Source organism: Mesoplodon densirostris, chromosome 13 (genome assembly GCF_025265405.1).
Source record: "Mesoplodon densirostris isolate mMesDen1 chromosome 13, mMesDen1 primary haplotype, whole genome shotgun sequence".
In the NCBI taxonomy this organism is placed as follows: Eukaryota; Metazoa; Chordata; class Mammalia; order Artiodactyla; family Ziphiidae; genus Mesoplodon; species Mesoplodon densirostris.
The window spans coordinates 89,081,752-89,943,668 of record NC_082673.1 but is presented as its reverse complement, the minus strand read 5'-3'; the positions used below and the strand labels follow the sequence as shown (position 1 = coordinate 89,943,668).

The 861,917-nt window shown below is 48.8% G+C and overlaps 3 protein-coding genes and 1 pseudogene across 5 annotated transcripts; 2 read left to right on the top strand and 2 right to left on the bottom strand.

The window, feature by feature from the left end:
• The first annotated feature begins 34,954 nt into the window (after window positions 1-34,954).
• On the top strand, window positions 34,955-550,426 carry TRAPPC9 (trafficking protein particle complex subunit 9). Of its 3 annotated transcripts, none has more exons than XM_060116028.1 (23): window positions 34,955-35,077; window positions 43,404-43,997; window positions 52,403-52,548; window positions 62,780-62,908; window positions 72,125-72,151; window positions 81,326-81,447; window positions 85,379-85,504; window positions 93,547-93,763; window positions 102,683-102,826; window positions 144,237-144,363; window positions 152,512-152,657; window positions 159,893-159,978; window positions 163,414-163,540; window positions 166,987-167,119; window positions 169,604-169,767; window positions 183,286-183,438; window positions 210,453-210,577; window positions 359,026-359,168; window positions 385,471-385,581; window positions 441,095-441,248; window positions 454,566-454,656; window positions 548,768-548,988; window positions 549,657-550,426. In XM_060116028.1, exons 2-23 carry the CDS (start codon window positions 43,414-43,416, stop codon window positions 549,822-549,824), a joined length of 3,444 nt encoding a protein of 1,147 aa, XP_059972011.1. In that variant the 5' UTR covers window positions 34,955-35,077; window positions 43,404-43,413; the 3' UTR covers window positions 549,825-550,426. The 3 variants fall into 3 exon arrangements, with proteins under 3 accessions (XP_059972011.1, XP_059972010.1, XP_059972012.1); XM_060116027.1 differs by lacking the exon at window positions 34,955-35,077 and adding an exon at window positions 35,392-35,506; XM_060116029.1 differs by lacking the exons at window positions 34,955-35,077; window positions 72,125-72,151 and adding an exon at window positions 35,392-35,506.
• LOC132500939 (large ribosomal subunit protein eL31-like) lies at window positions 74,868-75,242 on the bottom strand (annotated as a pseudogene).
• On the bottom strand, window positions 105,479-105,721 carry LOC132501050 (protein CEBPZOS-like). The gene has a single exon (XM_060116499.1). The coding sequence runs from the start codon at window positions 105,719-105,721 to the stop codon at window positions 105,479-105,481; it is 243 nt and encodes an 80-aa protein (XP_059972482.1).
• A 28,158-nt stretch (window positions 550,427-578,584) lies between the features above and the next one.
• Window positions 578,585-665,381, top strand: KCNK9 (potassium two pore domain channel subfamily K member 9). Its single transcript, XM_060116360.1, has 2 exons — window positions 578,585-579,254; window positions 664,537-665,381. Exons 1-2 carry the CDS (start codon window positions 578,585-578,587, stop codon window positions 665,379-665,381), a joined length of 1,515 nt encoding a protein of 504 aa, XP_059972343.1.
• Window positions 665,382-861,917: the final 196,536 nt, after the last annotated feature.

The following is an 861,917-nucleotide window of genomic DNA, read 5'->3' as shown; positions in this document are numbered from 1 at the left end:
GGCTTCCCTGGTGGCACAGTGGTAGGGAGTCCACCTGCCGATGCAGGGGACACAGGTTCGTGCCCCGGTCCGGGAAGCTCCCACATGCCGCGGAGCGGCTGGGCCCGTGAGCCATGGCCACTGACCCTGCGCATCCGGAGCCTGTGCTCCGCAATGGGAGAGGCCACAACAGTGAGAGACCCACGTACTGCAAAAAAAAAAAAAAAAAAAAAAAAAGACATACTGATGTTTTACTTAAAGTTCACCAAGGATACATAGTCCAGGTGAGCAGGTAAAAAGCGGGCAGCAAGTCACCATGACCCCCTACAGAGCTGGGAAAGAACAGTGTTCTTTTAAGAAGTTACATTGCTAGCGTCAGAAGAAAGAAAAAAAAATTGATCTTTACAGTTGAGCAGGCACGCCCATCTTTGCGGAGCGCTAACGCGTAGTGCAGGTGCACACTGCACATTAAGGAGAGAGGGACGAGGCCCAAACAAACAGAATTTTATGATTAATTTTTTTCCTTGTCCTGCCCTGAAATAGAAATTTTATTTCATCAGTCTTGCTAATGTGATGTGGAGTATGAGTGAAAGGATGGTAGTGCTGTTTACTGAGATGGGGAACCCTGCGGGAGGAGCACATTTAGCAGAGGCGTAGTTTGGAGCAAGTTAAGTCTCAATTGCCTGTGAACACTCGTGGCAATGTTGAGGGGCGAACTGGCTATTCCAGCCTGGAGTTCAGGCCGGAGCAGTGAATTACAAGCCAGCCTTGTCTAGGTGGGAGTTAAAACCAAGGACCTGAATGAAAGTACCGGGAAGGAGAGTGTGGATAAAGTAGAAAGATCTAAGGACCACGAACTGGGATACTCCGGCGTTCTGAGATGGAGAGGAGAAGGAAAATCCAGCAAAAGAAACTGGGAAGAAGTGGCCATTGAATAGGAGGAAAACCAAGAGATCATGTGTCCATAAAGTCATTCGAAGAAAGTTTTTCTGAAAGGAGAAACTGATCAACTGGATTGGATACTGCTGGGAGGCGGAATAAGATTGTCCCACCATTCACAACAGCATGACCCCAGGCAAAGCAAGTACTCTCTCTGAACCGCTGTTTCCTCATTTGCAAAGATGAGACAGGAGAGTCGCACCTGTCTTGGGGTTGTTAAAAGGTGTGAACATGCCTGGCACATGAAGATTAAAGTTGTCCCCCCATCCATCCAGCACTGCCTCCCTCACAGGTCAGCAGGGAGCATCAAAGGAGCTGAGAACCAGAAAGCTCTTTGTCAACTGTACAGCACCCTGCGAAAGCCTAAACTACTATGTAAAGTCTCAGGGTTCCAGCTGCAAGGTCCTGTCACTCCAATCAACTTTGATTTCAAAGTTCATATGAAAGGAGTCTGGAAAATTAAAAGTAGGTCTTGTTTAACCTTTCTGATTTCCATTCTGTCCATCACTTAGGTAATGATTACAAAATATAAAATGCGTACTTGCAGAGCGTGTTTCTGCAAGTTTAGTGGGTTCTGAAAATCACTGCTCTTCAGTCCTCCTGAAGAGCGAAGGCCGGAGAGCCCAGATGACCCAGATTGCTGACGTTTGTAGTGCCAGAGAAGTTTTCCCATCTACCTTCAGCCGTGATGACCCAGTCATCTTAGCATCTGCTGTGTGCTTTGTCATCACAAGGACACAAGGACAGTGTCATCTTCACCACTGTGACCTCAGGTCTGGGTCCAGTAGCACCCAGTACATGTCAGGCACTTCTAGGCACAAAGGAAAGGTACAGGCAGCGAGCAGGACAGCTATGGTCCTTGCTCTCATGGAGCGTAGTTTCAAGTACAAGCGAGACAAGAAAAATAACACCTCCTGTGGTAAGTGCTATGAGGAAACAGACCAGTGTGAGAGTAGTAAGACAGCCTCTCTGAGAAGTGAGATTTAAGGTCAGATCTGGAGGACATGCAGAAGGGCTGGGACAAGATGAGCACTCTGAACAGAATAGCCTGTGGGAAAACACCTGAGAAGGAAGACGCCTTGGCAAATCTGAGGAATAAAAAGGCCAGTGTGGCTGGAGCTTAGTGAGTGGGACAGCACTGGAGAGGTGATGAGCAAGCTAGGTGCCACCTGCTCGGGCAGGCAGGTGAGAAGCTTGGCTTTCGTTCTGAGAGCGATGGAAAGCCACAAGAGTCTTGAAGCAAGGGAGTGGATCTAACTTAAAAGCTCTTCCCGCTTGCCGAGGGATGACTGAATGGCACCATGCCCTGTGCAGAGCAGAGATAGAAGGTGCTGTTTCAGCCTGCAGGATTCAGCTCCAAAGCAAAGGAGTGCCTTTCCTCCATAAGCTAGCTGTGCAAGAGGGTCCTTGGGTCCACACGAGAAGCAAGCTGACATTTTTCAGTCTTTAGATGTTTTGCTTCTCTAGCAGGTTACTGCTTTTTGATCAGGTTTGTCATTCTCTTCTGGCATGTTTGAGAGCAGGATGGGTTAAGTTTAGGGAAGAGGACAGAAGAGGAAGGCTCAGAAAAGAGCCAGAAGAATTCAAGGAGACGAGGGTGAGAAGCTCAGGTTGCAGAACTGCCAGGGCATCTTGTTGTCACTAATCATTTTGAGAAGTAAGGAGTACGGCAAAGACAAATCTGCAGAAAAGGGGGAAAATGCTCAGCATTCAAAAAAAAGAAGCTTCAAACCTAAGACAGTGGGAGAATGAAGCAATCTATGATCGTCAGAGCTTCCCTGCACTAGAAAAAGCACAATGAGTTAACAGATCATCCTGTGGTTGGTGCTCCTATCCATCAGCCCAATTACCCTCACGACATCTCAGGTGTGCCCATTGCTTCTGCTGCCTTCCTTGTTCCCTGCTGTATCTGTACCCGGGGTGCTGGGAGGTGGGTATCTACACTTCCCAGAATCTTCCGCCAGCTGGCTTCTGGTTAGATTCTGCCAGTGGGAGACCCAGGTGAGAGAGTGCAGTTGCGGATGGAGGAGGAGACATCGTTTTACGGTTGTGTGAAGGCATTGGCAGCAGGTAGGGACACGGTGGGGGGGGCAGGGGGAGGTGGGGATGGGGGGAGGTGGGGACTGCGGTGGTGGGGGAGGGTGGGGGGGAGGGGGGATTGGGGTGGCTACAGTGAGTCGTCTGCACTGGGTGGGGGTCGTCTGCGGGGAGTGTGGGCCCGGCCCCCAGCCAGGAATAGTAGCAACATCCTGATCTCTGAGCAACACCTCAGCACCGCATCCCTCGTGCTCCTGCAGCTCTTCCACATCCTTGAAGTCAATTCTCGGCCTTAAATCCCTCTCTGTCTGAACTATCTAAAGAAATTTCTGCTTTCCTGGTTGAATGTTGAAACACATGTACTTGGTCCCAGGAAACAGACCCAGGAAAATGGGAATCTGGGGCTGGTTATCTGATCTGATTGTGCTGGTGCAGGGATGACCTCCCTGATAGCATGCCCTGGCCAAACAGTCACTTAAGTTGTCACCTGCTATTGCCTGGATGGACGGCTCGCTGAAGACAAGGCTGCCCCAAGTCGGTGGAGCCTTGTGGGATGGGCTTCTCATGAGACTGGGAGAGGTTTCAGAAAGAAAATTGAAAGCTCGGACTATAAATTCTCAGATCAAGCCCTAAGCCATTCCTTATCTTTTGTAGCCTCAGGGCTAATGGGGCTAAAGGTCACACCTGCCTTTAATCCTACCGGAGGCATAATTATGACAGAAGTTGAATTCACAGCTTCACCTGGGCTTTTCTGTGAAGTTAGGCTGTTTATTGGGAAGAGAGGGGTCCTGAGAATTAGAAAAGGGACAGTTGGGAGGATACAAGCAGTCATTTAACCCCCCATCCCTCTGAGCCTCTTTGTCAGTGGAAATAGCCCCCCTGCCTGCCTGAGATCAGTCTTCTCCTGCTTGAAGTCCTATTAATGAGCTCATCTGTGCTTACCTGGCAACAGGGATGCTGAGTCTTCTCAAGACTCACCCCCTCATTAACTCCAGTCCATAACCGGAGTCAGATCCCAGCATGCCCCAGGGAAGCAACAGCAAAGCCTGATTTAGGAGATGTTCACACAGTGAAAGAATTGCAGCATATTCATGCATTTATCATCAGAAACTTGGGGAGTGTGAGGTGAGTGGATTCTAACGGCACCAGTCCAGGTGGACAGAGTTTAATGTAGGTTTGGGCTGAATTTATCAATATAGCCAATTTACCAGAGATTCTAGATTCGGTGTGTGTTCGCTCCAACAGCTAGGAGGGGCTTGATCAGTTTGCTTAGCTAAGCCGGTGGAGTGAGGTTTGGAGTGACCTGCACTGGTGGCTCTGTGACTTTTAAAGACCACTTGAACATCATCTCAGTGTGCTGCTCTGACCCACTCACAAGATAACTCTGCAGATCTAGGCCAGGGTGTCTGTGGTAAGAAGTTCTGGCAGATCCCAATAACAGAGTCATAGCACAGACTCTCAGGGGCTTGGAGCAAAGATATATCTTCTGCAAATAACTATTCTCCATTTGAACCACAGCTCCAGATTTTCTGCTGGACACTGGTAGGGACCAAATGCCAGACCCCATGTGAGTGTGTGAGCTGAGCTGGGTGTGACGTGCTCCACTGAGCCACATGCCACACTCCACCATCGAGGGGAGGTCGACGTGGACGATGCTATCAGCCTTGAGCAGGTCCCAGAAGCACAGGTAAGTCACATGAACAGGTGGCTGAGACTCCCAGGGCACCTGCTCCATCCCCCCACACCCCACAACAATGGCCTTAGTGGACTCTCTGTGGGCAGAAGAGTGAAGAAGGAAAACGCAGACCCAGTTAATAGATTGCTTTGTAATATGCTGACACCACGCAGACCTGGAATGCTGTGCAAAACAGCTTCCCCCAGTGTGCCCGAAAGGTAGAGGTGAAGGGGTTCCCGCAGAAGGCCACCTGCCTGGGCGGAGAGAAAGCCAGAGTTCCAGGATCTACAGCAATGCAGGGGCAGCAGCTATCAGATGGTCTGGGAACTTGGAAAGCACAAGATTGGAGGCTTAAAGACAAAAAGGTCTGGGGAAGGGGTTTGTGGATGAACTTCTCAGAATGAGGAGAGATGTGAGGGGAGGTGTAGCCCGTGTCCATACTCACCAAAGGGCTCCTCCTACACGGGAGGCCTCTAATAAACAAGGGGCAGGATGCTTGTACACGTCATTTGTTCTCTTTCTCCAGCCACCCTCTGGCACTACCCAGTGCTTGCTCTATTGAGCTTATGTATAGTGGCCATGGCCGCATCTGGTGCTGATGCAGCAAGGATGTCATCAAAGACCTTGGGTCTTTCCATCTTTCTGCTCTGTCATTCTTGGCATGCTGGTTTTAGGCCCCATGCTTATTGCCTCATGGTTCCAAAAAGGCCACTGCTGTCCCAGACTTCATCACTGCATTAGACAGGAACAAGGGGAAAGGACCATAGGCAAAAGGCTCTTTCCTCATTAGGTGTCAAGCCTTTGTCTTTTTACTAAGGAAGGGGAGATCTCCTTAGCAGTCTTCCCCTTACATCTCATGTGTCAGAATTGGGACCTGAGACCAATTACTGGCCAAAGGGAATGAGACTGCTAGGATTGCTTTATACCAATTAAGATTTATCCCCTGGGGCTATCTTCCTGAGATCAAAGGGTATCTGATCCCTCCTGACAAAAATTGAGGGGGTGGGAGGTGAAGTTTGAGGCAGGGAGTGGTTGTAGGTTAGGCAATGACCAGTACCTGCCAAAGTTGCCAACATTTAAAATTCTGGAGATTTCACTTACAAGTCTAACTGGAAGAGTGGGAGGGGCAGACAACATGACCCCACATTGCCTCATGGCAAAGCTGGCTGTCGTTGTTAGATGAGTCACGTGCTCTCGGGTTGGCCACCGTCCCCACCACTCTCTATCACTCACCTGTCTGCCTCACCATTTCCACTGCCTGCTTGACTCCTGTGAACATTTGAGTTTGTGACCCCCGACTTAGGACATTGTTTTAGAAAGATCTGTTTACTTGTGTGTTTATCCCACTGGGCTGGCACGGTGTTTGGCATGTAAGATGTAAATAAGGCCAAAAAAAGAAGCTCTTCCTAATAAGCCAAGCTATCACATTACATGAGAGGAGTGGTAAAGGCTTTGCCATCACAAAGACCTAAATTACTAAATTACTAGCTCCCGCAGTCTGACTCTCTTGTTTCTCATCTGTAAGATGAGGCTAATCACATCTGCTCCCCAGCATCCCTGAGAAGCTTATATGGTATAAAGTTTATATGCATATAAAGCCCCAGGCAAAAAACATAGAAGTTCCCTGTTCCTTCTCCAAGAAGGAGGAATAACCAAAGTTGAAATGAATTTGGGATGGAATTTGGAAGGGAGATTTTTAAGAGCTGAGGCTACCTCTTATTAGGTTTGCATGGCTAGAAGTGCTTAATAAATATTTTATAATGATAATAATGATCATTTAGCTCAATAGAATATAGTTATACAAATTGTAAAAATATAATTATGCCAGGTTGTCATTATAGATAATGGCCGGAATACAGGGATAATGTGGGCAAACCAGAGCCCACCGTGGTGATGGCTGCCAGCAGGCAGGCAGCTTGCAGAGATTTTCATGTGGGGAGTGGAGGGGGAGGGGCTGGCATCTGGTGGGGGGAGCAATCTGGGCCAAGGGGAAAGGTTGCTGGGAGCCACACTGTACAGAGCCTTAAGGTCCAGGTTGGAGTAGTGGGAAGTCACTGGAGAGTTTTCAGTGGAAAAGTGACAGATGAGAGCTGATATATGATTTTTTTGGATAAATTTTTTATTATGGCAAAATATAACAAAATTTATCTTTTGAACCATTTTTAAGTGTACAGTTCAGTAGCATTAAGTACATTCACACTGCTGTGCGGCCATCACCACCATCCACCTCCAGAACTTTTTCATCTTCCCAAAGTGAAACTCTGTCCCCATGAAACACTAACCCCCCAGCCCCTCCCCCAGCCCCGGGCCCCACCCTCCTACCTTCTGTCTCTATGAACTTTACTCCAGGTCGCTCATATAAGTGGAATCACACAGCATTTGTCCTCTTGTGACTGGCTTAGCTCACTGAGCATAATGACGTCAAGGTTCATCATGTTGTAGCACATGTCAGAACTTCCTTTTTTTTAGAAGGATTTCTTTTTAATTTAATTAATTTATTTATTTTTGGCCACACTGGGTCTTCGTTGCTGTGCACGGGCTTTCTCTAGTTGCGGTGAGTGTGGGCTACTCTTTGTTGCAGTGCAGTGGCTTCTCGTTGCGGAACATGGGCTCTAGGTGTGTGGGCTTCAGGAGCTGTGGCACGTGGCCTCAGTAGTTGTGGCGCACGGGCTTTGTTGCTCCACGGCATGTGGGATCTTCCTGGACCAGGGCTCAAACCCGTGTCCCCTGCATTGGTAGGCAGAGTCTTAACCACTCCGCCACCAGGGAAGTCCTGCCTTCCTTTTTAAGGCTGAATAATATTCCGTTGTATGGATGGACCACATTTGGTTTATCCATCCATCCATGGGTGCTTGGGTTGCTTGCGCCTTTTGACTATTGTGATTAATGCTGCTATGAACATGGGTGTACAAAGATCTGTTCCAGTCTCTGCTTTTAACTGTTGCATATATATATATATATATATATATATATATATATATATATACACACACAGACCCAGAAGTGAAGTTGCTGGATCGTATGGTAATTCTGTGTTTAATTTTTTGAGGAACATCCGTAGTTTTTTCCGCAGTGGCTGCGCAATATTCGTGTTCCCACCAACCATGGATAAGGGTTCCAGTTTCTCCACACCCTAGCCAACATTTTTGTTTGTTTGGCTTTGATAATAGCTCTCCTAGTTGGTGTGAAGTAGTATCTCATTGTGGTTTGGATTTGCATTTCCATAATTAGTGCGGTTGAGCATCTTTTCACAGGCTTATTGGCCATTTGTCTATTTTCTTTTTCTTTATTAAATTTTATTGGAATATAGTTGCTTTACAATGTTATGTTAGTTTCCACTGTACAGCAAAGTGAATCAGCTATATGTATACATATATCCCCTCATTTGTACATTTTCTTTGGAGAAAAGTCTATTTAAGTCCTTTGCCCATATTTTAATCAGTTGTTTGTTTTTTGTATTTGAGTTGTAGTTCTTTATTCTAGATATTAACCCCTTATCAGATACATGATTTGCAAGTATTCTCTCCCATTCCATGCCTGCCTTTTCACTCTTGATTGTGTTCCTTGATGCACACAAATTTTTAAGTTTGATGTAGTCCAACATATTTATTTTTCACTTTTGTCACTTCTGCTTTTGGTATCATAGCCAAGAAATCATTGCCAAATACAATGCTATGAAGCTTTTTCCTGTTTCTTCTAAGAGTTTTATAGTTTTAACTCTTAAGTTGTGGTCTTAGATCCATTTTGAGTTAATTTTTGTATATAAGGTGAATTCAATGTCATTCTTTTTGCAGGTGGATGTTCAGTTTTCCCAACGTCATTTGCTGAAAAGACTGTCCTTTCACAATTGAGTGGTCTTGGTACTCCTGCTGAAAATCATTTGACCTTGTATGCAAGGGTTTATTCCTGAGCTCTCTATTCTATTCTGTTTGTTAGTGTGTCTGTCTTTATGCCAGTACCAACACTGTTTTGATTATGACAGCTTTTTTTGTTGTTTTTTTTTGTGTTTTTTTTGCGGTACGCAGGCCTCTAACCGTTGTGTCCTCTCCCATTGTGGAGCACAGGCTCCAGACGCGCAGGCTCAGTGAACATGGCTCACGGGCCCAGCCGCTCTGCGGCATGTGGGATCTTCCCAGACCGGGGCACGAACCCGTGTCCCCTGCATCGGCAGACGGACTCTCAACCACTGCGCCACCAGGGAAGCCCTGTTCTTCTTTTTAAAGATTATTTTGGCTATTCAGGTCCCTTGAGATTCCATATGAATTGTGGGATGAATTTTTCTGTTTCTACAAAAGTAAGTCATTGGCTGATGCATGATTTTAACTTGGGGGTGTAGTAATCATGGAAGCAGTTAACAGGCAGTTCAGACAAGAATTGCTGGTGTTTCTGAATGGCGTGGTAGCATTGGACATACAGAAACCTGGAGGGATTTGGGAAGTGTTTGGATGGTGAAATCAATAGGATTTAGTGATAGATTGGATGTGGGTGAGGAGGGAAAAAGGAATCAAGAATGCTTCCTTGGCTGTGGATGAAAGCAAATGGTGGTGGCCATTTCTGGGATGGAAAGAATGGAGAAAGAACAGGTTTGGGAACCAGGGGTGTCAAGAGTTCCTCTGAGGGCACAGGTGACTGGGAGACAGCCAGATGGAAAGACAGGCAGCTATACCACGGACACCCAAGCTTGGGGCACAGGGGAGACTGCAGGGCTGGGGAGAGAAATATGAGTGTCAGTACTGGATGGGTGATGTGTAGAGCCCAGAGGCTGGTCAGGCGACCAAGGAAAGAGAGTGGCTGGAGAAGGGAGGTCCAAGGAGCCAGCCAACCTGGTTCTTCAGCGCTTGGGACCCGGAGGAGGAGGAGTCAGCAAAGGTGGCTGTGAGCTCCTGGGGAGATTGTGCCCAAGCATGGACACACCCAGGGGCCCACCCAGGGGCCGGGCTCCTCCATGACTGCGTCCTGGGCTGGTGCCCTGTGGCTGCACGGAGGCGCCCAGCATTTGAGGAGGCAGCGGGGCAGCAGGACCAACTGGGCAGCATCCTCCTTAGCCTTGGGGTTGGGAAGCCCCAGCCACCGATGAGCCCACTTCTGGCCACCAGTGTCCACCAGGCCCCCCGCATGTCCCTTCTTCATGCCTCCCCACCCCCTTGAAGGCTTTCCTCACTGCCTCCCCTGTGTGCCCCCCTCCTCTGGCTGACCCCATGTGTGGCCCCTGTCCAGGCAGCTGGAGCCTGTGGAGCCCCTGCAGACAGTCAGTGTGCTTTATTCATCTTTGTTTTCCCAGTGCCCAGTACTGAGCCTGGAACATGGGTCTCTGGATGGAGAGATTAAGGGGTAATTTTGAAATGATTTTTTCACTACTGTTCTAACTTCTATACCCTGAGCATGTATTATTTGTGTAATTATTAAAAATAACAAAAGATTAAAAAACACCCAGAGGGACTTCCCTGGTGGCACAGTGGTTAAGAACCTACCTGCCAATGCAGGGGACACAGGTTCAAGCCCTGGTCCGGGAAGATCCCACATGCCGCGGGGCAACTAAGCCCGTGAGCCGCAACTACTGAAGCCCGCGTGCCTAGAGCCCGTGCTCTGCAACAAGAGAAGCCTGCACAGTGCAAAGAAGAGTAGCCCCCGCTCGCAGCAACTAGAGAAAGCCCGCGTGCAGCAACAAAGACCCAACGCAGCCAAAAATAAATAAATAAATTTAAAAACCACCCAGAGCAGTGGAATAAACATTGGTTTGAAAATGATAACAAAATAACAAAAGCAAAGTGCGTTCACTCATGCATTCCATAGTGATCGATTGAGTTCCCTTGGTGGGCAGCACTGGGCCAGGGGCTGAGGATGTGCACTCTGCAAGAAGAGGCACGGTCGAGTGGTTCCCAGTGTTGGAGAGAGTGTTTAGCAACCGCCGCTCTCCCACGATGCTGCTGACGAAGTAATATGGTACAGACACTTTGGAAAACAGGTTGGCAGCTCTTAAAAAGTTAGCCATATTATTACACGTGACCCAACAGTTCCAGTCCCAATATTTATCCAAAGAAACAAATGCATATGTCCACACAGATGATTGTTCCTGAATGTCCATATCAGCTTTATTCATAATGACTAAAGATGGAACCGACCCAAATGCCCACAGACAGATGGAGTGTAACAAATGGTGGCTCATCCGTACAAGGGACTTAGCAATAAACAAAGAACCACTGAGCCACACAGCAACCTGGCTGAAGCTCAAAAGCATTATGCTACAGAAAAGAAGCCAGACACAGAAGAGGACATACTGCATGACTCCACCTATGTGAAATTCCAGATCAGGCAAAACGAATTTATAGTGACAGAAAACAGATCCTTGGTTGCCTGCCAGGGCGGGGACAGGGCTGGCCGCAGGGAGCATGGTGGAAACGTTGTGTGTCTTGCTTGTGATGGTTGGTTACAGGTGTGTGTACGTTTGCCAAAACTCATTAAACTACACTTAAAATAGATGTCTTTTATCATATGAAGTTATATCACGATGAAGTTGTTTTTTAAAAAAAGGAAAGACACTGTCCCTGCTCTGATGGAGCCAGTGGGGGTGAGAGATGTCATTCAAGTAACAGCAGAAATGCACACAGTCACGAACCATGATCAGCCTCCTGAAGAAAAGGACAGGGGGCCCCGAGAAGTAAGAGGCCAAGACGCTTGGTGGGGCAAGGTGAGTTTCACAGTAGAGATGAATCTGACCTGGGACTTGGCATCCTTTTTTTTTTTGGCTGCCCCGTGCCATGCAGGATCTTGGTTCCCCGACTGGGATGGAACCCGTGGCCCCTGCAGTGAAAGCGCAGCATCCTAACCACTGGACCACCAGGGAAGTCCCACTTGACATCCTTATCGTCATCATTACAAGTAATCCTTTTCTTTCCCAAAGCGACACTTCTTGAGTATAGAGGAAAAGGAGAGGAAGCAGTTCTGTAAAAGGAAAATGAGGTGAGCCCTCGTACGTACAGCCACCACCCTGCCTCACCCCGATTTCGGCCACTGCCCCTCCAGACCTTCCTCCTGGAGCTGGGCCTTGAAGGACAAGCTGGAAGGAGTTCCCCAGCCACACAGAGAGGGAAAGTCCCTCTGGGCAGAAGGAACAGCCCGTATGAAGGCAGGGGTGCCAAGTAAACTCCAGGCAGAAGATCCAACTAGGAATCGTGCTCCCGAGGCCGGCTGCGCTAGCGCCCACGTTGGAGAGGACAGGCGGGACTTGCAGCTGTGGTTAGGGAGGGAGGGCCCTGGGCCCAGATTCCTGATGGTCGGGGTGGGGAGGCGGTGCAAAAGGGTTCAGGGTCCAGCTCTGGTGTAGAAATCTTACCCTTATCCCCATGGCCCATGCCCTCCCTCGGGCTTACACAATTTACCTCTTGATTCACAAACCATATAACTCTTCATTCCACCCGCCAGCAATTAGGCTTAGAAATAACTGGGGGGAATCAGGGCCCCCAGGGCACACATGTGTTGCCCACATGGCCAGATTCCTCTCCAGGCGGCCCTGCTCATTCTCTCCTGGGTCACTAACACCCCTATTGTCTGTCTCCTTTTGTGTTCCTCATCAGAACCCAGCACTTTCCTGGGTCTGGGTTAAAGGCAGGCTGGAAACCTGGAATGGCTTGGTTTGTAGGCGGGCCCTGGGGGGGCAGGAGGCAGGAGCTTGGGCTATGTCCCGCTGAGAGCTGGCGCGGGGAGGGGGAGTGGGGGTTTCTCCCTCAGTGAAGGTTGCGTGGAGCTTTCATGTCACAGGTCTGCCTCCACTGTGAGCCTAACGCCCCAGCTCCCGGGAACTGAACTCTGCCCAGGTGGAGGTGTTTACAAAGCTCTCAGCCTCAGGCCCAGCAACCCGTGCCGGGGTCTGCATGCCTCACAGCACAGGGTCCTCAGGGGCCCCGGCCCTGGCTGGGAGCACTTTTTGTCCTGCTTCTCATTTGGGTGCCCAGTTTCATTACTTCCTGGCGGAGGGGCAGGGGTTGCTTGTGTGTGTGGCACTGGGCCAGTTGCTTTGGCTCTCTGCCCACCCCCCTCCCCAGCCGTGAAAGAACAGCCCCCATTTGGCGGCTGGTGTGCGTCTCCAGCGAGCCAGCGTGAAAAGGCACCTCCTGGGCTTCCCTGGTGGCGCAGTGGTTGAGAGTCCGCCTGCCGATGCAGGGGACACGGGTTCGTGCCCCGGTCCGGGAGGATCCCGCATGCCGCGGAGCGGCTGGACCTGTAGGCCATGGCCGCTGAGCCTGTGCATCCAGAGCCTGTGCTCCGCAACGGGAGAGGCCACAGCAGTGAGAGGCCCATGTACCGCAAAAAGAAAACAGAAAAAAAAAAAAAAAAAAGGCACCTCCCCCGTGCCTGGCATCGAGCCTGCAGTAGATCAATGTCTAGCCAGCCATCCATTCATGCATTTCGCCCTGTGATTAACCAGATGAGTGTTTGCGTGTGTCCTGGTTTGCAGCGAAGGTCCTGGTTTACGTCTTTTGAGCCAGAGTAGTAATGAACAAACTTTCCTTTCACTCTCAAAAGTGTCCTAACGAGGGTGACAAATGATATTGTTGCCGAAGCACGAACCAACCACCTTGACCCTTTCTCATCTAGGGAGGAAGAAGGAACCATCGGAAAGCTTGTTTCATGTCATTTTACAGACTGGGAGTGAACCAGCATCCCACAACAAGAGACGGATTCCAGATATGTTTCAGGGCTAGGTTGGTTTGCCTAGAATGCACGCCAATTAGTTTATGTTTCTTATATGACAAGATGTTTAGCCGTTAGGGGAATCCTTAATTTTTTTTTTAAGAGGTCTTCTGTCTTTTGAGCAATAAGTTTGTGTGTGTGTGTGTGTGTGTGTGTGTGTAAGAAAATCTCTCGAGAGATTTTGCCTTAATTTCAAGACACAAGCAAACATTCAGGGAACTCCAGCTGACATAGCAGGCGCATTCAGGGAAAGCCAGTCTGGGGCAAAGGAGGCACTGTTGCCCCCACGTAGAGTCAGGGAAGGGCCACATCAGCATCTCGAGCACTTGTGTCATCAGGTTTGCCCATCTTCCCGCGGGGTCTGAAGGAGGCTTGAGCCACAGCACAGGGGCTGTGAACCCCGTGAAATTCCACAGACCTCCCTTCAGCCTGGAATTGTGTCGGCTCAGTGTGGTGACCCTGTGGGAGCTCCTGCTGATCGGAAGCTCTTGGGGCGATTTTCAAAGAGTCTGATTAATAAGGATGATGAGATGAAGCAGTGACTTCTTAACGAATGTGGCTTGTGTGGAAGGGCTCTCAGACATACACCACGGGGGGTGCAACTGTGCCGACTTACTGAACTGTTCTCTGGCATATGTGTCTGAGGCCTTTGAGGGCCTTTGCCTTTGACCCAAGAATTCTGCCCCTGGGAATGTCTCTAAGGAAATCACCCAAAATTTGGAAAGATTATGCACAAAGATGTTCATTGCAGTGTTTTTTATAACAGTAAAAATGGGACAATTCAGCTGTCCAATGATAGGCATTTGGTTAAGCACACAGTGGCATAACCCTGATGGGATCAAGTATAGTCATTAAAAATGAGATGCAGGGCTTCCCTGGTGGACACAGTGGTTGAGAGTCCACCTGCCAATGCAGGGGACACTTGTTCGAGCCCTGGTCTGGGAAGATCCCATGTGCCGTGGAACAACTAAGCCCACGTGGAATAAAAACTTTACATAAAGGAATAAAAACTTTACATAAAGATTTTGAAAATGATCTTTATACATAACTGGCAACAGCATGAGAAATGCTTTTGTTAAACAAGAGCAGGCTGTGACGTCATACACGCACTGTGATTATAACCATATTAGCTGCAAACTTCAGGTAGAAAAAGCTTCGGGGAAATAATTTTCCATGGCTATCCCAAGTTTCTTTGTGAGTTCAATATTAAGGAATCAACAAGACATATTAAAGAAAATGTCTTTACTACTGTATATCACAGATAACTATATTCAACATCCTATGATAAACCAAAATAGAAAGGAATGTTAAAAAAAGAATGTATATATATGTATAACTGAATCACTTTGCTGTACAGTTCACAACCTTGTAAACCAACTATACTTCAATTTAAAAAAATAATAATTAAAAAAAAGAAAAATTTGGGGCTTCCCTGGTGGGGCAGTGGTTAAGAATCCACGTGCCAATGCAGGGGGCACAGGTTCAAGCCCTGATCTGTGAAGATCCCACATGCCGTGGAGCAACTAAGCCCATGCGCCACAACTACTGAGCCTGCGCTCTAGAGACCACGAGCCACAATTACTGAGCCCAAGTGCCACAACTACTGAAGCACCTAGAGCCCATGCTCTGCAACAAGAGAAGCCACCGCAACGAGAAGCCCGCGCACCGCACCGAAGAGTAGACCCTGCTCGCCGCAACTAGAGAAAGCCCGCACGCAGCAACGAAGACCCAATGCAACCAAAAATAAATTAATTAACTAATTTAAAAAATGATAGTTAAAAAAAAATTTTTTTTTTATAATTTGGGCTTCCCTGGTGGCGCAGTGGTTGAGAGTCTGTCTGCCAATGCAGGGGACACGGGTTCGTGCCCCGGTCTGGGAAGATCCCACATGCTGTGGAGCGGCTGGGTCTGTGAGCCATGGCCACTGAGCCTGCGCGTCTGGAGCGTGTGCTCCGTGACGGGTGAGGCCACAACAGTGAGAGGCCCGCGTACCGCAAAAAAAAAAAAAAAAAAAAAAAAAAAAAATTTGCACATTTACAGACATGTAATAGTAACTTCTAGTAATTTTGCATCATGGCTTAAAAAATACGTTTTTAGGGACTTCCCTGGTGATCTAGTGGTTAAGACTCTGTGCTCCCAATGCAGGGGGCCCGGGCTTGATCCCTGGTCAGGGAACTAGATCCTGTGTGCCGCAACTAAAGATCCCGCACAACACAACGAAGATCCTGCGTGCCGCAGCTAAGACCCAGCACAACCAAATAAATAAATAAATAGTTTAAAAAATATACGTGTTTTTGAAAGACAAATGAAATATGTTCAGTGAATTTAAAAAGTCTTTAAACTGAAACACACATAAGGCAAAGTTATGTACGGTGGTTATGAAAATGTGACCAGGGGTTCGCAGGAGCCTAGCCCTGTACGTTCCAGAGGAGCAATGGCCCAGGATTTGCTAATTCAGTGTTAACAGTGACTTAAAAAACTACCACCAATAATGAGTGTCAACTGTATTATAAAGCAAAAGGAAGCAGTGGTGGTCTGGTGGTGAAGTTGCCAAGCCCTACTCCAGGGCCCTTCTGTGAAATGGTGACGTCCCCCACTGCCAAACGGGAGCCACTTGCCTACCCTGCAGCTGGCCATGTCCCGCCACTTCCTTGGGCACATTCCTTAACTCTGTTGCCTCTGTGTCCTCACCTGTAAAATTAGGATCACACATACTTAGTGGAGAGAGTTGTGTAACCACCCCCTTCCCCCAGGTGCCCAGCACTTACTTGTGCTCAGTTGATGTGCCACCTACCACGGTGTCACCTCCAGAACAATGATCCTCTCTTTCTCTCACCAGCTGTCTTAGCCCTACTTTCTGGATGGTGACACAAAGGCTCAGAGCAGCCCTACAGCTTGCCTGGAGTCACGTAACACAGAAGAGGCGGAGTTAAGTTTCAAATTCAGGGTTCTCTGACTCCGAAGACTGGATTCTTTCTACTAGGTGAGTCTTCTTGTTCTTTCTGCATCTTTTTTTGACTCACTCACAAGCTTTACTCTGTGAAACTTGACCCCCAGAACACTCCCTTGTTTCATCTGAACTGCAGCTGTAAGGCCCACACCTCTACTGCGAAAGTTTGGGAATTAAAAAAAAATTTCCATATTCCTCCACTATCCTAGCCCCATGATTTTCACATGTGTAAATTCCCTCCCAAGCATTTACCACTTGCAGGTATATTTCATGTGTTGCCTTCTTGCTCTTTGCCCAATTCAGCATCCTGCCTTTTTGCTTAATATTAGAGTATTTCTCTTGCTCCTTTTAATGGTTGCTCTCTTCCTTAGACTAGTAGAAGGAAATACATTTAATTGCTAGCAGTGGTTGTGTTATAGAAGTGCAATTATGGAATATTTTTCTTCTTTCTCTAATTTTTAGATTTCCTGCAGTACATTTTAAGATTTAAAAATATGGCTTAAATGTCAGCCCTTGCTGTTCAGTTTATTTAATTCTTATCCACCCTGCTCAGCAGTCTCCCCTGGCTGTCCTGGCCCAAGTCACATTTGAAAGAAAACACTTGTAATCCCTTCCAGGAGGGCACCCTGGATATTTTCAATCTGAAGGGGGATAAGCATGGGCTAAGTCATACCCATGTTTAAGGGAAGGAAAAATGTACTGAAAAAAATCTCATCCCCATTTCCTTCCTGATGCATTTACAAATGCAAGGCCACCCTTGAGTTCTGGAAGACAGGGACCATTTCTTGCTCATTTGTTTCTCCAGTGCCAGGCCTGGCACATGGTAGGTACTTAGTAAATACTTAGAGAATGGGAGTGATTCACTTAAGATTCACAGTATCCCAAGGGGAAGGAATTTAAGGCTCATCCAGAGTGTGTTTATTTCAAGGGCCCCAAGTAGAAATCAGAAAAATAAGGCTTTCTTCTTCTTTCTTTCAATCAACAATCAAATAAAAAATGCCAGGGCCACAGTGCCTGAGAACATCCTTCTTTGAATTACTAAATTGATCCAAGCAGGGCTGCTTTCAGAAACCATCTTCTCCCATTTTATGAAATGAACTCTGTGCCTTTTAATGAGAAAACCCATTTAAAAATTCAGGGCTTGGGCTTCCCTGGTGGTGCCGTGGTTGGGAGTCCGCCTGCCAATGCAGGAGACGCAGGTTCGTGCCCCGGTCCGGGAGGATCCCACATGCCGCAGAGCGGCTGGGCCCGTGAGCCATGGCCACTGAGCCTGCGGGTCCGGAGCCTGTGCTCCGCAATGGGAGAGGCCACAGCAGTGAGAGGCCCGCGTAATGCAAAAAAAAAAAAAAAAAAAAAAAAAAGAGGTCTGAGACAGAACAATCCCTTTTTCCTGTCTCTGGGTTTGATACCTAAGGGTGTGAGGCCTGGAGCTGCTGCGACCAATCTTGCAGCCATGAGGGACACTGGTCACACAAAGAGAAGCCAAGCACAAAGACGGGAGGCCCCTGAAGTAACTGGCCTGCTCCCGACTTCTGTGATGTGACCTAGTGGAGGTCCCGACCGGGCTCTTCTTTGTAGCAGAGAGCATCCCTCCAGAAAGTCCTGAGCACCCCGTACACCATCAGGGGTCTCTCCTACCGGAGGAGCAAGTCTCGCTCCCCGTGGCTGGGAGGAAGTAACACGCTCTCCTTGTTTCCATGCTGCTGTGTCTTCTCCTCTGTTGCTCCTCCCCCACCCACACTCTTCACCCACCAGCGGCCAGCACTACCTCCTTGGTTGTCCTTTCTGCACCCTCTATGAGCCTCTGTCAAGCCCCCGATACAGCGCTGGCCCCAGGGATTGGAGGTGACTAAATGTCCCTGTGCCCCCTTCCTGGGCGGCGAGGCCTGGGCCTGATTAATTAGCCTCCTTGCAGAGCCCAACACAGGCCCCAGCACTTAGTGCATCCCCAGAAATTGCGTATTGTGTTGATCACAGAGGTGAGAGTGACTTAGTCAAAGTGCACGTGATGAGATGAAACCAGCCTTGTTAGCAGGTGGGGAGAAGAAGCTTGGGCAGTAGCAGGAGCCCCTCCTGTTCAGGCCCTAAGGCATGAGATCTCCATGCGGCCCCTGAGGTCAGCGTTACAGTCTCTATTTCACACATGAAGCAGGGAGGCTCAGACAGCTGGGGTCACGCGCCCGAGTCACACATGCTAGCGAGCAAGCTGGGACTCAGGCACAGTTCTTGCTGACTCTGAGCTCTGAACAAATAACAGTAACAGCTAACCCGTACGTAGTCGCCACTACTTGCCAAGCTCTGCTTTCCCTCGTTTGCCCTCCTGACAGCTCTATGAGGCGGTGGTGTCCTCAGCTCTGTTGAACGGAGAGTAGAAGTCACCCAGCAGGTAGGTGGCAGGGCCAGCACTGGAGGCTGGTGGAGGCTCCAGAACCCCTGCTGTCCCCACCAGAAGTGTCCTGGTTCTAGGTCAGGACCAGGAACATTCAGAGCCTGAGCGGGAGCTGGCCATCAGGCAGCAGTGACAGGGACAGGGACAGGTTGTTGGCCAATCGTACACCCCAGCCCACTGCAGGCTCTGGGGTGGGTTGTGTTGGCCTCACTGTCTAACTGTAGGCTGACATAACCCCTCTGGTCCTTGAAACCCGACGACCCTGGGCTCTGCCTCTAACCAGCTCTGGGACCCTGGGCACACTGCTTCCGACCTCCGAGCACAGCCTCCTGGAGATAATGTGTGCGCGCAGGGCGGGGCAGGGGTCAGGAGAAAACAGGGACAGTCCAAACAAGCTCCCTGATGGTGGCTGTCATCCTGTCACTGAATCTGCTTCTTCCTGCGGTGGGCCGAACAATGGTCCCCATTCACATTTGCTACTTTACACGACAAAAGGGACTTTGCAGCCATGATAAAGTTACAGGCCTTGAGTTGCAGAGATTATCCAGGATTATCCGGGTGGGCCAATTATAATCACACTGAGCCCTTAGAAGAGGAAGAAGAAGACAGAGAGTCTGTCGGAGAACCTGGAGGACAGAGGAAGAGGCAGGAGAGACTCACGAGAGAGGGCCTCAAGCAGGCATTGCTGGCTTTGCCGATGGAGGAAGGAGCCTCTGGAAGCCCTTTTTCTTCGGTCCCGGCCAACAGCCCGCAAGGAAATGTGGGCCTCAGTCCTACGACGGCAAGGAACTGAATTCTGCCAGCAACTCAAATGAGCTGCGAAAACGGACTGGACTTCCAACTACTGTGAACTGTGAGCTAATAACTTTGTATTAAGCCTGTAAACTTGTAGTAATTCGTTATGGCAGCAATGGAAAATACTCTCCTCAAACTCCCTATCCACTGGAGTGAGTGTTGGTTCTCATCTTGGCCTTGAGTTGATCCACAAGCGTGGGGCCCCCAGCCCTGTTCTCCTGAATCAACGTGCAGGATCACTTTCTGTGGTCTCCAGCTGGAAGGCAGGCAGGACGGTAGAGCCCTGCAAAGGCCAAGTTCACTTGGCTTTGTGCCCAAAATAAAGCTCTGGATATGTGTACTTGTTTAAAAAGAAAAAAAACAACAACAAATGCTGACCCACTTCTTCCTGACTGCTCTGGCTCAGACATGTCACTCTAAAAGGCAATTTATTTCCAGTACGCGCTGTTCCCAGGGCTGACGTCACCAACCTCGGCTGGAAGGAGGAGCAGTACTTACAAGAGCTCTCAGGGGCCGGCATCCAAATCTGATACTGTAGCGAAGTTCTGCAAAAAGCTGGTGTTTTCTTAAAAAACTGCATCAGCCTGGAGATGGAGGGGCTGGGAGTTTGGCCCTAGTTAGAATCTCCAGCCAGGAGAAATGCTCGAGGCATCTGGTCCCTGGAGCTCCAGCCCTCCTGCACAAACCCTGGCAGACCACAAAGCAGCAGCGTGGCCTGGCTTATGGCAGGGGTGACCACCCTTGCAGCCTGACATGGGGGCTCCTTTGAGGGTAGACAGCCTCCCTTGGGAGACCGGGCCTTCCCAGTGGCCGCACATCTCTGAGCCACACAATTGACTAAAACGTCATAAATATATTATCTATTTTGATAATTATTAAATTAATATAAAGGTAAATTTGATTGGAAATATATCTCTCATTGAAATAAATATTTTTAAGTTATTTTATGGACCTACAAAGATTGATATTTATTGTTTGCTTGAATGGGAGAGATTATGCACCAAACGTATCCCGAGTTTTAGCTTTTGTGTGTAAGTGCTGAGACTCTTGTTCACATTAATGTAGATGGGAATAGAGAAAATTATGTTATAGCAGTGTCTCTCAATTCTCCAAACTTTTATAACAAAAATCAGATGGCGATATAAGATCAAAAATCATTTTGAGTGATTTTCAACTAACAACTCATCAGGTCTTCCTTTGATTTTGCTGAAAGAAAGTAACTGAAACAGTTAATTTGCAAAATGATTTGTTACCAAGTTGTTAGAATCATTCATGTTCTTAATTTCTGGGCAGTACGCTAAAAGTTCAAAATTCAGGGCAGTAATACCAAGAATTAGCACATGACGCTTAAATATACTTGTTACTCTTTTGCTTACAGGCACCTCATTTTAACCCAACATGCTCAGAAGAGGCTGGGAAAATGGAAGTATTGTTAATTCCAGTTCACCTTTGCCAAGGTAAAAAAATTAGTATACCTTTACAATAGCCAATGATATTTTGGGAAATGTTAATGAAAATAATCATCTTATGAGTCTGAATAATGGTCTTGAAAATTTTTGTAAGGTAAAAGTATGTATGTCCAAATGTAACATTGATTTGTCAAAAGCAAAAGGAAATCATTTTTTTTTTCAAAAGGAAACTTTTGATCTCTTCCTCCCTCGTTGAAATCATATAAAATATGCAATTGAGTTACAAGCTGAGCTGCAGGAAAGTGAAAATACTCACGAATCCTTTCTCATTGCTGAGAAGAGTAAAAACGGAGGAAGAGCTTCATAGAAGATTGTTTTTTCCCAGCATGCTTTTTTTTTTTTTTTTTTTTTTTTTGCGGTACGCGGGCCTCTCACTGTTGTGGCTTCTCCCGTTGCGGAGCACAGGCTCCGGACGCGCAGGCCCAGCGGCCATGGCTCACGGGCCCAGCCGCTCCGCGGCATATGGGATCCTCCCAGACCGGGGCACGAACCCGTATCCCCTGCATCGGCAGGCGGACTCTCAACCACTGCGCCACCAGGGAGGCCCCCAGCATGCTTTTTATATATGTGGAGGATTCTAATTGTAAGGAAAAAATGTCCAAATTTTAGGTATGAGGCAGAGAGATTACTGTGTCCTGCTGAGTGTTTTGCAGGGTTAGTCTGGTGGTGTAATCTGGGGCTTTTATAACGTTGTAAGGGTAGACGTTATATTCTAGAAAACTGATTATGATGCAAGATTCTTGAGCTGTAGCAAAGCAAATGAATATTATCCTAGAGAGATGCAAATGAGAAGGTAACATTCCAAGATAGCTTTATTTTGTATTCATTTTACAGTCTTATTCTTATATTATTTCTTTCAGGGAATAATACATTTGCTTCTCTCTCTCATAGCTCTTTTTTTTTTTTTTTGGAAACAGCTTTATTAGCCTGCTGTTTCCTTCATTAAGGAGTTAAGTTTAATACGGGTTCATTTTATATATTTGTTACCAATTTTCTTGAATACATTATTGCATACACTAACTGCCCATTTTAGAAGTAGGATTCAGTAAGGTTTGCTAAATGTATATACCTGTGAAACCACTGCCACAGTCAGAGTATCAACCCAACCACCGTCGACCACCATCAACCCAAAGAGTCTCGGTGCCCATTCCGAGTCAGCTCCCGTCTGGGCCCCAGGCAACACTTGATTAGATCTGCCTTTTCTAGAGCCTCATAGAGATGAAGCCACTTACTCTTCTGTGCCAGACTTTCCTTTACCAGCACGTCTAGGAGAGTGTCAGAGCGGGTCCCTGTTCAGTGCTCTCTAGAATTCCCATCTCTCTGCTGATGGAAAAAGGGTTATTTCCTCTTTGTGACAACTGTGAATGAACCGCTGTGAACATTCTTGGACATACAGTTCGGTTCCTCTTCCTCAGAGGGGAATTGCTGGGTCATATAGTGCATGGATGTGTGTGGAGTGGAAACTGCCAAACCTTATTCCAAAGTGTTTATCCCATGTGACATTCCCACTAGCAGTGTTTCTCTCCTTACTCTGTCTTTTGTTATGTAGAGGGCCCCAGCCGGAGCACCTAACGCGGGTAGAGGAAGATTTTTTTCCCCTCCTTTCCACGTGCACACGTGGGTGGGGAGCCCAGGAGCTCACACACAGCTTTGCGGGTTGGCTGCCCCTGGCTCTCTCCTTTGCATTCCCCGTCCGCTCAGCTCAGTGACACTGCTGGTTTTTGAGTGACTTCTCTCTGCCATGGATCAGACCTGGACTCCCGACACACAGCTCAAGTGGTCACAGAGCTGACCTCATTTGTTTCTCTTCTGTCAGGACACAGTCCTGAGCTGGCTGTTGTCCAGTGTCTGAAAACCGTTTTCTTTTTCCTCCCAGTTTTCTAGTTGTTCACAGTGGGAGGGTCAACCTGGATGCTGTTCTTCTCCCTACATTTGTTTTTCACCTTTTCAAAATTATACTTTTACATAATTTTAAGTAGATACATAGTTAAGGCATGGGGCTTTGCCGTGAAATTTGTTGTGTGGTGAAATTAATATCTCCACTTTTGATATTATCTGCAGTTTCTCTCTTGGCTCTCACAGACTCTCCCTTAGGTGGGAAAGGAGATTCTGTGCTTCACTGCATACGGAGTCTAAGGTGGATCAGTTTTAGGAAAGACTATGTGTGGACATTGGGACTTTCGGTGGGGAAAGAGTTCCTTAAAGCAATGAGACAGTATGTATAGTTCTTAGAATAGTGTCTGTCATATTTTAAGTGCTCAATAAATGGTAGCTATTATTAGGACAATGCAATAAAGGAGGTGAGCTTTACATTAAAGACTGCCTCCTTTGTAGCATGCTATTTATTCCCTTGAGGCCCCTGGGATCGTTCTGTTATCCTTTTTTTTTTTTAAATTAATTTATTTATTTTTGGCTGAGTTGGGTCTTCGTTGCTGCGCGCGGGCTTTCTCTAGTTGCGGCAAGTGGGCTTCTCATTGCGGTGGCTTCTCTTGTTGCGGGGCATGAGCTCTAGGCGTGTGGGCTTCAGTAGTTGTGGCTCGCAGGCTCCAGAGTGCAGGCCCAGTAGTTATGGCACACGGGCTTAGTTGCTCTGCGGCATGTGGGATCTTCCCGGACCAGGGCTCGAACCTGTGTCCCCCGCATTGGCAGGCGGATTCTTAACCACTGCGCCACCAGGGAAGCCCCGTTATGGTATCCTTGCCAGCCCAGGGTTCTGATCCAAGCTTGCTTTCCTGGGCTGCGGCCCATATTCCATTATCATTTCTCTTTTTACTCATATAACAGCCTTCCACTGAAGTCCTTACCCCATCCTCGTCCCTGTGTTGGAGTTGAAACGCATAGAACCGTGAGTGGGTCAGATACGAGAATGGGGTAGCTCGTCTCAGGACAGAGCGATGCAGAGGGGGTTGAGGAAGCCCCGAGGACAAACGAAATTCCTCTGCTTGGGGAGTCAGGGTGGCTTCGCAGAAGAGGAAGGACTGAAATTAAGATTTGAAGAGCGAGTAGAAATTTGCCAGATGGGCGTGGTAGGGGAGAGAAAGAGCAGAGTATCTGCAAAACTCAGAGCTATGGGAAGAAGGGCGTTCAGAAAACGGTGGCAGTGCAGCCAGGCTGAACCACGGCGTGAGGGTGGGATTGCAGAGGGTGAGGCTGGACTGGCAGGCAGGGAGCAATTTTTGTTAAACAACTTTATTGAGCTGTAAGTCACATGGCACACATTTCACCCATTTGAAGAGCGCAGTGCATTGGCTTTTAGTATGTTCAGAGTTGCATGCAACCATAGGAAGCAATTTTTTTTTTTTTTTTTCGGTACGCGGGCCTCTCACTGCTGTGGCCTCTCCCGTTGCGGAGCACAGGCTCCGGACACGCAGGCTCAGCGGCCATGGCTCACGGGCCCAGCCGCTCCGTGGCATGTGGGATCTTCCTGGACCGGGGCATGAACCCCCGTCCCCTGCATCGGCAGGCAGATTCCTAACCACTTCGCCACCAGGGAAGCCCCAGGAAGCAAATTTTGAAGCCTCTGTATGCTCCTATTGAAGGTGGCCTTCCCATGACTTACCGAAGTGTCTTTTGGGGGTTGTGTGGGTGCATAAAGTCTAGGGGAAGCTGGAGTAGTGTTGGATCCAGGCAGAAAAGAAAACAGGCAGCAGTCCTTGTGCTGAGCAGAGCAGAGCTCCATCAGGTTACCTGTGGGTCATGAGGGGGGAGAGGAGGCACCCTGCAGGGCCCCCACCATGGACCAGAGCTTCTGTAACCTGGGGCTGTGTCTTTTTCTTGGGGGGGGAGGGTGCTGTGTCTTAATAGTCAGAGCAAAGGGGACCATAAAATACTGAGAACGTGGCCCTGGACCAGGCTGAGGCTCCCAGAAGCCCTGCTTTCCTGACAGATACCAAATGGAGGCCAGGTGCCCCAGAGCTGATTTGGGAAGTACACTGAAATGAACACTTTTCAAGAAGTTCTTAGTTTTCTTGTTAAAGGTAGTCCCTTTTTTAATGGGAGAGAGGGACTTCGCTCATGGCGCAGTGGTTAAGAATCCGCCTGCCAATGCAGGGGACACGGGTTTAAGCCCTGGTCTGGGAAGATCCCACATGCCACGGAGCAACTAAGTCCATGTGCCACAACTACTGAGCCCGCGTGCCACAACTACTGAAGCCTGCACCTATAGCCCGTGCTCCGCAACAAGAAAAGCCACCACAATGAGAAGACCGTGCACCGCAACGAAGAGTAGCCCCTGATCGCCACAACTAGAGAAAGCCCGTACGCAGCAACAAAGACCCAACCCAGCTAAAAATAAATAAATAATTAATAAAAAAACAAAACAGGGTTTCCCTGGTGGCACAGTGGTTGAGAATCCGCCTGCCAATGCGGGGGACATGGGTTTGGGCCCTGGTCTGGGAAGATCCCACATGCTGTGGAGGGCCTGGGCCCGTGCGCCACAACTGCTGAGCTTGCGCTCTAGAGCCTGTGAGCCACAGCTGCTGAGCCTGTGTGCTGCAACTGCTGAAGCCTGTGTGCCTGGGGCCTGTGCTCTGCAATGGGAGAGGCCACTGCAGTGGGAGGCCTGCTCACTGCAACGAAGAGTATCTCCCTCCCATCCCCGCCATCGCTGCTTGCCGCAACTAGAGAGAGCCTGCATGGAGCAACAAAGACCCGATGCAGTCAAAAATAAATTTAAAAAAGAATAACAAAAAGACAAAAAAAAAAAAAAAAAACCGGGAGAGAGTCTCCAGCTTAATGTCAGGAATGGAAAACAAGCAGGTCAGAGATGGGTGGAGGCTGATTTTAACCAGTCAACTTGTATGGAACAGTTTTTTTATGAGCTGCCCCAGTGACTGTCTGGATGAACGGATGAAAGGAAATTGGTCTGCACATACAGGCTGTTCTTCTTCCTGGGCCACGGGAGTAGCTGCTTTCCAAACCTGGCTGTGTTTTCACAAACACATTTCAAGGCCACACCTCCAGTATTCTCATTCAGTACCTTTGAGTCAGGCCAGGAAATCGTGGTGTGTTTTTAACTGCTTTGACTTCTTTTGGAATTCTCTTTTTGATGATTTTTAAACAACTGCAAACTTAATTTTCAAGTACAGTACAAATACTTTAGCTTCCTTAACTGCTTTAGCGTAAGTGGCTGCCCCAACACTCCTAGCTGAGTGTGGATTTTCCACAAATGAGGACCTTCCCTTGTAGCCCCACCAGGCAGCCATCCAAAGTGGGAAATTAACATCGTTACATTATTACCACCTGATCATCAAGCTCCATTCAGCTTTCACAGCTGTTCCAATTTTTTTTTTTGCGGTTTGCGGGCCTCTCACTGCTGTGGCCTCTCCCGTTGCGGAGCACAGGCTCCGGACGCACAGGCTCAGCAGCCGTGGCTCACGGGCCCAGCCGCTCCGCGGCATGTGGGATCTTCCCGGACCGGGGCACGAACCCGTGTCCCCTGCATCGGCAGGTGGACTCTTAACCACTGCGCCACCAGGGAAGCCCGGACATGCGCTTTTGAAGATTTCAGGCCAGTTATGTTATAGCATATCCCTAATTTTGGTTTCTCTCTTGTTTCTTCACAATTAAATCCAGGTTATGCATCTTTGGCAGGGATATCACAGAAGTGGTACTTGGTTCTATTGACTGCATCCTATCAGGTGGTGTATGATTTAGATTTGTCCCATCACCATTGATTCAGTTTGACCCAAATCCTCTTTTTTTTTTGAGATATAATTGACATATAACATTGTATAAGTTTAAGGTGTACAACCAGTTGATTAGATACATTTCTATGTCAAAATATGATAACCTCTTCAGTGTTAGATAACACCTTCATCATTTCACACAATTTCATTTCTTTTTGGTGGTGAGTACATTTAAGATCTAGTCTTTTAGGAACTTTGAACTATATAATACAGTACTGTTAACTATAATCACAATGCTGTGCACTAGAGCCCCAGTTATTCATCTTCTAACTGCAAGTTTACGCCCGTGGCCAAATCTCCCCTTTTCTCCTACCTGCCAGCCCCTAGTAACCACCGTTCTCTTGATACTTTGTGTCTTCAGGTGATCTGAATCCTCTTTCTCTGCTTTAGAGAAAGAAGGACAGAAATGGCAAAAGTATGGATAATTGAGGTTAAAAAAAACCCCCCTTCCACTTAACCAATGTCATTTGAATAATTTGATCTGTGTTATTTGAATAATTCAGATAAATCCTGTATCGAGTTGGCAGATAGCAGAGATTTAGTCTCAGTCTTTCCTTTTTTCTTTTTTTTTTTTTTGCGGTACGTGGGCCTCTCACTGCTGTGGCCTCTCCCATTGCGGAGCACAGGTTCCGGACGCGCAGGCTCAGCGGCCATGGCTCACGGGCCTAGCCGCTCCACGGCATGTGGGTTCTTCCCGGACCGGGGCGTGAACCCGTGTCTCCTGCATCGGCAGGCGGACTCTCAACCACTGAGCCACCAGGGAAGTCCTCAATCTTTCCTTTTAAAAATTAGCTTTAATGCTGTAATATTTGACACACAAAAGTCATAAAGAATAACATAACTTGAATTGTAATAACTTGATATGTAATATATAACATATTTCCAATTGGATTATTATTTATTACTTTATATGTAACATATAAGGCATATAATGTAGTGTCATATACATAAATTGAATTCTCAAGAATTAAGTCACTGCCAATTTAGCTAGATCTCTTTTGTGAATTCCTTTCTAACATCAGTCTACTCTGAATTTGCCCAGAACTGACTGACCCAGGCTCACCTGACAAAGTGACAAAATCCCAGGTCTTGGTGAGAATTGTTGAGGCCATTCTAATTCAGACCAGACACGGATGTTTGTTTTCCCATAGTAGCTACTTAGCTTGTTCTGGCATCTGGTGGTCACACATGGGATTGCAGCTACCCATATGTTACCCTTCTCAGGATTTTTCTTTCCCTTTTTGAATATTTTTTCCCATTTAAACTTAAATTTGAAATGTAAGATCCAATTTTAATAAATTGGATATACTATAACTTATATTTACAAGTTTCTGGCTCTACAAGTGGCCACAGTGCATTGGTGAGAACTCATAATTTTTCAGTCTTTGTTTCTTGGGGTGTTTGTGTGTGTGTGTGTGTGTGTGTGTGTTCGTGTCTGTGTTTGGGGATGTTTTTCCTTTGTTCATTCTAAAAATTTATTGCTAATATATGGCAGGCACTGAGGTAGATGCTGGCAGGGAAAAGAATAATCTGGATGGCAAATTAACCTAGTGCTTCTGATTATACTCTATGAAACAGGAAACCTCTTGCATGTGCATTGTTTGAAATGTAGTAAATAGTAAGTTACAATCGTGACTAGGCTGTTAGGTAATCATTCTTGAGATATCTGTGGATGTTAAATTCACTGGTGAAAGTCTGATGAAGAATAGGTTATTTATGCAGTTTCAAAGTATCTTCAAAAGATCCACAAGTTATTTATTAATTACAATGGGAAAAAATAGTAACTTTATAGTGGAAAAACTTGGCAGACTGCACATTAACCAAGGGATCAAAGTTAACATCACAAACCAGACAAACCAACCTCATGTGTCTCCTGAGATGATACACTAAGGACTCACATCACTTCTGTGGTCTGTTCTGCAAAAAACACATAACCTGAATCTAATCATGAGAAAGCATTAGACAAACTCAGAATGAGGAATGTTCTACAAAATAACTGAACTGTATTCTTCCTACATATTAAAGTCATGAAAGACAAAGACTGAGAAACTGTTCCAGTTAAAAGGAAACTAAAAAACATGACAACTGTAACCTGTAGTCCTGGACACGGGGAAAATAGCTATGAAGTGCACAATTGGGAACTATTTACCTAGAGAATGATAAAACCAATGAGGCAAAAGTGTAAGTAATTGGTGAACATGGATAAAGTGTGTAAGAGTTCTTGTTCGTGCCGTTTTTCTGTGTTTGAAATTACATATATAAAAAAGTTAACCCGGGCCTCCCTGGTGGCGCAGTGGTTAAGAGTCCGCCTGCCGATGCAGGGGATACGGGTTCGTGCCCCGGTCTGGGAGGATCCCATATGCCGCGGAGCGGCTGGGCCCGTGAGCCATGGCCGCTGGGCCTGCGCATCCGGAGCCTGTGCTCCGCAACGGGAGAGGCCACAACAGTGAGAGGCCCACATACCGCAAAAAGAAAAAAAGAAAAAAAAAAAAAAAAAAAAAAAAGTTAACCCAAAAAAGTGTTTCCAAATGTAACGAGCTCTTTAATGACAAAGAACTGGTCTCTTTAAAAATGATTTATTATTTTTCATTATGAAATCAATGTATGTATGCTTTTTATTTTATTATTATTATTTTAAAATTAATTAATTTATTTTTGGCTGCGTTGGGTCTTCGTTGCTGCACGCGGGCTTTCTCTAGTTGCGGTGAGCGGGGGCTTCTCTTTGTTGTGGTGCACGGGCTTTTCATTTCGGTGGTTTTTGTTGCGGAGCACGGGCTCCAGGCACGCAGGCTTCAGTAGTTGTGGTACGCAGGCTCTAGAGCGCAGGCTCAGTAGTTGTGGCGCAGGGGCTTAGCTGCTCCACGGCATGTGAGATCTTCCTGGACCAGGGCTCGAACCCGTGTCCCCTGCATTGGCAGGTGGATTCTTAACCACTGCGCCACCAGGGAAGCCCCTGTATGTTTTTTAAAGGAGAAAAGATATATAGAAAAATTAAAAGAAGAAAAAGCATTAATCACCCACAGGTCTATCGCAGACCAACGCTGCCTAGGAAGATTGCTTGAAAGGAGTGCAGTTTCATGGTGCAGGGATGTGCTACATGGAGGGCATTCTGGACCGAAGGAACAATATAGAAAAGACAGGGAAGCGTGGAAAGGCGTGGCTCAGGGGAAAATGAGAAGACGGCATTTGGTTTGCTTTGAGGTGGGGAAGCTGGGGCTAGAAAACGGAGATGAGTAGGTGCGGTAGGACTTCCCAGGAGGACCGGTGCTGGAGGGGGAGATCGTGCAGGTCCGATTCTCCCCCGGGCCGGGGTCCACTATGCCTGGCACATGGTTGGGGCTAATGAAGGAGTGCGCACGAGGCAGGCCCTAGGTCCCTTCCTGCCCCGTAGCGTCCCCTCGCAGCGACTCCCCCGCCTGCTTGCTGCCCGCCATCTTCACTCCGCCGCCTGCGGGCTGCTGACGCAATCGGGAAGCAGGTGCACGGCTCGGTTTCCAGGGCAACAACAGCCGGGCCTCCATCCTTCCGCTCGCTCTCGTGCGTCACTTCCGGCCGCTCGCCGCCAGTCGCCGCCGGCCTGTGGAGTGGCTGAGGTTGGGGCTATTTCTCTTCGTGTAGTTGGGGCGTTGTGCTAGGGATGGTGTTGGCCAAAATGATTTTTCGGTTCTGCGGGAGGAGCTGGTAGGGAGGCAGGTGGAGCTTAGTTTCCGTCCCCCAACCAATCGCTTTCAAATCCGCTCCGTGAGCGCAGCGGAGAGGACGTCTCGTCGCTGCCAGACCTAGAGCATGCGCACTCGCACCGAGGCAGTCTCGGGGATCCTGTGTTCCGGGATTTCAGGGCAGCCGGAGGGAATCGAGGGGGCGGGGCAGCGGGGGCGGGGTGGGCGAGCGAAGGCGTTGATTGGTCACTAGGAAGCTCGGCTGTGGAGCCACCGTGGACCCCTGCGGCGGGCTCTGGAGTTTAATTCATTCACTCACTCGTTGAATGGATAGACTCACTCAGCCTTCGCGGAGAGTACGCGGAGTCTGAGCTTGTGCTAAGCGCTGGGGATTCGGATCCCACGATTTGGTTGACACTATGCGGTGTCCCCTCCTTTCTTCCTGTGCAATCTTATCGCCTCTCCTCTCCATTCAAGCCTAGTGTGGTGTACTTCTTGCACAGGGAGGTGACACCCGGCCTCTCTTACTGCAGGCACCTTTCCTGAAGGGTCCCCATCCCCGAAAGCAGCCGCTGAACACTGCAAGGTCTGAGGTGGAGTTCTGGTTAGCCGCTCAATTACTGAGGCACTTCCACCACTTGACATTCACCTCTGAAAGAAGAGTATAGTTATTTTCGGAGGGGTTGTGAGGTTTAAAATGAGCTTTGCTGCTCATCTTGGTGTTGAATCCTTGCTTTGCCCCTGATTAGCCTGTATGACTCTGGGCCATTGCAGGGAGGCCTGTGTCCAGCACTGGCTGATACTCAGGTCTGGCTAATTTTTTTTTTAAATTGAAGTATACATAGTTGATTTACAATGTTGCGTTAATTACTGCTGTACAGCAAAGTGATTCAGTTATATACTTAAAAATATTCTTTTCTATTATGGTTATTATAAGATATTGAATATAGCTCTCTGTGCTATACTGTAGGACCTTGTTGTTTATCCATTCTGTATATAAAAGCTTACATCTGCTAACCCCAACCTCCCACTCCATCCCTCCCCTAAACCCCCTCCCCCTTGGTAACCACCAGTCTGTTCTCTATGTCTGTGATTCTGTTTCTGTTTCATAGATAGGTTCATTTGTGTCATATTTTAGATTCCACTTTTAAGTGATACGGTATTTGTCTTTCTGACTTCACTTAATATGATTATCTCTAGTTGCATCCATGTTGCTGCAAGTCATGTTATTTCATTCTTTTTTATGGCTGAGTAATATTCCATTGTATATATGTACCACACCTTCTTTATCCATTCACCTGTTGATGGACATTTAGGTTGTTTCCATGTCTTGGCTACTGTGAATAGTGCTGTTATGAGCATAGGGGTGCATGTATCTTTTTTTAAAAAATTAATTTATTTTTGGTTGCATTGGGTCTCCATTGCTGTGCACTGGCTTTCTCTAGTTGCGGTGAGCAGGGGCTACTCTTCGTTGCAGTGTGCGGGCTTCTCATTGCAGTGGCTTCTCTTGTTGCGGAGCGTGGGCTCTAGGCGCACGGGCTTCAGTAGTTGTGGCATGTAGGCTCTGTAGTTGTGGCTCATGGGCTCTAGAGCACAGGCTTAGTAGTTGTGGCACAAGGGCTTAGTTGCTCCATGACATGTGGGATCTTCCTGGACCAGGGCTTGAACCCGTGTCCCCTGCATCGGCAGGTGGATTCTTAACCACTGCACTACCAGGGAAGCCATCTTTTTGAATTATAGTTTTGTCTGGATATATGCTCAGGAGTGGGATTGCTAGAGCATATGGTAATTCTATTTTTAGTTTTCTGAGGAACCCTCATAGTGTTTTCCACAGTGGCTACACCATCTTACATTCTCACCAATGTAGGAGGGTTCTCAAGGCTGGCTAATTCTAAGGTGAAGGATTTAGTAAACCTAAACCAAACTTTTGGCTCCAGATCTAAAGCACTCTCTTCAACTGACATATTGTTAATAAAATTGACTTGTAAATATCCACTGTCTGATTCTTTTGTCTTATTTCTCAATTGCTCCACACTCAGGAAGAGAAAAAAGGAGTGTTACTGCTTAGTCTCCTCCATTAGAACAACCTACCTTATAGGGCCATTGTGAGATTGTATGAGAAATTTGTACCAAGCACATTGTACTTTACCTGCTGGGTAAATGGTAGCTACCATGATTTTGTTATTTTGAGGGAGTAGATCTGAAAGCCCTGCTCAAGCGGCTGGCTCTTCATGGTGATAAAGAAGCAGATCTGTTCCCTATTGGCTTGGGCACTAGAAAGCCCGGGTGAGACATGGCCCTATGGAGAAGTATCCAAGTGGACTGCATGGTAGAAGAGAGCCCTACAACATGGAAAGGAGTAAGGAAACCTTTATAATGCTGTTGGTGGATCAGAAATCCTAAGAGGTGATGGGCTTTGCCCAAAGTGGGGTGATCATATCACCCAACCAGAACACTTTTAGCCAGGACAACAGGCATAAACTGGGATTGTCCTAGGCAAATCAGGATATATGATCACCCTATCCCAAGGCCGTACAAGTAGCACTTGAAACAACTGAGACGGAACTTAGATCTATCCCACTCTGACTCAAAGTGCTTTCTTATACTTGCTTTTATTCTGAGAGTGACCTTATGAAGTGATTATTCCCATTTTATATGTGAAGATATTTAAGTTATATAGTTAGTGAGTAATGGAGTTTATGCTCTGACCTGCACTTTTGACTGGTTTCAGTGGTAATTCTCAACCCCACCAAGCCTCTTTGGGCATTGGTCTTCATCTTTGAGATTGCATGCATGATTGGATGTTTCAGGGAAGTAGATTTGCCTTATGAGAGAACTTTCTAACAGGGCTCTGTATCATTGTATGAAACTTTCCACCTCTGTTAGAACTTTTTATAGAGGGTTTCTGGTGTGGGTGTGAGGTTGGACTTGATGATTTTAGATGTTCCTTCCAATCCAACTGTAAGTGTCTAAAACTCCTTGAGAGCAGGTTTGGTATATTCGTTGAATTCTCAGCATTCAGAGGAGATGCTCAGGAAACGTTAAAACTATGTAAGCAACATAACTCCAGAAGCAAGATATACCTGAGACAAGTCTAGACACCTCCCTCTGATGGCTGGGGGAATGTGGCTAGCCTTTACATTCTCTGAGCCTCAGTTTTCTCATTGGTCAGAATGCAGAGTAGTCTCCTCCCTCCCTCCCCCACAGATTTGCTGGGACAATAAAATAAATTAATGTGAGTACATTGTAAACAGAAACATTGTACAAAAATAATGTTTCCTTTTGCCAGCTTTCAATCTTGCTTTCCAAATTGCTTCTCTTATCCATTTATAGAGAGAATGAGAACAAAGAAGGACTATGGAAAGAGCGCAGGCGACAGAGTCAGACAGCCTGGGATTTGAATCCTAAATAGCACCAGCCACTTGTGTGCCAAGTGGAGTGTTCTTTCTGGACCTCAGCACTAAGAATAGCTACCTTGTATCGATCTTATGAAGACATCGTGTGCTAAACAGGGAGCTCTATTCCTGGCACTTAGACCTCCATAAAGGGTGGCCTCTTTTAATGTCTGTTTTCTGTGTTCTGTAATTGTCAACCTGCGCTCTCAGCGCCATGGAGAAGCCTCCTTGGGCGGCTTTTTGTAGGGTCCTGGAAGCGTTCTCTCTTAGCCTCTGGACACCTGTGTTGAAAATCCTTCCTGGCTGTGGGGTGTGCTGGAAATCCGTTCCACCTGTTTTGCCCTGAAGATGTGTTCTGTTTGTAATTCATTCCTACTCTTTGGAAAACAATTCAATAAAAACTCATTTGGGGCTTCCCTGGTGGCGCAGTGGATGAGAGTCCGCCTGCCGATGCAGGGGACATGGGTTCGTGACCCGGTCCGGGAAGATCCCACATGCCGCAACGGGAGAGGCCACAACAGTGAGAGGCCTGCGTACAGCAAAAAAACCAAAAAAAAAACAAAAACTCATTTGGTTTTCCACTGGCCCAGGGCAGGTATGAGGGATAGCGTATTATTATTTTATAAAAAAATATAAATAATAAAGTCATAAAACACCACTGGTCACAGAGCAGAGAGTCAATAAATGCTCACTGGAGTAAAGTAAAAGTGATGGCTCAGTTTCTTCCATGGCTGCTGTATTGGCTGAACTATTCCTGTCCACCATTACACTTTTTTTTTTTCTTATTTAAAAAGAAATACATGCATATGGTAAAAAAATTCAAACAGAACACAAAAATACACAAGGGAAAGAAGGTCTCCCTCATCCTCTGTTCTCTCAACCCTCTCTGGAGATGCCACTGTTGACAATTACTTGCGTATTTTTCAAATATGCTATGCACATGCCAACCTATGTATGTGAATTCCTTTTTAAGTTTTCTTTCTTTATTTTTAACCTGGATAACCCCTTCTGCCCCTACCTAGCAAGCTGGGCTCTGGAACTAAGGACAGCTGTCCCACACCAGGGGGCCTATTCGGAGCCCTAGACGGGACCCCCAGAGTCAGGAGTGGTTTTCCAAGGGGGAATGGGGACCAAGAACCAGCCCTCGGGCAGTCTGCTTGGGGCTCGGGCTCTGACCTTCTACTTCCCGGCCCCGCCCAGCCCCTGTGACCTTGCACATAAGGCATGCCCTGGAGGCACGCGGCCTCAATTTCTCAGCCTGTAAAAGGGGAACGTATACTCTCGCCAAGGTAGTTCAGAGCACTGGCGACAACGCCTGCGGGTGCGCGACACGGAGCCCGGCTCGGCGCGTGGGCAAGGAGTGTGATCCCGTAAGGGTTTTGCAGAGGCCCTGGGCTGGAGGGCTGCACCACGTAGGTGAAATTTGAGCTGCGCGCCTTGACGGCTTGGAAAGGCGCGCGGAGGCAGGAGTGGCATCTCCTTCGGGGTGCGCGGCCCCAGGAGCTAAAGCTTTTCTTTCCTTCTCAGCTGCTCTCCTTCCCCTTTTCTTCCTCTGGGTCCCTCCGTCTCCCTCCTCCTCCCTGCCCCTCCCTGCGACCATCTAGCTCCCTCCACTTTTCATCACTCCTCTCCTCCTCCTCCCCATTCCCTCGCTTCCCCGGCGTCTCTTCCAAAACCCGGAGCGGATCACCGGCCCGGGACGGGCCCTGCGCATGCGCAGGGGCGGGGCCGGCTCAGCCGCTAGTCGGAAGCTCCAGCTCTGAGCCGGGGGAGCGTCCGAAGAGGCTACTCGGCCCCGCCGCCCGCCAGGCCGTTGGCTCCGGGCCCGGGGGTCCGGCTGTGTAAGTGCAAGGTGGGGGGGCTCCCGGGAAGGGAGGGTGTCGGGTCGGCTGCGGGAGGGCTGTCCGTGTGTCACGGCGCTCGAGGGCGCCAGCCAGCTTGTGTCCCGCCGAGGGGCTCGCCTCAGCCCACACCTGCTCGGGCCACCTGCCCTAGCCCCGTTACCCTACCCGGAGCCCGGCCACACCTGTCCACGGCCGCGTCCGCACCTGCCGAGGGCCCGGCCCGCACCTGCCGCCTCTCGGGCCCGGCCCTGGCTCTCCTTAGCTCTCGGCAGTCGTCCCCTTCCCCTCTTCCGCCCGCGGGCCCCCTCCGCCCGGCCTCCCTCTCCTCGGCCCCTGCCCCCCTGCCCCCGGGCCGGCGGGTCTCGGGACCCGGCTGGGACCCGCGGCTGGGGCCGGCCTCCGGGCGGCGCTGCAGCCCGCGCCCCCGGCCGCCTTCCCCGCCCGGCCGTCCCGCGAGGCCCTCTTCTCCCTTTTCCTCCTCCTCCTCCTCCTCTTTTGGATTCAAAGTGTCTCAGATCCCGCTCGGCGGCGGCAGGCGCTGATTCCCGGGGATGAGCTCCTCGAATTGCAAAGTCCGGCTTCTCCCGGCCAAGTCTCGGGAAGAGAGAACACTGTGCCTGCCTTGGTCTCCTCCCCCGGCTCATTTGCCCCACGTGAATGCCCTTTAACACGGAGTTTTCTGGTGTTCGGATGGGGTGCTTGTGGATTTCACGTGTTTTTCTAGAGAGAGGGATTACAGTGTTGAAAGCAGGGCTCGGTTTAGTTAAAGATGAGTTGAGGGTATGAGGCTGTGACATCCTCCATCCTCTCCCCGCCCCAGTTTAAACGCGACTGGCGATTTTTAAAACGTAGTTATAGTCGTTTCCTAGTCCAGCCCAGCTAGTATTCCTTACCACGAAACAGCAGCACTAGAGGCATGATATTGGAGAACCGGGAATATTGCAGTCCTAAAGATGTCCTGGCAAGGTTTTTTGTTTTGTTTTTCTTAAATTGTGGGGCAGTCCAATAGTATAGAGGGAAAAATAGTTGTCAAGAAATATTTTATCAAATAACAGCGTTATTGAGATAATGTTCACATACGATAAAGTCCACCCATTTAAATTGTACATTTCAGTGGTTTTTAGTATATTCACAGTTGTGCAACCATTATTATTCCAGAACATTTTCCTCACTTCACAAAGAAATTCCATACCCGTTGGCAGTCTCCCCTCCTGCAGCCCGGGGCAGCCACAGATTTACTTTCTGTCTCTAAGGAGTTGCATATTTGGGGCATTTCATGTAAATGGAATCATACAGTATGTGGCCTTTTGTGCCTGGCTTCTTTCACTTTGCATAACGTTTTCAGGGTCCACCCATGTTGTAGTAGGGTCAGTACTTTGTTCCTTTTTATGGCTGAGTAATATTCTATTGTTATGGATAGATCACATTTTGTTTATGCATTTCTCAGGTGATGGACACTTGCGTTGTTTCCACTTTTTGGCTCTTAGGAATAACACTGCTATGAATGTTCGCATACTAGTTTTTGTGTGGACACGTATTTTCAAATCTCTTCGGTATATACCTAGGAGTAGAACTGCTGTTTATATGGTAACTCTATGTTTAACTTTTTGAGGAACTACCAAGTTGAAGAAATATATTCTTGATGTTTTAATCTTTGTATTAGATTAGTCTCAGACACCAGAGCTGGCTCAGTGCCAGGGCTTATTTCATCAGATTCTTTCTCCCTTGAAGAGAGTAGTGGAAAAGCATGGACTCTGGAGCCTGGCTCCAGTTTACCTCTTACAGATTAGGAGACCTTGAGCAGCTGACTGAGCCTGGTTCCTCATCTGTAAGGTTGAGAATGGGAATGCTTGTTTCTTAGGATTGTTGTGAAGTCTAACTATGATAAGTTGTAAAGTGCCCAGTGCAGCCCTTTTCCTACCTTATATATGAGACAGATTTCCTCCCATGGTACTTGCATAGTTTGAATCTGGGGCAAAAGTGAACAAGAAGTTTGCTAATACTGAGCTGCTCAGGGAAAACCCTTGCCTGAGGCTGTAAGGTTTATTGAGCTGTGGCATGGATTTGATTGCTGGTCTGCTTTTCAGGGCCTAGTTGGAACTGGAAGGGACCCAGAGGGGTCTTTTAGTCCAGGGTGACTTCATTGTTTAGATTTCATAAATTGGTAAGTGCTAAAAAGCTGGAGGGCCAATCATAGGCTTGTCAATTTTTATTTTTGCCCAGATAGAATAATGGAAAAACAAGCGCCATCTCCCCCCCTATTGTTTTATAAAAGCAAGAATGTTTGGGAATTCCCTGGCAGTCCAGTGGTTAGGACTCGGTGCTTTCACTGCGGTGGCCCGGGTTCAGTCCCTGGTCAGGGAACTAAGAGCCTACAAGCCGTGGGGTGCAGCCAATTAAAAAAAAAAAAAAAAAAAAAAAGAATATTTTAACAGCAAAAAACAAGACAGTTCATAACCTAAAAATAAATGATAACAATAGTAGTTAATATTTGTAAAGCACTTACTAAATTTACTTTAGTTTTATGGGAAGCTTAATATACATTGTTCATATTTTTCTCATTTTACTTCAGAGTAGAGAAATTGAACACCTCCTGTCCTCAACCTGTGTCAGACCCACAGGCCACCTGTGCACCTGTAACACGCTTGCCTTTTTTGTGCATCAACTTTTTTGCTTATAGAAGAGGGGTGTTGGCAGGGGCAGTAGCGTAATCTCCTGGTAGATGAGAAGGGCCGGGGCCAGGCCCTGAAACTAGCCAACCTGCTGAAACATGCACTGTAAGCTTTGTGAAGTTCCACCTTCTTCCTTTTTTTTTTTTTTTTTTTTGATGTGGACCATTTTTAAAGTGTTTATTGAATTTGTTACAATATTGCTTCTGTGTTATGTTTTGGTTCCTTGGCTGCCAGGCATGTGGGACCATAGCTCCCTGACCAGGGTGGAACCCGCACCCCCTGCACTGGAAGGCGAAGTCTTAACCGCCAGGGAAGTCCCCCTTCTTCCTTTTTTAACGCTTATGTTAAATGTTTAACATGTACGTACAGTTTAAAGAATGGCAAAACAAGCACCCCTGGATCTACCATCTAGCTTAAGAGACAGAACATAACTACTACTTCTGAAGCCCACTGCTTCCCTTTCAAACTGCGTTCCTCTTTGCCACCCAGGTAACCACTATCCAAATTTACTTTTTCTTTATAATTTTGCCATATGTGTAAACAAGATATTGTTTAAGTGTTGCCTGTTTTTGAACTTTACATAAATGGAATGGTGCTGCTTGTATTAATCCACAACTTGCTTTATCTGCCCATCATGTTTTTGAGATTCATCTTTGTTCCTGCAATGTAGCGCTAGGTCATTCATTTTCACTGTTCTAAAGTATTTCATTGTGTTAAACGACCACAGTTTAGTTACGCATTCTCCTGACCGTGGACATTTGCGTTCTCTTCAGTTCTTGCTTCTGTGAACCTGCCAGCCACATGCCAGAATACATGCCACTTGTCAAATAGGAGAGTTACCTTTGGTCTGCATCTTTGCAAACATGTGGTGTTTTTTTGTTTTGTTTTTTTTACATCTTTATTGGAGTATAATTGCTTAACAATGGTGTGTTAGTTTCTGCTTTATAACAAAATGAATCAGTTATACATATACATATGTTCCCATATCCCCTCCCTCTTGCGTCTCCCTCCCACCCTCCCTATCCCACCATGTGGTGTTTTTATACTTAAAACATTTTGTCTTTATACCCATGTTCATAATAGTGTTATTCATAGTAGCCAAAGCTAGGAACAACCCAACTGACCTTCAATGAATGAATAAATAAAATGTGGTATATATATATATACAATGAAATATTATTCAGTATTAAACAAGAAGGAGATTCTGATACATGCTACAACATGGACGAACCTTGAAGACATTCTGCTAAGTGAAATAAGCCAGTCACAAAAGGACAAATAGCATATGATTCCACTTATGTGACGTGCCTAGCGTGGTCAGATTCATAGAGACAGAAAGTAGATGGGGGCGTGCCAGGGGCGGGGGGATGGGGAGTTAGTGTTTCATGGGGACAGAGCTTCGGTGGTGAAGGTGAAAAAGTTCTGGAGATGGTTGCACAACAGTGTAAGTGTACGTAATACCATAGGACTCTACATTTAAAAAGGTAAGTTTTGTGTTATGTATATGTTACCACAATAATTTTTTTGGTCAATCTGGTGGGTATGAAATGGTCTATTCCTGTGGTTTTAATTTGCTATCTCCTGATCGCCATTGAGGTGGAGCATCTTACTGGACACGTCTTGGCTGCTTGAGTTTCCTCTTCAAAGATGTCTGTTGGAGCAATTTGTCCATTTTCTGACTGGGTTATGCTTCTTTTTCTTACTCATGGATTACCCGTTGTGCCAGTACTACTATTGGAGGGTCTGTCCTTTCCTAGTGTCCTAGAATGGCACCTCAGCTGTATTTCAAATTACCATGCATGTGTGGGTCTGGTTCTGGGCTTGATGACATTTCCATTTTTCTCTCTATCCCTGTGCCAATACTGTGCTGACTATAGGTTTTTTTTTTTCCCCTACAGATTTACTGAAATATAATTCACATGCTATACAGTTCAGCCATTTAAATGTACAGTTCATTGGTTTTTAATGTATTCACAGAGCTGGACAACCATCACCACAATCAATTTTAGAACATTTCATCACCCCACAAAGAAACCCTATGTTCCATTAGCAGTTATATCTGGTGGGACAAATGCCCTTCCCCATTGGTCATTCCTCAGGAGTTTCTTGGCTATCGACCATAAACTAACTTGTTACATTCCATGAAAAATCTGATAGGAATTCTAATCAGAATTGTGTTGAATCTATATATCAAAATGGGGAGAATGAACATCTTTATGATATAAACTTTTTCTAGCCATGAATATATCTGGGACCCTACCTTTTCCTCTCTACAGAGCCTGGCACGTGGGACGTCCTCACTAGATGTTGGGGATGTGAATGGTGAGATTTTATATATTATTAGTTTCAACCATAGCCTTGCACAAAAGAGAAAACTAACCTCAGTGGAGCTACATGACTCCCTTACGGTCACAAAGAGTGGCAGCCAGTGCTGGAGCCAACCCGATGCACGTGGTACTTGCAACGAGTTCTCCGCCGCCTACCGCTGATGGGAGCAGCATCCTTTCTGCGAATAATACATGCTGGTTGGCCGCTTTCAGTTTCATTGGTTCCATCTTATCTGTAGGTGTTTTTCTTCTGGTGGGCCTGTGTGTGATGTGTGACATGTTAATAAAGATCTGTGTCTGGGAGAACTCTGGGCCAGGTGCAGGGAGTGCCCACTGAGCACATGCTTGAATTGGGAAAAGCCACAGTAAAGGTTGGAATTTCCATTACGGTTCAAACTTCCTGATTTGTATGACCTTGATTTATACCTTGATTTAGCCCACCTTAATTTTGGATGCACAAATATGGAATAACTTGATGAAACGTGATTGTAGGGTATTGTAGTGAGAGGACCTTGTATGATTTTTCTCTTTCTTTTTTCTGACGCTTGTTCTCCTGGGCCTTACAGATCCTGCACCCATTCAGCAGTGCCCAGGGCTTGCTCGGTGCTGCACTGAAGCAAAATTTGTTTATAAGGGCCTTTCCTCATCTACTCTGGGCCTCCGTTTTCTTCTCTGCACAGTGAAGGCTTAGACTAGATAAGGGTTTTTCAATATCTTTGCCACCTTTTAGAAACAGAAAACTCTCAAATCTCCCTCCCCACCCATCCCAATGCTTAAGATTTTGATACGTCCCCCAAGGGGTGACATCCCTCTTTGTTGAAAGTTGATGTGCTTTTGGTTCTTTCCAGGAGGTGCAGAAAGGACTCTGCAGAGAATTGTTGCAAGGAGGGGCCGGGGGCAGGGTGTCGCACTTTACAGTGTGAGTGCCGGGGCAGGGGCTGGGGTGGGGGGGTGCGGGAGCGCCTGCGTTTAAATGCTGCTGCTCACGTGGCCTCTCTGTGATCTTACACAATGAGACAGGCTTCTCTTTCCCTCAGTTTCTTCATGTGTAAAGTTGGGGTGATATTATTTAGAGGTTTTCATGAGATAATATACACATAAGCTATTTGTGTCCTGGGTAGAAACAAGACCTGTTAGCGGGTCAGAGGTTTCTTAAGAAAAAAAACAAAACAAAAATCTTGTTCCTGCTGCTCTGTCCAGGTGTGTCGTGAAGTTCCTGGAGGGTGAGGGTTGACTCTGAAGTCCAGCATGGGGTAGGTGGCCCCAGGATCTGTGTGCCCCAAATTGCTCCCACCTCCCTCCCCAGTCCTCTTCCCCTCAGCCCAGGATGAAATCCCTGCCATTGGACTTACTCAGAGGTCTGGTGGAAATGGCCTTTTATTTTATTTTTTCATTTCATTTATTTATTTATTTTTGGCCTTTTGTTTTTATTGTTTCATCTGGGAGGGCTGCTGTCATGATCTCTGTAGTCAGGTTCTGGTGACCCGAAGGCTATGTAATTTGGAGTTCCTAGTCAGGAAAAAGAAAACACAATTACAAATACAAAATTAGTTATAGGGCCATGGAAGGGGCTCTTGCAAGTGGGGGCCATTAGCTCTGTTAGCTTCACAGTACAGCGGCCTCTGGCTGTGAGTACCCACCCCTGTACTCTGAAGTAGGAGAGACCAGTGGGGTCAGTGGAAAGAATTACTGAGTGTATCTCACGGGCTAGGTGTTTCCCTATTTGTACGGTGTATTCCTTATTTGATACAACGAGCTAATTTAATCTCAAAAGCCTTTTAAAAAATTAGACTTTTATTTTGAGATGTAATGTAGATTCCCATGCAGTTGTAAGAGATAATATTGAGAGAGCTTATGGACCCTTTGCCCAGTTTCCCTTAATGGTACTGTCTTGCAAAGTTATGGTACAATATTAAAACCAGAATATTGACTCACTAACCCTTTGAGGTTTGTGTTATTATCCACATTTTAACTCATGATAAAACTGGGGTTTAAAGAAGCACACAGGCCTGCCCCAGGTCACTGACGTTGTTAGTGTAGAGTCAGGGGTGGAACGTGGGCTTCACATTTCTGGGCAGTGCCATTATGATGGTCTGTGGAAGGGGGCAGCATTCATTTGCTTGTTTATTCATTCATTCAGCAAACATTTATTAACTCCTATGGGCCAGATGCTTTCCAATGGGTTATCTAATTGAATTCTTCAACAGTACCGAGAATCAGGTAATGTTGTTTTCTTTCTTTCTTTTTAAATTTTTATCTGAGTATTGTTGATGTTGCTTTCTTTTTATATCTAACAAAATTCACTCAGAGAGGTTATTAAAACTCTCCCAAGGAAACACAGTTCATAAAGGCAGGATAGTAGCCGTGTATAGCCTCTCCTTCTACGTCAGGCAGTGTGCCTGGCACTTTGCATTTGCAGCCTTCCTCAATCCAGATATCTTCTTAGAAAGCAAGTTTTATTATCGCCATTATTTTTCAGTTCAGGAGCTCAAGTGGACTGGAGTTCAAGTCCAGACCATCTGATTCCATTGTGGTTCTTTTCATTCTATTCTGCTGAGGGGCTGGGGAAGCAGTTCCTTCCGTTGTTCATTCATTTATTCAGCTTTTTGAGCACTGACTCCACATCAGTGCCTGGTGCCTGGCTAGGTGTTGGAAACAGAAAACAAGAGATGGCCCCTTTTCTGCAGGAGCTCCAAGCCTGGTCCAAGAGCAGGGGATTGTGATAAGAGCTGTGATAGCCATATGCAGAACTCCGAGGACAGACTGTTCCCCACAGCTTTGCTTGGGGCTTACCCTGCCTTCCAGCTGGTGGACGCCAGCATCACCGCATCCCCGAGTGCGCCGGCAGCCTGCAAAACCTGGTGCACCTCAAAGCCTCTTTTTCTCTCTGGGCAGGGTCTTCACCATGAGTGTCCCTGACTACATGCAGTGTGCTGAGGACCACCAGACTCTCCTCGTGGTGGTCCAGCCCGTGGGGATCGTCTCGGAGGAGAACTTCTTCAAGATCTACAAGAGGATCTCGTCCGTGAGCCAGATCAGCGTGCGCGACTCGCAGCGCGTGCTCTATATCCGCTATCGGCACCACTACCCACCCGAGAATAACGAGTGGGGCGACTTCCAGACCCACCGCAAGGCCGTGGGCCTCGTCACCATCACGGACTGCTTCTCGGCCAAGGACTGGCCGCAGACCTTCGAGAAGTTCCACATGCAGAAGGAGATCTACGGCTCCACGCTGTACGACTCGCGGCTCTTCGTCTTCGGGCTGCAGGGCGAGATCGCCGAGCAGCCGCGCACCGACGTGGCCTTCTACCCCGGCTACGAGGACTGCGGGACGGTGGAGAAGAGGGTCGAGGACTTCATCGAGTCGCTGTTCATTGTGCTTGAGTCCAAGCGTCTGGACAGGGCCACGGACAAGTCCGGGGACAAGATCCCGCTCCTCTGCGTCCCCTTCGAGAAGAAGGACTTCGTGGGACTGGACACGGATAGTAGGTAAGTGTGCCTGGAGCCCAGGCTCCTCAGCGTGGGCTGCTTCCCGACATCCAGAAAGGGAGAAGCAAGTGGGAGCGTAGGCTTGCAGCGGGGGGGAAAAGGGTGCAGTCCACTGGTTTTCAGGCTTTTAAAAATGGAAGCGCCTTTGGTTCAGGGAAATCCTGTTAGGGTTCGTGTGGACACTTACTGCCCCTTTTCAGCTGGGAGCCCTGGTGGGACCCCCTGGAGCGCTGTCCAGTAGGGTAGCCACTGTCACTGAGACTGTGGAGGAGGCTGGTCTGAGCTGGGACGTGCTGTAGGTAAAATGCACGTCAGATGCTGAGAGCTAGTCTAGGAAAAAGAAGGTAAACGATCTCAGTATTTCTTTTTTTATTGATTACATGTTGAAATAACACTTCACATGTATTAGATTAAGTAAAACACGTTATTAAAATCAGTTGCGAGTGTTTGGTTTTCACTTGTTTAAATGTGCAAACTAGAAGACTTTATTTACGTGGCTCACGTTGTCTTCCTGTTGGACAGCGCTGCCCCGCCCCGGCACAGTGTGAAGACTGTTATTCAGCCTCCTCCCTTCAACGTGCAGATGAGGTGCTGAGCGCGGAGAGGCGGCCGAATGAGGTGCTAGCTGAGCTGGGGGTCGGGCGTGCCTCCTGCCTCCCGGTCCCCGGGCGCCTGCAGGGCTCAGGTCCTCCTGCCAGGCGGCCACGCCACGGCAGCGCCGGAGCCCCCGCTTGTGCTTAGGGTGTCAGAAATGCCACAGGGGCTTCCCACAGAGCTCCCCACGCAGTGTGTTCATGGTTTCTGTGTCTCAGGGAGTGTCAGACAGAGCAGGGAAAGTTCAGTCCTCACTTTGTCCCCGTGATTAAGTCACCAGAATTGCAGACGAGCTCTGCCGGGCCGCCTGCTTCCCCCCTCTGCCCTCTGCTCTGCTTCCCTGTGCGGCCAGTGCGGTGTCCCTCCTGCAGGAGGAGGTGAGACGCACGCCTTTGCCGAGAGGCGGTCCCCTTTGCTGGGGAGGGCGCGGGTAGCTGTGTCGCTCCTGGCCTTGGGCCCTGGGCCCTGAGTCTGCCCTCCCCGCTCTGTACAGGTCGCACGATGGTCTCCCAGGTGAGGATGGGGGACATGGCGTGGGTGCCGCAGTGCCCGCTGCAGAGCAAGTGCTCAGGGTTTCCTGAACTTACGTAAGGTCAGACCCGACTTTCTGGTTGTTGGTAAGTTAGAGGAGAAGATGTCACAGAATTGAGGAAAAAAGTCCAGGCAGCCCTACGCGTGAGAGGCCCAGAGTCCCCAAGCCACTGCTGCAGGTGGCGCCTGGCAGGGTCTGGAGGAGTTTTCATTTCCTCACCCGGACACGTCTGTGTGGTCTAAGGAAAGGGCAAGGCGTGTCGTACCCGTGACCCGTACTTAGTTTACGCAGGACCCTGTGATCTACATGCCAGCGCTCCCCTTCTGCTCCTTGGAGCCGAGGTGGCAAGGGTTAGGAGCCCAGGCACCGCCGAGGGCAGAGCTGCCAGCACCAGGCCCGCTCCCGGCCAGCTCGTCCCCGCACCTGTTGCCTTCCGCTGAGCCCCGGGCGTCAGGTGCGGGGGATGCCGTGGTGATCGTCCCTCACAAGGTGGGGCCTCATGGGCACACAGCATCACAGTGCCTGCGGCCTCGGCAGGGACTGCCTTCCCCTCCCTGGACAGACCGGTGGGTGAGTGGCTGAAGCCAGGAACCCTGCCCTGACCCCGTGACCAGTGCCGTATCCTTGCCAAACGAGGCACTGCCGACATTTCTGCCCATCAGCTTCTTGGCTTTGAGGTTACAGACCCACCAGAGAAGGCCAGTTTGTTTTTGCCTTTTGAAATCTGTGCTCACAATTGGGCAGGAATAACTACTTTCAGAATACTGTGCTTGGTGCACGGTGGCTGATCCTATTCCCAAGTGTTTACGCAGAGCAAATGAAACCTCCCTCCTGGTGGGTCCATTCTATTCTCTCCGGTACCATAAACACTCAGCCATCATCTGCACTTCAGTGAGATAATGATGCCAGTGACCTCAACTCAGACACATTCTCCTCCAGTCACTGTTCATCCCTTGTCGCTTTCACTGGTCTCAGTTATCCAAGTTTTAAAACAGCAGTTAGGTGCAGGGACAGAGCCTGACTCTCCTGCGGCTCTTGGTAGGGGCGATAAAAAGAGGCCAACCTGAAATGAGATTGCATTTTGTGGCTCAAAAGGAAACGTCTAGATGTAGGTGGAGTTTTGGTTTGCGGCGCTGACAGGCTCCACGGCAGGTGCCGCCAGCCTGAGGCCCCAGCCTTCCCAGGGGCCGTAGGTGTGGGTGGGCTTTACTGAACGTCCGCGTGTGCCCCTGGCCTCATCAGAGCCCACGTCAATTCTTGACCATGCCGTCAAAGTTATTTTTGTTCTGGTGTGTTTCTAATTTTTGCTTGTTCCTCTTTCTTTTCTTTTCCTTTGTTCTTTTTCTCTCATACCGCCCTGTGAGTATGTTGTTGGGTCTGAAAAGGTAGGCTGTGAACGTGTTACATTGAAAATAGCTAGATTTCCCTCGGTGCTGCCTTCTTACCGCCTTCATCGCTTTAAAAAACAAAAACTTAACTGCTGCCTTGATCCATGTATTATCCTGATCATCTTTTTATTTTCTAATTTTTTCGAATTTTCGCTTTTTTAGCACATAACCCACTGGTGTTTGATAGCTATTCAAACACTTGCTTTGGGGAACCTGTTTGGTCTTCCTTATATTTGGTGACAAATGAGCCCTTATTAATTTTTGCTTGTTTGTTTTGAGGAAGTGAGTTGCTAATTGATTTAAGCGGCTGCCGCGGGGTTTCCACGGGATATTTTAACTTGGAAGTCAAAGTCTGCCACGCCTTGCTTGATTCTGGCTTTTAAATGAACGCATTAGGCCTGCGGTTCTTGGCTGTCACTGGTGATGTGCATGGTGGTGCTTACTGGCCAGTGGTCACCGGTGAAGAGGTGACTGGCTTGGGGGTCTGCTGGCCGTGGAGGGACGCTGTTGGAGGAGCGGACACCAGGTTTACTTTTGCTTTCACCTTGACCGTGCCATTTACTTTACTTTGTTTGAGCAACTTTCCGTCATAAAGGGGCAGAGGCTAGTCTAAAATCTATGCCACTCTTTTGCCCCCTTTATGAGGGCAGGTTTTCAGAAAAATATGTCCTTCTCCTAAATAGCTAGTTCGTTTGGATCTGGTGGACACAAGGACCTCTCTAAGTGACCATGGCTTCCTCTCTGCTTTAGCCAATAAGTGTTCAGAGCCAGGTCTGTGGTTTACCTTAGCCGATGTATAGGCCCTACCTGCACCAGCCTTTACTTTTAACCCATGTTGGCAAGAAATAGCTGATTCTTTATTTGTTGAGGCTAATGTCTGCCACTCATGGGCATGTCATTAGTTTGCAACTCCATCACCCGAGGTCAGCTGTGAAGGGAGACGCTTTGGCTGACCTAGGACCTTGCGTTCTTCCCCCGGGTCCATATCACCCCTGGGGAAGGGTTTTGCCACACCACCATGCTGGCCAGGAGGCCTTGTTTCTCCTCTAATGCTCTGGTCCAAATGTGGACCCTTCATCTTTCATCGAGATAGGCCAGACTTTCTGCAAGGCTCCATCACATTCTGGGGTGGGGGGGACAAAACAGCAGTAAGTGTAGCAAGTGCAAGAAGTTGAGGTCATCTGGGTTGGAAAACATAGGGTGGGATCCTGTGATGGCTGGGCTGTGCCCTGGATGCAGGGCCTTTCCCATGGCTCCCTAGACTCAGAAGCTGGAGTTGAAGTGGCGTGGCAGTCGGGAGAAGGTGGGGTCTTCTGGGAGGGAGGGAGGAAGGCCTGGGGTGGTGTGGAGCCCTGCCGGTCCAGTGGACTATCTTCCCCACGGACACAAGGCAGATCAGACGGGATCTGAGGACGGAGGGGATGGGTGTTGGGAGGAGGGGCCGATGTGTGGAAGGGTTGTTGGATAGTTCTGGAATAGTCTTTCCCCTCAAAATAGACTTAAAAAAATCCAGATCTCTTAAGAACATTGATAGTTACTATGCAGGAAGCAGTTCTTTTTTGATCCTTCTAAGGGTAAGGCACTACACGGGTGGATACAAAGAATAGGACAGTCTATCCCAGGGGCTTGATACTTATTAGGGGGAATATGCAAGTTTATAAGGGGAGAAGGGTGGGGCAGGGAAACTAGCAAGGCTCTGTATCAGGCACCAGTCAGCCTCCCCACCTACATATTTAACTCATGCCACATCGATGCCATCTGAGGTGGGGGGTAGCAGCCCCCTTTTCCAGAGTGGGAAGCCTTCTCAGAGAGGTTAGTTCCTTAGCCCAGCGTCACAGGGCTCGTAAACGCTGTAGCAGCATTCAAGCACGGCCTTGTCAGGCTTTCAAGGATGTGTTCTCACTACTAATTCTGTTACCTCCCTGTTACATCTGGAATGGTAAAGTGGATCAGTTTTGTAGCCTTTCAGAAAAAGTCTCTGACTTAAGTGCTGCAGGTCTATTTCATGAAGCTCAGACTTGTCTGATGGTTAGGAAGCATCAGTGTGCTTTACATTCCAGGGTTGAAGGTCTTCATTTCACTCCAATGATGACATGCTTGCAAATGGCACACAGGTGCAAAATCAGACTTAGAAACTTCCGAACTTGAAATGGAAACTGTCCAGCCCTCCCTTGATCTGCTTTCCTCAGCAGAATGTAACTGTGCTGCAGGGTAGGCCTGGGCTTCCTCTATGGAGTGAAGGTTAAATATCCAACGTTACCATAAAACAGTTCAGATGGAGGAAATGGACATTGATGATTTATTGGAAGATTTCATAAGACCAGATGCAGAATCAGTTAATGGCCCATATACTATCTGAAATTGAGTACAGAACATTGCATTTCTTATTTTCTATTCAGAGCTGTCTTACAACATAAAGTTGTCTACTTTGGAACTTCAGCTCCACCAAAGGGGCGCCTGTCAGTGTGTTTATGCGCAATGCACATAATCTAGGTTTCCTCAGTCCATAATATGCTAGTGCAAAATCATGGGCTGTAGCTATCACTTAATTATGCAAATATCTTTAAAGCTATATAACACCAAAAAGAAAAAATAAGATTACCTTTATCAAAGTTCCTTTGGATTTTAATTGCAAACTATTGTTGAGCAGCTCTGGTTTTCCTTTGGATTTGAATATATACATTCTTTGCATGTAAATTAGTTTTTGGATTAGAATATACCAAGCCCTTTTTTTCCACAAGCCACATAAATAGTACCCAAATTGCACACATATGAAACATTTTCTTCTTTTATCTGATCAGAAGTCATGAGAATAATACAGCGTATATCTGTAGTTGAATTGTCCTCAGTGTAAAGTGCAGTGTGAACGCCTTCTGTGACAGTGCTTGAGGCTGTGTGTTAGGTGTTTTTGCACAACTTCTAGAAAGGATGCCTTTCCCTTTATCTGGGGAGGCTGGCAGGTCTTTGCCTGTGATTTAGTTATGATTGATTTGAGGCCATTATGACTTAGGGGTTATCGGGTTTTTCATTTTTCTATCAATCCTTATTTCCAGTTCCTTTAACCCAGTGTTTATAACTTGTAAGAGTAATGAAATAACTCTTTGAAGTATTTAGAGCATATTCACATTTTTGGCTAAGTTCTATTGCTCATGGCTTTGAAATTCACCATTAGTTTTGAAATTTACAACAAATTATGGCATATTTTGAATATTTGCATTTTGTGTTAATGTTACATTTATTTGCCACTGTGGCTTCATGTTTTATTTTTCTTCGTCATACTGTTTGCTTGTATTTTTTTTCCTTATCCATAAGCATATTCAATGGTCACACAATGTGACTATTCTAATAATGTATATATAAGAACTCTGAACTTTTAGAGAGACTTAAATAACGTGACATTACCATTTTCAAATGATTCGTGAAAGAAGGATCCATGTCTTTTTGGAAAAAGAATTTTGATGAGAAAGCTTATATTCTAAATTCCAAAATTGGCTTAAAATATTTTAGTTTAAAGTATTTTGTAGTTTAGCTGACTACAAATCGAATTGTCTTAATTCCTTTATCTGTTTCTTACTGTGTTTTCAAAGGATTGGAACAGAATTGCTCATAATCTGGAGATGACCCAGTCTTGGGGCATATAGTACTTTGAGAGTTAAATACTTCAATTTATATAAATCTGTGATAGAATTTTGTTTGTATGGTATTTTGGAGATTTTCTCCAAAGTATTAGGGTTCCTTCTATTTTTATATAATTTAGAATATTTTATATTGTTTTGTTGTTTTGTTGTTTACTTTTATTGTTATATTTTTTATATTGTTTTCGTATGACCTTAATATGAAAAACTATGAGCATATTTAGCTGACTCCTTTTTGTAAAAATCCTGTATTTTCAAAACCAACTGTTTCTGATCACAACGATTGCACTTTTTTTTTTTTTTTTTTGCGATACTCGGGCCTCTCACTGTTGTGGCCTCTCCCATTGTGGAGCACAGGCTCCGGACGCGCAGGCTCAGCGGCCATGGCTCACGGTCCCAGCTGCTCTGCGGCATGTGGGATCTTCCCGGACCGGGGCACGAACCCGCGTCCCCTGCATCGGCAGGCGGACTCCCAACCACTGCGCCACCAGGGAAGCCCCGATTGCACTTTTTATTTTTGAAAATGTTCTGGGCTATATTTTGCTACAGTAGATGCGCACCTTTGTCAGCTCATACAAAGACGTAATAATTTACTTTTTTTGGAGAGTTAAGACAGGATGCTTTAAAGCAAATTTTAATCTCACAGGACAGGAGTAGAGTCTACTGAAAAAAAGTCGATTCAAAATCTATTGAGTCAACATCATGGTGGTATTTGTAAACCGAGCCACGTATTAAAAGTCCACAGTCGTGGTAATGGAGGAGGAAAATGTGCATTTGGATGCTGAGTTCTTTTCTGGTTAGAACAGGAGGACACAGCAAGGAAGCAGGCCAAGCATTGCCCACCTCTGGGAGGGAAAGGCCCACAGGTGCAGAGGTTGGAGGCAGGGAAGGCTTCCTTGAGAAACTGAGTTGAAATGAGCCCTAAGGTGAGTGGGAAGTAGCTAGACCGAAGGGTCAGGTGGCCCCTGCGGTCACTGGGGACCTCGGTACTGTGGTAAGGCTGGGGAATGCAGGAGGCAGTGGCGGGGCAGGGTGGGGCTAGAACTGTACTGGGGAAACTTTGAAGGCTTTGAAGTGAGGGAGTGACCTAATCAGATTTGTGCTTTGGGAAGGCCACTCTGGCTGTGTGTGAGTGAGTGTGTGTGTGTGTGTGTGTGTGTGTGTGTGTGTGTGTGTGTGTGTGTAGCAGGGATGAAGGGGAGGGTGGTACAGGGTGGGAGGGTCATTAGAAGACCATTAGAGGGCTGTTGAGGTGACCAGTGGGGGAGGGATGATGGCAGGGTGTGCTTGGGGATGGCGGGGCAGTTTAGATGCAGTATTTTCTTACGGGGAGGGCTTGTTGGCGGGGGCCATCCTAGCAGCGCCTTGTGGCTGGGAAGAAAACAGATGGAGGACAAGCCGACTTTCCTCTTCTCTCCTTCTCTGTGTTATGTGATGATCTTAGTTCAGCGAACATTTGGAACAGAAAAGCTACATTCCAGAGTTAGATCTGATGGGATTTAAGTTTGTATTGAGATCTGTACTTTCATTTAGCTAGAAACTTCACATCTTTTGGATTAACATAGGTTTTTTTTTTTCTTGATAAGATTGCTTTCTTGGTGAGAGGAAATTTAATACAGCTGCTGTTTTTCTTGAAAAATCTTTTAAGAAATTTAATATTCAAAAGAATAGGAATATTTAAAAATGATAAAGCAAGATTTTGGTATAGTTTCTTTGGTTTCTGAGTTGATACAGAGTTAGAAGCTTTTGCATTATTTAATAGCACATCCTTGCCAATATTTAAAGAGCTGTTAGCGAGGATCCCAGGCCCCACCTCTCAAAGTATCATTAAAGCTTGCTCTGAAATAGTGACGATAAAGGTCTTGTTTGCAAAAGCCAAACAGTTGGCTTATAATATGCAGCATAGCTCTCTTTATAAAATAATAATAGGTTTGAGGTTAAGAAGGTGGAAGATAATTGATTTTTTAAAAGAGCTGAAACATAAACTTTCTTGTGCTAATGTTGTGATCGGAAAATTTGAAAAGAGAAAGCCTGCTCTAATATTATCCACGTGAAATACATGTATCCTATTAGGTTTAAAAAATAACTTTGCTCATAAACTGGCAATGATGGTGGCTGGCTTTCAATTGTGGAGCCTAAGGTTGCCTTCTTAGCATTTTTTTGTAGTGAGGGAATTGAAAAGTGCTTAGCCAGTGTGCTTTTGGGGCAGAAGTCGGGCCTTAGCAATGATACATTTCTGTGCATTTTACTTTATAGACATTATAAGAAGCGGTGCCAAGGGCGCATGCGGAAGCATGTGGGGGATTTGTGCCTGCAGGCTGGGATGCTGCAGGACTCCCTGGTCCATTACCATATGTCCGTGGAGCTGCTTCGCTCAGTGAATGACTTTCTGTGGCTTGGAGGTAAGGTTATCTGATGAAGATGATCACATATGTAATTACAGCAACTGCTACTTGAAATAAGAGAAGACCTAGAAACAATGGCTCTAAAAACATATGGAGAGGGAGGGGAAGCCGTCAGCTGAGCTGGTTGCAGTGGGGAGTCTTCCGGGGTAACTGTCTCACCTTATCTCCTGCTACTTTCCCACCCAGCCCTGCACTGCAGCCCTGCTGAAGCAAGCATGCACTTTCCTCAAAAACACACTGAATTTCCTTGTTTTTTTTGCAGTACGCGGGCCTCTCACTGTCGTGGCCTCTCCCGTTGCGGAGCACAGGCTCCGGACGCGCAGGCTCAGTGGCCATGGCCCACAGGCCCAGCTGCTCTGCAGCATGTGGGATCTTCCCAGACTGGGGCACGAACCCGTGTCCCCGGCATCGGCAGGCAGACTCTCAACCACTGCGCCACCAGGGAAGCCCTTTTTTTTAAAAGCACATCTTGCCCTCTGCTTAGAATGCCGTTCCCCATGTCAGTCACCTCTTACACTCATTCTTCAAAACCTCTTCCATAGGTCAGGTGATGAATGGATGAACAAAATGTTTCTCCATATAGTGGAACATTATTCAGACATAAAGACAGATGAGATACTGATACCACTACAACATGGACGAACCCTGATTACATCATGTCAAGTAAAAGGAGTCAGACACAAAAAGCCACATATTATATGATTCTGATTATCTGAACTGTCCAGAATAGGCAAATCTAGAGGCAAAGAGCAGATTACTGGTTGCCTGGGGCAGGGCAGAGGGGGGAATGGGGAGGGACTGCTGGTGGGCATGGGGTTTCTTTGGGGTGATGAAAAGGTTCTGGAATTAGATAGTGGTAAGGGTTGCACAGCTGTCAATATACAAAAGCTCCCGAATCGTACACTTTTAAGTGGGTGAGTTTTGCGGTATGTGAATTATATCTCAATTAAAAAAATGTAAAAAAAAGAAAACCTGCTTCCAAGGACAGCCTCTTCTGACCCCTCGACGCAGTGGGTGCCCGCGGGTCTTGTACAGAATCCTGTCTGCATGGAGTTTACCCTCTGTGCTGGGACTGCCTGTTTGCGTGTTTTTCTCCTTCAGGGGCTATGTCCTGGAGGTGAGAGTGGGAGGCGTGGTCTGTGTGTGTCCATCATCTAGTATATTGTAGATGTTCTGTGAGTGCTTGTTAAATAAATGTGGCACGAATGAGGGCTGAAACAGGGTCCTTTCCTGGAAGAGGCTGACAGCTCAGTCAGAGGGCCCGTCAGCCACTGTGGTAAATACAAGTCAGAAAGAAGTAACCAGGTTCTTCAGTGGAAGATCAACAGCATCCTATAGGACACACAAAATATAAATTCTTAAAATGGACTTAAATTTCATAATTTGGCTTCTTAAAGAGGATAGGGAGATAAAAGTGAGAAAGAGAAGGAATAGATGGAAAAGAAACAAGAAACAGATAAAGGATTCAGTAGGAGGGGAAAGGTGAGTAGGAGTTTTACTTTGTTTTCTTGAAGGAGAGGTCTGTACTGACTTGCTGTGGACTGGCGGAGTCGAGCCGAAGGTTGGCTGCTTATCCGGGAAGAATGCCACCGGGCACCTGACCCACCCAGTGATAATGGGCAGGTCAGGTTCCTGTGAAGGCTGGGTGGAGTGGGTGGTGCTGGGTGCTGCCAGCTTATTTCACTCTTGGTCCCTCAGAAACGCACAGTGGTGTTTCCGGGGGGCTCCAGGACGTGTGACATCACAGCAGATTAAGGGCAGAAGCAGGTGTGAGAATCTTGTCTCACAAGATTCTCGAGTACCTGGCACACTTGTCTCGGGCCAGACATGAAAGAAATTTCATGTAAAATTGTAAAAATGCAAACAGCGCCCCTCCTCCAGCATATTGTTTTTGTTTTGAAACGTAGTTGTTGTTCATAAAAATTTAACATGGTCTGGACTGCCCTGGTGACGCAGTGACTGAGAATACACCTGCCAATGCAGGGGACACGGGTTCGAGCCTTGGTCTGGGAAGATCCCACATGCCACGGAGCAACTAAGCCCGTGCACCACAACTACTGAACCTGCGCTCTAGGGCCCGCAAGCCACACTACTGAGCCCACGTGCCACAACTACTGAAGCCCTTGCGCCTAGAGCCTGTGCTCTGCAACAAGAGAAGCCACAGCAATGAGAAGCTTGTGCACCACAATGAAGAGTAGCCCCCACTTGCCACAACTAGAGAAAAGCCTGCACACAGCAATGAAAACCCAACACAGCCAAAAAAAACAAAAACAAAAAACCACCCCTTTAAAAATTTAACATGGTCAAGATGGCGTACTAGGAGGATGCGTCTCGTCACAGCTTGGGCACCTACCAGGCACCGGTGGGGGACCACGGACACCTAAGGGGATGGGCGGAACCTCCAGCAACCGGCTAGGATGTGGGGCGTGGGGGGAGTGAAGGAGGAGGAGAAGTGGAGGTGGGACGGGACTGGAGCCCCTGAGGGGTAGCTCAGGGAGGGGAAGGGACCCCGCGCCCGAAGGGGGAAATTGGGGAACCATTGGGAGGGCAGAGGATCAAAAGGGAGCCAGGTTTCCCCTGCCCACTTGGGCCCCTGGGAACCTGCTGAGATCCCGGGCCTGATCCTCTGAGCACCAAGGCCCCCTCCAGCCACATGGGTCCTGAGGGAGTGGGAGGGAGGGAAGGGGGAGCAAAAGTAAAGGCCGGACCTCCGGGACGGCACTGCTGAGGGGCGGCTGGGGAAGGGGAGGAGTTCCTACACCCAGCGGGACCCACCCACGGTTAGGGGTCCAGTGGGGATGGGGGAGACCCTGGGGGAGACAGTGGGGAAGGGGCACGAAGGAACGGAAAGGAACACAACCAGTGCTTTCCCTGTCCACCTGTTGGGCTCCCAGGCCTAATCCTCTGCCCTCGGAGCCTCCCTCCTGCGGCGTAGAGCCCAAGCCCCACCCCTACACCCCCACCCAGGGCCCCACCTCTATACTCGGAGACCCCCTCTGAGACCCCCTCCAACATGCTGGGCCTAATCCCCACCCACACACCCTCACTCAGGGCCCCACCTCCAAACTCCTGGAACCCCACGCTCCAGAGACCCTCCTTTCCACGTGCTGCTGCTCCCCTTCTGGCAGGTCCTAAGCAGAGGCCCTGCCCCATGCTTGAATGTCAACCCCCAACCCGCCTAGGTCCCGCCCCACCCTAAACCCCACCCTGGCTAAGTTCCACCCCCACCTAAACACCACCCCGAGAGCTAAGAGTTATTTTTTTCCCCTCTTTTAGATTGGGGTTCTGTTTTACCTTGTTGATTCACTGTTGTTGATTCTTTTATATTTTTATTTTTCCAAATCTTTTGTTTTTCTAATTTTATTTTTATTCTTTATACTTTGTTATTTTTCTCTCCTTTTGGCTTGTTCCCCCCCCCCCCTTTTTTTTTCTTCTTTTTTCTGTTGTGGTTTCATTTTACCTTGTTGCAGTTATTTCAATTATAGTTTTATTTTTCCTAATATGTTTTTTATCTTTCTGATTTTATTTTGTTTTTTATTCTTTGATATTGTACTGCTCCTTTTTTTCTTTCTTTCTGTTTTTTTTTTTTTAACTGCTCCACGAAAATTGCAGGATCTTGGTTCCCAGGCCGGAGGTTGGGCCCGAGCTCATGTGGTGGGAGCTCCGAGTCCAAACCACTGGACTAACAGAGAACCTCAGACCCCAGGAAATATCAATTGGAGTGAGGCCTCCTGGAGGTCCTCATCTTAGCACCAGGACCCGGCCCTGTCCAACTGCCTGCAAACTCCAGTGCTGGATGTCTCAGGCCAAACAAGCAGTAAGACAGGAATACAGCACCACCCATCCAAAAAAAAAAAAAAAAAAAAGAAAAGAAACGACAGAAAAATATGATACAGACCAAGGAGCAAGGTAAAAACCTACAAGACCAAATAAATGAAGATGAAATAGGCAAGCTACCTGAAAAAGAATTCAGAGTAACGATAGTAAAGATGATCCAAAATTTTGGAGCAGAATGGAGAAAATACAAGAAACAAATAACAAGGATCTAGAAGAACTAAAGAGCAAACAAACAGTGATGAACAACACAGTTACTGAAATTAAAAATGCTCTACAAGGAATCAATAGCAGAATAACTGAGGCAGAAGAATGGATAAGTGAGCTGGAAGATAAGATGGTGGAAATAACTGCCAGGGAGCAGAAAAAAGAAAAAAGAATGAAAAAAATTGAGGACAGTCTCAGAGACCTCTGGGACAATATTAAATGCACCAACATTCAAATTATAGGGGTCCCAGAAGAAGAAAAGAAAAAGAAAGGGTCTGAGAAAATATTTGAAGAGACTATAGTTGAAAACTTCCCTAACGTGGGAAAGCAAATAGTGATTCAAGTCCAGGAAGCACAGAGAGTACCATACAGGATAAACCCAAAGAGAAACATGCCAAGACACATATTAATCAAACTATCAAAAATTAAATACAAAGAAAAAATATTAAAAGCAGCAAGGGAAAGGCAACAAATAACATACAAGGGAATCCCCATAACATTAACAGCTGATCTTTCAGCAGAAACTCTGCAAGCCAAACGGGAGTGGCAGGACATATTTAAAGTGATGAAAGGGAAAAACCTACAACCAAGATTACTCTACCCAGCAAGGATCTCATTCATATACGACAGAGAAATTAAAACCTTTACAGATAAGCAAAGGCTAAGAAAATTCAGCACCACCAAACCATCTTTACAACAAATGCTAAAGGTACTTCTCTAGGCAGGAAACACAAGAGAAGGAAAAGACCTACAAAAACAAACCCCGAACAATTAAGAAAATGGTAATAGGAACATACATATAGATAATTACCTTAAATGTAACTGGATTAAATGCTCCAACCAAAAGACATAGACTGGCTGAATGGAGGCAAAAACAAGACCCATATATATGCTGTCTACAAGAGACCCACTTCAGACCTAGGGACACATACAGACTGAAAGTGAGGGGATGGAAAAAGATATTCTGTGCAAATGGAAATCAAAAGAAAGCTGGAGTAGCAATTCTCATATCAGACAAAATAGACTTTAAAGGAAAGACTATTACAGGAGACAAAGAAGGATGCTACATAATGATCAATCCAAGATGAAGATATAACATTTGTAAATATTTATTCACCCAACATAGGAACACCTCAGTACATAAGGCAAATGCTAACAGCCATAAAAGGGGAAATCAACAGTAACACAATCATAGTAGGGGACTTGAACACCCCACTTTCACCAATGGACAGATCATCCAAAATGAAAATAAATAAGGAAACACAAGCTTTAAATGATACATTAAACAAGATGGACTTAATTGATATTTATAGGACATTCCATCCAAAAACAACAGAATACACTTTCTTCTCAAGTGCTCATGGAACATTCTCCAGGATAGACCATATCTTGGGTCATAAATCAAGCCTTGGTAAACTTAAGAAAATTGAAATCCTATCAAGTATCTATTCCAACCACAATGCTATGAGACTAGATATCAATTACAGGAAAAAAACTGTAAAAAATACAAACACATGGAGGCTAAATAATATGCTACTAAATAACCAAGAGATCACTGAAGAAATCAAAGAGGAAATCAGAAAGTACCTAAAAACAAATGACAATGAAAACACAGTGACCCAAAACCTGTGGGATGCAGCAAAAGCAGTTCTAAGAGGGAAGTTTATAGCAATACAGTCCTACCTCAGGAAACAAGAAAAATCTCAAACAAACTAACCTTACACCTATAGAATTAGAGAAAGAAGAACAAAAAACCTTCAAAGTTAGCAGAAGGAAAGAAATCATAATGATCAGATTAGAAATAAATGAAAAAGAAATGAAGGAAACAATAGCACAGATCAATAAAACTAAAAGCTGGTTCTTAGAGAAGATAAACAAAATTGATAAACCATTAGCCAGACTCATCAAGGAGAAAAGGGAGAAGACTCAAATCAACAGAAATAGAAATGAAAAAGGAGAAGTAACAACTGACACTGCAGAAATACAAAGGATCATGAGAGATTACTACAAACAACTATATGCCAATACAAAGGACAACCTGGAAGAAATGGACAAATTCTTAGGAAAGCACAACCTTCCGACACTGAACCAAGAAGAAATAGAAAATATAAACAGACCAATCACAAATTAAAAATATTCCAACAAACAAAAGCCTGGGACCAGATGTCTTCACAGGCTAATTCTATCAAACATTTAGGGAAGAGCTAACACCTATCCTTCTCAAACTCTTACAAAATGTAGCCGAGGGAGGAACATGTCCAAACTCATTCTGTGAGGCCACCATCACCCTGGTAACAAAACCAGACAAAGATGTCACAAAAAAAGAGAAAACTACAGGCCAATATCTCTGATGAACATAGATTCAAAACTCCTCAACAAAATACCAGCAAACATAATCCAACAGCACATTAAAAGGATCATTTACCATGATCAAGTGGGGTTTATCCCAGGAATGCAAGGATTCTTCAGTACATGCAAATCAATCAGTGTGATACACCATATTAACATATTGAAGGATAAAAACCATATGATCATCTCAGTAGATGCAGAAAAAGCTTTTGACAAAATTCAACACTGATTTATTATAAAAACTCTCCAGAAAGTAGGCATAGAGGGAACCTACCTCAACATAATAGAGGCCATATATGACAAACCCACAGCCAACATTGTTGTCAATGGTGAAAAACTGAAACCATTTCCTCTAAAATCAGGAACAAGGCAAGGTTACTCACTCTCACCACTGTTATTCAACATAGTTTTGGAAGTTTTAGCCATAGCAATTAGAGAAGAAAAAGAAATAAAAGGAATCCAAATCGGAAAAGAAGAAGTAAAACTGTCACTGTTTGCAGATGACATGATACTATACATAGAGAATCCTAAAGATGCTACCAGAAAACTACTAGAGCTAATGAATGAATTTGGTAGAGTACCAGGATACAAAATTAATGCACAGAAATCGCTTGCATTCCTATACACTAATGATGAATAATCTGAAAGAGAAGTTAAGGAAACACTTCCATTTACCATTGCAACAAGAAGAATAAAAGACCTAGGAATAAACCTACCTAAAGAGACAAAAGACCTGCATTCAGAAAACTATAGGACACTGATGAAAGAAATTAAAGATGATACAAACAGATGGAGAGATATACCATGTTCTTGGATTGGAAGAATCAACATTGTGAAAATGACTGTACATTCCAAAGCAATCTGCAGATTCACTGCAATCCCTATCAAACTACCAATGGCATTTTTCACAGAGCTAGAACAAAAAATTGCACAATTTGTATGGAAACACAAAAGACCCTGAATAGTCAAAGCAATCTTGAGAAAGGAAAACGGAGCTGGAGGAATCAGGCTCCCAGACCTCAGACTATACTACAAAACTACATTAATCAAGATAGTATGGTACTCGCACAGAAACAGAAATATAGATCAATGGAACAGGATAGAAAGCCCAGAGATAAACCAACGCACATATGGTCACCTTATCTTAGATAAAGGAGACAAGAATATACAGTGGAGAAAAGACAGCCTCTTCAATAAGTGGTGCTGGGAAAACTGGACAGCTACATGTAAAAGAATGAAATTAGAACACTCCCTAACACCATACACAAAAATAAACTCAAAATGGGTTAAAGACCTAAATGTAAGGCCAGATACTATGAAATTCTTAGAGGAAAACATAGGCAGAACACTTTATGACAAAAATCACAGCAAGATCCTTTTTGACCCACCTCCTAGAGACATGGAAATGAAAACAAAAGTAAACAGTTGGGACCTAATGAAACTTAAAAGCTTTGTACAGCAAAGGAAACCATAAAGAAGATGAAAAGACAGTCCTCAGAATGGGAGAAAATATTAGCAAACGAAGCAACTGATAAAGGATTAATCTCCAAAATATACAAGCAACTCATGCAGCTCAATATCAAAAAAACAAACTACCCCATCCAAAAATGGGCAGAAGACCTAAATAGACATTTCTCCAAAGAAGATATACAGATTGCCAGGAAACATGTGAAAAGATGCTCGGCATCACTAATCATTAGAGAAATGGGAATCAAAACTACAATGAGGTGTCACCTCACACCGGTCATAATTGCCATCATTAAAAATCTACAAACAGGGCCTCCCTGGTGGTGCAGTGGTTAAGAGTCCGCCTGCCGATGCAGGGGATACGGGTTCGTGCCCCGGTCTGGGAGGATCCCATATGCTGTGGAGCGGCTGGGCCCGTGAGCCATGGCCGCTGGGCCTGCTCATCCGGAGCCTGTGCTCCGCAACGGGAGAGGCCACAACAGTGAGAGGCCCGCATACCGCAAAAAAAAAAAAAAAAAAAAAAAAAAAAATCTACAAACAATAAATGCTGGAGAGGGTGTGGAGAAAACCATCTTGCACTGTTGGTGGGAATGTAAATTGTTACAGCCACTATGGAGAACAGTATGGAGTTTCCTTAAAAAAACTAAAAATAGAACTACCATGTGACCCAGCAATCCCACTACTGGGCATATACCCTGAGAAAACCATAATTCAAAAAAGAGTCACGTACCACAGTGTTCATTACAGCACTGTTTACAATAACCAGGACATGGAAGCAACCTAACTGTCCATTGACAGATGAATGGATAAAGAAGGTGTGGCACATATATACAATGGAATATTACTCAACCATAAAAAGAAATGAAACTGAGTTATTTGTAGTTAGGTGGAGGAACCTAGAGTCTGTCACAGACAGTGAAGTAAGTCAGAAATAGAAAAAGAAATACTGTATGTTAACACATATATATGGAACCTTAAAAAAAAAATGGTTCTTACGAACCTAGGGACAGGACAGCATAAAGACGCAGACGTAGAGAGTAGACTTGAGGACATGTAGAGGGGGAAGGGTAAGCTGAGGCGAAGTGAGAGAGTGGCATGGACATATATACACTACCAAATGTAAAATAGATAGCTAGTGGGAAGCAGCTGCATAGCACAGGGAGATCAGCTTGGTGCTTTGCGACCACATAGAAGGGTGGGATAGGGAGGGTGGGAGGGAGACGCAAGAGGGAGGGGAGATGGGGATATACGTATGCATATAGCTGATTCACTTTGTTAGCAGAAACTAACGCAACATTGTGAAGTAATTATACTCCAATAAAGATATTTAAAAAAAAGATAGGGCTTCCCTGGTGGCGCAATGGTTGAGAGTCCGCCTGCCGATGCAGGGGACATGGGTTTATGCCCCGGTCCAGGAAGATCCCACATGCCTCGGAGCGGCTAGGCCCATGAGCCATGGCCACTGAGCCTGCGCGTCCGGAGCCTGTGCTCCGCAACGGGAGAGGCCACAACAGTGAGAGGCCCCCGTACCACAAAAAAAAACCCCAAAAAACAAAAAAATAAATGTTAACATGTTATGGGCTCATTATTGTTTTAAAAGGAAGGAGCACATAAATATTTAAATCCTCTTCTAGTTCTGTTTTCGAATATGGTAAATATCTGTAGATGTAACCTGCACAAAAAGAACGCTCTTTATTGTGGTCCTCTGTGATTTTTCAGCATGAAGGAGTTCTAAGACCAAAAAGTTTGAGAACCACTGAGCTACTGGGTAAAGATGAACACTGCAGCACAACTTGTGAGGGGAGTAGCATAGCCCAAGGTTCTTAGGGTTTAACTGCCAGTGATAGAAGCACGAAAAGTTGCCGCAATTCAGTGTGGCTGCCTTTGAGAAGGAGACAGGCCTGCTAGGTGTTTGTTCGAAATGGGATAGATGCATTCAGGGTGAATGATGGGGATAGGTATTCTGGTCCTTCTTCCGGTGGTATGATTTTAAAAATATTTTTGATCCAGGGCACTTCTACACCTGTCTGCAATGTCAGCATCTGGCACAGAGCCTGCCACACGGTGTGAACTAAACTGTTGGTTAAGTGAATGAATGAACAGCCTGTCTCACATGTGCTCAGCCCCTTAGAGAAGCGTTGAGCATCGCCAGAGTTTTCTGCGCTGCCACCTTTGACACGGGCCTGCAAAACACAGTAGGGGCCATGTTCCTGTTTATAACAAAACCAGTGATCTGTAGGTTTGATCTCTGTTTTGTGGAAAAATTGGCATTTCCACATCATCAAGCCGTTCAAATCATTCTTAGTCACTGCAATTTTTGCTAAGGATGGGCCACTAACTTTATTAATTGAACTTTTATTTTAATGCCCAGCTGCCCTTGAAGGGTTATGTTCAGCTTCTGTCATCTATCACTATCCTGGTGGAACTGGTGGTAAAACTGGAGCTCGAAGGTTCCAGGGTAGCTCACTTCCTGCTGAAGCAGCCAACAGACATCGACCAGGTAAGCTCTGCTCTTGCCTCCATCCTAGACTCAGTTACAGGCCTTAAGCAAGCAGGAGTTACCTGTTACTGTTCCCTCTGAGGGAAGGTTGAGTGATGTTTAAATAAAATCTAAAATCTGTTGAGTCAGAAATCCTGCACGTGAGACATTGTCTTCGGATTCTATTGAATATGTATTGATCTTATTGAGTCTTATCAAATGATATTAATGGATTACAACAATGGGTTGATTTCTGGACCAGTTGCATAAAATTTCATGGTAGGCTGTCTTTGAAGTTCTCTGTCTGGGTCCTTGTCATAATTTCTGTGTGTTTGGTGAAGTTAGTCCCAGATGTCAATTTTAACAGCTAATTCAGGGCCCTGGGAGCTGTTTCTTATTTTTCTGGTTGATGAAGTTGTCTTAATGCGTGAAGTTTGATTTGCTCATGTTTGTTAGCACCTATGAAGAGTAAAAATGCATCTTTGGAGGAGCAGAACCACAAATGCTTGTTGAATGAACTTGACCCTTTTGACCCTTAATAAATGAATTTGCCTTAAATGTTCAGGATGTAGTTGTCATACCGCATAGGTCACGAAGATAATAGCAAAGAATGCAGAGATCAAGGCTATAGACAAAACTACTAGGTGTTTTTTGAACTATGAGATTTTTACAGATCTTTTTCCCCCCAAAGAGAAGGCCCACGGCCGTTGATGTGTATTGGATGGGGAAATGCCTTCAATGTCTTTTTCCCCTGAATTATACCATCCCCGTCACCAGCAAAGACCGCAGAGACGACCTCTATGAGCCGGTCAGTGTAGCCACTCAGTCTGAATCTGGGTGCACTCTTTGTAGAACTGCTTAGATGAATCATTGGTGGTCCTTGAAGATGTTTTATCTTCCTTCAGCAGACTGTTCCTAACGGTTTTAGTGGGGTCTCAGTTATTGGAGAGGAAAGTAAAGCGGGCTGAGAAGTGATAGAGAAAGTCCTCAGACGGGAATGTCTCTGCTCCCTGCTTTCCTGGGCTTCAGTTCTGACTTGAGATGCCTCCCGTCGGTGCTCGCCACCTGTGTTTATCCCGTGTTGTTGTAACTGCTGTCTGTGCTATGAGATTCCAGCATTTCAGGTCCTCTTGTCCCCTCCCGCCAGCGGCCAAGTGCGAAAATATCCAACACACAGGTGACAGCTGTTTTATCTTCTCCTTAGAAGAAAGTCTGCTCTCTCCCTGGGGGTGCCTTTTGTTGAAGGTTGTTTTATTTTATTCTTTCCCTGCTACTTGAAGAGTTATAATGCGTTGAGACTGTTCTACTCGTGTGATTAGTGAGACTCTGGAGCCTTTTTAGGGTGATGTTTCACTTTCTCCCTTGCTGAAGATGGGCAAAGAAAGTTTTAAGCCTGAAGAAGTGCTCCGTCTGCAGTAGAGAAATGTCTTTATTTAGCTGTGCGTGGTGTGAAATACTTGAGAACTTTTTACTGTTGAAGACAGTCTGTGGAGAAGAACATCCAGTGAAGCTTGGATGAGAGCTGGAAGAGCAGCGCTGATGGCATTTAGGTTGGAAATGATTTTACCACCTTTCAGGCATTAAAGGGTCCAGAGCCATGAACGGATTTGCTATCATGAGTATATATGTTGCTTCATCTTGGATATTCATTTCAAGATTAGTCAGTTTGTAGTGGCAGCCTCATCTCACATCAGGAATTTATGGTATCTACTCTTTGAGGTGAAGACCAGACCAAACTGATTATTTAATATTCTCCCTTGAATTTATATCTCAGGTTCCTTTTTCACCAGCAAAATAGCAGGCTACAGATGTCATTTAATGCCCATGTGACCTGGAGCAAGTTTAATCTCTCTGTGCCTCAATTTCCTTATTTGTGAAGTGGGGGAGGTAATAATTGTACTTACCTCGGAGGGTTCTTGTGAAGGCTGCATGAGATACACATATAAAGGACCTACAACAGTCCCAGCCGGTGCTGGATAAATGTTAGCAGCCATTATTGTTATCAGTATTATTATTGTTGATTGTCAGGTAGTTTTAAGACTTGGTCATATGAATTCATGAATAGTGTTAAGAGACTCTAGACATCTCAGATCCCCTTTACATAGTTTTCAAGATTTCCTCTGAGAAAAGGGAATTTTCCCCCCTCTTAAAACTGAATTTAGTTTCAAAAAAGAATTCTGTACTCCCTAAGTCTTTTTGCTTTAATTCTCCTTTTGTTTAAATTTTTTAAAAAAAACTTCACTTTCTTAGTATTCAGAGTATTCAAGGTTATTCAAAACTTGGTTTATTAAAAAATCAATAGGACATTCTGCAATCAATCCAAAAGGAAATGCTTATTGACTTACAAATGTTTCTCCTTTATGGTTATTTGTACTTTTTGGACTAGCTTCATTTATTAATAGTAAGCATTATCATCCCGAATTATTGAAATAGCTATGAATGATTTGGCATCTACCCTTGGCCAGGTTGTGCTAAATGCTTTCCTTACAGGTGTTTGAGGGTAGTTATCAGTAACTCCTTTTTGCAGGTGAGGGATTGAGGTCTAAAGCGATGGGGTAACTTGCCCCAGATCACGCAACTGGCAGCGGCAGACTCGGGGCTGGAACCAGGCTGGGGTGACTGCACAGTATGCATCCTTAATTGCTCCTCTAATCAGCCTCCCGTTGACTGGTTTCCCAAACTCCTGTGAGTTCATAAATGACTGATTTTAGTGATCTCAACCTGACGAGGCCTTGAAAGAAGAGGTATCAGTGGGAATATGAGACAGAGTGGCATAGACTAACATTGTACATTTTCACAAGTGTTTTATTCTCAGCTAATGACCTACAAAGTTAGTATTTTTTATTTTAACTCTGGAAGCACTAAAAAAACATAAAAAATGATTACAGTGCAAAAGAGAAGTGAGCTTTGAAAATCCAACCATTGCTAATAACTTACCGCTTGTTTTTCTCTAGTGAGGCTTGTCGAGAGAAAAAGTTATAAAGACTGAACTGCTTTTATGTAGTCTTTAGTACGGAGGAAAAGATTAAGCCACTGAAAATTGAGAGAAAGTAAAAATCTTTACTCTTTTCTTTCCTTATGATGAATATGTTAAGTTGATTTTATGGTTTAAGTATATATTTCCTCATTTGTGCAATTTGAATAATGTTATTTACCTAGTCAGACTGTGAGTTAGATACCTTGCACAAAGCACCCAAGAGATTCTCAGTAAAAATTTGCTGTCACAATGACAGATAGTTTAGAAGGATCAGCTCTGAATACTGAAGAGGGTGGTTTATTTCTGATGCATATTCAGTGTGTATATACATATGATATATATAATGTGACTTAAAGTGATATGGATTCGGTTAATTTTTTTAGTCCAGTATGAAGTTTTGATGAGAGTGTCATCCTAGTAAGATAGGGACTAGCTAAATTGTCTTCAGCTGAAGAACTTGAAGATTATTTGTACAGAATGTATATTTTTACAACTCAGAGTTCATATTGCCATGTAATCATCCACTAGAACCTTTAAATTGCTAGGAATTTGACCACAGCCTTTATGTTTAGAAAAATCAGTATTGATTATTTTCAGAGAATAAGCTTATCTCTTTTGTGATTGAAGAAGGTTTTGATTTTTTCTTCCTGTACCCTTAATAAGTTTTATTTATTTATTTATTTTTTAAGAAAGAAAATGGAAAATTTTATTCAAGCCAAATTTGAGGATTTTATAAAACCTGGGAAGAGCATCTCAGAAAGCTCTGAGACCAATTCTGCCTGTTAGAAGTCAAGGCACAGTTATATGAGTTTTTTGAGACAAGAGAGCTGTACATTTAATGACGTGTTGACAGTTTACACAATCCAGATCTGAGCATCATCATGGCAGTGGGTCGTGTGTCCTCTTACAAGATAAAGACGGAATGTTATCTTTTAAGGAATTGCCTTGTTGATGCTAGGAGAATGCTGCTTTTTTTGATTGAGCAGGTATTTTTGCTGCTGGGGGAGGTAAATAATCAAAACGTTGATTTGACATCTGTCACTTTTCCTTTATAGAGGGAATAAAAGTGGAGCTCATGCTATTTTATTTATTTATTATTTTAAAATTATTTTAAAATTTAAAAAATTTTTTTATTTAACATCTTTATTGGAGTATAATTGCTTTACAATGTTGTGTTAGTTTCTGCGGCATAACAAAGTGAATCAGCTATATGTATACATATATCCCCATATCCCCTCCCTCTTTATTTTAATATATAAATAAGTGTTCTGTATTTCAACAAAATTATATGATTTGTAGTTAAATGCTCTTTGGGAAGTATTTTGCAAGACAGATTATCTACTGTTGGAAACATGCAGACATGACTTTTATGAATATAGAACTAGTACAGCTAGCTAGTGTAAAACAAAGGGACCGGGAGGGCTTTGCTGCTGATTGCTAGGAGGATGGATCCTGGGTCTCAGTCTCTCTGTCTGTAAAATGAAGAGGCTGGACTGGATTCCTACTTCTAAGATTAATTTCCATGAGCCTATGTCTTTTGTTTATATTCAGGAGTGTTAACAATTTCAGATTACATACTGAATACCACTCCCTTCCCTGAAGCAGAATTCAGTTATGAGCTAGATAAGCTTTTAGTTATAGGCTCTGAGCATCCTATTTATAAAAACCTTACTGATCGTTTCTTATTATACAGGCAATTTTTGTGTTGTATCTTTTACAGCAACCTGGACAGCCTTTTTGGCCATAGGTGGCGCTGTTGCACCTTTTAAAAGTCTTAATTTTCCTGTTTGTGGAAGAAGACTTAACCCACGTTCCTTTAATTTGACTTCTTTGTTTAATGCTTCAGGATAGCACAGTGTTCATTATGTCTGGATACCTGGACAAATTATTCTAGTTATATCTTCTTTTTATTCTATCATCTCAGTGTGAAAATTTCAGACTTGCTGTGCAAACAATGGCGAAATTGTACTTTTCTTCCAGTATTAGAAACCAGTGAGCCATGATTTTATAAAACAGATAGAAGTGGTCCCTGGAGCACCTTAAAGCTGAAAAATGTACTGAACTCCCTGAGTATTGAACCCACTGCTGTGTGTTAATTAGTGGGAGGTGATTTCGTTGCTGTATGAAGGAGCGTAGTTTTTTGACTTGGGTTTGAATGCACATGCTACCACTTAGCCATGCGAACTTGAGTCAGTTCTTTCTGAGTTTTTCCCTTGTCTGTAACATAGGGACACTTATACCTGCTTTGTAGAATTGTGAGAATAAGAAATTCTGTAAAGTGTTCAGCACAGTGGTTATCTCAAAAGAGCTCAAACCCTTAGCTATTGTTTTGTATGAAGCCATCATTTTATATAGTCTTTAGCAATTACTAAGGAATTAAAATAGAAAAAGCTGGTTTTATGACGAAAGATCCAATTAAGAAATGAGTAAAATATTTGAAGAGGGTCAGTACTTCCTGTACTCATAATTTAGCAGCAGCATCAGAATTAGGGCTGTTATACAGTCACCCTGAATGTTAAGCCACAGAATTTTTGGCTAATTAGTATATGTTGGGGCCTAAGTGGGCCCAGTAACTACACTCCTCTTTTCTCCACCAGCCAACTGAGAGATGAGACGAGAGAGGAGGCAGCGGGAGGTAAACGTCTCCTTTGTTACTGGTAAAGCCACATTCTCCATGGACTTTAGGGCTTCGGGGAAATGGGTGTCTTAATACCCTATCCCGGAACTAGAGAGACTCACGCAGTCGCAGGCAGCTCTGGGCCACAGTGGGCCTTCCTATGAGGGGACCTGTCCCCGTCATGCTCAGGGCTCTCATGTCACAAAGCTGAGCATCCTGGGTGCTTCCTGAGGGTGGCCAGCACCCGGGGGGAAAGAACGGTTTCCCGTGCCCCACTTGTCTCCCAGACTCCCTGAGCCCACTCCTCACTCCACTTGTGTGAGGAGGGCTAGCCGTGGGCCAGGGGTCAGGAGTGTTGAGGGAGAAGCCCTCCTCATGGCCCAGAGGAGTGGGGAGGAAGCGTCCCCTCCCTCGGTTTGAACAGGTCATGGAGTGGAACAGAAGGGTGCTCCCCGGGAGTTTATAAATAGAGAAATAAGGATGTCCTCTGTGACTTAAACTAGCAAGGAAACATTAAAGATGATTAGAAGGGAGACAGGCGGGGTATGTTTCATAGTTAACATTTGTTGGGCACCTAAAATGTGGTGCATACTTTTCTAAGCACTTTGCAGAAACTAATTTAATCCTTTGATCCTCACAACAGCCAAGTGAGGTAGGTTTGATTATTTTCCCAACCTTACAGATGTGGAAATTGAGGCACAGAGAGGGTAAGTAATTTGACCAAGGTCACAGAGCTAGTAAGTGGCAGAGCTGGTATTTAAACCCTGGCAGTCTGGCTTCCAGGCTCTCAGAGATGGGCTTTGGGTTTTTAGAGGTATCGCCCTGTCTGTGGATCTCTATGTACATCTGTCCATCGGTCAGCCTGGAAAGGGTGGGAAAGAGAGAGTTACACAAGTGCTCACAGCTGTGCCTCGGCCACTGTCCATGCACCGTGACCAGCATTCATTGTGGTCTAGGCAGCAGGTCTGTCCCCGTAACAGAAGTTTAGTCCATCAAGTTAATCTAGGAAATCCCTCTTGCTCTGCATCTGTCCTTGCTTGCCATGTGGCCTCCTGCCTAGGATTGGGCCGTTGGGGAGCAAATGTGCTGATTGTTGAACTCCGATATTTTAGTCTGATTGATAATTTTATGTCTCCTGTTACATTAATAAGTTAAACCTCTGTTTCTTTTCTTTTCTTTTTTTTTTTTTTGGTCACACCCTGTGGCATGCATGATCTTAGTTCCCTGACCAGGGATCGAACCCATGCCCTCTGTATGGGGAGCGTGGAGTCTTAACCACGGGCTGCCAGGGAAGTCCCGGCCTCTGGTTTTCTTACACCAGTCGCTTATGAATTTGGTTGATGTGAAATCAGTCCATTGGAGGCTGATGATGCTGATAATATAATTTCTGAGCACATTGAGGTACTCCTGTCTGTGGGGACCTGGCTGGAGGGTGCTCCTTTTTCTCACTGTGGTTTCTTCAGACAGCACCAATTATTATCTCCCCACCCCCTCACACACACAATGAGGTGAGAAGCCTTCGGAGTAGGCCAGATAATCAGATAGCAAAGTCGACCAGTCAGTAGACTGTCGCGTACCTAGAAGTGGGTTTAATAAAAGGAAAGGGCTTCCAGGGAGTCCAGTTAGATGTTAAAGTTCATCTGGTAAAAGCTGTCCATTTTTTGTGGTTGAGCTTGTTCTTTGCTGTTCGAAAAGATTGGATTAGATGGATTAGCTTAAAAGGCAGAAGAGGATCGTTTCAGGTGGTATTAATACATCCACACCAGTGAGAAGTGATAGTTGACCGCCTGTGTGAGGCATGAGACAGAAAGATTTTTACAAACTTCATTGAACAACCTTAAAAGCTCTGCAATCTCAGTGTACTTAGCATGGGGCCCGGTTCATCCCTGGCTGCCCTAAGAGGTCGAGTAATTGATGATTGTGATTATCACTCTGAGGCATCGAAAAAGTCTCAATCGTATTACCTATTCAAAGGACATGGCACAGTATAATATATTTGACCAGGTTTTTCACTGAACAGGACGTTTTTAGCACTATCTGGAAATCTCACATTCCCCAAGTTTCCACACAGCTCAGTGTCCCCTCAGTGCAGATCTGTCAGCACTCGTCGTGGGCATGTTGTGGAGTGTGTGATGGTGCAGCATCCCTGGCTCCGCATCTGCACTGCAGGCTTTCTCATCCCCATCTACCTTGTAGGGTTGCCCTGACAATCACACGTGATGGTTGTCAAGAATTGTGTTTGGCATATAGTCAGTATCCAATAGAAAGCACCTGTTTTTTATTATAATCGTGGCTTCTAGATTGCAGTGGTTTTTAGTCTGCATGTAAAAATGGAGATTGCAATACACAAAGTAGCTCTTAAGTAGCATCATGGGACCTATTCTCTATGGACGATTGAAAACATGCTATTTCAGTAAGAATATATGTTATTGGGACATACCTTTCTGAATCTTGTTAACATGTTTAAAAATGATCATAGCTGGGCTTCCCTGGTGGCGCAGTGGTTGGGGGTCCGCCCGCCGAGGCAGGGGACACGGGTTCGTGCCCCGGTCCGGGAAGATCCCACATGCCGCGGGGCGGCTGGGCCCGTGAGCCATGGCCGCTGAGGCTGCGCGTCCGGAGCCTGTGCTCCGCGACGGGAGAGGCCACAACAGTGAGAGGTCCACGTACCGCAAAAAAAGAAAAAAAAAATGATCATAGCTAATGATAAGCAGGACTCTTTTTTTTTTTTTTGTGGTACGCGGGCCTCTCACTGTTGTGGCCTCTCCCGTCGCAGAGCACAGGCTCCGGACGCGCAGCCTCAGCGGCCATGGCTCACGGGCCCAGCCGCCCCGCGGCATGTGGGATCTTCCCGGACCGGGGCACGAACCCGTGTCCCCTGCCTCGGCGGGCGGACCCCCAACCACTGCGCCACCAGGGAAGCCCAAGCAGGACTCATGAACCCAGTTCCTCTTAGGGTATGTTTTGCCATCATGGGAAATTACACTCTATAGAGAAGGCTAATTGGGTCTCGTTGATATTTGGATGGTTTAATAGATGATCAAGGCTTTGCTTCTTGATAATAAAGAAGTTAACTGTTTTGTGTTGTAAACTAACTACAGAGCTTTCTTCTAGAAGTTGGAAATCCTTAGCTTGTGAAATGTCCAGTAAATCATTGTGTATGTGTGTCTGTGTCTGTGTGAACGTGTGTGTGTGCGTGCGCACGCGTGTGATTTTAGGAAGGAGAAATAAGTTCCATATAGCCTTCTGATACCTTTCTTCTCCAGGCCAAGGTGTGGGCGTATATTTATACAAATAAATTGATATTCTTCTGTCACTTGGCTTATTTGTGGGAATAAGAAATTCTCATACTTGTTTCAAAAGAGTTAGGGAGTATAAGCTTGGAAAGTGGGAAGGGAGAGAGATAGGGAAGCACTTTACAGTTTGTGCAGGATATGAGGAATAGTTTTTCTTTTCTTTTTTTCCTTCTAAAGCATAAAGGCACTGAATTGTAACATACTGTTGCTCAGAATTGCTTTTCTGATCAGATACAAGTGTCTCAGCATTTTTGAGGCTATGTGAATTATGAAATGTGATTTAGCAGTTATCTTTAAAAGTAGTTTTGTTTTTCAAATAAAAGACCATAATCTGTTCTTTCTTCCAGGGGCACAAGAAGTTCTCATTGATCCAGGTACATGATCTATGTGCTTAGTTTCTTTTGGTTATTTTTTTAAGTGCTTGTTTCATGGTGGTGTGAATGAATGGTTAAAATTTCTGGATTATGATCTTTGGAACATACTGATTTAAGTAACTTTAAATCAGAACTGTTACAAACCTGATTGTTGTTTGTTCCTTGTTTCATGGGACACCCTATTGATTTATGTTGTTTGTTGAAGAGGGAAATTCTTCCTCTAGCATGGTTAAGTGAATGATTTGCAGTGTGCCTTTAAAATTCTCTGAATGCATTGAGCATGCCTGTCCAGTGAATTTTGAACTTACTCATAGTAATGACTTTGCTCTGATTCTGTGGCTTATGCTCCTCTCAATGTGAATTTGAATTCTCTGTTGCATTTTGTATGTGTGTTCTTAACAGGGAAAGACATTTTGCATTTTTTACAGAGGTGCGTTTTCCTTTCCCCTCTTAATGCCTTCTGTAATTAATACAGCAAAAATCTCTTTTATTGCAGTGCTTAATTATTTCATAACGAGCTCTATTGTTTTCTGCCTTAATCAGACAATGACAAAGAACAATAATAAAAAATGAAAACCCTCCCTTCCTTTGAAGGATGGAAATCAGATGGTCATGCTTATGCATGCTTTGTGACCAACACATTTACTTTCATCTCATTGTGTATCTTGATTTTGAAATGAAATTGATTCAGGTTTGTAGATTTTTGTTTTAACATTTGTGTTGCATTCTTTCTCTAGGCTGATGTTTCCTGATGGAGCTTGTGGAAAGTGTTTTGCTTCCTAGAGGAAGGAAAACAAATATTTTGCTTTGTTTTTAGGAGACCTGAGTTGCTGATGAGAAAGCAGTTGAGGGCAGGCTGAGGAACTGAATGATACTCCCTCACCTCCCGTCCAAAACTGATGAACGATGAAATCAGTGTTAGATGTATTGGTATTTGAGCAATAGAAGTTAATGAGCCCAGACTGGCTAGTTATGCCTGATGGAAAGTACAGGATTCACTCGTAGGAGAATTAGGTGCTTTACCAAGTAGAGGTAGCTTAGAGCTGTCAGAAAAATCAGTCATATGTTGAGATTAAAAAAGGAATATAATATTTTTTATTTCTGAAACTTTTCAAAATAAGCTTGTATAGAGCTGAAATTGAGTTTCGAGTGCTGGGAGTAAAGTCAGCGTGGTCCTGTGGGGCTGTTGTCCAGGGAGAGGGTGAGGCTGGCAGGAAAGGACTCAGAGCCAGGGTTTGGCATCCCAGGACGCCCTCTATCACGGTTCCAAGTGAGAAGCATGAAGCATGCAGACTCTGTCTTCTTCCCCGAGGGAGAGCAAGGAGAGAGTTGAGATTCTGCCCCCCGCCAGTTCACCTGGAGCCCTTCTAGCCTCTGCTCACAGGGCTTGTCCCAGGACTGGCCGCAGCCTTCTCTTCACTTGCCAATGTCTCATCTGCCTTTCAGACGTTAGTCTCTTCTTCTCTGCCCTTTGAACCCTGGCACATGTGTTGGTGGGTAATCACTTCACGACTCCTGGGAGCAGTGTGCTGTGACTCTGCTTAGTCTCTGCTAATGTTCTCTCGGGGTGGCAAAATTGTTCGGCTCTATAGAAAACCCAGCACGAAATTGTATCGCTTTCATTTTATTTTTGAACTTTAAATGGATAAATTATTTGAAGGAAGCTGTTTCAGAGTTTTTGCTGCCTGCTTTCCCCACAATCATTTCAAAGGTCAGAAGGAGGAGATTGACCGTCTCGGGAAGAAGTTCTCCAATCACTTCTAGCAGCTCAGCTTCTGAGCCCTTGATGGGCATTTGAAACAGAATGCTTCTTGGTGTCACACTGTTGTTTCTTGTAATTTCTGAATATTGCATGTACATTCAACAGCTCTTTCAAGTGAAGTGATCTTTTGTCCAATTTCAGTTAACTCAAATTTGCTTTTCCCATTTTAATGTTGACAGGAGTTTCTTCTTCCTATAATGAAAATTAGCAATTTGCACTTACTACTTGAAGGCACTGGTCCGAGGTGCTTTTTTTTCTTAACAGTTTTAATACAATTTACCCATTAAAATATACAGAGGTTTTTACTCTATGACCAGAGTTGTGTATCACCATCAATCCTGGACATTTTCATCACCCCAGCAAGAAGCCGCATACAGATTATCAGTCACCGCCCATTTCCCCCATCCTCTCCCAGCCCCAGGCAACCACTCTTCTGTCTCTGGATTTGCCTGTTCTGGACATTTCGTAGCAATGGAATCATACAACTTGTAGTCTTTTATGACCGACTTCTTTCACTTAGCATAATGTTTTCAAGGTTTGTCCGTGTCGTACCACGGATCAGTACTTCATGTTTTGTTTTTGCTGAATAATATTTCACCATGTGGATAGACCACTTTTTGTTTACCCCTTTATCAGCTGATGGACATTTGGGTGGTTTCTACTTTTTGGCCGTTATGAGTAATGGTGCTGTTAACATTCATATATGTTTTTATGTGGACATACGTTTTCAGTTCTCTTATGTATATGCCTAGGAATTAGAATTACAGGGTCATACGGTAACTAAATGTTTAACCGTTTGAGGAACTGCCAGATTGTTTTCCAAAGTGGTTGTGCTGTTTTACTTTCTCAGCAGCAAGTGTATGAGAGTTCCAATTTCTCTATGTCCCCATCAATGCTTGTTATTAACTTTTCTTTTTTTTTGGCAGTTCTATAACTTTACTTAACAACCAACAGTTAGTTCTCATCCACATGAACTGTCTTTAGGTTTTTGATAATGGTGACAGGTACACAGGTAGCCAAAGAACAGAACTTGTTTGGTGCATCTTCGTCTTTATGGTGTTTTCTGGACAGCTGCACATGGATACACTACGGGACATTCCTTATTCCTTTGGCCCAGACAGCTTTGTTGAGCCTGGTGTCAATGCGCACATCTGGAATTCCCATCTCCTTCATGGCAAATTTCCGGATTTCTTTGAGTGCCCGAGGGGCATGCTTCTTGAAACCCACTCCAGGGATGCTCTTGTGGACGTTGAGGGTGTATTTTCTGGTCATCACCTTGTTGACGGCAGACTGGCCCTTCTTCTTGCCACCCTTCCTTGAGGGAGCCATCTAAACCCAGTCGACGAGAAGGCTCAGAGTGGAGTGGGACAAAGCCAAGCCAAGTCCTCCCTCTCAGCCGGCCTCATGCAACCGCCCTCGGGGCTCCTGGAGCCCCAGGTCAGGGTGTTATCATCTTTTTGATTATAGCTGTTCTAGTGAGGGTGAAATGGTTTCTCCTTGTAGGTTTTTTTTGTTGTCATTTAAAATGGAAATCGAATTTTTATTTGTATTTGTATTTGTGTATATTTACTAATGTTAAAATATCATAAAAGTTTGCCATAATATATATATATTTTTTTCTTTTAAAAAAATTTTTATTGGAGTATAGTTGATTTACAATGTTGTGTTAGTTTCGGGTGTACAGCAAAGTGAATCAGTTACACATATACATATATCCACTCTTTTTTAAGATTCTTTTCCCATATAGGCCATTATGGAGAATTGAGTATAGTTCCCTGTGCTACACAGTAGGTTCTTTTTAGTTATCTATTTTATATATATAGTAATGTGGATATGTCAGTCCCAATCTCCCAATTTATCCCTCCCCCCACATCCCCTGGTAACCATAAGTTTGTTTTCTACATCTGTGACTCCTGTTTTGTAAATAAGTTCATTTGTACCCTTTTTTTAGATTCCACATATAAGCATTATCATATGATATTTGTCTTTCTGTGTCTGACTTTACTCAGTATCACAGTCTCTAGGTCCATCCACGTGGCTGCAAATGGCATTATTACATTATTTTTTTACGGCTGAGTAATATTCCATTGTCTGTGCGTACCATCTCTTCTTTATCCATTCTCTGTTGAGGGACATTTAGGTTGCTTCCATGTCTGGGCTATTGTAAATAGTGCAGCAATGAACATAGGGGTGTGTGTATCTTTTCAGATTATGGTTTTCTCCACCTCCTTGTAGTTTTGATTTGATTTCCCTTATAGCTATTGATATTGAGCATCTTTTTCTTTTTTTTTTTTTTTTCCGGTACGCGGGCCTCTCACTGTTGTGGCCTCTCCCGTTGTGGAGCGCAGGCTCCAGACATGCAGGCTCAGCGGCCATGGCTCATGGGCCCAGCCTCTCCGCAGCATGTGGGATCTTCCCGGACCGGGGCACGAACCTTCATCGGCAGGCAGACTCTCAACCCCTGTGCCACCAGGGAAGCCCTCCAGCTTTCTTTTGATTTCCATCTGCATGGAATATCTTTTTCCATCCCCTCGCTTTCAGTGTGTATGTGTCCCTAGGTCTGACGTGGGTCTCTTGTAGACAGCATATGTACAGGTCTTGTTTTTGTATCCATTCAGCCAGTCTATGTCTTTTGGTTGGAGCATTTAATCCATTTACATTTAAGGTAATTATATGTATGTTCCTATTACCATTTTCTTAATTGTTTTGGGTTTGTTACTGTAGGTCTTTTCCTTCTTTTGTGTTTCCTGCCTTGAGAAGTTCCTTTAGCATTTATTGTAAAGCTGGTTTGGTGGTGCTGAATTCTCTTAACTTTTGCTTGTCTGTAAAGGGTTTAATTTCTCCGTTGAATCTGAATGAGATCCTTTCTGGATCACTGAAAGGTCTTTTCAGATCGTTTATCCATTTTTAATTGAGTTATTTGTCTTTTTATTGTTGAGTTGCAAGATTTCTTTTTATATTGTAGATACAAGTTCCTTATCAGATATATGGTTTACAAAAATTTTCTCCTATTCTGTGTGTTGTTTTTTCACTTTGTTGATGGTGTCCTTTGAAGCTTAGAAGTTTTAAGTTTTGATGAAGTCCACTTTATCTAACTTTTCTTTGTTGCTTGTGCTTTTGGTGTCATATCTAAGATCTGAGGTATTTTAAAAGCAATTTAATTCTTACAACAGTTCTAGGAGGTAGGTACTGTTGTTATCCCCAATCTATAGATAAGGAAACTGAAATGCAGAAAAGTTCATTGACTTGTTATGGGTACAGCTAGTTAGTGGTGATGTGGGAATTCACACCCACACATTTGTCTCCAGCGTCTGTTCTCTTAACCACCATACTCTATTCCTTTCTATAGGAATGGTTAATTAAAAAGCCTTTATTACTTCTTTGATTTCTTACTAATTTTTTCTCATTAGGGACCTCATCTCTTCCTTTATAATACTTTGCAGAACTCAGTGTAGTTTTATTTTAGGTCTAATGTAGGCAGCATTGCTATCAGTTAATACCGCATTACTTACCCTCCAGTGATGATTGTTGCTAATTGACCTAAGAAAGTCATACTTAACTCTTTTTTGGTCATTACACTAAAAGAAGAGTCATGGCTACCGAATGCTCTAAGAAAGTAGATGATTTATTTTATTTTGCTAACCAATGAAAGAAAAACCTAGGGTTGACAAAGGTTGTAAATTTTCCAGAATAGGGTCATTGTCTTCCTTATATTTCATTTTGTTTGGTCACAGTGTCTAGATAGTGCCTTATTGTCTGGCAGATTAGTTAGAGCATGGTGCTCATGAATCATTGTAATGACAGAATTTTGACAACAGTATCTGTTGTTTCACAAGAGAAAAGATAATATTGAAATACTGCTCAGATTTATTTTAAAAGCTTGGAATTTTGAGAAGAGTTCCACAAACCATACAAAGGTATTTTCATTAATTTTAGCTCTATCGTAGACACGTTATGGTTACATAGCAGAGTAAATTTATGAACTGGATTTGACAGGAGAAGTGTAATATTGATTATTTGTTTTAATTAAAATATTATGCTTTGGGGCTTCCCTGGTGGCGCAGTGGTTGAGAATCTGCCTGCCAATGCAGGGGACATGGGTTCCAGCCCTGGTCTGGGAAGATCCCACATGCCGTGGAGCAACTAGGCCCGTGAGCCACAACTACTGAGCCTGCGCGTCTGGAGCTTGTGCTCCACAACAAGAGAGGCCGCGACAGTGGGAGGCCCGCACACCGCGATGAAGAGTGGCCCCCACTCGCGGCAACTAGAGAAAGTCCTCGCACAGAAACAAAGACCCAACATAGCCAAAAATAAATAAACAAACAAACAAATAAATAAATAAAATTTAAAAAAATATATTATGCTTTGGATAAAGTAATTTAGTGCCCATGAATGAACAAAAATAAGTTTGCATTTATGTATGACAGGGTGGCAGCCTTCCTACATATAGATGTTTTGATCTGTTTTTTGGAGTATTTTTATAGCTTTTCAGCAATGTTCTAACTTTACAATTCTATTTTTTATTATTTTTTAATATTAATTAAAATTTTTTTGTTTATTTATTTAATTTTGGCCTCATTGGCTCTTCATTGCTGCTTGGGGGCTTTGTCTAGTTGCGGTGAGTGGGGGCTACCCTTGTTATTCTCCTCTTTTTATGGTTTTGCCTTTCTTTCTCCTGTGTCATTTGTCTCTGTTTTATTCCCTCTTTCTTTCTTTTGTTTTTTTAAATTAATTTAATTTATTTTTGGCTGCATTGGGTTCTTGTTGCTGCACACGGGCTTTCTCTAAGTTGCGGCGAGCTGAGGCTTCTCATTGCAGTGGCTTCTCTTGTTGCAGAGCACGGGCTCTTAGGCGCGTGGGCTTCAGTAGTTGTGGCTCATGGGCTTAGTTGCTCTGTGGCATGTGGGATCTTCCTAGACCAGGGCTCGAACCTGTACCCCCTGCATTGGCAGACGGATTCCTAACCTCTGTGCCACCAGGGAAGTCCCATTCCCTCTTATTTCTGCTTCATTTTACTTTTGTTGACTTTCCAGCTTGTGCCTCCTATACAATCTTGCACGTAATAGGAACTCAGTAACTTTCTCTTGAATGAATTATTAAACTGTTGTTGGACTGATACTGGGGAGCCCTTGTGATGATTTTTTTTTTTCAGCTTTTCCCCACTTCTTAACTATGCTCCTTCTTTTCCTTTCCTCTAGCCTGGGTTTCAGCCTGCCTGTGGCATTGATTTTTCCTGTCTATAGACTCCTTGTTTCACTGGTTCACAATAATGTTACATGTGGGCTGTCAAAACTTTATAGGTGTCAAGAAAGATCAAATCCATTGCATACTAGTATTTTTAGAGTGTGTTATTCTTTTATTGAGTGAAATTAAATCATTATGACCCACTAAGCTCTCCTGTGAGCTATGCTCTTTTTACCTTCTTACAGGTTATATTCTTCCGGGTTTCTGCTATGCTTTTTCCCCCCGGCCTCTGTGCTGGAGTTAAGTAAATTATTAAGGGAACGCCCGTTATCAGTGGTGTCTTTTTTTTTTTTTAAATATGGAGGGAATATTTGTTCCTTCTCCCTGGTTGGGGGCTCCTTGGATGAGGTGAGGTACCGTAGGAAGAATGAAGAGCCCACCTTGTTCTGACTCCCACTCTCTCCCTTCCATTCTCCAAGGGAAAAGAGTAAAAGTCAACAATATGAAGACAGATTATTAGAGCTAATGAGATAAATCAGGATAACCTCTTATCTATTAAATATTATTTCATGCCAGAAACAAAGGTATTGTAAACATGAAAAACACAAAAAGCAGGAAAGTACTGTGGTTAAAAATAGAGGCCTGGGTTCGAATTCTGCTCTGGAGTAAACAGCTCTATAATCTGGAGAGCTAGTAGGAATGCTCAGCCTCTTTAGGACCTGTTTCCTCCCCTGCAGAAACGGGGCCCACTAGGAGTCCCCGCCGCGTAACGCTGCCATGGGTTGTAAATGAGGACACGCAAGGGTGTCCCCACATAGGTTCTGATTCCTCGTTAGTGCAGAATAACATAGTTTTTGCTGTGATGGCCTTATGACCACCCAGTGTAGATTCTCAGTGCTCCAAAGGGCTGCCTTGTGGCTTGGAGGTGGACTTCTCAATTCTGTAAGGACCCAAGATTGTGTCATTGGGCCCTGCTGATTTGAATCTATTCTTTAGAAAGTAAATATTTTAGATTTTTTTCAGGCATGCATGCCCTTTTCTTTTATTATTTATAGTTCTACCCTCTTATCTCTTGCTGTGATTTTCACAAAATCTGTAGAAACACAAAATCCTAAGCCGCCTGTCTCTTCCCAGTTCTCTGTTACGGTTCTTTCTTCCCTGACTAGAAGAGGATTTTGCATAGGAAATGTTCTATGTTCCTCTTTGCTTAGAGTCTCTCTGTCCATCTGCCCATCTTTCACCTGTCCATCTGTCCATTTATCTATCCACTCATTCTTCTGTCTTGTTCCAGAAAGCATTTGAGGCAACATACAGAATAACAAAATACCAGGTGAGCAGGTGAGAGAATGGGAGCAAGTTTAGACAGCAAGGCGAGGAGACGAGCTTGTGTGAAGGTTGCGGGCCGTGTGAGACACACCCTTTGCCCCGTGAGTTCTAAGATCAACAGCAAATGTGTGCCTGAGTCTCCCAGTAGACATGAGGGAAACAGAATTTGTTGGAGATGCTCAGTGTCCCTGAAATAAACAAGTGGCTTAGGAGAAGCCTAGCTTTTCCTGCTATGAGGCTTACGAGAGTATTTTTTGAGTGTTCTCTGAAATCAGAGTATTTCGTCTTTTTTTTGTCAGAGTTCTCTGTATAGTTGGTTACATTCTATAAACGGAAATGTCTCCAGAACTCTTGCCCCTGTAAGTTTGATGGCTAGGGAATTAGGTGGTTCTGCTTATTGACAGGGGTTGGCCAGAAATAGAAAATGACAGCCTCAGAAAGGATGCCAGTATTTGTAAGTTATGTTTTTCTAGTGCTGTATAGTTCAGAAAATACTTTCACATAGTTTATCTCCATTTGAGGGTGCAGTGTGGTTTCTTGCTAGCATTAAGAGAAGAGCTTAGTGCTGGGAGATAATGCACACTGACTATATTGCTGTCAAGACAACTAAGCTAGTTATTATAGACATGTTACTTTTATATAATGAATTTCATGTTCTTTAATAAAAAGTTTCAACAGGGAGGAAAACTTATTCTGAGTTAATTAACATTTAATACAATGCTTTGATGGTAAGACTATTATAGGGAGTGTCTAAGCTGTGAAGACTTTAAAAATGGTTTCATTATTTAAATTTCAGTTGGGAATATTCAAGCTTTATCTTATCTGTGCCCTTCTTTTAAAATAACAAAGAAACAAGACGGAAAAAGCAAAATATTATTTCTTTTCTTTCTCTCGGTTTGCAGGTGCCCTCACCACTAATGGCATCAATCCAGATACCAGCACTGAGATTGGACGGGCTAAGAACTGCCTTAGCCCTGAAGACATAATTGACAAATATAAGGAGGCCATTTCCTATTACAGCAAGGTGATTTTACTCTGTAGATCCTTTATGTAACTGTGTTGTTTTAATCAGAAGTTCCTGTTTTACATTGTGTAATGCTGCTGCAGTATCTCCTAAGTATTTGTTTCTGTAAGTATTCATGTATCCCCAATGCATAATACTATATGCCTAAAAATGGTTTTTGTAGATTAAAAATAATGTGTATTTAATTTAATAAGTCTGAAAATAGGAGAAAAAGAGGCTATCATAGCCCTGCTACTCAGGGATAACGTTTAAAAAAATTTTTTTTTAATTTTTTATTTAAAAACTTTTTATTTTTTGGCCACGCCGCATGGCATGTGGGATCCTAATTCCCCGACCAGGGATCGAACCTGCGTCCCCTCACTGCAGTGGAAGCATGGCGTCTCAACCACTGGACTGCCAGGGAAGTCCTCAGAGATAACATTAAAAAAAAAAATTAATTAATTTTTGGCTGTGTTGGGTCTTCGTTGCTGTGTGCAGGCTTTCTCTAGTTGCGGCAAGCGGGGGCTACTCTTCGTTGCAGTGCGTGGGCTTCTCATTGCGGTGGCTTCTCTTGTTGTGGAGCATGGGCTCCAGGCACGTGGGCTTCAGTAGTTATGGCACACGGGTTCAGTAGTTGTGGCTTGCAGGCTCTAGAGCGTAGGCTCAGTAGTTGTGGCGCACGGGTTTAGTTGCTCAGTGGCATGTGGGATCTTCCCGGACCAGGGCTCGAACCCATGTCCCCTGCATTGGTGGGCAGATTCTCAAGCACTGCACCACCAGGGAAGCCTGGAGATAACATTTTTAATATCTATTTTCTGTTCTTTTTGTCAGTGTATATCATCTATATCATAAAATGGTGAGCATTCTGTACTTATTTACTGTGTGGAGACCTACATTTTTCATTTGGCAGATTATGTGTTTTTCTGCATTATTGAATCTTCACTTTTTCACTCTTAGAAAAAAATGTTTGAACATTCTTGTACATATAATCTTTTGTTCTTGTATGAGTATTCCTTTAGTTAAGATTTCTGGAAATTTAGTCACTGGATATGACATTTACATTTATCATAGGTTACTTTCAAGTTACTCTCCAAATTCCTTCTCCAACAGGGAATGAAAAGATGTAGAATTACTCATTTAACCAATTCTCTATTACTGAATATTATTTTCCTTCGATTTTTCTTTCCACCGTTGTAAACAGTGCTGTGATAAATGCCCTGATGGATAAATCTTTCTGGGCTGATTTTTTTTTTTTTTTTTTTGGCGGTACGTGGGTCTCTCACTGTTGTGGCCTCTCTCATTGCAGAGCACAGGCTCCGGACGCACAGGCTCAGTGGCCATGGCTCACGGGCCTAGCCGCTCCGCAGCATGTGGGATCTTCCCGGACCGGGGCACGAACCCGTGTCCCCTGCATCAGCAGGCAGACTCTCAACCACTGCGCCACCAGGGAAGCCCTGATTTTTTTTTTTAAAAGGAAACAATTACCAGAAGTGGACTTGAGTCAAAAAGTGTGCATATATTTTTTAGAGTTTACATATACATTGCTGTATCGTCCTCCAAAAAGCTTTATAACAGTTTGTTCTCCTACAAACAGACACTATCCTTTTAAAATATTTGCCAATATGATGAGCAAAAGTCATTTTTCATTGTTTTAGTTTGCATTTGATGACCAGTGAGGTATTGAACATTGTTCACATATTAGCCAATTGCATTTTTAAAATGAATTATCCGTTTTTGTCCTTTGCATACATTTAAATTAGGGAGCATTTCTTATTGCTTTGTGATAGCTCTTTGTAAATCATGGTTATTAGCTTCTTTTCGGTCATTGACATATATTGCAGATCTTTTTCTTGATGTTGCTTGCCTTTTGTTTATGAGGTTTTTCATTTTGGTTGTGGTCAAAAATGTTTTTAATATAGTAAATCTTTTCCTTATGGGTTTTCTCTTTGGTTTTATTCTTAGAAATACCTTCTTAGAGAGCTTTTCTGCTTATCTGCTGACACTTTGTAAATAAGACCTAAGAAATTACTGGCTATAAAATCCCTACGTATGGGATGCTAAGGCTATATAAGGCTAGATCTGAACAAAGATAGGAGGGTTGTCTGTGGTGCTGAACCCTTCCTAATGGAATGGGATTTCCACCTTAGTTTTGGAGCCAGACAGACCTGAGTTCAAATCCTGCCTTTACCAATTACTAGCTTTGTGACCTTGGGCAAGAAAGTTTACTTTTTGGGACCCTATTTTCTTTATCTGTAAATAAGTTTGGTATTTATTTTAAGGGTTTGTTTTAGACTTGAATGAGATAATTCCCTCATTTATTTCTAAAATATTGATTGCATAGTTCTATGCTGGTGCCTTGGTAGATGATTACTAGGGACTCAGCAGTGAGAATGGGGGCCCCTGCATCAGAGAGCTTATGTTCCAGGAGAATGCTTGTAAACGACTAGGTATGTAGTAGACATTTAGTAAATGTCTGTTCTTTTCCTAATTCCCATTGATTCTGTATATCTTTCTACTAATATATGAAGTTTTTTATGATTGCAATTTAAATTTCATTGTAATATTTAAAATATTTAACTATAACCAAAATATGTGAAAAAAAACCGAGTTGACTTCTATTTTTGCTTCAGTAGAAGTTATTTTAAGAGTTTTGAAGGAAAGGAAATAATTATATTTCAATGAAATCAAGTCCCTGTTAGATTCTTTCTGTTGTGTCATTAAATGGTATATAAAATTGATAGACTTTGACTTCAGTATTCGTAGTTAGGTAAGTATAGTTTCTTTTTGTGCTGTCTTTGATAAATTACATGTAATATATCACAAATTCTGTGCCTGTTACATATTGGAAATGAGGAAATAGTGGAGACCTGCTCTTTCTGGCACAGTAATTTCTTTTTCCACCTTACAAATAATTTTAGTAAGAAACATGGGCAATAATTGATAAGAGGGCAGACTGTATTTTCATGAGTGGTTTTCATGAGGCTCAGCAAACACTTGCTGGGGGGTGGCTGACTCCACAGCGCATTTAATGCCTCAATGAGTGTTGGTGGGGGGTCTCTCAGCCTCGGGCGCTCTTCAGGCACCAGAAAACATGGATTTACCTCAGAAGCCTCTTCCCCAGCTGCAGGAAGTCTTTTCAGATACATCAGATGAAAACCACTCTAGCTCAGGATAATTAGGAAAAAAAAAATAAAAAGGGCAGAAGAACAGGGAGCATGGAGGGCTTCGAGTTGGGGCCTTGGGAAAGAGGAAGGCAACAGAGCAGGGGGGCCTGGGCTCCAGAACCAGCTTCTGGGCCTGTCCTCCCGTCTGAGCCACACAGCTTTCAAGTGGGCAAGGGCAGCTCTCCTGGCTGGATGTCACCTTGTGCAGAACCTTGAGAGGTGAAGATGAGATTGGAGACGTTCTCGCCGGGGTCATTACTGAGTGGCTGTGTGGAGTCCACGGTACCTGTTCATGTATCTTCATTTGTCCTTCCTCTCAGGATCTGAGAAGCAGGAACAGGTAACTCAGAGAGATAACCAGAAAGACATCAACCGTGCTAAGAGAGGCTGGATACAGTGATACAAGGAGCTAGAACTTTTGTAACAAAGTAACATGAATTGACAACCACTGCATCAAAGCTGCAGGTGTGAGAGAGTCTCAGAATGTTTTCGAGCAGGAGATTAAGTGGAAGTGAATAGCAAAGTTCCCATTGATAACATTTTGAAATTTTGTAAAATATCCAGCTACTGTTGGTTGTATTACTTGAGTGAATGCAAACATATCTATATGGGCATTTATAAGTTCACTCAATCCCACCAACCCCTTTTGCCCCCTTAAGGGATAGACTTTCTCAAACACAAATTCCCCACCTTGGGTGGGGACGTGCTGCTCCGTGTCACTGAGTCCCTGTGGTACTGCCTGCGCGACCTGACACAAACACCTCTCGTCTTCTCTTTTGACCCTACAGTATAAGAATGCCGGGGTGATTGAGCTCGAAGCGTGTGTCAAGGCCGTCCGTGTCCTTGCCATTCAAAAGCGGAGCATGGAAGCTTCGGAATTTCTCCAGAATGCAGTCTACATCAACCTTCGACAGGTGGGTGTGTGTCCTCCTATGAGTGGAAGAATTAACGTGGTTTTCCTGGAGCTTATTCACCAAAAGACCATCTGATTTTGCTGTGCTAGCATTCAGTATGGCACGCTTAAAACTCTGGAGTCAGAACTTGAAACTTTGATTAAGGGAGTTGTTTTACCTCTTTGTATTATGGTCTTTTACCCTCAAAATTCAGAATTCTGTTCTTTCAAATTTTTTTTTTTGATTGGAGAAACAACTTTGCGCTCACCAGCTTTGCAACCTTGGACAAGCTTTATGCCTTGTCACCTTACTTTTGTCACTTGTGAAGCTATTCCATTTGTGACCGTATCTGGGTTGTTCATGTTATAAAACATGAAGTGTGTGAAAGTACTTTGTACAGCTCCTTTTGCACCTAAGGCATTCCACAAATATTACTTGAATCTGGATGTGGTTTTTTTTTTTTTTTTTTTTTTTGTGGTACGCGGGCCTCTCACTGCTGTGGCCTCTCCCATTGGGGAGCACAGGCTCCGGACGCGCAGGCTCAGTGGCCATGGCTCACGGGCCCAGCCGCTTTGCGGCATGTGGGATCTTCCGGACCGGGGCACAAACCCGTGTCCCCTGCATCGGCAGGCGGACTCTCAACCACTGCGCCACGAGGGAAGCCCTGGATGTGTTTTTAATAAGACAAAGTCATTAGAACATTTAGTTGCAGATTGCTACTGCAAAATCCCCAAATCAATCTAGCCAAACGTCTACAATCTTTCTAATCTACCTTGGATTTTTATGGCCAGGGCAACCAAGACTCAAAAGTGAAGCACTTTGGTTAAGGACCCAGGACTAGGGTTATAATGCCGGTTACTGTAATCGAGCAGATCTTTACTGAGCATGGCATTGTGCTGGGAGGGGGCATAGAGGTGGAGAAGGCAGAGTCTTCTCTCACTGAGCTGACAGTTTTGTGGCAAAGATAGACATTCACCAGGTGAAGAACTTGGAGTTTATTCTAAGAACAGTGGTTTTTAAAAGAAAGGTCTTAAAAGCACGGGAATGATGGGATCCCCTTTGTCTGGAGTAGGGTAAGCATGGCGAGGGAGGCCAGGTGGGAGGCTCTTGAGGAGTCCAGGTGGGCAGTGTAGGCGGCTTCACCCGAGTGGTGGTGGGACGGTCAATGGAAAAAAGCCAACAGATCAAAGACATGTTTAGGGGGTGAAAAGGAAGGGATTAATGATGTTTGTGAGGGCAGACAGGATAACGCCCAGGTTTCTGACTTGATTAATTAGGTAAATGATGGTCATGCTGTGCTCGGAGAAGGGAGAGCTGCAGAGGGAGTTTGGGGGGAACGCTGATGGATTCCGTTGTGGATATAATGAAAAGACTGTTAAATATGTGGGTCTGGGAGGCTCAGGTGAGAGAGAGGGTAGTGGGTGGAGGGGAGGGGAGAGAGACTTTACAATCATTTTGCATTTTGAACATATAAGAGAGAATGAGTAATAAGACACACATGCCTCTATCATCTAGGTTTAACATATTAACATTTTGCCATATTGACTGCAGAGGTTCTTAATTTTTTAAAATTAATTAATTAATTTATTTTTGGCTGCGTTGGGTCTTCATTGCTGCACGCGGGCTTTCTCTAGTTGTGGCGAGCAGGGGTTACTCTTCATTGTGTTGCGCGGGCTCCTCATTGCGGTGGCTTCTCTTGTTGTGAGGCATGAGCTCTAGGTGTGCGGGCTCAGTAGTTGTGGCGCACGGGCTTAATTGCTCTGCGGCATGTGGGATCTTCCCGGACCAGGGCTCGAACCCGTGTCCCCTGCATTGGCAGATGGATTCTTAACCACTGTGCCACCAGGGAAGCCCAGAGGCTCTTAATTTTTAAAATAGAAGTAAAGCAATGGAGTTAATGAAGGTCTTAGAGTTGATGTGTATGCTGCTCATACATATTTTGATACCTCCTATGTTTATAACCACAGTCTATAGAAAGTTAAATATTTTAGCATAAGAGTTTAGCACAGGGACTCGGAATACACACTGCTGGCGCCTGGATCTGGCTTAGCCCCTTGGGTATATTAGCCTCTCTGTGCCTTGGTTCCCTCTTCTGTGAAGGTTGTTACTGCACCCCCTGGACCCTCCCCACAGCTAACTTCCTAGATGGGACACTGGGAGGGAGGCAGCTGAAGGGAGTGAGAAGTGGCAGCTGCCAGCCTAACACTGAAGGGAGAGACAAAAACAGAATCAAGCGAATAAACCGAGTACAAACAAATAAACCAAAAAGAGAAAAAAAATCCCACAATGTTTGGAGCCATTTAGTGTAAGGGAAACGACACTACGTGGACTCAAAGCTGCTGAGCATGGCGGTATCACGGATGGGAATGCGTCATCAGGAAAGGGTTGAGAAAAGGTGTTTTGGTTTCCCTGGACATTTCTGGTAAAGATGGGCAGGAAAAGTGAAAACCCACCACTTGACGGGGAAGCTTCAGTTTTATGGGAAACGGAGCGAAGGGTGGAAGGAAACCAGCCGTCAGCAGTGCTGGCAAATGAACGGACATCTGGGTTGGATCTATCACTCACCACGATTTCCGGGTGACCTACTGGGTGTGAGCTCTGAGCTGGGCAGTACGTTTGCAGGGATGACCAGGGCGTAATCCCTGGCTCTTAGGCTGCTGGTCCAAAGAGCAGCCCTGGGCACATGCAGACCTAGTGGGACAGCTCGGGATGCGGCCCGGGGACCTACTGTGCTAAGGGTGAGAGGAGGGTTCCCCAGAGGGGTTTCCCTGCAGAGAGCAGAAATAATCCACCTACAGGGGCTGAAGAGCCTCTGAGCAGGGACCAGGTGCGAAGGCGTGACCTGGCTCGAGCACGGAGGGCTTGGGGAGCCGGAAGTCGTTTGGTGGCCTGAGCGGTTTTGTTGCTGAGGGACAGTGGATGGAAAAGGTGCTTAAAAGGCAGACCTGTTATAGGTCGTGAGTGAAAGTAAAGAAACGTGGACCTGTCGGGCAGGCACGAGAGAACCCCGTGGGTGTGGGGATCCCAGCTGGGGCGTCGTGCTGGAGTGAGGAACAGAGTCACGGGCTTGTGTGCAGACCCCGCTTTGCCACTTGTTAGCTGCGTGGCCTTGAGCATAATCCTCCATGTCTCTCGATATTTTCATCTGTCAAATGATGGAATAACAAACTCATGGCGATCGGGAGTAGTTTAGTTCAGATACTCTGTGTCTAGTCCTGTCTAGTGTTGCCCTGCAGTTACCCAGTGGCCGCTCTTATACTCAAGCCAGAGGGCGTGGAGGGACATCTGGGGGGCGGGGGGATGCTTTTAAATTTAAAAGCATTTAAAAGCATGCTGAAGAACTGCAGGCAGTTTGGTGGAGGGTTGGGTGTGGGAGGGATTTGGAAGACTTAGTGTCCTAAGACTTGCTCGCCCTTACGGACCGGAGTTGGCTTTGCAAATTAATGTTGAACATTTGGGCGTTTGGCGAAGCTGTTTTCACAGGTGGGTATATACACAACCTATTTTATAAGATCAGTTGCTTTTATTTAATGTGTGGGAATTTGCAGCTGTTGGGAACAGCCCCTTCTCTGTTGACCTGGTCTTCGTAGAACACTAGGGGTCAGCAGAGCCGTGCGGAGGGTAAGTGGCCGGCCTTGCTGCAGCAGGTGTGGGCCTTTAGTGTTCTCCCCAGCTCGATGCTCTGCTGGAGTTGACTCATCTCCGTGTCTGGTTGCCAGCTGAGCAGAGAGCAAAATAATGAGTTCTGGTGGGATTTTTCTTTTTTTTAATTTTAATTTTTAAATTAAAAAATTTTTAAATTTTATTATTTTTAATAGATCTTTATTGGAGTGTAATTGCTCCACAATACTGTGTCAGTTTCTGTTGTACAACAAAGTGAATCAGCCATATGCATACATATATCCCCATATCCCCTCCCTCTTGAGCCTCCCTCCCAGCCTCCCTATCCCACCCCTCTAGGTCATCGCAAAGCACCAAGCTGATCTCCCTGTGCTATGCGGCTGCTTCTCTCTTCAGTAAGTGGTGCCGGGAAAACTGGACAGCTACATGTGAAAGAATGAAATTAGAACACTCCCTAACACCATACACAAAAATAAACTCAAAATGGATTAAAGACCTAAATGGAAGGCCAGACACTAGGAAACTCTTAGAGGAAAACATAGACAGAACACTCTGACATAAATCACAGCAAGATCCTTTTTGACCCACCTCCTAGAGAAAGGGAAATAAAAACAAAAATAAACAAATGGGTCCTAATGAAACTTAAAAGCTTTTGCACAGCAAAGGAAACCATAAACAAGACGAAAAGACAACCCTCAGAATGGGAGAAAATATTTGCAAATAAAACAACGGACAAAGGATTAATCTCCAAAATATACAAACAGCTTATGGAGCTTAATATCGAAAAAACAATCCAATCAAAAAATCGGCAGAAGACCTAAATAGACATTTCACCAAAGAAGACATACAGATAGCCAAGAGGCACATGAAAAGATGCTCGACATCACTAATCATTAGAGAAATGCAAATCAAAACTACAGTAAGGTATCCCCTCACACTGGTTAGAATGGGCATAATCAGAAAATCTACAAACAACAAATGCTGGAGAGTGTGTGGAGAAAAGGGAACCCTCTTGCACTGTTGGTGGGAATGTAAATTGATACAGCCACTATGGAGAACAGTATGGAGGTTCCTTAAATAACTAAGAATTCCTTAAAAAACTAAGTTCCTTAAAAAACTAACAGTATGGAGGTTCCTTAAAAAACTAAAAATAGAATTACATTATGACCCAACAGTCCTACTACTGGGCATATACTCCGAGAAAACCATAATTCAAATAGACACTGGTGGATTTTATAATGACAGTAACAAAGAGGGATCTATAGTTTTTCTGAACCGGGACAAGGTTTTGGTTCTTGGTCAGGTGTGTTCCATCGTAGAACTGATGAGTTGTGTCTATTCTGGGACTGATTTTGGCTAATCTGGAAACTTTGAAAGGAATCAAGATGGAATTATTGCAGGTGCCTTCTGCCTTGTACAAATGTAAAAAATGAAAAGGAATACATTTGGATCTAGTGGTATTGGGAAGGGTTTGTGCACGTTGCAGGAGCATTCAAGGCAGAACTTCTCTTTGTGAGAAGGAACATGGATCCACCTGTCTTGCCTTTAGTTGTTTACCAGAATAGTTTATGGTAATTAGCACTGACAAACGGCTGCGCACATTGCCTTTAACAGCTGGCTGTCTGCAGATTTGTCTGTCGAACACGTAGATTTCACAGGCATGTGGTCAGGTAGGAGAGAGAAGGAACGCGAACCTTGGCAGCCCAGATTCAGGTTTCAACCGCCGTTTCCTCTCCGTGTGACCTTGGACTGGAATGTAACCTCCCTTAGCCTGTTTGTGAATCTGTAAAATGGGAATGATAATCTTCACTTCTTCCTGGATTTGTTGTACGTTGTATCAGTAAATAGCATTATAACACATGTGGAGCACTTCCCACACTGCTTGGCACTTAGGAAGCCCCACCGGTGATGTGTCAGAGCCATAAAGGCAGCTCGTGTTTGTGGGACCACTAGCAGACACTTGACTAGGTTGTGAATTTGGTTATTTCCTTCAACCTTTGTAACTCTGTGTGCTAAGTGCATTTATTCCTGTGGATAGAAGAGGAGCCTCAGGGTAAAGAAGATTTTGTAATTTGTCCCAAGTCAGACCATAATTTCAGGTGCAGGGGCCTAGTTAAAGCATGCTTGTTTGGGTTTTCCCTTCTCTACCTTCTGTACTGGAGGCCGGGTGCTAGGCCCTGGGCCCACTGTCTTGTAGCCCGAGAATATTCAGCATGCAGCCAAACAGACAGGGTGCTGCGCTGCTTGAGCAAAATGCCCGGAGGGGGACACAGGTGCTAAATAGATAAATGTAAAAACAAATGACTACAAAATGTGATCAGCTCTGTAGAGGAAAAGAACATGCCTTGCCCTGCAGAGCTGGGGAATTTTCTAGTCGGTGCTGCTCTGGTGGTATTAATCTCAGTAAAATACGTTCTGTTACCAAAGACAAACGGCAAAGCATCTGTTCTCAGGTAAAGTAAAACCCGCTGATAATACTTGCTGCTAATTAAGCAGCCAGCTTGTTGTCGGCACTTACCTAGGGGTAAACAGGTTGCGGCCATAATCATCACGGCAACTGTGCTCACTGGTTTTATTGAACCCAGTTTTAGAGGTAAGGAAATCGAGGCTGGGGTGTTTGCTTTGTGCCCATGATTACCTTGTAAATGCTACCACTGGTCTTCAGATCTAGTTTACCGTGGCTCCAAAGTCTGAGCTCTGTGAACTGCGTCGTGTAGCTTCGCCGCAAACAACCCAGATGACTGAAATTAATTTTCTTCATTAGTAGGAAATGTAAGTGACCATAAGAGAAAGAGGTCGTAAGGAATTGTTTGGAAAACTAGAGAAAAGCCCAGCACTTTACCAGCTGTGGGAGCATGCTCTAGGGCCAATGTATATTCAACCGAGCACCCGGCACCTCCTGCAGACCTGATGTTCAGGAGTGACTGAGCCATTGGATAACATTTTGGCTCATGACACTGTTGGTTAGAACCTGCGGCCCTCTTTGTCCCTGGTTAATTTTCTCTTCAAAGCCATTTACATTTCCTGCGGGCTACTCCACTCAGATGTAAGAATAGCCTCTTTAAACTTCCTGATGCAGTTCCTTAATGAAGCTTGTTGCTAAGGAAACCTAGCAAAAGCCCGGTAGATATGCACATAATAATGGTAGCCTCAGAACTTTGTCGATTTAAACTCAGAGGGATGGGAGATTCAGGAAAGGCTTTCTGAGATAGAAGGGGGAACGTATAAGGATGCAGCCCAGGTTAGACGGAAACATCTCGGTCCTAGCCGGCAGGGTGCCTGGCTTTCAGGATGGTGTGTGGAGAATGCAGAGCTCTCACAAAGAAAGAAACGGTTGGATGGGGAGGGAGGAAAGTCAAATTCTTTATTGGAGAAGGAAAAAGAGAGAGGGAACTGAAAACTTGCTGGTTGAACAGGAGTCTGGAATGTGGCTTGACGTCCTTGCATTTAGGAGAGAGGAGTTTTGTGGGGACCAGCATAGGAAGGAATCTCTTGGTGGGAAGCCAATGCAGCAGAGAAACGGGCAGATCCAGGGGGCCCCAGCTGGGTGAGCTGCCCGCCAAGCCAAGGTGTGGGGCTGCCTCCACCCTTAATCTGGAGCTTCAGGCCTGGGTTTGCAGCCCAGTACAGTGATGAGAGAGGGAGAGGGCTGGCGGGAAGGGCAAGGCAGAGGCTGGGGCACGGGCTGCGGGCATGTGCTTGTTGCACTTAACATGGGGAGTCTGAGAATGACGCTCGATGGTGAGAAGGATGTTTTGGATTTTCCGCATGGGACGTGCCAGCAGCTGACACAGATGTTTATCCCACAGGCGTTATGGCTCCTGTAGCTCATCATCTTTTACTTTTTGCTTCAGCTGCCAGGGATCTTAGAGCTGAATCTATAGTCGGCCTCTGTTAATTACCCCTACCTCATGGCATGCATTTTTGTGACTTCACCTGCCCCTTGTTTCATTTAAGTATTAAATCCCCCTTTTTTTTTTTTTTTTTTTTTTGCGGTACGGGGGCCTCTCACTGTTGTGGCCTCTCCCATTGAGGAGCACAGGCTCCGGACGCGCAGGCTCAGTGGCCATGGCTCACGGGCCCAGCTGCTCCGTGGCATGCGGGATCTTCCCGGACCGGGACACGAACCCGTGTCCCCTGCATTGGCAGGCAGATTCTTAACCACTGCGCCACCAGGGAAGCCCCAGCAAATACCTTTGTTCCAGAGAATATGGGCCTTCTTAGCAAAAGGACAGGGTGAGCTTGGAGAGGTGGGGCTCGGAGAAGGCCTTGGAGCTTCCATGTCAGTGCTTCTCTGGATCCTGCCCTACCGGTGCACTAACTCAGCTTCCCTTTCCTTCACGTTTCATTGGGCCTCTGTCTTATGCAAAAGCTTTTTTATGTTCCCTTTTTCACTTGTAAGATTCCTTCCCATGTGTTTTCCTTTCCTCTATGTGCTTCAGCTCTCCGAGGAGGAGAAGATCCAGCGCTACAGCATCCTCTCTGAGCTCTACGAGTTGATCGGCTTCCACCGCAAGTCCGCCTTCTTCAAGCGCGTGGCCGCCATGCAGTGCGTGGCCCCGAGCATCTCAGAGCCCGGCTGGAGGGCCTGCTACAAACTCCTCCTCGAGACGCTGCCCGGCTACAGTCTGTCGCTGGATCCGCAAGACTTCAACAGAGGTACTAGAGCTGAAAGTTGCTTCAGTCCAATTAATTGTGCGTCCAATTAACGGGCCCTGGTCTGCCTGTCGGACACGATGACTGGTGCTGGCGTGCAAAGGTGACCAAGCTCTCCTGCACTTGGGTACTTTTGATAGATTACGACAGAACGTAGCGGTGCTCCGCATGGGGGCTGGCATTCTTAAATCTGTGTGCCGTTGGAAATCTCCCCTGAGCTCACTGACGTGTGTCATCCTTGAAACATCTTAATACCTAATGAATCCTACTTATCTCATGTGATTTAGCCAATTAGCAAAAATCAACCAATCTAGAATAAATCCTGGGGTATATGTGTACAAGTACACGTATGCATTTGGTGATAAATCCTTATCCTGCAATGTTAATGCAGGGTAGTACGTGTTAAACATAAGCTCCGAGTCTAATAACAAGTGCACACCAGTGTGATGCCCAGTGTCAGGCAAAGGGTGATTCGCAGGCGAAAGAAAATGGTTGATGGCCGTTCTAGGCAGGACATGCAGAGCACGTTCCTCCAGCTCACGTCCAGGGAGAGAACTGAGGGGCCGTCTACGTTCCTGTCCCACCAGGGCAAAGCCAGTCCTCTGGCACGTGTTTTATGTGGTCACGTGTGCCGGCCTGAGGGGCCCATGGTCTGAATGATAAGTCTCTTCTGCTCTGGGATAGTTCTCCCTGAAAGAACTACGAATCCCCTTCCTGCTTGCTTTACCTCCCGGGGACGGTGTGTCCGCTTTCCCTTTGTGTCCACCTCCTCAGTAATGATTTGTCGCGCTCTTGCCTGGTGCCATGGGAGGTGTGAGGTGAGCGAGTGAAGCAGTGGGAAGAGGACGGCTCCTGCCCTCCAACATACAAACAAGCAGTTCTCGCGTGTGTCGACCTTCCAGGTATTTGCAGAGAGCTCTCGGGTCCTTCCAGAGCCTTCCTCTCCTCTGTCTCTGTTGCCTAGGTGGTTCTTGATGAATTACTCTGTCTGGACTTGCCCCCATTCTGACCTTCTCCCCAAAGCATCACTTAACATTTGATAGAATCGTATGCTCAGGGTGAATTCTGATTAGCATAGAGCAAGGAGTTGGCAAACTTTTTCTGTCCAGGGGCCAGGGAGTAAACTTTTCAGGCTCTGGGAGCCCTCCGGCCTCTGCTGCAGCTCCTTGGCTCTGCTGCTGAGGTGTGAGACCAACCAGGGATGAAATGTCCGCCGACAGATCTTTTTTTTTTTTTTTTTTTGCCATAAGCGGGCCTCTCACTGTTGTGGCCTCTCCCGTTGCGGAGCACAGGCTCCGGATGCGCAGGCTCAGCGGCCATGGCTCACGGGCCCAGCCGCTCCGCGGCATATGGGATCCTCCCAGACCGGGGCACGAACCCGTATCCCCTGCATCGGCAGGCGGACTCTCAACCACTGCGCCACCAGGGAGGCCCCGACAGATCTTTACTTATGGCACGGGTGGGGCCGGATTCGGTGTGTGGACTGTAGTTTGCCAGAGCCCTGGCTCAGAGCACAGCGATATCTGAAATCACTTCTGGAGGCCCAAATTACTTAAAAAATGTTTTCCAAAATCATTTAAAAGGCGGGACCTGGGGTTTGGCAGAGCAGAGGGAGACTGAGTGAGCAGCATGGCAGGTGGCCTTTGAGGAGTGGAGGGAAGCTGAGACGGGACACAGTCCTTCATTAGCCCCGGCCTCCTGTGGAGGCCAGAGACCTGCTGCTGGGGGCTTGGCATGTGAGCACACGTGCTCAGGAGGTGTTGATAGGAACGAGGCAGCCTGGATTTTGCGCTTTAGATGTCCTGCCTCTCTGAAGCCACGGGGGGAAGATTGGCGGGCCCAGTGCTGATCGGGGCAGTCTGCATACTTTTCCTGTTTATGCAGTGTTCCCTTTCTAAAGCCATCTCACATAATAGAGCCTGCTCACATGACCTTGCCTGGTCTCCCTTGCTGTTGATCTCTTTAAAAAGTTAGACAAGGGGCTTGACGTTTGTCTCTGCTGGATGGCCTCGGTGATGGGGCTCGTACTGTTGATGGAGTGATTTTGAACCTGAACTCTGTCCCTGCCTCTGTCCCAGCCGTTGGTGATGGTTTTAAGTGCAAGGGGTCAAGGGTAGTACTGGGGACCCTCTCTAGGAGGTCTTGCTATCAGCAAACGTTTCTTGGTTCTTGCTTTGTGCTGGACACCGTGCCACATGTTGAGGGTAAATGCATGGACACTCAGCCACGTCCGAATTCATTCAGTGGCACTTTCTTCCAGATCTTTCACCATCTCACCCAAACAGAAATCACGACAAATTTTTTTCATCTGCCATGTCATCTGCTCTTCCTTTCTCTACTTCCTTTTTCCTCTGTGTTCCCCCAAGAGATGGGATGGAATGTAAGGTTTGCTGAGCACTTGTTTCACGACTGGCGCTTTTGGGTGGACTGTGAGTTCTGGATAAATTAATACTGGTGGTCCTGTGATTTCAGCCCCAGTGTCTCTCTTCTGCAGACAAGAACCTCAGGGCAGTGTCAGTCAGGTGCTTCCCAGAGACCATTTAAATTTCTTCCTGGCATCTCTTGTGGGCCTCTAACTGGCCTCTAAGGGCTGCTTCTACTCTCTCTGGACAGCCTTGCCCCAGCTGTGGTCACAGGACTGTCCTTAGTGTCCTGAAACAACGAGACCCTGTGGTGTTTAACTGAAAGTCATCTTGGAGCCTGAGGACTAAAGGGACTCACAGCCAGCAATGAGAACCTTCTGGTGGGACCCGTCCCTGCAGATGGGATCCCTTGGCTGGCCTTCTGCGTGAGCTCTTTGCCCTGGGCTGCCAGCCTGTACCTCTTGCGGGGGGTGGGGGGAGGGTGTGTGCAGTGAGGCCCAAGCATATGTGTTTGGAAAAGTCTCACATGATTCTGAGAAGACTGATCTAGCTCCTTCCCTCTCTTTACAGACAGGAAATTGGGATCCAGAGGGGAGGGTGGGCTCCACTTGGTGGCGTTTCTGCTGGGAGCTCTCATTGCTAATGGAGTCAGGAAGGCGATCCTGAGAGGGAGGCTGTAGGGCCAGGTGACCCTGGAGGGCAGAGGACAGTTAGGGAAAGAGAGGACAGGTGTGATGCGTGATCCGGGAGGTGCTGGATCTGGGGCGCCAAGGTCAGGCCGAGCCAGGCTGAGGGGTTCGGGATGCAGGTCACGTTTGCTGTCGCCCTTGCATCTGGTGTTGCACAGGAGCTCTCCCAGGACACAGCCAAGTGAGGAAAGCAGTGAAGAGACCACGGGGCTTGCAGGGGAGCTCGGCTCCCAGATCCTCACTGGTTTGCTTCGCTCGTCTCCACGGTTTAAGCGGCCGCGTTCCGGGGAGGCCCTTTCTGAATTCCCGGGCTCTGTAGCTGCTCCGCGGTCTAGTTGTGAGCAGCCTTCCGCTTCTCAGAGGAGAGGGCGGAGAGTGCAAACCGGACAGCACTCTCCGAGGTGTGCTGCATGCCTGGGGTTTGCTCTAAGCGGGGAGGTGCTGGCAGCTGAAAGGCTCTTCTGACGCAGCTGGCGGCTTCCCTTCTCGTCTCCACTCAGCGCTTAATGGCGGAAGATGAACAACAGGTGTCGTGCGGTGGCACTGACGCGGCAGGGTGTCTACGTGTGTCCACGCGCGAGTCACGGGAAGTGGCTTCACCAGTACACCCATTTACCTAGGAGCTCGGACCGGGCTTCTTCTTCTAAATGTAAATCTTGTGATAATGGATTTTATCACGTCCCTCCTACCACCACACTTTCCCCTGTGTGATCTTATTATTATTATTTATTTATTTTTTTTTTGCGGTACGCGGGCCTCTCACTGTTGTGGCCTCTCCCGTTGCGGAGCACAGGCTCCGGACGTGCAGCCTCAGCGGCCATGGCTCACGGGCCCAGCCGCTCCGCGGCATGTGGGATCTTCCCAGACCGGGGCACGAACCCGTGTCCCCTGCATCGGCAGGCGGACTCTCAACCACTGCGCCACCAGGGAAGCCCTATTATTATTTTTTAAGTAGACTTCATGAGAGCAGTTTTAGGTTCACAGCAAAATTGAGCTTAGATATTTCCCACATACCCCGTCCCCCGTCCACCCCCAGCCTCCTCCTCATCAACATCCCTGCCAGGGTGGCACATTTGTTACAATGCATGAATCTGCACTGACACATCATCACCCAGAATCCATAGTTTATGTTAGGATTTATTCTTGGTGGTGTCCATTCTGTGTTGTTTGTTTGTTTTTCCATTACCACACTGTCTTGATTTTTGTAGCTTTACAGTACATTTTGAAGTCAGAGATGTCTTTATTTCTTTAAAAAGTTGTCCTTATATTTCCCAGTATTTTAAGTGACAAATATAGAGCAACTTCCTTGCCCGGTAGGGTCAGTGCCTGAGAGTGTAGCCTGCACAAGGGCGCTGCCCTGGGCGTGGGCGAGGCCCGGAACCCAGAGCCTGCTGCTCAGGCCCAGCTGTGTCCCTGGCCCAGGGCTGGAGGGTCAGGTGATGGAGCGCCCCGTCTGCTTCACATGGTCTTTCTTCCAGCACGCCTTGCGCTTGCACTTGCCTTATGCTGCTTGTGGCCCAGGGAGAACGGTTTCACGTGTGTGCCATCATTCCTCACGGCTTGGTGAGTGGGTGCAGTGGGCCCTGTACCGCATGTGAGGGAGTAGAGGCTGGAGGAGGTTAGTGCTGTTCCTCAGGTCGAACAGCTCGTGACAGGGTGACACCATTCCCGCCGGGCTGCACGGCCCCCGTCCAGTCCTCTGTGCCTCACCTGTACAGGGAGGTACTTTTACAGTGTCGCGGGAAGGTTGTTATAAGCACTGAGTGAGTCAGTCCCTAGCATGTGCTAGGACAGCGCTCAGCAGGTACTGTCAGGTGAGGTCTAATTCCATCCGTCCCTCTGAGGCCACGTGGAGGCTGGAATAAAGTGCCCTGAGGGCTAGTGCTTCAGGCCCGGCCCCATTGGGAAGGAGTGCGTGCTGGTGGGGCGGCCCCCTGCCTTGGCCCTGGTACCAGTGGTTGAAGTTAAGGGCAAAATAGCTGGACAAGCCCTAGAAGCTTTCGGGGTTTACATCTGAAAGGCTGAGAGTTGCTGGTGTGAGAGACGAGATGAGACCTCCAGGCCTGTGGAGGGGACAGTTGAGTGTACAGGCTCCGTTAGGCCGTCTTCGGGACAAATTTTGTGGGGCGAGTTAGTGTCTGGGAAGGGGTTTTTCAAGCGGTCACACTGTTGCTCTGTGGAGAGCTGGGAAGGGGGATTGAGTTTCCATGTGCGTGGGACCGGGTTCCTTGTGAGCCTGCTTCTGAGAGACTTCTGTAGAGATCGCAGGTGCTTTCCAGTGACCCCTTTTGTATCCCTCAAACATGACTGCAGGCTGGCTCCAGAGTAAATGCAAGCCTCCTGGGCTTTATGCAGTTACACTGGGCTGGCCTTAGCCTTTTCTCTCCGTGCTGGGCCAGTTGTGCACGCCATCCAGGTGTCCACTGCCGCCTCTCCTCCCGGCTCTTGCTTCCTCAGGAATGCTCTTCCCTGCCATTCGCCGCTGCACCCCAGGCATCCTTCAGGTCTCTGCTGAGTGTCAGCTCTTCAAGAGGTCCCCCGTCGTCTCTCCACCTAAATGCAGTCCTTTTATTTCTCTCTTTCACGTACTCCTGCTCTTTCTAAACAGCATTTCCCATAATGTGTAAGTACATTAAAAAAACTGGGCAATGATTTAGCATCCCCCCCCACCTGGCTGTGTGCCCCATGAGAGCAGAGACCCTGCCTCTCCCTGTGTCCCCTTGCTGGCACCAGCAGGCATGCCTGTAAATACGTGTAACATGTGCCCAAACCTGATGAGCAGCTGCATGACATGTGCTCATTGCCATTTATTGAATAGAGTTTGTTTCTTGATCTTAATTTTTAAAATCACATGGATGAAACATGTTTCTTTTGAAAAATGAAACAAATAAGCACACCTCCATGTGATTTGATACTTTTTACTTAGCCTTCTGTTTCGGGAGGGGACATTCACCATTATTTTGTGAAAGAGGTGGGGAGGTAAGGTAAGAGATCAAATAAGGTAAAAGTGATAAGTGCCAGCTGGCTGTAATTTTAATAAGAAATAAAAGTTACTTTAAACCTCATCTCCACTGTTGCTCTGGACTACTTTATAAACATTTCTCAGAGACTTAAATGGAATTCTACTAAATCCCTGTACCTGTGAATAAAAGGGAAATTGTCTGTATTCTCAGGACCTGAAATGTATTTCTGTCTGTTTCTGGAAATGAACATTTTCCCTAGCTGGTTATGGAAAGTCGAGGTAGGAACACAGAAGTATATACTGTGTGTGTATTTGCCAGCTTAACGGGCTGCTGATTATCACTTTAATCTTACTTGTGTTCCTATATATGAAGTTTTTTTTTTTTTTTTTTTCTTTTTGCGGTATGTGGGCCTCTCACTGTTGTGGCCTCTCCCGTTGCGGAGCACAGGCTCCGGATGCGCAGGCCCAGCGGCCATGGCTCACGGGCCCAGCCGCTCCGCGGCATATGGGATCCTCCCAGACCGGGGCATGAACCCGTATCCCCTGCATCGGCAGGCGGACTCTTAACCACTGCGCCACCAGGGAGGCCCTATGAAGATTTTTTGATCATACCTTTTGCTTAGCCTTTTCCTGAATGAGAGATTAAATTTTCCCCAGGAACTCTTATGAAAGAGAGTGGTAAGGCACATAAGTTTGCTAAAAGGCAGTAGTTGAGGTAATAAACTCTCACATTGCTGAATTTTTTGAATACAAGAGTGTTGAAAATTTTATCACTGGCTCATATACTGCAAATCTGTCTTAAGAATAAAAAGATTCAGATTTTATAGGAGGAGCAGTTTGAATCGCATAGAAATTATGATTTGTACACTATTTGGTGTTAAGAAAATTTATACGCAGCCTTACTGTAATTGCCTGTGGTAGGAACTGGATCCTTATCTATTAAAAAAAAATCTGCAGAGTGATATGTGCCCCATTCTTGGCATGGTGGGGTGGAGATTAGTTAGGTCAGGTCATTTAGAATTCTGGGCTAGGTTAGTCATGACGTTGATTTCAGCCTTATCATCCTTTTCAGAATCTCTTATTTGTTTTGGCCTTTGGTCTTTTGACAACGTGGAAATACTGCAGGGACATGTCCTTCCCTCCTCTCCTGTCATTGTATGAAAAGATTTCTGTAAGATAAAACTGGTAGGCTATCAAGGTTTTTGTGTGTGGGTAGGTTTGGTCGGCTCTAAGAATTTCAGTTCATAATTATTAGTAATTGTTATTCAGTTAACAGTTTAAAAATTACTATGAGAGGGCTTCCCTGGTGGCGCAGTGGTTGAGAGTCCGCCTGCTGATGCAGGGGACACGGGTTCGTGCCCCGGTCCGGGAAGATCCCACATGGCGCAGAGTGGCTGGGCCTGTGAGCCATGGCCACTGAGTCTGCGCGTCCAGAGCCTGTGCTCCGCAACAGGAGAGGCCACAACAGTGAGAGGCCTGAGTACCGCAAAAAAAAAAAAAAAAAAAAAAAAAATTACTATGAGATAATTTAAATATACACAAATCAGAGAGAATAGTACAATAGCCCATCACCCAGAATAAGTAATTAATAAGATTTTGCCATATCTGGCTTTATTCAGACCTTTCTTTTTCTTTTATTTGTTCTTTGTTGAAATATTTTACAGCAAATCCCAGAAATCATGTCATTTTACCCTGTATGCTTAAGTAGGCATGTCTGAAAAATAGGGACTTTTTCTTTCATCAGGCTTGCAACTTGACCCACGAGCCTGTAAAGGACCAGCTGTGTATTAGGCATCTTACTAGGCAGTAAAGATATTTGGGTGAATAAGACACCATCCTGGCTCCCAAGGAAATTAAGGGCTGATGGAAGAAACAAAGACACTGGCTTACAGGTGCCTCACTGTATGTGCCAGATGACGCCTATGGGACAAGATTTGTGCAGGATTCAGTGGAAATTCACAGAAGGGACTTGCCAGCCTTGTAGGGTAGGCAGTGGGAGAGACGGTCCGTAGGCCTATGAGAGGAGGAATCCTTCGGTCAGAGTCTTAAATCCTTTCCCCCAACCTTTCTACCACCCCCCCAGAGCCCCTGGGCACACAGCACTGGATGGTAACTGTTTTTGAGCCCTGTTTCCACATCTTCATGAAGAATTTTAAGGTGGAAAATATTTAAAAGCAGTAACTGTTGCCAAAAGGGACTTGGAATAAACAACTCTAAAATCCTGTGATCTTAAAAAAATACTTTTCGATGGCTGTGCAACCGATTTCTTCCACCTCTAATTTCAAACACGCTAAGTTATTTTGGAGGAAGCAGCCCCAGTTTTGTTGGTAACCTTTTTTCTAATTTCGCTTTCTGCTTTTCTGTTCTTATACTTTAGAGAAATGCTGTGCTTTTTAATTTTATGGCCTTTGTTGTTGATAATGAAGGCTCATCAAATATCAGTATTTTCTTGAAAATAAAAGTATGCTGTAATTCAAATACATGCCATTGAAAACATGATCTTTTGTCCTAACCTTATTATAAGTATTTCAAGTGGGTTATTTTAAAAATTGTGTCTTTGCAGAAGAGAGAAAGTATTGGGTTGGCCAAAAAGTTCGTCTGGGTTTTCTCTAACATCTTGTGGAAAAACCCGAATGAACTTTTTGACCAACCCATATAATATAAAGCATTTTTTAAAAACATAACCCCCACCCCCCAAAATATGTGAATAAGCGTATCATGTGATTGTTCTTCTCCAGGATAAACACAGGGGAAGTGCTTTGGTTGCCCTTTGAGCGTGGTGGTTGAGGCATTATCTTGAAATCACGAGCTTCACACGTTAGACATGGCTCCAGAGGGCTCATGTGTTGGCCCTGCTGCCAGTGCGCCCCTGAAGCCCTGCTCTGATGCTCTGTGTCTTCTGTCGCAGGCACGCACCGAGGCTGGGCTGCCGTCCAGATGCGTCTGCTTCACGAGTTGGTCTACGCATCCCGGAGGATGGGGAACCCTGCTCTCTCTGTCAGGCACTTGTCCTTCCTGCTACAGACCATGCTGGATTTCTTGTCAGATCAAGGTGAGTGGATTCAAACTCTAGTTTTCTCCCAGTAAAGATGAATGAGTGCACTCTTGGTGCTGGCCCCCGTCAACACCGGCCCAGGATCGGGGGGGTGATGTCCTCCATGCCTTCACCTCCCTGGGCCCCTCTCAACACACACTACTGGGCCTTCTCGCTGCTCTCAGCCTCCGGCATGGGCTCCCCTTACCTTTCCCTACGTTTTATAAAATGTAAGTGTCAAAGTGTAACATTTATATGCAGAAGTGCACGATTCACAAGAACACTGCTCAGTGAGTTTTCACGAAGTGATCACATGGTACCCGGCACTCAGATCGGACACAAGACCAGAACCCCAAACACCTTTGTGCCCCTTTTGGTCCCTGCTCCCCTCACGGGCAGTGTCTGTCTTGCCTTTCTGAAGCATCGTGCATATCTTTGCCCACACGTCAAGGCAGCTTTCTTCTAGGTCCTCGCCTCCGTCACCTTCTCTTCTCACATAGTTCCTGGGTGTCACGTGTTTTTTGGGTTTCAGTCACAATCCGTTTATCTCCAGCCCAGGCCCCACCCCAAGCCCCAGGTGTTCTCCTGCTGCCTGGGTGCCACACAGGCCCTTGGAAATCAGCCCTCCTCTGCCTCTGTCCCAGCGCCCTGTCTGCCTGTCCCTCCCGCCGGGTTAGCATGTGCTGTGGGTCCCCTGGGAAGCACTCTTGGATGTGATGCATGTGCGGCGCGTTTATTAGAAGTGCTCTTGGGATTGACACCCACTGAGGGGAAGAGAAGGAGGCAGGTCTGGTTGGGCAGAGGGAAGTTGGGCCTCGGTGCAGAATCTGCAGGGGCCTGGGCGGCCCCTGGGAGCTCCGGGCTGGGTGACCCTGGAGCCGTCCTGCCTCATCCCACAGGCCGGCCTTCTTCCCCGTCACCGAGAGGTCGTACAGGTTCTCGGGGCGAGGTCCCTATCTCCTGTGGAGGGCACTGTCTGGAGAGGATGCCGACCAGAGCCTCGGGGGTGAGGCCTCAGCGCGGCCTCTGGCACTGGGATGGCCGCGCTGTGTGGTGGGGAGCTGGGTCTCTAATCACCCACCCAGGGGCTGATGCAGCTGCTCCCAGGGAGGGGAGCACATCCCTTCCCTGAGCTGCTTCCACCTCCCCCTGCCTCACCTGCCTCGTCCTGGACTTCTTTCTCGCAAATACACATCTTCCCGCAGCGGGCCTTTGCTCTCACCCCTTGCCTGCACCTTGTCAGCCATCTCCCTTGGGTCTGCACTTGTCTAGGCTGCCTTTCACAAGTCCCAGGGGACCCGTCGTCCTCCTGCTGTTCGGTCTCTCCCCTCCCCTCATGCACTTCTCACGTTGCACCGACAGAGCCGGTGCCTGTTTAGTCGGCCTGTCTTCCCTGCAGAAGCCCCAGGAGAGAAGGAACTTGGTGGTTATTTAAGGTCATATTAATTAGTGATCCAAAGACACTGGGTCTAGAAGGAGAGAAACTTGGGATATTTGACCCTGTTGAACAAACCGCTGCCTCCTAAGGGCCTGTGTGTAATGGTATTTGGTTAATTGGAGTCTTCTGAGAAGAGGACTGAAGTCAGGAGGACCAAGGGTTCCCTCCACTCACCCCAACCTCTAATTACCATAACCTCAGATTAGTAATTAAATTCTTCCTGGGCCTTCATTTTCTCATTTGTACAACTAGGATATTAACAGATTGTGTGGTAGTTTGTTATTATTTTAATGATAGTATTTTAATTGATTGGGTGACCTTTCTCCTGGAGAGCTCATGGTACCATTCACAGGGTTGATAATTAACATTTCTAAATATCACTGCACTGAAATGAAATACGGAAGAGAGGAGTAGCCTTCTCCTTGTACGGGAACCTGTCTGGGTGTTTGCAGGTGGAGGCGGCACAGTCTGGGGGTTCTTGCCTGCCCCTCCTCCTCGGTCCCCCCCCACCCCCCGCCCCGGTGTGTGCCACTGCGCGGGGAACTCACAAGATGGGTTCTGGGGCCAAATGTTTTTTGTTTTTTTTTTATGACGACTTTTATTCCAAAGTGGCTCTGGTAGTACCAGAGACATTGATGTAGAGTTTGAATATTGTTTCAGGTAAAGTGACAATGGATAAAAGCAGTATTTCTAGTTAATATATTTTTAGATAATGGGATTTTAAATGTGTGAGTTAAAAATGTAATAAATATTAATGAACTTATTTACAAAACAGAAACAGACTCATAGACAATAGAAAACTAACCTGCAGTTACCAAAAGGGGGAAAGGAGAGGGGAATAAATTAGATAGACAACAATGTCCCACTGTATAGCGCAGGGCACTATATACTCAATACCTTGTAATAAACTATAATGGAAAAGAAATGTATATTAAAAATAGGTGTTTTATTATTTTATCTATTTTGAAAGATTTATCTATTCAGAATTATAGGGGAGATTTTTTTTTAAAGGAGAACCACTTTATTTTGAGTAGTAAACAAAACTGCGTTTATAACATAATAAATAAACCTTCCTTCAATTTCTTCACAGTTAGTCCAAAGAATAAAACCTCTGACTTAATTAGAATTTACATTTAACCTTAAATATTCTAAAATCCATCCATGCCAACTTTGGAATTTTAATCTTGCCTGATACTATGAAAGAGGGCAAACCTTGATTGATGGTCAGATTCCTAATTTTTGCTGTTCAGCCACTTTTCTTGATCTTGCTCTCTGATTCCGTACATTCCAGAGTGTTCAGTGGATTTGTAATAAACTTTCAAGATGAAGGGGAATTTCTTGCTCATTGTTTGCCTGAAATCTTGGCTTGCGTTCATCTTTTTAAACAAAAAATATGTTCCAAAAATGCCCACAAGTTCAGCTAGTAAAACTCCTTTAAAGATCTTCTTTGCCAGTGGATCCAGAGTACAGGCCATCCTGAGGCATGTACTCGTGGGGCTGCTGGGACCAACTGTTTACATGAAAAGAATAGGGTGTGGGGAGGATGCCACGGTTAAGCCTACAGAGGAGTCCATAGTAAATGATGGATATGGGAGCATCATGGGGGAATTGACAGTTCTTTTCAGAGGTGGAAGAATGGTTTGGGTAATGTTCCATGAAGGAGGTGACCTTGACCTTGAAGAACAAATTGGTGTTTGCCAGACCAGACTGAGCAGAAGGAATAGTTTCAGGAAGGAGGACTTTCTCCAGTTCTGGTGGAATTAAGAGGGTTTGGTTTATTTGGGGAATGTTAGATACAGTGATTTGTGTGATTCTGTTGTCTGGGATTTTGGGAAGGAAAGTGGATGATCAACAGTAGTGCAATACAATCCTGCAGTTCCACTCCTAGGTATATACTCAAGAGGTTTGAAGACATACACCCACATAAAAACTTGTACATGAGTGTTCCTACTGGCATCACGCACAATAGCCAAAAAGTAAAAGCGGCATCCATCAATGTCCATTCACTGATGGATGGATAAAGAAAGTGTGGTGTGTCCACCTGGATTTCTCATTCTCTTCCTCTCCCTCATCCCTTCTTCCTTTCCACTTTCCTTCCTTCTTTTGGCTAACATTTGTTCATCCTTCACATCTCAGTGTAGATAACCACTTCTGTTGTTTTCTACAAAGCCTTTCTTGGTCCCTCAAGACTACCTTGTGTTCCTTTGGAACATTCCCACTGTCGTATGTGCTTACCCATCGAGTGCTCAATTAATTGACAGGCTCCCCACTCAGGCTGCAAGCTCTCTGAAGGTATCTGTCTGACTTGCCTTTTTTCCTGTCCCTGTCACCTAGTGGCTTGTACTGGCATCCACATATGGCTGAATGCATTAATAATAAATGCTTTTCCTTTTTTAAAAGTAACTTTATTGAGATTTAGTTGGCAGACCACACTTAAAAACGTGCCCTTCAGTTTTTTAGTGTATTCACAGATATGTGCACCTGTTAACCACAGTCAATTTAAAACATTCATCACTTTGAAAAGAAACCCTATTAGTGGCTAGTTAAAGCCACTGTGGCTGGTTAGTGGCACACTTCAGTACTCACATCCTGTTGAATGCATTAATACTAAATACTCTCGTTTGCGTTCTTTCTTTTTTTGGTTTATTTTCACTTGTTACTGGGAATGCTATGGTAAGCCTCTTCAGCGCTTTGGCCTTTTGAGCAGGAGAGAGATTTTGTCAGGAGAGGGATTACTGGGTCAGCCATTTTGAACACTTTTATTGCTGTTGAAACATATTGGAAATTGCCTTCTGAAAGGATTGTTCTAATTATACCTCTGGCAGCACTGCTGCTAATTCAGTATGTAGAAAATGTTGCCTTATTGTTTTAATTTGTATTTTCTGGGTAAGTTGCAAGTTTGGATATTTGTTCTGTGTGCCTGTTTACTAATTGTATCTCTTTTATGTGAAACTCTTTTACAGTCTTCTGATTGTTTCCCTGTAGCTTGCCTCATTTGTTTCTCATTTCTTGGGAGGCAGATAGCATCAGGCCACTGTGCTGAGGTCTGTCATGCTTTGAGATGCTAATGAAGTCCTTTGCCCAAAGACTGTCAGTTACTATGAGAGATACTCATGGTATGAAATGTATCTTGTGCCTTAACGTACCTGGATGGTGCACAGCGGGTTTGAAAGAGTTAAAACACCTCCTGAAAGCACTTCACTTGTTTTTGAACTAAAGCTGAAAGTTGCAGGAAAATCTGTTTTAAACATTTTATGACAGATCTCTTTAGCATAATACGAAACTTGAAACTGTTGCTGGAACTCTGAGAAATACATTTAACATTACAGAGGATTAGCTCAGACCAACATGTGTGAGTTTAACAGAGAGTATGAAGCTCTCTACATTTGACCCACATTGGTTATCCTTTGGTTTCTTGAATATGTCAGCATTTTTGCTTTTTGGTGTTTTCTTGTCTCAGGACATCGGCTACACTCTTGCCAGCCTTCCCGCCTTCAGCTCTGGGGTGGGTCTGTGCAGGTGGCCTCCCCATCCCCGCCCTCACAGCGTCTTCTGGTCATGTCCCGACTTTTATTAAGGGCGGGCAGTTTTTATGGCTGACCCTCCACTTCCTCTCTTGATAAATCCCCCTCTAGGAGAGTCGGGTCCCTCAGAGACAGCAAGGCTAAGTTATGGGACGAGGGGCCAAGCTGCCTGGGAAGAGAGGGGTTTCCTCTTTTCTGCTGGGAGAAGCGTGAAGCCCCAGGAACTTCTGGTGACCACCCTGGGTCGTGTGGAGAAGAGTCTAGGAGTGGAGCGGACCCTTCCCTGTGTGGTCTTCTCCATCCCAGCAGGTGCACCATAATCCAATTCCTAGCGCCCTAGGGCCTCCCTAACTAGAACGTGCTTTCTAAGAAAGCAGTGACTCTGCGTGGCTCACTGTACCTTTTTTTTTTTTTTTTTTTTTTTTTTGCGGTACACGGGCCTCTCACTGTTGCGGCCTCTCCCGTTGCGGAGCACAGGCTCCGGACGCGCAGGCTCAGCGGCCATGGCTCACGGGCCCAGCCGCTCCGCAGCATGTGGGATCCTCCTGCACCTCCCCTGCATCGGCAGGCGGACTCTCAACCACTGCGCCACCAGGGAAGCCCTTCACTGCACCTTTGTAGCATCTAAAATAGTCGTAGGCGTGCCGGGAATATTTGTGGGATGAGTGAGTGACGGTGGCAGTGATCAGTGACCACTCAGGAAGTGCTCCGGGAGGGGGGTTGTGGAGGGGACGTTGGAGTGCAATGCTAGGACACTTGTTCTGAAGGTGCGTTTAAGTAACATTTTACCACGGCGTTTGTTCATAGTTTAAAAGTGATGTGGAATGGCTGATAGGAATTGTGAGGTGATTGATCCCTCCTGCTCACCCACCCTTCACTCCTTGTCGGAGCCTCTGGCCAGGTGATTTACTTGCATGGATTTAGGGTTAAGGAAAACCCAGAAGAGGGAAGAGATGGAGTCTCCCAGGGAGGGCTGAAGAAGCGCTCATCAGGAGGTAGCAGGTGCTTGAGATGGGCCCTGGAGAGTGAGCAGGTACTCAGCGGGTGTGTGGGACACAGGTGAGGGGGAGGTGGAGGGAAGGAGTTTTTAGGGAAGGGCTTGCATGAATGAAAGAGAAGGTGCCGCTGTGCTTGGGCTGAGGGCTGAGGCTCAGTCCAGACCCAGACCTGGGTCTTCTGCTGCTTCGGGCGTGGCAGTGCCTGCCAGGTAACGCATCTCATCCGTAAAGCGGGAATGGACGCCCGGAGGACGGCGTCCTGGCGTTCCTCCCCGGCACCCCTGCGTTCCCGGGCTGCCCGGCTGCTGAAGACCACAGCTGAGTGAGGCCCGTTGCAGGAGTGAACACGGAGGTCCTGCCCGGTGAAGCGGCCTGTCCCGGCCCCACAGCCAGTGGCAGAACAAGCCTGGACTCCTAGCCTCTCAGCTCCTAATACGGGGGAAGGGGAGCCACTGGCCCTGACCCCTCTTGACAGAGACGTTTTCCTTTAACTGCCAAATGACTGCCTGCTTCCGCGTGGCCGTTCCAGTTGCCGAGGGCAAGTCCGTTTCAGCACAGTGGTACTGCCCCCTGGCAGTGGGATGGTGATATGTGTGTGTTTCATCAGAGGGAAAAGCACTCACTGAGCTTGGAAACAGTTCCAAGGCAGCCTTGGTGCACAGAGGACCTTGTTTATGGAAAAGGAAGAAGTACCGCTTTGACAACAACGGCAGAGCTGTGAAAACTGCAGTTCAGTTAGGGTTCTAAATGCCCGCATGCATACGTAGTACACACATACCATTAAAGAGAAATTGTCCCGACACTTGTTAAAATGGCGAGGAAGACTGTTCCGGACAGTTGCAGTAGGGTCAGCTGTGTTGCAGTAGGAGAGAGACTGAGCTCCCTCCGGACACAAGGACCAGTGGGGATGCAGAGCCCACAGCAAAGGGAGTGGGGAGTGGACAGCAAAGTACTCAGGGGGGACACCGGGCTGCGGGGTTCTGGTACAGTTGGCCTAACAGGATTCTCGCTGAAGGCGAAAGCCAAGGACTTAGACGTCCGGGCGGGCGGTGGTGTGAGGGACCTGAGCAGATACTGAGGGTGATCGGATATCAGGGGTCGGGGGACTCTCGCTAACCTAAGTAAGGGATCCTTGCTACAGCTGGACTAGGCGGGGCGAGGACAGGGCCTAGTCAGAAGTAGGGCACCGAGCAGCCTGCATCAAGGAGCGGTCCTCTGTCATTACGCACACAGGTACATACACGCACGCGCGCTGTATGACCGGGCTGGGACTGTACGCAGTGTGGGAGCTGGCTGCACAGGATGTGGAGCAGCTGTCCCTGTGTGTGCTGCCGGGTCCTGAAGCCCTCAGGCAGGCACTCGGAGAGGCGGTTGGGAAGGGGAGGTGGGTGGGAAGGAAGCACAGACGAGCGGGAACTTGCGAGGCTGAGCTGGACCCCACCCCGCGGGGATGGACAGGAACCGTGCTGGTTTCTCAGCACCTCCCAGCCCCCAGCGTTGATGATGGGAGCGTCTGGAGGAGCGGCCACCTGGCCCAGGAGCTGGAGAAGCTGAAGCAGAGGGCCTGGTGGGGCTAGAGGAGCTGGGGGAGGGATGCTGCCTCCACCCCCGGCCCCAGCAGTGTCGGTGGGTGTGCCTGTGCCTTCCAGGTCCCCATGCACGCTGGCTCAGAGTATGCAGGGAAGGGGCTTCTGGGAAGGGTGGCTTCAGCTTAGCTAAATGCACACACTGGTGAAGATTTGACTTTGTGGTTTGAAGTGCACGTCCCCTTTCAGGAAGCAGGAGATGAGTCCCCACTGAGAAAAAGCATTCCTATTTTATTTTTGCTTTTCTTGCTATCATAGTTGACATTTTACTTCTTGTTTTAGTACCGGGAACAACTTTTTGTTTTGATTTCTCTTTGATGAGCCCGTAGTTATACATTTAGATGGGCTAGACAGGAATCATTCCTCCCTGTTTCCTCCCCCGCTTCTTCCTTCTCTCTTTGAAAACTGTTGATCTGAGATTACGTGATGCTTTTTGAACGAGAGTGACTTGTACTGTGAAGAGAATAAGAAAAAATAGGATTGCCAATTCCTTTAAAAATTTTGGTTTTTACATGTAAAGTAGATAGGTTTTTGAGTTGTGACTGCAATTGCAGTAGACCCTTAAGGCTCCTGAAGGTGTATTTTAAGGGTTCTAGGAATACTGTGCAGACGATGCGGGACAAGGGAGAGGTAAACGACGACATTGGGGGCCCTCTTTATCTCCTTGCTGGAAGTGTTTATTGATCATCTCCGAGAGCTGGACACGATGCTGGGTCCATGCAGTACCACAGGTGACTTTTGGCCTGAGCTGGAGGCTGAGGGACAGCGGTGGCAAGGCTGTGGGGCGGGGCATTGCGGCAGCCGTACGGGCAGGAGCGAGGCGCGAGGAGTTAGGAGTGCTCCCCGTGTCTTCTGGCCGAGCAGTGTTTAGTGTAACAGGATGCCGCAAAGCGTGGGGCTCAGGGATGGTGGGAGATGCAGCCAACAAGAGAGACTGGGTGGGGTGAGGAGGCCCTTGGTGCCAGTCCTGTGGGCGGGGTAAAGGGAGGCTTATCTGCACGGCTGTCACACGTCACCTCCTTCTTCATCTAGGGGAAGGAAAGAAGAAGGGACAGAGGACGGAGGGGTTTCGGGAGGAACTGGAGAAACTGGGTCGGGTAGTTTGGACTCAGAAACCAGCTAAAATGGAAGAAGCCAACCAAAGCTTGTTACCTCCCACCCCAATCCCTAACCCTCCCCTAAAACAACCTGCAGGGAGTTTTAGGTTTTGGGGGTTCCTTAAGTAGAATGGTAAATTTATGTTCGTTACCATCTACCTTTTATCTCTGAGCATCATTTTTGGAGGGGGCGAGACCTTGGGTTCAAATGCCAGGATTATCACTTCCTGCTTTTGTTTCCTTTGCACTCCCAGCCCCTTCGAGTCCCTTTGGGTCGTCCCTTTGAGTCTGCCCCTCCGCCAGGTGTGCCCAGTGCCCCTGGGCTTCAGCTGCTGCCTACTTCGTCTCCCAGAGCACCCTTCATCACTCAGCCTCTGCATCCCGACCTTATCCGAGGTCCAGGCCCGCAGGTCGTCCGTCGCCTTCAGACTCTCCTCTCTGGTAGCCTCTGTACTTCCAGTCAGGGCTCGTTTCCCATCCCTTCCTGCTCTCATGACCTTCCGCTGTGACCTCAGGAACTCATGGTCTGTCATAGCAAAGTCCCCTGTTTCATCTCAGCCTCTTTTTTCCCCTGAATGTTCTATTAACCTTGTACTAAGGTAGCGACTCTATACCACAGAGTTTGCAAATGTGTGGGAATGTTTCTGGTAGAACCTTGGCCAAGAGATGTCATTTGTGTTTCGCAGGAAGGAACAAGGCCGCTCAATGCAGGCCTAATGCAAGTAAATAAAGCACAGAAAGCACTGTCCTGCTCAGAATGTGGGTGGTGATTCCATGGAGCCCCAGTGGGGAGGGGAACCAGCTCATTCCTGTAGGCACTGCTTCCCCGGCCACCCCTCAAGATGCTGCTGTTTTTTCCTCCTGTACCCCAAGTGCCTCGGGGCCTAGAGATGGCAGAGAAGTCCTTCCCTGTTGCTACTTCTAGGCAGTCCTCCTGGGAAACCCCAGCTCCTCACAGCAGGCGTGCTTCTCCTTTGGCTGCGGTCACTTGACGTGCTCTGGTCACTTCTCCCTGCTCCTGGCTCACCCTGTCCTTCAGCGCCGCCACTGTCTGTGTCCTGGTGGCTTCGTCATCCACATTGAGGGTCCAGTCAACACCGTCCTTATCTTCTCTGTCTATGTTTCCTCCTGGTGGACTCACAGGCCCAAGGCTCCAAGAACTCTCTGCACACATGGCTGTTGTACCTATTTCTTATATGGAGCTCCAGACCGGAACGCCTGACTGCCTCCCCATCCTTCCCTGCCCCATCTCAGCACGTGGCACCACTCTCCGTCCAGTTGCTCAGACCACAAACGGTGAAGTCAGTCTTGATCCCCTTTCCCCCCCTCAGACCCCATATCTAAGTCCTCCTCAGGCAGTCCTCCGGGTTTTACCTCCCAAACATCCCCATCCGGCCCCTTCTCCCCACCTCTGCCCTTAGAGGGGCAGTCTGAAACCACCCCCTGCCCCCATCACTCATCTGGGTGTGGATTGGTTCTTTGGTTCAAATAAGGCTTAGCCCTGGGGGAAATATATTTTGAAAGAAAGTAACGCTCAGCCAACAGTTAACTCAGAATTTACAGGCCCAGTTCCAGAGCCCCACCCTGGACCCAGGAGCTTGCATTTCACAAGGACCCGGGGAGGCCAGTGCAGGAGGTGTGCTCCGTGGGCTGAGAAACGGGCTTTTTTTTTTTTTTTTTTTTTTTTTTGCGGTACGCGGGCCTCTCACTGTTGTGGCCTCTCCTGCTGCGGAGCACAGGCTCCGGACACACAGGCTCAGCGGCCATGGCTCACGGGCCCAGCCGCTCCGCGGCATGTGGGATCTTCCCGGACGGGGGCACGAACCCGTGTCCCCTGCATCGGCAGGCGGACTCTCAACCACTGCGCCACCAGGGAAGCCTGAGAAACGGGCTTTGATAAGAACAAGTTGTTGGTGGGGAGTTTTTCTCTGGGGCCACTTCAGGGTCTTTGCCTCTTTCTGGAAGGCAGCCTCCCTTCTTTCCCCCCCGGTAGCCACCATTCATTGGGTCCGGAGTAAACTGCAGAGTCACCGTTGCTGCCCTGGCTGCCCTCAGAGGAGTTTCTGCCTTCTTTAGTGCCCCTGCTCGCGGGTAGCAGATTCGTGACTTGTGGGCCAATGAGATTTCTTATGGATTGTACAGTTATTCATATGAAAACTCACGTAAAGTGATATAAGTTATGTCACATTTAGTTAGAGATGTGGTGTCACGTTTTTATTGGAAAGAAGGACCCTGAGGCTGACATGGAATCTGAGGATGCTGATGCCCTGTGTATCAGCCCGACAGCCACCTGTGAGGGCGTTGAGGTGGTGACACAGGGCGGCGCAGCGTCGGGCTCAGGACAGACTGGACAGATGGACACACCTCCTCCGCGTCCCCCACCGCCCTGCACTTTCACTTACCGTAGCTCTAGACTATTGTGAATTAAAATGACTTTTCTGGCCATCTTTTATAATCCTGGGTTTTAAACTATCTGTTCTTCACATTTTTTTGAATTTCAGTAAATTGTAAGATGGCAGTGAAAATAAGAATGCATTATTTTACTCAATTTTGGTATCAGACATTATGGGTAAAATAACATGGCTATAATAATTGAAAGTCTCCTATAATATGGACCAACTTGAAAATATGGAGGGTTTGGGTTTAAAGCCCTGTGTGTTGTGTCTTGTTCCCGCTATGGAGAACATACAGGCCTAGATTTGAATTTTTGTCCTTTGGCTTCATAGCAAAGCATAAAGAGCTACAGCATGAACGCTGCCCATAGATGAAGGCCGTACTTTTTACATTGTGGAGGCAAATGTGTATTATCCTGTTTCTTTCCTTCCATTCCTGACATGCTCTTTCCCCCTTGCATTTTTTCCCCAGGTGGTATATATGTGGTTTCTTCTGGAGTTTTGAGTTAATATGTTCCATTTTTCACCTGCGTGGAGGAGAAGGAGGGCTGAGCACATGAATTGTTACCTTGCAGAGTCCTGGTGGGAGCTCTTCAGTAAAGAGCTGTAATTTGTTTCTGTCGCAATTTATTCAGTCCCTTTTGTTTGTTCAGAAATAGACAGAAGAGGTTGAACAAAAACCCAGCAGAAATGAAGGGAAGCTTTTGACTTCAAGTTGTGTGTTGAAGAGATAAATGCTGTGTAGGGCAACATAATAAGTACCTGCTAATGAAATGCAATCTCAGTAGAGCAACCACACATGTAAAATAATGAGATGAAGAAAAACTGTCAGTATATCAAAATCCCAAATATATTAACTGCATTTACTACTTATGGGAAAATACTAATTTGCCAAGTTGTAGGTGAACCAAAGTAGAGCATCCTGGGGTGGCATCAAGAAGGGCACTCTGCACCGTCTTGAAGAATTTAGTCTGTGGGACACCGTGGTCTAGATGGTGTATGCTGTTCAGCAGTGGAGTGGGGCCTGCTTTGCTGCTCACTTGCCCACCATCTGCTGCACGAAGTGCCAGCCTGCCACCCTCTCGGGCAGGCTGCCATTTCTGGTCCAGGATATGGCAACACATTCTAAGGACGCACCTTGTCTCTCAGGTCGTCCTTTCTCATCTCTTCCACACAGACTATAAAGTGATCTTCCCAAAGCAGATATTTATCCATAGCAATCTATGTGTGAAGGCTGGACAGCTGGAATTGAGACTTTTTTTTTTTTTTTACCCCCCAAACCCCAGCCTAGCATAAAGTCTGGCTCATAGGGGCCCAATATGTGCTTGTTAGATCGAATTGCTTGTTTTCTCTGCGTTATTTCCTCATCAGGAAAGTGAGGATTATGTCTACCTTGCTGTGCTGGTGTGGGGAGTTGAGACGCTGTATGTAAAGAGCCGGAAGCATAATATATGCTCAACACGCCGTAATTCTTATTGTTTATATTGATTTGTTTCTGACTTCTGAAGCGTTTCAACATATGCAGGTCTTAAACTGGAGAACCGTACAGTCTTCTATTTTGATGGTTCGTGTGTATCATTCATGGGGTAGTTGAATGGCCTTGGACAAGATGCCGGTGTCCCTGGCCTGGGCTGCTCTGTGTGTAGAATGGAGACAGTACAACGTTGTTTCAGCAAGGAGAACAGTGCAGAGAAATGTATGGGTTATGATCCTTGGGTTGAGGCAGACCTGGGTTTGCCTCCTGTGTCTTCTACTGATTAAATGTAGCCTTTGACAATTTACTTACTTTACTAAGCCGGCTTTCAACTGTAAGATTAAGAAGATAGTGTCTGATAGTGTCTGGAGGATTATCAGAAATAATGTGTAGCAGCCACTTGGCATCCTGCCTGCAGTAGTAGAAGCTTGATAAACATTAGCCTCTTCCCTTACTTCACCTACCTGAAAAGTCGTTGTTTTTCCCCGTAATTCTATACAGTTCTTTCCAGCTTAAAGAGCTTTTGGTGGATGTTATCAGAAGTTTTAGCAGCAGAGTAACCTGTTAAAGTTATAAAAAGAGAGTTTCTCTGCAGGATTTTCATAGTTAGATGGGAACAGATAGGGGGAACCTTTTGGCTGTGTCTGACTCTAATCTTTGACCAATTTTCTCTAAAAAATGGTTATCTTGGCAGGTACTTATTTATTGCCGAGGATGACTAGAATGATTAAAATGTAGGTTTCTCTGTATCTGGAATATGTCAGAGTAAGAGAAGAGGATTTTCTGAGTATTAACTTCAAGCCAAAATGGAGCAGTATCGTTTTCACATGGAAGTATTGAGTCTGAAATTTGAAGCAACTGGGAAAGGGCGTGCAGACTACCTGGACCAGGACTGTGGGTTTGGCGTAGATTTCCGGACCGGAATCAGCACGAGGAGTAGGGAGGGTGGTCGGATTTCCCAGGTGTGACCTTGGGCCAATCACTTCTCTGATCCCTGGCTTTCACTTTCCTTTTTGGTAAAAAATGAAGCAGTGTGACTGAATGACCACTCATACGTGTATATTCATTTATCATATTAGCTCTGTATTAGATATTGCATCTCAGAATTGATTGAGAATTTTGAATCTATTAATAGTTTCTGTCATTTCAAGCGAGGAGTTGAAGATGTACTCCAGTAACTTGCTGAGCACCGGAGAGGACACCTGACCTGGAGCCCTTACAACAGTGGCCCTCAAACTTCTTGATCATGGCCCATAGTAGGAAGTACACTGCGTGTGAAAAACCACACGTTTCATGAAGCAACACCCATTCTCACTGTGTGTGGTGTCCCCTATTGGGGACAGAAATACCACAGGCTGGGGGCCTCAACAACAGACATTTATTTTCTCCCAGTCTTGGAGGCTGGAAGTCCAAGATCAAGGTGTCAGCAGGGCTGGTTCTTGCTGAGGCCTCTCCTTGGCTGGCAGACGACCACCTTCTCCCTGTGTCTTCACGCGGTCGTCCCTCTGTGTGTGTGTTGCTGTGTCTTAATCTCCTTTTCTTATAAGGACACCGGTCATATTGGATTAGGGTCCACGCGTATGAGCTCATTTTACCTTAGCTACTGCTTTAGAGGCTGTCTCTCCAGATGTAGTCGTATTCTGAGGTACTGGGTATTAGGACTTCAACAATATGAATTGGGGGGTGGGGAGACACAGTATAGCCCATAACATGGACTATGATCCATCCCATCCTGTGGGATGCTGCTCATTACCCACTAAACTGATTTTTATGACCCACAAAGAGGTCAAATAGCTTACAGTCCGTTCCACCCTTACTTCTCTTTTAGAATCGGCGATGGGATTTAAATGGAATGGGCTCGTTTGAAATGAGTCAATTGCAGACTTCCCCAGTGTCCCTTGTGATCTGTGCTCCGCATTTGTTAGCTTCATTTACATGTGTTGCATGTGGACGGAATCAAGCTGTTCGGCCCCGTGCAGCCATCACATCCTGCTGGTATCCTGCTTCATTGATCTGAGACAGAAAAAGAAGGCACCAGTTCAGGCTTTTCTGGATCTCATTTTTGAAAAGAGATTGAGATAAATTCACATTAATATTTATTAAGCAGCCTCTCAGTGGCAGAGAACTATTTTAGTGGAAGAAATGGCATATTCCTTAGCAAAATGAATGCAGAGACCCTTGGTAGGACGTTCAGGGTTTAGCTCTTCTCTGGGTGATGACCTCCTCAAATAGCCCCCAGCTTTCAGGGAGGAGACCCTGGATGCAGCCCACAGAATACCGACGCCAGGGAACAGAGTGCCAGCCCCCTTCTTGGCTTTTTCTATTTGTGAGCATCCCCAGGGGTCTGTGTTACATAGGCGATTTGAAGCTGTGCCGAGGCTGGGCTGTTGGGTGGTGCCCACCTGGACTCACGTGGCTGATGGCCGACCCTGGCCGACTGTGGCCCCTGCACATCGGCGAGTCTGTGTTCCTCTCTAACTGTCCCTGTGTCCATTCCACGGCTCTCTTGACGTATCAGTCATGTTTTATGCACGTAGTGGGGTAATTTTAGTGGCACTAGGGAGGTACAGAGGTCCAGGGGCCTGTTTCTCCTGATTTCAAGGCTCTGCTGTCTGCATGAATAACCCCAACAGTGGGAGAAGGGACAGGTCTGTGGGTGTGGGGAGAAGGCTGGTGTCTGATGTGGCTGTAGAGGGATTTAGAGGAAATAAAACAACTACATAGAGGGAATTCCCCGGCGGTCCAGTGGTCAGGACTTGGCGCTTTCACTGCCGTGGCCCGGGTTCAGTCCCGGGTCGGGAAACTTAAGATGCCGAAAGCTGCGCGGGGGAGGGATGCTCATTTGTGGCTGGGCTTTTCCACTCGTGGAGAGAAGACGGGATGGGGCCGGCGTGGCAGCAGAGGGGGCGGCATGAGCAGAAACAGCTCCCCACCTGCTCTGAGATTGAGTTTGTTCATCTCTAAAGTGGGGGTGATTCAGTGGTGGAATGAGCCGCACTCCATACCCAGCAGAGCAGCTGGCATTACGGGAGGCAGTTAGTGTTGACTCCTTCCTCATGGCTTATCTCAGGCCCCCTTTGTTCTGATGTTTTAGACTCTAGCGAGACAAGTTAACAGCATCACCAGCAGCGCCCTGCATGTTGGCTGACGACCATGTGCCTCGTGCTCACAGCCCCTCCTGGGACCCAAGCAGCCCCCGTGCTGCTGAGGAAGCAGGCCCAGGGGCGGGGCGGGTGGGGGGGAAGGCGGGTGTCACGGGCACAAACCTGTCCAGCGGGAGGTGGGGCCGAGGGAGGTTCAGATGCAGGCATGTGAGGCTCCAATCCACGCGCCCTCCTCTCTTATGTGTTCCCACATCTCTGGTGGCCTGATCCTCAGTCTGAGCTCTCAGTTCTGCTTTCCAGATGGAAGAGTCCTCATCTTCGCATTTGAGCTGGCGCTCATATGTCACAATCCCGGACTTCCAAAGCTAGATTAATTCATTTTCTCACTTGCCCAGCCAGTATTTGTTTTTTTAGAATGTCTGCCTCTTATATCTTTCCTCAGTTTCAGCACCTTCAAGGTGCAGACACGTGACGGGGCTTTGCCTTAACAAGGGTTTCTGGGTCCTGAGAGTGTGTGATAGTTGTTGGTGTGCACTTTCTGTACTCTGTGCCCTTACAGGGGTGAATTGCCCTAATCTTCACAGTTGTCCCAAACGGGTAGCTACTGTTCTTAGGCTTATTTTACAGTGAGACAATTGATGCATAAGGAAATTTGCTAGAATGCCTAAGGTCTGCTGTGTGGTATTTGGGGGAACGGGGACTTGGACCCTGGCCATCTGGCTCTGGAGTCCATGCTCTTGTCCGCCGCCGGCCTCGATTACCTTCTGTTGCCTGAGTGCACGCGCTGACGGTTGATCTTGTTGCCCTGCACTGTGACAAGGAGCCAGACCCGCCAAAGGTGGCATCGGGACATCAGACATCACACTTCTGGTTTGTCTCTGTACCAGCGTTATCTACCAACTTAGATACAGTTGTCATTTATTTGAAAGACAAAGATTGGATGAGACAGAAAATGTTAGATTTAATTTATTCAGTTTCTCCTTCATTTTATCGCCAGCTCATTACTTTGCTGCTCAGCCCAAAGAAAATGCATTAGAAATTTGCCATTGTCAGTGTCAGAGTCGATTGAACCTTGGCCTGGGAAATGTTCTCTCCTGGGCGTTTCATCCTGATGGGATGGACCCTCAGACTCTCGCTTCACTGTGTCCTGGAGCCTAGGGAGGGCAGGAAATCCGAGAAGTGACGCATTTTCCAAACACAGCCAGTGCTCCTTGTTCTCGCGTTCCCATTCTCTGCCTGCAGTTCCACAGCAGCTCTTATGTGCTGCAGAGCAGAAGGTGGGTAGCCAGGGGAGCCTGGGGCCAGGAGCCTCACTGCACTGCAGCTGCAGCTGCCAACCTTAGGAGTGTCTGTAAAAGGAAGTCTTTTGTTACATTGTAACTTGTGATCGGTATGTCATAAAATCAAAAAGGTTTTTTTTTTTTTTTTTTACTTTAAATGCTGTGATACGGAAGTGCATTTATTTCATGCACATACTTCTCCTTGGGGAAGAAACCGGAGCAGCTGGAAAAGAAACTTTGACTTAAAAAATTATGAAATTAATGTTACCCCAAAGGTAATTATTTGAGTTATGAAAAACAAGGTTATTAAAAACTAGAAATTACAAAGTGGATCAATGAGGGTGTACATTTAAAAAATTCTGTGAAGATTTGTGGTGGGGATTTAAGAGTTAAGCTCTTGTGGTATTCAATATGTACTTGTATTCAAAATAAAAATTTGCTCTTGATTTCACACAGTTATACATCCAGTCCTGAGTTCTGAGCTTCACTTTCCAAATGAAGGCTGGATGTGTCCTTTGAATGGCCTAGGACCCTCAGTTGAATTAATTCTTTCCCTTGAGGGTGTTACTGTTTTCTTACTCTTGGAGGCTTGAAGCTTTTGGAATCATCCTCCAGTTGTCCTCCTTCTCCTATATCCTGTGAATTGCTTGGGTGTATTCTAATGCATGAGCTTTTCTCCCATGGGATTCCTCCTCCCCCTTCCGCCATCACTGTCCTGGTTCAGACTTCCCTCCTCCCTCCCTCCCTCCCCCTCCCTCCCCTCCCTCCTCCCTCCCTCCTCCCTCCCTCCTCCCCCTCCTCCCTCCCTCCTCCCTCCCTCCTCTTCCCTCCCCTCCCTCCTCCCTCCCTCCCTCCCCTCCCTTCCTTCTTTTTAATTTCTAATGTTCATTTGTTTATTTCTTTTACATCTCTTATTGTTTGGCCTGTACTGTTTTTTGTTTCTGTGTTTTTTTTAGAAAGATAGTTTTAATTGCAGAAAAGTTTTTACATAAAAATAAAATAAGCCTCAGACAGAATAATGGCCATAGACGCAAAAATGCTGCCTAGTGAGTAGGTTTGATTTTTTTTTTAAACATCTTTATTAAAGTATAATTGCTTTACAATGGTGTGTTAGTTTCTGCTGTATCACAAAGTGAATCAGCTATACGTATACATATATCCCCATATCCCCTCCCTCTTGGGTCTCCCTCTCACCCTCCCTATCCCACCCCTCTAGGTGGTTGAGTAGGTTAGATTTTAAGGAGAAAATCATTCGATTCATGCCAAAGGCTACAGAAGTATCTTAAATAAAAATTTAATTAATAGAAATTTTACAACCTTTATCTCTTTGAAAACAGCTCACTTTTCCAAGCTGATTTCAGTAATTCCCTCAATGGTCTAAGATTTGCAAGATATACTGGGATAAACTGAGTTGATTCAGACTCATTCTGAATGGGTCCTTTTCTAAAATAGTATCTATTTACCCAAGTCTGCTTTTTTTTTTTCTTTAACACCTTTATTGGTGTATAATTGCTTTACAGTGTTGTGTTAGTTTCTGCCATATAACAAAGTGAATCAGCTATATGCATACATATATCCCCATATCCCCTCCCTCTTGCGTCTCCCTCCCACCCTCCTTATCCCACCCCTCTAGGTGGTCATAAAGCACCGAGCTGATCTCCCTGTGCTATGCGGCTACTTCCCACTAGCTCTCTGTTTTACATTTGGTCGTGTATATATGTCAATGACACTGTCTCATTTTGTCCCAGCTTACCCTTCCCCCTCCCCGTGTCTTCAAGTCCATTCTCTACGACTGCGTCTTTATTCCTGTTCTGCCCTTAGGTTAATCAGAACCTTTTTTTTTTTTTTAGATTCCATATATATGCGTTAGCATACGGTATTTGTTTTTCTCTTTCTGACTTACCTCACTCTGTATGACACACTCTAGGTCCATCCACCTCATTACAAATAACTCAATTTGATTTCTTTTTATGGCTGAGTAATATTCCATTGTATATATGTGCCACATCTTCTTTATCCATTCATCTGTCAATGGGCATTTAGGTTGCTTCCACGTCCTGGCAATGGTAAATAGAGCTGCAGTGAACATACTGGTATATGACTCTTTTTGAATTATGGTTTTCTCTGGGTATATGCCCAGTAGTGGGATTGCTGGGTCATATGGTAGTTCTATCTTTAGTTTTTTAAGGAACCTCCATACTGTTCTCCATAGTGGCTGTATCAATTTACATTCCCACCAGCAGTGCAAGAGGGTTCCCTTTTCTCCACACCCTCTCCAGCATTTATTGTTTGTAGATTTTTTGATGATGGCCATTCTGACTGGTGTGAGGTGATACCTCATTGTAGTTTTGATTTGCATTTCTCTAATGATTAGTGACGTTGAGCATCCTTTCATGTGTTTGTTGGCAATCTGTATATCTTCTCTGGAGAAATGTCTATTTAGGTCTTCTGCCCATTTTTGGATTAGGTTGTTTGTTTTTTTCATATTGATCTGCATGAGCTGCTTGTATATTTTGGAGATTAATCCTTTGTCAGTTGGTTCTTTTGCAAATATTTTCTCCCGTTCTGAGGATTGTCTTTTCATCTTCTTTATGGTTTCCTTTGCTGTGCAAAAGCTATTAAGTTTCATTGGGTCCCATTTGTTTACTTTTGTTTTTATCTCCATTTCTCTAGGAGGTGGGTCAAAAAGGATCTTGCTGTGATTTATGTCATAGAGTGTTCTGTCTATGTTTTCCTCTAAGAGTTTCCTAGTGTCTGGCCTTCCATTTAGGTCTTTAATCCATTTTGAGTTTATTTTTGTGTATGGTGTTAGGAAGTGTTCTAATTTCATTCTTTTACATGTAGCTTTCTAGTTTTCCGAGCACCACTTACTGAAGAAGCTATCTTTTCTCCATTGTATATTTTTGCCTCCTTTATTGAATATAAGGTGACCATACGTGCGTGGGCTTAACCTCTGGGCTTTCTATCCTGTTCCATTGATCTATATTTTTGTTTTTGTGCCAGATAGGGATTGCAGTGAATCTGTAGATTGCTTTGGGATGTATAGTCATTTTCACAATGTTGATTCTTCCAATCCAAGAACATGGTATATCTCTCCATCTGTTTGTGTCATCTTTAATTTCTTTCATCAGTGTCTTATAGTTTTCTGCATACAGGTATTTTGTCTCCTTAGGTAGGTTTATTCCTCGGTATTTTATTCTTTTTGTTGCAGTAGTAAATGGGAGTGTTTCCTTAATTTCTCTTTCAGATTATTCATCATTAGTGTATAGGAATGCAAGCGATTTCTGTGCATTAATTTTGTATCCTGGTACTCTACCAAATTCATTGATTAGCTGTAGCAGTTTTCTGGTAGCATCTTTAGGATTCCCTAGGTATAGTATCATGTCATCTGCAAACAGTGACAGCTTTACTTCTTCTTTTCTGATTTGGATTCCTTTTATTTCTTTTTCTTCTCTGATTGCTGTGGCTAAAACTTCCAAAACTATGTTGAATAATAGTGGTGAGAGTGGGCAGCCTTGTCTTGTTCCTGCTCTCAGAGAAAATGGTTTCAGTTTTTCACCATTGAGAACAGTGTTGGCTGTGGGTTTGTCATATATGGCCTCTATTAAGTTGAGGTATGTTCTCTCTATGCCTACTTTCTGGAGAGTTTTTATCATAAATCGGTGTTGAATTTTGTCAGAAGCTTTATCTGCATCTGTTAAGATGATCATATGGTTTTTATCCTTCAGTTGTTAACATGGTGTATCACATTGATTGATTTGTGTATATTGAAGAATCCTTGCATTCTTGGGATAAACCCCACTTGATCATGGTGTATGATCCTTTTAATGTGCTATTGGATTCTGTTTGCTAGTATTTTGTGGAGGAGTTTTGCATCTATGTTCATCAGAGTTGTTGGCCTGTAGTTTTCTTTTTTTGTGACATCTTTGTCTGGTTTTGGCATCAGGGTGATGGTGGCTTCATAGAATGAGTTTGGGCATGTTCCTCTCTCTGCTATATTTTGGAATGGTTTTAGAAGGCTGGGTATTAGCTCTTCTCTAAATGTTTGATAGAATTCGCCTGTGAAGCCGTCTGGTCCTGGGCTTTTGTTTTTTGGAAGATTTTTAATCACAGTTTCAATTTCCGTGTTCGTGATTGGTCTGTTTATATTTTCTGTTTCTTCCTGGTTCAGTCTCAGAAGGTTGTGCTTTTCTAAGAATGTGTCCATTTCTTCCAGGTTGTCCATTTTATTGGCATATAGTTGCTTGTATGATCCTTTGTATTTCTGCAGTGTCAGTTGTTACTTCTCCTTTTTCATTTCTAATTCTGTTGATTTGAATCTTCTCCCTTTTTTCCTTGATGAGTCTGGCTAATGGTTTATCAATTTTGTTTATCTACTCTAAGAACGAGCTTTCAGTTTTATTGATCTTTGCTATTGTTTCCTTCATTTCTTTTTCATTTATTTCTTTTTTTTTTTTTTTTTTTTTTTTGCGGTATGTGGGCCTCTCACTGTTGTGGCCTCTCCCGTTGCGGAGCACAGGCTCCGGACGCGCAGGCCCAGCGGCCATGGCTCACGGGCCCAGCCGCTCCGCGGCATATGGGATCCTCCCAGACCGGGGCACGAACCCGTATCCCCTGCATCGGCAGGCGGACTCTCAACCACTGCGCCACCAGGGAGGCCCTCTTTTTCATTTATTTCTGATCTGATCTTTATGATTTCTTTTCTTCTGCTAACTTTGGGTTCTTTTTGTTCTTCTTTCTCTAATTGCTTTAGGTATAAGGTTAGGTTGTTTATTTGAGATGTTTCTTGTTTCTTGAGGTAGGATTATATGGCTATAAACTTCCCTCTTAGAACTGTTTTTGCTGCATCCCATAGGTTTTGGGTCATCATGTTTTCATTGTCATTTGTTTCTAGGTATTTTTTGATTTCCTCTTTGATTTCTTCAGTGATCTCTTGGTTATTTAGTAATGTATTGTTTAGCCTCCATGTGTTTGTATTTGTTTTACAGTTTTTTTCCTGTAATTGATATCTAACCTCATAGCCTTGTGGTCGGAAAAGATACTTGATACGATTTCAGTTTTCTTAAATTTACCAAGGCTTGATTTATGACCCAAGATATGGTCTATCCTGGAGAATGTTCCATGAGCGCTTGAGGAGAAAGTGTAATCTGCTGTTTTGGGATGGAATGTCCTATAAATATCAATTAAGTCCATCTTGTTTAATGTGTCATTTAAAGCTTGTGTTTCCTTATATATTTTCAGTTTGGATGATCTGTCCTTTGGTGAAAGTGGGGTGTTAAAGTCCCCTACTATGATTGTGTTATTGTTGCTTTCCCCTTTTATGGCTGTTAGCATTTGCCTTATGTATTGAGGTGCTTCTATGTTGGGTTCATAAATATTTACAAGTGTTATATCTTCTTGGATTGATCCCTTGATCATTATGTAGTGTCCTTCTTTGTCTCTTGTAATAGTCTTTATTTTAAAGTCTATTTTGTCTGATGAGAATTGCTGCTCCAGCTTCCTTTTGATTTCCATTTGCATGGAATATCTTTTTCCATTCCCTCACTTTCAGTGTGTATGTGTCCCTAGGTCTGAAATGGGTCTTTTGTAGACAGCATGTATATGGGTCTTGTTTTTGTATCCACTCAGCCAGTGTATGTCTTTTGGTTGGAGCATTTAATCCATTTACCTTTAAGGTAGTTATTGATATGTATGTTCCCATTACCATTTTCTTAATTGTTTTGGGTTTGTTATTGTAGGCCTTTTCGTTCCCTTGTGTTTCCTGCCTACAGAAGTTCCTTTAGCATTTGTTGTAAAGCTGGTTTGGTGGTGCTGAGCCCTCTTAGCTTTTGCTTGTCTGTAAAAGTTTTAATTTCTCTGTTGAATCTGAATGAGATCCTTGCTGGGTAGAGTAACCTTGGTTGTAGATTTTTCCCTTTCATCACTTTAAATATGTCCTTCCACTCCTTTCTGGCTTGCAGAGTTTCTGCTGAAAAATCAGCTGTTAACCTTATGTGGATTCCGTTGTATTTTATTTGTTGCTTTTCCCTTGCTGCTTTTAATTAATTTTTTTGTTTAATTTTTGATAATTTGATTAATATGTGTTTTGGTGTGTTTCTCATTGTGTTTATCCTGTATGGTACTCTCTGTGCTTCCTGGACTTGACTGACTATTTCTTTTCCCATGCTAGGGAAGTTTTCGACTATAATCTCTTCAAATATTTTCTCAGACCCTTTCTTTTTCTCTTCTTCTTCTGGGACTCCTATAATTCGAATGTTGGTGCGTTTAATGTCGTCCCAGAGGTCTCCGAGACTGTCCTCAATTCTTTCCATCCTTTTTTCTTTATTCTGCTCTCTGGCAGTTATTTCCACCATTTTATCTTCCAGCTCACTTATCCGTTCTTCTGCCTCATTTATTCTGTTATTGATTCCTTTTAGAGTATTTTTGATTTCAGTAATTGTGTTGTTCATCATTGTTTGTTTGCTCTTTAGTTCTTCTAGATCCTTGTTAAGTGTTTCTTGTATTTTCTCCGTTCTTTTTCTGAGATTCTGGATCATCTTCACTATCATTACTGTGAATTCTTTTTCAGGTAGGTTGCCTATTTCATTTTCATTTATTTGGTCTTTTAGGTTTTTACCTTGCTCCTTTGTCTGTAATATATTTTTTTGTCATTTCATTTTTTTGGATGGGTGGTGCTGTATTCCTGTTGTACTGTTTTTTTTGGCCTGAGACGTCCAGTACTGGAGTTTGCAGGCATTTGGATAGAGCTGGGTCTTGGAGCTGAGATGAGGTCCTCTGGGAGGCCTCACTCCAGTTGACATTCCCTGGGGTCTGAGTTTCCCTGTTAGTCCTGTGGTTTGGACTTGGAGCTCCCACCACAGGAGCTTGGGCCTGACCTCTGGCCTGGGAACCAAGATCCCACAAGCTTGAAGACAATCTGGGCAGTTGAAGTAAGGACAGGAAATTCCTGTACTGTGTTTTTTAATCAATATTTTTTAAAGTTGAAGTATAGTTGATATACAGTGTTGTGTTAATTTCTGCTGTGCAGCAAAGTGATTCAGTTATACATATATATGCATTGTTTTTTTAATATTCTTTTCTATTATAGTTGATCATAGGATATTGAATGTAGTTCTCTGTGCTCTACAGTAAGACCTTTTTATTTATCCATTCTATATATAAAAACTAGATTTTCAACACCTATTTCTTGGATTGGTGCAGTAGACTCCTAACATCATGGCCCGTTCCTTCCTTTGCTCCTTTGCTCCATTCTTCACACTGGAACCAGAATGATCTCCCTGAAGCACAAACTAACTCACATCCTTCTGCTCCTTAAGGAACTTGCGGTGACTACCTGTCCTCCGTCTAGTAAATTCTCAACTCCATCTCAAGGATGCTCAGGATTTGATTCAAACCATCTTTTTAGCCTAATTTCATACTTTCTCTACATAATCTGTATTTCATATATATTGGGACTTTTAAGATCATACGTTTTTCATGCTGTTCTATGGTAGCTTGCTCTCTCCTTGTACTTTTCCTGTTTCTTATGTTATTAAGAGGGTATTAATTCCTTCCTCTTCACCTCCTCATTACCTTGCTTAGTTCTCAGTTAAGCACCATTTCATTATGTCCTGAGATCAGTTTCGCCATCTGGTTCCCTCACTAGATTACAGGCTCCTTGGGGATCAGACTATGTCTTACTTATACACCTTTCATCTTTGGTCATTTTGGCCAATGCTTTTACCAAGAAGATAGTCAATAAATGCGGAACTAAATTAACTTAACACTACCTTTCCTAAATTATTTCTTATTATGTATTTGTTGAGACCCCACCAGTTGTAGAAGGAGGCTGAGGAGTTAGGAGATCTTGTTGGAAAACTTTTATAGGGCAGATACTCGATATTTGTTAAAGGAATGTTGAGTGAAATACGAAATAGTTTTAGAAGAAAGGGAGCTGGCTGAGCCTGGCAACTGATTACAAATGAGAGCCTGGTGGGGAAGTGGAAGGCACACTGAGCTAGAATAAAACCTTTCTAAGCTTCAGTTTGCTAACCTGTAAAACAGGGAGAGCAGGGGCACCTCTTCCTTTAGGTTTCCAGATGATTTAGTGAGATAAGACGTGGAGAGTGCTTTGCACAGTGCCTGACGTGTAGTAAGTCCTCATTAAACGTCGGTCGCTGCTGCTGCTGTGGTTTCTAAGCATTGCCAAAGACAGCTGTGGGGCTGGGAAGGGCTGTACATGTCCTTACAGTAAACACCTCTGTCAGAGTGGGGAACCTCAAAAGCTCCTTACTCCATTGATGTTGTAGGGTGCTACTTTCTTCACTCCTATGTAATGTTGATGAATAAGCCCTGATTTTTCTTTAGGAAACTTTCTGAAAACTCAATTTTGAGTAGTTTTGGAATAATTGTTATTTTTATTGTATTTTTTTTTTTTTTTTTTTTTTTGCGGTATGCGGGCCTCTCACTGTTGTGGCCTCCCCCGTTGTGGAGCACAGGCTCCGGACGCGCAGGCTCCGGACGTGCAGGCTCAGCGGCCATGGCTCACGGGCCCAGCCGCTCCGCGGCATATGGGATCCTCCCAGACCGGGGCACGAACCCGTATCCCCTGCATCGGCAGGCGGACTCTCAACCACTTGCGCCACCAGGGAGGCCCTGGAATAATTGTTATTATACAAATAATGTATGTTCCTTTTAGAAGTCTTGAAATGTATAAACAGAAAGGAAAAAATTGTGTATAATCCTACATGGGCAAACACACACACTGTTAACGTTTTAGTGTATTTCTTTTGTTTCATTTTCTATTTAAAACAAATTGGATTGATTTTTGAAATTTCATTTATTTCAAAAATATTATCTTGAATTCTATTTTCCATGTATTGTAAGACATTTTTCATACTACTGCAGACTCTTTATAAACGCCGTTTTTAATGATTGCATAAATTTGCATTATGTTTCTGCACCATGGCTTATCCAACCATTACTTCATAATTGGATGTGCAGATTCTTTCTACTTATTTATTAAGTGTCTATTCTTAAGATCATTTTCCCTTCTGGGAGTTATATTGAGATCTCTAGAGATATTTAAAATTTTTCTAGGTAGCATTTTAAATAGATGGTTAAGTAAAAGCTGATGGCTTAACATCATTGCCTTTTGTTTTGGTAGAGCATGTTTATTTATACACTTGAAAAGAACAAGGGAAAATATTTAGTCTCCTTGTCTACTTGAATGATTGCTTCTCCGGGCCTCCGACCTGTCACTATGTAAATTAAGTGGAAAACAAGTATAAAGCACCGTTGATGGGAAGCAGTTGATGTGGCTCAGTGCAGGTTTATCTGATTCAATCAGAGTCTCCTGTTAGGAGAGGCCTGTTTTCTTGGTACATGACAGGGCTTATTCTGTACCTGCTGGTTTGGCAAGATCATTCATCTTTGTGGTGGTAGCACGTGACTCTTTCAACCTTTGTAGTTGGACCATTATGCTGCCTGGATGTATTTGCAGAGTGAAGAAAAGCCACGTTGATTTTTCTTGCTTGTCAGGTGCTTAACTTGCTGGATATCACATTTCAATATATCTGTGTTTTCTTCTGTATTTTCACATATTGAGGCAATCTGGGTGGGCAGTGCAATGAAATGGAAAAAGCAAAAAGTTTGAGCTCATAGCTCTGAGTATGAATATAATTTAGCCACTTATTACTGGCATGACCCCAGGAGAGTTCACGTGACCATTCCAAGCCTCAACTTCCCTATCTGTAAAATGGGCACAGTGATGCCCAAGGAAGTTACTCTGAATGGTGGGAAGAGCACTAGGTGTGAGGACGCCGGACTTGAAATCTCAGCCTGCTCACTGGCAATGTGACCTCAGAAAAGAGATCTGGGGGACTTGCCTGGTGGTCCAGTAGTTAAGTCTCTGTGCTCCCAATGCAGGGGGCCTGGGTTCGATCCCTGGTCAGGGAACTAGATCCCACACACAGCAACTAAGACCCAACACAGCTAAATAAATAAATGAATAGCAAAGCCCCAAAAAACCAACACCACTATCTCAGAAAGAAATGATAATTCTTTAATAACTCATTAAAACATTAAAAAAAAAAAGCGAGGTCTGGGATCTTGGCCCCCATGTGTTCTCATCCCTACAGTAGGGCTAAGGGTGGCGTGTTGCTTACTGGGTAAGTGGTACTGCTGAGTGGGACAATGCAGGGGAAGCCCCTCTTGGACGCCTGGCTTTTATGCTGCTGCCTGTAGGTGCTTTAACTCGCTGCCCAGGGGACCAGCCATCGCCTACTCACTTCCCACCTGATTCTTAATTTGTTGCTGTTGGGTTCCTGCACCCACTAGTTTCTTTTGAAGATAGCAGATGAGCATGTAACTCCCACATGTGGCGATGGGTTTTTAGTCTCATCCTAATTGACCTTTCTATCCCTTTCACCTCCATTTCTCTTTCCAGAAAAACTCATCTTTTGGCTTCTTGAGTCTCATCCTGAGCTTCTAGGATTGTTTCTTTTCAAACCCATTTACTAGTTCTTCTTTTCTCACTGCCCTTAACCTCTGTGTTCCCCAGAACGTTGTCCTTAGACCCTCTGTTTTTCTTCCATCACCTCTACACTTCACCTAGGAAATGTTATCTTTGCTGATTTTTGTGGTGCTTGGGATTCCATCTTGTTCTGAGGCTACTTTCCTAATCATCGTCCAACAGCTTTTTGGGTCTTTTCATCCTTCTGGGTAGTACCTGCATGCTTCACATTCGACATGTCTAAACCACTGTCTTCAGATCAGATGACCCCTGACTTTTCTCGTATCCTGGGTTTGCATCTTGGTCAATGACCCTGTCCCCCACCTGTCACTCCAGAGCCCTTCCTCTTGGTGACAGGCTTATCTCCCACATCCTCTGCAGCTCCTGTGTCCATTCGGACATCATATCCTTTTTACTCTAAGTCATAAATAATACGTAGAGTTAATTAGATTGTGGCATCCTTGATCGTGTCTAAATATCTCTGTACAGGACCTTTTACCATGCCTGGCACATACTATTATTATTTTTTCATTAATATTTTAAAAAATTGTGGTAGGGCTTCCCTGGTGGCGCAGTGGTTGAGAGTCCGCCTGTCGATGCAGGAGACACGGGTTCGTGCCCCGGCCCGGGAAGATCCCACATGCCGCGGAGCGGCTGGGCCCATGAGCCATGGCTGCTGAGCCTGCACGTCCGGAGCCTGTGCTCCACAACGGGAGGGGCCACAGCAGTGAGAGGCCTGTGTACCGCAAAAAAAAAAAAAAAAAATTGTGGTAAGAAAGACATAAAATTTACCATTCTATTTTTAAGTGTATGGTTCATTGGCATCAGGTGTATTCATAATGTTGTGCAGTCATCACCACTATCCATGTCTGGAACTTTTTAATCATCTCAGACAGTAGCTCTGTACCCACTAAACAGTAACTCTCATCCCTGCTACCAGCCCCTAGTAACGTCTACTTTCTGTCTGTATGGATCTGACTGTTCTAGGTACCTTGTATAAGTAGAATCTATATAGTATTTTTTCTTTTTGTGACTAGCTTATTTCCCTTAGCATAATGTCCTTAAGGTTCATCTATGTTGGCACGCAGATCAGAATGTTCCTCCTTTGTAAGGCTGAGTAATATTCCATTTTATGGATATACCAAATTTTGTTTATTCATCCATTGATGGACACTTGGGCTGCTTTTACCTCTTGGCAATTTTGAATAATGCTGCTATGGACATGGCGTACAAGTATCTGTTTGAATCCCTGCTTTCAATTCTTTTGGGTAGATCCCCAGAAGTGGAATTGCTGGATCCCATGGTAACTCAGTGCTTAACTTTTTGAGCAGCTGCCATACTGTTTTCTGCAATGACTGCTCCATTTTACAGTAGTGCACGAGGGTCCTACAGTTGTCTTCTGCATCGCTCCATCACATTTCTTTTTATGACCAAAAGGGAAAGTAAGTAATGCACAAAGTCATCATTAAGGATGTTTTCTGACTGAACGGAGAGAAGTTGTTGAGTCGTTAGCATGTTGGGAACCGTTTGCCATGGACGTCAGCGCATGGGGTTGGGGGACGGGCAAAGCGATCACCTGATCATAGTGGCTGAGGTGCTTCGTGATCATTGCTGCTTAGGAGGCATACAGGCCCCCTGTATGTTATGTGCCCTGCCTCTGAACCAGCAAACCAAATCTGACAGAGCTGAGCACCAGGTGGAGGCACTGGGAAGTCATGACTGCGGTGATCATTAGGGCCTTCCTACATTAATCCCCACCTATTAGAAACTACCCTGATTTCTGTTTTCTGTTTGTGAATCAGTGCCTCCCTGTTAGTGGCCCTCGTACTGTAGAGGAATCTGAATCCAGGCCTCACCTAATCAGGGGAGTATCATTCGGGCATGCTACAGTTTGGCTGGTGAAACAGGAGGACAGGCTTGCTTGGTGCTTTTGAGAAAGACGCTTTCTTGCCTTTTTGAAAAAGCTTCCCAAAGCTCCCCTGGCTTCTCTCTTACACACGCCTTGGACAGGCATGAGCACGCATGTCCTTCCTGGGAGCTGTCGGCAGCCATCTGCGTCCATCAGGAAGAGCTGACACCACTGCAAGTAGGACGGTGAAGGGGGAGGAAACTGGGTCCTTGATGGTGTCCCTGAGCTTCTGAATCAGGCTGACCCTGAAGCCTGACCTTGGGCCGGACTTAGAGTTCATTGAACAAAGAGATCCCCTTATTGTTTAAGCCAATTTCAGTTACATTTCGATCACTTGCAGCGTAAAAATGTGAAAATTACAGACCTTAATCTTGGTAATGTCAATTGATATGTAAAAATGACTTGGATCTTTAAAATAGCACATAACTTCTATCTATGAGACCCAAGTTTTAAACGTTTTTTATTTTAGTTATTAATTTTTGTCTGCGTTGAGTCTTTGTTGCTGCGCGTGGGCTTTCTCTAAATGTGGTGAGCGGGGGCTACTCTTCGTTGTGGTGTGTGTGCTTCTCATTGCAGTGGCTTCTCTTGTTGCAGAGCATGGGCTCTAGGCATGCGGGCTTCAGTAGTTGTGGCTTATGGGCTCTAGAGCGCAGGCTCAGTAGTTGTGCCGCACGGACTTAGCTGCTCCACGGCATGTGGGATCTTCCTGGACCAGGGCTCGAACCTGTGTCCCCTGCGTTGACAGGCAGATTCTTAACCACTGAATGGTGGGAAGCCCCAGTGAGACCCTATTTTTGAAGTAGGAAGGTCTGGGAAGAATTAATGGACCTCATATCACAAGAGCAAAGGGTTTAAAAAATGTTTCCTGGGTTACGATTTTCTATACACTGATTTAAATTTACCATAACAATTGTTCTTTCAGACTAACCCAGTGAATTTAATTTCAGGTTAAAGGTGTTGACATTATTTTAGACTTTTAAAAGCAATTGTATTAACTTACAAAATAATTGTGTTCTGTATTATGAATTAAAAATGTAACAAGGAGATAAGTACTCAAGATGGAGACTCACAGCCATGTTACTCTCCTATCCGGTTAAAGAGTTTTGAGTTTCCACAGAACACAAAGGATTATAGTGATTTTCTGATCAATTTATTTCTTTGCTCCAGGCTTAATTTGGGTTCATTTTGTTTCCTGGGTAACTTTTAAAGCCCATCTACCACGTTACAGAACATTTGAAACTATACTGTGGATTGGACCTGAAAACAGCAGTTCTTTGAAGAAAAAAATGTACACCATTTAGGTGTTCCTACCTAACTTATTAAAAAGATGAGAAGATGTAAATATGGTCGTGTTTTACTGACCTTTCTGCTGTGTCTTAGCTGCTTAGATCCAACGGGAGAGGCCACAACAGTGAGAGGCCCGCGTACCGCAAAAAACAAAAACAAAAACAAAAAAAAAAACCCCAACTTTTTGGATGATTTTTGAAAATTGTTTTCTGTTTTCTATTTCACTGATTATCTCCTTTCTACTGACTTGGGGTTTAATTTTGTGGTTCGTTTTTTTTTCTTTTTTCGTAGCTTTTACATTGGAGACTTAACTTATTTTGGGCCTTTCTTCTTTTCTAATATCAGCATTTAAAGCTATTAATTTCCCTCTAAGCACTGCTTCAGGCATATCTTACACATTTTGATAAGTTGTATTTTTATTACCATTTAGTTAGAAACATTTTAAAGCATTTCCCTTGTGTTCTTTTGGTCCTACGTGTATGTTGCTTAATTTTCAAGTATTTGGAACTTTGGTAGATGTTCTGTTGTCACTGATTTCTGTTTTAATGATGTGTGGTTAAAGTACATACTGTGTATGATTTCAGTGTATTTAGATTTATTGAGAATTGCTTTATGGCCCAGCATATGGACTATCCTGATGAACTGTCTGTGAGCCCTTGAAAAGAATTTGTATTCTGCAGTTGATGGGTATAGTGTTCTATAACTGCCAATTAGGAGAAGTTGTTTGATGATTTGCTCAAATCATCTACATCTTTATTGATTGTCTGCTACTTTTAATTATTTTATTGGAGGGGTGTTAAAGCCTCTAACTGCAGAAAAATTGTGAATCTTTCTATTCCTTTAGTTCCATCAGGTCTTGCTTCATGTATTTTGAAGTTCTATTATGGAGTACATATATATTTAGTATTTTTTTAAATTGAAGTATAGTTGATTTACAATGTTGTGTTAGTTTCTGGTGTACAGCAAAGTGATTCAGTTATACAAATATATATTATTTTTCATAGTTTTTTCCATTATGGTTTATTACAAGATATTGAATATAGTTCCCTGTGCTAAACAACCTTGTTGTTTATTTTATATATAGTAGTTTGTATCTGCTAATCCGAAACTCCTAATTTATCCCCCCCCTTCCCCTTTGGTAACCATGTTTGTTTTCTATGTCTGTGAGTCTGTTTGTTTCATAAATATGTTCATTTGTATCATATTTTAGATTCCACATTTAAGTGATGTCGTATGATATTTGCCTTTCTCTGACTTCACTTAGTATGATAATCTTTAGGTCCATCCATGTTGCTGCAAGTGGCATTATCTCATTCTTTTTTATGGCTGAGCATTTAGTATTATTATACCTTCTTGATGAATTGACTCTCTTTTCCATTGTGAAACGTACCTATTTATCCCTTTGCTTACATTGAAATCTCCTTTGTCTGATATTAATATTGCTGCAGTAGATTCATTATGTTTATTTCTTGTGTTTGTGTGTGGTATGTCTTTTTCCCCCATTCTTTTATTTTCCCTGTATCTTCACATTTAAAGAATGTTTCATAAGAGTGTAAAGTCCATGTGGTTAGGTCTTGTTTTTTTTAATCTAAGTCATATGGATGAGTTTAAGTCTACCATCTTGATATTTGTTTTCTGTTTGTCTTTGTTTTCTCCTTTTCTGCCTTTATTTAGGAGAATAAAATATTTTCTGTGTTCTATTTTGTCTTCTCTATTGGCTTTAAAGCCACATCTCTATTTTTTTCTTACTTGCTCTAGAGATTACGGTGTGCATCTCTGACCACAGTCTACCTTCAAATAATATTATACTACTTCCCTTTTTGTACTTGGTGTATTAACGAACAGTGGAGAGTGAGGTGAATAATACTGACCCGTAGAAAAAGGCGCTGCCTCTTCTGTCGGCTTCACTGTCGGATCCTTGCCAGTCTAATGTGTAGCTGAGCTGGGGGTAGGCTTTGCTGTGGCTCACTGATAGCTCATGGCGTTTGGAGGGTGGGGTCAGGATTAGACCTTTTACAGGGCGTGGCTTTGCTTTGCTGTGGCTCACTGATAGCTCATGGCGTTTGGAGGGTGGGGTCAGGATTAGACCTTTTACAGGGCGTGGGCTGTGGGTGCAGGGGAGACTGTGGGTGCAGGGGAGACTGTGGGTGCAGGGGAGACTGTGGGGGTCCCCCTGTGCTTACAGCCAGCCTCCAGCTTTCCCACCACAGGCCACTGTTCTCTGCTCTAAGCCAGGTGGCGCGGTTGGTGGGTTTAGGGGGGCTCTCTTTGGTCTCCTGGCTTTCTGCATTCTGTGTGCTTCCTCTCCACCCTGCCCCAGCTTTCTGTAGGCCACTTTCTTTTTTTTTTTTTTTTTTTGCGGTACGCGGGCCTCTCACTGTTGTGGCCTCTCCCGTTGCGGAGCACAGGCTCCGGATGCGCAGGCTCAGCGGCCATGGCTCACGGGCCCAGCCGCTCCGCGGCATGTGGGATCTTCCCGGGCCGGGGCACGAACCCGTGTCCCCTGCGTCGGCAGGCGGACTCTCAACCACTGCACCGCCAGGGAAGCCCTGTAGGCCACTTTCTTGCACGCAGTGAATGTCCCTGGTGCCTTGGAGGGATTTCTTTCAGCTCCTCTGTCCTGCTCCAGCCTTTGATGGCCTTGGCCTTGGAGGAAGGGGTCCCTCTCATTCTCCTGCCCCGGGCTCAGCAGGCCTCTCTGCTTTTACTTGGAGAAAATACATCGCACCTCAGTGCACCTCTCAGCTCTCCTGGCTTGCCCAGATTTCTGCGGGCAGCTGCCTTACATCTGGGGAAGGTTCTGAGCACCTCAGGAGGGGGTCTTCCTCTCAGCCCCCAGCCTGCAGGTGCTACACCCTCTGCGAAGGCCCAGGGGAAGGATGAGTGTGTAGACTTGCTTGGTGGCTGGGCTCCTGTGAGTTGGAATCTATTGTCCCCACCATGGGCAGTTGGGAGTAGTTTGTGAAAAGTTCAGCTCTTTTCTCCTTCCCTTCCTCTTTGTCTGACCCCCCATTTCCTCCTACTGCTCTGCCAGGGACCAAAGCAGCTGTGGGTCTTCTCTCCTGGGAAAGGCTAGCCACTTTCCAGAATTTAGTTCGTTTACATTCCCCTTCCGATGGGTTTTTAAAAGGTCCCTTTTATAACTCACGCAGCTGTTCCCATCGTGTGGCAAGGCCATCTGGTGTCAGTCTTTCCATTTGACCTGCTCTCCCTTCTGAGTCACTTTCAGATGGATTTGGCAGCCTTCCGACCTGCAGAGCTGATTGGAAGAAGCCCCAGGGGAACCCGTGCAGCGAGTCCGGGGACCCGGCTCCTCTCGGGCACCTGGCTCCGGCCCGCTGGCTCGGTGACATGCAGTTCTCTCTGCCCCACGAGGATGCCGCGGGCTCTCCTGGCTGCTCAGCCTCTTGGAGGTGGTTCTCTCCATGCCTAGAATCCACACACACTCCCGGGGGGTGAAGTGGATGCCGGAAGGCGGTTCATCTTCATGAGTGTCCCTTCCCTCTGGACTCTCAAATCTTTGTTGCCTTGACAACTCTCCAGTGCCCCCTCCTCTTCTGTAATACTTTTGTTAGCTCTTTTAGTTCTTGGCGGCAGTGTTGTTTGCTCTGAGCTACTCCTGAAGTGGAAGTTGTCCCAGTGGTATTTGTAATGGAGATTAACCTTTTCACGGGCAGTGAGGTGCTGCTGGATGAACAGGTGTAGTGTTACAGAGATCCCGGATTGAGGGTGATCCCCACCTCCCCAGACTACTAGTTTTGTGGCTTTGAGCTAATCACTTCCTCTTCCTGAAGCTCACTTGTGTCTTAGTAAAATGGCATAACGTACACTGATTTGTGAGTGGAGGATCATAGTCTTCACAATCCCTAGTGCACCTTTCCCCTGAAGGGACCTCAGAGTGAGTGCAGGCCTCCCCACTCCATCCCTGGAGAGGTAGAATGCTTTACCTGAGGGCAGGATTGGCCCCGATAACCAGTGGGATCCGTTGGCTTACCTCGCTCTGCACTGCTTCGTCTCGGGAAGTGCTTCTCTGTGCTCAGTGCTGGAGCTCAGGCCTGGCCTCCCCTGGGTGGGCGGTGGGGGCGTGCCCAGTTCAGCACAGCCTGTGTCTAGGCAGGAAGGTCTAGCTGCCCAATTCTTGGTGTCAGCAAGGAGTTGCACTTTCTAAGAAACCGTGTTGTGGCCTTTAGCATGGTCTGTATGTGGTAGTAATGGTGATATTTTAGCCTCTCTCTTTTCTCTTTGTTTTGTTGTCAACTTAGTTTTAGAAACGAGCTGGACAAGAGGGGTCCTGCTTACTGGGACCCTCTGAGAGATCTCAGCATTATGATATGGAAAGATCAATAATATTCTTATGAAAGCAACTCAAAGACTAACTGTGTTTTTTTATTTCTATAAGTGAAGGTGTCAGAATCGATCCTCAGAGTATCATTTCAGACTGTATCAGGCCATACCTCTACTTTTTCCTCTGTATTCTTTTTTTTCCTACTCTTCCCTGTATTCTTTTTTTTTTTTTCCCCTCCTCTTCCTATAGTTTTCTTATTTCAGATTTGGAAGAAAAAATGTACTTTTTCTCTTATTTCTATTCTCTACCTGTTTTTAATATCATAACTGACTTAATGTGCACATGGTTGTCTCAGATTATTACTTAGAAGAGACAAGAATAGACAAACTGTAAAATCATGATGTGCTGGTTTTCACGTCAGGGTCGAGTCTTGAAATGGCAAATGGCCTGTGATCAAAAGTTTTGGTGATCATATTTTCTGCTTCTATAAGGTATAATCTAGTTTGGTGTCAACTAGGCGTTTATTAAAAATGTTCTGTTTTCATGATTTCTTCAATTTCTGGGTTGGAAAAAACTCTCAAGTGCATTAGGTGCTCTAGTTGGGCTGAAATAATTTTTGGATGTTTGGATGTTGTGATTGGAATTGAATAAGACCTATTGATAAATGTTTGTGTCCCCTCCAAATTCATATATTGAAGTCCTGACTCCCAGTGTGATTGTATTTGGAGGTGGGGTCTTTGGGAGGTGACTGGGTTTAGATTAGGTCAGGAGGGTGGGACTCTCACGTTGGGATTAGTGCCCTACAAGAAGAGGAGGAGACACAGAGCTCTTTCTCCCTCTGAGCCCATGCACCCGAGGAAAGGCCAGGTGAGGACGCAGTGAGAAGTGGGTGTCTGAAAACCAGGAATTGAATCCACTGGCACCTTGATGTTGGACTTCCCAGCCTCCAGAACTGTGAGAAGTAAATGTCTATTGTTCAAGCTACCATCCATGGTCTTTCGTTATGGCAGCGAGAGTCGACTAAGACAGTTGATTTTTAGTGAAATTAATTAAGGAGTCATCACTTCCCACTGACCAAATCACGTGCTTAGGAGAACGTTCAGGTTGATTCCAGGCTTCATTCCAGTTTGGCACATGGAACAAAGGTTAGCAGCCACCATGGCCTTGAGCTCTTTTATCTGTTTTGGTAGCTCCGGCTCTCTGTGGTCAGGCCTAACCTGTGGGGATGGGAAGACTCGGGCAGCTGGGATCTGAGTCTCAAATCTGTTCCTCAAGCAAATCATTTCACTTCCTCAAGCTCGTTAAATATTTTTACTATGAAATAATTTCAGACAGAGGTGTAAGGAACAGTAAAATGAATCCACATGTAACAGTCACCCAGATTCGATGGTTATCAAGATCTTTATATATTTACTTCCTCTCTTACTTTTTCTATTTGTTGAATTATTTTAAAGAAAATCCCAGAGGCATCATTTCATTTTACACCTTCACTCTTTAGTATGCATTGCTAAAAAAAAAAAATGGACATTTCCTAATATAACCACAATGTTAATGTTATACCCAAACGTTAATAATTATTTTTGGTAGCATTTAGCACTATTCCACAATCGAATTTCCCAGGTTGTCCCTGAGTTCATTTTTATCACCTTTAAAAGGGAGATAATAAGGCCCAAGCTCTCCCTCCAGGACAGGAATTTTGTTGGAGGTTATACCTATTTTGCATGAAAAAATATTGAAGTTCTGCTGTGTCGCAGGATCCCTTGCCTTGAAGATTTTTTTTTTTTTTTTCGGTACGTGGGCCTCCCACTGTTGTGGCCTCTCTGTTGCGGAGCACAGGCTCCAGACACGCAGGCTCAGCGGCCATGGCTCACGGGCCCAGCCGCTCCGTGGCATGTGGGATCTTCCCGGACCGGGGCACGAACCTGTGTCCCCTGCATCGGCAGGCGGGCTCTCAACCACTGAGCCAGCAGGGAAGCCCTGCCTTGAAGATTTTATACTCTGGAGAGCCTAGTACAAGATTCGGTGCAGAGCACGTGCTCAGGATGTGTAATTGTGGGTAAGGACTGCAAGTATTTCTGCAGCGCTTTGTGCTAAGAACAGTACTGGTCCCTGTGGACGTATTGTAGAAGTGAAAACTGCCTGCAGCAGATCTGAGCTTAGTCTGTCATTTTTTGTCTCTGAGTGTTTCTACATTTCTTCCCTTGGACACGAAGCCTCCTTTTCTGCCCAGCAGCCGTGTATTCATCATCTGTTGTCAGGAGTGAAATTTCTACAGCAACTGTCACAAGTCTCTGAGAAGTCCTATGTTCCAGAGAAGGTCTCGCACTGAAGACCTGTGTAAAGTATCAAGATCTGACAGTCAGTGTACCGCAAAGCCAGTACCGTCCTCACCCTCAGCAGTCCCGTCGCCGTTCCCATGCAGGTCCCTGTGCTGCCGCACCATTCAGCCCTTGATGTCCACAGACGTTACCAGCCTTAGCCGATTCCCTCTCGCACGTGCCTCAGACAGCTGCTCTGTCAAGTTCTGTTGTGTATGTACAGCTTATAATGATATGTCATTATTCATCCTCTGTCCGTATTTTTGTCATATTTTCCTTATAACATAGCAAAACATCCAAATAACGCACTCATTGTTTTTGCTCTGAGTCCCAGGACCCTTGGCAAAGACCAAATGTTGCCTCTTCTATAAAACCTTCTTTGGCAAAATTACATGTCCCATGTGCTTTTCTCCCAGACTTTGATCCTGCCTCTGTAAAGTCACTGATAAGGAGTCATAATGTCCTCTTCTGACATTGTGTGCTCTTTCAACTTGGGACACCCCAAAAGTAGAGCCTGTCGTGCTTCTGTGTGCCTGGTGCTCAGTGCTGTGGGCGCATAGTAGGTGTCTGATGAAAGCTGAGTGGATGAGGGCTTCAATGAGGAAAGTCAGGTAAGGTTAAACAAAGAGGAAGAAAAACAGTAACTTGATGAGTGAAGAAAAAGTGATATGAGTAGTCGTGAGTGGTGGAATGCATCCCATGATTATTTCAGCTGCTTGTTGAAGTAGAAAATACCTGGAGAAGAATCACCTCGTGGGGGCCACGGTCCTTAGTATCGACACGTAGCACCCAGAGCTCCTTTGTGGTTCCCACCGCAGTAAGGTGCACAAAGAAAAGGTGAGGAGGTGGTCAGCCTGCACAGCCTGGCTTCTGTTGGTCAATCAGTGGCTGTTTCTCTGCACTGTGTGGACGGAGCATCTGTGTTCATTTTATTATTTTATTTTACTCTTGCCCACAGATTGATTCTGTCCTACCTCCTTGGATAAATGAGGCCAGCCAACTAGCACATAGCTCTTGAACACCTTTTGTCATCTAAATACTCTTGACAAATTAGGGGAAAACCGAAAAAGGTGACAAGATGCTCTCCCTTTAAGGAACTTGTAGTCCAATGACCTTGATTTTTAGCTGTCAGAACTTAAACAAAATTTAAAGAAAAAATCACAGTCTCACCACTTAAAAAATTTGGTAAGTGGACCTGTGTTTTGTCAAGACCTAGAGAGACAAGGAGAATCTGGTGGCGTTAGAGTACCCAGCCTCCAGATTCCTATCTCTAAACACTGAAAGGATCCTGCGCTCCTTGGAAAATGGATTCTAGGCCTGAGGCTGGAAATGAGCCAGAAAGATAGCAAGCTGTTGACAATCTTGGGTCTTCTCTAAAGACATAGGAACCAACCTGCAAGGGCTCCCACTGGCCGAAGATGGGACAGTTTGAACATCAAAAAAGAATGTGATGGAAGCCAACTGAAATACCAAATATATAAAAATCCACCAGTGCATAGTGATACTGAGTCATATACGACTTACTGGTCATCATCGGAGGTGGTAGGGACACCAGTTCTCTCTCCAGTAAATGAAGGGAAAGACTCATTTGTCAGCCCTCCCTTCTGTGTCGTCTGTTTCAGGATCACCAAACGGTTGATGAGGGAAAATCCTTTTTAATTAGAGAATTAAAAAATGACCACTTTGTAATCCTTGATAAAAATAGATCTGGGCAACAACGTACAGCAGGTGCTCAAATCCGTCAGGAGAAAGGTTGATGAGAACTTTCTAACGGATGGACCACACTGACAATTGAACATAAGCATTTAACCCTGGAAACCCCACTAAAGTGACAGTGAAGTTGTCAGATAGTGGGAAAGCAGGGAAGAGGCCCCAGAAGGCAGCGGTGCTCTGGGGGTGATGTGATGAGGGCCATGATGGTGGGAGAATTAGCTGTAAAGCATCTCATGAGTTGATTGTATCCCCACATCTTCTCTGCTACGGAAGCAGGTAGCTGTCCCTCTGCCGTCTCCACAGAAGATTAGTATTTCGCCTGATGGAGTAAAAAGAAAGCATATGTGCTGGAGTCAGGCACAGCTGGAGAGCAGGGCCCTGTTGAAACCGAGGGGAATAAATGCATATGGGACGTTGACCGCTTCACCTGGCTTCCACAGCCAGTCTTATACGCCACACGGGAAAGTCTTCCAGGGAACAGTGCCCAAAAGGAGGCTAAAGCACAGACACGGGAGATTCCCAGAAGAAGATCCTGCAGTGAGGCCCATGGCTGTCTGTGTCCCCGCGTGTCCGTCCTGTTCTCTGCAGCCAGCTGAGCAGGACACCCCGGGTACTGTTCCTTCTTGGGTAACTTTGCAGGTGGCATCGGGCATCATTAATAGGTTCATTGCTTTCTTCATTTCAGCAGGGTTTACTGGGAGAGCGTAATTCAACTTTATAATAAGGTACCTAAACCACGAGCGCTCTACCCAACATTAGGCAAATTAGGTCACTTATATGTTATCAGCGGGAGCCCCTTGGGAGATTTGTCACCTGTAAATTGAAGATGATTTGATTATTTAAAGAATTTTGTTCACGCTGCAAATTAACATTACTGTGTCATATCCAGATTAATTCTGGTTGCTTTTCTGCCCTCCTGCTCTCTAAGGAATGATGCTTAGACACAGAAAAGCCCCGTGGCACAGTTACCCCGTGACTGTATGTGCCTGAGGCCTCGGCATTCTCGGCCTGGACCTTGTTCTGTGGGGTCACCGGTCAGTGGAGCCTGCGGCCTCACCGAGCAGCCCTGCTCCACTCTCTGTGACGTCCTCGCATTCCCTGCAGGCAGCGGTACGACGGTGGTGACAGTGTCATCGTTCCTCTGAGCTCAGTCTCGTGCCCACCAGCCACTGTTTTTTAATTCACCCTTAGAAATTCTTTAGATGGGGCCTTCCCTGGTGGCGCAGTGGTTAAGAGTCCGCCTGCCGATGCAGGAGACATGGGTTCGAGCCCTGGTCCAGGAGGATCCCACATGCTGCGGAGCAACTAAGCCTGTGGGCCACAACTACTGAAGCCCACATGCCTAGAGCCCATGCTCCACTACAAGAGAAGCCACCGCAATGAGAAGCCCGAGCATCACAACAAAGACAACAGCAACTAGAGAAAAGTCCATGCGCAGCAACGAAGACCCAACGCAGCCAAAAATAAATAAAATTAAAAAAAAAAAAAGAAATTCTTTAGGTGGGAGGTTAAGGTTGCCCCTCAGGTGGTCACACCACAGATGGGGAAGGACCACGCCATGTACTGGAACCTGTTCTAACTTCACGGCCTGAAGTCCCGCCCCCACGGCTGCGCCGCTCTGTCCCTCTTCTCTCCAGGTCCTCCAGCCTCCCTGCCAGCAGTGACAGGAAACAGGCCAGGAGCGAACCCCTGATTCCTGACTCCTTAATTCTTCCAAACAGTGTGGGAGTGTGGAGATCACAGGCTGAGGGCCAAACATGGGATTTTTGACACGACCTTTAACTTCAGCTGGGCTCGGTTTTCTCGTTTACAAAATCGGCACAGTGATGCCTGCCTTCCCGAGTTACTTCGAGTTTTCCAGCAGGAAGCGCCCTTGAGCTCCGGGAGTGTTACAGAGCCCGTGAGCACGCGTCTAGGGTGCGTCATGGGTGATAAGCAAACATTACTCACTATTACCTGCATCCTCTTCTCCTCCCTCCTAGTGAAGGGGACAGGGATGGGGTGGAGAAAACCAGCCTTATCTCACAAAGCTCTACTTTTACATAAAAATACTGGTTTGTAATTATTTGCTTAAATATCTGTTATACAGATGGACTGTACACTCCTTGGGGACAGGGCCTGGCATTTTGCTTGGTACCTAGTAATTGCTGGAAAAATATTTACCAAGTAATAAAATATGCTCCAGCCCTGCCTGCCCATTGACCTTCTTGGAATTTGATAAGGATTTATTATCTTGGAAAATGAAATCTCCTAGAAGATGGTAACTTAATTTCCTTTTTAGCCACAGGCCCTTAAATGGAGCAGCTGCTAGTGATTATTTAAATAAATTGAATGAAGCTTCTATTTTCTTTTTGTCTCTTTTGGTCACTGCCCCTTTATTTCTCTCAGAAGACTGGACTCACTGGACTGTTAAGGACTTGGGTTAAGAATTTTATTTTTGCTCAAAAAAGTAAAATAGAGCAAAACAACCCCCCACCCCCCCTTTTCTTTGGGTTAATTAACCTTTATTTTGTTTTTATTTTCTCATCAGAAAAAAAGGACGTGACGCAAAGCCTGGAGAACTATACCTCCAAGTGTCCCGGAACCATGGAGCTCATCACCCTCCCTGATGGCCTCACACTGCCCCCGGTGCCCTTCACCAAACTTCCCATCGTCAGGTAGGACAGGCTGGCTGGGGTGCGGAAGGTGAGCTTTGCTCCCAGCGTCTGTCTTTGGTCTGATCAGGGATGCAGATCTTTAGAAGAGTTCCTGGTTTGGGTTGGCTGTGTATCTGGTCCGTCATCTCGTTAAGTCGCAGCCATTGCCTGTGAAGTGTGTTTTATAGACCAGAGAATCAGGCCAGGGCCATCGGAGAACTGCCATGGTCACGTGCTTGTCTGCCGGCAGAGCCCCGCAAACCCGTATCTGCCCGGTTCCACGGCCGAGACATGGCCCTCTGTGCAGTGGAGACCAAGCAGGCCTTGTGGCGCTCACACTTACCCGCATCCAGTAGGGCCCACTTGCCTAGACTGTTCACCCCTACGCACAGGCCCGGGGGAGCGTCTCCACCTCGCTTGCTTTGTGTGGCTTACAGGACCATCTGTGGCCTGCTCTGTCTCCAGACTGACTGTGAGCCCCTTCCTTATTCCCCTGGACCCCAGCCCTGCCCACCCTTCTGGAATCACTGAGTAGGCAGAATGTGCAGCGGGCTTCATTCCTCTGCTCAGGCTCCACCTTCTGCTTGCAGTGCCTTTCCCGCCCTTGCTCTGCCTGGTGACATTCAGGCGTCTTTCAAGATTTAGTTCAAGGATTATCTCCTCCATAAAGCCTTTTTCTAGAGCCACCCAGATAGAAATAATTACATCTTCTGTATAAATTACCAACTATTTCAGTGCAAAGAGTAGAGAACCTAGCAGTGTATCACAAATAAGAGGTGATTTTTCTTATTTATTAAGAACTTGGAAACAGGTGGCCTCTCTGCAACTCTGTCTTTACCTCCTGATGACCAAATGGCTGCTGCAGCTCCAGATAACACATCTACATCCCAGACAGGATGAAGGAAGAAGGGGCAGGGCCAGGGAGCCTATCTTTTGTTTACTAGGAAAGCAAAAATGATCTGGATGGATTCATAGTAGGCTTCTGCCCGTCTCCTCGACCAGGAGTGCATCTCGTGGCCACCGCTGGTTGTAAGAGAGGCTGAGGAAGTACCTGTTTAGCTCTCCCAGTCTCTGTACTGTAGGTGGGATAGGGAGAAGGGGGTCAGAAATGGTGCTGGGTTAGCCAGCCAGCAGTATCTCTTCTGTCTTTCTTCTGTTTCATTTACAGAACTTGATTATACGATACATCTTTGTTCTTTTTGACTGAGGGCTACCTGAAGAGGGCTTTGTCTTTGTAGCCCTTGGGTGCTCATGTGTGTTGAGTGAGTGAACAGGTCTACCTATCAGAATTCTTGGCACAGCAGTTGGCAGGATACCTGACCCAGACTATCTTAGGCAAAAGGGAATGTATGGCACATACACACCTACAAAGTCCAGGAGAGGGCTTCAGGCCACCTCATCAGAACCTATCTTCTCTCCTCTCTCAGCTGTGCCCTCTGCAGGGAGGCTTTCGTCTCAGGCCCCGGGTGGCATCGGGGGTAGCGACAGCTCCTCACCCTGCAGCGTCCTGGAGGAGAGAGGCGCCCCCTGTGGGAGGGGGACGACGCTTCTTTCTTTCAGGAGCCTCCACAGGTACCCTTTGCTCTCCGCTGCCTCTGCTGGGATTATGGACTCAGATCTGAGTCCCTGCTCCCAGCCCTGCGTTAGCCATTTCTTCCAAGAGCCCTGGTTCTTTCAATGGAGGATGGGATTCAAGTTAAGATCTGGGCGCTGTGTGTGCTCCTCACTATTGGGGTGTTGCTGCTTGCAGTGGATAGAACTAGGCAATCTCTATGTATATACATACATTACTCAGTGCATGTTCATGTCCATGGTTATTTGTGCATCTGTTTCTGTGTATTGGAAACTGTGAGTTCATACTGATACCTCCAGTTCCACCCAACATCTTAGGGGGTCCTTCTAGTTTTCTTCTATCTGTAACTCCCTTCTCAGACTGGGGGAAACCTGTCTCCCATTAGCCTCAGTGTGGTTACTCATTTGGTCAGTTCCCCTGCTGGTTACCAGTGGTTATTAGGTTGACCTCCCTCCCCATGGGGAGCTCTGATGGCCACGCTGTGCTGCTGCTCCAGCCCCCCAGGCCCCTCTTGCCCCACTCCGGCCAGCGTGCCCTCTGCCCTGTTGCCTGCTCAGATGCGTACCTGGCTCTGCCCTCCGTAATGGACCCAGGGCTGAATTGCTGGGGCGGGAGGGAAAGGGGAAGGAAGCTTCTTTCCCATCTATTCTCATCAACAAATAAGCTTGCCCTTTAGATCTTAGTCTAGCATGAACTGGGCTCACCCCAGAATGGTTTTCAAGTAATTGTGATGCAGGTACACATTTTGCCGTGTTTTCATAAAACATTTGAGGCAGCTCATAGAAATGTTATGTTAAAAATAAAGTCACCAGAGTGAAAGGTAAGTAAGGGTCCTACATAATGGCTGGAGATGGGGAAAAACATGATTCTATTAATCATATGTCAATAATTAACTAACAATGGGTATAGGAGGAAATGTGATTGGTTAGAAGACTCTCTGACTTATAAGCAGGCACAAACCAGTCACACTGCAGAAATACACCTCTTCACAGTAAGGAGGCTTGTGGAAACCCCTCTTGTGGGTTCTCTTAAAGGAACATATTGATTAATGTCCTCAAAAATATCCCTACAAAAATCTGAAGCAGGTTCTCATGGTTGTTTTGTTCATGGCATTCCTCAGTGCAAACTACAGGCTTAATGCCAGAGGGGGTTGGGTACACCCAGCTCTCCCGGAGGACAGAGCAGTGTGGTCCAAACATGCAGCTCTGCTGTGGACTGTGTGTATATGTCCCCCCAGAATTCATCTGCCAATGACCTAACCCCAGTGGGATGATATTTGGAGGTGAGGCCTTTGGGGGCTGATTAGGTTTAGATGGGGTCATGAGGATGGGGCCCCCATGATGGGATTAGTGCCCTTATAAGGAGATGAAGGGACCAGAGCTCTTTGTCTTCTCCACACGAGGATACAGTGACCATGTCTGTGAGCCAGGGAGAGGGCCCTCAGCAGAATCCAATCATGCCGGCCCACTGATCTCAGACTTCAGCCTCCGGACTGTGAGAAATGAGTATTGTTGTTTAAGATGCCCGGACTATGGTATTCTGTTAGAACAGCCTGAGCTAAGACAAGCACTCTAATACAGCAGTCTGGACTGTCCCCGCCCTACGTAGCGTAATGGACGGACTGTTTATACATCAGGCACTCCTTCATGAAGGTGATTTCTCGTAAGTCAGCTTTTGGCAAGAGTCAGGCAGCAGAGAATTCAAAGTTATATTCTCAGGAGAAAAAAAAGGGCGATGATAGGTGCTCTGTGATGCTGACGGAGGGTGGCAGACCCATATTACTGGTGTTCAGTCAGGACCTGGAGCAGGGTAGGTGTGGTGTGACTTTGTGTGGAATGGTTGTGTTCACACTGCATGTGGGATTGTTGCTCTCTCACACAATCAGTGTTCCCCATCTCTCTCTGGAGAGGGCTGACACAGTACCCATGGACCCGGCCAGGGTTTTTTCTTAGAAAACTAGTCTGGGACTATTTTAATGTCCTAACCAAATGTTTCAAGGACCTGTGCTTGGAAAACATGGACTTAATGTTTAAGTCAGTTTAATTCCAAAAAAAAATTCAAGTCAGGCATTGCAAGACACCCCCTTGTAGCTATAAGAAGGGCTTTGAAGACCGAAGCTCCTGAAAAAAGTCCACATTCATGAGTAAATGATCCGACTTGCTGAACAGACTTGTGAGACATGAGCTAATTTAACGTTAGCGGTGCCTCATATTTATACTTCTGGTTTTGGAAGAGATGAGTGGAGCCTTTTTTTCTGGTGAAGACTTTCCTTGTTTTTGACAATAAAGGCATTTCATCAATTTATAGGAAACTATTTACTTGTTCTGTGTAGCCTGGGAGCATGAACTGGGTTCACCCAAAAATTGTGTCAAGTAATCACTATGCAATTTAATTTAAAAAAGGGCCAATATAGATCCCTGTTTTAATTCTGTTCTAAAATTCAATTAATCAGATATTTATAGAGTGCCTAAGATGTGCTTGGCTCAATGCTAAGGGCCAGGGACTCAGTGATGGTCAACATGCCAAGATCCCATGTGCCAGGAGGCTGCCAAACCCATGTCCATTACTACTGTCCAGAGTTAAAGCAGAGGGAAGTTCATGTTACTCCTTACAGAATTCACAAAAACAATAATGTACACAAAAGCCACTAATAATCATGTAGATTGTTCACACACTACAAGTTGTAAATTATTAAAGAAGAAATTGGGGTAGAGTTTAGATGTCATTTACAGGAAACCAGTGAGTCTTTAATTTGGGGTGAGGCGGGGGTGGGGTGGGGATGAACTGATTGTTTCTTTGCTGAACTGACCTTGAGCTTCAGCCTGGCAGAGAGCCAGGGTGGATGAGGCTGCTTTAATTGATAAGGATCGAAACCCTCCAGTCTGGATGAGCTTGGAGTCATTTTGAGTGGCCTCCGTACTTTTGAAACTTTAGCTTTTAAGTTAATTGTATTTGAGGAAGGATTTCAGGTGTTTATTCAAAAAGGGGCTCAGAGGCCACGCTATCAGGGCAGTTTTTCTTGGTTTGTGAAGCAGGGCAAGGCCAGCCTCCCGGATGCCGATCAGGATGCGGCTCCGTGATCTCACCAGGTTCACAGCCATGTCCTGAATCTTCTGTCACACTTGGTGTAATCGCCAGGCCCACAACCTCCTTACGAATTTCTCAAACCTGAGCTTCTCGAAGAAAATAAGAAATGTGTGTTGTCGTTGGGGAGTCTGAGCAGGAAGCCTTGCACTACTGCCCTGGCTGGCGTGGTGGGTCCTCTCCAGCTGTCTGCGTCATGCCTGGACTTGGGACGGTGGGTGACCTTCATGTCGTTCCAAATGTGGAAGGTGTGGCCAGCTTTGGCCATTGCCCATCTGTGCAGAGATATCCAGGAGGTTCTTTTTTTAAAAAATAAATTTATTTATTTTATTTTATTTTATTTATTTTTGGCTGCATTGGGTTTTCGTTGCTGCACGTGGGCTTTCTCTAGTTGTGGCGAGCGGGGGCTACTCTGTTGCGGTGCGCGGGCTTCTCATTGCGGTGGCTTCTCTTGTTGCAGAGCATGGGCTCTAGGCGCGCGGGCTTCAGTAGTTGCGGCGCGTGGGCTCAGTAGTTGTGGCTCGCAGGCTCTAGAGCGCAGGCTCAGTAGTTGTGGCGCACGGACTTAGTTGCTCCGTGGCATGTGGGATCTTCCCGGACCAGGACTCGAACCCGTGTCCCCTGCGTTGGCAGGTGGATTCTTAACCACTGTGCCACCAGGGAAGCCCTGGGAGGTTCTTAGATATGTCTCCCCTGTGAATAAGGTTGAGGAATTAGAAACCAAGAGAGAAAAAGTGGAGCTGTTTCTTCCTGTCTCATTCTTCCCACCAGTGTGTTTTATGTCACTTTCCTAATCAGTGTTCCACCACTGCTTTGCATGGTCCTAATTAGCCACGGTATACTGAGAAGTCAGATTTTAAAATGTCAACTGTTTCCAAGTGGAATCCCTACAAATAATCCTCGGTTTGGACACTTCATCCCTGGAATTCTTCTTTACTGTTGGCAGCCTCATAAACCAAACATAATATTATTAGTTCCACAGAACTTTATGCTAAATGAATTATATTTCCTTTAGGTCAGGTGCCTTGAATGATTGTTTTTCTGGGTACATTTTATAAACAGACATTTGATGCTAGATTTTGAGTTATAAATGAATGCCATGACTGCTTGTCGGGTTACTTTTCTGGCTGACCACGGCCTCAGAATTCCTCTGCATATTTTAATAACCTTTTATGTGATCTGGAACTTCTGTGCTTGTGTACCTGATTCCTAGAATCACAGATGACATCTCATTTTTAGGTGGCGACAGTGGCACAGAGTAGAATGCTATTTGTGTTGCAAGAAAATGGTATCATTTGACAGATGAGTAAACTTAAAGGCTTGAGTGGACGGTGCTGGTCTAAGGTTCCCAGGCTGGTCTCAGCATCACTGGGACCAACGCTTCACTCCTTTGTCCCGGTGCGGTGTTGTGATCTCTGCGCAGGGACGTGGATCTCTGTGCCTGTAAACGAGGGTTGTTTTAGGGAGGAAAGAGAAAGGTTTTTGTGCACCTGCTGGGTGACAGGCACTATTACAGGTGCTTGACGCATATTAACTCAGTCCTCAAAGTACCCTGCGAAGGTACGAAGGTCTCTGCTTCAGACCACTCCCCTTCTCTGCCTGAGTTTGGAATCGGCAGAAAGAAACGTCTGTCTCAGGTGGATGGCAGTGGCTCAGGGCTGTCCGCCTGTGCCCCAGCCTCTGGCAGAGCCAGGTGACGGTATGCTTTTTCGTGGGACAGGCCCTGTTCCGTCCGTGCAGAGAGCAGGACTGAGTACGTGCTCTGGGCAGGGCCTGAGCGGTGCGCACGCTGGTTCTCTTTCCGACTTTACCACCTCCCTAGGGAGGAGTGAGGGTGGGGAAGGGCGAGGTTAGGACCACCACCCTAAGGATGTCCCTCCTCATGGAAACATGGAACCGGGGAAGGGAGGGGTCCTCCTTCTGTAGAGCATTGTCAGGTGCTGATTATTTTTCCTATTTCGTAAGTGAGAGGGTTGAGGTCCAGGGAGATGAAGCCATCTGTGCCCGTTGCCCAGCTGGTAGGTCCTTCAGACTGGACTCAGGTCTGTGTCTGTTGAAGCTGCTTCTCAGGAGCAGGCAAATCCCCCTGGGTTGGATGTGGTGGGTGTTAGATGCACATCAGACGTGGCATCTCGGCCAGTGCGAGGGCCTTGCCCACCCTTGTCCCGGTGCAGCGCAGCTGGTATTTTTTGAATGTGCACAGAGGGCTGGGATTTGCGACTGTTAGAGATAAACCACTTAGCCTTAAATATACGGTTTTGGAAGATTTGGAAGCTGAGGTTGAAATCCAGCTTTTGGGAGTTTATTCATGCAACATTTATCGAGAGCTCTGCATTGAAGTATTGCACCAGTACTGGAGAGGCACATGAGGCCCTGGGTACCCCTGTCCTCGGGAAGCTCACCACTGAACTGCAACAAATAGAAAACAAAGTGATTCTGATCCCGTATGAAAAAAGCAGGCCAAAGGGGTTTGCAAGGACAAGTAAGAGTCAGAGAAAGTGTGCAAGATACAACCCTTGGTTTGAAGGGCTTTGGTGTGCAAGCACCGTCTGCTTCCTTGGATCGTTGTGGAAATAGGTGGGAGTCACGCGCGTGACCCTCACTCTCCCGGGGCCGGGCTTGGGGAGCCGTCAGTGACGGTTGAGTGTGGTGGGGTTGCCTGTGTGCCGGGCAGGGTTGCCCTAGATGGCTGAGAGTCCTTCAGCTGAGAAAGGCATGATTTTGTGGATTCCGTGAGGGGTCTCTATAGCGTATATATATATAGTCAGTATAGGTTAGCCTGTGCTGTGGCAGAGAAATTATCCCTAAAATCTCAGAAAAATTAGCCCTCACTACAACCCAGATTTAAGTCCCACTCACACGGAGTCTGATACCATTTGGGCAGTGAGTTCTCCAGGGTGACTGACCTCCCTGAGGTTACTCAGTGACCCAGGCCGCGTCCACCTGCGGCCTTACAGAGGCAGGGAGAGAGCTGGAGGCCGGCGCACCGCTTCAAGTGGTTTGTCTTCCTCGAGGGACGTGCGCTGCTTCCCTTTGCCACCCTCCGGCCTTACCTTCTGCAAAGGGGCTGCAGATGGGGAGGGAGGAGCAGAAAGGGTCCCGCCCACCTTCCAGCCCTTCCCCCACCCCGTCCCTTCAGCCTCAGGCCTTGGGGCTTTCCAGACCCTGACCCCTGTCTTGCCCAGCTGCTCCCAAGGGAGGTCACAGGTGCTGGGGTTGAAGGGTGTACTGTCTCCTGCTGTCACCACCTTCCAGTGGCCCCTCTGGCCCCAGCGCAGTGGCCCAGGGGCGCGGCTGCTGCCCGGCCGTGGACGTCTTCTCTCCCTGGGATGGTCTGGAGGGGTCGTGTGCAGCCTTCTTCTGCTTTGTCCTGCAGAATTGAGTACTTTTCCTCCCCTCAGTTTATCTGCTGCTTGATTTACTGTCGTTCTAACATCTGATATCTGGTCGTATTTACGCTGAACCCAAGCGAACAGGCAGCTGACGTATTTTTGTTCCCTTTGGAACCACAGGCGTGTGAAACTGTTGAACCTTCCCGCCAGCCTCCGGCCACAGAAAATGAAAAGCTTGCTGGGCCAGAGCATGTCGACCAAGAGCCCCTTCATCTACTCACCGATCATCGCACACAACCGTGGGGAAGAGCGGAGCAGGAAAATAGGTAGGCCGCCCATCCTGGCTTTCTGGCTGTGCTCTGCTGCCCAGTTCCTGGTGGCTCTTCTAGATTTTAAAGCATGAGACTTGATTGCAGTTCATTCGTGCATGTGTGTATATACCCTCATACAGGTCTATTCAGTTTGCTACCTTAGCCAGGCCATTGCCTATAGACCTGACTTTTTGATATCTATTTCGTAAAAGGCAATTTTTGTGGAAGTTCTAGAAACCAGAAGACCTCTGTTATCTGAGACTTATGTAGACTACAGAAGAGAGGTACTAGGAGATTAGGGTGATTTCCCAAGGCCTGGAGTAACTTCTGAATCATCAAAGGAGATTAAAGGTGACTTATGTTCAGGACTGACCGGGGCATAAGGACATCGTAGCATTTTCCCTTTTGAACGCTGGCAGCGCTTGTTTTGTAGTGCACTAACGATCACCACTTCCCAGATGCCTGGTGACTCAGCAGGGAGAGATGAGATGGTCTCGGGCTGGACCGGGAGCGGAACACGCATTCCTGAGAATCTCCAGTGTGCTCTTCTGTGTGCTCGGCTCCCCGGCCACGTCCCAGCCCACGGCCACTCCTTTCCTTCCTCACCACGGACCCCAGGCCTCCCTTCGTGTCCTTCCCAAAGCCTGGCCGTGCTGCAGGCCTCATTCCTGGCCAGCTTTCCCCTCCTCGGGCCCCTCGCATTTTGCGATCGTGGTGCCTGCAAGTCGCAGTGACAGAGCTAAAGGACTGAGAGGCCCGTCACTGGTTGGAGTTTCAGTAGACGTCGTGCGAAGCTTTTGCCAGTCAGTGCTCGCTTCTCCTCTGTCTTCTTTTTTCCTCCTTTAACTTCTTACCCCTGATGTAGGCGAAGGCGTCCTGACTTCATGAGGCCCTTCTTCCCGGGATGCACGTGTCCTGTCACACCCCGTAGCCGGACGGTGGGCTCTCCCGACAGCGCCAGCCACGCTCTTTCTGCCTTCCCCGCTCACCTCCCACCTTTCCACTCGTGCCCCTCGGCTCCAGCCACACGGCCGCTTTCTGTTCTTTGGACGTGCTGTCTTGTTCCAGTCTCAGGGCTCTGCTCGCTGCGCCTCTGCCTAGAGCTCACCCCCTGCCCACCTCGCTCACTCTGCGGGCCCCGCTCAGAGAGGCCGCCTCTGACCCGCACCTCACGGCCGCTTCTCCCCACTCTCCCATCACTGCCGGTTGCCCTTCACAGCACCTAGATGCGTCCCTCTGTTTATGGTCCCGTCCTCCCCATCTCCCTGCTGCTAGAACAGTGTGGAGTGAATCAAGGAGTGGGGTGGATGGTGTGACCCCATTTTACAGACAAGGAAGCTGAGATTCAGGATGGGTAACTGACTCCACGGCAGAGCCTTTGCCCCGTACCGTGGAACTCAAGGCCAAGCACGACGCGCATCCCATAACCTTGGTGGAGATTCGTTACATTCACACCAGCAGGAGAGTTTCTTGGAGTCTATAAAGATCTCATAAAAAACCTCATTCACAAGTATTAAACCACCTGCACACCTTGAAAAATGAGTGTTTCTAAGCTGTTCCCTAAGACAGAGGGCATAGTGAGGGTAGGAGTGCTAAAACGGCCCTGTGCTTTCTGGTGATGCGCACCATTTCTTTGATTCAAGTTGTGCTTTGTAAAATGCTGTCACATTTTAACTCAGTTAGTTTTGCTAGTATTTTTGGAGGAAGTAATTTTGACCTCCCTTTTCCAGATGAAGAAACAAACTCAGAGAAATGAGAAACTCCCCGTTTTTCAGATCGAGTGTGCTGTTCCAACCAGGGCCCTCCAGCTTTCCCTCATGTGTGCAGCATGCCTGGCATGGGCCTAAGTCAATGATAACACACAGCTGCCCACCTCCCCCATCCTCCAGGTCAGCTTCGACAGCAAGGCAGTAATACCCGGGAAGTTGAATATCCTAGCGCTCTGAAACTAGGTCCGCCGGCAGCAGCACCTGGGACTCACCTGTTGAGTTTGGGGAGATCATAGGCATGGGACGAGCTGAGACTTCGGAAGGCCTCCCGGAGGCTCAGGAAGCAGAGCTGGCTCTGAGGAGCAGGTGGGCTTCTAAGGTGTGGCTCGGAGGGCTCTAGTTAAAACAAGAAATAAAGGAGGAAATGTGGGGTGATGCCTTTAAAAAATAGCATCTGATTGTAAATTCTGGTACATTTCTGAAAGCAGGAGCCCTAAGTATATAGCATGCTACAGCCTTGATGTGCGTGCACGCGCGCGTGTGCACGTGCGTGTCTCTTGGTTCAGTCCTTCATTGGTTCATTGGTTCCTTCTTTCATCCATCAGTAAACTCCCCCTGAGTTCCCTGTGTGTCAGGCATGTGGCAGCCCAGCCCTGTGGGTTCTAACGGTGAGAAGTGCAGGCGTGGTCCCTGCTGTCGTGAGGTGAGGTGTACGTAGACGTTAGAGGGAAGTGACAGGTAGTAACTAAATATATTTAAAACGACAGGACTTTGAACTTTCTCTGACAGTGTTTGAACGTTTTCCATTTGCGTCCTGGGAAGTGATTTCGCTCTTTTGTTCTCGCATCCGTCACGTGGGCGTGGCTGCCCCTATCACTTATCAGGCGTTGTAAGGGGTGAAAGACCTCAGTGTACACAGGTGCATATCGGAGGTCAGGTACTGCTTCTCAGTCCTCTGACCCCTACCCGCCATTCCCCCTGTGCTGCTTGGGCCGAACATTTCCCTGACTTCCCTGCCAGCCGGCTGCCATTCGGGTCTCCCCGGTGGGGGTGAAGGTGCAGGAGGGCAGGGGCCATTCCGCTCCTGGGGGTCTCCTGGCTGGTGGCGGCAGCGGTGGTGCAGGGTGACCACAGCTGTGGCAGCCTGGGCTGCGGTGGTGGCAGCGGCAGGGGCTGCGGCTCCCTCTCCACGGTCCAGCAAAGGACGAGCAGTCAATGTCCGTGAAAACGAACGAGTGACCAGCTGCAGCTGTTTCCTGGTTGTCAGGGGGGCAGGCCCGCCCCCCGCAAGCACTCTGGTGTGAAGGCAAGTCTTTTTTTTTTTTTTTTTTTTTACATCTTTATTGGAGTATAATTGCTTTACAATGGTGTGTTCGTTTCTGCTGTATAACAAAGTGAATCAGTTATACATATACATATGTTCCCATATCTCTTGCCTCTTGCGTCTCCCTCCCTCCCACCCTCCCTGTCCCACCCCTCTAGGTGGTCACAAAGCACTGAGCTGCTTTGACATTCTCATTTCAGTCTGTTGATTTTGAAAGACAGCCCCAGCCTCCCTGCTGCTTCTCTGCTCTGGAGAGCGTGCTGGGGAGTCTGGGAGCAGGGGAGCTGGGGGGACATCGTGGTTGAGCAGGGCGGCCGGGTGAGCAGTGCGCGTCTGCCAGCGCGGGTGCCTCCTTTGATCTCTTTGGAGGTGTGGGGGGGGGGCTTGTTCCAGTCCGAGTCTCACTGTTTCTCGATGGTGAGCAGGTCACTTTCTGGGCCTCTTTTCCCCGGGGTGGACCTGGACCTGTCATTACAGAGTTAATGAGGCTCGTCTCTTGGACCTTCTAGGAGTCTCTGGCTGGTCTTTTTGGGTCTCGTTAGCGTTGATGGTAAGCTTTCTCCCCTAGAGGACATTTTAGGAAACTTTCACCCATTTTGTTTAGAGAAACTTCCAGAGACGATTTGGGGGACTGGAAGAGTGAGACTCCTTCTCAGGACCAGCTGCATGATTTGTGGGGCCCCCTTGTTCAAAAATTATGAGGAAATTGGAGACAGATACAACGTTAAGCAGAATGCGGCCCCCGAGCCTGGCACAGTGTGACTGCAGGGTCACTGCCCATGGAGCTGGCCTTTCCTCTTGATTTTCTTCCTCTCTGATCTTTAGAAACTGCTGAGGCTTCCTTTTGTGAAAAGAATACCCTGCATTTGCTGCGGAGGACTTCCACCTTATCCAGTGATTCTCCTGACCGTGTGATGCTGCAAGTGTTGTTTTCCCAACTTATAGACGAGAAAATTAAGACTGAGTGATTATAAATTCCTGCCCTAGGTCAGGTAGCCAGTAAGGACAGAGCTCAGGCTATGTCCATGGTTTGTGACTCAAAGCCCAGAGACCTTTTCCTTTAAATATGGCTCCTCATAACAGTGAGAAAGAAGCACCTGTTCATCTGGGCTGAGGATGCAAGATTTTGGGGGATATAACAGAAACTTCAGCCAAAATGCATGTTATTTGTTGAAGACCCATGGGTACGAACATGTAATTTATATTCTGTGGCTTCTAATATCTTTTTAGCGACAGACTCATCAGCGAGGACCTGCCTGGAGGTTTGAAGAATCGCATGTCTTTAACCTAGAATCCCAGTCTCTATAAATGAATCTTATAATTGGGGGAGTTATCACAGCAAGGGGCACAGAATATTAGAGAAGAAGAAACCCTTGAGGGCAGTTCCTGAGACCATTTTCCACGCTAACTTGGAATAATTTACCTGTCTTCCCATCTGTGTGTTGCCAGCATCTCTGTCGTCCGAGTTAAACTCCACGCCGAGGTGATGGCTGTACACGTCCTGAGCATAATTTGTGCTAGGACTTGGTGGTGGAGCCGGGCTTCTTGCCCGGGTTGACAGCTGCCCCGGAGGAGGCTTGGTGGCCTGGCCAGGCTGGAGCTGTCAGATGGCCTTGGGCTGCCGCCGGGCCTCCCTAGACTGCAGTTGTGCCATCTACAGAGACCAGGCGCCAGAAGCTCACTAGGAGGATTCTTCTGAGGGTCAAGTGAGATAGTGTTCCTAAAGTATCCAGCAGCCTTCCTCATAAGGCTCTGAGCAGTGCTGTGTGCACTGTCCAAGGTGCTAGGGATGCAGTGAGAAATCAGGAGTGTCACTTGCCCGATGGGTCCAGCCAGTGTGGTGGAAAGAGATGAGCTTGTCAGCGAAAGCCACCGAAAGATGCTGTTTGTCCACGGCTAAGAACACACATGGGGGCCGTGCAATACAGTGTGGGGAGGGCCTGATACAGAAGGGTTTTTAATAGCCTTCAATGCTGTTCCTTCCTGTGGCTTCTGGGACAAAATATCGAGGAAGGGGCCCCACTGTGTGCTTTGACACACTAAGGCTTAGGAAGGAGATGATCTCCTCTCAGACATAAATAACTATTCCTGTAATCAGGGATTTATCTTAGGTTTACCTTTAGTGACTAGGCCTGTGCAAGTATAAACGATTCCTTTCAGAACCCCAGGAAAATGAATTTTGAAATGATGGTTGTTTGACTGTGGTAGAGAAGACAAACAGTTCCTTCGTTATCAGGCATAGCAAGCTGTTAAAACAAATGACATTTTCATCGGCAGTGAGGAAGGCCTGGGGTGCTGGCCGCTGAGGCAGTGATGGGCTCAGTGATGCCGCTGAAGGTGGGGGTGGGAGCACCGTGTCTCTGCAGAAGAACTTCTGGGACCCCTCCCTCCCGCAGAGGTTCTCAGCCTGAGGCTGGGTGAGGAGAGGTGGGTTTCTGCAGCCAACGGGGGGAGAGCAACAGCCTGGGAGCAGCAGAGGCTTTGGGGCCAGGCACACGGGAGTTGGACTCGGCTGCCTCATTCATTAGGGCCATCGATGGTGGACGGTTCAGTGTTCCTTGTTGGTGAATGAGGGTGATATGTGCTCTGCTGACTGCTTCACTGTATCGTCAAGAGGCTCAAATGGGTACCTGCTTGTGCAAGCATTTTGAAAACTAACTCACCTGGTGGGCTCCTTCTTCATTGCATGCAGTTTCAGGAAGCCATAGGTTTGGTGCAACCTGTCTTAGTCTCTGTGCAGGGGACCTGGTGTGAAGTGTTTGGGAAAAATGGTGTCTTTATGAAAGCCTGTGAAAGCTGAAGAATTCTAATCAGTAAATCTTAGTATCTACTGTAGAAAAAACCCTTTAACCACCACTGTCCAGTCTAGATGCTTCTCTGAGTTCAAAGGCCTGGGCTTGAATCCCTGCTGCCCCACTTACTGGCTGTCTGATTCCCAGCACATTTATTAACCTCTTTGGACCTTGAGTACCTGCCTTGTAACAGTGGGATTGTAATATCTACCTCACCAGGTCATTATGAAGAGTAAGAAACAGGCTTCCAAGGGCTGGACAGTACCTCCTGCCCAACACGTGTTACTTGAAGCCCCTTCCAGTTTGCCTAATGGAGAATTAAGATTAAGGGGAGGAGAGGGCAGTGGAGTGGGGATGGGGACCATATTACTTTTCTTTTGTGTGTAACAGATGACCACCAATTTAGTGGCTTAAAGAACACCAGTTTATTTTCTCACTGTTACTGTCATGAGTCCAGCATGTGTTAGCTGGGTCCTCTGCTCAGCGTCTTGCAGGCTGAAATCCAGGTGTCAGGTGGGGCTGTGTTCTCATCTGGAGGCTCGACTGGGAAGGATCTGTTTCCAGGCTCCCTCAGGTTCTTCATCCATTCCTTGTGGTTGTAGGACTGCCGTCTCTGTTCTCTTGCTGGCTGTCAGCTGGACCACTTTCAGCTTATAGCAGCTGTTCTTGGGTCCTGGCCACATGGCCTCCTCCGTACATCCTCTCATGCTTTGAATCTTTTCACTCAGGATGGGTATGTTCCCTTCCAAGGGCTCACCTGAGTAGGCCAGGCTCTCCTAGGATAATCTCCCATTGATTAAGTTAAAGCCTACTGCTTGGGGGCCTTCATCACATATGGAAGCCCCCTTCCCCTTTGTTATATAACATAGCCTATCGTCATCTCCACACTCGGGGGGAGAGGATGGCACAACATGTACACCAGGGGCCGGGAGTCTTGGGGGTCATCTCAGAATTCTGCCTCCTGTAGGTGTTGGACTGCAGCTGACCTGGGAGTGGACAGGGAGGAGAAGCCACCTTCTTCTCTCACAAGCTTAGGGAGGGGAAGGAGAAACCATGCCATGTGCCCCTTAAAATGGACCACAGTGCCACCTTCCTAAGTACCAGCCTCTGGGCCCGCAAAGGTCTGTGTGACATATGGCACTACACCAAGAATAGTACTGTCTGGATTGATTCCAGTTTCCTGCAGCTGCGTTTGGCACTGAGGGAGGGAAGCATCAGTCACAGGGCATCCAAGTGGCAGGGATGATGTGCTTTGCATTGGAGAAAGGTAGCAGTAAAATAGCTTTAAACTGTGTATCTCAAGATGACCACAGTGCCCACTGCTTCACTGGAAAAATAAATTGCCAGAGGAGTAATCTGAAACCATGTGAAACGTGCAAAAACACCAGCTAAAACGTGGATTCTTCTGTGTGTATGTATTTCTAGATTTCCAGTGGGTTCAAGGAGATGTGTGTGAAGTTCAGCTGATGGTATATAACCCAATGCCATTTGAACTCCGAGTTGAAAACATGGTATGTATCATGAATCATTTGACCCTTTTGGGCTAAACATCAACTTACCATTAAAATAAGTTTTTTACTTAATATTTCAGGCATACTGCCTTCAATCTATGTCTGTTTTTAACATTTGTTTTGCCAAAGATTATAATCTTTTTGTGAGTGAAGACTACATCTTGACATTCCCGTGTCTTTAGTGCTTGGTACTCAGTGAGATGTGTGAGTCAATGAACAAAGACATCTGGGATTTGAACACACACAGAGCTTCGTTGATTGCATATAAGATTTGAAATAATTATATTGAAATTTACATGAGATTAGCAAGGTTACAAACCCTGTATTGTGCCCACCACTCAATAGCACTGTTACTGCACTGCTACAAGATGATAAGATGATCAAGGCCTAAGGGAAGAGCGAGCTCTTTATTCGTAAGAGAATAAACGGCTACACTGCTAACACGAAGTTTCCCTCGGGTTTGAAATCTGATGTTCTGTTTCTGTGTTTGTGTACGGCGTCAGAGGCTCACTGTTTGCAGTGCTGTCCATTGGAACTGCTCCCCTAATTCTGCAGTGAGCGGGAAGGAGATGCATATGGCTCTCCAAGCTAGACCTAGTGTTTCCAGAGCGGAGCCCTCCGCCATCGGGTGGATTCCAGACCTCAAGTCTTCTCTATGCTTATTATTGTATAGAACCGCTTTGTAAATTTTCAGCATTGTGTGAAGGATGGTGCTGAGCCGGGCGATGCCTTCCTTTGGGGTTTTATGACTCGTGTTCAGGGTAGGAGGCGGGCTGTCCGTACAGGTGTCCTGCTGAGGGCCCGCGCCACGCGTCAGGCCTGGCCCCTGCCGTGACCTTGGTCAGAGCCGTGGAGGGGTGCACGAGGGGCTGCAGGAGCCGCGTGGAGAGTTAGGGGAGGCCCCATTGAGGACACAGGGTGAGTGGGAGCTCAGAGGCAGACTGGGAGTTATCGAAGATGATGTTTAGGCCTCCGGCGTGAGACGTGGTTTTCCCAAATCTGTTGGAGCTCTTAGAAATTCAGCTGAATATTAAGCTTACCACCCTGAGGTCACTCCAAGAATGACCTGTAAGGATGAGTGTTCCCTCCTTCCCCTGTTGCACAAGAATGTGCCAGCCTTAGGGTTTAGCTCTTGGTCAGGCCCTTTAGTGACTTTCTGTCTCTTGGCCTAAACCAGGAATAATAGTTGTTTAGAGAATTTCCCCCAAAGTGGTTAAAGTATCATATGCCTGCTGTTCTTTCATAGACATATTTTTAGTCTTAAAAAGAAGCTTTCATTTATATCTGGTTGAAAAGTAATATGTGCTTTTTGTAAAAAATGAGGAAGAACAAAGTATAAAATAAGTTACCACTAGGAGATAGCCCACAAATCATCTTCAGAATTTAAAAATTAAATTATGGAATATTTTAAGCATATGCAATGTTACAGGGAATAATAAGCCCTTGTATATCCACCATTCACATTTAGCAAATGCTCACAGTTGGCCGTATTTGCTTTAGCTATTTTAAAAAGAAATCAAATGCCAATATATTTTGCCTGGAGACAATAGCCATCTAATTGGTTTCTCTGCTTCCATTCTTGGCCACTACATCTGTTTCACACATGGTTAGATCATTTCATGCTTTTGCTCAGACTCTGGGCGCAGGTGTGCTCATTGTTCTTGGAGAGACTTCACTTCTGGGTGCTTCTGTAGACAGAGTTAGGAAAGGTCTGCATGCATGCACACACAGACATGTGCTTACACACGTACCTACATGCATACATCTGCACGTGTGTGTACATACATATACATGTGCCCTTAGACATGCATATACGCAATACAAATACAGACTTCATACGTTCTGACTTCACAGCCATCCCTGCAATTCTAGTCTGTCTCCGTAGGGTTCTTCTCACTTTCCTCCATTCCGCATCAGCGTCCTTCCCTCCAGTGTGAGAACCCGGGCTCACAGCAACATTAGCACGCTTCTCATCTGCTTGCTCCTGGGATAGACCTAAAATAGTTTCAGGATTGCTTTGACCATAGCACTGCAGAAAACAACCCCCCTGGGAAGAATCCAGGATCCCTCCTACATTTAGGTCTTCTTTAATGTACCTCAGCCATCTTCTGTAGATTTCAGTGCGGGAATCTCACAGACCACTCATTAGACTTATTCCATGATAGGGGGTGTTTTTGGTCTCTTGTTAATGGTATTTGTAATATTTTATTTTCTAATGTGTTTTATTTATTGCTAGATTATAGAAATACTTTTTTTTTTTTTTTTTTTTTTTGCGGTACGCGGGCCTCTCACTGTTGTGGCCTCTCCCGTTGCAGAGCACAGGCTCTGGACGCAAAAGCTCAGCGGACATGGCTCACAGGCCCAGCCGCTCCGAGGCATGTGGGATCTTCCCGAACCGGGGCACGAACCCGTATCGCCTGCATTGGCAGGCGGACTCTCAACCACTGCGCCACCAGGGAAGCCCTATAGAAATACTTTTGCTTTTTTGGGCCTCCCTGGTGGCGCAAGTGGTTGAGAGTCCGCCTGCCGATGCAGGGGATACGGGTTCGTGCCCCGGTCTGGGAGGATCCCATATGCCGCGGAGCGGCTAGGCCCGTGAGCCATGGCCGCTGAGCCTGCGCGTCCGGAGCCTGCGCGTCCGGAGCCTGTGCTCCGCAACGGGGGAGGCCACAACAGTGAGAGGCCCGCATACCGCAAAAAAAAAAAAAAAACTTTTGCTTTTTTAATACTGACTTTGTTACTCGGCTAAGTGCTCTTGTTAGTTCAGTTTTCCTCGTAGGTTCCACAGGGTTTTCCACAGTTTTTTTGTGTGTGAATAATTGTTTTCATGCCGTTTCTTTCTTCTCTTGGCTGTTGTGCTGGATGGGGCCTCTGTTACAGTGTTGAGGAGAAGGTCCTGAGTGCGGAGAGGTCCTTCAATCATGGGGCAGCTCCTGGAGGCCAGGGAGCCTGTCTCGTTCGCTGTCAAGCATAGGGCCTTGTGCTTAGTGAAATGAACTGATAATTCACAGATGTACTGGTGGAAGGATATTAACTGATGATCTGTTTCCACACTTCACGCTTTTCATTTTGTTTGTAAATAAAATATTTTACTTTTTCTTTTTGTTTACATTCCAACTTGGTAAAACAAAAAAGCAGAACAAATATTAAAAATACATCAAGCGGGGCTAATATTAAAGATGGAATTGTTGTTCAAGCACCCACAGTGCTGTCCACTTCGAGACTGTTTTGTGTTCGTTGCACTTTGAGGACATCTCTACAATTCCCCATGGACTTTTATAAGAGCCGCTAATGAGCCTTTTCCTTCTGAGAGTCCTGGGGCTCTCCTGTGGACGAGGCACGATGCTTGGGGGCCGATCGGGGACTGACCACGAGCGGCGGCTTTGGGATTGGGTTAGGGCAGTGCTCACTGCCGTCCTCTGTCACCTGCTCCAGGGGCTGCTCACGAGTGGAGTGGAGTTTGAATCTCTCCCCGCGGCGCTCTCCCTCCCGGCTGAGTCTGGTCTTTACCCAGTGACGCTTGTTGGGGTCCCGCAGACGACGGGGACGATTGCTGTGAATGGTAAGCAGGTTCGGGGGCTGCTGGGTCCTGTGCCGCCCGGCATTCCGGTCTTCGCCCGTTAACAGATAACGGATGGATGGCAGTGCTTTGGGACACGCCACGAACCATGTAGAGCGTGCGGGATGTGGGGGCACCCCCCGCACTCCTGTCTGTCTTCCCCGGAGCCTGCAAACACGCTCCACGGTTCTCCCACTGCGGTTAAAAGCCCCTGCGCCCCCGCACCCCGAGCCCACGATCTCCTCTCGCTGGGGCCTACCTGCTGTCTCTCCTTCCGAGCAGACCTCTTCAGAGTGCCGTCTGGACCTGCTGAGTCCACTGTCCCACCTCCGTGCTGGTCCTCTAAGCCACCGCATCCTGCGCATCCAGCCGTCACGTCACCAAAACTGCTGCCGCTGAGGCCACTGGCAGTATTTTTCCGGCTAAATCCAGTGCCTACATTTCAAATTTTGTCCAACTCCACTGCTCAGCAGCCTTTGGCACCGCTGCCCGCCTCCTTCCTGGGTGCGCTCGCCCGGTCACCCTCGCGTCTCTGCCGCCTCTCCTGCCTGCCATTCTGGGGCAGTGTCTCCTGCAGGCACTTCTTCTTCAGCCCGACCCTTCAATCCGCGCCCAACTCTGTCCCTCCCTCCCTCCCTCCCTCCCTCCCGCTTCCCCTGGCCTCTCCTCCCTCCCCCACCCCCTCTCCTCCCCACCTTTCTCCACCTGCTCTCTCTCGGCAGTCCCATCAGAGCCATCTGCTTTCGTGGCTTCAGGTCCCACCTCCATGCTGCTGACTCCCAGGGCCACGTCTCCTGTCCAGACCCCTTTCCTGGACCTGCACATACAGCCGCTTCCCACCCATCTTCTTGGCTGTCTCGTGGGCACGTCACATACAGCATGTCCAGACCGGAGCCCATCACCTCATCCCCCAAGCTCCCCGTCCCGCTGTGGTCCCGTCCCAGTGAGGGCATTGCCGTCTGGCCAGTTGCCCTGCCTGGGCACTGGGAGTCATCCTTCCCTGCGCCTGTCTCCTCCTCACTACCCCCCACAGCACTGACCGTGTCATCCGCACCCTCTCCACCTCCACAGCCGCTCTGGTCTGGCAGAACAGGACCCTCTTCTAGAGTTTGTCACAGAAGCACCAGGACTGGTGTGTCTGCCCTCACTCTCTCCATATTGCAGCCACGTGACCTTTCCACAGGGCAAGTCTGGTCACGTCATCTCTGGACTGGAAGTCTTAGCGCCTTCACCGTGCGCTTTCCATCAGGGCTCCACGCCTCACCAGGGCTGTGGAGCCCCGTGTGATCGGGCCCTGCTCACCTCTGCCGGCTCGTGCGGCTCCTGTCTTGGAAACACGCCATGCTTTCCTTCTGTTGGCGTGCCTCCAGACTTGGTGGCCCTGGTGCTTCTCCAGTGCCTAGCCCAGTCTCCCTTTCCCCCTGGAGATCGTCCTCAGCTTCCCTCTGCTGGATCGGGCCCCTCCTTCACGTCACTGATCGCGGTGGCTTGTGGGCCTTTTCCTTGCCAGCCTCGTCTGTCTTGCCCGGCTGGATCCTCACACCTGGCACGTAGTAGCTCTTAGCTATTTGGTGGCTGAAAGAACAAGCATTCACTGGGAAAGGTGCTCTCTCTCGAGCATCCTAGGTGAGGGTGTGTTGCAGGCAGTGCTGAGCTGGGCTGAGCCCTGACTTGTGGGCAGTGGGGGAGGGGTGACCCAGAATGGGAGGTGGGCGGAGAAGGACTTCTCCTGACAAGTGACCCTGAGGTTTGAAGGCGAACTAGGGGTTGTCCAAATGAGTGGGATGGGGAGTAAGAGGGATGCAGGCAGGAAGAACATCTGGTCCAGGCTCTTACCTACCTGGTGGTAAGAGAGAACAGGGTGCAGAGGGAGCTGGAGGGGGCCTCAGAATTAACTGGTCTAAGGCAGAGGGGTGGAGTGATGAGGCTGGGAAGGCAGGCAGAGGGCCCACCCGGAAGGCCTCATAAGTCTTGCTGAGGGCAGTGTGGGCTGCTGCGTTGTTTGAAGAGAGGAGAGATACCGTCTGACGGGCGGTTCAGAGCTGCTCCAGGCTGCTGTGTTGGAGAACGGGCTGCAGGCGGGCAGGACTGGAGAAAGGAGACCAACTAGGAAGCTCCAGCCGTAGCCCAGGGAGAAGATGTCAGACATCGGACCCCAGCTGTGGCTGGGAATAGACCAGAGGAGACAGATGAGAGAGGAAGTAGCCAGGACCGAAAGGCTTGGTTCAGAGTGACACATGGCCGAGGACCAATACGTCCACGGATGAGTAGTGAAGCCTCGGTGACAGGAGGTCGCTGGGACAGACTGGTTGGTGTCCATTGTTTGGGGAGCCTTATGTGTGAAGTATCACTGGACATAACACACAGGATTGTCATCAGATTTTCAGTTTATTTGCAGTCACCTTCAGCAATGGGCGAGAAAAGGAAAATGATTGATTTTAATTAAGAAACTGCAAACAAAGGTTGCTTCGTAGACAAAGCCACATCCTATCAGGTTTCATAGAAAGAACAGTATGACAGGGCATTGTGCCAGCTGTGGGTTTCTGGGGAGGAAAATTGTTCGCAAGTTAATTTAAAGGAGTCTTAGAAAGAACATACTTTAAAAAAAAGGAAATGTGGGTGCCATGAATTGGAGTTATTTTAAGTTGAGCGGCCAGTTGGAACTGGCGGAAGGTAAAGGGGAGCATTGATGAGGCTGTATCAGGGCCCCTGGCTGTATCAGGTGCCAGCTTGCTTCTTGTTGAGTATGTAGCCACTTAATATGAATGCAGAAAAATTGTCACCCTAGGCATTTAGCCATCGAGTATTATTTGATTTTGTTACACAGTGAATGTTGTTTATAATAATTATCTCAAAATTTCAAAAGCCATTTTAAAGCTTTGCTTAAACAATTTCAAGTGCTTATCTAACCCATGGAGGGTTTTTTTATGGCAATTTTGCTAATCTTATATTATAGTACTTGTACACATTGAGCAGATTTGCCATATCACATAACAGCTGTAAAACCAATAATTGACTCTTGAACTTTCATGTCTCAACAGAAGATTTTGAATCATTTTTTTCAAATACTTATTAAGTTACATTATGTCCTGGAAAGGAATACAAACTATCCTTTTCATTTTAGAGATGGATACATTTGAAAAGCAAATTGGTAAAGGGATGAGACAGTAATTATTAAGTTCTGTGAGATTTATAGTTTATACACCGTCGCTTGGACGCAGCCAGCCTTGTGAAGTGGGCACGCAGGTGCTGCTCGCACCTCTGCTCAAGGAAACTGAGGGTCTTGGGGTTGAGTGTGGGAGCTGTGGGCGAGCCTGGCAGGCGACGGGGCCTAAATCTCAACTCAGGTTGGAAAGGGACCCTGCGTTCCTGTCACCCCGGCGCTGCCTTGAGGTGTGGGTGTCTCACGAAGGCTTTTCAGGTGGTGAAGCTTTGCGTTTTTTCCCCAGGTTACCACACCACGGTCTTTGGTGTCTTTAGCGACTGTTTGCTGGACAATCTCCCAGGAATAAAGACCAGCGGCTCCACGGTGGAAGTCATCCCTGCTCTGCCCAGACTGCAGATCAGCACGTCTCTGCCCAGGTAGAGCACACGCAGCACTGGGTCTGCTTGCTGACAAGAGGGGCACCTAGGAGTGCTGTTCAGTACACCTTCTCCAGTGGCCTCAAGAGTCTGAGTTAACCTGTGATCGTTATGACCAGAATAGAGGCGAAGGGTTTCTTTGAGATAACCAGTAGGCAGTGTGCTCTGCTTTCAGCAAACTGGAATATAGTTGAAGTGTTTCTTACCAAGATCAGAACAAAATGTGAAATTAGGCTTTGGAATCGTAATTTTGGTGAGAAACAGTTGAGGTTTTAGAGAACTTAAGAAAAAGTCTTATCTTCTAAAAAAGTCTTTTTTTTTTTTCCTTTAGCATTATAGGAAAGCATAAAGAAGAAAGGGAAATCTCAGAGTGAATTACTATTAATGCTTTCTGGTGTTTCCTTCCACTGTTTATCCATTAAAAAAATGTTTGAATAGTTGAGATCATACTACATTTTATATACTATCATAGATTACTTCTTTTTTTTTTTTTTTTTTTTTGCGGTATGTGGGCCTCTCACTGTTGTGGCCTCTCCCGTTGCGGAGCACAGGCTCCGGATGCGCAGGCCCAGCGGCCATGGCTCACGGGCCCAGCCGCTCCGCGGCATATGGGATCCTCCCAGACCGGGGCACGAACCCGTATCCCCTGCATCGGCAGGCGGACTCTTAACCACTTGCGCCACCAGGGAGGCCCATAGATTACTTCTTGCATAAACATATAACATAAGCTAAAATTTTCTATTTTAATTGCTTAAAAAATTCCATCATAAAGGTATCTCAGAATCTCATCACCATTCATTTCCTTGCTTTTGGAATTTGAGATTGTCTCAGTTTTTGCTCATGTGAATAATGCTTTAATGTTTATCCTTTGGGCTGTTTTTATACAATGTATCTTGGTATTTTCTGAAATGTTTCAAAAGCTCAGTCACTTATTTAATGGGCCCCTTCTCAGTGCCAGCCTCGTCTCATCCCAGCTCAGGGCTTTGATGGGTGGGACGCTGTGCTCTGGGACAGTCAGCGCCTGTGTCCGCGCCAGGCCTGCGGCCAGGCTGCATGGTTCTCTGCTTTCTCCCTCCTTCTTTTCCCGCCGTACCAGAGGGGCTGGCATCCTCTTGCTTGAGAGGCAGAGTAATTTGTGTCGGCTGTGTTTTAGGTTTCCTAAACACCTTCTCTGCAAATTCAAATGGACTACCAACAGCTTTCACTTGAGAAGGACTACCTGCTAAAATGTGGAAAGTAGTCATTTATAGTGAGGACGGGAGTCACTTTTCCTTCCTTGACAGAGAAAGTTTATTTCTTGACTCATGAACAACTTTAAAGGTATAAAATGCAAAGGAATTCATGTCGATTCTTTTTTTTTTTTTTTTTTTTTTTTGCGGTACGCGGGCCTCTCACTGCTGTGGCCTCTCCCGTTGCGGAGCACAGGCTCCGGATGCGCAGGCTCAGCGGCCATGGCTCACGGGCCCAGCCGCTCCGCGGCATGTGGGATCTTCCCAGACCGGGGCACGAACCCGTGTCCCCTGCATCGGCAGGCGGACTCTCAACCACTGCGCCACCAGGGAAGCCCCATGTCGATTCTTTATGCTGTTATTTTCAGAAAATGCGGTTTGGATGCGCTTTTTAACCCCACCTCCCACACACGCACCTGCCTCGTTGTTGGCTGGCTTTTGTCTCCACTGTGCCTCTAGAGCCTTTTCCCTGTGGTCACCGGTCCCTCCTTGTCCGGAAGTGGGTTTGCTGCCTGTGGGTTGGGAAGGAGACACCAGGGTAATGAACATGTGGGTTGAGTGACAGTCAGTAGGACTCAGGCTGGAGCTTCAGACCAGGGCTGGAGTGCGGAGCCTCAAGGGAGCGTCAGGTGAGGCTCAGGGCCTCTGGTCCAGGGCCCCAGCTGACCAGTGCCGAGGACCCGCCAGCTTCCCTGGGTCCCGTCAGGAGTTGCCAGCATTGCTCGTCGATTTTACCTGTGATGTGGAGGCTGTTGTATGTACTTTTCATTTTTCTTCATTTTCCTCCACTTCCCATGTTATCGTTTGAATGGTTCATTTAAGTTTTCTTCTTAAATCAGTGGATTTTCCCCAGGCCATTTCTGAGCATGAGATTTAAAAAAATTTTCAAAGAGAGCAGCATGCTCACGGATCATTTGAATTAATTCATTGTTTCACTTTTGTCCTCACCATAATCCAATCATTAAGAATTTTTTTTGCTTCACACACGCTTGAGAAAGTAAGGCCCAGTGAGAGTGATCACGTGGATGACAGGTCAGTGACCCAGGGCACGTCTGCATGTAGACAGAGCTCAGCTCACCACGTGGCAATTTGCCCCTGAGTTCCTGGATGCTGGATACTGACTCCATGTTAAAGCCAAGGCTCCCTAGTCCCTGTTTCTGAAATGTTTAAGTGTGGTGATGTGAATCATTCTAAAATGCCCTTGGTTTTCTTTGTTTTTTTCTGTTTCTAAAATTTATTATAATTATTATTTTAGGTCTGCACATTCACTGCAACCTTCCTCTGGTGACGAAATATCCACTAACGTGTCAGTCCAGCTTTACAACGGAGAAACTCAGCACCTTGTTGTGAAACTGGAAAATATTGGGATGGAACCACTGGAGAAACTGGAAGTCACCTCAAAAATTCTCACCACCAAAGGTAGGGAATTTAAGTAGGTTTGACCCCAGAAATGTTTATCTTTTCTAATTGCAGAAGAGACACGTTAGATAACCAGCATTCAGAAAGCCTAAAAATTTCTTCCACTTTTAATTTGACACCACTGTGAAATTTTTGTCCTAATCATGCGTGAAGAACACGCAAAGGAAGATAATGGAGCACAGGATGCACCTTCATATCCCCTGTGCTTTTAACAATGATCAGGTCTCGGGAAGCGTATCCTGGAATGAATGAACGAAGAGAAGCATTTGCAGGTTCAGGAGCATTACCATCTAGGATCCATCCATCCAGCCCAGTGTCTTCTGTGGGTTCAACACTTAGAGCCTGTGCACTCCCTCTTAAAGACAGATTCTGTTTCCTAGTTCTAAGGCACACGTAGCTTGGGTGTCATAAGACCTGCGTTAAACTTTGGCTTCACTGTTTACTTGCTGTTTGTCCTTCACATGCCTCAGCTTCCTCCTGGGTAATCAGGGGAGGTGGTCCTTACCATGAAAAGTTGTTCTAAGAATTAAGTGAGGCAGCGTGTGGCAGAGGACCTGGTCTGCTTGTGGTTAGTGAGTGGTACTGATCAAAGGGGGGATATATTGTGTGTGGTGGGGGGAGGGCATCGAGAGTAGTAAGTGACAATAAAGTCAGGTCATTTAATAAAGTTAGAGAAATTATACTGTCTGTGGAGACCAAAGACAAAGGCAAAACAGGGAGAGCAAGCTGGTGGGATTTCAGGGTGTTTACACGCTTTTGACGTAGGAGTGTGGTGAGCCAGGCATCCAGTGGGAGCTTGGGTGCACCTGGGCGCTGCTGAGGACGCTGCTGTCCCGGGGCTCCTGGCACTGGTGGGCCGAGGCCGCCATCTCCGTGAGGGTCTCCAGGATCAGATGCTGGGCCATGGGGCCACAGGCATTCGGCTTCAGAACTACTTTTCCAAAGTCCAGTTACACAGTCATCGTGTGAGAGTGACGGCTGCCCCAAGTCCCCTCTGCCCTGTGGCATCGTAGTCATTTTGTCCACAGTAGGGAGGTGGGGTGTAATGCTCTAACACCAGGGTTTAATTTTTATTTCCCTGATGACCAGCGAAGTTGAACACCTTTCATGTGGTTTTGGATACTCAGGTCCTTTGTCGTACCAGCACTTTGTCCTTTTTTTCCCAGTGGGTGTTCTGCCTTCTCTCTGTCTCTGTTTCTCTCTGTCTCTTTCACTGTCTCTGTCTGCCCCTCTCTCCTGACTTGCAGGGTGTCTTTGATCCTGAGTGTAAGTTCTTTGCTGGAACGGTGTGGTGTGAATATCCCCTCCTGCTCTACCCGGCTGCCTTTACGCTCTCTCAGCCATGTCCTTGGATAGACAGAAGTTCTTCATTTTAGTATGGTTCACCTAATCATTCTTTTCTTTTATGGTCATTGCGTTTTGTGTCTCTGAGTCTTTGGGGAATTTTGATGATCCTACCTTAATTGCATCCTTTCTTCTCTTTCTCTCCTATTTTCAGGAGCAAACACATATGGATTAGGTAGAAAATGCCTCCCTGACATGAAATCCTTCATCTGGTATTCTGAAGTTAATTAAATGGTTAAAGGGGTTGGTTGATGTTTGAACAAGCGAACTAACATTGAATGACAGAAAATTGCAGAGTACATAATGGTAAAAATTTTCACATCTCCTGTGAGTTACCTTGCCTTCACAGCTTAGCAACTGGAAAATATCTCTTCCTTTTCTCAAATAAACCCAAATGGTAACCACGTGTCCATTATTCATTACAGACTTGCTTCTTCTTTCCGAAGCACAGATCCTCAGGGTCCTCCTTTGGAGACCCCTGCTGCCTCTGCGCCCCAGGCCCCGCATCCCTGGCCTCTGCCCCAAGCTTCAGCCTCGGCCTCGGCCACCTCTCCCCTAAACTCTCGTCGCGTTGACCGCTAGGAACTAGTTTCAGTTTCCTGGACGTTCGTGCTGTCTCTCTAAACTTGAGGCTAAACCATCTCCTCTCACTAGGAGCCGACTTGCTAACTTCTGTTCCTGCCTTTGCCTCCTCTTCTGCAGTTAACATATTCTGGGGTTTCTGCTTCGTGGTCACTCTGGGAAGCCTTCCTAGACTGGGTGACTGGGGCCCCCCTTTGTTGTCTCAGAGGCCCGGGTGACTTCTGAGGAGCCCCTTTCACTCCGAGTTGTCATTGCTTGTGTTCTGGTCTCCCTCCAACCAGGTGCGAGTCTCTCAAAGGCAGCGAGTGCGTTCCCCTACCTTTGGTGTTCTTACGCTTTTGAACTCTTCTGGAACTTATTCTTTGTATCCGCCATTCCCTCCCTCTCCAACCTTTCATTATAAAAATATTCAAACATACGGAAGAGTGGAGAGAATTTTACAGCGAACACTGCAGACCCACCGTCTAGGTTCTATAATGTTTGGCTATCTAGCCTCCTATCCATCTTGATCCATCTTGTTTTTTTTGCGTCGTTCAAAATAAGTTGCAGATTTCTGTGCATTTTACCCATTAATACTTTAGCATGCATATCATTAATTAGACTTCAAAGTTTGTTTACTTTTCTTTGGTAAAAAGTATATGAGGTGAAATACACAAACCTTAAGTTACCATTTGATAAGTTTTGACAAGTACATGTGTCACCCAAACTCTTATCAAGATATATCACAGACCATTCTCATCACCTCAGAAAATCCTCTCATGGCCCTTTCCAGCCAATCCCTGCCCAACCTGAGAGGTGGCCAGTCTCCGTATTTACCTGGTCAGCCCTTGGTCATCGTTTACTGGCAGTGATGTGGGAAGTTGGAAACGCTCGTGGGAACCGGACAGAATCCCTGGAGAAGCCTCCGGGGCTGGGTCCTTCCAACACTATCAGCAGTCACCTTCTCGCCCAGCTCTCAATTTAGCCTCTTCGAGGGCAGGGGGTCAAGTATTATTACCCTCACTCTATGGATAGGGAAGGTGAAGGCCGAAGAGGTTAAATGACGTATCTGGGATCACACAGCTGGTTCCATCATGTATAGCACGGGCCGGCCATTCAAAACAGCACGTGTGCAAGTGAAAAATTAAAGCTGTCGTTCTTTTTTTAATTCTCATCCCGAGCTGCCATGCATTTACATGTGGAATTAAATTAATGAAAATAAACCATCTGCTTCCAAAATATACAAAGGGAGTAATTCCTGTCACTTATATTCTACAGTACCAAAAAGCTGTCAGTATCAATAAATGATGTAATATAAATGTGAAGATGGGAAAATGTCTTAAACCGGGAACATGAGTGAGCTCCTTGTGAAGCTCTTCCACAGGGAATTAAACGCTCCCTCCTCCGGGGTCCGTGTTATTTTCTTTGTAGCGCTGTTAGGGTTATTTTATGTCTCAGCAGTAATAATAACTTTTACTCTCTAGCACTCACCACATGCCAGCTGAGTGGTATTTCAGGTAGTTTTTTCTCATTAGAGGTCTTTCTGGGGTAGGGGTGGTCTGTTTACCTCACTGCTGCAGCGCCAGGGCCCGGGAACTAAGAACAGTGCTTGTCACAGAGGAGATGCTGAGTGAACCCAGCGCAAGTTTCCACCACACAGGTTGTTGCGCGGCTGGCGTGTTAATGCAGGACGCAGGAGCGCTGAGGATGACCCTGAGCATGAAGTGCCCACGTCTTGCCTGCTCCGAGGGTGCTGACTGCTCTCGGTGTGTTCTGCCTGCAGGTGGTCTGCGTGCGTGGGGCCTTGGCCACGTGGGAGGCCTGCCTGCGAGCCCCATGTCTTCCCCTCCTCTTCCTGCCGCCCATCAGGGGCCCTCGCAGGTCTCTGGTCACGCCCTCACTCCCCTCTGATTGACCCCCTTTTCTTCAGATAAAGAAAAGTTTCCTGTTTTTTTTTTTTTTTTTTTTTTAATGATGTTGGCTGTGGGTTTGTCATATATGGCCTTTATTATGTTGAGGTAGGTTCCCTCTATGCCCACTTTCGGGAGAGTTTTTATCATAAATTGGTGTTGAATTTTGTCAAACGCTTTTTCTGCATCTGTTGAGATGCTCATATGGTTTTTCTTCTTCAATTTGTTTATATGGTGTATCACATTGATTGATTTGAGTATATTGAAGAATCCTTGCATCCCTGGGATAAATCCCACTTGATCATGGTGTATGATCCTTTTAATGTGTTGTTGGATTCTGTTTCCTAGTATTTTGTTGATGATTTTTGAGTCTATATTCATCAGTGATATTGGTCTGTAATTTTCTTTTTTTGTAGCATCTTTGTCTGGTTTTTGTATCAGGGTGATGGTGGCCTCATACAATGAGTTTGGGACTGTTCCTTCCTCTGCAATTTTTTGGAAGGGTTTGAGAAAGATGGGGGTTAGCTCTTCTCTAAATGTTTGATAGAATTCACCTGTGAAGCCATCTGGTCCTGGATTTTTGTTTGTTGGAAGATTATTATTATTTTTTATTTATTTTTTTTTTTGTGGTACGCGGGCCTCTCACTGTTGTGGCCTCTCCCGTTGTGGAGCATAGGCTCCGGACGTGCAGGCTCAGCAGCCATGGCTCACGGGCCCAGCCGCTCCGTGGCATGTGGGATCTTCCTGGACCGGGACACGAACCCGTGTCCCCTGCATCGACTCTTAACCACTGCGCCACCAGGGAAGCCCCTGTTGGAAGATTTTTAATCACAGTTTCAATTTCATTACTTGTGATCCATCTGTTCATATTTTCTGTTTCTTCCTGGTTCAGTCTTGGAAGGTTATACCTTTCTAAGAATTTGTCCATTTCTTCCAGGTTGTCCATTTTATTGGCATAGAGTTGCTTGTAGTAGTCTCTTAGGATGCTTTGTCTGCAGTGTCTGTTTTAACTTCTCCTTTTTCACTTCCAATTTTATTGATTTGAGTCCTCTCCCTCTTTTTCTTGATGAGTCTGGCTAAGGGTTTATCAATTTTGTTTATCTTCTCAAAGAACCAGCTTTTAGTTTTATTGATCTTTGCTATTGTTTTCTTTGTTTCTATTTTATTTATTTCTGATCTGATCTTTATGATTTCTTTCCTTCTGCTAACTTTGGGTTTTCTTTGTTCTTCTTTCTCTAGTTCCTTTAGGTGTAAGGTTAGATTGTTTATTTGAGACTTTTCTTGTTTCTTGAGGTAGGCTTGTATTGCTATAAACTTCCCTCTTAGAACTGCTTTTGCTGCATCCCATAGGTTTTGGATTGTCGTGTTTTCATTGTCATTTGTCTCTAGGTATTTTCTGATTTCCTCTTTGATTTCTTCAGTGATCTCTTGGTTATTTAGTAATGTATTGTTTAGCCACCATGTGTTTGTGTTTTTTACGTTTTTTTCCCTGTAATTCATTTCTAATCTCATAGCGTTGTGGTCAAAAAAGATGCTTGATATGATTTCAATTTTCTTAAATTTACTGAGGCTTGATTTGTGACCCAAGATGTAATCTATCCTGGAGAATGTTCTGTGCACACTTGAGAAGAAAGTGTAATCTGCTGTTTTTGGATGGAATGTCCTGTAAATATCAATTAAATCTATCTGGTCTATTGTGTCATTTAAAGCTTATGTTTCCTTAGTAATTTTCTGTTTGGATGACCTGTCCATTGGTGTAAGTGAGATGTCAAAGTCCCCCACTATTATTGTGTCACTGTCGATTTCCTCTTTTATAGCTGTTAGCAGTTGCCTTATGTATTGAGGTGCTCCTTTGTTGGGTGCATATATATTTATAATTGTTATATCTTCTTCTTGGATTGATCCCTTTATCATTATGTACTGTCCTTCCTTGTCTCTTGTAACATTCTTTATTTTAAAGTCTATTTTATCTGATATGAGTATTGCTACTCCAGCTTTCTTTTGATTTCCATTTGCATGCAATATCTTTTTCCATCCCTTCACTTCCAGTCTGTATGTGTCCCTAGGTAATTACCGATATGTATGTTCCTATGACCATTTTCGTTTGGGTTTGTTTTTGTAGGTCCTTTTCTTCTCTTGTGTTTCCCACTTAGAGAAGTTCCTTTAGCATTTGTTGTAGAGCTGGCTTGGTGGTGCTGAATTCTCTTAGCTTTTGCTTGTCTGTAAAGCTTTTGATTTCTCCATCGAATCTGAATGAGATCCTCGCCGGGTAGAGTAATCTTGATTGTAGGTTCTTCAGTTTCATTACTTTAAATATGTCATGCCACTCCCTTCTGGCTTGTAGAGTTTCTGCTGAGAAATCAGCTGTTAACCTTATGGGAGTTCCCTTGTATGTTGTTTGTTGTTTTTCCCTTGCTGCTTTCAATAATTTTCCTTTGTCTTTAAATTTTGCCAATTTGATTACTGTGTGTCTTAGCGTGTTTCTCCTTGGGTTTATCCTGTATGGGACTCGCTGGGCTTCCTGGACTTGGGTGGCTATTTCCTTTCCCATGTTAGGGAAGTTTTCGATTATAATCTCTTCAAATATTTTCTCGGGTCCTTTCTCTCTCTCTTCTCCTTCTGGGACCCCTATAATGTGAATGTTGTTACATTTAATGTTGTCCCAGAGGTCTCTTAAGCTGTCTTCATTTCTTTTCATTCATAGCAGTGAATTCCACCATTCTGTCTTCCAGGTCACTTATCCGTTCTTTTGCCTCAGTTATTCTGCTATTGATTTCCTTCTAGTGTATTTTTCATTTCAGTTATTGTATTGTTCATCTCTGTTTGTTTGTTCTTTAATTCTTCTAGGTCTTTGTTAAACATTTCTTGCATCTTCTCGATCTTTGCCTCCATTCTTTTTCCGAGGTCCTGGATCATCTTCACTATCATTATTCTGAATTCTTTTTCTGGAAGGTTGCCTATCTCCACTTCGTTTGGTTGTTTTTCTGGGGTTTTATCTTGTTCCTTCATCTGGTACATAGCTCTCTGCCTTTTCATCTTGTCTGTCTTTCTGTGAATGTGGTTTTTGTTCCACAGGCTGCAGGATTGTAGTTCTTCTTGCTTCTGCTGTCTGCCCTCTGGTGGATGAGGCTGTCTCCCTGTTGTGTTTTTCTCCTCCATCTTCCTTGCTTTCCTGTCTTGTTCTAATCTCTGCTCTTACAGACTCATGGAGTGAAGTAAGTCAGAAAGAGAAAAACAAATACCGTATGCTAACACATATATATGGAATAATAATAAAAAAAAGGTTCTGAAGAACCTAGGGGCAGGACAGGAATAAAGATGCAGATGTAGAGAATGGACTTGAGGACCTGGGGAGGGGGAAGGGGAAGCTGGGACGAAGTGAGAGAGTGGCATGGATATATATACACTACCAAATGTAAAATAGATAGCTAGTGGGAAGCAGCCGCATAGCACAGGGAGATCAGCTCAGTGCTTTGTGTCCACCTAGAGGGATGGGGTAGGGAGGGTGGGAGGGAGACATAAGAGAGAGGAGATATGGGGATATATGTATATGTATAGCTGATTCACTCTGTTATACAGCAGAAATTAACACACCATTGTAAAGCAGTTATACTCCAATAAAGATGTTAAAAAAAAAAGAAAAAAATCCTTTTGCATTTGCAGTATATGGTAGGGATCAGGGACACTTAAGAGTCACACAGACCTTTGTGGGCCTCTCAGGGGTCTGAACTGCCCTCTGGGCACTTATGGGGCATGTGTGTTCCCCCATCACAAGCTCCTGAGCTGGAGCTGAGCATTTACAATCCACCCCATCAGGACAAGGATCATCCGCCCATGTCATGGAGGGATTCTAATTACAGTCTGTGTGTGAACACGTCTTTATTTGTAGGTTGTCCAAGAGCCAAACTTCTGCCTTTACTTAAGTCATCATGAATTTTATTATAATTAAGCCCAAATTGAGATGAATTTATTGTATTTGCTTTTCAGCAAATCTTCTGAGACACCCGTGAGTGTGTGTACAAACACAAGTATACACATACCTGTGTACATATACACACCCCTTGATTTCTTTATACTTCCAGCTTAATTTTTTGACAGAAAGCAACAGCTCCATGTGGGTATAATGAACAGCTCATACGTGTTTTGACTGAGGTGCCGTTCCCTGCTGCTTCCTGCTCTCATCAGCATTGTGGCAAAGTCTCTGCCATTAGAGACATAAATGAAAGGTCCTCAGATGTTGAAGGTCACCAGCAGTCACGACTCCTCTGGTAGTGTCAGTGTCACATAACCAGTTTGACTTGCCTGCATGAAACTCAACTCTAGCATTAAAATAATGACTATTATTTCTGAAACGAAATTCCACAGGGGGGAAAATTAGTGACATATGCTACCCTCTTGGTTTATGTTTATCTTGTTATTCCTGATAGCTTATCATTATATAGGATTTTGAAAAGCCCCTCTGGACTTGCCATTTTGTAGCACAGCAATGAAGGAAAGAACCAGAAAGGCCCACTTTTGAGGCGTAAAAACATATTAAATCCGACAATGAAGCTATTCAGCTTTCTGTCCTGCTGCAGCTGGAGGAGAGTCCGAGCACTGTGAACTCCTCTGTGTCGTTACTTAGTTATAAATACCTTAGTTGTTTGGCCACAGAAGGTGAATAAGCTGTTCCTCGCGGGTGGACTTGCCTGTTGTCTGAATGTGTCACTCTTAAGCCACAGAACTTAATACAGAAATAAGCAGTGCAGCTAGCACCCCTTCTGAGTATACCCTAAGCTTGGAGGCAGTGGGGTACTGAACACAGGACTTTGAACCTTATTTAGCTACTGGCCTTTTCTGGGGCTGGGGGCGGGGGTTGGGTGGCAGTTTTCAGGTCTCTTCTTGAGCTGTGCCTTTTGCCTGCGCACGTAGCGGGAGCAGCCAGCGCGGTGCCAGGTGGCTTGTTTGCTGCCCTTGACCCTTTCCTGTTGCTCTGCTATTCCCTCTGTCAGGGCAGGTGGTAGCATGGCCTCTCTTCAGCCGGTGACGTGAGAGATGGGTTTTGGAGTCAGACGGGTTTGGCTCCCAGCCCCTTGCTGTTAGTGACCCTGCGTGGCTGCCCTGAGCAGGCCACTGAGTGCTTGCAGGTTAGCGTTGCAGCCTGGGCACCCCTGACCCAGCCCTGCTCTCGTCTGGTGATTCCAGAAGGAGTGGTAGTGCTTCTGGGGTGCCCAGCACAGTGCCTGGCACGTGGTGGGTGATGGGTACCTGCTACGTTCCCTTCCCTTTAAGTGGGGGAAATGAGCTGCTGCTTTTGCTTTGCCATAGCTGCACCAGGGGAGTGTCTGTGGGGCTGGGAAGCCAGCACTCAGCTTGGGCAGGGCCGACTTGAAATACACAAACTCACGCCCCGCCTGAGGCAGGCAGGTGCCTGGGTCCACGTTTCCTGGGTTGATCTCTCCTTGAGCTGTTCAGAAGCCATCTTAGCTTTCTCTTTGCTCTCAAATTTTTCCTGGAATGGTGAAATTTAACGATCCCCCGGATGAGCAAGGGTGTTCTGGCGTGAAACCCTGCGCATCACACAGCGAACAAAAGCAGAAGAGGTGAGATGGTGAGAAGCGCCTGGGAGGCCGTGGGCAGCTCTGCAGTGGGGGGCTTGCTGGCTCCTCTGTCCCTGGCCGCCCAGGGGAACCTGTTAGCCGATCGATTCTCAGGACCCAGGGGGCTCGCTAAGGAGCCCGCTGAGGGCCTGAGAAGGAGTTAACGGTAAGAGTTACACCCTCCCTGTCGAGTTTTCTGACTTTCTCGGCCTGGTCTTTTTTCGACTCGCTTGTGTTATGGCATTTTTATGTAATTCTTAAAAACACACACACACACAGGGCTTCCCTGGTGGCGCAGTGGTTGAGAGTCCGCCTGCCGATGCAGGGAGCGCGGGTTCGTGCCCCGGTCCGGGAGGATCCCACGTGCCGCCGAGCGGCTGGGCCCGTGAGCCGCGGCCGCTGGGCCTGTGCGTCCGGAGCCCGTGCTCCGCAGCGGGAGGGGCCGCCGCGGTGAGAGGCCCGCGTACCGCAAAAAACAAACAAACAAAAACACACACACACAAGCTTTGTGGCAATACAGGGCAAAACTGAAAAAATAAATCTCGTAAAAAAGCGTTTTTTTACCTTCTTAGCACGGTCAAAGTGTACAAATGTCTTGGGGAAAAAAGACTCAGTTTCTTCAATGTCTCGTGCAGTGTCCGTGCCACATCCCGCCTGCACGTTTGGGTGAGGACAAGCAGAGGAGAGCTGGGAGGAGGTGGCAGTGCCGCACGGGGTCAGTGGGCCAGGCACTCCCGGCAGAGGGGGCAGCACGTGTGGGTGGGAGTAGGGGCACAGCGGGTGAACGTGGGGAAGGGGAGGAGAGGCCGGGGTGAGCCCGGACTGTTCTTCCCACGCGTTTCAGTCCTGTCAGGACCCACGTGCGCTGGTGCAGCAGGAGGTGCGCTGAGAGCCCTCACCTAGTTTCTGCCCGTCCACGGGAACAGAACTGAATGAGAGCCCGGGTCTTGGTGCCTGGGTTTCAGAAGTGGCCCAATAGAAGCTTTGGGAGGGGGGCCTTTGTGGGGCCCCCGTATCTTGGCCGGTATTGCCATTTCATAGAAAGGTTGGCCAGAGCTGCTCTGGCAGATGGAGAGGCTGTTTAAAGAAGTTAGCACGCACTGCTATAGTCCTGGGGCTTTGGGATCTGGGCTTCCAGCAAGCAGGGCCCGAACGGTTTTCTACCCTGGCTTCGTGTCACCTGGTATGTCATATACCTTTCTATCCTAAATTAATCTGTGGGATTGAAAAATAAAGACAAAGAATGTATTAACCTGGTTCACACATACTTATAGAATGTGAGTCACTGGGTCATCGAGAGGATTTTGGTACCATTAGTGCTTTGGGAGGGAAGGCAGTAACTTCCGTTGTGGAGTCGGATGATGGCAGAATACCCAGAGAGTAATATATCCGGCAGGGCTAGAGGTCAGGTCAGTTTGTAAAACTTAATCAGATGAGGCTCCTGCCTCATGCTCAAAAGTAAAACAATCGCCAGCAAACATCTAGAATCTGTGTGTTCCGTACAGTATTCATTCTATAGGAGGAGGGTGATAAGACTGGCGTGTATGTGAGGAGTTTTGAGTGTAATGTCCGTTAAATGTGTCGCATGCACAGGAGGGTGTGTAGACACATATGCGCCACGTCCAGAGTCAGCCCCACGGGTCCCACTACTCTTTACCCTGCCCGGCCTCTCCGCATCTTCAGGTCTGGTCTGATTAGCAGTCTCTCCCGGAGGTTTTCCCTGGATCTGTGGTTACTGTTCGGTGCCCAAGTGTCCCGGCCTACAGTGATTAATTGTTCACGTTGTCCTTAAATCTTACCTCCTGGGAACCAGCACTCTCAACAGTCCCATCATCCTTTTCCCAACTGCCCATCTGTTTTTAGATCATTCTGAAATAATGTAGTAATATCAGTCTATTAAAAAATCTGAACACCCTATAAACTAGTGGAATTGGTGATGCCACTGTGCACCGGACACTTAATTGAGCACCTATTGTATGCCAGGTCCTCTACTTCCCAGCTGGATGACCTCCAGCAAGGACGTGCACTTCCTTGGTTTCCAAGGGGAATAGTGACCACAACTCCGCTGGGTTATTATGAGGATTAAGTGAGATAACTCACATGTGGAAAGTGTCTGGCACGTTCGAGGTTCGGTGTTCAATGAATAACTAAGTAAATAAATGAATGTGATGTGGTTTCTAAACACCTTTCAAGGACGCCTCCCCTGATCTGTTCCTGTTTAAGGATATCCTGAGGATAAATGTGCTCTATTAGACGTGTTCTAATTGGAGCTCAGCCGGTTCTGGAGGGAGCACACCCCGGACAGGAAGACATGAACTTATTCTGCGTTTATAGCACAGTCTGGCCTCGTGTTCTTGCAGTTAGCAAACCTCACAGGTCTTTCTTCTTCAATATGAACCTCGATCAAGCTCTCTGTCTTCCACTGGACTCTTGCAGTGTTGATTTCTGGGTCCCAAGAGGGTGACTTTATTTTTTAACGCTACCTTGATGTGCCTTCATGCAGGAAGTGAACGTCATGGCTCTAGAATCATTTGGATCTAGAATTCTGGCACTTTTCCCTAGTTTTGGACCATGGGCAAGTTACTCTCTCTAGGTGTCCGTTGCCTTATTCTGACGGAAGGGATTTAGCACAGAGAGTCGGTTTGTTGAAAGGGAGGTGGTAAGTTAACCCAGAGGCGGGAACAGCAGCAGGTTGCTCCCCTGTCTGGGACTGAGGGACAGCAGGAGGGGGGACTAGCGAGGCGGATTAGGGGACTGAGAAGAACAGCGGGAAGGCCTCCCGTTCACCTCGCTGGTGAGGAGGGATTCCCGCCCCAGGGCCAGGAGGACGGATACACACGTAGTGCCCGATGCTGGATGGATGGGATCACAGCCGCCATGCAGGGGACAGAGGGAAACCAGAGGCCGCGGGGAGGCAGGCTTTGTAGTGTCAACGAGGTGGGGTGTCCCCTGGTTCCCACAGAGGGCTGTGCTTGGCTGGCAGGGAACTGAAACCCGCCCTCAGGGCTAAGCGGGAGCCTCGTCTGGTCCCCGGGATAAGGAGGCTGTTTGTCAGGGGACCGTATCCCCGGGAGCAGAGTCAGGAGGAGAACTTGCAGTGAGGTTGTTCCAGGCCCTCCTGGTTTCACCACATGTCAAGGCAGTGCTAATATTGGACTTGATTCTAGGCCTGAAACACCCATTCCTCCCGGTCTGTAACGAAGCAGGGATTGTCTAGCAGGAGGGGGAGCCACACAGGTGACACAGCTGCTTCCAGATGACACAACCGGTGTGTCCCCCCCAACCCCCCCACCCCGTCTCCTTCCTGGGCTCCTCCTCCTCTCAGCACATTTCAGCTTTAGTCTATACAGTGCTTTACAGACACCACTTAGTTTAATCTGTAAAACAGGCCTGTGATGTAGGAATTGTCACCCCCATTTCATACACGAAGAAATGTTGACATGGATGAATCATCACTCCCCATCCAGCTCTAGGTGGTCAGAGTCAAAAAGGCGTCAAACCCAAGGCCGTCTGACTCCGCAGAGCTAAGGACTCCCGCCCCGCAAAAGGCCCTTTCTGATTTTGTGTTCCTGTTTCCTGAAGAGTGTCTCTCTCCCACTAAACGTGGATCTGTTTCTCTTTAAGGCGATAGAACATAGAAAGTACTGGTTGAGCTCTGACTCTGTTCATGAGAACAAGAGTGCACAGCTCTTGTTGGAGAGAGAAAGCCGCTCCACGGGGGCAGTGCTCATAGACTCAGGCCTTGGAACAGCCGTCATTCTGGAATTCTCTGGTACTTTGATCCATCACTTTTTTTTTTGCGGTACGCGGGCCTCTCACTGTTGTGGCCTCTCCCTTTGCGGAGCACAGGCTCTGGACGCGCAGGCCCAGTGGCCATGGCTCACGGGCCCAGCCGCTCCGCGGCACGTGGGATCCTCCCTGACTGGGGCACGAACCTGTGTCCCCTGCATCGGCAGGCGGACTCTCAACCACTGCGCCACCAGGGAAGCCCAGATCCATCACATTTTAAATGGTTTGCATCTTTCTTTGCTTTTGAAGGTGCATCCGAACTTTCTAGGGGGAAAGCTGAGTCTCCTGCCGCCTCAGTTGCATCCTCATTATCACCTTTATTACTGTCATTGTAGAAAAATTATATGGTGACTTCCTGAGCTGGAAACTAGAAGAAACCCTTGCCCAGTTTCCCTTGCAACCTGGAAAGGTGGCCACTTTCACCGTCAGCATCAAAGTGAAGCTGGATTTTTCTTGCCAGGAGAATCTCCTCCAAGACCTCAGTGACGGTAAGTTACTCCCCAGTTTTAATCAGCACATCGCGGTCCCCAGTCGCACGGTAGTGATCACCGTGCCTCGAGCCCCGCTGCCCTCTCGGTAACGTGCTTGTCGTTCATTAGCTCGAGCGGCTTGAGACTTCTCCTGGGCACGTACCTAACGAGTGAGTTACTGTGCACAGGGAAAGGAATAAAAGTACTTTTCAGTTGAACGATTTCTTACTTCACACTCTTTACTATTTTGTGCTCATTTGCCAGGAGGTCATCCTAAATTAGCGGAATGTAGGAATTACTGCATTTTTCTTCCAGCATAACTGCTGTGATCCCATAGACATCTAATTAGCTGTGATTATGAAGTTCTCCTTCAAAGTGTAATGATTTCTATAAGGAAATGGAGTGTGGAGAAAAATGGGAATTTATTTTTGTTATAACATTAGGACTAGCTGATTGGGGTGAGATTTCATAGATTAATTATGTCCGATTATGCGGCGTGCATTCATACTTTCATTGGGAGTCATCGTGGGGTGTGTTAGCTCAGGCTGCCACAAGAGAATACCACAGACAGTGTGGCTACAGTTACAAACTTCTTTTCTCATAGTTGTGGAGGCTGGAAGTTTGAGATCAAGGTGCCAGCATGGCCAGGTTCTGGTGAGGGCCCTTTCCTGGCTTGCACACAGCTGCCTTCTCACTGTGTCCTCACGCAGCAGAGGGAGCCTGGTGTCTCTCCCCCTTCTTAGGAGGACGCCAGTTTTATCAGACTAAGGCCCCACCCTGTGGCCTCGTTTAACTTTTGTTACCTCCTCATGGGCCCTGTCTTCAATTATAGTCACAGTGGAGGTTAGGGCTTCACCATGTGAATTTGGGGGGCCACATTCAGTCAAAGGGTGTTATTGGAGACGGTCCACGGATTCTGTTACTAGAACTTAGCAACTATGTGACTTTGACTTCTTTGTGCCTTAATCCAATAAGATGACAGTAATACCCATTTCTACAGTTGTTGTGAGGATTTGCCCTTCACCTGGAACATGGTAAGGGGTCAACAAGTGTTAGTTATATTCCACCCCCACCCCACCATCACAGGTTTATGGCATTACAAGACATTTAACCAGCTCTTATTAGAGGCCAGCACTTGGCCGGGCTCTTGGAAAACAGAGATGAATGGGTCAAGGTCTGTCCCCTGGGCAGTAGTAATAACAGCAGCTAACATTTAAGAGGAGTGCATAGGTCAACTCACTGAACCCTCACAGCAGCCCTATGAAATAGGTGCTATTAATAGCTCCGATTTTCAAATAGGGACAGTAAGGCATAGAGAGGCTGTACAGTTTTTCCAAGGTCACACAGCTAGGACGTGGCAAAGCTGGGTTGTGAAGCCAGGCAGCCTGACTCCAGAGTCTGTCCTCGTAACTCTTCTGTGGCCTGTTGTTGCCCAGGGGGTCAGCCAGAAAAATAAATATGTGATTAGAACACCCTGAGACTCAGGGGTGTAACTGAGATGCAGCTCACTTTATCAGTAGGGTCCTGCAGGGAGGGCCGCCCAGAGCTGGTGTGTGTGACTTGGGCCTGAACTGGGGAGTGTCCTAGAAGAAGAGAAAAGCCTGTGCTCCACAGGCCTCTCGAGCAGCAGCAGGTACAGAGGCCCGGAGATCTCTGGCCAGTGACGCAGTGGGATTCACCTCCAGAGACTAGATGGACATCCGTATAGACGCAGAACTGATTATTCAGATCTCCTTTCCGTTGTCTCCCTGGTGGAGAGGCTGCCCGGGCGGCGTTGGCTGTCGGCACGCCCCGCCCACTGTCCTCCGTGTCGGGTCCCCCCGCACTGTGGACTCCTGTCCCCTGGAAGTGTCCTGTGTGGCCTTTCCTGTCCTGCCGCCTCCGTCCTTTACCGTAAAAGTTTCACGGGGAGAAGGACCTCATCTGTCCTACTCAGGAGGTCCTGTATTCACAGTACCTAGACGGTGCACCTGGAGGGCGGGGAGCGCATGAGCTGCTCTTCCCCTCCCCCCTGGGTGTGGCGGCCCCTCCCTCCTGGCCCCGTCTCACCCTAATGACCTCCCGAAGGCCCCGCCTGATAGTGCTGTCACACTGGGGCTAGGGCTTCAACACAGGGCTTCTGGGGGGACACCTACGCCAAGTCCATAGCACGCTCCAGGAGATTCCTTCTCCTGTGCTCTCTGGAGTGTTTAAATAGCCATTAAAGTTTTCTTTTCTGTTACTAATGCCGGTAGGAAACTAAGTTTACTGTTGGACACACTAGACATGGAAAACATCACGTGGATTTAACATTATACCAGAACTCAAAAAATGTCAGATGAAATGGATATTCTTTTCTGTCTCTAAATGGCTTTGTACCACTGGACTGCATCTTTCCATAAGTAGACAGAGGGTTACAGACAGAGTTTCTAACGTTTCTTTTTCCCAAGAAGGGAGTTTGGCAGAATCAGTGGTGCCTGACACCTGTCCAGGGAATGCGTGATGAGCTGTTACCCCGGGGGTGTGTCCGGGCAAGTGGATGCCTAGCTAAGGTCACTGGATGTGAGATGTGAAGGAGAGCTGATTGTTACCTGTGCTGCTGAGCGTTTGGGGCAGGCTACTCCTGAGAGAGAAAATGGAAGGCCTCCAGGTGGAAGCTGAAGCTGCTCTTATTTTGGTGGCTCCTTGAGTTCATGTGGACATATTTTGTTATGTTTCTGCCTTTAGTTACAGAGTTCTGGAGGATTGGCTCTGCCCTTCTGTGCTGAAAGTAAAATTGCAACTTGGGATTTATAGTCTGAAAATACCTTCTTCTGTCTTTGAAAATAAAACCAAAGAGAGCTAGAAGTAGGTTTACCAAGTGGTTTGTAAATGCAAGGCTGGCCTAGGTTCCTGTCAGTTCGATATAGCACAGGTGTGCAATAGAGCATGGTTATAATTAATTAGATGCCCTCTTGGGCGTCCCTGGTGGCGCAGTGGTTAAGAATCCGCCTGCCAATGCAGGGGACACGGGTACGAGCCCTGGTTCGGGAAGGTCCCACGTGCCGTGGAGCAACTAAGCTCGTGTGCCACAGCTACTGAGCCCGCACACCTAGAGCCCATGCTCCACAACAGGAGGAGCCACTGCAGTGAGAAGCCCGCGCACCGCAAGGAAGAGTAGCCCCTGCTCGCTGCAACTAGCGAAAGCCTGCACGCAGCAACGAAGACCCAACACAGCCAAAAATAAATAAATAAATAAAAATTAGATGCCCTCTATTTATTTATTTTTGTACTGATATATGTGTTTTTATTTTTGTAAAACAGTATCATAGTTTATGGCATTTATAGTAGAACAGAATTAGAATATACTTTTTTTTAGATTTTTTAAATTTTTTGATGTGGACCATTTTTTAAAGTCTTTACTCAATTTGTTACAATATTGCTTTTGTTTTATGTTTCGGCTCTTTGGCCACGAGGCATGTGAGATGCTAGCTCCCCGACCAGGGGTCCAGGGATCGAACCCGCCTGCATTGGAAGGTGAAGTCCTAACCACTGGACTGCCAGGGAAGTCCCAGAATATACTTTTTTATTGTGTGTTAAAGTAATATACTTTTACATAAATTTGCATTAATGTATCTAGTGGTCTGGCAAACACAGTATTCTAAGTGAGATGCCCTCTCTATTGATAGTGGTTAATAGACACTCCGGCTGGTCATTTACATAGCAAATCGTAGAGCCTGAGACACAGAATCTTAATGTCCACACCCGGGAAAGCTCTTTAGGGGAAAGAAAAAGTTGGACACCAAGGCCCACAAAGGACTTCTGCAGAGTCTGGTCGGTGGATAATGAATGCATTGCTCCGTGTAGTTCAGTCTGAGCAACGTGGAGCCTGTGGCTTGGCCCTTATTTAGAGACAGCTGTACACTCAGTGGCAGAGGCTCATTTGTGGCCTCTTGCAACTGGGAGATGCCCCACGGGTGGCACTTGGTCTGACAGTTTCAGAACCTCCAGCCAGGGACCCCTGTGGACCCGATTGGCTTTTTAGGCAGGCACTCACATTAACTATGGTTACTGAAACCAGATGCCATTTAAAAAACTTACAGAAATAAATGTAGCTGTCACGCAAAGCAGGACACTGGATCCAGTGTGGGCTGTAGACAGATGGAAGAGAATTAATATTTGTTGAGCATTGTCAGATGCTGCATATCAGGTCTGGACCAGTGACTTTATTTGCATTATTTCTATTTAACCTTCCCCACAACTCTATAAAGTAGATGATTCCATTTTGTAAAGACAGGTGGGAGGACTACTGGATTAGAGGACGTGGAAGAGAATGCTATGTGCAATCCTTTATTGTATCCCGGGTTAAAAAAAGACCCTGAAGACATTTTTGGGGCCTCAGGATCCTGGCTGGGGCAAGAGAGAATCGGGTGTCTCGGTACTCGTCCCGCACAGCTGAGGAAGTACGGTCCTCGCTCCCACGTGCACCGGCCCCCGGGAGGAGCCCTGGGCTGACTCAGTCTCTCTGGGCACTGAGCTGCCGCCTTCAGGGAGGGTGACGTGGGTAGAGTCAGGCGGTGTCCCCAACCCTCTTCAGTGCGTCCAGCCTCAGAGTTTTGTGTGCTGGGCCTTCTCTGTTGGACCCCTGGACCCCCACCGAGGCCCTCTCGTGTGTGGGTGATGGTCCAAATTGGCGTTCTTTGGGGAGAAGATGGCAGAAAACTCTTATTCTGCCACGATGATGATGCCACTCTCTGCAAAAGCGATTTTAAACTGTTTTCAGTGATTGTTGTGGCAGAGATAGTGTTGGTATGCTGAAACTGTGTGTGAATGTGGAATTAAGTAAATGATCAATTCTGTGATAATCTAATTCTAGCATCTGAATCTGGTCCTGAACGAGGGTTCTCATTTGGAAGAGATAACTGATGTAAGATGATAGAGATGAAGTAAAAACCTTGTAGTCTGGAATTTAAATAAAAGATATCAGTAAGAAATTATGGGATATTTAAAGATCTATCTGTCTATCTATCTACTCCAAGGCCTGGAAACCCAGCAGCCCAGCAGCAGCGAGCATTCCTAGTGCCCACATCATGGTGTTGAAAGAAGCCAGGGCTTCTTGGAGAAGTGGCCACTTGCAGGTCTGGAGCAGGAATTGTCTGTAGTGAGGTGATGTGGGAACATCCTGTGAAACCTACAGCAGGGAAGCTGTCAGAGTGGATTTACTAAAGCTGTGTTAGGAGGACCCAGCATGAAGAGGCTGCCACTGGCAGTCTGAGCACCAGCAGGGGTGATACCTGCGTTTCGGTCTTGGGTGCTTAGTGCTGTTAGAAAGAATTGCCAACCTTTGGCGAATGATGGGGAACCAATTCATTATTTTAAAAATGATAGTTAATGAGTATTCTGCCTTCCATACAGATGTACGGTTGGACAACCTAAGAGTTGACGAGGGCAGTTTCTCTTTATAGAAGTATGCCTGCTAACACTTGAGAAGGGACGATAGAATTAGAAACTCTCCACTTTGCAGCTCCTAATAGATTATGGGTTGAGACCATGAGCATCTACACAGCAAAATAAGAGGCAGGCAGGCATTATGTTCTTCCTGATGGGAGAACACACACCTCCCATGAGTTAGTGTTGACCCGAATCACACCTGAGGCTGATCAACACTCCAGCTCTCACTACCAGTTCATAGGACTTCTGCCGACAGAAAAACCTGTGAAGCTGCTCCATTTCAGACTACGGTTAACTCTGCAAACAACGTGGTTTCTTCAACAAGTAAATGACAAGAGAATAAAAGGGATGAAGCCCTGGAGATGGATGGTGGGGATGGTTTCTAGCTGTGGGACGCTGCCATCTCTCACAGCCATTCTGAAACATCGTTTTGGGCCTGCGATGCTGTTTCTCCCTGCTGGCAGTGGCTGTCCATCTTTCGTGGCCTGCTGATCCCCACCTTATCACTTCCTCTCTTTAGCCCTCACGGCCCCTCCCTCGTGCTTGCTCATGGCCCGTGTGTCCCCTCGACACCTCTGAATGCTGTCACAGTTTCACTTCACGTCTCTCTACTCCCAGCACAGGGCCTGGCTCAGAGAAGATCCCAGTAAATATTTATTGAGTTGAGGGGATGAAAGGAATGTTGTGAATCCCGATTGAGTGGTCCTGACCCTGAGTTCAGGGAGGGGAGAGCCGTCTGGGTGGGGACAGCCAGGTGCTGGCTTCTGGATGCGGGGTCCTCGAACAGCGCCTGGCTGCAGCGTGAGCTGGACGCAGTGGGCAGGGATGGAGGCGGTGGGGTTGGGTATTCAGGAGAAGGAGGGCATCCTGGTTGGAATGGTAGGTTCAGGCAACTGTGGAAGGCCTGAAACTCCAGGGGAGTAACTCAGCCTTCATTGGAAGATACTGGAGAGTCCCTGAAAGTTTTTTGAAAAAGGTTGATGTGATGGAGAATGTTGGGAGAAGGTGCGTGGGCAGATTGGAGGGGTAGCCCGAGATTCACCTGGTGCGATAGGTAACAGGTGTGAGGGTTCAAGGGTGAGGCACGCAGGTCTTAAGCAGGAGAGAGCCACGTGGGCAGGAGAGGAAGGGCTTCAGAAGACCGGCCGCCGCCGCTGCGTCTCTACCTGGAGGGAGTCCTTCCTGCCCTTCCCCGCGACCGTCGCTGGAGGCCTCCCGGTGTTTGTAGCACAGGATTTAGGAGCTGGTCCAGCATTTGGTGAGCTATTGGAATTTGTTCTGCTCCCCACGGAAATGCTTCTTGCCTGAAATGTCTCTTGTTTGTTAAGCTAAAGACCAACTCTGCCTGTGGGAAGTTCGAATCATTTCAGTTTCTTTGTCTAGAGTTGGAGATTTGGGTTAAAAAAAGCCATATTTACATTTGGCATTTCATTATGTTTTGCTTCTTCATAATTTGATGATAAGAGATGCTTCGGCTTATCATTTTGGCCGGGGATTGGTTTTTTAGAGAGTCGTCGCTGTGGAATCTTCTGTGTTCCCTTTCCTACCTTGTCTGTCTCCCCGATGAGATGACTGTGCCTGAAACCAGGGCATCACTGAGTGTCTTTGCCCTGGTCTGCCGCTCTCCTCAAAAGGAAATACTAATTTTTGGGAAACTCCATCTTACTTTTTAAGGAGCAGCGACTCATCCTGAATTACCCAGAAACCAAAGACAAAGGTGGTTGGAATCTTAATGTCAGAAAATTTCTCTTTTTCTTTATAATTCCTAGATGCCTGAGGCTTTCATAAACATATGTGATTTTAAAGAAGATTTTCTTGAAACTTGGGTTTTTTTCTGAGGCTACAGAGCATGGAGGCTGGAAGGAGACGAAGCTGTACTGAGTGACCCCCGCGTTTGGGCACGTGATGGAGGTGCTGACGGTTCTCTCTCTAACCCTGAGAGGTGGCTGGACGGTGACCCCCGCGTTTGGGCACGTGATGGAGGTGCTGACGGTTCTCTCTCTAACCCTGAGAGGTGGCTGGACGGTGACCTCCGAGTTTGGGCTCTGTACCCCCAGCTCTGTGGTTCCCCTCGGCTGTACCAGCTCCTAGCTGCTGAAATTGTCTGCATTTCTGGTCTTTCTCACTATAGCACCCCCATCCTGAGGGCAGGGCCAGGGACATCTTTGTCTTTTTTTTTTTTTTGGCCGTGCTGTGTGGCATGTGGGATTTTAGTTCCCCAGCCGGGGATTGAACCCACACCCCCTGCACTGGAAGTGCAGAGTCTTAACCCCTGGAACGCCAGGGAAGTCCCCATCTTTATCTTTTAATTCCAGCTCCCAGCCTGGAGGCTGGCTCCTCCCTCCTCATCTTGCTTTGCCTTCTTCCTCACGGCAGCTCTTGGTCAGTTCCATTTGCTGCTTCCTCCTTTTCCTCTTGACCATTACAGGGTGGAATTGCTCCGGGCTCCAGCCAAGAGCCTGTCTTCTTTCCTTCTAAGTTTGCTCTCTCACAGGACTTTCTCATCTTCCGGATGGAGTCAGTGACTGTCTCCCGCACCCCACCCCCTGGCCAGACCTCTTCTCTGTACTCCTGCTCCGCGGATCCGACTGTGTGCTCCGGAGGCTCTCGGTTCTGGGGAAAAAGCGGCAGGTGAAGCTGCGGGGAGGTTTGCTTGGTGGCCGCCGTTCCCCTCCCCCAGCCGTGGGGGGCTTCCATCCCTGTCCTCGTGCTGCAGTCTGTGCTCTTCCCCTGCAGATGAAGGCTTGGACCCCATAGGGAGAGGGGAGGGTGTGGGGCAGTGGCTCTGGTCCCCTCCCAACCGGCCCCAAGAGGAGCCCTCAGGATCCTTTTCCTGGGGGAGAAGCCTGCATGGCGTGGACAGCAGCCCCCAGGAGACTTCCTGCTCTCATAGCCCGTGCCAGACGTTTGGCAGTTCATTAACAACGTCTAGCTGAACCTTTTGACTGGCTTTCATGACCCGCATAGGCACGTGTGCTGGGGTCCTGCTTCTCCCTGTAGGTGCCTGTCCACAGATTTCAGGTTAGTTTTCCCTGTGACTTCACTTCTCTGATCAGTTCAGGAGAAGTTAAATTCCAGTTTATCCAGCTTTTTTTCTTAAGGATGGAAGCAGTGCTTTTCTCAAATCTCAACATTTCTAAGCGGTAATCAGAAGCCCGCATCCTTTATTTTAAATCAGACCTCCAATCATTTTTGGACTGCGTTGGCCACTTGTCAGACTACACACTGCTTTTGTGTTCAGTGGGTTATCTGCTTTTGTTCTGAAGGAAAAGGTTAATGATGCACCTGACAGCCTGCCCATCGTTATATTTAGCCTGCATCACCCACCAGCCTTCTGGCTCACAAACCGTAATTTCACAGCACGATGGCTCAGCTAAGGGAAAGGTCAGGCTGCTTCTGCTTCCTGGGGCTCTCGGGAGCGTATCTGAGTGAGGCAGAAAGCTGAGTTCCTGCCCCGCCATCTAACAACCTGTGGAGGGGCGCCAATCCCGTGGTCCCTGTGAGTCTGCAGGTGGGATGGTTGACTCAGCTCTGATTGAAATTCAGGTTGGAAAATAACTTGCTAAACCACCAGCAGAGAATGAAAATCCAGGTGTGTGTCATTCATCAGCAACAGGTGATCCTACTGCAGGCAACCAGGGCTCAGGTCTCCTGGATCATTGATCTCACTGTTCGCGTTACTGCCTTTCCAGTCAAGCTGGTGGTGACTCACTGGGAAACAAATTAGGTAGGTGTTCAGTTGAGGTGATTTAAGCAGGTTTTCCCCCTGCAAAGGGAAAGGGGTGATTTCTGTGGGTCACCGCAGGCTGGTATACTTCGAGCTCATGCTCGTGGTTGCACCAAGTCTTATCAATTTTGTGTTCTAAGTCTCTCCAGCCCTTCTCTACACATCCACCATCACTGCTCGGCTTAAAGGCCTGATAATTTCTCATCTGGACCATGCTGGGAGCCTTCTGACGGGTCTCCCAGCAGCTCATTTTGCGCCCTCTTCGCTGTCTTCCGTATTTTCCCTGCAGTCCTTTCTCCAGAGCAGAATCTGTTACGTCCTCCTTCTGCCGAGCACCTCCCAAGGGCTTTCCCTCGCCCTCAGATCAAGCCTCCAGTCTGGCTGGTGTGGTCTTGCCCTGGCCCGCCTGTTTGGCCTCCTTGCCCACCGTCTCTTCTCCCTCATTGGGTTCGTATTCCAGAAATACTGAGTGACTTGTATTTCTGACTTGCCATATGCCCTCTTAGGCTTCTTGCCTTTGAGTGTAGGCCAATAGATTTAAACTCTGCTGCACATTGGAATCAGCTGGGGATCTTTAAAAGCTCTGCCTGGCTTCCACCCTAGACCTCGTGATTTCATAGGCATGGGGTGTGACCTGGGTGTCAGGGTGTCCTCAAGTGTCCCAAATGATGCTTACAAGCATTGGAGTTTGGGAACCACTGACACAGACTGTCTTTCTCCCTAAAAAACTTATTCTCTGAGTCTCCTGGCCTTCTTCAGGTAGACACAATTGCTGCTTATTTTCTGTTTCCTCTGAAAAGCTTTGCAATCTGGTGGGATTGCATCACCCTTTAGATGATTGTTCAGGCGCTTTTTGGATATTTTCTGTCCTTTGGTCTTAAATTTTAGAGTCAGTTTGTCATGTTCCTCATGGTAGCCTGTTAGAATATCGATTGGGACTGCATTGAACCTGTGGATCAATTTGGGCAAAGACTGATACTTTTATGAGACTTAGTCTTCATAACTATGAATATTGCCTCTTCATATATGTCTTCTTTCATGTCTTTCAATAACATTTTCTAATTTTTCTGTGATGGTCTTATAGTATTCTAGAGTTATTCCTAGGTATCTTTATTATAAATGGTATTTTTGAGTCCTTTTCAATGGAAGTATAACTTACAGGCAGTCATGAGCACAATCGTGTACAGCTTGGTGAATTTATTTTTATTATTTAACACATCTTTATTGGAGTATAATTGCTTCACAATACTGTGTTAGTTTCTGTTGTACAACAAAGCGAATCAGCCATATGCATACACATGTCCCCATATCCCCTCCCTCTTGAGCCTCCCTCCCACCCTCCCTGTCCCACCCGTCTAGGTCATTGCAAAGCACCGAGCTGATCTCCCTGTGCTATGCGGCTGCTTCCCAGCAGCCAACTATTTTACTTTCTATAGTGTATATATGTTGCTGCTACTCTCACCTTGTCCCAGCCTCACCCTCCCAACCCATGTTCTCAAGTCCCTTTTCTATGCCTGCCTCTTTATTCCTGCCCTGCAACTAGGTTTATCAGTACCATTTTTTTTAGATTCCATATATATGTGTTAGCATATGGTATTTGTTTTTCTCTTTCTGACTTACTTCACTCTGTATGACAGACTCTAGGTCCATCCACCTCACTACAAATAATTCAATTTCGTTTCTTTTTATGGCTGAGTAATATTCTACTGTATAAATGTGCCACATCTTCTTTATCCATTCATCTGTCAGTGGACATTTAGGTTGGTTCCATGTCCTGGCTATTGCAAATAGTGCTGCAGTGAACATTGGGGTGCATGTGTCTTTTTGAATTATGGTTTTCTCAGGGTATATGCCCAGTAGTGGGATTGCTGGATCGTATGGTAGTTCTATTTTTAGTTTTTTAAGGAACCTCCATACTGTTCTCCATAGTGGTTGTATCAATTTACATTCCCACCAACAGTGCAGGTGGGTTCCCTTTTCACCACACCCTCTCCAGCATTTATTGTTTCTAGATATTTTGATAACAGCCATTCTGACTGGTGTGAGGTGATACCGCATTGTTGTTTTGATTTGCATTTCTCTAATAATTAGTGATGAGCATCTTTTCATGTGCCTCTTGGCCGTCTGTATGTCTTCCTTGGTGAAATGTCTATTTAGGTCTTCTGCCCATTTTTTAACTGGATTGTTTGTTTGTTTGTTTTTTTGATATTGAGCTCCATGAGCTGTTTGTATGTTTTGGAGATTAATCCTTTGTCTGTTGTTTCATTTGCAAATATTTTCTCCCATTCTGACGGTTGTCTTTTTGTCTTGTTTATGGTTTCCTTTGCTGTGCAAAAGCTTTTAAGTTTAATTAAGTCCCATTTGTTTATTTTTGTTTTTATTTCTGTTACTCTAGGAGGTGGGTCAAAAAAGATCTTGCTGTGGTTTATGTCAAAGAGTGTTTTTCCTGTGTTTTCGTCTAAATCTTTTATAGTGTCTGTACTTATATTTAAGTCTTTAATCCATTTGGAGCTTATTTTTGTGTATGGTGTTAGGAAAGTGTTCTAATTTCATTCTTTTACATGTAGCTGTCCAGTTTTCCCAGCACCACTTATTGAAGAGGCTGTCTTTTCTCCGTTGTATGTTCTTGCCTCCTTTGTCGTAAATTGGGTTCCCATATGTGTGTGGGTTTATCTCTGGACATTCTATCCTGTACCATTCAAGTCAGGGAGTCTGATTCCTCCAACTCCGTTTTTCTTTCTCAAGATTGCTTTGGCTATTTGGGGTCTTCTTTGTTTCCATACAAATTGTAAGATTTTTTGTTCTAATTCTGTGAAGAATGCCATTGGTAGTTTGATAGGGATTGCACTGAATCTGTAGATTGGTTTGGGTAGTATAGTCATTTTCACAATATTGATTCTTCCAATCCAAGAACATGGTATATTTCACCATCTGTTTATGTCATCTTTGATTTCTTTCATCAGTGTTTTAGTTTTCTAAGTACAGGTCTTTTGCCTCCTTAGGCAGGTTTATTCCTAGGTATTTTATTCTTTTTGTTGCAATGGTAAATGGGAGTGTTTCCTTAATTTCTCTTTCTGATTTTTCGTTGTTGGTGTATAGGAATGCCAGAGATTTTTGTGCATTAATTTTGTATCCTGCAGCCTTACAGAATTCATTGATTAGTTCTGGTAGTTTTCTGGTGGCATCTTTAGGATTTTCTGTGTATAGTATCATGTCATCAGCAAACAGTAGTTTTACTTATTCTTTTCCAATTTGTATTCCTTTTATTTCTTCTCTGATTGCTGTGGCTGGGACTTCCAAAACTATGTTGAATAAGAATGGCAAGAGTGGACATCCTTGTCCTGTTCCTGATCTTAGTGGAAATGCTTTCAGTTTTTCACCATTGAGTATGATACTTGCTGTGGGTTTGTCATATATGGCCTTTACTATGTTGAGGTAGGTTCCCTTTATGCCCATTTTCTGGATAGTTTTTTATCATAAATAGGTGTTGAATTTTGTCAAAAGATTTTTCTGCATCTATTGAGATGATCGTATGGTTTTTATTCCTTAATTTGTTAATGTGGTGTATCACATTGATTGATTTGCGTATATTGAAGAATCCTTGCATCCCTGGGATAAATCCCACTTGATCATGGTGTATGATCCTTTTAATGTGGTCTTGGGTTCTGTTTGCTACTATTTTGCTCAGGATTTTTGCATCTGTGTTCATCACTGATATTGGTCGATAACTTTCTTTTTTTGTGGTATCTTTTTCTGGTTTTGATATCAGGGTAATGGTGGCTTCATAGAATGAATTTGAGAGTGTTTCTCCCTCTGCAATCTTTTGGAAGAGTTTGAGGAGGATGGGTGTTAGCTCTTCTCTAAATGTTTGATAGAATGCGCCTGTGAAGCCATCTGGTCCTGGACTTCTGTTTGCTGGAAGATTTTTAAATTATGGTTTCAATTTCATTGCTTGTGATAGGTCTGTTTATGTTTTCTAATTCTTCCTGGTTCAGTCTTGGAAAATTGTACCTTTCCAAGAATTTGTCTGTTTCTTCATGGTTGTCCATTTTATTGGCATATAGTTGTTTTGTAGTAGTCTCTTAAAATCTTTTGTATTTCTGCAGTGTCAGTTTTGATTTCTCCATTTTCATTTCTAATTTTATTGATTTGTGTCCTCTCCCTTTTTTTCTTGATGAGTCTGGCTAAGGGTTTGTCAATTTTGTTTATCTTCTCAAAGAACCAGCTTTTCGTTTTATTGATCTTTGCTATTGTTTTCTTAATTTCTATTTCATTTATTTCTGCTCTGATCTTTATGATTTCTTTCTTTCTATTGACTTTGGGTTTTTTTTCTTCTTCTTTCTCTAGTTGTTTTAAGTGTGGGGCTAGACTGATTATTTGAGATTTTTCTTGTTTCTTGAGGTGAGATTGTACTGCTATAAACTTCCCTCTTAGAACTGCTTTTGCTGCATGCCGTAGGTTTTGGGTCGTCGTGTTTTCATCGTCATTTGTTTCTATGTATTTTTTAATTTCTTCTTTGATTTCTTCATTGATCTCTTGGTTATTTAGTAGCACACTGTTTAGTCTCCATGTATTTGTGTTTTTTACAGTTTTTTTTTCCTGTAATTGATTTCCAGTTTCATAGTGCTGTGGTCAGAAAAGATGCTTGATATGATTTCGGTTTTCTTAAATTTTCCGAGGCTTGATTTGTGACCTAAGACGTGATCTATCCTGGATAATGTTCTGTGTGCACTTGAGAAGAAAGTGTATTCTGCCACTTTTGGGTGGAATGTTCTATAAATATAAATTAGATCTATCTGATCTATTGTGTCATTTAAAGCTGGTGTTTCCTTATTTTCTGTTGGGATGATCTGTCCATTGGTGTAAGTGAGGTGTTAAAGTCGCCTACTATTATTGTGTTAACTGTTGATTTCTTCTTTCATGGTTGTTAGCATTTGCCTTATATATTGGTGCGCTTCTATGTTGGGTGCATAAATATTTATAATTGTTATATCTTCTTCTTGGATTGATCCTTTGATCATTATGTAGTGTCCCTCCTTTTCTCTTGTAACAGTGTTTATTTTAAAGTCTATTTTATTTGCTACTCCAGCTTTCTTTTGATTTCCACTTGCATGAAATATCTTTTTCCATCCCTTCACTTGCAGTCTGTAAATGTCCCTAGGTCTGAAGTGGGTCTCTTGTAGACATCATATATATGGGTCTTGTTTTTGTATCCATTCAGCCAGTCTGTCTGTGTCTTTTGGTTGGGGCATTTAATCCATTTTCATTCAAGGTTATTATCCATATGTATGTTCCTATTACCATTTTCTTAATTGTTTTGGGTTTGTTTTTGTGGGTCTTTTTCTTCTCTTGTGTTTGCCTCTTAGAGAAGTTTCTTTAGCATTTGCTGTAAAGCTGGTATGGTGGTGCTGAATTTTCTTAGCTTTTGCTTATCTGAAAAGCTTTTGACTTCTCCATCGAATCTGAGTGAGACCCTTGTTGGGTAGAGTAATCTTGGTTGTATGTTTTTCTCTTTCATTACTTTAAGTTTATTCTGCCACTCTCTTCTGGCCTGCAGAGTTTCCGCCGAGAAATCAGCTGATAACCTTATGGGGATTCCTTTGTATGTTGTTTCTTGTTTTTCCCTTGCTGCTTTTAATATTTTTTCTTTGAACTTAATTTTTGTTAGTTTGATTAATATGCATATTGGTGTGCTTTTCCTAGGGTTCATCCTGTATGGGACTCTCTGTGCTTCCTGGACTTGGGTGACTATTTCCTTTCCCAGGTTAGGGAAGTTTTCAACTGTAATCTCTTCAAATATTTTCTTAGACCCTTTCTTTTTCTCTTCTTCTTCTGGGACCCCTATAATTCGAATGTTGGTGCATTTAATGTTGTCCCCGAGGTCTCTGAGACTGTCCGCACTTTTTTTTTCATTCTTTTTTCTTTATTCTGCTCCTTGGCAGTTATTTCCACCATTTTGTCTTCCAGCTCACTTATTCGTTCTTCTGCCTCAGTTTCTGTTACTGATTCCTTCTAGTGTATTTTTCATTTCAGTTATTGTGTTGTTCATCTCTGTTTGTTTGTTCTTTAGTTCTTCTAGATCTTTGTTAAACATTTCTTGTATTTTTTCTATCCATGCCTCCATTCTGTTTCCGAGATTCTGGATCATCTTTACTATAATTACTCTGAATTCTTTTTCAGGTAAATGGCCTATTTCCTCTTCATTTATTTGGACTTCTAGGTTTTTACCTTGCTCCTTCATCTGTGAGAATTTTTTGCTGTCTCTCTTTTTTTTTTTTTTTTTAATGAGTGGGAGTCTGTTCCTGTCTTACTGGTTGTTTGGCCTGAGGCTTCCAACACTGGAGTTGTAGGCTATTGGGTAGAGCTGGGTTTTGGTGGGTAGAACTGGGTCTTAGTGCTGAGATGAGGAATTCTGTGAGACGTCACTCCAATGAATATTCCCTGCAGTCTGAGGTTCTCTGTTAGTTCAGTGGTTCGGACTCAGAGCTCCGACATGCAGGAGCTTCAGCCCGACCCTGGGTTCATGAACCAAGATCCCGCAAGCTGCCTGGGGTGGCAAAAAAAACAACAAAAAAAACAATAACAAAGTAAAAAATAAAATAAGACTAGGAAACTAACAGATATGTTAGGCAGTATATAAAAATAAAAATATAGATGAATCAACAACCGGAAGGTACATAAGTACCATAATAGTATAAAAGAGGAGGAGGGAAAAGAAAAAAAAAGGGGGGCGGAAGTCCTTAGTGGTGGAGGGCGGGGCCTAAGCAAGGGTGATGTTTGGGTGGTGGGCGGGGCTAATGGGCCCTGGGGGCTGTGGGGGGTGGGGCTTAGGCTCAGGGAACAGAAGGGGTCCAGGCGTGCCCCCCACCCCTGGTCTTAGAGGGCAGGGGACCTCACCTAGGAGCTTAGCAGGCTCCCCGTGCCTGAGTGGGAGGGGCAATCATCCTCTGCTCTTCTCCCGCTCTTCCTGGAGAGTCCCTCCTGCCTGCCTCTTCTGATCCCCCCAGCCTCCCTCCTGTGCCCCCAAGGACCTACGTGGCCTGGAGGGGGCTCTGGAGAGCAGGGGATCGGCCTGGGAGCTCAGCAGGCTCCCCGGCCCCAGTGGGCCAGGAGATCGCCCTCTGCTCCTCTCCCGCTCTTCCCGAGAGTCCCTCCTGCCTGCCTCTCCTGATCTCCCTGGCCTCAGGGGTGCCGATCCTGTCTGGCCTCCACTTCTCCTCCCCACTCAGTCCCCCGACGTCCTACCGGTTCACTTTGGGGTTCCTCCTGTCTCCTTGGGTGTCACAGTCCCCCACCAGCGCCCGACAGGTGCCCTAGTTGTGGGGAGACGCTAACTCCGCATCTTCCAGCACTGCCATCTTGACTCTGCCTCCGAATTTATTTGTATATTCATATTCACCCTTGCACCCACCACCCAGACCCAGATGGGGGTGATTTTTCCAGCACCCCACCAGTCCTCTCCTGTTCTCTCCCTGTTGATAACCCTGCATCAAGGTAACTAATTATGACATTGATCATCATAGATTAGTTTTGCCTGTTCTTGTCTTTCATATAGAAGAAATAAATACAGTATATGCTCTTTTGTGTCTTTTTTTTTTTTTTTTTTTTTTTTTTTTTGCTTTAAACAGCACAAATTTATTCTCTTACAGTTCTGGAGATCAGAAGTCCTCTGTGTCTTTTTTCCCACTCAGCATTATACCTGAGATTCATGCATGTTGTTCTGTGTTGCATTTGTTTGTTCCTTTTTATTGGTGGGTGATATTCCACTGTGTGAAAATACCACAGTTTATCCAATCTACTCGTGATGGACATTTGGGTTGTTTCTGCTTTTTGGCTATTATGAATAATAAACTTTCTTGTACAGGTATTTGGTGGACATCAGCCCACATTTTCGTTGGGTGTGTGCCCAGAAGTGGTTTTACTGGATCACAGGTTATGTGTATGTTGAGCTTTGATAGCTCTACAGTCATCCAGATTTTCAACCTGCTTATTTTGATTTACACACACCATCTGCATGCACACCAGTTCTCTGGTGCTCCAGATCCTCACCACTGATTGGTAGGGTCAGTCTTTTAAATTTTAGCTGTTCTTGTTCATGTGTAACCTCATTGTGTTCTAATCGGCTTTTCCCAGATAACTAATGATGTTGCCCAGTAAAAAACAAAGAAAATATTTTAATAGACCCCTCACAAAAGTGTATATCCAACAATAAGAAATGAAAGGTGTGCAGCATCATTAGTTATCTGTTTTGCAGCTTTATTGAGATAATTGACATAGAACATTGTATAAGTTTAAGGTGTACATTGTGTTTATTTGATACATTTGTATATTGCAAAATGATTATCACCTTAGCTAAGGCCACCATCACATCACTTAATTACTGTTGCTTTTTTAAGATCTACTTCTTAAGATCTACTCTCTTAGCAACTTTCAAACATATAATACAGTGCTGTTAACTATAATCACCATGCTGTGCACTAGGTCCCCAGAACATGCTGATCTTCTAACTGCAAGCTTGTACACTTTGACCAACATCTCCCCATTTTGCCTGCCTCTCAGCCCCTGGTAACCACCATTCTCTCTCTGTTTCTACAGGTATGTCTTTTTTAGATTTCACATATAAGTGATATCATACAGTATTTGTCTTTCTCTGACTTATTTCACTTAGCATAATGCCCTCAGGGTCCATCCATGTTGTTGCAAGTGGCAGGATTTTCTTCTTTCTCTTGGAATTATATTCCATTGTGTATACATATATCACATCTTCTGTGTCTGTTCATCTGTAGATGTATGCTTAGGTTGTTTCCTCATCTTGGCTATTATGAATAATGCTGTAAAAATATGGAGTGCAGATATCTCTTTGAGATCCTTTTTTCATTTCCTTTGGATATGTACTCAGAAGTGGGATTGCTGAATGATATGGTAGTTCTATTTTTTATTTTTTGAGGAATCTCCACGCTTCTTCCACAATGACTGCACCAATTTACATCCCCATCGACAGTGCACAAGGGTGCACTTTTTTCTTTGTCTACTCATCATTGCCTACACTAATCTCTTGTCTTTTTGAGAACAGCCATTCTAAAGTATGTGAGATGATATCTCGTTGTGGTTCTGGTTTGCATTTCCCTGATGATTAGTGATGGTTGAGCACCTTTTTTTTTTTTTTTTTGCGGTATGCGGGCCTCTCACTGTTGTGGCCTCCCCCGTTGCGGAGCACAGGCTCCGGACGCTCAGGCTCCGGACGCGCAGGCTCAGCGGCCATGGCTCACGGGCCCAGCCGCTCCGCGGCATATGGGATCCTCCCAGACCGGGGCACGAACCCGTATCCCCTGCATCGGCAGGCGGACTCTCAACCACTTGCGCCACCAGGGAGGCCCGGGAAATTAGTTTTTCATGCATGTGTAAAAACTGTAGCAGAAAGCAAGTTCCGGGAACTTAGTTGTTGAAGTGTGTGTGTGAGAGAGAGAGAGAGAGAGAGATTCTAACAGTTATTCCTTAAGAGAGTTTGCCCTGTAAGTATCAACAACGAATTTGTTGGAGAGGAAAGGTTTTGGGGGATGATGCTGGCTTGAACTTTTTCTTTAGATAATTCCTAAAATTAGTGTTCTGACTTGAAACTCTCAGCTCTGTGATTTCTGTGATTTGGCTGACTCTTTAATGAAGAAATAATGACTTTCCCAGTCTTTTAGAAATGTGCAGTGCTTGAGGACAGCTGTGAAGAGGGCTCAGACATTCAGACTGTACTTTGAATTTCTTGTTTCTAAAAGAACAAGCATGTGTCATTACTTGGCCTGGGACCATCGCTCTCCCTTTGTTATCTTGTGGAAAAAGCATCCTATTTCCAGTTTCAAATTGGCAGTACTCTGGTTTTGTTTTCCTGATTTTATCCTAAAATAACATATGCTAATTGAGCTATTTCTGTGGCTTTCTTTGGAGAATTGATGTTCATTTATTTGTGTTTCTCTTTAAGTAGAGATGGAATACTACATGTAAACAAGATATAAAAGATGTGTAAGATCCAGAGTGGAAACGTGAGAGCAGCATTTATCAGCGCTGCTGGCACCTTTCCTGTTGATTAGTGATCAGTCTTTCCCAAGGCTGGGGGCGGGCGGGGGGCAGGGCCAGGGCTTTTGTCTCCACGTCCAGTGCTCCTTTAAGCAAATCTGTTCTGGACAGACAAAGGGAGCACATCTGGGATTTGAACACATGTCCTCACGTCTCTTTTGTTAAATTTTTTATTGAAGTATAGTTGACTTACAATGTTGTTAATTTCTGCTGTACAGCAAGGTGATTCAGTTATACATACATATACATATATATATATATATATCTTCTTTTTCATGTTCCTTTCCATCATGGTTTATCATAGGATATTGATTATAGTTCCCTGTGCTCTACAGTATGTCCTCAAGTATCTTAATCCTTCACTTCCTTTGAAGATTTCCAAAGAAAAGAAGGTGCCACTTTTGGGCTCCCATTTCAGGGCTCTGTCTCTAGGGGTCCCTGAGATCCTTCGGCCAAGTGTCACCTGCTTCGGTTTCACTTGTTTCCTTTTTTCTTAACCATCTTTAGAGGGGGAGAAACTCGGTAATGTCCTGAAGCTAAGAGGACCGTCAGATGGTTTAAAAGTCCACTGTAGTTGTCTTCCTGTGTGGCCAGTGACTCAAATGGTGTCACTTTCCAGCAAAGGTGATCATCAGCAACAGGCTCCCAAACAAGATCTCGTTGGAAACTGGCTCCTGTAGCACGTTGAACACCTTGTCTGCTGTGAAAAAGTATGGATTTCACACTTAGCCTTGGAGGTGACAGCTGGACGTTACTGTGAGAACGTGTGCCTTGTACGCACGGCGTTGTGGAACGAGGCCTTTGTTTCCTCTCTTGCCTGGGACACCAGAAGGAGATCCTACTCTCAGATTTTAGGGCAGCAACTTCAAAACACTGTGTCTGTGTAATGCTACCTCATTCATAGCATAGGCTTCATGGCAGAATTTCATGCTTCTTTATGACTGAGTCATATTCCATTGTGTATATGCACCACATCTTCTTTCTCCATTTGTCTGGTGATGGGCACTTGGGTTGCTTCCATGTCTTGGCTGTGGTGAGTAGTGCTGCTTAAGAACATCAGGGTGCATGTATCTTTTTGAATTAGTGTTTTCGTGTCTTCTGGATATATACCCAGGAGAGTGGAATTGCTGGATCATATGGTAGCTATATTTTTAGGTTTTTGAGGAACTTTGTACTGTTTTCCATAGTGATTGCACCAATTTACCCTCCCACCAACAGTGTATGAGGGTTCCTTTTCTTGTTGAATTCCTTTAGTGAGGATGTGTTGGTGGTAAGTTTGCTCAGCTTTTGTTCTGAAATGTCTTTATGTCACCAGTTATTTCTAAGAATAGGAAGTTCTGCTGTGTACATAATTCTAGATTAGCAGGTAAATTTTCTTAAATACTTTGAAGATGAATTCATACTGTCTAATGGCTTCCATTGCTGTTGAAGTTAGCTGTTGGTGTAATTATTGTTCCTTTGGATACAATCTCCATTTTTCTTTTTTCCCCCCCTAAGTGTTTATATCCTTTAATTTTAAAAAAATTGATACAATTCACATACCATAAATTCATCCATTTAAAGTGTACAATTCAGTAACTTTTAGTATATTCAGAGTTGTGCAATCAACCAAAATCAAAACATTTTTATCATCCCCAAAAGAAACCCCAAACCCATTAGGGGCCCTTCACCATTCTCCCCTCCCCTGATAACTAGAAATCTACTTTCTGTCTCTATGGATTTACCTATTCTGAACATTTCATATAAATGGAACCATACAATCTGTGGCCTTTTGTGTCTGGCTTCTTCCGCTTGGCATGATGTTTCAGGGGTCATCGATGTTGCAGCCTGTGCCAGCCCCTCATTCCTTTTTGAGGATGAGTAATATTCTGTTGTATGGACAGACTGTTTCTGTTCATCAGTTCGTCAGTTGACGGATCTTTGAATTGTTTCCATTCTGGCTGCTATGATTAATGCTCTTATGAGCATCTGTGTACACGTTTTTGTGTGGACATGTCCCTGTATGGTTTTTTTTTAGAATTTTATTTATTTTTTTATACAGCAGGTTCTTATTAGTTATCTATTTTATACATATTAGTGTATATATATCAATCCCCTGTATGTTTTCAAAAAGATCTTATTCTTATTTTTCAGTAGTCTGCAGGTTTACTGTGTCATTTCTAGGTTTGTGTTTCCTTTTGTTGGTCCCGTTGAGCTTTTTTGTGCTTTTTGAATTTGAGGATTCACATTTTTCCATTATGAAAAATGTTCAGTTGTCTCTCTTCAGATACCAACTTTCCCCAGTTTACTCTCACCTGCTTCCCTAACTCCCGTTCACCTGTGTAGCCTCTCACTCTTCCATGGCCTCTAATGTTCTTTCACATTTGTCATCTTTCTCCATGTGCCACATTCTAGATCATTTCCACTCCTCTTTTTTCCAGTTCACTAACTTTTTCTTTTTGCCTAATTTTCTGTTTGGCTCTTTAAAGAGTGTTTAAATTACCCAATTTGTTTTTCACTTCAAGAGGTGATATTTTGGGAGTTCCCTGGCGGTCCAGTGGTTAGCACTCAGCTCTTTCACTGCCATGGCCCGGGTTCAGTCGCTGGTCGGGGAACTAAGATCCCCCAAGCCATGTGATGCTGCCAAAGAAAACAAAAAACAACCAAAAAACCCCCAAAGAGGTGATATTTGTTCTTAAATTGCCTGCTCAGTTTTTGACAGGCTCATCTTCCTTATTTATTCCTTTGAATTCCTTTTTATTGTTTGCAAGCATATTAACAACTCATTAATAACTTTCTTGGAAAATCAAATATACACTTAGCATATGACCCAGCCAACTTATTCCTGGATGTTGGACCAGGAGAACTGACAGCATATGTCCATACAATGACTTGTACACAGATGTTCAGAGCAGCTTTATTTGTAATAACCAGAAACAACCTAAGTGTTCATCAGTAGGTGAGTGGAAAAACAAATTGTGTTATATCCACTCACTGGAATACTACTGAGCCATAGAAAGGAGTGAACTATTGATGTGCACAAAACTCAGGATGATTCCGAGATAAGTGTGCTGAGTGAAAGAAGCCTGACAGAGAAGAGTAGATTAATGTACAATATGTATAATGTATAATGTGTTAACTTCTGGGAAACGCACCCTCATGTCTGGTGCCAGCAGTGGGCATCTGGCCAGGAGGGTGGCGGTGAGGATGTGCGAGGATGCACGGGGAACCTGGCAGTAGGTGGATATGTTCACCGTCTCAATTGTGTTGCTTGTTTTAGGAACGTCAGAACTCCTCCAGTTGTGCAGTTGAAACAAATGCAGGTTATGATATGCTAATTGTTGTCTCTGTAACGAGGTTAAAATGAGAAGCCCTGGTACTGGGTGGGGGTGCCTGGAATGAGAATGCGCGCAGGAGGAAGAGGCTGCAGACATCCCGGGAGGCCGTTCGTGGGGCGAGAGCAGTGAGGCACCGATTGGGCCCCACAGGAGGGGCGCTGCTCCCCGACTTGAGCAGGAGGGAAGGCCAGGGGGATGGAGGGAGGGCTGTTTCCGTTTGAATGGTATATGAAGGCCACTGTTTCTACATGAATTATTTTTTCTTGCTAAGCATATCCCAAAGTTTCTGAATGAATAAACACACCACTTCTCTATGGAAATTGAGGATGAGTATTGTCTAATTTCTGAGCCAAATGCTTCTACTTCTTTGGTTTTCTTGAGGATATGTTATGATAACCAGATGGGCTCTTTGGCACCCACGGACTTTATGAATAATTGAGAAAGCATCTTCAAAATATATTCTACCTGGAACCATACCCTGACAAACTCCCACTGGGAGATGGTTGTCTCCTTTGGCCTTTGTAAATGTATTTTATTCCAGTTTGGTTTATTTCATGTACCTGTCACCAGTGAGAAAAGTGTGTATTCAGCCTTCAGCATTTGTGTCTCTTTTGAAAGTGCACAAAAATGGACACATTTCTGGAGTGGCCGCCTCACCGGAGACGGATGCCAAGCCATTGCGAGGGGCCTTGTGTTAGTTTCGTGGGATGGTGCACTGCAGAGCAGCCTGGCTGGGGAGGTTTGATGAGCTCACGTCAGGGCTGAAGCATGTTGTTTGTGCCAGTTTTGCTGGGTCATCACAAATCCGACAGTCCTGACTTCTAGTTCTGGCTGTGCCTCTGATGAGCTACTAGGTTACTTACCTTCTCGGGAGCTCAGCTTCCTCACCTCTAGAACTGATAAAATCATGCCCGCCTGGCAGGGCGTGAGGAGCAGCTACATGACGTGTCCTAAGCGCCCAGTGCTGTGCTGAGCCCGCCGTGAACACGCAGCCTCCAGCCCTTCTTAGTTGCAGTATTTTTATTGCGACTGTGCTTTTTCTTCCCACCACACACATCCCACTTTCAGCTGTCATTTCTACCAGTTGTCACTGTGGCTGTGATAAAGCTGACTTCGAGAGACACGTACTATTTTAGCATATAAAATTGTATTTCTGAATTGCCCACAGAGATGCTCTTAATAGAAAAATTGAGCACTATAAACAGCAACTGTGAAATTCTCTCTAAAAGCTCACTTTGATTCATGACGATCTACCAGGCTCGTCCCATTCTTAAATACCCTCTGTCCTCCTAAATCCACTCAGCTCTGCGGTCTTCCTACGAGGCTGCCTTCGTCTGTTTGTAACTTTTTTGGTCTTGTCTTCCTATTACTTGTCATCCCAATCTGTTCTCTGTTCTATTTGTGGTAGCCTGTGTTGGCAGGAAAATTGGCCGAAATGGTTGAACAGAATTTGCTGCCCTCCACCCGCCCAGCTGGGAGCGGCGCCTTCCTTGCTCGCTCCATTGGCTCCGTCCAGCCTCTCGCCACCCTGTGCGGCGGCCTCCTCCTCTGCAGCTCTGTCCTTATGTGGCTGCAGTGCTCCTCTTCCGGCCTTCCCGAGGCTGGCTTCTCCCTCCCATCCCTCTGTCTCCCATGGGGACAGAGCTGCTGATCTTCGGTCCCCATTTATAATGTATGCATAGCTTGTCTTTTCCATTCTCAATTGGATTAGGGGCCGGAATCCTTTAATCTATAAAGAAGCCGGAGAGTAGCTGTTTTAGTATATTTTTTTTCCCTGAGCTTGAAGATTACAGGTTTCTGAGGTTTCTTTGAGGCTTTGAAGTCGTTGTCAGAAAAGGAGGCAAATTTCAGATGTAATTTTTAGCCTTTTTGGCTGAGTGCCCACATCCTACCTCCCTCCAGTTCTAAGACACTGCAGATTTGTACTTTTCACTGATTCCCGGGAGCTGGTCCCCATTTTAGAGTCAAGAAAACTGAGGTCACAGGGTTGTGTGACTCACTCACCCTTGCAGTGTGGTGGGAGGATGGCTGCAGGAAGGCCCAAACCTGTATCTTGAGAACATAACGATTCAAAGGAAGATCCACCCCACCTGCTCCGCCCTTTATAGATCAAATCTCAGAAAGACTCAACAAGACCCTTCTGGGGTCTCATGTTCGTCCTGTGGATCAACCACCGTTGATGGGACGTTTCCATCTCTCACCATGGCTGGATTAGAGCCACCCCTGGTCCCGCCAGAACAACCTGGGGTGGGGCCGGAGCTGTTCCACAAGGAAGGAGGAGAGACCAAGCCGCTGCTCAGGACATTTACAGCCTGGAGCCTCTGGACCGCTGCAGAGAGGAGGCCTTGAGCACTGTTACAGGTGTAAAACAGGATCGGTATTTCCAAGGCAGAAAAGGACCTCAGGCCTTTGGCAGCTAGCAGCACTTGCATACTATGCTAATGACGGAAACTTTCTCTAGGGAAGAGTGACGTTCGCTGTGCTCCAGGCTGTGCGTGGGGGAGCGAGAGGTGGCATGTAAAAATCTGTTGGGCACCTGCCTTAACTCAGCAGGGGTGACCTTGGGGCTCACAGGCTTCACGTGACCTAGTTTCTAGCTGAAGAGTGTGGAGTTTGTGTTTTGCAAATGTCTGTGTTCATAATACTAGTTCCCTCACAGCAGGTACTGGGGTGTAGTGGAGAGGTTTTACAGATTATGCCCATGAGGCTGGGAGAATGAGAAAAGGGAGAGAAAAACCCATTCAAATCTCACAGCTTTGGACTGACTTTTGCAAATGGGTCTTTGCACAGAGACACATGATGAAATTTCAGTTAACCATGAATTGAGTTGATTGTTAAATGTGACTTTGGGATGATGGAATTTTCGTTGACCATCGTGTGTAAACTACCAAATTTTTTTTTTTTTTTTTTTTTTTGCGGTACGTGGGCCTCTCACTGTTGTGGCCTCTCCCATTGTGGAGCACAGGCTCCGGATGCGCAGGCTCAACGGCCATGGCTCACGGGCCCAGCCACTCTGCAGCATGTGGGATCCTCCCGGACCGGGGCACGAACCTGCGTCCCCTGCATTGGCAGGCGGACGCTCAACCACTGCGCCACCAGGGAAGCCCTAAACTACCAAATTTGACCCTGTGATTTATTCGTTTACTGTGGATTTACGATGTGCTAGAGCCTGTGCCAGCTCCTGTGGGGGGTGTATGAGAGTGACATTGATAAGAATTCTGCCCTCAGTGAGTTTATAGTCATGTAAGGAATCTGGGACATGCATATAGGTTGCTATAATAACAGTAGCTGTTTTTGCCGCATGTTTGCCAGGCACCAGGTCTTGTGACAAACATTTTCTATGCCCTGACCCGTCTGAGTCCCCACCGTGGCCCTGCCTCGCAGCCTGTCTTCCTGGATACGGGGCCAGCTGTAGTGATCGTGGGTCTCAGTGTAGACGAATTGCCAGGACTCGGAGGAAGGAGTATTTCCAGGCAGGGCGGCTGCATGGTGAAGAATGGGGGATATTAGGATCCGCAAAGGTGGTTGTCAGAGGTGCACAAAGGTGAGAAGACACAGGACAGAGTAGGGGTGACAGGGAATGTGGCAGGAGAATTGCTTGAATCTGGTTACAGGTACTGACCTGATTCACAGTTGGGCACCGGTCCCTGGGCGGCTGCTTTATTTCCAGTCTATCCTTCACTTAGTGTGTCATCCTTTTGAGTCCCACCCAAAGCCTCTAGGGCTTACCATCCACTCTTTTTAGGGGACACAGAATGTCACTGTTTTCCCACCTGAGTGTGAAAGGCTCTGCTCAGATTCTCAGCCTCTTGGTCAGTTCTTCAGGGAGCTGCAGGCACCTCTGGGGAACTTTAATGCCAGGCCTGTGTCCCTGTATTTCCTTCTGCCGGATCGTGGTCCTGGAGTTCCTCCCTGCCTTGTTAGCCCTCCAGTGCCTTGTCTGCGTTCTCGAGTTGTTCTCAGCGGCTGGGTTGGTCTAATCCAGGAGGAGTCCTGGATTAGACTGACAGGTAAGATCACCAAGTAAGAAAAAGAACAGGTGGCAGTGAGCGCTCTACAGAGGTTTACATATGGTCCTGTGACACAGTAGTGGCCTCCTGAAATTGGAAGAGGGATGGGCTTTTAGACTAAGTTCGAGTGGCACGGTGAAGCCACCGCGTGAACGGAGGCTGAGGGGGCAGCTCGTACGAAGGCTGGAAGGTAAAGGCAGCTTGGTGCTGTCTGAGCACAGGAAGCTGGGGGCGGATGCAGGTGACGCGGTGCTGCGGCTGTGCCTCCTGACAGATGGTAGGCACCTGGCGTTTTTCAGAAGTGGTATGTCCTCAACTTTGACCTGTGGTAGGTGTGACTCTACGTTCATGGGAGATTCACCGGGCGGTTGTAGTTAACACGAGGTAGAGGAGTGAGTGCACACATGGGAGCATCACTCCAGATATTAGTGATTTTTGCATAAGATCTCCTGCATTAAAACAAAAAGTTAACTTCTCACTTACAATTTTATTCTCATCTTTCAGACAGCATCAGTGTGAGTGGCTTTCCGCTGTGCAGCCCCTTCCGCCAGGTCATGAGGCCCCGGGTGGAGAGCAAGCCCGTGAACCCCGCTGAGGGCAGCCGGCCTGGAGACCTGGGTCACGTGAAGGTGAGTCGGCCCCCACGGGGCAGCCCGCCAAGGGGCTTGACGCTCTGGGTTTCTGCCGAGCCTTTCGGAGGCAAAGTTCTGAGTATTTTTCAGAAAGGAAAGGAAGCGTGTATTTGATAACAGATCTGTGTTTGTGGAAAGCTGGGTTCTCGTTATTTCTCCTTCTGGGTGAGGTTCGGGGAGCAGTTACACTGAAGCCTGAGTGCCTCGTGTCGTGGTGGACTCTTGATTTCCTGAAGTTTTGGGAATTTGTGGGTTGAATCTAGGACCGTACTGATGAAAGTAGAACGTCGCCTGCTTTTTTCTTGTTCATTTAAAAAATTGATCTATCGTACCATTATTCTCAGTTCAGATGTTTATCCCGTAAACTTTTCTTAATCCTTAGGTGACTCCTTCTACTGGTTGGTTTATGGGCACCAGGGCAGCCGGAATGAATATACAAGTAACGAGTGAGCATTGGTGCACAGGTGCCTTGGGCCTGGAGCCTGAGCAGAGATGAGCTGTCTCCTCAGAGCACGAGGGGAGTCGGGGCAGAGCTCTCGGTGGTCAGCGACTTGTCAGCACCTGGAAAGCTTGGCTGGGATGCGCCTGCCCGGGGAGCGTGTGTAGAGCGAGGGGACGAGAGGTCTCAGCAGCTGTGACTGGGGAGCAGGCAGCAAAGTCGCCAAGAATGACTTCAGTAGGCATGTGTTCGGGCCCAGCCTTTGGGGGCACTGCTCATGTTCTTGGTGTTTAACAGGGTCACTGACTGATTAGACCCATTAGAAGAGCTTGGCCAAACTGGCTGTGAGTCAGTGGGACAACAGATTGTGAGCCATCGCGGCTGCGCTTGACGAAAACAAGATGATGGTGGAAGGACCTGGACACCGTCTGCCATGAGGCCGTGGTGGAGGGAACGCGCCCACCTGGGTGGAGAGAGGTCGCGTCGGTGGGCTGAAGTGCTGAGGAGCTGGGTTTTGGGGGGAGAGTCTTCTCCGTTTAGGGCCCTGCGGGAAAGAGGAAGGTGGCGTAAGCTGGGAGTCTCCGTCACTCAGACACAGAAGCTTGATGGCTGTGCGTCAGGGCTGTAGTGTTGGCCAAGGGCCCCGGGATGTGGAAGAAGAGTCCCACCAGCGGGACTGAAGGCATAGAGGTTCCGCAAGCATAGATGCTGTGGGGGTGACCGTTGGCAGGGAGCCACGGGGGAGAAGCTGGGGAAGGGGCTTCCTCCCAGGCCCCGGATGTCACTTCCCTGCCATCTCAGGTGTTCCTCCTCCCGGGTCAGGCCCCTCAGCAGCGTTACCTTTGCCTCGGCAGTTGGCCTTGTGGCCTCCCCGTCTCCGTCTGCCATTGATGGCAGCTGTAGCACGATCTTCTTTTTATTTATGTATTTAATTTATTTATTTTTGGCTGCGTTGGGTCTTCGTTGCTGCACACAGGTTTTCTCTAGTTGTGGCGAGCGGGGGCTACTCTTTGTTGCGGTGCGCGGGCTTCTCACTGCGGTGGCTTCTCTTGTTGCAGAGCACGGGCTCTAGGCATGTGGGCTTAGTAGTTGCAGCACGCGGGCTCAGTAGTTGTGGCTCACGGGCTCTGGAGCGCAGGCTCAGTAGTTGTGGCGCACGGGCTTAGTTGCTCCGCGGCATGTGGGATCTTCCTAGACCAGGGCTCGAACCCATGTCCCGTGCATTGAGAGGTGGATTCTTTACCACTGTGCCACCAGGGAAGCCCACGATTCTCTTTTATCCGCATCCACACACACCAGTCTCCTTTTAGAGCTGTCAGGAATGCTGTCGGGTGGATGTGCTGACCTCGTGGGAGCCTTTGTGCCGAGAGGGAGTCACCCAGTTTGTCTGAGGTCTGTTGGCGAGGGGTGCAGTGAGTCCAAACCTGTGAAATGTCGCAAGTCTCCCTGGTCGTCCAGACGCGTCCTCGTGGTTCAGTTGAACTTGTGAGGTTCGGCACAGGAGTGGCGTCTGTGAGTGGCTCCTGTGCTTCTGGTGCTGTCATGTGGGAGCCTCCTGGCGCTGCTGAGCCTGTTACATCAGCCGTCTCCCCAGAGCAGGAACGGCTTTAACTGGGAACGTGCTAAACCTGTAAACCTCACTGAGGAATGGTGTAGTCATGGAAACAAGTAATTCAGTGAAAGTGGCTTCTGGGGAGCCCCTCAAGAAGTGGGAAAAGATAACATGTGTTTCTTCGGATTTCCCAGAAAGATTCCTCCCCCCGTTTGGTTCACGGCATGTCTGTCCGCATTTATTCCCGGCGTTTCTGCACACCCTGAAGAATCTTCTAGGATTGAAAACAGATTGTGTGAAGTGGGTGCACATTAGACATAATATTCCTGTAAGTTAGACTCTGCAGTATGGCCTGTCTGACCCTCAGTTTCTCCATCTGTCAAATGGAGTAATCATGCTCCTTTCATGGGGTTGTTGGGAGGCTTAAATAATAGAAGAGCTGGGCAGGGAGGAGAAACAAAGCTGATCAAATCAAGAACTGGTAATGGACTGGGACTTGATTCCTGTATTTTGAGAGAGAAATGAGACTTGGTGAATGAGCCCCGCTGGCTGTTACGGGGGAGCAGCCCCGGTTAGGCTGGGCACTGGGTGGCCGACCTGGAGTCTCTCGACCATTTTCTTGGCGCTGCTGAGCCAGCTCCCCAGTGACAGCAAGGCTCGGCCCTGCCTTCTGAGTTAATACCGTGTGCACGAAATGTGGCCGCGTGCCTGGAATGTGGCAGGGCTGCACTGAGAGCCTGCCCGGTAGGGGCTTAGCTTGGGGACCGCTTGTCCTGGGCTGGGGCTGCAGAAATGGGGACGCATGGACAGACGGGAGGCCTCTCGCCTGTTGGCTGTGCCGTGTCCCGCTCGAGGCTCCCTGCAGCTTTGCCTGATGGAGGCATCCAATTTACAGCCTCCAGGGCCAGACTACCCAGAAAGATGGGAGCTGCATGGGGCCCTGTCCTACTCGGGCCTGGAGCGTAAAGCACTCAGAGAGGCTGGAGGGCCTGCCCCACAGCCAGAGCTAAATCCGGCCGAGGCCCCCTCCTGTCCGGCTGCTAAATACACCCCAGTTTCCCTCCATCGACAGCGGTGCTCTGCAAACGCGTCACAACCACTGGTAGCCTGCCGAGAAGCACCTGGAAATCCCAACAAAACCAAAGGTCACCGGGAGGCGGGGCAGCCGGGCCTGCCCTTGGGCTCTGTGCACTTGTGGTTCTGGGGAGCTTGCTGGTACGTGCCCACCCTTGTCAACAACACCCTGTCTTTAAAAACATCAGGGAACAGGCCAACAGCCTCGGCCATCAGGGTAACAGCTCTGTCCACGGGCACCTCCCGTGGGAACCAGTGTCATGCCGGCCGCTTTCCGGATGGTGAGGGTTTGAGCTGAGGCTGTAGGTGCTCCTGCCCCTGCATGTTCTGCTGTCTCCCTGCTGCTCTGACACCTACACAGTCCATCCAGGGGCCTCAGCCACTCACTTAAAACCCCCGAGCCCCAGTTTGATCACCTGCAAGTTGGGGAGAAAGTCCTTTCTCACAGGTTGTTAGTGAAGATCTATTGAAATAATACTTGGGCAGGTGTTTTATTAAAAACAATACACAAGTTGGGGAGGAGGAACAGAACTGGGGGTTGCCTGAACGGATGAGTTGAAGGGTGTGGTGAAGGCGTCCCCTGGTTACAGAGCAGGCAGAGGCCAGGCCTCATCTCGTCAGGTGGTGTTGCCCACCCAGCCTGGACCCTGCCTGCCTGTCCTAGATGCGCCACATGGCTGCCTGCATCCTGTCCTGTGGCCGTGCTGGGGTTGTCTTCCCTCTCCTGTGTGCCTGTTGTGTCAAAATAATAGATGATGACTGTGTCCACTAATACATGCACATATGACAAAACTCAGAGGAATCTTCAAAATCAAGTAGTCAATCTTAAATCCAACAAGGCTTTGCTAAGTAGATGCTCAGATTGTCTGTGAGTAGAAAGATTTACTTCTTCCTTTCCGAGCAGGCTAACTTATTCCTTTCCCTGCTTTATTGTACTAGTCTTGTTCATGATTGTAGAGATAAACCATTCAGTCTTTCATCATTAAGTGTGATGGTAGCTGTAGAGTTTTTATACCTGCCCTGTATCATATTAAGGAAGTTCCCTACAACCATTAAAAAAAAAAGTTATAGCAAATAAGCCAACGAAGGTGGTAGAAGTTGAAGCATAAATAATATTCAGTTAGTCCAAAAGAAGGAGTAAAGGGAGGACAAAGGAAACAAAGGAAAATGGGGCAGATAGAAGACATAGCAAGATGGTGGGTGATAAACTTAACCGTATCAGTAATCAGATCGAAAGTAAGTAGTGCAAATACTCTAATTGCGGGTAGAGAATGTCAGATTGGATAAAAAAAGCAAGACCCAACTCTAGCTACCTCCAAGTAATGAATTTTAAATATAAAGACAAAAATAGGTTGAACCTAGGGGCTTCCCTGATGGCGCAGTGGTTGAGAGTCCACCTGCCGATGCAGGGGACACGGGTTCGTGCCCCGATCTGGGAAGATCCCACATGCCATGGAGTGGCTGGGCCCGTGAGCCATGGCCACTGAGCCTGCGCGTCTGGAGCCTGTGCTCCGCAATGGGAGAGGCTGCAACAGTGAGAGGCCTGCGTACTGCAAAAAAAAAAAAAAAAAAAAAGGTTGAAACTAAATGGATGGAGGAAGGTATACCATGCTTACACTAATGAAAAATCTGGAGTGGCCTTATGGAGAACAGAGAAAAGTAAACTTCAGAGAAAAGAATATTACCAAAGATAAAAAGGTCTTTTCATATAGTAAAGGGCTCAATTCCTCAAGAAAATGTAAGCCATAAATATTTATGTACCTAATAAGAGCTTCAAGATGCATGAAGCAAAAACTGATAGAATGGCAAGAAGACATAAATAAATTGAGAGAGTTCCATATCCTTCAGTAATTGTTGGAAAAAGTAGACAGAAATGAGTAGAGATAGTATTGTTCAGATCTTCTCTGTCAATCAATTTGACGTAATCAACATTTATAGAACAGTTAGGTACAGAGTGCATGTTCTTTTCAGGGGCGCATAGAACAATTACCAAAGTAGACCATATTGGGGCTATGATGGTTAGATTTTGTGTGTCAATGGGGCTAGGCTGCGGTGCCCAGTTGTTTGGTCAAACACGAGTTTAGATGTTGCTGTAAAGTGATTTTGGAGATGCGATTAACACTTACCACCAGTTAAGTTAAAGAGGTTATTCTTCATAATATGGGTAGGCCTCATCCAACCAGCTGAAGGCCTTTGAGCAGAAATTGAGAATTTTGGGGGGAGAAATTTCCAAAATCCCTTTCTCCAAAAATGGAGAAGGAATTCTGCCTCAAGGCTGTGACATAGCTCCTGACTGAGTTTCCAGCCCATCAACCTGCCCTACGAATCTCAAACTTGCCAGCCACCACAATAAATCTCTTTGTACATGTGTACACACAAATATTGCCAACACACGTGCCCTATTGGCTTGTGGTTCTGTTTCTCTGGAGAGCCCTGATACAGAGGGCCACAAAACAAATTTCAAATTTAAAAGGATTCTCATTTTATAAAGTATATTCTGACAGTAATAAAATTAAATTAAAAACCAATAACAAAAATCTTTGAAAAACCCTCAGACATTTGGAAACAAAATGACACTTATAATTAACTCATGGGTCAAAGAAGAAATAAAAAATTAGAAAGTATTTTGAAATGAGTGAAAATGAAAGCACAATATATCATTTGTGGGATGCCACTAAAGCAGTAGTTTGGGGAAATTTATAATACTTAATTCCTATGTTGGAATAGAAGAATAGCCTTCAATCAATAAACCTCAGCTTCAACTTGAAGAAAGTAGAAAAAAATGTGGAAGTTAAGCCTAGAGTAGAAAAGGAAATAATAAAGACCAGAACAGAAATCATTGAAACTGGAAACAAAAAAAACCCTATATTGACAAACCAAAAGCTTATTCTTTGAGAAAAATCAGTGAAATCTACCAACTTCTAGTCAGATGGATCATAGAGAAAAGACATAAATTAAAAATATTAGGAATGAAAAAGGCGGCATCACTACAAGTTCTACACGTATTAAATGCATAATGGATATATTATGAAAACTTTATGCCAATAAATTTGAAAACTGAGGTGAAATGGACAAATTCCTTTTTAAAAAAATTTTTATTGAAGTATAGTTGATTTACAATGTTGTGTTAATTTCTGCTGTACAGCAAAGTGACTCAGTTTTACATACATATTCTTTTTTCATATTCTTTTCAATTGTGGTTTATCACAGAATACTGACTATAATTCCCTGTGCTATACAGTAGAACTTTGTTCATCCATCCTATATATAATGGTTTGCATCTGCTAATCCCATACTCCCAGTCCTTTTCTCCCCATCCTCATCCCCTTGGCAACCACAGGTCTGTTCTCTATATCTGTGAGTCTGTTTTTGTTTTGTAGGTATGTTTATTTGTGTCATATTTTAGATTCCACATATAAATGATATCATGGTATTTGTCTTTCTCTTTCTGACTTACTGAGCTTAATATGATAATCTCTAGGTCCATCCATGTTGCTGCAAATGGCATTATTTCATTCTTTTTAATGGAGACAAATTCATTGAAAGACTCAGAGTATTAAAGCTTACTCATAGAAGGAAGTAGATAATCTGAATAGCCTTATATCCATTAAGGAAACGGAATTTTTTGTTAAAACCATCCCCTAGAGAAAATCCAGGCCCAGGTGGCTCACCCATTGCAGCTTACCAAACATAAAGGGAGGAATAATACAAATTTTATGTAAGCTCTTCTTGAAGGAAACTTGAGAAAGAAGGAATACTGCTAATTCGTTCTATGAGGTCAGCATTACCCTGATACCAAAACCAGACAAATATTATGAAAACAAAAGCAAAGACTCCTGAACATAGATAGGAAAATTTTAAGGGAATTTTTTTACCATAATATTGACTGAGTGGCATTTATCTGAGGAATGCAAGGTTGGTTTAACATTAGAAAACCAGCAAATGTAATTCTTCATATCAACAAACTAAAAAAAGAAAATGATATAAGCATCTCAGTAGACGAAGAAAAAGCATCTGACAAAGTACAATATCTATTTCTAATAAAAACTTAGCAAACTTAGAAATAAAAGGGAACTTCCTCAACCTGATGAAGTGCACCCACAAAACTGCTACAGCCCCCTTTGAACTTAAAGGTGAAAAACAGGTTGTGCTTTCCCTGAGGGCAGCCACACCGGGCCACGCACCCTGGCTCCCCAGGTGTACCCTCTCACTGTACTCTTCATTGGCGCTGGCTGTTCACTTTGATTGGAGGTTCTCTCTCAGTTCCTTTGATTCCTGGCATGTTCTCCAGTCCTCCTCCAGGGCCATGCTCTGATGTTACCTTGTCTGCCAAGCTGTCAGTGGTGGCCCTGTGCTCATGTCCCCGAGTTCTCCATAGCTGTGAGCTCCTCATGGCCGTGGCCTGGTCCGTGCCTCCTGGCACAGTGCTCAGCCTTTGGGAAATCTTTCTGGACCCAGATATTCCAGATAGCTAGGTCAAATATTCCCTTTCCACAGGAATTTTTTTCTCTAAAGAGATTCTCTCCGTCAGTGAGGCAAAGCAGGGCAGTGGAGTAAGTTTCTTCTCACTCACAGTAAAGTCTAGTTTTGAGATTCTTCAGAAGCCTAACAACATTCAGATGATGTCTTATGTCCTGTTAAATATTTTATTTTACTTTAACCTTTACAGTAAAGAACCATAGGATGTTCATGAAGTTCTTACATGCTTTTACGTTCTAATAATTGTATTTATAAATGGACTGACTGGAAGAATCTGCTAAGAAAACTTAAGAGTAAATGTATTTGAGTTAAAAACAAAAAGACCTATGTCTTGGAATAGCATATTTTCTTAATCAAGCTGTGTTATTAGGGGAAAATGGTTTCATGAGACTTTTGGTGCCTCGGGGCAGCAGAGCGAAGGTTCTCATTAGCTTGGAGGAGAAAATGTATTAGACCATTTGTTCATTGATCATTCACACGCTCAAGGATGGCGAGCAGGTGGGCGGCCCAGGCTGGAGACTGTGCTGGCCAGAGAGGCTTGGAACGTGGCAGCAGAGAGATCGAACTTTTTAAACAGTATTTACAGGTTACGTCTCTCATGACTGCAACTTCCCAGTATTTGGGTGGGAGTTACTGAACAGCTCAGGAAGATTAAGCAACATGCCCAAGGTCAAGCAGTTTCAAAGTAGAAGCTAAAATTCAAACCCAGTTATGGCTAAATCCAAAGCTTGTATTGTTTCCACAGTGTCATGCTTCCCCTCTATATATACTTTGTAAGTTTCCAAACTTAATATGGAATACAAAACATCCTCTATTGATTCAAGCCATATTTATAGAGCAGTGAATATAAGCTTTTCGCCTATCTGACCCTCAGCTTTCAATCTGTGAAATGCAGATCATAAGCCTTCCTCCTGGGCTATTGTAAGGAGGAAAGCATCTGCTATTAGCCCTGGTAGATAAGAAAAGCTTACAAAACGGCAAATCCAATTCAGTTCCAAATTATTTCTAATCTGTCCCAGTAATAGTTACAGAGACAGTTTAAACTCTACAAAGTTTAAGCATAAAGGCATCAAAAGAATCCTTTAATCTGCTCAACAATTTCAAAACTTAGTAAGAAATTGTAGCAGTAAGAGAAGTGGAGAGTCCACTGCATGTGGAATTCTAAACAGATGTCAGGGAGAGGGGCCAGAAGAATCTCCTTGAGGTTCCATGACACAGTGAAGGCTTTTGTCCACCATGATGGTCACTGTTTACCTGAACCCCTGTAACATTTCATCCACTGCACCCATTCAATAAGCCCCTGGTGAGTAACTGTTCAGTGCCCAGTTCTGGGAGCTGGGGCTGTAACAGAGAGCAGGGCGACGTCCCGGAGCTCACCTTCTGGCAGAGGAGACGAACAGTAAGCACATGCATGTCAACTGGTGAGAAGTGCTGTGCGGGAAGGTCAAGGAAGGAAGAGGATGGGGCCTGCTTGCCCCATCGGCAGAGGCCTTTCTGCAGAGGCACCATGGCAGTCTGAGATGCATGTGCACACACAGTCTGTGTCAGATGGTTTCCTGTATTGAGGTAGGACATGACTTAGAACATCACCACAGCGGCCATAACTATTATATAAGCCAGCTTTTTCCCAGTGGAGTGTGAGTTGGTCCAAGCTAAGGATGATACCTTACTAATCTTTGCCTTTTCGGCACTTGGTACCAGGACAGGCTCCCAGTGAGTGTTGAATACTGAACAAGAAAGAAAAGGAAGTGGCTTCCAAAACGTTGCTATGCGCTCTCATTCCTTTCCTATTAATCATATGCTGCGTTTGATCACAGCAGGACCTTAACACGTTGGTTCGTACATGGTAGCATGCATCCGAATCACCTGGGAGCTTATTAAAACAGAGTGCTGGGCCCCATCCTTGATTTCTAATTCGGCAGGCCTGGGTCGGGGCTGAGAGTGCACTTCTAACAGGTTTCCAGCTGCTGCTGCTGGCTGTGGGCACCGTGCTTTGAGGACCACTGCCTTAAGGTAGGAGATGTTTTCCATTTGTTTAACGATTTTTACTGTCCGTAGGACTGGACTGTAAGCAGTACTGGACCTTTCTGCTGTGCCTCATGACCTGTGATGTAACTCTTAGGTTAGCACATGGGAAGCTCTCTAAGTAGCTCAGTTTGAGGTACCTCAGTGACTGATTTATAGCACCTGGATTCCTGGGAAGGCATTTTCATAAACATTGTGGTAAAATCTTAAACATACAGTTAAAATTAAATCTAGGCATTCAAATGCTTATTTTGGGGAAAGTCAAGAAACACTTGTCTAGGAACCCATAAACCCGCCAGCCCTGCTGCAGCCCAGGGCCTTTCCACGGGATGAGCCTCATGGTGGCACTGCGTGGGGTTCACAGAAGCCCTCAAACCTTTGAGCGCCTGGCCCGTCATGAGAGTGCCTGGTGGTTTACCAGCAGGACTCAGGATTCCCAGGCAGACAGCAGAGGAAAATGGGCACTTTCATTGCATTCTTGGCAAACAGGAAAATTGAGTTAGATCAGCTTTTCAGAATGACTGACAGAAAGCCAATATGTTTGCTTTGGGTAAGGAAATGGAAATTTCACACCACAGACATATGGGGTCCAAGGGTCATTTTACATAATGTCCTGCTATACAGATTTAGGTGATCTCATTAGTCCCTAAAAAACCCAAAACTGTTTAAATAGTGGCCACATTAAACAAAAGAGTCCTGCCCCCTCTCCCAACCCGGAAACATTTACATTACTGAAACAAGCAAAATGGGGGAAACAATTACTTGTCATCAAACAGCCATGGATAAGCCTCAGCGTTATCTCAGTGGGTGGGTTACTTCACTTCATCTGTGAACGAGAGATCATCCTTAGTCCTCAGGGGAGTTCTGAGGGTGAAGCAGGTCACAGAACCCAAGTGTGGAGAACCCCCGGCTCCCTCTGCCCTCTGGTTGGCACATCCCTCTGTCATCTCTACATCGCTTGGATGGCGTTGTCGGGAGTAGGCTTGTCTGTCACCCCATGTGACCCCAAGCTCCACGAAGGCAGAAGACACTCATGTTTCCTTATCCACGCTCTACAGGATATCTAGCGCATGCTGGGTGCCCAATCAATGACCGTTAGACTGGGAGAACCACAGAAAGCTGTGGAGGAGGCAGGCGGAAGGAGGAGCCTTCTTCTTCTTTATTTTTTAACATCTATATTGGAGTATAATTGCTTTACAATGGTGTGTTAGTTTCTGCTGTATCACAAAGTGAATCAGTTATACATATACATACATCCTCATATCCCCTCCCTCTTGCGTCTCCCTCCCTGCTCCCTACCCCACCCCTCTAGGTGGTCACAAAGCATCGAGCTGGTCTCCCTGTGCTATGTGGCTGCTTCCCACTAGCTATCTGTTTTACATTTGGTAGTGTATATATGTCCATGCCACTCTCTCACTTTGTCACAGCTTACCATTCCCCCTCCCTGTGTCCTCAAGTCCATTCTCTATGTCTGCATCTTTATTCCTGTCCTGCCCCTAGGTTCTTCAGAACTTTTTTTTTTTTTTGTATTCCATATATATGTGTTAGCATACGGTATTTGTTTTCCACTTTCTGACTTACTTCACTCTGTATGACAGTCTCTAGGTCCATCCACCTCACTACAAATAACTCAATTTCGTTTCTTTTTTTTTTTTTTTTTTTTTTTTTTTTTTGCGGTACACAGGCCTCTCACTGCTGTGTCCTCTCCCGTTGCGGAGCACAGGCTCTGGATGCGCAGGCCCAGCGGCCATAGCTCATGGGCCCAGCTGCTCTGCAGCACGTGGGATCTTCCCGGACTGGGGCACGAATCCGTGTCCCCTGCATCAGCAGGCAGACTCCCAACCACTGCGCCACCAGGGAAGCCCAATTTTGTTTCTTTTTATGGCTGAGTAATATCCCATTGTATATATGTGCCACATCTTTATCCATTCATCTGTTGATGGACATTAGGTTGGTTCCATATCCTGGCTATTGTAAACAGAGCTGCAGTGAACATTGTGGTACATGACTCTTTTTGAATTATGGTTTTCTCAGGGTATATGCCCAGGAGTAGGATTGCTAGGTCATATGGTAGTTCTGTTTTTAGTTTTCTAAGGACCCTCCATACTGTTCTCCATAGTAGCTGTATACATTTACATTCCCAGCAACAGTCCAAGAGGGTTCCCTTTTCTCCACACCCTCTCCAACATTTATTGTTTGTAGATTTTTTGATGATGGCTATTCTGACTGGTGTGAGGTGATATCTCATTGTAGTTTTGATTCCCATTTCTCTAATGATTAGTGATGTTGAGCATTCTTTCATGTGTTTGTTGGCAATCTGTATATCTTCTTTGGAGAAATGTCTTTTTAGGTCTTCTGCCCATTTTTGGATTGGGTTGTTTATTTTTTTTTGATATTAAGCTGCATGAGCTGCTTGTATATTTTGGAGATTAATCCTTTGTCAGTTGCTTTGTTTGAAAATATTTTTTCCCATTCTGAGGGCTGTCTTTTCGTCTTGTTTATGGTTTCCTTTGCTGTGCAAAAGCTTTGAAGTTTCATTAGGTCCCAGTTTTTGTTTTTATTTCCATTTCTCTAGGAGGTGGGACAAAAAGGATCTTGCTGTGATTAATGTCATAGAGTGTTCTGCCTATGTTTTCCTCCAAGAGTTTTATAGTGTCTGGCCTTCAATTTAGGTCTTTAATCCATATTTTTGTGTATGGTGTTAGGGAGTGTTCTAATTTCATTCTTTTACATGTAGCTGTCCAGTTTTCCCAGCACCACTTATTGAAGAGGCTGTCTTTTCTCCATTGTGTGTTCTTGCCTCCTTTATCAAATATAAGGTGACCATATGTGCATGGGTTTATCTCTGGGCTTTCTATCCTGTTCCATTGATCTATATTTCTGTTTTTGTGCCAGTACCATAGTGTCTTGATTAGTGTATCTTTGTAGTATAGTCTGAAGTCAGGGAGTGTGATTCCTCCAGCTCCCTTTTTCTTTCTCAAGATTGCTTTGGCTATTTGGGGTATTTGTGTTTCCATACAGATTGTGAAATTTTTTGTTCTAGTTCTGTGAAAAATGCTACTGGTAGTTTGATAGGGATTGCAGTGAGCCGGTAGATTGCTTTGGGTAGTATAGTCATTTTCACAGTGTTGGTTCTTACAATCCAAGAACATGGTATATCTCTCCATCTGTTTTGTATCATCTTTAATTTCTTTCATCAGTGTCTTATAATTTTCTGCATACAAGTCTTTTGTCTCTTTAGGTAGGTTTATTCCTAGATATTTTATTCTTTTTGTTGCAGTGGTAAATGAGAGTGTTTTCTTAATTTCACTTTCAGATTTTTCATCATTAGTGTATAGGAATGCAAGAGATTTCTGTGCGTTAACTTTGTATCCTGCTACTGTACCAGGTTCATTGATTAGCTCTAGTAGTTTTCTGGTAGCATCTTTAGAATTCTGTATGTATAGTATCATGTCATCTGCAAACAGTGACAGCTTTACTTCTTCTTTTTCGATTTGGATTCCTTTTATTTCTTTTTCTTTTCTGATTGCTGTGACTAAAACTTCCAAAACTAGGTTGAATGATAGTGGTGAGAGTGGGCAACCTTGTCTTGTTCCTGATCTTAGTGGAAATGGTTTCAGTTTTTCACCATTGAGAATGATGTTGGCTGTCGGTTTGTCATATATGGCCTTTATTATGTTGAGGAAAGTTCCCTCTATGCCTACTTTCTGGAGGGTTTTTATCATAAATGGGTGTTGAATATTGTTGAAAGATTTTTCTGCATCTATTGAGATGTTCATATGGTTTTTCTCCTTCAATTTGTTAATATGGTGTATCACATTGACTGATTTGCGTATATTGAAGAATCCTTGCATTCCTGGGTTAAACCCCATTTGATCATGGTGTATGATCCTTCTAATGTGCTGTTGGATTCTGTTTGCTAGTATTTTGTTGAGGATTTTGCATCTATGTTCATCAGAGATATTGGCCTATAGTTTTCTTTCTTTGTGACATCCTTGTCTGGTTTTGGTATCAAGGTGATGGTGGCCTCATAGAATGAGTTTGGGAGTGCTCCTCCCTCTGCTATATTTTGGAAGAGTTTCAGAAGGATAGGTGTTAGCTCTTCTCTACATGTTTGATAGAATTCGCCTGTGAAGCCATCTGGTCCTGGGCTTTTGTTTGTTGGAAGATTTTTTTATCACAGTTTCAATTTCAGTGCTTGTGATTGGTCTGTTCATATTTTCTATTTCTTCCTGATTCAGTCTTGGCAGGTTGTGCATTTCTAAGAATTTGTCCATTTCTTCCAGGTTGTCCATTTTATTGGCATGTAGTTGCTTATAGTAATCTCTCATAATCCTTTGTATTTCTGCAGGGTCAGTTGTTACTCCTCCTTTTTCATTTCTTATTCTATTGATTTGAGTCTTCTTCCTTTTTGTCTTGATGAGTCTCGCTAATGGTTTATCAATTTTGTTTATCTTCTCAAAGAACCAGCTTTTAGTTTTATTGATCTTTGCTATTGTTTCCTTCATTTCTTTTTCATTGATTTCCTATCTGATCTTTATGATTTCTTTCCTTCTGCTAACTTTGGGTTTTTTTGGTTCTTCTTTCTCTAATTGCTTTAGGTGTAAGGTTAGGTTGTTTATTTGAGGTGTTTCTTCTTTCTTGAGGTAGGATTGTATTGCTGTAAACTTCCCTCTTAGAACTGCTGTTGCTGCATCCCATAGGTTTTGGGTCGTCATGTTTTCATTGTCATTTGTTTCTAGGTATTTATTGATTTCCTCTTTGATTTCTTCACTGATGTCTTGGTTATTTGGTAGTGTATTGTTTAACCTCCATTTGTTTGTATTTTTTACAGATTTTTTCCTGTAATTGATAACTAGTTTCACAGCCTTGTTGTCAGAAAAGGTTCTTGATATGATTTCAGTTTTCTTGAATTTACCAAGGCTTGATTTGTGACCCAAAGTATGAGCTATCCTGGAGAATGTTCCATGAGCACTTGAGAAGAAAGTGTATTCTGTTGTTTTTGGATGGCATGTCCTATAAATAGCAGTTAAGTCCATCTTGTTTAATGTGTCATTTAAAGCTTGTGTTTCCTTATTTATTTTCATTTTTGATGATCTGTCCATTGGTGAAAGTGGGGTGTTCAAGTCCCCTACTATGATTGTGTTACTTTTGATTTCCCCTTTTATGGCTGTTAGCATTTGCCTTACGTATTGAGGTGCTCCTATGTTGGGTCCATAAATATCTACAACTGTTATCTCTTCTTCTTGGATTGATCCCTTGATCGTTATGTAGTGTCCTTCTTTGTCTGTTGTAATAGTCTTTATTTTAACGTCTGTTTTGTCTGATATGAGAATTGCTACTCCAGCTTTCTTCTGATCTCCATTTGCATGGATTATCTTTTTTCCATCCCCTCACTTTCAGTCTGTATGTGTCCCTAGGTCTGAAGTGGGTCCCTTGTAGACAGCATATATATGGGTCTTGATTTTGTATCCATTCAGCCAGTCTATGTCTTTTGGTTGGAACATTTAATCCATTTACATTTAAGGTAGTTATTGATATGTATGTTCCCATTACCATTTTCTTAATTGTTTTGGTTTTGTTATTGCAGGTCTTTTTCCTTCTCTTGTGTTTCCTGCCTAGAGAAGTTCCTTTAAGCATTTCTGTAAAGCTGGTTTGGTGGTGTTGAATTCTCTTAGCTTTTGCTTGTCTGTAAAGGTTTTAATTTCTCTGTCGAACCTGAATGAGATCCTTGCTGGGTAGAGTCATCTTGGTTGTACGTTTTTCCCTTTTATCACTTTAAATATGTCCTGCCACTCCCTTCTGGCTTGCAGAATTTCTGCTGAAAGAGCAGCTGTTAACCTTATGGGTATTCCCTTGTATGTTATTTGTTGCTTTTCCATTGCTGCTTTTAATATTTTTTCTTTGTATTTAATTTTTGATAGTTTGATTAATGTGCATCTTGGCGTTTTTCTCCTTGGATTTATCCTGTATGGTACTCTCTGTGCTTCCTGGACTTGACTCACTATTTCCTTTCTTATATTAAGGAAGTTTTCAACTGTAATCTCTTCAAATATTTTCTCAGTCCCTTTCTTTTTCTCTTCTTTTTCTGGGACCCCTATAGTTTGAATGTTGGTACATTTAGTGTTGTCCCAGAGGTCTCCAAGACTGTCCTCAATTCTTTACATTCTTTTCTCTTTATTGCACTCTGTGGTAGTTATTTCCATTATTTTGTCTTCCAGGTCACTTATCTGCTCTTCTGCCTCAGTTATTCTGCTATTGACTCCTTGTAGAGGATTTTTAATTTCATTTATTGTGTTGTTCATCATTGTTTGTGTGCTTTTTGGTTTTTCTAGGTCCTTGTTAAATGTATCTTGTATTTTCTCCATTCTATTTCCAAGATTTTTGATCTTTACTGTCATTACTCTGAATTCCTTTTCAGGTAGGCTGCCTATTTCCTCTTCATTTGTTTGGTCTGGTGGGTTTTTACCTTGCTCTTTCATCTGCTGTGTGTTTATCTGTCTTCTCATGTTGGTTAACTTACTGTGTTTGGGGTCTCCTTTTCACAGGCTGTACGTTCATAGTTCTCGTTGTTTTTGGTGTCTGCCCCCTGTGGGTAAGGTTGGTTCAGTGGGTTGTGTAGGCTTCCTGGTGGAGAGAACTGGTGTCTCTCTGTTTTGGTGGATGAGGCTGGATCTTGTCTTTCTGGTGGGCAGGACCATGTCCGGTGGTGTGTTTTGGGGTGTCTGTGACCTTATTTTAATTTTAGGCAACCTTTCTAGAAATGGGTAGGAGTGTGTTCTTGTCTTGCTAGTTGTTTGGCCTGGGGTGTCCAGCACTGTAGCTTGCTGGTCGTTGAGTGGAGCTGGGTCTTACCGTTGAGATGGAGATATCTGGGAGAGCTTTTACCATCTGAGATTTCGTGGAGGTGGGAGGTCTCTGGTGGACCAGTGTACTGAACTCGGCTCTCCCACCTCAGAGGCTCAGGCCTGACACACGGCCAGAGCACCAAGACCCTGTCAGCCACACGGCTCAGAAGAAAAGGGAGGAAAATAAATGAATGAATGAATGAATGAATGAGTGTATGTTATTAAAATAAAAAATAAAAACAATATTAAAAATAAAAAGATAGGGCTTCCCTGGTGGCGCAGTGGTTGAGAGTCCGCCTGCCGATGCAGGAGACACGGGTTCGTGCCCCGGTCCGGGAAGATCCCACATGCCGTGGAGTGGCTGGGCCCGTGAGCCATGGCCGCTGAGCCTGCGCATCTGGAGCCTGTGCTCCGCAAAGGGAGAGGCCACAACAGTGAGAGGCCCGTGTATCACAAAAAAAAAAAAAAAAAAAGATAAAGTAATAGAAAAGAAAAGAAAGAAAGAAGAGAGCAACCAAATCAAAAAACAAATCCCCCAATGATAACAAGTGCTAAAAACTATACTAAAAAACAAAAAAGGAAAACAAAACAAAAAGAACGGACAGAACCCTAGGAGAAATGGTAAAAGTAATGCTATGCAAACAAAATCACACAAAGGAGCATACACATACACACTCACAAAAAGAAAAAGATATATATATATATTAAAAAATATAGGGCTTCCCTGGTGGCGCAGTGGTTGAGAGTCCGCCTGCCGCTGCAGGGGACACGGGTTCGTGCCCCATTCCGGGAGGATCCTACATGCCTCGGAGCGGCTGGGCCCAGTGAGCCACGACCGCTGGGCCTGCGCGTCCGGAGCCTGTGCTCCGCAGCGGCAGAGGCCACAACAGTAAGAGGCCCGCGTACAGCAAAAAAAAAAAAAAAAAAAAAAAAAAAAAAAAAAAAAAAAAAAAAAAAAATATATATATATATATATATATATATATATATATATATATATAAAAGGAAGAGAGCAACCAAATCAATAAGGAAATCTACCAATGATAATAAGCTCTAAATACTAAACTAAGATAAACATAAAACCAGAAAAAAATAAGAGGCAGAAAGCAAACCATAAGTCTACAGTTGCTCCCAAAGTCCACCACCTCAGTTTTGGGATGATTCGTTGTCTGTTCAGGTATTCCACAGATGCAGAGTACATCAAGTTGATTGTGGAGATTTAATCCGCTGCTCCTGAGGCCGCTGGGAGAGATTTCCCTTTCTCTTCTTTGTTTGCACAGCTCCTGGGGTTCACCTTTGGGTTTGACCCTGTCTCTGCGTGTAGGTCACCTGAAGTTTTCTGTTCCTGCCCAGACAGGTAGCAGCTGATTAGGGGGATATGGCTCACTCACGCCGGGGGGAGGGAGGGGTACAGAATGCGGGGCGAGCCTGTGGTGGCAGAGGCCGGTGTGACATGGCACCAGCCTGAGGTGTGCCGTGTATTCTCCCCTGGAAGTTGTCCCTGGATCATGGGACCCTGGCAGTGGCGGGCTGCACAGGCTTCCAGGAGGAGAGGTGTGGATAGTGACCTGCGCTTGCACACAGGCTTCTTGGTGGCTGCAGTAGCAGCCTTAGCATTTCATGCCCATCTCCAGTGTTCACGCTGATAGGTGTGGCTCACGCCCGTCTCTGGAGATCGTTTAGGCAGTGCTCTGAATCCCCTCTCCTCGTGCACCCTGAAATAATGGTCTCTTGCCTCTTAGGCAGGTCCAGACTTTTTTCCGGACTACCTCTTGGCTAGCTGTAGCTCACTAGCCCCCTTCAGGCTGCGTTCATGCAGCCAACCCCAGTTCTTTCCCTCGAGCATTCTTCTTGAGTGGGAAAAAGACATTTGAAGCTGAGGGACCAGCCTGGACAACAGCAAGGAGGAATTAGCTTCTTTTACATGTGTGGAGCAATTCTGCTAAAGTATGGCAATAAAAGATGAGCTAGGAGAAAGTTAGATGAGACCGCACGGTGAAGAGTCCTGAATGCCTCTTGAAACATCCAGCCTGTCTAACGTCGGCAGTGGGAACCACTTTGAGACCATAAGGGAGCAGCAGTATCACTGTGACCGACCTCAACCTGAAATTGTTAGCTTTGTAGACCAAGACTTGCACGTTCTAGGTTTTGTTCCTTGCTATGCCAAGGAAGTCAGTGTGTGGAGAATTATCTGATGTCCATCTCAGAATAGGCATAAGGTATATATATGTATATATATATATATATATATATATATATATATATATATATATATATAAATATAAATAACAGCCCCTGAAGGAAATTGTGAGAAAAGGAAGCAATGAACAGAGTACAAGACTAGATACTTAAAAATAGTTATGAGATGCTGTAGAAAAGGCCTTGCCTGACTTTAAAAGAGGTTACATAACTTAGAGGACTATTATTTTACCGTTCTGACCCTTCTTATTCCCATTTTGTTGAGAGTTTTAAAAAAATCAGGACTTTCTCCATTGCTTTTTGTATGTGCTTTGAGTTGAACATATGGTTTTTCTTTTTTAGTTTGTTAATATAGTGACTTATACCGATAGGATTTAGAATGTTAAAGCAACCTTGTGTTCTTGGGATAAGCCCCACCTAGTCTTGCTGTAGCATCCTTTTTAGCCTGAAAACATTTGAAATACTTAAGAATAAATCTGACAAGATGATTGAAGGACCTGCGCCCTGAAATAGTCAATAAGGGAGATGATGAAGGTCTGACATCAGAGGAAGTGAGGGCGTGCAGGAAGGTAGCTGTGTTTCAGAGGCTCCTCCAGGGATATCAGTGCTACTTTGTGATAAGAATCAGTGTTGAGACCTTGAGGTGAAATCACAAGACTGGCTGCGAGGTTTGGGTAGAGGGTGACTCCCTACCTGAGATGGAGCATGTAGGAGGAAAGGGAGCATGTTGTCCAGACCTACCAGAACTGCTGGGCAGGATGGCCATCAGCCAGGATCGGTCAGGACTCTTGGGCTGGGACTCCGTTTACTCATCTGTATTCTCCCCAAGCTGCTGGAGTTGTTCTGATTTTTAAGATAGGACATAGAGTGCATTCATGGTTTAAAATCTGATTTCCAAGTAGGCTGTGAAGCGCAAGTCTTAGAATTTGTTTATTTACATTAAAGTTCTTAATCTTAGACTTCCTCTGATCATGGCATTTAAACAATATTAATTCTATATTAATGATATTTACATAACACTGTCTTTCTAAATGATGCTTTTAGTGACGAATGTTTCCCCTCTTTCTTGCTTGCACGGTTTGGGTTTGTTTTCTTGCAGGGCTAAAAATAAACGAGCATATTTGCTAGAGCCTTCAGGACATGACTTCGTGTGTTGTGTGATACAGCTTTTGCTTTTCAAGTGACTTACCCATGTTTTTGATAAGCTTTGTGTCTTCTGAGTACCAGTGATGTCTGATTTAACCCCTGGTGACACTAAGAATTTCCAGGCCGGATAGTTTTGACATTAGAGTCGTAGGTGACAGACTTCAGGATTGCTCGTCAGTGGGATCACTTCGGCATCTGGTTTGGGTTTCCTGCATACTGACGTCTCTCTTTTCCTTTCTTTTTTTTGGTTAAACTGACATCTCCATAGATGATTTTTGATTTCTTTAAGCAAGCTCTTCCTGTTCATTAGTTTTGTTCAGTTTCTTCTCCCTGAACTTAACCTTCTAGCATCTGGCTTACATTCTCAGCATGTTGATGAAATAGCTTTCTCTGGGATTCTCTGTGAATTTCTTTTTCTGTTAATGCAATCTGCTTTCTTTTCACTGCCTTCATTCCTCTTCTGTCTTTTCACCACACTTGACACTACTGGACACTATAATTTCCTTTGTGTACCTCCTGTCATTTCTACTTTGTGTGTGATAGAGGTCTTCTGATTTTCCTTTTTGTTCTTAGTCTTTGAAGCTTAATACCCTGGCCTTGTAAGTGATGCTTCCCTTACCCCCAGTACCCAGTGGCCAGGAAGTCCTACGGAGTCTTCTTGATCAATGTCTCGTAGGCCTGTGTGGTCTTTCCATGACCACAAGCACCCGCTACCTTAGCTGAGCCCTTCTTGCCTCCAGCCGAATCCTTTGGTCTTTTCCAGATGGGCTTGTCTGTTTCTTTGACTCTGCCTTGCTCTCACCTGGTGGCTCAGCCTTCCCGCAAGCACTGATCGAGAGCCTGACATTCATCAAACAAAGTCCAAAGTCATTGGCACGATTTGTAATGGGCCCCCACATAGGTGTGAACGTTTAGCACTGTTGCTGTTCTGCAGTACAGTGCTGACCAGCCCTGGGAGGTCATTGGAACACGGGGACATTTCAGACTGACAGATGTACATTCTCATTAGAGAAGCAGTACCAGCAAAAACTGATTCAATAATGAGTTTTTACACAAGCAAAAATGAAAGTGAAATTTCACTTTCCCACTGCCCAGAGGTTACCACCATGAAACCAGAGTGAATGTTCATTCTGGGTCCCCTAGATCGAAATAATACTGTAAATATTGTTTTACAACTTGCTTTGTTCAATTAGTGCTCTTCAATTTTATATTTCAGTAAATTTTTATTGCCTTGAATATGCAGATGATACTAAAATTTCTCCCATTTGACCCCTAAGTTCTATTATGACAACTAGTCCGCCTAGAGGGGTGGGATAGGGAGGGAGGGAGACACAAGAGGGAGGGGATATGGGATATATGTATATGTATAGCTGATTCACTTTGTTATACAGCAGAAACTAACACACCACTGTAAAGCAATTATACTCCAATAAAGATGTTAAAAAAAACAAAACAAAACAAAATCCCCCCCCCAAAAAAACCCAACAACAAAAAAAACATTTAGTCGGAATCAGTATATGATCTAGGATCACTCATTGCATCTGGGCAGTGTGCCACTTAAGTTTGTTTTAATCTAGCCCCATCCTTTGTTTTTTGTGTTTTTGTTTTTTGACTCTTACTTGAGAAGACCAGGCCAGTTGTCCTGTAGAATGTCTCATCTTCTGGATCTCCCTAGTTTCTGCCTCACAGTGTTATTTGTCTCTTCACCCACTGATTTCACTTAAACTGCAGATTGTATGTAAAGACTTGATGGATTCAGATGAAAGGTTTTGGCTGGAATACTTCAGAGGTGAAGTTGGTATTCTCATTTCATCACATTAAAGATGCCTGATGTCTAGCTGTCCCATCATCAGTGAGGTTAAGGTTGACTGCTGGATAGGGTGGTGAAGGTCTGAGCCCACTGTGCTTTTCCCCTGGCGACTAGAGACTATTCCACATGTCAGTACTTTAGCAGTATTACAGAGGCATCAATAATGCATCTAATGTTTTTTAAATCAGTTGATAATCCTTGCCTGATGCAAGTGTCATTAAAATTTTATGAAATGATTTTCTATGTCTATTATGTCTTCTGCATTTATAAAGTGGCCTTCTCCTGTAAAATAGCACTTATAGCTCAACTGCTGGGGCTATTTGATTACCCAGAATTACAACGCCTGCTAGAAAAACAGAAACAAAATGCCTTTTTTCCTTTTAATTTCTAACTTTGCATTAAGGAACTGTTTAAAAACTTCAAATGGTGAGAAATTAGGGTTGTTTTCCCTCTTCTTTTTTGAGTCCCATTATAGTCTCGGGTTTTTATTGATTTGGTGTGTTTTGATCCCTTAAAATCATTATTCTGGTTGCTGCACTTGTCACAGCTTTGGCCAGTGATAGCTTTCTTGTGTCCTTTTGACATGACTCATTAATCATTGAAAGATGGATTGCTTTTGTTACAAGGAGTTGTCCCAGAGCAGGGGGATTGGACCTGTTTTATTCTTCGGGAAAATGGGACTGAGGGAGTTGAATGACCCCCTGGAGCGGTTCTGTCAGGCGGTGACAGAGGGGATACTCATATCCCCGACTCTGTGCCCAGTGGGCTCTCCACTGGGCCCGTCTGTGTTTAGCCTTGATTGGACTAGTTAGTTGTCACTGCTCCCAGTCTGAATTCACTCTTTCATTTGGACCAGTTACCTGCTCCCACCTTATTCCACATCGTTCCCTAAACACGCAAGCAACTGGAGTATCATTTCTTCTCCTTGGCAAGCATGTCTGACACCAAAATCTACGTCTACCTTCCCAGGTGCTGCACTGGCTGCCACAGGGGAAGACAAAGATGACAAGGTGTGTTTCTGGCCTTTGAGAGCTGACAGTCTTGTAGGGAGGCAGACGGACACACAGGTCACCAGAATGCAGACCAGAGAAGGGAGGCGGAGGAGAGCTGTGTGTATTGGCTGACGGTGGCGTCCGCTTTGAGGTTCCAGACCAGAACCCTGAGGTCAAGGGGGGCATCCATTTCAGATATTAATTAAATTAAATTAATTAAATTTGATAGAGTGGAAAGAGTAGGGTTTTGGGGGTCTAAAGCTGGTATGGGTGCAGGTCTTGTTCCTTATGCTTTGTGATCTTAGACATACTACTTTACCTCTCTGTTTCTTTAAACTTCAGTAGGGGAATCATAATATCTTCCCTTCTTTTTTCCTCCTGGTGTAGTTTTGAGAATGAAGTGATATGAGGGAACTTTTAGTTTAAGGTCCCACCAAATGGAATTAGTTGTTATTCTATTTGTTGTTAATACACATCTCATTGGGCCACAGAGAAGCAGTGGTTAGGAGCATGGCCTATGGCTCCGTCACTTGTTAGCTGTGCCACCTAGGGCAAGTTGCTTAACCTCTCTGTGCCTCTGTCTTCTCATCTATCAAAGGAGACACAGCAGTAGCACCAGCCTGGTAGGATGACGGTGAGTTAAATGGAGAGCAGCACTGAGCCCGGCACTGAGGAGGAGGACGTGCTCAGCCTTATTACTCCGAGACTCAGTGGCAGCTCTGTCTTATATGCAGCCTTATTCCTTCGCTCACCTCACCTCTCTAGGTAAGTCCCTTTCATTTAAAAACTCTCCCAGAAGACAGCATCCGTGCTCACTCTGCTGGGCACCTCTCGGGGCCCAGAGCAGTAGACGTGTGTGTGTGTGTGTGTGTGTGTGTGAAGAAATGCTGCTCCCACACTAGCGGGGTCTCTCAGCTGTGTGGCTCAGGACACCAGTTTGCATCTCACTAGAAGTTAGCTTAAAAGTGAGAATACAAGTGAAATTTAGAATTTCTTATGGCAACAATAGAGAACGGAAGAACCGAGACACGCCAGTGTTTTGGCGTGCTCTGGCAGCCGGAACAAACCAGCTCTCTGACATTTCCAAACCCCTAGGAGTGCAGTGGAGAAAAGGTACCCTCTTTGAAACTTGTTCAAATTGTCATTTCCCCTGGGGATCTATTAGCTGCTAAGGCTGTGGGAGTTTGTTAGGCAGCAGTGGAAAATTAATCCAGCAAAGATGGTGCTACGTGCTTCACACAGAATGCGCTCTTGACATCTTGCCGACAACCTGTAATCTGTCAGTATCTCCATTTGAAATGGGGAAGCTGAGGCTTAGAGCACACGCTTCCTAACAGTTGATACAGCTGGTAAATCGTGTCACTGCAGGCTGGTCCAAACCAGGCTTGTCTGAGCCCACAGTCTTTACCCCCAGTGTTTTTTCCTCAGTGCCCTCCCCGTTCCACCAGCTCTGGTGGTGTTGTGTTGGGTTAGGTGTGTGGACTCCCACTAGACCCAGAGCACTGCTGTGGGCCTGCGGGCTGGTGTCCTTGGGGGATGCGTGCCCTCACCACGTGAGACCATCGTCCCCTGAGCCTCACCCCATCCATGGCTGCTGCCTTTTTTCTCTTCTTCCCCTTGGATAAGCTCTTGAGTGGGAGTCAAATGCAATGAGGAAAAATGTCACCAGCATCCAAATGACTCAGAGTATGACTGTATTTTCACAATAAATATCAAGACCTGTCATCTGACAGAATGTATAAATGATGAGATACAATGTTTCAAATTAGAACTGTTCTGGGGAATCAGAGATCCTCTGTAACAGTATCCACAGTGGGCATTGAACAAGTGAATGGAAACTAAGTCTGATATGTTTTCTGGAAGAGGTGTAAAATAAAATTTGTCAAATATCAAGTGAGTCTTCAGCAGAAAAAAAAAATCAATGGGAGGCATCCTTACAAGAATCCAGGAGCAGTTTTGTTTTACGTCAAGCCAGATTGGTAGGTCAGCAGTGTTTTCCTAGAGAATGGGAGACGGGAGCCTAATGAAACTTAGTCCTCAGTTCTCCTCTAGTTTGCGACCATTTCTCCGTCTTTCCTTGTTTGGCATGACCTTGACAGTTTTGAGGAGCGCTGGTCAGGTATTTTGTAGACTGTTCCTTAATTGGGGTTCCTTTGATCTTTTCCTTATAATGAGGCAGAGTTGACTTGCCCGTCTCATTGCATGTGTCACTGATGATGTTGACCTTGATCGCCTGGCGGGTGTAGCGTTTGCCAGGATAGTCTCCATACTCAGTTCTCTGGAAGCAAGTCACCGAGTGCAGCCGATGATCTAGGGGTGGAGTGGGGGGAAGGGAGGGTGGGAATTAAGCTCCACCTTCTGTTGGGGGAGTCGGTCTAGAAATGATCTGGAATCCTCTGTAAGGAGCATCTCCCCTGGCATGGCCTTGCTTCTAGGCCCCCTCAGCCAACAGAGCAAGGAAATGTGTGTGTGGAGCCACCCACGTATCTGCATATGTCTGTAATTACTTATGTATTTATCCAGCTGTTTCAGTTAACATCTCTTTAAGTTAAACAAGAGTTCTTACCCATGTCTGACTTAACCCAGCCCCACTGAGTTTGTTCTAGCTTTCCTCTTGTTTATCTGCAGCTTCCCTCCCCAGCAGTGAAACATCTGGCCACGCTACCATTTACTGATTTGTTTGGCCCCAGTATACGTGTAAAGCAGTTAAAGCAGTTTCGGAATTGTTAACTCATACTCGTGAGAAACAGTACTCCCAACTAGAGTTCCTATGGGGTTCCTTCTGTCTGTAGTCCTACAGTTTCCAGTCAGAACAGTGTCTTCCAAAGTTACTGTCTCATCTTTTGAATATTTTTTTCTTTGGACATTTAGGTTGTTTCCATGTCCTGGCCATTGTAAATGGTGGTGCAGTGAACATTGGGATACATGTGTCCTTTTGAAGTATGGTTTTCTCAGGGTATATGCCCAGTAGTGAGATTGCTGGGTCGTATGGTAGTTCTATTTTTAGTTTTTTAAGGACCCTCCATACTGTTCTCCATAGTGGCTGTATCAATTTGAAAGACTTTTAAATAGTCCTGTTTGAAATGAACAGGATGTTATTGGAAGAAATGAAACCACAAGTATGAAGCAAAAGCAGGCAGATTTGCAAAAGAACCAAATAGATATTACGAAAATTTTAAAATTAAAAAAACATAACTGGGCTTCCCTGGTGGCGCAGTGGTTGAGAGTCCGCCTGCCGATGCAGGGGACACGGGTTCGTGCCCCGGTCCGGGAAGATCCCACATGCCGCGGAGCGGCTGGGCCCGTGAGCCACGGCCGCTGAGCCTGTGCGTCCAGAGCCTGTGCTCTGCAAGGGGAGAGGCCACAACAGTGAGAGGCCCGCGAACCACAAAAAAAGAAAAAAAAAACATAACTATTGAAATAAAAAAAAAAAAAAAAACCAAAACACAGAGGGAACTAGATGCAACTTAAGGCTGAAGAGAGAATAAGTAAATTGGAAGATAGATCTTAAGGAACCTCCCAGAATGTGTCCCCATAAGACAAATGGAAAATGTGAAAGAGGAGTTAAGAGGCTCCACTATACGTCCAGTAGGAGTTCCAGGAATAGAGAACAGGGAAAATTCCTGGAGAGAAAAATATTCAGAGATTATGAGTGACAATTAGCTTAAGAAGCACTGAGCCCTTGATTGAACAAGTACGTCAAGTTTTTAGTTTTCAAGCTTAATGAAAATGATAAATCCTCAGATCCAAGAAGCTTAACAAACACAGGATAAACACAAAGAAAATCACATCATAATCAAATTGCTGTAAACTGGTTGTGCTGAGAGGAATCTTCAAGGCAGTTGGAGAAAAAACATACATTCCATGGAAACAACAGTAATGATTGTAGACATTTTGTAGTGTACTTAATGTAGACATTAAGTAATGATTGTCAGAAAAGAATGCAGCCAGAGACAGTGGAATTTTATCTTTCACTTAGCAAAAGAAAATAACTGTTAACTTAGGATTTTATATCCAGCAAAAATATCCTCAAAGAAAGAAGGTGAAATAAAGATGCAGAGACAAATGTTGAGAGAGCTTATCTCTATTTAAGACTTGCTCTGCAAGAGTGCTTAAAGGAAGTTCTTAAGGTGGAAGAAATCAATGATTCAGACCTTGAAATGTGTTGGAAAGAGTAGGAATATTGGTAAATGTAACAGTAAGTAAAAAATGCTTATTCCTAGGAATTAAAAAATTTCCTTAAAAGAAAATTAACCACATTTTAAACAAAAACATCTGTTTTATTGTTTCAAAACATATATAAAATATGACAGAAATAGAGTGGAAGGGAGAAATCGGAATATATGGTGGTAAATTCTTATACTGTGTATACAAATATATAATATTATTTGAAGATGGATTATGGTAAGTTCAGGATGCACATTGTAACCATAGAAAAACCACACAGCAAAACTAAACAGTACAAAGGGTTATAGCTAAGTCAATAATGAAGACAAAATAGAACCCTAAGAAAAATATTCAATCCTAAAATATAGCAGGAAAAGAGAAGAAAAGGAACAAAAAAGAGATGCGACAAATAGCAATATGGTAGAACTAAACCCAGTCACATCCATAATTACATTAAATATAAAGAGTTGAAAAATTTCAGTTTAATGGTAGAGACTGCCATATTGGACAAAAAAAAAAAAAAAAAGAGACCGAGCTATGTGCTTTTTACAGAAGATTCATTTTAAATATAAAAACAGAGTAAATATGAAAGGATTGCAGGAGATATACCATGAAAACACTTATAAGAAAGCAGGAACAACTATATTAATAAGACAATGTAGACCAAGAATGTTATCAGGAATAAAGAGGGACATTTCATAATGATGAATGGGTAAATTCTTTAGGAAGATGTAACATTTCTAAATGTGTAGGCACCTAATAACAGAGCTTCTAAATATAGGAAGCAAAGAACTGACAAAATTGAGATGATAAATGAACAAATCCATAATTAAACTTGGAGATTCTACCACTCCTATCTTGGTAACTGATAGATCAACTAGAAAGAATATCAATAAAGATATACAAGACTCCAATAATGCAACCAACTTGATCGAGCTGATGTTTATAGCTCATTCCACGCAGCAACAAAATAATTCACATTCTTTTCAAGTACATGTTGAATATTTAGCAAGGTAGACTTTATGCAGGGCCATAAATCAAGTTTCAATAAATTTAAAAATATTTAAATCATACAAAGCATGTTCTCTGACAACAAAATTAAATTAGAAATAAATAGCAATAAGATGTCTTGATTAACCCCAACATTTGGAAATTAAGTAACACATTTCTAAATAACCCCTGAGTTACATGAAGAAATTACAAGGGCAATTTGAAAACATTGTGAATTGAGTAAAAATAAAAACACAGTATATCATAATTTCTGGATGCACCCAAAGGATTGCCTTGAGGGAAACTTGTAGCCCCTATTAGGAAAGGAAAATTGTTTGATTAATGAACTATACTCTATCTGAAGAAACTAAAAGAGAAGAAAAGAAGAATGAATTAAAGCCAAAGTAACCAGAAGGGAGAAAATAAAGACTAGAAATCAGTGAAATTAAAGACAAACAATTGAGAAAAACCAATGAAACCAAGAGCTTGGTCTTTGAAAAGATCAATAAAATGCATAAACCTCTATCCAGACTGATCAAGAAGTAGAACATATAAATTATCAGTATCGGGAATGAGAGCGGGACATCAGTTTTCCCTACAGACATTACTAGGATAATAAAGGATTTTAATGTATATCTTCATGTGACTGAATTTGATAATTTAGATGAAATGGAAAAATTTCTTGAAAGACACACTACCAAAATTGGTTCAAGATAAAATAGAATACTTAAATAGGGTCTGCCTATTAAAGAAAGTCAATTCATTGTTTTAAAATATTCCCCCAAAGAAAATGTTGGCCAGACATCATCACTGGTCAATTTTATCACATTGTAATGAAGAAATAGCAGTTTTTCCAAAAACTCTCTCAGAAAATTAGAGGAGGGAACACTTCCCAGTTTATTTTATGAGAATAGCATTATCCTGATACCCAAATCAGACAAAGACATCACAAGAAAACTACAGACTAATACCCTTCATGAACACACATAGAGAACCCTTAAAATTATTAGCAAATAGAATCCAGCGATATACTTATTAAAAGATAAAAAATCCAGCAATATATAAAATAGGTAATCATGATCTGGTGGGATTTATTCTAAGAACGGAAGGTTAGTTACATATCCAAAGTCCAATTAGTTTAATTCACTATATTAACAGAATAAAGAATAAAAACCATGATCATATCAATAGAAATATTAAAAGAGCATTTATAAAAATCACACATTTATGATACAAAAAAACCCCAGTAAGCTGGATGTTAAAAATGATGGACTCTTGTTCAATTTGCTAATGGGCATCCACAGAAAAATCTGTCCTTAATGTGATACAAAATGGTGAATGCTTTCCTCCTCAGGTTAGTAAGGAGGCAGGAAGGCTTATTCTTACTGCTTTTATCTAACACTGTACTGAAAAGTCTAGCTTGTGCCATAAAGAGTGAAGAAGAACTAAAAGTCCATAGACTGGAAATGAGCAAATAAAACTCTCTATTTCCCTGAAACATTTTTACATACACAGAAAATCCTAAGGAATTTATAGAAAGTATACTAGAATAGTTAATTTAAAAGGGTAATAGGATACAAAGTCAATATACAAAAATCAATTTTATTTCTATATAAGGCATTCAGAAAATGAAATTTAAAATACCATACCATTTACAAAAACAACAAAAAAATCATATACCTAGGAATGTATTTAAGAAAAGATGCGTAAGAACTGCACATTGAAAATTGTAAGATTTATTTTCTTTCAGAAAAACACTCAAATAGAAAGATATTGAGCTGTGTGTATTCGTGGGTAGTAATACCTAGTATTAAGATGACAGTTCTTTCCAAATTGATCTTTAGAATAAGATCCAGCAGGCTTATTTTACGAAGAAATTGATAACTGGATTCTAAAATTTATGTGGAAGTGTGTTGGACCTGACACACCCCAGACAACAAAGCTGCAGTAATCAAGATAGTGTGGTGTTGGCATAAGGATAAATGCATAGATTAATGGGAACGAAATGAGTCTAGCAATAGACCTATATATATATGTAAATTCAGTTGATTTTGGATCAGTGTGCCAAGGTAATTGAAAGGGGGAAAGGATAAACTTTTTCAACAAATGATGCTGGAACAATTAATTATCAGTAAGCAAAAAAGTAACTTCCCACACACATGCATAAAAACTAAATCGAAATGGATCATGGACCTGGAATATAAATGGTCAAGTGGTAAAGTTCATCGAAGAAAACATTGGAGAAAATCTTGGTCTTGGGGGTGTGCAAACATTTCTTAGGACACAAAGCATGAAATGTGAAGGACAAAATTATAAATTAGACTTTGTGAAAATCAAAAACTCAGACTCTTCAAAAGTCACTTTTATGGAAATGGACACATAAGCTTTAGCCTTGGAGTAAGTATTTGCAAAACACACATCTGTTAAAGCACCTGTATCCAGAATATATTTAAAAAGTTTTACAACTCAACAATAAGGAGACAAAGAACCTGATTTTAAAATAAGCAAAAGGCTGACCCGCTAATTCACCAAAGAAGATACCTGGATGGCAGATAAGCACACGGAAAGCTCAGTGTCATTTGTCAGTAGGGAAATGCAAACTAGAACCATGATGAGATACCCTTATACACCTGTTAAATGGCGGAAATTAAGAAAATTGATTATTCCCAGTGTTGGTGAGGATGTAGGGGAGCCGGAACTCTCCTCCGTTGTTAATGAGAAGGTAAACTGGTACCAGTACTTTGGAGAACGATTTAGCCCTTTCTTACAAAGTTACCTTTAGGACTCGGCAATTCTACTTCTAGGTATTTACCCTCATAAAGTGAAAACATAGGTCTGCACAGACACTTGACTGTGTTCAGAGCAGCTTTATTCATAGTAGCCCCAAGCTGGAAAAAACACAACTGTCCATGATCAGGTAAATGAATGAACAAACTCTGACATATCTGTACAATGGGCTATCACTTGACTATCAAAGGTATAAACTACTGATAGGCCCAACAAGACAGATAAATCTCAGAAACCCTCTGCTGATGAAGCCAAACCCAAGAATGCATACTGTATGATTAAGAAATTCTGAGATGTGTGAAACTAAGCTGTAATGACAGGCAGCGGATCTTTGGCTGCTGAGGGCTGTGGGTGGGACAGACCCTGGCATCGACAGGGAGGAGGCGACGTGGAAACATCCTATGTGCTAGTTGTGCTGGTGGTCACACCAGTAAATCCATTTAGGAAAGCTGTTGTTGTGTCTACTTAATGTGGCAGCATTTTATTGCATGTTAGTTATTCTCAGTAAAACTGATTAGAACAACTTTGCTGGTCTTTGACTTTGTTTCCTCGCCATTCATCTCGCTGTTGTGTTCGGTAGCGCCCTGCATTTTTATTGACGGAATCACTCAGCTCACACTGAGTTGTAGTTGCCTCCTTTCCTGCCTCCCCCACCAGGCTTTCAGCTTCTTAAGAGCAAGGAATGACTTTTATGCGTGTGCCTCCAGAGCGTAGCTCAGCAGTGTTTGGCATAGGTACTCATTGCTTCATTGAAGTGTGTGTTTAGTATAATAGTGTTAGTTTATTGAATGCCTCCCATGTGCCAACGATAGCGCTAAATGCCTTTCACTTATTATGTCCCATCTGTAGTATATGTTTGTTGTGCAAATGAAGAATCATCAATACATTCCAGGAGTTATAGTAGCATGGTTGCACACTATCGCGAAGTATATTCTCACACAAAGGCCGAAGTCAAATGGTTTAAATATTTGTTTAAGTTCATTCAGTTGTCTAATGGCAGTGTCATGATTAAAACCCAGGGAAGTCATCTGATTCTGCTTTTTCACATATAGATCTTCAACTATTGTCCGCATGTATTGAAGACTGCAGTTACCTCTCTGTTGCTTAGAATTGGTCTTACCAGCAAGTGGAATTTACTTTGGAGATGCGAACCTTAAATTTTCTAATCTCTTTAACATCAGTTTCTTCTGTTTGGGTGATGGATTTAAAGTAGGAGATATGCTGGAACCAACTTACCTTCAGAGGCTAGCCAGGCATTTAAGTTGAGCAGCGTTATTGCTCACTTAATTGCATAAGAGATGAATTCATTATGCTTTATAAGCCTAAAAACCACTCGTGACAACTCTGGTGCCAATTTCTGTTTGCTCCCTTTCCCTCAAGGAAAAAAATCCCTTACTCTCAGCATAACAGAAATTCAGAATTCAAAACCCAGTTATTTTGGAAACCACTGGATCAGTTTTCTTTGGCACCCTTCGGCTGGCTGAGTCTCCTGTTAGCTGTGTGTGCTGCTTTTCCATAGACATGTGGAAAGTGGTTGTATCTGCTGGAACTTAACTGTGTTGGGTGGAGATTTGATGATTGAAACCAGGCAGCACCGGGACTACTACTGCCACGTTTTTCTTCTTCTATTAAATTCTAAAGAGATTTGAAAGTGTCGCCGACTTCCGATGACAGTCAAAAACAACACCTGGCTGCATTGGAAAACAGTTTGGCAGCTCCTCAAAAAACCAAACCTAAAGTTATCATATGACCCAGCAGTTCCACCCCAAGGTAGATGCCCAAGAGAATTGGAAACACGCACCTGCACAGAGACTTGTCCACAACTGTTCATAGCAGCATTGTTCATGATAGCCGAATAGTGGAGACAACCCACATGTCCATCAGCTGATGAGCAGAGAACCAAACTGTTGGGGACCCATGCGATGGAATATTACTCAGCTATAAGAGAAGTGAAGTTCCGATGCACGCTGTGACATGATGAATCTTGAAAATATTTGCTAAGTGAAAGAAGCTAGTCACAAAAGGTCACATGTTGTATGATTTCATTTATAGGAAATATCCAGACTAGGCAAATCCTTAGAGACAACAGATTGGTGGTTGTCAGGGGTTTGGCGAGGGGAGAGGCAATTTGGGGTGACTGCTTAATGGGTACAGGATTTCTTTTGGGAGTGGTGACAGTACCCTGAAATTAGATAGTGGTGATGGTTGCACAATTCTGTGAATACACTAAAAACCCCTGAATTGTACAGCACTTTTTTTTTTTTGTACAGCACTTTTGAAGGGTGAATTGAATGGCATGTGAATTAACACCTCAATTTAAAAAATCCCTGAGCTAAACATCTTCTCCCCTTCTCTTGTCTTGCCCGCTGTTGCACCCCACCCCCACTCACGTCTTTTGAATAATAATTATAACAGCGGGCTGCATTGACTGGGCTCCTACCACGTCATCTGCTGTGCTAGGCGCTTCGTATTTGTCATTTTATCTAATGATCCCCATAACTCCATTTCACAGATGCTGTTACCATCAGAGGCTCAGGGATGCTGAGCCCCTTACCAATTTCACATAAGTAAGCGACAGAGCCAGGGTTTGAAGCATGTTCTGTCTTCTGGCCCACCATGTATTCTTCTGCCTCATTCAAACATATCTTCCTGGTGTATATTCTCAGCAAGTAGATAGCTGAGTTTAAGCCCTGATCTACAGACACACCCTGGACCAGAGTTAGCAAATGCTTGCAGACAAGCAGGTCTCCTACTGCAGGTGAGTGGAAGACCAGAAGGTCTGTGCTCTAAGACATTTTAATCACTGATTTTTATAAGACAGGGAGAGGCCTAAACAGGAGATGGCTTTAACCCAAGGGTTCTAGTTCGTGGTTCTGTTTCCTTCCACTTCCCTCCTTTCTTGCAATTAATTGTAAAGTATTAATCAAAAGTCTCATCGATTAGTTGATGGTGTAAATATAATAAGACTGCAGACTCCATAGAATGTCGCATTATCCTCGCTTGTCCAGGGTGGGAAGTGACTTCTCAGCGTGTCCCTCTCTGCTCTCTCACACGTTAGGGCCCCATGATCTTTGGCTCTAACAATTGTGAGCCTTTTAACTGCCCCCACCCTGGCTTTAGGTTCTCCCCTCTGGTCCATTCTCTGACCCACTTCCAGCAGGCATAGTGGTTTGGAGGCAGTTTCTGCAGTCAGATTGTTGGACCCAACTACTTTGTAGCTGTTGACCTTGGCCTCTAATGTTAATCTCAGTTTAGTTGTCTGTAGAATCGGGAATGATAGTACTTTCCTTGGAGGTTTTCTAAGGGGATCGGCTGTACCAATAGTAGGAGCCCACTTCGTTGCATGCTCACCATAGGCTGGAGGCTTCCTAAACTCATAGAAAACAGGTAGCACAGTGCTAAGCATTTAGCTAAGTGCCCAGAAAATGTCAACTGCTGTTATTATTATTGTATCTCTTATAAAACTAAAATCTGATGAGCCTATTCCTTTCTTAAATCTCCTTCCATTGTCTGTCAAAGATTGTTCAAACGGGCATCAAAGGTCTTTTTCAATCTGATATGATTCTGGTCTCTCAGCATTATCTCTTGTGCCTGTCTTTTCCTCTCTTCTTCATGGAATCCTCTCATTTCAGAATGCTCTGCTGTGTTTTGCAATTTTTCGGATGGACTCATGCTTCCAGGTCCAGCCCAGTGTCACTTCCTCACCTTGCCCTTCCATTCCTGAACAAGGAAACGCTTCTTCCTTTGTTTCTCCCACAGCAGTTACTGCATTGAGTTCCCGTTATTTGTTCACTTGCCCTTCAGACAGTCACTCAGCCTTTCTCTAAGTCTGGATTCGAGCCTTTTCCATACGGCACCTGCAGCAGTTGTCCTCTTTGTTAATCTTCTGTCTTCCCGACTAAACCAGGCTCCTCTTGAAGACAGAGACTTTATGTTCTGCCTCTTTGATCCTTGGCACGGAGTGTCTTGGTTTGGTGTGGGCGTACTCCACACCCAAATCTCACTTTTACTATATTACAAGGTATAGATATTGCTTCCTGCACCAGGACACAGCACAGGTGACGCCGCAGCTTGGCCTGCAGCTCCCGGGATCCCTCTGACCCCCCAGACGCACTTCCAGGCATCGCCAGGGTCAGGGGTTTGTGTGAGGGGCATCAGGAGGGGGTGGGAGAGCCTTCCTGGTGAGGACTCTGGGGGTTACTTTTATGTCTGCCTATTTGTGGTTCTCGCAATTAATAACTCTTAAACGATTTAACAGGACACAGCTGTAAGCATAGATGATCACAATCACCTTCAATGACTTATAAGTAAAGGTTTTTAGATCTATTCCTCCAGAGGAATTAATCTTCAGTTGCCTACTTAATTTCATATATATATATATATGTATGTATATGGTAAAAATTCAGTGTTTTCAATGGATGGATGAATAAATGAGTAATGTTACAGTCTTTATTTAGTAATTTTTCTTTATTCTTTTAAAAGAGTATTTTCCCTCTCCTATATATACTACCAGCTACCTATTTATGTCTACTGTTAGTGATACAATTTTATTTGTGCCTGTAATATTTCTGTGTAAGAATGTTGAGATTGAGGAAAGCATTTTGATTGTATAGCCAGAGGCCCAGAATGCCCAGATGGCCTGCTAATCACCTCCCCCTCCCTGCCTGAGGTCCCGAGCAGGCTGTGTAAGCACAAAGGTCCAGACGGGGCTCAAGGAGCCCACCAGTGGCTGTGGGAAGACCCCATAAGCCACAGGATTGAACTCTGGTATAGACAGGCTTGGGGCCCAAAGCTTGGTTAGCTGGAGGCCTCAGTTGGGTTCCCATCCTTTCTGTGCTTTCCCCACTCCTGATTCTAAATCTTACAGCTCCGTCTGGCCCCAGCTCTGTGGAGGGGCTGGGAAACAAGTGCCTGGGTCTGTGGGGTGGATCCTGGTGCATTCCACTCTCCCAGCTGTGTTCCTGGTGGCAACAGCCACACACAAAGAGTAGAAGGATGCAGTGTGACTCACCTGCCAGCACGGCCATCCAGTCCATGCTGCAGATGCGCACCGGTCAGGACAGCTTGTCCTTTAGGAGGTGTAGGGAGGCAGTGTGCATGCTCCCTTGTGTGTGCGTGTGTGTGTACCTCGTGTGCCCAGTAGGGGTTTGCTCCCCCTGGTCCTGCTCTGTCTGCAGCTGTCTCTCCAGTGGCCGTGTACTCATTCCGAGTCTGGGTTTCTGGAGCAGGATTCTGGATGCTGTTGATGGCAGAAACCCAGCTCTAAGTGGTTTTCTCAAGAGGTAATTCGTCGGCTCATTGCATGGAAAAGCTTTGGTGTAGCTTTATTTTCAAGTTCAGCCTTCATCTCTTAACTCTCTCTTCTGTTTCCTGCAAATTGGCACCATTCTTTGCTTCTATGGGGCAGAAATGTGGTCGACCTCATGCTGGGCCTGTGTCAAGATGAGGGAAAGTACGTGCACTTTGCTTTGTTGGCTGAGAAATCTTGTACCTGCCTCCCCAGCACCCAGTCACGTGCCCCAGATTAGCGGAGGCTGGCGTGGGCCATGGCTGGGGATGGGTCCTTCCCAGCAGGGCACGTGCATTCGGCTCTGGGGCTGGATGATTCTCCAAGGAAAATGGGGACTTCATTTTCAGAAGAGGAATGAATGGATGTTGGGCTGTAAAATAGCCCATGTACCCCTGCTATCCTTCAAAGGTTCCTTCTGAGTCTACTTTTCCAAGGTCTCTGACTGTTACCAGATTGTTCCCAGGGCTCTTTCCCCACACTCTGTGGTATGTTTCTGGAGCCTCTGTAAACTCATTCTACGGTGCATCAAAGTTTGATGCCTGTAGGTTTCCGTAATTGGATTTTGAGTTCCTGAGGGTGAGGATTTTTCCTACCATTTTCCCACACCCCCTGGCACGTGTCAGATGGTCCGCAAAGATTTCAGTGGGTCAGAAAGCAGAGAGCGTGGACCTGGAGCCAGACATGCCTGGCTTCCTGCCGGGGCTATTCTGTTTATTAGCTGAGTGGCTTCAGGTAGGTTATTTTGCTTCTGTGGGCTCAGTTTCCTCATCTAGGGAACAGGCATAACGATGTCTCCTTTCGTAGAGTGACACGATGATACCTAGAGCGCCTGGCATGATATCCAACAAAAATGAAAGATGATGGCTCTTACACGTGTGAAGTAGAGGACAGTCACAGTGCAACTCCTGCTGTCCCTACCCCACTGCCAAAGGACAAATACCGTGTGATTTCAGTTCTATGTGGAATCTAAAAAAGAAAACAAGCGAGCAAACAGAACAGACTCCTAGATACAGAGAAGAAACAGGTGGTTACCAGAGGGGGTCGGGGAGTGGGCAAAATAGGTGAAGGGGTTTAAGAGGTAGAAACTTCTAGCTATAAAATAAATAAGTCATGAGGATGTAATGTATGACATGGGGTCTATAGTCAGTACTAGTGTAATAACTTTTTGTGTTGACATATGGTTACTAGTCTCATCCTGGTGATCAGTTCATAATGTTATCAATTTAGAATCACTATACGGTACACCTGAAACTAATGGAGTATTGTACTCAACTACACTACAGTAAAAAAGAAAAAATGACAGTATTCTGATAGGGCTTCTATTTGTTAAAACATCAAAGAGAATTCATATAGTAACTTTATTGCTTTCAAGAAAAAGCTTGATAAAAAGTTATATAAAATATTTGAGCCATTTCTGTTTTCATATCTGTTGGGTTCGTTTCCTTTGTTCCCTTGTTCCCATATACTTCCAGAATTATGTTCTTTGCTGCTCCTTTTGTTCCTCTGCTGGAAAGGTTTCCCAAGTGCTGATCTTAGCACTCCTTCGCCAGCATGGACGTGCACCCGTGGGCGGTGCTGTTCACCTCAGACCAGGGGCCCCTGGAAATGCTGCAGGAGCAGCTGCTGCTAAGAGTTACGAGGGCTCCTTGACGCTCCTCGCTGCCTTCAGAGCGGAGTGCGTGTTCCTCTGTGTGGCGTTTCTTGCTCTCATGTCTGGTCCTCCCTATAAAGCCGGGACAGATGGATTGAGGACCAGGACGGGAGGTGCTGCCCGAGGGGAAAGCGTGTGGAGGACCCGGCCTGGGGCCAGGCCAGCCGGCCCACGGGTGTGCCTCTCTCCTGCTGCACCCTCTGCCCCCGCATGCTTTTTCTGCAGAGCCCTGGACTCTGCCTGTTATGTCGGAACATTTCATCCTGGGTCTCCTTCACCAGAGTGTAAGTCTTACCAGGGTGAGGACGAGGTCTTGTTCACTGCTGTGCCCCAAGTGTCTCGAATGGTGCCTGGAACATTAAAAAGAGGCTTTCGGGCCTCCCTGGTGGCGCAGGGGTTGGGAGTCCGCCTGCCGATGCGGGGGACGCGGGTTCGTGCCCCGGTCCGGGAGGGTCCCGCATGCCGTGGAGCGGCTGGGCCCATGAGCCATGGCCGCTGAGCCTGCGCGTCCGGAGCCTGTGCTCCACAATGGAAGAGGCCACAACAGTGAGAGGCCCGCGTACCGCAAAAAAAAAAAAAGAGGCTTTCAATCAACACCTGTTGAATGAACTACCAGACACTGGAGATACTGGTGCTCACAGTCCCCGGAGGAGATGGGCAGGTGAGCCGGCAAAGAAGGAGGGCAGCACGGCGCGAGACATGGCTCAGAGCTGCACGTCCCTGCAGAACCTGGGAAAGCTCATTCATTTTTAAGTAAGTAAAAGTAACATTACTTGTTAGTGTTTTAAGGTGAATATTGATGAGACTTGTAATCAAAAATAGTTATTGAGTGCAAATCAAAACCACGGCGAGAGGGATTTCCCTGGTGGCGCAGTGGTTAAGAGTCCGCCTGCCAATGCAGAGGATATGGGTTCGAGCCCTGGTCTGGGAAGATCCCACATGCCAAGGAGCAACTAAGCCCATGCGCCACAACTACTGAGCCTGCGCTCTAGAGCCCACGAGCCACAACTACTGAGCACGAGTGCCACAACTACTGAAGCCCATGTGTCTAGAGCCCATGCTCAGCAACAAGAGAAGGCACCGCAATGAGAAGCCCGCGCACCACAACGAAGAGTAGCCCCCGCTCGCCGCAACTAGAGAAAGCCCACGCGCAGCAACGAAAACCCAACGTAGCCAAAAATAAAATATAAAATAAATAAATAAATTAGTAAAAAAAAAAAAAAAAAACCCTCAGCGAGATGCCACCTCACACCCACTAGGATGGCTATTATCAAAAACATGGAAAATGATTTTTGGGGCTAATTCTTTTTTCCTTCTTCATGATTTCATGGCTACAAGATTCAGTCTTACTGTAGATCTTAACAACCTCAGCATATGATTTATTTATAAACAGAGAACTTACACCTTTTTACTTAAAGGAAGCACTTTACGGCTTCTCTCTGGTGTGTCTGAATTGCCAACATCACCACTCCTGCACTTTGGGGGTCATTATTTTTTTTTTTTTTTTTTTTTTTTTTTTTGCGGTATGCGGGCCTCTCACTGTTGTGGCCTCTCCCGTTGCGGAGCACAGGCTCCGGATGCGCAGGCCCAGCGGCCATGGCTCACGGGCCCAGCCGCTCCGCGCGGCATATGGGATCCTCCCAGACCAGGGCACGAACCCGTATCCCCTGCATCGGCAGGCGGACTCTCAACCACTGCGCCACCAGGGAGGCCCTGGGGGTCATTATTAAGTAAAACAAAGGTCACTTGAACACGAGCACTGCCATAGGGGTGGTCCATCTGACACCCAGGACGGCTACTAAGTCACTAACGGGCAAGATGCGCTGGACAAAGGGATGATACCCGTGGTGGGGTGGAGTGGGATGTGCGAGATTTCATTATGCTCCTTAGAGCAGCATGTGATTTAAAACTCATGAATTGTTTATTTCTCGAATTTTCCATTTAATATTTTTGGACTGAGGCTGACCACGGGTAATTGAAACAACAGATAAATGGGGGTGGGGACTACTGTACGTGGGTGTGTCATTGCCATTGACGTAAATTTGGCATGTTCACCCCCTGAACCTGAGTGTAAGTTTCATTTTTAGGATGAGGAACTGTCACTTAGATGACTCTGTCTTGGGTGACCTGGTATCCTTGTGAAAATAAAGGCAGCTGACGGCCAGTACTTGTGTTTGGTTGGTTCAGCGGCCTGCATTTTTGTCTCAAGTGGAGACAGTTTGGAGATACAGTGAGTGTGGCTTTTGGATCCAGATAAGCTTGAACAGCAAGTGTTGGAGCTGGGAGATTAAGCACAAGTGGCTCTCGCCCCACCTGTTGAGTGGAGGGGAAGCCAGCTCCTGGCTGAGTGGGGAGGGGTTTGGGAAGTGTGTTAAGCCCAGGAGTTGCACCTGGCCACCCTGAGGCCTGGCCCCTGTGCCTGGAGCACAGAAGCGTGTTGTCCGAACGAGTCCAGGGCCCAGGGGAGAGGTCTGAGCCAGAGATGGAGACCTGGCAGTGAGCGCAGGCGGAGGAAAGGGTGCCGTGGCGTTGCGGCCACCACTCAGGGTGTGCCCCTGGGGGAGAAGAGCTGGGCCGTGCCAGGTCCTGGACCAGCAGTGTCCTAGGGATGATAAGATGGATGGGTGTTCACGGAAGACAGTGAAGAAGCAGCAGGAGGAAGCGTGGGCCACAGGAACCCGGGGTCATCAAAACAGGTGAAACAATGGGTAGCAAGGAGGTCTGGTGGGAAGAATGAGGAAAATATCCCCTGAATTTGGCAACGTGGGCGTTGTGGACAACTTCAGGAAGTGATGGAGAGGTTTCGATAGCGAATGTGGGAAGAAGCCAGCCTGTGAAGGGTCGCAGAGTCACTGGGATGAAGGAAGCAGCAAGTGGAGTTACTCTTATGAAATTTGGTTGTAAAACTTAATGAGAAATGAGTCAGGACTGAGAAGGGAGTCTTGTGCATCTTGTGTCCCCACTGCCTAGAACCCCGGGCTGGTGGGAGCTGCCTGGTGGTGTCTGCTTTTCCCCACGTGTCTCACATACTTGATGAAAGACAATGATTTTACTCTTTCTCAGTTCTGCATATCTGTTTTTGGCTGCACTGGGTCTTAGTTGCTACACCTGGGCTTTCTCTAGTTGCGGCGAGCGGGGGCTACTCTTTGTTGCGGTGCACGGGCTTCTCATTGCAGTGGCTTCTCTTGTTGCGGAGCACGGGCTCTAGGTGAGTGGGCTTCAGTAGTTGCAGCACACGGGAGCAGTAGTTGTGGCTCATGGGCTCTAGAGCGCAGGCTCAGTAGTTGTGGCGCACGGGCTTAGTTCCTCTGCGGCATGTGGGATCTTCCGGGACCAGGGATCAAGCCTGTGTCCCCTGCATTGGCAGGCGGATTCTTAACCACTGTGCCACCAGGGAAGTCCCAGTTCTACATATCTTATCTTCACTCAGGATTTAAGTTAGCAGCTCTTTTATTATTTGAGATAACTTTATTAGGTGAGATAGTTTTAGTTTCTCATAAAATTTCTTTTTATTTGTTAATTAATCTGGAATCTTCTTTTAAATATGATTTCTAAGTCCATTATCTTTTCACAAGTCTCCTCCTGGGCCCGGAGCTAATAGGCTCTTGCATTGACCTATCCATTCCTTGCTGTCTGAACTGGTAATTGTATTCTGAGCTCTGTCTGTCTCTCCTTTGCCCATCTCCTTCTCCCTCTACTGTTGATTTTCCCTTTAAGATGCAATTTATCAAAACAGAGGCAATGAATTATTGGAAAATACTGATGTATTATATAAGAATAGTCAGATTGATGTGATTTTAAGGCTCGGTTCCCAGGATGTGGGCTTCCATGTAAGACGTGCAGTGCAGCTTTGTAAACCCCTCTGGCCCTGCTGCCTGCCCTCTCCATTCCTTACTGAAGTCATTCATTCAGCGCTTCGTTCATTTGTCGGGTCATTCAGCACTGAGGTGGCATCAGCCTTGGATCTGATTCTCCTTATTGGGAAACAGCAGCAATAGTGTCCAGGGAACTTGACACCCTGTCTCTGCTCTGTGTCTGGCGGCTGCTGTCCTTCTTGATTGAACGCTTCCTGGGTGCAGGACTCTGCATGGGGTTCTGGGCATCGGAGGAGGTTAGTCCATCTCTTTAAGGAGCTCACAGCCTAAGTTAGATGCTGGAATGATTTGATTTTGCCCGTCGTTGTGAAATCGATCCACCTGGTGTGCAGGTGGGAGACGCTACCTGCTGAGGGTCCTGGGTGGGGGGCTGCAGCTCTGGCGGGGACGGCACAGCTTCCTCGTCCCTCAGCCAGGCCTCACTGCTGGGAGCAGGCAGCTCTGGTGAGCTGAGAGAGTGCAGAGCACGGACCCTGTTCTTTAAAAATAATTGTTTAGTTTTTAAAATTGTGGTAAAATATATGGAACATAAAATTGACCGTTTTAATCACTTTAAGTGTACAGTTCAGAGGCTTGAAGTACCTTCACATTGTTGTACCACCATCACCCTGTCCAGCCACAGAACTTCACGCTTTTGATTCTACCCTCCTCCCACAACTGGATTATTTTGAAGTGGCGGCCCCGCTACATAGAGTTTATTCTTTTATTCATTCGTTAAATATTTATTGAACACCCGCTATGCCTCATGCAGTGGGTTAGCACCGGGAAGACAGAGCACGAGATCAGTCCTGTCTCTGTGGAACTCGGACTAAGAAGGAGCCCAGTAATAAAAACCAATCACAGACTAGGTTGGAGTGCACGGAAAAGCCTTCCGCTCAGAGGAAACAGCGTCTGAAAAAGCACAAAGGACTGAAAGTGGCAGGCTGGTTGGGGAGCTCTGAGGGGTGTCACGCGGCTGGGGCTGAGGGCGGGCGATGGAGCTCTAGAGCATCGCGTGCTGGCAGGTGAGGAGGGCGGCGGGCTGGGCTGCTCTGCGTCTTTCATTGGGGTTTTTCCCGCACCAGCAAACAGAACATTTTGATCACTGTCAGTTTCACGTGGATCCTCGAGGTACAGTGGAGAACAATGAACAGTTTGTACTTAGCGGCAGGCCATGAGCTCGGGGCAGGTAGACGGTGTCACACGGAGGGGCTGGCGTCATAACAGAGGGCTGGTGAGGGCTGGTGGGCAGCCCTGTGCAGAGGAGGAGGGCCGCAGTGGTGCAGAGGGCGGCGTCTCCAGGGAAAGGCCCCTCTGAACTCCGTGCTGCCGGAGCTCTCGGACTTGGCCTCGGGAGGCTGTCGTGTCAGGAGTCAGGCTTCTGTGTCGGTGTCTCTGCTTTGTGGGGTTGCTCTGGACACCGTGGTGGCCTGTTCCGGCTGGACTCGCATCTGCATCCCCCTTCTCCCTGTCTCTGCCCATCGGCCTTGCTTCTCCCGGGTGTAGAGCTTGAGCCCGCTTTCGAGTCTCTGTTGCGGCTGCACGAAGTAGCTGAATGGACAGTTACGTCCGGAGCAGCGGGACAGGGGTGAGTCCTGACTATGCTCCTTGCCAGCTTTGCCTCTCAGAGCCGCGGCTTCTACATCTGTGAAACTAGGATGAGATTTACTCTGAGTGTCGTGCAGAGTAGAGATCGTGCTTGCAAGGTGCTTGGAGCACAGCCAGGGCTCCGTGAAGCCTGCGCACGGTACTTTATTCTGTGTCATGAAAGGAAAGGGTGGAGGAAGGGTTGGGCCTGCTGCTTCTGACGAGGCCCGTCTGGGTTCCAGGGAACTCTAGGCATCCTCAGTTATTAGCTATGAGACCTTTCAGCAAGTCATTAACTCCTCCGAGCCTCAACTTCCTCACCTGTAAAATGCGATGCTAACAGCCACGTATGACCAAATCAGACAGTGATTTAGGCCCTGGACACATAGAAGAGCACATCCTGAACACTCAGTAATTGATGGCTGCTCCTAACTTGTGTTGGTAGTCATAGTACTTGCTCTTGTTTCAAAACTCAGGATAGTCTGGTTCCCTGGTATCGGTTCCTCTTCCCTGACTATTAAATAGGGTAGCAGTTTCTAGAACAGAGGCCAGGAAACTCACTTGTTGGAAGTTAACGAGGCATCTGGGCAACGTACAGCACTGCAATCACTCTGTCTCACCACACAGGGCTGCCCTTGCTCAGCGAAGTGCTGAGCTGCACTGCCATCCGTGGGCACCCAGACCTGAAAAAGAGGATTATGTTAGAAATCGTATCGATAGTTTGATTTGGGTTTTTTTTTCTTTTTTCTTTTTTTAACATGTAATGCTTGATTTTCTTTGGAGTTGCAGAGTGAGAGACCCGATTTCCCTCTTTAGTTGAGCTGAATGGCTAGGATGAGATTCAGAAGAACTTCTGGCATTATCCATGGAATTCTGCTTTATCTAATGGGCAGAGTCTTTTTTCTTGCCTAGTATGCTTTCCTTGTGGACATGGTGTGGAGGCTGATAGGAGGCAAACCTTTGTGGGGAAGACACCTGCTGCCTTCTGTGTTAAATAGAGTGGGTGGGGGACTTGCTCCCCTGCCTCCTGGTGTCACCGTGGGGAGGGCAGCTCCACTGAGGGCAGGGACTCTATGATTCACTTCAGTGCCTGGTGGTAGTAGGTGCTCTCTCAGCATTTGTTGAATAGTTAAATAAATAATGAATCTGGGGAAGTCGCTTGACCTTCCTGAGGGGTTGTTGTTGAGCTGTACACTCACATTAAGTAGGTCCCTGCTTCCAAGTTCAGGAGCACAGTAGATGGCACACAGCTAGCAGGAGAGGAGACCCGGGCTCCCTCATTCCCAGCCCCGGTGCTTTTCACCTCTCCACACGTTCCTTGTAGGCCACGAGCAAAGGCATTGCCTGCTGTGGTTTCCAAGGTCTTCCCTTGAACTTGCAAAGTGCAGGCTCTCAGCTAAGCCATTTTCAAGGCTTGCAAGTATCTCCAAAAAAAAGCGAGATGTCTTTTTTTGTTGTCATGATTAGAACATAGCCCCTTTTCCTGTTAGGCATTGCCAATCAATTTGGCAGCTGTTGCAAGAACCAAGGTATACACTCAATGGGTTTAGCTAGCCTGCTTTTTTGGGCATTGACACTCAGGGGTCATGTGTCAATAGATCCACAGAAATTTATCCTTTTGGACGAAGGGTTACTTATTAAAGCAAATTGGATCGTCCTTTTAATTTATTATTATTTCTTGGGGTCTAAGGGTCAGAAGCAATCTGAACAGTCATCTGCAGGCTCCCCGGGGGTGCTTGGTGGGTCTTCTCTGTATCTATTTCCCTTGTTCCTAGCATTTATGTAATAGATGTCCCACAAATATTTAAAATTAAATTAATTTATTTTAAATTAAATAAATTGAATTAAAAGAAAGAATTTCAGTCCAGTCTCGACCAAGTACAGGGATTTTTTTCTGCAGCATGTGAGCAGTGGCTGTGAGCTCTCTCTGTGGTCACGCCCAGTGGCAGGCGCTCAGGTTCTTTCTTACATTGCCCCCCACAGGTCCCAGCGCCTGCCTTCTGGAGCCTCCACCTTAGAGACTCCTAACAGGAAAGGAAGGGGCTCTCCCTTTTCTGAAGCTTTGTATCCTTGAGCTAAACAGTCCCCATTTGGAAACCCATCTAGATCTCCTTGCCCTCATGTTTACCAATGAGAAGTTTTGTCCTTTTAAATCGTAGCACCCAGGTCTACCCATCCAAGGACTGAGCCCTTCCATCATGAGATATTTCTTGAGCATCAGTTAAGTGTCAGGGATTGTAATGAAAGCGCTTCCTACCACATGGAACGCACAATCCAGCAGGGGGAGATGCATCAATACAGAATCCTAACAGCATAGCGGTCTCATAGCGTAGCCCGGTGCCGTGCTAGCCTTCCGACCAGGAACAGTGGAGCCTAAAGGTGGGAGGAGGTCATTTCTACCTGAGGGTCGCGACGAGTAAGGATTTCATGTACATTTACTCATGTAGCAGATACTCCGCGAGTGCCTTCTCTGAGCCAGTGTGTGCCGGACCACAGGGCACAATGCCACGGTCCTTCTCTCACCGGGTGTATAGTCTGTACAGTAGCCCTCCGATTCAAATAACTGGGACAAAAGCTACGAAGAAAAGGAATGTGATTCTATGAGGTCATAGACTGACCTAGACAAGGGTGTCGGACAAGATTTTCCTGAGGAGGTGCCGAGATCCAAAGGATGAGTGGGAGCTTGGAAGAGGGATGGGGGCGGAGTGAATGTTGAAAGCAGGGGACACAGGGCGAGGGGGCGGAGTGGTGGTCAGGGGAAGCTGGCCGTGCAGCCCGTGGGCCGTGGTGAGGTTCAGTGTTTGTTATCAGGGTAGCGGAAGCCTTTGGAGGACTGCAGGAGGGGGAGGGGCAGAGGAGTGCGATGTAAGCTCCGCACCTCGGCTCAAGCTTGGGGCGCGGCGTTGGAGGGGAGGCCAGCGTGGAAACGGGTCAGTCAGGACACTGTTAACGCTAGTCCAAGAGAAACACAGTGATGGCTTGGATAAGGTGACGGCGTAGAGCCAGAGAGAATGGATGGATTTCAGAGATATTTGCAAACAACAAGGCTGGCACGTGGTGGTGGAGGATAGGAAGAGAGGAGACGGGGTTTCTGAGATGGGCGTTTGGATTGACAGTGGAGTTGTGGCCGAGCGGGAAAACGTGGGACAGGAAAGGAGTTCTCTTCCTTGGCAGAGGCAGGGCGGACCTGGTCATGGGTTCACGCTCCGATTCGGGGAGTGTGGGTGCCTTTGAAACAGCCAAGCAAAGTAGCCAGCTGTATAAACAGATCTAGAACTCAGAGGCGATGTTTGAGCTGACTCTTGAAAAAGGGGTTGGCTGGTTTCCAGGTGAGCAGTGGAGAAGGACATTCAGGGCAGTCCAGCGTGCAGGGTGTGACCCGGCAAATGTGGGGAGGCTTGAAAGAGCTCTGGTGTTAGGGGGTCGTAATGGTTTTGGGGGGTTTAGGGAGTGGGGTGTGTAGCGGAAGATAGGAATGGAGAGATGTGGGGCTGGGGCAGGTCGAGGAGACTCTTTTATGCCACAAAGGAAGTTTGGACGTCATCCTGCCGGGTATCAGCAGCTAGTGAAGGGATGTTAGCAAGTGAGTGTATGATCAAATTTGCACTTTAGAAAAGCCACTCTGCCAGGAAAGTTGAGGATGGGCTTAATGAATCATTCATTCATTCATCCCCCAAGGCTGCACGTTACCCGCCCTGTGCTGAGCTCTTGGTCAGATGCTGGTGGGACAGAGGTCAGTAAGGCGGAGATGGTGCTTTAAAGGGTTGATTGTCTGTTGGGGAAGACAGGCCCATGAACATACAGTTTGTAACGTGGTGGCTGTAAGGGTGCAAACGCACGTAGAGTATTGGCAGCGTGGAATAAAGGGAGCTCACCTAGACTCTGCTTACAGAAGGTTTCTAAGATGCAATAAAACAAAGTTTTAAAAGAATTGCACGGGAAATGGGTGGTCATAGAAATTGCATTCCAAACAGAAGGAAGGGAGATCAAAGTCACGGAGGGAAAAAGTAGCAGAGAGTGTTAGGTAATCTCCATCAGTTTGTTGCCAGAAGGCAAAGAGCAAAGCGAAAGTGGTAAGAAATGAGGGTGGAGGTGTGAGGGGCTCGGAGCTCCCTAAAGCCCTGGCGTCTGAGGAAGAGGCTGTGATTGGATGAGCTCTGCGTTGTAGGAAGATCACCCCGACATCTGTGGGTCACCGTACAAAACAACCCCCAAACAGAACAACCCCCGTCAGGGAGGGAGTGAGCACCCCCAGGTGGGTAAAGGGTGGCTGTGAAAGCTCACTGCCAGTGTCTTCTTAATGGTGAAAGTCAGGACGCTCCCCGAGACCAGGAAGGAGGCACTCTTGCCGTTCCTGTTCAGCGTTGTACAGAAAGCTTGAGCCAGATAATTGGGCTGGGGAATGAAATGCAAGGCCTCCAGTTTAGAAAAGAGGAAGTGAAACTACGTCTGCTGGCAGATGACGTGATCTCATGTAAGTCTTTCACTAAAACACTATGAGAACTAATAAATGAGTTCGGCAAAGTTGCAGGATATTGAGAAAATAATTCTTTTTTTTTTTTTTTTTTTTTTTGCGATATGCGGGCCTCTCACTGTTGTGGCCTCTCCCGTTGCAGAGCACAGGCTCCGGACGCGCAGGCCCAGCGGCCATGGCTCACGGGCCCAGCCGCTCCGCGGCATATGGGATCCTCCCAGATCGGGGCACGAACCCGTATCCCCTGCATCGGCAGGCGGACTCTCAACCACTGCGCCACCAGGGAGGCCCAAGAAAATAATTCTTTTAATAATGGTATTAAAAGCAATAAAATAATGAGGAATAAACTTCACATAAAGAAGTGTTAAGACTTGTGTACTGAACACTGTAAAACATCACTGGGAGAAGTTACAGAAGACCTAGGCGAGGGGAACGACGTCCCGTGTTCTTGGATCGGAAGACTTCACTACTGTCTGCACGTGAACCCACAGGCGGCCGCCTTTGGGCCAAGGGGAGGGCGTGGGAGGAGCCAGCCCTACCCACACCTTGTTCACAGACCTGCAGCCTCCAGAACTGGGAGACAATGTATTTCTGCTGCTTCAGTCACACCCGTTTTGTTACTTGGTTTTGGCAGCCCCAGCGGACTAGTCCGGAGAGGAGGGAAGGGTGCTCAGCAGGAGGGATCATCCACCAGCTGGTGGAATCCAGGCCTGTCCGCCAGCTCCGAGCGCCTGAGATCACCTAGCCGGCTGTGCAGGGGCTCCTGTGTCGGTTAACGTGACCTGAGGGCGTGTCCATCCCCTGCTGGGTGTCCTCCTGGTCCTCCTCTGTCCCGTCACCCCACGTCAATCTCCACTTCTGCTTCTCTGTCCCCGTGCAATTGATTCCTTGCAGCCTAGATGTGGGAGGTCGATGAACCTTTGCTGCACGTCCTCTCACTGGTTTTGATGCCGTATGTAAATAAGCCACTAGAAGCCGCTTAGAATGTCAGCTCTGCCGTCGCTCGTGTTTGCTCTCCCTAGAGACCGTGGTGTCCAAGGGATTGAGGTAAACTTGCTTATTCTGTTCTTACTTAAGTCACTGATGGGAAAAAACCTACAGGAGGCAGTGCCGAAGGTGAGGCACCACAGAGCCCCAGCCACGCCCCTGGGGCCTTGCTCTTGGCTCCAGGACCCCACGGCAGTCTCTGCACCCCTTCTGCCCGCTTCTTCCTGTGGGGACGGCCAGTCGGTCTCAGTCTCTGTCTTGATGGTCTCCTCTCCTGGTCCCAGTTACCACCTGTGGCTACTGGTGATTTGGGGGACCAGTTCCTTTGACCCAGCTGGCATCCACCCCAGTAACCCTTGGGCTTCATTTTCCTCATCTATAAAGTGAGGGCCACGATCATCATCGATTCCCATGAGGCTGTTATGATGATTAAAGTGAGGTAACAGAATGGAGAGCTTGGCAGTAGTGCCTGGTACACGCTAAGCTGCAGTGTGTGTGCATCACTCCCGCTCTGCCTGGGCACGTCTTCCTTGTCACACACGTCCTGCCACACGTGTCGCGTGTCATGGCGTGGAGGGCTCTACTGCTTCCTCCAGTCATCCGGCTGGAGCCCTCTGGGATGTATGTAGTGTTATGCATGCGTACCTACATAGATACATGCATACTTGTGTGTGTGTGTAGTATTATACGTGTGTGTGTGTGTGTGTATGTGTGTGTGTTATATAGAGTCCTCTCATGTAGTTTCCTCAGGCCTCTCGGGGTTCATATTTGTGCTTCACATACTGGGTCAAGTTGAGCAAAAACTTGGATGAGATGAGCAGGGAATTAATAAATGTTTGCCCGGCACCTTGGAAGAAGATGATTTAGATACATTTTAATCAACCCAGCAACCCTGTGTGTAGATGCTTTATCCCCGCTTCACAAATAAGCAGTGTGAAGCCCAGGCACTAATCTGAGAGAATAATATTCTTAATCCTATTTAAGAGCCCAAGGAACCTGCACTTGCTCTTGACCTTCCTGGTCTGTTTGGGATCGGCTGGCCGTCTGGGATGCACTGACCATGCCGGGGGCCCCCACTAGTCTTCGTTTGCAGGGAGACCAGAGCAGTGGGGACGAGATCAGAGGTTGACGGCGCCATTACTCTCAGGAGTGGAATAATAATGATAATAATAGTTCCTGCCTCCTGGGAAGTGTTTTCATATATATATCACCTTATTTAGCTTCACCAGACAACTGGTTTAGCCCAGCAGAGTACAGACTGAAAATGTAAAAGACTTACCTGTGCACTTTTTCTGTTTTGGAGACTGTGAACTTAACTAGAAAACCACTCCCAAATGGGTCAGCTCCTTCTGGAAACATAATCAAGAGAACGTGGCTGTAAATAGTGTCTGTAAATTAACAATTTGCAACCCTCATAAAGCACAATCCGATTGCCACGATAAATAGAAAAACTGAGCTCAAAATGAGAATAACTCTGTTCATCTTGCTCATTCCTTCATTCATCTCGTGCTCAGGACTATGAACGTACTGGTTCCCAGAACCTCTCCAGGCCTTCTGTTGCAAGGTGGGTATAAGTATTTTTGGATATGAATCACTAAATGAATTGCCTGAAGTGTTCTCTGAATCGCTGCAAGATTGTTGGAAGGTACAGGCCTGAAAGGAAAGCCTCCTGGAGGAACCCCACGGGGTCTGAGTCAGTGTGGACACAAGGTTTTCGGCGAGGTGGGTTGGGACAGTGGGGTGGCAAGCACCCTGTCGTCCTGCCATCCTGAGCCTCCTTGTGGACAGTTTGTGGCATCGTGGTACATTGAAAGGACCCTGGGCAGTACGAAGGAGATGCTAAATGGACCATCCTCAAGTTTCTTCCCAGGTAGTGAGTCCATGACAAAAACTGGGGATTCTTTTCTCTGACAGCAGAAAACTTGTTTTAGAAGAGAATTCAGGGTAATAAGGTGGAGTCCAGAATCCAGGTGTGAAAGTCAAGTGACAATGTGGTTGATGGCTGTGAACGGAGAAGGGACAGCATCATGACGGCATCACAAGGGCATCGTTTTTATTAAGATGGTCTGAGTGTGTCAGTGCTGAGTGTGCACGTGTCTCTGAGCCCCTCCAGCGGTCTGGTTGTTTTCTCCCCTCCCCGCACACGCTCCCCTGGCTCTGGGCCTCACGGCTCGTTTGTACGACCACTTGAGGATAGGCTCCCCTAAGCCAAAGCCAAAGGGCAGGGCTTTGGCTGTCTTGTTCATTGCGTGCCCCTGGGACCTGAGCCAGCACCTGGCGCAAAGTAGTATCTCAATAAATATTTCCTGGTGACGTGAACGAATGCACGGCCGCTTTTCTTCTGTATTGAACGTTGTATACGAGAGGCTGTGTGTGCTTCCCTCCTGCGGCCCCCGAGCCCATGGCGCTGTGCACAAGGCGTGTGTCTGGGCCTGGGCACTGACTCCGTGTGCTTTTTCTGGATGATGGTGTCACTGTGCCTGTTCCAGCCTCACTGTCCTCTTCTGGAAATGAACTCTCTGTGGCTTGAGAATCAAGTGAAATAATACGTATAAACTGCTTTTTAAAAGCAGGAAGCGTTGTTGGTGATTGAGCTGTGTCTTTCTGTCTATCTCATCGCTCATTGTAATTATGCTGATTTAGGCCAGAGCCTGAGAATGATGTTCACACACTTAAGATAAAAATAGCTCTGATAATGTTAGTAAGTTCTGCTTTATTCTTTGATTTCCCATCTTCCTGCCATGAAGTTATCCAGCTATAAATAAATATTATGACTCTTTTACGATGAAGGGAGCGCTGTTTTTCTGACACAGCCAGCTTATCTTGACAGTGTTAGCCCAACCAGCTGTGTGCCTCCTCTAATTCTTGGTTATGCCTTGCTGTCTCAGGCCTAGAGTAAGGCATCAACCAAGACGTTAAGACACTGATGAGACATACACATGACTTCTGTATGTCTGCTGAGACCATATGTGCCGCCCCCACTAAAGGAAAGAATTCATTTACGAATACAGTGAATAAGAGGGATGTGGCATTGTGGCTGGCGTGGGGGGAGGGGAGGGATTCTGACGCAGACAGCTGTTGCCTGTGGAGCACTTACGCTTTATTGGATTTTCTGCTTAGGTTCATCCTAAAGTGGGTAGTTAGCTGTCTACTGCTGAAGGTAGAGTAAAGCATGGACCCCAAAAAGGGAGACAGGGAGGCAGTCATAACGAAAGAAAAGAGGAAGTGGATATTTGAGTAGAAATGGAAGGAAACTTGTCTTTATTGAGCACCTGTGTTACGTAACGGGTAATTTCACATACTTTATTGCGTTTAGTTACCAAAATTATACTGCAACATGAGCGCTCTTAGCCCCATTTTTTTTCCTGTAAGAAAACTGAGCCCTGTAGTTATTAAGCAACTTGCCCACGGTTATGGAGTGTATTAATGACAGGGCAAGTGGTTTCAGAGCCTGCTGTTTGAGAAACTACGAGAAGCTGGTTAGTGACTATTGATTATAAAGTAGAAGAGGCATGTAATATAGGAGAGAGGCTGGCAAGAGCCATGTTATTAAGGTGGAGGTAACACTTAAAAGCTCAAATTAATGACACAATGCCACAGGGCTGGTCTTTAAAAAAAATAGTTTTAAATAGAGTTGGTTTCTAAGAGCATGCTTTTTTAAATATTTATTTTTTATTTATTTATTTTCCTTTTTTGGCTGCGTTGGGTCTTAGTTGCGGCACGCGGGATCTTTCGTTGTGGTGCGCAGTCTCTTCGTTGCGGCGCTCGTGCTTCTCTCTAGTTGTGTCACGCAGGTTTTCTCTCTGTAGCTGAGGCGCTCGGGATCAGTACTTGTGGTGCGCAGGCTTAGCTACCCCGCGGCATGTGGGATCTTAGTCCCCCGACCAGGGATTGAACCTGCGTCCCCTGCATTGGAAGGCAGATTCTTTACCACCGGACCACCAGGGAAGTCCCTAGGAACATGCTTTTTTAATGGGGATCCTTACATTGGCTTGACTATAAGTTGAGGGGGGAAACGTGCATATGTATATACGCACATGAGCACACCTCCCCTCCCCCCGCCCCTGGATGCACAGTGCCCGTAGACATACATTCTTGGAGGTTGAATGTAGAATTTAGCCCTTCACCAAACCCTTGGAACCTGCTCTGGTAGGGGCGGGCAGACAGGTGCCTGCTGTAGCAAAGGGCGCGTGCGTCTCGTGGCCACACAGCTGCCCCTGCGTGTTCAGCGTTGTGTGAAGCAGAGAAGAGATTTAGGAAGTCTAGCACGTAGAAGAATTGAGTAGCTGGTGAAGAATTTACTAAGTATATCCTCATAAATTCCTTAAATATGTAACATTTCCAAATTCTCTGTTCTTGAAGGAAGTTGGTTTTGAAAGTTCAACTAGTGTATTGAACATTTAGCAATTTGTTAATTGGATTGAATCAACTCTGTTATTTGCCAGATACCCTACCAGGACCTTTAATATACTTGTGCCATTTAAGGGAATAAGTACTGAATTTAGGTAAAGGTTTAGCAAAGGAGAGACAGTGAAGATGGACTTGCAGACGGGGAATTGGTGTGGAATTCCAGGTCTGGTCAGGTCCTGCTTTGATTCATTCTTGCCAGAAAAAGAGCATAGACGATAACAGAAAAAAACTGAAAGGAGAAATCAAAAATACCTCTGTGAGTTAAAATATAAGATAAACATTTTAAAAAATACAAATCAAAAAATATGAAGCAGTTAGGTGTGTTCTGGGTTCCAAAGTTTCAAGGGTGGCTAGGATTTTAGTACAATGCAAAAAACCAAAATAAAACATGAGCAAATCAAATTCTGCCGGGTATAAAAGGAATAAAAAGTCATGACCAAGTGGACTTTATCTTAGAAATGCGAGGATGGTTCTATGTCAGAAAAATCTCTCAATGTTACCTGTCATACTAGCAAGTTAATTGAGGGAAAAACAATTTAAATAGATACAGAAAATTCAATAAAATCCAACATATATTCATAATAACAGCTCTTAGTAAACTAAGACTTCAAGGGAGCATTATTAGCTTAATTAAAGGTGTCTGTGAGAAATCCATAGGAAACGTTACGCTTACCTGTGAAACTTTCGACACATTACTGTTTAAGTCAGGAGTGAGACAAGGATGTCTGCTCACTGTTTCCACTCGAAATTACCCCAGTTCTAGCTGTTGCAATAAGAAAAGATAAAAACATGAAAGACATATGAATTGGAATGGAAGAAACAAACCTATCTTTATTTGTGGATGATCGGATCATTTATGGGGAAAATTCAAGAGACCCTGCAGAGAGCTGTTAGAATTGATGAAAGAGTTCAATAAGCTTTCTTTTTTTTTTTTTTTTTTTTTTTTCTTTTTCCATTTTTTTTATTAGTTTCTGCTTTATAACAAAGTGAATCAGTCATACATATACATCTGTTCCCACATCCCCTCCCTCATGCATCTCCCTCCCTCCCACCCTCCCTATCCCTCCCCTCCAGGCAGTCACAAAGCACCGAGCTGATCTCCCTGTGCTCTGCGGCTACTTCCCACTATCTATCTAGCCTACGTTTGGTAGTGTATATATGTCCATGCCTCTCTTTCGCTTTGTCACATCTTACCCTTCCCCCTCCCCATATCCTCAAGTCCATTCTCAAGTAGGTCTGTGTCTTTATTCCCGTTTTACCCCTAGGTTCTTCATGACATTTTTTTTTTCTTATATTCCATATATATGTGTTAGCATACGGTATTTGTCTTTCTCTTTCTCACTTACTTCACTCTGTATGACAGACTCTAGGTCTATCCACCTCATTACAAAAAGCTCAGTTTCGTTTCTTTTTATGGCTGAGTAATATTCCATTGTATATATGTGCCACATCTTCTTTATCCATTCATCCGATGATGGACACTTAGGTTGTTTCCAGCTCCGGGCTATTGTGAATAGAGCTGCAATGAACATTTTGGTACATGTCTCTTTTTGAATTATGGTTTTCTCTGGGTATATGCCTAGTAGTGGGATTGCTGGATCATATGGTAGTTCTATTTTTAGTTTTTTAAGGAACCTCCATACTGTTCTCCATAGTGGCTGTACCAATTCACATTCCCACCAGCAGTGCAAGAGTGTTCCCTTTTCTCCACACCCTCTCCAGCATTTATTGTTTCTAGATTTCTTGATGATGGCCATTCTGACTGGTGTGAGATGATATCTCATTGTAGTTTTGATTTGCATTTCTCTAATGATTAATGATGTTGAGCATTCTTTCATGTGTTTGTTGGCAGTCTGTATATCTTCTTTGGAGAAATGCCTATTTAAGTCTTCTGCCCATTTTTGGATTGGGTTGTTTGTTTTTTTGTTATTGAGCTGCATGAGCTGTTTATAAATTTTGGAGATTAATCCTTTGTCAGTTGCTTCATTTGCAAATATTTTCTCCCATTCTGAGGGTTGTCTTTTGGTCTTGTTTATGGTTTCCTTTGCTGTGCAAAAGCTTTGAAGTTTCATTAGGTCCCATGTGTTTATCTTTGTTTTTATTTCCATTTCTCTAGGAGGTGGGTCCAAAAGGATCTTGCTGTGATTTATGTCATAGAGTGTTCTACCTATGTTTTCCTCTAAGAGTTTGATAGTTTCTGGCCTTACATTTAAGTCTTTAATCCATTTTGAGCTTATTTTTGTGTATGGTGTTAGGGAATGATCTAATCTCATACTTTTACATGTCCCTGTCCAGTTTTCCCAGCACCACTTATTGAAGAGGCTGTCCTTTCTCCACTGTACAGTCCTGCCTCCTTTATCAAAGATAAGTTGGCCATATGTGCGTGGGTTTATCTCTGGGCTTTCTATCCTGATCCACTGATCTATCTTTCTGTTTTTATGCCAGTACCACACTGTCTTAATTACTGTAGCTTTGTAGTATAGTCTGAAGTCAGGGAGCCTGATTCCTCCAGCTCCTTTTTTCGTTCTCAAGATTGCTTTGGCTATTCGGGGTCTTTTGTTTTTCCAAACAAATTTTGAAATTTTTTGTTCTAGTTCTGTGAAAAATGCCAGTGGTAGTTTGATAGGGATTGCATTGAATCTGTAGATTGCTTTGGGTAGTAGAGTCATTTTCACAATATTGATTCTTCCAATCCAGGAGCATGGTATATCTCTCCATCTGTTTGTATCATCTTTAATTTCTTTCATCAGTGTCTTATAATTTTCTGCATACAGGTCTTTTGTCTCCTTAGGTAGGTTTATTCCTAGATATTTTATTCTTTTTGTTGCAATGGTAAATGGGAGTGTTTTCTTGATTTCATTTTCAGATTTTTCATCATTAGTGTACAGGAATGCCAGAGATTTCTGTACATTAATTTTGTAACCTGCTACTTTACCAAATTCATTGATTAGCTCTAGTAGTTTTTCGGTAGCATCTTTAGGATTCTCTATGTATAGTATCATGTCATCTGCAAACAATGACAGCTTTACTTCTTCTTTTCCGATTTGGATTCCTTTTATTTCCTTTTCTTCTCTGATTGCTGTGGCTAAAACTTCCAAAACTAGGTTGAATAAGAGTGGTGAGAGTGGGCAACCTTGTCTTGTTCCTGATCTTAGTGGAAATGGTTTCAGTTTTTCACCATTGAGGACAATGTTGGCTGTGGGTTTGTCATATATGGCCTTTATTATGTTGAGGAAAGTTCCCTCTATGCCTACTTTCTGCAGGGTTTTTATCATAAATGGGTGTTGAATTTTGTCGAAAGCTTTCTCTGCATCTATTGAGATGATCATATGGTTTTTCTCCTTCAACTTGTTAATATGGTGTATCACATTGATTGATTTGCGTATATTGAAGAATCCTTGCATTCCTGGGATAAACCCCACTTGATCATGGTGTATGATCCTTTTAATGTGCTGTTGGATTCTGTTTGCTAGTATTTTGTTGAGGATTTTTGCATCTATGTTCATCAGTGATATTGGCCTGTAGTTTTCTTTCTTTGTGACATCCTTGCCTGGTTTTGGTATCAAGGTGATGGTGGCCTCGTAGAATGAGTTTGGGAGCGTTCCTTCCTCTGAAATTGTTTGGAAGAGTTTGAGAAGGATGGGTGTTAGCTCTTCTCTAAATGTTTGATAGAATTCGCCTGTGAAGCCATCTGGTCCTGGGCTTTTGTTTGATGGAAGATTTTTAATCACAGTTTCAATTTCAGTGCTTGTGATTGGTCTATTCATATTTTCTATTTCTTCCTGAGTCAGTCTTGGCAGGTTGTGCATTTCTAAGAATTTGTCCATTTCTTCCAGGTTGTCCATTTTATTGGCATAGAGTTGCTTGTAGTAATCTCTCATGATCTTTTGTATTTCTGCAGTGTCAGTTGTTACTTCTCCTTTTTCATTTCTAATTCTATTGATTTGAGTCTTCTCCCTTCTTTTCTTGATGAGTCTGGCTAATGGTTTGTCAATTTTGTTTATCTTCTCAAAGAACCAGCTTTTAGTTTGGTTGATCTTTGCTATCGTTTCCTTCATTTCTTTTTCATTTATTTCTGATCTGATCTTTATGATTTCTTTCCTTCTGCTAGCTTTGGGGGTTTTTTGTTCTTCTTTCTCTAATTGCTTTAGGTGCAGGGTCAGGTTGTTTACTCGAAATGTTTCCTGTTTCTTAAGGTGGGATTGTATTGCTATAAACTTCCCCCTTAGAACTGCTTTTGCTGCATCCCATAGGTTTTGGGTTGTCGTGTCTCCATTGTCATTTGTTTCTAGGTATTTTTTAATTTCCTCTCTGATTTCTTCAGTGATCACTTCGTTATTGAGTAGTGTATTGTTTAGCCTCCATGTGTTTGTATTTTTTACAGATCTTTTCCTGTAATTGATGTCTAGTCTCATAGCATTGTGGTCGGAAAAGATACTTGATACAATTTCAATTTTCTTAAATTTACCAAGGCTTGATTTGTGACCCAAGATATGATCTATCCTGGAGAATGTTCCATGAGCACTTGAGAAAAATGTGTATTCTGTTGTTTTTGGATGAAATGTCCTATAAATATCAACTAAGTCCATCTTGTTTAATGTATCATTTAAAGCTTGTGTTTCCTTATTTATTTTCATTTTGGACGATCTGTCCATTGGTGAAAGTGGGGTGTTAAAGTCCCCTACTATGATTGTGTTACTGTCGATTTCCCCTTTTATGGCTGTTAGTATTTGCCTTATGTATTGAGGTGCTCCTATGTTGGGTGCATAAATATTTACAATTGTTATATCTTCTTCTTGGATCGATCCCTTGATCATTATGTAGTGTCCTTCTTTGTCTCTTCTAATAGTCTTTATTTTAAAGTCTATTTTGTCTGATATAAGAATTGCTACTCCAGCTTTCTTTTGGTTTCCATTTGCATGGAATATCTTTTTCCATCCCCTTACTTTCAGTCTGTATGTGTCTCTAGGTCTGAAGTGGGTCTCTTGTAGACAGCATATATATGGGTCTTGTTTTTGTATCCATTCAGCCACTCTGTGTCTTTTGGTGGGAGCATTTAGTCCATTTACATTTAAGGTAATTATTGATATGTATGTTCCTATTCCCATTTCCTTAATTGCTTTGGGTTCGTTATTGTAGGTATATTCCTTCTGTTGTGTTTCTTGCCTAGAGAAGTTCCTTTAGCATTTGTTGTAAAGCTGGTTTGGTGGTGCTGAACTCTCTCAGCTTTTGCTTGTCTGTAAAGGTTTTAATTTCTCCATCAAATCTGAATGAGATCCTTGCTGGGTAGAGTAATCTTGGCTGCAGGTTTCTCTCCTTCATCACTTTAATTATGTCCTGCCACGCCCTTCTGGCTTGTAGAGTTTCTGCTGAGAGATCAGCTGTTAACCTGATGGGGATTCCCTTGTGTGTTATTTGTTGTTTTTGCCTTGCTGCTTTTAATATGATTTCTTTGTGTTTAATTTTTGACAGTTTGATTAATATGTGTCTTGGTGTATTTCTCCTTGGATTTATTCTGTATGGGACTCTCTGTGCCTCCTGGACTTGATTAACTATTTCCTTTCCCATATTGGGGAAGTTTTCAACTATAATCTCTTCAAATATTTTCTCAGTCCCTTTCTTTTTCTCTTCTTCTTCTGGAACCCCTATAATTCGAATGTTGGTGCGTTTAATGTTGTCCCAGAGGTCTCTGAGACTGTCCTCTGTTCTTTTCATTCTTTTTTCTTTATTTTGCTCTGCATCAGTTATTTCCACTATTTTATCTTCCACCTCACTTATCCGTTCTTCTGCCTCAGTTATTCTGCTATTGATCCCATCTAGAGTATTTTTTATTTCATGTATTGTGTTTTTAATCGATGCCTGATTCATCTTTAGTTCTTCTAGGTCCTTGTTAACTGTTTCTTGCATTTTGTCTATTCTATTTCCAAGATTTTGGATCATCTTTACCATCATTATTCTGAATTCTTTTTCAGGTAGACTGCCTATTACCTCTTCATTTGTTAGGTCTGGTAGGTTTTTATCTTGCTCCTTCACCTGCTGTGTGTTTTTCTGTCTTCTCATTTTGCTTATGTTACTGTGTTTGGGGTCTCCTTTTTGCAGGCTGCAGATTCGTAGTTCCCGTTGTTTTTCGTGTCTGACCCCAGTGGCTAAGGTTGTTTCAGTAGGTTGTATAGGCTTCCTGGTGGGGGGGAGTAATGCCTGTGTTCTGGTGGTTGAGGCTCGATCTTGTCTTTCTGGTGGACAGGTCCACGTCTGGTGGTGTGTTTTGGGGTGCCTATGGCCTTATTATGTTTTTAGGTAGCTTCTCTGCTAATGGGTGGGGTTGTGTTCCTGCCTTGCTAGTTGCTTGGCATAGGGTGACCAGCACTGTAGCTTGCTGGTCGTTGACTGAAGCTGGGTGCTGGTGTTGGGATGGAGATCTCTGGGAGATTTTCGCTGCTTGATATTATGTGGAGCTGGGAGGTCTCTTGTGGACCCGTGTCCTGAAGTTGGCTCTCCCACTTCAGAGGCACAGCACTGGCTCCTGGCTGCAGCACCAAGAGCCTTTCATCCACCCAGCTCAGAATAACAGGGAGAAAAAGCAGAAAGAAAGAATTAGTAGAAGAAAGAAAGAGAGAGGGAAAGAAAGGAAGAAGGGAAGAAAGGAAGGAAGGAAGGAAGAAAGAAAGAAAGGAGGGAGGGAGTGAGGAAGGATGGAAAGAAAGAAGGAAAGAAAGGAGGGAGGGAGGGGGCAATGAAAGCAAAAGGAAGAGTGAATGGAAGAAGGGAGGGAGGGAGGGAGGAAGGAAAGAAAGAAAGAAAGACAGGAGGGAGGGAGGGAGGAAGGAAAGAAAAAGAAAGTGGAAAGAAGAAGGGTGGGAGGGAGGGAGGAAAGAAAAAGAAAGAAGGAAAGGAAGAGCGGAGGGAGGGAGGGAGGAAGGGAAGGTAGGAAAAAAAGAAAGAGCAGGTAAAGTAAAATAGAGTAAAGTATGAAATATAGTAGCGTTATTAAAATTAGAAAGTAATTATTGGAAAAAAAAAAAAAAAAAAAAAAAACCGACCGATAAAACCCTGGGACATATGGTGGAAGCAAAGCTATACAGAGAGAATCTTACACAGAAGATTACACATACACATTCACAAAAAGAGAGCAGGGGGAAAAAATCAAAAATCTTGCTCTCCAAGCCCACCTCCTCAATTTGGGATAATTCGTTGTAAAAAGAGGAAAAGGGCAAGAAGTCTGAAATCTTGCTCTCTAAGTCCACCTCCTTACTTTGGAATAATTCGTTGTAAAACGAGGAAAAAGGGGGGAAAGTCTTAAATCTTGTCCTCAAAGTCCACTTCCTCAATTTGGGATGATTCGCTGTCCATTCATGCACTCCACAGACGCAGGGCACATCAAATGGACCGTGGAGCTTTAATCCGCTGCCTCCGAGGCTGCACAGAGAGATTTCCCTGACTCTGCTCTCACAGCTCCCGGGTCTCAGCCTTGGACCTGGCCCCGCCTCTGTGCGTAGGTCGCCGGAGGGCGTCCGTTCTTCGCTCAGACAGGACGGGTTTAAAGGAGCCGCTGATTCGGGGGCTCTGGCTCACTCATGCAGAGGGGAGGGAGGGGCGCGCAGTGTGGGGCGGGCCTGCGGCGGCAGAGGCCGGCGTGACGTTGCAGCAGCCCGTGGCGCTCCGTGCGCTTTCCCGGGAAAGCCGTCCCCGGGTATCGGGACCCCGGCAGTGGCGGGGTGCACAGGTCCCCCGGAAGGCGGGGCGGACAGTGACCCGCGCTCGCACACAGGCCCCGCGGCTGCGGCGGCGGCGGGCGGCGGCAGGCAGCGGCGGTGGCGGGCCGCGGGGGCGGCGGCGGCAGCGGGCCTCGGCGGCGGCGGCGGCGGGCGGCGGCAGGCGGGGGCGGTGGCGGGCTGCGGGGGCGGTGGCGGCGGCGGGCCGCGGCGGCGGCGGCGGCGGCGGCGGCGGGCCGCGGCGGCGGCGGCGGCGGCGGCGGCGGGCCGCGGCGGGTGGCGGCGGGCGGTGGCGGGCCGCTGCGGCGGCGGGCGGCGTCGGGCGGTGGGCGGCGGCGGGCCGCGGCGGCGGCGGGCGGCGGCGGCGGCCCACGCCCGTCTCCAAGGTCCACGCCTTACCCGCGGCTCGCGCCTGTCTCCGGCGCTTCCCTAAGCAGCCCTTTTAATGCCCTCTCCTCGCACACCAGGAAACGAAAGTGAAAGTGAAAAAAGACTCTTGCCTCTTCAGCAACTCCAGACCCTTTCCCCGGACTCCCTCCGGGCTAGCCGTGGTGCTCTAACCCCTTCAGGCTCTCTTCCTGCTGCCAGCCCCAGTCCTCTCCCTGCGCTCCGACTGAAAGCCGATACCCAAGCCTCAGCTCCCAGCCCCGCCCGCCACTGCGGCCGAGCAGAGAAGCCTCTCGGGCTGGTGTGTGCCTGAGGGCACCGATCCTCTGTGCCGGAATCTCTCCGCTTTGCCCTCCACACCCCTGTTGCTGTGCTCTCCTCCGCTACTCCGAAGCTTTCCCCCTCCGCCACCTGCAGTCTCCGCCCGCGAAGGGGCTTGCAGTGTGTAGAAACCTTCCCTCCTTCACGGCTCCCTCCCACTGGTGCAGGTCCCGTCCCTATCCTATTGTCTCTGTTTATTCTTTTTTTCTTTTGCCCTACCCAGGTATGTGGGGAGTTTCTTGCCTTTTAGGGGGTCTGAGGTCTTCTGTCGGCGTTCAGTAGGTGTTCTGTAGGAGTTGTTCCACGTGTAGATGAATTTCTGATGTATCTGTGGGGAGGAAGGTGATCTCCGCGTCTTACTCTTCCGCCATCTTCCTCCGGCTCTCCCAATAAGCTTTCTTGATTCAGGATAAAAAAATTAATAGCATGTCTCCATACCAATAAAAAATACTTAGAAAATACAATTTAAAACATTCTTATTCACAATAGCCGTAGATACTCCAAGGTACTTTGGGGGGAAAAAAATCTGCAGTGTATGCAAGACCTTTATGTAGAGTATTACAAAGCTTAAAAGCAGACCTGATGAAATCATGCGCTGTGTTCCATGTTTGTGGATGGAAAGACTCAATATTGTGAAGAGGTCAACTTACTCCCAGGTTTAACTGTGTTACATATCATCCCTAGCAAAATTCCTAGTTTGAAAATCAACCCGACACGCTAATGTTAGAATTCCGACGGAGGAAGAACGAGCCAGGAAGAGCCAAGACAGTTGAAGCAGGTGAGCAGGTCGTGGAATCTTGCCCTGTGAGGTACTAAGGCTTATCAAACCGGCGTAAGTAAAACAGTCTGATAAATTGTGCAGGGACAGGTAGACATGTTTTGTAAAAGGGAATAGCAAGGTCCAAGTCAGGTCCATAGGTATAGGGAAAATCCACACGCCCCGTTTCATTAATTCTAAGAAGCACCTTTGTTTCATCTCTGAAATACAAATTCATCTTACAATCTACGATGTTTTATAATTGTTGTCAGCCAGATGGCAGACCTAACACAGTTTTATAAAAACGTTCTGATGAGAATTTTAGAATTGATGGGATATGGAATGACCGGGGTCATCGTAAATCAATGGGAGAAAGTCAGAACCTTTTCATACATGATGCTGGAACATTTGGTTATCCGTGTGGAGAAAACAAGAGAATTGGAATATGATAAACAAAATTGGTATCAGGTAGGATAAAGACACAAGTATGAAAGAGCAGCGTGTTTACGACTTGACCATTTTAGGGAGGGTTTCTTAGGCTTGGAATATAAAGCACAGACCATCGAGGAAAAGACTGACCAGTTCGGTTATGTTAAACTTATACAAAATTCTGTAAAGGAGACTGTATGAACAAAATTTAAAGCTAAGTCACATGTCATTACATGTTTTGCATCTTCTAGTATGTATGATATACCCCAAGTAAAGAAAGAGTGAAAAACACAGAGAGGGAAAGGATCCACAGAAAGGGAGGTGTGACCAGCACACATCACCAATAGAGGACTGGTCCCCAGAGTGGAGGAGGGATTTTCACAGATGTGGGAATCAATAAGAAGCCAGAGAAATGGGCAGTGGGGGTGAGCCGGCCCTTCCCAGGAGAGGAAGCCTGCGCTGGCGAGGGTCATGCTGCCGGTGCCCAGCCCTGTGATTAGATTCTTAATGATGCTTTTGTAAATACTAGCCAGGGAAATGCATCAGTAGCAGCTCCCTCATCCTCTACCCTGTGGTCCTGCTTTAGTGTTCTCCGTAGCACTCAGGACCCTCCTGACGTTCCATTCATCATCTCTTTTATTTTTTATTTTTATTTTTAAATTTATTTTTATTTTATTTATTTTATTTTTGGCTGCATTGGGTCTTTGTTGCTGCACACGGGCTTTCTCTAGTTGCGGCGAGCGGGGGCTACTGTTCGTTGCGGTGCGTGGGCTTCTCATTGCGGTGGCTTCTCTTGTTGTGGAGCATGGGCTCTAGGTGCAGGGGCTTCAGTAGTTGTGGCTCGCGGGCTCTAGAGCGCAGGCTCAGTAGTTGTGGCACACGGGCTTAGTTGCTCCGTGGCATGTGGGATCTTCCCGGACCAGGGCTCAAACCTGTGTCCCCTGCATTGGCAGGTGGATTCTTAACCACTGCGCCACCAGGGAAGCCCCATCATCTGTTTTATTTCTGTGTATTGCCTGCTCCTCCAAAAGGGCAGTGATTTTGTCTTTCTTTTAACTGTGTCTTCAGTGTTTTTAGCAAAATGCTTGGCGTATGACAGTTTAAATATCTGTTGAGTAAGTGACTGGAGGGACAGATGTATGGGTGGGTGGGACAGCTATAGTTTCACAGTTGTAAAATGTACCCATCAGATTGGGAAAATAAAAACAAATTCTTTAATACCAGAAACTGTAAGGACGTAAGAGGAACTCTCATACAGCGTTGGCCCAAGTATAAATCTGTACAACCATTTGGCATTTTTAATAAGGTTGAGGCTGTGTATATTTTTGACCCTTTATCCCCACTCCTTGGACGGCACACCAGAGAAGCTCTTGAGCAAGGAGGCAAGCACAGGGTTCCCTGCAGCACTGTCTGAATAGTGAAAATTAGAAACCACCTGAATGTCCATTGATAGGGGGCTCTTAAATAAAATGTGTTAAATTCATATACTGAAATACCACACAGTGGTTAAAATGAACTAAATCTACATTTATCAGCATGTTAAGTCTGGACATGATCATATATTGAGTGAAAACAGTAAGTTTCAGAATAAAGTGAGTATGATTACATTTCCATCATGTTTAAAAACATGCAGAACAATACTATATCTACATACATGTAGTAAGCATATAAAAATATATGTGAAGAACACACACCAACTTCAAGGTAGTGGTTACCTCTGAGGAGGAAGGCAGGGGCACTGGGTGGCTTCACCTGTAAGTGAATATGGCAAAATGTTCAGATTTCTTATAGCCCCGTGGGTCTGAATGCATGGATGATGACTGTATATTCTTTACTATTCCCCTCAGCTCATGGATTCTTCACATTTTTACCATATTGCCAGTCGGTTTATCTGCCCGCCCTCCGTCTGACGAAAGCAGACGTCATAGGTACCGTTGAGTTAATACAGGATACAAGAAGACCCCTGATCGCACCCCTATCCCGCCCCCTCACGGGTGTTTGTCCTTCCGGTGCCTGTTGGGATGGCCGTTTGGTTAGCTCGTTCCAGAGGTACAGATTGGAGGGGCGTGTCTGGGAGTGCGCGTGTATGCGTCCGTGTATGTATACATAAAGCACACCTGCAGACACAGTACGCACGATCGGGGCCTGCTCACCAGGAGCTACTGCTCAGCGTCGCACGCGTGTTCCTGCCAAACTCGACCGCAGCCCCAGGGTGAGCTCTGCAAATCCTACACTCACCTCTGAATTCCCTTAGTGAGTTAGTTTGGTTTTGAGGTTTTAGAAGACTTTCTCCTTTATCGTTTATGTCTCCCCTTAGGATCCCATCATAAAAAGGAAAGTGACCAGAACTCGCTGTATTTTCTTCCCAGTCGGGGGACTGGGGGTGGTTGAAGGGATTTTAAGATACTTCTTTTTTATAGAGGAGTAGAGATGGGCAAACTTACACAGAGTTTGTAATTTTCAGAGAGCCCCCAAATCCGAGACATCTCTCTTCCTCTAAGGGGCAGGTGGTCGGGAAGCGAAGGCCAGCGCCTCTGGGGGTCAGGGTCCTAGTGGGTCGGAGTGACAGGCAGCATTGGTGTGTGGGCAAGGCCCTCAGCAGCCGACAACAGTGGGAGCTGCCAGCCCCTCTAGGCCTGCGGGGACCGAATGGTGTAACCAGAGCCTTCTGAGAGCTACAGCCATGGAAGCATGGCTGGACAAGGCTCTGGGCACGGGGGTCCCAGCCCCACTGGGCTAGGGAGACACCCAGGCCCCCCTCTCCCTGCCCTTGGGTCTCCGGCCTGTCCTCCTTGGGCTGAGCCCAGCCAGAGAGAAGGGTTCTAGGGGTACAGCCCAAGGAGCGGGGGAGGAAGACCCAGCGCTTTCTGCGCTGCTGTATCTCAGGTAGCTTCACCACACCCCTGTGAGGCAGGTCCCGTGTCTCCTTCCGAGAGAGGAGAGAGGGAGGCTTACGCACAAGGTAAGCGAAACCCGCTAGACTGAGGGTCCTCGCATGGGTCCCCGTTGGCTGAGGGGCCTGGGGCGTGGGGCCCTCAGGTCCAGAGCTCCCTGCTGGGGCCCGAGTCGCTCTTTGAGGGCAGCGGCGTATGTTGGCCTTCCCCTCTTTGTGTAAGCAGATCTTTTCCTTGCCATATACATGCTACTGCGCACATCCTTAGGCCTGTAGCTAGAACATGGTCTCGTCTCTTCCCTTTGACTGATGGGTGATTGAGGAGTTGGGACAGGTGGCAGCCGAGGGGAGTGAGCCGGGTGGCGGTGCGATTCTGTGCTTGTGTCCTTGGGGCCGGGACGGAGCTACGGTCACTCGTTCGTTCGCTCCCCAAGCAGCTGCCCCTACACCGGGCTACGTGGATGCAGAGCTGGGGTGACGCGGTCCCTGCCTTCCGGAGGGTTGTAGTCTGTGGGAGTAGGTCAGAGAGGGAGGAACACAGGAGGAGAACTCGCAAGTTGAGCGCCCGCAGGTGCTGGGCGTCTTTCTTTCACTCTCTGATTTATTCCTTAAATCTCTGGTTGAGACATTTCATAATCCCTCTTTATAAATGCAGGTTTGGAGAGGTTGATTTATTTATGCAAGTAAACTAACAATGTGGCTGAGCTGAAATTCAAGCCTGCAACACTCTGGCTCTGAGCTCCCTGCTCCTATGTGGAAAATGACCCGTATTTTAGGAGCAATGTGGGTAAGATGTCCCTCCAGATAGAAGTAGCAGAAATTAGAGAAGACTGCACGGACGTGGCCTCTGAACCTGGGGTGGACCAGGGGCAAGGACGGGATACCCCTTCTTGGGAGCTGCTGTTCACGCTGCCCGTCCGCATGCGGGGTCATTGTAGGAACAGCCTTCCCGATGCGTGTGACCTGTGCGGCCCGCTGGGGAGCCGCCCTGCTGTGCAGGGTGCTTGGGCAGTGCCTCCAGTCAGCTGGTGAAGCTGGAGCCCCCTTTCCGCTTTCGGGGCTGCGCTTTGGAATGTTACAGTGAAAGACAAAGGTCATAAAGTGTCACATAGTCTATTGTGCTCCTCCAGCGTTCACTTCTTGGCACTTGGGAAAAAGAAAATTGAAACTCATTCTGTGCGTGTGTGAATATGTGCACGAGATGCAGTGTTTCTGAGGACACGTCTTCAAATGCGATCGTGTGGAGCTATTTTTAGGTATCCCTTCTCCCAACAGCGCTGCTTAAAGATTCAGCTCAGGCTGCTAATAGGTATATTTATAACCGTTCTGTGGACGGCCCAGCATGAATGCTGCTGCAGATGATGCTGTTCCTGGAGGTGGTCGCCATGGCTACCGTTAACCCTTTTGCTGGGAAGAGTCTGTCAGTGGGTGTGCTTTGTTCCCCAGGGCGCTCAGTAGCCTTTGAATGCATACATGGACTCTGAAACGGAAACAAAAATTGAGTGCATTTTATGCTTAAGCAGTGAATAAACTCGGTAAATGAATGGGCAGCATGAGTGATCAGTATTAGTAGAGGCTCCTCCCTTGCCCTTAGAAAAACTAGATAAACTTAGCTTTGTAGCTATTGCTGAGCACTAGGGTGCTAAAATCATCTTTTTTTTAGAATTTTTTATTTCTTTTATTTTTGGCTGCATCGGGTCTTCGTTGCAATGCGCGGGCTTCTCGTCGCGGTGGCTTCTCTCGTCATGGAGCATGGGCTGTAGGCGCGCAGGCTTCAGTAGTTGTGGCACACGGGCTCAGTAGTTATGGCTCACGGTCTTTAGAGCGCAGGCTCAGTAGTTGTGGCGCACGGGCTTAGTGGCTCCGCGGCATGTAGGATCTTCCCGGACCAGGGCTTGAACCCGTGTCCCCTGCATCGCCAGGCAGATTCTTAACCACTGTGCCACCAGGGAAGTCCCTAAAATCATCTTTTAAATTTGAATATAGACTCACATGTGTAGAGAAAGAAGACGCAGTCCCTTAAGATACATTGTTCCTGCTTCACTGCCTGTCATTTCTCTAACTTTGCAACTTATTGGTTTAAAGGATGCAAGTATCTCTTTATTAATATTCATTCATTAACTGGAACACCACTACAACAAGCTCTAAGACTGGCATCCATTGGGATATAAGTCCAGTCCTGATTTACCTAGAAGGATTCATAGGTCACTGGGTTCAAAGTACATAGAGATATAATATCCGATAAGTAGACTTATTCCCCCCATTTTTAACCAACCCTCAGTGTTCTGTGTTAGAAATGGGGCTGCCTCTCCTACCCACAAGTAGCTTATAGTTGGAAGAGGAAGCAAGCAGTTAATTACTCCGGAGTGAAGAACAAACTCAGTGTCACAAAAAGGACAGAAATGCTCCATAGAGACAGAACTGTTGACATGTGGGCTGATCCTCAAGGATTAATTATGATTAGCACAGGTGGAGAAAAATTCTTGGCTGGGGGGAAATGTGCGACAATTCTTGGCCTGTAGGGGCAGTGGTTGTCGCATAAGTGAATCTTTGGAAGCAATCTGGTGGGAGTTGAGGCGGGAAAGATACCCTTGGCGGGACCGAGGGAGACAGAGAGTGCCAAGCTGAGGGACTGCTACTGACTGAGGACAGAAGTTGCTTGGTCCCCTCCTGCTCTATGAAGACAGCTACGTGAATAATGTGGCACAGTTCTGGAGGCAGAAAGATAGTGGGATGTGAGGCATTGCTGCGGAATTCTGAAATGCGTTGAATTTTTCTTAATTGGCATATGAGAGCATCGTTTGTGGAAGTGAATTGTCTTTCATTCACATTTCTGCGCTCTGGTTAAACGCTGGGCACAGTGGGAAGCAAGGTGTTAAGTGGACACAAAGCTACACATACCAATAGGAAGAGAGAGATGATCCGCGCTAGTTAGAGCTCACGACTTAATTGGAAGACACACATCTCTGGAGGGAACAGTTTAGCTGAACAAGTCAAAGGTGAAATGAAATTTGGAAGCCTGGAATAAAACTCAGAAATGACGGACGGTTTTTTGGTGGAGTGGGTTTTAAAAAAATTATTAGGAACTATTTGAGATATACCAAAAGGTATAAAGAGTAACGTAATGAGCAATCGTATATCTACTGTCCAGCCAAGGGATGGATTGTTTTGATGCCTTTGAAGTCCATGTGTACGAGGACCCAGCCAGAGCCTTCCCCCTTCCGTGGAGGGAAACCACAGTCCCATGCATCTCTCTGTACTTCCACTAAAAAGGTATCGCTCACTTAACAGTATCTAACAGTGATTCGTGTGTTTTACCTTTTCATAAATTGAATTGTATGTGTTGGAGTGAGACCAGCTTCCAGGGAACATTGCACACATGTTTGGAGGTGACACAGGAGAGGCAGGGAGCTGAGTCTTGGAACCGACAGCTCGCTGGCAGGAATGGGCCAGGGAAGGGAGCACAACCCAGTGTGGGTGGCCAGAGCCAGGAGGGAGGTGGCACATGTCCATGTGGTTTAAATAGAGAGGAGCCCCTGACTTGGTGCAGACTCGGGGAGGTACAGGGCACTTTCACGTTCGTTTTCTCTTTTCATCTGTATTTGAGAAATAAGCATGACAGATACTATCCTTGTTCTCTTGAATGAGGAAACTGAAACTTAGGAATATTAGTAGTGCAGGAATTTTTCATCAACCACACCTGAAAACATCCCAGAAAACTGAATTCCCAAGAAACTGAAGAGATGCTGGGCTTTTCTTGGCCACTGACTTTGAAACATAATGCTGTAGACTCTACTTACTCGTTTTTATTTGTAAATCAGTCACACGAGTCAGACTTTGCAGTATATTTTTTGTTAAGCACAAGAAAAAATAAGCGTGCTGTCCAGTATGTCTTATCATTGAACGTGCTGGTGGACTGCAGCTATGGATTACAGACCTCTGGAGAAGCTTCTAGAAAATACAACATTGTCTTCTCAAAAATCTTTCATTTAAAGAAAGAAAAAAAAATGTGTGCCATGAGACGGGTTTCTGTTCTCTCTTTTAAAGGATTGCCTAAATTGTTTGGTATCAGTTGCCCAGGAAGTAACCAACATGTCAAAAAAATTTCAGAAACAATCTAGCACTTTCTGACATTACATACTTTAGAAGTGGATTTTTGAATAAAGATTCCATTTTAAAAATGCCACATAGTTGGTAAAGAGACTGCACAATCAGTCCTCTTTTGGTGTCAACTTGATTACCATTTCAAGGCGGATTTAGAATAAGCTCACGTGTGCCTTCCTTGTAGGGTGGTTTGGGGGCTCACCGGTTTACCAGTTTACCTAGTTTGAAGGGAGGTAGCTGGCACCGTTGGTTGGGGCATAAAGAAGCCTTTGCTTATAGCATGTCCTACACTGAACGCCCTCATGGCTGGCGGGGCTTCTCTGGAATTTAAAACTTCAAAAGAGGAGAAGGTGGAACCAATTTCTACATTAGTTGAAAATACGCTCTAACAGGGAACTATCCACTGGAGCAAGCAGCAACCCGAGGGTTGAAGCGGCTACAAACTTTGGAAGATGCCCCGGACCACTGTGTTCTCAGGGCCGTGGCTTATTGCCTGGGGTCCTGGGGAATGCAGGAGGCCTTACATTTCATTCATTCTTTCATTCACACATCCAAGGATATGTGTCTTCACCCCCTGCATTTCATCATCAGTAAAGTTGAGATGATATTAGTATTGACGTCAGAGTCCTGATGAGGATTAAATGAGATACTCTGGGGAAAGCTCTCGGCGCAGTGCCTTCCCCTGACTTAGTGCTCCATCAGTCTTGGCCGTTACGTGGTCCCCACTTATTCACTGCACCGTCTAGCCTGTTCTGGGTACTGGGGACACGGAGCAGAACAGTAGGCAGGTTACGGTCTGTCCGAGAACTCATGGTCTCGTTAGTGAGGTCATCGGATAGACAGAGGCTTACTGGTGTCCACAGTCCAGTGAAACTATCAAACAGGCTTTACTGTGAAAAATCCCTTGGTTTAAATTTTGGTTGCTGAGTGCTGGAGGCCACCCATCACAGTGGCTCTGAGCCGCAGGTGCCCATCTGGAAGACGAGCATGGCACCGACCCCACAGGGCTGGTGGTGACGCTCGGTGAGATCGTGCACGTGGGCACTCTGCCTGACCCCCCACTGTTCCATGATATTTGCTCAGTAAACGGTAGCTGGTTTTTTATTTTTTTTTAAATGAAGCTTTTATTGAATTAAAACTTAAGGTGAGAAAAATGCACAAATCATAAAGCAGCTTAATGAGATAGTGAATACCCTTGTATAACTGTGAGTTCAATGTGGATAACATTGAATCCTTTCATGTAGCCACTTCTCGGATCAGAAGTGGAAGACCAACAGCCCCCAGGGAGGCCCTCGTCGTGGGACCCCTGCTCAGTCCCCACCCCCTTCTCCCCCAAAGTCACCACTATCCCAGAGTCTCATACCGGAGATTGTTTGGCCTGTTTGTGAACTTGGCATAAATGACTTCGTACAATACGCGTTTTTTTTTTGGTATCTGGCTTTTCCTCTGCATCATGCTGGTGAGATTCATCCACGTTGTTGTGACAGTCGTTTATCCGTTTTTCGCTGGGGTGTAGCGTCCTAGTGTGTGAATATACCGTGACTTATTCATTCTACCGTTAATGGGCCTTTGGGTTTTTTCCTGTTCGGGGCTATTATGTAAGAATGCTGGATGGATTTTCTTGTGTCTTTTTGGCGCACATATTTACATGTTTTTTGCTGGATATAAACCTCAGAGTAGAAATGCTGGATTCTAAGCTCTGTAGCTGCTTCTGTGAGAAAATTGTTAGGAGCACAGTGTAGTGTAAAGGTAAAACTGGTACAAGGAGAGGAGAGTACCTACCGTCCCTGGGAGGATGTTAAGGAAAGCATCACAGAATCTGAATGGGCCTTACGTCTGGGTCGGGGTGCGCCAGGCAAGGCGGGGCCGGACCTCCCCAACGAGGGAACAGGAACCACTGGCACCCACCGAGCCTTGACTTGCCAGCCCCCCTCAGACCCCTGTGCCTGTTGAATTCAAGAGTTCAGGGGTGCTCTAGCTGTGCTGTGCTTTGCTTCTGGAACCCTTTCTTTGGCTGCCCTCTCTAGAGTGTGTGAGCCATGGACTTCTGTGCCTGACTCCTGTCCCTGACTCCTGTCCCCAGGTGTCCTGCGTGGCTGCTCCTGGTCTGTGATGCCATCGAGGCTCTGTCTGGGAGTCAGCACGCTGGGCTCCTGTGTGGTCCAGAGAGGCCTGTATGCCCACCCGTGCTCTGCATCTTTAGACATTGCACCTGTGCCCTGGGCTACAGCCATCACCACCCACCTGGGTCAGGGTTGACTCTGCTGCTGTGTCTGAAGCCAATACCCGCTCCCACTATTTTTTCTTTGAATTGTTTTGTTTTTTGCTTTATAACCACTTGTCTCTTTCTCATTAAGGCAGCGCATACTAGCTAAATTCCTGTCGTTCTATATTTCTGCTTGTTTAGACTCTTAGTGGACAAGGCAGCATGTACTTATTGTTCTGAGCTGCTGTTCTCATTCAGGGCAGCGTCAGCTGTGGGGGAGAAGCTGGTCTCTCACCCTCTGGAATCAATCTGGACCTGAACTGAAAATTACTATTAATTCCAACAAGCGCGTAGAGGAGCCTGGAGATGCACTGAGAGAATGTCAGGCAGATAACAGAGCTGGCAAAGGCATGGTTCTAGAAAGGGCCTTTAGGGTATGTGGTGTCCTTTTGGCCGCTCCCAAGCTTCCTTAAAATAGCAGAGAGAGGTTGTGTGTCCAACTGGAGAAACGGTGCCTCCTGAATTGGTCTGTGCTACCCAAGCATTAGCCGCTATTTCAATTATTGCCTTTAGAATGTGACAATAATAGTGCCATGTATATGCCAATATTTCAGGGAGATTTGGTGACACCACATGATATGCTTAAAGCACAGATTTCAGAATCAGACATATGTGGATTTGAAATTCAACTTATTTGCTATCTTGGACAAAATACATAATATCACTAAGCCTCCATTTTTCATATTCAAAGTGGAGTTGCCAATACCTACTTCACAGGAGCTAAAAGAGATACTGCAGTGAAGCAGGTTCTTCCCAGATGTTACTGAGCATGAATCCTCTGAGGGTCCTGTTCAAAGCAGAAGATTCAGCAAGTCAGGGGTGTGGCGAAGGGTGGAGGCTGCATTTCTAACAGGCTCCCAGGGGATCCCGGTGCTTCTGGTGCGTGGACAGCACTCTGGGTAGCCTGGGGTGAAGCACAGGGCAGGTCTGTTTGCAGTAGGTGCCCAGGAAATGTTCCGCTGTGTCTGGATCCGTGTGTGGTCCCCGCATCCATACAGCCACAACCGAGATCCTAGCGTGGACCCTGCGCTCTGCACTGCCGTACCCCGAATCCGAGTACAGCCGGGATCCTAGCGTGGACCCCGCGCCCTGCACTGCCGTACCCCGAATCCGAGTACGCCCGGGATCCTAGCGTGGACCCCGCGCCCTGCACTGCCGTACCCCGAATCCGAGTACGCCCGGGATCCTAGCGTGGACCCCGCGCCCTGCACTGCCGTACCCCGAATCCGAGTACAACCGGGATCCTAGCGTGGACCCCGCGCCCTGCACTGCCGTACCCCGAATCCGAGTACAACCGGGATCCTAGCGTGGACCCCGCGCCCTGCACTGCCGTACCCCGAATCCGAGTACACCCGGGATCCTAGCGTGGACCCCGCGCCCTGCACTGCCGTACCCCGAATCCGAGTACAGCCGGGATCCTAGCGTGGACCCCGCGCCCTGCACTGCCGTACCCCGAATCCGAGTACAACCGGGATCCTAGCGTGGACCCCGCGCCCTGCACTGCCGTACCCCGAATCCGAGTACAACCGGGATCCTAGCGTGGACCCCGCGCCCTGCACTGCCGTATCCCGAATCCGAGTACAACCGGGATCCTAGCGTGGACCCCGCGCCCTGCACTGCCGTACCCCGAATCCGAGTACACCCGGGATCCTAGCGTGGACCCCGCGCTCTGCCATCTCCCTGGCCGTGTGTGTGCTTCCTGCCGCTTATAATGCTCCCTTTCATCTGCACCTCGGGGTCCTACCCACCCTTCTAGACTCAACTCAGATAGTACTTCTTCCTGAAGCCTTGGCCGCCCAGACCCTTGGCTTTAAGTTCCTGGAGCCCAGGATTAGAGTTGTGATTCATCTTGGTCCTTCCCAAAGTGCCTCACAGATCCTTGCCCGCAGGCACTGAGCAATCAGTGTACAGTAGGAAGCTGCGATGGAACTGTGCGCAGGCACCGAGCCCAGGGTCCATCCTGCCCACCCCGCCAGGCAGCCCTGCTTTGCCCTGTCCTCCTGTGTGGGCTCCCACTGGTCACCTGGTTTTGTGCAGCTTTGCTTTCTCTGGTGGGAACCTGATTTATCCAGACCAGGTCCCTCCCCCTGTTCTCCCTTCCAACCCTGCCCCGCTGGCCTCCTAGCCACCAACCCCCCCGCCCCGTCTCTTTAGGGCATGATGAGCGTAATTGCCTTCCTCTCCACATTATAGAAACATCACAGATAGGAAGGCAGAGAAAGTGATCTATCTCCTTTTCTTCACCTCCATCTCCCCCCTGCAGTAATTTATAGTTTTCCTGATTGAAATTTAGTAGTTTGTCACTTTTGTTTTATTATCATGATGTATCTTTCCAAAACAGCCGATTCTGTCACTCTTCTCCTTAAGACCCTTGCTTGCAGAATGAAAGACTCCTCCCCTGCCTCCCCAGGCCCCCCACCCTACCCACCGCACTGCTTGCCCTGCCTGCCGCTCCCACCCCAAGTGCAGCAGCTGTTTAGAATTCTGTTTGAAAAATTGTATTGTGCTGTATGTGTGTGTTTATATAGATACATTTTTTGAAGTAGTACCAGATTGTTTCCCACATTGGTTGCACCATTTTAATTCCCACCAGCAACATACAAGGGTTCCAGTTTCTCCACATCCTCAGCAATGTTTGTTATTATCATTATTAATTTTTTTTGTTATAGCCATCCTAGTAGGTGTAAAGTGGTATCTCTGTGGTTTTGGTTTGTATTTCCCTAATGGCTGACAATGTTGATTATCATTTCATGTGCTTATATCTTTTTTAGAGAAATAGTTAAGTCCTTTGGCCATCTTTTAATTGGGTTGGCTTTTTGTTCTTGAGTTGTACGAGTTCTTTATATATTCTGAACATTAAGCCCTTATCAGATATGATATTCAAATATTTTCTCCCATTCTGTAGGTCGTCTTTTCACTTTCTTGATAAGTCCTTTGATGCACAAGAGCTTTTATTTATTTATTTATTTATTTTGCTTATGCTTTTGATTGTCAAATCTCAGACTCCATTGCCAAATTCCGGGTCGTGAGGTGCTACTGAACATGTGTGCAGGTGAGTGGTTATCTGTGACCCCTGGAATGTCTGGATGGAGAGGACCATGTGGGCAACTGAGTCTGGGCAACCCAACCTCAAGACTTTGTTCCCTAAAGATTTCTGTGAAGGAGCAGCTCTTGGGTGTGATTGCTGGGAGAAGAAAAAGTCAGTTGGCTAGGAGACAAAGCTGGCCAGGACAAAAGGGCAGGAGATTTCCACTGTAGAGAGTGCAAGTCCTGCGCAGCTCCAACCCCTGCAAGCTTCGGGGCCTAGAGAAAATCACTTGACTCACCGAGCTTGACTTTCTCAATATGTAGTTAGAGGTTCACACTAATTTCTTTCCTTCCTCGGAGCATTGTTGCAGAGGCCAGATGAGCTATGTGTGTCTAGGAGAAAGCCTTCTAAGTAGCTAAGCGCTGGGCAGATGGTGATTGTGTGAAAATCCAAAGCCGTTTTTAGTAGATGCTCTCAATATACTTTGTGTAGTATAGCTCAGTATAATGTTTCTGTGGGGCAGTTTGGTGGTCCTCCGTGTATCAAGAGCCTTTAAAAAGTCTATATCCTATTACCCAATGATTCCACTTCTAATATACCCTAAGGAGAAAAAAATCTGATACGCAAAAGGCTTTGCGTGCAAAGAGGGTTATTGCAGTGTTATTTATAACAAAGGAAAAATTGGAAACAATCTGAGTGTGGTATGATAGAGGATTGATTAAGTGAATTATTGAACAACTTTATAATGGAAGAATATGCAGCCACTGAGAAAGTTGAAAAAGTATTGGTACATTATAAAATATTTTTACAGTATAATTTGTTTATTAAAAAATCTATGCATAGAAAAAAGACTGAAAAGCTGCATATGGAATTCATAGCTGTTACCTTAGTGATGGAATAATAGGCTATTTTAATTTTCTTTCCGTTTTATAAAATTTTAATGATGAGCATTTACGATGCTTGACAAATTTTTTGTGTAGTTTTTATTTTGAAACAATCACAATCTAATAGAGGTTTCTAGTACAAAGAACTTTTTTTTCAGAGTAAGTTGTCAACCTGATGCCATCACCCCTAAATTCTTGACTATGTATTTCCCGCAAACAAAGACATTCTTTATATAACCACAGTATAATCATCAGAATAAGGAAACCCCCAGCCCGTCCTTAGACCCCATTCCCATTTTGCCAGCTGTCCAGTAGTGGTCTTTATGACAGAGGGTCCCGCTTTGGAGCACTTGTGTCTTCAGGGTCTCCTTCCCTCCTGCAATCTGGGTTGGTTTTCCTTAGACTGTCTTTGAGTTTCATGACCTGGATATTTTAAAAGATTATAATGCAGTGATTTTGTGGGATTCCCTCCGTTTGGGTTTGCTGTTTCCTCCTGATTAGATTCAGATTGTGTATCTTTGGCAGCAACATCACAAAAATGGTGCTGTGTCCTCACCATATCCGTCGGTGGCTCACGATTTCTCTTTGTCCCAATTCTCATGTTGTTCATCACGAATAGTTGGTTCAGGTGATGCCTGCCAGAATTCTCCACTGGGTAGCTACCCTGAAGTTCATGGGTGCTTTGCAGGGAGGTCCGGTGCATCTGTGTAAGGACCCTGTTCCTCATCTCACCCCATCTACTCTCCCTCATTTATTCGCACCAGTGTGAGCTCACGGCCTCATTCTGCTCCATGCGGCATAACCTATTACTATCACTGTTCAGTTCGATGCCCACATTTTCTCAGATTTGACCAGTGGGAGCCCCTTCAAGATGTCTTTGAGTTTTTGACACATGTCCATCATTTTTTTGAGTGCTTCCTTGCTTTCTGGCATAAGATATCCCAAGCTAATGTTGTACTATATCTTTGTTCCAGCTCTGTAATCGACTGTTTCTCCAGGAGCCCTGGTTCCTTAGAAGCCAAGATTTGAGAGCAAAGTGTGCCCAAAGCTATTGGCGTGTCACTGCTTTGAGGCCCTCTCAGCGGGCAGGTTATATATGTACACATGTGTGCTTATATACACACTTACCTCTATTATTATTTCTCTCTCTCTCTCTATTGAGAAACATGCGTTCTTGGCAGTATTGCTGGCTTTATTCCCGTTTTCTCTCTCCGTGTTTGTAACTTCTTTTTCTCTCCGGGAGGAGTCTGGCTCTCGTTGTCCTTTGCATATTTACTCATTGTTCAGTCCCTATGTGTGACCTCCTCATCCCATTTGGGTCCTTGTGCCCTGTGCCAGGCTGTCCCCGCCCCTCCTGTGGACCTCCTTCTCACCCTGCTCAGGCTCCATCCCCCAGACTGCTTCACACCCAGGTGTGGGGACACCCTTTGTAAACGCCCTCTTCAGCCCCTGTTCAGATGCCCCAGCCCACTTTGCCCTCCACTGGGATCCCCTCCTGTCCCAACATGGCCCTTCACACGGGGCTGCTGGGCTCCACCAACCAGGACAGACCACTCCTCCACCTAGAGCCCCTTGTACCCGCAGGCCTGCCCCACCCACGGATGTCCTCCTCATCTCCTTTGGACTCTTACTCCTTACACTGGGCACACCTTAGTTGGTGCCACCAAGCTTGCTGCCTTTTTGGGCTCGGTCACCCCACACCCAACCTCCCTTCCTCGTGGGTGCCTGCTGTGCCCACCTCACCCAGTAACGTCAGGACCGTACGGCTCAGAGGGAGATGGGATGCCACTTGCTGCTGCTGCTGCTGCTGCTAATGAAACTGCTTCAAGTAGAGAATTTGGATAAGATTTAGCAGTGACTTAGGAAGGAGGGCTTTGCCTTCTGTTAACTGAAAATCCCGTGAAAATCCACCTTGCTGGCAGAGAGGCAGAGATCTACGCAGAGGAGGCTTTTAAATGGGGAGCTAGATGGCTGTGAAGTTGCCTGCTTCCAGAGCCAGCCAGTCCCCTGTGTGCAGATCTCACAGGACAGCGCTGACTCATCGTCAGGACTTGGTGGAGGCAGCGTGGACAGGGGGAAAGGGCGACGGATTTCAGACCTGTTCCGAAATCTAAGCTCTGCCATTTGTTGGCTAAATCATGTTAGCCCCTTTGGCAAGTCCCACCATCCCCTTGAGCCTCAACGTCCTCTTGTGTAAAGTGGAACGCTGACGGTCCCTGCCTCGCAGGGTGGTTCTGAGGAGTCACAGTGTGTGACCGCAGTCAGTTCCAATTAGTGCTAGTTCCCTTCTGTCACCGCTTTCAAAGAAAATGATTTTGCCTCCCCCAGCTTTCAAGTTTATCATCCTTCTGGATGCAGAGGCTCCAGACTTGTGATGAGAGGATGATGGGTCGAGGCACACGTTCCCTGAGATGCTTCCTTAGCATCCCTCAGCTCTGAGGTTACTAGCCCGTGTCCCCATCATTGCTGTTTAGCTGTGCAGCCTCAGACCCTTACTCACTGTTTCCTGCATCCCAACCACCCATTCTGGGTGGGCTCAGGGTGACAGAAAGCCCACCACGATCGCTCTGAGCGCCAGCCATCTCCTTGTGGACAGCGTGCTAATGCTGGGGCTGTGAGTGGTTCCCGGGAACACCCCCCCCCCTTTTTTTTTCCTGTTTCAAAGTAAATGAAGCCGTACCTAGGCCGTCTCAATATCAAGCATAATCTCAACTGAACTATACTATGGTGATCGGAAATAAGCAGTGACAAAAGAGCCATGGGAGAGTAAGATGAGCATTTCTTGCCTTTGATGTTGATAAAAACAAATTAAACAAATGGTGAACTCTAACTTTTTCTATATGTCATGGTCTGTCCCATCTTTATTTTTGGCTAAAAAGTCAATTTAAATCTTCACTGAATCATTTTAGTATGTCGGGTAGATGCTATCTTTTTTGGTTTATTACTCACCCTGCAAAAAATGCAGTATTGCCTATTCTTTCATAATAAAGGTGAACTTGGGCTTTAGCACTTATGACTTCAGGCTAATCTAGTGAAACTGCCTTATCTCTTATTCAGGACCTTCATTTTTAGCAAGAATCTGGCGAAGCAACAGACAGATATTTGTAAACATAGACTTCTACTATCATAGTTTTAGACTTTTGCTAGTTTATGTGTAGGAGCAATGGATATGGTGGGTCTTTCCCATGATGGGATTGCCTTTGCCACCAAGAACTATCTCCTTTAAATATTCACTGATCAAAGGAAATAATTTCTGGAACATATTTTTTTTCATCAGTGAAATCTGTGGCTTAAAACCTCACATTGTTAAAATGGCTCTTTAAATTGAGGCCAAAAGGTTGTTCAGTTTATTTAGCTCATCGGATGTTTATTGAGTGCCTGCTGTATACCAGGTACTAGTCTGTCTGCTGGGGATATGGTCACGCATAAAATGTGGTCACTGTCCTCGAGAGGTTTACTGTCTGATTGGAGAGAGCTGTGTGATGATGTAATGATGCGTTGTATAGGGTATGGCACGCCATTACGGAATTGAGTTTTTCCTCCCGGTAGCTAACTCATTGAAAACCATTTTAATTCTGCTTCTTCACTTTGTATTATGTTTCGTTGTGTATGTGTATGCTCATGATCCTTTTCATTCGTTTGCTTGTTCGTTGTTAATGCACAAATACATACCTACTGAGCCCCTGTCCATCACTCCGGGAAGCCAGCCACGCTGACTCAGTACATGCCCTCAAGGAGCTTCTGTCTCGACCCTTGTTTGTTTGAAGGAAACAACTCTGACATCTGCTTTGAGAAAAGCAGCATACTAAACAGTTGTGTTTTTTTTTTTTTTTGCACGGTACCATCTTTCATTCTCACAGCCCGTTGGAAAGGGGTGCACCTCTCCCATGGTTTACAAATAAAGGACTGGTGGTTCCAGATGTACTTGTTAGGGAGGCACCAACGTGGCTGTTGGGGAAAGGGGGCTCAGCTGCAGACCCGGCTCGGCCCGCCTGCCTTCTGGTCTGTGCGCCGCGTGGCACGGAGTCGGGCCCCCAACTCTGCAGGGCGTCCCTCTCATCCTGGCAGTTGTTGGCTGGGCGATGGGGTTTGGCAAAGTTAGCCCGGCTGAGCCACTTCTCCTCACCGCTTCTGCTCTGGCTAAATACATTGTCCTAATTAAATGGTGCTTTTTCATTTAAAATTCCACACTGCTGTAATTCAAATGAGAAAGCTGCTATTTTGACAGATGATGTCATTTAATTTGGGGATCATTGTGCTTCTTGTATTCAACCCCAGACTAAATTGGACCCTATCTTGGAGCTTTTATATATTTATAAAACATCACGTTTTTATGAGTGTCTGCTTAGCTTGGCTTGCCGGGGTGCTGATATTCTCTGAGAGACCCCCCTGCATGCAGGTCGGGGCTTGATTACTTAATTTACTTGTTTGGAACCTGGTGCCTCGCAAGTCCAGTTCTGAAATAGACCGGTAAGTTTTCACTTGTCTGGTGGCCGCAGACTGTGTCTCATGCTTAAAATGCTCCAGGTGGGACCCACTGTTTTCCCTCTTCTGTGAGCCTTCTTCCTTCACCCACCTTCTCCTGGCTCACACCCGACCGGGAGCCCAGGGAGGCTCTCATTTCTCTCCTCTTCCCCCGGCTGATAGCCTCCACGTCCTCCTGGCCCGCTGTTTTAACTCTCCTTCACTGCGGTGTAATTTACATACAATACAGTAAAATGCTGGTTGAGGAGTCCAGATGATGACTTTTGACAGGTGCATACACCCCTGAAACCACCACTGCCACCCAGATTTAGAATATTTCTCCTGCCCCCAGCCCCGGGTCCCACGGCCCTGCCCGCCTCTCCTCACTGCCATCCACAGACCACTGTCATCCATTGTGTAAACGCAGGTTACACCTGCCTTCTCTGGAGCTCTGTATGCATGAGGCGTGATCTCTCTGCAGTCTGTTTGGGTCATCAGGTCTCTGCTGCAGTCCTGGAGGTGGGCTCACTTTGTTTCTTCCTGGGTCAGCGCCCTGGTCTCCTGAGCGGCTCCCTCACCTCCAGTCCATCCCCTCTCCTGTGCGTCCCTCACAGCCTCTAGAGGGAGCTTTCAAAGCAGCAGCCCAGCCTTGTGATCCCCGCTTGGGACCCTCTGGGCGGCTGCCTGTTCAGCCTCAGGGAGCGTGGTGTCCTGCCCTGGGCTCTGCGTGGCCTGACCCCCATGTCAGCACCTGCCCCAGCCTCCCACTCCTGTTCCTGCTTCACAGCCCTCCCAGCCCCTGTCAGGAAGCGGCAAAGGGACACTGTCATCCAGTGGTGAGAGTAGCGGTGTCAGGATTTATCTCAGGCCCCCGCTGCGGAGCAGCGAGGCCTTCCACCTCTTATCCAGAGCTGCCTTCAGGGAACTTTTGCTCGAAAAATGACAAGACTCAAACCTGAGGATTCTGAACACCTTCCCTTCCAGCTCTGCAAAATATAAAACTGTGTATTCCCTAGAGCCAAATAACGGAGACAGTTTTCTCCAAGAGATCGCCCACCCTGTGGATGTCAGGCTTGGTCCTGGGATTTGTTTTGGCCTGTGTGAGTGGAAGGGGCTTTGTGGTAAATGGAATAGTGTCTCCACAGAGACACTGTTTCCCACGTCCTAATCCCCAGGCCCTGCGATATGCTCCCTCACACGGCAGGGGGCTTTGCCGATGTGGTTAGTTAGGGAGTCCGAGATGGGAGGTTACCCGGGATTGTCCCGCTGGGCCCTTGTCAGAGGGAGGCTGGAGGCTCAGGAAGACGAGATGTGGCGACAGCAACGAGAGGTCGGGGTAGCGCCAAGGTGGGGCCCTGAGTCAAGGAGCACAGGTGGCTCTGGAAGCTGAAACTGGCACGGGGCCAGAGTCCCCCTGGAGCTGCAGAAGGAGTGCAGCCCTGCCAACACCTTGACCTTGGGACTTCCGACCTCTGACAGGTTCATTAGTGTGTGCAGTTTCAAGCCGCTGAGTTTGAGGTCATCTGTCACAGCGGTCACAGGAGTCTAATACAGGGTGTGTGCCGCTTCTGAGCAGCAGTTGAAAGAGCCATTGTGGGGTGTGGCCTCTTGCTTGCGCCTCCGCGTGAGGGTAAGCAGTGTTCTGGGCAGGACAGCGCTTCAGCCAAGGTCCAGCGTGCAGACTGACCAGAGCCTGCCCCATAGGATGGGGACCCTGTTGGAAGCCCCTGAGGTTTGGGTAGGGGGTTGGTCACGGGGTAACCTAGCCTCTCCTCATTGACCCACTTTCCCAGGGTACGTCACATCCCTCGCGAGAGCGAATGCCTTCCATTCAGTTAGCAAATGCCTTTCCATGTCGTTTGATGGCCAGGCCCTGCATTAGCCCCTGGCATACAGCAGGCAACACACAGACATCATTCTTATTCTTGTGAAGCTCGTGGTCTTGTTGGGAGGACAAAAAAAATACATCAGTAGCAAAGGTATGTGGAATTATACTCTTTGATGAGTGATACGACAGAAGTACGTGAGGAGTGACGACCGAAACAGTGGCGTGGTGGGGTGCGGCGAGGCCCCGTGGGAGGCCACCGTGAGGCGGCCCGGCAGGAGGAGGGCGGCCCAGCTGTGCACAGGGGGGTGGGGGAAGGCACCAAACCTGGGGCAACACGGTGAGGAGGGGGTCTGGCTGAGCATTGGGAAGGATGGGGAGAAGCGGATGCCAAGGATCCAAAGCCAGTGGGACCAGGTCACACAGGGCCCTGTTGGACATGAGGTCAGGGGCCTGGGTTTGACTAGAAGACTGTGGACGGCAGGGACGGGTTTTTAAGCAGGGAAGTCAAATTTGCAACTTTACTTAAAAAAAAAAAAAAAGCCGCTTTGGCTGTAGCATGGAGAAGTTGAAGAGGGCAAATGGAGCTGCAGGAAGGCCCGCCTTGAGTTCGGGCAGGGGTTGGGGTGCTTTGGATGACGCTGTGACGGCAGCAGCAGGGGGACGCGGGGGCCTGCAGTCCATTTCGGGGCAGGCAGCCAGATGCACAGTGGCACCAGGGGTGGGGGGAGGGTCTGGGGCCGGCAAGCGGTGAGCGGGTGGAGGGGGGCTTGGGGGGGCGGTCAGATTTTTCGGGAAAATGAAAAAATTCATTTGCAGAGGCCCTAACTTTTAGATACCGGGCTGATGTACAAGGGGAGGTCAGGCCGGTGGTTGCGTAGGTGAGTCTTGCCCGGTATGTAAGATGGAAGAAAAACCCTACAGGGCTCAGGACACCTTTTCCAGGTGTGCGTGCAGCAAGCACACCATGTGTGCAGACTGTTGAGTGACACCGGGCTTGCTTGGCTGCAGAAGGCGGCCTCCGAAACCGGTCCTGTCCTTCCAGGCCAGCTCAGCTGCCCCTCCACACGGCCCCAGCAGCGTCTGCGCTTGTGCTGGGTTGTGTGCTGTCCCCGGGGGCCGGCCCCCTCCTCTGGCACTTGCGGGGAGGGGCGGTGTTCCGTCCGTCTCTTCCTACTCAGTGCCTGGTCTTGCAGGTACAGGAGAGGCCTGGAGTGATAGTTGATTGAGTTCCTGTTTGTGTCTGATCTAGTCATACACTTCCTAAAAACTTTAATTCTCACGGAAACCCTAGCACGTAGGCATTATTTCTCCTAGAAAGGAAAGCGAGGCTCGGGGAGCTTAAGTGTCTTGTCCCAAGTCACAGAGCTGATACGTAGCAGATCTGGGAACTGACTTAGGTCTCCCTAATTCTCAGATTTTTGTTTATCCATACTGTTTATATTAGTTACCTCTTGTGACAACATACCACAGGCTTAGTGGCTTACAGCGGCATATATTTATTATTACACAGTTTCTTTGGGCCAGGAGTCGGGGCCTGGCTTAGCTGGGTCCTCCCAAGGCTGAAGTCCAGGCGTTGGCCAGAGTTGTGGTCTCATCTGGGGCTCTGCTGGGGTTGGGTCATTTCCACGCTCCCTCAGGTGGTTGGCACAGTCCAGTTCCTTGAGGTTGTAGGACTGGGAGCTTCCATTTTTAGCTGGCTGTCAGGTGGAGACTGCCTTCAGCTTCTAGAGGCTGCCTTGCAGGTCCTTGCCACATGGGGGTTCCCCAAAGGGCTGCTTGCTTCCCCAGAGACAGCATGGGGGAGGGGGAGAGGGGGAGAGAGCCTCCAGCAAGACAAGAGCCACAGTCTCCTGTGACATGATCACACACAGCCCGTCACCCCTGCCATGTTCCCTTGGCCAGCAGCAGCTCACGGGTCCCACCCCCGCTCAAGGGGAGGGGACCACACAGAGTACGAGCATCAGAAGGTGGGGTCATGGGAGCCACCTGAAGCGTCTCATCTGGGGCTGTCATACCGACAGAGGACCTCGTCTTATTTATTATTTTAGCCCCTGCTGGAAGGAGCACAGAGCTCTACAGAGGAGGCCTAAGTAAGTATTGGCCGAAGTGAAGCCCTTGGTTTTCCATCAGAGGACTTACAGTCGAGTCTACAGGAGGATAGGCATATAGTTTTGCCTTTGGTGATAACTTCACAGTGTGCCTATAAATGGAACATTGGTGAGAAAACTGGGGCATCTCCCTTGAATCCGTTCTGTGCTGCCGTTGCTGCTCCTCCCAGGGCCCTGCCACTTCTTCCTGGGCCACTGCGACACCTCCCACGGTGGCCTTCCCTGCCTTTGGTCAGGCCCGGCCAGTTACCAGGGCATCCTCCTTCAGTGAAGATCTGACTGTGGCTTCCCCAGGGCCTCTGGAACAAACCCCGAGCTCCTTGGATGGCCAGGTCGTCTCGATCTTTCCCATTCTTTCTTCTGCAGCCTGTCTCTCGACACCATTCCTCTTGTGTCCCAAGGTCCCACAACACCTTGGGTGCCCTCTGGTGCCCTCCAAGACGCGAAGCAAAGCTTCCTCCTCAGTGGCGGCCTCCCTCATGTCCTCGGGGACAGCTCACCCTCTTCGCTTTACCATGCGGTGCCATGTAGACCCCTCTTCCAGGATTCCATGTGTTGTGTAGTAATTTGACTTTTAAAAAATGTGCACCTTTGTACGCTCAGAACCTTGCACACTATTTGTTAGCGTGTGCTCCATCCATTCTGATCGGATTAATGGGAAGGATGAATGAGTGAGTGATGGAGGAAAAGCAGCAGCGAAGCCGGGTGGAGCTGAAAATCTTAAAAGCAAACTCTATTTGGCATTCCTTTCTGGGAGAGGCACGCTGCATTGTATTAATTAACTCAGAAGCTTGCAAATCAGGGCAGTGCTAACGATCTCTTTTTCCAGTTACTGAAGAGAGGAGCTGGCAGAGTCCCTGCTTCATTCATCACTTTGAGCTTAGGTCTGGCTGTGCTTACTTTTCTGGTAAATAAGGAAAAGACATTACACCATATTTTGAGTTGGAGGGAGGGTCTTTGGAGCCCAAATTTGCCTTAGTTTCTGTTTTGTGGGTGTGTATGGATGGTACCCAGTTCAAGGTTGGGCCATGTTGCCCCCTTGTGTGGAACCCGTCCTAGCCCCTAGACCAGGGCCGAACATCCACGTACTGAAAACCTGGGGGTTTCCTTGAGAAACAAATTCACGTTGATCTTCACCCACTTCCTGAACGTTTATTGAGTGTTCATTACATGAAACGAGGCATCAAGGAGTCCGAATAAGGCTCGAGCCAAGGAATCGTGTCTCCATCCATTCTGATTGGATTGATGAAAAGCATGAAAGAGTGAGTGAAGGAGGAAAAGCAGCGCAGTGAAGCCGGGTGGAGCTGAACATCTCACACGGGTTGCTGAGATGGGTGTGGGGGAAGAGGTGCAGGTAGAGCCGCCGGCAGGGCAGGTACCTCAGTTCTGCGGGAGCCCAGCTGAGAGGAAGGGGAGTTCCCGTCCCGCTTGAACGAACATGGAAGGACATGACATTTGGAGGCCTCATGGCATGAGGTGAATGGATTTGGAGTCGGAAGACCTGGTTAAACACTCCGATGTGTTTCTCAGCTGAGCTACCCTGGAGAAGTTACCGACCTCTTCTTACTGCCGCTCTTCACATCTAAGACGGGAGTGTTCGTACCTCCCGAGATGTGTCTGTGTGGTGATCAAAGGATGCGACAGAACCTGAAGGGATTACACTCACTTCAATTACTGCGTTGGAGCTGGACCCTAGGGGTTGGGTGGGGCCGTACATGCAGAAGCCAGGATACGGCAGCCAGTGGGGCGGGCTGGGGGCCGCTGTGGGGGTGCGGCCACTCTGGGCGGGGGGCTGAGAATGCCCAGCCTGGCGGTGGCTGTTTGGTGGGGACCCAGGGTGGAGAGGGACTGAGGAGAGACGTTCTAGGGGTAATCCTGAAAGGACTCCTGTTTTGCTTTATCATGTATTGCATTTTTGTTCAGCCAATTCATCATCCTGATCAGTTTTCTTAGGCTGTGGATAAAATTAGCCTTGGTTTCCTAAACTCATTCCAAACGACAGCCCTCCTGCCACGTGCTCGCTGGCTGCAGGCTGACAGTGCCAGCATCGCTGGGCTGGCCTCCTTTTGGCCCTCGCCCCCCCCCTCCCCCCCCGCTTTGTGCTCTGGCTCCCCGTTCCTCCCCTGTATCTTCCAACACAGCTGTGCCCCCCTGGGTCTCCTGGAGCCCCTTAAACTTCAGACGGCTGTGGTGTGACTGCACCTGGAAGGGGCTTGTCTGAATTAAGACTCTTGATTGTAGTTAGCAAAATCGCTCTCAAGCCATCCTAAGCAAAAGAGGGAATGCGCTGGGGGACAGACTTGGTGTCTCCTGGCATCCAGGGTAGGCACACTGCGGAGCTGGGCTGCAGGTGGGACCCCAGGCTGGAAAGCTCTGAGACCAGCCAGCCGGGCTTTCGGCTCCAGCGGGCCCCATCCCTCGCTCTTGCTTTCTCGGTGGTCCTTGTCCCTCCTTGGTCTTTCTCTCTTCACCGGCTTCTCTGCTTCTCTAAACCCATGGTTCCCCGCAATAGACGTCTAACACGGCCACCGGTGAAACCAGCAGCCCTGACTGATGGTTCTCTCCGCCCCGACTCCGTCATTCTAGGAGGAGGCATCTTCCTGGCCCAGCTTCTCTCACACGTCTTCCCCTGGTCCTGTCACCTGGGGCCAGTGGGGTGCAAGCCTGTTAGTGACAAGCATGACTACTGGTGGCCTTGCCCATGGACAGGAATACAGATTCCCAAGAAAGGGGTGACTGTGGGCCGGGCAGAGACCGCAGACAGTATTGATGAAGGTATTGGAGGTGATCGAATCCTTGGCCTGCTGAGCTGGGGTCCCAGGACCCCTTCGGAGGCTGTAACAGTTGTAAGGAAGGAAATTCATTCACCCAACACTTACTAATCTCCTTCAGTGTCAGGTGCTGCCTGGATTCTGAGGGTAGGTTGTGTGTGTTGCTTTGATCACTCTCCAGAATCTGGCTTTACCTGTACTGAAGCTTTGTTTTGGCTCAACTTTGAACTTCATGTCCGGTGCCCACTCCTGGCTACCCTGCTATTCTGTGGACACTCTAGCCATCAGGGTCCTGCTCCTTGGGAGAGGGGGAGCACCTCAGTGCACCACACAGGGCTTCACCCCCAGCAAATCTTGGTTCCTAACTTGTAAAATGGGATTAATAGTAACCATCTCGTGGAATTTTTGTGAGAAAATAGGTTTTTATGAATTTTGCAAGCACTGAAATTATTATGCAGATGTGATTTCAAATTACCAGTGATTTCAGGTAAATAATGTAGCTGAGTCACAAGAGATGAATTGCCTACCAGTGCACGGTTGGTCTTTGTAGATCTAAAGCTTGGGAGGAATCTATTTTTTACTTTGTAGACAATGTGCATTTGATGTTGTATCTCTTAGGACAAATATAGTGCTGAATCAGAATCTATTTTCCAAATTCCTTTTAAGAGGAAAGGTATCAAGCCTACCTTTGCTACTCGCTGAGTCCTGTTAAGCAGCATGTTGGAGGCTGTTTCACTTCCTGTAGGGTTATGCTTTTCACTGCTCGGCCCTAAATAAAGCCGCCACGGTGTTCCGGCTGTATGTGCCGAGCACTTCACGTGCCTCATCTCATCTGACCCTCACGCCAGCTTACAAGAACACGTTCTCTCTCGCCCCTACAGATGAGGAGACTGAGTCTAAGTGAGTAAAATGACCTGTGTAAGGTAAGTTAGTGAGACTCTCAGGCTTCGAAGACCCCCTTGTCCCCACACGGTGCCACACTGCCTCCCAACGTGGAACGAGGGCACATGACAGCTTCTGGCAGGAAGACACCCCCCCCCCCACTTCTCCTTATGTGGACTCTGGCAGCGTCTGAGTGACGTGGGAGAGCCCAAGCCCCGCCTGCTCAGCCCCCGCTCCGCCTGTCCCACCTCCAGGGCACCCCAGGAGCCTTTGAGCACACTTGGAAGCCGTGGCTCTCTTCCCCTCCCAGCCCACCAACTCACACATTTTCTATCCTGGAAGACTGAGTCCGTGTCAGCCAGCAGCCCTTCCCCTGAGAGCCAGCACGCTCGTCAGCTGCTGCCAGAAGGATGCACCCCAGCTCTGAGCACAGCCTGGGGTAACGTATCCTCACAGTCACAGCAGGCACTTATTGTCTTTAAAGAACAGTAGCGTCATGAATCAGTTTTTAGTGCCTGAGAGAGAGCTGCGACTCTGCAACGGCTCCCCAAATTTGTAAATTACAGGCATCGGCGTCAGTAAGATAATGACGACGCCAAACCAATGACTCATCGGCTCCCTCGGGTTCAGTACAATTCTCCTCCCAAAGGAAGAAAAACGAGCGTTTAGTTGGCTGCTTCACTGGATTGTCCTGAAATTTTCACAAGGAGAGAGAGAACACGTCATATGTATTTAGGTTAACCTGCCCCCACGGGGATGACGATCACTTTTAGCTGTGAATTTCCTGCCTCTGAAAGTTGGCCAGAGTTTCTTCCGACAGGTGCAGAGTGAACCCTCTCCGCTTTGCGTCGTGGCCGGCGTGGTCTTTCTAAGAGGCAGACAGGGCTGTACCTCCCCCCTCTAAACCCGTTCATTATTCCTCACGGCCCTTGGAATAAAAGCCCACTTCCTTCACCCGGCGGGCGGGCGGGCGTTCTGCCCCTGCCTGTTCACCCGCCGCCCTTGACCACGTCCACTGCACGGCCGGCCGGTCCCTAACTCATGGTGGCCTGGCGCTTCCTGCCGCTCTGCCTGGAACCACCTTCCCCCACCTCGTGCACCCCGGGGGCTCCTTCGGATTCCAGCTCCCGTCTCCCTGCTCTGTGGTCTTTCCTTCCCCCCAGTAATATTCATAATCTCACGTTTCATGAACACCCCATCGGTGCCCGGGGCGGGGTGGCTTGTAAACGTGTCCAGGCACTGCCTCACCCAGCCCCACTGCCCCCGTCCCTCCAAGGGTGTCCTCCGAAGGAGGCGGGGCTGAGGGGGCAGCGTGCCCCATGTCCCCGCCGCCCAGAAGCGTGGGACTGGTTTTTAAACCCACCTTTGAAAACTTGATGCTCTCCTCTCCAGGCTGCTTTTCTTTCTCTTTTTTTTTTAAATTAAAAAATTTTTTTAAAATATTTTATTTATTTATTTTATTGGGGGTATAGTCGCTTTACAGTGTTGTGTTAGTTTCCGCTGTACAATGAAGTGAATCAGCTATATGCATACATGTATCCCCTCCCTCCTGGACCTCCCTCCCTCCCCCCCTCCCCGCCCCCCCAATCCCACCCCTCTAGGTCACCACAGAGCACCGAGCTGAGCTCCCTGTGCTCTACGGCAGGTGCCCTCTAGCTGTCTGTTTTACACATGGTAGTGTATACATGTCAATCCCAATCTCCCAATTCATCCCCACCGCCACCCCCCGCCCCTGCCATGTCCACACGTCCGTTTTCCAGACTCCTTTTCTAAGATGATTAACTAGTCCCTTCTCTGTGCAGTCCCTGTACTTTTTTTTTTAATGGATCTTCATTGGAGTATAACTGCTTTCTAAGGCTACAATTAGTGCACCCCCGTGTTGTGATTTGTTACCTTCACGTCTGTGCTCTTGGTTAGAGTGTGAGCTTCCGGCCGTCAGGAGCTAGCCTCTCGTTCTTCTCTTTCCCTCCACCCCTCGTGCGAGTCTGGCTCCCAGGAGGCGGTCAGCAGACTCGTGGCTGAGTGTAACCGAGTGCATTACATTCAGTGGATGGATATTGCATCTTTTTCTTCGAGTCCTATGTGTATATGGCTGCCTCGCCTGGAAAACAGCCTTATTTCTGGATCATCAGCAATTCCCTCCCTTCTTCTTGCCTCTTGACTACTTTTACTGCCCTCCTGTTCCAGAAGCTTTTCCTGTATCCGCGAAGTCTTTGTGGGGGACACAGTTCTCCAGTCCCCTCCCGTATACTTTCCTGTTCCTGCGCCTCTTGTTTGCTCTCCTAGTCACGACACTGCACCGCTTCTTCCTCCTTGGTCTTTTAAGTCTTGAATGTAATGACCCGGTGTGTAAAAGCAATTATGAAACGATGGCACGGTGACGGATGGTCCCATTAGGATTGCAGCCTGTGCCGGGATTGAAGATCTTACCGTGAAGTGCAAGAATGACTACATTCATGTCATCTTTTTGATCAAGCTTAACTCAGATTTTTATCAATGAGAACAGTCAAATTAATGACACTATGATAACAGATTTCTACTTTAGGCTCTGTGGCCCTAAAGGACATGTGTCTTTTGCAGGGTCAGCTGCTGGTGTTCAGAATGTCTTCTTTTTTGGAAAGAGTTTTTTAGTCTTTTCATCATTTTCATCCTTATAAACCCAGCGCTGGGCACGTGTCAGACACCCACGCTTGCTGGATGCATGACCTGAGGTGGCATTCAGTTTACTCCACACATGGTCGAGGAGAATGTCCTTCTGAAGCCAATGCTGGGCCAGGTGACGGGATGTGAACAGGAACGAAATGCAGCCCTTGCTCCAAAGGAGGATGCATCCTATGGAGGATTCACACGACTTAGCAGCAGTACCAGCAGGGGACCACGAGGGTGCCACGGTGCTCGGGGCAGGGCCTGGGGAGGGATGTCGGAAGTGATGGTTACTGCCCGGAGACTTGAGGGCAACTCCTGTGGTCCATATGCCCAAATCAGCCAGTTTGCAAATGAACCAGAAATTCTGCAGATGAGTGGGCCTTGACTTGAGGATGTGGTGGAAAGCATGGGCTCTGGGTTTAAGCGCATTCAAAGGTAGAAATGAGTCAGGAGATGAAAATAGCCCCTACATTACCAATAAAGTCGGAAATAGAGGTTTGGCTTGGTCCTACCAGCCACATGGCCCTGCGAAGCCACCCCGCCCTGAGTTGAACTTATCCCCGAGGCCTCCTCCAAGGACCCTGCCTCTTTGCGACGACTTACGGCACAGAAAACAAAAGTGTGCTTCCTACCGTCCGAGCTCCCAGGGGAGCAGCGAGTGGGGTCTGTACCGAACAGGCCAACCTTCCTCCTCCACTCGATGCCCGCAGGACTCTCCCGGCAACGAGGGCCCTTCCGGTGTTCCTCTGTGGAGCCACCGCCGCCATTTCTAGGGTGGGATGACTTGTCTGAGAGCCATACACATGTTGGGAAGTTACTTCAAGGTTGAGGATGGAGAAGCGACAGCTCTTCTTGGCTGCAGGCTCTCAGAGGAGGCGGCGAACATGCGTGTGGGGCCGGCTCAGCTGCGGACCCCGGCCGCCTGGAGAATCCCCCGACATCCAGGCTCTGCTCAGCGGTCCTCTCTATGGGCACACCCCAAACCAGGACTGCTCCGACCCCATGCGTCCTCAAAGGCCCACCTTCCGTGCCGCTCGCCCCTGGCGTTATCCTGATGTCCAGCTGGAAGTGCCCTCCGTCCCGTGCAGGCTGGGAGTGGTGTCAGCCTCCACCTGCCACGGCACATGCCGCCCGGGATGCTGCTACTTGCCTCTGTTCCTAAGACCAAGCTCCTTCCGGGCAGGGGCCACGTGCCGTGTGTCGTCGTGTCTCTGTGGTTCATAACTCAGTGTCAGGCCGTGGTGTTGCCTTTCCCATCCTCCTCTCTGCTCCCCAGGTGACACTGGGCTTACTCCCCATCCTGCAGTGGCCTTGTATATACGTATGTAACATTTACTGGCTGCTCAGTAAATACTGCACGAATAAATGACTAGTAAATAATGAACAGGTGAGTGAAAAATTACGTGGAAGAGTATGTTTTATTACATGTCAACACAAGAGGAACGTAAACACTGAGGATGTGTCTAAGCTACAGCAGAACGTGGTAGAAAAGAGGAGGCCTTAGGGTCAGACACCCCTGGGGGTGAGCTGTGGCTCGGCACCTGCCACGGCGGGGCCTCGAGGAAGGATGTCTGTGCCTGTGAACGGGAGGACTGGGGTGGGGGGAACAGCTGCACCCCTGCAGCTCTGAGTGCGGTTCCACATGTGAAGACAGGGGCAGCTCAGGGCCTGCTGAGAGGATTAAAGGTGATGCGTGGAGGGTGTCTAGCTCAGCGCCGGGCGTGAGGCTGAGTGTGGCAGCTGTACCACTATCCAGAAGTCTCCCTCCCCTCGTGCCTGCGAGGCAAAGCCGGCCAAAGCTTCCTGTGGCCACGTCAGTTTTACTATTACTTCTCTGTTTATAAAAATGGCCAACTTGAGGAAGGGGAGGACCACCCACAAATGTTCCTTCTAGAGAAAAAAGCTGTGAATGTTTCATGAAACACCACCGAGTCCTCCGTGCCCTCCGCCCCTGCAGAAGGCACCTTATTAAAGTGTCCCCATGACGAAGTGTCCTGCGTGTGCGTGGGGAAGCGTGCTGCTTTTCAGCCACTTAAAGTCATAAATATTTTAAGGAATCTTGTCTGCTCACTGTTTCTGTATATCCGTCTATCAAGTGGGTCCCTTTCAGGACAGAGCACCTTGCCTTTGTTCTTATCAGGGCTTCACGGATACGATCGTCAGTTTCCTTCTTTCTCCTGTTTCACCGCAGTTTTGAAGTAAGTTTCCATGTTGTCCTCATGCATATGTTTGTGACCTTTAGGGAGTTCCTGTCCCGAGGGAACATGAACGTGGCTGGTCCGGTGTGTCTCGGGGCCTGTGGCTGTGTTCCTCTCCCGTGCATCGGGTCGGTTCCGCTGCTCCTGAGGGCCTGTGTATCCTAGGTGCCGCCCTGGGGTGGGGTGGTGGGGAGGCTGTCCTCTAGGCTCCCCCACGCCCCTCCTCCCCGAAATCCCTGAGGCAGGCCGGGGGAACGAAGAGCTGGGGAGGCCCTTTTGAAGGCGGTGGCCTCGAGCTTGCTGACCCCTCTGGCACTCAGTTCCCCACCTGTGCAAGGGACCGGGAGGAGGCCCTGCAGGTCACCTTGCTCACAGGTGTGTGGTGCAGGGTAAGCCCAGACCGGGCCTGATTGTAAATGAAAAGGAAAGGGGCTTCCGACGGATGGATGTGTCCTCAGGGTCCCCACGCGAGGCAGGCAGTACCCTTGGGTAACTGGGGGTGGGGTGGGGGGTGGAATAAAGGGAGCCTCTGTGCTGGTGTGAGTGAGCGGCAGGGCAGGGGCTGGCGGCAGCGGGAGCCTTGAACGCTCCAGGCGGAGGGGCCGGGGAGGGAGCCACAGCGAAGAGCTGCCCCCTGCGTGAGGGCTCTGGGCTCTTCCTGCAGGACGGGACGGCAGGAGCCCGGCAGGCAGGGGTCTCTGGCCTCACCCCCTCCGCCCGCTCATCTCCTGCTGGCACCTCCCATCCCTGAGCCCAGCTGGAAGCTTGGGGCGCGGGGCGGCCGCAGCTGTCGTGTGGACCCACCGCGTGGAGCACTGCAGGGTGGGCAGCGGACCTGGAGGCTCCCCGGAGCGTTTCGGGCTGAAGGGCTTCTGTGTAAGGACTTTCTCAGGGCTCTGATGTCAAGTCCAGCCAACCCAGAGAGACCTTCCTCCGCACCTGTGAGACCCGGGGCAGGCCGGCAGGATGGACGTCTGGCTGTGTCTGTCTTCTGCTTCTGTGCCGTCGGGGGAGAGGTTTGGGCTGGCTCCCAAGGAAGCGCGCTCTGGGGAACTTGGATCAGTTGCCCCGCCTCCCTCAGGATGTATGATGTGGAGTCGGGGGCCCAGTGGGCCTCTCAGTGGCTTCTCACCGTGCCTGCCGCCCTCTGTGCACACAGGCTAGAGTCCAGACAGAGTCCCACCACCTTTTCTTCTATAATCTGTAACCCTGTGAGGGAAGTCGCACCGCCTGGACTCAAGGTCACACCACGACTAGGTGGCAGGTCTGGAGTTCACACCCGGATGTGTTGGCTCCATTGTACCACGGGGCCTGTTTTCTCAGTAGCAGTTTTCTAGTGGCAGCGCATCTCGCTAGACCCTGACCCGGCCCCTGGCCAGGTAATCGCCATCCCCTATGTGGACGCGTGGTAGCTTGTACTGAATGAGCTCCAGCTGGTTATTACTAGAGTGACCACACGCCCCAGATTGTCCGAGACAGGCCCTGTCCACTCCCATTGTCCCCTCGCAGAGCTGGCCTGGAGCCCCTCAGGCCATCCTCTGGGCTCCCCAGGGAGGGCCCTCAGCCTTGTGCCTATGCGGCCCTCGGACTGTCAGGGACTTGGCTGACCTCGCCTCCCCTCTGCTGGTGACATGTCCCTTTCAACAGATAATTTTTGTAAAATTTGAACACGTATCTTGAGGCATTTTTGGAATCACATTCGCTTCAGAACTGGAAAGGAAAAGTAAAGTATTTTGGGTAGTTGTAAATTACCTCTGTTTTGGTTTTTGGAAACTCCTTTTGCATTGTGCTGTCTTTCAGTAAGTATAAAGGCTTCTTGAAATAAGGAAAAGGAAAGAACCCTGCCCTCTCGATAGTTGCTTTAAACGTGTTCTTAGCGGTAGGACGTTGTGTCAAGTGAGAATCCCCGAACACAGAGCAGCTGAAGGTGGAGCTGCTGTGGAAGCAGAAGTCCGCGGAAATCTGGGGCTTCGTTAACTCCACACGTGTTTGTGGAGGGTCTGCCGCGAGCCGGGCGTCGTTCTAGGCCCTGGGGACACAGCAGAACAAAACAGACAAAAGCCACAGCCAGGAACATGACGTCCTAAGGTGGGGAGAGGCTGAGAACCGCTGTTCCCCCAGACTTGCTCCCTGAGCCCGCCTTCCTGCGCATGCACTTGGGAAGCTGAGGGACGGGGCGGGGGGGCCGTGTGTTCTAGGTTGGGGGGGGTGTAAGCGGAAAACGCTGTCGTGTCAAACCCATACATGTGCTGAAGCCCCTTCTCTGGGCCGGGCGCTGTCTCTCTCTAGAGGCTCAAGACCAAAATAGCGCGTGAAAACTGAGGAAGCACTGACCACTGACCATGAAAAGCCGTCGGGGGTGCAGGCAGAATCCCAGAGGGCTGTGCCCCCGAGAAATCCAGGGCTGGGAATGTGCAGTCTGGGTTTGAGTTCTGGTTTTGCCAATAACCAAGCATCTAATTTGATAATTGTGTAGTTGGTTGTTTCTCCTCTCCAGGGTATGGTTTCCCTGTTTGGAAATAGAGGGTTGGGCTGGATAAACTCCTAACCCTCCCTTTTCCCGATTCATCCTTGTAGGTTTTTAAATCAGTGATTCCTCGTTAAGTTCAGCATTTACCCAGAGGATGTCTTACTTATACATACATACACATGTACGGGCCACATATATGTTGCTTTTTCTTCCTGTTTTGAAAACCGAGCGCCTCACACTTGCCCTTCCTGGCCTAGACTGTGGGCAGGATGAAGAGCTCGGGCATGTCTTAGTCTTAACTTGTCTGCACAGATTCTGTACCCGCGCTGCCGCGAGGAGCCCAGTCGAAGTTATGCGTCGCCCCCCCGCCCCCCTCCTCCCCCCCCACCCCCGCGCACTCTCACATCTCCTCTGGCCACGTGCTGTACAGTCCACACAGTTACCAGTCCGCCAGCACGTCTCACCTGGCGGCCTCATCTCTCCTCCGGGCGACTGCGTGGCCTGGCCAGGATGAAATGATCCTATTTCTCTCGCCTGTGAACTCCTGCGAGCGCTGGCCTCCTGCATGCAGGGCCCTTCCTCTCCCCGCCCGCCCTTTGCCCTTGGTTCTCTCCTTAATTCTCGAGTGTCAGCCGAGTTGTCAGTTCCCTGAACTGAGCGCCCCTCCCACCATACCGTTGGCCTCCGACGATTCCGACCCCCTGGGTGCTCCCGTAGAACCCGAGGTTCCCTTGTCACGTGTAATCGTCACCGGGTTACGGCAATCACCGAGACCGGGGATGGCGCTGTTCTACCTGCTGTTGTGGTCTCAGCGGACAGCACTGTGTCTGTCCATCGTAGGAGCCGCGGAGCCGAGTGGAATATTTGAGTGAAGACGGGAACGGCCGTCGGAGGGGCCCTCCAGTCCCGCCTCTCTGTGTCTGGGAGTCCATAGTCACTGAAGACTTGTACAGACGGGAATTGCTGGAGCACTTCAGAGGAGGTGGCTGAACTGAACCAGGGCTTGAGGACTTGAGCAGAGGGGAGGAATGCCTCTGCCTGATGGTGGTTTCAGGGCCTGTGTACGGCGGTTCTTACTCTAGTCTAGGTCAGGGGTGCCTTTGCATCTCTAAGAAAAGCCATGGATCATTTCCTCAAAAATAAAACAAAACTACACACGAGGAATATCTCCCTTATGATGTCAGGAGGATCTTGGATCCCATGGAGTTCAGGATAACAACTGTTTTGGACAGAGGCACCTATGAAACCGATCAGAACTCTTGCAAGTGTTTATTAAGACTGGACTACACGCCAGGCAGACGAGTTGCTGGGGGTAGAAAGATGAGTAGCCCTCAGGAGGGAAAGGGGAAAGCGATCTATTTCTTGAGAGTCTCCTTGGAGGCTGGCAGGGTCCAAGCCCTTTATATAGATTATCTCATTTAATTCTTATAACAACCCTTAGGAAGTAGGCATTGTCCTCTTTTTTTTGGTAGGAGGAAATGGAGTCTCAGAGAGGTGAGATGACTTTTCCGGGGTCATCCAGCTAGTAAGGGGAAAACCGGAGGTCACAGTTTCCTCTTGCTCCAAAGCCTGGGTTCTTCGTTCCATCCCACAACTACCCAAGGACGTAGCTCACAGTGATTCTCTGGCTCTTTCCACTTACGGTTGCTTTGAGTAGCGATCCCAGCCCAGCTCGCCCTGCGACTTGAGTCCTGGCATCACTCACCTGCAGGCATAGTGGCGAGGCCTACCTTGGCTGCCTTTCTGCAGGACAGACGTGGCACGAACAGACATGGCGACGCCCCAGGAGCCCCTGTTCAGGCGTCCTGTCTGCTCTTCTATGTCTGACGGTTGGGAAATTCTTCTGATCTCGTGTCAGATCGATTTCCCAGGCACCTGTCTCTATCAGCAGCTTTTCCAGCCTTCTCTGTGAATACTGCCTGGCCCCCAAATGCAAACCTGGCGCTCACTTTGTGGGAGCTGGAGCCTTGGCTCCACGGGCAGCTCGACCTCTGTCTGGGGGCCGAGAGGCTCTTGTGGAAGCGCCACTGACCTTGCCTTTGTTCTGAAGGTGGAGCGGGGCCCTGTGTGATTCATCACCCAGAACTTTGTCACGTGTGTTTCTTTTTGATCTGAGCAGCAGACATTAAAAAAACTTCATCGTTACAAAATCTGCATTCCACTGGGTGACCGAACTCGGCTTGGACTTCTCATTGCTCTTTCCCTTCGTTCCCGCTTCCAAAGGGAGGTGAGGGACGTGCCCTTGTGCCGCACGTGTCTGATGTCACGGGCAGCCCAGCCCTCAGGAGATGCCGCCTGCTGGCTCTCTGTCCATGGGGAGAGCCCCTCGAGGGGGCCTCTGCCTCAGATCACGTGTTGCCTGGCTCCTTCCCGGCGGGTTATGTGGCTGAGACGTACTGGAGGACAGAGGTGGCATGGGGGAGGCCCGGAGGGAGAGATGAGAGATGAGGAGGCACTGTCTTGGGGAAGTCTTGAAGGAGGATGGCGCGTTGACCAGGTGGATGGGGAGAGGTGGAGGGAGCAGGTTCCAGGAGGCGGACAGGCATGGAGAGAGCGTGTATGTACCCAGCTCCGTGTCTCTTCTGAGCCTGTGTCTCTGTGAAGTGTAGCTGTGTTCTCTCTGTAAGCTAGGGAAGCCGAATACTTCCAAAGAAGGAAGAGTTTGTACCAAGAACAGGAACGACTGGGCTGATCAGCGTGGGAATCACACCCAGGAACAGGACAAGGAGGTGGATTCAGTACAGTTAGCCGATGTCGCAGGGAAAGAGCTGACTGTTGAGGGTAAGTGACCGGTCTGCGCGACAGTTTACCACGTTTGTAGCGTGTTGATCACACGCCAGGCACTGTTTCAGCACAGCCTTGAGATGGAGTCTCTGGGTGACCCTGCTAATTATAACGCGGTGCTAGCAAAGCAGAGTAAGGAAACAGGAACCGAAGTCTTCAACTTCATGGTCTTGAGTTGGCAAAGGGGAGGCACCGGGTAAGGGGTGCAGGGCAGGCAAGACGGGACTGCGTCGGGGTCCGCGTCAACCTGCGTGGAGCCTCGGGGCGTGGAGCCCTGACCAGGCTGCGTCGCCCTTCGTGTCGCACGGGTGCTGGCCGTGCGTGGCGCGCATCAGAGGAACCGTGCACATGCCCATCCAGGCTGAGTCGGAGGCCAGGGAGTTGGAGCCCTGGGGCGTGGGTGTGCACAGGGTACTGGCTTACTGGCTCGGGGCAGGTTGGGGCGGAGTCGGCCAGCGTGCCCAGGACAGCTCATCCCTCTGCCCAAGGGGGTTAGAGAGAGGCGGGGAGGCTTCGCTTCTCCGGGGTGACTCTGGGAAGCACGCTCATCATGAGAGAGATGTTTAAGAAGTACCTGTGTCAGGTGGGCTGGGCGGAGGGGACAGCCCCTCTCATGGCACCCGGAGCCAATGCTGTCAGCCTCCGGCCTCGGGAACACTGTGTGTGTTTCAGTCACCAGGGCCGAACGCCCTTGGCCTTGTCCCTCTTTTTCCATAGCTGGCTCTTGCCTCCTCCCGTCCTGCTGTCATCCTTCTCGCCTGGTCTTGGTGTGACCTGTCCTGAGTGTTCATCTATGTATCTGACTGTCCACTAGGTGGTGAGTGTCTCAGGGATCCCAGGGTCTAGGTCACCCTTGTTCCTGATGGTCCCCCGTGCCGCTTCATGCTCACCCCCTTCCTGGAGTCCGCTCCCTCCTTTATCTGCCTAGGAAACTCCTCAGTCTTCGAGGCCGGTTCAGAGAGGAAGCTTGGGTCCTTTCTCTGGCCCCCGAGCCCTACGCCTGTGTGATTCTAGCTCTGGCCTTGCATTTGTATTAGACTGTCATTCTTTGTTTACAGAGCGGCCTTCCCTAGATGATTTCATCCCCGTGTCTCCAGCTCAGTACAGTGCTCGGTACACAGGAGAAGTGCTCAGTAAATGTTGAGAGAAGGAGGGAACGTATGGAGCGAAGGGATGGTCCGGTGCCGGAATTTAGAGATGCAGAAAGCTAACACGTGATTCACTCAGAAAGCGTCATTCACGAGCTGAAAAGCACACACTTCTGTAGCCGAGGAGGCAGATGCTGGTGTGCACCGCCTTCCCCTCCTGGACGGGAGGGCGGGATAGCGGGGAGTGGGCTGGCTCTGTCACTTGCTTGGCAAGTCATGGTGCCTTTGCGAGCCTCAGGACCGTCATCTGTAGAAAACGAGGAGCCGGAGCCCATCTCAAACTGAGCTCGCAGCTCTGGGTGTCGTCGGTGACATCGCGCCGGCCGTGTCCTGCTGCTCCTTGGTGGGGGCGAGGCACGGGCGCTGCACACGCGGCCTTCTCGACAGCAGCCCCGCTGAGGTTTGCTGCCAGGTGGCTGCAGGGGCCACTTAGCAGCGTCTGTCTTCCGCCCTCCACTTGCCGGGAGCCAACCCCGCCAGTCAGCTGTGACAGCCCGCTTGTCTCCAGGTACGGCCAGATGTCCCCTGGGGAGGGCCCCAGCCTTTCTGGGTCCTCACAAGTCTCTGAGGTGAGTCCTGGTACTAGTCCTGGTCTACAGAGAGGGAAACTGAGGCACGGGAAGGTGAATAATTGCCCCCATCGTGCCGTCAGCAAAGCCTCTGCAGAAGGAGCGTTCCTAATGGTTCTTCTCGCGGCTCACCCTCCTCGGCCGCTGCTGTGCCGGCTCCTTGCCTCTCGTCACCTCGGTCCCTCTCCTCGAGGTGGGCTGGGGCAGCAGGGGCTCGGCCAGGCCCCTTCGGCCGTGGAGCCTGACTTGTAGCTTTGCTTCATTTCTTTCCTGGCTGTGTATGTGGGGATTGCGCTCCACCCTGGCAAGTCAGATACAGTCCTGGCTCCTGGGACACGTCCAGCATGGTTGCTTCATGAAAACGGGAGCCATGGGGACGTGGAAGCCGCTGTCCAGCCCAGGCCATGTCTGCAGGCGGACAGAGAGGCGCACGGGAGCGAGGGGATTGGAGATGGCCTCAGGGGTGAACCCGGCCTGGCACCCTGAGTCCTCACCTGAGCTCTCTCCCCCCCCCCCCCCCGCTTTGCAACTGCCCCCTAAAAGATGGCTCCACCCCCCGTCTCCAGTTCCCCTCCTTCCAGCCTCCCTCGGTGAAGTGGGCAGGAAAAAACCCACACCGAACCAAGAGTGTGTGTTTGAAAGGCAGTGAAGGAGGAGAGAGGGACAGGAGCCGCTGGGTCCCCGCCCGACCTTGACCTCTGAGCGAAGGAAGGTTCCAGCCCAGGCCTGGTCCTCCGCTCCATCCACACCCGCTCCTTTGCTGACCTCGCCCACACTGCAGACACTCACGTTCCCTTGCCTTCTCAGCCCCTCTGCTGGACATCTCCTAGGCATCCTAAACTCCACGTACTCGGAAGTGACCTTCCCTTCAAACCAGCTCTGCACACGTCTTAGCGGACGGCAGCTCCATCCGTCCTGTTGCTCAGACCAAACACTTTGGAGTCTTTCTTGACTTTTTCTCTTGAACTTCATACTTAATCCTTGAGTAAATTCTCTCTCTCTCTCTCCCCCCCGCCGCCCCTGCCTCTCCCTCTCTCCCCTCCCCCCCGCCCCCCCAGTATCTGGGTACTTCCCTCCTGTTCCACTGATGAAGGCACCATTAGCTCTCACTTGCATCATCACAGTGATTTCCTAACCCATCTCCATGTTTCTAGCTTTTCTCCCTGTGGTCTGTTTTGAGGGGTCCTGTCACCTGGTGCCTGAGTGAGGTGCATCACTCCTCTTTAGTGGCTCCCTAGCTTCTCAGAGTCAAATCCAGAGCTCACCATTGCCTGAAAGGTTATCCATGACCTCCTCCCCCCAGCCCAGGCCCAGCCTGCTTTTGCTGTCAAAGAAACAAGGCAGGCACACTTCTGCCTTCACACAGGCTGTTCCCTTTTTCTGAAATGCTCTTCCCCTGGGCATCCACATGGCTAATGCCCTCACCTCCTCAGGTCTTTGCTGAAATGTCAGCTTCTCTGTGAACAAGGCGTATCCTGAGCCTTCACACCCCTCTCCCCTGCCCCCTGCCCCCGCGGCCCACCCCCTGCTTTGCCCCACGTTCTCTTCCTTCCATGCTCTTTCAGTCGCCCATGTGCTGTGTGATATCCTTATCTGTTATGTCTGTTGTTCACTGTTTTGCTCTCCTTGCTTGAAGTTATGTTTCTTGGGAATGGGAGGCAGCGAGTCGTCGTTTGGCATATCATACCCTTCCGTAAGTAAATCTCACAGGTATTCCTCCTGATGAGTGGAACTTTTTGTGTTTGTTTGATCTTCTTCCAAGCCGGGTAAGAAGTGCCGCAAGGTTTCTTGGGGGCCTGTCTGGAGGCCTTAAGGGGACGCCGAGCTTATAAGGAGTGGCCCCCCTTCCTCCTGCCTCTCTCCTTCCTTTCATCTCTGTTCCCTCTTTCTCTATTTGGAAACTGTTGCTTGATAAAGATACAACTTTTCATTAATGTAGCTATTTCAGGATGACAGCCAGTCGTCAGATTTCTGACAGGTGCCCTGCCGAGCAGTTGGAAGAGCCTTGCCCTCCTGTCGGCTGACTTGCTGTTCTCTGCCCCGGCCTCGCCCGTTGTGCCGCACGGCCAACGCCCCTGCCAGGCATGGTGCTCAGAGCTAGAAGAGATACAGATGTTTTAAAGACCAGGTCTTGTTCTTAAGGAGTTCCCTTCCCTTCCTACACGCCTGTCAGGTCACCAGCACGCACCAGGCGTGGGGACTGAGGGTGCACAGCCGAGTAAGAGGAAAGGCGAGCTGGGTGGCTCTGGGCAGGCGTCCGCCGGAGCAGCCCTTCCTTTGGGCCCCTCGGATGTGGTCGTGGTGGGAGCTGGGAGGGGAGCGCTGGCTCCAGGCCTGGAGTGAGGGCGCGTGGCCTCGGAGCCGGCCTGACCTGCCCAAACCGTGTCCTCGCCCGAGCCCTGTCCGCTGCTGGTGGAGGCCAAGTCCCGCGTGTCCTCTGCATAGCGGAGATGACACCCTGCGGCCCGGGCCAGGCCTAGCAGTGCTGGGTGGCCGCCCCCTGCATGTAGCAAACACGCCCTGTCACGGCTCTCAGGTCACCGTGGTCCTTCCAGCTGGACAGTGCAGTGGGGAGTGACAGGCCGGTCCCCAGGGTGATCTGGCCCGGAGGTGACGGGCCAGAACGTGCCCAGTGGTGGGAGCGGGGACGAGCAGCTGGGCTACGCACGAGGGGCCATGCTGAGGCCAGGGTCAGTGTGGAGCCTGTGCTGGCCGGCTTCGTGGTCTGTACAGACGTGGACTCCGGGCTGGGGGGTGTGGAGGAAAGCAGGTGAGGATGACTGAGGGTCTGGACAGGGGGTGACGGTCCCGGTTGGACTCCGATTGCAGGCTTCGGGTCACTGCCAGGCGGCCTTGGGCCGGCGCCTTTGTCTCTGGAGGGCGCGGTGTCCATCTCTGCCCAACGAGCAGGTGGGGTCGGCCTCCCAGGTCTGTGCAGCTTTAGTTCTTCCGTCTGAAGCCTGGTTACTGGCTGCTGGGCTTGTTCTTCAGGTAACAGTGGCATCCCCGTGAGGAAAATGGGCGAAGCTTACGGCTGACAGGGACCCGGAGCGACTTCCTGCCCAGACTCTACCTCGGGGAGTGGGAAGGACACGGATCTATGCCGGGCGTGTGAGAGGTGCCGCCACAGGGACAGCGGGGCGCACTCCTCGCCCAGACCCGGCAGGTTCAGACGGCCGGGGTTTGCAGGGTCTGGGCACGGCGTGCATGTGGGCTGATGAGAGAAAAGGGTGAGCAGGAGGACATTATTGTCTCCATGATAAAAGCAGCGGTAATTACCCAACAGATGCCGTACCAGGCAATGTAATGAGCACCGTATGCACACCACCTAAATTGACTTCCTGATAATCTCGAGGTAAATGTCTTAATCCCATTCAGCAGATTAGGGAAATAAGGCTTAGGAGTGTAAGTAATCTCCCCAAGTTCTCATGACTGCTAAGTGGCAGAACCAAGGATTTTTGACTCTAAATCCCTTGCACTCTATGTTCATATACAAACCCCAAAACATGAAAAATACAGACTACGTTGCAAAGTCACCATTGTTTCCAGCAGCCAGAGATGATCCCATTTTGGGGTATTTGCTCTTCATCACCCCTCCTTTGCTGAAAGGAAGGCGGTGGTCGCTTCGGGGTGGGGTGGGGTGGGAAAGGGATGTGCTCGTGATACCGCAGGGGGTGCCCAGCCTCTCGGAGGGTGTGCGTCTCGCTTGTGGAAGGAGATCGGGATGCTCTAGCGGATCAGGTACTGAAGAGCAGGTGGAGGAGGGACTGCTGGTAGCAGGGCCTCTGGCGCCGGTCAGGTGCTCGATGAATAGTGCTCCCATTATTACTGTGGTAAAGAAGCATTTGATGAGTCTTGGGGGCTTGCTGAGGAGCAGGAGGCCGGAGCGGGGAGGCCCCACTAGACGGAGGAGAGGGCCGAGGCCTGGCAGGCGGGCCACGTGGAGGCCGGCTCAGGGCTCAGGGTCGTGGGGCTGGGTCGTAGGGTAGCTGGTGGGGCTGGCAGGAGGCAGGTCTGCGGGGCAGGATGGGCCAGACCTCCGAGGGCCTTGAAAGCCACGCTGGGGGGTCGGTCTCTGTCCCGAGGCTGTGGAGGGCCACTGACAGCCGAGGAGAGACTGCCGGGTCAAGCAGTCCCGGGCTGAGAGCAGTGTGTAATTCTCTGTTATTTTTGTAACTGAACCGCAGCGGGCGGGACAGCAGATCAGAACCCTTTGAAGCCGACTCCAGAGGCCCCTCGTGCCCTGCTTCACTGCAGCCTGCCTCGCGTCTTTCATCTCTGCGCTTATCTACATCACGGCAGTTCATTATCTCCCCCAATAGGAACTCTACCCATAACTTTATAATGCGATGTTCCGTCGTCCCCCAAAGAAAACCTGCTGGTTTCTGCAGGTAACACCGTTGGTAGTAACGTTTTGGCGCCCAAAAAGCAGAGGCAGCAGGGTAGCTGCCCAGAGGCAAGTGACGCTAAAAGGGGCCTCCTTTGAGCAAAGTGGTGAGAAGCCCCGGCAGACCGTCTGCCTCCGTCTGCTCAGTGCCGCGGGCGCCCCCCACCCAACTCGGCCTTGCTGGTCCGTCCTGCCATCGCCTCTTCCACGGCGTTTGTTCAGCATTGGCCCCAGGGTTGCGGAGCCGGCAGGGCTGTCACGTGTGACGGGGCGCTGACAAGTGGACAGACTCACGGGGAGGTGCAGGGCGAGTGACAGGAGAGGGAGCGCCGGGGCCGAGGGCGGGGGCCGGGCACCTGGGCCGCCAGCAGGTGCTTCACCACGGTGCCTGGTCTTCAGTCCGAAGGGATGTCGGCTCTTACCTGGCATTTCAGCGTTAATGACTTATCCCTGTATATGCGTGCTTTGTTCCTTCTCCCTCCGTGCTGTCTTCTATCCATCCTTGAAGGTGGGCTCAGCTTCTCAGGCTCCGAGACTGCATCCCTTCAGCACCGGGTGAGCTGGCGGCTCTGGGCAGAGCCTCGCTGGCCCAGCTCTCAGAGGCCAGCGGGCTACTGCGCTGCACAAGGAGACTTTGTGTGCATGCGCCCTTCCCCTCCCCACCCACACAGCCTGCAGGGCCCGCCCCCCATGAGCAGCTGGTGGGGAGCAGTCTGGGAGCAGACCTGGGCCGCTGCGAGGCCTGGCCGTTGGCTGCCCGTGGGGGGCTGTCTGCTGCGCCTCGCTGCGAGTGGGCCAGACACCTGGGGGGCTGAGACGGGGCTTGGAGGGGTGCTGTGGGCGTGGTCCTGGTGGTCGTCCCCTCCCTGTGTTTCAGAGGATCATCAGTCCCACTTGGGGTTAGTTGTATTTACCTAAAGAAAACCACTGCGACCCAAGTAGAGTGAAATTGTGTCAGCTTGAGCACACTCCCTGTACAGCAGCCTCGTGTGGCTCAGTTCGGGTCCACCCTGTGTTACCCGAGAGGGGGTCTCGGGAGGTCGCCTCATTCCCCCCTTCTTTGAGATCGCCGCAGTTTTATCCCCATTGCATCCCTGCAGAGGCATCAGGAAGGAGCTGAACTCGGGCAGGCTCACGGCCCTTGACCCGCTGCTCCGACACCCAGAAAGGGCCCAAAGAGAGGTGTTTTCGTGAAGAGGACTCCAACCTATTGGCTGGTGAAACCTGCCCTGAATTCGTGTGAGACCGTTTAACGCCGGTCTTTCCTTCGCTCAGTAGCCGACTATTTGCGGACTTTATTGCAGACTCACCGTGTCTGGTTACAGGATGCTGCCTAGTAAGTGGTGTGTGTACCCCATGGCCTGTCTAAACCTGAGAAGTCTCTGCTCTGGAAAGCCCCTGGCCCCGGGGCCCTGGACCAGGGCCTTTCTAGCTTCTGACATAGAGAAGCTGGCGCGGAAGCAAGGGAGAGCAGAGAAGAGAGACAGGTGATGCGGGCGAAACGCTTCAGGAGGCCACGGGGGCTGACACGCTCACGCGGGGAGTGTGGTCTCCACGAGCCACCGGGATGCCTCTGCCCTCCTAAGAGAGGGATGCGGTGCAGTGCAGGGGCCAGAGGGGTTATTGGTGGGAAGACACGTCACTCGGCCTCTCTGCTCTTCGCTCCGTCTCCCTTTGTCTCTCCCCCGGCTCTAAGCACTCTCTCTTGCCTTCTCTTCCTCTCTTCTCTCCCACCTTCTCTCCCCCCTCCCCCTTGCCCCCCACACTCTGAGCCCCTGTTGCGCTTTCCTGACGCGAGCGCACCTGAGAGTCTGCGTGCCCCCCTCAGCCCCCTTACCAGCTACCTCTCTAACACGTCGTCTAAGCCATGGTTAGGTTACGGCTGAGTTTGGCTGCATCCTTTTAGTCTAAAAGCGGCGGGGAGCTCTGACAGCCTGTCAGGTCATCTTATGCTTCTGGCAGGGGCGTCATGGGTGGAACTGGAGTCTGAGGGTTGCCCCTGCGAGCCTGGACAGCCTGTCTTCCAGACACTGCAGCACTTCCCAAGGCGGTGCGGGGAGGGAGCTGTAATGCGGCAGCTTTGGGAGAGAGTTCTGGTAGCACTTTGAAAAAGAAATGTTTATTTTTAACAGTGAATCAGAGGAATTGAAAGGCGGTTCATTGACAGAGACAGGCCGGGCTCCCACGTGGGGAGCGCCCGTCGGGTCATCGTTACCCAGAGCAGCACTCTCCTCTCCACTGTGCGGCTCGGGGTGGGTCTCAGTGGGGCCTCGTGGTGAAGGACCTACCCCTTTCCTCTCTAAGTGGACCGGGAACAGGAGAGAGATGTTTGCTTTGAAACAGAGCAGAGTTGTCACCCGGTGAAATCAGAAGCCCTGTGCTTCCCTGGGCACGTCTGCATCCACGGAGTGCTTGGCCGGGTGAGCCAGTGGAGCTGCCCTGGTGCTTTCATTCAGGGGGCTTGGCGATTCTCACTTTACAACATAAAGACCTTCTGCGTGGAAGAGAAAGGATGGTTTATTTAAAGAGAGATTTTCTTAGAACGTTGAAGGTAGAAGTTGAAATTTATATTTTGTACTAATGGTACAGTCTAGTGGGTTTCATACTTAAAGAAAATCTAAACAGCAGCACCGTTTCTGCAAACAAAATATGCAGAGGGAACCTGAGGTGTAAATAGTCACAGCTGGCGTCGCCCACTAGAGGTAGGTGTGTGGGCTGTGGAGGGGCTTCATCACGGGCCAATTGTTCTGAGCCAGCGCCGCCACTGGGCGGGGGAGCCCTGTCTTCTAGAAGTCGCAGGCCTTTAAAGAGAAACATGGCTCGGCCTCTCCGTGTCTCTCTCTGTCTGGTGTCCATATTTTGTGGATGACTCAGCTGCAGGTCCTGCCGATGCACAGCCAGCGCAGTGAGGAGGTCGAGAGCACGGGCTTTAGAGCCCAGCCCGGGCCTGACCCCAGCCCTGTCATCCGGGCAAGTGACAGAACCTCTCCAGGTGTCTGTTTCCTGTCTATCAAATAGGAGTAACGACCCTAATAGAGGGCTTAGCACCGCGCTTGGCGCTGAAGCGTGCTTGGTGAGCGCTCCAAGATGGGGAGGGTGTCACTCAGACCCAGTGCGCTCAGGGGGGCAGGTCTTCTGCCTGAGAACAGGCAAGAGTTCCCTGGACCCTGGGCACCAGCTGGAGCCTTATGGGGACCCAGTCCCGCTGAACAGGCAGGGAGCAGCCCCAGTAGAGCTCAGAAGGCAGGGTCAGCCCTGGTGACATGATACATTTGGATTTCCATGTTGGCCTTTGGGAAAGGTAGGTCGGGCCAGGCATTCATGGCTTGGATGCAGTGCTGCAGGCCACTTCGGAGGCTTCTAGACAGGAAAGGAACATGATCTCAGCAAGCTCCCCACCAGAGTAGCCATCACACGGGGATTAAAGGCTGCTAAATCAGAGGAGGTCTGAAAGCTAGGGTACCAATAATACTTCTTTTACCTTATCCATTTAAAGTTTTTAGTGGACAGTTTTATGTTTATGGAGATTTGTTTTCATTATAATAGCATAACAAGTTTACTCTAGAAAATGTTAAAAACATTAAAATGTTGGAGGAAAAAATCAATCATGGTTCTACCGCCCAGACTCAATCACTGTTTGTTTGTTTTTTTTTGCGGTACGCGGGCCTCTCACTGCCGTGGCCTCTCCCGTTGCGGAGCACAGGCTCCGGACGCGCAGGCCCAGCGGCCATGGCTCACGGGCCCAGCCGCTCCACGGCACGTGGGATCCTCCCGGACCAGGGCACGAACCCGTGTCCCCTGCATCGGCAGGCGGACTCCCAACCACTGCGCCACCAGGGAAGCCCTGTTTTTTTTTTTTTTAATTAAACTTTTTATTTTGAGACAGTTGTAGATTCACGTGCAGTTGTAGGAAATACTACAAAGCGATCCTTGCATCCTTCACCCAGTCTCCCCCAGGAGTGACATACTGCAAAACTGTCGTGCAGTATCACAACCTGGATACTGGCATCATGGGACAGTCAGGAGACAACAGACCCATCACTCCAAGAGTCCCTCATGTTGTCCTTTCAGAGCCACACCCGCCAGCTTTTCCTTAACCCTAGAGTCCACTATTCTGTTCTCCATTTCTATATTTTTTCACTTCAAGAGTGTCATATAAATACACCATACAGGCCTTTTGGATTGGCTTTTTTCACTCACATAATTCTCTGCAGAGTCATCCAGGTTGCTGGGTTCGTTCAGTAGTTCATTCCTTTTCATGGCTGACTATTACTCCATAGAATGGATGTACACTGTTAGTTTAACCATTTACCCACTGAAGGCCGTGTAGATTGTTTCCAGTTTGGGACTATTATGAACAAAGCTGGTAGAAAATTTCATGTATGGGTTTCTGTGTGAGCATAGGTCTTCATTTCTCTGGGGAAAATAAGCAGGAGTGCAATTGCTGGGGAATATGGTCATGGCATGTTTAGTTTACCGGCAAAAAAAAAAAACTGTCAAAATGTTTTCCAGGGTGGCTGTACCATTCTGTTTTCTCCCAGCAATCTCTGAGTGATGCAGTTTCTCCTCATCCTCATGAAAATTTGATTCCATCACCGTTTTTATTCTCTTTCCTACACACTATTGTAACAATCACAGCCACCATTGATCAAGTGCCTACTATATATATATATGACAGATACTATTCTAAGCTTTTCATTAGAACAACTCCCAGGGAGGGTTTACTTTTCCCCATTTTATACATGTGGAATCTGAAGATCAGATAAGTTTGAGAGGTTGGACTAAGCTGGCACGGCTAGTAAATGGGAGAGGTCAGATGTGAGCCCCTGCCCGTCTGATGCCGTGGTTCTTGCTCTTCCATTTACCAAGTTATATGGATGTTTTTGTATCCTGGCTTCTCCACTCAGTGTTAGTACCTTTCAGTCAACATCATTGTCATTGTAATTTTAATGGCTATATGATACTCTATTGCACAGTGTTACCAGAATATTCTAAATATTTTTTCCAAGCGTTGGATGTTTAGGTAATGACCTATTTATTGTTAATTTTTTAAATTGAAGTACAATTGGTTTACAATGTTGTGTTAGTTTCTGGTGTACAGCAAAGTGATTCAGTTATACATGTATATATGTTCTATTTCAGATTCTTTTCCATTATAGGTTATTACAAGATATTGAGTATAGTTCCCCGTGCTGTCCAGTAGGACCTTGTTGTTTATCTGTTTTATATGTAGGGGTGTGTATCTGTTAATCCCAAACTTCTAATTTACCCCTCCCTCCCTTTCCCCTTTTGGTAACCATAAGTTTTCCAAACTTGTGGTTACCTTTTATTGTTAATTTAATAGACACTGTTGTGATAAATATTTATCTCCTTGGAAAGATTTTTTCCGAATTCCAGATCATATTCTTAGGAGAGATTCCCAGAAGTAGAATTGCTTTGTCAAAAGATGTGAACGTTTGAAAGTCCCTTGTTATCTGCTGACAGATTGCTTTCCAGCAGGGCTGTCCCACTTTATCAGCACCAGCTGTATGGGAGGCTGTCTACCATACCCCATGCTCCATAGCAGTGGACGTTCTCGTTGTTTTGACCTCAAACAAATGTGAGCTTAACTGAAACATATTTTGACATGCGCTCATGTGATCTCAAAGCAAATCAGAGCATTTTGATTTGTTTAACACATGCATTCTTTTTTTTTCCTTTTAACAGTCTTTTGCAAAAGCTTTATTTCTATCAGAAAAGTTAATTTGAATGTCCGACTGGAAAAATATGAAGTGAATAACAGTTAGTCAAGCACTGGCCTATTCAAAGCAGTATGTTCAAGTAGAACAGTTGATAATCCTTAACTTCTTAACCCCCTTTCTTTTGTGTATCTGTCACCACCCTAATGTTAATTAGGTTGTTAAAATGCGTGAAAGCATCAAGCCCTGTAACGCTCTCCTCTTGGTCTCACCTATCTTCATTATTTGGCAAATCAGAATGCTCTCTCTGCCAGAGCTTTCAGGGCATCTTGTCACCACGCAGCCTGGGAGCCGCCTCCATTGAGGCATCCCTGTGTGGAGGAAAACAGTGATGCACTGGTTCATTCAGGACATCTTTGATCCCGAGAAGACACACTGCTGTCTAATGTGACGTGTTAGATTCTTTCTTCCTTTGAATCCTGAGAAAAAGATTGCTCCTGGGACCGGGTCATAGGAACACGTGGTGTTCGTGTAGCTGTTGGGTCTGATAACAGAAACAGGAGGCTTTCATGTGAGCTGGATAAAAACTCAAATTTCAGATAAGGAAGAAATGGGTCACCAGATTTTAAAGCTTTTCCTTCCACTGACAGCACCCTTCTCTTGTTAAGCATTCTTCCGTTTCGTTTAGTTTCTGGGCTTGTGGTGAGGACGTGCTGTGCGTTAGAGAAAGCTGGGTCCTGAGCAGTACAGGGTGAACAGTGGCGCCTGTGGTCCCTGGGGAGAGGCAGGGCTGTTGCCGGATACCTGGTAAACTCAGTAAGTGCCGTAAGAAACGTTGATGGGGTTCCTCCTCGGGGCCAGGCCTTGGCGTGGGTGTCAAGGATGGAGAGAAGCGGGGAGATGCGCGTGGACTGGGGGTGGGCAGCTGGTCTGGCCGGTCTAATGATACGTTTATGACCCCGACCACTTAGGATGTTTGTAGTGGACAACTTTGCATTTATTTTCATTATAATAGAACATTGACTGAACACGTGCGTATGGCCATCTCTCCCAAACCAAAAAAAAGGCGGGGGCAGGACGCCCAGGAAGGAGTTTTCCCTGATTTGTGTCTTTATGTAGAATATCTTACAGCAGCATCAAGTGTGCATTTTTGAATGCGTTGATTTTCTTCTTCACCTTGACCATGTCGGAGTGAACCCAGAATAGGGGAGAGGAGGTCCGGGCAGTCTTCTCAGAGGAGGGCACTTGAGCAGGCTTTGAGGGAGGAGGAGTGAATAGCTGACCATGTGGGTGTTGAGGGAGCGGCAGGTGGGGGCAGCAGCGTGGGGGGCTGTGCCCCAGGGGAGGCAGGCGGTCCGTCCGCTGGAGAGGCATTTGGGAACAGACGGCAAGGGGCAGTTCCGTCTCGATGTTAATCTTGCTGCGTGGTTACCTTCTCAGAGAAACCCCCAGTCACACCCGCAGAGCCAACAGGTGCCTTCCTGGAGGAAGCGGCTTTCCCGGCTGGAAGAGCACAGGAGTCTGGAATGTGACCGTGGACACAGTGGGCCCATCGCAACACCTTCCTCATGGCCCAGCGTGAGGACCTCAGGAGGTGATGGTCGTGGAGCACCTTGAACTTTCTTGTTTGGTGCCTGTTTTGTGGGGGGACTTGGGACTCTTTGCAGGGTCGACAGTCCCACGCACATAACTCATCTATCTCTGGCCACCGCACCGGAAATCACAGTCAGCCTTTCTGGTTGTTTGTATTCTTTTGTATTTTTCAGCCTGTCTGTTCTGAATTGCACGTGGAAGGCAAGTTACTAGCGTGGTTTCAAATCTCGCCAATGCTGAGTGTGGAGTGACAAGGAGAACTATTAAGGACCCGTGCTTGGCTCCACTGAGGGCTGGCTCATTGTCAAAACCCTTATTTTGGACCATTTATGTACTTTATTCTCATGGATTGTCCGGCAGCACTTCCGTTTCTGGGAATTTGGCCTTTTGGTGAAATAGAATTGATCATTACAAGGAGAGGCTTCTTAAAGCAAAAGTGTGACATGCAACAACATCTGACCAGATGAAAGTGGTACCTTTGTGCTGCGATGTGTGTGTAGGCGTCGTGGTTACCTGTCACGATAAAGGGGCGAGGTGGTGTATCCTCGGTCCCCTGGCCTCGGGGACAGCCTGTGATCTGAGGTCCCCGCACACAGGCTGCCGCCCCCTGGGCTCTCCTTTACGCTGGGTCTCCCTCACTTCTCTGGGGCTCCTGAGGTTAAAAAAGAGGTTAAAGAATTTGTCAAATTCACACGCCTTGTAAGGAGCAGAACCAGGATTTGAACCAGGTTTGGCCACACACAGCCTGAACTCTTCTCAGGTTCTTTTTTGTCACTTTTGGCGTCCAAGGCTGAATTGCTGGACGGTTGCTCCGGGGACCGTGGCGCTGACTTGAGTGTTTGGAGTGTCCTGAGCGATCGTGGGGCAGGCTTCCTGCTGACTGCCGGGGGCCGGGGTGTGGTAGCTCACCTGGGTTAGGGCCCGGCCTCGGAACCTGGGGCTCTGTCGCGCGTGTGCCTGGAGGGCCGTCCTCTCCACTCCTAGACGGGCTCCGCGGGGGCTGCACGCTCTCCACCCTGAGCTGCCTCCTCGTAACGGGGGCTCAGTTCCTGGATCACACCACTGTGTCCTGTGATTCAGGGCTTTGCCCAGGTGGCGACCGTTCCTGGGGGAATTGCCTCTCCCCACCCAGGAAGCTCTTTCCTCTCATTGAAACCTCGCGCCAGCCGTCGTCCCACCTCCAAGCCCTCCGTGACCCCGCCCTTCCCCCACTGAGACCTCGCCCCCATCCACTGCTGCCGTCACCCCTCCTTTCCCGCCATGGCCGAGATTTGGGGTGAGGGGGTGACAGAGTGCTGGAGGGCCTGGGTGGGGGTCGAACTGGCCGGTTTTGTGCCACGCAGCCTGAGTACGAGCGGTGTCTTCCCCATGGCGTCCAGGGAGCCACTGCCACGAAGGGTCTAGCACTTCTGCAGTTTTCTTCTTGCCTTTTGCTAAATATAATTGTGAAAAACTGTTTTAAAATTCCCTAAAACTTTGTACTCTTGCAAGTGACTGTGTAGAGAGATTTGAAAGCAGAGAAAGCAATGAGGGAACGCTTTGGGATAGGTTCTTGACTGTAGGCTGATTGCGGGACAGTGTTTTGCTTTCTCTGAGAGCAGTTTCCAATTACATGGAGAGAAACCGCATGCTCTGAAGACATTTTGTGTCAGGGTTTCGACCAGCGTTACTGGGTTCTCACATGCCTTCATATCTAGTTGTTTTAACTCCATGACAGATGAGGATAAACCATGCACTTTCCTGATGAAAACTGTGTTTCTGTAAGAACCACGGTGATTGCACAGGTCGGGACGAGCCTCCCCATCCGAGGCTGTCATTGGACTGTCTCCTGTCTCTCCAGGTTTCCCTTCCCCTGTGGCCTTCGGTCCTACTGCAGCTCTGCTGCCTGTCAGTTTTCTGCACGGCAATTCCTCTGCCTGCCTTAGGAGTTTTGACAAAATGATATATGTAACCACCACCACCAAAATTAAGATACAGAACAGTCCCTTTTCCCTAAAAAGTCCCCTTGTGCTCCCTTGTAGGCAGGCCTGCTCCCTGCGCCACACCCTTGGCAACCACTGATTGGTTTTGTTTTTCCTGAATGTTTCCTGAGCATATGGAATCATAAAGTATGTAGCCTTTGCCGTCACGCTTCTTTCACGTGGCATGATGCATTTGAGATTCATTCATGTTGTTGTGTGTATTGGTAATCTGGTCCTTTGGATTGATGAATAACGTTCCATTGTCTGGATGTACTACAGTTTGCTTAGCCACCACCAGTTGAAGAACATTTGGTTTGTTTCCGGTTTCTGGTAGTTATGAATAAAGCCGCTTATAAACTTTCTCTTACAGTTTTCGTGTGAACATGTTTTCATTTCTCTTGGGGAAGTACCTAGGAGTGGGGTTGCTGGGTCACATGGCAAGTGCACATTTATCCTATAAGAGAGATTGCCCACCTGGTTTCCAGTGGCTGCACCATCTGGCATTCCCACCAGCAGCGAACGAGAGCTCTCAGGGCTCTGCACCCTTGCCAGCCCTCAGTCTTCCAAGTTCTGTTCGTTTTCCAGCGATTCTAATGGGTGCGTGGTTTTAATTTGTATTTCCCAGTTACTAATAACGTTAAACACCTTTTCGTTTGCTTATTTACCAGCAGTATGTCTTTGGTAAGAGGTGGGTTGCTTATTTTCATATTATTGAGTTTTGAGAGTTTTTGATGTACTTTGGACACAAAACCTTTACCAGATGTGTGTTTTACAAATACCATCTTCCCTTCTGTTATTTGGTGTTTTAAATTTTCTTAAGTGTCTTTTAAAGATTAGAAGTCTAATATTTTGATGGAGTAAAATTTACCGATTTTTTTTTCTTTTATGGATCATGATTTTGGGGCTGTATTCAACAAACCTTTGCCTAATCCAAGGTAACAAACATTTTCTCTCGTGTTTTCTTCTGAAACTTTTGGAGTCCTGTGTTTTATGTGAGCACCGCGATTTTGGTTTTATTTTCTCTTCTTATGGAAGGGATGAGTTGAGACTGACTGACCGGTCAGTGTGTGAACGTCCAGTTGCTCCAGCAACGTTTGTTTAAAAGGCTTTTCTTTCCCTGTTGAATTGCCTCTACACCTGTGTTGAAAAGCAGCTGGCTGACGGGTGTGGATCTGTTTCTGGACTCTCTTCTGTTCTGTTGATTTATGTGTCTCTTTCGCCATGTGTCTTGATTATAGCAGCTTTAGAGTAAGTCTGGAAACCAGGTAGTGTGAGTCTTCCAACTCCTTTCTCAAAATGTTTTCCTGTTCTCATTCCTTTGCCTTTCCATATCACTTTTAGAATCAACTCATTGATTCCTACCAAGTATCCTGCTGGAACTGTGACTGGGATTGCAGGCATCTATAGATAAATTTGGGGAAAACTGATGTCTTAACTATACCGAGTGCGTCAGTGAAAAAGGATTCTGCTTTTCTCATCGAATCACTTTGTTGTTTTTTTCAAAAATCATGAGTTAGAATCTGGCTCAATCCCTTAGTAACTGTATCAGCTTAGAAAGGCTATACCATTCATCTGAGCCTCAGTTGCTTCATCTGTCAACTGGAGAAAAAAAATCCTTACTTACGTTTTAGGATGGTTGTGAGGACTAAGTGGGATAATATGGGCAAGGCAGCTGGTGTGGAAGCCGCCCCGAGGAGCCCGGGCGCTGGGACCTGCTCTGGGACAGAAGCTCTGTTCACGTTTCTCCAGCGTGTTTGCCACCGAGGCCCGCCCATCATTTTTAAGTCTCATTGCAATTACTAATTGTTCTGATTATTCAAAGAAAAACTCACATATCTTTGAGCCATCATTACATACGTATGTCTGTGTGTATTATGTATGTGCCTACGTATGTATGATGCATGGATTATTCATATATGTGTATATGTATATATCAGGTATGTGCATATGCACACACATTAGGCATGTGCATACGTATATATGTATTATGTATGCATGTGTGTGTATGTGTATGATGTATGCATTCGGTGTGTATATGTATTTTGTATGTATGCATGTGTGTATGTATAGTCTTTAAAATGTTAGGTCCGGTGCTGGCAACAGTATGTGGAGACTGGTATATTAACATGTTTCTGTTGTCAGTGTAAGTTGGTACAATCTCTTAAGAAGGCCGCATGTCAGTACATATAATCTGTGCTATGATGATGATCCTGTCTTTTGCCTCTATCTTCATATAATTCAGAACTATGGGAAAAGGCATGCACGAAGACGTCGTCCCAAGCTTTATCTGTATTAGCAAATATGAGAACAACTTGCACGCCCACTGACAGGGGACGTTTTTGGTGGTTTATGGTCTGTTTAGCTAATGGGATATGATGTGGGCATTAGAAGGTAGATGCATGTGAGTTACCTAAGTTCACTGAGATTATGTCCATTTATAAGTTGTGTGTGTGTGGACACGGCCCAGAGGGGACTAACCACAGGAGAGTAATGGTGAGGCCATTTCAGACCGCTTTGCCGAGGCTGGTGCCCTACCCACGTCCACCCGATATCCTCACCCCAGCCCTTCAAGGTGGGTAGCACGATCCTTTCTTTTCAGAGGAATGGACTGAGGCCTTGAGTTGTTAATGTGCCCTGGCTGTGTGGGCAGTGAACCTTGACGCTGAGGTCTGACTGGATTCTGGGCCCTCTGCATCAGTGCTGTACTGGGTGGTGCTGGTCGAATAGCAAGATTGGGCTGAATTTTTATTTCTTCTGTACCATTAAGTACTTCTGCTATGATGCTCACATTCTTTAAAAGTTAAGTGAGCTCAGTGGCTTCAGGAGGGGAATCGGGGCGCTCTGTCTTCATGGGCATAACTGTGTTCAGAGCTCGGGGCTGGTAGGCATTCTGTGTGTGCTGGGCCTGGACTCTGCAATGGCCAGTTGGCTTGTGCACTTCAGAAAGTAATATTTTCCGACATCATTTTAAAGTCTTGTTTTCCTTCTAGTGTTTTTTTTATCCTCAATATATTGTGAATGCAAGGGAAATTCAAGGATGAATCACTTAATATAGTAACACAGATAAAATAATCATATTTACATTGACAGTGGAAAGGTTCATGCATAATTCAGGTAGTTAATACTCGCTGATTTAATTTACTAGGCAACGCGGTATTGCTGTGCCAGACGAAGCGTCGCTATTTGTTATGAAGGATCGAACAAGTGTCCACAGCGGCGCTGTTTGCGGTAAACTGATTAGGCTTTGGTGGCTGCCTGCAAAATACAAATGGACTAATTAAGGTGTTTTGATTCAAGAGTTTCATAATACAGCTGATCACCCATTCTCGTTTTATCCATTAGCCTGGTTCCATTAGGTCAGCTGAGGTTGACATGTTCTTTTGAGGGAGGAATATTGTCGATGGAAATGTCCTTGAAAGTGAAAATTATTTTATTTATATTTATGTAAAATTTCCCAGTGACAGTCTCTTCCAAATATAAAATTTTCTGTCCCTTGTGCACCTGCTCAGCAGGATTTGCCGTGATGTGCGGTGACCGCAGCATCTCTTGCAGTCCCCGCGGGGGTTGGAGTAGGCTCCTTCTGGTTGCATTTGGTGTCTGTGACTGCAGGGCTGCCCTCAGCCAGCAGAGAACAGGGCACAGGCTGTGTGCCTTCACTTGTGCTGTTTCTCTTGCCTGGAAAGCCACCTGTCCTCTCTCCATCCCCTGAGATGCCACCATTTCTTTCTTAAATGGCTCAAATGTCATTTCCCCGTGAAGCCTTGCCTACTTTTCCAGGCAGCTCTGTGCTATGAATGAGTGCCAGGTACAGCACTGGAGGTGTAAAGATGAATCTGTCACAATCCTTGCTTGCAAGGAGCTCAGACATAGAAGGAGGCTGACAATTCCCATACAAGGTGGTACACACACACACACACACACATAATATTGGTAAGTGCCAAGTACAGGCAACCCAAAAAATAAATGAAGGAGTGCAGAAACACACATTTTACTTGCCTGATGAGAAAGCTCTTCCATATGTGCACACAAATATGCCTTCTCAGACATTCTATATGTGGATCCTGGTTCTGCTACTTGGTCAGGGTGATCCATGCCTCCCTCCTCTTTCCACATCCTTTAGAGCTTTGAAGATGGCGACCAAGCTTCCCTGGAATTCCCTCCTTCCTTCGTGTCAGCTTTTCCTGGTATCACATGACTTCAGGCTTCTCACTGATTTTGTCCTTTCTCTGCATGGGCTCGGACTGGCCTGTGTCAATAGCATCTGCTTATGGAAAGAACAGAAGTTTTGCATTTTATACTCACCTCCTTGAATGTACTTATACCGTCCATTTACTTACTCTGTGACCTTGGTGAAGACACTATTTTTCCGGATTTTCATCTGCAAAATGAAGACATCGGGAAGGATGCCCTCCACGCGGCCTTCTAGCTCTTCTAGCTCTTCTAGCTCTTCTAGCTCTTCCCGTTGCTCACATTAACCCAAAGGCCATGCCCTGTCCTCACCCCAGTGGACTGCGGACAGTAGTTTTCTCACGGAATTTGAGGGGAATCAGACGGGTGGTCTATTGCCAAGAGCCAAATTTGACTGTGAAAGAACTTAGACGGTTGAGTTAGAAGAAAAAGGTCTTTCCTAAGCCACTGCTTAGGAAAGCAGTGGCTTTTCTCTGAATGACTCCTACATTCTATTGAAAGGATATGAGACTAAAATGCTTCAAGGAGAAGAAATATTTTTACACTATTCAAGGTTCCTCTCACCTGTCCTTCTAGATGCATATTCCCCAGACTTCCACCTGGAGCCGTGAAGAGGGTGCCTGTCACCAGCTGGCTTGGATTGCCCGCGCAGGTGCCTTTCTTCCTCTGACAGCTTTCTTGCAAGCGCTCCATGGAGACAGCAGAGCAGCCTGTCACCAGGCAAGCCCGTGTGGGAAGTCATCGGCGATCACCTGCCCCTGTCATGGCTCCCTTAGGTTCTCTATTCCCTTGTGTTGGTACCAGGGAGTTTTGATCTCTGTCTGCTTTTCACACTTTAAAAAAACAACAACAACAAAAAAGAACAAAGTGGCTGTTCCCTAGGTGTTGGTTTTATATGGGCTCTGCACATAGTAGGTGTTAAGTAAATCCTTGGTAATTTAGTTGAGAATTGCACCGTGCACATAATTACTCATGGATTCATTCCCTTTTCATTGACCACCCATTCTGGTGGTAATTTTCTCAAGGAGACCACCTGTTTTCGGAAACTCCTGGGTCCCGCCCCAGCCCCTACGCGCTCAGCTCAGCTCCCTGCAGGTCAGCCCGTGTTCTCTGTGCGACCACGGGGCGTCACACCGGACACAGCGCGGTCGCCTCATCGAGGAGCTCACAGCCGTCTGAGAACGCTGCTGCCTCTTCAGTCGGCCCTCGCCTAGGCCCAGGTCTCTCGCGGCCTAAAGAATGCTCCTGCCTTCCCAGTACCCCCAGCGGACTCTGTCTCTGAGCTGCCCCCTGTATCAGACCGTCGCTCCACGAGTGCTTTCCTTTTACACTGGCTTTTTCTCTATTTGAAAAGGAGCCACAAGTTAAGTAGTCAGAAAGCAAGGCAAGTGAACAGGAGGCAAGGAATATTAATTCAAGATGTGTTAACCATTCGTATGTCACTTCTTTCTTTTGATCACAGGGGGACGATATCTAACTGCTGAAATCACCGCCCACTGCCTTGGCACAAGGTCGTGCACATTAGAAGGGAGAGATGACAGTTACGTAAACTAATGGGATCATTCCCTCCTGTGGGGGGAAGATGCGCTATCCCTTTAGGTTCCACGGCAGACATTTCAGTGGGCTCCTAGGGGTGCAGGCCTTTACAGCCCTGCAGAAAGTGGGGAGTCTTCCATGTACCAGCAGGCGCATCCAGACCATAATACTGTCCCTTTTCCATAATCGGATGTCCAAACCAGTCCCATTGAAACACTTTATATAGATCCTGTTGCCCGGGGTTCAGGTTGTTGCCAAAGTACATGGAGCAGTGTTTGCAAAACTGCAGGACAGTTTCTCTTCTCACATAGCTTGCTGCCATCCTTTTAACCGTCCAGCGGTCAGGCCCCTAGAACGTGCACGTCAGTTTTCCTGTGACCTTTCAACTCTCTCATTTTTCTGAGACCCTATGCTGAGCACAGAGGAAACTGACAAGTCAGATGTGGCTCTTGGCCTCCAGGAGCTCGGGAAGCCTGCGTGGTCCTCTGCCACAGGTGGCCTCTCATCCTGTGTCTTGTTTTCTATGAGCCTTCACTTTTCATCAACGCAAAAATGTCTTCTTGTCCCTCCATATTTTTCTGCCCTTACTTCTTATTTTGCCATTATAATTGAAATCTCCGACTCATATTACACAGAATTCTAGGTATAGATCAATAAATATTACTTTGTAGAATGGGATAAACTGAAAGAAATGCTGACCATTTCACACAACCCATTATTGTGCAGACATAATGAGATGCTATGTTTTAGGAAAGGGTCGTGTGGTTTAGTGTGTAATCGGCACAGGGATTTGTTACTCCTGCCAAATATATCAGTTGAGTTGGGAAAATGGGCTGCTGGATTACGTCGTAGAGAGTTCTGCTGTTAGGATGTGCAGAGTCACACAACCACCCTAGAGAAATGGTGACTGAAATACACAGAGAAACAGGAATTCATTTTCCCCAGGAAAGGCCTCACTGAAGGGCTGCCATTTCTCCTCAAAAAAGAGTAGAATTTTGGCTGGTAGAAAAGAGGGACATGGCATTCACAGAGGTGCAGAAGCGTGAACGTGGCCCAGGACGCCGGGGTGAGTCTTGAGGGCAGGGCGTATGAGGGTAACCCAAACGGTGAAGCTTCGAGGGAGCCGGTTCACACCCCAGCCTCAGGTTGCTTCCTCTTATGAAGATGTGAGATAATTCTTTGAAAGCAGAAATGTTTTTAGTTATTGTTAGTTCAGCATCCTGATGAGATAAGTCTTTTATGAAGAAAGTATGCACTGAATGGTCTGAATACTACACAGGCATCATTTTTATCCAGTATCAAAATCTAAGTGTCCTTCATGGCCACTCTGCTCGTTCTGTGTTCATCCACCCACTCAACAGACATTTTTCCTGTACTTCCTCTGGCCGGGTAGGGTCGTTTCCAGAGTTAAGTCACTGTAACTGACTCATGAAGGGTCTGTCGGAATTTACTAGATGGATATGTGAGGTGAGTGCATGGTAAGCAGAGGGCCACATGTACAAGAGTGTGAGTCAAAAATACCATGTTTGGTGACTTGGAGAAGTCCCTTGTTACGTTACGGCTGGGCCGCGGGGCGTACACAAGGCCAAATTAGGAAGAGCCTCGAAGACCCTCTATTCATTCCTCAAATGTTCACTGAGCACCGCTGTGTACCGGGCACCCACGCACATATGTTGGGGCTGGGGCAGTGCACAGGTGAGGTCCGTGTCCCCACGGCATGGCCCCTGGCCACCGCCCTCTTCCCGGCCCTCCCGCCCAGGCTACTGGTCTAGTCAGCCTGTATTCCTCTTGCTTTAGGCTGAGAGCACGTGCCAAACGCCTCCACGTCCTTCACCGTGCTGACGCCACCTGAGCCTTGAGAACCCAGCTCGGACGCCCGTCTTCCAGGGCGGCTTCTCAGACTGGCGCCCCAGCGTGTGCCGCCAGCCCCTCGCGGAGTGCCCCAAGCACTGTGCTCATCTGCCGCGTCCGTTTCCTTCTCCGTTTCCCCCCTGACCCCGGGCTCCTTGAGGGCAGAGACCAGCCCTGTCTGTGTCCACAGCCCCAGCTCCTTGGAGGGCGACTGTGTGGACTAGGGGTCAGGATTGAAGCCGCGGCCCAGTGCCGAGGGGGCGGCCGGGAGCCCGCAGGAGCAGACGAAACGGCCTGTCGGACCGTGTTCCTGTGGGCCACTTGCCCCGTCGCTGAGCTTGGGGATGTTTGTGAATCGGGGGATTACACCAACTGCCAAATGCGACCAGATGGTAGCCGCGCGGTTTTTGAAATCTTTCAATGGCTCCCCAGTGCCTATAGATCTGGTTCTCAATTCTGGCTTCAAATCAGATCTGAATCATCCGGTAATATTAAAAAAAAAAGTGTCCGCGTCTCATGCCAGGCTGACCAAATCAGGATCTGAGGTGGGGTCTGTGCAGTCTCCGCAGGCAGTTCTAATGGGACTGACAAACATTGGCCTGCACCACGTGACCTCTCCCTGGCAAGGCCCTGTGTCTCAGACAGGCTGGACACTGGCATCACCTGGCGACCTTAAAAACTGCTGACACTGGGACCTTCTGTAAATTCTGATTCAGTTGATCTGGAATGTGGCCTGCGCATTGACTTTTTTTTTCCAAAAGCTCGCCGGGTGAACGCCAGCTTCTGCCATGATGGAGTTAATTGGTGGCAGGCTTGCCCTCCTGCTGTAAACCGCTAGGAAATTGGGGAAGAAATGATTTAAAAAATAGTTGTCGGACCATGGAAAGATGACAAAAAACCAGCACAGCGCTGTGTGACCCCTGAAAGAAGAGAAACAAATGAGGTGAGCCCTCTGGTTGCCTTGGCGTCCTGCCAAGGCGTGTGGGTATCAGGAGCTCAAGCCAGGAATATGGCAGCTTTGCTGAGCTGCGGGGATGCAGGTCAGAGTTTAGGAAGGCTGAGGTGGCTGAAACCGCGGGGCAGAGGGCCAGGAAAGGATCTAGCAAAGAGAGAGCTCCGGATCTGCATAGGGGTCGCCTCGAGCTCACTGCTGAACCCCAAGCCTTCCCCATGGAGGCAGAGACCCCCGGGAGCCAGGACAAGAACACCAGGGCTGCGAGCTGCACGGCGCCACGGGCTCACTCTCGCGTGGCTGGGGGCAGTCACGACACACACCTGTGGCTTCTCAGGTGGAGCCACCGCCAGGTGAGGGCCACCCCTCACGCCTCGGGCCAGCCCGGCTCGAGACTTGCCCGAGAGAGCTGAAAAACAAGCCCGGGAACGAGCAGGCTGAGCTCCTTCACCACCAGCCGAAACCGGCTCCGACCTTCTTGAAAGGAAGACAAGGGAGACGCAGACATCCGGGTCTCCACACGTAACCTGCCAACACCTGAAAAGAAGGAGAAACACAGGAAGCATCACACGGAGAAGAGTCCGTGCCTTGCAACAGACTCGGAAATGATTAGGCTGTGAGCGTGTTGGCATACCCGGACGTGGCCACAGTTGTTAGAGCTGTGCTCAAGGACTTAATGAAACATAGAAACAGAATGAGGAAAGAAACGAAAGAAAAAGAACAAATGGGAACTTTTATTGCTGAAAATACTATTGGAGTTGTTTGTAGAATACATAAATACATTATATAACTTAATAAAACCACCCAATTAAAAAGGGCGCAAAAATTTGGCCCACCAAAAGAAGGTATATGAATGGCCGGCACACCTGTGAAAAGATGAGGACGATCATAAATTTTCGGGGGAATTAAAGGCGAAACCACAATGAGACACACCTGCACGACCGCTGCCCTGGACGGTCGGCGAAGAGTGGAGGAAATGACACACGTGTGCTGCTGGGGACGGCGTAAAATGGTCCAGCCACTTTGCAGGACTGTTGGTGGTTTCTCTGCAAGTTAAACCTGTGGTTCCCGTGCAAGGAAGCAGTCTTCTTACTCGGTACTTACCCAGGAGAAATGAAAACTTGTATCTCCGCAAGACGTATACATGAGTGTTCATCGCATTTGTTCAGGACAAGCCCAAACGGGAAATAACCCCTGTGTCCAACAGCACATAAATCGATAGTTGTAGGATTGTGGAGTACTCTTGGCGATAACAAGGAACAAGCTGCAGCGCACTTAGAAACAGGAATGGGTTTCATCACGCCGCCAGACACAGAAAGTACATACTGTGTGATTCCCCTTGTGTGAATTCTAGAATAAGCAAACCCATCTAGGGTGGTAGAAAGCAGATCTCTGTTTTCCTGAGGGCTGGGAGTGCTGTGAACTGCCCGACAGGGGCAGAAAGGAACTTTGGAGGGGCGATGATGGACGAGCTTTGTCTTTTTTGCTGGGTCAATTATCCGAGTGTATATTTGTCAAAACTCTTTGAACTTGACACTTGGATGGGTATAATCTGTCTTCTGGAGATGATGCTTCGCCGCCACAGATTTAAAAAACGGCACCACTGCCCTCACAAGCTTGTCTGGGAGTATTCGGCCTGCAGCAGAGTTTGAGAGCTACGGCCTCGAAGACCCTTGGTAATCTGGCCTCCGCCTGCCTCTCCATCTCAGTTCCTCCCTCTTTTTCCGTCTGTCACTCTTTCTGCTCTGGCCAGAAGCCCGCCCGGTATTTCAAGCAACTCCCCGAATGGGGCATCCCGTGTTTGCTTTGCCAAATGCGGTTCCGTTTGCCTGAAGAGTCTTTTCCTCCACACCGTCTGCTTCCTCCCCGGCCCTTCGTGGAGACCCGTTGCCGTCTTGCGTGTTTCCCCAGGGCCCTTCCTGCCTGGCTTGTCTCTGTCTCTGTGGCGTCTTCTCCTACCATTTTGTGAGAACTTGTGGTTCCAGGCCTTGCACTTCCATCCCTGTATCCTGGTGCACAGCTGGCCCAGAGCCAGAGGTGTCTAGTGAGCAGGAGATGGTGAATGAATGAATGAATGAATGAACGAACGAACAAATGGATGGATGGATGGATGGATGAATGGATACATGGATACATGGATGGATGAAGGGATGAGGAAGCCTTCACGGAGGAAGTCAGGAAGATGGGGCTCAGAGAGGCGAGGGCAGCGTTCTGATACAGGGAAAGAGGAACGTCGGGAGGGAGTTGCAAGGAGGTTTCATCAGTGGGTTTATATTCGCATTTATATGCTCTTGAGTTGACACTGAGCCCTGTGAATGTTTATAGGGCATTTGGAACTAGCCATAAAGTGACATCAGAGTGCACAAGCCCACCCCTCCCCGGCACCTTATATATTAAAGATTCTGAGAAGTGACTGGGGGAAAGGAAATTAATTTTCCATTGACACTGATTTTGATCTCAGCTCATTTAAGGGCTGACCCAGGAATCTTCTACAACCAAGCAGGGACAGCATCCTGGAGACTGGACTAGACGTGCCCTGTGAGCTGCCACATTTGCCAAGAATTTCCCGCATGCGCTGTGCTTGGGAAGACAAAAGCTGGCACACAGTGCGGTGTGAGGCCGCCCGTGGCATGTGGGCCACGGACGTGGCCGCTCCAGGAGACGTGACGCCGCCCTGGACGCAGAGGGTCGGCGGGGAGACTCACTTGCTGGCTCCCTCCACCGCAGCCCCCTGCCCCGCCTGTGGTTCGCTGCGCTCTGCCCAGGCGCCAGGCTAGGCTTGCTGCTCCCACACGTGGGCTCCTAGACGTGATACCGCTGGCCCAGCAGGCCGGGCCCCCCTCTCCACCAGGGGAAGCTGAGGCCGGACGGCTGAGAAGCTGACGCACTGCACTCGCGTGCTGTGTGGGTGTGGAGCCCGCCGCCTCTGACTGTACTTAAGTTGTCTTGAGTATTTGAGCGGCTGTGCTGCTTGCTTCTCTTTGCTCCTTCTGACCCAACCTCCTGCTTGACATGATGTTTTTACCTGACAGCATTTAGAGAAATTTTTTTTGGGAAGAGAATTTTCTCAGTCTAAATGAGGGGGGCTAGATGTGAGTGCCCAGCAGACAGTTGTGGTGGTTTGTGTGTCTCTAGGGGAAATCTGGTGAAAAGGAGACACCTGGCGCTGCTGGGGCAGAGGTCGTTTCCAGCTCCAGCTGCAAGGACTTCGTGCCTTGACCTTTGTAAATCTCTCTTCTCATCTATAAAAAGCAAATGGAATACAAATCTCGTAAGGCTTCATGATAACCAAGTGAAAGCATGTGCGTAACCTTCCAGCAGGTGGGTGGGCTTCACATCACAGAGATGCTCAGAGGGTCGTCTCCTTCCCAGCTCTGCTTTGCCCGGGTCCAGTCTTTGGGTTCTCTGCACTCCTGGGGACCTTAAGCTTTCAGCGTCACTGCGGACTGAATGGATGACTCTCTAGTCACTTTTGTGGCCACATTTGGGCCGATGCCAGTGCTCCCTGGCCGGGGTAAAGAGACCCCCAGGAGTCCCTTTGAAGGTGAGAACCGAGAGGCGAGGGGCTCGTGAATGGGCCCAGGCAGGACAGGTGCTCAGGCCTTTCCCTGCCCACGGCTCCCAGCGCTCTCCCGCCTCCCTCAGGGCACGGCCTCACCTTGGGAGGTGCTCCAGGAGCTTTCTTCCTGAGGGCTGTGCAGGCAGAGGCCCTGGGTCACCGTCATTCACCTGTGATGGCAAAGCCAGCCTGTGGTGTTACTGGTGTGGGCGCCTCTCACCTCCCTGTCCTCCTAACCCTGATCCACCGCTCGGCACCTGTGGGACCTTCCTCCCTCTGCCTCAGTCTCCTCATCTGTGAAGTGGGCACAGTAGGCTGCAGGTGGGAGTGCACAGGCTGGCGTGGGCCCCGCCGTCCATGTGTTGTCTGCACTAGGAAGGTGCTCAGTGTATCATAGCTGCTGCTGCAGCTGCTCCCTGCTCACCGTTAAACATTTTCAACTTCGTCTTTTGAACTAATTTCAGATTTACAAAAAAGTTGCCAAAATAGTACAAAGAATTTCTTTCTACCCTTCCCCTGGCTTCTCCAAGTGCTAATGTCTTACATAACCACAGTAGAATTAGTGAAGCCAGGAAAGTAACCTTAATACAATGCTCGCAACTCGTAACCCTGTTGTGGTTTTCCGGCCGCTTCTCTAGCTTCCATTTTCTGGGTCAGGATTTGGTGCAGGACGGGGCAGTGCGTCTGGTAGTCAGGCATTCTTCATCCCCTCTCATCCGGGATGGTCCTCAGTCCGTCGTTGTCTCCCATGGTCTTGACACGTAAGAAGAGTACCGGCCAGCTATTTTTTTTAGAACGTCCCTCAATCTGGGACTGTCTGATATTTCTTGGTGATTAAATGGATGTTACCCATTTTGGGCAGGACTAGCTCAGAGCAATGTGTGCCTTTCTCAAGGCATCACCCAGGAGGCACTGTGCCTTTATGTCTCGTTCCTGACGATGGCAACTCTGATCCCGTGGCTAAGGAGGTACCTGTCAGGTCTGCTCAAAAGTTGCTAGTTTTCCTCTTATTGAAAACTAAATATAAATATTGGTGGGAGGTGCTCTGAGACTCTAAATATGCTGCTTCTCATCTTTCACTCACTAATTTCAGTATCCACTGATGATGCTAACCTTCCTTGTTTATTACTGTAGTGTTTGATAAGTGACGGTTTTTTCTAATTCCGTTGTTCCTCCTACGTTCGTTAGTGGGAATTCTTCCGTAGGAAACAGAAGTCCCTTCTCCATCAACTTACTGTTGTCAGTAGAGGGTCACGGACGTTTGTTTTATTCTATGAATTATAATCCGTCCCTGCCATTATTTATTTTATTGCTCCAATTATCTCAGACTTGACCATTTTGTTTTCCTCCCCGTTGAAGAGGGTTTTCTGAATTTCTGTCCTCTTATGATAAAGGGCTATTTTCTCCTTTGCCCGAGAAATACTGTGTGCTAGGATAACTCTGCTATTCTGTCTTGCTACGGTGATTTTGAATCAGCAGTAGAAAACCTCTGAGCTGGAGCACAGACGTCTCCGCCCTTGCTTGCCCTGTCCTGGGAACTTTGTCTGCTCTGCCCTGGGGCCCAGGCGGTCACTCGCGACCTGCCACACCAGCCTTCCTCCATCACTTTGCTGGGGAAAAGCTGCAGCCCTGATTACAATGAAATGAAGACTGTGGATCCATTTACACACATGCTGTGGTCTTTTCTTTTTTTGGTAGTATTTATTTTATATCGGAGCATAGTTGATTAACAATGTTGTGCCGGTTTCAGGCATACAACAGTGATTCAGTTATACATCTACATGTATCTATTCTTTTTCAAATTCTTTTCCCATTTAGGTTATTAAAGAATATTGAGCAGAGTTCCCTGCGCTATACAGTAGGTTCTTGTTGCTTATCTATTTTAAATATAGCAGTGTGAACATGTCAACCCCAAACTCCCAATCCATCCCTCCCCCAGACCCTTCCCCCTGGTAACCATAAGTTCATTCTCTAAGTCTGTGAGCCTGTTTCTGTTTTGTAGATAAGTTCATTTGTATCATTTTTTTTAGATTCCACATATAAATGATATCATGATATTTTTCTTTCTCTGTCTGACTTGCTTCACTTCGTATGATCATCTCCAGGTCCATCCGTGTTGCTGTAAATGGCATTATTCCATTCTTTTTAATGGCTGAGTAATATTCCATCGTATATATGTACCACATCTTCTTTATCCATTCCTCTGTTGACAGATGCTTAGGTTGCTTCCATTTCCTGGCTATTGTGAACAGTGCTGCAATGAGCATTGGGGTGCACGTATCCTTTCGAACCGTGTTTTTCTCTCGATATGCCCAGGAGTGGGATTGCTGGATCATATATGGTGGCTCCGTTTTTAGTTCTTTGAGGAAGCTCCGTACTGTTCTCCGCAATGGCTGCACCAGTTTACGTTACGTTCTGTGAGAATTACAAACACGTAGTCGCTACTAATGAGTTTAAGTGTGGGCTCTTGTCATTGGTTTCTCCTCTGCACATCCTCCCTCAGAGGTGTCTCAGGGCCATGAAGGATCTCTCTCTCATGTTGGGGAGCAGCCATCCTAATTAAGCATCTTTACATAACTGCAAATGTCCTTCATAGGACACAGTGTAAAACCCTGGAGAATAAAACGGCCCCTTTCCCGAGAATACGCCGCGTTATGCTCCTAAAGAAGAAGCCGTACTTCGTGGTTCAGCGGGTGGAGCCGGGAAGCCTCTTCCTCCAGATCTCCGAAGAAGGCATTGGCGGGCGCCGTGTCCTGTGCCTGCGCATCTGTTGTGTCGGGAGACTAAGACCGGCCTGGAAGGGGAGAGGAACCGATCAGATGCCTGCTGGAGAAGCAGCCAAACGTGTAACCGTCAAGGCATTTGCATCTAGGGTGTGGGAGGGGGGTCGGCAGTCCCACGGGAAAACTGGCGGCAGAGCGCGCAGGGCCTGCAGGAGCCCCCGGGTACAGACCCCAGCCTGCGCAGGCCGCCCCGCCCGCCCGGAGGCTCCCACGGGGATCACAGGTCTCGCTCTGCTCTGCGGCTCCCACTTTGAAAGCCCTCACTGTCCCTTCGGCTCTCCTAGCGAGAGGGAGGGAGGGGCTCACCCAGATCTCCCCTGGGCCCCCCTGGTGGTCCCGGCTGCCTCCGGCAGCTGCAGGAAGTGTCTGGACTGGGAGCTCCTCCTTCTCACCACCGCCTCGTGCAGAGTCCCTGTGTGTGAGGCCGTGTCTTCGCAGCAGTTGAAGATCTGAGAACAGCAATCAAGGACTGGTTTAATGACTTCCAGTCCATCGAGGAGAAATGAGGGGCCCGCCAGGCACCCTGCCCCAGCGTGCAGGGCTCTGGAGCCACCTAGCAGGTGCCTACAAGGTAGCCGGGATGTCCTCCCTCTGGGGCTGTTGGTAGCCTGTTCCCCTGTGTCCTGGTGAGCCCCCGGGCTCCTGACAAATCGCTTCCTCCCCTCTCCCTTTCTCTCCCCTCCCCAAATGTTCGTGGGGTACTTGTTTTCCCAGGTGGAATGTTCAGGGGTGAAAGGGTGGCCTGAGTCCCTAGGAGGACCAGCGAGGGCCTGTGAGCCTGGGATAGTCCCGGGAGGGGGTGGTCTGTGCAGTGACAGGGGTAAGTCCCCATTACCCCGGCTGGAGGAAGGTCCTGGGATTGGGGGGAGGGGGGGCTTCCTCAGTCACGTGGCCCTCGGTGGAGTTGGGACTGGGGGGGGGACGAGGAGCCTGGGCTTTGCGCCCACAGACCCCTGGGTTCTAGGAGAGGCTGGTGGGCACAGTTGCCCCGTATGTGAGATGGGAATTCGTTGTGAGTGTTACAGGGGAGGACGCCTGCCGTTGCTGGACGTGGTGGGCTTCCCACACACAGAGCGGAGCCCTGTCTTATTTACCATTCCTAGCGGGAGGCCCGGCCTCCATGCTCTGTGCTTATGGAGTGCATGATGCTCATGTTTGCGCCAGACTCTCCAGGGCCGGTGCTAAAGAGAACTTCTTCAGATTCCTTCTCTGGAAAGGAGCTCTTGATTGAGTTTTAGGACTCTCAGACTGCAGGGGCCCAGCCCGCGCTGACCAGCCCATGTCTGTCTGCCTGCCTTCTGTGAAAACTGCAGGGGGCTGCTGCCTAGTCCCCTCGCCGGCTCCGTGCAGAGCGGGGCCAGTGGCCTGGCTGGAGACTCGGGTCCCCGCGTGTCCCCGTCTCTCAGCCACTCAGCCCGCCGGCCCTGGTGACCCACGCCGTCCTCAACGCCCTTGGCGCCAAGCTCAGTGCTGTGCCTGCAGTCGTCCGCCAGCACCACGCGCTTCACAGGATGGTTTAAGCGTAGACTCTCTGCATACCTCCCAGTGTTGGCTCAGGGGCTCGTGTTGGGGCTGAGCTGCAGGGGTGGAGGGAGGACCTTGGGCAGGTTTTCCCCTCTGCACGCTGAGGAGGGAGCTGCGTACGCCCCAGAATTGTTGGCAGATGCGGTGAGAGGCCCAGCGCAGGCGCCGAGGGGTCGCAGGTGCTCAGGCACGCGGCGTCCTTCTCTCGCCCAGCCTCTAGGAAACCCCAGGGCCTGGAGGTGGGGGGGGGTACGAGGGAAGGGGCCCCTTCCAGTTGGAGGTCAGTACGTTTTCAGAGGCTGGTGAGCCCGTGGCAAGGAAGCATAGTGAGGAAGCCGCTGCTGATTCTTGCTGATGGGGGCACCGTCCCAGTCATGCCTGGGGACAGGCCTGGCTGAGAGTGTCAAGCTTCATCACAGGCTGTCTCTTCCCACCTGCGCACTGACAGTTTCCTGTGCTTTCCCAGGGCTCCTGTTAAAACAGCAGGAGCCCAGTTGCAGTATAAGCAACCTTTGAAAGGTCCGCTTCCGCAGGCAATGGGCTGGACTGATTTGGAGCTCATTGATTTTGCATTTAGCTCAGGAAAGGTGCATTTACTTTGTCAGTCTACTGACAGGACTCTTCTCGGCAAGAGTTTTTGGCGTAGCCTCACGCTGTAGGACAGCGTCTCAGCCAGCGGCCCTGAGTTGTGGGTTTCAGCTGTGGCTCTGCCCTCCTTAATGGGGTGTGTGACCTGGGGGAGTTTACTTCATCCCCCTGGGCCTCAGTTTCCACGTCTGTAAAATGAGAGGGTTGGGCAGGATGGTCTGTGAGATTCCATTTATCCCGAAGTAAAGGTGATGAGACGAATTCTACGATGGAGGAAAATACAGACATGGATATATGACTCTGTGTGTGCTACACATTTGGGGGTTTGTTTGTAACCACATCTGTGGGTCTGCCTTCCTTCTAGCTCACATTTTTTTTCCCTTTTGTTAAACATTTCTGTTTTTTCTGCATCTATTGGGATGATCATATGGTTTTTCTTCTTCAGTTTGTTAATATGGTGTATCACATTGATTGATTTGCGTATATTGAAGAATCCTTGCATCCCTGGGTTAAATCCCACTTGATCATGGTGTACGATCCTTTTAATGTGTTGGATGCTGTTTGCTGGTATTCTGTTGAGGATTTTTTGCATCTATGTTCACCAGTGATGTTGGTCTGTAATTTTCCTTTTTTGTAGTATCTTTGTCTGGTTTTGGTATCAGGGTGATGGTGGCTTTGTAGAATGAGTTTGGGAGTGTTCCTTCCTCTGCAATTTTTTGGAAGAGTTTTAGAAGGATGGGTGTTAGTTCTTCTCTAAATGTTTGATAGAATTCACCTGTGAAGCCATCTGGTCTTGGACTTTTGTTTGTTGGAAGATTTTTAATCACAGTTTCAATTTCATTACTTGTGATAGGTCTGTCTGTTCATATTTTCTGTTTCTTCCTGGTTCAGTCTTGGAAGGTTATACCTTTCTAAGAATTTGTCCATTTCTTCCAGGTTGTCCATTTTATTGGCATATCGTTGCTTGTAATAGTCTCTTTTGATGCTTTGTATTTATACAGTGTCTGTTGTAACGTCTCCTTTTTCATTTCTAACTTTATTGGTTTGAGTCCTCTCCCTCTTTTTCTAGATGAGTCTGGCTAAAGGTTTATCAGTTTCGTTTATCTTCTCAAAGAACCAGCTTTTAGTTTTATTGATCTTTGGTATTGTTTTCTTTCTTTCTATTTCATTTATTTCTGCTCTGATCTTTATGATTTCTTTCCTTCTACTAACTTTGGGTTTTGTTTGTTCTTCTTTCTCTAGTTCCTTTAGGTGTAAGTTTAGATTGTTTATTTAAGATTTTTCTTGTTTCTTGAGGTAGGATTGTTTTGCTATAAATTTCCCTCTTAGAACTGCTTTTGCTGCATCCCATAGATTTTGGATCATCGTGTTTCATTGTCATTTGTTTCTACGTACTTTTTGATTTCCTCTTTGATTTCTTCAGTGATCTCTTGGTTATTTAGTAGAGCATTGTTTATCCTCCATATGTTTGTGTGTTTTTTTTTTTTTTTTTTCTTTTTGCGGTATGCGGGCCTCTCACTGCTGCGGCCTCTCCCGCTGCGGAGCACAGGCTCCGGACGCGCAGGCCCAGCGGCCACGGCTCATGGGCCCAGCCGCTCCGCGGCATATGGGATCCTCCCAGACCGGGGCACGAACCCGCGTCCCCTGCATCGGCAGGCGGACTCCCAACCACTGCGCCACCAGGGAGGCCCTGTTTGTGTTTTTTATGGGTTTTTTCCCTGTAATTTATTTCTAATCTCATTGCTTTGTGGTCAGAAAAGATGCTTGATATGATATGATTTCAGTTTTCTTAAATTTACTGAGGCTTGATTTGTGACCCAAGATGTGATCTGTCCTGGATAATGTTCCGTCTGCACTTGAGAAGAAAGTGTAATCTGCTGTTTTCGGATGGAATGTCCTATAAATATCAATTAAATCTATCTGGTCTATTATGTTATTTAAAGCTTTTGTTTTCTTATTAATTTTCTGTCTGGAATACCTGTCCATTGGTGTAAGTGAGGTGTTACAGTCCCCCACTATTATTGTGTTACTGTCAATTTCCTCTTTTATAGCTGTTAGCATTTGCCTTACGTATTGAGGTGCTCCTATGTTGGGTGCATATATATTTATAATTGTTATATCTTCTTCTTGGATTGATCCCTTGATCATTATGTACTGTCCTTCCTTGTCTCTTATAACATTCTTATTTTAAAGTCTGTTTTATCTGATATGAGTATTGCTACTCCAGCTTTCTTTCAATCTCCATTTGCATGGAATAACTTTTTCCATCCCTTCACTTTCTGTCTGTACGTGTCCCTAGGTCTGAAGTGGGTCTCTTGTAGACAGCATATATTCAGGTCTTGTTTTTGTATCCATTCAGCCAGTCTGTGTCTTTTGGTTGGAACATTTAGTCCATTCACATTTAAGGTAATTATTGGCATGTATGTTCCTATTACCATTTTCTTAATTGTTTTGGGTTTGTTTTTGTAGGTCCTTTTCTTCTCTTGTGTTTCCCATTTAGAGAAGTTCCTTTAGCATTTGTTGTAGAGCTGGTGTGGTGGTGCTGAATTCTCTGAGCTTTTGCTTGTCTGTAAAGCTTTTGATTTCTCTGTCGAATATGAATGAGATCCTTCCTGGGTAGAGTATTCTGAGTTGTAGGTTATTCCCTTTCATCACTTTAAATATATCGTGCCACTCTCTTCTGGCTTGTAGAGTTTCTGCTGAGAAATCAGCTGTTAACCTTGTGGGAGTTCGCTTGTATGTTATTTGTCATTTTTCCCTTGTTGCTTTTAATAAGTTTTCTCTGTCTTTAATTTTTGTCAGTTTGATTACTGTGTGTCTCAGTGTGTTTCTCCTTGGGTTTATCCTGCCTGGGACTCTGGTGCTTCCTGGACTTGGGTGGTTATTTCCTTTCCCATGTTAGGAAAGTTTTCGACTATGATCTCTTCAGATATTTTCTTGGGTCTTTTCTCTCTCTCATCTCCTTCCGGGACCCCTATAATGCGAATGTTGGTGTGTTTAATGTTGTCCCAGAGGTCTCTTAGGCTGTTTTCATTTCTTTTCATTCTTTTTTCTTTATTCTGTTCTGCTTCGGTGATTTCCACCTTTCTGTCTTCCAGGTCACTTATCCATTCTCTGCCTCAGTTATTCTGCTATTGATTCCTTCTAGTGTATTTTTCATTTCAGTTATTGTATTGTTCATCTCTGTTTGTTTGTTCTTTAATTCTTCTAGGTCTTTGATAAATATTTCTTGCATCTTTTCGATCCTTGCCTCCATTCTTTTTCTGAGGTCCTGGATCATCTTTTTTTTTTTTTTCCTTTTAAATTATTTATTTATTTATTTAGGGCTGCATTGGGTCTTTGTTGCTACGTGCTGGCTTTCTCTAGTTGCAGCGAGCGGGGGCTTCTCTTTGTTGCGGTGCATGGACTTCTCATTGCGGTGGCTTCTATTGTTGTGGATTACGAGCTCTAGGCACACGGGCTTCAGTAGTTGTGGCTCATGGGCTCTAGAGCACAGGCTCAGTAATCGTGGCGCATGGGCTTAGTTGCTCCGCGGCATGTGGGATCTTCCCAGACCAGGGCTCGAACCCATGTCCCCTGCATTGACAGGTGGATTCTTAACCACTGTGCCACCAGGGAAGTCCCTCCTGGATTATCTTCACTATCATTATTCTGAATTCTTTTTCTGGAAGGTTGCCTATTCCCATTTAGTTGTTTTTCTGGGGTTTTATCTTGTTCCTTCATCTGGGACATAGTCCTCTGCCTTTTCATTTTGTCTATCTTTCTGTGATTGTGGTTTCCTGCCCAGCTTATGCTGGATCCTTTAGGAAGGTGCAGTCAGCTCCTGGGGCTGGTGCTGTGTGGGGCCTCATTTGGGTTCTGGTTGGAGGCCTGAGGCTTTGGCTGGATCTCTCCTAGCAGGTCAGCACATCCCTCTGGCCCTTGATGGGCCCTTTGCTTCCTGGTGTGACCGCTGCCCTCCCTGGGAGCTCAGCTGGGGACTCCTTCCCCAGTCTTTTCCTCTGCTGCCATCTGGGCAGTTACCTCCCCAGGGCACTGAGTTCCTGACTCTCCCACCTCTGTCCCTGCCTGGAGCGGAGTGATGAGGAGCGGTACGTGCCACCGTTACTGCTGGAGTCTGACTGGAGTCCAGTTCCACCTACTGCTAGAGGTGGTGGTGGAGCCCAGTAGACAGGGCATAACTCACCTGTCTACACTGAAGAGTTTTCAACACATCTGAACTGTGTCAGTGCCTGCTCTCGTGAGGAACTCGGAAAGCACAACTATGACTCATTACTCTTGTTCTCTGTGTATTTCTCGAACAGAGACTGAGGATTTGACGACCCCAAGGCAGGCACACAGAGAATCAGGAGGAATTAAGTAACACATTGGAGCCCCTCCAGCCCCTCTTGTCTCTTTCTTCATGAGTGGCACATTTTCTCTTTCCTTCGTCCGAAGGCAGGCACTTGTTTTGTTCTTTATTCTCTAACCTCTCGTCTGGATTTGAGGTGACCCACGCCCCAGCTCTCCAGAGGCTACTTGGGCCTTGCGCAACAACTTGCATGCCTGCTGCCTTTCGGCTCTTACTCCGACCCGGGCTATTCTTTTTTTTTTTTTTTTTTTTTTGCAGTACACGGGCCTTTCACTGTCGTGGCCTCTCCCTATGCAGAGCACAGGCTCCGGACGCGCAGGTTCCGCGGCCATGGCTCATGGGCCCAGCCGCTCCGCGGCATGTGGGATCTTCCTGGACCGGGGCACGAACCCATGTCCCCTGCATCGGCAGGCGGACTCTCAACCACTGCGCCACCAGGGAAGCCCCGGGCTATTCTTAACACAATCTAATCTCAGACCTACCCGTGTGCTGGAGCGCAGGGTTCACGGGGCTCCTCTGTGTGTGTGTGTGTGTGTGTGCACGCGTGCATGCTGGAGGAGGAGATACAGCACAGGTGTGTGACTCTCTGCCCTAGAGTGTGCGCAGCTATTTTTAGCTGCTTCTAGGAGCCTTGCCTCTGGAAGGTCACATGGGGGGCCCACAGGCCACCAGGCTGAGCCCTTCACGGAGGAGGTTTGGTCCATCTTTGCAGCCAGTTCTGTAGTAGAACAAGAGCATTTTATTGCAGATGTGACGGGACCCTTTGTAGACTTTGTCTATACACATTTCTGTCCCTCAGGACAAAAGCCTAAGAATAAGTGACATTTCCCTCATTTTAGTGCCAAAAAAAGTACAAAATGACCATCTGAAGGCTTTGTGCCCTGTGGCAGATGTGGGCCCTGCCACATCTGAAGAGCTTCTGTGAGTTGTTTTTGGGAGGAGAAATATCAGAGACGTCTTCCAAGGCTGTGGGCGGAGTGACGGGTCTCTCTGTGGTCTTGGAACAGAGGCTGGGGACGGCGAGCCAGCAAAGCAAGGACCGAAAGGGGTTCAGTGGCTGTGAGGCATCGGGGGAAGTTCCCTCTCACCCTCCCCGTGAGGAGGAGTGGGGGGCAGCACGGCTCTCAGCCTGCCCACACCCCTCTTTTTAGTGTCCCCTTCCAACCCTGGGGACTTCTTATCCGGGTGTTCCTTAGGTAGAAGGTGGGCTTACCCCTTAGTGCAGTCTGGATCCCGCCCCCCATTTTAGGTAAAAAAAAAAAATTCTTTTTGCTTCTCATTGCAATCCTACCATTCTTTTGAAAAGGACAACTCATCTCTGGAAAGCCAGTACTGCTAGAATATTAACTATCAATACATTCAAATCGTCGTCTTGGTGATAAGTGCTTTTCACTTTTCTTGGTTAAGTAGAATAACACTGAGTCAGAGCGACTATTTGGAGAAAGGAAGGAGTCAAGGAACACAGTGGATCTGGGGCTCCTGGCTGCGTGGCGGTTGAGTGGCGGCGTCCTTGCGCTTGGACCGTTGGTTTCATCTCCCCAAGAGGTCGCAGGCGTCCGCCTTCATCTTTGTCAGGACGGAGGTGTCCTCCCTGGGGAAGCAGAGGGAGCCGAGGCTTGTTAAACCCACCGCCCTCGTTCGTTTTCTCATTCATTGCTCATACCGCCCAGCAGGCAGGGGGCCCTCGTCGTGTCATCGCGCAGAGGAGTCCGAAGCTGGAGCGAGGCCGCCTGCCCCGGGCACCCGGCCAGCAAGTGCACGGCGGCATCTGACCACGCACGGGTCCTCGGGCTCCTCCTGGCTGCCACCTTTCTCCTCCTCACCCGTGCCCCTGGCGGGGTGGCCAGAGGCAAGGACTCAAGTGAGGCAGGAAACCAGATGCCTTGGCGGCGGCTTGGCTCTTATTTGGGGGTTAAGTTCTCTGCCCTCATTGTGCATCTGTTTTGTTTTTAATACTAATGATCCTTTGCGATGACTTATTGACTGTTCACTAATCCTGGCTTACCTCTGGCTTAATGTTTCAGCTGACACAGAATGTTACTCCTTTGTAATTTATATTATTTAGCTATTCTTAGCCTTTAGAGTGAATGCGTCTTAGGTGAGTGTAATTAGAAAGGCGTATTTAGCACACAAGAGATAATTTTCTCTCATGCAGCTGTGCATTAAGGAAAAAAAGCATCTGCGGGACTATAAGGTTTCCATTTATAATAGAGATTTATTCTCCCAGAGGCTAGGAAGCCATAATCCTCTGAAAGCTCTTTATATCAATGCTGAAGGTACTCCTTTCATTCAGTTATTTATTTAATTGGTAAGCGATGATTGAACTCCTCCACTGGGCAGCGTGCCAGGCTGTGAGCCAGCCCTGGGGGCACTGCCGTGCCTGGAGGGACTCTCGGGGCGGGGGGGCGGGGGGACGACCTGGCATTTAAATGGGTTATGATGACTGTTTCTACAGCGGTACCAAGGCTGTCTATGACAAGGAGTTCAGAGTTGGGCAGGTGTGGCATTAAATTCTGCCTTGGACAAGCTTTGCGACTGGCTGGACAAATCATAAATCCAAGCCACAGTTTCTTTCTTTTTTTTTTTTTTGAATTTTTAAATTGTATTTATTTCTCTATACAGCAGTTTCTTATTAGTCATTCATTTGATACACATCAGTGTCTACACATCAATCCCAATCTCCCAATTCATCCCACCCCGCCACTTACCCCCTTTGGTGCCCATACGTTTGTTCTCTACATCTCAAGCCACAGTTTCTTTATCAGCCCATGGGAGGCTCTGTAGGCCAGTGGTCTTGAGAGGTGAGGTCTTCAGAGTCAGTGGCTAAGTGTAAAGTCACGTCTGGATCTGTTGTGACTTGTTTCTGTCATTGTGGTTCAGCTGCTTGTGGCCCAGCACTCAGTCCCAGGCCCTGAGGGAGCTCTGGCCAGAGATCGGCGGCTGGCCTGCCAGGGTGCCCTGCTTCTCTCCACCGGTCCGCTTCCCATCTTTCCTGCCTTCACGCAGCTGGGGTCAAACGTCACACTGGAAAAGGGTCAGCCTGGTTTCCTCTTGTCTCCAGCCTCTTCCGGAACAGTCTGACCCCCTCCTCATGCTCTCGGCAGGGCGTGCGGCATGGTGGACAGCCCGGGACGGGGCTCAGTGGACGTTTGATGGACAGTCGGGGTGGTGGCTCTCCCTGGCCTGCCGAGGAACCGTGGAAGGAGGGAGGTGTTAGACTGTCAGCCCCAGGCTGTCTTCACCGGGTAACAGGGTTTGAGAGGAGCCCAGCTAGCACCCTGCTTGCACAGTCTAAGTTTGGAACATCAGAGAGGTGTGTGCAGGAGTGGCCTGGTCAGCTCACCAACCCGGAGAAGCTGGGTGGGAGGGCCGGCCTGGCTGTGGCCACGTGGGCTCCCCAGCGCCTCACCGTGGAATTAGCGTGTCCACACAATCAAGGGCAGAGCTGAAGTCCATGATTCTCACCCACGGGGCCAGCTCTAGGACTCGGGCCAGCCTGCAGGGCCAGTGGAGGACAGGGAGGGGTGGAGCCCACAAGACCCGTCCTTTCCCGTCTCACCAGTTAGGGAGGCTGCCCTCCTCTCCCCACCTGCACATGGTGACTCTCAGAGTGTGGTCTCTGGACCAGTAGCTTCAGCATCCTGGGATCTCCTTAGAAATGCAAATTCTCGGGCCCCGTCTGGACCTGCAAATCAGAAACGCTGCTGTGGGGCCCAGCACTGTGTTGAAACGAGCTCTCCTGGGGACTGACTGACGCGAGTTCTGGGGCAGAGCTCCGCAGTCAGGAGAGGTGCCGGGCAGAGGTGGGCTATAAAATCCAGCCAGAGAACCCCGGTATTGGTCTCTCAGGCCTCAGGGTGGCCAGTGGGAGTTGGGGTAGCCAGTGTTTTCCATGTGAACCAGGGCGTGGAAGAGTGAGGGAGAGAGTCCTCGGGGAAAGTCCTTCACGTGGAAACGGAAGACCGGAGAACAAGCGCTCTCCGCAGAGGGGTGGTCTGGGACATGCTGCCTAATCCTCCTTAAGCCTCCTTCCTTCACCTGCAAAATGGGGCTAATGAGCTCTTCTCTGAAGGATTTTGCGGCTTAAACTACACGATGCATAAAGAAAGTGGAATTCAATGTACAGTAATAGATGGCCATTAAAATGCAGTTTTATTTCCTTAACCTCTTTTCCTATTGGCCAAGATGTTCTGGAGGATCTCAAAATGGGAGAGCAGATTATAGACCAGAAGAAGAAATTCTAGGTGCCAGAGTCAGCCTTTGCTATTGGGGACAGAAGCCCAACAGAGGGCTTACAAGGGCACCCCTCAGTCTCAGCTGCTCAGCTTTCATCCTGGGCGTGGGACTCCTGAGGTCTGGTCAGGACAGGCGGCTCTAGTCTTGGCCTGTTGTACCAACTGAGCTGGAAAAGAATTCTGTAAAGCAGCTGTTAAATTGATTCCCACTGTGAAGGTAAAGGGTGGAGGTGGAATTTACCAGGGTCACCTGCTCCGAGGACCTAGAAGTGCCATGGCTGGCCAAGCAGTCAGGAAGTTTGTTTTCTATTTAAAGAAGGAAGTTTGCTGGAGTGAGAAAGGGGCAAAGGCCACAGACTAGAAGAGTTGTTGAATAAATGAAAACATCAGCAGAAATAAATTAAATCAGGAGCAGCCCAGCTCCAGAGAAAGCAGAGCCTCGTGAGATGCGGGCTTTGCAGTGGTCACTGCCTTGTATCCTGAGTAGCCTCGTCGGGCTTTGGCAGCCTCTGATTCTTGTACGTCTCTGGAGTGAAGCCATAGTTTCATCTCAGCCATCTGAATGAATGAATGTCCATGTTTCCAGCCCTGGTTAACGGACCATGTGGCCCCAGGCCTATCAAAGAGGCAGCATGCAGCGAAGGTGGCCCTGACTGTGGTTCCACACTCGAGGTTAGAATGCCATTAGGCGCTTAACGAAGGTGCCGCAGTGTGAGTCTAATGAGATCAAAGACAGACCTGTTGTCACGGATTTAACGTTGGATGGGATCTTATAGTGCACTTGGCATTGGGCCCAGAGTCTTAGAGGTGGACTTGAGCTCTTTGTCCCGCCCATACCTAGGTACCCCGCTTCCCATGAAGACCAGGTGCCAGGTCTAATGGTGGAACACCGGGAGGCCTCTCTCTGTGGGCCCTTGGCTGAGATGGGGACAGGCCCCACAGGCACTAACTTGTGTCCTATGGAGGAAGGTGCACGATGCACCCTACGTTTCTCACATTAGAGAAGGTTGTCACAGGTGTGGGAAAATGAGAATGAATCTTGTGGTGTAAATTTGGAACTTGAGGTATCACTCTGAACTCCCTGTTTGTGTTTATTTCTGTATCTTTGTCCATATGTATACTTATATCCATATCTATCTACAGCAAGGTGCCAATATATATGTATGTATGTATGTATAGACACATATTTCTCAGGTTTGTTCACTAGAAAAGCCTTGAAGCAAGAGCATCTTAGTAGCAAAAGAAAATTGTGTTGTTAGAAAATAGTCAATCGATGCTAAAGCTAGTGAGTGAGAATTTAATGAGGAATAAGGTATTTATCACCTCTCAAAGCATCTCCACACAAATTGCTTGTTAATTACTAATGGAAAAATAAGAACAGAACTTGCAGATACCATTATCATCATTATTTCATTATCTATCTATGCATCTATCTATCTATCTTCTATCTCTGTCTGAAGAGAGGGAATTTAAAGATGAGAGAAGATGTGAAAAGTTGTTGAATTGGGTAACGGGGTGGTGTTTGTACTTTCCTTTCAAATCTTCTGTCACTTTGAGATAATATTGAAGTTAAAAGTTTAAAAGATAAACCTTAAAGTCATAGAGGAAAACAGGGGAGAATAATATTTTATAACCTTGGAGTGTGGAGAGTGTTTCTAACCATGATTCAGGAGCCATGAAAAAGGTGCAAGGGACATAAAAGGAAAGACTGCTGCATTAACTGCAAAAAAATTAAACATTTCTGCAAAGAACATCATAAATAAACCCAAAGATACTATCCAAATGGGAAAAAATATTTGCAGCTTATATCATAGGCAAGGAGTAATTTCCTTAATATATAAAACCTCCTAGATATCTGGAAGAAAAAATCCTGACAGGTCAATTAAAAAAAAGAACGGTCAAATGATATGAACATGTACTTCACAACAAAAAAGAGGAAACGGCTGCTTTTTTTGTTACCAGAAATCAGATTTTTGACTTGGCCTTTTAGCAGTCCCCAGACACATCTTCCTCCATCTGGACCTCATGTCCTGACCCCTCTCAGTCACCAAGGGACTTCTGGGCCTCTTGAAGAGGAGCTGTTTTGATGGCTGGTGTCGCTCAGATCCATTCCTACATTATTGTGGAGGTACCATTTAATTTGTAGTCACTTGGCATCTTTAAGGCATAATTAACACTGAAGAAAGACTTTGGCCAAAAGTGCTAATTAACTGGAAAGTAGTGGTAAGGCTTTCATTCGTATGTTTCATTGACCTTAAGTAAACTGTAGGACTGGCCTCTTGGGGTATGAGCCCCAGCTGGGACCTGTGGTCCTGAACGTTTGACTTATTAAGTGAATAACATCACAGCTGTTAATCTTGTGTCGTATCACAGAAATAGAGCAGAAGGAAATCTGTGGTGACAGGTCCACTTGGGGTCTTTAAAAATTAGAGGTCTATTTCTTAGACATATAAATTAGTTATGACAGTGTCCAGGGTGATTGTTTTTCTCTGGCAATAGCCTTAGTTAGATTAGAAATCAGGGAACGTTAGATTAGTTATTACAAAATGAACAGAAACAATTCATATGAGAACTGGTAAGAACCTCAGGCAATATCTGGCACAAGCCTCAGATTTTACAGATGAGTGTATTGAGGACTAGAGAAAGGACATGACTTTTCCAAGGTCATGTGAAGTTTTAGTTACAGTAAATCATAACCTCACTTGCAAGACCCTGCTGCAGAACCTGGGGATCCTGAGGCTCCACATTCGTCCTCAGACACAGGCAGCCCTCCATCAGTGTGGCCCACACTATGACTTTGGAGTCTTCTGTTTTAATGATTGCAAGTGATTTTGTGCCTGTTAAGGATCAGGATCAATTTCTAAAATAACTTTATTAAATATAATTTGCATTCTGTAAAATGCAGCCACGTTAACTGTACAGCCATCAAGATATAGAATATTCTCATTATCGCCCGACAAGTTTCCCTGACCCCTTTGCAGTCAGCCTTCTCTGCCCCCAACCCGGGCAACAACTGATCTGCTTTTTGTCCTAAAAAGTAACCCTTTCTAGCATCTCTTGTACATGCAAGCATACGGTATATATTCTTTTGTATCTGGCCTCTTTCACTCAGAATAATGTTTTGGGGATTTCTGCATGTTGTGGCTATCAGTAGTTTGCTTCATTTTGTTGCTGAGTAGTATTCCATAAAATTTGTTTGTCTAGTCACCTACCTCCTGTTGGACATTGAGGTTATTTTCAGATTGAGATTAACCTGTACTATGAATAAAGTTTCCAGGGACATTGATATACATGTCTTGGTATGGATATATGTTTTTATTTTTCTTGGTAGAAATTTAATTGCTAAATAATATATTAATTCTGTGTTTAAATTTATGAGGAATCGCTTGGTTGTTTTCCAAAGTGATTGTACATTTTACATTACCACTAGCAATTTCTGAGAGTTCTAGTAGATTTGTTAGGATTTTGGGGGGGGCACATGACTATGTCATATATGAACAGACAGATTTACTTCTTCCTTTCTGACATGTAGGCCTTTAATTTCTTTTTCTTGCCTTATTGACTTGCCTAGGATCTCAAGTACAGTGTTTATAGCAGTAGTGACAGCGAGGTCCTCGCCTTATTCTGGATTTTAGGGGCAAAACATTGCTTATGATTAAGTATGGTTTTAACTGCAAGTTTTTCATGGGTGCACTTTGTGGATTGAGGATGTTCCTTTTTGTTCCTAGTTTGCTGAGATTTTAAAAGAAATCATAAATAGGTTTTGAATGTTGTCAATTGCATTTTCTGAAGCTATTGAGACGATCCTGTGGCTTTTCTTTCTTTTCTTTTTTTTTTTATCTGTTAATGGTCTGTTAATATGGTGAATGACATTGATTGATTTCTAAAGTTAAACCAAACCTTGCATTGTTAAGCTTACTTGGTCATGATGTATTACTCATTTTAAATATTACTGGATTTGACTCAGTAATAATTGTTAAGGATTTTTACATCTAAATTCAGGAGGGATATAGGCCTGTAGTTTTCTTTATGAACTCTCTGCTTTTAGCAGTTGGGTAACACTGGCCTCATAAAAAGAATGGGGATATTTTCTCCCTCTCTTTTCTGAAGGCGTTTCTGTAAACTGGTATTGTCTCTAACATTAAGTTTTGACAGAATTCAGCTGGGAGACCATCTGAGCTTGGGGTTTCTTTTAGAAGGGTGTTTTAGTTTATGAATCCAATGTCTTCGCTTAGCAGGAGGCTCTTCAGGTTTTCTATTTCTTGTTGGTTCTGTTTGGTAACGTGCCCATTTTACCTAAGTTGTTGAATCTATTGGCATTAAATTGTTTACACTCTTTCTTTACTGTCTTTTTCATGTGTGCACGATCTGTACAGATACTCGTTTTCATTCCTGATATTAGTAATTAGTTTCTCACTTCTTTTTTCCTTGATAAGCCTAACTTAGAGGATTGTCACTTTTATTGATATTTTCACAAAATAGGTTTTAGCTTAATTGATTTTTTTCTCCCATTATTTGTCCAATTTCTATTTAATAATTGCCCAATCCTCCCTTCCTTGCTGGGTTGTTTGCTCTTCCTATCCAACTCCACACCTCACACACACGGGCTTTTTTTCTCCTGTATCCTTGTATATACTAGGACGCTTCTCTGTGATGTAATATATCACAACTGTCTTAGATATCTAGGGGCTTGTGTCTTTGACTAGACCTGAGCAAGCCCTCGGGTGGCATTGTGTCATCTGCCATAGTCCCTTACACTTAGTAGACATTCATTCAGGGTCAGTGAGTGAATGAGTGGGTGGATGAATGAATGAATGAATGCTGTTCTGAGCAGTTTGCATACATGGAAGAGAGAGGGCTGTGCAGCCATGCAGCTCTGCATTTGAACCCTGGATGTGCTACTCCCTGGGTGTGTGGCATAGGCCAGTCACCTAACTGCTTGTTTGAGAAAACTGGACTTTCCTTGTAGGGCTCTTAACATTAGAGCCCATGTGTGAAGACAACTTAACATTGCATTTGGCACTTAGTAGGTGCCCAATAAAAGGTAGCTCTTGAAAGACCTTTCATTTTAGCTCAAATAATAAATTATATTGATAGTATACCTAGAAAGTAACTTTTCTCTAATTCTTTGCCCATTTCTGATTTTTATAATAGTCTTCCCTCAAAGTAAAGACCATCACATGTTCTAAGAAGGGAAAGTCCTGTGGCAGAATACTGCATTGTTTCTCCTTATATTTTGATTGAAATAAAGCTTAGACATCCTGTGTCTTTTATCACCCCACTTTATGGCTTTATTAAAATATTCTAATTTTTTGGGACTGAGGGGTTTTTTTTTTTAATCAAGGAAGAAAGGCAGTAATACTCAATTTTAGAAAATCTTTTCTGTGCTTGATTTTCATAAATTACATATTTTCCCCCATAATTATATCTTTTCCTTGCTTCTCTACAGAGTAAATAAACAGCCAATTCCAAGAAGATAGAAACACAGACTGTTTCTTCTTTGTTATATGGTACTTGACAGTTATCTATCTCTGTGTATTTTTTGCTCATTTCCCAGGTGATTTCTACTCTATCACTACCTGGAGACAACTTTTAAGTTTACCTTAAAAAACAAAAAAGACAGTGTGACATTTTTATTACTTCACAGATTTTGGCTTTTCAAGGCCATAATTGAGAGCCTGTTTATTTCCTTGACCACCATGCTTGCAATTTGTGGAAGCTGCCGTGTATGTGTTGGGTGATGGATTGGTTTTATTTGCTTATTTATCAGTTAATTTATTCAGACATTCATTGACTCAGCATTTAGTGAGCTTTCTGAGATCAGGGACCATACTGTATTCATTGTTCTAAGCACAGATCCTGGCACTCAGAAAGTACCCAGGAAGTGATGGAAAAGAGGAATGAAAGAATAGACCAAACAGATGAGAGTCCCCTGGACTGAGAAAGTCGTTACAGAAAGGTTTATTTGGATGTGTGTATGAGGGGGTCTTACCTTCTGCTCACAAACAAGGGTTTTCAAAAGTATAAGACATAAAATTGGCAATCCTTTTGAGATGACAGTACAGTGCTTTATGCTATGGGAAAAGAATTTGGGATTTTGGTGAAACCAAAATATGATCCTTGAGTATTTTTTTAAAATCTGTATTTCATGGAGTCCTTTTAAAGTAAGGCGGTATAGCCATCTTACTGGAGAAGGCATGGCTTTTGAGAGGCCATGAAGAAGGAGTAACATTTATACGGGTTGAGAGAATTAGTAGGACCAAAGTTCAAGGGAACCTGTAAACATATAGACCTTGAGGAGTGGTGGGAGGTGAGTTGGAACAATGAGCTTTTAAAATGGGACTGAGGAACTTGAATAGACATTTCTCCAAAGAAGATGTACAAATGGCCAGTAAGCATGTAAAAAGATACTCAACATCATTAGTCATTAGGCTAATGCACATCAAAACCAAAATGAGATACCACTTCACCCCCATTAGGATGGTGATTATTAAAAAAACAGACCAAGCAAACAGGAAAAAAAAAACCCAAGTATTGTTGAGGATGTAGAGAGATTGGAATCCTTGTGCATTGCTAGTAGGAATGTGAAATGGTGCAGCCATTGTGGAAAATGGTATAGTGATTCCTTAAAGAGATTAGATATAGAATTATCATGTGATCTAGCAGTTCCACTGCTGGGGATATGCCCAAAGGAATTGAAAGAGGGTCTCAAACAGATATTTGTACACCCATGTTCATAGCAGCATTATTCACAATAGCCAAAAAGTGGAAGCAACGTAAGTGCTTGTTGACAGGTGAATGGATAAACAACATGTGGTATATCCATTCAGTGGAATATTATTCAGTCTTAAAAAAGAATTAAGTTCTGATATAAGCTATAGCACAGATGAACCTTGGAAACACTATGCTGAGGAAATAAGCCAGTCACAACAGGACAAAAATGCAATGATTCCACTTACATGAGGTATCTGGAGTAGTCAAATCCATGGAGACAGAAAGTAGATGGTGGGTGCCAGGAGCTGGGGGAGAGGGGAGTAGATTTTTTGGTGTAATTTGTATAGCGTTTCAGTTTGGGAAGATGAAAAATTCTGGAGATGGACGGTGGTGATGGCTATACAACAGTGTGAAAGTACTTAATGCCACAAAACCATACACTTAACAGTGGTTAAAATGATAAATTTTATGTTATGAGTATTTTACCACGATACGAAAAATCTTAAATGAGATAAATGGCATTGAAATACATTTCACATTTCTTCCTTTTTAAGCCGTGTTGCCTTAGGGTGTCAGATGGTGAGGTTGCAGAAGGAGAAAGGAACCTACCCAGTGAGCGCATGTTTGTTCTGCTATTTCGTGTTCTCACCGAATCTTCATTCAAGTCCAGTGAGATAGGTGTTAATTATTGTCCCCACTTACCACTTGAGAAACCGAGGCTGAGAATGGTGAGATACTATGCCCAGGGTCTCACAGGGTGTCAGGCTGAGTTCATCTGGCCTCCATACCTGCTCCCCGTCCACTGTACCAGGCCGCCTTGCCTGTCTCTGGAATTTCTATCCTCTGGCCTTCCCAGAGGAAAACCATTCTCCACCTAGGATGGCCTCTGGCCGCGTGCATACACAGGTGGTTTTCTTTAGTTGTAAATAATCGTGTAGCCGTGGCTGCCTGTCTTTTGGAGAGGGGACACCGGTCAGTGAAAGCAATGACTGAGGGCTAAATGCCGTGTCTTGCCTGGAAGGCTTATTGAAATGTGACTCTTGAAGCATAGGGAAGAGAGCAGGAGGGCCGGTGGGCAGGCCCCTGCTCTGCCGTTGGGAAGTGTGGCTTCTCTTGGCTCTTGCAGGTGGGAATGTGCTTGAGTCCCCACCTTGAACACGTGGTTTTGAGGCTCCTGTCCGGCACCGTCTGCCCCAGACAATGCTCTGAGCTCACCCTCACTCTTCCCTTTCTGGAAAAGGCTTCCGCTGGGGTCATTAGTGACCAGTTCATCACCATTAGTGTGGTGGATGCTTTCTCAGACCCTTTTTACATGGATTGGCTGCAGCAGTGGACATTCTGGCCCCTCTTCCCAGAGCTCCGCCCTCCTTGGGTTCCCCTGACACCAGCCTTTTGCCTCTTGTTGCTTGTGCTTTTGGTGTCATATCTATGAAACCATTCCTGATCCAAGGTCGTGAAGATTTCCTCCTGTGTTTTCTTCTTAGAGTTTTATGGGTAAACTTTTTATGTAAAGGACCGTATAGTAAATATTTTAGCTTTGCTGGCTGCCTACGGTCTCTGTTGCATATTCTTCTTTGGCTTTGTCGTTTGTTTTGTTTTACAACCTTTTAAAAATGTGAAAACTGTTCTCAGCTCCAGGGCATACAGAACCAGGCTGAGGGCCAGATCTGGCCCTTGGGCCGTAGTGTGCCGATGCCTGTTTTAGGACCTTACCGGGAAGGCTGAGTCATTTTAGTGAGGAGTTGAGCTGGGTTTGAGATTTCCTGTTGCTATGGTTACTCTTGGTGCAGCACAGGCTCCAAATCGTGCTGGGGGAAGGGGAAGAAAGTCGGGGCTGCTGAGGTAGGTACCCGGGGTGTTTCCCGTACTGGTCCTCCATCCTCAGCCCTGAGCCCTCCCTGCCCACCAGCACGTGGCCACACCTTCATGCCACCCCCAGAGGCGTCTTACCGGGTGCCTGCTGGGTCTGCGCCGGGAGCGGATGGGGCCCTCTCGCTGTCCTCATGCTGCCTCAGCCCTAGGTCGGCGCCGTGCCCCTGGGTCCTGCGTGTGGGCTCTCGGCGCTCCTGCCCTTCCCTCAGTAGCAGCCATCCTCTGCCTGGTATAGTGGTGGGCAGTGTGTATGAATGGGTTTCCTGCCTCTGTCTCTAGTGGCATTGCTATAGGATCCTGGCTTGGGACCGGCTCCTGGCCCTCCCAGCAGCGTCTGCCCTCCCCTCACTAGAACGGATATTTACCCCTGTCTTTGTACCCTTGGCATTGGCTCCCCCTCCTCCGGAAGCTTAAGATTTTGCTTTAGTGGAGAGAAGGGTCTGGATGGGGTTGGGATGGGGGTAGGGGATTGGAGCTGGGGTTTCGGTTTCTTGTTCTTCCTGTGGTGACTCCTGACCCCCTCTGCCAGGCCTGTACCACCAGGGAGGCTCCCCTGCACTCCTGCCCCCGCCAGTCCTTTGTGTAAGCCCCCAGGGAGGTCCTTGGAGAAGACCTGGAGCGGGTGGGAACTGTCCTTGGGTCTGGAGAGTCCTCACTCTCAGTAGAGCCCCTGCTCAGCCTTTAGCAGTTCATTAACGTCTGAGCTGATTCCTTCCTGCCAGCTTGTATGGTGGCTGCCTCTGCCCCTGGTGAGATGTGTCCCCACCCTGTCCCTCCTGGAAGGACCTTGTTCCTCCTTGGCCTTCTGGCTATGTGGTTGCCCTGTGACCTTATCTCTGTGGGTTCAAGGAAGTGTCATGAGTTTGTAGCTTGCCGGCCTTGCTCACTGTGAGCCTGGGAGCCACGTTCCAGCTCCTTGACGGAAGCCCCTCCTCCCCCTCAACGTGATCTGTGTGTTTAAGTGATGCTGATTGAAATGTGTTTTTCTCTCTCAAATGCTGTATCCCATCACAGAGTAATTCTGGAGCTCCTTTCCATTCATGTTTTCAGGCTGAGAATTGTAGGTGTCAGATACAGGGCATCATCGGGGGAAAGATGGTACCAGATGTCAGGTGCCAGGTGACAACCCTGGGTGAGAGTTGCCCGTGGTAATAGCTTAACCAGTTGGGCTAATCTTCAGCCTTATCTGAGTGAAGTCTGCTGCCTGGGGGAATGGCGGTCAACTGAGGGAGCACTAACTTACCAGCTTTTACATCTTTTTAGACCCTGGAAGCTATCCTGAATTTCAAATACTCCGGAGGCCCGGGCCACATTGAAGGATATTACAGGAACCTCTCGCTGGGGCTGCACGTAGAGGTTGAGCCATCTGTGTTCTTCACACGAGTCAGTACGCTGCCGGCAACCAGGTAAATGCCCCTCTGCTCTTTGACCTCCTTGTTCTAGAGTCTGAGGGCGCTGCGTTTGGAATTCTGACCTTGGTGTTCGTTTTGGTCCCACTGTTCACTGTGCTGACTTATTTAGCCTCCCCGGGTCTTCATCAGAAAAACAGGCAGTGTAGAGCAATGCCGCTTCAGTTAGATGGGGGTGACTGGACTTCACACCTTTTACCATGCTGTAGTAATATTGTGGGCGGTGCAGTATGCTTGCTTGTGGTTGTCATCGTGCAGGACATGGTTCCCGCCCGTTGTCCCAAGCCTGGAACTCACTCCAGTCTGGTTCAGCTCTCCTGTTAGCAGGGGCTCAGCAGATGGCTCCCTGTCTTGGAGACTTCTGGAGGCGTCCAGCATTATCTGTCTGTGTCACTTTGGGCGCCCCAGGAAGACTGTGCAGGCAGGACTGGGCTGCCCAGCGTCTCAGCCCCATCTTTGCAGAGCTCCCAGCCATCTGGAGCGTGGGGTCATTTCTGCCCAGAGCACCCTACTTGCAAGAGGCTTTCTCTCTTGATTACTTCTCCAGGCCTAGTCTTCCTTTAGGGAGAAAGAAACCAGTTTGTCTACTTCAAACCCGGAAGTGGTCAGAGATACTAGAGGTTATTCCTCCCTTAGGTGGGAGAATGACAGTCCCTCACCCCCGAAGTTGACCTGTGATGAGCTGGGAGCAGTGGGGTCTGAAGCACTGGGTGGGGCTCCAGCCAAATGGAGACCCTCTGGGGTCAGATTCCTGCCCAGGTGGTGAGCAGCCTTTGGAAGGCAGGTCCTGATCACCCCTGGGCATGTCCACATTCTCATGTCCAGGGCACATTACATCTCGGGGTAGGATAGAGTGGGCTCGTATTACTTTTTTTATTTTTATTTTTGGCGGCATTGGGTCTTCGTTGCTGTGCACGGGCTTTCTCAAGTTTTGGAGAGCAGGCGCTACTCTTCGTTGCGGTGCGCGGGCTTCTCATCGCAGTGTCTTCTCTTGTTGCGGAGCACTGGCTCTAGGTGCGTGGGCTTCAGTAGTTGTGGCATGTGGGCTCAGTAGTTGTGGCTCGCAAGCTCTAGAGCGCAGCCTCAGTAGTTGTGGCACATGGGCTTAGTTGCTCTGCGGCATGTGGGATCTTCCCGGACCAGGGCTCCAACCCGTGACGCCTACACTGGCAGGCAGATTCTTAACCACTGTGCCACCAGGGAAGTCCCAGTATTACTTATTTTTAATGGAGTTAAGGCTATACTTACCTGTCTATCCTTGACTGTGGGGGAGAGAACATCACATGCAGCATCCCTCTTCCCTCCACCAGTGGGCTCTATAGTCCACAGAGTATAATAGAGGGACGTTAATGTCAATATAAAACTCTAGAGTGATACAGCCCCCAAAAGTAAGGGTAGTTTCAGTTCATAGGAAAGACTGCTGTTCTCCCCAGCCATTGGAGAATGGCTTCAGCAAGAATTAATGTCTTTGCTTGGGCTTTTCAACCCAAGCACATTTTGATCACATTTCATCATCTATCACTTTTTCAACCCCCAGAGTAATGGTCTTTCTTGCCAACGCTTGCCTCTGTTTTGAATTTGTATGAAGCGTCAAAGCACTTGCCAGCGGGGAGCTTTGGCAAGGATGCCTGCCAGGTGCTGTTAGAGTTTTTCAGGCCCTTCCTGTGCTTTGGTCCACTCCTGGTGTGTGTTCTTTCTCATCCCCTCACCTCCCGCTGCCACTGCTCATATAAATAGGTCTTGGATTATTTTCACCTTATTGATATCTGGCTTCCATGTCATGGCCCCTGCAGTTCCTAATGACAATTTAAGATGAGAAAAATGTTGCCTTGTGGTTTGGTGCAAATGTACACTCAGAAGAGTTGGTGGTTAGCTGACGTGCTGTTTGGTGCCTGGTTACCCGCCTGTTGACCTCACTCTCTTTCTTTTGGCCTACATGTTTCTTTTCCCTGCTCTTGGGATTGAGATTTGATTTCCTCTAATCCTCCCTTTCCTTTCCTGCTAAGTATAACTGAGCCCCAAATCCTGCAGGTTCAGCTGATGTCCCTGCATTCCGCTGCACGTCTTTGCCATCTTCCCTGGGGACTCTAGAAATACTTGCTACTCAGTCCCCCGCCTCTAACCCTGCTCCGGCATCGTCCTGTAAACACGCATGAACGTTCCCACATCACCATCTGGCTTAAAGACTTTCCCGGTGCCTATGGGATAAAGTTCAAAGTCCCCACTCTGATATTCAAGGTACTTAAAATTTTGATCTAGGCGTTTCTCTTCAGCTGTTTGTCCCCCGTCCCTCCACACTTCATGTGAAAGACTCTGCTTCTCACCATCACCAGGACGTGTCAGGACAGCTTACTCCAGTGTGCCTTTGCATACCTCCTTTTCTAAAACTGTTCTTTTTCTTAAACTGTCATTCCTTCACTTAACCTTTTGGGAAATGTCTATTTGCCATTGATATATGTTACGTTTTTATAAAATTTTCCTGACCATGACTAGGCATGGGGGGGGGTCCTTCTGTGGGTTCCCCTGTACATTCTTTGTATGTCTAATAAAGCACTTAGCAGACTGTAAACCTTTAAGCCAACACCTCCAATGTTTTGGGTGCTATGTGAAGCACCCACTGGGATCAGAGATGGACAGAGAACACAGTCCTTGTGTTTTATCAGCCTGGTAAAAGCTCATCAGGCAGAGATAATACCAGATGGAAACTCGGATCTACATTAGGGAATGATGAATCCCGGAAATAAAGTGAATAGTTTAGGTGTGAGATTTTTTATCCTCGCTTTTTGATTTCTTTAAAAGGCTACTGACTGTCTAAGAAAGAAATAATAGCATTTAATTTTTTAGTGCATGTCATATAAAGAAGTAGAATATGTAAAAAAAATCACACAAATGGAAAAAGAGGGAAAGGTGAACATTTTTATATGCAAAATGTTATATTATTTGAAGTTAGAATGTGATGTTAGAGATGTATGTTGTAAAGCCTTGAGCAATGACTTAAGGTATGGGTAGTATACCAGCAGAGATAAAACAGAACACTAAAAAATAACCCCCCAAAGGGGGAAAGAGGTGGCAAGAAAGGAGGAGAGAAGAACCAGGAACATATAGTTAAATAGAAACAATTAGCAGTGTGGTAGATTTAAACCCACTGTACCAAGAATTACATTAAATGTAACTGAACTAAATGTTACATTTAAAATCTTTGCCCCCCAAGTTACAGAGATACTTTGCCACTTTTTCTTTGAGGAGGTTTATAGTTAAAGTTTTCCCCAGAATCTGTCTCAAATGTTAAGTTTTGTGCATGATGTGATGTATGGATGAAAGACTTAAATAGTTGGGGAGAGATACCATGTTTATTGACTGGAAGAGTCAGTTACTGCTAGGATACCAGTTTCTCCAAATTTGATTATAAATTCAATACAATCCCAATTAAAATTCCAACAGGACTTTTTTTTGGGGGGGGGTGGGAGTTGACAAACTGTTTTTAAAATTATTTCACAAGGGAATAGATTATTGCCAATGGAACAGGCAAATGACTTGACAAAAAAACAAAGTTGGAGGACTTAGGCTATACGACTTTAAGAATTAACATAAAGTTACAGTAATCAAGAGGGAATGCTATTGTTGTAAAGATAGAGAAATCAACGAACCATAATAGATGGCCCAGAAATAGACTCACTCATGTATGATCAATTGATCATATGACCAGCAAGGTATGAAAACAATTTCATGTGGAATGAAAATCTTTCCAACAAATGATGCTGGAAGAACTGGATATATATGTGGTGGGAAAAAATGTGGAAATTGTCATACTGTATAAAAATACAAGAGCCAACTCTCTATGTTTTCTATAAGAAACTCACATTAAATATGCACAGTTTAAAAGCAAAAAGATGGGGGGGAAAGGCATGCCATGTTAACAATAATCATAAGAAAGATGGCATGGATATATTATCAAATAAGCAGACTTTCAGGAGAAAAAGAGAGAGAGTAAGCAGATAATTTGTAATGTTGGAAGGGTCACGTCATCAAGAGTACCTGATAAATCCTAAATGCAAATGCACTTAGAAACATAACTTCAAAATAAAACAGACATCTGAAGGGAGAGATGGAAAACAGATTATTATAGTAGGATATTTCAACACTCGTTTCTCAGTTTTTGACAGAACAAGGAAAATATAGAAAGAAACAGAAAAATATAGAAAGCTTGCACAGGTCTAGTAAACAACTCCAGCTAACTGATATTATAGAACACTAAATGCTTATGCTAGAGGTTGAATGGCTTAAAATCAGTGGTATAAGTGTCTATGAAAGAAGAGCAAAATGTACCCAGAATAAACTGAAGTAAAAGAAAATAAATAATAAAGAGTGAAAATAAATAATAAAGAGTGAAGTAAAAGAAAATAATAATAGGGGATAGGAATGAAATAGAAAATGAAAAAATAATATGTAAACTAAATGGAACCCAAAATCGATTCTTTGAAAAGATTAATGAAATTAGTAAACTATAGCCAGGATGGTCAGAATTTTAAAAAAGAGAGTGAACACACAAATTACTAATAATGAGAATGAAAGAGGGGGGCATGGCTAAATTCTGCAGACATTAAAAGAACAATAAGAGTGTTCTGGGCTTCCCTGGTGGCGCAGTGGTTGAGAGTCCGCCTGCCGATGCAGGGGACACGGGTTTGTGCCCCCGTCCGGGAGGGTCCCACATGCCGCGGGGCGGTTGGGTCTGTGAGCCATGGCCGCTGAGCCTGCGCGTCTAGAGCCTGTGCTCCGCAATGGGAGAGGCCACAACAGTGAGAGCCCTGCGTACCGCAAAAAAAAAAAAAAAAAAAAAAAAGAGTGTACTGTGAGAAATCATATTCCAATAAATTTGACAACTTAAATGAAATGGAAAAAAAATTTTGAAAGACATGAATTACTAAAGTTGGTACAAGAGAAAATAGAATCCCTGAGGTAGTCATATCAGTTAAAGAGTTTAATTTTTAGTTTTAATTAGTTAATTAGTTTTAATTCTTAATTAAAATTTTTCCATGAAGCAAAGATTTCTCAGATGGAGTGAGAAACTACTAACCGTAAAATAAAAAGTTGGTAAGATGGTTTTTATCAAAATTAAAAACTTCAGCTCATCAAAAAGCAAGCTCCATATTGGGAGAAAATGTTTACAATACACTTATGCAACAAAGGTCTGTATCCAACATGTACCATGAAGTCCTAAAAATAAATACCCAAGAGACCAAAACTGGGTGGAATTTAAACTCCAGAGAACCCTTTGAAGTCAGCATTGCTGTATGGAGATGTTAAATAACTCACCCTGGTTGCACATGAATGAGAAAAAGAGATTCGATTTGAATTCTGGCCTTCTAGGCACCAAAACCCATGCTTCCTGCCACACATACTCTGAACTGGGATTCCAGAGACCTGGGTTTCCCTTGGCCCCCTGTGTCTTTGCAAGCATCTCTGTATCCCTCGCAGCTTCAGCCCTCCTGTCCCTCACTGGAGTGATCACCGGCTCTGCTCACCTCACGGGGCATAAGAGAATCAAATTAAACAATAGAGGACCCAGTGTTTTCTCAAAGCCAAAGCACAATATAGATGGGAGGTGGAATTCTCATTGCTTTATTTTTACCATTCTCCTTCCTTCAGGGGTGTACCTAGGTTCAGCTGACTTTTATTTAGGAGATCAATTACCATTAAGATTCACTTTTTACACCAAGCTGCCTGGTAATGTTGTTAGGGAACAGATTGAAATGGATTGGGCCATGCCGCCCTGTCTGAGTGCCTGGCCTCCCTCACCTCAGGATCAGCTTCTTTCTAGGCTGCTAAGGTAAGTGGTCCAATCTTATACATTGCTACTCTGAGCTCTGTGGAAAATACACTCCCCTGAGCAGGATGTAAGGTGTGGGAGTTGTTACATTCCGAATAAAAATCATACAACCTGACACACCATGGCGCTTCTCCCCGGACATTTAGAAGAAAAATTCCGTTTCCCCCCGTGGAGTGGGACCGCTCCACGCCGCAGGGAGCCTCTGCTCACAGACATGTAATAAAGGCAGTTTCAATGTCGGATTTCATCATGGTTGATCCTTTTCAGGTTGCTGTGTTGATTTAAGTTGGTTTTAAATTTAACAACAGTTTAGAATTTTAACAAGCACAGGATTCAGAACCCATTGTACCTGTATCCAATTTCAAATTTTGATCCTCCCACTTATTTGCCCTGTGGTCTTGAGCAAGTCGTTCCTGTTTCTTTAAGCACCATTTTTCTTCATCTTGAAATGGAGAGAACACTGGTCTTGCAGGGCTGTGGTAAGGTTTAAAGGATGCATCAGTACACAGAGCGTCTAATACAGTGCCTGACACAGGTAGAAAACTGAGAAACGGCGGTTGCCAAGGGCAAGGTCAGGGTCTCCCCCTCTTCCGTGTGGAAGTGGCACAGGGACAGCCCAGCTGGGGACTCACGTCTGGGTGGCTGGTACGAAGACCAGGGCTGTGTTACTCAGAGGGAAGCCCTCGCCTGCCCGTGCCCGGCAGCTTCACCCTCTCCAGAGCCCTCACTGAGGCTGGGCTGTGAGGGGCACCCTGGGAAGGACAGAGGAGGGGATGCAGACACCTGCACCGAGACCTGCTTCTGTGATGGGAGCGGACTGGGTCTGCCCCAGGGCTCCCATCTCTCTCTAACTCATTCATCGAATCTCTGGTGGGAGGAGCTTAATGACAACGCATTTGCTTCAGCCCTTCCTGCTCCTGTTGGCTTGTGTTTCCTGAAATGATGAGCACGCTTTTCATCGTCTTTCCAAGTGTTAACATAGTGTAGATCTGCACAGGCAGGAGCTGGCACCCCACCTCCCATGGCAGGAGCAGCTGGACATGTCATTTAGGTTGACCCAGCAGTTAGCACCCTCTGGTCCCCAGTGTCACCAGTTAGGAGCTGCCCAGGCGGTGAATTACCTCCCATTTTTCTGTCTCCACTCACACAGCTGTACCTTGAAGGGACCTATGTTATGTCTCAACCATACATATTATTAAAGTATTACAATCAATAATTTTAAGTGATCTGTATTTTATTTTGAACTATTACATTATTGAATGTTATGTGTTAATGTTCATTTAAGAATGCTATCAATATTCATTATTTAAAGACAGATTTAAAGATTGTTCTACTTAACAAGTAATATACACTAATTATGTTAACAAGTATGATTTATAAACACCAATTAAAAAGGCCCACGTCATACTTGATTTAGGGATTGACAGCGTATGTTAAAAGGTAGATTGTCTATCATCAACAATTGGCCAGAATTTTATGTGACCTTCCATTTAGAATTTTTTCATTTGGCATTTTCAAAGTTTTAATCATTATAGAGTTAATTGCAAATGGTGCTACGTGAACCATGATTTCAAGTTTTTTTTTTTTTTTTTTTGCTGTACGCGGGCCTCTCACTGTTGTGGCCTCTCCCGTTGCGGAGCACAGGCTCCGGACGCGCATGCTCAGTGGCCATAGCTCACGGGCCCAGCCGCTCCGCGGCATATGGGATCCTCCCAGACCGGGGCACGAACCCGTGTCCCCTGCATCGGCAGGCGGACTCTCAACCACTGTGCCACCAGGGAGGCCCTCAAGTTATTTTTAAGTACGTTTCCGTCCTTTTTGAATTGGGCTTGTCCTCATTCCCAGAAAATGAAAAGCCAAATATGACATAGTTGTCATTTTATGTTATCTTTTTAACCTTGGATTTTGAGGCACAAGTGTCTTAGTGTTCATTTTTGTGACCCTTTTAACATGTGGTCTTCATGGTTCTTTTCTCATACCTGCGGTCCATTATGAGTGCAAAGTAGGCAGTATAACAGAGAGTAAATGATGTGTTCGTCAAGACCACGGTGGCGCTGAGCGCTGGGCCCTGGTGAGGTGACGCAGTGCTGTGGCTGAGCCAGGAGCGTGTTGACCTCACGTCCACCACCCCCGGGCACTCTCGCTGAATGTACACGCGAGCTGTATGGAAACATCGTTTGCATACCACACAATTCACCCACTTAAGCTGTATAATGTAGTGTTTTTAGTATAGTCACAGAGTTGTTCAACCATCGCCACCATCTAATTTTAGAACTTTTCGTTCTCCTGGTAGAAGCCCTGTACCCATTAGCAGTCCCCCCTTCCCCTCCCCTACACGGCCACAAATCTACTTTCTGTCTCTAGATTTGCCTGTTCTAGATATTTCATATAAGTGGAATCATACAAGATGTGACTGGCTTCTTTCACTTAGCATAATGTTGTCAGTGTTCACCCACAAGGAAGTATCAGTATGGCATTTCTTTTTATGCTGAATAATATTTCACTGTGTGGATAGGCTACATTTTGTTTATCCATTCATTAGTTGATGGGTTGATTCCACTTTTTGGCTGTTGGGAATAATGCTGTTATGAACATTCACATACCAGTTTTTGTGTGGACCAGTTTTCATTTCTCTTGGGTATAGCTAGGAGTGGAATTGTCAGATCATGTGGTAACCGTTTAACCATTTAAGGAGCTGCCGGACCATTTTCCAGCTCGGCTGCCCCATCTTACCTTCCCACCCAAACCTTCGGGCAGTGCTTGAAGGTTCCAGTTCTGCACATCTTTGCCAATGCTTGTTATCCTGTATGTCTTTTGGATTCTAGCCATTCCAACTTTTTTCCTCTAAAGGGAACATTTTAAAACATTATTTTAAAACTTATTCATTAAAAAATCAGAAACAGAGACCCTTCCTGCCTTCATTATGTGCAGCCCCCCAAGACCCGTCAGAGGCCAGGTTGTGTGTCAGCCGTCCACAGGCAACTGTTCCCACATTTCAGTCGGTCACCAGATCTGTCCTTTCCACCTCAGTAGCTCTGCATTGACTCAGGCGTGTCACCTTTGTCCCTTGGGCCAGCCTCTCCCTTTCTTGGACAGTTGCTATAGCCTTTCGAAGTCTCTTGCTTTCGTTTTCTCTTTCCAGTTCTTTCCCCAAATAGTTGCTGAAGTGTTTGTTCTAAAACACAAGCATGAGTTTGTCCCTCCTTTAGGGTCCTTCCACGAGTCCCTGTCGTCTGTAAGTCATGTTCCGGTTCCAGAGCTCGGCACACAAGGCTTAGCACAATCTGACCCAGCCTGTCTGCCTTGCCTTTTCCTGTCCCCGCCCCACGCGCCTCCTCACTCCGTGGAGACTCCTGCAAGCTCCCACACAGTCCATGCTGCTCCAGCCCTGTCTGCTCCATGCTCTGCTCTGTCCGCCTGCAGGCCTGCTCTCAAGCCTTTGGTCCCTCAGCGAATGCAAGAGCCACTTCCTTCCAGAAGCCTCCCCTGCTTGTTTCCTGTGTCTCTGTGCCACCACCGCCCACTTGTCTTTCTCACCAGTAAGACTCAGCTTCTTCCAACCCCAGGCCCGGAGGACACCAGAGCCCTGGACGTGACCTCCAAGGCGCTGATCCGTTGTCCCCTGCAGAGCCAGGGGATCTGTTTCAGGTGGTCCTCACATCACACTTTGGGAAACCCAGTTCTAATGGACAGTAAATCTACTGTCAGAGTTTTCAGCAAGATTTAGAAGCTCCGTAATCTGTGTGGCAGAGGTGAAGATGAGATGATATCACCTGAAGAACATTCTGATTGTTTGTTCTATTTTTTTGGTCACTTTAGATTGAATAAGCTTCCTGGCTTTCTTAAGACTTACAAGAAAGCTCTCCATCCTGAAACTGACTACTAATTTTTCAGGAAAGAAGGCTGATTGATAACAGGCAGGTTTATGGAACTTTAAAAGACCACATGGGTTTGGCCAAAGGTGTATGTGGCCATCACTACCGGTCGGGCTGTGTCTTCACTCACTTTACCACGCCCCTGGGATTGGTGGAACGGTGATGTTTGGACCCTGCAGGGGCTGGGAGGATTGGGCCAGACTCGGGGAGAAAGAGCCCCACTTAACTTTCTGGGCATGGTGCCATGGTTTTTAGACAGACTCAGACCTTGGCGTGGGAATTTCTCATAGTCACTTTTAGCAGAGTCAGTATTGAGTAATTAGCTGGGATTGCTTTGTTGGCAGGGCTGTGTGCTTTCCCTTTTGCTGCTCCACTGACTGCAACCAAGCTAATAATAATCACCACCCCTCATATTTATGTAATATTCTGCTTGTAGTTTTACAAAGCACTTTCAATTTTTTTCCCATTGGAGCCTCCTCATAATTCCATGACATAGGCATTCTTATCCTCTTTGGGGAAACTGAGACTCAGAGAAATTAAATGACTTACTTATTATAAGTAAGAGATATTATATACCCATTAAGATATTAAATACCCATTAAGCAACAAAACTGGTATTCTGATAAGAAATCTTCAGACTTCGAATCGTTTCCCTTGTACCAAATGCCTTATTAGCTCAGGCTGCTTTCAGATGGCTTCTTCCCTTTTGCTTTTTAAAGTTTAGTTTGACTAGGATGTTTCTGGGCATATATTTTAAAAATTTTATACTGCTTGGGGTTTGCTGAGCTTCCTGAATCTGTAAGTTTGTGTTATTTGCCAAATTGGGGGAATTTTCAGCCATTATTTCTTCAACAGCTGTGTGTGCGTTTTCTTTTGTTTTGTTCATCTCAAACTCCTATGACATGACTTTTAGAGCTTTTCTTGTCTCATAAGATTGTTTTTATCCCGTTTTTTTTTCTCTCAGCTGTTTCCATTGGATAAATTATTAATCTATCTTCAAATACATTCGTTTAATTCCTGGGTGGTTCAAAAAAAATACTTGTGTGATTTTTACTCTTTTAAAGTTGCTAGAGGTTTTTATCATGGCCTAGAAATGGCTTATTTTGGTAAATGTTGCATATAACTTGAGAAGTATGGATATCCTACTTTTTTGGGGGGTGGAATGTTCACTAAGCATCAGTTAGATCCAGTTGGTCAATAGTATTGTTTGTTTTATATCCTTTCTCATTTTATGTCTACTCGTTGCCTCAATTACTCAGATAATTCACTACCTGGTGAATTTTTCAGTTCAGTTTTTTCTTTTCTAAAGTGTCTCTTTGCTTCCTCTTTATATCTTCTATTTCTTTGCTGAGATTTTATCTTTTCGTTTGTTTCAAGTGTGTTTGCCCTTACTTTGCGGAATGTATTTAAAGTCTTTTTCTGTTGAGACTTTCATCTTGAGGTTGTTGTCTGTTGATTTTATTTTCCTTTGCAAGTTGGCTTTTTCCCAGGTTCTTCCTATGCTGAGTAGTTATAGACTATATTATGGACATTTCAACTATAATGCTGTGAGATGCTGGGGTCTTGTTTGAATCCTGCGGAGAATGCTGATATTTTTGTTCTGGTGGGTGGTCCACACCATGGTCCCGTAGTGCCTTCTGTGGGCTGTGCTGCAGTTCTGGTTTTAGAGTCTGTGGTTCTCCTTGGATCAGTCCTGTGTGTGCCGCCCAGTGTTCTTCCTTGGAGCTCAGTTACCAAAGCCCATGGTTTGCTGCTCAGGATCCATCCCCTCGTGCTTGCTCCACAGTGAGCCCAGGTCGGGTACCACTTTAGCAAATTGCTCTCTTCATCTCTCTCCTTTCCATAGTCTCCCCAGCACTGTCCAGGGGCCTCCCTTCACTGTCTGCCCACAACAAAGCCAAGGTTTGAGTTCTTCCTCTGTGTGTCACTGTGTGGGACTAATTGGTCAGAGGACAGAGAGGGAAATAAACGTGATGGGGACTGGCCCTGTGCTTATGGGACCTCAGTCCCTTGGGTCAGAGAGGTGGTTTCCTGGCCTCGGAGTTGTATGTGCCATGCAGCCGTGACTGCCCAGGGGCTGGGCTGGGAGAAACGGAGGAGAAAAAAGAAAAAGCCCACAGGGCCCCCCAACACACCTTCATGGTGCCCTCTCCCACGCCTTGGACCTGGGACAGAGGCAGCTCGCGGATCTCTGCCTGTCTGTACCTGATGGGTGCCTCCAAGCCGCCTTTTAGGACAGGTAGGACTGAGGGAAATGGAAACTCACTCTGAAGTTCAGAGAAACTTCGATTTCAGATCTCCTTCCCAAATCCACCTTCTATAGTTTACTTTTCGAATCTTCCAATAGCTGCTCCATGCATTATATGTATGATTTATAGTTGGGTTCAGTAGGAGAGACGCAGTGGATTGTTTGTACTTATGGCATCTTTTCCAGAATAGGAACTCGTCATTTTTTTTTAAAAAACATGAACCAATTCATGTCACTCATCTGCTAAGACTCTAACGATAGCTTCCCTTTATACTTAGAATAAAATCCAAACCTTCTGTCATTAATTTCATACCACTCTCCTCTTGGCTTGTTCTGTCCCCTGATGACACCATGCCTTAAGATTTGGCCTTAACTGCTTTCTCTGGAAAGCAGTCCTCCAAGACCTTCACATGATTGCCTTCTTGTTGTGTGGGTCTGAAATGAAATGCTATTTCATCAGAGAGGCCCTCCTTTGCCGTCACATCTGAAGTCAGTTTTTAATCTCTGTTTATGATTTCAGGAGATGCACTTAATTAAAAAAAAATTTGTTAGCCACGCGTCTTGTTCTCTGCCTCAAGTCCTAGCCCACGTTTTACACCAGCCATCTCTGTGGCAGCCAGATTTATGCAGGGGTAACTTGACAGCACCTCACCTCAGCTGTGCTGTGTAGCTCTCGAGTTCTGGAATGTCTGAAAGCCTTCTCCGGGGCCGCAGCACAGGTGCACACGCCGCACAGTGTGGAGAGTTGGGGAATTGCCCCCTTTCAGGGGGAGTTTGACCAGGGAGGGCGGGGGCTGGTGGAGAAGTAATCCCTTCTCCTCTGCCTGAGGTACACACTTCAAGGCACAGTCCGTGACTCTTCAGAGGGACCAGCAGGGTGAGCGCCAGCAGTCCACATGGCAGCCAGCTCAGTAAGGCACCGTGGTACTGTGGTCTCGCCGCACCCTGTGCCCCTGCACCGCTCTCCTCAGCATCCCCTTCCCAAACACCTGCTCCACTCCAGCCCTCTTCTCAGGCTCTGCTTTCCGGGGGGAACCCCGGCTAAGACAACATTCTAAGTGACTTTAAAAATACCTCTTACAAAACATGTCTTACATCTTATAAGCAACATATAAAGAAAAGTCAAGGGGATGATAATCTATCCAACCACACAGATTTGTCAAATGTTTACATTTTGCTGTTTTTGCATCTATTTTTCTAATTTAAAGAAAGAAAAATGAAACTGTTAAAACCCTGTGTGCTCCTCTGTGACCCTATTCTCTTCCTCTCTCACCAGGAGTGACTAATACCCCACAGTTGATTATTATAAGCAATATAGAATATTTTTAAACATTTTACACTTGATATAAATGTGTAACTATCTCCTGCAGCTTGCTATTCACTCAGCCTTATTAACATGAGACTTAACCTGTGGTGAGGTTTGCAGTTCTTAATTCATCTTCGCTTATATATAGGTTTCCAGTGTATGACTGTTACAGATTTATTTATCTGCTCTCCAGTTGGCTGTGCTTCGTTAAAAGCAGTTCTTTGATTTTATAAATGAGGCTGTAGTGCACATTTTAGGAAGCATCCTTGTGCTGAACTCTGAGAGTTGGTCCAAGATACATGCCTACAAGTTGAGTCGTTTGATCAAAGGGTTCTCATCCACTACTTGGCCAGGTTGTGCCGACCTGCCCTGTGGAGGAGTTGTACCAGTTTACACCCTTAGCAGCACTGAATGAGGATTCCCGTGATCCTTGCTGATCTACATCTTGGCCAACACTTGGTCTTAGAGCACATTTTAAACATTTCCAATAGGTTGGGTGGGAAATCATACCGGAGGGTTTTCTCTCCATTTCTCTGACTACTAGTTGTATTGAGCCTCTGTTCCTGTATATTGGCCATTGGATTTCCTCTGCTTTAAATTGTCCACTCTTGTTCTTTGCTCAATTTTCCATTGGATCATTTCTTTCTTATTGATTTACAGGAGTTCTTTATCAATTCAGAATTCTAATGCTTTGTCAGGTTTATGTGTTGCAAACACCTTTTCACAGCCAGCTGTTCTTTGCTTTGATTTTAATGTTTTTCCTTGTACAAAAGTGCTTCATTTCAGTGCAGCCAAACATTTCAGTCTTTTCCGTTATTTATTTTTCCAGCTTGATTGAGGTAAAATTGTGTATATTTAAGGTGTACAGTGTGATATATACATTGTGAAATGGTTAACACAATCATGTCACATTTCATTTCATTTCACATTTCAAGCTCATTAATGTATCTGTAACCTCTCATAGTTACCTTTTGAGTGTGTAGTAAGAACACTTAAGATCTAATCTCTTTGCAAGTTTCAAGTATACAATGCAGTATTCTTTTTTAAACAAATTTAATCAGTTATACATATACATATGTTCCCATATCCCCTCCCTTTTGCGTCTCCCTCCCACCTTCCCTATCCCACCCCTCCAGGCGGTCACAAAGCACCGAGCTGATCTCCCTGTGCTATGCGGCTGCTTCCCACTAGCTATCTACCTTCGTTTGGTAGTGTATATATGTCCATGCCGCTCTTTCACTTTGTCACAGCTTACCCTTCCCCCTCCCCATATCCTCAAGTCCATTCTCTAGTAGGTCTGTGTCTTTATTCCTGTCTTACCCCTATGTTCTTCATGACATTTTTTTTCTTAAATTCCATATATATGTGTTAGCATACAGTATTTGTCTTTCTCTTTCTGACTTACTTCACTCTGTATGACAGACTCTAGGTCTATCCACCTCATTACAAATAGCTCAATTTCATTTCTTTTTATGGCTGAGTAATATTCCATTGTGTATATGTACCACATCTTCTTCATCCATTCATCCGATGATGGACACTTAGGTTGTTTCCATCTCCGGGCTATTGTAAATAGGGCTGCTATGAACATTTTGGTACATATCTCTTTTTGAATTATGGTTTTCTCAGGGTATATGCCCAGTAGTGGGATTGCTGGGTCCTATGGTAGTTCTATTTGTAGTTTTTTAAGGAACCTCCATACAGTTCTCCATAGCGGCTGTACCAATTCACATTCCCACCAGCAGTGCAAGAGTGTTCCCTTTTTTCCACACCCTCTCCAGCATTTATTGTTTCTAGATTTTTTGATGATGGCCATTCTGACTGGTGTGAGATGATATCTCATTGTAGTTTTGATTTGCATTTCTCTAATGAGTAAAGATGTTGAGCATCCTTTCATGTGTTTGTTGGCAGTCTGTATATCTTCTGTGGAGAAATGTCTATTTAGGTCTTCTGCCCATTTTTGGATTGGGTTGTTTGTTTTTTTGCTATTGAGCTGCATGAGCTGCTTATAAATTTTGGAGATTAATCCTTTGTCAGTTGCTTCATTTGAAAATATTTTCTCCCATTCTGAGGGTTGTCTTTTGGTCTTGTTTATGGTTTCCTTTGCTGTGCAAAAGCTTTGAAGTTTCATTAGGTCCCATGTGTTTATTTTTGTCTTTATTTCCATTTCTCTAGGAGGTGGGTCAAAAAGGATCTTGCTGTGATTTATGTCATAGAGTGTTCTGCCTATGTTTTCCTCTAAGAGTTTGATAGTGTCTGGCCTTACATTTAGGTCTTTAATCCATTTTGAGCTTATTTTTGTGTATGGTGTTAGGGAGTGATCTAATCTCATACTTTTACATGTCCCTATCCAGTTTTCCCAGCACCACTTATTGAAGAGACTGTCCTTTCTCCACTGTACATTCCTGCCTCCTTTATCAAAGATAAGGTGACCATATGTCCGTGGGTTTAACTCTGGGCTTTCTATCCTGTTCCATTGATCTATCTTTCTGTTTTTGTGCCAGTACCATACTGTCTTGATTACTGTAGCTTTGTAGTATAGTCTGAAGTCAGGGAGCCTGATTCCTCCAGCTCCATTTTTCGTTCTCAAGATTGCTTTGGCTATTCGGGGTCTTTTGTGTTTCCATACAAATTGTGAAATTTTTTGTTCTAGTTCTGTGAAAAATGCCAGTGGTAGTTTGATAGGGATTGCATTGAATCTGTAGATTGCTTTGGGTAGTAGAGTCATTTTCACAATGTTGATTCTTCCAATCCAAGAACATGGTACATCTCTCCATCTATTTGTATCATCTTTAATTTCTTTCATCAGTGTCTTATAATTTTCTGCATACAGGTCTTTTGTCTCCTTAGGTAGGTTTATTCCTAGATATTTTATTCTTTTTGTTGCAATGGTAAATGGGAGTGTTTCCTTGATTTCACTTTCAGATTTTTCATCATTAGTATATAGGAATGCTAGAGATTTCTGTGCATTAATTTTGTATCCTGCAACTTTACCAAATTCATTGATTAACTCTAGTAGTTTTCTGGTAGCATCTTTAGGATTCTCTATGTATAGTAACATGTCATCTGCAAACAGTGACAGCTTTACTTCTTCTTTTCCAATTTGGATTCCTTTTATTTCCTTTTCTTCTCTGATTGCTGTGGCTAAAACTTCCAAAACTAGGTTGAATAAGAGTGGTGAGAGTGGGCAACCTTGTCTTGTTCCTGATCTTAGTGGAAATGGTTTCAGTTTTTCACCATTGAGGACGATGTTGGCTGTGGGTTTGTCATATATGGCCTTTATTATGTTGAGGAAAGTTCCCTCTATGCCTACTTTCTGCAGGGTTTTTATCATAAATGGGTGTTGAATTTTGTCGAAAGCTTTCTCTGCATCTATTGAGATGATCATATGGTTTTTCTCCTTCAATTTGTTAATATGGTGTATCACGTTGATTGATTTGCATATATTGAAGAATCCTTGCATTCCTGGAATAAACCCCACTTGATCATGGTGTATGATCCTTTTAATGTGCTGTTGGATTCTGCTTGCTAGTATTTTGTTGAGGATTTTTGCATCTATGTTCATCAGTGATATTGGCCTGTAGTTTTCTTTCTTTGTGACATCCTTGTCTGGTTTTGGTATCAAGGTGATGGTGGCCTCGTAGAATGAGTTTGGGCATGTTCCTCCCTCTGCTATATTTTGGAAGAGTTTCAGAAGGATAGGTGTTAGCTCTTCTCTAAATGTTTGATAGAATTCGCCTGTGAAGCCATCTGGTCCTGGGCTTTTGTTTGTTGGAAGATTTTTTATCACAGTTTCAATTTCAGTGCTTGTGATTGGTCTGTTCATATTTTCTATTTCTTCCTGATTCAGTCTTGGCAGGTTGTGCATTTCTAAGAATTTGTCCATTTCTTCCAGGTTGTCCATTTTATTGGCATAGAGTTGCTTATAGTAATCTCTCATGATCTTTTGTATTTCTGCAGTGTCAGTTGTTACTTCTCCTTTTTCATTTCTAAGTCTGTTGATTTGAGTCTTCTCCCTTTTTTTCTTTGAGTCTGGCTAATGGTTTATCAATTTTGTTTATCTTCTCAAAGAACCAGCTTTTAGTTTTATTGATCTTTGCTATCGTTTCCTTCATTTCTTTTTCATTTATTTCTGATCTGATTTTTATGATTTCTTTCCTTCTGCTAACTTTGGGATGTTTTTGTTCTTCTTTCTCTAATTGCTTTAGGTGCAAGGTTAGGTTGTTTTTGTTTTTTGTTTTTTTTTCTTTTTGCGGTATGCGGGCCTCTCACTGTTGTGGCCTCTCCCGTTGCGGAGCACAGGCTCCGGACGCGCAGGCCCAGAGGCCATGGCTCACAGGCCCAGCCGCTCCGCGGCATATGGGATCCTCCCAGATCGGGGCACGAACCCGTATCCCCTGCATCGGCAGGCGGACTCTCAACCACTGCGCCACCAGGGAGGCCCCAAGGTTAGGTTGTTTATTCGAGATGTTTCCTGTTTTTTAAGGTGGGATTGTATTGCTATAAACTTCCCTCTTAGAACTGCTTTTGCTGCATCCCATAGGTTTTGGGTCGTCGTGTCTCCATTGTCATTTGTTTCTAGGTATTTTTTAATTTCCTCTTTGATTTCTTCAGTGATCACTTCGTTATTAAGTAGTGTATTGTTTAGCCTCCATGTGTTTGTATTTTTTACAGCTCTTTTCCTGTAATTGATATCTAGTCTCATAGCATTGTGGTCGGAAAAGATACTTGATACAATTTCAATTTTCTTAAATTTACCAAGGCTTGATTTGTGACCCAAGATATGATCTATCCTGGAGAATGTTCCATGAGCACTTGAGAAAAATGTGTATTCTGTTGTTTTTGGATGGAATGTCCTATAAATATCAATTAAGTCCATCTTGTTTAATGTATCATTTAAAGCTTGTGTTTCCTTATTTATTTTCATTTTGGATGATGTGTCCATTGGTGAAAGTGGAGTGTTAAAGTCCCCTACTATGAGTGTGTTACTGTCGATTTCTCCTTTTATGGCTGTTAGTATTTGCCTTATGTATTGAGGTGCTCCTATGTTTGGTGCATAAATATTTACAATTGTTATATCTTCTTCTTGGATCGATCCCTTGATCATTATGTAGTGTCCCTCTTTGTCTCTTCTAGTAGTCTTTAGTTTAAAGTCTATTTTGTCTGATATGAGAATTGCTACTCCAGCTTTCTTTTGGTTTCCATTTGCATGGAATATCTTTTTCCATCCCCTTACTTTCAGTCTGTATGTGTCTCTAGGTCTGAAGTGGGTCTCTTGTAGACAGCATATATATGGGTCTTGTTTTTGTATCCATTCAGCCAATCTGTGTCTTTTGGTGGGAGCATTTAGTCCATTTACATTTAAGGTAATTATCAATATGTATGTTCCTGTTCCCATTTTCTTAATTGTTTTGGGTTCGTTATTGTAGGTCTTTTTCTTCTGTTGTGTTTCTTGCCTAGAGAAGTTCCTTTAGCATTTGTTGTAAAGCTGGTTTGGTGGTGCTGAACTCTCTCAGCTTTTGCTTGTCTGTAAACGTTTTAATTTCTCCATCAAATCTGAATGAGATCCTTGCTGGGTAGAGTAATCTTGGTTGCAGGTTTTTCTCTTTCATCACTTTAATTATGTCCTGCCACTCCCTTCTGGCTTGTAGAGTTTCTGCTGAGAGATCAGCTGTTATCCTGATGGGGATTCCCTTGTGTGTTATTTGTTGTTTTTGCCTTGCTGCTTTTAATATGATTTCTTTGTGTTTAATTTTTGACAGTTTGATTAATATGTGTCTTGGTGTATTTCTCCTTGGATTTATTCTGTATGGGACTCTCTGTGCCTCCTGGACTTGATTAACTATTTCCTTTCCCATATTAGGGAAGTTTTCAACTATAATCTCTTCAAATATTTTCTCAGTCCCTTTCTTTTTCTCTTCTTCTTCTGGAACCCCTATAATTCGAATGTTGGTGCGTTTAATGTTGTCCCAGAGGTCTCTGAGACTGTCCTCTGTTCTTTTCATTCTTTTTTCTTTATTTTGCTCTGCATGCAGCAGTTATTTCCACTATTTTATCTTCCACCTCACTTATCCGTTCTTCTGCCTCAGTTATTCTGCTATTGATCCCATCTAGAGTATTTTTTATTTCATGTATTAATCGATGCTTGATTCATCTTTAGTTCTTCTAGGTCCTTGTTAACTGTTTCTTGCATTTTGTCTATTCTATTTCCAAGATTTTGGATCTGGGAAATAGAATCTTGGATCATCTTTACCATCATTATTCTGAATTCTTTTTCAGGTAGACTGCCTATTACCTCTTCATTTGTTAGATCTGGTGGGTTTTTATCTTGCTCCTTCTCCTGCTGTGTGTTTTTCTGTCTTCTCATTTTGCTTATGTTACTGTGTTTGGGGTCTCCTTTTTGCAGGCTGGAGGTTCGTAGTTCCCGTTGTTTTTGGTGTCTGTCCCCAGTGGCTAAGGTTGGTTTAGTGGGTTGTGTAGGCTTCCTGGTGGAGGGGACTAGTGCCTGTGTTCTGGTGGATGAGGCTGGATCTTGTCTTTCTGGTGGGCAGGTCCACGTCTGGTGGTGTGTTTTGGGGTGTCTGCGGACTTCTTATGATTTTAGGCCACCTCTCTGCTAATGGGTGGCGTTGTGTTCCTGTCTTGCTAGTTGTTTGGCTTAGGGTGTCCAGCACTGTAGCTTGCTGGTCGTTGAGTGAAGCTGGGTGCTGGTGTTGAGATGGAGATCTCTGGAAGATTTTCGCCGTTTGATATTATGTGGAGCTGGGAGGTCTCTTGTGGACCAGTGTCCTGAAGTTCGCTCTCCCACCTCAGAGGCACAGCACTGACTCCTGGCTCCTCAATTTGGGATGATGTGTTGTCTATTCATGTATTCCACAGATGCAGGGTACATCAAGTTGATTGTGGAGCTTTAATCTGCTGCTTCTGAGGCTGCTGGGAGAGGTTTCCCTTTCTCTTCTTTGTTCTCACAGCTCCTGGGTCTCAGCTTTGGATTTGGCCCCGCCTCTGCGTGTAGGTCGCCGGAGGGCGTCTGTTCTTCGCTCAGACAGGACAGGGTTAAAGGAGCAGCCTCTTCGGGAACTCTGGCTCACTCAGGCCGGGCGGGAGGGAGGGGCACGGAGTGCGGGGCGAGCCTGCAGCGGCAAAGGTCGGCGTGACGTTGCACCAGCCCGAGGCGCGCCGTGCGTTCTCCCAGGGAAGCCGCCCCTGGATCCCGGGACCCCGGCAGTGGCGGGCTGCACAGGCTCCCGGAAGGGCGGTGTGGGCAGTGACCTGCGCTCGCACACAGGCTTCTTGGCGGCGGCGGCAGCAGCCCCAGCGTCCCATGCCCGTCACTGGGCTCCGCGCTTTCAGCCGCGGCTTGCGTCCGTCTGTGAGGCTCCTTTAAGCAGCGCTCTTAATCCCCTCTCCTCGCGCACCAGGAAACCAAGAGGGAAGAAAAAGTCTTTTGCCTCTTCGGCAGCTCCAGAGTTTTCCCGGACTCCCTCCCGGCTAGCTGTGGCACATTAGCCCCCTTCAGGCTGAGTTCTCGCCACCAGCCCCAGTCCTCTCCCTGCGCTCTGACCGAAGCCCGAGCCTCAGCTTCCAGCGCTGCGCGCCCCGGCGGGCGAAAAGACAAGCCTCTCGGGCTGGTGAGTGCCGCTCGGCACCGATCCTCTGTGTGGGGATCTCTCCGCTTTGCCCTACCCAGGTATGTGGGGGGGGGGGGTTCTTGCCTTTTGGGAGGTCTGGGGTCTTCTGCCAGCGTTCAGTAGGTGTTCTGTAGGAGTTGTTCCACGTGTAGCTGTAGTTCTGGTGTATCCATGGGGAGGAAGGTGATCTCTGCGTCTTACTCTTCAGCCATCTTCAATGCAGTATTCTTAACTGCAGTCACCATGCTGAATATTATCCTGCGTAACTGAAACTTTGTATCCTTTGCCCAACCTCTCCCCCTTTCCCCCACCCCTCTACCCCCGGTTAACCACCATTCTGCTCTCTGCTGTTATGAGTTCAACTAATTGAGATTGTACCTGTAAGTGAGATCATGCAGTATTTGTCTTTCCGTGTCTCGCTCATTTCACTTAGCATAATGTCCTCTGGGTTCATCCGTGTCACAAATGGTGGGATTTTTCTTTTTTCTCATGGCTGAATAATATTATGGTGTGTGTGTGTGTGTGTGTGTGTGTGTGTGTGTGTGTGTGTGAAAGGGGGGAGAGAGAGAGAAGGAGAGAGGAGAGAGAGAGACGGATTGTTTTATTCACTCATCTGTCAATGGACACTTAGGTTTTCCCATATTTTGGCTATTATGAATAATGCTGCAGTGAATATGGGAGTGCACTTATCTCTTTGAGATACTTATTTCATTTCCTTTGGATATATACCCAGAAGTGAGATTTCCAGATCATATGGTAGTTCTATTACTAATTTTTTGAGGAAGTTATACACTGTTTTGTAATAGCTGCACCAATTTACTTTCCCACAGGTGCGTGAGAGTTCCCTTTTCTCCACATCCTCACCAATACTTATTGGTCTCTTTAATAGCCATTCTAACAGGTGTGAGATGATATCTTACTGTGGTTTTGGTTTGTATTTCCACAATGATTAGTGATGTTATGCACCTTTTCATATAGCTATTAGCCATCTGCACGTCTTCTCTTGAGAAATGGCTATTCAGGTCTTTTGCCAACCTTTTTTTTTTTTGCGGTACACGGGCCTCTCACTGTTGTGGCCTCTCCCATTGCAGAGCAGAGGCTCCAGACACGCAGGCTCAGCGGCCATGGCTCACGGACCCAGCCGCTCTGCGGCATGCGGGATCCTCCCAGACTGGGGCATGAACCCGGGTCCCCTGAATCGGCAGGCGGACTCTCATCCACTGCGCCACCAGGGAAGCCCTTGCCAACTTTTTAATTGGATGATGATGATGATTGCTATTGCTATTGAGTTGTTTGTGTTTCTTATGTATTAACCCCTTTTGAGACCTACTGTATCCAAATATTTTTTCTCATTTTGTAAGTTGCCTTTTCACTCTGTTGATTGTTTCCTTTGCTGTGCAGAGGCTTTTAGTTTGCTACAACCCCACTTAATCTGTTTTTGCTTTTGTTGCCAGTGCTTTTGGGGTTATTTCCAAAAAGTCATTGCCCAGACCTATGCCAAGAAGGTTTTCCCCTGTTTTCTTCTAGTAGTTTTACAGTTTCAGATCCTACATTTAAGTCTTTAATCCATTTTGAGTTGATTTTTGTATATGGTGTGAGGTAAGGGTCCAGTTTCATTCCTCTCTGTGTGACTATCCATTTTATCCAACATCATTTATTGAGGAGACTGTCCTTTTCTCATTGTGCATTCTGGTGCCCTGGTTGAAGATCTCTTTATATTTTGTATATCTTGGAACTCATTTGAGAAATCTTTCTGTCTTTCAAGGTCAGAAGTTGTTCACCTGTATTTTCTTCTATAGGATTTTAAATATTGCTTTTTACATTTATCTATTCAGTCTGTTTGGAGCTTATTTTTGTTTATGGTGTGAGGTAGGGATATCATTTTCTTTCTATCTGCATAACCATTTGTCCAGCACTGTTTATTGAATCTCCTTCTTAATAATCAACACTGCTACTTTGGTCATATATCCATTACCTTATTATATTCATGGATCTGCTTCTGGGCTGTTTTTTCCTTCATCGATGTGTTTATCACTGCCCCACTGCCTTCATTTTTACAGCTTTACGACAACTCTTGATATCTGGTTGGCCAAATCTCTTCCAAAAATTTTCCTCGTTGTTGTTTTGCATGTTCTTGGCCCTTTGATCTTAGATATAAATTTTAGAATCAGTGTATCAAGTTTGACCAAAACCAGAACAATGTTGAGATTTTTTATTGAGTTGCATTAAATTTATATACATTTGGAAAGAAGTGAGTTATTTAAAAATACTGAGTTTTTCTATCCTTGAACATAATACATCTCTGCTTTTATTCATCACCTTTAATATCATTTCATAAAACTTTAGAATTTTTTTCATAAACATCCTGCATATATTTTGTTAGATTTTTTCTAGGTACATTACTATTGTAAATATATTTTCTTAAAAAGTATATTTTGTAGTTGTTTTCAGTTGATATATAGGAATGCTGTTGTTATTGATTTTGTGTGTGGATGTGTGTCTTAACCCTGTATTTAGCAACCTTTTTGAACCTATTTTTCCTAGTTTTACCAAATATGACTAAATTTTTTTCACTTTTAATTCCTCTTATCTTTCCTAGCCCTGTCCCCTCACAAGAGTGTGAGTTCCGTGAAAGCAGAGATCCTGTTTCTCTTGTTCACTTCCATATCCCAAGTGCTTAGAATAGTACCTGGCACACAACAGGTACTCAGTAGATATTTATATTTGTTACATGAATTAATAAATAAAATTAATTGTCCTAATTCTAGATAGGAAATAGTGCATACTAACTATATAGATGTGGCTTCACACGCACTGTTCGCTGTGCCTGGGCTGTGCCTCTCCTTTCCACCTGGCGGCCTCGTCTCCTCCCTCCAACTTTACTCCAGATTCTTTCCTGCTTCTGGGCACCCCACCCCGCCTCCCGACCAGGCAGATGGATCTGAAGCCTTACTCTGATCTCGGTTCTTCTAGGAAGCTTTCCTGGGCTTCCCTGTACTTCAGAAAGATGGATCCAGAAAAACAAAAAAAACCCCAAAAATAAAACCAAAAAGCAAATAAGAATTAAAAGTAAATTATATGCTCAAACACAGATTAAAACTTAAGAGATCATCCAAAGAGGTATGGAAAGATACACAGAGTAAATGACATGATGGTGGGCACACAGTGCTACTGCAGTTTCGGAAAGGGAATTAATTTATGAATAATAGGTAGAAAGCAAAGATCCACCAGCATCTCATGCTGCCAACAATTAGGAGGAACAGAAACACTGGATCAGGCGCCCCCATACTCAGACAGTGAGTCAGAAAAAACAGAGGACAAAAAAGTATTACATTCCGGTGTTGTTCATTCCTGTGCAGTTTTCTAACAATTATATTCAGTGGGTGAAAACAGCATGTATTTGAATCTTTTCTTTCCTGCTTTTAAATATCACTTCAATTTTCTGCCTCTGATAAATGTTTTATGAATTTCCTTTTCTGATGAGAGATTTTGCTGTGATTAAAGATTTCATCAAGTTATGACAAAGGCAGAATAGATCTTCATTCTCGAAAGCTCATTTTCCTGTGAGCTGAGTGAAGAGGCCTCTCGGAGGCAGCTGTCAGAGCTAATGAATGTTTTTCCAAGTGCTGAACCTCTGGGGAGGACACCCCGACCCACAGAACCCAGAACCAACTAAATACGTGTTGTGCGACATCTCGTAGTGCGTAGCGGGACGATCAGGCTCCTACTTTACCATCTCCCTTGAGAGTAAGTGCATGTATGTGTTTTGAGAATCTGGTATTTCACAGATGCCCAGTGGCCTTTGGATGCGGTCAGTCTTTGTGTATGTGAGCGCGCGTGTGTGCGTGTGTGAACCCCTGGGCACGTCACTGCGCCCTCTCCACCTCAGTTCCCTTCTCTGGAAAGAACAGGGGACGCAGTTTGGATCGGAATACGCGTCTTCATCCGCTGTGAGCACTACAGGATTTCTAGCTCTGTGTCTTGAGTCTCGGTCATCACCAGCACTTTTCATCATCTCCTGAGCCTCCCTCTCCTCCCCTCTCCATCAGGGGGTCTCGGGAGGACAACCTTGCAGGGCTTTTGTATGAAATCAGCAATGCAGGCAGCCGGCAGGTGTGGGTGTGAGTCCTGTCTCCCCTTTGCTTAACAACCAGCGAAATCTTCCCTTGTCACACTTTGGGAAACACACCTGAGAACTCAGATGCCCTATGGAAGGTCACGTTTTGAAGAAATGCTCAGCTGAAAGAGACCAGAACACAGATCCTTTTCTGAGGCTTTTTTTTTTTTTCTTCTCTGAAAATCTCCTTACCCTGTTCCTCCAGGAAGGAGGATGGCTGCTGCCTCTGTTGCTGTCTGCTCCTGTCTTAGGTCCGGGTGTCCCGTTTTGATGAGCGGACGCTTATCCATCAGCTGTCCTGTGCTAGCTGCGACACTTGGTGTTTGAGATGCTGTGTTAGTTTTAGGCAAGCATTGGACCGTGATGGGGACCTGACAAATGGCAGCTAGCACACACGCAGCGTACGTGGCTGGAGTTCTGTTTTTCACACGTAGCTAACGGGTCTGTGCCGTCACTTCCCAGGGCCCCACTCTGCCCTCCGCAGCCGTGGCGTTCGTCCCCATCGCCCCCTAGAGTCCCTGAGCTTCCTGGCATAGGTGGAAGCTACGTAGGTGCAAGTCAGGAGGTGGAAGGGTGGCGCCTTCCCCTCTCAAGGACTTGTCTTCTTATTTGGGATGAAAAGTCTCCAGAAGCCGGTTATTGGCTGGAACTTTGTTCCATGGCCCTCCCCTTGGGGAAGGGGGCGGCGGGAACTTGGTTACTGCAGTTTGGTTACTGTCTGCGGTAGAGAAGGCCAGGGAAAGGAGGTTTCAGGTGGGTGGTGAGTGACCCCAGGTGTCACCCACAGTTCTGGGGGAGTGAGGGGTGGCCCCCATGAGGACTCTCAGTGGGCATGTGCACAGACAGCATGGGCACGGCTCTCTGTGGACCCCTGCCCAGCACCTGGCCTGGCACCCGTAGAAATCCAGGGCCATGATGCGGTCACTTATTGAAAGACACTGTATGCCGAGTGCTTTCCCGGTGGGTCAGGCGTCCTAGTGGTCACCCGTGTGAGGCTTGGAGAACTCAAGTTACCTTCCCAAGGTCACTCAATGTGTAAAGGGCACAGCTGGGTTGTAAGCCTGTGTCCCAGGACCAAGGAGGGCCTCCTGTCCAAACCCACTGTGTGGAATTCACAGTTAGTTCAGAATGAGTCTCCTTCGTCAGCCTTTGTGTCCCGGGTACGTGACATTGTGATAAATCATACTTCTCGTGTCCTCCAGTGGTGTAAAATCTTCGGGGATGGGGGGAAGCGGAGTCACTCTCCTTTTTGGCTGCCAGAAGATGCTGAACTTGGCTTTGTCTTTGCACCGCAGCGCCCGGCAGTGCCACCTACTCCTGGACGTCTTCAACTCCACGGAGCACGAGCTGACGGTCAGCGCCCGGAGCAATGACGAGCTCGTCCTGCACGCCGGCGAGGGCCAGAGGTAAGTGTCGTCACGGCCCCACGTGCCCCCGGCCCCGCTCTCATCACCCTGCTTGGGAGGTGCTGAAACAGTCCAGCCTCGAGACCTTAGAGGGTGGGCAGTCTTGTCCCCCTTTCAGAGGCATCACAGCCCTTATTCAGGTTCAGTGACAGGATCGGTAGTGGTTGCAAATTGGAGCCAAATGTGAAGTCAAGGTAGAAATGAATGGTGTCCGTCCGAGGAAGCAGCACCTCAGCTACAGATGCTTTCAGGCACCATTTCTGAGGACGCCCGGACGTCTGGGCAAGACCTTTCACTTTTAAATTCTTAAGAAAGCTGTGTCTGGTGTCACTGGGTGTTGATCTGAGGGACGCATATCAATGTCAGTGGGAAGTTCCTTGGAGGAATTAATGTCACAGGAGACAGGCCAGGCAGAGGTGCCTGGAAGAGGTGCTGTGTCACCCGAGCTCAGCCCTTGGAGGGCAAAGAGAGGTGGCCCCGGTGGGCCCTGGCCAGGGTCAGCCGCAGGACGTGCCCTGGTCCAGCAGAGGCGAGCAGGGAGCCAAGGTGGAAGTAAGAGCCGACCGAGAGCAGAGCCAGGGCCACAGGGACAGGTCCGGAGGCAGGTCAAGCTCGGTGACTTTGGAAAGAAGCTCTTTGCTGTGGTGGCGATCGCTTCCCCAGGGCCTGGCCCGCTCCCACTCATCTGGGCCTTTCTCCAGACCAGGAGCTGTGCCCCCAAGCGCAGCTTGGATGTTAGGGCCATACCCTTATAGGTGGAAGTATAGCTGGAGTAAGATATAGGTGAAATATAATTTTTATTTGTAATTGCAAAATACTTGAAACATACAGAAAATAATTTAGTTACTAGCATATCTAGATACTAACCATATCTCAGATTTCAGCGTTTTGCTATATTTGCTCGAGATCTCTCCCTCTCTGTCTCCTTCTCTGTCTCCCTCTATCTTTCTGTCTCCTCTCTCTCTCTCTCTCTTTCTCTCTTTCTCAAGGAAGTAAAATGTTAAAAAAAACACAGTGGATGTTAGCACCATTGGTCAGTGGGGAGGAGGGAATGCAGATTTAAATCACAGTGAAGCAGCACGACGCACTCGTGAGAAATGCTGAAAATGACAGACTGGCAATGTCAAGTGTCCACAAGGAACATGCAGCAGCTGGAAGGTTCATGCCTGGGTGGGAATGTGAAACAGTGCAACCGCTTTCGAAGAGGCTGCTGCAGTTTCTTACAAAGCTAAACATACACGTACTCTGCCCAGCAGTTCCAACTCTCGTTATTTATTCAAGAAAAGTTTAAAAACGTATGTTCACAAAAAGACCTATAAAGAATGTTCCAAGCCAAAAAATAGAGCTCAGGTGTCTGTTGCAGGAGAGTGAATTAACAAATGGTGGCATTTTCCTCATGGGATATTACTCAACAACAAATACTGACAAACTCCTAATACGTCACCATGGGTGAATCTCAGGAACCTCGTGCTGAGTGCGGGGAGCCTGACCCAAAATAGCATGTACCGTGTGGTTCCGTTCATTTGAGATCCCAGAACCAGCAAAACTCTTCTGTGATGGTGGAAACAGAGCATCGGTTGCTTCTGCAGAGGTTGGGATGGGCTTTGACCAGGAAGGGGCACAAGGGGATTTCCTAGGCGATGCCCATGTTGTATAACTTGATATTTGGGTGTGGGCGCCATAGGTGCTTGCCATTGTTAAAATTTAGCGAACGTGTACTTAAGATTTGTGCATTTCTCTGAGAGTCGATTTTATATCAAAAGAAAAACTGTAAGCAGATGTTAAACTCTGCCTGCTGAAGGCCTTGGGGGTGGTGTATGATATCTGCACTAGTCTTTGAAATGCCTAAAAAACTAGATTCCTGGATGGGTGGAAGGATGGGCACATGGACAGACTGAGTTGATAAAGCAAATAGAATAAAATGTTAATTATAGGATATACCAGTGGGTCTATAGAGTATTCTCAGAGGAATTCTTTCAACTCGTAAGAAAATGTTTGAAAAAAATAAGCAACTGAAAAAGCAGCGAAGGGCTTCCCTGGTGGCGCAGTGGTCGAGAGTCTGCCTGCCAGTGCAGGGGACATGGGTTCGAGCCCCGGTCGGGGAAGATCCCACATGCCACGGAGCGGCTGGGCCTGTGAGCCACAACTGCTGAGCCTGTGCGTCCGGAGCCTGTGCTCCGCAACAAGAGAGGCCGCGACCGTGAGAGGCCCGTGCACCACGGTGAAGAGTGGCCCCCGCTTGCTGCAACTAGAGAAAGCCCTCGCACAGAAACGAAGACCCAACACAGCCATAAATAAATAAATAAATAAACAGATAGATAGATAGATAAATAAATAAATAAAGCAGCGAAGCCTGACAGCCCCGCCCCCAGCCCCCACTCCCACCTTCCTTTCTCTTCCTCCTCCCAGAGTCTCTGTGTCTTGGAGGCCACGGCATCATCCACTCCACGCTTTACTACTTTATTGTATTTATTTATAGCCACAACAAACACTGTATTCAGGTTTTTTTTTAAATGACATAAGTGGTTCCATATCATGTGTCTTCTTCTGCATGTCTTTTTATAACTTTCAGTCAGCCTTGTACTCTGGAGTTGAATATGAATCAGGTTTTTGCCTTCTGACTGCTCTTCGTGACTCACTCGTGAACGCACCGTTTATCCGTCTCCACGCTGATCCACGGCGAGACTGCTGCCAGGGTGTGGTGTTTGATGTCATCATTGATGATGACACATATAAATGCACAGTCGTATTTATTCGCTGTCTGGGGCTGATACTGGGAGGGCGTTTATGGCCTAACCCCTGAGAGGAAGGAAACACTCCCTCTCAAGAGCTCCTTGTTCTCGGGGATTCTTGCTGTGCGGGCGTGTGCAGGGCTCACGTGCTCGTGGTGCTCGGAGGCCGTGGCGGCCGTGCTGAGTGTTCTGGCTCCGGGGCGTGAGGACAGGCTCCTTCCTGGGCTGCTGCTGCTGCGTCCTTGGTGCTCTAGGCCACCGGCAGCGGCCTGGGCCCCGTGCTGGTCCCCAAGTTGTGAAGGAGACCGTCCGCCCCCTGCCTTGTCTGCCTTCTCTGCCTTGTCTAGATGTTTTGATGTCGCCTGGGATCCCAGAGGACATCCTTCTGGTCGTCTTATGACACCAACGTAAATGCAGCTTTAAAAAAATTGCAAATTGCTGAGCTTGTTCTAAGCTTGACTCACTGTCAGCCACGGAAGTCAGCGATGTTAACGACCCCGTTCGCAAATAAGCACAGTTCAGTCTTGTGCTTCCGGCTTCTTCCCTGTTAAGCTTTTTGCTTAAGTTCTCATCTCCTGATGCATCTAACTCACACATTCTTTATTCATTCATAAAATATTCATTCGATAAATATGGATGCTTCGAGAACTTGCTCTGGGGTGCCTGCGTCAGGCTCCAGGAGCTACAGGATGAGTAAGCAAGGACCCCTCGTGGCCGGGAGCTGACGACACTCCCATGGCCGGGGCGGCCCTGCCACTCCTGCCTGACGGGACATCCTGCTGTTTCGGGTGGGGGGTGAACCGGGGGTCGTGACTCTCCGTTCTTTCCGGGGAGTCAGCCCCCGCTAACCCAGGGGTGACCGCCGGGCGTCCCAGTGTTCGCGGGGATGCAGGGGGTCACTGCGCTTCCCTTTCCAGACCTCTCCAGCTTTGCCTGGTTAAGACACACGCTCTGCGTCCGTGGAGAGGGCCCAGGTCTTTGGTCTGACGGAGCAGGTCTGGTGGAGGAAGCTGCGGTGGGTGGACCTTGAGCTCGAGGTGGACTCAAGGTGGAAGCCCCTTGAGTCCTGGGCTGCTGTCCCCGTACCTCCAGGTTCTGTCTCCTTAGAGCCCTGTGCCCTCCCGGAGTCCTGAGCTCAGCCCCCCGAAGACTGTCCCCCCCGCCCCACCACACCTCAGGCTTCCCTAGGCGCTTATGAGGGCTGCCCTCGGCCAGGCTCGGCCACTCTGAGGAGGGCAGGGCGGGCCAGCTCTCCCCGGTGGTGAGGGCAGCGGTGTTCCTCAGACTCTGGCTTTATCTCCCAGTGCGTGGCAGGCCGCCTTCCCTCTGCTCCCTGGGGAGTGGGCGGATGAACCACGGGTTCTGCCGGGGTGACACAGCCTCACCCTCAGTGAAAAGCCGTATTCCTGGAATCCACGTAGCTGTGATGCTGCTCTTCTCGGAGCCCTGGCATCCTGGGTCACAAGGCATTTGACGTCCTTTTAAGGGTGACCTGCAGTCCAGGAGAGGGACCAACTCCAATTAGACTGTTGGGGACCTGCACCTGTCTCCCCCTCCCTCCGGGTAGAAAGACGTGCCAAGTACAAGAGAAACGTGTCCTTGGAGTCAGTTTCTGAGCCCCGTGTGTTCGCAGGAGGTCAGGCACTCAGTCCTCCTAGTACCCTCACATAGGAGCTTCTGTCCGCATGTTATAGACAAGCAGACTGAGTGCAGAGGTCAAAGGCACTTGGTGGGACCGAGGTCTGAATGACGCCACGGCTGAGCTTGGAATGGCGATTTAAGATGGGCTGGAGATGCTAACACATATACATGGAATCTAAAAAACAAACAAAAAAATGGTCATGAAGAACCTAGGGGCAAGATGGGAACAAAGACACAGACCTACTAGAGAATGGACTTGAGGATATGGGGAGGGGGAAGGGTAAGCTGTGACAAAGCGAGAGAGTGGCATGGACACATATACACTACCAAACGTAAGGTAGATAGCTAGTGGGAAGCAGCCGCATAGCACAGGGAGATCAGCTCAGTGCTTTGTGACCACCTAGAGGGGTGGGATAGGGAGGGTGGGAGGGAGGGAGACGCAAGAGGGAAGAGATATGGGAACATGTATATGTATAGCTGAGTCACTTTGTGATACAGCAGAAACCAACACACCATTGTAAAGCAATTATACTCCAATAAAGATGTTAAAAAAAAAAGATGGGCTGGAGGGGGCGGGGGGAAGCAGGTTCTGTTTTCTCCTCTTTCTGCTCTGTGCAGCCTTAGGTAAGCTGTGACCAGCGCCCAAGTCCATTGTCAAGCGTACAGGCCGGCAGGAGTTGGGGAGGCGGGGGAGCAGGCTGGGTGTTCCGCTCGCAGGGCGTGTTCATCCATTCCTTCAACAAGCACCTCCCGAGTGGCCAGCGAGTCCCACGCCCTGCCGGGAGATAGCCTAGTGGGTAAGGTCCTCACTGTCCTCACTGCACTTACGTTTGGTGTGGAAGAAAGGCAGGGATTGTCGCACAGGCTGAGGAGAATCCAAAGCTGAGAGGAGGAAACCCAGCTTGGGGCTGGGAAGGCTTTCTGGAGGAAGTGGTGCTAATACAGAACAGGACACTGAGTAGGAGTGAGGTGGGGCTGGAGTGCCAGGGGGAGCAGCCCAGGTGAAGCGGCAGCACCCCCTGGAAAGGGGCGCGTGTGTGGGGTGGCGTCAAGGGCTTCTTCACGGGCTGCATCTTCGAGTTTTTAAACTGGCAATACCACTCCTGTACCCGTATTTCCTAGGGGTATCTATGTCATCTTATAATTTAAGATGCAACCTTTCAGCAAATGGATGTAGCACGTACCTTTTCACCCTCCTCATCTTTTCTGTGAAAGGTCCTTTGGAAATCGGTGACTCATCTCTCTTTCTGGCCTGGTTGATGCATCCGTTCTGTAATTAAGCACCATTAGCTAACTTCACTTTTGCCTACACGATTTGTGACGCTTGGTCTGTGCTGATTGCATTTCCTGGGGCTCCACGCCCTCGGTCGTGACATTGAGAATGTCCTCCAGACTTGCAGCTAGATGCCTGTAGTAACATTCATTTTTACCCCAGGGGTGGTGTGAAGAAGAACCCACTTTCACAAGCATTTCTGCCTTTAATCCTCATCCTCAAGATGTGGGCACTGTGCCCACCTCTGCTTATGCGTAAGAGAGCTCGAACCTGCCAAGGGCCACGCAGTTAGTTGTAACTGGAACCCAGGGCTGCCCAGTTGCCGCCACACCCCTCCACGGGAGTTACCTACACTTCTTTAGGCTATGTCCCCGGAACTGGGCAGCCCCCCTCCTCTAGTTTCAAAAGATGACCAGAAACAGTAGAATGCTTTTCTGAGTGAAACGGCATGAACTTCCTTAAGAAAATACAGTGTCGCCAGCAGCAAATGTACTGGAAAAATTAAGGTATGATAATTATTGTGTTTTTGCTTAATTATCAAACCATTACAGTTAAGTTTCATGACAGCCCTCGTTTAGGCACAAACCTCTCTTAATTTACAGTAACAGATACTGTCTCATCCCGTGCTTCAGGCTACCCCGCCTTGTCCTGCCCTCACCCACAGGCAGCCACTGCCTGCTTGGCAGGCCTGGCACGTCTGGTCCCGGCGTCTCCTCGCTGGGGAGCCTCGTCGCTGGCTGGCTGAGAACAGGTCAGCCCTGTCAAGTGTGCGGACAGTGCATCGCACGCATTCTGGAATGGCTGTCGAGCCAGAGGGGCAGGGACGGGCTCCAGAGCACGTACAGCTTCGGCGCTCTGAGACTTTCCCCTTGACGCCGTCCGGGCCATGGGGAGGGCCAGACCCTCACATCTGGAGGATCCTGGCGGGGCTCTGGGGCGGGAACGAGAAGGCCTGGGCGCTCCACGGCATCGTGGTTGTGTTTCTAGGGCTCTCTTGATGGTCTGCGGGGGGCCCAGCCTGTGGCACAGCGCTGCATTCAGCGGCAACTTGTTTCTGGTTTAGCTTTTCTTCTTCAGCCTCTTGAGTGGCTTTAGATAAGCCTTGTCCCTCCTCTAGGTTTTAACTTCTTCCCTGGTCCTTTGAGAGGCTCAGGCAATGTTTCCTGTAGGAATGAACGAGCAAATGGAGTGATCACGTGATAAGCGATGACTTGTGATTGGTTACTTGCTGTGCTGCGTGTTCTGTCTTCAACGTGTCTTTTGAGGTCGCTATCGTGACCATCATCCCTATTTAGCAGATGAAGAAACTGAGGCTCAGAGAGGTGACCAGCCAGGTGACCACTAAGGTCCCGTCCTCCTCTCATTTTTTTTTTTTTTAAATTTTATTTATGTATTTATTTATCTTTGCTGTGTTGGGTCTTCGTTTCTGTGCGAGGACTTTCTGTAGTTGCGGTGAGCAGGGGCCACTCTTCATCGCAGTGCGTGGGCCTCTCACTATCACGGCCTCTCTTGTTGCGGAGCACAGGCTCCAGACGCGCAAGCTCAGTATTTGTGGCTCACGGGCCCAGTTGCTCCGCGGCATGTGGGATCCTCCCAGACCAGGGCTCGAACCTGTATCACCTGCATTGGCAGGCAGATTCTCACCCACTGCCCCACCAGGGAAGCCCCCTCTCATTTTGACTTTGGTCTTCTGTAACTCCCCGCAGAGGGGTTTGGGGAGCAGCCTGTGCGTCCTCTACCCCCGCGATTGTTCACCTGTGTGCAGGTGCCCTCCCCGGGAACCGTGAGCGTGTCAGCAGTGATTTCCACGCAGGCCCACCTCTGGGGGTGTTTACCCGAGCCCAGAACAGCCCCAGCCCTAAATGTCTAGCTCCTCCTACCAACTGTCTCCGTGTCTTTCTCTCGTTTAGTTCTGTCGAACACTTCACTGAATCATGCAAGGAAGCCCTTGTTAGGAGCCCGGTGTTGTTGCTCTTTGCTATGTAACCGCAGCTGGAATTTGCGCATGGCCTCCTTCCACGGGTGGCCTGCCCTGCCCCCCGCGGTCAACAAGCCTGTGCCCCCAGCCTGGTGGTCTCTTCTGCAGCTGTTCTGAGTCAGAAGACTTTGTGGATTTTCTTTGTTCCTTTTTCAGACTGGGAGGAAAGTGGGAGAGTCCTTCAGAAAGTAAGCTTATGCAAACCAGGAGAAAGCACCTTGGTGTGTTCTTGTCCTTTCAGCTGCCTGATGGGGAAACTGAGGCTCGGGTTTGCTTCTCAAGCCCCAGGCAGAATGACGCTGGTGCTGGACTCCTCACTCCCTGGCCACAGCGTCTCCGCCACCCGACTCTGCATCCCTTCCAGTTAGCGGTTTTGCAAGTACCCTAAGAGAAACCCGATGGCACCAGAATCAATAGGACCCCCTAATGATTCATAGGCAGCAAGGAGACGGGTCAGAGCTCAGCCTGGAGAAGCATCCAGGTGACAGAGATTCGATACCTGGAAGATGCTGCAGTTTGCGGACTCAGATGACAGGAGAGAGTCTCTCCTCTTCGTGAGAAAAGAAAAACCAGGTCACTCGCTTGGGCTCCATACGCCGGGCAGCTTTGTGTGGCCTCTTGTCCTGAGCGACTGGAGTCTCCCTGGTGCAGGAGGTGGTGCCCCCTGCACCCACTCCCTGGCTGAAGGCTGGTGTTCAGGTGCCCACCCCGTGGACACAGGCCTAGCGGGCGCAGACCTGGGGCCACACAGAGCCCAGGCCCGGACTCGCTCGGCCACTGGCTGGCTCGGCTGTCTGGGTGAGTCGCTTGGCCTTGTTGAGCTTTCAAGTAAAGTGGGGATACGGATGCCTGTCCTGCAGGTCGTTATAAGTACTAAAGTTAGTCCAGGCTGTGTGCCTAGCACTGCACGTGACCCCCGGCAGGTGCTCCATGACGGGCAGGTAATGTTATTTTCAGCTGTGAGAACGGCTCCCACCATCCGAGCCACCAGGCCTAGGGAAGGGCGTGCGCTTGGGGTCTTGTGCTTCCTTTCTGGGGAGATGACTGCGGAGTTTTGCTCAAGTGCTTAGTTATGACTTGGAGCCGCATTGCCCAGGCTTCTGGGCGGTGTCTGACGTGGGGACAGAGGGTCCTCCTCTGTCAGGAGCCAGAGGCCACACAGCCACTTCACAGGGAGGACTTACTGTGAGGACTTGTTAACGAGGCCTGACCAGGGAACTGGTAACCAGGTAACCGGAAGGGTAGAGGGCGACACTGAGGCGTCCGGTATAGCAGACCTGCCGCCCCTGGGTCTGAGGGCCGAGGTTATGGGCCGGCATCACTGCAGTTGGGAGCTGGGGGTTGGAGGGACGCCTGGGGTCTCGGGGGAGGTGCACCCACAGGAATCTCAGGCAGATGACCACCCTTGGGAAGTGACAGGAAGGCCCAGAGAGAGCAAGGGCCGTCCCCCTGTGGTCCCTCAACCTTCGGCACGGATGGGAGAGCAAAACGTGGCCTGCAGGGTCAGCACTGTGGGACTTCAAGCCGTGATCGAGCCGCCCACCGGGTCCTCCCCGACCTCCCCCTGGAGCCGTGTCTTGCTCCTCTGTGCGTCCGTGGACTCTTGGATGGTGTTTGTTATTTTCTACCTCGCGTCTCGCTCTTGCCAGACTAGAGGTTCCCAAACTTTGCCTCGAATTGTTATTACGGGGCTCCCCCCGCCCCACCACATCCTGATCTGATTGGTTGGGTGCTACCTGGGCATCGGGACCTGTAAATCTCCCCTGGTGACTCTAACGTGTGGCCCTGTGAGGGGACCACGGGGCTCGACTGTGGGTTCTTTGAGGGCAGCGTGTGTGTCTTGCTCGGCCCTGAACATCCCTACCACCTTGATCCACTGTCAGGCACACAGTAGGTGCTCAGGTAATGTGCATGAGTGAGTGAGTTAGCAGTGGGCGTGCTGAGTGTCGTTCACAGGTGTTCCCCTCCTACTCAGGGGTCCTACTCAGGGCGCCTCCACTCACAGCCTGACTCAGGCAGGCTTTAAGCTGACCCCATCGGGGGACATGGTGGTGATTATCCTCCTGGTTCAGTTCACCAGGAAGAGGCGGCGGGTAGTGACACGGGTCTTGTGTTCTCTTTGGTGCTTATCCCTCACACTCCCAAGCAGTCTCCCCCAGCCACAGTGCTCCGGTTGGTCTGGAGCTAGAAATTCTGGGAACTCATCTTTCCCTTCGTGGGGATTGGAGTCTGGCCGTGAAGCCCCACGTGCAGACCTCTCAGGGCCCCCAAAGGTGTCTGCCCACGTGTTAGGGAAAGGGTCTCATCTTATCTGGAGGGAAGAGGAAAGTGCCCTGGACCGAGCCGAGACGTGCGCTGCAACCCCAGCTCTGCTGGTCCTTGGTCGCGCCCTTGGCTGGTCCTTCACACTCTCTGACGCTGACGCCTCATCTGTCAGATGGGCAGGGGGGAAGAAGCCCAGCCATGCCCACCTCGGCGCTGGGCCACTTCAGCGAAGGTGCCGAAGGGAGGGGGTGTGTCGTTATTCATTCTTTTACTTAAAAACTTTATGTGGAGAATTCAAATATATACAAGAGGTGCCGTAATAGTACTTCTCACCCAGCTTCTATAACTAGTGACTCAGGGCCAGTCTTTTTCATCTCTCCCTCACCAACTGCCCCATTTCCTGTGTTATTTTGAAGCAAATCCAAGAAGACGTATCATTTCATCTGCAAATATTTTAATAGTTAACATTGGAGCTCTTTTTAAAAACATAACCGCAATGCCATATCATGTTTTAAAATGAGCAGTTCCTCAATATCAATGTTTAAATTTCCAGTGATCTCGGTGTCATTTTTTTTGTGTGTTTTTTGTGTGTTTTTTTTGCGGTACGCGGGCCTCTCACTGTTGTGGCCTCTCCCGTTGCGGGGCACAGGCTCCGGACGCACAGGCTCAGCGGCCATGGCTCACAGGCCCAGCCGCTCCGCAGCATGTGGGATCTTCCTGGACCGGGGCACGAACCTGTGTCCCCTGCATCAGCAGGCGGACTCTCAACCACTGCGCCACTGGGGAAGCCGCGGTGTCATGTTTTTTAAACATTTTTTGGACTCAGAATTCAAGAGGTTGATAAGTCTCACATCCGTTTTTAATCTATAGGCTCCCCGTGCATCTCTTTTTTCTCACAATTGTCCATTGACTAAATCAGGTCCCCTAGTTGGGGATTTGGCCAGTTGGGTGCCTGTGGTGGTGGTGGTGACCTTGCTCCTCTGACTGACTTCTTTTTCTTTATTCCTTATTAAATTGGTAGTAAGCTCTAGAGGCTTGATCATATTCAGTGATAGTTTTCTTTTCCTTTGCAAAGAATCTCCATCAGAAGGCACTGGTGTCTGCTTATCTACTTTCTGTGATGGAGCCATTATTATTAGATCTTTTCCTTTTATCTAACCTTACACCCCAAATGCATGCCTTTTCACCCCCAACGGATGAGTAGACATTAAGAAATTCTCTCTTTTTCATAAGCTCAAAATGAAACACACAAGCATTTTCTGTCTGAGGTTTGGAAAATGAACAGATGAAGAAGTGAAGCCCTTTCCTGTGTCTCTCCACTCTAAAGCATCCTGCCCATCAGATAATTAAGGCCCATTGTTCTCAGCAGCTGCCCAGTGGGAGACATCCGGGTAACGCTGGTGCTGCTTAGGGCTCTCAGAGGCCCAGCGGGATTGGGAAACCTCGCATCCACCTCTGGTAGCTGACACAGCCCTGGAGCTGAGTGGCTCCAGGTCTGGCAGGACCAGGCTGCGGCCCACACGGGAGTGGCAACATCCTGACTGTCCACGGGGACTGGTTTCAGGGGCTGGTGGGGAGAGGAGGGGGCGTAGAGTTCAGGATGTCTGGGACTTCGTGGCACATATTAGCCTGAGCAGCATCTGTGTGTATTTGTCATACATTATGCTGCTTCCTTTGAAACCTTAAGCTTGTAAATGTGTTTTTCCAGGGCAAGGGTTATTTTTCCCATTTGACGAACAGCTCACTGCAGCTCAGGGTGGGAGAGCTGGGTGTTTCCTGTGGCCGGAGTGTAGGGGGAGGTGATGGGTGGACTAGTCTGGGCCAGATCTTAGCGGACCTTGGATGCCGATGAGTCTTAATACATTTTTAATGAGGGATACATTTGAAGATGTCTTTGTCTTTGGGGTTTTCCCCGTTTTCACCTTCAGGATAAATGACAGCTTCACCCTGGCTTGAAATCCTCCTGTGAGAGCCATGGTCAAAGCCACGTCTTTGGAGGGGAAGGGGTGGTCACAAGAGAGCCCGAGGCAGGAGAGTGTCAGCTTGACCTTTTAGGAAGTGTCTGGAAGGGGTGACAGCTGGTGAAAGCCTGGGTGGTCTCAGGTGGGTCATGGTGGCTGCGCCTGGGGGTGCCCTTTGGAGCAGAGAGAAGAGTCGGGATCCGGAGACCCTCAGGAGGGAGGAAGGATGGAGGGTTGGTGGGTGTGGGTTGTGGAGAAGGAGAGGGAAGTTTCTAGTTTGGGCAGCCGGGTGGGTGGTGTTGCCATTTGCTTGCCCAGCAGATGCATGGCCAGGGCGGGGTGGGGAGGTTCTGAGGGCACAGAGGCTATCACAAGTCTGCTGTCCTCGCAGGGGCAGCCCACTTCCTGCTGCACCAGAAATGCCACGCTGTGACCTTGGGCAAAGAGCACAGCACTGGGAGCCGAAGGCCTGGCTTCTGGTTGCGTCTCTGCCAATGCCTGGCTTGTGCCCTTGGGCTTGTCATTCAGGCTGCTGGCAAACTGGGGTCTCAGTTGGGTCCTGTGAGGAAATAGCAGTGGAGCTGACTGCAAGCTGCAGGACACTTGGAAGACTTGACCGCTTTATTCTCCTCCCTCCCAGGAGCGAGACCTTGGGGAAAGGTGGGGCAGAGGCGTGCTCTTCCCCGTCTCCTGGGACAGGCGTTTTGTATAACCGGCGCCTTTCTCTGGGGCTCCACGAGGGATCTCAAGCTGCTGGCACCCGGTTCTCCCGGCCCTGATCGGGCTCGTAGCCAGTGAAGCTAGAGAGGCCTGCTGGGCCCCTGCGGGACCCCAGGGCTGCCCTTTGGTTTGGGCCCAGCTAGCACCTCTGTTCCCCAGCTTAGGGAAGCTCTTCCCGTTCAACCCCACGCACCGCCTTTGGGCCTGGGAATGGGCTGCAGATCCCGCCGTGGGAGGAGAAGTGACAGCGGAGGGTCGGGGTCCTCGTCCCGGCCAGCAGTGGGGGGCGGCCTGAAGCTGGGCGGGCTGGTCCCAGGGCCCGAGCCTGCAGGGGTCGGCAGGGCTGCGGCCAGTCCAGGGACCCTCCTCTGGGGTGGGAGTCTAGTCCACGGTGTGTTTATCAGCAGACTGACCGATGGCCCGGAAAAATCGCTGCGGCCTTTCTCTGACTGCCTTACCCGCATCTTTCACATAAGGAAGCGCTTCAGGGGTGAAATTGGGCTGAAACTTGGATAACAAGGCAGCCTCACAGCAGAGTATTAGAACCACTGGTGGCAAAACCGAAGGGAAGTGGGTGTTGACATGATGGAGTCGTTTAATCTGTGTCAGTTCAGAAGGTCTCCACGAAGGTGCATTGACTCAAAAGACCCGTTAGCCGCTGGAACCTGCCCACGATGGACACAGTAAAACCCGCTCTGGCGGAGGAGCTCCCCTCGGCTTCCAACGCCTGAGCCCTCGTGCCCCTGGCCTTGGAGGGAAGGGGGCGTCCGAGGCTTCCTCCCGGACCACTTGCTGACGCCTCTGCATTCTACACGGTCACGCTTTCCAGCCTCCCCCGTCAGCAGGAGGCTTCCGGGCCTCTCCTGTCACCCCCCCCCCAACCCTTCTGTCATCTCTGCGTGCCCGTTGAGGAGACAGGCTCAGCGGGATCAGGTGACCCGCTCCAGGTGACACTGCCCGTGGGTGTCCAAGCCAGGGTTTGAAGCGGGCTCGTGAGAGGCCTGCTGTGGTGAGCTCCCTCCTGTCGGCTCCCTGGCTCGTTTTACCTGTGGGTCGAGAGCTTCCCAGGAGCCTCTCCAGGCACCAGAGATGCAGGTGTTACAGGACAGTGGCTCGGAGGACCCCAGGGTGTGTCGGGAGGGAAGGACCAGCGACTGGATGGTCAGATAGATCAAGGGCAAGGCTACGTGACAGACCTGCGCAGGAGGGGTGCCGTCACCGCGTATCATTCCCGAGGCCGTGACGCAGAGCATTTTAGCACAATAGCGGGCGTCCGCCCATTCAGGGCCATCTTATTAGTTGCTTTCCCTATCTTTCAACTTGAGAATGACTATATTGCATAGGTATTATATGCACACAGTATGTGCACCGTGTATATACATGTGCTCAGGTGTCCTTACACACACCTGCACACACGCATAAAACTATGAATGTTAGCCTTACTATCTTCAAAATACTGTTACAGCTCCAGGGGTTTATGTGAGGTGCAGCCAGAGCTGAGAATCTCTCCACTTCAAAACTAGTGGAAAAGCCGTGCCTTCAGGGTTGCAGAGACCTGGGCCAGGTCCTCCCTCCTTGTCCTCTGCCTGTGGCACCATCTCGGGCAAGTTGCTTACCCTGCCATGGCGTCGGTGTTGACATCTGCACACCCGGGCTGATGGCGGTACCTGCCCAGGGAGGTGGGGGAGAAGGCTGAGTGAGTGGCTCTCGTGTACCTGCAGCTGCTCCAGACATGCCAGTCCCCTTGTGTCACCTCGGAGGTGCGTGGGGTACTCTGCTATGTCAGTCACGGGGCATCCTGAAGAGAGAGGCAAAGGCCCTGTAAGGTGAGGCTTACAGGGAGCAGACCATGCCTCCCTTCAGGAATGTCACTTTGTTAACATATGGTATCAGTTGTCCACCAGCTGCCTGATTCCAGAGGCCAAGTCCAATTGCCCCTCTTCTGCTGTGTCCTCCCCCCTGACATCAGGGTCGTCTTGGAAACCCCTGAGATTCACGGAAGCCTGGGCATCCATCCCATCCTGGGAAAGAACTTAAGACTGCTGATAGTAGGAGCCTGTTTCCAGGGCTTGTTAGTGACCAGGGGGCACATAGTCAGAAAACAGGCACCTGAGAGCTGTGGGAATTGTTAGGGCCATGGGGCAAAGGCTGCGAGTTTCTCCGTTTAATGTATATATATATATAAAAAAAAGAAAGCGCGTGCGTATGTCATTGTGTACCCTCCATCCGCCTCCACCAGCTTTTTATTAGGGAAAGTGTTTTTTGGGCTTTTTTCGTTCTTGCTGTTGTATATTCTGTGGGTTTGGACAATGACGTGTATAGTGACGTGCATCCATCATTGTAAAATCCCCTGTGCTCCGCCTGTTCATCCATCCCTCACCTCTAGCCCCTGGTCATCACTGATCCTTTTACTGTCTCCTTAGTTTTGTCTTCTCCAGAATGTCTTATAGTTGGAAGCATACGGGATGTGCCCTTTTCAGGCTGACTTCTGTCATTTAGTGATATGCACTGAAGGCTCCTCCATGTCTTTTCATGGCTTGATAGCTCATTTCTTTTTAGCACTGAATAAGATTCCATTGGAAGTACCACAGTTTGTTTATCTGTTTACTTACTGGCGGATGTCTTGGTTGCTTCCAAATTTTGGCCTTCATGAATAAAGCTGCTCTAAGTACCCATGTGCAGGATTTTGTGTGGATGTAAGTTTTCAGCTCCTTTGGGTAAACACCAAGGGGCATGAGAGCTGGATCGTATGGTAAGAGTTTGTTTATTTTTACCAGAATCATTGTACGTTTTAAAAAGCCAAAAAAAATGTATACTTTTTTACCTCTTTCATCATCCAGTTTCCAAGTACTGTTCCATAGCAATAGGAAAAAGAAAAAAAGGAAAGAAAGAGTGCTGAAGTAAAACAACACATAGCATGGTGCGGGCTTGGGGCGTCCCGTTCTCTGTCTGCAGCGCCCCGCCCGACCCAGTCGGCCGCATCATCTCCTCATCCTGGGGGACTTTGGGTTTCCCCACTCCTCCCGCCTTTTATCCACGCGTCCCCTACATCTCATGCTGGGGTGTCCTTATTTGCTTGCATGTCTCTCTCTGCCCTGGGAGCCCCCTCTGGGCAGGGGTCATGTTCTCATTAGCTCAGTGCTGGCTCCTGGCCTAGTGCCTGGCCCAGCAGGAACTGAATTGAATCACTTTCTGTTTCATTCCGTTTAGGCTGAGTTTCTCTGCAGTAACAAAAGACCCAGAATCTTGGTTACTTAGTACCACGAGAAGACTTGTGTCTTGCTCACGTTTTGTCTGTATCGCAGGTTGGTTTAGCTCTAGCTCCGTTTTGCTTTCGTTCGTGACCCATGTCCTCTGGAGACACCTGGTTTGGGGGCAGAGGAAAAGAGAAGGGTACAGGCCACATGACAGCTCAGGAGCCTTCTGCTTGGATGTGGCCTGGGTCACTTCCTGCACATTTTGTTGGTCAAAGAAGTCACAGGGCAGCCTGAGATCAAAGAGGCGAGGGCGGGCAATCCTGTAGGAAGGACACCAAGATTTGGCCAGTGCTGGAGTCCCAGTACTTTCTTTGCATTTAAAGGGGAACTACCATACTTCTTTGGGTCTTCGTCTTTCACTTTTTGCCATCTTGAGAGGATGGTTGCTCTTTTCCTATATGAACATATGACGTCACAGTTGACTCTGCATCCTTGCGTTCTTTCCTACGTTTGTTCAGAAGGCGTTACTGGAACACCCGTCGTGTCCTGAGCACCATGCTGGTGCTGTGTGGAGAAGGGCTCACAGACATACCCACTTAGCCTGGTGTGACACACATGTGTGCTAGGCGTGGAAGTGAATCCCTTGTTGTTGTAACTGGGGTTTATTGAGCACCCGTCAGACTCAGGCTACTCTGGCTGGAAGCCCAATCTCTGCTCCTCAGGTTTTGTTACACGAGACCAGAAAGGGGCTGATGTGTGTGACACCCGGCATGTGCCAGGCACCGTGCTGCCAGCTTTGCAGACTTGCTTATTGAGCCTCAGCAATCTGAGGAGTGGGCAGCCTGAACCTATCCAGTAAAGGGGGAGACTGAGACTGTGGCTGCCCCATCCCCCGTCAGAGAGATTCGGGTGGGAGGGACCAGAGTCCTCAAGTGTCCCACCCCGCACTCCCACGAGGCCGAGTGAGGACTGGAATTCGGGGCACCTGCTCTGGGGTCGCATGGCACGGCCTCTCCCTGTGTCCAGCTCCCCTCTAGGACGAGACAGTCCAGCCAGAGACCTCATCCCCCTGCCCAGGAACCCTCTCCTCTTATGCAGGGCCTAGCCTGGAGGGAAGTGCTCCTTGGTATTGGTCGAAATCAGCTGTCTTCATCACCTCATACGAGCATCCTGTTTAAAGTTGGGTTTTGGGGGGGTTTTTTTGTTTTTTTTTCAGAGTTGATATGTACCAAGGATCTTTTTCTCTTTAAAAACCTCCCTCCGAGAGAACGCGGGGTGTTTTTCTGGAAAGCCTCGAGATGGAGGCTGCACGGCCCCCAGGACACCTGTCTGCCTTGCTTCCTTCGTGGCTGTGTATTGCTGGTTAGGTTAGAGGGAATTCTTTTATTTCCAGTTAATCATCTCTTGCGAGCCTGATCTGCATTCAGCACACAGCAGACTCCCTTCTTAACATGTAGCTTCCTCGCTCCCTCCGGGACTCTTTTCTATTTTTTATAAGTAATTGCATTGTTTGTGTTGGCTTCTTGTGTTTTGGAGATGTTTCTGGAAGAGGGAAGCAGAGGTTATGGCTCCTGAATGCTAATGGACACTTTGAGAGGGGTGTCCAGAGACCAGGAGGTGAAGCTGCTTTGCTTTGGGAACCTTTGTTCTTGATAAGTAGTTCTGACGATAAAGAATTCATGAAGGCACTGTTTCTGCTAAACAGAACCTGAGGACCCCCTTGTCAGCCCGCATTCCCAGCTCTGTGCCCAAGAGGTGTGTGCAGACCCCAGTCTGTTCAGAGGAGACAGGACGGCGGGTGGTCCACAGGACCTGATGCTTCCCCCAGGTGTTTTGCCTGACAAAAGGCGATTTTCAAGGGTGTCATGTGAGGAGCATCTGTAACCTCAGGAAGTAGACAAGCCAGTATTGCAACTACAGAAGGCATATTTCAGACCACACAAGAATATTCTTTTTTTTTTTTTTTTACATCTTTACTGGAGTATAATTGCTTTGCAATGGTGTGTTAGTTTCTGCTTTATAACAAAGTGAATCAGTTATACATATACCTATGTTCCCATATCTCTTCCCTCTTGCATCTCCCTTCCTCCCACCCTCCCTATCCCACCCCTCTAGGTGGTCACAAAGCACGGAGCTGATCTCCCTGTGCTATGCGGCTGCTTCCCACTAGCTATTTTACAATTTGGTAGTGTATATATGTCCACGCCTCTCTCTCGCTTTGTCACAGCTTACCCTTCCCCCTCCCCATATCCTCAAGTCCATTCTCTAGTAGGTCTGTGTCTTTATTCCTGTCTTAGCCCTAGGTTCTTCATGACATTTTTTTTTCTTAAATTCCATATATATGTGTTAGCATACGGTATATTCTTAACAACCCTTTCCAAAGGCCCGAATGTCGGAGGCCCTGTGCTAGGTGCTGAGGGTCTGCAGACGAATAAGCCGTACACTCTGCACTGCAGTTACAGGTGGTGCGGGAGGGAGCCCAGGTCTAGGGAATGAAGGTGGACAGACTGACAGTTACCGCCAGCCTGGGCAGCTCAGAGCAGACATGGCCCTGGGGGGGCCAGGGGCGGTGAGCGCCCTCACCCTGCCCTGCTTTCCTTGGATCAGTATAACGTGATGCTTCCTTCTGTGCTCAGTCCCAGGAGGAAATCAGTTGCTGTTGGGATAATTTTAGGGACAGCTTTCCTCTGCTGCTTTCACTGAATAGTCTTCTCAAGTGTGCCTATTAATAGCACTGGGGTCAAAGTTCCTTGGTAGAGATGTTTAGTATTTTAGGGAAATTAAAAGTCTAGCCTCTGTCAAACATTATTTTTCCCAGAATTTGCTGAGTGCTTGAAGTTACACAGTTTTGCCATGTTTGTTTACCTTATTTAATCTCTTCGTGTTTTCCTTAATAACTATTCTTAATATTATTTTGGAGATGCGGTTCTTCTGAAGATTTGTAATAATTGTTCTGAAAAATACCTCTTAACTCCATCAAACTTTGGAACCTTGAAGTTGGAAGGGGGGTCTTTGAGATCGTCAGAGCCCTGACCGGTCATTACCGGTGGGGACTCTGAGGCCAGCAAGAAGGCAAAGTGGCCTTTTCAGGATCTCACAGCTGCCTGGAGGGAGAGCCAGGCTAGACTGGGCGTCCTGGCTTCTAGATCCCAGGGCTGTGGCTTCCAAGCAGGAGGTTGAGTCAGGGTGTCTGAGAGAGAGAGCACCCTCAGAATCAAGTGTAAGCTGGTGCTCTGACTGCACCCTTTCCCTGAGGGAACAGATTTCTCTCTTCGGTCCACCTGGAGAATGTGTCCGTTCTCCCAGACCCAGTCTAGCATCCTCTCTGCCGGAGGCCTACCTGACCTCCTGAGACACTTCCTTCTTCTCTGTGTCCCGCAGTTCCTGGCACCTGCCCTGCTCTTAGACTCCACTCTGCCATGACTGTGTCTACGGGTATCTCTCCCCAGTGAGTGGTGACTCTGCACTCACCAGCGGCCATGCGTTCCTCATTGTCTCTCTCCCTAGGGTCCAGGGCAGTACCAAGTGGTTAACAAGGGTTGTAGGCAGGACAGTGCCCCCCGCCTAAGAGGCATCCACGTTCCAATCCCCGGAACCTGCGGATGTGTTCCCTTACGTGGCAAAAGGAACTCTGCAGATGTGATTGAGTTAAGGACCTTGAGATGGGGAGATGACCCTGGTGTCTTCGGGCTGCCATGACAAAGTACGACAGACTGGGTAGCTTGGAAATGATAGACGTTTCTTTCTCATAGCCCTGGAGGCGGAAGTCTGAGATCAGCTGGTTGCTCTGGGGACGGGGTTTCACACCCAGGTCTTTGTGGCTCCAAGCACTCCTGGCACTTTCCCGGCATCTGAAGCTTCCAGATGCTTCTGCCGGTCCTCACATTGCTGGAGGCTGTGCCTCACAAAGTGGGCTTTGATGACGTTGATCAGGGTCAACTTTTTTTCCCATTTCCTCTTTGTCCCCTGGTGGGCATGGCTCCCTATGGTCCACAGGGATTTATGAACTTTTAGAGTAATGGGCCTCAGGTCTTGTGGGTCCCTCTCCCTTCCACGTCTGGATCTTCTGCCATGAAGTGTTAGGATTTCCATGAGCATAAACGCACCTTTGTGCTGCAGCCTTACTGCAGAGCCATTTGAGAATCTGTAACAAAGAGCCTTGAAAGCTTTTGAGCCAGTGAGCGAGTCCCTCCTGGGAAGCTGTCCTGATGGAAATAAATCTAAACTACAGAGTGAGGGTTGAACACAAGGGTGTTTATTTCTCTGTGATTTTTAGAAACCAATACGTCCGACCATAGGGCATGATTAGTGAATTACAGTACATTTGTATAATTGACTGTTATGCAGCCATCAGAGATTGTGTTTTTATAGAGTTTGTAATGCCGAGCTCCGTTGTCACAACGAGGATTGTGATGCCAGCAGACACAGGCAAGGGAGACACGCTGCTTAGATGAGAGTGAAGGAAACGCCACGTCTGGAGCAGGTGGCCCTGGCGCCGTGGTCCGCGAGGCTGGGATGTCCCTGAGCTGCTGCTGAGACCCGGGGCGGGGTGTTGGGGAGCCCTGCCCAGGTGCTTGCCGAAGCTCTTGGGCCGTCCCTTGGGATTGTGGATCCTCCTGGCCCCAGTCACTGTACCTGACCCCCTGGCTCTGTGTCTGCCTGTTCACCCGCTGGTGGGCAGCCACCGATGCTTCCACGAGGCTGGGAGAATCTGAAGTCCATTTCCCAGCATCAGGACCGATCACCCCCGCTCCAGGCCCAGACTGCAGAGGAGCTGACGTTCATGCCTGCAGCGTGGATACATGTCCACCGCGGAATGTGTGGAAGAGACAGGACGTAAACTGGTATTTGTAGTGTGATACACAATGTGTACAAGTCAACTAACATGCTTAAGTAAGACAAGCATGGCAAGTTCACGTGACTGGAAGGGAATGCAACAAAGTGTGCACGGGAAGAGAGTCGTGGGGGAATCTTTTCCTTCTGTTTTTCAGTGTTTATGATGTGCATGTAATAATATTTTTCGAAATATATACAAATTATGTTTTAAAAAATCCTCAGCACATTGCATGACCAGGTGCATTTCAGTTTTCCAAAGCCATGGTGTTCGCCTACCCATTTTATTGTTGGGTGTGTGCATTCAGACGTGCTCACGTTTTGTCCACCAGGAGTGCTGGGTGTCTCTGGGGACGTGGCGGCCTCATGCTCTCTGGGGCAGATTTGAACTTGACGCTTGCCCCTCATCTCAGCCCCCCTTGCCCACTCAGGCACCTTCCAGAGTTCGCCATCCTGCCAGGGCCTCCGCTGCGGGAGTCTTTGTCGGAGACCCAGGCCGCCCGTTCCCGGCCCCCAAAGAAAATCAAGTGTGTCTAGAGAAGCAGCTTTGGGGTCAGTGCTCCCTTGAGGGCAGGCTGCAGTGCTGCGATGAGCACACCCCGTGCAGCTGGCCGTCTCCCTTTTTTTACTCCCTCTCGGCAGCTGTGGAGTCTTTTTCACTTGCGTTTGCAGCCACCGAAGCCGTCTCCAGCATCCCAGGGCGTCGTAAGAATGTTGACTGGCTTCCTGTGTGTCATCTCCTGAAGCGTCGAGGGCTGCTTAGCCAGCGGCGGCTCCCGTCAGCCCCTTTGGTGTGTGTAGGCGGCTTTCGTCGGCGGTCTCCATACGGCCCTGCACCTGGTGGCCAGCACCCTGCCCCACCCCTCGCCGCCGCACTGGCCTCCGGGACGTGCCCTGTCTCCAGCCCTCCGGCCGGACCGCATGCTCACCTTCAGGCTCCTTCCTTCTGTTGGCTTCATGGGGTGCTCCTCCACCGGCTCTGCCCCCCCGTTTCAGGGTCATCGTGTAGGGCCTCTGTGCCCCTGCAGTGAAGTCTAAACGCCTTCGTGTGGCTCACGAGCTCCCCACCTTCCTTCCCTCCTCCTGTCTGTTCCTCAGACACGTGTTAAGAGGGTACGAGGTGCTGTTATGGACTCCGTAACAGAAGATCCCGTCTCTGCTCTTGAGAACTTGCCGGCTGCTAGGGGGCGGATCAATGCCAGATGTTGGGGTACAGGGTGGAAGGGTCCCCTGGCTTCATCTCTTACATCATCTTCCTCGTTCCTTGTTCATTCGTTCGTATACGTGTGTTTGCCCACTTGCGTTTTGCATCCTAGACACGCCACGGTGCATCCTGTTCACACACACACACGCATGCACACGCACACACACGCACACACACGCACACGCACACGTGTGTTCTTTCTGCCCATAGCACGCGCCCTCCCCTCAGCGGTGAGTTCATCTTCCTTCCTACATTCCGTGAAGTCTTTCTTCTGAGGGGCCCTGCCTGACAGTCCCAGACACAGTGCATTACTTCATTCTCCCATAACTTGTGAGCATTTTTATGTTTTGGATTTAACCTTTTACATTCTATCCATTTGTTTCCATGTTTGCCACCGGAACCAGGCCCTAAACTTCTTGACATAGGGAATTTGAAAAGTTTTTTGTAACCTTCGTGTACCTGGAGCCCGCTCAGCACATATTTGGTCCTCAGTATATGTTTGTTGAATGAATGAAGGAATGAGACATACAGCTTATGCTTTTATACCTCTGTGCCTTTGCTTCTGCTTCTCCAGCTCATGGAACATCTGTAACTTCTGTTCTGTTAGTGTTAAAATGACAGTTTCTTCTGCTCCTGATAGCGAACGAACCCCATCGGCCACACAGCCCTTAAGTTCAGAAACTGTTCCCGCACCTGCTCCCGGCCCCACACAGCAGGCACATAGTGGGAGTCTGTGGCTGCAAGTGTGTGCGCTCCCGTGTTGGTCTGTTCTGGGTTTTAATGTGTTCCTGCTGCTCTGTTACTATTTAAATGTCATCTTAAATATATGTAAGGAAGGAGACAGACATTCACTACTAGAATCTGATGTCCCGTAATCTGCCTTGCTTGTGTTTTTGTTTTTGCTTTTCTTGCTGGTCTCTGACTCAGAAGGGCTTATAAAAGGAGATGTTTTGCTGCTGTTGGCTTGTTTTATAGAACTTGGTTTTGGGAGCAGTTGGACCCAGAAGGCAGATCTTAAAAAGTTAGGGGTTAAGCCTCCAGGCAGTCTGTACACCTCCTCCCTCTTGCCCACCTCAGGGCATCACTGGGGACGGGTCTCCTTGCCACTGAGCCCCGGGACATGCAGTCATGCAGCAGGGACAAGCAGGGGTGACAGGCTGGGCCCCAGGCCCAGGCCGGTGCTGGGGGTCCCGCACGGTTGCCGTCTTCTCCACAGCCCTGCATGGAAGCTGGTGTCCTCGACTCCCGGTTGAGGAAGCTGAGGTTCAGGGCCTCTGGGCAGTAAGGGAACGCGTTAGGAAGAGGCAGTCAGGATTGACACCTGGCTTTTCTGGTGCCGGGGACAGTGGCCGTGACGTCTTCTGGCCTTCGGGGAGGCCACAGACCACAGGTCATGTGTGGAGCTGCCCCGGTCAGGTTTAGAGGCATACGTAACAGGATTGGCGGGAGAATCCCAAGGGCAGGAGGCAGGCGCAGAACAGGTGCAGAGGTAGAGGCCTCTGCCCGCAGGATGCAAGTGGGCTCAGGGGCCAAGTTCACCCCTCGGATGGCGTCAGCAGGCAGACTCGCCCCGACAGGAGCCTCACGGAGCGTCTTGCCACGTGGGTGTCCAGACCCTCGGAAGCTCGGTGGTGGTCAGAGGGGCCTCCTCAGGGGACGAGTGGGTCACAGTCCTCCAGTGCCAGCGGCTTGCTCATCACAGATGACGGGGCCAGCCAGAGTGATATTTGAATCCCAGCCCCGGCACTCATTTGCCACTGGTCTTGGGCAAGACACTCAGCCCCGGACGTCATGATTTCCACATCTGGAAACAATTTGTTGTGAGTAGTGCACGAGCTAACGTATATGCGTGTCTGCGGGAGCGCCTCACGTGTGCTTGGTCCGTGTCCCCTTCCACCACCATCTCCTCACCTCCATCACCCCACAGCCCCTGCCCTGCATCCACAGGCGAGGGTCTTGGGTTGTGGCTTAGCTTGGGGCTAGGCTGGGACCCCAGGCCTTGGGGGATCTGCAGCGATGGCCGCGTGGCCTCGCTGTCCTTTTGAGGCCCCGCGTCTCGCTGGGGCGAGATCCACGAGGGGTCCCGAGCCAGCTCCTGCATCCCTTCCCCTCTGCAGGGCAGCCCGTGCGGGTTGGCGTTGGGGGATGCCACCTGACAGCCAGCACTTGTTTATTGGCTGGGGGGCTGTCTCCACTGCGGTCGTGGCTGTGACTGTGCTCCTCCCGTGAGGTGGCGTTTCTCTCGGTGGCGCTGCTCTGTGGACGCTCTGGTTGGCCTTCCCGTTCTCCTTCGTTTGTGCCTGTAGTAAAGCTTGCAGTGCCCAGGGGGCCAGGCGGGCAGGGGTGCTGGCTGTGGAACAACGGCCATTGGTGGTGGCGTCCTGTGAGAGGGCAGGCCGGCTTTACTGCCAGACGGTTCTAGGTTCAAGGCTTGGTTTCACCTCTTGCCAGCTGTGGGGCTTAGAGGAAAATCATTAACTCTCAGAGCCTCAGTTTTATCTTCCATGAAATGGGGAAAACGACCTTTTCGCAAGCTCTGCCCGAAGGCCGTGGATGTGTGGAGCTCGTGGCAGCCGAGAATCCCTGACACACAGGAAGCGCTCAGCGAACGCCGGGGGACGTGGTGTTTAAAGCCCTCGGCGTGTGTCGGTGGCCTTGGGCCAGGCATTCCTGGCGGACAGGTCACCCGGCGCTCGTGACAGCCATGACCGGGATGCCCATCTGGCCTCCTCCTACAGGTGTGGTGACGGCGGTTCAGTGGTTTGCTCTTGGTCACCTACCCAGCAGGTGCCTCAGCTGGGAGCCACCCCCATCTGTCACTCAGAGCCGGCATCTGGCTTGTTGGGGCCCTTACGGGCTGGTCACCCGGGGTCGGCTCGTCTTTCCCGTCAGGCACGTGCTCCCAGGGTAGTGGTCGTGGTGTCCAGACTGTTCCGTGCGTCCTTGCAGAGGGGAGAGGGCCCTTCGTTAGGGATGAGGACGTCCCTGCAGCTCCCCCCTTCCCGGGAAGGTGAGTCTGTGTGCAGAGCGTTCCCTGCCGTCTAGAACCGCCGTCTGTGGCTGTGTGACCGCCCCTTCAGGCGCGGGGGCCTCAGAACCCGTGTGTCCCTAGTGGGGCAGCACTTTTAAAGAGGGGTCCACATCCCTTTCCTTCAGACGGGTTGAACTGGTAGCTGTGGGCTGCGGGGTGCTATCGGGGTGTCAGAGGTTGTTCAGAAGTTGGCCCTGCCCCCGTAAAGCCTGCTGTCCAGGAGAGGAGACAAAACGAGACACATATACAAGCAGCAGGGAGAGTGACAGCTGCCGAGAAACAAGTGTTGGCAGGGACTCTGGGTTTTGCGGGGAGCACCGTGAAGTGCTGGGAGCGAGGCCCTCGCGGGAGCCGCGGGGCGGCATCTGGGCTCCGACTCGTGGAGTGGCCGGGTTTCACCACGCGGAGGCGGTGCGGGGGAGGGGGTCACGGAGTTTAAATAAAGGGGGCTGCTCAGTCGCAGGGCTACGTGGGTATCACACAGGCACGCCCACGCCGGCTCAAGAGGTTTACGGGCAGGAAGCGGGCGTCGTGGGGAAGCTTCTGGGACGGTGGGGGCAGCCATGCGGGCCCGCGATGGCCACTCTTCCTCCCTCTGCCTCGGGCATCCCGTCTTGGTTGCCTTCTTCCCACCCGCTCTGTTCTCCCCGTGATAGGGTCCCTGCCAACCTGCGGCTGTTCGTGAACCCCGCTTTGGCCTGCGGGGGGCTTCGGCAGCCACGGGCCTGCTCTGTTTCCCACCACAACTGTCTCGAGTCCGTGGTCGGCCACCACCTGCCATTGAGGACCTGTGTGTTCATAGGGCTCCCCTGGCAGGGCTGTGGATGGAGCTGGAAAGTTGGGAAAAGCATCGGGTTCGGTGGGGAAAATAGGTCGCTTTGATTGGAACTCAGGACCTTTGGAGGGGACGATACTGGGACCGGTGGGTGGGACGGTTGGCTGGCCCTTGGGTGCCAGGCTGGCTCTGCCTGCAGCTGGTTCAGCCCACGAGGACCAGAGAGGTTTGCGGTGCCTGTCGGGCTTCTCCATCCCGCCTAGAGGTGAGCGAGGGGCCCGCGTGGCTGGGACTGAGCCGCTGCTCTGAGATGCAGCTGACACCAGGCACCTGACGGTCCCTCTTCGACTTCTCTCAGGGTGGGCACAGCTGGAGGGGCAGGGGGAGCAGCTCACTCACTGAGCCCTGCAGGGCACGGCCCATGGGCACACGATATCCGTTTGTTTCTGAGGAGCCGCCCGCCTAGGTGCGCGCGCTCACTGTGGAGGAGGTCCGCGACCCTGCCCGCTGGGCAGCCCTACACCCCGTGATCTCCTCAGGTATTTTAAAAGGGAAAGGCTGACTTCGATGTTAGAGCATTAGGTCATACGCTGTTCACCTGGGACAGCTGTCTGGAGGGAGCATCTGTCAAGACAGTCTTAGTGCCCCTCCCCCAGTCCGGCGCCCGGGGTGGCCTGAGTCCCTGGGGACCTTGCAGTAGAGGGGCCGAGCCCTTCTTGCCCACGCACCGTCCTAGCCGTGCTGTTTCTATGGCAACCAGAGTTGCAGGTTGCTGTTGGGACTAATTGGACTTGTGTGCGCTGTTTTTAGCCCCCGTGAGGGGAGTCTTTTGACTTAAAAGAGCGTCACAGGGCGCTGTGTGTACAGGGCGCACTGGCACCCTCGGTCGGAGCGAGTTTGCCCTCTCCGGGGAAGCGGGCTCCCGTCGCCGTCTTCTCTCACACTCAGAGGCTCGCGCCGGAAGTGCCCTTCTGTTTCCCTTGCGTCCCGTCCGCTGGCTCCTTTAGCTCGGAACCCCGCACGCCTTTTCTGGGCTGACTAGAAGAGGAGGCGATCCTGCGGTGACTTGGTACAGCCCGCCGTGCCCAGCCTGTGCGGACCTGAAGACAGGGTGCTTTCCTCCCAGGGTGAGGGGCCACCCCCCACGCCCCGACGCCGGCCTCTGAGCCCAGGCCACGTGCGGACACGGCCAGCCTGCAGGTTCCAGTGTGGGGATGTCGGGGCACCGCAGTACCGTGTGACCCCCCGGCCCCGGGCCCCCTGTCGCCAGTTAGCTGGGCACAGAGGGTGGGCCTCAGCTGAATCAGGTACCGGCCCCTGCGTTCTGTAGAGAGACGTGGAAGGATGTGAAGGCTGTGCCAGGGGGTGGGGCGATGAGGCTGGAGGGGAGGACCACGTCTTCGGGGTTTCTTTTCCCCAGCCTATTCAAGAGCAGAATTTATTCTTCCTTGAACGAATAACTTACATTTTCATGTTTCATGTGTTTAAGTAAACCGCAGTTCTCTGTGAGTCCTTTAGGCATGACCGGTAGACTGAAATGGTGTGGTTAGCTTCTTCACTGCCGCATGTAACCCAGTTTTTGTGTCCAGAGTGGCTCATAGGGAGCCATTGGCGCGGGAGCCCACCAGGGACAGGTTCTGGTGATGCTAGGGCACCTCCCAGATCATCTGGCTCCGCTCCGGTTTGATGGCCCATGATCCAGAGTCCTGTCTGTACTTACTGGTCCGACCCTCCTGTGGCCATTGGTGAGAAGGGTCCTCGAGGAAGTGCCCTCTTGGGCAGCACAGCACCCTCTGCCCGAGCTCCTGACTAAACTACACCTGTTTCTCGCCAGGCCTCTGTGCCAGTCCCCCCACCGCCGCCCCGGCCCTGCCCTCGGGCTTCCCTGTGCTGCCCCCAGGGCACTCTCCCATGGCACGACGCTTGCCGTCCTGGGTGGCTCCTCCACAGCAGGTGACGATGCCCAGAGACCTGTTTCTTCTCTCCTAACCCTGCAGTGCTCTGACGTGACCTTTACATCCCTCGAGATTCCTCTACAGAATGCCCCGATTTCAGACCCTTCCCCTTCCAGGGCTCCTGGAGCGTCGGGTAAATTAAGTGATGCTCCCGTCCTCTGCACTGTCCACAAGTGTGAGGCTCCAGCGAGCTGAACAGAGCTGCACCAGGCACACGGGTCTTGGTCCTTGTCCACAGAAATGGCCTGTCCTGACCTCAGACAGTACCTGTGAGGTGCTGGCCGCACGAGGCCCCACGGGGGCGGATGGAGACACAGGTCGGGCAGAGGCCCTCGGGCCAAGGAGGTTCTGTACAAATACTAGAGTAACAAGAGCCCACATGGAGTCAAATATATGAGAAGAAGGCAGGTGCTGGGGCGTGGGGGTGGGTCCGGGATGTACGTCAAGCAAGGAGAGCCCCTCCCTCGCCTGCCCTCTCCATGTTAACCAGTGCTTTCCCTGGTGCCGAGCAACAGGAGAAGCAGATGGGGGCGGGTAAGGAGGACTCAGATATGTCCTTTACTCCAGGTGCTCAATGCAGTGATGGAGGAGGACATGGGAGGCCAAGGGACCTGGGGGACCACACACAGAGGAGCAGTGGGACCTTAGCAAGTTAACTGACCTCTTAACCTTCAGTTCCCACATCTCCACAGCGTGGTTAGCAGCAGAGTGTACTCGTTAGGGTTGACAGACCTGATGCTCTCAGCACAGGGTCTGGCTCGCAGGAGGTGCCCAGTGAACAGCAAAGGTGATGTGCTTACTGCCACCATCGCCCTGGGCGGCGGATGTCCACTGCCTCAGCTGCCCTCGGCCCCTCTCCAGTGTCCTGGCCTGTCTCGTAACATCTTGTCCTCAATGTAGGCACGCCCGAACGTTCACGACTCTCTTTTTATTTCCTCGTGTTCCATTTTCTTGGCACATTGCTGCCCCCTGTTCGGTTATCTTGGCACACTCTTTGTTCACCATTCCTAGGGAGAGCCCTCACATAATCCCAGCTGCTGGACGCCTGTAAAGTCTCACCATTTTGGGTCCAGTTTTGTTTGTTCTACTTTAGCCTTCCATGATTACGTCACTTATGTAACTGTTTGGCTTGTCAAGTCACTTAAACCCCCTGAGCTGCTGCTGCTGCTTCTGCAGTAAGAAGAAAAAGAATGATTTCATGGGATTTTGGTGAAGGCAAGGTGAGTCCAGGCATGGCGCTCCTGGCTCGGGAACAGGAGGGAGAGGGTCAGTAATAATTATCAACTGCCTACTATATGCCAGACATTGAGGTAGGCTTTTCACATCCCTTGTCCCATTTAGCCCCCAAATAATCCCTCAAGTAGATGCAATTATTGGCCCCATTTTACAGATGATGAAACCGAGGCTTAGAATGATGAAGTAATTCCACAGTGAGGATTCAGTGGAATTGGAATAAAGATCAGGTCTACCTGACACAAATTTTGGTTGGCCCTATTCTGCTATACCAGTAGAATCTTTGGCCTCCTGTTCCCTTGAGATCGTCCTTAAAAGGGTATGGGGTGAGGGTGGTTCTTGAGATGGATAAGTTGGGGAAATACTACATAGCCATTTCCCCCTCTTAGAGATTTACAATGTACAGTAGTGTCTTAAGTATTCTGAGACTTCCATTTAAAAAATGATTGAATTTTTATTATTATGAAAAATTTCAAATATATAGAAAAGTTAAAAGAATTTTACAGTGAGTACTGGTATACCCACCACCTAGATTCTATCATTAATATTTTGCTATACTTTATTGCATATATATTTACATTTTTATCTTTTTACCCATCTGTGAATTCATATTTTGTTCATGCATTTTAAAGTAAATTGCACACATTAGTACATTTTCCCCTAAAAACCTTGGCACATATATCATTACCTAGGGTTTAGTACATACTCTGTGTGATTTCAGTCATTTAAAATATATTGACACTTGTTTTATGGCCCAACATATGGTTCATCTTGGTGATTGTAGTTGTGTACTTGAAAAAATGTATATGCTGAATGCATACGCTGAAGTTGTTTGCTGTAGTGTTCTCTAAATACCAGTTAAGTGGTTGATAGTACTGTACAACTCACTTATTTCTTCTCTGATTTTTTTTTTTTGTCTACTTGATCAGTTCTGAGAGATCTTAAAATGTCCAGTTATGATCGTGGAATTGTCTGTGGCCCCTTTTAATTGTAGACAGTTTTTGTTTCGTGTATTTGGAAGCTCTGTTATGATGCACATTTCTGATGATAATGCACTGCTCATGGATTCACTTCATGCCATTATGGACTTTCCTCTTTATCTCTGGTAATACTCTTTGTCTTGAAGTGTATTTTATGTGATAGTAATATAACCACTCCAGTATGGTAATATAACCACACTGTTTGCATGGGGAGGTTTTTCAATCCATTTACTTCAACCTACTATGTATTTATATTTAAATTGCATCCCTCCTAGACAACATACAGTTGAATTTTGCATTTTTGTCTCTTATAACAATCTCTGATTTTTATCTATCTCTCTTTCTATATATATATATGCACACACACATATAAATTAAATTGATCTGTTGACATTTTACCTATACCTCTTTATATTTTTTAGTGTAATCTAGGTATTAAAATATAGAATCTTAATTTTTCATGATCTACTTAAAGTTAAGATTGTATTATTTCATAAAAAGTGAACCCATATCGGGTTCATTTGCCCCACCTCTGTCCTTTATGCTATCCTTGTCATTGATATTAAATTTATATACACTGTTAACCACATGACATTGTTAACATTTTTTAACTTTAAGAAGTCCTATGTATTTAAAAGAAATAAGAGGAAAAAGTATTTAATAGTTGCCCAGGTATTCAGTATTTCTGATGATGTTCACTTTCCCCAGAATAACCAGTTCCATCTGGTACTGTCTCCCTTTAACCTCAAGAACTTGCTTTAGCATTTCTTGCAGCAGAGGTGACAGTTTCTTAGTTTTCCTTCATCTAAAATGTTTTTATTTGTTTCATTCCTGAAGGATATTTTCACTGTGTATAGCACTTTGGCTGACAGCTCTTTTCTTTCTGTACTTTAAAAGTATTGTTCAGCACTGTGTTCTGGCTTCCATAATTTACGACAAGAAACCAGTAGTGGTTTAAATTGGTGTTTCTCTGTATGTTTTTTGTGTTGTTTTTCTCTGGCTGATTCCAAGATTCTCTTTATCCTTGCTCTTTAGCTGTTTGGTTACGACACGCTTAGATGTGGGTTGCTTTGCATTTGTCCTGCTTGGGATTCACTGAGATTCTTGAATCTGTAGATTTATGTATTTTACCAAATTAGGAAATGTTATGGTCATTATTTCTCTCTCTTTCTCTCTCTCTCTCTCTCTCTCTCTCCCTACCCCCCCCCATACCTTATTCTCTCTTTCTTCTCTCTTTGAGGCTCTAAGGACAAGTATGTTAGAATTTTTTATACTGTTTCAAGGTCCATGAAGCTCTAGTCTTTTTTTTTTCATTCTTTATTTTTCTTCTTAAGATTGGATTGCTTCTTTTTATTAAAGCTACTTCTCAGTTTCAGCTTTTCTACTTGGTTCTTTTTTGAAATTTTTATTTCTTTGCTGAGTTTTCCTATCTGTGCATTTATTGCCATGGTATTTTCCTTAATATTCTCAAGTATGATTTTAAAAACCTTTAAAAATCCTTGTCTGTTGATTGCAATATTTGCATCTCAAGATGGATATCAGTTTATTGATTGTGTTTTCTCTTGAGAATGTGTCACACTTTTTGGTTCATCAAAAGCCAATTAATTTTAGATTGTATTCTGGACATTGTAATGTTATGTTTTGGTGTCTCTGGATTCTGTTATAGTCCTCTGAAGAGAATCTCTTGTTTTCATTATATAGCAAGTGTTTATCTTTGTTGGCCTCAAATTGAAAACTCCGTCTTCTGGGCCTCTCAAATCTTAGCATTTTCTTTTATAGCTGGCTGGACTGCATTGAGTCTGCTCCATGCACATCTGTTTCAGGAGTTAGCCAAAGATTTGGGCAGAGTCCATACACAACATTTTGGGCTCCTACTCTTTGGCTTTCTCCTTTCCTGCATCCCCCTGCTTCACTTTCCAGTTGCTGTGGTTTCCCTGTACTCTGTCTTCTGATTCGTTGGCCAAGAAAGATGTAAGTTCTCTACCAGAGTTTTAGCTTCTATGTGGCGCTGACCTGAGCTCATCCTCAGGCCAAAAGCCATAAAGAAAGGGTAAAATCCATGTTTTTTCCTTCTTCCAGGTGGCTATTCTTCTCAGTGTTTGCCTGTTTTCCTTCACCTTCCAGTGGTTTCAGATTGTTGTCTTTAAAAATATTTTGTCCGGAATTTATAGTTGTTATCTATAGGAGCAGTTGGGGCTTACTGAGACATGCTAGAACTTTTCTCTTCTTTAAAATTTCATGTTTCCCAATGAACAATTAGTTACCCAAATACAGTGATCAAATTCCTGATCCAAATAGGGTCCTTTTTGGTCACTTTCTAAGCAATCAATAAATGGTAACTATTGTTTGTTCATCCCTTAATGGACCCCAGGAAGATAGGATGGCATAATGGGGGAAAGCCCCAGAGTTGGGTAAACAGATAGGACCACCCTCTAAGGACTGGAGAAGGGATGGCCAGCACTGTTGCCACCATGCAGTGTCCTCAGCCCTCTTTACTGTTTACACATCAGGGAGGCTGGTCTTTAATTAATAACAGATGAGGAACCTGAGGCACAGTGTTCAAGTGACGTGGTGGGGAGTTGGGTTCAAACCCAGGTGTGTCTGCTTCTGAAGCCCCTGCTCTTGGTGCATCCCACCTGCCCCTGTGCTTCCTGCACGCTGGTCTTCAGATTGCTTCCTTAAAGCCAAGGAAATGCACCTTCAGGTCTGCTCTGGCATTTTCTCCGCTCTGCTTTGGGAGGAGGTTTGCTAAGCGTCTGGCAAACCCATGCCCTGAGCCCGGGTGGGTCACAGTCCAGCCTGGTGCTGCAGAACTGCGTTCTGCCACCATCTGCCTTCCGCTCGGCCAGTCTGCCCTGTGACCTTCACTGAAGTGGTCACAGTTGGTCACATTAGGGACCACCAGCCTGATGACCTACCCCTGCTCTCATCTTCACCCTGCCAGAGATAGGGCCTCTATCCCTGGGACCCCAATGCATGTCCTGTCTCAGCTGGCAGCCCCCTGAGCAGGGCTGAAGGACACGGGGGATGCCCCTTTCCACCCCCTGGGGACAAACTGATAGCACCCCCCGCTGCCCCCGGGCACTGTGCTGGCCTCCGCACCCTGTTGCAGTGCCCTCTGGGGCTGAGGTCCAGACAGATGTTCCCATTCGCTGCTCCCCTGCCAAGTAGGCTGGGCCTGCCAGAAAACCAGTGATGTGAGTCCCACCTCTGTCATCTCTTGGTGAGGACAGGGATGAGAAGTGCCACCCCAGGGCCCCTTCACTTGCTGCCGTGAATACCCTGCCTGCACACTTTCCTTTTGTGGGTGCTTGGGGGCAGCCACAGCCTTGGCCCCTCCGTGGTTCCTTTGGCTGCTCAGCTGGGACGCAGCCTCCGTGGACGTAGCATGGAGCAAGTGCCTCTGAGCACCCCGCAGCCTGGAGGCAAGAGGCTCTCTAGAGCTGTGAGGCTGGGGAAGGGACGGGGGCCTTGTCAAGGTGCTCACACACACCCCCCCCGGGCTGGTGTGGTCCTGGCTCCTTGGGTGACAGTGCAGCTGCCTCTCCTGCCCTTGGTGTGGAGGCCTGGATGGAGTGCGGTCCCGCTGCGTCTGTGCCAGCCATGCGCCCTGACGCAGCAGGGCAGACCACAGCCTGCTTAGCTCGTCTGAACGCAGGCCCGCAGTTCCTCTGAGTCTGGGCTCTCCTTCTGCATCGTCTGATTCATTCGCGTTTTTCTTTTTTATTTTTTCCCCCATTTCATTACAATGTTTCCTATCCTTCCATCTGGCACTATGAGATTTTCACAGTATGAAATGTAAAATGAAGATGATGAAGATGATAATATTGGTTGGAGTAGAAAATGGCAAAAAGCTCCCCAGTTAAAATGAACTTTAGCTTTGGTTTCTTCCCCGTTTCTCTGCCCAGTGATTTGTGTCAACAGAGAGGTGGCAGAGGAGACGTATTAAGAAAAACATGACTGACAGAGCTGTTCAGAACTGAGGGACCTCCGGTCAGTAACCGGGCTCCCCGTGCTTTGGTGGACCCTGCGGTGGATCCTCAAAGGGGGTCACGTGCTCACCAAGCACCCTGTCAGAGAGTGCGAGGTGGGGACCAGCAGGCCCAGTCCGGCTCACAGGTCCATTTGGCCTGCCTCGTGGTAAAAGATCCTGAGCCACCGTTTAAAAAATAGGGACATTTTAGATTCAGTCTAGTTTCTGATTCTCCTGACAAGTCCTGAAGGTCACCTGTCGCCTCTGCCCCGCTCCTGTGACGAGTTTCCTCCCAGCTCCTCGCAGCAGAGGCGGTCACCACCCTCAGTCCGCCCCTTGCTGTGACCCTGCCTCCCGGGCCCTGGGGCATCATTGTTGCTGCACTGAACTTAGAGATTTCTTTCCAGTTCCAGGATTTAAGACTTGAAAATACGTTGGCAATGCTGATTGAACCGTTACTAGATGTGATCAGACTGATCTGGAATCAGAGTGTGTGAGCGCTGGCCCCCTAGGGGCCACTGCGGGGACAGTGGCCCCGTAAGGTTGGGGTGACGTGAGACAGACGGCTGGGGGCTCCCACACCAGCCCGAGCCTGAGGAGAAGCCTCCGGGGGTGGGCAAGGCAGACCCACCCTGGGAAGGGGCCTGGGAAGCTGGGGGAGGGTCTTGGCTGGCACGCACCCCCCTGGCAGCCCCATCTGGCCTCCTGTTTGGCCCCCTCCTCCTGTGGCCGCTCCCGCCTGGCCCCCTGGCTGTCCTAGCACATCCCTCCCCACTTCCCCCGGAGCTGCACTCACTCAGCTGTGTGCGCTGTCCATCCGCGGTGCCCAGCCCCGGCGTCACCTCTTCCAGGCCTTCATCTGGGCTTTGCTCATTCTCCGGCGCCCAGGACTCGTCCCCTCCACAGTGTGGTGTAGTCAACTGCCCGCCTGTCCCTCCATCTCTCTCCCCAGTCCTTTGAGCCTAGAGACCATGTTTGATTGGCCTCTCTTGTCCCAGGGCCCAGAGGATGGGGAATGCTCCTTACCTGTACCTAGAAGCTGGAGGTTGCCAAGGGGTGGGGAGGGAGGCGTGGGAGTGTGGGGTGAGCAGACGCAAACTGTTATCTGTAGGATGGACAACAGGGCCCTACTGTAGAGCACAGGGAGCTGTAGTCAGTATCGTATGATAAACCATCGTGGAAAAGAATATAAAGAAAGAATACATATACGTGTCTAACTGAGTCACTTTGCTGTACAGCAGACATGAACACAGCACTGTAAATCAACTACACTTCAGTAAAACTAAAAAGAAAAAAGAGGCTGTGGGGAGAGAGGGAGGGAGGGAGGTCTGGGAGACAGGATACTTCACTCAACTGTAGTGTTTCTCCTTTGGCCTCCAAAAAGTAAGGTGGGATAACACTACATGTCTCAAGGGGTTGCATATTTAAGAGCTTTTCCCATAAAAATAGACTGTTTCAAATGACCAGCTCCTCTTTGGCATCCTCCTAGGATTTCCATGGAGGGACCACTGGATCGGGGCTTGGGGGGCAGCTTTGCTCAGCTCCCAGAGAAAGACTTGCAGGCGGCCTGAGGTGGGGGAAGGGCTCCTGCTTTATTGTTTTCATTCAGGAATCCCTTTGTTGCCCTAATTACCAGTTCCACATTGTTGAGGACCTTCTCCTTTTCGTTTTTAAACGGCTGTGGCATTTTCAACCTGCAGCCAGACTGCTGAAAGATATTTCTGGCTGACCCGATCTTCCGCAAGGTTGGTTTCTGTTTTCAAATCCCCAAAGATGCACAAAGGCTCAGGAAGCCTACCTTTCTTCATGCATCTTCCGAACGTGTCTTCGCCTTGTCTGCTTTCTGATCCGCACGGGCACTGAGGAGTCAGATGTCGGGCCGCGGTGCTGACTGCAGCGCTGGCTCTGTCCCCTGTGGTCAGAGGCTCCGTCGCCCCCCGCCGCGGTCACGTAGAAAGTGTAGCGGCAGTGGGAATAAAATGTGACGTTTATGTTAACGTTTCCACCTCACACTCTGCCTTCCGAGCGTTTTCGCCCACGGCCCTTCCCTTCTGCCCGGAGCTGTCCCAGCATCGCCTCCTTTTTCTCCTCTTCCAGCCCGACCGTGTGCAGTTTCCCGCGTGGACGATGCTTGTCCCTGCTCGTTTGCACACAGGGGTCCTGTTTGCTTCGACCGTGGCCCTCACGCCAGCCCCCGGCCTGCACCGTCGCCGTCACCCCGTCCCCACGCTCGGGGGCTCGTCCCCTCTGCTGTCATTCCACCCGCTGCCGCTCACACCCTGCCGTCCAGCTTCCCAGGAACAGGGTTTTCTTTTGCTCTTTGAGATGGCATCCCTTAGCCTTACCCCCTACAAAACGAACACATGTTCATTTGAGAAAAGTCTCAAGAAGATGACTTTTAAATTGCGCTCATCCCGCCTCCCAGAGGTGACACCCTCACCACCTGCATCTTCATCCACATTGATGGTTGTGTCTAGTTAACTGACACACAACCAGGACTGCGTTGTGGCCACTCTTGTGGCCTCCCCTTCCGCCACAGCATCGCAAGGGCTTGTTTTGTTACCCTGCAGGAGCACACGTTTTCACGGTCTCACAATACCCACACGCCCAGTGTATTAAAGCAGCTCCCTGCTGGGCACACAGCATGGTGTCGTCTGAGCCTCTCCCACCTTCCCACCCGAGCGGCCCCTGCGGCTCTGCGCCCACACTGTCCCTTGCCGAAGTGCCGTGAGTCCCGTGGGTGCTACAGGCTCGCCTCCCTGAGCTCGTCCTGGGGTGCCCTGCTCTTCCTGCCGGCCAGGGGGCCCCCCTCCACCTCTGGGAGGTGGGGTCTGGCGCTCAGCTCTGTTACCGCATCTGTCGCGCGTCTGCAAGTACCTGTCTGCCTCCCCACTAACTGTTCGCTCCTGCGTGTGGGGCTGCGTTTCATCTGTCTTCGTGTCTCTGCTGTGTGGTCCAGTGCTGTTTACAGGGCTGGACCTTAGGATACATTTTACCAATGAGTAAATATACTGCATCCTCAACAATGACCTAGGAAGCGCTTTGGATTGCACATCTCTGAATCTTCCTCTAGCAGGACTGGCGAGGCCTGGTGCCAGGTGCCAGGTGGTCTGTTAGCCTGTGGCTCTCCTGGCCTCTGCCGGGTCCAGTCTCAGCAGGGCAGCGTCTGGGGATTCCTGAGTCTTACATGTGAGGGACCTGAGCGTCTTGACAGGCTAGCAGCGTGCGGTGAGTGTCTGCGGTGATGGTTGTGGAGTCCCTGTTTCAGACAGAAGATGTGCGAGTCAGAGCAGTCTTAGCTGGGGCATGTCCTCAGGGAAATTCTCCTACAGCTGGAGAAGGAAACCTGGGTCATGAGAACCAGAATGCAGGGGGAAAAAGTGATAAAATTCACAGGGGGACAGACAAGGGGCTGGGGGTCTTGAGAGGAGAAAGATGGCTTCCGGCTGGGGAATCAGGAAAGGGTTCCCAAAGTGGTGGCCTTTGCACCGCGCCCTGAAGCTCAGCGTTCATCTGCTGTGGCAGAGTGCACAGGCGTTCCAGGGAGAAGAGCTGGTCAGCTTTCTCGGGATTGTGCTGTGGTAACAAACTACCCCGAAGCATCACCGAATCAGTCAGGCTTGCCATCGTGCTCGCATCACACGCGGAGGAGAGGTCGGCCGCGGCTCGGGGACGCTGCCTCCCACGCCTTTCCCACTGCAGGAATCAGAGCGCCCAGCCTCACCTGTGCTCGTGTCCGGGAAAGAGGACCGGCCGGCCACACCGTGGTCCTCGAAGCGCCTGACCCAGCATGGATGTGTCACTGTGCACGGGGCCAGCAGCCAGGCCTGGTGGTGTGCAAGGCCCCCTACGAAGGCCCGGGGCCGCCGCCCTTGGAGCTGCCCATCTGGCTCCTGTGCCTCTTGCGTGCCCAGGCAGTGCTTCCAAGCTCCAGGCCACGGGCTCTGGGGTTGCCCCAGACTCGAGCTGTGCATCCAACCTTCTTCAGCCTTTTCTTTCATTTTGAATCACATCGCTGCTCTTAGGTGCTCCTGTAACGCTTGACAAATTCTCTGTGAATAAAGGAAAAAATTGAAGCATAAATCATCCGGAGAGTAGCATTTTCTAATTTGGATATGTGGCAAAACAACTCCGGGTGGTTTTTTTTCTTTACTTTCAGCAGAGTTTCTCTGACGGGCCATCGTCAGCTGCTGTGGAGCGATAAATCGCAATCATACTTTCCGGGTGAAGCAGGTTTCAGTTCTCGTCGTCGCGTTCATGTTTCCCTTCCCCCTCTGCTTCTTGGGACGTGTAATCCTTAGCAACTCTGTGATGAGACAGGATGGTCAGAGGTTCGGTCTTACCACGGCGGGTCGATGAGCGATAGCGATCTGAGCTCCTTGCGTTGGCGGCCTGTGCTGAGCCCACAGCCCCATCCAGACGAGCAGGCTCGGGGCGAGGGCACCACCCGGGGCCCGGGGCTCTGCGCAGCCTTGTGGAAGCTGGGGCTTGGGTTCGTTTAATCTGTGCAGAGAGAGGGAGGTGCTTGTCCCCTTTCAGCTGTAAAATCCCACACGCTGAAGACTGGGCTCTGGGGGCAGCTGTGTCGGCTGTGTGTTCGATGGGAGAGCCAGACCCGCAGAGGAGCGTCCATCCTTCTTCCTGGGGTTCAAGCCACATGTGGCTCCACTCGTGAAGCCTCGTGTTTGGAAACTGCCGTTGTGTGCGTTTGCCCTGCCGGTACCCCCTGAGGTCCTCGACGTCCTCCTCTGTGGAGTGCAGGGCGTGGCTGCCCGGGGCTGTGAGGTTTGGGGGCAAAGCCGACCTAGTGCAGCCGACGTCCGGTATGTGGCAGTTAGCCTGCGACCGAAACCCTCACGGTCAGGTCAGAAGGCTGAGCCCACGAGGTCGAGGTGGCTTCCAGTCATCTCATGCTTGTAGTTGTAGACGTGGGGTTGGAACCGCCTCCAGGCTCTCGCCCTCACCCCGCTGGGGCGGCCCGGGAGGTGGGACAGGGAGGGTCGGGGCCTCGGGCTTGCCTCCCGTTCAGGACAGCGGAGCCCTGTGGGGAGCAGGCTCGGCGCCCCAGGGCTGATTCCAGCAGGGCTTTGTCCTGCCCGCGCCTCGGTCTCTGCGTCCGTGCAAGGGGGGCATGTGCCTGCCGCCCGGTGAGCACCGCTGCCGTCTCCGCAGTGGTTTCATCGCAGCAGAACCCCGTGTGGCCTCCTTCGCTCCTGCTTCCTCTCTGAGCGTCTCCCGGGGGTGTCGGGGTCTCTCAGGGGCCACCACTCACCATGGCTGACTGAAAATGAAATCTAAGTTCCCTCCTGCACGGGGCTGAAGGTGGGAAGGCCTCTGAGTGGATGTGACGGGTCTAGAAGAGTTGAAATTGTCTTTGACTGTTAATCTTGTCGCTGTTACCTTTTTGTCCTTTTAATGTCTTGGCTGGAAAAAGGCGGGTATAAATAGCTCTAGTCTTACCTTTTTGTCCTTTTAATGTCTTGGCTGGAAAAAGGAGGGTATAAATAGCTCTAGTCTGTTCCCTCAAAGGCCTGCACTGTGTTTGCTACTTGAATGCAAAGCAGGAGCTCTTTCCAAAGCTTCGATCTAGTCATCAGCTGCCTGTTTTCCAGTCTGATTCCAGCCAGCATCCACCTGACCTACCGTAGCTGCGGTTGCCGGAGAGAGCTTTGGGGGAGCTCTTAGCTGTTCTCGCCACTGCTCACCTTAGCTCCGTCCTGCTCCCGGTAATGTCACCTCCAGGTGGGCTGCGGCTCCTGCCCCCGCCCCTCATGCCCATCCCAGGAGTCGGAGCGGAGGGCGAACGCGTGTTAAGGCGGCAGGCTCTGTGGGGCCCGCCCTCCGTGAGTGCCGTCCCTTCCCCTACCACGTCTGTGACGTCCAGGTGATCCCAGCATATAAGGGAAGTGAAGTTGTGCTTGTCCGGCACCTGTTACATGCCACCCACCATGCTAAGTGTTTGTTCATGTCACCTGTGGGTACTGGAGGGGTGTAGAGACACAGGGGACCGCTCGCGGCATTGTTTACTTCCATGGCCATCGGAGTCCAGTACTGCTCCCAGGGCTGGGGAAACCCTCCCCTGTGAGGAGGCGGTCATTACCCCATTTTACAGGTGAGCGTGCCGTGGTTTGGACCCTCGAGGAGGTTGGAGTGGGTGAAGCAGAGAGCGCTAGGCTGGAAGTGAGGCTGGAAAGGCAGCGAGAGGGTCCCGGAGCCCCCTCCTTGGCTCGGCCCGCTCTTAAACACCCCCTGCTGACCCGCGCAGCCTTGCTGGGGCCACGGTTACAGGGAGGGCCACCTCCCAACCCCGCCTCCTACTCCCCGCGTGTCAGGCCGTGGCTTTGTGTTCCCGAAGCTGCAGGCCACGTGCAGGAGCACAGTTTGAGAAGATCAGCAGAGTCATGCAGGGCCGCAGAAACCTGCAAATCTGGGAAGAGAAGCAGGCAGGCTGAGGCTTTAGGAGGAGGCAAACAGAGCGAGATCCAGTGGCTGCCCGAGGTGTGGAGGGGCCGAGCAGGTTTTGATTGTTTTTTTCCCTCAAATGTGAGACCAGCACCGTGTTTGAGACTGGCTGTGTCATCGAGTTGTTTGAAGGCCCCTTAGCTCAGCTCATGTCTCTCAGATGTCATGCTGTGTTACGCTGACTCTAGGTTTTAAGCTTGTTCGCTTATTGACAGGTGGCTCTGGCGTGTGGGTCGTCTTGGGCTTGGCATCACTGGTTCTTGAGGATCGGTCACATCTTCCTGTTTTCTTGCATGGCGGGTATTTTACATTGTTCTTGGACACTGTGAACGTTATTTCTTGTAGACTCTGAGGGTTATTTTTTACGAGCCCCTGGAGGGCACTGATGGTTTGTTTTGGCAGGCAGCCGGTCCAGTGCGGTTCCAGTCATAAATCCTGCCTCGCCTTCCAGGGCTGGAAGTCGAGATCTCTGTTCCTTCAGCTCAGTTCCCCAAGCCTCTGCTCTGCTGGTTTGGGTCTGTCCCGCGTGACCTGCTAGGCTGTTAACAACTCACCCTGGATTGTAGCGTTGGCCAGCTTCTGTGGCGCAAATGCTTCCCCTGCGGCCAGATTCCAGCTCCCGACGTGACCTCACTGGATTGAGGGGTTGAGAAGAGAGGCCAGCAGTGGCGCCCTGGGCCGCTCGGGGTCAGGCTGAGGTGCCTGTGTCTGCTCGGAATCCCAGCCAGGCAGCCCTGCCAGCTGGTGCCTGTCCTGTGCGCCCACAGCTCAGGGGCGAACGGAATCTGAGGCCGGCGTGCGGGTGTGGGGGTCAAATCCCAGGTCTGTTCTCGAGGCCCGTGCCCTGAGATTCACACACACACACGCACACACACGCACACACACGCACACACACACGCTCTGCCACCTCCAGGGACCCGCTTTCCTGGCCAGAAAGATGGCGTTTCTGTCCGAGTTGCATCCACTGGGGCTGCTGCCTGATGCTGTCTACTGGGGGCGCCCTAGGCCACCCCGTGGAGAAGAGAGAGGGGGACGTGGAGGCCCAGCCCGCGGGGGTGGCTAGTCCGTGTTACTCCCCGTCACACCTCCCGCCATGTTCTCCTCCTGGAGAGCTCAGGGGCTGCCTTTGTGCCGGTCCAGACTTTTCCTCGCAGTCAGTGGGAGGGGTGGGCTGTCACGCAGGGGTACAGAGGGCTCCGCGTGACTTCAGTCCCTCTGTCCTACCCCTGGGACCACACAGAACAAAGCTGGCCCCTCCTCTCATCGCATCGTTCAGGTTATCAAAGGCAGTTTTCAGTAATTCATTCAGCAAAGTCCTGTTGAACAGCTAAGTTGTGGGTCTATGAAAGATGGATAAGAATCCACAGTGAATTCACTCTGTGAATTCATAGTCTCTGTGTGTGTGTGTGTGTGTGTGTGTGTGTGTGTGTGTGTGTGTGTGTGTGTGTGTGTGTGTGTGTGTGTGTGTGTGTGTGTGTGTGTGTGTGTGTGTGTGTGTGGCAACCAGGGTCGTGAGTGTGGTTATCCATCTATTAAATAGTGGCACAGCGTTCCGGGCTTGGAGCCTGCACTCCCCGTGGGGCGGAGGCGGGAACAGGCCAGCGTAGCCTTCACGGGGCTGATCCCCGAGGCAGAACCAAGGCCCAGCAGCCTGAGCGCATCGCAGGCCCCGGGACAGGAGGCACGTAGGTGAGTCGGGGCAGCTGAGGCCCGGAAGTGTGTGGGCCCAGGCCTTGGGGGCTTTGCGTGCCTTCCTAAGGAGTTGGCATGCTCCATGCCCTCCTGGTTCCCTTCTGCTCCCTGTGGCCGGATCAGTGCCAGGGTGGGTGGTGTCGACGGTGGGATATGATTCCAGGTAGCCCCGCCCTTGGAGTGCATCCTCACTGCTCAGCACGTGGCCCGAGGCCTTTTCAACATCACGACTATACTCTGAGGTTAGCCTCCTTTTCCTTATTTTTACAGCCAGAAAATGTTTCAAAAAGCCAAATGACTTCCCGAGGTGGCCCAGACATGGGGCAGGGCAAGGATGCGAGCCCAGACCTCTGCGTCTCCGCAGCCCCGACCCCATCCATCCCCTGCATTGACTTCTGTGCCCCCTCTCCCAAGCTGGGCACACTCGGGAGATCTGACCCCTTCCTGTCCCTGTTTGCTTTCCTCATTGACGTTAGGAAGTGGGGACATTGAACTTAGAGTTGATGAAATGTGCAATTAGATGTAAAAGCACCTTTTTACTAATGGCAGCTGACTTAGTATGATTGAAGCATTTTGTTAATAAAATGGAGGCGTTTAGCTGCCTTGACATCAGTCAGCTCATGGCTTCTTCCGGGCGGGTAATGCTCAGTCACACGAAAGGCTTGTGGGGTGACTTAGCTCAGCGTACATTTTCTTCAGCCCCGACTGCGTGCCAGGCCTTGTGCCAGGCACCAGGAAGGCGAGGACAGGCAGTCTGCGTCTCTGCCCTCCGAGCGCTCTGTCAGGTGGGGCGGGAGGTCTTCAGCGTGTGCTTTACCGGGGTGGCTGCTGGAAGCACAGGGGGCTGCGGGGAGGTGGGTCGAGGGTGAAGGGCCAGAGGTGCAGAGCGCTGAGTGCAGCGTGGACGCGGCATGGGGACAGTAAGGGCTTCGTGGTGCCGGCGGCAGGAGGGGGCTGGAGACTGGTGGGGCAGGTCACGGAGGCTGGCGCGGCCCCATCCACGCGGACTCCCTTTGCTGGTGTCGGGCGGCACGTGGAGGCTGCCGTCTTGGCGAGCGGCTCTGGGGCGGTCATGTGAAGAGCTTTATCAGAAGAGCCAGTTGTTGACGTGAGGACCCATGTAGGTACCGCTGGAATGAAGGCCAAGGCCCCCACTTCCTCCCGCCCCCAGCATCCCGCCGGTTTCCTTCCACTCAGGGACTGTGGCTCACGGGCCTCCACCCTTGCTCCCTGACTGTGTTCCTCTGGAGCCCGGGGGTGGCTTAGGAGCCTCAGTTTCCCCATCAGTACAGACGGGAGTGACAGTGCTACACTCAGGGGCTTCATGGGGGTCAGATGAGAGCTGGGTGTCAGAGTCCTCAGCACAGCAGGCGGCCGCGTCTGCCGTGGACCCTGAGCGATGATGGGACGGAAAGGCCCGAGCACAGCACCTGGTGCAGGGAAAGCCCTCGTACGTGGTAGGGATTCTCACTGTAAAAACTGAATTCCTCCTTCGCACTTAGGCTTCTTGGAAAGAATTTTGACCTTCTGGAAATGTATTCTAATTTTTATTTTCCAAGGGAATCTCCCTTAATTCTATTTCTGTGTTTATAAGTATATTCTGTATGTACACTATTTGTTGATGGTTACACAAATATTATTTGCACACAGATGATAATTGGGCAATTTCCAATTTGTAAATCCCTTTGAGAATTCCATACCTTAGAAATTTTGTTCTTCTGATGGCGGTTTTGGTTTGGATTTGGGCCACTGCGCTAGCCTTCACACGGGCTCGTCACCGGTCTCTTCCCCCCTCCAGCCTTCCCCCGCCGGCTGCTGCCTTCCTTCTGCTAAACCTCCTTGGCCCCTTTGTCTAAAGAAAGCTCTAGAAGCTCTAGGAAACCACTTAGCAGGACAGTGAGGTCCCTTGGATTTTGCATCCACTTTTCTTAGGCATCATCACCCTCATCCCCAGTTCTGTTCTCCGGGTGGCAGGAGCCCTTTAGAACCGGGGCAGTTTATATACACTGTGATCGAGTTCTGCACACAGGGTGCCGAGGACAGAGAGGGGAGAGGCTGGGAGTTAGACTGGCATCGCCGTCAGGTGGCCCGCACAGCAGGGGGCAGGAGGCCTGAACTAGGGCGTGGAGAGGGGGCGGAGTCAGTCCACACAGCCTGCCGCGGAGGCCTGGAGGGCAAAGGGAAGGGGGACCGCAGGCCTGGTGTGCGGGGTGACGCCGGAGTGAGACGGGCCTGGAGGGGAGCACCCGGGAGGTGGCGTGCCTCTGGTGTTGGATGTATGGAGCGCCAGGTGCTGGTGGGAAGGTGTCGTGTAATAACAATGGCAATGAAAGAACGAGGATTTCTAAAAGGCTTTCTTATTAAGAATACACTGTCCAAATTAATCCACAGATCACCTTTTTTTTTAGCTAGATCATCACATGCTCATTTTACAGATGACAAACTGAGGTCAGTGTTCAGGACACTTTCCGGGGGTTACCCTGTCTGCTGGTGAGAGAACAGAGTCCAGCAGAGGTGACTCACCTGCCTTTGGACTCCACCCTGGAGCCTGGTTGGCGTCTGCAGGGCGCCTCTGACCCTTTCTGGACACGCTGTGATGGGAGGAGGCTTTGCTCCAAGGACACGGGGCCACGTCCACCTTCCAGAGCGCCCCACTCTTCTGGCCCCCAGGGCCACACACGGCTCTGAGGTTTCCTCTTCTGGAGGATTCGGACACTGATCGTGATAACATTTATCGCCGGGGTGGTTGTGAGAATTAGGAGACGTGATTGTAGAGAACCCAGCAAGGAACCTGGCTGTGAGCAAGGTCTCGGCAAGGGGACCACCCCCCACCAGATGCAGATTCAGTGCCAGATGCCCCGTCCCCTACCTGAGACCCTCCCTTCCTCGATGTCCTAGTTAGGTAGAAGCAGGCATGCGTCCTGTGGAAGGAGGGAAATCTGCATCCCAAAGTAGAAAGGTTTCTGTCCAAAAAGACTGATACAACACAGTAATGTTTTGTAGGTTCAGCTCCACTTAACAGGGGTGTTTTTATACAAGGGAACTTTAATTTCTGCGGAGGATAATTGAAGTGTTATTGTCCTTCAGCAAATGCAGTATATTTTCACTTACCTTTGACACTGGCAATATACCAGGATCCTTGCACTCCATTCTGATCGTTTTAACTGTCTGATCCATCTGTAACTGTTCTACAAAAGCTATTTTAGGGTTATTTAACTCTGTTGGTTCTTTTGCTTCTGATTAGCTTGATGAGGGAAACTGCCATGGTCTGTCTTAAACCCAGATGTCAAAAATACTTCCACGTATTTCTCTCACGTCCTTTCTTTAGCAGCATCTGCCAGGAAAAAATCTGCCAGCGATGTTCCAATTTGTTTCCCTCTTTCTCATCTCCCTGGGCCTGGGGTTGAACCTGTGAGCAATCCTGGCTCCGCCCTGTGTTTGCCAAGTGGAGTGGGTTGGAACCCCACCCCCAAACAGCAGCAGCCCCCTGCCCGCCTCCTTGTGCGACCCCAGGGGATGCAACGAGGAAGGTTGCCTTCTCATTTTGGAACCCGGGACCCAAGCCCTGGGCTTTGGCTTCCCGGCAGCCTCCCTCCTAGGTGTCCCCTGGACAGGAGGGAGGAGCCAGTGCCTCACCCGTGGATGCTCCTGTGTGCACGGGAGGCCTCTGGCTGCCAGGGGCCAGTGCAGCACAGGGAGGAAGCTGCTCCGGGCTGCCATCCCCACCTGGGCTCTGTGGAAGGACGTCTGTGTCCAGGAAGGCCTGACCCTTGGTGACCACACCATCACCTGTGCCTCGGTTTCCTGATCTGCTTTGTGAAGACAGTAAGACCGTTTGAAGGAGGGCGTGTGTGCTCACTGCAAATACTCAGTAATTGCTCGCTCCCTCTGTAGTTTCCTTTTCCTCTGCCTCCTTCAGTCTCTCCTTTTTGTATTATTTTTAAAAAATTTTTCCTTTGTTCTTAAAACTAGCCTTTGACACTCCTTGCAGCGTGGGTCCACCTGCCTGGCGGTGCGGCCATCTACTCGGCCATAGCGAGCAGGGCGTGTGCACGCTGATGTGCGCCCTGACGAGGCCATGGGAGCCTCCGTGGTCTGCCCATGCTCACCCCTCTGGCCTCGTCCCCCCCAGGCCCCTCTGAGCAGCCAGACTGGCATCCGGGGAGCCGAGCCAGCGTTCACGCTCTGTCACAGCGTGCCCTGCCACTTGTGACGTTCCCCGCACACGGGATGTTCCCTCCTCACCTCACCCCCGGCTCCCAGCCCGAGCAGCTTCAGGGACAGTGGGCAGGACTGGTTATCCCTTTCTATGCTGAGGAGCACCCGAGCATCCCTGTGGCATAGCACTTGTCACAGCTCATCACAAACCTCACAGCCCGTCTGCCCGAGGTCCATCTCCCACGGGGAGATGGGGACTGCTTCGTATTCGCCCGTGTCCCTGAATGCCAAGCGCAGGGCCTACGTCGTGCCGACCGCTCTCTGAGTACCATCGCGCTGGTCCCAGGTGGCTGGTCCCAGGTTCCCTCCTCAGTCTAGCCCGGCCAGCATCCCGCTTGAACCCTAATGTTGCTCACAGCACATCCCACCCTGGCACGTTGGCTGGCAGAGCTGTGGAGTAAGGTGACTAGGGGACGACAGTGATGTGTCCCATCAGCTCGTGTCCCTCGGGCGCAGTCACTGACCTGCAGCAGCTGTGCAGGATCCCGACTTCGTCAGGGTGATGGGGTTGCCAGCCGGGACCCGGGCTGGTGCCCTGACCCTTAGGTAGCGGCCGCCCCACGATGCAGCCACGTCTTCTGCAGGGTGATGGGAGTGACGCAGGCTCCACGATGGGGACGCTGCTGCCTTAGATCTCCCTCCCTGGCCAGCACGTTACTCTGGGAGAACTCAAAGGAGCCAGAGGTGCCCGAGCGTGTGTTAACGCACCCGCTTTTCACTGAAGGATGCATGGCGGCCACGGCCCACCTGCCCCGGCAGAGGCTCCTGCTCTGATCTGAGCTCCTCGGTGGCTTTCCCAGCCCACCCGAGTGGAGCACGGCCCTCGGAGAGAAGCGGGGACTCACTCATACCAGGCAGAGTGGGTCCACCTGCCACTTGAAAGTAGCTCGTTTCCTACTACGGTTGGAAGCACGCGGGAACTAACCCTGATGAGGCGCCAGCTGTACCGTGGCTGGGCCCTTACTTGGGTTAACTTGCGTGTCCCCTCCCTAGGAAGGCCCCCCGCGCCGGCCCAGGACGGAGGCTCCCAGTGGGTAACTCGCCAAAGACACAGCTGATTAGAGGCAGGCTGAGGCAGAAGCCAGGTCTTTCAGACTCTAAAAGAATAGCAGAAAACCGGGAGAGCGTCTGATAGGTATTTTGATCTTCGTACAGACTTGCCCAGAGTAGTCAGTGAAGAGCGTTGGAGAAAACCCCAGGCTCCCCCTTAGAGACCCAGCAAGTCCAGGGAACCATTGGAATGATTTCTGGCGCTCACCGGGGAGGGAAGGCCCTGCTTCAGCCAAGCTCGTGCTGTGCTGGGGGACCTGTGAGTCCGGCTGTGGAAAGAGAGGGAGAAAGGAGATGAGGGTAGACGGGCAGGAGCTGTTGGGGTCTCTCCACCAGCCTGTGCTGTGTGGGGCCTCTGGGAGCAGGGGGGTGAGCTGTGGAGGATGCAGGGCTGAGGACACAGCGAGAGGCTCGGATGCTTTCGTGTTAGCCTTGGTGGAATATTCTTTGTGATTACAGGATAGTGAAAAGAATAAATAAAGTACCTAGCATTTACCTGGCGTTTTTTTACTTCATAAACGCCATTGTAAATGCTTTCCTGTTTTGATCTCAATCCACTCTAGAACTTTTTTTTCTTTTTTCCTTTTTTGCGGTACGCGGGCCTCTCAGTGTTGTGGCCTCTCCCGTTGCGGAGCACAGGTTCCGGATGCGCAGGCTCAGTGGCCATGGCTCATGGGCCCAGCCACTCCGCGGCATGTGGGATCCTCCCGGACCGGGGCACGAACCCGCATCCCCTGCATCGGCAGGTGGACTCTCAACCACTGCGCCACCAGGGAAGCCCTAGAACTTTTTTTTACCTCCCCCCAAAAGTAATAGCTGTAATTTTGATGACCAATTATATGCCAGGTGGTCCAAGTTCTCCACAATCCTGACTAGTCCCCATGTCAGATACCCATTTCCCATGTGAGTTCTTAATCATCACAGGTAACTGGGCTGCCAGAGGGACCTTACAGCCCACCTTTCTGGTCACAGCACATACCCCAGAGGACAAGAAACTGTACTGTGCTCCCTGTTCATATGGCCTAACTGCTTTGTACAGCCTCTGGCCACCAAGCTCCTAGGTGACCAAGCGTGGAGTTAGAATCCAAGTCTGTGTGGCTGCAAAAAGCCCATGCTCGTTCCTCCACACAGTTCTCCATCCCAGAGGGTGCTGTGAAGTCAGGTGACCCGCCCTGGATCCCATGTCCCGACAAGAGCAGAGTCGCGCTTGAACCCCTGCCCACTGGCCTGCCATCCCGCCCCTTCCCACCGCACTACAGAGGCCCCGGCTGTCCCTGCCTCTGCCGAACCCTGTGGCAGGGATCCAGCAGGCCGGCCAGCCCTGTTTAGTTGGCAAGGCCCCCCCACCCCCTGCAGGAGGCCTAGCAGAGAGAAATCAATGAAAAGTGGCCCCGGAGAGCCGGGATCCAGCCCTCACTCTGCTTCCCGCGGTTTCAGGGGGATCAGCTGGCAGCTCAATGACGTTAGGAGTAAATCTCATCTTATTAATTAAGCACTATTTTCTGCGCCGAGGAAGGTACTTAACGGGTCCCAAAACAATTGTTCATGTGCAGAAATGCAAGGTACGGGGTTGTGCTTCCGCAGAAACGTTGGCTGAGATGGAAGGGGACACTCCCAATGCTTCAGAGCCAGCGCCTCTGGACATTAGAAACATTGCTTTGTTTCTTTTTCTCTAATACAGAATAGACTCATATCAGTTTTATACAGGAGGTGTCGGCGTTCTGGGGGTGATTCGGAGGCTGCACATAGGAAGCAGCCCTGGCCCGGAGATGGGTCGGCAGAGCCCTGGCCGCCCTCAGGGAGGAGGAGGGCAGGACGCTGGGGACAGTGGGAGCACAGTGACACGGGGGTGCCCCAGCCGGCCTGAAAGGCAGCATGGGAGGCAGGGAGGTTTCTCAGGGAGGCTGGGTCTTGGAGTGGGGGAGTGGAGTTAGCTGCCTGGAGGAAGCGGTGAGGGCAGGCGAGGGGCCCCAGGAGGGCAGGTCCTTGGGGGAGGAGGACTGTTTGCCCTCAGCTCGCCCGTCTGTAAGATGGGGCAGTGCCCTGGGGTCCCCACGTGTGGACGACGGGGGAGCACGTGTATGGGGGGGTGTGAGGGGGGACGCCACGTGGGGTCCCTGGTCCTCTTCTCCTGCGGAACCAGCTGGTCCCTCGCCGACGATCACACGACGCAGTCATTCTTCCGAGAAACTGTCTCGGCAGCAAGAGGCCATGGTCCCCACTCCAGTCCCTGCCCTTGGCCTTCGCTGAACTCACAGAAACCCAGGCAGGAGGTCAGTGGGCCCTGGACAGCCTCCAACTCACAGATGAGGAACTGGAGATTCAGACAGGCTGGAACCTCAGAGGCAGACTCGGCGATCACGAGAGGCCGGGATCTGTCTGATGCTGGCACCTGCTCAGCTTTCTCCCCTCCAGGTGGATCCCAGCCTCTGCGTGGTACGAGCTAGAGGGTGGAGCCCTGGCTCCCAGGCCTGTGCTCGTGTCTGAGCTGCACTGACCCTGCCGAGCACTCTGTCCTTCGGCTGCATCAGCCCGGCGTGTGCCCGGAGCGCGGGGAGCAGGGACACGTCTCCGGACCCACGTCTTCGCCTGCCGCGGGCTTTGGGCCGTCCAGGCCGGGTTCGGAGTCCTCGGCCCCATTGGCCTTCCCTGTGGCCTTGGGCAGCACGTGTGTGTGATCCCTCCAGGGCTGCCGTGGGGATGGACGTAGGTGGTGGTGGTGGGACACATGCTGGGCCCCCCGTGGCCATGGGTGCTGCCCCTCTTGTGTTTGGTGCGATCCCTGATGGTGCTTTGAGTTTTAGAATACAGTTCTCTTCAATTAAAAATAATAATAAGGAAGGTGTTTGTTTTTTTAAAAAATATAACTGATCTGTGAGGCTTAAGGTGAAAATGATCTTCTTGGGTGTGATCCAGGTTGTCAGTGTTGATGCCATTTTCTTGTCTGCCAGAAGTTCTTCTCATTCAGGATGGATGACTCTGGAAGGTTGGCTGCTTCCCTTTCACTTGGATTGTACTTCATTATAAAACAGAGAAATAGGCTGGCGTTCTGCATAGTCAAATAGATTCCCGAAGGATGCGCCACATAAATTTAGAATACCATCGTATAACTATCAATTATCTCCCAATGAAAGTTCAATTTAATTATATGTGGATAGTCCTTCTAAATCCGACTCCTTGATTTGTATTTAAATGTCATCATTATGACTTCCCTGGCGAGGTTATCAGCTGTTCAAAGGCTGAATCATATGATATGGTATTTTAAAAACCACCGCTTTTTTATAGACTCTTCAAAAATCACAGCACCTTTTTTTAGTGCCAACTCTTGACTATTATTGTCACATTTGGCCATAAAATTAAACGTGAAAATTGGCATTCAATAGCAGTATTAATTCTATTTCACTCCGACGCAGCAGAGATGAAGAGAATTGAATAGTGGTGGAGACTGTACGGTTAGGAGGCTGGGGGAATTCGCTAGGGCGCTGGGTCAGCATCAGAACTGCATTCGGGTCCGAATCTCAGCTCTTCCGTGAGCAGCTCAGGTTATTTCCTTAATTTCCCAGCCCCTTAGTCTCCCCATATGTAAGGTGGGATTGATAATCGTGACAGTGGCCACTGTTTGTAGGATGCTATGGCGTGCTGGGCACTTGCGGACTGTCTTACTTAATCTGCACAAAATCTTACAAGACGGGGCTTATTAGCCCCAGTTTGGGTGCAGGGTTTTGCACTGTGAGGCAGTGCCGCCCTTCCAGGGGGGTTTGTGCTCTGGACGAGCCTTGTGGCGGAGCTGACCTCTGATGGCGTGATCACCAGCACTGAGTAAGAGCGCTGACCTCTCGCCTGCCCTCTAGGTCACTGCTGCCGACTGCATTCCACAGAGGTGCTCAGGGAAGTGGAGGGCCACGGCCAAGGTCATGTTCAAGTCGGGGCAGAGCTGGGGGTCCAGCCCAGGTGGTCTGCTCCCAAGCTGGGGATCCCTGCTCTGTGCCCTCTGCCGCCTCGGTGCCCATGGGGTGGACGTGGGCTGCCGTCCGGGGCCTCAGCTCCCTCCCCTCCGGGGGCCGCTGCAGCAGATGGTCTGTCTCCCTGCCTCCTCCCTCCCCCTTCCTCCCTCTCCCCTCCCTCCCCTCCCCCTCCCCTCCCTCCCCTCCCCCTCCTCCCTCCCTCCCCCCTTCCCTCCCCAACTCCCCTAGGCGGCTCTGGGTTTCCCGTCCTCCTCTCCACAAGGGGCTCCCAGCAGCTCCACTTCAGTTCCTCCATAAGCGGCCCTGACGGCTGTGGGGCCGCCTCCTCTCCGAGCAGCTGCTTTGTGATGGGCTCTGGACCTGCTGCGTCACCAGGGAGCACTGTTGCCCCCAGTCAGGGGGCCCCCTGGCATGTCTGCGGGTGGACCTGGAGCAAGGGTGCCTCCCAGGGCACCAGGCTGTGGCCCCCCCTCTGACAGTGCTGGCCCTTGGGACCAGTGTGCGTGTCACGGTGGGCGGAGAGCTCACGTGTGAGGACTCGGCTCTGGGAGTCGAGCCCCTTCCTGGAGGGGAGGAAGGAGGAAGGTGGCGGGGCTCAGGACCGTGCCCCAGGCCCACGTAGATAGAGACGCAGAGGTGGACAGTGCTCTTCTGTGGTTTGGGGGAGTAGTCCTCGGGTCCTGGAGTTGCCACCCTGGCTGCAGGATTTTAAGCAGGGTGCCCCTAGGTGAGTCACTCAACTTCTGGTACCTCGATTTCGTCATCCGTGGGAGAGGAGGGACACTGCCTTTGGGACACCTGCTGGCAGCACGCATCCTGGGGCTGCTGGGGCAGGAGGGCTATTGTATGTTTGGGGGTGCGCTGATTCTTGTGTATGGCAGGCCCACGGTCACCAGGTCTGTGTCCCACGCTGGCTCTGAAAACAGCACGAGCAAAAACCATTACCTTTTAGGTACTCTGCCTAAGCAGTGGAGAGCCAGATACAGCAAAAAACAGAGCAGTGCTGAGTCTGAGCGGCCAGCTCTTGATGGGACTGCCAGCTCTGTGACACTGGGCAGGTGGCTTATGCCCACAGAGCGTCATTGCATCTGTAAAAAGAAACAAATCACACTCATCCTCAGGCCACAGTAAGAAAAAAGGTGAATGTATATTGAAAATACCTAGCCCAGGACTGGGTATGTGATAAGTGTTCGTTGCATTTCATTTTTTTTCCCTCTTCTGTTCTGTGGGCACACCTGGCCGCACTTTCCTGAAGGGTGGAGATGGGTCATATAGTATGACGCTTACGCAGTCAGAAATTGTTTGAAAGAGCGCCCCCCACCCCCAAGACGGTCACACAAATATAATCCTGGTGTCCAGTGTCCAGTGTGCGTTCTGACCCTAAGGCTGCTGAGAGCCGGGCCTCTCTCCCTTTTTGCATTCGACCAGAAGAGAGCTGGGTATTGGGATGTGTCCACACCCATCTGACAGGTGACAGTTATTAGTTCTTTTTGAGTTATCAGACGATGAGCTGAATTTGGCCTTTTTAGTGAAACTTAGGAAATATTCTGACCTTTTGTTTGAAGAGAGCACTAGTTTGCTCCGGGCTAGCTTGGAAGTAGGAAGCGCGTCTGCCGGGTGGGAAATTAGAAGCACTCCGGCTGCTCTCACAGGGGAAGAAAGATAAATGGCTAATAAGCTCCTGAAAAAATGTGCAACCTCAGGAGTAATTCAGACAGACCTGCAAATTAAAGCATCAGCGAGGCAGCATTTTGCCTCTTACTAGCACAGATTAAAAATTGATCATCGTCAGTATTGGCAAGGGTGCAGAGAGAGGTGTGCCCACCCGCCCTGCTTGGGGCATGTACCTCAGGAAGAAGCTCTCTGAGAAGGAACTTGGTCCTCTGCCTCCAGACCTCAAAGGTTTTCACACCCTCAAATCAGTAATTCCGCCTCTAGAATGGAGTCTAACAGGCAGTCATAAATGCAGAGAACAAATTTAAGCACAAAGATGGTTGTTACGATTTTTTTTACCAGTAATTTTTTAAAGAATGGAAAATACCTGAAAGTATGAGAAATAGGGGAATTGTTAAGTAAATTATGATACAGCCATATGATAGAATATTCTGCAGACTAATTTTTTAAATTAAATATTTATTTATTTATTTATTTTATTTATGGCTGTGTTGGGTCTTTGTTTCTGTGAGAGGGCTTTCTCTAGTTGCGGCAAGTGGGGCCCACTCTTCATTGCGGTGCGCGGGCCTCTCACTGTTGTGGCCTCTCCCGTTGCGGAGCACAGGCTCCGGACGCGCAGGCTCAGCGGCCACGGCTCACGGGCCCAGCTGCTCCGCGGCATGTGGGAGCCTCCCGGACCGGGGCACGAACCCGTGTCCCCTGCATTGGCAGGTGGATTCTCAACCACTGCGTCACCAGGGAAGCCCCAGACTAATTTTTAGTGATGCGAAATTGCTCATCCTATATTAAGAGAAGAAAGCAAGTCTTAAAATTATGTGTATATGTATGTGTGGTTACATATATTTAATACTTATATAATGACTTGTATGTATGCTTATATAATGATTTAGACTACATTAAACTACAAGTGCTTAGAAAAAAGACTATAGAATTAATATATCAACCTTAGAGTATAAGATTGAGTGCTTTTTCTTTTGTATGCTTTTCTCTATTTTCCAGCTTTTTACAGTAAGCCCATCTACTTGTATAATCTGAAAAGAAAAGTAAATGTAATTTTCTGAAAGTGGTCCTTGCTCTGAAACGCACTGTTTCTGCACTTACACAGAAGTGCCTCTAACTCTTGAGTAGCTGACACTTAAACGTCACGCCTCCGGCCAAATGCTGTGCATTTACCAACGTTCCAGTAGTCCTTTCCAAGCTCTCAAGACCTCTTCCTTGGTTTAATCTTATGTTTATACACCCTGAATACCAGTTCCTGGTTGTTAAAGAAGAGGCTCCAAAGGCCAGTTAGAGCCTGCTGGGGCTCAGCAGGATATCTTGGCCACAGCACAGGCTGTGAAATAAAAGAAAATGCCTACTTTTACACGTTGAGTGACAGTCATCTTCAGGGCCTGACACGAAGAAGCCCCCCTTTCTCCCCCTCTTTCTTTATCCATCCATGTAACACATGTTTGTTGAGTACCTGCCGTATGCCTGATTTCGTGCCAAGAGGTAGGATTTCCAGCGTCAGTAAGACACAGCCCCTGGCTATGCGCCTGTCAGGGGCATGGGAGTGGGAGTTGGAGGCCGGCTGCGGGCGGTTAGTGAGAGCCCGCCTGCCTTCTAGAGACCAGGGGCTGTAGCACCTGGGGACGCAGCTGAACGTGGATACAGGTGTGCGGGCTGGGCAACAGTGGCGGTGGGCGGGAGGTAAACGCGGGCCTGGGGTGTTAGGGAAGGATCTTCATTCACTCATTCATTTCTTCTCTGAACCGGTTACGACAGTGGGCCAGGCAGGCATTCTTCCAGGCCTGGGAAACACTGGGAAACAAGACAAGAGGATCTCTGCCCTCAAGGAGCTGAATTTTGGTAGGATTGACAGACAGTTAACAAATCCAGAAGTAAATATTTACAGCTCATGGTAAATGCTATTGCAGAAATAGGCGGAATGCCGCAATGGAGAATGGGGCGAGGGGAGGGATGAGATGGAAAGCCGCTGCAGAGAGGTGGGCTGGGAAGGCCTTTCTTAAGCTCAAATCTAAAGGATGAAAGGCTCCAGCTGTGCCAAGGGTCAGGTGAAGAACATTCCCACGCGGGGAGCTGTGGGCACAAAGACTACGGGAGGAAGAGCCTGGTGTGTTCTGGAAGCTGCCAGAAGGTTGCGAGTGCGGGACACAGCAGCAGTGTGGGAGGCTCTGTAGAGGATGTTGTACTTGCGCCGAGACCTGAAGGGAGGGTGGGGTCCTGGGCTCAGGGGCTGGAAGTGGGCAGGTGGGGAGCTGTGCGACTGGCGGAGCACGCGGGGTGTGTGAGCAAGTCCGTCTGGCCAGGGGTGAAGTGCTGCACGGCAGGCAGGGCTCTGACGACGAGGCTGCAGCTCCCCCCGGGCTCTTGGGGCCCCAGGGGTAAGTGATTGCCAGGCCGCCTCTCTGCGAGTTTTCCCTTGCCTCCTCTCTGCCTTACCCTATTCCAGAATTCAGATTTCCTTCTGGAGTTGGACACTCTGACTGTGTCTTCCGTGCTAAACGGTGTTGAGCCAGCTCTGAAGCTGGTGCTACCCTGGGAGTCAATTATTTCATTTTCTTGGAATGAATCGGTTATGAATTACTAACGATAATGATTCATTATCCTGTCTCATGCTGGCATGGGCTGCTTCTCCAGCAGCCCACAGAAGAAATTGCCCTCCTGATTAATTCTCTGCTCTGTTTCCCCCTTCTCTTAGAATGGCTATTCAAGTGGACAAGTTCAACTTTGAGAGTTTCCCAGAATCCCCTGGGGAGAAGGGGCAGTTGGCAAATTCCAAGGAGCTGGAGGAGGAGAGGCAGGAAGCCCGAGGCCTGGAGATCAACAGCAAGCTGGACATCCACTGGACCATCATATCCTTTTCCCGGTGCCCACCCCGACCTGCAGACCCCCGAGGAGGACCCCAGAGGGGTCAGCTGTTGAGCGCTAGCCACAGATAACTCAGAAATGGCATGGCAGGGAGATACGGACCAAAGAGTGGGCATTTTCTTACCCTTCCACCACGTCCAGGGCCCCACGAGTGAAGTACAGGCTCAGGATGAGGAAAGGCCTCCCTGGGGCCGGTGCTGCTCTCACCTGGATCACGTGTTTCCTGTCAGCGTTGAGATCTGTGTTAGTGACCGGTTCTAACGGCCACCTATCACTGCTGGGCTTGGGGTCGGGAGCTTCCACATACTGACAGCTGAACACAGGTTACGATTTTTGGGGAAACTGAAATCGGGCTGTACAGCTCAGCAAGGCACACGGATGCCATCTTGAAAAGACTGGGTGGGGGCATTAGGAGGACTGCACTGAAAAAGACGGTTTCATAAAATAAGTGGCCCTGCCTTGAGCTTCCGATCAGTGCCTGGCTCGTGGTAGACACTCAGGTGGGTGAGTGGGACTCTGGAGAAACCTCAGGTTCACTTATCCATCTACGTGTTTTTTCCAGCAGTCTTTACTCGGTGCCTGCTTTGGGTTGGGTGTGTGTCAAGTTGCCTGAGGGACCGCAGTGTGCAGGCGGGGCCTCGGGGTTGGCCGGCCCCGAAGAGGGTGTGCGTCATCTGAGGGTTAAACGCACGGCTGGGGAGCAGGGACAGGGCATTATGCCAACTGCTGTGAGGTTCAGAGGATGAAGCTGCCAGGCGCAGGGCAATCAGGGGTGGCTTCACAGAGGGGGTGTTGCCACGGTGGGCTTTTTAAGGGTGAGTAGAAGTTTACTAAGGGGACAGGGGTGGGAGATGCCCCACAGTTCGCATGGTGCGAGGGGATGGCTCGCTCAGGGTGTCTCCCAGGAAGAGGCAACTCTGATGGGAACGTCTGTTGATTACCTTGTTCACACACTGGTTCTGTGGAAGTGGGATAGTCACAGGCTGTTGTGTGGTCTCGTCGCCCTGGATTCTGGAAGCAACCTTAGGCTGCAGGAGGCATGGCTTCCAGGACCGAGGCAAGTTCCTTCGCGCCAGCTAATGTGAATCTGGGCTTGGTAGACAAGACCCCTGTCTCCGAGGAGCTTGTGACAGAAAAAGCGCTGTAGATGGAAGCCTTTGAGAACCAGACGCCAAAAAATAGAGCGCTCAGGGGCTCACGGAGGGAGCCTGGCATGCATGGTGGAGTTAGGCGTTTGTCTTCTGTACAGAGAGAAGTGAAAAGGTGGGGGGCCACGGGAGGTGCCCTTCCCTCGGTGACCCCACTTCTCAGCAGAGTCAGGGTCCAGTCAGCTGGCGCTAGTTGAGTGAGCAGAGTGTCGTAGCACGGAGGAAGGCGGCACCCACGCCGCGTCCCAGGCTCGCTGCATCCGTCACCTCTGTCAGCTGTTCACATCTCTCTGGTCGGCACCTCTCACGGTCCGCTGGGGAAACGGGATCTCAGCAGGGTGAGCTGACTCACCCTGAGTCCAGCCAGGAAGTGGTGCAGCCAAGGACGCACCCAGGTGGGGTGGCCGGCAGCAAAGCGCTTACCGCCAGTCCAGGTCCCCACGGGGAGCGTGGTGAAGGTGCTCATATCCTGTTGCGGGGAGTGGGGCAGGGGGGCGGGCGGTCATAAAAGGAGTCCATTAACGCTCAGTCCTGATGTCTACGTCCTGGCACGAGCCAGGAGGGTCCTTTCTGGGCCTTGGGTTGCAGAGGCTCCGCACCTCCTGCGTGGAGCCGTGCTGGGTCCTGGAGCCTTGGCTTCATGCAGGGGCTCCTGCAGAGCCAGGCAGGCCTGGCTGGCACCCGTGGAGGAGAGGCACTGTGCTCGGGCGCCCGGTGGGAAGGGTTCATCCTTCTGAGGGGTCTCATTCTGGGACTGGGGGGCCCTGCCTCCCTAAGTTTCATGGAGACTGGGCCTCGCTGGGAGCCAGGGTGCACGGCAGCACCTGCGAGTGTCATTTCCTGGGTGCTGCCCCCAGGGGTCCCACATGGTCCTCGGCACCCGCTCAACAGCTCCCAGGGCGTTTCTCACCCCGTCTTACTGATGCAGCTGCCTCTGAGTCCTGCAGAGAAAGGGGAGGAGCCAGCACTGAACCCCTCGGCCTGCTTGAGCCCACGGTCCTTGCCTTCTAATGGGGTTACATTGACCATCAAAACGCTTAACGTGCTTTGAAAACTATTATTGAAAACGTACTGAAATGTCTTTGGGTTTCTCTCCTTCTAGCCTTGATTCTTTCAAGAAGCTGACTTCCCTATTTTGTGTTCGATTAATAATTCATGCTGCAAATCCTTACTGAATGCCTACCATGTGCCAGGCACACCTGTCTCCTAGTTTAGGGATTGGAAGACTGTCCCTAAAGGCGAATTTGAGTGAAGAGAATTAGCATTACGGACATTCCCTCCCTCCCCGCCTCCCCTCCTATCTGGTAATGACATCTGGCATGGGATGGATAGCAGACTTTTGCTGTTGTAAACCTAAATTCAAGCAGATGGAAAGACCAAAGATTGAATTGGCTAATTATTTCATTATGCATTTTAATATTTTCTCAATATTTAGACTTCATAAAAAATTTGAGCCTAGTTTGACACCCATTGTAGTCATAAAAACGGCCCGTATGAGGCACGTAAGGCTGGAGAGACGTGTTTTAAAGGAAACTGGCTCTTGCAGTAGGTGTGTGCACCCCTGTCTGGGTGATATCTGCAACATCCAGACAAGTGGCAGGGACACTGGGAGCTCCAGACCCACTCTGTACCTGGCTAACAGCCTGTACGTGTTGTTGTTTCCGTGTGCTGAGCCTTGGAGATGCCCCCAGTCTGCGAGAGGGGCAGACGCAGAGACGGGCGCTCAGGGTGCAGCCCGGGAGGGCTGAGACGGCTCTCCTGTGGTGAGGACGGGCAGGGCTGGAGTATTCGTTTTTTGGGGTTTTTTTTACATCTTTATTGGAGTACAATTGCTCTACAATGGTGTGTCAGCCTCTGCTCCACAACAAAGTGAACCAGCCACACACATACACATGCTCCCACACCTCCCCACTCCCGCGTCTCCCTCCCCCCCATCCCACCCCTCCAGGTGGTCACAAAGCACCGAGCTTCTCCCCCCGTGCTATGTGGCTGCCTCCCACCAGCCATCTGCTTCTCGCCCGGCAGTGTACATACATCCATGCCACTCCCCGGCCCCGTCACAGCCCACCCCTCCCCCTCCCCATATCCCCAGGTCCATTCTCTAGCAGGTCTGTGTCTTTATTCCTGTCTTACCCCTAGGTTCTTCATGACATTTTTGGCACATATATACAATGGAATATTACTCAGCCATAAAAAGAAATGAAATTGAGCTATTTGTAATGAGGTGGATGGACCTAGAGTCTGTCATACAGAGTGAAGTAAGTCAGAAAGAGAAAGACAAATACCGTAAGCTAACACATATATAAGGGCTGGAGTATTCTAAGCACATTCCAGAGCCTGACAGGCACTGGGGACCTGAGTCGTCCCCTGTGACTGGTTGTCCAGAATGCAGACTGGGCAGCAGGGGCCGGGCGTCTCTCAGGCTGTGCTGAGGAGTCCGGCTGACCTGCCTGCCTCCTCCCCCCCTCCCCCTCCCCCTCCCCCTCCCCCTCCCCCTCCCCTCCCCCTCCCCCTCCCCTCCCCTCCCCCTCCCCTCCTTCCCCCTCCCCTCCTTCCCCTTCCCGCCTCCCTTCCTGAAGACAAGGGTTAGGCTCTGTGGCCTCGTCCTTCAGGTCCTGCCCGCAGCAGCCCGTGAGCATCGAGCATCGACCTCCAGGGCTCTCCAGCAGAGCCCAGCCTCCCTGCAGGCCGTGCTTTCAGGTCCCTCCTCTCGTCTGACCTCCCCGCCTGCTCTGTGAAAGATGCAGGGCAGGCTTTATTTTTATTTTTACTTTTTAATTTATATTTTATTGAAGTGTAGTTGATTTACAATGTTGTGTTTATTTCTGCTGTACAGCAGTGACTCAGTTATACACATATATGCATTCTTTTTCATATTCTTTTCCACTATGGTTTACCCCAGGATACTGAATACAGCTCCCTGTGACGACCTTGTTGTCTATCCATTCTGTATGTAACAGTTTGCATCTAGTAACCCCACACTCCCAGTCCACCCCTCCCCCGCCTTGTAATCCCTCCCGCCTTATAATAAAGGGCAGGCTTATTACAAGGAGCCTGGTACCTGGCCGAGAGCCAACGCAGTCCAAGGGTCCCCGCAGGCTGCCTGGTGGGTCAGGAGACCCACCTCTGCGGGGACAGGGTGACCTCATGTGGAGGAGGTGGTGGAGGGCACCTGGCCATCCAGGAGCGGTGAGCAGCCGGGGCCTAGTGGTGTTTTCAGCCCTGGCGTTCACTGGTTCTGAGGTGGGGTTTACACGCTGGCCCAGCCAGATGAGCTCACGTATTGAATACTGCTTTTTTCCCTTAGATTTACGATACCTGTCTCTTTTCTGTTTATCACTTCCATCATCATCACTGCTATGAAAACCGCCGCTTGCACGGCTCCCGTGTGTCAGTTACTTAGTGTGTTGTCTGCGGGGCGGGGGAAGGGATGCTGCCCCCGCCTCACCCCTCCCCGCCAGCCGCTGGGTCTCAGCCTCACCCCTCTGTTTCCCGTTCCTCCTCGTGTAGTGGGGGGAGGTGAGGGTACCACGAGGAGCCCCGTCGTGGGGCGCCTGCAGGACCAGCGCCCTCCCCGCCGTCAGGCCTGCCCCCGTCACAGCTGGGGCTTCGATCCTTATTCTGCGCAGGACGAAGGACTCCTCACAGAGACCTGTCCTGAAGCCCTCCCTCTTCCCTTGCCTGTCCCTTGTGCCACCTCAGCCTGGTGACTTTGAAAGGGAACGTCCTCCCGAGCGCTCCCATCTGGCAGGAGGAGCTCGCCTGGGGGTGACGTCGGTGGGGCTCCTGGGGGCGGGGAGGGGCGGCCTGTCCGCGCGTTCCGGGTAAACACGCCCTTGCTGTCCATTCTTCTTCTAACCTTCTTCTTCCCTCCAGCTGCCGCTGTTGGACCATTTTTACTGAAATTGGGAAACCTTAATACAGCCGACCCTCCCGGCACTCTGTCAGTAGCAGGTTACTAGTAGCCCCCGCATGTGACCCAGTGACCGTCTGCATTTGCCTTTGGGCTGGGACCAAAGGTGCTGCACCGTTGGGGGCCGGAGCCCCGGCTCCAAAGGTCTGGCTCTGCTGTCTCCTGCATCCGGCAGGGACGTGGTGACCTGTCAGGCCCGTGTCTCCATCTGTTCAGCACGGTGAGGACACCTGCTCCGGGGTTGCCGATTGCCATTAGGGTCGGTTCTAATAACTGTATCTGCCCTTCTGATCCCGTACCGGGTGCCAGACAGGACATTAGCACTTTCCCTCAAACCTACAAAACAGGTAATACCTACCCCTTTTTAAGAAGTAAATAAGTAAATTTTGGAAATTAAGTAACTCACCTGAGATGGTGCCGGGAGCTGGAGAGCCAGGATCCCAGGACGCGTGTTATTTTCCTGTTGACTGAAGTCAACCTGAACTGAGGCCTTACCCTCGTGGTGCCGTCACGGCCCCTGACCCTGGGGTGTGTCAGTACAGGGGACACACTTCCTTCTGGAAGACCCGGCACTGCTCAGGTGACCCGGCCTGAGGTGAGGCTTCTCCTGGACAGGGGACGCTGAGCCAGACCTCCCCCACGACAGTCCCCCGGCATCCTCACCTCCACCTCTGCTGGGGCCTGCCTGAAAGGGGCTGGGTTGGCAGTTCTGACCGTCACCCAGAGCGTCTTGTCTGGGGACGGATGGAAGCTGACCGTATCTGTTTTCACTTTCCACGGTAATTCAGAGACGGAGAAACAAGCATCAGCATTGGAGCAGGTGTGGGTCGTCCTTTATGGTTGGCCTCACGTGTTCCATCTTCCACGGAGCCCTCTCTGCCCCCTCTGCCATCTGGCCCCGGCTGGAACTGCCCCTCCTCTGGGGTCCTGCAGTTCTCAGTGCTTAACTCCTGTTTGGAATACTGCTTACAGAGCACGGGAAAGTTTGTTTTCTTCCCAGGACTGTCTCCCTTGCCAGGCTGTGCTGTTCTTGAGGTCAGGTCGTGTCAGCAGCTATTTCCTGACGACCTACGATGTGCTGCGGTTTGTGCCTGGCACCGGGGACACTGCGGTGAGCAGGATCGGGTGTGGACTCTGCCCGATGGAGCACGAGCGTGTGCTCTCTTCCCTGCCCCGGTGCTGCCTGTAATCCTTCCCTGTAGCTACTGAAACCTTTTGGTGTATCAGTGGTTTCCATTTGATTGATGCAGCCGATGGTCACCAGCTTGGTTGCACTACGCTGAGTGCTGTGATGAACGTAGGAAGGGAGTTTGCAACCAGCAAGATTCGTCGTAGTGGAAGCCCGTCTCCATTTCCATGGGGCAGCCCCGCGCAGGCTGTCTGCGGTGGAAACAGATGCGGGAGACGCTCGGAGCAAGCTTGTTGTCAGCGCCCCTTCTCGCTTTCCTCGTTTTTGTTGCAAATCTCTCTTCAGAGAGCATTTCGGGGTTTGCTGAGATGCTTGCTGACCTGTTAGAATCCAACCCCACTTAGGTTTCCCGACAAGGACTGGGTGCCCAGTTCAGCTGATCCCCACGAAGCTGGCGGCCTGGACCATCTGGGCTGAGTCTCTGCCAGGTGGTCTGGTCTGGTAAGCACGCGTCTCCCGCCTTCTGTCTGGAGATCGTTTGTAACCATCTGGCTGCTTTGAGGGTGAGGCAGAGGCTCACGGACCCCGGGGGCACAGGGGGCCTTAGTTGCCGAAGAGTCAGCAGCCCAGAGTGGGGGCTGGAGTGTCTTCAGGGGACACGGCGGGCACAGAGTCCTTAATAACTGGGAAGCAGGGGGAGGTGGAGAAGTGTGGCTGTTCTCTTGAGAGCATGGCTGTGCCCCCGGAGGGGCTGCCTTCCCAGGGCTGACTCGGGCCGTGCCGCTGATGGTGGCGTGTTTGGCCTCACAGACACCGGTGGCCCTCTATAAATCCCAGAAGCGCAACAGCGGCTGTGACATTTGTCATCAGTCTGTACTTGGGGTCAACCCGGTAAGACTCTAGGCACAACGTCTTCAGGTTGGTTGGTCACCACCAGGACAGGCCACCTGGCATACGGCCACACCTGGCTCCTTGGTTTCCGAGACCGCATCCCCGCCAGTGAGGAGACTTTGCCGACAGCCAAGCCCTCCTCCCTTTATAGACTGAGGCGGAGCTTTCGCTGTTCGCACTGGATCGCCTGAGATGGGCTCTCAGCCTCTCTGATCAGCTTCTAGCTAACTCTCAAAGATGCTTCTGATGGAGCGCTGTCTTCTCGTTCCCTGAGAGAAGTTAAGTATTTTTAGATAAGACTCCTTTAAAACAGTGCACTAGGTTTTTCTGGTAGTCATGTTAGGAGAGAGAGTTTTATCGAAATGAATTTTAATACAAGTAGCTCCCTTTATCGGTACAGCGGATTCCTTGATCATCTTCAGTAACATGCAGGGTTGCATCTTGTATTTGTCTTTAGGGAGTGAGTGTTTACAGCTGTGGGTAATCACTTGGTTAGGCCTTTATTCCTCATAGTGGGGAAGCCGTGGCAGCCCAAGAGAAGCGTTGCTCCCGACCTTCGACCTTCGAGGATGTAGAGTCGCCCTGGCCCTTTAGCCTTCAGGGGACGGAGGGAGTGACGTGGGAGGGACACGTATCTGATTCTTGACTCCCCCGAATCCAAATATGTATGCCTTGAAGTTACTCTGAATGGAATCAGGATTTGGCGCACAGGGAGCATAGATTTCAGGTTTGGCCGCGGCTAACGAGGTGGGGAAGGACTTTTCCCTAGTGTGCAAAGCAAAGTTCCAAATCTGTGTGTGTGTGTGTGAGAGAGAGAGAGAGAGAGAGAGAGAGTGAACATGCACACGAATCAACGTGCAGTGTGTTCATGTGATTGGGCGCATGCTGAGCTTTTACACATTCTGTGTGCTTTTGGCATGACAATTATTGTGAGCATGTGTATCTTATATAATAGAATCATAAAATTACAGAGCTTAAGTAACAGCTAACACCTTATGGCACTTACTAGATGCCAGCACTGTTCTGAGCAACTTACCTAGATTTACTCACTTTTTACAAAAGCCCTGTGAAGTAGTTTTTATCCACATTCCACAGATGAGAAACCTGAGGTCCTGTGAGTTTACCTAACTTGTTCCAGGTCACCCAGCTAGTAAGTGGCAGAGCTTGGATTCTCATCCAGCTGTCCGGCTTCAGAGTCTGTGCTCTTATTAGCTCTGTGTTGGGCCAAAGAGCATCTGGTCTCTGCCAAGGCCTTCAGGTTATCCCCATGTTTCAGATGAAGCCAAGGAGACGTAGTGTTCCTCGGGCACGCTGCTGATTGGCACACCTACCCCACAGGGCTCTCTCCATTTTGCCTGCCCTCCATCCTCTGACTCGACTCATCCCCCCCGGCCAGACTTGCAGCCCCGAACCACGTGCAGACTCTCCCTGGCAGTTCGTGGCGCTGTCCAGGGAGCTGAGCCCAGACAGTGGCGGCCCTGCTGGGATGAGAGCAGCCCAGCATCAGCATTCTCCAAGTTCATGAAGCAAATCGGAGGGCAGAGTCATGGGAAAGAGGCTCATTAATCACCTAAAGCAGCCTTTCCATTAGCGTAATTTCTAGTTGTGACAATTTGCTAATTGATTTGAACTGAAGTGGGGCTGGGCTAAGTCCCTGCACGTGGGGTTATCCCTCCAGAGCTGGTACATGGGGCGCAGACAGCCCATCTTCCTGGCGGGGGCGGCGCCAAGGTGCAGGCCTGCTCCTCGACGAGCTCCCCACTCCGGAACACTCGCCTGGGGGCCCGTTTAGAAACATCTGCCTCAGCGGCTCTCGCGGTCTGGGTCTCAGTAGACCACTTGTAACAACCAGGTGTTCAGAGCACGGTGCCGCACTCTCCTGTGAGAGGACCCAGGCCTGCCACCCGCCAGGCTGCATGTTCCCCAAGGGAAGTGCTGACTGAACAGTCATTTTTTTCTAGAGCATCAGGCTGGGTCATGGTAAACCTCAGTCCCATACACACAGGCAGGATCTCAAAACCTGCTCCATGGTTTTAAACGGTCCTTTGATTGCAGCGCATGACCGAATATTTCACCGCTAATGGGCTAGCAGAAAGTGAAAGGGAAGGTATTTTATTAACTTTCTGCATTTTCCTAGCATCTGGCGTTGTTTTTAAGATTTGGAAGCAAATACCCATGGTTCCCAAGACTTGTAGAAGATTAACTGAGACAATGTGCATGAAAACGTTTGTAAACAAAAAAGCTCTGCACAAATATTGATTAATTAAATGTAATTAACAATGATGGGTGACTAATAATACTAAGGTATCATCCTTGCACAATAGGCTGGGTTTCTTCAAAGTAGGAAGGGGGCTTCCCTGGTGGCGCAGTGGTTGAGAGTCCGCTTGCCGATGCAGGGGACACGGGTTCGTGCCCCGGTCCGGGAAGATCCCACGTGCCGCGGAGCGGCTGGGCCTGTGAGCCATGGCCGCTGAGCCTGCACGTCCGGAGCCTGTGCTCCACGACGGGAGAGGCCACAACAGTGAGAGGCCCGCGTACTGCAAAAAAAAAAAAAAAAAAAAAAGTAGGAAGGATCGCACCTGGTGGGTCCCCTCATCCCCAGCAGCTACCACAGCCCATGCTGTAGGTATTGATGCCCTGATGTGAATCCAGGCCCACCCACTGGCGGGGAGGAGCTCTGCCCCTGGAGCTGAAGGGCTGATTGGATCCCCGCTTCCTGGCTGTGTGGCTTCACAGCCCCGAAGGGGTTTCCTCAACCCGAGGTGGTTGTGAGCACAGTGTGAGATGATCCGTAGGTAGGTAGGTGCTCAGTGAGGAGCACTGGGCATTGATGGAGCACCTACTGTGTGCCCGGTGCAGTGCCCCTGACCAGGGGCACCGTCCCTTACTCTCCTGGGTTTGGAGCCTCAGGCAGCCCTCTGAAGTCTTTCTTACTGGTTTGCAAAAATAAGCAGCCAAGCAGTCGTGACGGCAGAGCTGCCCGCTCATCAGCCCGGCAAGTCTGAGCCAGGGATGGCAGTGGAAGTTTACACTGAGCAAGGGCCAGCCCGCCCTGCGAGGCTCGCCGCCTCTGAGAGGCGTGGGTGAACTGTGGTGGCTCCAGGGAGCTCAGCCGTGGCTTTGAGGCAGGAGGTGGCGGGCGCAGAGGGCGCTGTGAGAGGAGTGCGTGGCTCCCTGGGGGGAGCCAGAAGCTGCCCGTGGGAGGCTCCAGAGGCAGCGCGAACGTGAGCTGGATGCACTGAGCTGGGCCCTTGAGTTTTCTTACGTTCCAGACGCACAGGGGCTGTCGATGATCATTACTTGTGGGTGTGGCTAGGAGACTCGCGAAGCCTGGTTGGCACCCACAGTGGTCTACATTCCCCCTGCTGCAGTGTCACCACCCCTGCCCTCCTAAGGGACAGGAGTATATCTTGGGGGCAAGAACCCATCGGCTGACCTGGAGACTTAATTGCTGCGTCCCAGGTGACTAGGAAGGGCTTGAAGGGGGAGACAGGTACTTCAGCACCAAGGAGAGCTCCCCGTGGGCCTCCCTCGGGGCTGGAGGAAGGAGGCTGGCCACCACACGCCACGCTGGGAGCAGGCGGTGACTCTGCCCCTGGCAGCGCTGGGGTCCTGGCCAGGCCCTGGCCCTGTGCACGGAGGATCCTCGTTTGTCCGGTGGGGATCACGGGTCCTGGCTTCCAGGTTTACATTGAGGAATCGATAGTGTGTTCATAGTAAAGTGTCTGAAAGCGTGGGCTGCAGCATGGGCTCCAGGGTCAGACGGCCTCAGTCCTGCCACTTCCTAGCCGTGTCTGCTTTCTTGTTATCCCCATGGGCCTGAGTTTCTAAAATCTCTGCAGTGGAAATAACAGTCCCTATCTTAAACCCACCACATTCTCAATTTGAAAATAGTATTAAATTGAGAAGATACATGTTAAGCACTTAGCACGCAGCCTCTCTCATGGGACTCACTTTGGAAATACCCTTTCTAGCAGAAATAATGACAGGAATTATTGTCCTCCTCCTCATTCTTTATTGACCTCTTGCCCCCAACGCCAGAGTCCATGTGTTTAGGAAAGAGAAGCCACTGCCATGTCCGCTGTCCTCACTATAACATTGTAACCTGGGCTGTAAAAGTGGCTGATGGAGTATCTGCATAGCTGACTGCTCAGCCAGGGTCGCGTTCCTGTGTCCAGGCTCAGACACAAGACTGTTTTGGTGGCTCGTGGGGCTGAAGGGGAGGGGATGTGCGTGCAGGTAATTAGCTTTACTAGCTCAGCTGTATAATTTTATGGCTCATGTCCGAAAGCAAATGAATACGGAAATATGCTATTGGAATAGTTTCCAAAGCCCCAGTGCCATTTGGCAACTTTGTAATTACTCACATGCTAACTTGCTCTTCTAACTAATCATTTCAAAGGCTCCTCATCCTGGCCGTGTTTGTCAGGCACTATTTCTGTTCTTCAGGCACCAGGGTGCGATCAGCCTCAAAAGCCTGGCATGATTTTTTTTTTTTTTAACAGGAGGGAGTAATATGCCATATTCTGAAGTCTTAATTTCATACAAGTGAAAATAACCCCCCGAGAGAGTCAGGAAAGAAAACAGGAAGAAACACACACACAGATGTGGCCCCTGCACCACTTACCTGGGATGTTGACTCATGCCAGCATTCATTTAGTCATCAGACAGTGTTCATTGAGCAGCCACGATGATCCAGGCCCTGTTCCAGGCCCCAGAATGAGGGCTCTGCCCTCGCCCAGTTGACAGGCTAGCGGTGAAGCCAGACGATGGAAAACACACACATGTAGTGAGGGTTGCCGAGGGGATGCTGAGAGCCTTCGGAGCAGAGACAGCTCGGAGAGGCCTTCCTAGAGGAGGTGAGGTCTGCGGTCAGAGTTAAAGTATGAGTACAGTGAAGAGGGGGAGGAGGGCAGGGAAAAGCATTTCCAGGCAAAGAGCACAGAAGGTGGAGGGTATGGAGTTCTGAGAGAGTATGCTGTGTTTTGGAAGAATTGAAACAGGGCCAAGGCAGCCAAAGCAGGACCTGGGGCTGGAGAGGCAGGTGGGCGCTCCTGAGCGTCTTGGACGCCAACAGCTTGGCCTGTGCCCTGGTCTGAGGCCCGTTGCCGTGTGCGGCCAGCCGGCTCTCCTGGGCAGCCCACTTGTCTGAACAGCTTTCCGTGGATGCTCGGCTGGGCCGTTTGAGGGCTGGGCTGTCCCTCTCTGGCTGGAGGGACCCAGGAGCTCTGGTCTTCATTCCCTTGGGGCCTTGGCACCCCTCGCTCCCTGCCCCAGCCCCTTCTACTCTGCCTGTGTGGCTTTATCCCAACCTGGCTGTCCTCAGGCTGGGCAAGTGCAGTGGTCTGTTGCTATATTGTCATCTTTGTTGGAATGTGAGCCTCTCAAGTTCAAGGTTCATGTCCAGTCATTTCAGTGTCCTCAGCGCTTCTCACCATGCCTGTCTTGTTTCAGACACACTCTGTGTTTGTTGAATGCAATTAACTTGCTAATGGAAGAAAGTAATGGGATTTTCCCCCACTTCCTCAGTCACTAGAGAACGTCAGGAATGACATTCTTCCCTTTTGATTGCAACCTAAGTACTGGGGCTTTAATTTGTGTAGGAAAAGGGAGAGAGGCTTATAGATCTCTCTCTGAGGACCACACTGGCTGTTAACATTAGCGCCTTGGAGACGTCTATTTTCTGCATTTCTCAACCTAATTTCTTCATCCACCGATACTTGCTGAGAGGCCGTATGACTTCCTCGATTATGAACTCGCATGAGTCCGTTTGTAATAATATGTGTAATTACATCAAGATGTATGGGGCAGACGTGAAACCAGCATGAAACCAACACGTGTAGAGAGACGCACTTGGTTGTATTGAACAGTTAAGCCACAGTTTGCATCTTTTTAGGGAAAACAACCTTCCCTCTTCTTTATTTCCCCCAACAAGAAGAGCTGTCGGATTGAAATTATCCCAGTGGATTTCCCTTCTTCACATAACGGCTCAATTTACCAGATCTGGGGTGGGTGGGGGGAGAGGCCCTTTTGCCACATTTACATACCTGTTTCCCACACACTCAGGTGATATCTTGTGGTTGGTTAGACCATCCCTGGAGAGCAGGGGGACGGTCACCTGCCGTGGGAGGTTTCCCATCTGGGAGTCTGTGGAGAAACTTCTAGAACTTCTCCCCCTGGCCGGGGAGTCGGAGGCAGAGTTTTCCTTAACGCGGCTCACCCCTCTCTGAAGCGCACAGGTGAGGCGAGTGTGGAAGGACTCCTGAGCCAGCTGGTCCTGGAGCATCTGCAGCTGGCCCCTCTCCTGTGGGGTGAGTACCGCTCGTCACCGCGGGGGCACATGCTCCTGTTCTCAGAACGCGCAGGCTTACGCTTGTCGGTGTGTGCTGACGTCACAGAGAGCCGTGGGGGGAGGGAAGCTCACCGCCGTGCCGGCCCGTGCGTGTCTACCGAGCTCTGCCCGGGCACAGCCTCGTGAACGGGCTCGCTGCCCTCTGAGCACAGGTGTGGCAGTGACGTGGAGGTGCCCTCGGGGTCCATTTGCTGCGGAGTCTGCCGTCCTCCGTGGGGGCACTTGGTGTCCGCATGGGCGTGTCTTCTGTGGATGTTTCTGCATCTCTGGTGATCAGGGTGTTGGGCGGGAGCGAGGCTGCGGTTAGCTCTGACATAGTTTGTTTGGTGAACACCCTAACTCAGCCTGGCGCTCAGTCCGCGAGCGGTCGCCCTGAGGCGGCTTCGAGAAAGGGATTTGAACGTTGGCTGCCCATTGCACCTGGAGCTCTCACCCCAGTCTCTGCCTTCCTAAATAGTGGTGAAAAAATTTTGTTGAGAAACAAACTAAATGTAGAATTTTTGTTGAAGTAGGAGTCTTTATTATTCTCTGGAAATGATTCCATCATGTAATCTATGTTGGGTCAGATGCAAACAATCTTGTGCATGTACCTTCTTTCTTCTCTTTACCCCAGAAACCATTGTAAATTAGTATCTGGTATTTCCTCCACTTAATTAATTAGCTTGACCTCCCCCGTTTGCATGCTAGAGACACAGGAAAATTATCCCAGGGGTCTGAAGAGAAGAGCAGGCCTTCCTCCTGGAGTCCCCTCACTTCCCCTTCAGTTTGTGAGAGCCCCTCGCACTGCTCGGGGGCCGCCCACTCTGCTGGGCTCCCTGCCCTACCCGTGAAGGTTGTCGGGAGTCCTGTGAGGGGCGCTGACACGGCAGCTGTGAGTGGACTGTGTGCTGCCCCGGGGGCTCCTTTCGTGGAAGCCGCCCGCCTCGCTGGTCCAGCCCGAGTGGAAGGAGGCGGGCGGTGTTTCTGCGGAATGTGTCACTGCTTGCACCTCTGGGGGTGTCCCTCGCTTTCCTAGTTTGGAATGTCTTGTCTCTTAACGACCTGGGCTCAGCCAGCTACTTCCACCCTGTGTGGCAGCTGAGGAGGATCAGACTCCCAGCCCCAACCAGCCCGAGGAAACACAGTGACACAAAACTTGTATTAAGGCATCATGTCAGTCAGAAGAAATTCCCCAAGGCCCCAGCAGTCTGGGAGTGAGCCCTGGAGGGTCTGACTCATTCCAGAGATTGGGGGTGGGGAGGGTACATTGGGAGAGGTCAGGCTCTTGCTGGATTTGCATTGGTCTCCTTGCAGGTGTTTTCCTTGTCACCTGTCACATGCATACCAGTGTGTTGGCAAATAATGTAGGTATTAAAAGATTTTATCCTGGAGAAGATACATGACGTTTTAAACAATAATACCAGGACCTGAAAGGCGTTTCTGCCAGGAGGTCTCACTGGCGGTGTCCGCGGTGCCAGGCAGCTCGGGGCTGCGCTTTCGGGCTCCCAGCAGCATCCCGGGCAGCCCAGTTCCTGTCTTCGAGGCATCCACAGTCTCCAGCTGTCCTAACAGCTAACTGTCCTAACAGCAGTGGCCCTTCCCTGTCCCAGCTCGTCCTGCCGGCCCGTGTCACCCGGGACAAAGCTGGAACACCAGCATCTGGGGTGCAGACGCCTCCCTCCACTCACCCTGTGGCTTCCTCACATCACACAGGGTGCCTCGCAGACCGCTTCCCATCCGTGGGGGGGCTGTGGGAGTCCCCGGGGGGGGTCACGTCCACTCCCGTGGTGGCCCATCCAAGCAGCCTTGCCTGCCTTTCCTCCGCTTTTCCTCCAAGGCTCAGGTTCCCTTGTGGAACTGTCCCCATACTGCCCGGCCACGTCACCTTTCCTCTGCACCGGCTATCCTTGGCACAGATGCCGCGAGTGGCAGCCCGTGTGCGTGCGCCGTGCTCCCGTGTATGTTGGCCATGCCAGCTCTGTGCCCTTGGGCTGGTGGTGCCTTATATTCTTCTTAAAGTGTCCTCTGTCTCGCCATCTGGGATAGAAGCTCCTTGAGTACAGATACAGGATCAGCTTTTCTTATTTCCCCTGATTCATTTGAGAAGATGCTGGAGGGTGTACATACCTGGGTTTTCAGTTTACAAAGTGCTTGCATGACCGTGTTGCATCAGAGCCTTGGAAAGGCCCTGCTGGGGTGATAGCGTCACCGTCCCTGCTCTACAGAGGAGAGCCCTGGGGCACACAGCCAGGCTAAGTGACTTGCCCAAGGTCTCCCGCCCAGGACATCGAATCCAGGCCTCTGACTCCCTCTGCTGTGCTCATCGACTTCCTGCAGCTGCTCCCCTGAGACCTGGTACCTGGCATCAGGCCTGGTGAAAGCAGTGCGCCTTCTGCAGGGAGGGAGTAAGGGCGCCTGCCAAGATCTGGACTTGGGGGTGGGGGACGCCCAGTTCCACCAGAGAAGAGCAGGTGAGTGGTCAGCATGCTCGGGCCGTCTTCACGCTGAGCCGGGAGGCGAGGGGAGCCAGGGAGGAGACCCGCGGTTCCAGCTCACTTGCCTCCACCTCCCTGTGGGCTTGGGAGGCAGCTGCCCTGGGCTGGAGTCCCGGCTTCCGTGACCCTAGTGACTCTCTTGACCTGAGGCCTGGGCGGTGGCTGTGAGGACCAGCAGCCAACCCATAACAAACATCAGCCTGCCTTTCTCCCTTGGCTCCACAAGGCATCTTTTAGGGAACTAAGGCCTGTCCTTGAGTAGTTAAAATCCCAGTCCTGTGCCCCGTGCAGACAGGGGGCTGTGTGTGGCCTGCTGCGGCTGTGCCTGGACGGATGGGTGACCTGGGTGGCATTTCGACTCCCCTTGGCAGGCAGTGCTGTCCCCAGGGCCTTTGATGCCTGAGTCCTGGCGGGGAACCACTGGGCTTCCTGGCAGTCCTGGGTAATGCCGCTGTTTCCCCACATCCTGGATTCTGTTTCCAGCCTGCCACGGGGAGAAAGCTGCTCACTGCCCGTGCTGGCGGGCGCCTCCTCGTCTCATCGGCGGCGCACGTATTTTTAGCTGCAGCATTCAAACCAAAGCTGCAGATGAGCCAGTGCATGCGGCGTGCATGTGGTGGTGGTGGAGTGGGGCGCCTCGGCCTTCCCCAGGTTGGCAGGTTTGCCATCGCAGCCTTTCTCAAAGGCAAAAACATCCTTCCTAGACATGCCAGTGGAGGGTCCACTCAGAACAGGCCTGCTGCGGGAGGCATGAATGAAGGGTCTGCTTGAATGGGGAGCAGCGCTCTGCCCTGCCCGCCTTTACTGGGTTGGCACTGCAGGCGTTGGGCCGGGCCCAGGTCTCAGCAAGAGCTGAAAGCGACCTTGGAAAGCATCTCATTTATTTATTCTCCCACTTTGCATTAAATTCAGCCAATTACTGTGGCTTTTTCTCTTGGAGAAAATGAGCCAAATGACCTTTTACCTGTGTTTTTGGAAGTGTCTGCCGAGGTAAAGGTCTAGGCTTCAGGTGAGGTTTCTGGCTTCCCGGCCAGAGGAGGGGCCCTAGACCTGTGCTTCCGGCTTCCGTGCCCCTGGCAGCCTGTCCCTGCTCAGAGGCGTCCCAGCCCAGATCAGACTGAGTTAGGTCTGCTCAGCACACCCGACCGTGGAAGGCAGGCCGGGCGGGAAGAAGGGGCCACTCCGCCCGCGGCTGCATCTCAGGAGGCTGGAGGGACGGTGGGGTCACGCAGAGCTTGGTCCTCCCCGATGGGTGGGGTGGTCAGGAGGCGGAGGATGGGAGGGAGCAGGCACTGGCCTTCCCCCTGCACTCGAGGCCCGGCATTAGGGGACTACCCAGGGGCACAGGCGTTTCCCTTTGGTGGGTGGACAAACAGCCCATGGTTCTGACAACTCGCCCAAGATCAAGCATCAGGAAGTAGGGCCGGATCTGGGCCCCAGGCTCACCATCCCAGCGGTCTTCGTACCCCGTCCATCGGCTGGCAGAGAGGAGGAGGTGCCTTTCCCTGGTGGTGGGACAGCTGGGTGCCCCGCACCGACTGCCTCCACGGCCTCGCCCGGAGCTGTCCACTGGTCCCTCCGTACAGCTGAGCAGACCGAAGGCCGGGCAGGTCAGGCGGCCTGATTGGGTTTCGTCCAGTCCACGTGGCTCACAGGCGCTGGTGTCTGAGCCAGTCCCACCGCAGCCCAGGAGCCATCAGCAGTGATGGGCACGTGTCTGGACACAGGAGCTCTGGTTTCAGTTGTGGGCCTGCGTGACCCTGGATAAGAGAGGTTGTGCCCCTGAGTGCTCACTCCCGTCTCCCTCCACAGTCCTTCCCGGGCCGGGCGAGGGTGGAGTGAGGTCCCGAGGGCATGGGCCGTGACTGAGGTGACGCCCTCAGGGGGAGAGCTCATGGGAGCGTGGATGTGGATGGGGCCTCCCAGGCCACCTGGCCTCCCGCATGGGCTCCTGTGTTTGCAGGACTAGAACCAGGTTTGCCTCCTCCTTGTCTGTCCCTCTCCCTCAGCCACCACCAGACAGGGCTATTGGCCTCACTGTACTTTACCCGCCATTTTTGTGTCTTACCCACATTATTCAGAATGTGCTAAGTAAGCACAGAGCAGATGCTTAAGGGAGAGTGTTTGAAATCAAGCTGCCTAATTTCTTAGGAAGGAAAAGAGGTCTGGAAGCAAATGTGGGTCAGCTTGGGCTGCCGTGCTAAGAGGCTTTGGGGGAAAATAACTCCTTCCCATTTGAGGAATGGACAAAGGAAGCTGTCCTTTAAAAGACGCTGGCCTTCAGGCCACTTTGAAGCCAGACCTTGAGGCTGACAAGGCAGCTTCCCAGACTCAGCTGCTGACCTTTTCCAGGCGGCCCCGGACAGCATCCTTCTCCCCGAGGCCTTGCCTGGGGATTCGTCACTGGGCGGTTGATCCTGTCCAACAGCTGCAAGAAACCAGCCGAGCGACCTTCACTCTTGGAGATGTCAGCTTTGTCAGGGATCGGCCCCTTCGCTTGAAACGAGTTCACCAGATCGCCCTTGGTGGTGGAAAATGTAAAGATCCTGGTGGAATAGAAGAATGCAGGGCACCGCCCCGTCTGCCAGAATCACAGCAGATCAGGAAGAACATGGACTTCGGGGCCGTGTGCCCTGGGTCCTCCTCTTCCTCGGGGCCCATGCGTTTCCTTGCAGAACCTTAGTCCCTGGATCTGTAAAGGGACCGCAGTCCCAGTTTATGTGACTGAAGGGAAGGTTAAATGACACAATGTATCCCCAGCATCTGTCGAGCAGGAGTGTGTGGCGCGTTACCTTCTCAACCATAGTGAGCTGTATTGCACAGACAGATCGGCCGAGCTTAGCCATCGTGTCGAGAGCCCCTGGGAACCTAATGGTAAATACACACTCGAACGAGGCTTTACGGCCCCTTTTGTTAAGAGCCGACCACTGCCTGCCGGTGGTTCACCCCCGTCCACCCAAAGCACGCTGATTCTTGCAGAAGAACCCTGATTTCTCAAGGGTGGGGCAAGATTCCATCCTAACAAGGCAGCCGAGGGCGGGGCAGCGAAGTAGACGCGATCCCTTCACTCTGTCACAGAGGACGCCAGGGCTCAGAGGCTCAAAGCGTCTGCTCCCAGTCCCCCAGCGTGTAGGTTCCATAGGACGCAAAGCACATCCCCTCCTCTAGTTTGGAGTGGGCAGAAACAGCCACTCCAGGCATGCGTGGAAACCAGCTCTTCCTGACAGCATATGTGGCTTGACAGGAAGTACAGGAGTGCAGCCGTGGGAAGGTGCCAGAGAGCCACTTCCTGCCAGCCTGCAAGATGCCCGCTCTGCCGTGGCCATGTGGTTCCCAGGATCTGCAGGCTGTGGTGTTTATTTTATTGCAGCCTTGTCAAGAAGCAGCTCTAAACAGGGGGGGCTAGATGGGGGACAGACCCTGCAGCAGGAACCTGCGGCTCTTCCAGAGGCCTGGAGAGAGGCCACCTGCCATGCCAGGGACGGGATCAGTCAGCACTCGCTTCCTGGGCGCATACTGTGAACCCAGCTCTGGGCCTGGAATGGGGTCCAGGGGCATGGGCTGGTAGGAGACACTGAAGGCCGTGGGTGTAGCCTGGCGTGATGGGAGGAGCTGGGCCTCAGGTGTCCTGAGCTCATGTCCCGGCCTAGCAGGGGACCTTGAGTGTGTCGTGAGGATTGTTGGTACCTCCGTGTGCTCGGGACACAGCAAGGCACAGGAGAGGCTCATAGCCTGGCTTCGGGGAGCTGACCCTCTTGTGGAGAGACAGACCCTCACTTACCTGCCTGTCACTCACGTAGCTCGGCAGTGCGATGGCACCAAGGCCTGTGGGCGATCGTGGGGCAGGGCGGGAAGGCAGTAGGGGTTGGGTTTCCTGGGGAGGGGCCCGGAGGAGGTAACGTCTGGGCAGAGATGAGAAGAAGAGGCGGGCAGCAGTGCGGGCCTCAGGTTACGGTGCGCCAAGGTCAGGTGCGCTTTCCACGGGGCCGTGTGCCTGGAGCCCGGACGCTGAGGGGCAGCTGGAGACGGGCGAGCTGCAGCCCCTGCGGCCTGGACCGGGGGGCTGGCTGGTACCGTTCTCCAACCGGCTGGGTAGGAGGAGGCCAAGCGCCCACCTCAGCAGGTGCTGAGGCCCCTGGAGAGTCCAGATATGGTGGGGCATATGTTTCGTAGCAGGAAGACACAGGGGTCCCACTTGTGGCCCGTTTTCCTTGTGAAACAGGAGGGGAGATCATGTCACAGGATAGGATTGGGGCGGTTGTGTCGTGGGTGCTGGAAGTTTGAAGAGTACGGAAGAGTTTACCTGTAGTACAGGGCACGGAAGGAGCTTGGCCGCGGTCAGAACTCATGACGCATACGCTGAATTAATGCAGGAGGAGGAGAGGGAGGGAGGGATGTGGTCAAGAAAGGGGAGGCTTCCATTTCGGGAGGGAGGCGGTCCCAGCAGGAGCCGAGGCTGTTGAGTGCCACGCCTGACAGACAGAAGCTTCTTCGCCGTCCATCCAAGCTGCCAGGAGTGCGTGGGCAGGGCCGGGAAGGACCAGGCAGCAGGCGGGGGGCCTGGAACAGAGGGGTTTGCCCCGGACTATGTTTCCAGGGGGCTGTGAACATCCGTGCCTCCAGTTCCCAATTCTCCTTCTTCCCCAAACCTGAAACCTTCGGGGGAATGCAGACGGGTCAGTGCAGACTTTTCAGCGGTGTTTACAGTCAGGGAGTCCTGGACACAGCTGGCCTTCAGCAGGCGGGCGGACGTGTGGTTCCGAGGACAGAGGTCAGCCCAGAGGTGGGGCTCCGAGATGGAGCACCGGGCAGGCGTGGGCAGAAGGGACTAGGGAAGCGGCGAGCTGATGACCAAAGCCCGGAGGAGGGGGAGGGGTCCCAGTGGACACATGTGCCCCAGAGCGCTCGGGTGACAAGGCGCTGCCGTGCTCTGTGACCCCCTCCCTTCCTGTCCCTGCGCCCGTCACGCCGGGGTTCTGTGCACCAGGCTCCTCCCGGGTGGTTCCGTGGTTCCTGCTCACAGCACCTCACCCCTCCCCCGAGAGACCGACCTCTTTCATTTTGGGGGGTAGTTATTCATGTGGGTGTTTCATCCTCCAACGTAATCTTCCTGAGGTCAGAATCCCCCCTGTCATTTGGCTCCCAGCCCCTCTCCGCGGCGCCTGTGGCTCTGGACACGGACTGTCACTGTCTGTGGTTTCTGAAGTGCAAGTCGGGGCTCGGGGCTGACGTGGGACCTGGTGCTTCCGGGTGTTACGGGCAGGCTGAGCACTGGAAGGTTCACTGCAGACTTGCAAGCACGGGGTCTTCTGGACGTGGAGACAGCTACAGAAAATTGGAGCTCAGAGGTCACCCTGATGTTTGTGAAATGAACGAACGGCCAGGGGTGGGGAAGGCAGGGTTGCCCTGACTTGACATTGTGTTCTGATGGCAGTATTTGGTGCGGGATAGATTGGTTTGAATTACCTTGGCTGAGTTTTGTTAAAAATCCATTGGAGCTTCTGAGAACCCACAGGGGGAATGTTGCAGCCTGCATTTCACCCTGGGCGTCCTCCCCCGGCGCCCCCAGCCCCGGCCCCATGCTGGCCTTTTGTGCGAGTAGAGCGGGGGCAGCCACTCTCCTGAAGCACAGAGGCCCATGGCGAGCATCGTCGGGCCACCCAAGCGCCTGGCACAGGAGCAAGCCGGCTGCCTGGGCCATGTTGCCTTCCCCCACTCCTGGGAGCCTGTGACAGTCTCATCAGGACCTGGGTCTGCAGGGAGGGTGCTTCATGAGCTTGTTCTGCACTCAAGGAAGACGTGGACCTTTGTCTCAAGCCCGTGTGCGCTTGGTTAATGCCCACGCACAGCCTAGTGGGGCGTCAGCAGCGTCACCGATTCGGTTGTTTGTTCACTCAGCAAGCATCTGTTCAGCGCTGCGGCGTGCACCTGGCGCGGCCTAGACGCTGGAGGCACAGGGATTGCAAAAGGCTTTGTCCTCAGCCACTGACATTCCGCTGAGCAAGTGTGTCAGCTGGGGGCTGGCGGTGAGTTGTCCTCAAACGGCGCAAAATTACACGCACTGTATGTGGGGATTCGTTTCTCTGGGAACGGGGTCTGTTGTTTTCGTCAGATTTTCAGAAGGTTTTGTGGCCCTACGGGGGTGGGGTGTCTCTACTGAAAGCACTGATGCGGGGTCCCCTCCCACCTCCCTTTGCTGCACCTGGAAAACTTAGTCCGTCCTTCAGGGCGCAGCTCAGCGGTCACCCCCTCCCGCCGCGGACCTCAGAGCTCCCTGCGTGAGCTCTGGGAACGCATCCCGCACGTGTCTCCGGTGTCCTCTGGGTCCTGGGCCCAGGCCCTGGCCGGGCTCCCCTCCGACCCACGCGTCTTGCTGGCTGCCTGGGGGCGATGCTGGCGTCAGGACCCTTCCTGTGGGTGCGAGGCTGACCACCACAGGCAGCGCTGCCACCAGCCAGGGAGCAGAATCGCCCTCGGTCATTCTCTTTTTCAGACGCGGAACCTGCCAAGCTGTCATTAGGAGGAAGCGTTAATTTCCCTGCTTTCTGAAGCTATGGCACGTTATCACCCGCATGCCTTTTCTATTTCTGGAAGCATGAACTTTATTCTGCAGAAATCCAGCTTTGCTTAGTAAGCAGCAGAAGGCCCTGCTTTCCACTCAATGTCTCTGTGGGTCATGGGGACGGTGAGAGCATTGATGGCCGCTTCTAAGACCGGAAGCGCAGGACGGGCTTGATGACGGGGAGCCGGCGGCTGAAGTTGCCCGTGAGCCCCGAGCCAGGGCTCGGACGTCAGGCCACACAGCCGCGTGGGCCACCTGGGCGTCGGTACAAGTTAGCATCACCTCTTGAGTCTGACTCAGGCCAGCGATCGGGGCACGGGGTTGGGGAGAAGCTCCCGACCCGGGCATTCTCACGCGGTGCTGAGAACGCGGAGCAGTGCCTTGTGTGGGGCTGAGCGGGGAGAACTCGTGGAAGCAGTGGCGTGTGAGAGAGGGCTGAGAGTAGCGGTAGGATTTCAGCCCGCGAAAGCGGAGGGAAAGGTTTTGGGCCGGAGGCAGCAGGATGAGCAGGGCCTGGGTGGGCCGGTGAGGCGGGTCCGCGGGGCGAGGGTGCGGGTCTGATGGAGGCGCGGGCTGGGTGCCCGGCGTTCCCGCCCCCGGCTCTCGGCTCCGCCGGCTGGCTCTGGCCTTGGCAAGACCACTGATCTTCCTGACTCTTCAGCGTCTAGGCCCTGCAGATACAGAGGTGTCCCAGGGGTCACACGAACGGGCTGACCTCAGTACAGTGGGTTCCCCCATACGCCCTCCCCCCGCCCCACCCGGGCACTTGTCTCCTCCTGCGGAGTCCCTGCACTTGCCCGGCTGCCTACTGTCCATAGCAGCTGACAGCAGAGCGCAGAGAAAATAAAGAGCAACTGCAGAGTCCGTCACACGTCCTGGAGAAGGTGCAGAATTTCCTGAAGTTGGTGAAATGATCCAGGAGAGCTTCCTTTGGACCCCGAGCCCTGGGCCGAGGAGGACCTGGGGGCAGAGCTGAGAGCTAAGGGTAGGGGGTGAGTGGGCCAGCGCGGGGCTCTCCGGGACGTGCACAGAAATGACCCTCCTGCGCTGCCGCTGCCGCGTGGAGTGAAACCAGCGGGCACGCTGTGCTCTCATGCACGCGCTCAGAAGAGGGCAGGAAAAGACGATCACAACTTGACTCTTTCTTTGCTCTTCCGAAGACTTAGTACCTCTGGCAAATATAACCTGGGTTGTATTAACTATAACGTAAAATGAACTTGTTTTCATACTTCTTTTCATTTTATTTCCAAAGTAAAGCCTCAGTTTTACCTATTTTCACTATTTGCCGTGACAATTTGGTCCCATTTGTAAGTGGATTCACTTAAAAGTAGCCTTTTTTCGAGCCGTTCTCCTCAGCGGGCAAGGCCTCCTGTCCTCAGGACAGCTGCCTGTTCAGTGGCCGGTTGATGGGGTTTGAAAGGCGGCGGGTGGGTCCACGGGCCAGGCCACTTGGGTCTGTGGTGCCTTTGTCTGCGGCTCCCTCCACCCGCCGCAGGCTTCATGGCAGCTGCTAGGCAGGAGCTCACGTCCCCACGGCCGTTTTTCCTGGTGGGAGAAGGGCTTCACCTCTGCCTGGGAGGTGGCAGCCAGCCGAAGGGACCCCACGCCGGCTCCTGACTCTTGTGGGGAGCGGCTGCCAGGCCCCGTGGCTTCCCTGGCTGGCCTGTTGCTGTGTGTGGCCATGAGAGGCCCAGGCCCTGGACCCGCATCGGCAGGCAGGTTGGAGTCTCCACTGCCCGGCTCGCCCACTGTGTGGCCTTCAGTCTCCTCAGCTGACAAATGGAGGAAAAGTGGGCACCATCCCTTAGGGTCATGGTCAGGATGCAGTCTGAGGTTGTGTGCAAGTTCTCTTTGGAGACATGGGCAGCAGTGGTGTTTCTCACCCTGCTTCCGTGGCTAAGGCCCCAGCAGCTTCAAATGCCCACTGGGCCCCCGTTGTGCTTAGAATACAGACTCCTCGGGCTTCCCTGGTGGTGCAGTGGTTGAGAGTCCGTCTGCCGATGCAGGGGACACGGGTTCGTGCCCCGGTCTGGGAAGATCCCACATGCCGCGGAGCGGCTGGGCCCGTGAGCCATGGCTGCTGAGCCTGCGCGTCCGGAGCCTGTGCTCCGCAACGGGAGAGGCCACAACAGTGAGAGGCCCGCGTACCGCAAAATAAAGAAAGAAAGAAAGAAAGAATACAGACTCCTCCCCAGCAGGGCCTGCCAGGCCTGGTCACCCCTGCTGGCCTCTGGCCTCGCCCCTCTACCATGCTGACCTACGTCCGAAACCTCGGACGATCATCCCTCCGTGCCTTTTCCTTCTGCCCGGAGTGCCCTGTGCGCCTTCCTGCTCTTCTTTGGAAACGCAGCAAAGGCCCCGCGTCCCCATCTGAGCTGGCGGCCCCTGCCCTGGGCTCCGGAGCATCTTGTCTGACCTTCCACTGCCCTTCCCGCTTCCTCTCACAGGCTGCGAGCCCTCCTGGAGAGCAGAGGTGTGGCTGAGTCATTTGTGACCCCACGCCGGGCACCGCGCCAGATCCGTGATGGTGCTTGGTGCCCGGAGAACATCTGAATGAAAGATGAGTGAAGGAACAGACGGATGAGTGCGTGAGTGGATGAGGCCGCGCTCCTCCACCTTGGCTGGCTCTGCCTGCACTTTCCCTCGACCGCCTCCCCTTTCCTCCGTCAGTCCTTTCAGGCGGCGCCAGGTTTCGACACGGGAAGAAATTAATTCTGAAAGCAAGCCTGTCACATTTACAAATGGAGACCGTGCTCAGACACGGTTAATGCAGTCGCTGTTGAGAAAACAAGCCCGCCCGCCCCCCACCCCCAAGTCCGGTGCTTTGCTATTGGCCTGCGTTACGGGGGGAGCCCCGGGGAGGCCGCGGTGAGCCTCGGGAGGAGCCCTGGCTGCACAGCCTCTCTTGCTAGAGCTCAGGCTGCCGTCAGGAGTTGTGGGCTCACTTCCCTGCCTCCTGGTCCCAGAGGAGGGAGGGGGGCGCCCAGGGCTCTCTGAGGGAGGTCTGTCTCCTGGGGGAGCAGAGATGGCTTTGGGACACAGGCCCCTGGGAGGCTTGGCATTGGTCCTGAGAACGTTCCAGGTAGAGGTGGCTATTGGAAAAGGCACGTTGAGGTGAGGTACTAGGCACATAGCTGGCCCCCAGGTAAGACTCCTCCCCAACCCCCGCCAAGCCGACCTGCGGCCCTGCCCCGTGTCTGCACGCCCCTCTTCCCACAGACCTCCCCAGAGTCCCAAATCTTTGTGGTGCCAAGGGTATGGTGGAAGGGATTCCCACGTTGGAGTGAGGATGGATGAGGTCACCGCTGAGAGAGGGAAGGGGGCCACTGCATGTTCTGAGTCTGAACTGAGTCACTACTTCTCATAGTCACTGTCTTGTTTCATCTTTGATGTAACCCAGGGAGATGGAGAAACCATTCCCATGTTATGGGGAAAAGACTGAAGGACGGGGACTTGGGGAGCTGCGGTCAAGTCAGACAGCGTGTTTGGGCCCAGTTCTGTTGCTCTTCCACCAAGCACACCGCCTCCCAGTTCCCTGGCTCTGTAGGAGGCTGTGCTGGCTGGGCCCGGTGATGTGCAGGGGATGCTTGGAGGTCACCCTAGGGAACTGCCCGTCTTACAGGCTGTATAAACCGTGCATCAGCTGGTGGCCCCAAGGCACAGGGTCAAGCTGGGCCTTCCAGGAGGAGAGTGCTGTTTTCAGGGCAGCTTCTGGGTACCCCACACCTGACGGGGCTTCTCATCAGCCATTCCCGCAGGGAGGGTGCAAGGTACTGGGTTGGCCAGTTCAGAATCACCAACCCCCTGTCTCCTAAGGCTCCTTATTTAGAAGGTCAGGAACAGAGCCCAAGTCTGCGTGTGTAACAGACGGCCAACCTGGTGATGCGGATAAGCCGAGCTGGGGACCCTGCCCCGCACCGTCCTGGATCCCCACGGGACTCGCAGCTTCGGGGACGCCACTGTCATTTGAAGTTGCCAGATCCGAGGCTCAGGGAAGTGACAAGACTTGGCGAGGCACCGGAGCTGGGATGCAGACCCCGCCAGGGCCCCAGAGCCAAGGCTGGCCACCCGGTGACCCAGGGGCCCTGCAGTCACAGCTTGGGATTCTCAGCAGTATTTTCAGGCCTGGAAAGTCCAGTGCCTGCTTCCCAGGTTCCGCGGAGAACCAGTATTGAACCGCTGTCTGCTCACCTCCACGCCCAGTGGCTTCATGGTCCCGATTCAGAATCTCTGGGCCTGATTGTTTGTTTGTCTTTTGATCAGCGGCCCAGCTCCTGGTTACGGGGCAACCGGGTAGGCCCAGTGGTCTTCCAGGCATGTTTGTGGAGGAGGCAAAGTCTCCCGCCTCCCAGAGACACGAACAAATAATGGTTTAATAATTGACGCTTCCACCTCAGAACACCGTGCCAGCTGCATCTGAAGATGATTATCGCCCAGCGGAAGGAGGCAGGAGCCTATCCAGAGCCCAGGGGCCCCGCTGGCAAGGGGGGAGCCAGGTCGGTGTGATTTGCAGGGGGAAGGGGGAGACCAGCGTGCTTCCCAGTGAGGGTCCCAGGGTGCCCAGCACCGGCCTCAGTGCCCACTGGTGCCCCCTTTGCTGGGCTCTTTCAAGACCCACCACTGCCAACGAGTCTTCTGAGAGATTTGAGCAGGAGAGAGAAAGGAGAGAGCAGTTCATGAGAGGAGCGTCTGTTACAACCTGACTGTGTGCCGGGTGTTACGCTGAGCCCTCCTTGTGAAGGAGCTGCTGTGATCCCTGTGACCCTCGTCCCACCAAGGCTCAGAGAGGTTACGTTCCTTTTCCAGAGCCACACAGCCGGGAGGTGGAGGAGCCATGTTTGAGTCTTGGTGCCTGGCTAGGCTACCCTTTACTCGGGGCATCCTGTACGCTGGCCGCTGTACCAGGTGCTCCCACACACCCTCCCTTCCACCAAGGAGGGAAGGTGCGCCGGCAGCACTCCCACCTGGGCACAGCCCAGGTTGCTGAGGGTCGCGTCGCTGCCCAGATGGAACGGGACCCCAGCCAGGCCTAGACTGCACTGAGCTCCTAGCTTCTTTCTGGAACTAGAAACGTCATTAACGGCGGCGTCCGAGATCTGAGGCTCCGGGGAGCGGAGCCAGCCCTGTCGAGTCTGACAGGCCTCGACAAAGAGAAAGAGGTGATCTCGGTGCTGGATGTCGCACACTGTTTGCAGCCTCCTGACCTTGGGGAGCTCTTCCTCGTGCCACCGCACAGTCTCCCCAGAATGTTCACAGTAAAATTATTTTCTGCAGCCACTACATATGCTCCAAAATCATTAAGTATGAATATTTCCAATAAGTCCATAGGAAGTCCCTTCCTTTCCTAATTGGTTTGCTCGTTGAACATTCATATCCGGTTTTCTGGCACTCTCCAAGCTTCCCATCTTGCGTTACCGTGTCGAGGACCCTCTTCTCGCTCTGCTTCCTCTGGAGACCCAGCAGTGGCGTCTGGCCAGACCGGAGCCTGGGGACCTTCTGCAGAGCCGTCCCAGGTGCCCTTCCTCCCAGGATACATTTTCAGGAAATCTGCCTTCTTTTTCTTTCTTAAGATTTTTTTTTTTGATGTGGACCATTTTTTAAAGTTTTTATTGAACTTGTGACGCTACTGCTTCTGTTTTCTGTTTTGGTTTTTTGGCCGCGAGGCATATGGGATCTTAGCTCCCCGACCAGGGATCGAACCCACACCCCCTGCATCGGAAGGCAAAGTCTTAACCAGTGGACCACCAGGGAAGTCTCGCGCTACCCTCACACAGCTCCTGGAATCAAGATGGGGGGCAGCTGGTAGCATTTGGGGGTCAGCATTTGTACTTTCTGAGTTGCTCTGGGCCTGAGCGTCTGTTCCTATTGAAAGCAGATGGTAACATGGGGTGGGTATGAGCTTTTGAATCACGTTGACTAAGGTTTGAATCAGGCCAATCTCAGATAAGGTACAATATTCTCTTACCCTGGTACAATGTGCTCCCAGCTCCCACAGTGCCTTGTTCCTGCCTCCCTTTAGGATCTAGTGCCTTGTTGTGTGGACGTTCCTCTACCTACCAACAGGTTAGACCCCTGAAAGTCTGTTCACTAGCCTGTCCCAAAGTAACACCATGTAAGTGACCCACTACATCATCTGTTGGTTGGGGGCTGAGCTGATGTGCATTCTCTCCGTTATTTAGCTTCCTTTATTCTCGTGAATGTTCGTAAAGTGAAAGGTGTGGATAGAGGAGCTTCCGCAGTTTGTTTTTACACGCTGCTGTCTCTCTGCGACTGAGAATCCTTTGAAGGAGGGAGGAGGGAGGATATCTTATTCACCTTGGGGCTCCCGTAGCTGCCATGATTCTTGGCGTGTGACAGGACTTTGATAGGTGATGGTTGGAGAGGTAGATGGGCCTTTGGGCGGGGGGAGACGAGTGCACAGCTGCATGGTAAATGCTTGGATGGGCCGAGGCACAGTTGGGTGAGCGGGTGGGTGAAGAGCGGAGTGGCTGGACAACTGGTGGGTGGAAAGGATAAAGAGCGCACGCCTGATGGACGGGCGGATAGCTGTGTGCCTCTGCGCGTGTGTGGGGGAGCCGGGTGCCCAACTCACTGTCAGACCAGAAAACCTTCCTCGTGTGACTTACGCCCCTTCCGATGGTAACTTTCATGGCCCAGCTTTTGCAGATGGGTTTGGGAGGTATGTTAGAGTCTGGCTCTTTCTTTTCTTTGACAGTTATGGTGACCTGTGATTAAAGCGTTGTCACAAGTAACCCCGTTTCTCAGCAGGACAGAGGCGGTGCTCCTCAGGGTACTGCTTCTGGGGGTTGCAGGGAGGAGCCCCTGGGAGTCAGGAGCCCCAGGGTTCAGACTTGGCTGTGCCTCGTGAGACCCGCCCAGCCTGCATGAGTCGTGAATGTGAGACGGTCACCACTGTAATTGGCACGTAGTGAGCACTCAAAAACTCTAGTTTTGGGCTTCCCTGGTGGCGCAGTGGTTGAGAGTCCGCCTGCCGATGCAGGGGACACGGGTTCGTGCCCCAGTCCGGGAGGATCCCACATGTCGCGGAGCGGCTGGGCCCGTGAGCCATGGCTGCTGAGCCTGCGCGTCCGGAGCCTGTGCTCTGCAACAGGAGAGGCCACAGCAGTGAGAGGCCCGCGTACCGCAAAAAAAAAAAACAAAAAAAAACCCCAAAAAAACAACTCTAGTTTTTCTTCCATCTTCCCCACGTGTAATGTCTACCAGATGGGGTGACGGAGGCTGGAGCACTGTGTCAATGGTTGAGCCTCCGGGGGTTCAGGCTCCGAATAACTGGGCTCGGGGGTCACTAGGGAGCTGGTACAGGAAGCGGGAAGTGGAGGGAAAACCGCTGGAGGCCTGGGCACTTGTGGGCGAGGAGGGGAAGGGCGTACGGTCCCTCAGGCCACGGGCTGCAGACCTTCCCAGGCCCCGTCCCCCAGAGGCCAGGGGTTGCTGGCGCTGAGCCGGGGTGGAGCCAGGCGCTCCGGCAGAGCTGGCCCTGGACGCAGATGGACTCAGAGGGGGTCCCGACAGGGGACCCCGAGGAAGCTCCTTCACCTCCTGGCCAGTTCCAGGAGCAGGTGGTGCCCACCTCACAGGGCAGCGTGGCAGAGGGTGAGGGGCCCATAGTGGCCTCCCCGTATGGAACACGCTCAAAAATATTCAGCCCCTGGGGATGTGACCACGATTGTATTCACTGTTGTGTTGGGTTGGCTAAAAAGTTCGTTTGGGTTTTTACATAAGGTGTTATCAGGTTACTGAATGCTATATACCGTAATATATAACTGAGACTATATTATCTATTTAATGTGGCAAATAATGCGTTTGTATTATAAAACTAGAACAATTACTGGGCAGTTCCCTCGTAGTTATTAAGAAATTCTTAACAAGGAGCACAGTGCAGCTGCAGAGCCGGATCAGAGCGGGTTAGAGCAGACAACTCGACACCCCCATCCCTTCCCGGCTCCCGACACGCTTCTCTGATACCAGAGCAGGCAAGGCTGGCCAGCGGCGAAGATCACCAGCACCCCTGGTCCACAGTGAAGCTCTTTCCGTGACGGGAGCAGCATCCCCGGCGTGGCCCTACGTCGTCTGCTTCCCATTTGCTCTGTGATCCGCGTGGGGCCCCTTGAGTGCGCCCTTGGGGGCCCCAGGAGATCTATCTTTTCCTCAGGGATCCTAGACAAGGGCAGAGGAAAAGAGGCCACCCAGGAACCTCCTGCTGGAGACGGGGGCCAGCGGGCACTGGGCAGGCGTGCCCTTGAGTCCCTCATCAGAGTGGAAGGGGCACTCGCTGAGCCAAGGGAAGGCTACTTAAGGAAAAGAAAATGTCCCAGCATGTGGCACGGGCACCTGGGTCTGGACTCTTCTGAAACCTCTGATTCACCTAAGCAGGTAGATTTCTATTTCAGGGGCTTGGAGCTATATAAACACACGTACGTATTTATATGGAGAGGGCTGAGTCTATACACTTCTGTGTCTACGTATAGAAAGAGATCCAACTTTAGGCGCGTGTGACATGTGGATTTTGCAGATACATATGTGTGTGTGTGTGTTCCATACAGTACATCCTACTTCTCTAACGTCAGTGGAGGATTTTCTTCTCCAGGTTATTTACTAGGTAATCTATCAACATGTCAGTGGCCCTCTGGTGTGTGTGGGTCTGTGTGCGCGCATACAGGTGTTTCACTTACCTTGTCAATCGTTAGAGGCAACGTGAGCTTCAGATCAGGGAGGCCAGATGATGATGTTTCCTGGGAGGGCTGATGGGCAGCTCGCGGAGTGGGTGCGGCACCCGTCCCTCGCACGATGCCGACGCGGGCCGGAGCTGCTCGCCGGTGGTGCAGTGGCGGTTTGGCGGGCGCCCCAGGGGCCCAGCTGTCGAGCGCGCCGTCAGCTGCTCTGTTCTCATCGCCTGCTTCTGTTCTCTGCCTCCTCCCTCAAAGCCTCTTGAGAAAGCCATTTCCATTGAGTGACCAGCCCGAGAGCTTCCCGGGCAGGCCCTGTGGAGTGGCTGAGACTCTCCACGGGGGACCTTGTTCGCTTCCTGGAGACCAAAGTCCAGGCCCCTTCTTGGTGACAGGGGCCCACGCTGGTGGGCTAGGACGGGCAGTGCTTTGTCGGTGGTGGTCTTTTGTCTTGGAGGGGTCTTTAAACGTGCTCCTCCCCCCGACGCCTTTGAAGGGAGCACAGGTGCTCACCCTCCTCCCCGAGGTCGTCAGAAGCCGCCATTTCACTGCTTTGCATTTGTATTGAAGGATAACACAGGGCTGAGTGAACACGACCGCTGGCTGTAGGATCCCGTGAGTGTCTATGTCATTCAGACGGAATTGGTCCATTGATTCCATTCCTCGTCCAGGATGAACATTGGTTCCGTTCTTTTCTCACCTCAGGGCTTCTAGGTGTTGATGGAAGAGTGTTTGTAGTGCGTGTGTTTCTCCTTCTCAGAAACTGCTTTTTTTTTTTTTTTCTTCTGTTCACCACGAGCCACGTTCAGCTTTCTTGGCAGAAGCCTTGGTTTTGGAAAAGAGGTGCATTTGTTCCTGAGGGGCCCTCTCTGGTCCACTCTGAAAGGTCTGCAGCGTCTTCCTTCCCGGTTGGGGAGGGCTTCATCCTCCCGTGTGCCCACAGTGACCGGCATTTGGGGACCCTGCCGGGCAGGGACAGTGGCAGGTCTGTATCCTGGCACAGAGCCGCCTGTTAATAAGTAATCTTTGAGTGAATGAAACCACGAATGTTTTGATTGACTTGACCAGACAGTTTCAATAGTTTCTTAATGAATTTGGATAATCTGATAAAAATGATATAGATTTGACGTTGTATTGGACTAACAGACTGCATCGTGTACTCAGATTTCTAACCCGCTGTGCTCGCCCGTGGCCTCCCCAACAGGAAGTGCGGGGGGCAGCCTTGGTCAGTAGCTTCAAAGACAGAGCGGAAGGGGAACTAGGAAAGTGCCCCGTCTGCGTGCCGCTCTGAGCCTGTCCACGAGGGCCCTTGGGGCTTGGTAGCCTGGAGTCTCTCAGGTGTCTGAACGCATCAGCCAGCTTCCAGTGTGTCTGGAATTGTGTCCTAACCCAGAGTAACTAGAACTCAGTGGAACAGTTACATTTTCTTTCCAAGACCATTGTAATTATGTGTGTGTAAGAGAGTTAATTTCTTTAAAGTGCTGTGTAAACATTTGTCTTCAGTATTCACTGTGTTCCCACGGTCATGTGTTCATTGCACCTACTCTGCTGATCTCGGATGTGGTTCACCCTATCCCACCAGAGTCGTGGGGCTTGGAGCCTGAGGTTTGCAGGCTGGTGAGACTTCGGTGGGACCTGGAGCTGGGCCACTGACTGGAAACACAGCAGCAGAGGCGAACGAGTGTCATCCCGTCACCACCCTCCTAAGTGCCGGCTGCTGTCACGGGGATGTAACTAAGAGCTCCGTTCAGTTTAGGATTGACCGTTGGCTTCTGTGGGGGGCCCGGGGTCTCATCCCTTCTTGCTGGGACTTTTACAAGACTCCTCCCGGTCTCCTCCAGCTTCAGGCCTTCAAAGGCTTTCCTGAACTTTCCTTATGACTCTCAGGGCCCATCACAGCCACCCCCTCGAGTGGTCAGGTCCTACCTCAGTAGGTGGTGCTAGTGGTTGCCATGCCCCCGCCCACCCCTTGCCCTGCTTGCCCTTTGAGTTGCTGTTGCCTCTTGCATGAAGCCTTCCCCATCCCCTGGTCCTTGGTGTGCCCTCGTCCCAGCGCTCCTTCCCCCGGCCGGCCACTCGGGGGCCGACTCAGCTGGCCCGCACACCAGCCAGCGAGCCCTAGAGAAGTGGAACCGCGTCTGTGACACACAGAAACTGCAGGTTGTGTCCCGTAGCCTGAGGTTTGGCTACCGTAGCAGAAGCCCCAAAATGAGAGCGGCTTAAGTAGAGTTCACCTGTCTCAGTCACGCAAAAACCTGGTGGCAGGCAGGCCAAAGCTGGTGTGATGCGCTCAGTGCCAGAGACCGGGACCCCCGCCACCCCATCCTGTGTGGCCGCAGTAGTGCTGTTGCTGCTGTGGATTTCCGGGGATTTCGGCCGGCGGGAAGGAGGAGGGGAGGGAGGAGGCACTGCCGGCCCCCTTCAAGGAGACTTCCACTCTGTACATCCCACTGGCCAAAATTTACCGGAAGCCCGGAGATATGGCTTTGTTGACGGTGGCCAAAGGCCCATCTAAATCTCAGGACCCCTCACTGTACAAGGGAACACGGGTGTTAGGAGGCGATGAGCAATCTCTGCCCCTCGGGTGTATTTCAGGTTTGCAGACTCCAGTGGATTGCCCGGTACAGCTGTAAGAGCCTGGGGCAGGAGGAGTGGGGCGGGCATTTGTAGACATGGGCCTCGCCCGGGCTTTCCCTCTAAATCTTCTCTACCCCTCCCCACAGCCCTGCAAAGCAGGGGCAGCGTCAGCCTCATTTCTGAGACCCAGAAAAAGAGAATTTGCCCAAGTCATACAACCAGAAAGTGATAAACACCACACACTTCCTAGTTACCTCTAACTGGAGAAAATTAACTCATGCAAGACAGGATAAGTGTCAGTTGAGTGGTGAGGCCCGAAGGAGCCCACGATGAGCCTGGGTGGGACGTGCCGGAGGACGTGATGCTCGTGGGACGTCGGAGGAGTCAGGGCGGGCTGGGAGCGTGCGAGAGGCTGAGGCCTCCGGACCAAGGCTGGCCAGCGGGTCACGTTAGCCACCTGGGGGTCGCGGCCAAGGCATCTGCACGTGGAACAACCCAGGCCCGGTTCTGAAACAGTGGATCAAGACCAACCTGACTGGTAAATGAGGGCTCCTTGCCTTTTACAAGATGAAAAACAGTTTTCTCCTCCAGACCATCTTCCAGAAAGCTTAAGCCAGTTTACACGCAAGCTCGTCACCTGTGGGAGAGAGCCCTCCCCGAGGTGTGGACGTGGAGCTTGCGTCTGTGTGCACACAGGCAGTGCCCTCACGGCTCGTGTGGGCGTGCATCCAGCTCCATGACTCGCCTGTCTGGAAAAGTAACGGCCCCTCTAGTTCTTATGGAGGCAACCACAAAGACGTGTTGGTGAGACGGAAATGCCTCGTCCTCTGTCTCGTCCTGTGGTGTGTTTGAAGCCCGGTTATTTCATGTGGGGGGAGAAGCGGGGAGCCGGCTTGGCTGACCCCCTCCTCTATGCCACAGGCACTGTGCTGGGAGACGTACGGGGTTGTCAGACGCAGTCTTCGCAACAGCTGGGCGTGATGTTAGTTACCCTGTGCGACAGATGGGCGAAGTGAGGCTGACGGAGGCGCTGTGAGCCCTGCTGGGGGTAGGGTTTGTGCCTCTGAGTTCACCCTCACGATGATGGGGTCTCCTTGCGTGCGGGCCACTTCAGGACTTTGGTGGCATGGGTGGGCCTCTGGGCAGGCGCCCATGTTGGGAGGTGGGGTCGGGGTCGGGACGCCATTGAAGCCTGCGGGACCCCAGAGGCCATGCCCTCTAGAGGTTGGGTGTGGGGATGGAGGGCAGGTGACCAGGGGACAGTGAGGAGAGCTGTGCGGAGAGCACATACCTAGTGCTGAGCTCTGGCTGAGGTGCTGCATGTGTGTTCTGGGGCTGCTGTAACGAGTGGCCACAAACATGGCTTAAAGAAGCACAGATCTGTTGTCTTATAGTCCCGGAGGTCAGAAGTTGAAAATGGGTCTCACTGGGCTAAAATCAAGGTGTCAGCAGGGCTGTGTTCCTCCTGGAGGCCCTAAGGACAGCTCCGTGGCTCACCTGTTCTAGTGTCCAGGGGCCGCCCACGTTCCTTGGCTCATGGCCTCTTCGCCTCCAAAGCCAGCATTGGCTGGTCCAGCCTTTCTCCTGATGCCACCTCTCCGGTTCTGACTTTTCTGCCCCTCTCGTCCACACTTGAGGACCCTGGTGGTTACGTTGGACTCACCTGAGCAATCCGGGCTTATCTCCCTCTCAGACAGTCAGCTGATTAGCAACCTTAATTACATCTGCAACCTAAATTCCCCTTTGCCATGTGATCCAGTGTATTTACAGGGTCTGGGCGTCTGGGGGCGGGGCATTATGCTGCCTGCCAAGCCTGTTAAGACTTACGGAAATTTGGAGGAGTTCAACTTTACCCCATGCACAAAATGGACGTTTTAGGACTTTTTTCACCTGCGTCTGCAGGAGCCTGGAAATCAGGAAGTAGTGAACTGGAGACTGGACCCCAGGTTCTCGTCCTGGCCCTGCCACCAGCCCACCCTGCTGCCCTACTTCTCTGAGCCTCAGTTTACTCACTTGCCCCATGAGGACAACCATCTCTGCCCCGCTCACTCCGCACGCTTGTGTAGATATTTGAACACTTTCAATGTGCTACTCATTCTTTCCCCGATTCAGGATTTGTTGAGTGTCCCCCGCCATGTGCCTGGCATGGGGTTGGCCCCAGGTCTGTACCAGCAAGCAAGATAGGCCACCCCGCCTCCAGCTGCCTGTAGTCCGACTGCAGGCCCAGGGCTGGGGGGTGGCTGGACCGGCCGGGATGGCCAGAAGCATCGTGGCCCAGGAGGCCCAGCCAGCACTGCCACACGTCTGTCTCTTCACCTCGAGGGCCTCAGCGTCCTCATCCCTAAAACAAAAACGCTCACACTCACCTGCTGGGTTATAGGACGTTAGATTAGAGGATGCCTATCCCAGGGCCTGGCCCCGGCAGGCACTCCACGGGGATGCTAAGTGTAGATTACAGAGCATCACCCAGTTGCCTAGGCTGCGTCCCCAGAGCAGAGGGACAAGCACTTTGAAAACTGTTGACGGGCGGGACTGTGAACTACAGGATGGACGTGGTGGTGGCGCCTCTCTGTGCTGCGTGTGGAGGACCCTGCTGCGGCGGGGCAGAGCCAGCGCCCACTGCCCCCTCGCAGGGATCAGCCCTGCGTCCTGAGCGCACCCCTGCCGGTCCCCTCCCACCTCTTGGTGCAGGGGGAGCTGTGGTCACGGCCCTGGGCAGGAAAGCAAGAGAAACGGTTGATTCAGTTTACCAGCATGATGGATCGCCCGCTGATTGAGTTTATTTGTCAAGGCTGCAGCGAGGCTGTGTCGGGGGGTGGGGGTGGGGGGCGGATATCTGCTCTGACAGAGCGGGAGGTGGGTTTTCTCTCCCCTCCAGTGCTCCCTGCTCACTTTGACTGAGGCCGGCAGGTGGAGGCCTGGCTGGAGGGCTTCTCTCAGGACAGAGCTGGCTATAGCAGCAGATTATAAAGCAGGTTGCCCCAGGCAAGACGCCCCAGGCCCAGGCAGGAGCACTTAAAAGGGAGAAGAAGGAGGTGCCCCAAGGCCAAGCAGGAGCACTTTTTCAGTAGCCAGGAAAGTAGCTCTCCCCGCAGCTGTCCAGAGAGGCTGCAGCCTGGCCAGCTTGGTATCAGGCCAGTCTTTTAAAAGCACAGTGTGGCACTTGGGGCTTAGAAGACACCCAGGAAGTGGTAGTTGAATTTGAATTCATCTGTGGGTTTCCTGGGCTCTGGGTAAAGTTCATTTGTGTTTCTCTGACCCCCCTCCCGCTGACCAAGGCCCCAGGATCCCACCCTGGATGAGGACCCTGGTATGCCAGCCATGCCTCTGGGTTAGAGGCTGAGGGAACGAGGGCTCTGGCCCCGTGGGCACCAGAGGAGGGCACCGTTGTCTCACAGCCTCGCCAGGGGCCTGTCCCCATGCTGCAGGCCTGTGGAAATCAGGTGACTTCCCCAGGGTCACCCGCCTCGTCAGGAGCACAACCAACAGCCAGTGGAAGACGGGTTCCCAAGCTCACATTCCTTCCGACCTCAGACAGAGCAGGAGGTGACCTGGGGTCCTTCAGCAGAAAGCAGGGTGTCAGGAGGGCCTTGAGGACCCCGCACACGGCCAGGCCGAGGTCAGCCAGGAACGGTAGTTGCTGCGAATTCCTGCCCCAAGGGCACTCTTGGCCAAGACCAAGGGCAGGAGGGTCGTTATCAGTTCCCAGCTGGCTCCGCTGCTTGCTCTAGGGCCCTGCAGCCTTGCACCAGAAGGGCCCTCGGGGATTCCTGGGTCGGCCAGCAACACCCAGGCCCCTCAGGCATCCTGGGGAGCCACGCCAGGTTGTCACATCCGTTTTAAGAATCTGCATTCAGGTTTGCCCTGGTACCATGGTTACCGCATTATATGGCATTAAAACACCTGGTAAATGATGACTAGCGATCTCTCGATTATTCGTTCAACAAATATTTATCTGGTGCTGTTTGCCAAGCCCTGAGTGTGTCGTAAGTAGTGCACGGCCCCCTGGCCTGAGGTCCTCCAGGCGAGGAGTGGGGGCTGGGAGCCATTCCCAAGCACTTCCGAGGTCCGTGGTGTGTGCATGTCTGTCTGTGGGCTCAGGTGGCCCAGACCTGCTGAGAATTCCATTTCCCTTGCTTTTGATGGCAAACAGCCACCCTGGGGACAGTCACTGCAGAAGCAAAGTAATTGTTAATGGCCGCACTTTCTTGGGTGCCAGAGTTTCTCAGAAAGTGGAGTCCACTGGAGACAACACAGGGCACTGCCATGGAAGCTTTGGGCCCTGGGAGGGAGAGGCCATTTGTTTTTACCCTGTGTCTCCAGGCCTGGCACGGGGCTGGCACTTCCCATCTCTGGAAGGCACCCCTCCCTCTCCCAGAGCACAGGCGGGCCGTGTGCTGTCCTGGGACGCTCCTTCTTTCCCTCTTGTTCACCAAACAGAGGAGACACCCAACAGAGCTGGCGGCTTCCTGAGGGAAGTGGCATTGCAGGGGGACCTGCAGGAACGAGGAGTGGGAAGAATCCCCATGGAGCGCAGCCCGCAGGGTGCAGCTGAGGGTGGGTGTGCCGAGTGAGTGACTAGTGTGAGGGGCTCAGCCTCCTCTCTGATGGGTCACTTTCAAGTGGACACAGACGCGGATCTCGTCAGCACAGGGCCTCGGTCCCTCCGCGGATCTTTGCCGTACCCCAGCGTCAGTGCCTTATCCCTGCGGTGGTTGTCTGTCTGGTTCATCTGTCCCTCAGTGTGGGCACCACTTGTCGAGAGCTGTCCCCGGCCCCCGGGGTGCTTGGGACATGCCCTGCCCACGCCCTGCTCTAGATGCACTCACTGCCTGGCCTGGTGTCTCAGGAGGCCAAGACCATGCTGCTCACATCCCCTGATAACGTCCCCGACATCAAGCGCAGTGTCGGGCAGGTAGCAGGTGCTCCGTGTTTGCTGGATGCGTGAGAGGGCCAGTCCCCGAGGCCTGCCCTGCGGGAGTGGCTGGCAGGTGAGGATGGCAGAGCGTCTTTAGGCCAAGGTAACAGCTTGAACAAAGTCCAGGGGTGGACTGCCCGTCTTGTGGTGCATTTGGTATTATTTGGTAGAGGAGGTACCAAATGGGCCTCCCAGTATGGAAGAAGCTGCCCCCAGAGACCCTGGCAGTGTGTATTCTTACCAGCCTGGTATGTCAGCTCCCCTGTCGCTCCAAGGCTGGCTGACCCGGGGCTGCAGCTGTCTGCCCACCCGCCCACCCTTCAGCTGGTAAAGGTTCTGATCTCCCCAGAGCAGGGCTGGAAGTGGGGGAGGAGTAAGAGGAAGAAAACTGATGATCAGGTTTCCAGGCAACTCCTGGACATCAAGCCTCGTCTAAAGGAACCATCGGTCAGAGGCAGCCATAAGAAGGCCTTTGATGGGGGCCGAGAATGTCCAGTGGTCTCCAGCCAGGCAGCAGCTACCAGGCAGAGATTGCTGTGGATGCCTAGGTAGTGGTGACCCGTCTGTCCTCAGAGCCAGCAGTCTGGTTCTGCAGAGTCCCGGCCCCCAAAAGAAAATAGGCTGACTTATGCCGGTCACGACACTGGCACCGGGAGGCCTCTGAGGCCACCAGGTCCAGTGGCAGAAGGCAAAGGACGCTCTTCCGGAGCATCTCCGAGCAGCTGTGGGAAGGAGCCTTCCGTAGCACAGGCCCTCAGGCTTGGCCCCCAGCACCGCCCCGTGCCCCGGAGGACTCCACCTTGCCCACGCGCTCGTCCCTGCAGATGTGGTCGCTGTGCTTAAAGAGCTCCCAGCCCAGCAGAGAAGAAAAGCGACCAAGTACGTAGGATGTCAACCAAGAATGATAAGGGCTAAACGGGAGAGCAGGTTGAGCAGATGCGAGCGCCCGGAGACCCATGGGGCCCTCGGGAGGGGTCTGGGCAGCTGCACGCCCGGGAGCGGCACCCCCGTCCAGCTCTCCTGGCACGCCTTTCCATCCTCGTCTGGAAATGGCGACGGGACCCCCTTCTTCCCCTGCCTGCCTCGGGGCTGTCTCGGGGCTCCATGAATGCAGAGTGTGATACAGCCCTTCTCACTGTCACTGCCAGCGGGACACTGTACACTTACACTGTGGTGATAATAAGGACCGTGGTCTGGCTGGCGACCTTGGATAGCCTTTCTGTTCTGTGCAGATATGTTGTCTTGGGCTTTAAAGTTTACAGAGTATTTTTTCTGTCCACTTTCTCACTGGTTCCCTGTCCAAACCCCACTGTTGGGCAGACACTCAGGGCCCCGCCGTGGACTCCACTGTCTTTGCTCCTTGGTCAAGGTCTCACGGCTGAGTCTGGACTTGAACCCAGGTCTCCCGTGAGTCTGAGTCCTCATCATTGTTTTTCTTTTTAAGGAGAAAAAAAAAAAAATAGGCAGAAGAAGCAGTTCCCATCAGCCTTTCAGACTCCCTGGGGACGGTGGGGCTGAACCACAACCTCCTGTTTTTAGTAACAGTAGCAAACGTTGGGGGTTTTAGATGATCGTGTTCTTTAGTTTTCAAAATAAAATACCTCCGGTTAGAAGCACCCTCTCCTCAAAGAGCATTTGTTCCTTCTCAGAACAAATTACAGGTGTGCTGAGATTTCTCAGAGCCGTGATCTCCACTCAGGGGAATTCAGCAGACTGTTCCAGGCTTTCAGGAAGCCCAGCTTCTCTCTCTTCTGTCATCCAGATGAATTGTGAGTTTTTAGTCCTTAGCTATAGGTCATACGTCCTGCAGGCTGCAGCATCTCGACTGTCGAAGTGAATGGAGCAGCTCTGGGATCAGACGGCCTGGGGCTGGGTCCTGGGCCTGATCCAAACTCTGAGCCCCTCCAAGTCTGTCTGTAGCGGGGGCCTGGCGGCCTCTGGCGTATCTGGACCTGGGGAAGATTACAGGAGCAAGTGCACATCCAGCCCAGGGGAATCAGAATGTCTTCCAGTGTCTGAGAAGGGCGAGCGTATCTTTGTCCAGGAGCGCTTCCCTTGGTGAAAAGTACCACTTACCCCAAAATAAATACAACTTGTCCAAGTGGCTGGCGAGATGAGGCCACCTCCCCTGCTGGAGGCTGGGCAGTGGGGTTGATTCTTGAGCGTCACCAGGCTTTTTCTGCTGCCCCATGAGCCCCATCCTTCCTGTCACTACTCCTGTAGGCTTTCTAGGGAAACTTTTATTGTATTTTTAATCTTCAGCTTCTTATGTCTCAGCAGACCAGTGAGGCTTAGAGTCTCTCCATTTCACTCTGACACTTCTTATCAATCTCCTCCTTAATGAAAGCAAGCAGATTTGGCCACAGCGCCTCTTATCTGCTGTCAGCTGGGACTCGATCCATTCACAGCAGCAGTGTTGCTGCTGTGTTGGGCCTCTCGTGCTGCCTTCCACTCGTGTCCCCAGGGTTATGAGTTAGGATGTTTCGTGGATGTAAAATAGATACATAGATGGATGGGTGGGTGGATACATACAGAGAGACAGACAGCGCAAACCGAACAGCATCAGCCACAGGAGAGAGAGGATGATAAGGACGCTTATCACAGAGCCGGGAAGGGCCTGCAGGATTCTGCTCGGTGCTTTCAAGATCTGTTAATCAAAGGCAGTGTGTTTGCAACCCAACATGTGAAGCAAATCAGCAGCCGCTCTGCTCTGGTTTTAGGGGGTGAGAGGCCAGGGGACTGGTCAGGTGGGTGAAGACTTGCCCCACCCACAACCAGCTACAGAAAAACAAAACGGTGCTCTAGTGAGCATAGGGCTCAAAGAGGGGAGAGAGGTGCTCACGGGTCACGTTCACATCAGCAAACCCCCGTCCGCAGAACAGCCTCAACGCCACAGACTAGAGAGTAGACCCCTCTTCACAGGGGGCACGTTTACCTTTGAAACCCTCCCCTCAGCGTCACCCGGTCCAGGTGAGCCAACCTGGAATAAAAGAGCCCACAGCACCTGGAATGGAAACGCCCTAATGAAACGACTGCTGGGCCGGTGGGCCATCACTGGGCCTGGACCCCGGTAGAGCCGGTCCATGCAGCAGCGCTGCTCCTCGGGCCTGAGACTTACATTGTCAGAGCTGTGGTTTCACGTCTTCAAGTAGGGATGCTGATGGCCAAGCCTGTGCCCGATGGGACCTGCCTCGATCTTCTGCTGCACAGACTGACCGGGAGACCTCCGTGTGTGGAACTGGCCACACCACGGATGGGTGGAAAACATGGCACTTTGTAGCCTGCGGACCTGAGTCCAAGTTCGGGCTGTTCTACCGACTCCTGGGTCAGCCAGACCAGCAGACCTCTCTGACTCCTACTCCCTCAGCTGGAGGCGGGGGTGACGAGAGTGCCTGCTGCTCCAGGCGGTCCCCGGGGCTGCCCAGGTGGCTGGTGGATCCCCACGTGCGCCAAGGCTTTTGCTCTCCATCTTCATAAAGGAGCCGCCTCGCGCTCTCAGTGTGCATGGCACTTAGCACCATCAGTCCTCCGTCATAGATTCTTAGCCCAATTATTCCCCACATAGCCTTCTGCTGTCCGTGGGGCTTTTCTCTAGGCATGAATTTGTAGCATGGATTGTCCAGGGTTTCTGCTACCTGTAGATGTATGTGTGCCAGGAGAAGAATAATGCCTGTTTGGGGGAGTTTCTGCTTCTTATAAGGAGGAGAATTCTTTGCTCTGCTGGGCATGTGCATGGCTGACCTCTGTTTCTAAGCCAGAGTAGTGGAGGCTGAGGATCGCCGAGGAGAGAGGGGCTGAGATGGGAAGGGGAGGAGTCAGCAGCCTGCCAGGAGCGCTCCGTGCTCACCAAGCAGTAGGAGAATTCTCTGAAGAAGATACCTGCTATTGGCAGAATCTTGAAAGCTAAGGAGAGGTCAGCCAAGGGAGCTTCAGGAAGGTTCTCTACTCGGGGCATCACCAGGCTAAAACCAAGGTGTTCGTTGGGTGGAATTCTCCCCTGGAGGCTCTGGGGAAAAGTCTGCTTCCACACTGTTTCTTGGTGTTGGCAGAATTCAGGTCCTCGTGGCTGTAGGACTGAGGTCCCTGTTTCCTTGCTGGCAGTCTGCAGGGGTCACTGTCAGCTCCTAAGGCTGCCCCCATTTCTTGACATGTGCCCCCTCCATCCCAAACCTGCAGTGGTGTATTGAATCCTTTTCACATTTTGAAGCTCTGACTTCCTCTTCTGAGCTCAGCTGGAGAAAATTCTCTGCTTTAAAGGGCTCCCTGATTAGGTCAGGCCCACCTAAAACACCTCCCTTTTACCAGATAACATATCCACAGGTCTAGCCAGACTCAAGAGGGGACTGTACAAGGGTGAGTAGAATTCTGCCTCCCAGAGGGAGGGAGGGACAGCTGATCCCACTTGCAGGCCAGACTGCTTCCTAGAGGAGGCCACCCTGGGCAGAGTCGTGAACACTGAATAGAGCCTGGTGGGCACTACAAGCAGGGGACGGACCCCTTTGCTCACTCTTGTTGGCCTCACTTAGGAACGTTTCCCCAGAGCATTAGGCCTGCCCTTAGCCTAGAGCTCAAGTTCAAGATGGCAAAGCTGAGGACCAAGGAAGTCCGGCGTAAATGGTGAGGTCGGAGCGCCAGGCCCATTCCGGCCTCCCCAGGGCACCCCGCCAACCCCGCATCCTAGAACTGAACAGCAGCGGCCCATGGGCAGGCACGGCAGGTCTCGCCAGCTACCTGCATCCTAGTATCTTGAGCACCTCGTCTCCGTGCGGTGTCAGACCTTGAGTATTAAAAACAGACTTCAAGCTGGATGGCAGTCAGATGTTATCATGTAAATGCTGCTCTTTTTACAGGAAGCCCAAGGAAGAAAGAGGCTGTTCTGCACTTTGATTAGGAAATGTGCTCACGAAACAGCAGATTCCACCTGAGGAGACCAGGGAGTCTGGTGGGGCAAAGAGAGCCTTGCCCGAGAAGCTCTGGAGCCCCAGTGACCCTGCCCTCACCCCTTTCATAACCTGTTACTGGGTCGGGGGACGCCCGTGCCAGCCTGAAGGAAGAATGCCAGCGTGGGCACCTCTGAAGTGTAGCCAGGATGATAAAGGGCCATTGGCAGAAACCAGATGGGCACATCGGAGCTGTCACAGAGGCTCCTGCAGGCGAGCTGAGCACGGGCCCTGGGGCCAGAGCGGGGCCGAGTCCCCTCTAGCAAGTGATTGAAGCTTTGGAGCCTCAGTTTCCTTCACTAAATTGACAACATCAGTGCCTTCTCCGCCACAAACTTGCTTTGCATAAAAATGAGACTGTTTAAAGCACAGTCCTGTGTCCTGCCTGGCCCCTAATCTGGCGGCCCACACTGCCCTTTCCCCCCAGCCTCTCTGAATTCCAGACCTGCAAGTCCAAAGCCTTGTCCTCCTCCATCCCACTGCCCACTGTCCCCGCCCCCGACTCTGGCAGGGCCTCTGCCCTGTGTCCTTCTAACCCAGCACCGCCCCAACCCATGAGGAGCCCCGCCCACCTTCTCTGGACCAGACTGTCTCTGACTCTCCCTTTCCACCTCTTGTCTCATCCTTTCAACCCAGTGTCCACGCGGCCACACCCCCAGCCACCCCTCCCTGAGGGCCACCCCTCCCTGAGGTGGGCAGGCGCTTGCACAGTCAGTACTCAGCCTGCGGAGTGTGGGGGGGGGAGGGAGCCTGACGGGAGCCCTTCAGCCTTGAGACCTGAGTCCATCTCATGGTCCTTGGCTCCCCAGGACCCTCCATGGGGCGGGTGTCAGCAACCCTGTCCTGCAGAAGGCCTGGCTGAAAACAGGCCAAGAAACGCAACCTCCTGGGGCTGGAAGTGACCTTTTCCTCAGAACTTACTATGGAAATTAAATTTCCCTTTTCATTGGGAACGTTAATTGATCCCATAGGGATCAAGGGCAGAGGTTCTGGGGACAGAGTTTCAGAGATGCCTGTGCAGCCCCTCCCAGCTCCTGCAGCTCTGCCTTCACGGCCCACGTCCGTCCTGCCAGCACGTCCAGGGACACCTCTGCAGCACTGCCCTGAGTGACGCCTGGCCGGGACAGCGGCCTCAAGGGACTCGGTGCCACCCACACCAGCCACGCCCCCCGCCGTCGCGCCTCCTTTCGGGAGGGAATGAGCTTCTGGACCCAGCTGGGCCGTGGTCCCCAGAGGGGAGGCTGCATGTAGGAGGGCCGAGCTGCCCGCCCTGCCTGGCCCTGCAGGTTTTGGTCTTGCCTCTGGTCCTTCCAAGACCCCAGCCCTCAGTAACATCTTTCTAGTCCCTTCTTGTGGGCTGACCCATCCCAGTGCCCCCCACTCCCCCCTCAGCCCAGGCGACCCAGGTGGGGACACTTGGCCTCACTTGCAGCTTAACAGCTGAGTTTTGCTTAGAAACAAAAGAGAAAAGAACCCCACAACCAGTGTTCATAGTGCCTGTCTGGGATGGGGGAGCTGTGCTGTGGGCCTGGAGCTGACCTCCCGGTTCCCCAGTGAGGGTCCCTGACATCTGCAAGCCAAGGGGCGAGCGAGCCCTCACTAGACCTCAACCCTGCCGGCCCCCCAACCTTGGACTTCATCCTCCAGAACCGTGAGAAACAAATGTCCGTCGCGTAAGCCCCCCGGCCCGTGTTGTTCCAGCAGCCCCAGCAGACCAAGCCAGAGGGAAAGAGGGCTTGAGCATGTTTCTGTCACCAGGGCTTCGTCCGCCTTCTCCCTGTGGGGTCACGGCAGAGCCCTGTCCCCGCCTTACAGTTCCCGGTTCCCACGCCTCCTCTGCGGGGCGGCCTTCTCTGACACCCACGTGGAGCCTGGCCCCTGGACACCCACCCTAACAGCGCCCTTCCAGCACTGCACGGTTCGGAAAGGTACACCAGCGGGGTCGCCAGGGCCCGTCTTCTCCCACCGGCTCTGAGCTGGGACAGGCCTGGGTCTGTTTTCCCTGTGGGTCCAGCACCTGGTGTTCCCTCTGGGCACATGAGTGATTGGGCTCAACTCTCTTGTTTCACATGTGGGAGGACTGCCCTGAGAAAGCTGTCGAGGTCAGCTCCCTGTGTGTCACTGACCCCCATGACTTGGGAGCCTCTGAGGGGCAGGGTCCCTGTGTCTCCCCATGTCTGTTTCCTCGGGGCCCAGCGCTTGGCCTGGATTACGAATAGATGGAAGAAGTCACCTCTACATCCCCAGGGCCCAGCACGGGTCTGGCCCAGATCAGCTCCAGGCATGGATTTTTAGTTGAACTGATGAACTGGCCTGTCCGGAGCCTCAAGTCTGCAGAGCTGCCGGCAGCTGAGTGTGTGTGTTACTGCGGTGTTGGGGGCTTGGTCTCCTGCGTCCCGCGTCCCACGTCCCGCGACCCGCGTCCTGCCTGGGGCTCTGGCAGCACACGTGGCCCCTCATAGAGCCACATCGACGAGGGGGCAGGAGTCAAAGCCCGGTGCCAGGGAAGAGCTCTCAAGTCTCTCGGCCTGATTGCTCAGCCCCGCTCGACTCATTCCTCGAGTGAGGGGCAATTTGGGCCCAGCCAGCAGCCGAGCATGGCGCCGTCGTCCGTGCTCTCCCTTGGGCTCCGCGGGGAGGGCTCCAGCTGCTGCCTTTTGATTCCTATTTACCAGGCCATTACAGCGCCGAGCATCCTTGATCTCTCTACTCGGAAGCCTTAACAAGCTCACGGGCCCTGAAAACAATGATCACGCTTGGACCAATGACAAGCCCGGGTGTTGGGATTGGTTTTCAATCTAGAAAGCACTTAAAAACCATTTATTAGATTCTTTAAATTATACAAGTAATCCCTGTTCATTTTTACTAGTGAAATAATACTGAATGGTATGAAATGTATTCACCTGCCTACCTTCTCCATTCCTGTCCTCTGAGGAGACACCCAGTACCAGCGCCCTGATGTAGATGTTTACGTCCTTTTACACGTTTCTCCAGGCTCATGTAGCCGCACACACACACATGTTTATAGATGAAATGTGTTTGTTCTCCCCAGGTGGGATCCTACTGTTGTTAGACCCCTCTAAGAACCACGTACTGGGCACGTTATATGCACCCCAGCCCCCTTGCCCAGAGGGCACTGCTGTAGGAGGTCACATGCCCACCTGCCCACGTCCTCCTGCTTCAGCCTGATGGCTTCCGTCTGTACTCTGATGGGCAAAGCACACCGTTGTTGCTCTGATTTGCCTTTCCCAGACAACTGGCGAGGTTGGGGATCTCCTGTATTTACTGATCCTGTAGATTCCTCCCCCTGAATTCCCTGTGTACTCCCTCACCCTTCTCCTGTGAGATCCTGTGTCTCTTTCTTACCCATGCATAGGAAGCTGTAACCTGGCCGTGAGAACCGACTGTCTGCTGGCTGTGCCGCGGGTACCTTTTCCTCGACTGTTGTTTCTTGTGACTTTGTCTTCGTGGCTTTTGCCATAAAGAGTCCCTTTATTTTCCTGAGGTTCAGTGTCCTCTTAGGAATGCCTCCCCCACTTCCTATTATATACACATGTGCTTTTCATTTCTTTTTTTCATTTAGAATGTTAATCTAACTGGAATTTATTTGTGGATATAGAACGAGGTGGATCCCGGCTTGTCTTAGAGATGTTTAGTTGGTTATGCCAGAGCCAATTTATTTTTGAAAACCATCCGTTTCCTCTGAATTAGTGTGCCATCTATGTAATATATTTAGTTCCTTTGTAAACATGGATCTACTTCTGGATTCTCTTATCTGTAGTATTGAAAAGATTTGTCTGTTTCTGCACTAATACCATGCCCTTCTATCATAGTAACTTTAGGATTAAGTTTTAATATGTGGCAAAGCATGCCCCCTTCTCACTATTCTTCTTGTACACTTTTCTTAGGTGTATGTCTGTATGAACTTTAAGAGCATTTTTGTCCAGTTAAAAGTTAACATTCTAATTAGAAATGTAACAAATTCATATATGTATAAATTTGAATATGTAAAATATTTTCTTTATTATAAAAACAGTTCTTATAATTTAAATAGTTTCCTTCTATGTTAAGAGGATTTTTGTGGGGCGAAGTTCTCTAAATTTTTTTCTATCAAGTGACTTTTGGCATTTATTAATGTAATCCTAATTTTTTCCCCTTTCACATGTTGTGGTGAGTTAGGCTGATAGATTTCTTGGTGTGACCCACCCTTAGGATAAACCATTCTTGGTCGTGGTGAGCTATTCTAGTGACACACTGCTCGAGTTGACTTGCTAATATTTTATCTATAGTTCTTGCATCTGTAGTCATAAGTGGAGTTTATTTACGGTTGTCTCCGAAGTGCTGTCTTCCAGATGTCACCTCTGTGCCCTAATGAGGTGGTCTCTGTCTTGGGGGGAGCTCCCCAGGAACAGCGATGGTGCTCGGGAATAAGTGCTGTGATGGAGACGGGTTCGAGGGGTTGAGGGGTGGGAAAATAGTGTGAGGGGCTGTGCCCGAGGAGGGCAGGGACGGCTTTCTCAGGATGTCGGTGTAGGGGCTGATCCTTATAGAGTGACTGGGATGTCGCCGAGTGGCAGAGAAGACTGTCTGGGGCTGTGCCAGCGTGCCCGTGCACCCACTCACATCTTCAGGAATTTTGTGAATTCAACTGACTTCACGTTCGTAGCTGGAAATCAGTCAGGTGGAAGTATTTACACCAGGGAAATTGGCCAGTGACAAGTCAGTTTTGTTTTTCCAAACAGCAGATGGTTGAACATTTCCCAGCGTACCACTTACCCTCAGCTCCTAGCCACCCTCCACCCCGAGGGCAGGGTCCTGCCATTCCTCAGTCTGCGGGCCTGGCGCCCAGAGACAGGAAGTGCTGTGAAGCTTCAGAACCGGAAAAGCCTGGGGTCAGTCTCTTTCTAGCCGAGGGCAAGTCACCTGAAGTCCCCAACCCCATAACCTTGTCCATGAAATGCGAGTAATCCCCGCACGCGTGTGTAAACAATGTATGTGGATCGCTCAGCCTATATTAGTACAACTGGCAGAAGAAAAATAAAACTGTGACACAGATGCTACATTGATTAATGCAGCACGTTGTTGGGATCCCCCTGTCTGCCTGTGGGGATCTCAGGCCCACCGCCGGGGCCGGATCTCAGAGCTCCTCCGTGCGTGCCGGCAGTGAGTCCAGTGCTGCTCTGGTCTGCGTGTGGCAGATGGAACGGACGGTCCCGTTCAGACCTGCAGCCTTGCGTCCTCCCTCCCCGAGGCCCCTGGCCTTCCCCTCCTCTGCTCGCCCGTCTCTGCCTCTGCCTCTGCCTGGCCAGCCCCACAGCTCTGGACGGTGCCCCTTGTTGCTGGAGCGAATCCTCCCATCTGTCAGACCTGCTTTCCAGGGCTCAGCGTCCCCTCCTTCGGGAAGCTTCCCTGGTCAGCAGGTCTGCCCCGAGTGCCCCTCAACTTGTGCAGCGGACAGACTCCAGCCGTGACCATTCTTGCCAGCTTGGCCAGTGGTCGGGAACCCAGGCTTGGGCTCAGGTGCCAGCTGGGCCGCCCACCGGCATCACCTGGCCCATGTTCTGGAGCCTCCCTGGCCTGTTTCTCCGTCTTGTCTCCAAGGGCGTCTGAGGCAGTTCAGTGAGGGACAGGAGTGGTGATTAGTGAGAACGGGGTCCACCGTTGCCCTCACTGTGTGGCTCCTGATGGCAGCTCCCTTGGGGATGCCCAGCGCGACCTCCTGGTGGGGGCGTGGGGGGCTTCCGGCAGGCAGCCAGCACCCGGCCCGGGGGCGTCTAGCGGGTGAATGGGTGTCGACCGTGAGCGGAGCACTGGGTAGTCTTGGTCTTCTAGAGATGGAGAGCATTTGAATCTCGGGTCGGCTGTGTGACCTTGAGCAAGTGCTTACCTCCCCTGCACTCCAGTGTTGTCCCTGACACGGGGTGATAATATTTGCCTCTGCGCTGGGAGAGCCAGGACCCTGGAACCTGAGGGGCCGTCCGAGGGCTGGAAGCACGGCTGTGGACGCTCTTCCTCCTCTCACAGCTGCCTCCCCCTTCTGTTGGCAGGAAGAGAAAGCCAGTTGGCAGCACAGCTTTTGCCAGCCTGACCCTGGTTTTGAAGCTGCCCCAGGCCGAGAGGTGTGGGAGCCGCCAGTGGCAGCCGGAGCACGTGGGGTTCTGTGGTGCGAGGGGCCCGGCCGCGCCCCCCGCAGCTGCTCGCCTGCAGAAGCAGTGGCGCTTTCTGGCTGTTTTCTGCACCTTTCCACGTGTCCCGCGTAGGAACGCGTGGAGTTCTCCGTGACCGTTCTCTGTTTTTCTAGGCCAGCAGCAGAGATTAGGGGGGAGTGGAGTTTAAATTCAGATGTGGATTCAGAGTCTACCACTTGTAGTAGTAGCTCTGCTACTTGTTAGCAGAAAACCCTGGAAAAGTGAGTGTCTGAGCCTCCGTTTGCTGTCTGCCTGGACCGAGACCTGGGGACTGAATGTGACGTCCAGCTCAGCTCCCGGTGAGGCTCCAAGGTCGATTCACCCCAGGTCAGACAGTGGGAGAGCTCGTCGGCGTGAGGCCCCACCCGCTGCTTTTCTGTGTCACGAAGCTGCACTCCTCTTGTTGAGCAACAGAGACAGAGAAGACGGCAGGAGTGAGACCAGAGCGGGGGAGACGGCCGCCTGCCAGGGACCCGCTCTCCCGCGGTGCCACCACCCAGCAAGGGTCTGTGCAGTCAGACACGGCAGGCCTGCGGCGCTTCCTTGCCCACCTCTCCCAGCTAGCGGGGAGAGGAGCTCATTTTGGTCCCATTTCATAGTTCAGACCAGTGACAACAGGCACCCCAGGGGACAAAGCTCCCCGGAGGATCCAGACTCTAGGCTCTCATTCGTATGTTGCACAGCTCCCAGAGCAGTGCCCCTGCCGCTGGGTCCGCGGTTGCATTGTCCCTGGGCGCTGTTCACTGGCCGGTTCCTGCTCATCCTCCCCACGCTGGTCCTCCTGACCCCTCGCCTCCCAGCAGCGGCTCCTTTGTCCTCGGCCTCTGCGGGGCTCTGTCCATTACTCGTCACTTCTCCCCAGGATGACCGCCCTCTTCCCCCAGCTGCCATGGCCTCTTTCCTCATGGCCTCAGGCCATATCCGCTCCATCACTGTCCTTTCCGTGGGTTTCAGGAGGCAACAGACAATCACTTGTACTCCTCAGCCCATCTACACAGACTCTCCCACCACGCCTGTCTTTCCAGTTCCCCAGTGACTCTGCATCCAGGGCAGGTGTGCTCAGGTGCCAGACGCACCTGTAGCAACCTCTGCTCTGGGAGTGCTCGGGGGAGTCGGAGGGGTTTTGGGGGCGGGGGTCAGGGAAGGCGGGAGGAATTGGGAGGATGCTCGGTTGTGTCTGCGGGGGAAAGCGCTCGGTCAGTCTCGGGGCTGGCACGTAGGGTGTCGAGCTGCGTGTCTGTGGCTGTGCCGTGCTTGTGGAGGAGGTAGTCAGGGCTGCTGTGTGCTGGGGGCCGTTGTGGTTTCGGGTATGAGCGTGCTAGTGGGGGTGATGCTGGTGTTCTCTGGTGACAGAGGAGGGAAGCCCCAGTGGGGAAATGAGGAAGCACAGGGCTGGAACGGCAGGCAGGCTGGTTTGTGGAGGATCCCGGGTGCCCGCAGGCGAACTCAGATTTGCCCAAGACAGTGGAAGGGCGTCACAGTGGGAAAGAGACAGAAGTGTAAGGCGACGGCCCAGGATTCATTCCCCAGAGCGACCTCCGCCTGCCTGTCTCATCAGCACCGACCGATTTCACAGCCAGCCTCCCTTCTGGAGCAGGACATCGCCCGGTGGCGCTTGGGGCGTTTAGCTCAGCTTCTCAGCTCCCACCCTGACCCTGCCGGCCCTTAGGCATGCTTAGGGGACGGCCTCACTCCCCTCCCTGTGCCCGTCTCGTCCAAATGTTGCTGATGCAACACGGGGCAAAGTGCTGAGTCCGCCTTTGGAGAAGACTGTACTGTAAAGTCAATTTTAGAAGCGGCTTCTGTGCAATCCGAGGTAACACTTTTTTGCTTTGGGGGTAAATGCTAAGTGGGACAAGTTAAGTAGATTATCTGGGCTTTGCATTTGTCTCCCTGTTCTCAGAGGGTTATCCAGTTAGATGTTTTTAGTGATGAGATATTATAGTCTATAGAGATTTATTCTTGTTTTCAACTAGGTTGGGTACAAGAACACAGGGGTCTAAAGCAGGCAGGCACATCCTCTCCTTGGCAAAGAGAAATGAAAACATATGAAGGACCAGCCAAACCCGTGCATGAGTTGTAACAGCTGAAAGTGGAAACAACCAAGCTAGGCGTCCACCGGCGGATGGCTCAGCGACTCGGGGTCTCCGTACGATGGAACATTGCTTGCCAGTAAAAGGAACAGGGTACTGATATATATGCTGAAGTGTGGATGAGTGTTTAACATATCGTGCAAAGTGAAAGAGGCCAGATGTAAAGTTATATATTGTCTGGTTCCATTTATGTGAAACGTCCAGAATAGGGAAATCCGTAGAGGCAGAAGGTAGATCAGTGGCTTTCGGGGGCTAGGGGGTGGGAGTGGCAGCTAGTGGGTGCGGGGCTCCCGTCTGGGTGATGAAGGGCTCTGCAATTAGGTGGTGCGGATGGTTGCACACTGTGAACGTACTACACACTCTGGAATTATTTACCTTAAAGGGGCGAATTGTGTTGTGTGTGACGTAGGTCTCAAAGCTGTTCAAAAATAATAATTTTTTTTAAGAGTCAGGCAGAACCCTGCCTTTGCCACCCTCGGGCTCTGCGACCTTAGCTAAGCTCCTTAACCTTTCTGTGTCTTGCCCTCCTCTTGTGTAAAATGAGACTCGTGACACCCGCCTGTACGTGGGGCAATCCCAGCCCATCAGGGCAAAGCCAGAAGAACTCAGTCCCCACCCGCAGGAGCCACCGACCCTGTGCCGGCACGTCCTCCACCCAGCAGTTCTGCTGTGCACCTGCTGTGGGCTGTTCCCAGCCTGCTTGCGATCAGAGGCTTTCCTGGGCATCAGACAGAGAGAGTTGGGAGACAGGAGCCCTGCTGGGGGCACTTCACCCAGTCGTGTGGGGCCCACCTCAGTCGCCTCTGCATGGCCTGGAGTTTACACACATTTGGACAGGAAAGCGGCACGAGCACCACTACTCCCACCAGCCCCACGTTCCCCAGACCCGCAGAAACTCCCGAGGGAACGCACACCGTTGGGGGGGCATCTGCTCTGCATCTGGGCTGAGAGCTGGGAACCCTGCCCACCTGGCGAGGCCTGGGGGCTTCTCTGGAGAGTTCAGTGGGGGTTCGACAGCTTGAAGGAGGCAGGGAGAGAGCCTTGGCCTGACTCACCACCTACCCAAGTGCATACCCACTTAGGAGGTGCCTCTGGGCCCCCAGCATGAGAGGAGCCCTCCCTGGACGGGGTGAGGGCCTACAGGGATGCCCGGTGCGTGACGCGTGGTGCGTGAGTTCCCGCATGAGACACGCCGGGAGCGCTACTGCTCCAGATGCGCACGAGCAGGCAGTCAGAGGAACTGGCTGCCGACCCAGCTCTTCTGCCGCCCGGCCGGTGGGGTTGGCCGAGACCTTTGCTGGTTGAACTTCAGGCTCCCGCCCTGCACGAGGGGTGGTCCGAGGACTAGGGGTGTCTGTGGAGCACACGTGTGCGAGCCCTGGGCAGCAGCCGCTGCTGTCCCCGTGGGCTGCTGGTGCTCTGTTTGCTGACTGGGGCTCCCTGGGGAAAGGCACACGGGCACGTGTTGGCTTCACAGAGGGTGAACTCACTGACCGTTGAAACCCCATGTTTGGATGGCATTTACTTCAGGTTGTTGCCCAAGCGACTGAGATAAAAATCCCCACTGAGGTGCGCACCCCCGGGCGGGGGGTGAAGGGGGAGCCGCGGTTCTGAGATGGGGACCTGGAGCCGAAGGGCGTTGCACACACCTGGAGAGACGGGCCCGGCCTCCCAGCTGCTCGGCGGGCCTTGAAACATCTCCTCGGAGGAGAAAGGGCTTGAAGTTCTTTGGAAAACCTTCCACCAGTGAACGCAGAGGGGAATTAGCCTTTGTCAACGGGTTGAGTGTGCAAGTCACGAGGATGGCCCCTGGGACGGGTGTGTGCTCAGCTGCGTCGGGGGGGCCTCGCGTGTGACTGTGGGCCACTAGAGGGCAGAGGCCACGTCCCCCGGTCCGAGGGCCCTCTCAGAGAGAATTCGGGGCCTAAGGGTCCCCTGCGTTGGCACCGCCTGGGGGTGGGCTCCTGGGCAAGGTGGCTACGCGCTGGCCCTGCGTGTGGTCCAGCACAGATGGGGTGCCCTGGCCCCCTCCCCTAGGGCAGCGGAGTCGGTCTCTGCACGTGGGGTAGGGGTCACGGGCAGAGTACGGGCTAGGTGGGCTCAAGTTTCCTTCTGATGCTGCCTTCTAAGAGGCCGCGACCTTGGTGAGAGCCTGGGAAGGGCCCTAGCAGCACACACACACGCAGAGACACGCACCCTCACACAACACAGGTGCACAAACACACAACACCATGCAGACTCTTACACTCACACAGAACAGACAGATACACACACACAGCAATGCTCTGACACTCATCCTCGCACAGATACACAGACACAACACTCAGACAGTCGCACAACACAGAGACAGATACACAGACATACTCCACGTTCTAAAGCCTTCTAACACTCAGAGTGCACCGCTTCGGTTCCCAAATCAGAGAACAGCTCCTCACTCTAGAGGCAAAGACAGTCATTTTTTTCCAAACAAGATGTTCTGCTTCGAATATATTCCCATCATCATCAGAAATAAATACTAGTTGACACGTTGCCTGTAAAAAAGACTGTTCCTCCGTCTTCCTCCATGGGGCTAATGTAAGCATCTTACAGGATTTGATAGCTTACGTATTACTATTATATTTCTTCTTCACAGCAATCCTGTGAATGATACGAGGCCATCCCATTTTAAAGGTGAAGAAACTGAGTCTGAGGGCCAGGGGCCGCCCGAGGCCTGGCTGGGGAGGTGTGGGAGCCGGGGCGGGGAGGGGCATCCCCCTGACCACGCTTCCTGCTGCTGCCCAGCGGCCCCTCACGTGACCAGGATCTCACATCACCCTCTTCTCCCGACAACAGCCCCTCTCCCTGTTCCCTGCACCCCCTCCTGAGGGCCAGTCCCCTAACCGCTGGTCCCGTCAAGCCTTAAAGCCTCACCCAGGGCCGGCCCACAGGAGGTGTGCCCAGAAGCCAGCAGGAGGGCATCCCTGCCCTCCTGGGGTGAGCTGGGCAGTCATGCGCCTGTTTGTGCATCAGCGCCCGGCAGGGTGGGTGCCCAGCAAACCCACGTGAGTCTCAGCCAGACTGTGGGGTACAGAGGGTCCCAGCGGAGGCCCAGGGCTTGGCGGAGAGGTGTCCATGAGGCACGTCCGCCGGGCTCTGGGGGCTGCCGCTGGGTTCTGCAGGCTGGTGCGGGGTTGGGAGGCCGCTGAGATGCTGGCGTTCAAAGGCAGAACTGCCGCTTCCCGCTTGCACGCTCCCAAATCCTGTTTCTTAGCCAGTTGGCACTTGAAAGGTTTCAGGACAGGACGGAGGAGAGGAGGTAACGCAGCACAGCTGACGGCGTAGCTAGCGTGGATTCCCGGCGGGTCCCTCGGCCACAGCTGGTGGCTGTGCATTTGCGAACCAGGACTCCTGACTCCATGGTGCTTTCTGGGGAGGACGCCGCCTCCTGGCTCGGACCCCTACGCCGTCCCCACAGAGCTTGTCACAGCTCACGGCGCCATCACACCCCTGCCTCGTTCACCTGACAGTGGGCACAGCCCAGGTTGGGCGGGGGACGCCCCACAGAAGCACCCCCCTGCCCCGTGCATGGCATCCACGTGCTCCTGGTGTCCCAGCCACCTGGCCACGTGGGGATGTGCCTGCCTCTTAGGGCCTCTTCGCTACGCCAGCCAGACACGACAGCCCAGCCTCCTGCGTCCCCTGTGAGAACACCCAGAACCTTGTCCATCCAATCTTATTCAGTTCTGTGGCATTAAGCGCATTCACTTTTTTGTGTAACCGTCACTGCCGTCCATCTGCAGAACTTTTCATATTGTAAAATTGAAACTGTTTCCATGAAACGACTCACCATTCCTCCTCCCCCAAGCCCCTGGTGAGCCCCATTCTACTATAGGGACCTTGCGTAAGTGGAGTCATACAGTATTTGTCCTTTTGTGACTGGCTTATCTCTCACTTAGCCTGTTGTCTTTAAGGTTCATCCACATCATAGCCAGTGGCAGAGTCTCCTTCCCTTCTAAGGCTGAACGATATTCCCTTGTACGGATACACCGCACTTTGTCCATCCATCCTTCCGTGGACACCTGGGTTGCTTCTGCCTTAGTCCACACACATTTTAGCAAACATGTATCAAGTGCCCACTCCTGAGCTGATGAGACTGCCTTCAGACCTTTTCAGAAGCTCAGTGGACAGTGTGTCGACAGTGTGTGTGTTGATACAGGCATAAGTAACAGACTCTGCCCCTGGGCCTCTGTTACATAAGTAACAAACCTTACCCCCTGGGATGGCAAAAGGTATGGCGTTTGTTAGTTATTTGGATTATTCCAGGTCAACTTGGTGCCAGCCCTGCCAGAGGGTGACTTCACAGAAGGGGAAGGACGAGGCTGCCTGCACATGCTGTGCCCACCGGGGGCCAGGTGCTGAGCGGAAGGAAGGTGGCCGTGCCCCCAGTGTTACCCGCGTGACCAAGGCCCAGGCGGGAGGGGCCGGCTGGGCACACAGCCAGGCGAGGAAGGGGCCTGCCTCCCCGACACCCACCCAGTGAGCGGAGTCCGTCCTCCTGGTCCTGGGCTTATCTGGCCTCTCAGAGATAAGACGGCATGATTTCTAAATGTGAGGCTTAATCATCTGACAGCGTTGCTTTTATGCTCTGTTCTTTCAGTGAAAATAATGACGCACTGAGCGTTCATTTCGGTAGTAAATCCCGCCATCATCCTCCAGCCCTGACTGCCGGCCACTCCCTGCACGTGTCCCCACGCACCGAGGACGGATACATTTTCCGTTCTTGCAGTCATTTAATTCATTCCTTTGCTGTGTATTAAACGCCTACTGCATGCCAGGGATAGAGCAGGGAGCACGGCAGGCACAGCTCCGCCCTCTGGAGCCCACTTTCCATCGGGGAAGATGGCCCAAGACAAACACTGGTTGGTGCCAAGAGTCAGGCGGGGGCCGGAGGCGGGTGGGCAGGGAGGGCCTCACTGAGGGGTGACACCCACAGAGACCCTGAGGGAGGGGGGCCAAGCCAGGGGATGTTACAGGAGGGACATTCAAGGCCGAGGAGGATGCAGTGCCAGGTGTCTGGGTGGAAACAGCCGACCACGTTCAGGGGCCAGCAGGGGACCCTTGGGCTGGACAGAGTCACGGGGGCTGGGGAGCGGGTCGACCGCTGGGGGCCTCTGGGGATGGGTTAGTGCTCAGGCCTTGAGTGTAATTCTCTGTCAACACATCTCTAAGAGAAGAAGGGGCCTTGGGGCCAGGTGTTGAGAAAGCTCAGCCAGCTGTTGCTGAGGGCCTGCTGTGTGCGCCGGGTTGGGGCTTCCGAGTGCGGGATAGTTGGATGCGGCTGGGAGGGAGAGAGAAATAAAGAGACAGCGAGACAGCGCTCAGGGGCCCCGGGAGCCCAGAGAGGGTCACCGGGCAGGCCTTGCAGAAGAGGTACTCTCGGCTGCAAGGACGGATATTGTGGGGATGAAATGAGAGGATTTTCCCGGAAGCCCCGTGTAAGCACAAGGGCTCCCTGAAGGCCTTCGGGCACATTCTTGCCATTTGGCACCGACCACCCAGTCCACAGACAGTGGAGCAGGTGGTCACGAGAGAACAGAGGTATAGAGGTGACGAGTGACATGCCTGAGGCTCCACGGTCCATAAGGGTGCAGGTGGCAGAGGGCGCTGAATAAGTGGGATTGTACCTTGAGGGTGTCCCTGGGCCCTGCACAGAGCCAGTCTCAGGAAACATTTGACAGGTGACTGCCGGAGCCCCAGCCCATGGAACTGCAGGGCCTTCAGAGGCTGCCTGGCCCCGCTCCGTCCACTGCCAGTCCCTACAGGAGGTTCTGGCTGCTGCTGTAAGGAAGAGCCCACAGGAGCCTCCCCAGGTCCCTTGTCCAGGGCCTCAGCATGGATGATGGGAGACAGGGTGGAGTTGCCATGGTGCCAACATGGAACAAAGAGCACAGGTTCTGATAGAGCCCCCTGAGATTGGACAGAAATTTCAACTGTGGGGAAATGGACCCTTTTGGAAGCCAGTGAGGGGGGTGGTTCCAGCAGGTTGAGGCTCAGCATTTGATGGATGTGGTTATGAGGATTCCACTCATCTGCACACACAGCAGGGAGTAGGCTAAGAAACGGCTCTCCAGGGAATTCTCCGGTGGTCCAGTGGTTAGGACTCGGTGCGTTCACTGCTGGGGCCTGGTTTCAGTCCCTGGTTGGGGAACTAAGAAGATGCCGCAAGCCAAGCAGCGCAGCCAGGAAAAAAAAAAAAAAAAAAAAAACCTCTCCAAAAGAGATCCAAGTTCTAATCCCCGGACACTTGTGAATGTGACCGTACATGGCCAAAAGGGGGTCTTTGTAGATGTGAGTAAGTGAAGGAACTTGAGATTATCCTGGATAATATGCGTAGGCCCTAAATGTCGTCATGTGTCTTGTTATAAGAGGGAGGCCAAAGAAGATGTGACATGCAGAAGAGAAGGCCACGTGACCCCATAGGCAGAGATTGGAGCAGTGCAGCTATAAGCCAAGGATTGCCAGCAGCCACCAAAAGCTGGAGAAAACACAGAACAGAATCTCCCCGAGGGCCTCTGGAGGGAGTGCGGCTCTGCCAGCACCTTGACTTCAGCCCAGTGATACTGATTTCAGACTTCTGGCTCCAGAACTGTAGGAGAATAAATTTCCATTGTTGTAAGCCACTCAGTTTGCGGTAATTTGTTAAAGCAGCTGCAGGAAACTCTTCCAAGCAGTATCGCTGGGATCCCATTATGTGTTTCCATATTGGCTTATTGAAGTGATGGCCAGGATCCAGAGTTTCGGAAGATAACCATTTGCAGCAGCTCACACAGTCTCCCATGGATCGGAGCTAATTATACCCTTTCTAGAGCACAGATCCTGATGTAGCCACACCTTGGGCAGCACCCCTCCAGGCCTCCCTACCACCCCTCTCTTTGAAGAAACTAAACAAACTATGAGAAGTATCTACCGCTATAGTTCAGGTCCTCATCTTCTCCTGGGTTAGCACAGCAGCCCTCTTCTGGTCTTCTGTATCTGCAGAAGCTTCTCTTTAGGATGATAAGGTAATATTTCTAAATCCTAGCTCTGATTGAAAGTCTCTGTTTCCATGCAAGATTGGTATATCAATTATATTTCTATACACTAGCAATGAACAACCCCAAAGTGAAATTAAGAGTACAACTCCATCTACAATAGCGGCACAAAGAATAAAATATTAGGAATAAACCTAACATGAGAAGTGTATGATTTATATGCTGAAAATTACAAAATATCCTTGAAAGAAATTAAAATGTTTAAAAATCTAAATCTTTAGAAAGAAATCCTTTATTCACAGATCAGAAGACTTAATTTTGTTGAATCAATACTCCCCAAATTGATCTACAGATTCAACACAATCTCTATCAAAATCCCAGATGGTGCGCTTCCCTGGTGGCACAGTGGTTGAGAGTCCGCCTGCCGATGCAAGGGACACGGGTTCGTGCCCCGGTCTGGGAAGATCCCACATGCCGCGGAGTGGCTGGGCCCGTGAGCCATGGCCGCTGGGCTTGCGCGTCCGGAACCTGTGCTCCGCAGCGGGAGAGGCCACAGCAGTGAGAGGCCCGCGTACCGCAAAAAAAAAAAAAAAAAAAAAATCCCAGATGGTCTCTTGGCAGAAATTGACAAGCTGATCCTAGAATTCAAATTCTAGGTCAAGGGACCCAGAATAAACAAAATAATCTTGAAGAAGGGGGGAAAAAAAAAAAAAGGAACAAAGTTGGACAACTCACACTTCCCAATTTCAAACTTATTATAACATTACAGCAATCAAGACAATGTGACACTGGCATAAGAATGGACATACAGATCAATGAAATAAAATTGAGTGTTCAGAAATAAACCTTCACATTAATGAATTGATTTTCAGCAAGGGTGCCAAGACAGTTCAATAAAGAAAGAATAGTCTAGTTGACCCTTGAACAACACAAAGGTTGGGGCAAGAACCCCCTGCACAGCCAAAAATCAGCATAAAACTGCACAGTTGGCCCTCCATATCCACGGTTCCGCCTCTGTGGATTCAACCAACCTCGGGTCATGTGGTACCGTAGCACCTATTTACTGAAGAAAATCCACATGTGAGTGGATTCAAACCCGTATTGTTCAAGGGTCAACTGTATTTTCAACAAATGTTGCTGGGACAACTGGATATCCATAAGCAAAAGAATGAAATTGGACCCCTTATTCACACCGTACATCAGGATTAATTCCAAATGAGTCGAATACCTAAAAATAAAAGCTAAAACTATAAAACACTTAGAAGAAAACATAAGGGTAAATCTTTATGACCTTAGATTTGGCGATCTTTTCCTAGATAGGACACCAAGAGTACAACAGTAACAACAACAAGAAAAGATAACTTGCACTTCATCAAAATTAAAAACTTCCATGCTCTTCAGGGTTCTATCAAGAAAGTGAAAAGAGAAGCCACAGAATGGAAGAAAATATGTGCAAATAAGGGACTGGTATCCAGAGTGTATAAAGAACTCTTACAATTCAGCAATAGAAAGGATAAATAAGCCAGTTTAAAAATAGACAAAGGACTCGGGTAGACATTTCTTCAAAGAGAAATCAAGTGGCCAACAGCACACGAAAAGATTTCCAACGTCATTCGATAGTCATTTGGGAAATGCAAGTCAAAAATCACGATAAGATGCCACTCCTCACGCAGTAGGATAGCCAGTGTTGAGAATGATGTGGGGGAATTGGAACCCAGATGCACTGCAGGTAGGAGTGTAAAATGGCGCGGCTGCTTCGGAAAGCAGTCTGGCAGTTCCCCAAAGAGTTAAACATAAGGTTACCGTATGACCCAGCAGTTCCACTCTGAGATGTATATACCCAAGGGAAGTGAAAACATGTTCGCACAAAAACTTGTACAGGAATGTTCACAGCAGCATTTTCATAACAGCCAAAAACTGAAGACAACACAAATGTCGGTCAACTTATGAATAGATACCAATAAATGTGGATTGTCCATGCAAGGGAATATTACTCAGCCCTGAAAAGGAATGGAGTCCTGATCCATGCTGCAACATGGGTGGACCTGGAGGACATCGTGCTGAATGAAAGCGGCCAGACACACGTGCTTACCTGTTGTCTAATTCCAGTCATATGAGATGTCCAGAATGGGCAAATCTATAGAGGCAGAAGTAGATTAGTGATTGCCTGGCCGGGGGAGGGGTGGGAGGGGGAGGATGGGAACAGTCTGGGAAGTGACTGCCGTCACCCAGCTCCTAAGCATGCATCTCAGAATCGGGGTCCCGGGGCTGGAACAGACCTACCAGGTGACTGAGGTTGACTCCTCTCCCTGAGCCCCAGCATCGCTGAGTGACCTGTGGCAACGCCCCAACAGTGCAGAGCTGGGCTCTGAGCACCCGGAGAAGCCCAGGGCTCTGCTCACAAGCTGACTCTGTGAATATCGCCGTGAGCAGTGCGGAAAGGAGAGGGAGCGTCCTGAGCAGGCCGCCTCCCCCATCCACCTCTGCTTGTACTGAGGATGTCAGGCTCTTACTGATGCAGTTTGAACCCCACCGCCTTCTCCTGTGTTGGGTTTGCTCAGTGACTGTTCACCACGGCTGGTGACCCTGAGCATCACATGCCGGGGCCCCTGTTCCCTCCCCGTGCTGTTTTGCGGAGGGGTCTCGAGCTGCTAATTGGCTTACGCTTGGCTCGTTTTCAATTCCAGAGGTCTTCTTCCCACCTCTTGCGTCTCCCCGGCTGGGCAAGCATCGTGATCTCTGATCGCTTCCCAACACTTCAGTTGTGTACTCTGGGTTTCAGGTTGGTCGTGGATTGTTTTCCACGTAATTGAAAAGGATGCTTTCAGATGCTTGTAAGTGCTCATCAGAGTGTCCACTTGCTGGTGGCTTCACCTCTCCCACCGCCTCCACCACACTCCTACCCAGCGTTGATCACGGACCCTATCAGCCGCATTGCCTGGCCATGAAGCCAGGTGAGCCCCAGGGGAAAGCTGTGTCTGAATCATGAAAACATGGCTACTCAAGCTAGAAGGGTCCCTGGGGAGGATCTGGCCAACTCCCCCGTCTTCTAGGTAGTGTTTTGAGATCTCTGTGTCCAGGAGAAGCCTGGCGTCTTGCCGAAGGGCCCACGGGGAGGTCACTGCCGACACAGGGGGGCAGCCTAGCTCTTCCAGCTTGTCAGCAGTGGCCTTTCTCCTGCCGCATGTGTTGGGTGGGTGGAGCCACGGGCAGCATGCAAACATGGCAAAGAAGAATAGGCTCCGCACTGGAGCCAGGACACCTGGGCCCCCCATCCCTGTTTCACCATGGCCTGTGGGGACCTGGGCCGGGCCCTGAGTCTCCGGTATAAAGAGCCCGACACGGTGCAAAGAATCAACTTTTGTGCCTGTCCACAGAGCATCTCACGTCTCCCACTAAGAACCCAGCCGGTTCTTTCTTCCCAGAGCTCTGAGAGGACTAAAGGAGTTAGGGTATGAGACGTGCTCAGCACATAGGAAGGGCTTCATAAATCCTGGTTCCTGTCTTTTTATTCCCTTGCTGTCTTCGCCCAGGCTTAGGAAAGGAACGATGTGCTTTCTCGGGCCGTGCGCCTGAGGTCAGATCCCCCTCGGGATGGACGCGGCCTCTGTCACACGAACAGCTTTAAAGTGCGATGAATTCCCAGCAACCGCTGCTGCTTGTTTGGAACGCGGGATTGCCGTCAGTTCGCGGGTCTCTATTTAGCACCTGTCCCTGCCAGACCCACCCGAGGCTCAGCCAGGGGAGCCCCTAGGCAGAAGCAGCGTCCGCCCAGCGACGTGCATGAGCGTGTCCTCTGCGGCCCCAGCCCCGCCAGAGAATAGGGGGGCGGGGGCGGTCTGTGGGCCGTGGGCCAGCACCGGGGCCAGAGAGGCCTGCTGGTTCATTGTCCTGCCCCTGGGGAGTGCACGGTCGTCAGGCAGGTTTCACACCGGGGGTCCCACAGCACATCCCCCGGGTGGGCCTGGCCTGGAGGGCTGTGTTTGGGATGCTGCACGTCGACCGAGCCCCTCGTGGGGACACGCTGCTCCTCTGCACAGTCGTGGCTCTGAGAGGTCCCCCGTGTTACGGGTGTCGCCCTTTGGCCTTGGAACCTTCTTTTCCTGTCCGCCTGTCCGACAGCAACCTTGGGCAACACTGCCTGGGTCATGCAGTACTTTGGGGACGCCCTGGGTGGTGAGAGCCCCGTGACAGCCACGCTGGTGGGAGCTGCGGGCAGCCGGGGAGGGCAGGCTAGGCTGTGGACAGGGCCTGCTGCCAGCGGAGGCGGGGCTCCCGAACCAGTCTCTGAGCCCCATCTCCGTGGCTCCCGAGCCTGAGGCCCCTCGCCTTGGCCGCCGCCTCCCTAGACGCAAGCTGACCCTTTGCCGTCTGCAGCCTTGAGGGGGAGTGCGGTCTCTTCCCTCCAGGAATCCACAGTGTGTGGACCCTGTCTGATGGGACCAGCCATACATAGAGTGACAAGCTGGGCAGCAGAGGGGGCTGGCTGGGCGGCAGTCAGGTGATGCCACCGCGTGGGGTCAGGGGCGCTCTGCAGAGATGGGCACCACGCGGATGGACGTGGTAGAGATGGGGCAGGGTCGAGTTGGCCTTTAGAAAGCTCCTCTGCCCTGGAACCAGCTCTGGGCCAGGAGAGTCACCATCCAGGAGACGCTCCCTCTGTGCTGGGCCCCCTGATTTTGTCCCATGTTAAAAGGGGAGGAAACCGAGGCTCAGAGCAGTTAAGTGTCTCGCCCAGGGCATACAGCCTAGTAATGGCACAGGCTGGTTTTGAACTTGGCTCCTTCGCCCCTGACAGCCTGGCTGCCTTGGACCCCCGGCTGGGTGTGCCGCACGCTGCAAGGCCAGGCCCAGTGAGTCATTTGGCCAGCAAGCCTGTCCTTTTGGCTCTGAGACTGCCCCGAGCTGCCCTGCCGACAGCCAGCTCCTGTCCCCCTGACACACGACGGCCCAAGGAAGCCCTTTGTCACACTCAATCATGTCCTGTGAATGATGGTTTTATTCAGCTGCTGTTGATTGTCGACTCTGGATGAATAGGATTTAAGGTCCCATCAAACAGTGTCACTTTGCCGCAGAGGTGGTACCGGCAGAGGCCCAGCCTCGTCGGCCTTTGGATGTCCTCCCTGCAGGGCATTGTGCAGCAGGAGGTGGGGCGCCCAGGCCTGCGTCCACTGAGCTCCTGAACCTCCCAAGTGGGTGCTGATGTGCCGAGCACTTGCTCCCTTGGGGGTCTGGAGTGGGGCATCTTCACAGGAGAAGCAGGGCCCCTGTGGCCAGGCCCCGCGTCCAGGTTCCTGCCGGCAGACTGCTGCTCTGCTCAGGGGCCGTGGCACCTTGCTGTCTGCCCAACACATACACATCACCACACGTGAGCATGTGTGCCTGTGGGTGTGCGTGCACGCAGGCTGCAGAGGGTGCCTGTGGCTGGCCGGCTGGAGACACTGACGGGCAGCCCCCGAAGATTTGAGACCCCTTTCTCGCAGGGTGTGTTGCTGCTCTCCTCCAAGCCCCATGTCCATCTCTGTGCTCCCTGCGCCCTGGCGCTGGGGCCTGTCCACTGGTGGCCCTCGGTGAGTGTAGGCTTCCGGGCCTCGGCACCCCCTCCCCGGCTCCTTCACTCGCCCCACGTGGCACCTCTTGCTGGAGAACAAAGCAGGCCTCCTGGGGTCATTTATTCTCAGGTCACAGTTTTGAAAATCTAGGCGGTCGATTCGGAGCGTCTGAATTTGATTAGCGGAGCTGAGCTTTCTCGCGTCAGCGTTAGCAGAGCTCTTGGGTTCCTGGTTCAAACAGGGCTAACCTTATCTTTGGGAAAATAGAGTGTGTTTGAGGCCTAATCATAGGCATTAAAGCCATTAATTAGTAATAAGATTCAATTTCCCAGTGTCCTTGCCCGTGTGTGTCCTGATGCAGAGATTGTGCTGCGAGCATTTTCCACAGATGCATCGACAAGCACCTGCTGTCCCAGTTCAGTGGCGACACGTCGTAATGTTCCCCAGCCCGGCCAGGCCCCGAATAACCCCATTACCGAGAAAGATGATCCATACCAAATGTGCTGCCTGCAGCCGGGAGGGGCGGCAGAGGGGAGGAAGCGGGAGGAGGCCCGGGCCAAGCCCTCCTTAATCAGATTACCCATTTCAGTGTTCCACTTGAGGCCCGTTAGCAAAGTGGATGAGCTCTCCCTCGACAAGGCTACCTTTCCGTCCTCCCCCATCAACACGGTTCTCTCCGTTTTGCTAACCTCTGCCACCCACCATCGCCTGCCTCCCTCTGGTTCAGGGTCAGAGGTGTGCTCGCCTTTTATCCCAGCCCCAGACACCAGGGAGCAAATAGCCAGGAGCATGTGCTGTGTCCAGCCAGGGCAGGAGGCCACGTGGATGGTCAAAAGGGGGAGGTCTGGGTGCCCTGGGCTCCGGGGCCATCACCCCCAGCACCGCCCACCCCCTAAGCTGGGTGAGCTTGGCGGGTGGCGTGGTATTGACTCACCTCTCGCCTCCGTCTCTGGCCACAAAAGATGGGCACGAGGGTCCTGATCACGCAGATGTGCTTCCAGGTCACGTGAGATGAGAGACACAAAGTGTGGGGCCTCTAGGAAGCCCTCAGTGAGACACACAGCCTCTCCCATTTTAAAGTGGGGCTCAGCTGGGCTAAAATTCAAGCAGCCTGGGGATGATGAGGCCAAGTGTGAACAAGTGTGTGAGGGCAGGTCAGGTGAGGGCCCCGTGGACTGGGCAGCGCGCACAGCCCGGCCACCTCCGCTGGTCCCCAGCCAGCCTGGGGGGTGGGCGGGGGAGACTGTGACCTCACCCAGAGCACCCCAGCTCCCTGAGGGCGGCACAGTGCACCTACGGTCCTGGGCTCTCACCTCCGTGGGTCTCCCCTCCAGCTGAGGCGCCCCCCTGAGGAGAGAGAGGAGGGGAGGTGTGGGGAGCCAGTGCTTAAGCGAGCCCTGCCCTTTCCCAGGTAAGAGCTGCAGACTCCGTGTTTCTGGCACATTTTGATCATTTCACGACGTTTGGATTAATGTCCCTGCTGGTGATCTTAGCTGCACTGCTCTCTTAACTCGGGGGATTTGCATCTTAGCGTATAGAAAGTTTCTTGTGTTAGAGACAGTCAAGTGTTTGCCTTTTGGCTCTTTTAAAACAAGGTGGCCTTCACTTGCACTTCTCTTCCAAACCCTTCTGCTCTGACCCAAGACTGCTGGCAGAGGGGCCCCCAGATCTAGTTGTGTCCCTTGCAGGGCCCAGGGTCAGCGCCCCCGGGAGGCAGGCAGCCTGGGTGCGATTGGTGGCTTTGTCTGCTCAGAAGCGTGGTGGGTTGACCTCGTGTCGGGCGCGTGTCGTGGGCCGTGAACTCTGCCTCTCGGCTCAGCGGTTTGAAGCTGCCCTGGCTTTCCTTCCCTCTCTTCCCACCCCCCTCTCTGCCGGGTCTGTTCTTTCCCCAGAAAGGAAGGTGGGTAGCCGACGGAGCCTAGGCCCAGGCTGGAGTGTCCACAACCACCCCAGGACCTTTGCGGGGGAGCCAGAACCCATTTCCACAAGTTCCAGGGACCCTGATACACGGGAGGCATCGCTACCAGTGACCACAGACCTCACAGACGGGCTGGGTTTGTGGTCTCTCCACCTCGGTCCAGCTGGGTTCCAGCCTGCCCCCAGTGTCTCTGAGCCTCTGTCTGCTCCGATGATGAAGGTGGGGTCCTTGTAGGCCCGTGACGGGGGGGGGCGAGGGAGAGCGCGTAAAGCATGCGCCCCTGGCCAGGCAGCACAGGGGGGAAGCGTTTGACACGGGTGGTCCTTGCTGTCACCTCCACGGTGGTGGTTGTCTGGAAGCGCCCGCGGCAGGACCCCCCGGCCTCCCCGAGGGGTGGTCTCGGCCCCAGGACAGCGCGCTGCCCACTGGCCGCCGAGCCCAGCAGGTGTCGGCAGCGGGAGGCCCAGAGCTGGGAGTCCTCGCCGCTCCTTCTCCAGCAGCCCGGCGTCTCTGCCCGGCCTGATGGTTAACAGTTCTGACAGGCCAGGCTATTTTTAGAAACCTGTTCCCACATCTTTTCCCGGTGGGAAAAGCAAAGCAAGTTAAATTTTAAATTAACCCACCACCCCGCCCTCCTGCAGCACGCCCGGTGGCCGCCCGGGGGGTGGGCCCTGCAGGAGGGGCTGGGGGGAGGGGGCGTTTGCAGAGGCTCCTCTGCCCACCAGGCTCGGTGAGGGGCACCTGCGTCCGAGATTGGGTGGCGCTGTCCTGTCTGGTGCCCACGCAGCCATCACCACGGTGCGGCTCAGGGACGGGGAGCGGCTTGTCGGGTCACACGGCCGGGAGGGCCGGGGTCCGGCTGGAACTGGGCTGCCTGACTCTGAGTTCAGTGCCCTGTGTTGCACCTGGGAGTGGGTTGGCAGCGAAGGGGAAGCCCATGGGGATGGGGGGCAGTGCCCATGGCAGGCGGGTCCCCCCCCTCACTTCTGAGCCGCCTTCTGTGCCTTCCAAAGCGCTTCGTCTCCCAGCTACTGTGGTGCTGACAGTAGCCCTGGGAGCGAGGCAGCGTCCAGGTGTCATCCCCACGTTACCAGCCAACCTTAAGGCCCAGCCATGGGGTCACAGGTCACTCCCAGTCACACCTCGGAGCAGCTTTCCTGTGGGGCCCGGCCAACACACAGGGGTCCCTGGGCAGGAAGTGGCGCAGGCGCAAACAGGCAGGGAAGTGTTAGGTTCACAGCTTGAAATACAACAGAATTGATTTGAAAAATAAATGTAAAGTGGACATTAAACAGTCACCAATTCTTAGGTATTAACCTGGTAAAGATTTAGAAGAAACCGTAGACATATATCAACGTCTATGACTTGATCCACCCACACTGAAGTTTTCAGCAAGGCCCTTTCCTGTTTTGGGGGTTGACAGTGAGACCCCAGGGAAGAAGTCAGCTCAGAACCAAGGTCCTCATCCTCAGAGCGGGCCCAGTAGCTCTGCTCTGGGGCTGTGATGAGATAGAAGATACTCCTGACAGCCACGTGCCCGGCGGGGCCCAGCCAGCGCTGGTACCCTTCTCCCCTCTCTGCGTGGGCTGTAACACACATGTGAAGCAGCTCAGTCACTCTGAACCAGAGTTTTCCTCCTCAAACTTACATTAAGCAGTGACTAGACGTTCCCCCAGGCTGTGACTGTACTCCTCATCCCGTCACTTCAGCGCTGTGCATGGAAGAACCATGGCCTTCCGGTGCGCCCTGGTTGAGTCAGTTTCCGGATTTTGAGCAGCTTTGTTGAGGTCTAGTTGACACACGGCAAACTAAACCTATCTAAAGTGTACAAATGTATGCGCTGGTGAAGCCATCGTCCCCCCGAGTTGCCTCTTGCTCTGTAGACTGCCTCGTCTCTGGCTCACCCCCACCCCTCACCAGCCCTCCCATCGCTGATCTGCTTTCTGTCACTGTAGGTTAGTTTTATATAAGTGGATTCTCGCACTACATAGTCTCTTGTGACTGGCTTCTTTCATCCAGGATAACCGTTTCGAGATTCCTCCATGTTGTGTATATCAGTAGTTTGCTCCTTCTCATGGCTGGGCAGCATCCCATCAGATGCACTTACGTTATACTCCTTATCTGCTCACTGCATAGACACTTGGTTTGCTTCCAGTTTGGAGCTGTTAAAAAGAAAGCGGCCACAACCATTCCTGTAAAAGTCTTTGTACGGACGTGTGCTTTCATTTATTTGGTGTCACTGCCTAGGAGTGGAGTTGTCGGGTCACGTGACAGGTGTTTGTGCATCTTTCACCCTTCTCATTCCTGATACTGATCATTTTCATTTTCTCTGTTTTTTTCCTGATCAGGTGGCTAGAGGTTTACTAATTCTATTGAGCTTCTCAAAGAACCAGCTTTTGGTTTCATCGATTTTCTCTATTGATTTCCTGTTTTCCATTTCATTGATTTCCACTTTGCTGTTTGTTTCCTTCCTTTTTTTTTTTTTTTTTTTACTTTGGATTTAATTTGTTCTTCTGTTTCTAATTTCTTAGTGTAGAAGCTGAAATCCTAAATTTGAGATTTTTCTTTTCCTTTAATAGGTGTTTAGTGCTATAAATTTCCAGTAAGCATTGCTTTATTGACGTCTCACAAATTTTGATACGTTTCCCTTTTCACTCAGTTCAAAATAATTTCTAATTTCCCATTTAATTTCTTTCTTGACCTGAGGGTTATTTGAAAGTGTGTTGTTTAGTTTCTAAATAGTTGGGGATTTTCCAGATCTCTTTCTGTTATTAAATGCTAATATAATACCATTGTTGTCAGAGAATATACTTTGTATGACAGTCTTCTTAAACTTACAGTTGAGAATATGGTCTGTATTGATAAATATTTCATGTGCACCTGAAAGTAATGTATGTTCTGTTTGGGCAGTATGCTCTAGAAATGTTCATTAGGTCAAGTTATTGACAGTGTTGTTCAAGTCTTTTATGCCCTGGCTGATTTTTTTTTCACTTGTTGTATCAATTATTGAGAAAGCGGTATTGAAATACACACCTGTAATTGTGGATTTTGCTGTTCCTATTGGCAGCTCTATCAGATTTTACTTTACAAACTTTGAAGCTCTGTTACTAGGTATCAATACATAAACATTTAGGATTCTTATATCCTTTTCATGAATTGACCCCTTTATAACTGTGAAATAACATTCATAACTTCATAATATCACTTGCACTGATATTAACATAGCCACCCCAGCCGCTTTTACATTAGTGAATTCATGATATACCTTTTCCCATACTTTCAATTTTAGTGTGTATTTGTGTCTTTATATTTAAAGCACATTTCTTTTAAGCAACATATGGTTAGGTCTTGTTTAGTTTGGTTTTACTTTGCTTTTATCCTGGCGATCTCTGCCTTTTATTGGGGTCCATTTACATTTAGTCTGTTAACATTTAATGTGATTATTATTAACTTTCGCTTTAAGTCTGTGGTATCCTGTTTGCTGTCTGTCTATTCCAACTGTTCTTTGTTCCATTTTCCTATTTTACTGACTTCCTTTGGATTTGTTAAGTATTTTTATGATTCCACTTTTAAAAGTAGACTTTATTTTTTACAACAGTTTTAGGTTCACAGCAACACTGAATAGAAAGTACAGAGAGTTCCTGTATACCCACCACCCCACAGTCTTCCCCATTGTCAGTATCCCCCACCAGAGTGGTACATTCATCACAATCAATGAACCTACACTGACACTTGAGTATTACCCAGAATCTACAGTTTACATTAGGATTCAGTTTTGGTGTGGTTCATTCTATGGATTTTGGCAAGTGTATAATGACGTATATCCACTGTTAGAGTCTCATACAGAAAGAATAGTTTCAGTGCCCTAAAAATCTTCTGTGCTCCACCTATTCATCTCCCCCAACACCCGTGACAACCACTGATCTTTTTACTGTCTCCATAGTTCTGCCTTTTCCAAAACGTCACGTAGTTGGAATCGTATGGTATGTAGCCTTTTCAGATTGGCTTCTTTCACTTAGTAATATTCATGTAAGTGTCCCCCGTATCTTTTCATGGCATGATAGCTCATTTCTTTTTAGTGCTGAGTAATATTCCATTGTCTGGATGTACCACAGTTTATTTATGCATTCACCCACTAAAGGGCATCTTGGTTACTTCCAAGTTTTGGCACTTGTGAATAAAGCTGCTATAAGTATCCACATGCAGGTTTTCTTTGGACATACGTTTTCAAATCATTTGTGTAAATAACAAAGGGCATGATTATTGGATCATATGGTAAGAGTTTACTTTTGTAAGAATTCACCAAACTGTCTTCCAAAATGATTGTACTTTTGCATTCCTATCAGCAGTGAGTGAGCATTCCAGTTGCTCCATATTCTTATCATCATTTGGTATTGTCAGTGCTCTAGAATTTGGGTGTTTTAACAGGTATGTAGCTGTATCTTGTTTTAAATTGCCATTCCCTAATGACATATGACATTGAGCATCTTTTTATATGCTTATTTGCCAAATGTTGTCTTCTTTGGTGAGATGTCCATTCAGGTCTTTTGCATGTTTTTTGAGTTGTTTGTTTTCTTATCATTGAGTTTTAAGAGTTCTTTGTATATTTTAGATAACAGTCTTCTACCAGATATGTGTTCTGCAAATATTTTATCCCAGGTTTTGTCTTCTCATTCCCTTGATGGTGTCTTCTGCAGAGAGGAGTTTTTCATTTTAATGCACTCCAGCTTACCAATTCTTTATCTTATGGATAAAATTTTGATGTATTTTAAAATTTATCACCATACCCAAGGTCATCTAGATTTTTCTCTTATGTTATCTTCTAGAAATTGTATAGTTTTACATTTTATATTTATATGATCCATTTTAATCTAATTTCTGTGAAAGGTATAAGATCTGTGCCTAGATCCTTTTTTTTTTTTTTTTTTTTTTGGCATGTGGATGTCCAGTTGTTCCAGCACCATTTGTTGAAAAGACTGTCTTTTCTCCATTGTATTGCTTTTGTTCCTTTGTCAAAGGTTGGTGGACTATATTTACCTGGATCCATTTCTGGGCTCTCTAGTCTTTTCATTGATCTGTTTGTCTGTTCTTTCACTGATACTACACTGTCTTAATTACTGTAGCTTTTAGTAAGTCTTGAAGTCAGGTAGTGTCAGTTCTTCAGCTTTGTTCTTTTCCTTCAATATTGTCTTGGCTGTTCTGTCTTTGGGTTTTTTGTTTGTTTGTTTGTTTTTGCCACTCCGTATAAACTTTAGAATCAGTTTGCCAATGTCCACAAAATTACCTTCTGGGATTTTGATTGCAGTGACTCTATAAATCAGGTTGGGAAAAACTGACATCTTGACAATATTGAGTCTATTCACAAACATGGAATATCTCTCTATATATTTATTATTACTTTGTTTACTTTCATCAGAGTTTTGTTCATTTCCTCACTTAGATCTTAAACATATTTTGTTAGATTTCTACCTAAGTATTTCATTTTTGGAGGGTGCTAATTGACTTTTTTTTTTTTTTTTTTTTTTTGCGGTACGCGGGCCTCTCACTGTTGTGGCCTCTCCCGTTGCGGAGCACAGGCTCCGGACGCACAGGCTCAGCGGCCATGGCTCACGGGCCTAGCCGCTCCGTGGCACGTGGGATCCTCCCAGACCGGGGCACGAACCCGCGTCCCCTGCATCGGCAGGCGGACTCTCAACCACTGCGCCACCAGGGAAGCCCGCTAATTGACTTTTGTATGTTTACCTTGTATCCTCCAACCTAGCTATAATCACTTGGTTCCAGGAGGTTTTTTGGTTAGTTTTTTTGGATTTTCTACATAGATGATCATGTCATCTGTGAACAAAGACAGTTTATCTCCTCTTTTGGCTAAAACTATGACTCTTTTACTGTATTATATTAGTGGCTGGTTTAGGGTTTATAGTATATATCTTTAACTTATCTTAAAGTGACATTATAAACTTTATATATACTTCAAGGACCTTATAATAGCATAGTTCCAATTCTCCTCTCTGAGTTTTGATATCACTATTATCATGCATCCTATTTGTATATAAATTATAAACCCCACAAAACGTTTTTATTATTTTATAGAGTTCTCAATAAAAACAAAATCTTATCTATTTACCCATGTAGTTACCTTTTCCTGTGCCTTTGTTTCTTCTTATCAATCCACATCTCCATCTGGTGTCATTTTCTTTGTACCTGGAAGACTTTGTTTTAGCATTCTGAAAATGCAGGTCTGTTTCTGCTAAATTCTTTGTGCTCTGTTTTTCTGAAAAAGTCTTTGTTTCACCTTAGTTTTTGAAAAAGTTGTTTTCTACCTGGTTTCGAATTGTAGTTTAGCAGTTCTGCGTGCCGCCCCATCCAGCATTTAAGATGTTGCTCCACCGACTCCTCCTTTACATTTTTTCTGATAAGAAACCACTGTCATCCTTACCTTTGTTCCTCTATATGTAGTATTTGTTCTCTGGCTGCTTTTAAGAATTCCTTTCTTTATCACTGGGTTTGAGCAATACGATTATAGTGTGCCTTGGTGTAGTTTACTTCATATTTCTTGTGCTTGGGGTTTGTTTGGCTTCTTGGATCTTGGAGTTTATCGTTTTTCTCAGTTTTGGGGAAAAACCGGCCATTGTTTCTCATTTGCTTTTTCTGTGTCCCACCATGCTCCTCTCCTTCAGGGGACTCCAACTGCAGATAGGTTTGGCCACTTGAAATTTTCCAAGAACTTACCAAGGCTCTTCTTTCTGTAAAATTTTTAATCTGCATATTTCATGTTGGATCTTTTCTATTGCTGTGCCTTCAAGTACACTTATTTTTTTCTTCTGCAGTGTAGTCTGCTGTTAAGTCCATCCTGTTTATTTGCATCTCAGATATTGTACATTTCATTGACAGAAGTTTGAATTGGATCTTTTTTGTACCTTCCATGTCATTGCTTAACTTTTTGAAAATCTGGGATTATTACAATTGTTTTTATGTCCTCATTTGCTAATTCTGGTGTTAGTTCTGGACGTGTTTTGATTGTTGGGGTTTTTTTCTTCTCATTGTGAGTCATATTTTTCTGCTTCTTTGAATGCCTATAATCTCCCATTGGATGGCAAACATGATCAATTTTGCCTTTTCGGGTGCAGGATATAAATACTCTTGAGATTCTGGGACACAGTTTTATTACTTAGAAAAGGTTATATCATTTAGGATTTTGCTCTCCAGATCTTTTAGGCAAGACCAGAACAGCGTTTAGCCTAGGGCTAATTTTCCCCCGCTATGAAGGCGAGAGCTTTCCAACTAGGCTAACACCTTATGAATTCCGATGTTTTGCTGTCTGACTGGTGAGAACAGGTCTTGTTCCTGGGTCTATGTGAGCAACAGACCCTTCTCCCTACGAGCCTTTCAGGCGCTCCTTTCCCCGGCCTTGGGTGCTTTCTGGGTGTCGCTGACTCCTCAGGGGACCCTCTGCACCTCTGCAGTCTCTCGCTTGCCCTTGCTCTCTCCTCGCCAGTGTTCTGTCCAATAGGCTCCAGCTGCCTTCACCTCCCTGGACTCTCAGCTCCGTCTTCTCAACTCACAGGATCTTCAGGGTCCCCCTAAGGTCCCCATTCCCTGTGTCCTGACCCAGAAACCTCTCCAGGCAGTAAGCGGAGGCATCGTAGGCTCACTGTATCTCTCAGGGGTCACTGTACTTTGTTGCTTAATGATCAGCGTGTTGAAAACCATGGTTTCTTGCCTTCTGTCCAGTTTTTTGTTGTGCCGCGTTGTGCTGGGGGGAGGGTAAACTTGTCCCTGCTGTTCCTTGGCTGGAAGCGCAAGTCTCTTTCACTCTCGTTGTTTTCATGTGATTCTGTTTCACCAAAGTGCACGTTAACATGTAAGAAGTCTCGTGGCCAGCGTGGATAACTTATTTGTTATTATCAAGGAGAAAATCATTCATTCATTCATTTGCTCATTCAGGAAACGTTTGCCTAGTCCCTGCAAGGCGGGGAGGAGAACCCAGGAGGAAAACAGGCACACCTGTGGAGCTTATTTGGATCCACTTTTAACAGCTCCCTTGGGAAAACTTAAGACGCATAAAGCCTTCCATCATTTATTCAGCTGACATTTACTAAGCGCCTGGCATCTGCCAGACCATCTCGGTGCGGCCCCAAGGAGCACGTAGGCTGAGTAGTAGATGTACAGTCGGAAAACAATCTGCTGAACGCTGAGACAGAAATCCAGAGAAAAGGTGAAGGTGCTGCTTTCGACCATGGGGTGGAAGGAGGACCTTTCCCAGAACAGGTGGCGGCGGAACTGGACTTTGAGAGATGATCAAGGCGGGGGCGTTGGAAGGGGCAGGATCAAGGCGGCCTGTTCAGGTGGCGGGAGCAGGGCTCAGCGGCGCGGCTGCTGGGGGTCACGTGCAGGCTGGGGGTTGGCGCTGCAGGAGCTGCAGGGGGCCTAAGGCATACCAGATCTGTGGTTGAAGAAGAAATTACTGCATTGTCATTTCATAAGGATTCCAAGGCATGATGGACTTTTGGTTTTATTGCCAAAACCAAAACCAAATCATTTTTGGTTTCCCTAAAGGAACTTTATGGTAATTTCTCAAGTAAAATTTATAATTGCTTTAGTTGAAGGCAGCACCGCACGTGCCTTTCCATGACACAGACATGTGCCTTTCCACGTATGCGTGCGTGCACACAGGCAGACGGATGGGGCAGACGGGCCTGCCGGACGGAAGCCACTTTGGAGGCCGGGTTCAGGGAGAAACCGCGGGCAAGGCAGCCTGGCCGCTGCGTGGTCAGCTGTGCTCTCCTGATCAGGTGATTGACCTGTTAATTAAGATCCTATTTCCTGAATAAGTGGTTATGCGTCCCCCCACCTTCTGTAAACAAGCCGCGTTGGCGTCCTTACCTCCGTGCCACTATCCTTTCCAGTAGCCCCGCCTCTCCTTGGGCCACAGGGGGCAGACTGGTCAGCACTGTGTTGCGGAAATGGGGTGACGTCAGCTGGCAGTTTAGTTCCCCTGCTTGGCCTGCTGGCCCCGAGCAGCAGGCTTTGCTTGTGCAGCTGAGTGATCGTGTACTCCGACATCTGGCCGGCCGGGCCTGGCATCGGTGTGCAGGCCAGTAGCCTCGTAGGGTAGAAGGCAGTTCACCTGGGAGCCGAGGACATACGTCTGGATCCCGAGTCCCCACTGAACTGACTGTGGTCCTGCCGAGTCTGCCCAGCCTGGTCCTCTTGTACTCAGTAAGGCAGTGGCCAGGCTGGTGGCCAAAAAACCCCCAAGTCCCCTGAGAGTTCCTGGTTGGGGGCGTGGGGGCGGGGGCATGTCAGGGGACCAGAGCAGCGTAACTCGGGGGGGCAGGGGCCAGGGTGGCTGCATGTCAGGTGCGTGTCGCCGAGACACTGTGGTAGGGAGGGGTCAGGGAGACACCTCCCTCTGGGTAGACCCCAAAGGTGGAGCTGAATGTCAGGGCCCTGAATGCAGAGGACGTTCCATGTGGGCCCCACCACGTCGAGGCCCAGGCGCCAGGGCCAGAAGGACAGACAGCCATGGAGAGCAAGACAGAGCGCTTGGTCCTGAATGGGGCTTCATCTGGTCCCACGAGGCGGGCAGGGGGACCCAGCCTGTCAGACTCACAGCCCAGGCTGTGCTCACATCCGGCTGGGGCCGGGCCGTACTGCCCTTGGGGCGACCCCCTGCCTGCGCCAGCTGCGCCCTCCCTCTAAGATGTGACCTCGGCCCTCGACCTGCCAGCACCCAGGAGGGCAGCTGGTAATTTGTAGCCTGCGTGGCATGCTCAGTGCCCAGCCTGGGCCAAAGGCCCTCTTCTCAGTTTCTGGGAAAAGCAAATTTATCAGCTCGTGAAAAGGGGAAACGTTTACAGGAAAGGAAGACACAAAATGAATGAATAATTGCAGCCCCATTCCTGGTCCCCAGAGACCCATATTCTAGTCTCTTGCTTTTATTAGAAAAGTGAACCAAAGAGGGAGCTCCTCTAAAGAACTGGGAACCGACCCCCCTACTCCTGGGCTGAGGGGTGGGAAGGGGCCCTGAGGGCCTCCTGCCGGGTCCCTCCCTGTAGGATGGGGGGGAATCCCAGCTCTCCCAGGAGTCCAGCCCCAGGTGCGGCAGCCACCAAGATGCCTCTGGGCCCACTCTGGCCTTGGGTGTGTTGGGGACAAAGCCCCTGTTGGCCCTTGGATCACAGCCTTCAACCTGCTTCTTCACCAAGCGTTACCCTAAGGTCGCACGATGCCATTGGGTCGTTCCCCTCCGTGCCCAGCGGACTCTGCTGTTAACTGCGTGTTCTCCGTCGCTCCCAGGATCCCCAGAGTGTGTGCCATGGACGGGAATGGGGGTTGGGCTCTAGCAGCTGAGGTCACTTCCCAGCTCTGTCCCTCACTTGTCAGTCAGGCATATCCCCTCCCCTTACCGAGCCATCCAGTGTCCTTATCGGGAATAATCTTCTCAATAATTAATGGTAATGAGCCGCTACTCTGGGGTTGACAGGAAGACCATGTTCCTTCGGTAAATGTTCTGAAGCATTCTGCCTGTTTCTGGCCTGGGGAGATGGGGGAGTGCAGTACTGTCCCAAGGTGGGCAAGGTCAGGGCCCGGGGAGGGGGGAGCACCCGCCTTGCTGACGGCCCCGGGGGGAGGCGGTGCCCAGCTGGATGGTGACATCTTTGAGTGAACATCAAAGGTCACGCCGGATGGGGCCCTGTGCAGGCAAGAGGGAGAGGCACCCAGTTTGCAAACACACGTGCTCACATGCGCACATGCCCACATGTGTGGCCCCAAGGCTGGCAGCTTTCCCAGTCGCCATCCCCCCGCACCCCCGTCAAGTCCAGGCCGCCGGCATCGTGCTTCTCTTGGGCCCCTTTTAAGGCCTTCCTCTGGCCTCTTCACATCACTGCCACCATCTCTTCTCATGGCAGCCGGGTGACCCTCTACACCCGTGCATCAGGCTGTCACTCTTCTGCTGAAACCACCAGTCACCTCCCATCTCCCTCCAGCCCCCCTCAGGCCTCTCCAGCCACCTCTTTCCCTCCTCTGTCCTGCCTGCCCAGGCGAGCCCTCGCCTGCCCGTCCACAGCCCGTCCTGCAGCCCGTCCTGCAGCTGCCCGCCCTCCCCTAGCACCCTTTCCAGCACAGCCCACATCCGTCTCCCCCTCACCCGTCCCATTTCCTTCCTAGAGCTGATCCCTCACCAACGCGGGATGTGCCAGCCCAGTGTTTCTGCCCTCCTTCCCTATGGGAACCTGTGCCTCAGGGAAGCAGGCCCTTGGTTTGCCTTTCTATTTTATTTCTTTCTAGAAATTTGTTTTCTTTCTAGACTACCTGACAGGTAGGGGAGCTGAGTGAAGGGTAATCGAAAGAATGAATGCATTAATCGGTTGGTTGCAGGCAACAGGGCTGCCGTGGTCACAGGTCCACAGAGAGGGCGGGCATCCAGCCGAGTGGGTGGTGACGGGCACCTGGGGGCACTGGCAGGGCTGAGCTGGGAGAGGGCAACCACAGGGCAAAGGGGTGTGTGAGTGGGAAGCTGTTGTCCCATCCCCGCCTCCACTTCCCACTGGTGGATGATGCCTTTCGGGTCTCTGATTCCCATCGACCTCCATCTGCTGCTTTGCCTGATGCCAGGGGGCGATTTACCCTCAGGACAAACTCCTCCAGTTGTAGTCAGGGCCTCTGGCTGCCATTGGGAGCTTTATCTTCATTTACTTTAATTTAATGATCCCAATTAGCACTAAGTACTGTCTAGCATTTACTTTGGATTTTAGTTAAAACCTATTCAAGCCACCAGCGTGTGGAAAGACAGAGGCAAGGACCTGGCTGTGCCAGGCCTGGGCTGGCATGGCCGACCTCACCATGCTGCCTGCCAGTTGGGCACAGAGAGAGCGTGGGCGCTGCTGAGGGAGCCAGTGCTCCATCCAGAGCCAGACCCCGGCCCGTAACCACAGGGCTCCTGGGACGTGCCATGCTGGGGACGCAGACTTCAGGCTGGAGGAGACGTGGTCACCTTAGCCCCAGCCCTACCTCTTGCATGACGCCACTTGGCAGAGACTCACTTGGGCTCGGCCGTGGCCCTGGGACCCTCGGAGCGTCATCGGGACGTGGGACAGATCCCAGCAGAGCTCACGGGACCCTGGGAGCATGGGGCTGAGATGCGGTGGCCATGGAGATGGCTGGAGTGGAGAGGTTTGGGGGCTGTTGGGTGGACCCCTCGTGAGGCCCCGGCCTAGGCTGCCTGGTTGTCTTTCCCGACATCCGCTTTCTTCTCCAGCACGACTGTAGCTCCTGGGGGCAAGGACTGCGCCGCGTGCTTTGAGTTCCTGAGCCCCCCGTGGGTGCCCGATCCCTCTCCTTCACCCACAAAGGACACCAAGGCCCCTCTGGGCCCCCGGCCCCCTTCTAGAGCCAGGAGTGGCTGGGCCGAGTCTCTCCTCCCAGAGACTGGCTGTCCACTCTTCTCGGCCACTTCCTGGCAGGGCAGGAGCCTGTGGGCAGGTCACTGAACCCTGAGCCTCCACTTCCTCATCTATAAAACTATCAAAGCCCCTTTGCCAGGCTGGGTCCCTGTGGGGGGAGGTGACATACACGCAGTGCCAGGCCCCACAAGGGCGCCCCATTGAGTCCTCTCCCCTGTCGCCCGAGTGCACAGACCTACCCACGGCCGTGCCCACCCGTGCTCGTGCACACGCACGAGGGCCATTTGACTTGATCAACAGTCACTTTCCGTTTGGATCCCAAGTGATTTTGTGAGCAGGCTATATATAGGCCTCGGAGACTGGCAGGACAAATCAATAGCCATTAGCAACGTTCGGGCAGCCAGGGCCCCTGCTGTCCCTCCAGACCAGGCTGCAGCATAATTACGTTTCCACCGACGGGGCTGTCACCGATAGCAGAGTCATCTGCCTGCCCAAGCCACCCTGGCAGCCGTCTGGACTCGTGCCCGGGGGAGACTTCCCAGACCCCAGCTCTCGGCAGGCAAGGGGGCTGCGGGAACTGTGTCCCAGGACCCGCCTGGCCCAGATGTTGAAGCTGCAGGGGCAGGTGGGGTCAGCCATGTGCACACACCCAGGCATGGGGTCCGCACACGTCACGAGTGTCCCGTGGTCCTCACGCTGGGCCCTGGGGTCTGAATCAGGAGACGTGTGTCCTCCTCGCCTGCCCCTCCTGCTGCCAGTCACCCCACCTCCCGGAGGAAGTGTGTGTAGGTGGTCAGCGAGGTCCCTCCCAGCTCCTCCAGTCCAGTCCTCAGTGGCCGGGGGCAGAGTTCCGTTTTCTCTCGCTGTGCATGTTTTATTGGAAAGCGTATACTTAAGCCCCTATTTCAGAAGAGCGGGCACATAAGGATTGCTGCCGTGCCTCTACTGAAGTCTCACTGTTACTTTCCCACCCTGGGCGGGACCTGTGCGGCTCTGAGGCTCAGATAAAGGATGCCCAGAAGCCCCCGGGTCCAGTTTGGCCCCTGACTTCAGCCGCCTGCTGTTTCTTCAACTGGCACATAGCTTACTTCCACTGGTCATGCTGGACTGGGGCCCACTCTCAGGACCCCCTTTTAATTTAATCACCTCTTAAGGGCCATCTCTCCAAATAAATCACATTCTGAGCTCTGCAGGTGGTAGAGTTTCAGTATATGAATTTGGGGAGACACAATTTAGCCCATAGCTTTAGATGTGGCTTACATTGGCGTACACTTAATACAGATTGTACAAAGATAAGAATTAAAGTGGGCTCTGAGCTCTCTGTTCAGATAACGCTTATTGACAAATTAAACAAAAAAAGTATGCTCATTGTAGAGAAATAACAATAATAGGTGAACACAAAGAAGTTACATGTTAGCAGTAATCCCATCATCCAGAGGTGTTAACTATTAACAAGGAGGTTTGTAGTTGTCTAGATTATTCCTTACGTACATCTTTTATAAAAATGAGATATAACTGAAGATATAGGTCTATAAGTACACTTTTCCTTAATGTACATAGTCCTGTCTTTCCGTACCGAATGTACATCTAAAACATGATTTTTCACGGCTGCATGATGTTCTTTTATTCCAGTGTCTCCTAACCTATGTAGCCCGTCCCCTCTGGTTTTGGACTGGAGGTAGTTTCTGGTTTCTCGGTGTTATTATCCAAATCCACCCTCACCGATAACCTCCTAGAACTGAAATCACCGAGCCAGAGTGTGTCTGTTTGCTACTTACTTCGAGATCGCCCTGCATCCATATTACAGCTTCTAGGTGATAACCAACCGTGTATGTAAATACCCATCCCCTTGATTCTTGCCAGCAGTGGCTTTCATTTTCCATAGAAACCTGTGCCAGTCCACTGGGTCAGCAAGGAAAGGCACTGCGGGCCTCCACTTTGCTTCTTTGATCACTGGCCAGGCTCGGCTTCTCGCTGTGTGTGCGTCAGCTGCTTGCGTTTCTTCTTGGATGAAGCCCCATCGTGTCTGCTATGTCCCTGTCTCTGTGCGGGATCTGGGCCCGGCCAGCTCACACCACCTGCCCACCTCTGCACTCGGCTCCCGCGTCTCCTCCATCTGGAAGCTTCTCCCCGTCCTCCCACCCGCACCTGCCCGAATTCCCACCTGGGTCCATCTGTCTAGCCCAGCCTTCGTCTCGTGACACCTTGCATTTCTCCCTGTGTGGAGCTGACTGACCGCACACCTCACAACACGTGGCTGGGGTGGGGAAAGCAGGGCTATGGAATCGGGCAGAGCAGGTGTCGCTGTGTGGTTTGGTCCTGGAGCCTCTCAGGGGCTGCCTTCCATCTGTGATCTGAGGACTCGTCCTTCCCACCTCATGCCGCTGTTGTGAGAAGTGAGGCAAGTGATGTGTAAAGCCCCCGGAGGCAGTTGAGGCCGTGGTCATCACCGTGGTCCTCAGCGGCCTCAGGAGGGGCGGCAGCCGTGGGGACAGTGCTGTGACTGTTGGCAGGCTTGTGCCGGGGTCTCGCAGTCGTGGAGGGGACACACACAAGGAGTAGGGACTCAGGACATGTGACAGTGCTGAAACAGTGGACGCGTGGGACGCCCAGGCAAGCCATCCCCTCTGGAGAAGAGGTCGCTCCCCGAGGATGTGACACAGGCTTGGCCTTTCCCCTTGAGGAAGGTGCTCTCGGGAGGAGCTAGGTGGGGACGCTGGGCCAGGCGGAGCCCCAGCCCTGAGACCCCTCTGTGGTCTCCTCTGGCGGGGAGCTTGGGAGCGGAGACCCCAAGAACAAACACTGTGGGTTGAGTGCCTTTGCAGGGACTAGTTTGCAAGTCCCCACATGATGCCAGGTAAGCATGTCACAGAGAAGGACATGGCAGTGCCCCAAAGTGGCCTGACCTCTCCGAAGTCCCGTTGTTGGTCAACGTGAGAGCCCTGTTCTGAGTGTCTGTCTGATACCGGAGGCCCCGGTCCAGGAGTCAGTACATATTTGTTGAAGGAAGGATTTAGGTGGGAGCACAGTTCGTATTTGGAGAAGAATTTGTCACTTTGGGGACTCACGAGCGTACAGCCGTCACGCTCACCGTGGGGACGGGAGCTCAGAGGTGGGCTGGGGAGGAGGCCCGGCCCAGCCAGGGGCCGCCGGGGTGCTGCAGGTGCCGGATCCCAGTGTGGCGGGGTGGGGCCCTTGGGACTCTGGCCCCCTCTGTTCACAGCTGGGGGCGGAGCCTGAGAGGCCACCTGCCCGGGGATAACTGCCCCCCGTCCCCCACCCCGCACCCCCCGTAAGGCAGGGAAGCTCCTCCTCTTTTCCATCGCTATTCCTTGATGTTTGGGACCAAAGGGATTTGGCAGGTTCCCTGGGGCCTTGTGAAAAAGAAGAAAAAAGCAAAACATTCCGCTATTGAATTGCTTTGTGCGTTAGATGTTGTGTCTATGAAAATTGCTCTGTGATTATTTTTGTACTTGTAACCCTTTTGGGGATAAAGAGTTCTGTGTCCTTAAAGGGGGCCACTGGCAGTTTCCAGGCTCCAGATCAGATGCTGGAGAGCCCAGCTAAGCGAGTCTCCCACTCCTGGCCCTGCCAGGGTCCCTGCTGGGAGCAGTGCAGGAGGAGTGTGATCCAGGCCGGTCGTCTTCATCCTGTGGGTACAAATCCACTTGTGGGAAAAGAGCTCTCTTGGGTGTAATTCACAGGCAGATCGGTGTGGGCTCTGCATTTCAAGGACATGTTTCTCTCGTACCCATGCCCACAGCTCTTGCATGCAGCCCCCAGAATCTCCCCCCGACTCAGCACACAGGGCGTGCCCTCCCCCCTGGGGATCCCGGCTCCTCATCCTTTCCGAGAGCCTTCAGTATCCGCCATGTCTCCTGCCAGCACTGGATGGGGACTCTGACCCGTGAACGAATCTTGAGCCCTCCTTCATTTTCTTTTCCTGTCTCTCCCTCTAAACTCAGAAACTCCTTCCCTCACCTCTCCTCCTCCTGCCTGGGTCCAGCCCATCCTTTAAGTTACTGGCTCTTAACCCCCTGGGGCCCCAGAGTGTCTCAAGGATCCAGTGGAAGCTTCGAACCATCTGTTCAGGAAAGTGCAAACTCACATAAGTTCACACAAGGTGCCTGTCCTTCCAGGGCGTCCAGGACCCTGCGGAGGTGGGCTGAGCTCTCGGAAGCCCCTCCCTCCCGTGGAGTCTTGCCAACTTTGCCCGACCTTCCCTCCCTCCTGCTCCCAGAACTTGGGCATCTACCCAGGGCCTCATTGCTCCTGGCTCACTGACCATGCTACGTCTGAGCATGGTCAGTGAGCCAGGAGCAATGGGATGGAGAACAGATGAACCAGCCGGAGGGAGGGAGGGCCGGCCGGGCCCTGGGACGTGTGCACTGGACGTGGGAGTGATGCTGCAGCTGGGATCTGCCCTCCTGCAGCCCCTGGGTGCGTCTGGGCTGCCCTGAGCAGGGGCTCAGTAAGTCCTCACAAGGGAACCGAGGCATTCACTGGCAGAGACTGACCACAGGGGGCACCTTTTATTACGAACAGGTGCCACTGGTCTTCCACTGCTGAAGACCCGCCATGTGCCGGGTGCTAGAGATGAGGGGGAGAGAAGACAGAACCCCTGGAGGGGCGCCGTCTCACGGGGGAGGCAGCGGAGTGCAGCTGTGGGACCAGAACCCAGCACGCTTTCTGCCAGGCGTTGGCATCTCCTCCGCTTCACTCCGAGGTTCTGAGCCCATCTGAAGGATCCGACGCCCGCAGCCCGCCTGAACGAGGGAACGCGTGCCTGACGGGCTCAGATCCTGCTCTCCGCACAGGACCCCAGGGGACGAGGGCTCCTCCACATCGCCAGCCGTGGGACTGCTGTGTCCTGGGCACTTAGTCTCGGGGAAGTACACACCCTGGAGGGCTGAGCAGCCCAGGCTGAGCAGGTGTCTAACCCAGTGCTGGGAAAGGGGGGCCAGCAGCCCCAAGACAAGGGCTGTGCTCGTGCCTGTGTTTGAAGTGCGGCCGGGGGCATGGGCGATGGGTGTCCTCTCTGAGACCCACCTCCTCACAGGGCCCTCCCCCTGTGACGCGGCTCTCTCCTGCTCTGACTGCCATCCCCCCCCCGCCTCGCCTCACCCGTCCGCCCCTCCCTCCCGAGTCGTGCCCATCTGCAGAGATGCTGTGACATCTGCAGTGTCGTGGCTTCCCGTGACCCTTGCCCTCCTCCTTCGCAGCCGTGACTCTAATGAGTTGTCTCAGCTCACTCCTCCCTCCCTCTTCCCAGGCCCACTGCTAGGGTCCCCACCGCTGTCCCCTCTCCTGTCACTACATTGTCACCGTTGATCACGCCCTCCTCCTGACACCTTGTCCGCGTGGCTCCTGGGACACCTTCCTGGGGTCACGCCGTCCACTCCTCTGCCGTCTCTCCTCGAACCCCACTTCCACGCATCGTTGGGCCCCTTGGGCTCTGTCCTCAGGTGCCGACGTCTGCCTGCTCTGACCTGCGCCCGGGTTCTCATCCAGTGCAGTTTCAATTCCATGCCCTCAACTTCTTTCTTAAAATGGAGATATGATCCACGTGTCATAAAATTTACCCTTTTCAAAGTTCGAGTCAGTGGTTTTGGTATTTTCACAAAGTCACGTAACCGTCACCACTGTGTAGTTCCGGAACGTTTTCCTCACTCCACAGAGAGGGTCCATACTCACTAGCTGTCACTCCCAGTCTCCTCCCCCAGCCCCCGATCTGCTTCCTCTCCCCACCGTCTGTCTGTTCTGGGCAATTCATATCAATGGATCACCCAGCAGTGCCCTTTGCAGCCAGCTCTCACTGAGCCTGGCGTTTTCGAGGCCCGTCCGCCCCGGGGCACGTGTCGTGCTCCACGCCTGTCCTCAGCCTCCTCGCACACCTCCCTTGGGTGTCTCATGGGCACTTCAGCTCAACAGGCCAGAGATCACATTCTTCTTACCCCAGACTCCCTGGCTCCCCAACCCGCAGTTCATGGTCAGCTCTCCCAGGGCGCAGGCTCAGCACCTGGTGCCTTCCCCACCACTCCCAGGCCCCACGAAGCCTCCAGAGCATGGCCGGGCCCGACTGCACCGCATCTGACATCCCCACTGCTCCTTCCTCTCCCCGAGCCGCCCGCGGGAGCCTCCCGACTCACCTCCCGATTCCTCACTGCCTGCTCCCCAGCAGCCCCAGTGAGCCCGCAAAGCCGAGGCCAGCTGCCCGGTCCCTCTGCCCAAGGTCCTCCGGGGCTTTTCCATCTCACCCGAGGGAAAGGCCAGGCACCTCACCTCCCGGATGCAGCCCGACCGATCCCCCAGCAGGTCTCTGCCTGGTCCCTCAGGCCTCCGCGCCTGCTTGCTCTGCCGGCACTTGCTCTCCAGGTGTATGCCTGGCTCCTTCAGGACTCGACTTAAACGCCACCTTGCAGAGACTGTCCGCGACGGCCGACGTAAAACAGCCTCCCGTCCCACCCTCATCCCTCACGCCTCAGGACCGCCTGTGACCGACTGAGACGCGTGTGTATGCACGTGTGTGTGTGCACATGTGTGCGTACGTGTGTGTGTGTTCACTTGTTTGCTGCCTTCCTGTGGGTGCTCAGTGAGAACATCTGAGCTGGATGGACGGACGCATGGAAGGATGGACCTAAAGGGCTCTCTGGTGGGGAAGACAGGCTGTAGCTTCCATCAGATTCTGTTTCCCCAGCACTCTGTGAGGGCATTTCACTGAAGAGTCGTCTTCCTAGATGAATCCACGATATTTCTCATTCTTCTGGGAGACCAGGCCTTAGTGTGGTTTTGGTGAAAGATCATGAGCTGTGTGCTCAGACAGAGCCACGTTTCAATCCCAGCACACTCCTCGATGGCTTTCATCAAGTTACTTAACCTCTCTGAGCCTTGATTGTTTTCCCTCTCTCAGACCTTGCTTACAGGGTTACTGAGAAGACAGAAGAGTTTGAAATATGCCTGTTGCCATGGGTCCACACCCCCTTACTGTCAGATCAAGGCCCTCAGGAAATATCATTCTCTTTCCTATTTGATCCAGGAATGAAGAAAAGTTTCCGCCAGTCCCGTTACTGGGACCCGTCCTGCTTTCAGGAAGCCAGGTGTTGGGATGGCCCCGGTGGGCTCAGGGTTCCGCCCCAGCTGTGCAGCCCCATGACCCCAGGAGCCTGGGGCTGGGGTTTTCATCCCCATTTTCCAGGTGGGGTGCAGCTCAGGCCTGCAGGGGAGGCCAAGTCCCACAGAGAAGAGGGGCCGCCCCGGGGCTTCTGGCCCCAGGGACCCTGTCCTGACTTGCCCGCCCACTTCCTAAGCAAATCCATGCTGCTTAGAAGGAGAAGGAGATGGTGGTGGAGATGATTAAATTATTCAAGAGAACAAACTGTTTTGAGCGCCCTGATTTGCATACCAGATCCTAATGTGCTCATTACAACCATTCTTCTGGGTTCTCTAAAGCAGCGGCCCTCCAGCCCGCCCGCGAGGGGGCTGCCCTGTGTGCAGTAGGGGTACCGCAGAGGTGTCCTCAGACGTAACCCAGCCTGTTCAGACCTGGGTCTCCCCTTCCGATTAGCGTGTGTCAGGGTGCGGCCAGGAGCCTCCTGTCTGTGGCTCCTCACGGCTTTGTGCCGCCGCAGAATCTGTTTCCCTCAGGCAGGAGCCTCCATCTGAACTTGGCACCAGAGCATAGGCAGAGGGGGCAGGTGGGAAGGGGAGACGAGCAAAGGTGCACGGAGGGCGCTCAGGCAGGGTGGGGAGGGAGGGCCTAGAGCTGGAAACCGCAGGGGTGGTGGCCCCCGGCCCTGGAGGGGGCCGTGCACCATGGGAGCGAGGGCGGAGCTCGGCGGCTCTGGGTTCAGGGCCAGGGTGACTGTCGGGGCCTCCCTGCGGCCCTGCCCAGAGAGCAGGGGGGGATTGAGGACTGGCCAGCAAGTCACCTGGCGGAGGTACAGAGGCCCGGGGTCCATGGGTCTGGACTCAGGATGGGGCTCACCAGCCCCAGGGGTGGTGGAAGGCATGGGAGGGAATGAAATGCCCTGTGAGGGTGAGCAGGGAGGAGAGCCGCCAGGGTACTGGTGTTCCCACGGCATCACATCCCAGCCCGGAACTCCAAGGGGCCACAGTTCTACATGTGGTCTCGGCCTCGCAGCCATGGTGGAGGTGTGTTTGTCACGCTAAGAGGATAAAAAGTGTCTCGTGTCCTTGTTTGTAGCTTGGTCTGCGGCTTCTGGATACCTGGCCCTGTGGTAGGCGGTCGCCACTTGTTCTCCCGTCCTGTGTCCCACAGCTCAGGACGTGGGTGGGCCCGGCTGGCTGGGTCTCTCCCCAGCCTTCATCAGCAGAGGCCGCCGCGGCCAGCGCCCTCGTGTCAGGAACCTTGGTCCCCTGCCCAGGGTGCTGCTCTGTGACTGAAATGGCTTTCCTGCTCATTAAGCAGACAACATGGCAGGCAATCAGCTTCCAAGTTGCTTTTAAAAATTCCATTTTTCTCCCGGAAGCGATGTTCTTGGCCCAGAGAGGTACGTGTTCCTTCTCATGTGACAGTAGGAGGCTGATCAGCCAAACCGGGAGGGTGCTGGGTGGGGCAGAAAGACTGATGTAACCCCCAGTCTCCCCGACTCAGCGCTTCAGGGATCCCACACTGACTCCTTTCACAAGCGTTCACTGGGCCGGACGTCACCTCCTCCGCGCTTCCCCGAAAACCACCCCCAAAGTCCTCCTGCCAGGGATCCACGCCCTGCACGGCCTCCTCTCCCACCACACTTAGCCCACGCGGCCCTGACCCCAGCCTGGAGGCTGCACTTACCCCCCATCCTCAGGGCCTCTCACGGTGGCGTGGAGTGGGGTTGGGTGGAGGTGGGAGTGCAGAGGAGAATCTGCTCGTGTCTGCAGGTCCGTCACACGCCCGTGTGGGGCTGCCAGGGAGGCGGCGGGCTGTGTGAGCTGGAGCGGAACGGGGGCTCCCAGAAGGAACTTGGTGTGGAGGCCAGGCTTCAGAGGGGACGGGCTGAGGGGCTTGCAGCCTAGAGGAGGGGCTTCTGCGAGCACATGGCAGCCGTGTCCCTGTCTGGGGTTCAGGTGAGCATCAAGAGCCCAGCCCGGAGGCCAGGTCCGACTTCCCAGAGGTGCGCTGCGTCTGATGGGCCACCAGGACTAAGCAAAGGTGTTCCGAGCACAGACGCAGGTGGGGACCGCCCAGGGCTGCGTACCTGGTGATGTCTGCCTTTCATTAACTTTCCTGAGCCTCAGCTTTCTCATCTGCAGAATGGCAACATTTATACCTTCTCTGCAGCACAGAGACCGGGATTAAAGGAATATGCACGATGTGCCCCCGAATTTCGAACAGGCGCCTAGCGCAGCGGCAGTGAACAGGGAACCATACCACACTAGGAATAGCGCCAGGATAGTTGGCACATCAGCCCCGGGGTCTCCAGAACCCACAGTGAGCTCTGCGGTGCCATCACCCTGCTGAGTGCCCTCCCCGCCACCCGTACCGATCACCAAGGCCCGGGCTCTAGGGCTCCCCAGCACCCAGTGCTGAGCGAATTCGTTTCCCAGCTGCTTCCTGATCTCTGGCCCTTTAGACAGTGAGCTGAGCCGGGAAGCACAGGGAGCTGCTTGTCTCTGGGCTTTGGGGCTGAGGGGCTGTGAGTCCGCAGACTTGCTGTTCAGGGTTGAGGGGCTCGGGCTCTGATGTCGGTGGGCCCGGCCCTGAGAGACGCCACCTACCGTCTACAGGCTCCCGGGGTACCTAGGACAGACGCGTGCGCAGAAGAGGGGAGCGCTGGGGGCGCGAGGGGGGTTGAAAGATGCAGAGAGGTTTGCTGCGTGGACAGGGTGGGAGCTGGCGGGGCAGAGGCACCATGGGGCTCCCCGTGGAGGGCGGCGCCCACTTCTGAGGACTGGGCCAGGGTTCTGGGGCTGAGCCGTGCGCGCCCATCCACTTTCTCGAGCACGGGGGCACGTGTCCAGGACACCCATCTGGCGAGGGCTGGCCTGGGGCTTTGACCCCAGGCCTGGGATCCCTGGACCCACACCCTGAGCTTCTGCGCTCTCACACCTTGGGGCGGTTGAAGTGAGATTTAGGCCGTAGACGCCGCAGGCCCTGGTGGTGAGGGGTGAGCGAGCGAGCAGGCGACCCGGGTTTCTCCTGTGCCGACCTCGGGATGCTGGTGCCTGTCGCTGAACCAGTGAACGTGGAGTTTCTCAGGCTCAGCCAGAGCTCACAAAGGGCCCCCCCCCGCCCCCATGCCGGCTCCCAGGCCAGAGATCCCCCAGGGAGACAGGGATCCGACAGCCCCTGCAGGTGAGGTGTGAGCCCCAGAGGTCACCAGCAGGAGCTCAGAGCTCTAATTAAATCTCCTGGTTGTCACCCCCCAGCTCCCCACAGAGTAGGCTGTTCCACAAACCCGGCCTGTCTCCCGAGCCCTATTAGGGAGGGTAAGTGGCCCTGGGCAAGATGGCAGCCTGGCGAGCCCCTCGCAGGCGGACAGATGTGCACCCGCTGCTGCAGGGCAGGGAGGGCCGGGTTGTTGCTCATCAGCAGGGATTTCCTGAGCCCCCGCTGGGCCAGGCCCTCCCTGGGTCCCGGGGACACAGGAGCAAGCAGACCCGCTCCCGGCCTCGCTGGGCCTTTGCTGGTGGGTAGTGAAGGTTGAGGAGAGACACGGCCTGGTGCGAGGGGGCAGGGGTGGAGTCTGGGGGCGTCACACAGGCCTGGCCTTGCTCCAGCCCTGCCCCACCCCGGCTGCAGACCCTGGCACGGGTATAAGGAGGTGACTGTGTTCCGTGGAGTGGTCAGGACCCAGCCCCCAGGGGGCATCCGCAAGTCCCTCATCCCCACCCCTCCCCCTCTTGCATCTCTGGGGACTTTTTGTCTTTAATTTTTTATTTTCAGTTAATGAGAAACCACTGGGCAAACAACCCGTGAGGCCCTCATCAGCGTTTACCGCAGGCTCAGCCCCGTTTATTGGAGCAGAGGGCGTGGATGTGGCGACTGTACCGAGAGGACTTCTCTTAGGCGCCCCCAGCCTGGGAACGAGCAGCTTGCCCACCACAAACTTAAATGCAGGGCCTGGGGCTAGGGAAAGGCCTGCTGCTTTCTGTAGCCGGGCCACACCTGCAAGAGTCGCCAGCAAAAAGTTGAGAAGCACTGTGACCCGGTAGAGATTTGTGTGCTCATCCATTCCATCAACAGGCACTGATCAAGGCCACCTGGAGGTCTGAGCAGGGACTGAGGGTCAGGAGCTTCCCCCACCCGAGGTCGCTGAGCCCAGTGTGTGTTCACGGTGCCCCGGCCGACCCTGGAGATGCTCACGCCCTGCCTGGTGCTGAGAAAGAAACAGTCACGGCTCAGAGCTTCATGCTCAGAGACAGGGCCAGAGATGGGGAGGAGGGGGCTTTGGGGGCTCCTGCTCTACCTGCGCAGGTCCAGGAGGGCTTCTCGGAGGAGGGAGCAGGGGCACAGGGGACTGCAGGGTGAGCAAGGAAACCCTCTTTGCTATGAGGAAAGGATCCACGCTGATCCCTAATCCCAAGCCCTGGCCCTGCCCTTCCCGCACAGGCACGGCCTCCCTTTAGCCTCAGAAGCCTCTGGAGCAGATTATGTGAACTCACCCCACACACCTGCCCACGCGCACACACGTGCAGGCTTCAAGTTGTGAGGAAGACCCGAGGTCAGCCCCATGCAGCGTGGTGGTCCAGGTGGCCTGCACGTGCAGAGGCTGGGCTGGGATTTGGACCCCCTCCCAGCATCCCAGAGTGGCTCCGTGTCCTCTCTAGGCCTGGGGACAGCATGCATTAATCCTTCAACCAGCATCTGCGGTGGGGACAGGAAGCTTTGTGCTGTCAAAAAATGATTCTGACACTTGTTCAAACAGTAAGGGGACTTTATTCAGGACTGTTGTGACAGGGGTCAAGCCTGTCCAGTAGCAGAGAGAGGTCAGACTCTGCTGTAAATGCAGCAAAGACGGCTGGGGGTTTGGAGCCAACGAGCAGAGTGAGGGGTCAGTGGGTGGAAAGTCACTAAGAGGGGACATCAAGGGTGGTGGATTCTTGCTGAAGGCAGGCCAGGCGATCGGACATCAGGGGTGGGGATTCTCGCTGAACCGACTGGGCAGGATTCTTGCCAGAAAGTTCCGAGTGTGCTGTCCCAGCGGGCCCTTTATGTATCCGTGTCCTTTAATCCTCAGTCACCATAGTCTATATTCCAAGTGAGGATTCTGGGGCTCACCAAGTAAGTGGGTTGCCAAAGGGCAAACAGCTCATAAATGGCAGAGGTACCATTTAAGCTGGCCTATTTAACTCCGGCAGCTGAGTAAACGTTTGGTCAAGGCCCCCAGGAAGTGTGGGGAAATCTGGAAGGAAGGAAGACGCTTGCGGTGAAGACTTTAGTGGGTTTAGGCCTCCAAGGCTGACCGAGAAGTCCTCAGGCACTGGGGCTGTCCCACCCTGAAGGAAGAACCGGGCAAATTAGCAAAGTGGGAAGAGGCAATGGAGCAACTGTATGGAAAGCGAAGGGTGGGGGGGGGGGGGAGGGAGGGGGGCGGGGTGGGCGGAAGGAGGGGCAGGTGGTGGGCGGGAGAGGAGTGGATGGATGGACAGGTGAGCGCATGGGTAGATAGACACACGGATGGATGATGGGTGGGTGATGTGCAGCTCAGTGTTGGTTGAGTTTGTGACGGCAGAAGATGAACTATCTAGATCCCTGTTCCAAGGCTGGGGCACAGGAGCCCAGATAGGTGGGCAGATTAGAACTGTGGGCACCACCCTTTGCCACGAAGCCAGCATCGCCAACTTGAGTAAGTGGAACGGGGGAGCCTGCCCCTGTTGCCAGCGGTTACAAGCTAGGGTTGGAAGCAGGTGGGCAGTGTGCAGAGACAGAGAAAGGAGTCAGGGCCAGGGCACGGCCCTGGTGCCTGAAGCATGGATGCTTACGGGAGACGTGGTTTCCGGAAGGGCCAGGTTTATCTGAGAGCCAAGGTAGAGGTCCGTGCCGGGTGCTGTGGGCTTGGCCCCTGAGCATCCCTGTCCTCTGGACCCTCGCAGGGATGTATTCTGTCCAGTTCTGGCCGCTGGTCACTTCAGGGCTGAGGACTCCACTGTGATTTCCATCGAACATCTGACAGAATCGGGCCAGAGATTCAGATGTGCAGCCAGGTAGGCCGACTGGGTGGGCTGCCCTTAACCTTTCCCTGGGCTGGGCTGGGCTGGGCTTGTTTCAAAGGGCATATTGATGGGCTCAGCGGGCAGCAGGGCAGGCTTCCTCAGGAGGCTCCTCCCCTCCCCCCCTCGTGCAGGCAGCGACCTGGCCCGACTGCCTGGTGGAGCCGCAGGGGCTCTTGTCCCTCGTGCTGGAGCTGCACTTGGTTTCTCCGTGTCCGCTGGGGTCATCCATCCCGCCGATGTCGCTTGCTGCTACTCCAGGGGACAAAGGAACTCGTGTGGAAGGAGGCAGTTAAGAGTGTGAGCTCTGCAGCCAAATCCCAGCTCAGGCAAGGACCTGAGCTCTGTGTACCTTGTCCATAAAATGGGGACAGTAACACCCTTTGTCATAGGGCCCTGGTGAGGAGGAACGGGACCATCCGTGCAAAGCACCGAGACCAGTGCAGGCACGTGGGAAGTGCTCAGGGGAGGGGAGTTAATAGTGCTGGCGCTGCTGGTGCCCGGGGTCGCTGGGAGCTGGAAGGCCCAGTGTCGCTACAGAAGGGGCCACCACCGCTCACCCCTGCACTGTTCATTCACAGACACCCAGTGGGCAAGACACAGATAGACCTCAGCCCCTGCCCTCTGGGCTCCCAGCGTGTAGGGGGAGCAGCAGGGACAGGTAGTGACAGCGCAGGAGGGTCCGGGCTGGGTACAGGCATAGCTGCACTTCTGAGGGCTTCCGGGAGGGTGTGCCATCCGAGCTCGCGGCACAGCGCACTCACAAGGGACATTGCAGTGCTCCTGCGCCCTCTATCTTTCAGCATCCCTGCCGGGCAGGCATCTTACAAGTGAGAGACTGAGGCTGAGTGAGGACCCCACAAGTTAGTGGCCAGGCAGCCCCCCGTCACCAGGGCCCTGTCAGCCAGCCTCCCCACCTCGTGCCAACTCCAGTCCTGGGCCCTCATGGTGCATCTTTCCTCCTGAGCATTCCCCCCAAACCTGCACCTGCCTCAGGTGTGTCATCTGTACAGTCACAGGACGAGGGACAGCTGGGGCAGTCTTGATGGCTCTGCAGGAGGCTCAGTTTGGGAAGCCAGGTCGACCTGGAAGGATTCTCCGTGCTTGCTCTGGGGTCAGTGCTCTCTTGCACTGGCACTGTGTCGGTTGGGAGGACAGGAGTGCATGACATGCAGCAGCCACCTCGTGTGTTAGGACAGGGCCCCCCCGGGGTACACTGCCCAGGGGTTGCAGGGGACAGGCACCTGGGTGACAGGTGCGGTTTGAGTGGCCCCTGGGGACTCATCCCAGGGCTTCTCAATCTGGCCCTCTCGGGCTGGAAAGTACATTTAGAGAAGCCACCAGTCCTTGCAGAGAGGCAGGAGGCCCGTCCCCGAGAGCAGAAGGCCACAAGCCAGCTGCGGGGCCCTGGGCAAGGGCCTTCTTTTCTGGCTCAGGGCTGCCCACACAGCCCCTCAGCCTGTGCCCGGCACCGCCCCGGAGCCTTTCACACTCACCGTGCGGTGCAGGGCTGCTGCCTGGCCCCAAGCTCTTCCTCTGCAAACAGAGGACCCAGCCAATGCAAAGGCAGCAGCACGAGGGCACCTGTCCCCCGTGCCAGGAGCAGCTCAGGTAGAGGGCAGCACGGAGGGCAGCACACGGGAGCTGGCGCGGGCCCTGGGGAGGCGGCCCTCCAGGAGCTGCTCCGTCCACACTCGTTTGCAGGGAGCCCGCCTGAGTCCGGGAGAGTCTGGACTCTCGTGTGGGTCGGGCCCCCTGGAGCCTCTGCGACGCTCAAGCCCCCGTCAGAGAAGCCCAGGCGGGGGCCTCATTCAGCAGGGTCACCTCTGGTGAGGGTCTGCGGGCCCAGTGCACAGCCTGCGCCGCACGGACAGCCGGGGCCCATTTCCCTGAGGCCGCTCTGCCCTGACGCCGCCCTCCCGCATCCGACGCCCTGCGCCCAGGGTGGGGGCAGCGGGGGCTGATCCTCACTCCGTCCTGGGTTTGTGCGGGCCTCCGCCCCACCCCTACCCCGTGCCGTGAGCGCCACCGTGGGGCCTGCTGCGCGGTGCTCGCCCAGGGCAGAGGGGCCGTGAGGGGCCCCCTTACTGCATCCTCACGAGCCTCTAGCCCACCTTCCAAAGGGCCAGCGGCAAAGTCTCGGCAGGGCAGTGCTCTCTGGGGGCTCAAAGGGTGCCCTTTCTCATGGCCGGGAGTGACCCCAGTTAAGTGCAGGGCAGCGGGCTCATCACCAGCCTGTTTGTCCAGCTGCCCGGCTCCCGTGGTTCGGGCACGTGGGCCGCTCGGAACCTTCTCTCGTGGCCCGTGTCCTTCCTGAGTGATCTGAGTGTGCTCTGGGGTTTCCACTTCTGCAGGAAGCTTCAGCTGCCACCACTTAAAGAGTCTGTTTGACGTGGTAAACGTTGACCGAGCACCAGGCAGGTGTCAGGCCCTGGGCTGTGTGTGGCGGGGTGAGGGGACGGTCCTGGCACAGTGTCCGGATGCCGAGGGAGCCAACGTGCCACCTTGGATCAGTAGAAAGAACGGTGTGAGGATGGACTTAGAGGGCTGAGCCCAAGCACGAGCACCATGAAGTAGTAGCCTGTTCTGAAGTCATCCAGCTCGTTCCTCTCAAGTTATAGATGAGAAAGCAGAGGCTCAGAGAAGTTAAGTGATTTCCCTAAGGTCACACAGCAAGCCATAGTCGGGCCCTGTTCATTCGTCGGTTAGTTCAGTGAGTGAACCCTGAGCCCTGCCCTCAGAAGAGCTCGCCTCAATCAGGGAGACATTTTGTCAACGGAAAATTCCGGCATGAGGCTGTACATGATATGACAGGGGCTTGTGCGGGGTTGGGTATGATTCAGGAAGTCTTCCTGGAGGAGGTGCTGCTCGAGCTGAGTTTTGGAAAGGCCTAGAGGAGCTGGCAAGGCAGAGAGTATGAGGGGCATTGTGTGTGGCTGTGAGGGGCTGATGAATGGCGGGAGGGGTGTCACAGGGTGCTGGGGGAGAGAGGCAGATGGCCTTCAATTTGGTCTAGAAAACTCTGGAGGAGCAGTCGAGGGCACCAATCCTATATCGACATCCTTTTACATTTTCTCTCTGGAAACCCTTTTTCTCCTCCTTGGCTGTCTCCCCGCCTGGACAGAGCCCAGAGTCCAGAGACCTGGCTCCGAGGCCTGGCCCCACTACCGGCCAGCAGAAGGTCTGCGAATCCTGGCGGCCGCCCCAGGTACTCGGGCCCTGCTGGGCGCCAGGGGATGGAGGGAGGAGTGCCCGTGTCCTGCCCTCCGGAGTCCGTGGTGGTGGCAGGACCCCAGGTAAATGCAGGATGCCGAGTGCAGCCCCCGAGGCACCGGGGAGGGGAGGCTGAGCTGGACAGGCGCACAGGGCAGGCTCCCAGGCCCAGGCAATGAGCCGCCTGCGCAAAGGTCCAGCGGCATGAAACCAACTGCACCGCCCCTTCCCATGTCGGCTGGGGCCCTCCCATGCTCCTTGCCCTCCGGCCCTCGGCTTCCTCATCTGGGGAGAGGAGGGGCCTCAGATTCCTGCATATCCTCCTGGTGCCAGCAGGGCCAGCTGTGTGACCTGACCCTGGGGGTGAGAATGTCTGGGGCTGGGACACCCTTGTGTGGTGAGGACCAGCCTGGACGCAGAGCCACAGGAGCAGCGGAGGGGCTGCCTGGGGGGCAGCAGTCTTTGTTTAGAAAGTCCTGAGTGGAGAGGAAAACAGAGATTGAAAACGTAGGGACACCGCTCGGAGACAGAGAAGTCATTTCAAATTCCCTGCTGTTCTCAGGATGATGTCTTTGCATAATGCTACCAGCCAGCAGGCATAGCCTTCATTCTTCCGTTTTTTTTCCTGGTTTATCTTCAGATGTCTGAAGTCCTTGTCCAAAAAGAGACGGTTGAAGCAGAGGGTCTAAGAGAGGCATTGTCTCCACTAAGCAAGGTGCTCCCTGTGCAAAAGCAGTTCCTGTCCCTTTGGGAAGGGAAGGGCGCCCGGGCTCCAGTGCCCACGCCACCGCTGGTTCACACCATGGTCCTGAGCACGTCAGCTCCGCACTGGGTTCCAGTGTCGCTTCTGAAAGGGAACAGTTTGGAGAGACGATCCCTGGAGGCCGGTAAACGTCGTAGCTAAATGCCGTAACAAACAGCCCCAAATTTCAGAGGCCCAACGCAGCAGCCTTCCTTTATGTTCTCATGGTGGTGGTGGTGGTGGGCCCTGTCTGGAGCCCACTGGGGGACCCTGGCCCCTCCCACCCTGGGGCCCTGCCCATCCCAGAGCTTCCCTTATCCCGCGGCTCCCCCTGGACCCTTCTCAGCTCCTTTAGTTCTGTGAGCAGACAGATGGGGGATGGTAGGAGGGGTGTGTTGGGGGGCCAGCTTTGGGGGGTGTCATTTCCCCCCCTGCTGTCCACTGGCCGGGACTCGGTCCCGTGTCCACGCCTCACCACTGCGGGCACTGCACTCTGGCTGTGTGCCCAGGAGGCAAGGGAATGGTCTGGTGAACACGCGGCCAGCCTCTGCCGCCAGAACCTCCCGACTTCAAGTGTTCCGTGAGGGTAGAGCGGGGCGGGCCCCCGGGCGGAGGGGCCGTGTGAGCAGGGCCTTGAGACCTGGGGCAGGGGGACACTGCTAGGGAGAGGACGGCAGAGGGCGGCCACCAGCACGGAACCCTCAGGCGAGACCCGGGTTCGACTGTGGCCGCCCCAAACCCAGTCTCTTCAAACTGGACCGACCTTGTAGCTCCGCCGGCACCGCTGCCTCTGGTCCCCGTCGTGAGCCCTCGCGTTTGTCGGGCACTTACTTCTCTGCCCCGGCTCTGCACACCGGCCCTCTGGCCGCATCCCCCGCTTGCAGGCCAGGAAGCAGAGGCTCTGGCTTCTCAAGGGCTCTCCCGGAGCCTGGACTTGGTCTGAGCCCCGCCACCCTGCTCGCCTGGCCCGAGAACCAGGGCGACCGTGGGCAGGCGGACCCCTGACCTGGTGGGTGGTGTTGGCCGTGGGCGTCTCTCCCCGTCGTTGAAGCAGGTTTGCACGGTCCACAGGCAGCCACAGGGCCGCAGGATGCAGCCGCCGGGGGCTCCCCTCCACCGGCCTGGTCCCTGCCCGCCCCGCGGGTGCTGGCCCCCGGGTGGACGTGCCCGGGAAGCCAGAGGACATTCCACGAGTGAGCTCCAAGCCACACGCATCTCCCCTCCAACTCCAGCTCGCCTTCATTTTAATCTAATTCCCTTTCATCTTTAATGAAAAGTTGTAAAAGTAAATTATTTACCCAAGAGAGCCAAACGGCTCCTCAGGAGCTGTTCTCGATTTGAGGGTAATTACACGTGTGGGTCTTGCGCGGTTTCCCTCCCCGGATGCTGGGGAAGAGGCATCCTGGCTTATGAACTAATTATCTACCTCGGTAACTGTTAAAAACGCGCGCCATTTGGCACATTGAGAGCAGGGCTCAGGCGTTGTGTGGTGCCCACCTTGACGAGCGCCCGGCCCGGGACCCGGAGGAGCCTGCGCAGCCGAGCCGAGCTCTGGGGAACAGCCCTTCTCCCGGCCCGTCCCCCTCCGCTCGTGTCCCCCAGCCTGAGCCAGCACGGCCGACAGAAGGACCCCCTTCCCCGCAGTGCGGGAGGCTCGGGAGGCGGGGGGAGGCGGGAGGCGGCTGTGGGGCTTGATACCACCTCCCCAGGTGCCCACTTGCCTCTGCGTGTAACACCCTTGCCCAGAACACCGTCACTCCCACCCCCGGGGCATCTCCGTGCTCCTGACCTCTTTTGCAAACTCTGTCAGTAAAGTAGCAAAATAAGATTTGAAACATTTGGACTAAGGGAAACCGTACTTGGCACAGTTGGTCAAGACTTGGAGGAGTGGGCATGACAAGGGCATGCAGGAGAGGCTGTGTGTGTGTGCGTGTGTGTGTGCCTGTGTGTGTGCGCCTGTGTGTGTAGACTGAGATACGGCTGCTGAGGGCCTGCGTGGTGCCCTAGGTCGGTACACTCTTGGCTCTGAGCTCCCTAACAGCCACAGAGAAAAGGTCAGTTACTTGGCTCTCGTCGGTAGCGTGGGAAAACTTGCCGCCTTAGTTGCGTACCTAGCGACTAGCTACGTTGGCATTAGAGAAAGTTCACCACTTTTTACTGGCTAGTTGGGAATTACAGGGTTTTCTACAGGACCTGCCTGTGCCTTCTCCCAAAGGACAGCCAGCGCTGGGGGGAGTGGGCAGCACCCGCAGGCCAGGGCCCGGCCTTGGTTCTCTTCCACATCCCCGAGGCTCAGCTATCGTATTTTGTTCCCACTTGAGCTTCTTTTTTGTTTCATTTAAAGGGTGACAAAGCTCCTTGATAAATTCCCGAACCTAGCCTTGCCCTGAATCAAATTTGGCTCTCAAATTTAGGACCACCCAAGATTTATGTCAACTAGAAAAATGTGTGTGTCGTGTGAAATTTGAAATTTAAATGTGCTCTAGCTGAAGCAGGCTTGGTAGAGCCTCGAAAACTTGACTCACTCCGGCAGTTTTGGAGTCTTCACCTCATTAATTCCTACTGCATTGTTCCCAAGTCTTTAAAATGTTTTATCCAAAATTAGACCTAAAGTCTGCTTAGTCGTCCAGTTTTATCAAAGAAATGAAAGGCAAGGAAGGTGGAGCTCTGGGGTGAGGCCAGGAGGGTGTCCTTGCTGGGGGTTTGGGCTCCGGGGAAGAACAAGCCTTCCACTGCCGGCCCTGGGAGCTGTGTCCTGAAGAAGCAGCGAGCAGGCCGTCCACGGCTCACCCCTCTGTGCCGCTGAAAAGTGACTTGCACGTGACCTTGGCTTGGGGGGGCTGCTGATATTTTCCGTGTTTCCTTCAGCCCCCAAGGGAACTGTGCTGTGCAGGCTCCACCCAAGGTCCCACCTCACCCGTCTTCCAATGCCTCTCAGAGCGAGACCGTGGCCCGGGACACGCACACATGCGCACACACGCACACGTCAGAATCGACCTAGGAGGCCAGACTCCCGGGAGCCACCAGGCAGGTCCCTTTTGGAAAGTCCACAGTGGTTTAGAACCGCTGGGCTGTCCACAGCCATTTGGCAAGTGTCTCCCAAGTGCCAGGACCGTCTGCCCACCCCTGACCTTCACGCCCTCCCACTCCGTGGACCAGACTAGAGAGACGGCTGTGGACGCCGCAGGGCCGGCCTGACCACCGGCCCATCCGTGACCTGCTCATCCTCAGGCTCCGATCTCTACCCGGCCCTCATCTTGGCTCCAGAGGCCCTGCTCCCACCTGCGCCTCTGAAGTCTGGGTCCTGATGCTCTCTGCTGGCCTCAGGCTCGCCCAGCCCCCTCTTCTCTGCCGTGCACGAGGGGAGAGGAACCCACGCTATGCCCCAGCCCTCTGCCCAGCCCCAGTCTCCAGGAGGACGAGTGGGGTTAAGGGCTTGGGATTCCAGAAGGTTCTCAGCGAGGGATAGATGAGTAAAGAAGACCGGACAAAAGGGCCTTTACAGACTCCTGTCCCAGCAGGCAGAGGCGCACGTCCACCCTGTGGGGCGCTGAGGGCCGCAGCTGCCTGGCCGGGCATGGGCACAGCAGGGAGACGCTACTGCACCCACACTAGGATGGCTGGGACAAAGAAAGGCAGGCACTACAAGCGCTGGGAGGGACGTGGAGAACCTGAACGCTGCGAGTAGGGCTGTGAGATAACACAGCCGCTTCAGAACACAGCCTGGCGGTTCCTCAGCAGGTTAAACGCAGACCCACACAACCCGGCAGTTCTGCCCTGAGGTGTGTGTCCTCGAGAAGTGAAAACCTGAGTCCGTACAGACACTTGTCCTGGAGTGTCCACAGCAGCATTGCTTACGACAGACAAGGGTGGAAGCACCCGAGGGCCCATCCACAAATGAAGACAAGCTGTGGTGCGGCCACACGACGGAACATCACTCCAGTGTGAAGAGGAGGGAAGTGCAGGCTCCCACAGGTCAGAACCTGGACAGCGTCGCGCTCAGGGAGGGAAGCCGGTCCTTAAAGCCCGAATGTATAGGATGGGACTCGTGTGAAAGTCCAGATCTGGGGCGTCTGGAGAGCTAGAAACTCGATTCGTGGCCATTCAGGGCTGGGGGACGGGGAGAGAGGCAGGGATGGTGGAGGCGTGTGGAGTTTCTTTTTGACGTGATGAAAATGCCCTCACATTGCCCGTAGTGATGGTTGCACAGATCTGGGAATCTATGAAAAGCCGTGGAATTGTACACTTTAGTAGGTGAGCTGTGTGGTTTGTGAACTAAATCCCAGTAAAGCTGTTTAAAAAATAACACAAGCCCCTGTGCCCGGGGTTCGGGTGGGAGCTGGGCGCTTAGCTGGGCGCCTCGGGCCGGCTGTGAGCCTCTCCGCACCGGGGTAGGTTCACCTGTAAAGTGGGGCAGTGACAGCGCCCGCCTGATGGGGTTGGTCTGAGGACTGCGTGAGGCGGTGCCTGTGAAGCCTTAGAACAGTGGCCAGGGTGCCCCTGGGAGCTCCTGTCACCACAAGACTAATAACAGTGAGAAGCGCCGCGGGCTGGCGCCCGCGGGGGAGGACAAGGGGGGCGCCTGGGTGCAGAGGGCCGTGCCGGGACAGGCCCCTTCCACCGCGCTCTCCACCTGCTCCCGGGCTCACGTGGGCCCGGAACCCTCTGGAGTGCAATGGGCATGAGAGGTTGGCATGTCCCCAGGGCGGTGTCTGCCTGTGTCCTGGGCACCAAGAAAGGCCGGCCCCCTCCAGGCACAGTGTACAGTAGGGGCGGCATTTGGCGAGGCCAGGCGGGGGTCTAAACCGGCCCCGCATGGGAAAGCGGAGCTGTTCCAGCCCCTCCTGGGGCAAGAGGGGAGACCGAGGCTGGAGGACAGAGCCGCCCCCTCCAGAAGCAGGACTCCAGCCGCCATGCTGATGCCAAGCCCTGGATGACGGGCACTCCGTCGGGGCAGCGTCTGGGGCGGGCCAGAGGCCCCGGGCCCCGGCAGTCCCATCACTTCCCGGACCTCAGCCTCTCTGCTCAAAACCTGCTAAAGCCTCCCCAGTTCTCTCTGCCCTCCAGGAGCACGTGAGGGTGGGGGGGAGGGGCTTGGCCTGTTCGGGGTACCGGCGAGGGTTGGGGGGAGGGAGTGGGCAACGGAAGACTCGCCTGACCTGGTGGCGCCTTGGGGTGCGGGCACCGCCCCGTTCTCAGCGCGCTCTCACTGCGTGAACCTCCGCCCGCTGTCCGCACGGTGGCTGCCCTTGGCCAGAGCGCAGGCTGGCACCGCCGGCTGCCTTCCTCCTAGCGCCTTCCTCGCCAGCCTGGGCCCTGCAGGCCCTTCCCTCATCGTGCCTTCTATTTATAGCATGGGTTCCTGCCAGAGCCTGTCAACGTGCTGTAGCATAAACGTGGCAGCCGTTTCAGGAGCCATTCTGGGCCAGATAAGATTAAGTCCGTGACTCTGGCTGGTATTAAAAGTGAAGGAGAAGCACGGCCGGGGGCGGCGGGAGGAGACGGGCTGGGGCCCAGTTTAACATGTTGCGGGAAGAGACTAATCCGCTCCCCGGAGATTTCTTACAATATGGATTCTCCCGCATAAATAATCTCCTCCATGAAAGTCGGGTCTGCGAGTCAGGACCAGAGCCAGGCAGTGGCAGCTTGGTCCTAATGTCCTCTCTGCAGGGGTGCTTCGGGGACATGGCCCAGTCCCCTCGAGTCCCAGGGGGCCCAAAGGGGACAGGGCACGGCTGGGATTTGAGCCCAGGTACCCCTGCCCCAAAGCCCACTCACTTACTCTTTCATTCATCCACTCACTCACTCAACAAATATGAACTAGAAGAGTGCCTGCCTGGCCTGGGTGTTGGGACGAGGAGGGAGGGACACACAATGGTTAACAAACAAATGGGTAAAGAAGAACTTCAGATAAGATGTTGAGGGTCGCGAGAAAATGAAGAGAGTGGAAGAGTGACAGTGCAGGAAGGCTCTTTACTGTGTGGTCAGAGACAGCCTCCCTGAGGAGAGGGCCAAGGTGGTGCGAACAGCAGGTGCAAAGGCCCTGGGGCAGGGATGCGCTGGGCCTGCTGGCAGAACAGGGAGGAGGGAGGCAAAGTGGTAGGAGCGCGGGGATGGGGGAACCTTGCTCAGGGCCGTGCAGGGCCCTGGAGACCAGGGTCAGTGGCCGTAATGTGATCAAAACTCCCTTTTATTCTGGGACCGGGCAAGGGGCGGGCAAGGACCTGACAAGGTGAAACCACGGTTCATGCCGCTGTGAACCGTTGGCTGCCATGCAGGAAGCTGGCCTGGGCTAAGATAGAGTGGGTCGGGGCAGAGATGGGGATGGCCGCCGGGCGGGCCGGTGGGCTGGGTGTGGGTGCCCGGGGAACACCTCGGTGTGACCTCCAGGCGCCAGGCGGGCCTGCCAGGTAGGGCCACTTCTGTACGGAAGACCCTGGGGAGGCGGGGTTTCCGGGAGAAAGTGGGAGGGTTTCGTTTGGGCCAAGTTAAGGGTGAGACCGTGCTGGACACCTGGGCGAGGAGGTCAGGGCTGCCCAGAGGAGCCGGTGCCCGGCTGCAGCCCTCACTGGGTCCTGAGCCCCTTCTGCTCGGTCCTGCAGGGTGGCCACCCTTCCTGTCCAGGAGTCCCTCCCACCTGGAGCTGCTTGAGGGCAGGGCCACATCCAGGGTGTTCCACAGACACTCGTTAAGATAACGAGTGCTGTGGCCTTGGCCTAGCCTCGGGTTTCAGAAACTGCGGGCTTGGGGGCGGGGCAGGCAGAAACGAACGGAACCTGTGAGCACTTCCCTTTGGCACTTTGCACAGAGAATGTGACACTCGCTGCGTTTCCAGATGAGGGACACAGGCAGGGTTCAGGCCGGGCTCTGCCCGCCCTCCCCTTGGGCCTGGAAGGCAGCGCCAGCTCTTTGGTCGCTGAACGCCAGCCACTCTGACAAGTGAGCGCCAACCTGGTGGCTGAGAACAACACGAGCTACTGCCCCACGGTCCTGTAGGCCAGTCTAAGAGGTGGCGGCAGGCTGGGGGCCGGGGAGACCCCGGTTCCCGCCTTCTGGGCTCCAGGGATGCCTGCACCCCTTGGCCCTGTCCTGTCTTCAAAGCCAGCTGTGCAGCAACTCCCGGCCTCCCTCCGCCCCCATGGACACGCAGCCTTCCAGGCTCTCCCCTGCCCCCTCTTGCCCTTATAAGGACCTTTGTGACGACATTGGGCCCACCCGCATACTCCAAGATACTTGAGTCTCAAGGTCCTTAACTGAATGTCACCTGCAGAGTCCCTTTGGCGTGTGCGGGAACACACTGCACGGGATCCAGGGATTAGGACGTGGACATCTTTGGGGGTGTCATTCTGTCTACTGCATCACCCCCTCTGGTGGCACAGACTTAGGGTTCCGGGAGCTTCTCGGGGACAAGGCTAGACCTCACAGAGCCAGAGTTCTGTCTCTCCCGCCCAGCGCTCCCGAGGAGCCCCCAGGTCGAGGTCGCCCGTGCGCAGCTCCCCGGCAGCCTGGGGGTCAGGAGATGGGCTTCCAGGCTGGGACCCCCCTCCCTGCCTCCCCGGGGGGGTAGGGGGGTGCCTCTCCCCTGAGGCTGGGGCATTCCAGGTCGCGATGTGGCCCACCTGCAGGTTGGCTGTGGGTCTGCATCCCTCCTGGACAGAGTGGCCAGGAGAGGCTGAAGGGACTCGTCCTCTGCCTCGGTCCTCTCTGTCCATCGCATCAGCGCTGTGCTGGTCATCTTTCCCCATCAGCATTCACGGCCAGCCTGCGGGTGAGGAACGGCCCTGGAGAAGCTATATAAATGCAAAGTGTCCTCCTCGGCTGGGGATTAGAGCTGGTCAGGGACCTGGCCCGCCCTGCGCATTCGCCTCCGCCCAGGGTGGATGTGGGCATATGGTGATAATGATCCAGCCCCCCCGTTGTGTGCCCCTCCCCCTCTGCACGCGCGTTTCCCATTCTCACAAAACCTCTTTGAGGTGGGCTTTCCTATCAGCCCTTCTACAGGTGAGGAAACTGAGGCTTGGAGAGGGCCAGCGGGGAGGAGTCAAGGAGAAACTACTCAAAACTGCGCAGCAGCAGGAATCTCTCTACCCCAGCCTGGAGAGGGGCAGGGGGGTCCCCACCGCAGGAAGTGGACAGTGGCAGCGGCCTGACGGGCCGACCCTGGAGGCCGAGGGCAGCACCTAGACCCCGCATACCCGGACATCAGACCTGGGGTTCCCACGGGGGTCTTAATGAGCCCACCCTGGATGCCATGGGAAGGCACCCGGGTGATTGTGAAGACTCCTCGGGGCGGGGAGGCGCCAGCTGCACGGGACACACTCGGACTGGTGTGCCCACCCCCTCCCTGCAACTGGCCAGTCTGCTGCGGACACAGAGGGAGTGCTAACCCGCCGTCCCTGGCAGGGGCCCCGGTCTGGCGATGGAGTGGACGCGGTGCCCACCTTCCCCACCTGAGGTCAGAGGGGGCTGGGCCACGTGGCCCCCGGGGACGGTGGGCAGGAAGCCGAGCTGAGCCCTGCACGTGCCACAGGGCGGCTGAACTCCTGGCAGTGCCGTGATGTGGTTCTCATTCCTCTGGGCAATTTAGAAAGGGCTCCAGCACAGCTTGCCTTTGAGAAATTTTTAATTATTTCTTCCCTGCGCCTTCCGAGTGAGCTCTGTGACTCCCTGGTGGACAGCTGGAGCTTCTCCTTGCTGGTCTCAGCTGTTCCTTCCAGCCTTGCTCAGCGGGGCGTCCACGCGAGAAGGGTCCCCTCTCCCCAGCGTGGGGCACAGCTGCCCTGGTCCAGAGTCAGAGAAGCGAATTCACTACAGCAAAGGGTGTGCTGGGACATTAGTGCCGGTGGAGTTACAACCGCCGACCTGAGCACAGCCATCACGGTCACTGTCAACACTGTTATCTCAGATGCATTTTCACTAGATTTCTCGCACAGTACCCCGTGGGTCCCAGGAGAGGCCAGCCCTGGCATCCTTTTCAATTCAGGAAGCATGTCATATTCTCAGAGAAAACGGACCTCTGCTGTTTCCACCAGTGAGTAACGTGGGAAGGTTTGGTGCTCTCGGACCCAGGTTGGAGGTGTTGGAGCTGCAGGGTGGAAGGAGACAGCTGCTTGCTAAGCCCAGAAAGTCGTGAGTTTGGCAGGCAGTTATTGTGGGTGCCAGGTATGGGTGTGGCGTGACCAACTCTCCCAGCGTGCCTGGCACTGAGGGGTTCCCAGGACGCAGAAGTTTCAGTACTAAAGCCAGGATGGATGAACCATGACAGTTGGTCACCTGTGACTGGGGACACATCAGAGAGCAAGACAGGTGGGTCCTGCCCCTCTTGAGGGTCGCCCTCCTCCCTGGGGAGGCAGACAAGGAAGCAAGCAACTCTCCCCAGACTAGGGCAGGGCAGGCCTGGCTGGGTCCTCTGTCTGCCTCTGGATCATTACGCCAGTTTTGCAGATGAGGTGAAGGAGGCTCAGTTCGGCAGAGGGCCTCCTCCAGGATGAAGGGTTGGGGCAAAGCCAAGATCCCAGCCCGGCCTGCTGCTCAGCCAGGGGCCAGCTCCGTCCCCCATCCGGCCACCCTGGCCTGACCTCGGGACCATGCCCCTCCCCCTCATTTAGAGAATGCCAAGGAAAGAGTCCCACTAGGAACTGTGTTCACAGCCTCATTTCCCCTCTTCATTGCCCCAGGGGCCAAGTAGAGCTGGGCATCAGGGAAGGGTTAAGTGGGCACCACCAGGTGAGCTGGGGGCTGCTCTGCAGATGAGCCATAGGCCAGTGCCTGTGGCCCACGCGGGTCCCTACCAGGGAGAACTCAGGGGGCAGAGATGCAGCGAGCCGGCCGCCCTTCGCTGATTTGCAGATAATCCTGTCTTCCCCTTAATGGAACCGTCAACCGAGGCTCTCCTACACCTGCTGTCTCCACATGGGGCTCAGACTTGCCTGGCCGGGTTCATTGTTCAGCATTACTGGGGCCCGGCCTGAGCAGGAGAGGGACCAAGGACTTTTTATTACGTCCACTTCTCAGGTTTGAAACAGGCCCAGGACAGAAGCCAGTGTCTCTTGTTCCTGATATATCCTCTCTACACACACACGCACACGCACACGCACACGCACTCACGCTCCGAGCCCTGGATGTGCTACGGAAGGGTCAGCTGAAGAGATTCCAGCACTCCTCGGGGACATCCACCTGCCTTGGAGGGAGGGTCTGCGTGGCCCGTCCAGGGCTGGCCCCTCTCCAGACCCGTGCCTTCCAGGAACCCCAGTGGGGCGCTGGCCTCCTCCCATGGGCACCGAGGCCCCATAGCTGTTGGGCAGGATGGTCTTCCGTGCAGTCACCTGGTGTCAAGAGCAGTGGCAGTGACTTGGGGGCTGTCCCCGACTAGCCTCCACTGTGGGATTCTGGTAATGGCGGGGTCAAGGTTGAGACACACGTGACGAGTCCTTCAGCAGCAAGGTGGGCAGGCGTGAGGAAGTACACAGGTGACCTGTCACGTCATGACTCCTGGGCCTGCAGACGTGACGAGGCCAGGGCTCAGGGTCGGCGCTTGGTAGCCCCACGGCCAGTACCGTGTGGTGTGAAGTCCCACTGCAGGTCTAGGACCCCGTTCCCTGGCCTCCATGGCCGGATCAGCAAGCCGGTGACCTTCTGGTGTCAGGAAGGACCCTTACTGACCGTATCAGCGTCCAGCGCTGCCATAGCAAATTACCACTGACCGGGGGCCTCGAGACAACAGAGCTGCACTGACTCACTGTTGTGGAGGCTGGAGGTCTGAATTCAAGGTGTGGGCAGCGCTCTGGGGGAGGATCCCCCCGCCTCTCCCAGCTCCCGGAGCCGCGGCCGCATCACTGCAGCCTCTGCCTCTGTCTTCACCTGGGCTCCCCTCTGAGTCAGTTTTCTCCTCTTCCGCCTCTTTTAAGGACACTTGTCACTCTCAAATCGCAGCCTGTGCCTTGCACCCATGCTTGAAGGTGGGTCCCCCGGCCTACCCACCCCGCCGTCCTGCTGGGATGTCTGGTGGTCTGAGGAGAGCGGGGGTCACAGCACAGCCTCTCCAGTCTACCTGCCCCGTCACCCCACCCCCTTGCTGCCGCTCATTCCCTGTTCCCTGCCTGACGGGTGCGCGCCCTGCTCCGTGACTCCCAGACCTTCCCCCAGCTAGCGTCCCGCCTCCGTGGTGCCCCAGGGCCACCCCGGCCCTCACTGCTGCAGTCTGGGCGGGTCGGTCTGCAGGTGACTCAATAAAGGCCCGGCTACGGCTCCTCGGCCCGGCCTGTGCACAGTCCCCACCAGTTCTTAGTCCCTCCCCTGGCTGTCCTCCACCTGCAGGAGCCCCTGGGGTCCGGGCCAGAGCTCAGCCCTTCCAGGTGGGGGCAGCTAGGAGGCCCTTCAGGAGCCCCCAGTGACCCTGGGGCCCTCTTGGCCTCTCCAGCGTGACACAGACCCCCCTGGGGTACAGCTCTGGCCCCGACGCCTGTCTCCGCTGGCCTGCACGTCGGGAGAGCAGGAACTGGGGCCCTTCCTCTGTTTTCCACGAGGCAGCTTGGTGGGTGAAGGAGCGGAGAATGAATGAATGAATGAATGAATGGAGGGAGGGAGGCTGGCTGGGCGGTGCCCTGACAGCCTCGTGCCCCGTGTCGCTCGCAGATGTGCTGGTGGACGGACAGCCCTGTGACCGCGAGGCGGCGGCCTGCCGGGTGGGCGACCCTGTGCGCCTGGAGGTGAGGCTGACCAACCGGAGTCCGCGCAGCGTGGGGCCCTTCGCCCTCGGCGTGGTGCCCTTCCAGGACCACCAGAACGGCGTGCACACCTACGACCTGCGCCATGCCGTCTCCTTCGTGGGCTCCGGCACCTTCTACCTGGACAAGGTGCGTGTGGCCCCCGGTCACTGTCCCCTGTCCCACCCCTCCCCCAGTGGCAGACGTAGGGGTTGGTAGACGTGGCGGCCTCTCTGCATTGACCCTCATCCCCCTGACTCGCCCTGAGACCTCAGACGAGTTCACGTCTCTGTACCTGAGTCCTGGGAGCACAGCTAGGATGGGGATACCGGCCCCGAGGGTTGTCAAGGAGCTGAGACGAGTGTGCTGGGGGGGCGGCAAGGCAGCGTCAGATCTCCGTGCCCCTGGCGCCGCTGCCCTGCCCCACGTGGCCGGCTCCTCCCTGCTCGTGGTCGCTGCACGCAGGCCCAGAGGGACTGATGGGGTCACAGGGCACAGTCCTCAAGCTCCACTTGCCTGGTGAGATGGCACCTTTGCCCCAAACGCTCCCCACGCTCCCTGACCCCCAAACGGCCCAGGGAGGGAAGTGTGATTAGCGCCATCCTAGGATAGGAGCTGAGGCCCAGAGAAGTGCAGTGACACGCCCGGGGCAGCACAGCAGGGAAGCCCTGGAGGGCCATGGGAGCAAGTCCTGGGGGCCCGGCGGGCCCGCCCGCCCCTGCCCGCCCCCGCCTCTGTATCTAGGTAGGTTCAGGGTTCTCCTGGAGGCTCTGGGGGTCCGCGCTGCTCCCGGCTGATGCCCCTCCTCCTCCCCTCAGGTGCGGCCGTCGGGCCAGTCAGCCTGCCTTGGGGCCCTTCTGTTCCTCTGCACGGGCGACTTCTTCCTCCGCATCCGCTTCCATGAGGACAGCTCCAGCAAGGGGCTGCCGCCCTCCTGGTTCCGCCTGCCCAGCGTGCACGTGCGCGCCCTGGGGGCCCAGGCCTGAGCCGCTGTTCCCGCGGGGAGAGATGACCAGAGGGCTCCCCGGGCAGGGGACAGGCCTTCGCTGCAACTCCTGTCCACTCCTCCCAACCCTCACCTCCCCTCCTACCTGCGGCGTCCTCTCTGGGCTTTGCAGGAGCCCCCAGACTTGGCAGCCGTGCCCCTTCCCACACTGGCCGTCAGGGCTCCCCTGCAAGAGGCCGCTGCTAGGGTGAATGCTAACCAAACCCCAAAGTGTGGCCCTGGGTCCCTGCACCTGTTCCTGTGACCTGGGGTTCACAGCCCAGCCAGCAGGAAGAAAAGGTGAGCGTGAGGGAGGGGCACAGCCGGGGGTGGGGGGTCTGGGGAGCCTCCCTCGGCCCCCTCAGCCCTTGGAATCCCCCGAGGGCTGGCTCTTCTCCCAGGGTCCCCGAGGCAGCCCAGCCAGGAGAGATGGCACCGTGGTTGACCCCAAGAGGAGCCACCTGCCCCCGGTGGGTAGACAGTCACCTGTGCCAGCTGTTCTGGCCCCTGGGCTGGTTCCAGCCTGGGCTGTGGGGGGTCACAGCCTGTGTGTGTCTGCGTGTCGGTGACAGATTCTCCAATAAACGGCCTGCCTCGCTTCTCTGCTGGTCCACCTGCGTCCCTGCCTCTGCTAGTCCAGTGTGGTCAGGGGGCCGCCCCCCAGCTCGTCAGCCCCCGGCGCAGGTAGGGACTCGCACGACCCCACACAGCACACACGGCTGGTGGCCGGCAGGGTTGGGCCTGTGTCTGTCTGTCCCTGTGGCCCCCCCAGGCCCCTCCCCTGCGTGTGCTCTCTGGGCCTCTATGCCACCCCTCTCAGAGCACCGTCTCGAGTACCACACCACGGTCCTCAGCCCCCGCGATGGCTCTGGACATCTTGGCCTCTCTTTCTCTCCTGAGGTCCACACACTCGGGAAGATGTTTGGGGGTGACACAGGCCTCCAGAAGTCGAGGTGCAGATTGGAGGTGGGCGTTCCGCAGCCACCCTGGGACCCACCTACCGCGAGGGCTGCCTCGCCCCGGCTCCCTCCTCGCTCCCCTCCGGGTCGCCCAGCCCGCCGGCCCCCTGCACCCTCACTGCCAGCCCTGGAGGTTTAGACCACCTCTGCCCAGGCACCCTCAGGCCCTGTCTAGTAAATTCCACCTTCGAGCAGAGTTCTGGGGCCAGAGAGAGGGCGAGGGTCCCAAGGCGCAGAGCAGGGTGCGGTGAAGCCGGACGTGTCCAAGGCTCCCGAGTCACCCCGTTTAAACGAGGCCCCCCGGGCAGCAGGCGCGTGGCCGGCCCACACCCAGGGACAGAGGAGGATGGGCAGTGAGCGAGCTGCCGTGGGCCTGGGGCGCATGGCCCGTGGGAGCCCCACGGCTTCAGAGATGGGTGCCCTTCCACGCGTACCGGCACGCCCCGATTAGAAAACATCTCAACGAAAGCTCTGGGCTCAGGGCAGCGAAGAACTTCCCAGGCCCGCCTCACATGGGCTGCACGTGTTCCTGGCGTGCCTCCCAGTGCCGGGACTTCGCCCTGCTGTGCGGTCCTCAAACCCTCTGGGCCCTGGGGCACTGCCCCATCGCGGGGCCTGGGGGACTGGGTCTCCAGGTGCCCAGAGCACAGAGCCAGAGGCAGCTGAGCAGAATCCCGCTGCCCTGGCAGGGTCACCCCAGGAGACACCTGGGAGGAGCCACCTTCTCCCACACTCCACCTCTCTGACGATGCTTATGGTCCCTCGCAGGCTCTCAGGGCCCAAGTCCAGGCCTCGTGGACCAGGCTGCCACCCGTGGCTTTGCAGGCTGCTTGTCGCCCACAGGGAGGTCGAGTGAGGGCCAGAGCCCTATCTTGCCCCTCGTGGGGCTGTGCCGCCTGGGTTGGGCAGGGGGTGCTTATTCAAACTGCACAAGCTGCCACGTGGCCTGGGGTGGCCCGTTCCCCCCACTCCATCGGCCTCCACCCTCGCGGACCTTGCTTCTCCCAGAGCCCTGCCCTTAGCCGGCCCTCCCTTCTGCCCAGGGCGCACACACCTGGGTCCTCGCAGAGGCTGGCCCAGGGACGGTCTTCGTTTCAGTGCCCCATAGCAAACCCTGAATCTGAGCACAAGTTCATCTGGGAGATGGGGTTCCCCCGTGGGGGAGTGAGGGGTCAGAGGCAGGGACGAGCGGGGGCAGAAGCATTCTTGGGCCCCTGGGCTGAAATCCTCCGGGAACTTGTGGGGCGTGAGAACACAGCCTCAGACTCCTCCTACCAGCGACGAGAGCTGGCCTGTGTCCCCCAACCCTCGGGGGTTCATTCCTGCCATGCCAGCTGTTCTCGGACCTGAACAGGTCAGCTGCCAGCCTTGGGAGCCCCAGGGATGCTGGACATGCCAAGGAATCTTGGGGGCTGGGAGTGAGGGCTCGTCCGCAGCCATTTTCTGGGACTGGCCAAGTGTAACACAGCAGGTGTTTGGTCTCTGCCCTCAGTTCCTGACAGAGCTGTTTCATCCCTTGGAATTTCCTGGGTGACAGGAGCATCTTTTGTTCGAAAAAAGGCGGCTCTGGGTGGGCTCCTAGATGGCTTCAGGATGGGGGCTGGTCACCAGAAAGGCCCAGCATGACTAGAAGCTTGGGCCTCTCTCTCCCACCCTCATCCTCCAGGGAGGGGAGAGGGACTGGAAATTGAGTTAATTGATCATGCCTGCAAGATGAAGCCCCCGTAAAACTCCCTCAGCTGTGGGGGTGTGGAGAGCTTCCTGTTTGGTGAACATGCCCACGAGCTGGAGGTCGTGCACCCCAACTCCACCGGGACAGAAGTTCCTGCAGCCAGGATCCTCCCAGACCTCTGGGCACCTCTTCGTCTGGCCGTTCATCTGTATCCTTTATAATGGCAGTTATAATCGATTGGTCAACATAAGCCGTGAGTAAAGTGTTTTCCTGAGTTCTGTGAGCTGTTCTAGCAAATTATCAAGCCTGAGGAGGGGGTCATGGGAACCCCATGTGTTTTTTAGTTTCCAAAACAAATACAACAGTTGCCAGAGAAGTTACTGAATGCGCCGAGAGAGAAGTCTCAAAGGGCTTCTTGGGGGAGGGGGTGTTGACACTAACCCAGGCGCCCTGAAAGGTGACCCACGTGAGGCCTGTGTCCCGAGTGCCCCCCACGGTGGAGGAGGTGAAGTGCATCTGGCCCAAGGACAGCCCTGAGCGGGCTGTGAGCATTTGGAGCTTTCTCGTAGGGTCAGTGGGAGCCCGGGAACCCTGTAGAGCAGGGATGTGACTGCTGGCGTTGGCATGGCTGGATCGTTCCAGCGTGGAGGGGTGTGGCCGAGGCGGAGAACCCAGGCGCAGGTGTCTGGGGGACAGCTCAGCGTCCTGGTCCTTCAGGCCCCGTGCTGTCGGCTCCTGAGCACAGCAGTCCTACAGCTGCTGTGTCTGGAACCCTCCTCCCTCCCAAGGCCAGAGGAGGCTAAGCCCGGAATAGACTGTGTCCTTTTCATTTCACTAGCTGAGCTGGCTTGGGTTTGCCTCCTGACGCTGTTCCCTTTGGCCAGGACAGGCCTGCAATGACCCTGTAATCTCCCAGCCATCACACTCTTGTCATCCTAAACTCACCAAGCAGAGCCCGGATCCATGGGAGGGGGCCTGAGGAACTGAACTCCGACTCAGCCACTTGTCAACTCTGCGACCTCGGACAGGTCGCTTAAGACTCGATTTCTTTTCTTCCGAATAAGTGGAGATAAAAATACTTATTTCATGGGCACTTTTACGATAAGAGTTTGGTTTGATCTCCTCAACATTCCTACACATGAGGGCAACTCCCCGTGAATACTGGTTCCGTCCTCGTACCCCTCCCGTTGCCTGTGTGCTCCCATCCACATCCCCGGCATGTGCCTGGAATTCCACCATTCCCCTGGGAAGCTTAACAAGGGATATTGCTGTTTCCCATTAGACCCCCGCACAGGTTAATTTATTAGGTAACATGAAATAATATAAGGCAGGTATTTCCAACACAAATGCTCAAATGGGAAAGGGATTGTCTGACAAAGGAGTGAGCTCTGTGCCTCTTTGCAGTCAAGCAAAAGCTGGAACTGTGGATGGTTTCAAAAGATGCAGGTGTCGGATGAGGCCTGTGAGCCCAGAGGCCACTGTCCTTAGATGTCTTAAGAGCCAGCCTGGTCCCAGTAAGCAGAGAAGAGAGTGAGGTGCGTGCGATCACCTGGCTCCTGGGGCCTCTGAGCAATGTCTTAAGGGATTACGACAAATAATAGGTAAAGATCAAAAGAGGGTGTCAACATGATGGAGTAGGGGCCCAGACTAAGCTCCTATTGAAAACAACCAAAAACGATGGTAATTCTATAAAAACACATGTGTGAGTGCATCCGTAAAGCTGGCAGGGAAGTAAGAAATACTCAGTCCAGTACCTGTGTGTAGGCAGAATCCAAAAAGGCAAGCAGTGAACTGATGCCAACTTTCATTTTGAGGGTTTTTGCCAAAGCAGGAGCATCAGTTTTTTGCAGTCTCACAAGACAGGAAGAAGGAAGACAAATCCTAGGGCCCATCAGGTGGGACGTCTAATAGAAGGCCACTCCCAGTAACTTGGGAGGCCTACCATACTTAGAGAGTGGAAATAAAACTACTCTGTCTCAGCCCTTTGATTCCAACCCACACTGGCCCTCCCTTGAATCTGCAGTCCCCAGGCACACTCCCTGAAAGCCGCCCCCAAACTTCAAGTCACTCATTAATTTGAAAATGACCCTGAATATACGCACCCCTACCACCACATACCAGACGTCTTCCAGAAGTAAATGCATCCTTTCTGGAGGAATCTACTCTTGTCCCAAGCTCCAAGGGTTTCTACAAGGAAAAGGAATAATTCAGAGTTTCAAAAGAAAGAAAGTCATTAAATACACAAGGAAACAATGCATCGTGTGTGAGAGCCAGAAGAAACAAAAGCAGCAAACTTGGGCTTGAAAAGGAATCAGACATTGGCTTTATCAGACATAGACTACAAAATAAGTGTGCTTTGGGCCTCCCTGGTGGCGCAGTGGTTGAGGGTCCGCCTGCCGATGCAGGGGACACGGGTTCGTGCCCCGATCCCGGAGGATCCCACATGCCGCGGAGCGGCTGGGCCCGCGAGCCATGGCCGCGGAGCCTGTGTGTCCGGAGCCTGTGCTCCGCAACGGGAGAGGCCACAGCAGTGAGAGGCCCGCGTACAGCAAAAAAAAAAAAAAAAAAAAAAAAAAGTGTGCTTTATATGTTTTGAGAAATGAAGAAGAAGATTAAAATGGGTAAAGACCTAGAACATCATAAAATAATCAAATGGAACTCCTGTAATTGGAAAATAGAGCTGAAATTAAATACTTAACAAATAGGTTGAAGAGCAGATTAAACCCAGCTTGGGGGAGAACTAGTGAATGAAAGATAGAGCTGAAGATGTTAAGGGAAAAAATGCAGCCCAGAAAGACCAAACAATATAAAAGAGACTTAAACACAGAGAACAGAGTGAGACACTCTCTCATACATCTAATCAAGTCCCTGGAGAAGTGGGTAAAGAGAATAGAGAAAAGGCAGTATTTGAAGGGGTAATGACTGAGAACTTCTCAGAACTGATAAAGACAAAAGTCCACATATTTTAACAAGCCTGATAAAGTCCAAGTAGCATAACATTTAAAAGACACAATAGACACGTCATAATACAATTTCAAGGAACAGATACAAAGGGATGATTTAAAAGGAGCTGGAAAGAAAAGACAGATTACCTTCAAAGAAGTGGCAATTTGATTGACAGCTGACTTTCCATCAGCAAAAACAAAGTCCAGAAGTCAGTGGTATAGTATCGGAGAATGTGCTGAGTGATGCAAATATTTTTCAATAGATGAAATGATTGTATTTTCATATAAACAAAAACGGGTTCCACCACCAAAACCTCATGGAAGGGAGTTCTGAAGAATGAATCTCAGGCAGAAAGAAATTGATGCCAGATAGAAAGTCAGGGATGCAAGGAAGAAGGAACAACAGATTGAGTGGTACACGTGGATAAATCTAAACAAACATTTACTGTACAGTAATAATTATTAACTTAAAACAGAATTGACATATAGCAAAATAACATAAGTGTTGGTAAGGGGATGATTGGAATTAAAATATTCTAAAATGCTTTAATTTCAATTTTAAAGGTTCAGGAGGAGGGTAAAGATATTGAGTAATTCGGTGCTTTGTTTATGGAAGTTTCCATTTCTGGAATAAGCACTAAGAAAATGAGAAATAACATGAACAACTTCTAAACTAGATGCTCCAAAAAAATGGAATAAGGAAAATTAATTATTCAATCAAAAAGTAGGAAAGAAAGAAAAGAAAATGACCAAAGAAATAAATGGTAATGACAGAACAATTAGAAGAAAATGACAACCATAGTGGTATTATCCCCATATTACAGGTGAAAAAAATGAGGCACGGAGCAATTAAGTAACACCTAGAAGTGGTTATAAAATAAGTTGTAGAAATAAAGCATATCCATACTTAGAGTAAATTAAACTAAATATCCCAGATAGAAAACTAGACAAAACCCACAAAATCATGTTTATGATATTTACAAGAGACACTACAACCTAAGGATACAGTAGGTTGAAATGAAATGTTGGAAAAAATGTACCAGAAAAGTCCTAATTAGATAAGTCTAAAGCAAAAAATAAATTACTTTAAGACATAAAAACAATAACATCATGATAAAAGTAATAACATCAGGAAGCCTATAATAACTCCAAATATGTATGCAACCAATAATGCTGCCTTCAATACATAAAGAAAAACTTGGTAGAACTAAAAGGAGAAATAAACCTCTCACAGTAACTAAAAGATCAAGAAGACAAAAATTGTTAAAGACATACAAGATTTATAAAATTCCATCATTAAATTTGATTTAATGGATTTATATAGAATACTCAGCAGCTTAGAAAGTCATTTTTATCAAGGGCATATGTTAAAGATTTGCTTTATGGCCCAGTAAGTAGTTGAAGGACTGTTATCCTACAGATACATTATCTGAACCCAATATACTTAACTTAGAAATCAGAAAAAGATGATTACAAAATTCTCATGTATTTGGAATCTAGTAAACACTTCTAGATAACTCAGAGTTGAGAGAGGAGTAACCATGGAAAGTAGGAAATACTGAAATTGAACAATTAATAAAAGTATTAATTAACTTGTGTGATGCACATAAATCAGTATTTAGAAGAAGGTTTTATAAACGTAAATGCTTATATTCAAAAGAAGAAAGTGGAAAAGTTAATGAACAAAGCACCATCTCCAGGAGCTAAAAAAGATGACATAAGAAATCAAAGAAAATAGAGGAATATAATAAAGATCATAAATTAACAAAATAAGAGACACACAATAACAAAAAGCTAAAGGTTGTTTCTTGAAAAGGCTAATAAAATTGAGAAACCTCTGAGTAGATTAATAAAGAAAAAAGAAAAGGCACAAATAGCCACACTACAAGTAAAGAGGGGACATTGGATACTGCAGACAATAATAGGAGACTATTATAAGAGGAAATTATGAAGAAATTCATAAAAATAAACTTGAAAATGTAAATGAAATATACATTTTCTAATAAATATAATAATTAAAATTTCTGGTAATAAATAGTATGAGTAATCCTAAACCCATTAAAGAAATCAAATCTGTAGTTAAAAATCTTTTCAAAAAGAAAACTCCAGGCCCAGATGGTTTTTCACCAGTGAATTCTAATTCAAGGAACAAAAAATTCTAATGCTACACAAAATATGTCTGAACATGGGAAAAGAGGTGAAACACTCAGGTATATTTTATGAGGCTGGCATAACCTTGACATCAAAATCTAACAAATACAGCATAAGAAAAGAAAATTTTAGGCTAAATCCTAAAATTTTGCATCACCGTAGATGCAAAAAATTTGAATCTAAATGTTAGCAAACTGATTCAGTGATACGTGTAAAAGAATACCATCATCAAGTGTTTGTTGGCAATCTGTGTATCTTCTTTGGAGAAAAGTCTATTTAGGTCTTCCGCCCATTTTTGGATTGGGTTGTTTGTTTTTTTGATATTGAGCTGCATGAGCTGCTTGTATATTTTGGAGATTAATCCTTTGTCAGTTGCTTCATTTTGAAAGGATGATCAGCATCACTAATTGTTAGAGAAATGCAAATCAAAACCACAGTGAGGCTGAGTAATATTCCATTGTATATATGTGCCACATCTTCTTTATCCATTCATCAGGGAGATCAGCTCGGTGCTTTGTGACCACCTGGAGGGGTGGGATAAGGAAGGTGAGAGGGAGACGCAAGAGGGAGGGGATATGGGGATATATGTATGCATATAGCCAATTCACTTTGTTACACAACAGAAACTAACACAAAACTGTAAAGCAATTATACTCCAATAAATATGTCAAAAAACAAAAACAAAAAAACCCAAAACCACGAGGTATCACCTCACACCTGTCAGAATGTCCATCATCAAAAAATCTACAAACAATAGATGCTGGAGAGGGTGTGGTGAAAAGGGAACCTTCTTGCCCTGTTGGTGGGAATGTAAATTGGTACAGCCACTATGGAGAACAAACAGTATGGAGGCTCCTTAAAAAACTAAAAATAGAACTACCATACGAGCCAGCAATCCCACTACTGGGCATATATCGTGAGAAAACCGTAATTCCAAAAGAGACATGTACCAAAATGTTCATTGCAGCACTATTTACAATAGCCAGGACATGGAAGCAACCTAAGTGTCCATCGACATGAATGGATAAAGAAGATGTGGCACATATATACAATGGGATATTACTCGGCCATAAAAAGAAATGAAATTGAGTTATTTGTAGTGAGGTGGATGGACCTAGAGTGTGTCATACAGAGTGAAGTAAGTCAGAAAGAGAAAAACAAATGCCATATGCTGACACATATATATGGGATCTTAAAAAAAAATGGTTGTGATGAAACTAGGGGCAGGACAGGAATAAAGACGTAGACGTAGAGAATGGACTTGAGGACACAGGGAGGGGGAAGGGGAAGCTGGGACAAAGTAAAAGAGTAGCATCGACCTATATACACTACCAAATGTAAAATAGATAGCTAGTGGGAGGCAGCCACGTAGCACAGGGAGATCAGCTCAGTGCTTTGTGACTACCTAGAGGGGTGGGATAGGGAGGGTGGGAGGGAGACGCAAGAGGGAGGGGATATGGGGATATATGTATACATATAACTGATTCATTTTATTATACAGCAGAAACTAACATGACATTGTAAAGCAATTATACTCCAATAAAGATGTTAAAAAAATAAAATAAAAATTATTTTTCACAGCAAAAAAAAAAAAGAATACTATGATCAAGCTGTATTTATTCAGAGAATGCAAGGTTGGTTTTACATTGGAAAAGATAGTAATGAATCCACCACTCTAACAAATTAAAGAAGAAAAATCATATCATTCTTATAGATGTGGGGAAAGTCTTTGATAAGAGTCAACATCCTCTTGTGACTTTCAAAAAAACTCCAAAAGCCTGCAAAAACCTCTCAGTAATCTAGGTCTAGAAGAGTTTCTTTAACCTAATAAAAGGATATCTAGGGCCTCCCTGGTGGCGCAGTGGTTGAGAGTCCGCCTGCCGATGCAGGGGATACGGGTTCGTGCCCCGATCTGGGAGGATCCCATATGCCGCGGAGCGGCTGGGCCCGTGAGCCATGGCCGCTGGGCCTGCGCATCCGGAGCCTGTACTCCGCAACGGGAGAGGCCACAGCAGTGAGAGGCCCGCATACCGCAAAAAGAAAAAAAAAAAAAAAAAAAAAAAGAAAAGGATATCTATTAAAAGTATACATACAGAAAACATTATTCTTTTTTGTTTTTTAGGGTACTTGTTTTATTTTTTTTAACATCTTTATTGGAGTATAATTGCTTTACAATGGTGTGTTAGTTTCTGCTTTATAACAAAGTGAATCAGCTATACACTGATGGGAATGTACATATATCCCCATATCTCTTCCCTCTTGCATCTCCCTGCCTCCCACCCTCCCTATCCCACCCCTCTATGTGGTCTCAAAGCACCGAGCTGATCTCCCTGTGCTATGCGGCTGCTTCCCACTAGCTAGCTATTTTACATTTGGTAGTGTATATATGTCCATGCCACTCTCTCACTTTGTCCCAGCTTACCCTTCCCCCTCCCCATGTCCTCAAGTCCATTCTCTAGTAGGTCTGCATCTTTATTCCCGTCTTGCCCCTAGGTTCTTCATGACCTTTTTTTTTTTTAATTCCATATATATGTGTTAGCATACAGTATTTGTTTTTCTCTTTCTGACTTACTTCACTCTGTATGACAGACTCTAGGTCCATCCACCTCACTACAAATAACTCAATTTCGTTCCTTTTTATGGCTGAGTAATATTCCATTGTATATATGTGCCACATCTTTATCCATTCATCTGTCAATGGACACTTAGGTTGCTTCCATGTCCTGGCTATTGTAAATAGAGCTGCAATGAACACTGTGGTACAGAAAACATTATTCTGAATGTTGAAATGTAAGCACTCTCTTTAAGATCAGGAACAAAACAAGGATGCTCATTATCTCCACTTTTATTCAACATTGTACAATTGGTCCATGCCAGCACAGAAACTTAGATACAAGAGCAAATAAAAGGCATAAGGGCTGGAAAGGAAGAAACAAAACTGTCATTATTTGCACATTATATCACCAATTACACTAAAAAATCCTAAAGAATCTTCAGGTTTATCAGAATTAGTAAGTGCTTAAGCAATGTTGTTGGATACAAAATCAATATAGAAAATCCACAGCATTATGGTACCACAACAAAACCAGCTGAAAAATAAAATCATAAACATTACCATTTATAGAACTACAAAAAATACAAAGAATCTGTGGTAGGCAGAATAATGACATTCCAAAGATGTCCACGTCCTCATTCCCAGAACTTGTGAAAATGATGGGTTCATGGCAAAGAGTAATTATGGGTACAGATAAAATTGAAGTTGCGAATCACCTGACTTTAAAATAGGGAGATTATCCTGGATTATCCATGTGGGTCCAGTATATTCACAAGATTTCTTAAAAGGGAAAGAGAGAAACAAAAGAGAACCAGAGAGATGGCAGCATGAGAAGAATTTAGCCTGATGTTGCTGGCTTTGAAGATGGAGGAAGGGGCCGTGAGCCAAGAAGTGCCTCAACCTCTAGGAGCTGGAAAAAGCAAGGAAACATTCTCCCCCTAGAGCCTCCACAAGAACAAAGCCCTGCCCACATCTTGACTTTTGCTCAGCAAGACTCATTTTGGACTCTGACTTCAAGAACTGTAAGATAATCAGTTTGTGTTGTTTAAGCCACCAAGTTTGTAGTAACTTGTTACAGAAACAATAGGAAACAAACACAGAATCCAGGAATAAATCTTTAATGTGTAAGACCATTATGGAGGAAGTTATAAAAATTTATTGGAAGCCATTAAAGGAGATCTAAGTAAATGGTTGGAAGACTCTTTCATAAAGATGTAACTTCTCACTAAATTGATCTGTAGGTTCAATGCAACACCAGTAAAAATCTTAATTTTTTTGTGGGGCGGTGAAGCTTGGCAAGGTGATTCTAAAATTCATATATAAATGCAAAGGCCCAATAATAGCGAACATACTCTTGAAGAATAAGTCAGATTGTATTATAATGCTAAACAATACACACTGTGGAATAGAAGAATGGGTCAATGGAAAGCCCAGAAACAGACCTATGCATATAGGGACATATGATGTATGAAATATTGTTGTCACATGCCAGTGGGAAGAGGATGGACTTTTCCTTAAATAGTGCTCAGAAAGTCAGTGAGTAGCCATAGGGAAAGAGAGATACTGGGCCCTGCTACACACCATACATAAAAATTATTCTAGGTTAAGACCTAAATGTGAAAAGCAAAGTATAAAACATTTAGAAGACATTAAAGATATCTTACAATCTTGGGGTAGGATAGATATCCTAAATAAGACACAAAAAGCCCAAGCCATAAAAATGATAAATTTCACTATATTAAAACTAAGAACTTCCATTCATCGAAAGACCATAAAGAAGATGGAAAGACAAGTCACAAACTGGGAGAAATATGAAGAGGATCTTACACCGTAATGAGATTATTCAACCTGGAAATGGCCTCGCCTGACTGCAAACGAGGCATGTCTCTTTTAGGGAGGAGAGGAGAATGAGCACCAGAAGTTTCTACCACACCTAGTGAGGTTGAACTGGTCATATCCTAAGACCCAACGATTCTACTACCATGTACATAATGTAATGAGTGTACAGTGGCTTGTGTAACATGAGCTGTGTGCCAGCTGTCTGCCATGTTTACAGCAGAATTGTTCATAGCAGGGAAGAAAAGGACATAAGTTCACGTTCCATAGTAAGAATGGAATGTACAGATCCGTTTTAGCATATTCATATAGCAGAATAGTATACAATGATGAATATGCAACAATGTGGATCCACGTCCAAAACATAACGTTGATGGAAGAAAGCAGGCAACAGAAAAGCACGTGCAATATGGTTCTAATTACACGAAGTCCAAAAAGCAAATCAGTGTATTTGTTAAGGATACATACCAAGTTGTTACAAAAAAAAAAAAAAAAAAAAAGACAAGTGAGTAACTGACACAAAATTTAGCATAGGTCCCCTCTGGATTCCCTCAGATCCCTCGTGGGACCTGAGAGGGGAAACAGGGCTCTGAGAATCAGGTAATGTTCCATTTATTCACCTGGGTAGTGAAAACTTAGTTCTATGCCTCTCTCCAAAAATTGAGATGTTCAATTCAGGCCCAGGTGATGAGAATTGTCAAAGACATGGCTTTCGGTAAAAAAAAAGAAAAAGCTCCTTTGGCACAGATTCAGCAAAAACCAATAAAGAAATTCTTTCCTTCCACCTTTAGTTTGCCATTTCAAACCTGCTGATTAATCACAGTGTGTTCCTGGCAGCCGCCCAGACCAGCTCCTCTGAAAATAGGTGATGTGCGAGCCCTCGGACAAGAGCACCTTCAGCACCACGGACAGCAACCCACGGCTGGCCCTTCTGAGACCAGCTACGTAGGGATTCCGAATGTTGCAGAAGGGCAGAGGATGAAATAGAACCCAGGTCTCCTGATACCTCATCTGGTCTTCATTCCATGGCTCCTGGCTTTGGCTAAATGGACTGAAACGCCTCCCTGAACCAAGAAGTCGCCAGGGGACTTCCACATGTGGCTTTCACATATGCCATTGAAAGCTTGGGCTTTGCAGCCAGCCTCAGCAGGGTTGAGATCTGACTCTGCCTGCATCATCTGAGTGCTTTCGGAAGTCTCTTCACCTCTCCAAGCCTCAGTGTCAGTCATATCAACTCCCCACAGAGTTGCTGCGAGAATTCAGTAATATTAGATCTTGTGCTCTGGTGTGCGTTGAAAACCAAGAAAATTCCCTTTCCCTCAGTGGATTTCATATAGAAAAAAAAATTAGTTCTTTGGAACATTTAAAAGATGCTGAAACAACTAGAGGCTGATCTGGAAATAAACCCCACAAAATTTCCGTATAAAATCTTGGCACTCGCTAACAGGTATTAAGGCTCCCTTAGATGTCAATGTCTTAGCTTTGTCCAGTCTGGTTCATTAGAGCCCCCTGATCGTTGCCTAATATGTCCTTACTTTGTCATGCCAAGAGTCGCTCAGAGAAGAGGGGTGAAAATATGCCTACAAAATGTCCCCAAGGCTAAGGGTCCTCAACCACACACTGCTTTCCCACAGTGAACCTGAAGGGTAATATATTGTTCTCTTGATGAGTCGCTAGATTCTATTTGCTAGTATTTTACTTAGAAATTTTCACCTATATGTGTGCCATCGGTCTATAGTTCCCCTTATTTTGTATTATTTGTATTAAAGATACTCTAGATGCATAGAATGAATAAGGGCATTTCTCTCCTGTCCTTTTCTATGGCCTCAAATAGTTTAAACAGTATTAAAATGATTCATTCTTTAGAAATTAGATAAAACTCAGCTGTGAGCCTGTCTGATTCTGCTTTTTTTTTATTAGTTTCTGCTTTATAACAAAGTGAATCAGTCATACATATAATCTGTTCCTACATCCCTTCCCTCTTGTGTCTCCCTCCCTCCCACCCTCCCTATCCCACCCCTCCAGGCGGTCACAAAGCACCGAGCTGATCTCCCTGTGCTATGCAGCTGCTTCCCACTATCTATCTACCTTATGTTTGGTAGTGTATATATGTCCATGCCTCTCTTTCGCTTTGTCACAGCTTACCCTTCCCCCTCCCCATATCCTCAAGTCCATTCTCAAGTAGGTCTGTGTTGATTCTGCTCTTTCCACTGATAGATCTCCAGTCACCTTCTAATCTCTTCTATGGTAATTGGTCTATTAAAATTTTCCATTTTTTCTTGGACTGATTTTGGTAATTTACTAGGAAATCATCCATTTCCCTGAGGTTTTCAATTTGTTATCACAGAGTTGCATGTAATATTCTCTCATAATTCTTTTTATCTCTCCTGGATCTGTAGTTATATTGGTATGTCTGCCTTCTTACTCCTAATCTTGTCTAATTTTACTCTCTCTCTTCATTCTCCATAATTGGACTCACGAGGGTTTTTTCTATTTTATTAGCCATTTCAAAGAATAAGCTTTTGCATTTACATATTCTTCCCACTATTTAAATTTTTTTCTATTTCATCAATTTCAGTTCTTTATGAATTCCCCTTTTCTTGTTTCTTTTGCTGTTTCTTTTCCTAATTGCTTGAGACGAGTACTAAAAATGATGTTATGTTTAGCCTTTGCCCCTTCGAATGAAGGCATTTAGGCTGTGGGTTTCTAAGCTGTTATCTTTACTCCATGTGTTTTAACATGAAGCATTTTCTTTTTCTTTGTTTACCAGATGATATATAACTTCTCCCTTGATTTTTCTCTTTGATCCAAGAGTTATGCATGAATGTTTTAAATTTGCAAGTAAAGTGTTTGGCTCCCATTTTATTATTAATTACTACTTGTATTGAATATGGCTGGAGCATGAGGCCTGTGAAAACTTCATTCTTGGGTTCTTGAATTTGGTAATGTTTTCTTGTCAGCCTATTATATACTGATTTTCCTCAGTGACATTTGGGCACATAAAAAGGGATTCACTATTTGAAATATATATATATATATATATATATATATATAACTATATTATATATACGTTCACAGTTATTGGTTGCATTATTCAGTTCTGGTGTTATTACTTCATTGTTTTTGAATTTCAAATATACATAAAAGCAGAGAGATAACGTATACTATACATCCATCATCAAGATTCAATAACTGTGTACATTTTGCTGTTTGTTTTTTACTGAGGTATTTAGAATTAAATTATAGGCTTCATGGCATTTCACCCCTAGATACTTCAGTTTATCTCTTTACTAAAGAAGGATGCTTCCCTGCTTAACCGTGATACCATTACTGCACCTGAGAAAATAACAGTGATGTTCTATAATCTTCTAAAACTCCATCCATATTCAAATTTCCCTAATTGTCCCTAAAACAGCTTTTAAAAATCTGATTTGTTCAAACTAGGATCCAGTCAATGGCCATGCAATAAATTTGATTGCCTCTTAACTTCTAACAGTTTCTTAATTTCTAATACTCTTATCCATTTCTTACAGAGATCGTGCAATGGTCTCTCACTATAATTATAGTTTTATCCGGTTCTCTTTCCTTTCCTAATAGGTTTTGCTTATATATTTAACTCTTTTTTTCTTTTTAAATACAGGCTTATGACTGTATAGCACTTCATTGTATAACATTCTAATTTATCACATATAAATATTTTAAACCTTTTTGAGATTACTATCTACCCATCCTACTTTATTTTCATTTGCTTTATCCTTGTAGATATTTTCCCAGCAACTTATTTTATTTTATTATTATTATTTAATGTCTTTTTTTTTTTAACATCTTTACTGGAGTATAATTGCTTTACAATGTTGTGTTGGACTTCCAGTCTCCAGAACTGTGAGAAACAAATATGAGTTGTGTAAGCCCCCCCAGACTGTGGTATTTTGTTATGATCGCCCAAGCAGATAGACCCTGAGACTCCTTCCATTGCACTGATAGCCATTCTCTCTTCCCTGTTTCCCAGATCTCTCTACTTTGAAAATGAGATACCACCTATTCCACACAATAAGATATTCTATTTTTCCCCTGATTATTCCTCCCCAGTCTAATAAGATGACACTTCTAGACATCTTTTATTTTCTTCCTTTCCCCTCCCCCTCCAAGATGAGATCCTTGCAAAGTTTATAAATTTCCTTCCTGGCCATAACTTGTAGCTATTGCTGAGCTATGACTTTTATAAATAGACCATCATTACAATTTTTCCTTTCAGTACAGACCTTCAATTTTAGGAACCCTTACTTAGCACTTAGATGATACCGTCTGGGACAGGTCTATCCTTATTCATTTTTATTCAATTTACCACATAGCAAGTTCCTCTGCTCACCATTATGTCTTCCCCTTTTCATCGTTCTTCATCTCGTGGGCTCTGTTTTGTCTTCTTTATTTTCAGGTTTGGGTCTTCTCTTGAGTCTTTTCTTCAAATGAAGGATGCAGGGGATAGAAGAGAATTGGGGAAGTGTACTCTCAGAATCTTCCTTTTGCCTTGACGGGTGAGTGGGAACTTGTCTAGGGACAGGACTCTTGGGTGACGGTCTTTGCCAGGTATGAGGGTGGACAGAAGATCCCAGGCTTGGCCATGTGGCCTGCTTTGGCCAACACAGTGCATTCAGAAGTGATGGGGGATGTTTCTGGGCGGAAGCTTTTGGGACCACGGTGAAATCTGTCAGGTTGCGTCTCCCTGTCGGGGATGGTGGAAGCCTAGGGCAGGGGAGCGTCTGTCAGCCTAGGTCTCAGGGGGCCAGTGAACAGAGTTACTGTCAACTCACATGAGCAGGAAATAAGCCTTTGTCATTTGAACCGCTGATTTTTTTATTTAAAAAGTTTTCTGGTACTGCTATGTCTCAGTCAGTGCAGGCTGCTGTGACAAAATACTGCAGACAGTGGTGGGGATGGGGGGTGACCAACAGCAGACATTTATTTCTCATGGTTCTGGAGGCTGGAGTGTCCAAGACTGGGCGCTGGCAGAGCCGGCACCTGGCAAGAGCCCTCTTCCTGGTTTGCAGATGCCCTTTCTCACTGTGTCCTCACGTGGCCGAGAGATAGTGAGAGACAGAGGGCTCTGACCTCTTCCTCTTACTATAAGGACCCTAATCCCATTACGGGGCCACACTCTCATGACCTCCTCTAAACCTGATGGCCCCCCAAAGGCCCCACCAGCAAATGCCATCACACTGAGGGTTAGGGTTTCAACATATGAACGTGGGGGACATAGACATTCAGTCCATAACATGCTGTATAATCTATCCCATCCTGACTGATTCAGAAACCGATAGGATGCAGGGTGTTCTCACTCTCCAGGTACCAGTCTCCCCGTCGTGTCTGGCTCTGGGCCCTCCCTAGATGCCATGATTTTTCTTTGTCAGCTCTTTGGAGGCTCAGATCTGATAGCTGAGTGCCCCTGTGTTAATCTGGGTCCTCCAAGAAGCAGATGTTGAGATGCAACTAAACACAAGAAATTTAAGAGAGGAAACGGAGGGAGCTGGGAGAGCCATCACACCTGATCTGACCCACGTGAAAGAGGGAGGGAAGGAAGGATGGTAGGATGGAAACCAAATACTCAGTTAAATTTCGCTGCCAAAAGGCTACTGCTCAGAAAAGGCAAATAGACAGGAGGTGAAGTGAGGCCTGGCCCCAGAGTCTGGCCTGACCCTTTTCCTGATGCTTTCCATGGCAGCTGAGGTGCAGGCCAGAACACAGGTCAGTATGGCCAAGCATGGGCTGCCCAGGAGAGAAAGGGGTGTGGGGTGCATTTGGGACTGAACTGTGGACAGTATTGCTGATGAAGGATCATGGAAGCCAACATGTACACAGTACATCGGTCTGCTGTATGTAAGCATCCTGACCTCACCTTTGCAGCCTCCAGGGCCTGGACCAGGAACTGGCCGAGTAGACGCTTAACAGACATTCATGTCAAGAAAGAATGAAGACCTGTATCTCTACTCTGGTCTCAGATTCTAAGACATAGTCTGGGAGAGACACACTTTGGGTGGAAGCACCAAGGAGGTGTCCACCAGCACCAGAGTCAGGGAAACTTACCCTGATCGTCTCACCCCGCCCGTCATCGCTCTCCGCTTCTACCTCGTCTGCACCCCACAGTCTCCCCCCTCCTTGGTTCCTGCATCTCTCCTTCTTCTCTCTCATCCCCAGTCTCTCCATCCTTCTCTCTGGTCCTCCACTTTCCCTTCCTCTTTCTGATGTCCCAGTTCTCCCGCTCCTGCCCCTGCTCTGCTGGGTTCAAAATCTCAGGACTGTTGTGCAGGAGTCTCTGGTGCCCCTGCATTTGGAGAAGCAAGAGTAGCTCATGAGAGAGTGAGGTTCAAAGCTACGGACAGAGACAAACACAACCAGCTCACCTTCCTTCAGTGCTTACCTGTGCCAGGCACTCTGCTAAGTACAAAACACACCACGTCCCCATTTCACAGATGAGGAAATTGAGACTTGGGTGAAGTGACAGGTCCAAGGTCAATCAGCCAGTATATGGTGGAGCCAGGATTCAAACCCAGGACCATCTGACTCCAAAGCCCACCTGTTTGCACTACCTCCACCCCAAGCTCGGAGACTGTGCCAGTGTGGTACCTGGCTTTTCACCCTCACCACCATCCAATCAGCCAGGAGCCCTCACTCCACCCATTCTGCAAGGGACGGGCCTGAGGCTTGAAGTTCAGGGGTTCACCCAGGAAGTCGGTGCCCAGATCTGAGCCAGATCGGCCCTAGTGCACATGCAGACTGAGTCCTTGACCATTATGGGCCACCTCTTCACACAAGGTGTCCCCTCCAGCCCTCCTCCACCTCCAGCATCGTGGGCCTGATGCACCCATGCTCCAGCCGGCCTTGATCCGGGGCTGTTCACTTGCGCTGTGTTAGGACCGCACGGTTGTCACATACTCAAGGGACGGAATCTCTGCCTGGCTCCATCCAAGCTGCACAGCAGCAATGGAGTGTGAGAAACACAGGAGTGCGACCTGTGATGTGGCCCTTCTCCCCTGGGCGTCCTCCTCTCTAACCGTATCCCCGAACCTTCTTGAGCATCCATCCCCTTTGTGTTCTCACCTGCTCCCTTGCACCTGACACTTAAGGAAGGTCTTACATCAGCATCCGTGGACTTTAGGGTGTAAAAGTCAGTGTTTCCCAGGGCCGGCCCCATTGCTGAAATGGTGCTAACTTCCCTGGGGAAAATCCTTAGGATTTTGTTTCTTTATATTTCTCTCTACTTTTTATATTTTACGCAAAAAGTATTGTTTGTGATCAAGAATAAATAAAAGGGTACAGTGATTATAAAGAGTAATTCAACCTGCCACCATTAAAGAGATTTTAGGCATCTGAGTGGAGGTGTGGGAGGGATTTGGGGAATTGGCGGCTCTTCCTGTTGCTGCAGAAATCACACCTTGGCCACCAGGCCTGTCCTGGGTCGTTGGAGACCAGACAGCATCAGAAGCTGCAGTGATTTCACCCAACTCACCCCTGGGGCGCCTGGTCCCCTGTGAGAGGACCCCGGCCCCGACAAGAGGCGCTCAGCAGTGGCCTCTGGGGGGCTGGGGCCGCGGGCTGTGTGCACTGCAGGCCCAGCCCCTTCACAGTGGTCAGAGTTGGAGTCGTCATTGTTTTCATTGACCACCCATTGCTTGGGGACCCTTCTTCTTCCAGGTTGGAGAGCTCCCCAGGCGCCCTGTGGTGCTGTTTCTGCAGGATGTGGGTGCCCCACACTGTCCAGTGAAGTGGATGTGCCTTCTCTCCCTCCCCACACCGTGCACGCGTGGACTTCCGTGAATGCACAAGTGAAATCCATCTTCCTCCCGTGGGCTGCGAGAACCTCCGTGATCGGGCCCTGCCTCCCGTCCTCCTGGGGGGGGGGGGCGCTTGGAGCCCTGACCTCTGACCTCATCTTGTGCCAACTTCCTCTGGGCCAGCATCCCAGCCACATTTGCCTTCTGGCTCTTCCCTGAATAAGCCAGCATCCCTCCCCTGACCCCAGGGCCCTTGCACAGGCTGTTCCCTCTGCTTAGACACCCTTTCCTGGGTCCAAACGTGTCATTCAAGTCTTAGTTCCAGTGTCCTCTCCACGGGCTGGCCATCCCTGACCACTGCACCTCACATCTCTCTCTGCCCAGTACACTTTTCACCGTCCCGTGTTTCTCATCTTCCTACAGTCACCTGCCTCTGGCTTTTCCCTGATGGTTAACCGGTTTACTGTTCACTTTCCCAGCAGGACGATTGCTCCGTGACAGCAGAGACCTGCTGCTGGCTCCCCAGTACTCCTCAAGGCAAGGGCTGGATTGCCAAGCTATGTGCACTCCCTGGAGACCCTCTGGGGGGCCTGGGAGGTGGATGGTGTCCCAGCTCTGCAGACGATGATGACTCTGTGATCTCCCATAAGTCCCTGGACTTCTCCGGGCTGCGGTCTCCTTATTCATCAAACGAGGAAGGAGACCTAATTGCTAGTGTACCTTCTGGCCCTGTGGGAAGAGACTTAAACCCTGGATGGGGCCCTACAATGTGCGCATCCTCAGAGTGTAGCTGTGCCTTCTCCACACCCATAGCAACCAGAGAGCTGGGATCAGCCCCTCCCACGGCCTGGGGACTGGCCAGGAAGCCCTTTGGGGTCCCGCAGTCTACGCTGGTCTGGGCTCCCGCAGCCCCCGTGACCCACGGGTCTCCAGCTCCAGACCTGCCATGGCCATCTCCCACCTATCTTGTGTCACAAACTCCCAGCCCCCGCCTGGCACGGTGGCCCCGAGCCTGGCAGGTGATGTTGGGGCAGAGAGCAGCTCAGGGGCAGAGAAAGCCTCTCTGAAGCCCCAGACCCTTGCAGAGCTCCCATCAGCTCAGTGGATGTTTCCTGATCCCTACTCTGTGCTGGGGACACAGACAGGTCGGACAGGCCCTGTCCTAGGAATCTCGAGGCCTGGACCGGAGCAGGGGATGGAGCAACAGTGCTGAGGACAGGGGCTGTTCGCACCGGGGCACATGGGCCATGCCCAGACCCCACCTGGGCCAGGAGGGCTTCCAGGGGAAGGCTCCCATGGAACAGGAGCCTCTGGAAGCACCCCACCCTCTCTTCCCTCCCGCTGGGAGTTGACAGGCCCGTGATGATACAAACGATACACCTGCGAGTCCCCAAAATAGCAGCAGTGTGTACAGGGATGCCGTGTCTCGCTGTGAAATCGCTGCCACCTCGGCTGCGTTTGCAAAAAATACCTTCTGCCACACAAAGGTGAAAATGGAAGAAGCGAGAATCAGCCTTCTGAAAAGGAAAAATATTTAAACACCTTCCGCGGGGATCTGTAAACTCTCGGCACAGGGACAACGGTGGCGCCATGTGACTGGACTAAAGTTAGCTCCCACCCGGAGGAAGCTGGCTCCCCGGCCAGGGAGGTGGAGGGAGGAGGGCAGCGTGTCCTCCGCGGGGCGGGCGGGACGGGCGGGACGAGCTCCCGCACCGCGTGGCCCCGCCTGCGGGCCAGGCCTCCGCCGGCGAGCCGCACACGCCTCCCCGCGCTTCATCCGGATGGCCGGAGAGCTCTCTTCTGCCCTTGCTAACCAACCGGTGGGGTGGGGGGCAGGGGCACGGAGCGGGTCGCCCACTCGCCCACGGTCACGCCGGGTGGAAACGACAAGCTTGGGATTTGGATCCCGGCCGCCTGACTCAGAAGCCGGTACTTATCCCACAGCCCGAGTGCCAGTCGGGGTCCGTCTGGGAGAACTGATCTGATGGTGATGCAGAGCCTGTTCACACACCGTGTGCGCTTTAGGGACACGCTGCTTCGGACGTGGCGGGGGGGGCGGGTTCCGCAGAGCAGCCTCCACGACCCCCGGCTCTGCCCCGTGCCCGTGCTGGGCAACTTACAGGTGCTCCTGTCCACAGCCACATCAACAACCGCGGGGCATCCCGTCTCACACCCGAGTGCAAGCTTCCCCACGTCCCACATTTAGAGCGTTCTCCGTAAGCGATTGTTTGTTTTGAAGAGCGGAAGATTTTTTATTTTTAATTATTCTTATTTACGTCAGCATTAGTATTACGAAGAAGAGCTGGGTTCAACAAATGTCCCCTCTCTATGGGCGTCTAATTATTTTACGCACCGAGTGGTGAGGAGGTGACTGAGAGAAAGGTCACCCGTGCCATTTCCTGGCCACCGGTATGTCGTTCTCGAATCCATTTCATTAATCTAGTCAGCTAACGCCCAGGAGCCTCTGCTCTGCCAAGCCCCGCGTACCCAGAAGCGGAGGCTGGGGACAGGATGCCGTCCCTACCGCCCAGGAGTCCCGCTGTGGGTGTGGACACGCTGCCCTCCCATCTCCTGGGCCTGGTTTTCGAACAGCCTCCCTCAGGGGTTGGCCCCTGACGCTCCGGCCTCGGTTAATGAGACCCTCCTGGTGGGCACAGGGTTCGTGCCCCTCCAGCAGCCCCCCTCAGGAGCTGTCAGCTGGTGAAGCCTCTGCCGATGGCCTGATTGATCCTGGCAGCACTGGGGCTCCGTGGGGAACACGATGGAGCTATTTATGGAGCAGGTGTGGAGCTGGGCAGTGGTTCAGGCTGCTGCGTTAAGAAGCCTGAAATCCACTAATCATATTTCCTGCAGTAAAGCAAGGGCTTTTGTGTGTGCTGGGGGGGTGGGGGCCGCCCTTGGCTTGAAGGAGGGGCCCCTGGCTTTGCCTCTGCCCTCATTCGCATGTCACCCTGAGTCCCAGAGAGGGCTGGCTGGCTGCTCACCTGCTAGATGGACTTCCTACTCTTAAGAGTCCTCTAACTCCGGGGGCAGATCAGATCCGCCCTGAGCCTCGAATCTGCACACCGGTCGTTCCTGCAACAGTTTAGAGTGTGAATCTCCCAGGCATCTTTGCCCACGTGGTCACAGTTGGAGACATCACCGCACAAGGAGAACTCTGGGGCTCAGAAATTCCAAGTAAGACCCCCCTTGGGCTTCACATCTCAGGGGGGAGCCCACCCATCTGGGGCTTTGTGTCCTCACATCACCTGTTGATGGACTTTTGGGGCAGCTGCATGCAGGTCCAGCAGCCCCAGGTCACAGGCTCTGACTGTCCACCCTATGAACTACTTCCCCTGCCCCTGACATGACATTCTGGAATCCTCTGGGCAGACTGAGCCTGGCCGGCCTCAGTTTCCCTTTTCTGGCATTGGCTCTGCCTCTTGTGTCTTGGAAGCCCTGGGCCATTTTCCTGCTTCCCTCCCCCCGACTCTCACCACATCAGCCCTGGGACCAGCCTTAGCATATTTTGGATTTAATCATGGAGCCAATGAAACAACTTTTAGCCCCTCCTGTGTACCAGGGACTGGGCTGACCCTCCCTCTTCCTTCTCAGCCTTTTCGCCATCACACTGGTCCAGCCTGGTTGCCTGTGCCTGGAGACAAGGACGCGGCCCCCCAGCTCCCACCCCACCCCACAAAGGATCTGCAGTCATGGTCACTGTCTGAAGCTTAGAGCCTTGGCTTCATCACTGGCCAAGGGGATGATGATGGCCTCACAGAGTCATCATGAGTGCTCAAATCCCAGCTCAGGCTGAACAGCCAGCAGGTGCTCAAGAAAGGCTCGCTCAGGACCAGCCCACCAGGGCGCCATACACCACCATCACGGTGCCACTTGCTCATGGCTCCCTACGTCCTCTCACGATGGGTGTAAACACTTCTTTGCCATCTCAGCTGGGGCCAGATTGGTGATGGCCTTGAAAGGAAACAGGTGAGCACCGAGACCAGGATGAGCCCTGTGTCGACCCCTGTGTTCAAGATTCTCAGGCTATAACAGATCTCGACCGAAGACAGGGCTGGGATTGATGAGCAATGTCTGCTGTGGGCCCAGGCCGAGGGAAGGCAGCCTGTGTGCCAATACTGGTGAGTTCACACTTGGACCCACTCCCCTCTCCAGGCTCACTCCTCACTCCTTCCACTGCCTGAGCTCTTGTTGCTTTCTGCCCTCTCTTCCACCTCTGCGTTTCGTGTTCTTTCTCCTCCTTCTTCATTGCACTGGACCCCCAGGGACATCAGAGTCAAGGCCTAAACCTCAGAGACTCTCGGAGTCCTGGCAGGCCACCACCTTTGCCCTTTGCACAGCTATTTTTTTTTTCTTTCACTCAACTACCTCTTCCTGCCTTCCTTTGAGAGATCTCACTTGGGGTGACTTCAGACGCACTGGCACGTGAACTGAACTCTGCTCTTTAGTTTTTAACAAACATTTATTGTGCACCTACTGTGTGGCAGGTCCTGCATGACCAAGTTGAGGCCGGCATGGCCCCTGCCCTCAAGGAGCTCACAGTCTGGCAGGGGAGGTGTGACTGGCACCAAAGGGGTCACAGGATAGAAGTCTGTGCAGGGACACAGGCGCCTCATCCAGGCTGGGCACAGGGGAAGCTTCTGGAGGAGATGCTGCCAGAGCTGAATCTTGAAAGATGAGGAGACGGGAGCCTGAAGAGGACAGGGAAAGGTATGTAGGCAGAGGGAACAGCATGAGCAAAGGCACGGAGGTGTGATGTGCTGCACTGGGTGGCTGGCCTAGAGCACGGTACCTCCCTGCTTCCCGCCCGCAGCTGAGTCTTTCACAGACACATAGCGCTGATGTAGAAGCAGCACTAGACTGGGAGTGAGATCCACTCTGACTCACTGAGGGGCCCGAATAAGCTGGTCAGCCTCTCTGGTTAACACAGGGTAGTGATTCTTAGCCCCAGGGGCTACGGACACGCCCACTGTGTGTAAAGAACCTAGCAAACAACTAGGTGGTAGATAGCGTTATAAAACCATGATGTTCTCTATTATCGAATCAGATACATCTGTTTTTACTAAAGAAGACACTGAAGTCCAGGTAGGCCCAGGGACAGATCGCTGGAGGAGCACAGACGGGCTGCCAGCTCACAGGCACCGGCAGCACTGGTCTGCTTGGGACCAACTCACAGTGGCCTAAACCAAAAAGTGAATGTATTTGCTCCCTGTAGGGGAGTGGCCTGCAGTCGCAGTACCTGCCTCCCTCCCACGCCTCCTCAAAGAAATCCTTTCCCAGGGTTCTCATTGGTTGAGAGGTGAGCCACGCCCAGCCAATCACCGTGGCTGGGGGAAACCTGGCTCTGATTGGCCACACCTGAGCTCTGAATCCACCTCTAGGCTGAGCTGGAGTTGGTGCTCCCAGACCACAGGGGCAGAGAGGGAGGTGGTCTCCCCAGACGCACTGCCACCAGCCTGACAGCTTTCTGGACTGTCATGCGGCAGCAACCCACAGTGCTAGCTGAGCACCTGCCTTGGGGCTGAGTGTTGGAGACACAGGGAAGATGTCAAGACCCAGGCTCTGCTTCAAGAAGTTCACTTCCACCTGCAGGTCAAGACCATGGAAGGAGAGTGTAGGGTGAGGAGAGGAGTGTGGGTTCTGGATGGACAGACCAGGAAACCCTCCTTTTACCCCCCTCCCCGACCAAGAACCCTCCAGAGGCCCGGCTCCCAGGCTTGTTTCTCTTGAGTCCAAAGGCCATATTTGGGGCGGGGTGGGGGGGAGTTAAGGAAGAAACGGCGTTTGGGAGTGGTCTGTGGCTATTCGTGGCACTGTGAACTTGGGGTTAGAAGGCAGCTGGGTCCTTGAAGGAACGCAGGACAGAAGCCAGGAGGAGGTTCAGTGCTGGTTCTGGATCCGAATTGCCTGTGTCCCTGGGCACGTGATCCTCTCCCGTTGGAAGTGTTCCCATCTGTAAAACAAGCGGTTTGGACTAGTTTATCTCTGAGGTCCCTTCCAATACGCGCACAAAGCTGCTCCGTTTTCCTGAAAGGTTGTATGTAAACTGAATAAAAGTGGCTCCCTACAAAGCTTGGAGTCTGTGGGTGGAGAGCATCCCATCCCCCGCTCCCGCACCTGCCAGCGGGGACAGCTTGGACTTTCCTACGAGGCGTTGACTCAAAGCGGGGCGACCTGTGGGTCGGAGTCCAGTGCCCCCTGGTGGCGTCCAGGCGGGCAGGCTGCTTCCGGACGGCGTAGGCCCGACGGCTGTGACTCAGGGGTGGCGCCGCTGCAGGGCGGCGGGAGGCCCGACTGGGGTTCCGTCGTGGGCCGAGCCACGGCGCAATTAATTACCAGCTGCTGGGAATCCTTGTCGCCCGCTCGCGGTGACTCACCGGGCGGCCAGGCTCATTCGCCGAGCGCGGGGGCCTTGGTTTCCAAAATGAATTCTGGGGAGAGCGCCTGCTAGGGGTGGGGCTCCCCGCCCCCGCGGGCGAGCTCAGACCCAGTGGAGACCGGGCGGCCCAGACGTCGCCCACAGCGGGGGCCCCCTTCCCTGGTGCTCCCGGGGCGCAAGCACCCGCGAGTCCCCAAAATGTGATGGAGAGCATCCCTGCCGGGGAGCCTCCGTGGGTCCCTAGACTCGCTCGACCCAGACAGAGTCCTGTGGGCGGGGAGCCCAAGCACGGCCCGAGGGGGCGACCCAGAGGGGTCAGGGCTCCCGGAGCGAGCTGCGCGAGGGTTGAATATAATTCCCTGGCCCACCCCCACCCCCCCCATAGTCCATGGCTAGCCTCTGCCCCGTTTTTCAGCCCGACGCCGCGGGGGGTGGGGCGCCCCTTTCCCCAAGTCTCCATCTCTTTCTTGGCTGGGGTCCAAGGGAGATCTTCTGACCCAGGGAAGTGGAGCCCGGGGGTCTCCGCCACTTGCGCTTGCCCCTTTCGTGCTCCATTGCTCAAGAGGCAATTAAAGGGGCCGATGGTTGAGGGAAACCCCCTCGACGACCTGAAGGGAGATGGGGGGAAGAGGGCAAAGGAGGCTGAAATAGAAAGGGGGTAAAACCGAGCGAGGGCCCCTCTCTGGACTCAGGGAATAGCTACGCCCAGGCCGAGCCTCGGGTTTCCTCCCCAGGCTGGTCCCGAGAGGCGCCGTCGCGCGGTGCGGGGAGCAGGGGGGAGGGTCAGGGTTGAGTTCTGGGTGCACCCCGCGCCCAACCTCGGGGAACCAAGGAGTGTTTCTCGGAAAAGCAACAGGAAGCAGACAGGGAAAGGGGAATGCGGCGTCCTCCCCAGCGGCCCCGATCCCAAGAGTGGCGGTTCCTGCCATCCTCAGCGCTCTCCCTGGGAATGGCTCAGGTCGGCCGGTGCTGGGCCAACCGGCCGGCGATGCTCTCCGGGTCTGACGCGGCCCTTGGGACCCCAGAACGCGACGAGGAGGTGCCCCAGGCCAGTGACACGCACCCGCGCCCGGGCCAGGTGGCTGACCCTGGGGGAGCCGCGTGCGCCGCCGCGCTCCCGGGAGCCCACCGACCCTCCCCTCGTGCTCCCACCCTCCGCCGGATTTCCCCTCTCCCTTAAGCTGCCTGTCTGCTTTCTCCGGCTGGGCTGCATCCCGTTTCTTCTCCTAACCCCGGGTCCCTCAAACTCTCCGCCTCTCGTGGTTGCATGTGCTCTCGGGGAGCTGGCCTAGAACGGCCCAAGCAGCCTCATTTATCCTCCCATCCCCCGCCAAAACCTGCTGGTGGCTCCGCCCCCCGCCCCCTCTCGGGCGACACCCAGTCCTCGGCCCGCCTCCGCCCCCTCCCCGGCTGCACCGGCCGCCCCTCCCGAGCTCCCTTCGCGTGCGCCCTGCGCCGCGTTCGGTCTGCAGCGGGAGCCGCCGCGGCAGCCTCGCCAGCTGGCTGGTGACCAGGCGGGAGGTGGCGCGCCCGGGAGGCTGCGGGAGGGAGGGAAGGAGGGAGGGAGGGAGGGAGGCCGGGCCTCGGTTTAGCCCGGCCCCCGCCCCCCGTGGCCCTCCCGCTGGAGCGGGGCTGCCGCGCGCGGGCGCGCGCCCGCGCGCGCACACACAAACACATACGCCCGCCCGCGCGCGCCCGCGCGCGCATATACACACACACACACATACACACACACACACACACACACAGGCACACATACGCACAGACACACGCACACACACACGGGCTCCCTCCGGCGCGCACGCACGCAGCGCTCCAGGCAGAGCGGCGCAGCGGCCGCCTCCCCGGACGCCCGGACGCCGGAGGGCCCCGACCCCCGCGCGGCTCATGCGCCCGCGCCCACCCCGCATCTCCGCGAGGCCCGCGGGACCCCTCCCGCCGCCGCCTCCGCCGCGCCCGCCGCCCCCGGAGGAGCGGGCTGGGCGACCGCCGCCGCGCCGTTCCCCGGCCGCCCCCGAGGCCGCTCCGCCGCGGGCCCTGCCACCCGGGGGCCGCGCCCCGCTCCCGCGCCTCGGGGGCTGAGCCGAGCAAACTTCGTGGACCGGCCGACGCCTGGCTGGGACCCTGCCGCGTCCCAGCTCGCCCGGGTGGACGCAGCGCGCTCGGACCTTCGGGCACCCGGCCGCCCCAACCGCTGCACCTGCTCGGCCCCCTCCCCGCTCGCTGGGGACTCCGGAGACGCCGCCACTTCGCAAACTTTTTCACCCCCCTCGAAGGGGAACGCGGAGGGGTAAAAGGGGCAGGAGGTCCCGCGGGGCGCGTGCGGACCTGTGGTCTCCTAGCTGGGCGCCGCCTCCTCGGAGCCGGACCCGGAGGGGCGCGGGCCCCGGCGGCCGCGCTCCGGCTCCCGCTCCCGCCCCTGCTTTTCCGGCGGGAGCTGGGGGCGGGGTGCGGAGGGCAGCGAGGCCCGCGCGGTGCCCGGCGGGGCCGCCGTGCATGGCCCTGCGCAGTGGGGCGGGCTGTTTCGGCCGGGTCTGGCGCAGGGTGTCGGGGCTCCCGGACGCCTGGCCCCGGCGCTCGAGCAGCCTCCTGTGCCTGTCCGCCTTCTCTCCCGAGCCCGGGCCCGCGCCGCCCCTGCCCCGCCAGCCGCCTCGCGGTGGCGGCGGCTGTGGCGGCCCCGGCGGAGGGGGGCCCCCCCAGCCTCCCCGCCCCCCGCCTCCCCGCTGCTGCTGCTGCTGCTGCTGCTGCCGCCGCCGCTTACAACTTGGAGGCGGCGGCGGCGGCGGCGGAGGAGGCGGCGGCGGCCGCCGGGCGCTGCAGTGGGACGCGCGCGGCTGCGAGCCTGCGGGACATGCCCCCCGCGCCGGCTCCTTGCTGGCGGCCATGAAGAGGCAGAACGTGCGGACTCTGTCCCTCATCGTCTGCACCTTCACCTACCTGCTGGTGGGCGCCGCCGTCTTCGACGCCCTCGAGTCGGACCACGAGATGCGCGAGGAGGAAAAACTCAAAGCGGAGGAGATCCGGATCAAGGGCAAGTACAACATCAGCAGCGAGGACTACCGGCAGCTGGAGCTGGTGATCCTGCAGTCGGAGCCACACCGCGCTGGCGTCCAGTGGAAATTCGCCGGCTCCTTCTACTTTGCCATCACGGTCATCACCACCATAGGTAAGGGCTGGGCGCGCCGCCGCCCGGCTCCCCGCGTCCCGGGAGGAGTCCGGGGAGGCGGCTGAGCGCGCGGCGCAGGGCTGGGTGCGGGGCGCCGAGGGTTAAACGCAGCCTGTCGCCGGGGCCCCTCCCGCAGCGCCCCCTCCTCTCCGGGAGCCCCCGCCTCTCTTGCGCCTCCGCGCCGTCTCACCCCTCGCGGACCCCACCCGGTGCCCTCCTCCGCGCCGGTGTCTGGGCCGGGCGTGCGAGCCCGGAGCGAGCGTGCCGGAGCCTGGAGGGCGGAGGCGCCACTTTTGCGAAGAGAGTGGAGCGCTAAGAATAATCCCACAGCAGACACCCACCCACCCACCGCCCCGGCGCGGGCTGGGCTGCGCGGGCCTCCAAGCCTTACACTTACTACCTCTCCGGGAGTTGGAGAGGGCTGGCCTGGCACCTGCGGCGCGGAGACCGACTCAGGTGGCCGCGGACGGCTCTCGGAGCGAGGCAGGCGCTGACCCTCGCCAGCCTCCAGCCTTCTCCGAGCCCAGGTTTCAGTTCTCCTGCCTCCTGGCTCTTCTTCCATGCTGGAACCTGGTCGTGCCAGGCCCCTGGGAGGAGAGGGTTTGCTCTTTGGTGATGGGGGGGGGGGGCGGGGCGGTGGCAGCCTGGTGAGAGGCTCTAGGAGCGCGGTGGAGAGCCCGTGGAGGGGGGCAGGACCAGCCCACCCCCAGACTGTGCCGGTGGGTAAGGCACGTGTGCGTATTGCCCAGAAGCCGGGGAAGTTCAGCTCCGGTCCAGGGAGAGAGTCCAGTCGGTACACCCTGGGGATTCCTGTGGGTCTGAGCCCAAATGTTCTGCCGGGAAGCAGCCTCTGGTGGGCACCTAGGGCAGGACCCCCACTGAGGCCAAGGGGTTCAGGCAACTTGCGTCCATCACCCTTGGAGACCTGTGGGAGATAGAGCAGGTCGCTTCATCCCAGTGGATTTGGGGCTGCCCTCCCCACGCCGCAGGAGGCAGGGTGGTGTCTCTGTGGTGTGCACCTTGTCCCAGCGCAGCACCCGGCCTCTCATAGCCACCTTCTTGGACCTGTCAGGGCCACTGTATTGGCTCGGGGCCACCTCTAGTTTGCTCCCCTCCAGTTCTTTGTGCCCCTGTGCCCCGAGAAGAGGCCTCGTCTTCCCCATCCTTCTCTCCGTCCCTCCTGCCTGACTTCTCTGGACCTCCTTCTCTGATTTTCCCCTTGATATTTTTCTTTCTCTGGAAAGCTCTGCGTGCTGAAAAAACAGGATTTCTCAGTGCCATATGCAACAGGAAGCGCCAGCACAGGACGGCTTGTCTTTCCTTCTTGGTTGAAAAGAGTTTTTAGAGAGTCATCTTGTCTGAAATGTTTAATTCATTGGTGTAGGTTTTTATGTTTTCAGGAGGAAATTGTCCTTCTGCTGTCTGCGGAACCGGCTTTACTCCTTTTGCCACACGCCCTTGGCCCAGGGGCCAAAACACAGTAAAGTCCTTCCTTTCCCACCCTGTGCTTCCAGCTCATGAAAGGGCCAGCCAGTCATAACCGTCGTTTCTGTTCTTTACACTTCCAGTGTGAGCTGTGGCCGTGACACACACGCACAGGGCGTCCATCCTGCGGGGCAGGGACCTGCTTGTGGGAGAGCCAGAGAGCCGGGGATATGCCCCCAAAGCTGACACCCCCCCCGGGGAGGGGAAGAGCTCATCATTCCCTAAAGGGCCTTGAGTGATGTAGACCCAAATCAGATGAAATCTGCGAGCATGCTGGCCACCAGTAGTGAAATGAGCACAGGAAACCTTTGGCTGGTCCCAAGAGTTGAACTGCAACATTGAAGAGACGGTTGGAGTTAAAATCAAACCTAGAGATGTTCCATTTATCTGATAAGGTTCTTGTCGATTGCGTTTATTGATTCTGATTGGCAGTTCTGGGCATACGCGTCTAACGGTTAGGGCTCCAAAGAGAAAGGGTCAAGGCAGGGTGGCCAGGTGGAGCGTGTGGAGGGGCAGCTGATGACTGTGCTGACTTATTCCTCACTTTTGTTGAGTTTCCAACTGATTTTCCAGAAAGAAAGGGTGCAATATAGGTGTAAGGCTAGGAAGAAAAGACTGTCCTAACTCAGCTGCCCTGCGGTGGAAGGATGCTGAACCTGGAGCCCGCTGACCGGGCTTGGAACCTGAGTCCTGTGAGACGGGAAGACTGTGAAGCGGAGAGTGGTGTGCTGACTCCCAGCCTGTTTCCCCACCTGTAGAAGGGGCGTGACACTGTAACCTCCCACCAGGGTGACTCTGAAGGGCCAGTGGGATCCCTCGTGCCTGCAGCCGCCTGGTCCAGTGCTGAGTGCACTTCGTAGGTGAGAATCCATGAATTTTGACATCAGCTGAGCCTGACTCTGCCCTAGGAAGCTGTTTAGCTCTGAGGAACTCAAATTTACGGGAAACCAAGCACCTGTCTAGTTAATTCTGTGTGTTTTCTTCTTTTTTAATATAAATGCAAATTAAGGTGCTCCTAGGCCTAGACCAAAACCCAGCCCCAAGCCAGGCCCTCCAAGGAACCGCCTCCTATTGGACAGTGATATTATTAATGAGTCAGGTGCACCTTCAGGGGCGTTCTTCTTTTTAATCTAACCTTGAGTGGTTTCTTGAGCATGCGTGCTTCAACTTTGAGCTCGAGTCTCCCAGGTGGGGCAGGAGCCGCCCTCACTCCCTCCGCTGCTTCCCGGATGCAGTTAGTAGCGCACTCAGTGAACGGGATTTTAAGAACATATATAATTAGCACTTTGCCTTGGATCTGTGGCCGCCGTTTTCATCAGAGGCTTCGCTGGGCTCTCACGCTGACCGCCGCCCAGCTCTCCCGGGAGCCCAGGCACAGGCACCTTTGTCCTAAGGAGGGACGAGCACAGGTCCCACGGGCTCCAAGAAGGCAGATGAACTCCCATCGCTGCTCCAGTTCTGGGTGCCATCCGTCCCCGCTCGCTGCTTCTGATGTCTGTGCCACTTGTAGCTGCTGCCCAGGAGATGGTATTGTTGCGTTCTAAATTTGGCGAGCCCGAGGCCTTCGGAACTCTCCATCATGTTCAAGATGAAAACTCCTTCTGCATCCCCTGCCGTGCCCATCTGATTAGCAGGCGGGTTGGAAACCCTCCCACCTGCCTTCCTGAGCTGCTGGTAGGAGTGGTGGCAGTCAGGAGTCCCGGCGGCCAGGGGCTCTAGAGCGCCTGCTCTGAATTGCTCTGCTCAGGGCTGAGGCCTGGGTGGGAAGGAACCCCCAGCACGCTGGGGCTCTTCCTACAGGAGGCGCTTGAGGCCAAAATTGTGTCCCGCCATCAGCGACTACTTCTGACAACAGCGGGAATCTCCAGACACTTCTCTTTCGACTCTAACATCTGTGTTCTAAGTAGTTACCACCTTCAGGATCATTAAAGAGGAAACTGTGCTTAGAATTCAGATCTCATTTGGAGGATCTAAGAAGACGATTTAAAAACTGGGCCTCGCAGGGGAAGGAGGGAAAAAAGGGCCCTGCGTTCTGTTTTTGCTGCTGTTTGGAGGAGGAACAGACTGACGTCAGGCCCTTTGGGCCCGGCTGAAGGCGGGGTGGCTGCTCGAGGGCACCGGCTCAGGAGGTGGGTCCCTGGCACGGGGTGGGGCACAGTCCCAGAAGGTTCTGCGCTCCTGCGGGCTCCCTGCTCAAGGTCCCTCGCCCCAGAATGCCGTGGGGCACCCCCTTTTCTCGCTCATCCGCAGGACCTTGAACAGACTTCTCACCAAGTGGAAAGCGTCTCCCATGTCCTCTTCTCGCGCTCTGGGGTGCAGGTTTCGATCCATGGTTTACACTCTCGCTGCGTGCCAGCCCCTGCCTGGCCTGTGCTGCCTTGGAGGCTCTGGGGACCGTCTAGATGACAAGATAAGGCCTGGCCTTGAGGCAGGAGGGGAGCTGGAAACCCAAACAGTTGGGTGCAGTCCAGCGTGAAGCGTGGGGACAGCTAAACTCAGTTAACCCTTCCCGAGCCGCCGGCAGACAGCCCAGGGGCTGGGCTGGGGGGTCCTGGTGGGCCCTCGCCCTCCAGGACGGCACGGCTTACCCTCTGCCCCTCACTGCCCCCAAGCTGTGCCCCTGCCCTCCGCACCTCCCCCAGCTCCTGCATTGTCGGTGCCATTTATTCTGCCCCTGGAGGAACTGTGTCTCCTCCTGGCACCAGCGGGGCCCGCACAGAGCCCCGCACAGAGGGGTCGCCTCCAGAAGGACCGAGGATGGAAGCACCACTTCTACGCGCACGTACTCACGTCACCCCCGAGGTGGGAGGAGGTGTTGCCCCAGTTTACAGATGGGGAAACTGAGGCCCAGAGGAGGCAGTGCCCACTGAGGCCGAGGGCCTGGAACTCTGCAGTCGGGATCTCCTTACCGCAGGCTCCAAGGATGGATTCCACCCAGGAGCCAGGGATGGGCCTGTGGAATGTTCCATCTGTGTCTTTCTGCTTCTCCCTTTACCTTCACGCTTCAGGAAACCTGCTCAGCCAGGCCCAGGTGAAGGACCCGGCCACCCAGCACACCGTGGGCTGGACGGGAGGGCTGGGGTGTCCTTGTGACTTTCAGTATGGCAGCTGGTCGGGTGCCCAAGCACAGGGTGCCGTGTTCAGCTCCTCCTAGGCCTGCCCGGGCCTGGCCTTGCTCGACGTGGCCCTGGCCCTCCAGCAAGCACAGCCTATTTATAGGTGTCCTGGGGGAGGCAAAGGGGTGGGTTCCTTGACTCGGGGTGACCTGAGAGGCGTATGAGACACCACGCTGAGGGCTCTGAGATGGCAGGGATCACATGAGACCCCGTGTGCAGACACCTATTGCCTTCACCTGCTCTTTCTGGACGGCCTGGACTTTCATCTGCTAAGTCCGGGGAGGTCAGAGCAGGAGGTGGGCCAGGCTTCCGTGGACATCTCTTCCCCTGTGGACCTGCGTTCGCACCTGCACCCGCCCATCCCCCACACTGCCCCTCGGCCAGCCCTCCCCGCACCTGTGTGTCAGGCTCCACACGTCCCCGCGTCCGTCCGTTCCTCCCTCCGTGCTGTCGTTCACTCACTCACGCGCTCACTCAGCTCCGTGCATCGTTCGTCTTCCCTCCGTCAATGGGATGTTACCCAGTTCCTCCCATGGGCAGGTTAGGGTGGGTGCACGGCACCCCGGCAGGGCTCAGTGAGTGTTAATGCCTCGATGGCAGGGAATCTTCAAGTTGTTCCAGCCTCATCTCCTTCCTGCCAAATGGCCAGCCGATCCCAGTCACTTCTAATTTTTAAGAAAGTAGAATGTTCGTATGGAGAAGCGCACGTGTCACAAGTGTATTGCTCAGTGATTCCGATAAGCAAACCCTGCCGTGCAACCAGCACTCAGATCAAGAAACAGAACATTACCAGCACCCGCGATCCCGCCTCGTCAGCCAGCCTTTTCTTGAATGCCTCTAGTGACAGGGAGCTCATTACTTCACACGTGATGAAGTGTGTGTGCTTAGATGAACGTTGAGGTTATTGTATGAAGTTCTGACCTGTGGGCTTCCATGTGGAAGGGGGTGTGTGTACTTGGGGGGGGTCTTCTCTTAAAGGGCTGGCCAGTCTCTATGGTGGTCACCTGAGGAGGGGCCAGAAGGTCTCCATTTAGAAAGTGGAACTCAGGAGCCCAGGCCCAGGAAAGGAGAGGGAACTCAGCACACAGAGTGCAGCTGAGTCTGGAGTGGGATGTGTGTGGAGTGGTCCAGGGTGGGAGGGGCTTGGGGAGCTAGGATGGACAGGTGGGCAGCCCCGGGCACCTGCCAATGTGAGTCAGAACACAGAGCAGCCCTGCACTGTCTTCACACCAGCCGCGCCAGAGGACCAGGGAACATGCCGGAGGAGATGAATGTAACGCCTGGTCTTGGCAGTGCTCTGGGAGGGAGTTAGGAGGCCAGGACCCTGGAATTCCCCGGTGGCACAGTGGTTAAGAATCCGCCTGCCAATGCAGGGGATTCAGGTTCGATGCCTGGTCCGGGAAGATCCCATATGCTGTGGAGCAACTAAACCCGTGTGCCGCAACTACTGAGCCTGCGCTCTAGAGCCTACGAGTCACAACTGCTGAGCCTGCAAGCCACAACTACTGAAGCCTGTGCGCCTAGAGCCCATGCTCCACAACAAGAGAAGCCACCACAATGAGAAGCCCGCGCACCGCAATGAAGACCCAATGCAGCCAAAAAAAAAAAAAAAAAAAAGAGTCCATGGGCAGTGGAATCTGGGACGTGAGAGTCTGGTTGAGGGTCTTCCCCTCCACCCCGGGGATATCCTCCTCCAGGCCACCCGTGGGTGGGCAGCGGGGGCGGGGTCTGGTGTTCATTTCCTTAAGGGATTTTGTTCAAAGTTCCCTTCTGCCTGTCCCAACTCTGGGACCTCCGTCTGTAGAAGGTTCTCCCTTTTAAGCTGAAGGCACCCACCCTGTGGCTTACAGTTCTCCAACAGAGGGGCTGAGTAGAGCTTGGTTCACTCTCTGTCCCGTAACAGTCTTGGGAATTTGGAGATGGCCCCAGGGCCCCTGAGTTTCTTTTGATAACGCCTTTGTAAGCCAGCCGCTGTCCTCTGAGCAGCTCTGGTGCACACGTGTGCCTTCCAGGTCGGGTCTGGTCACGCAGGGAGAGTGGAGGATTTTCTCACCTCCCCTACTCTGCACTGTACTTCTGTTCATGCTCCCAGTCAGTACCCTAGCATTTCTGGGCAGCCCTCTCCCTGCATTGACATGTTTCGAGCTTCTGGCTTATGTGAACTTCTCTTATTCTCTGTCTTGGACTGGGGTGAATCCAGGCCCTGACGTTGATCTCGGAGCGCAAAACAACTATGTGCTGTGGACCCGGAGAAGAAGGGATGGTTGATGGAAAAATTTGCAGCAGGGGAAGATGAGAAAGTTTAGGAGCGTCTGTGAGTGCGTTGGCCTGGCTTGCCAGGACACTGTGAGATGTCTGCCCCTGGGCCCGGGAGAAGCAGGGGGTCCCCAGCTGATGACCGGCTGCTGCCCTCAGCCACCTCCACCACCATGCTCCTTCCTGGGGTCCTGACGGGCCTGGCCGGGAAACAGCTGCTCAAAGGCAGGGCTGCCCAGTGCGGTGGGCTTGCCCTGAACTGCCCTCACCCTCTTCGTGTCCCCAGCCCTGGGAGGAGCCCTGGGTGGCAATGAGGTGAAGGATGGGGCCAGACCAGAGGCGGATGAGCTGTGGCTGGCATGAGGGTGCAGGTGCCCTTGGGTGGCAAGGGGTGTGCTGGGCTGGGCGTATGGAGGGTGGAGGGGGCCAGGGCCAGGCCCTACCTCTGGCCTTGGTCTTCCATCTGCAGGAGCGGGTCATGGCACCGCTTGCCTGCAGAGCCTGAGTCCAAGGGACTGGGGGCCGGGGGCGGCAGGCAGATCACCGGGAGTCCCGTAACCGTGGGCAGGACTGCTCACGTCTGCCTGTCCTGGAGGCCTGATCCTAGGCACATCCCTTTAGCCTGGGGCTTTCTCATCTGTGAAATGGGGACATAGAGCTTGGTAGTTCTCGAGCATCAGAGAACGTGCCAGAACAACCGTGAAAGGCCTCCTGTCACAGCCCCGGGGCTTTGCTGTGTTGACAGTGGTTACCAGGTACCTCGCACCTCCTTGCACTCCGCCGGCTCTTGGCAAATTGGAGAGTCGTCATTTGCAGCTTCCCAGCCCTGCTCTCCCGCCCACCCCTGGGGGGCATCCCATCCCCTGCCTGTCTCCAGCCCCCGCCCCTGCTGGGTGCTGTGGCCCTGACCCTCATTGTGGGGGCCGTCCCATGCCCACTCTGTACTCAGAGAGCAACCCCAGAGATGGAAAAGCTTCTGGCATCCAGCGGAAGGAGGCTCCCGTGGTGGGATGCCAGGCGGGGGGCCTCGGGGGCCTCTGGGGCCGTGGGGTCCAACCCCGGGCAGTAGGTTTTCTCAACCCAGGCCTGTTGGGAGAATATGGCTTTCCGAGAGGCCGCCTTCCACCCTGCAGCCACGGTGACCTTTCTGAAGCCCACCATCTTCCTCTGCCAATGACACCCCCGCACCCCCAATTTCTCGGGTCAGAGCCAGGCCCACCACGCCTCCTGCAGGGTGCCCCAGCCTCCACAGGGGGCAACTGAGTCCCCAGGGCCGCTCAGGGCACTTGCCGGAGGCTGAGGTGCGCGCCCGGCCCTGAGAGCTGGGGGGACTTTGAACTGAGTGGTTTGGGGCCATCTTCCCGCTCGGATGAGCCTCGGGGCCACTGGGCAGGTGCAGGGCAGAGGCCTGGCCTTTTGAACTCCAGCTGTTGGTTTTAAGGGAGGACAGCAGGTTAGGGACCCGTCTTGCCAAATGGGGAGCTTCTCACTCCCACGCCTTAGATGTGTGGTTTCGGTCCCCAAGGCCACCGCTAGTGATGGGCTCGTGTGAGTCAGGCACCTGGCGGGAAGAGACACCCACCTGTGAAACAGCCTTGGGCTGTCACCAGCCCTGCCAGACGTGAGGTACATCCCATGGCCTTTGCCCGGGGCTGAGGCGTTCGGTGTGTTGTCACCCTCCGCCCTGCTGCGCCCTGCCTGCCCCTCCCGCCCTGTGGGCCCCCAAACTTCCCTCCACCTCTCCCCACGCCCCCTGGGACACCACTGCCGGGCAGTTCCCACCTGGGACCTTGCCCGTGCTGTCCCCTCCACCCAGCCTGGCCCCGTGCACTGACAAGATGCTGAGACTGTACTCGTGTGTGTCCTCTGGACGTTGGTCAGTGGATGACAGCAGGGGCCTGCACTGTGCTAGATCTGCTCACATGAAAGGCGCTTGAGGGCTGCGGTCAGGCCTTTTATCCCAGTGTCCCGAGCACCTGGCACATACTGGGCCCCAGAAGGTGTTTGATGATTGACTGCCTGATGGCCCGTCAGGAACAAGATGTTACACTCAAGGACCAAAATGTCAGTAAATGAGAAGCACGCGGCAGTGGTGTCTTTGGTCCCTGTTGGCCATTTGTTGGAGGCGTGCAGGGTGGCACACATCTGGGGTGCTGTGAGTTTCAGGGGCGGGTGAGGCCTGCTGGGGGTGAGGGGCAGAACCTGGCGCCGGCAGCCACTTTGGGAGCTGCAGCCCTGAGGTGTCCAGGCTGGGCACAGCTGCTTCCTGGACCCTCCCCGTGTGCACGCCTGCCCCCCTTGCTGTCCCTCTCCCACACCTTCGAGCCGTGGTCTTTGTGGACAGGGGAGCTTGGTGAGGATCTCCCTGCTGACTCTTGGGGATTCCATTAGGTACTTCCGTGGTGCCCACTGGCAGTGTCCCCACTTCCTTGGGCAGGAGACCGTGATTGCTCATGACCCACAGTGAGGATGCTGGCATGAGGGCTGCAAAGAGCGCGGGCTGTACGCAGGGCCCCGGCTCTGGTCACTGGGTGACCTTGGGCTGGGGCAGGGTTCTACCTGTGCACCATTGACATTTGGGGCTGGATACCTCTTTGCAGTGGGGACCGTCCTGTGCATGGTAGGACACCGAGCAGCATCCCTGGTCTCCATCCTCTTGTTGCCAGTGGCAACTCCCCTCCCCCACCCAGTAGTGACAAATAAAAATGTCTCTAGACTTTGCCAGATATCCCCCAAAGTGCAAAATGTCCCCTGGCCTGGTGACTTCCCTTCCCGGAGCCTCTTCTGCAGACTGGGAGGAAAAGCCACCTTCCGAGTCATGGCCAGAGGGGGCCGAGCAGTGTGGTGTGTGCGTGTGCGCAGTCAGTGCCTGGGAGGTGGGTTCCTTCCCTCTCCCTGCCCCCTCCTCCTGCCCAGAGGAGGCCTCACAGCCACATGTCGGGAGGGAGGTGACTCTGGCGTTGAGCTTTCAGGCACTGTCCCATGTGGATGGGGGTGGGAGCCCAGGTGGGGCTGAGGCGAGCTCGCTCACTCTGGGCGGGTGGGGTGAGCTTGGAGGTGTTGGGGGGAACCGTAGGAGGGCGCTTGGCTTCCCCACCTCACGCAGAAGCTCTAGGCAGCGTTGCTGTGTGGCAGGGAGCAGGGAGGGTGTGGTTCCTGCTCCAGCCCAGCGGCGAGGCCCCAGGTACGTCTGGAGGCAGCTCGGTGTCCCACGGGCCGCACCTGCAGTGTCGGGGCCTTTTCCCTCTTGGACTCTGGTGGCAAATGACTGCTCGTGATGCAGGGCTGGCCTGGCTGGGCTCTAACCACGAGTCTCATCTGCGCCCCAGGAAAGGGCCTCGCCCAGGGCTGCTGCAGGCGGCGGGGGAAGGTTCCCTTTGAGTCTGGTCGTACTGAAGGGTTTCCCAGTGTGAGCGCCATTTCCGGGGAGATAAAGACCTCTTTGACTGCGTCCTGAGTGCTGAGGGGCCCTGGCAGTTGGCACAATTGGTCTGGCATCTATTTGGGACAAGTGTTTAGGCCAGAGGGATTCGAACGCCGACGAAGTGGATGCCCAGTGTGTGTTGGTTCACAAAGTAGCTCCTACATCACAGAAAAGGGGAAGTAGTGAGCTGTGGCAGAGGTCGGTTTATAAAGAGGGGAGAACAGTCCCCACTGCTCCCCTGTGGTCTCGCGGTCACGTGCAGGAGTGGCTTTAGCTTTTCATGTTCCCACTCTCCTCGTTGCCCAACTGTGCTCCCTGTTTTTATCCTTTCATCAGGATGTATCTGTAAGGGACTACGCTCAGCTGCCTGGAGCAGAGAAGCCGGGTAACAGTGACCGCGCCAAACAGCAGTGACGGAGTCTGGGGCAGGTAGATGGGCTGACAGGTGACTCCACGATGCTTTCAGAGACTCGGGCTCCTTCTATCTCTCTGCTCAGCCGTCTTAGCTTGGCTTTAGTTCTCAGGCTGGTGCCTCATGGTTCCAAGATGGCTACCCTAACTCCAGCATCACATCCGGCATCCTTTCCTGGCAGGAAAAAAGAACAAAAGACAAAGGCATGTATCAGCTGAGCCTGCTCCTTTCTAAACAGCTTGCCTGTATGGTCCACCTAAGGACTTCTGCTTACCCGTCATCGGCCAGAACTTTGTCTTATGGCCAACCCTATCTGCAAGGAAGTCTGGGAAAATGCAGCATGTTGCTTTTCAAGCCAAATGGGTCCTGAAGGTGAGGAAGGAGTGGAGATAGGTGTTGGTAGGGCCCCCATGGAGTCTAGGCGTTTCAGAGTCTTTTTCCCTTTAAGTTTATATCAAACACTACCTTGTGTTTCTGCAGTCTTAAGGGAAATATATTTTCACAGCTCCATATCCACTAAATGAATGTATGATCATCTATTTAACCACTTCTCTATTTATAGTGTTTTAATGTGTCTTTCCTTTTTTTTTTTTGCCAATTATAGGTAGTGCTTTATTGAATGTGTGTGTGTGTGTGTGTGTGTGTGTGTGTGTGTGCGCGCGCGCATGTAGATTCTGCTGGGTTATTACTTAAGGGTTTGCTGTGGTGGTGGGATTCCCAGGTCAGAGGGCACGAGCACCTGGGAGTGTTGTGTGTTGTCTTGTAAACAACAGCATATGGTGCAGGGCTTCTAGTCTCACTGCAGTTTCAGCAGTGCTCGGCAATGTTGAAGACATTTTTTGGATGTTCTTAGTATTTTAGAACATTCTCTTAGCAATCTTGATGTGGCCTGGACCAGGTCATGTGGGGTTAGAGGGCTGGTGTCCACAGCTGTGAAAACCCATCCTCATCCCAGGCTCAGCTAGTCCAAGGGATTCTCGTGGGGGCCGTTGACACCTGGAACCCACAATCTCCTGGAAACCCCGGAACCAGGTGGAGGCAGGGGAGCCAGTGGGCCTTGGTCTGGCTCCCAGGATCGGAGGTTTTGCCTGATCAGTCTGGTCCAGCCAGTTGGCTTGGTCACTGGAACTCTGAGCTGAGAGGCAGCTCCAGGGGGGAAGAGTGCTGTGATCGACTAGTCACGTGTGCCATGGGTATAGAAGGGACAGTGGCAGGATACCTGCCACGCACTTGCCCGCCCCAAGCTAGCGAAAGACATAACTTCAGAGCTGGAGGGCTTTTCCTTCAATGTGCCTGGAGTGACATCTCTATAGAGGACTCTATGGATATGGATATTGTTTGTCCCTGCTGTCATCTAGTTCACAAAGCAGGGTCCCATCCACTACCATCTCTCATCCACATAACAACCCTGTGAAATAGGCATGGTCAGGATTAACTCTGTTATGCCCGTGAGGCAGACACGTCCAGTGGCTTCCGAAGGTCACACAGTGGAGTCTGGGACTTGAACCCAGGTCTTCTGCCCTCAAGCCCGGCATTCCCTTCTTTACACCACTGTCCACCTTCCTGGGATCATGGGTTGGACACAGGGCAGAAGACCTGCCTCGGTGATTATTGTCTGACAGTCAAGAGGATTCAAAGGTCATCTGGTTCTACCCTTTCAGGATGGCATCGTTGCTTGACCCTCCAGTGACAGGGAGCTCACTGCCTCACCAAATGAGTAAGGAAGGGCAGATGTGGGACTGATGTTAAAACGAAAGAAGACAAAAGGTCTGTCATCTGCTTGTCTTGGTCAGGCTGACCAGAGCACCCCAGGACAAGCTTCATCTCTAGTCCCTGTCACAGCAACAGAGCTTTCACTCACGGGGTTTTGTTTTTCTACAGATATCATCTGAATTAACTTCATCCTCTCAACAACCCTATCAGATAGATATTTTCATGTATTCCCATTTTACAGATGTGGCTATGGGAGATCAGAGAGGTCAAGCAATTTTCCCAAGGTCACACAGCAAAATAATGTCAGAGTCAGGAGTTACACCCAGGCAGTCTGACTTCAGAGTCTGTGCTTGTTACTATTTCATTATATACTGCTTCTTTTGACCTTCTATATCAGTTAGCTAGTGACGTGTAACAAATCACCCACAAATATAGAGGCTTAAAACGATGACCATTTATTATTGTTCACAGACTGAGGCTCAGATGGGCTTGACCGCTCCAGAGCATTCAGCTGGGCAGCTTTTTTCTCATTGCTGGTCTGAAGCTGACAGGGCAGCTCTGTTCCAAGCCACTGTGTGTTTTCCTCTTGGTGATGGCAGAGGTGCAAGAGGGCAGTGAAAGCGAGTGAGGTGTCTTATGCCATGACCCTGCTACCGTGCTGTCATTTCTTCCACGTACCGTTGTCTGAAGCAAGTCACGTGACAGAGTCCAGAGCGTAAGGGCAGGAGATACACCTGCCCACGATGAGGCCGAGGCAGGGGTGCGGTCTGCTCACCCTCCTGGCTGACCAGCAGTTTGTCCACGCCCCTTGCTGAGCCTTTCCTGCTCTCCGTGCTTAGCTGCCTGGTGCAGTGGAGAGAGCATAGCTTTGGACTCTCATCTGGGTTCAAATGCTGCCCATTTCATAGCTCTAAGATGTGCCGTTCTCTTATCTGTGAAATAGTGTATCATCTACCTCTGTATCAAGCTCAGGCTGCCATAACAAAGCACCATGGACTGGGTAGCTTAAACAACAGAACTTTATTTTTTTGCAGTTCTGGAGACCAGTAGTCTGAGATCAAGGTGTTGGTGGGTTTGGTTCCTCCCGAGGCCTTGCTCCTTGGCTTAGAGATGGCCACCTTCTCTCTGGGTCTTCACATGGTTGTCTCTCTATGGGTGTCTGTGTCCTAATCTCCTCTTATAAGGACATCAGTCACACTGGATTAGGGCCACCCTACTGACGTCATGTTAACTTAATCACCACTTTAAATACCCCCATCTCCAAATTTGGTCCCATTCTGAGGTGGGGGGGGTTAGGACTTCAACATATGAATTTGGGGGACATAATTCAGCCCATAGTATCTTCCTAGGACTGCTATGAGCAGAACAATGGAAATGAAAGTACCTATCCAGGCCTGTCGTGCAGAATTCCCTCCATAAATGTTGGTCTCTGCCCTATCACATGTAAGAGTGTGAGCGTATGTCCTTACGGCCAAGGAGCTTTTGTTGCCCCGATGTACTAATTATCCTATCATTATTTTCAAAATCTGGTTATATGTTGGGTCAAAAGGCTGCCACGGTAGAGCGGACCCAGCCTGGGATGTGTCATCAAGAGGCCCGAGCTCAAATCCCTGCTCCACCTCTTACTGGCTGGGAGACGGTGGGCAAACCCCTTCACTGGTCTCAGCCTCAGTGTCCCCATTTGTACACTCTGGGTGATCCTTCAGCATGTTTTGGGGTATATGAGGTCTACTATGCTTCTTTTGAACTTCTTAATTGAATTTTCTAACAGGTAGCATGTAGTACTTCCGTAATTAAACACACATACATACTAATGTTAAGTTTTTGGTGTGATTATTTTAGTGTGGTTATAGATAATAAATGAGTCCTTATCTTTTAGAGATATATACTGAAACGTTTAGAGATGAGGTGAAATGTCTGGGATTTGCTTCAAAATTATCTGAATTGCAGGGGAAGGAGGTTTAGATGAAATCAGATTGGCCATAGGTTGTTAATTATTGAAGTTGGATTATTTGTGTTTGGGGGTTTATTATACTTCTGACCTCTACCTTAGTATATATTTGAACAAAACATAAAGTAAAAGTGGAAGTCTCTCGTCACAGTCTAGCCCCTTAGCCCCACTTCCAGGTCACAGCTGCCAGCAGGTTGCTGTGCAGAAGAGGATGAAGCAGTTGGCTCCTGTTCAGGCTCTGGGCTGCGCACAAGTTTTCTTTGGCCCTTACGTTGCTTGAAAATATTTTGAATTAGTTGCCAACATATATTGATCTTTCAAAAGAACCAGCTCTTGGTTTTATTATAGTATAGTAAGGTTATCTATCTTACTGATTTTTGCTTTTGTATTTATTAAATACTTATTTTACATTCTTTAGTTTTATTTTTCTTTTCCGCCCTTCACACGCCGACAGCTTCTGTTTCTTAAATAAATGTATCAAAGGCAATACATGTTCCTCTGCATGCCCCTTTGGCTATATCCCATAGGTCTCTCATTATCACTTATTTGTAAATAACTTGCACATTAGTATTTTCTTTAATCCAAGAATTACTTGAAGTGTGTGTATGTGTTTTAAAATTATGCACACACAGAGACACACACATAAAGTTAGCATAGTTGGTTATAAGCATAAGCTTTGGAGCCAGACTGCCTGGGTATTTTTCTTTCTTGGGCATTTACTAACTGTGACCTTGGGCTTTTCCCATCTATAAAATTGAAGATAGTGATAGGAATAATAGGAATAATAAATAATAATAATAATAGCCCTCAAGTTGTTGAGAAAATTGTTAGCTATTGCATTCTGAAAGTTTAAGAGAGCTAATGTTTATTGAGTGTTCACTATCTGTAGGCACATTTCTAAAGCATAATTTCTATATTCTAAGATTTACTATAATTTTTCTTTGTAGCTCAATGATTACTTTTTGTAGCGTTCCATGGATATTTGAAAAGAACTTACCTCTTTGTTGTGCGTGAAGTTTTATATAAATCTAAGTCAAACTTGTTTATTATGTTGTTCAAAGCCATTTCAAGGGTTGAAACTAGTGATTATTGGCTAAATCAGCCTGCACACCTGTGCTTCTATACTGTTTTAAATGATCATTATTTTGTTAATTCTCATGCCTTTAATGGAGCACGTGCTCTGTCCGGTTCGCCACAGTCCCCACCATCATCACATCAGGTCACCTCACTCATTTACTTCAGCTGCCTAGCTCTATAGACATTTCTGCTTGTGCCCTTGCCTTATAATCATCTGATTGTCATTATTGTTAGGTCTACTTTATTTTTGAAGGAGATTGTTAGTGTCTCTTTCAGTGCTTCGTCACTGTGGTTTGTCACTTTCTCCTTGTATTTCTGTCAATTTTAGTTTTAAGTATTTTGAAGCTGTCTGGCTAGATGCATAAAGGTTTGTGTTTCTCATTCCTTCTTGGTGTGGAGATAAGCTTGCCTTTATAGAACATGCTTTTTTTTTAATTGTGTTTGATATTTTTAGCCTTGGGTTCTTTTTTTCCTGATATTATTTCTGTGCCTGCTTTCTTTTATTAGCATCTGTTATATATGTGTGTGTGTGTAGGTCTGTGTGTGTGTATATATATATATATGTATATATATATGTGTATATATATATGTATATATATATATATATGTATATACACACACACACACACACACACACACATGTTTTGAGCTTATTTTTACCCTTTCTCTGCTAAGAAGATTTTGATATTGCTTATAACAAAATGCCTAAAAATAAGGTACAAAGGTCCAGGAATCTGGGCTGTGTGCGTATGTTTCACGTGTATTAACTCTCATCATGGCCATGATAGAAGTTCAAATTTACATGGAGTTTCTTAGGATAAAGGACAAAAAGAAAACACGTCAGATGTTATAACTCCTATCGTAGAGTTTGGCACTAAATTGCACGAGAAGGGCTCGCTGAGTAACGTGTTGGTGTCCTGAACATCGGTGTGGGCTGTGTTGAGATGTGGCTGACCTGGAGACAACCGGAGGACGTGGCGTGCCCAGGGGATGTCTGGGTGGAACATCCGGGGAGTGACAGTGCTAGTCGCTGCGGTACTCTGTCCAGGGCCATCTGGGCTCCCAGTTCCTTTGATTTTCCTGCTTTGTCTTCTTTACGTGTTGTCATCTATACCCGTGTTGATCATGTCTGTGTCCCAGGCAGGAAGAAGAAAGGTGGGCTAAAGGTCAGAAGGGGTATGACAGCTGAGATTGCCCTTTGAGCAAACTTTCCTGGAAGCCCCACCCAGCAACTTTTGCTTCTCCCTCATTGGCCAAGGGTAGATCCTGTGGCCACACTTAGACCAGTCATTGGAAGATGATGGAGAAGGGGGTGTGGCTGCGTGCCCAATTTCACACATGCCTGAAGGCCTAGGGAACACGAAGCCCAGACTTCTGGGGTGGAAGGGACCTCCTGGCAGCCTGTTCAGAGGCCTCGCAGATTCCGCCTGTACACCCCTTGTAACAGGGACAGCTCTCTGAGCCCTCGGCCATGGTCAGCTACCACATGTCCTGGTATGTGATCTGGTACCACGTGGTCGGCTCCGACCCCTCGGGCAGGTTTCCCTTCCCTGTCTGGGCTTTATCTCCTGAGTGGGAAGTGAGCCCTCAGATGCGGTTGGCTCTGAGGTCTCCGGTGGCTGGCGATGGAAACCCTTGGACCTGCTGCTGAAGACACAGGCCACGGGCTGCTTTGTTTGGCATCTCAGGGTGTCCCGAGAGACCCATCGTAAAGGGATCAGGAGAGAAGATGGAGCTGAGATGGGGAGTGCTGTCGGCAGGGGGTCACCTCAGGTGGGCTGGGAGAGGTGAGCAGAGGAAGCTGCGGCTGGGGTGGTGACGCTTTCCCTAGCTGCCTTCTCACGCCTGGTGTCCAGACACCTGCTCTCCACCCCTCTGTCAGGGGAGATGCTGGCAGGCCAGTGCCCTCATCTTACGCCTTGCTGGACCCATCAGTGACCTTTACAAGGTGGGGTGTTAAGTGCTGTTGGTACCTTGTACTCGCTTCTTCCTATCCAGGGGGCATTGGCCATCAACCAGGACCTTGTCCTGTCACTGTCCCCTCCCCCAGCCCCTGATGCCCCTGGCTGAAGTCCTGCCTCCCACCAGACCCAGGAGACCCAGCCATTGGAAATGTTCTGGGTTTTTTCCTTTGGGTTTTGTTTTCCAGCTCAGCCTCAGTCTTTTCTGGGCACACAGAGAAGCCCTCTCTAATTTTTGGCTTGCTCTGGGGATGACCTAAGCATTTGTTTTTAAAGGGCTGGCGGGGGGCCACGGGGCATTATGCAACAGTGCACTGAGACCACATTACCCACTCGGCCTTGTCCCAATGCATGCATTTCTGCGATGGCTCAAGACCTGTGCTGATATGCACCAAGCTGGCCACAGGCCATCAAATCAGATCGAGTCACTCCCCTGCTCCAGAGCTGTCGATGGCTCCCAGCTGCCTGCAGCGCACAGGCATTGCCCACCACGGCCCTTGGAGTCTGAGCTGTTGCCTACCACTCAGCGCCGTTCAGCACCGCACCCTGTGCCATGTAGATGGAGTCCCTAACCACTAAAGACCGCTCCTCTCTGGCTGGTTAGGCATCCCTCCGGTTGTCCCGGTAGCTCCAGGGCCCCCGCCAGCTCAGCCCCTGTCACCCCGCGCCATGCCCAGCTCCTCCCAAGTCTGGCTTCCTCCCCTGCCCCCTGCCTTCCCAGCAGGGACTCAGGCATTTGTCCGCCAGTGTCTGGCACTGAGCAAGCCTTCGGAGAATGTTTGTTGAATGAATATAGGCATGGAAATGGAACAGCTTCCACAGGAGCTATATTTAATTGTTCTAGAATATTCTCCAAGTCTTTCAGAAAAGCAACTCCTTGAAAAACCACAGCCCACGAACCTGAATGGCAGGTGTTTGCACGAAGTGGTGGGTAGTCCAGTTGGGAGGGCAGCCCCGCTTTCCGTGGGAGTGGGGTTCTCCCTGCACCCCTCACCCTCCCGGTTCGCTCAGGAGCCTGCTGATTTTGCTGTTTTTCTCCAAATCCCAGGGTACCTGCAGGGCCTGGTCTGGTTCCCTTGGGGTTGCCGGGAGCTTTTGTATGAGCAGGCCATGTAAAGGAAGGGGGCCTTCCTTCGTCCACCTGAGGCTGGGCCACTTTTCCAGGTGGCTTGAGCCCTGAGCGCGGCTCTGACCACGGGCCAGGCAAGCTGCCAGTCAGTTAAGTAAATTTCTCCACAGTGTCACTCTGTGCACTGGTCCACGTGCAGACCTCTCTAAGTAAGGGTGCTGGGTCCAGGCGTCCACTGCAGGTGGCCAGTGCCCCACCCCCTGACGTAGGATCAACCCACCACTGGCCTCACCACGGAAGCCTCTGGGACTCTAGTACCTTCCAGCAAAGGGAGCAGTCAGCCTGCTGTCCCCTGTGGTGTGGGGTGAGCTTCCTAAAGCCTGTGGCCCTCGTCCCACCCCCAAACCCTCAGGGGCTCTGGGAAGTCTGCAGGGTCAAGTCCAGACCTCGGAGATGTGCGGACCTCCCCCCACGACTCTCCCCCGCTCTGCCAGCATCCTCTCTCCTTCACACTGTGGTCTGTGCCTCCTGCTTCCCGCCTTTGCTCAGCCTGGTCCCTCTGGCCCACATCCTTCCGGGCTGCCCCGCTGTCTTCATCCAGCGCGCATGCGTGAAGCAGCTTGCTAGTGAGAGGAGCCCTGCTCCGTGGTTAGAACCGCTGTGGACTCAGGCTTTGTCGGGGCTTGTCCTGGCCTTTCTCTCGAGCAGCTCAGTGTTTTCATATGTAAAATGGGCAGGCCAGTGCCTGCTTCTGAGAGGTTTTCTGAGAATTAAGTAAGAGAAAGTGGTCAGAGTGCTTGGCCTGGTACCTGGAATGTGGTCCGTAATGGATGGACAGTGGACGCTGTGCTGATGACGTTGATGTGCTGGACTCTGCCAGACACGGTTGGCTCAGAGGTGAATGAAACAGACACGAAAGCCGCATGTCTGCTCCTGGAGATAGTTGTTAAACAAGTGAAGACACAAATCTGAAGCTCCAAGTCGTGGGATGTGCCGTGAAGGGCCAGACGTGGGTGCTATGAGAGTGAATGCTGGCGACTAAACTCCGATTAGGTGGTCAGGGACAGTGTCCCCCGGAAGTGCCATTTAAACTGAGACTTGACGTGGGGAGAAGTTACTTGCCCAGGACGAGGGAACCGCGTGGCATGTGCAAAGGCCCTGTGGCAGGAGAGGGACTGAAAGAAGGCTGGGGATGAGGCCAGAGCGAGTGCCCTGGGCTGGATGGGTGGGGCCTGAAAGAGTTGGGGGAGGTGGCAGAGCTCTGGGATTGGAGAATTGGGCCCGTGGGGCTCAAATCCTGGCTTAGCCGTTTACTAGTGTGTGGCTTTCTCGCCCACGTTACTTAACCTCTCTGTGCCCTCGTTTTCTCAACTCCAGAGTAGGGGTCGTGAGTGTCCACCTCAAAGGGCTGTGTGTAGATTCAGAGAGAAAGTGCAAGTGCCAAGCCCGGCACACAGTGAGAGCTCACCTAACGAACTTCCAGACACTCCCTCGGCTAAAGAAACCACTGCATGCACTTGAGTGCAAGGGGTTGCAAGGTGCCCTTGAGAAGGACCTCTGGCTGCAGGGGAAGGGTGGGCTGCAGGGTGTGGAGGGGAGAGGGGGGAGCGGTGGGCTGCAGCCTTCATGCCTTCCGGGTGCAGAGGGAGGCTTTGGGTAGGGTGGTAGCCTCAGGGAAGGGGAGAGGCAGACCTGAGATGCTGAAGTCGCAGGAGGGCGGCTTCCTCCATGGGAAGGATCCCTCCCTTCTGCACCTGCCCCAGCCCCAGGACTGTCCCCAAGGTGGCCCTCAGTGCTGTCCAACTCTAGCCCCTTGGAGGTATGCAGGGCCCAGCTGGCCTCAGGAGCTGCCACTGCAGGCCCTGGACGAGGCCCTTGCTCTGATTCCTGAGGCCAGTGAAGCAGGAGGTCAGGGTGGGCAGCTGAAGGGGAAGGCTCCTTCCTGAAGCTGGGACCTGCCCTGCCCGCTGTGACACCCCTGCAGGACTGGGCACTGGAACTTCCGGTCCCTCTACCTCTGCCGCTGCTGGCCCAGGCCAGGTCAGGAGCCTGCACTTGGCTGGCCCTGGGCAGAGGCCGTGCCAGCCGGAAGAGTCTCTGCCAGCTCCTGCTGGCCTCAGGCATGACTCCCCAAGTCCCCTCAGGCATGGGTGGGCCCAGGTGGCTTGGAGGACAGGACCCAGGAGCTGCAGGCCCCCAGGCCATGTGCCCCAGGCTCACCCCGCCAGGGTCACTGCATCACTTGGTGAATAGTAACAGCTGTGACGTGGCTCGAGGCTGAGAAAGAGCCTCCGGCTGCAGGCGAAGTGTGGGTTCCAGGGCCAGCGGGGAGGTGGGAAGGTTGTGGGGCTGCGGCCTCTGTGCTTGTTTTATCCTTGTCCCCATATCCTAACTCAGTGCTTGCTTATTAACGAGTGAGTCCGCTTGGAGTCCTGCCCTGCCCCCAGGTGTGGAGCTGCTTCCCGGCTCTGGCTTCAGCCTCCCCTTCTGTGAAGGAGGAAACTGGGCGTCTCTGAAAAGACCTGGGTTCACATCCTGACCTGTGCCCTCACAGGCTGTGTGACCTTGGGCGAGTTCAGTAACCTCTCTGAGCAGTTTTCACATCTGTAAAATGGGACCGCCAGTGTGAGGACTAATGGAGAAAAGGCTGGTGCGTGGTAAGCTCTTGGTGACTTTGGCTGGTTCCTGCTGACAATCCCTCAGTCTTATCCAGGCATGTGTGTACCTAGAGATCCTGGGTTGAATGGTCACTACCTGTGTCAGTGAGGAATGGGTTGACTTCGTGTAATTCTTGTAAAAATCTGACCACAGCAGCTTAACCAGTTTGGGATTTTCCCTAGAACAGGAAGTTTGGGTGTCAGCAGGCTAGCTCCTTGGGGAAGTCATCAAGGACCCAGGCCCTCCTGGCCCCCTGTGCCCTCATCTTAGTGAGCAGCTTTTATCCTGCCTCCTCGGTGGGAGTAAGGGGAGGAGTGAAGGCAGGTGTCTGTTGGGGCTGCCCTTGTGTATCTGGGACACAGGCTCCCCCAGAGCCCTGCCTGGCAGGCGCTTCCGCTGTCACTGGGCAGATCAGGGGCCCATGCCCACCCCTGGTGTTTCTAGCTGGGCCCATGGCTGTTCCAAGTAAAACTGGGGTTCTCTCAGTGAGGAAAAAAGGGGTACGGTATGGAGTGGCCAACCCACGTGCAGGCCCCAAATTGAATGCTTACTGCTCTGAAATGGGCTTAAAAAGAAAAAACCTGCAAATGCGTCAGGGGTAGTCTTTCAGGTCAGTGTAGACCCGGGCCTCTGCAGTAGCTGCTGCGTCTCTGCCTCTGTGTGAATGTAACGCGGGGTGTAGCCATGCCCCATGAGGGAGGGTGCAGCTTTCTTGCCCACTTAATGCCTGGGGAGAGGCCGTTCATTGCTGCATCTTAGAGCAAGGCCCTGGGTCCAGAACGGGAGCCCATATGTTCCTAAAGGCCCAGTGATGGCCCTCAGCCTGACCACGAAGCCCCCAAGCCAGCAGGCCCCAGACTCCCAAAGGGAATAGTGTCTGTGTGGCGTTGGAAGTGGCCGTGCAGCTGAACCAGTGACCTTCCCAACAGCGGGCTCGGACCCCTTGCGGACACCAGAGGACATCCCAGGTATGTGAGGACCCTGCTCCCCGGAGCCTCATCCCAGCAGAGCTGGAGACCCCTGTGGAAGGGCCAAGCTGGCTGCGGACTAAGATCCAGACGCACTTGGAAGTGACGTGGAGAGGGGTGTCCGGAGAGCCCGCGTGAACACGGGGCAGTGGTTCCAGAGGGACAGAGACCTCGGGGCTCTCAGCCCACAGAGGGGAGGTGGGTTCAAATTCTGAGTCCAAGAGGGGAGGCCCGAGAGGCATACCTGCCAGGAGAGGCCTCTCCATGACCCTGTGGAATCCTTCCACCTGAAAGAGGGGGGCCCACACTTGGGTGGAATCCCGCTTCCAGAACTTCCCAGGAGTTGTTGTGGCCCTGCAGAGCCTGGAGAGGAAGGTTGGGCTCTCGAGTCCAGGAGGCTCCAGGCCAAGCAGGGGGGCAGCTGGGCGGCCCTGGGCTGGCCAGGGCACTGGGCCTTCGGGCTGGGGTGCCAGGTAGTGCGCTGGACTTCGGAGCATCCCGCCTGTTTCTCTTCTTGTCAAGGGTTCCGACCCACTTTTCCCCCTTTGCTGAGTGCTCAGTGTTTAGAGGAATTATATTCTCTCTTGACCCCGAGCTGTCTCTTGGGGTTTGAACAAACCAGCAGGCCAGGCAGGCTGGGTGATGAACACTTCTTGGCATTTGGGGTCAGAGTAGCCTGCAGGACAAGTGCTGTGCACAGAGCCACAGGCCCTGGGGTTAGGCAGGCCTGCTCGTGAGCCCAGCGCTGTCCCTCCTCCCCGGCGTGACTCAGTGTCTCGGCCTCGGTTTCCCCATCTGCCACATGGGGTTTGCACACCCAGAGGTGACAGGGAAAGCATCTGACACCCGGCACAGCTGCTGCAGGGCCCGCTGCCCAGCATCAGCCTTCAGCTGGTAGATATGAGGGATAGGGCAGTGGGGTACAGGATGGCAAGTGAGGGAGTGGCTGGCTCCCAGCTGGTGGGGAGAATGGCGATGTTTCAGCAACGTGGGCTCCCTGTGTTGGTGAGAAGTGCTAGTGACATGTGTGCCCACCTCGCAAGGGATGGTGGCGTCTGTAAGGCACCTCGTGTGCGGAGTGCAGTGTCCCTTTTGGTTCCCTTTGGTCTCTGGGCCCCTGGGATAGGTTCCTCCTTCTCAAGCCCCAGTAGGCTCCTGGGCAGGGAGGCCCACTCTCGCGGGCCACCGTCCCTCTCTGATGCCTCACTTCCGCTCAGCTGGGGGACAGTGTCTGTCCCTCTTGATTCCTTTGCCCTGAGTGCCCGGAATTTGCACTCAGCTGATCTGGGGGTGAGCAGCTCACGAGGGCGGCCCTGGGGACGATTGACCCTCAGGCCAGACTGTCACGGCCTGGATCTGTGTCCTCAGCAGGAGGTGGGGCCGGAGGGGGGACAAACACGATGCTGGCCTGCGTCTGGGGGAAGCATGTACATTCCGGGGCCCCGCGGCCTGGCTTTTATCCAGTTCTTGCAACCTGCCTGCCATGGGCCGTGGACAAGTGACTTACCTCGGTTTTGGGAAGGGTAAAGTGAGCATGTACTTGGGAAGAGCTTAGGACGGTGCCTGACATGGGGCTGATCCATAGTCATTGCTTACGCTTGGAGAATGAGGCACAAGCTAAGACTGGAAGGCCCTCTGGGAACAAACTTCTTATTTTCCAGGTGATCCTATTCTGAGGAATCCTGGTGTCTTCATCAGGCAAAATGTATGATTGCCCACTCTGCACCAGCCCCAGCTAGGGACATGGAAATGAGGAAGTGACAGGTTGTACCTTGGTCATAGACCAGGGTGGGAGACAGACAAGAGCCTGGCTAGTGGTGGTGCAGAGGGCCGAGGGCCGGGAGGGGGCTTGAGGAGGGAGCCACCACTGGACACCTTTGTTGTTGGAGAGGAGTCGGGGCTGTGTGTTCGTCAGCACAGGCTGACCGCTGTAACAGACACCCCCAGGTCCCAGTGACTTCGCACAATACAAGTTCATTTTGCTCAAGTTAATGCAGGTTAGAGACCCTGCTCCACCAGGTCACTCAGGGCCCCAGGCTCCTTCCATCTTGTGACTGTGCCTTGTTCTAGGTCCTTGGAGTGCTCTCTGTTCAGCTAGCCAATGGGGAAAGAGAGCTTGGAGGCGTGTGCAGAGACAGACCTGGAATGGGTGTGTTTCATGCCTGCCCACATCCCATTGGCTAGCACATAGTCATGGGATCCTGCCTGGCTGCAAAGAGGTCTGGGAGATGTAGTCCAGCTGTGTGCCCGGGAGGAAGTGTGTGAGGTTTGCCAGCTTTGGCGAACACCAGCGGGTCTGTCCCAAGAGGCTTCTGGGAGAAGCTGAGGCTGGCCCGGGCCGTGGAAGATGCCTGGGAGTAGGGAGGGGAGACAGGCCCTCCAGGCAGGGGGGCAGCTTGGGTGAAGGCTGAGAGAGCCCAGCACATTTGGGGGAGACAGGAAGCCCAGGGGATGGGGTGCGTGGAAAGGCGTGCAGGGGATCATGGGATGTCTCCCCTCATCCCCCAGTCCCTGAGGGTTTTGTTGTTCGTTTCCAGTTGCGGCAGTGCCTGTGCCCCGAGCAGGCCCCGCCGTGAACATTATTACCTCATTCAGTCCTTCCACCTGTGCTCCCTTTGGGGCTGGTGGACACCCAGGGCTCCGGGAGATGAAGTAATTTTCCTATAGCTCACTCAGACAAACAGCGTGGAGCCAGGATTTGAATCCCAGCGTGTCTGACTCCGTGGCCAGTGCTATTTCTGGTGCTCCACACCGCGTCTGTGTCACCGGGCCAGGAGTGCATGCGGGCACCCAGAGTGGGGAAGCCTCTGGGGGGAGGAAGAGTGCATCTCTGGGCTGACATGCCATGGGACATGGCCCTTGGGTGTGGCTTTCAGGGAAGCACGTTCCATGCACAGGGGCCTCTGAAGGCCCCACCCTGTGCTGAATCCCCATCTGCTGCTTGGCCTCAGGGCCACTGGGTGTCTGAGCCCTTGTGACCCTGACCGCACAGGTCCCGTCACAGTGTCGTTATTCCCATAAACATGTCAGTGAAGGAGGAGGGCCTCAAGCAGAGCAGAAGTTGGGGAGGGAGGCCGTCTGGCCGGGTGGAGGGTGGCACAGGTTTCTGGGCAGAGCTGGGCGCTGGGGCATGAGGTCCTGGGTTTGAGTCCTGGCTCCTTGCTCCATAGCTGTGTGCTTTGTATGAGAAAGAGCATCAGGCTCCTCATCTGTGAAATGAGAGTGCCGGGTCCCCTGCCTCACAGACATAGTACTGGGGGCACTGCTGTCTGTCCACCTGGCCCTGGCACCCTGTCTTGGTCAGCTCAGTGACCAGAACAAAATGCCTCAAGTTGGGTGGCTTAAACAACAGAAATTTATTTCTCACAGCTCTGGAGGCTGGGAAGTCTGAGATCAAGGTGCCAGCCTGGTTGGGTGAGGGCCCCCTTCCTGGTTTGCAGATGGCCGCCTCCTCGCTGTATCCTTCTGTGTTGGAGAGAGAGAGCTCTGGTCCCTTCCTCTTCCTATAAGGACATGAATCCCATCATGGGGCTCCACCCCCATGACCCCATCTGTAATCAGTTACCTCCCAAAGGCCCCACCTCCAAATACCATTGCACTGGGTGCTAGGGTTTCAACATATGGACACTGGGGAGACACAAACATTCAGTACATAACACACCCCAAGCGGGCCGTGGGAAACAAGCTTGGGGTTTTGTCTCCCTGGTGGGCACAGTGGTCTAGAGCTGGACGGATCCAAAGACAGCCCAGACAGCCAAGGCAGCAGGGCAGGCAGAGCTGCCTTGGGCTGGAGCAGCGGGGCCCAGCTTTGGGAGGAGGGCGCCCCAAATCCAGCCTTGGAGGAAGCCGGGGCACTGGGTGGGCTGTGTACTCAGTGTAATGCTGGAATGGGTTCTCTTCTCTCTGTGGGACCCTGAGGTCCCACCACCACAGAAGGAAATGAGAGGCTGGGCCGCCTCCTGGGTGGTATCTTCACAACCAGCAGAGGTGTTTAGCCCACTGTCTCAAACGTGGATGGCCGACGTTTCGCTTGTCTCCACGAGTTCTCTCTCCAGCCTGTGTTTGCCAGCTCTGTGGCCCTGGTGACCTCCGGAAGCTCTCGTAACCCGACTGTCCCCACCTGGAAAGTGGGCTACTGGCGTTTAGGAGGTCAGATGATCAGGGCCGTCAAGTGAGACGTTGACTGTCGAGGTGGTCGGTGGAATGTTGGGCGTCCCCGCTGCTCACCTGGCATCGGCCAGGTCCTGCTAAGGTGCCCCTCCTGATTGCTGGCACGGGTCTGGCGGGGTTTTCTTTCTTCTCTGTAGCAGCTTTATTGAGATATAGAGTTCATAGACCGTACAATTTCCTCATTCAAGATGTACAGTTCCATGGTTTTCAGCATATTTACAGATTGTGCAACTGTCCACGGTCACTTTTAGAGCCATTCCTCGCCTCAAAAAGCAGCCCTGTGCCCTTTACCCATCACCCCGCCCCCCTTCCACCAGCTCGAAGCAGCCGCTGATCGCCTTGCTGCCTCTTTCAGGCAAGGCTTTGAGCTCGTGTCTGCTGGGTGTTGGTTTGGCCGCTCAGGGGGCGATTAGGTCCTGAAGCCGAGGACCCAGGGCTTCCTCGTGTCACTCTCTGGGCCCACACCCCATTCTGCAGGGGCTGAGGCGGGGACTCTGTGGCTGGACCCATGGCTGCTTGTTTATTTCTCCCTCTTGTCGTGTCCCCCCGCTGGACTGGCCGCTGCCCACCTCTCTCACCCTGTGGGGCCTGGCACCTTGCCTCGTGGGAGGTGGCGCTGGGGACCTGGGCCCAGGGAGGAGCTGTGAAGGTCCTGCAGGCTTGGGCAGCTTCTCCTGGGGCCCGTCCCAGTCCACACGTTCTAGGCTGTGGCTGGAGCCCCAAGCTCCTAACTCACCCCGTCCCTGGAGAAGACACAGGACTGGAAAGGGGGCCGGGCCCTCTGCCCCCGAGGTGTGCCGTGTCCCGGAGCGCCTGAGCCCACCTGCCCCACGTCCATACTCCTCCGGAGGCAGCCCTCAGGCGTGGGGCAGTTGCCATGGGAATTGTGTATTGGGATCTATTTTGAGACCATTTTGTAGCATGATTTTTATTACTGCCTGGTGTTGGCCGTTGGTTTTTCTATGTTTTTCCCAAGTGAGCGGGTTCTGACTGGCCAGTAGGTTGGGCCGGGTTTGTTTCTGGCTGTGGCATTGCCCAGAGCACGGTCTGAGCAATTAGTAACAGTGGGGCCAGGGGCCTTGGGAGGACCCCCTTCAGAGGACGCGACGTGGCGTCCCTCCCCCAGCCTCTGGCCAGCGGGGCATCAGTGGGCGGGGCCCGTGCCGTGTGGGACAGGTGAGGAACCCAGGAGGGAGTCACCCCCGGGCTCTGGGAATTCGATGAGAGGCTGGGGGTGAGGGACTGGCTATGGCCAGTACTGTGATGAGCGGCTGGGAGGAGGGCGGGAGCGCCAGCTGCGGCCTGGCCTGACACGGGGTCTCACCCACTGTTGGCTCCCGGGGCCCCCGGCCTCCCCTGCATGGCATTCATCATGCATCAGAGCTTGAACTCTGAGCTGAGAGTGTATTCACTCAACGTCTGCCTCTCCCGCTGGGCTGCAGGCCTCAAGGGGAAATCCGGGGGCTGTGCCCCTCCCGCCATCCCCGCGGTGTGCCTAGCACAAGGGAACCGTGAATAAATACTTGTGAATAAGAGAATGGATGAAGCGAGGGGCCTCAGGAAGGGGCTCGATGCTGGCCAAGCCTCTTGCCTGTGGGAGCTTCTGGCGGCATGTCACCTCCCCTGGGCAGGCTTCGGGGTCCTGCCGCTGGGGCTACGGAGCAAAGACCTGAGGACGTCAGCCAGAGGGTGTCTGGGAGGGTGACCCCTAGGAGGGATGTACCAGGAAAGGGAGGGAGGGAGGTACTGACCGTGGAGAGCCTGTCTTTGGGGTCAGGCCACCTGGATCCCAGACATTCTCTGCACATGGGCTCTCTTTGCTGCCTCTGGTTCCAGGAGGGGCCTGGCAGTTGACTTGCCTGCACGCATGCAGGCCAGCTGCTGCTCTTATCTGGATATTCTCTTACTGATGTTGTGATTAAAGCACACATGGATCCAGGAAGGAAGCCCATGGGATGAGCAGGGGACACTCCCACGCCTGCTCCATGTGGCTGGGTGGGGGCCGGGGTCAAGGTGATGCGGCCACAGAGCCCCTGCTCGGTGATGGGGACGTCCCCGGGGTCATCATCCAATCCCGGAGCTGGGAAGACTCTCAGTGGGAGGTCAGGCCGCCCAAACGTGTCCTGTTGCGGTGTTTCTAACTTTAAAAAGCAAAACATAATAATCAGGTCAGCAATACATGATCATTGTAAGCAACGTTAGAAAGTACAGGTGAGGAAAAAGATCTGATGTCCTACCTGCTGAATCTACGGTTTCTAGTGTATTGGTCCACACTTTTCAAATACACATGCAGCCGGCATCTGTTTCCTGTTCTTATTCTTATTTTTATTTATCTTGCAAGAAAACAGGATTGTACTACACTGACTTTCCTGGACCTTTGGTGTTTGCCATTTAGTGTATCCAGAACCTACTCTCATGGACATAAGTATAATAGTGGACATCTGTAGCCCTGCTTTAAGGGTCCGTCTGTGTGCTGGAATCTTAATAAGCCATAATGAACTGCTCTCCGTGTGTTGGAGATTCCGGTCCTTTCAAGTTTTGCTGTTATAAGGAACGCTGTGATGACTGTCTTGTTCACAGTCCTTTGTACACTTGTCCAACTGTCCCCTTAGGATGCAGTCCTGTGAGTACAGTTGCAGTGTCATCATCTACAACCCACTCTGCGCCGTCCTCACAAAAGCTGCCTGGGTTGTGAAGGTGGAGCCCGTGCTGGGGGGTCCTTGCTGGGGGGCGTGGACGGCGGCTGACGTGTGGGGCTCTGCACTGTGTGGGACACCGTTCCCCCTCCCTCGGAGCTGCTAAGCCCTCTTTGCTTACACGGCAATTACGCACGTGACCAAGAACCTCGGGCTTCTCATCTTTGCAACGGGGATAATGCAGTTCACCTCTCTGGATCTTCCTGTAGGTGAAATCTCATGGTACCAGGTCCCTTGTGGTGTCGGGTGCTGGCCTTTCTAAGGAAATGCGTGGATGGTGCCTCTGGCCGGGTGGCATCTGGGTCTTCATTCTCTCCATCCCCGGGCAGGGTGAGGTCACAGCTAGAGCCGCACACGTCAGCAGGACCTACCCGGGAGTGAATCACTTCACCCTCTGGGGCCCGTGGTGTTGGGGATCGATTTTACAAAGGGACGGGGTTTTGTAGGGATGACAGAGCGGGGGTGGGCATGAACGGGGGGGCAGCCAGTGTCGTCCTCTGCCACTTTCAGGGCCCCTTGGGGCTCCTGCAGGTCGCTTAGGGAGGAGAGGAAATGGGGTCCAGGTGAGCGATTGGCGTAATTGCTAAAAACCAGCTCCGGCGTGGTGGGTCAGAGGTGTCAGACTGAGGGATGTGCTGTGTCTGGGGTCTCTGAGCAGCCCCCCTTCGGGAGGGAATGGTGGGCTGGGGGTTGTCCTGACAAAGCCTTCATCCATCAGCCTAGCGATTCCCGAAGAGGGCAAGGGCGTCGAGGCAGGGGGGATGTGTCCTGCAGGCGGCAGGGCTCTGTGGCTCCCACCTCCCTCGGCCTCCCCAGCCCGTGGCTGGTGGCCCTTCACGTGACCCCGCCCCCCTCGTGAGCCTGTCTTTGGGTCCTACCTTGCCCAGAACCCAGGAAGTGGCTCTGGGCACCAGTGGACGTTCTTGTGCCTGAGAAGGCAGTTCAGCTGTGATTTTGGGGGCCAGAACTGTTTTCAGTTGATGCCAGTTGCAGCCCTGCCTTGGGGGAGGTGTGTAAGGCAGCTTCAAGGTGATGCTGGGCGGAGGCCAGGGACCCGGGCCCGTATCGCCTGCCTCGGTCGGTCTGTGTGCTGCTGCTCCTTCTTGGACCCGGACTGAATCCTTGTCCCGCGCAGGTTACGGCGCCAGGGAGGCCACCAGGAGGGCTGCGGGCAGAGATGCAGAGGGACGTTGAGGGCGATGGAGGAGGCGCTTGCGTTGGCTCCGGGTGGGGGGTGAGCGGGGAGGGGCCGTGAGGTGTCCCCAGGGGAGTGGTTTCCCTGAATAGCTGCTCACAGGTCGCCTGGGCCTTGGTGAAAAATCCTTTTTTTTTTTTTGTGGTACGCGGGCCTCTCACTGGTGTGGCCTCTCCCGTTGCGGAGCACAGGCTCCGGACGCGCAGGCTCAGCGGCCATGGCTCACGGGCCCAGCTGCTCCACAGCACGTGGGATCTTCCCGGACTGGGGCACGAACCCGTGTCCCCTGCATCGGCAGGTGGACTCTCAACCACTGCGCCACCAGGGAAGCCCGAAAAATCCTTTTAATGGAGGTTCCGGAACGGAGCCAGGGTCTCAGGATCCAAGCACGTGGGGCGCAGGCTGAACTTGGTCGCGTTGTCTCCCTGGGTGACACCTCAAGAGCTCTTTGGGCCTCCTGGCTCCCTTCGGGGCTGTGGAGCCGGAGAGGTTACGTTAGGATCGTGCTCAGGGCCCCATGGCCATTGACTCCCGCCCGGCGCCACCTGCCGCCCCGCGTGATCCAGAGGTGGTGCTGTGCCCGCGCCCCCTACCCCAGTCCAGGCTCCTGAGGAGGAACCCGGTGGCCCAGGCGGCTGCCGCGGGTTGGCATCGGGACCGCCTCAGCTGGTGCATTGTCCAGCGGGTGTGTGTGGCCCATCAGCCTGGCGCAGGCATGGGTGGTGGGACGTGATGGGCAGGAGGGCTGCCGGCCCCGCGGGGCCTCTGTTTTATCCACAGGTCCGGGCTGGCGTGAGGAGAGCCAGAGTCTGAGTGCTGGCTGGTCTCGGCCACCCCCTGGCTGGGTGGCCTTGTGGGCAGGACCCTCTGTGGGTCCTCGGTGTTGTCTGCAGGGAATGGACGGGCCAGCCGGTGGCTCGTGAGACTGCAGGCTGAGAGGGGTGAGGGACACGTTTTACCCTGTGGCCCAGCGCCTGTCCGCCCGCCCCCCTCTCTCCTGGAAAACTGACAGTTCCGTGAAGCAAGGGGGCCGGTGCCACCCAGGCTGCGCTGGGCGCTTCTGGACCTGCTTCTGGACCTGCCTCTCTCTCCCTTCCCTCCCCGTCTCCCCCCTCCTCTCCCTGCCCCTCTCATCTCTTCTCTCTCTTCATTTCTTTTCCATGATCAGAAAAAGATGAGGATCACAACCGCGAAATCGATTCCCCGTCCACTGCTGCTGTCTGTGGGTCTCTGGTACAGGCTCTGCTGAGCCAGGCCTCTCCCCGCCCTGCCCCTCTCCCCTTCTGGATGCCCACGGAGACCCCAGCAGAACTGGGAAGACATCCTAAAGATAGGACCTTTATTAGTTTATTTTTTTAAGTCAGTGAACGCTCTAGGAGCAGCGTCCGAAGGGAGCAGGCTCTCTCCAAGGTCCTGGCCTTGACTTTGGAGTCAGGCTGCTCTGAACGCTCAGCACAGAACCTTGGACGAGCCCCTTGGCATTGGAGGCCTCGGCTTTTCCCAGTTGTGGGGTGTGTACGGGGGCCCCGGCCTCTGGGGTCCTGGCCAGGATTCAGAGAGAGAACACACGTCCCACACGGGGTACAGTGTGGCCCTCGTTCTGGGAGCTTTCATCACCCTTGGCTGGGCTCCTCCCCCACCTCTGGCCTCTGACTCACCCCCTGTAGGACGGAGAGCCGAGTCCTAGTGAGAGGCTGCACAGCCAGACCCCAGCTGTGTCTTCTCGCCTCTCGCCTGACCCGCTGGAGACCTTTCAGAAGCTGTGGCGTGTCTCTGGTGTGGACAGGTTGCGTAGAGGTGTTTTAAGGTTTGGAGGTTGGTGTTCCGTCGGCGGGTGCTTCCCCCTGTGCTGTAGATTCATCGTGTCTGAAAGTCCTCGGTCTCCGCATCAGCAGTGCGGGAACCGTCGCGTGCCGGGTGTGTGCCGTGTTCTCTCTCATGTCGCAGGGCTGCTTGTGGAACGTAGGCCTGGGGCCTGACTCCCATCTCACTCAGGCGCCTCTGCGGCTGTGCGGCCTTGGCCCGAGCCAGGCCACGCATCCCCACTGGGCCCTCGGCCACCGAGCCGTCGGGTGCTGGGCAGGGGGGTGTTGCGCCAGCCTCAGATGCAGCCACAGTGATGCTGCTGTGGATGGAGGCGGGGGGGCCTTTGCTCAAGGGTGAGACTCAGCCCTCCAGGCCAGGGCAAGGCCACGGGCATCAATGCCCAAGGAGACACGTGGCTGAAGGTCGAAAAACAGGTGGAGGAAACATAAGTGAGAAGAAATAAAAACCACACTGCATGTCGGTGAAGAGGTGGTGGGCTTTCAGGTATTAGATACAGTTTGATGTGGATCTGGACTTTTCTGTGGAGCCTTTTCAGACAGCAGGCATTTGAGCACCTGCTGTATGCAATGCTGCTGTGGCTCAGAGCACAGACTCAGGCCGGCTGCCAGGTTCAAGGGCTGGCTGTGCCGCTCATCGGCCTCCAGAGCTGGCTGATGAATGGGGCCGCCCTTGCATCAGTTTCCTCATCTGTAAAATGGGATGATCCAGCTTGTAGAGATTGCCAGTGAGGAGCTGACCCATTCAAACCTGCTAAATACCCAAGAGATAGGTACTCATGTGTATATATTTATTTCGCACTTCATAGAAAGGGCATATATCAGGGCTGAAGATACTATTGCATATTGTTTTAACCACCCTACACTACAGGGTTTATTCCCATTTTACAGGTAGGGAAACCAAGGCTCAGGAATATTAGGAACTTGCCTCTGGTCACCCAGGCAGTACTTGGTAAAAGCAGGATTTGCACCTCTATTCCTATTAGTTACTGTTATTGGCCCCCAGTTTTCTCTGCTCTAGACTAGGGATGCCTAACTGCCACACGATGCACGGCTGGTAGCCAGGTAGCTGGGATCAGATCCCAGATGGGTCCCCGGTTCTTCCCTTGAAAGATTCAGCTTTGGGTTACGACCACTTAGTGCATCCCAGGTGTGGTGGTGGTGGAGTAGAACGTGGGCCCTGATGAGCTCAACTCCGATGAGGTGGGGTGGAGCCGGAATCCTCCCACTCGGCCGCGCTCGGTGTTGTCTGGGGCCAGCAGCGCTGGCTGGCCTCACTGGCAGGTGGGCAGACAGGTGAGTCTCAGCCAGACCTTCGGCGTCCAAGGCTGCCTTCTGATGAGACCCCCACCCCCCACCCCTTCCAGGGGACTGTGCATGTTCAAGTTCGAGAAGCCTGGTCTGGATGGTGGGCTGGGGGTCATCCTGCCTCGGCTGTTCTGGAGTCCATCTTGGGGTAGGGCCCCTCACCCCCCTTTTCACCTCCTCGTCCCATTTCACAGACGGGGAAGTTGTTAGGGGAGGGGTGGGGGGAAGGAGCCAAGCTCCAGGGGACCTCCTGTGGACTGTTCCAGGCGGGGTGGGCACCTGGCAGTTGCAGAATGTGTGTGCCTCTCTCCCAGACACGTCCACACACCTGTGAATATGTTACCTTGCACAGCAGGGAGCATTAAGGCCGCAGGTGGAGCCGAGGTTGCTAGCCAGCTGACCCTGAGATGGGAGAATGTCCTGGATTGTCCAGGGCCCGGTGTAATCACAGGGTCCTTGAAAGAGCGAGACAGAGGCCCAGAGTCACAGACGGCATGTCGTGATGCGAGCAGAGGTGAGAGAGGGAGAGATGGGAAGAGGCTTGGAAAGTGGAGGAAGGGGCCGTGGCATCCGACAGCCTCCAGAAGGAGTGCAGTCCTGCTGATGCCTTGCCTTTAGTCTAATGAGACACTGTTCAGCCTCTGACCTCTCAAACTGCAAACAAATAAATTCGTGCTGTTTTAAGCCCCCAAGTTTGTGGCGATCGTTACAGCCACCGTAAGAAACCGATACACAGAGCAGATGTCGTCCTGATTACTTTGTTGTTGTTTAAATTTTATTGAAGTGGAGTTGATTTACAGTGTTGTGTTCATTTCTGCTGTTCAGCAAAGTGATTCAGTTATACATATATATATATTCTTTTTCATATTCTTTTCCATTATGGTTTATCCCAGGATATTGACTGTAGTTCCCTGTGCTCTACAGTAGGACCTTGTTGTTTATCCATTCTCTGTGTAATAGTTTGCGTCGGCCCGAGGACTTTGTGTAGAACTGTGCTGGTACTGGCGTCTGCCCTTGTTTGGGGAAGGAAACATCCTCCAAATCCCTCAGGTAGAACTGCCCAAGACCCCTGGACGTGGGGAGGCGGGGGCCAGCCTGGTGAGAAGCTGGGGGCAGGGGAGCTTCCTTTTAAACTCCTCACACCGAGGGGTCATCCCACCCACGCTGGCTCCCAACCTATTGCCATGGCGCCCCGTCCCTGTGGTCCGCTCCCGGCTTGCGGTTGGTCCCCTGGCCCCCTCTCCTCCCACTGCGCCAGCAAGGCCATGCCCAGCCGTGTCCGGCTCAGCGTAGGCCCTCGTGAGATACTGAGTCGCTGGAACAATGGTGCCCAGTTACGGCCACCCGGGCTTGACCCTTCCTCAAGGCCAGGAGCAGCTGGGTAAGCAGAGGTTGGGGTGAGGCGGGGGGCGCTGGCCGAGGCCTTAGGCCAGATGTGTGCACACAGCCCCCTGGGCCTGCCTTGGTTGGAGACTCAGGGTAAGGCGTTCCCTGACCGCGTGCCTGTCTCACTGGGCCACACCTGTGCCTTTGGCCCCTCTGAGTCCCCTCCTGGCTTCACTTGCTGAGCCCTGGGCAGGGAGGGGGGACCACCGGCCTCCCCACTCGCCCCTTCCTGCCTGCAGTGGAAACTCAGGAGCCAAGGGACTGGGGAGAGGACACCAGACAGGCCCACAGGGAGTGGGACAGCTCCGTGGTCCGGAGACCCAGCAGTGGGGAGAGTGGGGGTCAGAGCATGGCAGGCCCTGGGCCGGCGCTGGAGGAGGGCAAAGCCGCCCGCCCAGGCCAGCACTGTCCAGTCCTGAGCCCCTGGTAGCCTCAGCTGGGATACTCCAGACTCTGTGTCCACCCTGCCACTTGGGCAGTGAGGAATTATAAGGCGATTGTCATGGCAACGGGGAAGCAGGGTGTGGGGGGCTCCCAGAGGGCTGGAGTCTGCGGGCTCAGCCTGCCTGGGCGGTGGGGCCCAGGCCTCAGTCCCAAGGAAGACCTGGGGATCTGGCCTATTGCCACTCTGAGCCTCAGTTTCCCCATGAAGGAAAGTGGCTGTGCCTACGTCTGGGGGCCCCGGTGGGCCTGGGTGCTGAGGCTGCAGCCTGGTGGGGGGACTTCTGCTGAGCCCTGGTTCTGCAAAGGGCAAGTCTAACCTCTGTGTGCCTCAGTTTCCTTATCTGCAAAATGGGAGTGCTGTTAGCAGTCATCCTCCTAATTGCCCCAGCCGGTGCCTCCAGCAGCTCCCGCCTTGCCCGGGTGTGGGCTCCTCCGTCCTTCCAGTCATTCAGGCTAGAAACCTCGGCTCCGTTCAACCCAACACCCAGGCTTGTGGCCCACCTGCGGAAGCGACCCACCATCCAGCCCTCCTCCTGTTGCCTTGGCCACTCCCTGGACAGGCCACTGATGCTAGCCTGGCCTCCCCTCACCCTGCAGCTGCCCCGCTGGCCCTTCCATCCCCCACACTACAGCTAGACTGAGGGAGATCCGCTAAAGACGGGGTCCGATTGCATGGTTCCAGCTTCCATTTGGAAGGAGATGGAAACTTCTGGAAGGTTTGAGTCAAGTCCTCACAGTGGACCACAGGCCTTAGGTCCCCTGCCCCGCCTTGTACTCCCCCCAGGAAGCAGGAGGAGAGCAGGAATTCGGTCACCCTGCTCCCTGGCACTTCATCTTCCTCCCGCAGAGATGCTGTCCCCTTGGACACCTCTACATCCTCCGAGATCTGCTCAAAGCCCGCCTGGCTGCCTGGCCGCGCTCTCTCCTAGCCCTGACACCCCTCCTGTGTTATCACCTGTGCCCTGGCCTTGCCTCACTGTGTCTCACAAACTAAGTGGTCACCTCGCCTCCTCAGGGAGCTTATATTCCAGTGGGAGAGAGGCTGTCCCCACCTCACTGTCCTCAGTGGCTAGAGCAGGGCTGGCACATAGTAGGAGCTCAGGGCATGTTTGTGGCATGAGTGGTCCCCGCTGTGTGGCTGGAGGCCCAGGCATGGTTGGTGCTCCGTTGTCCACCGCCCTCGGCCCTGGCTCTTCCACGTTCGAAGTGGGGCCCCAGGAAAGTTATTTGGAGCTGAGCATTTTCATTGCATTTCTACCAAAGATGCATGGAAGGTGCTGGTGCTTGCTGGGAGCTGGGAGTTGAGGATGCCCCCCCCGCCGGCAGTGGGGCAGGAGTGGGGGTTTTGAAGCTGAGGGAACTGGGCTCCTTTTACTGACTGGCTCTGAGACCTCCTTAGGCAGATGGCTTGACCTCTCTAAGCCTTAGTTTTTCCATCTGGAATATGGGGATGGTCATAGACACAGAAAGTCTCAAAACAGCCTGGGTGCGAGCGATTGTCTCGTGCGCTGAGCCCCTTAACGGCAAACGGCATGTATCATTGATCATCAATAAACGTCTGTTAACTGAATGAAAAATATATCCGATATGTAGGTTTTACCCAGTCATTTTTGTGCTTTATATGAAGGAGCTGGGTCATAATAGCCCCATTCTTCCTTGTCAGTTGTTATGACCGAGTGATTGCTACCTGCGATTTGGTGGTCTAAGTGCTTTTAAGTGATTGTCCCATTTCATCAATACAATAATATTACAGAGAGGCTAAGGCTCGGTTTTATTGCTAACACTAGCACCCTCAGAAAAGTGTTACTCGCCCAGGGTCATATAAAAATAAATAAAGCCTCTCCGACCAGCTATTTGATCCAGTAGGTAATATTGATACATTTCCATAGTTCAGATATTAAGCCAAGATACGAAGGTGTTCATTGAAATAACTCACTCCCATCCTGTTCTTTGCATCCCCGCTGCATCTGTTTTTCCATGTTCTTACTAATAAAGTAGGAACCACTTTTATTAATATCTTGTGCTTCTGATGGAGACACAAATATCTATTATCATCCCCCCTTTCTTACACAAAAGGCAGCATCTCGACCACTGTTCTGTCTCTTGCTTTCTCATAATAATAAATCCCAGAGATTTTTGCATACCAGTACGTAACTTCCTCTTTCTTTTTTTTTTTGATGTAGGCATACTATTCCATTTTGCGAATGTACCAGAATTCAGTGAGGCCTCTACAAATTGATGTTCTATTCCTGATAGAAAAGGACTGGAAACAACTCGTGAATGAATAACTTTTTACCAACGTCATTTCATACGTATGCAGGTGTACCTTGAGGATAAATGTGCAGAAGTGGAATTGCAAATGCATTTGTAAACTTGGTAGACGTAGAAATTCCCCTCCATGGGGTTGTACTATTGTGCCTGCCCACCAGCAACCTATTAGTGGGAAATGGTAGCTTGCTGTAGCTTGAGTGTGAGGTTGAGTATCTCTTCTATGTTGAGTGGTTATTTGTGGGTTTTCTTTCCTCAGGAAATTGTCTGTTCATGTCATTTGCCCGGGCTCTCAGTTTTGACCCCCCCAGGTTCAAATTCCAGCTCTCCAGAACTTGAGAAGAAATAAGGGAATAATAATAAAAAGAGGAGGGGGAACCTTCGAGAAACAGGCCCCCAGGGAAGGAGGCCACCCTCTCCCCTTGCTGATCACTTGGCCACTGCCGTTGGATAGGCAGCAGGCCAGTGCCTCGAACCTGGCACCGGGGTCAGGTCTGAGCTTCCAGGGGCTTGGGGCCCAGTGCCAGAAGGTAGGTCAGGGCAGCATTCTCCATTTTTAATCAATGTGCCTGAGGCAGAGAGCAAAGAGGAGAGAAACCCAGCCTGTGCCCTCAATCCTAGGCGTGAGCTTTGCTTCAGAAATTTGAAGGGGACCCCTGGGACCAGTAAGGAAAACCTAGCCTGCAGCTGTGTCCCTAGGAGGCGGGGGGCCTTGGGCCAGTCCCCTATGACAGTCAGGGCCCCCATCCACAGGGGGTGCCTTGGGGCACAAGCACTTTCTGGCCTATGAACTCCTTTGGTACCCATAGGGCCCCCAGTGGCTTTGCACGTGCTGTTCCTCCCCCCCGGGAATGTCCCTCGATAACTTGCCCCGCCTCGGTATTTTAATTTTTACTTTCAAATCACTTCTGATGTCGTCCCCTCGGGGAGCTTCCCAGGGCCGCCCCCTCCACAACCCCCCAGAATACATTAGTTCTCTCCACGCTGTGTTACCCTCTGAACTTGGGGGTCTCAGCACCTCGGACAGCGCCCGAGTCAGCGGGAACCTACAGGGCTGGTCCAGGGCCCTGACAAGCCTGGGACTCTGCGGGGAGACGGAAGCTAAGTCACGCAGAGCTCCTGGAACACGGCCTTGCTAGCCGTGACCATGCCATCAGCTCCGCTTGGCAGGTGGGAGAAGGGCTGTGCTCGCAGACCCACTTGCCCCCTTCTCCTGCGGTGGCCGGCAGGGAACTCACTCCCAGGCTCCCTCGCGCTCTGGTCTGGGGGATTTTAGCCCAGGGCAGGCGGCAGCAGAAGTTCAAATGGCAGGGTGATGAGAGGGTGCACACTGCACCCTCCCTCCCCCCGCATCCCTGGCAGCGGCTCCACTGGAGGACAGTGCCATGGCGCCTGCTCTGGCCAATGACCTGACCCTGGCCTGCCTGCTCTCACTGCCCAGGCCTGGTGGCAGCTTCTGGTCCCCACTCTGGGCTGCTTCAGCTTTCTTGTCACCCCCATGACTGGGTGGAATTCCCTCTGTCCTAAATTTTTCAAGTGGGCCCTCGTTTCCTGGTTAGACTCCTAAGAGGATTACACTCAGAGAGGCTCAGCGACCTGCCTGAGGTCGCACAGCAGGTTAGGCGCACCAGGATGCCTGAGTTCAGTCCTAGCTCAAACCAGTGCCTGCCTTTCCGCTGCTCAGTGCAGCCTGGCTTCCCTGGGAACACAAGGGCAGGCTTCCTGGAGGTGGTGACGTTGGAGCTGAGCCCTGGGGAGGAGCAGGACTTAGTCGGGAGGACCTCGCAGGATGGAGACGGCTGTTCCTTGGAGGACACAGCACGTGCAGTGGAGTGGAGGGGCAAAGCGGTGGGTTTAGAATGGATCCCGAGGCCAGGAAGGCTGCAGGAAGATGGGGCTGGAAGGGGGAAAGCACAGGCTGTGCAGGGGTGGGTCGGGGTGGGGTAGAGCCCTGGCGATGGGGGGTCGAGCTGGGCTGGGGCATGATCCGATTTGTGTTGGAGGGGACCGCTCTGGCCACTGGATGGTCCATCCCTTGTGCCAGGGATGGGGAGGCCATGAAGAGGTTGTGGCCTGGGTCCAGGTGAGAGATGATGGTGGCCTGTACCTGGCCAGTGCGTGGAGCCCAAGAGAAGCGACGGGTCTGGGAGAGGATCGTGATCATTCAGGAAGTCTCTGCGGTGGTAGATGGAGCGTTGTGTGAGTTCGAGCCCCTCCAAAGTTTGGCTTAAAGGAGGAAGTAATCAACTGTTTCTGGGAAGGTGAGGGCAAGGAGGGTGGCGGCTTCCTGGAGGAGAGGCCAACTGACAAGGCTCCGTGCACCCAGCCGCTTGTTTATCTGTGTGCTTCTCGGTGCTGGGAGCCCCTTGGGGAGAACCGGCCTGAGATGGTGAGGGAGAAGTCAGTGTGGTCCCACCTGAGATGTCGGTGTGGGGGAAGCATACCAAGGAGAATGGGGAAGGGCGCTTTGGGCAGGAGGAACAGCATGGGCGGAGGCCCAGAGGTGAGAACGGTGCTTGTTGCCTCTGGACAGCAGGCGTGGCAGGGAGGTGTGCACTGGAGGAGGCTGGAAGGTCAGGGTCTGGGGCGGAGCCACTTTCAGCTCCCCTCTCAGGCTGCTGCCATTTTGCTTCCTGCACTCTTGAGGGCCAGGCTGGCGGCGGGGAGAGCTGACAGCTGCCTCTCATCTCAGGTCAGAGCCCCAGTGGGGTTCATTCACCTGCACCTGGGGGCATCAGCGGCCCCTGACCTCGGCCCCTCCGAACCTCCCTCGCTGTGCCTGTGAGGAGAGTGGAGCAGAAGGGCCCCGAGCCACCTGAGTGTCCACCGAGCCACGTGGCTCAGTGCCCATCAGAGCGCGGCCCCAACTCTTTATCTGATTTGAACCTCCCTCCACCTCCCTCCCAGGGTTCTTGTTCCCATTACACAGATGAGGAAGCTGAGGCTAACAGGGCTCCAGGAACTTTCCCAAGATCCCCCCGGCGTTGCTCTGCCTTTCATTTGCTGTAGGTTGAAATCCTCTTGAATCCTGTCTTCTCCTCCAGGAAGCCCTCCCTGACTACCCTGCGTTGGCCTGCCGCATCTGCTTTCTCCCCTCCGACTCTTTGGCAGAGCCCCTGGATGAGGAGGCTTAGGGTGTGGGGAAAGCAGGCTGGTGGAATTAGCCACACCTGCTTGCGTGAGTTTGAGCAGTTACTTCCCTTCTCTGGGCCTCAGTTTACTTGTATGAGAAATGGGGGTCACAGTGCCTTCCTGGCAGGGTGGACTGGGGATTCTCCACGCCGTGACACCACAGCACAGGGCTCGACGCCAGTCAGCTTCCTGCTTCCCTTCTGGACCTGGTGGGAGTCCAGCCTCTCCTGCCCCTTCCCTCCCCCATCCCCAGCTCAGGGCTCTAGAAAATCTGCCTAGTCAGGTTTGAATGAGGGAGAGCCAGCCAGCCAGCGTGTCTGGGTGGCGAGAGAGGCTATTTTGGGAACGAGCGGGGAAGGAGTGTTTTGTTTTGTTTGCTCCTTGTGATTACAAGAGGTGGCAGAGTTCTGCCTCTCCTCCCCTGGACACCAAGTGAGGGCTGAGCGAGGGATGGGGAAGGCAAGGAGGGCATGGCTCTCAGCGAGATGGACTGTCAGGCTTCCTGACAGCTGGAGGCCACATGGGTCTGCGGCCTAGCCCCCGTCACTTGTCACTGTCATCTTGTCCCCAAGCAGTGTCTGAGAGAAAAGGAGTGGAGGAGGGGAGGGTTGAAAAAGCAGGGAACTCAGATCCTGCCACACCAGAGTTTTATTGCCAGATCCGCCATCTGCTTGTGTGTCCACCCATCCACCCACTGACCTGTCCATTTGCAACAAACCTTCCTCTTACCCATTCACCCATCCACCCATTTATCTACCACCCCATTCATCCCCCAACCATGCACCCACCCATCCATCCATTTGTCCATATGAACCATCTATTCATTGAAACAGTTATCCATCCATCCACCCATCCATCTAGCCAATCACCCACCCATCTATCCATCCACCCATCCATCCACCTACCTATCTAATCATCCATCCATCCATCCATCCATCCATCCACTTATCCAATCATCCATCCATCCATCCATCCATCCATCCATCCACCCATCCATCTAGCCAATCACCCACCCATCTATCCGTCCATCTATCCATCCATCCATCCATCCACCTATCCAATCATCCATCCATCCACCCATCCATCCATCCATCCACCCACCCATCCATCCTTTTTCAGCAGATACCACAGGTGCTCCATAAATCTGTGCTTTGTCTTGTACAAGGCTCCAGGATAGAATGGTAAACAAGACACACCATTGCCACCCGCCTTCCCCACTAGAGGCCATGATTAAACAACTAACCTGGCATTTAGTGCTTACCTTTCTGGACCTTACAGTATCCCGAGGGGTCTGGAAGATTTGAACCAGGTACTGTGTGAGGGAACCACTGGGGGCCACAATGAAAGGCTCCTGGAGGGTTGGTGTCCCAGCTTCGACCCAGGCAGAGTCCAGGTGTCTGCCCAGCACACTCAGCTGAGTGAGGAGCCAGCGAGGCCCCGAGGTGGGAGGGGCTTGTTGTCAGGGAGCCAGAGGGTCTGCAGCTCAGCGAGGGAGAGGGGGAGGGGCCCTGAGGGCTGGAGAGTGTCTGTCTGTCTGGCCATCTGATATAGTCCATGGCACACCTGGACGGGCCTGGACACATGGGCACGTGCTCTGAGGCCAGCTTCTTATTCAGAAACTGTCTTCTTTGATCAGGCAGAGCTGTCCCCAGATGAAGGGGGCTGGGGCAGCTGGACACAGGGGCACCCAAGTGATTTGGTGCCTTATGTTTTACAAGTAAGTGTTAAAAACCCTCCCCGAGCTTTCCCTGGCTATATAAGCTGAAAATTCAGATAAACCTCAGCTATTCCTAGGCTATGCTTGGACTTAAGAGTTTTCTTTTTCTTAAATGAAAGCATCTTCCTTTTTCTCATCAGGTGTGTTAACCTGGAAAGCTCTGTTCCTGAAGAAATTGAGTGGACAAGGCCTTGGGCATGGGGCTCAGCATCCTGGCGTGGGCACTGACTTGCTGTGTGGCCTTCGAGCACTCACTTGCCCACTCTGGGCCTCCACTTCCTCCTGGCTAAAAGGAACGTGGGGATCAGAGCCTGCCACTTCTGCTCTGAGGCTCTGGGGTTGGGGGACTCGGGGGCCGTGAGGCCTTGGGCAGCGTGGAGCAGACATTCTCGGGAGGGTGCTGCTGAGAGCTGAGCCGGGCTGGCATGGGGAGGAGTGGGCTTGTGGGCCTCTGGACAGCGTGGAAGACAGATTCTTTCTGAGCTGATAAACCGCCTTGTGTTTGTAGAGCGATCTGTGGATTTTACAAGCACTTTCCCTTGTGTCATCTGAGTTGAGTTTTGACTGTCTGCCGAACAAGTGTTTGCATATAGTGGACAAGGGGAACCCGGGCCCTGCGGGGTCAGAGAGGCAGTGGGATGGCTCTGCCCCCAGGGGCTCACATTCCCACGGGGGCCCCAGCCCCACCCCAGAAATCTCTGGAGAGAGCAGGAGGAAGGGTAGGTCTCTGGTGGGGGGTTCTGAGTGGGGACCACCAGAACCACGGACCCTGAGATTGGAAGGAGAGTCATCTGCGGGGAGAGGGGCAGGGGAACTAGATCAAGCAGGGTCTCGGGGTGGGAGACCTCAATTTGATTCAAAGCAAATGTGGCACCAAGAAAGCAGACATTTCAGGTACCCTTTTTGTTATGTTAAGGTAAAGCCAATGTGTATAAAGTATGTCCAAACATTTTTTATTCCTGGCCAGGTATTTGTGATCTCTTATAGTAAAATACTTTTTTAGAAGAGTGGCCTCAGCTGCTTGGAAACGGGTCTGGGATCAGAGGCCGACAGGGCTGGTGGCTTGTGTGATGGTTCTCCATCGCTTCCTGCAGCGAACACTGGGCGGCAGGGCACAGGCAGGCCAGCGCTTCCGCACCCCCATCGTCCACATGTGGAAGGAGGCCCCCTGCGTAGTCCCCAGGGAGCAGCAGCAAACTGCCATCACGGCACACAGCGCACCATCCCTAGCCCCCAGGATGCCAAGTTCTGACTCCAGGAGGGAGGGTGAGGATGCAGCTGGGGTTGGGAGCCCCTGCCTGGTCTTGGCGGCTTTGAACTCAGAGGGACGCTGGGCTGCTGCCAACCGGGAACCGGGTGTCAGGGGCGCCCAGAGCATGCCACCTGCTGACGGGTGCTCCCGGCAGCCAGCGGCTGACAGCACTTGGCTGCACAGCGCTTGGTGTATTTATGGACCCATAAAATATTAAATAATCATCACACAGCACTTTTTCTCCTGAAAGCTCTTTAGGGTGCCTATTTCCCCTATTTGGAAGGCAGAACAAATAACCATTTGATTAACCCCCAGCTCCCGGCTCGAGAATCGTGCCTTTGGAGGACTCCAGGGCCTTCAGCCTCCACCTCGTCCCGCCCCTCACCTGATGAATGTCAGAGGAAGCCTCCCCCCAGCTTTTTTACAGGGAGGGGTGCTGATGCAGGCAGCAGGCCAGGGGCAGGACAGGGGCTTGAACCCCGAGCCCCTGAGACAGCCGAGGGACCAGGTAAGGAGGGCGGTTCTCCCACATTGGCCGCCCCACCTGCAAACGGTTAGCTCGCCACGCCCAGGTTGCTCAGGTGTTGGTCCTTAACTGCATTTAAGTGGAGAAGCGTTTTTCTCACAAACAGAGCACACAGAGCCCTGGAGCCGTCGTGGGCTGAGAAGTGCGTGTCGGGCTTGAAGCCAGGCGAGCTGTGGATGACTCCAGCGTGGTGGTGCCTTCGGAAAATCAGGTCTGAAGCATCCGTGTTCCTGTGTGTCTGGTCCTGGGTGGTTTTGTCGCTGGTCTACTGGGAGGGCTTGGCGCCGTGTGGAACCTCTGCTGTGGGTGTTTTTCATCTGCTGGCCGCTAAAGCCTGTGCCCGCCTATCCTACCATTTCATTTAATTTTGCAGAAAGCTGGGATCATGTTACCCAGGTCACAGGGGGTTGAGAGTGAGGACATTTGAGGCTCAAACTGGTGACGTGGGGGGTTCACAAGATGGGGAAGTTCAGGCATAGAACGGGTTTTAGGTGCTTTGGTTGGGGCTCTGAGGGCTCAGGTGATGCTGCCAGAGCTAAGAGAGGAGCCCAGGTGTTTCTCTTTGCAGCGGGGAGGACGCAGAGGATGAGCGGGGCTCAAACCGCAGCATCAGCCGGAGCACAGACAGCAGCGCCCGTATATGCGACGCCAGGGACAGACTTGAGCCAAGGGTGGGATGGGGCTGTGATTGGAAGCCCCCCCCGCCCCAGGACCGCAGACTGGGTGTGTGGGGTGTATGGTGGGGTGTTGAGCCTGGAGGTGGACCAGATGCCTGCGTCTCTGACTATGTGGTCGTTGGTACCCGCTGATAGAGGCTGAGTTGCCATTGCAGATTATCCCGCATTCACACCCCCTCCAGGCCTCCCTCTGGCTCCAGCCCCTCCTCGAAGGTTTGGTGAACTGCTCCCGGGTCATCCAGCCTTGGCCTTGCAGCCAGGAAGAAGTGGAATGGAATTTAAAACGCATTCTCTTGACCCGCAGCCTGACATTCTCATCCAGAGATTCTGGAACTCTCGATATTAGTAGGGGCAGATGTTCTTGCGGTTGGCTGGGGCTCCAAAGGCCCCCACCCAGCATCACTTGCGAGGGGACGAGGGGCTGGGGGAGTCTCGGTGAATCTCCGGGCCCAGCCCGTTGAGGGCTGATGGGAGGCCGCTTCGTTTCTCCCCTGCGACAGCACCAGCTATGGCAGGGCTGCACCCCTCTCTGGGTGCGGGCCACCCCTCACCCACATCTTGGGCAGAGTGTTGCCTTTCCCAGGGACTTCTGGCTGTTGAAATTCACTCTGGGCCAGTTGCAAACTTTCAGTCTGTATCCGGTCCAAAGCCAGTCCCTTCCTGCTATGGTCAGATGGCAAGGACCTGAGGTGGGGAGGGGACGTGGATCCTCTGTTCACCCTCCTTCCCCTCCCTCCTGGGGGCCACCTCTCAGTGGGGAGGACGGGGGTGGTGAGAGCGGCCACAAGCACCAGGGTGGGCACAGGGGCACCTCGGCCCAGCCCCTTCCCCTGTCCTAAGGCAGCATCTGCCTCCACTGCCTACCCTCGGGCTCTTGGGTGCCCTGTTAACAATCATAATAAGCACTGAATTAACCACTGGTGTGTGTGCTAGGCTGCTTCAGAGTTCACGGTGAGACCTGAGGCTGGGCTGGCGGGGGTGGGGGGGAGTTACTGGTGCTCATAGAGCTGCCGTGGGGGTGACATGATTAACCAAAGGTGTCCCACCTTTGCCCTCAACAGTCTATGCTTCACACAGTCGCCAGAATGATCCACTGAAAATGGAACTCAGATTCAGGACTCTGGAGCTTATTCTGGGTGAAATGAGAAGCCATGAGTTTTGAGCCAAGCTCCTCCCATGGCCTCGGGACCTTACTTTGCCTGGGTTGGCTGCTTCTGCCCCAGGGCCTTTGTACATGCCGTTCTCTCCGCCCCTCAGGTATCTGCCTGGCTTGCTCTCTCACTGCCTTTCGTAAGAGGAAATAGAGGGGCCCTCCCCACACTACCTCTTCCCCTAGTGAACGGAGGGTTTCCGCTCAGCGTCTTCGGGTCCTCCGTTGTGGTGGGGAGACCTTGTTTACTGCCCGTCAACGCTGCTTTGTTCTCTGCTGTATCCCCAGGTCTTAGAACACGCTAGGTGCTCAGTCAATTTTCTCTTAATGAGTGATTGAGGCAGAGTGGTTAAGTAATTTGTCCAGGGTCACACAGCTGAGAAGTGGAAGGGCTGGGATTGGAAGCCAGGCAGCGCAGCCCTGGAACCAGACCCCGGTTGCCTTGCAGGTGCTGGGGAGCCATCAAAGGTACTTGAGCAGGGGGTGCCCCCTTGGGCACAGTGCAGGAGGAGGATGGCAGTGGGAGTTAGACCAGGGTGGGATGCAGAGTCCACGGCAGGAACCCAGGGAGCGTGGCATGTGCGTGGGACGTGTTGGGGAGTGGACTTGGCCTACCTGTGACTCTGTTTTGGCTCAGCCCACCCTCTTTCTACACCCACGATGTCCACTTGCTGCCAACCCCCAAATCCAACAGCGAGCTCATCACAGGCCTCCTGCGCCCCCAGCGCCAACGTTTGCATAATTAAACACACGCTTCTGACACGCCACTCTGGCCAATTTTCCAGATCGTGTCTACTTGAAAATCCTGTCATTTTCCACCAGCTGAGTTACAGTGAAAAAGGAGAATTTAACCGGAGTGCATCCATCTTCAATGCAAGTGAGCAATTGGACCCCATCTGCAGTTGAAGGACCTGAAATCTGGGGTGTGGAAGGGAAGAGAACACTTCTTGGAGGGCAAAGAGCATCTCAGTCATCTTTGATTATTTTGGGGGGCATTTCACAGAAGTGAATGATGAAAACCCATGGAAAGAAATCCTTCGGCTTCGGGAGGCTCCTTCCCTCTTATAGGCAGATGACTTCCTGCCACAGGGGAGACGTGAGGTGGAGATTGAAACTGGGAAAGATGGGCGGGGCAGCAGCAGCCCCCAGCCCAGTCCCCAGGAGCTCCGGGCAGTGGGGCAGCCTGTGGGGCGTCTGTCTCTCCCATCCACGCATAGCCCGGGGGTGGCTCCTTGGGGACAGGTGCCCTGTCCTTACCTATCTGCAGGCCAGCATGTGCTTTTCACCGGTTAACCCCGTTTGCACCAGGCTCTGGGTTGAAACACGGCTGCTCGGGATGGGCTGATGCCAGCGGGTGTTTATGGTCACTAGCTGGTGACAGCGAGTTCTTGAATTTGTGTGCTGAGCTAGTGGCCTCCCCCTTGGTGAGGGGAGGGTGTAGGAGGCAGGAGCCCCAAGTGGGGGTCGACACTGCAGCCGCTACTATCTTGAGTCGGGCTTGTGTGGCCCCCATCTCCAATTAAGGTAAAATACATCCCATAAAATCAGTAATTGTAAAGTGTACAATTCAGTGGCATTTGGTACGTTCAGTGTTGTGTAATGTAACCATCACCTCTATCTGGTTCCAAAGCAGTTTCCTCCTCCCAAAAGGACACCCCGTACCCATTAAACACTAACTCTCCATCCCCACTCCTCCCAGCTCTCAAAGCCATCAGACCGGCATAACTTGTTTTACTGTGCTTCACAGATACTGGTTGTTGCATATTGAAGGTTTGTGACAACCCTGCGTCAAGCAAGTCTGTTGGTGCTATTTTTTCCAACAGCATTGGCTCACTTCGTGTCTCTGTCACGTTTCGGTAATTCTCATAATATTTCAATCGTTTTCATTATGGTTATATTTGTTACGGTGATCTGTGATCAGCGATCTTTGGTGTTTCTATGATAACTGAGCATTTGTTTTTTGCAACAAAGTATTATTTTTTTAAAAATACCTTTGGATTTTTTTTTAGTAATTTAATTAAATTTATTTATTTATTTTGGCTGAATTGGGTCTTCACTGCTGCACGCAGGCTTTCTCTTGTTGTAGCGGACGGGGGCTACTCTTCGTTGCAGAGCACAGGCTGTAGGTGTGCAGGCTTCAGTGGTTGTGGCATGTGGGCTCAGTAGTTGTGGCGCACAGGCTTAGTTGCTCTGCGGCATGTGGGATCTTCCCGGACCAGGGCTCGAACCTGTGTCCCCTGCATTGGCAGGTGGATTCTTAACCACTGTGCCACCAGGGAAGTCCAACAAAGTATTTTAAAATTAAGGTACGTCCATTTTGTTAGATATAATACGATTGCACATTTAATAGACGACAGTATAATATAAACATAACTTTTACATGCACTGGGAAACCAAAAAGTTCATGTGACCGGCTTTATTGCCATATTTGCTTTGTTATGATGGTTTGGAACCCAACCCACAGTCTCTCTGAGGTGTGCCTGTCATCTGCTTTCTGTTCCTATGGCTTTGCCTATTCTGGATATTTCGTGGAATCATGTAGTGCGAAGTCTTTTGTGTCTGGCTCCTTTCCCTCAGCAGAATGTTTTCGAGGTTCATCCACGTTGCAGCCTGTGTCAGACCTTCATTCTCTGTAGCGTGTGTCCACGGCTGAGCAATGTGCCATCGTGAGGACGTACACATTCCTGTGATGGACACTTGGGTTGTCTCCACCTTTTGGCTGTTGTGAATAGCATCGCTTATGAACATGTGTTTGTCTGATTGGCAAATTCTGTTGGCAGTTCTGTTGGCAGTTCTTTGGCGTACATACTTAGGAGGGGAATTGCTGGCTCATGTGGTCATTCTAGGTTTAACTTTGGGAGGAACCACCAAACTGTTTGTACATGGCCGCCCCATTTTATATTCTGCGGTAGCCTCTGGAGAGGGGGCAAAGGTAGGACTTGGAGACCTACCTTTTAGAGTGGAAGCCAGGGCAGAACACTGTGGGTTCAGAACCTTCTAGACCTTCCTGTGTCTCTTGGAGGAAAAACCAAAGCCCTTAAAATGGTCCACAGCCCTGCCTGTCAGGTCCCTGCGACCACCCCTGTCACTCCCTCCTCCCCCTCACCAGCCACCCTGGCCCCTCTGCTGTCCTCCAGTGGCCAGCATGCCCGTGTCTCAGGGCCTTTGCACGGCTGTCCCGTAGCCATGGGGGGTGCTGCAGAAGACAGTGACATGTGCCCTTACCACCCTCTCTCCTGTTGTATAATTTACGTATTTCTTGTGTTCGGTAATCATTGCCTGTCTCCCTTCCTTCCTCTCCCCACAAAAGAATCCAAATGTCTACAACTGTGCCTACCGGTTAAGTGCTCAGTAAATATTTGCTGAGTGAATGAATGAAGGTGAGGACACAGATGAGCTGTTTCCTTAGACCTCCCGCCAGCTTCTCAGGGCTATGCGTTTGGGGAGACCGGGACCCCCCCTTCAGACTTCTGTCCCTGGGCCCGTCCCACCGTGTTAGTGCCCCCTCGAAAACCCACGCTCACCGGGGCACAGCCCTAGCACCCGTTCTCGGGCCTTTGAACCTCAGACTTGCAGAGAATCCTGCTGCCAACAGAGGGCGGGAGGGGATGCTTGGTTAGGGGCCTGTGTGCCCAGTGCACAGAGGGACCGATTCTCCTTTACATGCATAGCACACCTGCTATGTGGATGTGTTAGGGCTGGTGACCAGTTTCAGGGCAGTGAGCCAGGGTCCCCCTGTTAGAGATGTCAGAGGTCTCTTTTGGGGCGGTCACGTCAGTTTACTGTATTCAACTAAGAGTTACCCGTTAATGTCAAGTCTGTGTTTGTGCCATAAACTTAGAGCCCATTTCTGGGAATTCTTGTTTATCACGATTTATTTTATCTTGTTAGGGTCAAGATTTTAAAATGCTGGAAAGATGGCCAGAACTACCATCCAAAATACCATTCATTGATCCAGTCAGTTAGCAAATGTCCCTGGAATACCTGTTATTCCCATGTCTCAGATGCTGCTTGACACAAAGACATGGTACCGTCCTTGAGGGCACCCATCCATTTACAGTGGGCTGTCCCTCATTGCTCTGTGTGAGAGGCTTCTTCTGGGTCACTATCTGAGTCATTAATGGAAAATATTGCTCAGGTCAAGTCCGAGATAGAGCCCTGTGGCCAGCCACTAGAGACCTCCTTCCGTGTTGGCCTGGTCACTAGAATCCCTGTTGTGCTGTTGTTAACAGAATTCAGATTCCACTGCCTCCTCATCTGCACACGCTCACCCGTCTTCTCCACACGTTACTGGAAGAGATTCAGAAACTGACAAATTTGGCAAAATGTCTATTGTTATTGGTCTTGGTCTTTGCACATGGAACCAGCACTATACATCTGCAGGAGCCAGGACAGGGCCAGCAGGAGAGATGCCACAAGGCGTGTGTGCCATGGGGCCGCATCTCGGCGGGGCTGCTGATGTGCCATGCTCACAGCCTTTCCCGATAGGTGCTGGCCCCAGCGGTCCTCCCACTCGCTGGACCCAGGCAGGGCCTCCCAGGGGAGGTAACATCCACCTGGGCCTTGAACACTGGGTATGGTTCCAACCTGAGAAGGGGGCAGGAGGGATCCTTGCGGTGAGCAGCAGGGCCACAGCGTGGAGGTGTCAGGGGATGGGCAGTGGGGAAGCAGCAGGTTTTTCCCGGGAGCTCTGAGCGTGCCAGGAGGGGCAGGTGGGTAAGAACTGCGAGCACTTGGGGCACCAGGCTAAGGCAGTGGGGTGCTGAGCAGTGTTGGGGGAGTCTTTGGGGTCTCCTGCAGGGGCAGGGCAGCATCTGGTCTGAGGCTCAGGAGGCCCCTCTTGCTGTTGCTGGGGTGGAGGCTGGGGAGTAGGTGGAGGGGTGGGAGGCCCCAGGCAGTGATAACAAATTCCCCCATATACCCCTCGGGGCTTCAAAAGCAGGTGCTGAAAATGGATGCCTAATTGGCTCCAGGTGATGTGAGAGAGTGTCTGCCTGAAGCTGTCCCCGAGACAGCTTGGTGGTGGCGGGTCCCAGGTGCCAGGAGGCTGGGGGATGGGCAGGAGGGCAGAGGACTGGCTTCCCTCTGGGCATCAAACGAGTTCAGTGTTTTCTGAGATACCTTCTCTTGTAACGTTTAACCCACCCTGTGCGGCGGGGGGCGGTGGTGGGGGGCAGTTCAGGCCTTGATTTACAGACAGGGAAGCCCAGAGCTGGGGAGGCTTCCGGCTCTTCCACTGCCTGGCTTTGCCAACCTCCTGACTGCCCAGCCTGGACTCTGATGACCCCTGCCCTTTGCAGTGCTGAGGGCAGGTCGGCCTGGGCGGGGAGGGGCAGGGGCTTTTGCCCTCTGAAGCCAAATCCTTGAGTGGACGGGCCTTGGGCTTAACGGGGCAGCCCCAGCCTTTGGAAGGTGAAAGAATCCTGACCTCTTCAGGTAGATGGTTCCACAGGAGCCCAGAGAGGGTGAGTGAGACACCTAAAGTCACACAGCATCAATGTTCCACTCAACCCTGATGCTCAGGGCCCCATGGGCACCTGTGGAATGCTTCCCTGGGACCCTCTGGAGCCCTCAGGCGGAGCCCCTGCTTGGGGGGCCATGGCCCATGGTTCCCACTCCACATTCTTTTTTTTTTTTTTACAACTTTATTGGAGTATAATTGCTTCACAATGGTGTATTAGTTTCTGCTTTATAACAAAGTGAGTCAGTTACACGTATACATCCGTTCACATATCCCTTTCCTCTTGCGTCTCCCTCCCTCCCACCCTCCCTATCCCACCCCTCCAGGCGGTCACAAAGCACCGAGCTGATCTCCCTGTGCTATGCGGCTGCTTCCCACTAGCTGTCTATTTTACGTTTGGTAGTGTATATATGTCCATGCCTCTCTCTCGCTTTGTCACAGCTTACCCTTCCCCCTCCCCATATCCTCAAGTCCATTCTCTAGTAGGTCTGTGTCTTTATTCCTGTCTTACCCCTAGGTTCTTCATGACATTATGTTTTTTCTTAAATTCCATATATATGTGTCAGCATACGGTATTTGTCTTTCTCTTTCTGACTTACTTCGCTCTGTATGACAGACTCTGGGACCATCCACCACACTACAAATAGCTCAATTTCGTTTCTTTTTATGGCTGAGTAATATTCCATTGTATATATGTGCCCCATCCTCTTTATCCATTCATCCGATGATAGACACTTAGGTTGTTTCCATCTCCAGGCTATTGTAATTAGGTTGTTTCCATCTCCAGGCTATTGTAAATAGAGCTGCAGTGAACATTTTGGTACATGACTTTTTGAATTATGGTTTTCTCAGGGTCTATGCCCAGTAGTGGGATTGCTGGGTCCTATGGTAGTTCTATTTGTAGTTTTTTAAGGAACCTCCATACTGTTCTCCATAGTGGCTGTACCAATGCACATTCCCACCAGCAGTGCAAGCCCGCTCCACATCCTTAATTCTGAGATGACAAAACGGCCCGCGGTGGGGAGGGAAGCAGCCTCGCGGTTCAGTCTGGTGCCAGCCTTCTGGTTCTGCAGCCCCCTCCCGCCTGGTATGGGCCCAGGTAGGCACCCTGTGCCCCCTGGGGCCGCGGAGCAGGCCTCCCGAGCCTGTTGCCTCAGCTCCGAATCGGGCAGGGATGCCCACGGACGAATGGGAGTCTGAGCGTCTGGACCCACCTGAGTGTTCCAGCCGCTCGTTCCCAAGCCCACCCCGCCCGCCTCAGGCTGCAAAACCCTGCCCAGGAATATGGTCTAAACCGTGGGCTGTGATCCATTAGTGGGTCGTGAAATCAAGTTAGTGGGTCACAGCCGGCATATTAAAAACACAAACTAGGATAGAAGGGAGTCAAATAGCAGGATAGAGAGAGGAAGCCGCGCCGTCAGGAGAGCCTGCTCTGAGACCCAGCTGCACACGCTGGCTGCGGCCACACTACGTTAAATACATTTCTGGCCACGTCGGTTTCAGCCTGGCTGGGTCTGTTGGCCCTGCTACCTGCAAGCAGGAGATGCCGGTCAGCCCCTCCCCCTCTGTCCCTCGTCGGTCAGACAGGATAATAAGGATAATGATAGTACCCACACCCCACAGCCCCCCAAATGCCTTGACTTGCAGAACGCTTTGCACGGCCCTGGCCCTTCCTAATAGCAAGAGTATTAAAGCTGGGATTACTGTTACTTCAGCAGCAGCTACTAGCTCCGGAGCCAAGATGCCACGGGAGGGTGGGGACCACAGCCACCACCCGGCTGGGGCCTGTTTTGGTGCCGAGAACACCCCAGGCCCGGAGAGCTGGAGTCCAGGCTCGCCTGTCTGCCTGCTGCGTGATGCGCGGTGCCAGGTGGAAGTGTTGTCAGATGTCTCAGGGCCCCTGTGTCCCTCCTCCCTGCTAGGCCCTCTCAGTCCCTGGAGCCCCGGCTCCCCACATGAGCCCTCCCTAAGCTCCCGGCTCAGGGGGCACAGGGTGTGGTCCCTGGTCCCCGCTCCCTGCCCCGGCTCTCTAGGGCCTTTCTTAGAAGCACCCGCTTGGTCTCACCCAGGTTTTGGCTCAGGCAGTCCTTCTGTCCGGGACCCAGCTCCCCCCTCTTTTCTGCCCCTCCATGTGCACGGTTTTGTCCAGCTGCAGCTGAGTCCTGCAGGGGCACGGGTTTGAAGTCCTCTCCTCCAGGGGGCCTCTCTGGACCCCGGTCCGGGTGAGGGACACCTCCTGCCGGCTCCCAGGGTCTCCTCCTCATCTCCTCCCACAGCCCAGGGACTGATCAGGGTGGACCTTGAACCTGGCTTCCGGAGTGGGTGGGCCTGGCTCCTCCCTGATGAGCCCAACTTGTCCACCATGAGCTCTCTGGGCTCCCATGAAACCTGCACAGGGTGGGTGTTCAGCTGTGAGATGAATGAGTGAGGGAAGGGATGCTTCTCCCCCACCTTCTCCAAAGTGCTTTCTGTTGGAATATCAGGAGGACTTCCTGTAAGAGGGGGCTTTGCAGAACGGGAGCAGCTTGGAGACACAGAGGTGGAGGGGATCCAGCTTGGCTGGTTCCATGGATTCTGAACTGTTTGCTGAGCATGGTGCCGGCAGCAAGTCCCTGCTTTGCGGGACAGTGACAGGGTGGGATGAGGGGGCATTAGGATCTCCACTTGCCAGATGAGGACACCTGTGACCTTGGCAAGCCGGCTCACCTGCTGCAAGGATGAGAGGTAGACGGATGAGGCCGAGGGCGTAGGGGGGCTCCTGGAGGCCTAGCCGAGTTTGGGGCGGGTTGGGAGAGGTCTCGACTGTTAGGGGTCTGGGCTTTGTTGGAGTGTCTGGGGCGTCCCTGGGGGTATTTGAGCAGGTGGTGGATGGTAGTTGTCCCTTTTCTGACCACAGTACACAGCTCACGTTCATCAGCCATCGACCCCCAAACCTGGTCTCCTACCGGACAGAGAGGATCCTGGTGTCCCGGCGTGGATTACATACTCACCCAGGGCCCGGAGCCAGCTGGCTGGCGCCCTCTGCCCACGTGGGGGTGCCACTCCAGGGGTTTAGTTTTTCTCTTTGGGGAGTGGGTATGGCAAGGAAGGAGGCTGGAGGAGGCGTCCTACTTGGTGATCTCACGGTGGGGGGAGCAATTGGAGCTCGGGGGGGTTGGCATCACCATCACACAACAGATTCAGAAACCACCCCTTGGCCTCTGGGGTCCGGGTTCTGGAATGTTCTTTGCTCTCACCCCCAGCCTCCCGTCCTCTGTCCCTCAGGTGTGGGATCCAGCTTGGGGCTGCCGACCTCACCTTCGCTCCTCAAAGCCCTGTGAGGGGGTGGGTTCTACCCAGAGAAAGGAGCTTCTCCCAGGGTCCCTTCTGGGGGGCGACCTGTTGAGAATTGTCTGTGCTCCGGGCCTTTTGGCCACCAGGCTAAGCCAGGTGGGGAGAGATCCCTGTGGATCCCAGGGAGGGCACGTTGACTTGCAAAGTCACTTGTCACTTCACAAGGCTGGGGGCTAGTTCACACCCATGGCATTCTATAAGAGCCTCACTTTAAAAAACAGGAAAAAAACCAAACTCAGACTTTAAAAAAAAACGTGCTTTTAAGCTCACTAAAATTGTTTATTGGTTTTGATTACAGCAAACGAGTGAATTAGAGTTCTTCTTTTTCAATCAATTTAATTGTTTTGGTGCTGTTCCCAATTTTTTCAGCAGGGGTTGAATCGCCTTTGTTTAAGGACCTCTGGTTCCAGCCACGTACTTAACATCTCCTGAGTCTGGGCGGCTGTCTCTGAAGGAGCCGCTAAATTTGCACTAAAACCTGCTCTTGGTGGGGGATGGAATTTAGTTGATTTCAATTTTAGGTGGGGAAAGGGCTGTCCCTGAGCCGTAGACGTCACTTGGGGTTATAGGAGCACCTGAGCTGGAGTAAGGACACTTCAGCATTCCTTCTCTGATGCACGGGTCTATTCTGGACCACCTTGGGTGAGTGGTTGTCCAGCCCTAGCTTCATACTCTCAGCCACGGGCACTTCACTACCTCACCGGGCTATGGCTGGTCCCTGCATCAGAGCGGAAGTGGACATCTGTCTGGCAGTCTGGGAGGAGACCTGTTCATTGCACAGGGTGAGCCCTGCCAGCGGGACGGCTCCTCCAATGGGCCCCTCCAGAGTTCTCATCTCCTACAGCGCAGGCCTTGCCCTCAGGGAGCTCCTGCTCAGGTGTGGGCTGGCTGGGGGGATGGGCGAGGAGGGGAGAGAAGCATATCACCAGGGGATCATGGCCCTGACTGGGCGCAGAGGTTGGGCACTGGGTAGAAGCGGCATCAGGAAAGTTGCGATGGATGGGCGGCTGAGGTCAGCTCGTCCTACGATAGGGGGTCAGACCAGACAGAGGGCATGGCTGGGGCAAGGCTGCTGGTGAGGAGGGGTTCTGCCTGCTCACGGACGAAGGGGTAACGTGGTGTATTAGAATTGGGTGTGCGGCCGGGGGTGTGGGTCAGAGTGGGTGAGGACACCGTTACTTGGGGTGACCCTCACGTGCCACTCCACCTCCAGGAGAAGAAAGGTCATGATGTCCATTTCCTGGGGGCTGAGGCGGTCTGAGGATGCCAGGGCCCAGTGTCCCTCGGGTAATCAGCAGCAGGCTGTGTGGTCCCTGCCGAGCTCGGCATGCTGACGGGTGGCCTTTCTGCCACAGGCTGGGGAAAGCTGGGTAGTTATAGGAGACAGAAGATGGAGAGGGAAGTGCCCTGAGTGTCCTGTGCCCCGAGGGCACCCTGGGGTGGGGCTGGGGTGCAGCTGCAGGGAGTGGGTGAACTCTACCTGCAGGGTGGTCCAGGCATCCACTGCCACCCCAAGAGTACAGGTCACAGGGTGCCCCAAACCACCAGGAGAGACAGAGCCCCTCCCTGGTGTCAGGCCCTGGGCAGGGCGATTCCCTAGTCACCTCCCTTAATCCTCTCTAGAAACCAGTAAAACTGAAACACAGGTATGAAACTAATTTTTAAAAGTGGGTGACCCACTGATAAGTATGCTTTCTGACCGACGCGTTCAATAACAGGGACCATGGTGGGTCCAGCGACTACCATGAGCCCCCAGCGATGATGTATGTCTGCGATGTCTCAAAATGTCCCCAACTGCACACATGGGAGGCAAACACGTCTCACTTCTGTCGACATCACAGCAATAGCCACTACTGACCCCTCTTTGGTTTGTTGTTCATAAGTGTAATAGAAGTATTTGCTAAATTTCAGCCAGAGGGTGGTGAAATTGAAGACGGTGTATTTTTCCACATCCAAGTTTTGGACACCCCTGAATTCTATCCACAGACCCACCCCCACAGGGTTCAGGGTCCCTGTCCAAGGTTGTCCTCGGCAGCCCCGAGGGCAGATGGGCTCATGGTTCGAGGAGGCCCTGGTGAGCCCCAAGTGGCTCTGGGTGCAGGTCTGTGACCAGGATGAACGGCATTGAAGAAATACATCCCTCTGACTGAGGGTTCTGACCGTGGCCAGCACGGGACTGTAGGAGCGTGGGAAGGACCCCAAACCAGTTTATTAGGGCCCCGCAGATGAGCCCTGACTGCCCTCTTGGAGAAAGAGGTGTGAGGTGTCACAGGCTGGGGTACTAGCCCATCCATCATCCCAGTAGCTGTCAACAGCTTGACTTGTTCTGGGAGCGGGAAGTGTACAGCATAGCAGGAGCTTGGCGGGTATCCTGGGGTAGAGCAAAGGAGAAAGACATTTAAGGAGGTGGGTTAGGTGACAGACAGACTAGGGGTCAAGTCACCAGCTCGATTGCTGACATGCTCAAGCAGGGATGCTTTGCAGGTGCAAAGGCCATGGCATCATTTCATTTAAGTTGCACACAGCCTCTCTCTGCTGCGTGGAGGTGAGCACAGTGCCTGGGGCCCACTCCTAAGCGTTAGCCGAGCTTGGCTGGTTCTACTGCTCTTCTGGGGCTGGGGGGCGTGCCGAGCACAGGAGGCCCCACGATCTGCACCTTGCCCAGAAGAGCAGGAAGACGCTGGGCTCGGGATGGATGGAGGTGCGATTAGTGGGCTTAGAGGCTTCGTGACCCACTGGAGGCTCGTGCAGGGACCAGGTGAGGCGTGAGGCTGCCACTCAGCCCTGGCACAGGCGGGCTGTCCCCTGATGCCATCTCTAGGATGGATGGGGCAGAGTGGGGTCCTTACCTCTTCTTGCAGATGTAGACGCTGACCTCAGAGAGGTTATGTCTGAGGCCCAGCTGGGCGTGCCCTGCGGTCTGGCCACAGCTTGCTTGTGTGGTGCCGGCGAGCCGGGGGCTGGTTGGTCTGGGGGACTCAGCTGGGCTGGCTGTTCCATGTGGTCTCACTCCTGTAGGGAAGTTGGGGTCTTGTCACACACACGGAGGCTGGGCTTCAAAAGCAGTCAGAGAGGCCAGCCCTGAAGCAGAAGTACTTTCCTAGCCTTTTTTTTTTTTTTTTGTGGTACACGGGCCTCTCACTGCTGTGGCCTCTCCCGTTGCGGAGCACAGGCTCCGGACGCGCAGGCTCAGCGGCCATGGCTCACGGGCCCAGCCGCTCCGCGACATGTGGGATCCTCCGGCATCGGCAGGTGGACTCTCAACCACTGCGCCACCAGGGAAGCCCTCCTAGCCTTTCTTGAATCGCATTTTCTACTGTCCCTTTGGCTAAAAGGAGCCACGTGGCCAGGCCCAGATTCCACATACTCAGAACTGTGGGGGTGGAGCCACAGGCCAACACAGGGCAAACTGCTCTGTAACTGGGTTCTCATCCTTCCCAGTTGCTTGGCACAGGGTGTTTATTCACCCCGTGGCCTCGGGGTTTGTTGGCGCTTTTGGACAGAGAAGGGAGAGTAGCTGGCATTTGTTGGTCAACTACTGTATACCAGGCATGGTGCCAGCCACATCTGCAAAATGAACAAACGTGTGTGGTCACACTGCCTGGGGTCAAACCCCAGCGTTGCTACTTGCTGGTGGCCTGGCCTCTGGTAAGGTCCTCCACCTTCCCTGTGTCTCCATTTCTGCTTCTGCAGAATGGGGGTAACACTAGGACCTGCTAGGGGACTGGGGTGAGAGTTAGTGGGCTTATCCATTTAGCATCACTTGGCATGGAAAAAAGTGTTCAGTGCATATTAGCAGCTAATACTTTATGAGAAAAGTGGAGCTCGGAGAGATGAAGTAACCTGCCCAAGGTGGCACAGCTGGCTACTAGGCTTCAAAGCTCAGGTTTCATCCTCTCCGTGCCCCTCTCACTTATGTTAACTAGCAGCACATATGGTATGCGTCTATCCATCGTAGAGCTCCACGTGACTACCGGGCTTTGATATTTGGGTGCAGTTAGCTTGGGAGCAAGTGCCCAGAATACGTCATCGTCAGAGACAGCTGAGGCCACGGGAGGGAGCTGAGTCCCCTCCCCCTGCTCTGCCACTCACACAAGACTGAGTCTACGAGGGGATGGGAGCAGGTGTCTTCGCCAGGCTGTGCGTCCCCTTCCATTTCTTCCTGTTCCCAGTCAGGATCCCAGCTCCATTCTGCACTGGAAGTAGAGGAGGAGACAAGATTTAAATTGAGTTTGAGATGGCCCTGTAGACTTTCTTGAGATTTGAATAACTGAAAGGGACTGGACAGTTTCGGAATCTTCCCCAGGTATCCTGAAGGGTTGATGGGACAGGGTGTGGTTGACGGCAGTTGACTGGGAACAAAATTGAACCAGTCCTTACATCAGTGAAGTTCTGTTTCATGCATTTGGGGCCTCTGTTATTAGGTAAATGTATGTTTATAATTATGATGCCTTCCTGATAGATAGAACCTTTTATGCTTCTAAAATGTCCCTCTTTGTCTCTATTAACAAGTTTTGTCTTAAAGTTTATTTGGTCTGATAGTATAGCCACACTCCAGCTCTTTTGGCAAGTTTTCATGATCTATATTTTCTACCCTTTGGCTTTAAACCTGTTTGTGTCCTTGAATCTAAAGTGTGTCTTTCATAGACAGCCTATAGTTGGATCGTGTTTTTGTTCTTTGTCCATTCGGCCCATTTCTGCCTGTTATTTGTAGTATGTAGTAAATTTACATTTAACGTAGTTATTGATAACATAGGGTTTAAGTCTATCATTTTGCTATTTGTTTTCTGTATGTATGCTTTTTTGTGCCTTGATTCCTCCATTACTGTGTTTAAATAGATATTTTCTAGTATATAATTTTGATTTCTTTGTTGTTTCTTTTACTATATATATATTTTGAATTATTTTCTTAAATTTCCCTGGGGATTATAATTAACATCTTAACTTTAAAAAGTCTAGTTTTGATGGATACTCACTTAATTTCAATGGTATATAAAAACTGCTTCACTGTAGTTCCATTCCCTCTCTCTTCCTTTGCACTATTATTGTAAAAAAGAAAATTACATCTTTGGGAATTTCCTGGAGGTCCAGTGGTTAGGACTTAGCGCTTTCACTGCCAAGGGCCTGGGTTCAATCTCTGGTCGAGGAACTAAGATCCCGCAAGCTGTGCGGCCTGGCCAAAAAAAAAAAAAAAAAATTACATCTTTACACATTATAAGCCCTTCAACACTGTTTTATTATTATTGCTTTATTCAATGGTCTTAGATCAGATAGCAGAAGAAAAGGGTTACAAATAAAATATATATGTACTCATATATTTACCTATATAAAGTTGTTAACTTTACTGGCATTCTTTATTTCTTTCTGTGGATTTGAGTTACTGTCAAATGTCCTTTCATTTAATCCTGAAGGACTTCTTTTAATATTTCTTGTAGGGTAGGTCTGCTAGCAATGACTTCTTTTGAGTTTTTGTTTATCTGGGAATGTCTAAATTTCTCCTTTGTTTTTGAAGGGTAGTTTTGCTGGGTATAGAATTTTTGGTTAACAGTCTTTGTCTTTCAACACTTGGAACATGTCACCAGAGCCTTCTGGCCTCTGTGGTGTCAGATGAGAAGTCAGTTGTGATCTTATTGAAGATCCCCTGTACATTTTGGGTTATTCTTCTCTTGCTTCTTTCAAGAGTCTATCCTTGTTTATGACTCAATAGCTTAACTATTATGTGTCTAGGTGTGGATCTCTTTGAGTTTGTCCTATTTGGAATTTGTTAGTCTTCTTTGATGTGCGGATTAATGTTTTCATCAAATTTTGGTAGGTTTGGGTCATTATTTCTTTGTATATTCTTTCTGCCCTTTTTTCTCTTTTCCTTCCATGACCGTAATGAAATAAATGGTAGATCTTTTATTACACAGTCTCATGGGTCTCTGAGGGCTCTGTTTATCTCTTTTCCATTTTTTTTCTGTTCCTCAGACTTGGTAATCTCAATTAACCTGTCTTCAGGTTCACTGTTTTTTTCTTCTGTTAGCTCATATTTGATGTTGGACCCTCTGGAGGATTTTCCATTTCACTTATTGTACTTTGCAATCCCAGAATTTTTATTAAAGAATAATTTCTATCTCTTTACTATTTAGTGAGACATCATTCTCATGCTTTCCTTTATTTCTTTAGACATGGTTTCTTTTAGTCTTTGAACATATTTATAAAACCTGATTTAGCATCACTACTAATCTCTGGCTTCCTCAGAGACAGTGTCTATTGAATGCCCACCCCCCCCCCTTTTTTTTCCCTGTGTATGGGCCATACTGTCCTGTGTCTTTGTGTGTCTTGGAATTCTCTGTTGAAGACTAGATGTTTACAATGATATAATATGGAAACTCTGGAAATCAAATTGCTCCTTAACCTCCAGGATTTAATGTTGTTATTTTTTGTTGTTGATGCTGCTGTTTGCTGGCTTAGCAACTTTCCTGGATGAATTCTGTAAAGTCTATATTCTTTGTCACATGTGGCCATGAAGTCTCTGCCTGGTTAGCTTAGTGGTCATCTAATTGTTGGATGGAAATTTCCTTAGATGCCTTGAGCAGATAAGTCTCCCCGTCTTTGCTGAGGGAATCTACGTGTGGGTTGGGGTACACAGTGCTCTGGCAGGCAGTTTACCGCTTCATCTTAGCCTTCACTTCCTGCTTGGGTAGAGTCTCATGGTCATCCAGAAGTGGGGGATTAGAGCCATCTGAAGTGTTCCCTGGTAATGTGCACCTTCTAGATTCCCAGGAACATGTCAGAGCTTTTCAAAGTCTTCCATTCCCCAGTTTTTAAATTTTTTGGTCAGCCTCTTGTTAGCCCCAACTGGTAACTCCACTTCAGGCAGCTGCACTGTTAAAGAATTTGCCTCACGGGCTTCCCTGGTGGCACAGTGGTTGAGAGTCCGCCTGCCGATGCAGGGGACATGGGTTCGTGCCCCGGTCCGGGAAGATCCCACATGCCGCGGAGTGGCTAGGCTCATGAGCCATGGCCGCTGAGCCTGCACGTCCGGAGCCTGTGCTCCGCAATGGGGAGAGGCCACAGCAGTGAGAGGCCCGTGTACCGCAAAAAAAAAAAAAGAATTTGCCTCTGACTGTTTTCAGCAAATGCCCTGGGTATATGGTTTCTCACAGAGCAGGCTCTGAGTCAGGTCAAATAAAGACTAGCCATGGGAATGGACCTTTTCAGGAAGCTGCCAGACAGGGCAAATAGTGGCAGTTCTCTGGGTACAGGTTCTTTTGGGAGCTCCAACCCTCTTCTGCCCCCTCCCATGGCTGCTGGGATGCTGTTTTCACAGCTGTCACGATTGCTGGGCTGTTGGTTTTCAAGGCTACCATGGAGCTGGGGACAGGGAGATGGGACTAGGCAAAGTTAAAATACCATAAAGCTTTCCTTTCTTCCTGCAATTTAGTCACTTTTCTTGAATAAACATCTTGGATTACTGAAAGCCTTTTGTTAATTTCCAGAATTTGAAAAAGTTGATTTTGACACTTTTCCCAGCGCTCTCATTGTTTTTCTGACGGAGCAGATTTTTGGAGGTCCTTCCTCTGCCATTCTGGAAGCTGGCTGTCCAGCAGTGAAGTTCTGTGACCTCAGAAAGCACATTACGGTTTGGGTCCATCAGCAGTAGGTGGGATCCACCTCTGCTGAAAGGAAAGGGCCACAGTGAGGGGAAAAGGGAGACTCTGGATCTGGCCAGGTGGGAGGCTCAGGAATTGACCCTACCCTGGGGCACAGGGCCGGCCCTGTTCATCCCAGCCTGGATGTCTCCAGCCCTGGCTGTGACCATCAGCATGAGAATAGCTGGAACTTTGGGGTCATACTAGCTGTATGACCTGGGGCAAATCACTTGACCTCTCTAAGCATGTGTCTTCATCCAGGAAAATGGGGATGATTGTTCCTAGAAGATGGGCATGCCGGGGAGAAGGTTCTCATTAGACACTGCCCTCAGGAAAGGGGACAATGAGGGAGGGATCCGTTTCAGCTTTGAGTCTCTTGCCGTGCTCAGCCCAGGTTCAGGCATTTCTTTGGTTTCTGGTCTTTTTAATGCGGTATGAGTAAAACACCAAGGGCCAGAAACAATGTGTTTTTGGCTAAAACACAAATGGTTATTAGCAACAGAGACAAGCCCGAGATCAGTGGATTCCCTATTTAGCTTATTTAGGTGAAGAAATTATGACACGTCTACTTGAAGTTTATGAAGAATTAAAAACAATGTTTATGAAAATTTTTATTGGCAATATAGTGGCATAAGCATTTTCTTATAAGTAGAAGAAAGAAGGCTACATAATTGCTTATATACAGTTTGCTCTCAGCCATGGAAGATGTATTTAGGAAAAGGCTGGAGGAAATATAACAAAATGTTCACAGGGCTGCCTCTTGAGTGGTGGGATTGTGGGTAATTCTTTCCTGCTTCTGTAGACTTTTTTTTTTAACTTTGCAATGCTCTTCGGTAAGCAAGTATTATTCCTACAATTAGCAATTTACAAAATGGAAAAATCTCAAAAGTAGAAAACAAAGAGAAGTGGCTGCAAGTCCAGGAGATAAATTAAGGAGGATTAGGTCAGTGGGGATTTTTCCACCTCTTGTTTTGCATCTCAGTGTTTGACCTCTGTAAGGTTAGGTGACTTGCCCAAGGTCACACGGCTGAGACACGGAGGAGGTGGCGCCGGGACCCGGGTCTTCTCTCATAGTTATGACAGAGTGATTACGAATGTAGTGCATCCCGCTGAGAGATGCCAGCCTGCTCCCCTTGCTGGTGGTGTCTGATGCTCCAGCATCAGATGGTGATGGGAATTGATGGTGACAGATTCAGGAGAGAGTCCACCCCAGTGACTGTCACCCTTGGCTTTTTCGGGAAGGGTATTAAGGGCAGTGCTCTGGGTGGGCAGGATTTTCTTCCTGTGGGGCTGGTACAGAGAAGCCTAAAACAGTGGGTATCTGCCTCTGGGGGCCCTGCGAGCATCCATCCAAACTGCATCCAAACCCTTGGAGATCCATCCAACTTTCCACCTCACACCAGGCTCAGAAATGGGCACCAAGCCCAGAGCCCAGCTCAGGTTAGGGCTGTGGCTCTCAGAACCCGGTTTGGGTAGTTCTATAAGGTAGATTCCAGGGCCTGCTCCCAGGGTCCCGATTCCATGGGTCAGGGGCAGGGCCCAGAATCTGCATTTTGACCATTGCACTAGGGAGTCCCATGAATGGTGTGTGGCCATGCTTTGCAAAACACTGGGCTGGGGAGCACCTGAATGGTTGGTGCCTCAAAAGGACGGGATGTGGGATTTTGCAGAAAGACACGTGGGGGTGGCCCAGGGCTGGCTGGGGGAGAAGATGACCACCGTTGGGACTTGTGTGTACCTGGCCCTGGGCAGGAGTCACACACAATGTCCACCCCCCATTTGGGGGGTTCCTTTCCCTTTACAGATGAGGAAATGGAGGCTCAGAGAGGCTAAGTGACTTGCTCAGTCACATGACCCATGTGAGCACTGCAAGTCCAACTTTAGACCAGCCAGTGCAGGGCTCCCCGAATGTCACCTCCATCCTATAGGCAAAAGGTTGGACAGCTTTCCTGCTGCATTACGCACCTGGCTCTTCCAGCAGACTGTCCTGGAGGAATAGTGTTCTGGGGACACGTTTTGATTGGGGGGACGATGGGGGTGGGAAGGGGGTTAGTTTCCACTAACGTTTGTTGAGGGCCTACTGTGTGTCTGCAACGTCATTTCACACCAACTGCGGTGTTCTCAGGAAGGTCAGTAACAGATGGTGGCGTTGTGTTGTTTTTAGTGGTAATGTAGCAATTTCTATATACCTGGCCCTGTCTGATCAGAGTTCAAGTTACCCCACTGAGCCCTCCCAGACACCCCAGGCAGCAGGACCAATCTTGTTCCGTGTGGCAGAGGGGAAACTGGGTCCCAGAGAGGCCAGCACTCTTCCTGTAACCTGTGCCCAGTGCTCTTCCCAGGCCTGTCCCTCGAAGGCCACTTCTCCCTGTGGCCAGCATCTGGGGATCTCCAGAGGAGTGCAGTGCAGTCAGAAGGGGACCTCACCCAGGGCAGCCTCAGAAGTGGAACCCGTCCTCATTTTCCCTGGGGGCTGAGTGGGGTGGAGCCCATCCTGGCAGACAGCACGGCCATGTAGGCAGGAGGATGGGGCGGTCCTCTCCGGCCTGCTCCCTTGGCTGAGGCTGAATCTCCAGGCCTGCACAAGCAGCTCCAGGACACCAAGCCACTAACAAGACTGATACAGGGCCGCTCTCACGGTCCAAGGGCCATCCCTCATCCACAGACAGCTGGGCAGGCTCTTTAATTAAAAGGGCTCCGTGGCTCTGGAGAGATGAATTGAGGCCAGCTTCTGTTTGTAAACGCTTCCCGCAGCAGGGCTGGAGGTTCTGGGCAGGCTCTTCTCCATGGGGATGGGTGGGTGGGTAGGCGGGTACCCTGCCCTTCTCAGATGCTGAGCCCAGGGCTGGCTTCCTCATTTACAGCCAGGGGCTGGGTGGGGGGCTTGGCATGTGAGGTCCTGGGGAAGTGACGGCGTGAACTGAGGATACAGCAGGCGTATCCCAGAGCCCTTCCGTCTCACATCCTTCACAGCACCCTAGTGGCTGCTGTGCCTTCTGTGACAGTGCCACTGGCTTACAGCCTTTAGAACAGTGCCCAACACAGAGCATCACCCCCTCAATCGTCGTCATCATCGTCTTCATTGTCATCATCATCGTCGTCTTTATCGTCATGGTCATTATTATCACCACTGTTGTGATCTTCATCCTCATCATCCCCATCACCATCCCCATCATTGCTGTCATCATCTCTTGGCCTTCCCAATGCCCAGCACATGGTAGGTGCTCAGTAGTTACCTGTGGGATGAATGAAGGGATGAAATTAGTGCCTGCATGTCCCGGGCACTGGGAGTGCAGAGATGAAAGGCACAGGCATTTCACCTGCTGTGGCAGGAAAGAAGGAGATGCTCCCACCTGCACTGTGCAGTCTGTTCACATAAAGGCAGGTGTCACCCTTGGAGACTTTCGGGCCCTTTGGCCCCGATGTCAGAGCCCTCAACCTTCCTCTCGCCCACTTTGCCACTCCCCACCTGCCTCTTTGCGGCCTTCCCTCCTCCTGCCCTGGCCTCCTTCCCAAGGCCCTGCCCTGTACCTCCCCATGGGACAAGGGGGCACTGCTTTGTCGTATGTGGACAGTCTGACCCCACCCTGGCAGCAAGGTGGCCTCAGGGACAGGGGTTTGAGGGAGCAGCGTTCTGGGTTTGAATTTCCTCTTTGCCATGTTGTCAGCTGGGTGATCCTGTGCTAGTTACTGGCCCCTGAGCCTCAGTTTGCTTGTTTAAAATATGGGTGTAGTAAACTGTACCTCCTGTGGGTGTTTAGAACACTGGCCGGCACGTGGCTGACATGTCATATACTTAATGGTTTGTATTTGTTCACTTATTCATTCATTTCACAAATGTTTTATTGAGGTTCTGTGTACCAGACACTGGGGATACTTACGGCCGTGAATAAGATGGGCTTTAGAGGGCTGTGTGGGGGACACTGCCTGCCCCCAACTCCGCCCACAGCCTGGCCGCCCAGCCCCCTCTTCCAGGGCTCTGTATGCCGCAGGGGAATGATCGGATGGTGACCTGAGTCAGGGAGCACAGCGAGGCTTCCCCTGCCCACCCCCCAACCCCGGCCAGTGTTACAGGTGATTCCTGTTCATCCACTGACCACCCCTGTGCCCCAGGCAGCACCCCTCCTACAAAGTCCTTGGTAAAACGCGATTCCCGTGCACACCACGAGAGGCCTGGCATGCCTCGGCCAATTTATATCTGTATCCTCTGCCTTCACCCAAGGATCCCACTGACACCCAGTGTCGGTCCTGAGTGGAATCATACCTGAAAGAGATGCACCTTGTCTGGCCGTTCATCGTTCCAGGCTTGGTCCTGGGGCTCTAGAAAAAAGTCAGAGGCTGCCCTTGAGGTGTTCCTTCTGCTCTGGGGAGGACAGATGGTCCAGCACGGGTGAGCTGGCCCCTCCAGGGGGTGGGAGGGATGGGAAACCTCGAGATACCGGAGAGATGGTGCCGTCCTGCAGGGCTAGTGATGGTGGACGTACCTCCCCTGCAACCCTCGGGCCGAGGGGAGTGAGGGCTCCGGCGAGGGCACCTGGCACCCAGACACCAACGCCTCCTTGCCAAGAGGGTAGGGAAGACATCGATGTGGCAGGGCTTTGCAAACGTTCGGTCTGTGCATCTGGACGCCCCCCTTTCTGCGAAGGAGGTCAGGCCCCCTGGGCGGTGACCCTGCAGAGCAGTAACTGGCTGGGGCTGCCCACATGCTCTCCCCTTCCTCAGGGTCTCCTCCCATTGACCTCTGGGACAAGTCTTGCTCCCTCGGGACTGGCACTTACCCGGTCCCTTGAGGCCACCAGCCTAAGGGAGCCACGAGGCAGGGGCACCTTGGCTCCGCACTGGGTCCCTCCGCTGAGCCATCCCAGCCTGAGGCTGAGGGCCCAGGTGTGAACCTGTAGGCAAGGTGGAGCCGAGGAGGGTGCCGGCGTCCATGGCTGGCAGCACAGCACGTGCAAAGTCCCGGGGCATAAAGTAGAAGAAAGGAGACTCATGTGCGCCTGGGACAAGCTCATTTACAACATTTGCAGGGTGTCTGGGAAACCAAAAGGCAAAAATCACAGGCCAGGAGGGTCCAGGGAGAGGCCCCTGCCCTTAGGGAGGCCAGTGCCGCTGTTTTGTGCCTGTCACCTTCTTTAATGCTCGCAGCAAGCCTTGGGGGAGGTGTGGGTTTCCATCGCCTCCAGGACGGACCTGGGTGCAAGGTGCTGGAGCACGTTCCCAGAGTCCCACAGATGAGCAAGCAGGCCGAGCGGGTGTGGCTCACGCCGGGCTGTTTCCACGTGACCTGGAGACACCTCGGGCTGCCGTTGTGCAAGCGAGGGTCTGGGAGAGCTGTGGTCGGGCCGTGTGTGCGTGCGCGTGCGTCTTCCCGCAGGTGCTGGCTGCAGCCTTTTGAAAAGGAGGTGAACACCGGGTGGTTGTATGGCAGCCGCGGTGGCCCGCGTATTAGCTATGTGTCCTTGGGCAAGTGACTTGGCTGGAATCCTTGAATCCTCCCCCCTCCACGAGGCTGGTGCTGTTATTACCCTCCACTTTCCAGCAAGGGGGCCGAGGACAGAGGCTGTGTGCCAAGCACTGCCCCTCGGTTTTTGTAAGTGCTCACATGTAACGCACGTTCACCATTAATAACTGGAGAAGGAGTGAGGGGCTTGTTGTGTTCCTCAGCTTTATCTTGCTTCTTTTCTATTGCTCTCCAGAGCGTCTTGGGCCCCAGAGGTGCATATGTGTATGTGTGCGTGTGTGGGCATATGTGTGTGCATATATATCTGTGTACGTCTCTGTGTGCATGTGTGTATATGTGTGTGCACACATGTGTGCGTGCATGTGGTGTGTGTCTACATGTGCATCTTTGTGTACCGATGTATATGTGCATGTGTATCTGTGTATGCCTGTGCATGCACACATACATGTGTGTCCATGTGTGTAGTCTGCATGTGTCTCTGTGTGCATGTGTATGTGCATAGGTATCTGTGTATGCCTGTGCATGCACACATACATGCGTGCATGTTTGTATGTGGTGTCTGCGTGTGTGTGTATCTCTGTGTGCATGTGTATGTGCATAGGTATCTGTATGTGTGTGTATCTGCACACACATGCACGGGGGCTGTCAGCAGCATACAGCAGGCAGTGCTGTGTACTCACGGCCGTGTCCCACGCCTCGCCCCACTACATGTGGGATGCCCCTAAGGTCACACAGCTAATCATGTCCCGGAGACCAAGTTTTCTCACCTGTGAAATGGACACGGCCGTGCCCGCCTGGCTGCCCCTGGCAGATGTGGAAACAGGTACAGAAGGGCTCATCCGTGTCTGCACCCGAGTCGGGGGGGTCCTGTTGGACAGCAGGGTCGGCGATGACGGCCTGTACGTTCCTGCCCCTTGAGTGTGGCCCCTGTGCTGGTAAACCCTGATCTCTACAAGCGCTTGTCGTGAGCAGGGGGTGCAGCAAGCACCTCCCCTCGTCCCCGGCTTCATGCGACCCCAGCTCCTTACCCCTCGTGTCACGGTCACCGGGGATCAGCGGGGCCTCTGTGGTGCTCGGTCATTCAGGAACGCGGGCTCCGAACAGCGGGAGGCTCCATCCTCCCCGAGGTCCCGAGTCGGCTCCCTGTTCAGGCCGAGCGGGGAAGAGGAAGGAGGGAGGGGACGCAGGAGAGAGAACGAGAGTCCCGAGGCTGGGTTTACGGGCCAGGCCTGGAGCCCTGCAGGCGGCCCGAGGGCCGTGTGGCCTGCCGTGCACAGAGCAGGGGAGGGCCCACATCTGGGTGGGCACCAGCGCTGTCGGCTACAGCCCCCCTGCTTTCGCTGCTGCCTGAGGAAATGAGCCTCTCTCACCACGTGGAGCAAGTCTGCTGCTGTCAGACCCCCGGTGGGTGCCGAGTCGTGCGCGGGACATGAGCTCAGTTCTAACCATCACCACGCACTTGGGACCAGGCCGGTGACATCCCCTGAGGCCGGGCGCTGACCCCCTCGGCTCCGACAGGCCCCTGCTTCCCTTCAGGTCCCTCCCTAGTGGTGGGAGGATCCAGGGACCTGGAGAGAAATGCAGAGTCCCAGGCCCGGTCCCCCTGCCTCAGCACCTGCCCTGGAACAAGACCCCAGGGCGGCCGATCCCCGTGAGCACGGGTGGTTTGGGAAGCCGAGCTGTCTACCTTTTACCTTCACTTCAGCTCATCGTGTGTCCCAGAGGCAGAGGCATTTGCATTTTAGCATTTTCAGCTGTGAAAGCAGCGTGTCTTTGCCCTCAGCGGCGTGAATCATGCTCCTTTCACCGAGAGGGGAGCCAGGCTTGAAGACAGGCCACCTAACGCCGTGTCCCTTAGGTCCCTGTGTGCCCAGAGCGCCTTTGGGATTTGGGGGTGAGGAGAAGAGGGCCTCCCTGGAGGAGGTGGCCTTTGAGCCGGGCCCTGAGCAGGGCAGAAGCTTCCGGGAGGGAAGGGGCTGTGGGCTTTGGGGAGCTGGCACTCAGAGGCCGAGTACCTTGGCACCCAGGGCTCTCTCTGTTCGGCCTCCACAGATCTTTCCTCCATGAATTCGCCTGCTCCCTCCTCCTGCCCTCCAGGCCCTGAAGGAGCGTCTCCACCTCAAACAGAAACAAAGCCCGCGCTTAAATAGTTGTGACTTGGTTTTACGTCTTTAAAAATACAAGTATCAGTGATTACCAAATGAGTGCGTATTCTTGGGTATTAAGCCTGTCTTGAAATTGTCTTATTCTAACCTAGACTTTTCAGAAGTCAGCCCGATTTTATGTAATTTTTCTTATGAACTTAATTTTTTTAATTTAGGTTTGTTTCCCCAGGTTTCCTTGCAGTTTTTGTTTTGGGATGGGGGTGCGTTATGGACCGTGGGCAGCGAGGGAAGGAGAGTAGAAGCGGGGAGAGAGGAGGATTTTCTTGCAAAGGGCTGGAGGAGACAGAAGGGAAACACCTCTTCAGTGTGTGGCTGGCTGAGAGCAGGGGGTTAGGATGGGCACCAGCTCCGTCCGACTCCGGGGCTTCTCATCCATGCCCCCCGAGAGAGCACCGCTCACTACGCAAAGGGCGTGTCCTCTCCCTGCAGAGCGAATGAGTTAAGGAACGTGAAACACGCTAGCTCGGTCCCTGGCACAGTGCATGCCCTCCTAGACAGTGGTTGTGACCACCATCATCTATTATGTTTCGTCAGTGATGCCGTTGGTTGGTGGTAACTTATGAGAAGAAGTTCACCACACGACACACGTCCTCTGTAAAAAAGATGAATGGCTTTTCCCTGACTCCCTGGTTCTGGATGCTGTCCCAGGGGAACCCAGGGCTGGTGGCCCATGCGGCCGAGTTCCGGCTCTGCAGTTGTCCGTGTGCCCGCCAGAGGGCGCCCTTGCATTTTGGTCGCTGACTGGCGGTCCGAGGCTCTTTAGCAAGTGGGCCTGAAAATACTGAGAGCTGTAGGCTTTAACCATCATTTCAGCCCCTTAAACTCTTTACTGGCCACATTTTATATGACCCTCTTCAAGAGCAAACTTACTTGGCGGATGGAGGGCCTCTAACCTCTTCCAGCAGTGAGGCTCCATGCCTCTGAGGGTCCAAGCTTGAGATATTTGAGGGTCTGGGGTCTGGGTATGCCTTGACCCAGTCCTGTTCCTGATGTCTCTCCTGTTCAGGTCAGAGCCGGGCCCCCTGGAAAATGGGAAGCATTTGGCTTTAAAAATAATGTTTTCCCCCCCTTCTTGAGGTACAATAGGCATAATATAAAATTAGCCATTTTCAAGTGTACAGTTCAATGGCATTTAGTGCATAAATAATTTTTGCAAACTACCACTTAAGTCTAGTTCCAGGACATTTCCATCACCCCAAAAGGAAACTCCCAACTCATCAAGCAGTTGCTGTGTTGTCCCCTCCCCCAGCCCCGGGAACCCCTAATCTGCTTTCTGTTTCTGTAGACTTGCCCATTCTGGATATTTCATATAAATGGAATCATAAAGTGTTACCTGTTGTGTCTGGCTTCTTCCTCTTTGAATAATGTTTTCGAGGCTCAGCCACATTGTAATATGTGTCAGAGATTCCTTCCTTTTAAAAACATTTTTTATTGAGATATAATTGAACTGTAACATAGTAGTTTCAGGTGTATGACATAACGATTTTTATTTGTTTATATTGTGAAATGATGACCACAATACATCTAGTTAACATCCATTACCACACACAGCTACAGTTTTTTTTCTTGTGGTGAGAACTTGTAAGATCTGTTCTCTTAGCAACTTTCAAATACGCAATAGAGTGTTATGAACTACGGTCGCTGTGCTGTAATTACGTCCCCAGGACTTACTTATTTTACACCTGGAAGTTTGCTCCTTTGACCCCTTGCACCCATTTTGCCCACCGTCCCTGAGTCCTGCCTCCAGCAGCTGTCAGTCTTTTCTCTATGAGCTTGATTTTTTTTTATGATTCTATATATAAGTGAGATAATACAGTATTTGTCTTTCTCAGACTCATTTTACTTAGCGTAATGTCTATTTGTGTTGTCACAAATGGCAAGATTTCCTTCTCTTTTATGGGAGTAATGTTCCATTTATACATGCACCAGCTTTTCTTTTTTTTTAATTAATTAGTTTTTTTTATTGGTTTATAGCATTATATGTTTCATGTGTACAGTGTTATGTTTCTACTTCTGGACACAGCACAGCACGCTCACCCCTGAAAGTTTAGTTTCCATCTGTCCCCACACTGTGATCCCCCTTTACCCATTTCGCCCTCCCCCCGACCTCCATCACCCTGGTAACCACTACCCTGGTTCTCAGTATCTGTGTGCTTGTTTTCGTTTGGTTCATTCATTTATGTTTTTTCTTTTTAAAATTTGTATTGAAGTATAGTTGATTTACAATGTTGTGTTAGTTTCAGGTGTACAGCAAAGTGACTCAGATTTTATATATATATATAATATATATATATATATATATATATTATATATATATATGTATATATTCTTTTTTAGATTCTTTTCCATTATAGGTTATTACAAGATACTGAATATAGTTCCCTGTGCTCTACAGTAAGTCCTTGTTGGTAATCTATTTTATATATAGTAGTGTGTATATTTTAATCCCAAATTCTTAATTTATCCCTCCCCTGACACCCCTTCCCCCTTTGGTAACCATAAATTTGTTTTCGGTGTCTGTGAGTCTATTTCTGTTTTGTAAACAGGTTCATTTGTATCATTGTTTTAGATTCTAGGTATAAGTGATATCATGATATTTGTCTTTATCTAACTTACTTCACTTAGTATGATCATCTTTAGGTCCATCAGTGTTGCTGCAAATGGTATTATTTCATTCTTTTTTATGGCTGAGTAGTATTCCATTGCATCAATATACCACATCTTCTTTATCCATTCATGTGTCGACGGGCATTTAGGTTGCTTCCATGTCTTGGCTATTGTAAATAATGCTGCAATGAACATAAGGGTGCATGTATCTTTTTTTTTTTCTTTTTTTGAGGTACGCGGGCCTCCCACTGCTGTGGCCTCTCCCGTCGCGGAGCACAGGCTCTGGACGCGCAGGCCCGGCGGCCATGGCCCACGGGCCCAGCCGCTCCATGGCATGCGGGATCCTCCCGGACCAGGACATGAACCCGTGTCCCCTGCATCAGCAGGCGGACTCCCAACCACTGCGCCACCAGGGAAGCCCCACATGTATCTTTTTGAATTACAGTTTCCTCCAGATATATGCCCAGGAGTGGGATCACTGGGTCATATGGTAGCTCTATTTTTAGTTTTCTAAGGAACCTCCATACTGTTTTCCATAGTGGTTGCACCAATTTACATTCCCACCAACAGTGCAAGAGGGCTCCCTTTTCTCCACACCCTCTCCAGAATTTATTATTTGTAGACTTTGATGATGGCCATTTTGACCAGCGTGAGGTGATACTTCATTGTAATTTTGATTTGCATTTCTCTGATAATTAGTGATGTTGAGCATCTTTTCATGTGCCTGTTGGCCATCTGTAAGTCTTCTTTGGAGAAATGTCTGTTTAGATCTTCTGCCCATTTTTTGATTGGGTTCTTTTTTTGATATTGAGCCGTATGAGCTGTTTGTGTATTTTGGAAATTAATCCCTTGTTGGTTGAATCATTTGCAAATAGTTTCTCCCATTCCGTAGGTTGTCTTTTCATTTTGTTTATGTTTTCCTTTGCTGTGCAAAAGCTTTTGAGTTTAATTAGGTCCCACAGCACATTTTGCTAATCCATTCATCCACTGATGGACATTTGGGCCGTCTCCACCTTTTGGCTGTTGTGAATAGTGCTGCTATGAACCTGCGTGTACGAGTATTTGAATACCTCTTTTAAATTCTTTTGGCTATACAACTAGGAGTACAGTTGCTGAAAAGAGTTTTTAAAGGAAGTATTTTTTGTTACTTTGGTCTGCGCTAAGAGTAGAGAACATTCTTGAACAAACCGTAAAGTCTTGCCTTTTACTTCTCCACTGACTTCTGGGTGGTCACCGCCATCTGCTGTGGGCGTCATTCTCAGCACCCTCAGGGACCCCTGGGATGCATCTCCGCCCCCATCTGAGGGGTCTCCTGATGCCAGCCTCCCGAGGTCTTTGTGGGACTAAAGGAGAAGCACACGGGGCTGCCCAGGCTAGGTTTCCTCCTCCGTAAGATAGGGATAATGACACGTGACTGGATCCCACTGGATCCTCATAACACAAAGGAAACAGGACCCAGGGAGGTGCAGCCCAGAGCTGGGAAGAGGCCCAGCTGGAGTCTGGACCAGGGTTTCTAGGAGCCCACCGTCTCGTCTGCCAGGTGCTCCTGAGTGATAGCACAGACCAAGCGAGAGATGTGGTGTCCATTTAGCACAAGCGGGCGGAGTGGGCGCCAGGTTGATGTGAGTGGGAAGGTCCCTCAGGCCGAGTGGGCTCTGGCCTCACCTGACACCCCTCACCCCAGCCTTCACAGCCCTCCCAGGAAGGGGCTCACCAGGCTCTCCCCAGGGTGTCCTCACATGAGGCCTCCCTCCAGACAGAAGAGAAAGACCTATCATGAGCTGTTGTTAGAAATCTGTGCCTTGTGAGCTTGCATATTTTTAAAAATTTATTTTTAGGTCTTCTTTCCCTCTTAAGACATATCAAAACAGTGAAGCGAAACCAAAAGGGAACGTTTTGGGAAATTAATGAGGGAATTGCTCTGTCATTAAATAAAACACCAAATCTGCCAGGTTTTCTTCCAGGGATCACAGTGCCAAACTGATGACTGAGCAAGTCACCAGGCCTCCAGGCGCCTCTGAGAGGGGCCAGGGCTCAGGCCTTGGAATCCCCGGCCCTGGACGGAAAGCCTCAGGGTTCTCATCTGTGAGATGGGGTCATGGTCCTGTGGGCTGAGTCCCCTTGGGGATGGTGCCCAAGATGGTCACGCTCACCTGGCCGTGGCTCTGCTTGGTGCTCTGAGCGGGGCAGATGCGTCTATGGCCCTTATTTATGCGTCTGTGAAATGGAACCAGTGGATGACTTGCAGCAGGGACCTCACTGTGATGGGGGAAGGTGAATGGGCAGTGTGAGATGGGGCTCGGGGGTGGGGAGCCACGGGCCTGGCTGCCCTCTCACTGCCCGCTCTGCTGTCCCCGCCCTCCCTCTCCTCCAGTCCTTGAGCATCGTGACTTATCCGTTGGACAAACAGATGGTCAGTTTTCTCTTACTGTGTTTGGCCTGTGCCACGTTTTAAAATGTTTCGTTAGATCCTACATTTTCAATATCCAGTGTTTCCAGCTTCTCTTTAAAAATCAGGACATTGGGTCACCCTGGCCTGCAGCCCCGGTCGCTGGGCTCGGGGAACAGCTGCTCTTTCCGGGGACAGGGGTCTCCAGTTGGCCGCCGGCTGCCTGCAGGCCTGGTTGGCCTCACCTGCCCACTTCCCCTCAGACAGACCTAGTGGTCTGTAAGAGAAACCGTGTGAGGTGCAGGGGTGTGTGAATTGCAAAGTGCTTTGTTATCCATCCCAAACTGCTCTTCATGATTTGTAGTCATGCTGAGGTGTAGGACATGTTGAGTGTTAATCCACTGCAGTCAGAGCACTGGCTGAAGCCAGATTACTGGGACACAGACGGGAGTGCCTGAGAAGGGCTGACTGGAGACTGGGCTCAGACCTGGGGGTGGAACAATAGCCCCCGTTTCTCAGGATAGTCTCCTGCATGGTTGGGCGCATCCTCATGGTGGTGAAATGACTTCAGAGGCTCCGGACATCACACGCTGGCCCCTTCAAGTCTGGCAGGAAAGAAGAAAAGGCTCATTGGTTCAGGACTTGGCCGGAGACCCAATCGGAGCCCACAGGAAGCATCATCCCCTCTCGGGGGCTGAACGGCAGTCCTGCACATTAGCCCAAGCCCCCGTGGTGGGACCCGGGAGAAATTCAGGTTCGGTTATAATGTGAGAAGGGTGGCTTGACCTGGGGCTGCCACAAGGGATGGCCCTTTCAGATGAAAGAATGAATGCAGAAAAGCTTTGCAGACTGTAGAGTGCCGTGGAACTAACTGGAAGGGACGCTGGTTCCTCACTCCCCTCCACAGAAGAGAGTAAAGGCTTAGAGTCTAGGTGGCTTTCCCAAGGTCATGGTTGGTAAAGTAGGAGATGGAGCCAGATGTAGTCCTTGGGACTTACTGCTTTCCATCCAGGAACCTCTGGAGGACCCTTCCTGCCCACCCTCACCCCCACTCCCCATGCCCCACGGGGCCTGTGAATCATTTTCCTTTTTGGTGTCTGCAGACACCTGGGTCTTAATAATCATGCGGAGCCCGTGCAGGGACTGGAGCCAGGCCAGCACGGTTGGAGGATGGATGAGTGGGATGCTTGTTGCAGGCTGAAGTGGGGAGCCAGCCAGAAAGCACGGGGGGCTGAGGGCAGCCCCCTTCTCCGGCACCTCTCTCCACAAAGCCACCTTGAGTCATTCTTTAATGGAATTTGTGCCTATTTTAATTCCTACAGGCACAAAATCCTTGCGTGTCCTTTATAAATATTTCATTCTCTTCCAGCAGCAAATTTCCTGATGCCCAAATGCCTGGGTGGCCATCTCCTTCCCTGGGCCGGGCGGCCTCTGGGCTGGAAGAGACGCCCATGACCACTGTCACCTGGCACCTGGCCTTGATGTCCGCTTCTGCGCAGTGAGCAGCAGAGTATCCCTGGGAGGTTGGGGTCACGGTGAACTTGACTGAAGAGAATGAGGATGCCTGGGCACCCATGGTCCCTAAAGGGCGGAGTCAGGGCTCCAACCCAGGTTGTCCTGATGCCAGGGGCCAGCCTTGTCCCGCCCGCTGAAGTGTCCTGGAGGGGAATTCCAAGCTGGGTTGGTCGTTTCTGGCAGGGGGATCAGGGCAGGCTTCAGGGAGGGGCACTCCACAGTGGGGGAAGCTTTGCAAACTGTGAAGTGCTGTGAGAGTCTGGAAAGGGCTTTTACGGCCAACTGTTGATAGGCCTAGATTCCCAGGGAAAAGGAGGGAGCCATGGACAGTCCCGGAGTGTCAGGAGTGAGGCTGGTCTACGACCCACACTGCCCAGTTGCCTTATTGACTTCTCACAGTGAGGACAGCCCGCTGGACACTCATGACATCTTAACGAAATGCTGCCCAGGGCAGGAGCTGGGCCTGGGAACTTCTCGGACCTGGCGGTTGTCAGCTTCTGGGAAATCTAGTAGGAGCCGGGGGAGCACAGGGTGTCTTGCAAGGGAGCGCTGCCTTGTAGCTGCAGCTGGCTCTTTGGGGAGCCCCCAACCCAATAGAAATGATCAGTTTTATTACCCTCCTTCCCTGCCTCATTCCCCTCCAGGAAGACAGAGCCTATTCATTTGTTTTATTTGTTAGCCGGCTGCAGTCCAGAGCTGCAGGCCTCTTCTCTGCAAAGCCTCTCCCAGGACAGATCAAAGAGACCCACTAAGTATATTAAAGGGGCCATGAAAATCGGGCTGGATGATGCAGTGTCTTGGGCAAATCTGCCCTCAGCCGTGCTGGGCTTCGGGATGGGCCAGGACTTCAAGGCAGGCCTGGAAGACGGAGGTCATATGTGTGGTGATGCCGCCCTCTAAATTCTGAGTGCCTGTTCCATGCTGGGCTCTGGGGTCCACAGGGGTGAGCCAGGGGTGGGCTCTGCCCTCTGGGAGCTCAGAGTCTGGCAAGAAGGCAGTGGCAGGGAGGGAAGGAGGGAGGGATGATCTCCAAATGTCATCTCACTGTGTGTGGGGGGGTAGGGCTTCAATGTATGAATCTGGGGGGCACATTTAGTCCATAGCAGGGACCTGGTGACCTGATAAGAGGTCAGTTCCCATTGCATCTCTGTCTGTTTCTTCTCCCTGTCCTTGGCCCCATTTCACAGATGAGGAAACCGAGGTGTCTTTCTAGGATGCTCAGGAGTCCAGATCAGCCTTTCAAGGTGGGGCTTGTTATTTGAACAGTTCTATCCCCTTTTGGGATTTGTAGGTTAGGAAGCCCATGCTGGCCTGTGGTGTGGAGCTGGGCTTTGCAGCCCCTTCTGGGTGGGGAGGTCGGCCGGGCGAAGTGGAGGTTCTTTGCAAGGCTGACTTCGTGCATTCCTCTTAACAAATAGCCCTGCAGCTCTTCGAATGCTCCATCCCTACCCCTGGGCTTAGCACGTGGGTGCACGTGCAGGGGCTGGGATGTGGGGCTGGGCTTGTGGTCTTCCTTTCTCTTCTGCTAAACCTCCTTCACTGCATATGTCCACCTGCCCTGCCCTTAGCACTCCTGGTGGGGAGGCCAGGGTCCTGGGCTCAGGCGCTAAGCAGAAGCCCATATGTCCACCTGCCTCTGCCCTTAGCCTGGTCCTGGGCCCTGCCACGTGCTGACAAAAAGAACCCTGGCCCAGGGAGCACAGTGTTGGAGATGCAGCTGCTGTGTGTGCACACTGGGGGTGGCTCTTCAGGCTGTCACCGCAGTCGCCATCCATGTCAGTGGTCCCCATGGCTGGCCTCACACGCAGGAGCATGGCCCCTTGTGGCCACCTGAGCAGCCCATCGGGGCCACAAGCAAGTCTGAGTCTCTGGCCCTGCACACGTGGAAAAGTCAGCAGAAAGAGGGGGCAGGGCTGGGTGCAGAGGGACAATGTGAGTCACTGTGTCCCCTGTGTGTAGGGAGCTTTGCATCTGGTGGCTGGTGGTCTTCATGTCCCCCAGTTTGTGGAGGTCTGGGTGACGGTCATGTTGGTCACTGCTGGGCTCCTGCGGGGCTGGGGAAGGATGACCCTGTCTCCTGCAGAGTGGCCGTGAGCTGGTCTGATCTCCTCTTTCCAGCCTCATTTCTCACATCTGTCCAGGGAACTGAATAACTCTGCTGAGGTCACAGAGCAGCAGACCAGAGGTTTCAGCATATCTTCTGCACCCCAAGCACACCTCCTGAGCCCCGTATAAATCAATTTTAGATTCTCTTTGCCAAAAGGATGAATTGTTTATGATGATGGAAGGATGAGCAGTATGGTCCTAGGTGGGATTCCTGAGGTTTTGTCAGTGGAGGAGAAACTGGCTCCCAGTGCCTGGGAAGATGGGGGGCAGGGGGAGCCCAGGATCTTAAAGGGAAAACCTGGACAGGGATGTGGCTCTTGAGCTCAAGGGACTGGTCCTCACAGGTGGGGTGGGAGGCAACCCAGGAGAACAGGCACCAGCCTGGGAGTCCTCAGTGGCATTGCAACACCCATGCCCTCCACCTAAGGTCCCCTTGTCCAGTCACTGGGTGGGGCTCTGAGCACGGGCTGGCTGGTGCCCCTCTGGAGATCTCGGGGGAAGATGAAAAGCCCCCGTGGATCCCCTGTGCCAGGCACAGGTCATGGTGCATAGTCAAGGCTCTGGATGAGTCTCAGTGGATAACGTATGAGTAGATGCATAAATCCGGCTCCCAGCCCAGGAAGGCCAGGCTGCCTTCATTCACTCACAGATAAAAAAAAAAAAAAAACAACCCACAGTCTAGGATCTGAGCTGTCACACAGGTTCTCTGAGAGCATTGAAGATTTGTAGCTTGTTATCCTCTTTATAACAGGCTTGCTATCCTGTTCCATTGATCTATATTTCTGTTTTTGTGTCAGTACCATACTGTTTTGATTACTGTAGCTTTGTAGTATAGTCTGAAGTCAGGAAGCCTGATTCCTCCAGCTCCATTTTTCTTTCTCAGTATTGCTTTGGCTATTTGGGGTCTTTTGTGTTTGTATACAAATTAAAATTTTTTTGTGTGCTGGTTCTCTAAAAAATACCATTGGTGATTTGACAGAGATTGCACTGAATCTGTAGATTGCCTTGGGTAGTATAGTCATTTTAACAATATTGATTCTTCCATTCCAAGAATATGGCATATCTTTCCATCTGTTTGTGTTGTCTTCAGTTTCTTTCATCTTATAGCATCTTATAGTTTTCAGAGTGTAGTAGGTCTTTTGCCTCCTTAGGTAGGTTTATTCCTAGGTATTTTATTCTCTTTGATGTGCTGGTCAATGGGGCTGTTTCCTTAATTTCTCTTTCTGTTGGAAAGGAGAAGCTGTCTTCTCTTGTGTGTCTGGCATATGTGTATTTTGTATGTTCTCCACTGCGTATACCTGTTAATCTGTAGATACCATGGATGCTATTGAGATATGGGTATGTACAATCCCTGCAGCCTGTGCAAACATGTGGTGCACGCATCCTGTGTCTCGAGTGCACTTTCCGTGCACACGCACGTCCTGCACAAAGTGTGTGACTCTGGGTGTGCGGTGGGTATACCATAGATGCTTTGTGTGTTGGTCTAATACATATATGGTATGTGGCTTTTGCCCACGTTTCACATCCACGTGCAGTTACTCTACCCAACACATCCATTTTTCACAAAGTTCCAAGCATATATATACCATGTGTATTTGTATAAAGCATCCATGCTATGTCTGTGTTTCATTGATACTATGTAGACTTGATATGTGTTGACCCGTTTGCATGCAGTGCCCACCATTTTGCATCATAAGGAGACCTGGGAAGCAGATCCAGTGGAGAATACACATGGTATATCAGCCTGGGTCTTTGCAGGAGGTGGCACTCTCAACTTGAACAGTTAGTTAATGGCTATTTATAGTGTGGGAGGGTGGGTAGGTTGGAGGGAAAGCAACGAGGGAAGGTGTGGTAGCCTGGGATGAGCAACTGTGGAGAGCTGTCAGTCAACATGCCTGGGATGTAGCTGCTAGCACTTGTAGAGTTGCTCCATGGGTGAACCTGCTGGCAGATGTAGCTCATTACCAAGGTCCTCATCTTCCTCCCTTCCTCTGACCTCCTGCTGGGACTGTGCCTTGCATGCACTCAGCTGGACACCAGAGGGCCAAGAACCCCTTGAGGTGGCTTATGCAGACTTAGCCTCACCAGTGGAGAGCAGGGTGGAGATGGGTGCGTCTAGATGGGGAAATTGAAGATATCTGGCCAGGCCTCCGTCTTCCTGAAAGGCTCTGCAAGTTGGGCAGCTTCTTTCTCGCTGCGGTGGGAATGGTCCTGTGCCCTGGACCCCTGGGGCCCTAGGAGATTTATTCTAGGGCCTGAACTTTGGAAGGCCCTGAACTTTGGGGGTGTTCCCAGCCCACACTCTCTTGTGCACGCGTCTTGCTAAGGGATGTCATTGCTGTAACACATCAGTGAGATATACTGTGGGATGTCAAAACGATGGAGTTCTTTCTGTAGTATGACGGGCCGCGAGAGAATTGACACCACCCTGGGACAGGATACACGGGCATACTGCCATCCAGGCCCTGTGAAGGGACACCGCTTCTGATCAGTTTTACTTTACAGGATGGGGGGGCCTGAGCACCTGGGTTTGAGCCCGCAAATGCTGTGCTGGTTTCCTCCAGTAAATATATCCCATCCGGAACCGTTAGCTAATTTACCACCTTATTAAGTTGCAAGCAATCTACTGTCTTCCAGCATCCATCTGGGTTTTATATCGGCCACCCAGGTGAGCTATATGGCGATGTCGCGGGATACCCACCCCTGAACTTTGTATAAATATAAACCCACTTGTTTACCAAGATGCACTTCATTCTTTCCTGAAGACCTAAGTCTCCATCTGGTGCCATTTCCCTCCAGGCAGAAGAACTTCCTTAGTACTCATGCTATGCAGAGCAGCAGGAAACAAGTTTTTAGTCTGAAAGTGGATTTCGCCTTCATTCTTTTTTTTTTTTACATCTTTATTGGAGTATAATTGCTTTACAATGGTGTGTTAGTTTCTGCTTTATAACAAAGTGAATCAGTTATACATATACATATGTTCCCATATCTCTTCCCTCTTGCGCCTCCCACCCCTCTAGGTGGTCACAAAGCACTGAGCTGATCTCCCTGTGCTATGCGGCTGCTTCCCACTAGCTATTTTACAATTTGGTAGTGTATATATGTCCACGCCACTCTCTCACTTTGTCACAGCTTACCCTTCCCCCTCCCCATATCCTCAAGTCCATTCTCTAGTAGGTCTGTGTCTTTATTCCTGTTTTACCCCTAGGTTCTTCATGACATTTTTTTCTTTAAATTCCATATATATGTGTTAGCATACGGTATTTGTCTTTCTCTTTCTGACTTAATTCACTCTGTATGACAGACTCTAGGTCCATCCACCTCATTACAAATAGCTCAATTTTCGTTTCTTTTTATGGCTGAGTAATATTCCATTGTATATATGTGCCACATCTTCTTTATCCATTCATCCGATGATGGACACTTAGGTTGTTTCCATCTCCGGGCTATTGTGAATAGAGCTGCAATGAACATTTTGGTACATGACTCTTTTTGAATTATGGTTTTCTCAGGGTATATGCCTAGTAGTGGGATTGCTGGGTCCTATGGTAGTTCTATTTGTAGTTTTTTAAGGAACCTCCATACTGTTCTCCATAGTGGCTGTACCAATTCACATTCCCACCAGCAGTGCAAGAGTGTTGTTCCCTGTTCTCCACACCCTCTCCAGCATTTATTGTTTCTAGATTTTTTGATGATGGCCATTCTGACTGGTGTGAGATGATATCTCATTGTAGTTTTGATTTTTGCCTTCATTCTTAAAGAATACTTTCCCTGGATAGATAGTTCTGGGTTACGGTCTTTTTTAAAAGCTCTTTAAAGATGTTATCCACTGTTTCCTGGGCCCTGTTGTTTACGATTGGAAGTAAGTGCTGTTCAGATAGTTGTTTTCCTGTATGTGATACATGGTTTCTCTCTGGTGCTTTCAAGATTTTCCCTCTCTGGTGTTCAGCAGCTTGATTCCGATGTGTGGTTTTCGTTGTATTTATCTTGCTTGAGGCTTACCGAGTTTCTTGAATCTGTAAATTTGTCTTCCACCAAATTTGGTTAATTTTGGCTATCATTTCTTCAATTTTTTTGTCTCTAGGACACCTCGTGACACTGTCCTACACGTCTCTGAGGCTTTTAAAATTTATTAATTTTTTATCTTTTTTTGTCTCTTCAGAGTGGATAATTTCTATTGATAGGCCTGTTGTCCTCTCCTTCTTGCTGTTTCCCTGTTCTGTCCTTTCTGGCCCAACTCCAACGTTGACCTGCCATTTCTCCTCTTTCGTAAGGACTATGGGGTTGCTGAGGGGTCAGAGCTCTGCACTGGCTCAGTGGGACTGAGGGCCAGAGAGGACACAAACGTGTGATGTCATCTCTGCCGTGAAAGTGTGGCCCCCGGGGCAGGCAGGACGTGGCACAGGTTCATGCCAGGGGAGAGGCAGGCAGGCTGAACGGAAGTAATGAGTCTCTGGGAGAGAGGCCTGGGCTAGGGCAGTCAGAGTAGTCTTCCTGGGGGACACAGTGGGCGGGGTCCTAGGCCCTGGGCTAGCTGCTCTCTGACCTCAGCAGATCTGCACAGCATCCCCACCTCAAAATTATCATCCTCCCACGTAACAGATGAGGAAACCCAGGCTGGGAGAGGTTGTCTGGGGCCCAAGGTAGCACAGCTGGTTAAATGGCCATGAGCGTGTGGCTCGGGGAGTACCAGGGAAGCCTGTTGTGATGGGGCAGGATTTGAGACGTCGGAAGGCCATGTGCATCCTCCAAGTGCTCAGTCCAAATACTGCCCATGATCCTGGTATTTTTCTGGGCAGTATTATTCCCGGAACTTGAACTAGTCTTAGGTTTCTTCTGCCATGTTGTGCAGACCCTATCCTGGCCCTGACGTGATCACTGACCAGCTGGGTGACGTTGGCAGGTAACTTCACCTTTCCAGCACCACTGTCCTCATTTGAATGTGAGGAAATACAGGCTTGGTTTTGCATAGTCGATGCAGGGGATCAATGAAGTGATGGTCTGAGCAGCTGCGTGAAGAGTTTCAAAAGCACTTGCACACGAGGTCTCTAAGGATTATTCGTTCCCTCGATCTGACAAGGCCACATTCACACAGTGGCGTAAATTTATTCTGTCCTTTGTTAAAGCGGTATTTTAAGTGCTCGGTGTTTCTCTAGGTGTGAGGATACAGCAGGGGATAAGACAGGTAAAAATCTTAGCCCTCGTGGTGTTTATGCTCCACCCTGCAATGACCTCTCTCAATTCAAGACGTCTGCTTTTAAAAAAGCCTCATTCTGGGCTTCCCTGGTGGTGCAGTGGTTGAGAGTCCGCCTGCCGATGCAGGGGACACGGGTTCGTGCCCCGATCCCGGAAGATCCCACATGCCGCGGAGCGGCTGGGCCCGCGAGCCATGGCCGCAGAGCCTTCGTGTCCGGAGCCTGTGCTCCGCAACGGGAGAGGCCACAGCAGTGAGAGGCCCGCGTACAGCAAAAAAAAAAAAAAAAAAAAAGCCTCATTCTTGGGATTGGAACCCGGAGTCTTCAGCCACCAGCTCTGAAGAAACCAAGCTACCCCGCTTTCAAGTAACTAACTCGGTTTCCTTGCCCGTGGTGTCAGCTACATCGTGCCCATTTTATAGGGTCGTCACGAGGGTAGAAGGAGGTGATGCAAGACAAGGAGTCCACACAGGCTGGCTGTGGGCTGGTGGATCCCCGATGCCTGAGCCGGGGGCACGGGGAGCCCGGGGCAGAAGACAAGTAGTCTTGCTCCATGCTGAGCTTTCTGGCACCACCGTTGAGAACGTGGAAACGGGGGTGCTTTCTCCCCTTCCCCAGCACACGCAGAAAGGACTCTAGGGAATCCATCATCCCCTCCCACCTGGGCACCCCTCTTACCTTCCGTGGTGTCCCCACCTCCCTGGGCAGCCCCACAGCTCCCAGCGGGGAAGCTGCCGGGACCCACACCTCCTTGGCTGTCCTCCCACCTGTCCGACGGGGGTGCTTTCTCCCCTTCCCCAGCACACGCAGAAAGGACTCTAGGGAATCCATCATCCCCTCCCACCTGGGCAGCCCCACAGCTCCCAGCGGGGAAGCTGCCGGGACCCACACCTCCTTGGCTGTCCTCCCACCTGTCCGCCGTACCTGGCCTCGGACCGTGCACGTATCTAAGAATAGAACCATGGTGGTCAAAAACAAGAACAACCACCAAAAAACCCAGTTAGCATTCTTTGACTCTATACTTTTTTTTTTTTTTTTTTTTTTTTTTTCTGGTCCGCGGGCCTCACTGCTGTGGCCTCTCCCGTTGCAGAGCACAGGCTCCGGACGCGCAGGCTCAGCGGCATGTGGGATCCTCCCGGACCGGGGCACGAACCGGTGTCCCCTGCATCGGCAGGCGGACTCTCAACCACTGCGCCACCAGGGAAGCCCTGACCCTTCACTCTTAACGTTGATCCATGTTGGGATATTTAATTTTCTCCCTTGGGCTGGCTACTTTTGGAGTTTTCTGCAAAATATTACGAGTGACTATGCTGCTTTTCTTTGAAAAAACTCCGTGTTACTGGACGAACAGTGAAATGACCCCCAAGCTCCTCTTGTGACTAAACGCCCCAGACCACCTCCCCCGTCCCCAAACTTCAAAGGCTATCTCTTCACTGATTCTTCCCTGTTCTTCGCCCCACCCCTCAGGCGCCGGCCCCGCCCCCAGCTCCATCCCCACTGCCGTGCCCACAGGCGCACCCACCCCGAACCCCCGGAGACCCCAGCTGACTCCGTCTCCCTGTCCTCTCACCTCCTCCTGCAGGTTACGGGCACGCTGCTCCGGGCACGGACGCGGGCAAGGCCTTCTGCATGTTCTACGCGGTGCTGGGCATCCCGCTGACGCTGGTCATGTTCCAGAGCCTGGGCGAGCGGATGAACACATTCGTGCGCTACCTGCTGAAGCGCATCAAGAGGTGCTGCGGCCTGCGCAACACGGAGGTGTCCATGGAGAACATGGTGACCGTGGGCTTCTTCTCGTGCATGGGGACGCTGTGCATCGGGGCGGCCGCCTTCTCCCAGTGCGAGGAGTGGAGCTTCTTCCACGCCTATTACTACTGCTTCATCACGTTGACCACCATTGGGTTCGGGGACTACGTGGCCCTGCAGACCAAGGGCGCCCTGCAGAAGAAGCCGCTCTACGTGGCCTTCAGCTTTATGTATATCCTGGTGGGGCTGACGGTCATCGGGGCCTTCCTCAACCTGGTGGTCCTCAGGTTCCTGACCATGAACAGCGAGGACGAGCGGCGGGACGCCGAGGAGCGCGCGTCCCTCGCCGGCAACCGCAACAGCATGGTCATCCACATGCCCGAGGAGGCGCGGCAGGGCCGGGCCCGGCTCAAGGCGGACGTGGCGGACCTGCAGTCCGTGTGCTCCTCCTGCACCTGCTACCGCCCGCAGGAATACGGCGGCCGCTCGGCGGCCCAGCAGAACTCCTTCGGCGCCAAGCTGGCCCCGCAGTACTTCCACCCCATTTCTTACAAGATCGAGGAGATCTCACCAAGCACATTGAAAAACAGCCTCTTCCCGTCCCCTATCAGCTCCATTTCTCCCGGGTTACACAGCTTTACCGACAACCACAGGCTGATGAGACGGCGGAAGTCCATCTAGGGTCTGGGGAGGGAAATAACAAACAGAAGTCATTTGTCACATCTGACGTTAAGTCTCATTGGCCCCCCCCCCGTCTTATTTATTTATTACGGTTATCCTTGATTGTTCTGATTATTGTCCTCATTTTTCTTTCTCTCCTTCCTTCCTTCTTGGTTTCCCTTCTCCCCCACCTTTCCAGCAAGACAGAGCAGGCCAAAGGGAAAAAAGAAAGGCCCGTCTTCCTGTGAAACTCGCATCTGAGCATGAAGCATGGATCTCTTCCTTCTTCCCAGCAAAGTATGCCTTACATGTCTCCCCAGCCCGCCCCATCTCTGGGGTGGCTTTCCCAGGACAGGTGTGAGACCCAGACAAGGAGACAGAACCCAGAGGATACCTGACCCAAAGTTGCACACGCGGCGGAGAGCCTCGAGTGCCCACCCACAGTGGTGTCTCTGACCCAACTCCTTTCTCTTTTCCTCCCCAAGCAGTGGGTGGCCGAACGTGTGTGGTCTGAGTGTGTGTGAATGAGTGCACACACCAGTGTGCTTCTGTGTGCTTCTGATGTGACAAAATGGAAAGTATCAGGTATTCGGCTTTCTTTTCCGTCACACAATTTTGTTAATGGCCTGCTTTTGGCTGCTTCCAAACAAAACGGGAAAACAAAACCCACAAGGTTTTTGATTTATCATCTTGCCAAATCAAGCATGCTCCACAAGCAGTCTTTATCCCAGATATGTCATGACCACATTTTTAAAGTGCTAGATTCTAAATTATATTAACTTCTTTTTAGGGGGTGGGTGGGCAAGCCGACACGGATCATTTTAGCTTGCCAGTTCAAAAATTTTTTAAACAAGCATGCACTTTGTTAAACTGGTATGCGTTATCAACACAAGAAAACAAAACTAGCAATGGAATAATCAAAAGCCAATAATATTAATTTATTAGAGACATTTTTGGTTTAACATCTCTAGTTCCAACAATTTTCCATGTAACTGGACGTGTTGGGGGAAACTGGAAAATTGTTGCAACCACAGAGTATTTATTCTCTCTTATTTGTGTGATGATGATGATTTGTGTAGCATCTACCTACATGAATAAGAATTACAGTTCAGGATGCTTGGATGCGAATGGGTATTAGTAAGTGGATGTGGTTTCTTTTCCTAATGAAAAACGACAGGGCATTCCTCATTTTAAAGAATATATATAATGTATTTTAAGAAAGATGATTGTCTCTAACTGCATTTGATTTGTAAATAAGGGAATGTTGATGTTGGTCTCAGGAAGAGTTTGGAGGCAAGGAGCTGCGTCTTGGCCTGCTGGGAACTTGTCAGTCTCGGGGTGATTTTTTTCTGAATAATGGAGAAATTCCTCCCCACTCTCAATAGGGGATGACCCCAAAGGGAAGGCCTGCTAACATCCTGGGGCGGGGGGGGGCGCCTATAGAACATGGCACATTGGAGGCCCTTTCCATGACAGGAATAAAGGAAAGTCTCACCTCCAGCTTCACGGGGGGACCTTCATTTCCCTCATCACTGTCTCAGCCATTTCTAAAGATCAGCCATCCTCACTTACCTTTTTCAAAAACTGGTAGTTCTTCCAGGTCTTGGACAGCAATGGGCTTTGGCTGGGCTGCTCAGGAGCGGTGGGCGCCCCAGTGGGATCTCCCAGAATGGAGGGTCTTCTCCCTATAGCAAGAGCAGACCTACCAGATTTCCTGAGAGACCGCCCCAAGTGCATCCCTTCCAAGCATTTGGGCCATTGGAGTGACCACAGCCCTCAAGATTCCTGTGAAAAGGCAGGCACTTTAATGTTACATCCCATGTTGAGATGGCCTCTTCATCTAGGACACAGGGCCTGTGGAATGAGTCTGGGAACCTCAGATTCTCTAGGCCAAAGAGGACAGTTATTGATCTTCAATGTCATACCAATTAACTCATTTTTAAGACTTAAAAATTTTGTTAGGGCTCTAAAATCTGTCTGGAGAATAGAAGCAGTTGCTCTTTCATTTTTTTCTCTCTTGGAAGAGATTGGCTTTAGCGGGTCACAGGTGCAAAAGTACTAGTGCATATTTGCGGAGTGCTTCATGCTCTGGAGGAGGCTGCTTGTAGTAAGTGTGGGGTTTCTCAACAAAACCTTTGTACAGTAAGACTTGACCTCAAATGGGGTCAAAGATAGATCATCTTTGATCTATAAAGGAGAGAGAGGCACTGGGAGGGTGAGTGATTTCCTCAACGTCAGAGAGCTGGTCTTTGCTAGAACTGAGACATTAGTCTCAGTCTGGACCCCAAAAGGGTCCAAGAAGCTGACCCCACCACACTATGGCACCCTCATTCAGTCCTCAGATGAGGGAACGTGCATCTGTTTCTCCACAGGTAAGTGTACCAGGCTTTTAGAGTCAGTTAGAGGTGCACGGGTTCAACCCTTCACTCAGAACTGGTCCCCTCACCAGTGTACAGTGGTCCTAAAGTGACCTACTTCTGCTTGAATGCTCCCAGTGACAGGGAGCTCCTACCTTCGCAGGGAAGTTCAGAAAACGTCCCGTAATCTCTCTTTCCACAGAGCTGACTCTTCTTTGTAGGATTAAGGGTGGTAAGATGAAGTCTTTTCTGTTTGTGGGATGACCACCAACTTAAGTGTCTGAAGCAAGTTGGAATTTCTCTTGGTTCCATATCCTCCCCCCACCCCCTGCACTTCGCTACCAGCTCAGCCCCTGAAGGACACGTACCGAGTCTTCTGTTCCAAAGGTAAACATCCTGTTTATGCTCAGAGCGTTCGGGGGTGGAGGGGAACCTGGGTTTGCTTCCCTTGGGATGTCCTTCTTTTTCTCAGATGGTCCAGCTCTTCCCTACCACGCTGTCTGGCCAAGGAGTCCTCCAGGTGCCTCCAGTGAGGTGCTCTGATGGGGGCGCTGAGTCAGGAGTTCTCCAGGGTTCTCCTCTCTTGATGAAGCAGGCCTGGGGCATCTCCACCTAGAGCTTGGTCCACCCCATCAGCATTGGAATCCTCAAAAGCCAGGGGGAAGCTTAGTCTGAGTCACCTCGCTGAGGTCCCTCATCTTCAGGAAAGGAAATCGAGGTCCAGAAAGGCTGGACACGAATCTGAGGCCCCACAGCCAGAACCTAGGTCTTCCCACTTGTTTATCCTGCTGCTGCTTTCCTGGCTGCTTCATCATTGCTGTCACCCCCTCCAAACAGTCCTTGTTGCTGGACTTTTCAGCATCTCGGACCCAGGTCTCTCTTCCCCGCTCTCAGCTGATGATTTCTTTCTTTCAGCCCAGGTTTCCCACACCCTTCTTCCAGTTGACCACACCCACTCAGGGAGGGGGAAGAAATCTCACCAGGTTGTTTGAATTTGGGCCCCAACTTCTGTTAGAACGAGCTGAAGAAGGGCCACATTCCACCAGCATCCCAGGAGGCTGGCCTGCCACGTGGTCCCTGGTGGGGGTCTAGAACTCAACATGCCACATAGATACTCAAAGAGATTTTGGACTCTCACTTGAATGCTTTCCAACTAGGAGATCTCAATCCATCCCCTCCATCAAAGACAAAAGGAAGGTAGGCAGTGGTACTGATTATCCCAGCAGCTCTGAGTGCCGTGCTTTCTAGAGACCATCCCATTTTGATCTTTATGACATCCATCCTGGGTGGAAGGTGCTGTCATGCCATTGGTCTACTAGATTCTTTACATAGGAGTGAACCAGCATGTTTGTTTGGCTTTTGAGATACCCAGTTAGCCCCAGAGCTGGGATCGGAGCACTTCTTTCCATCCACACCACTCTGTCCTGAAACTCAGGCAGCAGCCTCTTGAACACAGCGGGCTGCCTGGTGCTCTAAATTTAAATACTCTCTCTGAAGCATCTGTTGTGCTCCACTGTGCATCACCAATTGGGAGGAGGGTACCTGCACTTTGGAATGATCACAGCAGATCACTTGCAGCCCAGGAATCCCCACTGGGTCCCTCATCCTTCCAGCAGAGGAAGCAGATGGATGCAGACCGCTGCCCAGGAGGCCTGGCTTTGCAGGTGCTCGTCAAAACCCATCTGTAGAAAAGGGTGAGTTGACTGCTTAATCTCGGTGCACCGTCGTTTGGTCTCTGCACACAGGGCCTCGGTTGGGAGAATATCTGGATGGTGACTTGGAAACCTGCAGATAAGCCCAGGCAGGTCATTTTTCTCTGCCTCCAGATCTGAAAGCCTTGATTCCTAGTGATTGCTGGTCACTAGCGGTTTGAAGCTGGAGGGAAGAATGGTTTGGAGGCATTCGTTGTGCACACTGAGTTTGGAGGGGAAGGTGAGAGAGGTACAAATGATTAAAGAAGGAAAACCACCCATCACTGAGGTTTTCGGCCCTATTTCTTTATGTAAACGTCTTCTTAAATAATAGGCTCTAATTAGGGTACCTGTTAAGGGCATCCACAGAGGCGTGGGGTCTGAGGCCTGTCCCGGACTACGTCCGTTCTCTTGGTGGGATGGGCGGTATCATCTGGTCCAACACTCCAATGAATTGTATCTTTGCCCTGAAAGGGGTGGGATGTGGGGTCTGTCACATGCAGGCCTGCTGCCTGGGAGTGGCCAACGTGTGTTTCTTACAGAGTCATGGTTTGTGTGGGACCCCGGAAGCATCCCAGGCAAGGGAAGTTTGGCAGGACAGGGACCCGGCTCTCACCTCCAGCTTCACTGGCTCCTGGAAATCCGGTCCCCTCCCTGGGCCTCTGTAGCTTCCTCATCCACACAGTGGGCCAACTTGGGCTGCATTTGTGAGCATTTAGCACAGAAGCAATTTGACCGACGAAGACATCTGGCCTGATGTTCTGGTCACTGGGCACATTTGAGGGTTGAGCCACAAAATTGAAAACCCAAAATCATTTTGGTCGGCAGCATCCTGGGAGCTGGGAAGATGGCGAGTGAGCAGGCAGAGGCATCAAGAAGGGCGATCATCGTGCAAACCAAGGCCCCGTGCGTGCTGGGCTCCCCAAGGCCCCGTGCGTGCTGGGCTCCCCAAGGCCCTGGGCATGCATCCATTTTATGTGCGTATTTCTTGAGCGCACCTTAGTAGAGGTTGCTGTTTTGCGGGGGGGGGGGGGTAGGGGTGGGTGGAGGGAAACCTATTACCATGATTCCTCCCTATCGCCCCAATTTTCTGTTGTGAAAATTCCAGATATACAGAAGACTTCCGTATCCCTTTCACCCAGACTCACCAGCCTTCAGAACTTTGCCACATTTGCTTAAACCCCTCCCCGCCCCCGACATTCATACCCAGGGGCATTTGGAGGATGAAGTGACGTCTGCAACTTTTAGGTGGTTCGGCCAAAGGGAAAAATTGTTTCTCTCCCAGGAACAAAAGCATTCTCTTTGGTAACGGTGCTTAGCAGTCATACAATGATATTGTCTAAGACGCAACCCGTATTCACATTTCTCACATCATCCCAAAAATGTCCTCCAGGGCCTTTTTGTGAATCTGAGAGACGATCCAAGATTGCATCCCACATCGCTTGTCTGCTCCCAGTCTAGGATATTTTCTCCGTTTTTGTTTGTCATGACGTTGCCACTTTGGAGTCTGGGCCAGTTCTCTTGTGGGCGGGCCCACGACCTGCCTCTGTTTCCTCAGGTTAAGGAATGAAAGGTAATGTTGTTAGGATTAATGCATTTGAGAAATTTGACTCTCTGGAGACCTCTGTGAGCATCTCTTTCATCGTAGATAAATAAGGCATATTAAATGCTGTTCTCCTTTGCCGGAGACACGAACTGAAGCTGTAGGAAAGGTGTCCAGGAGCCCCTGGATGCTGGGTCTCGTCACCAAAGCCAAGCAAGGCTGTGCTATTTCTAACTTCTCACGTGGATCTCTCTTCTCTGAGAGTCAGCAGTCTTTCCCCTAAACACCTGTGGGGATGATCCAGCTATAAATAGACAAAGCACCAAGACATTCTTGCATGGATTGTAAAGGGCTAGCAAGTGTAGCCCAGGAGAGTGGTTGGAAGGATGCCTGTAAGCCAGTAGGGTACTCGGCACCCAGTTGCTTCTCGTCTCTGTTTGAGATGTGTGTTTCCACTGGCAAGTTCTACAGCATGGCCTTCTCAGTCCTGGTGACAGAGAGCAACCCACCGGCTGAGGCACGGTTCCTTTAATTTTGATCAAGAAAATATGTCCATACAGATTCCCGCCTCTGAGCCTCTATGCCCATTCTGTTCCCGCTGCGTGGAAGGTATTCCTGCCGCTCTCCAGCACGGAGGTGGAGATGGGAGCATACTTTAAAAGCTCCTTCTGACTATTTGTTCCATGAGGGACTCAACAATGCCCTCCTCTGGGGTCCCCAGTGCTTCTTTCTATCATGGACAAATACACTGGGAAGCAAACCTCCAGTGACCCGGCCCTAGGAGCTATACGTTCTGGGCGGCGCCCACAGCAGGGCATAAAGACAATCAGACTTCCAGCATCTTGCCTAAATGGCCACTCGTCACTGTCATCAAGGCACGTCTTAACTTCACTGCAGGCCTTTGTTCCATCCCTGGAAACCGATGCACATCCACGGGATGAAAACCATCACCCCACCGTTGGCGATTCAGAGGCATTTGCCTGGCAGAGTTGGGTGGGCCATGTGCAATAGGGCCACAAGCTGTCCACAGCTGGGCATTTCCCATACAGCAGGTGATCGGTACATCTTCAGACACCAGGGGCACGCTTGTGACGTTTTGCCCTGGAGTGAGTGAGCCCTGTGATGCGAGTGTCAACAGGAGCCAGGGCAGCACCGTTTTCTCATGGGAGAACTCCTGGTAGAGGCTGAGCGGTGTGGGGCACACACAGCGAGTGACAGGATCCCCGGCCTCAGCTCTGCACCTGCCCAGTGCTCGTTGTGGGGCCCCGAGACAGGACAGGGCAGGCTCTTCTTTCTCTGCAGGGCAGCGTGAGGGAATAAAGCTGCACGCACACCTGGGACCGGCTTCTGCCGTTCACAGGCAGGTGGTGGTTTCGCCTCTCTGAGCCTCCGTGTTCCAGCCTTTAAAGTTGGAGATTTCAGACAAACCCCACTGCACAGGGTGGCTGCAAGAACAGCACGTGACAACACCGGGCGCCTGTTCGGAGCAGAGTGCCGAGCTAGAGTTCTTAACACCGTTTGCATTTCTCGTAAAGGCCAGTCCAAGGCTCCTGCAAGCTTACTCCTGGGCACTTGACTAAGTCCAGCTATGGAAAGAGGTGATCAGTCGGGTGGAGGGACGCAGGCAGGGCTTCAGGGAGAAACTGGCTTTTGGTAATCTTTGAGGAGAGCCTTGAAGGAGCAAGTGGGCGCTGCTGCATGGGCAGAGGCCCAGGCGTGGGAAAGGGCAGGGAGCAGCGATTTCATCCAGCACTCAGTGGCTTCCCTACCACAGAGCCACACCTGAAAGATGAGTCAGTGAGCTGTCAAGGCCCTTCACAAGCTGGTCACACCTTAAGTCATCCAGGCTATTCTCCTGCTCAAGAACCTTCCGTGGCTCCCCAGGGCCCACACATTTTATTTCAAGGTCCTTCGCTCTAACACCCACAGCCTGAGTCGTGGGCTCTGACGCAGCAGCTATCCATCCTGATACCCCTACTGGGTTCTCCTCTGATTACAAAAGTCTGAAACTAGATCCTGGAGCTTCACCCAATTTGAATTCTATGGCGTCCTATCCTTCGGGTGGAGGTTTTCTTCCTTCCTCTGGACGTTAGGTCTAATTTGCCTATGGGAATATTTCTGGATAAGATCTACTTGGTCTTTCATTTAAGTATCCTGGGGGCTTGTTCTGGTAAAGACTTCCAACAGCTTGACCAAAGATTAGCATGAAACCACTAAAAGGAAAATGTATAATTCTTGGGCTTTCTTGGCGTGAAGAATTCGCTGTTTCCTGAGACTCTGGGAGCAACAGATTTTGTGACTTCCTGTGACCAGGAATCAGGGGTGGAGAGAGGAGAAGAGGACGCATTTGAGGGCAAGGTAACTTTTTACTTGGGGAGTTTTTATTCTCCACATCATCCCATTCACTCTTGGATCCTAAGTTCAGCCTCTTGGAGGCTCCAGTCGAGTTGCCTGGGGACCCCTACCATCCAGAGAGCAGCTCTTGATCTTGAAGAGGGAGGTCTTGTGAAGTTTAGCTATAAGCCTCGACCACTACAAACATAAAACCTCAGCTTTGCCCCTTCCAGCTCCTGAGCACTGGGGGGTGGAGGCCTCAGGGCCTTCGTAAGCACCCACCGGGGCAATGGCTTTCTTTCCTTCCTCTTTGTAATCAGGCCAAGTGGCCTTGGGCAAGTCACTTCCTCTCCGACAAAGGATGGAGTGGCCAGGGGAGAGGCAGATGCTGATGAAGATGACAGGAGATCAGTGTCATTATGTTCCACACTCTTGGTTGACATTTCCTTGGCGGGGGGGAAGGTGGGGGTGCTTTGGAGGCGGGATGGCCAAGTCCTCCCAAGCATAGGGTTCCTGAGCGGGGCCAGCTCCTTCCCCCTGGGGAACGTCACATCTTCCAGGTAGAGTCGTTCTATAACCCTCCTCGCACCAAAGAATCATGTCTTTACCCAGCTCCTCCGACCCTTCTGTTGACGGGTTCTCCTTTGTGGCCCTGCTCAGTCCCAAGTGGACCAAGTGCTTGGCAATGGCGGGGGGGACATTGCCCAGTGAACCAAAGTACCCCTTTGCCTGACAAACCTTGGGGATAGTCCTACCTTTCCTTAACCTGAGAGATCAAAGCAGCTACTGATGTGAGCTGCAACAGTGTCCGCAGGGCCCCCTCTGAGCAGTGTTCCCTGCTGATGGATTCACTTACCCAGCGATTATTGATAGAGCTGTTGGGCATCTTCCATCAACCTCAGTGAGAGGCCATTGTGGTGAACTGGACGGTCAAGTTCTGTGGCCTCAGAAAGGCTAAAATTCCACTGGATCACATGCTCCCAAGATGCACAGGTTCTAGAAACAGAGTCAGATGAGCACTTGTTAGAATCCGAACATGGCTCAGCTACTGCTGCATTTTCTTGAGCTGAATTCTAGAAGTTAGGTAGAAAAATAAAAATCGAGTGAAAGGCAAAAAACACGATTAGTGGGAATCCAATGAAGCAGAACCACAATTAACCAGATTTCTCTATAATTTGATGGCTCCTCAGAGAAGAACATGGTCCTGAAAAAGGCTAATTACATATTTGTTTATTCAGCCCACAAATAGCATTTTGACAGCCGTTTGGGGCTGGAAGGGACCTCCAGAGGCCACCTCAGTCCACCCTGTGCTTTATCAGAAATCTCCACGGAACAGAAAACGCACTGGATTAGGTGACGCTGTTGGCCTTACTGAGTGAAATTTAAATAGGAGAACAGACTAACCCCACCTGGAAGGTCTGAGGCTCACTCGTTTGTCCATAATGTTGATCACAAGGCTTGTAATTAAACAAACAGAGGAGACACAGGAAAGATGTCTGAGAGGATGAGGAGATTTGAAGTCACTGAACCGCTTAACAAGAAGGAAGAATTTCTAGTCTATTCCCAGCAGGCCGAGAAATTGCTGATACTCCCTCTACCATGTACACTTTTTAACTTAGCCAACTGTGTATCCTTGTACCTCAAACGTTAAACATTTAAAAAGTGTCATTTGTGACCCTAGGCATAGAAGAAGTTATGCTTGAATTAGGTTCAAACTCACACCCATTAAAGTAATTGGCCTATACGCACAAGGAGTTCATTCTGGGAGTTGGGGGCACAAAGGTGTGATCCTCACTTATTCATCTGGGGCGCGCGTGTATGCACTGACCGGGTATCTTTGGGTCTCTGGATTTTTTTCTTTCTTCTTGGCATTGCTGGACATTTTCATGACTGCATGCTGAAAGGACCTGGGTTTGTTCTGATGGCGATGCTGCTGCTGGAAGGCCTCCAGAACACTCCCGAGGAGTGATGATCGGGAAGTTTCTAGCAGAAGCTGGGTCAGCCTGGCCACATGCCAGGAGGATGGACCGGTTTGTCCCAAACCCCTAGCAGGGCCCTCCTTTCCCACGTTGGTGGGCGTTTGGGATTTGGATGACAGGCCCAACTGTGGTCAAGGCATCAGACCTTGGGTGGGAAGCCGCACCCGATTTGGCAGATTCAGTGATCCCAACTGGACCACAGTGAACCAGTTTCAAAGAAGCCTACTGTTCCTGTTCGTTTTCCTTTTGTTTATCTTCTCTGGCCTTCTCCACCTGTGGAGAGGGCGCCTTCACAAATGGCCTTAGAATGCCGTTCTGAAGTTTAACAGAATGAGACAACCATCAAATGAATATCAGAGGTATTAACTATCGCAGCTTATCTGAAGAATGAAAAACAAAACAAAACTGTATCACCAATGTTTACAAGTCCAAGTAGACATCCAGCCCATGTAAAATATGTAATTTATGCAAGGGATTGCATCTTTCTTTTGTAACGAATGCACTAAGCAACCCTGTATATATTTTACAATGTCTTTACAGAAAAAAGAAAATCATTTACTGTAGTGTTGTAAAATAATGCACTTTTCTAATTTTTTCATTAAAATCTCTATGGCACGTTTGCAAATGTGTCTTGGTCTTCCTTCACTAAGAAAGGGGAATTAAGAGCTGTCTTTGTCCAGGCTCTCCTGCCTTAAGCCACATTCGGACAACTTTCTCAAGCAAGGTGGACAGAGTCGAAGTTGGGCACCAGTTGTCGTTGGTCTCCCTCACTGCAGGCAGGCCCGCTGAGAAGCCTGGCCCCTCAAAACCTCAGCAAGGACTTCAAATCAACCGAGACCCCCTGATTTGCCAATTTTTGTTTTTCTGGCTGAGGAATTTGAGTTCAAAACATGAGACAACCCCTTTTGCCCTTTTCTACCTGTCTCTGCGTGTGTGTGGAAAAAAGGAGAAACAGGCAGATAAAGATGCTCTGTTATCTCTGCGTCAAAGGTAAACTCTGCTTCCGGCAACCCACAGTAGCTGCTGAAAGGTTAGGGGCTTCTGACTTCACTCATGGTCCAGAGGCCTGGGCGTCACGGAACTCTGGGGGTGCCAGTGTCAGACCTTCCTGAAGGGGTGGTATTCTCCGATTTTGCCCGCATCCAGAAGGCTCCTGAAAACACAGACTGCCGGCCCCCATTCTCACTGTGGGTCCAGGATGGGGCCACAACTGCATTTTTCACAAGGCCTCAGGGGTCCTGATGCTGCTAGGGTGGGGACCACACCTTGAGGACCGTGGTCTTCTCCGTGCTGTCCCAACTCTGAGATTAAGGGGAGATTCTGGACCAAAGCGCATCCTGGCCACAGGGGGAGCCCCACCGAAGCCAGGCTCCTTTCTACCGGTCCTGTGGTAAGTGCACTCGTTCGTGGGGTACCTGCTGCCTGCTCTGCCCTGCCCCCCCAGAACAGAGGCTCATACAGGGAACAGGCCTGACCCTGGTAACAACCTTGACTCTCACTGATCAACATTACATCACCACAGTTTGTTCCTCGCTAGGACACCTTGTTTCAGGAGCCGGGTCTCCTAAGCCAGGGGTTAGACAACTTGGACAATAAAAAGCCAGATAGTACCTATTTTAGACTTAATGCCATACCCCAACTCTGCCGCTGCAGCAGGAAAGCAGCCAGAGATAATACGTAAATGAACGGGCACAGCTGTGTCCACTACAGCTGTATTTATGGAGACTGAAATTTGAATCTCACAGCATTTTCATGGGTCACAAAATATTCTTCGTCTTGGGTATCCACCCCCTGCACCATTTCATAATGTAAAACTCATCCTTAGCTGGTGGGCCACGCAGAGACCGGGGGCCGGGTGTGGCCTGGAGGCCACAGTTTGCAGACCCCTGTCCTAAGCTCTTCTCCAGATATGGACTCGTTTCATCTTCCCACGACCTCCGAGCTTGGCACTGTTTTCACCACTCCGTGTTCTCATCTGAGCCGGGGGTTCTCACAACAGCAGCAAAAGGGCTAAAACTCAGTTCACGGGTCAGAGGGGGCTTTATTGTGTCCATCTTTCGTGGACGTCCACCTTTGGGAGGGTTCAGAGAGATCATCCGCCCGGCCAGCCCAGGCCAGCCACCCCTGACGCTGGTTCCTCTCCTCGCTCCGTACCACCCCAGCCCCGCCTGAACATCAAGCATCAGCGAAGACACTGCTGGAACCCAGCAAGTACAGTTAAGGGCCAGATGCAGCGCCCCCCACCCCCACCCCAGGTGAGGTCAGGGAGCCCAGGCCATTGTCCCTGGCACTGTCGCCCCACAGAGAACCTCTTCAGGCTGGGCCTCCTCATCCTGCCTCTGGGAGGTTCCCAAGAAGATCACGGGCAGCATGTGGAAGAGGATTTACAATCTGTGTGGACATTTTAGAGACGAAGGTCTCGCTCAGATCCATGAGTCTCAGTGTGCGGCGACAGACCTCCATCTAGTGTCAGCTGGCCAGGCTGCTGAGAGCACGGGAGGTCTCGGACCGGACAACGGTCGGGTGTGGATGCCTCCTGCTCTCCCCCCTCCCTCCTTCTCTCCCCCCTCCCTCCTTCTCTCCTTCCCTCTCTCCCTCTTCCCGCCCCCTCTCCCCTTCCTCGTCTTCTTCCCCACCTCCCTCCCTTCCATCCAGCAACCACTCATTAAAAATCTCCGGTCTGTACATCCACCTGCCCATTACACGTGTTCACTTGGGTTTCCAATGGGCATCTCCAACTTCACGGGTCCAACGTGAACGCCTGACCACCTCCCTCCCCCCACCTCCCCAGACCCCTGCTTCTCTGGAAGGGCTTCTCATCTCAGTCAGTCAGTGCCATCCTTCTAGCTGGTCAGGCCAAAGAACTCTGGAATTATCCTCGACTTCTCTTTTCTACCCCAAATCCAAGCCCTCAGAAAGTCCCGTTGGTTCTACCTTCAACATTTATCTGGAATCTGACCCCTTCTCACCTCCACCAACCCGCCCTGGGTCCACAGTACCAGGTCTCGCCTGGATTATTGCGTCAGCCCTCCCCCCCACCTCCCCTCACCCTTTCCTCCCATCTGCTTTCAATACAGAAGCCAATGCATGCTTTGCATTTAAACTCAGAGTTAGTGAGGCATAACTCACATACAGAACAAGTCACCCTTTCTGGCTGTAGAGTTCTCTGAATCCTGACAACACACAGGGACTTAAAACAATCCTTCTAGAGTGTAAATAAGGTCAGGTCACTTTCCCTGCTCTACCCTCCCTGTTCCCATCCACCCCAGCTGACAAGGCCCTCCCAGACCTGCTCCCCTGATGCCCTTGCAGCCCTGCTGGCCTCCTGGCTGTGCCTGGGCACCACTGCCCGGCGTGCTCTTCATGCTGTGGCCTGTCACCCCCAACCAGGAGTCACAGGCCTCTTTGTCACTTTGGTTTCAGCTTCACACTTCCCCCTGGGGTCCTCTTCAGGGACCCCCAGCTGTGTATACCTTCATTCAATGCCAGGCCTTCAAAAACATACCCAACAAACTTGGTGAAAATCTAACCACGTGATACAGTAACAGAGCCCACAGTTTACATCAGGGTTCACTGTTGGTGTTGTACATTCTGTGGGTTCGGGCAAATGTGTAATGACGTGTGTCTACCATTAGACTGTTGTACAGAGCAGTTTCACTGCCCTGAAAGATCCTCTGTGCCCTGCCTATTCATCTGCTGAGTCCTTCTCACATAATAACTCATAGCTTTTCCCAAAATACGTTCCATGGAATGCTTGTCCCCAGCCCCACCCGCCAACATAGGTTATGTGCGTTGCCGTATCCCATGTCCCCTTCCTGGAGACTGACAAGCCACCACACCAGAGAGCCTCATAGCCTCTTCTATACGAAGAAACGCAGAGCTCTGATAGCCCAGCGACGCCTGAGCATGACGGGTAAAGGGGTCCTCGCTCCCCAGCGCACCTGTTTACAACAGTCAGAGCCCCACCCCATGTGCACTGGCGCACCCGTTCTTCCCGCTTATGCTGCAGGCACAGGCAGTGGGTGCTTCCTGGTCCCCTGGGTGGGTGGAATCATGGGACTAGTTCTGGCCAATGAATCCCGAGTGAAGTGACATTGGTCCCTTCTTGGCTGGAGCATCAATTGTCAACGTGAGACCCTCCAGAACATCATGCTGACAGTCAGGTTTCAAGATAGAGGCTGCTGAGTCCAGGTCCTGAAGTGAAGAGGTGGGGCACAGAGTCCCCAGCTGGCCCACAGCGGACACAGGAAGTGAGGGGAAATACCTTTAAACCGCTAAGATGCTGGGCTTCGCACTGTCCGCAGCCTATATCCTGGCGGAGCCGCACCCCTCGGGACACTGGTTTCTCAGGCCTGTGGTGCCTGGCACATGTTTGGTTTGTAACGAGACCGAGTCTCCCCAAAACCAAGTTCCTCTGCCGAGTTTACGGTTAACCGTTGAAACCGTATACAACCCGCCGTGTCCCTGTCCTTGGAAATAAAAGGCTTTTGCTTTAGTCTCTCAGGCCTCCCCTGAGCCTCAAAGGCTGGCTCAAGAGTTAATGATTAGAAATGTGAAGATGCAGAAACCAAGAATAGCTGTTGGGCCAGGAAACTGGTAACAATTTAGACTATAAATAGGTCACGTGGCAGAGCAGCCGAACTCCCAGTTCTCTGAAAGATATAGATAAAGGCCTGACACACATTCCTAAGTTGTTTTTTTATAGGAACCAGACCCCCACCAGATGACAACTGCTGACCACAAGCACATAGACCCCAGACCACTGAAACCAGAGATCTGATGATACTTGAAACTTCACCTTGATACTAACCAATCTGAGAATTGTGCACGAGCTGATCATGAACCCTGCAGCCCCTCCCTCACATTGCCTTAAACCCCCTTCCCTGAAAGCCATCAGGGAGTTGAGCAGGAGCTGTGCATTCTCCTCGCTTGGCAACCTGCAATAAATGCTGCAATTTCCTTCACCACAACCCAGTGTCAGTAGATTGACTTTACTGCCTGCAGGCAAGTGGACCCAAGTTTGGTTCGGTAACAGTAAAGAATATCTGAGTTAACGGTCAGCCCACAGCATCTTCCTGGAGACAGCTGCATGCACTGAAATCAATTCCACGTCAAGGTCTTACTCATCTGGGTTAAGCATAAGCCACTCCAATCCCAGTCCCATTTTTGGGACTTCAAAAGAAACTTTGTCATGTCCAGCATTTCCCTCATGTGCAGAAGAGCCCATGTCAGGGGGTAGTGACACCCCCTACAAATGAGGACACTGAGAAAGCCACTTCCTTTCCTAGATCCTCAGAATCCTTCAATCAGCAGTGGCAGCCATTGGATCAAGAAGCACTGGCTGTGGATAAAAATCCAGATCTTGGTTTTCATAATGTGTCCAGAGCTGATGGCAGCAGGGAATAAACCGCAGCCCAGCTGTGATTCCAGCCCTGCCAAGCCCTCCCGAGAGCCCAAATCAGTCATCCAAAGAGAGAACACAGATGGGTGGAGGGAGCTCCAGGCACAGGGTCAGTGACACAGCCTGGGCGGCCTTTCCAAGTCCCTGCCGAGGAGTTAGAAAGTCTGTGGATTCAGCTATTAAATTGCCTGAGAAGCTCAAAGTCCACTGTCTTAGCAGCTCCGATCAACTCAGCCTCAGCCAGACCAAGAATTGCATTGAAAACCAAAACCAAAACCAAAACCCAAACAGCCTGAGGATGCAGGGCTCTCTCGCCTGGCCCACCTGCGGGGCTGGGCACAGTGGCAGGGAGGGTGGGAGCTCTGGGGTCAGCCTCCCAGCTCAGCGCCCACAGTCTTAGGTAGCAATGCTTAGGTAGCTTACTATACCACAGGTTTCCTGTGTGTAAAACAGGGCTCTTTTGAGGAATTATGATTATTAACATCACCCCGAGTCAAGGTACCTACTGAGATAATACATTCAATGCTCATAATAAAAGCTAGCTGTGTGCCAGCACTGTTCTGAGACCCTGATTTCGTGGTCATTGTTTTTGGCTCCGCTGTATGCATTCCATACACATTCCCTTTGACTATTCGTCTACCGTGGGCTGTGTGTCTACTACGACAAGTGGCTTCCGGTGTATTTATGCGTCTGGTGCCTGCCCCCTTTTGCTCCTTCTTCTGGTAATTGGCCAGACTTGAGCCAGATTCCTGACTCAGAACCCTCTGAATGAAGGGGAGGCCGGGTGCCCTTGAGGATGGACCCGGGCACATCGCCAAAAGTGTGTATTATTAATCTTTCTCCCAGCCTTCTCTGAAAGGACCCATGGCTGTTTACCAGGGTGACTGTGCCGTGGGGAAAGGGAAATCATCAGACTTTGGGGGGGGGGGGTTCCTGGACACTGGCTCTGAGCTGACACTAATTCCAGGAGACCCAAAACGTCACTGTGGTCCCCCCGTCAGAGTAGGAGCTTATATAGGTCAGGTGATCAATGAGAGCAAGTCTGTCTCACAGCGGGTCCCCCAAGTCATCCCGCGTTTGTTGTTTCAAGTTCTGGGCTGCATGATTGGGCAGTCACACTCAGCAATGGCAGGGTCCCTGCGCTGGTAACAGACCTTGCTCCCAGCCACAGGTGTGGTCTGTCATCCATGCTGGGCTAATTACAGCACCATGTCCCCCGGGCCACCACGTTGATTGCTCCAGGGATGACCACGTGACCCAAATCAGCCAGTGGGAGCCCTCCCTTTTTTTCCCCCAGCAGGACTTGGTAGGGAAGAGCTGTGTCTGCGGCCTCTTGAAGCAGGTGGGCTGACACATCTCACAGAGCCTAAGAGCACTTAAGTCTTGAATCAAGTTATACCTGAGACCAGATCTATCCTTGCCCTTTCTACTGGCTGATGGTACAAGCTAATCACTTTCAGTGAGCCAGTGAGAGCTTGGATTTGACTCTAGTGTCCCAAGACAAATGCTGTGCTGGGAATCTTCTATTTTCCCCTCCAAATCTCTCTCCACCTTTATCCACTCTGCTCTGTGTCCATGGAAACAAACCTGTGCGGCTTCCTCTTAGATTTGGCCAATGGGGAGCTCTGGCACAAAGTCAGGAGGTTTGAGGAAAGGGAGGGGGAGCATTTCTTCCCTCCGTTTGAGTCATGGAGACCCTGGGGTCTGGGTGTTTCCTAAGCAAGGGTCCCAGCCTCTCCCAGGTAGCCTTCTCTGCACAGCCTCTGCTTCCAGGCTCGGAACTGCCCCCTTACCCTGGCGCAGGGGGTAATGGTGCCCTGACATTATTAGCTTCTGATACTGCACTACCCTTTACGGTTTCTTTATACTCTAAGTTTTGAAAATAGTCCCTTCGTTAAACTGTTCTCAAATCACCCAATGTGAGTATGCTATCTATCTTCCGGCCGACTCTGCCAGCTACATACACTACTTGATTGCTACATCCAGACGGCTCAACCTAAGTGGACAAAATATCACCATGAGGATCATCTCATCCTGAGAGCTGGGTGCACGTCTCTGCCTAGGCAAAGATCTTGGGGAAGTTAACTTCTGTTGTCCGGGAAAGGAAAGCAATTGCTTAGTATATGAGCAATTAGGACATGAGGATTGTGATTGATCATCTGTCCAGGATTATGTGGCCATGTCTCCTTCAGAACCAGAACCTACTATCTGCCAAGAGAAAGGCGAACAGGCTGAGATTGGCAGTGGGGGAATGGATGGGGGAGCAGGTGGGGGAGGACTGTGGAGAGGGCCAGGGGTTTCCCAGCAGTCACATCAACGCTCACCTGCAAAGTGGGAATAATGCTTCCCCAGCCCATGTGACATGTCTGTTCAGCTGAGATGCAGTGGGCACAGGAAGACACGGAAGACATAGTCTCTCCTTCCTTTGCTTGGACACAGACGCACAACTCGGTGGGCCTCAGTCTTACTTCTACCCGCAGTGGTCCAGCTGCCCCCTGACTTCCCAGGGTTCAGGATGGCCAGCTCCAACCCAGCTCTGGACTAAGGGGACAGGACACTGCTTACGTGGGATCTTTCCTCTACTGTTCTCCTAGGGAGCACCGCCCACCCAGTGTTCTCCTTCGCGGGGTAACAGGGTTGATTTTTCCCTGGAGGAACACACCTCCCACGCTCTCGGCCCATACAGCCTGCCCCGCTCCTAGCTTCAGCACTAGAACAGGACCCTGGTTTTCTGCATTTCTCAGCCAACCCTTCTATGGCCCCTCTGCCAGGGTCCTTGGCCCCTGGGCTCGATGTGAGGCAAGCTCATTGAAGGGGCGTAGGAAGGGAGGGTGTGTATTCACCGCTCAAAGCAGATGGTGCTGGCTTGTACAGCTGCTCTGCGAACCGTGAGGTCCCCACAGAACCATCAGAGAAGCAAGCCGGCTTACTGAGCCTCCCGCGTTGCCCTGTTGCCATGGCAATGCCCCAGTGGCGCACCAGGAATAGATGGTTTTTTAAAGGGGGGGTGGGTGGGTGGCATCTTGAAAGAAGTATGAGCAGTTGAGGGGGAGGGACTTCTTTGAGTGGGCGCAGGGGCCTTGGCTGCCCCCCCCCCCAGTTCAGGGCTGCCCACTTCCACCCTGTCCTGCCAGCAAGCAGCTCTTCCTTTCATTTTTGAGACAAACGTCAGCTGCTTGCGTGGAGCGCTGGTGGCAGTGCTGGGCACGAGGGGGAGTGAGGTGTGAGGCACGGGGGCTGATGGGGGTGTCACCAAGACCCACGCATCCCTGAGTCCTGGAGGCTAGGGCCCACCCTGGGCCACATGGCCTTCCACAGTTAAAGGCAAAGCACAGAGCTTGGGGTCAGAGGGGCCTGGGTCTCCACTTCGTGCTGAGCAAGCCCCAGGCAAGTCCCTTGACCTCTCAAAGGCTCAGTGCTGCAGTCGGGCAGGGATGACCCAGAGAAGCGGAACCAGGAGATGTGCATTAGAGCTTAACTGCGAGGAGCTGGTCTACGTGATTGCGGGGTCTGGCTCAGTTAGTCTGGAGCCCACAGGGCAGACCATCAGGAAGGGCAGACTGGAATTCTCCAGCACATGCGGAAGCCGCCCTGCACAGGTGGAATATTTTTCTTTACCAGGGAGGCCTCAGCTCTGCTTTAAAGGCCTTTCAACGGACTGAACGAGGTCCACCCAGATTATCTAGGGCGACCTTTCTTGCTTAAAGTCAACCAAGTATGGCCTTATTCACATCTACAAATATACCTTCCCCGCAGCACCCAGATTAATGTTTGGCTGAGAAACAGGGGACTGTTGGACACACAAGAAGACCATGACAAGTGGCTCCTCTATAAAGTGGGGCCAGTGGGCTTTTGGGGGGACTTACTACGTGATTTATAAGTGCCTATCTTATTTAAGCCTAATACTAGCAATAATGACAAAAACGTAACTGTAGCCAACAGGAATCTCACTGTGTGCCAGGCATATCCTAAGTACCTATTCAATCCTCTCAATGAGCATATCTGGCAGGTGCCGTTTGGATCCTCATGGACCAAAGGGGTTACTTAACCCGAGTCTAAGATCTGCAGGATCCAGAAGCCAAAGAAAGGCATATTTTAAACCAGGTGCTATGCTGGACGCTTTACATAGGAGAGTGCTGGGAGGGGGTTAAACTCAATCTGATAAGAGCGAAGAAATACTCTTTGTGTTCACTCATTCTCGCCTTGTTCTTCAAACAGGCGGCAGGCTCGCACTGCATGCTTCCCCTGTCTTCTCACCCAGCCCTTGGTGCCTCCCTGTATGGTGACGTTATAGGTAAGGTGAGGAATTGAATTGAGGTCTGTATGACTCCGAGGCTATGCCTCTTGTATACTTGGCATTGTTGGAAGAAGTGCCTGGTTTGGCCCCGGGGCTCCTGAACTCAAGCTTCAAGCCTCAGATCTGGGGTAACTTCCTTACGGATGATGTGCTGGCCATTCTCCAGACCTATTCTCTGCCCACCCCCCTTCCCTGCTCTGTGCCCCGGGAGGCTGACCCTGGGAACTGCATCGTCCAGGTTCCCTCTGGCTTCTCGCTGGACTTGGTCAATGGGAGACGCTGGTAGGAGATGGGAGGGTGGGAAGAGAGAGATTAGGACATACACTGACCTTGACTCCTCCCTGCCTTGCCATGGCACCAGCAGTGGCCCATCTCTCTCTGGACCTGGCAACACACCCACCTCCTTTTCCCCAGACCCTTCGAGGCCGCAGTGTGGCAAAGGTTTCCCATCGTTCTCAGACTGCTGGTGCCTCACCATCCCTTCCTGGCTCCCCTGACCCTGCCCTCATCTCTACTGATAGTCCCTTCATTACTCTCCCTCCAAGGAAACCTCTGGGCACTCCATCTGTCTCCTGCTGGGGCCCCGACAAACTGGTAGATCTGGGAACTGCTAGCTGGCAGCCCGCCTTGGGTGATGGAAGGTGTCTGCAGGAATCGAGGCAGGGGGAGGGCAGGGCCCCTCCAACCTCTGCAAAAGGACAACATGCTTTCTGAGCCTTTGGTAGGATCAGCTGAGTCTGGCCCCCTGGACGTGTGAGGGAGAAGCAACATGCCAAAGTCATTCCGATTTGCCGGGGACATTCCTGGCTTGAACGTGAAATGTCCTCTCCTTCTCGGACACCCCCAGTCCCAGGCATATGGGGACAGGTGGTCACCCCAGAGTGAAGTCTCCCCTCTTTTGCCGTGCACGAGTCTCACTGCCATCACCACTCAGGGAGATGCCCAGATTCACCCCCAGGAGCCCCAGTCTGGGCTCCACGGAGGAGGTGAGAGCAGCTCAACGTGCGGAGACCGAGGCGCAGAGGGAAAGGGACAGCTCCGCACGCGGTCTGTCCATCCTGCCTCACCGGGGAGCTTGCAGCCTGGAAGTGTCACCTCCTTCAGCGGTTCTCCTTGAGGCCTGGCTGGGTCTAATTGCTTGGCAGCTGGAACTCCAGGGTCCAGCACAGTCACTGAGTATTTCATAATAATTAAAAGACAGTGGGATAAGCTTCTCCTCTGTATCTCTCACTGTGGGGTCTACATTCCCCTAGGCACGCTTAATTGCTGTAATGACAATGTCAACTTACAAGCCACCGCCTCTTAAAGTCCTGACAGGGAAGGCTGAGCAGAAGTTTGTGCTGGGTCAGTGATGCCAGGCGGGGGAAGGGGCTGCATCACCTTCGTTCATACACGTTGTTCCCTTTGCCTGGGCATCCCTCCCCTCGTTGCTAAGCCTGGTGCCTACCCTGCCCGGCTCAGCAAACAACCCATGGAGTGCTCACTCCTTGCCGGGCGTCCTTAGGAGCCGAACAGACGGCACTGAACCAGACCAGTGGGGCAGAGTAGTAGTTCCAGGGCTTGCCCTGTGCCTGTCACCCTCCCATTGTCTCCAGCTGGACCAGAGCAATTAGAACAGTGTCACGTGGAGACACCCCTCTTCGGGGGTCCAGGCCCTGAGGCCTGGGGGCGACTTTGAGGCATTTGTCAAACTCTGATCCCATCCATCATGGATGTGTCAAATCTCACATCATGAATGTGTCACATCATGGATGCGTCAAATCTCAAATCACTGTCTGTTCCGAATCAAATCGGAGCCTCTCAACACTCGTGTCCACCTTCCCTGGTTGATGATAGCGCCCCACCAGTAGGCTACTGTTGTCCTAAGCCAATGAGGAGCCATGAGTAGGTTCTGGGCAGAGGAAGGCCATTTTCTGAATTATTTGCCCTGGACTACAAGACCCCGAAAGTCCTGCCCAGCCTCCTCCCTGCTCCCTGCCCTCCAGTTACAGTCGCCTTCTCCTGGCATGCTCAGGGCACCTTGTGTCCTCCTGACTCAGGGCCTGGGCCTCACTCTTTGGTCTGCATGGAAGGCCCCCCTCCTGGGGCTTGGTCAGTTCCTACTCATCCTTCAGGCCTCAGAGATGGCTTCCTTGGCCATACCTCCTCTGCCTCCTCAACATAAACTTCAGGTTTCTCTTGTACTCTCGTAATGCCCTGGACTTTCCTTTCATAGCACTTGTGAAAACTTGCAAGAAGACAGTAACCGAATAATTGGACAACTAAATATGCCTCCCCCAGCTCTGAGTGCAGAATCTACAACACTGTCATTGCTGTGTCCTCAGGGTCCAGCATCAGGGTACCTATCACACAGCAGGCTCTCAATAAGTGTTTGCTGATTTACATGAATAAAGTACGACTTCCTCTTGGAAAAGAAATGTAGACATTTGGGGAATCATCCTCTACAGAAAGTGGGTTTTCCTCTCTTGCTTCATCCACTCCAGAACCTCTTGCAGAGCAAACACTTCTATAGCACTTCCAGTGTGCCAAGCACTCTTCCAAGTGCCTTACATACGTCATCTCATTTAATGGTCACCACTCTATGAGGTGGATACTATTATTATCCACAATTGACGTGGGAGGAAACTGGGGCACAGAAAGCTTAAATAATCTTAAGCAGCTAAGGAGGCTGCAGAGATAATCCCAGTGGGATAAGACTGTAATTTCTTTAGGTCTTCAATTCAGTGATCATAAAAATGGAGAGAAGAGGTAGGCTCTTCTTGTCTGTAGACAGAGTCAAAAATCCAAACTTTTTTTGGGTTTCTGACTTCTTTAGGAGTTCTGGTATCTTCTTAGACACCTTTTTTTTTTTTCTTTTTGGGCAATTGTTGGATTACAAATCTCATGTGCTTGTTTTTGGTAGAAATGTATCATCATAAGCCCCAAGTTTCTTTGATTTTATCTTATCTAAAATTTGGTTAAAGCCGTAGACCACAAAATTCACGTATTGGTTAATGAGAATACCTTTTAACAATAACCTTTATAATGAAGCTGTTTGCACAAGTGTTTTGAGAACACAAAGCACTGGGTTAGCCAGCCATCAGCTTTTGTTTGGAAAGAAAGAAAAGATTCGGCAAGTATTTGCACAGTAGTGTCTATAACATTTAAATTTAAGCTACACTTGCTCTGTATATGTCATCATAAAGTTCTGAAGGAAAATGACTAAAACTTAGAATTCTATACCAAGCAAAGCTATCATATGTGACGATATAGTATAAAAACTCAGACAAAGTGTGTCCTGAATCTTACTAATGTTGGCAGTAGGTCTCTTGGTAATGGCAGTTATCAAAACTTTGTCCCTGATTCTTTTCCAGTCCAGACTAACTGCTTGGTACACAGCAGTCATCCTGGATCTTTCATCATTTTATGTTTTTCATCTCTTGCTTCCTCTATCCCACTTCCCTATGTACTCCACTGTTTTGTTGGAGCATATCTTCCAGGAGCTTTTTTCAAAAAGTTTGTTTGGGGGGTAAATTCTTGGAAGAACTTTTCTGTAAAAAACTGTCTTTATTTACCATTATATTTGATAAATAGTTTGAAAAGGAATAGAATTTTGGTTTGGAAATGATTTTCCTTCAAATTCTTCAAGGTATTGCTTTAGAATTCTGTCTCCTAGTGCTGATGTTGGAAAGTCTAAAGACATTCTAATATCTGATCCTTCGATGCCAGTTTTTTTTTTTTTTCTGGAAGTAAAGTATACAATCTTTTTCATCTCTGTTGTTCTTTAATTTCATGAAAACATGTAAGGATTGATATGCAGGGAACTTGGTAATCCCTTTTAGTCTTTAAAGTCAGGGGAAACCCTGAAGGGGGGTGGGGTGAGAGGGGTTTCTAAGGCTGCTTCTAAATTGCCATATCTGGGAAAACAATTTTAAAAACTTATTTCATTAATGATTTCCTCTTCTCTGGTTTCCCTTTCTGGAACTCCTATTATTTACATCTTGTATCCCCTAGGATGGTCTTTTAATATTCTCATGTTTTGCCTTCTTTTATTCATCCCTTTGTTCTTTGCTTACTTCCTAGAGATTTCTTCAAAAATTGTTCTACAGCCCTCCCACTGAGTTTTTCATGTCTGCCTTTATTTTCAAACTCCAAAAGTTCTTTTTTTTCCCTAAAAAAAATTGCATCCTGTTTTATGTCATGGATGCAGCGTCTCTGAGGATATTAAGTTTTTTCCCCCACCCTTGTTCCTGCTTTGTCTCAATTATTCCAACTTTGTTTTTCCTTTTTTTGGTTTCTGCTTTTTATGTTAGACTTTTCTGGTAATCTTTGGTTGTCTGCTTATGTTTAAGAGTGGGGAACAAAGGAGCTGATGGGGTCTCTGAGCACAGGGTTGAACTTGTGACTGTGAACTTTAGTGTAGGGTGATCTTCAGTATAGGGTGATCTAGTAGGGCCTTTTTTTGGGAGGAGTCCTTGATGTTGGTCAGAGGTTCACAAAGAGTACTCTTTCCAACTTCTGTCTAAAGGATTGAGGTTGGGCTGCCGGTAGTTAGGAACTAAGAAAGGAAAAGAATTGGAACATCTCACTGTTCACTGTGCATGTGACAGTTTGCATGTGACAATTTAATGTCCTGGTTTTCTGATAGTTCTTCTGCCCCTAAGTGTCCAGGGATCCTCTAGATTAGAGATTCTCTGTTTTACTCACTCCAGTGAATAAATTTCCAGGCTTCTGCCAGGGTGAGGGAGAGGAAACCCTGAACAGGGGTGGGGTGAGAGGGGTTTCTAAGGCTGCTTCTAAATTGCTATCATTGAATGCTCCTTATTTTAGCCTCCTGTTTCACCCTCCACCTCTGCAAGTACCTGGTACCATCAATTCCTGAGCCTTCTGAGGACTCCGTACATCCAGTTGGCTCTTGGCTTTCCCCACTGCCTGATTAGTACTTGAATTTCTCAGGGAGGCTGAGATAATAAGTACGACTATCCTGTCTGCTTTCCTGTTACTGAAATTTGTTGCTGTCCACTACTCTTTTCTTCCAGTTCTTCTGGATATGAGATTTAAAATTCCCTTTTCTAATTGGTACAGCCACTATGGAGAACAGTATGGAGGTTCCTTAAAAAACTACAAATAGAACTACCATATGACCCAGCAATCCCACTACTGGGCATATACCCTGAGAAAACCATAATTCAAAGAGTCATGTACCAAAATGTTCACTGCAGCTCTATTTACAATAGCCAGGAGATGGAAACAACCTAAGTGTCCATCATCGGATGAATGGATAAAGAAGATGTGGCACATATATACAATGGAATATTACTCAGCCATAAAACGCAACGAAATTGAGTTATTTGTATTGAGGTGGATGGACCTAGAGTCTGTCATACAGAGTGAAGTAAGTCAGAAAGAGAAAGACAAATACCATATGCTAACATATATATAAGGAATTTAAGAAAAAAAATGTCATGAAGAACCTAGGGGTAAGACAGGAATAAAGACACAGACCTACTAGAGAATGGACTTGAGGATATGGGGAGGGGGAAGGGTAAGCTGTGACAAAGCGAGAGAGTGGCATGGACATATATACACTACCAAATGTAAAATAGATAGCTAGTGGGAAACAGCCGCATAGCACAGGGAGATCAGCTCGGTGCTTTGTGACCACCCAGAGGGGTGGGATAGGGAGGGTGGGAGGGAGGCGCAAGAGGGAAGAGATATGGGAACATATGTATATGTATAACTGATTCACTTTGTTATAAAGCAGAAACTAACACACCATTGTAAAGCAAATTATACTCCAATAAAGATTAAAAAAAAAAAGTTTTTGCTGTTGAAGTACAGAATCCAAAAAAAAAAAATTCCCTTTTCTGCAGTTTTAGTGGAGATTTAGAGAGAATGAAATCAGATATGTTTGCACAATGTGTCATCTTTAGGACAGACAATGTTTCAGGTAAAAGATCCTCAGAACACACTTTTCTTGCCCATATCTGACCACAGCCAGCTGTGTGACTTGTCTCTCTAGGCTAATCTCTGGAGTCTTTGTCCAGATGCAGAGATAAACACTGGGGAACTCTGTGCGTTTCTCACAAATCCATGGTGATATAGGTTTTGCCCCCTGGATGGGAACCAAGACCATGGAGGCTTGTGGAGGAAGAGAGGGGTCAACCGAGGGGCTTTAAAAGTGTGTCCAAAAGAGAAAATAGCAGGAACGATTTGTGCCTGAGGGCTGAAGTCGTCCTGGAGTGCTAAAGCCAATGATATGATGTCAGCACATGATGAGTAAAGCTTTCTAAATAAGGCCTCCTAATGAGGCTAAGTTCAGTGATGGCCAAGCTAAGAGACCTGGAGCTTTGCAAGGCCAACGCCTCCACTTCCACATGGGGAGATGGAGGCCTGCAGGGGGCAGCCTCTTCCTCAGACATACCCGAGACAGCATTGGCTAAGGGGCTGTGTGGATGGACACTTCCAAAAGCTGACCACAAGACAAAGAGAGGATTGCAAGAGGTTATTGGGGGATGATGTGTGTGACAGATAAAGCAGCACTGGGTAGAGGAAACCATCAGATCATGAGTAGATCTGACAAAGTCTCAGCCAGCTCAACCAGGAGCTCCAGGGCAAAGATGGCTCCTTAGAGGAATCTGTGTTGGACAGAAATGGCCAGGCCCTGGTACCTGCCCCCTCACAACCCCCATGTTGTTCAGTCCCAGTGGCTGCCTGGGAAGAGTGTAGACACAGATCAAAAGCTGAGATGGACCCTAAAGACATCAACGGCCGGAAGCTGCCAGGGAACAGCACTATTGACAGCTGAATGGCAAGTTCTTTCTTGCAGGGAGAGCTGGGGCTACATCTCCCTGTCTCACAGGGATGGAGGTGACAGGACGCAACAGGAGCCAGCCTCACAATCCTCTCTTCCCTGGTTGCCCATCTGAGGGGGAGGACGAGGCTCTCCAAAGCCCTGCATGTTCCCATTTTCAGGACCAGGACAGCACTGCGCAAAGGCTGGAGGACCTTTCATTGACAGCAAGGAGGTTAGTTCCTGCTCGTCAGATGATCCACCTCACGGTGCTAGTCTTTGCTCTCAGGCTGACCAACACCCACATTCAAGACAGCTTTCATGGAGGCCCTGGAAATACTAGCCAGGAAGAGATTTTCTTGGAGTTTCTTGCCTCTTAGATCCATCTCACTGGCCCTTTGCAGTTTTCAGGAAGGCCTCCTGATCTTGTAGGCAAACTGCAGCCCCAATTCCTGGATGCCCAGCTGTGCCTCAGACCTGAGGATGGTGAAAATGGCAGAGGCAGCCAGTGGGCACGGGAAGCCCCTGTGACCCGCGAGAAGGTCAGGCGGCCTCCAGCTGGAACATCCAAAGCCCATCTGTCCAGGGACATTCACTCATTCCTCAGTTCCCCAAGGAAGTCAGGGTGTGTGTAATCCTGGATGCTGTCTGGCCACTAGTTGGCGAGGGTGAAAACACAGGATTATTATTATCATCAATATTATTATTATTATTTTAAGCTCTAAATGTAAGCAGAGAAGCAGCGGGAGCCTTGAGTTTTATTACTTTGCTCTTTCTCTCCATATGTCCCTAGGAGCTCTGGAAAGCAGAGGCAGGCAACATGCTGATCAGGCAACGTGAGAGTGCGGAACCCTCATCCTGGTTCTGGGGCCTGGTTCAGTCACAGGAAAACGGGAGAAATACTCTCACAACCACCTTATGAGGCAGGTTTAGAGGAGGGCCCAGCCTGGCCCCTGTGAACAGTCATCCTTGTCTCTAGATGCAGGCATTTGTTCACCCCTCCCCCGGAATGCAAGGCTGGGCTGCCCAAAGCTGAGAATGGACCAGCCTGTGTATGAACACTTAGTACCTGTCTGCTTAATTGAGGACTCTTCTGGACTGTCTAGATCAGTGGTTCTCATTTGGGGCTGATTAGCCTGCAAGGGGTATTTGGCCAAGTCTGGAGGCAGTTTTGGTTGCCACAGCTCCTGGATGATGGGGGTGTGGGTGCTGCTGGCATCTAGTGAGCGGAGGCCAGGTATGCTGCTAAGCATCCTATAATGTGCAGGGCAGAGCCCCTACCCCGCCCCCCCATAAAGAACTACCTTATCTGAAACATCAATAATGCCTGCTCTGAAACCCTGCTCTAGAAGATATCTGATAGGAAATCAATTCCTAGCCGCCATTTATTGAGTATCTACTACAATGAGGCACATTACATTCAATATCTCAACTCCAGACTCGGAAGCTTGTTGAGGTTAATACCTTCACTCTGGAGATGAGGAAACGACCAGAGAGGGAAAAGCAAATTCCCCCCTGGTGTCCTGTCCCTAAGGGCCTGGGGCATGGATTCAAACTGAGGTTGGTTTGACTCCAAAGCCCAAGCCTTTGATGCCCAGACCTGGCTGCAAAGCTACAGGGTGGGCTGTGCTTACGATCTGGTGGGAAGATGCCACTGCTAGGAGGATACGATTGCAGGCAACTTGGTGCCTGAGACAGTGCGTGGGCTACGGTGTTTCCCTTGGCGCTGGAGGAATCACAGTTTTAATTTTTTGAATAGACTATTTATTCACATGGTTCAGAATTCAAAAGGTACAATAGAGGACTCAGTGAAAGTTTCTCTCCCACTCCTGTCTCCCATCTACCCAGACCCCAGCCACACAGACATCCAATGTAGACAGTTTTGGGTTTTTTTTTTTAAACATCCTTCTAGAGATAAGGCACTTAAGTTTTCTTAGAAAATTAAGCTGCTTTTTTTTTTTTTACAGTGAATATGTATTGCTTGTTTAATGAGGATAAGCAAACAGTAACCAAGAGAAGAAAATTATCCATAATCCTACCCCACAAAGAAGTCACCATGCATGCTTTGGTGTATAAATGTCCAGATGCGTTTTCTATTCAAAAATCTATGGAGATGTATGTACCACAATGTTCATTGCAGCTCTATTTACAATAGCCGGGACATGGAAGCAACCTAAGTGTCCATCGACAGATGAATGGATAAAGAAGATGTGGCACATATATACAATGGAATATTACTCAGCCATAAAAAGAAATGAAATTGAGTTATGTGTAGTGAGGTGGATGGACCTAGAGTCTGTCATACAGAGTGAAGTAAGTCAGAGAGAGAAAAACAGATACCATATGCTAACACATATATATGGAATCTAAAAAGAAAAAAAAAAAAGGTTTTGAAGAACCTAGGGGCAGGACAGGAATAAAGACACAGACGTAGCTCTTTGTTTCCTGGTGTGCGGGGAGAGTGGATTAAGAGCGCTGCTTAAAGGAGTTCCAGAGACGGGCACGAGCCGCGGCTAACAGTGCAGACCCCAGAGACGGGCATGAGACGCTAAGGCTGCTGCTGCCGCCACCAAGAAGCCTGTGTGCAAGCACAGGTCACTCTCCACACCCCGCTTCCGGGGAGCCTGTGCAGCCCGCCACTGCCAGGGTCCCGTGGTCCAGGGACAACTTCCCCGGGAGAACGCACGGCACGCCTCAGGCTGGTGCAACGTCACGCCGGCCTCTGCTGCGCAGGCTCGTCACGCACTCCGAACCCCTCCCTCCCCCCGGCCTGAGTGAGCCAGAGCCTCCGAAGCAGCTGCTCCTTTAACCCTGTCCTGTCTGAGTGAAGAACAGACGCCTTCAGGGGACCTACATAAAGAAGCGGGTCCAGATCCAAAGCTGAGCCCCGGGAGCTGTGAGAACAAAGAAGAGAAAGGGGGATCTCTCCCAGCAGCCTCAGGAGCAGCGGATTAAAGCTCCGCAATCAACTTGATGTACCCTGCATCTGTGGAATACCTGAATAGACAACGCATCACTCCAAATTGAGGAGGTGGACTCTGAGAGCAAGATTTATTATTTTTTTCCCTTTTCCTCTTTTTGTGAGTGTGTATGTGTATGCTTCTGTGTGAGATTTTGTCTGTATAGCTTTGCTTTCACCATTTGTCCTAGGGTTCTATCCGTCCATTTGTTTTGTTTTGTTTTGTTTTGTTTTTTGTTTTACTTAAAATTTTTTTTTCTTAATAATTATTTTTTTATTTTAATAACTTTATTTTATTTTACCTTACTTTATTTTATTTTCTTTTATCCTCTTTCTTTCTTTCTTTCTACTTTTTCTCCCTTTTATTCTGAACCGTGTGGATGAAAGACGCTTGGTGCTGCAGCCAGGAGTCAGTGCTGTGTCTCTGAGGTGGGAGAGCCAACTTCAGGACACTGGTTCACAAGAGACCTCCCAGCTCCATGTAATATCAAATGGCAAAAATCTCCCAGAGATCTCCATCTCAACGCCAACACCCAGCTTCACTCAATGACCAGCAAGCTACAGTGCTGGACACCCTATGCCAAACAACTAGCAAGACAGGAACACAACCCCACCCATTAGCAGAGAGGCTGCCTAAAATCATAATAAGTCCACAGACACCCCAAAACACACCAGCAGACGAGGACCTGCCCACCAGAAAGACAAGATCCAACCTCATCCACCAGAACACAGGCACTAGTCCCCTCCACCAGGAAGCTTACACAACCCACTGAACCAACTTTAGCCACTGGGGACAGACACCAAAAACAATGGGAACTATGAACCTGCAGCCTGCAAAAAGGAGACCCCAAACACAGTAAGATAAGCAAAATGAGAAGACAGAAAAACACACAGCATGAGAAGGAGCAAGATAAAAACCCACCAGACCTAACAAATGAAGAGGAAATAGGCAGACTACCCGAAAAAGAATTCAGAATAATGATAGTAAAGATGATCCAAAATGTTGGAAATAGAATAGAGAAAATGCAAGAAACAGTTAACAAGGACCTAGAAGAACTAAAGATGAAACAAGCAATGATGAAAAACACAAAAAAATGAAATTAAAAATACTCTAGAAGGGATCAATAGCAGAATAACTGAGGCTGAAGAACGAATAAGTGACCTGGAAGATAAAATAGTGGAAATAACTATTGCAGAGCAGAATAAAGAAAAAAGAATGAAAAGAACTGAGGACAGTCTCAGACACCTCTGGGACAACATTAAATGCACCAACATTCAAATTATAGGGGTTCCAGAAGAAGAAGAGAAAAAGAAAGGGACTGAGAAAATATTTGAAGAGATTATAGTTGAAAACTTCCCTAATATGGGAAAGGAAATAGTTAATCAAGTCCAGGAGGCACAGAGAGTCCCATACAGAATAAATCCAAGGAGAAATACACCAAGACACATATTAATCAAACTGTCAAAAATTAAACACAAAGAAATCATATTAAAAGCAGCAAGGCAAAAACAACAAATAACACACAAGGGAATCCCCATCAGGATAACAGCTGATCTTTCAGCAGAAACTCTGCAAGCCAGAAGGGACTGGCAGGACATAATAAAAGTGATGAAGGAGAAGAACCTACAACCAAGATTACTCTACCCAGCAAAGATCTCATTCAGATTTGATGGAGAAATTAAAACCTTTACAGACAAGCAAAAGCTGAGAGAGTTCAGAACCACCAAACCAGCTTTACAACAAATGCTAAAGGAACTTCTCTAGGCAAGAAACACAAGAGAAGGAAAAGACCTATAATAACAAACCCAAAACAATTAAGAAAATGGGAATAGGAACATACATATCAATAATTACCTTAAATGTAAATGGATTAAATGCTCCCACCAAAAGACATAGACTGGCTGAATGGGTACAAAAACAAGACCCATATATATGCTGTCTACAAGAGACCCACTTCAGACCTAGAGACACATACAGACTGAAAGCAAGGGGATGGAAAAAGATATTCCATGCAAATGGAAACCAAAAGAAAGCTGGAGTAGCAATTCTCATATCAGACAAAATAGATTTTAAAATAAAGACTATTAGAAGAGACAAAGAAGGACACTACATAATGATCAAGGGATTGATCCAAGAATAAGGTATAACAATTGTAAATATTTATGCACCCAACATAGGAGCACCTCAATACATAAGGCAAATACTAACAGCCATAAAAAGGGAAATCGACAGTAACACATTCATAGTAGGGGACTTTAACACCCCACTTTCACCAATGGACAGATCATCAAAAATGAAAATAAATAAGGAAACACAAGCTTTAAATGATACATTAAACAAGATGGACTTAATTGATATTTATAGGACATTCCATCCAAAAACAACAGAATACACATTTTTCTCAAGTGCTCATGGAACATTCTCCAGGATAGGTCATATCTTGGTTCACAAATCAAGCCTTGATAAATTTAAGAAAATTGAAATTGTATCAAATATCTTTTCTGACCACAATGCTATGAGACTAGATATCAATAACAGGAAAAGATCTGTAAAAAATAAAAACACATGGAGGCTAAACAATACACTACTTAATAACGGAGTGATCACTGAAGAAATCAAAGAGGAAATTAAAAAATACCTAGAAACAAATGACAATGGAGACACGATGACCCAAAACCTATGGGATGCAGCAAAAGCAGTTCTAAGAGGGAAGTTTCTAGCAATACAATCCTACCTTAAGAAACAGGAAACATCTCGAATAAACAACCTAACCTTGCACCTAAAGCAACTAGAGAAAGAAGAACAAAAAAATCCCCAAAGTTAGCAGAAGGAAAGAAATCAGATCAGAAATAAATGAAAAAGAAATAAAGGAAATGATAGCAAAGATCAATAAAACTAAAAGCTGGTTCTTTGAGAAGGTAAACAAAATTGATAAACCATTAGCCAGACTCAAAGAAAAAAAGGGAGAAGACTCAAATCAACAGACTTAGAAATGAAAAAGGAGAAGTAACAACTGACACTGCAGAAATACAAAAGATCATGAAAGATTACTACAAGCAACTCTATGCCAATAAAATGGACAACCTGGAAGAAATGGACAAATTCTTAGAAATGCACAACCTGCCAAGACTGAATCAGGAAGAAATAGAAAATATAAACAGACCAATCATAAGCACTGAAATTGAAACTGTGATTAAAAATCTTCCAACAAACAAAAGCCCAGGACCAGATGGCTTCACAGGCGAATTCTATCAAACATTTAGAGAAGAGCTAACACCTATCCTTCTCAAACTCTTCCAAAATATAGCAGAGGGAGGAACACTCCCAAACTCATTCTATGAGGCCACCAGCACCCTGATACCAAAACCAGACAAGGATGTCACAAAGAAAGAAAACTACAGGCCAATATCACTGATGAACATAGGTGCAAATAATCCTCAACAAAATACTAGCAAACAGAATCCAACAGCACATTAAAAGGATCATACACCATGATCAAGTGGGGTTTATTCCAGGAATGCAAGGATTCTTCAATATGCAAATCAATCAACGTGATACACCATATTAACAAATTGAAGGAGAAAAACCATATGGTCATCTCAATAGATGCAGAGAAAACTTTCGACAAAATTCAACACCCATTTATGATAAAAACCCTCCAGAAAGTAGGCATAGAGGGAACTTTCCTCAACATAATAAAGGCCATATATGACAAACCCACAGCCAACATCGTCCTCAATGGTGAAAAACTGAAACAATTTCCACTAAGATAAGGAACAAAACAAGGTTGCCTACTCTCACCACTCTTATTCAACCTTTTGGAAGTTTTAGCCACAGCAATCAGAGAAGAAAAGGAAATAAAAGGAATCCAAATCGGAAAAGAAGAAGTAAAGCTGTCACTGTTTGCAGATGACATGATACTATACATAGAGAATCCTAAAGATACTACCAGGAAACTATTAGAGCTAATCAATGAATTTGGTAAAGTAGCAGGACACAAAATTAATACACAGAAATCTCTGGCATTCCTATACACTAATGATGAAAAATCTGAAAGTGAAATCAAGAAAACACTCCCATTTACGACTGCAACAAAAAGAATAAAATATCTAGGAATAAACCTACCTAAGAAGACAAAAGACCTGTATGCAGAAAATTATAAGACACTGATGAAAGAAATTAAAGATGATACAAATAGATGGAGAGATATACCATGTTCTTGGATTGGAAGAATCAACATCGTGAAAATGACTCTACTACCCAAAGCAATCTACAGATTCAATGCAATCCCTATCAAACTACCACTGGCATTTTTCACAGAACTAGAACAAAAAATTTCACAATTTGTATGGAAACACAAAAGACCCCGAATAGCCAAAGCAACCTTGAGAATGAAAAACGGAGCTGGAGGAAACAGGCTCCCAGACTTCAGACTACTACAAAGCTACAGTAATCAAGACAGTATGGTACTGGCACAAAAACAGAAAGATAGATCAATGGAACAGGATAGAAAGCCCAGAGATAAACCCACGCACATATGGTCACCTTATCTTTGATAAAGGAGGCAGGAATGTACACTGGAGAAAGGACAGCCTCTTCAATAAGTGGTGCTGGGAAAACTGGACAGGTACATGTAAAAGTATGAGATTAGATCACTCCCTAACATCATACACAAAAATAAGCTCAAAATGGATTAAAGACCTAAATGTAAGGCCAGAAACTATCAAACTCTTAGAGGAAAACATAGGCAGAACACTCTATGACATAAATCACAGCAAGTTCCTTTTTGACCCACCTCCTAGAGAAATGGAAATAAAAACAAAAATAAACAAATGGGACCTAATGAAACTTCAAAGCTTTTGCACAGCAAAGGAAACCATAAACAAGACCAAAAGACAACCCTCCGAATGGGAGAAGATATTTGCAAATGAAGCAGCTGACAAAGGATTAATCTCCAAAATTTGTAAGCAGCTCATGCAGCTCAATAACAAAAAACCAAACAACCCAATCCAAAAATGGACAGAAGACCTAAATAGACATTTCTCCAAAGAAGGTATACAGATTGCCAACAAACACATGAAAGAATGCTCAACATCACTAATCATTAGAGAAATGCAAATCAAAACTACAATGAGATATCATCTCACACCAGTCAGAATGGCCATCATCAAAAAATCTACAAACAATAAATGCTGGAGAGGGTGTGGAGAAAAGGGAACACTCTTGCACTGCTGGTGGGAATGTGAATTGGTACAGCCACTATGGAGAACAGTATGGAGGTTCCTTAAAAAACTACAAATAGAACTACCATAGGACCCAGCAATCCCACTACTGGGCATATACCCTGAGAAAACCATAATTCAAAAAGAGTCATGTACCAAAATGTTCATTGCAGCTCTATTTACAATAGCCCGGAGATGGAAACAACCTAAGTGTCCATCATCGGATGAATGGATAAAGAAGATGTGGCACATATATACAATGGAATATTACTCAGCCATAAAACGCAACGAAATTGAGTTATTTGTATTGAGGTGGATGGACCTAGAGTCTGTCATACAGAGTGAAGTAAGTCAGAAAGAGAAAGACAAATACCATATGCTAACATATATATAAGGAATTTAAGAAAAAAAATGTCATGAAGAACCTAGGGGTAAGACAGGAATAAAGACACAGACCTACTAGAGAATGGACTTGAGGATATGGGGAGGGGGAAGGGTAAGCTGCGACAAACTGAGAGAGTGGCACGGACATATATACACTACCAAATTGTAAAATAGCTAGTGGGAAGCAGCCGCAAAGCACAGGGAGATCAGCTTGGTGCTTTGTGACCACCTAGAGGGGTGGGATAGGGAGGGTGGGTGAGAGGGAGGGAGACGCAAGAGGGAAGAGATATGGGAACATATGTATATGTATAACTGATTCACTTTGTTATAAAGCAGAAACTAACACACATTGTAAAGCAATTATCCTCCAATAAAGATGTAAAAAAAAAAATAGAAAGACATAGAGAATGGATTTGAGGACACAGGGAAGGCGAAGCTGGGACGAAGTGAGAGAGTGGCATTGACATATACACACTAGCAAATGTAAAATAGATAGCTAGTGGGAAGCAGCTGCATAGCACAGGGAGATCAGATCGGTGCTTTGTGACCACCTAGAGGGGTGGGATAGGGAGGGTGGGAGTGAGACGCAAGAGGGAGGGGATGTGAGGATGTATGTATACATATAGCTGATTCACTTCGTTATACAGCAGAAACTAACACACCATTGTAAAGCAATTATACTCCAATAAAGATGTTTAAAAAACATCTACGGAGAACTCTCTCTACATATGGATAGGAAAATAACTTTTGTATAACAATAATATAAAACTTCATGAAAAATAATAATATAAAATAGTAATATAAAAACAACTTTCCAAAAGCAAGACAAGAAACCCAGAAGCTGGACAGCAAAAGAAATTTGACTAAGAAGATTAAAATTTTGAATAAAAATAAGCACTATACAGTCAAAAGACATAACAGCCTGAGGAAATGTTTATCCTTATAACACCAATTTAATAGGTAGGAGTCTGATGTAACCTATACGAAAGATAAAAATTAGCATTTTTAATATTCAAGCAGCACACTTTTGTGTCCTGCTCAGGATGGCCTCCAGCACACCAAGCTTATTACATTTTTTCCTAAATGTTCTTTTAGGAGTTTTATTATGCACATTTGTTATTACTTAAATCTTTACATTTTTACATTTATTTTTCACATATGTACATTTCAATTTTTAATCCACCTGGTGTTCATTTTTGTATATGGTGTGACGTGGGGGTCTGGCTTTGCTGTGTTCCAAATGGAGAGCCAATTTATTCCAGCAACATTTACAAACTAAGCAGTTATTTTCTCATTGAATTGAAATGCAGCCTTTATCGTAGAGTGAGCTCTCCAAGGTACGCAAGCCAGTAGCTCAGAATTTTCCAAAGAAAGGTAAGATCATGATTCTCATACAGATGTAAAGATAAAACATTAAATATTTTGTTTAACTAAATAATGAGAAAACTGGTGAGGTGGTACAACCAGTTCAAAGGAGAATCCAAAGAACACATATTTATAGATCAGAAATATTGATAGGGATGTGCCAATGGAGCTGAAATGGATTTTTTTGGTGGGTTGGGGGCAGTGGAGGGTTCATTTGCATTTCACAGCAAGAATGATTTTGCATTGCTATCAGTTATCTACAACTTCCAGAGGTGTCAAATAGCTTCTATAAACTCAGAATCACACACAGGAGGGAGTGCTATAGATACACCATCATTGTCCATTGAAGCATATATCCTTTTCCCCCTGTATCCCCACTTTTACTCAAAGTTAAAAAAAATTATTCTTGATCACAGAGCAAGGCTGTTCTCCTTAGTTTGGCCCTGATTATGTACATAGGTACACCAAGAGTGTTCATTTACCATAAAGGCCCTAAGCTTGCTTTGCTAGAAGTTTTCATAAGGAATCTCAGATTGGATTTTTAACTAAGGAGTCCACAAGAACTTTGAAGAACGCAAAAGGGGTTTGGATAACAAAAATACCCTCAACACTGCTGCTTTAGGACAAAACTACTCTTCCTTGTGAAACAGAAGCACGTGCATTGTTATATTTCTCTGAAACCATTGCTCCCAAGTATAGTCTCAACCACTTATAATAATTAGTATATTAACTATATTAGTTATTTAAAAATGAAGTAGTTAGTAATATTTTACAGAGAAAACTAGGGGGTAATTGAGAACCGTGTGTCACACACCAGCATATGATCTATCAGAGCTCATGGAAACACACAACACAGCTCTCCACAGCCACACATGTTCCTTACACAAATTCTCAGTGGCAAAATGAAACTGTTCTTAACAGACCCAAAGATATAGCCTCTCTGTAGTGTATAAAAAGAAGAAGCAAAATCACATAGCCTTAAAGTCATGCTTTGTGATCTGGGCTTCACAATTCTATTTCACTTAAAATTTATCCAGGCATCCAATGAGTATCACTAATTAACTCAATTTAACATTAGTCCAAGGTTTTAAGTTATCTAAATATCTTGGAAATTATCTTCAAGCTGACAAATTACAAAACAATGTTGACATACAAGGTCTTCGTAAGAATAGATTAATTTAGGTAAATGCAAATTTACATTTTTCATAATATTTACATTTTTCATAATATTAAACATGTAGGAGTAGCGTTAGCTCCTTTGATCAGTAAACCTGAATCCATTTAGGAAGAACATCCACAAGTAGAATAAAAACATATGCTTGTATTATACTTAACATTGACAGATGAGACAAGATTTAACACTGACAGATCAGAGAAGATACAGCTCTGTTTTCACTGAGCTAAAAATATGAAACTTATTTGCCAAAGATTTATGTTCAATTCTGTGTGCGTGAACTCTTAAAATACGAGTTGACTTTTTAAAAATAGCCACGTTGAGATATAATATGCACAACATAAAATTCAGCTTTAAGTGTAAAATTCAATTTTGGGGGGTATTTTTATAAGTTGTCAAAAAAAAAATCACTGCAATCTAATTTTAGAATGTTTCCATCACCCCTAAAAGAAGTCACTTCCATCAGCCCTAGACAGCCATTAATCCACTTTGTCTCCATTGATTTGTCCATTACAGACAGTTCATATTACTGGGAACATACAGCATGCTGTCTTTTGTGTCTGGCTTCCCTTATTTAGCACAGTGTTTTTTAGGTTTATCAGTGTTCTAGCATGGATCAGTACTTCACTCCTTCTTACTGCTTAGTGGAATTCCAGTGTATGGACAGACCACACTTTGTATTATATATTCATCAGGTGATGGACCTCTGGGTTGTTTCAGCTTTGGGCCTATTCAGATTTATTGTTATTGTGAATGGGGTTTTAATCCAATTTCATTTCTAGCTTTTTATTGCTAGAGAAAAGCTTTATTTTTAAATACACATCTGCTATTCCTCACCTTAAGAAATCAAAAGTTATGTCTAAATTTTTATTTGTTTTTTTTCTAACCTATGTCTCTAAGGTTTCCTGGATTTATAGTTATGCAATTATAGCATCTGTAAATAAAGATGTCTCTTTTTCAAATATTTGCTTTGAGCATTTACTTTGTATACCTTATTATGCTTGTTAATAGCTCTGAAAATATTAAGTAATAGTTTCTGGTGAATAGTCTTAATAATGTCTAATCAAGACATAACATGGAAAAATGTTCTAGACTTTAATGAAAATTCCCTTAATAAGTAGTAGTTTCTATTTAATCCTATTTCACACATAATTTTTATTAGGAATTACTGCTGAATTGTATGAAATGTCAATTTGGTAGCCATTGATACAAGTTTTTAACCTCCTTGAACATGTAATTCATTACTTTCACAGTTAGAACTCCTGAGGTTGAATTCTCTCTGTATTCTCAGACTAAAACTGACTTGGTCACTGTCTATTGATGCTGCAGGTTGGGTTCCATGGAAACAGGTTCTTAGGTGGAGAGTTATGTGCAGCAACAATGGAGGGAGAGAAGGAACCAGGATTGGACAGAACGGGATGGTTGAACAGCTAATCCCACAGGGAATGCTGGGACCGACTGATGGATCATCAGAGTTATCTTGGATTGAGGCGAGGTGGTGGGGCCTTTGTACCCCCTGCATCCACCAGGAAGGGAGTAGCTAGCTCTCACAAGAAGTTACAACCCCCAGCTCCACCTTTATCAACAATAAAGCTAATATATTGGAGCTTCATCTGCGCTCCTTCATAGGTTCTCTAAGTGTGCTCTGAAACCAGAGGAGAATGGGAGGGTCGGAGGCATTTATCAGATGTGCCCTCTAAAAATTTAGTTTGCTTTTTCTACTCTTACAATGAAACTCAAAGCTCAAGCTTTTGTGATAATAGGATCTAGATCACTTTTTAGATCCCAAATGACTGTTACTAAAACAAGTCCATCTAACAGTACATTCTCTGAACAGTGGATAGAGTTAAACTCAATTCAAGCATCAAGACTATCTAGACTTAGCCCGTATGTAAGTGGAGTTAAAGTTTGTATACATACCTGAACACATGTAATCTTTGCAACAGTACTATGGTTTCGATGCTGTGATTAATCACACTATAGCAACACTTAACTGGAGTAAATACTTTCAGTTCTTTTTCACCACTGCTTCCCTTCTTTGGAGCAAGCTCTCTGGGAAGTAAACCTCTAAGGCCAGACATCATTGAACTTGACTTTCCTTCATATATGAACAGCCAGAATTGAAAGCACCACATGATATTGCAAAAGAGCCCCATATAAGGAAAGATGAAGTAATTTAAGCTCATCTATTAAAAACAAAAGTGCCCAACTCTCCAATTGGGCTACAAAAAAATTCACCTACATTTTGCTTAACAAGAAACTCACATAAACTTGTTTATCCTTCTATCTTTAACCTTCTGTTTTTGTTTCAGGGTGATGCAAACAAACATAAAAGTGGCATGGAGATACTGATCTCAGACACAGTATGAAATGGAACGGTCTATTTTATATTGATAAATGATCCAATTCACAATGGAGAGAAAATAGTTTGCTTATAGGTTCAGTACATAGGTCCACAATAATTATTCAAAGTTCTAAGAATACCTAATTATGCTCACATATATGACTCCTTTTCCCCGAATACTGCTGAAATGACCAGTCTAATAAAACAGTGAAAATTATGTAGCGTTAGCGTATTCTTGGGACGAGTCCAATGAAAACAGCAGGAATCACTGCAGAACCAGTGTTAAGAAGGACTTGCTTTTTGTCTGTCTTCTCATCCACATGGACTGAGATTCTTTACAGATATTTGAACGGCTTAAAGTCAAAATAGATAATTAGTCTGAACAAAAAGCAAATACTCTCCGATGAAGTAGTTACTAGGGGAAATTGGAGAGAAGAAACAAGCCTCAAATGTCAAGGCCTCACAGGAAAAACTGTAAAAGAAAGGATAGATTATGTGTTTGTGAAGATTCTTTTGGTTGTGAGTGAAAAATGCTTAGTGGTCCAGTTACCTATTGCTGTGTAACAAACCATCCAAATTCTTAGTGGCTCAAAGCAACAATTCATTATACCTCTCATGGTTCTGTGGGTTGACTGGACTCAGGTGGGTGGTCCTTGCTCAGGAGTGTTAGTGTGATTGTACCTGTGTTTGTGTATTTGTAGCTGTAGTGGATGTTTGTGTTACTCAGGGCTCTCCAGAGAAAGAGAACCAGTAGGAGATATCTATCTATCTATATATCTGTATATCTATATCTATATATAGATATAGATATACAGATATATAGATATATATATGAGAGAGAGAGAGATTTATTTTAAGAAATTGGCTTATGTAATTACAGAGGCTGGGAAGTCCAAAATCTGCAGGGTGGACCTGCAGGCTGAAGATACAGGGGAGAACTGATATTGCAGTTTCAAGTCCAAAGCCTGTCTTCTGGCTGAATTCCCTCTTCTTTGGGGGAGGTCAGTCTTTTGTTCCATTCGGGCCTTCAGGTGTTTAGATGAAGCCCACACACATGACTGAAGGCAATCTGATTTACTTCAATTCCACTGAGTTAAATGTTAATCTCATCCCAAGACACTCTTACAGAGACATCCAAACATATGGAATAATGTTCGGCCAAATGTCTGGGCACCGTGGCTCAGCCAAGTTGACATGTAAAACATCAATTCTCAGGGCAGGCCAGCATCCTGGAAATTCAGGCAAGAGTCGCTGTTGCAGTCTTGAGTCCAAAGGCTGGAAACTCAGGCAGAACTTCTATACTGCAGCCTGGAAGCAGAATTTCTTCCTTTTTGGGAGACCTCAACTTTGCTCTTAAGACCTTCAACTGATTGGATGACGCCCACCCCTGTTATGAAGGGTCATCTTCTTTATTCAAAGTCTCCTGATTTAAATGTTAATCCCATCTAAAAAAAGTGCCTTTATGGCAACATCTAGGCTGGTGTTTGGCCAAACAACTAACTGGGCACCACAGCTTAGCCAAGGTGAAATGTGAGATTTACCATCACATGGAGTCTGGAGTCATCGGAAGGTGGCTCACACACATGGCTGGCAGTGGTTGCTGGCTTAGTGAGTGCTCAGCTATCCCCTGGACAGGCGCATGGCCTCTTCATGGAGCTTGGACTTCTCACAGCTTGGTGGCTGGGTTCCCGAAAGGAGTGTCCCAAGGGTGAGCAATCCAAGACACATTTATTTCACCAAAGGATGATTCCTCTAGATAAGCCCTCTTCTTTTCTGTATTTGGTTTGTCTTGAGCTTATGTTGATGGAGTTCCTGCCCTGCTCTCTAGGTCCCAATGCTGGAAACACCAGAGGACACTAATTTCTGAACAGAACGGTTCTGTTTGGACCTATTCTTCAGAACTGGAGGTAGGCAAGGGAGATCTTAAAAGCAGAAGAGCAGCCTCTTTCTTCTTGCAATCTCTAAATGCCCCAGCTGTGGCTTTCTTGCCTCTTACAACTCATTCATGAGTTCGTCTACTAGCTGGACCAGGATGGGCTCTTGTAAATGGCTGGAGCTGACTGCAGGCTAAAACCCAAGGAGTCTGTTTACTTTTTCTTCTCACAGGAGCCTTTGTCTAACAGAGGTAACAGTGCCCCTTTTCTTAGCTAGGTTTAGGCTTGTTATACAGTTTCTAAAAAAGCTATCCAATTTATTGTTTTGGTACCTTTAAAAATTATTTATTTTTTTTTTATACAGCAGTTTCTTCTTAGTTATATATTTTATACATATTAGTGTATATATGTTTTGGTATTCTTGTTATAACATTTACATTTATTAAAAATAAGGAAATCGTGATCATATTCCTAACTTTTGTGTTAATCTTTGGGTGCTGGGGGGAAAAGGGGGTGCTATGAAGGAGGCATGCAGAGGGCTTCTAAGGTATTGGAAATGTTTTATTAATCTGGATAGTAAATGTATGTTCAAAGAAAAATAAGGCAAATACCCTTAAATAATGTATAATATATTCTTAAACTGGTTTATAAAACAAAATCTACCTGTATAATATTTCAAGAGAAACTTGTAAACTTAATGACGGAAAGGTTTTCTATGGTTATGGGGTTGGTCAAATTTTCTACCTCTTGGTGAGTCAGTCTTTTTTAAACCTTTTGCTAGAAGAGCGTCTGCTTCCACTAGGTTTTCAAATTCATCACAAAGTTGCAAGTATCATTTCCGTTAGATTTTCAAACTAGCTGTCTTGGAGTTGCAAAGTAATTTAATAAGCTCCCATAGAGCTGCAAATATAACCATAGATACAGAAATACAAGAATATCTTCCTTTTAAAATCCGGTTCCTCTATGCATATATTCACATGTGCTTTTACATAAATGCCTAAATCGGATGATATACATCATATAGAGCGTTCTGGGCAGAGCAACAGTGCGAAGGGGGACCTCGGAAGGGAAAGCAGCACCAGAAGGTAGCCACATGGCTGAGGCTTAGCTGGCGTGGGGAGAGGTAGCAGGAGATGCAGTTAGGGAAGCAAGTAGGGGCCACGGTGCCCAGAGCTCTGTAGGATAAAATGCAAAATCCTTACCTAAGGACTATGGAGGTCACAGAAAAATAACATATCAATAAATACAAATGTGCCTCATTATGTTCATTGGCTGTGTGATACTCGTTCTATGTAGAAGCATTTGATTAAAATCCTATTAATGGATACTTTAGCTGGTCAGTTTTTGCTACCTTAAACATAGTGTGTTGAGTATCTGCATATCTACATTTTTGTAAATTTGTGTGATTACCACCCTTGAATTGGATTGGTGGGTCAGTGAATATGAGTATTTTATGTGGTCACGTTTTATCAAACTGGAAACCACGCTGTAGAAGTGTGAATTCGTACCGTCTTTCTGGAGGTAACCAACCTCACGGACCTGAGTGGCAATGGCATTTTATCATCTGTCCATTTTTGTTGTCTGTTGCATTCAGCAGCATTCTTTTCCTCCGACGCTTTTTTCTCCCTCCTTATTTTACAGGGCTGGTGCCTGGAACCCACATTTTCCAGAACCCGTTTTCAGTAGTATATGGGTTTAGCCTCTGTCATGATGAGGTCCTCAAGCAAGAGCTGGAAAGTGCCCCAGAGCAAAAGCCATTATTCTTCTCCTGGAAGTCAGAGGCAAAGGCATGGCCTTGGCTGACCTTGAGCTTTTCAGTGGCCTCTGTGGGAGGGGGGAGTGGGAGGGTGGGCCTCTTTGTTGCCGGCAGCTCTGACCCTTCAGTGCTTTCCTGCTGGTCCAGGCCTGGGGGCAGGAACAACTTCCAGATTCCTTGGTGGAAAACCAGTGAGCTACCAGAGGCCCTTCATCAATTTCCTTCTTCCAAACTTTTCCAGATGTTTTGTCAATACCTAACTTCCTGTTTTAAATCCCTACCTACTTGAAATGCCAAGAGTGGTTGCTGTTTTCCTAATTGAATCCTGACTGATCCCTTTGCATTTTTTTGTTGTTGTTGTTACTGATGAGGTTATTCTTTCACAGATTTGTTGGCATTTGTGTTGTTTTATTAAGGAAGAGCAAATGACGTGTGCAAGGCCTATTTGGGGATTTTAAAGTGTTCATCTTTTCTTACTGATTTCTAAGTGTGCCTTAAAATTAGGCACTTTTGTTTGACGGGCACATGAGTTTAAAACATTTTTGTGAGATTAATTTGAGTTTTACTAAAAATTAAATGTTTTAAAGTAAAAAAAAAAAACAAAACCCTCAGAGATTAGCATAATCAAAGACTTGAATGGTACCTGGGTTTCTAATCCCCAGTAGGTAACATTGGCCCAGATAATTCTGTATAGTTGGGGCAGATGGGCGGTCCTGTGCATTATGGGTCATTTAGCAGCATCCTGGCCTCTACCCACTAGTTGCCATTAACAATCCACTTGGACTTCCCTGGTGGAGCAGTGGTTAGGAATCTGCCTGCCAACTCAGGGGACACGGGTTCGAGCCCTGGTCTGGGAAGATCCCACATGCCGCGGAGCAACTAAGCCCGTGCGCCACAACTACTGAGCCTGCACTCTAGAGACCACTCTAGAGCCCACGAGCTCCTGAGCCCGCATGCCACAACTACTGAAGCCTGAGCGCCTAGAGCCTGTGCTCCAGAACAAGAGAAGCCACTGCAATGAGAAGCCCGCGCACTGCAACGAAGAGTAGCCCCCGCTCACCGCAACTAGAGAAAGCCCACGCGCAGCAACAAAGACCCAACACAGCCAAAAGTAAATATATTTATAAAACAAAAACAATCCTCTTCCCCACCCCGTTTGATAACCAAGACTGTCTCTTCAGTAATGGGGTCCTTCTTGCAGTCTGGCCAGTGAGTGACCCAATCCTAGTGTTTAATTAAACTCTATTGCCATGGTGGCTCCCTTAACCAAACCAAAATCTAAGCCTATAAATGCCTCAAGGTTACACAATTGAAACCTGAGGACAGCCGATCACAGACCGACAGTGGGCTTGAAGCTACAGCCAATCAATTTCCTTTCTTCACCTCCGCACCTTCTCTGTATGTATAAGTCTTTCTCCAGCTCCTGTTGGCCGAGTGCTCCAACCACTTCCGGTTTGGTGCTGTATGATTCAAATCGATTTTGGCTTAAATAAACCCTTAACATTTTTTTTTAACGTGCCTGAGTTTAACACTAGATTCCCATTCTGAGCATCTGCCTCCTAAGGCCACTTGTAGTAACAACTGTCGTAGTTATGGTCCCCCTAGAGCAGATCCTGGGGCAAGGATTCAAGTGCAAGTTCACTGCCTTTCTCTCACTTCCCCATTCCTTCATCAGCATTTCCTGGGATCATCTTCCCAATCAACGGTACATCCTGAGACAAGTTAACGCTGTGGGAACCAGAGATGGATGCCATAGGAGAACTCTGGGAACCAACCCAGAACATGTGATTTAGGACTAGCCCACCCAAGATGTGAGGGAGGTGAGATATTTATGTACAACTTTCTGTCAGCCCCTGGCTAGGGTGGCTTCCAGGAGGTACAAATTCTTAGGCACCCAGGTCTGCATGTGTGCAAACAGAGTAGGTTCCAGTGGTCAGAAAAAGCTGCGGGATGGAGAGGGGAAGATGCTGACAGTCACCACACATGTTATAACAGGAAGGGAATTATTGGGGTCCCGATTACTACTGGAATCTGGGGCTAAGAGTTTCTGGAACCCTCTGAGGAACCACATGTAGAATGTGCTGTACAAGGCATGAAATAGGGGAGTATAATTCTACAATATTCCATTACCCTTTGGCCAAATGGTAACTACCTTGCAATTCCGGGTCTGTGGATGAGCCAGAAGGGAGACCTGGGCCCCCAAAGGTATTCATGTGGCAGCACCAGAAGCCCTGGGGCAGAAAGCAAGACAGGTGTGCAATAAAGAGAGGTGTCAGACTACACTTCCATAATTGCTGCAGCAATGCTGGAGCATAAAGGTAGACCAAGAGGGTGTGGGACAGGGCATCAAAGATCGCTAAATCCACACTCCAACATCTACATCTTTCCAAGTCTTTGGATTCTTCCTTCTACATTTTATGAAAGAAGTTTTGGCATCTTGACTTCACTTAATATAAGCCAACACTGAACTCCTGTTTAAACCCACAACTTTACTCCTAGCTCCTTAATGCATTAGAGTGCTTACTATAAAGGTTCAGATCTATTGCTGATAATTTTGGACCAATGCAATTTTACATTTCTTCTTCCCTGGTCTAACACCCTTATGGTCTATTTCCACACCCATACCTAGGTTTTGGCTGATAAAACCACCAAAAGTTGCAATTCTGACAGTGTGTAAATGCTTGCTTCCTATTTTTCAACCTGTCCCTTGGGTACGTTTAGATCTAACTGTAGTTGCTGATCTGGAAGGAATGAGCGTTGGGGGAGGTGCGCTTTGGAGAGATACTTTGCAGAGCCCTCTGCAAGGTAACTTCCTCAGGTGAAGTCAGTACAGGATCCTATACAAGGGGATGTCTGAATCCTCAAGACCAGGGAGGAGGAGCTACTTTCTACTTTGGCAGAAATGAAAGTCAGTGGGATTTGGAGGTTCACGATTGATTCTAAAATAGTGTCCTGAAAACCGGAATGGGGACATTTGAATGAATCTGACTTTCACAAATTGAGCCCTGATATGAATGGGAAGATAAGTTTTGTAATTCTTTTACCACTTGAGGATCAAAATTTGAGTTTGTTGTTATAATACACTGACCCTATAGCTACAACAGATGAGACATTCTTTCAGGGATTTTTACTAGCTCTTCAATTCTGACAATGCCCTGCCCTGAAAACGTAGAGGCCTGAACTTGTCATTTTTGTTCTGTGATATCTTTAGTGCAGTCCAAAGTAGGCAGGCCACCTCATTTTTTTGGTGTCAAATGCCATACAATTCAGGGTACAGGAAAAGAGAAGAACCACTGTAGGTATTTCAAGCAGAAATGATCTAATTCAGGGAATCACCTACTTATAAAATCACTGGAACAACTAAGGGACAAAAGTTAGAGGAATCAATCTATCTTTCAGGTTCTCTGCTACAGAGTCAGATGGCAGCTGCTACCCAGAATTAGGGTGCTTATAGAAATCAAACTTCACGGCTCTCCTGCAGCCTGAGGCAGGACAACAGGGGATGTCGGAGGGCACTGCTTAAGTTCGAATTTGGCAAGCACATGCACTAGAGGTGCAGAAGTGGATTCTGTTTCAGTTTCATCTTTCCAGGTTTCCATGAGAATTTCTCATTAGCAGAATGCAAATAACATCTTGGACCTTGGAGGTAAGTGTCGGGCAAATATGGTACCTGGACTTCTAACCTCCATGGCACAGGGGAAAACAGAATAAACTCTGGTTTCTTCCAGTTTGTTCTTTCCCCAAAACAAACTTAAATAGCCAGCACACACACACAAACAAGAAATGTGTCCCTGAAATGGTTGGCTTTAAAAATGTAGAGGTTCTGAAACGGTGAGGGGAAAAAAGATCTCAATTATGGCAAGAGGATTGGATAAGAACAGTTTTTACTAAAGAAATGATTTTGGACATTGATTTGTTCAAATATATGTAGAGATAATTGGGTTGAAATTGGTGCTCAGCATTTGCGAAGTTTGGAAAGTAATTGTTTGGAAAGATGCCTTCTCAACAATCAATTATGATACTTAACTGAAGACATGAAATTTCCATTGCTAAATTTGTCAGATGCTTATTTTAGAGTCTCCTATTTATAATAAGTTTGTGTCTCGGCCAAGTGGAAAGTTTAATAAATCTTAGAGTTTAACTATTTACTCAGAAAAACATCACTGATTTATGGTTTAAGTATCCTAGAGCAAAATAAAGGCTGAATTATTGAATATTAGGTATTCGATACAAAGTATATGACTTAACTTTTAATTTTAATTTCCCGTTTAGGAAAAGGAAACTTTTAATAAAACAGTCAGGCTAGAATGACTATGTGCTTAGAAATCATCAAGAGATAAAGCTTTGGGATTATTATAAAACAAAAACAAACAAGGAAGAATATTTGTAAGCCTTTAAACTCTTGTGTGAGGCAATTACCTCTCAGTGGAAAGGGAAGGGGAGGTTAATTAGTTCAGTTCTCCTAACTTTTTAGGAGTTCTGTAAAAGTAGTTATTAAATGCCACAAATTTAAATAATCAGAAAGTGGTTGAGGATTTGGGGATTATAAAAAGGCTGACCCAAAAACTTAAAAGGAGAAAAACTGGGGAATGAGGTGTTTATAGGATGATTTGAAAAGGTCCAACATACTCCTGGGAATATAGATGGCCACATACCTGTGAGAGCTGTTGCAAAACCAGAAGAGTCCTGAGAAGGCCCTAATATCTCACCTCTAGTTGACCTTGAGGCTCTGTGCTAACGAGAAGTGAAGGCTGAGGAGCAGTTATAAACCACCTGCCAGGGCACTGATGGCTTGTTCCAACACACACAGATTCACTCAGCAAAGCCTGGGTGACTTACAGGCTCAGACATTTAAGGAAGCCCCTGTCCAATCATTAGCTGACCACTGAGCAGAGACTTCAGTGTCTGTGCATGACAAAGAATACAGATTCTACAAATGCACCCTAGGAAAACAAAAACAGCAGCAGCAAAAAGCAACAGAACTGGGGGGAGGGGAAGATCCGACTTTCAGTTAAAATGTCTAACTTAACAAAAAATTGCAAGACCCATGAGAAATATAGGAGTATGATTTATATAAGAAAAAAAAAAGGCAGCCAGTAAAAACTGTCCCTAAGGAAGCAAAGATGTTGGACGTACTAGATAAAGTCTTTTAATCAGCTATTATAAATACGTTCAGAGAAAAGAAGCCATGTCTAAAAACTAAAGAAATTAGAACATCTCCCCAAATAGAGAATATTAAGAAAGAGACGAAAATTATGAAGGGAACAAAACTGTGGAGTTGAAAAGCAGAACTGCTAGATCTATTCTACTAGATCTGCCATGAGGTCCTGTCAGGAGCAGTTTCTGTTGATTTTTTATCCTTTGAGTGGGCCATAATTTTCTGTCTCTTTGTATGCCTGGTGGTTTTCTTGAAAACTGAACATCTGATAATGTGGTGACTCTGGAAATCAGATTCTCCACCTTCCCTCAGAGTTTACTTTTTATTGTTTTGTTAATTGATTAAGTTTTACTGATTATTGTAGGCTGTCTCTGTGCTAAGGATCAGCCTGAGGTGTAAGCCTAGGGGCCTTTCAGGGTTTTTCTGGGACCATATCAGTGCGCATATGTAGTCACTTTCTAATTTTCCCCGTATATTCAAGTTGCTTTTGAATGCCCTGCCCTAGTCCTTAATGCCTGGCTCTGCCAAGGGGAAAAAAGAAAAATAAGGGGAGAAAAAGGGGCACCAGTCTTTAAATCCCCTGGAAGTCACTTCAGCCAGAGGGGGAGGGTCTTGAAACAATGCGGATCGGGGGAGGTGGAAGGACAAAACCTCTGCCGCAGATCAAAGAGGTGCAGACAGTGATCAGAGCACAGATCCCTGATGTTTGGAGGACAGGGTACTTTTTCAAAATCCTAGTAAGCACTGTTGTGGATACTGACAAACTGATCGTAACAAAAAATACAGAACAGCCAACATAACACTGAAGGAGAATGAACAAAGCTGGAGGTCTGATATTCCCCACTTTCAAGACTTACTATATAACTACTGTGATCAAGACAGTGTGGTCTCTGTGGAAGAAATAGACTCATAGATCAATGGAACAGAATAGAAACCCCAGAAACGGATCCACACAAGTACAGTCTATTCATCTTTGACAAAAGAGCAAAGGCAAAGGAGAAAGGGTAGTCTTTTCAACAAAAGATACTATAACAATTAGATGTCCATATGCAAAAAAGTAAATTTAGACGCAGATCTTACACCTTTCACAAAAATTCAGAGTGGATCACGGACCTAAATGCAAAACTATGGAACTTCTAGCTGATAAAATAGGTGATACTGGGCTTGGTGATGAGGTTTTAACAAAAAGCACAGTCCATGAAAAACTAGATAAGTTGTTCTCTTAAATTTTAAAACTGCTTTGTGAAAGTTGCTGTTAAGAGAATGAAGAGTCACAGACTGGGAGAAAATATTTGCAAAACACATCTAGTAAAGGACTTGAATCCAAACTATAAGAACAACGCTTAAAACTCAACATGAAAGTAAACAATTCAAAAATGGGCAAAAGATCTGAACAGATATTTCAGCAAGGAAGATATACAAATGGCAAATAAGCATATGAAAAGATGCTCCACCTCACTTGCCATGAGGGAATTGCAAATTAAAATAATGTGATGCCACTACGCACCTATTAGAATGATGAAAATCTAAAACTGACAACATCAAATGTCAACAAAGATGCAGAACATTAGAACCTCTCACTCGTTGGTGGAGGTGCAAAACGGCACAGTTTGGAAAAGAGTTTGGCAGTTTCTTACAAAGGTTAGCATAGTCTAAACATACAATTCAGCAATTGGGTTCCTAGGTATTTCTACCCCCATTGATTTGAGTGCACACAAAAACCTGCACATAGCAACTTTATTCACAATTGCCAAAGACTAGAAGCAACCATGGTATTATTCAATAAATGAATGAATACACAAACTGGCACATCCATTCAATAGAATGTTATCCAGGAATAAAAATGAATGATCTATCAAGCCACTAGAGTCATGGAACAAACTTAAATGCATGTGGCTAGGTTAAGAAGCCAATCTTAAAAGGTTATAGACTGTATGATTCCAATGATATGACATTCATTAAAGGACAAGACTATAGAGATAGTAAGAAGATCAAGGGTTTCCAGTTTGGGAGAAATATATGGAACACAGGGGATTTGGGGGAAGTGAAACTATTCAGTATGATACCATAACAGTGGATACACGACATTATGTGTATTTGTCAGAACCTATAGAACCTAAAACACAAAGAGTAAACCTTAATGAACGCAAATTAGAACATCACTTAAGAGCCCAGTGAATCCCAGGAAAGAAGGCAGACTGTGACAACAGAATCCAACTGTATTTTGTTTGTGAAACAACCTCTCTGGAGAGGGTAAGGGGAAAGGTGATGCCCCAAATAACATTAGAAATGAATGGGGCCTGTAAGGATAAAGTTAAAAGGAACCACACTTAAGCACCCTCTAGGCAAGAAAGTCGATTCCAGTGGGGACATGCGTCAATTCTAATATGGCTGCATATGTTTACTGGAATTGAACAATTAAGTAAATGGATGGTGGTTGATGGGAGCCAGATTTCTCACTGTTGGAGTGGAAATGTACAGATCAGTAAGGGGAGGAAGCTGGAATTCTCCACGCGGTAATGAATGAAAGTTGGAGACATTAGTGTGAATTCATGTTTAGCTTAATGTAAATGCACATGAATACATAAATACTTAGATATGCATATATACATGGGTTAGCATATACACATATATTTCTTTCCTCCATCAGCTGAGAAGGCCTAAAAGAAATGTCACCCAAGTAGCAACAAGAACCTCTAGTGCCTAGACCTTGGTTTCTAAGACCAGTCTTCATTAAAAGGAACCAGGGCAAATTGGAGAAATGGCTGATCCTGAGACCGGAACAGAAGATGTACAAGATGAGTCTGTAGCACCTTATAGTGTCAGAAAGTAAGGAAATGTACAAAAACAAAGATACAAACAATACAAAACAACAAACACATTGATGGGGGAATGTCAGAGGAGCACAGGAGCCAACTTAATGAGCTTCCAACGGCCAAAGATGGAACGATTTGGGCAACAAAATTAGTATTGGATTAGAACTCAAATTATAAACTAGATATCCATGAGTCCCCCATGAAGAATTTAAATTAGATTTAAATTTAAACTAAGGTACTTCACACTAAAAGCGATGGACCAGAATTCCTCACTCCTTAAATGTGGGTTGTGCATAGTGACTTCCTCCCAAAGAGGACAGTATAGAAAGGAGAGGAGAAATTTTGTAGTAGCGAAACTTGACAAACACCTGATCAACCAGCTGATCAGGTCAACATTAACAGTCAAATCATGCTGATAGTACGTACTCTTCATGTGGTAAAACAGCAACTTACTTTTGTGATCTTCCTCCCTTAAAATCCGTAAATCCAGTCAAATCATGAGAAAACCATCACATGAATTCCAATGGGGGGACACGGTACAATATACCTGACCTGCTAATGTCCTTAAAAACTAGTACTTTCCACGACTGTCACAGCCAAGAAGAGCCCAAGGAGACGTGGCAAGTGCATGTGATTTATTCTGCATGTGATACTGGAACAGGAGAAGGACAGTAGGTAAAATAAGGAAATCTGAATAAACCAAGAACTTTAGTTAGTAGTGTATCAATATTGTTCATTAATTGTAACAAATATGCGATTCTAATGTCCTATGTTAATAGAAGGGAAAGCTTTGTATGGGAGTATATGGGGACTCTCTTACTATGTGCTACAATATTCCTATACGTAAACTGGCCTAAAATGTTAAGGTCTAATAATAAAAGTATTTTTAAAAGGAGAGCTACATAAATCAATTATAAAACTACTGATGAACTTCTAATGTACAAGGATGTAATTTGTATGAGAGTAATAGCACAAAGAAGGGAGAGTACAGTTATTTAGAGAAGAAGTTTTGAATACCATTGTGTTAGTCAGGGTTCTTTATAGAAAATATTTTATATATAAATATGAGAGAGATCAAATGCAGGTAAAAATATTGACAATTGGTGATCTGGGTGAAGGATGTATTATTCTTTCTGTTTTTAAAACAGCTTTGAAAGTGTTCAAGAAAATCTAGGGAAAATATATTTTAAAATATTTTAAATACAGTTGAGACTTGAGCAACATGGGTCCACTTATACTTGGATTTTTTTTCAATAATTATACACAAGTATACATGTGGAACATCGTGTGCAAGACTTGTATAAAAGTGGATAGCCTATACTTATATAGGCATAAGGGAAGTGATATTTAATGTAAAATTAATGTATCAGTTCTTACCGTTTTATAACTTTGCTTTCAAAGAATTATACTGAACAGTAGGTATCTCTCTTGTAATTGGAGAAACTGCATGTCAGCCTATCATCACAGATAAGTGGCTTTTTAAAAGATGTAACTATGTTTCCGATACTGTGTTATAAATATGACTGTAATACTGTATGTCATAAAAATTTTATAACAATTCATTCATTAGTGTACAGGCTAGGCTACCTTGAAGCAACTGTATCGACTACACTAGCTTACCATAAAGCAATCATATTGCTGCTTCTTATCAATGCATGGATCATTATACCTGTAAATGAATTTTTCACACTATCTTTTCATTTTTGATATACAGTGTTAGTAATACATATAACATACAGTTTTGTACTGTAGAAGACAATAATGATACAGGCACTGACAGACCACCTTGTAAAGGACAACATAAACTTACGGTGCCAATAAATAGAGCACTGTAAATGTATTTTCTTTCATGACTTTAATTTTTTCTCTAGATTACTTTAAGAATACAGCCTATAGGACATGTAACATACAAAATGTGTTAATCAACTGTTTGCTATCAGTAAGGCTTCTGGTCAACAGTGGGCTATTAAGTTTTGGGGGAGTCAAAAGTTATACATGGATTTTTAGCTGTATGGTGGGTCAGTGCCTCTAACCGCCATATTGTTCAAGGCCAGCTGTAAATATTAATGAAAAAAGATTTATATTTTGGCTTGCAGAACAAAGAGCTAAAGGGAAATTTAAGAAAAATTCCAAGAACTAGTTTCTGCCTGAGCTCTCCTTATAGTTATATCTAGGCATGTCGATTCTATCTTTTGTTGCACTGTGTTCCCTGGTGAGTCCTGGCATACCTTTGTTTTCAGACGGCCTGGCTGTTCCCAAATGACACCATCAGAGAAAATCAACTGGACCATTTCACAGCGCAACTGATCAAGGTGGTGATGTTGAGTGCTTACATAAAAATGTTTGTAAGAAGTAAAAAAATAAGTGCAAGGGAACACATCATCCCCAGGTGAGCTCTACCTATGTACGGCAGGTACCTTTGTGTCATACCCTGTTGTCCCATCTCCAGTTTTTGCTCAAAGGACTGGAGCTATAAATCAGGTCAAATAACTGCAGAAGTGATCAGAATCCCCTTTAGAGAAATAGGAAAAACCTAGTATGCTGTAGATTGTACTTCTTTTGCAATCTATAGGTCTACAGAAAAATTGGAAATAACTAGAGCATTAGTAAGAAAGTTGGAAGATCTATTTTGTGTCACTACAGTCAACAGGGGTAGACTAAATGATTTATGCTAAACAAACGCAGGCACCAGTTTGGGATCCCCAACTCTAGCCCTGACAGGCAGACTTCCTGATTTATGGCCACTAGGGTTACAAGACCAAGGAGCAGTGAGGACAGGAGAGAATCACGTGGGCCCTACCTCAAGGTATATTTGGTCATGCCTTGCATATTGGAGTATGATGAAATAAGAAGCATGGAAAAAAGCTGAGTGAGTTTGGGAAAAACAAACATAGCCTTAAAGTAAAAAAATTATTGTGTTATTACAATATATGGGACTCATTTGAAATAAGCCATTGAAAGACATCCATGAAGAGAAATGCTAAAACACCCCAATTCAGCCAACTGTGTAGGGGCAAAGTCTTAGTTAATTGTCCAGCAGACAGATGAGAAGGGCATCGTGTTGTAAATACTGAATGAAGGCTTAGGAATAATTTAAGGTCCCCAAATTATTGAAAATTAAGAGGCCTCCAGTTGATTTCTCTGATCCTAGGATGGATCCTAGTGCCTGGCTCTTCATATTTTTGTTGCTGATGTTTAAAGTAGGAGTCAGGATCCTATTTCACAGTCTAGGGTGGACATGACCATCCACGTAACCGGCGCCAACTGAACTGTGGGCATAGAATGACAAATTCCAAGGTGTTAAGGCTTGCCTGGTCCCCCATGTGGGGGCATAGATGTCACCCGTACAGTCACCACATCTGTCAACATAGCCTCTGATCTCAGCATCCTGTTTATACTTAGAGGCATAAAGCTGTCTGGCTTTGTTATTGGTAGAAAATACTAAAAAAAATGGAATATTGGTTCGAGAAAAGCACTGTGTGCAGGCTGAGAAGATCCTAATTGCTTTTATTGCTTTATTATCTAAAGGTAAGTTTGCCAGAGTTAGCAAATAAAACACAGGATGTCAAGTTTAAATAAGTGATTTTTTAGCATAACTATGTCCCATGCAATAATTGGTATATACACACATTTTTAAAGTTTTTTTCTGATATTCAAATGTAACTGGGCACCCCTGTGTTTTATCTGGCAAACCCAGAGAAGGTTATATTTCAGAATAGACTGTTTGGGGTAAAATATGCAAAAATCCAGAGATACCATCTGAGTCCGAAGGGCTATGCTAAATTGGACACTTCTGTTTGGAGATTCTGTTAATGTTGATAGCAAACCAAACTGTAACTTAATTAGTGCTAACAGAAGTGAATCCAACGTAGCAAGAAAATTTAATACAGCCAACAAAGCAAATGTAGTATCTAAATTGGTGACCAATTATGTACAGTCATCAGAAACCAGACTGCTGGAGTGAAAAAGCCCTTTCCAAGCAATCTCTAGACTTTAAGTTATTGGGCTTGGAGCCATCGTCAGGCCAGACATCCAGCCTTTTTATTTTTATCTTTAAAATAGATCCCAAACAGTCAATATGGTATGGTAAATATATTCTTTAATTCCCATGATCCCAAGATAGAAAATAGAAATATATTTAAAAGTGACATAGCAAAATGCCAAAAGCTGGGGATGAGGCTGTGGCCTGCTGGGTGTTGAGTTTGGATATAGGAGGATTTAGCCAGGAGTCTAAAATCTGTAGGTAACAGGGCCCTAGACCCTACATGAGTAGAATCTTATAAGCTAGGCTCACCACATGAAACAGGGCTGTAGGAGTTGCAGGTCTTTTTAAACAAGCACCCCGGGGTCCTTTCAACGTTTACACTGGGCCTTAAGAATGTAAGTGGCTGACCCAGCCAGAATATTCTAAACATTCTAAGTATTCTAATAAAGTATTCTTATGCAAAATACTTTAAATCAGAGACCGTTTCATAGTGGTATACCATTCATACAAAGAAGTGGTTTTATTTTTTTAACATCTTTTTTGGAGTATAATTGCTTTACAATGGTGTATTAGTTTCTGCTGTATAACAAAGTGCATCAGCTATATGCATAGTATGTCCCCATCTCTCCTCCCTCTTGCGTCTCCCTCCCACCCTCCCTATCCCACCCCTCTAGGTGGTCACAAAGCACCGAGCTGATCTCCCTGGGCTATGCAGCTGCTTCCCACTAGCTATCTGTTTTATGTTTGGTAGTGTATATATGTCCATGCCACTCTCTCACTTTGTCCCAGCTTACCCTTCCCCCTCCCCCTCTCCTCTGCAAAAAAAGAATGGGTTACAGTTGACACGGGCCTGGGAACCAAGGGCTTCAGGTCGGTGTGACTCTCATTTGCCATGACTCCCAGTGACCCACCTGAGGATTTGTCCCTCTTCCTGACCACACAACTCTGGGCCTTTTAGATTTAGAGACACTGGTTCCCCAAAGGGACACCCTTGTGCCAGGGGACACGGCAGAAAACCTACTTCAGAATGGCCCATGGTTGATGCCCTAGCACTCAAGGCTCCTTGAGCGAAGGAATTGGCAGACAAGAACGAACACCCTCTTGACCAGGAGGAGGTAGGGGTGTTTTATACTCAGAGGCAGGAAAGAATGTTTAGCACCCAGGCTTCTTGGTAATCCCTTGCTCTGCTCTGACCATAAAGGGGCAAGTGCACAGCATCCCTGACCTGGGAAGAACATGACTTCAGACTCAGGTCCGTGAATGATGAGGGTCTTGTTCATACCACCAGGAAATCCACCAAGACCAGCAGAGGTATATACAAGGGTACAGGAAATCCAGAATGTAGAGGAAGGGGAGGCTGTGTATTTGTTGTATCCCCAGCACCAGCTGCTTCATGGGATATAGCTTCTCTCTCCAACCTTCTTCTTCTATTCTTCCTTATTCTATATATCCCTCAGGAAAAGACACCCACCCCTCCCTGGAATCCTAGGGGAACTTCTGGAACTTACACCAAGAAGTAGATCGGAGTGGTGCAGGGGCTGCGGTGCACACTGGCATACACTGCCCAAACTCCTCCCCCGATGCTACTTGAAGTGCTACCTGAGGAAAAGTGCTCCCTGAAGAAAGCCCTGAGCTATTACTACTCTGTGGGGTTGCCTCAGCTGAGGGGAACTTCTTTGTCTAAGCTCATGGGCCATGCCCAAGGTGTCCACCCTCTCACCCCCTCTTGAGATGGCTCTGAATCATCACCCCAGCTTCAGAATTCTCTGTAGGGTCAGTGATGCTCTCCACTGGAATGTGTCATTGGTCAGCTATTCCCCGTCCAATCCTCCTGCAGGGACGGATCCCAATAGCACTCCATTATATACTACTCACACATTAATCTCCTTGTACAAAACAGATTCCTGAGTAGCTCAGGATGCAACAGCTTCTGCCCTTAAGGACTGTGCCTGGGCTTGTTCAACCTCCTGAGCTCAGTCTGGAACAAGTTCAGACTAACAAAAATCTGTGTGATCCCAGAAACACTGCCTTAGATGGCAGGTATTTCTCTTCAGGAATGATCCATGACAGAGAAATCACAGTGATGGCCATAGAGAATTAATCCCGGAGGACCTGACATGAGAGGAGAAATGGATCCCATCTTCAGAGGTCCAGGTGTGGAAAATCATGAGACCATAACTGCTAAGGAATAGATGACCTTCAAGAGGGGCTGGTTTGCTTTGACAGAAGAGCCAACACAACCCAAAGAAGGAGTAACTCATATCCTGGAAGAAGGAACACACTTCATTCCTAAATCCTGAGATTAATCAGATCTGAGGAAAAGATGAACAGGACAGCATCTGACGTACACTTTTCAGTTACCAGGGATTTTCAGGGAAAGTCTCTCAGCCTGGGTCATGACTGCATCCATTTCACGTGGTTATTAAACCAAACTCTATGATTGGCTCATTAAGGTTGAGAGTTGAAGCCAGTTCCACCAAGGGAGCCTAATCTGTGGATATGGGTTGCCAAACACCTCCCAATATTCTCAGTTCTTCCACAGTTAAGACTGTGTGATTCGGACAAACACATCCTGGCTTTGCTGACATGAGACCCTCTGGAAGTGCACCCGCTCAGTCAGATGGGTCCTACGCAGTTATTCCATTTATTCTATGTCTACCAGGAGACTTTTAAATTGATGTAAAATTCACATAACATAAAATTCACCATTTTAACCATTTTAAAGTATACTATTCAATGGCACTTAGTATATTCACAATGTTTCACAGCCGTCGTCACTATCTAGTTCCAGAATATTTTCATCATCCCGAAAGGAAACCTCATACCCACTATTTCTTATATGGATTTGAGTTGCTGTCTAGTGTCCTTTTCACTGAAGTCTGAAGGACTCCTTCTAGCATTTCTTATAGTACAGTTCTACTAGTGACAGACTCCCCCCACTTTGTTTTTCTGGGAATATTTTAATTTCTTCAGTTTTGGAGGATAGCTTTGCCAGATCTAGAAATCTTTGAGTTTTTTCTTTCTTTCAGTACTTTAAATACTTCATCCCACTGCCTTCTGGCCTCCGTGATCTGATGAGAAATAAGTTATCTTTGAGTCCCTTGTACACAAGTTGCTTCTCTTTGCTGCTTTCATGAGGCCATCTTTGTCTTTCGACTATTTGACTATAATATGTCTTGATGTGGAGATTTATGTTTTTCATCAAATTGGGGGATTTGCGGGCCATTTTTTCCTCAAATATTTTCTATCCCTTTCTTCTCTCTCTCCTATGTGTGTTTTGGTATGCTTAAGCAAAGACACTGTCAGTGACCAGGCCTCAGGATTCTGTGACCAGATGTTTCCCATGGTTTCCACAGATCCAAGACTGAATTTAGGTTAAGAGACTTCCATGAAGGGCTGGCTTGATCCAAGATAGAACAAGTCCCGAACCACCACCCACCCTTTTCCATCTTAGAAAAATTCAAGTTCAACTGATAGTTCACATTGAAAGTATTTGAGATGGTAGGAGAAAATATTTAACAGGGAAAAGTACAACCCAAAGCACTTGGATACCGTTAACATTTTTAAAATACCATTTTAATGCAAAGAAGATGGAAAAACCCACCTCTGTCTTTACCATCCACTGTTACTAGCTCTTATTCTGCATTACGAACAGTTCTTAAAACTAAATCTTCATCTTAATACCTGCTACTCCACATTGTCAATCCTCCGCCATGCCCCTTGAAGCTCCACACCACCAGTTCTGTGCACCCCAGGCTCACTTCCCACAGCCTGCATCAGAACACCTGCATCTTCTTTGGAGGCTGTCCATAGGCTGGTAGAACCCACTTTGCAACATAAAAGGCTGAAAGTGCCTCAGAATTAACATCCCCCCAGATACCTATAGGATACCCTAACAAGTGTCAAGAGTATACATAACCCAACTTTCTCAATCTAGGATCATTTTGAAGTACTAGTTCCTAGAGCTTTCCTGAAGGGCTAATCTCTAGTCACGTACTGTAGCAGCTGGCTTAGTAAGATGCCTCTTACTGTCTGCCTTTCCTCCCCCACCCCATCACCTCCTCACTGCCTTGTCAGCAATTCCAAACACTCAAAGTGGACCCTTGTCTAAGGATATGCTTTTCTCAAAGTCTGATTTGGGGGGAACCCGGCAAAGACTATGGGAGAAAATTCCGTTGAAACATAGCCAAATATTTGATCCTGGCCACTGATGTCTTTCCCCTTAGATACTGCTGTTTTTTTTAAATATCACATGTTGTGAAGTGACGACGAAGTAGGGAAAGCTATGGGAAAACTGCTTCCGCTAAGGAGCATGATCAAAGCTCAGGTCTGGTTACAAGTAAATCAGAACTGGGTTGGTCCTTAGCTGTGGAGGAAGCAAACTTGGAGGAAGGAGGAGTAAGGAAGAAGCCCACCTCAGCTGAGGTGTGAATATCACGTTCACAGAATTTGAATAGAGGCAAAGGGAAGTTGAAATTTATGAAGGGAAAGAACGGTGTTAAGGCTAACGGAAGCCCACCCTACTCGACTTCGTTAACTCCTGTTGCCCTGACATGCTTTTCTGACAGCTCTGATTAGTCTCTTCCCACTAGAAGCTCCATCGGGGCAGGAACCTTGCCCATCTTGTTCACTGACACATCCCTTATACCCAGAACAATGCCTGGTACATAAATAGCAGGCATCCACCCTTGGTCAGCAAAGGAGAATCTAGAGATCAGTTGTGCAGACAACTGCAAGATGAAAATGGAACTCCCCAGATGGAGGGGAGTGCTAGCATCAGCACCAGGGTGAAGAGAGATGTCGAACTGCTACGTTCCCACCTCTAGAAAAATGGAATTAACTCATTTCAGGGAGGAAGACTGCATATGAGCAGAGAATTCTTCACTTCAGCCAGGGGTGTCTCTCACTAGCCCATGGCAAACACACGGCTTTCAGAGGCTCCCCTTGTCTTCTGGAAGGAGATGAGTACAATGTGAAACAAGAAGGTCACTAGCAATGCAACATTTTGCTAACAGCCACGTGGCTTACCCAGTGACGAGGGAATTCAGCGTTGAAGGCTCTCAGCTTCTAGCAACACGTTTGTCTGTTTTATCATACACGGCACCTACCCGAGGCATCCACAAGGGGACAACGAGCATCTGCTTAGCCACCCTCGTTAATTCATTCCACCTGTTGACAGCTGGCTAGAGACGTCTTTCTTATTGAGCCAAAGCCTGCCTTTGCTGTAAATACCCACAGATCCTATTCCTGATCTAGTGACCAGTACCAACTCATCTCATATTAGATAGTGTTCTTTAACTATGAGTATTCTTATAGTCCCTAAACCTTCAAGACTAAACAGTCCCAATATAAGCTATTCCCCAGAGGGAATAAGTTCTAGAACACCGAATCATATTCATGCCTGGAGCCAGATGGTTCATTCTTGATTCGATGCTTAAGTGATCAGGAAGTCAATTATCATTGCCTTCCTCATGATTACTTTAATAAATTTAAAAAAAGTTGAATTACAATGTTGTATCAGTTACTGCTCAGTTACATATATATATATATATATATATAATTTTCATATTCTTGATCTGGTTGCCACATGAGCTTTAAGAATGAACACATGACTGTAAGACCACCTTACAGTTTGGGTGTTCCTGGCACTGATCCTAGTATCCTGTTTTTATTCATTCTTCCCAATGCCTCGTTTTAAGTGAACATATACAGTGCTATCCATCATAGTAACAGAATTCACCCTCAGAGTCAAGCTTTGTCACTCCCTAAAATGTTATTAGGTTTACATTCATCTGTCCACCCTGGAGACAAGTGTCTTATGTCAAACCTAAGAGTCAGTTAGCCCCACGGACCCTACAATACAGCATCTTAACTATACTCGATAGACCTCATAGAAAAACACGGAATTAAGATTTGTGTAACATTCCAGAAACATACATGCTCTGTTGATAAACAGCCTCAGACTTTAGATTTCAAAGCTAAAATGTTTTTAATTGGGGATGAGACTGGATTGTAGACTTATGAGTTAAACTGAATAAATGATCCTCTTAGTCTGTCTGAACATTTCAGAACAAGAATGCCGAAAAGTTAAATATTGTTTTGTTTTAGTCAAGAGTCACATTTTGTATTTTGTGGAGGATGAGTGAAAGATTCTTACATACTGGCAGCTGGGAACAAGGATGACTCCTTGGGGTTTTATCAGATCTCACCTCATTTAGGAGATTAGCACAAGGTTACCAGGTTTGCCATAGGGCTCATGTCACCATGTATCGCGTGGAAACATTGTTCTTGGCTAAGAAAAACATTGACTAAGCACAATTCAGCTAGTCAAATTGTGTCTTAATGGACCAATAACATTTACTTAATTACATTAGCAAACACTGATTCTGAGGTTGCTATTTATTTTTTACAACAGTACTGTCTGGTACCCAGTCAGTACTTCATGAATATATCCATGAAATTTAGTTGCAAGTTTTCCGGGGTCAAAGACTATAACGGCATCTTATGTTTCTGCTGAGGCCACATCCACGTCTTGCATTCTGGGCACAGTTAATGCAGTTTTATTACTGAAGAGGGGCCTAGAGACAATGGCTTCATTTTAATTCATTTACTCCTCAGGAGAAGAGTTGGCATCAAGAATTTCAACCAAGTTTTACTGTAAGCATCTTGCCTTTTGCACTCCCACAGGACACCTGCCACCATATAGGTTTATTTGGATCAAGCAAGTGACACACTGAAGCTTTACACAGATTTCTGCTGGTCGATAATGCAGTGTCTATATCCATCACCATTTAATCCTCAGAGATCACAAGAGCTAGTGAATAAAACAATAACATCCCTAGAACAGGGCCTGGCTCTCCATGGGCATTGCCACTGCAGCTGTTTTCCTCATTACAGAGTCTTTAATTAGAGACCATTCTGTATCTTCCCAAATTTTGGGTCGATATGACTGCTTTTATTGAACAGAGGACCACACACGACTTGGCCGTCTCTACCAACTGCCAGGTTAAATGGAAATTAACAAAGAGAAGTTCAAGAAGGAGCATCAAGAAGGGCTTCAGTGCGTGGCCCTCCCCCATGCGCACAAGGCTCCACCCCTCCAGTATTTAGCAAGCCTCCACTGCTCCCCCTCTAAGCTCCCATCTGGCACTGGTTTCCATGATGATGTAGAATCCCTCAGCTGCTGTTAGGCCAGTCAAGGGTTCAGCCATCTCTTCCCTGCCCTGTACTTTGGAGTCAGTAACCCAAGCATCACCCTGGCTTTCTGAACTGGGGGTAGTCAGTTTCCAAGAGCCTTTTGTGAAGGACAGAGGAAGGTTTCAAAAGGAAAGGGCTCTTCGCAGGGGCCTGGTTCTGGCAAGACCTCCTCGTGGTCTCCTTCTGGGTCTCCTTGGACAACGGCTGTCCCTCCATTCCCTTAGGGACTTGCATGCCTGCAGCTCTGCCCGCTGTCCCCTTAGGATGAGCAAGAGTGATGACAGGAGAGCTGGTAAGGGCAGGAGGGAAGGAGGCAGCCAGGGAGCACTGGGACACAGTCCCACAGCTGTGCTCACTGCAGTCTCACAGCACTTTCAGACACCCCTCCCCTGCCCCAAGAGCCTGGACCTTCCAGGGTTTATGGTCCTCCTCTCTGAGGACTGAGCCATTGGACCAGGATAGCTCTGTGAGGAGGGGCACCCTTTGCCTGCTTCCTCTGCCTTTTCCTTCCTCTTCCAATTTACTGGAATGAGGAGCATGTGGACCTGGAGCCCCTTTCTTGCCAGTTGCAAGTTCATGGGTTTCCTAGGATAAGGAATCCCGAGTCCTGGGCCTTTGAGGATTTCTGGAGGGAGGGTACAGTGATCACCTCTGGTCAGGCGGAAGGGAGGGACCCTGAGACAGTTCTGTTCCTATGTCTTATTTCAAATGAGAAAACTACCCAATGCTAGTTTTCATGGCACATTTGGCCTGTAGGTAAACAAGAGGTATCATCCTTTGGGACCTTGCAAGGGTAGAGCTAGGGTTTCAGAGGCAGGAGAAATGATGTCAGCGAAGATTGAGTGTAGGAGTGGCCACTGAAATTGTGGGACCTAGTGCCAAAGGAAAATATATAGGCCCTCTTGTTAAATCAGCAAGAAACCCAAGTGCAGGGCCCTTCTGAGCCCAGGGTGTGTGTGACTTTCCAGGCCACATATCCACAAAGCTGGACCAGGTTAAGAGACTTGCTGTGAGGCCTGGACGTTTGACCTGGGTCTGAACAATATCAGGAGAACACAGCATGTCACCATAAGGTCATTTTCTACATTAGAGTATCCCGAGTTTTTCTAAAGTTTTCTATCGAGCTTTAGAAATTACCTTTAGCTGCATCTACTTCTAGGGAGAACATAGGTCATACTGTTGAAACTAGGAAAAGTTAAATTACCAAAAAAAAAAAAAAACACACCTCACTTTTACAGGCATCAGAACCACAGATGACTAAACTAAATTCCAGAGATGGGGAAACTGTTGGGGGTGACTTGCTTACAACCAGCCACATTTTGCTGGTGGCAACTGTCAGTTCTGGGCATAGGCTAAGGATATGACTGGCCCTGGCTGGGGGCTCTGCTGGGACAAAAAGCAGCAGAGCTTTTGATTGTCCAGGGCTGCTGTGACAAATTGGAAGTTTGAAGGGCTCTGAGCACATGGCCAGTTTTCCCAGGGGACATCTTTTAGGTCTTAGGGCTGCACAGAAGGCTGGGACTTGGGCTGAAAGCTTATAAACAGAGTGAAATTATTAGCAGTGTTGCCATGCTTGGGACGCAGATGTGCTGGGGAAGGGGCCCGCCCCAAGCACATTACTCCATCTCCTCTGAAGACATTTTCCAGGTGTCGAGGCTATGGAGGGGGATGGGATGCTCTGATGGGCAGAGGGAGATCTCCACCATCCTTCATGGCAAAAGAAACAGACCTCCCAAGCTCTCAACCAAAGCCCAGAAGTAAGGACAACCCAGAGTCTTACTAAAACTGACACCTGGCCTTGATCAGCTCAGTCTTTGATGTGGGGTGAGGGGAGACTCTCCGCAACCCACACAGCCAACAGGGAAGATGATCCTTTCTGGTTGGAGATATTTTTAGATTTATTTATTCACAATGCCATTTGCTCAAATTGTTAGACATACGAAGAGAATATAGCCAAGAATCAAGAAGAAAGATAACCTAAGTAGACCAGCTGGCCATCCAGATATTAGCTCTATGAAGGATGTCAATGCTCCCCCAGGACCCTCAGACTCCCCCTCACCATTTGTATGGGAACAGTTGCTTCTACTTTATGAGTGTAAGAACGTGACAAGGAGTTAGCAAGACAAGGGATGCTATACCCCAATCCTTCTCATGTAGTTTCAAATCCCGAATTATTTCAGTAAATCAGATCCAGTGATCTATAAAAATAATTTAGCATGATCAAATAAGTTCCCCCCAACCCGGGAATGCAAGAGCTATTTTAAAAATAAAAGACAAAAACTCAGTGAAATTCGCCACATTAACAAAGCGAAAAAAGTCACGATCACTGGGATATATGTAGAAACAGCATGACAAAAATCACACCACCTTGTCATTAAAGAAAGTAGCATCAGCAGATAAGGAATACAAAACCCTATGGTAAACATTGTACTTTAATGGTGAAATATTGGAAACATTTCTTCTGAGTTTGGGAAGATGTCCAAAACTACTACTTTCCCTGAATGATATACTGGAGGTAAAATAAAATAGAAAGATGTAGAAAGCCTAAGGAATCTAAAGAAAGAAAACTTATGCATAGATGACTATATGTATAAAATCCAAAAGCAGCTACAACCTATAAGGATAAATACAGTTTTTAACAAATCGCTGGATATGAGATTATTTTTAAAAAACCAAATTGCATTTTTATACACAGAATAAGTGGTAGAAAATGGACTAAGAAGTACTGAGTACATAGGTATGTTTAGAGCTGCAATTAATTTTCAAAGTTCATGTATGGTGTGTGTGCACTTTTCTGAATGTACGTTGTACTTTAAATTTATTTTTAAAATAAAGACATTTTTAGTGAAAATAAAACTGTCACCAGCAGACTTGCACTATGGGAAATAAGACTGTTCTTCAGGCACAACAAAAACAATCAACAAAATGAAAAGGCAACCTATGAAATGGGAGAAAATATTTACAAATCATATCTGATAAGCGGTTAGTATTCAAACTACATAAAGAACCTATACAGCTCAATAGCAAGAAAACAGTCTAAGATGTGGACAGAAGACCTAAATAGACGTTTTTTCCAAAGCAGACATGCAAAGGGCCAACGGTACATGAGAAGATGTTCAACATCACTAATCATCAGGGAAATGCAAATCAAGACCATGAGATATCACCTCACTTGTCAGAATGGCTTTCAAGAAAGAAATAAGTGCTGGAGAGGGCGTGGAGAAAAAGGAAACCCTGTGCACTCTTGGTGGGAATGTAAAATTGGTGCAGCCACGATGGAAAACAGTATGGAGGTTTCTTAAAAAAAAAAAAAAAAGTAGAATTACTGTATGATCCAGCTATCCCACTTCTGGGTATATAACCAGAGGAAATGAAAACACTATCTCAATGCAATATCTGCATCTTCGTGTTTATTGTAGCATAATTCACAAATAGCCAAGATGTGGAAACAACCTACGTGTCTATTATGGGTGAATGGAAAGATGTGGTATAGATACACACAATGGAATATTATTCAGCCAAGAGGAAGTAGGAAGTCCTGTCATTTATGACAACATGGATGGACCTTGAGGGCATTATTCTAATTGAAATAAGTCAGAGGAAAGTACTATATGACATCACTTATACGTGGAATCTAAAAAAGCCAAGCTTGTAGAAACAGTGGAATAGTGGTTACCAAGGGCTGGAGGGTCAGGGAAATGGGGAGATGTTTGTCAAAGGGTACAAACTTCCAGTTGGAAGATAAATAAGTCCTGGGAATCTAGTGCACAGCATCGTGATTACAGTTAATGTTGTATTGTATACTTGGAAGTTAAGAGTAGATCTTACATTTGACTATAAAAAATGATAATTATGTGAAATGGTGGTGGTATTAACTAGCACTACAGTGGTTATCATTTTGCAATATAAGTATCAAATCAACACATTGTACATTTTAAACTCACAATGTTATATGTCAATTATATCTCAAAGCTAAAACAAGGTTATTCGGGAAGAAGTAAATGGTTGCAGATGAAGCGTGAACAAATGAAGGAATGAAGAATGACAAATATAAATATTGACTAATAATGAGAGGTTTAAATATGGATTGAAATGATATAAAAATATGACATCAAAATCAGGACTGATACTGTCACAGTAATCTAGATGTCTCACATTTTCTGAGGAAGAGGTCAGAGTCCTAATTTATATTAGATTTTCTTATCCCTAACATTGCAGAAATCCCTGGGATAACTCCTAAAAGATTAAACATTAGAGCTTGGAGGAGAAATAAGGAGAAATAAAAAATCAACCTAAAGAAAGCAAGAAAGAGAAGAATTGGAACTTAGAACATGTGGGACAAATAGGAAGCACATAGTATGATGTTAGTTAAATATCAGTAATTGACAATTATATTAAGTTTAAATCCAATAAGTTCCAGTTAAAAGTAAATTATGGTCTGGATTTTAAAAAGAACAAGACATCTTCCACTGGGCGTACAGATCCAGTCTCCGTGCTTCTCCACTCTGTTTGTTCCAGGGCCCAGCCTACTGATAGCCAGATAGGCACTAGAGGGCACTGGAGCCTGTTGACAGGTAAGGGGAGACCAAGCAGGATGTCAGAGAAAGGGATGAGTGTGCGGTCCAGGTATGTAAAGGCTGCATCCCTCTGTGATGTTGCAGTGATTGGCTCTGTCTTCCTTTAAAGGCAGATCCTGAGATGAGCACTTTGGTGCTGTAGCTTATCTGAGAACTAGTTCCAGGAAGCAGAGGTGAGGAAAGAAAAGGGGAAATAGGAAAAGCCAATAAGGAAACAGCACCATTGGCAACAGGACCTCTCAGAGCCTACAGGATGCCTCTTGGAAATAGCGACAAAGTACAGGAGTGAGGAGCTTCTATCTGCTGGCTCTGGTTGCCCCTTGTTTGAAGGCCAGCGCAGAGACATTAACACCTCCGCTTTTCTGAACTGGAAGGCCTAGTGGTCTCTGGGCACTGGAGAAGGTACTGATGCAGAAGGGTGTGAGTGTGCTTGATGTGGAAGTTGTCCTGTGTGGGAGGAGCTGTGCAGTACAGACGCGGCTGAAATCAGTGTTGGGCTGAGGGGAGTGACTCGAGGTATCTGCCACAGTGGAGGTGCTGGGTAACAGAAACTGCTGTTTCCATGGTTTCTTCTTCAGCTCAGTGACCTAGCCTATTGGGGGTGGGAGACTATGGGAGTGGGGGCTTTGGGGCCTCATGACAGAAGGAGAGTGATGAAGCAGAATGAACTAGATGGAAACACAGACCCCTGTGACTTCAAGGGCTCGACTGTGGGTCACAAGGACTCCTTGAACACCTGAAATGAAGAAACGAGCCTGATGGGTGAGGGAGGGAGCAGATGTGGCCGGAGGGTCCTGGCTAACAGGGAAGCAGGGATTTCAGGTGTCTCCAACCCACTCTCTGGCCCTACACAATTTCTCAGATGGAAGGAATAGCATATTAAATGCTAATTATCAGAAAGGAACCAAAAAGAGCCCTTTGCTTAAAAACTGACAGGGGTAGGGAGCAGGGAGAATAAAAATCAATGTAAAACTTTGTAAAAAGCTCAGCATAGGGAATTTCTATACTTTCTTAGAGCTTTTAAGATGTAGTCATAGATTTTGAACATTTCTAAAACAGCAGCATGCCAAGCTAACGGAATAAGAAGTGAATAGTCTTCCTATAGCATGTTTAGCCCGTTAACATCAGAATTAAGTGTAGCATAATTACTACCTACATCTGGGCACTAAACATGTACCCATCCATGAAAAGTCAGTCCATGCACCTGACCAGTGCCAGCCAAGGGACTTGAAGTGGGCTTTGTCTGCAGCGCCCAGCCTGGAACCAAGACACAGGATTCTATCTTCATTCCTGTCACAACCCAAGAGTCTTCCTCTGGTCTTGAACTAGATTCCTCAGCAAGCAGTCAAGATACCAATTGTTTCCTGGAGCACTCCCCAGCAGAGCCCCGAGAGAACAGGTCTGGAGCCCTTCTAGGTTCTCCAGCTTTCTGAAGCACTGCTAGACTGGACCCCCAACCAGATAGGTGCCATAGCTGGACTCAGTGGTCAAGCGGGCTATTCTTGCGACTCTGGTGGAATTATACCGGTGGAATGCTGGGAGCTGGATCTCCACAGCACCTCACACTCTGTGGCCCAACAACCCTTGAGTCTAGTACCTTCTTTTAAAAATTGGGAAAGAATCAGTGACACTCCAGATAAAGATTCCCCCAGTAACATGAGGACCTTGAACAGGCTGTTCTAGCTCTTCAGGGTCCAATAAAGTCGGAGAAACACTTTCTCCATGCCCCACTCAGGCTCTTCCTCCTTGGAGGAGAGTGACTTGAGCTGAGATGGCTCTGAGGCAAGAGTCATCCTCAGGTCTTGCCTCCCTGCCTCTCAAGCTTTCCTGGAGGTTGGGGCACAGGAGGGGCAGTGAAGTACCAACGATGAAACAGGAAGCAGGATACGCCTGCTGTGGCTGGTGACTCTGCTTCCAGACTATGGTCCGTGTTCCACTGGTAGCTCATGAGACAGGTAGTGAGAACACTGGGAACATTTTAATAGTTTTATGTTCTGTTTTTATTAAAAGTTATTATATATTTGAAATAGGCATTCTTATAGCCTATGATATAATAGTTGTACCAGGAATCATAACTTCAAACACTTTAAAAGAAAACACTAATTTAAAATAGACGGGATATCATTTGGTCTTTTATATTATAAAGGATACATTCCTCTCCTACACCCACATCAGCACAAAGGAATCTATCAGAAACTGAAAGAAGGCGGGATATGATTGAAGAGAGAAACCATGAATTTGTCTTTCACTCAGTCTCTTTGTGACTATCCTTTTTTCCCCTTCAACTTCCATCAAGGAAGATGGTTACTGTAAATTCAGGGCCATATAGAAGGAGACGACCAGCCTCACAAAGCTCAGAAGCACCCTGGGGTCCCCTCCCCACTTGTCATCCATGTATGTGTGAGGCAGATAAAAGAGGAGGAACATCAAAGCAGAGAGTCAGATTAGCCTGAACTCAAGAAGTCTGTAACCTCCTAAGCATTCAATTCCAAGGGTGATACTTTCCTCTGGACCAGACTGCCCCGCCCCCTGCACTTCACCTTCAGGTCGGTGGTCAGATAGGTAGTCCCAGAGCTTGCACCCTGATGGAGAATCAGGTAGAATGTGGCCCCTTTAGAGGGGCAGCTCTCCTGAACCACGCTGTGTGCTTCATCGACACCCGAGTTCTCTCTCTCTGCTGCTCCCAAGAGCCTGACTCCCATTCTCAGAGCTATTGCTCCATCCAATGAACTACTTCCTTTGGAAACAGGGGATTTTACACCATTTGGTTTGGATGGGAATATTCTCTAGGTGTTCTAGAAGCAGCTAAGGCTGTGGCCGGGGCACATGGGTAGAGAAATCCTCCTGTTTTGGAAGCGAGCAGAACCATCCCCAGGGATGGATTCCTACTCCTGGAACCAGTATCATTGGCCTTTTATTCTCAGTGCACGCAGACTTGCCCACACGCCTCAGCCTCAGTCACCACCTCGGCCTGGCAGGGTTTTCCTTGTGGTGTCCTTACCACCCTCCAGGTCAGTGATTGCTGCACCCTGAAAAGGAACCTTCGGTCCAGGCTTGTTTGCTCCTAGCCTCACAAAACCATCCTGTGGTTGATTGCAAGACATGTGATCTTCACAGCCAGAGACACTGCCAGGCCTCTTTCCTACTGTGCCCGATTCAGACACCCAACAACGTAATAGAATCTGGATCCTCTGAGTCAGCATCCACTGAGGACACGTCACAAACACACTGGACCTTCCTGGGGACAGAGTGCTGGTTGTGACCTAAAACGGGTTCCTCTGGCCTATGGTACAAAGACCTCATTGGAAACTCCAAAAACCTTTCCATCTCTGGATATCAGTTGGCATTGGAAGAATAATTGCCACTTTTTGCTTTTGAGGGACAAATCAAGGTTCTGTCTTGGTGACATTTTGTCCTTGGAGGATACCTAAAAGTAGGCTGAGGTCACAGACACAGTGTGATTTATTTTGGGAGAAGGTTCCAGCTGAGAAGGAAGCCAGCTCAGTGGGCCTTTTGTGCTTGTTACGACATGGAAGAAAAGCATCTCTTGCTCAAAGCCACCAAATACAAATGTAGAATATGTGGCGGGGTGGGGAGTGTCTGGGGCAAAACTTCAGTTCATGTTTGACATCACAGAGGCCAACAGAGTGAGTTCTGGTGACAACATGGCGACATGGACCCAAGGAAGCCCCAGACAAGAACAGGATGAGAGCGAGATAGCAGGGCAGCAAGAGAGCAGGCCAGTGGGCCCGCCAGTGATAAAGAGGTCTCTACCCCTTCTTAGCGTTTAGAGATTCCAGCCCAGCACTGAACTGCCTTAGAACCATTCTCTGCAAGGCCATGGTCACCTCTAATGTGGGTAACAACGTGCCCAGTGTCGGAGGCCTGAGTTGTGAATGGATCATTTTCCAGATGAAGAGTTACTCTTTTATGGACAGTTTAAAAATATTGTGAGCTACCTTGGGGGCTTGGTTGTGTCTAGAAGTTCCCCTGTGAGGTGCCTGTAGTCTTCAAGGTCACAGCAGAGGGAGGCACTCGTTCATTTCTAACAAGAGGGTGGTGGCAGAAGAGTTCTGGGAAGAAGACTTGAGCTTAAGTATGGTGGGCTATGCCCCAGAGGTCAGAGGGACAAGTAATCAGGACACTAATCACACCAGCCATCCTCAGACTCATTCCATAAAACAGAGCCACAAGTAAATGAACGGGAACCATGCGTGACTCAGATCCCATCAACCACAGCTCCAAACTGTAAGGTAAGAAATGTCATTTGTTGCAACATGTATAGAAACCAAATCCTTAAGATGCGGAAAACAATCTTTCTGAGTGTTACGTATACTCAATAAGAACCCGTGACAGCCTGTGTCTGACGCCCTCCCCCAGCCCACATGGCCTCATACTGTATGACCTGCAACCTTGAGCAACAAGGCTCTAAGCAGCACCATCCCTGTGGTACGGTGTTGTGAGAAACATACAAGGCCAGAATAGACATGAACTACAACTTGCATGGCAGACAGAGTTGTGATGCTTGGATCTCCCTTCAAGAATCAATCAAAAATGAATTTGTCTAGAACTACCATACAACCCAGCAATCCCACTACTGGGCATATACCCTGAGAAAACCATAATTCAAAGAGTCATGTACCACAACGTTCATTGCAGCTCTATTTACAATAGCCAGGAGATGGAAACAACCTAAGTGTCCCTCGACAGATGAATGGATAAAGAAGATGTGGCACATATATACAATGGAATACTACTCAGCCATAAAGAGAAACGAAATTGAGTTATTTGTAGTGAGGTGGATGGACCTAGAGTCTGTCATACAGAGTGAAGTAAGTCAGAAAGAGAAAAAGAAATACCGTATGCTAACACATATATATGGAATCTAAAAAAAAAAAAAAAAAAAAGGTTCTGATAAACCTAAGGCCAGGACAGGAATAAAGACGCAGATGTACAGAATAGACTTGAGGTCACGGGGAAGGGGAAGGGTAAACTGGGATGAAGTGAGAGAGTGGCATGGACATATACACTACCAAATATAAAATAGTTAGCTAGTGGGAAGCAGACGCATAGCACAGGGAGATCAGCCCGGTGCTTTGTGACCACCTAGAGGGGTGGGATAGGGAGGGTGGGAGGGAGACACAAGAGGGAGGAGATATGGGGATATATGTATATGTATAGCTGATTCACTTTGTTATAAAGGAGAAACTAACACACCCTTGTAAAGCAATTATACTCTAATAAAGATGTTAAAAAAAAAGAATGAATTTGTCATTCAGGTAGGAGCCTCCACCTGTAAGGGTATTTAGGATCTGCTGTAGCTTTTGAGCTGAAGCCACTTTCTTCCCAATGACCACACATGATGGGGTGTTAAGGCCTGGCCACTTCTGCCACACATAGGACTTCCCTAATGGTCAATCTTTGTTATTGAGCTCCAACTTGGGCTGTCTGAGACTTTGTCATACCTGCACCCCCTCTGAAGCCCTCCCTGTCCACTCCTGCTTCCTTTCTCTTCTATTCTCTGAATTGCTGCAGCAGATGGTAGAAGGGACTTCAGGGCATGTGAAAGGGTAGATATTACACATGAAACCAGAATAACCCAGAGGGCTCTGTACACAGTGTCCATAGGTCATGTCCTTCAGGAAGGCCATCAGGACTGTACCCTGAGAGGGGCATGGCATCACTAAGTTCAGTGGTGGCTCCCCTGCGGGCCACGGCTGATGAGAGTGGAGTTTCCTCAGTGGGAAGGATCAACCCCAAACCAACAGAGGCTAGGTGGTGGCGCTTCCTTCAGAAGCTGGAGCTGTGTGTATACATTACATACACACGTAATGCCAACCCACCGTCCCCCTTTAGAAAGCAAGCACGGATGAACAGTAGGCTGAATTCAGTTGCTATCAAAGCAGTCATGATTCTCTGCCTGACCTGGGCCTCAGATCAACATATGGGAGTGAACATGAAGTACAGAAGTATAAAGATTCCTGCATCTCATGTTAATGCCCACCATGGAGGAACCACTGAATATCCTAGTAGAGAAAATGACTTTGGCCAGTTAATCTCAGCCAGTCCTTGATATGAAGAAATAAAGTAGTGATACTCGCTACAACATGGATCAACGTTGAGAATGTTATGCTAAGTGTAAGAACCAAGACACAAAAGGCCACTTGTATGATTCCATTCATATGATTGTCTAGAATAGGCAGGTTTACAGAGGCAGGAAGTAGATTAGTGTTTGCCTAGAGATTGTGGATGACTTGGGGGACAAGTAGTGACTGCTAATGGGTAAGGGTTTCTCTTTGGCTGATGTTCTTAAATCAGTGGTGATGGTTATACAACTTTGAATATACAAACTCCTTCAAATGTATACTTTAAATGGCTGAATTTTATGGTATGAGTTATGTCTCAAATTTGTTAAATATATACTAGCTGGCATTTATCAGCAGCCATGAGAGAGATGGTGCAATGGGCATATGAACAGAGAGGCTATGGTGGTAGTGATGGAGGCTACACAGGGGCCCAGGGGCAGGGCAGCCCACCCCTCAAGGCTAAACCAGCTCTTGCTCCGAGTGTCCACCCTGCCAGCAGTAGAGACCAGTCTTGAGCTCCCGACATGGCACTGTGCCTCAAGAAGACCACCTACCCACGTGGTGTCATTTCCTCTATTGGGTGGGTTCTCTCCTTCCTGGAGGGGCCAACAGTTCATTCTTATGTTGATGGAGATATATTCCAGGTATGGATTTGCCATCAGAACCTCAAACAGGAGCTGCTCCTGGGGGCTTACTGAATGCAGTATGAACTGCTACATCATAGCATGACTGTTGGAGACACTTTACAATGAACGATGAAGGCGAGGCCCTGGGATCCAGTGGGCGCCTCACATACTGCACCTTTCCGAGGCTGCAGTCCTGACGGAGCATTGGCACAGCCTCCTGAAGGGGCAGCTGTAGCTCCTCTGCAAGGACAGGCATCATCCTTCAGGAGGCTGTACACACAGTGAAACAGATGACTCTATGGCGCCATGTCTCCAGTGGGAGGAACACACGGGTGCAGGAGCCAAGGGGTTGAAACAGGAGAGGCCCCAACTTGCCATAATTCCTAATGACCCACTGGGGGTACTTCGTCTAACCCTGCAGAGCTAAGAGTTGCAGCGACAGGAAGCACAACGCTCTGTTCCTCAAAGACAGCACACTCTTGCCAAAGGAAACACCACCCAAGAAACACCAACACACATTCTGCCAATGCTGTGTAAGACCCAGCTTATGGGACAGATTGGTATTCTTCCTGTGAATCAGGTAGGGTAGACACTTTGCAACTGAGAAATCAGGAGCCTTTAGATTTCTTAAAGTGTACCAATACACTTCCAAGGAAAAGGCATGCACATTATTTCCAGAGACCTCATGAACTGTCACAAGAAATGCCACAAGAGAGGCAGAAATTTTTCCAGGAAATCTCTGGATCACGTTGGCCACAGTTTGAAGCTAATCAGGTACAGCTGTACCTCTGTGGTCTCATCCAATTATGGGGAACAGCTCTTCTGGGGCCCTGGTAGGCTTCTCCTTCTTGAGGAGAGGAGGAAAATGAATTCAAGAAAAGTAGGACTAGCAGGATGACCCAGTCCACATCACTGAAGTTGGTCCCAGAGCCACAACTGGTATCCATTGTCTTCCCCTTCCACGCTCTGTTCCGAGATCTCCCTGACCAGTTACTACCTATGCTGCACTTGCTGGCGTAGATGGTTAGAACTCACTTTCATTCCTGAAGGGTCTGAGCCTCCAGTAGACACATCCGTCTCAGGATAGTGGCTACACTTATCCACTCACAGTCACAACTGGGTGGGGGAAAATCAGTAAGTGTCCAAGTGGATCGCCTGAGTACCACATCCCTTCCTCTCTGCCCTCCTTTTATAATAGCAGCTCTACTTCCAGCTGATCACCAGGATTGGTCATCCCTGCCAGAATGGCGCCTTTTCTTGGCTGATGGTCCTGGATACAAGGAGCCTGAAGTGCCTGGGATGCGGTCACATCTTATACTTCAGGGACCCCTTGCCGTGTCCCCAGCAAGAATGAACCCTACTCCCACCCTCTCCAAGTCTCCACCCTCTTGGGACTAGGACCTCCAATTCTGCAGAGCTGAACTGGAGGTGAGAAGCACAAAGTCCTCTGTAAGAGACTAAGAATGATGCTAAGTGAGGCCACGACTACTTCCGCCCCTTGGTTTCTGGACTTACGGGTTCTTCCTATTGGAATAGACCACCACATAGAGTTCTTCTACTTAGTGTGCATTCTGAATCCCGAAGGATGGCACCCACCCTCACAGAGCATTGCCTGAGCTGGTGTTTCAGCTGTACACACAGCAGGCCATTACTACGCTTTATCAGAACAGTTCTCTATGGTGCTGTAAGCAGATGGCCCAACTTGATTTAGAACCCTGGGAACCTGCAGTGTGACTTTCTCATGGTGGTTTACCATGAGCCCCATGATGCCCCCTTTCCCACCACTCACATCTCCAACACCCTAGGGTCTGCCTGATCATTGGCCCAAGTGTCAGGGCATTTGCTCCACAGCCCAGACCTGCTGCAGAACCCATTCCTGCTCTCGGCCTCACACAAAGCTGGTGGCCTCTTTCATGTCATCCAGTATACAGGTTGGGACAATGTACCTAGATTTGGAGAGTGGCCTCTAGAACCCCAACAGGCTTGGCAGGCACTGTGATTCTTTGCCATTCTAGATGCAAGATACAATGTCTTTTCCTTTGCAGAGATGTCCCAGGATGTCTTGACCTCTTGATTCTAAAGTCATTACTGAAACAGCAAGCTCCCCAAATCCTTGGAGAATTTCTCTCCCACCTTCTATGGGGCACGTGTCTTACCAAGTCCCCCTACATGCTAGCCCCCTCTTATTCATCATGCATGATGGTTGGCATTGTCGATGTAATGGATTTCTTGTTCTGCAGGATGCTCGGCCATTTCAGTCTTTTTGAACTAGAATATAACAGAGTGGAGAAGTCTGCATAGTCTTGGGAGAAAACTGAATGTGTATTACTGAATGCTGGAGAGCCAAGTGCTCCTGATCCTCTTGCCCTATTGGGATATAAGTTAATGCATGTGCCAAGTCAGTGGGCATACAGTACACAGCTGATGCACCTGAGTGCAATTCCTGCTCTACCAAGGATGTGGTGTCCACCACAGTAGCTAGGATCAGGACTTCTACTTTGAAGCTCACAGTGGTCTATGGTCATTCTGCAGAATCTCTCCAATTTCTGTAGAGGCAAGACAAGTGAACAAACTGGGGATGTAATAAGGACAACCACGCCTGCATCCTGAGCATCCTTAATGGCGGCATTGACTTTTTGCCGTTGCCCTGGGATATAGTATTGTTCAGGCTTTGTTATTTTTGCTGGGAGAAGGGGCAGCTTAAGCAGCTTCCACTTGGTCTAGCCTACAATGGTAGCTTGTTTCACAGGCCAAGGACGATGTGAGGGTCATTCCACATCAAGGATGTCATTCCCAGTCGTGGATCCAGGGACTGGAGAAAAGACAACTCGGTGTGTCTGCAGGTATAGTGGACCCAGAGAAAGCTGGGTCTTGTCCAAGTGACCATTTAAATCTTGACCCCAAATGCCTCCTTTTAATTAGGAAACAATGAAGGTAGAGGTTTTTGGGTATCAGTGTCATCTAATCTCGTCTCTAAACAATCTTTGAAGTGGCTGGTTTTTCTCTTTTCCTCACAGTATTGTCTTGAATAAATAGCCATAGTCTTCTCAGGAATATATACTTATGTTGTGGATTATATACTTGTGTTGTCAAATCACAAGAATATATACTTGTGTCGTGGATTCTTTGGGCATCCAGCCACTTCTTTAGTCAAAGGGTTCTGGGTCTAAAAACTATCTTAGGTCCAGGAATTGTGCAAGAGATCTTAACCCTTCTATGATGACTGCTCTATCTCCTGCTTTTAATTCTCACTTCCTTTTGATCATATCTATAGGCTAAAATAGATATTTAGCCAAGAAGTGTACTGCTTAGTATCTGACATTCTATTAAATCATCTCTACTGTTTTTTTTTTTTTTTTTTTTTTTGTGGTACATGGGCCTCTCACTGTTGTGGCCTCCCCCGTTGCGGAGCACAGGCTCCGGACGCGCAGGCTCAGCGGCCATGGCTCACGGGCCCAGCCGCTCCGCGGCATGTGGGATCTTCCCAGACCGGGTCACGAACCCACGTCTCCTGCATCGGCAGGTGGACTCTCAACCACTGCGCCACCAGGGAAGCCCCTCTACTGTTCTTTGAAGGTCATGGCCTCTTGGCTACAACAGTCACCTTTCCAACCATTAGGTGGTTAGGTGCTGCCCTCTGGCCTCTCTTGCTTGGACTGGGGTGGGGGTGTGAAGTAATCCTCACTGCTGATCAGTGATCTGAGTTCCATGAATGCCTCTGCCATCAGCCCTGTCCTGCAGGGGAGCCTCCAACGCACTTAAGGATGCTCTTCTCATCAGTGCATTCCTGGTGGCCTTCATGAAGCCTTTGCAAGGGCATCATCTCGCATTCAGCTTCTGGACTCACATAATACACGCTCCTCAACATGTTCACTTCCCTGGGCCTCTTCATCCCCTTCTCTGCTGTCTGCCAGGGCAACTCAAGCATTTCACTTAGAAGCCTGGGAAAGCTCTTGCTGAGCAAGGGGCCAGTGCAATGAGTTTCTGCTGTCCCCTGAGGTTCTTACGGGTGTCAGAAGAGGGGTAGATGATGATTCCTTTGGCTGTCCCCTTCAAGAGTGCCCCAGCCTCCTCTAAGGTATCAGAGATACCACTGGGCTCTACAACCCATTCTGTACTTGCAGCTTCCCAATTGACAAAGGTGAAATGCCATTGCTTGATGAGGGAATCGAGCTTCCAAATAAGAGCAAGCTTCGTTTTCCTAGTCTCAACAGTACCATTAAGCTTGCTATGGTAGGAACCATTCTGAAACTCATAGAACCATATATCTGAGATCAATGAAAGTCATTGATTAGAACTCATCACTTTGCCACTGTAGATAGCAAGAAGCCTGCAAGATGGCCCGATTTGCTTGCTCTGATATTCACCATGTATCCAAGGGATGTGGCTGGCACAAAGAGGTGCAGCCGAATGATCAAGTTTTATGGCACTTCTTCCACTGGGCAGGCAGTGGATATAGTTCTGGATGTTGATGAATGGAAGTTTTCAATCTCAAATGAGAAGAAGCATTTAGGAAGACTTTAGGCAGATAGGAGGGGAGTTCCTCAAGAGAAAGGTCTTGCTCTTCTTGGGTAACTCACCCCAATTCAGCTCCTAGCCTCGTGGGCAGTTGCCTCAACTTGTACCCTCTTGCATCTCTAGAAATTCATTTTCCCCCAACTTTTTAAAATTTGCATTGCAAGGAGTAGGAAAGAGGAATACGTTGTTTTAACATCTCTTTATTCTTAGTGTAAAAGCAAAGGAAAAGAGTGGCTTAAAAAATAAAGACCAAACTACCTGAGATTTCCTTCATAGAAGAGGTATTTTCAGAGTCAAATGTTATCCTTGCAAACAGATTTTGTGTAGAGATTTTAAGTTCTTTGTATCCTTTTGAGGTTTAGTTACTAATAAGCTGTACTGCAATTTAGCACATGATCTAACTCCATCAGTTAAACTCCTCTAGATTCTCCCAAGCCATGAAATAGCTTGCTTAGTTTGGACACCCTCTCATGTTTACGTCAACCATGGTTATGGAGAGCGGCCGTCTATAGATGTAGAGCTGCGGTCAGGAAACCCAAGAGTTGGAAAAACCCCCATACCACATTCAAAACAACACATTCATACCCACAATTTCTAGTAAAGAATCCCCAAGGTAATGATTTGAAAAAGAGTTTGTTCAGATATCCAGGTAGCTCACATTTAGGCTTTTTCTTAGATATTTCACATAAAAAAATCCTTTTATCTAGTTCTTCAGGTAACAGAAGAGGCATGCCTCTCTGAAACAGCTACGTTATTATGAATAGAGAATTGCATCTGAGTATACAACTTTGTTTAGTGTTTAAGAAGGTCACAACTTTCAGGGAACAAAACATTTTCATGAGGACAGAGCTGGAAGAGCTAGTCATACATCTCAAACCATGGATTTTAATGGCACGTCAATTAGAATCCACTTATCTGAGCTGTAGAAGTGGACACGATCTTCCCTTTGAGGATGGGTCCAGGCACCTTTCTGGATTAATGGCACATAGGTCTAAAATCCTCCTGTGTTACTGTGGACATGGCTCTTAGCTTAACATTTTTTGCAGCAAGAGTGGAGGGATTTCTAGTTTTATAACCTTGCTAAGGCTGCCCTTATTCCCAGGTGGTCGGTCTAATTTCTTTGGGTTAATATAGATTTTATTTAAATCTTCCATGAGTAGCTTATCCTCTAGCCACTTTTTTTAGCTGGGAAGTTGGTAGGGATCAGAGAATTTAATGAACCTAAGAACTTATTGCTGGTTTCAAAGAGAGTAAAATCCATTACAGCGCCTGTGTAATACCACATGACCTGTTGACCATGGAGACATAATATCCAAGTTCTCATAAGATTTATGTATCCATGAGGGGTTAGTGAATAAGCTAGAAGATTCTAGATGCATCTTTCTTCAGCTTGGCTGCCTTCAACCAACTCTCACAAATATACCTTTAGTATGGATCACTCAGCCCCAACTTTTCAATATCTTATTGAAATCTGAGGAAGGAGAGCTCAGTCCATAGTGACCCCTGCGCCTCTTGCCTCCCAAATTCCATGGGTCACAATCCCCATATTACATGGAAGTCTTCAAGTCTGTCTCCCATGCAGATCAGGACACAGATGCTCCAGGGAAAGCTGAGAAAAATGTAAGTTCTACCTTTTGTCTTCAATCATTTTGGTCCCCTTGACTTTCCTTTTCATTTCCTAGTTAAGACCCAGCTTCATTTACCAGTACCTCCGGCTCCTAAAAACCTCATAAGCTAACAGAACTTATTCCAAGGCTTGGCCATACCCTGAGGGAATCTGGCCTAATTAGAAGACCTGTATCCTGGAGTTCCCCTGGTCTTGGCAAATCATATTGCTTCATCATGCCCTAATGTGTGACTAGTTCAGCCAAGTCCTCTCCATGTTTGAATTTCATTTTGAAAGAATAAACTGAGGCCAACATGAAGTGGAAACTTCAAAAAACTGGGCATCTAGATTGATCTGTCATTGAGAAACTGACATTGAGAAACTGAAGGTCTACAAAGATTAGTAATATCAACTCTCTAACAACCCCTGAGAAGCCATTCCCTAGCCAGTGTACAGACCAGTAAGCTCATGGAGCCCGAATGTCATGAATCTAGATCTCCCTTTAAATAAGGTCTTGCCTAAATGTAAGGCCAGAAACTATCAAACTCTTAGAGGAAAACATAGGCAGAACACTCTATGACATAAATCACAGCAAGATCCTTTTTGACCCACCTCCTAGAGAAATGGAAATAAAAACAAAAATAAACAAATGGGACCTAATGAAACTTCAAAGCTTTTGCACAGCAAAGGAAACCATAAACAAGACCAAAAGACAACCCTCCGAATGGGAGAAGATATTTGCAAATGAAGCAGCTGACAAAGGATTAATCTCCAAAATTTGTAAGCAGCTCATGCAGCTCAATAACAAAAAACCAAACAACCCAATCCAAAAATGGACAGAAGACCTAAATAGACATTTCTCCAAAGAAGGTATACAGATTGCCAACAAACACATGAAAGAATGCTCAACATCACTAATCATTAGAGAAATGCAAATCAAAACTACAATGAGATATCATCTCACACCAGTCAGAATGGCCATCATCAAAAAACCTACAAACAATAAATGCTGGAGAGGGTGTGGAGAAAAGGGAACACTCTTGCACTGCTGGTGGGAATGTGAATTGGTACAGCCACTATGGAGAACGGTATGGAGGTTCCTTAAAAAACTACAAATAGAACTACCATAGGACCCAGCAATCCCACTACTGGGCATATACCCTGAGAAAAACACAATTCAAAAAGAGTCATGTACCAAAATGTTCATTGCAGCTCTATTTATGATAGCCAGGACATGGAAGCAACCTAAGTGTCCATCGACAGATGAATGGATAAAGAAGATGTGGCACATATATACAATGGAATATTACTCAGCCATAAAAAGAAATGAAATTGAGCTATTTGTCATGAGGTGGATAGACCTAGAGTCTGTCATACAGAATGAAGTAAGTCAGAAAGAGAAAGACAAATACCGTATGCTAACACATATATATGGAATTTAAGGAAAAAAAATGTCATGAAGAACCTAGGGGTAAGACAGGAATAAAGACACAGACTTATTTGAGAATGGACTTGAGGATATGGGGAGGGGGAAGGGTAAGCTGTGACAAAGCAAGAGAGAGGCATGGACATATATACACTATCAAAGGTAAAATAGATAGCTAGTGGGAAGCAGCTGCCTAGCATAGGGAGATCAGCTCAGTGCTTTGTGACCGCCTGGAGGGGTGGGATAGGGAGGGTGGGAGGGAGGGAGACACAAGAGGGAAGAGATATGGGAACATATGTATATGTATAACTGATTCATTTAGTTATAAAGCAGAAACTAACACACCATTGTAAAGCAATTATACTCCAATAAAGATGTAAAAAATAAATAAGTAAGTAAGTAAGTAAATAAATAAATAAATAAATTAGGTCTTGCTGCCCAGCTGTGGGCAGTGGGGCTAACAAGCCACTTCCAGATGTCAGCTCCTTCAGGGCTGCCTCATGTGAGCTGCTTTTCTCAGGGGATCAACAGCCAATGACCAACAAAGCGGGGAGTATAAGGACCTGGCTGCTTTGACCCAAGGATTTGTTGGATCCAGATTCAAGTTCAGTATTTCCTCTGCCTCATTCTATGTCTTCCCTCTTCTTCACCCAGGTTCTGAGCCTAGTAGACGTCCTTTCTGTAGGACCATTTCTCAACATCTGCTCATGGAGAGCACAACCCAAGAGAGAGAGAACAGAAATACAAGATTCAGAGAAAAACCATACCTGTTAGAGAAGAGGAAGACACTTGGTCATTTGGGCATTTTGCACCTGTTCTTTTTGTCTGTGTTCAGACAGCACTGCAGAGGGGTCTTGTTAATGCCTCGTGCCGTCGTTGTCCTAAAGCAACATTAATGCTGGTATTCTATGAAACTAAGTTTGGCTCCACTACCCATTGAATGCTATCAAAACGCTCCCCACCCATCTCTCTTGTTGTCTCCTTTGGCCAAGGGCAGAAGTCAGACCATCCAGATCCGAACCAGTAATTCCAGTCATTGTCCTGGGCACACAGTCTGTAGTTAGACTTACTCATATTCCTTTTATTGCATGATAAATTAGAGGAATATCTGACTTCACAGATGTACTAGAGCTCTGAAGATTCTGGAAAGGATCCCTCAGCCAACTGTAATGGCAAAATAGTGCTCATAAACAGGACTAGGTTCTGGTGAGGAAAACATGTCCCAAAATCCAGCTGGGTCAGTTGTGACCAGCCAGGTGGCTTTTCTTTTAGCCAAGTTAGAGACCATTGTACCTGACTGGCTGTACTTATGTAGTCCCAGCAAGAAGTGTTCGTGCTAGCCCAAATTCCTCCTTGCCCAGTTATGACTGATGAATTTAAACTGGATTGCTAGGTCTCCAAAGAAGAGCTTGTCATTAATGTCTTTCTAGGGTGAGACATTACTGACCACTTTCCATTTGTATCATTCCCACTATGCGAATCCAAACTTGCACAGCATGCATGAACAGCAAGTTATTGGAAATTCTCCTAAGTAGCCCACAGCTGCTAATTTGGGAGGTTTCTGCGTGTCCTTAAGGAGAAAAGGTCCACTGGACGGGAGGGGCTTTAAGTCCGATAGTCTAAAAATTACCCCTTGTTCTTTCTGTCCCCCCTCCCCCCGAGGGGCCCTGTGTGACAGTGTCCTCTCCTAGGCTCTGAGTATGTGACAAGTAACCTTCTGTGGCTCTCATCTGTCCAGCTGTAGAGTGGGGGTGAAGAGGGTGATTAAGACACAATTCACAGCAGTTGCCTTAGTTTGAGAAAGAACACCCACGATGGCTTTGTTTTTGCTTAAGTGTCAGAAGATGAATGTAAAGGATCAGAAGTAAGATGCACACAGAGACCCGTTTAGCTGGCTACTAGTAGTAGGCGATTGTAGGAAAGGTTAGTAGATGTCAAGGGAATAAAGAGAGATACAGGGGAAATCAGAAAGCCAGTATTATTTCATTGTCTCAAGAGAAGCAGACTATTCCCTGCAGTCAGCAGCTCGATTTGACAGTTTGGGCCGGAAGCTGCCTACTCCCTGCAGGAGTCACCTACCAGAAGGTTCTGGAAGTAGGAGAGAAGGAGGCATACTGGCTAGGGACCCAGGGGTGTGAGAACCACCTAGCAGTGAGTTTCCTGGGTTTTTGTCCGACCTCCTGTACACCCCTGCCTGGGCACTAGTGAGATCCGAAGCCAGGAAATGCCAACAGGCACAGACGAGAAACAGCCCCAAGGGAAGTCTATTCTCTCTAGCCAAAAGCCTGGGGAAAGGACACCCAACATGACAGGAGCCCTTTAATCGCACCTGTCTGTTTAGTTGAGAAAAGTCAAGCCCCTCCCCCAACTTAGTGAGCACAGCTGCAGCAGAGCTCATGGAGGAAACTTCTCTTCACTCCTGCAGGGGTGAGTGGGTGGCCCTCTCTCCCAGAGCCCGCGGACAGAATGCTGATATCCAGCACACTTCCCTCCTGTGGGAGGGAGCCCTCCTTCCCTGCCCCGAGAGGAGGCCCTGGGGAGAGTCTTGTCATCTGGGTAACACAGGTGGGATCCACAAGAATCGCTTTATTAACTGAATTGGCACTTGATCTACAGCTCCTAAGTGTGATACGCATTCTAAATAGGCTGACTGCTTGCTAAAATGAAAGATCAATAGGAATCAGCCTTACAATACTCAGAAGCCTAAGGTACAGCCCGGAATTACACACTCATACCAAGATCCAGAAACACTTCAGCTTGCATGAAAAAAGACAGGAGTCGGATATTAAGACAGATATTATTAGTTCAAGTTCAGTCAAGTTGAGGGAGGAAGATCTCACTGGGCAGAGCACGTGCACTGAACTCTGGCATCCCACGTCACTGTTTTGGTTAAAGCCCTGGAGACAAGTAGATGGACCCTTCCTAGCACAGTCATGTCCCTCTTCTACACGGAAGGGGAGATGATGAAACATTATCAGGCAGAACAGCTGCAGCTTAGAGGCTCTGAGGGAGGGGGGCCCCTAAGGCAGCCCTGACCACTGGGTCAGGTGCTTTTCCAAGCAGCTCCTGTTCCTGGGCGCTGGTGCTTCTGGCTAGTGACAGTTCAGACCCTGGGTGAGCAGGTCACACTGTGCTGAGGGCAGGTTGCCTTCTCTAGTCCGAGCTCTGCTTTGTCCACATCGAGAAGCCAGAAGACCCCTGCTTCTAGGGGTCAGAAAGCCTAAGAACCTGGCTATGTTTCAAGTCCGTTCAATGAGGATTCTCTAGGGTGAAGCGTGCCCCAGCATCACTGCCGTGTTCAGTGATCTGAAACCTGTTAGGACATCCTCGTTAAATGAGAGGCGAGTGGCTGCCTTTGCAGTAATGAAGAACAAGGCATACCCTGGTAGCCATCTTTAGAGTTGGGGACCTCACACATTTGGGGATGCTGCTCAGATCCATGGAACGGTCCTTACAGCTGTCATTATTGAGTTGGACACAAGAAGGCTAGGAGGAGCTTCCATGTCACATTGTCCTTACATCCCAAAGGATATCATGACAGAGCAAACTGCTATACAGAGCCACTGGAAAGCCCCAGTTGGATGACCAACAGATTCCTGGAGGAGAAGAGCCATGCCCACTTCTGCCAGCAAGTATTCTACATTTAAAAGCCAACTCCTGGCTTGCTCCTGGGTCCTTGTAATAATGAAATCCTAAAGATGGTTCCCTAAATGCCTGGAACTTTCTAGTGTACTTAGGAACTGTATCACAAGCTGGATGTCATCTGTATCATAAGATTGCACTTCATAGCAGAATAAATAAAATACAGAAATATTTAAAGGACCAGCTGGCTCAGGTCTAGAAGTCTCAAGTATTTTCTTGCACTTGAGGATTATTCCTGCTTATTCAAAAATCTCTGGTCTGATTTGAACCTTGATCACGTGGATAACAAATATCTTGATTTGTGCATAAGCAGCAGGACTCAGCAGCTAGAATGAAAGTTTGAAGTACTTAATGCTAGACTCAGTTGTCTGTGCATATTGTGAGGGGGGTCCACCATCTGGGGGCGCCCATCAACATCCCTCAAACTAAGGTGAGGAGCTGCAAGAGGAGCTCTTTGTATCCCATCCTTTATCCTAGGCCAGATACACCTCTTTGAAGGAACACAAATTTAGCCTCGTGTGGCTCTGGAATCCAGGCAGCATTGGATCTCTACAGGCCCATCAGGAAACCTCTTTCACTCAAAAGGAGGACTGATCTTTAATTCCACTGAAACACTGAGCGCTCTTTAGTTTGAGGTCAAGTTGCCCAGGGTTGGTGCCAGGGCCCTAGGAGTCGAGTCCAGCCTGGCCGGGACCTTGGAGGAGGTGCTCTTTGTCCTCGCTAAAAAGCCCTCTTCATTCTTAGTTTGCTAACATGAGCTTCCCAGCTCATTTTTTCCAAGTTTCTTGGGGCCTCTGATATGGCAACTTCCACCCATCTCCTTCCCAATCAGCTTCCTCTCTCCCCCGTTCCAGAGCCCTCCTGCTTCTGTCTCCTGAAGACAGAGCCCTTCAGGTCAGCTCTTGTCTCAGTTGACTCAGCCTCCTGACTCCTTGTCATACCCCTCACATAACTTTCCTTTCTCTTGGTTCCCTGTAAAACACTGTCAGGTTTTGGTACGTATGCACTTATAAAAATATTCTTGCCTTGACTGTGGTGATGGTATCATGGGTCTATGTATATGTCCAAATTCATTAAAATGGATACATTAAGTACGTGCAATTTCTGTACATTAAATATACGTAGTAAAGCTGAACAAAACCCTCTAATTTCTGACCCTCAAGACCTAGCCGTCTCAGAGATTCCAAGACTTCTCTGTCTCAGATTACGGAGGACCCTCAGATGTCTCAATCACATATTCAGAGCAGGCTCATGACCTAGCACAACGGCCGAGGTCTTTACCTTGAGTTTTACCATGATCACTAAAGTCACCATACTATATGGGCACCCAGATCAAAACTCCTTCCCTACACCAAATTAAAGGATCAGGCTCCGATCTTTAAGTCAAACTATTCTTATGCAGAATGATAGTTCAGTGCACCTCTCTGGCATGCAAGTTGGTCCTCAGCTTGCCAACTTCCCTCAGCTACAGCTGGGACTCTCCCAGAGCTTCCCAGTTCCTGAGGTCACGTTTGACCTTCATTTGCCATTGGAGGATTGCCTCCTTTCATGCACACGGATGGCCTGCAAATCGCGTCCTGTACTCTATTTGTAGGCAACGTGAGGTTGCAAGGCCCTAAGCACCAAGTCCAGACCAAGCCATAGACTTTCATCTAAGAACAAGGAAACAGGTCAAGTGATCAACTCTGTCCTCATCAGGGTTCAGTCCCTCAGGTCAGCTGCCACCACCCCCAGGAGCACGACTGACCTGGAAACAGGTTACATAAGCAAGGTCAGCAGCAGCCGTGCACAGTAGACAGGGAGGACCCCCAAACCTCCTGCAGAAGCCCTGCAAAGCAGCAGCATGGTGTGGCTCTAGGATTGTCTTAGGAGTTCCTTCTCACACACATAAGTCACAAACCACTTCTGGAAGGAGATCTAGAGGCCAACTGCTCCTGCACTTGAAGACTAGATGTAGGAAGCTTTCTATATTCAGGTAGATAAGAAGTCTCAAGATGCCCAGTGCCACCAAGGCCACACTGAGCCCATGAACCCCAGGCAGAGGCTGGAGGAGAGTGGCATGCATTGACCCAGTGGACAGTGAGTTCCAGGCCTAGCTCTGAAGTGAAAGGTCCAGTGTGACTCAAGGCTATAGTTATAGGACTGAACCCTGGGAAGGGAAGAGAAAGGACCACAGAAGAGGGAGGCTGGGGAAGAGGGCTCTCCTTTCATCTTCCAAGCTAAACCTCTGCATTACTGCAGACCCACTACCCAGTGGACTCCAGCAGGTCCTAGAGTGGAGGTGGAAGGAACAAGTTCAAGAATTGATATACCACCACCTTCGGCCATATCTGTTCCCATAAATATACCCAGATTGATGCCAAAGTGACCACTCTGGGCTATCCTGGGAAACAAAGTAGCAACATGTTAAGAAAGATAAATTTGTATCATCTAATGTGGACAAGAATATCTTGCATATTTTAGATACCCAAACAGTAGATGTAACTATGACTGAATAAGATGTCAGTAATTTGAAATACTGTAACATACTACTGTCCAGTCACCAGCAGGGCTGAAGTTACAGACTGACATTACTAATCACTGGTTAGCATGTGAAGCAACTAGAACTTCCTTACATTAAGAATGTAAAATAGCACGTAAAATGGCATGACCTTTTGGAAGGCCGTTCTGGGGTGTCCTCCAAAGCCAAGCACATAAAGTCTATGACCCAGAGATTTCACTACAAGGTACGCCAACAGGAAGGCACACACACGCACATCAGTTGCCACATCTGACAACGCTATGCTAAAGCAATAGTTTTGAACAGTTCCGAGCTACCACCTGAGTATATAGCAACACTAGGATGGATAAGCTGAAGTATGTTCATAATGAAATACTACATAGCAATGGAAATGAGCTACTACTGCTATATACAAGTCTCAAAGATAGTGTGAAAAGACTAGAGTATATAAATGGACTCACAGTAAAAGCTTCAAAAAACTTCCCCACTTTTATCACTGATTTGTTCTTTGAGGACAGTGGGTAGGAGGCAGGCCTTTGGTTTGTTGGTAACATTCTATCTTCCTGGGTCATGGTTTCATGAGTATGTTCACTTTAACTTTCCCTCAGTCTCACTCTTCAATGTTATTTCTTTAAACAGAGTGAAGGACAAGTAAGTTCACAGGTTGGTGAATTCAGTCCATAACTTTGCAAGTCTGTCCCTCAATGTTGCTGCCCTACTCCCAGCAACTGCGAGCTTTCTGGCTGGGTCCTGGAGAATGTGGCTGCAGACTCAGATCTCCCAAAGGGCTCGCTAGTCACCATGGACAGGACCTAGGGTGTCTGGCTTGGAGGAAGTGTGGTTGAATTCCTAAGGCTCCCAGACCTGCCAGAGAGACTGTCTTCTTACCACACTCATGTTTATTAGCTTGAAGTAAAACTTGAAGCTCAGTCTTCTGGGACCTGTATTTTTGTCCTCTGGCTACTTGTTTGCTGGAAAACTAGAGATTTTGGCATTTTTGTGAGCTCAAGAAACTGTTGCTATTTGACAAATATCATATAATAATGCATATATGTGGAATCTAGAAAAATGGTATGTGATCTTATTTGCAAAGCAGAAAGAGACACAGACGTAGAGAATGAATGTATGGATACCAAGGGGGAAAGGGGTAGGGTGAGAGGAATTGGGAGGCTGGGATTAACACATATACACTATTGATAGTATGTATAAAATAGACAGCTGATGGGAACATACTGTATAGCACAGGGAACTCTACCTAATAATGCACTGTGATAACCTAAATGGAAGGGAAGTCCAAAAGAGAGGGGATATCTGTATGTGTATGGCCGATTCATTTCATTGTGCAGTGGAGGCTAACACGACAGTGTAAAGCAACCATACTCCAATAAACATTCATAAAAAGATAAACTGTTGCTATTTGAAAGAATAACAGTAAATACTTCCTGTACAACTAACCCCCATAGCCAGCCAGTCACAGACACTTGAATTAACAGTGTTTCTTGGACTCTGTTAGTTTGGGTGCCTGAATTACACAGGAGCAGAAGCAGTGATGACCTATGCTCCACACACCTGATCTGGCCTGATGAGCCTTCTTTGAGGGTCTGGTGTCCAGACAGCCCTGCAGGAGGAAACTTCCTCCATCTTCAGTTTCAAGGTCCCGTGAGAGCTCTGATGGCAGAACACACTGCTCACGGCCTCATTCCCTGTTAGACTTAGCCTGTTGGAGCTCATGCTTGCTCCCAGGCCATGCAAGACCCAGTGCCTATCAACTGTTCTATTTAGTTTTGCTCTTACCCTCACCTCCTTCTTCTCTATCACAGACCCTAAGATAACTGTCTCAGGCGCACACTTCCCGACCACCCACCTCAATCCTCACATCATGCTCTCTTCTTACTTAACACTGAGGTTCTGTTCATCCCTTGGATAAGAGTAATAGCGTGGAGGAAACCCATGGCCTGGTGTGTGCAGATCAAAGTTGTCACAAGCTAACACACACTCACATGAGAATCTTCAACCAAGGTCCCTAGGCATATTAGGTTTGCTTTGGAGGAAAAACTCACCCACAGAGGAACTTTAGGGCAGTAAGAATGCTGTACGGTATTATAATGGTGGGTACATGTCATTATGCATTTGTCTAAACCCATAGAATGTACATCACCAAGAGTAAATCCTACTGTAAACTATGGGCTTTGGGTGAAAATCACGTGTCAATATCGGTTCACTGGTTATAACCAAGGCACCCCCTCTGGTGGGGAATGTTGATAATGGGGAGGCTGTGCATGTGTGGCTGCAGAGGTACATGGGAAATTCTCTACCTTCCTCTCAGTTTTGCTGTGAACCTAAAATTGCTCTAGAGAGAAAACAAAGAGTTACACCCAGACTGGCCCAAAGCTACATTCACAGAACTGGGCATCTGGACTGACCCATCAAACTTTACCAGGCAGGCCTCACAGCATTTTCTAGACTAGTCTAACTTAACCCTGATTGATCACTTCAGTAGAGTGCTCTCTGGAGAGTTCTGGACCAGAGAGACCCAGAACTGCAGACCTCTGCCCTTAACTTCCTCCTGGACAAGTTTTGAGTCCCATGACAGGTAACCACCCAGCTGTCCCCTTAGCTTGGCCTTTGAACATGCTCAGTATATAAGCAAAGTATGACCAAGACCCCATGGCATCCAGACATCTCTGGGTCTAAGATGGGATCACTTCTGGTGACAATGCAAGTTAGTTCTTTGAGAGCAATGTGGCAATTGTTACATGAAGACTAATGCTATTTTGATACTCCTTGGTCACTTGATAGTTACTTGTTAAAGTTAGAAACATTGAGAGCTTTTTGTAAGAATTTGAGGGGCAACTAGTAACTTCAGTCTCCAGTAGTGAAGTAGACATTCAGGGAAAGTCATTGCAGAACTTCTGGGTACCACTGGAGAAGGGGCACTGCCAGCAGCCATTCTTGAGATTTAGAGCTTCGTAGCTAAAATAAGAGGATGCTGAGACAGTTCTTCTCTAGCACCAAAAGAATTCTATTGTTTAAGTCCTTCCTATGGGCGTACCCAGCTTTGAAGAGTAAGTACTATGACCAAAAAGCTGGCAGATCTTAAAGACTGCCATCCCACTAAATCATTACAAGCTAAGTACCACTTGCCAGGCTCTGTCATCTTATAAAACTCACCACAGGCTAAGTTCATACACTGGGCCCCGCTTCCCTTAGCCCCTTCGGGTTTGGGGGAGAGGCTGAAGAAAGGCTGATACATCTTGGACCCCACTCTCCTCAGCTGCTCATTTACTGTAAATCATAAAACATGAGGCTTCATCTAATCCCTGGGAATGCTGATCCCATGCTCAAGGCACTCAGTCACTCAGACATGCTGGATGGGGTGGGGGTAGGTGCCCATTAGAAGCTGCCTCTGCACCTCAAAGCACTCAGGGCCGTGACAGCACCGCCCTCTTGAAAACCCAACATGAAGAAAACGCCACCTCCCTTTCAGCCTCTCTTAGCTTCAGAATAGCTGGTTAAATCAGAGATACCACCGAGGCCATCAGTACAATGACGGCTGGAAACAAGGGTTATTTTACTCTCCTTTCAAACGTCAGAGTGAGATGGGGAATTGCAGAGATGTAGCCACTTTAGGAGAGATGATGAATTCCACCTAGAACAACAATCTAAGTTTGACGCACCTGTGAAACTCAAATAGGGACAGGTAGTACGTCCCTATTGAGTATTGAGTATGCTGGGTTGAGGCTCAGAAGAGCTCCACTAGAGGCGAAGATGGGAAGAGGGGTAAAACAGAAGTCCGTAGCTCTTAGTCGAGGCCGTGAAGCTATGAGATGGACTTGGAGCACGAGCAATGGAGGCCAAAGAAGAGCTTGCAAAGGAGACAGGAACAAAGTAGCCAGAGATGTGTCAACCCCTGGACCAGGCAGCATCTGGGCCAAAGCCCTCTCAGCCCAAATCCTCACAGCAGGTCTAGAAGAGAGGTTGGAATCTACTTGTTTGGGGCCGACTAACCACGAGAGCATTCAGACCCCAGAAGTTTAGAGAGACCTTATCAACATGCCATGTCACAAATACTACTTGGGAAATGATTAGTTACCAGGGTGAAGACCCTGGCCTTGGAAGAAGATCCAGGCCTGGATGGAGATGAAAGATTTCCAGGAAAAGGTAAAGGGAGGGAATCCTGCAGAATGGATAGAAAATACCTTTATCCAGGACAGAGGAAAACCCAGTTAGTGAGACAGACCCTCAACTAGCTTTCTACAACTGAGAAGTCATTTTTGAGGGAATCTAAGAGGAACCGAAGTGCTGGCAAAAATACCGATGTGGCCTGGAGGATTCCCACTGCTCCTAGGAAGGAATCCAAGGGCTATGTGTTCATCCGACCCAGAAAGCCACCTTTTAGAGGGCCAGCCACGGGAAGGATGTCCAGGTGCAGTGACCTGTACAACCAGAAGTCCCATCAACAACATGGGGCAGATTCCCTAGGCACACGGGTGCACAGGGAGGCCAGGAAACTAGAGGGGACCCCTGGGGCCAGGGTCTCCTGAGGGTGAGGTGGGAGAATTCAGGCAAATACTTGTAAAGAAAGAGGCAGACAAGCAAGAAGAGCCAAGATTTGTCTGGGTCCCTGGGATTTCGGAGCACACCAGACCCGTCCCCTCATCTCCCAGTTTTCCCTTGGAGAGACTATGGCTCTCCCAGAAACCACTCAGGATCCCTGTGCCCTGAGAACTCAGTCTTTAGGACCGGATGGCACAGAGAGACTTTTCCAAGTTTTGTCTCTGGAACAGATGGTGAAGCCCACGTGGGCAGAAGTGTCCAGTTTTCCTTTCACGGGGAAGGATACAGAATCTAGGGCTTCGGCACAAGGCAACAGCCCTATTCTGCCACCATCTTGCCCCCAAATCCTCATTACAGGCAGGTTGCCTACGGTGAGGAGGATTTCTCCATGTGTCTGATCATTCTGCTTATTTCAGATTATGACCCAGTCCTCACTGATGAAAGAGGGAAAAGAGATTTGATCTGTATTAGAGTGTCATGGGCTCAACACTAATTTGGAAAGACTAAAGTACTGGGTCATACCAGGAATATTTTAGGTTCTCTTGTTCCTCATTCACAGCCATGGAATTTTTAAATCGCCTGAGGAACTGATCCAACAGATTCTACTTTTGGTTCCTTTAGGTTGTCTAATGTCACTTCATAGCAGTAATAGTCCTCTCTAGAACAGAACCTGAAGCCATCTGTGGCTCTTGATAGAGGTCAAAAGTTGGGCTCTCACCAACCATCCTCCACTGATGGAGGAATCAAAGTTGGCAGACCCACTTTTTAAAAAACGTTATTTCATGATCTTATCCACTCCAACACCCTCACCCCCCGTTTCAGGACTTTCATCACTGCCAGTGACACAGAAACTTGAGACTGTCCTGTTGGCCATGTTAGTACAACCACTTCACGTGGAGGTCCTTCTCATGTTGGAACCTACTCTCCTTTGACTCAAAATTCTCAGGAGCAGAAGCATGCTAATCCTGGGAGATTGTTTATCCCCCATCCCCACCCCCAACCACTGGGCCACAGGGAGTTTGGTTTGGTTAGTTACAGTCTTAAGAACTGGGCACTTTCATCTCAACAGCTCTCATGAAGAGATGACAGCTCTGGAGGTCAGATATCAGAGCAGAGGGTTCAACAAGGACTTTCTTTTTAAAGTTATTCCCCTTATCCAGGGCCCACCCCAAAGGTGCCCTCCAGTCCTAGGTAGGAAGACATCACGCTCATGAAAGGGCTTCGTTTCTAGAGCTATCCTGTGATGGCACCAGGGATCTGCTGAGCAGATGTGCATTTCTGCTCTTGAAAGTAAGCTTCAGAGGGAGGTGCAGTCACATGCCCCCAAATCCAGCCACAGGGACACTGTCTGCTGCGTGCCATGTCATCTGTGACCCAGACTAAGTGCCCACAGGGACCTTCTGCCCGCCCCCCCTGCAACTCCCGACTATGTCTTGACTGAATGCATCTTTCAGAAGCACAGCTGGTGCCAGCATTTCATGTGGCTTGGATTTGCCAGACTTTCCCTTCACTTTGACAAAGTCAAGTCTTTGTGCTATAGATGGAAGATAGGCTACTCGTTCAGGTCTAATGACCCTGCATCGGAGAAAACGCTGACATCCAGTCTCAGAGAGAGAACACCCCAGGATTTGGTGTTTTCATTATTTTCGATTTACTTTAAGCAGGCAGTTGCCTACCTGGGACACATGCTGACCATGGTGCAACTAACCCCCAAGTAATGCAGTTTGGTGAATACCTGGAGCTTCACATCAGTGTCATGATTAGTTGTCCACGTGAGAATACTAACCCTCAAATCAGGAATAGAGGAAATCTCCCTCCCTTCACCCTCCTTCCCAAGGGGGTCTCAGTGTGGATGATAGAGCCGTCTATCGTGTAAGGGTTAGGTGTAACCCTAACCCTTACACCTCATATACCCTTTCCATCCCACCTACATGGCTCACAGGATGGAGGTTAGGCTTGGCAAGGCCCAACTCTGTGAAGCTCCAAGGTCAGTGTCCTTCATTACACTTCAAACTCAGTTGCCAACCTCCGACCGCACAAGAGTCAGACAGAACAAAGGTGGTCCTATCTGGAGGTTTCTCCACAGCCCCCCTTCTTGCGGAACTAGGCCACTAGGCCGGCAGTTGCCAACCTTTCTGCAGACCAACGGTTCACTTTGCATCTCATGCTTCTTGCTCCCAGCCAATGGGCAACTCTTGGTGATATTTGGGCCAGCTTTCGGTGATTTTTACCACCTGCATTCAATTTTTACCACTTTTCTCCTTTGACAAACGCAATCCTTATTTGCTACCAGGCGAGACTCGAGCTGAAAACTATGAAGCAGAAGAAACACAGCTCTAAGGAGTCCATGAATATCTTTGGCTATCACTTAAAGACCAGACATAGGCCACTGGGAGGGGGAGGGCAAAGCAGCAACAACCAAGTGTGAATAAACCCCAAATCATGGAGATCTGAGCCAAGTCTAAGGGGCCTGCTTCAAGTGCAAAGTTGTTCAGGCCAGTCTATTCAGCTCCCGTTTGGATTCTAGTATGAGGCCATCAGACCCTTCCTGCAGGACCGTGGTCCATCTGTTTTGTTCCACTGCGAACCTGACATTAGGAATGGATTCTGGTCTTGGAAATAACCGCGGTTCCTTAAACCTATGAGCAGAGGCCGGTACCAAGCCATCTCCAACAAAGCCTCCTCTTTACCCCTCAGGACTCTGGGATGCTCCGAGTATTCTTCCCGACCTGACATTCAGACCTAATACCTATCAAGTGATGTTTTGGAAAGATTCTGTTTTTAGCCCTTAACTCTTACATCCTGACGAGTCTCAGTAGGGAATGGAGAAACGAGCAGTTTCTCTCCATCTGAGCCTGTGCACTCAGACCTCTTATCTAGGCATTGCAGGCATCACTTCTCCTGGGGAGTAATGAGCCTGTCCTCTGGGCACCTAGACCCTCCCAATGTCCACCACAGGGGTGGGCTCACTAGTGTCCTGTAGGCTAACATCTAAGTGGTCCCAGCACAGACGTCATGGGACAGTGTCAGGTCACCAGTGATGTTACCCTGACAGGTGCACACTGTGGATCTGATGAGCAGCCTCTGAACCCTTACACCTCACATACACTGACTGTGGCCATTCAAGGCTCAGCTTTATAAACAATCTTTAATACTGTTACTTCACTGAGAAATATTCACCCACCAACATAAACCCTTAGACTATTGTTTGGGAATGACTAAATGACTGGCAAAGCCCTAAAGGGGACTTTGCTCAGCAAAGACAGTACAGGGAAGGGCCGCTTGCAGAAGCTAGAACGAAAAGCCAGGCTTGTGATCAACACGGGATGAGTTTTAGTGGCTTCCTCTAATTAAGCACATAAGCAGTGGACTGCGGTATTTTCTTGCCATAAGGGGACTTAAAAAGATGTATCAATATTCACAGCAGGATAGCAAGAGCTAGGCAACACCCCACATTGTTAGTTTGCTCTCCAGGGCGCATGCTTAGGAGGCATTTTCTAGTCTTGTGCATTTCCACATTCCATGAGGAGCACTGACCTCACCTCCATTTAAGAGGAGATGCCCCTGTTGGCTATTTGTGGCAGCGTTTGGGGGCTGCCTTGAGCAATCCAGTTGACGTTTCACTGTCAGCTGACTTTCCACTCCTGCATTCACAGTAGTGAGTTAGCTGGTGTCCCCCAACTTTAGGCCTCCCTCACACTGAAGGGGGGCCTGTGAAAGCCTCAGAAGCTATTACCTACTCCCTTGTCTTACTAGTTAGGATGCCAGCATCAAAGCAGCTGAGAGAGCCTAGGTTTACGAGAGTAGAAAGGAGTCAGGCTAGAACTGAGTTCACATGGTCCCCAGCATCAAGAAATAGAAGCCAGCTGACTGGGTAGAACTGGGTCTAAGTCTTTTCTCCACCAGTAACTAGTTATGTTGCTTCAAGAAAGACCCAACTGACAACGTATCTCTTAAGATTCGTGTCCTGTAGGGGAGAATTAGACACAAGTGTGAAAGCATGTCACCATGAAATGCTGGAACTGGGATCAGGGTCACTCCCTCTTGGTGACACGAATGCTGACCAGAGAAGTGATGAAATTGACAAGGGGTGTCAAACGCCTGCTGGATTAAGGAGAAAGTGACTGGGCTCAATGAACTTTAGTTCACGACTGCTAAGTCTTAGAGTGACGGTTAAACTCGCACGAATACCCAAGCTCTGCAGCTCTAACTTGCTGACAGTCTGGTACCCAGATAGCACTTCTGTGACAGAAGGCAGCATGCCTCGTGCCTCCTAAGTTAGGGGATGAGGTCCTAAGGGGTTTCTAGTGGTATGCTGATCACGACCTCTTGCTACTTCTCAGCCCCCTCATTCCAGGAGCATTCAGTCTGATCTAGTTATTAAAGGGGCCTAAGGACCAGAGCCTCTGCTTTATTCATCCACTGCCTAGGGCAGGGACCAGCCTCCTGAACTTTGGGCAGAGCGGCAGCAAGATCTCTGCCCTTCCCAGTTGCAAGTACCTTCTTACCGATGCTGCGTGTCCAGCACCTGAGTGGGTGGCTCGCTGCGAGGAGTGGGGTGAGGGTGGGGGGCCTGGGTTGGGAGTCCTTAGCTCTCAGGTCAGGTCTGAGGAGCCCCTTACCCCTCGCACAACCCCAAGAGGAGCTGATGAAGGCCCCTGGTGCTCAGGGGCCCTGGAGTCACAGCTGCTAGCCCTATTGCTTGGGGGTGAGGGGAGGGTACGTATCATGGATGTAGGAAGGCCTGGAGCTCAGTTTAGGGCCTCAGGTTCATCTACTTAACGCTCTCATGTTCCAACTCTCTCTGACCTGATAGTTCACAATAGATCAGGCTGGCCTGATTCTCATGGAAGGCAGACAGCGATAGCCCCCATCCCTCAGTTTCCCAACTTTCAGTTCCCAAGCTTCTCAGAGACCATGCCTGTGGCTCTCCCCCCGACACTGGTCTTCGTGCTGATGTCGGCAGGGGGTGGGAGGGAGGGGAGGAGGGAAGCTTCTGAAACCCCGCTCTACTGTCCCCCCTGAGACCACGTCATTAGGGGCCCAGCCAGCTCCTATCCCGTCCTCTTCTTCTAGAGAAGCTAACAGAGCTTCACCTTAGCGCCCTGGACCAAGGATGTGCTGTCCCTAACCCTCTTCTGAAGAGGAAGGAAAGGCCTAGATAAAAAGGAGGTTCTTTGTGCAAAGTAGAGGCCACAGACAGGCTTTTGCTGGCTACAGCCTCTTCACGCTTTAACAGGAGAAAGAAAGAAAGAGAGAAAGAGAGGCAGGCAGAGCATCTTCAGGAGACAAAGAGCCGAATCCAGAGAAAGAGCCGAACTTGCAAGCTTGAAAACAACCCCCAGCAGCCCCACCACCCCACCCATCAGAGAGCAGCCGAAGCGCCGTGCAGCCAGGAGCCATCCCCGAAGAGGCGCTGCAATCCGCCTCTTCATTCGCCTGGCCTGCGTCCTCCCGCCCCCCTGTTAACTCAACTCCAGCCACCTGCGCCTGCAGCGCCTCACCTGCCCACCCCCATCAGCCTCCTGTCACGTTTGGGGGGCTGAGGAGGGGTAGCTGGGGCCTCCAGGGGCCCAGGCCGTGAGCAGAGCTAAACAGGGTAGAGGGGTGAAGCTTGGAAACAGTCATCTGAGGGTCAGCAGGTTACTCTGAACACAAAAAACACTCATGGGCGATCCTCCCGGCCGTGGGGACAGCCAAGGGGAAGGGATCCTTCTTGGAGAGGAGCCAGGGTTCAGGTGGGGTGAACAGCTTGTCCTTGCTGCCTGGGACTGTCTCCGTTTTAGCACTGAAAGTTCTGCATCCCGGGAGACCCCTTGGTCCTGTGCAAACCAGAAGCTGGTCACCCCAGCAGAGGAAGATGTGGCGACTTCCCCTGGGGTTTGGAGCAAAGCTCCACCACGCAGGAGCACTTGGACTGGCTCCCCACAATTGGCAGGGGTTGGACTGGGAGCTTTAAGGAAACATTCTGCTTTAATTAAATGCTTTTGAGTTTTTCTACACCACTTAGATTTACAAACTACCTTAGACCTCTCTCAACTCTGCCTATTTAAAGACAGGAAGCCTTTCCTATTACTCTCAGTTCAAATTGTTTTAATTTTAGGTAGAAAGGCTAAGAGTTTTGTGAGCTTTGTTAAATGTGTATTTCTGTGTATTAGTTATGAACAAACTCACCAATTTCCAGGGAGATGTTTAAAAGAAGTTTGTCTCCTATTTGAGGCGTCAGATGTCAGGTTTTTAGCGTTAGGATTCTGCGCACGTGAAAGATGTTAGTTCCAAACGCAAAGATCCTACAAACAGAATGTAAATGATTAGAGTTAGGAATTTGAAATTTTAACTCTGCAATGGTTGTAAGTTTCTTTATTTCATTTTATTTGTCCTCAGGACTGGGAAATCCAGTGAGTTCAATGAATTAAATGGTTTTTTGTTTCATTGTCAGCTTTGATGATAAAGCAAAGCATCTTGAAAGGATTTCATTTGTAAAGTTTTACTTCAATTGATACATATTGGTGAATTTAGCAAACATTTTAAACTTTATATATGCGTATATATAAAGATGCTTATTATATTGTTTACATGTAGTTTAAAATATTCTGGTAGAAACAGTGTAAGGTGTTTGAATACCTTTAGTTTATAACCTAGGGGCCTTCAGTTAACTTCAAAGTGCAATAACTTAAATGAGATTCTGTATCCAGAGGGGACTACCAAGCACTTTAAATACCTTGCTCTGGGCGTCCCTGGTGACGCAGTGGTTGAGAGTCCGCCTGTCGATGCAGGGGACACGCGTTCATGCCCCGGTCCGAGAAGATCCCACATGCCGCGGAGCGGCTGGGCCCGTGAGCCATGGCCGCTGAGCCTGCGCGTCCGGAGCCTGTGCTCCACAACGGGAGAGGCCGCAACAGTGAGAGGCCCGCGTACCAAAAAAAAAAAAAAAATACCTTGCTCTGCTTCCAAGGGACATTAGAAGCAATTTCTCTTCGGCACAGTGGGCAAGGGCCAAGTCACGTGGCTGCCCTGAAAACTGCATGGATGCCACCACCCTCGGGTGGATAGGGTCTGAGCAGCCCATCATCCCAGCACCTTCCCTTGGACCCTGTATTGAGAGCAAATTGCAGGGCTGGGATCTTCCTCCTCAGCCTCTCTGCCTGCACGGATGTCTCAAATCCCTGAAGAGATGAAAGGTTTGAACTGTTCTGCCGTGAAGATATCAGTGCATTTGCCCCAGAAGGAAATTTTCACCCTGTTTTTAGAAAGCTTGAGGACAAAGTATATGAAACTCCCTGACCTAATAAAAATATATGACTGCATGGGTGGAGCCTGATTGCTGGTGAACGCCTGCATGGCGTTCTGATACAGCAGCGTATCAGAATGGGCTCTAAGCCTCATCTTGGTTGTGATAGGCTCTCTGGTCAAAGGAGGGGTTATGGAGAGGGGAATATCTTCCACCTGACCCTATTGCCTGATTATTGATTAACAGCCACAAAAACAACAGATAGCTGACAGCTGTGGAATGGTCAAATTGCTCAGTCATCTTGCAATAGCATTTTTAAAGTCCTACTGCCCTCCTCCCGGCCCCATGCCCCGACACACACACCCTTGGGTGACTTGGCTTTACCCATTTGCAAAGGAGACATTTTCTGCAAAAGGTTTTTTAAGCCCTGTCCACAGGGTGACTTAACACCGTTGTCCACAGCATGAACAAACAGTGTCAGACTAGGGCATCTCCGTTCTTTAAATACACATTGCACGCGTTTGTCGAGCACCTCTTACATCCTGGGAAACTCTATCACTGCTGTGAATAGCAGTGAATACAATACACACAAATCTGTGCTCGTGGAACTTGAGTTTTAGCAGGAGCAGGTAGATAATAAGCGGTGATACATTTCTTGCTTGTCAGGTGGAGACAATGCTGTGGAAATCGACATGCCACGTAGACTGGTGGAGGTGGAGCGGTGCAATTTAAAATCAGGTGAAAAGACAAAGTTAAGCAAAGGCTGGAGGAGGTAAAGGACTGAACCCCTGTACCTGCTTAGGGGAGACCCATTTAATTGGGGGATCTATTTGTGCAAAGGCCCTTGGGTTGGACTGTGCCTGGTTTGTTCCAGAAACAACTGTGCAGCCAGAGTTTCTCGACAATGGAGAGGGGATTAGGGAACGAATCCAGGGAGGTAACTGCCAGGGCACCTGGGCCCTTGAAAGCCTTTGTCAGGACTTTGGCTTTTCCTTTACGGGACTTGGAAAAGTCGTAAATGATTTTGAGGAACAATCTGACATATTCTTTAAGTATGTAGCACTATAACAGTGGTTTTCAGCATGTGTGCAGACCCTGGATCAGCAGGATCAGCTGAACCTGGGAGCTTGTTAGGAGAGCACATTCACAGCCCCCACCCCAGACCTAATGAATCAGGAACAGCAGCAAACTGTGTTTCACCAAGCCCTCCAGGGAGGAGATAAAATACAGAATGCCCAGTTAGATTTGTATACATCTGATAAACAATGAACAATTTTGGAGTATAACAATGTCCCACGCGATATTGCATATTCATATGAGAAAAGTACTTATCTGAAATTCACATTAGGTGTCCTGTACTTTTACTTGCTAAACCTCTCACCCTACCTCCAGATGATTCTCATGCACGCTGAAGATTGAGAACCACTGTACTAGAAGCTATGGATGACCCACCCAGGGGCCCTTCACCTGGCCAGGGTCACTACCCCCTACCTCTGTGAGGGCTAATACAGATGTCCTCTGGGAGCTGACAGAGACAAGGATATGGATGTATGGATTTGCCCCTAAAGCCTCAGAAGGTGGATCATAGTTGGAGAAGGAGAGATTAGAGTGCCGTGGACATGAGCCAAGGAATGTAGCCGGGCAGCCTCTAGAAGTTAGAAAAGTTAAGGGAACGGATTCTCCCCTAGAGCCTCCAGAAGGAAGGCGCATTTAGGACTTCTGACTCCAGAACTGTAAGAGAAACGACGTGTATTATTTTAAGCCACTATACTTGGAGTCACGTGTTATTATAGCAATAGGAAACAGAGGCAGGAGAAGACTCCCTCAGAGTGTCTTTTCCCACCTGAGGGGAAGGTGAAGCAAGGGCACAGATTCAGGGCACCAGGGCTACCTCCTGCCCTGCTCCCCAGGACTCTGTCACAGGGAAGAGCCTCTCTGGTCTCTTCGGATCTCAGAGGCTCCTCCCCCCCCCCCCCCCCCATCAACAGGCTGGTTAGCAGCCCTTGCCTGATCCAGAAGCTCTCCTGGACTTTCCAGTTTCGTTTCCCTCTGGAGGAAACTTTGTTCTGTTGTCTTAATGGGTTGATCTCAGGCTTCCCAGTGGAGACCCTGGGGAGGCTGTTTGACAGTCCCCTGTGTTCATAACACACATTATTTCTGCTTCAGGTACTGCAGAGTTGAACTGCTTCATCTTGGAAGAATTCATCCTTAGAAAAACAGCCAGAATACTAATTATCACCAATTTCTGAGGAGGATTGTCTGCAAAATAACCCAAGAGGACCTTCCCTTCTTTAACACATCGTTTCCTCAAGTTTCCTGTAGCTGCACAGCACACAGAGGAACCTTTTAAAGGGCAGGCCTGTTTTCTCACTATTATGGGGTGACGGTGACAAAGGCGTCTTGATGTGGAGTCTGTGCAGAATCTGTAGCATGGAAATGTCGTGTAATGGGAAGGAAAAGAAGACTGGAGAACCAAGAGGGTCTCGGCTGGAATGCTGCATCCCTAAGACTCACCAGGGGGTGTTGAATTCGTCTAAGCCACACTTTTCTCATGGGTGAACAAGGAGTACTAAATCCCAGAATGCTGGCTTTCCCCCATTCCCTCCATGTCGGCAATGGGAGTGTGCGGCTCAGGACTCCCTTCGCGAGACAGCCCACCCTGGGGAGTGTATTAGCGGTCAGCCTCCAGCTTCTGCATCTTTGGGACCTGCTCCCCCAGCCGCTCCCAGTGACAGAGGGCACAGTGGGAACACGACAGCTGGGCATTTTTGCCCGATGCAGACTCCTCTCACGACGGGTCTTTGCTCTGCTGTATGTAGTCTGTTGGCCTGAACAGGACTTTTCCAGACTGTACTGTGGTCTCTCTCTTTTTTTTTTTTAAGATACTCAAGTCATGTTTATTGAATCACTGAGTAAGAGGTTTTTTTAAGAATTGAAGTAAAGTTGATTTACAGAGTTGTGTAGCTGTGGTCACTTTCTAACCAACCTCTCTCCTTCCCCCTTTCCTTTGGACCACATGCCTGCTGGTGTCTAGTATGCTATGCTCTTCCCTTCCTGACGGCCTGCCCTACACACTTCAGACTTGCATAGCCGGCTTCCACAGTTGTGTAACCCAATTCCTTGTTATAAATCGGTCCCAGTCACCCTCTCCGTCTCCCTTCTACACCCACTCTATTGGTTCTATTTCTCTGATTGAGCCTCGACTGATACAATTACTCTATTACTGTTGCCAACTCAATTATTCTGCTTGCAATTTCCCCAAAGCCTTTGAGCAGATACTTTTATTTTAGGCAAAATTATACTCTGAGTTGCTGATTTAACAACATGGAGTTGTGGAAAGCGCTACTGTCAGGAGATAGACGTTCCCAGCACACCCATTTTACTACCAGAAGGTATGCTCACGGACAGGTCACTTCAGTTCTCCGGGTCTGTCTTTCCTCGTGGGCAGCATCAGTGTTGGCTGAACCATCCCCGGGCCAGAGTCCGCGAGAGGACAGAGGTGGGAAAAGAGATGCAGTTTTGTCATTTCACTTGCTTGGTTCAAGGTTGCTCTTTTCTTTTTTTTTTTTTTTGCGGTATGCGGGCTTCTCACTGTTGTGGCCTCTCCCGTTGTGGAGCACAGGCTCCAGACGCGCAGGCTCAGCAGCCATGGCTCACGGGCCTAGCCGCTCTGCGGCATGTGGGATCTTCCCGGACCGGGGCACGAACCCGTGTCCCCTGCATCGGCAGGCAGACTCTCAACCACTGGGCCAGCAGGGAAGCCCCAAGGTTGCTCTTTTCTTCAATGACCTCTTTCATCCTTCATGTCATTTCAGGCCAAGCCAAAAAAAAAATAAATGTTTTCTTAAAAAGGTGAGTATAATAGGGACTGGTATGAGGAGGGTAACTGCAGGTCGATGGATGGTGATGAGTGATTCATTTAATAAAATCGATGAGAAAGTTATAGATCTTATCTCATACTTTGGATTCACTTCACCTGCTCAGAGTCTCCAGAACATGCGTAATGGCGCTTTGACAGTTTGTGTCTAACCTTTATTTGGTAAATGAGATTACATAAAGAATCTTAGGGTTAATTTAAGGGACAAAACAGAAATTTTCCACTAGAGTTGGTGACCCGGGAAAGTGACAAGGTCAGCACTCCACGCTCCATTCCTGCTTGACTACCCAGACTTCCAGGAACTTTTTCCTATCTGGAATGTGGCTCCAGCTGTTCCTTCTGGCAGTGCATCCTTTCCTTCCACCGCCGCCCCCCGTCCCGACTGTGACCTTAAGCAAGTCACTTAACGTCTCCCGGCCCTGGACTCCTCCTCTGTGAGATGCAGGGCTGAGATAGATGATTCTTAAGTTTCCTTCATTCCAGCTGGAAGACTGTCTGAGCATGAAATTGAAGTATGAAATTTCAGCATCACCTTTCTTTGCAAAATAGAAAACAGAGGAATGAGAAAACTGCTTTGGCTCATTATTTGCAAATGAGGGATTGGGAAGATGGATGTGTTTGCCTAGAAGAAAAATAAACTTGGATGTAGGGTCTGTAAAGGGTACCTTTTATGAAATGGTGAAGTTTTCAAGAGGAAGAAGTTACATACCCTTGGGGTAATTGCTTGACTTGCGGCAGAGAAGGGATTTCTAGCCCACGTCAAGACTCGGGAAAGCAGTGAGACAGAGGGCTCGGCATCCCGCCTGCACTGCTCCAAGACACGCACCTTCACCTTCCCCGGCTTCCCGCTGCCATAGCCATCCTGTTCCTTCTCCTTGCCATCTGGGTCAACCTGCTCACCCCGCATTTGACTTTCCGTCCCGCAGTTATTCCCTTTGTCCTGCTGGCTCACGTTCTTCCTGTTCAGGCCAAGGGGATGCTGTCTTTTGCCAAGAACCCCAGAAGTCATGCCATAGGGAGTGAGAAGAATGCCAGCTGAGGCTGCAGAGATGTATAAATGGATTTAGATCCAACCAATACTTATCACATGCTCACCTGGTGCCAGCCCTTTGCCAGAGCTTTTAGATACGCAGTATCACAACAACCCTGTGGTTCAGTACAGTGGGCTGACTGGTGATACCTCCTCCAACCACCACAGAAAATGTACGACATATCCTAGTCCCCCGAATCTGTACATCTTATTGGGAAAAGGGTCTTTGCAGATGTAATTAAGTTCAGGATCTTGGGTTATGAGATCACCTGGATTATCCAGGTGGGCCCCAAATCCAATGCGAAGTGTCCTCCTAAGAGTGAAGAACAGGGAGAGGTGACACAAAGAAAAGAGGAGGAGGCCGGGTGACCAACAAGGCAGAGATTGGAGAGATGCAGCCACCAGCCCAGGAACATCTGGAGGCACCAGAAGCTGGAAGACGCAAGGAATGGATTCTCCCCCAGAACCTTTGGAGGAAGCATAGCTCTGCTGGCACCTTGATTTTTGACTCTGGCCTCTAGAACTGTGATAAATGTCTGTTGTTTTGAGCCACATAGCTATGACAATTTATTACAGCAGCCCTAGGAAACTAATACACACAGGTATCCTCCTTAAAGGGGCTAACAAGAACTTCTGATATCATTGGGGTCAGTGGTCTCCTAATAGTTATTTGAAATGGGATCTCTTTTTCAAGTCCCACTTTCTAGTGGAAACCTGTTTTTTTATCTGAGTGTCCATCCTTCTCCAGGAAGCAGTGTGCCACAGAGAAAGGGATCCCACTCCAGCTTCAAGGCATGTGTTCGTTTCTTGGGAAGGAACATATGGCCTCGTCCTGGCTGATGAGTTATCAGGTAAAGTCTGATGAGCCTTCTGGGAAAATAGTCCTGGATCCTAATAGAGAAGCAGGAAGTGACACTCCTTTCTTCCACAAGGTGTCAGTGGATCACATGTGAAGCTTACAGATTATAAGCAATCTTCCTTCTGGCTTGAGAGTGAAATCAGCAAGGATGGCAAAAATGGAAAGATTAAAAAAGGAACAACAACGATTCTTGCAGATATCTTTAAGGCACTGAAGCCTATATTACCACTGGACTGAATGTTATGTGAGGTGATAGATTTCCTTACGTTTTATGCCATTTTGTCTAGATTCCTCTCCCAGCTGCCAGCATCTTCCTGACTGGTTCAAGTCTCCCCAGAGGTCTCTTGTCTTCTGTCCTGATACTGCTGACCTTTGTGTCAGCCCCTAAGTGATTCCAAGGATCATTTAAGGCTCCAAATAAAAGAGCTTGAAACCACAGACTGAGTACACCTCTTCTTTTTAAGATGCAACAAGATGGAAAAGAACTTCTCTGGGTCCAGAGAACTGTGTAAATTATCGAGCTATATTTTGTAGAAATTTTTAAAGACAATACATGTTGTTTTGCTCTGAGGATAGGACCAATCTCTGTATCCTATGAGACGATTTTTATTTAAGACAGTCTATGCTCCAAGAATTGTACAGAAGCCATTTAATCTTCCAGTAGCCCAGTAAGGCACTGGCTGTTTTACATATGAGAAGATTGAGGTTCAGAACTCAAGTGTCTTGTGCAAGGTCACATGGCTGATAATTTGGGAGATCGCATTCAGATTCCAGGTCTTTCTGATTCCCAAGGCTGCCTGTTAATTAGCTGAATTAAGGTCTCTGTCCTTCACTTTCACATCAAACATTTAAAGTTTATCAATGCTTATAACCTTTTGAGTATAAATGGAAAACAATTCAAAAGAATTGAACGATTTTGATCGAGTTCAGTATTCTGCTGAAATAAATCAATAAAGACTCATTCAATATCTATTTCAGATTGTTATTGTAAAACAAAATAGTGGCCAATAAATTTTGAAAAAAGATATCTAACAAGGGGCAAGGTTGCATCCTGGAATTAGCTTGTGGTTCAGTGAGTCTTATTTTTCTTATCTGAAAATGGGTTGGCTACCTATAGTGATTTCTTCCCAGCTTTGTTCTGAGGATCAAATGTGATCATACATGCAAAAGTGTGGGAATTCCCTGGCGGTCCAGTGGTTAAGACTCCGCGCTTACATTGCAGGGGGCACCGGTTCGATCCCTGGTCAGGGAACTGAGATGCAAAAGTGCTTTATGAATGGTGATGGGAACCACCGTGTTAGGGGCTTTGAGTTCTTAATCTGGGATCAGTCAGGAGACAGAAACCACACAAGTTATTTAAATAGAGATAATTTAATATAGAGAATTGTTAATTAGGTAATAAAAGGGTAGAAAGAATACACTAAGGTATTTATTCTTCCTTGTGTTTTTTCCTTCTGAGATTTCAAAGCACACTCTTTTTGGATTCTCTTTGTTCTACTCTTTGTTGGTTTCGAATTTAATTTCTGTATGGCAAGAGATCGTGAACTGTTTATCAATTCATTGAAATGTGTTGAAACATTTTTATGAGATTTGTGGGGGAATATGTGTATATTTGTTCAGTCACAATACTTCTAATCTTTTACATTAAAGTATACCGTTAATTGTGGATTTGTCATTTTTTCTTTAATTTTTATTGTATATATTTTGAGACTATGTTTTGTACACAAAGATGTAAGCAAGGTCCTGCATGTGATATCCTTTTGATGGATAGTTTATCCTTTTGTTGAGTGGATCCTTTTATTCTTTTAATGTTTTTCTTTTGGTTCTTTTTTTAATCTGATACTAAACATTGCTAAAATAACTTTCTTGATTATATGACTAGAAAGTTGTTTTCCATATTTATTATCTAATTATATATCTTGAATCAGTAGCTAACCCTTCAACAGTGTGTCTACGTGTCAAACATTGTTCTGAGCATGATTACATACGCAAAATTCATATAATTCTCCCAACTCCCTATAAGGTGGTTATTTTTGTGTTACAGGTCAGAAAACTGAGGCCAGCTCCATGTAAATAAGTCGCAGAGCTGGGTTTCAAATCATGTATTCTAGCTCCAGAGTCATGCATTTAACCACTACTTTTCACTGCAAATAAATTACAGCTTAGTTAGGATTAGAATTTGGGGTTGAAAATTACTTTCCTTTGGCACCTTGAAGATATTATTTCATTCCCATCTGCATCAGTTCTCTCGCTGATGAGAAATCTGTTCTGAAACAGATTTTTGGTAAGCGATCTATTCTTTTTGGAAAGCTTCTAGGATTTTCTCCTTTTTCTTTGCATTTTAAAGCCTCCCTAGACATCTATGCCTTTTGCTTACAGCTCAGAATATCATCTTCTAATGTGAGAGTCTATGTCAGAAATCTTCACTTCTGGAATATTTTTGGTTACTATCTCCTTTGTCAGCATCCATCCATTTCCTTCTTCCGGCACCATTAGTACCTGTTGGAGGTTCCCAGTGTAGCCTCTGTGTTGCTTCTCACGTCGTTCATGTTATCACTCCGCATTGCATTCTGGGCGATTTCCTCAGGACTATCTCCCCATGTACCACCTATTTGTTCTACTGGATCTAGTCAAGAGCTTATCCTAATGGGATTACAAAATCATCTTATTATGACATAATTGATGTACCGTCAATTCAACCCATTTAAAGAGTACATTTCATTTTTTTTTTTTTTTTAGTATATTCATGGAGTTACATAACTATCACCATCATTTAACTTTGGAACTTTTTCATCACTCCAAAAAGAAATCTCTTGCCCATTTGCACTCATTCCCCATCTCTCTGTTCTCTTCAGGCCTTTGATGCCTTGAAGGGAACTACTTTACTTTGTCTCTATACATCTGCCTGTTCTGCATATTTCATGTAAATGGAATCATACACCATGTGGCCTTTTTGTCTGGCTTCTTTTACCTAGTATAATTTTTTTAAATTGAGGTATAGTTGATGTATGATATTAAATAAGTTTCAGGTATACAACATAGTGATTCATAATTTTTAAAGGTCGTATTCCATTTATAGTTATTATAAAATATTGGCTATATCCCCTGTGCTGTACTGTATATCTGTATTACGTAGTAGTTTGTACCTCTTAATTACCTTCATTACTATATCTTTGTAGTAAGTTTTAAAATTGTGAATCATCCAATTTTGTTCTTTTTCAACATTGTTTTGGCTAGTCTGGGTCCCTGGCACCTGCAAATAAATTTCAGTATTTTTTTGTCAATTTCTACAGAATAAACCCAGCTGGGATTTTAAAAGAGATTACATAAAATCCATAGATTATTCGGGGGATTATTGCTGCTTTACCAATATTACGTTTTCTGATCCATAAACATGAGCTTTCCTTACAGTTATATTGATCTTTAATTGGTGCCCACAATATCTTATACTTTCAGTGTAGAAGTCTTGCATATCTTCTTTAAACTTTATTTTTAAACAGTTTAATCTTATTAATGCTATTGTAAGTGGAGTTGTTGTCTTAATTTCACTTTAAGGTTGTTCATTGCTGGTACACAGAAATACAATTGAAGTTGGTATATTGATCTCATATCCTGCAATGTTGCGGAACTCATTTATTACCTCTAGCAGTTTTTTAGTGGGTTCCTCTAGATTTTCTATATAAAAGATAATGTCATCTGCAAATAGAGATAGTTTTATGTCTTCCTTTTAAAGTGCTTCTTGCTTAACTGCGCTAAGTAGAACCTTTAGTAAAACACGGAATAGAGGTGGCAAGGGCAGACGTCCTTGTCTTGTTCCTGATCTTAGGGGCAAACATTCAGTCTTTCACCCTTAAGGATGATGTTAGTTGTGGGTTTCTCATAGATGGACTTCCATCTGGCTGAGAAGCCTCCTTTCTTCCTAGATTGTTGAGTGTTTTTATTATGAAAGGACAGTGGATTTTTGTCAAATGCTTTTTCTGCATTAACTGAGATCACCTGGTGGTTCTTGTTCTATATTCTATTAATATAGTGTATGCCATTGATTAATAAGTCATCATCCAGACCATAGTTTTATCAGCAGGATTTTTAAGAGGTTGGGAAAAATCCTTTAACAAAGATCAGCTACCCCTGACCTGCTCACTCAGACCCCTAGTCCTCAGGGCTTGATTTCTTACTTTGAGCTGAGGAAAATTCCTGTACATGCACTAGCCCCATCAGCAAGAGTGGCTTTTCCCAGCTCTGTTTCTGGTCGACGTTGGGTCACCAAGGCTCACGTGGGCTAAAGGCTTTACAATGCTGGGCATCTGTCTGCCCTAGACTCTCTGGAGCCATGGAGAGTTTATATGCACAGAAGTGAAGCGATCATTCTGGCGGCCACGGAGTAGGACAGCGGTTCTCCAAAAGAGGTCCTTAGACCAGAAGCAGCAGCCTCCTCTGGGAACTTGTTAGAAATGCAAATCTGTGGGCCGCCCCCACCCCCAGACCCACTGAATCAGAATCTCTAGATCTGTGTCTTCAAAAGCTCTCCGGGTACCCCTTGTGTATACTAAAGCTCGAGTACCCCTGGGGGAAATGAGGAGAGCAGTAGGAAAGGACAGTAAACAATTATAGGCAAAGGCTTTATTTGAGTCAGGGGAGTTGAAACCAAAAAGGAGGAGAGAGGAGTTTAGGAAAGAAAGAAAACAGGCAGTGATGACTGCAACTGTGGGTGAGGAGAAAGGAGACAAGGACCGAGGATGGCTCTGGATTTGAGCTGGGGTCACTTGGCAATGCTGTGGACCAAAATAGGGAATAAATAAAGGGAGAGCAATAGGTTTAGAGCAAGAATGGGATGGGCTGTGTACCTGACTCACCCTTGTATTTTGGAATCAGGGGACCTTGTTGAAAACGCCCAACAAGCCACTCTGGAGCCGTACAAATGTTAAGTGAGTCACTTTCAGCTCTCTGAGCTTCAGCTGCTTCAGCTGCAGGGAGGGACTATTGACAGTAACATCTTTGCATTGTCTTGAAAAAAAATCGCTGCTTGTGAAAGGTCTGTTAGGTCTACAACACCGTACGTATTTGCTAAGTCTTAAGAGTTGAAAGGAACGGAGATCAGATCCCTACTTGCCACTTGTTATTGGGAGCCTTGGGTGCGTCACTTCCTGCCTTAGTTTCTTTGTATGTTACATAAGGGTAATAGAATCTACCTCAGTGGGTGTTGTAAGGATTAAATGAGTTAACTTGTGGAAATCACGTAGCACAGATCCTGACCCTGCTAAGTGCTTGGTAAATACAAATCATTATTACTGAATATAACCAGTATTACTTCTGAAAATAACATGGAACACAGTTAGCTTAATATTAAGTTTACAATGTACATTTACAAAGCTTTAGTTTTCACCGAGGACTCAAGTTTCAGTTCAAGTCACCTGTTCATTACCATCACGACATTGCTGGTTTTGTGTGTCCTAAGACAAGCACACACAGAAAAGGCTTCAGAGCCCAGATTGGGGCCTTTGCTAATTACTTAAGTCTTCTTTTTTGAGGTGAGTATGCTTTGGGATCCTATGAAATGGGAATGATAGTGCTAATGCATGAGTTCTATTTTGAGGGGATCCAAAAAAAGACCCTAAAATCAGTTATGATTATTTTTGCCAGAAACGGGTGCAGGAGGGATGTTGAATCACAGTGTCCCCTCAGATCTGCATTGCTGTGGCAGAGGCTGCCTTTCTCCAGATCTCTGCCCTCCAGGACCCATCCAGGAATCATGTCCCATCATGACATCGACATTAAAATGCTGTGTTGCTCCCTAAAAATCACCCAGAGAACAAAGCTGGAGCCCCTTGTGCTGAGCCTCTAATGATACTCCTAATTGGGTCTCCAGCCCTGAAATTTTCATTTAAGCACATTGTTAAACGGTTCATTCTAATCAACCTCATCAACATAGCACTTCATCTATTATTCACACGCTCCAGCCCATCTCCTGATTCAGGAGAGACAGATAACAAGCATTCAAGTTGCGCAGTTGGAGAAAGTTGAATTCTGATGATTTTCTCCCCCAGGTCTCGTCTCTCCTCTCCATTTCCTCCTGCTGTGGGGTCTTCTTGCCTGGCCCCTGCTCACAGTGCTATTGCATCCAGTTCCTCTTCCCCTAATGAGTTACACAAGGGGCCGCCAGCATTTTCTTTGAATCGAGTTCTAATTGGGCCACTTCTCCACTGTAACCCCCCGTGGGGATCTATATTCCTTTGGGAATCAAGTTGAAACTTCCTGGAGAGCATTCTGGGTCCCAGCAAACTACCTTTCCGTTCCCAGCCCCTCTCTCTTCCTCTTTTCTTTTGTCCTCTGCTTCCACCACCACGGATGACTCATCCCTCCCCGAGCACCCATTGCCACGGTCAGCTCAGCCCCCTTTCCCTATGCTTCCTCCCATCCGGATTCCCCACTCTTTCTCTGGGGGATACGGCAATTCTACCAGCCTTCAAGACTTGGCTCGAATTCCACCTCATTCCTGAGGTCTCTCTTCGTCTCCATCCCCACCATTGAATTTAAATACTGTTCTCTGTGTTACACTCTTCTTTAGGATACCAGGGAGAAAGCAGATAGGCCATAACATGAATAGCTATGGTCAAGGAGTCCCAGACACTTGCCAAAGTTGTTTGGGAACAAGAACCATATTTCCTTCAACTTTATATGGCTCATAGATCTGGTGACATAGGACCTGTTTGCCCTGCAAAGACCAACTTATGCCATTTATATCAGCATTCTGTTCATTCTAACATTTGTCCCGAGACAGCCTTTTTAATGGTTATTTTAATATTAAAAGTAGCAATAAAACAGGCCTGGAATCTGCATTATACATATTCTGCAGTGTGAGAAGCACCAACTCAGATGTTCAGCCGAGGGCAGATTTTGACAAAGTACAGGCTGTATCAGGAAAGCCTGAACCCCTGACTGGCCACCTGGCCCCAAGGGTTGGCACTGAGAAAAGGGGCTGATGGTTGATATAAACTAATTGACTCGGGGTGCCGGGCTATGGCCCAGGCTAGCATCAGAGGATTGGGGTTATCCTTTCTAGAAGAACCACCAGTGCCGGCAGTGGGCCCAAACAGTGAGAGCATCCAGGAAGCAAATGCATAAGAAACAGTGCTTGGGGATGCCCCTGGCGGTCCAGTGGTTAAGGCTTCTCCTTCCAGTGCAGTGGGTGCAGGTGCAGTCCCTGGTCGGGAAGCTAAGATCCCACATGCCTCGCGGCCAAAAAAAACCAAAACATCAAACAGAAGCAATATTGCAACAAATTCAATCAAAAATGGTCCACACAAGAAAGGTCTTTAAAAAGAAAAAGAAAAAAGAAAAGAAACAGTGCTTGGCACAGGGCGCAGTCACTTCCTAATTCTGGGAGGCCACAGAACTCAGAAGAGGGGTTCCAGCAGGGGGTGGGTAGGGTCTCCCCACTCTCTACCTTGTATTTAGAAGCAGGACTAACTCCATTAGACCAAATAAGCCCCTGGACAGGAAAGAGACGCTACATGTACTGACAAAGCTGCTCTGGGGGCCTCTGGGACTTGCCTTATTCATCCAGCCTCTGCACTACTGAAGGGGTCCCACGGTTTACGTACTTGACTTGATTAATTTCATGACGATCCCACAAAGCAAGTACTGCTGGTCTCCACTGCCTTCCTAAACCCAGGTCTAGACTCTTCCCAAATTCCAGCTTCAGGTGGTAATAAGGGGTTAAAGGCTGAATGTTAAGGTGGAACTTAAACAAGAGGCATCCTTCTTGCCCTGACGAATATAAAATATTCAGAGAGGAGTAGGCCTGATCTGCCTGAAATGCAAATGAATAAGCGGAGGCCTGAAGATCTGCCATTCGGTCTGTGCAGTCCGAGCTGGGGAGGGCTCTCCCGCTCTGGGGAAGCGACTTCTCGACTCTAGCGTGGCGAATCAGCCAACTGCAGAAGCACCAGAAGGGCTGCAATCTGGCCCGGATGCTGCAGAGGAAACTTTGGCACCTGACGTTTGCCACTGGCAACAAGATCTGTGTTTGCATCAAAGGGATCCCTTTGCTGAGCGCGAAAGACTTTTCAAAGTCATTTCTCAATCAATCATCCAAGCGTTAGAACTACATTTTTTCCATCAGTGAGTTGGGTGGTATATCTACCTCACCACTCACCCGGGCCTCTGGAAGCTGACTTTCTGGGTTGGGATCTGTGTTCCAACAATGACTAGAAGGGAGGCCTTGAAAAAGTGACTTAACCTCTCCTCCTCGCCTCACTTGTCTCATCAATGAAACGGAGTTGTTTGGAGGATTAAATTAGAAAATACAGGTAAAGGGCTCACTTTCATGCCTGGTCTATTGTAAGTTTCCAATAAATATCAGCTTTTACTGATAAGGTCGGATTGGTGTACGATGTACCTCGGAAGGCATATTTGGAAACGTTTTGCAAACACATGTAAATAACGATTGTTATTATGACCTGTTCTGTCTTCCTCTTACGTAGGCCTGGCACAGATGTGACAGGTCATGTTTCTACATTTCACATGAAGTACCTGCACACAGAGAGATGGATGAAGGTGCGTGCTGTCTGGTATCTGATGGAAGGGTCCTTCCTATTGTTGTAGGTTCTCTTAGCACCTAATTATGGGGCCCAGAAGTGACACGGGGCCTCCCGGAAGGCCTGAATCTCCCACGTCAGAGGCTGGGAGAGGCTTGTAGCCTCCCCCCATCTGGCATGTCTTACCATGTCTTTCACGTGGACTCCTCTGTGCTCATCTGTGTGTGTCTGTGTCAGTTACTCTAAGTGAGCTGGTACACAAACTCCAGCCCTTTACTATTTTTCTCAATAAACACAATTTCCTTCAAGACTTGTGTTGTTGAAAACCTTCCTGTGGGCCTGAGGAATCAGTGGGGATGACCTTATAAAGAACCTCAGAGGTTTTTCCCACCCTGTGGCTCTCCAACCTTACGCTGGGCTGCCTTCGCCATGGTCCTTACTGGGTAAGCAGTCCCGCCCCATCACCCCACCTGGTTAGAGGTGGATGGCAAAATCATGGCTGCTAGCCTGAACTCCGGTTCCAGACACTTTGGGTTCAAACCAGGCTCTGCAGCTTACTAGCAATCTCCATGAATCTGTCCTCTTATCCGAAAAAAGGGATAATAATGGAATAAAAACCATAGGAGAGAGGAACAACCGTGTTTTCCTGATACTCTACCTCTGCTTTTGACTGGAGACCATCTGGTATCCCTTTCATAATCTGCTGTTATCTTATAAGCAAAATTCCATTTCACTGTATGACACAATATGAAGGTAGATACTATTCCCATTTTATAGGTAAGTTCAATTAAATTCAGAGTTTGTAGCTTGTTCTCAATCACATAAGTGTTATATGACGCAATCACAACCGGAAATCCAGACTTCTAACTCCTAACTCCAAGTCTAGTACTCTTTTCACTAAAGTTGCATAACCAGCCAAGCTAGGAGCAACCCAACAGGCACATTTCTAGCTGTGGTGGGATAACTACAAAGACAGACAGAAAGACAAACACACACAGATATACATATAGACATATGTGTGTATATATACACACCCTTCACTTCTATAGGGGATGAGAGAGTCCAGTTTTGAGAGTATTAGTTTACCCAGGGTAATGCCTCTTACCTCTTGAGCTTATTTAAAAGATAAGTGGTTTTGCTTTTGGAATCCTAAGATTCCAACTAGCTCAGACTAGATGCTTAAAGACTTTTATTTCTCATTTGCTTTTCTGTTGGAATTTTATCAACTGACTTTTTTTTTTTTAAGTGAAAAATCTCATGAAAATAACCCACACTTATTGGACCTATTATACCTGGGGCTAGTCCAAGTGCTTGACGTGAATCAAATTAATCCTCACAACAACGCTTGGAGTAGGTATTATTATCCTGATTTTGCAGGTTTGGAAAAGCAGCAAAGAACTTTTAAAGAGGTTGCTTAAGGTCACATAGCTTCAAATCCATGAAGTCGGGTCTTCACTACCAAGCAGAATTTATGATTGCTTGTGACTTGATACCTGGCATTTTAAGTAGATACATTCATATATTAACTTTGTAACTGTACAAAAAGCCGGAAAGGCATCATATCAAAGGGTATAAAACCAGGAAAGCAGACACCATCCCGTGTGGGAGGAGGTCACTGAGAGGATGTGACCTCCAGTTGACCCATGGGCTGGACCCACACAGTCAGGGGCTCCTTGGCCCCTCCCCGTCCTTGGAACATAAGCGGGGCCCACAGGCTCCACAGTGGGAGCCCTGTTCAAGGACGCAGCCTCGAGAGAGCAATGTGGTACTGCGACCATCTGGATGGGGTAAGTGACTGAACCCCGTTAAGGCCTCTCTATAACCTTTGAAGATCCCAGGGGGTGAATGCAGAGATCTACTGTCTTGAGGTTCAAGGCAGGCCTTGCAAGTAAGTTGCCTGCTTATTCAACCGGCCACCTTCCCATCTGGACTGGCTGCCCCTTTCTTCCATCTCTTCTTCCCCTCCATACACAGGGGCCAGTTTGCAAGTCAACAATTTTGAGTATTTTGAAGGAGAGGGAATTTGATGCAGGGAGACGGTTAAACAGGTAATAGAAAAGCTGACAAATGAATAGGTGATGTTGAGCTAGCGCAGACTTAGTAACACCACAAATCCACTACCTCCATTCTTTTGGCATCAGGGGGTACTGTTACTGGACCCAGTGGCCAGCATTCCTTGACAAGAGTGGGAACCACCACGGACCCTCTGCTAGGAGGTGTAGCCCTGTAAGATGTGGAGCTGCTATGGAAACACTGCCTGAGCCATGTCACAGAGAGAAGAGAAATATCTGGGATCAGATTAGCTTTTATAATCTTCTCAGTTTTGTCACTCTACGATAGACCAGGAGCACTTTCCTGATGGTCTACACTGGGCCATGGGTAGCATGGGAATCAGTGCAGTGACTTCCAGCCCTGATCTTCTACGACTCTGAAGAATAGAGTTGGGCTGGTGGTAATGGGGTCAGGCATTGAATTGGTAGGAGGTGTGCCTTTGCATGTGTTTGGAGGCTTAGCTTTTGATGGAGTGTGTGTGTGTGGCCACATTACAAAGCTCTAAGCAAGCAAGTCTCCCTTCTTGTCCATTTGCTGAGCTTCTGTTTATACCTTTGATAAAGAGCAGATTAGTCCTGTTTGCACATCTCCTCCTTCGCTTTGAACCTTGGCCAGCATTTGTTAAGGCCATGTCTTGGAGTAAACAAGAGATCCTTTACTGAACCATCAAAGCTGCAACATCTTTTTTTTTTAATTTTTAAGATATATAACTTTTATTTTTTATTGAAATATAGTTGGTTTACAATGTGTTAGTTTCAGGTGTACAGCAAAGTGATTCAGTTTATATATATATATATATATATATATATATATATATATATTCTTTTTTTATACTCTCTTCCACTATAGGTTATTACAAGATATTGAATATAGTTCCATATGCTATAGAGTAGACCCTTGCTGCTTATCTATTTTATATATAGGAGTGTGTATATTTTAATCCCAAGCTCCTAATTTATCCCTCCCCTCCCCCCTTTCCCCTTTGGTAACCATAAATTTGTTTTCTATGTCTGTGAGCCTCTGTTTTGTAAATAAGTTCATTTGTGTAATTTCTTAGATTCCACATACACATAAGTGATATCATATGATATTTGGCTTTCTCTGACTTACTTCATAGTATGACCATGTCTAGGTTCATCTGTGTTGCTGCAAATGGCATTATTCCATTCTTTTTCATGGCTGAGTAATATTCCATTGTGTATATGTACCACATCTTCTTTATCCATTCCTCTGTCGATGGACACGTGGGCTGCAAACATCATGTCAGGTAGGAGAGTCTAGTAGTTCCTCCTCTGTCCTTATTAACAACCCTGGTCTTTCAGCACCACGTTTACTTATACATTTTTGAGTGCTTATTGGAGGGTGATATGTGTGCATGGTCCACATGGCAACTGGAGTCTCCCTGCCCCTAAGATCCATATGAGATGGGCTATAACTCTTATCTGCATACTCTGGAAGCCCAGTATGTAAAATTCCACTCATTTCCGATGATGAGGTGGGGTGGGTAGACTCGTGTTTCCATTGTCCTCTCTGGTTCAAGGCTCCTGCTTCTGCTGAGTTTACTTTATGCCATTGTCTGCTCGATATTCTCCCATGTTGGTCCAGGTGTGGAACTCAGCCCCTGTCTCAGTTGCCACACGCACGCTCACACATACTCACAATCACCCAGTGTTTATCCATGTAGTCAACTTTCCTGAGAGCTTGAGGGGAAGGAGGTGGGTGTTTACGCTGACACAGTGCGATCAGGGTCACACTGGATAGTCGACTCCCAGACTGCGAGGTGCGCTGGCCAGTCAGCCGTGCCGCTTCGTAAGCCCACTCTCCCCCTTCTCTTCCAGTGCCCCACGTGCTCTGAGCATCTTAGCTTTCTCATGTGCTCGACTCCGCCCACTCAGGACATTAGTGCCTAAGTGTTGACTCAAGCAGCTCATCAAGGTTTCTGTTTGAACAGAGAGCCTTTATTTTGGGGTGCCAGCTCTACATCCCTCCTCTCATGGATGCTTATGATCAAGTTGGGGAGGGAAAAGCAGAGGGAGGGAGGGAGGGAGGGCCAGGAATATCCACTAATACTATGGAAGCATGATCCTCACTACGGGGAGAGGGGACTCATAGAAAGCTAGAAAAAAACGAGTTCTGTGATGGTGGTGTGTGCAGAGTTTTGGGCAAAGGCAGAGGAGGGACAATCACCCAAGTTTGATTGGTTCTAAACAAATGGAAACACATTGGAATGGAATAGATAAGCTTCCTGATCCTGTTTATTCCATTTATTTTAAGAGAGATCAGAATTCTGGTGTAGGAGGGAAGAGAGAAAGGGTAGAAACGGAAGTGGAAGAATACACATGTTCCTGTGTACATTCTGAGAATGTTCACAAGCTCCCAGCTTGTGAGAGACCAAAACAGGAGGGTAATGGCAAACAAATCAGACACATAGACCAACGGGACAGAGTAGAGAACCCAGAAGTAAACCCATGCATATTTGATCAATTCATTTTTGATGGGAAAAGAATAGGCTCTTCAATAAATGGTGCTGGGAAAACTGGATATCCACACGCAACAGAATGAAACTGAATCCCTGTCTTACATCATACACAGAAATCTATTCAAAATAGATTGAAGACTTAAACATAAGACTTGAAACCATAATATTCCTGAAGAAAACAAAGGGCAAACTCCTTGACGTTGGTCTTGGCAACGATTGTGGACTTGATACCAAAATCAAAGACAACAAAAGCAAAAACAAACAAATGCGATTGTTTATTAAACGTCTCTATGAGGGTGATTGTGGTCGAGGTGGTGAGAAGTAAAGTGCTGTGTCTAGTGGTTAGTTTTGAAAATAGAGCTGGTAAGACATGCTGACAGATTGCACAGGGGGTATGAGGAAAAGAGAGTGGTGGAGGATGGCACCTAAGGTTTCGGCTGGCGTAGATTGCTGGTGTCAATGACTGACTTGGTAAGGCTCTAGGAGCAGGCAAGGGAAGGAGGAATCGGGAGGTGTACTGTGTGAAGTCGGCTTTGACTACTAGACATCTAAATAGATGTCTAGCAGACAGTGGCATAGAGAAGTTGGAGCTCATAAGTTAGCAATGTCTGTACATATAAACATGGAAGTTGTCAGCAGAGCAATGGTGTACAAAGCTGCGGGGCTGACAGAGAGCACACAGCAAGTGTTTAGAGAGAAATGAACTTTCAGAGATGAGCCCTGGGTACCAACATTTAAACAAGGAGGAGGAATAAGCAAAGGAGTGACCAGAAAGGCAAGAGGAGATGTCAAGGGAGGTTGTTATTCCAAAAAGTAAATTCAAGAAGGGTGCCATGTTCAGCCGTGTCAGATGCTGATGAGAAACTGAGTATGATGAGTTCTGAAAGTTGGCCGCTGGCCTTTGTAAGATGGGGAGAGGTTGGGGTACTGATGGAGCTAGTTGAGAAGAGAAGCAGAGGTGAAGAAATGGAGATGGTCATAACAGACACTAATGTTGAGTTTTACTATAAAGAGGAACAAAAAAGTATCTGTGCCTCTTCCAGAAATGATGAAAATGTTAATGTTTTCAATTAAGGATCCAGCCTTTCATTCTGAAATAATATTTCATTATTTTAAATTTATTGCTGAGTTCTATTTGTCTGTAATTTATTATGGAATTTTATAGCAATATTTCAAAGTTAGACTTTAATTTTTTTTCTTATGCTATCTTCATCAGAGTTTGGAAACAAGATTATATACTGGATTTATAAAATTGAGAGCGTTTCCATATTTCTGTGTTCTAGCACTGTTTATAAAGAAAAAATTTTTTGAAAAAATATTCATTCATAAACTGCCTTGGCTGAGAACTTTTTCATAAGTAATTCTATAATTACCTGTTTTCCAGTTCAGTCCATGGTTACTGTCCTATTCAGGTTATCTCTGTTTTCTAGTTATTTTATTATATTTTATCTCATTTTTATATTAAAAAACATTTATATCCAGATTTTTTAGTTAAGGCAACATTTTAGTATTTTAATATCCTCTGAGCCCATTATTGTATCTTTGTTTTAAGATACTAATTTATACTAGTTTGAATTTTTGTGTTTTCCTCTTTATCCTTTTCCTCTGCAACGTGGGATGGATTGGCAAATGTATCAGCCATGTCATTGATTTTATTCTATCCATTTTTATATTCCCTTTAACAATTATTTCTATAGACTCTGGTATGATTTTAAATATACTTGTTGCGGGCTTTCCTATTTCATCTCATCCATTTTCTTTTCCATTTTGCCTAGTTGCCTCAGCTTGTTTGATCCAGTGGTTTTCTGGTACTCTTTGCAGGGGGATAGCTCTCACTGTACCTTCTGAAAATTCCAAACAGCATCCTGGAATTTTCCACTTCATTGAAATAGATTATTTTCAGTGGAATACTTTATGGATAACCTTGATTTCCCTGCTCATGCCATACTTCATAGGACCAATATATATATATTTTTCTCCATATTTACCATGGAATGAGGTGGATATCTTTTAGATTACATTTTTGCCAAAAGACAGGGCGTTTACATAGTGCTCTTCCTGGCGTATACTGAAGTGATGGTCAGAGACTCCTCAGATCTGCAGCTGGATGTTAGAGTGATGTATTTCTAGCAAGTAGGTCCTCGGGTGCTGTCTGGTCCTCTTCTGCCTGACCTTCTCTGTTTCCCTTGGCCAGAGCCCTAAGTCTCCATGCATGACTCCCCTCTCCCTCTTTAAGTCAGACCTCTGTCCCTACCTGCAGTCACCCTAATTATCCTTAACTCTGTTGAACCTTCCTTCATTTGCCACTGTGATACTGAAAAACTGAAGGTTCAACTTCCTGCCTAGACCCAGGAACTGTCAATCCCGAACATCCTTTATGCTAGAAACTGTCCCTCATCAACATCCTGAATAAAAAACTATTTCAGCAAAGCCCACTGTATTATAAAAAGCAAATTAAACTAACACGTGAGGATCATATCCCAGTGCAGAAGTCCATTCCATTAATTAAATGTCCAGTGGGGATGTCTTAGCATTTCCTACTCTATCACAGAGTCTTGAATTGTGATACGTATAGCTAGTGCTTCAAAAGTCACATAAACATACCAATTCATATCCTGCCTCCTACAGGAAGCCTTCCAAGATTACCCTAGTCTAAGTTTTCATGCCTCGAACCTCTAAATTCCACAGTTTTATCCCCTTAGGGGTGATATTTATATTGGACATATTAACTTTTGTTTGGCATTCTATCAGGTACAGAGCAGATTCTGCATACATTATTATCTTAAAACAGCATTTCTGTGAACAAAATAGTATAAATTGTATTTTGCATTTGAAGAAATGAAAGATGAAGAAATTGTCCACATTTACACTGTTAGTAAATGGCTGAGGGAATGAAAAGAAATAACTTTGTCAGTTTCTGTGTTATTAACATATCTGTTCTGTAAGTGAGGATAGACTCACAGGAGTTAAATAAATCACTCAGACGTGGATAATTAGCATGAGAGCTAGCATTTGAATCTTGGTCTGCATGAATCTAAAACCCATGCTCTTTTCTCTCTATTAGCAAGAGCTAGGTCACACTTAGAGCAGTGCTGTTCTGGGTCTCCCTCATGGGTGTAAGTCTTTTTCTCTCAAAAAAAAATCTCAAGAACTCAAAAAGTTTATATCATTATTAATATCACTATTAATACCTCCACCACCACCATCATCATCATCATCAGTTTCAAGGCTAAACTTAAAATGTGCCCACTTTGGGTTTTGTGCTATACTTCCAGTCAGTCCACTTTCTCCTGGGTCTCTGTGGCACTTTGCATTTACACAGGCTTCATTTCACAAGGTCAGGTTTGTGCATGGTTATCTGCATATGTGTCCCCTTCGGCGGACTCCTACTAGAGATCAGATTCTGTGAGTCTTGCCTTGATTCAGTACCTTGGACAGCGTTAAGGGCTCACTCAGTATATCATGAGAGGATTTTTACTTATAACTTGAAGAGAGGCCTGGCACACTCACCTTGTGTTTTAAACCCCAGATTTAAACAACATTTTGGTCGATGCTCTCATATCCTGGAGTTCTGACTACCAATATGATTTTATATATATATATAAGTATTTTAATTATTCTCAACTCAGATTGTCATTACCCATTAATGAATTGGTCAAGTCCCTGTAAAAAAAAAAAAAATAGACTCAGGCACTGGCCAAGTAAATGTGTTCCATAATTTGGCATCTGAATATCTGAGACCATTTTTCTTTGCTTTTATATGAAAATAGTCCCTTTGCTTGACCCAAGCTATTAATCTCAGTGGGTACGAATTCCTTTTGCTTCAGGGCTAAAATGTTTTCTATCCAATCTCTGACTTGCTGAACTAACTACTCTGTCTTTTGAGGCTGGAGCTGCCATGGGAGACATATGTTTTCTTGTCAGGAATGAACCCCCTGCTGCATTGTTAAGACACTGTCTCATCTGTTCTCATTGTAGTGCTCCAAATTCCTTGATGATTCTCTGTATATGATGAGTACTTTTAACCTCTATGCTGGGTTATGTGCCTCCTATATAGTCTAACTAGACCCAGAGAAGATGTTGACCAAAAGTTCTAACATACACATGCATACTTATCAACTGGGGTGTGTGTGTGTGTGTGTATTTAGGTAAAGTTTTCTTTCTTAGTACAGCGCATGATATGTAATAGATCAATAAATATTTTTGAGTGAATAAATGAATGGGTAGCTGACTGTACGGTGGCCTGAATAATCCCCCCCACTGCAGATGCCCTTGTCCTGATGCCCAGAACATGTGAATGCTCCCTTATATGGCAAAAGCTACTTTGCAGATGAGATTAAGTTAAGAATCTTGAGATGGGGAGATTATCCTAATTGCCCAGGTAGGCCTGATGTAATCACAATATTTCTTATAAAAGGGATGTGAAGGATCAGAGTTCACTGTAGCGCATACGATGATGGAAAGAAAAAGTTGCAGTGATGTAAGGAAGGGGTCGTGAGCCAAGGGATGCATGCAGTCACCAGAGGCAGAAAAAGACAAGGAAACAGACTCCCCTCCCAGTCTATAGAAGGAGCTCTGCCTTGCCAACACCATGGTTTTGACTCTATATGACTCACTTAGCACTTCTGACCTCCACAACTGTGCAAGAATAAATTTGTGTCGTTTTAAACCACTACCTTTGTAGCACTTGGTTCCAGCAGCAATAGGAAATGAATACAGGTGGGATGAATGAGCCTGTTCTAATCAGTGTGTTCATTCCCCAAGTCATTTATTTGCTCATGCCGTTTGCTCCATCTGGATGACCTTCCTGCATCCTCTCTATCCACCTTCTTCATCCTCAAGACCCAGCGCAGGAAAGACTTTGCTTCTTACCCCTGATCACAGTTTTCTCTCTCATCTGAGGCTCCAAACACATTGTCTCCACCAGGCTCCACTATAAGCTGTAATAAATACTTGCTGAATTGCACTAACGTAGAAATCATTTTGTTTCTGTGTTCTTATTCAGATTAAGTTGCCCTCTCCAGTATCATTTGCTGCATTCTGCACTGGATGATAATCGGTCCTCCTATACCCTCTGTGAGGAAAAGATTTCGCACAGCAGCCCTGGGACTGCTATGCTAAGAAACGCCTTCTTGCCAGCTTGATCCTTGGATGGAGATGGGAACCTGGGTTTGGGGAGGGTTTCTACCACTCCCGGGATGAATGAGAGTACTTCCCTGTGCCTCCACCATTGGTACAGGGTGGTTCATGCTGAAGTCCTGCTTTCTCCCTGAGAATCTGGAGCGTGGTATGTGCTAGGTAGAGTGCCTACAACACCAGCCCCCAGTGAAAACCTTGGGCGTTGAGTCTCCAACGAGCTTTCCCAGAACACAGCATTGGACATGTGCTTCACATTTCATTACTGTGGAAATGAAGTCCATTTTACGTGTCTCCCCTAAGATAAGACCCTCAGAAGCTTGCACCTGGTTTCCTTTGGATTTTGCCCCGTGTACCTGTTCTCTTTGCTGATTTTGCTTTATATCCTTTCACTATAATGCAGCTTAGCCATGAGTATGACTATAAGCTGAGTCCCATGAGTCCTCCTAGGGAATTATCTTAGGGACCTCAGATACATCTCTGTTCAGGTGCAAATTTCACATCGGGAGGGACCATATTTTTGGCACCTCCCCTACTTATTACCCAGCAAAGGTTACATACAAGTCCTACTGGTTCCTTCCATGTTTGGTTCAAAGAGTAGAGTGTTACTTATCATCGAGGAGAAAGACTTGGACCACTGGGAGGACTGTACTTGAAGAAGGGGTGCATTGAAAATTCCCTTTGTTTACCTCCTTTTGTGTGTCCCTCTGAGGAGAATCATTACAGAGAGGAGCATGAGCTGTCCAGCCATTATGTGCTAAACACATCACACACATTCATACTCCACTTTTTTTTTTTTTTTTTTTTTTTTTTTTTTGCGGTACGCAGGCCTCTCACTGTCGTGGCCTCTCCCGTTGTGGAGCACAGGCTCCGGACGCGCAGGCTCAGCGGCCACGGCTCACGGGCCCAGCCGCTCCGCGGCATGTGGGATCCTCCCAGACCGGGGCACGAACCTGTGTCCCCTGCATCAGCAGGTGGACTCCCAACCACTGCGCCACCAGGGAAGCCCCAGACTCCACATTTTTGCTCATGCCATCCTCCCGCCTGAAATGCTCTTCTCTGTTGGCTTCCATTCTCAGCATTCCCACCAGAACAGAGTGTGTGGCTGCCTTACCCCTTTTTCCACATTAGAACTAATTACTGACCATTTTCAAAACATTGTGAGGCTTTAGGTAAGGTCGCCTTAAGAGCATTTGTCGATTACAGATCATTAAATAGATCGAGTTCTGTTCCAGGGAGTATAAGTCTTAGGAAGTGAGGTCACTGAAGAATCTGGGCAACTAGAAAAACCATGAAGTGTCCACAAGGTAACTCAATGTGCCTGTGATGAGTTACATCTCCGTAACAAAAGATTTTAAATTGGGTTGAAGACATTCAAAGCTTATGAGACTGTGTGCAGAGATGAACTGTTTGGGCTCATTGCAGATGAAAGGGGGACGTATTGTCGCATCTGTTCTTTCTAACTCATTATACTCTCTCCTGCAAGTTCAACAAATTGAAACTTGGCTGGTTTCCATCTCATTAGGGATCAATTTGCATGAATTATAGGTTTGCATTATTTACGATTTGTGTTTAACTACAAGAATGGCATAAAAAAAGAAGAAAAGGAAGTAACAGAAGAAGTAACCCTCACCTTTAAGGTTTTTAGGTCGGTGTCACATTTGGCTTTATTGACAAAGCACAGAAATTATTTTTAGGGTTAAAAGCTGCTGAAAAAACTGAGTAGATAAGTCTTTTCCTTCGTTTAGAGCATACTCTCCCCAACTGAAACCCCCGCCCATCTTCCTTCTGCTGTTCAAATTCTGCTTGTCTCTGGAGCCCTGGGTCAGGTGCCTGGTCCTCAGTGGGAAGCAGGATGTGGGTGTGAAAGAAGGAAGAGCTTCCAAGTTAACTGGGCTGGAGCCGCACTCCTGGCTGCCATCCTAGTTGATAATAAGTACTGGTCTAGGTGTTTTCACACATGCTATACTACTTCATTATATCCTCTCGGCAAGCCTGCAGTGCGCGGACTATTATTCTCACCTTGGAACTTGAGGCTCAGAAAGAGAAGTGGCTTTCCAAGGTCCCAGCATTGGGAAGCAGAGGTGCCCAGATGAGACCTTCATCTGTCTACCTGAAGCCAAGTTTTCAGATCCTGTCCATAGAAGACAAATGGGTGTACCTGGTTCTTGTGAATACGGCCCCTTGTATCGCCTCTAATTCATACCCTGAACTGCCTTTGCTTCTTTCCTGTCCTCACCTGCCATATCCCCACTCTCTGTTCTACTGTTACCTTCCTTCCTGAGGCCCTTCAGACTTGGCCTTATGAATGAGAACAGTGAAATAAAAGCTTTCATCTGTCTAGTGGTTAAAAGCCAGATGGAAGCAGCCTCAAATGTCAATGCCATAGTTTACTCGCTGTTCAACCTCGGGCAAGTAAATGCTTTCAACTCTCTTAAGCCTCAGATTTTACATCTGTACTTTTGGGTAATGAAACCTACCTTGCTGGGTTTCAATTATTTCACTGATTGAAATAATACATACAAAGTACTCAGCATAGGAACTGGTCAGTAAATTACAGTCAGAACTGTTACGTACAGCATTTGGGCTTATCCTCCAAACATTACTGGTAAACGGTGCCATCATCTCCATCTTACAGATAAAGAAAATGAATCTAAAGGGAGGTTAAGGCACTGATCCAGTGTCATGTAGTAAGTAGGTGGGGGGGCAGACATACAAAGTCGGGCTCCGGGGCTTCACAGCCTCTACTATTCCATTATGTTTCCTGTGAGACTTCTGCAGTCGTTTTCCAACAAGACCCAGCTCCTCCTTCCTATGCAAGAGCAGCTTGCTACAATGAAGAACCGACCTTATCATCCCCTTATTCTATGGCCTCAGGACTAAGGCTGAGTTTAAGCGATTTGGAACAATGACAGTGTGGGGTGTGTGGGGTGTGTGTGTGCACACACACACACACTTATATAAGTAGATTTAGTGACACTGAAATAAAAATAAACATCTCCACAAATCAGAAATCAAACAAATATATCTTGCAGTAAATAAGGACTTGCTATGCAAACCTAGTGGACACTGGGCCAGAGACACACATGTGCATCCACGTGTTCAAACCTTGCAAGATCTAACAATAAGGGAGATACAGGTTCAGTGCATGATAACACGAGATCCAGCATCACTGCATGAAGTATGGGGCTCAAAGTAGGGAGTGAACTTGCCCTTGAAAAGAGGCAGATAAAAGTTGGGATCAAGGTCCAAGGCTGTGGCCAGAAGGATGCTGATTTCCCAGAGGGGCAGAAATGAGCAGAGGCAGCCCAAGTTGAGAAGGGGGAAAACACCAGCCTGACTCAGGGACTGGATCAGGGACATCCCTGTGAGATAGGAGTCCTGAGCTGACAATATTATATGTGGTTTTAAAATGGAGACTTAGGAGAGAATAGAGACCAATACTAAGAAAAAACTGCTGAGAATATATAATTACATATATTATATCAATATATTGCATATAACGTATATATACATATCTATACATATATGTGTATGCTTGTGTATATATATATGTATGAAAACAAAAATGAAAGTGCACTTGTCTGGAAGTAAAATAAGAGGAAACCAAAGAAGTAAAATTCTATAAAACTGTGACGTGTCAAATGACAAAAACAACAGAGAAAAATGAGAAACAGATGGGTAAGAAATCAAAGCGTTTAGAAATTCCAGAAGAAAAATTTTTAATTGATAAAATCAAAAGTCAGCAACTCTAAACTGGAAACAATCAAGAAAGAACTGAGAATTGGAATATAATTGTGACAAACTGTCTAGGAACAGACAGGAGGATAAATTGATGACAGATATGAAAGAGATTTTATAAGAATTTGGGGACAGATTGTGGTGTTTTAGTATACATCTAATATTATTTCCAGAACTAGAAAATAGGTGGAATGGCAAATGTAGCCATATTCTAAGAGAAAAGTCACATCTAAAACAAAAGCAGCAAATACAAATAAATCAAAGTAGTTGAAATTAAAATGATGAGAAATAACATCAAAAATGAATGCATCAATGTTACTATCAGATGATGTAAAAAGGGGTACTACATAATGATAAAAAATTTGCCAAGATATAATAATGAACTAGTATGCACATAATAACACAGGCTCTAAATACATATAGCACAGCAAGAGTCAAGCCCTTTAATGTGGCCCACAATATCCTCTGTGAGCTGGCCAGATATAACCTGTCCAGTTTTACATCTTTATGCACAGTCCATACTCCACACATAGAAATGCTTGAACACATCAGATGTTTCTGCCTTTCCCTAGTATTTGAAGGCCTCAAACTGCCAGGCCACCTAAAACACTCAAATCCCTTTCTCTGTGAGAAACTTCCTTTAGCCATCAAACCCTCTCCTCTATGTAAAAACTTCTTTGGAACTTGATTATTCTACAGAGTAATACGGAGTTGCCCATTTGTGGCAGGAGAGAGAGACCCCTGCTCACTGGTCCTTTAAGCCATCTGTGAAGTTACTCCTGATCAGAATACTCCAAAGCTAAATAAAGAACCATTGATCTAGATCAATGTTCTTATTTTACCAAAGGTGGGACCAAGACCCATAGAGGAAAGTGAATTTCCCAAGTTCACTCAGTGACATAGGGACCAACATGAGGATCAGAACTCATATCTCTTGCTACTCAATGTTCTTTCCTGCCCACTGTTTCCCATCCCAACCTACAGGGACCATGGAATGTAGACATTTACAAATGAAAAGGCCTGTACATCATCTCAGCCAGACCCTTCATTCTGTAGAGAGGAGCACGGAGGTCCTGGGAAGGGGACTGGGGACACCCCACCCCTCAGGAAGGTGAGTTCCTATAACTCAGCCACCCGGTTTTAGTATTAAACTGGGTGAGCATGGGGTCTATAAAGCCTTGTTTATATAATGAAGTGCAAAATGGCCCTTGGTACATACACCTCCCTTTATTGTTTTAAAACATTTCATTCTTTTCAACACAAGTTAATGTATTTTCATAAGAAATCAAGAATAAAGACTTGTATAAGAATCAGAAGCAAAAGTTCCTCTTTACATATTTTCTCCAAAACCACTTCCCCAACCTAAAGGCAAGTGCTATTAATTAATAGTGAACTTTCCAAACACCACTTTATGTGTTTACTGACGCACCCTCATGCTTTACAAGCACACACGCTCACATGGATGCTCTCTACACCTGCAGCATTGATGTCGGTTATGGGCTGCACTGTGAACTCCAAAATCTTTAGAATCTTTGAGATTCTAACCCCCAGTACTTCAGAATGTAACTCTTTGAAGACAGGGTCTTTAGAGAGGGAATTAAGTTAAAATGAGGTCAGTAGTGTGGGCTCTAATGCAGTGTAACTCAAGTCCTTAGAAGAAGAAGAAATTTGGACACAAACGGGCCCAGAGGGAAGACCACGTGAAGATATGAGGAGAACACAGCCATCTACAAGCCAAGAAGAGAGACCTCAGAAGTAACCAACCCTGAGGACACCTTGATCTTGGACTCGTAGCTTCCAGAAATGTGAGACAATACATTTCTGTTGTTTGAATTGTCCAGCCTGGGGCACTATGTCATAGCAGCCCTAGCAAACTAGTCTAACGTGATTTGAAAACAAACGGTATCATGCCACACTTGTTTGCTGAGGTTTCACTTTACTTTATCAATGACAGCTATGGTGGACTTATAAATCTATGTTACATTGTTCTCTTAAATACGTCAGTATGAGTGTAATATATTAAAGTCTCTATTTTATAGCAGGACAACTGCAAGGATTTTGAGGCCAGCATGTCCAGTGAACTTGTTTGTTATTTCATCTAGAATGTTCTTTGCATTTGTTTATCTTCGACCAAGTGGTAAGAACAAGGGATTCTGGAATCAGAAGAGCTTGGTGCTATGGACTGAACTATGTCCCTCCAACAAATTCGTATGCTGAAGCCCTAGCTTCCAATATGATTGCACTTGAAGGTAGGGCTATTAGGAGATAATTAAGGTTAAATGAGATCCTAAGAGTGAGATCTTAATCCAAGAGGACTGGTGGCCTTATAAGAAGAGGAAGGATCTCTCTCTCTCTGTCTCTCTCTCTCTCTGTCTCTCTCTCTCTGTGTGTGTCTCTCTCTCTGTCTCTCTCTCTCTCTCTCTCTGTTTCTCTCTCTCTCTCTCCACGCATGCGCTTTGAGGAAAGGCCAGGTGAGGACCCCGCAAGAAGGCAGCTGTCTGAAAACCAGAAAGAAGGTCTCTATCAGGAGCTGAATTGGCCAGCACTGTCATCTTGGACTTCCCAACCTCTAGAACTGTGAGAAAATACATTTCGGTTGTTTAAACCACCCAGTCTGTGGCATCTTGTTATGGCAGCTTGAACTAAGACACTTGGTTTGAATTATCCTGGCTCTTCCAATATGAGACAAGGTACTAAGCTTGAATTTCCTCATGTGTAAGATGGAGCAATGCTATCTACTTCTCATGTTTCTGTGAAGTGTCTTAAATCAGAAATGGCAAACAAAGTTCCTTGCATTTCAGAAGTCTGCAAAGACAGCAAGTGAACACTTCTCCCACTAAGAGAAACTTATCTCCATCCCAACAGACTTTAAACTCTCTGAAAACAAGGAATGTGTACAAAAATCCTTTTGCGTCCTACAGTGTATCTTGGGTGGGGTGATATGTTGAATACATCACCTACATTTCCAGATCATTCCTTCTAGTATCTAACCTCACACCAGTACACTCCTGTTCATCCTCCTTGACATGCCGATTCCTGAAAAATCATTATCAGCACTCCCTTTCTGTATCCCCTCCCAGTTCTCTTGCCCTTTCTTGCTTTGTAGTACTCTCTTGGAAAAACCCCAGACCTATAAAAGAGTTCTTCCCTGCTGTGTGCCTGTATCCAGGTAGCTAAATATGGCAGGAGAAACCCAGAACGACCATGGTCCTACTTAAAATGTACGACTGAATCTCTAAGGTGTGGATCTTTAATGTGATCTCACAGTTCTTACACCTTCCCCTGGTCTGGTCACTCTCCCATGCCCTGCACAGTGGCATACTGTCCCTCTCAGACCAACAATCTCTCCCTCATTCTCACTCTCAGGTGCTGGTGTTGCTTCTAGTTTGAAAAATAGAATTGATAAGAAATTCCACATGTGTTCACGCCCACACCTCCCCACCTATCAGCATCCGTCCCTGCACCTTCTGCCTTCTCTCCAGGTTCCATAGATAAATTCTCTAAGTAACCTATTGGGGCCAGCCAGCCCCTCCTCTTGTGCATGCGGTCGCACCCCTCTCTTCTACTCAAGGACACGGAACAGCAATTTTCCACCCCTTTCTGCATCACCACTTCCCCACTCAACTAGATCACTTCCCTGAGCGTGAAAGCCGGCTATTATTTCTCCCATCTTAAAAACCCAGTGTCGATCTCACGTTTGCTTCCTAGATCTGTTCCGTTTTCTGCTCCTGTCTTCAGAAAAACCCCCTAAAATAGTTGTCTCCTCTTGCTTTTTCTAATTTTCTTCTTCCTTTTCTCTCTTAAACAAACTCTGAGCCTTTGTCTCCTCTTTTAAAGACATGACTTGATAAAATCAACATCTATTCCTTGCTGTGAAACCCTGTGGTCATTTCAGAGTCTGCATCTTAGTTAAACTGTAAGCAGCGCTGTTGATTTCATTTTTCTCCTTCAAACTTAAAAAATTTTTCTTTTCTTCCAGGACAGCACATACATTAGTCGGGGTCTTGGCAGATCCAGATGAAATAGCAGGGATTTTTAAAGAGACATTTTCATGAATGGACTGTTTAGAGAAGTGTGACAGAACAAAGGGATGCTATTCACCCAAGAGAATAACCACCGCAGGAAGCTGTTGGCGATTCTTCGGTCTGAAGGGGCAAAGGGTGCAGAGGTTGTTACCAGGACCTCCTTGGGAGTTGGAGCCAAAGAAGGCGGTGCGAGGCACACAGTGTGGTCCTAGAGGGGTGCTGTCCCTGCCAGAACTGCCCCGAGGAAGGATGGTAGGGAGGAGCAAGTGCCCCCTCGGCTCTCTGCCTGCACCCTCTGACGTCCTGACAGTGACGCCCACTGGCTAAACGCAAAGGGAAGCCAGAGGGCAAGGCAGCCCACGGGATGCATCAAGTGGGTGACAGCCTTCCAGGGCACGTGCAGCTGGAGAGGACAAGGAATGAATCTAGGGTGGTGGCAGCAACTGGAGAGCAGACGACACATGACTGCCCCTCCCCATCTGTGCTGGGTCTCCCCCGCCTCAAGTTGGACTAAGCCGCAATTCAGTCCTCAGACCTCTTCTCCCCTTCTCTGTCTACACTTCCTTGATGATCTTTTACCATCTCCTGATCTCCAATACCATCTATAAGCTAATGACCTTGACATGTATACCCCAGATCAACCTTTGCTTGGAAACCCGCCCTTGTATATTCAACTGCCTGCTCGACAGTGGTCCTTGTTCCCAGGTCCACGATTAAACCCCTGAGCATCTGCCCCAGATCTGCTCCTCCAATAGTCTTCTCCCTCCCAGGTCATGGCAATTTGATCTTTCTAGTTGCTAGGTCAACAGTCTTGGCTCATTCTGGCTTAATTTATTTTTTTAATCACACATCAAATATCCAATTTCTCAAAACAGAATTTTTACTCTATGTTCAAAACAGTTCGAGAACTCAGCACTTCTCCCCACCTTGACTGCTAAGATCCTTGGCCAAGCACCAATGCAAATTACACAGACTGTTACAGTAGCCTCTGTGGAGGGTGCTGTGGTGTGCTGCTCAGACTCCTTGCCCCCTCAGAACTGAGCCCACCTTCCTTCCCCTGCTGAAGGCTCTCAGTGAGTCCCTCAGTGGGAATTGTCTTCCACTGAAGAAAGCTGCCTAGTACAAGTTACTTTTTCATCTTGGAGTCAGGATGCATCCAGTGACTGGCCACTGTGGGCCAGAAAGACCCAGCCCTATTATCTCAAGACTGGACAACACTAAAGGGCCATCCCAGCTTCTGAGTCTCCTGGGATCAGATGAGGCTTTTTTTCACCTGCATCTCTGATCAAACCCTCCCTCTGCTAAATCCTATTTTTTTTCCCTCCCCACATAAATCCAATGTGATCCCTGGTGAACTTTCTGCATGCAGATTTCCATCTTGGAGTCTGGCAGGGAAGCATCTAAGAAGGCTTCTTGGTGACCTCCCTGACATCACTCTTGTCCTCCTGTTGTCCATCCCTAAACACTGCAGCAAGAGTGCCCTTTTAAAGCTTAAGGCAACACTATGGACAATAGTATAGCAGTTCCTCAAAAAATTAAACATAGAATTGCAATACAATCCAGCAATTCCACTTCTGAGTATATATCCAAAAGAGTTGAAAACAGGGTCTTAAACAACTGTTTGTACACCCATGTTTATAGCAGCATTATTCACAATAGCCAGAAGGTAGAAACAACCCAAGTGTCCACTGATGAATAAACAGATCAACAAAATGTGATATATACATACAATGGAATATAATTCAGCCCCAAAAAGGAATAAAATTCTGACACATGCTATACCATGGATAAGCCTTGAAGACATTATTTGAAGCAAAATAAAGCAGTCATAATACCACAAATATTGTATGATTCCAATAATATGGAGTACCTTGTGTAGTCAAATTGATAGAGGCAGAAAGTAGCATGGTGGTTGCCAGGGGCTGGGGGAAGGGAGAAATGGGGAGATGTTGTTTAATGAGTACAGAGTTTCAGTTTTGCAAGATGAAAAGAGTTCTGAAATGAAATTGAGTTACTTGTAGTGAGGTGGATGGACCTAGAGTCTGTCATACAGAGTGAAGTCAGACAGAGAAAAACAAATACCGTATGCTAACACATATATATGGAATCTCAAAAAAAAAGGTTCTCAAGAACCTAGGGGCAGGGACAAGAATAAAGACGCAGACGTAGAGAATGGACTTGAGGACACGGGGAGGGGGAAGGGTAAGCTGGGATGAAGTGAGAGAGTGGCATGGACATATATACACTACCAAATGTAAAATAGATAGCTAGTGGGAAGCAGCCGCATAGCACAGGGAGATCAGCTCGGTGCTTTGTGACCACCTAGGGGGAGGGACAGGGAGGGTGGGAGGGAGACGTAAGAGGGAAGATATATGGGGATATACGTATATGTATAGCTGATTCACTTTGTTATACAGCAGAAATTAACACACCATTGTAAAGCAATTATACTCCAATAAAGATGTTTAAAAAAAGAAAAAAAAAGAAAAGAGTTCTGGAGATTCTGAAAAGAGGTCTGCACAACAGTGGGAAAGTACTTAACCCTACTGAACTGGACACTTAGAAACGGTTAAGATAGTAAATTTTATGTAATGTATATTTTACTACAATTAACAAAACAAAACAAAACAACTCAAGTCAGATCATGTCATTTCTTGCTCAAAGTTTTTTAGTGATTCCCACATTCACTCAGAGCAAGATCAAAGTCCTTATGGTCAAGGCCCTCAGGGATCTGGCCCCATTAACTCTCTGAGTCTAGTCTCTTCCTTAGCCACATGGGCCTCCATGAAGTCCCTCCAATATGGCAGCCCTGCGGCTGCTTCTGTGCCCTGTCCTCACTGTTTCTCCTGCCAGAAACTCCCTTCCCTCAATATGTTTTTTTTTTTTTTTTTTTTTTTTGCGGTACACGGGCCTCTCACTGTTGTGGTCTCTCCCGTTGCGAAGCACAGGCTCCAGACGTGCAGGCTCAGTGGTCATGGCTCACGGGCCCAGCCGCTCCGCGGCATATGGGATCTTCCCGGACCAGGGCACGAACCCGTGTCCCCTGCATCGGCAGGCGGACTCTCAACCACCGCGCCACCAGGGAAGCCCTCCCTCAATATTTGTGTGGCTCCTCTCCTTCACCCAATGCTCAAGTTCACCTTCTCCATGTGGGCTTTCCTTATCTATTTGATTGCAGCCTTCCCTCTCCTGGCATCCCCTATCTCCATCCCCTACTTCACTCCTCTCCCTAAAATGGAGTATTTTCTCCTATACTTTAACACTTATTTTAATTATAGCAGACCAGCTCTGTGTCCACTAGAATATCCTCTGTAAGGACAGGAACGCTTGCCTCTTTTTTTCATTGCTGTACCACCAGTGCTGCAAAAGTGACCAGCACATAGTAGGTGGTCAATAAAAATTTGTAGAATGAGTGTTAGGAGTTGGATATGTATTTTGGTAATGAAATGTAATTTGTTTTCCCCCTTCTCCATCTTTAGGAGAGTTAAGAAGAGGTTTCTAAAACCACAATACTGTTTGGAACATGTTTTGGGTTTTTTTTCATAGATTTAGTTTAATTCAGGAAGGATTTAATCAACAAATAGTTTATTTTCAAGTCGAAATGCTCTTGAGGATGGATGCTTCTGTTCCTGGGATGAAGATGCTCTTTGATTTTGCCTCGTGTGATTGAAAGAACACAGCCTGAAATGTTTTTGCCCCACTTTTGGATGCATTTGGGCTAAGTTCCTGGAAAGGGAGATGGCCTAGTTAAAAAGGCAGGAGTGATGTGTCTAGCAACATGGCAAGTTTTCCAAATTGAATGATCCAAGTAGGTCTCCATACAGTAGAGGGAAGTGAAGAGGTAGCAGGGATGTAGAGCTTCAGCTCTTACCTCTGGGGCCACTGCAATACCACAGATCTATGCTTACTCATTTATTTGGCAAATATGAGAGTACAGGGCAATGTTACCTTTCAGGAGCCATTCCGGTCATGCCTTTAAGCCTGGAATCCAGTAAAAGGACCCGCTGAAGATTGCACCATGATTTCAGCTTATCGTATATCTTCCAAGCTGTCATGCTGAGAGAGAAAGGAGGATGAATTATTTATCTGAACTTCAAGTTATTGGACCATTTATCAAAATAAATGTAAAGTCATGATCCATTATGCATTCCAGTTTATTGCATGCAAAGGTGTTAATTGGTTTCCCTGGATTCAGAGACTTTCAGCTCTGTTGGCTCCAGTGTTCAGCCCTAGTTTCTGAACGGAAACATTCAGGATTCAGCTAACAGACCTGTGCAAATAGGACTACGCATTTATTAAGGTGGTCTGCTTTCATAGTACAAAGCTTTTCAGGAGTGTTGAGTGATAAGATCCTATATTTTGGCTCAAATCTTACGTTTGTAATTTTTTTTTAATTCAGATAGAGGAAAAATTGATCTTTTTAAAAAACTAATAAAGCCATCTAATTTATCAATATTCCAGACCCTCCTGTTCTAGTCCATAAGGATGAACACAGAAAATGAAGGTAATGAACAAATCCATCACTTTCCCCCAAGTTTTCTGTGTCTCCCTAAGTGATCTCTGCCTTACATGCTTCCTCGTATTCTCAGGTTCCCAGGCAACCACCAATCTGCTTTCTGTCATCCTAGAATAGTGAATTTTTAAAATGGAATCATGCAGTATGTACTTCTTTCATTTGGCTTTCCTTCACTGAGGATAATTAGTTTGAGATTCATCCGTGTTGTGGCCTGTAACAATGGTTTCTCTTTATTCTAAGTGCTATTTCATTGCATGGACATATCAGATCATGTCTATTCATTCACCCATTGATGGATATTTGGGCTGTCCTCCAGTGTTTGCCTATTACAAACAAAGAGGCTAGGGGTGTGTGTGCACAAGTCTTTGTGTGGACACAAACTTCCATTTAGTTGGGGTTGGGGGGCAACCTGTGGGTGGAACAGCTAGATCAAAAGGCAGGTGAATGTTAATCTTCTTAAGAAACAGCCTGTTTTCTATCATGATTGTACCATTTTACGTTCCCACCAGCTCAGCTTTTCTCTACCAGGTGGAGGCACAAGTTCAGGATCCCCCCTGACACCCAAGAGGTATCCTACTTACTGCTGGGTGGGGATGGGAGTTCTGGCTGCCCATGTGGCCTCCACTGACCTGGGGAAGGGGGACTTGTGCCTCAATACAGGTGGGCAGGGATGACAGCCCTGGCTCCCTACTTGGTCTTCACCCCAGTGAGAGGGAGGGGAACCTCATCACAGCCTCCAAAGGGTAGAGGAAATCCAGCTCCACATGTTGGCGTGGGTGGGTGGCCAGTTTTTTCCTGGGGTGTTTGTATGGAGTTGGGTAGTTATTTCCTAAAAGGTTTCTGTCTTGCTAGGCTGCCTCTTTCCTGGCCCTTTGGCTAGAGAGAACAGGTTTTCGTTGGGGTTTTTTGGTTGCAGCCACTAGGGTGTCTGAGTTGCTATGTTCTTCAGCTCCAAGTCTGGGATACACGAGGCAGAAAGAAAGCCCAAGGAGATCACTACCTTGTTCTTCCTGGAGTCCTGAGTTTCCTAACTGGTCTGCCTTCTCTCCATGGTTCAGAGTCCTTCTATGTTTATCTTGCATATAACGTCCAAGTATTTCTGTTGTACTTAGTTGGAGGAATAGGCAAAAACCCATTCTCCATCTTCCTGGAGGTGAAAGACCCAATAGTATTGTTTTTTTTTTAATTACAATTTTTGGTTGTTCCTTGCTAGTATATCGAAATGGAGTTTTTTCAGGGAGTAGTTATGGCGATATATGTATATGTACAGCTGATTCACTTTGTTATAAAGCAGGAACTAACACACCATTGTAAAGCAATTATACTCCAATAAACATGTTAAAAAGAAAAAAAAAGAAATGGAGTTTTTTTTAACATTGATCATGTATCCTTGTAACCTTGCTAAACACACGTTCATTCTCAGGTTGAAAATATTCTCTTCTATTTCTGATTAGTTGAGTGTTTTTATCATAAAATGGTGTTGAATTTTGTCAGATGCTTTTTCTGCATCTGTTGCGGTGGTCACGTGGTTTTTGTCCTTTATTCTATTAATACAGTGTACTACATTGATAGTTTTTGAATGTTAAACCAATCTTGTATTCCTGGGATAAATCCCACTTGGTTGGCTTGTATAATCCTTTTTATATGTTGCTGGATTTGCTTTGCTAGTAATTTGTTGAAGATTTTGCATCTATATTCATAAAGGATATTGATCTGTAGCTTTCTTGTGATGTTGTAGTTTGATTTTTGTATCAGGATAATACTGGCTTCACTGAAATGAGTTGGGAAGCGTTCTCTTCTATTTTTCTTCAAGAATTCGAGAAAAATTGGTGTTAATTCTTTAAATGACTGATAGACTTCACCAAGGGAGCTTGTCCTGGACTTTTTTGTTGGAAGTTTTTAAATTACTGATTCAATCTTTTCTTGTTAGAGGTCTATTCAGATTTCTATCTTCTTGAGTCAGTTTTAGTGGGTCTGTCTTTTTAGGAATTTGTCCATTTCATCTAGGATGTTTAATCTGTTGGCATAAACTCGTTCATAGTACTTCCTTTTAATACTTTTTATTTCTGTATAGTCTATAGCGACATCTCCTTCATTTCTGATTTTAGTTATTTGAGTATTCTGTTTTTCTTGGTCAGACTACCTAAAGGTTGTCAATTTTTTTTGAGTATGTGTAGTTTTTTTTTTAACATTTTTATTGGATTATAATTGCTTTACAATGGTGTGTTAGTTTCTGCTTTATAAAAAAGAAGGTTGTCAATTTTGTTGATCTTTTCAAAGAATAAGTTATTGGTTTTCTCTATCGTTTTTGTGTTCTCTATTTCATTGATCTCTGCTAATCTAATTTCCTTCCTTTTGCTTGGTTCAGGTGTAGTTAGCACTTATTTCTCTATTTTCTTAAGGTGGGAAGTTAGGTTACCAACTTGAGGGATCTCTTTTTTTAATATAACAGTTATAGGTATAAATTTCCCTCTAAACACTGCTTTAGCTGTATCCCATAAGCTCTGGTATGTTGTATTTTTGTTTTCACTCATCTCAATGTATTTCCTAATTTCCCCTGTGATTTTTTTCTCTGACCTCTTGGTTATTTAGGAATGTATTGTTTCATTTCAACATATCTGTGAATTTCCCAAATTTCCTTCTGTTATTGATTTCTAATTTCATTCCACTGTGGTCAGAAAACATACTCTGTATGATTTCACTTCTTTTAAATTTATTCAGATTTGCTTTATGGCCTAATGCATGATCCTGGAGAATGCGTGCTTGAGATGGTGCTGTATCTGCTGGGGTTGGAAGGAGTATTCTACAGGTGTCTGTTAGGTCCAGTTTTGGTTAACCATGTTCAAGTTTTCTAGTTCCTTGTTATCTTCTGTCTAGGTGTTCTCTACATTATTGAAATGTGGCATTAAAGTATTCAGCCGTTTTTGGTGAATTGTCTATTTCTACCTTACATTCTGTTGGTTTTGCCTCACGTTTTATTTTTGTCTTACCCTCCACTGCTTAATGAGATTTTCTGGAGATGAAGCTCATAACTATGCATTTTAAATGCTCATAACTATGCATTCTAAACAGGTTCACTGAAGTTTGAGAACCACAGTTCAAGTTAGAGTATTTTATTTTAGTTATTGGCTGAAGCCCAGACAAGGGAAGAGATTTCCTCTGTCTGTTGGTATCTAATCCAGGTTATCCCACTGAACTGTATCAGAAGTGGGGTTAGCAGAGTTAAAGGCTCTGCTCTTACTTTGAGAGAATAACAAACTCCCTAACACAGCAAGAGAAACAAAGAAAATTTATAAAGCAAATACCGAAACCACAAGAAAACACTGAAATTCAAAATGATAACACTAGTATGATAGATGCAGTTATTTTGCTAGAATGAAATGCTGATTGTAACACCGATGATCCCAGCTGCTGTAGGACAAGTCTTGTTGAATTTTTCATGCCTTTACTCCTCTTTGCCACTTGGAAACTTAATTTCCTCTCATGTGTCTCATTCTAAACTATTGAAAAACCTTGTATCATGCAGCTTACTATCATTTTGTTCTACTGGTCCAGACATAAACACATTATTCACATGATAATCTGCTTTATTAGTCCGAGGCAATTAATGCAATATTATTAGCCACTTGGTGCCAATATGGTCATAAACAAAAATGACTATGCCTTGATAATAGGTTCTAGTAAATTAGGTATTTCAAAATCATGCCTGTATCCCCATAGTATATTTGGAATGAAGAATCTAATCCTCTTAAATATATTCATGTAATCAAATCAGATATCAAGCAGGAGAAGCTAGTTAAGCAAAGAGGTATTAAGAACAAGTGTACAAACAAAAGCACAGTTGATTTTCTAATTGTTCTTACCTTTGGAAAATCTACATTATGAAATAAGTTTGTTTCACATGTTCAATGGCAGAATGGTTTTAATCAGCTTTTACTACATACAAACCATCCCAAAATGTAGTGGTTTAGCCTAACATCACTTGTGGATATTATGAGTCTGTGGGTCAGCACCTGGGCTGGGCTCAGCTAGGTAGTCTGCTTATCTATCCAGGCTTAGCTGACCTTGACTGGGGCTTACTGGTGAATTTGTTCAACTCCCAGAATGGCCGGAGGCCAGCAGAAACTCAACTGGGACACCAGTGTTCTCCTCCACATAGAATCCTCCAACAAGGGAAACTAGACCTGTTGCCATGGAAACTGAATTCTAAGAGTGACAGAAAAAGCTTGCAACTCCTCTTGGGGCTCAGGCTTAAAATGACGTGACATCACAGCAAAGCAAGTCAGAGGGTGGGAAAGTAGACTACACTCTTGTTGGGAGATGCTGCAAAGAATTGTGGCCCTTCTTTCTTTTCTTTTGTGTGCAATCTACCGCAGAGTTCTACCTAAGAAGTCTGAAAAGTTCTGAGTTCCATGACAATTGTACATGCGTGTAATTGAATTCTAGATTTTGAGCAAAAACCAGGGGTGGCAAACTACAGTCCGTGGGCCAAACTGAGCCTACTGCCTGTTCTTGTAAATAAAGTTTTATTGGAACACAGGCACACATTTTATATTGTCTATGGCAGCTTTCATGCTACAAACAGCAGAGTTTAATAGTTTCAACAGAGACTGGATGGCCTACAAAGTCTAAACGTTTATTATCTGGCCTTTTACAGAAAACTTCGCTGACCCCTGCTCAAGACTATCACGCAATATGAGGGCCTGATATGCATTTTGTTTATGACCATATTGGCACCAAGGGGTTAGTAATATTGCATTACCATACTGTTCAAATTATCTTAGATTTATTACAGTTGCTACCTGAAGGGGCAGCTTCCACCCAGGGTTCTTTTTTTAAAAAATATCTTGGATAGTATCCTGTTTCATTTTTTCCAGATAAACTTTAGAAACCATTTGTGAAATTTCAAAATGTCACACTAAGATTTATGTTGGAGTTGTATAAACATAAGTTAATCTGAGAAGAGCTGATAATTCTACAATATTGAGTGTGTCCAGTTGGGAGCAGGTAACAGTTCCCTGTTTATTCACAACTGCATTACGTCCATCAATAAAACTTTGTCAGATTTTAGTGCGTGGGGGGGGGCGGCTCTTGGTTTTCATTATTTTGTTTGTTTTCAAGTCAGTTGTGTCCATTTATTTTAAGCTCATTGAGGTGCTTCATCCTCTTTATTGCTCTCATGAGAGAAAAAAGGTTTTAATGTACTTCGTAGTGAATGTTCAGGCACATTCGAAGAAGACGTTAAGAAATACTTAATGGGATAATTTAATTAAAGCCAGTTCTCTGAGACTCTTTACTCTGCATCTCTTTGTTAGCTTTCTTTGCATATTTGCATGCATTTGAAAGTAGAAAACTATATATAGCGTAAAAGCATTTGAAAATACACGTCTCTCCCAGGTCTTGTCATCAAATAGCCACAACTAATATCATGTTCCTTAAATGCCTGCACAGCAGTCATCAAACTCTTCTTTTGTGCTCGGCACTCCTAACCATTTTCAGTGTATCTTTTGGTCCCGGGTTGTACCTTCTGGTCCTTTGGCTCAATCGAGTCAAAATTCTTCAGTGACGTTTACATAACACCTGTGGTCACTAGTCGCACTTTGGGCTCCAACCTAGCTCAGACAGCATCACCCTTCCTTCCCTCCTTGGTGGGGACCTTGACATGGCCTTGACAATGATCTGGAACGTCTTGAACCTTGGAGTTGAGGGGATGACAGCCAGGGAATGGGAAAGATGGAGAGGCTGCCACACGTCCCTCCCCACTGTTAGAGCATCCCGGCCAGAGCCAGCATTCCCGGGAACTCCAGCACCACGCTGCACACTCCCCCGTCCATACCATGTGCTGGAGTGCATGGTGGGGATGGAGCTTCCTACGGGACTCTTCCTCGCTGTGGTTTTTGCAGGTGCCCATCTCACGGTTCTGCACTGAGACAAGCCACTTCCTCCAGGCCCCTCCCAGGGGCTCTCATTTCCACCTAACAGATGGTGGTTTTTACTTCATTGCTTCATCCATTGGCAGCCCAAGTCCAGGCTCCAGGTCACTCCCAATATGTCTTTGGCTCAAGGAGAAGGCAAACTGGTGGTGAATAATTTCCTGTGCCTGTGAATTGGTAAGGATGCCAAATTATACTCATTTCAAATCATGCTTGTCCAGTTTTTAAGGATGGTTTGATTAACTGGACTAGGCAACTCTCCGGTGACCTAATTTTAGTGTTAGAAAGAAGGAATTTGGAATTATTGTCCTATGAGGATGCTTTCATGATACTGTCATTGCTTTGTTTTGAGAAGAGAGAGACAATATGGATATAACTGTCCTGTTATGGAACTTGAAGCACTTTCCAGGGACACAACGAAATACTGCTTCCATGTTGCTCCAAAGAGAGAGCTGTAAAGAACTGAGTGAATATTCTAAGATGACATTTATTTCCCACAGAAGGAAGATTTATTTTTACATGCTCAGATGTTCAAAAATGGAAATGGGGCTTCCCTGGTGGCACGGTGGTTAAGAATCCACCTGCCAATGCAGGGGACATGGGTTCAAGCCCTGGTCCAGGAAGATCCCACATGCCGCAGAGCAACTAAGCTGGTGCACCACAACTACTGAGTTCAGGCTCTAGAGCCTGTGGACCACAACTAGTGAGCCCACGTGCCACAACTACTGAAGCCTGTGCACCTAGAACCTGTGCTCCGCAACAAGAGAAGCCACCGCAATGAGAAGCCCGTGCACCGCAACGAAGAGTAGCCCCCACTCGCCACAGCTACAGAAAGCCTGCATGCAGCAATGAAGACCCAACGTGACCAAAAATAAATAAAATAAAATAAAAAAATTTTTTAAAAAAGGAAATGGCTTCTCTACTAGGTGGTGAGCTCTCTAGCAATGGAGGCATTTAAGCAGGGGTGGGATGCTTACTGAGGGAATAATTTGCTCAAGGTTCTCAGCTGCTATTATTTCCTACAGTTATTGAACATGGTATCCTGCACTTAAGCAGCAGCACAGAAGAACAGAAATAGTACAGGCACTAGAATCAGACATACTTCGTTCAAATCACCTTTTATCATTTACCTTGGGGCAAATCACTTCATCTCTTCAAGGCTTAAGCACCCCTTCTGTCAAAAAAGGTTGCCCAGATGTCACTTCTCCTCTGTATTCATTTGCTAGGGCTGCTATAACAAAATACCAAAGACTGGATAGTTTAAACAACAGAAGTTAATTCTCTCATAATTCCGGAAGCTAGAAGTCCAAGATCAAGGTATCAGCAGGGTTGGTTTCCCCTGAGGCTTCCCTCCTTGACTTGTAGGTGGCCATCTTCTCTGTGTGTCCTCGCAGGGTCTTTCCTCTGTGTGCCTGTGTCCTAATCTCTTCTTATAAGGACACCAGACAGATTGGATTAGGGCCCACCCTCGTAGCCTCATTCTAATTTAATTATCCCCTTAAGATTTCACGGGGGAGATGGAGGACGGGCCCTAGGATTACACCCTCTTCGGCGCACGATTTAGAATCACGAGTCAACTTTTCTCTTTTTGAAACAGGTGAATCCCAAGCCAATTCCACCTCAAAGACTAACCCCTCGCTGCTTAAATGCCTCCATTACTGGAGAGCTCATCACCTCTCCAAGTAGTAACTTTCATTTTTGAACTTGTGAGTGTGTAAAAATAAATCTCCCTTATATGAAAAATAAGTGTCATCTTAGAAATTTCACCCAGTTCCTTATAGCTCACCCTTTGGAGTAGCGTGGAAGGAATATTTCTTTCTAGCATCTGTGCCTCTTCTGGGATTGTTTAGTTGTTTGTGTTTTCCCTCTGTTCTCTCCACCTGCTCCCTCGGTAACATCAAGCTTCTAAGTCCCTCTTTCTTTGTAGATTCCGGCCCCTATTCTATTATCAAAGTCTCTCCCACCTTCACCATTAAGCAAAGATGAGCATGTCTCCCCAAACTTACCTCTACAGATCCACCTGGTGCTCCGCAAACAAAGGGGCCACCTCCTAGCAGGGCACCTCCTTCTTAGAAGGCAATTTAAAAGGACCTTTAGAGACTGGTCCCCTGCCCAGAAGCCTTACCGTAGGATTTCTCCTGACTACACACAGGGCTGCCTCACTCTCTTGCTGGGAGGAATTCTGCGTAACAAAATTTTCTCCATCTTGATTCAGCATGCTACTAATTGAATGCATCTCAGGTGGGAGACAGGGATGGGTGGGAGTCTTATCCACATTCAATAAGGCTTTTTTTCCCCCTGAATGTGTGACTAGATGACTGCTATAAAAGAAATTCAAGGATTCAAAAGAGTATTGTACTATGTGAGCTGACCCTGAAATGACTTTGCTTTTCTTTTCCCAGGGGGTGTTGTCTAATTCAGAATTGCTAATTCTGACTTTCTTTACATTTCTACATAGCTCTATTTTTAATAGTGAATGTTTGTCGAATGCTCACAATGGGCCAGACACCTGTCCAAGTGCTTTAGTTATGTTGACTCACTGAAACCTGAAACTTCACAAACACTCTGTGAGGAGAGATTCTTGTTTTTTCCCTTTTTTCCTGGTGAAACTGAGGCAAAGGAGGTTAGTAACCTGCCCAAGGTTGTGACGCTAGTCAGAGGCAGAGCTGGTTCAAGTTCAGGCATCCTGGGTCCAGCGCCCACAGGTGAAGCCAACACCACTCTTCCCCAGTGATGGCACACCCTGAATTCACCCGAAGGTCTATCTATGATCAGGGTGTCTTGAGTCCCAGCTGAGTGATGAGCTGATTAAAAGACAGTCAAGAGGAAGCACAGCTGCCCTGGAGAAATAGATTAGAAGTGGGAGCTGGTTGAGCACAAAGTCCACAGAATCCCAGGGTTCAAAGGTACCGTTAGGTCACCTAGTCCAACCACCGACCAGCTGCTCGGTGCACTTTGCTCAGCATCTTCTTGTAGATTGTGATCAATTCAAATCCCAAGCTCTGCACTTCCAGCTGACCTCAGGATACTACTTATATCACTAAGCTTCAGCCTCTCATCATGAAGATGGTATATTGAGGCCTGCCTAACGGTCCTGGTGAGGGTTAAATTAATTAACAGAATAAAGCTATCAGCACAATGTCTATAGAATACAGCATGCAGTTAAATAATTGCTGGCTGTGGTCATCAAAATCATTATCATATGGTCAGCACACTGCAGTTAACATGGAACTTTCACATCTTCCAGTCTTGTTGGAAGTAAAGAATAAATCAATCAAAAAGCAATACTAAAATGGGCAGAAGACCTAAATAGACATTTCACCAAGGAAGACACACAGATGGCCAAGAGGCACATGAAAAGATGCTCAACGTCACTATTAGAGAAATGCAAATCAAAACTATAATGAGGTATCACCTCACGCTGGTCAGAATGGCCATTATCAAAAAATCTAGAAACCATAAATGCTGGAAAGAGCGTGGAGAAAAGGGAACACTCCTACACTGTTGGTGGGAATGTAAATTGATACAGCCACTATGGAGAACAGTGTGGAGGTTCCTTAAAAAACTACAAATAGAACTACCATATGACCCAGCAATCCCACTACTGGGCATATACCCTGAGAAAACCATAATTCAAAAAGAGTCATGTACCACAATGTTCATTGCAGCTCTATTTACAATAGCCAGGACATGGAAGCAACCTGTGTCCATGGACAGATGAATGGATAAAGAAGATGTGGCACATATATACAATGGAATATTACTCAGCCATAAAAAGAAACAAAACTGAGTTATTTGTAGTGAGGTGGATGGACCTAGAGTCTGTCATACAGAGTGAAGTAAGTCAGAAAGAGAAAGACAAATATCATATGCTAACGCATGTATATGGAATCTAAAAAAAAATGGTACTGATGAACCTAGTTGCAGGGCAGGAATAAAGATGTAGACATAGAGAATGCACGTGAGGACACGGGGTGGGAGGGGCAAGCTGGGGCAAAGTGAGAGTAGCATCGACCTATATACACTACTGAATGTAAAATAGATAATTAGTGGGAAGCAGCTGCATAGCACAGGGAGATCAGCTCGCTGCTTTGTGAGGACCTAGAGGGGTGGGATAGGGAGGGTGGGAGGGAGGCTCAAGAGGGAGGGGATATGGGGACATGTGTATGCATATGGCTGATTCACTTTGGTGTACAACAGAAACTAACACAGTATTGTGAAGCAATTATACTCCAAAAAATTAAAAAAATAAAAAAAGCAATACTGTGTGTGAATATTTTCCCCACTGCAAGTAGCAACACTGAGTCTCACAACATTAATTATTTTTCCCAAGGAAAACTAAGCTATGAGTGGTGGTGCTGATGTGATTTTAGGGCATCTGTTTCAAAATCTGAGCCTTTTTCTCTACATTGATTCCTTAATTTGTCACCTTGCTCATTCATTTATCTGCCAGATATTTATCGCCAGGCACTATTTGGATGTCGGCAACACAGCTGTGAAGCTAGCCATGAGAAGACCTGGGCAGAGAGAATCTTAAGTTGAATGGAAAATGCCTGCAAAAGTCCTTGAGCATATTTTGAGGTGCAGAAAAAATGCCTGTCCTGGACTTGGGTGAACAAGATGAGCTCAGAGAGATGGAAGGGCTCGGAGAACGCAGAACCTTTTAACTAAACACAAAGGACCAATCTAGCTGCTAAACTGTGTATATAATTATCAATGCTTATTTTCAAGTGTCAGGACCCCGAGTCAAAGTAATTTAAGTTTAAAAAAAAAAAGAAAAGGAATTTACCATTCCATGGTTTGGAAAGCAGTCTGGGGCCGCTCAGAGAATCAGGGAAGGACAGAGACCACCTCAGGGACTTGATCTGAGGACTCGACACCCACCTGACCCTCTTCTCTGTCCACCTGGGAAGCTCTGCTGGTCTCTGCACAGTCAGTGGCCTCAGCGTCTTCCTCCTCTTCGCGGGGCAAGTCCCAGCTCGGCACTCTTAGGGGAAAGGAGCCCCTCCTCCGGCACCTGGAATAGCAACCCCCAAGGGCAAATTCGGATTGGCCGTTTGGGTCATGTGACCTGTCCTCTGCCAACCCCCCGATCCCAGGATGCAGGTGATAAACATTGATCAGCCCCACTAAACCTTGATCAGCCCCAGCTGTGCAGAGCTCTTTGGTGAGAGGAAGGAAAGGAGTCGAGGTGTGTACTCAGAAAAGGAGGACGGTCCAGCTTGCTGGACCGTTGTTGCAGTTGTTAAAAACAAGACGACAGTCCCAGAATGGAGTCACTTATGCTAAGTCCTGCGTCATCAAACAGAGACTCACCTAAATTACTCACTCAGAAATGGAATCATAAATCAATCAGGAATCACCTGATCAGCACTAGTTAGGTCATCTGCCGGATAGACCCCTGTCATCCCCTAAGGGAAAGTGACCTTGACATAACCAACCTGCTGTTTTGTCTAGTATAACATCCATGTCCTGCTCCCTTCTGCCCGTAAAAGTCTTTCACTTTGTACAGCTCCTCAGAACTCCTTTCCATGTGCTACATTGGATGCAGCCGGGTTTAATCATTGAATAAAGCCAATAAGATCTTTAAAATCTACTCAGTGGAATTTTGTTTTTTAAGACAGTCCAGGATGACTACAGACCAGAGGAAATCCAAGCCACAAAAAGACCGTGGCTCAGATACTCAGAACCATGGCCTGTCCACTGGAGGGAGGGTTTGCAAGTCACAGGAAGGGAGGAGCTGGGCCTGCCTGTTCCCTCTCCTGCCCCTGAAACTGGCACAGAGGGAGGCCAGGTGTAGAAGGAAGAGACAGGAGAATGTGCGGAATGTGAATGGGAGTTAAATCAGTCCCTTTCCTGTAGCTCCTCTTTAAGCCTTTAATATGTAAATTTTCTGGTGGGGCTCCCGGAGGGAGTCTGAGCTCCAGCTTAAGGGAGAGGGAAAGACAGAGAGTTCCAGAAAGGAAATAGCAGGAGGAAAGGCACAGCACGTTCAGGAAATCATAAATAAGCCAGGGCTTGCAGTACTCCTGGTGTAGGTTGGAATGGTTGATGGGGCCAGATGGCGGTGGCCTTAATCAGGCCATTCTGGGGACCATGCACTCTGCTAGGCAAGGGGGACCTAAGGCAGGTCTGCTGGTTTCAATGGGATTTGGTCTGTGGTCAACAGTGTTTTAAAATGTTGTTTTCTCTTCCCTGAAGCCTTCCCTGATCAATGTGTTTTATGCCGAATTCTTAATTCTCTCTCTTCTAGGGATGTGTGATTTGCCTGAAAGTGGAGGAGAAAAATTTAAATGTCCATCCGTGGTTAAGAAAAATCTACACCATGGGATTGGTGGGACATTAAAAATAGTAGATGGAGGGACATTACTGACAAGAGAAGGTGGCCAGGAAGTATTGTAAAGTGAAAAGAGGACAATGGGAATGATGGGAATTGTAAGCTCCCACTTACTATTTTGGAAAGAAAATTCTGGAATAGGGAAAGGTATGGAAGGGGATGTATAAACTGTGCATGGTGAGTGGTGGGGTCCAGACAGGTCATGTCAGCTGCTGAGGAGACACAGTAGGGCCAGGGGTCCAGGGATGGTCTCCGAGGGGCCATGAACTCTGGAAATTGACTATGAATCAATGCACACACGTGCATTTTTTTGGGGGGAAAGAGACTTTTACATCCATCCCATCTTCAAAGATACTGAGAGAGGCATAGACTCACCAAAGGGCTTAGAAGTACAGCTGTCCAAGGAAGATGCCATCGTATTCCAGGAGGCTGACCCTGTAGGATGCTGAGAGGGTTGACTTTCTTTTCTCTGGGGATGAGGATTTGATTGTGACAGCCTGTGGCTGCTATTCAGTGCCCCATAATCGGATTATTTCAGCAGAAGGATATTTCACTGCTAATTGGCATAAGGAGAGGGCCAGGAACCAAGGTGTCCCACTAGAGGAGGGAGAGGGAAAATTAGAGAAGGCTTGAATACTGAGAGGTGCCTTTGGAGATGTTTAAATGGGTTTGAGAGGGAGCCTGTCACATCTGGTTGTTGTGATAATTAGATTAGGAAGCAGAGAGATGGAGAGAGAAGGCATCCACTGTAATCTGCACTGACTCGGCCAGAGCCTGGAGGTGGATCTGAAAATAGGTGGTGTGCAGAGGTGACCTCCAGAGGACCATACAGCCTGGAGCCTGAGGCGTGCAGGCCCTGGACCGGGAGGGCATCTGTGCAGTGGCTTCCAACCCTGTCCATGGAGCCATCTTTGGATCAGAATCCCTGGTGTGCTTGTTTGACAGTACAGGTCCCAGGTCCTGCCCCTGCATATTCTACACCAGTAGACCTGGGTTTGGCCCCAGGGGTCTGTATTTTGGACAAGTTCCTGGGTGATTCTGAGGCTTGTTCAGTTTAATAGTCACTGACCTAGTTCAACGTTGGTGTTTGAGAGCCCTAGAAATGGGGTAAGGACATTCACCCGGGATCACAGCATAAGCACATCAGCACCCACGCTGCACCATGCACTTTACATACGATGTATCTCATTTAACCTTCCTGGGCAGCCCTGCAGTTGACAGATAAGTGTACCGAGGTTCTGAGGGGACTAGAGACACGGCCAAGGTCACAGAGCTAGTGAGTGATGCCCAGGGGACAGCATCACTGCCTCCAGGACCCCACAGGTCATTGTTGTCCGGGCTTCCTAGCACGGTCCACAGAGCCCCAACCCATGAAATGGCAGCTAGCTGTATCAGGATCTCCCAGCTGACCCCTGCCCACCCAGGATCTCAGCTCTTGACTCCAGCTTCAACCTTCTCCTCTATCCTCACCTCATTACCCATGTAGCTGCTCATGTTTTGTTTGCTGGGAGAAGAAATGGAAACCTGGAACTCTTCATTCCTAGTTCCTGGTTCTCTCCATTAAATCGTGCAGCTTCCCATCCACAGTGTTTTGACCCAACTCCCATGCACAGCAGGGGCTCGCTTTCGGTCTACGCTGTTGGCAGGTGGGGGCGTTCACCAGTGACCGCAGCCAGACTGGCTATGATGAGTGTAAGCCCATGTCACTGAGCCCATGCATAATCTCCATTCCTGCCGCCATGCCCTGTGTCCATGGGCCCATTTGTTAAAGACAAGATGACTGGGGAAAGAGGTCAACAGACATCCAGAGAACTGGGTCATTTCATCCACCTGATTATTAAGACTCTACTGAGGTTGCTCTTTGGGGCGCATTCACACATGACACAAACATGTTCATGGTTGTGCCCATTCAGAGAGGTCTATCCACATACCTCTTCCCCAGACCTCCTTGTTATCAATTTCCCAACCATCTTACTTTTAAGTCCTTGACTGTCCAGCCAAACTGTTAGTCAACGTTCATGAACCAGTGTAGATGTAGACCTCTGATCATCTCTTCTTTTAGGCAAATTGGATAGCCAGAGGTTCACTGCTTGAGATTCTGGCCCCTGCAAGGATTTCCCTTTATTGCCTTGGTTTTCCTTTGGGTCGGCTCCTGAATGTGGCTGAGGCCCTGCCTCTGTCCATTTTTGGTTAGTGCCAGAATCTTAACTTGTGCAGAACTCTCTGTAAACAAGGCTTGACTGTTTTCTTCCTCAGTTAACTGGTCATGGGGAATTGCCCATGAGGCGATGCGTACTAACTTGAGGGAGGGGAGGTGATGTAGGCAGAGGATGCGTCATGGGAATCATTGCCACTTGCCCACGCAATTTCCTTGAGCCTTCAGTTCCCATTAGTTCAATCTCATACACACCATTTCCCCTTGATGATGGAGTGCTTCAGTGCATGATACACTTTACAACGTATTGGATCAGACAACACCCAGTTCATGATGGGGACCTTAGGTTGCCTAGTAATTTGGTGGGTTTTGCGCAAGCATTTGCTATACACTAGGGCTTGTAGAAAGCCAGGGACTCTCAGAAGAACAGGATCTGAAGAGGATGGCATAGAGTGCTAAATTCTTCAAGGTTTATGATGTGAGTCTCCCGTGGGGCCTACCAAGGGCTCCGCAAAGCATCTGTACTTACTGGAGACTTCGAACACCATCAGATCTGCTGCTTACCTGGCCAAAGGCCCAGAGCAGCTTGAACGACAGCTTTGACCTGATCCAGTGCCTTTTCTCCCTCTGGTTCTTAATCAACATGGGCAGCCTTCATGTTACTTGGAAAATGGGTCAGAGTAGCCTGAAAAATTAGGCATATGTGGCCTCTAAGATCCAAAGAGGTCCACCAGGCATTGTGCCTACTTTATGGTCGTAGGAGGGACCAGATACAGCAACCGGTCATTCACCTTGGAAGGAATATATCAACATGCCCCAGACCACCAGGCCCCTAGAAATTTCGCTGAATTTTCTTGAAATTTAAGATTCTGTTGGTCAGCAATTTGGAGTGGGCTCAACTGGGTGGGTCTCCCGATGTCACTCCCAAGTTCGCTCCTCCAGTTGCATCATCTAGCAACTCACCTGGGGCAGGATAGTCTCAGGTGGCCTCACCCATGTGTCTGGCAGATGGTGTTGGCTCCTGGCCGGACCTCTGTCTCTATTTGATCTCTGATTCTCAGGGAAGGGAGCCCAGGCTTCCTCATGTGGTGCTGTCGGGGTTCTAAGAGAGAGCAGAAGTTTAAGGCCTTTTTAGATCCAGGCTCAGAACTCCCACAATTTTACTTTTGCTCTATCCTAAAGGTCAAAGTAAATCACAAGCCAGTTCAGACTCCGGGGGCTGAGGGAGGAGAGGTAGGTGGAGAAATAGACTCTACCTCTTGATGAGAAGAACCACAAAGCCATGCTATAAAAGGGGATGGATACAGGGAGGGGAGGGATTTGTGGCTACTGCTTGCAGTCTCCCACAGAATCCATTGATGTATGAAATTCAGGTCAGCCTCTGGGGCACAGAGCAAGCCCCAGGATGTGGGTGATATCCAACATAACACTTTAAGAAAACCTATGAGGATACAAGCAAGAGGGATGCTTTCACAGATGTAACCTTGAATTTTCCCCCAAGTTATTTATAAAGTACATCAGCTATTTAATGGTCATTAACCTCAGATTGCTTGTGCTCACTGAGATACACCAGAGAGTTGACACCAGATTTGAGACAAGCTCTTCTAAACAACAGGGAATATCCATGAAGGAGCAAGAGAAGATGATTTTTCCTGGAATTCTTGTGTTCTGCTCTGCTCTGGACAAATAATATTTCTAGAGTTTAGACCTATCAGTTTACAAGAGGGTTTAGTGATCTAAAATTAAATTAGATTATTTAATCATCTAGGTATATTCTCACGTCATCTAGATATATTCTTTTGAATTCTCTTTTTACTATAGGAATTAAGAAATGATGTGTTGACATAGAAAACAAAGTTATGGTTACCAATGGGGGAAGGAGGCAGAGGATAAATTAGTAGTTTGGGATTAATAGATACAAACTACTATATATAAAATAGATAAACAACAAGGCCCTACTGTATGGCACAGGGAACTATATTCATGGTCTTGTAATAACCTATAATGGAAATGAATCTGAAAAACAATATGTGTGTGTATACATATATAGATAGATAGATATAACTGAATCACTTTGCTGTACACCAGAAACCAACACAACATTGTAAATCAACTATCCATCAATTCAAAAAAAAAAAAAAGAAGTGTTGTGTTAAACATAGACATATACTATTACAAAGTAATGTCTTTGAATGATTGCTATCTACTGAAACATTGAAATGATTTTGAATAATCACAATGCTCGTGAAACATGCAAGAACACTGCACTGCTATTGGTTCTATGTGATGTGACCCGTGTGGTATATATCGCATGGACATTATTAACCAATCACACACAGTTCTCTTGACACACCCTTGCCATGTGCCACGAACTATAGGTGATGGATTTTGAGTCAGGAAATCAGGTGTTTTTTTGTTTGTTTGTTTGTTTTATGACATATAATATGGATCTGAGAATGTGTGAGTCCTGCTTGACGTTTTGCCTTCCTTTGTATGTGATTTATTTTTTCTGCTTGAACCTTATATTTTTTTTAATTGTTGAGTTCAATATATCAACTAAGAAATGCCATGGAGTTGAAAAATTTGAAACAGTTCCCTGAGTTACAGATTCATGTCAATCTTCATATGTTATTTTTATATTTTAGAGAAATTCCCTTGTATTTTACCTTTAAATTTGTCTTCTGTACCTTTGTTGGTTTTTCTACTTTAGAGCTACCAATTATACTTAGTTTGCTTGTTTTTGTCCTATATATCTATTAGCTCATCCTTAACTGCTTTAATATTTCTCCTTTTCATCAGAAATCATTAGGTAAAACCCATCCTCTATGTTGATAGTTCAACAGCCAACCACGTTTATTCTGCTTAATAAACCTATGAGTTCTATAATGTCAATTTAATAAATCTTCCATATACATTAAGACAAAGAATCAAATGGATTAATCATTTTAAAATCTCTGTACAAAGGGGGAAGATAAAGATAATTCCAGAGTCTTCTTCCATAGAGATATAGCTGCTGACATATATTCAAATATTACAGATTTAAGTCAAATACTGTTACCAGGCCAACTCAGTTGGGTAATCTGCTTCTGTGTCTCCAGACCCACTTCCAATACTTTTCCACTCTGCACTGTGTTTCAGTAGGCTACCCTCTGTGGACCATGTCTCATTGGCTCCCGGGGCCCTTTCTTCCACTTGCATTCAGGCAAAAGAGGTCCTAGCAGGAGATTGGAAGGGAGCAGAGGGAGGTCTGGGTGCTTGTTACCAAGACTCTCTCCAAGCTGGACCACAGTTGGACAGTGGTTGGGCTCCTCTCCCCATGTCACAGCTCTCATCAGACAGCCCTTTCCTACTGGCTTCCAGCATCAGCCTCTTCCCTGTGTCCCCTCAGCCCCGGGTCATAATGACCTCTTGCTGTTGCTTGTACCTTTGTGCTTCACCATCTCATGATCTTCCTCGGTGCTTCCCTCACCTTTGTTAATAGGCTATTTGCTCCATTATTTTTATTCACCTCTTTTGAGTATACCATCTGTTTCCCATTTAACCTCGACTGCAATGATCTGTAAGCATAAAATCCTTTAGCGATTAAAGTTTATATTCCTCAGGAAACGCATTAAAGCCTTGAAATCCAGATGTCTGGGAAAAACTTGTTGTGTTTGTGTGTGTGCTTATTTTTGCTGCCTCCCTTCCGATGGTCTGCCTGAGTGGCTTACGTGCCATTTCTTTTCATTTTGATCATCACTAGATGGCTCAGTCTTTTCCATTTGCTGTGATGTAGTGAGAATACTTCGTGACTCACTGCTCATCATATGTGAGGCAATGCTTTTTCTCTAATGACTACAGTGGGAGAACAGATTCTGTCTACTCTTCTTTTTTTTTTTTAATGTTGAACCTTCTTTTAATTAATTAATTTATTTAACTTTAAATTTTTGGCTGTGTTGGGTCTTCGTTTCTGTGCAAGGGCTTTATCTAGTTGTGGCAAGCTGGGGCCACTCTTCATCGCGGTGCGCGGGCCTCTCTTGTTGCGGAGCACAAGATCCAGACGCGCAGGCTCAGTAGTTGTGGCTCACAGGCCTAGTTGCTCTGCGGCATGTGGGATCTTCCCAGACCAGGACTCGAACCCATGTCCCCTGCATTGGCAGGCAGATTCTCAACCACTGCGCCACCAGGGAAGCCCCCTGTCTGCTCTTCTGACTTAGGGAATTGCTAGAGGTGAGTTGAGAGGTTGTTAAGTCAGCTGAGACCAATTTGGGGTTAACATTAGGGGAAAAAAAAGTTCAGCACCACCTTTTGGGATTTGATTAAATGTTTGGTGCCAGGTATTACTCCACCTGTTTGGAGATAGTAACTCATTCCATGGGGGATACCTTTGGGCTTCATATTTTCCTGCCAATGTAGCTTTGCTATCCTCATTTCCATCAGAGAGAGACAAGAGCAAGTCACCTCTGTGGCAGGTTAAAGATGAACACAAAGTATCTAATACTCTTCCCATTGAAAATGGGGTCTACTTCCTCTCTCCTTGAATTCAGACTGGCCTGGGACTGCTTTTACCAATAGATTACACAGGTTATAATCCGATGCTTGCCCTGGGACTGCCTGTTCAGATTGGTAACTTCTGCCTTGTTCTCCTGGAAGACAGCCACCATAGAGGAAGGACAACTATCCTGATATCACCATGCTGTGAAAAGCTCAAGCCACATGGAGAAGCCCTGGCAGAGGACATGTCCCGTGGAGACAGAGGGGCCAAAGAACATAGAGATGCTGAACTTGTGTGTAAACAGGCCAACTTGGAAGTGGGTCCTCCAACCCCAGCTGCACCCCTGGACACCCAGTGGATAGGAGTCCCCAGCCCAGGCCCTTCTGAATCTCTGACCCACAAAACTGAGAGCAAAATAAATCACCAAATTTGGGGTTAGTTTGCAATGCAACAATAGATAACTAGAATAATCTCTTACAATGATTTTGCCCCAGTGATTTTTTCTAGTACTCTTCCGTCAGATGAGAAAATTTTCCATTCAGTTTCGTTTCCCTCTGGATTTGGGGATGATTCACCAGTTCTGCTTTGTGGATAAAGATGGGATTAGAAGTGGTGCCATGCTGCAGTTCTCTTTATAGGACAGGCCTAGGGAGAGATGGCACCCTTGGAAATTGGGTGAGCATGAGGGAAACATGGGTACTAAAGGGAAGGTGGGAACATGTTTTATTTATTCCTTTCTTAGATGGCCAGAATTTATGTGCCACCTGTCATGTGCTAGGCAGTGTACTAAACATGGGGATAAATGAATGAATAATAAAGAGTGTATGCCTTTCAGGAGTTTAGAGATTAAGGAGTACACAGGCCCAGAAACTAATGACTGGAATCGTGTAAGTGCTTTTTTGTAGAGATGCAGAGAAGGATCCTGTAAGTGCTTCTTTAGGGGATGAACATTGAATTGAGTCCAGGAGGAGGTGCATACAGACGGGAGAGGAAATGCATTATAATCAAAAGGAAGGTACTGCAAAATCAAGGAAATACAAAAGTTCTGGGAACTAGGTTTGACCAGGGCACAAGGTAGAGAGAAACTTGATCATGGACTGTAGTCCTTATGTCATGGGTAAGGAGTATATTCAGTGATGTGCTGGAAAATTGGCCTTCAAAAAAAATTCACTGATTTGTAGTATTTGCCATTTTTTTTCTAGAGTAAATAATCCCACCATGGTCAATTTCAAGCTAACAACAGTTTAACAACTGGCTTGTGAAATTCCCGAGTATTAACAATTAACTCTCAGAAGATGATATGAACAGACTCCAGCATACCACTGGGCCAAATGAAGGATTTTAGAGTGACATAAACGACTTTGCATTTTACAGCATCACCATGTAACTGTTTCGGAGCCCATTGTGACAATCTAGATGAAAGATTCTTAGTTTAGTTACATATATATATATATATATAGATAGATAGATAGATATACACACACACACACATGCACATATAGATTTATTATATATTATTAAATATATTATATATTAATAATATATTAAATATTACTAAAGCATAAAATATATGTTAAATATAATATAATACATATGTTTTAAGAGGGATGTTAACAGGCTTTGATGCCAGGTTAGATGCAATGAGCAAAGGAAAGATGCCAGAGATAAGCAGAGAATTTGGAGATACAATTTGAGGATCATGTTATGAAGAACCTTGCATCTACATCAAAGGATCTTGTCTTCAGTAGACAATAGAGAGAGCCACTGAAAGATTTAAATTGGGGAATGAGATGACTCTATATGTGGTTTTATCTTGAAGACAAATGATACCTCTCAGAAAATACATATAAAGGCTCTTGACATAACCATATATTATAACAGGTTAGGGTGACTGGCTTAAAATTTTTTTTTTTTTTTTTTTTTTTTTTTTTTTTTTTTTGCGGTACGCAGGCCTCTCGCTGTTGTGGCCTCTCCTGTTGCGGAGCACAGGCTCCGGATGTGCAGGCTCAGCGGCCATGGCTCACGGGCCCAGCCACTCCGCGGCATGTGGGATCTTCCTGGACTGGGGCACGAACCCTTGTCTCCTGCATCAGCAGGCAGACTCTCAACCACTGCGCCACCAGGGAAGCCCTTAAAAAATTTTTTAAAATAAATTTCAAATGGCAACATCTTATCCCAGAAAGATGGTTTAACACCAGAGCATTCACTAAGGCAATTCAAAACCTCAACATATTTAAGGAAGAAAAGATATGGTTATATCACTTGGCATGGAAAAAAAAAGTATTAAATAAAATTCAACACCTATATATGATAACAACTCTTATAGAAAAAAATAGAAATAAAAGGGAGCCTCCTTGGTTGAAGAGTATTTTTTAAAATTATAGTAAACATCATACTTAGGATGACCTGTTAGAAGCATTTCCATTATATTAAAAACAGGACCAAATACTTCCTACCAGCATGTCTGTTTAACATTTTACTGGAGATCCTACTTAGCACAGTAAGACAAGAAGAATAAAAAATGAGACATAGGAATTACAAAGAAAGAGAGAAAAATTGCAAACAAGTACAAAGGAAGAGAGAAATTTCCCTTTATTTACAAGTAAGTGAATAAGGTTGTCTACATGGATAGTCTAAGAGAACTCTTAAAGGAAAATAAAACTAATCAAAGGGGTGCTGGATACAACATGAACCCACATATATCAATGGCATAGCTATAATAACTTCTTAGAAACTGTAATGGCAAAAAAGACCTAGTAATATGATTAGATACCTTGGAAAAATATGCAAGGCCATCATATAGAAAATTCTGACATATTATTAAAGGATGTAATAGAAGACAGAATAAATGGTTATATATACTATGTTCATGGAAGGGTAGATTCACTGTAAGATTGTGATCATGCCTAAATTAATCTAAAATTTTAGCTCCAAATAGCCTAATTTTTTTCTCTTGGAACTTAAGCTTATTCCAAAATATATATAGAAGAGAAAAGGGCAGAATTTCAGATTTTAAATCTTATTACAAAGATAGGGCAATTAGGACATTGTGCTATTAGCACAGAGATAGGAAAATAGACCAACAATACACATCTCATACCACTAAGAGAGATAATACAGGTAAGTGCTTAGAAGAGTGACTTTAAGTGGGACTTAAACTACAGCTAGAGATAGACTGACTGTCTAGGACTATCCACCCATCCTCCACCCATCCATCCATCATCCATTCATCTATCCATCTATCTATCTCTCCATCCCCATAGCTTAATAAAATCTTTAGGTTGTCCACCTAACCACCCATGTGTCTGCCTTGACTGTGTTCCACTTCCTCCTCCTCCACCCCCAGCTCCTGGGCTCACTGCACTTGGGCCTCTGTCTTTACTAAGGTTGTTCTTGGGAAAGTTACCCATCACTTCCCCTCTCCAGCCCCATCCTGCCTGACATCTGTGCTGTGTTTTTACTTTGTGGTTTACTTTCTCTTTCTTGAAAACCCACCTCTCCTGGCTCCTGGGCTTCTATCCTCACCTGTCCTCCTCACACCTTCCTATTCCTCATCTGTCCTCACACCTGCCTGGCCCGTTCTCTACAATGGGCTGCTCTTCCCCTGCTTTCACATTCTTAAAATGTCAGCGTCCTGGTGGTTCTTTCTGCAATCCTTTTCTTTTCTGAAACTCTTTTTTGATTGCATGCTTAATTATTTGGCTGGTCATCTCTCTGGGTGACCTCATATATCCCTCTAGAAATAGTTCCTTCTAATACACCATCCACTTTCAGATACCTAATATCTCCATCCCACCTGGACAGTGGCTCCAGACCTGTCTGCCTCCTGGGCAGACCCCCTCTTCTCCCTGCAAACTTGTTCCTCCACTTCCACACCTGGTCCTTATGAATGGCCTCACTATCCGCCTCAGCAAGTGTACCACGTGTCACCACAGCCTCTTAAATAATTGCAAACATCTCTGTAAACGTAATGAAAATAGTAAGTCTAATAAGGTTTAGTGAAGAGGCATTATTTATCAGGCATTGTGCAAAGCATCCTATATAATTCTTCTCTCCTCCTTGGTATAGAGACCCTATAAGGTGAGTACTATTACCTCCCACAATTTTTCCGACCTGGATGAGGATAAGTAACTTGTGTGACTGCAAAGAGGTGGAGCCCTTTAATAAGGCATCCTCTCCTCTGCTTTCCTGTTGCCTGTACCCTCCTTGCAGTCAGAAAACTTCCTAAAACCCATTAAATGCACCACTTCCTGGACTTCAAACCACACGGGGGCCTCCCAACAGCTGTAGGGTAACACCCAACTACTCTGCGTGACATACCTTCTTGTAATCTGGGTCCCACCCTTCTATCCCTTCTCAGATTCCGCTGCTGATGGCCCAGTCTTGGGCTTGCTTGGGTTCCCCTGGGCACGCTGCAGTTCCTTCCCAGGTGATGCTGTTCACCAACTCCTACCTCACCTTACTGCTCCAGAGTCACACCTGGACAGCTCTTTGCTGCCCCCTACTGGTCCTCATAAACCATTGGTGAGCGCAAGAAAGTCTATAGCCTTCCCTCGTGCTAATCACCCTTGGGACTCCATGATTCCTGTGGATTTTATACAGACGTTCCTGTTGTATTGCACTGCCCCGATTCCCCTTCATCACCAAAGGACCCATTTCGCCAGCTGGGGAGGCTGCTGGCTACCTTTTCCACTCTGAAGAGGGCTACCCGGCCCTGGGTCACATCCTCCACACTTTCCAGGCCAACTCACACCTACTAGTTGCTCAAGAAGTGGTGTAAGGTGTGGTCCCCTTCTTCCAGCTCAGGCCAGTTCTGAAGGGGTATCCCAGCTTCAGAGTTTCCAGTAGGTTCCACTGAAGCCTTGTCATGACTTATTACCGCCCGACCTGCACCCTTCCCTACCCCCATAGGTGCAGACCCTGAGACGTCTCCTCACTGAGTGTCTGGCACCTTCTTTCCACCTGCTTCTGAGGAACTGGGCCAGGGGCCCCTACCCTGAGGCAGATGGGCTGTGCTCATCACTCCCAGACTTGAATCAGCTGGCTGAGCTCCGGCCTCCAGAAGCTGCGTTTTTGGTGAACATCTTAGGTGACCCTTGTGTTCAGGAAGGTTTGTGAACGCCCAGCAGGTTGATGTCAGCCAGACCTACGTCCCAGTTCCTGTTCTGCCACTGTCTTGCCACTCTTGGCAAGACAAATGCCTAGCTCTCTCTTTACCTGAAAAAATAAAATAAACAAACCGCCCCCCACAAAAAACGAGATTTCTTAAAACCTGCCTCAGAGGATTGTTGTCAAGTTTGAATAAGATAAATGCTTGCTGATCATATATGTTTAAAAACTTAGCAACGTGCCACACACAGCTGGAGGATTCAGTAAATGCTCGCCCTCTTGAGAGATGGAGAGAGATGTGGCTGAATAAAAACTGGAATCTGAGGGCCACAAAATAGGACACACCAAAACCCTCCTGTCCCACAAGATCTGGGCTCAGACTGCTTGAAATTTTTTTCTTTGGCTGAAGGCATCTTCTTTCACCCTTGTTAACACGTGTATGCCCTCTGGGTAAGTTCAATTGTCACTGAAAAACTTCCTGAAATTTTTGAAAGTCCTTGCTGTAGCCAGGGCTGTGTTAATCCAATTCTCTCTGGGGCTGGTTTGAGATCTAGGGGGAGGAGGGGAGTGTGGATGTGGGGCCTTGGGGAAAGCTCTAGAAAAGGGGACAAGACAAATACCCCTATGTCTGCTTTCTTGGTCCTTGGTCCTGGGGACTCTGGATGCTACTTCTTGGAACTCTTCCCCCATTCCACCTCCTCCTGACCCTCTGACCAAGTCCGTCCCGGAGAAACTGTGTTCCAGATTAAATCTCAAGAAAATGACTTCAGTGCCTAGAGGATCATCATCACCTTGAAATGAGAATGGAGTTGGCAAAGGGAAGCTGACAGCAGCCTCCCGCTGCTCGGTGACATGACCACCTGGTTTTCATTTTCGATCCTGAGATTACACCTCCACACCTCCCTAAAGTCTCAGCTTGCCAGCCCCTCCCTCACTAGAAGGTGGAACTGACCCGCCTGATCCAGTGCCCAGCCCCAGGCACTTCCTCTCCTGCTGGCTCCCCTCTGCCTTTGCAGAAGGATAAAGACGCAGAGTGTGGTGGGTTTTCTCCAGAGGGCAGGCCCAGGCCATCAGTTACACCCCCCAGGAATAGAGGGACTGTTCATGAGCTTGATCCCTGACACTCTGAAACTCTGGGCTGGACTACCTGGAAGGGGACCTTGTACCTCCCCTTTAATGCTTAAACTCTCACCCCAGCTTCATCCCCAGGCAGTTGTCCTGCCTTCCCTGATCTGGATCTGGGTGGAAATGGCCAGACCCCCTGCTACTGCCATGCTTGGTCATTGCAGGTTGTCCTTCAGGCGTGCAGTGCTCCCTGAAGGCGCTCAGATGGATGCTGTCAGGAGAATGCCCCTCATGGTGGCCAGTCCCCATGCTCTGCACGCTCATCATGGCCACAGAGAGGAAAGATAAGAGGAAAGGAGACAAAAATCATAAAAGAGACAGAAATAAGGAAGAGGGAGAAGAAAGATGAAGTTGGTGAACAGGGTCAGGCATGATCTAGGATCATGGTTATCCTGAGACTCACTCACAGTCAGATTTCAAAGGTTATCAGGCCCCTGAGTCAACTTCAACTCTTACCTTCAAGAGCCAAAACTCTCACTGGCCACTCAGCTTCACAGTGTTCCCTGGGAATGTGGGAACCAATCATTCCAGAGTTACAGTAACAAGATCCAATATATGTACAATATCTTACACTTTTCCGAGAATGGTCACTTACCTTCTCATACTTAATGACCGAATGGTCACTATATGAACATCATTATATGAAGTTAGTTTTCCACTTAGGACGTTCTTTTTTCTGTACCATGCTATTTAAAGTCTATCAGAACTTGGAGATGCAAACAGTACCATCACGTGTATCCATTTTCAGGTGAGGGAAATTAACCAGAGAGATGAAGGAATTTGCTGAAAGCCACACAGATTTTAAGTGGCAGAGCTGGGATCTGAACACATGTTCTCTTATTAAAAATCCTGAGTTTCAGTTTGTGGGAATAACTGCAGGAGCATATGCTGTACTTTCAGGTGAGCCTGTCTGAGCCAAGCATGGTCTCAGCACTTTTCAGGGGCTGACTCTCCCCTCCCAAAGGCACTCTGAAAGCATCAACAGAGATTTATTTAAAGGCGGGGTGGGGGGATCCCAAAATAGTCCTGTGCCTAAGTACCATAAAAAACAGATTTTTCGGTAAAGTAGCAAGTGTTGTATTTCTAGTTCCACATGAAAAAAAAAAAATAAGACCATGGTGAAAAAAGTCACTCAAGATATCAGATCAGTAAAAAATAGCAAAGCAACTCAAAATAATAACCGCTCCTTAGTGGGGAATCTTAAAAAATATCTCCTGTCTCCATCACACTTCACTCTTTCCAAAAAAGAAATAAAACAGCATCTGATTTTCCTGGAATAAATTTGTGGAAAATATGGGTTTTCTATGTTTTCCTGCATCCTAGTAGGATGCCACCTTCTAGTAGATGTCTTCCTTCTACCCCCAGTGAGAGGCGCTCTTACCCTCTCCTATTCTCGTCTTCTGCCCTGTGGCACTCAAAGCATTAATTTACTGACTTATCCTGACCCAGACATGCAGAATCTCACTGGCTGTTGGCCAGAGACATCAGTTCTATGACATGGGGTTGGGGGGCCTCTCTATAGGGCAGCCCCCAGAGTGAGAACCCAGAGAGAGAGAATAAGCAAGGGCCAGCAAGACAGAAGATACAGTCTTTTTATAACCTAATCTCAGGAGTGAGATCCCATCGTTTTTGCCCTATTCATTTATTAGAAGTGAGTCACGAAGTCCAGCCTATACTCAGAGGGAGATTATACTGGGGTGTAAATATCAGGATGTGAGGTCATTAGGGGTCATCTTAGAGGCTGCCCCCCACACTTGGAGTCCTGGACTGAGAAGATTAGTGGAATCCAGCTAAGTCTGAATGAACCCAGAGCTGCAACTGACCTCGAGACCCATAATGAGAAATAAATGATTGCTGTCATAAGTCAGTGAGATTTGGCAATCGGTTATTACTGCAGAGGAAGCTGGCTAAAGCACTCAGTCAAATGGAAACCTCCTCTCTTCTGCTCAGCAGAGGAGGTCTATCATCTTTTTCTGATTTATTATTCTCCATAGAATACATACTATGTCATATCTACAATATAGTCTATATTATACTAAATAAAAAGTACACTATATTTTTCAAATTTTTGGTTTGTTTACTGTTTGGCTTCACCTTCTAGAATGTATATTTTATGAGGGTTGGGACTTTTGTCACTTTTGTCTACTGCTGTATCCCCAGCAGTTATAACAGTTGAGCAATGTCTGGAATATAATTCCCCCTGAAAAATATCTGTTGAATGGGTGAATGAATAAACGTTGTTGCAAGAGGCAGTTCTGGGGAATTACTGATGTCAAAGGGAGTCTATTCTCAGAAAGAAGATTGACTGTAGACAGTTGGGACTGCTGAGGTGGGTACTTTGGGGACAATCCTGGGAACTTTTGTCCTCACTTGGGTGAGATGCTCTGTCCCTCTATAGGCTTCACCTCACACTGGTCAGATGGCCATAACTGAAAAGTCTACAAATAACAAATGCTGGAGAGGGTGTGGAGAAAAGGGAACCCTCCTACACTGCTGGTGGGAATGTAAATTGGTGCAGCCACTATGGAGAACAGTATGGGGGTTCCTTAAAAAACTAGAAATAGAACTACCATATGATCCTGCAATCCCACTCCTGGGCATATATCTGGAGAAAACCATAATTTGAAAAGATACACGCACCCCTATGTTCATAGCAGCACTATTTACAATAGCCAAGACATGGAAGCAACCTAAATGTCCATTGACAGATGGATGGATAAAGAAGATGTGGCACATATATACAATGAAATATTACTTGGCCATAAAAAAGAGTGAAATAATGCCATTTGCATCAACATAGATGGATCTAGAGATTATCATACTAAGTGAAGTAATTCAGAGACAGAAAGACAAATATATGATATCACATATGTGGAATCTAAAAAAATGATACAAATGAACTTATTTACAAAACAGAAATAGACTCACAGACTTAGAAAACAAACTTATGGTTACCAAAAGGGAAAGGTGGGGAGAGAGAGAAATTAGGAATTTGGGACAAACATATACACATGACTATATATAAAATAGATGATCAGGGCTTCCCTGGTGATGCAGTGGTTAAGAATCTGCCAGCCAATGCAGGGGACACAGGTTTGAGCCCTGATCCGGGAAGATCCCACATGCTGCGGAGCAGTTAAGCCCGTGTACCACAACTACAGAGCCTGCGCTCTAGAGCCCGCAAGCCACAACTACTGAGCCCACGCTCTAGAGCCTGTGCTCCACAAGAAGAGAAGCCACTGCAATGAGAAGCCCGCGCACCACAACTACTGAGCCCACGCTCTAGAGCCTGTGCTCCACAAGAAGAGAAGCCACTGCAATGAGAAGCCCGCGCACCACAGCAAAGAGTAGCCCCTGCTCGCGGCAACTAGAGAAAAGCCCGTGTGCAGCAACAAAGACCCAACACAGCCAAAAATAAATAAATAAATAAATTAATTAATTAATTTTAAAAAAGATAATCAACAAGACCTACTGTATAGCACAAGGAACTCTACTCAGTATTCCGTAATAACCTATGTGGGAAAAGAATGTGAAAAAAAAAGTATACCAGAATATACTTTGCTGGGCAACTGAAACTAAAACAACATTGTAGGGCTTCCCTGGTGGCGCAGTGGTTGAGATTCCGCCTGCGGATGCAGGGGACACGGGTGCATGCCCCGGTCCAGGAAGATACCACATGCCACGGAGCGGCTGGGCCCGTGAGCCATGGCTGCTGAGCCTGCGCGTCCGGAGCCTGTGTTCCGCAACGAGAGGCCACAACAGTGAGACGCCCGCATACCGCAAAAAAAAAAAAAAAAAAAAAAAAGAATTTAAAAAACATTGTACATCAACTGTACAACAGTATAAAATTAAAATTAAAATCAAAAACAAAATACTGCCCTTAGGACACTCACCCCTTGTTCCAGTGAAGTGGCCTTGGTGTGAAAGGCCTGGGAAGTCCTTCTCCAGCCAAACACCCCCAGCCTCTGGGCTCATCTTGGTCTCACCTCCTCTAGGAGGTTTTCTGAATGCCTCCAGTGCCTACTTTCCTCTTCTTTCTCTGAAATCTTATGAAACATAAAGTCTGCAACTCAGAAGCTATTTTCAAGGAGATATTTATTGTGTCTGTTCATCTTTGATTCCATTACAAACCACGAGGATTTGGTGGAGGGTTAGAGTGAGGACTTTCAAGGCTACAACGATCTACTGCTGAACGCCGGTTGGAGGTTTAATAACTGCCTGACCCTGTTCTACTCACTTGTGCTAACTCAGGCAATCACTCCAAATACCCTCTGGAGTAGTCAGAGGGTGGTTCCATGCCTTGTTCCAAGTCCCAAAGCTGGCAAGTGACAGAGCCAGGATTTGACCATGAGCTGAGTGATTTAGGAGTCCATATTCGTAAGCCCTCCACCATATATGGGTTGCAGCCTGATACAGTCCATTATGATTGTATGACTTGGACCAGCTCTTTCATGTCTTTGAGCTACAGATCTGTGCCTGGCCTGTGCATCCGACTTCTTTCAGTGTGACTGCCTGTGCCCACGACCCCGGGCACTGAGCCATTTGTTGGGCAGCAGTATGTGAAGAAGAGCTGATAACTTGAAAAAGGCTCTATGCGTGCAGAGAAAACTGGAGCCCTTTCCTTGTGAATTGCAGGAGGAAAGACACAGGGCAGTTGAAATTCACTGGTGGAGCCTATTTCCCTTGATCTCTATGAGCTGAGATAGAAAAGATGGGAGTGAAACAGCGTCTGGGAAGCAGAGGCCCACCCTCCCTGCTTTCTGGTACAAACCTCAAAGTTGTCTGAAAATTCTAGATTCAAATAACCTGGTAGGTGGTTATGATTGCATATTTGTCAATGCAGGAGATTAGAAAACATCTTACTAACAGCTTGCCAGTTTGGCTTGTAGTTTGTAAATAACTGGATTATCACTGGACCTCTGTTTGCATCCATGCCCTGGCTCTTGTGCGTGTTGGGAGCTGGCCTGAGTAAGAGCCACGAGGACAAATAAACTGGGCTGGGTGGAGAGTGATGGTGGGAAATGGCTATTTTAGACATGGTGGTCAGAGAGGTGCTCTCCCTCTGGGCGCAGACCCAGAGAAAGGGAAGGAGTGAGCCACAGAGGGATCTGTAGGAAGGGACCCTGGCAGAGCACGTCCCAGGACTCTGAGATGTGAGGATGCTTAGCAGATTTGAAAGCAAAGAAACAAAACAAAAACTGTAGTGAGTACGGTCAGAGCAGAGGAACAAAGGAGAGGGTGGTAGGAGATAAGGAGAGAAATGTATTCAGGGGCCAGATATTATATATGGGCTTGGGAAAGTCGTTTTTGCATTTTATTCTGAGTGATATGGGAAGTCACAGGGGTGTTTTTGTTGTTGTTGTTGTTTGTTTGCTTGTTTGTTTTTAACCATGGAGCTTTCTAGTCATAAGTCAGTGAAAGAGAGATGAGCAAAGTAAAAGCATAACCCAACACAATAACAACAAAAAAACCAATTAAAGAATCACAATAGACTTTTGAAACTATGGCTTCAGCAGGCCAGTTTTCAGTGGCTGGAATAGACATGATTCCTACACACATTATGAGTTTAATTTCTTGTATCATGTTTGCTAAATTAGGGGCAAGATCTTTGGGGTAAGGTGACTTTTGGATTTCAGTGAGCAGCTGCATGACCTTGGGCCGTGGGACTTGTGAACTTGGCCTCTGAGCCTCAGATTGCTTTTCTTATGAACTATTTTAAACATGAGGGAAAGAACAGAAATCAGCATAAAAACAGGTGTACTCTCACCATCCAGTTCTATTCAGTTCTAACATCTTGCCATACTCTGTTAAAGAGGACTCTTAAGAAACATTGTAGGTACTGTGATGTAATAAAATAGTAACAACAATAGACAGCCCCCAATCACTTGCCCTGTGCCAGGCCCTTCACATCTGCCAGCTTTTCCAACCTTCACCAGTCCTTTGAGGTGGGCGGTAAAAGCATCCTCATTTTATAAAGGGGGACTGTGAGGCACACAGAAATCCTGTGATTGCTAAGGTCATGCTTGTCTCTAGGAAGCTGGTATCTGAACCAGATTCTGTGTTCTTAACTGCCGTACTCCACTAAATTTCAAACATATAGTTGTGTTTTTTGTATTTTGCATCGTTCCAAACTGTATGAAATTGGTATCATACTGACCTTATAATGCAAATTACTCTTCCTACTGTGTTTGTGAGACTCATCCATGTAATGTATTTAGACATTCATTCATTTTCATACATTGTCTGGTATGACAGTATTGAACATTTCCAAATTTATTATTAATGTTTCTGTTGATAAATATTTAAACAGTTTCTTTTTCTTAATCTCTCTCTTACAGATAGTACAAAGAACATTCTTATCTCCTATGAACATTTACATGTATTTCCCCTGGGCAGTGTATCTCAACTCTGGTTATACAGTTAAAAGAATTTAAAAATGAGAGAATTTGAAAGAAGAGAGAATGGATGCACACTCCACCCCGTGACATTCCAATTCCATTAATCTTTTTGGTTCGATCTGATTTTTAGCATGCCAGGCAATTCTAAGGTACATCCAGTTTTCAGAACCACCACCGTAAGCCACATTCCTCCATGCAGAATGACAGGACTGTCAAATTTTGTATGTATTACCAAACTGCTCTTCAAGGTAGTTTTCCCAATTTACTTTCCCATCAGTGATGTTTGAAGATCTGCACTTATTTCCCCCTTTATTTCCTGATCTTGGTAAAACATGTTCACTCTTTTTTTGATTGGTATTGCTAGAGAATTACCAATTTAATTGATATTTTCAAAGAATCAATTTTTGGCTTTGATGATTTTTCTCTATTTTATATTTTTTTCTATTCTATCAGTTTGTTTTTTATTTCCTTTTCTGTGCTTCCTTTTAATTTTTCCTTTTTTTTCAATTTTTTTGAGACAGAATTGAATTTTTACCTTTACCGCCTTTCAAATATTGTATGAATTTGAGGCTATATATTTCTCTCCAAGGACTGCTTTGGTTGCATTGCAAAAGTTTTGCTACCTTCTATCTTTAATGTTCAGTTCAAAATGTTTCTACTTTTTGTGGTGATTTTTTTTTCTTTGATATACATTATTTAAAAGCATATTGCTTAACTTATAAATAGTTTAGTGATTTTAAATTTACCTTTTGTTATATATTTCTAGATTAATTTTACTGTGGTCAGTAATAAGAATAATAAGAATAAGAATAATCGCAATCATCTGAATTTTGTGAAGGCCTTGTTTTGCAATCCATTATACAGTCAGTTTTGGAAAGTGGTCACGTATACCTGAGAATAATGTATACATAGGTGCAGTGTTCACTACGTCAAATAATTTAAGTTTGTTGTTTAGTTTTGATTTTCTTTATCTGTATGGATTTTTTTTTCCTGTATGATCTATCAGCTATTGTAAGAAGTGTGGTAAAATTTCCAATATCCTTGTGAATTTCTTTACTTCTCATTTTGGTTCTGTCAGTTTTTGCTCTATGTGTTTTGAAGCTATATACAGGCTTGGAATTGTTTTTTCTTCCAGGTGATTTGGCTCCTTTTTCATTAAGGAAATGTCTTTTTTTCTTTAGTAATGTTTTTGCCTTAAAGTCTACCTTAACTGCTTTTATTATAGCTAAATCAGTTTTCTTAGGGTTAGTATTCACATGATATGCACACTCCATCCTTTGCTTTGTGTGTTTCTGTGTTCTTATAATAAAAGCATGACTCCTGTCTGCAAAAGTAATATTGCATTTGCTTTTATATCTACTCTGATCATCTCAGTGTTTTAAGTGAATATTTAATCCATTCACAATTAAAATAAGCACTAAGACAGTGGGGTTCTATCAGTCTTCCTACTATGTGTTCTCTACTGGACCCATCTGCTCATTCTATGTTCCTATTTCCATTTTTTGTAAATTTTTTTGCCTTCTTTTAGATTAAAAAAGTTGTTTCCTTTCTCTATTAAATTAGTTATACATCTGTTACTATTCTTTTATTTATTTTTTTAAATAAATTTATTTATTTATTTTTGACTGCTTTGGGTCTTCGTTGCTGCATGTGGGCTTCTCATTGTGGTGGCTTCTCTTGTTGCAGAGCATGGGCTCTAGGCACGTGGGCTTCAGTAGCTGTGGCACATGGGCTCAGTAGTTGTGGCGCACGGGCTTAGTTGCTCTGCAGCATGTGGGATCTTCCCGGACCAGGGCTCAAACCCACATCCCCTGCATTGGTAGGCAGATTCTTAACCACTGTGCCACCAGGGAAGCCCAACGTCTGTTACTATTCTTTTAGTGATTACTCAGTGATTAGAATGTGGGTCCTTGATATGTTATAATCTAAAACAACAACAACAACAAAATAAAGGTAATTAGAATTTGAATATTCCAAGGTACTAGCACTGTGAGAAAACTGATAAAAGTAATAATTTGTATTTGATTTGTAGTGAGTCAGGGAGTAACCACTAGAATGCTAACAAATGCCATTCTGCATGGAGAGATGCTCCAAAGATGAAGGCAAAAGAAAAATACTTTTGAAACAAATAAGAGATAATTTAATATCCTCAGACCTGCACTAAATACTAAAGGCAGAAGGAAGTGATCCCCTATAAAGTTAAAGAAATGCGGGATGAGATGAAGAACCCAAATTTAATAGACACATGTAGAACGGAAATTCCTAAAAACTGTGTAAAAGATGGGAGGGGTAAAAAGAGAGAAATTTAAATTTCTATGATTATGAGAAAATGGAATACAAATAATTCAGCATTTTAGCCTCCCCTATCACGCAGCTTCAGAATTCAGCAAATGTCTTGAGCAGGGGTGGCCAGCTTTTTCAGGAAAGGGCCAGATAGTAAATACTTTATTTAAGCTTTGCGGGCCATGTGGTCTCTGCTCAGCTCTGCCATCAGAGCAGGAAAGCAGCCGCAAACAATCTGTAAGTGAATTGACATGGCTTTATTCCAATAAATTGGCTTGGTATATATAGCTTGGAAAATATATAGAGATTTCATATCTGAGTGTGTCTATTTCTGGAACTTGTAACTGTGCCTTTGGACTCTTTATTTATGCCTTAGTTACTGTGGTTTTAAAATTAATCTTTGTATGTGTTGGATAAAAAATCCTTCCCTTGTTATTCCTGAAAATTGTCTCTGTTATCCTTGACCTTTTACCCTGCGGTGTCTATTTTAAGGTCAGTTTGCCAAGTTCCTGAAAAGCCTTGTGAGACTTTTTGGAGTAGTGGAAATGTTCTAAGTCTTGATTGGGGTGGTGGTTACACTGATGTAGATGTTTATCAAAACTCATCAAACTGTTCCCTTGAAAATAGATCATTTTATTTAATGTAAATTATAGCTCAAAAAATTCATTTTAAAAAGAAAAGCCAACCCACCAATCAACTAACCTTGTCAGGATTTGGCCTGGAATGGCAGGTAAGTTCTGCTTAATGTATGGAAAGGAATGACGTATTTCCAATGAGTTCACTTGAACTAGGATAACTGGACCACCTACTATATGTCCGTCCATTTTGTAGGTCCTGATGATAAGTCTTCCCCTCCTTAACCATGGTATACAGATCCTCATTTGTACAGGCCTTATTTTATGTTAAAAATTTTTTTTCTTAGGTTCTTTATGATGAACTTGCACACATTTGCTTAGATTTACTCTTAGTTAACCTAAGTTTTGTTGCTTTTAGTGACTGAATCTTTTTTAAAAACTTAAATGTCCAGTGGGTTATTACTGTTGTTTAGAAAGGCTCTTGATTATTGAGTGGATTTCTCTTTGAAATATCTGTTTCTCAGAGCTTCATTTCCTGCAGTGGTAAAATATGCAAGTTGGATTATTTGAACTGTAAGGTCCTTTTCAGCGACATGATTCTATTTTTCTCTTTTCTTTGGGGCTGCTAAAACCTTCAAGAATGTCAAGGACACTTTTAAAATTACATCATCAAAAGACCTTTCTTTTTATGTCTAAAGCATGCCCAGACCCAGTCTGGGTCACATTAGGGCAATTTCCTTTGCAATTTATTCCTATTGTCTAAAGAAGGCATTGTCTGCAGAGATTTTGCTTTTAAAAGGGAAAACAAAACTTTATTTTCCTTTCAGAAGAGACAAAATGTACCGATGTAAAATATTTGTAAGATACAGAAATGTATAACAGGAAAAGCAAAATCCTCCCGAAAGCCCATCTCAGAGAGATAAACCACTGTAATCAATTTGCTATCCATTTCTCCCACATTTTTGGTGCTTACACTGTTTATGCATATTTATACATTCAACAAGCTATGGTTGATTCCCTCTGAGAGACAGATTTCAGTCTCACTTTACAACACAGACCATCATCGCTACCCTTGCTTAAAACCTGCAGTGTCTTATACAGACGGCCAATAGGCACATGAAAATATGTTCAACATCACTAACTGTTAGAGAAATGCAAATCAAAATTACAATGAGGTATCACCTTACGCTGGTCAGAATGGTCATCATTAAAAAGTCTACAAACAGGGCCTCCCTGGTGGCGCAAGTGGTTGAGAGTCCGCCTGCCGATGCAGGGGATACGGGTTCGTGCCCCGGTCTGGGAGGATCCCATATGCCGCGGAGCGGCTGGGCCCGTGAGCCATGGCCGCTGAGCCTGCGCGTCCGGAGCCTGCGCGTCCGGAGCCTGTGCTCCGCAACGGGGGAGGCCACAACAGTGAGAGGCCCGCATACCGCAAAAAAAAAAAAAAAAAGTCTACAAACAATAAATGCTGGAGAGGGCATGGAGAAAAGAGAGCCCTGGTGGGTTGGTAAGAATGTATATTAGTACAGCCACTACACTGTTGGTGGGAATGTAAGTTAGTACAGCCACTATGGAGAACATTATGGAGGTTCCTTAAGAAACTAAATTATAGAATTACCATAAGATCCTGCAGTCCCACTCCTGGGCATATACTAGACAAAACTCTAATTCAGAAGGATACATGCACCCCAACGTTCATAACAGCACTAGCCACAATAGTCAAGACATGGAAACAATCTAAATGTCCACCAACAGATGAATGGATAAAGAAGATGTGGTACTTATATACAATGGAATACTACTCTGCCATAAAAAAGAAGGAAATAATGCCATTTGCAGAAACATGGGTGGACCTAGAGATGATCATACTAAGTGAAGTAAGTCACACAGAGAAAGACAAATACCATATGATATCACTTATGTGTGGAATCTATAAAATATGACACAAAGGATCTTATTTACTAAACAGACTCACAGACATAGAGAACAGACTTGTGGTTGCCAAGGGGGTGGGGGTGGGGGTGGGGGAGGAATGGATTGGGAGTGTGGGATTAGCAGATGTAAGCTATTATATATAGAATGGATAAGCAACATGGTCCAACTATATAGCACTGGGGACTCTATTCAATATTCTGTGATAAGCCATAACAGAAAAGAATATGAAAAAGAATATACATAAATGTATAACTGAATCACTTTGGTGTATGGCAGAAATTAACATTGTAAATCAACTATACTTGAATAAGATAAATTAAAAAATAAAACTCCAGTGTCTTCCCATTGGTTTAGGATGAAGGAAGACATCTTTTCTAAAGCCCAGCACTCAGCTCCCCCGCTTCACCTCACCCTGCCTGTCCTCTCCAGCCTCACTGACATTCTCCCGGTTCCTTGGAAGTACCACGGTCCATCCCAACACAGGGCTTCTGCACGTGTGGTTCCTCTCCCTTGACAACCTCCTTCTTCTACTCCTTCCCCATCATTAACTCATGCCTGTACTTTGGATCTCAGCTGAAGTGCCACGTCCCCCAGGTCATGCTCTGGTATCCACCTTCCTGAGCGGATGTGTCCTTTGATTTCTGGACTCTCCTGGAAACTGCCATCCCTTCCACCGCAACCACCAGCAGCCTCAGCCCTGGACCTCATTCCTGTTGTTACCTGTTAACACATGCCTATCTGAATGCCACCCCCTTGTAGAATTCCCACTGCTTTTGTCTTTTCTGTACCAGGATGCTTGGTCTCTAGTACAATCACTTGCCTTTCCCCAGGTGCCCTTGTGGCTATTAAGCCTGGAGAGATGCATTATAAGACCCAGGAGGGCAATGGCAGATCTACTTTGTCTCCTCATCATTTTTCAAACAGCAGCCAATACGTTGTAGGAAATGTTTTTGCAGTATGGAATTAAATCGTAATTGTTTCCTCCCGCCATACTGAGCTGCCACCCTCCCACGGATACATGTAGGGTTAGGGCCAGACTCTTTAGTTAACTCTTTATAACCTCCAATAATAGGACACATCATCTAAAAGCCAGGTGATCTCCAACACTGGCATTGGGGATTTGCCAATGATACCTGCACAGGGAGAGGCACAAGGGCACGTCTCAGGAAGTCAGAATGACCAAGGTGCGGCTGTCTGGGGGTTGGCTGATCATGGAGTCATTTTTATACGTTCTGATGACTTTGGAGAAAGGCTGTAGTCTGCAGACCCTTCTGGAGTTTAAAAAATTAGTCTAATTGATTTCAGGGGGCAAAGCGAGAGATTATATTAAGTGCATTGCCAAGCTCTTGAGATATTTTTGGATCTGTCTCTATTCTGCAGTGACAAGGGCCTCTGGGGGTCCCGAGGCAGCCCTCATTCCAGGTCCTCAGGATGGAGGCTTCTGAGGGAAAGCAGCTTCTGTTGGGAGCTGTGCCCAGGAAGGTCTGGAATCCAGTCGTTGGTCTACCATGTAGGAACAGATTCTCCAAATCTACAGCAATCCTAGAAATCATCTCACCTTACCCTCTCATTCCTTGTAAATAATGATTTGAGAAAGCAGCTTGACAGAGACAGCTGGCTATTTAATGAGAACACTTTGCAGATCACCATGCTGGAATGGCAGCATAGGGAAGGGTTTAAGCACATAGATTCTGGAGGTAAAGATTCTGCATTAGATCTTGGTCCCACCATATTCCAGCTGTGTGATATTCTTATATTTATCTAGTCCTTCCTGTCCATTTGTTGAAAATTTATTCTTCTCTCCATCGAAATGTCAAATAACAGATGCTATATATGATTTGCTCTATTCCTTTGACCCATTATTCATCTGTTTGTCTCACGTTACACCAATGCCACACTCTCTTGGATACCATAGCTTTGTATTAAGTTGTGATATCATGTAGTGTGAGAGCTTCAGACTTTTCTTCAAGATTGTTTTGGCAACTATAGGCCCTTGGCATTCCCCTAAATTTTAGAAACAATTTCTCTCACCTGAATAATAAAATCAGTAGCACCAACTATGAATAGATAACCAACATTCATGGGATGTATTACTACATGTTTGACAATATGCCAGGCACTTCAAATATATGATCACATTTAATCTTCAATAAATCCTAACAGTAGGTACTCTTATTAATATAATTTTATAGATGCAAAAATTGAGAGTTAAGAAGTTTTAATAACTTTCAAGTTTTAAACCCAGTTCCCTCTTTCCCCACATCCAATGGTCCTAACCCCTACTGAAGGATGCCTCTAAAACCCTCGACTTTTTCCACTTACAATTTTCACAAGGACTTGATTTTATCAGCCTCAGGTAAATGGAGGATCACATCCATCAGGGAAAGAGAAAGAGTCAATTCAATTAAATGCCTCCAAGGATCTGGAAAAAAGTTATAATAAACAATTAGGTATCAACATTAGTAATTAGCACACTCATGACTGAAGAAAACTCAATAATGATGGTTTGTTAACTTCACTGTGAAAACATTTTCTTTTCCTCCCATCATTTACTCAATACGTCTCTGTTTCTCCATTGCTGTATTTTCTATAAACTTTGAGCCTACACTGAGAATGAATCTTAGTTTTAAATCATGGAGAGTGTTTTGGTGATACTTCCACGTAAGTTAATGAAGGGTTTATAGAATAAACTGTGGCAGAGAAACAGAGTTCTTGGAAATGATTTCAAATTGAACCAGTATGTAAAGATCTCTTTGACCCCAAACCTTTGGCTTTTACCCAGACCTCTGTTCTGTCTAGAGAGAGAGCCGAGTAAGGTCTTTTGGAGAAACAACTGCTGTCACCATAAGCATATTTCTAATGAGCGATTTTGGAGGGTAGATTTCATTTCCCGAGCGCCATGGAGTGGTAGAGGCCATACAGTATTCTGAAACAGCACACATACTTGTAACCTAAGGAAATGCTCCACTAAAAACTGCAATAAATGAGGGAACCCTATTTCCAAATGCATACCAACTAGACTCGGAGTTTGGAAATACGTGACTGATAGCCAAGAGCTCGCCTTCAAAATAAACCCTAGAAGCCAAGAAGCAGATATTTGAATCTTACCTTGTTTGGAACTTCGGTTTTGGGACAGTTTTCACTGTGAGAAAATTTCCCTTTCCATTCATATAAGATGTGCTGTCACACAAAATTCCATCCCTTATTCTGCTCTTTTGGGTGAAAATGACAAAGACAACTCTTTTACGTGACTGGTCTTCATCACTGAAGACCATGACCAGACTTCTCCAAGATATCTGTAGGACACTTTGTCAAGCACCATCGCCTTTTCCCTTGGGAATTTCATTTCATACCAAAAGCTTATGTGGTGTATAAGTGGTATAATTATTTTCCTATTGTATCGATGGAGGAGGGTGTTTTGGCTTACAGAAGGTTGATGTTTGAGGAAAGTTCTGGATTAAAGAACATAGGTATAGAAGGTCCTGGAGTAACTTGAATTCACCAGCATATATAGACCAAGGGTTTTGAACTCCCTGCAACTGTCATCTGCATTGTCACATAATTGTTTATTGGACTTTCTTGGTGAGGGAATCAGCTCCTCCAGGGAGGATCCATGAACCCCAAATGGGAGACAAGAATGCAGTGCTTGGAAGCCTGGAGATTAATGGCATCTAAGGATCAGGCAGAGAAAGGGCAACCTATGAATGATACAGAAAAAGCAGTTTCTTTGACCCCAAGGTATTTGTTAAGATATTTCCAGGTACATAGGAGCTGGGAGACACAGGGACATTTTTGCCCCTCTCAGTTCCACAATTCTCTTTGTCTGACAGATCCTAGATTCCTGATATCAGGGTTCTCTCTCTCTTGACCCCTGTTATTTCCTCTTCCTGCCCCCAAACAGCCATTCAAGAGGTAGAATTAAAGTTGGTTTTAGTAAATAACCCAGAAGAGACTATATCTCACCACTTAAGAGTCATGGAGCTGTCTGGCTTGGGAAGATGGAAACTCTTCCCACCCATCCCCCAGCTGTGCTGGTGGTGATCTCTGCCTCCAGCATCTTTATCCACTGGGTAGGGATTTGAATTGGACTCCATTATCCTTCTCTCACCCCACGTGGCCTGACAGAGGCTCATTTGAGGGAAACGAACAGGCTTTGAAGCAGCACTTCATCCAGCTTCCATCTTCATTATTGGCAGCCATGGCCAAGGAAAAGTCTAAAACTGCTGGCTTCGGCTGTCCCTATGTGTCTAACATTGGCACTTTCTGCAGCGTTGTGTGAGATGTTTAGAATTTAGAGCCCAACGACTTCTGGAATAAGAAGGTAAATGCTTTGCTCTCTTTAGAACTTAGTTTCCTCAAATGTAAGGTCAGAAAGTGGACTAGCTGTTTCCTAAGATTCCTTCTCGCCCTCAGATGGTACCTATTCCAGCCACATTATCTTCAAGATACAAAACCAGAGAGGATGAGCAATTTGCCCAAGATCACACAGCAAGTTAGAAAGTGTATGAATGGTAAGGTGTATTAAGGATAAGTCTGACTTGGGCAAAGAAAGACACAAGTAAATAACTTTGAGTTTTCAAACCTGCTCAATTGCTTCTATTGTTGCCCTTGCATCCTTGGCATGTGGTTACCTTTTACCAGGAGAGAGAAAAGGTGTCATTGAACCACAAATCTCAGCAACTAACTTCAAATCTTCCTGTCCACAAACTATCTTTCCCAGTGATAGGGGATCATCCCTGAAATTTCATGAGTGGAAAGTCCTTTATTCAGGTGAGGCTCTTTAAGGTAATTTCTTCTTGCTCACCTGCCTCTAACTCCATAATTAAGGAGGAACCTTTAATACCTAAACATAGGCCTTTCTAACTGTCATTTGTCAAAGTGCGCTGATCTCTGCCGGGGCAGTGTTGCGAGCCATCCACAATTAATTACTCGTCTTAAAGGAAGGGTCTAACGTTGGCTGAGGGGTCTGTGCCAGGTTCTGTGATGGCTTTCCCCAGAGGTGGCCTTGTTTTGTCCTCGTATGCCACTGCACAAACCAGTCAGAGCAGATGCCAATCACACCAGCCACCAGGCCTTACCGGAGGGAACAGGACAGATACTGGGCCTCATCTTCTCCATCTTTCAGACCAGAAAACAAGAGACGTGAGCAAACTTGGCCAACCTCACACGGAGAGGCAGAGGGAAAACTCAGACTCGGGTCGGCCTGAGCTAAGCCTGTGCTCTCCGCCTGACCCTGATGGGCCTTCCATCCCTCCTGACATCTGGTCTCTCTCTGCCTCCTGTCCCTACACTGCTCTGGGCCACCTCCACCCTGCTGCCCACCAGAGTGACCTGCCCAGACGGCTGGAAAACATACCAGTGACACACAGTGGAGGAGACTAGTAACCGCTCTTAAACTGTGCACAGCACCAGCCTCAATTTTTTTAAAATTTAGTTTTGGCTGCATTGGGTCTTCGTTGCTGTGTGTGGGCTTTCTCTAGTTGTGGTGAGCGGCGGCTACTCTTGGTTGCGATGTGAGGGCTTCTCACTGAGGTGGCTTCTCTTGTTGCGGAGCACAGGCTCTAGGCGCGCGGGCTTCAGTAGTTGTGGCACGTGGCATCAGTAGTTGTGGCTCACGGGCTCTAGAGCACAGGCTCAGTAGTTGTGGCACACGGGCTCAGTAGTTGTGGCTCACGGGCTTAGTTGCTCTGCGGCATGTGAGATCTTCCTGGACCAGGGCTCGAACCTGTTTCCCCTGCATTGGCAGGTGGAGTCTTAACCACTGCACCACCAAGGAAGCCCCAGCCGGAATTTTATTTACCCCACCTTACAGGAAAGCAGGTTGGCATTACCAGCCTTCAGCTCCCAGCACAGACCTTAGTGCGAGGTACACAGTAGGTACTTAATAAATACTTGCTGACTGCATTTGCTGACTCAACATTTACAATGAGGAGTCAGAAGATGAGAATAGAGTAGTGATTGGCCCACGGACCTGTGGTGTTGGATGAAATGATGGGACTAGGATAAAAAGAAAAGGGGCTTCCCTGGTGGTGCAGTGGTTGGGAGTCCGCCTGCTGATGCAGGGGACACGGGTTCGTGCCCCGGACCGGGAGGATCCCACATGCCGCAGAGCGGCTGGGCCCATGCGCCCTGGCTGCTGAGCCTGCGCGTCCGGAGCCTGTGCTCCGCAACGGGAGAGGCCACAGCAGTGAGAAGCCCGCGACGCGTACCGCAAAAAAAAAAAAAGAAAAGAAAAGAAAAAAATAAATGCTTAAATGACGTGCTGGGCACGCTTTGTAAATGTTAATTGCTTATTCCTTATAGTAACTCAGTGAGGTGAGCCTGGTGATGTCATCCCTGCTTGGAGGCGAGGCCTCAGACACAGAGAAGGTTATTAATCGCTCAAGGTCACAGAGTGAGCAAGTGGCAGAGCCTGAGCCCTTGTCCCTCACTTTACTGTGGCCACCATTTCTCACTGCATCACAGCCTCCATCCAAGTATTAGCCAAGATACTCTGGTACTCTGGGGCTGATAAAGGGTTAATGATTATGCTCACAGCAGCTGTTTTCATTGGTGCCAAATTACCAGGCCTGGTAACCTGCGTCGGGGCCACGTGTCACGGGCAGATGTAAATGTTACATGAGCGCCAACTGGCAAGTGGGTGCTGGCCCTGGAATGTGGTCACCCATCGGTGCAGCCCCATTGATGGCTGCCCAAGTCCAGAGCCGCTTGTAAGACACGGCTCCCTGCTGGTCAGCAAGTTCACCTTCTCACCTGGGCCTCTCCTCCTAAATGCTTGTATTTGTTCCCTTCTCACACACCTGTGCCTTCCAGGACGGCTGCCTGACCTTGAAGCCAGTCCTGGACAAAACAGCACCTCAAACTACGATGCCTTCTTTTTCTATTACATTGCAAATAGCTGTGTGGATACAGCAAATTACAGAAAACCTTACAATGGGTGGTACTGGAGGCTGAACTACCTCCTCCCCAAAATGCCCTAACCCCCCAGTACCTCAGAATGTGACTGTGTTTGGAGAGGGGATCCAATTATTAATTAAAGAGGAAATTTAATTAAATTGAGGTCACTAGGGTGTGCCCTAATCCAGGATGGCTGGTGTCCTTATACAAAGACGAATTAGGATACAGACACACGTGGAAGAAAGACCATGGGAGGACACAGGGAGAAGGCCACCAACTACAACCTGGCACTTGCCGTCTGCCTCTACAAGGGTTAAGTCATGAGCTGCTGTAGCTGCTGGCCTTCAACACCCCCTGAAAGGAGCTCTGGGTGGGTGGAGATCAGGAATGAGGCACTCTGTGCTCTGGAAGAAACTGGAAGAACAGGTCTTCAGATAGTTAGATCTTTTCGGGAGAAGATTTCATGAGCCCAGTTCTTCCATCTCCTTGTATCTAGAAAAGCACTAAAATCCTTCATGGTGACGTCTGCTCCTCATGACTAGCAGAAACCCTCATGAGGGTAACAGAAACCTTTTGCAAAAACTACGTGCTTGATTGCACGGACTCCCTGTTCACCAAAATCACATATATACTGACCTTCCCCCCTGCCTCTTCGGAGCAGTTTCTCAGAGCTCTCTGAAATGCTGTCTCCCAGGCTATAGTCCTCATTTTGCCCTAAATAAAACTTAACTTACAACTCTTGTGTCGTGCATTTTTTGTTTTCAGTTGACAAAACCAAGGAGAGAGGCCTCAGAAGAAACTAACCCCACTGACACCTTGGTCTCAGACTTCTAGCCTCCATCATTGTGAGAAAATTAATTTCTGTTGTTTAAAGCCCTGTGTCTATAGCAATTTTATTATGGCAGCCTGAGCTAAAAGCAGGCTTAAAGAAATGCAGGCTTATTTTTACCTGAAGCTAGGTCATCCAGGGCTAGTGTGGCTAGTCGTTAAGAACCCAGAATATTTCTTTCCTTTTCACTTTTCTTCCTAGGGTTGCAGGATGGCGTCTGCTTTCTGAGTAGCGAGAAGGCAAAACACAAAGGAGGACAAATATCTTCTGGTGTGGTTTCTCCCTTTTATTAGAGAAAGTCCCAAGTTTAATTGGCCAGAGCTAAGTCACATGACCATCTTGCTACAAGGAACCTGGAGGATTCCTTTCAGCTGTGCTCATCCTTCCCCAGATAATATAGGGGTAAGGGGCAGCACATGGATATTGAGTAGACAAATTACAGTGTCTGCAGTTAACGGCACCTGCTGAAAAGCTAAGTCATATGCTTGTGTAGCAAGACCTCATCTTGGAGGTAGGGTCCCCTCAGCTAGCAGCACCATCTCCCTGAGTAGTGGAGTTGAAACCGAGTGGGACCCTGTGGGGCTCCTGGGCACAAAAGCCTCTCTGTGTCCCCCTATTTCTTTTTGCAGGAAATAAGCTTCATTCATCCTCCATGACCTTCCCCGAGTTCCAAAGGGCAGGTTCAAACAGTTGCTAATCAGGGAAGGGAGGGGATGCAGAGACAGGGGAGGAACAGTCAAGAAATAGGGAGGGTGGGAGGGAGGGAGACGCAAGAGGGAAGGGATATGGGAACAGATGTATACGTATAACTGATTCACTTTGTTATAAAGCAGAAACTAATTTAAAAAAAAGAAAAAAGAAACAATAGTGCAGCCTTGGGGCAGGGTCCTGGTTCCCCCTCAAGGGATACACACAACAACATCTTTGAGCTGTTTTGCAGATACTGAAACCCTCACCAGGTGGGAGAAGTTAACTGTGTGCTGCCCACAAGCGCATAGACCCCAGACCTGGTGGAACTGGAAGGTTGATGATGCCGACTCCCAATTACCTCCCCACCAACCAATCAGAAAAATGTCCACGAGCTGATCATGCCCTCTCTGAGCCATTACTATAAAACTCCTGGCTACCCCCTCCAGGTTGGGCCACACGGTTTTGAGAGCATTAGCCCGCTGTGGCCCCCTTTGCCTGACAAAGCAATAAAGTTATTCTTTTCTACTTCACACAAAACTCTTGCCTCCGAGATTCAATTTGGTACCTGTGTACAGAGGCAGAATTTGGCTACATAGTCAGGTGTTCACAGGGCAGGGCCGGGGGCTCACCTAGTAGGGCCATCTGTCCACTTAGCAGGGCCATCTCGCTATTTTCCTTAAGGCTGTTGAGACAGCCAACTCCTTTGGTTGTGTACGATAATGAGCCATGTTTATTTGCAAATGAGAAATCCAAGCATTCAATCTGCTCTTTAGGAAATGAGACTTCATTCCTACAGGGCTTTTGGCTGCTCATCAATTTCCAGTTTGGTAAATTATCCTCATGAGGCAGAGATACTCATACTCTGGGGAGACGGGGGTGACTGCTCCAAAGGAGGTGTTCACCCTGGCAGAACAGTATCCGTCCCTGCCCCTAAGGTGTCCCCAGACCAGAAAATGATCCTCCCCAAGGTTCAGAATCCTCTAAGCAGCCACTCAGCAGATAAGAGGCATTCACTGCAGTGCCCACTGCCAGCCAGGTGTCGGAGTCTGGGGACCCTTCCTGGGTGGAGTGGAGAGGGTCTGGGGGTAGAGACTGGGATTCCTACAAGCTTACCTGGAGGCCAGACTTTGGAGAATTTCTGCTCATGAGCGCTGCTCTTTGGGTTTGGTTAAGACTCATTTAAGTGGTGTTTACATTGCATGAAGGGAATTAGCTGTCTGCTTGTCCTTTCTTTTTTTTTTGAAAAAGGTGGACAGAGCTTCTTCATTCTATGTTCTGATCCTTTTTGTTTGTTTGTTTCTGAGCCTTTATCTTACCAACAAGATCATCCTTGGGTTGTCTAGTCGTCATCCCATTCAAGTAGTTGGTCTTGAGTCTTAATCTGTTCAGCTGCTATAACAGAATACCATGGACTGTTTGGCTTATAAACAACAGATACTGATTTCTCACAGTTCTGGAGGCTGGGAAGGCTAAGATCAAGCCCCGAGCAGATTCGGTGTCTGGTGAAAGCCAGCCTCCTGCTTCATAGACAGCTGTCCTCTCACTGTGCCCTCACATTTTGGAAGGGGAAGGGAGCTCTCTGGGGTCTCTTTTATAAAGGCACTAATCCCATCCACGAGGGTTCCATCTTCATGACCTAATCACCACCTAAAGCCCTCACCTCAAAATACCATCATTTTGGGACTAAGGTTTCAACATAGGGATTCTGGGGGAACACAAACATTCATTCTACAGCATTCTGGTGTTCGGCTGGTACCTTTTGGACCTGAATTTGCAGTGAATCCTCTTTTCATAGGTCACTACTGTCTTCCCTGAATCTCCAGGCTGTATTACCTGCCTCCTTGGTGCTCCCATTAGAGCCCCTCTGTCACAGCACACGCCATGCTGCTCTCACTTTTGGCTGTTACGTGAACCTTCTTTTCTAGACTGGGACTTGCCGTGGCAACCTGGGAGGCTGCAGCCCAATCATGTCACCTTCCTGAGTCACGGTCCTCTCATCTATGAAGTGGACATAATAACAAGCCTGTTCTTCCTTCTTCTCTTATTGGCTTGTTGTGAGGATTAAGTAAGTAACATTGATGAAGGTAAGTGGAGAATGAAGTCCAAAAAGACAGGATTGATTTCCAATATCAGTGCTTCAGTTTCATAATTTGAAGTTTGGATCTACTCATGTTTTCCAGCCGGAGGTCTACATTTCACCCAGGACAGATGGACGTGTTCCAAGCAGTGCTTGAAGCTAAGGAAAGAAATGCCATGTGCGGTTTCATGCTTGGAGCATCCAACTTTTGTATAGATTTTGATGAAAAAAATTAAATAATTTTTAAAAATTACCTCGATGTGAAGAATGGGGGTTGATATATTTGGAGTGGAATATAAAGTATGTGAGCATTTTTTCAAATTAAACAGCATACTTGCTTAAAAGTAATTTGCTTTGTTGGGTGGGCATCTTGACATCACTGACCCAGATGCAGGGAGGGCGTGATGGCTCTCCTCTCCCATACGGACAAGGGCCTTGGAGTCGTGCCACGGGGAGCAGTGGAGCCAAAGAACACACCGTCCTCCCAGCTCCTCCTGCCAGGATGCTTCCAGGAGGTCCTTCCCATCTGTCTCTGATTGCTCCCAACCCAGCCTCATGTCTGTCACCACAGCAAGACAGCATCCTAGGAACATGAGAAGAGATAAAAATAGAGGCAGGGGAAGGGAGCTGGGGTACTGAAATGTACCCTTTGAAGGTTACCGTAAAGACCTGACTTGGGAGAAAAAGAATGCTCTCTCCACTCTTGGTGTAGGAATGGCGCCTTGCTTTCCCACAGCACGTACCGTCCAAGAGCAAACGTGAACATGTGAAGACCTCGATATGCTCTGTGGCTGCCCAGGGTCACTAGTCTGCAATGGAAGGGGCAGGCGCCACATTGCATGAGCATCTTTTATGTTCCATGCTGGGCACGTTCCTCATCATTACATCATTTAATCATCACACACACCCCTGAGGAAGTACTGTTGCCTCCACTGGGTAGATGAGGAACCACAGGCTACAGGAAATTCATTAAATTGTCCAAAGTCACGCTCTCATAGATGGTGGGCCTGGGATTAGAACACATATTGGTTTGAGCCCAGAGCCCACCCACTTACCTGCCCTCCTGGGGTGTGTCTGGAACTCAGGTCCTTTCCACTCCAATGGCAAGACGAAATGTCCAGCATGTGTCTGGCACATGGCAAGCACTCGACACATATGTCTTTCAAGATCAAATGGAAGGAAAAAGGTGGACCTGCCTACGTTCCTAATTTGCTATATCCTGTGCTTGTGCTCACACGTTCCTCTAGACCAGAAATATTTTTTCTACTCCCTGCCATTACAGTCCTTCCTTCTTTCAAAGTTCTGGTCAGTGGTTGCTTTCACCAGGAAACCATTCCAGTTCTTCAGGCCACATGCACCTCTCTTGATTTCATGTGTTTCTAGCTTGCATTTTCTTCTTTCTCCTGGTATCCAGCCATTCAGCACGTGTCTTGGGTTTCTTTCTTGTTGCTAAGCACTGTGCTAGTTACTGTGAGACAGGCTGGAACCTGGGACCTGGGACCCTTTGCTGCAGTGCTTGCACCTGGACAAACGTCTGCTCCAGCAACAAAATACAGAGAAGGTATAAGGGACTAAAAATAACTGAGTGCATATGCAGTTGGAGCAGATTATGGACAAGACACAAAAAGACCAAAAAAACCCAACTGCCACTTCTGAAGAGCTGGGAGCAAAAGCACGGGCAGACCACAGAGAGAAACGAGCGGAAGTAAATGCAGGGCACCTGCCGCCCCAAGAAGAGTCAGATGGAGAACAGTGACTTGCAAAGGCTCGAAAATTCATCCCATCCACGTTGTGAAGCATTTCAGAGTCCCCTTTCTATTGACTCGGACAATGTCATAGGCTTGAGCTTCATAATATCTTTACTGGAGATGAGGAAATCCAGCCTTAACAAAAGGGTCACAAGCTACACCCAGAAGGTGTTAACAATGGCTTAACAATCCAAATCTCTCATGTGAGCAGTAACCCACGTACTAGAAGAACAAATGGGCAGTTTCAAAAGCACTTGCTCATTTTCTCTCACTTGAGCATCACAAAAACCTTTCAAGTCACATGTTATTACTCTTTTTCCATCAACAGTGAAGCTGGAGGTTGACAGGTCAGAGAGACATTACGGTCACAGCCAGGGTCGGTGGCGGAGCTGAAGTGGGTGTGGGGAGGGATTTCAACCCCAAACCTATCCGCATTTCAGTGCTTGCCCTCATGCTAACAGCAAACATCATGGCTCACTTTTCACAGAAAGCTCTCAGCCTTCATCTTGCACCATCCCTCTGCTGCCTTGACGCTGTTGCTGCCCATGCAGGACTTTGAAGGTCTCTCCTTCTCAGCTTTCTTCAGGACAAGTTCTTCTGTTTCACTCTTTTTTGTGTGTGTGTGGCCATTTTTCTTCTCAGTTTCTTGGACGGCCTTGCTATCCACTTTCTTCCTCTTGAAGCTGGGGTTCCTGGGCCACTGAAGGAGTTTGGTGCAGCTGTCCCGCGAAGGAGACGCGTCTGCCCTCATGGGTTCCCTCCTCCCTGGGCGCGGGGCTACACCTCCAGCCGCCTCGCTGATCGCCAGCTCTGGCTCTGGCTCTAAAGCACCTGCCTCTGGTGGTGCCGGCTGTGAAATGAACCAACCACTGTCCTCTCTCCGGATCTGCTGTCTCTTACCTTTCCTTGGGTGCAGGGGTGGGGACCTCCAGTGGGAGGGATGAATTCCTTTGTCACAAAGTGGGGAATGAGAAACGATGGGGTTTAAAGAGCTTACATTGCAGGTGGAAAAACCAAGGACCAGAAAGGGGAAGTGAGTTGTCCAAAGTCACCCAGCAGAGCCACGATAATGTTGCTATTTTTCAGGCTTCCCATTGAGGTGAATGTCAGGTCATTCAATCAAACAAGAATGCAGACATCTCAAACATACAACCATGAGGCATCTACGGATGTGCAATCCGTAGAGACAGAAATGGCCAATAGCAGAGAGAATGAGACATTATTTCAAGAAACTTATGGACTCCTGGGGGAGACAGACACACTCAACTAACAACAAGCACCATGTGACATGCGCCAGGGTAAGGCACAGGACGGGTGAGCTTCGAATTCGGAGGCTGTTGGTGATATCTGGACAGACTTTGAGCAGGTTAGTTCAACCTCCGTGAGCCTGTTTTTCTCCCCTTAAAATGACCCTGGTAATTGTGGTGCTCATGGCAGGAGAGGATGGGAAATAAACTCATGAAAAGGTTTTGAAAAAAACTGTAAGGTGCTTCCCAAGGTTGGGACTTACCTTGAAGGTGCATTTTGAGGATTAAGAATCTAAGGCAGGGAGCTTCCCTAGTGGCGCAGTGGTTGAGAGTCCGCCTGCCGATGCAGGGGACATGGGCTCGTGCCCCGGTCCGGGAAGATCCCACATGCCATGGAGCGGCGGGGCCCGTGAGCCGTGGCCGCTGAGCCTGCGCATCCGGAGCCTGTGCTCCGCAACGGGAGGGGCCGCGACAGTGAGAGGCCCGCGTACCACAAAAAAACAAACAAAAAACAAACAAACCGAAAAAACAAATTATGAGTTAAAAAAATCTATTTATGAGAGGGATCCTCCTTGGAAAGTCTTAAATATTTTTAAAACAATGAATCAAACTTTTCAACAGTGTTTGCTGGTCCTCCCTCCCTCCTACAGCTCACAGCGGTTTGTTTCAAAATGTCGATATATTTCACTTTTGTGCTGCAGTGAGGGCCCCTGGAGGATCAGCGGAGGAGGAAGGTAAATGGAATGTGGCGCATCCCAGCCTCCAAGACGACCGTCTGTGGCCCTGGCTGCTCTGAGATTGTGAGTTAGGCGTCTGTCCCTAGCAGTCACTGCATATTTAATTTGACCTCAGGAAAATAGCTTTCTCTCAGCTTCTTGGGAAACTTTGTTTTTCTATTGAATATTTTCAAAATCCTAGCCACGAAGAAGTTAGAGGTTTGGCAGTGGGAACGGACAGCTTCCATTTGGCTGACAGCAGACCATTTGGCTGTTGTGGCCTCATTTAATTAACTGACCGTCTGTGCAGGCTGGATACACGAGGCATAGAAACCAGAGGCTCTTTGTGGAACTTAGGGGAAGAAAACGAATCAGTGATTCAGAGTTGCAGGTGCGTCCTCCTCCTTTGCTTGGAGAATGGCTACACCTGTTCCTCTGGGCTGTGTCTGGGTGTGGCCTGCCCCCATCCCTCTCCTGCCTTCTTTCCAGGCACCTCATGCTTTATCAGAAAGAGCCCAGGGATCTGGGGGTGCGTAAAGGCTCTGCCTCTAGTGAGACACTTGGCCATCCACAAGCCTTCTCACCTCTCTGGGCTCAGTTTCCTCACATGCCCCAGAAGGAGCTGGGATCCGTGATCTATAAATTCTTCTTCAACTCGTAACCCTCAGGAGTGTCAATCCATGCCAGGTCCCAGGCTTGATGCTGGGAGAGTTTGCCGTCATGGGACTTACCTTATCAATGGGGAGACAGAAAATAAAGAAGCAGGTAGGCAAACACAAACAGCATCCTTTCAGGATGTGATAGGTGCCCTGAGAGCTCAGAGAGTATGTATCTGACATCACTCTCCTCCATCTCTCTTAGCTCCTTTCAAGGAAAAGCCAGGGGGCCCTGGAGCCTGTTGCTATGGTCCACATCTGTCAGCTTGCTGGGCAGAGAACAGGGTGGAAGAGAGGTGAATAGACTGGGAAGGGCCAACAGCTTTTATCTTTCGCATCCTCAAAAGAATCTGAAATTACATCAAGTGTAATTTGAACTCATGGTTCAAAGGGGAAATTGTAATAGAAAATTGTCAATATCTTATACATTGTTAATAATGAAAGTATTATATACCAAATCATGGCATTTTTTGTTGGGAAAAAAGAAAACCTTACAACATAAGTTAAGCATTAAGAAGTTTGAAAAAAGGACGAGACAGTTCTCCCCTACCACCTCCTAATGTACATGAAATACCTAAATATAAGACTAGAATATAGTGACTTAGAAAACAAATATAAAACAGAAATATTTGTTTCTTTGAAGTGCTAGTATTTTAGATAACATCTGATAATACTCATCAAGAAAAAAATGACAGAGGGTAAACATAAGCATTAGGCATTAAAATGGGACATAACTACAAAGGCTAAGACATTAAAGATATGTCTCTTATGAATGCAGTATCTCAATAAATGACATACATGAAAATTTTCTTGAAAAATAAGACTCAAACGTCTCTAGGGCCCTCCCAAGCATGAGGGAAATATATATATATATAATTCCAATTTTGTACAAATGCTTCCATAGAATAGAACTCATCCCCAACTCATTTGTGAGGTGAATGAATACAACTTCATGTCCAAACCAGGTAAGGACAGCACAAGACTGAAAAATTCAGGCCAAGCTACTCATGAATATAGATCCAAAATCTGGAACAAGATATCCGCAGACTAAATGTAGATGAAGAAGTGAGGCCAAGTGAAGTGCTCTGACCCAGAGTTCATGGACTGTAAGTGGCTGATCCAGGTCTTACCTTAACCTCTGCCTCTAGAGAGAGGGCTCTGCTTGATTGACTATTAAGATGGTGTTGAGCGGCCTAAACTTTTGCAAATCAAGAACAATGAGTGTATTCTCCACAGGTAGACAGGACTTTGAGTACCTTTGGGGCTTCCCTTATTGGTTCTCTTCCAGCCTATTTGATGATTGGGGGTGGGGTGACCAGCTCTTCCTGGCTTGCCTGAGACTGCTCCTATTTTATCTATTTTTGTTTATTTATTTATTTATTTAGGCCACACCACGAGGCATGTGAGATCTTAGTTCCCTGACCAGGGATTGAATCCACACCCCCTGCGTTGGAAGCACAGAGTCCTAACCACTGGACCGCCAGGGAAGTCCTTTTTTTTTTTTTTTTGGAGCTTCTATTTTAGAACTAAAAGTCTCACTTCCTGGGAACCCCTCAGTCCTGGGCAAATTGGGACCATCTGTTATCCCAGATGGGGACAACCTTGGATTTCTTATTTTCCTGATAGCTCCCTCCAGCAAAGAGCGTGGAGTCTGGAGGAAAGGTCAGTTTGGTAGGTGACAGCTGGAGACAAGTCTGGGCAATTAGAGGCCTGACAGGTGCAAACATCCAGAAACATCAAACCTACTGAGTACTTTCTGGTGGCGGAACTTGAGGCAGGCTCTCACTGACCTCGCCGTTTACTATGACAGTGACACACCAAGATAGGTATCATCACCTCTGTTTTGTATTGTAAAAGAAAAAGCAAAATGGACGGAAAGCTGCAAAGGAGGAAAGTGTGAATGAGTTAACCAATGAATAAAGTAATAACATCATTGCTTCCATTAAAGTGACAGCCTTGATTCATATGGTGGCATCTGGTCTTACCCCTGCTCACAGAGCCTACTGGAGCTTGAACAACGAGACCCAGGCCCCCGCAGATGTGGCACGGGCACCCTTCCCAGGTGGGGCTGTCACCTGAGTCCTTCCCCAGAGCTTCCCCTCTGCCTTCTCCTGAAAGCCAGCAGGTGGCCTGGCCTGGTGCTGCCTGTGAGTCACAGAGAATGATTCCTTCCCCTTGAATGGGAGAGAGGTAGCCAGGCAGCTCTGGTGAAGCTCCAAGGTTACTTGGGACACCTGGCAGGAAGGACTTCTGCACTGTGGACTGGAGCTGGCATTCAGAGGACTCATGGGTACTATTTGTAGAAGATCTAGACTTGGAATATTCCAGGACCATCAGAATCCCTTGGACACTCAGAATGGTTGTGCTCAGCACACGGCCAGGCACACAGTGAGCATTTAATGGACTTCAGGGCTGTCTGGCTCCAAAGAATTGCTTTTATAACAAGCTGGTTATTCATTTCTTTCTCCTTCTGGATGGTGAGCACCCAAAAAGTAAGAACCCGCATTTTGCACCTCTGTATTCTCTGGGCCGAGTACAGTGTCTGGTACCCAGAGATGTTCAGGAAATGCTTTTTTTCTTTTCTGCCCCTCTTCCCCTCCTGATGTCCCTGACTATGCTGGCCTGGTGAGCAGCCTCCACACAATGAGGGTGAGGAGTGAACTTGAACTTGAACTGCCTGTGTAGGCACAGACCCAAGTACGTGCTGCTGACATGGCGTCATGGGGGCTGGGAGTCAAAGAGACGTGGGTTCAATTTCCAGGGTCACTCCAGTCCTCATTTTCCTCACCTGTAATATGGTGGCTGCCTAGCTGGGAATTTTTATAGTTAAAGGTTGTGTTGAATAGAACTCTTATATTAAATATTTCACAAATGAATTACATTTTCAAATAAGTCAACTTCGATGACTCTTTTTTTTTTTACAACTGCAGAACTCCTCAGAGCTTCTCATAGTCTCTGGATATCATGAGTCTCCAAAAGGAGTCTGTCATGGGCCTTGTATGTGAAATGTACGCAGTCATTTTGTCAAGGAACATCTTGAAGGTCTAGTGATCTTGGAACACACTTTGGGAAATACTGAGAAATCCCTCCATAGGCACTAAAATTAGTATCTGCTCTTAGTATTATTTTCAGAATTATTACTGTTGTTTCATTACTTATTTACCAGTTGAAATCATACAGGGAGCCCAAATCTGAACAGCCCTGAGAGCATGTTTCAAAATTCACAAACAATTTTCCAAACAGAATTTCATGCTGGATTGAGTCAGGCCCATCTCCTGTGAATTTTGCTAGGTTTAAAACGTACAAATTGAAAGTAGACAAATCCTTTCTCTCCTTGCTAATTAGGATGATGGGTTGTAGAGATGTGCTCCTTCCATGTCACAGCAGAGATGATACCATTGCTTTTAATTAACCATACAGGGATTTGAGGGAAGTGGGAAAAGTGGAGACCAGTCTCCAAATGGGCACAGATGGACTCACACCCCAAACATACCAAATCTTCAAGGACCGGTGACAAAGGTACACAAGGATGCAAACACCACTTGGAATTTTTAATTGTCTCTTTCCACAGGATAAGGTAAAGAAATACAAACAGAAAACAAATGGTAGATTCCCAGCATTCAATAGTACCAGCCTTTCTACAAGTCTTCCTGGGCAAGTGCTCTTATGTCTTGGACCCAGCCAGTCTCAAATAGTCACTTAGGTCATGAGTGATTTTCCATTATTTACATGCATATTCTTGTATCCAATGAGTTCTGTTGGTCTTTAGGCCTGTCTAACACCCCCAGGTTTCTTGGAAGCATGGATTCTAGAAACAAGCCCTAGACTGGGAGTCCACCTCTGGGTTCTTATCTAGGGTCTGCTGTTAACTTACAGAGGGCATTTCTGAGCGTCTTCCACAGCACCCACCCTGCTTCCCAGAAGCAGAAGTATCACTCCTTCCTCCATGCCCCCATCCCTGCTGCAAAGAGAAGCAGGACCACTCTGGTCCTCCTCCATGGTAACAGCAGACCCCTCTGGCTCATGTCTGCGTCCCTCACTGTCTTGGTTGGCTTGGGCTGCCATAACAAAATACCATGGACTGTGTGGTTTAAACAACAGTTCTGGAGGTTGGAAGTCTGATATCAAGGTGCCACGTGGTCAGGTTCTGGTGAGGACTCTCCTCCTGGCTTGTAAATGGCTGCCTTCTTGCTGTGTCCTCACACATGGAGAGAGAGGGACAGATCTCTCTCTCCCTTCCTCTTCTCATAAGGCCACAGTCGTATCAGATTAGGACCCTACCCTATGACCTTGTTGAACCTTAATTACCCCCTAGACACCATATCTCCAGATACAGTCACATTGGGCATTAGGGCTTCGACATATGAATGGGGGAGGGAGGACACGATTCAGCCCATAGCACTCACAGAGCCTTTGAGGCAATTTGCTGGAGCACCTTGGGTGCCACTCACCGTAGTCCTTGTGGTGATTACGATTGTTGTTTACTGAATGTCTTCTATGTTCATGGCATCTCGCTAAATGCTACAGTTCCAGCATCTTCTTACAAAGGGAAGACTTTTGTAAGTCCCGAGAGCATCTAGGGACCCTTGGCATCAGTTCAAGCCTTCCTAAATCGGTTCTGATCTCTTGATTCATTTTGTGTAATCCTGAGGTTAGAGGTTGTCTCTGGAAGAATGTCTAAGCTTTGTCCATAGGTTTCCATCCCATCCATTGGGTCCCATCCTTGTTTCCAACAGCCTTCCTTCTCCTGGGGCTGGAGTCTTAGTGCCAACACTGGGCTTTGCTGCCGGCTGGAAGAGTTGCGTGATGCCCTCTCTCCCTCTTCCCCTCTGCCCCTGGCCTTCCCGAGGGCCTGGTCTCCATGACCCTACATTTTAGGCTGTCAGAGATGGAGGAACATTGCCAGGGAGGAGGGGAGGAGGTGCCAGCCCCCCTTTGCTCTGGGTGATCTACTTACTGGGGTGGGGGGCACTCTTACCCCCTCACTAACACTGAACGACATTCTCCAGGTGGCCACATGGAGGCTCAGAGAAGTCACAGATTTGCCTGTCATCACTCAGCTAACAAGCAGCGGAGAGTGGATTTGCCCCCGGACGTCTCCTCTGTGAGGGATGGCCTTGGTGCTCCACTCAGATCCCTTCACTTGGAGGGTGCACCCAGCCCCCACCTGCCCTGAGTTTTGTCTGCTGGGGGTCCCCCAGTGTGTCCCCTTCTCTTGACATTTATCCTTGACGAAAAGAGCATGTCTCCGCCCCAGGGGACAGCCTGCAGCCAATGGCTGGCTGACAAGGGACAGAAATGGCTGACCCCCCCCCTGCATAAGGGGGCCGCCCCCATCTTCCCCTATGGATCAGGCTCAGCTCTGTTCCCTCCTCTATTCTGCAACCCTTACTCCCTTTCAGGTTTCTCCTGGCGGGATCACTCCCTTAACAAGTTACGTGATTCCAAATCCCTGTCTCAGGCTCTGCTTTAAGGGAACCTGACCCCAAACCAGACCTGTTCCCCAGACCACATCCAGAATGCGCCATTCTCAATCTCTCCGTGCCCTGCTCTGAGCCCTGCAATACTGGGTGACACTAGTGAGATTGTCATTAGGAGTCACTGCCTCCTGGCTTGCAGGTCAGTTGACCAATGGCGGCTGGAGGTGAGAGACAGAGGAAAGAGTACTGGTGTATTTCCTCCCCTGCTCCTGCCCTGTTTGGGCTCCTGTGCCTGCATCCATCTCTGCCAGGCTCTGCCTTTAAACCCGGTTCTTGATGGCAAGTCCTCCCTTTCCCTTCTTCTTTCGGGGTGGCGATATCTCCCCCCATCCACTGCTGCTGGTCCCATGGCTCGGCATCCTTTGTTAGGGTCCCTTCTGCACAGACTCGCTTCATTCAAAGTCTCTCCCCCATTTCCAGCTGAGGGGGCATCTGTTCCAGCCAGGCACCCTCACTGCTTCAGCTTTCGTCTGACAGGTTGAGGCAAATGGATTGTTAATGGCTGCCTGCAGTGCTGTGTTTTGAAACATGTGAGCATTTAGTCCTAGCCCAGCAGAAAAGAGTGCTGTGATCTATTGGTGATGTCTGTCAGTGCGTAGCATGGGAGCCCTGCCACGAGTGCCAGATGTTGGCCGTTCCAGGTGATCAGTCCCTGAGATCCCTTCCAGCTCAGACTTCTAGGACCCACTGATGGACAGAGATGAGCTTCCCTGACCAGAGGGACCTAAAGAAAATGCTGGAGTTAATCACTCTGGCCAATAGGCCGGCTGCTCATTCAAACAAACCAGTGGTACCTGGGACATTATCTTTCCTGTGTGACCAGCCGCTGATGGACTCTGTGGCTGCCAATGATAGTAGCGGACCACCAGGCAGCAGCCTTCCACAGGCTGTTGGATGCCAGGTTTGAAAAGACCAGGTGGTTCATTGACTGTAAAGATTTCCAGTTACAGGTGGGCCGATTTAGACCCCAGAGCACAGACTGATTTGCTCAAGGCAACGGGAAGGTGGTGTGATATATCACAAGAGCACAAGACCAGAGCCAGAAACTTTTTTTTGAATCTTACCTCTACTTCAACTCTCTGTGACCTTCGTAAATTCATGTTTTCATTAAAGTACTTTTTGATCAGTTACTGCCGGCCAAATTTTTGGTATATTCTGTGAGTTCCCTCAGAATAACTCTACAGCCCTAGGCCTATGAAGGTAGGTAGGAGGCCCTAAACAATAATCACATGGATCAGTGTGTAATTTCTGAAACTGATTCAAGTTATGAAGGTGATGCATGTGGATGGGGAGTGGATTTTAGTTACAGGGACGTTGTGGCTACAAAAGACCTGAACTGTAAGTGGTTAGGAGCAGGTGGGTTACTGGTCCAGGCAGTGGGGACAGTAGACACCAGGAGCCCAGGAAGAAGGAGGGATTGGAAACCAGGCCGGAGCGTTTGGACTCTGATGGCGATGAGGCAGCTCACTGGGGAAGAAGAGGAGGGGGAGGTGGGGCCCGATCAGGAAGGGGTGAGGCCAGGAACACCCAGTGGAGGCTGACCTAGCGCGTCCAGTGAAGCGCTCCCCGAAGCTGGGGGGGTGGGTGGACAAGCAGGGGCAGGTGAGTGCAGAGCTGGGGAAGGGGTCCCGACGGAGCAAATCAGGAGCTGTGTGTCCTTGTCCGCACGATGCAGGTACCACATGTGTCTGAGGGCTGCTGTGAGGCTCCACTGGGGTCTCAGTGAGAATGCATTTTGTCAACTGTAAAGGGCAGTGGGCATGGCCATTTTTCCCCCCACTTGTTGGCGAGTTAGCATCTTTCATCTCCTGAGTGGCAGTAGGTGCGCTGCTGCTCACCATCCTCTCGAAGCCCTGGGGGCCAGAACCCCTGTAATCCAGAAAGGGAGGCGTTTCCCTTTCTCTCTCCCTCCCAGCCTGGCTCCATCTTTTGACTCCCAGCCCCAGCCTCTCCTTCAAACCCCGCCCACCCTGCCACACTCTTCCCTCCTCAACCCGCCTCCGGCAGTGGCTTTAACCCCCCCCTTTGGGGTCCCTGATCTGCTCCCCTCTTTAGGACCCTGGAGGGCTCCATCTGCCCTGGATGCAAACACAGCTGAAGACTCTCCATGGAGACTAAAGGCCACCTGGGAGGGATGGGGGTGCCGAAGCCACCCAGTTCCGTCCAATCCCACTCCATCCTCACCAGCCATTTGCTTCCTCCCACGCGGCACCTCCTGGCTCCCAGGCCCCCTTCTGGAGAGCCCTTGCCCTCTTCTTTACCCCTGGACTGCTATATGCCCTTCAAAGCTCAGTGAATTGACCTTCTCGGAATCCCTAAGATGATGGATTTGTCCCTCCCCTCCCCCCACTCTCCCACAGCCCCTGTTGCCACGTCCAGTAGAACATGCATAAGGCTGTAGGGCCTGGTTCTCTCCTACACGGTCAGCTCCCTGAAGGCTGGAGGTGTCCTGGCCCCCATGGGGCCCAGCACGGGGCTCCTGCTTAATAGGGAGTCTGCAGAAGTTTATCAAAATATGAATTTGTGAGTCAAGAAATAGGTAACTGAACACAAGTCTATTTTTCTCCTAAAAATACACCTTGAGAGTAGCCACACCCTGCCCCCCTGCCGGAGTGCAGCAGACTGAGGGGTAAGCCCACCACATCCTAGGAAGTGTCTCTCATACTGCAGAGAAAATAATAAAGAGATAAAAGTATTGTTTTGTCTTCAACTCTCTGTTCCTTTATGAGACAGCCATAGAGAATAAATTCAGATTCCAGTTGGCAGCCAGGGCCCAGAAACTGAAGGGTGGTTCTTCCCTCCTGTCATTGTGAGCAAACCAACCAGCAATAAATCCCCAATTAGCAAGAAGGGAAATTGATTGAACCTGATTTTCTCTTCTTCCACTTTTGTTTGGTGCTCCTTGTAAACAGGCTGTGTGGCTGGCATTCAAGAGGAAAGAAAATTGAATTTAACGTCATTTTAAGCTTGCCGTGATTAATGTTATGCCAGGTGAGCTATGCAAAGGAACATTAAAAGGCTACAAAACTAATTCTACTCCTAAACCAGCAAAAGTTATCTCCCTATATGCATATGTATATATCACATAGATCCCTATCTTCGTCAGCTTGGGCTGCCATAACATAGCCTGGGCATCTTAGACAACAAACGTTTACTTCTCACAGCTCTGGGGGCTGGGGGATCTGAGCTCCAGGTACTGGCGGATGTGGCTTCTGGTGAGGGCCCTCTTCCTGGCTTGCAGACAGGTACTTTCTCACTGTGTGATCACATGGCCTTTCCTCAGTGTGTGCTCCTGGAGAGATCTCTCTCTCTCTCTCTCTTCCTCTTCTTATAAGGGCACTAATCCTGTCATGGGGTTCCCACCTTCATCACCTCATCTCAAACTGCCTACCAAAGGCCTGACATCCAAATACCATTCTTCACACTGGGGGCTAGGGCTTCAGCATAGGAATTTTGGAGGGAAACAAACGTTCAGCCCATAACAATCCCTTCGCATTAAACAGATATGAAAGCATGAAGCCTACATGCAGATGGTAGCACACCAGCTCTACACACACGTATGGATTCATATATAACATCCCCATGTAGAGCATATAATACATACAGGTGTATCCTATCCTTATAGAGCACAGCACCTAGAAATGTTCTACAGATACATAATGGTCAAAAGTCAGGCTGGCCTGTCTTCAGCATCACACGGATAGCAACTCTGTGACCCTAGATGCAAGGTTAGGATGCTTGTCATCACCAGACCCTGCCCTTGCTTTTAAAATGGGGATGCAAATCATAGGTTCGATAGCATTTTAAGAGGTACTGTGCATGAAACCTTAATACAGAAACTGACACCTACTAAATGTGTACACACACAGAGACGTGTACTTTAAAGACATACATTTATACCTTGCATGTAAGGAATAGAGTTACCGTGTGTGTGTTTGTGTGTGTGTGTACGTATGTGTGGGGGGGTATATATACATATATATTCAGTTTAGAACAATATTTTTCACAGCATTTTTTTCCCAAATATTTTTATGCCCGTTACCCATTTAGCTATGATTCAAAACCAAGTTTGGGATTTGGAGTTGGATCTGGATTCATGTCGTGTCTTGACCTAGTTAGGCAAGATCCTTAGCCTCCCCGAGCTTCAGCCTCCTCTGTAAGATGGGAACATTAGAGAACCTACCTTAGAGAGTGTTTGTGGGGATGAACCGAGACGATTTATTAGGTTGTTCATTCCTCCGGTTCTCCTTTCCCCAGAGAAGA

Bases quoted from the DNA above. Each gene is read 5' to 3' on its own strand.
- LOC132501050 (XM_060116499.1), bottom strand. From the start codon at position 105,721: ATGGCCTGTACTCTGGATCCACTGGCAAAGAAGATCTTTAAAGGAGTT.
- KCNK9 (XM_060116360.1), top strand. From the start codon at position 578,585: ATGGCCCTGCGCAGTGGGGCGGGCTGTTTCGGCCGGGTCTGGCGCAGG. The intron at 579,255-664,536 runs GTAAGGGCTGGG...CTCCTCCTGCAG, and splicing joins CACGGTCATCACCACCATAG to GTTACGGGCACGCTGCTCCG.
- TRAPPC9 (XM_060116028.1), top strand. From the start codon at position 43,414: ATGAGTGTCCCTGACTACATGCAGTGTGCTGAGGACCACCAGACTCTC. The intron at 152,658-159,892 runs GTAGGCCGCCCA...ATGTATTTCTAG, and splicing joins AGAGCGGAGCAGGAAAATAG to ATTTCCAGTGGGTTCAAGGA. The intron at 167,120-169,603 runs GTAGAGCACACG...TTATTATTTTAG, and splicing joins ATCAGCACGTCTCTGCCCAG to GTCTGCACATTCACTGCAAC.